Genomic DNA, 1,058,966 nt, shown 5'->3' on the forward strand with positions numbered 1-1,058,966 from the left:
GGGGAGTCCCTCTCCCTATAATGCAGAGCTGGTCTACGGAGGTGAGCGATGATAGACATTGGCTTACTAACCTCCGCACTGCCAAAGGAATGACCATGAACTAGGCTCCACCAATCACCTCCATCTAGTCCAGACTTGAAATTGGAAATTCATGGTATGTAAGAGCAGGAGTCACACAGAACCCGTTCTGACAATGCAGACAGCTCCATCCAGTTGACTGACGTACCAGTGACACCAGACCCGGGGGCATTTTCCAGCTTTGACTGTTGTGTGACCTGGGGACAAGCCTCGGCACCTGCGTTAGTAGGAGCGACACGGGGTCTTCAGGAGACCAACCAGTTCTGCTGCACAATCTGGGTCATTCCCCTGGCCACAGAGCCCCTGAGTCTGGCCCTTTTGACCTTCCTAGAAATTCTACAAGCCAGAGCCTATGAACTGGGATTCATGGGTCAGCAACCTGCACAGTCACACAGGGCCCCAGGCTCAGCATGGTCTCCTGCTTGGTTTAATTCTCTGTTGTCCGTCTTCCAATTCCTAACATTTTGACCAAAAGACCTCATATTTTCATTTGGCACGGGGCCCTGGAAGTTATGTAGCCAATCATGCTGTAAGCTAGCTAATATGCTTTAGGTCAGGGAGTTCTTAACCTTTTGTGTGCCTGGTAAGGCCTATGAAATATATGGAGAATGTTTTGGTTTTTTTAAGATTTTATCTATTTATTTGAGAGAGAGAGAGAGAACACAAGCAGGGGAAGGGGCAGGAGGGGGAGGGAGGAGCAGATTCCCCACTGAGTATAGAGTTCAGCCTCACCCGGGAGTCTGGAGTCTCCCCTGCCCCAGGGCTAGATGATCCTGAGTTCAGGACCTGAGCTGAAGTCAGAAGTGTAACCAACTGAGCCACCCAGGCATCCCAAGAATGTTTTTAAAATGCGCAAAATACAGCAGCCAACAATCCTGAAATATAGTTAGAAGTTTCTTTAAAACAAATATATGGTAGCATGATAACTGTGCTTTTTTTATTAGTGCATTAAATAAATCAAGTGGTAGGTCTAATAAACTGCTCTTACGCAGAAGTAATAATGAGCATAAACAACATTTTGAAATGTCTGCCACAATTGAAATTGACTTAAAAATATCTATGATTTCTAACAGTAATAAATTCACAGATCAGAAACCTGGTTTGTTATCTGCATTCAAAACTTATGGAAATGCTAAACTCGGGGTTTTTAAAAGATTTTATTTATTTGTCAGAGAGAGAGCAAGAGCACAAGCAGGGGGAGCAGCAGGCAGAGAGAGAAGCAGGCTCCACTGAGCAGGGAGCTCGGTGCAGGTCTAGATCCCAGGACCCTGGGATCATGCCCTGAGCTAGCGGCAGACACTTAACCAACTGAGCCACGCAGGTGCCCCTGGAAGTGCTAAACTCGGTGTAACACTAACCAAAAGAAGCGATTCATTCAACTCGCAGAACCCCTACATTTTAATTACAATTTAATTTAATTTTAATTTAATTTTAAAACTAAATTAAAATTTAATTTAAATAAATTCTTTCTCTGCTTCAATCAGCCAAAGTCATTGCTTTGTTGCTTACAACAGAGAAGCCTGTAGGATAAAGGTGCCCAGGGCGACCCACGCTCCAGGACCAGCTCCGAGTATGCCAGGGTTCTCCCCCAAAACCAAGCCAATATAATAGTCACAGGGGTTGTGATGAGTCAAAGAGGCACCCAACACAGCCCTGCCCTCAGCTGTTAGATCTTCGAGGAGAAAGTGTTACCCAAGGACACTGTCTGCAAATCAGGTGATAAGCTCCACGTGTGGGATATAAACCAAGTGACATAGATGGTCAAGCAAGTGGAGATCCCTTCTAGCTGGGAAGATAACTATTAATAACAGTTCTACATCATAAGAAGGGACATAAGACACATAGTAGGAGAGTCGTCCCTCCAAAACCTCCAGCAAGCTAACAGAATGGGGAAAGAATCCCCTTTCTCAATGTCCCGAATCCTCACCTAGGAATTTCTGTTCTAGCGTAGATCACCTCTCCAGTGTTTTCAACAGGAGTTCATTTTGTTCAGATCTCAAAAGAAATATGATCCGAACATACCTCCTCATGTACTGTTTCCTTGCCCTCTTCTACTCCTTCTTTTAGGACAGGCCACTCAAAAGCCCTTTGAGGCAACGGGAGGATCTACCTTGGGGACAGAGGCGAGAAGCCTGGGTTTGTTTAGCAAAAGTAGAAAACAATTCATCCGCAGATATATTGAACTTTTCAAACTTGTTTCATAGATATTATTGCACTTCAGTTGTAGGCGAACAGTGTTATGCCCACTTTATGGATGAGTAAACTGAGGGTCAGAGAGGTTGTGACTTGCCCAAGATCACCCAGGCTTTTTGCCTCTGAGCCCAGTGTCCTTTCCTGGGCCTATGCATCTGCTGTGAGCAGATCATAAAGGCGAGGCTGTCTCCGAGAAGGAAGTACATTCATGCAGATCATTTAAAAACCAAGATACCCGCAGCCCAAATTCTCTAGGGCAGGTGTCAGCTAATAGAGGAAAGGCTCAAATAAGAAAACAGACCACTGGGTCCTCTGGCGCTGGAATAGGTTTCCAGATCTGAGCCCCCAGCACAGGACAGAATTCATTTGGCTGGTGACCAGCACACAGATTCCTTCCCATTCCTGCCTGGGAGTTACGCTCATAACAACAGCAACAGCAGGAAAAGGGCTTCACGAACATAAAAATAAACAAACTTTCTATTTTTAGCAGGGCTGCAGCTGTGAGAGCTTCATTATTTGCATTTTAGCTGCAGCATTCTGAGGGAGGAGAGGGGAGGAGAGGCAAGGCCAGAGGGGTGGGGAACGCGGACAACTGGGGGCCGTCGCTCTGGGAGGCAGACTTTTCCAATGCTGAGCCCAATTACACAGAGGCCACAGAAACCAATGTCCAGCCTGCAAGTCTCTGGAGTCTGCAGGTCTGGAAAAACTGGACAGGGTCAACCAAGAAGCCAGCCCGTGATTGGGCTCTTTTCTGGCCATATATAGAAATAAATAATCTTTTACCCACATGGTATTTAGAGCCACAGAAAACTGTTGCCTAGTGACTCCATCAGAGGACTAGAAGCTCACTCGGAAGTAGAGACGTTTTTTGTTTTAACTCAGGCTCTCAGAACCTATGGGAATCTCACAGGAACTCAGATCCAGCGTGTTCCAGGTTTAAACACTGTGTCCAGAATTCTCAATGAGCCTGCAGCGTTGTCTCCTGCCCACCCCTCCCTGACAGCCGGCAGCATCGGCAACTTGACAAAGGACAAGCCTAACGCTGGAGGTAGGGAAGGACAGAAGCTATCTTGTTCTTCTTTTCTGTTTCCCTGGAACAGAACCAGGTGTTGTGATCCAAGGCCGCCACAGAGGAGGGGTAGAAAGGTCCTTTCCTTACGATACATGTCACAGCAGCTTTAGGGAAAGTGTGTACCTGATCTGATTTCAGAAGGAAGTCTCTTTGCCCACGCTAATCCCTTTAGCCCTGCCATGCCTTGACCCTATGTCATTTTTAATTATGTTCTTTTCCCTTCGTGTATCCCTTTTCATGCATCATTCCAGCTATATTTTCAGCCTGTTGTGAGGAGACAGAATTGTAGACCCCAATTTCCTGACGTAAGAAAGAACCCAGTGTTTCTTCAGGTGCTTACAAGGAGGTAAATTCAGAGGAGGGGCGACATGCTCTTCCACACTTGGGGAAGACTCCACAACCTCCCAGGTTTGGCCCTACAGCCAAGGGGCTTCCCTCACCGGCCTATGTTTTCCTGAGAACTGTACCACCCTGCTCATTCAGAGCTTCCAGCCCAGCATGGGGGACAAATAAGCGGTGATTTCCTCACTGTGGGCAGTCTCTAGGGTGGATCAGCCCTGAGTCCCTTGAGAATGCAAAAGCCTGGCTTTTTCCTAAGTCTTGGAGAGCCAAGATGTTTTCAGAGAAGATGATGGCTAAGCAGGGACTCAGGCAGGTAGAGATGAGGTAAGGGTAGGAATATCTCTTCAAAGGCTCCTCATTTAAGAGCAGCTGCCAAATAATATGGCAAGAGAGAGAGCAAGGCTAAAATAGACAAGAACTAATTTCAGCACCACAAATATAGTTGGTTTCTACCTCCCTGTAACATTTATCTTGTCACCCAATGACATTACTGAGCAAACCAATTGTGATCAATCACAAGAAAGAGTATCATTCTCTATTAGAATGTGGATTTCCACAGCTAGCAATGTAAGCCCTAGAACTTGGGGTTGAAAGAGATCATATGGACTAAATCTCCAGGGATAGTAATCCCTTCCACAGCATCCCTGAGAGGTGGCCACCCAGCCTCTGCTTGAATTGTTCTAAGGATGAGAGCTCTACACTAATCAAGGCAACTAGTTAGTTTGTTAGTCAGTCAGTTAGTTAGTTTTAAAGGCAGGAGCTAGAGTATATAGTGGCCTCCTACTAGGCTGGAGTTTCTGGCTCTAGTCCCTCCATCTCTCTACACTGCATTAAATCCTACAAAAGCCCACCAGCTTGAATTTTTTTTTTTCTTTTTGAGATCAGTCTGTCCATTGTTCAAAGTCTGCAGTGACCCCCAACTACCACCATACAAATTCTAATCTGCTTAAAGACTAGAAGAGCCCGTATCAAAATGTAACCATGGTTATCACTGGTCACCAGATTTATAGATGATACTTGGTTTTTCTCCTTCATAGTTTTGAGTCTTGCCCTAGTTTTCTGCATTAGAGAGACAGAGAGATTGAGAAAGGGTTATCAAATAATTAACATAATTTACAGAACATCCCTACCATTTATTCCCTCTCCACACCTTTGTCTATGTTGGGTTCAACCCAGAAACCTTTCACACTCTTTCCCCATCTTCAGATTCTTCTGCATCTCCTCAATTCTGCACAGCCCAGCTCTATCATGAAGGTTTCCATGAACTCCAGCCCTTACTTCCCTTAAATCCAAATTTTAAAACTTAGCACCTCGTTATGAGCAGTTTTCTGATATCTGCTAATCATTACATGGGTCAGTTTCACAGCAGATTGTAAATTCCTTAAGGGCCATTTCACAGTGCCTACCTAGTGCAATGCAGAGAACACTGCAGATTCTACATAAACAATTGCCCCTGGCTGGCTGGCTGGCTGAAATCCCACTAAGTTTCATTTATTAGCTCAGTTGGTTAGAGCACAGCTAATAAGTGTCATATATCGTCTCTTCCTATGCTTCCCAAACTGGGGTGGGGGGGGGCATCCCTGGAGGTATAAGAAAGTGTGTCAAGTGTATACGAAGCTACAAGATCTCAAATAATGTCTTCCTAAAGCAACAATTTCCTACCCTTTAGGGCTACTTTGGTGGAAAAGTTTGGGAAGCATTTTGTAGCCCATGCATTTCCGAGGGCAGGAATTTTCCAAGGCAGATATCCAGATTCTGCTTGAGTTTATCAGTTTAGGCCTTGCTTCCAGATACTTTCAGATGACCAGGAGGTCTAACACTCCACCAAGAAATATTCCTGGAGTGCGTCATTCATCCTGCCTACAACAGCACTGGCCTAGGAGCCAGAACACCTTGGTTCTTGTCCAATTATGCGACGATGGTGGGCAACCAGCCTCTTCAGGCCCCAGCTTCTCATCCACCCTGCCCTCCTAATAAAGATCGGGTTAAATTAAACAACATAGGCAAAATGTCTTTGTGAACTGAAACTTATATATAAGCTTCAAGAAGTATTATTATTTTTGTTACCATCCCAGAATCAGATCATTTTGTTTGTGTCCCAGTTTATTAAAGTGGGTAGCCGTGGGGTTCTGAATCCAGAAAGTTCTGGGTTCAAGTCTGACCCTAGGGTAAGCTCCGCCATGCCAGAGCCTGATACATTTTTGTATATCTCATGTTTCTCATACTACTGGGAACATACATGTGCTGAATAAATGTGTTCCTATTTCTCAGAATCTTACCATTTACAGGTAAGATCATTACTGACCATTTACCTGCTCTTTGGAAAAAAAATTTTTTTAATTTTCCAAATTAAATTTTCCAAATTTTTTAATGTTCCAAATCCCTGTGTCCTCATCTACTAGACCGGAATGATAGTATGTCACAGTGTTATGAGAAATGTAAAGGCGTGTGCCTACACTGCTCCACACATAGAAAACAATAAGTCAATGGTAATAAAACTAGAGAGGGGGAGTGTATATCCGCAACTTAGTAAATGAAGGCTATCCCATTATTTCGTGTTTTTGTCAGCCCTTCCTTTTACCTATTATGAAAGAGCCAGCCTAGGGAGAGGAAGTTTGTTGGTGGCAACGTTGAGGTTCTGAGTCACTGAACTAGTTAAGGAAGCAAACTTCAAAGGCACAGTTACTTTACGGGCCCTACAGGCAAGAGGAATAAACAATTTCAGCCTTCACAAAAACTTCTGCCAGAATGAATGTGCTGGGCAGGGCAGGCTGGGGCTTCCCAGACATCTCGCTGACAAAGTGGCCAGAAATGTTTTCTCTCATCCATGTAAATACTCCCTGAAACCCACACACATGGTGGGCTCACTCAATAAAACGATGCATAAACCCATCCCCAAGAGAAGAACAGAAGACAAGGGGAATCACAAAAAGAGGCAAAATGAGGGGCGCCTGGGTGGCTCAGTGGGTTAAGCCACTGCCTTCAGCTCAAGTCATGATATCAGGGTCCTGGGATCGAGCCCCGCATCGGGCTCTCTCAGCAGGGAGCCTGCTTCCTCCTCTCTCTCTGCCTGCCTCTCTGCCTGCTTGTCATCTCTCTCTGTCAAATAAATAAATAAAATCTTTAAAAAAAAAAAAAAAGAGGCAAAATGAGAATACTAGGGGGCTGTCCTCCAGCCCTGAGACCCCCTGCCAGAGCCTATTGTTTCCATTTGAACAAAACCAAAGCTGAATTGCACCTAAGAGCGTGGAACAGTAGTGCTGGAGAGTTTACCCACAGCCAGCCACAGTGCCGTTAAACATAGCTTCCAAGACACAACTCTGGGGGGGCTATGCACCAGAAGCAGGAAAGGAAAACTGAGCCCCTTCGCGCCCCAGAGGTATAAACCAAGGGCTTTCCGAGCCAGCCCTTGCCCCCCACCCCATCATCCCTAGTTATGGAAGCGGCAGGGCAAGGTGCTCTGGCCCTGGAACATGTAGGAACCCTACAGAAAGCGCATAGCGCACACAGCCGTGGGACCTGTATGCATGGGGAGACACGTGGATTATCAAAAGAGACATCCAAGAATTTCTGCAACTTTCCCCAGTGCCAAGATTTGGAGCTACAGCCATAAAAGTAATATTTTTCCTGGCATCCCTGATGCAGCATTGAAGGCATTTTGGATGCTACGTTAAATAGAGTTCCCAAGAAAAGTAATTGTCACTGCTCTTTTAGGAAGAGCTTTCATAATTAGAGTAATTTCTGTCAGAATTCAACAGCTTAGAAGGGAATGTCTGAACAGAAATCTAGTCACAAGAGGGAAATATAATAAATGGTAGGAAAACGGGCTCTCCAGATCTCTTTAGAAATCCAAAGCCAAAATGAAAAAGCAATGCTTTCTAAAAGGGCGGTGAGGGAAGCTGGTGGGGAGTAGAGGAAATGCTTTCTTAGAATGGCTATAATTAAGCTAGAGAACTTGCTGGGTTTTAGATAACCTGCTAAAACTGAAACACGCACAAGACTAAAAATAAAAGATGGTATCTGCAGAAGATCCCTGGCTAAGGTAAAAAGCACAAGGTTTTGCTGCCTTCTTGAGGCAAAGGCCACTAGGATCGGGGATTGGGCAGGGAGCACCGGCCCTGCCGATTGGCTCAAATCCCAGCTATAGCGAGGCCAAGACTATTGTCCACAAAGACCCCTTATACGCACAGTGAAATGACCTGCTGGGCCACCCTGAACTCCCCAATCCATGGAGCAGATCTTAGCTTCCTGAAGCTCTCCTTTATGGCTCTGCCATTCACACATCTGTCCAAACCCTTCTGGAATTCACTAATGTTACCAGCTGGTGCCATCTCTGGGAGATAACCCATTCCATACATTCATTACCTGCTACGTGGTATAGCATTTCCGCTGACTTGTCTTGAACTTGCTTCTCTCATGGTTCCAAGACACTCATGTATTTCAGGATCTGGTGAACAAGTCTGTGCTCATCTTCTCCATACCATTTGTAGGCGGGGTCATTCCTTCCAAACAGCCTGCTCCTTGTCAGAAGCCCTTCTGACTTCCAGTGGGTTCCTCAGAAAGTCCAGGCTGACATTTGGCGACTTTCTGGAGCCCTGTTTATGCTTCTAGATACTCACCCAAGTGTCACAGGTAAGAATATGCCACAGTTTTAGGGGAGAGTAAGATAAGATTCTCAATGTAATATTTTCCATACCTGAAGAAGATGCCCATTTGGAAGCAGAACTGTCCTGGGCACGAACACATTATCTTCTAGACTCAGGGTATTTGCAAACTGATGGGAGAATGTGGATGGAGGCCACACATGGCACATTGAGTCTGGTAGTGCCAGTCCACCTGGCTAAAACAGGGTGTGGCCAAGAAAGAAAAGCCAGCGTAGATAGTCGGCACCTTCATAGCAGGCTATGGGCTGGACACTAAATACCCTATTGATTCTCAAGACACTGAAAGGGAAGCTTTTTGTCCCCAACATACTGATGTGAAACCAGGTGTTAAATTAGTAGGGGGTGATCACACCAATTTCCAGTCTCAGTTCACATATCTGCTTATTTTGGCTTCTTTTTTTTTTTTAATTAGATGTTAATGCTCTGATTCACTCCATTTAGAGCCCACTAACCCCCTGACCACCTTCAAATATATTTACTGAAAACACGAGAAATAATGAGGCTTAAGCAAAATGTAACAGCACTGCGGTTGCCCAGGGCCTTTTATGAGTTCATCAAAGTTAGGATTTAAGTGCCAAGGGAATAAGACAGGAAGTGGGTGCTCTAACCTGCTTTTTAGTAAGAAATACATCATTCGCCCAGTGTGAGAACATCTGGCCAGATGCCCACCTCTTGTCATCTACTATATTGCATCTTCCTAGTAAGGTCCGCCAAGGCAGACCTTGCAGCCTTAGCAACCAATTATGAGCCAGTTCGCCATCTTGCTAGCCCATGGGTCACTGATTTCCCTGGGCCAGAAGCTATTGGCCTTCTGTGCTTCACTGAGACCTCACAGAGATACTACCTTACAGACAGGACTCTGATTTTCTTTCTGACATTTGAAACCATGTCCATGAAGCCTTCAGCTCAAGCCAACGGTCTCCATTTCTCCATCCAGTTCGGTTTCTTCTTGTTTCCTCTCAAAGGCAACCTTAAATAGCCCATCTGTAATGTTGCTCTGGATTTCCAGAAAAGTCTTTTCTGTAGCCTTCCCTCGGTAGGACTCATTGCAGCCCTGAACATTACCCTTGCTCAAGTGTGGAATTCCTTCCCAGAAGGCAAGCCACTTCTCTACTTGATGATATAGTAGTAAAAGGATGAACTGGGGAGTTCAGAAACACTGGAACTCCAATCAGGGCTCCGCCATCTATTAGTTCTATGACTCTGAGGAAATTGCTTCACTTCTCTGAACTTATTTCCTCATAAAACGAGAATACATCTCATAAATGAGTTTTGAAAGGTTTGGGGATATGTGTAAAGCACCTGGCACAGTATCTTGTGTCCTTCCTCAAGATGGGAGGACATATCCATTCCCCAACACTTTGGCCAGCATTTAAGGCCTCACTGCTAACCCCCTGCCACACCCGTCTGGGTTTCTCAATGCCCTCAGACTCTACACCTGGCTCTAAGTTCCAGGAATGTTAGAGGACCCAAGCCTACATAGGTAGATATCTGCAGGCTCAAAGTATGATTACAGAAGGAGCCACTGGGCAGCGTGGTAAACCCTTCAACGGAGGGAAGCCCCTCAGTCTGGACACTTCCAAGCAGCCTTGCAAGCACAATCTTCCCATGTCTGCTGGGACTACCTGTTAGCCCACTTGCTTCTTGAACCCGCTTTCCCTCTTCTCGTTCAGATCTAGATTCAGTTCACTCCACCTGGATTTCTGGAAAGATAGTCTCGTCTCATCTCCTTCCGCTGCAAGAAAAAAATATTTTTCCTTATTCATTCTTGGCATTTCTGACCGAAGGGCTGAGTTTTCTTTTTGGCCATTCAACTCAGAGCCATTTGGTTTCTCCAGCACTAACAAAAAGGAGTCTCGTTGACCTCAAGAGTCATTTTAATTCCCACGTGCAGAGAAGGCAAGACCCCGCTCAGCACCTGGCACCTGGTCCCTGAGCACCTGGCAAATACGGTCAAGCGGGCAGCGCCTCAGGTCTATGTCATGGAAGGACTTGACCAGATGGCTCTGAGGAGGCCCCTCCAGGGCCAGCCCCTGGCACCACCCCACCCTCAACCTGCCCCCCAGTAACCTTGGAGACACTGAACAATCTCCCTGCCAAGGGTCCAGATGCTCCAAACTGGACCCACAGAAATCAGAATAAAAAGCGAATGGAGGGCAGCTGAGGAGAACGCGAAGGACCTCTGAGAACTTTCTGCAAGCAGTTTCCCCCTTGGTCTCTGCTCAGACAGTTCAGGTGGTACAGGGTTATCCTTTTTTTTTTTTTTTCCTTAAGATTTTTATTTATTTATTTGACAGAGATCACAAGTAGGCAGAGAGGCAGGCAGAGAGAGGAAGGGAAGCAGGCTCCCTGCTGAGCAGAGAGCCCGATGCGGGGCTCAATCCCAGCACCCGGGGATCATGACCTGAGCTGAAGGCAGACGCTTTAACCCACTGAGCCACCCAGGCGCAGGGTTATCCTTACCGCCTTCAGGGAGCAGCACCAAGGCTGTGTGCAACCCCCACCCCCCCCACCCCCCCCCACCGCACCCAGCGGTTGACTGAGGCAGCTGGGTGTTTTCGTTCCTCCAGATAGGGCTTGGGAGCCGGCACTGAGCTGGCGCCCAGTCTGTCTCAGGGCCTCCCTCCCACATGCCTTCCACTCCCCCTGCCCAGAAGGCCGCTAAGACAACACTGGGTTGTCTTCCCCTAAGCAGAGTTGCCCCGGAATTGTCCCAGGTCCCTGGGAACTTGGTGCGTCTGTGAAATGGACTGAGGACGGGCGCCGCGGGCGAGGAGAGCGCGGGTCCCGCAGGAGGCGTGCTCCGGCGCTGGTGGGGCACCGGCCCGCGGTGGCTGGGCGGGGACGGAGGGGCGGGTGGGGGGAGGGCGGCGGGGCGGCGGGAGTCCGGGAGGAGGGCGCGGCGGGGCGGGGGCGCCGAGTCCAAGGGCACCGGCGGTCTGTGGGCCCGGGAGGGGAGCTGGGGCCCAGCCCAGGCGGCGGGAGAGAGGGCGAGTCGGATTCAGGAAGTTCTGTCTCTGACATCAGGGGCAGGACTGAGTTGGAGTGAAACCTCAAAAAATGCGAGGCGTGGCCCGCGGGAGGGCAGAGAACGCCGAGGGTGCCTTCCTCCAGGCGAGCGGCAGGTAGGCGCGGCGCCCGGCCCCCGCTGACCCCTCCTCTCGGCACCTGGCTCCGCGCGGGGGGCGGCCTTCCTCACCCCGACCTTGACCTCACCCGGGACCCCGCCGCTGTCAGACGGGCCGCGCGCGCAGGAGACGGAGACCCCCTTCCTCCCGGGCGCCTGCAGGAAGCCCTCGGGTGGACTGAAAGGTGAGTCTCCAGACTGTGTGTGTGTTAACATAGCTCAGACTGTGTGCGCGAATACATTTTAACCTGCGTGTGTGTGTTTGACTACACTTTTAGCCTTGTGTGTTAATATAGCTTGAGCTTGTGTGCCTGTGTGTGGGTGTGGGTGGGTGTGTGTGGTTTAAGTTGCTCTCTGTTTGGAAGGGAACTTTCAGCTCACTTTCGTTCTTTATAAGGATTGACCAGCCCCAGAGGTAAGTGAGATCTAAGGAACGTTTCTAAATAGCCTCTTGGCCCTTCACGACTCTGGTTCTAGTTTGTTTCGCTTCTTTGCGAGGGTTCTCTGCAGGCTGACATCTGCTTCTGGACTGAGTCCACAGGGCTCCGGGGTGGAGGAGTTAGGGTGGGGTTCCCTTAGTCCAGTTGACAATATGGCCTGTAGGTGCTTTGGGACAGCGGGACATTCTATTTGCTACTGAAAAAGTCAAGGCCTGAGACCCACTAAAAAGCATCTCAGTCCTAGATGTTTCTAAATTATTCTAAGAGAAGCCAAATTTTCAACCCGGCTAAGAAACCAGCCGAAACGAAAATATGGCCTGGAGCCAGAGGTGGAATGGGAACCTGCCTACTAGCCTCTGAGCCTCCGGGGGATTTACTATGACACAGATTGCTTCCTAATTTCTTCGAATCTCTAGATGGTCCCACTCCCAGCACCCTGCCCCCCAGCTCATGGGGGCCCAGACTGGCTTGTCTGAGAGTAGAATTGAGGACACAAAAAGACCTGTTTCCCTAGTATTTTTAAGAGCTTCACAGAATACATTGTGTAATAATCGAGTTAAATAAGCTATATACGTTAGCTAGCAGGAACACGTGTCCTGCCTGACCGAAAGGGAAACCAACCCCGAGGTGCACTGTCCTAATTTCACGGAGAGGAGACTGCGGGCAGCCCACATGCTAGCTACCTGGCAGGACTTCTCCACCGAGTCTGTTCAATGAGGAAGGGGGAAAGAGTGCACTTGAGAAGATCACTCTTTCCTCAGAAACCCCCTCCTTCAAAGCAGTTGCATTCCATTCACTCAACTAAAGTTTGTAAGAATCTGAAGCTAATTTTAAGGAACCCTCATCTGAAAGTCTGGATGAATGATGGGAGAGCCTCGCGCTATAAGGAACAGGTCTGAAAAAAACCACTGACGTGTCATTTGTCAAGTTAGCAAGGGTCTTACCGTCATCCTCCTACTCTGATGTGCCTTCCTTTTGTCCAGTGCTGGGCTAGCCAGGCAACTGTGCAGGGAAATCTGATTGAATCCTTCATTTCCTCTGAAATTCTGGCTCCCCATTCCCACCCAAGATACAATCTAGGAAAGAAATACAGGACAAAACAAATGTTTCTCCGGCCTCTGTACTTGGTCAATATTTAGCCTGTAGAATAAAGAAAGAATGACTTCTGCCCTTTTCTATGAAAACTAAACTCTAGAGAATAATAAATACTCAATAAGTTAAGTCACTGACTTCATCCATTCATACAATAGTTACTATACCTACTGTGTGCTGGGCAGCATGCCAGGTCCTTGGACTCCAAAGATAATGAGATCATTTCTGCTTTTGAGGACCCACAATCTGATAAATGACACAAGATACAGAAACAGACTATAGTTCAGAATAATACACATTATAGTTGGAGCGCCTGGATGGCTCAGTTCATTAAGTGGCTGGCTCTTGATTTTGGCTCTGGTCATGATCTCAGGGTCCGGGGATCAATCTCCACGTTGGGCTCCATGCTCAGCATGGAGTCTGCTTCAGGATTCTCTCTCTCCCTCTGCCCCTCCCCTATTCTCTCTCTCTCTCTCTCTCTCTCTCTAAAATAAAGAAATAAATCTTTAAAAAAAAAAAAAAACACGGAATACACATTATAGTTGCAGTAGTTATGGGACACTGAAGTGATCCAAAGGAGCGAGTGATAAACTCCCCCAGGAATTATCCGGAAGTCAACACTGCAGGAATGATGGATGAGTGAGATGTTGGAAATGATTAGGGAAAGGGCATTTCAGGCAGAGGAAAGAGTATATGCAAAGTCAAGGATACGGTGGGAGAACTGCAAGAAATTGTGGTCATAGTACTATACTAAGGAAATCATTTTGGGTGTTCAAGCAGAGAAATGGTGTGGTCAGGTTTGTGTTTAGAGAGAGAACTAATGGCCAGGATGGCAGCTGTCTTGGAGATATGAAAAGCAGAGATAAGGAGGACCTCAACTAAGATCATGACAGTGGGAATGAAGGAAAGGGAATAGATGTTAGTGGTGTTTAGGAAGTAGAGTCAAAGTACACCTCATGACCAAGTCAACGTGGTTAGGGGGGAGTGAGCGGAACAGAGGATGATTATAAGGTGTGGAGCTAAGGGGGGGGGGGGCGTGCACTGTGATGTCCAGAACGCAGATCGTATGAACTAAGGGAGCAGTGGCCTTGGGAAGTGGATTGTGGGCAAAGGCATTGATTAACACTTTACACACATTTAGGTTAGATGTGACCAGGAGAGGCCCAGGCGTAGACACATGGTAGGGGGTGGTCTACAGATACAGGTCTGGAGTTCAGGGAGAATGGAGGGGCCTCCCATTTAACTGCCCCAAATGATATGCATAAAAGCAGTGTGGAAGGTGGCCAAAGAGCCTGTTAATAACATTGCCAGTGAGACCATGTTAACACTGAAGAGGCTTGGATTTGGCCAATACTGATTGGCCTAGAGATATTATTTTCATAATATCTATATTTCATAATAATGAAAATAATTTTATTATTTTCATAATATCATAATATCAAGACATTCCCAGGATGCCTTGAGGGTGATACGTAAAATGTTGGCAAGTGTCCTGCGTTAATGGCACTCAGGCAGTACGGATGCCTTTAAATCAAACAAGTGAATCTCCAGGAATCACTTCACCCTATGAGAAATGCATCCTTTAGTTCAACTTCAAGAGCTGCCAAGACCTCCCAGAACTCATACCCCAAGCCTAGTCATTGTATCTGTATAGGAGAGTCCTACCATCACTGGAACAAGAAGGATGACTTTCTCAGACGGATTCTAAACCCTCATAGAATAGTACTTAAGGCGTAGCTGCCATGACCCAGATCAGGAAATCATGTGACCCAGTGTGGAAGGGGGAAAAACCCTCAAACTGGGAACTAGACACGCATGGGTTACATTGGGGGCACCTGGGTGGCTCCGTCGGCTAAGCATCTGCCTTGGGCTCAGGTCAAAATCTCAGGAGTCAAGCCTTGGGCTCCCTGCTCAGTGGTGAGCCTACTTCTCCCTCTTCCCCACCCTCCTGCTCATGCTCTCTCTAGATCTCTTTCTCCCAAATAAGTAAATAAAAATCCTTTTTTAAAAAATGGCGGTAATTGTTACTTTCCAGAGCAATAGTTAGAATCAGAACCAAACTAAAAAAGAAAGATACATGTAATGTATCTGCAAGTTTCTAAAAAATGTAAGTTGTTTTGTTATTATTACTAATCTTTCCTCTTGAAGCTGCCAGCTAGACGGACTGTGTACGTGTAGGATCTGGGGAGTATCATAGGCCCAGACATGCAGCTTTTTAACTATATCGTAAAAGTCTCCTTCCGTCGTATCGATGACATGCATCTCTTCTGGCCGCTTCTTTTATTCCTGATCTCCAGTAGTCAGAGCCCAAGGACGTAACTGCTCTGTTTGTGCAGGTCTAGCACAGCACGAGGACTCCTGGGAGCTCGTGGTTGAAAGCAGCCAGGATTGCACCTGTCAGCCCGGGGACCCAACCGCAGTTGCACTGAGTGACCTCTCAGAGGGGATGCTGTTTTCTTAATCATCAGCAAGGTGCCGGGTAAACCAGCACTGGCCCTGAATCTGAGCATGGGCTGATGACTTGAGTGGAGCTGTGGTCCTCTTCTGTCCCAACCAAGGAAGCCTGACCTAGTCCAACCCCCATGAAGCTCAAATTTGACGATGACACCCAAACTTTCGATACAGCCGACTTCTGATGAGGGCTGGCTGCTGATGAGCAAAAGGAAATAACCACAGGCTCAAAGACTTCAAGTGGAAAAACACTTAGAAATGAGCCAGCCCTGCCCCTCACTTCACAGATGAGCAAACTCAGATGTGAGAGCTGAAGTGTGTCCCTGGCTCCGCAGCTGATGAAGGGGGGCAGGGGAGGGACCACAACCCAAGCTCCGTCTCTCTCCGCTCAGGAATAGCAGACACTCTCTAGGGTTTCTATCACCTGGACCTTGTGTACCTCATTCACAAGGACACACACTCAGACAGCTGGCAGAGATGCAACATGAAAAGACTCCACTTGAGGGCTGAGCTTTCCCCGAGTGGCCTCCAGGTAAAACCAGGAGCGGATCTTCCCGAGAAAGGGGCAGATCTCCTCTTTAAGGCAGTCTCCATACCACACAGATCCCTTCTGTTTCCTTAACTTCTGTCCTTAAACTTCTCAAAAATTTCCAAATACCGGGGCCCCCAGGTGGCTCAGTAGGTTAAACGTCTGACTCGGTTTCATTTCAGGTCCCAATCTCAGGGTCATGCGATCAAGCCCCAGAACCAGGCTCCACGCTCAGCATGGCATCTGCTAGAGTCTCTCCCTTTCCGTCTCCCTCCTCCTCTGCCCCCTTCCTTCTCTCTCTCAAATCAATAGATAAAATCCTAAAAAAATAAAAATGCCCAAATACCCCTGAAAAAAGGAGATAGCACTGGGTGCCTTAATTAACCAAAACCCCTTTAATGTTTTATTAAACTTGTCAGGAAGAGGGTTTTGAGACGAGTGGACAGGTCATCCATGAGAAAGGCTCCAAGTGAGTCACAGGAGTTCAGGGATTCATCCCAGGCGCTATAAGAGAGAGAAAACAGTGGCAGATAGACTTTTTTCCCCTCTCCAGGCAGCAAGAGGAAAATCAACAGCCAGTTCTTTGAAGGGCGATCCCCAGGGCCACAGACCAGCTCAGGTTTCTGACTTTTCCACCCGCACTGGCCTGAGCCATCTGAGCCGAACACCACCTGGGAACGTGAGCGGACCTCAACGTAGCTGAGTTCCAAAACGAACCTCACACAAACACAACATTTCTTTCTCGGGGCAACTCCCAAGAGGCCATGGCAGTGTCCAAACCAAATCCTGGCCCCTGGCAAGAGACTTACTCCAATGATCATAAGCGAGCTGCCCCGTGGAGCTTGTTGCTAAGAAATGAAAGAAACCCTAATCATTGCTGTATTTCTTGGTCAAATGGTAGATTGTTTCTAAGCCATCGCAGGCTTGCCTTTGCTCTTAACCCTCTACAATGTCTTCCTCCTAGGATGTTTTTCAGTTGACTTTTATTCTCCTTAAACACACTCCTGATTTCAAAGCTGGTTAGGCTTAAGAAAAGTCCATCAGGAGCTTCTTTAGTTTTCCAAGCAAGTCTTAAAAGAAAATTGGCAGGAGAGAGGGAAAAAATGTAACAGCAATAAGGATGGTTGTGTGTTATAATACTTTCAGTCTTAAATTGTCCTGAGAACACAGGACACGGGTTTCGAGGTCAGTGCAGAGGCTGTGGGTTAAAGTCAGTGGAAGAAGCCATGGAAACTCCGAAGTTTCATTAGCTGTCGTGTTATGGGCACAGGAGACACACAGTGGACATGCTGTATCTTAACCCGCATGACTTGTGACTCTGGCTGTCGTAAACAGAGAAGAGAATGGTTTAGTACAAGTCAGGAGCTTGCTTTTCTCTCCCCGACCCAAGTGAGGTCCTGAGTCTCTATCCTTCTGGTCCTGGTTTCCTAATTCTGGCACCTTCTGTAGCTCCACCAGGGGGACAAAATATGGTCTTTCAGAAGCCCTTCTGCTCGAAAAGCCCTGGCCATAGCCTGGAGGCTCCATCAGGCCACAGCCTGGAGGCTCCATCAGGCCACTCATGCACAGTGGCCTAAAATCCCCCAGGCACTCACAGTGGGCAAAGTCCCCTTGCCAGTGACGTGGGACTGGGAGAGAGAAAATATACAGGGAACCATTTGTTGGTTCCCTTACACTTTTCGTGTGCATGCTAGGCTCTAGAGAGCCGTTCGTTGAACAGTGGAGCTAAGAATTTGAGGCATGCAATCTGACAGCCCCCTCCCAACCAGGTTGCTTTATGAGCACGTCAAAATTGTTTATTCAACATTATGGGACAGAAAAGTGGCAAAGCTGAAAGGAAACCCACCACTTTGAAGGCCAGCCCTGCAGACTTACCCCATCTGTCAAGCCCATTTCTTGTAAATGACTGAGGTCTACACCCTCCCCTCTCTCTCTCTGCCTTCCACTCGAGACCTCAAACCTTCCCTCCCGCCCAAGGCCCGCCATCTGCTCGGCAGCGATGACCAGCACTGCACAGCAGAGCTCTACAGTAAAAGCTCCAGCCTCATTGCCAGGATGACCCACACTATCCCATCACGAAACAGCCTCTGGGAAAGGGCAGCCCATTTGCACCCCACACCATCCAGACCTGACCTGCTCCGAGCTCTCCTGGTTTCTGAAGGAGAAACTCGGTTCCTGTCCTGCGGGGATGTTTGGCCCAACACCTTCTCTGATTCAGAAAAGAGGCCACGATGTGCTGAGTGCCTCAGGATACTTGGTGATCTCCAACTATCATGCTCTTGGTAGATCAAAACGGGAATATTCTTGACATCTCTGAGGAAGAGCTGCTTTTTACTGCACTTGCACAGATTTTCACAGCTGGCCACGGAAAGACTATCTCACTTCCAGACGGAAACACTGCATTCCCCCCTCCCCACTCTGTCTGGGATGAGGGAAAAGGACACAGTCACAGAGCACGTGCCGCATGGGGAAGGAGGTCTGATGTCCCTGACAGACATTTTCCAGGAATAAGTTTTCAGTGGTTTAAAAAATACAATTGCTTCAATAACAAATACTTAAATCATTGAGATATGTGGTCATTCAACATTTGGTATTGTAGTGAATGAATAAATACACACTACAAAGAATCCATGCCCTTTTATACTTCTTAATTACTAATAAGAATACCACCATTTTTTCCCATTTATCGTCTATTAGCTTTCAAGAAATTTTACATGATCTCTTCCCACAATTTTTTTTGGAAGGTGAAGTTCACATTACATAAACTTAACTTTCTTTTCTTTCTTTCTTTCTTTTTTTTCTCTTGAGAGCAAGAGAGCATGCACGGGAGGGCAGGGGCAGAGAGAGAGGGAGAATCTTAAGCAGACCCCACACTGGGAGCGTGGAGCCCGACGCTGGGGTCCATCTCAAGACCCTGAGATCATGACCTGAGCCGAAATCAAGAATCAGACGCTTAACCTACTGAGCCACCCAGGTGCCCCAAACTTAACCATTTTAAAGTGAACAATTCAATGGCACTTAGTACACTCGCGATGTTATGTAACCACTGCCTCTGTCTAGTTCCAGAACATTCCCATCATTTCAAAATAAACCGCTGTCCCCATTCAACAGTTACTCCCCATGGCTCCCTCTTTCCAGTCCCTGGCAACCATGGGATTGCGGGATCTGAATCCCGTCTCTCTACAGTTATCGATTCTAGTTATTTCATATAAGTGAAATCCTACAGTATGTGGCCTTTTGCGTCTGGCTTCTTTCACTTAGCGTGTTTTCCAGATTCAGCCACACTGTAGCCTGTGTTGGTGTTCCATGCTTTTTCATGGATGAATAATATTCTATCGTGTGTAGCCATCAGTTTGTCTAATCACCTGTTGAGAGACACTCAGCCGTTGTGAGCAAGCCCGGACGAGGATTTGTTTGAGCACCTGTTTTCGGTTGTTCAGGGTAACCTACCCGGGAGTGGAATTGGATCCTATGGTTTTTTTATGTTTAACGTTCTGAGGAACTTCCAAACTCTTTTTCCTCTTCCCGCATTTTTATCATCATCCTTCCTTGATGGCAACAAGCATCTTAAGTAAGCATACTTTCCCATCCTGAGCCTCTTAATTTGTGTCTTTTGATGTTGTGCTTCAGTGAGGGATTGCAAATCCTGCTCCTTGTTGTCCTAGAGATGGAGTTATTTGGAGCTTGAGAAAGAAAATATTTGGATAAACTATAAACTCTTCTTGGTGTGACTGAGGAGGAAGCGGAGCTGACAACCACACCATCTCTGCAGCACGGTCTGTGGCGTGGTGGGCATTGCAGAAGGACTCAGCCAACTTCCTCTCACTCAGTGCTCAGGACGGCTCCACTGTTAGGCCCATTTTGCAGATGAGAAAACTGAGTTCTCTCCCAAGAGCTAAGTGCTTTTCCTGTGGCTCCAGAGGATTATCCATTAGCCTCTCCTACAAAGAAACTCTGCAGGTTTCCTGCCAGTAGTGAATCAGGAGCTCATGGTCTATCGTGACGGATGGATAAAGAGGCAATTAGAATACAGTGTAATAGATGCCGTGAGAGGTGTCACAATAGGGACTCCGGGACCAAAGGAGGACCATTCAGCCCAGCTCCGGGTGACAGACTTCCCAGAGGAGATAAAATCGAAGCGTATTACTTTATGTGGAAACATTTCTGACACTTGGTAAGGTTTGGATCTCCCCCATCTCCCTTCAGTGCCAGCATCTGGTGATTATGTTCCCAGGGCACAGGGCCTGGCACATGGTAGCTGCTCATTAAACACAGGCTAACAGACTCGAGTGCTTCTGCAGGAAGAGCTTCTAACCCCTGTCACACTGTTATATGACTTCTATACCTTGGGCCTACCTTTTGTCTCACAGGCTTTCTCAATTCAATATGGCCCGGGGATCAGGGGAAGAAGACAAAGAAAGGCCTAGAATGGCTTTTGTGGTTCTCTCTGCATCTGCACAGGCTCCGTGTCCACGCACGAGAAGACAGGAGAAGCGGGGGAAGAAGGCTGGGGAGAGGGGCAGGAGGTCGTGCAAAGGGCATCATGAAGAGATCCTGGCGTGCCCCGCTCAGGAGACTCCAGGGTTGTGTGGAATTCTGAGGAAGAAACTAAATGAACTGGTAAACCACTTCCTAAAAGTGTAATTTCTCTGTCCACCTCAAGATGGTATGGGTTGCTTCAGTGCCTCCTAGGTGATGGCTGTGTGGGGTCTGGGGGTTCACCTCAGGCAGCAGACACAAGAAGCAGCAGCTTCATGGGAAGGTCTGTCTCCCAGCGGGTAATTCTTGCCTGTCTGTACCAGAGATCATCCGTGCAATCTGGCCTGCCTTCGGTCAGTCACCTCCGGCTCCTGTTTGCAAAAGGAGAATTGTAAAAATTCTTAGGAGGCCTGGAGGCCTCGCTCTAGAAGGCAGAAGCTGCCCCAACGTGACTCCGGCTGCCTTTCCATACACATTTCTTAAAAACTTCATGTGTGCCTGGCATGACGCTAGACGCCACGGGGAATTTAAAAACGAAACTGGAGAGCAGCTGGCACAGATCCCACCTTCCACCTGGGAGGCTGTACGCACCTGGGAGCGAATCCGGGCCCTCGCATGTGTGGTTCTGAGCAACAGCCTCTTCCCCGGGGTGAGAGTCTCCTGGGATCTCAGCTCATAAGGGCCACCACCCAAATTTGGGACTGTGCCACTCTCAACATCCCCGATGCCTGCGTCCTCGGGCCGGCGGCCTCTCCAGGCTCTGACCCACTGGCCCAACCATAAACTGTTCCTCTGGGCTCCACCCCAAGTGTGGAAGCACGACCCACAGCAAGACCTTCTGCCCAGGGGTCCCGGATGCCTCCACCTGCTGCTGTAGCCTGACCTGTTACACCACCTGTGACCTGGCCTGGTAGAGGCCTCTAGAAAGCACATGTGAGATAGGCAGGCTCAGGGTTGAGCATTTACAATGTGTCAACAAGAAGCAAGGAAGATTCCTGGAGGAGAAGCTCTCCGGTAGCTTCCAGGCAAGTGGGACAGTAGGCGTGGCTCAGCTTCTGTGCCTGACCTCCCTGGTAATCTCTCCCTCAACGGGGAGGGGAGGCAGGAGAGAGGGAATGAAATTTTCAGCTCTGGTAATCTCTCTATAAACCATGATTCCAGAGAAAGCCCCTAGGCCGCCAAATCCTCCTCCTCTCACTCCCAGCCACCAAGGTCTGCGCAAGGTCCATCCTTGCTGGGGTTCCACAAGCCAGAGCACTACTCAGCGGATGCCCCGGAGGCCTGGTGGACCTAACATTTATTGAACATCTACTTAGTGCCAGGCACGGTTTTGCCGCATTATACAGATTATTTAGCTCCTCTGATTTCCACAGCAGTCCTGTGATGCTAGGGCTCTCCTTACCCTCATTTTACCATTGGAGAAACAATTTCTGAGGTGAGGCAGCCATTGAATGGAGGAGGGGCCGGCTTCGACCCCCACTGGTGTCCCTAAAATAGTACTGCAGGAAGCATGGGGGTATGGAGAGGATGTGCTGTGGAACCAGAGAGCCACAGATCGAACACAATCTGGCCACTGGTCACCAGTCACGTCTACCTCATGGGTGTTCAGTTCTCAGCCTCTGATGTAGGTCTTGCCTCTCTTGGGTGGACATCTTGTTTGGTTTCCATAGACCATGTGCTAAACGTTAGCAGTATTTTTCCATGGGTGGACTAGCTACTGAGGGTGTGTGTGTGTATGTGTTTGTGTGTCTGTGTGTGCACAGAGAGAGAGAAAGATGCCTTTGAACTTGTGCCAACTGGAAGCAGCTTTAGTTACACTTGTGACCCCAGATTTGAAATCGGGATTAGTACCACATTTAAGAATACAGAGAGGAATACAGTGTGGCTGGAGCCGGGAGAGAAGGGGGCCGAAACTCACTCGCCTCCTCAAGTTTCCTCACACAATAATCTGCCTTCAAGGTTGGCCACGGAAAACACCGTCTGAAGGGCCTTGGGCCCCATGCATCACCAACCACTCTCAGCCGTGACCTTGGGCCTTCAAGTCAGAAGAGGTGAGGTGGCCTGGGACAGGAGAGAAAGTTTCCCTGTAGCAGCCCTCCTTCTCGAGCCACAACCCGGAGAAACCCTTGCCCTTTAGTCCTGGGCCCGGCCGCTCACTGGATTGGCAGGGCTAGAGTCGGGGGCTTGGAGACAGGCTAAGGGCGTGCCCGGCTGGAGTGAGGTGTTTGTGTGTTGCCATGGTAACAGTAGGAGGTTGGAAGGCGCCGGATCTGGGCCACCTTGATTGAATTCTTTGTCTGAGCCAGCTGTGCTTTCTCGAGCTGCTGGAATGCCTTTATTCCCAGGCTCACCACATTTAATCATCCTACTCTCCGGGCAGATGCCAAGCCCAATCACACCTTCCTTGGAGCCTTGCCGGGATCTCTCATGGAATTGACAGCTTCCTCCTTGCTGCTGCTTCCATAACCACTTGTTTGCCTTTCCCTGCGGATCTTAACTCATCCTGCTTCGTGGTTCTTCTTCTATGCTCCTCTGTTTCCCCAACAAGAAGTAAATTCCTGAAGTCCATGGTCTACATCTTTAGTTCAGCTTGGAATTCCTTACCCAGGTAGTTAGCAGGTTTCTGCTTCTTAGGAGGCAGCATTGTCTGGAAAAGCATAAAAAGGAGAGAAGGTCCTCATGCACAGGGTAGCTACTGGACATACGTGCGGTGAATTCAATTTGCTGCTCTACTCTGGAGAGTGGAGATGGCAGGTCTTGGCCCCTTCAGCCCCAATTGGGTCAACAATGCAGGCTCGGGGAAGGAAGGAAAGAGCTAGCAAGGGGAGTTGTTCCCTCTAGGAAGAAGCAGGGGGTGCCTTTTGCAGTAATCACAGAGATGTACATTAAGAGTGCTACACACAAGCATCCTCTCTCCTCCGTCGGCCTGGCAACCAGAAATTGCCAGATGAAATGTACAAGTCATGTACATCAAAGTGTGTCAGAAAGACATCTAACCAGGGCTTTTCAAGAATACGGTGGTAGGTCGTAACATTCAATATGGCACCTTGTGAGGTCAAGTGCAATCTCCATTTGGGCCCACCGATCACTGCTGTCATCTTGTTTCTTGGTACTGATAGCCCAGCTGGATATTCAGAAATAGCCAGTCACCCAAAGAAGCCTGCAGAGCCTGCCGATACTCTAGAATGTCCACTCTGAGCTCCCATTGAAACCCTGTCCTAGACCCAGATTATCGAAGATCCAGTTGGTGGATTTTCTTCCAAGTATCTTCTTCCTTCTGACCACAGCGCTGTGTGTGAACTCAGAAACCAGCATGGCAGAGAGGAATGCGCACTGGATATTTGGGGGAAGAAGAATGACCACATCATCTATGACACCTTGAGTGTTTAATCCAGTGAGTCTGTTTTCTCACCTATAAAAATGTCCATTCATTAATTCAGCAAATATTTTCCAAGAGCAAACATGTCCCAGATGCCACAATAGAAATAGATTCTGTCTAGAAAGGAAGACAGATGATTAAATCTACTATTAGCCCAAAAGCAGGTATGGGCTATGGTTAGCAGTATGAGGACAGTTAGGGGTGCTGGGCAGGGGGCTCTCACCTGCATGAGGTCATGGAAGGCTTCCAAGGGTAACCCTATTTCTCTGAGACTCCAGTGAATAGAAGCCCGGAGATTTGGTGGTAATGGCTGGAGTGGGATTGGGGGAAGACTGGGGGTTCTAGAGGGAGAAGCTTTTTGAGGTCCCAAAGCAAGAAAAGGACCACAGAGCTCAGGGAGTCAGAAAGTAAACTGAAAAGATGACACGTCATCATCGTTTGCCTCGCTCTCATGGCTTCGTGGGACTTAGTGCAGTGCGGACAATGTCACCCTGGGAAACCAGAAGACTGCAACCCTGTCTGCCCTTGGCCGCTAACCAGCTTTGCAATTTTCAACAAATTTTGAACAAATTTCTGCTCCTTGGTTCATTCATCTGTGAAATAGGGCAAGAAATTCCTCCTCTCCTTACATTACTGTAGGTTGAGTAAAGAAATGTTTGCAGAAGCCCTTAAGAAATTAAAACGAGTTCTAAGTGCAAGGTCTTTGACAGGACTTCCCCCAGTCATAAATAAACACAAGCCCATTGGGGCATCAGTTCTCAGACTCGAGAAGCGAGCCCATTAGGGTTTTATCCCCACCACCTGCATTCCCAAGGGATCACGAGATAAATTGTAGTTTCTTTCCGATGGGTTTGGTGATATTTCATTTCAGTTCATAATCAGATTTTGTGCAAGAAGGAAAGTAGGCTATTAATAAAACTTTGTTTTTAATTGTAATGTTAGTGATCACTGAGCCTGGCTGGAAAGGGCAGACTGCCCGTGAGCCCAGGAGTGGGGGCTGGCTCCTGCACTGTCCCCGACTCTGGCCACCGCACACCAGAGGGTTTGGGTTAAGAGTCCATGGCCTCTGAAACCCTGATTCTGCCGTGTCTCCCCAACTTTCAGGGCCTCCCTGGCACCCGTGACAGCGAAATTGGGTTCAGCTTCAAAGCCCTCTGCAGTTCCCCCAACCCTGCTTGAACCACCTCATTCCCTGCTCTTCCTCAGGGGGTTTCTGTGTGTGCGGGCCTCTCACCTGTACCCTTGCTCCCCCTCCCAGCCAGCTCACCCCAACTTCCCTTTCCCCACCCAACGGACCGACCTCCCTGTGACGAGGAGATCCCGTCCACACAGGAGTCAGAACAGCCTCCCACCCCAGGATGCAGGGGACCTCCCGCTTTCGACCCAAGCCAGCATTGATCCCTCTCCCTCCTAATGGTGTGTACACTTTGGCATTCTCTGATATTTACTTTAGCCTCTAACTGCCTTTATTATATTTGAGAATTAAAACTTGGAAGAGCATTTTCAGTTTATAAAAGAACTATGCATATTATTGTTTGACTTTCAGAGCGAGGCTGAGGGGGCAAGAGGTCAGTGTGATTATTACCTTCCCAACTGCAAAGAGGGTGCTCACGGTTGGGGGGGGGGGGTGTGCAGGGACCTGCATGGTCTCTGTTTCCTGACCTCTCCCAGGGTCGGGACCTCCATACACCTCTGTGCTCCTCCAGCCCTGAGTGGATCACATAATAGTTTCTTAACTAATGTTTCTTGAAATGAAATCCACATGCAACTTCAGGAAGAGTAATTCAAATGGCAGATTTTATTGATGGAAATAGTTGCTGTAAGTTCTGCCGGCGTCTTCAGATACAAAGAACGAGACGCCTGCAACATTGCTGGTCTTATTATGGTGATCCCGTCAACAACCCAAAGGAGACTCGCACACATTCCATCCAAACCTCCCCCGCCCCACACCCCGGGGTCAATCCAAGGGCAGGCACAGATGCAGGGAGCATTCCCTCTGCTCCCACCAAGCAGCCGGGGCCCCAAGGCCTCCTGGCAAAGGATGGAATGTGCTTGTCAGAACTTGCTTAGCAGGGAGGACATGCTCGGCTAGCCCTTGAAAACCAGGGGCTATTTGGGCAAAAAGAAGATCCAGGTTGCCCAGCACCTCTGCACAGCCAAGTGGGGTAGGGGTGAGGGTGGGGTCCGTCCATCTAAACTAGGGTGGAGACAGGAAGACCTCCCAGCATGAGAGCCAATGTTCCAAGAATTTCAGGCCACTTTGGCAACCTGGAAAAATTGAGGTGTGGCCTTTTTTTGCCGTGTCCTAGCATCTGCCTGGAATGATACCGATTATGGCTCTGGGTATCTGTATAGTTCCTAACAGCCTGGGAGTGAGCTCACGTACACTGTCCACTTTGACCCAAGGACTCTGTGAGGCAGCTCACTATGACTTATTTGTTTCCCCAGGAGGTATGTCCGTGTGATGGGACCTTCAGAATCACACCAAAGGAATGAGACAAAGGCACTCGCCCAGTCCTGTCCCCAGTATCCTTCAATTCAGACAAAACGTCTTAGCACTTTCTTATTTGTCCAAATTTTCCCCCATTTGAGATGGAGAAATTGAGGCCCAAAGCAACTAAGTGACCTTCCCAAGGATGCACACTAAGTCATAAGTGAGAGTTTGAGCTGACTTCTCCCACAGTCTCTGAGCTTCCCCTCCACTCATGGCTCTCAGTCTTTCAGCCAAGAATTCAGCTCTGATGAAAACCTACAGGAGCATAAACAAATAAAACCAGACTAAAGCCAGAGTTGGAGCCCTAGAACCTCTCTCCTGACGGGCAGAACTGCCTCTCCTATGAGAACCCTACAAGGACGCCCCCTCCCTCTGTGGCTGCTGTAAGCTAGCCCCCAACACTGGGACACCGGCCCCTCCTTCTAATAGTAGAGGCACGGCCACACCTTCAGACCCTTTGCTCTATCAAACTGTTTCCATACAATGTCCTACTTCAAGACCCTGATACTGAGTTGGTCTGAGTCTTATAAATAAATAAATAAATAATTATTCTGGGCTGCTTATGGGAGATAAAACCAAAAAGCTGGTGTGGAGCCTGCCAACAGCCCAGCCCTGGGGCCACCCATGGAGAGCTGGAGCCAAGGTCTGAGTTCCCCAGCCCTGCCCACCCTCCCTGCACTCCCAGACGTCCCTTGTGCTTTCTAGAGGGTCTTCCATAAAGCTCTGAGGTCTCCAGGCAAGGATGGAGCAGAGGTGGTGGAGGAGGAGGAGTAGGGGCTGAGGGAAGGGTGTGTGTGTGTGTGTGTGTGTGCATGTGCACACGTGTGTAGTGCTATCTACCCACACCCCACCTTCCCAGGACAATCCCCAGCCTAAGCAGTTTCTTACACCCTCACTCCCAAATCACGTATTTGCAATACCTATAAGGCTCCTTTGAGAAGGGCATTTCAGGAGCCAAGAGGAACACACTCGGGGGCGCGGGGCAGAGGATTAGGGGTGGGGGCGAAGCCAAGGTCAATTCCACAATTTCTCTTAAACAGGAGTTTAGGAGGAGCAAGCTCTTTGCAGGAAGGCCCCTAAGCCTCGTTTGATGAGACTAAGACTGAGACAGTGTATCAAAGGAACAGGGTGCTGTCCCTAGACTGACTTGTATGTCCTCCACATTCACCATTATTTACCAAAATTGTTAAAAAAAAAAAAAAAAGAAAGAAAGAAAGAAAAGAAAAGAGGGGCGCCTGGGTGACTCAGTGGGTTAAGCCTCTGCTTTCGGCTCAGGTCATGATCTCAGGGTCCTGGGATAGGAGTCCCGCATCAGGCTTTCTGCTCCGCCAGGAGCCTGCTTCCTCCTCTCTCTCTCTCTGCCTGCCTCTCTGCCTACTTATGAACTCTGTCTGTCAAATAAATAAATAAAATCTTTAAAAAAAAAAAAAGAAAGAAAGAAAGAAAAAAAAAAAAAAAGAAAAACCACAAAACTCTCCATATGACATTAGGGATGCAGATGGAAACCCATGCAGACAGGAAGTGAGAGGGTCCGTGGTCCTGGAGCACGCAGTCCTCCTCACACGCACCCCTGCCCCCCAAACCGGCTGGATCCTGGGGCCCAAAGCCTGGCGAGTCCGAGATATCCCACACCGTGCATTCCGCAGGGGTGAGTTATGCCTGGAATGAGAGTATTTCTGCTTCCTCCCTCTACGATTTGGCCTTTATGTTTTCAGCCTTAATCTTACGGCAAGGTAGCTTTTCGCCTGTCATTGCCCTGAAATTTAGTGAACATCAAAGGAAAGGAGGAGATGGAAAAGAAGGGAAAATTGCATCGGTATTGCTTTGCAGTGGCATAATTGTATATCTGTGCCACCCCATTGGTTTTCAACTATTTCAGTCTGTAAACTTCTCTTCCACCACCACTGAGAAAAATCAATCAGTCAGTCACTGGGCCGTGGCTGCGAAATGTGAGAACGCGCAGTTCTCTAATATTAAGGAGAATTGCGCGACTTCCAGTTTAAGGCCTATTTTTTAATGACCCACCTGTGTGGGAGACCCTGAGTCACACAAGCACTTGATTGTCTTCTTGCTTTTCCAGAAAACGCTCTTTCCCTCCGAGAAGAGGTGACGTTTGCGGACTTAAGTGTGCGTCCTGCTGGGTTAGCCACAGAGCGCTCCCTTTATTTGGGGAACGGGGAAGGCACCGCCCGTCCCCACCGCCTCCCTACTTAAAGATGACCTCAGACCCCAAGCTCACACTTTCCAAAAATAAAGCGGCACCCAGGCGCTTCACCACACCCGCAAAAACTGGCTCCGAAATGTTTGACCAAATAGTTTGGAAAAGGGAAAATGAGAGCTGTTGTAAGCCAGGTAATTCACGGTAACCATGGCTACGGGGTTTATTAGCACTAATACCAGGATGTGGTCAGATCAGATACAGATCAGATACTCACGAATGTGAGTGCTGTCAGTGTGTGCGCTCAGAAATTCTCCAAACTGGAAACTGAGCCCCTAATGACTGTGATTCATAGAAGATAGGGTGGGGGATTCGGGGGTTCAGAGGGTGGAGGGACCCATCCATTCAAGAAGCTCGGGGTTCTAATTTTAGCTTTAATTCAGCTTTCCAGCGCAATCCTCTAACGCTACTACCTTGCATTTCGATCACAATTTTCCCTTCTGGGTGATCTTTCCTGTTGTTCCTTCACAACAATCTTGAGAGATATCTGGGGCAGCGAATGGCCTCTTTTCTCAGACCAGGAGAGAGCTCAGCCAGCTTGCCCAGTTTGCCCAAGGTCAGAGGGTTGGAGGACAACCAAGCAGGGACTGGAACTGGATCCTCTGACTCTAAATTCCATATTCTCTGTGCTGCACCCCTCTGCCAGCTTTTTGTATTGTGCTCGGGACATTTTGATCCTCATTCATCCGTCTTGCAGACATCCCAGATCCTTACTATGTGTCTGATCAGCCAAAGATCTAGATTCTGGAGGTGGCTGGCGAATTCGACTTGCCTTTTGATTTTTGTCCTCATTTCTCCTTTTCAAGCCCCTCAGAAGGAGGGCCTTGCTCTCCCCAACATACATTACAGCGCAAAGAATAGGGAACGCAGTCCCGTACTGTCCAGGGTGTTTGTAATCCATGGGCTGCGGGCTCTCAGTGTCTCCAGGTACCAGGTAGGGGACGAGACCGAGTGAGCCTGGCAGGGTGGGGACAGGGCGTCGGATGAGGGTTGAGGAGGGAATGCAGGCCCTCCTAAAGCCCCAGCAGACTGCAGGTTGGTGGCCAAATTTGGGGGCTAGCTAAAAATTATTAATTTTACATGAAGTTAGAGGAGGGGAAAAAATAACGTAGTAAAATAAAATAAATAAAAGTGCCTATGGGTTGGAAATAGCTCTTGGACTGTCCGTGGGCACTCACAGGGACTTTCTGGGATTTCTGGGATTTTCTGGGATCTGTGACCTCTAGGATTTTCTGCCTCTGGGTTCCTGACACCTGCTGTCATATGTGATACTGTATTTCTTTTCTAACATTTGTGGCTGTATTAAAACATCAGCTCCTTGAGGTCACAGAAGACACCTTCATCAGTCAAGAGGGTATCCTTAGGATGTGACTTTCAGATGTTTGGTGGGTGACGGATGCGGTCAACACCCACATCGTCTGAGAAGAGAGGGTCTGGAGATGGAGCACAGTTTCCTGAGCATGGCCGCTGGGTAACAAGCGTAGGGGGGTCACAGCAGAATCCTCCAACTCAGATCAGACGGCAGTCAAACCTCTTCTGACGTTAGTAGCTCTGCAGCGTCGGGCAAATTACTTAAATCTCCAATGGACTCAGTTTCCTCCTCTGTGTAGCGGGGATAAAAAAGACCCACCTCCTGAGCTGTTGAACCAGGCCACGTCTGTGAAGCCTTGACGCCACGCACAGAGCTGGGGCACTTAGAATGCAACAGATGGTGACTTTTTGATTCGGCAGATCATTCCCTGTGTCTGTGAAAGGTGATAAGACATTTTGCCAACCTTCTGTTTTGAGGCTTTGCCTCCTGAAGTATCTGTGTCAAAAGAGGCCAGTCAAAGAAAACAAGTGAGCATTCTAGCTGAACGGGGAGGAGAAAGGGGATCGTAGCAGACAAAACAAGGTACCCCTGAGAAACTAGATCCTGGAGGTCAGAAGGGCTGAAAGAGGGAAACGCAGCTAGAAAGGAACAGAAATTAAGTTAGCAAGAAAGCAGGAGGAAGGCAAACGCATTTGCCCTGATTCCTCAGGAGTTGGCTAACTAACTCACTTCTTAAACCAGTTCAGGGAAAAACTGATCAAAATCTGATTAAAACATGGATACCTGAGTGGCTCGGTCGATTAAGGGTCTGCCTTTGGCGCAAGTCATGATCTCAGGGTCCTGGGATCGAGCCCTGAGTTGGGCTCTTTGCCCAGTGGGGAGTCTGCTTCTCCCTCTGCCTCTGCCCTTCCCCCTTCTCATGCTCCTTCTCTCCCTCTCTCTTGCTCTCTCAAATAAATAAAATCTTTAAGGTCCCCGCTGTGTGAAATACACGTAGGTCAGATGCTTGGCACACATTATTTCTTTTTGCTCCTAGCGATGCATTCATTCGCCCCTCCATCCACCCCACAAGTACTTCTTGTCGACCCGCCTTAGACAGGACACTGTACCAGGTACTGAGGAGAAAACAATGAGGTACAGTGGATAAAAACGCCTAACCCTCTGAGAAATGTGCTACTATCTCTGTTTACAGGAGAAAAATTCTAAACTCAGAATGTTTACGTGAACATTGCCCAGACTCCCCACCAGTGTGAGCAGAAGAGGCAGAGTTCTTCCCTGGACGTTTTCTAGGTTAGGGGTAGGAACATCAGGAAATTTCCATGTGATCTCGAGGACGTGAACAGGAGGAATTTGTTCACCTGCTAACAGGTTGCAGGGGGGATATTCAGAGCACTGCTGGAATTTTCAGAGAATCAGAGAGACAGCATGTCTTATTCTAAAAGGTGACTGAGAAGGTTAATCATGAGTGTACAGCATGGAGCCTTTGGAGACAGTGTAATTAGGGATGAGAAGAGACCAAAAGAGGGACGAGAAGGAGCAAAGGGGAAGGAAGGGGATAGCGATCCCAGGCGTCCCTCACAGAAAGCCAGAGAAAGCCCAAATGGAAACCTTTTTAAAAACTCTTTTCTTTGGGGCGCCTGGGTGGCACAGTGGGTTAAGCCGCTGCCTTCGGCTCAGGTCATGATCTCAGGGTCCTGGGATCGAGTCCCGCATCGGGCTCTCTGCTCAGCAGGGAGCCTGCTTCCTTCTCTCTCTCTCTCTGCCTGCCTCTCAGTGTACTTGTGATTTCTCTCTGTCAAATAAATAAACAAAATCTTTAAAAAAAAAAAAAAAAAAAAAAAAAAAAAAAAAAAAACTCTTTTCTTTGTTCTTAAATTATTTTCTAATTATTTCCCTGGGATCATCTTCGAGTAGAGCGAAGATGTCTTCCACCTCCCCTGTATTTCCTGGCATAGCTTAATTAATACTTGATTGATTGAAAGATTGACTCATTTGAACCTGGAGTGAAATGGAGCTTTTTAATTTTCTTTTCTGCTGAACCTGAAATAGAGCATATAGTAATTAGGAAAAGATCCCTTGTTATCAGAAAGTCCCAGCTACAATGGGCTCTTTATAACTGAGCAAAAGGAAGCTAGGTGATAATGTGGGCGTTGATAAAGCACACCCCCCACTCCCTACTGCTTTCAATGATATGGAATTTTCTTGATCATTATTTCCACCTGAAATGAGTGAGTTGGCTGGAGGACGTGGCTGGATTGTGGGCTAAATGACAGGTCATTGTCATCAAAGTCCGGCCACAGATGTGACTGATGGTCACGTTTTTGTGCTCTTCCTGGCCCCAGCTCTCTCTCCCTAATGACCTTGGCTGACTGATGCACATTTTTTCGAGATCTCTTCTCCTTCAGGACCCTCGGATTAGGTGGCATGACTTCCTTCATTGATCCAACTACAATGCAGACTCTGGACATCCAAATGGAATGAGACAGGTCAGGGCGGTGTTCTCCTGGAGCTCAGCTCCCATGCAGGAAGACAGTCAATACATGTGCAAACTGAAGTTACCAGAATATTCTGTTCGAGTGGGAAATGTAAGGGTGGAAAACACTACAAAGGTTAAGACAGGATGATGTGGGAGAGGTGGACTGGAGGCTGGACTTCTTAGTTAAAAATGCTTCCTGGTAAGGTTCCATTTAGGTGGAAATGCATCTGAGCTGAGCCCTGACTGTTATGAAGTGGTCAGTCATGTAAAGACCTGAGAGTCAGCATATCAAAGAGACGCAGAAGGTCCCGAGGGGGTGGGCAGTCCTGAAGTCAGATGCGTCCAGGACACAGAGAGTAAGAAAGGGGAGCAAGATGAGATTAGATGAAGGAGACACTTGTGGGATCTGGGAAGGGTTTTGACTTCACTCTACAGGTCTCAGGAAGCCATGGGGTAGTGGTGGGGCGTGGAGGGGTAGGGGTGGGGACAACATTGCCTAGCTTGTGCCGGGAGAACAGCCCATGGAGAGGGAAACAGAGAAGCAGATACTGCTTGGGAAGGTGTCTTGGTAATCCTAGCCTTGGAATGGAGAGGAATGAATGGATTGGGGGTTTATTTTGGAGACAGAGTTTATAGGACCCACTGATGGGGTGGGGATGGGGGTGAAGCAAAAGGGATCTCCTAATTTCCTGGGGCTGCCATAGCCAAACACAAGCTGGGTGGCCTGAAGAGCCAAAATGGATCTGTCTCCCATTTTTCTGGAGGCTAGGAATCTGAAATCAAGGTCAGGTGCTTCTGAAGGCCATGAAGGAAGGATCTGTTCCAGGCCTCTCTCCTTGGCTTATAAAAGGCCATCCTCTCCTTCTGTCTCTTTCCATGGTCTTCCCTCTGTGCATGTCTATCTCAACGACCAAACCTCCCTTTCTATGAAAGACATTGGTCATACTAGATTACGAGCCCTCTTCACTCCAGCACGATCTCATCTGAACTAATCACATCTGCAACAACACTGTGTCCAAGTAAGGTCACATTCTGAAGTACTGGGGGCTAGGACTTCAACATAAAAATGTGGGGGGAAGTGAGACCATTCCACCCTTAACTGGGGGAGCCGAGGATACAGTCAGTCTTCTGCTTGTTCTGAGACTGAAAGAAACCATCCCTTCATCAGCTATGAATTAGCACCTACTGGGGGACAGGCATTGAACGAAGGTGTCACATTGAACAGAAGAGTAGGAATCACTGGCATGTAGGATCTTGCAGCTGAGGGCAAGAGAAACAAGTCAGCAAGTCCTGTGTATATTAGTGTATGGAGAGAAAATATTCATGTAGATGACTTTTTGTACTTTTCTGTATTCTTATCATCTTTCAGAGAAAACACATCATTGTAATACAGTAAGATAAGGACTGTGGAAGGTTAGTGGCTCCGTGAGGTCTCAGAAGAGAAAGAAAACAATGTGGGGAAGCTTGGGTGTAGGGGGCGCTGAGAGCCCCAGAAGACCTCCCAGAGGAGGATGAGGGACACGGTTCTCCGGTGCATGGGCCGAGGGAAGAAGGCGAGAAGACATTCCAGGCAGATGGAAAGGTGTGTGTCACCGCATGACAAAGGAAGAGAGCAGGAACGTTCTGGAGAATTCTGGAAGATGGGGTCATAAGGGTGGTGGTGGGAGATGAGGCTGGGATGATAGGAGGGACCAGCTCATGAGGGATTTGTCCTCCTTGCTAAGGAGCTGTGATTATCAGGTAAGAGAGGAAGAGCTGAAGAGAGGCTGAGCCGGGGCACGTGACCACTTGCAGACTTCAGAAAGGCGAATTGTAGGAAGGAGGAACCAGGAGCCAGTCTGAGAGTTTGGACAAATATGATCGCAATGGGGACAAAGAAAAGGGCCTCTGCACTTCCCAGACCCCTTTCTTTGCCTCTCCGACCACTCTCTGCCCTCTGTACTCACAGCCAGAGCTGCCCAGCTTAAACCACGCTTCACCTTGGACTCCTGGACCCGGGCTCACAGGCTCCCAGGCCCTGGCCACCTCCTCTCCTAGGATTGGCCTAGCTCCTTCCCCCTTCAGAGACTTTCCTTGCTGTCCTGACCCCTGGAAGGCCCTCTGCAGACAGCTGGATCCCCGCCTTTCCTCGGACCTCCGTTCAAAGTCATGTCCACACGGGCCAACCAGTTAACTCCTTTAAGCACTAACAACACAGCTCGGTTTATTTGTTTGTGCCCTTGTTTGTTATCTACCTTCGCCCCGTAAGTAGTTTGACCACATCTGTGTCATGCCTGACTGGGACTGTAGTGTCTACGACAGGAACAATGCATGCTAGGAGCTCACCAGTCCACTGGCAGAAGGAAAGAAAGAGCGAGGAGAGGCAGGATGGTGTAGTGTGGGGTGAGGAAGGAGGTCCCGCCCTGCTCTGCCCAGGGGACGGAGGGCAAAGAGACTGTATCCAAGTCCTCATAATGCTGCTTCTGATGGACCCATGTATGTATTTTAATTCTGAAATGGTTGCTTTGAAAAAGAACGATAAGTGGAACAATTTAGAAGGAATCTTCTTACTATAAGAAAACTAGAGAAGGGGGGGTGGAGAAAATGCTTTTTAAAGGAGACCCATAGAGTCAAAGTTATGACTTCAGAACCATCCCAGTTCCAAAAAGACAAACAAAATCATTATGAGCTCAGGAGCTGAGGGATGCTCCTTCGGAACAGCCTGTTTGTTTGGAGTCAGATAATAAGGGCTCACAGGAAGGGCCAGGCTCAGCTCCGAGAAGCTCTACATCTACTGTCTACTGACTCAGCTTTCACAACCGCCAACTATTATCAAGTCCACTCAACAGATGAGAGAACTGAGACCCAGGTAGCGAGGGGAAGTGACCTGCCCCGTGTGATACAATCAGTGAGTAGCAGAGTCGGGATTCCAACACAGGACATTTGGTCCCAGAGCCAGCACTTGGAAGCACTTGGCTAAACCCCTTTCAGGTCAGAGCTGCAAACTCTCTAGGAGAGTTGTTGGCCTCATTGCATGTGTGTGTTAATCTCTACCAACACTACCTCTTTGCTGCTTGTGTAAGTCAAGGATGGGCTAACTGCTTTAGCAAATAATCCTCGGAATCGGTGGCTTTACCCACCAAAGGCTTATTTCTCACTCACTCCTGTTCACTGTGGTCCAAAGGGGCGCCCTGCTGGCAGTCGTTCACAAACACCTTCTTCTCGGCCCATCCCAGGGGCCTTGAAGTTCTCTGCCGGGTCCTCAGCGTCTGGCCAGCCAGGGAGGGTGGACGAACCTAGAGGATCTTGGGACAGATTTCAGGAGCCAGACCCACGTTCCTGTGGCCAGAACTCGGTCACGTGGCCCTACAAAGATTTAAGGGAACTGACGAGGACAGTCTAGCCTATGCCCATGATGAGGTTAAGGTGGGCATCTTGCCAAGAGCTGCCTCAGTGTTTTATTTTTAAAGACTTTCATAAGGGAGACCTCGGCAGGATGAGGTGCTGGGAGCCAGAAGACATTGGTTCTGGCCCTGACCCCACCAATGGTCATCTGTGTGACCTCCAGCAAATCACAGCCTCTTTTGGTCCCAGATTCCTTATCAATAAAGTGAGGGTACCCACCGAAAGGACCCCTATCTGATTCTTCCCATTCAGAACGTCCATATGATAAAGCATGGTTTTCTTATTCTTAATAATCACGGTGCCTTAGTCATTTTTATATTGATGACCTCTGTGTGCCTTTGTTCAAAATTGCAACCATAATTATAACATTGATTCAGAGGGGTAAACCTATCTATTTTCCTCTAATCCTCAATATCTAGTTACACACCATAAATGTATACACTGGAGGGGGAGAGAGCTTCCAACTTTGCATTGGAACTAGTTACTTGAAACAATTAATTACACCAGGGAAAATACAGGTATCTATTTCCTCATGCCTGGAACCACATTTAAGTTGTAAACACAGTTCTCCACAAGCAGATTATTGCTGTGATCTGACCATTTTTGTACAAAACAGTACTTACATCTATTAGAGGCATCTGAGCATGGCAGGTTAGCAAGCTGAGAACAGTCAAGAAAATATATATCCAGAATGGCAGAGTTAATGACTGCTGAATGAGAGTCCTCTCTGTGCCCCCACTTCCAGAGCGCCCTGGTTTCTGAAGTACCTGGCCTTATTGTCACCGCTGGGATTTTCCAAGGACCGCAGGGGCAGGGTTTGGGCAGACGGGGTTGGAGAAGCCTGGGGCTGAACAAGATATTCTGAACCTCCAGGAGAAATGGCAGGAAGTCAGGTAGAGGCTGATGAGATTCTTATCCTAGGAAAAATAAAATATGCCAGACTTGGAGACCCGGGGACCAGGGTTGGAGGAGGAAGAGGGGAGCACAGCCAGGGACATGTCCTCACGGCCCTCTGCCCCAGAGCTCGCCCACCACACCTGCTGGAGAACCCGAGTCAGGCCACTTGTCCCACCCTCCATGCCCACCCTCATCCCTGCTGGCATTTTTCATTTTCCATGAATAATGCAAGCCCGCCTCCCACTCTCAGCCCCACCAACCTGACCTCCCTCACCTCCATGACACTCTTCCTTACAGAACACGGATCCATTCTGTCCCCTCGTTGCTGAAGCCCTATGGCTCCTACAGGACACACCAGCCACTAACATGGCTTACAAGCCCTGTGGGGGTGGGGCCGCCTGCCCCGGGGGCCTCACGTCACCCCCGTCACCCCCATTCCCTGCCGCTGCGTTCAGCCACACTGTCCTCCACATCCTTTTCAGAAGCAGCAGTGGGTCCCACCGTTCATCTGAGAAAAGGCACAAAACACTTATTTCCCTGTGTTTCTAGAATTTGGGGGGACACTTCATAACGTATTAACCACTGAACGCATTGTTTCTGCTTTAGAGGCAATTCACTGAAAAGGTGAGCACTGAAGAAAAACCTAGCATACCTAGCATGTTGCCTGAAAATGCTTTAGATATGTTTATTCTGTGTTTTGAGACTTCTCAGACACCCTGACCATGTCTTTGTCTTTGTACTGACCACGTTTTTGTAATTCAGATCTCAGTGAGACCGTCCCCACTCAGAGCCCATACCGCCGTGGTGGGCATTACTCCATCACTCAGTAACATCACGGGCTTCTCCTCTGGTCACGCTTTCCATATTATACTTTAGCACGTGTCTGTGGGATTCTCTGATGAGTCTTCTTCCCACACTAGACTTGAAGCACCGAAAAGGACTGGGACCCTGTCTGCTTGTTCCTGGATACGCAGGACCTGGCACGGTTCCCAGCCTCTCAGAGGTGCTCCATAAGGAGTCACTGAAGGAAGGACTGACCAGACACCTGTCCTGCTTAGAATTTCCTTTTCATTTCTTTCCTGTGACTCTGCTCCAGGCCAAACTGCTTACTCATTCCCCTAGGCTGTTCTCATGTCCCTTCACGCAGAGTCTAGAATTACAGCCACAGACCCTCAGACCAGCCATAAGCAGCAAGGTTACCCGTGAAGTTCTTTTCATTTAAGTGGGCTGGGGGCCCATGATTCTTTGGTGGTGAGGACTGGCCTTGGAGGTAAGGGAGGGGGAAAAGAAAGCTCAAGGCTAGAATTAGTCCATTGTCATCTGGAGATAACCCACTGTTTCTTCGATTGTTTTATAGTATTTTACACTTTACAAAATGCATTAACTATATTGAGCTCTTTTAATCCTCACAGCATCATTAAGAGGAACTCATTAACTTCATTTCGGAGCTGAGGTTCGGTAACTCACCAAGGTTACACAGATCGGCTCAAGGCTCAAACCCAGGTCTTCTAGCTCTGGGATCATTATGACCAATCAACACCTTACACACAGACAGACTGAAGCCTCTTGGAAGAAAGAAAGAATGAATGACTTTCTTCCCAGAGAGATACTACAGAGGATGTAAAGATAAGTCATTTCTGGTTATACAGAAAATGAACATAATGTTCCTCCTCCCCTCTCTCCTCCCACCTGCCCCCAATAACAACGACGAACCAATCAATTTGGTTGGCTCCTATTTTTGGTTTTGGAGGAAGAGACTAATTATCTTTCAAACAGTGTCAGCAATACTTGAGATCCAGCAAAGCGATGGGGTCTCCCAGAGAGCATTCCCAAGACCCAAAGTGTGGCTCCTTTTGCAAAGCAGTCTGTGGAAGTTCTAACTTTTAATTCATACCACCAAGGAGATATTTGATTGTTTCCTGGAAATGCTCACAATGCGAGACTCATAAATACTAATGAAACGGTATAGATTAGCAGAGCTCAGCGAGTAACCTGGGGGGCCTGAAAGAGAATTCTTAGATTAAAAAAATATAAAGAATACCTTCCTAATTGAATTTTCCCCAGACTGGGCTCCCAGATGTTAATGAATGCTCTCCTTGGCTATATGGAGAGTAGACTCAGATGAGTACCTTCAGGAATCCAAAAGTGAATTATCGACTTAGCTTTCGCTTGAAAAGAAATCTATTTACTCAAAGGCTATTTTGGGGTGCCATGGGATAGACGAGTTTGAGACAAAGGTTGGGAGGGGTAGGAGGACCTGGGACACTGAGTCAAACACGTAATTCAAATGCATGCTTCTATTTCGGCCAACTAAGCAACCGGAGTTGAAATTTGCTTAGTATATTTGTCTTTTACAGAATGATCCCTCAATAGTAATAACTCTCCTGGAAGAGGCTCTATGTCCTCATCTCTCATCACTGAATCCTAACAACTGACACAGGGCGTGGCACATGTTAGGTGCTTAATAACTGTTAGTTAATGCATGAAGAGCTCTCTTACTACATTTTCCAGAGCTGTTCTCACCCCTGTTCTCTCTTCTTGAAGGGCATCCTCCTATTACAAAGCCCCCAGATAAACACACATCCTATGGAGGCCCTCTCTACTCTGGCCACAGCCTACAGTCCTCCTCTTTCCCACCCTGAGCCCCAGGCTCACAAGGCACCCTCCTCTCCTGCCATGTTCTAGAAGTTTCTCTGCCTAGAATCTGTACCCATTCTTTTACCCATGTTTCTCTGCCAAGGTTCTCCTCTTCCCAGGTCCTCTTCAGATGGCTTTGCCTTCATGAAAACTGCCTTGATATTCTCCAAGGGCTCAAAACCTTTCCTCTCTCTCCCTGGCCAGACCCAAAAGTGGGCCCCTGATACGTGTCTTCTCACTGCAGGGACCGGTGTGTATCTGGCAAGAAGAGTTTGTCCATGAATGTGGTGGTGGTAGTGTCTAATTGGAGTCATAGAAATGCAGTCCAAGGAGACTTTGGTCCCAGGAACGTATACGTGCAGATTAAATTAGGGAGAAGTACCCAGAGCATTCCCTCAACAGGGCAGGGCCATCCCTCCAGATGGGCCAGAAAACTCTGGGGCCAAACAAGGACTGGAGTAAAAGCTAAGGTGACGGCAAAGCAAGAAGGAAAAGCCAGAGAGACGAGTGGGTGGGAAAGAGCGAGGCAGCGGAGTGGCCTTGATGGCGGGTTTGAGGATGTCCAAGGGTGTTTTCTCAACAAAGAGGCTGTGGGCTTGAAGGTGTGTGGGCAGATCCGTGGCCTGTGATGTTCCCAGGGCCTTCAAGGGGCTCGGCAGAGCCTTGGGCAAAGGGATGTGACTTCTCAAAACGCTCTTCTTTGTCGCATGTTGAGTTTAAGTTCAAGCAATCAGAGGCTTCCTATAAACCTCCACTTGAGCAGGCCTGGATGTTTATTGTGCGTCTCTTCGTGCCTTTGCGAAGTAGGTAACAATGCAAGTAAATCACTCTGCGGCCTTTTTCCACAATGCACTGGGATAAACATCGAAGTCAATCCAGGGCCACACATCGTAAGAGTCTCTGAATCCTGGGCTACTTGCCAAAACGGGTTAATTCCACACAAAGGAGTAGGCGGCTCAGAGCAACTCCTGTGAGAGGCTCACCCCTCGGGGACCTGGAATCAAGTTTTCCGGAATCTATAAGGTCAGCTCTGCCAGGCACTCGCCGTGTGACCTGTACCTTGCGGGCTCACCTATAAGATGAGGGAAATAACCGTACCTGCTTCATTAGGTTGTGATGAAATGAATGGAGTCAGTTGGTGGGAAGTGCCTAGAACGGTGACAGGCATCTCAGGGCCATCCCATGGCGCTACTTCTTTTTCACGGACCAGATGGCACGGGAGTAGGTGCCAATGTATACAACTGAATAATTTGTATAAATAACGTCCTAAGGGTGTGAGTCCACATGCCAGCAGACTAGGACTGAGTTCAGATGGACTTTGGAAGAACAGACGGGTACATGGGACACATATAGAGTGCTATCCAAGGAATCAGACATCTGAGGACAACCCCCAAGGATAACCCCGTACCCAAGAGGGGCTACTCATCTGTGTCCCAGTGCAACACAACAGAAGGAAGCCTGGACTTCATGCTGACTGTGAACCCAGGTCCCCCAGCCCTTATCTCCATAGACAATGCACCATCCTGTTGCGCTCTTTAAAAATATAAATCATATGGAAATGATTGGAAAAGTATCAATTAAAATACAAATATAAAGTAATATCATCGTCCCGAACTCTGGGTGTTCATTGCATCTCTCTGTGGCCTGAGACATGTCGTCTCCCCCACACTGGGCCTCAGATTCTTAATCTTTAAGTGAGAGTTTTGGTTGGGATGATCCGTACGGTCTCCAGCCTGAAAATTGATGAATCTTTGATCTTTGGGTGCCAGGCCATGTCTGTACCAGAAGGTGTCATGGATTTCCTTGAAACATGCTGCCCTCCCAAGTCTTTAGACGTGGGAACCTGTGGATTCCAGAAGCAAAGGAGCCTTTAAGACCTCTTGCTCGAGAGCTGAGGCCTGAGATAGATCTAGAGAGGTGACAGGGGTACCAGTAGAAGAAGGGTCCCTCTGTACAAGCAACCAGAACAGCTGTAAGTTGAGCTCAGGAGGGCAGCTGGGACCCCATCCCAGTTTCCAAACACCATAGCTGAACAGCCCATAAAACTCCCTATCCATCGCAAAGAACAGGACCAGGCAGAGAAGGAGACTGGGGAATGTTTGGTTGAGGGACAGAAAGCAGACATGAGTGTGATGAGAGAGAAGAAGATAGAAACAGAGAGAACCAGCGAAGGGTCTCCCACTGCAAAGCTCAGCGAGTCCTCCTTGGGCACAGGAGTGGGATGTAAGGAGGGAGGAGACGGAACAGAGAAGAGAGCATGAAGGCAGGGGTGAGACAGGACAAGGACCACTGGCCTCTTGGCCTGGGGGAGGTCCAAGCCCCTTATGACAGGCAGCAAGATTTAGACATTTCCCCTTGTGCTTAAGCTTTAGTAACTATTGAAAACGGCAAGTTGTATTCAGAGGAAGTCACATGCAGCTGTGAGGAGTGTGTGTTCAGCACCTATCCGGTGAGCTGCAGGGAGAGGAGGTGAGAACTGCTCTGGGAGAGGCACTGACCCCTGCCCAGAACACGGACTCTGCACGTGGTTCATTTATCCAACAAATGCTGAGCACCCACCATGTGCCAGGCCTGGTAAACTACTAGTTCTTGTACACTAAGTCCTGTATAGTGTGTATATGAATTAGTTAGTAGTTAAATGCATGCATTTATTTTGTTTATTGGGTTTCAACACCACTTCCGTGAACTCTGGAAATCTCCAAGTCCCTCCCTTCTCCTATGCCCAAAAAATATGATGTTGTTAAAAATCATAGACCATTCCCGCTGCATTTCTCCTGAATTATGTGTTTTGCTCTCTTCAGCTGCTGATGTTGGTATGCCCAAACCCAAAGCTGGAAGAGGAATAAGTGACAAGTGGACAAGGCTGTCTCCTCTTGAGCCCAGGACTTGCTAGGGAGCTGAGAGCTTCTGCTGGCCCCAGTCTAGCCAAGCACCATGGAGAAAATCAGCTCCTTCTTCAACATCATTTGGGACACCATTTTGACCAAACACCAAGAGGGCCTCTTCAACACCATCTGCCTGGGCATCCTTCTGGGGCTGCCACTGCTAGTGGTCATCACATTCCTCTTCATCTGTTGTCATTGCTGCTGGAGCCGGTCAGGCAAGAATGGCCTACAGCCAGACGGAAACAAGGGGAAAAAGAGGAAGAAGAAGAAGAAGAAGGCTGAAGAAGACCTCTGGATCTCTGCACAGCCCAAGCTTCTCCAGATGGAAAAGAGGCCATCACTGCCTGTCTAGTTAGGCAGGAAGCAGAGACGTCCCCCTCGGGAACCAAGCCACCTGCTAACTACTACAGGCTAGAGAGCCCTGATGTGAGGCGCTCATGTCCACAGAGGAACTAACCAAGGGACAAAGCTGAGGCTGAGTGCCCCCACGGAGGACAGCCCGGAAAGAACTCCAGACAATCCTTGTGTACTGTCAAGGCAGCTATGTGTCTAATAGTAATGCTCGTTGCCACCGACTCAGGCATGCCTTCCACCTGTCTCCAGCAAGCTCGAGATGCTAAAGCACAAAGAATGTCCAGACATTTTGACGTGTCTCTGAAATGCGCACACATGCACACACATACACACATGCACGCACATTCCGGCAACGGGTACCTGGGCTAATGTATTCTGTTCATCAAATGGTCATTGAATATCTACTTGGTGCAAGTACATTATCTGCTCTCCCAGAAATGTCTCATGGGAAGGCCCAGCCAGATTCTAGCACACGTGCACAATTATATAACCAGGAAGGTACCTCTGCACTGCCTACCCATCTATCACTCAGGTCAAAGCTATGTGCTTTCCTGTTCTTGTCCCTACATAACCTTTTACTGGAAATCCCTATCTTCGGACATTCCAGCAACCTGGTACAGCTCCCATCCCTGTATATTGATACAGACACGCCCAGTTCCCATGTTTCCCATCTGGGAGGCAAAGTTCAAAATGAGAAGGATCTAAATTCATTGAAAGCTCCATCTTGCAACCCATGACAAGGTTCCCATTTCCTTGTTGGGCATCTGATGTTGTCTAAGACCTCTCTTTGAGATGCTACCCCCAGAACCACTCAGCAAGCTACCCTTCTCCAAGCACCAACAAACAGCTCTTGGTAGTGACTTCTAGAATGCTCTGGAAACCAGGCATACTCCATCCACTTCAGTGAACTCCAGCGGTGGACCGGGGCAGTGTCTTTTTTACAGATGGGGAAGGAATGCTCCACCTGAGTTAGGGATCTCCTGTGTAACCAAAGCAGGGAAGAAATTAAGACAATTTCTGGTGCAGTCTCCCAGAAGGCACACTGCAATCATGTTTGTAAGGTTGTAATGGATGCGTGGTGTGCTGCCGAAGGGATACGGAAGTTACAGAGTGTCACTGAAGGTAGAATGAAGCTGTGTAAAGGTTTATGCTTATTTATCTCGAAGCTCAGGCACGTGCCTTGCACACAGTAGGTACTTAGAACTGTCTGTGGTTGCTGTTGGATATGCAATGATGTTAAGGGTAAACGCATAATGCCTTACCGATTCCCCCAAGTGACCTTCTTTTCTGAGCCCACTAATTGCTGCAAAAAACAGGAGGTGGGCATTGAATGCTCCCCAGAGGCCGCCTACAGAACCAACAGCCAGGTTGACGTGGGTGCCCTGAGCCCCATGATGACAGGTAGACGAGGTCCACAGGGAGTAGCAGGCTAAGGTTGGGAGGCCGAGTTAATTCACTCATAGGACAAACTGGTTGGTATTTTGATTGTACTGTGCCCATATTACAAAGACAGAGACTTTCCAAATTGGGAGCAGGTTGTGCTCTGAAAGGTCACTTGCAAATCTGCTGGGTAGCTCTCTTGAAATATTTCCCCACGAAGGCTGTTCTGGGTGACAGTAAAATTGCAATTTAATGAACAATGTTAGCTAAACTTCGATAGCTGTTCTGCAAGATTGGGTTCGTGGACAAATGTGTGCTCTTAGGCTCCCTGGGGCTCCCCGGTGCTCACGTGCCCTCCAGATAGACTCCAGGCCAGAAGAGGGCAGGTGTCTGGTGGTGACCGTTGCACCAAGGTCTTCTAACAAGCGACCCTGTGAGTCATAATTCTGGCCCTCATGTGTTTTAGAACCAGTCACATCCACCTTCCAGCACCAAGGGGTCCCAAATGCCCTGACTTCTTAACCCCTTTGAGCAGAGAAAGAAGCACTCTCTACTTCTCTGTCCCCTTGTACATGGGCAGCCTGTCAGAGAGCATCTAGCTGTCCCCTTCCCATCATCCCTCACCAAATGTCTGTGCCTCCCCATGCCGGCCACTGCCCACTGGGAGCAGCTGCCCTTCCTGCCTCCAACTCTCAAGCCCCATAAGATGGATGAGTTGGGGGAGATGCAGCACTGATGGCCAAGGCTGTGTGTCAGATGTGATCTAGGAGAGAGGATCGCTCCGATGGGAGGACCACACAAGGAACATGGTTGCCATGGCAACTAGCTGCTAGTTTGAATTAAGACGGCAGTCGGTTGTCATTGCCATGACAAGGCCTCTGTCTCCAGGTGCAGTGCCCTGCTGTTTCCTAATCAAATGGATTTGAACTACCTCCAGGCACGAAACACCCAGAAACCGTCCTCTGTTGCTTCCATAGCCTCGGACTCAGGAGACCCAGATGCTGCTGAACGAGGCTTAGGTTTTCTCCTCCCCAGCCTCTCCTGACAACCTCCACCAGGGACCCTCCAACAATGCCGGGGTACCCTAGGCCCCCAAACTTCTTTTGAATGCATGGGTCCATGCAAGGAACCGAAGCCAGTCATCGGAGCCATTCCCCATTCTTCCCGCCCATCTTCGTCTTTCTCTCCTGTGTTTTCTTCTTCTCTCATTCCTGCTTCTCCCAGCACCCCCATCCCAGGTCCAGCCCTTTCTTTATTCCTCCTCACATTTACTCCTTCTCCCGAGCCTCTTCCCCAGAGCTGCCACTGGCAGCCAGGGGCACCTTGGGACCAGAGCCTGCTTGGCCCATCTCGGAGACTTTAAGCTAATGGAGGCAAAAAGCATGATAAAGAAGAGGCTTCCTAAACCACCACGGGCTCGGGGATCGGAACAGCTCCAGTCAAACTTGGCCACCACCATCAGAGGTGGTCTTCTCCCCCACTGCTCAATGTATTTGCTTTTTTATTTCTTGGGGGGAAGGGACGGGGGGGAGGGGAAAATGTAGGAAAAGGGTAGTCACCTTTTCAAGAAGAGTATAAATGGTCCAAGCTGTATAGTATTTGTCAGTATTTTATTTTTTTCTGGAAAATTCAAACACATGCAAAAGAAAAATTTATTTAAATAAAAGACTTTGAAAATAAAAAGCTATGCCTGGCATCCTTACCGTTGGCATCAGTTACTTTCTTGACATCAGAAACTGCCCTCTCCCAGACATCACTCCGAAATGACAGAGGCAGCGACTCCCACTAGGACACAGAAGACCCTGCTGTCCCAGGATTCCTGACAAAGGACAAAGGACCAGGACTAGGCTCTCACCCCACTGCCTGCAGGGCAGACAATTGGAGACCAGGCACCTGAGAGGTGCCAACTGTGGGAAAAACACTGATGCTGCCTGGCAACTCTTAGCATTCCCTTCAATGAGGTCAATCAATGTCTTCTTAAAGGAGGGAGAGGAAAATAGCAAAAACTAAGTAAAAAATCAACCTCTAAGTTAAACCCAGTGTTGGGAAGGGGAGAGCTCCAAAGTGTCTATTGTAGCTGCTGAGGAGCTAGTACATGCTGAAGTAGACACACAGATAGAGACATAGATACATACATATGTTCATAGGTACTTAGATAGGTACACACACACACACACACATAGCTAGCCAACCAGCCAGGAAGACACACACACACCTATGTATAAACACCCATTTCATTTTCAAGTAGACCACTCCTTTGCACGGGTGGTGAAACGGAATGCTCCAGAGTCCTCCCTCAATGATACCAAGCCAGCCATTAAGCAGAAGCCCTCCAGACCAGTGCTGTCCAGTAGAAGTAGAGAAGATGGGAATGTCCTCTATCTACACTGTCCAATATGGTAGCATTTGCCACTGTCCAATACGGTAGTTATTTAAATTAATTAAAATTAAATTAAATTAACCGTCTAGTAGGTGAGTTATAACCACCACAGTTCAAGCACTCAATGGCTATGTGCGGCTGCCAGCTGCTGATTGCTTGGTGGGGACGAGGGTGGCAGAGTCAAACAGGCTGGTAAAACTCTGTTTACTGCATTTCAACGAAGGGTCTAGGAAGATGGGCCTACGGCACCGGCTCCCCCTTGCTTTCTTTCCCCCTGGGCAGGCTGACATTTCCGTAGAGGTAGTTGATTCCTGGGCTCCCTTCCTCATTGCCACACACTCACGGCAGCCCAAGGAGAGTCTTCGTCCAGCCCTCTGTTCTTTCCTCCAGGACTTCCAAACTTTCCAGTACAGAGCAGAGACCGTTGTCCAGAAACCAGCAGGAAGCAGCTGCTACACACCTGAGGGGACACCAGGGCTAAAGGCCACCTGCCCCACCCGCCCAGGCTTAGCCCTGCCCACAGCATTGGGCGTGTGGATCTGGACAAGGCTTTGAGCATTCTCAACTCACCAGAACCTCTGCACTGGCCCCTTGTCCTTTGATTTTAGTATTTCTCCCCAAATTCAAAGTCACAGGATTACATTGACTAAGGAAAAAGAGTTCCTTCAATATAGCTGTCTGTCCCCATCATGGGTTCAAAGGGATATTTTCAGAAACCTGTGATCCTTCATTGGGGAATGGCCATGCATGCGTGTATCTAACTCCCTCTTTGAGATGACTTACTCTGTTAGCATTTTGGATTCTTTAGCAGATGGCAGCAACACAGAGTGTTTCTGGAGAGGCTCACAGCCCAGGTGGGGAGACAGACAAGCTAATAGACCATTATAGCCCAATGTGGTCACTGCTTCCACATTAGGCTAGGACTCAGGACTAAGGGTGTCCTGAATCTGATGCTGACTCCACCGTCCCCTGGTTATGGAATTTAGGCCATGACTTAATCTCTTTAAATTCAGAGTTAATGATAGTCCTCTCTCAAAGGGACAGGGACAAAGCAGCAAATAAGATAAAGCGTATAAAGCGTTCGACACAGAGCTCTGTAAACGTCAGTGGTTGTAATTAAGGGTAGAAGGAAGATAATGAGAGAGTTGTATCCTTGAAGCCAAAGGAGAAGAAACTTTTAAGAAAAAAGGGAGTCCCTAGAGTCAAATGATACAGACAGATCAAAGGAGATAGGGGCGTTTTTCTACTCCTCTTGGAGTGATAGGGTCCCTAATTTCACCACACATTGCACAGTGTACAGTAATACAGAGACTCCCAGTTTGCAATATGTCATGGGTAAGGTACCCACTCACCCTGGTCTCGGCCCCTTCTGCAAGCAACCAAGCCACCCTGTGTGACAGTGCCCCCTGTGGCCAGATTGAGAAATACTTCGGGTCAACATTTTCCACTTCCTGTGGCGTTTCCCTTAGAACATCCTTCCAGCTCCACTGCTGGGCTTCAAACTAAATGGGCTAAAGACTTCCGGGTTTTATGGGATGCTCACAGATCCATCAGGATCAAGACTGCCATGCTCCCCTGACAGATGAGGGATTTTCATAACCCTGAGTTTTAATTGTCCTTACACATTTTTAGTGAGGTATTTCTAGTGTTCATCATTGCCTCAGGAAAATGTCCCTAACCATGCAAGTCTTCTGGATCGCAAAACCAGACCATGCTAGGCTCCGTGTGTTCCTGTCCCTCCGTGCTCGCCTCCCAGCCCATCCTCATTAGAAGCAGCCTTTGTGAGGCCTGAAAAGTAACTCTCTTACTCACCACCTTATTTCCAATGACTAGAACGGAGCTTCGTGCATACCATATGCTAAATAATGTATTGATGAGGCGGGGAGGGGGGGGGGAGTAAAGGGATCACTGGGGTGTTTCTTACATGTGCAGATTCTGCATCCCTCTGCCCTTTGGATAGATTTACTAAGTCTATAGTGGGTCCAGACCACCTGCTCTTCTAACAAGCACTCTGGGTAATTGCCGGTGAGCCCTGAACCACACCTTGAGAAATATTATCTACTCAGAAAACAATAGCAAAAAAAAAAAAAAATCTTATGGTCAAATACATTTACAAAATACTACATAACTACATGACTTCCCCTCTTCACCCCATGGGATCTGTGGGTGCCTCATATGATCTGTCATACCTCATACCAAATGTTCTAATGGGTACTATAGTAAAGAAACTAGCATAACTCTTTTTAACTCAGAGTTTTCCCAGCTTTTTTGGCCATGAAAACTATTTTTGTAGCAGACCTGGATGGGGCAAGGGTCCCGAGGAACACTATTGGGGACACGCTGCCATGGAGAGCTCCTGTACTGCTCAATTCGTATCATCTCCCAGGAACCTGTGCCTGATTCTTTCTCACCCTGCCTTTTCTCTTCCTTCCATCTGTGATCTGTGAAGATCCCATTGTGGGCTATCCGTGGCACATACATCTTAGAGCTGGCTAGAGGTACACTGTTATCAAAGAAGAGAGAAGATCCAAACGTTTCGATTGCAGTTACAAGCACTAAAATCGAAGCCCTCTTACCATTCCAGGGTGCTATGTGTTACATAAGAGTGTTTTCAGGATCTTATTTGATTCTTACAGGGAGAACATCAGGGACTGAGGTCATTCCTGTTTTATAAATGAAGAACATGAGGTCTAGAGAAGATGGCAACTCGCCCAGACCTGGAATGGGAACCGAAGTCTCCAGGATCCCATCCTAGTGCCCCTTCCATACACGCCAGGCACCGTGACCCAGGCTTGTCTGCGGATTTGGGCTCCTCAAAGACCCGTTGGCTTGCCGTACCTCCTTTGAGTTGGAAAACTTTGGAATCACTCAAGGGCTCGGTCCATAAGCCTTCAGAGTACTCAGATGTCCTTCAGGTGGTCCATAGCAAGCCTCACCTGCCTCCTTCTCTGGTCTAATTAAACGTAATTTGCTTCACTTACCCAAGTAAAGAACCATTGCCACCCCCATTTTGCTTTCTTCCTTTATTTAAATTACAATACTGCGATACCATCGTTTTGTTTCTGTCATTAAACGTGCACTGCAATTTATCGGCATTATAGAATAAACAAGCATGTTTGGCTCAGGTCATGATCCCAGGGTCCTGGGATCGAGCCCCACATAGGGCTCTCTGCTCAGCGGGGAGCCTGCTCCCCATTCCCCCGACTGCCTCTTTGCCTGCTTGTCATCTCTGTCTGTCAAATAAATTTAAAAAAAAAAAAAGAATAAACAGGCATGTATGGGCTAACCTGGGAACCTAACTTTCTTATAGAACATTGGAAGTGGGATTCTACCCATTCCCCATTTTCCCCATAGAAACAACCAACAGAAGGACTTTGGGAAGTGGATACATTTATACATTAGGAGCTGCCTAAAATCTCTTCCGAGGGTGCCCCTTTCACCTCTCATCAGGCCAGGGGACCCATCTCCTGTCTCAGCACCAGCCCAGGAGTTCTGCTCGGGGATTAGAGTCCAGATTTCACTAGCCAATCTCTTCAAGGTATTTCCCAGTTTCCTGATTTGTGCATTAGTCCAGCAGCAACGCTACCTGCACCATCACCAAGAATGGGCTGGACGCTGGGCCGTCACCCCTAAGCTGATTCTCCAGACCATGTTACTCAGGAAGGAAGAAAAGTGAGGACCCCCAGAACGCCTCTTAATAGAGGACTGGAAAGTGGCCTTGAAGGGAGATGCTCCTAATGGGACAACACTGCCATCTCCTGGCCTGTGTGGATACAGCATGTCTACTTCGGGGGTGTGCCCTTTGTGAGCAGAAACTCCTTCCTGTTCCTCTTCACTGCCCTGCTGGACAGCTTAAGGGAATGATTTGGAAATTTTGGAAAAATTTGGGATGATTTGGACTTGCTCCAGCAAACGACTATGTTTTGCCAAGAGCTTTTCATTGCTTGTGCCTGTTTTCCCTCCTGCCTGGCTGTAGGTCCGTTCGCATGTCTCCCCCTCCGCGTCTCCTCTCTTCCCACACCACACCTGGTGCTTGTGCTTCCTGACCTCCCGTGCTCACCATCCCTTGAGTCCTTCTTAGTGTTTCTCCCTGGCTCATTCGGCGTATTCTGGCTTTAATGATCCTCGAATCCCTACGAATTCTCGGTTGAAAAGCTCAGAGCTTGTGATGTCATGAGATAAACATAAACTCGGGGGCCGATTCCCAGAGGACCTGCTGTCAGAAACCACCAGCTCTAGCGCCGTGAAAGGAGCGCTCCCTTTACCACCCAGGCCCCTCAACTCCTGCTGATCCCACCTCCTCAAAATCTCTTTAATCAGTGCCTTCTCCCCTTTCCCACCATTTCTGCCACAGACCCAAGAGCCATGGTCTACCGCAAGAGCACTTAACCTGCTTGGGCATCCCCACCCTCTCCCCAAAACTCCCTTGAGCAGCTTCAATCATTCTCCATCCTGCCACCAGACTGAGATTTCCAAAAAGCAGTCCTGACCACCAGCACGACTGCAGCATTCAACACCCATGAATGCCCTCTGCTGCCCAGCTCGTTCGTCCCAGCAGAGGTCCTCAGGGCCTGTGGCATGATGGTTTTGGAAACCCTGGAGGCACAGGGCTCAGCTGAGACCCCTTGAGAAGAGTCCCTGGAGGAGAAGCAGGTTCCATATACCAAAGCCGAGCCGATTCGGATGCACGGTGCGAGCAGAGAGAGGCCCCTGCCCACCTCTCCGGCATGGCTTCCCACCGAGCACTCCTCATCCCACCAAGAAACCACATCCCTCCCTCCTGCACACCACCCTCCACGCTTTCCCATCCCTGCCATCACGTTCCCTTCCCCCGAGGTGCCCTGCCTCCCAGACAAAAGCAGACTCTTCTTCCAGACCTAATGCTGACCATCATGTCCATGATACTTGCTCGCAGGGTCAGTCCACACCCCTGCTGACTCTATCCCCCCGACGTGCTCCTGCTGCCGTGGTTTGTGCCCTCAGCTGTCCGTCCACGCCGCATCCGAGGCTACTAGAAGCAGGGCCTGGGCTCTGTCCGTGATGGCCTGACCAGCCAGTAGTATCTTGCGTGGAACAGAGAATGGCTCAGAAACTCCAGCAGTTGCTTGTAATGATTCTGACCTTGCTCTGCCCCCTGCTTGACTCGCAGCCCATCCTTCTGGGACAGCTGTTGTTCTCTCCAGTCTGTCCTCACGGGGACGGATTGCCCCTGCACCTTCAAACCCCTGGGGGCTCATAATCAGACTCTGAGGTGCCCCTTTGAAAAGCAGGTTTGTCCAGACTCCCAGCCCAAGGACTTACACTCTGTGTGTGACCCCAGCATGGGGCTGCTAGAGCTGGTCCCCTTACAGTGAATCCGGCACAGATATTTAGGACTGGAATGTTCTCCTCAGTCAGATAAATACCCTTTAAAAATGAACTTCTTTCGACTTCCTTCTCTGCCCCGTGATGTAGAAGCTTACAGAGCAGCTGTTTTCTCTGCCAGTCCCTTCAGTCAGCAGGACTCCTGCTGGCAAAAGGAAACAAGACTCTACTCGTTTCCACCAGTTCTTATATTGGCTCCCGGTGGAAAAACACTGTGGCAGGTGAATGCAGGGGTGGGCGGCTGGCCTCACAGGCAGCTCCGAAACAGAGACGAGCTCCTCCAGGAGCACCCTCCAACAGGGCAGAACCCCAGCTCAGACCTACCAAGGCCCAAGGCCTAACGAAGGGACCCCATGATCTTTGCTTGACCCAGCACGGTTAGCAAGCATGTCAGGAGTCAGAAAGCATGTCTACCGCATGGACATGTCCACCGGCCCTGAGTCATTCTGGGCCTTGATCCACTTTGCAAAGAAGCCCTTCTTTTCTAAAAAGCCTGCCTTTGCCAGGCCGAGTGCCAAGCTCCCGACCCATCACAGTGAGGACCATCCTGGGCCTACAGGGGACATGAGGACTCGGAACTGGGAAGCCGGGCCGAGGGACCTTCAAGAGGACAAGGAAATCAGTTCCGCCCCAGCCCCGACAAAGCTGGATCAGGACCCCAGTAATGTGGCAGGTCTCGGCAAACGTCTCCTCCTTGGAGAGACCTGCGCTGTCCCCCGCTCCAAGGCCAAACTCCACCTCCTAATCTGAGTTTATTTTTCTGCCAGAGCTAGGCTCTCTGGACTGGTACATTTATGTGTTGGTTTTCTCTGTCTCCACCGACAGAACTGAAGCACAAGGACAGGAATGGCACACTGTCTGCAGTTCTTTAGCACTGGGACTCGGAGAGGGCCCCGGCCCCTCATAGGGCCCCATCAGCATTTGCTGGAATGAGTAGTGACTGAAGGCTTGAATGGCAGGACCTACACTGTTCGGCTCGCTCGCCTCTGCGATGGCACCTCTATCCCCCCCAGGGCAGGGCACGCTGCCTGGGACAAAACAGGCAGACACAAACTCCTCTTGACCTCTTGTTTGGACCATCCTCACCAGACCCAGCAGTTACTGTGGTACAGGCTGCAGAAGGATGCTGAAAACTTACAGCAGCGACGTGAACCATTTCGAGAGTATGGCTTGGCCTTCAGCCAGAGGTTAAAGCCTAGAGAAGCCCAGGCAGGAAAGGATTCCTGGTCCTGGAACGGTGCTGTGGGCTTTAGGGCACGTGCCTCTCTTCCCACTTCCTCACCTCTCCTGGTTCCAAACCCCACTGTTTGCTGTCATCCAAGTGTGCAACCACAGGCCGACCAAATTCCACCGTAATGCACAAACTGTACCTCTGCGTGCACTTAGGTTAAATTTAGAATTTGAGTGCACACATGTGAGTTCAATAACACAGGCACATTTTTTAAAAATCAGGTGGTTTATTATTCTTTCTTTCTTAAGTAGGAATTTAAGTTACTTTAATAATGATCATGGACTTCGCTACAGAAGAACCTTCCAGAGTCACAGGAAAATAAGCCCAAAGGATCCAACTGGCCAAGTGCCCGTTCAAACAGTACGCCTCTGTCTCAGAGAAGCTGCAGAACACCTACGGGTCTGACCATGTGGGGGGCCAGGGAAAGGAGGGGAGGCTGAGGACCGGAGGACATGAAAGGGAGTCACAGAAGAGTCTTTGGGAGGAATCAATCATCAAAAGAGTCCAATTATTTAAAGTTGAAATGAGTGAGAATTTATTCACAACATATGCAGATCTATGCAAGTGATTATGCAAATAAGTGGGAAGGGGGCCTTCGAGAAGAGCAGTAACACAGAAGCTTGGTTTCCAGCATGCTGGATGCTGGTCACAACTTAGCTAGATAGGAATCCATGTTGGTCCTTGTGGTCCCTTTTTTCTTCCTCCTAACACTAGCATCTTTTAAATGGGGAAAGATTTACAGCTTTTTTCTCAAAACCCAGTGACGATGGGAGGTAACAAGCATCAGGCCACTTTAGCCCCTTGGTCATCAAAAAGAACCCCTCCTTGGTGCTTCTTTCCAAGAAAAAGGCTTCTAGTAGCAGATATAGATATAGATATAGATATAGATATAGATATATGCCAATTTCCAGAGATTTCCAATTGGTGAAGTGCAAGTTGATTTTTTTTTTCCTTTTCCCCACTAATCCCATATATTTGTTCCTGAAGATAGACTGAAAAACCTTGCAGTCTGGTGTTGTCTTTCCCATATGTTACCACTGGTTGACTTTCAGGCCCCCAGTATAGAAGGGCAAAAATGCAGGTGACAGGGAAGTGACTTGTATGGTCTGAAGCTTGGTCACGTGCTTTGTTCTGAAGGTTATCCAGCCATCTGAGAAACCAGAGTCCAGGAGCATCCCCCGAACGTCCATGAACCAGTCACTTCTACCCACCTGCCCCAAGCCTACACAGCCCCAATCCCAGGCCAGTCTTGCCTCGTGCGATGACGGCTCCCATAGGCCATCAGAACGTTCTCGAATTTTCTCCTAGTGTCCGCTTCTTTCTGCCCAGGACTTGCTCCCCACTGTAGCCATGAGGGCGGATTTTCAACTCAACATAAGGAATGGAGAATTCATGTCCTTTCCATGGCTCCCAGTTTACCCCCTACAAAAAAGAAAAAAAAGAAAAAAACAAAGCCAGCATCAAGAAGAGGCAACTTGGGAGGAAGGAGGGGTGGGTTATGCTGGAAGGAATGCCTCTTTCCCGGGAAAACCCTCCCTCCCTGCTTAGGGGAGAGAAAAAGTGAGACAAGTGGTCACTGGGGTCCTTGTAGAAGTAGGGCTGAAACTAGAGACATGCGCCCTCTGCTGGGCAGCTGAGGTCTGACAGGCTAATGACTTGGAAGGCCCCAACCCCGCCCCAACCCCACCCCACCCCAGTAGTTGGAAGGATGGGGTGTGAGCCCAGGGCAATGGGGGAGACCACGGCAGCAGCAAAGCCAATACATGGCCAACCTGGACAGCAACACGCCCATTATCTTTGCCTCACACTTTTCCTTCCAAAAATTAAAGGCAAAAATAAACATATTAATTGGTCAATCGTGTAAAATAATTTTCAATTTAGACTGTTTAGATACTAGCTCTGGGGTAACAAATAGCCTGCTGGAAACTAAATTTCATTTTATGTCTTTTGACTGGTGAGCGCAATAATATTTAATTCACTTAATAACCTTGCAACCTGGCCAATAAAGAGCCCAAGTGACCAATTTTATGTATTTTAATTTGTGAGGTAAATAATAAACAAGAAGCTTAAATGCCTTGCAGACTGTGAAAAGCACATTAACCAGATGAATGTCTTTTATTAGCAAATGCGGGGATGGTTTAGGGCATGCTGGCTGCTCATTTCAAATATTTGATCTCTGATCACAGGCTTCCCTGGGTCAGCCCACGTGCTGCCACCATGATTCATGGGCCCACCCTCCTCAGCCTTCCTGGGGGAAAATCTCTTCTTCCCTTTGAAGAATCTTCGCACAAGGATTGGGAGTCCCTGCTGCCTCGCCGGGGCCAAAGTAATCAAACTGTACCCGGACTTGAGATGCACTAATATTTACGGTAATACCAGTCACAAGGTGACTTCTGGGGAAAGCTGGATTCCTAAAAGCTAGAATGGACCCAGGGTGGGAAATCAGAAACCCAAGCTGGGGAGGAGCTCGGGGAGGGGATGGATTCATGAGGAGCGGGAACAAGGATGCCATTTTCAAGGAGCAGACAGGAGCTGTCTGACAGCTGGCAAGGAGTCAAGAGGATGCCCACAGCTCACAGAGGTCTGAGAAATCAATGGGAGGAACTTTTCAGAGCAAGGAAGGGGAGAGAAGCCGTGGAGAACGCTCAGATGGAGTTTAGCATAACACTCTCAGTAGACTCTGAGTGGCTTTGGAGGAAGTGGATCCAGAGGTGAGTCTACTCAAAAGTGGAAAAGACTTTATTTTCCTGGTGATCAAAGGATTTGAGAAAAATAGCTCAGGTTTCACTGGGAAAACAACTAGAAAGAATTACAAAGTGTCTGTTATGAACCGAATGCTTGTGTCCCACCCCCAATGCCCCAATGCCCAATGCATATGTTGAAGTTAGATGAGTTGAGTTAGTTATGTTGAGTTAGATGAACTCGGGAGGGTGGGTGCCTCAAGATGGGATTAGTGCCCTTTTTTTTTTTTAAGATTTTATTTATGTATTTACTGAGAAAGAGAGAGAATGAACAGGAGGAAGAGCACGGGGGTGGGCGGGAGAGAACATCAAGCAGATTCCATGCTGAGTGCACACGGGGCTCAATCTCACAACTCTGAGATATAACCCGTGCTGAAACCAAGAGTCAGACGCCCAACCAACTGAGCCACGAAGGTGCCCTGGGCTCAATACCATTATAAGAAAAGGAAAAAAGACCAGAGCTCTCTCTCCACTATATGAAGACACAGTGAAAAGGCCGTCATCCTTAAGACAGAGAGCTTTCCCCAGGAACTGAATCTACTGATAACGTGATCTTGGACTTCGTAGCCTCCAAAACTCAGAAATAAATGTATGTTGTTCAAGTCACCCAGCCTACAGTATTTTGTTACTAAAACAGTGTCCATGTGTGAACCAGTACATAGAGACGTGCATAATCCACGTTATCTGTCTTTGCCCAGCAGCGGACAGCCTGAGTTCCCACCCACCTATTACTAAGTAAGCATGCAGCCCCGGTGGGAATGCGGTGGGGTGGGGGAAGAGCTTCTGTAGATGGGCAGGGAAAGCCTTGACCTCAAGGCCATGAAGCCTGGAGAAGAAGCCCTCCTGTCCTGAGTGGAGGCATCAGAAGGAGAGGACCAAACCAGCCTGGAGAGTGTCCCTGGGAACAGAAAGCTTTGAGCAGAGCATGGGACAAAAAAGTTCCTCTGTCACTTACCTCACTGTGTTTGGTCTCCCCGTATCTGCCGTTGGGGTTGGCCAAGTGGCAGTTCTTGTACCACCAGCCACCATGATGGGTCAGGGCACAGTTGCTGAGGGCGATATCATTGTCTCTGTCGAAAGTTGTAAACTTCCATCCATTGTGGTAAGTCAGAGCATCCCCTGCGGGAGAGGACACATGAGAGGTGAGCGTCGAAGTTTGGCCACTGAGATGATGATCGTGTTCTGGACTCAGCAGGACAATCTTTGGGCACGAAAATGCCAGGGATCCAGCCAGTACGTCACAGGGAATCACTCCTCTCTCAAAACAGCCAAGAGGAGAACATGATACAAACAGATTCTCCTAACTGACCTGTCTCTCCAAAAGCCTGAAAAACATTCTCACTTGGAGGCCCCGCAGTCATGTGAAGTAACCAAACATCCAAAACCAAACCCATCGGCTCTCCTCACAGCACCTGATACCCCTTCCGCAAGGTAACCCTCGCCTGTCTTCCATGTTGTTGCTCAACCAGCCTCCCAGGCACCCGAACTTGAACCCCCAACCACATCGGACAGACCCCTTTGTCAAGGCCTTCCTCCTGCAGATCACTCACAGATGCCCTCACCCCAGCCTGTGCTCCTCAGGTTGCACTTACCTCAACCCAACAGCCTCCCCAGCCTTCCCTGAAGCACACACACACACTTTCAGACCCTCAGACTTAATGTCCCCTTTCCCACCACCTGGAGGGAGCTGCTCCTTCCCCCCTGGCTCTGCAGGCCTGGAACTCGGCTGTAGCTTCCCAGTCTGGGAGCCCGCTGTCCCCATGGGCACGCGCCCCTTGAGCAGTCCATGGATCTGCCCCCATGCTTCTGCCCCCAGCATCCCTCTGCCCTCCTCGGTCCACATCCTAACCATTCCTCAGAGGCCAGCTGGACCCCACACCCGAGGAAGCACCAGCCTCCTTAACAATCCTCGCACACCCGCTGCTCACACACCAGCTCCTCGCACATGCACTCCTCGCACACACACCTGAGTTTCCGGAGACTTCCTGGCGCATAGGCTCGGTTTAGAGCTTCATGACATCTGTCTGGAAATTCACTCACATCATCTGACTTGTTTCTCTACTATTTCCCCACCATCCTTGTCATCTTCTCATCAGTCTGCTTTTTAATTCAGCTCATAAGAGGCGATAAGGGCCTGTATCAATCCCAAGCTAAATCAAGTCATGTTCCTACAGTAACACTCGGTTTTCATCAGGTCTCTGAGCCACGGACTCTCTTTACATAAGTACCCTCCTCTGACCCCCTCAGGGTAGCCTACGAGGTGGGGCAGCAGCTCTTAGTCCCAGGAGGAAACGGACTCACAGTTCTGGGGACTTGGCAAGGCCCCACAGTCCACAAAGAGCTGTGGGGGGAGGTCAGGACTCAAATCTCAGGCCTCAGATTCCAAGCCCAGGGTTCTTAGTTTGGCGGCTTCCTCCTTTCCGCAGGGACCTGTAGTTATGCTAACAACAGCCAGCCCGCAGCAGCCACCACCCCTGAACTGGCGAGAAATGCACATTCTCAGGCCCACCCCAGATCTACAGAACTGAAACCAGGAAGGTAGAGCCCATCTGCAGTCCGTGTTTTCATAAGCCCCTGGAGTGCAAGTTGACGTCAGAGACCTGCAGATTGTATGTAGTCTGCAACTTCATTTATTCAGGGACACCCCCCCACACCCTCCCCCATCCCCGCCAGGACTCAGCACCATGCCAGGCTCTGGGAACACAGACAAGGGGGCCTGCTCTCAAGGACGTCACTGGGGCTGGCAAGGGGCAGATCTCTGGAAGAGTGAACAACACACCAGGAAAAGAGAAGGTCCCAGATTGTCCCTCTGGCTTGGCAGCTCAAAGAGTGGGTCCTGCCACCCCTTACCCAGCAAAAAGGGCTGGGGGAGCAGGGACAGGGCCGCAGAGGCCCCTCCTGCTAAGTCAGCTGAAGGGCTCTGCCCCCTTCACTTCCTCCAGGTGAGGAAAGGCATGTTGTCGCTCCCCCTCGCGCTCCCATCTCCTCTCCCCTTCAGCTTTCTGGCAGACAGTTAACTACAGCTTAAAATAACACGCGATGGCTCCCTTGGTGACACTTTTAATGAGCACAGCTTACCTAACTTGCATCTCAAGTTCCTAGAGCTGTTTTCAAAGAGTCTGTGCAAAGGCTATTTCTTAACGATTTGTTTGTGGTTCTCTGACCTTGGGCGCTGGGATCATGAAAAGTGAAGCAGGTTTCTGGCTAAGTGTGGCAGTTTATTCCACAGACAGATTTTCTCGCTTCCCGAAACTGAAAGCGTGCTGACATTCGGAGCACAGACAACGACTGTACCCATGAATCAAAAAATCACTTTTCTCTGGCTGTCAGGCCCCCCAGCCAAAACCGTGTTCTGATTTATTAAGCTTATCTCCCTAAGTAAGACAGAGTAGAAAAGCCAGTGGTGGTCAGACCCTCTCCCATCTCTCAGGGTTTTCGGAGAGAACACCGGATGAGAAATAAGCACCCCTAACTTGTGCTACCCACTTGGGGTGGACAGCAGGCTCTCCTTGGGTGGTGGGTTGGAGGGGTTGGCAGCAGGCTCAAAAAAGCCCAGGGTGGAGCCACTGAGTTGGTCATCTCCCATCTCATCTAACATAGCTCCACCATCACCTCCTGAGGCAGGAAGGAAGGCCAAGGCAGCTGGGCCACCTCAGACCCAAGGAAGCCATCCACAGCATATCCCCTTGGAGTCCCACAGGACCATGTGTCTGGACTCTCAACCCTGGAACCAAGAAAGGGCCAATAAAGAACAAGGTGTGCCATTTTTGGCTTTCCCTTCTTGTCCACAGACCTAACAATTTTTCCCCTTCCTTTTAAGCACCAGTGTGCAAAAATCCATTTGAAAGCGAGGAAGGCACTTTTGCATAGAGCTGTTCTTCACAGTGGACCTCTGGCATCCCTGGCCCTAGCCCAGCAAACACCGGCGGAGTTCTTCAGTCTCGTATCCAAGTGCTCCCAGGGTGTGGACGCGTCCCTGGGTGGGCATCACTGAGTATCCTGGAGGTGGGACGTGAGACCAGCTGCAAATGGTGGGTTAGCCCTTAGAAGTCACTCTGCACCACTCCAAAACATCTGTTTTCATGATAATTTCTCAGGAGATGACTAGCATCCTAAATGTAGCGCTCATTGGATGTCCTCCCTGCTCCACTCCAAGATTCAGAACCAGAAACGAAATTTAGCCAGCACTGTCTTGCTGGAGTTTCCTTGTGGAGGAATCAGGGGCTCTCTGATGGGGACTTCAGGGAAAGCCGAAGCTGAGGGCCCAGCAGGACAGCGGGAGTGATGGCGATCCTTCTAGGTGTGTTTAATCCCCAGGCATGAACCCCCGATTCTAAGCAGAGCTCTAATGGGGGGGAGCTGGCACGTGCAGAGAGACATCAAACCATTCACTTTCTCTTTGAACGCCACCTCCTCTAAACACGACCTCATCGTTTAGGACATGAGCAGCCAGAAGCTTCCTAAATTTCAAAACCCTCCTGGGGACCAATCAGCATGTATAAGGAAAGCTAAAATACCAGGAAGCCCACCATGCAATTTCAGAGTTTCCAAGTAGGAACGGAGGCACATCAGGGAGACCAGGTCGCTGGCTAAACGCCATGTGATCTGAAAGTCTCCCGAGGCTTCCTGTGGAAAAACACATCCACCACTGACCAGCACTGTGGGCCTGAACAATCTCAGAATGGGAATTATCCCGAAATCACAGTTAAAATGCAAATAGAGTCCCTGGGAGGAGAATCCCATTAATTCGTGAATATATTGACTCCTTTTCACTCATTTTCCCATTAGCATCAGTTCGTTTCCTGGCTATTTTAAGACAAGCCTCAGAACAGGTATGTGCACATGAGAGAAGAGAGGAGAACAGGTAGCCCCAGAGGGTTCCCAGCCAGCAGGGAGGGAAGTCATTGGGCTTTGGGGAGAGATGCGGGATAGGGTGCCGTCTCTTGTCCCCATGTCACCAAGCTCATGCCTTCACTGACCCCAAGGCAAGATACCGGGTCTCAGGGACTATCCTTCCCAATACAAAACATCTGTAGGACTGCATGGAGAGCTCTGGCTAGCAACATCCCGCTTCAAGCTCACCTGCTCTGCACCGGGTTCCATGCTAAGCACCGGGAAACAAGAGGAAGTGCAGAATCCATGTAATATTTTTAAAAACAATTAAATTATAAGACCTACAAGAAACTGCCTTAGCAGTTGGCCACTTTGGCTCGTGGCCCCAGACACTAAGAGGCATCTGTTCACAGTCCTCCACCACTAGGGCTTCTAGAGTGGCCTGACTTCAGGAGCACACCCAGTTTGCCTGGACTCTGCTCGGTCCTTGCTCACCATGGACGCCCCCAGGCCTGGGGACCCCTTCCCTGTTTCCCACCTAAGTCCCACCTTTCAGACCCAGCCCCAGACCACTGCCCGGTGGGGGACTTCCTTCAGTGATGCCTCGAGACTCAGTGCCCGCCTCTTCTCACACCCTGTAGCCCCTGTTCTCCTCACCACTTACGTGGCTCTTGGCAGAAGTTCTTTTCTGTTGTGACTTAGCTGCTTTCAGGACAGTCTCAAGGGAGAGACCACGGCCCATACAGCCCGCGGATCCGGCTAGTACCACATCCCTACGTAGTCACCCCCGAGTCAAAATCATGCAGGCTCAAACAGTGGGCTTACTTGTTAGCATTTAAAAACTATAAATCCGGACGGAAGATAGGACATTAAAACAGTAACCGCCCCGTCCCTCTGAAACGGAATATTCAATGATATCACCCCAGGGTTTCGGTCACATCGCTGGATGTTGTTCTCTTCCTTCACAAATGGACAGACATGCCACCAGCCCGAGGTGAGACAAACCTCTGCAGGGTTCATCCCCTCTCCCCCCACCACTCCCTGAACCGTGGCACGCGGCAGTCCGATCGGGAGACACACCGGGAGCCAGGGACCCCAGCCCGGGGGGAGAGGTGTGCTCCCACCTGCTGTGCCTCTGTATTTCCCAACGGAGAGCCGGTACCGCTCCTTGCTGGAGGCCACCTGGAAGGCATCGTACACAGCATAGGCAGACTCGTTGGCGGTCTGGAGGTCCACTCTCACCTCGTAGCGAGTAGGGGTGCCAGTGGTGAGATTGTGTAGCTTGTCGAGTCCTGAAAGCAAAGGAGGGGGTCCCAGTGACCGATCAGCCGGTGTGCGCTGGCACGCGCCTGCGAGCGTCTGCGACTGCCAGCACCGAGAGTCGCCGTGGCCTTTCCCTCCTCTGCTCACTCTGTCTCTGCTGGGGGGGCCTGTTTTCTCCTCCTGTTCTCTCTTCGGCACAGCTGTGTTTATGAGTGGGGAAAGCGTGTCCTCTGGGAAGGAGCCGTGGGGGGCGACCGGGTGGGGAACCTGCCCCCGACTCCTTGTCTCTAAAGCAGAAGCACTTCCCCCTCTCATCCCCGCATCTCGTCACATGGACAAGGACGTCAGCCACCACCCTGAGGTCTCTGAAGGAATTCCTGGCCGAGCTGACCATGACCATGACCTACCCTCTCAGACACAGAGTCTCCAGATTACGATTTCTTTAATTCTTCCTTTCCCTGTGGATGTTTGTGGCTGTTTCACTCCCCATGAGTATCTGCTGCACGTTCAAGCAGGAGGAGAAAAGAGAACGCCATCCCCACACTGACTGGCAGGCCTGAAGAGCCACAGGGACTCCAGCCATGACCCTCTAGGAACAGCCCTGAATCCCAGTGGGCCAACTTTTCTAAGACGTGAAGGCCCCGGGGAGGGTCCTGAGTTGCTGACACACAGCATGAAGACCCCCTGGGATGCGCCCACCCCGTCACGAGCCCAGCACAAGACAGCCTTCCCAGCAACATGGCCCGATCGACACCCTGGTGGGAAGACTCCTCAAGTGTCCTGTCCCTGTCCCTGGGACGTCTTCCTGAACGTGGGGGGCCTTCTAGAGCTGCCCGCACAGCCTTTAAGGGGGAAACAACCCCTCTCCCACAGCCCTCCCGGAATCCCCAAGATGATACCAAGCCAGAACTCCTTCATGGGGTCCCCAAAGCCTTCCACGTAGGTCCGCCAGCGCTTGAAGAAATCCAGCTGCCCCGTGTTGCGCCTCTGGAAGACCTGCCAAGGGAAGACAGGCCTGTCACTCCAACACACGTGAACAGCCATGGCTGAGTGAACGAGGACAGCAGCTCGGACTGGGGGCTGCCCTGAGGTTAGACAGCAGCAGAGGGAAGATCAGATGGACCGACATAGCGACTGAAAGTGGGTCAGAAAGAGAGGGCAAGGGAGCCTTTCCTGTGCTTTGGGCTTGTGGCGCTGGGTGGCCATTCACTTGGCTCTTGGCTGAGATAGGGGTTCTGAGAGAAGACGGGGCTGTCGGTGCGCGCTCACCTGGCACGAGGGAAGTGCGAGGCACTCCTGAGGTCCCCTGGCCACTGAAGATGCCACAGGAGCAGCTGAGCTAAGGGTTAGGGTTCTGAAGAGAGATCTGGGCCAGACTTGCAAAGGTGCAGGTGTGTCTGAGACGCTGCTCAGTGTTCGCCCATCTCAGTGTCCTGTCCCCAGGAACACAAGTGGGAAGTGCTTCTCTTTTAGGTCCCTGGCCAGTCAAGTGGGAGCCACGTGACTCATTCTAGCCAAAGGGCTTTAGTGGGAGCACAGAAGGGCGGGGAGGGGTTGCTCTCTCTCCATGCCCTGTCTTCTACTGCCTGTGTCTCGGGGCCTCCGTGAAGGCCACGTGTCCACAGGGCAGAGCCATGAGGAGGAAATCAGCCTGAATCCCTGAGTCACCGCCGACAAGTGACTGCCAAACCCACAGAAGGCTTTGCACACACGAGAAGAAACTTCTCCGGTCCTCAATCACTGGGATTTGGTGTTGGCGTGTTAACTACGGCACAGCCCACTCTAGCCTAGTGAACACAGAAAGCCCCGGGGACACAGAGAGGAAGGCGAAACTGCTGGAGAGGATGCGACCACCTGGGAAGAAAAGTGGGAACTAAAAAGAGAAAATGGCCCAGAATCAAGACTCAGGGGCCTCCTGCACTACGCAGCAGCCGGTGCGCAGGAGGAAGGATGCGCTCATGAAGGGGGCGGGGGGAGGGCCCGGGCGTGCCGAAGGACAACCAGGAGAACGTGGAACCACAAAGACCACCAGGAGAAAGATACGGCTGATGGTGTCAAAGGCAGGTCAGTGCCAAGGAACACGAGAACTAAGGAGCATGTCCATAGAATTTAGGGACAGAGAAGTCAGGAGTGACTCTAACAAAGGCTGCATTGCAGAGAGACGAGGGCAGAAGCGAACGTGGAATGGCCTGAGGAGTGAGCGGGCAGTGAGAGCACAGACACAGACTTGGGTCTTGGGTCCCGCTATTTCTTGAAAGTATGTGCGGCCTGCTTTTCCAAACTCCTTGTTCGGGGGAAGGAAGGCAGTACCTGTCAGGGTAAACTAGATTCTTTTATATTAAGCAAGCCTGAAGAGTGCCTACAAGCTAGTCACACCTGTGCGCACTACTGGAATGGGTAGTAATGGTCGTGGTCCTCGTAACCTTGAAAGCCACGCTCAACACCATCCTCACTAATCACAGAAACGACTCTGGGATTCTGGAAGCCTGGATGGCGTCTCTGTCTTCACCCACTTCCCTTCGCACCCGTTCAAACGCAGAAGCCCCAGCACGAAGCCCTGTCTCGCTCCTTTCCACCACGCTTCACCGCAGGTGCCTTGAAATAAAACACGGAACCTCAAACTTGGTACAGTAAACTTCTCGATATTTGTGCATTCTTTCTGTTTTTTCTTTTTTCTGGGAGACACAGGGAGGGAGGAGAGAAGAGGTGGCCTACAGCAATGCTGACAGCTCCGTGTGGAGCTCACCGGTAACTCCTTTCGAAGCCCCAGCCCACCTTTGCTGGCCCAGAAAGCACTGGACTAGGGCATCTCTCTACAGTGGGCAGGGAGAGCCCGGGGCTCTAAAGCAGACCAGGGCCACTGCCTGGCCAGTGGCTGGTGAGCCGGTCATCCCTGTTACTGAGCCTCAGTCGGCTGTGGGACAAACAGGGTTAGAAGCGGGCAGGGAGCATCCGTCTCAGAGGTGTGAGGAGAAGTCAAGGAGACGGTAAGGGTAGAAATGTTCTCCAAAGCTCCCGAGCTGCTGAGCAGAACTGAGGGAATGATCAGGCAAATCATTCCAGACTGCACTAACATTGTGGTTTCTCTCCCCTTTGTCCTTCATTCCAGAGACGCTCCTTCCCCTCTGGGCTGCTTCATTTCTTCATTGGTTCATCCACTCAAGTAACCGCCATTACGGAGCAGCGTGTTCCGTGCTGGCTGCAGGGCGAGGACCTGTGATGCCATTTTCCAGACGGGAACGTTCAGGACGGCGATTAGCCACATTGTTATAATCGGCTGATCATCTAGTGGCAGATGCAAGGATAGAACAGGGATCTCTCCATCTTTTCATCAGAACGTTTGAAAATACCAGCTTCACTGAGCTCACGTTCCAAAACTCATTTCTTAAGATCCTGGGGCTGTTTATTTCCTAGCATGCTGCTCATTCTGGTCCCTTCCCCGGGACTCTTCCTGTGCTGCAGACGGTGGGATCCCAGGGCAGATGCCGTGCCGATGTTCCTTCTACGTCAAGTCCAGTTATATTTCCACTAGCATAACTAGTTACAGTACAAGGTCAGGCTCAATAGTGACGCTGCCCACCTGGGACAGGTGCCTCACAAAGGCATTCTCCAATCAAGGAACAGCGCTTGGGCATGAGAGGGGTTTGTCCACCTGATTTCTTTTAAGGATTTATTTATTTTAGAGAGAGTGCATGAGCAGGGCGAGGGGCAGAGGGAGAGGGAGAGAGAGACAGAGAAGCAGACTCCCCACTGAGCACAGAGCCTGACATGGGGCTCAACCCCAGGACCCCGAGATCATGACCCGAGCCAAAACCCAGAGTCAGAAGCTTAACTGACTAGGCCACCCAGGTGCCCCTCCCTGATTTTTTTTTTTTTTAATAATGCTTCAGTTCAGCTAGGAAAACTCTGAACAATCATTTTGACGTTCTCTCCATCACTACGGAGATGCAGCTCCGCACTTACTAGCTTTGTCCTTGGGCAAGTTGGTTAACCTTGACAAGCCTTGCTTTTCTAAACGATGAGATCAAGATGTTAATAGCCCACTTGTCATTCTCTTAAATCGAGGCTTTGGCAAGATCATTAATCATAATAAATCATGAAAGTGTGAAGGCCAGAGACTGGCATATACACATATAATAAGTTATTATTAAATCTCAGTAAAGGAAAGTTTGCCTTTTACTATGTCAGATTCCAAGTGAATTGACCCACTGTGATCACCTGCCTGTACCTCTTGATCAGGGAGCCTGATGTGACTCGCTCAGAATCTAACCCATTCCCATTCTATGGGGAGAAAACCTTATAGCGAACTGTTTGGGGGTAAAAGAAGCCCCTTAGCAGGTCTGTCTCAAGGCGGGCAGAATTCTACACTCCAGAGCTGTCATGGCACTCTAGAACTTAATGTCCTGACTGATTCCCTGGGAAGAAAAAAACAAAATGTCATTTAAATGCCTGTGGAAAGAACTTCTAATGTAGTCCTTAAGACTTGCAAGACAGAAGACAAAGACGGAAATATTCCAGGCACTTAAGTGTTCCCGTCTGGTCCTCAACCCAGCTCGCCTCCTGTGACACCAATTACCTCGGGGTAGGGTTTTTCTGGCCTCTTAATCACATTGGGTTCCTGCCACCCCATGGACAAAAATTCCCTTAAAAGGATTTTGGAAGCTCCTGGGTGACTCAGTTAAGCATCTGACTCTTGGTTTCAGCTCAGGTCATGGTCTCAGGGGGGTGAGATGGAGCCTCTCGTGGGAGTCTGCTTGACATTCTCTCCCGCTCCCTCCTCCCACTCACGCTCTCTCTCTCTCTTTAAATAAATAAATAAAATCTTATTGGAAAATAACAGAGCAATGCACTAAGGTCATCTCTCAGTGACAAAAGATCCTTGAGCCCCAAACGGTGGAAACTGTCAGTAAAAGACCTGGCAGAGAAGGTTCCAGGACTCAAGTATTTTCAAGACTGTGGCAGCTCTGAGCAGAACCCTATAGAATCTCACTCAATTTGTGTATTCCCTTCAGGAGCCTGGGTCAGAAAACGAGTCTTGGGAGGGGGTGAGGGACTGGTGCTGGTTAGAACGCAGGGTGATTTTTTCTGGAACTAACCTCAGCGACCGGGTCAGGGTCACTCGCATGAGCTGGTTGTAGAAGGCAAGCTCCTTGAGGGCAGGCCTTTGGGTCTGTCTGGCTCACGGCTGGTTCTTAAGTACATAAAACAGCACTTGACACGCAGCAGGCACCCAGTAAATACTTGTGGGAAATAATCTGGGGTATTCCCAGGCAGAGAGACTGGCAGATATCTTTCTAGAGGTTGCCCTGGACAAACGTCTCCTTCCCTAGGGAAGGCTGGCTTTCAAAAAGGCCACCTGAGACAACACAAACATTCAGCCATGTGTCAGTTACGGGCACGAGGCAGGAAACTGGCTTCCAGCCTGAAGAGACTGAGCGCTTACCACAGAGGTGCTGAAAGCAGCAGGAACCGCCCTACGGGTTTCTCAGGGGCAAGACCCTCCCAGGTTCCATTCCGTTCCATTGTTTTTATAAATCAGTCAGGAATCTCCCTCCATCTGCTCCAGTTACTGCCTTCCAGCCACCAGATACAGCGGCGCGGATATAAGTTTCCTTCAGTGCTGCTTCTCAGATGGGATCGTCTCATTCGCGGCTGCTCAAGTGTCTTTGCTTTTTCCCGACCCCGGAGCAGACGTGTCAGTGAACGTGGTCTGAGCACTAGGGGCTCCTGCTTCCTCCTTGTGACAGCAGGTGAGGCCGCACACTGGTTTGGGGTGGTGAGAGCCTCTGTCTGTTCAAGCGTGGGGAGAAGGGGGCAGGGGGAGGCGGAGGGATCAGAGGGCAACCCTCAAAGGCAGCTCATCTTATAATTGGATCAGGCTGCAGCAATCGAAGCAGGTACCACAAGGAGGGGTAAGCAGACCATAGCCCCCGGGGAATAAAACCCCTACACAGAAGAGGGACCCCCGAGACCCTGCCAACCTTCCCTCTTTCAGGCTTCAGCCCTTCAAACCCGAGTTTGGCTTCTTAACAGCAAAGCAGGAGGCAGAACTTAGACAAAGAGCTTCAGTTCAGAGGCCAGAGGCCCAAAAAGATCATGCATTTCCCTCTTGGATGGCCTGAGAGGACCCAAAGGGAAAACCAATGATCTGGGAGGCTCCTGATTGGGGGTGAGGGGGTGGTCCTGAAATCTGGTTCCAATTTTTGTCATTAACTCTTGTAAAGCACCAAGGCACTTCTCCCCGTGGGCCTCCATTGACCTATCTATGAAAGAGAAATGGTAACCTCTGTCACTTATGCGAAAGCTTCTGCGGGAGAGTCATGTTGATGACAGGGCTTGCAAGAGAAGAAAATGGAGGTGACACATCCACAGAGGGCATCATGAGATGCTGATCAACCACAGCCTCCACAGCCATTAACCATTAGCCTTCGTTCCACAAAGCCAGCTCTATCCCAGGTGTGAAGTACTTCCGGTGGGGTTGGGGGGGAGGGTGGGGGTTAAGTCGGGATCCATCTGAAAGCCAGCATGAGCTGCCAACGCTCCCCTCTCCCGCGGAGAAACACTCACGATCCAGCCGCCTCCGTCCGTGTCCATGTCACAGTACACCCGCAGGGGCCGCCTGGAGTCTCCGTGCAGGTAGATGGTGTACATACCACTGGCGACATTGCTGTTCTGCTGAACTTGACTGCAGTCCGCAGGATGTGGGAAACGCGCACCAACTAGGAGACAAGCAGAGAGATGGTGGTGTTAGGGAAAGGGCAAGGAAGGAGGAGGAGGTCTATGCCCCTCATGCACCCACATCACTTCCTCCCCTAACTCCCACAAAATAATATTCTGTTCTGCTCTGCTCGTTAGTCTTTCTACCATGAGATGGATTTCATCTGAACCCCTAACCCTATTTCTATTGCGCCATTTCCAGAGAAATCCACCACTCTGTCCACTCGCTCCTCCTTGGACACCTCTTCTAGGCTCTCCGACGCCCACCCTTGACCATGTCCTCATTCAGAGTGTGGGAGTCCATGTTACCTGTGGAAAGGCTGGTGGATACACTCCTGCTCCGTCGATCACCCTTAAAGGCGACCAAGGAGACAGGGTAGGTGATGCCCTGCTCAAGGCCTTGCAACTCAAGCCTCTCATCCCCTCTTCCCAGCTGTACCTCCTACCAAACAAAGGAGACAGGAGACAGTCAGTATGTCATCCCCGGTGCCCAAGGTGTCAACAGCATTCCCTGGGGCTAATGACAGGAGTTCTCTGAGAGGAGAGTATTGGTTTCTTTGAGGGCTTCATGGCTCCCAGATTCCCAGTGGGTCACATCAGCTTCCCTGGAGGGTAGTGCCATGGAGACTCATGGGAGCATGAGCTGAGAGCGAACAGCCAGGTCCTGCCCCTGGGGGAGCAGCCCCCAGGTCTCCTGGGAACCTCGGCCTCCAGAAGCATGCTGGGATGCCGACTACAGCCACCAAGGCTGGCGACACTGGGCTGACAAGCTAATTAAGGGGACTAAAAGTGACCACTGATATCTGGGAGGCAGGGGCATTGTTGGCCTTTCAATTCTTCCTTCTGAACCAATCTGACTTCCTCTATGAACACGAGGCTAACTTTCCCTGAAGGGCTGCCGTAAGTCATCACTGAGGTCATGAACAAATCCACATGCCCTTCCTTTTCCCCTTCCTCCCGTCTTTCTCGCCGAGAAGAAAGACGAAAAATCTTGCATCAGAACAAGCTCCCAAATTTGCTGGTCTTCAGATTCCAGGTGGGAGGCATTACTCTTGAAATCAGGGTTAATCGATTCATTCAACAAACATTTACTGAGCACCTCTTGTGGGCCTGGTTCCAAGGACTGCAGATACAGTGATGGATATGACATGGACAAAAAGTCCTTGTGTTCATGGGGCTAACGTGAATTGGGAAAGACCAACAATAAACGCAAGACCATGGACAGATGTGTGGCCCGTGAATATGCTACCATCGGCTAGGGGCAGGCACACACGTGAATCCTGTGAAATGAGGCCACACGGAGGATGTCAACAAATAACAGGGGCTAGCACCTTCCCTTCCCACAGCAGAGGATCACTAAGGACCGACTCGTTTCTCAACTCATTACCATCACCATGACCCTAGCAATCAAGCTGGTGACCCAAGTCAGGGGCGGCATGTGGTTGGGGGACATGGGCACCCAGAGGAGAAATGGGAAGTTTCCAGTACCTTAACGGTGCCATCTGGGAACTGGTAGGTGAGAATGTAGCCATCGATCTGAGCAGAGGGGGCTGTCCAGGTCAGCACCCCTCCAGACTGGGTGACAGCCGACGGACGGAGGTTTCTGGGAGGGTCGATGTCTGTACATAAAGCCAATGAATGACGCTTACTAAGTATTATTACAACTGGGGCAAGACAATGTTTGATGTGTCGACCTAGTTCTCCCTGCTTCTCCCGTTTCTTTTCCTCCCTTCCAGCAGGGAGTCGTCTCTGCTCTTCCTTGCCACCAGCCCCTTGCAGCCTCCGACTCCAAAAGCACACAAGTGGATTAAGAAAGTGGGGGTTAGGTGGGTAGCAGACCGAGTGAATCCGTGCTCCCGTGCCTCCCCCTCCCCAAACCGCAGACTCTCCAAGAGTGGCGTGTGGGAGCAATCTAGGTGAGCGGACGGGTTCTCAGTGACCGCAGGGCTCCCAGCGTGGCGCGGGAAGCTGAGAGAGTGCAGATCCGAGAAGGCCCTGTGCGCAGAAACTGGGCAAACGCAGCAAACATCGACCTGGAAAGATGACTGAACCCCTCGGCGCCCACCTCCCCGGGCCCGGCGCTGGGAAACGACCCAAGCGTGACCCTAAATTTACTGAGATTCTGACCACATAGCACAGAAATACAAAGTTCTGTCTCCTGCCTAATTAAATGTGCGGCCTTAGATGCCTCACCCTGCACAAGCCCGGGGAAGCAGGGGCATGCTTGTGTGAAGGAGAGAAGGAAATGGAAGAAGAGGGGAAGCTCCGCCTCTGAACACGGGGATGCGTGCGTGCACCCTGTGGACCAGGGAAACTCAGGCTCAGCAAAAATTCTAGTCAACACCATATTAATTGGTCAGATGGCTCATTTTTTTTAACCAAATAAGATATTGAATGAAAATTTCCATTTTGAAAAATCATCACAGAAGATGATTTTAATTTAGAGGTTCCCAAAAAAGACGTCTCCAAGCTATTTTCTCTCCAGTAGCATTTCAGCTGAGAACGGAATTGCAATATTTTAATAGAAATCAGGCAGCTGTTGTTTTGAATTAGGATGTTTTGACAAATTTTGAGTTTCAGTAACATTAGCTTGGTCTGACTTTCTAGAGCATAACATCTGGTACGGATTTTATTCTTTCCATCTCCTGCAAAACTGAGTTTCCTGCGTTGAGAAATTAAAGCAAAAACCTTAACTATTTAAATATCTTAAGCTGGCCTCTGTTAGTGCTCTGACTGCCCACCCATCTGCCGGTTACAGGCTTGAGAGGTCTGCCTTGGTTATTTCCATGTTTCTCTGAAGCAGAAAGATGGTGATATTGTTGCCTTTAAAAATGGCAAGTGTGAAAAAAAGAGAAGATAATGAAAGGGACAAGGAAGACAAGGGACAAAAGAGACAAGGGAGGCAGACAGACAGACAGAGGGAGAAAGCGACTAATTACTCTGGAGACCTGCACTGAGCATTAGGGTTTCTATACGCTTTAGTTTGAAAATGTTTACCATCAGTATACTTTACTTTCTTTTATTTAAAAACCCGTGCTAATTGTAACTGATAAAGAAATTCAAGACATCCTGTAACTCCAGTGGCCACACACAGTGTACCCCGCCAAAGGGGGGACGGCCAGGCCTTGCCCAGACCGTCCCCAGAGGCCCGAGGCCGTCAGGGAGGGCCCCGTGAGCTTCCCAGGTCCCAGTGAGGGGGATGAAAAGAGAAGGGCTTCCCAGCCTCCCTCTTCTCCAAACTGGGGCTGAGGCCTAGCGGGTCCGAAAGCCCAGGAAGAGAGCCTGGGAGCTGGGCGGGGGGGGAGGGAATGCGAGGGAGGCTACGTTTGCACAAGCACCTGGAAGAGCCACACGGGCTGCCTTTCACACTGTCTTCTCTACACCTTCCTAATCAGAGCCGTCAGGGCCGCAGAGTACCTCAGAGGGGGAAAGAGGGAACCCCTCTGAGGAATGCCTCAGGTGAAGCCGCTGCCCGCCCCTGTTCCCCTCCGCACCCCCAGGTATGGAGGAAGACTGTCCTGATGGACGTACATGGTTCCTTGTCCCAGGTCCTCACAGTACCTGTCAGGGCTGCGGTGTCGGCCTTCTTGCTCTCCCGGTCCCCCTTCTGGGCCCACACCTGGACCGTGTACTCCACACCCGGCCTCAGGCCCGTCAGGACGGTGCTGCTCTGCTCCTTCCCCACAGCCACCTCCCTGGTGTCCCCATCGGCCGAGGTGTAGCGCACCATATACTTGTCGATGACGGCTTGCACTGGGTCCCAGGAGATGGTGGCCGTGTCCTCTGTCACCCGGTCCGTCACCAGGTTTTTGGGGCTGTCAATTTCTTTTTAAAAAGGAAAGTCCGAATTTTAGAGCCTAAGGGAGGCCATCCCACCACCCCATCGCCAGGAGCCCTCCCTTCAAATTATCTTTAATAATGATACAATTCCATTGAAAACAGGTGTGAAAGGCCCCTAGTTTCCATTTTCCAAGGAAACCAACCCCTGGATATTACAACTGGGAGGAATTAGATCTTCAGCAAGTTCATCAGTACGGAAATTTCCTGTCTCTCTCGTTTCTACAGAAGTAACCAAAAAAAGTCTCCTGAGCCACAAGAGAAGAGGCCCAAACGGCGGCTGAAACCGCCTCTTCGTTACCTCCGTGGGATCTGGTTATTTGGTTTCACAGACTCTCAGAGCTGAGAAATCAGATCTTCCAACCTTCCTTGTCTTTGATCGAAGGGGAGCATGGAGGCCCAGAGAAATGAAAAAACTTGCCCCAGGTCCTGCTGTCTTCTTGTGATAAAACCCCGACAAGCCCCTCTTTGCTCCGACTCGTGACCTCCCACCTTCTGAAGGACTTTTCTCCTTTGTGTCTGCGCTCGCACCGGCACCCCGGTCTCTCCTCGATCGTCATTCCCACACCGCAGGCTCTAGGACCTCCTGCCCCTCTGACCCCCTAACTGGCAGATTTCTCACGAGAATGGGGTTCACCTTCACTTCGCTCCTCCTCTCCCGTTCAACCCTCGATCAATGAAGTCTGGCACTCTTCCCCAGCACGCCACTAGAATGCTAGAATTCGTCACCCCCAGCTTCCCGCTGCCAAATCCGATCGACGCTCACCATCCTCACCTCACTAGCCCTCTGAGCAGCATCTAACAGGGCAGATCTACTCCGTCTGTCTGAAAACACTCTCAGCTCTTGACTTCCATGACCACACCCTTCCCTGGTTTTCTCCCAACTGTCTGACCCTTCCTGGGTCTTCTTCATTAGTGACCTGGCTGACCACCTCTCTACACTTCTCCCTAAGAGACCTCAACCATGGCCATGACTTTGCATACCAACCAATGCCCTCAGCTCCCTGATCCGTGACCCCCCAGCTTGCACCTACAACCACATTTCTACCACAGCGCCTCATATGGACTGGATCCGTGACTGGTATTTGTGGAGTCGATAAGAAAGTCACTCACTCAACCAAGGAATCTCACCACCTTCTCCAGTTTAAACCTGAAAGTCTTCCCATTCCTCCCCGAGCCTACTTACCTCTCAGGCTCCCCTCAAAAAAATGTTGCCCCAGCCTTCCTTGTTGTTTAGGCCAGAAACACGGGTCATATCTGTTCACTTTCTTCCCTCCCCACATCTCGTCCATCAACAAATACTGGCATTATGCCTCCAAAATGTGTACCCAGATAGCCCCCTCTCCTCTTTCACAATGGCTGTCGTCCCCTCTCACCCGGATTTTACACTAGACTCTTCACTAACTTTCCTAATGTTACTCCTTTCCTGTCCTCCACGGATTCCCCTCACTGTGGCCCAAATAAACTTTTTTAAACAAATGCTACATCAAGCTGCTCTTCTTCTGATGAACACGACATGTTCCCTGCTGCAGGAACCGTGCGGTCCTGTGTGAGTGACCCCGCCTCCTCCCCCCTCACCGCACACCACTTCCCCTCTCACCCTCCCTGCTCCGGCCCCCCAGCCCCTCTCAGTTCTACAACCATCTTAGCTGCTCCAGCTCAAGGCCATCACACACACCCTTCTCCCTGCCAGAAATGGTGAGTTCTCCCACCATCCATTCTCCCCTTCCTCCATGAGCATCCGTCCAATGGACCTCTGTGTAATGATGGAACTACCCTGCACTGTCCAATTCAGCGGCCATTAACCGATGTGGTTACTGACCACTCTGCAAATCATTTAATTACTTCTCATTAGTTAACATGTAAGGAGGCCCATGCAGCCAGCGGCTACTGTGTTGGATGGGGCAGCAGAACAGAAGTGGAGGCTGGACACATGACCATCCAGTTGAAGACTTCACTTCCCAGCCTTTCCGGGAGGGAGGTCTGGCGCTGGGGCTTGGATCTGGCCAACGGAATGGGAGAAAAGTGAAGAATGTGGGCAATGTTCCGGCCCTGCCCTTCCCTTTCCACTGCTGGAATGAGGGGAGGAGGGTGGAGGTGATGCCCCATGGATGAATGAATGGCAATACAGGAGGAGTCGGGCTCTCCCGTGCCATGCTCCTACCATACCAGCCTGGCCCACTTACCCTCTAACTATTCCACAAGAATAAACTTCTCTCTTGTTTAAGCAAATGCTCTTTGGATGTTCCTGTCCGTGTGGATCTTAACTATTACCCATCCCATCCCTTCTAAGAAGCATGCCTGCCCTGTAATTCTTTGTACCTGCACCGTGTTCACCTCTTTCAAAGAGCTGACCGTAGTTTATGGTTATAAGTTTCTTTGCTTGGTGATCGCCTCTCTTTCCCAATGGACTTTAAGAGAGTAGGAGTACTTGTTTTGTTGGCTGCTATATCCCAGGCATGCCATGAGAAGATGCTCTTCGAAACTTGAAATGAACGCAGAGCTCCAACCTCCCAAGGTCACACTTGCTCCTCTAAGCTACGCACCATTCATCAAGTTGGACCTATGCAAAACATCTTGTCACAGAACAATTCTCTAACCCACGGTTTTGAGGAGCACAGGCTTGGGGAAGAGTTTTAAGACCTTCACAGGCCTGCTCAGTACTGAGTCTGTAACTATACTTTGATTTTTCTTTAGGTGAGTGAGGTTTTCTACGGCAAACTTGCCTAAAACCATCCCTGAGTCACAGACCCCAAAACCAGAAGTGACATCATTCGGCAGCAATAGAGCAGCCCACGGAGAGGACCTGAGTCTCTTTTCTCCTCCCTCCTGTTACCTGTCAGGGCGGCGGTGTCGGCCTTCTTACTCTCCCGGTCCCCCTTCTGGGCCCACACCTGGACCGTGTACTCCACACCCGGCCTCAGGCCCGTCAGGACGGTGCTGCTCTGCTCCTTCCCCACAGACACCTCCCTGGTGTCACCATTGGCGGAGGTGTAGCGCACCATATACTTGTCGATAACGGCTCGCACTGGGTCCCAGGAGATGGTGGCCGTGTCCTCTGTCACCTTGTTGGTCACAAGGTTTTTGGGACTGTCAATGTCTAAAAGGAAAAGTACCGATCAACATGTACTGTAAATAGTACAGTGGAGTATAGTACAGAACCTCGGGGTAATTTTTCTTGGGGTGATACTCTTCTGTGTCTTGTGATATCCCCATTACCTATGCCCTGACTACTTCAGTGAGATGTCCTCTCCCCAGACAGACTTTGACTCCCCAAGAAGAAAGCACAGTAAGCCACAATTTACAGATCTACACTATCACCTCCACTAAGAATTTAATAAAACAAATTTCCTTATTTACTTAGTAAGCAAATGTCCAGTTCCCACTAGGTACACAGCGTGGTGTTACGTAGTACACAGGGCCCAGTGGAAGAAGATACAGCCCATGCTCACAAGCAGTAAAAATTTTGTTTCTAAAATCATATCAACAAAGACCTCTGATTACATACAAGATGATTCTAATAGCCAGAAGCACATGTCAACTCCTAGAGGCAGAGGGCCACCTCCTATTCTGCTCAGGGTTCCCACAGCCTCATAGAGAACAAAGCACAAGGTAAATGCACAACATCCCTTCTTAAATGAATCAGCCAATTAAAAACCAGTTTTAATATGCTTTACATATTGTGGATGCACATGTAATGCTGGTTAGCTGGTTAAATCACTAGAGAAATATGGCCTCACATTCTTTCACAATCCATTCAGAATAGAACACAGATGTTGCCTTTATCCTTTAAACCAGAATTACCACGACTCATTCATGCCAAAACACACCACACATATCTACTTGTGCTGCTAGATGTAAAGTCTGTTTCTCAAAGTTGAATTTTCCTAATGTTATTATTAATATTAACATTTGATTTTCATCTTCTGTTCTCACTAAAACACAATGAGAGACCCTTAATACTGTGTACAATGAAATATTCATTTACTCAGAGAAGGAGTCGCGGGGCAAGACCATCCAATCGTGGCAAAACTGGAGCTTGAAACTCCCGCTTGGATCTGACTTGTAAGGAAATGAGTTAAAAGAAAGTAAGGGAGGGTGTGTGCATTCTCTTATGAAGGGACATGATCCTGCGTAATCCTGCTCCTCCATAAATCATCTAGTCTGCCTGTGTCAAAGTAAGAAAACAAATTGGACCAGCCATAGGCTTAGTCCTCCATTCTTAATGCTCCATTACCTGTGGGGGCCTTGGTGTCGGCCTTCTTACTCTCCCGGTCCCCCTTCTGGGCCCACACCTGGACCGTGTACTCCACACCCGGCCTCAGGCCCGTCAGGACGGTGCTGCTCTGCTCCTTTCCCACAGCCACCTCCCTGGTGTCCCCATCGGCCGAGGTGTAGCGCACCATATACTTGTCGATGACGGCTTGCACTGGGTCCCAGGAGATGGTGGCTGTGTCCTCTGTCACCCTGTCGGTCATCAGGTTTTGGGGGCTGTCAATTTCTTAAAAATTAAAAAAAAAAATTTGGAAAGGCCTAAGCTTGGAAGCCATGGAAGAGATACCCGAACCCCATCACTGTCATTTTCATATAGGACTCTCTTCCCACAAGGCAACTGTATCCCCATCTGGAGTCGGCTGGGAGTCAAGGGAGAAAGTAACCCCTGGCTCCTAATTTCAGAAGACTATGCATTGCAAACTTCACATATTTTCTCTTGGCTTTCCACTCCCCAAAATGTGGAAGGAATGACATCTTCTTAGCAACACGATGGCACATCAAAACCACAATTAAACATCTGCCATGATGTTCAGGGAACCCAATGTATCGTTTTCTCAAGGGCTACTTCAGAGCCAGTCACTCTAAAAACATTATCACATGCCCTACAGTGGTCAAGGCCTATAACATCTTTGCTGAGTCTGCTGAGCACAGGGCCACCACGCAACTTCGCCTCTCCCTTCAGTGGGTTTAGTGGCTCCGTGAGCAGATCACTACCAGGCAGACTGATGGCTACCAGCTCTCAGCGCACTGAGATCACCACGCGAGCTCGCTGTCCTTTTTGATCTTTAGGACTCTCTTTGCAAAGTCCCTCATCTCAGGGCACATCTTTCTTTGGTACTATGCACACTCACATCCACAGGCTCAAAATTCAACTGCGATTGACCACCTTTCTCTTGTTACCTGTTGGGGCCTTGGTGTCAGCCTTCTTGCTCTCCCGGTCCCCCTTCTGGGCCCACACCTGGACCGTGTACTCCACACCCGGCCTCAGACCCGTCAGGACGGTGCTGCTCTGCTCCTTCCCCACAGACACCTCCCTGGTGTCACCATCGGCCAAGGTGTAGCGCACCATATACTTGTCAATGAGGGCTTGCACTGGGTCCCAGGAGATAGAGGCTGTGTCCTCTGTCACCCGGTCAGTCACCAGGTTTTTTGGGCTGTCAATGTCTGAAAGGAAAGTTAAAGTGAACTATTAACAAGCACCAAAGAGTGAGACCATGTTCCTTGTAGGGAGGTAGTTTCCTGTTCTTGTGTTTTTCCCATCTCCTATGTCAGTTTTCAATTGTTTCATGGAGGTAGACCTTCTCTCCATAGTTAGACTCTTGGATCCTCCAGGAGGCAGAACATGACAAGAGAATGAGCACTAGATCCAATGTCAGAAGAGCGAGGTTCTCTTCCAGCCCAGAGAGCAGAGCACAGGGACAGGAAAAGCCCAGAGCAGAGCCAACAGACCAGGGATCTAGGCCCAGCCCTGTCATCTGACAGCTGTGGCCCTGGACAGCTAGCTCTAAGCCTCAGCTCCTTCTTTGTAAAATGTGGGCCTTACTATCTAGATATTAAGTTACCATAATATTCCATGAATATTCCATAAATCTGACTCATGAGTCATCCGCTAATTTCATGATGTATAAAAATTATTCATTTCTATGTATTGGAGGTTTCTGACCTGTAACATGGGGATATTGATCTCTGAGATACCCATCTCACCAAAAGCCTCAGAGGACCAAGCAAATGAGGAAGACAACCATCCTTCGTTGCTGGTGGGTATGTAAAATAGTGCCAGCATCCTGGAAGGAAACATTTTAGCCATTCCTCAAAAGGTTAAATATAGAGTCACCATGTGACCCAGCAATTCCACTCCTACAACTGCAACACGTCCTCACAAAAATCTGTACGCAAATGCTCATAGTACCCTTATTCACCACAGCCAAAAAGCAGGAACAACCCAAATGCTCATCAGTGACAAACAGATAAACACAACATGTTACTGCCATCCAGTTGAATTTTATCTGGCAAAAAAAAAAAAAAAAAAAAAAAAAAGTGGTGACATGCTACAACGTGGATGAACCTTGAAAATATTACATGTAGTGAATAAAGCCAGTCATAAAAAGTCACAAGTTGTATGGATTCATTTGTATGAAATGTCCAGAATGAGGAACTCTACAGACAGAATGTAGTAGTTTCCTAGGCTGGGGGCAGTTGGGGTGGGACTGCTAATGGACAAGGAACTTCTTTCCAGAGTAATGAAAATCTTCTGAATTAGATACTAGTGATAGCTATATAACTGTAAATATACCAAAAACCACTTAATTCTATGCTTTAGAAGATGACATTTTATGGAAAATAAATTGTATCTCAATAAATGTATTATTTTTTAAAAAATGAGAAGGGGCATCTGAGTGGCTCAGTCAGTTAAGTGTCCAACTCCCTATTTCAGCTCAGGTCCTAACTGCAGGATCACGAGATAGAGCCCCGCATCAGGCTCCATGCTGAGTGTGGAGTCTACTTGGGATTCTCTCCCTGTCCCTCTGCTCCTCCCCCTGCCACCTCTCTCTCTAAGATAAATAAATAAAATCTTCTTTAAAAATGAGCAAAGTGAGATGAAAGAGCTTTACAAATTATAAATGAACACAGTGTGTAAGTGCAACCTCAGGATCCCCAGAACAGAGCACACCATCCTCCAGAGAGGATTTACCTGCTAAGAAAACAATAACCCTTCCTTGTCCCAAAGAGATCAGAGCAAAAACCATTTCCCTAAAGTACTAGGCTCACAGATCTTAATATACATGGTTTTTTCCTATCTTTTCCCTTTCAAGTAGAAACATTTCAATGATTGAACACAAATCAGAGGAATGGTGAGTAGATAGGACCAATCACCATTTATCTTTCTAAGACCAAAGTATGAGGCCACGGATAAGCTCCTGAGTTTGAGATGATGTGTAATAGGAAGAAGAAGGATGGTGTCTGCTGTCTCTTATGAAGGGACACCATCCTGCCCTTTCATAAACCATCTAGTCTGTTGGTGTCAAAGCAAGAACACAAAACTTGACCATCCATAGGCTTAAGCTTTACATTCTCAAAGAACAATGCTCAATTACCTGTCGGGGCCTTGGTGTCAGCCTTCTTGCTCTTCTGAGCCCCCTTCTGAGCCCACACCTGGACCGTGTACTCCACACCCGGCCTCAGACCCGTCAGGATGGTGCTGCTCTGCTCCTTCCCCACAGACACCTCCCTGGTGTTTCCATCAGCTGAGGTGTAGCGCACCATATACTTGTCGATGACAGCCTGCACCGGGTCCCAGGAAATGGTGGCTGTGTTCTCTGTCACCCGGTCAGTCACCAGGTTTCTTGGGCTGTCAATGTCTGAAAGGAAAGTTAAAGTGAACTATTAACAAGCACCAAAGAGTGAGACCATGTTCCTTGCAGGGAGGTAGTTTCCTGTTCTTATGTTTTTCCCATCTCCTATGTTAGTTTTCAGTTGTTTCATGGACATTGACCTTCTCTCCATGGTTGGATTCTTGGATCCTCAAGGAGGCAGCACAAGACAGTAGAATGAGCCCCAGATCCAGAGTCAGAAAATCTATGACCCTGCACATCCCAGCTGCCTCTGGCTGGGCCTCAGCCTTATCCTATAAATCTGGGGTTGAGGTTGGATAGACTTTAAAGTTCCTTTGAGCATTAATGTTCCATACATACATCTAATTTCATAAATTACTAATTTGTTTCATGACCCTGGATAAGTCACCTCACTTCTCTACATTTATAAAATACGATTATAGCATTGTACATATCTTGCTGGATGGCTCTGAAAACCAAGATGAAAAATATCATGTAAAAGGAGGATTTGAAAATATTGAATATTAGTGTCTATAGGAAAAAAAGGCAGAGCAAGATAATGTTAGTGTGTATCCTGGAGACTTGTTGTATTAAATGAGGTAATAATAATCTGCCCTTTACGACAATTCTTGGTGCAGACTAGATGCCCACTGACCATTAGCTATTATTAATGATCTCACCTTGTTGATAGTTTATGAATGAAAAAGATTATGCTACCCCACACCATGTACACAAGAAGGTATTCAAAAATGGAGTCACCAAGAAAATAACAGCATGTCTTTGTTCCGAAAGTTCATTGCAAAAGTAATTTCCCTAAAGTCCTTGCTTCTAGATAGGTCCTGTCACAGATGTGCAGTGGTATAATCAAGCAGGTCTCTTACCCTGGCTTGGGATGTGACCCCAAGAAAAGTGGAATCTACATTCCAACCTGACAGCCCACTGACATGGCAGGACCAACAAACAGTCTTGTGACCCATGGCTGACCAACCATCTCCAGACTATGAAAGAAGTTGGAGGGACGCCTGGGTGGCTCAATTGGTTTAGCATCTCCCTTTGACACAGGTCATGATACCGAGGTCCTGGGATGGAGTCCCACATTGGACTCCTTGCTTACTGGGGACTCTGTTTCTCCCTCTGCCTGCCACTCCCCCTGCTTGTGTTCGCTCCCCCCAGCCGATAAATAATTAAAATCTTAAAAAAAGAGAGAGAGGTTGGAGAGGCCAAAGAGATGGGACTTTGAGAGTGGACTTCTTTGGGTGGAATTAAACTGTGAGCTTCATGGGTGAGACCCAAACCTCGAATAACCATTTGCAATGGGATTCCTTACAGAGCTGGTAATGCATGTCCTAGAGCAAGTATTCTCAACCAGGAACCACCGGCAAGGTCTTGAGACTGACTTGGTCACAGTTCAGTTTGGGATGGGAGGCTCCTGGTGTCTAATGGGTAGAGGCAGCCTACGGAGGACAAGACGGACCCCAGCAACAAAGAATTATCGAGCCAAAAATTTCAGCAGTGTCCAGGTTGAGAAAGTCTGCCCACAGCTTGGGGAACACCATGGGCTGGTGTCTGACATGGGCCTAAAATATCTAAGAGGAGAGAGAATGGCTGTTTGCTCTGGCGCAGAGTGATGGAAAGCTGTTGCAAAAGGGTGGTACATCCAGGTGAATGGGAAAAGGGTGATGCACGTTCCCCGTGGACCTGACGTGAGCCAAGGAAAGAAGGGCCCATCGGGGATGGTTTTAGAAGCTGTCCAAGAGGCTCAGGCAGATGGAGAAGGTGACACTGCCCCCCCGAAAGGCACTGGAGTGCACCCCCATGTGTGCAGGTGGAAGAAAGGGAGCAGGTGACTGGCAGGAGAGACGCATCTGCAGACAGGATCACTAGGACCAAACACTGGAGTGGAGGAGGGCAGCTAAAGAACACGCAGAAGTGCTCCATGAGGGAAAACGTTAGCTTTAACACTCATCAGGCCCCATGACAGGCCCGGGGCGACCGTGACCATCATAGTCAAGTAAGACAACTTACCTCTCCTCCTCCTGAGCCCTGATCTCTCTCCAAGCTGTGCCAAACATACATGGGTCAGAAATCACAGTTAGTGTGCTGGAAGGGGGGCCAGAAGTAGCAGAAGGGAAATACAAGAGAAGCTGAGAGCACCCCCTTCCCAGGGCAGGCAGCTAGCTTGCCAATGGCCCAAGCAGACGGTGGGAAGAATATTTAAATTTAAATGAAGTATGGGGGGCGTCTGGGTGGCTCAGTCATTAAGCGTCTGCCTTCGGCTCAGGTCACAGTCCCAAGGTCCTGGCAAGCCCCGCATTGGGCTCCCTGCTTAGCAGGAGGCCTGTTTCTCCCTCTCCCACTCCCTCTGTTGTGTTCCCTCTCTTGCTGTGTCTCTCTCTGTCAAATAAATAGATAAATTTTTTAAAAAATTAAAATTAAAAAAATAAATAATTGAAGTATGGATAATTACTAAAATGATACATGATGGGAACTAAAAGTGATCGAATATTTGCTTATGTTTAGCCAATAAAACATGGTTATTATTTTTCCCTAAAACACTCATCCAAAGGCAGAAACGGAGAACAAGTGCCACAGAAAGAGTTTCAATAAGTAAGGAGGGAAAACAAAGCAGGCTCGGGCTCACAGTCAGTCTCCCTCCACAGCACGGGCACGTGGGCTTTCCATCGTATTTATTCCTTTTCAGGAAAGCATTCACTGTGTTCAGAGCACAGAAGATGCACAAGCAGAGAACAAAGAACTATGAGTAATCATATCAGTCTTTAAAGACCAAAATTTGAAGAGAAGATGAGCTATGCATTCTTTTTTTTTTTTTTTTTAAGATTTTATTTATTTATTTAACAGAGAGAGAGAGATCACAAGTAGGCAGAGAGGCAGGCAGAGAGAGAAGGGGGAAGCAGGCTCCCTGCTGAGCAGAGAGCCCAATGCCCGGCTAGATCCCAGGACCCTGAGATCATGACCTGAGCCAAAGGCAGAGGCTTAACCCATTGAGCCACCCAGGCACCCCATGAGCTACACATTCTAAGAGAAACCATGAAATCGAAGGAAGGGGTACATGTGGACTCTGTAAAGACACCAGAATCTCACTTTCTGCCAAAGTCACAGAAGGAAAACCAACTGACACAGACAATGAGTTCGGCAGTGACACAGTGATGATGTGTGCTCCCTTACCTGTGGGGGCCGTGGTGTCGGCCTTCTTGCTCTTCCGGTCCCCCTTCTGGGCCCACACCTGGACCGTGTACTCCACACCCGGCTTCAGACCTGTCAGGATGGTGCTGCTCTGCTCCTTCCCCACAGCCACCTCCCGGGTGTCCCCATCGGCCGAAGTGTAGCGCACCATATACTTGTCGATGACAGCTCGCACTGGGTCCCAGGAGATGGTGGCCGTGTCCTCTGTCACCTGGTCAGTCATCAGGTTTTGGGGGCTGTCAATTTCTTAAAAATAAAAAATATATATATATATATATTTGGAAAAGCCTAAGCTTGGAAGCCATGGAAGAGATACCCATAGCCCATCACTGCCATTTTCATCTTCTAGGACTCTCTTCCCACGAGGCAACGGTATCCCCATCCGGAGTCGGATGAGAGTCAAGGGAGAAAGTAGCCCCTGGCTCCTAATTTCAGAAGACTATGCATTGCAAACTTCACATATTTTCTCTTGGCTTTCCACTCCCCAAAATGTGGAAGGAATGACATCTTCTTAGCAACACGATGGCACATCAAAACCACAATTAAACATCTGCCATGATGTTCAGGGAACCCAATGTATCGTTTTCTCAAGGGCTACTTCAGAGCCAGTCACTCTAAAAACATTATCACATGCCCTACAGTGGTCAAGGCCTATAACATCTTTGCTGAGTCTGCTGAGCACAGGGCCACCACGCAACTTCGCCTCTCCCTTCAGTGGGTTTAGTGGCTCCGTGAGCAGATCACTACCAGGCAGACTGATGGCTACCAGCTCTCAGCGCACTGAGATCACCACGCGAGCTCGCTGTCCTTTTTGATCTTTAGGACTCTCTTTGCAAAGTCCCTCATCTCAGGGCACATCTTTCTTTGGTACTATGCACACTCACATCCACAGGCTCAAAATTCAACTGCGATTGACCACCTTTCTCTTGTTACCTGTTGGGGCCTTGGTGTCAGCCTTCTTGCTCTCCCGGTCCCCCTTCTGGGCCCACACCTGGACCGTGTACTCCACACCCGGCCTCAGACCTGTCAGGACGGTGCTGCTCTGCTCCTTCCCCACAGACACCTCCCTGGTGTCACCATCGGCCGAGGTGTAGCGCACCATATACTTGTCAATGAGGGCTTGCACTGGGTCCCAGGAGACGGTGGCTGTGTCCTCTGTCACCCAGTCGGTGGCCAGATTTGTGGGGCTGTCAATTTCTTGAAGAGAGACGAAAGAATGTAGAATTTACCAACTCTCTAGTTCCTATGAGGCCAACATATACACCGACAAAATGATGATCTCGACAAATTTCAGAGTCTGTTCTATGCCAGTGATTGGGATAACTTAAGGGTTTAATTAAGCAAGTGGTCTGAAATTCCAATAGCACTTAATGAAATGTGGCGTTTTCAGACAAAGCCAAAATAGTCTCAGCTCTATAAACTCTACCCATAAGTAGCCTTTGGATTAAAAAAAAAAAAAAAAATGGTCTTCATATACAAATTTCTCCTTTACCCTGGATTTTTATAATACACTCTTTCAGTTCCTGACTCCTTCTACCCTAAAGCAATTATATTTCAGCAAATCTCTGCATCAGCTCTAATATTTTCTTTGGGAAGAAAAATATCCTGGAAGTAGGAGCTGTCAATTCTTTCCACATAAAACATTATGTCTGAGGCCAGAGAACCAGAAGACTTAAATTGATGGGATTTGAGGTCTGGGAGGATAAAAATAATCCTACTTGCAGAATCTGTCTGGGCTTCTATGCAGTTAAACTGGGTTGGAATCCGGGCTCCAGTGTTTCCTAGCTGCTAACCTCAGCAGACTATAAACCTTACCTCTGGGTCCCCTCACCTCCAGGAAGGAGGAAAGAGCAGTATGTACTTCACAGCTTATGGCAAATCACAAGTGAGCTATTCACATGGTAAATGCTTAAATATAGGCTCTTTGTTATTGCAAGTGCCATTGAGGCCTGAAATACCCCTTTCTCCTTAAAATGTGAACCCCTGGAGGTGGAAATCCAAGCAGAAGTGGTTGATTAGTATGCCTTTATAGTCCTGTTTCAAAAACCACCGCCTCAGGGGCACTTGGGTGGCTCTGTTGAACAGTTAAGTATCTGCCTTCAGCTCAGGTCATAATCCCAGGGGCCTGGATATGGAGCACCCCTTGGGGCTCCCTGCTCACCCAGGAGCCTGCTTCTCCCTCTGCTACTCCCCCTGCTTGTATTCTCTGTCTCGCTGACTCTGTCAAAGAAATAAATAACAATCTTTTAAAAAATAAAAAAAAATAGTATTAAAAAGAGCCACCTCCTCACATGGCTGAGCTCTCCGTGACAGCAACCACATTTCCAGCCTATGCACCATCGCTGGGTGTGCACAGCCAGGTCGCAGGGGCAGGGGGTGTCGGGGGAGGCACACCCAAGGGAGGCAGCTCACCTCGGGGAGCAGAGTTCGGAAAGTGCTAGGGATAGGGGACAGGGAGGAGTTTCGCTCTGGTTTCTCATCCTTCACTACTCCACCCTCATGGACCTGGCCACCGTCAACACCACTTAATGATTATTAAGGTAATTCCATATTAAGAGAAGAGAAAAAAACAAACCCTGTCCTATTCTTATACTCTAAGCCTTTGCGTATGCTGCTCCACTGCTGACGCCCGTCCATCTACCTAGACTCTGCTCAGGTGTCTCTGCCTCCTCTAGCCAGCCATGACCCCCTCTCCCATCCCAGTCTCTGCTAAGTACGCTTTTTCCTGGTTCCCATAGCTCCAGGGATGTTTGTGGGCTCTAGAAAGACAGAACTCGTGGCTCTTTATCTTTTCTGCTTGTCTTCTCTACCTGGATGGCTGTGAATGCCATGAGCGTGAACTGGGTCTTTCATATCTGCACCCCAAGAGCCCGACTCTGTGCCCGACAGTGCCAGCAATGCCCCATCCCAGGGGCTCCCCATAATCTGGGGTGCTAGCTGACACCACCCCCACGAGAGAGGGGAAGCTTCTTCTCCATTCAAACTTCTACCATCTTAAGAAGACTGACCCTTCCTTTTCACAACACTCAAAATCCTACCAAAGGGAAAGCCTTTGTAACAGAAACCAGGAGGTGGCCATCTACAACCCATGGGCCAAATCTGACCCACAGCCTTCTCTTAGGAAGTTTTACTGAACACAGTCTTACAGGTTCATTTACATATTATTTGTGGCTGTTTTCGCATCTTGATGGCAGAACTGAAAATATGGCCTCTCTGGCCACTCACAGAAAGGGCTGACCCTGCCTTTAAACCTACCTAGGCCTCACCATCCTTACCAGCAGCTTCTCCTTCCCCTGGAGAAGATAAGGCCTACCCCGGCCCAGGAGGCTCCATGCCACCAAATGCTTTGAGGGCTGAATGCTGATTAACATTTGCTATGCACTGAATGACTGTGTGCCCCCCAACTCCTATGTTGAAGCCCTAACTCCCAATTTTCTGGTGTTTGGAGGTGAGACATGGGAGATAATTAGGTTTGATGAGGTCATGAGGGTAAGTCTCTCCATGATGGCATCAATGCCTGATAGGAAGAGACCTGAGCTTCTTTCCACCACGTAACAGTACAGGAAGAAGATGGCCACCTAAAAGCCAATAAGAGGGCTCTCACCAGGAACCGAATCAGCCAGCACCCTGATCATAGGGCTTTCTGGCCTCCAGAATTGTGGGAACTAAATTGCTATGGCCGAAGCCCCTGGTCTGTGGTATTCCGTTAGAACAGCCAGAGCTGACAGAGAGGACTCGTAAGAAATAATCACTACTGTCACTCACATAGCATGGGGCTATGTGTCAGACGCTTCCTTTAATTAACTCATGGAACCCTCCCAATAACCTTATGAGGTAAAAACCAACGTGCCCTCTTTTATAGACAAGAATCTGAGAAACAGAGGTGAAGGGACTTGCCCAAAGCCACTCAACTAGCAAATGACAGAGCTGGGATTAAAATGTGGACAGTCAAGCTTCTGAGACCACATTCCTTACGAATTATCAGCTTCTCTGAGTGTCTCTATACTAACTGATTGTCTGGAACAGAGCCCAGTTGATAAGTTACTTCTTTTCTATGATTTCCTGTCAAATGTCCAGAACCTCAAGCGGCCTCCAGGATGAGAGTGCTCTGAATTCAGAGACAGGAGCAAAGGAGGCTTTAAGCAGAAACGTCTGGGACGTGTCCCCCACTGCCGCCTCAAGATATCTATAAGCCCAAGTTGAGTGGGACAGCTAGGTGAGGTCTGGGGACGGACCCTTCTGGTTTCTGGAAGCTTCAAGGCAGAATCAGTACATTTGGTGACTGTTGACTCAGGATACAAACCATTTCCATGGTCTGACAGAGAGTTCCAGATCATAAGCAAATGCCTGTATGGCCTCTGCAAACAGAGATAAGCATTCAAATTCACTGTCAGCCAAATTTTCTGAGTTTTAACATCCAAAAAATGAAAATTAGGAAGTGTTACTCTGCACTGAGAGAGTTGCACATGGAATTCTAACCCAAATAAGCATGACCTGCTATGTAAAATAAAAAGGCTGGTTTCTCTTGTTCGAGGATGAAATGGGAAAAATCATCATAATTGTGAAATTTTAAAATGCTTTTGCAACCCCCTTCCCCATCTCTGTAAGCAAAAGAGATAATGTTAGGGGGACATGGCCTCCTGAGTCACGAATCAGCCTTCTCCCCGCCATGAGGAAACCTCTTTAGGCTCCCGTCCCTCTGTTACCTGTGAGGGCATTTGTGTCGGCCTTCTTGCTCTCCTGGTTGCCTCTCTCAGCCCACACGTAGACTTTGTACGCCTCTCCTGGCCTCAAGCCTGTCAGAATGGTGCTGCTTTGCTCCCTCGGGACGGCCGTGTCCTTCGTGTCCCCATCGGCAGAAGTATAGCGTACCACGTACTTATCTATGACAGCCTGGACGGGGACCCAGGAGACCACCGCTGTGTCTTCTGTCACCCGATCAGTGACCACATTGGTTGGGCTATCAATTTCTTCATGAAAATATGAGAAAGAAAAATTAGAGAAAGACATGTGGTTGGTCAAGGTCATGGTGGCTTCAAGCTCTAGTTCATCCGGGTGACCTAGTTCTATAGTCCACACACTGTAAGAACGTCTCTCTGTCCTCTGTGACAGCTGGACAACTGGCCTCGGCTTGAACCCCCCGCTGAGAAAGGGCTCCCTGAGGAACCAACAGTCCCTTCCATTTTGAGATCACTGAGCACATTACACATCAGTTCCCACAAATGTAGCCACCAGAAGTGGAACTCCTTCCAGAGGTACACGGAACACACCTCATGCTCTTCTGGGAGACCCTCCAGCAGGTATTCAAGAATAGTTACCACTCTCCCTCCTAATTCTCCTCTTATCAAAACACTTGCACCGCTTCATTTTATGCATTTGTATGTTACTAGCTTTTACAGTGGTATACCATATCATGCCATACCATACCGTATCATATCATATCAAACTTCCAAATTACAGTTTCTAGACCTGGCCTATCTAGACTGGCCTCTTTCGTTCCCTTATCAGGGAAAAAGCCCCAAAACTCAGTCCAATCGTTCAACAATTCACTGAGCATCCATTCCACGCCAGGGAACGTAAGGGCACTCAGGAGTCACCAATGAAGACAATGAGCAGAAATCCCTGGCTATATAAAATTGATGTTCTAGAAGGACCGACCCAGAACAGCATGTCCTCTGTGTCCTGAACACCTCACTCCTCAACAACCTATCCTCAGCCCACAGCCTCGGGAAATCCCTATGCTTTTTCACACGTGCCCCTGCTAACCCAGGGGTTCTCGACCTTTGTCAACACTGGGTACCTACTAAGTACCAACTCCAGAGAGTTCATTTTAGAAGGTCTCAGCTATGTGCTGGCATCTCTGCCGAAAAAGAAACAAATATGCAAAACTCAGCAGGTGATTCTGATGATATCAAAGGTTGAGAATCCTCATGTTCAGCCTCCTCAGCCCCTTTCCGCATATAAAATACATTTCCCGAACCCAATATTTATTCTTGTTATAGTTTATGTTGCCGACTTCATTCATAATTTAGTCTTTCACTTAACATGCTGATTTTCCTTTCTGGCTTATCATTTACAAACCTAATAAGTAAGTCAGCTGAGAGAAGCGGCCATCAAGGTCACAGATAAAGCTCCCTCGCAGAACAAAGGTGAGGCGTGCCCCAAGAACCCTGCCCACATGCAGAGCTGTATCCGTTTGAGTAAAGACACACAAAACAGCTTCTTACTCCCAGAAATTCAAGCAGTTTTGTTTCCTCCCATCCCACTCTAGTTCTCCTGGCTCAGAATTCCCCAGCAGAGAAGTTACAACTTTTTTCACGTTGACTAGAATTACCTTCCTCGAGCACAATGGCAGTGTCTTACTTGTGTGCAAGTTCCATCACTAGAGGTAATGAATATCTTGTTTAATAAATCAGCTGTCACTGATTGAGCATATACTAAATGCAAGGTGCTTTCCACACATCACTTTATCAAACCTCATAGTAATAACTCAAGGCATTATCAGATGCCCCATGTACTAGTTTGGAAAATTAATAATAGTGATAAGTTTTAGGCACTAACTGTCTACCAGGCTCAGAAAGGTTAGATGACTAGCCCAAGGTCACTCGGCTAGTAAATGAAGTCACTTACACATTCTACACACATTCCTCAAATGCCTAGTTGAAGCTGGGAATTCAATTTAAATCAGTTATAAATTAAAGTGTGTTCCCCTCCCTACCCGGCAAATAATTAATTAATTAATTAATTAAAAAATCTGTCAAAATGTGACCTTATTTGGAAATAAGTTCTTTCTAGAGATGAGCAGTTTAAAATATGGTCATTAGGGGCACCTGGGTGGCTCAGTGGGTTAAGCCTCTGCCTTCAGCTCAGGTCATGATCTCAGGGTCCTGGGATTGAGCCCTGCATCAGGCTGTCTGCTCAGCGGGGAGCCTGCTTTCCCCACTTCTCTCTCTCTGCCTGCCTCTCTACTTGTGATCTCTGTCCAAAAAAAAAAAAAAGAAAGAAAGAAAGAAACCTGCTTTTAAAAAGGGGGGTGGTGCCTGGGTGGCTCAGTGGGTTAAAGCCTCTGCCTTTGGCTCAGGTCATGATCCCAGGGTCCTGGGATCGAGCCCCACATTGGGCTCTCTGCTCAGCAGGGAGCCTGCTTCCTCCTCTCTCTCTGCCTGCTTCTCTGCCTACTTGTGATCTCTGTCAAATAAATAAATAAAATCTTAAAAAATAATAATAATAAAATGAGGTCATTAGAGTAAGTCTAATCCAATATGCCAGGTGTCCTGTAAGAAGAGGGAGTTCGGACACAGAGCCAGACGCATACACACAGGGAAGACGATATAAGGACGCATGGAGAGAAGCCAGCCATGTGGCAGGAACACTGCATCTATAGGGCAAGGAAGGCCAAGGACTGCCAACAAACAGCAGAAGCTAGAAGAGGAGAGGAATGATTTTCCCCTAAAACTGTCAGACCACATGCCCCTGCAGATACCTCGATTTCAGACCTCCAGCTTCCACAACTGGGAGACAATAAATTTCTATTGTTTTAAACCACCTAGTTTTTGCTCCTTTGCTACAGCAGCCCTAGGATACCAATAGAGCTGACCCCTGAACAATGCAGGAATTAAGTCCCTCAATTCTTCTGCTCAGTCCAAAAGCCACCTGTAACTTCTGACTCGCTAAAAATGTGACTCATAACCAAACACTGACCAGAAGCCTCACCGACAATATTCGAGTGACACATATCTTGTATGTTAGATGTGCCGTAGACTGTACCTCCTTTTTCTTAGTTTTCTCAGGATTTCTAGACTACTTGGTTTGTCTGGGGGTTTTTCCCAATTGTCACAAATCTCAAAAAAACTTCCCATATATTTATTGAAAACAATCTGCACACAAGTGGGGACCCGGCCGTTCCAATCCATGTTGTTTAAGGATCGACTGTATAAGCAATGAACAGAATAAAGACTCCCTCCTATGGGATTTACATTTTCCTGAAGGAGATGGATGATAAACAAGCGGTGATGGTATTAGGAAGCCCAATAAGGCAAGATATAGGAATAGAAATGTTGAACAAAAGATATCTGTGAGTTTAGATAAGGAGGTCAGGAAAGAGCTGGCTTGCTGGGAAGGGAACATCTGAACAGAGACTGAGATGAAGTGAGGCAGTGGGCTAGGAACCTCATTCTAGGCAAAAGGAGCAGCAGGTGCAAAGGCCCTACTCCACACATAAAGGGAACAGCAAGAGGTCAGAACATCTGGACAGAGTCAGTGATGGGGCTGAGTGGCTGCAGGGCAGGCCTGGAAGGTGAGGGCTGCGTGGACTGTGGACAGCCTTCAAAGACTGTGGCTTTTGCATTGAATGAGATAAGAAACTTCTGGGGGGTTCGCACAAAAGAATGGCATGATCTGACCCGCATTATCAAAGGATCCCTCTGGCTGCCGGATAGAGTAGGGGTCTAGTGGGTTGACAGTAGAAGTCACCTGGGAGGCCACCCCAACAGCAGGAGAAAACAGGAATGTGGACCAATGTGTCAGGGATGAAAGCCATGAGAAAGTTTGGATCGGAGAGATTTCAAACATACACTTGTCAGAATCTGCTGACGTTACTGATGTGGGACACAAATCCATCTTTCCATCATTCCACGTTATTTTGAGGCCTGAGCGATTTGCAGGCAGGGCTGACCCTTTACAGAGATGGAGGGCTTGCGGGGGGGGGGGGGGTTGAAGAAGAGGTGGGGAGAATGGGACCAAGAATTTGCAACTGGACGCCTAAAGTGCCAATATGTGAACCGTTCCTCTCTGTGGACGACTGTGGAAGTGAAAGGCATCTCCACTTTCTATGTCCCATGCAGCACTAACACCAGCCTTTTCTTACAGAAATAAGAACAATCCATAAATAAAATCAAGTGTGATCTGAAAGGTTCCTGCAATCCGAATCCAGCTGCAGCCGGGGACCGAAGCTCACAGTGACAGCTGGAACAGGGAAATAGTCTTACACTCGGGCTTTGGGGAGAGCCACTGGGCTGAGCAGGCGGTGCCACAAACAACAGGGCTACATCGCAGGCCTCTGGAGGTTCAAGCAAGCTCTCAGAGGATGCTCGGGGGACAGGGTGCATGAGAGAGAGAACTCCTTTCCCACCCTGTTCCCCTTTCTATGCAAAGCATGATTCCGCACAGGACAGGGAGAGAATGAAGAGAGCCTCCAAAGGTAACATGTGAATCTGGGAAACCAGAGCTGACTTGGGAACGGGGACATTTAGAATGGGAAGTGAGGACGGGGACAAAGAGGACAAGAACACCCTACATCCTGCCTCTTAAAGTCCCTGGTCCTCATAGTCTCCAAAAGGACCTGTAGCTGTACACCCCCATGGTCCCAAGAGTGCCCCCCACTAGCCCTCCCTGGCCCAGAGCAGTGCTCAGTACCATAGCTGCGGGACCCACAGCACAGACCTCTGCCTTGCGGGGTCAGGGACCTGTGTGTGCGGCCCTCTCGAGAGCCACTGTACCCAAGTGAGCATAACCAGCCCTGATACACCCTGTTCCCTCAATAGTCCCAGAGCCCTCGAGGAATGGAGGGCCAGGAAAGGCATCTTGGCGATGGAGAATAAGAGGGATAAGAATAAGAATCCTCCCATGCCAGGGTTCCAGAGACCCAGCCCAGAGAGGACATCCATGACCTTGACTTCTTCAAGGTCATAAAGCCAGTTAGAGTCCCGGCCAGCCTGGAACTCAGGACTCTGTCCTTTCTTTCAATCTCTTAACAGGGACACCCTGAGCCAGAAGGAGAGTCCTCATGGAACTGTTCCCTAAGGATGGGAACCAGACACTGAGATGCAGAAGCCGGAGGACAGCCTCAGTGATGGGACCCTGATGGTGGGCCACATGGCTGGAAGAAGCCAGCTGAGCGGGCCAAATCCTTCCCGTCTGCCAAGAAGGGATGTGGGGATCAGAAACAGTTTTTCCATGGAACAAAGCCTCCCAGTAGCTGCAGACAGACGGCTGAATCACAGATGAGTCACAGCGGGAACCTCAATGAGGAGACAGGCTCTCCTTCCCAGGTCTCAACTTCCTTCCCACCTGCTGGACCCTAGGCTGCCCTGATGAGACCTTTGTCAGGGCCATGGAAGGTCAGAAATGCATAAGACAAGACTTGGGAGGTAGACCTTTACACGGCATGTGTTAGAATAAAGGGCATCCCCTGTTCAGAAGATCTAATTGACAAAACTGAGCGGACAGAGGAGACTAATGGAGAGCTCTAGGCACACCGGGAAAGTCTAGTCCCCTTTTTAATGAGATTTGCCACTAGGCTGGGGAGGGCACGGCTGTCCTCAGTCTGTGCTGGAACACCAGCCTCGCATGTCCCTGCTCTAGCCCATGGCCACAGGTCTTCAGAATAGCTTTCTCCATTCCCAGTGGCTACTTCTGAATCACCCAGTTGGTGTAGTGGAAAATGGCACAGCCAGGATCTAAAATCTACAGGGATACGGGCTTGGGGGCAAAGACAGGGGATAGGGCTTTATGCACCTATTTTGAAAGTGAGTTTCTGGAAAGTGAGGCCTTCCTTTGGACTGCAGTAGCCATGTGTCCCATCACCTTGCTTTCTCAGCCTCTTCCCCCATTGCTTTCACTGTGGCAATAAAATTATCCTGAAGGCCTTATTGGTAGAAAATGTGTTCAGAGATCAACCTCTCTTCCTGCTCTCCTCTAGCTTTGCTTCTGGAAAGCTTGTGATCTGACCTCAAGCAAACACATTCAAATGCTATTCACTGGTTCACCCTGACTCTCCTAAACTTTGTGGGCTTCCACTTTTCCCATGTAAAATGGGAATAATAATGTGTGGAATGCTATTGTAAGGACCAAAGATAATGTGTATGGAGCCCTGAGCACCTAGAAAACAGCGGGTACTCAATTGATGAAGATCATGGTTGTTTTTTCAGCCACTGGGAGCACGTGGGTGACTGTGTATGAGGCAGGAACTCTGGATGTTGACAGGTTCATCTTGCAATATGAAGGAGCTGAAGAGGGAAAGCAGTGTGTCTAGAAGGTGGTAAAAAGTGGAAAAGATCCAGAGAGAGGCAAAATTGCTATTTCACAGCACCGTCAAAAGAAACGTTCTACGAAAATTGTTAACACGTGAGTATGCAAGGATGTTCCGCTGTGCTTGGGAGCTGGTGGGATTCTAACAAAGCAAGCAGTCCTTTGTTCCGGACTCACCACAGAAAAGCATGAATCATGGAAGTTAAGAAAGCACTAACAATAATGTAAAAAAAAAAGAGGGACTTTAAGCTCATTTAGTCCAACCTCTCCTTTTACAGATGGAGAAACTGAGGACAAAGGGGTAGCATCACGGGTAGCATCACCTCTTAGTTAGTTGCCTGCCCTTCCTGTCGTTGGAGGTGGGATGGCTGGGAGTGTCTGGCGGTGAAGTTCAAGGTCATTCCCCCTGAAGACGATGGGCTGGTTGATGCTTGCTACTCTGAAGCTGACCTGTTTCGGAAGCCTTGCCCTTCCAGAAGATGCTTCCGTGCCCTCTGAGGGCCTTAACAGGGTGAGGATTTTCAATTGACCCCTTCCCTTTTGAGGATTAGTTCCCTGAGTGACTTGTTCAATGGAAAATAACTGAACTGTGTCCTTTCTTTCCTGCACATGGTTATGCTGTTCTTAGATTATGGTGTCTTTTTCCATCTCAGGCAATGCAAAATATTTGGAGAAAAGAGAGATTCTTTTTTTTTTTCCCCCGTTAAAGGAATGAACAGTCTAGCCAGGTTTGAAAGTGTTTCCTGACCTCAGAAATGATTGTGTCTTTTTTTTTTTATGTTCATTGGACACATGACACAAATTTATTTGCTATCCAATAAAATATCCCATCCTGCTTCGAGAATGTAATTGACAATAAAAACACTCCTTGAGTGCTCACATTCTAGTTGGGATAACATACTTGAAAGGTTAACTAGCAATTCAAGGCCATGTGTGATTAAATGCTCTAAAAACTCAGAGGCAAAAACAGTTGCTATTTAATGTGGTCCCACATGGCTTCAGTGGAGAGGCTAAGGTTGGAGCTGAGCCTGGAAGGATGAGTGATCTTATTGCTATGAGCCCCTGAAAGGCGAGGACCAGGACTTTTCATCTTTGGAAGAATCTAGAGGGACCATGTCTCTAGTGCCTAGCAGGACTCTGCAATTTATTTTTGTTGAATTAATTGATAGCTTGAATTAACTGAATTCCCGACTGAATTAATGGATAGCTAGAGGTAACTGTGGAGGGTTTCCTAGGCTGGTGGAACAGGAAGGAACCCATAATGCAGACATGAGCCTTCTGTGTTAAGAAACCCCAGCAACAGGGACACGTGGGTGGCTCAGTTGGTTAAACATCCGACTCTTGATCTCAGCTCAGGTCTTGATCTCAGGGTTGTGAGTTCAAACTCTGTGTTGGGCTTCATGCTGGGTATGGAGTCTACTTTAATTTTTAAAAAAAAGAAAGAAAAGAAAAGAAAAGAAACTCCAAGAAAAGTCCAACAGCAAGAAGGTTTTCCACTGGAAAAAGGAGGAGTAAAGAGAACAACAGCCCAGATGTTCACAACCACTGAGGCCAAGATACAGGGGTTCCTCACTGTCCTAAATCAACGAGAAATCGAAGACATTTTTCTAGTTAGGAGGTAAACAGTAGGAGAATTAGCCAGAAACAATGGGTGAAAAGGTAAAAGTTGAAGGCACTTTAGTTTTGTGATCACTGAAGTGGATATCCTAGGTTCAAATCCCAGCTCTGTCATTCCTTGGCTAGGCGATCCTGAGTTTAACTTCCCAGGTGTTGTTGTTTTTTAATATGTGACTTAGAAATAATAGTAGGACCTACCACGCAGTTACGGTAAGAACTAAATGGGATCCATTATGAGAAGTCCTTCATTCGCATAATGCCTGATGCCTAGGACATTCTCAGTGAATTCACAGCTAACAAGGAAGCCCTTGCCATTTTCCAGCCCACTCGAAGTCTTCACCCGTCCACTGCTCAGGCAGGCTGCACAGTCTGTATTGTCTCATTCCTAAATGAAGTTACAGCTTAGCTTTCACAACTGTCTGACTCTAGCTTTCACACTACAGATATGCGATCTGTTAGGCAACCCGAAATAGCGAATTCCATTCCTGCACCGTCTCACCACCCTGGCCAGCTCCTGCCAAGAGGGAATCAAAAAGAACTAAAACGCATTTCAAGAAAGTCTCGAAATTCAAAGATCCCTTCTTGGTCGGCTTCGAGGACTAGCCTCCCCCGGGTGGCATTCTTGTCTAGCTCACCAGTTCCTTCCCACCTTGGGGTGGCAAGAGCTTCGCCATTGCAGGAGACACACCATTCCGCACGGACTCAAGCATTGGCTCAAAACTCAGAGCTACGTGGATTTTGGTTGCATATATGACTACAGAGATTTCTAATTCTTTTCCGACTCAGAAATGACAAATCTATCATCAAATGTTACTGATTTATAACGTCTGTCACTATTGATGTTTTCGCAATCCACAGATGTTAAATATACCACTGCTCCCACGTGAGAGTCTTTAAAATCTTCTGACATTTTAAACCAGTGTTTGCATGTGATCATCAGGAAAAAAAAAAAAAAAAAAAACACAGGAAATAAAGAGAAAAAAAATTACAGATCACCTGTATTAGGTAATAGGGATCTGTATGCCTCGGTCCAAGATACTGAGTAAAAATATTCCAGGGATAAAGTTAATAAAACAAGCAGAAAGGTGTCCGAAATGGTCTTTCCCCTTGACTCCAAGATCCTGGGGGAGATTTTCAATGGTAAGACACATTTCAAATAGGAAAAGTTCCCTTCCCCTCCCCAGCCCCACAAAACCGAAGTCAGTACATACAAATCCCAGTGTTCTTATCCAGAGAGGAGTCAGCCAAAAAAAAATATCAGAAAGCGAACTTGAGAAGTGGGCACAGTGCTTCTACATTGCTCCTACCTGTCCTGCCGTTCAGGAGAATCGGCTTGCCCTCCAGTTCTCCTTTCATGGGAACAACGGTGATCTTGTATTCTGTCCCGGGCTGCAGACCTGCCAACAAGTAGCTTGGTGAGTTTGGGTCCCCAGACCCTTGCCCCTAACCTGCTCTCCCCAAGGATTTCCCTCGTGGGAGGAGGGGTGCTTCTCACGCCAAGAGGAATCTAAGGCAGAGAAAGAGTGCTGGGGCCAGGAGTACGAGGCACCATCAAGGCGCTTCAGGGGGTGCGGGGGGCCAGAGTAGATGAAGTGAACATAAGGGAACTCCTTTGTTGGGCTGCCAAGCACTGATTTCCCAATTTTATTTACAGCCCAACTGGCTTTCTGCCCCCCAACAATCCTTCTCCCTCAAAAGTTTCTTTCTGCCTCATTGTAATAATTAGCCTAATCGTATCCCATGATTTTCTTCTCTGCATTGCCTTTTCTTGTCTGTTTCTCTGTCGCCGTGGTTGGAATTACTGCTCTAGGTGGCCCAGATAGAGCAGTATGTGGGAGGCACGCACGCTGCTCTCCGCTCTGCAGACACTGGGAAGCCCAAGATGTCCTTTCAAGATGGAGGGCACACAGCGGACAGCAGAGGAGGACGAAACCATGGAGCTAGTAAGCTCAGGGCCCCCTCCCTTGCATGGGCTACTTCCAAGGGTAGATCTTTAGGTATTCATGATTGTGTATTATATTCCTTAAAGAGAGCCCTGAAAATTCTCCAAGCTTTGGGAGTCACAAAATGTGAGCCAGCCCTGCAGGGCCCTGTTTCGCTAGCGGCCATCGGATTTTCAGCTCTCAGTAGATTGACTTGGTCAAATGGGACAAGGATCTCCCCACCCAGGCCACCCAGCATCACTCTTCCATGCACCATGCCAAATAAACCAGTCTCTCTTTCTCTCTCTCTCTCTCTCTCACACACACACACACACAGAGTTCTTTCAAAAGGAATGTCTACACCGACATATCCACCCTGAGACACAGACACGGTTTTTAAGAGGACATTGGGCTGTCCTCTGTCAGCCAGCTGCTCTGAGATTCCAGAGTCAGCTCTGGGATGCTAGAGCCTGTTCTGCAGGTCAACCAACTGGGCACTTGTCTGGGAGTTTCCAGAGTCAGAGTTCAAGGGATTCCTAGGGCCCCAGGACCTTCTGTGCCCACTGTCCCCACCTCAGCATCCATGGCAAACATCCCAACATTCCCAGTGTTGGCTCTTACCGGTGATGTCATAGCGACTCTTGGGGTCACTGCTCTTGGGCACAGTGACCTCGGCCACCTCCTGCCCTGTGAGGGGGCTGTATTGCAGCTTGTAGTAGTCCACCTCAGTCGGGGGGTTCTCCCACTCCACATCAAGCGAGTTCTCTGTCTCATCCGTCACCCACGCAGTGCCAAGAGCAGCAAGATCTAGTCAGGTGTTAGAGAAGGTGGGAGAAAGCAGTGAAGGGAAGAGCTCAGGCATGTCTGGAGCTGTCATTGGCCTAGTAAGGTCAGTGGCCTTTCCAGACACACTGAGAACATGCTTCACCCCAGCACACATATCTTTAACAGGCGTCTTAAAACTACCAAAATAGCAAATAAATTGTTGGCTCTCACATTATCCACGGAGGACAGACTATCTTCTGAGAAAGCCTCCTACCTCCCACCCCATCCCATCAGATGCCATGCTGTCCTCCCTGTCAAAGCCGCCATGGGCCAAGCCCTGGACCGCACGTCTCTAGCCAGCCATGCAAACTTCCAGACCCAGGGGTCAGGCCACTCTGAATGAAACACACCCTTTAGCTGCAGCACCGTGCCCTCAAAGACAATCCCAGGAGAAGCTCAGCTTCTCCCATGTAAAGTGTGGGAATGCTTTTGAAATTATCTCGAGTATAATACTGATAATACAACCAGTCTCTTCCTCCATCTCCCAAATTACAGCCCCTTCTTTGCCTCTCACATTCACCTGTAAAGACTAACATAAGGGGTGGGGGGAGGGCGGCACCTGGGTGGCTCAGTGGGTTAAAGCCTCTGCCTTCGGCTCAGGTCATGATCCCACAGTCTTGGGACTGAACCCCGCATCAGGCTCTCTGCTCAGCAGGGCGCCTGCTTCCTCCTCTCCCTCTTCCTACCTCTCTGCCTACTTGTGATTTCTGTCTGTTAAATAAATTTAAAAAAAAAAAAAAAAAGACTAACATGAGGGAAAACTGTAAAATAGGTGAATTTTAACTTGGTCCTCCTGAGTATCTTCGCTGTGCCTTCTACCAGAGTTTAGACCTGGTGACCTCAGCTGCCCAACCTGTCCAGCCTGCAGAGGAGAGTTATTGGAGTTACTGTACTTATTTATTCATAGTCAAGTATTAATGGCTAAATGTTTACCCTTCCACTTGTAAAAAAAAAAAATGAAATTATAATGATTCATGCAAAGGAATGGATCACTGATGTGGTTCCAAGGGAAGAACTTTTGGGCGGTGGCTGGGGACGGAGGGGACTGGGTCTTTGAGAGCGGTGGGTTCCAATGGCCGTATCCAATGGCCATATTCAACAGCCATATCCAATGGATGTCACCTGACCTGAAGTTTGAAGCCCCTAAGCTCTCAGCCTTGCCCCTTCCTTGCTCATATACCCATTTTCACTGCCTTGGTGGTGCTCCCTTGTCAAGGACATGGGACAGAGAATTTGTCAAGGACATGGGACACAGAATTTGTGCATCAGGCAGGGGGTGAACTTGGTGCTCTTGAGGTCCCTTGGGTCTGAATGTTTCTGATTCACTCTGCTATGAACAAGAATCTCACAGAGCCTTTTCTCTGAAGAATTTCCTCCAACCTACTGGCTTCCATCTCCCAGCCTCCAGCTTCTTCCTTCAAAGATAGGAATTCCTTGAAGGAACAGGTCAAGAGGTCAGTAATAAAAGTGACTCAAGGATCACAGAAGGGACCTATACAGCTCACAAACGAAAAAGCAGAGACTTAATGAAAATATTCAAGATTATTATGGAGATAGGTGCCTTTCAGACTGGGGTTTCCCTGAGGAGGAAGCAGAAAGGGTTTAACATGGATCAGATTAGAAAGAAAGACAAGCTTCACAGCTGCAAGATTTTACAAGTCCCTAGTGTAGAAGCCAAGAGGGGTTACTAAGGCTTTCAGAACAGCTGTCTCTGCTCTTCATTGGGAGCTGGCCTGGTTCTCCCAGGTTAGCTTGGGTGCACTCCCACTGAGCATAAATGATTTCACAGAACATCAGCATCAGAAAGGCCACTGTGTGGTCATGATAGCTGAAGACAAAAGAAAGCCATTCCGTAATTATGGCTGAATACAGGCAAAAGCAGGAACACTGTCCAAACCACAAAAAAAACCAACATTCTCTCCCCTGACTAATACGAGTGACTACCCTTCTTCTCTGATGACGGTTTTAGCCTCCCTGTAGTTGGCTTTTTCTAGAAAAGGTTCACTAAGTTACCAGTCATGGAGTTTACTCCCCTTGCCGAAGGCATGCAAGCCAAAGCAAACCCCTACTGCCTTCAACTTCCCCCCAATCACCCAACACAAGCCCCAATCCTTTTCCAATCCTTTCTAATGCCCTTCTTGAGACATACACAGACCCTGTGGTGTGTTGTCCCACACCAACAGTCAATAAACCCAACCTGCTTGACTCCAGGGGTGTCCCAAGGGGCCTATGGCCGGAGGGGGTCGACAAAGGCAATCACAGATTATACCCCCAGGATGACAGGTCCTTCACGGCCCTTTCCAACATGGAGCCATCCCTATCCCCACCACCGAACAGGATAGGCAGCTTGATGCTTCTGCAGAGAAAACGATGGGCCCAAAAGCCCAACTACCTGGGTCTCCCAGAACTTTCCCCAGGAGTTTTAGTGAAAGGTAGAGGCAGCTGATTTTTATCAGCATCTAAAACAGTGGCTGGTACAAAGTAGATGTTCAGTAAAATAAGATGAGTGAATGAAGGGATCAGAATCACTCAGATTAACTGGGTTTCTCCAAATTCCTGAAGATCTAAGCTGCTTTAAGAACTTTCATGAGAAAACAAGAATCTCTAAACAGTAAGCCATGAGGCTTGTCTTTACAAACACTTTGGTAGTATTTGGTGGTGCACTGGAGACTCTGTCCCGCCAAATCCATCTTCTGTCCTCCTGTGTATCCCAGATGATGACTGCTATGAATTGGGTTGGTCAATCCCCTTGCCCTCTGGCTTTTTGTTACGTTCAACCAGTGAGTTACCAGGAGCTCAGAAGGCAGGATAGAGAGTTCCTGATCTCCTTCCCTCCCTTCTGGTAAGGCCATGAGAGATGGCCTGCATCCCTACCCAAATGGCTTCCTCAGACAGCCCTCTCCTATAGCTCTTTTTGGGTCTCACTACCAATTTCCATCCCTACTCCTTCAGATTGGGGTGGACCCCCACTGATGCTAGATCTAGAGTGTTCTACCAGCCAAATCCTATCCACCCATGCCTCTTCCCTAAACTGTCTTCAATTACTATTTTCCCTCTCTCTTTCCTGCTAAGATGACTCTGATACAGGTGGCTTCAGTAAACCTTCACCCATCCCAACTCCAGTTTGCTGAATGGCCTTAAAGCCTCCTTGAGGCCTCAAAGCCTCCTTGGCTCAGGGGCAGAGAAGACTGCATGGGCCCCAGGCCAGCAGGCTCTATCCCTGCCTTGGCAGAGCTGAGAGAAGGGAGCAAGAAAAGCTGAGAGATTTTTCTCCAGAAAGCAGGACTGCAGCAGGCATGTTTTTCAACCCCAAACGAGGGCAATGTTCTGAGTATTAGGTATTTGTGGGGACAATGGGAGAAATATTTAAAATGGGGCCTTCCCTGGGAAACCTGAGGCATCCCTCACCTGTCGTGGCAAGCAGATGCTGTGGGCTGCTGGAAACTTCTTTCTTCACGTTGCGCAGGGTAACTATGTACTTGGTTCCAGGCTGCAAACCAGTGATCTTGTAGGTGTGCTGCTCCTTGGGCACTTGGATCTGCTTCCCAGAGAGCTCCTGCCCCAGAGGGTAGTAGCTGAGGAGGTAGTGGTCCACCTCGCTGGAGGGCTCCCAGCTCACCAGCAGGGAATCCTCCGTGCTCCTGAGCAGCTGCAGGCCCTGGGGAGCCACCACTGTGTGCAGAACACCAGAGGTGTGGGGAGGGGAGGAAACAGGGGCGAAAAGGCACAACCAATGTCACCGAGCACCCACTATATACTTAACTCTGGTGGCAGGTACGACTCTGGACCACCCACCACACCCTTGCCCTCCCTCCAACCCGTCTCGCCAGACCTCCAACCCGTCTTGCCAGAAGCTAAGTGGTTGGGAGTTGACGCCCACTCAATCAAACCTAGACGTGCGCGCGCGCACACACACCACCATCAGGTCACAAAAGAAGGCTGGTTCTCAGACCAGTAGCACCAACAGCCGCTGGAACCAGTTATTAATGCAGATCCTCGGGCCCCACCCCAGGCCCCCTGCATTGGAATCTCCGGCCAACCCAGCAATCTGTGTTTTACAAGCCCCCTACCCCCACCCCGGGGCTTCCGAGGTGGACCAGAGGCCACTTCCCTGCGCAGCCCGGGTGTCCCGACAGCTAAAGGCCGCCGGCGTGGGTCGGGGAAAGGAGAGGGTCGGGCCTCGCGGTCGGCTCACCCTGGGCGCAGTCGAGGCCTCTGAAGCCCTCCTCGCAGTAACACTCGCCCGTGTCGCAGAAGCCGTGGCCGCTGCAGTCGCCGGGGCAGCGGCGCTCGCTGCAGTCCTCGGCCGTGAAGTCGTCGTGGCACTGGCAGACCCCGCGCACGCACGCGCCGTGGCCGCTGCAGTCGTCGGGGCAGGCGGGGTAGGCGCAGTCGGCGCCCACATAGGGCGGCTCGCACTCGCAGCGGCCGGCAGCGCAGTGCCCGTGACCGCTGCACGCCCCGGGGCAGGCGGGCCGCTCGCACGCCGCGCCCTCCCAGCCCTGCTCGCAGTGGCAGGTGCAGGTGTCCGGCGAGAAGGTTCCGTGGCCGCTGCAGTCGTGGCTCCCACCTGTGGGCGAGAGGAGAGCAGGCTGGGGGTTAGGGCGGCCAAGTGCGCCGAGGGCCGGGGCCCTCTCGCCACCTCCTTCCTAGGAGGCCAGGGCCTGGGATTAAGACAGGGGTCTGCCCTTTCCAACCTGGGCCAGACTCCAACCTGCGGCAGCTACAGACGTGTTCTTTCACTCCCCAAACGCCACGTGAAGTCCCATCCCTTTCCCTTCTCATCCAAGTGCTCAGGTGAGTTCTGGTTCTCTCTGCTCTAAATAGAGGTAAGTACTGAGGACCTAACCGTGAAGGCGCGAGCACTGCTCCAGCCTGGGCATCAGCGGGCCGGCTTGTGCTGAGGGGCAGGCTTCCGGGGGGACAGGCAGGGGAGATCCAGGATGCCTGGGAGCAGGCTGGACCTTAGCAAGGCTGGCTCCTTGGAAAATTAGCCCACACTGAAGCCTGGAAAAGTGGGCTGCAGAAGCTCCCCCAATAGGCCATTCACACTCTGGGCCTGAGGAGTGGAAAAAGGGATTCCCCCAGGCTCCCCTCTCTAGGCCCAGGCAGCAAGAGGCAGTTGGAGGCCCTGGCCGGTCAGCAGCCCAGCTCCTGCTTCTCAGAACACCCTCTTTCCTTCCTAGACATTTTTGTCAGGGAGTTTCCGCCACTGCCGTGCATGCTGTATCACTGTGGTGGTGGCCCTGGGACCCAGGTGTCTGTCCGGTATATAGATGTTCTCAACCGTGGCTTTTCCCCCAGCATAGAAAGGGATGTCAACATACCACCCGTTATGATTTGGATCTGCTTTGCTAAATATCTACTACGGGCCAGGAAACTTCTGTACAGTGTCTGCAGTTCTGAGAACTGGACTAGGTGATAGAATTATCCTAATTGGACAGTTTTGAAAACTTCAGGACTTTACTCAGAGTTACGCCACTAAATAGTGACAAGACTGGATTTGTACCAGGTCCCATCTAGCTCCAGAGCCGACCAGCTTTCCTCTCTTTCCCACTGCTCCCCCTTCCTGTGGATACTGGACCCACAAAGGGCACCCATAAGCCTAAACCCAGGAGTCCAGACTCACTTTAAGAGTTGCTGGTCCCTGCCTACTGAGGCTTACGGATACTGCCTGGAGCTAGTTCGAAAGACAAGACAACCCCTCCACCCCGCCCGCCTGCCAGACTCACAGAGAGCACCTGGCACATAACAGGTGCCCAGTGAGGGTTTGTTGAATGAATACCAGGTGGCGAGCTCACCAGCAGCGCCTTGGCAGCAGCGTTGGACATTGCACTTCGCCCTTATCTCCGCCATCTCCTCCTCCAACTTCATCACCCGGGCCAGGAGGTCTCGGACGCTGCCTGCCAGCTCACAGTCCTTCTGTGGCGTCTGCAGGCGGATGTTGTGCCTGAAGATGATGTTCTGTTCCTCAGCCTCCCCTGGGACCAGGAGTGAGGCCCCATCATCGCTGAGGGGCTGAGGGTCAGTCTCCACCTGGACCAGTGCAGACTTGGGCACGTCAATCTTGTAGGTATGGCTGACGGTGACCTGTTGCTCCTTGTCGCTGCAGCCGTGAGGTTCGAGAGTGGCTGGGGCTGATGCCACCAAAAGCACAGAGCCAACGAGGAGCCCCAGGGGGAAGTAGAATGTCCCCTGGAGACCCATCCTCCGAGAGACAGGGAGCAGACCCTCTAGGAGACCTGTACCCAGGAAAGATGTAAAAGACAAGCCATGGGGATTTGCTGATGGAATCTGGACTTTTGAGTGGCTTCTAGGAGACCACAAGGCTGAGAAACCAGCAGGCATATTTCATCCTGTAGGTCCTGAGGCTCCAAACCAAACTTTTTGTCCTTTCTCACACATTGTCCATTCCCGCCTCCTGGCTTTGCTTACACTGCTCAGTACCTGGGAGACCCGCCTCTTCACTCTAATTCTATACTCATCTGACTAATAATAACAAGGATAACAACTGTCTCCTATAAAGGGCCTACTGTGACCAGCTGCCCCCAACCCTAATCTATACCACACTCCTAGTATTACCCGCCCCGTCAACACCACCTACAGAACACCTGCACATAGAAAGAATGCTGTGTACCAATTTAATCCTCACAACAATCCTTCATGGAGTATATTATTTGTACTCCATTTTACAGATGTAAAAACTGAGACTTGGTCAGCCTAAAATGACTTGCCCACAGGCAAGCAGCCAAGAGCGGCAGAATTTCCATGCAGGCAGTCCAGCTCCAGTGTCCATGCTCATCATCCCATGTCACACGTGAGAAAACCATGGCTCAAGGGATGGAGCTCGTGGGCCCAGGTTCCACATCCAGGAAGGGAAGAGCCTGTACTCAGATGCTGGGCCAGGGTTCTCCTCACCACCTCTGCCTTCAAGCCAGTAAAAGACCAGAATTTCCAACGCAAATGCCTTCTCCATGAAGCCTTCTCTCCTGCCACCCCCCCCCCATCTCACTCCCAGTGGAAACTAGCTCTCCTTATGCTGAGCATTCTGAGAAATGTGTCGGTTCCTCTGGGGGCCTCCTGATGGTTTACTGTGTTATAGTTACTCTTGTACACAGTTTGTCTCCCCGTGAGGCTGTCAGCCTCCTAAGGAAAGGACCCAAGGCCAATTCCTTGGAGCCCTCCCAAAGCAGGAGCACAGAATGACACAAGCCAAGGGGCTCAGTCACCCTCAAAGCCATCCATGCCCAGCTGGCCCGCTTTGTCGGTCAGTCCAGGCCACTGGGGCAGGAACAGGCTGCTGGCTTTCACCTCTAGTCTGGCCCCAGGAAGTGTGAGCCTTCAGCTCCATCCGTGTGTAACAGGATGCCTCCCCAGCCCTTCTCCAGAATGACACATCCTTCACCACTATCAGACCAAGGCCAAGAAGACCCCAGGAGACCAAGCCAGGACCTTGGCCTCGCATTTACTGAGGGGCACGCATTCACCAGAACACCTCTTAGCTGGGCTGTTGTGGCACAGCCCTCAGCTAGAAAGTGAGCCGCAGGGCATCTGTGACCAGCTCAAGACTCTCAAGTATTGGTACAGACACTGACAACATGGGGGGCCTGGATAGAAGATAGAGGCTTTCCTATTGGGAGGGACCCCCTCTTCACAAGAGGGTGCTCTTCCAATACCCAAAGTGATCAGGCAGCTCTGGAATCTGCTTGGGACTTTTGTCAGAGGAGAAGGGGGTTGGGGAGGGCCAGTAGAGTGAGTTGGAAGGCAGGTATAGGGTAGAAATAACCATATTTCACCATTGCTGTCCTCCGAAGTTCATCCCCATGATAACACAGTCACACATAGAGCTCTGTTCCTTCCCCAAGGCAGGGACTGAGAGTCAGGGGTGTGAAGCAGTGTGCCCTTGATTATGCAGCGAAAGTACAAGGCTGCAAACTCGGTCTACACAGTGTCCACTAACTGAGCCCTTAACCACCCCCCCAAGACTTCCATCTCCTCCAATAGCCGCACATGCTGATCTCAAAGGCAACCTCTTAGTATGGAGTTTTCCCTCCCAAATCCCCTTCCTAGGCATCAGTGGAGCCAGAAAGCAGGCTCGGACTTCTCTGCCCACTCCTGCCATCCCGACCCCATCCCCACCCTATGGCTCCGTCTCTTCTGAGACGCAAATGGAGTACAGATGGCTTTTTGAAGAAGTTCTGCACGAATGCAAAATAGCCACAGACTCCTGCCCTAAACCGCAGCAAGGCTGTGCGCAGCCCAGCCTCCCAGTGTTTGTTTTTGGAAGCCTGGAATATGAGAAACCCCAGAAGCCCTCGCAGGAGCATTCAGTGTCGCCGGCCCTTCTGCCGCCTGTCGCTTGTAACAAGATGTCTTCGCTAATTGCAGCCTCTTGGATTCCCCGAGTTGAGCTTAGATTTCCCTGGGCAGGGTGATTGCTCAAAAGAGGAAGGGAAGGAGGGATCCTCGACCTAGCACTTCTGTCAAGTATAATGAGCGAGAGGAGAAGCCTGCTGGCTTTCCTTCCAACACGTGGCAGGAGACTCGCCTGGGGTAGGAGCATAGGGATGGGATGACCTCACCAGCGCTGTCCCTACGCAGATGTCTGACCAGAGACAGAGCTCCATCAGAGGGGGGGGGGGGGGGGGGGGCGGACAGGGTAGCAAATGTCATCCAGGAAAATGCAGGATAACTTTCCGAATGAACATGTTTTCGGGGTGAGGAATCACTTAGTAAACGCTGTAGGAATGTGTGAGACAAAGGGTGTTTACAGCCACGGAAAGTGCCTATGGGAATCCACAGGAAACCAGGTGTCCCCAGAATCAGACTCATCGACTCCCATCTTGTCTTTAATTCTGACTGTCAGAGGGACGGTAGGGGACATGGGGAGGTGGGGGGTAGAGGCATATTAAAACTCAGAACAAAGACGGCCTTGGCATTGGTTTTCCAGAAGGGCTCTCTGAAGTATGTGCTGCCAATGGCCAGCTGGATGGCTGGTCCTCCTGGTTCTGCCCTGGGAGACACACACGTCCGGTGCTCTATTCATTCTCCCTTGATGGCCACACCCACCCCTGCGGCTCCAATTTCTGGCCACACGCCGATGGCTCCAGATTCTGTATGTATGTTCCTCACCCAGACATCCCTGTCATCCCAGGCATGGCCATGGTCATGAATATGTCCATCCCTTCTGTGTCTCTGGTCTCATTACACAATCCTAGCCAAGGTCATATTTTGGGTACTAAGTAATAATAGCACCTAGGTTTTTCACGTATGTGTTTATTAGATGAGGTGAACTGTGCCGGGCACTTTATAAATGTTATTCTCACTCAAAATCCTGGGAGTCCCTTGATATCATTCACTGTTACAGGTATTCAGAGAGGTTAAGTACCTTGCCCAAGGTCACACAGCTAGTAAGCAGCAGAGCTGACATCAAATACCAGATCTGTCCATTCTCCTTATCAGTGTTCTTCATCTCTCTGCTGTATGTACTGCCCCAGATTTAAAAAAAAAAAAAAAAAAACAGTGAGAAGATCACTCCATGTGAAAAAGAAACCAACGTCCTCTTGCATATCATATTAAGAGAGGGGGTCTTCTGAAAATAAAAGAAACTCAAGGCTTACTGGATGCTCAATTCAAAATTAATTGCTCTGTAACTAAATCCTGTACCTGCACTCCCTCTGAGCAGTGCCAAGGATGATCTCCTAGAAAGATAATTAGTTTTTCCCCCAATAAAATGGTTAAATCCTGCTCGCTTCTCATAAGATGTGGAGAAGTGTCTTCCTAAGAGACACAAAGCAGACCAGGACTTGTGTCTGTAGGGAGAGATGTCAACTAAGGCTGGGCCAGAGGAGAAGAATGGACCCCGGGTCCCAGATAGCCGTGTCCTATCCTAGGACATCACCTCATTTTCCACAAAGAAAGATGCACACCCTGGTCAGAAGTAAAAAACACTACATACAGCGAAGAGAGTGGCAGCCAATTTCTAGCCACCATGACAGACCTTTCTACTTAAGTTTGGGGCTTTCTTTGGTTCCCTTATTACCTCATCCTGCCTTTACAGTTAACCACAAGCAAATGAGAGCACTGATTTGGGTTTTAGAAAAATTGTATCATCTATTTCTAGTAGAGTTAAAAAGATATTTTTTAATATTCTGCCCTCAAATGACAGGGTGGACATTACTGAACTATGAAGGGAAGTGGGGCAGATGTTGGCTTGGGAAGCCCTGATATCACACATGTCACCTGGCAAACTTGTCACTCCTTCCCCAAACTCTCTTGGGCATATTCTGCCAGTGACCCCCAGCACAGGCCCTGCATGACCCCAAGGTCTTCTGACCCAAGTACTTGGCCCAGGAGAGAAAGTTCTTGTGTACCTGGCTCACCTCATCCCAGGCTGGACACCTCAACCTACTGATATCGCCCCTGGATCTCTTTCTCTTGTAGTAACGCAAGTACGGGAGATGCACAAGCCCCTTGTCTTTGAACTAAGTCAAACCTAGGAACTAGGACAAACCAAATACATAGGAACACTTTTATTTCTGGTCCCTGCAACACTGCAACACTGAACTCTCCACCCAGGCATACCATACAGAATAGGAGACACCAAGTGTGGATGTGAATGAAAAACTGGCTTTGTGTGATAAGGCTTAATACGGGAGCATTCCAGGCTCCTGGGTGGCTCAGTGGGTTAAGCCTCTGCCTTCAGCTCAGGTCATGATCTCAGGGTCCTGGGATCGAACTCCGCATCAGGCTCTCTGCTCAGCGGGGAGTCTGCTTCCCTTCCTCTCTCTCTGCCTGCCTGGTCTGCCTACTTGTGACCTCTGTTAAATAGATAAATAAAATATTAAAAAAAAAAAATACAGGAGCATTCCAGGCATCATTCAGTCCCCCAGTCCCCTCCTCTTCTAGGTCTAGCAGACCACACCCAGTGAGTGCCCAAGAAGTCCTTGTAGATGACTCACACCGCCATGCAAGACCCCTTTTCCTGAAGAGCTCTTTCCACCACATCCGCCCACGAACCACAAGCTAGAAAAGCTAACACATGGGGTCTCTGATCCAGCCTCCGCACTCGTTCACCTTTTCGTGGTGGTCAGAAGCTAGTGTGGTGGATTTGCTCCATCAACCAAATACTGATTTACCTTATGAGGACTCAAATGGGTGATGACAGTGGTAGTTCCCATTGCCTCAGCTCTTACGATGTGTCAGGCTCTGTGCTAAGCTCTTTTAAAGCTTTTCCTGAGCATCAAGCAAAGACATCCATTTACACCACAGCAATGAAGCCCCTTCTCACAAAAAGCCCTTCCTTTCCCTTTCACTGAAATACGTGGGCTCCTGCACAGTGAGAAGATAAGATAGGCACAAGGGCGTAAATTCAGGACCTGCCTCCCCCACATTTAACCACACACCCAACCCCCAGAAGGACTTTAAAGCATCACTTTAGACACACAGGTGTGGGGGGCTTCTGATGACACACTGTTTCAGCTGAATGATAATGAAGGGAGGCATATGAAAATGCTGCATTTCCTTTTCTTCATTTAATATGTGGTTTTCCATGTATTTAAATAATTTAAAGTTCCAGCCTTCTTCCAAAGAGGCTGAGTCCCATCCACACTCTCTGGGTCTCTTCCTGAGACCAACAGCATGTACACAGACTGTGGCTGGTTGACATTAGCAGTGTGTCTACTGTGGTGAGACCCTACAGAGTCCCTGCCCAATCAAGGACCAGGCTTGAGATCTCAGCATCGTCACCTCAGAGACTGGTCTGCCTGGTCTGCCTACTTGTGACCTGGTACCTCCAGATGCTGCTCCAGAACCTAAACCATGATCTCACATCTGTATCCAGACTTTATGGAATGAGCGGTGGATAGACAAATCCACTGGCATGATTTCTATAGGCATCTTCTCAGGAGCAGACCTCAGTCTGTCCTACATTCCAAACCACAGAATGGTGCTGGAATAGAAACCAAAACCCACAAGATGATCTGAAGTCATCCTGTTCAATTTTCCCTCCTTGAAGACTCAGCTATAGCCACGAACTTGGGGACATAGCAGGACTCAAAGTTGGATGAAAGAATGTCTGGTTTGGGGAGTGGGGGAGTTCCCTCCTCCCGAGAAAAATGGTAACTGATGTTAATACTTTCTATTCCCTCCAGAGTCTGTCTCCCAGCATCACCACCTTGACCCTGAGTCTCCAACAAACACCTAAATGCCAAAAAACACCAATTCTTCCCAGGGAGATCCTGTGCTCAGCCAGCCACCAGTCTGTAGTCCTGGCTGAGCAGGTGTCCTCGAAGAGGACATTGGGCATTGAGCATGGACATTGGGCATTGCAGCTAACCCAGTTTGTTATTTTCACATTAGGATTTGGTCTCTCTCTTTTTTTAATGCTTATATCAGCAACTCCAGTTTTGTGTTTTTAGGTGACTATTTTCACTCATTCTTTCTCTCTCCATTCCCTCAGCTCTCTCCCGACCACAAAAATAAATAGATAAATAAATAAAAAGACACCCAATAACTCGTCCACATCGTTTCTTGAAATGTTTCCCAATGGGTGTTCTTGAGGCATCACAAGGGTGATGGCATGGGAGTTTAGGAGAAAGAAGCTGTTCTCTTACAAATCAAAAACAAAACCTATAAAATTAAATGTTTGGAAAAAACTTCAAAGCTCTTTAAGTACATTTGCAAACATCATTTGACTTGGCATACACAAAATCCAGAAAAGGGGAACGTTAGAATCGGTTCTTGATCACATCTAAAATCAAAGCTTCATTTTAGAATTTTTTTAAAAAGTGAGATGTAAGAAAAATTACCCCAAAAAAGAGGACTCTGACATTGTAATAATAATTTTAAAAAGCCGACAAAGAAATAGTGCTGAGAAGGACATGCCAAACTTAAAGGAAACATCATAGGTAGAAATCTGTTATAACTCCAGGCAGAAATTTCCTATGACACAGACTGAGTGTGGCCAGGTAAGAAGACGATTGTGCTCAGTTCCGTCAGGGTATCGAGTATATTGCTGGCTAAGGACATGTTACTTGGGTCCTGGGAAGTATTTCCTAATTAGGTGTTCTCTCCCCCTGGAGGTGATCAGACACTGATTACGTTGCCTGGATTTTCAGGCTCAGGAGCTTGTTCCCACCTGGCCACCTTCCTCCCTGTCACAGGTAAAGCCTTCAGAGACAGGTGCTCTTACCTCAGAGGCTTCAGGGCTCGACTTCCAGCACTTCGTCTCCCAGGAACTGGGGCCCTTGGGCTGCAGAACTCAGTGCTGTCCTGTCCCGCCTTCTCTCCCCTCCTCAGCTTCCCTCCCTGGGTTTAAATCCCATCCAGGCAAGAGGAGGAGCCAATGGGGATCCTGGGGTGTTTCCCTCTTCCCAGCAGAGACCCAGTGAAGAGATCATGAGCAATTCCTTCTTATTCTAACCAGGGAAGGAAACCCGTACACATTTCTCCCTTCTTTTTTACATCCATTACGCAGTAACTAAAAATACCGGAGACGGTTTCCATTTAAGTGGATCCAGAATAAGGTTATTAAAAGAGTTTGCCTGTCTCCTGGCCAGGAGCTGGGTCTTCGGGTTTGAAAGAGATTTTATAAAGTCTGTTTCTCTTTTTTTCTGTCTGAGGCACCCTGGGGCTTCATTGTGTACCATTTTTTAAATCGGAGAAAACCTTTGGCACGGAAAGAAACGAGCAGAAGCCCTCAGGGACGGAAGCTCCCGCAGCCTCCCATCTCCTCCTTCCATCAGTTCACAGCTCTGACAGGCAGGCTCTGAGGACTCCGGGAGCAAGAACAGTAAGTCCAAGGCATTGAACACCACTCACTGCCGGCTCTGGCCTACCCCTTTCCAGAAGCGTCCCCAATACCAGCCACGGAAGAGCTACGTCCCTAGGTAGGCGCTGTGGTGGTCCTTTCCTGCCGCCCCTTCCTTTTCTGCCATCAGGTGGAGAGACCTTAATCCTTCCTGTGATCCAGAGCTATTCCAGGGTCACAGCTGACACTCACTGTCCCTTCTACCCTCTACCCCACTTCTGCCCTGCCTGAAGTAGGTTCCAGAAGGCAGGTCTACAACACAGTGAAAGGAGCTGATATGTTTCAGCTTGCCTGTATGGGCGCTGATGTTGTTGGAGGGGAAGGAAGAGGATGGGAGAGACAGGGGATGGAGGAGCGGCCCCGGAAGTGTGAAGGTGCACCCAGAGTCAGGGTTCCTGTATCTGAAGTTTGTGTTGTTGGGTCCCCCAATAAAGGGTCCGTGATTAAAGGAGCAAGACTGATACAAAGCGAAGGTCAAGCAAAGCTTGGTTTCCCGCCAAGCATCGAGAATCAAACCAACCGGCCGGGGCCACGCCTCTTACGGAGAGCGCGACCCCACCCTGCCTCACAGACTAACTTTTATAGAGCAAAGGCCATGTGGTTGGGCCTGGCCACACACAGGTGGCGAATGAGATTGCAGCACGCAGAGAAAGCTGCCCAGTCATGCTAGGTCACACACGGGTGGCCAGTTGAACTACAATTCACCCCATAGTAGACATTTGCAGTAGCCTATCACCTTGATCAGAATTGGCACCCAAAAGGCGGGGCCCACACTCCTTGGTAGCTAGGGAGACGGTATGCGCGCTCTACTTATTGGACTTCTCCACCTGACCAGACTCATCCCTGCATTCAGGCTGTTATCTCCACCTGACCTGACCCACTCTTGTATCTGGGCTTTGGTACCTGGGACTGGTTTCCTGGACTTGCTTTTAAATAAGTTCCCCTGTGGGGGGGGGGGGGCGGGTCAATATAAGTTTTACTGCATAAACAACAAAATGGCTGTTCAACCGAGGTGGGACCACCCTGGCTAAATAGGCCCTTACAGTGTCTGCTACTTGCAAGTGATCTTTGACTTAACCTATTCCTGCCTCAGTTTACTCATCTCTAAAAGAAGAATAATATGGTTATGACGAGGATTAAAGAAGCAAATATGTGTAAAGAATTTTGACGAAGGCCCAGGGACACAAGGAGGACTCAGTAAATGTTAGCTGTCATTATTGCTCTCATTATTATTATTGTAAAGATTCTTCTTGCGTACCTCACTTAGTAGTCTTTAATAATCCCCACCTCAGCCTACATGGGTTCAGAATTCTCTGCCCTTCTTTACTCAAAACCACAAGGAGGCCTACTTTTCCCCCCGGGCCCCCAGAATCGAGACCAGCAATACACAGAGGTAGTATATTCATTGTGCTGTGAATTAGGGGTCACCAGAAAATCCCCTTTGCCCCCAAACATTTCTCTTCTCCCCTGGATAATTTTTTCCTCTGTTTCTTAAATAGCAAAGTGTCCCCTAGAGGCTCCTAGGACTCTGTTGTCCACTCACATTGCTCTCTTGTTCTTAATTTCCTTTTTTTTTTTTTTTTTTTTTTTTTAAAGATTTTATTTATTTATCAGAGAGAGAGAGGGGGAGAGAGCGAACACAGGCAGACAGAATGGCAGGCAGAGGCAGAGGGAGAAGCAGGCTCCCTGCTGAGCAAGGAGCCCGATGTGGGACTCGATCCCAGGACGCTGGGATCATGACCTGAGCCGAAGGCAGCTGCTTAACCAACTGAGCCACCCAGGCGTCCCCTTAATTTCCTTTTGTTAATTCTTTTCAAATGGGTGATCTTCACCAACTCTCTCCATTGTCCCATCTTCCGTGCCTTATATAGGAATAACTAAACCAATGCAACAGGCTCCTACGAGACCACCTTCCTCCAGCCTTTCCCTCCTCCAGCCTGTATGAGTTAGATACAAGACACATAGCTATAACACAGAGCTCTCCCACCCAATGCTAATAGCTCAACAAGATGGAAAATGATTTCCCTCTCACATAACAGAGGCCATGCTGGCTGCTGGTAGGGCAGCACCAGCATCGCCAGTGCAGGCCACCTCTCTCCAGAACTCTCTCCCAGCCAGAGGGAAGAGTAAAGAAATGAGGGCAGAGGAAGTGCATGTCCATTCCTTTAAAACAAAACCTTTTTATTCTATAGTTGTTCCAGACTTGCTCAAAAATTGCAAAAACATTACAAAGAATCTGCAATAAGCCTTCACCTACATTTTCTAAATGTTAACATTTAACCATATTGGCTTTATTATTCATTCGTCATATATACATGTATTTTTTTTCTAAAACATTTGAGAGTCAAAGACATGATTTACCTCCTTACCCTTTACCCCTTCCCCCATGTCTCCCCTAACTTCATATTTCCCCCAAACTGGGATGTATTCTTACATAACCTCAATACAATGATCAAAATAAGGAAATTAACATTGGTATAATACTACTGTCTAATTTATAGGCTATATTCACAGTCCATTTGTCTCTCTAATGTCATTTATGAGAAAATAAAAATTGTTTTCTTGGTCCAGGATCCAATCCAGTATAATCATTGCATCTAATTATCCTGCCTTTTGAGTCTGTTTCAACCTGGGACCTTTCTTCAGTCTTTATCTTTTATGACCCTGACATTTTTGAAGCATGAAGGTCAGTTATTTCATAGAACATCCTCAGGTTAGGTTTGGGTTTGTCTGATGCTTCTAAACAACTAGATTTAGGTTATGCATTTGGGGCAGGACTATAGAAGAAGTGATGTGTCCTCATCACATCTTTTCAGGAGGCACTTGATATTCAACCATCCCAATGTCAGTGATATGACCTTGGATCATTTGATTAAGGTGGGGTCTGGCAGGTTTCTCCACTAAAATAGGTGTCCCCTTTGTAATTGATAGGTATTTTGTGGGAAGATGTTTTGAGACCATGTAAATGACCTGCTTGGTTCTCTACGGTCACCCACTAGTTGAGCACCCATTTTTGAATCTTGCCTGAAACACTACGATAGTGGCTCTCAAATGGTGATTTTTCTAATTCCATCACTCCTTCCGTGTTGATAGATGGAATTCTACTGTAAAGTAGATTTTCCTTCTCCTCCTCCCACTTTATTATTTTATTTCTCTATATTGAAACTGATTCATGTATTCTTACATTTTATTCTATGTGTTATGTTTCCTTTGCTCTCATTATTTATTTCTCTCAAATTATCCTACATTTGGCCAGGGAGATCCCTTCCAGCTCATTGCTGTGTCCTTTTAACATACCCCTACCACCTTAGAGCATTTCCTTACTTTGTGGATAACAAATGATCAGGCTCATCTTGCACTTCTCATACCCAAACCCTAGAATCAGTTATTTTCCAAAAAGCCCTGTTACCTTCTACTGGAGAATGATGTACATTTTTGGATAAGGACACAGCCTGAAAGAGCACACATTTTTTCCATAGCATCCCTTTGGGGATAATTTGGTCACGTGATCACACACACAGCTGCCAGAGAGCCTGGCATATCTTCAGGTAAGTGGTCATGTGTCCAATGAAAGCTCAGAAGCAGCATTCATTTAACAAGAGAGAATGGACATTGATGGACAACTTGATTTCTGCCACAAAACCCACCCAAGCACCATCGGTAAATGCTCTCTCTGAGCCATAAGCTCTCATGTTACTCATCTGCCCAGATCTTTCATAAGCTCTCGTTACCTACAGACCCAAGCTTCTGAAGCTCTCTGTAATGGCCTCATCACATCCTCACTGGCAAACTCATCTCCCACTGTTTGCAAATACAAATGGTTAGCTTCAACCACTCAGCCCTCCCCAGTTCTGGTACACATGGTGCTCCTCTCAACTGTGGCCCTTTTCTTGAGCTCAAGCTCATCTCAACTCTATGAATCTTCTCTGATTCCCCTACTGTAATTGCCTGAATCAAAGTAAAACCTTTACTTTTCTAACAGCTGGCCCCAGAGTTTCTCTTAGGGAGATAACTCTCTTCATGTAGGACAATACTTGGGATCCTAAGGGCAGGCTTACAATGAAACTAAGAAACAAACCAATAAAGGCCAAACTTCTCTGCATGGGATGAATAGGTATTGGTAAGGAAAGGAAACAGAAAAGATAATGGCGGTGGTGAGGCATGATGGAAGAGGCTGGGGCCTAGGGAAGACTGGGGCTAGTGAGATAATCCTTAGCAGATGAATTACTTTTTTTTTTAACTTTTTTTTTAAGATTTTTATTTATTTATTTGACAGAGAGAGATCACAAGTAGGCAGAGAGGCAGGCAGAGAGAGAGGAAGGGAAGCAGGCTCCCCGCCGAGCAGAGAGCCTGATGTGGGGCTTGATTCCGGGACCCTGAGATCATGCCCTGAGCCGAAGGCAGAGGCTTTAACCCACTGAGCCACCCAGGCGCCCAGATGAATTACTTTTAAGAACAAGAATGTCTTTTCAGTATTAAAGTGTTTGCTTTGCCTTATATCAACCTCCCTCCCTTCATGGCCCCCTAGGATTCAATCTATGGTTCAGTCTTCAACTAAATGTTGAGTCTTCTATACACAGAGATGCTTTTTTTTTTTTTTTTTTTAACTAGCTTGAAATGTGAGAAGAAAAATAAAAGAAAAGGACTGGGTCACACATCTGGGTCAGTGTTGCATAAAAGGAAAGAGCCAAAGGATTAAGACATCATGTAACAGAGTTCAGAGTTCAGAGGAAGCAAGAATCCAGAGTCAGACATGTCCATAAACTGTAAGCCCTTGTACCCTGTCCAGAACAAAATTCACAGAAATTGATGATGGGAATAAGAGTGCTTTTGATCTTCCACAAGTTGGAGGTTAGAGATTGGACCTGATTATGTTTAACTCCTTAAGAAAGGTGACTTCACTTGGCACCTGAGTTACAGAATGTCTTCCCTGTACCTCTCATTTCAAGACCGGTAGTGCTGGTTGGCTATTCTATGTATCCACACAGAGGCTCCATTTTTTTTTAAGATCTATTTATTTATTTGAGAGAGAGAGAGCAAATAGGAGGGAGAGGAGAGAGAATCTCAAGCAGATTTCCTGCTGAGTGCAGAGCGCAGCATGGGGCTCAATCTCACAAGCCTGAGATCATGACTCAAGTTGAAACCAAGAGTTGGTCACTCAGCCAACTGTGCCACCCGAGTATTCCCCACACAGAGACTCCTTAAGTTCAGTATGAACTCCTGGAGAATGAGGACTTTGTTTTCTTTTTTCCCCCTCACCACCTATATTATTGCAAAGTATATAATACATTACCTGAAATTCCATCATGAAAGATTTATTCCTCAAAATGCCCAAGAACAAAGCAAATTCCCCAAACACATCAGGCCTACACTATGCTGGCAGGTACTGTTCTGTCTGCCTCCCAACAACCTCATCCTTCCTCTTTCCCAAGAGAACCCCGATTTTATTTAGATATGACATTAGGCTTCAGGGAAATCTAGGCCCATTCCCTGCTCCATGAGGTGGGTTCTGATGGATCTAAGCCAACCCAGGTAATCCCACTGCCACTGACTGATCTGGACAAGGTCATGCAATACATTTGGTGTCAGTAAGATGTAGGGAAAGCCTGATGACAGGGCTTCAAAGAAAGTTTCCTTCACTCAAAAGATAAATAAATGACCCAAAGAAGAGACAGACATTGTCACATCTTTCTATAAGGGTTGAAACTGTGTCAGACACCTTGGAAGCAAACATAAGGAATACTAGCCAAAAATGAAACCTATCAAGGATGTCAGGATGGAAAGATGGGAGGAATCTGGAGTTTTTCACAACACTGCTAAGCCGATGAATTAATGACCACTTGAGTTTTACTACTTTGGAATTTTCCTGAGTCGGGGCTTTACTTCTTTGAGCTAAAAGAATCTAAGGAAGTCAACATTGCTCAATTAATGTCTTAATCACCAAGTAACTTACTGACATTCTGTTGAGAACAAAGTGGAATGTAGGGAACTCCCATTGGGAAATAGTCACAGCTGGCACAGGCCATGGCCTGGAGATTTGGCAATCTGTTTATAAGGCTTTCAGTTCTATTAGCTCTTTTGTACTTGTTGCCTTTCAGATGCGAGTTTGTGGTAGACTTACAATAGCTACAGATTCTTTGCAGCTCTTCCGCACAAGAGGTTGAGTCTATTTCCCTACTACTTGAACCTGGCCTCCCTTTGTGAATTCTTTAGCCCAACAGAATGTAGCTAAGTGACATTATGATTCTGAGCTTGGGCCTCAAGTGGCCTTATGGTTTCTGCTATCACTCTCTTGGAATACAAGTGGCTTCTGGAGGATAAAAAAGCACAAGCAGAAAGAGACCTGGCCATCCTAGCTGAGGCCCCAGACATATGAATGAGTGCAGCCAGTATTATACGAGACACCCCAGCACAGTCTAGTCCAAACTACCATCCCACAAAATTATGAGTGAATAACTAATTGTCTTAAGTCACTATATTTTGGAGAAGTTTGCTATGCAACATTGGAAAAATGATACAGAACCGATTCCCAAACTAGGGGAATAATTTAACTTGAAACTCATTTCAACTCATTATTTTGTCCAAATACTATAACCCATTCCAGAACAACCTGGAAAAAAACAAACTTGCTGTTTCAAATGATGATTCAACCAACATGTTATTATATCATCTTCTTTTATTTAAGAAAAATGTAGGAAAAAAATTCCAACTCCCATCATCTCCAGTTTTATTTGTCCTAAGAAATCACCCAAAACCCAATACACTGGCTCTGAGGGAGCCTGAATCAGTTGTGCCTCGTTAGGAGATCTGGAGCTGGCCTCAGATGGTTTGAGTCTGTTGGAGCTGGTTGGAAGATAATGTCTTAGTATTTTTCATTAGAATTCTGCTGAATCCAAAGGAACTGAAACCAAACCTGAGCAGACCTCCCCTGCCACCATCTTGTTTCAGTTCGCTCACTCACTCTGCTATAAACTGTACGTATTTTGTAACCACAGGGTCCTCTTCCCCTTACGGTAGATTCTGCAGTACATTCTCTGTTGGTGCTCAGAAGAATGTGCCATATTTGACTTTAAATATGCAAGTGCCTGCAAAAATAGAGAACAGAACACAGCATTTAGCAAAAGGCTTTCAGCACAAGAAAAATTATTACTTCCTTCAAGGCATTGAAAGACCTTGATTCTTCTTCCATCAATATTTTCTTCTCTTGGGTCAATATTTTTTGATATCCATCTCAGTAGAAGCCAATATCTTCTTATTAATCTCTTGGGGCAGTACGAGTTGCTATGAGTGAGTGACCTGAAGTGTGTGTGGGATGGGAAAGTTGGATTTTGCTGTGAGGGACCTAGAATATGGTAGAAAGTGACAGTTCGGTTTTTAGGAGACTTCTTTCATCACTTGGCCATAGATCACTGTTTTATAGATAATCATTAATATTTCCATTTTAAAAGCCACATATTATTATAGACTAACTGCACCATGCAGAAAAATATAAAGAATAAAGTAACATTTCCTGGAATTCTCACAACCAGAGATGACCACTGATTTTTTCCTACAAATTTATACATATATGGAGAGATGTATGTAGCTGTGCACATGGATTTAAAAAAAGATTAAACAATTAGGATCTTATTACTTAGAGATTTTTCTCCTGCTCTTTGCTCTTAATTTTACATAGAATTTTTTTCTCCATTTTCTTATAAATTCTTTCAAGGACAAGCTTTTTAATGTTTTATAGTATTCTAATATGTGCATTTAATACACGGGGGAAGGGATTCCTTACAAAAGGACACAAAGGCATTGCAAGAGTAATGGAAAGGTTCTTTTTTCTGGATTGTCATAAGGTCACAGAACCGTATACGTTTGCCAAAATTCATTGAACTTTTAATTTAATGGGGTAAATCTTAACGTACACAAATTATAATCTCAATAAACCTGACTAGAGGGGGGAAAACACTTAGCTAAAGAATCCCCTCGTAACCTGACCCAGTGCTGCCCACATCTTGGTCTACTACTAATTTCTCAGGCTTGACAGCACATGGAAATCACCTGGACATGTTTAATAAAATAAGATGCCAGGGTTGAGGAGAGGGCACCCAGAGACTCTGATTTAATTGGCCCTGGGATCAGGCCAAGGCATCATATCTCCTGAAAACTCCCATGGTGATTCTAAAATGTGCAGCCAGGGTTGAGAACCACTGATTTTCACAATAAGTCATTTGGACCAAGGAGATAAGAGCTGATAAAATGGGATATGTATATTTCAGAATCATAAAAGAGTTTTTATAAATTTTGCAAACTAAACATTTATTAGCCCACTGATTTTTGTCCTGTTTCCCCCTTTGAGATAGTTATATGAGATAGTCATATAAATATTTTTATTGCAACATAATTCACATAACATAGAACTCATCCTTTTAAAGTCTACAATTCATTGGTTTTTAATGTATTCACAAGCTTCTACAGCTATCACTATTATTTACTTTGAGAACATGTTTTTTCAACCTAAGAACAAACCCCACATCTGTTAATAGTCGCTTCTGATTTCCCCCTCTCCCAAACTGTGAAAAACACTGATCTACTTGCTATCTGGATGAATTTGCCCATTCTGGACATTTCATGTAACTTGTATACATTGTATGGAATCATACAATATAGGACCTTTCATTACTGGCTTCTTTCACTTAACATGGTGTTTTTAACATCCCTCCATGTTGTAATATGTATCAGTACTTCCTTCCTTTTCATGGCTAAATAATGTTTTATCACATCATAATGTTTTATCATATTTATCATCCATTCATCCACTGTTGGAAACTTGGTTGTTCCACCTTTTGTCCATTGTAAATGTTGCTGCTATGAGCATTTGTGTACAAGTTTTTCTGTGGATTTATCTTTTCATTTCTCTTGTTATTCACCTAGGAATGGAATTGGTTGCTGGGCCATGTTTCTGTTTAGCTATTTTTCCTTCAACAATGTAGAAGTGATCTGGTTCCTCTATGTCTTCTCCAACACTAGTTATTGTCTGACTTTTTTGTCATAGTCATCCCAGTGGGTGTGAAGTAGTAACCTTGAGATTTTGATTTGTACACCATTAATGATTAATGATGTTGAGCATCTTTTCATGTGCTTATTGGCCATTTATATATCTTCTTTGGAAAAATGTCTATCCAAATCCTTTGCCCTTTTTAATTGAATTGTTCGCATTTTTATTGTTGAGTTGTAAGTGTTCTTTTATACTCTGGATATTAAACTCTTAATAAACATGTGATTTGCGGGCACCTGGGTGGCTCAGTTGTTAAGCAGTTGCCTTTGGCTCGGGTCATGGTCCCAGGGTCCTGGGATCGGTGCCCACATTGGGCTCCCTGCTCAAAGGGAAGCCTGCTTCTCCCTCTCCTGCTCCCCCGCTTGTGTTCCCTCTCTCTGTGTGTCTCTCTCTGTCAAATAAATAAGTAAAATCTTTAAAATAACAAAAATAAACATGTGATTTGCAAATAGCTTTCCCAATTTTTGGATTTTCTTTTACTTTTTTGAAAGCATCCTGTGAAGCACGAAATTTTTAATTTTGATAAAATCAAATTTATTTTTGCTCTTTTGCTGCTTATGCTTTAGGTGTCATATATAAGAAACCATTGACTAATCCAAGGTCACAAGGTCTACAAGTTTCTTTCTAAGTTTTTTATAGTTTTAGAGCTTACATTTAGGTCAAAAACCCATTTTGAGTTTATCTTGGTAAGTGGTGTGAGGTAGGGGTTCAACTCCATTCTTTTGCATGTGAATATCCAGTTGTCCTGCTACCATTTATTAGAAAGACAATTCTTTCTCCCACTGAGTGGTCTTGGCACTCTTGTTGGAAATCATAGGTATTTTTAAAAATATATTTATCTATGCTCAGCTGGAAGAAATTTTTGCCCAGCTGATTAGGAGCTCTAAGTCCAATTGGCCCTCTCTACACATCAGTAGGTCCAGTGACTAATAGCTATGACTTTAATAATTGTGACTTTAAGGATCTACTTTAAATTGTGACTTCTACTAGTTGTGACTTTTAAGGACCTACTACTAGTTCTTAAAAGATACTTTTTGATGAGTTAATCTTGAGGCTAATCCATTTAGTAAACATAGAATAATTGGTTTCTAATCAAATTGATTGGTCTGATTCAAGTAGATCTCACTGATCGGCTTAAAGGACCAAACTGGCCTGTACAAGTCAATAGTCAGAAGAGTGGAAGAATCCTTGGGTTGACAGTTGCCTACTGACCAAGACCACGATTCTATCTGGGTGTTTACCTCTCCCCTTTGTGAGAGGAGTTAAATCATGATTTATTCTAAACTAATCATGATAATTCCAGTCTTTTCAATATGGTCTGATTTAGGAAAGGATATTTGAGATTTTTGTCAAATGTGGTTTTTGGAAAAGCTTTCTTATATCAGAAGAGTTGGTGCTTCTCCTTCTGATGGCTATTTCCATGCCTGCCTGAAATATAATGGCCATATTACAATCATGAGGGGAGCTAAACAGGACAAAAGATGACAGAGCAGAAATATGGGAGGATTCTGGGTCCTTAATGACATTCTTGAATCCCTGAATTAACTAACTAATTAACTAATCCAGTCAGGTTACAGTGCTTTGTTACTTGTACTCATATTATCCTAAACAATATAGGCCTCCTGACTTTTCTCAGAAAATGCCCTTCAGACTGAAATATGTTAAGTGGACTGTAAGACTGAGCACAGTAACCCAGAGAACTGAAATTCTTCAAGAGGATTTTCCAAACTTAGCCCCAGATGAAGCTTCCCTGAGATCTATAAGGAGACCTGCCCTTGAGGCTGATCATGATGGAAAATGTATGATACCTAGGTTGACCTCCATCACCAACACTAAGTCCCTGCTTCTTCAAAGAGGACAACTCATTTGTATTATTTTTCTAAAAAAGGAATCAGGTTTTGTATATTCTTATCCTCTAGAAATATTTGGCTATGAAGAAAGTGCTCTACATTCTAAGTGGAATGATGTAATCTCAACATCTTTGGGTTGAGAGGGAGCCAGAGAGGCTGCAGATGTAGGAGTCTTCTCCCTGACACTGGTCACCCTCCCTGTGGCTGAGATCTCCAGCCAGCATTGCTCACCACCCTGGTGGGAGGGAGATTTCAGTTGCATGTTGAAGCCAGCATGTATGGGTTTCTGAGAGCCAAGTGTGTACATCTCTCCTAACTTCCCAGCCCCACGCTCAGTGATGTCACATGGGTAGCTAACAAATCAGTCACTGTGAGTGTAGAAGTCAGGGAATCAGGAAAGAGCTTTTTCTCTCTGAAGGTCCAGCTATTAATGTTACTGGGGATCCCTCTTTTGGTCATTCTTATACAACCGAGGTATCATGACATCTCCCGGATTTGATGGCTGTAAGTCAAATAGAAGAAAGACCCCACTGTGCTTCCCTAAAGTCAAATAGAAGAAAGACCCCACTGTGCTTCACTAATTGCTAAAAACTGATAGGAAAATAACAATCCTTTTCTTTACAAAGTGAGTCACAACCTCCCATCTCAAATTTTTCTCCTAAAACCAGCTTTTATTTTTTGTTTAAAAAAACACAACAACACAACTTTGATTCTCTCTAATAACCTAACTACCAACATTTTGGGGTTTGGTGGTTGCTTTTGGTTGGTTGGTTTTTTTTTTTTAATTATTGTTTTCTCAGAGTGTTGGATTACAGCAAGGCTGCTGCATGGTAAACCTTCCATTGCATGCAAAGGCAAGGGCACGGTAATGACAAGGTCTTACTGTGGAACTGCTGAGGTCGCCTGTTTGAGGCCAACTGTGGTATCTGGGAGATGAGTCTATGGGTGGCTCCCTGAGGGACCGAGGAGCAGGGCTTCCATGACATACCACTGCAGACTGCTGTCCCTCTGTTCCTCTGTCCTTCCATTTCCTTTCACCTCTATATCCCATATCCCATAGTCCATAGTCAGCCTGGCTTTAGAGGTTCTTTCTTTCACTCCCTCTTGCCAATTGCAGGTCTGGGAAAAATTATGGAACATTTCAGATATACAAAAAGGCACAGAGAAGAGTATTATAAACACTCTTGAATTTCTACCCAGCTTAGGAAATAAAACATTATTAACACTATTAACAACCCTGCATATGCTTCTCTGATCTTCTTCCCCTTTCTTCAAAAGAGAAACACTTTCCTGAAATTGAGATTATCATTCCAGTGCCAGTCTTTACACTTTCATTGCATATGTCTATACATAAGCTTCTGAAGCATAAAGAATTGGTTTGAAGGCTTTTGAGCTTTATGTAGTTGGTGTATATATTGTATGTCTCTTGATCCACCTTGCTTCATTTCTAACAATGTTGTGTTTTTTATTAATGTATGTATGAGTGTTCTAGCACCACTTAACAACCACAAATGCAGGGTTTAAAATGACATACATTTATTATCTCACAATTTCTGTGGATCAGGAGTCCAGGTATGATTTAACTGGATCTTTTGTCCAGGGTCTCACTGGCTACAACTGAAGTTTTGGCTGGACCGCATTCTCATCTGGAGGCCTGACTGGGGAAGGATCTGCTTTCAGGCTCATTCAGGCTATTGGCATAATTCATTTCCTTTAGTTTGTATGGCTGAGAGCCCTGACCTCTGGAGGACACCCACTTCCCTGCCCTGTGGCCCTCTCCCTATGCAGTTCACAGCATAGCAGCTTGCTTTTGTAAGACCAGCAGAATCCCTCATTCCAATCACTAAAATGAGGTTATATGATATATAAGGATGTTGAGGGCCCCTGCAGTCAAGGGAGAGAATTTCACAAATGTTCAGACACCAGGAGTTGGGAATTATTGGGATTTGTTGGTTGGCCTGGGATCTCTCTACCACAATGTTGATACATGTTACTCTAGTCCATTTATTTCTGTTGTTATGTACTATTACATTGTATAAAGTACCACAAAATCTACCCATTTTGCTACTATGTTAGTATGATTCCAATTTTTCCTATTATAAACGTCATGTTTGATAGTTTTTTCAGATCTTATCTGTACATGTGAGGAAGTTTCTAGGTCCTAAAGCATACCAAAAGTCTTCAGCTTCACTAGATATGGTTAAATTACTCTCCAGAGCAGTTATGGCCTATTCCCATTTCTACAAGTGTGTGACTTCCTCTTGATTCCACATAGTCTTCTACTCTTGAAATTGACAGAATTATTTTAATATTTTTATATTATGGGCAAGTGGAGAGCTGTGAAATGGTATCTCCTGGTTCTAATTTTTATTTCCAGAATTACTAATGAGGTTGGGAAAAGGTAATGAGTATCTTCTCATATGTTATTTTTGTTCTTTTCTGGGAACTGCCTGGACTGTTTATATTTTTCTTTTTGTTTGTCTATATTTTTCTTATCTGTCTATAGTTTTTTATGTGTCCTGGTTCCTAATTCTTTGTATTATTGCATAACAGATTATTTCTTCTTCTGTTTCTCTGCTAACCTTCTTTCTGACATTTTTATGTGGAACTTTTAAATTTTAATTTGGTCAAATTTAGCAGTCTTTCCCTTTATGATTTATTTCTCTTATAACTTATTTAGGAAATGTTTTTCTATCTTGCAGCCCAAAAGATGGTCACCTATATGTTCCTATAGAGCTTTTAAAATGTTGCTTAACACATTTAGTTTTTAGTATACCTGGCACTTATTTTTGTCCACAGTATAAACAAAGCATCCGATTTGATTTTATATTTCTGTATGGATATCAAGTTTTTTAGCACCACCTATTGAACAAACCGTGCTTACCCCTCTAATATGCCATATCATCTCTCTTTTATCAAGTTTTCATATATGTGTGGTTTTGCTTCTAGAGTTTCTATTCTGTCCCCTTGATGTATTTGGTTATTCCTATACCAAGACACTCTGCCTTAATTATTACAACTTTACAATAAGTTTTAATATACAAACAGGCTGACCCTACCATATCATTCTTTTCTCAAAAATGTTTAGTTTATATTTGACTTTTGCTCTTTTATATAAACTTCAGATTCAGATTATTGAATTCCATGAATGGCTTTCCTGGGAATTGATGGGGGTAGTTCTTTCCCTAAATTATAGATTAATTTAGGGAAAGTTATGAGCTGAATAGTGTACACTCCAGATTTAAATGTTGAAATGCTTATACCCAGTACCACAGAATCTCCAAGGGGATGCTTCTACTGTTTCAAGGACATACATGTTTCTTAGGGCTTTGCCACCTGGCTTTCTGTTCTGAGCCCTGTGTCTTGAAAATAAAGTGAATTGGGACACGTGGGTGCCCCAGTCAGTTAAACATCTGCCTTTAGCTCAGGTCATGATCCCAGGGTCCTGGAACTGAGCCCCATATCGGGCTCCCTGCTCAGAGGGAAGCCTGCTTCTCCCCCCTCTCCCTCTGCCATTCCCCCTGCTTGTGTGTTCTCTCCCTCAAATAAATAAACAAAATCTTAAGGAAAGAAAAGAAAGAAGGAAGGGGAAAAAAGAGAGAGAGAAAGAAAATTAAGTGAATTAATGTGGCAATTTACCCTATGATGCTGAGGGCTGATCGGTGATCAGATGGCACATTCACATATTAGGACAAAAGTCTGGCCCAAAGGAATAAATGTGACTGTCGGGGCTCCAGTATGAACATCTCCTCAGATCCCAACAGTAATGGAAAAAATCCACAGACCTCCTTTGCAGCTCCCTCTTAAAAATAGCTTTCCTGGCACTTGCTATCTGAGTGTTCAGATCAGACTAGCTCAGATGGAACCAGGAGCAATTCCAAAGGATGGACACCCTTAATTTCATCAAACCAGCTAGGTTCATACCCCAGTTTCACCACATATTTCTAAGGCCTGGGCCAAGGTGCTTCCACTCTTCTGCCTCAGTTGCCTGACCTGTCCAATAAGGACTGTAGTACCTACCACCTACTCATGAGTGGGGTTAAGTGAGTCATTCCTATAACTCAATGGGACCCATGCCTGGCACATAATAAACACTCGATAAACATTCATTAAGCCCATGGGATGGCCCTCTTGGCACTACCTTTCAGTTAGTAAGAGGATTTTTATATTTCCTTTATTTTTCCTTAAAGTCCCAGAATATGCTATTTAAATGTTACTCTACCCCCCATATGCTCCATCTGGCGGCCTGGCACAGAATAACACTCTCATTCATTTCTACAAGTTTTTTCAAGCCTGCCTGTTGACAATCACCTGACTATTCACCTTGCTTTTTTTTCTAGTGTTTAGGGTTGGATGCCACTGGTTTCCAGGCCAACTTTCTGCAATGAATGGCATGCTGAGAAAGAAGGAAGCAATCCTGAATCTGGCCACAGATACTCCAGCACGCTGGTGGAGTCCATGGTCTGCTGCCCCATCTCTAAAAAGTCCAATGCTGTCCTAGGGGCTCAGTAGGCCCAGTGAGCTTGAAGACATTCATGCCAGAGTCATAGGGAGTAAGGTGGAAAGAGTGAATGACTGGCCTCATTTCTTCTCAGGAATGCCCATCAAGCAATGAGATTGAGAGGCTGTGATCTGTGGGAGGGCAGAGAGCTGCTGTTCCTGTTCAACATGTAATCCCAACACCCAGCACCATGCCTGGCCCAGACTAGGCAATCGACAAATAGACACGAGTTTAGGGTAGTTTTCCCTGGTACCCAGCCCCAGTAAGGCCTCATGCAGGCTCTGGACACACAATAGATAGTTAATGAATATTGACGGGTATCCTGGTCATCGTGGTCATTAGGCTGCCACATCAGTGTTGGCCTCAGTGCACTGAGTCCCCGTCTTATCATACTCTTCTGTTACATTTGTTCAAGTGCACACATCTGCAATAAGCTGCTGCAGAGGAGAAATCATTAAACAAACACAGCTCTGTCTATTAAATGAGATGTTTTGCCTATAGGGACAAAGTATTGGGCACTACTGTTGTACTAGGCAGCAGCAAACACATATTAAGGAATTCACCCAGGCAAGGTTCTGGGCAGGTCAGAAGGTACAAAGAGCCACAAGCCACCAGCCTTGCCCGTGGGGAATTTGCTAAGGACTTGGTCAGGAGACTAGAAGCACCAACACAGAAGGTGACAAGGCGGGACAGTAGAGCAAAGACTGGCTCTCAGGGTCCCTCTACCTTTTAGGGAATCAGAAGCTTCCAGAGCTGCCATAAACCACTCCCGATGATCCCAACTGCTTCTAGTGCCCAGGAAAGAAGTTCTCAGAGGACTGACACTCCTGCCTCTCTTTCTCCTTCCGTATTTCAGGCAAATGCCTTTCTTCGGTGGACTCTAGCTGGGAATGCTGCCAGCAAAGCAAAGAATGCTGGGAAGTGCTGTTCTCAGGTTTCCAGCCCCTGCCTAAAGGTGGAATATGGAAGGGATAGAATGATGTTCAGTTATCAACAGACAGTTCAGCATGAAAAGCTTCGAAGTGCAAATTTAGAAAAACAACATTCCAAGGCAGTTAACCTTTGCTAAGCATCTGAGAAGCAACACAATCTGTGCTTGAAGAGAAGCATTGCCGTGAGAGCTGGAGCCTTCGAAGAAGGCTTTGGATGGAGTCATACCCTAGGACAAGACTCTGTCAAATAGATCATGGAAAAGAGGAGGTGGGTGCACGTACATTTATTGGCTCACTCATGTGTTTAGTCAACCATTCGACAAACATTTATTGCTAAGCAGCAAGCTAGGCACTTGAGCTCCCAGACTGGGAGAACCTACCAGTTGTTTTTCAGAAAGGAAACAATAATATGATGAGATTTTTAGTGAGGGGAGATCACTTCGGAAATGCCCGTGTGCGTAGACAGAGGGAAAGGACATACACCTTAGTGTGAGCAGTGCTTATCTCTGGCTGGTGAGACTGTGAATAAAGGTTATTTTTTGTTCTAAATCTTTCAGTAGTTCCAAATACCCTGCAATGAATGTGTATTAATTTTTATCGGGAAAAAAAAGTTTTAAGAAAGAAAATAGATTAAACCGGTAACTGTGGAGGAAACTCATGACACATTTGTCATGTGATGTTCTTCCGAGTGGGCTATCCATCCTCTCCCCTCACCTTCTTCCCTTCTCTTAGTTGTCTCCTGTCCATTCCTCGGTTTTCAGTTGAAAGTTTTCTTCACTGAGAAGACTTGCTGGTGCCCTAAGTTTAGGTTAGGTCTCTATGTTCTGCATTCTCAGCCACTAGGGTTGTCCCACCACGGGTCATACCTGCAAGTAGGGGTTCAATGTCTGTCTTCCTCACCAGAATGTAAGGCCCATAGGGCAGGTATCATGTCTGCTTTACTTGCACTTGTCTCCCAAGCACATTGGTCATTCTGTAAATCCTGTTGGAATGAATCAACCATGGCTTTAAAAGATGTAAGTGTGAAGACAAGCAGACTAATTAGGAGTGAATTATGATAGTCTGGACAAAGGAGGGGGAGTACTGCAGAAAAGAGCAAAGTGCTGAAGGGAAGAGGTTGTGGTATCAAATCTACAGAACCTAACGACGTCTTGAATACATTCAACGAGAAGCAGAGGTTGAGGGGATAGTTTGGAAGTAGGACCAATAGGACTTGCTGCTGGATGAAATGTAGGAATGATGGAAAGAGAGCTGTCAAGAAGGCCTTGAGAGTTTTTATCTTGAGCAGGTGGATACTTAATGATACAATTTCCCGAGATGGAGGAGGTATTTGTTGGGGTGGGATCAAGAGTTCTAATGTGGGGTGAGAAACAAGGATGAGGGTGAAATATAAGGTGATTCCCAGATTTTGGCCTGGGGGGGTCATTGTCTTAGGCATGAAATACAGAAGGTGAACCGAGCTTAAGAAGAAATATGAATTCAGTTTTAGACATGTTAAGTTTGAGGTGCCAACTGAGATAGCCAAGTTATTCAGTGAGATTATGGGGGCCTAGAGTTCTTGAGAAATTTCTGAACAGAGACAGAGATGTGAAACTAGTGGGGGTAGTTGAAGCCTTCAGGAGGTGAATGAGACCATGTATAAATGAGAAAGGCAGAAAGACACCAACATCAAAACCTTTGGGAAAACTCTCCACATTTATGGAGGAAGAAAGGCCCTAAAAGGAGATTGAGAGGGAACTGTCAAAGGAGTAAGAATATCAGATTATATGAACTAAGGAATGCCACTGTGACCAAAGCAAGAGCTCAAAGAAGGGCATACTACTCTGAAGTAGTAAGAAGAAGCCAGATTGCAGAAGTCCCTGAATGTAAGGCAAAGAAATTGACACTTGATCCTTGGCCTTCATGATTAGCTGTGATGACAAATATATATGTACTGACCGTACTTGGCTGAGCTTCCCAGCCTTGTAGAGGAATTGAGAAACACTGTGAGTCAAGGGTCCAAGTCATGATCCCCATGATCAAGATTTGGAGATGGAAAGTATAGAGTAGCCTGTGAAGAATACATTTTTCGGGGCGCCTGGGTGGCTCAGTGGGTTAAGCTTCTGCCTTTGGCTCAGGTCATGATCCCAGGGTCCTGGGATCAAACCCCGTATCAGGCTCTCTGCTCAGCAGGGAGCGTGATTCCCCCCCACCCTGCACCGCCTCTCTGCTTGCCTCTCTGCCCACTTGCGATCTCTGTCTGTGAAATAAATAAAAATCTTGAAAAAAAAGTACATTTCTCATCAAAAAATATGTTGTCTAACCCAAGTCACTACTGACTTAAGGGAGCTGGAGAGTAAAATCCAGAGTTTCAGAAACCATTATTCTTTGTGCTTGGTTCTTAGAGTCAGCCCCTCGGCAGTAACAAAGGACCAAAAAAAAAAAAAAATCCCCCCAGAAATCTTCCTGGTTTAGCCAACTCCAAAACCAACTGCAGCTCCTCCATTAGCCTCTCTGATGAGCCTCAGTTGAAGAGCTTTGGCGCCACATAGACTATGTGTTAGCTTATGTTCCAGAAGGAGCCATCAGACAAGTGCAGAAAAAATGTCTGTCCTCCTTTCCATTACAGTGTTCCAGAAGAAGACGAAAGTGGCCTGAGGCAAGGGGAAGACAGACTGTGTGACTCTTCCAAAGTCTGGCAGCCTTACCTTCCACCATACCACTGTGGTTTTGAAGAGAAGTTTAAAGCTAAGCTTCAAAAACAATTACAAATGAAGACTCTGGCTAAACATGACCACAGAGGGAGATGGAGATGAGCTGGGTCTTTGCAGAAGGCATCAGGGTACACAGTGAGTTTGTGAATCTGAATGTCCAGTAAGCCGCTTCAGCAGATATCTGGGTGGGTGGCATCTATTGGGGACATGTGTGTCCCAGGAGGATGAGCCTCTCTGGGTAGACTGGAAAGATGAACAGCCATTCAGTCTGTTGAAAAGAGTACCAGGAATGGGGGACCTGCCTGGGTCAGTCTGTGGAATGCGCTACTCTCGATCCTGAGGTTATATGTTCAAGCTCCACGTTGGGTGTAGAGATGACTTTAAAAAAAATAAAAATTTTAAAAAGAAAGAGAGAGAAAGAGAATATCAGGGATGGTTGGTAACTGGCAGCATGTTTACAGATGTCTGCATGAGACTACACTTAGCATAAACAATTTGCAGATCCACATTGTGTGATTACTTTCAGAAAGCCCTAAGCTTCCAGCCATTGACAGAAGCCAGAAGCTGCAGAGACTCCCCTGGGAGATGAGCTGGACTGGTCTGCTGCCCTGGGAGGGGAAGGCACGGGGGTGGGAGGGGCGGGGTATGGGCTGGCCCTGAGACCTCTGTGCCCGGGGAGCCTGGTTGCGAAGAAGAGGGAAGGAAAGGGCAAGGTAAACCCAGTTGGATGTGAGGATCTTTGGTCTAAGTATTGGCCAACCCTACCCTCAGGTTCCAGTTTTACTCCATGCCAGGCTTCTCTTCTAGTGAAAGGGGAGTGACTACACCAAGAGATGCTGCCTCTGGGAGATGCAAAAGCCAGAACTTAAGTAGCTGATGCCCGGAAGCAAAAGAAGCCTGTGGTTGATCCCTCTCACTTTACTCAAGAAACACCTTGTTGAAGAAGACAGACCCCTTCTTTCTCCTGGCTCGGCGGTAAGAGATTCCAGTGTGCCCAGTGGAATCAAGGAGGCAAAAAAGCCAGAGGTAAAGTCACAGGCACAGGAGGACCAAGAAGAGGTCAATGATGACAATTGGGCTTAAAAGGGAGGTCTAACGCTAAGGTATGCCATCCATGATAGGGGGAGGGGAGGCAGCCTCTGCCCATCCCATCCAGTCCTGTCCAGTCCAACAAGACACTCAGCACCAAACACCCTGCTCCGTGCTACACATGCCAAACAAGACAAGTTTCCTGCACTCAGGAATCACACAGTTTTCCAGACAGGCAGGCCATTCAAAGTCTGTTAATATGAGAGTGCAGTTAACATGTCTGCTAACATACACAGTGCAGAGGAACAGCCCTAGCCCTGCCTGGGGTCCCTTCAGGGAAAGCCTCTTGAGAAAGGGGGTTATAAATGCTCTGAGGGCAGAAACAATATTGTGTGTGTGTGTGTGTGTGCACGTGCGTGCACGCGTGCATTTACCATATGTCCCCCAGAGTTCTAGATGGTATTTTGAATGTGGCAGATACATAATAAAGATTGTTGAGTGAATACAAGAATTAATCAGTTTTTCTATTTTCATCTCTCTAACCATTCCTCTGCTTTCTTCCTAAATCTTACTCTATTACTTTCCCTTTGCTAGAAAGGCCCAGAAGAGTTTCATTCTGGGGTGAGGTCCAGCAAACTGGATGCCAATTAGATCTAGAAATTGCCATTTCATGCCATAAGCCAATAAATATTGGGGGAAAGGGTCCCTGTGGCCTACAGTTAGAAGAAAAATCACCGTTATCTTAATCATCAGAGAGCATTTATTGAACACACGCCATGTGTCAATTGCTGTTTTAGGGGTTGTAAGTACGAAATGTGTTAAATCATTTTATCCTCCCAATAACCCAGTGAGGTGGTATTATTACAAGTGAGAAGTTCAGCTGATGCACAGAGACGTCATGTAACTTGCTCAAATTTCCAGAGCCAGTACACGATGGAGCCAATACTGTCTGGTTCCAGAGCCCACAACTCCTACTGCATCCCCCCCTTGGGACTGAACACTGAGGGCAAAAGCATCTTGGGCTTACACCCCAGTGTCCAGGCCAGAAACCACTAATTACTTCAAAATTTTTTAGTTATATAATATTCACTAGCTCATTTTCCCCTACTGCCCTCTGTTTCCCTGTAGGGATCTACAGATCCTAAGTTCAAAGGGCTTTATAGATGACAACTTGTGTCTGGGCTTTTATTCCAGTAGTAATAAACATAAGCCATAAAAAACGTGATAATGTTGGAAATCATGGAGCACATCATTCTCTCCATCAGACAGTAGCAACAAGTTAAGGTCTTACTGTTTTCTGGCAATCCGAGACCAGGGTGGAAGACAGCCATGGCAGGACCAGCATGTTTGGTCTTAGACCAACGTCCATACTTTGGTCTCACCATCCAAAAAATGGAGCAGACAATCTCTGGGCCTCGGGAGAGTACTGAAAGAAGAACAAACTCATGTCTGTAGAGGTCCATGTCTTCTCAGGGGAAACGAATGATCACCAAGATTGATGATTCCAAATAATAACATCACAAAGGACCATTTATTTTTTTTTGCCAATCTTCTCTGATTCTTCCCCAGTATCAAAATGAACATTAGTCAGAATTCAACCTATTACCATAGAAGGGTGAAGAATAACCAAATGAAGCTGAAGGGAGGAAGAATCCTTTCAAAGACCTCTGTGATCACTATGGACATCCCACACAGACCAATGTACTCTGCCGTGAAGGATGGGCATGTGGGGACCCATTCTCTTGTCTTCTCATTACATCAGCTTTTCCAACCAGCTTGCCATTCTCCTTCCTTACTGCAAACCCTCCTCACCTTCTAGAAGTGGACCATCATGGTTATTGAAGGCACCAGACTAAGGTTTTTCACATAATCCCAGATCCACTCAGAGTGGGCCTGACATCAAACCTCAAGGACAGACTTCAAATGTTATGAAAGGGCGTGTCTACTCTCTACTTGGCAGATTACCATAATCTGTAAGGTTATACCAAATATAACCTGAACTCCATTCATTCAAATGCTTCTTGAACATCTACGACGTGCCTGACACTACTCTGTGAGATGGACATATGGAACTGAGCAATACATACTAATGACCACTGGCATCATCATTGCTGCCCTCCTAGGGTTTACATTTCTAGAGGGAAAAACAGACTAGCATTTCCTGTAGTAGAAGGGAACTACTATTAATGAAGTATCGCCCTGTAGTTCCTCCAAAGAAGTAAATGAACTAGTGGTAGTTTGTATTTTTCATGTATCTTTCAGGGGATACACAGATCTCCCCTGCTGTTCAGGATACTGACAACCTTATAGTGGGCATTCTATGGCAATGACTTTCTTCTTCCTTGAGCAGAGAAGTCAAGGGTGCTTGTTCCCTGTGAATTAGATCCCAGGAAGGAAAAAAAAAAAAAACCACAAAACCCCACATGGATCCCTGAAACCAGATGTCCAGCAATTCAGACTCAATCCAGTAACTTAATTACTTGATGAAAAGATGTTTACTGAGGACTGAATGCCCCCTGTGTGCAGTACATTGCAAGAAGTCCAAGAAAGTGCTGTGACCTGAGTCCTACCCTCAGATACAGGATGCGAAACAATTAGTGAACAACACAAAATAGTGTATTAGCTATTTATGATAGCAAAGAGCAGAGGACAGAAAAAAAAAATCTAGGAACACAATTTTAATTTCCTTTTCTGCAATAAATCACGACAAAATTCGAATTCACCTGGTTTGACTGACAACTAATAAACTCAGTAGGAGACAAGGCACATCCAGGAACATTTTTCTTTCACATAAAGTAGCCTGGCCGTTGGCAGCTGGCAGCTGGTGGCAGGGGGGTCAGGTGGAGGGGGCCTGATGAGGTAGAACTTAAGGATCCTTGTGTTTCTGGGAGGAAGCCATTGAGAACAGTCTTGGACAGACATGGAATGTAAAGTGAGTGTGCTTTCCTCTTGCTTCTCCCCATCCCCAGCATGGACTATGGACAGAAGGACAGGTACACATTTCTGCTGTCTCAGAACTGCTTGGTGGCCTGCGGGGTCACCTGACCATGTGCCTTCCCCAGAAAAGCCCGATTCTGCCTTGTGCTGGCACCATGAGGACTCGCCCTGCGGCTTTGTAGACATTTTCTACCCATGAATCCCATTAACTTCTGGCTCTTTGATATTTTCATCCCATAGCACTAAAGGCCACGTACTTCCATGAGATGCTAACATTTTGCCTTTTTGTCAGGGCTTGGAATTTAGAAAAACTAGGAGGAGGAGAAAAAAGAAAGAAAAAGGAGAAATGATGTCAAAGAAATAAGACGCTGCTTTCCTATTAACTGTTTACTGTGCCCCCCACCCCACCCCACCCCACCCCCCAGTGAAAATCTGTTAAGGACATTGCAACAGAAAACGGGTGTGATCTCATCCCTTAAACCACACAAAACATTTTGTCTCAGCCTGGGCCACAAGCAGCTGGAGGAGAGCGTCTGCAACAGCTCTGATTCGGATCCAAACCCTCAGAGTAAGTGTAGACTTCCCTCTGGTATGGGGAGAGGGAGGCACCCAGACAGCTGCAGAGGCAGAGGAGCAAGCAAGAGAATCAGCTTGACAGCCCAGGGGACTGTGGCCTTGGGCACAGAGGCCTCGTGCAGAGAGCGCTGGGGCTCTCCTGGCACTCCTCTGAGGCTGGTGGTGAACCCAGGTAGACCAGGTAGCCCTGGGGTGGGGGGTGTCTCTCCAGGGAGCAGGCAAGGCTCTCTTGCGCATTCGAGGGGAGAACTGAGTGACCATATCCACTTGAGTTTCAGCCAGATGAGTAAGTATTGCCATGATCCTCCAGGGTCTGCTGGGTCTGGCTCTATGCAGGGCAGCATATTTGATCCTGGGAATACAGAGGCATGGACTTCACTTTCCTTCCTAGAGTCCACAACACATGTTTCAGAGAGGCCCCTGGAGCCCTTCACTCCCTCAGCATCTTCTCGAGGCCACTCTGAGATCTCTCCTCAGGAAAAGACGAGATTGCTTTGATTATTCCCACCAGCATCGCGAGTGTGGTCTCTGTTGTGCCTGGGGGGCCAGTGGTCACTAGGAGAGGGGGAGACAGAAGAGTGTGTTCCCTTCTAAAACACTAGGCCAGCAGGTTGTATCCAGAGAGGCTGGACTTGAAAGAAAAGCCCATGAGCGATGAGGAGAGAATTCTGTGCTAATCTGTGTCCTCTCCTGTTCAGATTGGCTAAAGGTGAAATAAGTCCATCAGAGCAAGAAAAACCACATGATCTCCCTGATATGAGGAATTTGAGAGGCAGAGTCGGGGGCTTGGGGAGTAGGAAAGGAAAAAATGAAACAAGATGGGATCAGGAGGGAGACAAACCATAAGAGGCTCTTAATCTCACAAAACAAACTGAGGGTTGCTGGGGGATTTAGGGAGAGGGGGGTGGGATTATGGACATTGGGGAGGGTATGTGCTATGGTGAGTGCTGTGAAGTGTGTAAACCTGCGATTCACAGACCTGTACCCCTGGCGCTAATAATACATTATATGTTAATAAAAAAACAAAAAATTTAAAAAACATGGCTAAAGGCAAAAGTCTGAATTATTGTAATCCAATAAATATGTATGCTTCTAGACACACCAATCACTCTGCTAAGAACTTGGGTATGAAGTTGAAATCAACACATGGCTTTAAGGAACTTTCAAATGAGTTGAGAAAACTAATACAAATAATATACATATATATGATAATACACACTTATAATAATAAATATAATATATACAATATGTAATAATATAAATATATAACTATGTATTTTTTTGACAGCTTGGGGAACATGTAAAACAAGTACAACAGGAAAGAATCTAGCTAAGGGATGCCTGAGTGGCTCAGTCAGTTAAGAGTCTGCCTTCAGCTCAGGTCATGGTCTCGGGGTCCCGGGATCAAGACCTGCATTGGTCCCCCTGCTATGCGGGGAGCCTGCTTCTCCCACTCCCTCTACTTACCACGCCCCTTGCTTGTGCTCTGTCTCTGTCAAACAAATAAACAAACAAATAATCAGTCTCGGGAGAGGGGAGGTATCGGTGAATATTTCAGTCCCACCCTCCCTGACTTTCTCTATGAGGATTCTAATAAAAATGTACTGGCCTTTGTAGATCTCTTTAGAAAGTGGAGGGGTGAGTCCTGAGCGCACATGTTAGGAGTCACTGCTAACGGAGTCAAGGAGGGAAAAGGAAAAAGCAGGTGAAGACGCAGAGGCGCTGGCATCACTGTCTCAATGAAGTGAAAGCAGATGGACGCAGAGGGTTGCCTGGAGTTTCCCCCAAATTCATGTCCTCCCACGGCCTCAGAGCGCGCCTGTGTTTGAAAGCGGAGTGTTTGCAGATGCCACGAAGGTGAGGACTGAGATGAAATCATCGTGGCTTGGGAACGGCCTAAATGCAAATGAGAGTGTTCTTAGAAGGGTCAGAACACCAAGACACAGGCCAGGAAGAAGGCCAGGGAAAGACGAAAGGCAGAGATTGGAATGTGCCGCCTCAAGAAGCCGAGGAGCGCCAGGAGCCCGCAGAAGCTGGAAGAGGCCAGGAAGAATTCTGCCCTGGAGCCTCCGGAGGGAGTGTGACCGTGCTGACACCTTGACCTTGGATTGCTGGCCTCCAGACATGTAAGAGGACACACTTCTGATGTTTTAAGTCACCTGTTGCAGCAGCCACAGGTAATGAATACAATGCAAACAAGGCAAACAGCCTTGGTGAAAGGAGCAGGTAGACCAGATGGAAGGAGGAGTGGACAGGGTGAGCTTCTGCAGGCAGGTCCTGTTACAGACCAGTGAGGCCCCTCCCCTTGGTGAGTTACAGACAGACTACAAGCAGGAGGAGCGGCCTCACAATCGGCCTCCTTATTTGCTGCAAACAAGAACAACCTGGGAATAACCTCCCAAGCTGACGCCCCACCCCGCGAAAAGGGGGGAGTGGGCCTCCATCTGTGAGAGTTTCAGATGAATATTCAGAGGAGGAGCCCTCATAATGGCCTGGGAGGTACAGGCACAAAATTGTACCTGCACACTCAGAAACGGGCTGAAATCTACTTCGTATGTTATGCCCATGCGGCTTACGTCCCCTACCAAGCTGGGCAGAAATTCACACACTTTAATGAGGCTTAAGGAACCCTCAGGCACAATATGATTCCTCAAGGCATCCTCCTAGGGGTCCTACTCTAAATGTTTCTTTTTCTGCCCCAGCAATTCATTTGTTAGTTTCTAAATGATAAAATTGATAGTTAAGCAGAGGCTTCTAGAAGTTTCCTGAGTTCAGAGGGTCAGACCGATGACAATCCCAAGGCCACGTCTGAGATGATGAACCCTGGGAGCTGGATAGAAGGGTTGGGAATTTTCTGCAGAGCTGTGCCTCATTGATAAATAAGAGTATCCTAAACCATTTGTATCTCAACCTCCAATTACTTGACCTCTCCGAATCATAGGACAGCAGTGCAGCTGTGAGCCAGGAAGCCAGGTCTGGCAGAACGAGGGGTCCACCCCCTGCTGCTCACCCCCTTGCCTGGTGGAAATGACCGTGTGCCTGGTGTTCACATTTGCTGAATGAAACGGAACTGAATGGAGAGGTTGTCTGAAATCAAGGCTTCACAAGGAAGAACCACCAAAGGGAACCTTGTAAGACAGGGAATCCAGCGTGGCCAGAGGAGATGGGCGCGGATGGGAAATGGTGCTGCGAAGGTCTGGTACAGTCATGCGTATCGAGATAAGGGGTTTGGACTTTATCCTGCAGATAATGGGGGGCTACCAAGAAGAAGGAGTTGCAGTGTTTTAGAAAGTTCACTCTGGCCACAGGAAACGGGATGTTTTTGTGAGGAAAGTGATAAGCTATGTAAAAAAAGAGGGGGGAGTAGGAAGAGGTGCCTCACTGGCTCAGTTGGAAGAACATTGACTCTTGAACTCAGGGTTGTGAGTTCAAACCTTACGGTGGGTGTAGAGATCACTAAGTAAATAAATACAAGGAGAGTAGGAAAAAGATCAGTTAGGAATCCAGCTGATACTAACTCAAGCAAGAGATACAGAGGGTCTGACCTAGAGGAGCCAGAGTGGGAGTGGAGAAGATTAAACAAGATTTGGTTGACCTGTTTGGATGGGATGTTACTGTCTTAGCCTGAACTTGCCTACTACTCTCCCATCACCCCAAAAAGCAGAATCCCGAAGACAGAGGTTTATGTGCAAGTAGTAGAAGTAGGCAGCCAGTGCGGGGAGCAGGAGTGAGGGATCAGGGCAGTAGAATGAGCAAAGACGGAAAGACAATGCCAGGAGGAGTCGTTACTTCATGGCTGGAGCTCCACATGGCTGAGCGTGGGGAGTCATGGGACAAGCCATCACAGGAGACATTTCCTCTATAGGCTTCCATCCCCCATTGGTTCTGGATGCCCCCACAGATCCACAGCCCTACACTCGGTAGCCATGTCTGTGTGAGTCAGAAGCAGGCCCCAGGTTCCTTAGGTACTGCGTGTTGACCCCAGAGAAGCTAGAAGCAATCAGCAAGACATTCCTGAAGTAAGCTTGAGGTACTCTCTCTGAGCCTGAGCTCCGTCTTAGATTTTATGACCTTTTTTTTTTTCCTTAAAGATTTTATTTATTTTTTTTACACAGAGAGAGACAGACACACACAGTGAGAAGAGGGAACACAAGCAGGGGGAGTGGGAGAGGAAGAGCCAGGCTTCCCATTGAGCAGAGAGCCCAATGCGGGACTCCATCCCAGGACCCTGGAATCATGACCTGAGCTGAAGGCAGCCGTTTAACAACTGAGCCACCCAGGTGCCCCTATTTTACAACCTTTAACAGCACCTTTTCCCTGCTTTTTAGAACAAAGAGCCCTATGTTTTCATTTCACACTTAGCCCTACCAATCATGTAGGCTTTTTCTGTGATGCCTACAAAAGAGGCAAACTCAATGGAAAACACAGGTCCTGGGAGGTGACTGGGGGGGTGGGGTAACTGGGTGATGGGCATAAAGGAGGACACTGGATGTGATGAGCACCGGGTGTTATATGCAACTGATGAGTCACTGATCCTACTCCTGAAATTATTTTAATTGTTTTTAAACAAAATTTAAAAGAAAACACAGATCCTAACTGGACATATTATGTCATCATTTTATTTGGAGGACAGGGGTGTGTGTACGTGCGTCCCTGTGTGCATGTGTGTGTGTGTGGTGTGGTATGTCTGTGTGTGTGTGTGTCCGTGTGTGTCTGCTCCTGGTTTCCTGTCTGCATCAAACCTGGTACATGGGAACAGGGTGAGGAGGGCCCCGCCGGCATGGGAACGCAGATGTGGTAATACTGCCACCCTGTGTTCAATCCATGCACAGCATGTAGCTCCCTCCAAGGCAGGGGCTACTACCGCTGCTTCCACAGGTTAAGGGCTAAGGCCACCCACACTCCAGGTCCAAGCTGGTACACCAGTAAGGTTACTGTTCAGCGGATGGTGCTTAATGAAGCGGATTGCCCACACACACCATTTCAGAGCCAGGGTTGAAAAAGCTCGTGCATGTGCGTCCCTGTGCCTTTCTCTATCTACACGATCTTTTCTTCGCTCCTACTTTCCTCTTCTTTTCCCCCTCTTATAGCTGTCCCCACACACAACCACTGAAAGCCCAGAAGTCTGGTTCTTTTGAGCTAAACCACATCCAGCTTTCCATATGTAGGCACCCTGACCGTCTAAGTCCCTCCTGGAGAACGCCAGGGGCCAGCAGCACTGCAGGGGTGAAGCAGGAAGAGTGTTCAGGTCCTAGAAAGTTGCTGAGTTGACTTCATGAGTCAGCGTGGACTCCTAGGCCAGACAAGGTCTCTAGGGATAGACACACGCCAAGTAGATATTCTTCCTTTGTGATTCCAATGAAAATAAATAATTAATCCTCCCCCAAAACAGCAAGGTTAAGGAAGTGATCAATTATGTATTAGTTACAGACTAGACACTAAAGGAACTGCCACTTTGATGGCAGGCACAGAGGGGCCAGAGAAACAAAGCCCAAAGGGACAGTGAATGACTTAGCACTAAGCCTCTGATTTCTTCATATCCTCCTGCTTTGTCCAGTGTCCTGACTGTACGTGTGCCCAAGGATTAGCAGAGGAGGTTGACTGGGACCAGACCATGACTCCCTCCTTCATGTCCTTGGAGAAACACATGTTTCAGATATCTTGGGTGAAATAATAGAGGCTTAAAAGGAAAAGTACAGATTAATATTTTTAAATCAATGTCAACATTTCTGAGAGCTAAAAGTAAAACATAAATTATAGGGAAATTGAAAAAAATTTTACAAACATAAATATCATCCGTAATTTAGTCATTTAGCTATTACTCAGTATTTATTTCCTTCCTAATCTTTTTTTTTTAAAGATTTTTATTTATTTATTTATTTGAGGGAGAGAGAGAACACAAGCAGGGAAAGGGAAAGAGGGAGAGGAAAAAGTAGACTCCTGACTGAGGGGCTCCATCCCAGGACCCCAGGATCATGACCTGAGCTGAAGGCAGACGCTTAACCTAATGAGCCATGCAGGTGCCCCCTTCTTAATCTTTTTCTATCTGTCTATCTATCTACCTACCTGTATATCTATCCTTCTTTCCTGTAACTATGCCTGTATCTTTAAACATATATTTTTCCGAATTTGGAAACTGTCAGATTTTGTAAACTAGAATTACATGTTATTTCTCAATTCATTTAATTCTCCATCTCCATTTGTTCTTATTCTAAATAATCCCATGGCACATGTGCTTATAAATAAATTTTAGAGTTTCTCAGCATTCTCTTGGAACAGATTCCTAAAAGTAGCATAACTGGGTCAATAGATAAAAATTTTGAAAACACTCTTGCCAAATTGTTTCATAGACAAGTTATGCCAATTTATACTGCTACTCCTAGGATAGGAAATTACCTGTTTCCCCACACCCACAATAACACTGAACTTTCTTTAAATTCTTGTTAATTTGCTAGATTAAATTTTCATTGTTTTAAGTTGCATTTTCTTGGAAACTAGTGAGGTTGAATATTTGTCATGTTATTAGACATCCTGAGGATTGTCTATTGGGATTTAAATTTAAAAAATATTCATCTGTATTTTCTTCTGTAAGCTTTGTCAACATTTAACTGGTAAGAGGTCAAGATATAACTAAAGAGTGCTTTCCTGGGGCACCTGGCTGGCTCAGTAAGTGGAACATGTGACTCTTGATCTTGGGTTTGTGGGTTCAAGCCCCACACTAGGTGTAGAGATTACTTTAAAAAGATAGAATCTTTAAAGAAACAATCTTTTTTTCCTGAATCCTTAACTAGTTGTTCTAGGACCAACTTGTTTGTTTGTTTTTAATTTTACTTATTTGTCAGAGAGAGAGCAAGCGATGGAGAGAGCACAACCAGGGGGAGCAGCAGGCAGAGGGAGAAGCAGGCTTCCCGCTGAGATAAGAGCCCAACACAGGACTCCATCCCAGGACTACCTGAGCCAAAGGTAGCCGTTTAACCAACTGAGCTACCCAAGTGTCCCTGTTATGCTTCCTTTAACATATAACCAATTGTAGTTACATGGGGATTTCTTTTTGGCCTACCTGCTTAGTTCCTTTACCTGTCTGTTGATTTTGGCTCCAGTACCACACAAGTTTCAGCACTCTGGCTTTATAATATATGGCATTGTAACGTCCTGCAGAGAAAATCTATTTGTTATTTTTCCTTTTCAAAAATTGCATTCCTATCCGAGTTATTCTTTTACATATATTTTAGAATTACTTTGTTAAGAAAAAAAAATCCATTGGAAGTTGGTTTTCCCCCCATTGGAAGTTTTGATTGAAATGGCATGAAATCCGGACATTAACAAATTTGATATGTTTTGTAAGCAAGGACTCTGTAACAGCAGTCCGGCCTTTGACCTTGAGCTGCTGCTCTTCCAAAGGACAGTGTGGCGTGAGGCTGAAGAACATGGGCCTGGGTCTGGGGCCTTGCCCTGTGAGCCTGGCAAGTCACCCAACCTCTCTTTGCCTTTCACCATCCATACAATGGTTCTTATTTCATCAGGTCCGGAATCAACGTGGTGACTAGAATACTTTCTCTTTTTTTTTTTTTTTTATAAGATTTTATTTACTTATCTGACACAGAGAGAGAGATCACAAGTAGGCAGAGAGGCAGGCAGAGAGAGGGGGGGAAGCCGCGGAGCAGAGAGCCCGATGCGGGGCTGGATCCCAAGACCCTGAGATCATGACCCGAGCGGAAGGCAGAGGCTTTATTCATCCTATAAATACTATTATGAAGGATCTATTATGTATAACCCTATTATGGATGTGTGTGTGTGTGTGTGTGTGTGTGTGTGTATGTGGTGGGCTAACAGAAGAGAATCTCTGAACTTCTGATACTTATATTCAACTGGAGATTACAGATTTAGAGCCACTGAGCCACCCAGGCGCCCCTAGAATACTTTCTCACAATCAAACCTCAAAATATTTAACAAATTATCCACCCATGGGCGCCTGGGTGGCTCAGTGGGTTAAAACCTCTGCCTTTGGCTCAGGTCATGGTCCCAGGGTCTTGGGATCCAGCCCCACATCGGGCTCTCTGCTCAGTGGGGAGCCTGCTTCCCTTCCTCTCTCTCTGCCTGCCTCTCTGCCTACTTGTGATCTCTATCTGTCAAACAAATAAATAAAATCTTTAAAAACAAAAACAACAAAAAAAAAATTATCCACCCAAATAGTACCTTCTAGCTTCTAAAGGAAAGACTAGACAGAAAAAGCAAAGGCAATATACCTGACAATGGTGATTATCTCCACCCAGATCTAAATCTGTAATCTCCAGTTGAATATAAGTATCAGAAGCTCAGAGATTCTCTTCTGTTAGCCCACCACACACACACACACACACACACACACACACACACACAAAATAGGGTTATACATAATAGATCCTTCATATGTATTTATAGGATGAATAAATGACTGAATGATGACGGTTCTTCTGATCTAGAATTCCAGGACAGTAAGGCCAACAGCCTCCCCCACCTTCTGTCAAATGGCCACAGAGAATCACAGACTTCTTAGGAAAACTCAAGGTAATGTGAGCTTTCTTTAGTCTTGCCAAGCTTCCACATACGCTAATGGAGGAGGGTACACTGGAGGAGAAATCTTGGGCTGTTTTACAAAACCAACATGATTAATTAAAGAACACCCTGGGGTGGGGGGGGAGAAGACCCTGGAGTCTTCTCTCACTATCTGAGAGCGGCCTAATTTACTAGCCATTAAATTGCTTTCATCTCTTCTTAAAGTGAAAAACAGCCTAATAAGATACATGCTGTGTAAGGGTATTTGGACATACATGCTCAGGGTAGCTTTAGGCCCAATAGCCAACATGTGGAAGCAAAGCAAATATCCATAAACAGATGAACAGAGAAACAAAATGTGGTCTCTCCATACAATGAAGTATTATTCGGCCATACAAGATAATTAGGTACAGACTCATGCTACAACATGGAGGAAACTTGAAGACATGTTAAGTGAAAGAAGTCAGTCACGAAAGGACAACTGTATGCTTCCACTTACATGAGGTACATAGAGTAGTCAAAGTCATAGAGATGGAAAGCAAGATAGTGGTTGCCAGAGGGTGGGGGTGAGGGAAGATAGTTATTATTTAATGGGTACAGAGGTTTTGTTTGATAGGATTAAAAAGTTCTGGAGAGGATGGTGGTGGTGGTAGTACAATGTGAATGTACCACTGAACTCTACACTTAAAAAATGATTAAGATGGGAAATTTTTTTTCTTTTTTTTAAGATGGGAAATTTTATATTGTATATATCTTACCACAATTTTTTTAAAAAAGTTACTAATGCTATTTAAAGATGCTCTCAGAAGTATTTTTACAGAAAGGAAGCAAAAGGCATTGTACACAAAGTTGGCTCACTCATTTGGTGAGCTGATTACAGATGACTCTCAGTTGTGGGGAGAGAAAGGCATCTCATGGGCTTACACTAGGAATGTGACATGGTGGAAAATTTTCTGATTCTACCATGACAGGGGCTTCTTTGCTGACAACTGGCTGGCCTCAGACAGTTCCTCCCCTGTCCATTAGATATGCTCCAGTAAACTTGGAAATTTAAAGAAAGGAGTCTGCATTTCAGCTTCCTTCCCAGAAGATGTAAATAGCATAGGCGCAGCTCCTCGCTTCATCCATCAACATATCTAAGACACGGGTTTGTGCCAAGCTAATACATACTCCTCCATACTTTTCTAACCAGAACCACCACGGTGGGTTGGTGGTACTAGCCTTACATCAAAGGAAAGGGGCCTCTCAAAGTGTTCATTCCAGACCAAGGACATCTGCTATGAAGATGACCTAAAAGTTCCCTGTACTACAGACTGAAAATAGCAGTTTTTAAAAAATTTTTATTTACGTAATCTCTACACCAAACGTGGGGCTCAAACTCATGGCCGGGAGATCAGAATTCCCATGTTCTTCCAACTGAGTCAACCAGGCCCCCTTGAAAAAGGTTGTTGCTGTTGTTTTTAATCTTTTAAAGAGTTTATTTATTTATTTACTTAACAGGGAGACAGAGAAGAGAGGGAACATAAACAGGCAGAGTGAGAGAGGGAGAAGTAGGCTTCCCGCTGAGCAGGGAGCCCAATGCCGGGCTCGGTGGGAGGACCCTGGGATCACGACGTGAGTGGAAGGTGGACTCTTAACGACTGAGCCACCCAGGGGCTGGGGTGGGGGAGCAGATTTTAAATGATAGTGTTCCTACCCCCCAACCCCAAATGTTTTAATGTATATAAGACTCCTAGACACATAAACAGAAATCATCAATATGATCATTACCGCCATAAAGTGGACAGGAAAGATCTACAAAAATCTACAAGGGGAATTACAGAGGAGGGGCCGGCAATAATTGTAGGTTTATGGCAAACAGCATCCTAAAACTAGATGGAGGACCTAGCAGGAGCAGCAGGTTGAGCAAGACCGGGAAGACAAACTGGCGACGGGGAGCTGGTAGCTCCGGGGAACCGCAGGAAAGGTGAGTAGGGGCAAACGCAAACTGAACGAAGGGCAGCAAGAAGAGAGGAGCGCTCCACGGCGTGAAATACCGCGAGAACGCAAAGCCAATAAGAAAAGCCCTCCAGCTGTAAGCTAAAGTCCCGCCCTCCGTCCCGCCCCCTACGCCTCGGGCCCCGCCCCTCGCGTCCGCGCCGTTTTCGGCCCTCAATAAAATTCCCGCAGTTCAGCGTTTGCGGCGGACAATATGGCGGCGTCCATGTCCATGCTGGGCTCTCTGCTGCGGACCGTTCGTCAGGTCAGGCCCTTAGTCCCACGCCTAGTCCTCTCCACTGAACTCCCAAACCCACGGGTCCCCTGCTACTCTGGCACCTGGAGCGGCCAGTGCCGACCCGTCCCAGGGGAGGTCAGATGTAAATTTGATGTTCGTAAGCCTATAACTGACAGGCATTGGAAGCTGCAGATTGCCGCCCATTTACAAGTGAGTGCAGGTGGAGAAGAAAAGGGGTCGGTGAATCGAAGCCCCAGGGACTCCAGCGTTAAGCGAGGAGAGCCGGACATAGGAGACTTGACCGGAGTTGAGCAAGGGAGAGGGAAAGCCCTGAGAGTGTGGTGGCCCGGAAGCGGGCGACGGCAGCGTTTCAGGGAGCAGGGGGTGGTCCGCTCTGTGCTCAGTTGACCGGCCAGTTAAAGGGCCGAGAATTGGCTATTGGTTTTCAGCAGCGTGTTGTTGGGGTCTTCGTCATAGCAGTTTCAGTGGTGCGGTGGGGGCCAAAGCGTTCGAGGGAGAACGCGAGGAAAGAAACTGAGGACTGAGTATAGACCTTTGTTTTGAAGTTTTGCTACAAGGGGAGCAGAAAAATGGGTTGGTAGCTGCTGGAAGGAGAGGTGGGTTAAGAGTGGGTGTTTTGTGTCCTTGTTTTTTCACGCGACAGAATTAACTTTCTGTGTTAACGGGAAGATCTTGTAGCGTGGGAAAAACTTAAGAGGGAAGAATTGTGCAGTTGTACTTTTGAGTAGGTAAAGGTGATGGGTCACCTATTCCATTGTTTAGTCTTAGGAATATGGACAGTTCATCGTCAGTGGTAGTGTTATCCAATAGAAATATAATCCCAACTGCATTATGTAATTTAAAATATTCTAGGGCTACCTGGATGGCTCAGTTGGTTAAGCGTCTGCCTTGGGCTGGGTCATGATCCCAGGGTTATGGGATAGGGTTCCACGTTGGGCTCCCTGATCAGAAGGCAGTCTGCTTGTCCCCCTCCCTCTGCCCCAGTTTGTGCTCTTTCTAGTTCTCTCTCAAATTAAATCTTTAAAAAAGATAAAGTATTCTAATACCCCTGTTAAAAAAGTAAAAAGAAACATGGAATTAATTTTAATTAAATATTTGAAGCCTGCATTTCCAAAATATTAACTTCAATATATAATCTGTGATGACGACTTATGAGAAATTTGCATTCTATTTTCATACTAGGTCTTCAGAATCCAGTTTGAATTTTGTTTACAGCACATCTCAGTTTGGATGCCACATTTTCCACCATTAAAATGGAAAATGTCCTACAAAAATAATAAAGTGGTTTAATATTTACAGCTGCTTCAGTTTAAATTTTTAATGAATTAAAATGAAATAACCTTAGGAATTACATTCCCCAGTTGCACTAGTTACATTTCAAGTGTTCATTAGCAATGTGCAGTTAGCTATATTATGCTGCTAACTATATTAGACTGGATATTTAATAACAGGAGAAAATGTATAATATGTGATCACAGATACTAGGAAGGGGGTAGTTGTAATGGGTGTTTATGGAAATTCTTTCCCAGTTGCTTCTAATTTTATAATTAAAGAGAAGTCATCAGTGGAGTGTGAGGGTTTGAAGCAGGTGTTAGGGATTTAAGAGAAGAGGAAATGGTGAAATAGGAGCAGACAGGAAAACTAGTGACAAGAATTAGAGCAAGTACAGTAATGTGACAGAGGGACCAGGGAGCGGAGATTGGATGGAACACCATAATATGCTTATGCATGTGGAATTCAGGCTGGGTAAGGGGGAGACAGGAAATCAAAAGCCGAGTGTGAAAAGGTGGTAGGATCAATGAATTAAAAACCTAACAAGGGTTGTTGTTGGGGTGTTTGAAGATCAAGCCAGAAAGAAGTGATAGAGAATGAGGGGCACCTGAGTGGCTCAGTGGGTTAAGCCTCTGCGTTCTGCTCAGGTCATGATCTCAGGGTCCTGGGATGGAGCCCCACATTGGGCTCTCTCTCAGCAGGGAGCCTGCTTCCCCCTCTCTCTGCCTGCTTCTCTGCCTACTTGTGGTCTCTCTCTGTCAAATAAATAAATAAAATCTTTAAAAAAAAAGTGATAGAAAATGAGACACACAACACCGAGATAACAAAGCTTGCACCTACTGGTAATAAAAGACCTAGGGCATGGAAGGGAGTACAGAAAATCACTGGAGGGGGAGGGGTTCAAGGAACAGAGAGATCAGGAGATAATTCATGTATGTTGAGATCACCAGGAATTAGGACAAGAATATTGTAAAGTGACAGTGTGCCAGGATCTAGATTCTGTGAAAAATGAAAGGGAGGGTCTGTGGTAGACAAGGGCAGGAGTGAGGGGTGGTGGGAGGGAGAGTCAAAGCTTCCTTTCAGGAAGGAAGGTTTGGGAGCTGCCCTGAAGACCAAGAAATACACTTCCCACACCTCCATTCCCAGTCATGGGAAAAGAAAAAAAAAAACGGAGGAAGCCATCAGGAGGGATTCAGGATTCAGCTAGCGGAAAAATCTGAAGATTTTAGAGGAGGATTTAGAAGACTGTATGACTGTAGGGCTTATGTTGAAGAGGGCCCCCAAAAGCATTTTGGGAGGTAAAGACAGGTGGGGGGGGGCAGAAATAGGATGTATACAGAGCAGAATGCAATCTTAATGTATATAGCACTGTTAGAAACTGATAAAATATTGACCGTATAAATGTAGGCAAGAGACAGAACATTCACAGAAGAAATATTGTAATAAAGCAATAAATGCTTTAAGAGTATATATTTCTCCTCTAGTCAGAAAAAAATAGTTATGCAAAAAATGAAAGATGTTAAAAAATAAATAGAAGCCTGTTAGATGATAGAGAAGAAGTTGATTAGGGATAGCTTGGATAAGGATCGAAGGGAAATGTTTAATTTTGTTTCCTAAGTCTCCTTGACTTTCATTTTCATACGTAAAAGTGCACCTTGGGTTGCCAATCAACACAGATTGTTTCTTGCAGCCAGAATGTTCTCTCCTGTTCTTATGAATCTTATGTCACTCATTTTCTTGTTTGCTTTGAACTAACCATCTTCTGTCCCTTCCCCTGCCCCTAGCTGTATCAAAATCCTGACAGTCTCTTCAAAACTTTGCTGAAGCCCTCTGTAACATGACATTTGTTTCCAGCCCCAGAGACCATGTTAGTCATTTGACTCAGTCCTGTGACAGATCATTATTGAAATTCCATTTGTGCTTGTCTTATTTCCAAGGGTGATTGTAGAATTGTCTTCCCCCACGAGGCTTTTAGCATTGAATATGTTCAGTTTCTCTTTTTCAGTTTATCAAAAAAAATGTTGGCATTCTTGTAATCTCATTTCCATAGCTGAAAAATTTTTTCAAGATTTCTTTATTTTAGAAAGAGAGTGAGTGAGTGAGGTGGGGAGGGGTAGAGGGAAACAGAATCCCAAGCATACCGCCCACACTGAGCAGAGAGCCCCGTCTCACCACCCTGAGATCAAACCTGAGCCCAAACCAAGGATTGGATGCTTAACCAACTGTGCCATGCAGGTTTCCCTCTGTAGCTAAAATTTAATTAACATGTAATGTGTGCTCTGGTTTGGGAGAGACTTGAGTTTTAGTGGCCTATACAGTCTGTGCCTTTACTATATTGAGAAACAAAACCGAGCTGTGTGTATTTGAAGATCTAATTGGCTTTATTAAATGATTCTGGAATGAGGAACCATCCCATCTAGAAAATGGAGGGGAACTCTCAGAAACTGTACAAAATGAAGGTTTTTATAGGAAAGAAGTAGGGCAGGAGAGTTATTAGCAAAAGAAAAGGATTGTTCCAGGGCGCCTGGGTGGCTCAGTGGGTTAAAGCCTCTGCCTTGGCTCAGGTCATGATCCCAGAGTCCTGGGATGGAGCCCCGCAGGGAACCTGCTTCCTCCTCTCTCTCTCTCTGCCTGCCTCCCTGCCTACTTGTGGTCCATGTGTCAAATAAATAAATAAATAGAATCTTTTTTTTAAAAAAAAGGATTGTTCCAGGCAAGGTCACTCTCCCTTAGGGGGATGAGCAGTGGGTCTTATTATGCTGGTTACATCCTCTTCTTTGGGTGATGAAGGGCCCTTGTGGCACTTACTGGTCCCATCAGAAAATTCCTGACTGACCAGTTAAGATTACTCTTGTTGGGGAAGTTCAAATTGTGAATGGACTTGGCCTAAGTAATGCCATTTTGGGCTTTTGGTTTTCTGTTTTAATTAATTGTCCTTTTGGTCAGACTCAAAGCTTAACAGAAATGTGATCAGAATTGAAGGCATTAGCGCCACTCAGTGACCTCAAGTTCTAGCAGTTTTTATTATTCCTTTGTGTGGTATCCATAGGTCCTGACATTTTGGCTTACCCTCTGGAATATTCACAGGTCATGGCTTCAGGTTCAGTTTTTTAAGTTGGTCATTTTCTTTGTTCCTTAGATGTTTCAAGTCTCTTTTCTTAATTATTAAAAATTTTTTAAAAGTAATCTCTGTGACCAGTGTGGGGCTTAGACTCATAACCCCAAGATCAAGAGTCACACGCTGTACTGAGCCAAGCAGGCACCCCCAGATGTTTCAAGTCTTAGATCATTTGCTTAATGGTTAGCAGCTGTGAACATGCATTTAAAACTTCTGAGAGAATACAGGGCACCAGGGAAGTATTATGATTAATATAAGCAAGATAATTCCCAGTATATGGAGTGTGCTATAGAGCTATAGTCCCCAAGACCCAAGCTAATAAAAGATCAATCAAAGAAGGACCCCATGGAAGGAGAGCTTTTTAAGCCATGTGACTTGTTACTGTAATTTATGTAATTGAGTTTCCGTTTTCTCAGAAGTGTTAACCCAGGCACAGCAGGTGGTGGCCATAAGGACAGACACCTTGCTCAGATAAAAGATAATTAAGAGCTATTTTCTTATCAACAACTTTGGCTAGAGAGTCTAAGGATCTTTGTTGGGCTGCTATTGTTTAGCAACAGATGTTGCAACGATTTTAAGAATTAAGGAGCCATTCTTGATCATTTATGTTTATCCCCAACCAGAGAAATACAGACCTGTCAAAAGGAATAAATGAAAGCCTCCTGGTAGGTCCTTTTTAACAATGTGAATTCAGGGGAATCGACCAATAAGATGTCTTATTTTGCTTGTGGAAAGTTAAGAGCACAGCTAGCTTTTCTCCTCGCCTGAAATAAGGGGTTACACCCTCTGAGCAAGGGCCTGAGGATGTTAATCTTTCCAGGGAGTGCGGATTAAAGGACAAGAAAAGGTGAATGGGTTTTATGTTTATAGCATGGAGTCTTGATCTGTCATCTTCGGTGAAAGTAGTCTACTTCAGTGTCAGTTACTTCTCTTCCTTGCCAGTTTGACTTCTAGGTCTGCAGCATCTGTGTGGACCAGGTGTCAGGTCAAGTGTTTTTTTTAGCTTGCATACTCAAGGCTTAATACCTATTAGTTTTGCAGCAGCTCTTGGTAAGGTCTTTTCCAGTGGGGCTCAAGAGCTGTTCTTCTCTGGTGATGTTTCCAAAATGCCCAGACTTCAGGCTCCAGACCATAACCAATAGGATCCTTTGAACTGGGGTTGAGTGGAAGCTTTATTTACCTGTTGATGATAGGGTTTATCTTAAGGTACTAAAGATTTACAGTAGCTAGTCATACTAGCATGAGACTATAAGAGATCAGCAGAATATCATATACTGATAGAATCCCAAAAGGTTTGCAAGGTTTTTGTTAATGTTTGTATGATTTACCCAGCGAAGTGGGTGCTGTGGTCTCTGGAGATCATGGAAAATATACTCCAGGTGGGAAACACAGTTCCTAACTATTTCTTTGCTGTTGTAGGGACATCATCCTTGCAGCAGGGGGGAAAGCTTCAGCCCATTCAGAAAACACACAAATAAGAACAAGAAGGTATTGATCACCTGTGCTAAGTGGCAGTTAAGTGAAGTCCAGCTGCAGGTGCCTGAAGGGTCCCCAAGGAGGTCTGAAGCCTCTGGGAGCACAAACCATTTTTCCAGGATTATGGCCCAAACAGATGAGACATTGCTGGTAGACTGTTTTTGAAGGCAGATGCTTAACTGGCTGAGCTACCCAGGCTCTCCTATTTGGTCACTTGAGAGAGAGAGAGAGATTGATTGATTGAATGGGGTAGGCAGAGGGAGAGAGACCATCTTAAACAGACTCCCTGCTGAGCATGAATCCCACACAGGGCTCAATCTCAGGACCCTGAGATCATAACCTGAACTGAAATCAAGAGTCTGATGCTTAACCAGCTGAACCACCCAAGCGCTCTGGTACCAACTTTTGATATTAAAGCTTTTTTTTTTTTTAAGTGGGCCTAATCGGGCCCAGCATTGGGCATGGAGCCCAATGTGAGGCTTGAACTCAGGACTCTGATGTCCAGACCTGAGCTGATACCAAGAGTTGGATGCTTAACCAGCTGAGCCACCAAGGCATTCCTTTTTCCTTTTTTTCCCACCCCCCACCTTTTTTTAAAGCTCTGTACCTAATGGCTTGAACTCAGTACTCTGAGATCAAGAGTCACATGCTCTACAGACTGAGCCAGCCAGATGCCCCTTAAAACTTTTTTTTCCCAAGATTTCATTTATTTAGGGGTGACTGGGTGGCTCAGTCAATTGAGGATCCTTTAAAAAAAAAAAATGTGTTTATTTTAGAGAGAGAGGATGTGAGCACAGAGGGGAGGGGCAGAGGGAGAGGGAGAAAGAGCCTTAAGCAGACTCCAGGCTGAGCAGGCAGCCTAGCATAGGACTTGATCTTAGAACCCTGAGATCACAACCTGAACCAAACCAAGGGTCAGATGCTCAACCAACTGTCCCACCCAATCACCCCAAAACTCATTTTTGAAAATAAATTCCTTGTGGGGCGCCTGGGTGGCTCAGTGGGTTAAAGCCTCTGCCTTCGGCTTGAGTCATGATCCCAGGGTCCTGGGATTGAGCCCCGCATCGGGCTCTCTGCTCATCGGGGAGCCTGCTTCCCTTCCCCCCTCTCTCTCTGCCTGCCTCTCTGTCTACTTGTGATCTCTTTCCATCAAATAAATAAATCTTTAAGAAAATAAATAAGTAAAATAAAATAAAATTCCTTGTAATCTTAGCCAGCTTGACCACATATTCCTTTTTAAAATTCCTTTTTAAAGATTCCTTTTCCACAAAACTTCTATAACTCTTTTTTCCCCCTACATTTCATTTTTGTCCTGTGTATCTTTAAACAACCAGCCTAATTTTAGGACAAAATTAATTTTTTTCCCTTTAACAAAAAATTCATCTCTATTTCTCACTTTTTTTTTTTTTTTTAATGGAAAACATCCTACCTTCTTGGCATATGGAGATGTTTCCCTTATTTTTAGTAGCTTTAATTACATATATGCAAATTTTTAACTTTAAAAACTTTAATTTGTAGGGGAAACTAAGAAGTAAGTCTGAATGGTCTGTTAACCAGCATTCCTTAAATCTGTGAATTTATGCATACATTTCATTTTAAATATGCCTTTTAAAATTTTTTCACGTACCATTAACACATCTAAGTATCTTTTTGAGTATCTGTAATAAGAATCCAAAAGTAGATGAACCTATTTTTAGTAATTAATGTTTTAGTATTTTGTCTTATTTGGAAATGACCTAGATATTTAATGAATTTAACTCACCATTTAAGCAAAACTTTAAGGTTTCAAGTACCAAAAAGATTTGGGGACACTATTTTAAAAAGGTCCCTAAAACTTTGTATTTATTTAATCTATTTGTTAAATAAGTTTAGATTATTTACCAGAACGTTATAGGACTTGATACCTTGAAAAGCTTGTTTAAGTTAGTTTTCATTTCAAGTATTTTTTTCATATCCCATGAAATTGAAAAACATTTGGGTTTCTCTCTTAGAGTTTTAGAATACCCAAATTTTACAAGCACTTGCCTTCAAACCAACTAAATAGAGCTCTTTTACAAATTAATTTTAGCAGTACCGTGTGAAAGTAGAGAAAATATCTCCTACAACATGTATAGACACACAGACAAGATATAATAAACATTTATAGCATTTGTTTTTACTAATATTTGTGGAGAGGACATACAGGCCTGATTTCCAAATACCTCCCTGTATGGAGGAGCGGGGGAAGGGAGAGATGAAAAACTTTTCCCTAAAGTTTTGTATTTGCTCTTAGGTCCTGGAGAAGATAAGGGTAGAAAATTTACGGAGAAGGTATCTAAATTTTCTTCAAGGTAGAGATTTGGAGTCTGTTATTAGAAATGCGAGAGCCTGGGCCTAAGAATAGCCCTTTTAGCAGTTTGTATTCTAAAAGGACCTCTTTCATGGGGCATCTGGAGGGCTCTATCAGTTACGCATCAGACTCTTGATTTTGGCTTAGGTCATGATCTCTGGGTGGTGAGATCAAGCCCTATGTTGTGGGGCTCTGCACTCAGCAGGAAGTCGGCTTGGGATTCTCTCTCAAATAAATAGATCTTTAAAAAAAGAAAAAAAAAAAGATAAAAGGGCCGTTTTCCAGGGTGCTTGGTTGGCTCAAGTCAGTAAAGCATGTGACTCTTGATCTTGAGGGTCATTAGTTCAAGCCCCAGATTGGGCATGGAGTCTTCTTTTAAAAAAAAAAAAAAAAGGAAAAGAGCATTTTTCCCTCACTTTTTTCCCTTCAGTCTCAGGTGATTGTGGGCTGTGCTTAACATTTGAGAGATGTGATAAGATTTAATCATTTCAAGGAACAGAGAATGAAAAAAAAATTACAATTTTTTGTAGTGAAACTAAGAAGTAAGTGTGAATGGTCTGTTAACTACAAAAAAATTACAATTTTTTTTCAGGACATTCCAATTTAAAATTTACCTTTTTTCTTAAGAGGACAGTTTTGTTTCAATATCTTGATCATTTATAATACGTTCATTTTGAGAGGAATAGGCGAGCTTTGGGCACTGGTAAAGATATGTAGATGTTAACTTTTTCTCAAGTTTCAATTCTGGTTTTGTAGAGATTTGTAAGACAGATTTGTAAGATAGTTTTTAATTCTGTAAAGAACTAGAATACAGCCTGAATATCAAGGAACTGGCCCACTTTTTTTTCTTTTAATTTTTAAATTTTTTTATAAACATAAAATGTATTATTAGCCCCAGGGGTACAGGTCTGTGAATCGCCAGGTTTACACATTTCACAGCACTCACCATAGCACATACCCTCCCCAATGTCCATAACCCCACCACCCTCTCCGGCCCCCCTCCCTCGGCCCACCTTTTTAACTAGATTTGTTTCTTCATATTAGGGAGATTTTTAACTAAAATGAGAACCAAAAGATTTCTGTCTTTTGAAAATCTGTATTAAATAAAGCCACTCAGCTTTATTTCTGAGAGACTTTATTTCTGGTTATACAATTGAACCTTGGCATCTATTAACCTTATGTTAGTATAAAGTATTAGCTTTATACCTTAAAAAGTTTGCTGCTTTTTAGGGGACATCAATTCTTTGTTGGGAGAAGAGGTGTCTGGGCTATATCTACAAAGATCATTGCATGAAAATGAGTGAAGCTGGCAGGGGTTGGTTACAGTAAACTAAACCCTATAGTTTGTTCCCAGTGAGTCTGCTAATTTCGCTTTCTGGCTTTTGGCATTTACAGGAATAGCCTGTATACTTTGAACGTTGAGATTAGGCTGGAGTGCTCTCTGTAAATTATGGAGGGAAGGGGAAGTTAAAACAGGCAGATGGAGTGGATTTTAAGGAGCAGAATTTTCATTAGATGTGGACATTACTTAAGTCTGATTTTTGTTTTATCTTAGGAGAGGGATCCCTACAGCCAGCCATTATATTAATAAGGTAATTGTAGAGCTCTTTCTAAAGACTGTTTTTTTCCAAATAGAACCAATTTAAAGGACCCATCCTCCAGCCATTGACAAGTAGGATCTCATTCATTTTAACATTGACTCATACCAATGAGCCTTTTCATGGCTTACACAAAGACAAGAGGCATCCAGAGGGCATAGATAATGCAGCCCCCTTGATCCAAAAGTTTACTCCAGAGTAGTCTAAGAAAGCGAAGACCTCATTGCACAGGTGATAAGAATGACTTGTGTACACGGTGTCCAGTCTCCCACAAACGTGAATCGTGAATCGCCTTTAGTCATAACTGCCTATTCTGTGATACCAGGCAAGTAGTCTGGAATGGGATTTTCTAGCACTAACAAGCAACATAGGTTGAGATGACAAAGGCCTCTTATGGGCTGGGACCTCTTAAGACAAACTCGTCTGAGAGCCGACACTGCCCGACAAAGAGAGCACAGCTTGTAATTGTGTGTCTGGGATCCCTAGTCTGTTCAGCTGGCCATGAGTGTGCACCCCAGTACGTGCCCCCTCCAGATGGGGAAGACCACAGAGACCACAAAGCCGAGCTATTAGGACAGAACAAGAAGAAAGGAAACCCCTTACCCAGTGTTGGTCTGTGCTGGTGTTTGTGTGCACATTAACTGCAGTAGCTAAGCCTTGGGTCTCTTGGAGCTGGTCTTGGAAGGGGGCGGGGGGGGGGTGCTTCAGGGTTGGGAACTGTGTTGTCTTACGTAGTATCTCATTGCATGGAAGTTTCTCGAGGTTGGCTGGTGACCTACTGTCAGTCTAACCCTTTCCTTGACCAACTTACCCCTAACACAGGCGTCTTTGAGTTAGATGGCAAGTGTTCTTCGTGCTCACACACTTGACCTGTGCCCACCAATTTTTTGCGGCTTTTTGGTCTTCAAGATCCCCGTTGTAAAGTTTTTTCCGGCGAGATAAACACAAAACCAGGCACAATGGGTGCAAGGCAAGATTTATTAAAAACGCTCTCCGGCGAAGTTTCAGGGCTCAGGAGAAGGGGAGCCAGGAAAGTTGCGCCGGGAGGAGATGGGCACCCTCAGGCGAGGTTCCGCGACTCTGGAAAGCAGAGTGGCGGAAGTCGTGCCCAAGGCAGGGAGGAGGGGGCTTTTAAGGGTTCCTGGGGAAAGCTCAGGGGTCTTTGGGCAAGTTTCCCTTATTTGGATATCCCGCAGCTCATCGGGATCCCATTGGTCCACAGGAGCCCGGGGCGGGGGTCTCAGATTCCTGCTTGGGCCTTTGTTCTCCTGTCCGAGCTCAGGTCTTGTGGCGGGAACTTTCGCCATCTTTGGTAGCCCCCTTCCTGCCAGCCCAGCACCCGTTAGCTGTACCCTTAGGTACACAAACCAAGATAAACAAACATGTACCTCACCCCACCAGCACTAATGAAAACCTGTCGCTGCAGACTGGCCAACAGAAGAGCATGTGCCCCCATCTACTACTACTACATGTGCTACTGTGGTGCACTAAACGAGAGACTCTGTTTGGGGAGACTGCAGACAGGAAATGGGAAAAGAACTAAACCAGTAAACCCCAGTTAAGTGGGGAATGCAGACTGGAACTGGGGAAGGGATTCCAATGTGGGAAAATCAAGCGAGAAGAACAGGCACTCTGTTACAATCCCTGTCAGTTTAAATGGACCCATTAACCCCAGACTGGAAAGCCAGTTAGAACAGTATCTCGAATGTAAGTGGTACAAAGCTGAAACCTAGGGGGTCTTAGCAGTGGCCCTTGGAAATGGTAAGAAGAACCAAACTCAAAAAGGTTCACGGGATGCCGTGCCTGTGTTTCTCATTGTCCCCGAATGCCATGAGAAATTCAATTCATAGCCCAGTGCTACAGCCACATCTGTTTAAAAAAAAAAAAAAAACAAGATTTAACCAAGTATATTTGGAGATCCAGTTGGCTTTATTAAATGATTCAAGATCCGGCAGCAGCAAGTAGAAGTGAGCTCTAAGGATGCATACAAAATGGGAAGTTCTTTTTGTTTTTGTTTTTTTAATAGGAAGGAGGGTGGGGCAAAAAAATCATTAGCTTAAAAAAAAGGGTTGTTTTCAGTCAAGGTCACTTTCCAAGAGGTCTCACGCAGAAGGCCTCCAATTCCTTTGGGGGATTAGCCTGGTGGCACGAATTGGCACCCTTCAGAAAATTCCTGACTAATCAGTTAAGACTTTTTCTGGGGGAGGTTGAAACTGTGAGTAGATTAGGTATTAAGGTATCTTGTTTGAGGTCCCAGCCTGAGTGATGCCATGTTGGGCCTGTGGTTTTCTTTTTTACCAAGTAAACACGACTGTGGGAAACATACTGTCTTATTACTAGACATTTTGTGCTAAGAAATATTAGGCCAGTGATAATTTCAAAATACCCTTTACTCCAGCAAGTCTGCTTCCAAGAATGTTCCTAGCTGATCTGTAGGAATGCATGTGAAATAATTTATGTAGGAGGTTACTCAGTGCAGCATTGTTTGTAATGATAAATGGTGAGGTGTGATCTAGATGTCTGCCAGGGGGACCCAGATTAAATAAATGATGCATCTGTGAGGAGGAAAAAATCATTTCCTTCTATTCTCCTAAGTTCCCGCTGGGGCCCCTGTAGCAAAAGACATGAATAGGAAAAAAACATACAAATGTGTAAATTTTACACGATACTTGAGCCTTTATAAGGAAGTGATAACCAAAGGGTTAAACCTGAGTATTTATGCTAGATCTGGTGAAGTGGGAAATTGTGGGGAAATGTGATAAGAGGAGTATGAGCTAAGTGTGGTAAACTCCGGGAACAGCAAGACCTGTTCTTTCGGATTTCTTTTGGTGTCCCTCCATCTTCAATGATGAGGTTGCCCATCCCCCGCCCTAACCCCTATCAGGAATAGGGAGGGCACCTGTCATCTGAGGGTCTTAACACGTGCTTCAGGGGGAGGTCAGAAAGTCTTTCCTGCACCTGCTCTTTCTCACATACCTTGTGCTTCATGTTGTTAATAAGTTCAAGGTACCAAATTTGAGCCACCACACATATTTTACAGGCCCTGGACCTTATCAAGTCTACTGTATGGACAGTGGAATATGCAAACCTAAAGAAAATGGAGAAACTTTAACATATGAAAGAACTCCAAAATATATTGTTAAATGAGGAAAAAAGGGGAGGAGGGCATGAATTATGGGAGAGGGAGTATGTATGTGTATTTGTACAGACAAAGATCTATGGAAGGACACACAGGATCTAGTAATGGTGGATACCTTTGGAGGTAGAGGGGTGGTCATTAGGCAGGAAAGGGAGGAGGTGGGAGGGAATCTATACTTTTTTAAATTCTTTTTTGGTTTTTGAACCATATAACTATTAGCCTAAGTAAAGGTCAAACAGAATTATATTTAAAAATCTAAGAAAATTTTTCACTCTCTAACACACCTTATTGACATTATTAGTTACCACCATTTTGGATTAATGTACATTTGTAGAAGTTATTTGAGTTAAGTCTATTAGTTTAAGCTATTAAAGTGATCCAAAATTATTAGAAAAAAAACTCTTGGGTCATAAATAGTCAATAGAAGGTTCACAGGGTGAGAGAAACTGGCAGGGCCTGCGTCTGCTGATGCTTCTACCTTGTTTTTTATCTTTCAGATGGTTCCTTCATCACCTTCAGGCCAAGTTCGAGGTTATTATGTAGACTGGAAAATGTTGCGTGATGTGAAGAGACGAAAAATGGCTTATGAATATGCAGATGAGAGGCTGCGGATCAATTCACTCAGGAAGAATACCATTTTGCCAAAAGATCTTCAGGTGAGCTGATTGATGAGTCCCTGTCTACCCCAAGATCATTCTCAAATCAGAGCACCATTGATACTGTTGGGACTTAGTAACAATAAAATATCTGGAGAATATGATCAAAATCTCCTAGTCAACATAATTGAACACACTTGAAGTGATTTTGGTGAGTTTCAGCCTGAAGAGAACTATTCATTCCTAACTAGCCTTTTAACCGTTTCACTAGATGACACTTAAAAAGTATTGGTGTGGGGGGCACCTGGGTGGCTCAGTAGGTTAGGCCTCTTTGGCTCGGCTCAGGTCAAGATCTCGGTCCTGGGATCAGGCCCTGCGTCAGGCTCTTTGCTCTGCAGGGAGCCTGCTTCCCCCTCTCTCTGCCTGCCTCTCTGCCTGCTTGCGATCTCTCTATCAAATAAATAAAATCTTAAAAAAAAAAAAAGTACTGGTTCATGGTAGCCACACAAATTGAGCAATTATTTTGACCTAAGATCTCCCCCACTCCCTGACTTCTTCCCACTCTCTCAACTGTCAAAGCTTTGGGAGGCTCTGCTGACCCATGAGGCTGGCCACGTGCCTCGTAGGTGGCCTACATGGGTCCTCCCCCAGGGCAGTTCCGAGCCTGCCTCTCTGAACTCCTTTGCCCACTTCTCTGTGCTGAGGTGGCTTTCCATCTAGGTTTACTTTCTTGTACTCCTTAACTTGAGTAAGAGGATGTCAACCCTGTTTGACTTCTTGAAGCATAAGGTCCTGCACTTACCTGGTGACATAAAATACCTCCATTCAAGAGTCTTGTCTGGGTGCTTGGGTGGTTAAGTCCGTTAAGCAACGGACTCCTGATTTCAACCCAGGCCGTGATCTCCGGGTCCTGGGATCCAGCCCTGCATCTCTGGCCTCTGTACGTAGCAGAGAGTCTGCTTCAGGGTTCTCTTCCTCTCCCTTCTCCTCTCCTCATCTCCCTCCCTCCCTCTTGCTCTCTCTCTCCAATAAATGAATAAGTCTTTAAAGAAACAAAGCATAAGAGTCTTACCAAGGAGTATAACTCAAACTCGGGACTACTGAAACTGTCAAAAGCTCAGAGTGAGATTAAAAAAAAACTACTTAAAGAAGCTGGCTGAATAATATACAGGCCATTCATTACTACAGATTTTTTAAAACTTTGTCTAGATTAGCCATCAGCAGAAAACTGATTGCCCTGAACCACTCTGTTAGAGCCTTTACCATACAGCATTAGGCTACTTGCCTATATTTAGGGAGTAGTAGGAGGTGGCCCCTGAGAATCAGCTTAAGGTGTCACAGAGGAATTACTGAAGAAGACCCCCAGAAGAAATGGCTCTGGTATGAGACCCAGCAGTAGCTTTTCAAAGACACTGAGAGTTGTAGGAATTGATCCTGGCTCTGTGTTGCCTACCAAATAGCAAACAAATCAAACTTATGCCCCCAATTTAAGTGTTTTGGGGAACAAGGAGTGGTATATGTGTTTGTATATGGTAGGTACATGCGTACGTCAGTAACTTAGAGCTCTTCTAGGACAGCCTCCAGGGAACTTCACTTGCAGCCTCGTGATTTCTCCTCTCCAGTCATCTCTGCAGCGCTGTCTACTATTCACTGACTAGCTGTGTTGTTTATAATTCTCTAAGTATCTCATAGTGGGAGCACATGCATAAGCTTTTGGAGATTAGGAAATAATTCTTTTTTTAGATGTGTAACATACGTATTTTGATAATTCTCTTTGTTTAAGATTTTATTTATTTATTTGACAGATCACAAGTAGGCAGAGAGGCAGGCAGAGAGAGAGTTGGGGAAGCAGGCTACCTGCTGAGCAGTGAGCCCGATGTAGGGCTCAATCCCAGGACCCTGAGACACTTCACTGACTGAGCCATCCAGGTGTCCCATCTTTTTTTTTTTTTTTTTTTTAAGATTTTATTAATTTATTTGACAGACCATGAGAGAGAGAACACAAGCAGTGGGAGAGGGAGAAGCAGGCCTCCTGCAGAATAGGGAGCCCCATGTGGCGCTTGATCCCAGGACCCTGGGATCATGACCTGAGCCTAAGGCAGACACTTAACGACTGAGCTACCCAGGCACCCCCGTCCATCTTTTTTTGTTTTTTAATTAAGTATTTACAATACATTTACAATACATTGACTATATTCCTTATGCTGTACATTTCATCCCTGGGACTTATGCAGTCCATGACTGGAAGACTGTACTTTCCACTTCCTTTCACCCCTTTTGCCAGGGTATCTACCTAATTGCTTTCTGGCAGTCACCAGTTTTCTGTTCTTATGGCTCAGTTTCTGCTATAGTTGTTTATTTGTTCATTTGTTTTGTTTTTTAGATTTCACCTATATGTGAAATCATAGGGATTTGTCTTTCTCTGATTTATTTCACTTAGTATAATAACTTCTGAGTCCATCTGTGTTGTCACAAATGGCAGGATCTAATTTTTTAAGGCTGAATAATATTCCGTTGTATATACACATCGCATCTTCTTTATCCATTCATCTATCATTGCACATTTGGGTTGCTTCCATATCTTGATTACTATAAATAATGCTGTGCTAGAATAGGGGTGCATGTATTCTTTGGAATTAGTATTTTTGTTTACTTTGTGCAACTACCCACTTGAGGAATTACTGGATTTGTAGTATTTCTATTTTTCATTTTTTGAGGAAACTACTGTTTCCCTCAGTGGCTACACCAGTACACGTTCCCGTCAACAGTAGAGGAGGAGCCCATTTACTCTACATCCTTACCAACATTGGATTTTACCCACTCTGAAAGTTGTAAGCTGATAGACCTCATTGTGGTTTTGATTTTCATTTCCTTGATCTTGATGTTGAGCATCTTTTCATGTGTCTTTTGGCCATCTATATGTCTTCTTTGAAAAAATGTCTGTTTAAGTCCTCTCCCTATTTCTTAATTGGATTATTTGGTTTTTTGATATTGAGTTGTTGAAGTTCTTTTTTTGTTTTTTGGGGTTTTTTTTAAGATTTTATTTATTTACTTGACAGAGAGAGACACAGTGAGAGAGGGAACACAAGCAGGAGGAGTAGGAGAGGGAGAAGCAGGCTTTCCCACTAAGCAGGGAGCCTGATGTGAAGCTCAGTCCCAGGACTCTGGGATCATTCCCTAAGCCAAAGACAGAAGCTCAATGACTGAGCCACCCAGGCACCCCAAGTTGTTTAAGTTCTTTATGTACTTTGGATATTAACCCTTTATCAGATGTATTGTTGGTAGACATCTTTCCCCATTCAGTAGGTTGCCTTTTTGTTTTGACGATGGTTTCCTTCCATCTGCAAAAACTTTTTATTTTGCTGTAGTCCCGATAGTTTGTGTTTTTGTTTCCCTGGCCCGAGGAGATGTATCTAGAAAAATGTTGCTAGGCTGATATCCAAGATATTCTCTATGTTTTCTAGGAGTTAAATGGCTGCAGGTCTCACATTTAGGTCCTTAATCCATATTAAGTTTATTTTTCTGTATGGTATAAGTAAGTGGTCCAGTTTCATTCTTCTGCAGGTAGCTGTCCAGTTTTCCCAACACCATTTATTGGAAAGACTGTCTTTTCCTCATTGTACATTCATTCCTCTTTTGTCATAGATTAATTGACCATAAAAGCATGGATTTATTTCTGGGCTTCCTATTCCATTGACCTGTTTTGTCTCTTTTTCTGCCAGTACCATACTTCTGATTATTATAGCTTTGTGGTATATCTTGAAATCTGGGATTGGGATACCTCCAGCTTTGTTGTTTCTCAGGATTGCTTTGGCTATTCGGGGCTTTCTATAGTTCCAGACAAATTTTTGTTCTAATTCTTTGAGAAATGGTGTTGGTATTTTGATAGGGATTGCACTGAATCTATAAATTACTTGGGGTAATGCGGACATTTTAATAATAATAATTCTTCCAATCCATGACCATGCAGTATCTTTCCAGTTTTTGTATTGTCTTCAGTTTCTTTCATCAGTGTCTTAACAGTTTTCAGAGTATAGATTTTTCACCTCCTTGGTTAAATTTGGCAAACATACTAAAGGTAGTAGATTATTCACTTAAAGCCAATATGGAGGTTAAAACCTAAAAACTAAAGTAGAATAATCAATTTTATCTATGAAAATTTGTCTAAAGATACACAAAATAAGATATAAAATATGACATCATATACATAAAACATGGAGGGCAGGAATTTAGTGCTTTTAGTTCATACTTTAGCTACAGTCAATGTAATAAAGACTTAGACCCATAAGATGTTATATATAAGCCAGTAGTAACCACAAATGAAGTTAAAGTAGATACACAAAAAATAAAAAGTAATCCAAGCATAACACTAAATAAAATGTCAAACTCCAAGGGAAGAGAGCAAGAGAAGGAAAAAAAACAGACAAACACGATAAGGACACAATGAACAAACTGATAGTAAGTGCATATCTATCAGTAATCATTTAAATATGAAGGACTAAATGCTCTAATCAAAAGACATAGTGTAACTGAATGGATAAAAAGAAAGATCCAGCTACATGCTGCCAGGACACTCATCTTCAAGACCTAAAGATAGATACAAACTGAAAGTATGGGATAGAAAAACATATTGCATGCAAATAAAAATGAAAACCAAAAAAAACAGGCTAGCAATACCTTAGGCATGTTTTCTGCACTCTGGGGATGGCAGAGGAAGAGGTAAACCAAGGTTTCATTTTGGAGATAGAAAGCATATCTGACTCAGCTGTGATTTTACCTAGCACTCCACAGGCCTGTGCCAGTCCACCGTCTCCCCATATAAGCAGTTCAGGAAGACAAGCTGTGAGTGCAACACTTAGAAAATGATTAAGGAAAGCTAGATCTTCATTTAATTCCTGTTGCAGTGTGGTAAGACGTCTTAAGTAAAGAATGAAGAAAATGATCAGATTTTTCAGAGATACCAGCATCTTCAACGGAAAGAAACTGGTATTTCAAAAAAATTTTAAACACACAGTGAATTTGAAGAAAGTACATACTTGAAAAATACCTTCAAGAATGTCTGTGCAGGGGCACCTGGGCAGCTCAGTTGATAAGAGCGTGCTGCTCTTGATCTCTCAGGGTTGTAAGTTTGAGCCCCATGTCAAGTTTTAGAAATTACTTAAAAAGAAATCTTAAAAAAAAAAATCTGTGCATGTGAATCTAAATCACTTGGTACTAAGGCCTTCAGTGATCTACAGAGTGACTTTGTAAAAGAAGATCTTCCCAAACAAAGATTAAGAAAAAGCAAAAAAAGAGATTGAGGAGAAAAAAACACCTTTGGGGGCTAAAACTGGTCAAAATGTACAGATCAAAGACTGACCTGTCTCAGGCCACAATTTCTTTATGAGTTGTATCAGCTATGGCTGAGAAGAAACCCAGCCTTACTCAGTCGGTAGACCACTGTGGGTTAGATGATAAATTGTTATTCTATAGTAGAAACGAAGACTTTATGGGTATTTAATTCATAATTTTTTTCTCCAATGTTTCTGGGGATGATGACTCAAAAGATAATATATTTTAAAAGGAAGGTAGAGACCATTAGGGTTTAGAGAGAGAGATCTTGAACATCACTTTAGGGCACTCTGTTATATAGCTATAAAATAAAATGAAAATTTAGTATTTTGGATAAATTTGGCAAAGAAAATTGGGCATTTTTTTTAAAATGTGAAAAGAAACTTCGATCACGCTTTAAAAAATAATTTGAGCATTTCTGAAAGTCAGGCTTTTGTTTTAAGTTTGTATTTATTTAAGTAATCTTTATACCCAGTGTGGGACTCAAACTCATGACCTCGATATCCAGAGTTGTATGCTCCACTCACTGAGCCAGCCAGGTGCCCCTGGAAGTCAGTTATAATAGATTGTTTTGTTTATTATGGTTTAAAAAAAAAAAAAAGCTTTATTTTAAATATTAAAAAATAGTGGTAAATGGGATGCCTGGGTGGCTCAGTTGGTTGGACGACTGCCTTCGGCTCAGGTCATGATCCCGGAATCGCGGATCGAATCCCACATCGGGCTCCCAGCTCCATGGGGAGTCTGCTTCTCCCTCTGACCTTCTCCTCACTCATGCTCTCTCTCACTATCTCTCTCTCTCAAATAAATAAATAAAATCTTTAAAAAAAAAAATTAAAAAAAAAAATAGTGGTAAATGTCTAAACCTAAAGTGGTCTAAATTTGGCCTCCTGTTTCCTTAGTTTATGAACCTTGTTTTGTAAGGTAGCAAGAAACAAGGGCATTAGATGATGATAAAGGAATTAGTCCACCCAGAGGATATATTAATTGAGACTATCTCTGTACCCAACATAGGACCACCTAAATACATAAAGCAAATAGTAATAGATATAAAGGGAGAGACTGGCAGTAAAACTAAATGGTAGGGAGCTTTAATACCCAATTTACCTCAGTGGGTGGACCATCCAGAAAGAAAATAAGGAAGCCATGGTTCTGAATGACACATTAGACCAGACAGACCTAGCATATATATTAAACATGCTATCCAAAAACAGCAGAATACACATTCCTTTCAAGTACACAGGGAACATCTCTAGGATAGATCACATGTAAGGTCATAAAACGAGTCTCAATAAATATAAGAGGACTGAAATCATATTAAACATCTTTTCTGACCATAGCAGTATGAAACTAGAAATCAGTTACAAGAACAAAACACAAACACTTGAGGAATAAACATGACATTAAACAATGAATGAATCCGGAAAAAATCAGAGAAAATTAAAAAATACATGGAGACAAATGAAAACGAGCACAGTAAAGTTCAAAATCTTTAGGACACAGCAAAGGCATTTCCAAGAGGGAAGTTTAGAGTCATACAGGCCTACCCCAAGAAACAAGAAAAATCTCAAACAACCTAACCTAACACTTAAAGGAGCTAGAAAAAGGACAAAATCTCAAAGCTAGTAGATGGAAGGAAATAATGAAGATCAGAACAGAAATAAATGAAGTAGACATGGGGAAAAAAAATAGAAAAGATCAGTGATGAAGCTGAGTTCTTTGGAAAGATGAATAAAATTGACAAGCATTTAGCCAGACTTATCAAGAAAAAGTAAGGAATGAAATAAAAAAATGAAAGAGGAAATAACTGATATTACAGAAATAACAACGGATTACAAGAGAATATTTGAAAATTATATGCCAGCAAATTGGACAACCTAGAAAAAATAGGATGAATTCCTAGAACCTGCAATTCCCCACAGCAAATCAGGAAGAGAGAAAATTTGAACAGACCGAGTACTAGTAATGAAATTGAGCTGGTAATCAAAAAACTCCCAACAACACAATTCCAGGACCAGATGCCTTCACAGATACAGTCTATAAAACATTTAAAGAAGAATTAATATCTGTTCTTCTCAAACTATTCCAGTAAATAAAAGAGGAAGGGAAACTTCCAAAACTTCATTCTACATGGCCCCTGTTACCTGGTACAAAAACCAGACAGAAACACTGCAAAAAAAGAAAACCACAGGCCAAAATCTCTGATGAACATGGGGGGAAAAAATAAATAAATAAAAAGTAAGTTACTAAAAAAAATTAGCAAAGCAATGTCAGCAGTACATTAGAGGTTCATGTATCACAGTAAAAGGGATTTATTTCAGAGATGTGTGGTTCACTTGTGGCAAATGAATCAACATGATATTCAGACTAACCGGAAAGGGTAAGAACCATATGATCATCTCAGTAGATGCATTTGACAAAATACAACAGCCATTCATGATAAAACTCAACAAAGTGGATTTAGAGAGAACATACCTCAACATATGAAAAATCTACAGCTAGTGTCCTACTTGGTGGTGAAAAATTGAAAGCTTTTCCACCAAGTTTGGAAACAAGACTAGGCTGTCCACTTTCACTGCTTTTATTCGACATAGTACTGGAACTCTGAACTGCAGCAGTCACACAAGGAAAAAAAAGAAAAGTCCTCAAAATTGGTAAAAAAAGTAAAACTGTTCACTGTTCATAGGTGACTTGATACTATATAGAGAAAACCCGTGAGCACCTGGATGGCTCCAGGTTAAGCATAGAACTCTTGGTTTCAGCTCTAGTCATGATCTCAGGGTCATGAGATCGAGCCCGGTGTTGGTTTCTGTGCTAAGCCCAGGGTCTGCTTGAGAGAGTATCACAGTATCTTTCCTCCATCTCCTCTCTCCTTGAGAGAGTCCCTTTCTTCCTCTCCCCACCCCTCCTTCCTCCACTTACATGCGGTACATGTTCTCGCTCTCTCTCTAAAATAATAAATGATAAAATAATAATAAAATCTGTAAAAGAGGAAAACCCAAATGACTCCACCAAGGAACTGTTAACTGATAAATGATTTTAATAAAGATGCAAGATAAAAATATGGCATTCCTCTATAATAATGAAGTAGCAAAAAGAGAAATTAAGAAAACAATCCCATTTAGAGTTACACCAAAAAAAAATAAAGTACAGAGAAAATATTCTTTGAAACTTAATAGTTTGTGTTAAGTTAGTGGCTTTTGTATGCATTTTCTTGTTTAATTTATGCACTTTTCATATGTTAGAGTAATTACTGTGATTTCTCAGTCTAGCACAGGGTCAGTCATAATTGTCATATTTAAGTGAATATAATCACACACTAGTATGTACATAAACAAGAATAAAATCATTAACGCAGGCTTCTGTAGTAGTAATCTCTCTTTCCTCCATCTCAACCACTTTTCCCCTTACCAGATTCATTCTCTCTATTGCAAACAATCTTTTAAAAATGTAAATCTCATCCATTCTCTCATCTTTGCTTCTCCAGCAGTCAGAATCTTTACCATAGGTGTCAGGGCTCTGTTACCCTTCTCCAGCCTCCTCTTAAACCCATTTCCTCTTCTTGATCTGCATCCCAGAGGTTTCATGACTCAAAAATCATAAGAAAAATAATCTAGCTTTGTATCTTAAGGAACTAGAAAAAGAAGAGTAAACTAAGCCCAGGTTAGCAAAAGAAAGGGAGTAACAGGGCACCTGGCTTTCTCAGTCGGTAGAATGTGCAGCTCTTGATCTCCAGGTCATGAACTCAAGCCTCACATTGGGTGTAGAGTTTACTGTTTTAAAAAAAAAGAAGAACAGGGGCGCCTGGGTGGCTCAGTGGGTTAAAGCCTCTGCCTTCAGCCCAGGTCATGATCCCAAGGTCCTGGGATCGAGCCCCGCATCGGGCTCTCTGCTCAGTGCAGAGCCTGCTTCTCTCTCTCTCTCTCTCTCTCTCTGCCTGCCTCTCTGCCTACTTGTGTTCTCTGTCAAATAAATAAATAAAATCTTTTTTAAAAAAATAAATAAAAATTTAAAAAGAAGAAGAAAAAGAAATAAAAAGATTAAAGCAGAAGTAAATGAAATAGAAACCAGAAAACACTATGGATCAATGAAACTAAGAGCTGATGTTTTGAAAAGGTAAAATCGACAAATCTTTAGCTAAACTGAGTTAAAAAGAGCAAGAACTCAAAATCAGAAATGAAAAAGGAAACATTACAACTGATATTACAGAAATACAAAGTATCGTAAGAAACTGATATGAACCAGGGCATGAACCAGGGCGCCTGGGTGGCTCAGTTGGTTGAGCATCTGCCTTTAGTTCAGGTCATGATCCCGGGTCTGTGATTGAGCCCTGCATCGGGCTCCCTGGTAAGCAGGGAGTGTGCTTTTCCCTCTCCCTCTGCCACTGCCCCTGCTAGTACTCTTTTGCTCTCTGTCAAATAAATAAATAAAATCTTTAAAAAAAAAAAAAAAAGAAAGAAAGAAACTTTCCTTTGAAAGTTTGAGCAATTATATGCCAACAAATTGGATAACCTAGAAGAAACAGATAAATTCTTAGAAATATACCTCCTAATAAGACTAAATGGAGAAGAAATAGAAAATCTGAACTGACCAATAATAATAACACTATTGAATTAGTAATCAGAAACATTTCAAAAAAGCCCAGTGCCATGTGGCTTCCTGAGCAAATTCTATCAAACATTTAAAGGTGAATTAATACCAGGGTGCCTGGGTGGCACAATTGAGTAAGTGCCTGAATCTTATTTCCAGCTTGGGTCATGATTTCAGAGTTGTGAGATCAACTCCTGCCTCAGGCTCCTCATTGGGTGTGGAGCCTGCTTGGGATTCTCCCCTTCTCCTTCTGCCCCTCCCCCTTCTCCTAAAATTAAAAAAAAATAAAAAGGTGGATTTAATACCAATATTTCTCAAACTCTTCCCAAAACTTGAAGTCAAGGGACCACTTCCAAATTTATTTTATCAAGCCAGCATAACCCGGTTACCAAACCCAGATAAGAACACTATAAGGAAAAAAACTACAGGGGTGCCTAGGTGGCTCATTTGGTTAAGCTTTTGTGGATAAACAAGTTTAAAAAAAAAAAAGGTAAAACTGTCTTTGTTTGCAGATGTGATCTTTTATAAGGAAAAACCTAAAGATTGCACCAAATACTGCTAGAACTGATAAATGAATTCAGTAAAGTGGAAGGATATGAAAATCAGTTGTGTTTGTGTAGACTAAAAAGCAAAATATCTGAAAAAGAAATAACACAATCATATGTACAATAGCATCAAAATCAGTAGAATACGTAGGAATAAACTTCAGGAAGGGAGAGATCTGTATGCTGAAAACTATAAGGTATTGATGAGAGAAATTGAAGAAGACATAAAGGAAAAGATATGCTGTATTCATGGATCAGAAGAATTAATATTGTTAAAAAGTCCATACTTGGGGCAGTTGGGTAGTTTTCGGTTTAGTGTCTGACTTGATTTCAGCTCAGGTCATGAATAGGAGATCGAGCCCCATGTCGGTCTCCTTGCTCTGTGGGGAGTCTCTTTGGCCTTCTCTCTTGCCATCTCCCTCTACCCCTCTGCCCCTCAAATAAATAAGCCTTGACAAGAAAAGGAAATGTCCATACTACACAAAGTCATCTATAGGCTTTTTGTAATCCCTATCAAAATTTCAAAGGCATTTTTCACAAAAGTAAAAAAAAAAAAAAGAAATCCTAAAATTCATAGGAATCACAGAAGAACCCTGAATAACCAAAGCAGTCCTGAGAAAGAACAAAACTGGAGGCAACACACTTCCTAATTTAAATTGTTATAGGGGCTCCTGGCTGGCCCAGTCAGTGGAGCTTGCAGTCTCACAACTCAGGGTTGTGAGTTCCAAGCCCCACACTGGGTGTTGAGATTACTTAAAAATAAAATCTTAAACCACTTTATTACAAAGTTGTAATATTCAAGATAGTATGATACTGTGTAAAAAACAGACACCTAGAACAATGGAAGAGAACCAAGAGCCCAGGAATAAACCTACTCATATGGGTTCAAAAAATATTCAACAAGGCAACCCAAACTACTCAGTGGAGAGAAAATAGCTGCTTTAATAAATGGTGTTGGGGCCACTGGATGTTCACATGCAAAAGAATGGAATTGAACTCCTATCTTACACCACTCACAATAATTCACTCAAAATGTGTGAAAACTTAAAAGGAAAACCTGAAACTAAATCTTCTACAAGAAAACACAAGAGAAAAGCTCCTTGACATTAATCTTGGCGGTGATTGTTAAGATAGGACACCAAAAGCACAAGCAAACAAAAGCAAAAATGAGTGGGACTACATAAAAGTAAATGCTTCTGCACGGCAAAGGACTTGATAAAGAGTTAATATCCAAAATATATAAGGAACTCCTATAGTTCAATAGCAAAAAAAAAAAGTAAGTTGAAAAATGAACAGAGAATCTGAGTAGACATTTTTCCAAAGACCTAAAAACGTCTGCTACAGGAACATGAAAAGATGCTCAGTATCACTTATGATCAGGGAAATGCAAATCAAAACCACAGTGCAATATCACCTCCTACCTGTTGGAATGACATTACCAAAAAGACAACGGATAAGTTTTGGTGAGGATGTGAAGAGAACCCTTCTGCCCTGTTGGTGGGAATGTAAATTGGTGCATTAATTATTGAAAACTGTATGAAGTTTCCTCAGATAGTTAAAAATAGAACTACCGTATGGCCCAGCAGTTCTATTTCTGAGTGTCTGAAGAAAATGAAACTAGTGATTCAGGAAGATATCTGCACCTCCATGTTCACAGCAGCATTGTTTACAACAGCCAAGATAATGGAAGCAGCCTAAGTGTCAACGTTTTTCTAGTGATGTCTCCTCAGGCAAGGGAAACAAAAGCACAGATAAACTATTGGGACTAACACCCCCAATAAAAGCTTTTGCACGTCTAAGGAAACCATCAACAAAGTAAAAAGACATCCTACTGAAGAAGATATTTGCAAATGATAAGAGGTTAGTAGGCAAGATATATAAAGGACTTCTACAACTCAACACCAAGAACAAATAATCCAATTTAAAAATAGAGGGGGAAAAAAAGAGATTTGGCAGAGGACCTGAATAGACATTTTTCCAAAGAAGACTTCCAGATGGCCAACAGACACATGAAAAGATTCTCCACATCACTCATCATCCGGGAAATGCGAGCCAAAACTCCAAGGCGATTTGACCTCACACCCGTCTGAATGGTTAGAAGTAAAAAGAAATAACACGTATGAGCAAGGATGTGGATTAAAGGGAAACTTCATGTGTGTTGGTGGGGATATAAATTGGTCTAGGTACTGTGGAAGACAGTATGGAGGCTTCTCAAGTAAGTAAACATAGAACTATCGTATGATTCAATAATTCCGCTACTGGGTATTTACCTGAGAACAAACCACTAATTCAAAGAAACATGCACCCCAGTCTATACCGCAGCAGCATTTACAATAGCCAAGATACGGAAGCAACACAAGTGTCCATCAGTAGGAAAATAGATGGAGAAGATGGGAGAGTAGGTGTGAGCATATGCACAAGCAATGAGTATTTTTCAGTCATAGAAAGTGAGATCTTGCCATTTGCAGCAACATGGTTGGATCTAGAAAGTATTATAAGTGAAATAAGAGAAAAATGCCATAAGATTTCACATTCATGTGGAATCTTAAAAAACAAAACAAATACAGAAACAGACCCATAAATAGAAGAAACTGATGGTTGCCAGGATTGGAGAGGAGAGATGAGCATAAGCAGTGAAGGGGAATGGGAGGTACAGGCTTCCCTTAAGGAATGAATAAGTCATAGGGATGAAGGGTGAGGTGCAGGGATTATAGTCCGTGGTATTGTGACAGAGTTGTGTGGTGACAGGTGGTAGGTACACATGTGGAAGCACAGCATAATGTATAGACTTGTCAAGTCACTGCTGTAGACCTGAAATTAATGTAACCATATTTCAGCTGTACTTCAATAGAAAAAAGATTTTAAAAAAGTTATGTAGCTGCCCTATTCATAATAGCTGAAAACTGAGAACTGCCCAGATGCCCATCAGCTATAGAGTGGGTAAATGAATTAACGCTCTATCACCACCAGTGGGAACAAACGGATTAGGGCACACGCAGCCGTACGGAGGGGTCTCAAGTGTGTTACTGAATGAAAGAAACCAAAGAGAAATGAATAAAAAAGAATGGCATGATTAGATTTATATAAAACCTAAAGAAGGAGAACCCATCGGTGGCGTTTAGTAACCAGGAGAGCTGCTGACTAACAGTGCCTGTGTTCAGTGTCTACTACGAGCCACAGGACGGGGCTGGGGTGTTGACGATGTGTGTTTGCATTCCGGTTGCTTATTACAGAGCTGTTCTGTTAAAAGTGAGGGAGCTTCCCACATAACAGTTTATGGATTCTTGCATATCTGGGTTAAATTTCTTTTTTTTTTTTTACAGACTTTATTTATTTGACAGAGATCACAAGTAGGCAGAGAGGCAGGCAGAGAGAGAGAGGAGGAAGCAGGCTCCCTGATGAGCAGAGAGCCAGATGCAAGCCTCGATCCCAGGACTCTGGGATCGTGACCTGAGCCGAAGCCAGAGGCTTTAAACCACTGAGCCACCCAGGTGCCCCTCTGGGTTAAACTTCTATAAATTTTTTAAAAATTATGTTGGGAGCATGCCAGACATTTCTGTCACTTGTCTATTTGTGTGTACCCAGATGTTAAGGTTCACGACTGTGTCTAAGGTTTTTTGGGGAAACTGAGTGCATTAGTGGCTCTAGCCCTGTGTTCCCTTATTCTGAGCGTTGACTGAAGCATATAGAATAACTGTGCACATGTGATCGGTGTAATAATATTGTGACTTCCCTTAGGACGTGGCCGATGGAGAAATTGCTGCCCTTCCCCGGGATAGCTGTCCTGTTAGAATCCGAAATCGGTGTGTGATGACGTCCCGTCCACGTGGCGTAAAGCGGCGCTGGAGGCTTAGTCGTATTGTCTTCCGTCACTTAGCAGACCACGGGCAGCTGTCGGGGGTCCAGCGAGCAATATGGTGACCCGCTCCAGAACCCACTGAGCAGGGAACCCAGTTCTGGCAAGAGGAGGCTTCTCTAGTAGATGAAAACCTAGTTTTATAGGGGTCCAGGATGGGAGTCTAGTCTACCTGATGCTGCCTATGGTTAAAGTACTTTTTAATTTTAAATGAAGAAATTTGGTGGATGTTTCATTTTGTCAGAATTCTGGCTATCTGCGGATTCTCTCTTCTCTTGGACTTAAAAATTAACCATACTGTTTCTATGCATAGAGAGTACAAGGAGTAGAGTAATAAAAAATAGTCTGTGAAAATATTTTCTGTATGCCTGCCTTTTCCTTCACACTTAATCTTTTAGCAACACATGAGGGTTCTTGTATTTTTTAGGGGCATTATTTCCTAAAGCAGAATTATCTCGTAGTTAATGCAGCTCATGGACAAGTAGCTCATCGGGCAGTTTGTCAGATGGGCCGGCTTCCCCGAGCTGCACAGCACATTGTACCACTAGCTCGTTGTTACGGAAACGATGTGTTAGAAGGTGCAGCTGGTGTTCTTGGTTATCTAACTCGGCCTCTGCTTCTCTGCGTTGATGGCTGGAAAGAGGCAGAAACACTCAGTGTTTTCTTGTTCCATCTTCAGCGGCCTTTGGAACAAAAGGTCTCTTAAAGCCTCCAAAGATGTATCCAAGCAGGAAAGTTTTGTTGGAATAGTATATATTTTATTTCTGGTTTATCTCTAACAAATGAATAAAGGTCGCAAAAGATTGTTTAGTAACTCCACAGTGATCAGCCCAGTGGTAAAAATGCCCAGGGTGTGAGTATGGAAGCACCCCCTTAACATCTGGAATGTGTTCCTGGAGCTGAAATCTGGACTTCTATCAGGAGGCAAGGGATGAGGGTTTGCAGAGGGATCCGGGGGATGGAGGCACGGAGGCATCAAAGAGCGTGACTGCAGCCCCTCTGTCGTATGAGAAACATGAAACACAAGACAAAGGCCGTATCCTGGAAGATACATTATGTGAAGGTAAGACTTCATTGAAATGCCAGCGATTAGGGGCGCGTGGGTGGCTCAGTGGGTTAAGCCTCTGCCTTCAGCTCAGTTCATGATCCCAGGGTCCTGGGATCGACCCACATCCGGCTCTCTGCTCAGCAGGAGTCTGCTTACCCCTCTTTCTGCTTGCCTGTCAACTTGTGATCTCCCTATCTGTCAAACAAATAAAATCTTTAAAAAAAAAAAGTCCATGATTGGAGAGTTTTAAGCAGAGGAATGATCTCATCAGTCGCTTTCCAGATAACTGACAATGGCGTGGTAGATCTGGGCCACGAGCAGAAAAGCTCCTGGCAAGATAACCAGTTGGGAGGATGTTGCAGTCGTTCTGCAAAGCCAGGGCGTGAACAAAGGTAGTTGAGGCAGGCACAGGATAGGTTGTAAAAAGTCTTACATAGAAAATTGGGCAAGACTGAGAGGCTTGACTAGATTCAGGTTTAGATTTTTAGGTGTGGATTTTCCCGTGTGCTGTGTACTTTGCCATGCCATCAGAAGGCAGCTTTCTGGTGTCCTCCCACTGCTGGGTCCTGAATTCTGTTAACTTGATGAAGGATATTTGGTATTTCTTCATTTTCTGGCATAAGATAATACAGGCTTACCTTGTATATTTTCTGCCTCACATTTTTTCAAGGGTCCCTGGTCCTTTTAGTATGAAATGTTTAGAGACCACATCTGAGCACTAAGAATGCTGCTGTTTGCTACTTAATTCTGAATTGTCATTGCCTTTAGGCCCTTTTGGGGGATGTTGCTAAGAAATATGCATTTAAAAAAAATAATGTAAGTTTGTATCGATTCTGTTATTTGTTAAGGTATAAACTCTTAATGACTCGAGTTATTCATTACCTTTATAATACATAAAAATTGCTTCAGCATACACTGATTTTACTCCTAAGTGATCAGTGTGTTAAGACTCCTGTGGGTTTCTCTTTGAACTCCCATTGCATTAGCAATGGAGAGTCAAAATACTGTGTTCTAAATCACTTGCAAGTATCAAGTTTGTTGCAACTTGGTTAGGTTTGTTTTCAAATGTTAGGATTACTTTTTATTTAGCTTTTAAATTATTAAATTTTAGATGGTTCTGAAGTCAAAATTGCAGACAAAAATACACTCCCAAGTATGGTTTCCATCCGATCTCATCCTTTTCCCTACTGGTAACCATTATTAGTTTTGGGTTACTCTTCTAGTTGCTTTCTGAAATAATATGTATATATGTCTGTGTATTCACCTGTCTCACCCTTTTGGACATTAAGGGAAGTATACCATAAACAATTTTCTGCACTTTGTTTTTTCCTGGATCTTGATCATTCTGTATGTAGAAATATTCATTTCTTTTTGTGACTATAAGAACCCCCTCCCCAGCTATTTATTCAGATAGTCCTCAATTAATTGGCATTTGGGTATTTCTATTTTTTGCATTTATCATTCACTTTTGCCAATATTAGCTGTGGGAAAGAGCCTAGAAGTAGAACTGTGAGTCAAAAAGGATAAATGCATATATAATTCTGGTGGGTATTACCAGCTATGCTTCTGTAGGAGTTTTAACTTCCACAACCTTTATTCCATTCCTGTATTGGGTATTTCCCTGTACTCTCAATAGGTTGAACTTCTCTTAAGTTTTTCCAGTAAAAGATAGTGTTTTTTTCTTCTGAAGGAGGGGAGCATCTTTAGTACAAGTTAAAAGTTACATTCCTTTTCCTATGAACTTCGTAATTTGGAAACCCTCAGTTATGTCATGTTTTGGGGGTTACTGTGGAGCTTTTCTGCCACATGAACACTGGTTAAATTACTAATATTTAGCTTTATTACTTCTAGATTGTAAGTCACACAGTAGTTTCTTTCACTCTTAGGTTAAGGTGGAGTTCTGTCCATGTCTCCTAGTACTCTCTGGCTTCGTTCTTACATTTAGATCTTTGATCTTTCTGGCTATGATCTCAAATGCCCAGCTCTACTGCAGTTTTGAAATGCTGTTACTATATTCTAAAACTTCCAGATGCCTTGGATCTTTTTGTTTACTCTATTTATGTACCAATGTCGGGAATTTTATTGTAGAGGTTGTGTCTAATTTTTTTTTTAAGTTTTGTTAAATTAACAGTCACCCTATTTGTTAATTTTAAACCCTACCAACTTTTACCCTACACCATGTTTACCAAATTCTCCTACTAACTGTAGTAGTTTTGGTTAATCCTCTTGTATTTTTTCTTATTAATCGCTTTCTCTTACCTGATTGCATTGATAAACATGATGTAGTAATAGAGATCACAGGAGTCTTGCAGTTTGCTCTTAACTCTGGATTTTTTGGGGGGAGGGTGGAATTCTAAAAGAAATCCTCCCTTTTAATAAGCCTTTCCTGACATACTCCTAGAGAGGTAGAACTATTCCACCGAACAAAAACCTAGTTAACTTTATTGAATATAGAAATAGATGGATGTTTGTTTTATGGTCACAGCTTTTGAAAGTCATCTGATCCGTGGCACTTTACTAACTGGTACTATACAAAGATGTCTTCCTTTTCAAGTTTAATTTTTATTTCTGAGCATTTAAATCTAGAGAACAGTTATTTGTGACTGGATTAGTAGGCCATGGTAATGTGTGGTAGATGTATTATTACTTAAGCTGCTCAAAGAAAACTATGGCAACCTTGAAGCACAAAGGTACGAATTTGCATTTTATGCAAAAATTCAGGTTTTATTTTTACTTACTCTTACATTGGTGAGAGCTGATAATCAGGAACTTATACGCAAACAAGAACTTTTGTTTTCTACCTCTTAGCTGAACAAAAATACACACAATGTGGCATTATCATTAGGCAAGACTTACTGTTTTGCATTTCACACAAGAATACGGTATTATCCTTTTTTGAACAAAATGCCCAGATTACTAAGGAAACCATCTTTGGAGGAAGTGTTTAATAAGCATATTTTATTTAAATAAATCCTCCAGGAGGAAATGGGAAAATTCACTGCCTTTACTTAGAAGAAGGCTGTGTAAATAGTTATTTGTCAAATTTATCTGTGTAGCTCACCAACATTTCCTCCTTGGAAACATTATTTCCACATCACAGTTCCCAAAATGACTTTAAAGTCTTAAAATTCTGTGTCTCCTTTGGCTTGCTTCTCTCTTGATTCCACCCAGGCTTTATTAATGGTTCGCTTCATATCATCATCTCCATCTTCATAAATTTTCTTTAGAACATTCATTAATCCCTCACTAGGATCTGTTTCAGTGTCATAGGAGGGCTTTCTGTGAAAAAGAAAACACAATCAGTAATGGAGACAGATGTGTACCTAAATGATCCTATTTACTGCTATGGTCCTCCATGTCATCCGTGCCTCCAATTCAACCAATGTCCAAGCAAGGCCAAGTAACTTCATATTCCTCATGTTTGTAATCTGGTACTGAATGAGGTAACTGGGCACTGAGGATACAAGAGAAAGACATAGTCCTGTACTCCTTAATTTGTTCTACATTTAAAATCAAATCAGATACAGATAGTTCCTAACTCTACCAACCAAGTGTACCGGGCTACAGGGGAGGAGTGAGAGGAAGGAGGAAGGCCAAAAGACTCAATGTAGGACACTGCCAGTGCAGGACATTTCAAGCAGAGGAACAATTTGACCTAGAATGGAAGTATTAAGTAGGATAAAAATATTCTCTTGCACTCTACACCAATGACAGTGAAACTAATTACATATGAGGAACTTCTGTGGAATTCAGAAAGTTGATCTAGGTATCTGGGCCTCTCTTGGAACTAATGAGATGGGATCTCTGGGAATGGACACAGAATCTGTATAGCAGCAGGACCGGTGGGGCACCCATGTGACTGAGGTGGTTAAGCATCCAACTCTTGGTTTTGGTTTCAGCTCAAGTCACCACCATCTCAGGATGGAGATGGAGCCCCATGTCAGGCTCCGTGCTGGGTATGGAACCTGCTTGGGGACTCTTCTCTCCTGCTCTGCCACCTCCCCTGCACATGCTCACTCACTCTCACATGCTCACAAATGCACCACTGGCCAGGGTTAAGAACCAATGCAAGAGGGGTGCCTGGGTGGCTCAGTGGGTTAAAGCCTCTGCCTTCGGCTCAGGTCATGATCTCAGGGTCCTGGGATGGAGCCCCACATCGGGCTCTCTGCTCAGTGGGGAGCCTGCCTCCCTTCCTCTCTGCCTACTTGTGATCTCTGTCAAATAAACAGGGTTGGGGGGGGGGACACACACAATGCAAGAAAGTCAACCAAAATTAAAGCCCTCCATAAAAAGCAACTTGCTGGATCTATGCCCTCCTTAAAAACACTGGACATTAAGAGGTGTCAATGGTCAAACTACTAGTCAGCTCTTATTCATAACAGCAAAGTATTAGAAATCTATAATCCCAGCAAAGAATATATTTAAATTCTTAAAGAAATCAAAGTAAACTTACTCTTTCTCTTTGCATTCTTTTTCAACCTGAGTCAGGTAGTCCCACCGTGTGTTTTCTGCTTTCTTTCTACATAAGATAAGAACAGTATCTGTCTTGACCTGGAAGAAGAGCAAAGTACAACTTACAACACATGGAGGTAAATAAGCATGATTATGTGGAAAACATTTATTCAGTCAAGTTACTATTATGTGTAGGACCTGTCCTAGGTTGTAGTAGTACATTTACAAATAGGACTCATGAAAGAGAGCATAAACAAGTAAAACTTCAAATATATTTAAGACAAAAAGGGGTTAATGGGGTTTTAGAAAAGGCCTCTGAGGTGAAACCTGAGCTGTGGCCCAAGATCCAGAGGGAAGGGCACAGCAAGAAGTAAGGCTATCAAAGGCCATAAAATGGGATAATTTTGGTGTGTCTAATTTTAAAAAAAAGTGTGGGAATTTGGTGACTGAAAGAAGAGAATAATACAATAAGAGTGATCAGAAACAGGCACAAATAAAAATAATATACAACTCTTTCAACAATGATCCATATAATTCCTAGGATTCTTTTGAGTATTTGTTCAACTCTGGGATTGATGGATAAAGAAGGAGCAGTGAGACACAAGCTAATTAATGTTATATTCTAATACTGCCTTTAAACTGCTACATAACAGTGTAAACACAGATGGCAGAATGGTACAATGGTACGTCTATGTACAGATGCATTAAACCTTACTGAAATAGAAAGGAGATTATCTGAGTTAGTGAAAAGTGTGAACAGTAGTTTAAAAAGCCATTTATTTTTATAGGTTTTACTACTTTTAGTTAGGCTAAGTGCTTAATTAAATCCCTTTATGTTATCAAAAATTCAGATAGTTTTCTGAGAATAGCTACCATTAACATAAGTACTTTATATATATTCCCGTTCAGTATATAATTTCAACTTTGTAAAATTAACTATTTCCATTGTACAAATGCGGAAACTGAGGCTCAGAATGCTTAAGTGAGCTGCTAAAAAGTCACAACTAGTAAGCGACAAAACTGACCTGAAAACTCAAGTCTCACTCTTAACCAATTTTGAAAGTTTATTCCCTTCTAGATTTTAATGAAATATTTTTATAATAATCTATTCTTATAAAGACAGGAGTTGAGGGACGCCTGGGTGGCTCAGTTGGTTAAGCAGCTGCCTTCGGCTCAGGTCATGATCCCAGTGTCCTGGGATCGAGTCCCACATCGGGCTCCTTGCTCCACGGGGAGCCTGCTTCTCCCTCTGACTCTGCCTTCCACTCTGTCTGCCTGTGCTCGCTTTCGCTCGCGCTCTCTCTCTGACAAATAAATAAACAAAATCTTTAAAAAAAAAAAAAAAGACAGGAGTTGAAATAAGACCAGACAGTTATTATTTTAGGTTTCTCTCACACTGCTACTTAATTCTGCCATTACAGTGCAATCAAAGGCAAAGACAACACAAAAAGTGAGCCCTGGCATTGTTCCAGTAATACAGCCATCAGGCTACAGTTTGCTGATCCCTGTTACAGAGGATAAATTAATTCTAGTTCCTCTCAATTCTAAATCAACCAGGTTCAACTTAATGAGGTTTCACAACATAATGACAAAAAAAAAAAGCAAACTTACTTTTTTTGAACTGCCTTCCACAGAGATGGGTTTTAAAAGATTGTTCACAATCATGGAGTAACTCTTCCCATTTAGATTCTTTACCAAAAGATCAAATGACCTATAATACAACAGTGAATACATTATCCCTGGCTCTATAAGACATGCTCTATAGCTCTTGTGGGAAAAAAGCCACAAGTTTTATTTCAGGATGTTCAAATGGCCATCCTTGGTGTTTTTAAGATTATAGACTCTTAAAGCAGGTGTAAAGGAGAACTCTAAATTTAAGCAGTTTTAGAAACTGCAAAGAAAACAGCCAGTAATAAAGCAACCTCTGACTTGGTGATCACTATTTCCCATCGCCAAGAACTCACCTCTCTGTGAAGTGCACCTGCACGTTCTCAGTGGGGACTTGATGAACTCCAGTTAAGGTAATGTAGATTTTCACAAACTTATCTGACTGATCCCATCCTAGTAACAAAAAAGGGACATGAATAAAGTCTCACACTAGCTCTAGAACAGCAAGTGCATATTGCTCCTGAGCCTGGAGAAAACTAAATTCTAGTAATAGAAACATGGGAAAAATTAAAATACAAGAAACTTTTTAGATGGAGAAATTGAGCTTCATAGCAGTTATATAATCTATCCAAAGTTAGGTATCTAGCTTGTGGTAGAACTTCAATTCAAACCCAGGTTTCCTGAAAACAAAGCCTATGGTTTTCTTATTCCTAAGAATAAGGAATATGATCATTACACATTAAGAGTACTTCATTTTACTAACACCACACACAAAAAGAAACTCAAAATGAATTCAAGACCAAAATGTGAGACTTGAAACCATAAACTCCTAGAAGACAACACAGACAATGGTGTCTCTGGCACTGGCCATAGCAACATCTTTCTAGGTGTGGCTCCTGAGGCAAGGAAAACAAGAGCAAAAGCAGTACTAAAGCTAAAATAAAAAAGTTTCTGCATAAAAAAGGATCATCAGGGGCGTGCCTGGGTGGCTTAGTCCTTAAGCATCTGCCTTTAGCTCAGGTCATGGTCCCAAGGTCCTGGGATGAAGCCCTGCTCACCTGGAAGCCTGCTTCTCTCTCCCACTCCCCCTGCTTGTGTTTCCTCTGTCAAATAAATAAAATCTTTTAAAAAAATAAATAAATAAAGATCATCAATAAAACGAAAAGGCAACCTACTAAATGGAAGGCATTTGCAAATGATCTATGCAAAGTACAGAAAGAACTTGCATACAACTCCACAGCAAACCCCCAAACAATCCGATTAAAAAAGGCAGAGGACCTGAACAGACATTTCCCCAAAGAGGACATTCAGGTAGCCAACAGACACATGAAGATACTCAACATCACTCATCATCAGGGAACTACCAACCAAAACTACAATGAGATGTCACCTTACCTGTCAGAATGGCTAGAATTAAAAAACAAACAAAAAAATCCCCAAAACATGAAATAACAGACGTGGGTATGGATGGATATGGAGAAAAAGGAACCTGTGTACACTGTTGGTGGGAATGTAAACTGCAACAGCCAGTGTCGAAAACAGGATGGAGGCTGCTCAGAAAATGTGAAACAGAAATACCATTATCATTTAGTAATTCCACTACTGGGTGTTTACTTGTGCAAAACAAAAACATAACTTTAAAAGGTACATATATCCCTATGTTTACTGCAGCATTATTTTTAAGAGCCAAAGAGGGAAGCAACCTAAGTGTCCATGAATGGGTAAAGATGTAGTATATATGACAACGGAAAGCCATAAAAAAGAAAAGGACATCTTAACATCCACAACAGCAGGGATGGACCTAGAGAGTATTAATGCTAAGTGAAGTAAGTCAAATACCATATGATTTCATTTGTATGTTGAATCTAAAAAAAAAACAAAAACAGAAACAGACCCATAAATACTGAGAACAAACCAGTGGTTGCGAGGGGTTAAGAGGAAGATCTACGCACAGCGGTAAAGGGGAGGGAGTGGGAGGTACAGGTTTCTGGTTATGGAATGAATAAACTGGAAAGAATAAAAGGTACAGTGTAAGGAACATAGAGACGATACTATAATAGCGCTGCATAGTGACACTTGCAGTGAGCACAGCCTAGCAGAGATGCTGATCACTGTGCTGTACACCTGAAATGAATGTCTCATTGTGGGTCTGATGAGGGAACAGAAGGCAAGCTGAGGACAACTTAGAAGCTGACACCGGGCAACAGCCCCCCCCCCCCCATGGGATATGTGACATTCCTCAGGCATTTTTGGCTGCCCTAAAGAAAAAATAGTAAACTTGTAGAGATCACAATCCTACAAGACCTGAGTCTCCCTCAGTTTACAAATATCCTAGTGATTTACAAGGCTGTTGTTCTTACCAACAGCCTAACTTCCAAAGACCCACAACTCAGTTCCAGAAACCCTAACATCATCTCCCCCGCCTCCCTAAAATTGAGGGAGGCTGAGGCAGAGGGAAATGTAAATAAAGTTAAATTTCTTCTAAACCTAAAGCTCACTGATAAAGGACGTGTCACAGCAGGAGTGTGACATTACTCCTGCTCCATTACTCTCCCAACTATTTTTACTGTTAATGCCTTACTAAAAGGAAAACCACTTGGTATTGGCAAGGCCTCTGGTATCTTGTAGGACCTCTTTAGCATAGGAAAGTTCTTTCAAACCCTCCCTTTTTCCTTACCTCCCCAACTTCACAGTATATACCAGCCACCCCTCACAAGCCCAGGGCCACAGCTCTTTCTGCCCACGGGTCCTGTCCCTGTGCTTTAATAAACCACCATTTTGCACCAAAGATCTCTCAAGAATTCTTTCATGTAGTCGGCTCCAGATTCCACCCTGCTGAACCTCACTTATATTCTAAAACTTCATCAGGTCAACTATACTCAAAAAAATTAAGAGCAGGGGCACCTGGGCGGCTCAGTCGTTAAGTGTCTACCTTCAGCTCAGGTCATGATCCTGGGGTCCTGGGATCGAGCCCCACATCAGGTTCCCTGCTCAGTCACTCCTCTGCTGTGTTCCCTCTCTTGCTGTATCCCTCTCTGTCAAATAAATAAAATCTTTAAAAAAAAAAAAAAATTAAGAGCAGCTCATTTTCTTTTTGTGAAAATTTTGTAGAATTCTCTACTGACATAAATGTATTCTCTACTAAAGAAAATTCTCTATTAAAGTAGATGTAGGGGTGCCTGGGTGGCCCAGTGAGTTAAGCAGCTGCCTTGGGCTCAGGTCATGATCCCACAGTGCTGGAATGGAGCTCCGCATCGGGCTCCCTGCTCAGTGGAGAGCCTGCTTCTCCCTCTCCCTGCCATTCTGCCTACTTGTGCTATCTCTATCAAATAAATAAAAATCTTTAATATTAATTTTTTAAAAAGTAGATGTACTGTAGAATTCTCTACTAAACTGGATGTCTAAACATTCTCTAATTTCATAATGATTTCTACTTAAACAGTTCAAAGGCAATCACTACTTTCTCAATTCCCTCCACTGACACAGTAAAATATGGTCCAAATCACCCAAATATAATCTGACGAACCTAGATGAATTCTGTCAACCAAAAAACATACAAACTTCACATAAAGTGAATAAAAATGTTTATGCATTTGTTGTATATATAGGCTCTCTATATATCCCTGACTGTTCCTTAAGTTCCATAGAGTGCTACAGAACAGAAATGTAGTGTTAATCCAAAAAGACATTCTAGAGGGTTCAGCAGACCTTCACCTAGTTTCTTCCCATTCACTGAGTTCATCTTCCACATTGAGAACGGTTTCTCCCTTAACACAAATCACGGTTGCTGGGTATATGCCATAATCCTACAAGCTCAGACCAGCTTCCTGTAGTCAGGTAAGTAAACAGCATAGCTCCTTATGGTACTATACTACATCTCTTTTTTAAAAGCTTTTGTTTTATGAAAGAGAGCACACAAGATGGGGGAGGGTCAGAGGGAGCAGCAGACCTCCAACTCTGGGATCATGATCTGAGCTGAAGGGAGTCACTTAACCAACAATGCCATCCAGGCGCCCACTACACTACACCTCTTAAACACAACACACACTGCTTTTCCTTATGACAACAGGGAAAACACAAGCTGCCTCTCATGGCTCTAAGCATGTCCACTGCGCACACAATCCCCTCCCTTTTCTTGTACTCGCCAAACTCCCCCTTCAAACTCAAATGTGTTAAGTCTCCATTTCCTTCTTCAGTCTTTCATTTCAGGTTTCTGCTACATCAGCTGTATTCCCACAAAACTTCACACACCTCTATTCACTTTGTTCAAGCAAGTATTAAGCAATTACTATGTGCTAGACACTGGGAGCAGAAAGAAAAACGACTGTCCCTCCCCTTAAGAGAGCTCATCAGATTCAAGCTGCACTGTTCCAAAATTATCTGAGAGAAAATGGTATCATTACATGTAATAGTATTAGTTGTATGTCTGTGTCCTAACCACACCATGAGCAAGGACTGGATCTTGGTCACTACTGTATATCCACAAGCCCAAGCACAACAGTGGCACATATTGGGCACTCAAAAATGTTTCTCGAATTTGCCTAGATTCCTTTCCATAGATAATACTGGTGGATGTCTGGCAAAGTAAAATCCAAAACAGAATTAAAATAAAGAGCTGTGTTCCTTATATGTTCAACAATATTTCAGAATAGATTCATTCTTGTTGCTACTCACACAGAATCATCTTGCTCTTGTTGACAGCTTTTAAATCTATTCTTTACTTTTTCATCTCCTCCAAAGTATCTTAATAAAGTAACAACAGGTCTTCTCTTTCAAACTACCAAAATCAAACACTGAGACTATTTCAGTATTAGTGGGTCACTACTCAGGAATAAGTTGCTGGCAGGCAAAAAGAGCTGGATGTAGGATAGGGAGTCATACCGTAATTACTGATTTTCACTGTATATCCTGTTGTAATGGGAGCAACCACAGCAGCTGGCTTTTCATTGTCAAGAAGTTCTGCTTTTCTCTGTGATTTCTGCTGCATCTTGTTCTTGATCTCTGTCTCAATCTTGGATTTTTCAGCTGTAAGGGCATCACGTACTCTTTTTCTAGAGGTCTTTTCCAGCAACACCTTTACCTCTTCTAGATCTTTCTGTAGCTGTGTTAAAACAGAAGATAAGTTAGTTATGATAAATAAAACAACAGCTGGATATTGTGCCTATTGGTCATTCAGTTTACTGAAGAGTTAAGAATTAAGAGATTCATTTAAATTTTCTAGGGTTGGATTGCAACCTGAAATTCTTTTCTCCAGCCTAATAAACTGTAAATAACTGAAGCTTCCTATTTTTTTTTAAAGGAAAACTTATAGTAATGTAATTAATGAAGCTTAAATTTTCCAGTTTGTTTGTTGTTATAAGTCTGTTTTAAAACACGTTATTTACAAAATACTGTTGTGATTCATAAAGTTCAATGAAAGAATCTCAAAAAAAATTTATGGGTTTCCTTATGACATCTGTTCATAGTCATTAGGTATTAGGAATTTTAAAAATCTTAAAATAAAACCAATGAGCAAATACACAATGAACAAGGTGAAATGCCACAGCAACTTTTACAGAGACAGTCTACTTTCTATGGTGGTTTCTCACTGGTTCCTACCCCAAATACTACAAATAAAAAAGCTTACGCTTTTTAAAAGATTAAAAAAACAGGGACATATTTCTGATTTTAAGAAAAAGTCTTGTTCTCAATCTCCAGGTTAACATTGCACTCAAAAGTCTGGGTCTTAGTTGCCCCGTAGAAGAGAAAAACCTAGATAACCCAAATGGCGGCACAGTCCTGGATCACTGAAAAAAACCACCCGTTCTTTTCTCCTCTTGCCAATATATTGCTTACTTGCTAGAGAGATGGCCAACATTTTATGAAGTTCAAGAGTTAAAGACACTATGAGATAATCAGCTTAAAAATCTTTTCTCCATTATCTTCTGACATACTGCAAATACATAAGATCCTTACAAACAAGGGTTTCATTTCTCAAAAATAACTTTACATTCTGGCTTGGTAATAGTAATACGACATTATATACTGTAGCCTCAGAGCATATAAAAAACCTCAATATAAAAATATTCACATGTTTGATAACTCAGTATAATGTCCAAGTAGAATTCTGAAGTCTTTGTTTTGTAAGTCTTACAAAATGTAGTAACAGAAAAACAATCACTTTTCACCCTAAGTCTTTTATTATCTCATTTAACTCTGATGCCCTTATTTCACTTACCTGTAACTATGAGGATGGTAAATACAAAGTCCAACTGTGGCAGTCTCCTGTCTTATCTACTCCCCTAACCCCCCAAAACTCACATTGCTAAAACAAAAAATCCTGCAATTTCATCTTCTGAGCACAGAACTAAGATGCTTTCATTCAACGCACTATCTTATTAGATTTTACTATCAACATGATAAAAATTTTGAAATGTAAAATCGGTATATCTGTTCCTGAATAAGGATTCAGTTAACACAACAACAACAAAACAGAAAATATATCAAGTCTTAACATGTTATATTTCTTGACTGGCAAGGAATCCTTTCTCTAGCAGGCTTCTTAAACTCTGAGAATTAAACGGGATCCTCAAGCCCTCTTTCCAGCCAGTTTTGAAAAGGAAAGGAGTCACTGCAAGTCTGAAGCAACCTACCAATAGGCCTGTTTTTAATTCTACAGTTCTGTTATTTGCAGACCCGAAACCAGTAAAATCGATCCCTTTGGAACTTTTCCAGCACACAGGAGTTTCTCATCTAATTTACCTTGACATTCATTTGTTCTCCTTATGCAAAATCTCAATCCCTTTTATCCCCACCCATTAACACATTCAAGCTTTATCTTACCTATTTGTGAGTTCACCAGGAAGCATTAAAACCAAAGTGCTCAAAATAAGCAAAGGACTTGAACACAGCCATCAAGCACAAGAAAAGATGCTCAACATCCTTAGTCATTTAAGAAATGCACATCAAAATCACAACAGAATGCCACTTCACACCCACTAAAACATCCACAAAACCATCCCCTAATATAACAGGTGTTAAGAGGGTGGGCCTATATTGGTACCCAACTTGTGGGAATGTAAACTGCTGCAGCCACTTTGAAAAGAGTTCCCATGCTCCTACAAGTCCACTCGTGGGTATATACCTCACAGAACTGAAAATACATGTCCACATAAGGAGTGGTACACAGTATTCACAGCAGTACAGTTCCTAATAGCCAAAAATCGATCGTCCAAATGTCCGTAACCTGGTTAAGGAGAAACAAAATGTGGCATATCCATATAATGGAACATTATGTGGACATAAAAAGAAACACATGCCACACGGTGGATGAACTAGAGATTCTGTTAAGTGAAAAAAGCCAAAAGCAAAATGCCATATTCTGTAAGATTCCATTTATATGAAATGTCCAGAACTGGCAAATCCATAGAGACAAAGTAATTAGTGGCAGCCTCTGGGAGGGGGAAGTAGGAAGAGACTGCTTGACAGACAGACACTTAATACTTTTCTTTTGGGGACAGAATGATATAAATGTGGAATTATACAGTAGTGATAGTGATGCAACACTGAATGTACTAAAAATACACTTTAAAAAACTGTTAAGCAATGCATTTTATATCAAAGAAAAACAAACCCTGAAGTGTCCCTAAGTGTGTATTTTTTCAAGTACCTCAACCGAGAAAAATCCCTTATGTTGCAGAGGTCTAATAACTGAGCTGTCCACGTGTGTAACTGTAAAGTCACTGCAGAGACCTTTTCCTCAGGGCACACGGAAACCAAGGCGTATTTCTGTGAACACGTTAACATAAACCTGGGGCAAGGTATCCAGTATAACACACACACACATTTTCTTCATTTAAAGATGTTTAGACTTCCAAACCAAGTTTGAGATTTCTCCAACTTGTTCATATTGAGAAAAACATTTTCAGAAAACAAATCTATTAATAATCAACACTTTCCTGTGAATAATAGTATCATGTAGTGACACCCTACTGAGGCCAGGAAAGAGCAAATCAAATATTATTATTCCCATTTGGTAATTGTTCAAGCTAATAAACCTTCAAAAAAGTTAAGCCGCCCCGTTCAGAGTTCACAGAGCTTGAGAGAGAGAGAAAGGCTATTTCCCACCGATAGTTACAACTTTCCAACTCCTTTATTTTTAAAACGCATACAGCACACTGCTGCTTGACACGCACTCTTTTCAACACTTAGGACTATTCGCGGGTCACTCTGAAATGGACACTACTGCGGCACAGAGACGCGCCACAACTCGCCCAAAGTAACCCCGCTGCTCATATGCGTTGAGAAAACAGCACTAGAAGTCAAGTGCCGGGGGCAGACTTCTCACCCGATCCTCGGTTTCTGCAACCTGCCTGAAGGAACCTTCACGTCCCCGGCTCGTTTTGCGCGAGCGGACGGAGCCTGAGGAAAACGTGAAGGTGACCAGCTCGCCAAGGTCCACCGCAGGCACTACCTGCAGCCGGGGACCGCGACACAGCCCGGATCACCCTGCCCGCGGGCACGAATCGCCCGCAAGGCCGGGGCAGAGCGGCGGGTGTCCATCGGCAACTTTCCCGGGGCCACAGAGGCCGGACGCCGGAAGCCCGCAGAGGCCGCTGCAGGCGGGCGGCTGAGGCGAAGCTTGGGGACCCGGCGACACCGCAGGGAGCCTGGGAGGCGGCCGCCGGGCACCTCAGCTCGGGAAACAGGGCCGAGGGCGGGGGGCGGGAGCGAGTTCCGAGCGACGGCGCTCGACACACCGCGCGGTCGAGTGGGAAGATGAAGCCGTACCCTTACCTCTTCCAACGCTGAAGCCATGGTCGGGCTGATCAAGCAAGGCCCGAGCTGCAGACGCGTAGGGGAGAGAACAGGAAACACCACACCGAACGCGCTTTCCCGGACGCCGGCCCCACCCGCACGAGTCGCAGCACCCCAAGCCTGCGCGCTCACCAGACCCGGCGCGAGACCCGGCCCGCCTCCCGCACGCGGCGCCTCTGGAACCTTCGCGAGTCCGTCGCCGCCGCACCGCCCCCAAACCCGCGCGCGCGCGCGCCGCCCGTCTCGCTTAGCTCCGCCCCGCCGAACCTCGCCCCACCCCTTAGACCGAGCCTCCTAGCAACGCTCAACTCTCGCGAGCAAACCAACAGCCTGAGAAGAGTAACGCCTCTTCCTCTCTGCCCGGGCAACTGTACGTATTATACCTTGACCTCGCGTGTCCCGGCTGCGCAGTCGCAGCTCAGAACCGCTCGTTGACGTACCTTAACCCAACCCCGGAAATAACGTACCGGTCTTCGGGATCGAATTCGGAAGTTGACTAGAAAGTCAGCTGATTCCGTCCCTTCTCGGGCACCGGGTTGGCTAGGCAGCCATCTTGTCCGAGGTTAATTTGTGAGCGTCTGTGAGAAAAGGACCAAAAAGGGGGACAAGGGGCAGCATTTTTATGTTGAAACAGAAAAGAATGAAGACGTTTAGCGTAGAGGACCCTGAAGGGAATAGTTCGGCTTCAGTGGGTTATGACCCTCCGGAGTCATCATCACGATTTAACAACTGCGATGTGGTGGCGTCATCACCTAGCGCTACCAGAGGTGAGGTTGCTCTGGCCACGTGACGGGACCCAGTAGAGCCGCCAAGGGTTAAAGAGGCTAACGCCAGACGCCCCCACCAGTCTTCCGCCGCAGTTGTGGCCCCGCCTTTTTTTGTTGACTTTAGAAGTGGTGAAACGGTACTTCCGAAACCTTCACCGAACATTCTGCAACTCTCTAGTTCTAACCCCGGTTTGAATTGGATTGAACTGAGGCTGTTAACCAGAGAAAATGTAGGCCGAGTTTTTCGGGGATTACATTATGTTCCTCCTCTTTTCATATTATTTTAGCTTTTGGCAGCCATAAAACGTTCGCAGCAGGGCTGGGAACAAACAGTAACCTCTGAGAAGTCAAATAACCCTCACTCAGCTTTGTATATCGTCCGAGGTAGCGATTAGAATCAAGTCTGAGAAGGAAAAAACTACTAGAAAAGTGCAGGCTGGCCATTATAGTGAAGACTCTGGAATGTGGTACCAAAATAGACAAATTACAGTTACTTAAAATTTGCCTGAATCTCACAGACCTGACGTTAAGGGAAAGAAGCCAGCTAGAAGAGTTTATGTTGCTTGGTTTTGTTTAAATGAAGTCTAAAACCAACAAAAGTCGTTAGTTACGGTGTTAAAAATTCAGAGGATAGTCTTCCCTACGATAGGGAGGTCAATGACAGAACCACGAGGAGGCATTTGAGGTTTATATAATACCCTGTTTACGGGTATGTTCCCTTTGTAGAAATTTCACGGAGGTATAAACTGGAGTGCAATCTTTTGTAGGTTACACGAGTAGGCGGGAATTTTCCCGAGGAAATGAAATGTTACACTGAAATTGTCAAAATTGATAGAATTAACTCCTGAAATCAGTGCATTTGTTGTATGTTATTAATGTTTTTTGAAAAAAAGTGTCCAGTTAAGGCCTGTAATTATTTATATTAAATAGGAATGAAGAGCCCATTACACTGCGTGAAAGCTTGACCTAATGCAGTGATTTTTTTCATTTGCTTGATATGCACCTGGGGCAACTCTGCCTACCTACCACCTGATAGCCTAAATAGAAGATTTTATTATCTATTTGTTTGTTTATATTGCTGGTCTTTTTTTTTTTTAACCTTTAAATTCAAGTTGGTTAACATACACGGTAGTTTTGGTTTCAGGAGTAAAATTTTGTGATTCATCACTTACATATAGCACCCAGTACTCATACCAACAAGTGCCCTTCTTAATGCCCATCACCCATTTTATGCCATCCTGTAAACCTGGGTTCATTCTTTATAATTAAGAGTCTCTTACGGGTTGTGTCCCTACTTTTATCTCATTTTTCTCTACCTTCCCCTGTGTTCATATTTTGTTTCTTAAGTTCCATATGTAACTGAAATCATATGGTATTTGTCTTTATTTCGCTTAGCATAATATATTCTAGTTCCAGCCACATTGTTGCAAATGACAAGATTCCATTCTTTTTGATGCCTGTGTAATATTCTGTTGTATATATGAACCACATCTTTATCCATTCATCAGTCGATGGACATCCAGGCTCTTTTCATAGTTTGGCTGTTGTAGACATTGCTGCTGTAAACATTGGAGTACATGTGCCCTTCACATCAGCATTTTTGGTATCTTTTGGGTAAATATCTAGTAGTGCAGTTACTTGGTCATAGGGTAGTTCTATTTTTTTTTATGTCTTTTTTTTTTTTAAGATTTTATTTATTTATTTGACAGAGAGAAATCACAAGTAGTTGGAGAGGCAGGCAGAGAGAGAGGGAAGCAGGCTCCCCGCTGAGCGGAGAGCCGGATGCGGGCCGATGCGGGACTCGATCCCAGGACCCTGAGATCATGACCTGAGCCACCCAGGCGCCCCAGGGTAGTTCTATTTTTAACAAAAGTTAGAAGATTTTTAAATACCATCTATTGCCCAAATCATTGTCTTCAGCAACACATCTCCTTGGAGCTCCAGACTCTGTTTCTGCTTGGATGTCTGAGAAGTACCCCAAATTTAGCTTATCTGAAAACATAAACAAAACCAACCCCCCACACACACACACCCAAAATCTCCTCCCAATCTTCTTTATACCCCAAATCAGTTTCTCCAATTATTCTCTAGCTCTGTGAATGGTTACCTCCTGCTCCTAATTGCTCAGGCCAAGGAATCATACTTGAGTCTTCACTCTCTGGTCCTAACTCCCATCCTGTAGCAAGACTTACTGGCCTTATCTACAAAATATGTGGACAATCAGACCACTTCTCACAACCTCCACTGCTACCACTGAAGACCAAGCCATAATTATTTTATCTGGATTTTTAGCCTCTTAACTGGTTTCTTCCCCACCCATCACCACCACAGATAGTTTTCCACAGAGCAGCCAGAGTAATCTTTTCAAATCATTATATCCCTTTGGTAAAAACCTCCCAATAGCTTCCTGTTGGGCTTATTAGACTAAGTACAAACTCCTTACCATGACCTACAGTATACTACGTGATCTGATCTTACCTTTATGAGTATCATGTCTCATCTCACAGAACTCTTCTCACTGCTCCCCTCCTTTCTGGTTAGGGTTAGGGCATATTGCCCTTGAATCCACGGAGTTTGTCCTCACCTCGAAGTCTGTACTCTGCTTTTCTCTCTGGAATGCTCTTCTTCCAGACCATCACATAGATCATGTCTTCACTGAGTTCTCTGAAAAGTAACTCAAAAGGGCTGTTCTCGGCTATATTGGTTAGGTTTCAATCAGAGAAGCAGAATCAGTAGCAGATACTTATTGCCAGGAATTAACTTATGCAATTGTTGGAACTGGCTAAGCAAGTCCAAAATTCATAGGCCACACAAGCAAGAACAGATTCTAGGCAGACCCCCTGAGAACAGGTTGAAGCTTTCTTCCACAGAAGCCAGGGAGGGAAGAATTCCATTCTTCTCTCAAGTAAATAACAGCCCAGCATTAAGGCCTTCCAACTGATTCAATTAGCCCCACCCAGATTATCCCAGATAATCTCCCTTACTCAAAGCTAAATGATTAAGATCTTAAATTACTATGTGCAAAATACTCACACAGCAACACTTAGTATTTGGCTGAATGGAGTGGGAGGGGGAGTGTAGGCTAGCCAAGTTTACAAATCAGAAATCATCCCATCAACCTCATCACCACCACTCACCATTTCTACCCTCTTACCCTGTTTTTCTTCATAGTACTTATTACTACCTGCAATTTATTAGTCTTGCCAACTACAACAGTCATTCTCAGTTGGGGAGCAATGGTAGACATTTTGCTTACCCCCCCCCCACATCTGGCAACATCTGGAGACATTTTTCATTGTCAAAAGTGGGGAAATACTACTTATCTAGTGGGGCGGGCCCAGGGATGCTACTAAATATCCTACAGTGTGCATGATAGCCCCCCAAAGAAATTACTCTTTGGCCCAAAATGTCAGTATTTCTCTGAGTTTGAGAAAAATTCTGTGCTAAAGTTAAAACTTCACAGAGTGAGGATCTTCTTGTTCACCTCATTTCGAGCACTAAGAACAGAGACTGGCACAGTAGGCAGTCAGTAAATTTGCTTGAATTAATTAAATAGACCTGGTAATATGTATTTTATTCTTGTTTTTGTCATTTAAATACTATAATTTCTATTTGATGAGCCTGTGCTAAAGCCTGAACTTCCTTGCAATTTTTCCTTACAAGTAAACTTTTAAAAGATTTTGTTCTGTCTCCCTTTGACAGTTATTAAAAGTTCTATTACAGTAGACTTTCAAAAAGCTGAAATCAAGAATCCCAGGCAAATTTAAAAGGAACATGATAAATATTTTATTCAACTCAGTTAATGAGGGAACCAATAAGATATTAACACTGTTGGGACGCCTGGGTGGCTCAGGTGGTTAAGCGGCTGCCTTCCGCTCAGGTCATGATCCCAGGGTCCTGGGATCGAGTCCCACATCGGGCTCCTTGCTTGGCAGGGAGCCTGCTTCTCCCCCTTGCCTTTGCCTGCCACTCTGTCTGCTTGTGCTCGCTCTAGCTCCCCTCTCTCTGACAAATAAATAAATAAAATTTAAAAAAAAAAAAAAAAGATATTAACACTGTTATCAAAGTGTGTTTGCAGGTTTGCATAATGGATCCTTAGAGGTAATTTATTTCTATTTTTTAAAAGATTTTGAGAGAGAGTTGGGGGGAGGGACAGAGGGAGAGAATCTCAAGCAGATTCCCCGCTGAACATGGAGTTGATGCAGGGCTCAATCTCACAACCCAGAGACTGTGACCTGAATAGAAACCAAGAGTTGGACTGAGCCACCCAGGTGCTCCAAGGCACTGCGATGACGGAATGTTAGTGTAAGGTTGCAAAGTTGGATACAAACTGGCTGATATCTGACAGGGTAATCAGCCATATATTACCTTTGGAGTATCCAGTCCACTGAAGAGAGAAAAGTAGGGATTTGCATTCCTTCTGGACATAAATCTACAATCTAACATGTAACTTCACTAAGTCTAGGAACTTCAGTAGTGAAAAGTGACTTTCATTTACTGTTCATGTTAAGAACACTCATAATTTCTAACTATCAAGTCAGTAGATAGTTTCTGGATAATTTTGCTGTTCTACATTTTATGTAACATTTCTAATTTTTTAAACCACCACATGGGCCAGGGGTGCCGGGCTGGCTCAGCTGGAAGAGCATGCAACTCTTGATCTCGGGGTTGTGAATTTGAGCCCCATGTTGGGTATAGAGATGACCAAAATACAAACAAAACTACAAAAATTAAAAAAAAAAAAAATACCACATGTGCCAAACAAAAGAGGTCTGTGGTTTGAACTACAAACTGTAATTCTACAATGTCTGTTTAATATTCCTAATCCATGTTGAATTCTAAGAGGAGCTGACTCATCTCTTGGATTTCACTCAGGTTCCATGGACTCCCAGAACAAAATGCAAATTGGGATTCTCTGCACGCTGCCTCCACTTCTGAGAACCCTTCTGGAGTTCGGCTTAAATTATGCTAGCACCCACTGTGCTGTACTTTGAAAGACTTGCAGCAACTACCTCATCCAGGATTAGCCAGTTCGGTTTCCGTGAGACTTTGGAATTGGGACACAAGATGCTAGTCCATCTCTGCTGATCACTTGAAGAGAAAATGTGAACTTGCTAGGTGTGCACTTAGAAGCCGGAAAACTTGTTTTCAGAGGGAGCAGCAGCAGCAGCTGATAAGCATTACCTGGCAAGCTGAGCAGAAGCATGCCTGAAAACAGTGGCTTCGGTTCCTGATGGCATTCCAATCCTCATCCCAGTGCCTCTTCAAGCCCAACTGTCTGGCCTTTTTGAGACGAATACACCTATTCCTTTTAATTAGTTGTCCTATTACTATTAAACTAGCTGTGAGGGTGTCTGTTCCATGCAATGAAGGAATCTCTGGAGAGAGAAGAGGGCCCTCATCAGTGCTGCTGTGCACAGGATCTTTCTGGCAAGGTAAAGCCTGCAGCAAACTCCTGGCATCTTGGTTCTTTCTAAATGGACCAGAGTCTAGGGTCCCTTAAGAAGTGTTACAGAGGGGCGGTGGGTGGCTCAGTGGGTTACAGCCTCTGCCTTCGGCTCAGGTCATGATCTCAGGGTCCTGGAATCGAGCCCCGCATCAGGCTCTCTGCTCAGCGGGGAGCCTGCTTCCCCCCCCCCCCGCCCCTCTCTCTGCCTGCGTCTCTGCCTACTTGTGATCTCTGTCAAATAAATAAATAAAATTTTTTTTTAAAAAACATGTTACATAAACATTGGGTTCAGATGTTTATAAAGTCAACTAGAAACAAATCAAAAAGAGGTATATGAACTTGAGAATCAATGTTTACTACTGCTTAATGAGGCCAAAGGGGCAACACAAAGCACTGAAAACATCACTGACTCACAAAAACAGTCACCTTGTTACCTTCTTGGTTGAATCTGTTTATTTCACAAGGCTTCATTCACACATGAAAACAAGATACTAATCCAAGTTCATAACTGTTATAAAAGTAAACATTTGTTGGGACAATGTACAATAAATTGCACTTTTCTTAACAAGCAGTACATTTATACTGATAGCATGTACTATACATAATACATGGAATTATGGAAACATCTAATTGGTCAGTGTTTACAGAGGCTGATTCCTCATGTTTCTTTTGTAGTCAGCACTGTTTGAGCCAATCAATTCCTTTGTTCTAGAACCTGTTTTCATTAGAGAAGTCATGGACAAAATTAGAATTCCTAAAAATAAACGGTATAGAATTTCTACTACCTCCTCAGCAAGGGAAAGGTAGGAGTTGAAAGAAAGGAAGTGATGCTGATTGAGAAATTTCTCCCTTCATTTGAACTGAGGATCCATACATTATGCAAAATACCAAAAATGGACAAATTGATGCAAAAGGCTATTGGGTCATCTTGGATTCTGGGACCATCTCTAGCTTTGTTCTTGTGCTTTCATGACACCAGAGTCTTAATGCATTTGTATACTTATAATTAAGTTGCCTATATTTTATTCCATATATAATATATAGTTATTAAAATCACATTTTAATGGAAGATTTTACATAGTAACTTCCTGTCAATGAAAAAAGAATGTAACTTAAAATGTTTATGTTCTACTGAATGATTCTTTTTTAAGTTTTCAGAACACTACCAATGATAAACCAAAGATGGAGATGGGAAGAATGGGACACGTTGATGAAGATATTTTTATAACTGGTAACAAATTCCTCTGGAAATAAACCTGACATGTAGTCTTTTAGATGGAAGCTAGGAAGGGGACACCTGACAGCTGACTGGAGTCACTGAGCCACTTGTAAACATCTGCTTTTTTCGTTAAAACTCATGATCATCATTGGGGAGGTGCAGCCCATGTGGAAGGATTCATTTTAGCCACTTCTGAGAGAGAAGGAAATTCCTAAAATGAAGGGCTTTGCCTGTGTTACACGGAAGTCACTAGAAGAGAGGAAGGCTGTTCTGGAGCAGTTCTAGTTCAGTGTGGCAACAGCATGGCGACCAGTGGGGAAATACAGTTTTATATCTGGGAGTAAGAAACATAGGCCACTGAACTCTCATTTGGCCACATGTGTATTCACTGGCTTGGTGGCTGCCCATACAAAGAGGCAGGGACTGTGTCTGTAAAATTCTACCAGTCATGCACACACGCAAGTCAAACAGTGTTCAAACGACATTCATCCATTCTCTCATTTTCTTGTCATTGAAGCAAGAAAATCAGGTATTTAAGAGTTTGGGTATTTTTAAAGAGTAAGTTGTACAACAGAATCCTCTTGCTAAGTAATTAAAAGTATTCTTTCCCAGAGGAAGAAAAAAAAACCAAGGTATCTAATTTTTTCAAAGTTCCCTTTTCCCTTCAAGGGATCCTGAAATCAGACAACTGCCTTAGCAGAATCATGAGTGGGCTGGCTGATTTCAGCTAAAGAAAACTCAACCCCTTACCTCAGTTACCTGAGCAGGCCTCATTCTCAGTAACTGATCACTCTTTTTAGGATCTTTCATGCCCTAAACTGTGCATTCTCTTGTTTTTCTCCCTTTCACTGGGAAATAAAGCCACTAGTTATTAACTGGAAAATATTTTAAGAAAATGGAGTAGCGGTTTGAGAAAAATAAATATTAATGCACAGTACAAAAGGATGAAAAATTTGGGGGGGGGGAACAAGATAAATTTTAGTATTAACTATCCCAACATTTAGTACAAAGATTGCTTTTGTACTTTGGAAATTTAAGAAAGCCAACGAAGAAATTATGAACTGAATAGCTGGGAGAGGGAAAGAGAGAGTGGTTGTATGGAAGGAGAGGCCAGAGGCCTCTATGACATTCCCTTAGTGTTCCTGATAGGCACCCATTCACAGAGCATTAGGTAACTGGGAATTTCTTTGCATTAAACTGTATGTAATTAAATATAACCAAATTGTGCCATGGCTCAGGGTGTGAAGCCAGCAAACATAATGCACTGCAAAATTCAACTGGTTATTTTTTTTTTCAGCTTCAAACAATGTGTTAAACAAGAGTCTCAAGATATAAAAGCTAATGAACTGAAGTATCAAATTGAAATTCACTCCTTTCATTTATTCTGCAGAATTTAATGAGAAGAGAAATCATCACTCTTCAGAATGCTGCAAGTGTTGGATTTCTGGAGGAATGTTTTATATAACATATCCTAGGAAAAGATGAAAAATACTCTAGAATATTTGGAAATTTCCTAGATATCTGGGCTGGTTGATGTCTTTCTAAAAGAAATTCAAGAGAAGAGTAGTATTTTTCAAATATATTTCAAAATAAGTGAAATTAAAACTAACAGTTCTTTATTGTTTGAGTTTTCAAACAATACAGGGGAAAGGACACATGGCTGGCAGGTGCTATTCCAACATGTTGAATGAATAAACACATCATAAACCAAATTCCAAATTTTCTTCCTTTCTATCTAGTATTGCAACTGACCCAAAGGCATTGCAGTGAGGAACGGTATGGTACCAATACACATAACTAAGAATGATATGAAACTGGAGAAGAAAGAAAAAAATCTATAGATTGCCATTAAAATCTTCTGAAAGAGTTAAGAGAAAACGTAAAAGATTATATACTTGGAATGTTATGTACCTGGTGATTTTGTTTAAAGAAAAAAATGTAAGGGGCTCTGGAACTGAGCCTGGCAGACAGGTGAGGACGGGACTTCCAGCCATTCCATTTCTCCCTCAACTGCCACATAAGGAAAATTATGCAATTCAGGCATTCTGTGGAATGTGCTGATTTTTGAAAGTTAAAAAGAGCTCTGTACAGTAAAACTATGAGATTCACACAACACAAAAGAACATCTTTAACTGAGCTGGCCATTTGATAAGGCAACTTGTACAAGGCTTCTTGTAATCAAAGCATAAAGTACCAGTAAAGCTAAAAAATTATGCTAAATGACTTACAGAAATAAGTACCAAGATGCAATTTTCTAGCCATTATATTTTACAACAACAAAAAAAGATTACCTTTTCTAAATCACCAAGTAGAGAACATCAGCATCAACACAGACACTCAGAATGCTGGATTATTTTCCTTTTTGGTACAAGGAAATGAATATTATAATGAAAGACATCAGGACAAAACACAATTCTGTAAGAAAAGTATCTGATAAATATAATAAAGGATAACATCCATTATCAGTTTTATGGGTTGTAGATGATTTAATAAACACCAATGAAGAGAACTTAATTTAGAGTTTAATGATCATTTTGGAGGAAGGTTATCTACTATGAGCAACTTAATAGTGCATGCTCCTGGAGTTGAGATGGCTCTTATTTAATTTGTACTTCCAAGAATGTGTAACTTTTCATTGCAACATATGGCACAATGAGAATCACTCTGGCTACAGAGTTTAAGATCCTTTGCAAAGAATATGTTCAACAATGAAGGGAAGGATGAGTATCAATAAATGTTATTGTACATTGCTGACCGTGGTTTGGTTGGCGTAAAAGGACCAAAGCCTCCAAACTAGTTTAGAAAATGGGAAAATTAGTTTTGCTGTTACCAGAGAATTTCCTGCAAGGACTATATATATATAAAAGTTGGTGGAAATAGTTTTCTTTTTTCCAATTATATGTTAAATATATGTTCAATTCAAAGACTTCAATTATATGTTAAATATAATTTAAAAAAAACTTTTTCCACCAACTTTTAAACAATAGCTTTACCTTTCCATGAGATAAGTATTTCTCTAAAGATCTTATATTCAGTCAAAAATGTTACCAATGCATTTGCATCTCTTCATCTGGGTCACCAAGGGCACATATTTAGGGAGATACAGAAATAGTTCAAGTTGTCTAACAGTAAACTAAGATGAAGTGAAACTGACCTTAATTTTCCATTTTGTAACTTTAAAAAGGTAAAATATATTAGTGTTTACTTAGCAAATATATGTCAACCTTAAATGACATACTCTGTCCCTGGTTCTCTATGTCCCTATTTCATTTGAAGCATATTGGCTGAACCTGGGTCTCTCTGGGCTTTTCCAGTAAAGGTTCCCGAATGCTGCAACTCACAGTAGCCACCTCTGACTTCAAGTCTGCTGGAAGTCACAACTGTGTTCAGACTTAGGAATCAGCAATTCACATGTGGAGTTTCTCAAAAGGACCTGTTGGAATACTAGGGCCGAATGATTTATCTTATCCTGCATTTATCAAAATTTCTGTTCCTTTCCTCTAGGTTATTTTCTCAATAGTCTATCTTATTCCATGGTTCTTGGCACTTCACTTCCAGATATACGCAACAGAAAATGAAAATAAACTCTTTCTTTTGGGGAGGACTGTTCAATCCCAGGTTTATTCTTTGGACAGGATTATTGTTTTCCAGGGAGTCACTTTCAGGAAGAAACCTGACAGTCGTCATAAATGGTCCCACAGTGTGCTTTATCTGAATAAATCCTGAAAAGATAAGAGGTTTAGATTTCAATCTTTTTTCTTTTTTTTCTTTTTTCTTTTTTTTTTTTCTTTTTCTTTTTTTTTTTTTTTTTTGCTGTGATGAATATCCTATCACTTCAACCTTGGAATAAAAGACATCTCCATTTTTATGTAAGATAAAAGTAATTATGAATAATTAGTTCTAAATTAAAAGCATTTAGTTCTGAATTACTTATTCCCAACTAAACATCAGGCATATAAAATAATGGGTAATACTATGGTGGAATGGAACTTGGTCTTCCATGAGAAGCTCGAAAGCAGGAATTCAACATAACTCAGGTCAGTTTAAATAACATCCCTTTGCAAAGTGTCAAACGAGAACGAGTGAGAGCTACTGAGAGATCCTGGCTTGCTTTCTGGCCTCCTCTACTTTCCTGCAAAGGGATACTGGGAGATTCCTCCTGGGTCTCTGTCCCTTTGATCGTTGTGCTCTTGTGCTTTGGGGAGGCTGGAACTATGTGCTCTCCTTGGGTGGCTGGGTGGCGGGCGGTGGCTGCAGTGGCTGGGTGCCCGTGGCCGTTTTGATAGAGTTCAGGGTTTTGCTAAACCAAGAGTTTTTTGCAGCTTGGATTTCATTCATAAGTGCTCCTCTCTGATGTTCCAGTTCCTGATTAAGAAAAGAAAATCATCTGAATTATGTGTTTTCTCTCTGCCCAAAAACCCCCGAAGTATAGTTTTATGGAATCCCCAGTTCTGTATAGCTGCAGCTGTCCTCCCACAAAACTCATGAGAGATTTTAACTGGCTTCTTAATGCAATGTTTTTGGTCCAAATTTAGGTTTAGGTTACAACATGTTTGAAACAACAAATATATGGATGGACAGAACTTCTGCTGATGTTGTAAGCATGACTGAATTCTAGTTCCAAACACATGGCCTTCACCCCAAGAACATCCCGGGCCAGCACAGAAACCATTCAGGGTCACTAGAGGGGCCATGGTTAGAGCCATGGCGGGTTATGGCGGTAGGCAAGGACTTTGGGAGAAGGGAAAAGGGGAATAGTCCATCAGAAACCAGGACTATTTTCCTAATTATGTTATCTTCACATATGGGCAGAGAATTTTGAGGAAAGGGATTTGGTCAAGTCAAGTAAAGATGAAGGAGAAAAAGCTCCCAAAGCAAAGAATGGGTGTCAGCCAATGTCCACCTGTTAGGAGGACAACAGAGAAGGTCTGGCCCTTCGTTTTCAGAATCAGCTACCACAGCAGCTGAAGTTCGATGAGAAGGGACCTTGGCAACAGAAATCTCAGGATAAGCTAAAAAAGTATATGCTTAAGTTCTCGTAGGATATTATTTTAATTATTATGCTTTTATTTAAAACTATGTGTTTATGTCACTGTTTAAAAATAATGATGTAGGAGCACCTGGGTGGCTCAGTGTGTTAAGCCTCTGCCTTTGGCTCAGGTCATGATCTCAGGGTCCTTGGATTGAGCCCTGCATTGGGCTCTCTGCTCAGCGGGGAGCCTGCTTCTCCCTCTCCTGCTTCCCCTGCTTGTGCTCCCTCTCTCGCTGTGTCTCTCCTCTGTCAACTGAATAAATTAAATCTTAAAAATAATTTTTTTAAATGATGTAAAATGTGACTCTGGAGGATACATTAGTGGGCAAAAAATGTGTTCATTGTATGTGGAAACCTCTTCAGATGCCGAGCTGGATGGATGGAGCCAAAGGACGAGAACGTGTCCTATAGCATGGACCGCCTCCCTCCTCCGGTCACCAACCTGGATTTTGCACTTGGCCTCCACCAGCTGCAGCTTGGTCTGCGCCAACTCCAGCTCCATCTCCCTCAGCTGCTTCTTCAGGTTGTCCTTCTCGTCATCCAGGTCCACCCCCTGCTCCTCCCTGCTGACGGCCGCCGGCTTCAGGGCCCCCTCTTTGCTGAAAATGTCACTGCAGTGTTTACAGGCCATCATTTTACCCTGAAATAGCCAAAGAGAGAACCCACATCAAGTGACTTCATGGCAGAAATCACTTCTAGAAACATGACGTAGACGCTGCTTGTGGTCCTTGAAGGCAAGCCCATTTCTGAAGGTAATTGTATTTCTTGCGCTGCAGCCAAAATGGCTTTAGCACAAAACTCAGTTGCTCAAGTTCAGTGCTCCTTGCTTTTTATAAAGCATCTCCAGAGTATCCATTTCCCTGGAAATGGAAACTATTAGAGCATCTCTGTGAAACCTGTCCTGGAAATTCTGTGCTGCCACTAGTCTTTCTAGAGCTCCATGCCATAGGCTCTCCAAGCAATGTCTCCTGAATCCTAGAGGTCCTGTAAGACTGCGTACTCTTCCCATGCCCACTGCAAGTGAAGAAACTCAGAGCATAAGTAGCCAGTCCACAGGAGACTGAGAAACGTCACTGTGACTGACCTAAATCTATGCTTGCAAGGAAGTTTATGTCCTGTCCTTCGGTTCAGCTTTAAGCAAAGAGAATCATTATTGTTCAAGGTAATCCAAGTAACTGCCTCATGTCTGGCCTACCAGTCAGGCGCCCAGCACCGAGCAAAGCAACTCTTCAAGACAGTGGTGCTCTTGTTTTCTTACAATTGCTCCAAAAATAGTTAGAGCTAGAAGATATTACAGAGCATCTCTATTTTAATGTACTACTACATATTATTGTATGTCCATAACTGAAACTATTCTCTACACACACACACACACACACACACACACACACACACACGCCAATTCTCCCCACATTTCTGTGTCACTATGCCTGTCTCCACCATCTAGGCCTGAACTCTGGGCTCATCTTCTTTCCCTTCTCCCCCATTCCATATTCAGCTGGTCATTATTTCTCGGACAGGCCTGAGCTCTCCTCATCCAAGGCCTGAATCCCTAGAAGTCACCTTCTCAGCTCCCACTGATTGCTCCGTTTGTTTGTTTGTTTGTTTTAAATTAACATAGAATATATTATTTATTTCAGGGGTACAGGTGTGATTCATCAGTCTTTTATAATACCCAGTGCTCATTCGAACACACACCCTGATTGCTTTCTTATTCCATCCTTAATGTACTCTTCCGATTCCTACCTGATTAATATTCATTAGACACTTAAAAGATACCTTGTAAGCCTCTTCAGAACCTGGAAGAATAATTAGCCCACTACTGGCACTAAATAGGCAAACAGCAAGTATTAGTTTTATGTGTTTATGGTAGACTAAATAAAATGTTAAAAGTGGTGGCTTTTCTTCTCTCTCTCTCTCTCTATCTCTCTGCCAACCTCTCTACCTACCTGTAATCTCTCTCTGTCAAATAAATAAATAAATAAAATCTTTAAAAAAAAAAAAAAGTGGTGGCTTTTGATCTGGGTCTTAAATGATTAAAAGTTTCCCAAGCTGGGCAGGCAGTTCTATTAGGAGGAACCGCATGACGGAACAGGCTCCCCAAGGAAGGAGGACATCTCAGCAGGGCGAACTGCTGTGTGCAAAGCCGCTGGCCCTTCAGAGAACTGCGGGGAGTGTGAGCAGCTCCAGCAGGGAGGAAATGGCAGAGCAGCAAGAGGCAGGAAGTGAGAAGCGTTGTCTGTGGCCCCAGTGTAATGCTATGGAACCCCGATTCCGTCCTACAGCGAAGGCACTCCCTACAACCTGGGCTCCCCGCTGGAGAGAGAGCACTGAGCCTCACGAGGCTGCAGGGTCTCAGCCAGCGTCCACCTCCCCGTCTTCCTTACTAACACAACTCTGACTTCATGTGGGCTGGCAGTTTGCCCGGTTAAAAGCTGCCATTTCCCAGGCTCCCCTTAAACTCAGCGTGGCCATGAGATTCAGTTCTGACAGGACAGCAAAATGTGGTATGGAGCTTCAAGGAAGGCCACTTAGAGCTCACCCAGCTGGAGGTGGGCTCTGGCATTTTCTTCTGGCCCCAAATTCTACCCTTGAAGGTGGGTGTGATGGAGGTCACTCCAGTGACAGGTTTGACTTTCAAGTAACCTTGAAGATGCAGCCCATGCTGAGCGTGTGGGTCACTGATACCTGACCCGTGTGGATTGCTGATAAAAACCCAGGATCTTTCTAGCCCTAGACTTTTTTTTTTAAGTGAGATAACATCTTTTGTGTTTAAGCCATTGTTATTTTCGGTTTCCTCCCTGTGGCCAATCTCATTCTAAACTGATACACAGAGTGAGAAAATCACATTTATCCTGGGGAGAGCTCATTCTAACTCCAGCGCAAAGGGTTACCTGAAAGGGGAATAGTGTTACAGGAGGATGGAAACATCAAAACCTACAGCATCACGCCAAACAAGAGATGAAAGGGAAGTGGCATTGGGGCAAGAGGCTATGGGACAGTACAGTGACGAAGGGTATGGAGAGTAGGGTGTCACTCCCAGGGTTCAAATCCCGGCATTACTACTCACTGTGACCTTGAGATCATGAATGACCCGTTTTGGTAATCACTGTCAGTAAAAACAAGACCTAATAAGTCATTAAAAAGAAGATATAATAGGGGCGCCTGGGTGGCTCAGTCGGTTAAGCATCTGTTTCAGCTCAGGTCATGATCTCACGTCCTGGGATTGAGTCCTCCATCGGGCTCCGCATGCTCATCAGCGAATCTGCTTCTCTTTCTCTCTCTGCCTGCTGCTCCCTCTCCTTGGGCTCTACCTCTATCTTCAAATAAATAAATAAAATCTTTTGTTGTTTTTTTTTTTTAATAAGAAAAAGATATAATACTATCTACCTACACAGGAAGCTGAGAGGATAAAATGGGATAATCTTTGGAAAAGTACACACAGGACGTGTTTACTAGGTGTTAGTCGTTAGTCGGCCAAAACAAGTTCAGGTTCCTCTTCCTGAATATCAGGGCCTTTCATTAGACAACCCAGTTGTCTACTGTTTATGAAATTCAGTATTTCCCCCTATCCCTTAATACTCGAAGCACATCAGCCTCCTTAATGAGACTCATTCTAATTTCTGGGTCTTTAGTCACAGTTTATTCCAGAATGTTCTTTCTAAATTCTTCTAACAGAAGTCTAGAAATCTTCTAATACAAGTCCTGCTTCAGTCCAGCCTCCTCTACAAAGTCATCTTTGGTCTGCAGTTCTTACGATTTTGCTTTCTCAAAACCCTGCTTGTCTGTGTCATCCAACTCAGCACTGACTTACATGCCTCTGTACTATTCCCTAAATATTTCACATGCATACATAGAACTTGCTTCTGTAGGGAAATTCTAAACTTTTTGTTATGCATAATTTCTGTAAAACATTAGTCTAGAAGCTGTCCACATAGATGCTCAATAAAGCCTTGAGTGACCCGTATACATCCATTTCATTTATATTTACATGAAGATTTTAGTTCAGGATAGTTAACCCTTTTATGCCAAGGAACATCATCAACTGAGTGTTAGTGTAAAAAAAAGGATGATAAAGACCAAGGAGGAAGAAGGTAAAGGTAGACCAGAGAGGGAAGACATGAGCCCAAAATTTTGGCAGGTTTGGGCAGGGAGATGACCAACCTCACAGTCACTAATAATCTCAGACTGTTTTAGAACAGGAAATATGAAAAAAACACCTGGACTACAAAGTCAGAACAAGGCTCATACTTTCAGTTCTCATGTCTCAGATTTTCAGGTTATAAAGTTCTAAAACTATGGGTTTACTGTGTGCCAACCACTAAGATAAGCACTTGTTTAATCTTCAAAATAACCGGCTGAGGTGGGTAATGTTGTCTCTATTTTACAGGCCCCAAAATACAGCTTAGAGAGGTAAATAACTTGTCCCAGTCGTTCAGTTATATGCTAACATGCCTAGAATGCATTTATGCACTAGCATCAAACCTGAATATACTCAAAGAGAACTACGTCTGGTTTCTGCACGCAGGTCCCAAGAGCGGGCTGTGCCAGCACTGCTTCTGAGAACAGGGATTCATTTGCTCGGCTGTGGATTCTACGGGAATTAGCAATTGCTTTTCTCACGTAGGCAGCAAAAGGAGTTTCACCACCAGGGGGCAGCATGTAAAGAAATCCTACAGTTTCCTTTAAAAACAACCTCCAAAAAACTGGTAGAGAGCAAGGGGAGAATGCGGCCCGGTGGCACACCACGCCGAAGCCACATCAGTTCTGGCCCTGTCGGGATGCTGAGGGCTCCCAGGCGTCCACCGAGCAAGAATGCTCAGGAGCCTCTTGTGACAAGGCTGAGCTCCCACGACCTGCCTGTGACAAGCCCTGACATTGATGGGAACACAGCCTTTCTGCGGGCACCGAGGAGCATCACACCGGGCCAGAGACAGAGTCCGCTTTCCACCCTCCGAGAGGGGCAGGGTGGGCGTGACGTCAGAACCCGGGCCGCCGGGGGCGTGGTCACGCACGGGGGGCGGGGCTTCCCCTCGGGTACTGACGTAAGACTGCGTGAATCTGCAGGAAGCCACAGCACCGAGCGTTCTCGCTCCGCCTCACCTTAACCACTTCCAGCTCCTCCCTGCTGGCGGCCTGCTGGGTCTCCAGTCTGGTACTTAACTGGGAACAGATCTGAAGGAAAGAAAAGAGTGTCTTTATTAGGAAGCAGAACAGCTCTGATGTGCACATCACTGTGTAACCACTCACGGGTGGCTCTGGCTTCTCCGAGGCCAGAAGATAACCTTGCGAAAGAACCGCCCCGAAAATTCAGTCCACACACAGCGGAAAGCCTGAGAGTGTTCTCCACGCGGAAAGTGTATTTTCATTTGAATTAGTAGAAGAGCACATGGGGTGTTTTGATTTCTTTCTGTCACGAGACTTTGTGGCTATTTCCAGTGAATTCCTGTCCTCTTTTGGAATCAATCTACAGAATCTCTGCTGGGGATCCACTTTGTGCAAAGTTCCATTCTGGAAATGGGATGAGAAGAATTCTGGACCAGAAACTTCTCTGGTGCACTGTCACAGGGAAGAGTCTCTGTTTTCAATGACCTCAAGTTTCCTCTAAAAGTGGCAGAGAGGATGGATAAAACAGAGTTAAAATGCCCAGAAAATAATAAAGACTAAAATTCTGATCAAATGGTTTGGCAATATGGTGTGAAATGACAAGCGTGAGGTCCAGCTCTAGTTCTTTCCAGCACTGTGTCCTTGGGCGCATTCACTAACCTTTCTAAGCTTCAGTTCCCTCATAAATACAAATCGCTGTGCTGTGATAATCAATGGGGGGAAAAATGTATGCAAGGGATTCAATATGGCACATGGCCTATAAGAAGTGCTCATTAAAGAAAATCTCATTATTGATTCTGAAATAAGGTGCTAACACCAAGTACTAGGGGTAGGTAGAAATACGTGCTTTCAAAGCCAACACCAACCAACCAAACGAATGAAACTATTTGCTTTAAAAAAAAATTCTAGATGTTCCAATTCCCTAAGTGACATATGAATCTTTGTTTTGACAAAACATAATTAAAAAAGTTAGGGGAGGGTGCCTGGGTGGCTCAGTGGGTTAAGCCGCTGCCTTAGGCTCAGGTCATGATCTCAGGGTCCTGGGATCGAGTCCCGCATCGGGCTCTCTGCTCAGCAGGGAGCCTGCTTCCCTCTCTCTCTCTCTCTGCCTGCCTCTCTGTCTACTGTGATCTCTCTCTGTCAAATAAATAAATAAAATCTTAAAAAAAAAAAAAGTTAGGGGATGTCAAATTTTTAAATACAATCTGAACTAAAAATATAAAAGAGCTACCTCTATGACAAAACAGGCATTTAAAAAAAAAAAAAAAAGATTTTTATTTATAAGAGAGAGAGAGAGCCTGATGTGGGGCTTGATCCCAGAACCTGGAGATCATGACCTGAGCTGAAGGCAGACCCTTAAACAACTGTGCCACCCAGGCACCCATGGGATTTTTTTTTCAATGTCTGTTTTGAAGGCATCTGCCCTCGTGTCAGGTCATGATCCCCAGAGTCCTGGGATAGAGTCCTTAGATAGTTGAATAGTTGACTCCCCTCACCCCCTTCAGGCTCCAGGCTCAGTGGGGAGTCTGTATCTCCCTCCTCCCTCCCCCTCCTCATGCTCTCTTTCTCTCTCTCTCTAATAAATAATTTTTTTAAAAAGGCTCTAGAGACCAGGGCCTGCTTGTGGAGTTGTTTCCAATTTCTCCAGATCCAAGCCTGGAAATAATGAATAGGAATGTATTAGCTGATGTGAAAAAGAAGCAATCTCCCTAATAATTTTGGCAAACCATATATCCTTTCAAGTAACCCTGAAGATTCCAAAATAAAGCCAATCATAGCCAATTCCAACTATAGAATGCATTTGGATTAAGTTTTATATCCTAATTATCTTCAGACAGATGGGTCTGTTGCCTTTTACATTACTGACAGTGCCTGCCAGATAATATTCAAGAACAGTCGCAAGGACTACTATTTTGAAGAGTGCTGCATATGGCGGCCACCCATGGCCTAATGTGGTGATGAAAAAAAACAAAACCCATGTGCAGTGATGGCAAGTTCCACGGCACTTGGTCTTTACTGTTCCTTGGACTGGTTAATGTCTCATCATCCCTCTCCTAGTCTCCAAATTGAAAATCTCGGGATCACCATCAGTCTTTTCCCTTGTCCAGCAAAAAAATGACTATATTTTGCGTCTTCCTCTTCTCCATTTTCATTACTACTTATTTTAGTTTAAAGCTATTTTCTCACCTGGACTCTGTGGTTAGCCTCTTACTGTCTGTATCTTTGCCAGTGGGTCTCTCCACTTGGTTCCATGTTTCTTACTAGGATAGATTGATGCCAACAACATGTCCCTGATTATGCCACTTTCTTGCTCAAACATTCGTGCTGTAAACAGAATAAAATCCAAATTCCTCTGCCTAACCCAAAGCCCTTCTTTGAACTGGAACCTAACTCATCTTTGCTTCTTTTTCTGTCCCTGAAACTCTTGACAAACAAAACTATTTCTGTTCACTTATCTACCTCCATGCCTTTGCATGGGCTGTTCCTCTGCTCCCTACTCCTATCCCCCTTCACTGACTCCACATACTCAAATCACCCCTCCTCCAGGAAGGGTTTCATTTCCCATAGGCAGTAAGTTCCCTTTCTTCTTATCTGTGCACAAGTGTTATCTCCCCATTACAAAATCAGCTTCTGAAGGAGAGAAATTGAATTAATTCATCTTTTACTCCCCCAAAGAATCAAGCCTCTCAGCTAGCAGGTATTAAATAAACACATATTGATTATCAGCAAAGAGAGTATCAGCTCTGAAGCCTTATTTCTAAGTAATCTTCCACGAAGGAGAAAAATCCTTCTGAAAAGATGTTCATAATATATGAAGTGCATCAGCTGCAAAAATTAGCACAAACAATATAAATGACATTTTTATTTATACAGCAACAATATATATTCAGTATATTACAGTAACTATTTCTGGTTGGCAAGGTTAAGTGGGGGGGGTGTGTTTGGAACACAAATTTTATTCATAAGCAGCACATTTTTAAAAAGAATACCAATCTGACTTCAAACTCCTACATGAGGCAGGGGATCCCAGGGACATTCTTAGGATAAGCAGGTGACATTCAGTCCCTCGAGGAACCCATTCAAGGGTTTCTCAGCAATGCGGAGTCCTTGCCGTGTCCCAGCATGGGCAGCAGAGACAAGACGATACTACACAGGCTGGCACGAGGGTTTTCTGGGAGCACTCGGGTGATGGGGCCTGGAATATCCTCAAGGGAAGCAAGCCCTCCACTAAGTGATCAAACGGTCCCCAAAGAAGGCTTCCCGCTAGCCTTGGCCATTGCTGGGTAAGGCCACACAGCCACATGGGAAAAGGAGCTCCCGCATTCTATACTGTGACAGCGAAGGACACACCGATTCCCTGGGTACTGTTTTTTGCTACAATCACTAAACTTTAGTCCTTGGCAAAGAGGCAAAGTGTTACTCCTGAGGTCTACTGGAAATGCGCTTCTGAGGAGCGCAGAGACAGGATCCCAGTGGTAATGATCAACCTTCCTGTTCCTCAGAATCTATCAAACATTGTAAGCAGTCAACAAATCATTTTGCTCAGTGACACCTCCCGCCTTATCAGCAAGCACATCCAACCGCTGTTTATTTCGGAGGAGAAAGGAGGTCACCAAATTTAATGAAAGCACGGCAATCACTGTTTTGGGAACTCTGAAGACAAAAATACTGTTTTCCCCCTCAAAGAAAAACAATTCAAATAATCACTTTTATAGCAATCCAAAGCCCAGTGGCTCGTTACCTGCTTATACTCGGCAATGATAGCTGTGGTCTTTTTTATCTCATACTCAGCCTTCTCCAGCTGTTTCCGGAAGACTTCTTTTAGCTAGGGAGACAGAGGAGGAGAAACACCAAGCCTCAGTTAAAAACCTAATGGATTGCCGTGAACACCTATACTCATGTCGGCCTGATTCGGTCAAGGCCAATGTTAACAACTACAGCTACATAAACTTTCCTCACTGAAGCTGTAGTCAAGCTTGAAAGCCTGATCATCTTCGGAGATGCAGACATCTTCCTCTCCTGTAACGTATAAGACATATGGAGCAGCCCCATTACAAAACTGCTTATCCTTACCACTCACTTTATAAATATGTTGTGAAATACGTTTCCTTTCAGAAGCTATCTTCTTTTTCAAGACTTTATTTTTTTTTTAAGATTTTATTTATTTATTTGACAGACAGAGGTCACAAGTAGGCAGAGAGGCAGGCAGAGAGAGTGGGGGGGAAGCAGGCTCCCCGCTGAGCAGAGAGCCCGATGCAGGGCTTGATCCCAGGACCCTGAGATCATGACCTGAGCCAAAAGCAGAAGCTCAACCCACTGAGCCACCCAGGCACCCTAGACTTTGTTTTAAGGAATCTCTACACGCAATGTGGGGCTTGCACTCACAACCCCAAGATTGACAGTCACATGCTGCCCCCATCTGAGCCAGCCAGGTACCCCGAAGCTATCTTCATTCTTATGAAAGCCTAAAACAAAACTAAATACCCAGGCAATGTTGTGTGTACTCTTACTGCTATATAATCAATGACCGCAGAGGCATTTTAGGGCCTCCCATTCATTGCCTCTACTGTCATGGCTGGTAACTCTCTGAAGGTGGGAACAGGAAGCTTTGGAGACCGGAGTCAGAAAAAGTTGCAGGAAGGTAAGAGGTTTGGACTGTCAGGAGATTCAGGGGCTGAGGAATGACTTTAGAAGGATCCGGCGCGACCGGTAAGGCAGGTCCTTGCTACAGTCATGGAAATGCCAAACCAAGAACGCTGAACTGAAAAACACGCTTATTTCTGGAGTCCAGCAACATGGGATGCTAGGTATCAAGGAAGGTAGGACAGCTCCAGGCCCACCAGATGAGAAAAGAACTCAGCTCCTCCACGTTGTTGACCAAACAAACACAATACAGCTCTGGTTACTCTTTTAAGTACATAATCAGAATAAATTAAATTCTGCTTTGCAGCATTGCAAACTAGCTGTATTTGCTAACTCACAAATGACTGCGATTTATAATCGGACTCCTTATTATTGAGGTTTTCCAAATTCCTTCATATTTGCCATGTTCTTAAATTCTAAAAGCAATGTATAGGTTATATTGATTCAAAGTTGGTCATTTATATTGGTCTCTACTCTCTAGATTCCATAATTAAAGGACAGAAATCACAATATTCTGCCCTCCCATGATAAGGTGCCATAGACTTCAGGACAAACTTAGAAATCAGAGAGGCTCTGGGCAAATGTCACCTAATTTCTCTAAACCATGGTTTCTTTATCTGGCAAAGAGAATAATCCCTATCTCGCAAAGGTACCATAATGATTAAAACAGGATATATGTACATATACAAACACGTGTGTGCCCCCCCCCACACACATACTGGGAGGGAAGAAGCATGGGTTAAATTAATTAATTTGCTAATAGCTTCATTCTTTACCTAAAGTACTGAATCAGCCCCAAAAGGCAAGAGATAAAAACAAGCCAAAAACAAAACAAAACAAACAAACAAAAAAACCACAAACCCATCAAAGACCTGGCTCAAACTGGATAATCAGCTCCTTAAAAATTTTGACTATGCCAAAAAAAAAAAAAAAAAAAATCTTGGCCCACACTAAATGCCCAGAATCATTTCATCATTTTCCAATTAAAAAAAAAAAATCAGGGGCGCCTGGGTGGCTCAGTGGGTTGGGCCTCTGCCTTCGGCTCGGTTCATGATCTCAGGGTCCTGGGTTCAAGTCCCATATTGGGCTCTTTGCTTGGCGGGGAGCCTGCTTCCCCCTCTCTCTCTCTGCCTGCCTCTCTGCCTACTCGTGATCTCTCTCTGTCAAATAAATAAATAAAATCTTAAAAAAAAAAATCATGGAACACTTTTTATCAATCCTGGAAGGTGCTAAATGATACATCCCTTCATTACTAACTTTGGTGGACTTTTTTCAGCTTGGCTACAGGTCTTTGAAATGCTTTGCGTTCTATTTTATATTTAGTATTTTTGATGTCTTGGAATGAAACTCATTAAAATAAATGAGTGCATCATGCCTGGCTGGGACTGGCAGAGGCGAGACCGTTGGTGAGGTGGTCCGCTCTTCCCCAGGAAGGCTAGAAGGCGGGCAGGCTCGACTCCTTGAGTAGAAGGCCCCTCCTGTCTCTTGGCTCGGAGGACTTGGCCAAGCCATGGTCTCCCAGCCGCTTAGCCTGGAGGGAGCGAACTTCAAAGCCTGGTTCCCAAAGGGGTTTCTCCTTCCCCTGGGGAATAAGGGTTGAGCGCTCTGCCAGGAACGCAGGTGCTCCTTCTAAGGCAGGAATTAGGGACAGAGCAGGACTGACAGCACCTCCCAACCTCCCGGACATCTCTGCACGCTTCCCCCTCCCCATGCCCTCATACTGCTTGATGTAAACGAGCTTGGAGACAGGACACAAACTCTGCAAACTCTGCAGGTTTGTCCAAGCTCTTGGATCTAAGTCCAAGTTGCTAAACTTAGAGGAAACTTCACACTCTCGCTAGACATCTGAGTAAAGGCAAATTCCTAAAACCTGTTTAAGGGAAGAAATCAGTTCTTGCCTCCACTTCGAACACCCTTCAGACAAAATGCGGAGACCCAACGCTATTCGCATGTCCTGCTTCAACATCACCCTTGACTTAGAGTAAGTTTAATTTTACTTCTTGCTTAGAGTGTTAATCAACTCCTCATGCCAACACACATGGGTGAAGAAAAGCACCCCCCCCCCCGCCCCGCCCCGATGCCTCTCACCTGGGCCGTCTCTTCCTCTTGCTTCCTCTTCTCTTCCTCAGTCTCTACCAGCCTCTGTTTGGTCAGGAGGAGCTCCTTATTCAGCACATCTGCCTTGTCTTCTGCCTGCACGTCGGAGCACACGGCAATCATAAGGAAGGCGAAGAACGAATGTGTGTGGATACTCTCTCCAAACCTAATCTCTAGTTATGATGGCCTCACGACCAAAAGCCATGTTCCCCCTCCTAGCTCACCCAGGGGACGGCTGCTTTCATGGAAGGCCAATTTCCTAGTAGGCACGTGGCACACATCATCTCTGATTCTCACAACAGCAATGATTTTACTGACAATGGCAGTGAAGTCTGGAGAGATCGAACAACACGACTGGGGCAGACATGGAATAGGAGAGGCGTGAGCTGAGTTCAGACATGAATGACATCAAAGCGCATGCTCTTTTCTAAATGCTTTTTACGTATTTTCAGTCACTCTGAGACTGTGTAGATGGCTAGGATGAAGGGGTGGAGCCGTATACAGAAGCTTCTAGCTATTAGTGCCCGGGGGTGGGGGGTGCGGATTCAGAGAGAGACAGGCTGATCCGTGGTCAACAGTATGTGAGAAAAGAAAAAGACCAGCAGAGGTAAAATGGCTCACGAAGGGACGCACACAGGACCGTGAGTAGAGCAAGGAGAAATTAAGACCAAAAACCCATGACAGAGATAGCCTTCGGGAAAACTGATCTATATAAACCAGGCACCCGATCAGAAAAGGCCGCGTTTCTGGAATGTCTGAGCAGAGCTCAGAGCGAATACTCTGGTCTTAAAGCGGATACAGAGTCCAATTAACCAGGAAAGCACCGTGCGTTTATTTAACTAGTCAACACATGCCTACTGCACACTCTAGACCTTTACCTCTCTCTGTAGGTCTCAGCGTCAAGTTCACATCTGCAGTGGAGTGAGCCCTGAGCTCTGTCCCACTCACTCTGACCTAAATCAGCTCCTCACCTCCATCTAAATGAGTTCCTCTGCCTATATCTCTCCTATTTCCCTCGACAGCACTGAGCCCAATCTCTACTGACAAATCACACGTGGGGGTTTCTCTGTCTTGCCCATTAGACTTGCTCATCCCCATCTCCCCAGCACCAAGGCCAGTACCAAGTGGGGCGGGGACTCCCCAGGTACTTGGTGAATGAATGGAGGTGACTCTCCAATCACTGCCCAGGGGGCACTGTGTGGGGGGGAGGTGGCACAGGGCCATAGAATGAGCTCAGCAAAGAAAACCACAGACACAGAGTACAGACAGCTATTCGAAGAAGCTATCCTTGGCCAACAACAGCGAAACATTATCCAGAGAATCGTAAAAACTGGCCAGGTGGCCATGCATGTGTTTTGCCCCATCTCCCACTCGTCCCGAAGGCCGGGCCAGCACAGTCTGCCAGGCCTGGCAGAGAAGCAGCACTCCAGCCTCTCTGTCCAGGCTCATAGTTCCCAGTGTCCCACACTCTGATGGTCACAGCTCTGTTTTCAGATAATTTGCAACTATGCTCTACTGAAGGTAAAAAAGTCCCTCTTAAAAAGACTCTAAAATTTGCTCTGTTAGATTTGAAGGGGGAAACTACATAGCAAAAGTATATCCTGAAACTAGAGGTGGGCAAGATATCTGTGCAAGTTATGTTTTCATAAATTGTATATGATATCTGGTGCAGATTACAGACACTCGAAACAGCAAATTTGAGAGCCAGTCAGATGACTGCAGTCAGAGCAGTCCCCAGAGAGTCCCCAGACTCTCTGAGGGAGGGTCAGAGAGAGAATCAAGAACAGCAACACAGATCACTTCAGTGTTCTTAAAAATCGAACCAAATCTAGGTCCCCACAACTTCAGCCCACGGGTTCAAGTTCTACCTCAGACTATGTAAGTAACAGCCCTCCTGATAAAGAAGAGCACAATTTAACGTCCTCTTCAGTAGCCCCCGCATTTTCCAGTTTGTGAAGAGAAGAGTCCTTCCTCTTCATGACACTCTGAAGTGAATGTTTTCTAAGTTTGGCTTCTTAAAGAGATTCATCCCAAATTTTTAGCCTTTTGTAAATTTCTGCTATCAGGACATTTAAGCTTCTTAAATTGTGCATCACACCTAGACATTCTACTTTATAGTTTTGGAACACTAAAGGAGTGCTTCCAACATCTGCAGAAATTGCTGGGGGTCCCATGTGGGAGGAGCATCAGAATTTTCCAGAAGTGTCCTCCAGAGTCTCTCCTCTATGTTAAACAGTGGAGTTAGAATGATTCTACAGCTCATCAAGATAGGATCACATCTGAAAAAACTTGGTTCTCCTAGGAACAGTCTTCTGGGTCTTTGGACAACCAATTTCTAGGCCTCATTTAATTAGAAATCATCTTTCATGTTAAATGAATCTCTAGGGATGTACTACTGAACAGATAGATACTCATATTCTTCAAATTCAAACTATAAAATCTTTACCATAATTTGTTAAGATCACTGTCATTATTAATTCTAATCACTTATGAACATCTTTTTTTTTTTGACAGATAGAGATCACAAGTAGGCAGAGAGGCAGCCAGAGAGAGAGAGAGAGGAGGAAGCAGGCTCCCTGCTGAGCAGAGAGCCCGATGCGGGACTCGATCCCAGGACCCTGAGATCATGACCTGAGCTGAAGGCAGTGGCTTAACCCACTGAGCCACCCAGGCGCCCCTGAACATCTTTTTTTAAGATTTATTTATTTATTTGAGAAAGACAGAGAAAGAGCAGGGGGAGGGGCAGAGGGAGAAAGAGAATCTGACGCAGACTCCGCACTGAGCATGGAGCCCAATGTGGGGCTCAGTCTCAGGACCTTGACATCACGACCTGAGCCAAAATCAAGAGTCAGCCGCCCAACTGACCAAGCCACCCAGGTGTCTCGCACTTACCAACATTTTATAATGTTTTATATATATATATTTTTAAGATTTTATTTACTTGACAAGGGAGAGCAAGAGAGACAGCGTAAGCAGCTAGAGTGGCAGGCAGAGGGAGAAGCGGACTCCCTGACAAGCAGAGAGTCCCATGTGGGACTTGACCCCAGGACCCCAGGATCAAGACCCAAGCCAAAGACAGATGCTTAACCAATTGAGCCACCCAGGCCCTCCCTTAAATGCCTTATTGATGTGGCGACTTCTAAGTGCTACCTAAGGTTCATACGACATACACAGGAGGGGAAAAAGCACTGCCATCTGTGATTTAATCATAAATTAACGGATGACCTGATCGAAAGCTTCAGCGCTCACAGCAGGGATGAGGCTCTCTCAGAAATGATGTCTCAAAGAACTAGTCAAGCCAAGGGAGCCTGGGTGGCTCAGATGGCTGAGCGTCTGGCTGCGTTTGGCTCAGGTCATGACCCCAGGGTCCTGGGATCCAGCCCCGCATCGGGCTCCCCGCTTGGTGCAGAGCATTAATTGTCAAATAAATAAATAAAAATCTCAAAAAATAAACCAACAAAAAACTGGTCAAGCCAGTTGTTCAATTTAAAACAAAACAAAAGACTTTACCACTCATCACATGGAGCCCCTGCTCTAACACAGAACTCGCTCTGGTCGGAAGGATGAGCAACCGTGTCTCTTCTATTCCTTCCTTGCAAACAAGAAAGGAACAGAAAGGGTTGAGGCAGCTCGCTACAGAAACCGAAATGGAGATATTGTATCTTTTTACATTGTTAATCACGGGAGAAGTCCTTATTCTGAGCCTGAGGGAGGGCATGTTGTCAAAACAGAAGGCTGTGTGGCTCAGTTGGTTAAGCAGCTGCCTTCGGCTCAGGTCATGATCCCAGCGTCCTGGGATCGAGTCCCACATCGGGCTCCTTGCTCCGCAGGGAGCCTGCTTCTCCCTCTGACTCTGCCTTCCACTCTGTCTGCCTGTGCTCGCTCTCGCTCGCTCTCTCTCTGACAAATAAATAAATAAAATCTTTAAAAAAAAAAAAAAAAAAATTTAGAGCCCAGAAGCCCAAAGCCAGCACTAAAGGGACAAGGGTGGGGGATAATTTGTTTTTAAAGAGTACTTAATTACCTAATTAGCGCTTGTTTGTTTACATATTGTCTGGAATACAAGCTGCTTTCATGTTTGTTTTATGTTTGTCCAAGTCTGGCTACTTTAATGAAGAGATGTGATTTTGAAAAAGTAGCAACAGAAAAGTAGGAGGTGAACAGGGTGGAGGTGGGCAGAGCCAGCACTTTCCGTAGGCGGTGGGTGCCCTTCCGGCCAGGCTGGGGGACAGGACACCGAAAGGGCACGGACAGCTGTTGGACAGGGAAGTAAGCCCCGCTCAGGCAGAAACTGCAGAATCAGATGTTTGGAGATGTGCATGAAATAGCAATTTTTATCCTTTTACCTAGATAACAAGCTTCAAAAGGCAAGGGCCAGGTCTTCCTTACTCTTTTAAAAGAAGAGGTATAAAGGAAGGAAATTAAGAGAAAGAGGGAAAAAATGAAAGAATGAAGGAATCTTTTCTTCAGGGACTAGCAACTAGAATCTACACAAGCCATCTACCCAGATACCCAACAGTCAGTTATTTTGGGACTATGCATGCAGCAGTCTTTCCAGGCTGATCCACAAGATGGACTTTCTCGGTGGTGCAACATTTTTTAAAATAATATATTATTTTTCTGATTTTTAATAAGGTATAATGCATATTATTCCTAACCCAAAGGCTGTTAAGAATTTAAGGTCTTCTTATGAAAGATAAAATAATTGAAAAAATGCAAAAGATGAATTTAAAAGTTAGATTGACTCTCATCACCCAGAGTATCTAGAACTAGTATTCTGATGGATTTCCTTGTAGGCTTTTTTCCTTTTGAGGTATATTTCAGCTTCTTTCCTAACACGATGGCCCTCTGTCAGCCAAACTCCTTGAAATTTAGATGCAAGCATTATATACAGATAAATTTATAAGGTTTTATAATATTGTAACATTATCTTCCCATTGTTTTTAAAAAACAATTCCCAAAAGACATTTACTTTCATTCTCCCCTTCTATTGGACCTATACATTATTTCTACTTTTTATTTTTCTGAATGACACAGTAGTAAACCATCTTGTACACATCCGCTGACCAGATTTCTATTTTTGTTAGAATAGCTTTCCGAGTCAGAATCTATATACCATTTTTCTTATTTATTAAATGTAAGATTAAAAAAACACCTGCTTGGTGGAGTCATTAGCAAGATTAAATGAGATAACGCTTACAGAATTGCTGAATATAGTCCTTGGTGTGTTGTAGGTGGTCAGTAGACATCTCATCTCATTACTTTTTAATCCTTTTAAAGGCCTGATAGATAACACCAAACACACTTCCTGCGCCACTTTCAACCTACGACTCTCTCTCTCTAATGAATTTCACCACATCTCCACGGAGTCCCCCTGCTTAAAACTCTTTCTCATTTAGTTATCCATCTTCAGAAAACTATTAATGGATAAAAGATTTGAAAGAACAAAATCACATGTGCGGCCTTTGGGGGAGCCTGTATGAAAACAGGAAATTTCATTACAGTACTGACTCACCAGCGTAATGTCATTAACACAAAAATGTACCAGCTAAGGTCAGACTGGTCCTGGTCCTGATGGACTGGACGCCCTCTGTCTTCTTTGGCTCTCTCCTAGTCACACGTCTCTCACACCCCTTCTAATAACTTCCAAGCAGCCCAGCTGAATGGTTTCGTGGGGAGAAGGGTCACACTCCCCACCCCTAGACCCCCAACCAGGCTGCTTTTCGACCTTCCACATCCTGTGTCCCACAAAGCAGTTTCTGTCTTAATTTCAAACTCTATTCACTGTGAATTCCTTCAGCCGCCCCTTGTCCCCTTTAGCACTATTTTCCTTAATAGTCGCTTAATCCCTATCTTACTGTGATCGAAACTTTTGAGCTGCAAAACCAGCCATTTATATGGGGGGAAGGAGTAGTGCCAGAGACCATTTTTCAGCATTTAAAAAAATTTCTCTAAACATTTAATCATATTTCTATTACTGGACATTGTGTTTGAAATATTGTCAATGAGAAGTTAGCGTACAGGTAATTTTTTTTTTTTAACAGATTCAACAGTGTTAAGTCTCAGTCTTTCTGACCCTGACACCACTGGTGGGGAACAGTCACTTCTGAAGTCAGAAAAGAGAGTTAAGGGCGCCTGGGTGGCTCAGTGGGTTAAGCCGCTGCCTTCGGCTCAGGTCATGATCTCAGGGTCCTGGGATCGAGTCGAGTCCCACATCGGGCTCTCTGCTCAGCGGGGAGCCTGCTTCTTCCTCTCACTCTCTGCCTGCCTCTCTGCCTACCTGTGATCCCTCTCTGTCAAATAAATAAATAAAAAACTTAAAAAAAAAAAAAAAAGAAAAAAAGAAAAGAGAGTTAATTTTAAACCCGCCCAAGACTCCTTCCATATTGCCAAGTATCTTTTAAAACACCAGAGACAGAAAACAAGAAGTCCTAAAGCTGTCAGTATTGCTGGAAAGAACCAGGCAAGTTGAACAATTTAAGGTCCTCCTAGAAACAGCTACCATGTATGGAACACATTGTGTTGACACGTTTCACCTTATTTTACCTACAGGCAGGTTAAGAACCACTCAGGATCGTGCGGTGAGCAGACCGCGATGCCGGGATTCACACCTAGCATCTTGGCCCTCAGCCATCACAAAGTGTGTCTCTCCACTAATACCCGTATCTCCATGTACATACTTCTTATAAAATCCTCACGTTCACTGGAGATGAGAACTCTTCTTGGAACAAAAAGTAAAGTGCCTTCCAATGCTGGCGTAGCACTGGTATAGTCTTGATGACTGATATTCCCAGGTAATTATACTGGCAGCCCTCAGCTTAGGAAAAGTACAGATGAAGAGAAGAGACACCAAAGAAGTTTAGAGTTATAAAAAAAACAGCATCACACGTGCTGTTTGGAGAGGACCCCAACCCTTCTCAAAGGCTGCTGCTTCCACCCTCTCCAATTAGCTCACGCTGTCCCCTCCCACCTCTTGGCCTGTACATTCAGCCAACCAGCAGCCAACTCAGCGTCGGGTAGCCCTGACGGGATCTCAGTGAGAGCAGCTCGATCCTCACCCCTGAGGAGGTCGTCACGGTTGGACTTCAACCCAGCAAACGACAGGTTTACCTGATCCAAGTCATTTCGCAGAGCAATCTTGCTGGTGACTAGTTCATGGGCAAGGTCATCGTTCTCCTGTTCCAGCCTCATGCTGGCCTCCTGTAGTCTCCGGTTCTCCCTCTGCAGGAAAAGAGCAACAGCCAGAGGGAGGGGCGTTAGTGACCAGACACACTAGCAGAAACGAACGGGACTGGCGAGGGAAAACAGGCAACGACAACAGAGTGAACTTTGGAAGGTGTTAAGAAGGAGGAGGCGCGAGTGGCACAGGAAGGCAGGATTGCTGTCCAGGAAACAACAGTGAGTTAAGCCAGCAGTGCAGGTGCGGCGATCTACCTGGTAACGGTTACAACTGTCCCTGACAGGCTACACGGTAAAGGCTGCATTATTTAAAAAGTGCCACAAAAGGCAGAATTTCCAACACCTCCCCAATCCTGTGACGTTTCATAGAGACCCAGAACACAGACACTGGCCAGCCTCTGTTTGAAACATGCACAATAATCTGACCCTTAACCTCAAGAGAAACTGCACGACGCAGGTGGTGTCAAATGCGGGGAAACCACTAGACGTTTCTTCACATTGTTTTCCCTGTATCACAGTTCACATTAATTGAATATATTCAGTTATTAGCACTAAATGAAGAAACATGGGTTCTGGACTTTTGCTATCAACTGACATTTCATCCTTGGTGTAGAAATACGGTGCAGAATACTGTGCAGAAATACTTCTCTGAACATGGATGTTTGTACCGGTAAGAGCAAGAGTCCATATGACAATGGCTCTAAATGTTTGTGGGAGTGCTTTGAAAAACTTCTCAACTTTAAAACTTCAAAAGACTCTTGGTAAAAGAAATTACTGAGTTATTTTTTTCCCTCTTGAGTTTCCAGGAAAAAATCTGAAACAAAGTCCTATGATGAAAGAGCCAAGTCACATTCTTACGAAGGAAGGAGGAAGGTCTCCCCTGAACTAAACTTTATGAACTGTGGACACGCGCCATCTATTTTCAGAAGAGCAAGTCACGGTCTTTCATTCCAAAGTATCAAAAGCATTTTTTTTTTTTTTTTTTTTGCTACTGTTAACAGTTATAGGAGATTCAAAGAGAGCTGACAGGAAAGACTTCAATGTGATGAAATCTTCCTGTTTTTCAGATTTATACTCCTAACAGTGTTTTCTGCAAGGGTAGTAGAAACTCAGAGCAGTGGTGCACGACCAGAAGACAAATCTATGCCCAGGAAGAGAGCGTGTCATTGCATCACATGGGGCGAAAGGACATTTACCTTCTACAGAACAACCTGGGATTGGTTATATGGAAAAAAGAAAGCCCCATTTCTTTTCTCTTTTTTTTTTCTTAAAGAAGGGCTAAGACACCAGTGGTAAGGGCAGAGCCTAAGGCTTTCATGGGGTGGAGAATCCCCCAATCGGGCCAGCAGAGAAGCTGAAGGATGAACCTGCGCTTTGATTAGAACCACCCAACAGAGTCAATTTCTGTCTTCTCTTTTAGAAGACGAAGACTGGGACAGTTGGGGAATGCCCAAACATTTCTGAAAAAGAAATCTACTGAAGAAGATAAAAACAGTCCCAAATCTCTTAAATGCTTTTAAGTAAATTCATGATAGAATTCCATGCAGTGTTACAATATAAGTGAAAAATAAAATAATTGAAATAAGTGAAAAATATGTAATGATCCAAGAAATGCTTAGGAAATGCATAGAAAAGAAAAAAAGACAAGGAACTCGAAAGTCTCATTTTTGTAACAACATAAATAACATTAATTGTAGGTGCTGGATTAATTTTATTGTTGTCTTTGTGCTTTAAAAATGCTTCCAAGGGGCACCAGGGTGGCTCAGTGGGCTAAAGCCTCTGCCTTCAGCTCAGGTCATGATCTCAGGGTCCTGGGATCGAGTCCCACATCGGGCTCTCTGCTCAGCAGGGAGCCTCTTTCCTTCCTCTCTCTCTGCCTGCCTCTCTGCCTACTTGTGATCTCTGTCCCTGTCAAATAAATAAATAAAATCTTTAAAAAAAACATTAAAAAATGCTTCTAAGTTTTCAACAATGAATACAGAATAGAATGTTATCTAAAAAAATTAAAAAACACTCAGAATTTCAATTCCATTGGAAGGATAAAATGCCAGAATGAGAATTTTTTTCAAGTTCACTCCTGTTAGAAGCTCATATTCTACCTGAAACCAGACTGGATCTTCGTTTTTAACCAAAATATGATCTAAAGTATGGCCTTGCCAGGAATCCTTTCCCAAGATATTCCTGAAAAGACCGTGAATGTATTTGTAGGGGCACATTGCACTCATCCAGTTCTGTCTGTCCACTCCTTCTACAGAAGTCCTAACCTCCACAGAGGTCCTAACCTCCCACAGAAGTAGCATAAAAGTTGTCATGAAAATACAAGCAGAAAAGCAGCCGGCGCCTTCACGGCGAAGTCTTTCCATCTTTGCTGAAGCAATCCAAATTCTAGCAGGGGCACGAGACTTAGTCTTTTGCTCTGGTACATCTAATGACTACTCCTTTTTGTGGAAACAACTTCCCTACTTGTTGAAAACTCAGAATTACAAAAAAAAAAAAAAAAAAAAAAAAAAGTTCCAGAAACTTTTCCCATCCACTTCCTCCTTGCCAGGAAGGAGCGGCAATGCCCAGCACCATTTCACCGGGACACAGCACACCCAGGTGGCTGCTCAGCAGAGAAGCGATTGTTCTCACCTCCAGGAGACCCTTCCCAAGAGCCCCTGGTGACAGGACCCCAGGCCCTACTCCTGAGTCAGGGTCTGAGTCCTCCCAACAACTGTACTTGCATGACTTCAAGATGCAGAGTCCCCTCAATGCTTGCTGATGTTACAGTCATTTCACCCAAGTGACAATGTTGCAGCTCAGGTTTTTCAGGTGACAGTGACACAGGCTTACAAGGGAGTTAAGATAACCCGCACACAAAGTCACACATGGAAAAGTGCTTCGTTGCAAGTACGTTATGGATGGCACCAGGCGGCTCCTTCCCTCCTGATCCAAGACCAACCCTCGGTGGGTGACGTTACCTAAGTCAGAGCGGGGAGCTCAGCTTAGTGCTGATGGACACATGCCGTCACTACGCCTGTTGCAACTGGAACCCTTCCCTATGGACACGCAGCCAAGGGGGGAGAGGGGGGACAGGGGAAGATCTGGGAGAAACCGTAAGTGTCTAAGCGTCCCTAAAAAGCTAAATGGCCTCAGGGGTGCCCCTACCGGCTTGGCTTTAGCAAAAAGCTTCGGTTGGGTGTGTACGCAGCAAGCAGCACAGGGCGAGTGTGACTCCTCTGCTTTGCACTCACAGACATGTGGGCAAGCAAGCTGTGGGGCCGAAAATGCAGTATCGTCCTCCAAAGTCTGAACCTGGGGCGGGAGGCGTCCTCAGCAGTCCTCCCAGCCCCTGAGCGGGCCAGCGAGGCACCGCCACCCACCGGGGCAGGGGTCCCTGCCAATGAACCTGCCCACACTCACCAAGGGTTCAAGTGAGGTGTCTTCCTGGGTGATCTTTTCCAGCCTCTCCCAAGGAGCCCACACTGCTCCCCCGCCCCTCCCTGGAACTGACTGATGCAAGGAAAAGCTTTATACTAGAACGGAGAAAAAGGTTCCACGTGGATGGGCTTCGTTCATTCTGAAAGGTCAGCAAGGGCTGCCTGCCCGAGTGCGCCTGGGGGTCAGCCCGTCAGCCTGTCCATGCAGAGGCAGCTGCGTGCCACGGTGTGCACAGAAGCAGATGTGCCCAGCTGCTTTGAGCCTATCAACATCACAGGCAGCCGGCTTCCCGCTCCTCTCCGGAGAGACGGCAGGAGACCCCGCTTCCATAACCCTGGAAACGCACACTGCCCTGTTCGGCCCATCCTCCACCCTCCAACAACGGACACCATCCCAGCAAAAAGCAGATGACAACTTGCCTCGTTAGTTCCCTGCCCCCCTCCCCAGCATAAGAGCTGCACGGCTGGCTGCCGGGAGAGTTTGGTTAGTAACTTTGGGGAGGAGGATACTGCATTTTGCAGACAGACAGACGCCGGTATCACAGACATACACAGATAAATAACTTACCTCCTCAAAAGTCATAGACCAACTACCGTTTTCAATCATAGGTACAAAAGACAATTGAAAAAAAAAAACAGAATATCCAATGAAATTGCACACCTACTAATACAGTTATGAAATGGCAATAACAGAAGCAGACACTTGTTAACGCTGTCATTTACTCTAAGTTCTCTGTCTGCAAACATTCGCTGGAAGAAAGTACACTTGAGGCAGCCAGTGGGCAAGTCTCAACCCAGCCAGACTAAGATTCAAACTCCTCCCCTGCACCCTGCCCTTCGCAGTCCGTGTGACGGCTGGAAGATGCTGTCTGCGGGACTATGGACAACTTGGGTGTGAGTTGTTTACACTGTGTTATTTCAGCCGGGTGGAAGGAACTTCCTCGTATGACAAGGTCGGAAACGTTGCAAAATAGTTCATTTTCGGGCAACAGACTGAAGTTGCTGGGCAGGGGAATGCTTCCAGCTGTCCTGTGAGTCTGAGGGCTGGAATGTGGGTGAAGCAGCACAAGAGACGGTGAACGTCATTTATTCCGTGATGAGAAGCCCGAGCAATGGGAACCGGCATTCGGAAGAAAATAAACAAAGCCTTACAGGAAAAAATGATGGGAAATGAGGCAGCTTCGTAAACTCTAGCTCAGTATTTGGGGTGTGTCATCTGCTACTTTAATGAATTCTTGGCACATGGTTTTAAAGTCATTTAAGGGTCAGGAGAAAATGTTTTCCTAAAAGACCCAGTGCAATTTTATTAGCAAAAACATACTCAACTCTCCCATGCTTTCGTTTGGGTAATTCTTTCAAGAGTTGATAATTAGGGCACCTGGGTGGCTCAGTGGTTAAGCCGCTGCCTTTGGCTCAGGTCATGATCTCGCTCAGGGTCCTGGGATCGAGTCCCGCATCGGGCTCTCTGCTCAGCAGGGAGCCTGCTTCCTCCTCTCTCTCACTCTGCCTGTCTCTCTGCCTACTTGTGATTTCTCTCTGTCAAATAAATAAATAAAATCTTTAAAAAAAAAAAAAGAGTTGATAATTAGCATCATCAGATTTTAGCAAACAGTTTTTTTGACATTCAAAGGCAAATGCCTACAGATTTAATGTTTAAATGTCTACATTCTTTGCAAATGAAGGTTTGAGAGAGAAAATCTGGATACTTGAAACATTTTATGCTCTTCCTTTACCCAATGTATCCAGTTTGATCTTTCTGGTAGAAATTTAAAAAAATTGAAATGTCAAACTAAAAACAAAATCTTGTTGGTAATAAGTAACTGGCAGTTGGCAAACCAGACTACAGTTCTCCTAGCATTTAAAAAACAGTCTTTGGTTATTTCCTAGCACTGGGGTCAACAAGCTTTAAATGTAAATGGCCAGACACAAAGTATTTTAGGCTTTGCAGGCATATGATCTTTGTTGAGATTACTCAAACTCTGCCACTGTTGTGCAAAAGCAGTCCTAGACAGCTGATAAGTAAACAATGGGTGTGGCTGCGTTCCAATAAAACTTTATTCACAAAACCAGGCAGCGGGCCCATTTGTCCTTCATGCCATAGTTCGCAGATACCCTGCTCTAGCATACAAATCAAATTTTTAAAAAAGCAATGGGTTACAGATGATGTCAAAACATGTCAGTGTGACATAATTTTCTCAGTAATGCTACTTACACAGGAAGCAAAATTTACTAAAACTTAAAAAAAAAAGACTAAAAATTGAATAAAAGTTTTGGAGAATTAATTCTGAAGATCATCAATAAACATACTTAGAATATGTGTAACATTCAAGCCTCTCTCAAGTGTTAAGTAAAACTCAGTGAACAGGCATCATCAAAAGCCACCTGCTCCTTCTTCCTAATTTGCTCAAGAATCCTCAATAGGGGTTAGCCTGCAACTTGAACCATCTTACAATAGTGAGTTCACTGGATTATCCACGATCAACAAGAGTGGTGGCCTTCTGAGGTCTATCACAACGTTATCACAGGCAGATAGAAACCATGCTCTTGACTATCAGTATTCATTAAAAGCATACTATTTCTTAAATGTAAATATTTCCAAAAACCAATGACAGTTTCTGTAATGAGGAAAATTAAAAATATGTAAATTTATTTTCATTGGTAGAAAAGAGTTTTCAAAGATAGCTTCACTTATTTTGACTTCCTGAGGAAGGAAAGACCCCACAGAGTAAGAAAAAGGGGAAGCCTTCCCACCCCACTCCCCAGGTAATCTGACAAAATTTAAACTTCTTTCACTTGACAATTTAAAAACAAAATGTGATGTCTGCTCTAAGTTATTTTATAGCTATAGAAGAATGGCAAATAATGTAAATCCAATTAAGCTTTACTTCAAATATTTTGCATTATTTTTGCCCAGTATAATTAAATAGCTTAATTTTAAATTACATACAGGGATAACTGCTCTACAAAAATTAGTATGTGTAAGACGAACTTTTTGCAAACTTAGAGGAATTACTCTCTTCCTGCCTGAATTACACTTCGATAAGAGAATTACTACTTCTAACCTCACCAAAGAAGTTAAACATTCTAAATTTAATTATACTAAATGTAGATAAGATACCTGAATTAGAAATGATGCGTAATACTATCTGTGTCCTGAACTCAAGAGAGTTTAAGCATTCCCGATTCTTTCTAGAATTTGCCTATCTAGAACAGGTAATAACATAATCTTCATTGCACTTTGGAAGACTCACTGAATTAATTAATTAGCTGTGCTTTCGAAGGTTTACCCCACATCTGTGCCAGTACTTAATTAAATAAGAAAAGCATACCATCTTCCAAAGGTAGAGATAGGCTGCAGTTCTCTAAAAGGTGCTGTCAACAGATTACATTAGTAGAAACTATCTTTCCCTAAATGGAGACAACTCAACTCCTTAAAACAGAAAACAGTATTACAATTTCTGAGGCCGGTAACTACTTCTTAGGGGCCTGACTACTAATTTTTATACTAAAACAGCTACACGTATTCCTGAATGCTTGTTTTCTGGGAGCTTGTATGAAAATGGAAATATACCAAGATGGATTTCTATAGACAAGTCTTTATCCTATGTTTCCCTTCATTTCAAATTAATTAATTTACAAACCAAAGTTTCAAGTAGATAAAAACTACCACACCAATTTGGCCAGGTCAAACTTAAGAAGGGACTTAGAATAAATGTTCTATATTCCTCTTCCAATAAAGTTTCCTTTTTGCGTCTTGAAACGTAGTCAAGAAGATTGGCAGAAAGAGCACACCAAATCCCGTAGGAAGCCATTACAGAGCTGATTTTCAAATGCAAATGTAAGCCAAGACCAGGTAGCCTGGTGTGTACACAAATTTATACAGTTCTACGTTTGTGTGCATCCATATTTATACATGAAAATGGATGTCACCCACTTACATTGGCCTTTCCCCTATAAATATGAATACACACAGGATTGACAATCATTAATTAGCTCCAAATCTGACAGAAGGTCTCCCTCCCACAAGTACGGCTTCTGCACAGGGTTCTCTTGCATGACTTGGAATTTATGAAAAGAAGACGGTGGGTTGGATGCCATTCCCCTTGAAACATTTTGCTTGGATCTCTTTTTTTTTTTTTGAGATATAACTCACATATTATGAATTTCACCTTATTAAAATGTACAAGTCAGTGGTTTTAGTACATTCACAACATTGTGCGACCATCACCACTGTCTTGTTCCAGAACGTTTTTGTGTTTAGGGTTCTAAAATTTACCAACATAATTCATCTCTTTCTTTGTGGTTGAGATTTAAGTGTTAGATACAGGGGAGTATAGTGACATCACTTGAAAACATAGATATCAGCATCTGTCACAAAATTAAAACACATACTTGGATAGATACAGCAAGAACGTGATGGCTCAGGGCTGCCTCTGCACTGCTGGGTCCTTCATCCCACCTCTGGCTTCCACGCAAGGGGCCTTTTTGTATGCCAAGGGAAACAGCATCAAACTGAAAAATCTCTTAGAATATTTTATTGTATGATGTTTCTGGGCTTTAAAAAAAAAAATTGACGCAACTTTCCTAACTCCCTTACCATCGAGTGAGCTCGGGGTAGACATGGCATTTTAAGTAGTACAGACCTTCACGGGGGAGGAGGGCTTGTTAGTGAACTGGTCTAAGTTCTGACTTGATGCCCACAAAGATCTTCCCAAGTTATTCTTAAGAATTTGTAGTCCAAGAATTTCCCAGTCCAAGATCTACGAATTATAATGTGCTCATTCCAGGGACACAGATCTTATTCTTAATAGGATTAAATTTAGAAGAGGCTGAGAGCTATTTCTTGAATACTTTCCTAACTTTAAGGTCATTATAATTGGTTTCTTAAACTAGGTATCGAGTATCTGAAAGAACAAGGCTGGTGATGGTTGGAAACTATGAAGCCAACTTTCACCTTGAAAATGTATTTAAGGACTATAACTTCACCACGTATATTCCCAATGTAAATGTTTAGACATTATTAAAAGGATACAGAAATACTAGATGTATGGACAAACTATTACAGTAAGATAAAAGAAATAGTTATAGAGCATATCTGATATGCGTAAGTTAAAAAGAGTATCTGTTTTCAAAACAAAACAAAAAAAGTTTAATTCTACTTTGATCCCACAGTAAAATGTGAACACTGTGTGGGAAGTACTCTTGAACAAATAATATGCACTGTACTGTTCACACGTATCTACTTCGATGTGAAAAGGATGCAAAACAGTACCAAATTCAGTCCCAGACTGATTTTAAATGTTTGATTTTAGTCTTTCGTTGCCTTCTCTTCTATTTCAAAGCACTCTTCCCAGATTTTATTTGTAATGATGTCAACTAAGATAATTAGAATGATTATCTACACAGTAGGAGGTCTTCATTTAGGATCCTTAAGAATATTTTTAAATTATCCTTCAAGCCTTCCTAAAGCAGCATGTGATAGGGGCTACATTAAAACTGGTTTTATTGAGGGGGTTGGTGGTGGTGGAAATGAGCCTCAAACCTTATTCTGTGAGTGCCTTGCGGGTTAGTAGGGATCTACCAGAGCAGTACATGGGCTCTTCTTATCAGTTCTTTCGCCCGTTCTAGAAATAAGCGGAGAGGCATATTGCTGTCAGGTTACTGAGGAGCAACCCTTGGGAGAAATGAGAAGATAAGCAAGGGACTGGTAGAACAGATCCACGTGGGGGGATGTTACTCTAGTAATAATACCTGGGTCATGGCAGGCAGCAGGCCTCAAAGGTCTAGTAACCACCATTTACTGAACAGCAGCTCCGTGCGAGCCGCTTCACACACGACATCCCTCATCTTCACAGGAGCCCTTTAAGGAGATATGTGAGCTCCTGCATGTTTTACAGATGAGGAAGAAGCATGATAACTAGTCCAGTGCTGAGTACCTTTAATACCTATCCCACACTGAACAATGGGCTAGGTATTAACCCCGCAATGTGTTTAACAAATCCTGTGTTTTGGGGTTTTTTTTCCTGGAAAGGCAAGATTTGAACTCAGGTCCGACTATAAAATCTGCATATTCCTGCCATGTCCCACTCTGCTCCACAGAAGAGAAAAGAGGTACTATGACTCCAGCCGCCCCTGGTGACTTCTCTGACCACTCAAGTTACAAGAGCAGCAGTCATCCCACTGTGGGGCTTTCATGAACAATGCCACCTCAGTACTTTTCCTGGAAGGATATTTTAGCATTGGTGGTGCTCAGTGTGAAAACAGAATATTCTCTAATCCCAGGGTTACTGATGTGAAGACAGAGGGAATCGTTAGGCATCTGCAGGAATCTGAGGAATTAAAACATGTTCAAGGGAGACGATAATATGTCAGCTGGAAAAAATAAGTTCAAAATCAGTGTTTTCGCAGCACTGCATCATGGGAACAGCATTAGTAACTACCACTGAAGAGATCTATTCACGTGAATGGCCCATTTTTTTTTTTTAATACTACAGTTAACTAGGATATTAAACTGAAATCAGGTTTGATTCCGAAACTGCAAACTGTACTGAAATGTCACTGTCACTCAGATTTGTGGAAATAAATGTTGCAACAAACACCATTACTGTGCTCCATTAACCTTTGTGGGCTTTATTTTTCCTTCCAAATGAGTTTGTATGTTTAACAGTCGCTACAGAAAGAGGAAAGTCTGAAACATTCTGGTGCCAGGCTTGGAACAGTTCACCTGCTAAAAGTCTTTGTGGCCATGACCGTGCACAGCTAACACAGTCCTTTGCCACTTGCCTTGTTTTTTCATTTTTGAAAGCAGTTGATAGCCACTTTCTCTCTTTCCTTTTCCCTCTCTTTCTCTCAGCTTCTTATGAAGATTCCAAGTAAAAATGCAACAGGTGGAGTTACCTACAAATATACAAACTGAAAGAAAAGAAATATTATGGTTGGCGACTCAAGAGTTTCTTGAAATGAAAACATACCTGGACATTAATCATGGTCAGGGAGCGTCTGAGTCAAGCAAGAAGGAAGGTGGGGGTGAACGGGCCACTACTGTTCCTTCAGGGTACAGAAGGCACTTGGTTCTCATGGGTGACCCACGCCTCCCCTACCTTGTATCTATCCATTGGGTCTTCCTGCTGCAGCTGACTCTCCCGCATCGTCTGATACTCTTTCTCATATTTCTTCAGTTTCTTGGTTGGTACCTACAGGGATTAGAAGAGAAGCATGTTAGACAAGGATGTGATTTGGGAAAACACTTTTTGATACAGTGGCCAATTAAGTCTCTAGCATTCTAAGGGCGCACACCCAACACCAAGTCGCGGGGAAGGTCTAGATCTGAGATCAGGGTCTGCCAACTTTTTCTGCCAAGGCCTAGATGGTGTATTGTAGGCTCTGTGGGCCCCACAGTCTAGGTCACAGCTACTCCACTCTGGTGTCACTGCAGACAAGTGGCTGTCATTAGTAATACGTAAACAGATCAGAGTGGTCATGTTCCATGAAACTTTATAAACGTCCATTGCTGTGCTGCAACACGCTGTTTCTTGTAAGTATTGAACAGTGCTATTAATTCTAACTAGTTTTCAGTAAAATTCATTCATAGTCTTCCACCATGTTGAAAAGGAAAATTATTTTATAAAAGGAAAAAACTTAGCAACAAAAATATTTTTAAATAGAGTCAGTATACTGTACCCCAGAGAAAGAAGATTCTACAGACTGTCACTGAAACTCCCTACAAAACAACAGAATCGCTGTGCTGCATGGGGTAATAGATCATCTAAACGACTCATCTATTTCTTACCAAAATTGTGTCATCTTTAAAAGACAGCAGTCTACTGTTTTATGGAGAAAAAAAAAGACAAAGATTTACACAATCTTAGAATTCTAAAAATAAACTAATAAGAGTAACACAGAATAAAGGTCCAAGAATTTGGCCCTAGACAGATCAGGGTCTGAACATCTCCTATTTTTTTCTTTTCATTAACTATGAAACCTCTTGGCAGATCAGTACTTAACCTCTCTTAGCCTGAGTTTCCTCATCTGTAAAATGGCAGGCAAACCAATTTCTGCTTCATAATGGCTGTCACGTGAATTAAATGTTATAAACAGGCGAAGTATCTAAAATACTGCCCGTTTCCTGGAAATTTTTTTTAAAAAGCATTCAATAAAATTAACATATTATCATCAGTGATCCGTGTTAATAGATTAAGTCCACTTCTAGGCTTTCCTTGGATAATCAAAATTATATAATTCCTTTCAACATGAAAATCTTTATTTAATGTTTAGGTGCTAAAGTAAGTGACTTGAAATGAGGAGAACGTTTATCTAATTTTTTAAAAGACAACAGATGTGTTATTTTGCTGGATTCTTGGGGACTTGAAGGTAAAGATGTGTTGATGCTTAGTAACCATTGTCATGAGACCTACCTAAGTCATCGGTCCACAGGAGGCTCTGAACAGACTGTTTCTTGTCAAGGACAAGATTTGGTATTTAGAAAACATAATATGTGCATAAGAATCTGGCCAGAGAATTTGTTCAATAAAAAGCAAAGATGCCATGTGTCATGCCCCTTCATATTCTAATGACTCTGCTCTTCCATCCAGGTGCATTCTAAGGTCCTGGAATTACCTGCTTCTCACCAAAACGGGGAAATTCACAAACTCATTCCCAACTGGAGACTGTGGCAATCACTCCACAACCACATAATGGCAACACTCATCTGGCCGAAGGGGCGTCTCTCCAGTGAAACAAGAAGGACGGACGGTTTTCAGGACGTAACTGACCGCCCAACATGGTCATGAGAAAGTAACTTCTCATTAACCATCTCCAGAGACCTTCACCAGTGCATAGGGAGGAACCCGCGTGCAAAAGCCCACCTGTGGGCCTCACGATCATCAGACAGACCAGGAAAATAAATACACGTGGTCATGTGACAACAGAACAGGAGCAACATTACTTCTTCTTGACTTTACTAGGGGGGCCTCAGTTTCTTCCAGCTGTCTTTTCTCCGTGTGTATTCGTCATTTGCTCGGAAAACCAAAAACACTCTTTTTTTTTTTTTTTTTTTTTTTAAATTTTATCTATTTACCTGACAGAGATCACAAGTAGACAGAGAGGCAGGCAGAGAGAGAGAAGGGGAAGCAGGCTCCCTGCTGAGCAAAAAGCCTGATGCGGGGCTCGCTCTCAGGACCCTGAGATCATGTCCTGAGCCAAAGGCAGAGGCTTTAACCCACTGAGCCACCCAGGCACCCAACCAAAAACACTCTTAAGATGAAGTGGTTTGAGTTCCTAGCACTAAAGGAGCCCTGAGCTGAGGACAAAGGGAAAAAGTCTCAGAGGCTATGCAGGAACAAGTGTTTCCAAGGCATTCCTAAGAACAGGATCGAGGGAGAAGTGAGTACTGTGCGGAGGCTACTGTGAAGCCATTTATCAGACCGGAAGTAGGTCGGCATCCCTGCAACGGACGCGGGCCCTGAGCAGTACACCAGGCTGGACATCGGTCCTGTGTGGGAGTATTTTCTACTGGCTCTAAAATGGACCCATTCAGCAATGACTGCATTATACACTGCAACCTTATTTCTAGAGAATTTCTTCTAAAACCATATTTTTAAAATTCGAAGTGTTACAGAATTTTTTTTCCATGTAAAAAAAGGTCCTTTAAAAGTCAATCTTGCTACTTATGTTAAGAGGTTCCTTTCAATGTGAAATTTTTTAAAAAATGCATTAAACACCCTCAATACGCTAATCCTTTCCCATCTGGCTGAGATGCTAGGATGTTTGGCTTCATCTTGTTCAGGGAAACAGCACAGGTTCCCAGAACAATATGTTGCTAGGAAACCTGCCAAGCTTATTTATCTTGTGCTGTGGGGTGACACTGAGCATCCACCCGTGATTGGCACAAAGTGAGGGGGGCGAGAGGGAAGGGGGACGGTGAGCTGATATGAAACTGTTATTTATGAGATAATCAAAGAACATAGGCTGTCATGGTATTTAAAACTGTATTTCAGGACAAAACTGATTTTATTTTAGGAACTGTAATATTGAGCTTGAAATGTTTCTTAGTGGAGCAAGAAATAAAATACCTCTTTAGTACGTAGTTTTAATTAAAAGAACAGAAAGCCATTAAGAATCACTAGAATTGACCCAATTATTATCTCAAGAGTAATACAGGTATGTCTCCCCTTAAGTTAAATATTTTTAATATAACTGTGCACTTGAAGAATCACTGATCCTTTCAAATGTTTACCTAACTGGGGGTGAGGGAGCTTCTTCCAATACACTGTCCAACCTCTACTCACCCAATACCTCCTATTTGACTAAATTCAGGAAATGTACTCAAAGAATCCACAATTATTTGATAAGTGCAACTGAAAACGAGCATTCACCAACTCAAAATGGTATTTATTAAAAACAAACAACCCCAAAAGAGGAAAAACTCTGGGAAGACAATCCCCAGTAAGTATGATAGCAATCATTTTAAATAATCAGCCAAGACCTGACATTTTGGACATGACAACTACATTTGAGGAAGTCAGCATTTAAAACAGAAGCAGTGTTTTAATGTTTTGAATATTTCACGGTATTTAGATTATTTCGCAATATGTTTAATCCTGACATTTAAATTCGTAACATAACCATTTACTTAGAATTTGTAAACTGGAGCTGGAAGGACCTTTGGAAATTGTCTGTTGGGTATGATCCCTGTCTTCAGAATGAGAAAAGTGAACCCAACATGGCTGAGAACACTGAAGTGAGACGCCCTTAGTGGCAGAGTGATCTGGGATTATCCAGAATATCTGGAATATGGGTGGGTCCACGGTCTCCCTGGCCTGTACTCCCTTCTGGTACTGGGCTGTCAAGAGAAGTGTATTTCCCAATATTCCTTTAGTCATGTGAATGCCATTTTCATTTTTTTCCTCTGCCATATCCAAACACATTTTTCTATGATTTTTCCTGAAATCAACTGATTTTCGTACACAATTTTACAAGAAAAATATTTTGGAAGCAAGAGTCGATACAGACAACTATGGCAGACAAAAAAAAATGCCCTCCCCTGATGTCTGCATCCTAATGCCCAGAACCTCTGAATATGCTTCCTTCCATGGCAAAATGGATTCTGCAGACGTGCTTGAGATTCAGGACCTCGAGATGAGGAAATGATCTTGGGACTTTCTGAATGGGCCCAACAAAATCCTACAAGTCATTAAAAGAGGAGAACTTTGGGGCAGGTGGGTTAAGCACTGGCCTTCAGCTCAGGTCATGATCCCAAGGTCGTGGGATTGAGCCCAATTCTTTGGACTCCCTGCTCAGCAGGGAGACTGCTTCTCCCATTCCTTCTCCCTGTCCTCCACCCTCGTTCTCGTGTTCTCTCTCTCTCTCCTTTTCTCTTTCTCTCAAATAAATGAAATGTAAGGAAAAAAAAAAAAGAGGACAACTTCTCCAGATTTCAGTCAGAGGAGATGTGACGACTGAAGAAAAGCCAACGAAATTCGATGTTGCTGGCGTTTTAGATGGGGGAGGAAGTGAATGTGGGGAGCCTCCAGAAGCTGGAAAAGGTGAGAAGAGCCTTCAGACAGGAGCGTGGCCCGCTGACCCCTTCATGTTAGCCCTGATGAAACCGGTCAGATTTCTAACCTATAGAACTGTCAAATAATAAATGTATAAAGCTCTTCGAAGCCTCTAAATCTGTAGTTATTTGTTGAGGTAACAAAAGGAAACGAACCTAATAACATATTATAAATCATAACTATCAATTAAATTACCAAATGTTTACAAACAAAACTCAGTTCAAAGTCTTCATACTTTTGCTGAAAGCAAGATAAAAAAAAACTTCTGCCCCCTTCACTTTACAACCAACTGCAAATTATGTCAATGTGAAATAACCTGGATACTGTCAGCTCTGGTGTTAACCAACAAGCACAACAGCAGTAAGCAGAAGATAAAAACAACTCCATCTCAGCCAGTGTGTGGATTCATTCAGTCCCTTCCTGGCTTCTCCCTCTTACCACTAAATGGTAACTAGTTGTGGCATTTCTTAAACTGTACTTGGTTTTTGCTAAGGATCGGCACAATGTCCTCTAATATTTTCTACTACATTTTATCATATTCCATTTTTAAAATGCCTATTCAGACCTTCTAAGACAATTTCACGAGCAGGACTTGAAGGACATGCACTCAATCAAGGAGGCTTTTTCATCGACTCCCCTGATGCTCATACTCACGGGGCTGTCATACTGAATCACTAGGGAGGCTCCCTTAATGCCTGTCCTGGTCACCAATGCAGTCACCTGCCTGCATTTTCACCACTTTCACCTGTCTGATGAAAGTGGGTCCTATTAGGCTGTTACCAGGAAATACACAGACAAGAGCTTTAGGAACTTCAGGGAAAGGGGCGGCGGGGGGGGGGGGGGGTGGTGGTTCAGGGAGTGGCAAGAGAAGCTCCACGATGACCCTGGGTAACAGGCAAGGAGAAAGCACAGTAGCTGCTAATTTGCTTTATTCTTTCTCTCCAAGTTCACCATGCCATCATGCCGGCCTCAGTCGGAGATGTGGGAGAGGAAGACTGAGGAATATGCTCAACTTTCTTTTCCTATGCCCTCCCTCTTTTCATCTAAAGCATGAGTTTTTTTTTAATATAGGACTCTGATAGAATGAAAATATGTGTGTATAGTTTTTTGTTGTATATCAATTACTTTTTGGTGAACTTGCCTTAAGAATCTTTATCTCACTAATGATACCTAGTTGGGTTATCGCCTTATTTTTACTCTTAGGACACTGAGTACTCCTTACTAATACTTGAATGTCATGTGCCTTAGTTATTTTTAATAAAACATACTTCTTCTCTTACATACATGATTTGGTTAGGCTTCCTGATTATCAGATGTGATCTTTATACATTAAAGAGTTTAGATGTCTTTTAAAACAGCACAGATCTTAAACTCTGGATTATAACTAAAGCTGTAACAGAACTCTGAAACAACCCATCATATTAACCTAAGGGAAAGCTACACACAGACAAGAGGAAAATGACACAGCACAGCTGAAGGTACCTGTGGAGAGTTTTCGACCTGGTCTGCAATCTGCGCTGTATATGGCATGATTTGGGACATATGCTGGTCTTATGGAACAGTGCATCAATTCTGTGAAAAGTAGATTCCGAATTTAACTAGAGAAAAGAATCTAGGAGCTACTAGTGCTTCTTAAGTTGGGAGTACTACTGGCATTTTGGGTGGGATGATTTGGAGTTGCATTAGAACCCCTGCTGGCATCTCTTCTGAGCCCCTAGTATCCTTGCCCATTTATAATGTCACCTGTTAAATGTGGGTAGTGTCCTCTGGTCATTGGTACAATGAAGATGCCCATACGACTTTTCAAAGATGGAGGGGAGGGCGCTAGGGGATGGGAGACAGGAAGGGTAGCCACTCGAGAAAAAGTGGGAGTGGGGTCTGTGCAGAAAACCTCTGCGTGGTGCTGTCCGGAGAGACAGGCGGAGGCCCGCCCGCACGGGAGGGCTTCAGCCCCACTGCGCATGCTCCCACGCCGCTTCCTTCCCTTCTGTGTTGGAGCAACGGTAATTGGCACAAAGAGAAACAGAGAGCCTGCATGTCAAAGAATTCCCTACCAGGGTTAAGGCTGTAATTTAGAAAATTACATATTTAAGCCTCTCAACAACTCTGTGAGGTATTATTCGGATTTTATACATAAGAAGACTGAAGAGAGGTAGCTTTCCGAGGTCACGGGGCTAGTAAAGACAGGCACAGACGCGGGACCCAGGCCCCCAAGCCCCCCCCAGCCTCTGTCCTCTTGGACCACTTCGCTCTCCTGCCTGGACCGCGAAGGTAGAGCGTCTCAAGAAGCTGACATCCAGGTGCGGTGCCGAGTATGTGTCTAATGAGTGCGGGGAAAGGCTTATCAGTGCATACAGTTATAAAAGGTCAAGAAGAAATTTGTTGGGAGGCGGGGAGGAGCTCCTCGGGGAGGAGCATTTTCATTATGACTGGTTTATGTCAGCTTTCTTGCCCAGTTAAAAAATCGAATTTCCCCTGTGCTGAATTTTAACAAGGGGCTAGTCCCTTGTCAGAGCTATTATTCAAAACTTGGTGAATCTGCTTCTCTATTTCAAAAATAAAAGATACAAAAATTATTTGTTAATGGATGCAAATGCTGACAAAGTAGATCACTTTAAAAAACAAACAAACAAACAAACAAAAACCGCTGCCAAGATCAGTTTAATATTTTCCTGATGGTCAGGAGTCTGAGAGCCTAAAAATTAATAAGCCAAAGGTACTAGAAATCATGTATTGCTCTTCCTCACTTCAGATAATTTCTTAGGAAGAATATAAATGATCCCATTTTAATATATTAATCAGATAACTCTGGCACCATATTTCTTGGTGATTTGGAGTTGTAGGGGGCTGAGGGTTTCCAGCTCAGAATCAGTTCTGCAATGGCCTATCAAGATCTGGATAGAAAATGGATCAGTGGCGAACAAAACTGAAGTAGCCTCAATTCTTTGGAAGAAAGAGCTGGGAGCGAGTCCAGCGAAGAAGAGGGGCCATGTCCTATTAGGGCTCACTTAATCCTCTTCCCAATGTTCAGCGAGAGAAGCTACTTTGACACTTCTTGAGCTTTTAGCAGTAGGAGGAGGGGAGCATAGTCAGGGATACTTAGCTCCATGAGACTGGGTGGGGCAACTTTCAGAGTCCGTGAGAACCTATTAACGATTATTAATTGTATTCTTTTTAAATTGAGATATAGTTGGCATAAACCTAAGTTTCACGTGTATGATATATGGATTCAGTATTTGTAGATATTAAATGATATGATGATCACCTCATTAAGTCTAGGTAATATTGTCGTCTATAGAGTTACAAAAATTATTTTTACGTGATGAGAACTTGGGAGATTTACTCTTAGGTTAGGAAGTTTCAAATGTGCAATGCGGGGGGCGCCTGGGTGACTCAGTGGTTAAGCCGCTGCCTTCGGCTCAGGTCATGATCTCAGAGTCCTGGGATCGAGTCCCGCATCGGGCTCTCTGCTTGGCGGAGAGCCTGCTTCCCTCTCTCTCTCTGGCTGCCTCTCCATCTACTTGTGATTTCTCTCTGTCAAATTAATAAATAAAATCTTTAAAAAAAAATGTGCAATGCGGCATTTTTTTTTTAAGATTTTTTAATTTATTTGTTTGACAGATAGAGATCACAGGTAGGCAGAGAGAAAGAGAGAGAGAGAGGGAGGAGGAAGCAGGCTCCCTGCTGAGCAGAGAGCCCGATATAGGGCTCGATCCCAGGACCCTGTGACCATGACCCGAGCCGAAGGCAGAGGCTTTAACCCACTGAGCCACCCAGGTGCCCCTGCAATGCGGCATTATTAACTACACTTGCCATGCTGTGCGTTACTTCCCCTGAGGACTTATTTTCTAAGTGGGAGTTTGCACCTTGTGACCCCCTGTACTCATTTCACCCCCCCCACCCAACCCCCACCCCTGCAAGTTGTACTCTAGTAAGGAATGCAATGGCTTAAGGGGGCGGGGACAAGGAAAGTACTTACCTCTTGGAACACTAACATAACTCCTAAGGCTTACAGACATCAAGTTACTCAGCATTCTCTTGCCGAATCCACACACTACATACAGTCTGCAGTGCTGCCTTTGCTACATCTCATCCAGCACGTTTGGCTTTCCAATTACTCCAGCCTAATGGTGCACACACCCGTGACAGATTCCTGGACTCCGAGTAATGAGTAATTATACAATGTGACTCCCTTTCCAGCAGTCACAGCTCACTCTGGAATGTAGTATGCCCATCAAAGGATCTATAGAAGCTTCTGAAATACCAATCTCTACTTTCTTGACCACACTCTAACATGAGCTGTCTGCTCCCCATGCCGTAGCAAATTTAAGAAACCATGGCATGTTATAGAAGCTGCTTCACAATTCATTTCTAATTTTTCATCTCCAGTCCTATGAATCTAATCTCGTGTACTTTTTTTAATGGAACTCCTTGGTATTCTGCTTGAGTTTTCCTATCAATAAGTGATATTTGGAGGTGGAGTAATTTCTTTACTACCCAAATGTTGACAACTCCTATTTTATAGTTTCCGGCCCAGGACTGCTACTGAGCTCACCGCGGATCATGAAATCAATCACTAGATTCTACAGAACATGCCTCCAGATGTCTCCTAGCTTGTCTTCTTCTTTTGAACCTTGTTGACACTGTCCAAGTTCAAGCCATAAGCTCCTCTCATCACTGCAGTAAGCTCCAAACTGGTCTCCCCATATCTGTCCTTGTTCTACTCAGAAACTTTCCCCATAAGGCAGCTGTTTTTTTCCAAATGCAAACCTGTTATCTTTGCATTATGAAATGTGTAATTTCTTCCTAACTTTTTCAATTGCTTCCTGTTGCATTTAGGATAAAGAGAGGAATACCTGACCTAACTGCTGGTCCTATAGGATCTGGTCTCTACCTACTCCCCCTACCCCCACACTCTCTATGCCTGTATTTTGCAAAAGTGAGGTTCACCCATCCCAGGAAGTCCACGAAAGGATCCAAACAGAAGCAAAAGGCTATCAGTAGAATTTTTAGTTCTATTTTTTTTCTAAGATTTTATTTGAGAGAGAGAGGGTGCACTGTGTGTGCAAGGGCAGAGGGAGAGAGAGATGCAGACACCCTGCTGAGCAAGGAGCCCATTGCAGTGTTCCATCCCAGGACGCTGAAATCATGACCTGAGCCAAAATCAAGAGCCAACAGCTTAACCGACTAAGCCACCCAGGTGCCCCTCTAGTTCTATTTCCTTCCTTCCTTCCTATTTTTTTAACCTCATCTTTTTAAAATGTCTATTTCTGTGCCTATCTTAGTAAAGTATACATTAATTTATTAAAAAGTGAATATGCATATGTTGGAAGTCTGTGCTTAAATTACATTTACTGACAGGGATGCATAATCAGAAGAGTTTAGGGGTCACCGGTCTCTACTGTAGCCACACTGGCTTTTCCTACTTGCTTCTGCACACCATATTCTGTCCTATCTCGGGATTTTGAGTACGCCTGCCCTTTCTGCTGGGAAGGATTCAGCATATTCACCTCAAGATTCTAACTGGAAGGTCTAAGGTATGATCAGGGAGCTCTGATGTTATAAAGCTCAGGCAATTCTGCTACACTGTATTTTCCATCTGAAAACCAGAGAATTACAATATCAAGCGTGAAGGTAGAGGGGCACAAGCTAGAAAGGTTTCAATGAACTGGCCTGAGAACATAATCACTAGTTTCCAAGGGAATATCCATTCTGTGCTTCAAACAACCAATTTATAAATAAACTTTATATAAATTTGTAAGATCAGGAAGGACTATTTTTAATGTTCAAAAATATTTTAAGAATCTATTATATAAACGGTTTGGCTTTAAGGACACAATCAAGTTTTAAAAAGGGAAAAATTGGGGCACCTGGGCAGCTCAGTTGGTGAAGAGTCTGACCCTTGATCTCAGTTCAGGTCCTGATACCAGGGTCATGAGTTCAACTGGCTCCACACCCAGCATGGAGCCTACCTTAGACAGACAGACAGATAGATAGATAGACAGATAATGATAAAGAAGGAAAAATCATATGCTTCAAGGACAGAGGCACCTGGGTGGCTCTGAGGGGTAAAGCCTCTGCCTTTGGCTCAGGTTATGATCCCAATGCCCTGGGATTGAGCCCTGCATCGGGCTCTCTGCTCAGCGGGGAGCCTACTTCCCCCTCTTTCTCTGCCTGCCTCTCTGCCTATTTGTGATCTCTCTCTCTGTCAAATAAATAAATAAAATCTTAAAAAAAAAAAAAGAATTATTATTTAACCAATAGAGTTTCTCTTCAGTATGAGATGTAGGTTAGTTTAGGGTTAAATAGGCTTGCATTTGAAATCCTTCTCTGCCTGGGGTTCCTGGGTGGCTCAGTACATTAAGCCTCTGCCTTCAGCTCAGGTCATGGTCTCAGGGTCCTGGGATAGAGCCCCACGTTCGCAGGGAGCCTGTTTTCCCCTCTCTCTGTGCCTGCCTCTCTGCCTACTTGTGATCTCTCTCTCTCTGTAAAATAAGTAAATAAATAAAGAAATAAAATCTTAAAAAAGAAAAAAGAATTATGAAATCCTTCTCTGTCGAACACTATCTACATAATTTTAGAAACAAATCCTTTAAACCTCTTATTCAGAGCTTCAATTATTTATTTTTGGGGGGCAACATAAATCACAACTTCTCTGACCACCTCCTTTTATTTTGCACATAATGCATGGCATGGCACTGGGCTAAGAACTTAACATATTTTGTATTACTTGAGTGGGGTCTACTGTACTCACAGTGTAAAGTAAGTACACAGAAGAAGACTAAGTAACACGAAAGGGGATCATAATAATGACTGACCCAAGAGGCCTTCTGACTCCACGGTCAAGCCTTACTTGCAGGATGTTCCATGCCCCCGTACCTCTCCACTGCCTGTCACTGTCCAGCACACACAGCCCTGGAGCCCACGGCCCTTAGCATCCAGCAGCTGGCTGCAGGGGACGGAGCTACTCAGTGGCAGGACCACAGAGATGCTATTTTAACATGAGACCAGGAGATAAGGAACCTAAGCTATCTGCCCTATTACCTAGCATCAAGTAGGTGCTCAGAAAAAGTACAAACACATTCACCTTGAATTTTCTGGGCAAGCCAGAAAAAAGAGAAGGTCAAACAGACCCTGGGGTGGTTGAGGCAGGAATTTAAGTCTGGGAGAAACCTGTGTAGAATTTCATCAAGTCTCAAGAGAGGGCAGACTGAAATCCTCTACCTTCCTCCTCTCCCAGCTGCCTGCAGTGAAGTACTGGGGCAAAAGCCACTTTTCGGTGTCAAGCAAATTACCTTAGGGTCCTGGAATCAGGCAGCACTTAGAGGGAACATTTTTTGAGGCTTATCGTTTCACTGAGCATGCCTTTCTTCTCTGTGTATGATTTCCTAGATTTCTTTCTTTCCGTCCCCACAGCTTCTCACCCTGATTTGTACAAAAACTGCCTGGTTCTCTGTAGCCACATGCATCACTTGTAGCTCCTTCACTAGTTCTCTTTTTCCTGGTTTTTCAATCTATTTTTCTCAGATTCTTTGCATTTGAAGGAGGGGGGAAAAAAGACATTTGCCTGTTCATCTTTTAAGTAATAAGGTTTCTTATCTCACTATATCCTCAACTTTATCTTTTTAGATTTTCTTTATTTATCAGAGAGAGAGTAAGCAAGAGAGAGAGAGAGAGCAAGAGAACACAAGCAGGGGGAGAGCCAGAAGCAGACTCCCTGCTCAGCAGGGAACCCAAAATGGGGCTCGATCCCAGGATCCTGGGATAACGACCCAAGGTGAAGGCAGACACTAAACCAACTGAGCCACCCAGGCACCTACTGTATCCTCAACTTTAGATTGAATTATGAAAATTCTGTTATTTTCCTCTTTGTAAAAATTAAGAAGCAATAATATCTTTTTTTAAAGGATTTTATTTATTTATTTGACAGACAGAGATCACAAATAGGCAGAGAGGCAGGCAGAGAGAGAGGGAGGAAGCAGGCTCCCCCTGAGCAGAGAGCCCAATGTGGGGCTTGATCCCATGACCCTGGGATCATGACCTGAGCCAAAGGCAGAGGCTTTAACCCACTGAGCCACTCTGGTGCCCCAAGCAGCAATAACATCTTAAGTTAGTATACCATAATGGAGGTTTCTTCGTTCTTTGATTTTTGGGGGGAAATGCTCAACACCCACTGAAATAGCTCAAGTAAAATTCCACTTCTGAATAAGTTTTTGTTTAGAAATTTACCTCTTAAAATTTGCGTTACAGTGCTCAGAAAAGGACTTAGAGAATGACTAGCGAGTGCTAAAAATTAAGACTGTAAGATGGTATGTAATATCCTAAATCTGGTTACATGTTGAATGGTGTTGGTCTCATTCCAGGGAGTAGATTAACCAGATGTAGTCCCAAAACTGGGCTGCAGAAAGCTGATATAGCTGTGCATTCAAAGCAAGCTAATTAAGCTTATTTAAAACTAGACAATGAGGGGCACCTGGGTGGCTCAGTGGGGTAAAGCCTCTGCCTTCGGCTCAGGTCATGACCCCAATGCCCTGGGATTGAGCCCTGCATCGGGCTCTCTGCTCAGCGGGGAGCCTGCTTCCTCCCTCTCCCTCTGCCTGTCTCTCTGCCTACTTGTGATCTCTGTCTGTCAAATAAATAAATAAAATACTTAAAAACAAACAAACAACAACAACAATACTAGACAATCACTAGACAATGACATGGGAGAGAAGGAATGGCAGGGGAACCAAGTAGGACATCATTCTTTATTATCATCAAATACTATGTTCATTCTAACAATGCTGACCTTCGCAGCACGGAATGCTAAGAAATCTGAAACAGTACTTTTGTGTCAGTTGTCACTGGCAATTAGAACAGAAGTCAGTATCTATCTCTTGCTAAGAGTTCCCATAGCAGGTGGAAGGCTGTAGACATTTATGCTGTAAGACATTTAATTCAAGACTAATACACTGAGACAATCTGAATAATTCCATCTTTATAAAGGTTCAACTTTCCTCTCCCAGACTGAGGATGATGAAACAGTGGGAAAGAGAGAGAAATGGGAGCTTTCCTGTATTCATCTGCCTTTAAAGGTAGGAAGTAGAATGGGTTAGTCCACACCCACAGGGGTTTGGCTTGCCTGATGGCCACGTGGCCGTCTGCATACATCACTTTTTAACATGGGAAGGAAAACTCATCCCTACTTTGAATTTTCAAAAAATCACCCATTCTTTCACTTGTTCAACACACATTTATTGACTGTGTTCTATGTAGCATCCAGGAACAAATGCCCAGTCTGCGGGGGAGAGAGTCTTTAAAGAAATAACCACACAATTAAAATCAATGCTGCTCTTACAAAGTAAGGTAAGTGCTGGGAGGGACACGTAAAGACGGAAGGATGAGAGCGCACGCAGCTCTAATTCCGACTGCACATCTGAGGACTGGCGATTAACCTGAGGAGTAAGTTAGCCAGCGAGGGCTGGGGAGAAGGAGCGTCCCCCGCGGAGGGGAATAAGCAGCACAGGATGGGAAAGAGCCATACTGGGTCCCTAATTTGCCAGGACAAGTACACAATGAAAATTGAGACCCCTTGTTTAAAAAGTGGTCATTTCAAGATGGTAGAGCATTCAACCAAGTGTAGGGGCCTGTTGCAACTGGACTGGTCGCGTGGCCATGAACTGACTCTGGGAAAGACGGCCAATCGGAGGGACCAAAGGCCAGTGGAAGCGCTGTCGGGAGAGAACAGGCTAGCTGAGCCTGAAGAAATGTGGGAGGCACATGGGCACAGACCCACGGAACAGGGCCTCCGGGGACCAACCTCAGGGACCCACCTCCTCTGTCTCCTTCACAGTTCTCCAAATAATTATTAAAGAGCTATTATATGAGCCAGGCTGTTATGTAAGCACTCTTCTGGGTGCTAAGAGGAACACAAAGAAGACAGTCTTACCTTTTAAGGAGCTTACAAATAATTCTGTAATTTAGGGTAGAATGTGCTAAGTTTCACATGAGAGTATAAGCACCAATTTGTGGGAGATTCAAGGCAGGAAGACTATTCACTGGAGGCAAACAGACTTAAATTAACCTTCTTCTGCCTTTAGAGCCCCGAGTTGGCCAACATCACTATAGAAATAGCAAACACACTCAGCACTTCCTATATGCCAGGCACCGAATGCTACATGCTTTAGATGCATTCATTTAGTTTAGCCTCACATAATGAGGTCGGTGTAATTATTATTTTTTTAAAGATTTATTTATTTGAGAGAGAACATGTGCATGCACAAGCAGGGTAGAGGTGCAGAGGGAAAGGGAAGCAAAGTCCCCATTGAGCGTAGGGTCTGAGGGGTGGCGGGATCCCATGACCCCGAGATCATGACCTGAGCCAGCCGAGAGAGTCAGATGCTCAACCACCTGGGCCACCCAGAAGCCCCACAGCAGATGCCATTATCCTCGCTTTAGGGAGAAGAAAACAGAGACCCAGAAAGATAACTTACTTGCCCGTCACACACCTACCAAGATGGGGATTCATTCCACTCCAGGCAGCCAAGGTCCAAAGCCCTTGCTGAACTACTGTATTGTACCACCACTTGACTAGCATTGTTTCAGTTTGCTTTGTTTTAAAAATCTATCTGCTATACTTAGGCTTTTCCCCCCTCCCAAGTCTTCTGCTGTCACTTTAACCTTTTTTATCTACTCAGTTAGCCATATAGCCTATCTGCCTCAAACTGGCTAAGAGATACACATGAAAAATAATGTTCCTAAAGACTTTTCCATGTTTATATCTAGGGTCAGAATTGTCAGGAACAGAAATGAGCAGTGCATTCTGGTATGAATTTCGGAAAGGAGATGACACACAGAGTGCTACCTTTCTTCGCTGTTGATGACCGTCCCATGCACCTCTGTGCTCATGACCCGCCAGGTGGGCACGGTCATGGACAGCTCCTACTGGCTCCTCGAGAACTGTGAACACCTAATGAATGAACTCTGGAACCCACATATTGGCTCTCAGTGTCCCCATGACCCAATGCTGGATCCGTTCCTTACAAAAAGTAAGAAGTGCACGTATGTGCTCATTAATTCCCCAGATACCCACTCTGTGCAAGAAGCTGTGCCAAGTGCTCTCTGGGATACAAAGACAGCTAGGACACAACCCTTTCATCAAGAAGTTCACAATACACTTTAAAATATGACTAATGCCATCATGGAAACAGAAGCCTCATGCTCTTATGGTTTAGAGGACAATGTTTTTACAAACTCACCAGGAAATTTAGGACAGACTTTAAAGAGGAGCTAGCCTGCAAGCATGCCCCCAGGGGAGATTTTGCTATTGACCATTCACAGGTGTCAGAATCTTTCTTCCTTTCCCTAAGCAAGGCCACAGGTTTCTTCCCCACTACCGCACAGCATTTGTAGGTGTAAGCAAGCCTGGAGGGCTCTTCACCGGGCACCATTCTGCAGGTGTTAGATGGCCTGCCTTGCCAGAATCTTCCATGCGATCCATGCAAGGCTACAGGGGCCTATGTAGTAGTTCTAGCCAAACCAACTGAAAATTATTTTACTTCCTTTATGCTAATTAGAAAACTCTCTGATGTAGATTTAAATATAAGTAGAATAAATTTACAGTAGTTATCTCCTGATTAGGGTTTTTTCCAGTACCCACCAACCCACCCTAGATCATATCCCCATATCAAGGTGCTTCAAATATTAATCAAGTCCAAAGTACAGGCTAAAACTAACACACAATTTATCACACCATTGGAGTACTTTACATTTTTTTAAAAGATTTTATTTATTTATTTGCTAGAAAGAGAGAGAGACAGAGGGCGAAGCAGTCTCCTTGTGGAGCAGAGAGCCCAATGTGGGACTCGATCCCAGGACCCAAGGATCACAAGCTGAGCCAAAGGCCAATGCTTAACCAACTGAGCCACCCAGGTGTCCCACCCCCTGCCTTTTTTTTTTTTTTAATATCTTATTTGTTGGAGTATTTTAACACACATCTTATCACACTGTGTAGGTTGGAGTATTTTAATGTAAACTGCAGAGAGTATATAAAAAACAGTAGGTAGATTGTAATAGGTACAGAGAGGAGCAAGATAAAGAAAAAACCAGCTCATTATTGCTTATTTCTTTCCTCGTTCCATAAAGGCAGGCAGAAGGAAACTGCCCTAAGCAAAGGCATGGAGCTGAGAAGTGTGGGCTAAGTGTGCTAAGCAGTTGCGTCTGTCTGGGCGAGGAGCTGGAGACCCGGCGTTCGGCATCTGCAGGGCGGGCTGGAAGGCAGGCACCGAGCCGGTGCGTCAGATCTAGGTCACCACCAGCTGATGAAAGCATGAACCTATTTTGGTAGTTGCTAGTTCAGTGACCATCTTTTCTGAAATAAAAATCAGGCGCATGGTCTTAACAGATGTTCGGGTCCATTCTGGATGTGAGAGGCAATTTGGAAGACGAAAGAACCTAAAACGCTAAAAATGTTTTGATTGTGTTGGTAGTTTATAGGGCTTAGGAAACAGAATATTTGGCGTTCGAGCTAGCTTTGCGAAAGTCTCGTTCCGGTAATGGCAAGAAGTCACGGAGGTGGCAAGATGATGGAAGGCCGGGGACGGCGCAGCCAGCCATGTCCATCTGGAAATGGTGTGTCTGCGCTAGATCACGAGGGAGGGGGAAGAAAAGGAGGGAGGTGGGCGCCGAAAGAATGCTTAGAAGTTTTAAAAAAACAGATGAGTACAAGAGGCCTTTGTGAAGAAGATGACAGGAGAAATGGAAAGGGAGGCCAGTGAGAAGCAGAAGGGAGATGGCTAAAGCCAGTCTGTCCTGCCATTTCAGACAGGCCCGTGAGGCCGCCCCCCTTACACTTCTTCAGAATGTGCCTGCACCACTCGTTTAATCATCACATATGACTGGTAAGGAGCTTTTCCTGATTAGGCAGGCAAAAAAAACGAAACCGGAACCCTTCTTTGTTTAAACTTGGTATCAACCTGCTTCAGCCTAACACAGAGCTGAAAACTCAATCCACGCCTCAAGCCGGTTTGCTCAGTTAAGTGTATTCTTACATGACTGGTGGTTCCAGTGGAGTTTGTTAATCAGTTAAAATTATTAGAATAAGAAGGACAGATGAAGACTATGCCCGTGCGTTTTCTTTGAGTATGGGTTTTACCGGAGGTATGTGATGACACACAGCTGGTAAGTGGAAAGACATAGACATCCACTTAACATAGGATATTTTTGTTACCTAAATGAGAAGATTGTGATAACCAATTAAAAATGGCAGTTTTCCTTGATATGTTTGATGGAGCCAATAATTACCGCCGCTCTGTGGGGCAATTTCGGAAATGATGCATAAGAACGAGAGCATCCGGGAGATTTCTCATGGTTTGCAGTTGGATGCTCTCCCCTAAACTGAAATTCATTTCTTTAATTTTGGGCAGGGGGAGCGGGCGGAAGACATAAATATAAAGTGAAAAAAATCACAGAGTGAATGCTTAACACATGGAGAACAGACATATATCTGACAATCATAAGGGAACTCTCATTTTGGATAAACGGTAATATCAAACTGACTTTCCAAAAAATAACTGAATCATTCTGAATGCTCACAATCGATCAAATGAGAATAATTTGGAAATCAGGCTTGACCACACACAGGTAGAGGAAAGACCCTAAGATTAGCTTTTTTCATCTGTTTCCGGTCCCTCTACCGCTGTTTACACAGGAATGATGGCTCTCCAAAGCTGGAGTGGAGTGGCTTACGTTCCCATTTCCATGACAACTGCGAGGCGGCCAGAAAAATAAGGTCTGGGGAAATGTGCATTTCATCCGTCACTTCCCTTCTGCAGTCCGGCCCTCCTCATTTCCATGGGAACAGGAATTGAAGGACCTCCAGCCTCTGAAACTGAAAGCCTGCGTGGACGGCAGCTGTTGGTGTGTCAGCGGAGAGCCACAAATGACAGTATGCTGTGCTGTTAACATTTTAAAATTATGTTCTCCCTAATAAATTCCCCCACTGCAATAATTTACAAGGCAGGGGGTGCCTGAGTGTCAGTGATGGACTCTTGGATTTGGCTCAGGTCATGATCTCAGGGTCCTGCGATCAAGCCTGGAGCAGGCTCCGTTCTAGGTCTTTCCCTCTCATCTCCCTCCCCTTCACATGCACTCTCTAAAAAATAAATGAATAAGTAAATAAATAAAATCTACAAAATAATAACTTACAAGGGGGGAACTGTATGAATAGATGAGGAAGTACACTCCTTAGGATTTAGTATTTTGCTGTCTTTCACAATTCCAATGTCACGTATCATTTTTTTAACGCAATCTCTACACCCAACAGGGGGCTCAACCCACGCTGCCAAGATCAGGAGTCACATGCTCTACAGACTGAGCCAGCCAGGTGCCCCAATATGATATATCATCTTATTTTGAGAGAGAGAAAGAGAGAGGGAGAGAGAGAGAGAGAGAGAGAGAGAGAGAGTGTGTGTGTGTGTGTGTGTGCACGTAGACTGGTGGGGAGGGAGGGGAAAAAGAGAATCCCTTTTTTTTTTTAAAAGATTTTATTTATTGATTTGACATAGACATAGCGAGAGAGGGAACACAACCAGGGGGAGTGGGAGAGGGAGAAATGGGCTTCCCGCTGAGTAGCCCGATGCAGGGCTTGATCCCAGGACGCTGGGATTATGACCTGAGCTGAGTTGAAGGCAGATGCCCAACGACGGAGCTACCCAGGCACCCTGCAAGGGGAGAATCCTAAGCAGACTCCTTGCCCTGTGCAGGAGCCCCAGGTAGGGCTCCATATCACCACCCTGAGATCATGACCTGGGCCGAAATCAAGAGTCAGACATTTAACTGACTGGGCCACGCAGATGGCCCTCCTGTGAAACAAATGGGTGTGGCAGGAAATGCAGTGCAAGAAGAGTGGGGCTCATCAAGTCACTGTAATGTCACAAATCTCCAAATGGTGAATGTGGAAAAAGTATGGAGGGACTAATTAGACTGAGGGAGGAAAGAGAAAAGAGAGGGTAAGGACAGATCCAACTTAACTTTGAAAAACTTAATTAGGGGTGCCTGGGTTAAGCATCCAATTCTTCATTTTGGCTCAGGTCATGATCTTAGGGTCATGAGATGGAGCCCTACATGGGGCTACACGCTTGGTGTAGAGCCTGCCTAAGATCCTCTCTCTCCTGGGGTGCCTGGGTGGCTCAGTCGGTTAAGTGTCTGCCTTCAGCTCAGGTCATGATCTCAGGGTCCTGGGATGGAGCCCCAGGCTCCTGCTTGGTGGGGAGCCTGCTTCTCCCTCTTCCCTGCCATTCTACCTACTTGTGCTATCTCTCTGTCAAATAAATAAATGAAATTTTTTTAAAAAAAGATTCTCTCTCTTCATCCCTCTGGCCCTCCCTTTCCCCCCATCCCTGTGTTCTGGCATGCTTTCTAAAAAAACAAAGAACAAAACAAAACAAAAATACCCACTACTTCATTATATTTTATTACAAGAAACTATATGAAGATTGTCAGCTATACCTAGAATGTGAGCACTGAGGTCAGTGAACTTGCTGAGAGTTAGACTTTTGTAAAAAAATTCTACCAATTTTACATTATAGATTTGTTTCAAATTAATACAGCATTAAAAAAAAATTCCATAAACATAGAGTATTGCTATTCAAATCTCCTTGGTTCTTGAGTTCAAATGGAGAGGTATACCCATGTTTCTTTAGCTACTGCCGTTCAAGGGACAGGCCAGAACTTGCCTTAGATCACTCATTTCCGTTCTACATACAAGGGCTTTAGAACACATATGTAGGCTGTTTTATGGGTGGAAATCTATGTTTTAAGCTTTAAGCTCACAGGGAAACATCCTCATTCATAACTGAAATGAATGCCATCCTTTGAAACATATGGGAAGGCAAAAAAGAAAGAGAAATGCTTTTTTGTTTTACATGTCCATAACTTCATTCTCTCTCTGAGTTACTTTTTTACTCTTTATGGAGAGGTTGTTATTCCAAATTGTTCGCTATAACTTGGCTTCTACTTACACATGCCTCAGGCAAATACAAAACCTGAACATAATCTAATACAACTCAACAAAATGGTGTCGAGAGCATTAGCCAACAAGATGAGGAGGAATATTAGAATAGACCTGTGGGGCCCATGTGGGTTTCTTACTCTTACCACAGTCTCCAAGGTGTTATTTCTGAAACAAGATGATGAGAATAAACTACAGAGGAGCTCCAAGTTAGGAAAGCCACTTTCCACTGCTGATTCCTGTAAAATCTGTTTACATCAAGAAGCACATATTAAGGACCCATTTATCATCTGGTACCAGGTACTGGTAATACCAGTGTTCAAGACAAAGGTTTTACTGCCATGTAACTTCTTTTTAAATGAAGCATTGCTATTTTATAATTAATCTTATAAAAAATTACGGTAACTCTCCTTCCCCATCTTTCACTATTATAGACCTTGATGTACATGACAGCTGTACTGGGACTTTGTGTCACGTATAATGTCACATATAAATTAAGCTTTAAGATGCAGGTTAATATTTTTTTAAAAAGAGTGACTTTTTGGGACCTGAGGTGAGTTTACAAATATGAAACCAAGTAATTGATAAGTTCTGGCACTTCCCAATACCCTGTAAATGTTTATCCTTTCTCTTTTCATAAGTAAATTTTTCCTGACTACCATATAATTAAAATTTTTTATGAAGCACTTTGTTGTCTACACAATATATAGTATATATACATATACTATAAAGTATATGGTGTTCTAGGTGCTAACATAGAAAGAATTATGAAATCTGACAAGTTAAAGCATGCTTTAACTTAGTCCAAATTGCTCTTTTCTTGCTAAAAACAACCCCATAATTTCCTTGGCCTTTGTAGTCTCATCAATTCTACCATCAGCCCTAGTGGCTGGTTTTCTTTTCTTTTCTTTTAAAGATTTTATTTATTTATTTAACAGAGAGAGCAAGAGATCACAAGTAGACAGAACAGAGGTTGGGGGAGGGAGCAGGCTCCCTGCTGAGCAGAGAGCCTGATGGGCTCAATCCCAGGACCCAGAGATCATGAACTGAGCCAAAGGCAGAGGCTTAACCCACTGAGCCACCCAGGTGCCCCTGGTTTTCTTTTCAGAAAAAAGAAAATTTTCCACCCAGAAGCAAAGTTAGGTTGAAATCCAGATGCTGAAAAAGACTACTGGTTTTGTAAGGACCTATTTGGCAACTGTCCCTGCTCCTCTTCCCCTAGGGGATTTACAGGAAACAAAGCCCAGATACAAAGGTGGGTCAGGCCAGGTGGAGACACGGTCAGTGGGGGATGCATACTGTCTCCCTGGTTACCAAGGAGTATGGGCCCCGCCCTTTGGGAGCCTTTTGGGCTCCAATCCCAATCAAGGTGTAATAGGCTGGTTCAAATGTCTACTAGGGTAAATTGTAACTCAGTTGGTCACCTAGCATCACTGTGGAGTTTCCTGTGTGTGTTACAATCTCATTGGCCACCTGTGTGTGGCCAGGCCTGACTGCATGGCCTTTGCCCTTAAAACCTAGTCTGTGAAACAGAGAAGGGTCGCTCTCTCTTGTAAGAGGTTCGGCCCGAACGTTCGGTTAGATTCTTGATGCTTGGTGGGAAATAAAGCTTTGCTTGACCTTTGCTTGTTTTTATAAATTTGGCTTTCTTAGATTTCAGTAAGTGAGATCATACAGTATTTGTTTTTCTCTGACTTATTTCACTTAGCATAATGTCCCCAAGGTCATCCATGTTTTTGTTTTTTGTTTTTTGCAATGCCAGGTATTCCTTCTTTCTCATGGCTAAATAATATTCCATTATATACCACAGCATATCTTTTTATTCATCCACTGACGGACACTTAAATTGTTTTCATATCTTGGCTACTGTGAATAATGCTACAATAAACATGGGAGTACAGATATTTCCTTGAAATCCTGTTTTCATTTCCTTTTGAATGTATACCCACAAAAAGAATTGCTAGATTTTTTTTTTTTTTTAGATTTTATTTATTTATTTGACAGAGATCACAAGTAGGCAGAGAGGCAGGCACAGAGAGTGAGAGGGAAGCAGGCTCCCTGCTGAGCAGAGAGCCCGATGCGGAACTTGATCCCAGGACCCTGAGATCATGACCTGAGCCGAAGGCAGCGGCTTAACCCACCGAGCCACCCAGGTGCCCTGGAATTGCTAGATTATATGGTAGTTCTATTTTTAAGTTTTTGAGGAACCTCCATACATTCTGGCATAGAGGCTCTACCAATTTACATTCCCTCCAATAGTGTACAAGGGTTGAATAGCATATTTTTGATAACTGCAGAAAACACATCCAATATAAGAGAGTAATGCTCATTCATTAATTTATAGTCTGTATCAGATATAAGTGAGCTAAAATAAACAAAAACTGTTCAACCTCTGTTGCTTTGACTACAGTTACCATTTCTGATCCTTGCTCTGGTTTCTGTTAGGCCTTAATGAAAATATCTCTAAGCCAAAAAGACGAAGTTGAATTCTTCTATAAGTTCATAATTTTCCCTGGAGGATTGATACATTGAACTAAATATTCCAATCTGGCCCAGATGAAAGGTCGAAAGTGCTGAAATGCCTCCAAAACCCTAAAAATGGTTCCCAGGCACACTTGACAATCATGGAATCTTATTTTGCAAGAGAGAGCCCAGACGTAGACTGGAATGCTAAAAAGAGCCTCTCTCTCTCTCCCTAGGACAATGGCTCTCAAACACTAGTGTGCATCAGGATCTGCTGGAGGGCTTATTAAAGCACACATTATCGGGCCCTATTCCCAGAGCTTTTGCTTTAGTAAGTCTGATATGAGACCTAAAATTTTGTATTTCTAAGAAGTTCCCAAGTGATGCTGGATACTCTTGCTGTAGGGAAGACATTCGGAAAACCTCTATTTTCCATTTATTAAGGCAAATTTGTGAGTACTTGTCAGTTATCTAATTTCCTTTTGTTTAAACCCATGCAAAGAGAGTGCAGGGTGGCCTAGAAGAGGTCAACCCAAGCAAAGTGGACCCAAGTAAAGTAAGAAGGGTAACCAAGGAAGGGGGTGGCCTTGGGGGTCACGTTAGAGCCCAAGAAAGGCAAGAAAGGCATTTACGTGGAGAGGAAGCCTGGCATGGGCATGCTGGAGTCCCAGTGGAAGACGTTCATGAGTGGGGTGCCATCTAACATGGGGAGTTAGAGTCTGAGCAGAGTGAGGAGGGCATCCACATAAGGGACAGCAGAAATGGCAGCCTTGTACATACAAGGGGACTGATCAAATAAGTTAAGGATCCAGATTTCACAGTGACAGAGAAGGGAGATGATGATGCAGAGTCAGCGTTTTCAGGTAGGTCACTAGAAATATAGGTGCAAATGTGTCTATGTAAATGCCTGTGGCACATTCCCTAGCTCTGTCTGCTGAGAGGGCCTACAAGGAATGATTACCTCTGTGGTGAGCATGTCCTCTACACAGATCTTGGTTTCTGAATAGCATTTTCTACTAAAAGGTACCAGGGCTGCTTGGAGAAACACCTGATTCCAAGGCTAGAAACTGTAAAGTACACAAAGACCCTGGGATGTCTTACTATTTCAAAAGCAAGTTATGCCCAAGAATAATGGGAATGTGTCCAAAGGACACAGAAACCATCTTGAAGGAGCCCCCAAAGACCAAAAAGGGGATTATTTGAGCATTAAAATAAATAATGATTATAATAAAATATTGGATGAATAAGAAAGCATGAGTCCATATAGGTAAAAATGAAATAAATTGAGACTGATGAGGCATGGGATGGTTGCATAATTTCAAAGCACCTCCCCACAAAATTCTTATTATTTGCAAAGAGGAAGAGAGCAACTTTGCATGGACAATAGGAACCACCCTATTCCAAATATCAAAGTGAGTGTCACCAATAATGAAACAAATCAAAACCATGCTCCATGATAGAATGGGTACAATGGGGAAAATACAGCATCATCTCTAGGCTATATTCTCATCAAAAATGTATACCCTAAATCTCCTTATGAGAAACCATCAAAACCATCAGATAAACTCAAACTAAGAGACATCCTCGTAAATAACTAGCTCATAATCTTCCAAAGTATCAAGCTTATAAAAAGTCAAGAAAGTCTGAGAAGGTGCTTCAGATTGAAGGTGCTAGCTCAAGAGAGACCTGAACACAGCATGGGTTCAGTCTTCTTCCATCTTTTAAAAAAAAAATTATTTTACATAAATGAACAAATATTCCTCTTTGAAATTTTGCAGGAAAGGATCGACTTTTTAGAGTGGTTCTGATATAATCCTCCATGGAAAGGAAATCATTCTACCGGATGATTTCTCTGGGTTCTTTCCAGTCTACCAATTCTACCCTGTTTACTAATCTACCTGCCTGTCTATCACTCAGAGTGCACTTAATAGAATTTGAGCATGTACAGCTCAAATACAAGATCATTGCTATACAAGATATTCACTGGGCAGGCAAAGAACCATAAGCTTAAAAAATAAAAAAAAAAAGAAAAAAAGATGAGTCTAAAAAGCTATCTTATACTATAAATCTTATTTTAATAGTAAGAAGGCAAGTCTTAAAAATCTATACCTGGACACAAAATGGGAGGCAGACAATGCCTTCCACGAAAGGAGCCAGCATGGATGGTCTACAGGGTTTTCTTGCCACATGATTTCGCTTCAACCAGGAAGTAATAAGAAACTAAGATTTAAATAGGTTTTTTTTTTTTAAGATTTCATTTATTTATTTGACAGAGAGAGATCACAGGTAGGTAGAGAGGCTGGCAGAGAGAGAGAGAGAGAGAGAGAGAGAGAGAAGCAGGCTCCCCGCTGAGCAGAGAGCCCGATGTGGGATTTGATCCCAGGACCCTGAGATCATGACCTGAGACGAAGGCAGCGACTTAACCCACTGAGCCCCTAAATAGTTTTTTAAAGTTCAATATTAATGAAGCCTTCTGGTGTAAAGTAGGAATCATCTTTTTTGCTTCTTATAATGCCTAGCAGAGTGATGACAAGTAGTAAATTACATCTAAAGTAGTGTAAAGAGCAGAACAGGGATATCTATGCCCTATGGACACAAACACTCCAACTGGCTGAGACACCTAGTGGTTTAGCAGAACTGAGTAAAACGCATGACAATAGCTGTCTTCCCTAATCTCTCTCTCTTTTTTTAAACATTTATGTCTTGCCAGGGCTGAAGCAAGCTTTGATTTGGCTCAAAGCACGGACTCCTAGTAAGTCTGAAAAGCCACACAAAGAAAATCCTTGAAAGAGGATCAGTAAAAAAAGTGCTATCTGTTAGAAGCCAGAAGAAATTACTTCCCTTATTCTAAGAAGGCAAAGCTAGGCTTAGAATTAGAGTATTAGAGTCAATCTTACCATTAGCACTAGGGGTTCTGAATTTTATTCGTAAGACATAATGCAAAAGACATCTTATCAGCTTTCCCCTTTAAAAGAAATGGAAGGGACGCCTGGGTGGCTCAGTTGGTTGGACGACTGCCTTCGGCTCAGGTCATGATCCTGGAGTCCCGGGATCGAGTCCCGCATCGGACTCCCAGCTCCATGGGGAGTCTGCTTCTCTCTCTGACCTTCTCCTCGTTCATGCTCTCTCTCACTGTTTCTCTCTCAAGTAAATAAATAAAATCTTTAAAAAAAAAAAAAATAAATAAATAAAAAAAATAAAAGAAATGGAAAATGTTCATCCTACCTAAGAAAATACCGAGTTTCACTGGACATATATATTCATTTCAACCACTCAGAGCCTGGCCCAGAGGGGCACAAGTATATTGTGAAGTATCCCATGAATAAACAAAAATATGCATCAAAAACAGCCACATTGAGGGTGGGGGGTTGGGAAGGCCTGGTGGTGGGTATTAAGGAAGGTGGTTATCATAGAGGACGCGCATTGCGTGGAGCACTGGGTGTGGTGCATGAACAATGAATCTTGGAATACTGAAAAAAATGAAATAAAAATTTTTTTAAAAAGCCACATTGCTTACTTTGTCCTTGTTTTAAAAGAGAGTACAATGACTTTTAAATGTTTCTGGTTAAAATAAAAATAACAAAAACCCCACTAAACTTGGGTGGTTAAAAGAAAACCAAACTACTCCCCACTTGATAAACTGGAACCTGATAAATTCCTTTAGTTGGACGTTGGTTGTTATTACATATTCATTTGAATTTCAGAAGGGCACCATTAGGATTACTCTTAATTTTAGTAGGTATGATATCAATATTACAGTTATATTTTTGAAGTCCTTATCTGTTAAGACATGTACTTAAGTATTTATGAATAAAATGGTATGTCTTAAATTTTTATTTAATACATCAGCAAAGAGGGGCGCCTGGATGGCTCAGTGGGTTAGGCCTCTGCCTTCTCTCAGGTCATGATCTCAGGGTCCTGGGATCAAGGCCCGCATCGGGCTCTCTGCTCAGCGGGGAGCCTGCTTCCCCTCTCTCTCTGCCTGCCTCTCTGCCTACTTGTGATCTCTGTCTGTCAAACAAATAAACAAAATCTTAAAAAAAAAAAAATACATCAGCAAAGAAAAAAAAACTGGAGGAGAAATGGAATAAGAAAAGCAAGAGACTGACTGGTTATTGAAGCTAGATAATAAGTAAGGGAAATTCATGGTACTGTTCTCTCGACTTTTGTGTGTGTTTGATAACTTCCATAACAAAAAAGGTTTTTTAATGTGTCTTTTATTAAAGCCTTTGGGTAGAATTATGGCAGTGCCACAATAAATTCTGGTTTGGATTTAAGTTCTTTATATTCAAACCAGTTTAGAAACCTAACTGTATGCCTGATACTCTAAACACCTAGTACTACAATCAGACATTTAACACCCCTGTTAACCTCACATATAACACTGACCACTTTTCACCCACATTCAGATATACCATGGGGCAAATATTTCATAAAGTCAGACACAAGGCTTATATAGTTAACTTGGTCCTCATGGCCATGGATTACATTTCAATTTCTAGATTGTAGTTCTCTGAGACACATTTTTCCTTATCTCCTCAACATGGAAATGAAGAAAACAAGTACCACGTAAATCATCACTCAACAATGACAAAATCAAGCTCACTGAATTTTGCTTAAAAAAAAAAAAATCAATAGGAACTCACATGTCCTAAATTTCTAATTTCTAGTCTAACAAAGCACAAAAACCTAGTCATATGTCTTTGCCAGTCTGAGGAAAGGAATTCTTCTTCAACACTAACAGTTGGGAACGAGGAAGAAGAGGTGATAAATAAAATAGGAAACGATCTCTTTCCAGTGCCCCTTCCTCTCTATAGCTCCCACTTACTCTCCTGTTCACCAAACACAACTGTCAAAACCCTCAATAAACAACAAGCTTTCTTCATAAGGTGGGGGTCAGTGTAAAAAAAAATGAGAAGAGTTAGGCTGTATTTGTCTATTTATAAATCTGCGTTCCCCAACCAGCCAGAAAGACTCTCCAGGGTGGGGACAGGCTCTCACTGAACAACACAGGGTTTGGGGGCACCAATCCCATGCAGTCAAAAATCCACATATAACTCTTGTCTTTCCAAAATTCTTCACTACTAATAGCCTACTGTTTCCTGGAAGTCTTACCTGTGACATAAATAGTCGATTAACGTATTTTGTATGGTATCTGTATTACATGCTGTATTCTTAAAGTAAACTAGAGAAGAGGTTATTACAAAAACCACGGCGAGGAGAAAACACACTTATAACATTGTACTATAAAAAATCCACATGTAGGGGCGCCTGGGTGGCTCGGTGGGTTAAGGCCTCTGCCTTCGGCTCAGGTTATGATCCCAGGGTCCTGGGATCGAGCCCCACATCGGGCTCTCTGCTCCGCGGGGAGCCTGCTTCCTCCTCTTTCTCTCTGCCTGCCTCTCTGCCTACTTGTGATCTGTCTGTCAAATAAATAAATAAAATCTTTAAAAAAAAAATCAACATGTAAATGGACGTGCACAGTTCAAATCTGTGTTGTTCAAGGGTCCACTGTAGTTCCCGCACCTGCCCTGAGCCTCCACAAGCAGGTACTCAGCATTTACTGACCAGATGCATGAATGAATTTAAAGGAAAATAAAATCTCCAAAAAATGAGAGGGAAATGGAAAAAAGCTCTGTATAAACACAGAAAGACAGAAAATGGCAACAAAGTTGTAAAACACAGCAGACAATAAGAAGTTTGTTTCAATCAATCAATCATTATAAACAGTTTTGGAATTCCTGGAGGCTCCACTCAGGCTCAAGGTAGATAATGAAATTAGCAGGAGTCACAGTTAAATCTTTACAGACTTTTTGCTTATATTATTTTCCTTCTGGAGTAATCTCCATTATCTCAATTACTGCCTGTTTGCTTGTTCCTTGTTTATCCATTCAGCTCCTTCTATATACACTGAATACCCTTACTGGGTTGGGGATACAGTGATGAATAAAATAACTAGTCACTACCTTTAAGATACTAAGTCTAGTAGGGGAGATAAATATATAAGTGAATAAAGATCATAAAATGTCAAAGATTAAGATCTGTATGGGACAGAACAAGGTACAAAGATTAAGTGGTCTGCTTTATCTGGGAATCAAAACATGTATAACAGAGGGAGGTTAGAGATGGTTCTAGGAAAATGAGAAGAGCTGGACAACGGGAGGCACTGGAAAGCCCCCATGGAATGACTGATGCACAGGGGAATCAGTGGGAAGTGGGATGTCCCGGAAGTGGGGTGGAAGGAGCCCACGACTGGAGAAGAGCCAGCCCTGAATGGCCTTCTTAGGGCATAGTACGGGGCTCGGACTTCCAGATACTATGAATCAGGGAGCCACTGAAGAATTTTAAACAAAGGAATTCAACTCTGGTGGGAACATGGAGAATGACTAAGCAACGAGGGAAGACTAGAGAGGTGAGGACAAATGTTAAGAAGCAGAAAATGGATAGGACTTTTGGTCACAGAGTAGATGTGAGTGCTGCCTAAACCGGCTCCTAAGTTTTTTGGCTGGATGGCACCATTCTTTAAAAATAGTGTGAGGAAGAAGAGTAGGTTTGGATGGTAAGGTCAGTTTTACAGTTTGGATTTTGAACTACGTCATTCTACTATTTAAGATATTATTAAATAAGAAAAAATATTCCTGCAATTCACATAGTGAAAGAGAAAAATTATAAAATCATCTGAAGAGATGCATAAAAGCAATTGATAAAAACTGAACACCCATTAAAAATTTATTTTAAAAACTTAGCAAACTGATAATAGAAAAGACTGTTTTAAACCCAACAAAAGCTATCAATCTAAAACCTAGAGCAAGCAACAACATTCCCTTTGAAACCAGGAACAGGACAAGGATGCTTGTCACTATGGTTTTTTTTTTAATAGTTATTGTTGAAGTTCTCACTGATGAAATAGATGAGAGAAAATAATAAATAGGAAGTTTATAAATTAGGAAAAATTAGGAAGGCAAACAAATTCTGTAATTTACACATGATTAATAGTTTATTTAGAGATACCCGAAATAATCTATGAATAAAAGAATAAAACCATTTAGAGACTTTTACAAGTTTGTTAAATACAAGGTCAATTTATAAAATCAGTAGATTTCAATACACTAGCAACAAGCAATTAAAAAATATAAGTTAAAATGAAGCCCATGCCTTCTTGCCAAAAAAAAAAAACTACAAGATCTCCGGAAATAAATCTAATAAAAAGACTCTGTGGGGAAAAGATTTTAGTTTTGTTAAGGAACATAAAAGAGGACCTAAATAAAATGGATGGAAAGACTCCCAAAAGATTGGTAACATCAATTCTTCCAAGATTCCTTTATAAATTCAACACAATTCCATTCAATATCCCAAAGGATTTGTTCATAAAAGCCTCAATAAGTTGATAAAAAAAATTCATACTGAAGAATAAAGAACCAAGAATAGTCAAACAAACTTTAAACAAATACAAAAGAAGAGACATTTGTCTTCCTAGATATCAAAGATTTATAATAGGTTTTGCTAACTGACACTGTCGTATCAGCTCAGGGACAGACACACAGACCAACAGAACAGAATTAATGAGCCCAAAGACAGGCCCATGTATGTATGGGACTTGGTATAAAACTAAGGTGGTGTCACTACAAATCAGCAAGGGAAGGATGGCTATGAGTGGAGAAGAAACGACCGCCTATCAAAAAGAGGAAAATAATTCAATCCCCACACACTATCAAAGGAATAATTTCTACAGATGAACTGAATTCCTAAATGAGAAAAACAAGTATTTTGGAAATTTTATACATAGGACACTATCATCTCTGTGAAAATTGACAAAAATAAGTTTTTAAAAAGTGCCTGGCACTCAGTAAATAGTTAATTAATATTAACCACCATCTTCATCGTCATCAACTATGATCTCTGGGTGAGGAAGCAGTCTAAAATAAGAGACTAGAAGCACAAATCATAAACTAAAAATAGAAACCAAGTCCTATGGTCTACAAGGCCTTGCTCCATCTGGATCTCTCTTTCCCTGGGGTTTCCTCTTGGGACTCCTCTAGCTTACCAAACTTTAGGCTAATCTCCAGTGCCCCAGTCCTGCACCTGCCTCAGCCCTTCCAAGGGCTGTCTCCTCCCCACCTACAACTCTCCCTTCCATTCAGCCACGAAGATCACTTCCTCGACCCAGTCAGTCTTTGCTCAAACGGATCATTTTAGAAATTGACCCTGGCCACCACACTTAACACAGCACCGGTCCCAGTACTCTGATCCTCCTGACCTACATTCTCCGTATGACCTGCCATCTTCTAATACAATGTATAGTTTTACTTAGTACATTTACTGTCAGTCTTCCAGTAAATGTTACGTTCTTTGAGAACAGAAACTTTTTCCTCTTTACTATCATACTTCCAGAGGTACAGAAGTGCTCCGTAGAGTACTCAATAAATTTTTACTGAATGAATGAAGATTGATAAATCCAATTCATTAAAATTAGAAATTCTGGCAAAGAGAAACACACCATAAACAAAGTTCAGAGATAATACTGAAAGATGCGTGTAACAAATATAACCAGTAAAGGATTAATATATAAATACTGATATAATCCAGCAGAAAAAAGACAATCCATTATGAAAATGAGCTAGTCCTTAAGGGTAAAGACTTAGGTTTCTTTAAAGAGAAAGATTTCTCAAGACTTCAATGTAAGAAATCCTTCTCAAGTTTTTAGCCTGTTGCCCTTCAAGACTTGAAGTCAAGCCTGCAACATTAACTCAGGCCTCAATTTTCAGCCTGCCAGCCCTCCAGATTTCAGATTTGCCAGCCTCAACAACCATGCGAATCAATTCCTTGAAATAAATAAATCTCTTGGGGTGCCTGGCTGGCTCAGTCCATAGAGTATGTGACTCTTGATCTTGGGGTTTTAAGTTCAAGCCCTATGTTGGGTGCAGAGATTACTTAAAAATAAAATCTTAAAAAACAAAACAGGGGTGTCTGGGTGGCTCAGTCGGTTAAGCATCTGCCTTCGGCTCAGGTCATGATCTCAGCGTCCTGGGATCGAGGCCCACACTGGACTCCTTGCTCGAGGGGAACCTGCCTTCTCCCGCTCCCCCTGCTTGTGGTCTTTCTCTATGTCAAATAAATAACTAAAATCTTAAAATTAAAAAAAAAAAAAACACCAAAAACAAGCAAAACTAAATCTCTCTCTCTTGCTTTCTCTATAAATCCAATTGGTTTTATTTCCCTGGAGAGCCCTAATACAATATGTGCCAAGTGCTTAGAATAGTACCCAATATACAGTAAGTGTCAAAGACTGATAGCTTTTATTATAATGTATCAAAAGTATTAAAAAGTTAATGGTATGAATATGTACCAACTGGGAAGGGTAGAAAACTCTGAAGGAAAGGAATATAAGGTGAGTGAAGGTAAATGAATTTTTAATTACATTTGTATTGTTTCATTTCTTAAAAAATGATTTCAATATGGCAAAATACTAATATTTATTAATTTGGGCACAAATACATGGGTGTTTATTCCATAATTCTGTTTTTGAAATAGTTCATGAAGAAAAATAAGGTTTTTTTTTTTTTTTTTTCAAGTTTGCTGAAAAAGTTGACACAAGTCTTTAAGGGAAGGGGAGAAAGAGAGACGGTACCAGTATGACGGGCACAAGAACTTCCTGACCAATTTTTCTCAATTTGAGAAACACAGTGTGAGTCACCAGAATGAGTCGCTGAAACTGTTGTGCCAACTGAGATTACGGGTTGGTGCACCGCCCTGGGGGAGGTGGCAGGCAGGAATCAAACTGGGAGCCAGGTTGAAAGCATTAATGTTGAACATTAAAGAGAACAAGTCTTTTTCTGAGCCTGGAGACAATAAGGTATGTTAGGAACAGAAAGTGTAGCCAAGCAGCATCTGGTTACCCTAAATTTTCTGGGAAACAGGAAGCAAGTCATCCTTTAGAGCTCCCCTTAAATGCCAATTCCACTCCCCCAAAAAAGCCCTACATCCTGATTCTACAATGAGAAATGCTCTCTCCTCTTTTCCAGAGCCCAGAGTCTTTTGTACCTTTCTTATGAAATTAACTGGACTGTCCTATAATTTCAAAATGAACCTCTTACAAGCCTTAGATACCTCTGACCCAGGTGTGATAGTTCAGTCATGTTTGCAGCTCCCACTGAAACTACTTGTAGGTGACTTTTGATGAAACACCTTTTTCTTTTCTTCTTTTTTAAAAAGATTTTATTTTTCTTTAAGTAATCTCTACACCCAACATGGGGCTCGAACCTACAACCCCAAGACTGAGAGTCACATACTCCACCAAGTGAGCCAGCCAGGCGCCCCTTGACTACATACTTTTCTGATTCAACCTTAAAGGTGACAAAGTCTCAGATATGCAGCAGACTTCTAAATTTTTGTTTATGTAGAATATACTCAAATGATTAACATATTATGTAATTTGACTATATGTCATTTATCCAGACATGGCACTAAGGGTAAGGCTCTTGTTTACTGGAAGGCTCTGGAACCTTGGAATCATGCTGAATTTAGCACTGTGAAAATTGCGGGCTCTTTATATTATTTTATTTTAAGATGTTATTTATTTATTTGACTGTCGGAGATCACAAGTAGGCAGAGAGGCAGGCAGAGATAGAGAGGAAGAGAAACAGGCTTCCGACTAAGCAGAGAGCCCGATGCGGGGCTTAATCCCAAGACCCTGGGATCATGACCCGAGCTTTAACCCACTGAGCCACCCAAGCGCCCCTGTGAAAATTGTGGGTTCTTTAAACCTGCCATTGTCTTTGAGAAAATAGCCTCCATTTGTACTTCATGTATTTTTAACTATTACCTGATAAACATTCAGGGACTACCTACTGTGCTCTACTCAAAGCCTTAAAGGTGATTTCCATTGTTTCTAATATCCAGATCCCCAGGGGGGCAATGGGAAAAGGTAACGGCTGGGGTCTGCTGCCTCTTTCCTGCGTAGCATGTGCTGTAGAAGCAAATAAAATGCATTACCTTATTTTGTTCCCATAACTGTACAGTCATTATGTATTATTGCCCACATTTACAGAACAGGAAACTAAAGTACCACAAGGTTAAGCCGATTTGCCATACAGCTGGTAAGTGGCACCTTTCTCAACCCAGAGAAACCCCATACTTCTATCTACTACGATAATCTTTTACCAGAAAATGAAGTTTTGGTATACTGGAGACATGAATAATATGCATATGCTCCAATTTTAGGAATAATGTTGTCATTTGCTTTTTTAGCTGGAAGAACCAAGAATATCTCACAAAATGATCATCCTCCTGGCCCTTATTTAGAAATATTTCTCTCCCAACACATGAGTAGGTTACGTTCTTAAACTTCCTGGTGAAAAAGCAGTGCTTAGGAGAGAATGCTGCTATCAGAAGGGCACGTCGGAAGAAATCGTTTTAGGGGCGCCTGGGTGGCTTAGTCATTAAGCATCTGTCTTTGGCTCAGGTCATGGTACCAGGGTCCTGGGATCAAGCCCCCCCGCATCAGGCTCCCTGCTTGGTAGGAGCCTGCTTCTCCCTCTGCCTGCTGCTCTCCCTGCTTGTGCTCTCTCTCTTGCTCTTGTTCTGTCTCAAATAAATAAAATCTTAAAAAAAAAAAAAAGAAATAGTTTTCAAAATTGAAGGGCAGAGTAAATACAACAAAACAACATGCAAGTGTTGAAAATAAATATCTTTCCCATACTGACTTCAATGGTGTTTCAACTGTGGCGTTTAGAGGAAAATGAACCAGTGATATCTAAACCTGAAATTCAGTATAATAGGCATTTGGTGCCCACCCACAATAAGTATCGCTTTACATTTTACTAACCAGAGGATTTTCAAAAGGATGCATCTTGAGGAAGCTCACTGCGGAAGCAACACTTGTGTATATATATATATGTGTGTGTGTATATATATGTATATATACATATATATATATATATATATATATATATATAAAATGAGCAAAAAAAATTAGACATAATGGCTTATGGACAAGGAATAAATGCTGTCTTGATGAAGTCTAATTTCCAACGTATTTGAACAGTTCTTAGGAGCTGATAACTAGCTGTTAAGACCAGAGATCTTCATGTTGATTTCTGGATTACTTTGAAATAATCTTAATTAAACCTTGACCTATGCAGAAAATAATTCCCTTAGGAGCTATTAAGGCTTACATCTTGAAAATGGGAAGAACTCTAATTTTATCTTCTAGGTAAGAACATGCCTGAAAGAAGGTCTTTTTTTTAACCTTGAAGAATTCTACTTTTTTATTATATTCCTCAGGAAGTGATAATGGTAAGTTTGTAGACTCATATAAAAGCAGATGAAACTAATATAACTAGAGGAGAAATACATTATTATGGATTTTGTTGACAATATCTGTAAGGGACAGGACAGCGTGGGAGGCCGCCTGAAAATATGCTGATAAAAACACACCACCACAAGAGAAAATTCTGTAAGTATGTATGGTGATGTATGTTCTTTTTTTTTTTTTTTTAAAGATTTTATTTATTTATTTATTTGTCAGAGAGAGAGAGAGAGGAGTGAGAGTGAGCACAGGCAGACAGAGTGGCAGGTAGAGGTAGAGGGAGAAGCAGGCTCCCTGCCAAGCAAGGAGCCCGATGTGGGACTCGATCCCAGGACGCTGGGATCATGACCTGGGCTGAAGGCAGCTGCTTAACCAACTGAGCCACCCAGGAGTCCCTATGGTGATGTATGTTAACTGAGCATATTGTGGTGGGAATTTCACAATACATACACAGACCAAATCATTACGTGATACCACACCTAAAATGAACAGTTATATACCAAAAATAACCCAGTTAAGCAAAGGACAGAGTGACAAATTAAAAATAACAAAAGTATACATTAATGTAGTATCATTAGTGGTAATATTAGTCTGCAAAGGGCTGCCATATCAAAATACCATAGACTTGATGGCTTAAACAACAGAAAATGATTTCTCACAGTTCTGGAGGCCAGAAGTGCAAGACCAAGGTGTCAGTAGGGTTGTTGTGTCCTTGGAGACCTCACCCATTGGCCTATAGAGGCCATCTTCTCCCTGTGTCTTCACATGCTCCACACTCTGTGTCCTAACTCCCCCTCTTCTAAGAACATCTATTCTATCAGGGCACCTGGGTCATATAGTCGGTTAAGTGTCCAATGTAGTTTTGGCTCAGGTCATGATCTCGGGGTATTGAGATGGAGCCTCGAGTCGGCCACATGCTCAGCGCGGAGTTTGCTTGAGTTTCTCTCTCCCTCTACCCCCCATGCCCACCATGTAGGCACTCTCTCTCAAATAAGCAAACAAATCTAAAACAAAAAACAAACAAACAAAAAACCCCACAAACATCTATCATTCTGGATTAGGGCCCATTCCAAAGAGTGCACATAACCTTAGTTAAGTTTTTTAAGCCACATATTTTGTTGTTAGATCTGTTTTCAGTTACGGGCTCAGCCACTTAATCAGCATTATGACCTGGACAAGTTGCTTAGCCTCACTGAGCCTTGCTTTCTGCTTAAGACTGTTGTAAAGAATAAATGAGATAATCCCAAAAAGTGCTCGTGGAACACCACCTACTATCTAGCACACATTCAAGAAATTATAGTTTTTGTGTCCTGCTAACCTCAAGTTAACTTTGTTTTGAAGGTTTTATTTATTTGTTGGAGAGCGAGCGAGCAAGCACAAGCTGGGGAGAGGCGAAGGGAGAGGGAGAAGCAGACTCCCCGCGATGCAGGGAGCCTGATGTGGGACTGAATCCCAGGGTCCTGGGAACATGACCTGACCTGAAGGCAGATGCTTAACTGACTGAGCCACCCAAACCTCCCACAAGTAAACTTGTATCGCTCCATTTAATTGATACTTAACATTTTTCTATTTGGTTTTAGAAGGAATTCTTAAACCTTTTATTCCACTACATTCTTTTCAATCATCTCACGAGCTAAAACCCTGCTGTGGGAATGCACCAGCTCCTGTGCCCTGAGCTGCCACATTAGACACCAGGTCACCATGCTGTGAGGAAGCCCGAATGATACTGAGAATTCAAAGCAAGTATTTTATTCAACAATCCCAGCTGAGCTCTATCTTTGGGACATTCCATTCCAGGCACCTGACACAAGAGTGAAGAACCTTCATATAATTCTGGCCCTTCCTCTTCCAAGTCACCTGCGGCTATTTGAGTCCAGATAAGGCCCCAGAATGTTCTGGAGCACAGACAAGCCATGCCTCGTAGCCCTGGCTAAACTCTTCACACACATCATCTGCGAGCCTAATGGCCCTTGTTCTTAAGACACTATGTTTTTTTAGAGTGGTTGGCAACAGATACCTTAGAATGATGGGTTATAGAAAATCAAAACTACAGAATCATAGAGACTCACAGAGAATATGTAACACACAACATACTGCATACATAACGTGTACATCATGGATATCAAGAGCTAGAGAAGCCAAGAAAGCATATGCTGTACCGCCTCATTTTATAGGTGAAGACACTGAGGCCTGTCCAGTTACCCGATGAGGGACAGATCTGGGACACACATTGAAGTCTCTTCACTTTCAGTCCTGGGCTCTTTCAGAAACACAATTACTTCATAATACAGTTCTATACTATAAAAGCTTCTTACCTTCTCTTGCTATTATTAAACTTCAACATTTCAGGATATTCTATATGCTTTCTCAGGCCAAACAAAATTATACTTCTGGATACAGACAAATTAACCTCCTATCTCTGGCACATGACAGGTACTCAACAATTTGGTTTTTTTAAGGAAAGAATTACCAGAATAAGACAGCTAAAAAAAAAAAAAAAAAAAACTATAAAGTCATGCAGCTTAGATCATCAGTGGTTGTGCTTGAAAGACAACAAGGGACACCATTTTTAGTTTTGGAGCAAAAAATTTTAAGATATTAAACATGCCTGCTTCCCCCAACACAGGTAATTAATTTCTGGTAATCTCACTGGACAACTTCCACAATCCCCAAAGAGTGCCTCAAATGTAGCTGCTCAGTGTTCATCTTCTGAGACCTACTTAAATGTAACTATACATAATATAAATATAATTGGAGGTACCACGTGCTAATTGTCTCTAACTATGCATTTCCCCCTTGGATTTTTAGTAATACACACCTAAGCCAGGGGCATGGCCTTCAGCTAAGATTATGCTTCTCAGACTTCTTTACATCTATCTAGGGATGGCCAGTGACAAGTTTTGGAAATCAGTATGTGGAAACTTCCTTCAAAGAAAGAGGTATGCTCTTCCTTTCCAATTTTTACCCCTCTTTCCAACTAGAATATAGAATAGAAAATGCAGTGGTGAGTATATCTGACCATGAACATGAGGGGAACATCCCTAAAGATGGTAGAGCAACAGGACAGGAATCCCGAGTCTGCTTTACTGACCTCAACATAGCCATCACAGCCAATTAGGACTGCATACACTCAAACTGATATTAAAGAGGAAAATGAAGATCTTTTTTTTTTTTAAGCTACTGTCTACTCAGATCTCTTTAATCTGTACTTTAATATAAGAAATACTACATTTTTGTGATTATAATTTTTTTTTTCCAATTTTGGCCTTTTTGCCTTCTGGACTCACATCTGGTCTGTGAATATAAAAGTTTGGCTCCTATATCACAATTTTCAGTGATGTTTAAGTATAATGAGGTCATTTCAGGTCCCAACACTGACTGGCTTGGATGACAAAGCAAGAAGGTTAAGTTCAAATATATTCCTGTGAAAGTCTTAAAAATCTATAGCCAGGTGATCAAAGAGATCAATGGTACAGAATTGGGAGTCCAGAAATAAACATGTACATTTATGGTCAATTATTTTTTGACAAGATGCCAAGTATATCCAATAGTATTTTCAATAAATGGTGCCAGGATAATCACATACTGCTATGCAAAAAAAATATGTAGACTTATTTCATCAGGGCAAAAAGAAAAAAAAAAGAACAGATCACAGATCTAAATGTAAGAGCTAAAAACTAAAATATGTTTAGAAGAAAATTGCTGTGACTTCGATTAAGCAAAGATTTCTTAGCTAGGACACCAAAAGCACAATCTATAAAAGAAAAAAATGGTAAATAAAAAACTTTCACTCTTCAAAAGAGCAATTAATTAATTAATTAATTCTATGACTGGGTCTGAATTCAGTTAAAGAAAAACCAGAAAAAAAAGAAAAGACAAGACAAGACATCATCAAGAAAGTAAAAAAGAAAAGCCACGAATGGTAAAGAAAGCATTTCTGAATCATTTATCTGAAAATGACTTGTATCCAGAATATAATAAAGAACTATCATGACTCAACAAGAAGACAAATAACATAATTTAAAAATGGGCAAAAGCTTTGAATGGACATTTTACCAAAGAAGATATATAAATAGCTAATAAGAACCTGAAAAACTGTTCCACATTAATGAGGGGAATGTAAATAAAAACTTCAGATGAGGGGCGCCTGGTCGGCTCAGTCAGTTGGGCATCTGCCTTCGACTCAGGTCATGACCCCAGGGTCCTGGAATCGAGTCCCACATTCAGGCTCCTTGCCTGCTGCTCCCCCTGCTTGTGCTCGCTTGCTTTCTCTCTCTCTCTCACTCATTGACAAATAAATAAAATCTTAAAAAAAAAACTTCAAATGCGATATTACTATATGCCCACAAGAATGGTTATCATGAAAAAGACTAGTAGTATCCAAGGTTGTTGAGGAGATGGACAAACTGGAATCCTTGTATACTGCTGCTGGGAATGTAAAATGTTGGAGCCACTTTGGAAAAATTTGGCTGTTTCTTAAAAAATTAAATATAAGCTTACTATACAGCTCGGCAATTCTACTCCTAGGCATCCACCCAAGAAAAATGAAAACGTATGTTCACATAAAAACTTGCATGGAAATGTTCATAGAAATATTATTCATAGTAGCTAAACCCTGGAAACAAGTTTAAAAAAAAAATCCACCAACTACTGAGCGGATACACAGAATGCGGGGTGTCCACCAGTGGAATAGTACTGTGCAAAAAAAAGGAACCAAGAGCTGATATGTGTAACAGCAGAGATGGATCTCAAAATCCTCATGCTAAGTCTAAGATGGCAGGTACAAAAGACCTTCATTACATGACTTCATGTATAAGAAACTTCCAGAGAATGGAAATGAATAAAAACAAAAAGTGGATTACAGGTGACCGGGTCTTGGGATAGGATGGGGACCAACTGCAGAGGAGGACGAGGGAATTTCTTGGTTTAACAGAAGTGCTCTCAAACTGGACATAGTAATGGAGGCGCAACTCTATCAACACTTACTCTTCTTGAATTTCAACTGGCTTCCTGGATACCCATCTAGGGATCTTCCCCAGCCTTCCCTGCAGCTTGGTGGGGACATATGACTAAGACTGGATACACGCAGAGGTGATGTATGCCATTTAGTACTAGTGCACTTAGAAGGGAAGGGGTGTGTCCTCCCCCTCTCTTTCTCCTCTTGGCCTGGAGACGGCCAGAGCTTGAACAACTCCTTGGAAACACAGACAGAAGGAGCCTCTGAGGATGACAGAGCTGTCCTGCTGGCCTTGGACCTTTCAGCCATAGGCTCAGTGTGAGAGAACTACTGGATTTTAGGATAATACAATTATTGAAAAGGAAGAGTGGAGTTCACCACTCAGCAGGTGTTAACTATGAATTATCTTAAGCTGCAGCTCTTTATGAACTGTTTGCAGACCAGCAGCAAGAATGTTCTTATCTAATTACAGAAGAAATTATGCAACAACTTCTGTTAGTTTTCAATATTTAAGATCTGTTGTAGACAATATACTGGAAAATCTATCCTGGACACTAGTATATATCTGAAGTGTTTGTATTGAAAGAGTGTTCCAGAAGTTATTGATGCTTTGTAACTTGCTTCATTAGGTGTTAAGACTTACTTTCTGAAACAACAAATTGCCAGTATTTTTCATTTCATACAACCACTGGCATTAAAATAGTGCTACTTAAATCTGTTCTTTTTCTTTTTCCTATAGTTCTCCAATAACATTTTTAGTTAAACAGTACAAAAAACCTTTTGTGGACAGCTCATTTACAGAAAGAAGGTAAGTATTTACTTATCTGCTACCTGACTGAAAATAGAATCCTGACAGTGCTGAAAATCAGAAAGCAGTGCCCTTTCCTCCATTATAAAAGTTCCAGGGTTAAGCTTTGTAAAATTTCCACCAACTAAGGGTTTGGGAAACATATCTACCTTATCAGGAAGATTGTATCACAAAAACAGGTATGCTGTTCTACGGGCAAGACAAGAGGAACTACCTGTCCTGACAGTCCACTGGGACAAACCTACCTCTAGAGACAGAAGGTTTAGTACTGTTAACTTATTCACATGGCAATGATGTGCAAAGCAAAACCTCTGGGGGAAACAATCAAAATCCTTACAGTAATATGGTTTTATCTCTTTTTAAAAAAATATTTATTTATTTAGCAGAGAGAGAGAGAGAGATCACAAGCAGGCAGAGAGGCAGGCAGAGAGAGAGGGGAAGCAGGCTCTCTATGTAGGGCTCAATCCCAGGACCCTGAGATCCTGACCTGAGCCGAAGGCAGAGGCTTAACCCACTGAGCCACCCAAGTGCCCCTGTATGGTTTTATCTTATAAATAAGCACATAGAACCACCTATGAATGGGCACTTCTACTTAGAGACAACAGTGCAGTCTGTGTCTTACATAATAGAGGTGTAAGCTCACCCAATGCTAGGCAATAATTAAACTGATGACAATGAAGAGGACAGCAAAAAAAAAAAAAAAAAAAAAACTATGTCATTAAAACGTCACATATTTTGGTTATTTCCACTACCTTAGGTTAAAAAATCTGAAAATATACAGACTATAAACACCTGAAATAAATGTGTTAAATCATTCTTTTTCTGAAAATCTAGTAGAGACCAGACTTCATAGATAATTTCCACTAACTAGCAGGCCTCATCTCTCAGACTGATATGTATTTTCCTTAAGAAATAAACTTATTGGATTCAACACAGCTGGCACTGTCCCACACAGATTCAGTTTACCTTCTCTCCTCTGCACTTGTTTTTAACTCGCTTTTAAGTCATAAGGCATTTCTAGGTGTGTGTTCTTTTCTGAGAATGCTGAAACTTCTTGTGATCAAAGACCATGCATTGGCTTTCTCGGTATTTCCTGTAGTAAGGCATGGTACGCTCCTGCCGCTTATAAAGGCATAGTCTCTGCTTAAATGAGGACGAAACAAGCATCTTATCCTTTGGGCATATTTTAGAGTTACTTTTCCAGGAAAATGGATGTGAGCTGATCTGGCCACATTCTCTTGCCTGGTTCCTTTTGTGAGATAAATCTGAGAGACCACTGGCAGAGAAAGGAGTAAAAACTATGAACAGAATACAATCATCTGTCTCACGTGACTACGAAACATATGGAACATATGGCCAGTATTTCATTAACACCTGCCAGCCATGGACAGTGCTAATGACCAATTTTTTAATGCTTTTTATTTTATCAAACAATGAGTTTATAAAAGCATAGATGCTTACTCAACCCATTTTATACTCCAAATGTCCAAAGGAAAAAATGAAATCTTATTCACTCATTTGACCCACCAAAGCAAAAACAGGATGCCAAGGGTAGGAGCTGCTGTGGAGAGCAAAGCCAGAAACGTAACAGGAGGACATGTATTACTCCAAGGCTAGTCAGCAAGTCACAGAAGCTCTAAGGAGAAAACTGGGATATCTAATAAACAGGCCTCCGCTCTAGGAGTAGTTTTAAAACGATGGTCTTTGGGAGATGGAGAGGAGAAGTGAATTGGGGGAAATCAGAGGGGGAGACAAACCATGAGAGACTGTGGACCCTGAGAAACAAACTGAGGGTTTCAGAGGGGAGAGGAGGAGGAGGTCGGGTGAGCCTGGTGGTGGGTATTATGGAGGGCAGGTATTGCATGGAGCACTGGGTGTGGTGCATAAACAATGAATCTTGGAACACTGAAAAGAAATAAAATAAAATAAAATAAAATAAAATGGAAAAAAACAAAAACAAAAAGCCACCACCATTGTCTCCAGGGCTGTCTGTATCTCCATTCTATAGCATCAAGGCCAACACAGCCTGACATGTGGAAGCAGGAAGGGTCTCTTACTGCTCAGTCATGTGTCTCTATATATGATTACAAGAACCAGAGAGATATCAAGGGAGCTTTGATTTTTGTAACAATAAACGATGATTCAATTATATAACAGGAGCGTGTGAATGGGCTATTTTCAACATCTTGGAATCTAGTATGACAGATACATCATTACTAAGCAAAAAGTATGCTCACAGAATTTACTGCCAGTCTTACAAGCCTATTCTCAAATTTTTATAAGCATTAATTTAAAAATCTCAAGATATCCTTTATAGGTTGAACCCTCCTTCAAAAAAGGTAAGGCTTAGAGAGAAGAGAGAAGATAACAAAACTAATCAACTTACACAAATCTGCCTTCAATTTGGCTATTGCGTTATTCTGCATGTATTCAGCTACACAGTTTTGCGTTCACTCTTAAATCACGGAAAGGTTTTTTTTTTCCCCCCCCTGTGTATGCTCTACACCCAGTGTGGAGCCCAACACGGGGCCTGAACTCGGGGCCCTGAGATTAAGATCTGAGCTCAGATCAAGAGCTGGACACTTCACTGAATGAGCCACCCAGGTCCTCCCTGTCTGTTTTCTTAAACAGATGTTTTCAGAGGTGCCTGGGTGGCTCATTCGTTAAGCATCTGCTTTCTTCTCAGGTCATGATCCCAGGGTCCTGGGATCAAGCCCTGCATCAGGCTCCCCGCTGAGCAGGGAGCCTACTTCTCCTTCTCCCTCTGCCTGCTGCTCCCCCTGCTTGTGCTCTCTCTGTCAAATAAATAAATAAAAATATGAACAAATAAACAAACATGTTGTCATTAATTTTATGTACCTTATCAAGTAAAAAATATCTTTGAGACAGACAACAAAAAAATAAGCTGGACTTCATCAAAATAAAAAACTTGTGTGCAGAAGACTTATCAAGGAAGCCAAACGATAATCTACAGAATGAGAGAAAATATTTCCATATCATGTATCTGAAAGGCACTTGATATCCAGCATATGCAAAGAACTCTTACAGCTCAATAACAAGACAAACAATCCAGGTTTAAAAACAAAAAACAAAAAAAAAAACACAGGCAAAGGGCTTAAGTAGACACTTTTCTCTAAAAGATATACGAATGGCCATGAAGCACATGGACGCTCTTCAACATCACAAGCCATCGTGAGCCATAATGACATACCACTTCACACCTACTAGGAGGGTCAGAATAAAAGGAAAAAAACAACAACAAAGAAAATCATTGTTAGTTAGGTGGTAGAGAAATGAGAACTTTCACACACTGATTGTGAGAAATGTAATGTCAAATGATTCAGCTACCGTGGCAAACAGCACACCGGTTCCTCACTAAGTTAAATATAGAAGTAGAGTATGAGCAAGCAATTCCACTTCTAGGTAAACACCAAACATAACAGAAAGCAAGGATGCAGGTACTTGTACGCCCGTGTTCACTGCAGCATTATTCACAACAGTCCGAAGGTGGAAACGACCCATATGTCCAACAAAGGATGAAGACATCACAACATGTGGTATATATACAAAACACGTGTTTAGCCATAAGAAGGAATGAAGCTCTGACACATGCTTCAGTGTGGATGAACCTTCAATACTTTATCCTAAGTGAAGGAAGCCAGACACAAACGGACAAATATTGTATGATTCTACTTACATAAAATAATTGGAACAGGCAAATTACAACAGTCTGAAAATAGAACAGAGGTTATCAGGAGTTAGGAGAAATGGGGGAAATAGGAAAGATCTGCTTAATTAAGTACAGAGTTTCTGTGGGCGCGGTGAGGAATTGGGGGTAAAGAAAGTTCTGGAAATAAAGTGGTGAATATAATTAATGCCATGGAATCGTACAGTTAAAAATCATTAAAAAGTCAAATCTTATGTTCTATATATTTTACCACAATAAAAAAAAAACACCTTAAAAAAAAAAAACACCATGAGGGGCGCCTGGGTGGCTCAGTGGGTTAAGCCTCTGCCTTTGGCTCAGGTTATGATTCCAGAGTCCTGGGATAGAGCCCCACATTGGGCTCTCTGCTCGGCAGGAAGCCTGCTTCCTCCTCTCTTTCTGCCTGCCTCTCTGCCTACTTGTGTCTGTCAAATAAATAAAATCTTTAAAAAAAAAAAAAAAACCACCATGAGGGACCACTTCACAACCACAAGGATGGCTAGAATTTACAAAACTGGGGGCGCCTGGGTGGCTCAGTGGGTTAAAGCCTCTGCCTTCGGCTCAGGTCATGATCCCAGAGTCCTGGGATCAAGCCCCACATGGGGCTCTCTGCTCAGCAGGGAGCCTGCTTCCTCCTCTCTCTCTGCCTGCCTCTCTCTCTGCCTGCTTATGATCTCTGTCTGTCAAATAAATAAATAAAATCTTAAAAAAAAACAAAACTGAAAAAACAAGCGTCGGTAAGGATATGGAGAAACTGGAGCCCTCATCCATTGTTGCTGGTGAGGTAAAATGTTTGACTGTTGTGGAAAACAGGCAGTTCCTCAAAAAGTTAAACACAGCAGATCCATGTTTATGATCACATGACCCTATGATCCCATAATTCAACTCCTACATATATACCAAAAACAAAGGAAAACGGGTACTCGTACAAGTACATGCACATACACGTTCACAGCAGCACTATTCACAATGGCTGAAAGATGCAAACAGCCCAAATATCTACCAAGAGATGAACCGACAGACACAGTGTAATATAAACACACAGTGGAATATTACTCAGCCATAAAAAGGGACGAAATATTCATATGTGCTACAATGTGAAGGAACCTTTGAAATGTTACAGTAAGTGAAAGAAGCAAAATACAAAAGGTCACATGTTACATGATTCTAGTTATGTGAAATATCCAGAATAGATAAGTTCACAGAGACAGAAGGCAGATTTGGTAGCTGTCATGGATTAGGAAGAGAAAGGAGAATGGGGAGAAAAAGGCTAATGAATACGGGGTTTTACTTTGGAGGGAAGAAAACATTTTGGAACTAGACAGAGGTGATCACTGCGTGATGTTGTGAAGGCACTAAATATCCCTGAATTGTTCACTTTAAAATGGTCAGTTTTACAGAGAACAGAAGGACTATCAAGGGCTGCAGAAAATGGGAAGATGGAAATGGGCAAAGGGTACAAAATATCTGTTATATGATGATTTAGTTTGGAGACCCAATTAATGTACAGCATGGCAACTACAATTACAATAATGTATACTTGAAATGTGCTAGGAGAGTAGATCTCAAAGCGTTCTCACACCTCCACAAAACAACACGTTACTAGCAGAGGTGATGGATATGTCAAGTCAAGATACCAAGCAGCTTAAATTGCTTTTCTCTTTCAGACAGGTATTAAATTATCCTACAGATCAATTATGTGTTCATCAAAACATGCAGTGAATTAAGTTTCCAAAGTAAAACTCTTCATTATATGGAGCCAAAGTTCATCTAATTTTACTTTCTGTCTGATGCTCGGATTTCCCCAGTAACATCCCTAAGTGACTACATATGGCTTAAACATATGTAGCAATTTACTGAACACCTAGGGGCATTCAAAGGAATTCACGAATTTTCTGGTGAACAGCTCTAATTGCTAGTTTTCCCTAATACTGAGGGGAAATGCAAATCTCTAGCAGCCTCTATTCATTAACCACGATTCTCCCTTCTGTTCCAACTTCCACAGACAGTCCTCTTTAGGAATCTGAAGACTATTCCTGTCCCTCCAATATCCCCCGCCCCCAGCAACCACTACTTCCCTTGCGGTCAGTTTTATCATCCTGAACCCTCTACTCTGTTCTATTCCCAGGGTCTTCGTATCATGGTGTCCATGATTATGATCTCCTTGTTGTATTCTACACTTCAAGTTGTTTCCACAGTACATCTACGATTCCTTTTCGATGACAAAATGACTTTAAAAAACAAACAAACAAACAAACAACTGTATCATAGGAGTCATTAGAGCACTTTCTCTAAAATGCTAAAATATGCTTCATGACAAAATCTTTATTGCAACCTAAAAAGAAAAATAATAGAACAGAATAGATGAGAAATACTTCTTTCTAGGATTCTTAAACTCACATTAGTGATCTTTGATCTGAAAGGGCTGATCCAAGTCTCCTACTTTAAAGATCAAAGGATTTACAACTAGAAAGATCAAAGAAACCACCACGTCTAAGTCACAGCCTAGTGTTGCCCTTTGCGTCAAGTCCAATTTCCTTAATGTGACTATTAAGACTCTTCATGGACTGGTTCCTACAGTCTTCCCCAGGCTAATGTCAGGCTCTTCCCCTGCTCCCCTTCCCTACCTTCTATCCGTCACTTATTTAAGTTCTTGTGCTCACCTCCAAGACTTAAATATTCTTCCTCCTCTTCCCACAACACTTTCCCCCTTACTCTCATTCTCTCCAGTGGCCTGAATCCTATTTATCTTTTAGGTCTTCTCTGAACCCTAACTTGGATTATTTCTCCCTATTTGTTTCCATAGAACCTAGGGCCCCTCATTTATTTATTTTTTTTTTTAAAGATTTTATTTATTTATTTGACAGAGAGAAATCACAAGTAGATGGAGAGGCAGGCAGAGAGAGAGAGGGAAACAGGCTCTCTGCCGAGCAGAGAGCCCGATGCGGGACTCGATCCCAGGACTCTGAGATCACGACCCGAGCCGAAGGCAGCAGCTTAACCCACTGAGCCACCCAGGCGCCCCTAGGGCCCCTCATTTAAATTAGGTCTCTCTATATGTCCCTATAGGACTCAGGACTCCCTCTCTTTACAAAACTCATAACCATTTTTTGGTAATTATTTGTTTAGTATTTATCTTGTCTGCTAGACTGTACACCCTGTGAAAGAAGGGACCACATTTATCTTAGCCTCTTCTGTAGCCTTAATTCAAATACACTACTGGGCCCAGATTATACAATAAATACTCAATTTTGCGAAGGCTTAAATTAGCTTGTGATTGCTAAAAATTTCTACTAAAATGCTATTAACTTGCTATACTGTGTAGAATTCCTTTGGACCTGAATCTTATATTTGGCCCTACTGTGTTTCATGGGCACACTCTTCTTTCTGGATCTTCATTCTGCCAACCAGTATACGAGCTACCCATGCTAGTTAGCTATGCATTTGATAAAAATGCTACAAAAAACATATATTGTCTTTATATAATTGTGTTATTCTTCTAAGAAACTGTCCAAAGATAATTTTTAATATAAGACTCCTCTGTATCTGTGTCTGATCTTCTTCTAAACTACCACTTTCTGAACTATCAAAGTGTTTTTTTTTTCCCATTAAACCAGTAAGTACTTTTAGCTTTGCTCCCAGACTTATTTGAATGAAATGAAGGCAAAGTGAGATTCAAGTCAGATGGCAACAGTTCTACATTTGAACAATAGCTCCCATCACCGTATGTCTTCTCCACAATCACGGAAATTTAAAATAGATGGAATTGTTAACAGGTTTACTTATCCAGTGTCAGTATGCTTGCTAGAGAACAAGGCTCTCTTGCCATGTATAGAGCACAAAGTCAAACATGGAACTTCTGGAATTTAGACAAGCATGCTTGCCTTCCTATCCCAATCCCTAAAAGTGAGCAGAATCGGGTAAAACTGCTGATCACTGTCAGAGCAAACATTCACCTTCAGGATCCATGCTTCAAAAATTAAGAAAGCTCTAATTATAGTACTAATGTCTACCTTACCTTCTTCTTCAGAAACTGCTGAAGTGTAGAAAGTTTCAGGATTCTGATAATCAGAGGGATATATAATCAAATATATCATCAAGTTTGATTATATATTGTATATATTGACATTGGGTGTAACAACTAATGAGTGAGTGAGTACAAAGCATAGGGCCCTGAGTTCTGAATAGTGAGGAAGGTCCTCTTCCTCACTATATCTTGAGCCAGAAGCCAGTGTTCAAATCCTGACCTTCTTACTTGGCCACAGTGTCCCTGGGCTGGTTAGTCTGTGCTTTCCGTTTGACGGTCTATAGAATCAGTCCCAAATCGGCCCTTACTTCCTAGAGCTGCTGCGAAGAGTAAATGAGTTAAAAAAGGAATAATGTGCTAAGGGAATTAAATTAAATATAAAAATAATGACGTGTCATTCTTTTCTCTTCTGTGTCTATTTCCGTGGCACTGAGAGGAAACCCGGGCTCGAACCCTGTGGGATGCGTGGACCCTGCCCTTTATGTTCCTCATTAGGTCAGTTCTTTGTCGTCTCGGTTTGCGAGGAGATTCATTTCCCACTCCTACTGCAAGTCTCCTCATGTGAAGTCCGTGCAGAGTTAAGAAAGGAAACTCTTTCCCTTTGTGGGGGTACCCAACACACCAAAGGCAAGTACATTTTACTGTTATGTGGGAAATTCTCTAAAAGCAGAGGAAGACCGGTGATCCATGCAAGCAGACGGGCCACACAGACACTGCGAGCAAGGTGGGTCAGTGTGATGCCACCCATGCTGTCCTCACACAGTACGGTCATCGTCACGTGGTCCTGGCCCAGAGGGGCCCAGGTCCTGAAACCAGAAGCCAGCTGAGTCCTGTGGGTTTGGTCTCAACAGGTCACAGGTGGTGAAATGTTCAGTATGAATTCATTGTGATTTTACATAATATTCAATATGTTCGATATGCAAACAACTGCGAACTATACAGGTTACTATGACAGACTGAGTAGGCGGACTGGCTTCATTTCACCCAGGATGGAAATGGTACTTCTCTTTCTCAGCATGTTTATCTCTGCTGTTCCCTTAAAGATAATTTAAGGGAGGAGAAAAGTAGCTCTTTATCATGAAATCCTAGTATCGCTTCAAATTTATTTCTACATCCTTTAAGTATTTTCAGTACTTTATTCGCAAATCTGCTGAGATTACACAGAATAGCTTCTAGTATTTCCAATTAACAGAAAGAACTTTCATTCAATTACTCCATTTACATACTGAACCCGTTTTGGTAGAGTATCTATCATGCTTTGACCCGAGAAGGATTGAGAAAAAGCTCTCTTGGCTAGTGTCTGTTCACAAATGACCTCTCTTCTTCCCTGGGTCTAGTCTCAACACCAAATGCCCCAAATGCAGTGCACTGAGATCTACTTCCCGACGTAGTAGTTCAAAGTCCTTCTTAGGAGACAAAGGAACTTGCGAGTCCAGCCAACTCCCTCGTCCCCCTCTTAGTTACACGAACCATACCCCATCTCTCCCACCCTCCTCTCCCCTCTCCCTGCAGCCTCTCATCATCCGGAAGGCTGGTCACTGAACACCTCGCATTCTGGTGTGACAATCGTGAGCGCTAAGTTACACCTGGCTTTTTGAATCTTCCGCAAAGAGCTCAAGTCAATGAGAAATTAGACTGCACATTTACAGATGATGTTCGTACTTTCAGTGGAGGATATATTTCCTGTCTTTTTAATAAGAGGAAAGCTAAGCAGCCTACACCCAAGAGGGAAAGCAACTGGCACCTTTCAGGCAGGGGCAATAAAAACGACCATTTTACATGAAGGAATCAAATTAATGGAAGTGTGATTGCTAGGCTGGAGGGTAGTGCAGAGCTTTGGGGCTTCTAACCAAGGGTTAGCTTTTAACTACTAAGGGAAATTATGCTGATTCTACCATTAAATACTGCAGGGTTTTAACACTACCTAAGATAGCCTGAATCCCAAATCATCAGAACTGTTGAATCTATCAGCTTGGTCTACTCTAATGGAAAGATCAGTAAATGCACCTGGAACCTTCCTCCCCTCCCCCTTCAAACTCTTAGGATGTAACTGGGGAAGGAAAAAATTTATTCCAAGATACCTCAATGCACTTGCAAAGCAGGAAGATGAATGTATTCAAACACACTATCAGTGACTTGGAGATTATTTTTCAAATCCTACTCCTGAAGAAGAACAGCCTGAAAAGGATCTTCCATAGACTGTGCCAACAAGCCCTACAAGGGGCACACTGGGCGATTATGATTAATCCACAAAAAGACTTCCAAGTATGCACAGTGGAGCCTGGCTTTCTGAAACATTCCATCCTTCTACACATTCCATGTGGCCAATAATCGATACCCTGATTAGAGAAGTACCTGCCAGTAAAATGTCACAAAGAGGAAAAGCAGCACATGTAATGGATAGCTATCAAATGGTTTGCAGTAAAGGTCCTTAAAGCAAAAAAAAATAAATAAAATGGTTACGTCTCTAAAAGACACCCATATGTTTAAGAGGAAGCTGCATTGTATAAGCCTACATTGACAACTGTGCTATAATTTATGCAGAAATATGTAGATGCTTTTATTTTCTTTCTTCCTGGAAGAAATGACAAGGATCTTTTCACAAGTGTTTGTCTTTGAAAACCACTTTGTATTTTCTAACCTAATATTGATTTTCTTTGATCATTTTAAGAATAGGAGTTATGTGGATACAGAATATCTCAGAGTGGCAAAATTATAAGCAATTATTGTTTTGTTTCGGTTTTAGATTTTATTTATATGCATTTTCCATATTTTGTATATTGACATACTATTTCAGTCATTAATGATGAAAAAAATTTAAGTTGCAAAAAGATCTGTAGGGAATAGAACTATTTGGCAACTTTCAGTTTTATTTTAAAAAAAAATTTTTTTTCTAATATGTTTACTAACTCTTTTTCTATATAGACTCATATCATAGATTATTGGACATAGATATAATTATTAACATATAAGGATATCTTATCTGGGCACCTTCACTTTAAATAGATATAAACATCTATTCTTTCTGTAACACGCATTAATCAACTTCATTACATCACATCCCTACTCAAAACCTTCATCTATAGAATTAAAAATATCAGTTCCTTAGCATTACACTCAAAACCATTCATGACCAACTACCACTATCTTACCACCTTCTGGCCTGGTTCCCGTATTCTAGCCACACAAAACAAGCTGAAATTCCCAGCTCTCTCGCTCCTGCGTGCCTCTGAAAATACTATTTCTTCTCGATGGAACAGCTTTTTCTTCCCCCTGACCACCTGAAAATTTTCTATTTATTTTTCTTTAGAATTTTATTCCAAAGTTTCCATTCTTGAATGGCACCATTGTTGGTGGAGAAAAATGATATATCCTCTAGAGAGAGCAATTTCGCCCTATCAAAATTATAAATGCACTTACCCTTCAACCCAGCAATTTCACTCCTAGGAATTTAACCTACAGATATCCTCACACATTTGAGATGATGATATACAAGATTATTCATAGCACCATGGTGGGTAGCAGAAAATATTGGAAACAACCTTATACAGATATATATACTGGGAGTTGGGTAAACACATGGAAATCCATATAGTAAAACACTTATCTATGCAGCTGTCAAATGAATGAGAAGTCCTTGATGTACTGACAAAGAAAAATCTCCAACACATGCTGTTAGAGGAGAAAAGCACGGAATGGGACATGAAATTTCTGTATAAGGAGAAGGGAAGAATACATACAAATTTGCCTTTATTTGCATAAATTATTTCTGGAAGGATAACTCTATAAAACTAGTAATATCACAGGACAACAGAAGTGTGCTGGAAACGTCACTAGATGCCATTTTACATTTGTTGAAATTCTGAAACCATGTGAATGTACCACTTCCTTAAAAGGTAAAATTGGGGATGCCTGGGTGGCTCAGTTGGGTAGGCCACTGCCTTTGGCTCAGGTCATGGTCCCAGGGACTTGGGATGGAGTTCTGTATCAGGCTCCTTGCTCGGCAGGGAGCCTGCTTCTCTCGCTGCCTCTGCCTGCCTTTCTGCCTGCTTGTGTGTACTCTCTCCCCCTCTGTCTCTCTCTGGCAAATAAATAAAATCTTAAAAAAAAAAAAAAAAAGGTAAAATTGTAAAAGCTTAAAAACCAAAATGCTAAAAAGTGTCCACATGTTTATGGAAGTATATCTCTATTTCCCACGCTCTCTTTATTATTCCTTTACTCTCTAATTAGAACCTTTACTGACTTCAGATACTTTGTGCCAGATGCTGTGGCAGGTAGAGACGGAAAATCAAAACAACCTGCAGGGAAAATGAACCTCAAAGTACAACTCAAAAATCAGACAGAATATCTCATTTCAGTGAGTGCCCTGGGTGCAGGGTGTGACAGACAGGCAAAGAAGAGGGAGGCGTCTCAGACAACTCTGATAGCCCTCTTACCGCTGGTTCACAGGAACTGTTCACATGGCCTATCTCTGGAACTAGATTGCCATCTCCTTAAAGATAGCTCAGAGGTGAGCACACAGGAGATACTCATGTTGAATGAACCACTGAGTAAGATACAACAGACACAACTACTGCACTTTTTAACAAGAACTAATACTTAAGTACTTAACTAGACTCTAACCTGATTCCACAATCAATTTTTCTAAAGATTTTATTTATTTACTTGACAGAAATCACAAGTAGGCAGAGAGGCAGGCAGAGAGAGAAAGAAAGGCAAGCAGGCTCCCTGCTGAGCTGAGAGACCGATGCGGGGCTCGATCCCTGGACCCTGGGATCATGACCCAAGCCAAAGGCAGAGTCCTTCACCCACCGAGCCACCCAGGTGCCCCTCCACAATCGATTTTATAAGAATTTAGTATAAGCTACGCTACAACCCAGCAACTGCACTACTGGGTATTCACCCTAAAGATACAAACGTAGTGATCCAAAGGGGCACATGCACCCGAATGTTTATAGCAGCAATGTCCACAATAGCCAAACTATGGAAAGAACCTAGATGTCCATCAACAGATGAATGGATAAAGAAGACGTGGTATATACATACAATGGAATACTATGCAGCCATGGACTAGATATGTCCATCAAAAGAAATGAAATCTTGCCATTTGTGACAACGTAGATGGAACTAGAGGGTATTATGCTTAGTGAAATAAGTCAATCAGAGAAAGAAAATTATCATACGATCTCCCTGATATGAAGTTGAGAGGCAACGTGGGGACTTTGGGGGGGTAGGAAACGAATAAATGAAACAAAATGGGAACAGGAGGGAGACAAACCGTAAGAGACTCTTAATCTCACAAAACAAACTGAGGGTTGCGGGGGGGAGGGGGTTAGGGAGAGGGTGGTTGGATTATGGACATTGGGGAGGGTATGTGCTATGGTGAGTGCTATGAAGTGTGTAAACCTGGCAATTCACAGACTTGTACCCCTGGGGCTAAAAATACATTATATGTTAATTTAAAAAATTAAAAATTATTTTAAAAAACACAAATTTGGAAATAAAAGGAAAAAACTTAGTATAAAGGTCTAAGGATTAAAAAAAATTGGGGGGGCAGGGAGAGAGGAAGAGAGAGAGACTCTCAAGCAGGCTCCACGCCCAGCATGAAAGCCTACTGCAGGGCTCGATCTCACAAATCTGAGATCATGACCTGAGCCAAAATCAAGAGTCAGACACTTAACCCACTGAGCCACTCAGGAAACCCAAGAATAAAAAAAAAAATTTAAGTAACTATCCCTATCTTATGTGCACAGATATTTATGAATATATTCAACAGTCACAAAGTCATGTAGACAAATGATTTTATCTATGTGGTGCTTCATTTTCTCCCAATACTATCAATTAAATATACACAGTGAGACCAATGCACCTGGCACAATGCAGGGCTGGTGATATAATGGCCAACAAAAACAGACACAGCCTTGCTCTCACGGATGTTATGAGTTAACGGGAGATTAATCATATAATCACACAAGTTTCACAAGTAATTTTCTGTATCTTGGAGAGAGGGAAGACAGAGAACATAAGGCATGGCCAAGAATTCTCCTAGCCAGCCATCAGAGAAAGAACGTTGTCCTAAAACCTCTGCGTCTCAGATGTTAGGGGATTGTAAAGAGAATTCAGTGTCGTGAGCAGTGATGAACCTGAACCTCTGAACCTCTGAATTTTGCACCTCTGAAACTATCAGCTATTATGGATATTTTCATTCACATTACAGTTACTGCATACATCTCAAAATACTATTTATATTTATCACTATTTTAGAATTATGGTAGTTATTCTGCTTGCTACCATACCTTGCTATTTAATGTATTAATAAAGAAGTACATAGTACTCCATCACAAATCTGATTTGGGGGAGCTGGGGGTGGGGAAAATGGGTGAAGGTGGTCAAAAGGTACTAATAAATTTAACTAACTTAATTGTTAAATTTAACTAATAAAGTTAAGTCTAGGGGATGAAATGTATGGCATGATGACTATAATTAATAATAATCCACTGCAGTGTTGGGGAAGGGGAAGGGTAAAATAGGCAAAAGGGACTAAAAGGTAAAAACTTCTAGTTATAAAATAAACAGGGCACAGGGATGCAACGTACGGCATAAAGAATATAGTTAGTATTCTAACAACTTTGTATGATGACATATGGTAGCTAGGTTTATCACTGTAATCATTTTGTAATGCATATAACATTAAATCACTATGTTGTACACCTGAAATTAATAAAACATTATACATCAACTACACGTTAACAGAAAATAATACTCTACTGTACATTTGACAGTTGCTGAGAGCAGATCTTAAATTTCTCATCCAGGACCAGGAATGCTTGAAGCACCACAGGGGAGAGGAAGCTGGAGGTGGACAAGACATTTTCCAAGGATGTCGGGCCCTACGTGGACCTGGATGAGACAGAAAGCAGCACCTGACCTCTGATGAACTCGGCAGCCAATGAAAAGGCAGCCCATGCAGATTTTTTAAAGGATTTTGTACATCTCTTTGATGATGATGATATCTACTGAGATACAGTAGTGAATCTGGTCAAGCCTTTGTTATGTAGTGGTCTGGTGGATCTCCTCAAAAGACAATTTCAAACAGATCTAAAGACCTTGTGGACATTACCTGAAATTAGGAGATGGTTAACACAGAAAGAGAAGAATAGTTTTAACTATCTGTATGAGGCCTATGAATCTCTGAATGAGACCAAATTTCATCCTTTATTTAAAAAAAGAAAAAAAAAATCTCATCACAAGGAAAAAACTGTAATACGTGTGGTGCTGAATGTTAACTAGACTTACTGTGATCATCCTGCAATTTACAGACATATGTCAAATCATATTATACATCTGAAGCTAATGTTTATGTCAGTTATACCTAAATTTATTAAATATGATTTTTCTCTATTTTGATGACTATGTTTCAGTATCATTGGTTTCCTGTATAATTTTATTTATTTTATGCATTTAAAAACAGTTTTCTGATAAGGGGCCCATGAACTTGAGACTGTCAAGAGTCCATAACCCCAAGACTCTTTTTTTATTTTATTTTATTTATTTATTTATTTGACAGACGGAGATCACAAGTAGGCAGAGAGGTAGGCAGAGAGAGAAGGGGAAGCAGGCTCCTTGCTGGCCAGAGAGTCTGATGAGGCCTCCATCGCAGGACCCTAGAATCATGACCTGAGCCGAAGGCAGAGGCTTAACCCACTGAGCCACCCAGAAGCCCCACTTTTTTTTTTTTTAATATTTTTTATTTTATTTGACACAGAGAGAGAGAGAGAGAGAGAGAGAGATCATAAGTAGGCAGAGAGGCAGGCAGGGGTCGGGGGGAAGAGAGAGCCTGATGCGGGGCTCAATCCCAGAACCCTGAGATCATGACCTAAGCCAAAGGCAGAGGCTTAACCCAGTGAGCCACCCAGGTGCCCCCATAACCCCAAGATTCTTAAAAATCGCTGGGTTATAAAGATGGTTCAGACTGGAATAACGAAGTTGGCATACCATAGCACATCATTGAATAGGAGAGATTTTTTTCTTTCTTTTCTATTATCATTATTATTATTATTATTATTTTAAACTTTATTTATGTGAGAGAGAGAGAACACAAGTAGGGTGAGGGGCAGAGGGAGAAGCAGACTCTCCAACAAGCAGGGAACCTGATATGGGCCTCAATTCTGGGACTCCAGGATCATGACCTGAGTTCGAAGGTAGACACCAACCAACTGAGCCACTGGGCACACTAGAAGAGTTTTCTGTTTTTAATTACCTCTGGGAGAAATGGGAAAGAAGAATGCCAATTCACTTCAAAGTTCCAAGTAAAATGAAAGAGAATAATAGAGTGGTAAGTTTGAATTTACAGTCAGGTTTTATTGTATTTTGGGGCATATGTCATTTTCTGATAACAAATCTGTGGATATACAGTTTGTGTGAATATAAACAAAGTATGCTATGAAAAACACAGTATTTACGTATTTTAGATAGCTACCTAACCATGATGACCACATGAAAGGTCAATTATTAGATATGTGGTAGATGACTGTTCAGGAAATAGTCACTACCCCCTCCTCCAACCTCCATGGTGTTATATACTTTCCTGTCCCACCATGTTGGAAGTGACTCTCTGATCTGCTTTGGCCAATGGAACATGGACAGCTATCAAAGCGTGTGAGCTCTGAGACCAGACCTTTAAGAGGCATCTAATGTTTCCACTGACCCTTCTGAGAATTTTTCTTCCTTCCTTCCCTTCCCTTCCCTTTCCCTTCCTTCCTTCCTCCCTCCTTCCTTCCTTTCTTTTTAAAGATTTCATTTATTTATTTGACAGAGAGAGACAAGAGCACAAGCAGACAGAGAAGGAGAAGCAGGCTCCCCACTGAGCCAGGATCCTGGGATCATGACCTGAGCTGAAGGCAAATACTTAACTGACTGAGCCACCCAGGTGCCCCACTTTCTGGGAATTTCTAAACTCTTGTCATGAGAAGGAAACATTCCAGATAGCCTACTGATGACAAAAGAATGGCAGATCTGACCAAATCTGGGTCCTGAAGCTAAGTAAACTCAGCTATATCCATCTGTGCCAGCCAAGATCTGCCGAACTCTAACCATCCAAAGACTTAGAAGACCAAGATAAATGCTGACTATTGAGCGCCACAAAATTTATGATGGTTTTTTTGTGCAGCAGTATCTGACTAACATAATATGCTAAGAGTGCTCTTGTTGAATGGTGAAACAGAAAAGTCACTGTCACATTAAATGACTGCAATGCTACTATCAAAGATATAAAAAGTTTCTTAAAAAAACAACTCCACAAAGTTTACATTAGACTGCACCATTAATTAGTTTGCTGCCCTCCTAAGGAAACAAACTCTAAAGTATTATGTATTTCAGAATTCCTAGTCTAAAAAAGGGCATTAAGGTTCCTATAACAAAACTGATAATGAATATATACTGATGTTTTATGTTAAAATAAATGTTTATGTACTTTTTTTCTTTTTTATGCCTTATCCCCTGAGCCAATTTTTTTTCTATTAACCAATTACACTCCTGACTGTATCAGGTTAAGTGGGCTTCTTCAATATCTCAGTCTGCCAGAAATCCTATTGTGGGTATTGCAATGATCAGGGCTTCTGTGTTATTTTTGCTTTGTTTTGTTGCAAATCCCATTTATAAGCCAGCTTGTAGTCCCGGCATCGAGTTTGAATGTTACAATTTCATTTCATATTGAGTTTGAGTACTGTGGTGAGTTTTTGATATAATACTGGCTTCTCCAATAATTTATTCATCAATTTAGATTTCTGTTAACCAAGTCTAAAACCTGATCCATTAGATTTTTAAAACACAAGGACATCAAATGAGGAATAAAACCCGAACTCGTTCTGACTTATAAGGCCCTCCATCCTAACCTGGTTCCCAACTTCTTCCCTGAACACGTTTGTTACCACTGTCTGCCGCTGGTGCTCATTCCACACTGTGATCCCACACTGACCCTTCTGCTCTGCTAATGTATCAAGCTCGTTACCACTTTGGGGCCTTTCTCTCGGAGCTTTTCTCTGCCTGAGCTTTTCTCTGACATTCCCACGGATGTTATTCAGATCTCAAATGACACCACAGAGGCCCCCAGTGACTACCCAAAATAAAGCCTCCAATTAAACCCTTTTGATGCTATCACTCCATTTTAAGTCTTTGTATAATACTTCTCACTAGGTGATAAGTAATATCATTAGCTAATATTTGTCTTTTCCCCAAAATAATATAAGACTCACAACTGATATGTCTTTCATGTTCACACCTCACTCCCAGGGCTTAAAAATCTAGCATAGCACATAGGTGCAGACCAATGAAAATTTTCGATTATTAAACTGAATACAAACATGGATGCTAAAACAAACTAAAAACCAGAATAAGATTTTTTTCAACCACTGTGGATAAGTTAGGATTTAAAAACAGAAATAAAAAAATTTAATATATTATATGTTTTATGTCAACCATTTCTATAACATCTCCCCCCCAAATGGTTTAAATTGACTTACAAATCAACACCACCCCCAGGATCAAGCACAGAAAGATTACTTCTCAAATCTTACATGGGATTAAATGCAGAGAGGTTCTAATTATTTTACAGAACTGGTTCGATGATTTCATATTTATTAGCAAAACCACCTAGATAATTTCTAGATAATGAATTTTTTTTTTTTTATAAAGTCTGCTAAAAGTTCATCTCCTTTTATTTCAATACTTTCACGAAGAGAAATCAGTTTGGAGTAATACCAAGTAATGCACGCATGCCTCTTACTGTGTGCGAGGTAAGCTCAAGTACTTTACTTGCACTGACTGATCTGATTCTCACAAAATCCTAGAAGGTGCTTCTAATACGTTTTTAATTTTCCAGATGAGAAAAATGAAGCTCAGAGAGGTCAAGTAATCTGCCAAAAGCCAGCGAGCTAGTTAGAGGTGAGGTGGGATCTGACCCAGACAGATGGGCTCCCGAGCCTGTGCCCACAGGCTCTACGTGATGTCACGTCACCTGACACGGCTCGGCCAGATTGTTCCTGAGGATTCTGGAGTTGTGATTTAGGGTAGCAGCTTAACTCTCTGCAAATGACAGAAGAGTAAATCTGGATGCTGTATGGCAGCTATATTCCTTGGGAATGATGAAGAAGAAAACTTGGGTAGAGAGAGATAAATAAAGGAGAGGCCAAGAGAGAAGTTAATGAGATGGCAAGAGACAGGGAGAATGCTGGCCGGCATCAGTCCTGTGCCAGCCCTGCTGCCTGGCTGAACTTCTGCCCTTGAGTTTAAAGGGACACACCCTTGTATCCATATGATAAGTCCCCTTTCTTGTTTAAAATACCTCAAGATTTTATTACTTGCAATTGTTAAGAACCTTAACTCATTATCAGAAGTGATCAACCAAATGAGGGAAGATTTGGCTCCTGATACTAAACTGAAATTGATGAACTAGCACCAGAACGTGTACAAGGTAAATGGGAATTAAGAATAAAAAATGCTCGGCTAATAACATTTTTTAAAAATATGGACAAATCAATGGGTCTTAGGTCTTATTCGAATCAATATTTGAAATGTATATCCAGGGAAGATTTAGAAATAACTATTGATTTTGTTGTTTTACCCATCTCTGGCACAAGGAATTGCTCTGAATTTTTTTTTTCTTCCTAATCTGGCATGCTAGATTACATGAGTGTGCCAACCCAGTAAGGAGGCAGTAATTTCAGCTTACCTTCATCCACTGACAGAACAGATAACGCGCAGCTCCCTGAAAGAGCTCCCTTCCTTTGCTGGCACAGGGCTGCTATTTTGGTATCTATCAGTGAAGAACAAATATCTAGTGGCAATAGAGCCTAGACACGTGTTAGCATGGGTAAACAGCTTTTGTTAATGGACAGTGTTCAACACTGAACACCAAGTCCCTTATGGTGACAGGTGACCTAGAATTTCTAGATGTGGAAACTAGTAAAGCCAGGCCATCTTTTCTCCAACAAACTTTTTTTATAAGATGTATTTATTTTAATTTTGAGAAAGAGACAGCAGGGAGGAAAGGAAGAGAATCTCATGCAGATTCCCTGCTAAGCACAGAGCCCAATACAGCAGGGCTTGATCCCACGATCCTGAGATCATGACCCAAGTTGAAATGGAGAGCCCAACACTTAGAGGACTGAGCCACCCAGGCACCCCTCCATTACATTCTTTTTTTTTTTTTTTTTAAGATTTTATTTATTTGACAGACAGAGATTACAAGTAGACAGAGAGGCAGGCAGAGAGAGAGGAAGGGAAGCAGGCTCCACGCTAAGCAGAGAGCCCGATGCGGGGCTCGTTCCCAGGACCCTGGGATCATGACCTAAGCCAAAGGCAGAGGCTTTAACCCACTGAGCCACACAGGCGCCCCTTCATTACATTCTTGATACCAACTTTCCCATTCAAGTTGGTGCAACAATCATTCCAATTATATAAAGTACGAAGTTCACAGTAATTGTCAACTTACTTCTATAATATACTCTTCTCATGCAAATAAGCTGCTGCTTCTTCCTAAGTAGTATTATTATATATATGTACTGCCAAGAACTAACCAACATGTGTGGACTGATTTATCACATTGCCATTGTCAAGTGTCTAAGTCTAGACACTTGTCAACTTTCCACCTGCATTGATGTTAACGTCTTTTAAAAAGTTTTCCATGGGCCATGTGGCTCCCGTCAGTCCATTATTTCAGATTATTGCTGCCATAATCACTACACCTACTGGACACCTACTCAGCAGGTGGTCTAGCCCACCTAAGTCCCTCCTGTTCATTCTGTATTACCTTCCCACCTTCCTGAGGCTCAAACCTGAGACCCTCTGTACCATCTCCATGGCAGAAGGCTTCAAGTTTCTCACAGGACTGATACCCTGATAGTGACTCGCTAGTCAAACAGAGTACTTCGGCGGGGCGACCCAACGAGCCCGCCTTCTCCTTTTGTCGGCCCTCCTCCTTCCACATTAGGTGGGGCCTTATCTACTCGACCCACTCCTTCCTTTAAGCCTTCTCCAGTTTGAACAGCACTTTCCTTGTGAGAAGGGAGACAGTACCAGCATTCACTGTGCTAAATACTATACAAATGCTCTCATTCAATCCGTACAGCAATCCGATAAGACCAGTACTAAGTCCCTCATTTTGAGATGAGGAAAGTGAAACGTAAAGAATTTAGGTAATTTACAAGTAAGTAGCAGATCTAAAACTTGAATGGGACACAGTAACTTAAAAAGCTCCCAAAGCAGTTAACCTCTCGGCCTTTGCACAAGCTGTTCCCCCTTGCTCAGAAAGGTCCTACCCTCTTCCACTGGCTGGTGAGTACCTGGTCAGCCTTCAAAGTTGGACTTAAGGGCCCCCACCCCCTTCTGAAGCCTTCTTCCACACTCTTCAACCCGTGGTAATCATTCTTCACTTTGTTCCAAAGCCAAGTATCACTGTCATAAATATTTATTTTGCTTCTTTTACTTGTCTGTGAGGTCTTTGGAGGAAGGGATATTCTATTTATACCAGCACACTGCAGTAACCCAAAAATGTCTGTAACGTTACATACTGCCCTAAGAGACATCAGAACACAAAGTTTCCTTCCCAACCACTCTATAGATTAAAAAACGAAAACAATTCAGCAGGATACAAATTAACATTTAACCTAAAATATTCCAGCTTGATAGTAAGTATGCATTGGTTATTAGGCTTGTTAGCTGTTTAAATTTTAATTTTAAAATTTAAATACATATTCAAAGCTTCCTTCGGAATGCATAATCAATTTAACAGGTGTGATCTTTTCTCTGTATTTACACTAGCCAGCTCTGGAAATTACTAGAGATGGTGGAGGAGGTAGAGAAGAATGCTGGCCATTCCTCTCTGCCACAGAAGGCTGTGATGGAGGCAACTTCAGAGACTGCCCCCCTCGGTTGTTTATCACTCCTTGTGTGAGCACTCAGGTCAGATGTAAAAATACGTGTTCTTGGAAGGACAATGGGGGAGGGTACAACTTGTCTCAAAATGCAAGCAAGTTAATTTTAGCCAGAAAACCACAGAAAAAGTAATCTGTTAAAGGAAAGCCAGAATCCTGTGTTCAATGAGGCACCTTTCTAAATGTTGCTGGAGCCCTTTTGACTATACTGGATTTTCACCTTACATACCAACTTATTTATTCTGTAATTAAAAAGTTGTTTGTTTGTTTTTTTTAAGATTTTATTTATTTATTTGACAGAGAGAGAGACAGCAAGAGAGGGAACACAAGCAGGGGGTGTGGGAGAGGGAGAAGCAGGTTCCCCGATGAGCAGGGAGCCTGATGTGGGGCTCAATCCCAAGACCCTGGGATGGTGACCAGAGCTGAAGGCAGCCGCTTAACAACTGAGCCACCCGGGTACCCCTGCAATTAAAAAGTTCTTAAGTTGTGCAAGTGGTGACTCTCAACTTTTGTTTAGTTCTCTCAGTAAGTATAATACTAGCCTATACAATTTCCTTTTTTTTTTAAAAGTAATCTCTAAACCCAACATGGGACTTGAACCCACAACCCCTAGATCAAGGGTCAAATGCTCTACTGCTCTACTGAGTGAGCCAGCCAGGAGCCCAGGTAATTTCTTGGGTGGGAGGGAGAGAGAGAAGAGGGAAGAAAGAGAGAGAAACAATGAATGAGAAAGCGAGAGAGACCTGGAAGACAAGAGGAGTTATGCTTGGCTTCCTTATCCCTTTTTCTTGCCATGATTCTCTAAAGGGACCTGTATAAAGGGATTTGTGATTTTCTTGCATTATTATTCAAAGGATCAACAGGATATTGCCATATTTTTTAAAGTGTAGCTTGAGACATTTCTGAAATAAATTCAGTGGAATATAACTAGCCCGTAAACAAAACAAAAACTTGAATACATCACAAGTAGCAACAAAAGTATTGTTTAAATTTTCTTTTAGTCTTGTGTGCATAATGGCTTGTATTTTTGTACCATGAGTCTCCACCAAAAATGTCAGAAAGCCACAGAGCTACTTATAAACAAGAAAAGATTCAGTGTCCACACCAAAACCACTGCTCTTAATGGGATTTTTACCATTTGAGGAATAAAGATACCTTCCATTATGAAACAAAGTCCCAATTACAGAAAGATATTTAATTAATCCTGTACTTAGAAACCTTCCAAATATCCTTTGTAATAATCGACATAAACCCGAAGGATTTCATATGTTAGCAAGAATGTAATTTGTTTCACAGTGCAGTAATAAATCAGATTGGGAAGTAATTTATTCCTTACTATAGAAATTCTGAGTATGTATCTTTTTCACACAATTTAAAGGGTTCATCTCAGATAAAGCAAAAAAAAAAAAAAAACTAACATGAAATTAAAAGTAAATGATAAATATTTCATCTTAGCACAATTTTAATATGACTTTTCCACATGAACCGAAACCAAATAATCACCTTCGAAAGGCTATACCAGTTAAGTCTTTAAAAATTTCACATCTGGTAATGAAAACCATGTATCTCCAGAAAGTTGTATAATCAGATTCAATACCCCAACATCCACATTATTTCAACATGTAGTATAAAGACCAATATTTTGTGTCTTTATCATACCTCTGAGACTTTCCATGCTAGTGACCAAGTTTCATAGCAGAGATGCTCTAGGGTTAGGAGCAGAAGTGTGCTTTGGGGGAGCTAAAGTTGTATCAAGGCACAGCATACATCAACATACTGGATATTCATCTGATCTACGAATGGAAGTGTTTCCTCGTAAGCACACCGATATTAATTCATTGGTTCATTTCCTCTCTATGTCTCCTGTCCCCTGCACATGACTACACATGCACAGTACACAATGTCCTACACTTGCTGGGATGCTCCCTAGGACCTGGTCAGGTCACTGACTCCTGCCTTAAGTCTCCCATGTCCTCTTCAGTATGCCACTTTATATCTGTTTTTGTTTCCTCTCTTTTGGTATGGAAAATTCCTACAAGCGCTTGAAGACTCAGCTCAGACACCTGAAGGAGGATCCCGACAAGACCACCAAAAAGGAATGAAATAAAGTTCTGAATTCTCTGGGTAAGTTTTCATGGCAGAATAGTGAAACTCATGGCTAAAATGAAGTTTAAAAGATTATCCACAACTACCGGTGGACTAACTCTCCTGACTTGGTAAAATATTGTGGTTTAACTAAGGATCGGCAGTAATATCCACATAATATATATAATTATATATATATATGTATATATATATAACTGAAAACAATGTAAGTTATATATATTAAATAGGACAAGAATGCAAAAGGCTAGATGTTTCTGTATTAATGAACACTTATAGATGTATATTGTGTTGTATTTATTTGGCTTTTGCTATTTTCTTTGGTTCAGCTGACTCTTCAACTGCATCTATAGAGACATCTACAGCGGCACCTGGCTGGCTTAGTCAATGGAATATTCAACTCTTGATCTCAGGATCATGAGTTCAAGACACACATTGGGAATGGAGCCTACCTAAAAAAATAACCTAAAAAAGCAGAGTAAAATGAATGCCTATATAGTCAACTCCCACTTTCAACAATTACCAACACATAGTCATCTAGCTTCATCCACATCATCAACCCTCTACTGAATCATTATGTTTCTGAATCTTTGCAGACATTTTGTCCATAATTATCTTAATATGTATCTCTAAACCATCATTTTAAACATAATTACGTTTATTGCAGAAAAATGAATAATCCTCTTAGTATCATTAAATATCTAACTAGTGGTCAATTATAGCTGTTTTTTATAGTTTGTTCAATTCAGCATCTAAACAATGGCAACAGACTGCATCTATGGGGTGCCTGGGTGGCTCAGTCATTAAGTGTCTGCCTTTGGCTCAGGTCATGATCCCAGGGTGCTGGGATTGAGCCCCGCAACAGGCTCCTTGCTTGGCAGGAAGCCTGCTTCTTCCTCTCCTGCTCCCCCTGTTTGTGTTCCCTCTCTCTCACTCTGTCTCTTTGTCAAATAAATACATAAAAAACCTTTTAAAAAAATTTAGGCTGCATCTACTTACTATAACCCTTAAGTCTTTTAAAATCAATTTATGAGATCCCCTTTATATTGTTCATTGCAGGTTATTGTTTGAAGAAATTGCCAGGTTATGTTGTTAAGGTTCCTATGCCTTAAAATAGAGATCAGGGTTTCATATTAGCAAGATAACTGTTACAATACAGTCTTTCATTCTACGGCTTGTGATGAGCACTATCAAATATAATGAGTAAGAGGCTACTATGGCAATGGCTAGGAAAGTTAGTTTACAAAGTATGGCTCACTGCTATCTTGAACTCTAGCCATTATGAGGATGACATCCACAGAGAAGAAACAAACATTTGCAAGAACTTCATTTCTCTGTTATGCAAGGATATGCATACCAAGACCCTTGGAGAACAGTGAAAAAAAAATTCCAAATATTAAATCCAAACAGTAACGGTATTCGAAGTTAATTTCCTAATAGTTCTTAGTAATAACGTAAACATTTTGAAAGTTATCTGACTTTTAGATAGTTCAGTTCTCCATGCCGGTGTTCTAGCCCACTGGTACAAATGTTCCACTTCAAGACGACTGAATCCGTTTGCGTTTAAACCTAGGTAAGCTTCAGGGTGCCTGGGTGGCTCAGCGGGTTAAGCCCCTGCCTTCGGCTCAAGTCATGCATGCTCTCAGGGTCCTGGGATCGAGTCCTGCATAGGGCTCTCCGCTCAGCGGGGAGCCTGCTTCCCTCTCTCTGTCTGCCTGCCTCTCTGTCTACTTGTGATCTCTCTCTGTCAAATAAATAAAAAAAATCTTTAAAAAAAATAAATAAACGTAGGTAAGCTTCAGCTGATAATCATGAACACACAAGCAAGGCGAACACACGGGACAGAGTGGTATTTGCCGCTCTAAAACTCCTCTGACCCTCACTACATATGAAAGTAGTAACCTAAGTTTTACTCCTAAAGCACTTTAAAATGCACTATTAAACATGTCACAGTGTTTAGTGATGTAAATAAATCATTAAAAACCTGCAAACCTTTCTGTAGCCTGAACACAAAGCCAAACGCAATACTTCCTATTTTAATTCCCAGGAAGTTTTTCTCAGTTACTATAGGAACACAGCTATCATGTTAGAAAAGGAAAAAAAAAACCCAGCCCCAGAGGAGTGCGCTCACACCACCTACCATAGACCTGGGCTTGCTGACGGCCACCAGACTAGTGAGGAAGTCTTCATCGTGCAGCTGGCTGAAAACATGGGCGTCATAGGCTACCATGATGGAGATTTCTTCCATCATCTTGCCAGCTGGCCTTTCCACAGCACCAGTGCTGCCCCAGCTCCAGACCAGACTATCCAAGGAAAAATCCTGCCGCAGCTCAGTGCCAATGCCCACACCCACCTGAGTTTGAGGGGGCGGAGTATCAAAAATCCAGAAGGGAAAAAAGAAAAGGGGGAAAAAAAAAAAAAGAAAAGCAGCTGCTGTCCCAGGCTTGTTTAGTAATTCACCTCCAGTAGAAAACTAAGGCAGGTTTCTTATCTGTGGAGGAAGTATACAGTATAAACACCTTCTGCATTCTTAACACAGCAGCTAGAAAGTTCGGTTTGGGGAAATCTTCTTTCAGCTTCAAAAAGAGAAATAAAGAGAAGTTTTCTAACTGGAAATATCCTAAAGCAAAACCAAATAAAACTTGAAAACAAAAGGCCCCCAAACTGATTTACGTTATGTTCTTGGTAATTAGAAACTTTAAAAGTTTGTCTTCTTACTTCAGTATCATTTATGTCAAGATTCTTCTTCTTCTTGGAGAAGTGGGTTTTCTCATGCCTTAATTTTTCACATTCATAGAAAACAAATAGATGGCAACCTTTAGTTTTTCAGAATTTCTAGAATTCTTGGTGCGGTTAAGAATTATTTCCTTAAGTATGAAAAAAAGAGATTCTTTTTCACCTCTGATTATTTCTGTTAAAACAAAAAAAGGACCAAAATATAAAAATGAAATAGGGACTGCAATAATTATCATTTCCCCTTTTCCCACTAAAAAACACAAATATTTTAAATAAAATTCTTGATTTTAGGAACTTTGTTTTCTGTTATTCAGAAAGCAACATAAAGGTCTCACTTCTAACTTTATGGTTTTTCTCCCATAGATAAAAGTTCTCCTCTTTTTTTTTTTTTTTTTTTTTTTTTAACTTAGAGGTTTCTTTTAATTACCCATTTTAACAGATAGTCATGAACTGGTGCTGTCGTAGCCACCAGAAGTGTTTCACAGTTGGGAGACCATATATGAATCTCAATATGCACTATGAAAAATTTTAAGGCTGCCCATAATCATCATTACAAGGTTGCCTAAATTACCAGGAAATATAATGTCTGCTAATTCCATGGGGAAAGTATTAAGCAAATAAAAGGGGAGAACAAATGAAGCTCCTCCAAAAGTTGTTTTTCCAAAATTTCCAATTAAGCTATTATCTTCTTTGCTTTTTATAGATTATGACACTGCAGTACCATGAGGAATAGCATTTTTTAGAATTAGAAATCAATTTGGCAATGTTTGTCTATAATCAAATACAGATAACTGTTTGGAATTTTTAGCCCTAATTACAAATAGCATTGTTATGTTGTTTAATTGTGTGCTTTTCAAAAGACAAAACTTAGAAGGAGATTCATGGTGTCTATTTTCCCTTATTTTCCTAAAGTATCTTCACCTAGGTTAACATGATTACTGAAATAGCACCTTGTTCCATTTAAATATGATTAGGGGAGTTTTGCAATTGCTACAGCACTCTAGGTTAAAAACACACACACACACACAAAGAAAAACACCTGATCGCTAGGAAACAGAAGCAAGTCTAATAGGCTTATTTTAACAGAAATGCAATACTTTCAATAAATCTTCAAGATTAAAACAGCTTGAAACTGGGCTTGACCCTCGTGGGAGCCGGTAAAGCATTTTTACTTCATTTTTTGCTACAATGCAGCTTTGTCTCTTACGCTTTATTTTTGTGAAAAAGCTTCCCAGTATATTTATCTAAACGCTGACTAACCAGGTAAAAATTAAACAGTAATCAAGAGACATGGTTTCATAAAGCATCCATAAAGGAACTACCTTTTAAAGTCCTTTTTATCTTTGCAGAAGTACTGTAAAAGATACTGTGACCCTCTTCATGCCCTCACTAGCACCAGAAGGTTTCAGGTTTACCTTACAGCACCATTTTCTAGATAGGAAAGCAATTCCTCTTGCTTTCATGTTTTTCTTTGCTGCGGTAACTCAGTGCTTCTACCCTGATACCTGAATAAGGCGCACTGACAAAGACACCTGTTGTGGAAGGTAAAGAAAGTACTTCCCAGAATGCCTTACTCCCCGCTGGCAACCGCCCAGGGGCAAACAAGAATTATAAACCGCATTGGAGCAGTTGCCTATGCACCCCGGGAGAGCAATTCAGAGTAACAATGGGTAATCTCCTTGGTTAAGAAGAACACTCATAACCCAAGGAAAAAAAGGACCAGAAAAACAACATCAAACAGTTTAGGTGCTGTGTATTAAACTCATAAAATATTTAGGGATCAGGGCTGTTAAGAGTACAAAACAATTTTAGGAACATAATCAAAGGCTGTAAAGATACTTTAAAAATTACATAAACAGAAGCTGACAACTTTAAATATTTCAATCCTTTCAGAATTCCACACAGGTTCTCAGGTAAACAGTCAGGTATTTTTTTAAAGCTTCTGATTTATTACCTACAAAAGACTGTTCTAATTAGTCACAGTCACTAGAATTATTAATAGCGTTTCATTTCTAAATCTAAGAGGTCCTCTATCAAAGCCAGAATGCATGCATCTTCTAAAGCAAGGGTTCCCTAAATGAGACTTGTACGCTTTATTTCTGTCACCCTTACCATGGTTCTCCACACTTTGACTCTCAAGAGTCTGGGCAGGAAAAATCCCAATGTTTCTTTTCTCTTACAATGAAATGTATACTTGTGGTCCCAACAAAAAGCATACTTTTTGAAAACTAATGATCTGTTTAAAAACCTGTCTTGGAACTGGCCCTTTTTCTTCTTAAGACCTTCTCTCCTTCCATACCCGCCCCCAAATCCTCCCTGTTAGCGTCAAGTTGACAAACAGTCCTCTACTCCCTTGCAAGGCATCTTTCTCACTCTTTCGGCCTTTTCCCCTGTTAACTGATCCCATGGGTCTCCCTGCCTTGTTTCCACCTGAGTCTTTGCAGTCCTCTCCGCACCCCGAAGCAACTCTGCAAAAAGCGGGGGGGGGGGGGGGGGGGGGGAGTGGTATTACCTGAGATCAAGGCACGTAGCAGCAAGTGCTGCTAAAATGTACCAGGAGGGAAATGTATATCCAACTGGCAGCAGAAAACAGGGCGTCGGTGGGAACCAATAGATGGTCGCCAGTTCAAGCAGGAACTAGCTAGCTGTCTGTCCCAGGGCAAGTCATTCAGCCTCCAGAGGTTTCAGTTTCCTCACGGTCATGTAAATGGAGAGGGATGGACTAGATCTGAGGTTTTCGCGTGCGCGCAGACACAGTCCAAATAAGTATCCAGTTTCCCTCCACTAAACAGGCTTACTGGGGGATTTGAAGGTGGAAATACCTTTTTCATCCATGAGAATAAAAAACAAAGGGTAATGGTAATCCCAGATGTTAAGAAAGTCGGGGTTGCTAGAATGCGTCCCAACAAAGGCAGTCTACTTTGTACCCTACTTTGGATTTTCTAATGTGAACTTTTTGCCTCTGAAGAGGATTCCGTGATACTTTTTATTGGTTATTCTTTAGTCTTTGCAGTTTAGAGGCTACAAAATAATTTGTAAAAGCCTCTCCAGATATCATTAAATAAGAACATTCTGGTGAATAAAATATCTTTAATGATTTTTAAGTGTCATTTTAACACTTGACATAGTATGACTTTATTCTGGTAGCTGATTTTGTTCTAACAATCATTCTTCTGGGATTATTACTTTTTAACAACAACATACCTGGATCACCCTGAGTGAGTATGAGGCAGTAAAGCATGCCCGGCCTTCAGAGAACATCTGTTCTCACAAATGCAGGTATGGCCAAAATGAAAAAGAAAATCAAGAAAAACCTGAATAAGATGTGAACATTTTCTAATTTCTGTGTTCTCTCCAAATGCAGCAAAGCAAAGTAGCTTTATGGGGGCAGGGGTATTCATATCAAAGGTGAAAATATGTGAGAAACCAAAGGCCCCAAGAGTGGCTGCAAAGACCCTTAACCTCATGCCTCAGGTTCTGCTGGTTGAACTTCTCACAACAGCCATAAGGTCAGGGCGCCATAGAAAGGAGGAGAAAAGCACCTGGACAGGAAGGTGGTCTCAAGGGCAGAGGGTCTCCGGCGCCCTCCCCCCAAGCGCAGGTGGAGCCCTCTTTCCCTCCCTGGTGGCGCTTGTCTATCCTGTCTATCCGTTCCTCAATCAGTCAAGATCAACATTGACCACATGTGGTTGACTCCGTTTTAAGAGACCTTCACAAGATATTCTCGGTATTGACATAAACAACTGTAAGAAAGATAAAATTCTACAGGTACTTTCTCAATCACAGAAAACCAGTATTTCAAGTAGGTTTCCCACTTAGGAGTGCACATTATGAAACCCAAGTGCTCTATGTGGGGGAACAAAAGATAAAAGGAGAATGAGAAGTCACAGAAGTATCAAGAGAGGAAAGCTTTTCAAGATATTTTGGATTTCAGAGTAGTCCAGTGACACATACTGAGTTTTTACAAAGGGAAAAGATCAAAGAGTAAAAGATAAATAAGCAAAATCTCAGTTTTCTTTAAAAAAAAAAAAATCATGCAAAGGTAAGTAAAGAAAACCACTATTCTTGTGTCAAACTCTAGCCATTCAGCTCATTATCTTTCTTATCTTTTCCAGCAATTGGCAGGCAAATTCAAAACCCCAGAAATCACAGATTCTTAAGGTAAAAAACAACAGCAATGACAGAAAAACCCCATAGTTAAAGAAAAGAAAAAACAGTGGAGCCTAAAATACTTGCCTAGCAGCTGTACTGGGTATCTTACTTCCTCACTACAAAGAATGTGGGTGAGGGAGAGTCCACACCATGAGTCTGCAACTCTCTGACAATCAGCTTTTTACCTCATTTGTAACTCTAAAATCCACAGCCAACTGTTAAACACAAGACAACAGGCCCAAAAGGAGTCAATTCTGTGAAGCCCCATGTTACCAGAGGCTTCATCACAGCGTTGGCTCTCCCTGAAATGGAATCTTAAACCAGTCACCAGCAGTCGCCTAATCAGCACTAGTCGGGTAATCTGGCTGACAGATCCCTTTGAAATAATCAACCCGCTTTTTGGCCTATGGTAACTTCTTTGTTCCTGTTCCTTTCTGCCTATGAAAGTCTCTTCTTTAGTACAGCTCCTCAGAGCTCCTTCCTATCTGCTAGATTGGGTGCTGCCCAAGTCATGAATCATTGGATAAAGTCATTAATATCTTTAAAATTTACTTAGTTGAATTTTGTTTTTTAACACAACATGTTCCCTTAAACTTTACCTAACCAAAAATAAGCGCTTCCAGTGTTGTAAGCATTCACTGATATTTGCTGAGGATGGTTTCAGACACATTTAAGAAATATGAGCAATGCTCCGTCTTGTCTCATTTGGAGCAGAATACACAACTCACTTGTAATTACAAATACCTTTACCTTAAGCTTTAAAGCATTCAAATCATTTTTAATAGTTTTATTATTTATTATTTATTTTTTTAAGATTTTATTTATTTACTTGACAGACAGAGATCATAAGTAGGCAGAGAGGCAGGCAGAGAGAGAGGAGGAAGCAGGCTCCCTGCAGAGCAGAGAGCCCGATGCTGGGCTTGATCCCAGCACCCTGGGATCATGACCTGAGCCGAAGGCAGAGGCTTTAACCCACTGAGCCACCCAGGTGCCCCTTAAATAATTTTTAAAATTTAAAATGTGTTTTAAATTTTTAAAAAGTTTTACTAACAACCAAATCAAACCATTCCACATGGATAATGTTTTAGATTTTTTTTTTTTTTTTTTTTTAACCAATATCAGAAGCCAGTTTCAGTTTTAGGGAATAGCAAAATATTGTGAGCTAGATTTATTTACATGTTCATTTGTTTCAAGTTCTTCCTGCAGGGCTGGTGCCAGCCTGGATAAGCCCCTTTCCAACAGTGCCCTCAGGTCCCTGCAGTAGGTCACATAAAGACAGCTGACAGTGGTGGACTCTACAGTCACCAGGGGGAGGTGAGTGGGGGAAGTGGGTTGAATGGGTGATGGGGGATTAAGGAGACACTTGTGATGAGCACTGGGTGATGGATGGAAGTGCTGAATTGCTATATTGTATACCTGAAACTAGTATTACAGTTAATAAGAATTTAAAAACTAAAAATAACAACAACAAATCAACTTGAGGAATTTTTTTTTTAAAGATTTTATTTATTTATTTGACAGATAGAGATCATAAGTAGGCAGGCAGAGAGAGAGGAGGAAGCAGGCACCCTACCGAGCAGAGAGCCGGATGCGGAGCTGGATCCCAGGACCCTGAGATCATGACCTGAGCCAAAGGCAGAGGCCCTAACCCACTGAGCCACCCAGGCGCCCCTCAACTTGAGGAATTTGATGCTATGTGAATTATATCTCAATTGGAAAAACTCAACAGCATTTGCTAAATGCTTGTATTGTGCACGGGGGTGGCAGGGGCTTACAAAATTTTCAATGTAGTAACATATAATCTAGTTATAATAATGAGTAATAGGGACACTTAGGTGGCTCAGTTGGTTAAGTGTCCAACTCTCTTTTTTTTTAAGATTTTATTTATTTATTTGACTGACAGAGATCACAAGTAGATGGAGAGACAGGCAGAAAGAGGGGAGGAAGCAGGCTCCCTACTGAGCAGAGAGCCCAATGTGGGGCTCAATCCCAGGACCCTGGGATCATGACCTGAGCCCAAGGCTGTGGCTTTAACCCACTGAGCCACCCAGGCACCCCATAAGCATCCCACTCTTGATCTCATCTCAGATCTTGATCTCAGGGTCATGAATTCAAGTCCCACACTGGGCTCCACACTTAAAACACACACACACACACACACACACACACACACAAACAAATAATATAGCCTTTAAAAATATTTTATAATAATAATGGGAACTAACATGTAGCAAGTATTCACTGTGTCCTAGACATAGAATCTCATTTAACCTTCACAATAACTCAATGAACTAGGAACTCTAATTTTCCCTTCTTCTCCACCAAAGCATGGAGAAGTGTAGTGATTTGACTCAATTATCACAATTAGAAATGGAGATGATAAGATCAAAAAACCAGTGTATCTGGCTCCAAAGTGCATGTCCTTCATCACTAAAGGACAATAAGGGAAGGGAGGCAACATAAACTGAGAAGCAGCCATGTGCCCCACACTACTGCTTTTCAAACCCCGATATCCCCTCCCCGCCACCAAAGACAACACACTATGTTTGTCAAGTAATGCAATCACTAGTGACTTTAGGACTGTAATGTTACGAAGTCTCTGCATACAGGAAAGCCTTCATGGAACGACGGATGAGATTTGGATAGGCAAAGTGAAACAATTTTTTACAGGGAGAAAAAGCTGGTCACAGGGAGGAACTGATACTGGTGGGTACGGTAGGAGATAAGGTTTCAAAGGCCGATTTGAATTGGCCTGTGGTAGGTTTCAAATGTCAGGTCAACAAATTTGGAAAACATGGTGTATAGGCCAAGGGCAGTCATTGAAGACCATGAAGTTTTTGCCTTTTGGGCCTCTATTTTTGTCATCGGGGGAAGGACCTATAGTATAATGGTTAGCACATGGGTTTCAGAGTTCAGTAGAACTTGGGGTAACATCTAGCTCTGTGACCATAAGCAAATCACATAGGCTGTCTTACTCTTGGTTTTGGCATCCACACAGTAAGAAAATAATAACAATGCTGTTACTATGAGGGATAATAAGATAATGCACATAAAATCCCTTAGTAAGCTGCCTGGCTCTAGAAAGCCTTTGGTTAATGTTGCTGTTATTTGCTGTTATTATCAGTATTAATAAAAATGATGTCTGTGGGGACAAGATCGTTTGCTAAACACCAAAGGGAAGATGGAATTGTAACTTTCAGAACTGAGGGGGGATGGTGGGGGGAGGAGCTCAGGATCCGAGAACACAATGTTTCCATTTTCTATTTCCTTATCCAATTAATAAAAATCTGGGAGAAAGAGATAGATGCTGTCATAAAACTCCAACCTTCCACCAGCTTTCCCTAAGCAATTAAATGTTTTTAGATGTTGCTGTATTTGGGAGCAGGCTGGTAATTTACACATGTCATTCTGTCAGAAATCATTGAGACAGGTTAGAGGACTTGAAAGGCTGATAATGTCTTTGTGTTTACATGTGTGTGGAGTCTCTTATACTTTCGCTGCCCTCTCCAGTTTCCTGATGACAATGCAGACAGAGTTTAATCAATTACCTCTTATTAAATTAAGCAATTGTGACAAGAACAGGGAACAAAGACAGCATTTGTTGTATACCGATATTCATCTGTTGTAACCTGATCAACAAAACTGTTGTGTTTACTATGGGCAAACATGTGGAAATACATAATCCTTCTTTATAATTGTATTATTAACAAGATTTTCCATTGTTCATTGGTATCTTAGAGTTAAAAGAAATATCCTATACAATGGTTTAGAGTAACAGCTTATCTGGAAGCTGAAACTGTTAATCTATTTCATTTCAAAAAGATCAGCTGATTTTGATGAAAAGTGAAGGGGAGGGAAGAGAGAAGTATCACATTATTTAACATCTCCTGTGTTGGGATGGAACTTTAACTACACTCTCCTAATTTTTACAACAATACTGTGAAGCTGGTTTTATTATCCCCATTTTAGAGAAGAGTAAACCACTGCCCTATGGGTTTAAGTGATTAAAGGTCACACTGCTAGCATATGAGAGCCATGGTTAAAATTGAAATATGTGATTATAAAGGCTTTGTGTTCCACTGACCCCCAACAGGTTCATCATAAGATGAATTCGAGAGAAGACAGTAAACTCAACTTGGAGATCCTGAAATAGAAGCTTTACAATTTCCAAAGCTGGACTTTGTAACTCTCTTCTTTTAGTATTTTACTTTTAAATTTTTTTAAGCAAGCTCTGTGCCCAAAGTGGGGCTCAAACTCAGGACCCTGACTCAAGGGTCACATGTTCCACCCACTGAGGCAGCCAGACATCCCCCCTAAGTATTTTCTTTTTAATATTGTATTATTGTATATTCAAAATACGAACTAAAAACTCATTTTGCATTAAGAGTATTATTTATAAGGTATTTACAAATGGAAAACTGAGGCCAACACCGACAAGTGTAATGCACGTATCAACTATCTGCTACAACAGAAAATATATGTGGACTAAAGCAGCATTCCTTGAATGACTTGTCAACAGCAGCTTCTCTACTGTTAAAAACTGACTTTTTGTTTGCTTTAAGAACAAGAGTAAATTGTTTAATGGGTTAATAGAAAAATAATAAAAAGGCTTTAATAGTTTTTTAACAGTGTTTAACAGTTGTCTTACTAAGAGTGGTAGCAATTTCATTAACTTCAATAAGAATTTATTTATACATATTTTATTTTATATTATATTTTATTTATATATTTTATATTTTAATATATTTATATTTTATTTTTAAATAAATATTATATTTAATATTATATTTAACATTCAAATATAGATATTTGAATATAAATATTTATCTTTTAATATTAAAATTTTTAACATTGTATATTTATATATTTGTTTTATTTATTTATATTTTATTTTGTTTTATAATATATATAATAGTATTTTTAAGATTTTTATTTTTTTAAGATTTTATTTTTAAGTAATCTCTACACCCAATGTGGGTCTTGAACTTACAATCGTTTTATCAAGAGTCATATGCTCTACCTACCAAGCCAGGCTGATGACCCAAGAATGTATTTTTTATGTCCGATCTAAAATATTTTCCCAAAAAGTGGTTATTTCCGATTTAAGCACTGTCATAAAATATAATCATAAAGTGTATCTCTCCAATATCATGATTTTTATTTTTTACCTAAAAACAGCTAACTTCCTATGTGTTAGTCATCAGAGACAGCAGGAAGTTAGGGGGAGAATATGAGCGCCCACAGAGCTGCCCAAGGGTTTACTTTCAGTCACGAATTGTAAGGACCACCTTCAGGCCTAAGGACATACGTAGTCCACGATGCATCCTTATTTAAAAATGTCCCCTTGGTGGCTCTGCCAGTTGAACACCCCACGCTTGGTTTCCACTCAGGCCATGATCTCAGGGCTGTGAGGCTGAGTCTCATATCAGGCTCCACACTCAGTGTGGAATCTGCTGGAGAGTCTCTCCTCCTCTTTCCTGCCCTGCTTTCCCCCCAACGCTGGCTTGCCTGCTCACTCATGCACACACTCTCTCTCTGTCAAATGACTGAATGAGTGAATGAATGAATGAATCAATCAATCAATCAATAATTAAAAAAAAAAGAAATTCGTTTTGAGGGGCACCTGGATGGCTCAGTCAGTGGAGTGTGTGACTCTTGATACTGGGGTTGTGAAATCAAGACCCCCCTAGATGGTCAAGGTTACTTGAAAATCAAATCTTTACAAAATAAAAAAATAAAAATGTCCATCTGGGACAACTCAGCATGTATTTGTTGAGAATTTTAAGCATGCAACATAATATGAGATTATGATTTATAAAGCTAACTGACCGTGCTGAGACTATAGCAATGTGCATATGTTGGCAAATCTGTACAAATGATTAGACTGCAAAACTGAATACAAATATGTATTAAATACTGATTTGTGGGTAATTTTAATTTATGTAAATATAATGCCTTTTGCTTCTCCTAATGGCCACCCAGTTGTTTGACACTTTACTGCTTACTAGTATCTGTACTCCACTCCAAAGAGTACAACAGGGAATGAAGGAAAACTCTAATTACTGATTAATTGGTAGATGTTTTTTCTAATCATTTCTGTCAAATGACTATACTAGTCATTTTTACACAAGTAAAAATTAAGAGCTAAAATAAATAAAAGGTTCATTATTTGAAAATTTCTGTATTTAAAAATTAAATGTTTTCTCCCATACTTTCTATTTTTTTTTTAAGATTTTATTTATTTGACAGACAGAGATCACAAGTATGCAGAGAGGCAGGTAGAGACAGAAAGAGAGAGAAGGAGGCTCTCCGCTGAGCCGAGCCCAATGTGGGGCTCGATCCCATGACCCTGGGATCATGACCTGAGCCAAAGGCAGAGGCTTTAACCCACTGAGCCACCCAGGTACCCCATAGTTTCTATTTTCTATTCCCATGTATAGAGGAGAGCTGTCTAAAGGAATGCTATAGGAAAACTGCCCCATGAGATTGACTAAGTAAAAAAAAATTAATGTTAAGCATGAAGTTCTAGTATTAAACTTTATAAAGAATAAAATGAAATTTTCCATTATCTGCACTTGGAACACAGAATGGAAGCATTAGTAAATGGATGCTTTTATTAACTATTTTATTCACTATTAACAAAACTTGTGAATTTCCTTTTACTCTTAAGCCAGTCTTTATATTTCAACAGTAACATTTTTTCTTTCCCTTCTCTCCATTCTTCCTCCCATTATCTTTCTCCCTCATATACATCTCCTTTTTTTTAAAGATCAATTCAAGATACATGTATCTTTTTTAAAAAAAGATTTTTATTTATTTATTTGACAGAGAGAAACAGTGAGAGAGGGAACACAAGTAGGGGGAGTGGGAGACAGAGAATCAGGCTTCCCGCTGAGGAGGGAGCCTGTTGTGGGTCTCGATTCCCGAACTCTGGGATCATAACCTGAGCTGAACGCAGACTCCCAACGCCTGAGCCACCCAGGGGCCCCACATCTCTTTTAAAAGATTATTTTTGTCCTAAACTATTCAATTCTTTAGCACATCATGTACTTATATCAGATAAAATAATAAGTATACACCTTTATATATTTAACTTACTTCCAGTTATTCTACCTACATTGTTCTAACAAGGGTTGACAATATGAGATAGGAACACAGTACATGATCTTACAGATGGCACTTTATAAATGAGTCCTATATTAGCCGACTATAGATAATTATTTTATTATAGTTACTGTATGTAGCAGTAATTCAATATTGGTGTGTGGGGGGGAAACCTTTATGTCAGGGTAATATCTTAATGAAGATACCCCATTTAAAAAACCCCACTGATATGTATAGGGCAATAAGCCATTGTGTAAGATGATATCCCAGGAGTTCCTTCCTGTGAATAATAAGAAAATAGCTATAAATTTGTCCAAAGCCTCCATAAGAAAAACCTGCAAAGCAGCCATTTTGTAAAGGAGCTTCATTCTAAGACAAAAGTTCTCTTTGAAATCACATACCATTTTTCTTTAATGCATACTGCCTTAGTACTAGTAATAGAAATTTCCCGTGCTCTTTTTATCATTAATATATTTGTAAAGGTGGTCTTTAACTTTACAACACCACAGAATACAAAGGAAGCAGTAAACAAATTTACTGATATTTCGTCTTTACCCCAAGGCAGTTGAACAGAGGCAAAGGGAAGGAAATGGGGCTGAGATTTGGACAATAACAAAACTCTGTACATGCTAGAGTGGGAAGACTTCAACCTCTGGCAAGTGAACACATTGAGGCTAAGTGACAGGAGTCTAACAACCTTGCACTGTGACAGCACCACTTCCCACTCCAAAGCTCTTAGCGTAGATGACTCTTCTGAGATTCTTCTGGGTCAAATAACCAAAAAATAAAACCATTATTGGCAATATTATCTCTACTTCCCTCTCCTAAAACCTTAATATAGTTCTTCTAAAAAGAAAATAGCTTCCTTAGCATTACAAAAAAGTATTGTAGATATCTGTATCCAATGAATAGAAACTACTTCTTTACCCAGCATGTAACACTGACAAGGTATTATGTTGACAAAAGTATCTAAAGCAAATGATGAACATACAACAATGTTACTAAGAGGATGAAGGGAGAAAAGAATAATGTTTACATTAACTATATTGTGTCTTTTGTTCTGTTTTTACTACAAAAGCCCATATATAAATTACAAAAAAGATGTAGAAATCAGAAGAAACTCAAAGTGAAACAACTTCCTCTTGGTTTTAATGGTCAATAAAGAAATACATAAATTTAAAATGAGTAAGTCTTTTAAGCCTTTACTAGATATAGCCTTATTAGTTATTTTGGCAGTTGCTAAGCAACATTTTTCTCTGTAGGGCTAAAGCACATGCAATTAACAGGTTTTCAGAAAAAGATAAATTAAATGCAAAATTAGGGAATAGTATTTGAAAAGCAAAAAAGGAAAAAGTATTAACTTGCTAATCAGATTGTAACAAAGATTTAGTGACCTCTGCATTAGTGGCTAAACATTTTGTTTTCTACTGGCACCAAACATTAACATTTTAACTTTATTTAAATGGTGATCATTATACTCACCTCTACACTCAACAGCCTAATTATTTTGAGTATGCCAAATTAAATCAGACCAGTATGCTCCAGTTACTACTACTAACAGTGATCTTGGTAAATCTTCTCTGCCTGTATTTTTCTCAAATCCCCAGTTTCAGAGTAGTCAGCCCTGGTTTGTATTTTTTAAAAAATTTATCTTACTGTGACATGAAATTAGTAAAGCTACAGCTTCATGATGCTGTTTCAGCTACCAGATCCCTGAAAAACTCGTTCTTTAATGTGAATATTTTGTTTTTAATTTTAAGTAGGCTCCAGGCCTGATGTGGGACTCGAACACACAACTCGGAGATTAAGAGTCTCATGCTCAAGGTGCCTGGGTGGTGCAGTCAGTTAAGCACCTGACACTTGGTTTCAGCTCAGCTCCTGATCTCAGAGTCTTGAGATCAAGCCCAGCACTGGGCTCCACATTCAGCACTGAGTCTGTTTCAGATTCTCTCTTCCCTCTCCCTCTGGCCCTCCTGCTTGTCCTCTCTCTCTCTCTCAAATAAATCTTTAAAAAAAAAGAAAAAGAAAAAAAGGGACACATGCTCTACCCACTGAGCCAGCTAGGTACCCCTGATGTGCACATTTTGTAACAACTCTTTCTACAGATCTTACTACATCAACTCAGAGACTAATGAGGAATACCCTTTAATTTATTGGGTATAATAATGGAAACTTTTTTTGAAAGGAAAAAGGCAAATAACCAAATGGAAAATTACTGTAGAATTTCAACTGTTGTGGGGAAAATAAACAGTAGGAAATGGAAGGCAATTCTATCACTTTGAGGACTCAAGGGAAAATGTCCCTCCCTATTGCTGTACTTTTCCCCTTCCTCATTTTTAATATTATGTTGCGAGTTCTGTAAATGATGGAGGGCCATGACTGCCAATCCCCTTGTTCACAAAATCAATTTCTCCCTTTATTTTCTTCGTCTATGTCAAGCAAGTTTGATGCAGAAGCTCGTGAGTGTCCGCTTTCTCAAATGAGCTAAGGAAAAGAACTTAAAAAAGTGAAGTGTCTTGTGTCTGGGTTGCAATCATGCCTTGTATGGGTTCTACAAGGAAACACCTGTGAGCTTAGAAAGGCAGCTTCTTATTTTATTTTAAAAGAACACTTTACACTAAATGATTGATAGAGTTCACTTCAGTTTAAGACCCATAACACCACCTTGAAGCATACTATTATAAAGAGTTATTGGGGTGCCTGGGTGGCTCAGTGGGTTAAGCCACTGCCTTCGGCTCAGGTCATGATCTCAGGGTCCTGGGATCAAGTCCCGCATCGGGCTCTCTGCTCAGCAGGGAGCCCGCTTCCTCCTCTCTCTCTCTGCCTGCCTCTCTGCCTACTTGTGATCCCTCTCTCTGTCGGATAAATAAATAAAATCTTTAAAAAAAAATAAAGAGTTATAATCTATTAAGTAATTACCCCAACTCTAAACCTGCCTAGACGGGACCCTTAATACCAGTCAGTAGGATCTTTGAGTGCTTTCTCATTTTGTTTTCCAGAGTTTGCCTCAGACCAAACTCAAGAATCTACCGTGAAAATCTAATTGTCCAGACAAGAGTAAAAGGTCAAGAAAAATGCCAAAAGTCAGCAAGTAGTTTGTAATGATATGCATTGACTAAGATGTGAATTTTAATGACCTCTATTTTGTTTTCAACAGCTACCAGAATTAAACATGAGCAGACACTCCAAACTGTAGAACTCTCTATTGAGTCATATATAGAAAAATTTCTTAAACATGGCATTGTTAACAATTGGGAATGAGTAACTTTTTCTTGTAGAAAGCTGTCCTGTGAATTTTAAGATGTTTTGCGCCATCACTGGCCTCTACACATGAGATATTAGTAGTGCCCATTCTCCAAGGTAGGGGCAACTCTAAATTTTTTAGACTTTGCCAAATGTGCCCAAGTGGTGGTGGGGGTGTGGGGTGACTACCCTGGGCTGAGAACTATGAATATAGATCTATATCTCTTAAATTAAGATTATGGAAAGGTTTTTTTTTTTTAAGATTTTTTTTTTTTTTTTTTTAATTTGACAGAGAGAGACACACACAGTAAGAGAGGGAATACAAGCAGGGGGAGAGGGAGAAGGAGAAGCAGACTCCCCACTGAGCGGGGAGCCGGATTCAGGGCTCAATTCCAGGACCCTGGGATCATGACCTGAACCGAAGGCAGATGCTTAATGACTGAGCCACCCAGGCGCCTCAGAAAGGGGTTATTTTTAAATACCAAATTGACCTCCAACCATTAGACTTTTTTAAATAATTTCTATGATTTTAGGACCTATTGATATTGTCTCAAACCCTATTGAAAATTACCAATAAGTGAGTCATTCATTAATACCTATGGAGAACTTTCTTTCACTTTGACACTATGAGATTTTTGCCTCATGAATTACAAACAGAACATTTACATAGTCTTGTTTTTTTTAGTTTTAGTGAAGTATAATTGACCAAAAATATTGGATGTATTTAAGGTACATAACTTGATGTTTTAATATTAAGTATTTCTGAAATTGGAAAGATGACAGTCACTTCCTGACAAACTACTTGTGGTGTCTCATTGTTACAGGCATTGTTTATGTATCAGTATTAATTACTTATATGTTTGAATATATATTATTCAACTCATCAATCAGTTTTACAAAGTAGTGTCCAGGAATTTCAGACTTAGGAGGGTTCTAAAAAGATGTCAGATTCTTAGGTTTCTGAAGGAGACCAGAATATGCTACCCCAAAATATGCCACAAAATATGCCAAAGGATTATTTTGAGCTGAAGGAAACTGAGAAGCCACAGGCACAGGAACTCTCTGCTCCCAACCTACCTGCCTAAAAGCAGAGTGGAGACTGCCCTTTTTTAGAGAATGTCCATCTGTAAAGGGGGCCCCTCCACAACCCTTAGCTACCATTAGTTTCCCTCCTACACTTCCTAGTTACCTTCTCACAATCTAACCCCCTCTAAGCCCAACTCCCCTTCTCCTTGTGTGTTCCCGCTCTGAAATTTATCACCCTTTGTTAAAATGGTGTATAAGTCCCCAGGTCCGGCTGCCTCTTTGGGTGTTTACTTCTTTTCTGTGAAGTTGCTATTCCTATAAAAAGTATTAATATCAATAAACATATGCCATTTTTCCTGTTAGTCTGCTTTTTGTCAATTTATTTATTTATTTATTTTAAAGATTTTATTTATTTGGCAGAGAAAGAGAGGCAGCGAGAGAGGGAATACAAGCAGAGGGAGTGGGAGAGGGAGAAGCAGGCTTCCTGCTGAGCAGGGAGCCCAATGCGGGGTTTGATCCCAGGACCCCAGGATCATGGCCTGAGCCACAGACAGACGCCCAAGGACTGAGCCCCTTGTCAGTTTAACTCATAGGCCCCTAGACACAGAAGCTGAGAGGGTATAAGAAAAGTTTCCTGTGACTTAGATTTCCAACCCATAATTTGTTGATAAAATTATCACTAAAAAGATGATACTTATATTTATTCATAAATATATACTACCCCATGGGATCACAGAGTACTGCCATTGGCTTTGGAGAGCACTACCTAGTTTCTGATTTACAGATGAGGAAACCAGACACTAGGGGTCAAGCGACTGAAAACATAAAAAATGAATTACATTTTTAAAAAATGAGGGAAGATGAAAGGGAAAAAGCTTAAGAAGGAAGAAGAAACCAAACCAAGAGTGAGAGAAGTAATGCCTTTAGAAGGGTGTGGCTTAGTGTGGCAAACTAAAGCCTCCCAAACTTCAGATCTCAGTCCCTGGGATCCATACAGACAAGAGCTGGAGAAGTAATGAATGTAGTTTTACAGCTTTGAACACACAGAGTGCTTCCTGTCGACAGCCAGCTGTTGCTGGAAGAGACCTACAACCTGCTGTGAGCAGATACAGCTTCCCTGGGCTGTGGTGGACAGAAGCACCCGGCTCCCAGACTGATGTGTTACAGCACTTCGTTAACTTCATTTCCTGTTAAATGGGTGGTGGGGCGGGGGGGGGGGAGGTGCAATGGTGTGCTGAGTACATTTTAAACTATTATATTATGTGTTTATCCTGGAGGTTTTTAAAATAAGATTTTATTTTATTTATTTGTCAGAGAGAGAGAGAGAACAAGCAGAGGGAGCAGTAGGCAGAACAAGCACAGGCAGAGCAGGCTCCCCACTCAGCAAGGAACCTGATGTGGGACTCGATCCCAGGACCCTGGGACCATGACCTGATCCGAAGGCAGCAGCTTAACCAGCTGAGACACCCAGGCACCTCTATCCTAGGGATTTTTAATCCAGAAGTCTAACTTTAAAGATACAATAAATAAAACAGAAATTAAAAAGTAGATCCAGTAAAACATAGGGGTTGACCTTTGGCTGCTTCCCTACAAATTTTAGAATGTATTTTAAATTTGTCCAGATGTTCCAATGTGGAATGGTCAGTTTTATCTGAAAGCCTTTGAACGGGAATCGGACTTTGTAATATTTTAAAATAAAGAGCACAAAGTATCTTTTCATTTAAATCAGCCATTCAATGAAGACGATGTTCTGTTAGTATAAACAACAGAAGAAGGGCTGGTGCAAGAACACCCACCCATCATTAAAAATAGGCTTAGAAACAATTCAAATACAAAAAGGTAGTTGATCCAACTTTGCTTTTTCAAGTGGTATTACAGTGAAGTTCAAGAGAATACACAGCTCTTAAGTGTCTCCTATTTATAAAACAGAATGCTAAACATCTGGGGTATCAGACTGAAAAACTCAAGAAATCCGGATTTTTACCAATACAAGAAAATGAAAAGAAATTTCTACACATAATGAAAGTAAATATATTAACCCCTCATTCCTCATAAAAACACAAGTAATAACCTCAGTCCATTTTAAAATGGCTTTGATTTGCACCTTTCTTTTAGGAGTCCCTCTTTCTTTTTTTTTTTTTTTAAAGATTTTATTTATTTATTGACAGAGAGAAATCACAAGTAGATGGAGAGGCAAGCAGAGAGAGAGAGAGGGAAGCAGGCTCCCCGCTGAGCAGAGAGCCCGATGCGGGACTCGATCCCAGAACCTTGAGATCATGAACTGAGCCGAAGGCAGCGGCCCAACCCACTGAGCCACCCAGGCGCCCCAGGAGTCCCTCTTTCTCAAAGCCTTTTCTTTCTTTCTTTCTTCTTCTTCTTCTTCTTTTTTTTTTTTTTTTTGTTTAAGATTTTAATATAGTTGACACACAGAGAGAGATCACAAGTAGGCAGAGAGGCAGACAGAGAGAGAGGGGGAATCAGGCTCCCGCTGAGCAGAGAGCCTGACGCAGGGCTCAATCCTAGGACCCTGAGACCTTGATCTGAGCTAAAGGCAGAGGCTTAACCCACTGAGCCACTCAGGCACCCCTCAAGAGCCTTTTCTTAATAGATGCAGAAAACAAGGCCCCCAGAAGGGGAATGAAATGCTTACTTCAGGATTCTATGAAAACACAGGTGATAAAAGGTGATATAAGAGCTGTTCAGGGACGCCTGGGTGGCTCAGTTGGTTGAGCAGCTGCCTTCGGCTCAGGTCATGATCTCGGGGTCCTGGGATCGAGTCCCGCATCGGGCTCCTTGCTTGGCGGGGAGCCTGCTTCTCCCTCTGCCTCTGCCTGCCATTCTGTCTGCCTGTGCTCGCTCTCTCCCTCCCTCTCTCTCTGATAAATAAATAAAATCTTTAAAAAAAAAAAAAAAAAAAAAAAAAAGAGCTGTTCAGGCCTTCAGGGGTTCTCGAACTCAGCTGCTTATTTCAAAGTCCCCAAATAGAGCTGTTCAGTGGCAAAGTTAAGATGGGAATCAGCCCTTTTAAGTAAGGACTGTGGTGGAAGCCAAAGCCTACCTTACCTTTGGTCTATATATAGGACACAGCCATTCTCAGTCTTCCACAAAGCTTGGCTAAGCCATTAGGGTTAAATAAGGTGGGAACACCTTTTCTCCAGCACCATTTAAATGGAAAAGCTCTAGGTCTGAATGGGGCCACCAGAGTGGTCCATGGTGGCCACCCTGATTTTGACGTTCTATAGACTCCCAAAGCAAGACCAGAAATGGGTTAGTCTCTACCATTAAAACATATGATCTAGACTCAATGGTAATTTTATACCCCCTACTTAATATAAAATCAGGCTTTCCTCAAAATAAGCTTTAAAAAAAATATTTTATTTACTATTTCTTTGACAGACAAAGATCACAAGTAGACAGAAAGAAAGGCAGAGAGAGAGGAGGAAGCAGGCTCCCTGATGAGCAGAGGGGAGGGGGGCGGGGCCTTGATTCCAGGACCCTGGGATCATGACCTGAGCCAAAGGCGGAGGCTTTAACCCACTGAGTCACCCAGGCGCCCCTCAAAATAAGCTTTTAGATAATTTATTCCCTTCATTGAGAATATCAGACCTTCAAAAGCTTTGGGATGGGAGAGGAGGAGGGAACAGTTTAAAAAGCATTTTAAAAATTGCATTTACATTGAGTATTACAGTCAGAATATTTAATAGGCAAGAAGTTTTATTTCAAATTCACTGGTAGAATCTATAAATATACCACTCATTTCCTGGTTGCTTAGGCCATTAAGGGTCTAATCTATTTCCTGAGCTGAAACTAGCTAATGGAAAAATATTTAGAATAGTAATCATCTAGTGAGATGGGCAGTTGGCATCTATTCACCCCAAACATATCCTTGGTCATAATTCCCTTCAGTAATTTACATGGTTTCTAAAGAAATCATCTCACTTTTTACAATGAAAGGTCTCTTCTCTACCTGTAATGTTTTATGAATAAGGGCACCCATCTATGACATTCTTCAGCCTCAACACATATGTGCCATTAAGTCAGGAAGTGTATTACTTGTTTTCCTACCCAGTAATTCCAATTCATGAAGTCAGTGAAAAAAAAAAAAAAACCAGGAAAAAGAAAACCTCATTAAGTCAATACTGTTACCATAATAAAACTCAGATTTTATATCTATTGATGGACATCTGCTACTAAGCTTATGACACCACCAATTTGCAACAGGTGCAGAGATCCAAATTACTGAGAGCAAACTGTGATGTGCTGCTGCTGGGCTGACCAGGGGCAGCCCACAGTGCGACGTTCCTAAATACTCTCAAAGTTGCATTCCTACAAGTTTATTTTTTGTGGCTATTGCCTCGTTGTTGATTATCAGCACACCTCTGACACATCTGTTATTAGGTGGAGGGTTCAGATGGCAAACTAACTTTTTATATTTTGCCAATGATAAGCATTATTCACAAGGACAACCTGCCAGAGGGAAACCCCAAATGTAGGAAAAAGCCAAGCATGGCTTTACCTCCCTCCCTTTTGCCAAATTCATCAAGAGCTGTCTTTGAAAATGATCTACTGGCGTGCCTGGGTGGCTCAGTGAGTTAAGACCTCTGCCTTCAGCTCAGGTCATGATCCCAGAGTCCTGGGATTGAGCCCCATGTCGGGCTCTCTGCTCAGCAGGGAGCCTGCTTCCCTTTCTCTCTCTCTGCCTGCCTCTCTGCCTACTTGTGATCTCTCTCTCTCTGTGTCAAGTAAATAAATAAATGATCTTTAAAGAAAGAAAGAAAGAAAGAAAAAGAAAATGATCTAATACAGCCAGTCTCGGGCACTGGAGCAAAGCTAGTCTTTAAGTTGAGGCCTGGGAGTGTGGCAGTCAGGACTTACACACAGTTCTGAAACCTGAGCCCACCAGAGATTTCTTTTAAATCACTATCTATAAAGATACAGAAATATCTATATTTTAGTATGCAGAAGATAAAGCTCACTGGATGATGTATTTGATGAGATAAAAACATTACCGGACTTGAAGACAAATGCCTTTTTCTCTTTCAAACAGCATTCTTAAACACGTTACTACCTTTCCATAATTCAGACACCAGTAGTAAAGCCATTTTATATATATTTGCACAGAGTATTAATATAATTATTGCTGCTGTAAATGTCTCACTCAATACACACCAGCATTAGCAGTAATACAGTTCAAGTCCTTTTGGAAACCTCACTTAAAAAAAAAATCACTTCATCTCATAAAGAAAAAGAACAAATTTCTGCTAAAGAGGACAAATACATTCTTTAAAGAAATTTGATTATCAGAGCAAAATAGAAACTCTTTGTTCTGTCTCCTATTCACACCACACATACACAGTCATCAACATCAGTTTTTAAAAATTTTTCCTTGTGGGTTTCATATCTTTCTGTAACACATTGTCCAGTGGTGTTTTGTATAGGAGGCAGAAGCATTTCCTGACCTCAACAGGCTTACAGAGCCCTGGAATTGTCCTAGAAAAGAAAATTGGACAATGTAACCTACCAAAAAGAAATGCATCAAAACCCAGGATCAGAGATTTATACATGGTACTGTGCCGCTGATGATGCTATACGGTTGGGTTTCAGACACTGACGACTTCAACTTTCCATGCTTTCCTATTTGGAATTTGAAGTGCTAGCAACCACAGAAGCAATTCTCCATATTCTGGAATCTTCCTATGCTGTCTGAAGATCTAACAGACAGACTTCTTTTTTGCAGTTCTTAGAGTTAACATTTCCAGGTAAAAGTTTCCAAAAGTACCACCAATTAAATAAAAATTAAATATCTGATTCTTATAATACTAAACTAAAATACTTAATTGAAAGACAAGTGCTAGTGTCTGACAACTTTAAAGGTAAACTATCTTTATTTGGTCTTGGATAAAACTGTCATTGCAGCAACCCAACTAAGTAAGACTCTATAAAAACTAGTCAAAGAATTATAGTGTCATTGAGGTATGTTATCATGATCAAAAACTGTTTGGATGACAAATTTAAAAATAGGGCATAGAAACCCAGAAAGTTTTAGAAAGGCAGGAGTTAATTTGCCAAGGCATCAAAAGGAAAAAATAATTCAACTCTTTCATTCAAAACAGAAAAGACTGTTTAAAACAGAAATACCAGAAAAAATTTTTTTCAATACTACAATCTGAGCAGGAAAAGAAAAAGGTATAAAAATTTATTCTCTTCATTAAGATAATAAAATTGGATTTCTACATATTCTGTGAAAATAATGAAAATACAGCAAAGAATATTTTACATCATGAGAAACAGGCAGCCCCTGACCAGTACCATTGGCTCTGAGGCTGCTCTACACCATCCCAGCACGCCCAGACTAGAGAGACGATGGCTCCCATCTCTGGGTCCCCATAGAGCCCCACATGTATGGAGGTTTTATTTAATTATTATTATTATTTTTTAAGTAGGCTCCATGCCCAACATGGGATTGAACTCATGACCTTATGGTTAAGAATTGCATGCTCTGTCAACCAGCTGCAGCTCCGTGTGGAGGTTTTAAAATGCAATTTGTCTCTGTTAGTTTTCTGTTGCTGTATAACAAACTATCATAAACTTCATGGCTGAAAGTAATACCCAATTATTATTATTATTTATTATCCTGCAACTCTGCAGTCAGGAGCCCAGGTGGGCCCTACTGTCCTCTGCTCAGGTCTCACAGGCTAAAATCAAGATGCCTGGCAGGCTGGGTGGGCTCTTACCCAAAGGCTCTGGGTAAGAAACTCCTTCCAAGCTCTTTCTGGTGGTTTGGCAGAAGGCAGTTCCTTGCAGTTGTGAGTATGAAGTCCTTTCCAGCTGTCACCTGGGGGCTGCCCTATGATCCCCCATATCTTCAAAGCCACAGGTGCATGTGAATGCCTTCACGCACCCCCTATCTCCTCGACTGCCCTTCTGCCAGCAGACAAAAGCAGCTCTCTGCTTTTGAGGCTCATAGGATTGGGTCAGGTTCACTTAGATAATCCAGGATAATCTCCCTATTTTAAGGTCAACTGTGATATAGAACACAACCTCTTCACAGAAGCCAGATCTCATCATATTCACAGGTTGTAAGGATCAGGGTGGGACATCTGTAAGCGGGGCCACTTAAACACTTTTGCCTACCAAAAAAGAGAACATGGGAGTAAACAAAACAACAAAAGCCAAATGGTTTTGTGAACTTGTCCAAATGTGAAACCAAAATATTCTAAATTCCTTACACTTTAAATAAGCAATGTATGCATATGGTATAAAATGGAGCGACCTGAAAGATAGATAATAAAAGGTAAGACTCACTTCTAATACTGTCCCTTAGTCCCAGCTCCATTCCCTAGGAACAACAACCGTTCACCAGTTTGTCTCTTTTCAGAGACACCCATATTTATTAAAGCACATCTATTTGGGAAGATTGATATTATCTGTTCCTGAAAAACTGCCAGAAGTCCCTTGTTCATCACCTGGGCCTCAGTCAGGCTTTTTGGGAGGCTGGCAAGGGAGGGGCCAGGGGTGATTCTGTTTAGATTTTCTAATCATCTGAGGTTTGAAGTGATTATTTTTATTTTCCTTGAAAAATTATCCTTTCTTCCTGGTTCTCAAATTAATTTACAAAGGATTGAGCAAAACGTTTTATGATTGTCTTATTCTTTTCTATTTCTGTCATTTCCCCATGATTATTTCTCATCTATGCTCTCTTCTCTACCCACTTTTTACTAGGTAGCTAAAGAATTATCTGTTTTTTTAAGAACTGGCTTTTACTTGTCTGATCAGTTTTCCATTTTCTAGTTCATTAATTTTTATCTTTATTCTACCTGCTGCTATTTAAGGTTTGTTTTGTTGCTCATTTTTCTAACTTGTTGAGTTAGATATTTAATTCAGTTACCTTCTTTCTTCAATAAGAGAGGTGCTTCTGAATTCTACTTTAGCTCTGTCCCATAGGTCCCAATATCGAGTGATTTCACTGTGCTTTTTTCCCTAGATTTTCCATAACCTTTACTTTCCTCTGGGATCCAAGAGTTAAGTAAAAAAAAATTTAAATATTCAAATGATAAATTTAAAAATTCTTTTCTTAATTTTTAGTTTTATTACAACAAAATAAGAGAATGCTATATGCATTCCTTTCACCTTCTGAAATTCACTGAATTCCTTTTAGGATTTACTTTTGTGCATGTTTTATTCAGCATTTAAAAATATGTCAGCTTTCAGAACGCAAAGTGACAGATACCAAATATCTGCTATGCTAATTATTACTATTCTTTAAAGATTTTATTTATTTTTGAGAGAGAGAGGGAGAGATGGGGGGGTGGAGAGAGAGGGAGAGAGAGAGAGAGCACTAGCATAAGCAGTGGGAGGTGCAGAAGGAGAAGCAGACTCTCTTTGAGCGGGAAGCCTGACATGGGACTTGATCCCTGGATCCTGGGATCATGACCTGAGCCGAAGGCAGATGTTTAACCAACTAAGACACCCAGGGGTCCCTTTACTTATTATTTTTATTTGGGTTTTCTTTTTCTTATTTCCTGTCACCTAATCTCTTGAACTAAGAGAAGTGAATTACTGTTTTCCTACCACTATCATATAACTAATTCTCTTCCTATCTCCTGCAGTTTTTGCTTTATAGCTGCTAGTGCTATATTGCTATTATGAATCATCCGTCTTTGCCTTATTTAAAGCTTTTTCCTCCAAATTCAATCATGGCTGATATTAAAGATGCAATCCTACTTTATTGTGTTTTCCCGGTAAGCTTTTGCCCATGTTTTCAATTTTGTCTGTGGGATTCTCCATTCAGCCCATTACCCTGCTTCCTCTTTCTGCCTAATCAGGGCTGAGGAAGGTGTTGCTGCCAGCCCACATACCCATTCCCAGCAGTCTACACTGGACATTACTGGTTTGTCTGAGATCTGCAGTTGTGCATGTCTTTCTTCAACTGCATTTGTCTGTTCCTCATCACACTCTGTGGCTTGGGCTCGCAGGTCTCCTAGTTTCTTTAAAGACAGGGCTCGTGTTCCTTCTTTTTTGTTCTCCTAGTGCAGCTGGATGATTTGTGAGAGAGCAGGGAGATAATACCATCAGATATGCTCTGCCATTTTAAAACTAGAACCTAGAATTTGTTTTTTGCCAGTTCTCCTTCACTACCCATCCCCATGCTCTACTGTGCACGGCAGATGTTCCTGATAAGGGTATGTTCTGGCCCTTAGCACCCTGAGTGAGGAAGGCAGTTTCTTATCTGTGCTCGTGTAGTTTCGGGGCTATTTTTGCACTGTCTATATCTACCTCCCACAGAAGCTTCTGGAAATCCTACTTCTTGTCTCTGACTCACGTCTCTCTCTTCAGTTTACAGTGTAGTCTGCCTTAAAGTATATTTTTACCAGCCAGTTCAAAGCTGATACTAACCAACACAAACCAATGCCCGGGCCACATTATGTTATTAATTTTGCGTTCTACCCACTGTGTACAAAGCCCCCTGCTGGGCATTTGTGAGGCATACCAAGATGAATGCCTCAGAAACTCATAATGAAGCAGAAAGAAAAGAAAAAAACATATATATATATAGTTCCTATATTTTTTTTTGCTAAATAAACATTTCCATGTAGTCTCCTTTTTTTTTTTTTTAAAGATTTTATTTATTTATTTGACAGAGAGAAATTACAAGTACACTGAGAGGCAGGCAGAGAGAGAGAGAGAAGGAAGCAGGCTCCCTGCTGAGCAGAGAGCCCGATGTGGGACTTGATCCCAGGACCCTGAGACCATGACCTGAGCCGAAGGCAGCGGCTTAACCCACTGAGCCACCCAGGCGCCCTCCATGTAGTCTCCTTAAATGTCATGTTATGTCATCAGCATTATCCATCTTTCTCTGGGTCCCCCCTGTAAAACGTCAGGTTTCTTAAACAATTAGAGGTAAACTGCCTTTCCTGTTCAAAGTCTCTTTTTCTTTTTTTAAAGTTTTAAAAAATTTATCCATTTCAGAGTCAGAGCACAAGCAGGGGGAGAGGCAGAAAGAGAAACAGATTCTCTGCTGAGCAGGGAGACAGACATGGGGTTCAATCCCAGGACGTGGAGATCATGACCTGAGCCGAAGGCAGATGCTTAACCATCTAATCCACCCAGTGCCCCTTCAAAGTCTGTACACTCTTGACATGGGCATAAAACTGCTACTGTTCATCAGTCCTTGCCTCGATTGCACAGCCTAAACAGTAAGAATTGAACTCATAGGGCAGTTGTATAAATTAGGATCCTTTGGCTGCAAAGAGGAGAGACTCAGTCGAGTTATATCCAGGAGCTGCGTGTGGTTGTGTGGGTGTGAGAGGAGGAGCAGAGGGGGCATTATTAAAGGCCTCACACAAAAATGAGGAACAAGGGATGCCATGTGGCTAGGCCTCACGATAATTCATAAGAAGCAGCTTAACCAGGCCTCTTGCGAAGTATGGGAACGTAGGTTGGGAATTTCAAGTTGCGACTTCAAGTTGTCCAGGATCAGACAGATGTGCAAAAATCTGGTAAGTTCCTTATGCCTTTGGCAGCAGTAATTTGTTGATCATCCTCCCCTGCACATAGGAAGTAAAATCTGGGCAGCCCCACGCACACACTTTTTGAAAATCTCATGACTTGGCTCTTACTTATTTATTACTCTTGCTTACTCACGGCTTCTAGTGACTCATGTCATCTTTGTCTGCCTTTTTCTCTGGCTAAGTATTTGACTTCTGTTCCTATGAAATAATTCTCTCTACCTCAAGTTTAAAATTTCCTGAAAGAGAGGATCTGATCAGTCCACTGTGTCACCATGATGAGTTGGGATATATAAAGTATTGGCACCGGGCCTTGTAAGGGGTCAGCCTCCCGAAAGCCTTACTGCTTTAGGGCAAATGCAGATGGTAAGGTCAAGCAATACAGAACACGGCCACTGAGAGTTGTGTCTTGAGTTGACATCCTCAGGGTAGTATTATAGGTAGGATCCCTTGGAAAGAAAAAAAGGCCTCTGGGTATCAGGCTTTGGCCTGACTTTACAGTGGTTCAATTTAACTCGGTTCTGATTACCAAACATCATGCATTGTGCCCCAGGTTCTCCGTGACTTCCAAGGCAGACAGGCTCATTTTATTGCATTGTAAGCTTTTCCTGTATATTTAAATGTCACCCCTACCAAGATAAAAGTCCATAGGCTATACCACCAAAAGCAAATTTAGTCTAGCCAGCTAGAGATTCCTTGGGAAGAGTTAAATCAAATAGCACCTACCCCTGGTGTTCCAAGGTCTTAAAGTGATTGATATACCCACTTTTGTAGAGGAACCATTATTCACTAAAGCTAGCCTAGAGTGTGCCTAGAAGAAATTGGGGCTTACTTATCATTTTACTTCTGCCACCTAAGACTACATAGACAAAAAGCTTTTTTAATTTCCCATATGACAATTTAGAACAGGATTTTACTTTGCTTATCATAATCCCTGTAAGAGTAAGTTTTACTATCATCTTACAGATTGGAGAAGAAAATAATTCCAGAAGCCAACAATGCCACAGTTTAGATTAGAGGGACACTGGATTCAGAGAATTAACTGCTACAGATTTAAAATTTCAACGACAGCACAGCTGTAAACATCAGCCTGGCCTAGCACCTGAACTGAGACAATAAATGTCTGGTTAGGTATAGACATCTGTTTGCTCAAGCCTAGCCATACGCCACTGGACTGAAGAGGAGGCAATAATCCACAGGGCCAGAATGTATTCTTTTAAAGCTCCTGTGTTTTGCAGGTTGGGGGGGGGGGGAATCTGTCCCTGTGTGTGTCTGCAACTTGCCTAATTCTTGCAAAATTATAAACTCTACCAATAATAAGAATAATCTAATAGTTTTGTTTAGAGTTCACAACTGAAGATATATTCATCAAAAGGATATAAATTTAGCTAAATTCCTTATACAACAAGCATTATCATCATAAGGGTTTTTAAAGACGATTTTATTTATTTATTTATTTGACAGAGATAGATCACAAGTAGGCAGAGAGGCAGGCAGAAAGAAAGAGGGGGAAGCAGGCTCCCCGCTGAGCAGAGAGCCTGATGCAGGGCTTGATCCCAGAACTCCGAGATCCTGACCTGAGCCAAAGGCAGAGGCTCAACCCACTGAGTCACCCAGGCACCCCCATAATAAGGTTTTTAATAAAAATACTTCCAATTGCCCGATAATGATCTATATCTTAAAGGCACATTACTGATGGGAATAAAAAGAAATAATGCAAAAGATGCCTACTACAAGGAACATTTTTCCTATCACTCAGACCCATACCATACTACTTCCAGCAATCACCTGGTTTCCCACCAAGAAGTTCTAAGCACTTACAATACTAATGTACCAGGAATTATAATGGATATTGAGCATACGGAAGTGAATTTACCTTCTACTTGCCCTCAGGGGAAGGAATCATGACAGGGTCCAGCAAGGCAAACAGACTGAGAAGTAATAAGAAAATAATGTAAGAGTATTTCTAACTGGCTAATCTAATGGCCAAAGATTCCAAGGGGTATGTTCTGGTTTCAACATATCCCATCAGAGACAGGCACTTCTGACACATTTTGCATCTCTCCCGAAAGTGTTTACCATGAGAGAGCCTCTGCCATCTATTATTGAACCATAAAAAAGAAGAGATATCCAGTGGTGTTCCATTCAGTTTTACTGTTATGGTTAGTTGGTATCCCAGGACATAAGTTTGATTATATGTGAACATTAAACTAGGCAAGGAAGGGAATGGTGATCAAGGTCTTCACAAATTGTGCTTTGCAACGGGTTTGCCGTTAGCAAGTGGAAAGAGGCAGCTTGCAGGAGTGTGAATCTCTGAAATGAAAAACTGGGCCAGACAGAGTGGGAGTGATGCTTATCTTCTATGGAGAACAGGAAGCATTTATAACCTTCAAGTCCTCTCTCTTACCTCAAGCATCTTCAATCCCCTCACTCCTTTATAAACCTCCAAACATCCTAATCTATTCAAATTGCCTAGTTTCTTATGGAAGCAAACAATACATGGAAGGAAAATGAGAAAAGAAATGAATGGGAATGAAATTAGCTTCTTGGTATCACCTTGAAAGAAAATTAACATCTTCTTTTAATGTAATGTGAGCTGCTGAAATAGTTAAATCATAGGATCCTGGTGATTTAAAATAACAGAAGTTCATTTTTTGATCATGCAAAGTTCAGGTAGCAGGAGAGTGGGGTTTTCTGAACTATGTTATCGCTTAGGAACTCTGACTGATGGAGATTTTATCATCTTCAGCATGTGGTTTCCATGGTCCCTTTGGTTGCCAATATTCAATCGGCACAAGGGGTAGAGAGACAGGTTGGAGGCTATATGGGAGATTTCTCTTTCAACAGCTAGACTAAAGGAAGAAATGTACATCACTTTTACTCTCCTACCTTTGCCCAGTCACATAGCTACACCTAATTGCAAAGGAGGCTGGGAAATGTAGTTCAAACTGTATCAGCAGGAGAAATGAAAACAGGTTTAGTGAACAATATGCCAATCACTGCCAAAGATTACTATACTTCATCTGCAAATACACCTAGCTCTGGCATCCTAGGGATGTGAATTTAAATGGTATATTTGTTACAGTGAAATTCTATTACTTCACAGATTGTTCCCAATGAAACTTACTAAAAAATGAATTGCCCATAAAAGGAAAATTTTCATTTAAATTCCACACTGGTTTATTCTAATATGAGTTCAACTACATAAAAACATTTTAAATTCTCTTCATTTACATTATATCAAATAGTGGTACCTATCAAATAAAGCACCACTTTATCAAATAAAGCACCACTTTAATATTTCCAAAACTCTACATTTTTAAAATCAAATATGTGATCTTCCCTCCATATCTCCCCCTGTCTTTGTCGTCTTAGAAAAAGACCTCCAGACAGTCTGTAATTCAAGCCAGAGCCTGGGAAACAACCCTTTATATTTTTTTCCCAAATCCCCATCCAATTCATCAGCAGGTTTTACTTTCAAAGTATATCTTGAATTCCTTAATTTCTTCCAATTTCCCCTAATCCAAGGCAATCCACTTCTCATGTGGATTATTGCTGTAGTTTAAACTCTACCTCTACCTTTAGAGTAGCTCCCTACTTTTATATTTTTTTAATCTGTTCTTTCTCACATAAGTCAGGTAATCTTTTGAAAATCCTTCTAAAGACTTGCATTATGCTTGGGATAAAATCCAGAATCCCAACGGAAGGCTTTGAGGCCCTGCAAGAATCTGGTCCCTGGCTTCCTCTCCGACCTCACTTGCCAGCACAATCTGTACCAGCCTTCCAGTTCCCTGAAAAGGGCAAATGCCTTTTTACATAAGGGCCTTACCACACAGTACTTCAGGGGAAAAGAAAAAAAAATTCCAGGAAAAAAATTTTTTTAAACCATAATATATATTTTGTTTTTAACCATGAAATATATTTTCATATCACTGACATATATGACTCCCATTTACTCAAACATTAAGGCCAAGATAGGCAATTAACCGAACTGTTTCACTTTGGAATAAGAGGTATAGGAAAGGAATGGGGTTCCCCTCCCCCCCCCAGTTCACCTACTGACAGGGAAACCCCTCTCTGTCTTCAGCATGATGCCCGTCAAAGCCCAAGATCTAGTCCACGAGGGATTGGCAAATGCCTAAAGAACAAAATATAGGTGTAGAATTTGCTAATATCCCAGGATTCAGGTTTTCACATTAATTCCTGGCTCCTAAATTTTTTTTATTTTCCCACTCACTCAGCCACACATTTAAAAATATTTCTAAATCATTTTATCCAGAAGTTTTAGATGTTCTGTCCCAGAAGGGTTTATACTGACATCTGGTCCACTATTTGGCCAGAAACAAAAGATCTATGGCATACATTACTACTCCCCTTCAGCCAGCGACATCCTATTAAACTGTCAGAGCTTCAGCTTAAAATGTCCCCTTCCGCTGAAAAGTTTTCCTTCATCCTCATTCCACAGCCTAAATTAGCTTCTTACTATTTTCTCTCCTAGAACAAACTTCTCTTTCCCTCTGTAACCTTTGTTACAGTTTTTGATTATACATTATTTTCACATTATCTGTCCCTTCCATTATCCTGTAGGTTCCAGGAGGACTGGAATCCTGTCTGATGTGATTATTCCTGAACAGAATGCCTAGTCGGGTGCTAGGAGATGGTAGGTGAGCAAGAAACCCTAGATGCTTCTAAAGCAAAAAAAAAATGAACAGATGAAATTGAATGTAATCATATTGGGTCAGTAGTCTTAAATCCTGCAAGTGACTGATAAATACTGGCACTATCTAACAACTTGTAAATACTGATTGCCTTAAAAAACCATGGGCTATAGTATAAGATGAATATAAAAAACAGAGAGGTAGTAAAGAGAGGTAGTAAAGCACAGACTCTAGAACCAAGCTGCCAGGATTCAGATTTTGGCTCAGTCACTTCTTAGCCAAGTGGCCCTAGTTACAGACTTACACATTTTGTCCCTTTTTTTCTACTCTGTACAATCAGGTCTGTAAGGGTATTTCATGATGTTAAAATAATGATTGAGTGATAAACATGCCAGGTACCTATGGAAGCAAGATATAATTGTTGTGGCTGTTATAATGACAAATTTACTATTAACCAGTGGTGCCTTCAAACAAAAATGGTAAGTTGTATAGAATCAGGAGGGAGAAAGAGGCAACCCATGGAAAGGCACTTGGGTTGCAGGTGTACTGGCAAGAGGGAGGGGTGCACAGAGACATCCACAAGGGAGGCAGGGGGGAACGGGTTGCACGGGTGCCCACTGCCAGCACACAGACATTACTGACACAGTGGTCAGGAGAGTGGAGCCTGGGATGGGTCTGCTGTCTCTTTTATGCAACACACTTGTAGCATTTTGTTCACTTGATCCATCACCAATTCTCTATGGGGAGGGTGTCTTTGGATATGATTTTGGGCTCAGTTCATCCAAAATACCTGCAAACATCAGCCAAATAGGACAAGATAAAGTTCTGCTTCTTTTGACAACAACAAGTGTCTCTGGGCATTAAAGACAAGTTCTGTCTAATGCAGTTTTTCTGATAAATGCAATTCGTGGCACCTATTTTTCAAAAAACAAAATACTAGATCTTTCCCATTTTGGGGGGTCTTCCTTCTTCTTTCCAACTGCATTTTCCCCTAAATCCTGAGAATATGTTACACAGTATCTTCTTTTGCATCCATTCCCCAAACTCCAGATCCTGGGTCCATCTAAAAACAAAGTCATTAGAGTTTGTATTTTATGATATTACACTGTCTATAGATCTGATTATTTTATAAGAAAGTTCTATTGCCCTTTTCTCTAGAAATAAAACAGTTCTTTTTAGTCATCCTGAGACCTCCTATCCTTGGCCTTCCATGAAAAATATACATTAAGAGGAGTTTAACTATGTCACCCATATTAAGAGTCCAAAGTTCTATCTGTTGGGATAGAATGACTATAGCTGAACACTGATATGAATTAAAACAAAAATAGAATTAACTAGGTCCAAGGAGTTTACTGTCTCTGCTTTCTTCTAGGGGTTTTAAGATTTCAGGTCTTATACTCAAGTCCTTAATGCATTCTGAGTTAATTTTGGTGTGCGGTATAAGACAGTGGTGGAGTGTCAGTCTTTCGCATGTGGCTGTCCAGTCCTCTCATCACTTCTTGTAGTTTTCAACATACAGGTCTTTCACCTCCTTGGTTAAATTTATTCCAGGGTATTTCATTCTTTTTGATGCACTTCTAAGTGGGACTGTTTTCTTGATTTCTTTCTTTCTTTCTTTCTTTTTTAAGATTTTATTTATTTATTTGACAGACAAAGATCACAAGTAGGCAGAAAGGCAAGCAGAGAGAGAGGGGGAAACAGGCTCCCCGCTGAGCAGAGAGCCCAATTCGGGGCTGGATCCCAGGATCCTGAGATCATGACCTGAGAGAAGGCAGAGGCTTAACCCACTGAGCCACCCAGGTACCCCTTGATTTCTCTTTCTGATAGTCCATTATTAATGTATGGAAACACAACAGATTTATGTGTATTGATTTTGTATCCTGCAGCTTTATCAAATTTGTTTTTCTTTGATGCAATATTTAAGTTTTTCTACACATAGTATCATGTAATCTAGAAGTAGTGACAGTTTTACTTTCTCCTTTCCAATTGGGATGTATTTTATTTCTTTTTCCTGATTAATTACTCTGGCTAGGACTACTAATACTATGTTCAATAAAAGTGGCAAGAATGGGCATCCTTGTCTTGTTCCTGATTTTAGAGGAAATGCTTTTAGCCTTTCACCATGGAGTATGGTATAATGTAGAACACTTAAAAGTTTTTAAGCTTCCTCTGAACTCTGGAATCCCAATTCTCGCTGAATGATGAAATCAGTATCACAGCCTGGATTTTCTTTGTATTCAGAGTATCTCCACTCAATTCAAAAGCAATTATTGTTCTGCTATCAGGGAACCTAAACTGATGCTGGCCTTAGTCACTTTTATTGTAAAAAAAAAAAAAATTAAAATTTAATTGAAAATGCAATATTTGGGGCACTTGGGTGGCTCAATGCATTAAAGCCTCTGCCTTTGGCTCAGGTCATGACTCCAGGGTCCTACGATTGAGCCTTGCATTGGACTCGGGCCCTCTGCTCGGTGGGGAACCTGCTTCTCCTCTCTCTCTCTCTGCCTGCCTCTCTGACTACTTGTGACCTCTGTCTGTCAGATAAATAAATAAAATCTTTTTAAAAAAAAGGAAAGAAAATGCAATATTAGCTCATAATAACAAAATGTATAAAAGGATATTATTAAATAAAAATGATTAATAAATGTTAGTAAATATTATTAAAATGGCAAGGAAATGCCCTTTCCACACCAAGTTCTCAGAAATGAAGTTAATTTTTTATATATATACTTAAACATAAATTTGTCATGCATATATGTGATAGATTGTTAGAGGGATGGTTCCCAATCAATCATGTCTTCTGATATCCATTTCCCATGTGTAGTCTCCTCTAACACTGACTCTCCATGTGATTTGTTTTGGTCAACATGACCTGGCAAATATGACACAAGCAGAGGCTTAATTTGTGCTTAGGCACTGGGTCTGGCCTTCTTGGAAACCTGGGACCACAATACTGTGAAGAAGCCAATGGTAAGAAAACATGTGGAAAGAGAGATCTTAACCCTGAGCTATCCCAGCTGCTGAATGCTACCACATGAATGAATCCAGAGGTAATAGCAGAACCACCACCCAGCCAACTCACAGAATCACGAGAAATATTGTTGTTATAAACCAGTAAGTTTTGCGATTGTCTGTTATGCAGCAACAGATAAATGACGTGATGTGCCATTTATCACATAAATATGCAGATCTATTATTGACATTCCTTGAATTTAGTTTATGAAGAATAAAATAAAATTGGTAATTATGAAATACATGACAAAAACACAAAATATGATTATATATAATTTCCTACATAAATAAGGAACACATTACTTTGTCATTTGAGCTCTATATTAGCAGGCTTGATCATAAACTATTAATGACATTTTTCCTTGTTTGAAAAGGCTGTGGGTATATACATCTTAGCTTCAGTTCTTTCAACAGTTATTTTTACTATAGACAACTAATAAGGCAAATGAGACTATATAAAACTTGAAAAACTTTTAGTAGTTTTTAAAAAGATTTTATTTATTTATTTATTTGAGAGAGAGAGAGAGAGAGCATGAGAAGGGGGAGGGTCAGAGGGAGAAACAGACTCCCTGCTGGGCAGAGAGCCTGATGTGGGGCTCGATACTAGGACTCCAGAATCATGACCTGAGCCAAAGGCAGTTGCTCAACCAACGGAGCTACCCAGGCACCCAGTATTCTTTTTTTTTTTTTTTTTAAAGATTTATTTATCTATTTGGGAGAGAGAACATGAGTGGGAGGGGCAGAGAGAGAGAGAGAATCTCAAGCAGACTCTGTGGTCAGCACAGAGCCCAACATGGGCTCAATCTCACTGACATCATGACCTGAGTCAAAACCAAGAGTAGGATGCCAAACCAACTGCACCACCCAGGCCCCCCAGAACTTTTAAGTATTCTAAAAAGCATTAAAATCTAATATTTGAAGATATGGGAGGGCACCTGGTTACCAGAGCATCAAAGAAGAAAGCTGACATTCCCTCCAAGTCTTAAAGGTCTACAAAGGTGGAAAATGCGCAAAGTCATATTTCATGATCCCTGTAGTATATATAATATGATAGATAGATGGCTTTTTTAGAAAAAAGATTTTATTGAGAGAGTAAGCAGGGGTTGGGGGGAGAGGGAAAGAGAAAATCTCAAGCAGACTCCATGCAGAGCACAGCCCATGTGGGGTTCAATCTCACTATGCTGAGATCATGACCTCAGTGAAATCAAGAGTCAGATGCTTAGCCAACAGAGCCAACCCGGCACCCAGACACCTTAATTTTTTTTTAAGATTTTATTTATTTATTTGAGAGGGAGAGAGTAGGGAGGTGCGGGGGAGCAGAGGGAGAGGGACAAGCAGACTCTGAATTGAGCAAGGAGTGGAGCTGGAGGTGGGGCTGGATCCTATGACCCTGAGATCACGACCTGAGCTGAAAGCAAGAACTGGACACTCAACCAACGAAGCCTCCCAGGCACTCCCAGACACCTAACTACCTACCTTTTTTCCTTTCTTTCTTTGTTCCTTTCTTAAGGATTTTATTTACTTATTTGAGAGAGAATGAGAGAGAACATGAGAGGGGGGAGGGTCAGAGAGAGAAGCAGACTCCCCACTGATCCCAGGACTCCAGCATCATGACCTGAGCTGAAGGCAGTTGCTCGATCAACTGAGCTACCCCAATGCCCCCAGACACCCCCAGACACCCCAGACACTTAAAAGTAAAATTCAGACCAATAAACTCAGCTATTTCATTTTTCTGTAGGAAGAAATCTGGAATACTGTTCAGTGTAATACATGAGAATTTTTGTTTATTTCCAGTATTTTCAAAGAGGATTTAAAGCCCAATGTTCTTCATCTTAAATGAACAGGATTTGCTAGCTAAATAAATATTTAATGAGTGACTTCTTTGATCCAGCTAGGCCTTCTTTGATCCCAGCGTAGGCTAGGCACTGGATCAGATACAAGGCATCTAGAGAAGAGCAAGGAAGAGCCAAAGCCTTGAGGAATTCACAATAAGAGAAAATGACTCAAAATGAATATAGTAATAATGGCTAAAATTTTTTGTATACTAGGTATATACAGCGTTGTGGTAAATTTCTTACACAGTTGTGTAAATTCTTACACATCGCTCAGTTCCTTGAACGACGCAGGTGGTTAGAGGCACTGACCCCCCCGCCATGGAGTAAAAAATCCACATGTAACCTTTGACTCTCCCATATTTAACTACTAGTAGTCAACTGTTAACTTGGATATCTCACCAATAACAATCAATCAAGACATACTTTTTATGTTACCTGTATCATATACTATATACTTATAATAAAGTAGGCAGAGTAAAAGAGTTGTTAAGAAAATCACAAGGAAAAGAAAATACATTGGGGCACCTGGGTGGCTCAGTGGGTTAAAGCCTCTGCCTTCAGCTTAGGTCATGATCCCAGGTTCCTGGGATCGAGCCCTGCATTGGGCTCTCTGCTCAGTGAGGAGCCTGCTTCCGCCTGCCTCTCTGCCTACTTGTAATCTCTGTTAAAAAATAAAGTCTTTTAAAAAAAGAGAGAAAATACATTTACAGTACTGTATTTGTCAGAAAACATCTATGTATAAGTAGATCCACGCAGTTCAAATCTGTGTTGTTCAGGGGTCCAGTGCATACATTATCCCACTTAATCTTCACAGTAATCCTATTACATAGATAATATTATCCTTATTTTCCAGAACAGAGAGCTGAGGCATAGGGAGTATAAGAAACTTGCCAGAGATCACAGACGTAATACACAGACAAACCAAGATTTGAACCCCAACAACATGGCTTCAGAAAACCACATTCGTAACTACAACTGCATTGCTGTAGCCCAGGAATTACCAGAGTTAGAATAAATAGCAGCCCAGGCTCCCAGAGGAGGTGATAATGCCTGATCTGGGCTTAAAGAGTAAATAGGGGTTTGCTTGATCCCATAACTGCAACAGGAATTGATAAATAATTTAGCAGTGAGTCACGCATGCGCTTAGCTTTAGCAATTCTTACAAGATCCTCAGGCAGTAGGTGTTAGTCTCATTTCATGATGAGAAAACTACTCAAGGAGATTAAGTAAATTTCTCAGGATCCCCCAGTCAGTCACAACTGGAACCAGAATTCAAAGCTAGACTTGTCTGCCTCCAGAGCCCCTGCGTTTGCAGGCACTCCACAGAGGGAAAGTATTGCAGGCGGAAGGGATGAGAGGAGACAGGCCAGGAAGGGGCATGGCATAGTGGTGCGAAAGAAGGGGCTCTCTACCAAGCTGAGGAGTGGGGGGGGGGGGGGGTTATCCTGCAGGTAAGAGGGAGCCAGCAGTGTTCTCTGAGGTGAGGAACGACAAGAAGGGGTTGATTTTCCAGGCAGACAACTCTGGTGGTAGTGAGTATAGGAAACTGGAGAAGATTAAAAACTAAAGCCAGAGAGACCCGTTGGTCTGAGGTGAGAGGTCTAAGAAACTCCTGCTATGCCAGATGCTTCCCTTCAGAATATTTCCACAGCAAGACAATGTCTACAGTCTGTCTTCTTAAACAATGGGCATCTTAAAATTTGGTGAAATGTTTTTTTTTTTTAAGATTTTTAAAAAAATTTATTTGACAAAGAGAGATCACAAGTAGGCAGAGAAGCAGGCAGAGAGAGAGAGAGAGAGACAGAGAGAGAGTGAGAGGAGGAAGCAGGTTCCCTGCTGAGCAGAGAGCCGGATGTGGGACTCGATCCCAGGACTCTGAGATCATGACCTGAGCTGAAGGCAGAGCCTTAACCCACTGAACTACCCAGGCGCCCCTGGTGAAATGTTTTAAAATAACAAATTTTATGTGAATGATTTCAGAAAATACATTAAATTCTATGTTATGTAGTATTCATACTATATTGTTGCTTAAAGTGTCTATTCTATTAAAATAGAATATAGACTTTCTTCTATCACTAGACATCCTGCTAAGACATAACTTATTCACTTGCCCAACTTACTGCTTCTCTTTAAGGAAAGGAAGAGAAAGAGGGAGGCTGTGGTTTATATAAGATCTGATACAATGTAAAGGCAGGATTATAAGGAAGTTAATGTGCGAAGACCAATACCAGAACAAGGGTATATAAGGTAAATTAGAACTTTTCTCAACATGCCTTGCTAACAACGGGGGCTGATGGAAGTAGAGGGTAGAGCTGTAAAATCTTTTCAATAATCTGAAATTTTAGGATAGAAAGGGAGAACTTGGGTATGCTGGCAAACATGAGAAATTTCCTGTCATGTATTATCAGACACTGGAGAGCACTTCAGGGTTGCCAAGTTAAGATCCATGTTAAGGGGGCGCCTGGGTGGCTCAGTGGTTTGGGCCTCTGCCTTTGGCTCAGGTCATGATCTCAGTGTCCTGGGATCGAGCCCCACATCGGGCTCTCTGCTCAGCGGGGAGCCTGCTTCCCCCTGCCTCTCTGCCTCCTTGTGATCTCTGTCTGTCTATCAAATAGATAAATAAAAATCTTAAAAAAAAAAAAAAAAAAAAGATCCATGTTAAGAAGAGAGTATTTTCAGAGAACCTGGAGAGAAACTGGCATTTTGTTGACTATGAAAAAAGACATTATTAGGGACTGTACTGTACACCCCCAAATTCCTATGTTGAAGCCCTATCACCCAGTACTGGTAACCCCACCAGAAGAGAAGATTAGGACACAGACAACCCAGACAGAGGGACGACCACACGAGGACACAGTGAGAGGACGGCCTCCTGCAAGACAAGCAGAGAAGCCTCAGAAGAAACCAAACCTGCCACCCACCCCGCCCCAATCTTGGACTTCTAGCCTCTGAACTGTGAGAAAATAAACTGCTGTTGAAGCCCCACAGTCTGTGGTATTTTATGATGGGAGCCCTAGCTGATGACTACAGACACGAAGACCCAAGGCCAGACATGAGACCCAGAAAGTAAGGACTGCCTCTTTAGGAACCAACCTAGCCAGAAACTCCAACACGGAGCAAGAGCCAGTGGGAAGTATGGCGACCCGGAGGGTAAGGGAGAACGGAGGACAGTGCAGTGCATGGAAAAGAGAAGGAATGGAACATGGCAAGGAACGCACTGGTAAGTGCGTTGAACCTGTGCTAAACTGCGTACTGAAGTCTCCAACCTAAACCACTTAACTCTGAGCTCTACCACCTCTTCATGTGGTCCGTACTCCAAGATTCCCTCGCATGCTGGTAACAATACTAGTAGCAGCGACAGGAGAGGTAGTGAAATGATAAATGATGGGTGTCGGAAAGAGACCATGCGAGCCACATGCAGCCATGGGGGTGGGAAAAGGGGCAGGCAGGGAGCAGGGGAGACACTCCAGATGAAAGAAAGCGCTCTCTTTCCCAGGTGATAGCAATAAAAAGTCCCAGGCAGAGGAAATGACAATGAGAAAGTATTTCCCCTTTAATCACGACTATCAGCTATAGCAAGGAATATAATTTTCCTCTCAGCAGTTTGTTTGCCTTTAAGTGGAGCTTCAGAAAGCGTGACAACAGTTGGAGACATGTGAATAACACTTAAAATGTTTCACTATCTTTTTTGGGTTGCTATTCTCATTTATGTGCTACTTCCACCACCTTAAAAGATTTTTTTTTTTTTTTTAATTTTTTTGCCGGGCAGAAGGAGAGAAAAAGGCATCATAGTAAAAGAAGTTAAGATCTCCAGAGCATTAATTTGACTTAGTTATTTGCTGGCTAAATGCTAACTGGGCCCGTGGGTGGGTAGAACAAGCACATAATAACTAAGGAATTTTATCTTATACTCCCCAGAGCAGAGGCAGTGGCATCTTTTTTTCTCTCTCTCTCTTTTTTTTTTTAATTTAAATTCAATTACTTACCATATCATATATTATTAGTTTCAGAAGTAGAGGTCAGTGACTCATCCGTCTTACAGAGGCATGGTGTCTGGGATAGCTGTGGTTGAACGGTGTGGAAGACGAAGCCCCCAGGATCCAGTGACCCAGCTATCTTAACCCAATCTATTTTCAACACCTTCAACGTTTAAATTTATTTTTATTGCTACCTACAAAAACCAAATTATTTCTAGTGAGCAGCAACAAGGGAACAGAAGAACACCATATATATTTTCTGTCTACATCAGATCCCCAAACACAAACTGTGAAGCACACTTTAAATATAATCTTAATATGGATTCAAATAGTTTAAAAAAAAAAAAAAAAGAAGGAGGCACGTGGGTGGCTCAGTTTGTTAAGCGTCCAGCTGTTGATTTCAGTTCAGGTCATGATTTCAGGGTCATGAGATCGAGACTCACATGTCAAGCTCTGCACAGGGAGTGGAGCCTGCTTACGATTCTCTCTCGCTGCCCCTTCCTCTCGGCCCCCTTGTGTGCGTGCTCCCTCTCTCATGCTGGTTCTCTCAAAAACAAACACATAGTTTGTAAAAAACAAACAAACAAACAAAGAATGGTGGATCTCAGTGTAAGTCGTTGCGGGAAGATTATTTATTACCAATGTTGCCAAAAAGTGAGTATGGGTTCTAATTCTAAATTTATTCTCTAAACAGGTAAACATATATTGTAATATTTAGAAAGTAATGGGCAAAACACTGCAGAAAGGTATATGAGATACGAAAACTCCCATTTAAGAGAATAACTGTTAGTCTTACTAAGTCTTCCGAAGACTGCTGAGATGAACTCATTGCAGAGAAGAAAAAGATACTTAAAGTCTGAAGGAAGAGAAACTGCTAGTTGGAATAGCAGTTTTGAAGGATTCTTTTTTGTTTTTAATTCTATGTGCAAAGCTCTGCATGAGGACATTGTACCAAGTTTGGAATATATGTAAGGGTATGATGCTTTATTTCTATGATTTATTGTTTCCCTTACTAAAAAGACGCATATCTATAAATCAATTTTTATATCCATTTATCTTAATTTTCTTTGGTGTAGGACAACGTAATGATTTATATAGATTAGCTCACGATACAATACCCAGGTTCACCCATCAAGTTAATTTTAAAATATCTATATGGCTCTCTCCTTAATAAACTGAAAGAAAATGACAAGTAGAAGTAGGGATAATGGTAGAATAAAATGGCGGAAGTAAACAAAGGGACACATGCACTCTAGCTGATTAGGAAAAGCCAGAAAAGCTCAGTTTTCTAAATGTGGAGGGTGCCTCATGCCTGGGCGTCTGGAGCTCTGGCCCATTTTCTCCACCTGTCATCAACCGTTTCAGAGCACATCCAACATTTATATGTTCCCTCTTCATTCCCACAGTACACAACTATGAGAAGCAAGATCAAATTGTATTAATTTGGGGAAAAACAAAACAATGCCCTAAATCTAAAGCACAATGAGGATTCTGAATGTTAATAGAAAAAACAAGGGATGGGCACCTGGGGGGCTCAGTCGGTTAGGTATCTGACTCGTGATTTCAGCTCAGGTCATGACCTCAGGGTCTTGAGTTCAAGCCACCCGCTGGGCTCCTGCTCCATGCAGAGTCTGCTGGAGATTCTCTCTCCCTCTGCTCCTGTCCCTCCCCTGCACAAGCCCACACGTACTCTTGCCTGCGTTCTCTCTAAACAAATAAATAAATAAAATCTCAAAAAAAAAAAAAAAAAAAAGAAGAAGAAGTCTCAAAGGAGAAAAGAGGTAATTGTTTTGAAACTATCTCATTATCAGTTATTTATCATATCTCTATATCCTGTAATGTAACATTCTCCCAGCAGAAGATTATGACCCTTTAAACCAAATATTCCCAACTGTGGTTGTCAACATAGAGGTCTTTATAGGAAAAGAACACTAGATGTGGGTCCATTAAAAATGAATCCTATCGGGACGCCTGGGTGGCTCAGTTGGTTAAGCAGCTGCCTTCGGCTTGGGTCATGATCCCAGCGTCCTGGGATTGAGTCCCACATCGGGCTCCTTCCTCGGCAGGGAACCTGCTTCTCCCTCTGCCTGCCATTCTGTCTCCTGTGCTCGCTCTCTCTCCCTCTCTCTCTCTGACAAATAAATAAATAAAATCTTAAAAAAAAAAAACCAAACCCTATGCATGGTGTACATAAGCGCACACATTTTAGATCTATGGAGTAGACAGACGCTTCTCTGTGGCCTCATTGCTAATTCAAAGAAAGCCTTTATTTGGGAGATTATATTCTTGTTTACACATAGTAACAACAGTCAGAAATAAATAGCAAACAGGATGAAGAAATTAAAGGTAAGTTACTCTTAATAGAAATGTTCTTGACAGTTTTGTTCTAGAATGAAAGTTATTTTTCAAACAGTTAAATTCAAATCCATAGTTACAAATATGGAGGTCTTAAAAGGGAAAAAATGTTAAGTTCCTAGATAAACAAATTTACCATATCCCATTACAAATGTGATTTGTGGGAGGCAAGCCAAATTATATCAATCCACTCTGGGAGTGTAGGTAATTGTCCACCTCAGGAAAGAGTTAACTGAGCTAGAGCAGAGCTCAGAATTTTCTGAGGCAAGTAGTTAGCATGGTTACGCCTGTGTCATTGGTGGTTACCTCTCCCACATGGGGCAGGAAGACAATTTTGTGTGTGAGGAGGATGCCAGGGCCCTCATCGCCCTTGCTCCTATAGCATCTGTCATCTCTGTTGATTCTGCCTCAAAGCATTTCCCAATGTCTCCGATCACAGGAAGATGGGAGAGATGATAGCACTGCTGCTAGGACAGAGAGAGGAAGTCAGAGGAGCTGGCCATAGATGGCCAGAGAGCAACTGGCATGATTCTGCTGCCACAAACTAACCTGAGCTACAACTGAAAATTTTGAGTACAAGTCAGTATTGTCTTCCAGTGTCACTAAACTATCTTTCAAATATGTAAGAGTTTTGGGAGGAAAGTTGTTTTTCTTCTTGGGTAATCACCACCAACTCATTTAATGTTTTCCTCCACCATTCTCCTTAGTCATGGAGTTCAACAATTCTTTGTAGCTGTCCCCCGCCGCTTTCCTTGCAGACTCCCAGTCCCCACTGGTTTTTACTTCCTCTTCTACTTGTTAGACTCCATTTTCCATCATGTCAACCACACTCTGGTTTCTAGCCTCACCTCTCTGAACCTGTGTGTGCTAGGGTCATTGACTACTAGTTCCTGAGAAGCAACTATTAACATTGAGACATTGTATGAGACAGTTCTTTCTTTTTTTTTTAAAGATTTTATTTATTTTTGTGGGGGGTGGTGCAGAGGGAAAGGGAGAGAGAAAATCTCAGGCAGACTTCCATGCAGACAATGGGCTTGATCTCATGACCCTGAGATCCTGACCTGAGTCAAAATCAAGAATCAGATGCTTAATCAACTGAGCCACACAAGTACTCATGTGTGAGCCTGTCCTTAAGGCACTGGCACCCTGAAATTGGCCATCGTAGGATTATGTATATCATGGAAATTGGCACAAGTGACAGATCAGGGATTCCCCTTTTCCTCATTTCTCCGTATCCCCCAAGATCCGGTTTATTAGTGCACCATTGCTCTGTCCCCACTGTCCTTCCTTTGCCTCATGCTGGCAAACCTCAACTTAAGGTCAAAGTAACCGTCTATTTTCTTCATGTATACATTAATGTATACATAATGCCTCTAAGAATTACTGGCATTTATTCAACTTCTTCCTTCTTGAAAACAAATACATTCGGGATGCTCAGTGTTTCTAGAGAGACTCAGAAAATGCTACAGAGTTTTTGCCACTATGAATTCATGATCTCCAACAATGGTTCAACAACTGTTTTGTGTGTTCTCACTTAGTTCTTCCAATCTCTGCAACATCCATTCTAAAAGCTTTTCCATGTTCTTTAAATCTCTCACTCTACTATAAATTCCCTTCACTCTAGATTCTGCTTAATTAAAATAACAGAAACCTTCAAATGAAATATTTTCAATTTCCTCCTCACCAAACTGCATATTCCCTTCACCCCTGATGATTCCTTGCTCATTCCCTTCTACTATAATGGAAGCTAGGTCTATTCTTTGGTATCTAATCCCTTACCCTCCTCCTTGGTGGACTGCCTCTTGATATATTTCCCTTCCTTTACCAAATCTTCAACTTTTCTCTTTTGGTGGGACTTTTCTTCTTATCTGAAGATGGACTGGTCTGGTCTCTACGTTATCAACCCTCATGAGTCTCTAAGCTATAGTCCCACTGGCCTTCTCCCAGTTTCTTCAACATAACTTACTCTTTCCTACTTCACAGTGTTTGTACAAGCTGTTCCTTCATTCTGGAATGCCTTATAATCTCAGTTCAAGAAAGCTTTCCCTAAATTGTTGACTGAATCTGAGTCAGGTTCTTTTGCTCCTTCCCATCATATATCCTCATTATGTCCTTCTGAGCTTTTGTCTTACTTTGTAATTATACATTTATTATTAGTAGTATTATTTTAAAGATTTTATTTATTTGAGAGAGAGAGAGAGACAGAGTGAGAGAGCATGAGAGAGGAGGTCAGAAAGAGAAGCAGACTTCCCATGGAGCTGGGAGCCTGATGGGGGACTTGATCCCAGGATTCCAGGATCACGACCTGACCCGAAGGCAGTCGCTTAACCAACTGAGCCACCCAGGCGCCCCTATACATTTATTGTTAAGGTGATTATATAACTAAAATTTTCCACACAGTAATATGGAAATCCCCTGATTTCAGGGAGCCTATCTACCCTACATTCCCTGGTTCTAGCATAGTGCCAGGCATATATAGCAGGTGCTCAATGAAGAAATTGATTCACTGAAGTTTTGTAGCATTTAAAGAACTCATCTTTCCCATCCTCCAAAAAATCCATCTCAATCTTATGTCTTCTTATCTCTCTTGTACTTATTCTCTGGCTTGCTGGCCATCTCTTCCACCCCCATCTCCTTCCCATTCTAACCTTCTTACAAGAGTTGTTTTATCTTCCTTTCTCCATTTCCTCCTCTCCCATTTATTTCTTGAATCATTGGAGTTTATACTTCATCACTCCACTAAAACTACTCTCGCTAAGGCCATTAAGGACATCTTTATCATTAACTATTCCACAATGTCTGCTTTTCACTCCTTACCACCTTATATGACCTCTAAGCATTACTGACATTTATTCAACTTCCTTCTTGAAAATAAATACCTTTACCCTTAGTGATCACACTTCACTTCTCTTCTGGGTTTCTTCCCGCTTTCTCTGTCTCACTGGCTTCTACTTCTTTTTTTCACATATTAATGTCCCTATCCTCAACATTCCTTTCTGCTTCCCTATGAGAATCCATCCACTCTCATGGTTTCAATAGTGGTGAAATCCAGCCTACTTTCCACCCACTACTTGGAATTTCTATATTTTTAGATATGAGACTGTGGATATACACTGCAAGCTGAACATGTCCAATAGTTCACTTATATTCCAACCTGTTTGTTCCCTTTGCAGTGGGATTACTATCAAGTTTCCTAAGTAAAAATTCTGAATGTCATGACTGGCTCTCTTTCCCTGCCCTAATGCTCACATTTAATCACTAAGATCTGTGATTTTATCTCTTGAATATCTCTCGAATCTGTCATTATATCTCCAGCCTATAACAGATACTCTGGTCACTTCTCACCTGGATTATGTAAACATCCCTGAATTGGTTTGTCACCAATACCTAATCTTACCCCTTTCAACCCATTCTCCACACAGCAGCCAAAAAGTCCTTCCTAAAACAAGCAGCTGATAATTTCTGCCTCTTAATTTAAAACCCCTCAATGCTTCCCACTGCTCCTGGGATTGGCTTACAGGCTCTGCACTAGCCGTCTGGCTCCTTCCTGCTTACTCTGTCTTCTGTTTACTCCCTTCATTTCCTATTCTCTAGTCATCAACTACCATTAGGGTTTTCTTAGCTCTGGGCATATTCCTTCCCCTGACCTCAGATACTCCTTAACTCCGGCTAACCCATCAGGTCTTATCTTAACTCTTGTTTCCTCTTGCATAGTTCCTGCACACAACAGGCCCTTCAGAAATGAACTTCCTTTCCTAACTACCTTGTTTTAGTTTAACATCAAATTCTGAAGTTTTAATTTTGCTCAAATTATTTTACTAACAAAATCAAATGAAATGGGCTGATTTCTATTTTTAAATATTCTTTTATGAAGATCTACCAACAGACCATTTTTAATGATGTGATGAAATTTGCTACTAATGAGATGCACCACAAATGTGGCAATTGCAACATTATTCCAAATAAAAATGAACAGGAAGGAAGGAAGGAGAGAGAGAGAAAGAGAGAAAGAAAGGTGGATGGGGGGAGGGTAGAAGGCAGGGAGGGCGGGAGGGAGGGAGGAAGGTAGGAAGGAAAAGGAAGGGAAGGGAAGGGGAAAGGGGAAAAGGAAGGAAGGAAGGAAGGAAGGAAGAGAGGGACCGACAAAACCTGTTTTTCAGTCTTTGGAGAGTAATTCTCTCACAGAGTTTGCTGGTCCATAGGTATATACAGGCCTCTGACTTCTACTATAGGTGTTTTACTCTTCTAGTTTATCCCTTTGTTCTTATCAGAACACTGTCAGCTAAATGAATTCTATTATAATTAAAACACTCAAATTTTTAATAATATTTCATCATCTTTCTACATAGCATTGAATTATATGGAGAGGCATGAAATACTGAATTAAATCATATATGGTGTCTAATATTTCAAATTTTTGACCAAGAAGAATGGTAATTTCATCCATTCAACCTAATACAATATAAATGGTATTGAATTATATAGAAAAATAGGCAGATCAAGAATAATTATAAAGGTTATCTGTATAAGCACTTGACTATCTACAGATAGCCCATTCATAAATTCTTACACTGTGTAAAAATATCAATTTACAGGGCACCTGGGTGGCTCAGTTGGTTGGGCAACTGCCTTCGGCTCAGGTCATGATCCCGGAGTCCCGGGATCGAGTCCCACATCAGGCTCCCAGCTCCATGGGGAGTCTGCTTCTCCCTCTGACCTTCTTACCTCTCATGCTCTCTCTCACTGTCTCTCTCTCAAATAAATAAATAAAATCTTAAAAAAAAACTATCAATTTACTTTGCAAGTTTAAGACTGTCCCACAGGATAGAGGCTGGTTTTTTTTGTGTGTTTTTTTGTTTGTTTGTTTTTGCTTTTTTTAGTTTCTGAATTCCTTTTAAGAATCTAATGAAAGCTATAGATCATCTTATCAAAACAAACAAAATGCTCATATGCTTGTGTCAAGAAATTTGAATTTCTACTGATTTTGAGTTCATGAAGCCAAGATTCAAGTTTAAGAAGGTCCACAGTAGCAGAATTTTTAACTACAAGTAATACCTGAATAATGATATTCAACAAAGCCAGAGGAAGTACAGGATATTCATATATTAAGTCTGATGGGTCAACACAGTTTCTGATTTTAACCTAGCTGAAGCCACAGGTGTAGGAAGATAGCAGAAAATTTTTAAATCATGTTAGTTAAATCTGAAAAAATAAACACAAGTACATTTTTAATATTTAATATTATACAGGTTTTAGAAGAAAAAAGCTATTTATCTAATCCACTGTGGTTTATTAATACATCTTATTGGTAGACACACAGAAATAAACCATGTATGGAAGTAATAAGTTATTTTCCATCTGCAACTGTTACGTCTATTTTAAAACCAATCAGTTCATTGAAATCACTCATCACCTAGTTCTTACAAGTTAGAGGGAAGTGATTCATCTTGTTGGATAACTCAATGAGAACAGGTCCATTCAAAAAAGATATAATCATACACAAATACTAACTTTGAAAATAATTAAAATCAAAATTTTTTACTTCTGATATTCTGTCTTTAATGTCAAGGCTGTAGATAAGAAATTGTGAGGGCAACTTTCCTGCCTGTTCCATACCTGCAGTCACCTCTGTCTGTGAATGCTTTGCCTGGCACACAGCCTTGGTCTGTAAATCCATCATTCCCCAAAACCTGCAGTTGCCAGCATATTCTGCTACAAGGACGGCATGACAACTCACATCCTTAGCACACCCACACTTCCATTATTCATTGCCACATCTCAAGCTCCACAACCTCTCACAAGTTGCAGCACATCCGAAAGGGGAAGAGGGAGGTGGTATGAACGGTGGGACAGACCTTGGTGTTTTTTCAAAACGCAAAGATGCTTGAAATTGATTTAGTGGTTATGACTATCTTTGGTTTAAAGATTTTTCTTCAAGAAGTTTAAATGATACAGAATACAATACAGTAGTAGAAAAGGAAACATCAGAGTATATCACATATTGTTGAAGGGTATTTCTTTAGGGGTGTGTGTGTGTGTGTGTGTGTGTGTGTGTATGGTCAGGGTTTTGACGTAAAAGCTATTTTAAAATGTAGGTCTCAGTTGAAAAACAATTTTAAACCTTCAGGTTGGAAACCCGTGCTTCAGTTCCAGCATGATCCCTGGATATTGTACTACTTCCGTCTCTGAGTTTCATCTCACATCTGCCTCATAATCACTTTATAAATTAAAATAATATCCTGTGATATAAATCAATATACAAAACTCTGTTGTATTTTAATACATGAGTAAGAAACTACCAGGAAGAGGAATTAAGAAAACAATCCATTTTATAACTGCATCAAAAAATATCTTGGAATAAATTTAACCAAGGAAAGATCTGTATACTGAAAACTATAAGACATTAAGGAAAGAAACTAAAGACACAAATAGATATTCTGTGTTTACAGGTTAGAATAAATATTGTTAAAAGGTCCACACACCCAAAGCAATCTATAGATTTGACACAATCCTTATCAAAATTCCAATGGCATCTTTCACAGAAATGGAACAAACAATTTTAAAATTTGTATAGAACCACAAAAGATCCCAAATACCCAAAGCAATCTTGAGAAAAAAGAACAAAGCTGAAGGCATCACACCTTCTGACTTCAACTATATTACAAAGCCAAAGTAATCAAAACAGTATGGTAGCAGCATAGAAAAACCAGACACATAGATCAATGGGACAGAACAGAGAAGCCAGAAATAAACCCATGCATATGTGGTCAATTAACTTACAACAAAGGAGTCAGGACATACTTTGGGGAAAGGTAATTTCCTCAATAAATGGTGATGGAAAAACTGGACAGCCATATGCAAAAGAAGGAAACTGGACCACTATCTTATACCAAACATAAAATTAACTCATAATAAAACTCCTAGAAGAAAACATAGGTGATTATCTTGGCAATTTTTTTTGGGGGGGGGGGATTTGACATCTAAAATAAAGATAACAAAAGCAAAAATAAACCAAGTGGTACTACTAAAAAACTTTTGCACAGGGATGCCTGGGTGGCTCAGTCAATTAAGTGTCTGACTCTTGATTTCAGATCAAATTTTGATCTCAGGATTATGAGTTCAAGCCCCATGAGTTTAAAAAACAAACAAACAAACGCTTCTGCACAGCAAAGGAAAGCCATCAACAAAATGAAAATGCAACCTATTGAATGGTAGAAAATATTTGCAAACCATATGTCTGATAGAGTTAATATCCAAAATATATAAAGAACTCATATAACTCAACAGCAAAAAAACCCAAACAATCTGATTAAAAAATGGGCAAAGGACCTGAACAGACATCTTTCCAAAGCAGACATACAGATAACCAACAGGTACGTGAAAGGTGCCCAACACTACTAGTCGTCACGGAAACGCAAAATACAAGTGCCATGAGATGTTGCCTCACATCTGCTAGAGCACTTATTATCAAGAGAATAAGAAATAAGGATTGGCCAGGATGTGGGGAGAAGGAAAGCCATGTGCAATTGTTGGTGGAAATGTAAATTGGAGTAGCCATTATGGAAAATGAAGGTTCTTCAAAAAACTAAAAATAGAACTACCATACAGTATAGCAATTTCACTTCTGGTATTTATCTGAATAAAACAAAAACACTAATTTGAAAAGACAGTATGGATCCCTATATTCATTACAGCATTATTTACAATAGCCAGTAATGGAAACAACCTAAAATCCACTGATGGATGAATGGCTAAAGAAAATGTGGTACACATGCACAACGGAATATTATTCAGCCACAAAAAAGAATGAAATCTTGCCATTAGGCACAATATGGTTGGAACTTGAGGGCATTATGCTAAGTGAAGTAAGTCAGACAGAAAAAGATAAATACCATATGATCTCACTTATATTTAGAGTCTAAAACAAAACAAAAATACCCAAGTTCAGGATACAGTGAATCGACTGATTGCCCAAGGCAGGGTGAAATGGGTGAAGGGAGTTGAAAGGTACAAATTTCATTATCAAATGATGACATTATTCATTATAAAATAAATAAGTCATGAGGACACACTATACAGCATGGTGACTAGTTAATAATACTGTACTGCCACTAGGAGTGCAGAGCTTGAAAGTTCTTACTATGGATGGTGACAGGAGTTAACTGGACTTACTACGGTGATCATTTTGCAATTTTGCAACTGAAACTAATGTTATGTCAATTATACCTTAATAAATGTGGTGTCCTGTGAGTACTGTTTTATGTACCTAAGAAAGCATTACTCTCCTTAGATAATGCAAAAACAAAAAACAAAACCCAAAACAAGACCTAAAAACAAAAAACAAAATCAAATAATTCATTATTACTTAAAATAAAAATTCATGTCTATCTGCTCACGTTCACATAAATCATTCTGGTGGCACATGTTCATTCCAGAAAGTTGACCCAGATCATATTTTGAACTTACTTCCTAAAATTTTAGGTTTCTGTGTCTTTCAGATCCTGTGATTCTGGTTTGACCATTGTTAAGGTGCCTCCTTCCTCTGAGGAGCTTCATACATTATACTGGAAAAAATCCTTCCCTATACATCTCACAATTCTAGATCATTTGCCTGGGTTTTCCATTCTCATTGATTGTCTGATGCTACCAAATTTCCCTTAAAGACATTTAACTTTCCATCTTACCTGTACCTCCTAACTCTTTCATCTCATTCTTAGAAATTAATGTTTTATTTTAACAGATTCCTATAGCACTGTTCTTGTTACAGTACTTGGATAGCTCTGGAACAATCAAAGGCCAGAGCCTACCTTTCAAACACACCACCCACAAAATTCAATCAAAGCCACCATGACCACTGAAATGTATTTTCAAAGTCTACAGACAGGGCGCCTGCGTGGCTCAGTGGGTTAAGCCGCTGCCTTCAGCTCAGGTCATGATCTCAGGGTCCTGGGATCGAGTCCCGCATCGGGCTCTCTGCTCAGCAGGGAGCCTGCTTCCTCCTCTCTCTCTCTCTGCCTGCCTCTCTACCTACTCGTGATCTCTGTCTGTCAAATAAATAAATAAAATCTTTAAAAAAAAAGTCTACAGACAAATGTAACTCATGCTTAGTGATTTGGCCCAGCCGAATACAATAATCAGTCTGGAAGGCTTTACAAGTTTGCATTTTAGGATGAAGATTCAGAGGTCTGTTTTGCTTAGTATCTTTGGAAATTACATATATCTTTGAATATACAATTCACTTGAAAGACAATATATTTTTTTCTGTTCAGTTATTTACGTTCAGCACTGAATTATACTTTTTGATATTCAGAATTTACTTTAAGTTAAATCAAAAATAACAGTGTTACACCAAAAAAGTATTAGAGCAAGTACGGTGCTTAAATGAAGTACATGTCAAAGTACATTATAAGTAATGAGCTTAATAACCTAATGGCAACTCAATCTTCTAATCGCCTAATCCAAAATCCATGGAGTCATCTTGACTCCTCATTTCCTCTCATACTCATAGGTAATATATCACAAAATCTTTTTGGTTCTCTTTCAAAATATACTCAGGTTCCAATCACCTCTGTCTCCACTCCATCGCTCTGGTAAACTCTATCATTATATCTCAACAGGATTACTGCAAAAACCCCTGTGTGATCTCCCTACTTCCACTAGTAACTTTCTAGCAGTTTGTTTTCAACACAGCACTGTGATCCCCTAAAACCTCAGATAGATTGTATCACTCTACCACTCAAAACCCTGCAAGAGCTACCCACTTCACTCAAAGTAAAGCCTGAATCCTTACAAAGACCTACATTTTCTGGCTCCTTGTGAGCTCTCTAACTTCATTGTCTATTGCTCATTTTCATTTACTTCACTTACTTCATTTACATTGGCCTTCTTGCAGTTCTTCAAACCCACCAGGCATGAGCCAGCCTCAGGGCCTTTGAACTAGCTGTTGCCTCTGCTGGAACCCTCTTCCCCTAGATATCTGTACGACTAACCCATCTCCTTCGCCTTCTTAATGAGATCTACCTACTCTGACTACCTAGTAACAACTCTAACTTTCCTTCTCCTTACTAATCCAGTCTTGCTTATTTTGCCCTACTTTTCCTTTTTTCCTAGCCACTTATCACCTTCTTTCATATTAAACATATTATTTATTATGTTAGTCATTTATTGTCTGTTCCCTTCTGCAAGAACATTAGGTCAGTAAGACATGGGATCTTTATGTTTAGAAGGGAAATTTATATTTATGTCATAGGTGAGAAGATTCCTGGTATATTCCAGAGGTACAAGAATTAACATCAATAAATTGGTTCCAAATCTTTAAAAATGTGCTCTCTCATCTTGATACCATAATTTTCTGGATAGAAATTTCCATATCAAATTTTTTTATAAAACTTGTTTAGTTTTATAAAACTAATCTAGGAGGCATAGGATAAGGAACAATATATCCATGACCATTTCGCAGATGTGGGGTGAGAATGGGCAGACGAAAGCTTTCCAAGTCCCTAAGAGGAATGAAAGCACTGCCTAAGCAGGCTTTTCTTGCTTTGTTGTAAATAATCCTAAAACAGATGGCCAAAAGCTAAATACTAAGTCTGCGGCTATGGAAACCACTATGACAGCAGTCCAATCTAGAGCCCTACCTATAAGAAAAATGTTTGTCTTCCTATTGCTTCAATCTGAACTAACTTTCACACCAAGTTCTACTGAAAGGTACCAGACACATGCCAGCCTTACAGAAATGTCTGGGAGAGGCTGTTCATCCTCAGTATCACCTTAAACATAGTCAAAATCCAGCAACATGTAGAGAAAGGGTTTTATATAATTGGCCATGTTCTTTCTGCATTCAGGTTCTGTCTTTATTATGTATAAATCCATGTACCTTACCTTAATGTTGCAAGCCTGCTCCATCAATCTTCTGGCATTTTCCTCCGCCCTGTATCTCTTTGGAAGCTGAACTCTGAAAAACTTTAAAGCACCTTCAAAATCAGCCTGCAGAAGATCTTCCTTTGAGGTCTGCAAAATAATCCCAAGAATCGTCATTACATTTTAGCCTGCCTTCAGGACAAATACACTGAGAAAAGAATTTCTAGTTTCCCGACTACTTGTTTGTAGCTAAGATCTAGCTTAGTTCCACAAGTTTTTAGGAACGGATTTCTAACCTCTTTACTATAAGCTGAAATAAGTCACCATAAATCCTGGGCAGGATATAAGAATTAATTAGTAGGCTAACATATTTAATTTATATAACCTGAAGATTAGAATGGTGGATCCCAGCAAAGCTAACCATGTTATAGCTCTGAGGGAAAGGAAAAAAAAAAAGCCAGAAAAGCAAAACATTTTAACTCTGGGTCTAATCTATGACTTTAGCTTGCTGGGTGAGTATTTTAAGTATATTATTAGCAACTTAGCTGAAGACATAGACAATGTAATCAAAGCATATTAAAATTATGTATAATGAATACCTAATGGTACCCCCAAGGGCCTTCCAACTAATGACAACAACAGCTCAAAAACATAAGAAATTGATCCCCCACCTTAAATAATGCTATGAAAAAGTAAATGAAGAAAACCCCTTACTAGCAAACTTCTTACGAAAACTGTTTGCAAAATTTACTTCTTCAAGAAATAGCTACTTAAAAATAAATAGATGTATGCATAGAAAAAAGATGGAAAGGAAACAGAAGGTTTCTCTGGATAGTGGAATCATAGGATTTTTTTTCCCTTTTATTTTGCTGTATTTTCTGCAGTAAAGATTTTGTAATAAGACAAGGTGTGCCTGGCTGGCTCAGACTTTTGATTTTTTGGTGTAGTGAGTTTAGGCCCCACATGGGGTGTGGAGTCTATTAAAAAAAAAAAAAAAGAAAAGAAAAAGAAAGGTCGTAAGTATTTTAATAAATAACCATAAGCAATCTTTGGCAAACACTCTGATATAAGTTAAAGATTAAGCAGACTGGGTACACAGAAGTAAGCCGAAGAGAAATGAGATGTTTTAAGAGTCAGAAATTAATTGTCAAAAACTTCAGTAACAGGGGTGCCTGGGTGGCTCACTGGGTTAAAGCCTCTGCCTTCGGCTCAGGTCATGATCCCAGGGTCCTGGGATCGAGCCCTGCATCGGGCTCTCTGCGTGGCAGGGAGTCTGGTTCCCTTCCTCTCTCTCTCCGCCTGCTTCTCTGCCTACTTGTGATCTCTGACTATCAAATAAATAAATTTAAAAATCTTTAAAAAAAAAAAAAACTTCAGTGAGAAAATGAAAAACAAAACAACACTAAGCAGGATGGCTAGAAATCATAGAACTATGCGCTCGTTCTAAATATTACTTTATTTAGATTCAAATGTAGAGCTGATTAACCTTAAAGAAAGTCAGAGAAATTCCTGCTCTTTGCGGGGCACGAGTGGTCTTCAGCACCCTGGTCCTCAAACCATTAGACATGTCCATCACTTAGGTGAACCACAGCACTAACCCACTAACTGGTCTCTGCTTTCGTTCGCCACAGCCCCCTCTCCTTATCATAGCCAGATGATACCCTTTCACGTCATGGAGTTCTTCTGTGTAAAGCCCTCCAGGGCTTCCTACTGTGCTCAGAATAATCCAAAATTGTTACCATGGCCCCCAAGCCCCTTCATGATCTGGAGCCCCTGCTTTCCTGTCCAACCTCATCTTGAACCACATCTCTCTCCTGTTCTCAAGCTCCAGGCACACTGGCCTTGTTCCTGTTTTTCGTACACACCAAGTTCATTCCTAGCTAAAGGCAACTGCCCTCGCTATTCCCTCTGCCTAGATAGTTTTCTCCTAGATCTTCATAAGGATAGCAACTTCTTGTGATTTAGATTTTTAGCTCAAATGCAAAATCTGAGTGAGGCCTTTCCTGAGCATTTAAATTCTCCCCCACCCCCAGCCCACCAAGTAATTTTCCACCAACGCATTTTCCCGTTTTACATCTGTTTCCTCCTAAGGAAAGGGGTCTTGTCTGTCTTGTACATTGCTGTATCCACAGTGACAAGAATAATAACTGGAATATAGGAGGTACTCAATTAAAATTTACTGAATGAATGAATTCTACTTTCATCTCCCCTCCCTTTTAAACAGAAACATGTAAAATAAAATATTAATCCATACAGCAGGCATTTCCACAGGGGTTCCAGGTTGCCTCAGCTTCAGATCCATAAACTAGGAATCAGAAAGTAGAGCTGGGCTAACAGCAGCAGTGGAAAAACAAGCCTCGGTACATCTCTGATTGACTTCCTCCCTCGTGGATACTTAGACACAATGGTGATAAGCGGTAGAGAGAACATTTAGCACAACAGAGTGCTATCAATTCACCTTAACTTAGTTGGGACAGACTGTTAGAGGAAACTTCAGCCTAAGAGGGGGCTTCTCTGACCAACGTGCCAACTGCTGAATTATGGGAAAGCATCCAGCTGCCAAATACACTGGATACTACATCCCCAGTCTTCCCTTCTCAGCTGTGTTACTGGCTTTGATGATCAGCTCTCTGGTGACTGCTGGAAAAACTCAAGACACACTTCTTCTAGAGTTCGTGTTGACGCGGGATGAGCGGCTACCCCAAAGCCTCTGAGGGCACCGCTTCTACTTTCTGTGCAACCAAGCTCTAGTTACCTGGTAACACACACCCCCAAAATGCTGGTGCAGTTCCTTGCCTGCAGGCAGTAGCGTGATTACCAAATACTGGCCAAGGCCTCATTTCAAGTCCAGCCTCTGAGCTCGTGCAGAAGCAGGAGGGTGAGGATTAAAGAGGAGGAATCGTGAAGCCTGTGACATGTGACCTCTGGTCAGCCACGGGTGGCCAGGATAGAGAGGTGCACTTTGAAGGAGGCCATCCGCTCAGGGAAAGTACAGCAAGAAGCTTACCACCTGAATGGGGCCGAACCTGGGCTAAGTCTCTGGAAACCAGAATTCAGAGCGCCCTGTGACTGCCCTTTCCAAGTCACTGCTTGCCTTCATGATGCTCCAGATCCCATGGCCCACTCCGTTAAGCCCTGTCGGAGAGGAGCTCTAACGACCCCCGAGCAGAAGGACTCGGGCAGACAGACATGTGGAAACGGCATGGTAGTCAGTCCCCTATTCTCAGTTTCTAGAAAGTAGCTGGCAGTTAAAGAGACTCAAACAAGGCTGCAAAGTGTGAACTAAATCCATTCTGATCCCAGCTCTGGCTAACTTGTGGGGCTGCTTAATCGCCGCTATTCTACTTCAAAAAGGGAGCATCTTCAACCTCAAGAATTGGAGAAGGAAATAAGTCAAGTCCTATAAGTACATTCTGTGAACCCCAAAACAAATATAAGGGATGACAGTTTGGAAAGTTTTCTCTGGGTTGCTCAAATACGCTTGGGTACTGGTATTTTAGTAGCTAAAAACAGTACCCTGCTCTCAGTGACATTTGTAATTCCAGAAAGCAGGCAGGCCAATTGTAAGAACTTATATTCCTGTCATGGACTGAAATAAAGCTAATTTCATTGAGAATTAAAAAATATATATATATATATATGCCAGAAGACAACCTTAGGAGAGGCAAAAGCCACGCCAATAAGCAAAAAGTATATTAACAAAAATCTTGCTTGCCATTGCTCCAGAAGACAATCTGCAGTCCTACTCTGATTCTGGAGGGCTTTTTCCTCCAATTTAAGAGACTCCCATAATCTCTAAGTATCACCTCCAAACACCTTTTTACGGCATAAGCAGACTGTAAAGTTATAGGGGTAACCCTCCATTTTCTGACAGATGTATGCAAGAGGTTCTTCCCTTTACAAATGAGGAATAGATACCTTTTGGTCTCCAAAAATTTGGATGCCTCACTAAGAATTTATCACAAAGTTGTTTGGTTTTATAAACACTTTGTGAAAATCACAATTTGCACACATACGTGTGTACGTATCTATATAGTGGGATCATACCTTTTTTTATTGATTACATATTCCCTTTCTCTAAAATGGAAGATATTTTTAAAAGCCCAAGAGGTATCACTACCTAGAGATAAACATAATTAACAATTTGTTATATTGCTTATAATCATTTTTCCTATCCTCACACACACATATTTCAGAAAATTTGAATATCAGTACATATCACCTTGTTAAATATATATGCTTCGCAACTGTCAAGCATTAATGTAACAGTCTTAGTCTTGTCTTCTGGCTTTTCATCCCAATAATCAATCGTCCTTCAGATTCACTGTGCACAGGGCCCACAGTGTCACACTGAAACCACAGCCAACACTGATATTAATAAAGGATGATCTGGTCATAACATCCCACACCATATAACAGCTAGTAAAATCTAGAGGGAGAAAAGGGAGATTCTGAATAGGAGTAGAATAAAAGTTTTTCCTTTTTCTTTAAATTTCACACACTTACAGAGTATGGACTCTGGCTATGTGTCACCGCTGATACCATTTCCAGTGTGTTTTTCCCACTGAAAAATTCAGTGCAAGAGTATCACATTTTAAAGTGATTTTTTTTTTTTTTTTAAAGAGGCAGGGTGGGTGGCAAGGAACAGCTCTAACATTCGGGTGTTAGCTCCAGATGCTTCTGTTCTGAACCTCTCACGACTCTTGGGTGATCAATCATTCTTCAACGGCCTCTGATAAGCAGCAAATTCTAAGTTTGATTATTTTAGGGGATTTTTTTTTTTTTTAATCTAGGTATGGTTCTCTTTCTCACCTTTGCCATTTTTACCACAAATGGCTTTTTCTTCCTTTATAGTGTCTAACAGGATTTCTATTCAGTACAGACATATTTTTGGAAGTCTGAGAATCATTTGGAAGCACAGGCTTTAGAAGAGGGAAACCTTACTTTGCTGGTATCTAGGATACCTGTATCTCTTGCTTTGGAATTTTAATTTCACCAAAGAAATGTGTTTGGTGAGACTACGCACAGAATTTATGCCTTAAGGTAATATCTACAATGAAGTACTTATACTTGATTTGTTAAAGGGAAATTATTGTTTACTAATACTAAGTGCACCTCTGAAAGATAAGAAGCAAGAATTTCAAATGTAATTTAAATAAAAACTTAAAAAAAATTCAAATGTGCTTGGTATTCTAATCATTTGATGGTCCCTCTGTGAATCAGGGAACAATGAATAAAGCTCAAAGTCCAAATCTACAACACTGTCTTGGTAGATCTTCATACATTTGATCAATCCATCAAGCAAATTAACTGACATAAAAAAAAAACACAACTACTGGGATCTTTAAAGTAAAATAATGTATTTACCTGTGTCCAACCTACATGCATTCATGTTTAAAACCTATCTGAAAACCAAAACTTCCATGCCCACCCTTTTGGGTGGTAATGGAAAGATTGTAGTATTGCCTCTGGCAGGATCCCTCTCAGGACCAGCCCGTACAGATCCGCCATCGATCCCACATCATTAGCCAGTCCAATAACACACAGCTGAATGACTGTACTTCCTCCTGGTACACATGCTAAATAAACTTTAAGCAGTAACTCATTGGATAGCTGATCTCAATTCACAGCCATATTACTAATTAAAGGGCATGTGATTTCCCAAACTGTAGAGTACCCTAGTTCTATCAATGATCTTTTCAGTACAATGCTGTATAACAAAGTCAGAGATTGCCAAATGACCCTACAGACAACTCAGTATACACTTTCCATGTGTAAGTAATGCAAATGGCACCATTACCTAGGCTGAATGTGAGAGCCCAAAACAACTGAAGGGATGTACGAACTTGAATACCTAACTGGGCAACCAACCCAACTTCATATGGTTGCAACATACAGAGCCACGTGACCTCCAGAAGATCTGAAGTGTATGAATCCAGCTCTTTGTGGATTTTATGGCCGATAATTGGTTTTAAAGTAAAGGCATTATAAATGCAAGCCTAATGTGGATTTAAGACTGAGAGACAGTCTTAGTTATCAATTTATGTTTTCTTTCAAAGCACTGAGAGTCAGAAGTGGCAAAGGAAGGCAGCACCAGATTACTGGAAAGTTGGCAGTAGGAGCCCTGGAGTCACAAAGTTAAGTAGTCTTTAAGAATATGAAAATATTGGGGCGCCTGGGTGGCTCAGTGGGTTAAGCCGCTGCCTTCGGCTCAGGTCATGATCTCAGGGTCCTGGGATCGAGCCCCGCATCGGGCTCTCTGCTCAGCAGGGAGCCTGCTTCCTCCTCTCTCTCTGCCTGCCTCTCTGCCTGCTTGTGATCTCTCTCTGTCAAATAAATAAATAAAAAATCTTTAAAAAAAAAAAAAAAAGAATATGAAAATATTTGAGAACCAAAACAGACTCCTCAAAGAGATGTAGAGAATTTGTTGAAATATATTTTAGCACTTAATAGTGTCAGAGGTCCTGAATAAAATGCTTTTTATTACAACAAACAAAACCACAAAAAAAAAAAAAAAACTACCAAAAAAACTCCTTTCTAATAGGACATAAACCTTCAGTTTTCTCTTTTTTAAGATAAATGAGGTTCAGGGAAACAGAATTCAAGTGAGCACTGATGACCTCACCTGGGCATTAACACGTATGTACTGAACTCTTTTTCTTTCTTTCCCAAATGACAAAGAAACTGTATTTCTCAAAAATACCCCCTCCCCCATAATTATATGCTGGTCACCTGCTTCTAACTTCATCTCGCAATGATAAACAGACTTTCTTTGGGGTGAAAAATCCCTCCTGCATACAGCTACCTAAAATGTTGTTATGATTAAGCAAGGGGGATGATATTTACACGCGAAAACATGCATGAAGACTGAATTGATAACTGCAAAGATAATATAAACAGAGATGAACTAGACTGATGAGAGAGATATGAGAGAAAAGTGTTAAATTCAGTCAACGTTATACTTCTGAAAAGACTCAAATATGACAGAACCATAACGAAAGAACAGTCTGGAATGGTATTAAACTCCATTGTATAAAATAGACAAAGCTTAATTATTCTTGTTCAATTACCAAATAATGGTATAGGACTACTGTAGACCAATTACATTATAGAACAGTTGCTAGGTACAGTTCTCAAACCACTGAAAAGAAACCCTGCACCAGCGATTGTGGGTATTTAATTTTAACCCTTGGTAGGAAATGAGGAAGGGTGATTTTCTTCTTGTGCAGGAAATCAAAAAACAAGCAAGCCAGACTTCCCAGATTCACAGCACAGACCCAACAGCTTTAAGCTGCTTCATAGATACACTGTTCAAGCATTCCAGGAGAAAAATTTTCAATTTCTTACCCAAGGATTTTTAAGGGGTAAAATTCCCTAATCAGTAAAAAAAAAAAAAAAAAAAAAAAGAAGTTGGCAACCAAATGGTGAGGTTAGAACGCAAACCACAGTAGTCCAGATAAGTAGCAATGTCTGTTGTGAAATTTAACCCTTTGGAGATGTAAATAACAGAATGCCTGTATCAAGCACTTGGCTATTCTGCTTTACTGCTGAGCCTAGGCAACCAGAAAACATTTTTCCCCCTGCCACAGAGATAATGCCGCTAATGTGGCCCTGGGCTCTCAGAAAAGAGCCATAGCTCCTCTAGCCAATTAAGGAGTGGCGTAGACCAGGCTCGGCCAGAGCCCCAGGGCAGCGGCCACTCAGCACTTCCTGCTGGGTAGTGTGGGGAAGAGGAAAAGAAAACAGGAGACTGCAAGCTGCTTTTAGGGATACAGGAATTCTCACAGAGGGTGGCAGATTCCCTACAAATGAAGTTCAACGAAAAACAGTCTCACCGCCAGAAGCCGAGGCACAAACAGACGATGCCCCATCCCCAGAAGTTCCAGCACTCGACATGCATACTCATTCACCAGCTTGCTCCTCTCGTCGTGCATGTCCTGGGACTTTCTGACTGGAGGTGTGAGCTTAGCAGCTGGGGCTGGGCAGGGCACCCCTTCTTCCATGAGCAGTAAGTAGGTGTCCAGAATGAGAAAGCTGGATCTCTGATCCCCAATTTTGAGAACTGCAGTGGGAAGGGAGCCAGGCTTAGGTCTCCCCAGGAGCACGCACAAGCCAGTCTGTGGTGGGAATTGTCAGCTAACGTCTCCAAAGGAAGAACATTTTGGCTAAATTATCCACTGTGCAAAAGCCCCAAAGTAGACTGGAAAATGAAATCAAATACTGAGCTAAATAAAAAACGGCAAAAGCAATCGGATGCAAGAAAATGGCCAAGAGTGATGCAGGAGAGTTCAGATACATGTGTTAAAATGTACCAGCAGCTCAGAAGGGTCTAGCATGTAAAAAGAGAGTGTGTGTGTGTGCGCGCGCGTGTGTGTATGTGTGCGTGTGTGCCTGCGTGAGTGTGGGTGAGCAGACAGCAGCAGCAGTAGCCAGGAAGCCAGGGCAGTTGTGAAGCTGCAAGGAGAAAAGGATGAGCTCATTGCAATCCTTGATTCGTGACAAGCAGCGCCACGGCTGCCGCTGCTGCCGCCGCCGCTGCCGCCTCTCGCTGTGAATCAGTAATGAAGGGGTAGGGAAGGAAGGGGAGGGAAGAGGAGGAGGTAGGTGAATGAGCATGCAGAGTGTGTCTCGGGGGAGAATGCTGTAATAAGAAGCCAATGGCGAGCCGTTGGACAGATGTGCTTCCCCCTCCCAGTCCACCTTCAATCAGTGTTGTTAGTCTGACAGCTTACGCTGTTGAATCCTAAAGCCAGAGACAGAAGAACTAGCTTCTCTTCCCATGTAATGCTCGCAGAAAAGCCAGACAGCCTGCCAGCTAAACGGCTGACCTTTCTTCCCTTTTGCTTTCTAATAATGATAGCAGGTAAAAGTCTGATTTTATGCCGCATATTTAAAGTGGGATGCTCCAATCCTGGTTAGACGACGGAAATCTCCCCAGGAGAGAGAGGTTGAGGGCGAAATGATAAGGGGGTGAACAGACAGCAAAGACGGAGCTTCCAAGAAAGGACACACCCTCAAGTTGCAGTGTTTGCGCAATAATAATGACTTTTTGCGATGTGAAGTTATTTCAGCATTCTGGGAAGTCATAATTGAAAGGAAGGTTTTTATAAGCTTGCAGTATGACAAAACATAAACACCTCCAATATAATAATGAGCATACACCTGAGGAACCACTGATGTGGAGATTCTCAAAGCAATAATGACTTTCTTAAGCCGCAGATCCTGATAAATGCTCAGTTAATAGCTCAAAACATTCTAATGGTCTGGTCCAATTAATCCTTCCCTACTAATAATATAACTGCGGATTATCCATGCTTTAAAATTTTACAGTGTCAGTATGTGTTATATTAACTTCCTTGACGTGAAGAGTCAGTTACAGCCAAATGAAGGGAAAAAGACGAGCTCCCCTTGGGAGCAGTTTGTAAACCAGCAAACAATGAACTAATCACGCTCAGAATCTTGATGCTGTAGTTCTGTAGCGAACACCAGACCTGCATCTTCATGCAAGCTGTAGTTGATACAGAGTAAGAGAACCACAGCAAGTTCCTTCTGAGTCTTAAGTTTCCTGCTCTGACAAATGAGAGTTATAGATCTCTATAAGTAACAAAATAGAAACATCAGTGTATCTCTGTGATACTGGTTAAAGAAAGAGATTAATTACAGAATTGGGGTGAAAGGCAAATACCGCCTGCTTTAACAGAATAGTTTCTTTTTCCAAAACTCAGTAAAACATTTCTGTTAAATATTTTGAGTATTCACAAAATCTTAAATACAATATTTATATATTGTTGTCTTCAGTTTCTTCCAAAAATGATCTTTTTCCCCCCCAAATGATTTTTTTTTCTTAAGATTTTATTTATTTATTTGACAGAGATCACAAGTAGGCAGAGAGGCAGACAGAGAGATAGGAGGAGACAGGTTCCCTGCTGAGCAGAGAGCTTGATGTGGGGCTCGATGTGGGGCTTGATCCCAGGACCCTGGGATCATGACCTGAGCCGAAGGCAGAAGCTTTAACCCACTGAGCCACCCAGGTGCCCCATTTCTTTCTTTCTTTCTTTCTTTCTTTTTTAAGAGAGAAAAAGAATGTGCATGAGCTACGGAGGGAAGGGGAGAGGGAGAGAGAGAATCTTAAGCAGGATCCATGCCGAGCAGTGGCCCACTGCTGGGCTCTTTCTCACTACTCTGAGATTATGACCTGAGTCAAAATCAAGAGTTGGATGCTTAACCAACTGAGCCACCCAGGTGCCCCTCCAAAAATGATTTCTTAAAAAACTAGAGATTTTAGTGTAGAATGCTCAAAATCATCAGAATTTCTCTCTCTCTCTCTCTCACACACACCCACCCACCCACCCACCACATTTCAGATCCCTAGGGTTCTGGAGGAAATGTCTCATGGGTAACTCAGGTTAGCTGGAGGGGGAGACTGTGAGGTTGAGGACAGAGATTCTGGGCCTCTCAGAGCCTACCCCCTCCCCCTACCCCGTGCCACACACCCCTCTGGGAATAGCTCCATTTTTATCTTGTTTACATACTGGAGTTCTGCACAAGATTCTGTTTGAAAAGACTGTGCAACTGCTGTGTCAGTGTGCAAAGCACTGTCATGGAAGCTTCCCTTTTCAGGACAAGGGGATATTTTTACTTGCAAAGGAAGGGAGAATTCAGTGACTCCTTTGCTTACAGGACTTTTTTGGACTGATGTATTTTTTAAAAGATAGGGGAAATGTTTCCATGCAACTGACTTGGTTTCAAAGACACTGGCAGAGTCATTTATTTTTTCTTATATAAACCAGAAACAAAAAATTTCTTCCCCAAATGGATTCTGGTAAGAAGTCAAAATTAATCAAAAGACTTTGGAACTATGGTTTGGCTTTGATGGTCACAAAAGAAGTGCTATTAAATGAAATAACCAAAGTATGATATTTTAATAAGCAAACCGAGTTACACTTAAAGCAATTATAAACATGGTCCTGTATTTCAGTTTTCCTAATCTCTCCATCATCCTCCCCCTCAAAAATGCATTATCATTGAGGAAGTGAAGGTAAGCTTCAGGTTTGGGAGAGCAGCAGTGGTTTCATGGGCGATGGCATGGGTCCAGAGCGTACCTTCCTCACCCAGTCTGAGGAACGGGGGCCACACTAGAGCCCTGCAGAAGGCTTGGGGGTCAGAGCAGCAAGCAGCCTGGGGAAGAACAGGAGGAAGAAGGAAGTGGGCGGAGGCCCAGCTGGCTACTCCCCCCAGCCAAGATGCTGAGCCAGAGGAGGCAGAGCTGGCACCGTGGGGGGGTGGAGAAGATGGAGCTGCTGACGCGCAGAACCGGATGCAGGTCCCAGGGCTTCACAGGCCGGACCCGCTGTGAAGAGCGAGGACGGAGATGGAAAGGGAGCAGCAGAATAGCACGGAGCAACCTCGGCTCTGTTTCCGTGGACCCAGAACATGCTGAGCTGGTGAAAGGGGTAAAGGCTGATGGTCGAGAATTCCCAGTGGGAAGATATGGGGCCGAAGGCCCTCTAGGCCCAGAAGGCATCCCCTGCCTGGAAATGACCACACTGAGAGGGCAGTCATCTCCCTGCACTCCAGGCCAGAAGCCACAGAGGAATGAACACATGCCAGGTTGGAATGTCCATGCCCATTCTCTGGTCTTCTTTTCCACATCAAGATGAACCAGGCTTCCCAGAAACCTACTCACTCAGTTCTGTGTGTATGGAGATACCAGCCCAAGCCCAACCTGTCTTGGCATATATCACTCTGGGGAGAATAAAGCATTCTCTATAAACAGCTTCCCGTCCCAGGCATCATCCCTCACTTTCAAAATTTCCATAATTTTTCAGGTTGTCCTTTGAGAATAGCCATTGAACAGTATTAGGTAAAATAACTCTTCACTGGGTGAAGTGGGAGAATGGATTCTAGGCATTTCTGAAGCCTTAGAAGAGTGAGTCATCTCAGTGAGCATTTTCTCTTCTCCATTCCCAATTCCCCAAGTAATGTTTTTATCACTGATGAGATTCAGTACAGTACACTTCTGAGAGATACATTTTTGAGTTATAAAGTAATCCAAAGATGAAACTAGTGACAGAAAAAAAAAAAAAAAAACTCTTCTAAACTAACCAGTTAAAAATACATGATTTCTCAAATTTTCTTACACTATCATGAAGATTTAAAAAAAAAAATCTGTAAAGGAAGCTCAGCAGTAAGTTGAAGATAATATGGGAAATTTGGATGAATCATGCAATGAGGCAGAGTGAGAAAAAAGTAAAGAGGACCGGGCAGTGGTCCCTAAGCCATGGTCCGAAGAACAGAAGGCTCTCTCTGGAGTGCCAGAATCAGGTGGATGGTGGTGCAGTCCTAATTAGAGCCTTGTGCTTGAGTGCACTCCCTGAGCCCCTATACCGAGTCATGATTGCTGGACACAAGCTGGACATGAACAGACACCCATTGTAAAATTAAAAGCATATTTGACTTAATTTGTGGAATTGATTAATGGATGAATTGATTAATGGAATTAATTGACTGATTAATTGATTAATGGAATTACAAAGAAACATGCTAAGTAGTCACTTCAGGGGTTACACAAACATTAGCAAGAGAATTAGCCAAATACTGATAAAAGACATTCCTGTGAGACCAACTGCCCCTTCAGTTCTAACCCTGAAGATTTAAACACTTAGTAATAACAAGGAAAGGACCTATATGCTTCTCAACTTGGAAAGGTAAAAGGACAAAAACTGAATTCTTTTTTTGTAGGATAGATAATTTTTTAATTTTTAAATTTTTTTAAAGATTTTATTTATTTATTTGACAGAGATCACAAGTAGGCAGAGAAGCAAGCAGAGAGAGAGGAGGAAGCAGGCTCCCTCTGAGCAGAGAGCCTGATGACGGGCTCCATTCCAGGACTCTGGGATCATGACCTGAGCCAAAGGCAGAGGCTTAACCCACTGAGCCACCCAGGTGCCCCAAGGAGTTTTTTTTTTTTTTTTTAATAGAAGAGAGAACTTTCTCCCACCAACAATAATTTAATAACATGCTCAACAGTCATGGTAACAATTTTTGTGGTAGATTCTAGCTTAATGCCTTTATCAATGCAAGAATTTTTAGTCTCTTCAAGAGTTGGTCATTTTGCCCCTACTTCCTTATCTCTATTGACAACTATCTCAAAAGGCTGCCTGTTTTATTATCGGACATTTGTTTGTTTAGAAAGTACTACTTCCAGTAAGCCAGGAAAGTGGGTCACTGGGTTGGGGAATATATTTTATAACAACACAGAATTAAGTCAACTTTTTTTAATGTGACATTAATTCAAATATTTGAAGGCAGTCTCAATTTCCTTATCTCCAAGCTAAGCACCTCTGTTGCTAACTGAACCTTCCATAACCTGGTTTCTGTGCCATTCTAAAGTGTTCACAATCCTACCTCCTGTGTAGAACACACTTTTTGGACAATGTCCCTCAGTAACGCACTACCTACACTAAGAAGGATACTCTAGGTAAGACAGCAGAATCATAAAATAATGTGTTGCATGACGCTAGAAAGCATCAGAGTCTAACATGTTTAGCCTACTGATGCTAAGACTGAGGCAGCGGATACATGACTGGTTTGGGATCACAGCACTTGCTGGAGGCAGAGCCAGGAAGCCAAGATCTCAGAGCCCAGTGCATGGCAAGGAACCTTGCATTTCCTGTGCTGTTGTTGTCTTCCAATTAAGGTAGCCCATTAAAGAAACAAACAAACAAACAGCTCTCTCATTAGGAAAACTGTTTCACCATTTTATTTCACATGGAACTGACCCGGAGCCCGTGCCCCCTCCCCGCTATGAAAGGATGGATCTAAGACTCACAGGGGTGAGTTGAGAGGAGCAGCCAAAAGCCTCCTTGAGAATCACCCCTCTGAACACACACTTAGGAGAACCAAGCACGGCTCTGTCTTCTCTGTGTTTAAGTGAGGTGCGCGCTCTCCTTTGATCACCGTTAGAGAGACTCCGTCCCTGGGAGCTCCGCCAAGACTGCCTCATGAAGTGCGGCTTTCTCGAAGCCATGTTGGTGATGCAGGCTTGAACAGGGCATCCTGTCTCAGTTCATTCATTCCGTTCCCTGGGCACTTGGTATAAGGCTCCCATTTATTTTCAGGTAGGCAAGAAGCATAAATAAATGTCAGCAGGGGCCTGGTTTTTTTTTTTAATGTTACATTGATCAGATTAAAATGATGATCTACAGAATCCAGACTGTTCCTTGATCCTCTCATGCTGGATCAGCATTTTACATCTTATTTTTATGTGTTTGAGTGTACGTGTGTGTTGTTTGTCATGGCTATTAAAAATAATGAGGCACTTGATTCATCTTGCTAAGTGGTGAATTACCTCTACTGTCTTCCCATGGTCCACCTCCAGCTCTCTATTAAATTCGCCATCATCGGCATCTTCATGTTACACAGAATGCTAAGTGTAGTTTAATAGCTGTCACTGAGAAAAATAATATTTTCAGTGGAGTCGCTGTATGGGTCAGCCCATGTATTAGCAAGTGAATTTGTTTCCATAAAATGAATATGTCAAGGCGGGGACAGTCAGGGCTTTTTTGCATAGACAAGTCCATGTTCTGGAGTAACGGTGGTAATATGTAGTCTGGCTGTACTCTTTCCTTGCCCCTGCCCCCAGCTCACAGCTTTGGATGGATTCAGTAGAATTTCTGAGGTAGCAAAATGCTGAGAATGGGGGTGATTTTTTCCTCTACTTTCATTGGAGGTGATCTGCTCCCTCTTCACCTCCCGTGAGAGTTCAGTTCCTGTAGATACCGGCACTGGCACAGGCTGACTCATGTGATGGTAGCAGAACAGGTTCACAGAGGTCTCTGCATGGTGGGCTCCTTTACCAATCTCACACTGGTATTTGATCCCAGCAGGGCCCAACAAAGTCACAAACTCTGGTAGATACGTGTGTAACTAACAATATAAATTACTTACTCAGTATCTACAAAGACTATGAACTAGGCAAGCCCTTAGAGTATGCATTCCTGCATTTAATCCTAACAACCACTGATGACCTTTCCCATTGGAGGCACCTGAGCTTAGAACAGTGAAGTGACTTGCCCAAGATCATGTTGCTGGTAAGGGGTAACTGCAATTATAATTTTTAGATAACTACCAAATATTTAAAATCTAACTTGAGTTATTAAACAGTGGAGGAGGTAGACTTAACAGGCTGGATCTTAGAAACTAATCAAATTAGTCCAGTGCAGACAACAGGATTTACACAGTCGTGTCACTATGAATAGAATGAGGGACTAGTGTGCCTTGGGTTCTAAAAAGAAACAACGGAAATCAAAACAGAGTAAAACTTGTGTTCAAAAAGCAGCATCTGTACCCTGGGGATCCTATCCATACCCTTCTTGTTAATCGCTACTGCACAACCCAGCCACAAGATCAGCCTGCTCTCCAGAGCTCCCAACCTGAATATCCATCTCCTTATAGGATCTATGCAGCCTCACATGTAACTTAATCTCAGCCTCCGAAGTCATCACTTCTTCCCTGCACAGATCTTCCTCTGACATGGGTGCTAGAACATGTTGGTGAGTGAAGCAAATGCAAAATGTTCCCTTAAAGAGCATTCTGTCTGGTGAGGTCAGTTATTTCCCTGACATGTCCTATCCTGGCTAATGGGTTCTCCATCTGCCCATTTATACAGTAGGCACCTGGGTGTCATCCCAGAGTCCTCCTTTTACCTCCCTCTACCTCTAACCCATCAATCAAGTGGGTTCAACCTCCTCACCGTCTCTCAAAACTATCCCCTCTTCTCTACTCCCAACTCTTCTGCTTTGAGATCAGCCCTTAGTATATGACATGCTGGGATCACCACTGTGTATAAAACTCAAGGTATTTGGAGGTCCCCACGTGCACCTGCTAACTCCATGTCTCCAAGTCTTTGCTCTTGCTTTCTCCTTTTCTTGAACTGTGCTTCCCCTCTAACTCACTTACCTTTTCTTAATCTGTCAAAATTCAACTCTGATATTACCTCCCGCAGGAACCACCCTTCAACCCCACATTGGGACAACCAGCCTGCTGTTTGCTCCCCCAGGTCTCCGCCTATGCTGTCTCTGGCACAGCACCTGCAGGCTTATGCTTTAATGAGCAGTTAGGAAATCAACAGTTAGGGTCCCTCTCCCCTGCTAAGGCAATTAGAGATCGGTATCATGTACCACCCTCCTTCTTGTCCTAAAAACTGAGCAGAGGCAGTTACTTGACACATAATGGCTACGCTGTAATTGTTTCCTGAAATGGCTCAGCATTCAAGATGGAAAAACATGTGTAGGAGAATGGCAGCTAAACATTTCTCTGATTAGAGATACTGGTGCTTTAATATTTCTGAGCCTTTTAAGATGCTCTTCCCTCTTTCTGGAACATTTTTCCTCCATCATTTTTTCCTTTAAAAAGTTTTAACAATCCTTCAGAATGTTACCAAAAGAACAAAAACTGAGATGTCAGTCAGACTTGGATTTAAAACCAACATTTGATGTCCACTAACCGTGTGACTTGAGGAAAACTAACATCTTTGAGTCTCATTTTTCACTAAGAAAATAAGGTTTAAAACAGCAATCTTATGAAGCTGCTAATATTACTAATGACTGTGACATCTCTAGGTTGGTGAGCTGGGATGATAGTACAAGTAGCAACTGACAGGGAAAGCACTGGGGCCAGGAAAGGGTGAAGGATGAATGGAGTTAGCAAGAAATATGAGGCAGTCTGTTGGAGATGTTCCACAGGCCATGGGAAAGAGGAATCTGGAGCCAAAGGATGGGTTTAGGAATCATTGGTGAAATATGGGAATGAATGAGGTAAACAAGGGAAAATATGAAACCTGTGAAGAGATGTTCTCACATTATGTCATGATATTCTCCATTATGCCAGGTGTGATTTAATAACTAGTTGTATTTTATTAGGGAAATAGTTGACCCCACCAGACAGAATGCTACTTAAGGAAACATTTTGCATTTGCTTCATTCACCAACATGTTCTTAGCACCTCGGAGAGTAACTACATATACAAAGAGCTCAAGAAATAATTACTGAGTTGATGAATGATGGAATCTCATATAATATTCACTGACAGACTTTCTAGTCGTTTCCTTGAAATTTGGTGACCTAAGTATTAGTAACGTGAGAATACAAATTCCCAATAAAAATGTGCTGAGGTGGAGGTAAGAATACAAATCTCACAAGTGCCTACTGTGGGCCAGAGCCCGGGCCACCCACATCCATGCACGGTCTCACTCCATTCCTGTAATATGAGGTAATGAGATCACAGCTAAAAGAAATGATTTGTTCACGTTTTGCAAGTCGATATTTTTAAGTTATCACTACAGCCCATGTGGGGCTCGAACTCACAACCCTGAGATCAAGAGTTGCATGCTTTTCTGAACGAGCTTAGGCAAACCCGCCTTTGCAAAATCCATCTGCCCTATTTCTACAACATCCTTGATTCCTTGATTTCCCACTTTCCCTCAGGCTTCCATGTCCAATTTATCTACAAGTCCTGTCAGCTCTGTATACAACATTATCTGAATCGGTCTTCTCCTCCAGCTTCACTGTCACCACGTTAGTCCAAGCTGTGACCACGTCCTGACTCGGCTTTCTGAAGTTAGTCTGACTTGTCTCCGTTCTCACTTCTTTTTCAATTCACATTCTACACACCAGAATTCTTCAATCCAAATGTCTTAAAATCATAAATCAGATACAATTTCTCCCTGTTAAAACTTAAACTGGCTTCCCCTTAAATCCCTATGCTGTTTATATGTCTCTACTGATCTGGTCCCTGCCTAGCTCCCTGACCACAGCTCCTTCCTCTCTACCTCTCACTCACTCACTATGCTGCACTCACACTGGCCCCCTCTCTGTTTTCAACATACAAAACTTCTCCTGCCTTACTTAGGCCTTTGTACTTGCTGTTGTCTCTGGTCGTCACATGTCTGGGTCCACTACACCATTCAACTTAAATGCTAATTTGCTCACAGAGGCCTTCTCTTACCATCTTACCTAACGGAGAGCAGTAACATGCTGGATTCTCTGGTATTCCTTCTTTCACAACATTCATCACTATGAAACCGTTTACTTCTTTCTCATGTATGATCTCTTTCTCCAAGTAGAAAATACCAGGGCAAGGCTCACAGGGAGAGTTTTAAATAATCTTTACTGACAAGTTATTAGAGAAAAACACAAAGGTAAAATAAGACTCTGGTTTCAGCTTCTTTTTTTCCATTCATTCATCTTTACTTTAAAGGATTATTATTTTACAGGGCCTTCTGAATCTCTCTTTTCTTTAGCAACCAGGAGTCAGCTAAAGTGACTCCTTGACATTTACAGATTCGATATTTATGGTTTCAGCTCTCCCTGAGAGACCCCACAAAGCCGTAACACGGCAACTTGTGGGTTTACTGAGGAATGAATTTAGTTACTTCTGTGTGGCAGATGGTAAGCAAGCTTACCTGATAGTCTTTGTTCTTCACAGTTATTCTGTGTTCTTATGACAAGGCAGTTATTTTATCTCAATTTAAAAAAACACTGAATAAAAATATCATAGTGGTATTAAAACATTTAAAAGCATTGTAGAACATATCTTTCATGAGTGTCAAGTTGTTTGTTTTTCCCCCTGAACCTATGTCTATACACATCTTTGAACAAAAGGTCTACCTGGTGAACTGTAGCAATCCCATGATTAATACCAAATGTTATGCTTCCAAAAAACGCTTCTATGAATCTATAAACATCATAAAGACTAGCCACCTAAAACTGCAGAAACCATTTTAGACATGCAAGTAGCTGAGTCATTGTGGTTTTTGGTAGAGAGAGGCTTCTATATTTAAGAAAAAAGATATCATGAAATTGGTTTTTAAAAATGTCCTGGAAACTCTGGATAAGATATGCTATAAAACTATCAACTACTTTAGGAAAGAGAAAGAAATTAACACCACAAAATAACTAGAAACACCCCTTTGACCAAGTGGGAATAGAGAGGACTAAATGAGCCCAGGGGTAAAAGGTGAAAGAGGAAATATTCAGTTCATTATGCACATATCATGAGCCCAGAGTTGTGCCTGGGGCCAGGGGAATATACAACAAGTACTTAATATGGTCCATGCTCAGTGGCATTACAGACTCTGAGCAGAAACAAGACCCATGCCTTGGACATGAGAGGATCCCCATGACTGTGCAATGATATGCCTAACAGGTACATCTGAGGACACTTTATGATGGAAATGAATGCCCCATGACGGGCTTATATCAGATACAGTGGACAATACAATGAAGACAAATCTGTAGAAAGGTGAATCGGGTAGCAGAGGGCAAGGGGGGTTAAGAGAAGAAGACACTGAAGGTAGACAAGTCATAAAGCGCTTGCAGTGAGCCAAATGTGACAAGAGGAAAGCCTGGACCGGTGTGGTTGCCATGGACACAGAGCAATGCTTAAATCTGAGAAGCATCAGAAAGGAAAAATAGCTCTTCATTATATTCGTGTAACTTTCCAAGTACATGTGGCTTATTATGTCTTCTTTTATATAACTCATTGATATAAGATTGCCAGAGAGAATATTCTTTACCAAATCAGGGACGGGCGCACCGCAGAGGAAGTGAAATGCCTCCTGACATATGAATTCTTCCTTCAAGTCGCTGATTTTGAGGCACTAAATTTGGCTAAAAGATCAATTGGTTTGGTCACTTTCCCTGAGAGTCTAATTATTAATGGAGTTCAAACCCTAATGCTTTAGGCGGAACAAGAGGAAGCTGATCTGAGAGCATTTCCTCACTTGTCTAGGGACACACCGGTTATCACTAAGTGAGCAGCAAGACTGTGTGAGGCCAACTGTTGAAGGTCTAATAAGCTGCCCTCCCTCCAAAAAACATTTTATATGCAGCTCCTTTCCTTAAAATTAAAGCGAGGACAGGACTGGAAAGTGGTGAAGAGGACAAGAAAGAGACAGAGAGGAGAGCATAGCAACGAGAATAGCAATGACTTCGCATTTATCATCGAACACATCTCATCGTTCCCATGTCTCCCTGATGGCACCTGGGAAACGTTGCTCCGTGTCCCCTGTCCCCTGTACCCTACCCCTTCCATCCCCGCTGTCACAGCCTTGGTTCAAAGGGCCTCCATGAGGGACGCCTGGGTGGCTCAGTGGGTTAAGCCGCTGCCTTCCGCTCAGGTCATGATCCCAGGATCCTGGGATCGAGTCCTGCATGGGGCTCCTTGCTCAGCAGGGAGCCTGCCTCTCTCCCTGCCTCTGCCTGCCTCTCTGACTGCCTCTCTGCCTGCTTGCGTGCTTTCTCTCTCTCTCTTTCTGACAAATAAATAAATAAAATCTTAAAAAAAAAAAAAAGGGCCTCCATGATTTCTCCCCTGGACTATCCTAATAGTTCACTACTCTTCATATTTAATACCAGTGCCTCCACATTTCCCTTTATTTCTCACTGTCTTCAAAATTTTCTTCCTAAAACACCACATCTAATTACGTGACTATTTGAAAGTAGCCTCTGGCCCACAGGTTCAAAGGTTAGCACACAACTCTAACTATAAGCCACTGTTCCGACAATCTAGACCTCTCCTGCCTTTCCAATTACATCCGTCACCTTGACACCTTAAGCCCAAGGTTCTCATGAAGCTTCTTCCCCAACATGCTGTATTTTATGATATTTCTGGTGCTCACATATGCCGTTCTCATTGCCCGAAATATCATTCCTTGTCTTCTCTTGTCATCTTTTTAAGTTTTATTTATTTAAGTAATCTCTACACCCAATGTGGAGCTTGAACTCACAACCCCAGGATCAAAAGTCAGATGCTCTTCCAACTGAGCCAGCCAGGTGCCCCTCCTTGCTACTTAAGACTCAACTGTCACTTTCTCTTTCAAGTCATCCCTATCATTACCTCCTTCCTCTGCCTTTGCCTCCGGTCCTGTCTCTTCATGACCACACAGTAACAATCACTCTGTGGCAATCATTGTATATCTATCTATCTTCCATACTTATCTGTGAAGCCCTTGACTTGACTACAACGTATTCATCTTGGCAAGTCCACTACCCAACAGCTCCTGGTCACTGTGGACACAGATTATTAAAATAAATATTGAATAAATCAATGAATAACAGATGCTCAAATGAAGAAGTGAGTTATAAACAGAATTAAAATGGGAACTTAATGTTTAAAAGACATGCATTTCAGTAGAGGATGGTAAGTGTCTATTTTATTTAATGTCTAAATTAGTAAGAAGAAAGGTCAAGATGAAAGCAAGTGCCATATTTATGGATTTCTAAGAGAAAAGAGGGAAAATGCTACCATACAGTAAAACAGTATAAAAGCCATAAGAAAATAAATAAAACTAAAATTATTCAGCAATATGCTATCATTTGTTCTACTTCGGAAGTAAACAGATGTGACGTGAGGAGTGTGGGGGCTCTCATCATGAGACAGGCTAGGTCTCTGGAGGTGCATCAGTGGACAAAAGAACACTTTGCAGGATGGACACAAATGCAAGTCCAGAAGTCATTGGTTTAGTTTGGACATTAGTGTGTGAAATATATGGGGGAGGGGAGTGTTAAATTAAAAAAATGTTTTCCATTTCACACGGAAACAAAGTATATGTGTGGAAGGAAGCAGTAACTTATTTGGCTGTAACTAATCAGTGCTGCAAAATCCAATCACTAAAGTTCTCAAACAAAGGTATCTTAAGATTTTGTTTATTTGACAGATAGACACAGCAAGAGAGGGAGTACAAGCAGGGGGAGTGAGCGAGGGAGAAACAGGCCTGACAGGGAGCCCAATGCCGGCTCCATCCCAGGACCCTAGGATCATGTCCTGAGCTGAAGGCAGGCACCCAACGACTTAGCCACCCAGACGCCCCTCAAACAAAGGTTTCTAAACAATGCTATCATGCACCCAAACTCATATTAACATAAAATACACCTTTAAGAAAACATCTGATCGGCAAGTTTATTTGCCCAAGAGGGCAGACACTCAGAATTTACTAATAACAGGATTGAAAGCACACTCAAGAAAATGACATGGAAATCACTTGTGGCAGATGGAAGACACTTCCATATGTCTCCCTATAAGCTGTTATTTTTTTTTTAACATTTTATTTATTTATTTGACAGACAGAGATCACAAGTAGGTAGAGAGGCAGGCAGAGAGAGAGAGGAGGAAGCAGGCTCCCCATTGAGCAGAGAGCCCAATGCAGGGCTCGATCCCAGGACTCTGGGATCACCACCCAAGCTGAAGGCAGAGGTTGTAACCCACTGAGCCACCCAGGCGCCCCAAGCCATTACATTTAGATATGAGAAAATTTGCAAGTAAATGGGTAAGATGTCTGAAATGAAATTAGCCAGGCTAGACAAATTAACTGAAGAATTTCATTCCAATGTCCATTTGTTTTACATTTACATATGGTTTTTCCTTCTTTCTTTCCTATGAATGAAAGCAGAGAAATCTAGTCAACTTTCAAGAACTAAAAGTCTAATACTTATGAAATACATAAGTATTTCACTGTATGCAAGGCAATGGGGCCTGAGAACAGGTGTTGCCACTATGAAGCTTACGGTCTGCATGTGATAGTGGAGAAGTAGTGTGGTCTGTACGGTCAGCACTTGAATAAACATGCTTAAAACTCCTGCGGGACCCGAACGGGCATGTGCTTAAAAGAGGCATGACTCCTATAGCTCATTAAATACCCATGTCAGTTTTGTTGTCTTTGCTCTGAAATGCGAGCACATTAGTTTCCAATAGGAATGCACCAACTACAACTGTGCTCAGCAGGAATTCCTTTGATTTCTTCTATTTATTAAAATTGCCTAAACCTAGGGTAAAATACCAAGTCATGATAACTACAATTTATATGTATATATATTTATATTTTCATTTATATGTATATTTACTGAAATTGCTTATTTTTTAAAAGTGGTAGCTGAGTGGAAAACTAACAATCTGAAAGATATTCTGCTCTGTTTTAAAATCACCTGGTAACAATATATTTTGAAATACTGCAATATATTCTATACAAAAAGGAAAGAGGAGGAGGAGAAGAAAAACTTTCCAAGAACTTATTTAAATATCACAGGGGCACCTGGGTGGCTCAGTGTATTAAGCCTTTGCCTTCGGCTCAGGTCATGATCTCAAGGTCCTGGGATGGAGACCCACATCGGGCTCTCTGCTCAGCAGGGAGCCTGCTTCCTCCTCTCTCTCTCTCTGCCTGCCTCTCTGCCTACTTGTGATCTCTCTCTTGGTCAAATAAATAAATAAAATCTTTAAAAATAAATAAATAAGTAGATAGATAAATAAATAAATATCCCCATGAATGAAATAGGTCCTATTTGAAATATACCACCTCCCATTATTTTATAATTAAGGAGGAGGCATTTATAACTTAATAATTAAGAAAAGATTAAAAAAAATAGATTGACTGGTGGCTTCCTTTCCAAGGCTGGTCATTTAAAATGGAGCTGGTCCAACCACCCCCAGCTGTCCCCTCCCCGCTTCCGTCTCCAGGATGCCCTTCCACTTATTTTCATTTGCTCCTCTGACAGTTCTGTCCATTCTTGGCTTGGTACTCAGGTTCTCACAACTCATCCCAGGCCAGCCTTACGTGAGGCTCATGCCCGTCTTGGAGACCTCCTCCAGTCCATCTGCTCAAGTCTCAACCTTTAGAGTGTATGACCACCTCGTGTAGATGATGATCCACCACCAGTCCCACATGGGCATCTGCCTCTCCCACTGCCTGCAGCAGGGAGGGATCTCAGACTGGTGATGTCAAAAAAGGAAAAGAGATCTGAGCTAAGGTACATATAATAAATTGATGAAGACAGCTCAAGAGAAAGGATAATAGAGTAAAAGTAGTCAAGTCTATAATTATTTAAATAAAAGAGAAAAAACAACAAAGATGCAAAGATGTTCACTCACTTCCCCATTCACCAACAGAGAATGGGGGCACTAATTTCAGACTGAGGTTTAGCTGATTTGCGTGTGTACTGTAATTGTATTTAAGTATCTCATGTATCAGGAAGAAACGTAAACAAATTTAAGGACTTCGCTGAAGTCATTCTGTGAAGAACTGACTCAAGAAGAGCTAGCAGTGTGTTTAGACTCCTTACCTGGCATTCCCTCACACCCCACTCCAATATACTATACCCTGCAAAAGTCTAATCTCTCCTAGGATGCAAAGTGCCACCATGCAGAGTTCTAAGCTGACCCAGTAAAAACTGAATTAGTTTCAAAGAGCTTCCCTTAAATTCTTGAAATGGCATTTAAGTAAAAGAAAGCACTTTAACATGGAAGCTATAATGTAACAGTATTTTCTGAGAGTTCTCTCTATTTAGGACTGTAACACAGGAAGGTAAGTGATGACCAGAGATGAGATGTGAGCTGGATTTGAAAAAAATACGTAGTTTTAGAGAGACAGGAAGGCTGTTCACAGACAGAAAGCAGAGAAGCCCCAGGTGCGCCGGGCTAACCTTGAATTCACTTCCAGTTTAGCTGGAGTAGAGATAACGTGACGAAGTTAGAGCCATCCATGTGAGTACAGTACGGACAGTTTTCAGGAAGAGACTAGAGAATTTGAACTCCATTCCAGTTTTTAGGAGTTAGTCAAGTTCTATTACATATAAGAGAAAAGGGATGGAACAGTGTCTGAAGCTGTACTTAACATCAATAATTTTGAGAGAAATTTCTTTCTGTGCATGATTATTTAAATTGAAAAAATAGTAAATGTGGGACATGGGACTTTTGTATTCAGAAGAAAGGAGGTGTTTTTTTTTTTTTTTTAAAAGATTTATTTATTTATTTATTTGAGAGAGAGACAGTGAGAGAGAACATGAGCGAGGAGGTGGTCAGAGAGAGCAGCAGACTCCCCATGGAGTTGGGAGCCCGATGCGGGACTCGATCCCAGGACTCCGGGATCATGACCTGAGCTGAAAGCAGTTGTCCAACCAACTGAGCCACCCAGGCATCCCAGAAAGGAGGTTTTGGCATACATAATTCATGTGAAAAGATCTGAATTAACGAATTTAAAGAAGCAAGGATTGGTGTGGTTTCTTTCTCTCCACTATAAAATATGAAAACAAAGCACAGATCATTAGGGAAAAATAAAAACTACTTCAACTATTGCTTTAAATGAAGTGCAGTCTACTTAAACACAACAACTAGAAAAAGGATGAGGTTAATCTTCCGGCCTTTTGCGACTCTGTGCATCAATCCTGGAATTAGGGACGCTTGCTGAACATGCAGAAATGCACTTGCCACTCTGGCAGATAAAAAGAAAGCTTCAGACTGCCTTTAAGAAATCGCCTAATGGGAGAATGCAGAACATCTCTATCTAGATAAAGGAAACACAGCATGTGAGTGACAAAGGGAATGATGCATTTTGTAACTGCAGCAGAGGTCCATCTGGGGCAGAAGGCTCAGGAACCATCCTTTAATAGAGAGAGTTTGAGCCAGAACACAGGGGCTAGGAAGACTGTATAAACGAAGAAAAGGAGGCATGATATATAAAATTAAGATGCTTTCAGCATACAGGACTAGGCTTTAGCTCAAAGACATTGATGGGAGAATGAAGAAACAGAGATACTGTAATCATCAAGAACATGAGGTAGAGATATGTGGATCCCCGTCTCTGTAAGTGACACTCGCATAAAGCTGTGCATAGGTAAGCGGCCTTATCCACGTAGCAATAATGACACTAAGAGGGAAACATCAAAGGCCACTGAAGATTTTATAGCAGTGGCTGAAAAATACAATTGGAACTTGAGCTAGGACAAAATTTAGGAATTATTTTCTTTGGAAAATGAATGTCCACAATGCAAAAATGCAGAAGGCCCAAAGACTTATCTACAGCTAAAATCTGAGGAGGAAGAGGAACCCTCCAAAGGGATGGGTAGAGAAGCAAGGGACCTCAAGAGTCCGTAACTGTGGAAGAACAGAATGGTACCATATCGCAGAATACATCCCCACCCCGATCAGTCTAACTACAGAATTATGATGAGGTAGGAAGTAAATTGTGGAAACATCAGTTCTTATATCAATCTTATGCTGTTCTTCTCTGTAGCTTCTGTGTCTGAAAATAGAAGACATACCACTTTGTCCAAATGTTGGAATGTAGTACCCATGTGACCATGCTTCAATTTCCTCTAGTTGATAAAAATCTCAAGTTGCAAAATAAAATGTAAACTGTGAAAAAGAGCACTCTTTAACAGATAAAGTGCCAATCAGATGATGTCCTTCTTCAGTGAGCTTTGGCAGTTTGTGGTTTTCCAGAGCTTTGTCCCTTTCATCTAAGTTGTCAAACTGATTGCCATAAAGGTGTTCAGAATCTTCTTCTATTATCCTTGCAGTGTTTGTGTCTTCTCTTTTGCCTTTCTGGTCAGTCTGCTTAGAAGTCTTATTAGGTACATAAGTGTTAATCATCTTGAAGTGTTTTTCATTTGTTTGATCTACTCTTTCTCCTCTTTCCCTTTTTTCTGCTTCTTTCAGGTTGAATACTTTTTACGGTTCTATTTTATTTCCTTTGTTGGCTTATTAGCTGTATCCCTGTTTTGCGATTTTAGCAGTTGCATTAGTATTGCTTTAACTTATCACAGTCCACCTTCAAATGGGATTACACCCTTCACATTTGGTTTAAGTGCTGTCCAATGGTATAATACCATTGCTTCTCTCCTGGCTTCCATTTCATTATTGTCACACATTTCTATTTTATGTATGTTATACACTCCATAACACATTGTTATTACTTTTGTTTAAACCGAGAGTTTTATTTTAGAAAAATTTAAACAACAAGAAAAAAGTCTTATTCATTTACCCATAAAGTTACCATTTGCTGTGTTCTATATTCCTCTGGGTGGAACAGATTCCTGTTTCTTTCAAGGATCATTTTCCTTCCACCAGAGGCTTTCCTTTAACATTTTTAGTAATTCATATCTGCTAGTGATGAATTCTTTCCGGTTCCATCTGTCTGTAAGTATTTTTAAAAAATATTTTATTTATTTATTTGACAGAGAGAGAGAGAGGCAGGCAGAGGGAGAAGCAGGCTCCCCACAGAGCAAGGAGCCCTATGCACGACTCAATTCCAGGACCCTGGGATCATGACCTGAACCAAAGGCTGTCTTAACCATCTGAACAAGACCAACTGAGCCACCCAGATGCCTTGTCTGTAAGTATTTTGCCTTATTTTTGTAAAGAAGTTTTTGTAATTTTTTTTCCTGCTGTTCTACTATCTTATTGCTTCCATTGTTTTTAAGGAGAAATCTATACTACTTTGTCCTGCTACAGATATTGTGTCTTTTTTTTTATTTGACTGCTTTTAAGATTTTCTTTTTATCACTGGTTTGAACAGTTTGATGATAACATGCCTGGGCATAGTTTTCTTCATATGTCTTTGCTTGGAATTCACTGAATTTCTGGGACCTGTGGGCTTACAGTTCTCATCAAATTTGGGAAAACATCAGCTATTATTTCTTCAAATGTTTTTTCTGCTTTTCCACTTGCCTCTTCTTCAAAGACCCCAATTACATATGCAGGAGGCCTTCTAAAATATTATAAAACTTGTTCCTCCTTTCTTTTTTAAAATTCTTTTTTCCTTTTCCATTTAATCTTGAATAGTTTCAACTGCTGCATCTGCAAGTTCATTAATCTTTCCTTCTGTGATGTCTCCTCTGACATTAATCCCACTTAATATATTTCATTTTTTAGATCAACTGTATTTCTTTTCTTATTTTCATTATTTTTTCATCATGATAAGCATAGTCTTTAGTCTCCATCCCCTATATCATTTTACACCCCCCCCTCACCTCTCCTCTGGTAACCATCAGGTTGTTCTCTATAGTTAAAGAGTCTGTATCTTGACTCATCTCTCTATCTTTTTCTTTCTCTTTTTCTTCTCCCTTGCTCTGTTTCTTAACTTACACATATGACAGAAATCACATGGTATTTGTCTTTCTGAGTGACTCATTTCACTTAGTGTTTGTACTCTCTATCCATGTTGTTGCAAATGGCAAGATTTCATTCTTTTTTATGGCTAAATAGTATTCGTGTGTGTGTGTGTCTGTCTGTCTGTCTTCTTTATCCATTCATCAGTTGATGGACACTTGGCCTGCTTCCCTATCTTGGCTATTAGAAGTAATGCTATAATAAATGTAGAGGTGCATGTATCCTATGAATTAGTGTTCCTGTAATCTTTGGATAAATACCCAGTAGTGTGATTACTGGGTCACAGGGTAGTTGTATTTTCAACTTTTTGAGGAAACTCCATACTGTTTTCCACAGTGGCTGAACTCCCACCAACAGCGCAAGAGAATTTTTCTCGACATCCTTGCTGACACTTGTATTTTGTTTTTTGATTTTAGCCATATTGATAGGTGTAAGGTGATATCTCATTATAGTTTTGACTTGTATTTCTCTGATGATAATTGATCATGAGGATCTTCTCATACATCTATTGGCCATCTGTATGTCTTTTCAAGATTTTATTTATTTATGTGACAGAGAAAGAGAGAAAGTATAAGTAGGGGGAGTGGGGGTGCGGAGGGAGAAGCAAGCTCCTCACCGAGCAGGGACCCTGATGTGGGATTTGATCCCAGCACTCTGGGATCATGACCTGAGCCAGAGGCAGTTGCTTCATGACTAAGCCACCCAAACACCCCCCCCCCCAGAATGCTTTTTAGTTTTGTTTATTATTTCCTTTGCTGTGCAGAAACTTTTTATTTTGATGTAGTCCCAATGGTTTAGAGTTCAAAAAAAAATTTTTTTTGAAGATCCTATTTATTTATTTGGGGGAGAGAATGAGAGACAGCATGAGCAGAGAGAGGGACAGATGGAGAGAGAGAAGCAGAATTCCTGCTGAGCAGAGTGCTGGACGTAGGGCTTGAACCCAAGACCCTGAGATCATAACCTAAGCCAAAGGCAGATGCTTAACTAACTGAGTCACCCTGGTGTTTCCCCAATAGTTTAGTTTTGCTTTTATTTTCCTTGCCTCAGGAAACATTATCTAGAAAAATGTTGCTACAGCCAATGTCAGAGAGATTATTTCTGTGTTCTCTTTGAGGATTTTTGTGGTTTCAGGTCTTACATTAAGGTCTTTAATCCATTTTATTTTTGTGTATGGTGGAAGAAAGTGGCCCAATTTCATTCTTTTGCATGTGGCTGTCCAGTTTTCTCAACACCATCTGTTAAAGAGATATTCTTTTTTCCATTGGATATTCTTTCCTATTTTGTCAAAGATTAATTCACCCTTTAATTGTGGGCTTTTTTTGCGGGGGTTATATTCTGTTCCATTGATCTGTGTCTATTTTTGTTCCAATACCATCCTATTTTAATTACCACTGTTTTGTAACATAACTTGAAATCTGGAATTATGATACCTCCAGTTTTGGATTTCTTTTTCAAGATTACTTTGTCTATTTGAGATCTTTTGTGGTTCTATATAAATTTTAGCATTGTTTGTTCTAGTTCTGTGAAAAACACTATTGGCATTTTGATAGGGATTAAATTAAATCTATAGATTGCTTTTGGTAATATAGACATTTTAATAATATTTGTTCTTCCAACCCATAAGCATGGAATGTCTTTCCATTTCTTTGTGTCTTTTTGAATTTCTTTCAATGGTGTTTTCTAATTTTCAGAGTCAAGTCTTTCACCTCTTAGGTTATGTTTATTACTAGATATTTTACTGTTTTTGGTGTCATTGTAAATGGGATTATTTCTTTACTTTCACTTCCTGCTACTTCATTATTAGTGCTTAAGAATGTGACAGATTTCTATACATTGATTTTTGTTCTGTGACTTTACTGTATTCACTTCTCAGTTCTAGTAGGGTTTTTTTTTTTTTTTTTTGGTGGAGTCTAATTTAGAGTTTTCTATAAAGAGTGTCATGTCATCTGCAAACAATGAGAGTTTTACTTCTTCCTTACCAATGTGGATGTTTTTTATTTCTTTATGATATCTAATTGCTGTAATGAGGACTCCAAGTACCATGTTGATAAAAGTGATAAGAGTGGACATCCTTGTCTTGTTCCTGACCTTAGGAGAAAAGCTTTCAGTTTCATCAATGAATATGATGTTGGCTGTGGGTTTTTCACACAAGGCCTTCATTATGTTATGTTCCCTACTTTGCATAGGATTTTTATCATGAAGAGATGTTGTACTTTGTCAAATGCTTTTTACGCATGTGTTGAAATAATCATATGGTCTGTATCCTTTCTCTTGCTGATGTGACATATCATGTTGATTCTTGTGTGAATATGAACCACCCTTGCGTCCCAGGAATAAATCCCACTTGGTCATGGTGTATGTTTTTTTCCAATGTATTGCTAGATTGGGTTTGCTAATATTTTTGCACCTATATTCATAACAGATACTGGCCTGTAGTTCTCTTTTTGTGTGGTGTTCTTTTTTAAAGTTTAATTTTTAGTAATCTCCATACCCAACAAGGAGCATAAACTCAAGACCCTGAGATCAAGAGTCACATGTTCTTCTGACTGAACTACTGTGGTGTCTTTATCTGGTTTTGTTATTAGTGTGATACTGGCCTCACAGAATGAATTTGGGAGTTTTCCTTCCTCCTGTATTTTTTGGAATCATTTAAGAAGAATAGGTATTAACTCTTTCAATGTTTGGTAGAATTCATCTATGAAGCTATCTGGCTCTGGACTTTTGTTTTTTGGAAGTTTTTTCATTACTGTTTCAATCTCATTGCTGGTGACTGGTCTGTTCAACTTTTCTATTTCTTCCTGCTCTAGTTTTGGTGGGTTATATGTTTCTTGGAATTGTTCCATTTCTTCTAAGTTGTCCACTTGTTGGCACATAGGGTTTCATAGTATTCTGTTGCGATCGTTTGTATTTCTGTGGTGTTGGTTGTTATTTCTCTTCTTTCATTAGTAATTGTGTTTATTTGTGTCCTCTTTTTTTTCTTTTTCTTTTTTTTGATGAGTCTGGCCAGTGGTGTATCAATGTTGTCGGTCTTTTCAAAGAACTAGCTCCTGGTCTTATTGATCTGTTCTACTATTTTTAGTTTCCATATAATTTATTTCTGCTTTAATCTGTACTGTGTTCTTCCTCTTGCTGGGCTCAGGTTTTATTTGTTCTTCTTCTTTTTTTTTTCTTAAGATTTTATTTATTTTGAGGGGCACCTGAGTGGCTCAGTGAGTTAAAGCCTCTGCCTTCGGCTCAGGTCATGATCCCAGGGTCCTGAAATCAAGCCCCACATCAGGCTCTCTGCTCAGTGGGGAGCCCACTTCCTCCTCTCTCTCTCTCTCTGCCTGCCTCTCTGCCTACTTGTGATCTCTGTCTGTCAAATAAATAAATAATCTTGAAAACAAAAAGATTTTATTTATTTTGATAGAGAAAGAGAGGGAAAGAGAGACCGTGCACACACAGAGGGATAGAGAGAAAGAGAATCTCAAGCACATTTCACGCTGAGGAGCCCCATGCAGGGCTTGATCTTACAACCCTGAGATTACGACCTGAGCCAAAATCAAGAGCTGGATACTTAACTGACTTAACTAACTCTCTCAGCCAGAGCCCCTATTTGATCTCCTTTTTCTAGCTTGTTTAGGTATAAGGTTAGGCTGGTTATTTGAGATTTTTTCTTGCTTCTTCAGTTAGTCCTGTATTGCTATAAACTTCCCTTTTGGAATTGTTTTTGCTGCATCCCAAAGGTTTTAGACCACTGTGATTTCATTTTCATTTGTTTTGTGTGCTTTTTGATTTATTCGTTGATTTCTTGGTGGACCCATTCATTCTTTAGTAGCATGTTATTTAACCTCCATGTATTTGTGCTCTCTCCACATTTTTTCTTGTGATTGATTCCTAGCGTCATAGCATTGTGGTCAGAGAAGATGCGTGATAAGACTTCCATTTTTTGGAATTTGTTAAGGCTTGTTCTGTGGCCAAACACACAATTTCTTTGGAGAATGATCCACGTGAACTTGAAAAGAATGTGTATTCCACTCTTTTAGGATGGAAGGTTCTGAGTATGTCTGTTAAATCCGTTGGTCCATTGTATCACTCAAAGCCACTGTTTCCTTGTTGATTTTCTCTGCGAATAATCGGTCTATTCCTAAGTGAGGTATTAAAGTGCTCTACTATTATTGTATTACTATTGATCATTTATTTTTGTTATTACTTGTTTTCTGTATTTGGGTGCTCCCATTTTGGGTGCATAAATATTTACAGTTTTCTATCTTCTTACTGGATTGACACCCATATTATAATACAGTGTCCTCCTTGTCTCTTCTTACAGTCTTTGTTTTAAAATCTAGTTTGTCAGCTTTCTTTTGATACCCATATGCATGACAAATGCCTCTCTATCCCCTCATCTTTAATCTGCAGGTATCTTTTGGTCTAAAATTAGTCTCTTGTAGGCAGCATACAGATGGGTCTAATTTTTTTATTCACTCGGTCACCTTATGTCTTTTGATTGGAACATTCAGTCCATTTACATTCAAAGTAATTACTGATAGAGATGCATTTATTACATTTTGTTACTTGCTTTTTAGGGCAACAGATTTTCTCTCTCTTCTCTTGCTCTCTTTCATGGCTTGTTGGCTTTTTTTTTTTTTTTTAAGATTTTATTTATTTATTTGACAGAGAGAGATCACAGTAGGCAGAGAGGCAGGCAGAGAGAGAGGAAGGGAAGCAGGCCCCCCACTGAGCAGAGAGCCCAATGCGGGACTCGATCCCAGGACCCTGAGATCATGACCTGAGCCAAAGGCAGTGGCTTAACCCACTGAGCCACCAAGGTGCCCTGCTTGTTGGCTTTTTTAAGTGATAAGCTTGGATTCCTTTCTCTTTATTCTTTGCATATCTGTTACTGGTTTTTGATTTGCAGTTACCATTAGGTTTGTAAATTATATCTGCATACAGCAGTCTATATTAAGTTGATGGTTGCTTAAGTTTGAACCCATTTTTTACTCTTTTAGGTATATGGTGTCATATTTTATATCCTTTTATTTTGTGAATCCCTTGGCTGAATTTGTACAGAAATAATAATTTTTACTGCTTTTATGTTTTTTACTTTTCATATTTTCACATATGTTCTTTCCTTTCTACTCAAAGGGTCTCCTTTAATATTTCTTGTAGGGCTGGTTTAGCAGTCATGAACTTCTTGAGTTTTGTTTGGGAAACTCTTTCTCTCTATATTCTAAATGATCTTGCTGGATAGAGTACTCTTGGATACAGATTCTTCCCATTCAGTGCTTTGAACATATCATGCCACTCCTTCTGGCCTGCAAAGTTTCTGCTGAAAATCAGCTGATAGTCATTTAGGGTTTTCCTTGTATGTAACTGTCTTCTTTCCTCCTGCTGCCTTAAAATTTTTTTTTGCCACTAATTTTTGCCATTTTAATGATTATGTATGAATTGAATTTTGGGGAGAATCTCTGTGCCTCCTGGATCTGAATATCTGTTTCCTTCCCCAGATTAGAGAGGTTTTCAGCTATTATTTCCTCAAATTTAAGTTTCTGTCCTCTTTTCTCTCTCTCCTTCTTCTGGGATTCCTATAATTCCAGTGTTACTATACTTGATGGAGTCACTGATTTCTATGAGACTATTCTCAATTTAATTTTCTTCTCTTTACTGTGCTCAGGTTGGTTACTTTCCTCTACGTAGTCTTCCAGGTCATTAATTTGTCCCCTTGCTCCATCTCACTTGCTATCTATTTCATCAAGTGTGTTTTTAGTTTCATTTATTGTGTTCTTGATCTCTGACTGGGTCTTTTTTATCTGTGTGCTAATAAGGGTTTCACTGATGTCTTCTACTGTTTTCTCAGGTCCAGTGAGTATATTATGATCATTACTTTATTTATTTATTTTTATTTTTTAGTAATCTCTATACCCCATGTGGGGCTCAAACTCAATACCCCAAGATCAAGAGTCACATGGTTTTCTGACTGAGCCCACCAAGTACTCCTAGGATAGTTACTTTCAATTTTCTATCAGACATATTACTTATATCCTTTTTGCCTATGTTTCCTGCTGGGGTTTGGTCCTGTTTTGTTTTGTTTTGTTTTTTTTTCATTTGGAATATATTTCTCTGTCTCCCCATTTTGTCTAAGTATCTGTGTCTGTTTCTGTGTGTTAGGAAAGTCAGCTACTTCTCTTGCTCTTAATGACAACAGGCTTATGAATAAGAGGTCCTGTAGTGCCCTGCAGTGTAATGTCTCTTGTTCCCCAGGACCTGGCTCCTCAGGGAGTGTCTCCTATGTCTGTTGCATGTGCTCTGCTGTTGAGTCTTGGCCTCTTTTTCTTTCAGTCCATTTGTCTGCAGAGGTTCTCTTTGCCTATTATGGGCAATATTTTCTCCCCAGTAGGGGTGGGGATACATTTTAACAAGGTATAAGGTGGTTTGCTTGTAAAATGAGACCTAAGTCTTTCCACAGCTGGAACTGAGGTCCTGCAAAATGCACAGGTCAGGAGATATGGTATTGGCAGGATTTGTGCCGGTCTGTTGGTGGGGGCCTGTAGTACCAGAAGCAGCATAACTTGGATGGGCAGATTGCTGAAGTGTGATGGGCCATAGGGTGGGGGTGGGGGTGGGGGTGTATCCGGGTGTGGGGCTTGGTGCAACAAGTTCGGTAACAAGTGCTACTGGTTCCAGCAGGCAGCCATTGTTTACGCTGAGGGGCAGAAAAAAGAAATGGTGCCTGTCAACTGCCTTGTTCCTATGGGGGGGTCTCCCCATGACCCCTGTCTCTTCAGGCCATGCTCTGAGATGAGAAAATCACTCTCCCTCCTCTATGTTCCTCATGTTTTTTAAACTGCTGGTGCTATGCTCTATCTGCATTGGCTGTTGTTTTGCTGTTTTTTTAAGGGCAGAAGCTTCCTTCCTGATGCCCCTAGGGCTCTCCCAGACAGAACTGAGACTGCTGGTTTTTAAAATTCCAGTCTTTAAGTTTCATTGGTTTTAAGAACTCATGAAATTCGGCCCCTCTTGCTTTCAAAGACAAATGTTATGGGGATTCATCCTCCTTATTCGTGGGATCCCTGTTGTGAAATTTTGGGTTTTTTGCACCACCAGCTCCCTCATACCATGAACGGCCACAGTTCGTTTTTGCGCCCAAACTCTATCTTCGCCCTTCCTACTTTCTTTGATATGGCCTATTCACCACCTTTAGTTGTGGAATTTGTTCTGCCAGTCTTTGGGTCATCTTCCACGTTATTAATGCTGATGTGAGTGTTATCTAGTCGTATCTGTAGAACAAGGCAAGCTTAGGGTCCTCTTATTCTGCTATCTTCCAAGCCAACATCCCCATTTAATGTATTTCTTAGTTCTATCAAACACTGTAATTTTATCTCTTAAACTTCAGTTTGGGTCTTTTTTATATCTTCTATATCTTAACTTCTGAACATATGGAATAAAGTTATAATTACTATATTAATGTCATTGCTAATTATACCATCTGAAACTGTTTTGATTGGTTGATTTTCCTCTTCAGTACAGATCAAAATCTGCTTTGACCACATAGATGAAAATGATTCCAAGAGATTATAAGGCAATGTTTCACAACCAGATATGATATTGCCTCCCAGGGGACATCTGGTAATGTCTGGAGACATTTTTTGTTTGTCCTAACTAGTGAAGCATCATTGGTATCTAGCAAGTAGAGGTCAGAAATACTGCTAAACATCCTATACTGCCCATGGTAGCCATCTGCAACAAACAATTAGCTGGCCCCAATAGGTCAACAGTACTGAATCTGAGGGGCACCAGGTGGCTCAGTCGGTTGAGCGTCTGCCTTTGGCTTGCGTCATGGTCCCAGGTTCCTGGGATTGAGACCCACATTGTGTTCCTGCTTTGCAGGGAGTCTGCTTGTTGCTCTGCCCCTCCTCACTGCCCCCACTTTTCTCAAATAAATACAATCTTTTTTTTTTTTTTTTTTTTTTTTTTTAATAGTACTGAGTTTGAGAAACCTTGCTGTAGAACAACAGAATAAAGAGAACTTGGGTTCCTGGATGATCTCATGGTGCTGAGCTGCAGATGGACCTGGTCCACAGGCCTATCTTCACAGACTGTCACATAAAAAAGAAAACAGAACCACTTTCTTATTTAAGGCACTATAAAGATATAAACATGGTATGGCATGTATATGGTACAATTGGTATGGCAGTTTAGCCTATACTCTAATACTCTAATATGGAAATTGGTACCCAGAAGTAAGGTGTTAGCAAAATTAAAACTTAAAATGAGTTTCTTGGCTTCATGGTCGAGTGAAAGATATGGCAAGAAAACAGATATTGCAGAATGGAAAACTGGTAAACATTTTTTATGTAAATGGTAATGGTAAAACTGTAAAAACTAAAAGGTAGACTGTGTCAGTCTATGATACCTGTCACTCTAGAGAAAGTGGCTGTTAAGTGGTCTATAGCTTAAATTGACCAAATACCTTGATTTGAGGCCTCAAGGTCAGAAAATCTAAACTGGCCCCCAAATGGAAGGATAAATAAGCTCTTTCTTTTTTCTTTTTTTCTTTTCTTTTTTTTTTTTTTTAAGATTTTATTTATTTATTTGACAGAGAGAAATTACAAGTACACTGAGAGGCAGGCAGAGAGAGAGAGAGAAGGAAGCAGGCTCCCTGCTGAGCAGAGAGCCCGATGCGGGACTCGATCCCAGGACCCTGAGATCATGACCTGAGCCGAAGGCAGCGGCTTAACCCTCTGAGCCACCCAGGCGCCCCGCTCTTTATTTTTTCATAAGCATCTCTTGTTAAGACTTCCCAGCCAAAATATAGATCCAGCCAAGAGTCAAAGACCAAATTAAGGGTGTTGCCTCCCTACCCACGCTTGTGGTTTTAGCTGGTCTCAGGGTAACCTCTACTAAAATGGAGGAAAAGGAGCATGGGCCACAAAAACAAACAGACAAATACAACAAGAAGACTTAAGAACTATGTAAAAAAAAAATCTTTGGATCTGCTTATTTACAACAAGCTAACTAGAAGCAAAAAAACCAAAAGCCACAAAACTATTAATTAGTTAATTAATTCCCTAAAGAGAGCAAAAGTCTGGCTTTAAAAAAAAAGCCTATATTTACTGTATGGTGACTAACATAATAAAATAAAATAAAATAAAATAAAATAAAATAAAAATTTTTTTAAATTTAAAAGGCTTCCAAATCTCCAAAAATAGCAGACATGCTTTGAAAACTGTACAGTTTCCAAGGAGGTCATACTCCTACTTACTCTCTCTCACTCTCTCTCTCTTTTTTTTTTTTTTTTTAAGATTTTAATTATTTATGTGAGAGAGAAAGACAGAGTGAGTGAGAGAAAGCACGAGAGCAGGGTAAGGAGCAGAGGGAGAAGCAGACTCCTGCTGAAGAGGGAGGTTGATGCGGGGCTCAGTCCCACGACTCCAGGATTATGACCTGAGCTGAAGGCAGATGCTTAACTGACTGAGGCACCCAGGCTTGAGCTTGAGGTAGTATTTATGTATGAGAATAAAGGTGATCACAATTATGGTGAATGGCCATAGGAGCAAACTGTGACAGACTTCTAATTTTCTCTAAAAAATTTCCCCCTTCCTCTATAGACTTAAGAATTTAACAGGTTGGGGCACCTGGGTGGCTCAGTGGGTTAAAGCCTCTGCCTTCAGCTCAGGTCATGATCCCAGGGTCCTGGGATCAATCCCCGCATCGGGCTCAGCAGGGAGCCTGCTTCCCCTTCCCTCTCTCTCTACCTGCCCCTCTGCCTACTTGTGATCTCTGTCTTTCAAAAAAAAAAAAAAAAAGAAAGAAAGAAAGAATTTAACCGGTCACATGGCTGCTGAGCTAGACTGTATTTCTAGTTCCCTTGCGCTAAGTGTGGCCAGGGACAAAACATATGTCAATGGAATGTTGGCAAAAGTAACATACTCAACTTCTTTACTATTTGCTTAGAAGAAAATTGCTTGCTCTGAATTGGAACTTGGATGAGGCATTGATTTAATTTTAACCACATAGATGAGGACAATATCCTAGAAACTGGTGGAATGAAAACAGAGGAAACTTAAGACCCTCAGTGATCTCATGGAGGTGACCTGCCTGCCTTTGTGGACCAGTACTCCTCTTTCTGGAATGCTATGTGTGAAAGAAATAAACTATTTTACTTAAGCCACTGTATTAAACAGAAGCTTAGCTTATACCCTAATTAAGTAAGGTTACCTACACCACAAATAAAAGATTTTGCTCTACATTCACTTGGCTTTGCCAAAACCAAATTTCCTAAGTGAAGAGAAAGCAGCAAAGGAGGAAAAAAAAAAAAAAAAAAAAGACCAAGCCTACAAGGGTTTCAGTTATTGCATTTCCAGTAAAAGCATATTTCAACCTTTTCTCAACCTGCATAAACCAACTATCAAATAAATTTTTGTATGCTTCAGTTGAATTTCCTCAACTAGTTACATTATTGTGATAATATCAATCAATTCCTACAGTGAGTCATCAACCCTGTCAGCACTTTAATGAACAAAATTAGTCTATTTCATGCTGAAAAGCAATACTAGCAACTCTTGCAGATAAAAAGGGTCATAAAAACTTATTGCACAGGGACATCCTCTGACAAAAGTCTCCTGATAACATCTCCCTATGATCAGCTCATACACAGTGATTGGTCAGAGTGAGAGTTTGAACAGGACCTTAAACAGGATTCATCCCATACTGTAGGGTGACTTCATACATCTTAAAGGCTATAGAAGAAGAAATGGATAGGCAGAACTAAGAAATCAAGTATTATTTTAGCCAGTCAAGAGAAGAGGATTTTTTTTTTTTTTTGAGGATGTTATTTATTTATTTGAGAGAGAGGGAGAGGAGAAGTCAGAGGGACAGGCAGACTCCCCACTGAGCAGGAAGCCCGATGCGGGACTTGATCCTGGGACTCCAGGATCATGACCTAAGCGGAAGGCAGTTGCTTAACCAACTGAGCCACCCAGGCACCAAGAGGAGAGAATATTTTAATTTCATGATCATTCTTGATAGTGAGTTTGTTTTCATTAGCCTAAATTCAGTTATGGGTTGATGTGACAATGGCTCCTAATTGCTCTGGCTCTGCTTCTGTCCTGTTCACCCAGTGACATTTAAAAACTGGGACAACTATCTTTGAGCACACAGTTGATGGAGTTTGGAACACACTATCCCCAAATATGGCCCTTTGGCGTACTGAATATTTTAAGCTGAAAGAGTCTGAGAAAATAGCAGAAGTAGGAAGGTTTCTCTGACCTTCCTCTGCCCTTCTTCCCTGAAGCAGGTCATAATACTATCATGCGAGAAGTGCCCTCCCCAAAGCCGGAGGAAAGGAGCATCCTTACCTCCAAGACAGAGGAATACTGAGAAGAATCCAAACAAGCAAGCCTTGTAAAACTTCCCCCAGTTTATTACATTTAGCTCCTACTCCCTTCGTCCTACGTATTTCTCCACAACTGTTCACTCTTCTCAAACCTCGCATAAAACACATGTAACCAGTTCTTAGGGTCTTCTTTTCCTTATAAAGGCTCCCATGTCATGTAAAACATATTAAATGAAATTGCATGCTTTTTTCCTGTTAATTTGTCTTTGTCAGTTTAATTTTCAGATCTAGCCAGAGACCCTAAGAAGGTTAAGGAAATGTTTTCCCTCCCCTATACAGTCTTCAAACAACTTAGATAAAAACTTCCTTTTCATTCATAGTATAATATTAACATGGATTTTTTTAAAGATTTTATTTATTAATTTGACAGAGAGAAATCACAAGTAGACGGAGAGGCAGGCAGAGAGAGAGAGACGGAAGCAGGCTCCCTGCTGAGCAGAGACCCCCCGATGCAGGACTGACTCGATCCCAGGACCCTGAGATCATGACCCGAGCCGAAGGCAGCGGCTTAACCCACTGAGCCACCCAGGCGCCCCTTAACATGGATATTTTAAATGGAAGCTGATTTCACTACAATTTGTTTCCAAATATATACAATGTGAAAAGGCATGTAATTTTGGCTAAGAGCTCTAGAACTGACTAATAATCTCTTCTTCCCAGGGTAATTGTAGGGTTTAAAGCACACACACCTGCCACAGTTCAGTGGTTAAGGGCAGGTGAGGTAGGATGGTAAGACAGGCCCAGTTCTGGGTCTGGTGTGTCATTCTCCCAACCGAATGACTTTAGCCAAATTATTTACCTTCTCAAAGCGTTTGTTTCCTCATCTGTAACATGGAGATATTAACTAACGCAATCAGTTCATAAACGAGGGAATGATCTTTAAACTGTCAAGTTATGGATGCTTGAGGACACAGCACACCGGGTCTTGGTCTTGGCTTGAACAGAGCAGATACAAAGTGTTATGTCTCCTGACTGATGTTTTTAAAGATTCAAGAGACCTTCCTCTTCTTGCACGGGCCCCCCTTCTTGATGAGATCATTTTCTTTTCAGATGTTTGGATAAAGTCACTAGTGACTCTGTATTAACTTGTGAAGCATGTAAACCACACAATGTCTTTTTTTGTAAGGCATTGGGGAAAAAAAAGGCTAAACCAAGTTAGGAAGATTTAAGAACTTTTGAGCAAATTGAAGACTGTGTTATAGGGGCACCTGAGTGGCTCAGTGGGTTGAGCGTCCAACTCTTGATTTCAACGCAGGTCATGATCTCAGGGTCAGCAGATAAAGCCTTGTGTTGGGCTCCACACCTTGTTAGGATTCTCTCTCTGTCCCTTTCCTACCCCACTAGCACACACTCTCTCTCTCTAAAACAAAACAAAACAAAACAAAAAAGGACTTTGTGTTGCAATCACCAAATCTTGCCTTTGTTAGATAAAGATTTTTGTCATGACATCTTTGTTTTATTCAGTTTATTCCTTCCCATCACCAAATATCAGAGTTTCTCTTTATAATCTTTCAAGCTGAAGGTCAGAGGTTCCGTAAAGTGAAATGAGCCAGTTACAAAAGGGCAAAAACTGTAAGATTCTACTCATATGAAGTGTCTAAAGTATAATGGTGATTCATAGAGACAGAAAGTATAATGGTGACTGCTAAGGGCTGGGGGCGAGGGGAAAGGGGACATCATTGTTTAATGGGCTCAGGGTTACAATGTGAGAAGTTGAAAAAGCTCTGGAGATGGATGATAATGAAGATGGCACAACAGTGTGGACATACTTGATGTCACTGAATTACATGCTTAGAAACAGCTACAATGGTAACATTTATGTTACATATATTTTACTGCAATTTAAAAAAAAGAAAAAAATTAAAGATCATAAAGATTAGTTTAAAAGTGCTTAGCACAGCACTGGCACAATTTAAGTGCTCAACAAATAGGTGTATTGCTATTAATTTTATTATTTATTTCTGAAATGCATTTTAGAGTTTATCACAAATGATAAATGTTACACATTTCTATAGTTATTGGCGACAGCTGTCAGATTTTTTTTATATGAATCCAACATATTACTTGGGTTTCTGGAAATACCTGGTAAGAGTAATGGTAGTACAGGGGTGTGTGGGCTATACACACATCCTCACACACACAAACACACACACGCACACACCAATATTTTACTAATTAAGAACAAACGAGTTGTTGAGATTCAAAGATCATGATAAAAGATTTCTTTTTAAGTGGGAGAGAAGACAACTTACTGGTATTCCTTTAGAATATAATAGAGTGAATATTCTTTTCCTCCAAATTTTATTATATTGTTCTGCAAACTCTTTTTCGTAAGAGACACAAAGATAAACTTCAGTCAAGCATTTAAAAAAGAATTGTGTTAATTATAAGATAATTCTTATCTACTCATAAAGGACGGCAAAGGTGGTACATAGCATAGACACTGGCTATACATACATACAAATGTATACACACAAAAATCCATACATACACAGCATAGACTGACAGTCAACAAGACAGAAATTTAGAGCCTCAAAAACCCCATTTTCCCATCCTCTTATTCATAAGTGAAGAAATTAAGGGTTAGAAGGTTAGATTATTTGATGAAAATCCCATGGTAAGGTGGTGGCAAAAAATGTAAATAAAGCCCCTTAAGAATCTCTTCTCGTACAAAAGCCTCAAACGGAGCCTAGCAAAGGACTTGACTCAGCCATTTCTCCTCATGCCTCATCTGGGTGCTATTTGCTCTGCCTGTAATGCCCTCTTCTAAGGTTAGTTGCCACCTTTGGAAAATCTTTCCTGGTTCTCCCAGAATGGATTTGGCATCCAGCCTTTGGGTGCCTGAAGACCCCTTGGAAAACTCGGGAGCAATCACAGTGAATTGTTACTGTCTGCTTGTTTGCTTTCTCCGTTGGACTCACAACAACTAGAGGACCCAGACTGCCAACTCTGCAAGCTGTCACTCACACCTGACCCATGATCTACCAATAATATGCATTCAGTGAGTCCCTGAATGTCTGTGGGCTAAAGGAACTAACCAACCTTCACAGGCTTCTCCAAAGGGAGGCAAGAAAGCTGGGATCAAGGCCCAAGGTGGGAAATAACCTTGCAATGAAGGCAGAGCATACCTTCATTAAAGATAGGAGCACAGCAGAGAAGGACACAAATGAAGAGAAACTTTTAAGTAAAAGAGAGAAAAGCTTGAATGAGTTTGTGCTAAAATTACTTAGTTTACTCACAGACATAGGGAAAGGGGGGACAATGGATTCTATTGTTCTTATCTCTGTCAAGTGATCTCATATTTCTTAGGGTACGTCAAGTCCAAATGAATGACTGACAATGTGGACATGACATGATTAGCCAACTATCCTTCTTCCCTGGCATTTTAGATTGTCTCAGGAGAAATAAATAATGAGAAATTACTTCAACAAATTTAAGTGTTATATAATACATGCATGGTACTGTGATGATACACTTTTTTTTTTTCCTGATATAGATCCCTAATCCATAAAATGCATTATTTCTGGAACTTTAAAATTCCTTGGGTATCTTGGGATGCCTGAACGGCTCAGTTGGTTAAGCAGCTGCCTTCAGCTCAGGTCATGATCCCAGAGTCCTGGGATCGGGCCCCACATCAGGCTCCCTGCTCCGTGGGGAGCCTGCTTCTCCCTCTCCCTCCACCTGCCATTCCCCCTGGTTATGCTCTCTCTCTGTCAAATAAATAAAGAAAATCTTTTAAAAAATAAAATAAATAAAATTCCTCGATTATCTTGCACCCCCAATTACATTGGTTATTTTAGTATTTATTAGGTAGCACCCTAAAACCACTCTATCATTGAGCTGAGGATACACGGAAAAAAGTTAAAAAGAAACTAAACATTCAAACAACAAATTATGTTGGAAGGGGAAACCAATTTAAAGGAATACCAACCAGAAGGGAAGAATTGAAGTGCCAGCCTCTTAGCGTCTATTTCCACAGCAGTAGTGTTTTACTGCCACCAACAGGACAATAGGCATTCCTTCATGGAAATTAAAAAACTAATGAAATATACAAAAATTATTGCAAATCCAAAAGGTTTATAGTAGCTCCATTTTTCCCCCTCTGGTCTTTTGACTTCTGAATTTGAAACCTGAATGGTAGCTGCAGAAACAACAGTCCCATTGTCAGCCCTTCCTTGTGTCACCATCTTCAAGCATAGAAACAAGAACATTTAACCCAAGCTGATGAATCAAAGACTAGGGAGAACTGAAATCCATTTTCCATTTTCAAGGCGTTTTGCTCTTCACTTCTTGTTCTTTAACTCTGTATGGCTTCAAATATGGTCCTTCAGGGAGAGAGCGGCTGGACCAAGAATTGACCCTTCTTCCCAATGCCAGCAGAAAGGGAAGGGAAAATTGTTCTTGCAGTTAGGTAAGAAAAAGAAGGTATCCAGATTGGAAAAGGAGAAGTAAAACCAACTCTACTTAAGAGATGATATGATCTTATATATAGAAATACCTGAGAGGGTCACCTGGGTGGCTCAGTGGGTTAAACCTCAGTCTTTGGCTTGGGTCATGATCTCAGGGTCCTGGAATCAAACCCCACATAGGGCTCTCTGCTCAGTGGGGAGTCTGCTTCCTGCCCACCCTGCCTGCCTCTCTGCCTACTTGTGATCTCTGTCTGTCAAATAAGTAAATAAAATCTTAAAAAGAAAGAAAAGAAGTACCCAAGAAATACACACACACACAAACACACAAGAGCTAAAAATGACTTCAGCAAGGTTTGAGGATACAAGATCAGTACAGAAAAACCATCATAATTTTAGATAATATAATGAAGAATCTAAAATAGAATTAAGAAAATCCCATTTACAATAGCATCAAACAGATACTTAGAAATATATTTAACTAAAGAAGTGCAAGACTTTTGCATGCTGAACACTAGAAAGCATTGTTTCAAGAAATTAAAGAAAACCTAAATCAATGGGAAAACATCCTGTGTTCATAGATTGGAAGATATAACATTGTTAAGATGGCATTACTCTTCAATTGAGCTAAAGATTCAATGCAATTCCTATCAAACTCCCAGTCTTTCTTTCTCTTTCCTTCTTTTTCTTTTCTTTTCTTTCTTTTGAAGAAATGGACAAACTGATTCTAAAATTCATATGGAAATGCAAAGGACCAAAACAGCCAAACAATCTTGAAAGAGGAGAACCAATTTGGAAGACTCACACTTCCTGAACTCAAAACTTACTATAAAATTACAGTAATCAAGACAGTGTGGTACTGGCATAAGGATAGACAAAAATCAGTAGAACAGAGAGCTAGAAATAAAACCATGTGCTGACAGTCAATTAATTTTTGATAATGATACCAAGATAATTCAATGGGAAAAGAACAGTCTTGTCAACAAATTTACAGGGACAACCAGATGTCTGCATGCTAAACAATGAAGCTGTACTCCTACTATATTTGTTAGGGGTACCATGACAAAGAATCATAGAATGAGTGACTTAAATAACAGGAATTAATTTTTTCTCACAATTCTGGAGGCTAGAAGTCCATGTGTCAGCACTATTGGTTTCTTCTGAGGCCTCTCTCCTTGACCTGCAGATGGCTGTCTTCTCCCTGTGTGTTCGTATGATCATTCCTGTGTCCTTGTCTCCTCTTCCTATAAGGATACCAGTCCTACTGGATGAGGGCCAATCCTAATGATGGCATTCTAACCTCAATACCTCTTTAAAGACCCTATCTCCAAATACAGCAAGTTGGAGGCATTAGGGGTTAAGATTTTGACAAAAGAATTTTGAATGGGGAGAGAGGATGACCATCCAGTCCAACACCCCATCTCACTTCATATACAAAAATAAATTCAAAGTGGACAGCAGACTTGAATGTAAGAGCTAAAGCTACAAAAACCTTAGATGAAGAAATGTCGGGAAGTTGGGAAGATGGCAGAACAGGAGGACCCTGAGCTCACAGCATCCCACATTTTCAACTAGATCTCACTCACATCCAAGTCAATAAACTGGAGAGTGATCCAGATGAGCAATTAAATATAGAGAAAAATCTGCATCTGAAAGGTTATGAAGGTCAGAAAGGTGGAAGGAGGCTGCTTGCAAGAGGGAGGGAGCTGTGCTTGCCAAGGGAGTAGAGAAACAAATAGTCTGTCACACTAGGGAGCTCACCCCAGGAGGACTAATCTCCATAATGTTTGGCTTTAGAAACCAGAGGGGCTGAATTCTGAGTTTTTAAAACCTGTGGGACTTGGAGCTTTAAAAGTCTGCTGATTCAGCAGGGGTGAGCCAGGAGGGTGAGTGACAGCTGGGTTGCCATCCTTACAGAAACAGCAGCCTGTACAGAAAGGCACCCTAAAAGTGGCAGTTTATACAATGCTGGGGGCAAATGAGACATATCTGTTTATATGGACCTCAAGGCATGTTGGGGGACTTCTCTGAAAACAAGGGAGCTGGCAGATGCCACTTTCCCCCGCTCCCCAGCATAAACACAGAGCCACCCGTGGGAATTGGAGCTGCACAGATACCAAACCCCCCAGCAGTGAGCCATGCCCACAAGTCCTCCCGAGGATCACTCACTCCAAGCCGCTAGCCTCAGCCCTAGGCTCAGGGAAAATTTTGTTAAAGCCAAGTATATGCCCTGTTCAGTTGATGGGCCCACAGCCACTGTGGCGCCCAGACTTGTATCCCCAGCCACTGTTGTGTGAGACACCTAGCTGAGTAACCCCAGCTGTTATCCTGCACTGCACCGATCAGTACGACCCTAGCCACCTTTGTGCACTGAACCAGCTGTGCCCAGCCATCACTGTGCGTCATGCCCAGCCTTGAGCCCTTGCTGCAACCCCCCACCCCACCTGCCAGCATGCAGCCCCCTATGGCTGCAACCCTTCCAGGAATCCAGCATAGAACTACTGGCCCAGTGTAAATTTTGCTAACCCTGCTGGCCTGCTCCCAAGTTCCCCAGAGGGCACACCCCCTCAGAACTGGCCTGCCTGGGTCCCAGCCAGTAACACTACAGAGAGTAAGCACAGCTCACAACAGGAGGTTGTCTGCACTGAAAGGAAAAGTGACTCAGATACAACAGCAGGGTGTAAGCAACAGACACAGAATACTCCTCTGAAGAGAAAGAGGACACTGCATGGCAGGCACCCCAGGAACTCATCTTCATAAAGTTACTACTTTCAAGAGCACAAGTCAGAGTGACTACTTAACACACAAAAACAGACACAGAGCACACAAAAGGAAGAGAGAGAAATTTATCCCATATGAAAGAATAAGACAAGACCACAATAAGAAATCTAAGAGAAACAGATGTAAGTAGCATGCCTGATTGAGAATTTAAAACAATGATCATAGGGATACTCATTGGAATTGAGAAAAGAGTGAAAGACATGAGTGAGACCCTTAACACAGAGATAAGGAATAACATAGCAGAGATAAAAGGCACAATAAGCTAAGTGAGAAACATGCCTGATGGAATGAATAGCAGGCTGGAAGAAGCAGATGAATGAATCAATGACCTAGAAGACAGAGTAATGGAAAGTAATCAAGCTGAACAAAAGAGAGAGAAAAGAATTGGGCAAAATGAGAATAGACTTAGGGAACTCAGTGACAACATCAAACATAATAAAATTCATATTATAGGAGTCCCAAAAGAAGAAGATAGAAAAAGTGGGCAGGAAATTTATTTGAAGAAATAATAGCTGAAAACTTCCCTAATCTAGGGAAGAAACAGACATCCAGATCCAGGACGCACAAAGAAACCCCAACAAAATCTACAAAAGCAGACCCATACCAAACATATTGTAATTAAATTTGTGATATTTAATGATAAAGAAAAACTTTCAAAAGCAGCAAGACAAAAGAAGTCATTAACTTACAAGGGAAAACCCATAAAGCTAGCTGTAGGCTTTTCAACAGGAACTTTGCAAGCCAGAAGAGAATGGCATGATATATGCAAAGTGCTGAATGGGAAGAATCTCCAGGCAAGAATATGCTATCCAGTAAGGCTAACATTCAAAACAGAAGGAGAGGGGTGCCTGGGTGGCTCAATGGGTTAAAGCCTCTGCCTTCGGCTCAGGTCATGATCCCAGGGTCCTGGGATCAAGCCCTGCATCAGGCTCTCTGCTCGGTGGGGAGCCTGCTTCTCCCTCTCTCTCTGCCAGCCTCTCTGCCTACTTGTGATCATTGTCTGTCAAATAAATAAATAAAACATTAAAAACAACAACAATAACAAAAAACAAAACAGAAGGAGAAATGAGTTTCTAGACAAACAAAAACTGAAGGGGTTCATGACCACTAAACCAGCTCTGCAAGGAATATTAAAAGGGTTTCTTTGAGTGGAAAGGAGAGACCAAAAGTGATAGTACAAAGGCAGGAAACACAAAAGCAGTAAAAATGAATATTTCTGTAAAAAAAAGTCAGTCAACAAACTCACAAAAAAAGGATGTAAAAAAAAAGCCAGAGTAGCAACACTTACGTCAGAGAAACCAGATTTTTTTTTTTTAAGATTTTATTAATTTATTTGACAGAGAGAAAGATCACAAGTAGGCGGAGAGTCAGGCAGAGAGAGAGGAGGAAGCAGGCTCCCGCTGAGCAGAGAGCCCGATGCGGGGCTCGATCCCAGGACCCTGAGATCATGACCTGAGCCAAAGGCAGCGGCTTAATCCACTGAGCCACCCAGGCGCCCCGAGAAACCAGATTTTAAAACAAAGACTATAACAAGAGACAAAGAAGGACACTATATAATGATAAAGGTAACAATCCAATAAGAAGATAGAACAATTGTAATTATCTATGTACCCAACATAAGAGCACCAATATATATAAAACAGTTTATAACAAATATAAAGGAACTATTGGATAATAATACAATAATAGGAGAGGCCTTAAACACCCCCATTTACATCAATGGACACATCTAAACAGAAAATAAACAAGGAAACAATGACTTGGACCAGATGGATTTAACACATATTCAGAACATTCCATACTGAAAGAGCAGAATACACATTCTTTTCAGTTGCACATGGAACATTCTCCAGAATAAGTCACATATTAGGTCACAAAACAGGCCTCAACGAATGCAAAAAAGACTGAAATCATACCATGTACCTTTTTTGAGCACAATGTTATGAAACTAGAAGTCAACCAGAAGAAAAAAACCTGGAAAGACCACAAGTACACAAAGTTTAAACAACATCCTACTACTAACTGGGCAACCAGAAAATCAAAGAATAAATTAAAAAATACATGGAAACAAGTGAAAATGAAACACAATAGTCCAAAACCTGTGGGATGCAGTAGATGGGTCACAAGAGGGAAATATATAGCCATATAGGCCTATCTCAAGAAGCAGGAAAAATCTCAAATAAAAAATCTAACCTTACACCTAAAGGAGCTAGAGAAAGAAAAAAAAGAAGTTAATAAAATCAATTAAACCTCTAGCCAGACTTTTCAAACAGAAACAACAAAGGACCCAAATAAATAAAATCACAAATGAGAGAGGAGAAATAACAACAAATACCACAGAAATAGAAACAATTATAAGAGAATATTATGAAAAACAATATGCCAACAAACTGGGAAACCTAGAAGAAATGAATCAGTTCCTAGAATCATACAATCTACAAACACTGAAACAGGAAGAATCAGAAAATTTGAACATGCTGATAACCAGCAAAGAAACTGAGTCAGTAATCAGAAAACTTCCATTAAGCAAAAGTCTAGGGCCAAGTGGCTTTACAGACAAATTTTATCAAACATTTAATGAAGAATTAATACCTATTCTTCTTATTCCAAAAAACAGAAAAGGAAAACTTTCAAATTTATTCTATGAGGCTGGCATTAGCCTGATACCAAAACCAGATAAACACACCAGAATAGAGAACTATAGTCCAATATCTCTAATGAACATATACAAAAATTTTCAACAAAATACTAGCAAACTGAAATCAACAATACATTAAAAAAAATCATTCACTGCCATCACGTGGGATTTATTCCTGGCTTGAAGGGGGGCTAAATATTCACAAATCAATTAACGTGATACATGACACTAATAAGAGAAAAGAGAACTATGTGATAATTTCAATAGATGCAGAAAAAGCATTTGAAAAAGTACAACATCCATTAATGATAAAAACCCTCAAGAAAGTAGGTTTAGAGGAAATCTCAACAGAATAAAGGCCATCTGTGAAAAAAACACCACTAAGGTTTTTTTATTTTGTTTTGTTTTTGTTTTTTGTTTGTTTTTGTAGTACTCATTTTATTATAGTGTTATGGGACCAAACACACAGTATCTCTGAAGTATGTCTGGGAATAGTATTAGTTTTATCTTTTTAGAGAACTCTTATTGATATATCAAGTATTTCAGAATAATGAAGAAGCCCTAATATATAGAAAGCCACTTGTAACAAAGCCTCCATGCTAGTAAAAGTGTCTATCAGCCACAAATTAACAAAACTACCTGATACCTGAAGCCACTGATTTCAGCATACCACCTACATTCCCCACAGTCCCCTGTTCTTAACTAATCTCTCCTAAGCGGAAGGCTGTGCTCCTTAGCCACCTGGAACCAGAGCTCCAAGTAGCTATGAGGACTCTCGTCTATGATAGACAGTGGCTCCCTTGGCAGTCAGTTAAAGTATATGTCCAGGTGATAGAGCTCTTTGTGATGAGCCACAGAGCATTTGAGGACATGGTAATGAAGATGTGTTTTAGTGTGTGCTCTTAACTGAAGGGAAATACAGAGTCACGTATCAGGTTCCATTTTAGTGTGGCACCCCCATAAGAATGAGAGGTAGCAGCTAGTGTTGGAAGCAACTGCCCAGGGGCACCAGCCAACCTAGACTTCCCTAGGTAACCTCCCTAGGATGGAGTCAATCAATCATTTGTAGCACAATCTATGATCTAATAATGACATGCCTCTTGAAATAGCTATCATAGAGAAATTCTTTCATATGTGCACCAGGCACATGTACACAAAATAACATATTCTTAATGGGAAAAAGTGAGGGCTTTTCCCTTATGGTCAGGAACAAGACAAGCATGTCCACTCACCACTTTTTATTCAATGTGGTACTGGAAGTCCCAGCCACAGCAATCAGACAACAAAAGGACATAAAAAGCATTCAAATCAGTAAGGAAGAAGAAAAACTTTCATTATTTGCAGATGACATGATACTATATATAGGAAACACAAAAAGACTCCACCAAAATAATGCTAGAACTAATGAGTTCAGTAAAGTCACAGGATACAAAAATCAATGTACAGAGATCTGTTGTCTTTCTACACACCAATAATGAAGTCACAGAAAGAGAAATTAAGTAATAAATCCCATTTACAATCATGCCAAAAACCATAAGATACCTAGGAATAAACCTAACCAAAGAAGTGAGAGACCTTTACTCCAAAAACTATAAAACACCAATGAAAGAAATTTAAGATGACACAAAGAAATGGAAAGATGGTCCATGCTCATGGACTGGAAGAAAAAATATTGTTAAAATGTCTACACTACTCAAAGCAAACTACATATTTAATGCAATCCCTATCAAAACACCAATAGTGTTTTTCACAGAGCTAGCACAAATAATGCTAAAATTTGTATGAAACCACAAAAGACCCTGAATAGCCAAAGAAATCTTGGGGAAAAAAAAAAAAAGCAAACCCAGAGACATCATAATTCCTGACTTCAAACATTATTACAAAGCTGTAGTCAACCAAAACAGTACAGTACTGTTACAAAAACAGACACACAGATCAAAGGAATAGAATAGAAACCCAGAAATGAAGTTACAATTCCATGATCAATTAATCTTAGATAAAGCAGGAAAGGATATCCAATAGAACAAAGAACATCTATTTAACAAAAGGCAGAGGGAAAGCTGAACTACTTTCTTATACCATACACAAAAATAAATTCAAAATGGATGAAACACCTAAATGTGAGACATGAGACCATAAAAATCCTGGAAGAGAACAAAGGCAGTAACTTCTTTGACACTGGCCATAGCAACTTTCTTCTAGATAGGTCCCCTGAGACAAGGGACACTAAAGCAAAAATAGACTATTGGGACTACATCAAAATAAAAAGCTTCTGCACAGTGAAAGAAACAATGAACAAAACTAAAAGGCAACCTATGGAATGGGAGAAGATATTTGCAAATGACCCATCTGATAAAGGGATAGAGGGTTAGCATCCAAAATATATAACAAGCTTATAAAACTCAACACCCAAAAAACATAAAATCCAATTAAAAAATTAACAGAAGTGGGGCGCCTGGGTGGCTTAGTGGGTTGAGCTGCTGCCTTCGGCTCAGGTCATGAGCTCAGGGTCCTGGGATTGAGTCCCGCATTGGGCTCTCTGCTTGGCAGGGAGCCTGCTTCCCTTCCTCTCTCTCTGCCTGCCTCTCTGCTTACTTGTGATCTCTCTCTGTCAAATGAATAAATAAAATCTTAAAAAAAATTAACAGAAGATAAGAACAGACATTTCTCCAAAGACGACAAAATAATGGCCAACACACACATGAAAAGATGCTCATCATTACTTACCATCACGGAAATGCAAATCAAAACTACAATGTGATGTCACCTCACAACTGTCAGAATGGCTAAAATCAACCACACAAGAAATCACAGGTGTCCATGAGGATGTGGATAAAGGGGAACCCTCTTGCACTGTTGGTGGGAATGCAAACTGATGCAGCCACTGTGGAAAACAGTATGGAGGTTCCTCAAAAAGTTAAAAATAGAACCATCCTAGGATCCAGCAACTGAACTACTAGGTATTTACCAAAGGATACAAAAATACTAATTCAAAGGAATATACACTCACACACACACACTGGTATTTATAGCAGCATTATATACAACAGGCAAGTTATGGAGCAGTCCAAGTGTTCACTGACTGATAAATGGATAAAGAAGATGTAGCACACACACGTACACACACACACACACACACACACACACACACACTGGACTATTTCTCAGCCATCAAAAAAAGAATGAAATCTTGCCATTTGCAAAACATGCATCGAGTCAGAAATTATTATTATTATGCTAAGTGAAATAAGTCAGTTGGAGAAAGACAAACATCATATGATTTCACTTATATGTGGAATTTCAGGAAGAAAATAAATGGGTAAAGGAAAAAAATGAGAGAGGCAAAGCAAGAAACAGACTCTTTCCTATAGAGAGCAAGCTGATGGTTACCAAAGGGGAGGTGGGGGGGATGGGTGAAATAGGCGATGGGGATTAAGGAGACACTGATGGCGAGCACCAGCTGTTGTAGGAAATGCTGAATACTGTATTGAAACTAATATTACACTGCATGTTAACTAAGTGGAATTTAAATAAACACTTTTTTTAAGAAAAAAAAATGCAGTACACACACACACACACACACACACACACACCCCAACGGAATATTATTCAGCCATAAAAAGGAATGAAATCTTGCCATTTGCAACGACATGGAAGGACCTCGAGAGTATAATGCTTAGCGGAATAAGTCAGAGAAAGACAAACATCATCTGATTTCACTCATGTCTAATTTAAGAAACAAAGGAAAAACATAAGATAGAGACAAACCAAGAAACAGACTCCCAGTTAACCCTAGCTACCCTATTTAACACTGCAATAACCCACCCAGAGGTCTCTTTACTCTGCTGTATTTTTCCTTTTTCCCACGCACTATTACTTCTCATATACTATATTTATATATCTGTTATGTTTCTTGTTTATTAACTGTATACTGTTAGAACATAGGCTGATGGAGGCAAGTATTTTTGTTCTTCTAGCTCATTGATCTAGTCAAGTACACAGAAAAGCATCTATCGCTGAATAGGCGTTTGGTCAATATTTGTTCAATAGTGAATAATAAAATCAGTTTTAAACAGAATACTCTGGGTGGGGGGCAGGGCGCCTCGGTAGCACAGTTCGTTAAGCATCCGATTCTTGGTTTTGGTTCAAGGTCACGGGAATCAAGCCCAGCACTGGGCTCCACGCTCAGCATGGAGTCTGTTTAAAGATTCTCTCTTCCTCTCCCTTTGTCTCTCCCCATCTCTCAAATAAATAAATAAATCTCAACACACACACACACACACAGGGTACTCTGGTGACAATGTGAGACTGGCTAGGACAGTGGTCATAAGCAGCTGGAGAAAGAGCAGACATCCCTTTCTCACAGCTCCACTGCTAACACCCAAATCTGAGCCACCATCTTCTCTTACCCATCACACTCCGGCCATACACTTTCTTAAGTCAATAAAAATCCTCTTTAAGGCTTTCATATTTGCTTCTTCTGCCTAGAAGTCTCATTCCCCAGATTTTGGCATGCTAGCTACTTCTTTGCATTCAATTTTCAGCTCGAATACCATCCCTCAGATCACCTTCATTGACAATTGAAAGAAGGGAGCTCCTGTCACTCTGCATCAACATCATTCTCCTTCAGAAACCTCAGCATATGCTAACACAACTATGTTTTTTTAAGTACTATCTGTCCTTCATCGGAAGGCAAGCTCTGAGAATGCAGGATCCTTCCTTAGCAATACTTTATCTCCAGGGCCTAGAAAAGTACCTAGCACTTGGTAGGTGTTCCTCTACTCCTGAAAGAGGTCACTGCAACAGTCCAGGGCAGAAGGTGTGGCAGCCTAACCACCAAACTGGGAAGATTCTAAAAATTCTTATGAAATAGAATCAACAGTAGTTGACTGCCAGTAGATGTTGGGGATTAAGAAAAGAAAAGCATTAAGGATAACTCGTCGGTTTCTCCTTTGAGCAGCTGGGTGGTGCCTTCATTGAGGTGAAGGTTACTGGAGGAGGCCAAGGGCTGGGAGGGTGTTATCAGTGCAGTTTTGACTTTTGGATTTGATGTGCCTCTGAAGCATCCAAGCAGACATGTAAGTCCATGGCCAAATATTTGGATCTGGGCTAAATATAAAGATGAGAATGAACATTTATAGGAGAAAGCAGGGGCATGAACAAGATCAGCAAGGAAGAAGCATCAAGTGAGTTCTAGAGGCTAGAGCTCTGAGAAACCCCAAGTTAATGACTAGGGGTAAAAAACAAAGCAAGCAAAAGTAAAATGGGAAGATGAGAGGGAGATAAAAAATAAGACAGAAGCCATGGGAGAATGTTTCAGAAAAGGGGAAGTGTTAAGTCTTTATGCTCTTTGAATGACTGCTGAGAAATCAAGAAAGATAAAAATGGAAACATGTCCCCTGATTTTGTTAGTGACTCCGTCGAGAAAGCTTCAGTATGGGGTGCCTGGGTGGCTCAGCTGGTTAAGTGTCTAACTCTTGATTTTGGCTCAGGTCATGATCTCAGGATCATGAGACTGAGCTCGTGCTGGCTGTGTGCTGGGTATGAAGCCTGATTAAGATTTTCTCTCTCTTCCTCTGTTCTTCCCTGCCCCCTCAAAAACAAAACAAAACAAAACACAAAAAACCAACCAACCAAGCAAGCATACAAAAACTTCAATAAAATGGTAAGGCAAAAAACCATAGTGGTGAGGCTGAAAAGCCAAAACCATCAACGAGATGCTTCAAGAACTTTTATGTAATATAAAAGCTCATCCAAGCTAGGGGTCATTCTTCTAAAATTTAGCCATGATCAACTAGCTTCCCTAAAAAACAACAACAACAACAAAACCCTAGATATTCCCAAATGAAAGAACATGAGACTCTTCAGAACTGTCTTAAGTGTTTTTTTAACTACAATGACACAAATTAGTATCATAATTTACTTCTTAAGTTGCATTGTTTTACAACTTGCTTTCACTGTCCATAAAAGCACATATTTAGAAATTATGTTTTTTCAAGAGTATGGAGAAAATGCACTCTCATATTGCTAGTAGAAAGCAACTTTGCAATGTCCATCAAAAATTCAATTGTGACTGCACTCTGACCCAGCAATGACATCCTCAAAGTTTATCCAAAAGACATCATTAAATAAGTATGCAAAGATGGAAATTTCAGGATGTTTGTTTATTTTTTTTTAAAAATTTTATTTATTTATCAGAGAGAGGGAGAGAGCAAGCACAGGCAGACAGAATGGCAGGCAGAGGCAGAGGGAGAAGCAGGCTCCCTGCTGAGCAAGGAGCCCGATGTAGGACTCGATCCCAGGACGCTGGGATCATGACCTGAGCCGAAGGCAGCTGCTTAACCAACTGAGCCACCCAGGCGTCCCCAGGATGTTTGTTTAATAGGAAAAGTCTGGAAACAAATGCCCATAAAAATTAAATATAAAATTGGCTAAGTAAAGTTATGGTACACACAATAAGATACTAATCAGTGATTAAAAAAGCTAAGGCAACTCTATGTGTCATAACCATTCCTGGGTGCATTCATTTTCATACTTACAAATTTCCAGGCACCAATCATATATAACTCATTAAGCTCTAATAATCCTATGTAGACAGACATTTCTAATATCCCCATTTTAAAGATAGGGAAATGGTAATTTATCTAAGATTGCAGCATAAACTGTGGGAGATGGGATTTGAACTCAAGTGGTCTGGCTCCGGCTCCATGCTTTTAATCACGACATGTCTGTAGTGACACAGAAGATAGTCATAACATATTATTAAATGAAAAAGAGTCTTGTTCATCAGCATTTTTTGAAAGAAAATAATATGTTCATCTTCATACACTATTCCTTTGGGTTTATCTCCTATCTCCCACTTCTTAATTACAATCCTCAAGCTCATATTAAAAATATATATGTACACAGAAATGTACAAAGCTAATGAATGCTTATATATTCATAGACCAATGCACAGGAGGAAGATTTTATAATGAATTTTTATTACAGTTACTTCTAGGGATGAAATTATGAGTGGGTTTTCTTTATCTCTGTAATAAGACGCAAAATGAGCTCGGAAAGAGGGGAAACATTCTGTCATTTACTATTTTTTTTTTTTAGGTAATCTCTACACCCAATGTGGGGCTTGAAATCAAAACCCCAAGATAAAGAGTTACATCCTCCACCAACTGGGCCAGCCAGGCAACCCCTGTCATATACTTTTTTTTTTTTTTAAGATTTTATTTATTTATTTATTTGAGAGAGTGACAGAGACAGCACAAGGAGGAGGAGGGGCAGAAGGAGAGAGACAAGCAGATTCACCACTGATGGGAAGCCCGAACAGGGGCTTGATTCTAAGACCCTGAGATCATGACCTGGAGCTGAAGACAGACATCTGACTAAGCCACCCAGGTGCCCCCACTCCTGTCACTAACTTTTGACAATTGTTTGAATGCAAAGAACCTATTCTGATCAAAACTTCTCTGGCAACATGAAGTGGCTAAGAATAATTCTGAGTGATCATCTCTAATCTATTATAATATACTATACATAGTGACTATAGACTATTTCATATAGCAAATGAATTAGATTGGGAGAAATGAAAGGACACTGCCAATATCCTAGATGATCTGATGATACCCCCTACTATAATGAACCATTCCTTTAGCTCAATGGCTTTCTAGCTCCTTGGCAGACTATTTCTAACTCAAAAGAAAGCGGCTCCCATTCAGAAAGCAGGTGTCTTTAAATCATACTGAGCAACAGAGACCTTAACTTATATTTATGCTGTTTAAAAATAAACTAATTCCAGCTTTGCCATTACTAAGACAAAAGACTTTAGGCAACCTGAGGCCTTGGCTCCCTCAGTTATAAACTGCAGGAGAGAATGAAGTAGTTTTTCTTGAACACAATCCACAGTTCTCTTACAAGTAACATCTGGACATTTAATGCAGGCTAATGGATTACTTGTGCTGCGTTCATAAGCTCTTTGAATTACCCCTAAGTTTGTTATTTTTATGTAAAACAAATATACATTCTTCTATGTAGCCTATTAGATTGGAAGCTAAATGCTAGTTACTTTCACGTATTTTGGGATATTCTTTTTCCGGGTGGAGACAATCAGATCAATTTGGTACACTTCAATTCAGCCTATATACACTGTCTCTGGAGGGGTCAGCTCCAGGATTAAGGCAAGGAGGCAAGGAAGGGATAGAAATCTCCCAATAGTAGTGACAAAGCTCTCCTTTTAATCTTCTCTAACTAGACAAATTCTGCAAAATACTAGATGAGCACCCATGTATTTCTAGAGAGGATTCAAAAGCCTTTCTGCCCAGTGGCCAGAGAATGTCCTCTGCACAGGCCATATCTGGGTTAACATGAGTAAAAATGCAATCACACCAAAAAAAAAAATCTGTCAATCAGGAAGCTAATTTCTCAGATGGATACAGTATTACTCTGACTATAGTTCCTATATCCAGACAGGAAATCTGGGGTTAACCCAAAAGACAGACTTAAGTGTGTGCTGAGAGCACCAGTAAAGAAGGGTCACCAAAAAAATAAGGAAGTTGCATTTTGGGAAGGATAATATCTGAGGCTTAAAAACAAATTAGACATAATAGGAAAAATCATCACTTTGTTGGACTTCCTTCTTACACTTACTTTATGACAAAGTATTGTTTTTAGTCTGAATTACATAATACTGTCACTGCTTAGGCATTCTAAAAGTCTCAATCCAGCCCTATACTGAAAAGCATCTTAGAAAGTTTTAATTTGTCCCAACAACAACAACAACAAAATTAGAGGTAGAGATCCAGGACTTCACTAAAACATACAGGCACATATGTTTTTATTATTTTACTGAAAATTTTTAAAATATCTTCCTAACTTCCAAAATAACTTTGGCATAAGAATTATTCACATCTTAACTCCAAATGATTTAATGAACAGTTTAAAGTACAATTTATTAACTTCACAAAAAACAAATGTTTAACATAATAAGGGGTGAGGAGTACACCCCACTTCTTGATGTACATTGGAACTATATACGTCATGTCTTGGTTCTGGATCAAAGTATTTTGATCCAGAGGCTCTCCTAAAATACCAAGCAGCCCTCTGAAGACCTCCAGTCATTATCTTTTGGGAAATTTGGAAGAATGATGGGGAATCTAGAAAGTGAGTTATCTTGTGAATACAAGAGTAGTCACAATAATGATAGCTGACATTTATTAGGCAATAGAATTTTCTAGACACTATGTTAATTATTTTTTATGTATCATCGTACTGAATTCTTACAACAATCCCAGAAATTAGTTTCTATTATTATCTCAAAACTCAGAGTCTGAGCCCTTAAGAGTAATTTACCCAAGGTCACAAACCAGAGCTGAAATTAGAAACAAAGCTGTCTGGGTCCAGAGTCTGCAATTTTAACAACTATGTTTTACTGGGAAGAGGTGGGCTGCATTTTGTTTTAAATAAATGAGGCAATTATCGCCTTAAGTAACAATGTCACCTCTGACTGAAAGACAAAAACTGACTGGATTACTTTCACCAATTTTGCAGCAAATGTCTTGCTGTTACCACACTGTTAAAGCTCCATTGATACGTTGATATAAAATTCAACAAGGTAATTATAATTGAATTCTAAAGTGTCTTGTAAATCCCTAGCTGTTGAAGTGCAAATTGAAATGTAGAAGTTTCTTTTTTAGTCGTATACTATAAAAGCTTTCTAATAATTCGATTCTAGGTTTAGGTACCTCCAGGGATGTTATTGTGGTGAGAAGTATTTTAAGAAAAAGGCTGGCATCCTTCTGACAAAAAACAGGTTTTAACTTTTTCTCTTACATCATCCAACTCGTATGAATGAAAACAACCTTACGTGTTACTGAACAGAGTGCTGGGATAGCAAAATTAAATAGATGGTAAGAAAAGTACAGAAACAAACTCTAAATAAACAGCAAACAACAAAGGATGGAAGGCGAGTCAGAGTTCCTCAGGGAAGTCTTTTTTGGGATTCAAGAATCTAGACCCAGTCAAAGGCTAATTTGAATTTGGCCCAATTTCAAGATCAAAACAGACTTACCTTTAGGAGCGCCAAGGCTACATTAAAGATTATATTCAAACCCTGAAACAGAAAAAGAGTCTAAATTAATATTGCTACATCTATCATTATTTTAGTCAGTATTTTCCCATCCATCTTTACGGAAATCTCTACTTGCTTTCATCTTCACATACAATAATAAACCATGAGATTTTTTTTTTTTTTTTGAAGGGTACTTTCCTTCTCTGAGAGGCTTACTGCAAATTTTTGGTGCTACTTAATGTTCACATAAAATTGTTTCTACAATAAATTACTTTCCCTCAATCCTTCCATAAATTATTCAATAAACTATTTTTCCTTCAATTTCTGGGTTATCTTCATGGGTCTACAGTTTGTGAAAGTTAAGTTTTTTGATTGAGGTGGCAGTGATGCAGAAGTCTCACATTATTAATGGAAATTCCCAAGTCCCAGTATGTACGTCTTGGTTAAATGGCCAGCAATAGACAAAACAAAACAAAACAGTGTTGCTGATAACTGGGACAGATTGTGTGAGGGGAGTTGTAAGCATCACACTGGATTTCCAATACTGCTCTTATTATTTTAGTGTTTGCATTCAAGTAGTATTTGTATAACTAGAGGTGTAATTAGGGGCTATGTGTTAGGCTTTCTTTTCCTTTTTTTCTGACGGAAAACCAAATATCTCTTTAGGAATACACAAATTAAACAGCTTGTTAAGAAATATCCTGGAACTGAATTTTGAGCTCTGAGTTCAGCCCCGTGACTCTGAAGAGCTGTTGAGATGTTAAATTCAAAATATAAGAAATCTTAAATACTCAAGATGACACAATGAAACAAAGTTGCCATGAAATATGCTCTTTCCTTGCCATGATAATCATCATACGTGAGAAGAAAGATCTTTCAAGTATGAGTTGACACCAGGGTCTCTACATGTGCCCTCTTCATCTCAGTCACAAATACAGTCTGTCTGCCTTTTGGATACGGAGCTTGTGCCAGGTGTATTACGCAGAGAACTTGTAACAAACCATTTTTTTCCTGTCTCCAAAATCCTAAGTGAGGATTAAGACTAGGTACTCAGAGTGAATTCTTGTTATGATCTGCTGATCTTTCATAGTCACCTACCTAAAATATGATTTAATGGAAGAAGGGATGAATGAGAAATACAAAATATTTCATTGGAAGTTTGGGGTTTATTCAGTTAATTCTTTAAGAATTAACAGCAGGAAGTACAACAAGGCCAAGAGACAAAACCCAATCAACACAGATCATTACCATACCATGCAATGAGTCTAGACTAGTTCTGATCACAATTTAACAATTAGAAAAAAGGAAGACTACTGTAGATAAAAAAAACTTGGGTTAGGGGCGCCTGGGTGGCTCAGTTGGTTGAACAACTGCCTTTGGCTCAGGTCATGATCCCAGACTTCCAGGACTGAGTCCCACATCGGGCTCCCAGCTCCTTGGGGAGTCTGCTTCTCCCTCTGAACTTCTCCTCTCTCGTACTCTCTCTCACTCATTCGCTCTCAAATAAATAAATAAAATCTTAAAAAAAACAAAAAAAAACAAAAAAAACCTTGGGTTAATATTAAGCAAAAAAAATTTTTTTTAAGATTTAAAGTAATCTCTACACCCAATGTGGGGCTTGAGCCTACAACCCTGAGATCAAGAGTGGCAAGTTCCACTGACTGAGCCAGCCCGGTGCCCCCCAAATTTGGCTTCCTCATCTACTAGCTGCTGCCCACTGCTGCCCAAACCTTCAGTCTAAACCTGCAGGCCTGCGCCACATACCCCATCTCACGTCATAGCTGCCTGGCAGTGGTGAATTGTTACAACCTGAACGCTTATCAACCTGCCATTAGGACTAAGTCCACAGTGTCTCTGGGTCTTGTTTTCTAGTCACTGATCTCATCTCCAGGTCTCTAATCCTTACTATGCTCTGGTCCCTTCTCCTAAATCAGTCTGCCGCCCACTTCTCCCTCCCAAATTCCTTTCATGTTCAATCAGCTGTGCTATATTCTCAACCTCTTTGCTTTCAGAGGAATAGTGAAATCTCACTAATTCTCTAACAACATCTATTGTGATTCCCACTTTTCAGAATGTGCCTAAGGTCAAAAATGTGTATTTAGTAGAAGGCCAGGATCCCCCAAACCTTTAATGCCTAGTTTAAGGGAATTTTCACCATTCAGTACTGGTATAATATACATAGTAAGTGCTTATTTGAGGACCAAATGATTAAACTATACTACCTATCCCAAAATTTATGAGATTTATTCCTTTCCCTGTGGAGCCAACTAGACCAGTTTATAGAGTCATCATCAAATCACAGTAAGAAACCGTTTTCTTCAATTAGCTCAAAGTCAAACAATTATTGAACAAGTGACCTATGAAAAACACCAAGAACTTAGAAATTACAAAAAAAAAGGACCTCTGAATAATCAAAATGCTCTAACACCACAAAAATTCATTCAAGTTTTAATTTCATATCCAAGTCAAATTACTTTGGTGATATGGCTTTATAGTTTATAGATATCACAGGTAGCAAAGCAAAAGACAAAGTGTCTGGTAGATGGGATTAGAGACAAACAGCCTACAGAGATAACTGTCAGAACCAAACTATTATATCTGACAGAAATAGAAGATAACACTTTTCTAAAAACTACAAAACAAATAGTTGTCTGGGCCCATTTAGTGGAGCCAATAATCCTTCTATAGTTTACATTGGTTCATAATGACAATCCAGCAGAATTAATGTTCAAAATACTGTGTTTAAGAAAGAAGCACAGCATGTGTTTTAAATAAAAATATGATTTTTAGTTTGGGAAGCTAAAGAGGTACCTTTCAGTTACCAGAAATAATTTATATATGTAACCTCTTTAAACCATTTCAGAGTAATAAGGTATGACCTCATTTGCTTATCAAAGCTCTGGACATTATCCATAAAAATAAAGAAAAGACTTTACATAGGAAAGTGTGGCCAGACCACACAAACAAGATGCTTCAGACTACTAAGTTGTTGGAAGTCAGGAAAAACGTGCTATTCTACCAAATTCTTTATTTCACTAGAAAAATGTATCCTGGGGGGTGCCTGGGTGGCTCAGATGGTTGGGTGTCTGCCTTTGGCTTGGGTCCTGGTCTCCAGGTCCTGGGATTGAGCACCGTGTCAGGATCCCTGCTCGGTGGAGAATTTGCTTCTCCCTACCCCTCCGCCACCTCCCCTGCCTGTGCTGTCTGTCTCTCTCAAATGAATAAATAAAATCTTAAAAAAAAAAAAAAAAAGAAAGAAAAAGAAAAAGAAAATGTGTCCTGATTTCTTAAGAGGAAACTAAAGAAGGCAAACTTAGTTGGATATTTTCTTTTAAATAAGGCATATTCTCATTTGGAAATACGTTTAGAGGTATCACTGAATTATGGAAACCTTCCACAGGCCAACTGACCTCTATTTCGGTCAGTTTAAAAGTGTAGCACCACAGGGGCACCTGGGTGGCTCAGTGGGTTAAAGCCTCTGTCTTCGGCTCAGGACATGATCCCAGGGTTCTGGGATCAAGCCCCACATCAGGCTCTCTGCTCAGCAGGGAGCCTGCTTTCTCCTCTCTCTCTCTCTCTGCCTGTCTCTCTGCCTACTTGTGATCTCTGTGTGTCAAATAAATAAAATCTTAAAAAAAAAAAAGTACAGCACCACACACAGGCTGATTTTAAGATGACAATGTCAATGCCAGCTTTGGTCCTCAGACTCTTAGCCAACAATGAAGTGAATTATTAGGGAACAACCCTTCACTTTTTCAAGCTACCATGAACTAAATCCTCTATTGTTACTTTATTGTCCATCCACTCTTACAGGATCCAACTGGTGACTAACTGAACTGAAATATATTTATTGAAATACATTTTTTTAAAGATTGATTTATTTATTTGCGAGAGAGAGAGCGAGCGAGGTGGAAGGGAGGCGGTAGGCACAGAGCAGGAAGGAGAGAGTTTTAAGCAAACCCCACACGTGTGAAGCTTGAGCAGGGCTCGATTCCATCACCTGAGCTGAAAGCCAAGGATCAGACACTTAGTCAACTGTGCCAACTATTTGTATATGTATATCTCTATCTATCTATCTATTTAAAGATTTTATTTATTTATTTGAGAAAGAGAGCAAGCACGAGAAGGGAGAAGGTCAGAGGGAGAAGCAGTCTCCCCATGGAGCTGGGAGCCTGCCTGATGTGGGACTCGATCCTAGAACTTAGGGATCATGATCTGAGCCAAAGACAGTTGCTTAACAAACTGAGCCACCCAGGCACCCTGATGAAACATACTTTAAAAAGAAAAAGATGTCGTCCATTTCAAGATGCCTCCCCTTTTCAGGAATATGTAATTGGCAGCAATTTGTTGGGTACTGAGGGGTAAACAGCATTCCTAATAGGACTCCAAGAGTAAAACATTTGGAGAACTATTAAGGATAAAAATAACAAGTAAATATATTGTTATGGCTCCTTGTTATTTATGGTACAAGGTCAAATTCCAAGTGCAAGATAATAAATAAGAGCCAACATCCACTGAAAATTTTCTGTGTGCCAAGAGCTGAATTAATCACAGTGAAAACATGCCCTTATTTAATCCCATGACCCTAAATTCTATTTTAATTTCCATCCACACTAAGACGTAGTCAAAGTAAATTTCCCAAGGTCACACAGCTACGAAATGGATTTTAAAAAAAGCAGTGCAGTTCTAGAAGTCATTCTCTTAACTGCCAAGTTAGAGAAGATAGCCCAATGAAGAAGTGAATGAATGAATAAATCCCTTAGTTGGGGTTATTTAATGGGCCCTCTAATTCCTAAAGGATTAAAGTGATTCCTTCCATTTAAAGTAAATTTTGAATGCAGAGGGTAAGGAAGATTAACAAATAGGTGACTTCTACCAAAACCAAATCTTATTATTTGCCCAGTATCCAAAACACTTTCCATACGCAGCTGACTGCTTGCAGGATGTGAGGCCATAGAGACTCAGCGTGCCCTGGCAAAAAGGGTCACCACCTTCCTTCAGTGACAACAAACTGAGATCGGTCTTATGTGCATGAAGAAGTGGCTCCTTAACTGATTGGGAAGCTGCCGTTTCAAAATTCAATCACAGCCTGGCAAAATCTTCACTTTGAAGAACACCTACAAGTAATTGCCCCAAATTAAATAATCTCTCCAAAGTGTCATCTCTCCAAAGTGCAGATCGTTGTGTTCCTGGGTCGGCCAACAATGGAGCACCCACAATGCTGCATGAAGAAAGGCTGACAGCAGAGCACTCACTGAAACAAAGACACGGAACATTTGGCTCTGATGAGCAGGCAATTGTGGGCTCAGAGGGGGCTGACAGATTGTGTGAGAAGCTGTCAGAAACTTCGCTGACAGCGCCAGGAGCGAGTGCTGAAGACAGAGTGCCGAACAGTGCCAAGTGCGCGTCAGCGCCTGGGTCCTTCGGGATCAAAACAAAAGGGAAATAAATAGTATGTGGAAAAGGAAATCCTAACAACAAGGCAGCGAGAAATGATCAAACCAGAAGTGGCTAAGGTAACTGCAGCAGGCCCACCAGACAAGCACAGCTAAAGCCAGAGGAAACGTGTGCTGCCCCTTCTGAACCAAACAACATGGCACCTACCATCCCAGGAAGGAGCAAGGACTAAAGGAAATAGCATATAAAAACCCTATCAAAGGAACTGAGCACTTGCTAAGTACACAGTAAATGCTAGCATATATTATTAGGTTTGCATATTTATTGCTTATCATATCTGCTTATCACAGTTTTTTTTTTAAAGATTTTATTTATTTATTTGACACAGAGAGAAAGAGATCACAAGTAGGCAGAGAGGCAGGCAGAGAGAGAGGAGGAAGCCGGCTCCCTGCTAAGCAGAGAGCCCAAGGCGGGGCTCAATCCCAGGACCCTGAGACCATCACCTGAGCCAAAGGCAGAGGCTTTAACCCACTAAGTCAGGTGCCCCTCACTTTTTTTTTTTTTTTTTTTTTTGAGAGAGGGAAAGACAGAGGAGGGGCAGAGGAAGAGGATGAGAGGGAATCTCAAGCAGGCTCCATGCCCAGTGCAGAGCCTGAGGCAGGGCTTGATCTCACAACCCCGAGATCATGACCTGAGCCAAAATCAAAAGTCTGACACTTGGGGAACCTGGGTGGACCAGTGGGTTGAGGGGCTGGCTCTTGATTTCAGCTCAGGTCATGATCTTAGGGTCCTGGCATATACTTATAGATTCTCTCTCTTCCTCTCCCTCTACCCCTCTTCCAACTCATGCTCTCCCTTGCTCTCAAATATTAAATGAATAAAAACAAATAAGTAAAATAAAGTTTAAAAAATGGGGGAAAAAAAGTCAGATGCTTAATCGAGCCACCCATGTGCCCCTTTATATATATTTTTCACTTAATTCTCTCAATAATTCCATGGCATAGGTGTCACTGCCACCATTTTAGAGATGAGGAAACTGAGGTCCAGAGATACTCCTCTCTCAGTAAATTGTAAACCCAGGTCTAGAACTTATGCCTGTCAGGAAAACAAAAACAAAAACAAAAACAAAAAAAACCCAAACAAAAAACAACAACAACTCCATAGCTTTTTCACTAATTCTATCTCTACTGCAACAAGACTTTTGTTGACCATCTGTGATGAATGAAACAATATCGTCATTCTTTGTCATTTCTCCCATTGAGAGGTAGGGTCTTTGTCCTCGCTTCCCGGATTGGGGCAGACTGTGCTACTGCTTTGATCAATAGAATATGGTAGAAGTGAAGCCATGCCCATATTCTGGGCCCAAACCTTAAGAGTACAAGCTTCCATGCCTCACCTCCTGGGGTGCTCCCTCTAGAAGGACAGCCTCCAGGTAAGTACAGTTGTACTTAGACCCCATACTGTAAGAAGCCAAACAGAAAGGAAATGCCCCTCAGGACAAGAAGCCATCCATAAGAAACACAGGCCCAGGATCACCCAGGGGCCAGATATGTGAATGAAGAAGTCATCTTGGAAGTGAATCTCCATCCTTAGGTGCCCCAGTTGCTTTCATGTGGATCAGAGATAAAACACACAGCTGAATCCTTCTGAAATGCCCGACTTAGGAAATTGTGAATAAAATTAATGGCTGTTTTTACTTTTCAAAACCTTTTGTTTTGAAATAATTTCAGATTTAGAAAAAAATCTGCCAAAGTAGTGCCAAGAAATTCTGCATACCTTTAACTCGGCTTCGTCAAATGTTAACAACCTACAGAACCACAGCACAACTATTTTTTTTTTTTTTAAAGATTTTTATTTATTTATTTGACAGAGAGAAATCACAAGTAGACGGAGAGGCAGGTAGAGAGAGAGGAAGGGAAGCAGGCTCCCTGCTGAGCAGAGAGCCCGATGCGGGACTCGATCCCATGACCCTGAGATCATGACCTGAGCCGAAGGCAGCGGCTTAACCCACTGAGCCACCCAGGCGCCCCACAGCACAACTATTAAAACCAAGAAAATAGTACTCAGATTTGGTCGAATGTCCCACTAATGTCCTTTTCTAGTCCAAGATTCAACCCTGGAACATATATTACATTACATTATCTTATCTCCTGAGTCTTCTTTTATCTACAACAGATAGCTGATGACAGTCTTTGTCTTTGATGAACTAGATACTTCAGAGGAGTACAGGACAGTTATTTTGTAGAATGTCCCACAATTTGATTTGTCTGATGTTTCTCTATGATTAAATTTAGACTATGTATTCTTGGCACAAATAACACAGAAACAATGTTGCATCAGGGCATCATAACAGAAAGCTATATAATACATCTAACTCCAAAATCAGTTTTTGTTCTGTTTTGTTTTGTTTTTTTTTTAAAGATTTTATTTATTCACTTGACAGACAGAGATCATAAGTAGGCAGAGAGGCAGGCAGTGTGGGGGGAGGGAGCAGGCTTCCTGCTGAGCAGAAAGTCTGATGCGGGGGCTCAATCCTAGGACCCTGAGATCATGACCTGAGCCAAAGGCAGAGGCTTAACCCAATGAACCACCCAGGAGCCCCCAAACCACTGTTTTAAAGCCACTCAGGTTCCATACACCTGGTACCATCAGGTAATCAGAACAGAATCCCTTTGAGCTCTTCTTTGGGCAAAATAAATTTCTTACTTCTATGGTCTGAAAAATAATGCATTCTTCCATGGGAAGAAGATACTAACAGATAATTACTATGCAAATATAAAGACATACTGGCTGCTCTAAAACATTGAGTTCTAGTTGCAAGAATAGTGTAACACGTTAGCCAAAAGGTATCTTACTTTATTCTCATTCTCATATTGTAAGCTCCTCAAAAATTCCATCTCTTAGGCTGACTAAATAATGGAGTTTGATGGAGTACCCAGCAAAATGATGTATTTTAGGTTTGGGCTTTTGTTTCGGGATGCCCACTAGAGGTCAGGATTGCGGCACTGAAAACCAAGCAGAAGCTTTAAAAAGATTTCAGGGACCTTCACAACAACCTTGCATATAAATTCAAGTCCTAATATTTTAAAACCCCTATGGCTAAGTCCTCCCTTATGTCTACTACCCATTTACTAATATGTATAAACTATAACAAAACTTGTATGGTTCCAACCTTCCCTTTCCCTAATTTTATTATATGTTTTCCATATTTATTACAGACACATTTGGTAGTTTTTTCATGAGTAGGAGCTCAAGAAAGTGAAGGGACAGACATAATCTATGAATACATCTATCTAGTTGTAGGTGATTTTTTAAAAATCTTTGCTTGACTTACATTTGTTTCTGGAAGTGAAGTACTAAATAAAGGTCTATCAACAAAGTCTGACTCCTTAATTAGGAGTCACCCTGGGAAAAATACTTAGTGGATCGTGAAATCTGAATTAAATAAACCTTTTAGAAACAAAAGAGAAAAAATAAGAGAAATAAGCTAAATTCCAGGTTTTAACAAATATTTTAAAATCTGTGTGCTACCAGGCATTCTGCAAACTACCTAGTATATACAATCACTTGTATGTTTACAATGATGGATAAGTCACTTCTCTACAAAGGGACTACCAAACTAGGATTGGAGATAAAGATATAAACTGATAACACATTACCCTTGGCTAACAAAGGAGAGGTGTGACCTGGAAAGCAATTTATTGTTCCCATGAAGGTGCCTTATTGTTGATGAACATGGGCAGTTATCCTCCTACTCTCAATCCCCTAATGTCATGATGAGCCTTGGATTATACTGTCCTCCAGCCACAGTTGTCAGTCAACCATCCCAGGCTGTGGGGGTGTTCTTGATGCCCTTCGTACAGACAAAGACTTCTACCAATTCCTAACGACCAGCTGATCTCGGTCCGCCCCTTCCTCCAGTCTCCTGCTAGAGTCTCCATTGACTCAATTTACCCAGAAGCCAGAAGGTATGGGAGCCTTGCTATTAAGAGTTTTATACCTATACTCTTCCTAAATTTTCATTTATTTTTTTAAAAAAAATATTTATTTATTTATTTATTTGAGAGAGAGAATGAGCAGGGTTAGAGGGAGAGGGAGAAGCAGGTTCCCCGCTAAGCTGGGAACCTGATGTGGGGTTCCATCCCAGGACCTTGGATCATGACCTGAGTCATAAGCTACCCAGGTGCCCCGTTATACTCTTTATAAAAAATACTAAAAATGGGGACACCTGGGTGGCTCAGTTAAGCAGCTGCTTTTGGCTCAGTTCATGATCCCAGGGTCCTGGGATTGAGTCCTGCATTGGGATCCTTGCTCAGAGGAGAGCCTGCTTCTCTCTCTGCCACTCTGCCTGCTTGGGCTCTCTGACAAATAAATAAATAAATATCTTTAAAAAATACTAAAAATAATCTTTAAATGTCCCCAAACAACTTAATCTAAATTCAACAAATATTTATAGAACACCAACTATGTATTCAACATGTATGGAGGTGTTCCAAAAATTTTAAAGAAATATATTGGAGTTTTTGGGTTTTTTTTAAAGATTTTATTTATTTATTTGACAGAGAGAGAGAGAGGGAGATCACAAGTGGGCAGAGAGGCAGGCAGAGAAAGAGAGAGGAGGAAGCAGGCTCCCTGCAGAGCAGAGAGCCCCATGTGGGGCTCGATCCCAGAACCCTGAGATCATGACCTGAGCTGAAGGCAGAGGCTTTAACCCACTAAGCCACCCCGGCACCCCAAGAAATATATTGTTAAAAAAATCAATACAACTGGGGAGGCAAGTCACATGCAAAGGTTAGAGAATAGAGCAGTATTCAGTTACAATGGGTCAAGTTACTTTGCTGGGGCTCCCCATGATTATACACCTGCAGAAAAATGCAACAGGAAATCAAAATGTTTGAGTGTTAAGTCTTCTTTGGAACTTGACTAATTACAACTGATGAACTAAAACAAGATGACAACTAAGGTTTTCCCTTTGCAATGCTAAAGCCAGGGATTTTGTGGGTAGTGCCCAATTCCCACAACCCCCCCCCTTTTCTTAGTGATCTCAGAGCTGTGGGGAAATGAAAAGTAGTTCTTCTCAAGGAACTCCCCCATATCAGACCATGCCCTGAGTCTCTGGACCTTATTACATATTTTCTCTGCTTGGAACATTCCTTTCTCTTTGCTTAGATATTCCTCTGTTTCTCTAGGTCTGAGTTTAGATGCTAATTCCTCTCAGGTTTTCTTGGTCTTCCATGATTGTGTTAGGTATCCCTTATCTGGGCTCTTTATTTTTTTTTTTAATTTTTTAAAGATTTTATTTATTTGACAGAGATTACAAGTAGGTAGAGAGGCAGGCAGAGAGGGGGAGGGAAGAAGGCTCCCTGCTAAGCAGAGAGCCCAATGTGGGACTTGATCCCAGGACCCTGAGCTCATGACCTGAGCCGAAGGCAGAGGCTTAACTCACTAAGCCACCCAGGTGCCCTTATCTGGGCTTTTTAAAAAAACACCCTGGGCTGTCCGTATTACAGACTCATCCACTGCTATGTAACTACTCACTCACCATTCTCTGTGTCCCTGTCAAGTTATATGATGGGAGAACCCTGCCCATTATTGGTGTATTTCCATCACTCAGGACACTGCCTGTAACAGATTAGGTACTCATATTAGCTGAATGAATAGGTGAAATGAATAGGATTGTTGGGACCAATGAAATAGCTTTAATGAGAATGAAAAATCATGAAATGATGGAGCACCTGTGTGGCTCAGTCATTTAAGCATCTAAATCTTGATTTCAGCTCAGGACATGATAAATCATGGTCCTGGGATACAGCCCTGCATCAGGCTCTGGGCTTAGTGGGGAGTCTTGCTTGAGATTCTCTCTCTCCTTCTCCCTCTGTCTTTTCTCTCCATTCTGTCTCTCTCTCTCTCCCATAAATAAATCTTTTAAAAAATCATGAAATGTTCCTCAAACTAGTTTTTTTTCCAATAATTTCTTGATAGAAGTTACTTTGTTGTTGTTAAGCCTCATTTTCAGGTTATTTGGAGAGATAAATTATGTTCCATTCTTTCTTAAATATGAAACATGGGCTCCTGAACAGCAACATTAAAATTCAGACATGTTATCTTTCAACTTCTTCTACCCCAGAACCTTCACTACTTCTTTCCAAATCTGAAAATGGGGGTATAATGCATCAGCGTGATATGCTCAGGAAAAGAAAACCAATCACATGTTTATCACTGTCTTTGGAGATAAGTCAAAGCTGATATTTTAAGCACTCTCAAAGCCGAATCATGGGGGAGAAAACCCAAAAACAACTCAAGAAATTGCAGTCAAATACACAGTTGAGAGGATTCAAAAGGCTCAACATACTGTATGTAATTTGCTTGGTGATGAGTCCAGTGAAAGGCGGGAGCTAGACTACCACCCCTGGGAATGCTCTGGATCCAAGGGTTGTGTTCTGAGATTTGTGTCACGTGGGAAACCATTAATGAGTGTATTCATTTTTGGTGGCCCTTTCTCCTCCTTCTGTCCTCACGCAGTACATGGGTAAATGTTAATGAAGCTTAAACACTAGGGACAACAGGGGCAGAAGTAATACAGGAAAGCACTGTAAGAGAGTTGGGTTTTTTGTTTTGTTTTGTTTTTTAGAGGGAGGGGATGTGGGGCAAAGGGAGAGGGAGAAAATCTCAAGCAGGTTCCACACTCAGCACAGAGCCTGATGTGGGGCTCGATCTCACAACCCTGAGATCATGACGTGAACTGAAATCAAAAGTTAGACGCTAACCTGACTGAGCCACCCAGGATCCCCTGAAAGAGAGTTTAAAAAGTTAAATCAGGGGAACAGCTGCACAGTTGCTTGCCATGTCTCTTTGAAGGTATGAGAAGGATGTTACTAGTTTTAAGAAACTCACAAGTTTTTGGTTAATCACCAGATGGGATTTTTTTCTTTTTTTTTTTTCCACCTCTGCCCGCTGCCACTTACAGCCACTAGCAGCCTAGTCTGAATAGAAAATGCAGGTACTTGAAGAATTAGGATGACATATGCTGAAGACGGCCAAGGAGCCCTGGTTTCTTTCTGTCTCGGAGATACGTGTAGCCTCTTTCTGCTAAGAGCTATATGGGACTTAGCACCAAACTAAACATAGCACCTCACAATAGCCATACGTGGTAAATCTTAACTGCAACCATTTTATAGCACTTTATTGCAAAGAACGTCTGAGTGCACTGTGTAATGCAACTGTGACAATATCTGTCGGGTATAGAGGTTGATATTAATACCTCCATTTTACACAAAAACCCTCAAATATGCTAGGTAATTTATCCAAATTCATAGCGTTAGGACTGGAATGACAAGTTTCCTGATTCTAATCCAGTTCTTCTACCCTTAGCTGAGTAGTTCACATCTCTGGTTATTTACTGGAATCACCTGGGGTGCTTTGATAACACAATGAAGCAAGAGTTCCACCTCAGATCAAAGAAACAAAAATTCCTCAGGGGTACAGCCTGGCCGCTTGTATTTTCAAGAACTTCCCAGGAGTCTCCAATATGGATCCAGGCTGAGAACTGAGCATTACCTACAGTTTGCAAGCCAACTGCACATTAGAATCCCCTAGGAAGTTTTGATAACACCTCAAGTCTCATTTAATTGGTCTGGGAGAGGCCAGGTGGTCATAAGACAGCCAAGGGTGGGAATCACTATACAATGCCTCTACCAAGCACATTGTAAAATTCTTTTCTTTTTTTTTTTTTAAGATTTTATTTATTTGACAGACAGAGATCACAAGTAGGCAGAGAGGCAGGCAGAGAGAGAGAGGGGTAAGCAGGCTCCCTGCAGAGCAGAGAGCCCGATGCGGGGCTCGATCCCAGGACCCTGAGATCACAACCTGAGCCGAAGGCAGAGGCTTAATCCACTGAGCCACCCAGGTGCCCCACTCGTAAAATTCTTTAACTCAAAGTCCTCTTAAGGATATTTCATAATATTTAAAATGTTTCTAAAGGTCACCTCGGCAAAGTTTTTAAAGTCAAACATCAAAACTAAGTGTCATTAAAAATAATATGCATTATGTTATAATTGTGTGTTCAATTAATTAAAACTTATGGAATCTAGCTGAAAATGATGATGATAATAGTAAAAATGACTAATATATTTTTAAGAAATAAGAGTGATATTGTGCTCAGTTTCATCTTTTTAGAACTTGTGGTCAGACAAATGAAGATGTTAAATAATCTCTCTGGAATCTAGTAACGCTGATCATACATTATTTAAAAAAAGAAAACTAGACCACATTCAATTCTCTAATGAATACTCCTTTCAAGAGTATTCATATAGGTAACAGTCTACCAAGAAAAGAGAGTTGATGTTTCCCTATGGTAGTAAATCAATATATCATATTTTATGCGAATTCTGCATAAAATTTTAGCAAGTACTTGAAATATCACATATTTATGAATTTTAAAAATGAACACGCAATGATGCAATCAGATAAAATGATGGGAAACACTACAGGTTGGTCTATATACCCCCATCATATCATCTATAATCAGGAAAAAAAAAAAAAGAGAAGTCACTTGGAAAGTTGTCGAAAATAGTTCCTTATAACAAATTACATCAATGTCATCAGGGATTTATGTCTGTATGTATATGTGTATACACTGGTATACAATTGGTATTCTATTTTAAAAGGAAACTATAAAATTGGCTATTTGAAAATCTACAGGAAATACAAGGAAATGAGTTAAGCTTTATGAAAATGGTAAGAATTGAAAGGGATAAAATTTGGCAGATTAATGATGAGAAAAGAACAGCATATAATGAAAGCTAGGCAACAGAATTTCAAGTTAGCAGATTAATTTTATGAAACTGGTCATAAAAGAGATGTCCGGGAAAACAAGCTATCAAAATTTCTTCCTTAAATAATTCCACTGAGAATCAGTATCTGCTCATCAATTACAAATGTGTCCTCTAATTTTAACATAAATACATATTACTTGCTTGACCAGAAATCACATTCCGTACAAGAAGTGACAATATACATGCTTTCAAAAATAGTACTAAATTTTAACTGCAGTCCAAAAATTTAATCCTTGAGCAAAAAAACATTTTCAAAACAGAAATGACAGATTTTTAAGTTTAACAAAATATTCTGATGACCAATTAATTTTCCTTCAGTACTAAAAACAGTTGTAAACTGAATAAAGTCCTATTTTCTATAACTTTATGATATGTCTACACAAGCATTTTTGCACAGCAATCACAGTAATTTAGAATGTACTTTTCCTACTTTCACTTTTCCATTCACACATCAAGGATATGTAAAACCTACAACTCTGACCAGGGGTCATCACAATTGGACAATTACGCTTTTTTAGAAAGCAAAAAGTAAATGAGTTTCCAGTCTACTCTTCCCTTTTTTTTTTTTTTTCAAATAAAGATTTTATTTATTTATTTAGTGAGAGAGAAAGAGAGACAGAAGCATGCATATTGCACACCCACAAGTGGGGGGGGGGCAGAGGAGGGGAGGCAGATACAGAGACACCCAAGAAGACTCCTCGCTGAGCGAATAGCCCCATCTCACAACCCTGAGATCATGACTTCAGGGGTAATCAAGAGTCTGAGGTTCAACTGACTGAGCCACCCAGGTGCCCCTCCCATCTATTTTCATTGAAGTGCTATTATTTACGTAGTAAACCATCTTGTGTTAGCAATAAGCTATCATGGAACAAAATACCCAGGACTTCAGGTACATAAAGTCATATTTAGTCATTTGACTACTTTAGAATGTAATTCAGCTCCCTCAAAATTATGTTAAGCTGTAAAATGGATGGGAGTGCTTGTTCCTTTATTAGGAGAGGACCAAGGAGGAAGGTATCCACTTAAAGCAGGCAGATAATGAAATCCCTCATTAATGAAAGTTCTCTTCCTGGAAATCCTAGCCACACATCAAGAAATTATACTTGAGGGACGCCTCAGTGGCTCAGTGAGTTAAGTGTCTGCCATCAGCTCAGGTCATGATCCCAGGGTCCTGGATCAAGTCCCACACTGCGCTCCTTGCCCTGTAGGAAGCCTCCTTCTCCCCCTGTCTGCTGCTCCCCCGCTTGTGGGCGCTCTCTCTCTCTCTGACAAATAAATAAATAAAATCTTTAAAAAAAAAAAAAGAAAAATTATACTGGAAATCACAATTCCTTTTTTTTTTTAAAGATTTTATTTATTTATTTGACACAGAGAGAGAGAGAGATTATAACTAGGCAAGAGGCAGGCAGAGAGAGGGGGGAAGCAGGCTCCCTGCTAAGAAGAAAGCCTGATGCAGGGCTCGATCCCAGGACCCTGAGATCATGACCTGAGCCAAAGGCAGAGGCTTAACCCACTGAGCCACCCAGGTGGCCTGGAAATCACAATTCTAACTCCCATAGTGAGGAAGGGATATCTTCACTTAAGAAAAGATGGAAGAATTAGTTCAGTTAATTTGGTCTGGGATCTACTAAATGACCAAACAAAAAACCTGTTAAGTGTGTAAACCTGGCGATTCACAGACCTGTACCCCTGGGGATAAAAATATATTATACGTTCATTCAAAATTTAAAAAAAAAAAAAAAAACAACCCAAGTTAAAAGTGAGAGCTATCACAAAGCAAAGAGACCTAATAAGCATAGGACACTGTAGCAACAAAAATAAATAGTTGTTGCAAACATTCTATAATTATAAGGAAATACTCTAGAAGCACTGTGAAATTCATTCCTATTTAAACATAGTAAATTAAGCATACTATTAAACAATCTGGAAATTCACTGTAGAAATTCATTAATAATATAAACCAAAAAGTTTCAGAGAGGAGTTAAAATATCTGTACCACAGTTCTATTTCTGCCACTGACTGGCTTAGGTAAATGTCTCAACCTCCAGGAGTAAGATTCCTAAGTAATAAAACAGAGAGCACCAGTTAAGAATAACAAAGAGCGGTTTGTTAAAAGTTCACTTCCTGGGTCCTATTCCAGGATGGGCATGAATATCTATTATGTATTTTAGCATCTCCACCCTATTCTACAAATTCTGATAATCAACTGGCTTTAGAAACCATTGGCTTTCATGTTTTGTTTATAAGAGTTAACAGAAGTCAAAGAAGAAAAAGTTAGAAATACTGGTATAGATCAAGCTAAGAAGAGCCTTCCACAGCAAATAAGTATTTCATTTCCTTATTCCAGGGTCCCCGTTCTATCTGTTGTCATTCTGCTTCTGTCCCTGCAACTCATTCCACTGCAGTTGCTGGGGTGAAAGTTACCGGTAAAATGTCTTTGTGATTATTTCCTGAAGGCTTCCTGTCTCTCTAATTGGGACTTAATTTACCATGCTCCTTGCATTAAGGACCCCATTTCCTTCCTTGGAATGGCCAAATGACCAGAAAAGAAGTTCAGCCCTGAGTCATACAGTTAACAGGAGGTGCCTCAGTTTCTTCATAAACAGCACCTACCTCACAAGGCTGTTGTGAGGTTAAGTTAGTATATGCAACGTACTTACAAACAATGCCAGACACACAGATAAGCACTCTATGTCTGAGCCCGTTATTATGGTAAAGTCCTCAAAACTGAACTTCCTAGAATTTTTATAAGGAACTTCAGGGGCGCCTGGGTGGCTCAGTGGGTTAGGCCTCTGCCTTTGGCTCAGGTCATGGTCTCAGGGTCTGGGGATTGAGCCCCGCATCGCGCTCTCTGCTCTGCAGGGAGCCTGCTTCCTCCTCTCTCTCTGCCTGCCTCTCTGCCTGCTTGTGATCTCTGTCTGTCAAATAAATAAATAAATAAACACATAAATAAATCTTTAAAAAAAAGGAACTTCAGTTCTTTAAGATCTCAAGAAATTTGCTATGTATTTTGATAAAAGCTGACCTATATATTTCTTCTATAACTTCTCAAAAAAAATTCTCTTTCTCCTAATTAACCTGATCATATCAAGGACAAGGGAAAACTTAGGTCACTAGAAGATGGAAGTAGCTAGTACTTGAGGAGAAAAAGACCAAAGGATTAATAACCTTTAAAAGCTGATAGAGGAGAGGTGTTTACAGTTTCTGCTTCTGGAAGCTAATTTAGTCTTGGGCATTTGTTCCTTAATCGTTAGTGGGAGTTTTAAAAAGTTACTTCACTAACTAAAACAGAGCTTAGTTGTATGGACAATGTAGGAAGTTTGCTATGGACAGGCCACCTTGCCTCTCTACCAGTCACCTCGGACGGATCTGGGCAGATCCCTGAGCTGGACAGGGTCTCCGGAAGTGCATCCACTCAGGCCTGGAGATGTCAAGTCCCAGCCAGAGGAAACAGACGCTGATAATAACCAGAGAATCTGAGGAAGATAACCAGGAAGCCAAATATCCCTCTGTTCCAATGTTTACTGGCTTCCTTGTGTGGATCTGCCTTACATCTAACTGCTGTTCCTTTGGCTATAGTATAAATTTACTTCCTTTTGTTCTGTCCCCAAAGGAAATGGGGAACACCTGTTCACAATTTTTCCATGTCACTGAAGATACTTTTGAAGGTTCCCTTTCCAAGGTTAAATTTTTTAAATCTATCTTCATTTTTCCTGATTATAAATTCTTTTGTTGTTCAACTGTGAATTCTTTTTGAGACCTTCATAAATCTCCTCATACAAAATAAAACTAGAGAGTATGCTGAAGAATTACCTTATCCTCAGAGTATTAAATTTAAGCCCTCAACCTAAACTGCCCACTCCTGCTTTGGGCTTTAGATAAGCCATGGGTCTAATAACTTTTCCTGCCTTACTTACATGAGCCCTCTTCTTTAATTTTTTTTAAAGTTTTTATTTACTTAAGTAATCTCAACATCCAGTGTGGGGCTCCAACTCACAACCCCAAGATCAAGAGCAGCATGTCTCCTGACTGAGCCAGCCAGGTGCCCCAGTCCTCTTCTTTTAAATAAGGGCTATTTGTTTGAACTTCTTGTAGGCCACTTTCCAAGTGAAAAAATCCATGATTTTTTATGATTTAAATATAATAGAAATACCCCATTTTCTGTTTTCAAATTAAAAATGGACTGGATAGATTCCCAGAGGCATGGCTACCTTTAAGTTCTAGTTCACCAGAAGGTATAACAAGGAAGACAATGACATTACCATGGCAATAGGGTCTGAAACCAAAGCTTGTTTATAGAATATGCATATGGAACCTAGTCTTTTTAAGATGGGAGGAGTTTTCCGGAATCTTAGGAACTTAAATAAGGGTGATCTTATGACAAAATAAAAATGGATGGCCAGGAATGGTATGGAAAAGAAAATTCTCAAGTTGAACATCTAAGGTACAGCAGTTTCGTTTTGTTTTGCTTTGTCTCTCGGTTGGAAAAAATATTTGTCAAAAGGCATTCTCATCCATTTTCCACAAATGTTGAGAAATTTGGAGAACTAAAAATCTTTCTTTAACTTTGGTAACTAAAAGTTAAAGAAAGATTTTTAGTTCTAAAAGCTACCAAAGTAGAAATTCCTTCTCCAGACATCTTAAACAGGACAAATATTCATTTTAGAGGAATATCTAAGTGTCTGCAAACAGAACGACAGAGAAACCTGTCTGTGTAATTCCTAGTGGCTATCGTGACCTTCTAGTAGTCTCATGGCAATACTTCTGAGGACAGTGAGCTACACTAGGTAGCAGAAGGATGTCCTCAGGGAAGGTAGGCAGGAAGGGCAGTGTTGTTCTTTCAGTTAAGATTGAATTTGGTGGAGGCGCCTGGGTGGCTCAGTGAGGTAAGCCTCTGCCTTCAGCTCAGGTCATGATCTCAGGGTCCTGGGATCGAGTCCCACATCGGGCTCTCTGCTCAGCAGGGAGTCTGCTTTCCTTCCACTCTCTCTGCCTGCCTCTCTGCCTACTTGTGATCTCTGTCCTAAGACTGATGGAAATAAAGGGAAACTCTGTATGTAGGAAAGTAGGAGATATGTAAGAAAGATTTAAGGAATGGGAATACATTTTGTTGAAGGTAAAGGAAGGTAATTTTGTCCTAAATGAGATGGTTGTTTAGAAGGAAATGGCTTGGGACAAAACCTGAATGCAAAGGAAAGTTGTAGACTGTTTGTGAAGGGAAATCTTCAGAAAAGGAATTTTAGCTATGGTCAAGAATGGATTAAGATTGAAATGAATGGGTTTTAAAGGTACATTGGTACAAGATTGAAATTGTCTCTGTTCAAAAGGACAATGTTTTCTTAGATCAATTGATCTGCTGTTAAGAAAATGTAAATGGTTTTCTCTTTGCCAGCCCAGAAAACCCAGTTTCTATGTTTTGTTTTATCAGGTGTTTAACATCCCTAATTATATTTAGGCATGTGCTTTAAAACTTTCTAAAATTTTAGCAAATGTTGACAAGATTTAAATTGTAAATCTCTTTAACTCAGGCTTTTCCTTGGTATGTGAAGTTGCTCATGAAGTACTACTGAACCAATGATAAACCTTGGATTACACTTGGGAAAATACTATAACTATTCTAGAGATTCTACGCACTTCCTAAAGTTTTAACGTTTTGAGAGATCATCGCTTGATACTGTAATTATGGAAATGTTATGTATCACAGAAATAACCTGATTTCCTTGCAGTTAAATTGTAAACTCCCGTGTCTCTTTAGCTCTAACTATATCCATTCTGAGTTTTTGTCATTTATAATTGTTTTAATTCTCTTGTAAAATGAGTTTTATCTTCAAGTAGATTCCTATAAAGGACTTTCAGGACAAATACAGATATTTGATATGCTTGAAAATCCTAAAACTGAAATGGGTAAGAATTTCCAGAACTGACTAAAGCCGCATTCACCAGAATTAGTAACATGGGACTAAATGAACTAAAAGATTATAGTGTTGTGTCCCTTAATGTTTTATCTTACTTTAAACATTGCTGGTTCTCTCTAATGTTTGCTCTTCCAGACTAGGGATACTTCCTCCTAGTTATCTGTAACTTATATAGAGATGTAAAAGTCCTCAAAGCATTCAAGCTTTTCTCTCTATCTGAACCCTCTGAAACCAAAAGTCTCAGTAAGTATTCTTTCTTCCAAGGCAATCAGTCATTTGCATAAGTTCAATAAGAATCTGTTCTCCTTGTAACAGGAAAGAATTGGAAACACGGGTTATTTTACCAAGGCTTTGACTGGGATGTCATATTTGAAAAGACTCAGATATGACCAGACAGCTTTAAGGAACTAAGGTTGACTTTATGAAACCTGGAGCCATAAAGCCCCTTGGGACTGTTGGCCTGATACCTTGCTTACAGAGTTCCCAGCAGCCTTACCAGTGAGTAAAGAATGTCACTCCTTGGTAGGTGCGGAGACTCAGAAGAGGAATTTGCCCAAATCAACAGGTATTGCAGGCATGCCTAATGGCAAGTACAGGGCTTGGCTTCTGGCCCGGAGAGGCTACTAAAAAGTTCAACCTAGAGATTCCTTATAAGAAGTTCCAGCAAAGCAGATTCTAAAAGATCTATTGATCACACTCACTGTTCTTGCTGAGCTTATGTAAATAATGGGCCAAGTTTGTTAAAACTGGACTTGTTTCACAAGTGAATTAGTCCTGATTTGGCTATCTCTGTAAATGAGGGTTATTTTAGAGAGAAAAATTGTTTTAGTAACACACCTTTATGGATGTTAAATTCTAGATTTGATTGTCTTTAAATGTTTACCTAAGGTAAACAATTTGAGGTAACCTTCAGAGAAGTTGCACAATAGCTTCTTTAGTCGATCTTACTGTTTTGTGGGGATATTAGCAGACCCCACGGCACAAGATGAAACAACTGGAATAATGAAATTGTCTAAAAGCCAGCATACCGCACTCCATAGGATTAACTATGGACTTGTGGAGACAATGGATGACCCCACATTCTTTATGATTGGATTGAATGATCCATGGGGGACTCCCCTTATCTCTTGACAAGTTTTCTCACTTGCCAGTGATCCTCTGTAATCAGGATATTGTTAAGGCTGGACCACTCAAAGGTCTTCTTATTGGTTTCATCCCTTAGTCATATTTATCCTAGAGGCCACCTCTGTTGAGGTGCGATTGCAAACAGATGCTTGAGCTAAGCATGGAACAGCCCTCCTATAAAAGAGCCTCAAAGCTCACTATGGAACAGTCCCTGACTGTAATAACTTCACATCAGGTCCAGATTTGTCTTAGAAGCCAAAGGACACCAATGGATAATGGAGGCCAACTAATTAAATATTGGGCCATACTTACAGATATGCCAGAAATAATACTTAAAACTTGTCAAACTTTAAACCTAGTTACCTGTATGCCTGAACCTGACCACTGTACTTCTTTCTCTATAGAGCAAAAAAAGTTATTGATCTTGCTTACTCTATTTGGCCAGATTTAAGATGCCCCTGTTAAAAATATGAATGACAGTTTGTTTTCTGATGACAGTAGTTTTCATAGAAAGAATAAGATAAGCTAGGTGTGCCATAGTGCTCACTAGCACTTTGCAATTGCCAAAGCCTAAGAATAAACATTAACACTGACTCCAAATATGCTTTCCTGGTACTACATGCCCATGGAGCTATTTGGAAGGAAAGGGGATTGCTATCAAGCCATAACTCCCCAATCCAATATAGGCCTAAGTTACAAAACCCTCCTTATCGCTATACTGAAGATGGCATATATCAGATCCGGGATACATATTTGTGGTTCACACCCACGATTGGACAGCTCAGTTAAAAGGCAGTTTTATGCTGGGAACAAAGAAATCATATGAGTAATACTTGGGCAAATAACGCACGATATCTGGGATGGCTACCACTAGAAATGTGTTCCCAGATAATAGTACTCCAGACTACTGAATGTTTTGCTACTGATTGGGTAAGGTGACCTGGCATTAGATGACCAGCTCCAAACGGAACCCACTGGATATGTGGAACCAACCTGTGGCCCTGGCTTCCTCCAGGGTGGATAGGACGCTGTACTTTAGGATTTGCCTGGATTCATGGGCGCATTACTAAAACCATTACAACTCCAGCTAATCCCCCAACTTGAAACAAAGATGGACACGATCTGTTTTTAAATGGTATGATCACTTAGCATCCATTTTTGTTCCATCTGCGGGACTAGAGGATGTCATGTGGCATGTAGAAGCCCTTAATAAATATACTACAAAGGCACTCAATGATTCACTAAATGGCTTCTCCCAGCTTAATACCGAAGTGTCACAAATATGCAAGGCAGTCCTACAAAATAGGACGGCTTTAGATGTCCTGGCAGCAGCCCAGGGTGGAACATGTGCAATCATCAAAACAGAATGTTGTGTGTACATCCCAGACTATCACAAAAATGTCACATGACTAATAAAAGATATGAATACCCAAATTAAGGCCCTACAAGATCCTTCTCTCTCTCTCAGTGAATGGTTAAGTTCCTGGTTTGAAGGAGGACTATGGCCAAATCTCCTTTTCGGGCTTCTTATTCTTATCGCCTTATTAATCTTAATATGTTGCTTTGTTCCATGTTTCTCTACTTGGTGCCGAGACTCCATTGCTACAATGACTACACCACGACAGACGATCCTTGTCGCGCGCCCGAGGACGCCTCTTCACTGTCAGCGCTGGATTCAGCTGCCTCCACCTTTCATAACTCCCCTATACGTTCCTACCCTGATCAATATTGACCCGAGCAGGTAGGGACAGCTCTACGCCCCTATTCAGCACGAAGAAGTTACAGAAGATGAGACCTTCCACCTTCAACCACCTTAAAGATTTAAGGGTCAAAATTGTTCAGGGGGGAATGATGAGGGAGCAGGAGGCTGGCTGAGGACAAAGCAAGAGCTGGCGCCTTGCACCCCCCCTTTCATCCGCTCCCCTCCATAGGTGTAGCATTCCTCAGGCACCCCTGACTGCCATAAAATGATAAATAGTTAACTTGCTGAGATCACAATCCTGCAAGACAGGAGTCTCCCTTGGTTTGCAAATGTCCTTGAGATTACAACAAAGAAGTTACCTTATCAATAGCCCAATTTCCAAAGACACAGAACTCACTTCCTCAAGCCCTAATGTCACCCTCCCCTCCATAAAAAACCGAAGGAGGTGGAAGTAGAAGGAAAAGTAAATAAAGTTAAATTTCTTCTAAACCTAAATCTCATTAACAAGGATGCTTGATAGCAGGAATGTAACATTCCACCAGACTTCCAATTGTCTATACTTGATAGCAACTAAGCCTTCAATATCCTGATAGTATTCTTTGCCCCAATAGCCCTTCTGAACACCCCTTTGTCCTCACCTACCCAACTCCTGTGTATATAACCAACCACCCCTCACAACCCGGGGCAGCAGCAGCTCTTCCTAGCAGCAGCTCTTCCTGCCCACGGGTCCTGTCCCCGTGCTTTAATAAACCACCATTTTGCACCAATGACGTCTTAAGAATTCTTTCTTTAGTCGTCGGCTCCGAACCTCCTCACCCCACCGAACCTGACTTAGGTTCTGGGACTTCATCACTCTCTCTCTGCCTGCCTCTCTGCCTACTTGTGATCTCTGTCTGTCAAGTAAATTTAAAAAAAAAAAAATTAAAAAAAAAAGATTGAATTTGGAAAAGGGATTCTGTCCATTAAATTTTTCTCTAGGCCATAATTTTGACTTTTATAATCAAATTCGTATGACCCCAAGCCCAAATTTATTTCATGCCTATTTTAATCTCCTTTAGGACTCTGAAACAGTGTGACTGGGCCAGATGACCCCTCAAAAATAAAAAACATTCCTTCTCAGACAATATGTGGACAGACACTACATCCTGGTGAACCCACACCAGTACACTGGAAATGTGAGTATTCAGGTTTAAATATAATAAAAAATGGAAAAATCCAAACACAAAGAGAAAAGCACTGCACAGGGAATGCACCCAAAAAGTCTTATTTGAGACAAGTCATTACTCTAAAATTTACATTGAGTTATAGGAACTAATTTGTTTAGCTTTTCTTTCTTTTTTTTTAAATGCATATTCATATTCAGTAAATCTACAATGAGGCCCAACATTCTGCATTTTTTTAAAAAGATTTTATTTATTTATTGGACAGACAGAGATCACAAGTAGGCAGAGAGGCAGGCAGAGAGAGAGGAGGAAGCAGGCTCCCCAAAGAGCAGAGAGCCAGATGTGAGGTTCGATCCCAGGACCCTGGGATCATGACCTGAGCTAAAGGCAGAGGCTTTAACCCACTGAGCCACCCAGACAGCCCTAGCTTTTCCTTTTTTAATGCTGTAAAAATTTAAAGACAATATAAAGGGAAACAATGGGTAAGAAGTTACAGAGAAATAAAAGCTGTTGTATTTGGAATTGGCTCTATTTAAGTATTTGAAGGTGACAACGTGTGAAGGTTATAGAGCTTGGGCAATAAATGATGAGCTCTTGAATATAATTCACTAAACAGTGTTACTGCCGACAGTAAAGAATAAGAAATCAGACTGTACTGTCTTCTGGTGAGAAACTTTGGATTCCTTTTCTCCTCTAAAACAGAATGCAGTTTCGGATGACTGGCGCATGAGATTAACTGTGTGGAAAGGAAAACCAGACCCTCCACCGGCTGTTTGTTGCTGCTGTTCTCTAAAGCATCAATACAGAACCTGTGCTCTGTGGGGCTTGTGTCGACGGCACCTAAACATGAGTTAGATGTGCAGACTCTCGGGTTCTCCATCCCAGAACCATGAACTCAAACCTGAACTGGCATTTGAGTAGGATCACCAAATGAGTCAAATGCATATTAAAATTTGAGACCCACTTGCTAAGGTTCCTTTCAGTTCAAAGAGTTTACAGTTATATAATAATAAAATCTGACTCCTAACAAAGATGTCTCTGAAATAAGGTAAAAAGGAAACTCCCTTGAACCTGAACATGACATTAGTTTAATGAAAGGAAAGGGCTGTACTAGGCATAGGACAAGCATGGTCCTCACAACAATCCTAAGAAGCAGGTATTACTATCTTCTTTTTATAGAGAAGGAAACAGAGGTGCTAAGAAGTGAAATGAGTTGCCTAGCCTGGGCAATGTGGAAGCCACAGCGCCTGGCTAGGCAGCCAACTCTTTCCTGCTCCAAATCCAATGCTGCTTCTGTGCCAGGGATCGGGAGAGGGATTTCAGAAAAGATGCCCCGTCTAGTCACAAAAAAACCCCAAGTGAGATTCAAACGACCTGCAAATGTTTGCTGTTTACTTACTCTGGGTTGAGAACTGAGTTACTCTAAGAAAAAAGGTAAAATACATGAGCAAAAAGCCAAGAATAAAATGAGTAAAAATCTTGTGATTCATGCAAATACTAAAAAGACAACCCAGGTTTTAGAAATAATTTTACGTAAAAGAATAAGCAAATAAACACAGATCTGTCTCGAACAGGCCACAATTTTGCATTTTTCCATGCTATCTATTTTTTTGCATCTTTCACATTACAGATCTATTCTGCCTAGTGGTTCAAAACAATCTACTTCCCACAAACAGCAGATGGCGCCATGCACCACTGAAAGAATGAAAAGAAAAATCAAAGATGAAGCTGTCAAAATTGGCATCTTTTTGAAAATAACTCACATTTTCTAATTAGCTTTCTAATAGTGACAGATAATTTTAAAAACTTCATGTTGTAAATACACTTTAGATGCAGAAGCTACTTTTGATCCAGCTTTGCTGACCCAAAACTGTGAGGAAATAAAAGAAAGCTATCTTAATTTAGAAGTCTGCTGCAAATAAATGTACAAACAAAGCTTATTAATTAATAATAATTAATAATAATAAGATTATTAATATTAACATAACTCCTAACACAAAAACTCCAACCCAAGAAAGATTTCTGGGAGAAGAAAATTCAAAGGGGAAATTCAAAGTGCCAAACTGTTGAATATACAAATTAAGGATCATAAAATAATTATATCTTCGAAACTGATTTCCATCAGTAATGATAATATGTGGTACTGTCAACTGCAGCTCAAGCAGAATTCAATGTTTTGCCACCAAACAATATTAATATTCTGGTTTTTTACTCCAAGCACTCCCAGCCACTGTCTCAAAATATAGTCAGACAGAGCCGGCAAGGCGACACGTCAACACCGTTAGCGTCACCGAACCTTTCCTTTCTCTGACAAAGTGAGCCCAGGAGCACACAGCTAGGACTTCAGAAGCTATGGCATTCTTGGAAACATAAAGCACCTGGTCTTTATGGGAGAAAACAGAGTCCATACACATGATTTCAATAAAAGTTACAGAAGGAAAATTAAAGGTTAAAAGACAGAAATAAAAAGTAAAGTGATATAAAAGGTTATATGTTATTGATGCTTCTAATGTATAAGTCTCAATTCACTAAATCTCTTTTTCCAAACAGGAAGCTTGTGTGTGGGGGGAGAGATCCTGGAGGGAGAATTGTGAGGAGGAGGAGGAAGAGGAGGGAGGAGGGGGGAGGAGGAGAGAAGGAAGGGGAAGAGGAGGACCGGGAGGAGGGGAGGAGGGGAGGAGGGGAGGAGGGGAGAGGGGAAGAGGAGAGAGAGAAGGAAGAAGGGAGGAGGAGGAAGGGGAGGGAGAGGAGGGGAGGCAGGGGAAGGAGAAGGGAGGAGAAGAAGAACAAAAAATCTTCCAACATCTTCCTGCAATGTATTTCTCAAACTTTAAACTATGTAGCACTTTCAGAAGACAGCAATGTTTTCCACTGTCCCAGGCAATCTTTTCCTAAAGATTTTATTTATTTGACACAAAGAGACAGAACACAAGCAGAGGTAGCGGGAAAGGGAGAAGCAGGCTTGAGCAGAGAGCCCGATATGGGTCTCGATCCCAGGGTCCTGGGATCACGACCCGAGCTGAAGGCAGATGCTTAACAACTAAGCCACCCAGATGCCGTGCAATAATACTTCTTCAGAGTTTAACTTACAGTTAGCTTTGACCTTCATTTACACAAGTTCATTTTAAGTCCAAACAATAAATAAAGGAAAAAAGAAAATCCACTTAACAAAATGCTTTTTTGCCCTACGTAGGCACTCTTTCCCAATTCAATCTTATTCTACCCTCATCTTTTCTCATTGAGCTGTCTAAGTCCTTCGAAGAGCTCCCCCCAGTGCTTAACAACCGTGGCCGTATTCTGAAATATGAATTCATCTACCACCCTTCATCCTCTGCCGACACTTTCAATTAGCCACCATCAGCTCTTCTGTGGGCAGGAGTCCTTAATTGGTCTCCCTGGTTTCCTTATTCCCCCTTCAATGCATTTACAACACCATAATCATCTCTCAAACATTTAAATCAGACCACACAATTCCATACTTAAAGATCATCAGTAGCTTCTTGCATCACTTGGAATGAAATCCCATGTCCTTCTCAATATGGTTGCCAAGCCCTGGTATTATTTGGGTCCACCTACCTCTTGGCCAACTGTTCTCTGTGTTCTAGAAGTTTTGGCTTTCTTTTATTTCCTCCCACCCAAAAGTCTTACACATGCACTATAACCCCCTCACACCCCAATGGGAATTCTCCTACTCATCTCTCAGATCTCAGCTCTAAATGTCACTTACTCAGAAAGACCATTCTTTTTTTTTTTTTTTTTTTAAGATTTATTTATTTGTCAGAGAGAGGAGCGAGAGTGAGCACAAACAGACAGAGTGGTAGGCAGAGGCAGAGGGAGAAGCAAGCTCCCAGCTGAGCAAGGAGCCCGATGTGGGACTCGATCCCAGGACGGTGGGATCATGACCTGAGCCGAAGGCAGCCGCTTAACCAGCTGAGCCACCCAGGCGTCCCAGAAAGACCATTCTTGAAACCTTAATCTAAAACAGGTTTTACTTATTACAAAATCTTGAGGCAGCTTGAAATTTCCCTTCATAGCATTATACTATGAAGTCATGTTTTTTGATTTATTTATTATCTGTGTGCCCACAAGCCTATTTGCTCCATGGATACAAAGACAATGCCTATTCAATTAATCATGAGATCTGTTAGATTTGGCTCAGTGTCAGGACGTATTAGGTGTTCAATATTTACTAAATAAATGAGTGAATGGATGAATAAGACATTCCTTTCAGTGGGTATCACTGGTTTCCTAGATGTTGAATTGATGAGCTATTAGTTATTATTTTTCTAGAGACAAAACACAAAGCCTCACTTTGGAATAAGTCAGAAGCATATTCTGCTCCATTTTTGGCTTTCCTGGAATCCTAACAGCTATATGGACTAGCCTGTCTCATAGGACAGTCATCCACTGTCCATCCATTTTCACTCCTTCCCAATGACTTTGAAAATAAATTACTTAGGAGTCCTTTCAGATTCCCACATAAACATTTAATAACCTGACCTTTAAAAATCTAGTTATCCTGCCTACAATGCAACACATTAACTAATGTGTTCTATAAATTCTTTCTTGCCCAAGTATAAGAAACTACTTCAAAGAAAAGGCTATTAAAGAAAATCTAATCTAAAAATTTTACATACACTGTATAATGTGTTCCCTCCCCCATAATTCCACAGAAATGTAGAACTGTTAGTCAATTTGGCATTACACCACATACTTTTAAATGTATACTTACTGCAAAAGATAAAGGCACATGTGCTAGAGGACAGACACAGCAGCTACAATCCAGAACACTAGCAACTATTCTAAACGTTTCTCATTAAATATATGTCAATTGATATTACACAACTAGTTTGGCTCTTCCAGAATTACCTTTCTAAAACATCTATTTTATCATGCCGTTACCCTGATTTAAACTTTCAGCAGCTTCCCATTATGTAACTGTGCTTTCCAAACTATGGTATGCCAAAGCCAAGGTACAGAGAGCTATGTGTCAGAAGAAGAACAGTCAAATCAAATACGCTGTATTTCCAAGGACAAAATTTTTTTTTAGATAAACAATTTTTACTTGAACATTTGAAAAAAATTTTATATTAAAATAGTTCTGGCTCTACTGTGGAACAAAATGCAAACTTCAAAAATGAAATTTTATTTATTTTTTAAAAATTTATTTATGTGAGAGAGAGACGGACAGAGCGTAGGGGGAAAGGGGCAGGAAAGGGAGAAAGAGAATCTTAAGCAGATGTTGCATTGAGCACAGAAGCCCACAAGGAACTTGATCCCACAGCTCTGAGATCACAGCCTGAGCTGAAACCAAGAGTCTGATGTTTAGCCAAATGTGCCACACTGGTGTCCCTCTCTGGTGTCCCTCTGGTGTCCCTGGATTCTCTCTCTCTCTCCCTCTTCCTCCACCCCTCCCTCTGCTTATGCATACATGCTGTCTCTCTAAAATAAATAAATCTTAAAAAAAATTATGAGAGAGGACTTCATTCATTTACCTATAGTGACTACTCCATTGGACAGTGGGCCTTCCCCAGTTTGGATTGGGTATTCCTTATTCTTATGAAGGGATCTCTCCTAAATATCACTATTCTGAGTATAATATAAGGTTGAACCATAGGAAATTGCCAATATTCAATATTTTTGATTTATAAATATGGGAAATTCCTATGGGTCAACATAATGTAAGAGTCTTTGTTATCAATTCATATCTGATCACCCCAACCTGTGTCCTTGGGGGGAAGAAAAAAAAAAAACAACCAAACCCGTGGTTTGTCTCTATCATCAAGTACTGGAACTAGCCTAAAATAAAACACAATAAACGTTGGGTTAGGGCTCAGCCTGGGTCAGTTTGTAGACAGTGAGCATAAGCAAGCATCTGAAGCTCCACATCTTGGAAGAAATACTGGTAATAGAACCCCCTTCTCCTTCAGGTTGAGGCAGAAAAGATGACTGTTAGTCATTTGTTAAATGGCATGACATAAAAAGAAATGGGAAAAGCTAGTTACTTTCATGTTCCTACACCTCCAATAAAGTATTTGTCTTATAGTATATCATGGGGCTTACATAGAACAAAACCATTATAATCAACCATTCATATAAGTGTAGAATTTTTAAGCTTGACCATCTATTTTTATTGCCAAGGAAAGAAACAGGCTAGTCAAAGTAATAGTGCCTATCAAGAGTGCCATAAAGAATTAATTGAGTATCAAAGCCACACTTCTCTTTTTTTAAAAAAAAGGGTATTTGTGACTCTGAGCTTTAAAAAGTTTTGATACCTTGAGGAAAGAAGTTTTAGGTTTTTTTTTTTTTTTTTTTTTTTTTTTTTAGATTTTATGTATTTATTTGACAGATAGATTACAAATAGGCAGAGTGGCAGTGGGGGGGTAGGGGGAGAGCAGGCTCCCTGCTGAGCAGAGAGCCTGATGTGGGGCTCGATCCCAGGACCCTGAGATCATGACCTGAGCTGAAGGCAGAAGCCCAACCCACTGAGCCACCCTGCAACCCAAAGTCTTAGATTTTTTAAAAAAAGATTTATCTATTTGACAGACAGAGATCTCAAATAGGCAGAGAGGCAGGCAGAGAGAGGAGGAAGCAGGCTCCCCGCTGAGCAGAGAGCCCAATGCAGGGCTCAACCCCAGGACCCTGGGATCATGACCTGAGCCGAAGGCAGAGGCTTTAACCCACTGAGCCACCCAGGTGCCCCTAGATTTTTTTTTTCTTTTTTTAAGATTTTATTTTTAAGGAATCTCTACATCCATCATGGAACTCAAATTTACAACTATCTGAGATCAAGAGTCACACACTCTACCACCTGAGCCAGCCAGGTGCCCTTAAGTTTTAGATTTTTAAAAAGAGAACTTTAGACATTAATTTAAAAAGATATACACACCCATATGTTTATTGTAGCATTATTTACAGTAGTAAAGACATGGAAGCAACCTAAATGTTCAATGACAGACAAATGGACAATTAGACACACACACACACACACACACACACACACACACACACACAGAGGGATATTATACAGTCAAAAACGATGAGTTCATGCCTCCGTGATAACATGGATGACCTAGAGAGTGCTATGCTAAGTGAAATAAGTCAGATGGAGAAAAATAAACGCCCTATGATTTCAATCATGTGTGGAATCTAAAAAATAAAACAAATGAACATGACAAAAAGCAGAATCAGACCTAAAAATACAGAGAATGAATGGATGGTTGCCAGAGGAGAGAAGGGGGGGCAAAATGAGTGAAGGGGAGTGGGAGATACAGCCTTCCAGTTATAGAATGAGTAAGTTCTGGTAATAAAAGGCACAGCACTGGGAAGGTGGTCGATGACCTTGTAATAGCACTGTATGTACAGATGGTAGCTACACTTGTGGTGAGCACTGAATCACTATGTTGTACACCTGAAATTAATCTAACACTGTATGTCGACTCTACTCAAAAAATTTTTTTAATCGAACAGGTGATGCCCATTAGAAAAGGTAGCTCCACGATCTGGTCTGTATTGATATGATTGGAGGTACAGAGAAAGAGCTAGAATTGGGGTCCAGGAGGATCTGGAGCCTCTAGGAAGCAAGAAGTGGAGGCCCCTAGGTAAGGGAAGAAGTGAAAGGGAGTAGAGGTCCCTGGGGGCTACGGAGACTCTGACTGAGGTGGCTACCCATTTCCCAAACTTTTGTCCATGAGGTATCAGGAGCATGATTTTTGTTATATTCTAGTACTATCTGCACTAATGTTGAATCTGTCTTTCTGAAAATAACTGTATTTTAAAAGAAAAAAAAGATTTTAAAGCTATATATATCTACATACACACACACACACACATATGTATGTATACACACACACACACAGAATACTATTAATCATATATGAAATTATGCCTTAGAAAGGTAAAAATCAGATATGCCCCTGAAGAGCCTGTATTGGAACAAGGTGGATTCATCTTTGTTCCCCGTACTTGGTAACGGCTAACTCTAAAAAGGGTCCATCTTGTTCTTTGCCTCGATCTTCATGAAATAAAATATCTGCCCATTTTTAATCATAATTGGTCTGCTGCAGCACTGCTGTGAAACAAATCTGGTCCAGATACTACTGCCAAGGAAGTTTAGCTGTTAAAACACTCATCTGTTCTCTGTCAACTTGGCTTTGTTGATGGGCCAACAGTAACATCTGCTCAAAATAGCCCTGAAGAAATCAACAGACCAAGGTTTTTATCCCCAGAATCAACATTAAAAATGCAGCAACCACAGAAACATTGCTGGATATTTCCCTTAAGATTTGTGTTTCTCTGAATTCATTATCTCGGACTATTATTTTACTTCCTAGAATTTGCCAAAGTCACGAATTCTAAGAAATGAAAAAGCGTACTATCTCGTGCCTCTCCAGATCACTCCTCTCAATTCCCCAAAGGACTAGGCCTGTACCATTCACTAGCTTCCATATGGAATGGAAAATGCTCCCCCAATCACTCTTAGCCTCTGCTGCTAGTGGGGATTAAAACTGCCAAAAAGCATACAGCCTGTGGCCTAAACACACTGCAGTGTGTAAGTATATGGAGCTGTCACATCAGCATTTCTTAAAATTTAAAAAATTTTAAAACTTGGGAATACTTGTTAACCATGCAGCTTTCTAGGGTCATATCTCCAAAGAATCTAGGGACTAAGATGGGTCTATGGAATTTGCATGTTTAACAAGCACTTCTCAATCTTCCCAAGTTGGTTTTTTTTTTCCCCCAAGTAGAACCGCCAACATTTGTTGTTTTTTTAATTTTTAATTTTTATTTTTTAAGTTTTTACTTTAATTACCCAGTGCTCATCACAAGAGCATTCCAAAATCCCCATCACCTATTCCATCCATCCCCCCACCAACCTCCCCTCTGATAACCGTCAATGAGTTCTCTAGAGTTAAGCGTCTGTTTCTTGGTTGGTCTTTCTCTCTCTCTCTTTTTTTCCTCCTGAGCTCATCTGTGTTGTCTCTTCAGTTCCACATTTGACTGAAATCATATGGTGTTTGTCTTTCTCTGACTTACTTCACTTAGCATTATACTTCCTAACTCTCCATCCATTTTTTTATGGCTAAAAACTATTCCATTATATATATATACATCACATCAACTGACCTTTAACACTCCAGGCTTCAAGGCCCCGCTGGTTATGAGAACTCCTGAAATTTGGACCCTCTTGCTTTCCCAGGCAACAGCTATGGGGAATTGTCTTCCCTGTGTATTCCCCTATGTGCTAGTCTGCCTCTTGCCCTTCTCAGTGACTGCAGTTCCTTCCCCATCACAGTAGACAAGATCCAATTCCCTGCCAGGCTGTATTTCTGCATTTCCTACTTTCTTTGATGTGGCCTCTTCCCACCTTTAGCTGTGGAACTTGTTCTGTCAGAGTCTTCAGATTGATTTCTGGGGTATTTAGAATGATGTGACAATTACCTAGTCATATTCGTGGAATGAGGTAAGCCTAGGGTCTTCCTACTTTGCTGCCATCTTCCCCTCTCTTCCACCAAGTTATTTTATATAATTCAGTGGTTTTTAGTATATTTATAAGACTACAACCATCCCCACTATCTAATTCCAGAACATTTAATCATCCCAAAAAGAAACCTTGTACTCATTAGCATACTCCCCAATCCCTCCTCCCCCCAGCTCCTGGCAATGACTCATTTACTTTGTCCCCAAGGATTTGCCTGTAAATTTCATATAAATGAAACAAAACAACATGTGGCCTTTTTTTCTGGCCTCTTTCACTTTACATAATGTTTTCACAGCTCATCCATCTTATTATCATGTATTAGAACACCATTCCTATTTATGGCTAACTAATATTCTATTACATGAGTGTACCACATTTTGTTTATTTGTTCATCAGTTGTTTGACATTCCAGTTATTTCCACTTTCAGTATTATGAAAAATTCACATACAAGGATTTTTTGCTTTTGTTTTGTTTTGGTAAACCTATGATTTTAGTTCTCTTGGGTATGTACATAGGAAATGAATTGTTGGGTCATACAGCAACTCTATTTTTAACTTTTTGAGGAACTTCCAACTACTATTCAAAGTGACTGTACTGGGGCGCCTGGGTGGCTCAGTGGGTTAAGCCTCTGCCTTCAGCTCAGGTCATGATCCCAAGGTCCTGGGATTGATTCCCGCATCGGGCTCTCTGCTAAGCTGCTAAGCAGGGAGCCTGCTTCCCACCCCGCCTCTCTCTGTCTGCCTCTGTGCCTACTTGTGATGGCTGTCTGTCAAATAAATAAAAATCTAAAAAAAAACAAAACAAAAAAACAAAAAACAAAGTGACTGTACCATTTTACACCATTACCAGGAATTTGAGGGTTCTAATTTTTTCACATTTTCAGCAACATTAGTTTTGTCCCATCTTTTGCATTATATCTGTCCTAGTATGGGTGCATCTTGTTAAAGATGGACCATGCTCATCATGTTAAACATTTTTTTCATGTGCTTATTGGCCATTTGTATATCTTCTATTCGGAGAAATATCTATTCAGATCCTTCGCTGACTTTTAAATTGGGTTATCTGTCTTTTTATTGCTGAGTTGTGAGGATTCCTTATATATTCTAGATACCAAAATACCAAACCCTTAACAGATATGTGATTTGCACAATCTTTTCCTCATTCTATAGGTTTTTTTCACTTTCTTGATAGTGTCCTTTGAAATACAAGTTTTTTCAGAAAAATACATTTTTCTGAAACCCAACTTACCTACTTATGTGTTGTTGCTTGTGCTTTGTCATATATAAGAAACCACTGTCTATTCAAAGGCCATGAATATTTATAGCTAGATATTCTACTAAGGTTTTTATAGTTTTAGGTTTTATAGTTAGGCCTAAATCCATTTTGAGTTCTTACACATAGTATGAAGTAGGTCACAGTTTCGCTCTTTTATGTATTAACATCCAGTTATCCCAGCAACCTTGTTGGAAAGAATATTGTTTCCTTAATGAACTGTTTTGGCGCTCTTGTCAATGGCTCACAAATACGTATTTCTGAACTTTCACTTCCAATCTATTAATCTGTGTATCTATACCTATGCCACTGCCACACGATTTTGATTACTGTGCTTTCTACAGGGAAACCTTGTTGTACTGTGCTTTGTTTTATTGCATTTTGCAGATATTGTATTTTTTACAATTTGAAGGTCTGTGGTGAACCTGTGTGGAGCAAGCCTATTGGTACCGTTTTTCCAACAGCATTTGCTCACTTTGTCTCTGTGTCACGTTTTGGTAATTCTCACAATATTTCAAGCTTTTGATATAGTATATTATTATATTTGTTATGGTGACCTGTGCTCAGTGATTATGACTTCCTGAAAGTTTAAATAAGGGTTAGCATTTCAGCAATAAAGCATTTTAAATTAAGGTATGAATTTTTTAGAAGACATACTGCTACTGCACACTTAACAGACTACAGTATTGTGTAAACATAACTTTCCTATGTACTGGGAGACCAAAAAAATTCATTTAATTCACCTTGTTGTGATATTTGGTTTATTGCAGTGGTCTGGAACTGAACCTATAATATCTCTGAGGTATGCCTCTGAGAATGGAAATTGTACCCCTCTCCCCGAAATTATTCTGAAAAAAGCTGTTTATGAACTACATTTTGAGAAATATTGACTTATGACTTCAAGTACACCTACACTTCTATGAAATCTCTTCTTTCATTTCTTTTCTTTTCTCTTTTCTTTTCTTCTTAAGATTTTATTTATTTATTTGACAGAGAGCACAACTAGGCAGAGCAGCAGGCAGAGGGGGAGGGAGAAGCAGACTCTCTGCTGAGCAGGGAGCAGGATGCAGGACTCGATCGCAGGAATCTGAAAGCAGGACTTGAGCCGAAGGCGGACCCTTACGAACTGAGCCACCCAGGCACCTCTCAAATGTCTTATTTCTATAATAACTATAAATACAACTTTTGCAGTATGGGCTTCTAAAATAAAAATATACTAGGGGCACCTGGGTGGCTCAGTGCGGGGGCTAAAATAAAAATATACTAAATAAGAAAACCCTAGCCTTGCTATATTTAAAAATAAATAAATAAAATAAAAATATACTAATTAATTCATCACAGTTTAGAAACTCACCCACCACCTCCACATTTCCCCCAAGAAAAGAATAACATTTCATCTTGTTATTTAAATCAGAGATCACAAACAATTAGCAACCTTTAGCTGACTTTAGTCTGATGATGCATTCTGTTTGGCCACACAGTATTTTTACAAATGTTATTTGAGTCTCTCTTTTTTTTTTTTTTTTTTTTAAAGATTTTATTTATTTATTTGACAGAGAGAGATCACAAGTAGGCAGAGAGGCAGGCAGACAGAGAGAGGAGGAAGCAGGCTCCCTGCTGAGCAGAGAGCCCGATGCGGGACTCGATCCCAGGACCCTGAGATCATGACCTGAGCCGAAGGCAGCGGCTTAACCCACTGAGCCACCCAGGCACCCTATTTGAGTCTCTTTATATGAATCACATACTCTCCAATTCATATCAGTACCCACTATTCTGGGTTATGTTATACCCAGCCTATTTCACTCATTTTTGCTCATTTGAGTTCATATCTGATCTAATCAAATCCTTAAAACAGTTTCATTAGGGAAAGTAGAAGAAGTTCTGGATCTTTTATTTTCTTGTAACCAATGCCCAATTTCTTCAAGGATTTTATCCAAATGCTAGATTAAATTCAATGATCTTTTCTTGAATTTAGGAAGATTTAACAGATGTTTGCTGATTAGCAGTAGTTCTATGATTTGAAAAATCAGGTAAAGGAGGATGAAACTTTGGTAGGTTCAAAATATTTTTATCAAATGTAGTAAAAACTCCATAGTTGAAGAGTGTCAATATACTGGGTAAAATATAATTCAGGCTTATTAGTAAATTTCAGATAAATCCAAATTTATCTTTACCCAAGAAAATAAAAAATTGGTTCATATTTCTTAGAGGAAAATATACAGATTAAAAAAAATGTTGGCTGGCACAATTTTAAAATGTCATTTTAGGGGCACCTGGGTGGCTCAGTTGGTTAAGCATCTGCCTTCAACTCGGGTCATGATCCCAGGGTCCTGGGATTGAGCCCCACATTGGTCTTCCTGCTCAGTGGGGAGTCTGTTTCTCCCTCTGCTTCTTCTCCCTCCCCGGCTCATGCTCTCTCTTTCGCTCAGTCTCTCTCTCTAAAATAAATTTTAAAAAATCTTTAAAATAAAATAAAATGTCATTTTTTTTTTTAAAGATTTTATTCATTTATTTGACAGAGAGAGATCACAAGTAGGCAGAGAGGCAGGCAGTGAGAGAGAGAGAGGAGGAAACAGGCTCCCTGCTGAGCAGAGAGCCCGATGCGGGGCTCGATCCCAGGACCCTGAGAACATGACCTGAGCCGAAGGCAGCGGCTTAACCCACTGAGCCACCCAGGCGCCCCTAAAATGTCATCTTAAAGGTGGAAATAAGGATAGCCTCAGAGAACCTACTGTGCAATAAGGAAATTTGGCCCTTCCCCTGAGTTAGCACTGGTACTTAAGACTACCATATAAGCTGGGGCTGTAGTTTCACCGTGACCTTCTCTTCTCTTTTTCCATACTCCTAAAAAGGGATTCATGCAGACTGCTTAAGGTCTCTACCATCCTCATACTCAGCCTAATACAGCTGGAGAATACTTTGCTGTCACTAGAATAGTATATGATGACAAAGATCCTAAAAATGGATGGAATTATTAAATGTTAAGATTTAGGCAGAATCCAATTGTGCCATCAGATGAGCTGGACAACCTTTTTCCTCCTCTCTCATCCTCTTCCTGGGGCAGAACATATCCTTTCTTTTTCTTTTGGGGCCGAGCACATACTAACCTAGGATAATAGAAGTGGGTCTTTTATAATACAAACTTAGAAAAAAAAAAAAAAAAGGAAGAGATTTTTAAGAACATAGTTATGCCCACAGGTCACCATCTTGGTAGAGGGAAATGTCTGGTGATCTTATAGGTGATAGATCCCAAGGGCCAGTACTAGCTGTTTTCTTTCAGAGTCTTTTCAACCTGGTTGGATTGGAAACATTCTCTACGGTAACATCAGGTAAAGCTTAGTAATTGAATCCCAGGCCAAAACAGAAGAAGAGGAGAAAAGTCCACAGGGCATAGGAATAAAAGCAGAGGTGAAAGATGGAGTCTTAGGGAGATAACTCAAGAGAGAGGAAGCTTCACAGAGAGGTTCCCCGAGTCACCAGTAAACAGGTGGCTGGAAAAGAGTCAGGTGTTACCTTTGAGGACCAGGTGGGATAGAGACAGAATCACAGAGAGGAACCCCACCTCTCCTGAATTCCTACCCAAGGTGAATTTTGTAACAGGTACCTTGAGCCTGCAAAGAAGACTTACTCCGCACATCCTTCAACACTCACTGGTATAACTGACCAGTGAACACAGAGACTTCTCTGCTCTTTCATACCGCACTGTATCATCATGCTCTTCTGGGATTAAGAAGGAGATTCTCACAAAACAAGCAGTATTTCTATGTGTTGTATAATCAGACATAAACAGAAAGCAACTACACTCATTTCTGAAAAAAAAAAAAAAAGATCTGGGACAAGAACTGGACATTTCTAGATAGGTGCATACACAAAGTAATATCTATCTTCCAAAGGTGACCTGTTTCTCAGGGCCTGATAATTTTGTGTATTTCAAGGTTGACTCATGCTACCTGAATATGTTCAGCATGTTAGCTTCAACCCATAGTCACTGATTTTAAGCCACTTACTTCTCAAGCGAAAAGGTTACTTAGATAAAATGTGCTTTGATTCTATTTGATAAAAAAAGAGCATTTAGAGGATTTTATCAGTACTACTGGATATCTATCTTTCATCCTCTTAGAAGAGTCCTATATTAATATTAATAAGTGACTTGGAAAGAGAGATTCTAAATACTAAGATTGCACTAATTTGTCTCTGTATTAAGGAGTCTTGTCGACTCAATTCAAATAAACAAGAGAACTGATCAGAAGTAGATGTTATCTACCTCATTTGGGATGTTGGAGAACAACTAGTCTGCGATCACTAAATGCCATAAGTAAGAAACAACTACCTACCAGACTGTGAAATAGCCTATCCTGCAGTCCAGAAGGTCAATGAGCCAGGGGACTATGCAGGAAACTGTTCAAGTATGGAAAATTTCCTGGCATTATTCCTCAGCAAAAAGAGCATAAAGGGCTATATTACTAGGACATGGACAAGAAGCAAAATGTCAAATGGACCTCTAAAAAATCAGAGCTTCCAAAAACCCTGGTAAGACCATCCAAAAACCAAAAGACCAGGAAGTCCCATTATGCTTCTTTTAAACCAAGGCAGTCAGCAATTCTAGTACTGATGGCTGGATACTATTTGTCTCGATATAATTAACAGGCCCTGGGTAAATATGAAAAAGGTCAAACCACTGTTTAGTTAAACATGCCAAACAAGGGATACTGATGGTAAAGTACTTGAAAAGGAAGACAGAAAAATACCAGGGTCATCAGAAGAAGCATTTCATGTTGAAATTCTAATAGACCTGAGAAGGACCACCTGGGATTTATGAGGTCAACAGAGTCTTGGACCCAGAGACCCCCTAGTGATATTGAGAATTGGTAAGACTCCAAACTTTAAATGAAAGTAGATAATGGGGATTTCTTAAAAGAGGCAAAGACCACGGTCCATTTGCATTAAAGATGGGCAAGAATAATAAGACTATCTGCCTGGAGTGCCTGGGTGGCTTAGTTGATTAAAGTATCCAACTCTTGATTTTGGCTCAGGTCATGATCTCAGGGTCCTGGGATCAAACCCTATGTTGGGCTCTGTGCTTAGCATGGAGGCTGCCTGTCCTTGTCCCTCTGCTCTTCCTCCACACCCCCTACCTCAAATAAATAAATAAAACTCTTAAAAGAAAAAAGTGAAGCCTGAGAGTTTGTCAGCAAAAATTGGGTATTAATAAAACTGGATGATGAAGGGAAGGAACTACTCTCCAAGGTCCCACTTCCGGCTGTTACCATATGACAGACTTTCTTTCTGTATTGTACAATCTAAATAACTTATAAATTGGAGGACTGTTACTAATGATTGCAATGGATGTATTTAAACAATTATGTTAGAAGATGCTTTCATAATACCATAAGTGTGTAAACCTGGTGATTCACAGACCTGTACCCCTGGGGATAAAAATATATGTTTATAAAAAATAAAAAATTATATTAAAAAAAAAAAGAAGATGCTTTCACAATCCAATTTCCAGACAATGGGAAGCATTAAAATACTTATAAAGATTTGCAAATAATCATTAAAATAATATAGATCAAAACTATACACTGCTTTTATTCAAAACCCTACTGAAAAATCTGTACATGAAAATTATTTGGAACACTGTTACCCCTTCAACCATAATTTTCAGACCATAATTTTTAAGATTATACCTTGTATTAAAACTGTGTGACTCCCCATTTTAATTAAATAAATATCTATGGACTGGGTATTTTTGAGATTTTTTCTGAGAATTTTATTTAATACATTTTATATTTATCAAATGCTATATTTCAAAGCAGTTAATACTAAGAATTTTGGTGCATGGGGTATATGCACACTAGAAATGTTCTGTTGTGCTGTTTTTTTGAGAATGGCTTCTCAGAAAATGAGCCTCCATGTACAGCTCTTGTTGAGTGGGCTATCAGTCATACGACTTACTTAAGGTTACCCTTTCCTCAGCATATTAAATAAGACATGGACAACTAGCCTAAAGTGGCGCATACCTAAGATCTAGGACTATACAAGCTATCTTAAAATGGGAGCAGGACTAGTGAATTTTAGCTAAATTCTAAATTCTAGAATTTTAGCTAAAAATTATAAGGAGATTTTTAAGAACCGCTGATCCTAGAGTTGAACAATCATGGCAAAACTTTCTGAGATACCATAGACTCCACAAAGAAGTAAGGAGGGAGAGAAGGGAGCACATTCAATTCATACAGAGCAATAAAGAGTAAGAGAGGTGAGTGCTGGAGTTTCTGTGGCACCTGTCCTTCCTGAGGTCTACTTGTTCATCTTCTCCTGGATTCACTTTATACTTATAACAATCCCCCACTGTACTTGGGCTACTATGTCTGGGTTTCTGTTTCTTAAAATATCTTAATTAAAACAGAAGGAATTTCCCAATATATTATTTTTTTTCTCTTAAAACTCAAGAGCAAAGTCATTTTCAGCCAATAGGATTTCACAGAAACATGCAAATGAAGATGATAAAAGTAAACTTGCCCATTAACAGATATTCCTTGTATGTTCACAAGTTGATTATAAGGTGTATATATAGTAGTGCACAAAAGAGATATGCCTTCTCTTTTCAGAAATTTATAATCTAGTGAGAGAAATAGGCATTTGAAAAGTAATACACAGTAAATAAATAAAAAACCACTAACTACAGGGTGCTATCACAGAAGTCCAAAAGTTTAGACTACTTAAGAATGACTGATCAGGAAAAACTTCATTTAACATTTAACTACATTTAACTAAAACTACATTTAGCCCGAGGCCTGAAGAATTTAGCCAGAAGGGAAAGAATATGCACACATTTTCGACCTGAAAAGACCCTAATGTTCCAGAAACTAAAAGGCCAGTGATGAAGTACAGTAAGAGAAAGACTGACCCAAGGGTACCGCTGGAGAGGAAGGAAGGGGAAGATTATGGGCAAAGTGAAACAATGTGAGTTTTATTAGAGGGAAACCACCCAAGGATTTTCAGCAGAGGAATGACTTGACCTGATCTCTGGATGCTATGGAGAAAAATGGGATAAGAGAGGGTCAAGTGGAAAGAATAGTGAGGAGATAACTGAACAGTATGTGTGACAATGGCTTGTAGGTGGAAGATAGCTTTCTAAACCTATTTTAAGTAGTGGACTTCATAAACCAGTGAGCACAAGATTTTTCAAATATGATCAATCATAAGTTTCTCAGAGGTACACATATATGCAATAAAAAACACAGAAACATTCAATTCTGTATAATGGTTCATGTGAGGAAGGCAAAGGAGGGGGGGTAGTCCCTGGGAGAGGGAGTTAATAATATACAAACTAATCTTGTTCATATTATTTTGTTTCTTTTTTTTTTTTTTAAAGATTTTATTTGTGTATTTGACAGACAGAGATCACAAGTAGGCAGAGAGAGAGAGGAGAAAGCAGGCTCCCCGCTGAGCAGAGAGCCCAATGCGGGGCTCGATACCCGGACCCTGAGATCATGACCTGAGCCGAAGACAGAGGCTCAACCCACTGAGCCACGCAGGTGCCCCAATATTATTTTGTTTCTTAACCAGGGAGATAGATATATAAGCATTCATTGTATGCCTTAATGCCTTTAAAAATGTTTCAAATATTAAATCAGAAAAATAACAGAATATGTTTAGTTATTTTATTTAATCCATGCTACACAGTTTACCTATAATGAGCTTTCTGCAAGAAAAAAATACTATAAAGTAACTTTAGTTATTCCAATTCATGATAAACTGAAAGAATTTTATTGGAAAAAAAAACTGTTATCCTATAACTTTAAGTCAGTGATATATGTTCTGAGTATGAGAACACATAATTAGATGCTGTGGGTTATTAAACAGGTTTGAGATATATAAAGTCTTTGTGAGTCCCCAAAGTAATGTGGGTTTGATTCTACTAAAACAAAATACCACTCCTATTTTTAACAGTAAACTTGTACCTTTATTTTACACATTTTTTTTTTTTAATTTGACAGACAGAGATCACAAGTAGGCAGAGAGGCAGGTAGGCAGAGAGACGGGGAGGGGGGGAGGCAGGCTCCCTGCCATGTACCTTTATTTTAAAGGACTAGGTTTGACATGCTTATTCCTCCACTAGTCATTTTTCATAATTATTCCACCCTCCATAATTTCCTAAAGATTGACCTTCAATGTTCCCAAGGGTACCAGAATCTGCTTCTAGAACAAACACTGCAGAGAAATTGTAATCCAAGCATTTCCAGAATAAAGCATGCAAGAGTAACCTGCCCCAGTCACTCCTCAACATCATTGGTCCCCAAGATGCTCCCTGAAGGGACGCCTGGGTGGCTCAGTTGGCTAAGATGCTCCCTGAAGCGTAGAAGCTGCATAATCAGCCACCTTCCCTTTCAGCACTACGTTAAACAAAAATATAATCAATAAACCCCCAGATGATCCATTAGCACATCCTGTCCTCTCTACTTTTAAAATCTGTCTAGAAATCAACCACTTCTCACCATGTTCACCACCACTAACTTGGTCTAAGCAACCCAGGTTATGCCTCATAACTGGTCCTCAACTTTTCCCTTTGACTCAATAGTGCAACCTGAGTGGTAAGAATAAAATATATATCAGAGATTATCACTCCTATACTTAAAAAACTGTTCTGCTGTTTCCCATCTCGGTCCAGTAAAACCTAAAATTATCTATAATGGTCAAAAGTCCCAATTAAGACCTGTTGCATTTCTCTTCCTTCATCTTTTCCCATAGCACTTAACACTTCTGAGCGATCATATATTCTACTTAGGCATTTGTTATTGTCTGTGTCTTCCACAAGGATAAAAAAATGTAATGAAGAGTCGAGTTTTGCCTCCTTTTCTTTACTGTTACATCCCCAAACCTGAATGGTGTCAAGCATTTAGAAGTAGTTCAATAAATGTTTGCTGAATAAATGAATGAGCGTGAATATTCCTTTAAAATCATGGGGTGCCTGGATGGCTCAGTCGGTTAGACATCTGCCTTCGGCTCAGGTCATGATCCTTGGGTCCTGGGATTGAGTCCTGCACTGGACTCTCTGCTCAGCGGAGAGCCTACTTCGCCCTCTCCCTCTGCCTGCCTCTCTGCCTACTTGTGATCGCTCTCTCTCTTTTCGTCAAATAAATAAATAAAATCTTAAAAAAATAAAATAAAATCACAGGAAGCACAGACCATGGTTCTGCCATTTAAATGTGAGGGTTCGACTTCTGTAATGTCAAAACTAATGCAACACAAGAAAGAGCTGCAAGACAACTGGTGTGAGAAACCCTTATAGGTGAGAAAAAAGTTAAAATCCAGAAACAAGATTTGAGAGAGTGTTTTTTTTCCTAGTCCTGAAGATTTCTATTGATAAGTAAAACTTTAAAATAATCTTAACCATATTTATTGGTTGGTCAAAGCTTTTTCCCCTACTCTTATAGCCAAATATTACTCTTAAAGTTTTTATAAAATTTATGTTTATGTACCCTATGTTCATTCTAATACATTTTAAATTCAACAAATTACTTGATAAAGACCTCAGCTAATGCTAGTATGGTAATCATATTGCACTATAGAAATGAATCCGATTGGGGTGCCTGGGTGGCTCAGTGGGTTTAGCCTCTGCTTTCGGCTCAGGTCATGATCTCAGGGTCCTGGGTTCGAGCCCCGCATCAGGTTCTCTGCTCGGCAGGGAGCCTGCTTCCCCCCTCTATGCCTGCCTCTCTACCTGCTTGTGATCTCTGTCAAGTAAATACAATCTTTAAAAAAAAAAAAAAAGGAATCAGATCAACACATTGCATACCTCAAACTTACACAATTTTATGTGTCAGCAGTATTACAATAAAAAAACTCAAATATTACTGTTTGAGGGAGAAAATGGGGGCAAGGGATAAGAATATTATGTAATGAATCTACAGCTTCAGAAAACTGTTTTGAAAGGGGGTACATACTTGGTGGTATTTAATTAAATATTGGAGTACTGCACTGTCATTTTTTTCATCATCCTAAGAAAAAAAGAGAGACAAGAAATATATTCTAATTTGAAGGGTCAATGATTTCCTTATATTCCACGAAATATCAAGTTACTATATAAAGCTGAATATAATTTGATACTCTAAAAATTGAACTATTGGGGAAGAGCGAACTTCAAACATCATCTGTCAGTTATCTTGTCAAGACTAAAAGAAATACTATTTTTTTTCTATGTCTTCTGAAAGAAAGCAGAAAAAAAAACCTTCGAGGACTACTTGAGTCATTAGTCAACTAATAGAATTAGAAATAAAATAAAATTATAAAATAGAATTAAACTTCCATTAAGGTCAATGGCTAAAATTTTGGTTTTAGCAAAAAAGCATCTTAACTAGAGGGAAACAAAGGTGGTTAGAAAGGTAAGAAAGAACCAACAGCTAGTTAGCCTACTCTCTTAAGAACCTCTGGTGTCATCTAGCTAACTGAAAAAACTGAGAAGCAATAAAAGAGCTATATAGATGGACAGAGCAGAACGGAGGGTTATATTACTAACTGGGTATTTACTATGCAGTAGGCACAGTGCTCAGCACTTCATATTCTCATTCAATCCTTAAAATAAACCTGGGAGATAGGTTTTGTTAGCATCATTTTACAGAGAAACAAACTGAGACATACACAGGTAATGTAACATAACAAAGTGATGCAGGAAGGGTTAAATAAAAAAAACCAAATATCTTAACTCCAATGTTAAACTGTCTCTATGTCACTCCTTCTGTCACCAAATACACTGCTGGACTTTTCCCACCAGGTGAATTTCTCTCATACAAGCACAGAAGTGAGTCAGCTCTTAAATCCAGCTCTTAGTTCTCATTTGGATGCAACTTCAGAGATCAAGTCAATGAGTTTTCAACTAAATGAGTGTCATTTTGTTCCATATTCATGAACTTTAATCTGATCTAGGATCTGCCCTCTAAAAAACAAAACAAAACACAGTAAAATAAAAACCTGCCTTTGAGCACAAGGAAGACTTCCACCGAATAAAAACAACTCAAAAGGTAATGCTCAAAATACTTTGAAAAAGCTACTTGAGGGCATCTACTAAATCCTAGTGTATACATGCCCTAACCCAGCAATTCCACTCCTAGATGTGTACCCACAGAAGTACATTCATATGCTTACCAACAGGCAAGTTCAAGAATGTGCGTAGCAACACTACTTGCAATTACACTCATCTGGAACAACCCAAATGCCCATCAACAATACAATGGAAGAATGGATATATTACAATATATTCATACAGTGGAACAAATGAACCAAACCTGGATGCAACTATTATATGGATGAATGTCCAAACATAATGATAAATGAAACCTTGATGAGAAGAGTTCATATTGTATTATTCCACCTAAAGCTAAAGTTTGAAATTTGATTAAAAGAAAAAAAAACTATCAAAACTCATAATCCGGGCGCCTGGGTGGCTCAGTGGGTTAAGCCGTTGCCTTCGGCTCAGGTCATGATCTCAGGGTCCTGGGATCGAGTCCCGCATCGGGCTCTCTGCTCAGCAGGGAGCCTGCTTCCTCCTCTCTCTCTCTGCCTACTTGTAATCTCTCTCTGTCAAATAAATAAATAAAATCTTTAAAAAAAAAAAAAAAAAAAAAAAAAAAAAAAAAACTCATAATCCTACGGTGCCGGAAGTTGGGACAGTGATTACTCTTCAGAGAGGTAGTGACCACAGGGGCAGTAAAGGGAAGGAGGGCTCCTGAGATTCATGTAGTGTTTGGCTTTTTTTAAAAATCTGGGTGCTTGTTACATTAGTTATGTTCACTTTACGAAAAACGTAAAAAATCACGTTTTACACTAATTGTTGCACATTTTCTTTTAATCTGTTACACTTCCACAAAGAGTTCTTTAAAAAAGACAATGTTCTATTCTTACAGAATTAACAGCACAATATTTACACTGTGTTAATACTTCTAGCCTTTTTCTTATCTCTCCCGATAGAAGCAGACAATAAAATATAGAAGGTTTTGTTCTTTTAAAAAAAATAGTATTAATTTCAATTATTGCCTACACGATAATTTATGGAAAGTTCCATTTATCTCAGCATAATAAGATGTTTTTTTCAAACTCTAGTTTAAAATCCTGCTGTTGGGCATTTCTCCAAAGAAGACATCCAAATGGCCAACAGACACATGAAAGAATGTTCAACATCGCTTGGCATCAGGGAAATACAAATTAAAACAACGATGAGGTATCACCTCACACTGGTCAGAATGGTTAAAATTAACAAGTCAGGAAATGGTAGTCCTTGGTAAGGATGGAAAGGGGAACACTCCTACGCTGTTGGTGGGAATGCAAGTTAGTGCAGCCACTCTGGAAAACAGTATGCAGCCTCAAAAATTTTAAAATAGAGCTACTCTAGGGCCCAGCAATCGCATTATTGGGTTTTTACCCCAAAGATACAAATGTAGTGATCCAAAGGGGCATGTGCACCTGAATGTTCATAGCAGCAATGTCCACAACAGCCAAACTATGGAAAGAACCTAGATGTTCATCGACAGGTAAATGGATAAAGATGTGGTATATATACATTAATTCATAATGATGAAGATTTGAATCATTTTCCTTAAAAAAAGGAGAACATGACAAAAACAAATACATATAGATGATTCTATTTAAGACTATGTTATCATTTCTTTCAGAATATTTTACCACATATGAAAGACGAGTTTTGATATAAATATTTTATTAACTACAAGAAGGAAAGGGGCAAAGAGAAAACACAGACAGGCAGGAAATAAAAGTTTATCTAAAAATTTCCTTTGCAAAATAATCCTCTGACAAAGATGAGTTAGTGGAAAGAATGAATATCCTGATACTGTTCCAATAAAGTTTATTTTGAACTGGTAAGTGATATTATTATTTATTTCCGTGGTTACCATGATCCTGTGATTACAAATTACTCCATGTTTTGGAAATCTATGCAACTTCCTTAAACAGCTACAGAGTACAGATTTAAGGGAAGGGAAAGTAGTATCTATGATCTCTTATTAATTTTAACAAGCATTAAGATCTTTCAAATATTATAATTAAATCACAGCTAGCAAGTGATAATGCTTATAAATTTTCTTTTCCCTACTGTAAATGTTGCTAATTTTCTTAGCAACTGACATCAGAAATTCAAATATCGTTAAAATAAAATTTACTGAGAAATTGTGAATCTGGGTTCCAGAAGACCCACAGACAATGCTCCAATGTCAGGTATGGAATCACTCACATAGAGATGATTTTAGAAAGGCATCACTCCAGTGAACTAGAGGATAGTGTTACTATTGCCATAAATGACCAAGAAATCCAGTTTTACTGCTGTGATTTCTATAATGAACATTATAAAACTAACCTAGTATAAAATCAGATAATCTCTTTCAGCAAAAAATTTGAAGTAATATTAACTTTTGTAAGCTCCTATTATATATAAAACTGTTAAAATGTCATACTCTCACTTTCCTATTTTTTTAAATACCATGAAATACTAAACTCAGCTCAGTATGAAATGAATAGGACCTACAAACATTTATTTATCAAAAGTAAATTTTAGTATTACTTTAAGATCACAGAAGTCAAAGACATAAATTTGGTTTTTACTTTTGAACAGCACTGCACTAAATTTGAGGAGTCAGAAAAGTTTGCCAAATGCCCAAATTTGTGTATACAGAGATCACACCATTTTGACTTTGAGTGAGGTTCTAATTCCTAATTTTGCCTTCTTCCTTTAGGTTAAATTTAGATAGGCATTTTAGAAACTAATTTGTAAGTAAGACAAATAGGAGAGTCCATGTGTTATTAATCAGGTTTGCTGCTGTTACATATTCAGAATTGGGGAACTTACTCTGTGACCTTCAGCAAGTCGCTGAGCCTTTCTTTATTAAAATGTCACAAATGGGGACGCCTGGGTGGCCCAGATGGTGAAGGGTCTGACTCTCGATTTCAGCTCAGGTCATAATCTCAGGGTGGTGAGATCCAGCCCTGCCTCGGGCTCTGTGCTCAGCGGGGAGTCTGATGGAGATTCTCATCCCCTGCCCCTCCTCTCTCTCTCTTTCTCTCTCTCTGGCTCTCAGATAAAATAAACAAATCTTTTTTTAAAAAAATATGTTACAAATGTTTAAAGATCTTACACCTTTACAAAATGCTCTGCAACTTTCAAGGATTGTGTGGCTCCCAGCTAGAACCTCTGACGAGCAGAACCCAGCGATGTGTGCACAGGAAACACTTCTGCCGTGGTAGCCTGAGAAATCCTAGCCATGCTTTGCACAGCTTAGGCATTTTTATCTCTTTTAATCGTTTTTTATAATTTGATTAATACAATTGGAGTGGTTAAGAAAGGAAACCGTGTATAACAAGTTATGCACTAATACAAAACCGTTTAGATTATGTTAGGCTTATACTTTTGATTGCTCTAGCTTTCTAATTTAAGACAGCTATAATTTATATACATTTATATCCCAAATAAAAAAAATTCTCATCTAGCAATCACTGCTAAGACTGTTAAACATTTTGACTGGCAGGATACAAGGTATGCTTGTGTAATGCTGCTTATTTCTGTAAAAGAGTAAAGTGAATAAACGCAGCCACCTCAGGAACTAAAAACAATACATGAAATAAATCATATACCTAAGGAATTTGCAAACTAGTTTTTTTTTTTAAAGATTTTATTTATTTACTTGACAGTCAGAGATCACAAGTAGGCAGAGAGGCAGGCAGAGAGAGAGGAGGAAGCAGGCTCCCTGCTGAGCAGAGAGCCCCGATGGGGGGCTCAATCCCAGGACCTGAGATCATGACCTGAGCCGAAGGCAGAGGCCTTAACCCCAAGAGCCACCCAGGTGCCCCTGCAAACTAGTTTTTTAAATATTCTGTGAAAATATATGGTAGAGAAGCGTTAGTGTATCACTTCACAATTATCTGGTAGGAGTCTCAAACATCATATACATTAGAAACATCTTATGAATTGAAGATTAAATTACTGTATAATTAGAAAACAAACTTAGTGGTTACCAGAGGGGAGGTGGGTGGAGGTTAAATAGGTGATGGGGATTAAGCAGTACACCTGTTATGATGAGTGCTGGGTGATATATGGAGTTGTTGAATCACACTCTATTGTACACTTGAAACTAACATAACAGTGTATGTTAACTATACTGGTGAAAAGAAAGAAAAGAAAAGATAAAATAAAATATAGATTACTATATAATTTCATTTATATTCACTCTTGGAAGTATAACTACATTACTATTAAAAACACCTGATTTTGAATTCATTTATATAATTTTAAAGGTCCTTTATATTAGTAATACATTATTACACAGGTAAAGGCTTATTATGAATTTTAATTACAGAAATTTAATTACCTACCTTACTTTGCAGGAATTTTATATGACTTAACATATTCATTTCTCACAAATAATAATTAAAATAGTCTTTACTAAAAAATTAAATAGAACTTCCTGGTCAATATTTATGGCTTAATTTATAGGAAAAAATAAAATGAAGACGATTATGACCACTTTAAATAAAAACTATTTTCACTTTTGGCTTAGGTATGAGAGATGCAGTCACTCTACCTCACAGAGCAGTAAGTCGATGATGTGGAAGACCATGCAGAGTGGGAACTTGGCTGTAAAAAGAGTGAGGAACCACTGGGAGGCATACATATGAACTTCCAGGTTCAGAACACAAAAATGGTGATGCAGGTCCGGTAACTGCTCCTAAAAAATCAAAGTGGAAAACTGAGAAGCTTTATTTCCTACCACAACTGTAATTTATAACTAGATTTCTATGACCACTCTAGATTTTTCGCAAAATTCATTCAATTTTATGTAACTACATGGAAGTGATAATAGGAGATGAGCCTGGGACTAGGATGATTGAGGAAAATAGAGGCAGACTTGTCATGGACAGATAACAAAGATGACCTCTTGCTCACTTGACTGTTCTTGTTTCTTAGTAAATGCTCGCTTTGACAGAATACCTATGGTCTAATGAACGTCATCCCTACAGAGTCAAGTCCAGCACCTGATCAAATGGGTTGCCTAACTACTTAGGAAAGAAATAGATCTACTCTTTGGAGACCACTTAATATCAACATCATCCGGGATCTGTGATATCACTTGAGTATCTTTTTGGGGTATTGAGACAAACCCCAAACATAACCAGACTTCAAAATAACCTATCATTAAAAACTGACAAGCTACAGAAATTGTGCAAGGGTATAATGCATGATATAGGGTGTCTCCTAAAAATGCCTTTATGCTACCCTAACGCTTTTTTCTCCTCAATTTACATAAGTAAATGCTTGTCAAAAGCATGAAAGGAAAGCTCAGAGTATTAGCATAGCTGTTCCTATAACTGAAAAGCAAAGACATGTAAAAGCCCACATTAGTTTTGTTTTCATAAATGGATCATAAAAACAAACAAACAAAACTCCCTACTTCCTACACAAAATGCTTTCAGAAAAACACCCAAAAGTACCCATCAGGTACTTTAAGTGGGATGTCCTAAGGTCATCCAGTCAAAGAATGCTAACACATGCTAAAATGTGTTTAGGTTTCTTCACAGTACCATGAACTTGCTATTCATTTATCAGGTACATTTATTTGACTCTCAAAGCTCTTAAGAATACTGAGCTTCGAAAAAATGTAAACTTCTGAAAATAAAAGGTAAGAAAGTGAATAATCCCAAATATTTACTTAGAAGAATTAAATCTCAAAAAGAGCCTATTGCTTTTATTGTCCACAGTTGCCCAGAATCTTCTACACAATCTTTCTTCTCCCGATGAAAGCACATGTGTCATTGTGCTTACAGTTCTCTTAACATCTTTCCCCTATTTCATTTCTTCTTAAAGGTCTTCTACCTTCCAACATTCTCTTCTCCCAGTAAAGTTGTCTTTAATCTTTAATCTCATTGCTAATCCTGTGTCTTCCCTGTTCTAGTCTTTTAGTCTCTTATTGACTTCATGCCCTCTTTATACACCTATGGATCTCCTGACAGGTCAGGCCAATGGGCTCCTTCCAGTATCTCTAGTGCTGTGTCCCATTACCTTCCTCCTTAATCACTTTACTTTTCTCCAATATGGAATCAATCCATTCATGTATTTATTTCACATTTCTCTTGGGTTCTCAATACCTCAGACAGAGAAAGCCATATAAGCATGTGACACAAACCCATTATAAATTTAAGATTTTCAACTTCAGGTGGAATTTCAAAGCTACTCAGGAATTCCTTCTATTAGCACTAGTCAATATCATCTTGCCCTTGCTCACAATCTTTATTTATTATGTAATATTTTACATATATAAAATAATATGTTCTTCATACATATAAATTTATACAGACATATTGTGAAACAGTAACAAACATTGTTTGAGATCATGAAATTATAGGAGAAAAAATTTTAAATATGTCCCTATATTAACATTTATGTGTTTTTTATTCTTTTTCAATTCTTTTCTGTCCCTTTTAAGAATTCTCTACATGTGGACCTAAATATAGTACTAGGGCTAATTAAGGGAGGGAAAGTTCTTAAGTATTTCCATTTCTATTCTGTAAATATCTTCATTTCTTTACAAATATACTCAGGAATCTTTTCATTGACTTAACTCACTATATTCACACTTCAAAGTATATTAAAGTTGAATATTTACAATGGAAGACTATTTTAAAAACGATCAAATGGTTAAATAAATATTAACACCAACATAGATACTGGTCAGAAACCAAATATACTGAGAATTTTTCTGTAGAATTCCACTAAACTTTCATGAATTATTATTGTTCATCAATTTTATTACTTTTTCTGTAATTCAATCCCTGAGTGATAAAAGCCTAATTTTTATTTACCTGTATTAGTCTCTCCAACTGATAGAACTTGCAATGAAGATCTTCAAAGTTGTTTTTGTAGAGATCTCGTAAGCCATAGTCATACATGATTTTCACCAAAACACAGAATGCCTGCTCTTCTGGCATCTACAGGAAAACAGATCACATAGAACATGGCTGAGTGGCATTTGGCCAGAATGGCAGAAAAGTTCTTCCTGTTAACAGTCCTCTGTATTAACGGCTAAAGGCCTTAGTGAATGAACCTATTCAGAGCCAGCCTTCAGCAGCAAAATAGATAAAATTTGTGTTCAAACCTTCCAGTTTCCTCACTTGAAATGAACTTCGCTCTTTTGTGATTTCAATCATCTTATTATTCACTCATTCAGCCATCTTAAAAACAGGTAATAGAGTCACATGATTCAAAAATCAATACAATGCAAAAGTATGCAAAGGTAAAGTCTTACTCCACTCAATCATTTTGCATGTATCCTGCTAATGTTTCTTTACGCAAATAAAAGAATCACACTTATTTTATTTTTTCTCTTTCCTACATAAAAGATAACATTCTTTTCTTTTTAAAGTTTTTAAAATTTATTTGACAGAGAGAGACATCACAGGAGGCAGAGAGGCAGGCAGAGGGGGAGGAGGCAGCAGGCTCTTGCTGAGCAGAGATCCAATGAGGGGCTTGATCCCAGCACCCTGAGATCAGGACCTGAGCTGAAGGCAGAGGCCCAACCCACTGAGCCACCCAAACACCCCAAAAGACAACATTCTATGTACATTACAAGGCATATTGCTTTTCCCCCCTCAATAATACCCACAAAAGAGGGATTTGTGGGTCAAAGGATAAATGTAATTTTTATTTTGATAGTGAGATGCTGTCTTCCCATAGTCTTCTTGATGTTGTTATTTTCTTTTTACATAAAAAGTTTTCAGGAAAGATTTTTATGAACTTTTATCATTAAGAGTTAAATGATAAAATCTAATATACCCTTTCCAGAGGCATTTTTATCTGAACAGATAATGAAATCTGAAATCCAAGGAAAAAATCTCTAAATTGTGTTATCAATGAACTGAAGGAATTTAGACAAGATATATATCTAATATTCTAGAAAATACATCAAGCAAACAAAAAGATTTTATCCTTAATGCAGTGTCCTAAGATAAAAATAAAACTGTTATGTAAACATTTACTTTTTTTTTTTTAAAATAAAGACTTTATTTATTTAAGAGAAAGAGAGTATACACACCATCGGTAGGGAGGAACAGAGGGAGAGGGAGAAGCAGGCTTCTTCCTCCTGATGAGGGAGCAGGAGGCTGGCTGAGGACAAAGCAAAAGCTGGCGCCTTGCACCCCCTCTTCACCTGCTCCCCTCCATATGTGTAGCATTCCTCAGGCACCCTTGACTGCCATAAAACGATAAATAGTTAACTTGCAGGGATCGCAATCCTGCAGAACAGGAATCTCCCTTGCTCTACTCCCTGAGCAGGAAACCCAATACAGAACTTCAGCAGGATCCCAGGACCCTGAGATCAGGACCTGAGCTGAAGGCAGATGCTTAACTAACTGAGCCACCCGGGTGCCCCTGTAAACATTTACTATCAATGTCATTTCTCTGAAAGTCTGACCTTGGCTGATTATGGTATCTGCCACCTTTGTTAGATTAAATTCTCTGTCTGAACACTTAATTCAAGTAGAGGTCTATTTTATAACCCCCTTCTCTCCTTATTCCCTTTCCCTTTATTTGTTTTCTAATTAGGGGCCAAGTTAGTAAAGTTTGTCTGTAAGGGCCTTTTCAGCCAGAGCGGCCTCACCCCAGTTGAACAGCCATTTTCTTGTTTATGTAGTAAAACTTAAATTGATCCTGGCCCCCTCCCCCCGGAACTTACTTAAAAACAAGTCCAGGAAACCCAGGTAACAAAGCCCAAATACAAGGGTGGGTCAGGTCAGGTGGATAATAGCCCCAATGCAGGGATGAGTCTGGTCATGTGGAGACATCCAATGAGTAAAGCACGCATAGTGTCCCCTGGCTACCAAGGAGTGTGGGCCCCACCTTTTGGGCACCTTTTGGGTGCCAATTCTAACCAAGGTGATAGGCTAGTTCAAAAAGCTACTATGGGCTGAATTGTAATTAATTGGCCATCTGCGTGTGGCCAGGCCCAACCACATGGCCTTTGCTCTATAAGTTAGTCTGTAAGGCAGGGAGGGGTCATCGCCCTTTCTGTAAGGCGCATCCCTGACCAGTCGGTTTGACGGTTGGTTTGATTCTTGATGCTTGGCTTGAAATAAAGCTTTGCTTGACCTCCACTTTGTATCACTCTCGCTCCTTTGACCATGGACCCGTTATTGGGGGACTCAACATGTCAAACTGAGCTAGAAACGTAACTAGGTTTAGAAATGTAACTTAGGTTACACTTAAAAATGTAACATTTATTTAAATTCCTACACAAATTGGCCACTTCTATATTCTACTTATAAACCATGAAATACATAAATTAAATAAAACCTCCTAAAGTTAAGTAAGTACACTTTGCTGTTGTCATTTTGATTCTATAAACATTTGCTTTTTTTAAATCCTGTTTTATCTGTGAGGTGTTTGGGGCTTTGACCCCAGCTGTTCAAGTCAGCAAATATTTTTCAGCTTATACTAATTTATTCACAATACAAGTACACTGTATTCTTTCCCTCTTTAACAATCCTGTCATTGAAGCTTCAAGAGACATTAACTTGCACATGCACGGTCTACTCCTCCTCCTGATGAGGGAGCACGAGGCTGGCTGAAGACAAAGCAAAAGCTGGCGCCTTGCACCCCCTCTCCATCCGCTCCCCCTCAGTCCTGTGTAGCATCCCTCAGGCAGCCCTGACTGCCATGAACAATAAGCAAATAGTTAGATTGCAGGGATCACAATCCTGCAAGACAGGAGTCTCCCTTGGTTTACAAATGTCCTAAATCTCACTAACAAAGACGATTGATAGCAGGATTGTGACACCCCACCAAAAAGTCTCCCAACTATCTTAATGTTAATGGCTGGTCTAAAGACAACATTGATCAAACCACAAGGGCAAGGCCTCCAGTAGCTCTCTTGAGCATATGAAAACCCCATTGAACCCTTCCTTCCCCTCACCTTCCCCCAACCGCAGGGTACTTCACCTGCCATCCCTCACAAGCCAGGGCAGCTGCATCTCCACCTGCCCAGGGGTCCTGTCCCCGTGCTTTAATAAACCACCTTTTTGCACCAGAGACGTCTTAAGAATTCTTTCTTAGCCGTCGGCTCCGAACCTCACCCCACCGAACCTGACTTAGGTTCTGGGACTTCATCACTCCTACTGCCAAGGACTAAGCCTCCCCTTCTCCCTCCCAGAGCTCTACTAAAATGGTCACACAAAACTGCTCATGTAGGGTAACTGCAGCCAGCCCTAGAGAAACTAATTGTGTTACAGTCTCCCTCTTTCTAAGTTCTATTGAAACATTTATCATTTGGTAGACTACAGAGGGGATAAACCTTTAGTGCTTTGCATGAATAAAACCATTAAAGCAAACAAAAGGTTTAAATGCCTTTTGGTATTCACACATGCAGTCATTGAACAGGAGAGACAGCATGCACTGTGCTGGGCCCTGGGGATACAGAAGTAACCATGTGGCATCTTCCCAAAGGTCTAGTATATAGGCAACTCTCCATGACTTTGATAGGAACACAAAAATCCTGGGATAGGGGAGGTAGGTAGGATGTGTAGATGAAGAGTTAGACATCACTATCAGCTAGAGCGCAAGTAGAGGCACTGGGTGAATTAGTCAGGAAAATGAACATAAATGGCTGCTTTGCTATTAGGTATGGAGCTTCAATTCTCCCTTCCTCCCTCCATCTCTCTATCTCCACCCTTTTTCACTCTCTCTTCTCCACTCCCTGTTTCTCTCTCACACAGAAACAATATATTTAATATATGTTCTTCAAAAACAAAAGAATTTTTAAGTTTGAATTTTATTCCCCCAAATAAAATGAACAATCCCAGTCTATAAGCTTTATTTATTTATTTTTTCAATCTACATTTGGGAGGGGGTGAGAAGTCTTAGAGCTATTATCCTTCATGTGTAGCTTTAGGCAACATAATTTCTAAATAATGATCACAACAGATAATAGACCCATGACCTCACATACTTAGAATTTTTGTGTGTAGTTAAGAACTGTTAAGGTTTCTCTTAGCAACTTTCAAGTATACAATATTGTCAACTACAGTCACCAAACTGTTACATATCCAGAACTTATTAATTTTATACTTACAAGTTGGTACTATTTCACTCACTCACTTCCCCCACCTCGTGTGGCAACCACCAATTGATTCTCTTTTATGACTTCTTCTTGTTTATATTCCACATATAACTGATAACATACGGTATTTGTCTTTCTCTGTCTGACTTATTTCACTTAGCATAAAACCCCTGAGGTTCATCATGTTGTCACAAATGACAGGACTTCCATTTTTATAACTGAATAATATTCCATTAAATGTAGAAAACATTATCTGTACCCATTCACTTGTTGATGGACATTTAGGTTGTCTTGTCTATTGTAAATAACGTTGCTATGAACGTGGGGGTACTAATGTTGTCTCAAGATTGTAATTTCATTCTCTTTGGATATATACTCAGAAGTAGAATTGCTGGATCACATGGTAGTCTTTTTTTTTTTTTTTAAGATTTTATTTATTTATTTGACAGAGGTCACAAGTAGTCAGAGAGGCAGACAGAGAGAGAGAGGGAAGCAGGCTCCCTGCTGAGCAGAGAGCCCAATGTGGGGCTCGAGATCATGACCTGAGCCAAAGGCAGAGGCTTAACCCACTGAGCCACCCAGGCGCCCCCATGGTAGTCTATTTTTAATTTTTTGAAGAACTTCCATACTGTTTTCCATAGTAATCGCACCAATTTACATTCCCATCAACAGTGCACAATGGTTCCCTCTTCTCCACATCCTTGTCAATGCTTATTACCTCTTGGCTTTTTCATAATATCTACTCCAACAGGTGTGAGGCAATATCTCACTGTGCTTTTGATTTGCATGATGATGGGTGATGTTGAGCAACTTTTCATACACCTGTTAGATTTTGAATATCTTCTTTGGAAAAATATCTACTTAGGTCACTTGCCCACTTTCTCATTGGATGATTTTTTTTTTTTCTCTTCAGTTAGAGGAGTTCTTTATATGTTTTGGATATTAATCCTTATCAGATATGTGGTTTGCAAATGTATTTTCCTGTTGTGTAGGCTGCCTTTTCATTTTGTTGATATTTTTTGACTGTGTAGAAGATTTTTAGTTCATGTAGTCCCACTTGTTTATCTTTGCTTTTGATGTCATAATTAAAAAATCATTGCCAAGACCAATGTCAAAAAGCTTTTTTATCTATGTTTACTTCTAGGAGGTTTATGGTTTCAGGTCTTATGTTTAGATATTTAATCTATTTTAGTTTTTAATAAGAGATAGAAGATAGGGGTGCAGTTTTATTCTTTTGCATATGGCTGTCCAGTTTTCCTAACACCATTTATTAAAGAAACTATCATTTCCCCATTAAATATTCTTAGCTTCCTTGTCAAATATTAGTTGATGATATATGCATAGATTTATTTCTGGGTTCTTAATTCTGTTCCATTGGTCTACATATCAACTTTTTTTTTTTAAGACTTTATTTATTTATTTGACAGAGATCACAAGCAGGCAGAGCAGCAGGCAGAGAGAGAGGAGGAAGTAGGCTCCCTGCTGAGTAGAGAGCCCGATGTGGGACTCGATCCCAGGACCCTGGGATCATGACCTGAGCTGAAGGCAGGGGCTTTAACCCACTGAGCCACCCAGGTGCCCCTACATATCAACTTTTATGGCAGTATCATACTGTTTTGATTACCAGAGCTTTGCAATACAGCTTGCAATCAGAAAGTGTGATACCTCCAGCTTTTCTCTTCTTTCTCAGGATTGTTCTGGCTATTCAGGGTCTTTCGTGTTTTCACACAAATTTTAGATTTTTTTTCTGATTCTGAAAAACTGTCATTGGGATTGCGCTGAATCTGTAGATGATTTCAGTTAGTAGGAACATTTTGACATTACCAATATTTTTGATCCGTGAGCATGAGATATTTTTCTATTTGTGTCTTCTTCAATTTCTTTCTTTCTTTCTTTTTTTAAGATTTTATTTATTTATTTGACAGAGAGAGAGAGACAGAGAGGCACATACACAAGCAGAAGGAGCAGGAGAGGGAGAAGCAAGTTTCCAGTGAGTGAGGAGCCTGATGTCCCAGGACATGATCATGGGATCATGACCTGAGCCAAAGGCAGACGCCTGACCAACTGAGCCACCCAGGTGCCCCTTCAATTTCTTTTATCATTGTTTTATAGTTCTCAGTGTAAAGCTATTTTACCTCCTTAATTAAATTTATTCCTAAATTTTTAAATTATTATGCTATTGTAAATGGGATTGTTTTATTTCTTTTCCAGACAGTTCACTGTTGATTCCATATTTGGCAACTTTACTGAATTTTCTGATTTTTGGTGGAGTCTTTAGGGTTTTCTATATATAAGATGATGTCATCTGCAAAAAGAGACACTTCCATTTTTTCCCTTTCTGATTTGGATATCTGTGATTTCTTTTTCTAGCTGATTGCTCTGGCTAAGATTTCTAGTACTATGTTTAGTGGGAGTGGTGAGAGTGGGCAACCTTGTATTGTTCCTGGTCTTAGAGAAAAAGCTTTCTTTTTCTTTTTTTCAGTGGAGATGTATCTGACACACAACATATTGGTTCCAGGTATACAACCTAATAGTTCAATATCTGTACATAATGTGAAATGATCAAAAGTCTAGTTTAACATCGATCATCATACATAGCTCAATTTTTTTTTGCAATGAGAACTTTTTTTTTTTAAAGATTTTATTTATTTATTTGACAGAGATCACAAGGAGGCAGAGAGGCAGGCAGAGAGAGAGAGGAGAAAGCAGGCTCCCTACAGAGCAGAGAGCCCAATGTGGGGCTCTATCCCAGGACCCTGGGATCATGACCTGAGCCGAAGGCAGAGGCTTTAACCCACTGAGCCACCCAGACGCCCCAACAATGAGAACTTTTAAGATTTACTCTATTAGCACTTTTTAAATATGCAATACAGTATTATTAACTATGCTGTACATTACATCCCTATGACTTATTTATTTAATTGGAAGTTTGTATCTTTTGATCCCCTTTCACCCATTTCATCTACCCCTACCCCCCCCCACCTTTGGCAACTATCAATTATGTCTATGAACTTTTTGAAAAAAATTCTACATATAAGTGAGATCATATATATTTGTCTTTCCCTCTGTTTATTTTACTTAGCATAATCCCCTCAAGGTCCATTCTTGTTGCAAATGCCAAGATTCTATCCATATATATATAAATATATATGAATGACACATTTTCCCTATCCATTTAACCATCAATGGCCACTTAGATTGCTTCCATATCTTGGCTATTGTAAATAATGCTACAATGACAATAGGGGTGCATGCATCTTTTTGCTTTAGTGTTCTTTATTTCCTTTAGATAAATACTCATAAGTTGAATTGTTTGATCATATGGTAGTTCTACTTTTAATTTTTTGAAGATCCGCCATATTGTCTTCCACAGTGGCTGCACCAATCTACATTCCCACCAATAGCGTACAAAGGTTCCCTTTTCTCCACATGTTTGCCAATACTGTTTATTTCTTGCCTTTTCATAATAGCCATTGTAATATATATGAGGTAATATTTCATTGTGGCTTTGATTTGCATTTCTCTGATAATTAGTGATGTTGAACACCTTTTATTATACCTCTTGGTCATCTATATGTCTAGAGGGAAAACTTTCAACCTTTCACCACTGAGTTTGATGTTAGCTGCTGGCCTGTCATATATGGCCTTAATTATGGTGAGATGCACTCTGTACATAATTTGTTGAGAATTTTTATAATGAATGGATGCTGAATTTTGTCAAATGCTTTTTCTGCATCTACTGAGATGATTTTTATCTTTCATCCTACTAATGTGATGTATCCATTTATGATTTATGTATGAACCATCTTTCATTCCAGGGATGAATTCCATTTGCTTGTGGTGTATGATCCTTTTAATGATATGGTCAATTCTGTTTGCTTTTCTTTTCCAGTTTTTATTATCTTCTTCCTTCTACTAACTTTGGGCTTAGTTTGTTCTTCTTATTCTAGTCCCTTGGGGTATAAAGTTAGGTTATTTGAAGTATGACTCTCCTTGATGCATGCATTTATCATAATAAAGTTCCATCTAGAATTGCTTTTGCTGCATTTGGTGTGTTTCCATTTTTCTCAAGATATTTTTTAGCTTTCCTTATGATTTCTTCTTTAAATCACTGTATGCTCAGGAGTGTGTTAATTTCTGCATATTCATGAATTTTCCATCTCTTCTCCTCTAATTTCTACTTTTATGGTTACAAAGGCTACTTCACATAACTTCTATATTTGTTAATTTCTTGGGATTTTTCTATGGCCTCACCTATGATCTATCCTAAAAAATGTCCCATGTGAACTTCAGAAGAATGTGTATTCTGCTGGTTTTGGATGGAATGTTTTGTATATGTCTGTACGGTATATTTGGTTTATAGTGTTATTCAAATTTCCTTATTGGTTTTCTGCCTAGATGATTCGTTGTTGACAGTGAGGTATTAAAGTCCCAAATATTATTGTTGTTGTTCGTTTCTCCTTTTAGTTTTGTTTGTATCTGCTTTATATATTTAGGTGCTCCAATATGGGCAAATACATATTTATAATAGCTAATATCTTCTCGATGACATTTTTACCATTAAATGATGACTTTGTATCTTTTGACCTTTTTTAGCTTAAAATCTATTTTGTCTAATATAAACTCTACTTTCTTTGAGTTACTATTTGTTTGAAATAACTTATTTTATCCTTTCACTCTCAGTTTATGTGTGTCCTTATGACTAAAGTGAGTCTCTCTATAGGCAGCATATAGTTGGGTCTTTTTTTTTCCCCTCCAATAAGGTGGACAATTGATTCTGATTGGACAATTAATCCATTTATGTTTAAAGTAATTATTAATAGGTAACAATTTATTATTGACATTTTGTTATGTTCTGGCTTTTTTGTGGGTACTTTGTTTCTTGCTTTCTCTCTTGCTGTCTTCCTTTGATTTAATGACTTTCTGTGGCAGAACACTTTCTCTTCATCTTTTGGTGAATCTACTGTCAGTTTTTGCTTTGTGTTTACCATGAAACTTACTTAAAATAACTTACAGTTATAACATCCTATTTTAGGTTTATGAAAACTTAACTTTGATAGTAGACAGAAACTTGATACTTTTACTTCTCCCTGCCTCACACTTTAGGTTACTGATGTTACAGTATACATCTTTTTTATATTGGGTAGAAAAAATTATTGTAGTTACAGTTATTTTTAATATATTTGCTCTTTAACTTTATGTAAGAGTTATAAGTGTATTAGTTACTACCATTATATATCAGAGAATCTGACTTTGACTACATTACCATTACCAGTGAATTTTACACATTCATATGTTAATGTTAATGAGCATCCTTTTAATTCTGCTTGATGTACACTCTTTAGCATTTATTGTAAGGGAGATCTACTGATGATGAACACCCTCAGCTTTTGTTTGCTTGGGAAAGTGTTTATTTCTCTTTCATTTTTGAAGGTTATCTTTGCTAGGTATAATATTCTTTATCTTTCAATACATTCTTTGAATATGTCACCCCACCCTTTCTAGCCTACAGTGTTTTGGTTGGAAAATTGAATAGTCACATGGAGAGTTCCCTTGTATGTGATAAGCCGCTTTCTTCTTGCTGCTCTCAAAATTCTCTTTGATTTTTGACAGCTTAATTATAATGAGTCTTGGTGTAACCCTGTTCAGATTCTAACCATCTAAACTGTAGTATGTATATATTTTCTCATGTGATGGTGTCCCATAAGTCCTGTAGGATTTCTTCACTCTTTTTCATTTTCTTTTTGCTCCTCTGACTTGAGTTTCAAATGACCTATCTTCTAGTCCACTAATTCCTTTTTATGTTTGGTTGAGTCTTTTATATCTTTCTATTAAAGTCTTCAGTTCAGTCATTGTATTCTTGACTCTAGCATCTGCTTTTTGATGGTTTCTTTGTTGATGTCGTTTTGTTTTCCTAATTTTATTTAGTGATCTGTGTGTTCTTGTAGATTACAGAACTTCTTTAAAGGAATTATTCTGAATTCTGAATTCTTTGTCAGGCAGTTCACAGATTTCTGTCTCCTTAGAGTTAGTTATCTGAGCTTTATTAGTTTCCTTTGTGGTATCACTTTACCTGATTCTTCATGGTCCTTGATTCCTTGCATTTTTATCTGCATACTTGAGTAAGTGATCTCCTCTTTCACACATTACAGTTTGCTCTGGCATAAAAAGATCTTCACAAGTTAGCTCAGCTTAGGGTATTTGATGGACCAGTTGGCAGTATTCACGGGCAAGCAGAGTGTAGTTGAGTGTTCATGCTCTAAGGCCAGGGGAATGGTATTGACTGGGCTACACAGTTGGGCGAGCCTACTGGACTATGCTCAACATTCAAGTAGGACCAGTGGGTGGGCTCTCTGACTACGTGGGGCTGCTGATCAAGCTCCACTGTCAAGTGGGGCCATTAGCTGGGCTCTGCAATCATTTTCAAATGAACAAGGTCAGAGGCTACCTTCCTTGGCAGGACAGTGCAACAAGTTAGACTCCACAATTAGGCAGGGTTATGGGTTGGGCTCTGAAATAGCTCCTAGTCAAGTGAGGTCTCAGGTTGTGCCAGACCAGATAGTGCCATGGGCTGGATTTTGTGTTCAGGTGGGACCTAAGCATGTATCCCAAAGTTAGGCAGGGCCACAAGCTTGGCTTCACAATCAGGTAAGCTATTGGCTGTGCTCTGATATTGGCCAAGGTAACTGGTTGGGCTTTCTGGTCAGAAAGTCTCAAGCTATATCCCACAGCTGAGTGAGGCTAGAGACTGTTCTGTGGTCAGGTGGAATTACTATTCAGGCTTCTTGATTAGGTGAGGCTGCAGACTATGTTCAGGAATTTGGTAGGAGCATAGCCTGAGCTCTGGGCAAGACTTCAGGCTGGGCACTCTGGTTTGGTGGTACTATAGGCTAGGCTTTGAGGCTGCTTAGGGTCACTGTCATTAAAGGCCAGAGGCTATGTTCAACAGTTGGGCAGAGCTCCTGGCTTGGGTCTCTGCTGAGTGGGGCTATAGGATGGGGTCTGTAGTAGCTCAGATTCTCTCACCAGGCTTCCTATAGCGTCAGGACTGAAGGTTAAGCTCAGCAACTAGGTGAGGCCATGAATTCGCTTCCCTGCTGAGCAGGGTAGTAGAAAAGGTTCCACAGTTGGTCTGGCCCATTGACTAGGGATCCAAATCAGGCAGAACTGCCAACCAATACATTGTTTAAAAAAAAATATTAAGATGTTGCAACACAGTGGATCTCTAATACTGAATATCCATCTTTGTTGTGTATAAGAGCTTTGTTATAGAATCAGTGTTATTTTATTGGGGAAAGGAGGAGGTAAATATTAAAATCTTATAATTTAAGGTATAAAAATATTATCCATCATTCTATGAAATACAAAACTAAATACCTGCTTCATACGCATAATCTGAGAATCAATCATGATGTAATCATTGTTCGGTAACAAACATTGATAAGGATCTGCCATCTGTACTAACACTAAATAGAGACAGTCTTCAAGCTTCCCTGTTTCTTTCTGAAATGAACACTAAGACAAAGCCAGTCTAAGTACTTCAAAGTCTTTAAGGCTCATCTGATGTAACGCATCAAAGTGTATTTCAAAGTAAAATTACATGTTGATAATATAAAATAATCTTGTTTGGATAAAACTAATTTTTTTTTTGTTCTGCATGAATGTGTTTCACATGCTTTTGTAATAAATCTATGTTTTTCCATGAAGGTAATCTTTCATTTTCTTTTTTTTTTTTTTAAAGATTTTATTTATTTATTTTGACAGAGAGAAATCACAAGTAGATGGAGAGGCAGGCAGAGAGAGAGAGAGGGAAGCAGGCTCTCCGCTGAGCAGAGAGCCTGATGCGGGACTGGATACCAGGACTCTGAGATCATGACCCGAGCCGAAGGCAGCGGCTTAACCCACTGAGCCACCCAGGCGCCCCAATCTTTCACTTTCTTCAACAAAGGTAAATGTTAGTGAGAACTTTAAAAACCATGAGTGTTCACTTTCTATTTACAATATGAAAAGCGAATAAAATGAAAACATCTACCTTTCATTTTCCTTTAAAATCAAATAATACTGAAATACATTTAAATTGAATGTCTATTTATAAGCCATAAAACATACTGTATAATATACAGGTTTGCTGTATGTAATCAATCTAAGCTAGTGGGTCAAAGGTCCAAAGGAAAAGGCTGGGCAAATAATTAAGCCAATTCTAGAACAAATAGCAGCAAACACCATTTTTAGAGGCATTCATTCTTAACCCCATTTGATCCTCATAAAAATTCTGTTAAGTAGATATTATTTTTACATTTTCATATTAACTGGTGAAGTTCAGAGAAGTTAAGTGATTTTCCAATAACTACATATTTATTAAGCCTGGATTTAATTCCATGATTGCATTGTTTTGTGCCAGATACAAAATAAGTCCTTTTAGATTCATAAGATAATATAAAGTATTCAATATTCACAAAAATCCTAGAAAAATAATAATATTATCTCCATTTAATAAACGAAGAAACTGAAGCTCAAAGAGTTTAGGAAACTTGCTGAAGATCATAGAACTTGAAAGGTATTAACTGCCATTCAAATTCATAGTTGTGTTTTTATTATCTGTGAAGGAGTTAAGCTTTGGAATGGCAGAGAAACAAGATAGTAGTTAATGGGAAGATCAAGAAAGTTTTTGTTTTTGTTTCTGTTTTTTTTTTTAAGAAAGTGAGAGAGAGTATGTGTGCTTGCATTCGCATGGGAAGGGGAGGGGCAGAGGGAGAGAGAGAATGTTAAGCAGGTTCCATACCCAGCATGGAGCCTGACAAGGGGCTTGACCTCACAACACTAAAATCATGACCTGAGCTGAAATCAAGAGTGGGACACTTGGGCGCCTGGGTGGCTCAGTGGGTTAAGCCTCTGCCTTTGGCCCAGGTCATGATCCCAGGGTCCTGGGATCGAGCCCCACATCGGGCTCTCTCCTTGGCGGGGAGCCTGCTTCTCCCTCTCTCTCTGCCTGCCTCTCTGCCTACTTGTGACCTCTCTGTCTCTCTCTCTGTCAAATAAACAAATAAAATCTTTAAAAAAAAAAAAAAAAAAGAGTGGGACACTTAACCAACTAAGCTACCTAGGTGCCCCCCAAGAGAGTATTTTTTTAAATTTTTTAAATTTATTTTCAGCGTGATAGTATTCATTGTTTTTGCACCACACTCAGTGCTCCATCCAATCCGTGCCCTCTCTAATACCCACCACCTGGTACCCCAACCTCCCACCCCCCCGCCACTTCAAACTCTCAGACTGTTTTTCAGAGTCCATAGTCTCTCATGGTTCACCTCCCCTTCCAATTTACCCCAACTCCCTTCTCCTCTCTAACTCCCCCTGTCCTCCATGCTATTTGTTATGCTCCACAAATAAGTGAAACCATATGATAATTGACTCTCTCTGCTTGACTTATTTCACTCAGAATAATCTCTTCCAGTCCCGTCCATGTTGCTACAAAAGTTGGGTATTCATCCTTTCTGATGGAGGCATAATACTCCATAGTGTATATGGACCAAATCTTCCTTATCCATTCGTCCGTTGAAGGGCATCTTGTTTCTTTCCACAGTTTGGCAACCGTGGCCAAGAGAGTATTTTTTAAAGGTAAAATATCTTGTGTGTATTTACTCATAGGGCAATACTGAGAAATGACTCAAAAGCTCTCATACAAGAATTAACTTAGAACAGGAACATTTCTTGCAGTTTAAGGAAAATGATTTGGGAGTATAGAGGGACTTATTCAAAATACACTAAAACTCTTATAGCAAAGATATCACTAGTGGATGATGTGATGTATCTGTGTAGCATCCTATCTTGCTCTCATCTAGAATCAAATTACCTTTTCCCTGTAGGCAGAAGCTGATCCAGTTCAGTATCAGCAACAAGAAGGATTCAAGACCTGGGCCAGGCCAATCAGAATATCATACTGTCCTGGCCTCAGTAACTGACATAAACATAAATGTAAACATACAAAGACACTAAGAAGTTAAGATCTCTATTGTACCTTGGATTCTGTGGAAATCTTTTAGGAAAACTAAGAAGTAGCTCTGCTTCTCATTTCCTAAGTCCATTCGTGAAATCCTGCCTTAACCCTAACCTTTTTGGGGGATTGCAGTAAAAGATTTGTAATTTGTAATTTGTAAACTTTATTTCATTCTTAAATGCAACCCACAAAGATGCATAGAAGTTAAATGTATACTTTAATAAGTTACTTGATCATGAAGTAAAACCAAATAATTATAAAGACAAGTGCAGCTACCACCCAGGTTGAGAAACAGAATACTTGGGGCACCTGGGTGGCTCAGTGGGTTAAGCGTCTGCCTTCGGCTTGGGTCATGATCTCAGGTCCTGGGATCAAGCCCCACATTGGGCTCTCAGCTTGGTGGAGAGCCTGCTTCCCCTCCTCTCTCTGCCTTCTGCTCTGCCTACTTGTGATCTCTCTCTCTCTGTCAAATAAATAAATAAATAAAATCTTAAAAAAAGAAAGAAAGAAAGAAAGAAACAGAATACTTTCAATACTCTTAAAGATCCTGGTATGTCCCACCCCAATCAGTCAAGAAATCACTATCCTATCAATAATCGCTTCGTTGGTGTTATTTATACTTTCCATCTAGGTAGCATCCTAAAAATAGAATTTAGTTTTGTCTGCTATTGAACTTTACATGAAATGGAATCATACCAAATGATACCAAGTATACTTTGTTTTCTAACTAAACAATTTATGTTTGTATGATTCATTCACATTAACTTACATTGTGTAAAACATTCGTTTCATTGATATAGTGTTCTAGTATTAAATATATTACAATTTTTCCACTTTAATGTCTAATTACAATTATAGTATTAAACATTCTAATTGTGGACATTTGAGTTGTTTGTTATAAACACTGATCCTGGGACAATTCTAATACACAATTTTGGTATACATGTGTAAAGATTTGACCAAGATGCGTATCTAGGAGTGGAATTGCTAGGTATGCATTTCTTTGTCAGATAAAGCCTTTGGTTTCCAAAGGAACTGTGCCTAGTCATAGTGTTTTTACAAAATTCAATAATTTTAAACATTCTGGACTATCCCAAAATAATCCTTTCTACAGCTAAAAAGCTCCCATACATGCCCATAGTAGTTAGTATACATTCAGTAATTTAACCTTAAAAAAGAACATGATTTTCTGAAGGTGAAGAAAAGTATATGTCACATAAAATAATTTAAAACTACTTGATAGTATGTTAGCAAAATATATTGGGTTAAAAATTATTTAAAATATTTTATATGATTTTTAGAATAAATGAAATATATAAAAGGACATTATTTATTATATTTCCAAATAAGCAATAATTAATACTACAGTGATGATATTACTTATCTGTGCTATAACATTCTTGACCAACTATAAAGGATAAATTTCTTGTAATTCTATCAATAGTTATAATAGCATCTACTGTGATAATTCTTCTATGGCTTAAAATACATGTTACAAAGCTATTATCAAAGCATCAGGAAGTTTCCAAGCACCAAGAGAAGCTAATTATTATACACCAAGAGTAGTTATATTATAACTACTTAGACAATGGAAAATGTTAAAAATTCTAAACTTTTGTTTTTTGAATACTTTCACTTTTGATCTTCCTTTCCTCTTAGGCGTGAATGTGAAATATAAATGACCATGAGAGAAGAAAAGACAGCATCCCCAAAAGAATCAGGTTCTGACAATGATTAATATGGAGCTGCCAAATGATGTCTGGCAGCAGAAAGCAGCAAGAAGTAACTGCTTATGTAACTGATGAAAAATTAGTAACACACTAATAACGTATCTCCCTAGAACCTGAGATAGTGTATTTGATGAATTATTTAAGCTAGACTGTATTCTTCTACCTGTTTAAACCACAGAGGCAAAAATAGAAAAAAGACTAAATTACAGTTACTTTTTCTCATTTGAGTTAGTTAATGGATGGGTTGGTCAGTTAATGGAATATGCTAATTAAAAGAATTATTGCATATACTCTCAATTAAAAATTACAACAATGTTTTTCATTAATGCTATGATGAATATTAGTGAAACTCCTGAAAGGTTCTGAAGGCATTTCTAGATTTCCAGTTATTTTTATAAACCATGGCAACAACTGCATAATTCTATTATTGTAGAAAGTGTGCAAAACTGGACTATATTTCTATCCGTCTTGTGACATAGTTTGAAAGCAGGTTTAAAGTGCTGATTTGGCATGTGACCCTTATCATATGAGGGTAGATAATGTAGAAAAAAAAAATCCTAGGTATTTGAGTTTTCTAGTTATCTGGATCACTTACTCTTTTGTTGTGGGAGGTATTTCCCAATAAATATGAACTCATACTTAACTAACCCTCTATTAAATCCGAGGACAGATATCCCAGGGAGATGTCCTTCTCACTGAAGTTTAACCAATCTATTGTAATGTGTTTAACAGGGCTTCAGGTCTAAAATGTTAAATAAACTGATATACGGGGCGCCTGGGTGGCTCAGTGGGTTAAGCCACTGCCTTCGGCTCAGGTCGTGATCTCAGGGTCCTGGGATCGAGTCCCGCATTGGGCTCTCTGCTCAGCAGGGGGCCTGCTTCCTCCTCTCTCTCTCTGCCTACTTGTAATCTCTCTCTGTCAAATAAATAAATAAAATCTTAAAAAAAAAACCTGATATACGCAAAGATTACTTTGTAGAAGATGAAATTTCACCACCCATGGCTTTAACTTCGACTCTCAACAGAGTGATTAGAGGAAAGAGGATTCTGAACCTTGCTGAACACACGCATGTCCTGCGTGCAGTCTCCAGGCCCCTGTGTAAGAGAGCTGACTATGTCAGACACTCGGTGGCTTTAGTAGCAGAACAAGGGCTCTGGGAATTTGTGACCATAAAGTGCTTGATTATCGCAGGGAATACCAAGAAGATGGGCCATGGAGATGTCAAAGAAAGAAGGCTAAGAGGAAAAGACCAAGAAGACCATAAAGAGATGACAATGCAAAGGAAGAAGAAATCAAAGTTAAATAAAGTGATTTATCACAACATAACCATTGTATATCATTATTATCATCAGAATCAAGTTCAGAATTAGCACTGTGAATCTACTGTAATCACTCTTCATTTCCAGAATGTAAACTTAAAAGAAATGCTTTTGCTTTAAACTTGTTAGACTTCTTTGCTGAGTTTGACAGCAGACATGGCTTCTACCCTACTGAAAATCTGAAATTTGCCTAGAATTCCTATTCCTTATCAGCCCTTAAATATATGGAATTCCTGGGCTCTGGAATTCTATTTTTCTTAGATGATCCGATCTACTCTTGTGATTTCAATTGTGATTTCTTCCTCATCATCAGTCTCCAGTGTCTACCTTGTTGGTGGACAGCTTTATTCAGAAGTCCCCCAAAATATCCCAAGCTCAAAGAATTTAAAACAAAATTCATCATCAACTCCTACTAATCATTTTTCTCCATTCAATTTCAATGGATGTATTTTCTATCTCAGCTAAAAATACCATCAGTCAAAGAAAAAAAAAAATACCACAAGTCATCCAGTCACCAAAGCTAGAAAATCAGACATATGACTTTTGACTCTTCCTTTGTCAATCCTTCCATAAAACTTAACAATTTTGTATCCTGTATGTTTCTTAATTAAGCTTCTTTCTCTCTGGGTCTCAACATTTCTCATTTAAATTGCTATTTCCTAACTGGTCTCTCTGCTGCTGCTTGTCCCCTTTAATTTCACCGTCCCCAAGGGTAAAAGAAGAATTTATCTGAAATGAACATCTAACTATCCTTCCCTTGCTTCAAACTGATTAATGGCTCCTCACTCGCTTTAGAATAAAGCCCACGTTTCTTGACATGATTACAGAGTCTTTATGGTTCGGTCCCTGCCCATCTGACCATTTTTATCTCAGACCTGTCTTTGTATGCATTTCCTATAGTAGCTGAGAAGAAACTGTAATTTCATATTGTTCCCTTTATATACTGTGACCTTCTGTGTTTCCATATATTTGCTCACTTGTTCCTCTTCTTCAGCCATCTCTGTTCCCTCCCTTTCCCAACCTCAATCATTTCTGTCTGGGCAAGGATACCATCTCCTCCAGAGAGTCTTTCCTGAAAGTCCTGGCAGAGCTGGGTTGGATAATTCTTCTCTCTGTACTCTTACTCTGTGTATTGCTTTTACTTAGCATGCTATAAGTTCTTCTTTAGTGAAAATCAGAAAAATCAATAAAAACATGGAAAAAGAACAAAAATAATAAGTATGTGCCTACAGTACTTGTGCTCTATCCTGAACCAGAGGGCCTTTGATAACACAAATGATAAATTATTCATATTTGCAATCCCACTTCCTAGCCAAGCACTGACAGGCTGATGATCAATAAATGTTCTGTTAAATGAAGGTGACTGAGATGCAAAAGAGTATACAAAAATAAATTGTAGAAAAGATAAGACTTCCTTGCCATATTCCTTCACAATGGCTCTAGTCCAGCTTATATCTGAGCAGCTACATTAACTTCTTTTATTCTAGAGGGTTCTCATTAAAAATAACTCCAAATAACCAATGCATCCCCTTCTTGTCAGCATTATTAATTCAATTGAGAAACTGTCCTGTACCTGACATCAGATCTTTTACTTTATCACCAAAGGTACATTTTTAAAAAGAGGTGCCATGTGTAATCTCCATCAGATAAATGGAAAATAGGACAGAAGAACAAAACCAAGTAGAAAATAAAATAAACTTGGCAGCACCATGCCATTTATCACATGGAAAATTACTCACATGCAGGAGCAATACAGCAGCCAGAAAAGACTGTCCTTGACAGTACCCGATGTCTTCATCATAGACAGAGTAGGCCTAGAGAAAAGACGAAGAGAAAAAAGTACTATACACATTCACAGATTTTAACATAAGTTAACATTGACCCTGGGCTGTCCACCACATTTTCACTGGTACTTCAACTTAAATGTGTGAGTCATTAGCACAGTGGGATCCCCCAAAGATGATGTACAGTTCCTAAAGTAATTCTAGATGTGCCATTATCCCCAGGTTCATCTTTAGAATCTGGAAAAAAGAGATGCTCACAGCACCTAATTTTGAAAGCTCCATTATGGTTTGTAGTCAGGCAAATGACACCCTGGGAGGCTGAAGCAAAGAGTGGAAGAGGGCAAGAAGGTTCTAGAGTTGATGTGGGAGTTTTGATGCAAAGACAAACATCCCAGTTGTGCTGAGTCCTGGACATGTATCCCATTACATGGGTCCCATCTACGTGTTATGCTTCATTTCAGTGAGGGGTTTTCCATTTAATGTGCTTAATAAAATGCACTATGATTTTGTGAGTATAAAAGCTGTCTCTGGCAGGGCGGGGGGTACTTGGGGGGAAGGGAGGGAGAAATAAAACAAGATGAGACCGGGGAGGGAGACAAACCATAAGAGATGCTTAGTCTCAGGAAACAAACTGAGGGCTGACTGTCTGACTTCTCCTCAGGTCATGATCTCGGGGTCCTGGGATTCAGCCCTGCATCGGACTCCCTGCTCATCGGAGAATCTTCTACCCCCTCTCCCTTTCTCTCTGCCCATCCCCCTACTCAAGTTTGCTCTTGCGTGTACTCTCTCTCTCAAATAAATAAGACTTTATTTAAAAATAAAGTAAAATAAGTCAAAAACAGTGTTCTAGCAAGTTCTTTCCCTCGGAGTTTTCCAAGCACTATTTGGCTTTCATCTAAGCCTTCTCTAATTGAGGTGAACTGAATCCTTTCCCTCTACTCAAAACTTGCCCCTCTTTGCACCAAACCTCTCCCCAAATCCTTACTTTAATTGCATCTCTGGCCAGATGCCTGCTCAGTCTAACTTTTAAAAAACATCTGGGTACCACTTCTGTGATGGAGGAGTAGCTCCTACTGGGCCAATCTTCCCTCTGGCAATAAATTTAAACTATATCTGCACAAATACATACAGCAGTTAACCTGAAGACATTGATGACCTAAATGAAAGCAGTCAGAACCTGGAGGGGAGAACAGACTCAGAAGAGGGGATTGACAGTGGTAAAATTTCCATTCTGTACGGTTTTTGTGAAGATCAGGCACCAGTGATACCACACTGGATGGCTAAAACTTGGATGTGAAATTGCAGTCTTATTGGCTTGAAGAATCAGAGAACAGATTAGGAGAACAACTAGAAAGGAAAGTGGATATTCTGGAAAAAGGAGTAACAGAAGAGAAGCCTTTACTATACTTCCTGTAAAATTATAATACTCAAGACAGTAAAAAATGGATACAAGGGCAGACAAAAAAATTAGTAAACAGTAAAAAGTCTAGAACTATAAGCACACTGACAAAGTCATCTGATTTCAACAAAGTTACCAAGATAATACAATGAAGAAAATAAAATTGATTATATATGTAAACATGTAAGTATATGAAAATTGTTTCAATGAATGTACTCAAAAAGTTGGATATCCATAATGGGAAAATAAATGATTCTTGACACCTATCTTACTTCATACACAAGAATTAATTTCAGACTTATCACAGTTCCAAACATAAAACTCAAACTATGAGGCTATTCAATGAAAAGAGTATCTTTGTAACTTAGTGAAGGCAAGGGTTTCACAGGACATAGAAGCACTAACTACAAAAGAATAAACTGGTACAAATACATTATCAAATTTAAAAAACCTCCAGTAAGGAAAAGACACTGTTAAAAAAAATAAATAGGTGAACTACAGACTGGGAAAATATTTGCAAACATATCTGGAAAAACTCTTGCATCATGTACATAAGGACTCCTACAACTCAATGTCAAACCCCAAATTTAAAAACAAAGATTTGAAGAGACACTTCACAGAGGGTTATCTATGAATGGCCAGTAAGAAAATGGCCAAGTGTTCAACGTTATTGGTCAATAAATTAGAGCCACAGTGAGATATTACTACATGGCCACCAGAAACTAAAATTAAAAACACTGATACACCAAATGCTAGTATCCTTGGAGTCACAAACATTGTTGGCAGGAGTATAAAACAGTGAAACTACTTTGTAAAAATGTTTGACAGTTTTCTAGAAAACTAAACATACACCTACCCTATGACTCAGCAATTCCATATTTATGCATTCACCCAAGAGAAATGAACGCAAATAATACAAGAAAGACTGATACAGGGCTAAGACATATTTCTAGCAACTTTATTTATAATAGCCCCAAACTGTAAGCAGCCTCAGATACCCCTTATTGGGAAAGTGTATTCATACAACGAAGCACTCCTCATCAGCAGAAAGTAATGAACCACGTACACCTGCAATACGGAACAATCTCAGACTGTTATGCTGTGTGAACTACATCTTATATGAAAATGATTCTCCTCTCTTGGTCCACTAATATAAATTTCTATAAGTCAAAGCGATATAGGGTGAAAAAAAAAAATCAAAACACCTGGTAGTGGGTATTAAGGAGGGCACATTTTGCATGGAGCACTGGGTGTGGTGCATAAACAATGAATCTTGGAACACTGAAAAAAAATTAAATTGAAAAAAATCAAAATGAAGATTGCTTCTGGGGGAAGGTCAGGGATTAACTGTGAAGACACGAGGGAACTTCTATGTCTTGGATTCCACAAATATATGCACTTGTCAAAATTAATGAAATGGCACCCCTAATACTTGTGTACTTCATTGGGAGTAAATTGTACCTACAAAATAAAACTGTTAGCAAATACTGAGCTCTAGCTAATAATACATATGTTGTACTATCAGGCATAAGACACAAAGCATAAAAAGCAATTCTGAAAAGCCTTAAAATATTAAAATGGATTAACTGAATAGAAAGGTAGATGGAATGACAGATAAATGGCAAAGAAAATGTAACAAAATATTACCTATAGAACCTCGGTGGTGGGTTGATGGATGTTGCCTGTACAGTTCTTTGCACTTTTCTATATATTTGAAAATTTTGTAACAGTTTTGGGGAAAAAAAAATCTGGGGCTGCACTCTGTCTCTTGTCTCTGTTCTGAACTATAGACTACTTTTCTGGCTGGGTTCCCAAGAGTACTTCATATTTTCATTCAGCAAGTCAGTATCAACTGAGCATCTATTATGTAATCAAACACCGCATTTAGTGAGGTGGATCCGGTGATGGGAAGACATTGTCCGTGGGCCTCAGCTCAGAGTCTTGTAGAAGAATGTGGCATGTGCAGTGAAAAAGGGCACAGTAAGAGAAGGGCTGACAGATGGAAGCTCAGAGGGAAAGGGTGAGGAAATGTCTAGTGTAAGAAGGAGAGTTAAAGGCAAGGGAGATATCACAGACAAGGTGATGTTTTCTTAATCTTAAAAAAAAAAAAAAAAAAAAAAAAAAGGATGGGACTAAAATTGCTTCAGACTTGGCCTCACATTCTTGAAGGAAGGATATGGAGATTCTTTAGGCATGCTGCAGGGGAAAGGCGTGTACAAAGGCCTGCCCTCTTTATTATGTGTCAGACGCTGCGCTAAATGCTCTTATATGTTCTCAACCCTCACAAAGTTTATGAGGCTTAGAGAGGGTAGTTAATCTGGGCAAAGACACAAAGCCAGAGCTAGGATTTGAACCCAAGTGCGTTTAAATACAGATTTACCCTTTAAATACAGATGATGTACCCTTAATGCCTGTATTATATCACTGCTATAGACTGTGTTCCTCCTTAAATTCATATGTGGAAACCTAATCCAAAATGTGATGGTACTGGGGACATGGGGCCATCAGGGGGTGACTAGGTCAGGAGGACAGAGCTCTTATGAATGGGATTAGCATCCTTGTAAAAGAGATCCCAGATGTGAGACAGAAAACCATCAAAATCCTAGAGAAGAACTTAGGCAGAAACCTCTTTGACCTCAGCTGCAGCAACTTCTTGCTAAACACGGCACCACAGGCAAAGGAAACAAAAGCAAAAACGAGCTACTGGGACTTCATCAAGATAAAAAGCTTCCATACAGTTAAGGAAACAATAAACAAAACTAAAAGGCAGCCTAGGGAATGGGAGAAGATATTTGCAAATGACACATCTGACAAAGGGCTAGTATCCAAAATCTACAAAGAACTTATCAAACTCAACACCCACAAAACAAATAACTAAATAGACACTCTTCTAAAGAAGACATCCAGATGCTAACAAACACATGAAAAGATGCTCAACATCACTGATCATCAGGGAAATACAAACCATGATGAGGTACCACCTCACACCTATCAGAATACTAAAATTAACAATACAAGAAACAACAGATGTTGGCCAGGATGCAGAGTAATAGTAACCCTCCTGTACTGCTGGAATGCAAATTGGTGCAGCCAACCTGGAGAAGAGTATGGAGGTTCCTCAAAAAGTTAAAAATAGAACTATCCCACAATCTAGCGATTGCACTATTAGGTATTTATCAAAGGATACAAACATACAGATTCAAAGGGATACATGTACCCTAATTTTTATAGAAGCACTATCAACAATAGCCTAACTATGGAGAGAGCCCAAATGTCTACTGACTGATGAATGGATAAAGAAGATGGGCTATATATACTTAATGGAATATACTCAGCCATCAAAAAATGGACTCTTGTCATTTACAGTGTGGATGGAGCTAGAGTATATTGTGCTAAGCAAAATTAAGTCAGTCAGAGAAAGACAAATACCATAAGATTTCATTCCTATGTGGAATTTATGGGAAGGGGTTAAAGGAAAAAGGGAGAGAAACAAGCCATAAGAGACTCTTAATGATATAGAACAAATCGAGGGTTGATGGAAGGAGGAGGGTGGGGGATGGGCTAGGAGGATGATAGGTATTAAGGAGGGCACTTGTCATGATGAGCCCTGGGTACTGTATGTAAGTGATGAATCACTGAATTCTACTCCAGAAACCAATATTCTAATGTATGTTAACAACCTTAAATTTAAATTAAAAAGAGAGAGATAGAGAGAGAGAGAGATCTCAGAGTGTTCCCTTGCCTCTTCTGGCACATGAGGACAAGGCATTTTATGGCCATCTATGAAACAGGAAGCGAGCCCACACCACACACTGAATCTGCCAGCACTTTGACCTTGAACTTCTCAGCCTCAAGAACTATGAGGAACAAACTGTTTAAGCTACCCAATGAATGCTGTTTTTGATATAGCAGCCTGAAGAGACCAAGACAATCACTTAGATTCACTCTGTGCAGAATTATTCTTCCTAGACATTTATGTGTTTGGGTCCATAGAAGATGAGAGGGCCTATCTTTTGACTTGCCACAAGGCTCAATAGATATGAGGGATAAGACTCCACAGTCACAAGATAAAGGACAATTCTTAATAACAATGCTTAATCTTTTTTTTTTTTTTTTTTTTTTTTTTTTTTTTTTAAGATTTTATTTATTTATTTGACAGAGAGAGTTCACAGTAGACAGATAGGCAGGCAGAGAGAGAGAGAGGGAAGCAGGCTCCCTGCTGAGCAGAGATCCCGATGCGGGACTCGATCCCAGGATACTGAGATCATGACCTGAGCCGAAGGCAGCGGCTTAACCCACTGAGCCACCCAGGCGCCCCGACAATGCTTAATCTTTTTAAATCCAGGACTTCTGGGTTTAGGGAAGGGGAACTTTCCTTTATGTGATATATTTGCTAACATGCTAACTGCAAGATAAAAGATATAAAGATATAAAAGATATAAAAAAAGACATTTGTAAGGTTTAATCTAGTTGGTGCTAACATTCACATATTAATTTAAGTTCTTCTTTATCAAATAAATATGGAAAACACTTGATTTTCTTTAAGCGAGCCACTGTTATCCCTTGATGGGATGCTAACTTTGAAAATAAGTTTCCATGGGGTTGTGAGACTTTCTTTACGAACCCAATACACACAACAGCCACTATTGCTCTTGGATTATCTTAAGATCATTAGGAAAATTTTTTAGTGTTACAAATAAATTATGTCTAACGATCGATCTCAATCTCTTCTCCCAAAACACGTAAACCTTTACTAGGTTGATGTGGGAAACACACAATCATATTTCTATTTTGTCCCAGGAATGGACAACATAAAGTACTATTTCATCAGACAAGCACACTTACAGGTAAAGAGGAAGGAAGCTCAGAATCACAGGAAAAACAAAAAAGAAATCAGATGTTCTCTAAAAAGAGAGAAAGGCTGCTATATGGGCATACAAGAAAGGATCAAACTTCTAAAACAGACCCCCATTTAGCTCCTGGCACTGCTAAAGCAACTGATATATTTGCTGATTTACTGGCTTCTGATAGACAAGCTGTTTCATCCATTACCTACAATGAGCTTCTGCCAACATGAGATCTAAACAAACAAACAAATCAGCCCTTGGATTATTCTTGGCACCAACAGCCCTTAAATGAGTGTGTCAGGGAAACAATCAAGTATAAAATATGCAGAAATAAATTTATTTACAAACTAAAAAGAGGTCTGTTCTCATGTAATCTAAGAGATAAAAAGAGATACCAAGGAAAGACTATTTTTAAGTAATGCCACAATAAGCTAAATAAAAAGAGAGCACAGAGTTACAAGAATCTTAAGACATGTGGTAGTCTAAGGGCACCTGGGTGGCTCAGTGGGTTAAGCCGCTGCCTTTGGCTCAGGTCATGATCTCAGGGTCCTGGGATCGAGTCCTGCATCGGGCTCTCTGCTCAGCAGGGGGCCTGCTTCCCTTCCTCTTTCTCTGCCTGCCTCTCTGCCTACTTGTGATCTCTCTCTGTCAAATAAATAAATAAAATCTTTAAAAAAAAAAAAAGAAAAAAAGACATGTGGTAGTCTAAAAGAAATTAGGGTAACATTTAAGGCAAAGATTACTCAATATAGTACTTAAGAATACAAGTGGCTTTTCAAAGAATCATTTAGCATTAATTTCTCTGTTAAAAAGCCACTGACATTTATTTATTAATAACTGCTACTCACTGTTCCATGTATTTATATATATTAATTTATATTTAATATATGTATATAATAGAACTTTCCAAGGTAAATACTATTAATATATCCATTTTATAAAAGAAGAAACTGAGGCACAAAGAAGTTAAACAACTTGCCCAAGTTCACCAAGTTAGTAAGCTCCAGGACAGAATTCAAACTCAGGCAGCCCAGCTCTAGGGCTCAAGGTCTTAACTACTATTACTCTATAAACTCTGGATATTAGTGATTGTTGACATATATATATATGGCAGAGTTCAGGTGAGTAACCATAAACTTAATGATAAAACATAAATTTTTCTTTTTGTGCTGTATTGAATTCATATTTCTAAACTAATCGGGGAGATGGCTTTATTTAAAGAAAGTAGAACGATAATCACAAAATTTAGAACAGTGGCTGACTCTCGTGGAGGAAGACTGAATCCAAGAACAACATCGGTAAGTATTCAAAGATACTGGTAATATTATATTTCCTAAATTGTTGGTGTAAGGATGTTATCTCTATTATTGATTTTTAAAAATTATAAATACAAATTGTTTTCTCATTTGAATGTATATTTCATAATTTTTCAAATTTAACTAAAACTTTTTGAAAATTACTTATTAGTAACTTCCCATAGAATGGTTGTTATAAGACTTCAATTTGGGTCACATCTCTAGAATATAGATTATGAAAGTCACACAGATCAAGGCTTCGCTGGAGTTTTGTAAGGGCCTATTTAGCCAGAGCGATTCCACCTTGTTGAACAGTGATTTTGTTGTTTATGCAGTAAAACTTGAACTGACCCTACACCCCACTCCCCCCACCCACCGAGGGAACTTACTTAAAGGCAAGTCTGGGAAACCAGTTCCAGGTCACAAAGCCCCAATACAAGGGCGGGTCAGGCCAGGTGAAGACATCCAATCAGTGGGGCGCACATACTGTCTCCCTAGCTACCAAGAAGTATGGGCCCCGCCTTTTGGGGACCAATTCTGACCAAGGTGATAGGCTAGTTCAAATATCTTCTATAGGCTAAATTATAATTCAATTGGTCACTTATGTGTGACCTAGCATGACTGTGCAGCTTTCTCTGTGTGTTACAATCTCATTGGCCACCTGTGTGTGGCCAGGCCCAACCACATGGCCTTTGCCCTTAAAAGCTAGTCTGTAAGACAGAGAGGAGTCACCTCTTTGTAAGAGACAGCCCTGACCGGCCGGTTTGATTCTCGATGCTTGGTGTGAAATAAAGCTTTGCTTGACCTTCGCTTTGAATCAGTCTCACTCCTTTGATCACAGACCCATTATTGGGGGACCTAACGGTTTAATGCAGGTGATTAAAATAGTGAAGTAGATAACCAATGAAATACTGTTTTTTTGAGAAAATTGTACATACATACAGTAGTTTCTCATTCCTTACAGTGGCTATGCTCTGGAAGGTTGCCATAACAATGAATTAGCAGATACTGAATCTCTGCACTAAGGGGATAGAGAGGGTTAGACTTCTGGGAGCCACTGGTCACAAAATTTTGGGCAACTGATCAACTATAACCTTGTTTTATGTGTGTTTCTTTTTAAGGAGACCAAATTAGCCTCTAAACTATAAAATTAGCCCCTAACTATAGGGCCCAGGACAGCAACTTGTTAACAGTAAAGTACTGTAAAATCATTGTTAAAAAATTTACTTAAAGATTTTCTAATGTAGATCTGAATGCCAGGATCCTTTATAATGCAGTAGTACATGTGAAATACTGACTGAAATGAGTTTAGGAAATGGCTGGAGGAGAGGAACTGGTTATAGCAAGTATAGACAGATCTTTTGAGGACCTCTGTGATAAAGGAAGAGTGATTATCTTCATCTATAACATAATGGTGATAATAAAAACCACCATATAAACTTACTTGAGGATTAAACACAGTGCCTAGGTACATAGTGGAGTGCTAAATAATAGTATCAATGATGGGCTGATGTCAAGGACTACAATGTCCTTCTTCCAACTATCCCATCTGAGCCACCATCAGGATAAGCATGGAGCTCTCTGGATGAGGTCTCACTCACCACTAAAATGCTTATGGATTCTTGAGTTCACTGACTTAAGAATGACTGGGTTTCAAGGCGCCTGGGTGGCTCAGTGGGTTAAGCCTCTGTCTTCGCTCAGGTCATGATCCCAGGGTCCTGAGATGGAGCCCCGCATTGGGCTCTCTGCTCAGCAGGGAGCCTGCTTCCTCCTCTCTTTCTGCCTGCCTCTCTGCCTACTTGTGATCGCTGTCTGTTAAATAATATCTTGGAAAAAAAAAAAAAAAGAGAATGACTGGGTTTCCACAGATGCCCTCAGAAAACCTCCCCCACTAATTTATTTAGAGATATAATTTAAACCTTTTAAAATAGTCTTTGAAGGCCACATATTCCACTGTAAATCTAAGACATCTTTACAAACTCTGATAAGTAGAACCCAAGAAGGACAAAATGAATGATAAAATTCATCATTAAAGAGTAATTAAACTTCCCACTCCCTTCCTGAAGCCATCAGGCAAAGCAAGATGAACGTGACTTAGAGGGGTGGTCTGGCCATGAGGTATCATACTCTAACCAGATGTGGGGAAGTGGATGTGGGGAAGTGGATGGCCAAGAATGAGGTATCAGTGGAGTGACATACATGGGATGCTAGAGCCTGACCTCTGCAAGGAGGCCATCTGTGCAAGAGAACAGAGGCAACAACTATGGGAAGCTGGGTACAGGGATATTGATCAAATGGATAATGGGAGCTAAATTTTTCTTAGAGAAAAACCTAGTTAGAGAAACAAGTTAACAAATAGAGGAAAAAGAACAACAGAATTTCCTCATGTTTAATTAAAAATGAGAGGATTTCTATAAATCCAATGTTTTCAGCATATATAAAAAGATATAAAAACAAATATGGGCAGTGACAACAGCAAGAAAGGCAGAGTAAGGATCTCCCAAAATGTGCTCGTCTGTAATAGCAGGAAAACAAATCACAAAAATTAATACAATCAGTTTCTTCAGTGCTCTGGGAATTGACCTAAGTTTTGCAGCAGTCCAAGGAACATTTATTATAGAAAAACAACCGAGTATCTGTAAGAGCAGGAAAATCTGTGGCATTTTCAACTTCTCATAATTCTATCCCTTTCTCTGCATCTCCAGGATGACCTTGAAAACTAACATCTTGCATTTGCAGTGAAAACAAGCAGCCTGGCAACAATAAGAAGCAGCAAAACGGGCTAGAGCTCCTTCAAAGAATCATGTGCAGAGAATAACCATTATTTGACCCATATGGTGGATCCCCAAAGTCTTTTTATAGGGGTATTTGTCAAAAACAAATAACAAGCAATTGTTTAATTTTATGACTGCCTTGAGATGGTAGATAAAAATGGAGCAGACAATAGACTTAGAAAAAGGTTTAAAAGGAAAAGCGAACAATGAGATATCCACAAGGGCTTTGAAAAACTCAGATATATTTCTGAGAATCTAGAGGGCCATACCCATGTGTAAGGCTGTACAGATGCCCAAGGCCTGGGGTAAGCTCAGAAAAAGCCTAAGTAGGCTCTAAGCTCTCATTTCTGGCTGACATTGAGGCTCTGTATAAGACAGGAAGTGAAGGTAAGATACAGTTGTCATCTGGTTGGCTGAGTAATGAAAGTGTGCCCCAAAACATACACAGGGCCCCTTGGTAAACAGTGGGAAAGTTACTGGTTCTAGGAAATTTAACTAAATCTCTGTCCAATCATCAGATAACCACCAACTGGAGACTTCAGTGGCCACATATGACAATACAGATTTTATATAATTAGTTCACAAAAGTCATCAACCAAACTACTACAATAAAATAACAAAACTTGGCAAAACCACAGAAACAGAAAGTGGATTAATGATTGCCAAGGGCTGGAAAATAGAGGTGCTAGAAAATGACTTCTAATGGATATAGGATATAGGGTTTCTTTTTTAAAGTGGAAGAATGTTCTAGAATTAAACAGTGATGATGGTTGTACCACTTCATAGATATACTAAAAACTACTAAAAGTATACTTATTTAAAGGGATCCATTTCATGGTATGTGAATTATATCTCATTAAAAAATATGGAAGGGCAAACTGGGTTGCTCAGTTGGTAAAGCGTCCAACTCCTGATTTTGGCTCAGGTCCTGATCTCAGGATTCTTAGTTTGGGGCCCATATTGGGCTCTGCAGGGAGTCCTGCTGGAGATTTTCTCTCCCTCTGCCCCTCCCCCTGCTCACCTGCTCACTCTCTAATCTTTAAAAAAATTTAAAAATATGAAATAAAATGTATGTTTGTATGCATACACACATATATTTATACATATACGTTCACGTGTGTGTGTATACATATATATATTTATTTATATATATATATTTATATTTATATATATTATTTATATATAAATAATTAGCTCTGTCCACTGAGATCACTTGGAGTAATGATATCCTAAAAGGAATGAACGTACTTAGCATACAGATATTGATTTTTCTCCATTTTTAACTAAAGAAAGTAGGGCTCTTTAGAGAAATAGCTAATTCTAGTTCTGGGGCAAAGAAATAAGCCTGGAACATCTTTTGAGCCAGAAAGAAAGGCAGTGCTCAGAGAATGATAGGGTATGCCAAAAGATCAGCTTGAAGGCCTCTCAGTGTCCAATTGGGAACAATCTGAGAACCAAAAGGAAAATTATAGTAAGAGAGTAAATACACTGAATAAAATGAGAATTCATGAGTCCATTTGAATATGATTTAATACACACACACAAACACACACACGCACACACGCACATCCACACACACACATAAATGGAAAGATGAAGAAGGTATATATATATACATATATATATATATATATTTTAAGATTTTATTTATTTATTTGACAGAGAGAGATCACGAGGCAGGCAGAGAGAGAGAGAGAGGAGGAAGCAGGCTCCCTGCTGAGCAGAGAGCCCGATGTGGGACTCGCTCGATCCCAGGACCCTGAGATCATGACCTGAGCCGAAGGCAGCAGCTTAACCCACTGGGCCACCCAGGCGCCCAGGTATATATATTTTTAAAAGATTTTATTTCTTTATATGAAAGAACGAAAGCATGAGCAGGGGGAGGGACAAAGGGAGAGGGAGAAGCAGAATCCCCACTGAGCAGGGAGCCTGACCTGGGGCTTGATCCCAGGGTCCTGGGACTATGACCTGAGATGAAGGTAGATACTTAACTGACGGAGCCACCCTAGTACCCCAAGGAAGGTATAATTTCTAGTTACAAATTATCTCACACAATATACTTCTTAATTACGAAGGGGAAAAGAGAAACTTCACAGTGGAGAAACCTGGTAAACAATACCTTATTTATGTGATCAAAGTGATCATCATTAATAATGGGAAAAACTGCAGCTGTGTGCTACCTGAGAGGAGGAGATAAGAGATCATTCTTTTTGTGTTACTCTTGCCAAAAATGTATTACCTGAATCCAAACATGAGGAAAGATCAGACAAACCCAAATTGAAGGACATTCCAAAAAGTGATTAGGTTGTCATCTTCAAAAGCACCAAGGTCAAGAAAGTGAAGGAAAGAGTGAGAAACTATTGCAGATTAAAGGAAATCAAGGAGACACGTCCACTAAATGCAATGTGTGATTCTGAGCTAGGTCCTTTTTCTATAAAAGACATTATGTGGACAACTAGTGACCCCCGAATGGAGGCTAAGGCTTGGGTAGTAGCAATACATCAATGCTACTTTTTGATTTGGGAGTTTTATCACAGTTATGCAAGGGAATATTCCTTCTTGTTAGAAAACAACCTAAAGTATTTGGGGATGCGACACCATGTTGGCAAATAACTCTCAAATAGTACAGGAGAACAAAATTATGTACCTGCAATTTCCCTGTAAGTCCGACAGTCTTTAAAAAATACATAGAAATATGGAAATATACATACACACATATATAAATAAATTTGACAGAATAATTTCATCTATTGATTCTAATAATAAAAAATTGGGACTTAAAAAAAGCTATTAAGTGTGTCCTATATGCTGGCAAAAAGAAAAGTATTAACATAAGCCCTAAAATAGATTCCCTGATATGAAATAATCTAAACTCTGGGTGACTATAAACATAGAAAGCTAGATATACTCACAAATATTCACTCACAAAGCAATTTTCTTAAAACATAGCTGGCAAAATTCCTGGATGTAAGTTTCCTTTTATATAACATTCGGGAAAAAAGGCCCTTGGCAACAATTTAAAAGTGAACTGATATACTCGTTGTTTAAAAAAAAAAAAAGGAAATAACTAGACTATCCTATCCTTAAAAAAAGAAAAAAATATATCCCTATCATAAGTAAACTGTGATTATAGGAAATCACCCAGAATGTTTAGTTTACATCCTTGGACTTTTGATTAAAAAAAAAAGTACAAAAAGGACATTAAGAAGGAACTCTACAAAATGAAATAAAGCAACATCTTGCTCTTTATTTTTATTTATTTATTTTTTAAATTTTATTTATTTGACAGAGAGATCACAAGTAGTCAGAGAGGCAGGCAGAGAGAGAGAGAGAGAAACAGGCTCCCCGCTAAGCAGAGAGCCCGATGCGGGGCTCGATCCCAGGACCCTGGGATCATGACCTGAGCCGAAGGCAGAGGCTTTAACCCACTGAGCCACCCAGGCGCCCCCTGCTCTTTATTTTTTAATTTTTATTATTTTTTAAAATTTATTTGACAGACAGAGATCACAAGCAGGCAGAGAGGCAGGCAGAGAGAGGGGGAAGCAGGCTACCCGCTGAGCAGAGAGCCCGACGTGGGCTTGATCCCAGGACCCTGGGATCATGACCTGAGCTGAAGACAGAGGCTTTAACCCACTGAGCCTCCTAGGCACCCTAACATCCTGCTCTTTAAAGAGATTAGGTTGAATAATTTTACAAATAAAATTATTTTCTAGAAGAAAAAATTATAGAAATAGAGAGCTCCTTTAGAGTTTATATACATTTTCACCTAAAATATCAGTATGGTGACCATGAAAATGTACCTCTTAGCTCTCTAACCACAGAAAACATAATGAACCTAAAGGTCCCAACTGTTAACTTCTGAAATCCATCTCTACATTTGCACCAAGGTCACACTTCCAAGGGTGATACTCCAAGGCAACGACTGAGCACAACAAAATATTAAGGAAGGCCAGCTTCTAAAAGAAATGTGAACTCACCTTTGGCTAATGACTCCCCTTAGTCTTGCCAAACTTTCCTTAGAATTGCACTACTGTCTAAGACACTTCTACCTAATCTTCCTTCCTTTCTTCTTCCCTTGGGGTCAGACTAACACTGTAGTCCCAAGGCTTTCCCAGCTTGTTCTCCACCTTCTCTTATCAGCATCTCCCCCACCACATTGCTTACACATTTAATACTGTTTTGATGATAGGCTTTGTAGAGGACCTGGGATAACAGTTTCATCAAGTCAAAGCCATAGAGTTAATTATATTACATCATGTAGCCAGTACTGCACTCTGTTCTCTAAAACAAAGAAAAAGAAAATGTCAGAGAGCACCTTATCCCCCAAAGACTGAAAAAACTGGAAGAAAAGATTTCAGTGAAATTAACCAGATTATGTTCAGACATAATCCATAATATAATTATCTAAACTCTATAGAGTATTTTTAATCTATAAATCACTGTGGGTAGAAGTGGGAGGACAAGCTTCACAAGGGAAGTGGGCTAGTAAGATTTGGACAGATGGGAAGGAGGAGGAAAGCAATTCAGATTCACACCCTTCCTTGGTCTTTAAAAGATGCAGGAAAAGGTCTGGTTAAGGAGGAGGCTTCGAAGTTGTAAAGATATTGCCAACTGAATAACAATTAGTAAACAGGAAATAAGTCCCCATAATCCTATAACTAATCCATTCAGGAATAACTGTGCCTTTATCGTTTGAGATATTTAAGCCATTTGAATCTACTACAGAAATAGATCTCTATTTTGAGAAAAATCATAAATTCAGGACACCATGAGTAGCATTTTATTTGAAGACTCCTTGTGTTATATCTTCACAGGTTAGTTTTGTTTTTAGTTTTCTATTTAAAAAGTAATCTTACTTTTCTTCTTTTCTCAAAGAGTAATGTTGTTTTTGAAAAACACTGGCTATAAGCAAATCTTTAGGATATATACCAATCCCTGTATTCTAATTTTACACATTTTTATCATCCTCATAATCCCAACCATTCTATTCTTTATTCTAGTAATGGTGTGATGGCTTCAATTAGCCTTTCAGTTGAAAGACTACAGGTTCCACAGAAACTACAAAGCTATTTCACAAAAGCTCTTATGGGACCAGCACATAAAGAAATTTTTAAAATCTCTTCAGACACTTTCAAGAGCATTACAAATCACTCGTTCTCTTTCCAGGACTCCAACTTCACAAACCTGACCTTTTCATTGTTACAGTTTCAGAAGAAAATTTCATATTTAAAATAACATCATATCTTCTCAGTTGAGCTCTGACTCATAGAAAAGTCCATCCTATTAATATGTATATTAAAAAGGACCAAAAAGTAAAAAATAAAATCTCAAAATAGTCCCTCATGTATGACTTAGTGATACCAACAAACATAAAAAAATCTTTTTTGAAATGTTAAAAGCAAAAGCTAAGCATGAAGTTAACCCCTGCATACACGTACACAGACACACACAGTGAAGCTTTTCAACTTCTTTTATACATGAATATATGTACAAGCATGCTTTCACTGTTCTGAATGGCTATAAACATAACTGTCCTTGGCAATGAAGCAGAATTAGACAATTTGCCTAAAATAAAAAACGGAAAATGAGTGGTTTAAGGTCAGGGAAACTAAAGATTAAATTGACCAGTATGCTAATTTCGTATTCTCTCTCCCCCACTGTAAACAAGAAGATCAGGGAAAATCTCCTCTCCCCTCCAGATAATCTGAAATTATTAACCAACAACTTGTCTAATGTAAAGCTTGAAGGAAATGTTGTAACAATTTGATCTCTCATATTTTCTCAGAAGAGCAGAACAGTATTTCATAGAAGAGAAAATTTTGGAAACAGTAGTCTGCAAGAATAGTAAAAACTAAGCAGAGATTTTAGTGGTACACAGTAAGTAAGGTGTGGAGCCCACCAAAGATGAAGATCTCTAAAAAATAACTCAGGCTTTTAGCTGAAATGCTGGAAGGATCTCACCCATGAAGCAAAAAATAGTCAACACTGGACCAAAGGGATCCACTATATATATATATGTATGTATGTATGTGTATATATATGTATACACACACACACACACACACATAGATATATATGTTCTTACCAGAAGAACACTAAATCTGCTTGAGTAAAATCATTCAAAGTCTTTATATAATTTTTCATACACAAGATCCATATTTCCATTAAAAATGATCAATCATGAAAGAAAATATGAGAAAATAGAAGTCAAGAGACAATAAGAATACATGAACAGGTGAAGAGATATTAGACTTTATCAGACTTGGACTTTAGAATAGATACAGTTAATCTATTCAAGAAATAGGAAAAAATTTCATGAGGGAACTGGAATTTATTTTTAAGAAGGATTAAATAAAAATTGTAGAATGAAAAACAAATTAATTAAGATGGCAATAGACTGGTGAGAAGATTAGTAAAAACAATATCCAGATGAAGACCAAAAGAAGGATGGAGACATATAAAATAGAATAAGAGACATAAGTGACATCATAAAATATAAATACTTGGATATCCAGAATAAAGGAGCAGAGCAAAATGGTACCGGGAGAAATATTGTCTGAGCATTTTCTAAAAGTGACAAACTATGTCAAGCTACAGATTCAATAACAAACTCCAAGCAGTACATATATAAAGAACTAGGGCACATTATAGAAGATCTGTTGAAACACCAAAAATAAATTAAAAAAAATTTTTTTTAGAGCAGAGAGAAAAGATGCATTACATTTAAAGAAACCATAAAATTGACAGCTATCTTTCAACAGATACGATGGAATTCTGAGGATAATAGAATAACATTTTTTAAATGCCAGAAAAAAACCCTGCCAATCTAGAACTCCATAACAAATGAAAATATTCCCAAAATAAAATGATAAGCCCCTCAAACAAATTAAAAAAAATAATAATTTTCACTAGCAGACTTTTATTAAAGAATACTAAAAATGTCTTTAAGAAGAAAGAAAACAAACCCAGATAAAAGCAGGCAATGCAGGAAGAACCAGGTAAGTCTAAATGAATATGGATGGTTAAAAACACAAAAAATAATACCCTATGTATCTGTAGGGGGGTACTGCTATATGTTCAGAATTAATACACGACAATAGGACAATAAACAAAAAAGTAATATATGGAGTTAAAGAGATATAAGGTTCTTGAATTATACAGAAGTGATCAAAGTAGTCACCTAAGATGGATTCTAAAAAGCTAACATTGTCTGTTATGATTGCTACAGTAACCACTAAAAGTATACAAAACTATACAGCAGTTACAGAGTAGAAAGTGGAAAATGAGGGAAAAAACAAACAGATGAGACATATAGAAAACAGTGAGATATTAAGTTTAAAATTAAATATATCCAGAAGTTTATTAAAAATATACTCAATACCCAATTAAAAAAATTATAGAGCTAGTTAAAATAACAAAGCTCAATTGTAAAATGCTTAAAGGAGAGACCCCTTAAATATAAGGACTCAACAGAAAGTAAAAGGATATTAAAAGTTATACAATGCAGGACACCTGGGTGGCTCAGTTGGCTAAGCAGCTGCCATCAGCTCAGGTCATGATCCTAAGGTCCTAGGATCGAGTCTCACATCAGGCTCCTTGCTCAGCAGGGAGCCTGCTTTTCCCTTGCCTGCTGCTCTTCCTGCTTGTGTGCTTTCTCTCTCTGACAAATAAATAAAATCTTTATGGGGAGCCTGGGTGGCTCAGTGGGTTAAAGCCTCTGCCTTTGGCTCAGGTCATGATCCCAGGGTCCTAGGATCGAGCCCCATATCAGGCTCTCTGCTCAGCAGGGAGCCTGATTCCTCCATCTCTCTCTGCCTACTTGTAATCTCTGTCTGTCAAATAAATAAATAAAACCTTTAAAAATAAATGCTATACAATGCAAAATAAAGCTAATTTGTCCATGCTTATATCAAAGTACATATCAGCAGTAAGAAAGACATTGTATAATGATAATAAGGTTATTCAATCTGAAGACATAATAGCACTAAATTTGTAAGCACTTAATAAAACAGCCTCAAGATACATAAAGCAAAACTTGAGAGAACTAAAAGGAATAACAGACAAGCCCAATTCATAGTTGGGAATGTTAGCACAATTTCACCAGTAGCTGACAGGAGAGGAGAAAAAAGCTATAAAAAAGATTAGGAAAGTCTAACTACAGAGTTCATCTAATAATACCAAAACAAAACATATTTAGATCAGAAAGCAAGTCAAAAAATTTCATTAGTGTTGAAGTCATACAGAGCATGTTCTTTGACCATAGTAAAATTAAGATAGAAATCAATACCAAAAAATAACTAAAAATCACCAAATGTATTGGGTCAATAATACCACTATGATATTAAAAATTTTTAAAAACTAAACAGTCATAAAATATGGCATCACAATTGGTGGGAATACAAATGAATAGTAACTAGGAATACAAAATAATGTACTACCAAAATACTCAATGACATGGATGTATCTCAGAACCATTACACTGCATGAGACAAGTCAGAAGTATACACTGTATGATCTATTTACACTACATTATAAAGAAATGGAAACTGCAATGGCAGAAAGAAGATAAATGGTTGCCTGAGTTCAGGCATGGATGAATTTACTGTGAAGGGGCATTAGAGCTTAAGGGAAAGAAAATGTTTGATTTCTGAAATGATAGAACAATAAAGAATACCAGGGTTCCTTTTGTTCTCTTGTACCCAATCAAAGGTACATGAAAAGTATTCTCTAAATTTTTTTTTTTAACCTGTCAATAATTCATTTCTTTTTTGGAAGTGGAAATATTTTGTTTACTTATTTTTATTTATGTATAACTGATATGAAACATGTGGTAATCAGGCATACAATATAATTATCTGATATCTGTATGTATTACAAAATGATTACCATATTAAGCCTTGTCTTATAGGCTTATCTTACCTAGTCTCATCTGTCACCATACAGCTACAAATTTTTTTTCTTGTGAGGAGAGTTTTAAGGCCTACTTTCTTAACTTTAAAATATGCATACAGTATTATTTGTTTGTTTTCAAATTTTTTTTTTATTTATTTGACAGAGATCACAAGTAGAAAGAGAGGCAGACAGAGAGAGGGGGGGGAAGCAGGCTCCCCGCTGAGCAGAGAACCTGATGCGGGGCTCAATCCCAGGACCCTGGGATCATGACCTGAGCCGAAGGCAGAGGCTTTAACCCACTGAGCCACCCAGGTGCCCCTTGTTTGTCTGTTTGTTTGTTTGACAAAGAGAGACACAGCAAGAGAGAGAATACAAGTGGGAGAGGGAGAAGCAGGCTTCCGCCAAGCAGGCGGCCTGACGCAGGGCTCCATCCCAGCACCCCGGGATCATGACCCAAGCAGAAGGCAAATGCTCAACCAACTGAGCCACCGAAGTGCCCCACAAGACAGTATTATGAATTACTGTCACAATACTGTATACGACATTCCCATGGTTTACTTATAACTGGAAGGTTGTACCTTTTGACTTCCTCACATACTTTACTCACCTCCCACTTCTGACAACTGTTAATCTGTTCTCTGTATCTATGAGCTTGTTTTATTTTTATTTATTTTTAGAATCCACAGGTAAATGGGATCATATGATATTTGTTTTTCTCTAACTTATTTCACTTAGCATCATGCTTTCAAGCTCCACCCACATCATTGCAAATGGCAAGGTTTTGTTATTTTTTTTTTTAAGATTTTATTCATTTATCTGACAGAGATCACAAGTAGGCAGAGAGGCAGGCAGAGAGAGAGGGGGAAGCGGGCTCCCTGCGGAGTAGACAGCCTGATGCAGGGCTTGATCCCAGCTCAAAACCATGACCTGAGCTGAAGGGAGAGGCTTTAACCCACTGAGCCACCAAGGCACCCCAGGTTTTGTTATTTTAATGGCTTGATACTATCCCATTGTATGTATATATCATATTTCCTTTATCCATTCATCTACAGATGGACACTAAGGTTGTTTTCATATCTTGGTTATTGTAAATAATGCTGCAAATAAACAAAGGAATATAAATATCTTTTGGAATCAGTTTTTTGTTGTTTTCTTCAAATAAATGCCTAGAGGGGCGCCTGGGTGGCTCAGTGGGTTAAGCCGCTGCCTTCGGCTCGGGTCGTGATCTCAGGGTCCTGGGATCGAGTCCCGCATCGGGCTCTCTGCTCGGCAGGGAGCCTGCTTCCTCCTCTCTCTCTCTCTGCCTGCTTCTCTGCCTACTTGTGATCTCTCTCTGTTAAATAAATAAATAAAATCTTTAAAAAAAAAAAAAAATAAATAAATAAATAAATGCCTAGAAACAGAATTGCTGGATATGGTAGTTTTATATCTAAATTTTCAGGAACTGCCATATTGTTTTCCATAGTGGCTGCATCAATTTACATTCCCACCAACCATGCACAGGGGATCCCTTTTCTCTACATCCCTACCAACACTTCTTCTTTCTTTGTTTTTTATACTAGCCACTCTTACAGGTGTGAGGTGATAACCCATCCTGGCTCTGATTTGCATTATGATGTTGAGCATCTTTTGATGTACCTGTTTGGCCATCTATATGTCTTTTTTGGGAAAATGTCCATTCATGTTCTCTGACAATTTTTTAACTGAATTATTTAATTTTTTGGTATTGAATTGTATGAGTTCTTTGAATATTTTGGATATTAACCTCTTATCAGATATATGATTTGCAACTATCTTCTCCCACTCAGTGGGTTGCCATTTCATTTTGTTGATGGTCTCCTTTACTGTGCAGATGTGGAAGCTTTTTTTTTTTTTTTTTTTTTAAGATTTTATCTATTTCTTTGAGAGAGAGAGGACATGAGCGGGAAGTTCAGAGGGAGAGAGAGAATCCCAAGCAGATTCCACAGTAAGTGCAAAGCCTAACACAGGGCTTGATTCCAGGACCCTGAGATCATGATCTGAGCTTAAACCAAGAGTCAAATGCTCAACTGACTGTGCCACTCAGGTACCCCTGTGCAGAAGTTTTTAATTGATGTAGGTTTGGTATCTTGATTGCAGTATATTTTAATTATGACATAGGTATATATACCTGTCAACATTTATCATACTATATTCATAAAACAGATACAGCTTATTGTATGTAAATTAAACCTTAATTATGTTGATTATAAAAATCACAGTGTTTTAAAGATTTTATTTATTTGAGAGAGGGTGAGCACAGTAGTGGGCAGACACAGAAGGAGAGGGAGAAGCATACTACCCGCAGAGCAGGGAGCCTGATGTGGGGCTTGATCCCAGGACCCCAAGATCATGACCTGAACCAAAGGCACATACTTAACCAACTGAGCCAGCCAGGTGCCCCTAAAAATTACAGCTTTAATGCATAAAAACTACTTTGTACAAATGCATTTAAAGCAGTACCCAAGAGCAATTTATAGCCCTTTCTGCACCTATTAGAACAAAAGAAAGACTAAAAAAATCATTGATTTAAGCATATATTCAAAGAAGCTAGAAAAAAAACAGCAAATTAAACTTAAAATTGAATAAATGAAATAAAAGTAAGAGCAGGTATCAATGAGTGATGCTTGGGTGGCTCAGTCAGTTAAGTATCTGCCTCCAGCACAGATCACAATCTTGGGGTCCTGAGATCAAGCCCCGTGTGAGGTCCTTGCTCAGTGTGCTTCTCCCTCTCCCTCTGCTGCTCCCCTGGCCTGAGCTCTCTTGCTTGAGCTTTTTATTCTCTCTCTCAAGTAAATAAATAAAATCTTAAAAAAGTAAAAAAAATTTTAAAAAGCAGATACCAATGAAATAGAAAGCAAATGCATAATAGATAAAATCAACAGCCAAAAATTGGCTCTTTGAAAAAAACTAAGAAAACTGATAAAGTACTGATTCAATGCAATATCAACCAAAATCCTTATGGAAGTTTTTCTTTTCTCTCGAAAACTGCCAACCTGATTCTAAAATATGAGACTATTAAGGGCCAAGCCAGTAAAACTAATTTTGAAGTAGAACAATGTTGTAGGCCAAACACTACCAGATAATAAGACCTATTGTTATTCACCTCACACTTGCAGAATGGCTAAAATTTACAACACAAAAAACAACAGACATTGGCAAGGGTGCAGAAAAGGGGAACCCTCTTACATTGTTGGTGGGAATATAAACTGGTGCAGCCACTCTGGCAAACAGTATGGAGTTCCTCAAAAAATTAAAAATAGAACTAGCCTATGTTCCAGCAATTGCACTACTAGGTATTTACCCAAAGGATAGAAAAAAACAGATTCAAAGGGACACGTGCACCCCAATGTTTATAGCAGCATTATCAACTATAGCTAAATTATGGAAAAAGCCCAAATGTCCATCAACTGATGAACAATAAAGGAGATGTGGTGTATATATACAATGGAACATTACTCAGCCATAAAAAAGAATAAAACCTCGCAGTCTACAACAATGTATCCACATCATTGGAGCTGGAGACTATTAGGCTAAGTGAAGTAAGTTAGAGAAAGACAAATACCTTAAGTTTTCACTTACATGTGAAATTTAAGAAACAAAACAGATGAACATAGGGGGTAAAAGGAGAGAGGCAAAAAAGACTCAACTATAAAAAACAAACTGATAGTTACCAGAGGGGAGGTGGGAGAGGGGATAGATTAAATGGGTGATGTGGATTAAGTAGGGCACTTGTGATGAGCACCAGGCATTGTGTGTAAGTGATGAATCCCTAAATTCTACACCTAAAACTAATACTACAATGAATGTGAACTAATTGGAATTGAAATAAAAACTTGAAACTACAAAAAAAGAAAAAGAAAAGAAACACTAGATTTGTCTAACTCTAGATACTATGGACATAAATTGTTCTGTTCTTTGAAATGAAAATAGTATCACCCATCCTGTGGCCTTCTAAGACTTTAAACAGAATAAAATGCTAATATAAAAAAGTCTTGTTGTTAAGCTGCTCTAATTCTAATAGTGTGATGTTGGCACCAAGATAGACAAGTAGATCAATTGAATGGAATGGTGCAGAAATGAAAACACGATTTCAAAGAGATATAGGTAATACCAATGTTTAGTGTGGCATTATTCACAAAAGCTAAGATACAGAAGCAACCTAAATACACACACACACACACACACACTGGAATATTACTCAGCCATGAGAAAACAGGATATCCTGTCATTTATAACAACATGGATGGGCACTATGCTAAGTGAGTTAAGTCAGACAGAGAAAGACAAGTACTGTATGATTTGGCTTATATGTGTAATTAAAAAAGTCAAACTTGTAAAAAACAGAGAGTAAAATGGCAATTACCAGGGGATGGAGGCAGGGGATAAGACTGATACTCCTTAAGGGTACGAACTAATAACAAGTAGTAAATAAGAGATTGAATGCACAGTATAATAAACATAGTCAATAATACTGTACTATAGTAATCAAACTTGCTCAGAAACTAACACTTAATTATTCCAACCACTAAAAGGATAGGATAATTATGTAAAATGATAGAGGTGCTAAATATTACTATAATAGCAATCACATTACAATATATAAATTATCAAATGAATATACTATACATCTTAAATTTACACAGTGTTATATATCATATATATACATATATATATATATAATGTAAAACCAAGAATTTTTAAAAATGGTCCAAATACACACCCACATATACATGGATCAAATTTATGACAAGGATACTGCAGCAATACAGTGGAGAAAGAATGGTTGTTTAAATGGTTGCTTAAAAATAATGCTGGGTGGGGTGCCTGGGTGGCTCAGTGGGTTAAAGCCTCTTTGGCTCAGGTCATGATCCCAGGGTCCTGGGATTGAGCCCTGTATTGGGCTCTCTGCTCGGTGGGGAGCCTGCTTCCCCACACCCCGCCCCTCCGCCTGCCTCTCTGCCTACTTGTGATCTCTGTCAAATAAGTAAATAAAATCTTTAAAAAATAATAATGCTGGATCAATTAGAGATACATATGGAAGGAAAATGAAGCTTGAATTCTATCTCATACAATAATCAACTGTAGACAGGTATATAATCCTTAGTGTAAATAGCAAAAGAATAAAATTTCTAGATTACATTACAAAATATTTTCATGACTTTGGGTTAAACATGACTTTTGGTTAAACAAATATTTCTTAAACAAGACAAAAATATACTAAAAAAAGAAAAAGTTAATAAATTGGGCCTTTAAAAAATTAATAGCATCTGTTCATCAAGAGATACTTTTTTTAGAGTAAAAAAGCAAGCCAGAGAAAAGATGTTAGCAATGCATATACCTAAAAAAGGACTCATACTTGTGATGCAGAAAAAAATCTACTATAGGGCAGTAATAAGAGGAAACCCAATTGCAAAAATAAGCAATAACAAGTTTGTCACAACAGGGGCTATCCTGATGGGCAGCAGGCATGTGGAAAGTGCTCATCTTCTGAAGTCATAAGGAGAATGCATATGAAACCACAATGAAATACTACTGCACATCCACCAAAATGGTTGAAATCTGAAAGTTGTCCGAGTGTTGGTGAAAATACAGAGCACAACTGGAATTCTTACACACTGCTGGTTGAAATATAAACTATAAAATTGAAAACCTGTTTAGCAATATCTTCTGAAGGCGAACATGTTTATACACTTTGACCCAGAAATTCCATCTGTGGCCTATACCCAACAGAAATGCATACATATGTGTAAGAAAACACTATTAATACCAGCATGTACATACCAGCATTATTCCTGACAACAAACCAAATGCATGTGTCCAAGAATACAATGGACACTATATTTTAGTATATTTATGCCATGGAACATGAAGCAGCATACTGCCGTATACAATAACATGGATAAACTTCACAGACATTGGGAGCAAAAGAAAGCATATAATAGAATCCTTCCTATGTAAATCAACATTTTAAATTTCAAAAAGATGTAATACTGATGTATAGTAATAAAAATCAGATGGTGGTTACCTTTGGGGGAGGAAATCACTGGTAAAAGAAAGAAAGGAAAGCTCCTGGAATGCTAGTAAAATTCTGTATCTTTATTCTATAGTGATTATACATGCTCACTTGGTAAAAATTTAATAAGTTGTATTCTCAATATCTGTGCATTTTTCTATACATATATTAAATGTTATACTTATTAAAGTTCTTTAATGATAACAATGAGATGTAAGGTGATTTTAAGGAAACCATTCTTTATCAAGATGACGACCTAACATGGATGGACCTTGAAGGCATGATGCCTTCAATAGTAAGTCAGAGAAAGAAACATTCCATACCACCACACTTCCATGTAGACTCTAAAGAACAAACATAACACCAAACTCATAGAAAAAGAGATCAGATTTGTGGTTACCAAAGGCAGGTGGTGGGAAGAGGGGAAATTGGATGATGGTGGTCAACAGGGAGAAACCTGCAGTTACAAGATGAGTGAATACTGGGGATGTAACGTAGAGCCTGATGATGACAGGTAACACTGCTGTAGGGAATATGCAGAAGTTGTTAAGGGAGTGGATCCTGAGATCCTCTTCTTTTTGTTGTATCTATATGAGATAATAGGTACTAACTAAACCTATTTTGATAATCATTTCACAATATATGTAAATCAAACAATCATGCTGTACATCTTAAACTTATACAGTGAGGTGTGCCAATTTTTTCCTTGATAAAACTAGTGGAAAAAAAAAGAAGACTGCTTTATAATCAGCTACAAGAAAAAATATAGGGGCGCCTGGGTGGCTCAGTGGGTTAAAGCCTCTGCCTTCGGCTCAGGTCATGATCCCAGGGTCCTGGGATCGAGCCCCACATCGGGCTCTCTGCTCAGCAGAGAGCCTGCTTCCTCCTCTCTCTCTCTCTGCCTGCCTCTCTGCCTACTTGTGATCTCTGTCTGTCAAATAAATAAATAAATAAAATCTTTAAAAAAAAATTTAAAAAAAAGAAAAATATACATTTCCTGTGATATTCAATTTCTATTTATTATTATTATTATTATTATTAGAAGTCCCTAGGGTCAGGGCACCTGGGTAGCTCAGTCAGTTAGGGGTCAGCCTTTTGATTTTGGCTTGGGTCATGATCTCAGGGTCATGAGATCCAGACCTGCATCAGGCTCCTCTCCCTCTGCCTCTCTCTCCCCGACTCTCTCAAATAAATACATAAATGTTTTTTTTAAAAAGTGATGTCCCTAGGGTCTTTTCTTTTTTAAGATTTATTTATTCATTTGGGAGAGAGAGAGAGAGCAAGCATGAGCAGGGGGAGAGGCAGAGGGAGGAGAGAAAGAATCTTCCAAGTTGACACCCCACTAAGTGCGAAGCCCCATGAGAGTCTGTGGGCTCTGAGAAACAAACTGAGGGTTTTAGAGGGGAGGGCGGTGGGATGAGGGGTGAGCACTGGTGCTGGGTATTAAGGAGGGCATGTATTGCATGGAGCACTGGGTGTGGTGCATAAACAATGAATCTTGGAACACTGAAAAAATAAAGTAAAAAAATAAAATAAAATAAAACAAAGAACAAATTGGGCTTTGTAAAGAATAGTGGCCTATAATGTGTTCAGTAAATGCTGTCATTCAAACAAGGAATCATTCAGGTACCCCAAGGAAGAGAGTTGTATTACACTTAGTCAAATAGAAACTTATATTGAATATACAATCAACTCGTGAAAAATAATTCATCCCTATAACCACTAACACCTCCTAACTCTAGAAAACAATAACGTATAATTATATCTAACTTTACAGTAGTCAGTGATCATTTGCATTCTTCAAAATCATGCAGCAGGTCACTCATTACTGGTATCAAAATAATACCTGAAATGTTTTAGTTTTTATATTAAATCCAATCTTGTTTTGAGAATATTTGATAAAACAAGGATTAAGTTTATTTTTGTCCTTCCACAAACCATTATACGATCACACTATTAACTCAGATGAACAAAGGTATTGATCTCTCTGTAATATATTCAATCCCTCCCATCCAATTCACAGCAGTAGCCTCTTTTTCAGAAAACAGTTACTTTGATCAGAAAATTAGAAAAGGCAATATGCCTCAAATTAAATTGCACACCAAGTGTCTCTTCAATCTATACAGTTGTGAACAATATTTTAACTGATTACTATGACTGACTGGCCTTAGGTCTTTAAAGAGATGTGTATCTCAAAGTAAATTACTAAACATAATCCATTTCATGTGTGCATGAAACACATACCCAAACACAACAGAAAGCCAGGTGAAGTCTTCAACATTAAATCATACTCACCTATAGCTTGGAAACTGAGAGACACAGTTATATTTTATATATATTATTCCTGACATAGGAATTGTTCAATCCTGCACTCATCTGTTATATTTTAAGAAAAAAAATTTAAACACTTAGAATCACTGCAAATTAGAACTGGAAATCGGAATAATCATATCAGACCCCATAGCCTTAATGAGGAGGAAATCCAAAAAGTGATTTTCCCATAGTCTTAAGTCTGCTTAAGAAAAGAATCAAGAACCAGATTTCCTGATGTTCAGTCCTTTAAACTGTGCCAACCTGTCTCCCAACTCAAAATAGATTTTATATCATATTTAAAATAGAAAAGTGCTAAAGATTTTTGGGGAGCTAGTATTTTTTTCCTCCTTTCAAGGACACTATTTTAAAATGTTATTGACTTGACTAATAGGAAAGACAAGAAGGAAGGAGGAAGGGAAGGAGGGAGAGAGGCAGGAGGACCCTAAACTTTTCGTTTTCAGAATCCTATGAATTCTATTATACTGTCAGTTTAACTTCCACACATAAATTTATGACAACAGAAGAATCTTTGAGCCATTTCAATTTCCTCCTACTCTGAAAAAGATATTAAGAGGCAAAAACGGAAATTGGCAGGGCCATTAAAACATGACAGCAAGTTTTTAACAGTCTTCCGTTTAATCTGACAGTTCAGATCATTTCTCATTTCACCAGAGCCACAGAAAACTTTTCAACCACAGTCGGACTTCTGTATCTTTGAAACCAAAATTGATTTCCATGCTTATTATAATTGAAATTCTCTTAATAATTTCTGTCTCAATTTAAGAGCACAGCATACTACATTTCTAGTATAGGCTCCACTGATAAGTTGTCGGAAATAAATGAGGTAATATATGCGAAAGTACTTTGTAAATTTGAAATTATTATAACACATGGAAGGCACTGCATAAAAAAAGGACTCTAAGTGTGATGCTGATGTGAATAAGATATATCATTCTGATTGGTAAATCATTAGACGCACTTTTTTTTTTTTTTTTTTAAACAATCAGGAGCAAAACAAGGATATCCACTATGATTGCTTCCTTTTAACACCTACAATGGAGGTTCTGGCCAGTGCACTAAGACACGAAAAAGATTATGTGGGGGGGGGGACACAAAAAAAGAACTGATAAAGAAGCCACTTTTTAAAAACAAGGTATTAATGTTTCAGGTTTGTGCAAAGTATCCAGGATGGAAACTCAAAGGTATATTGCTGAGAATGTGAGGTATGATGTTGGATATGATTCTAGAAATAAAAATGATTGATAAAAATGAAAGGCCACATTCAGTGGCCTTTTTACATCTAGCAACTTTTGGGGATATGGGATGAAAGTCCTAAAGTCAAAGACTACAGCTCAAATTGGATAGAAAAAGCCAAGGAAAGTATATTTACAAACTTGAGAAGAATATTCAATTCTAAAGTACTTATAAGTACGCTTTCCTGTTTGTGAGTTAACACCACCACCTGAGATTTCCTGCATGAGCACTAAAATGCTAAAAAACAAATCCAGAAGAGAAGGAATTGTGTCACTCAAGAACACAGCACCTCTAGTACTATGTTGAATAGCAGTGGTGATAATGGACATCCCTGCCGTGTTCCTGACCTTAGCGGAAAAGCTTTCAGTTTTTCTCCATTGAGAATGATATTTGCGGTGGGTTTTTCATAGATGGCTTTGATGATATTGAGGTATGTGCCCTCTATCCCTACACTTTGAAGAGTTTTGATCAGGAAGGGATGCTGTACTTTGTCAAATGCTTTTTCAGCATCTATTGAGAGTATCATATGGTTCTTGTTCTTTCTTTTATTGATGTGTTGTATCACATTGACTGATTTGCGGATGTTGAACCAACCTTGCAGCCCTGGAATAAATCCCACTTGGTCGTGGTGAATAATCCTTTTAACGTACTGTTGAATCCTATTGGCTAGTATTTTGTTGAGTATTTTCGCATCTGTGTTCATCAAGGATATCGGTCTATAGCTCTCTTTTTTGGTGGGATCCTTGTCTGGTTTTGGGATCAAGGTGATGCTGGCGTCATAAAATGAGTTTGGAAGTTTTCCTTCCATTTCTATTTTTTGGAACAGTTTCAGGAGAATAGGAATTAGTTCTTCTTTAAATGTTTGGTAGAATTCCCCCGGAAAGCCGTCTGGCCCTGGGCTTTTGTTTGTTTGGAGATTTTTAATGACTGTTTCAATCTCCTTACTGGTTATGGGTCTGTTCAGGCTTTCTATTTCTTCCTGGTTCAGTTGTGGTAGTTTATATGTTTCTAGGAATGCATCCATTTCTTCCAGATTGTCAAATTTATTGCCGTAGAGTTGCTCATAGTATGTTCTTATAAGAGTTTGTATTTCTTTGGTGTTAGTTGTGATCTCTCCTCTTTCATTCATGATTTTATTTATTTGGGTCCTTTCTCTTTTCTTTTTGATAAGTCGGGCCAGGGGTTTATCAATTTTATTAATTCTTTCAAAGAACCAGCTCCTAGTTTCGTTGATTTGTTCTATTGTTTTTTTGGTTTCTATTTCATTGATTTCTGCTCTGATCTTTATGATTTCTCTTCTCCTGCTGGGCTTAGGGTTTCTTTCTTGTTCTTTCTCCAGCTCCTTTAGGTGTAGGGTTAGGTTGTGTACCTGAGACCTTTCTTGTTTCTTGAGAAAGGCTTGTACCGCTATATATTTTCCTCTCAGGACTGCCTTTGTTGTGTCCCACAGATTTTGAACCGTTGTATTTTCATTATCATTTGTTTCCATGATTTTTTTCAATTCTTCTTTAATTTCCCGGTTGACCCATTCATTCTTTAGAAGGATACTGTTTAGTCTCCATGTATTTGGGTTCTTTCCAAACTTCCTTTTGTGGTTGAGTTCTAGCTTTAGAGGATTGTGGTCTGAAAATATGCAGGGAATGATCCCAATCTTTTGATACCGGTTGAGTCCTGATTTAGGACCGAGGATGTGATCTATTCTGGAGAATGTTCCATGTGCACTAGAGAAGAATGTGTATTCTGTTGCTTTGGGATGAAATATTCTGAATATATCTGTGATGTCCATCTGGTCCAGTGTGTCGTTTAAGGCCTTTATTTCCTTGCTGATCTTTTGCTTGGATGACCTGTCCATTTCAGTGAGGGGAGTGTTAAAGTCCCCTACTATTATTGTATTATTGTTGATGTGTTTCTTTGATTTTGTTATTAATTGGTTTATATAGTTGGCTGCTCCCACGTTGGGGGCATAGATATTTAAAATTGTTAGATCTTCTTGTTGGACAGACCCTTTGAGTATGATATAGTGTCCTTCCTCATCTCTTATAGTCTTTGGCTTAAAATCTAATTGATCTAAGGATTGTCACTCCTGCTTTCTTCTGATGTCCATTAGCATGGTAAATTCTTTTCCACCCCCTCACTTTAAATCTGGAGGTGTCTTCGGGCTTAAAATGAGTTTCTTGGAGGCAACATATAGATGGGTTTTGTTTTTTTATCCATTCTGATACCCTGTGTCTTTTGACAGGGGCATTTAGCCCATTCACATTCAGGGTAACTATTGAGAGATATGAATTTAGTGCCATTGTATTGCCTGTAAGGTGACTGTTACTGTATATGGTCTCTGTTCCTTTCTGATCTACCACTTGTAGGCTCTCTCTTTGCTTAGAGGACCCCTTTCAATATTTCCTGTAGAGCTGGTTTGGTATTTGCAAATTCTTTCAGTTTTTGTTTGTCCTGGAAGCTTTTAATCTCTCCTTCTATTTTCAATGATAGCCTAGCTGGATATAGTATTCTTGGCTGCATGTTTTTCTCGTTTAGTGCTCTGAAAATATCATGCCAGCTCTTTCTGGCCTGCCAGGTCTCTGTGGATAAGTCAGCTGCCAATCTAATATTTTTACCATTGTATGTTACAGACTTCTTTTCCTGGGCTGCTTTCAGGATTTTCTCTTTGTCACTGAGACTTGTAAATTTTACTATTAGGTGACGAGGTGTCGGCCTATTCTTATTGATTTTGAGGGGCGTTCTCTGAACCTCCTGAATTTTGATGCTCATTCCCTTTGCCATATTGGGGAAATTCTCCCCAATAATTCTTTCCAGTATACCTTCTGCTCCCCTCTCTCTTTCTTCTTCTTCTGGAATCCCAATTCTTCTAATGTTGTTTCGTCTTATGGTGTCACTTATCTCTCGAATTCTCCCCTCGTGGTCCAGTAGCTGTTTGTCCCTCTTTTGCTCAACTTCTTTATTTTCTGTCATTTGGTCTTCTATATCACTAATTCTTTCTTCTGCCTCATTTATCCTAGCAGTTAGAGCCTCCATTTTTGATTGCACCTCATTAATAGCTACTAGAGGTCCTAGCCTCAGCAATCAGACAACAAAAGGAAATTAAAGGCATCCAAATCGGCAAAGAAGAAGTCAAATTATCACTCTTCGCAGATGATATGATACTATATGTGGAAAACCCAAAAGACTCCACTCCAAAACTGCTAGAACTTATACAGGAATTCACTAAAGTGTCAGGATATAAAATCAATGCACAGAAATCAGTTGCATTTCTCTACACCAACAGCAAGACAGAAGAAAGAGATATTAAGGAGTCAATCCCATTTACAATTGCATCCAAAACCATAAGATACCTAGGAATAAACCTAACCAAAGAGACACAGAATCTATACTCAGAAAACTATAAAGTACTCATGAAAGAAATTGAGGAAGACACAAAGAAATGGAAACATGTTCCATGCTCCTGGATTGGAAGAATAAATATTGTGAAAATGTCTATGCTACCTAAAGCAATCTACACATTTAATGCAATTCCTATCAAAGTACCATCCATCTTTTTCAAAGAAATGGAACAAATAATGCTAAAATTTATATGGAACCAGAAAAGACCTCGAATAGCCAAAGGGATATTGAAAAAGAAAGCCAACGTTGGTGGCATCACAATTCCGGACTTCAAGCTCTATTACAAAGCTGTCATCATCAAGACAGCATGGTACTGGCACAAAAACAGACACATAAATCAATGGAACAGAATAGAGAGCCCAGAAATAGACCCTCAAATCTATGGTCAACTAATCTTCGACAAAGCAGGAAAGAATGTCCAATGGAAAAAAGACAGCCTCTTCAATAAATGGTGCTGGGAAAATTGGACAGCCACATGCAGAAAAATGAAATTGGACCATTTCCTTACACCACACACAAAAATAGACTCAAAATGGATGAAGGCCCTCAATGTGCGAAAGGAATCCATCAAAATCCTTGAGGAGAACACGGGCAGCAACCTCTTCGACCTCTGCCGCAGCAACATCTTCCTAGGAACAACGCAAAAGGCAAGGGAAGCAAGGGAAAAAATGAACTATTGGGATTTCATCAAGATCAAAAGCTTTTGCACAGCAAAGGAAACAGTTAACAAAATCAAAAGACAACTGACAGAATGGGAGAAGATATTTGCAAACGACATATCAGATAAAGGACTAGTGTCCAGAATCTATAAAGAACTTAGCAAACTCAACACCCAAAGAACAAATAATCCAATCAAGAAATGGGCAGAGGACATGAACAGACATTTCTGCAAAGAAGACATCCAGATGGCCAACAGACACATGAAAAAGTGCTCCATATCACTCGGCATCAGGGAAATACAAATCAAAACCACAATGAGATATCACCTCACACCAATCAGAATGGCTAAAATCAACAAGTCAGGAAATGACAGATGCTGGCGAGGATGCGGAGAAAGGGGAACCCTCCTACACTGTTGGTGGGAATGCAAGCTGGTGCAACCACTCTGGAAAACAGCATGGAGGTTCCTCAAAATGTTGAAAATAGAACTGCCCTATGACCCAGCAATTGCACTATTGGGTATTTACCCTAAAGATACAAATGTAGTGATCCAAAGGGACACATGCACCCGAATGTTTATAGCAGCAATGTCCACAATAGCCAAACTATGGCAAGAACCTAGATGTCCATCAACAGATGAATGGATCAAGAAGATGTGGTATATATACACAATGGAATACTATGCAGCCATCAAAATAAATGAAATCTTGCCATTTGCGACAACATGGATGGAACTAGAGCGTATCATGCTTAGCGAAATAAGTCAAGCAGAGAAAGACAACTATCATATGATCTCCCTGATATGAGGAAGTGGTGATGCAACATGGGGGCTTAAGTGGGTAGGAGAAGAATCAATGAAACAAGATGGGATTGGGAGGGAGACAAACCATAAGTGACTCTTAATCTCACAAAACAAACTGAGGGTTGCTGGGGGGAGGGGGTTTGGGAGAACGGGGTGGGATTATGGACATTGGGGAGGGTATGTGCTTTGGTGAGTGCTGTGAAGTGTGTAAACCTGGTAATTCACAGACCTGTACCCCTGGGGATAAAAATATATGTTTATAAAAAATAAAAAATTAAAAAAAAAATTTACAAAAGCAACAGATAGCCTTTAGAAATGTAATGGGACAGATAATAAAGCATATAGAATCATAAAAAAAAAAAAAAAAGAACACAGCAAATTTGGGTCTCTCCAACACATTCTGATACATTCATTTCTGATCACCCCCATTATCAAAGGGTGCTGTAAAATCATGTTTAGGTCATATATATTTTAGTACATTACAAGCTTTAGCAACTTTTCTTTATTATCTTGAATTCTGAAATGCTTTTAATATGATTCTTTTGTTGTCCACATTTTTACAAAATTTAGTGTAATTTAAAATATTCAGCAGTTACAAGGTATTTTAGAGCTACATTGTTGCAATATTCTTTACTTAGAGGTTTAAAACTCTCTAATCATGTTGCAAGTATACACTAATAATCTAACGTGGCTACATGCAGTATGTGAACATACTACGAACACTGTGTAACGAATTCACGGTTGGATTATTATCTGCAATATCAAAGATGTCAACTATTTAAGTGTGCCAACTATTTAAATGTTATCTTTGTGTTTGGTACTGGTTCAGATATTTCTCCTGTCAATATTGTATAATGAGGGGAATACAGCTTTTACTACAAGGGAGCAAAATTTTAAGTCAGAGGCTGCAAGCACATAAAATCATCTGCTTTGGTTACATGGAAAAAGCACTCTAGTATCAGCCAGAGAAAAACTGAAGGAAAAAGTTACTTATTGGCTGAAAATATGCTGAATGCGAGGAGGAAAATGTTCTCCCATATATCGTAAATCAGATGCTTCTCCATAAACCAGGAAACTACATAAATTTTGACATGACAAGCTAACTAGCTTATAGAATTTCAAAACTGGTAGAAAAAATTTTTAATAATTTTGCCTTTTACAATCATATAATGAATATATTATACAGTTGTAATGGTATTCAATGGTTTGTGGCATTTTTAAAAATTAGATGATGTATTACTTTCCAGAAGTCAGTACACTCTCAGATTTTAAGTTATCTATGCATTTCTAGCACTGAATGATAATCCTCCAAATGGCTACATCAAGAGAGAAGGAAAAAAAGAAAAGAAAAGAAAAGAAAAACAAGATCAAATATGAGTGGGCCAAGGGCTAAACTACAAATATGCAAGAAGGATTATAATGAAAGCTATGCCATTTGCAGAATGAAGCATCAGTCCTATGTGGATCGCAAGCAGGCAAGTACTTTTATAAGTAATATAAAAAAATCAGTAAATATAAAATGATACTGATATGTACTCCTGAATACTTACTGGCAAATTTCGCTATGCAATGAAAGGATAAATTTGATAATTCAGGAACTGATTACATAACTTATAAGCTTAGCCATGGTACTCGCTTTTTCCTCCACATTATTACAAGACTTTTGTGTAGTTCATCTTCAGTAGTAATCTCTACTGTAATGGGGGGTGAGGACGATGTTAAGTTACAGACAACATTTCATAAGGCATCTTAAATTTGAGGAGAAAGGGCAAAACTTTGCTGAATGGACGTTGTAATTTTTAGCTTTTGGCCTCAATTAGCACTGACAATATGAGTTAACTATAAATAATGATTTAAAGAGTTATTTTGCAATCCTGATATAACCTTGAAAATTTTTGAAAGAATTTAAAATGGGACATAAAGATGTCTAATGTGACATGTTAGAATACACCATGAAGATGTCTAATGTGCATGAAGATGTCTAATGTGACATGTCAGAATACACCAATAATTTCAGAGAACTTGCTAGTATTTAAAAACCACACTGTTTTCTTACCCTTATGTGACAAAAATTGTCAACTGCCACATTATCTTCTCAGGAGGACAGCCATCAGGACTCCTAGCAGCCTTTGCTGCGTAACCTGAGAAGACCTTTTGTTCCTTTCTTGTTAGCAGCAGAGCCAAAATGAGGCGTTACTGAGCCCCCTCCCTGATGGGACATGCAGCCAGGAAACTGCCTTCAGGATTCTGAGCTGAGCAGAGAACACTGAGGCAGGAGCAAATGGAGACTCAAGAGACAAGCTGACCTAAGTCAAGTCATTCTGGTTTTAGGCTGACCCTTAACCTAAAAGCCAGCAGTCACAAAAAGAGTCACAAAATTTGACTCCTAGAAAATCACAAAACGCCACTCCCTCCAACAGTAAAAGCTCAACATCCTTCAAACTGCTCCCTGTAGGTAACTCTGCAACCCTAAAACAATGAAACTAACCACCCACTGGAAATGTAAACCCAAAGCTAGAGAGTAAGCCCCTCCCTATACCGTTAGCTAATTTGAAAACCTTAACACCCTTCATAAGAGGCAAAGAGGGTCTCTTCCTCATCTAGGATGAGAGATTGCTACTTTGTGAAATAACTTCCTTCTAGTCTTAATAAATCTTTGTCCCTTTCTCTAAACACCTTGCTCCTGAATTCTCACACCAGAGAGTTCTTGGCAAGGGGCTTTGGCTGTCTAGCAGCAATAGGGCGCAGTGCAATTAAGAAAAGAAGACAGGAAAAAAAATCTAAAAGTCTTTACAATGGGTTCCTAAGATATGGCCCTGTAAAATAAATTAGAAAAAAATGAGATGGAGGGCCCTACCTTGCAGATCTTGTAGAGTGATTCCTGGCCATCTCCTCCGGTATCTTTAAAGTAATCATGTGCAGGAAATGTACGATGAATGTCTCGGGTGATAACACCCTCCTGGACTGAGTCCTGAAACAGAAAAAAACAGACCTGGTCATTAATTTGAAATTTCTTTTTAATTAAAAAAAATAATATATATACATGCTAAAAAAAAAATACTCAAATTGTGCAAAAAAAATACCGGCCTCCCATTCCAGACCCATAGTCCCATTCACCAGACATAAATGCTACCAACAGTTTCTTTTGTATCCTTCATCCGTCTATCTATAGATGTGTGAATATATGCTTATGTGAGAGGGAGGTGAGGGAGAAAAGTTGTATAAACACATCTCTATCCTCTGCTTTTTGAAGCACAAATAGAAGAAAACTATTTGCTCCTTTCACGTAATAAGATAACGTAGAGAATATTTCTCATCAATACATGGTATTTCATTCTCTTTAAGAGCAGCTATCAAAAGTAATAAGGTATCTGGATATGGACATGCCATGATTTGTTTAATATTCTCCTATTAATGACTTCTCTGCATATTTCTGTTTATATTACAAGTAATACCACTAGGAACATTTTTATGCATACATGTTCAACAACAGGTTCCTACAGGTGGCATTGCTAGGTCAAAGAGCATGTGCATTTCCATTTTTGATGAAGGCACTTTCCCTCCAGAGGTGTTGTAACAACACATTCTTCAAATGCTGATGTAGTAGATGGTTTTCCACACCAGCCCGACATCACAGATTCTCTAACTTCTTAAATTTTTGATAATCTGATAAGTGAAAACTCAGACCATAGTAATTTAAAAAGTAAAAATACCCATCATTTCCTCCTGATAGGTTGATTACCTAATGCATTCATTCCAGACAATAAAAAGCCCCAAACGACATTAGGATGACATACGCTTTAAAGATAAATCTAGAAGTTCTTTTTAAGACAAATTCAGGATCCAAAAGCTCAAAATTGAGTAAAAGTGTTAATCATTCATTTGATTTTATTTGATTCCCATAAATGTTGTTTATCTGTTTAAATGTCAAGAAAATAGGATGGGGCTACTTTTAGCAACCCTGATGATGAAAATATTTTGCACAGTTGAAGGAAGCATCTGTGACTACTAGTGCAAATTAAACGTGTCATTTAATGTCTTGCTTCCATAAAGATTTGAACAAATCCCCCATTTCAGTTAAGATCAAGGAAGGAAAAAAAAAATGTTTAATACATGAGTTACTTTAATGAGTTCTAGCTCCCTTTTTCTTTGTCTCTGGGTAGTATGTAAGAAGGAAGTTGTTGATTAGCTCTAAGTTAAGCCAGGGCCTTCTCTTGCTGCCTTTTTCACTTCAGCTGCTGTTTCATGCTGAGTGGTAATTAGATCTTATACCATGTGGAGAAAGGACACAAACTGAAATGTTCCAAATTTGCTAGCAAACACCAAACACATTGCAAATCAGTTCAGAGGAAATTCCGATGGCTTAGAGGAATGCACTGCTACAGCTGAATAAAAATGAAACTTAAAAAAATGATCATATCTTTAAGTAAGAGGATACACAGAAAGTGTATATTTATAAAGGCAAATGCAAGTTCTGAGGACAGAGAAAATTTTGAGGGGAGGTGGGAGCACATAAGAAGGTGAATATAAAGGTAATGTACAACGAGCTATGGTCTGGTACAGAGTCTGAGGAGGAGCTCCCTCGAGTAGGGGATCTGGTATCAGGTAGAAGAAAGTTTTCATTGTGCAGGTTTTCCCTAATAGAAGGTTCTCTTTCCACACAGTCATAGTTCCCACTTATAAGCTCTTTGAAAAAATGACCAATGAAAATGTTACTACTTCCACTGCTGAACTATTTCAGGGGCAAACATGTGCTGAGTGGTTCACAAGATAACTCTTTTTACACTTTTCAAGATGTTAAGGGAGAGACATCATTGGACTGTATTCCCTGGAAACTGCCTACTCATTTGGCATCATACTGTGTTTAAATGGTACCAACAGTCTGATTCAGAGAAAGGGAAATTGATTAAAAATTTCTAGAAAGTAACTTTGCATAATACTGAGTAATTTTTTTTATGCATACTTGAATCTTCCTGATTTGTTTCTAAAAATAAATGGGCAAAAAATCAAATGGAAATAAAAATCATCAACTTTTCCTGACTTTAATGAGCCTTCCCTTCCTAGGATTACTTTCAAATGCTTTCTACACATAGGTGTTTCTAGAGTTTTCTTCCAACATATTGCTCTCAGTTGACTAAGGGAACAATTTCTGGAACTTCACTTTATAAACTAAATAAAATGTTTTGCTGTATTGTTCACTGATCCCTTTCACATAACCGAAGGTCAGGAGGTACACTAGAGTCTTACAAATAGACCAATATGGTGAAATTGTGTACTAGACTAGAGAAAATAATCATGTTTTCAAAGGTAAAGCTAATCATCTCCCAATTACTCATACTGTTGAGAGTAACAACAGTATATATTTCAAGAATCCAGACCTGAGATTCAGGAGATTAGTCCCAAATTCACTCACTCTTTCAACAAATACTGAATCAAAGCTGATGCTCTGTAAAAGGAAGATAAAATGATGACTTTCAATATTAATTTTCTATTTAGACTTATTCCAATTATAGTTGTGAATTTTTACACAAAATAAAATAGAGAAGGACCAAAAAGAGGCCAAATATTTCACCACCTAAATATCTGTAGTTAAAAGGTTTCATGTGAAAACACTTTTAAAAAAAAATATGACTAGAAACATTTTATAGCACAACCAAAACAGATATGACATCATTTTCATGGAAGGTTCCCATAAGCAGAGTCTCTTTAAATCCTAACCGTTCTCATCGGAATGGGGAGAGGAAAGTGGTCACTCCTTCATGGGCAGCTACACCAATATCCAGAGAGGTTCACATCGTGACCTGCAATTTACTTCCATTCTGATTGTCAGCCCAGTATGGTGTATCAGTGGCTTTGGTTCTATTTCTGGCTACTCTACTCAATATGTGTAGGATCCTAAACAAGTTATTTAATCTCACTAAACTTCAGTTTCCTCATCTGTAAAATGGGATGATAATGCAAAATTTATGTCATGCCAATTGCTTACTTATTCGCATACTGCCTAATAGAAACAGAGTATTCATTAAAGAAACAAGTAAAAAATAGTCAATTATTATTCCTTTTCCTTAAAAACCACATTTAACTGTTTATTATTTTTTATTATTTATTTAGTTGTTTTAAAGATATTTATTTATTGGAAGAGAGAGAGCACAAGGTGGGAGGAGGATCAGAAAAAGAGGGGGAAGCAGGCTCCCCGCTGAGCAGGGACCCCGATGCAGGCCTCGATCCGAGGACCCTGGGGTCATGACCTGAGCTGAAGGCAGACACTCCATCAACTGAGCCTCCCAAGTGCCCCACATGTAACTACTTACATGTTTTGGTGAAAATCTATTTTAGACATCTTTCTGCATGTGTGCACGTTAAACAATGAAGGAAACAACATGATCCAAATTCTTTGGATGTCATGAATGTTATGAATGTGCTTTCAGCACGAGGACAGTTTAAGATATATATTCCCCAGTCTGAATTTCCCATCATGTATCTTATGTGTCTTAAATTATCCTTATTTCTACTAATCCATGAATAAAAGCAAAAGTGAATAATTATTTGCATAAAGTAATGTTTTTGCCAACTGGTACACATTCTGGCCCCAGCTCTGCATATATACATGAAATAAAGATATCACAACCCAGGAGGAGGATGGAAAGGTCAGGGTTCAGGAGAAGCTAAATTTGCCAGAGGAGCTACCATGTTCATCACCACTTCAGAATTTAGCTTCTGAGAATCAGAGAAGGGTTAAAGTCATGGTTATGAAGAGGACACATGCCACTGTCCCTCATTCCTTCTGGGCCATCAACACTAAGTATGTAACTAGTAGGCAAAGTCCTTGATGGCATCTGTCCTAACAAGCAGTCAGGTTGGGCCACACACAAAAGCTGACTCTAACCAGAAGTAGAGAGCAACTGTGAAAAGTTTGGAAGAAGGTCTTCAAAAGTGAGTTTTACCTGCCTCCTCACCACTCCACACCCCTGACACTACCACCACGTAGAAACTAAATTTCTATTTAGTTTACTTTGAAGGTTTTTCTTTAATCTCCAAACTGCTAAGTCAAAAGACTTAATTACCTTTTTATTTTCAAAAAAGGTATCATCTCTAGTGTGATAAAATCCATGCTCCAACAGAGGATATAATTTGGCTTGTTGAAAATAAATTTAACACCAACTCTAAGAGCGATGGTAAGTAGCTCAATTAACTTTTGATCATTTTAAGTGGATTCATTTTACAGCCTGCTATCAAGAGTATTATATGAGGCATTCTTCTAGTATTAAATATATGCCTTAAAATGTCTGCAGTCCTCTTAATTCCTATTCCAAGAGAATCATCACTTACTTGTTTGTTGTGAGAAAAAAAAAATATGAATACAGCATTCAAGTGTCAACAAGTATTAGGAAGAGAGGTTTGGATGACCATAGCCTATTTATTTATTTTTTTTATAAAACAATTTCTGGGCTGTCAACAACTGGAAAGGTATTCTACTGCAGATGATTGTTTTCCCATGTGACCTTAGCACCAGATGCACCAGATGAAGTATAAAAGCGATGTCAGTAAGTGAAAACCTCGACTGTACCTTAATTTGCTACATTTTTACAACTATGACAGCATCTTTTCTTATTAATCCCTATTGTCAAATCCAAAGTATAACGCATGTTTACTTTTCATCTACCAAAAAGAACTTCAACTGTATAAATACCATGCTAATTTGTTAGTGTTATTAAAAATGCCACTGTAGACCATGCCTACTCACAGTCAGCAGATAAATGATTCAGAGCTTAAAAAGTACTTGACCTTAGAACGTGCCTTCTATTCTTACTTCACAGGGATCCTCCTTTAGTTCTATGTTGGAGCTAGATCTATGGTAATACATCACAAACTGGTCGGCTTACATGCTCCTGAAAGCAGATGGGTTTGCAGTGGTGGGTCTGATTTATTTGCCTTGATGTTTGCCAAAAATCCAAAGAGGCAGAGATAAAAGGAGAAAATATGAAAGTGCATTCTAGTTTCAAACATGCTATTGAAATCGTGAGCTAGAAACAGTAACACAAAAAGAATGGATCATTGCCAGTCCTCATTCCTTGACGATGCAAGTGGGGGTGGGGGGCAGCCTTAGCATAAATGAGATAATATGGAAGCAAAGAAATAAATGTTAACGAAATCCTACTGTAAGCAGCAACCTTTTTCCCAAGCATTGAACAAACAAGCTGCCAAATGTCTCAGAATCAAAGCCTGACTCAAAGGTCAAAAATATAAGCCACATTCCGGCATCAACTAGAAGGAAATCTCTTCGGGGAGAGAAGCAACAACGAGAACTAAAGGGAGGGGAAGGAAGGGGACAGGAAGAAGTGATAGAGTGACAGATTCCTTGATCCCGAAGGATGTGCCAAGACTGGAGTGGGAAACATGAATACAATAAAGCATTCTTTGGGAACTGGAAGACTAAGCAGCATTGCAGCCTATGGGCACAGCCTGGTTGCCCAGAGAGCCTATGAAATTTAGGTCGGAGCAGAGATGACTCTCTATGACAAATACCTGGGGTTACTTTTAGACTCCAAATACACTCACCAAAAGCATCTACAGCCATATATGGGTATGTCCTCATTTTAGGGTTGCTAACCACTCACTGTCCCAAAATAAAGGTTCAACTGAGGCACTTGGTCTTGGAACCTCAACGAGCAATGATAAACTCTGCAGCTTCTGCTGGAACGAAGCACAATAACTGAACCTCATGGTGTTATTTTCCAAAGTAAGATGCATTTCTAACTCTGTAATATCTTTTAAAAATTATGATTTTTTAAAAAATTTAAGAGCTCGATATTTACTCCTATTGTATAAAAAGAACTTTTTATTTTTCCACAAAACTAAAGAACACCTCTAAATAACTAGCAATTGATATAAATGCCCATTTTCATCTAATCTTTACATTTTATAACTTTATTGACTTTGTGTATACATCTAGTTATTGTTTTTACAAGCTGAAGAACTCAATATTTTAGAAAACATTCTACCACTCCTTCAATTACTTTATTTATTTTATTATATTATGTTAGTCACCACACAGTATATCATTAGTTTTTGATGTAGTGTTCCAAGATTCATGGCTTACATATAACACCCAGTGCTCCATGAAATACATGCCCTCCTTAATATCCACCACTGGACCAACCCATCCCCCTACCTCCCTCCCCTCTAAAACCTTCAGTTAAATGCTTCTCTTTGAAATTCTCTGAGCTCAATTAAATATTCTTTTATTTTTTTAAAGATTTTATTTATTTATTTGAGAGAGACAGTGAGAGAATACTAGCGGGGGAGGGAGAGGGTCAAGCAGACTCCCCACTGAGCAGGGAGCCTGATGCAGGATTCGATCCCAGGACCCTGGGATCATGACCTGAGCCAAAGGCAGATGCTTAACTTAGTGAACCACCCAGGTGGCCCCTCATTTACATCTTCTTAAATCAAGTGGCATAAAAATTGAATGTACATAAAAAATTAAGCTTTCTATTTGTTGCTAAGTATAAATTCATTTATGTATACAACAAATACTTGGTTCCGAGTACATACTCAGAATCAGGCATTATATTACGTGCAGAAGATACAGCTATTAGCAAGGCAACATCCTTTCCCTATGGGACTTATATTCTAGTAACAGGGAAAAGAGACAAAAAACAAGTGTATCATATTGGTTAGAGAAAAGAACTCTGAAAAATAAATAATAAAACAAGGTAAATAGACAGTGAGTGAGGAGAAGGTTGATATTTCAGGTGGGGTGGTTTTTCCTTTCTGACTGTTCAACTCTTCAAAGAAAGGGAATTACAGGCAAAGGGGAAAGGTATGTACAAAAGCCCTGAGGTAGGAGCAGAATGGCAATACTTTTAGATACTTTCCAGAGTTTTACTGACCTCTGTTTGCAGGTGTCTTCAATGAATTGCCAAAAATTATTCCAATATTCTGGATTAACATGGTTACCTCAGAAATTTATAAGTACAATATAGATTTATAAATTTTATTATTTATAAATTTATAAGTATAAGATGTTTTATTTTTATTTATTTATTTATTTATTTATTTATTTATTATTTGTTTGACAGACAGAGGTCACAAGCACGCAGAGAGGCAGAGAGAGAGGAAGGGAAGCAGGCTTCGCTGCGGAGCAGGGAGCCTGATGCGGGGCTCGATCCCAGGACCCTGGGATCATGACCTGAGCTGAAGGTAAGAGGCTTTAACCCACTGAGCAACCCAGGTGCCCCAGTATAAGATGTTTTAATTAATACATTTGAATAATATCCTCCTGGTTGCACAAGTCTCTACGAAAGTTTACCATTCAAGCATCTATCTAACACCTGTCATGTGCAAGATATTGTACTAGGATTTACAGGATCAAAAAAAAAAAAAAAAAGATAGAGGCCATTATATCCCTAAGTTGCAAGAGGTTAAGAGCTTGTTAAGACAAGATATAGGTGCAAATATCACTGGAAGGAAACATATTCTAACAGCCAAATAAATGATATGGAAAATCCAGCAAAGAACGTGACTATAGAAAAGTTCATTGGTGAAAGGAGCCTTCTCAGAAGATGGGGTCTGGGTTGGATACCATAGACATGACGGATTCAACAAAATGGAAAGATCTCAAGAGGATACAGTTGATCCCTGAACAGTCTTGGGATTAAGAGCACAAACTCCCCATGCAAAAATCCACGTATAATTTTGATCCCCCCACACTTAACTACTAATGGCCTACTGTTGACTGGAAGCCTTACCAAAACATAAATAATCGACCAACAAATATTTTGTATGTTATACATATTATATACTGATTCATACAATAAAGTAAGCTAGAGGAAAAAAAAACGTTAAGAAAATCATAAGGAAGAAAAATATACTTACGGTACTGTTCTGTAATTATCAGGTAAAATCAGGGTATAAATGTACCCACACAGTTCAAACCTATTTTGTTCAAGAGTCAACTGTATGTGACAAGGTGGCATGAGCAGAAATTCCAAAGCAGGAAACTACTCCTGGCATGCCCAGGAGATATGATTCTAATTGTCTGAGAAGGGACTTCATAAAGGGGCAAGCTGAGTGGGATCCAGAATATGGAAAGATAATCTTGAATGGAGATGTTTTAACAGTCCTATGGACCTCAAGGAACCATTTCATCTGGCCATTTCATTTCCTTGTCTTTATAGTTAGTTTTGTGAACTCTTGTTTCATTTTTATCTCATCTGATTTTATTTCTCTGAAAGAATTAGTGTGGGGTGCCTGGGTGGCTCAATGGGTTAAGCTGCTGCCTTCGGCTCAGGTCATGATCTCAGGGTCCTGGGATCGAGTCCCGCATCAGGCTCTCTGCTTGGCAGGAGCCTGCTTTCTCCTCTCTCTCTCTGCCTGCCTATCTACCTACTTGTGATCTCTCTCTGTCAAATAAATAAATAAAATCTTTAAAAAAAAGAAAAGAAAACCAAACCCACAAATATAAAAAAAAAAAAAAAAAAAAAAAAAGAATTAGTGTGTAGTGAAGAATTAACCTTACACAAAAGAGTGCTGGCCTTTATCCCTATTTACTAGGAGGTGATCTCTATGCTCCCGGAATGCCATGCTTGATAGGAGGTCATTGTTTGCATGTGGGCTTTGCGACCCAACAATCTAACTGTGTGATTTACCATGGGGCTTAGAGTCATGCAGCATAGGTTCTATCTATAAAGAGACTAAAAAACTAAAGGCCATTCATGTGGGCAGTACATGAATAGCCCCTATAAAAACTCTGCACAACAAGACCCAAGTGAGCTTCCCTAAACGAAGGGGCAATAGCCCATGTATGTCATTACATACTGAAGCCGGGAAAGCTATATTGTTAATGACTCCATGGGGAAAAGACAAAAAAAGAGTCCCATGTTTGGCATTTCTCCTGGACTCTGCCCAATGTGCTTCTTCCCTTGGCTGGCTTTAATCTGTTTCCTTTCGCTATAATACACTGGCACCATCAGTTTAACAGCTTCCACTGAGTTCCTTGAGTGTTTCTAGTGAATTATTGAACCTCAGGGTGATGCTGGTAACACCCTGAACTTACTATGAGAAGTGATAGCAGTCTTGTGTGGACTATTATCCCTTTTTAACTTCTTAACCAGTTTTATTATAACAAGTTTATCATCAATAATTTTGAAAATCTCACTGTGGTATTCTCACCAATAAATTTTGTTTATTCAAAGATATTTATTGTTGCCTATCATTTCCTGTGACAAAATATTATTCATAATAAAACAGTCTCCCAATATTGTGTTAATTCAGATGACATTTTATTTTTTTTAAAGATATTTTTTATTTATTTGACAGAGGCAGAGAGGCAGGCAGAGGGGGGGGGGGAAGCAGCCTGCCTGCCAAGCAGAGAGCCCAACGTGGGGCTCGATCCCAGGACCCTGGGATCATGACCCGAGCTGAAGGCAGAGGCTTTAACCCACTGAGCCACCCAGGTGGCCCTCAGATGACATTTTAAAAAGCCACCTTGAAGGTAAGGGCACCTACAGTTGGTTAGGCACCCACCCAACTCTTGATTTTGGTTTAGGTCATGATTTCAGGGTTGTGAGACTGAGCCCTGCCTGGAGCTCTGTACTGGGGGTGGAGCCTGCTTGAGATTCTATCCTTCCCTCTTCCTCTGTCCCTCACCCTCAAACCCTAAAAACAAGCCAAATAAGTGAAATAAAATATGAAAAATAACCTTTAATGCAGAACCCTACAGGTTAAAAATAATAGGACCACTATTGGCCATTTCACCACTTGTTCACTAAGCTCCCCGAAAATCCAAATGTGATTAGTGAAGACCACTAAATTAAAAGGGGAACAGACAACTATTGAAGTGATCCTATAATTCACCTACATAAAGGGTCACCTGAAACCTAAAAGGAGAGTGAGTGGAAGGGAACAATAACTAACATTTGTAAGTAAATGTCAATAATGTATCTATTTTAAAAATCCTTTAAGATCAATAAAGTTCCACATGCAGGGATATGGATTTTGAAAAAGGCAATTAATTTTTATATGAGGTCAGGTTATATAATTGCCATTTTGTTCCTTTTTATAACAGCACATTTCCATTAACCTAAGTTTTTACTCAGCTAGGAGAAGATGCTGATCACCACAACAGTAACAAAAGAAACAGGGCAAAGAACAGAAACATTTGTTCCTGAGAGACTGTAAGAGTTCTAATTCTCAATTATAAAGGTTATTTCAATGAATTAAATATTCAAATCCCATCTAGTAAGTGTACTAAAGGTCATTTTTTTTGTTTTACAAATTCTAATTAATATCATATTTTTCTGATAATGTACTTCGTTCAATTTTCTCTATTCAAGAAGGTCAATTTCTGTTTCTCCAACAGATTTTCCTGGAAATAGAAAAAAATGTTCTTTCCAATAAGGCATATTTGAAGCTTTATTAATCCTTTCTGGAATAAATAATGAGTAGAAACCTGGAGATTTTTATTCTACAACTTTTTTTTCCCTCTATATTGATTCAGAAATGAGCATTACTTTTCTAAGACTTAGGCGATCTAGGGAAATATATATTCCAACTACTCAACACAGTATATTCCTTTTTAGTTTCTTAACTGATTCCTTGTCTGTGTACTCCTTATCTGATGGTGCTACATCCTTACCCTTGTTCTCCGCTCACCCTCCATGTTATGTTCTTCCTGGGAAATCATATCCATTTTTGTGACTCCAACTACCATCTGTCTTCTTTCTCCTTGCTCTTTACTGAAGTAGGTGCCAAGCCTTACCAGTTATCAGAATCATCTGAGAAGCTATTTTGGAACCCAAATTTCCAGATCTCACCTAGATTTAAGTTACCAAAATCTCTATAGTACTTCCAGGCAAGCTGTGTTTTTAACAAATTCCTACACAGCCACAAGCAAAAATCTACAAATTGTTATCTAGGAACTACTGGTCTAAGAGATCTATCATTTTACATCTAAAACTGGACAAGTCAAACACTCAAATCAGAATTCCCCCATTTAATCAGGTGTCGCATTATATTCTTGGTCTCAACAGAGTGAAAGTCCATGTCTGAGTTGATATCCCAAGAGTTAGTCTGAAAGTTGTCTTCTTCCATTTTCCTTCCTTAGTCAATTGGTCCTTTGATCTTCCATTCAGTTGTATTAATTAACTGGTACCCATGCCTGTATATCCCCACTTGGGTAACACTTCTAGGTAGACCATGATCAGTTGTTATTTATCTTTGTTTCCCTGTCACTGGGACTTTGGTAGATGCTTTGTAAATGTGCTAAATAAATCAGAATAAGGGAAGCAGGCATGGTGAGTGTATACTCTCCATAATGGAGAGTATATATAATTTCTGCTTCAAGTTCTAAATTCCCTTGTAACCTCATTTAGTCAGATGCAGTAGCAAAAGGAAATAATCTGCCCCAAATCAAAGATGACACAAGTACTCATAGACTTACAAGCCAAACCTTCATAGCAAAGTGTATACCAAAGTGTCCTTACTCCCAATGCAAAAGATGACACATGGACATAACTAAAGCTATTACTCCAGAAAAAAAAAAACAAACGGATCTCCGTCTTAAAAAAGAAATTAGTAATTCTACAACCATTGGAATAGCAAAAATTGTAATAAAAAACTGTTTGCAGTTTTCTGAGTTTTTCTCAGTTTTACCTCATTTTATATGATAAGCAATAAAAGATAAAGATATATTAAAATGTTGCATTATTTCAAAATCAGTCCTTTTACTTCAAAAACGCCAAAGATAAATCACATAATTATTGTGTTCAAAACCCTCCCAGAGGCAAAGCACATTAAATATGATGTTTTAGAAATCTACAGTAACCTTCCGAGTTTACACGTTAACTCTTTCTCAGTAAAATAGCTTGAAGTAGCAGACTGAGATCACGGTTTGGCAAGAAGCAGGGAATTCCCATCCACTGCCGCTCGTGATCGTAGCATTTAACAGGCTCAGATTCTCTACAAGGTTCTTAATACCATATGAAATCAAAGTAAGATACAGATCCTCCTCTTTTATTTGAGGGCATTTAGAAGTTACAAATTAAGGGATTAAGGTCTTCTATTCTACTTCATAAGATTATAAGATACATATGAAAGGAGGATTTTTTTTTTCTATCTTCTAGACTGCTAGTTATTTAGCTTCTAAAACACTGACTGGGAAACATACAGACACACAGACCATTCATGGCTGTGGTCCTTCTCACTTTTGAAGCACTACTCCCCGCTCCTTTCATCTATATCCATATTTGCTTCTGGTTTAAATGCTAAGAGAGCCATGGATTTTTATGTTTTTGTTTTGTTTTTTTTGCTAATAGACCCAAGTTACTAAGAGAGGATGTTTAAAGTCTAAATTTCTGAAAAAGAAAATGTAACTGGTTAAACATTAAGAAATTGCAAAAGTAACCCCACTTATTTCTCATTTATTAAGTTGCCATTTGTGCTTGGACTTGGTTCAGTAGTCATTGGGGACTGAAAGGAGGGGTCTTCCCACGTGTTTGTCAGGCACTGTTTCTTTATTTAGACCTGGTTCTACAAAGAAAAGCTCTCATCTTCTCAAAGCTTTACGTGGTTGATACCAAGTCACACGTAACAGTTCCTATGTTGCAAAGTAACAAGGCATGACTGACAATTATTCACAATATGAAAATAAGTAATATTATTCTTTAGACAAACCAAGGGTTGTTTAGGTCAGTTAGGACATGTTTTCTTTTCTGGAATCACCAGAAAAGGTGGTTTATGCTTTATGCTTAGACTGTGACAGTGGCATCTAAATCAGGATGGAGAAGATTTTCTCTATTTTACTCTGTACAGTACTTTCAGGTTTAAACTACCTAAAGTGCTGACTTGCTCCTGCGTAGCATTCAAATCCATCTACAATGTAGCTCCCCCCACTATCCTCAAAAAATGAAATAAAATGAAACCTGATTCCACTCCATCCGAATCACCTCCTATTCCACAAAACTGCACTATTCTTTCAAGCTTCAGTGCCTTTGTGCGATTTCCTCTGCCTTGGAAGGCCCTATTTCCCACATTCCTCCTGTTGAAATCCTGTCCATTTATAAAGGCTCATATAGACTCCTTTCATGGTGCTTTCCTAATGATCCCAAGTGAAAATAATGCTGTCTTCCCTTATGACCTAATAACACCACGGTATATAAACATATACAAAACCTATAACATACTGCTTTGGGGAAAGATGTATTGTACCTCCTCTAAGCTCTGGGCCACTTGGACATGGTGTCATACATTAATACATTTAGTACCCTATATATAGGAGGAGCTAAACAAATAATTGTTGAATAAATGATTTTATGAAAGGAGAAAATGGTAAACCAAGGCAGAAAGTCAAGAGAATAAAGAATAACCCATGTTGTTGCTCTTTAAGTGGAAGGTGAGTCAAGTCCCACACTGAGCCACAAATGGAAACTAGGTTGGGCAAATCTTCCTTTCTTGGGCACTCACTTCTGCCCTGTGAAATGCTCTGAGCTGGCTCCTTGGGAAGAGGGGATATAAAAACCATCCTAAAACAGAATGTCATCTGACAGGGCTACTGCCACGGCCAATGCCATAGTGAACGTTTTTACCCACAAGAAACAGGTGGTCTCATTGTTCAAAACCCTGCTCTTCTAGGGGTTCCTCAAAGATAACTTTGGACAAGTTAGCACATTTTCGTTCATAATGCTAACTTCCCGATTTTGTTGTTGTTGTTATTGTTGTTAGAGAGAGAGCAGGGGGAGGGGGCAGAGGGAGACGTAGAGACTCCCAAGCGGACTCCGCATCAAGCAGGGAGCCAGGCATGGGCCTTGATCCTACAACCCTGAGATCATGACCTGAGCCAAAACGAAGAGTCAGACAGACGCTTAACTGAGCCACTCAGGCGCCCCAAATTCCCAATTTACAGGAAAGAAGAATAAAAGAGGCCTTCACACAGATTTATTGTGAAAAAACAGAAAGCACACATTTTACTTAAATCTACCTCCCACCTAGCAAAGGCTAGAATCCTTTATGGAGTGCAGTGCTGCAATGTTCGAAATAGCCACCAAAAACAGCACTCCTCCAAGTTAGTATTTCTTGCTGACTACGGTTGGGCTATGTTCACGATCATAGTGGTAAAATAGAATACACAGACCTGAAACATGGAGAGGATAGCATGAACTAGAGAACCTGTAACAAATGTAGCAAACTGAGAGCTGCAGGGAGGGGAAAGGAGCAGTGGTAGCTTTGGACTCTCTAAACAATAAAGATGCAGCATTCTGAGCCCCAGTGTCAGTCGAGACGATAACTCTGCCCTTGCCACCGAGGGAGCATCTACAACTCCTGAAAGTCAGGAGGACATAGAGTTGGGATGGACTAAATGAGGCAGAATGAGTGGTTTGGCTCTAACCCCGAGAGCAGGTATTGCAACATCCCTGTACCGCTGGCCCTGGTGAGAATCAAGGGGATATCCCCAAAGTTGGAGAGGGGGGTTGAAAAGAAGGGAGGGAGTGTAACAATATTTCATGAGTAAAAGAATTCTTGGCTTCTTAGCTTTTTGTTTGCATTTTACTGAAGGATTTAAGTAGGGCAGCTGTCCTATAGAGAAAGTGTACTAAATTCAATGTGCTCAGCTACATTTTGAGCTCTAGTTGTCTTATAATTTTATAATTCCACAAGAGTTAAAAGCTACTGTGTTTGCCCCAACTTTAGGGTTCCCAGAGAAAATGTAAGATGCCCAGGTAAACTGCATGGGATTTACTATTGCATGGGAAACATTTATGTTAAAAAATTAGTTTTTGTTTCTCTTAAATTCAAATTTAAGTGAGCATCCTATTATATGCTAAATCCGGTAGCATTCTCCAGTTTTCTAATATCACAGTGCTGGGAATATCAATTCCTGAGTATTCTTTATATACCTTTCTTTTTTTTTGTTCAGTTGTTTTTACTTACTTGGTCTGAAAGTTACCATATTTGATGTGAACGAGTCACATCTGACTTCTCAAGCAAGTTGTGTTAAATTTACTTAATACAAATGAGCAAATATTAAACACCACAGATACTGCTATGAATAGACTGAGAAAGATCTAAACTATTCAAGACTGAGAGGAAAATGAGGACATCAAGATAACAATGGAGACACCATTATTAATGAGAATACCAAGCCTGTGAGGCTTAGAAAAACTGAATTGATGACCTGGAAAATAAGATCAAATTAAGATATAGAAGACTGGTCTGAGGTCCCTGAAGACATGAAGGCAGAGAACAGATAAAGATTCTTCTCAGTGAACAGACCACAAAGATGCTGAGAATATTTACTTAAGTCAACAACACTCTTGTGCTTAAATGCCAAATGAAGGTCAATCAATTAATATCCGAAAAGCTTCTCTGGTCAAAGGAATGGCTTCAAAATTAGCATAAGGGCATATACCTACAACTGAGATTTCCGTGTTGTGCTAATCTTTATCAAAGGAAAATTAACTGGGGTGCCTGGGTGGCTCAGTGGGTTGAGGCCTCTGCCTTCGGCTAAGGTCATAGTCCCAGGGTCCTGGGATTGAGCCCCATATCGGAAGCAGGGAACCTGCTTCCTCCTCTAGCTCTCTCTGCCTGCCTCTCTGCCTATGTGATCTCTCTGTCAAATAAATAAAATCTTAAAAAAAAAAAAAGGAGAATTTATTGTTCTAGTATATACACACAAAGATTGATAGGGAAACAGTATCTGGACACAAGTTGAAAGACGGGTATGGTGGCCCGGGGACAAGCTACCCTCACACAGAACACAAATTCAGGAATAACAAAAATTTAATGGATTGTGTATTTTAAACAAAACTTTTTCATTTAATATTTTAAGTCAATAAGCATGAGATCCATTTAAATACTAGCTATTTTTCTGAATGATTTTAACATTTTTATTGAAATTTTATAAACTAGCATACACTAAAGTATCTGATTATAATGGTGCACTTTTGAATAAATTGTTAGTCTTTCCTTGAATACATTGTAATTAATTGAAAAATGTGATTTTTCTTCTCTTCATAATGAATCCTTTAAAATAGAGAATTTTTAATTGAAAACTATTTGAATGGAAACTTCTTATTTTAAACAGAAACTTTTTACTATAGGTACAAAGAAACACAAATGCACATGATAGTTCAATTCCTTTGAAATAGTTTTCATCAGTTACTTTGGTCTTTTTGGCTGCAACCAACTAACTGTAGCAGGACCTCAGCTCCCATGGTTCAGGACTGATAACCCACCATCCCCACTTCTTAGGGCTGAACTCACTAAGGCGTTGGGAGTCTCTAAAAGTAAGCCAAACAGACTGTGACTAGGCAACATGAGCATGTACAAAGAAGCACATTATCTTGGAAGAATTTGATATTTCAATCAAAAACAAAATCACTTCTCCACACTGAGTTTGAAGCCTGCTAAAGATTCTCTCTCTCTCTCTCTCTCTCTCTCTCTTGCTGCCCCCCTCCTCCCTCCTCTTGCATGCTCTCTCTCTCTCTCTCTCAAAAAATAAAAAAAATAATAAAATGAAAAAATCACCGAGGTAGTCAAAATGGGAAAAGTCTGAACTTTGCTCTAATTTCTCAAACTTGCTTCACAGAACATTGACAACAAATCCATTGTCTCTGGGCTTGGTGTTCCTATCCCATCAAACGAGACTATCTTGTCCTCCAAAGGGGCAAACTTGATTTCATGTGCCCTACCTGTCCAGTAAATCACCAAATAGTTCTTCAACCAGGTGTAGGGAGAAAGGATCATAAGAAAAGAGTGAGCAAAATTTAGCTTTCTTTGAATGGGAGGGAAGGGGCAGTATCCTGAAGTTAGTTAATGGGCCATATTTCAAAGTGAGGTTGGGTAAGGTAGCTGAAGCACTGGTCTAGAATCAATGCTTTCCAAAAGAAACAGAATGCAAGCCATATATGCATTTTATAATTTTCATGAAGCCACATTCAGAAACTAAAAAAAATAGAGGAAATTAATTTTAATAACCTTTTATTGAAACAATGAATCTGAAATATTATCTGTTGAGATAATACATGTTGATGTAACCAATTGTTAAAAATGAACAACAAAATTCCATACTCTAAGTCTTTGAAATCTGATTGAATGTTTTCAATTCTGATTTGCTATATTTCAAGTGTTTGATGACAGCACATGTTCCTAGTATCTACCATACTAGACAATGCAGGTCTAGATTTTAACTCAGAAGCCAAACTCCACACTTTCAATCCCTTTGTTACAAACGTTTCTCCTCTGGGAGACAGGAAAAATGTCTCTTGGGTGGAAGAGTAAAAACAGAGGAGACTAATCATTACAGAGAACTGCTTATCCTTTCGCTTCTTCTGTCAGTCTGCTGGGATGTCAAGGTTTCTTATGAAGCTGCTAAGCCCATTACTAATCATGAAATTTGTAAGACCTGCTTCCATATGGAATGGAGCTAATAAGAACTTATCTTACTACCCTGGGCAAATAGAGAAACACCAGTAAAAACCAGAAACAGGGGCACGGTCTTAAACATTTTCTATAAACTTTGGCTTCAAAGAACTCCACAGCAGACTGCACATCACAGAGGTAACTTTCTGCTCCTGGGACTGCCACAAATTATAGAAGCAATCTTAATTCATCCTGTATCGAAAGAGCACTGACCTGATTATGCTGACATTGCCTGAGTTCTCTCTATTTAAGCAGCAAGAATGCGCACAGGCTAGGTTATCGAAGTCTAATTTAGGGCTTTAGTTTTTTCCAGGTCTCTCAATTTTTCTTAGGGACAACAAAGAGGAGCATTAAAGAAGACCCTTCACAATGGAACGTCTTTTTCTGAGAATGTATGATAGTGAAAAAGTCTGAGCTGTAAAGCCACCTACAAACTATATAATCTTGGACAAGTTATTTAATGTCTTTAAGCTTTGTGTACCTCATTCTCCCTACTCTGCCATCAAAATGGTGATGTTGGTTCTAATTTTCAAACTTGTTTTAAGAGTAGATATTATGTAGGCTAATCATAGCACCTGACACATCATAAGCATTCAATTCATGGTGGATATTATTAAACCTGGAATTGTTTTGCTTTTTCTCTATAGCATGAGGGCAATAATTCCAGCACCCAGAAGTAGGACAACTCCTGCAGGCTTCTAATGTTACCAGGCAGCCAGCTCATATGTAACACTTCTAAGACAAAGTCATGGTGAACAGATTGGGGTTTAGCAAATCTATGGCCAGCCCTGAAGCTTTTCCATAAGCCATGGAAACTTTAAATCTCTATTACTGAAACACGATCATGATCTAATACTTAGTGTAGTGAGTCATAATCAGAATTAAAAGGAAAAAAGGGACAGTAATACTACAGTGCATCTCACTGAGTCATTTCTGAAAACTACTGCTTCTGAAAGATAAACATACATGTATATATGGTAGGGGTCAAAAAAGTTAAACAGCACTACATCAGAACACACTAGAATTTTAAGAAACTCTAAAACTTCTCACTTCCTAGGAGATGCAGATGAGCAGGAAAGAAGAGAGAATCTGACTCCTTTGGAAAAGAATTTTTAGGGCCACAATGAGATAGACTTGTCACAGATAGGCTCTAAAATATGTATATGGGGTGAGGACATAATGAGCCTAACTTTGATCAATATGGCTGTGTGAAGCCCGACTGCCCTGAGATGACTATAGAAAAACGTATAACAAGCTCACTAGACTATATGAAACCTTCATACAGTAAATTGCAGGCTTTTTTGTTTTTTTTAATGGCTCTTTATTTATTTATTTTTTTAAAGACTTGAAAAATATAAGAATTAAGGCTCTGGTGAAAGGAATTTTCCTGACTTTATAAATAGAATCTGATATAAATCCTTTTTGTGTGTGGAATTAGAGATTTACATAATTTGAATCCTAATGTGTATAACACAGATGCTATAGTTTGCATTGCTATTTTTGGTTATGAAAAGAAAAAGCAGGAGGAGGTCCGAGATGGCGGTGTAGGAAGATCCTGAACTCACCTCCTCCCACAGGCACACCAAATCCATGGCTACATATGGATCATTTCCCTCTGAAAAGGATCTGAAAACTAGATGAACTGATCTCCATAACTAAAGATAAAAGGGCCACATCGAGATGGGAGATGGGTCGGTGGGTTGGAGATGCAGAGGAGAGACTCACAAAACAGCCCAGTCCCATGGTAGGGTAACCCACAAGAGAGATCGATCTCAGGGCGTAGGTACTTCTCCCAGGGGACTGAGGGGTTGCTGCCCCACATCAGCACTCCTGCCTCTGGGACCTGCACCAGAGATGACTCTCTGGAATGTCTATTTGCAAAGCCAACAGGGATGATGTCTTAGGAAGGAGGCAGCTCCAAAGTGCTATAAAAAACTTAGGTTCCTCCCTTGGAGGGGCTTGTGGTCTTACTTGCCCCAAGACCTAAGCAATAAAAAAAAAAAGAAAGAAAGAAAGAAAGAAAGAAAGAAAGAAAGAAAGAAAGAATGAATCAAAGAAAAAAGAAGTTTGAAAAATGCCTAGACTATATGTGGAGCAGACTCGTTTCCTGATCTGGAGGCACTGAAGGAAGGATGGGGACATTAGAGATACTCCACAGTGACAGAGTTGCTGGTAGCTACCTACCATTATTGCACTCTACACACAGTATGGGGCACAGGTGGGTGATCTTGGACACAATAACCCAATTCCCACAAGGACTGAGGTGCATGGTCTCCACACCTGCTGAGGCCAGAGAACATGGGGAATTGCAGTGCTCCCCTGCTCCCTGGATAGGATAGGAGAATGTGATCAGTCTCACACTTCTCTCCCCTGCCTAGCTAAAGTCTGCTAAAATGGCAGTTCTCCACTCTCCCAACCCCAGGCTGAGGCTGGTCAGCACAAATGATCATGGCATTCTCCCAGCCAGAAACCAGCACATGCACACAGACAAGGCACACTCCCTGTATTACTGAAATCTATATGTGTGAGCAGTCAAGGCATTTTCCTGCTGCCTTTTTGAAGCAGGCAAGCATGCTGTGCCCTCTACACTATCGCTGCCTTCTAGAGCTAGCAGGTACACAAGGGGCACCCCTTGAGCTCTATGGGCTGGTGGCCCAGAGAACTGTCATTCCAGAACTCACTGGGATTATAACAATCAGAAAGACAATTATTGGCAGGCCACCACCACCCCCATTGTTTTGGTCACTGCACAAAACAGCAGACAGCAACACAATTCCAGGATTCCTGAAAAAAAAAAAAAAAAAAAAAAAAAGTGCCTTCTTACTTAGCCTGGAGCCATAGCCAAAGGGATAGGCTTCAGGTTTCCCACACATCTAGATGCTAAAGAGGTACCACCAAGAAACATAAGCAATGAGACACCATCCTTGTGTACCTTCTGACCTCATTATAGCTTGATGAGTCTTCTCTAAAAGAAGCTTCTGTAATTACACAGAGCCCCTATTTTTGCAATTGTTACCCAGGGGACACCTCCAGATCTCTTGGTCTAGAGGAAAGCAGAATTATGATTATGGCCCAACAGGGCTGTATATACTAGCATGATTTTTTTTTAGATTTTATTTTTAAGTAATCTCCAAACCCAGTGGGGGAGGGGATGCTCAAAATCACAACCCCGAGATCAAGAGTCACATGCTCTACCATTTGAACCAGACATGCACCCCTACTTCCATATTCTAAAAGCTGCAGCCTGAGGGACTGGCCTGAAAACATGTGTGAAATGAGATGTCCCCCCCCTCAACCTTGGATCACTGACAGGTCTTTGCATACCCCAGACAATGGGGGCATATCAACAATAAGCCAGGTGACTTAAACAATCACAAAAATTCAAGAGACAGCTAAGCGCTACGGCACATGGTGGATAAATGAAAAGGATCATCATCTACACAAGCCACCCCTTCAAGACCAAGAGAGGTACCTGTTTGCCTAGTACATACAAACCACAGAAATGCAAGCAAAATGAGGAAAGAGAGAAATATGTGTCAAATGGAAGAACATGACAAGACCCCAGAAAAAGAGGTAAGTAATATACCTGATAAAGAATTCAAAGTAATGGTAAAAAATATACCCACCAAATGCAGGAAGAGAACAGATGAACGCAGTGAGAACTTTAAGAAAAGAATGCATAAGAAAGTACCAAACAATAGTCACAGAGGTGAAAAATACAGTAACTGTACTGAAAAATATACTCCGGGGTTCAATAGGAGACTAGATGAAGCAGAAGAAAAAATCTACAGCTGAAATAGAAAGCAATGGAACTCACCCAGACAGAGCAGTAAACACACAAAAAAAATTTTAAAGACTAAAGATAGCTTAAGGGACCACTGGACAACATCAAATAACCCCTTGTATTAAAGGGGTTGTAGAAACAGAAGAGAAAGAGACAAGAAAATTATTTGAGAAAATAATAGCTGAAAATTCCCTAACATAAGGAAGGAAACAGACATCCAATTTAAGGAAGCCCAGAGAGTTCCAGGAAGATGAACACAAGGAGACCCACACCAAGACACGTTATAATTAAAATGACAAAAGTTAAAGATAAAGAGAGAAATCACAAAAGCAGCAAGAGAAAAACAAATTGTTATATACAAGGGAACCCCCATAAGGCACTCAGCAGATATCTTAGCAGAAACTTTTCAGGTCACAAGAAAGTAGCACTGACATATTTAAAGTACTGAAAGGAAAAAACTTCTAAGAATATTCTACCCAGCAAGATTATCATTCAGATGCAAAGGACAGACAAAGAGTATTCCAGACAAGCAAAAGCAAAAGGAGTTAATTACTACTAGACCAGTTTTACGAGAAATATTAGTGAAACTTCTTTTAGCTAAAAACTAATTGCACAGTTAATAGCAAGAAAACACAAAGAAGTAAAAGTCTTACTGAAAAAGGTAAATATATAGTAAAGGTAGTGATTAATTACTTATGAAGCTACTAAGAAGGTGAAAAGAAAGTAAAATTAACTAAAACTACAACAATTAGTTAAGGGATACACAAAAGATGCAAAGTGACATCAAAAATATTGAATGTGGAGGGGGAGTAAAGATACAGTTTTGGAATGTGTTCAAATTTAAGTTGCTATTAATGTAGAATAGACTGTCCTATACGTAAGATGATATTTGTAAACCTCACAGTAACCACAAAGCAAAAACTTAAAGCAAATACATAAAATGAGAAAGGAATCCAAAGATAACACTAAAGAAAGCCATCAAAGAGATGATGAAGAGAGCAAGATAAGAAAGGAACAGAGAACTATAAACACAGCCAGAAAACAATATAAAAGATGACAATAAGTTCATATCTAACAAAAATTACTTTAAATCAAAATGGACTAAGTTCTCCAATCAAAGGGCACTAAATGGGTAAGAAATAGGACACATCTATATGGTGCCTACAAGAGACTCACTTCAGAAGTAAGGACACACAGAGACTGAAAGTCAAAGGATATAAAAAGATATTCCATGAAAATGGAAGTGAAAAGAAAGCTGGGGTAGCTATACTCATATTGGACAAAAGAGATTTCAAAACAATGTAATTAAGGACAAAGAGGACATTACATAATGATAAAGGCGTCAATACAGCAAAAAGACATACATTTATAAGTATATATGTACCCAACACAGAAGCACCAAAATATACAAAGCAAATATTAACAGACCTAAATGGAGAAATGGTCAGCAAGACAGTAATAGTAGGAGATTTTAATACCTACCTTTAATACCTATATCAACGGGTAGATCATCCAGACAGGAATCAATAAGGAAACACTGGCCTTAAACACCACAATGCACCAGATAGACTTTACAGACATATACAGAACTAAAAGCAGCAGAATACACATTCTTCTTAAGTGCACATGAAACATCTTTAGAATAGATCACACATTAGAATATAAAACAAATCTCAATAAATTCCAGATGTTGAAACCATATCAAGCATCTTTTCCACCCACAAGAGTAGGAAATTAGAAAGCAATTACAAGAAGAAAATAAATAAGTCAAAGAAGAAATGAAAAAAAAATACATAGAGACAAATACAAACAGAAAAACAATATATCAAAATATGTAAGATGTAGCAAAAGCAGTTCTAGGAGGAAAGTTCATACCAATATGGCCTACCACAAGAAAGAAGATAAATCTAAAACAATTTAACTTTTCAACTAAAGGAACTAGAAAAGTTAGTAGAAGGAAAGGAATAATAAAGATTAGAGTGGAAATAAATGAAACAGAAGCTAAAAAGATGATAGAAAATATCAATAAAATTAAGAGCTGATTTTTTTTTTGAAAGATTCACTTATTTATTTTAGAGAGAGAAGGAGATGGAGACAGCACAAGTGGAGGGAGGGGCAGAGGGAGAGTAAGAGGAGGAGACTCCCTGCTATGCATGGAGCCCAACACAGGGCTCAATCTCATAACCCTGATCATGACCTGAGCCAAAATCAAGAATCAGATGTTTAACTGACTGAGCCACCCAGGAATCCCTAAGAGCTGGTTCTTTGAAAAGATAAACAAAATTGACAAACCTTTAGCTAGATTCATCAAAAAAAAAAAAAAAACAAAACAAAAGAAGTCTCAAATAAATAAAATTGGAAATAAAAGTTACAAGTGTTACCATAGAAACACAAAGGATCAAAGAGACCACTAAGCATAATTATATGCCAAAAACCTGTGCAATCTGGAAGAAATGGATAACTTCCTAGAAACTTACAATCCTCTAAGACTGACTCATGAAGAAACAGAAAATCAGAATAGACCAATTACTAGTAAGGAGATTAAATCAGTAATCAAAAATATCCCAACAAACAAAAGTGCAGAACAAGATGGTTTCACTGCTAAATTCTATGAAACTTGCAAAGAAGATTTAATACTTCTCCTTCTCAAATTCTTCCAGAAAAAGTAAAGAGAAGGGAAAGTTTCCAAACTCATTTTATCAGGCCATCATTACACTGATACCAAAACCAGACAAAAGAATTACAGGCCAGTAGCTCTCATAGACATAGATGCAAAAATCCTTAACAGAATAATAGCAAACTAAATTCAACAACACATGAACAGGATCATACAGCATGATCAAATGAAATTTATTCCATGGATACAAGGACAGTTCAACATCTGAAAACTGATCAAAGTGATATACTGTATTAATAAAATGAACAATAAAAAATCATATGAGCATCTCAATAAATGCAGAAAAAGCAATTGAAAAAATTCAACACTGATTCAACAGTGTGCACATAGGGAATGTACCTCAACATAATAAAGGCCATATCTGACACAACCACAGCTAATTTTATACTCAATGGTAAAAAGCTAAAAGCTTTATCTCTAAGTTCAGGAACAAGATAAGGATGCCCACTATTACAATTTTTATTCAACATATTATTGAAAATCACAGCCACAGCAATTAGGAAAGAAAAGGAAATAAAAGGCACCCAAATAGGAAACAAAGAAGTAAAATTAGCACTATTTAGAGATGACATTATACAATATATAGACAACCTGAAAGATCCTACAAAAACAAAAACCTGTTAGAACTAATAAATGAATTCAGTAAAGTTGCATGACACAAAATTAATATGTGAAAATCTGTTGCACTTCTATACACTCATAACAAACTGTCAGAAAGAGAAATCAAGAAGACAATCCCATTTACAGCTATATCAAAGAGTAAAGTACCTATGAATAAATTTAATCAAGGAAGTAAAAGACCTGTATAGTGAAAACTGTAAGATACTGATTGAAGAAATTGAAGACAACACAAATAGATGGGAAGATATACCATGCTCATGGATTAGAAGAATTAGTATTATTAAAATGTCTAAACTACCCAAAGTAATCTGCAGATTCAATGCAATCCCTATCAAATTTCAGTGCTACCTTTTCTCAGAACTAGAACAAGTACTTTGAAAATGTGTATGGAACCAGAGAGGATCCTGAATAGCTAAAATAATCTTGAGAAAGAACAAAGTAGAGGTATCACACAGCCTGATTTCAAACTAAACTACAAAACCATAGTAATCAGAACAGTATGATATTGGCATAAAAACACACCAACAGCTCTGAAGAGAGAGGCCACATGTATACATAGGGTCAATTAATTTAAACAAGAATATATAGTGGGGAAAGGACAGTCTCTTCAATAAATGGTGGTGGAAAACTGGATAGTTACTCGCAAAAAGATGAAAATGGACGACTATCTTACATCATCCACAAAAATTAACTCAAAATGGGTTAACAAATTGAACGTAAGGAACTATAAAACTACTAGAAGAGAATGTAGGCAGTAAGTTCCTTGAGGTAGGTCTTAGCAATGTTTGTTTGAATCTGACTGCCAAGTCAAGGGAAACAAAATGGGACTACCTCAAACTAAAAAAGCTTCTGCACAGTGAAAGAAACCAGGAGCAAAACAAAAATCCAACCTACTGAATAAAAGAAAATATTTGCAAATCATATATATAAGAGGTTAATACCCAAAATAAAAACAACAAAAGATGCACTCCAATTAGAAAACGGTCAGAGGATCTAAACAGCTATTTTTCCAATGATGACATACAGATGGCCAAGGGGCACAGGAAAAGATGTTTCTCATCACTAATCATTTTTTTTTTAAGATTTTATTTATTTATTTGACAGACAGAGATCACAAGCAGGCAGAGAGGCAGGCAGAGAGAGAGGAGGAAGCAGGCTCCCTGCTGAGCAGAGAGCCCGATGTGGGACTCGATCCCAGGACCCTGAGATCATGACCTGAGCTGAAGGCAGCGGCTTAACCCACTGAGCCACCCAGGCGCCCCTTCTCATCACTAATCATTAAGGAAATGCAAATCAATACCACAATGAGACATTACATTACACGAATCATAATACCTAATATCAAAAGGACAAGAAATAACAAGTGTTGACTAGGATTTTGGATAAAGGGAACCTTCATGCACTGTTGGTGAGAATGTAAATTGATGAAGCCACTATGGAAAACACAGAGGTTCCTCAAAAAATTAAAAATACAGCAACCATATAATACAGCAATTCCACACTATTGGATATCTATCCAAAGAAAATGAAAACACAATTTTTTTTAAAAAAAATGCACTCCTCTGTCTGTCTGCAATATTACTTGACAATAGCCAGGATATGGAAGGAACAAACCTAAGTGTCGGTCAATGGATGAATGGATATAAAAGATATGGTATATACATACAATGGAATACTACTTGGCCATAAAAAAGAATGAAATCTCTTTATGACATTATGGATGAATCTTGAGGGTATTATGTTAAGTGAAATAAATGAGACAGAGAAAGACAATACATGATTTCATTTATATGTGGAATGTAAAACAAAAGAAACAAGGAAAACACAGACTCACAGATACACAGGACAGACTGGTGGTTCCCAGAAGGGAGGAGCAAAATGGAGGAAAGGGTCTATGAAGTACAAACTCCCAGTTATAAAATAAATAAGTCATAGGGATATAATGTACAGCATGGGGAATACAGTAAATAATATTGTATTAATTTTGTAAGGTGATAGATGGTAACTAGACTTAAGAGTAGTGACCATTTCACAATGTATAATAAGTATCTCATCACTATGTTGAACACCTAACTTAATAATATATGTTAATTATGTCTCAGTAAATATAAAAAAAGAAAAGAAAAAAAAAACTTGATTAAACCACATGAGATTTTTTAAAAAATGAAGCACCATGGGTTGGCAATGCTTGGAATAAAGAAAAAAGTTGTAGCACTAGCAGAAAAAAAATTAGGGAAAACAAATATCTCTGTTATAAAACTAACTCTATCCTTTTAAGAAACCCTCCTCTAAAACCCTTACGGATTCTACCCTGAACACTCCTCCATAACTGCTTATTAAGGTTACACTAACCTCTGAATTGATAAGCACAAAAAATACTTTTGCTCATGTGGTATGAGGTGGACAGTGAAAGAAAACTAAGCATTTCTTGGGATGCCTGGGTGGCTCAGTCAGTTAAGCCTCTGCCTTTGGCTCAGGTCCCGATCTCAGGCTCCTGCTCAGCTCCATCTCCTCCCGGCTCATGCTCTCTGTCGCTATCTCTGTCTCTCTCTCTAAAATAAATAAAATCTTAAAAAAAACAAAAACAAACAAACAAACAAAAAACCTAACCATTTCTTCTTTCTTTTTTTTCTAGGTATGAGAACTTCTATGATTTATTTTCTTAGCCACTTTCGAATACACAGTACAGTATTGTTAACTACAGTCACCACGCTGTATGTTACATCCTGAGGACTATTTATTTTATAACCCGTTCCTGTTTTCTCAAACCTCTTCCCCCATGAGCTCCATTTGTACCTCTTGCCTGATTCCCCTCTCAACTCTTTTTCTGTAAAATTCTTACATGTTCTCAGCCCTTTTTCCTTCTTAACGAACACTTTCTTTGTGTGGTTTTGTACATAGAAGGCTTCAGCTTTAAGGCTTTCACTAATAATTCTCCAATTATGTGTCCAATCTCCAGGCCTACATTTTAAATTATCTACTGAACAACTCTACCCAGTTGCCCTACAGGGTCTTGAAGCTCTGTGTCCTAAAAAACTCGCCATCGTTTTCCTAAAGCGTTCTTTTCCTCTCATGTCCTGTCCCATTGTGGCAAATGGTACCACTCTCTGTTTAGACCTCCAACCAGAAATCTGAGAGGCCCCACATATGCAACCTCCTACCAGTTTTGTCAACATCATTTACAAAGCACTACTGTTTACTTTATTGACCTTCAAATTCCTCAGCATTTCCCCATTTCTATTCCCCCATCTTATTTCAGTACCTGAGCCTCCTCTCCGTAGATTATAGACTTTTATTTTATTTTATTTTATTTTTTTTAGGATTTTATTTTTAAGTAATCTCTCCATCCAATGTGGGGCTTGAACTGAAAATCTCAAGATCAAGAGTCACACACACTGCCTATGGAGCCAGCCATGTGCCCCACAAACTTTTATTTTAAAAAATAGATTGAGACAGAATTCACTTACCAAAAAATTACCATTTAAAATATGCAATTCAATGGTTTTTAGCATATTTGCAGAGTTGTGCAATCATCACCACAGTCTAAGTTTAAAACATTTTCATTATCCCAAAATAAACCTCATATCCGATAGTCATGTCCTCTCACCTCCCCCACCCGTTAGCCCAAGCAACCTTTACTTTATGACTCCATAAATTTGCCTATTCTTGACATTTCATATGAACTTATACAATATGTGGTCTTTTGTAACAGGTTTCTTTCATTTGGCACAATGTTTTCAAGGTCTGTCCATATCGAAGCATGTATAAGTACTTTACTTTTTATTCCTCAATAATACTCTATTGTATGGATATGCCACATTTTATTTATCCATTCATCACTTTTCAGACATCTAGGTTGTTTCTGCTTTTCGGCTATTGTGAATAATGCTGCTATGAACATTTGTACAAGTTTTAATGTGAACATATTTCCAATTCTCTTGGGTATATACCTAGGAGTGTAATTTCTAAGTCATAAGTAATTCTTCAACCTTTTGAGGAACCCCTGGATGGTTTTCCAAAGCAGCTATAGCATGTTTACATTCCCACCAGCAGTGTATGAGGGCTCCAGTTTCTCCACATAGTTATGAATACTTAACTTTAAAAAAATTTTTGTAGGGGGGGCAAGTAAGCATGAGTGGGGGAAGGAGCAGAGGGTGAAGCAGACTCCCTACTAAGCAGGGGCTGACGAGGGGTTTGATCCCAGGACCCTGGCATCATGACCTGAGCTAAAGGCAGATACTTAACTGACTGAGCCACCCAGATGCCCAAATACTTAACTTTTTGATAACAGCCCTCCTAAAGGGTATGAAATAGTATCTCACTGTGGTTTTGATTTGCATTTCTCTGATAGCTAATGATGCTGGTTATCTTTTCATGCAGTAGTTGGCCATTGGTATAGCTTCTTTGGAGAAATATCTATTCAATTCCTTTGCTCTTTTTTTTTCAGTTGATTTTTTTTTCTTCCTATAATTGAGTTATAAGAGTTCTTTTTATATTCTGGATAATATACTCTTATTAGATAGATGATTTGCAAATATCTTCTCCCATTCTAAGTTGTATTTTCACTTTCCCAATGGGGTCTTTTGATGCACAGAAGTTTTAAATTTTGATGGAGTCAAATTTATGGGTTTTTTTTGTTGTTGTTGCTTGTGCCTTTTTTTTTTTTTTTTAAGATTTTATTTACTTATTTGAGAGAGCACGAGCATGAGTGGGGGGAGGAGCGACGGGAGAGGGGAGATGGAGTACACAGATTACCTGCTGAGCAAGGACCCCCCCCTGCCCCACCCACCCAATGCAGGGTTCAATTCTGGGACCCTGAAATCATGGCCTGAGCTGAAGTCAGATACTTAATGGACTGAGCCACCCAGGCACTCCTTTTACTTGTGCTTTTTGTTTCAGATCTAAGAAAATATTGTCAAATCCAGGATCATTAAGATTTATCCTAATGGGGGCACCTGGGTGGCTCAGTGGGTTAAAGCCTCTGCCTTTGGCTTTGGTCATGATCTCAGGGTCCTGGGATGGAGCCCTGCATCAGGCTCTTGCTCAGAAGGCAGTCTGCTTCTCCCCCTCTTTCTGCCTGCCTCTCTGCCTACTTGTGATCTCTGTAAGATAAATAAATAAAATCTCAAAAAAAAAAAAAGATTTATCCTTATGTTTTCTTATAAGAGTTTATAGCACTTACATTTAATTCATTGATCCATTTTGAGTTAACTTTTGCATATGGTGTGAGGTAGGGTCCTATTATAACCTTTCAACCCTTCTACCATCCTTTGGTTTTGCAGCCAAAATGATTTTCTTAAAAGCAAACAAGCAACAATTCCTATCCCATTATCATGTTTATGGGCCTCTAAAATGCTTTGTCACATCTACTGCAGGGATTCTTAACTTTGTGAGATTAGAGAATTTGATGAAAACTATAGACCCTTTCCCTAGCAAGAATGTATATGAATGTACATATGCATATGTAACTAACACACACACACACACACACACACACACACACTTTTGCATGTAATTTCAAGGATTCACAAATGCATTAAAACCCATCCAAGGACATCCAACTAGCCCAAAGAATAAAGTCTAAACTCCTTTGTACTTCCTTTGCCATTCAGTGACCCTCAAGGGGAACACTGTCCTGCCCTATCATTTTAGCCTCCTGTCATCCACTCTCCAAACTGGTTTCCCACAGTTTAGTCTTAAAAGCTCTCTGACCCTATCCAATATGTCAGGTTACATTAGAATCACATTTCTTTGCACATACATGCTATGCCTTCTAGCCAAAACATATTCCTCCAGCTCACATTAAGTGTGATACCTATGCAAATGTATTTGTTAAATCTGAAAGTGGACTTAGCAAATGTTAGAAAATGAGGACTTGATACTTTATTTCTAGAAATTAGACTTAAACAAATGACTATGTTATATCTGCATTTTTCATTCAGTAGTAAAGTTTGGAAAATCTATTAAGTATAGGTATGAAATTATGTAGCAGATGTAAGACAATTTCCAAGTAATCATAAGTCTAAGAGAATATAAACTGATTGATCACAGAACCATCTTAGTTTTGTAAGTTCCTCTTATAAGATTTTAAGAAGATCACATTGGTTGAAGTATCAATTTTTTTTTTTAAGATTTTATTTGTTTATTTGACAGACAGAGATCACAAGTAGGCAGAGAGGCAGGGACAGAGAAGAGGAAGCAGGCTCCCTGCTGAGTAGAGAGCCTGATGCAGGGCTTGATCCCAGGACCCTGGGATCATGACCTGAGCTGCAGGCAGAGGCTTTAACCCACTGAGCCACCCAGGCGCCCCTGAAGTATCAATTTTAAGGAAGTGGTAACATAACATAGAAGATTGTATCTCAGAAAATATAATGTCTCTGGAAAAAGAGATTCAATTAAAAGGGTTACTAAATTTTCACCTACATACGTTCATTCAACCATATAACTATCTTTTCTAGACATCACTTTAAAGTGCACCAATTTATCTATATTTTGTTGAAATTAACATTACCATTTTGGGGTATGCATCTAAAGGGAAAAAAATCACTATCTGAAGAGATATCTGCAGCCCTATGTTTACTGCAACTCAGAATAGCCAAGACACAGAAACAGGGATGACTGGGTGGCTCAGTTGGTTAAGTGTCCAACTCTTAATATCAGCTCAGATCATGATCTCAGGTTCCTGGGATTGAGCCCCATATCGGGCTCTGTGCTCAGCAGGGTGTCTGCTTGAGGATTCTCTCTCACTCCTTCTGCCTCTCCCCTCACTCATGTGTGCATGCTCTCTCTCAAATGGATAAATAAATCCTTTTTTTTTTTTTTTTTTAAAGAACAGCCAAGACAGAAAAACAACCTGAGTGGCCATCAGTAGATGAATGGATTAAAGAAATGTGGCATGTATACACAACAGAACATAATTCAGCCATAAAAAAGAAAGAAGTCCTGACATTTGTGACAACGTGGATGAACCTTGAGGATATTGTGCTAGGTGAAGTAAGTGAAAGAGAAAAACACAAATATTGTATGATGTCATTTATATGTGGAACCTAAAAGAAAAAACCAAACTCAAAGAAACAGATCAGTGGTTGCCAAAGTGGAGGGTGGGAGTAGAAGTATGGGAAATGAGTAAAGGTGATCAAAGATACAAACTTTTAATTATAAGATTAATAAGTTCTGTAGATCTAATGTATAGCCTGGTGACAATAGTTAACAAGACTGTATTGTATATTTGAGGGGCACCTGGGTGGCTCAGTCAGTTAAGCATCTGACTCTTGATTTCAGCTCAGGTTGTGATCTCAGGGTCATGGGATTAAGCCCCACATTGGGCTCTGCACTCAGCACAAAGTCTGCTTGATTTTCTCTGCCTCTACTTCCTACTCCCTCTCTCCCTCAAATAAAATCTTATAAAAAATACTGTATTATATATCTGAAAGTTGCTAAGAGACTAGATCTTAAAAGTTCTCATCATAAAAAAAATCTTTGTCATCATGTGAGGAGATGGATATTAACTTAATGTGGTGACCATCTTATCATATATACATAAATCATTAAGTAGTACCTAAACCATTAAGTTCCACACCTTAATACAATGTTAAATGTCAGTTACATCTCAATAAAACTGGAAAAAAATGCAAAACTAACAGCAAAAAGGATAAAAACTATTCTCTTAAAACTGAAATCAAGTGCTCACAGTTTTATGAACTGGGAATCAACCCCTAAGAATCAAGACAGAACAAAGAGTTTCGAAAGTTAGAAGTAGGTGACAGGAAAAATTCAGAAAGATCAATGTAAAATAATCAAAGAGGAACTGGGTCAACTTCAAGGAGGAATAAACAGTCACCAAGGGTAGTATGCAAGGACTGCCTGTATCCTGAGGAAATTCCACATGAAATTTGAGAAACTAAGGGTAAGCGAAGGCACAAGAATAAAGAACTATATTAGCAGGAAGCCAAGAAGTTCTTTTTTTTTTCCTGAAAAATCTGTAACTTCCTATACTTACAGTCTTATACTAACTTCAAATCTCTAATGGAAAATGTTATGAAACACAAATATTGGCATTTTTAATCCCTTATTAGGAAACATTAGAAACAAATTAACAGATTGTGAAATTAAATTTCACTGTTTCCTAATTAGATATATCTTATCTTTTTGCTTGAAAGGTGATTTTGATTGGGGTTCACTACTTGGAGTGTGAGAATATGTATTAATTAGGGAAAGGTACAGAAAAAATGAAATGTTGGTAATTACATGCCAAGACATACATAATGTCAACTCTTCATCAAGGTTCAGACAAAATTACAAATACAAAGACTTTGGTAAGTAAAATGCAAATCATCGCATAAACTTCATATTATTAAAGCACTCTGACAATAATGAGTATAATAAACTCACTGCCTATTCACTGCAAAAAGAAAATTAACTTCTTTACACAAATTTCCTCAATTTGTGACCTTCTGTGTAGAAAAAAAATAAAGTACTTCAAAAGTCATAACTGCAAGTAATGATACAGAGAAGGAATCCTATGCTTTTTATACTTCTTTATGATTTTTTTAAAATCTTAGTTTTACAGAGCAATTTTTTTAATTATACGACATAATAAAATATCCAAAAAGGCAAGCATAAGCTATTTTTATTTCTTTTTTATTTTTTATTTACAATTATATTTATTTCAACATATAAAAGAATGGTGTTCCCATTATTTAAGATGTTTCCAACTAGACAATGTTTTCCTCAACATTTAACCAAGTGTTGGCAATTGAAATAGAAGTTCAATGTGATTAGTTAATTAAGATTTCAAAGAACCTGCTTCTCCCTAGAGGGTCAGCTAATTTCTCATTTATAAGCCCATTTATAACTCCAGCTCTGAGAAATGGTCCTAATAAAATTCACAGTTAAGTAGGCCTTCAAATGCATGCCAGCCATTAACATTTGGGCTGCCTGCTGCTAGCAAAATATTAATATTTGATGCTACAGCATTTTCATTTTATAAGACTATTTAGCATAAACCTGTTTCAGGGTCTTATGAAACAGCTTTCTTTATGTGTTAAACAGATTAAATTTGTTGTAATGGTTGGTTTTAGAATGACTTCAAAATACTTCAGTTTATAGCCACTAGGAAACTATGTATTTTCTGATTAGATTATTGGCTATATTCCCTTCAGTAGCTGTAGGAGGATATACTATTTTTAGGACAAAAATAACTTATTGAAGGGTCCTCTGAAAAGAAAAGAGAAGAGGAAAAAAGAGCCAAGAAAAGCGCTAGGGAGAAGGGAGCAAACTGAAGGAAACAAAACTACTTCCCCTTGTTACAGAATTTTCCAGTTTCTCCAGCACTTGGTATCTATTACTATCTCATCTAATGCTTGCAGCTGTCCGATGAGGTGCATGGACCATGATTATACCATACTAAAGATGAGGAAACAAAAGCTCCAGATGAGTGAAATCACACCGTGGCCACATGGCAAGAAAATGGGAAAATAAGATTGGAATCCCAGGCCTTGTGATAAAAGGAAGACTTTGTGCATTAATTCATCTAATATCTGCGCTACTTCTTAAATCTTCAAGAACATAAGGTATAAAGGGCCTGTGTGTGTATATGTGTGTGTGTGTGTATGTGTGAGAGAGAGAGAGAAGAGAGAGGGGGAGTGAGTGTGGGGAGGGAGAGAGACAGAGAAAGAGAGAGAAGCACTGTAGGTAGAAGGACTGGTATGAATTAGTCATGAAAGGTGGCTCCCGAGTGGCTCAGTGGGTTAAGCCTCTGCCTTTGGCTCAGGTGAGCAGGGAGCCCGCTTCCTCCCCTTCTCTCTCTGCCTGTTGCTCTGTCTACTTGTGATCTCTCTCTCTGTCAAATGAACAAATAAAATCTTAAAAGTAAGGCATGAAAGCACAAACACTGTTTACTGGATTGTTTCCTCCCTTAGATCGGAACCTCTCTGAGGTTTAAGTGGTGAACACAGGCACATTCCTTGTGTTCACCACTTAAATCCCCAGGACCTAACAAAGAGAACCATAAATACTGGCTGCACAAATGACTGACAAAGAAAGCAGAAACTAAAAGAGAATGATGATAGGGGCATCAAAAGGAGAAGAATGTGTTAAGAAAGAGTAGCTAGTATCAAATGTCACAGACACATCTAAAGAAGAATCGAAATACCTCCCTCGGATAAAACAAGGAGACTGATGCTGGCCTGGTCAGGTTGGGGTGGGTGGATGGTTTCTAGTAGAGTGATGGAGGGAGACAATCAATGCCCTGCAGATGAAGTCTTTGTCTCTTCTCTAGTATGTTAGTGAGAGATGGTTAAATAGTTGGAAATTATTTTCTGTCCCAACAAGGATCAAAGTGGTGTTTCTCTGAGTTCTAGAGAAATAGAGGGAGAGAAGAAAAAAAGATAAGCCAAGTACCAAATATTATATCCAGGCAGAAAGTTATCCAGGCAAGATAAAAACTCTAGAAACAGGGATGCCTGGGTGGCTCAGTTGGTTAAGCAGCTGCCTTCGGCTCAGGTCATGATCCCAGCGTCCTGGGATCGAGTCCCACATCAGGCTCCTTGCTCCGCAGGGAGCCTGCTTCTCCCTCTGACTCTGCCTTCCACTCTGTCTGCCTGTGCTCGCTCTCACTTGCTCTCTCTCTGACAAATAAATAAATAAAATCTTAAAAAAAAAAAAAACAACTCTAGAAATAAAGAGGTAGAAAACAAAAGAGAGAATCCATCTCACCCTTCCTTCCCCCCAGTGAAAAAAGTTTAGTTTCTTATGTGCAAACAGTGAAGTCAGACTTTGGGCTATTTTCATTTCTCTTTGTACTATTTTATTTATTTATTTATTTATTTATTTATTTAAAAAGATTTTATTTATTTGTCAGAGAGAGGGAAAGAGAGCGAGCACAGGCAGACAGAATGGCAGGCAGAGGCAGAGGGAGAAGCAGGCTCCCTGCCGAGCAAGGAGCCCGATGTGGGACTCGGTCCCAGGACGCTGGGATCATGACCTGAGCCGAAGGCAGCTGCTTAACCAACTGAGCCACTCAGGCGTCCCTCTTTGTATTATTTTAATAGGAAAAATAAAACATGGCCAAAAATTAAACAGCACAACAGTCCATCAGATGTTTGATAATGATACCCAAGAAGAATATTTCAATAGTTAACAAAAGATGGGGCACCTGGGTGGCTCAGTGGGTTAAAGCCTCTGCCTTCGGCTCAGGTAATGATCCTAGGGGCCTGGGATTGAGTCCTGCGTTGGGCTCTCTGCTCAGCAGGGAGCCTGCTTCCCTTCCTTTCTCTCTCTGCCTGCCTCTCTGCCTACTTGTGATCTCTGTTGTCAAGTAAATAAATAAATATATCTTTAAAAATTTTTTTTAAAAAGCAGGAGTAAATTATCATTAAAAAAATAGTTAATAAAAGATGCCTCACCAATATCTATAGAATGATAACTACATAGTGTCTTCTTCTAGGTAAGAGAAATAACATACCACTTTAATAAGTGATTGCTCTACATGCACAAAAGCAAAATGGACACAATTTAAAAGAGGAGCTATATTCTCTGAAAACTGTTGATACCTCCCTTCTGTTTAAGTCTTCAACCTTCACATCAATAGGAAAAACAAATTTCTTTATTCTTTGCTCTATCAAAGAATAAAAAGATTAGTCCTGAGATCTAAGAAGGTTGTTACTTCCATTAAGTTAAGAACAAGATCAATATGAACCTTCAGACATGGATCAATAAGAAAAAATGGAAAAGAGATTTTAAACTTTATTGTCAAAACGGTAATGTGGAAAGCTAGAAAGAAGGAGGTTTTCTAACAAACTGAGTCACCATCTTTACTTTTTATATATTAGTATCTATTTTGTACTATATGTGAGGGAATGTATAGTTATTTGCTTAAAGTCCATTAATCAGAGCAATGCCAGGAGAAAATGATTTAAATTTGTGCAATTCTTAATTGCAGAATAATTATTTAAAAAAGCAAATTTATTACTTTCAATTTCCACCAAGTAACAGAAAGGTCCTGGGGGACTTGCTGTAATGACCAGATAAGGCTGTCTGCAATTAGTATGCCTCTTATATGTATGTTAATCAGTATTCCAACCACTGAAGGCTGCTCAGAAACATTTTGTTCTTTTAACCATTTAAAGCATTCCCTTTCTCATCTTGCTCACATTATTAGTTCACACAGGCAATAAAGAAAGAATTCCGGTATCAAAGTAAATTTCATTTTAGGCATTGTTCCCATTCCTTATAGGGGTTTAAATTAATGAGGTCTTTACTAAGTTTGGTTTTTACCTTTTTTTAAACTCTCAGCCTTTTGTTTGTTTATTCTTATTATTTTTTCCTTTCAATAGCTTATTATGGTAAAAGAAGATAGGACTAGTTTGAGACCCATGGTGGCCATTTCTTATAACTTCTAACTACTTTTCAGAAGCAGGAATAAGAAAATCATTGGGAGGCCAAAAAGTCTACCATGACATTGTTAGATAATTGATCAAATCTCTTAAGGATGGATACATGTTCTAAAAGAAAAGATGCCAGTATTTTAAAAAGTACCTAGTATAAACCCTGGTATTCAGTAATTATTATTATTATTATTATTTAATCTTAAGAGCAAGGACCTCCTCTTTTATAACCACATTACAATGACCAAAACCAAAAAGACATTAACATTTTTTAATGTAACATCTTTAAAGCCAGATTTAATTTCAAATGGCCATGAGCACTGGAAAATGACCTTGAAAGTTTTGCAAATACTAAAATCAGTGATTTTTAAAAAAATAATGACACTGAAAATTAAATTAAATTTAATTTAATTAAAAAAAAGAATGGCAAAATGAAATGAACACTGGCTTGGGATTCAAGAGGTTCTGCCTTTTTTGTCACTGCTTATTACTGGGCTTTAAGACAGTCACTTAATCTCGGGATCTCAGTCCACTTAACCACAGATGAAGGAACTGGCTTAACTAACCACCAAAATCTCTCCCAGTTCCAACTTGTTTTCATTCTGCATAAAGGTTACTAAAGGTGAAAATGACTGTTTTTCAATTCAAAAGTATGAAATCTTCAGCTTATTTTTCTGCCTTAAACTTTGCTGCCAAAGCCGTACAGCAAGTTATAACCGAGTGTGTCCATTCTCTTGAACCTCTAACGTTGGCTGAGAAATAAGGCCTTTTCAAACAATATGTTTTGGAACGCCTGGGTGGCTCAGTTGGTTGGACGACTGCCTTTGGCTCAGGTCATGATCCCGGAGTCCCGGGATTGAGTCCTGCATCAGGCTCCCAGCTCCACGGGGAGTCTGCTTCTCCCTCTGACCTTCTCCTCGCTCATGCTCTCTCTCATTGTCTCTCTCTCAAATAAATAAATAAAATCTTAAAAAAAAAACTTTAAAACAATATGTCTTGACTTCAGTGCATTTAAAACATAGTAGTAGAGGCTTTAAAGAAAAAAAAATTAAGATGTTACATGAAAATAGGCCAAGTATAATAACATCTAACATTTGTACAGTTCCTTAAGCTTTATAAGGAACTTTCACATATTATTTCATTTCATCTTCTCAACAAGATACAGAGCAGTTATGTTTCCCATTCTGCAAAAGGTAAGTTCAGACATGGCATTAGGATTGGGAGATTTCTTACTCTACAGTCCATGCTCTTTCCATTACACTACAGTACTCAAATGTACATAAAACTACCCTTGATCTCACCTTGAGTTAGTAGCAATGCTTCTTAAAATGCTTAAATATAAGCCATCACAGTCCCATTAGATTAGGAAAGCAGAGCAAAAACTTTGCCTATAGTATCTCAAAATTTCTTTAACCCACAAGCTACCCAGGCATCCCAGTACCTAAAAATTTCTTAATTTTTATTTGTTTAAGCTGTTCCTGAAGATTCAAGATAACTTTAAAAAATTAAATAATTAAGAATAATGAAAATAAGACAAGTATTTTTGTTTCTAGCTAAAATGGAGCCACGTTGAAGCAATGTAAATACTTTATTTTTTTATAATTCATTTAGTTTCCAACACTGAAATGATATAATTACTGATTGGATATTTTACATCTTTTCAAAGTTTTATTGACCTCTTGAGACTGCACAATTCAGGTTAGACTATCTGAGGAGCTCTTGTCTGAAGAGCTTAGGTATAGAATATGACTTAGAAAGATGGTAGGATCTTCAGATCCTCTAGGAGCCAGCATCACATTGCCACTGATTATTAAATACAACATCTTTATCCACTAGTCCCTGAGGCACAGATCATTCAATCTGTTCAGAGTGCAGGCAGAATAAAACCCAGTTTATCTGAAAACCAGCCCAAATCCTCGCAGCCTTCATCACTATGATGTCTCTCTAAGTAATGATGATGACTGAATTGTTTGCTGCAGAAAGTATGTCAGGTTGAGGATTTCTACTAACATGGAACTTTGGTAACATCTTAGAAATTCAGGCCAATACTTCAGATTGTCAGCAACTGATATACTGTTATAATTCCAACACCTTTTAATTATTGCTCAAAAATAACAATCGTAGATTTATAGTTCTGCAGCATGGAAGAGCACATTCACTTTTTATTAATGATTTTCCAGAATTTTATTTTTTCTTTTTTTTAAGATTTTATTTATTTATTTGAGAGAGAGAAGAGGGAGAAGCAGACTCCCTGCTGATGATCATCAGGACCCCGGGATCATGACTTGAGCCCAAGGCAGACACTTAACCAACTGGGCCACCCAGGTGTCCCAGAATCTGCTATTTTCTTAGTAACAGCTACATAGGTCCTTAGCTTAAACACAGGTGTCATTTTTCCAAAAGCCATTAATTAATCACTGCCCTTGATAATTAAAACAAATCACGCCTCAACTTCTTTCCTTTTGTGGTAGGAGAACTTTCTCAGGATTAGGAACATTTATGCAAAAGAAAAAGAAATACAAGAAAACATGTCTAGGTTGAGGTACAAGTAGCAAAGCTTTGGAGTTTCTCTATGTGGCTGAGAGGAAACACCACTGGATTCCTGAATCCATTTCTGGACACATGTCCACCCTCAGTAAGTGTGGCTTTTCGAGCAACACCAGAGTTAGTTTTGACCAGTTCCTTACAAAATCCAGTGACTATCTGAGGGCTGCCAAGGGAAAGAGTACAGTGAGGCAGCGGCTGCAGTGGCCACAACGGGCGCCAGAGCACCTGGGGTCAACTCCCAGTTCTGCCCTGGGTGATCTTTGTTAGTGAGGATGTCGACCGGCTGAGAAAATAACAGGAAATCCAGGAGGGAAGCTTATTTTTCTCTTATAGAAGCATCCTCAGGCTGGCAGTGCTGGGCTGGTGCACAGGCTCTGCTCCCCAGAGTTCCCAGAGACCGGGGTCCCTCCAGCCGTCTGTTCTAACCACCCTTCTAAGGCTGCAGCCCTGTTCTAAGACAAGCTTCACTGAGGGCAGGAGGAACTGGGGATGGAGAAGGAAAGAAGGGGCGGCAGGAACAAGCCAACTCTCTCTGGTAGTTCCCCGAAATTACCCACAACACTATTTTTTTGTCACTAATCACACTTAACTGCAAAGGAGGTTAGGAAGCGTGGGCCACATGCCCAGATGGAACTGTTCCTACTATGAGAACGAGTCGAAAACAGGCACTGGTGTGCTCGCCGTCTCCGCACGCCCTTTGTGATCTTAGCCACTTTACGCCGCTGACTTCTCTTCTCATCTGGGGGACTGAGACAAGGGTAAGCGTCTCCCATCATAAAGTTACTGGGTACATGAAATGACAGTAATCAATACAGAGGAGCTGGCATGGTGTCCGACACAATGAATACCCAGCAAGGGAGGTAACTATTTGCTTTCAAATATTTTCTTGTGTTTACTGATTTCCTTTCAATTGTTAAAAATTACACAAACTGTTTTGTTCCCTCTGGTTTATCTATTTTTCTCTCTAACCACAAGTTATATGCACAGTATAAACAGACTGGTTTTAGTCTGGTTCCCAAGTCACTGGTCTCAGCAAGGTCCCCCCCACCCTTTTTAAAAAAATATTTTATTTATTTATTTGACAGACAGAGATCATAGAGAGGCAGAGAGACAGGCATAGAGAGAAGGGGGAAGCAGGCTCCCTGCTGAGCAGAGAGCCCGATGTGGGGCTTGATCCCAGGACCCTGAGATCATGACCTGAGTGAAGGCAGAGGCTTAACCCACTGAGCCACCCAGGGACCCCAGGTCCCCCCATTTCTAATGCTCTTGCCAACACACACACACACACACACACACACACACACACACACACACATTCATTCTCTCTTTCTCTCATAGAAAACTTTAGTGACATCCAATACCTAAATTTAACTGCAAACTCTTCTGTCTTTACCTCAATACCTTTCCAACAGTATCTTTCACTATTATCCAATTAGATCATACTAATAACAATGACAAAAAAGGATGGAGATCAAAAGTACTGAATTAATAGAGCCTATCCCTTTCTAAAGTCTTTTCCTCACCATGTAACGTGCTCAGTGCTTTACATAAACTCTCTTTTAATCCTCATAATCCTGTGCGGTTATCACCATTATTATCCCCATATTATAAATTATGGCTAAAGCTTAGAAGGGTTATACCCAAAGTCACAGCAAGTATATTGCAGGCCTGTGACTTCAACAGAGGTCCGTTGGGTTCCAAAGCTGTTCATTTAACCACTGTGTGGCACCTGTCTCCTACACAAATATTCCATCTGTGTCCTCTGTACATACCTGACTCACCTTGGAATTCTTTTTCTAATCACATCTTGCAGAGTTTCGTTACAGCCTAGCACATTTCTGGTCTCTTCTATGGGATGCTCATCAACTACGATGAAGTAGTAACTACATTACAGTAATTATGTTTTATTAATAATAATAGTGATAAACCGCAAAATAGCACTTGTCTTACACTGTTACAATGCTGCATGGTTCTAAGAACCATACATATACTAACTCATTTAATCGTCAGAACAATCCTGTGAGTTAGATCATAATTACTACCATTTTATAATGAGGTAAACGAGGCCTGACAGACTAAGCAACTTGCCTGAGCTTGCACAGGTAGTAAATGTTGGAGCCAGGGTTCCCACCCAGACACCTTTATCTCTTCTCTGACAAAGTATATTCTTCCTGTATCCCTTACTTAGTTATTAAATCACCTATACCTTATATTATAATTTAATCCTTTCATATATTGAAGTATAAGGCACAAGATAAATGGATAAACAAAATACAATGTATTCATACAACAGGATAACATCTGGCCATGAGAAATAATGACTTTTTGATACATGCTACAGCATGATGGACCTTGAAAACATTATGCTTAGTGAAATGAGCCAGACACAGAATGACAAATATTGTATAATTCCACTTATATGAGCTGCCTAGAATAAACAAATTCATAGAAGTGGAAAATAGAATACAGGTTACTAGGGGCTAAGGGGAAGGAGGAGAGAAAATTATGGCTTCACAAATACAGAGTTTCTATAGGGGAAGAAGAAAAAGTTTTGGGTATAGATAGTGGTGAGGGTTACTCCCAACACTGTGAATACATTTAATGACACTGCCTTATATACTTAGGAATGGTTAAAATTATAAATATTATATTTTACCACAATAAAAACCCAGCACATTATATTATAGTTATTCTTCATAGACTATTGAAAGTTGATGAATCCTTTCTGGGACCAGGAGGTAGTAGGAAATTTTCTATGTGGTTGGCAGACAGCAAATGAAAACTACTCTTTCTATGAAACACCAAAGCAATCAATCCGTAACCATGTCTTGCTTTCCCAACATGATCAACAGGACCCTTAAGAAAAAAGTTTCGCACACATGCACACACATAAGATGCTCAATAAAGTGTAGGTTCAAGGCCTCACAAGGATACAAATACGTAAGTAATCTTTATAATTATTTCAGCAGGAGTCAAGGACAATTCCGTAATTTTCATTTTGTGAATAGAGAATATAAGGTACAAAGAGAAGTGATGCCATTTGGATAACTGTAAATCTGACACTCTGTGAGTCAGGTAGTAGGTTCTCTACTTATTATTTGATAAGTTACTGCATCATGCAACCTTGAAAAACACCACAGAACATCAAGCTGATACTCATACTAGAAGATTTTAAAGCACAGTACTAGGTGAACACTGATTACCACCTGTAGCTCTCTTCCTCCACCTATCCTTCTCCCTCCCTCCAGCACTTAACAAGTCCTCCAAATTAAATTGGGAATGTTTGAAGATGCTAATTCAGGAGAGGGAACCAATTATTACCCACCAGCAGTGGCCAGGATTGAGAAATGAATAAAAGTGGCACCTATCCTTTAAAAAAGTGACCCTAACCACTTCTGATGAAGAGGTTCCAAAACGTTTTTTAGGTGGGATTCAACCTGCTCACCAGCCAGACTCTTCCCCATCTCTCGCCATGCTCAACCCTTCCCTCTCTGGCTACTGACAGGTAGCAAAATGGCATTCTCTTCTTGCTCTCTGCTTGGCTTCTGTTACAGGTACAAACCATAAACAATAATGGAATGACTAAAAGCTTGACACCAAAGAGAAAAGATGCAATAAAAGCTAATGTATTCACTAACTGAATATTTAATAACTGAAATATCACTACGATATCTTTGTATTTCTTGGAATGGATTCTAAAGTGACTTGAGAGTCCTAGTCAGGAATGAGGAATTGTTAATGTAATGCTATATGATAAGACCAATACTTGCCTGTCTGAATAACAACTTATGATTTTACATCTTCATTAAACAGCCATCTTAGATATAGAAGGACGAGAATCCCACTCAAAAGCAGCCAAGCCTTTATCTCATTTTTCATGAAGTGAATGGATCTGATCAGTTTCCTGAAACATCATCCCTACCTTCCCCCCCACCCCCAACTGTAGCACCTTCCTTGCCTCACCAAGAAATCCATGCCCATGTTTGCAATGTAACAGCACCAGGACATGAGAAAATGAGACTTAGGTAGAATTTCTTTGGCTTGTGACTGATGCTTAAGCTGTAATGCAGCATGGCTTTGTTTGGTACTAGAAATTAAACTTTGGAAGTCCTAGGAAAGAAATAAAATAAAATAAAATGAAAAAAAAAAAAAAAGAAGAAGAAGAACAGCAAATTTCACTGGGGGGCGGGGGGGGGGGAAGAAGTCCTAGGAAAATTCTAAACTGTGTCAAGTTCAGATAATGGATACCTTTAAATCTTCTGACAATCAGCTTAATGTAAACATACACAAAGGAATTCAAAGGGTAACAGAAGGAAGGAGGAAACCAGGAGAAGCTATAGGGGTCAAAAGAGAAAGGGAAGAAAGTAACCAGTCCAAAAAAAAAAAAAAAAAAAGTAGAAGCAATTAGCTGGAAACCAAGCAGAAAGAGAATCCTGCAACCTGGTTAGTGATAATTAAACTCTAAGGAAGCAAACCCCTTTCTTAGGAGTAGGTGATGTAGTGTGTCCACACGCTGGATGCAATCATTAAGGAGAATGAAAGAGGGAAGAGATGGGGGGAACCGTATTTCATTACCTGTGTCTCAACACTTGAAGAAACCCGCTAGGTCAGAAAAAAACTGATCCCAGCCACAGCTCTCCCACGTTGCATTTGCCTGGATATGGCCTCAGACACCTCATGCTAGCCACCAAATCCTTCTAATAAATTCCCCACTAATCTGTGAAACCACTAATCCGCTCTCTTCAAAGCACACTCCCTAGGCACCCTATAACACATGCTTTCTGTCCTTTCAAATTGAAGTCAAGGTAAATGTTTGATATTCCGTGGAAAGATGACTGCCGTGCTCAGGAGGATGAACAATGTGGCGTTATAAAATAACTTCTGGAGAAAGATGCACTGTTTTGTGGGAAGTAGAAGGCAGTTAATCCCTGGCCTCTACCTTCTTTCAGGATCGCCACTTTTAAAACAATTTTACCTCCTGTAAGAGCTACAAAGTCCTAAGCATATTAAATATGAGGTATACCCCACCCCACATGATTTTATATATTTTACTTCTCTGAGGTTGATATTGCTAACCCAGCAAAAAGTTTCCAAGGCATCTGAGGTACCTTAAGTCCAGCCAGAGTCTTTGGTTGGCAGAAGTTCCTGCTGGGAAAGAGAGAAGCCCACCAGTACAACCACAGGAAAACAGAACCGTGAAAACAAAGAGGATGAAGAAGACCCAGGGGAAGGCTCCCTGGACCAGCATTTGTTAACAACTTTCAGAACACTTCCTAGCAGAGATAAGATGTGAAGCAACTATAGGAATCCCAGAATTGTGGTCTTGGTAAGGACCCATGAGCTATATCCACGCTCCTCCCCAGTGGATGAATCCCAGAAAGATGGCCATGGTAATTCCTAAAGGATCCCAGAGACAGAGACCAATATTACCACCGAAAAACTGCTGTTATGCTAAAGCTGTTCTGCAGAACCAAGAAAGCACCAGACAGTATGGCAATCTACAACTGCTTTTTAGAAGGACCGTTCCTCTGTCCTACAGAAGTTCCACACAAAAACCCACTCACTGTTCAGATCCCATCTCTCCAAAATCCCTCCTCGACTCCCTACGATGGGGGTCCTATCCTCCTCTATGCTCTCCTAACACCCTTTCCAGTGTTTTACCTGAGCCCTGAACACACTGTTAAGACACCTGTGCTTCATCTGTCCCCAGCCAGACTGCGAAGGCCTTAAGGGAATGATTCCCTGTGCATTTTCATAAGTACTCCAAAAACCTTTTGTTGGATCGATGTAAAACAATCTTTCCCCTTTGAGGGTATTTTGAATTACACCCGTCCTCCCTGCCCCAAGAAACTGAGGTGGTTCAGTCAAGCAGGAAGGGTTTAAGAGGCAGAATCGGGGAGTGCCTAGGGAAGTCAAAATCTAAAACAGTTGGCTTTGTAACAACACACAACTTTCCCAAATGTGTGACTCCGAGCAACTGACTTGTCTATGCTTCAGCTGCCCTCCTACAAAACGATACTAATAACGGTAGTTATCCCACAGATTTTTGTGAGGATTAAACAAAACAATATATGCAAAGTACCTGATAGAGAAGCTGACTCATCCTAAATAATGAATAAATGTTTGCTGCTGCTGCCAAAAAAAAAAAAAAAAAAAAGCATGTGACAGCAGCAAGAGTGACAGCTCAGGGTTTAGGAGAGTTGGATTCTACAACTCCTGGGACTCTCTTGCTGGTCATGTGATCTCAAGCAGTGACAAGCAAATCATTCTCATCTCAGCCTTCTTTATTAAGGTAATGTCATGATTGGTGGCTATGTGGACATTATCTTAAGAATGAAAATGTGTTTTCAAAAAGGAGAACTCTGTGTGTGTGTGAGAGAGAGAGAGAAAGAAAGAGATGGATGGAGAGAATGTGTTTTCAAAAAGGGAATATTGATAAGTGTTCTGCCTGGCAAATTATTTAAGTGGAAAAGAAAAAGAATTCTTTTAGATTACTACTTAAAAATAAAACACACATGAATATATTCTGAGGCAAAAAAATAAAATAAAATAAAAAGAAAGAAAGAAAGAAAGTCCCCTGCACCAAATTATAAGGCCAGAAGGAGCATGCTACCTAATGTTTAGGTCCCCAACTTTCAGCACAGTGCCTGATACTTTGAAGGCCACAGTGCTTGTGGAACTCAGGACAAACAGACCACAGTGAATTATGACCAGTCTCTTCGCTGAATATAAATTACTCATTGTCTGTATGACTCACTTGATAACTACTATGAAAACTCATGTGGCATCTCTTTGAATACTTTTAGAATATTGTGTGATTTTATTTTGCTATGTAAGCATCTATAAAAGAACTGTGGTCTTCTTTACAGTGAGTAAACCCTTTGAAGGCAAGATCCATGCCTTGTATTTCCTCTCAAGTTCTGTATTTCTTAGCACCATGTTTCACATATAGAGAGATCAATAATTCATTGCTAGCTGATAGATCATATGTGGCAGCCTGACATAATCAGTGTATCCAAGAAAAAAAACTGAGACTAAAAATTTCATCATGGTACTTATTTGTTTTATGTTTATATTGAAAAACAAATGAAACTGTAATTGTTCGATATCATACAAGAGGATTAAAAAGATAATCTACAATCATTGTTTTTGCTTCAGAGAAAAAAGATATCCCCAAAATAGAAAATTATATTAAAATATGCATTTCTAAAAAGCCAGGGGGTTTGTGCCTGGGTTCCTTTTTTAAAAATTTTTAATTAATTAATTAATTAATTAATTAATTTTGGTGCCTGAGTTCCTAAAGTCTGATGGATACAAGGCAGAGCTTTACAGGAGTTGGACTAACCATCTCAGGAAAGGCACTGAAAGTGATATACATTTTGAAATCCATAATGTTTTTTTAGAGGTAATTTCTACTAGTGGCAAGACTTGTGGTGACTTTTTTTTTACTTAGAACTAATCTCTGGCTGCAATTGAGTAAGTTGTCTGGCTAGACACCAATTCAACAACTTTAATACCTATTTATCCATTTCTGTACTACTGTACAGAAAGGAACAGAACAGGTATATTCTGTGCCACCAAGGATGCCAGTATTAGAGGAAGGAACAAATTAAGTGCAATTATATGCCCACATTTTATTATGAAAATAATTATTACACATTCATATCTTTAAACTGTACTGCTAGTAAAGAACTGTAAAGGCCAAATATAAATTGAGTTGATTTCCAGAACCCTCTGGTTATCACAGTAGTAAGCATTCTGCTTATTATTAGACACTAAACACTGTACTACATGCTTTGCATGTTACTTCAGACCTCATAGGTTTTAATATTATCCTCATTTTATGGATGAGGAAAACTGAGGCACAGAGAAGTTAAGGGACTTGTCCTAGGTCCCAGAAGAGCAGAGCCAGGATTTGAACTAGAGCAGTATAGTTTAAAGTTTTGATCTTAGTTGATGTGCTATATTATATGTCCATAAAGCAGCCAGCACAAATATATGCAATAATTATTAAATTTAATTGTATACCTATTTTATGTACTTATACAAAGTAAAATATTTTTTTCACCAAAACCTTCACATAAACCCAAACTATTTGAAGTCTCAGCATTCATGGTTCAATTCATGATAAAATACTCTAAAATCATGGGTGGAAAACTTTTCTGGTAAAAAGCCAGACTGTAAACATTTTAGGCTTGTGGCCCAAATATCTCTGTAAGAACTATTCACTTCTGCCTCTGTAGCAAAAAACCAGCCATAGACAATATGTAAATGATAATTTGAAACTTTATTACAAAACAAGTAACAGGCCAAATTTTGGCCTGAGGGCCTTAGTTTGCTCACCCCTGCTCTAAACAAAAACAATATACACATTAACAAGAGCTCTAATATGGTGAAATTAGACTAACTGCATTGCTAGAAGTATGTTGCTTTAAATAATTTATTTGGTTTAAAGCAGTTCTCAACCAGAGGCAATTCTGCCCTCTCAAGGGCAATGTCTGGAGACATTCTGGGTTGTCCCAACTAGGTAAGTGTTACTGGCTTCTAGTAGGTGGAGGTCTGGGATGCTGCTTCCCATCCTGAAATGCACAGAACAATCCCTACAACAAAGACTGAGCCAGCCCATGTCAGGAATGCAGGGCTTGAAGACCCTTAATCTTTTTTTTTTTTTTTTTTTTTTTTTTTTTTTTTTTTTTTTTTTTTTTTTTTTTTATTTTTCAATCGTCATTTTATTTATTTATTTATTTATTTATTTATTTTTTTTTTTATTTTTTATAAACATATATTTTTTATATACATATATTTTTATCCCCAGGTCTGTGAATCACCAGGTTTACACACTTCACAGCACTCACCAAATCACATACCCTCCCCAATGTCCATAATCCCACCCCCTTCTCCCCAACCCCCTCCCCCCGGCAACCCTCAGTTTGTTTTGTGAGATTAAGAGTCACTTATGGTTTGTCTCCCTCCCAATCCCATCTTGTTTCATTTATTCTTCTACCCACTTAAGCCTCCATGTTGCATCACCACTTCCTCATATCAGGGAGATCATATGATAGTTGTCTTTCTCTGCTTGACTTATTTCGCTAAGCATGATACGCTCTAGTTCCATCCATGTTGTTGCAAATGGCAAGATTTCATTTCTTTTGATGGCTGCATAGTATTCCATTGTGTATATATACCACATCTTCTTGATCCATTCATCTGTTGATGGACATCTAGGTTCTTTCCATAGTTTGGCTATTGTGGACATTGCTGCTATAAACATTCGGGTGCATGTGTCCCTTTGGATCACTACATTTGTATCTTTAGGGTAAATACCCAATAGTGCAATTGCTGGGTCATAGGGCAGTTCTATTTTCAACATTTTGAGGAACCTCCATGCTGTTTTCCAGAGTGGCTGCACCAGCTTGCATTCCCACCAACAGTGTAGGAGGGTTCCCCTTTCTCCGCATCCTCGCCAGCATCTGTCATTTCCTGACTTGTTGATTTTAGCCATTCTGACTGGTGTGAGGTGATATCTCATTGTGGTTTTGATTTGTATTTCCCTGATGCCAAGTGATATGGAGCACTTTTTCATGTGTCTGTTGGCCATCTGGATGTCTTCTTTGCAGAAATGTCTGTTCATGTCTTCTGCCCATTTCTTGATTGGATTATTTGTTCTTTGGGTGTTGAGTTTGCTAAGTTCTTTATAGATTCTGGACACTAGTCCTTTATCTGATATGTCGTTTGCAAATATCTTCTCCCATTCTGTCAGTTGTCTTTTGATTTTGTTAACTGTTTCCTTTGCTGTGCAAAAGCTTTTGATCTTGATGAAATCCCAGTAGTTCATTTTTTCCCTTGCTTCCCTTGCCTTTTGCGTTGTTCCTAGGAAGATGTTGCTGCGGCAGAGGTCGAAGAGGTTGCTGCCCGTGTTCTCCTCAAGGATTTTGATGGATTCCTTTCGTACATTGAGGTCCTTCATCCATTTTGAGTCTATTTTTGTGTGTGGTGTAAGGAAATGGTCCAATTTCATTTTTCTGCATGTGGCTGTCCAATTTTCCCAGCACCATTTATTGAAAAGGCTGTCTTTTTTCCATTGGACATTCTTTCCTGCTTTGTCGAAGATTAGTTGACCATAGAGTTGAGGGTCTATTTCTGGGCTCTCTATTCTGTTCCATTGATCTATGTGTCTGTTTTTGTGCCAGTACCATGCTGTCTTGATGATGACAGCTTTGTAATAGAGCTTGAAGTCCGGAATTGTGATGCCACCAACGTTGGCTTTCTTTTTCAATATCCCTTTGGCTATTCGAGGTCTTTTCTGGTTCCATATAAATTTTAGAATTATTTGTTCCATTTCTTTGAAAAAGATGGATGGTACTTTGATAGGAATTGCATTAAATGTGTAGATTGCTTTAGGTAGCATAGACATTTTCACAATATTTATTCTTCCAATCCAGGAGCATGGAACATTTTTCCATTTCTTTGTGTCTTCCTCAATTTCTTTCATGAGTACTTTATAGTTTTCTGAGTATAGATTCTGTGTCTCTTTGGTTAGGTTTATTCCTAGGTATCTTATGGTTTTGGATGCAATTGTAAATGGGATTGACTCCTTAATATCTCTTTCTTCTGTCTTGCTGTTGGTGTAGAGAAATGCAACTGATTTCTGTGCATTGATTTTATATCCTGACACTTTACTGAATTCCTGTATAAGTTCTAGCAGTTTTGGAGTGGAGTCTTTTGGGTTTTCCACATATAGTATCATATCATCTGCGAAGAGTGATAATTTGACTTCTTCTTTGCCGATTTGGATGCCTTTAATTTCCTTTTGTTGTCTGATTGCTGAGGCTAGGACCTCTAGTACGATGTTGAATAGCAGTGGTGATAATGGACATCCCTGCCGTGTTCCTGACCTTAGCGGAAAAGCTTTCAGTTTTTCTCCATTGAGAATGATATTTGCGGTGGGTTTTTCATAGATGGCTTTGATGATATTGAGGTATGTGCCCTCTATCCCTACACTTTGAAGAGTTTTGATCAGGAAGGGATGTTGTACTTTGTCAAATGCTTTTTCAGCATCTATTGAGAGTATCATATGGTTCTTGTTCTTACTTTTATTGATGTGTTGTATCACATTGACTGATTTGCGGATGTTGAACCAACCTTGCAGCCCTGGAATAAATCCCACTTGGTCGTGGTGAATAATCTTTTTAATGTACTGTTGAATCCGATTGGCTAGTATTTTGTTGAGTATTTTCGCATCTGTGTTCATCAAGGATATCGGTCTATAGCTCTCTTTTTTGGTGGGATCCTTGTCTGGTTTTGGGATCAAGGTGATGCTGGCCTCATAAAATGAGTTTGGAAGTTTTCCTTCCATTTCTATTTTTTGGAACAGTTTCAGGAGAATAGGAATTAGTTCTTCTTTAAATGTTTGGTAGAATTCCCCCGGGAAGCCGTCTGGCCCTGGGCTTTTGTTTGTTTGGAGATTTTTAATGACTGTTTCAATCTCCTTACTGGTTATGGGTCTGTTCAGGCTTTCTATTTCTTCATGGTTCAGTTGTGGTAGTTTATATGTTTCTAGGAATGCATCCATTTCTTCCAGATTGTCAAATTTATTGCCGTAGAGTTGCTCATAGTATGTTCTTATAATAGTTTGTATTTCCTTGGTGTTAGTTGTGATCTCTCCTCTTTCATTCATGATTTTATTTATTTGGGTCCTTTCTCTTTTCTTTTTGATAAGTCGGGCCAGGGGTTTATCAATTTTATTAATTCTTTCAAAGAACCAGCTCCTAGTTTCGTTGATTTGTTCTATTGTTTTTTTGGTTTCTATTTCATTGATTTCTGCTCTGATCTTTATGATTTCTCTTCTCCTGCTGGGCTTAGGGTTTCTTTCTTGTTCCTTCTCCAGCTCCTTTAGGTGTAGGGTTAGGTTGTGTACCTGAGACCTTTCTTGTTTCTTGAGAAAGGCTTGTACCGCTATATATTTTCCTCTCAGGACTGCCTTTGTTGTGTCCCACAGATTTTGAACCGTTGTATTTTCATTATCATTTGTTTCCATGATTTTTTTCAATTCTTCTTTAATTTCCCGGTTGACCCATTCATTCTTTAGAAGGATACTGTTTAGTCTCCATGTATTTGGGTTCTTTCCAAACTTCCTTTTGTGGTTGAGTTCTAGCTTTAGAGCATTGTGGTCTGAAAATATGCAGGGAATGATCCCAATCTTTTGATACCGGTTGAGTCCTGATTTAGGACCGAGGATGTGATCTATTCTGGAGAATGTACCATGTGCACTAGAGAAGAATGTGTATTCTGTTGCTTTGGGATGAAATATTCTGAATATATCTGTGATGTCCATCTGGTCCAGTGTGTCATTTAAGGCCTTTATTTCCTTGCTGATCTTTTGCTTGGATGACCTGTCCATTTCAGTGAGGGGAATATTAAAGTCCCCTACTATTATTGTATTGTTGTTTATGTGTTTCTTTGATTTTGTTATTAATTGGTTTATATAGTTGGCTGCTCCCACGTTGGGGGCATAGATATTTAAAATTGTTAAATCTTCTTGTTGGACAGACCCTTTGAGTATGATATAGTGTCCTTCCTCATCTCTTATTACAGTCTTTGGCTTAAAATCTAATTGATCTGATATAAGGATTGCCACTCCTGCTTTCTTCTGATGTCCATTAGCATGGTAAATTCTTTTCCACCCCCTCACTTTAAATCTGGAGGTGTCTTCGGGCTTAAAATGTGTTTCTTGGAGGCAACATATAGATGGGTTTTGTTTTTTTATCCATTCTGATACCCTGTGTCTTTTGACAGGGGCATTTAGCCCATTCACATTCAGGGTAACTATTGAGAGATATGAATTTAGTGCCATTGTATTGCCTGTAAGGTGACTGTTACTGTATATGGTCTCTGTTCCTTTCTGATCTACCACTTGTAGGCTCTCTCTTTGCTTAGAGGACCCCTTTCAATATTTCCTGTAGAGCTGGTTTGGTATTTGCAAATTCTTTCAGTTGTTGTTTGTCCTGGAAGCTTTTAATCTCTCCTTCTATTTTCAATGATAGCCTAGCTGGATATAGTATTCTTGGCTGCATGTTTTTCTCGTTTAGTGCTCTGAAAATATCATGCCAGCTCTTTCTGGCCTGCCAGGTCTCTGTGGATAAGTCAGCTGCCAATCTAATATTTTTACCATTGTATGTTACAGACTTCTTTTCCCGGGCTGCTTTCAGGATTTTCTCTTTGTCATTGAGACTTGTAAATTTTACTATTATGTGACGGGGTGTGGGCCTATTCTTATTTATTTTGAGGGGCATTCTCTGAACCTCCTGAATTTTGATGCTTGTTCCCTTTGCCATATTGGGGAAATTCTCCCCAATAATTCTCTCCAGTATGCCTTCTGCTCCCCTCTCACTTTCTTCTTCTTCTGGAATCCCAATTATTCTAATGTTGTTTCGTCTTATGGTGTCACTTATTTCTCGAATTCTCCCCTCGTGGTCCAGTAGCTGTTTGTCCCTCTTTTGATCAGCTTCTTTATTCTCTGTCATTTGGTCTTCTATATCACTAATTCTTTCTTCTGCCTCATTTATCCTAGCAGTGAGAGCCTCCATTTTTGATTGCACCTCATTAATAGCTTTTTTGATTTCAACTTGGTTAGATTTTAGTTCTTTTATTTCTCCAGAAAGGGCTTTTATATCTCTCGAGAGGGTTTCTCTAATATCTTCCATGCCTTTTTCGAGCCCGGCTAGAACCTTGAGAATTGTCATTCTGAACTCTAGATCTGACATATTACCGATGTCTGTATTGATTAGGTCCCTAGCCTTCGGTACTGCCTCTTGTTCTTTTTTTTGTGGTGAATTTTTACGTCTTGTCATTTTGTCCAGATAAGAGTAAATGAAGGGGCAAGTAAAATACTAAAAGGGTGGCAACAACCCCAGGAAAATATGCTTTAGCCAAATTAGAAGAGATCCAAAATCGTGAGTGGGGAGAAAGGGGATAAAAAGAGGTTCAAAAAGGAAGAAAGAAAAAAGAAAAAAAAAAAAGAAAAGAAAAGAATTTTTTTTAAAAAAGAAAACACCTAAGAAAAATGTAAAAAAATATATATATATATTAGATAAACTAGTAAAAAATCGTTAAAAAAGAAAAAGGTAACAGTTAAAAAAAAAAAATTTTACCCGAAGGCGAGAAAAAAAAAAAAAAATGAAAAAGAAAAAATTAAATTAACTGCAAGACTAAAAAAAATCACAGGAAAAAAGCCATGAGTTCCGTGCTTGGCTTTCTCCTCCTCTGGAATTCTGCTGCTCTCCTTGGTATTGAAACCGCACTCCTTGGTAGGTGAGCTTGGTCTCGGCTGGATTTCTTGTTGATCTTCTGGGGGAGGGGCCTGTTGTAGTGATTTTCAAGTGTCTTTGCCCCAGGCGGAATTACACCGCCCTTACCCGGGGCCGGGGTGAGTAATCCGCTCGGGTTTGCTTTCAGGAGCTTTTGTTCCCTGAGCGCTTTCCGTAGAGTTCCAGAGGACGGGAATACAAATGGCGGCCTCCTGGTCTCCGGCCCGGAGGAGCCGAGAGCCCAGGGCCCCACTCCTCAGTGCGCCCTCAGAGAACAGCGCCCAGTTACTCCCGTCTGCCTGACCTCCGGCCGCGCTCCGAGCTCACCGAGCCTGCGACCGGTTCAAGGTAACACGGAGCTGCGAGCTTACTGTCGGCTCTGTCTCTGTAGCCGGCTTTCCCGTTCCAATACCCGCAAGCTCTGCGACACTCAGACACCCCCGATCCTTCTGTGACCCTGCGGGACCTGAGGCCACGCTGACCCCGCGTGGGCTTCGCTCCGGTTTAGCCTCTGGAGCGATGTCCCTCCGCGGAACAGACTTTTAAAAGTCCTGATTTTGTGCGCGGTTGCTCCGCCGCTTGCCGGGAGCCGGCCCCTCCCCCCGGGGTCTATCTTCCCGTCGCTTTGGATTCACTTCTCCGCCGGTCCTACCTTTCAGAAAGTGGTTGTTTTTCTGTTTCCAGAATTGCTGTTCTTCTTCTCTTCGATCTGCCGATGGATTTTCAGGTGTTTGCAATCTTTAGATAAGCTATCTAGCTGATCTCCGGCTAGCTGAAGCAGTCTCAGCTTGCTACTTCTCCGCCATCTTGACTCCTCGAAGACCCTTAATCTTAAGGATGCCAATTTATGTAGCCTTTTTTTTTTAACCTATCCTTAAAACAGCTTTCCTATTTGGTCCTGAAATAACCCTATGAAGAATTAAATAGGCACATTTATCTCATTTTCTACAGAAGAAAACTAATAGAGAAGCTAAATAATGAACATCGGTTGATCTATATCAGAGCTGAAACTCATACCCAGGTCTTAATGTTTTAACACCTGTGTTCATTCCCCACCCCCATATTTAAAAGGCTTTTGAGACAAGCTTATAATAGTTAAACTTGAATAGATACTTTAAGAATTGCATTGTCAGGAATGCTGAGAAGATATTTGCAAATGACATATCAGATAAAGGGCTAGGATCAAAATCTATAAAGAATTTATCAAACTCAACACCCAAAGAACAAATAATCCAATCAAGAAATGGGCAGAAGACATGAACAGACATTTCTCCTAAGAAGATATCCAAATGGCCAACAGACACATGAAAAAGTGCTCCACATCCCTGGACATCAGGGAAATACAAATCAAAACCACAGTGAAATACCACCTCACACCAGTAAGAATGGCTAAAATTAACAACTCAGGAAACGACAGATGTTGGCAAGGTTGCAGAGAAAGGGAACCCTCCTACACCATGGGAATGCATGCTGGTGCAGACACTCTGGAAAATAGCCTGGAAGTTTCTCAAAAAGTTGAAAATAGAGCTTCCCTACGACTCAGCAATCGCACTACTGGGTATTTACCCTGAAGATACAAATGTAGTGATCCTAAGGAGCATGTGCACCCGAATATATATAGCAGCAATGTCCACAATAGTCAAACTATGGAAAGAATCCAGATGCCCATCAACAGATGAATGGATAAAGAGGATGTGGTATATATACACAATGGAATACTATGCAGCCATCAAAAAACCTGAAATCTTGCCATTTGAAGGATGTGGATGGAACTAAAGGGGTATTATGCAAAGTGAAATAAGTCAATCAAAGAAAGGCAATTATCATATGATGTCTCTGATATGAGGAATTTGAGAGACAAAGTGGGGGGCGATCATGGGGGGTAGGGAGGGAAAAAATGAAACAAGAAGGGGTCAGGAGGGAGACAAACCATAAGAGACTCTTAATCTCACAAAATAGAGTGGTGCTGGGGAGTAGCTGGGGCAGGTCAGAGTGGTGGGTGATGGATACTGGAAGGGTGTGTGCTATGGTGAGTGCTGTGAATTGTGTAAGGCTGATGATTTACAGACCTGTAGCCCTGAAGCAAATAATGTATTTTATGTTAATAAAAAATTAAAAGAAATTTAAAACAAAACAAAACAAAAAAAGAATTGTTAGAATATAAAACTAAAAAAAACAAAACTGAATTCCATAGTTTAGGTCTTGTTGAGTTGCTTTAAGATTCAGTCCTAGGACATAGAAAGGAAATTTGAAAATATTAAATCCGTTTTCAGAAATATCCTAGGAAAGGGGCACCTGGGTCGCTCAGTTGGTTAAGCATCTGCCTTTGGCTCAGGTCATGATCCCTGGACTGAGCCTTGAATTGGGCTCCCTGCTCATCAGGGAATCTGCTTTTCCCTCTCCATTTGTCCCTCCCCCTGCTCATGCTCCTACTCACTCCCTTTCTCTCTAATGAATAAAGAGGAAAAATATATATATACTATGAGGAAAAAAACATCCTGGAGAGAATAATAATGAACACATAGTAGATTTTCCTCCCATATTCTCTCCTCACTCATTTACAGTCACCTATCAGTTGCTATATTCTTCTCTACTCACGGTTCGTAAATTCCTTTCTTAACCTATTGGGCAGGGCCCCCTCAGGTATACAGCTTGGAAACAATTGAAAGTGGAAGTGAACACAAGGAACTACTGTGAACATCATCCTAGGGCATATTTCTGATGGAGGTGGTCTGTACTTTAACTCCAGCCTGCAGAATCTGGGAACATGGAAGACAAAAATCCCCCCAAGCCCTCAGTACTCCTTCTACTGAAACCCAAATGGGGAGGACGACTGCTGATCCTAAAGTATAGCTTCTGTAAAAAAGAAACCTTTCAGAGACACAGGCAGCTCTGTTCTCAGGGCGCTGGGGCCACTTGGCAGAATCAAGACCCCATGAAAGTTCCAGTTGTGATTTTGGTCCTAGCCACTCTAACTCTCATCAAACGATTTCACCAGAACCAGAACCAGAAAAAACTGACCAGTTAGGAAAGATACAATATAGAGTGGGTCAAATGAAATAAATTCTTCCACCCAATTCTCTAATTTCACCTTAAATTTCACTCGAGTACAAGAAAACTGATTTCTACCATCTTTAAATTAGAGACATCTAAACTAGTAATATTTCAACTCAGAAAATGTTTTAAGTATATTCTTGATATGTTATCAGTCTAAGACACTTTGGTCTCCAGCACATAAATTTATTATTTAGAGATATTCTATCTTGAATCATCAAAAGTGTGGAGAAGCCCCTTGACAATGGAGTGATTTCAAGTCTCTCTTACACTCAGTATTAAATAATGTGAATTTGTCATTTCTGACGATCTTTTTTTTATGAAATGTATTTGTGTGTGTGTGTGTGTGTATTTTGGGTCAGTATCTGTGTTCTTTTTTAAGGTCTAACTAAAACATTTAAGTTGAATTTTTTATTACTTTGAAATAGATTAAAGGTCTAAGATAAGACTCATGTGTTCATGATAATGAACAATAGAAAGTATAATTCTTCTTTCAAAAACACATTTAAATAATTTAAGAAACAAAAATATCATAAATAATAACAATAAAACTTTTAGAATACAAAACATAATAAAACACTTGATTTCAGTAAATACTGAAGTAATTAAGTAACAGAAGCATAGCTTGAAAGGAATGACGTGATTCATTTATGGATGAGTTTAGTCCTCCTTTCTCTATCAACAGAGAGCCAGGTTGCTGTCTTCAGATTCATTCTATCAGATTCTCGAAGACGAAAAACACCTACATTTGTCTAGAGTTTGGGATTCATAATGACTGAGAAATAAAACTGAAAGATAACACTTGCCTGAGTTATAAGTCTACAAATTCACCTTCCCTTTGCTTCTCACTCAGTTTCATTATAGTCTCATACAATATCTACAGGAGTTCACCTCTCAACACCATGGTGCCAGTAACTTTTTGATACCAGGAATGACAAATATAAGATGGCACTTAGGAAATTAAGGGTAAGCAGCTGCACACTGGTCTAAGAGACAGGATGGTTTAAAAAGAAAATGAAACTTAAGAGTAGCATCTCCAAATATAACTTGAGAACTTATTTGCAGTAGAGTTCAGATACTTCTACCTTTTAACAATAATTACTCCTCCTTTGTTCAGAAAGATCAACTAAATCAATTGTGGAGGTCAACAGCATGAAAATGTCATAGGCAGAATCTTTATAACTCTAGCGAAACTTAGCAAACCTTGAAAGTGAGACAAAGTTAAATGAGGTAAAGAGGCAAATTTATTAAGATATATATATATATATATATATATATATATATATATATATATTTGATTCCATGGAAATTTTAACTTATCCTGCCAGTTAAGCTATGTAAGACCATAAGGAATTCCCTAGGCTGAGACAACTCTCTAAATCCCTCCAGAAATATGGCACCATTCCTAGGGGCTAGGGTATCCTATCCTTCAGGATACATATTGGAAAAGGAGGATTGTTCTGCCATGCGGACTGGCTGCTTTATGATTGACTTAAGATGATGAGACCATGGATGGGTGCCTGGGTAGCTCAGTCAGTTAAGCGTGCAACTCTTGTTTTTGGCTCAGGTCATGATCTCAGGGTGCTGATATTGAGCCCTGAAACCAGCTCAGAGTTCAGCATGGAGTCCACTTGGGATTCTCTCCCTCTCTCTTTGCTTCTGCCCCCACCCATGGTTTCTGCATGAGCAGAACATGTGCTCTCTGTCTAAAATAAATGAATAAAGTTAAAAAAAAAAAAAAAAGAGAGAGAGAGAGAGACAAAGAGATAGACAGAGAGATGATGATGATGAGACCAGGAGAGCAAACAAACCACCACCACAACTTAGGACCAGACAGCAGGCAGGTCTAGTGCTACTACTTCAGCCCTCTTCTTTAAAACAAGAAAGCATTCTAGCTCGGTCCCCACACTGTAACTCTTCCCACTTCGAACAGTGCTATAGAAGTCTTTTGCAATTACTTCCTCATCATCTTCTAAAGGGAAAAGGAATAAGGAAAACATTTTCCTCTCCCCTCAGAGTTTCCACCAAACATGGAACAAAGAAATTATAAGTCATATAAAGGCAAGGACAGTTCATTTCTTCCACTCTTCTGAGGCCCTGACACGTCTAAACATCTTTTAAATATTCAAAGGTTAGCTGTGTTGTGACCTCAATTTTCATACAAAAGGTCTACCATGGAGCCACCTGTCGGCCACCTTGGTGCTTTCTGGAAAGGCTATGATGTTTTGACCCCATCTGAGGAAACACCTCCCCAGTATCTATCATATTCTTTCCCATTCCTGTAATTTTCCTCTTGCTCCTCAACTACGATACAGCCTCTAAGCTTATCAAAATCATCTTCACCCACACAGTCCATCACCTTTGATGCTATTTATCTACTGCAGACCAAATGTAAAAATTTCCCCGTCCTTAAAATCCTCCCCCAGATTCCACTGACAATTTACTGGTATGGATTAATGGTTGTTTTCCTACATGGATACTACATCTACCTAATCCCACCACTAATCACACCAAACATTAAGGAAAAGGAATCTATCTTATATTTTCCTTTTGGGGACATAATAGATGCTCAACAAATGTTTGTTGTATGAATCCCTTAAAATGTTGTATGCTTACCATATTTTACATATATTATAGGAGTTCAATAAATACTTGGTATTTAAAAGAGTAAGGGAAATTACTGCAAGGGCTTTTGCCATAAAGTCACTGAAGGATATCCTATCTATAGTATAAACACAGAGTGTTTTAAGGCTTAAAGAATGTTGGCATTACTCTAAGGTAGGCTAAGCAGTGATGAGAAAGAGTTAAAATTGAGTATGAAAGATAATTTGTACCTTGGCATGCTTGTCATCTTTTTAAAACATGTAAATATTTAGATATCTAAATATGTATTTCATTTATTTAATGTGTACATTATTACTTTGTAATGCTTAATTATAAACAACTTTCCTTTATAGAAAAAGTATAATTATGAAAGAATGATTGCTATTTTTCTATTTTCTTTAACCATGACCAAGGGAAGCCTATCAGGACATACTGCAATGCCATAAGCCAAGCACCCTCTTGCTTATTCTAACTGCTGGAAACCTAATTAAGAAGCAATAAACAATTCCCCGCATGCTGGCCTTAGACACTCCAAATGTAAGCAAAAATACAAGAACATGAAAAAGGTTCTGTAATTATCACTATTTATTATTATCTCAAGCCTTATTAAGCACCAAAAGGCAAAGAGTTGTCACCAACTAAATTTAAAGAGGACTTTTATTTTCTTCCTTTGAAAAAGATAAGATGTGGTAAGATATGCGAATATGTGACCCACAACCCCGCACTCCCACCACCATGAACATATTTTCAGAGAATCTTCACTTTAGAGGAAAAAAATGATCATTTTTAACTTCCAGTAATGTACTTTGCCTAAAATTGAACGAAATTATTTCAAACAAGATGTCTTTTTAAAGAAGGGAATTACAGTGTATAAATCAAACCAAACACTTCATCCTATGATACATATTATACCATATTTTACTTTGGAAGTTAAAGTACTGTTTTTTGAAAATCTGCCATCACAAAACTTCAAGGAGCTCACTTGCAAATGGCAAAGGGATACAGCTGGTTACCATCACTTTAATAGATTTCATTTTATAGTCACCAAGTCAGAAATAGGAAAATTTAATCTAATCAGGAATACAATGCAAGGAACACTTTTAGATACCTCCTTTAAAATGGGAGGAGAACCTGGGGTGCCTGAGTGGCTCAGTTAGGCATCTGACTCTTGGTTTCAGCTCAGGTCATGATCTTGGGGTCACGGGATCAGCCTGTATCTGGTTCCATACTCAGTGGGGAGACTACTTGGGATTCTGTCTCTCTCTACTCACCCCCACAAACTCACACTCTCTTTTTCATCAATCAATCAATCAATCTTAAAAAAAAAAAAAAACAAAAAACAGGAGGAGAACTTTAAATTAAGCAGGTTCAATACCCTGAAAAAAAAAAAAAACCATAAAATTAAGGTAAAGGGTACATAGGCTTTTTCAGAAAAGGAAAATGTATGATGGTTCAATTTTTAAAAATAATAACAACAATGATTTGGTCTAATTTGCCAAAAGTAATTAACTTATATTTGAAAAACAATGGTGATCCAAATGAAGGGAACAAAATGAAATTACAAAACCTGCTGAATTTGACTACAAATTAATTCATATTTGAGGCTATACTAGAAGTAACTAAAAGAGCACTAAATTAACATTTTCCATGCTGGACTTTGATTATTACTCTCTAAGAGAAGTAATACTAATTGTAATTATTTGTGGGTCCGTGATTCTTATTGAGGATTTCTGCATCTAAGTAAGTGAGAAAATAAGGGTCTACAGACTTCTTCTTCTGCACTGTTTGTTTTTGCCACCAGGGTAATACTAGCTTCATTAAATCAGTCAGGAAGCATTCCAGCCTATCTTCTGGAAGAGACTGTGTACAAAAAATGGTGTTAATTCCTCTTTACATGTTTGGTAGAATTCTCCAGTGAATTACCAATTATGTATATTCCATATACATAAAATCACATTCAGATTATTTCATCTTGGTTGAATTCTGGTAGATAGTATTTTTCAAGAAATTGATTTATTTCTTCTAAATAACCCATAAATGGGCATAAAGTTGTCTATAGTATTCCCTTGTTATCTTTTTAATGTCTGCAGACTCTGTACTGATATCCCTTATTCCTGATATTGATGATTTGTATCTTTTCTTTTTAACTTTTTTTCAGTCTTATCAGAGGTTTAGTTTTTCCTTTCATTATTTCTATTTTTTATTGCCGAAGTATACCTGGACAATTAAGAATTATATATATTTAAGGTATACAATTTGATTATTTGATCTACATATGCATTGTGAGATAATCACCACATTCAAGCAAGTTAACACATCCATTTCTTCAAAGAGCACATTTACTTTTTTTGTGATGAGAACAGTTAATATCTACCCTCTACCCTAGCAAGTTTCAAGTATACAATATTGTTAATTATAGTCACATTGCAGCATATTAGATTGATAGCATTTATTCATCTTGCAAAACTGAAACTTTGTCCTCTCAACCAACAGTATCCCAACCTCAGCTCCCAGTAACTACCGTTCTACCCACTGGTTCTATGTGGTAGACCATTCTAGATTCCAAATCTAATGCCATGTTTGTCTTTCTGCATCTGGCTTATTTCACTTAGCATGATATTCTCCAGGTTCATCTATGTTGTTACAAATGGCAGGATTTTGTTCTTTTTAAAGGCTGAATTATATTCCATATACATAAAATCACATTTTTCTGATCCATTCATCTGTTGATGGACACTTGGGTTATTTCCTTATCTTCATTATTGTAAATAATGATGAAATAAACACAGTCGTGCAGCAATCTCTCAAGATGCTCATTTCATTTCCTTTGGTTATATACCCATAAAGGAGACTGCTGAATTATATGGTAGTTCTCCTTTTTTCCCTTTTTTAAATTTTTATTTATTTATTTGTCAGAGAGCGAGATGGGGAGCACAAGCAGGGGAGCAGCGGGCAGAGGGAGAAGCAAGCTCCCTGCTGAGGAAGGAGCCCAATGCGGGGCTCAATCCCAGGACCCCGGAACCATGACCTAAACTAAAGGCAGCCACTTAACTGACTGAGCCACCCAGGTGTCCCAGTAGTTTTACTGAGGAACGTCAATACTGTTTTCCATAATAACTATAACATTTTACATTACCACCAAGAGTAAACAAGGTTCCCTTTGCCACAATGTTATCATCACTTGCTATCTTTTGTCTTTCTGATAACAGCCATTCTAACAGGTAGGAAGTGATATCTTACTGTGATTTTGATTTGCATTTCCTGATGATAAGTGAAGTTGCACATCTTTCACAAACCTGTTGACCATTTGATGTCTTCTTTAGAAAAAGAAATGTCTATTGTGGTCCTTTGCTCATTTTTGATCAGGTTATCTGTTTTTCGTTTGATTGTTTACTATCAATTGTATGAGTTCCTTATGTACTTCAGATATTAACCCTTTACAAAATATATGGTTTGCAAATATTTTCTCCCATTCTACTGATTGCCTTTTTATTTCATTGACTATTTCCTTTGCTAGATAGAAGCTTATTAGTTTGATGCAATCTCATTTGTCTATTTTGCTTTTGTGACTGTGCTTTTGATGCCATATCCAAAAAATCATTGCCTAAACCAATGGTAAAGAGCTTTTTTCCTCCCTATGTTTTCTCTTAGGAGATATATGGCTTCAGGTCTTACGTTTAAAAGTCTTTAATATATTTTGAGCTGGTTTTTGTGTAGGGTGTAACATGAGGATCCCATTTCATTCTTCTGTATGTGAAGATCCAGTTTTCTCAACACCATTTGCTGAACAAACTATCCTTTTTCCATTCTGTTTTGGCACCACTGTCAAAAACTGGTTGACCATGGATGTGTAGATTTATTTCTGGATGTTCCACTAGCCTCTATGCTTGATGTTATGCTAGTACTATACTGTTTTGATTACTATGTATTTGTAAAATATTTTGAAATGAGGAAGTGTGACACCTCCAGCTTTTTTCTTTTTTGAGATTGCTTTGACTATTCAGGGTCTTTTATGAGTCTGTATGATTTTTAGGGCTTTTCCCTATTACTACAAGGAATGTCACCATGACATTCCTTGAATTATGACAACATTTACAATGAATCTGTAGATAGTTTTAGGTAATATGTACATTTTAACAGTATTAATTCTTCCAATCCATGAGTTAGGGTGTCTTCCCATGTATGTTTCTGCTTTAATTTCCTTCATCAACATTTATTAGTTTTCAGTGACAAGTCTTTCATCTCTTTGGTTAAGTTCATTCCTATATATTTTTTTCTTTTTTGTTACTACTGTGAATAGGATTACTTAATTTCCTTTTCAGATTATGTACAGAAACATGAATGATTTTTATATATTGATTTTGTATTCTGAAACTTTACTGAATTTATCAGTTCTAGCAGTTTTTTAGTTGAGTATTAGTGTTCTCTCCATATAAGATCATATCATCTGTAAATATAAATAATTCTACTTCCTTTCCAGCTTGGATGGCTTTTATTTCCTTTTCTTGTCTAATGGCTCCGTCTGGGACTTCTAGTACTATGTTGAAAAGAAGTGGGAAAAGTGGGCATCCTTTATACCAGATTTTAGATGTAGACTTCTCATATATGGACTTTACTGTGTTGTGGTAAGATTCTCCTACACATATTTCATTGAGAGTTAAGTATCAGGCATCTCTTGTAGGACAGCTCTAGCAGTGACAAACCCTGTCAGTTTTTGTTTGTCAAGGAAGGACTTTATATCCCCTTCATTTTTAAAGAATAATCATGCCAGGCATAATATTCTTGGTTGGCCATTTTTTTCCTTTGAATACCCTGAATATATCATTCCACTCTCTCCTGGACTGCAAGTTTCATGCTGAGAAATCCACTGAGAGTTTTATAGAAATTCCCTTGTATGTAATGAGTTGATTTTCTCTTGAAGCTTTCAAATTCTCCTTTCTCCTTGACTTTTGACAATTTGATTATAATGTATCTCAGTGAAGTCTCGGATGATAATATTGGGGACTTCTGAGTTTCATGAATCTGGACTTCCACTTCTCTCTCCAGATTTGGTAAGTTTTTAGGCATTATTCCTTGCAGGACTTATTTCTGCTGCTTTTATAATCTCCTTCCCTTCTGGGACTCCCATAATACATACATATATTAGTACTTTTTGATGGTCTCTCATAAATCGCATAGGCTTTTTTCACTCTTTTTTCTTTATCTCTTCTGCCTAGGTGATTTTAAATGACCTGATTGTAATTTGGGGAGTCTACTATTGAAGCTCTTTATTACATTTTACTATTTTATTCACTGTATTCTTCAGTTCCAAAATGTCCGTTTGGTTCATTTTATCATTTTTCTTTGTTGCATCTCTCATTTTGGCCATGTATTGTTTTCCTGATTCACTGAGTTGTCTATTTGTGTTCTCTTGTAGCTTACTGAGCTTCCTTAAAACAATTATTTTGAATTCACAGCCAGGGAACTCATAGATCTCCATTTTGTTGGCATTAGTTACTAGAAAATTACTGTGTTCCCTTGGCGGTATCATTTTTCTTGGATTTTTCATGTTTCCTGTAGCCCTGCACTGACGTCTGCACATTTGAGGGGCAGTCATCTCCAGACTTTACAGATTGGCTTCAGTGGGGAAAGACCTTCATCCACAGATAGTATGAGGACACTGGCTGGGTGGGGGTATGGTGGTGCTGGCTCCATAAGGATATAGCAATAGATCTGGGTTCTGGGGGAAGTGCAACCGTGTAGTCTCCATGAAGCTCTGTCAAATGAGGTCACCATCAGGAAAGACTGTAGGAGTCCTCAGCAATCAATATTGTGGGTAACCTCAGTGGTAAAGGCTTCTGGAGTCTTCTTGTTCTCTTTTGGGGGGTGGGCAATGGCCAAAAGATCTTCCTTGGCCTTGAATTTGGTATGCAGGTACACATATGGAAGCAGTAGGATCTGGGGCACTTGTGCCAGTACAGTAGAGGTGCACAGAGAGCAACCATGAAGCTCAGGGCCAAGGAGAACCACTGCAGGTCCTGGGACAAAGGTAAGGATGCACTTGCTGTGGCAGAAGCACCAGAATTCAAGGTGTGGACTTGTATGGAGCCAAGGTCCAGGGATTGGGGGAACAGAATGACCATGGTACCTGGGACCAGAGTGCAGGTGCACTTACTACAGTGGTGGCACTGATGCCCAAGGCATGAGCATATGCTGAGTTGTTATGGAGCCAGGGTTCAGGACATGCATGTAGCTGTACAAGGTGAGTGTAGACTCTGCTCCAAAGCTGGTGGGGCCATTCAGCACTACAGCAATAGGTGGAGATGTAAAGGAGTTCAACAGTATGAATTCTGGGTAGCTCTATCAGGGGTGTATTTATCTTTTTGAATTAGTGCTTGCTTGCTTGCTTGCTTTTTTTTTTTTTTTTTTTTGATAAATAACCAGCAGTGGAATTACTAGACTGTATGATATTTTTAGTTTTAGTTTTTTCAGGAACCTCCATATGATTTTCCAGGGCAACTGCACCAATTTCCACTCCCACCAATAGTGCACAAAGGTTCCCTTTCTCCACATCTTCACCAACACTTGTTATTTCCTGTTTTGTTTTTTAAAACAGCCATTATGACAGGTATAAGGTTATATTTCATTATGGTTTTGATTTGCATTTCTCTGACAATTAAAGACAGTGAACATCTTTTCATGTGTCTGTTGGCCATCTGTTATGTCTTCTTTCAAAAAAATGTCTATTGCGATCCGCTGCCCATTTTTTTAGTTGGCTTATAATTATTATTATTTGTGTGTGTGTGTATGTGTGTTTGTGTGTGTGTGTCTTGTGTTGTGTAAGTTCCTTATATATTTTGGATATTAGCCCCTTATCAGATATTTCATTTGCGATTATCTTCTTTCAATCAGTAGATTGCTTTTTTGTTTTGTTGAAGTTTCCTTCATGTGTAAAACGGTTTTTAGTTTGATACAGTCCCAATTTTTTTATTTTTGTTTTTGTTTCTCTTGTCTGGGGAGACATATCCAGAGAAATGTTGTTAAGGCCAATGCCCAAGAGATTAACACTTATGTTTTCTTTTAGCAGTTCTGTGGTTTCAGGTCTCACACTTAAGTTTTTCATCCATTTTGAGTTTATTTTTGGTGTGGTTTAAGAAAGTACTCCAGGGGTGCCTGGGTGGCTCAGTGTTAAAGCCTCTGCTTTTGGCTCAGGTCATGATCCCAGGGTCCTGGGATCAAGCCCCATGTTGGGCTCTCTGCTCAGCGGGGAGCCTGCTTCCTCCTTTCTCTCTCTCTGCCTGCTTGTGATCTCTGTGTGTCAAATAAATAAATAAAATCTTAAAAAAAAAAAAAAAGAAAAAGAAAAAGAAAGTACTCCAGTTTCATTCTTTTGGATGTAGCTATCCAATTTTCCCAACACTATTTACTGGAGAGACTATCTTCTCCCCACTGTATAATTTTGCCTCCTTTCTCATAGATTAGCTGATCATATCAGCATGGGTTTGTTTTTGAACTCTGCTGTGTTCTAGCAATATATATGTCCACTTTTGTGTAAGTGAGTACCATACAGTTTTAATTACCATAACTTTGTAGTATATCTTGAAATTTGGGATTGTGATACCTCCAATTTCATTCTTCTTTCTCAAGACTGTTTGGCTATTTGAGGTCTTTTGTGGTTCCTTACAAATTTTAGGATGTTTGTTCTAGTGCTGTGAAAAACATTATTGGAATTTTGAGAGGTACTGCATTGAATCTGTAGATTGCTCTGGGTTGTATGAACATTTTAACAGCATTAATTCTTCCAATGCATGAGCATCATACATCCTTCCATTTGTTGGTGCTACCTTCAATTTCTTTCATCAATGTCTTATAATTTTCAAAGTATAGTTCTTTCATTTTGTTGGTTAAATTTATTCCTAGGTATTTTTATTCTTTTTGATGCCATTATAAGTGGGATTGTTCTCCAAATTTCTCTTTCTACTCCTTCATTATAAGTGTATAGAGACAATAGATTTTGTATGCTTTACCTTTACTGAATTCATTTATTAGTTCTTTTTTTGTGGGTGGAGTCTCTAAGATTTTCTCTATATAGTATCATGTCAACCACAAATAGTTAAAGTTTTACTTCTTCCCAACCAATTTAGATGCCTTTTTCTTTTTGTTGTCTGATTGCCATGACTAGGCCTCCAGTATTATGTTGAAGAAAGTGGTAACATCCTTGTCTTGTTTCTTGTTCCTGATCTTACAGAAGAAGTTGGCAGCTTTTCACCACTAAGTATGCTGTTAGCTGTTGTTGTTTATTGTTTTTGCTGTTCCTGTCAGGGGAGTAAGCACTGGAATCTGCCAATTGCTGGCAACACTCTATTGTTTTCTTATTTTTAATGCCCTGATTTCTGTTTTTACCATTATTGTTTCCATCTTTCTACTTCCTTTGGCTTTATTTTATCTCCTTTTTATTTCTTGGGTAGGAAGTTAGGTTTCTTTTCTTTCTTTTTTTTTTTTAATTTTTATTTATTTATTTATTTATTTATTTATTTATTTATTTTAAAGATTTTATTTATTTATTTGACAGACAGAGATCATAAGCAGGCAGAGAGGCAGGCAGAGAGAGAGGGAGAAGCAAGTTCCCTGCTGAGCAGAGAGCCTGATACAGAGCTCGATCCCAGGACTCTGAGATCATGACCCAAGCCAAAGGCAGAGGCTTAATCCACTGAGCTACCCAGATGCCCCTTTAAGATTTATTTAATCATTTGAGGATGGGAGGGGAAAGGGGAGTGGAGAAAAAGAATCCCAAGCCTACTCCACACTGAGCATGGAGCCCAACGTGGGGCTCAATCCCACAACCAATGAGATCATGACCTGAACAGAAAATCAAGAAAATTAACTAACTGAACCACCCAGGCACCCCAGGAACTTAGGCTTCTTGAGGGAGTAAATTACATTACCAGTTTGAGAACTTTACTCATTTCTAATTGTACAGCTTTTAGTGCTACAAATTTTCCTGTCAGGAATGGTTTAGGTACCTTTGACATATTTCGATATTTTGGATATGTTTTATTTTCATTATCTTTCGATATATATTTTTTTAAATTTCCTTTGAGAATTCCTCTTTGACCCATAGATCATTTTTCTCCCTGTTGCTTATACTTTTGTTATTGAATCCATTATTGTCAGATAATATGCTCTGTATGATTTCAGTTCTTTTAAATCTGTTGAGGTCTGTCTTATGGCCCAGGATATGGTCTATCTTGGTGAATGGTCTACTTGTATCCTGGTATTGTTCGGTTACATGTTCTATACACATGTGCCTGTTAGATTCTACTGGCTGATTATATTGCTCAGATCTTTTATATTCCTGTTGACTTTCTGTCTAGTAGTCATACCAGTTGCTGACAAAAGAGTCTCAGGTCCATTTACATTTAACATAATATCTTTAGTGGCTACATCCAACTTACTTTGTTCTTTTGTCCACTGAATATACATTAATGAATGTTGAGCAGGTATACTAAACATACAGCAGCAGTCACTGATTGGCTGAATTTCAGAAGCCTAAGGCTGTCATTGATTTGCTAACTTTCGGAAGTGTAGTCACTGGAGTGAGGCTATTATTGACTGGCTGATATTCAAAGGCATGGCGACTGGAGTGAGGCTGTCATTGATTGGCTGATTTTCACAGCATGTGTACTGATCCAGAGCTATTTCTAATTAATAATGGTTACTTATTCACAACTTGGGACTTCAGGCAAAGAACAGTCTTTTTCTTTCTTGAACATAAAAATTAAATACTCTGACTTCTCACTTCCCTTCAAAATAACCTGCAGAAGAGACCATAAAGGACTACACTGAATTTTATTTCTAGAGGTCTGATTTTCAGCTTGTGTTTTCATTAAAATGTGTTAAGTGCCAATTACAGTAGTGGAAAAATAGCTCTAACTGCCAAAGCTGTATATTTTGTTGAAAAATGTTTAATATAAATGATATTTAGGCAATATAGGACACAAAACAAAATCATTAAATACAGGAGGCCTGCCTACCCTGTGAGGGAATGTATGTGTCTTGATAAAGATTTTGGTCTTCAGACAGTAAGAACCATGGACAGTTGAGAAATAAGAGAAGAGGTGAGTTTATTAATGTTAGACAAGTGGGGGTGGGATGGGGTGTCACTCAGTAATGACCACAGAAGGGAGATTAGCTGTAACAGGAACCTAGTAAAAATATTAAAAATAAACTCCCTCAGTTATTATAAGTGCACCTCCTGAAGCTTAGGGTAGGGAGGATAGAAGAAGGTGTTATAAACTAAAACAGAGTTTGTTCTTTGGCTAATTTTAGTCTTCAAGGGTTTCAGACTGGTATAGTGCTCAATTCCTATTTAATGGCTAAGCTAACTCCTCTATTTATAGGAAAAAGCCTAAGCTTCCGGAATTAGTTTTAGGGATTCAGGAACAAGTTGGCTTGGCTTTTCAACAGTCTTATTTCCCTAGCTTTTTCCATTTCTTGAGATCTCAAGAGCTATTACTAAAAGCCCAAGGCTTTCCATTCATCTCTACATAATTCTAAACTCTAGCCTAGAGTGGTGACCAAGTCTGTATGAACTCAAAGTGGCTTTTCTCTTCACTGGCATTATAGGTCTGAATACCTATGTAGGACTGCACTGCAATATTTAAAATCCATTCTCCTCTTTTAGTGCAATCTTACTCTGTCTTTCAAGTATCTAATGCAACCACTTTCTCTGTCCTCCAAAAGCCAAGAAAATTTTGAATTTTATTTTCCATAATTTTCACTATGATGACAAGAGCCAAAATAATGTACCACCTTGTGGTAATAAGGCTGCCTCTTCTATCTTCTTTTGAGATTGCTGACATATGGGAGGGGAACTCTATGTTTAAGAGGAGTCAGGTACAGGATGACAAGAGATGTTAGCAAAAATTGTGCACAGAGTAGCCTTTGGCTTCACCAGCACTGTAGTGTAGGTGATGACCCAGCAGATGGGTTTTAGGGCAATCTAGTTTTCCTTGTTTCACTTCATGGTTCACAGGGGACTCAAGGACAGTGGTTCAGGTATATTGACAAAATGACTTAACATATGCTATATAACATCTGCCCATACTATTTGAGGAATCAGTCATTGAATTTTTAAATATTCATGGTGTAAATTTTTATACTTGTGAGATTTTCTTTTTTCAATCTAGGTCAATGTTGTAGTTTTAAATTATTCTTTTAAACCTTTTTGGCACTTCTAACTAAGCTTGTAAAATACCAACTGGAGATTCAGGTATACTTTTAGTGTCACATCAACATATGCAGCTAAAATAATAGCAAGTAGTTACTGAGTGTTACACTTAAAAATCAGAAAAGTGATAGAAAGTCAGAATCTGAGGTTTCAGTAGTAGTTAAATTTTCTTACTAAGATGAATTAATCATGCAAAATGAGGGGACTCTAGATAAGTACTGAGCTATCAGAAGATGGGTGCCATACAGAAGCCCTCTGCAAGTTTATGTAGGGATGAACACAGCACATCTCAGAAACAGTGAAAAGCAGAGGTTTTACTTTTCTGAAAACCTTAGAGAATAGTTCTATTTGTAATCTGGCATGACAAAATCAGGTGATTATTATTATACTTCTCTCTAATAAGAAGCACATAGTATGATACATCGACAAATAAAAAGTTCAGAGTTTCTTTATTATTTCTGTTCAGTCTTAAAAATCCCTGCAAACAGGACTTTTAAGGATTATATAACACTTTAGGGGCGCCTAGGTGGCTCAGTGGGTTAAAAAATCTGCCTTCAGCTCAGGTCATGAAACCAGGGTGGTGGGATTGAGCCCCACATTGGGCTCTCTGCTCAGCAGGGAGCCTGCTTCCTCCTCTCTGCCTGCTTCTCTGCCTACTTGTGATCTCTGTCAAATAAATAAATAAAATCCTTAAAAAAAGGATTATATAGCACTTTAACAAGAGAAACTATCATTTCACAGGCAAGTTCAGAAGGCAAACCATTTATTAACATTATACATACAGCAGAGTTTAGAAATTTTAGGTTATTTGGCTTCACTCTGTAGACCATCCTTTCCATTAATTACCTATGCCCTGGGAAATATCCATACAGGCTCCCCTGGGAACATGGGTGATGACATCAATCTGGGAAATGACCCATAAAGTTTCTTCTCAACTAACCTCTTAGGCACACAGAGTGGCACTCATCTCAAGGGGCCAGGCAGCACTGACGAATTTAACAGGAACTAAACCTGTTAACCAGTTGCCATTTAATGACATACTTGTACAATTTAGGCTCATGAAAGGAACTGGAACAAAAATGTGAGAAATTAAAACATTTCATCTAATGTCAAATTATAGTTGGTGACAGAATGCCACAGAGAACTTAACAGAACCTAAACTGCATTTTAAGATCACCTTTGATGGGGTAAATACTGTCTGTCTCAATGTGAAACTAAATTTAACCTTGTTGAAAGATAAAACAAATATGATCTTTTTCAAATATAATGAGTAGGTAATAAACCAATGCAGGAGAGTTCAGTTAGAATACCAAGACTGCAACTGTGTATCCAAATTTTGGAAGAGTCATTCCCCATTGCTAACAGCTCAGGCTGACTCTCAATTTGCATTTTTTTAAAGTATGTCAAGCTCTACTGTTTAAGAAATGTTTCCTCTAGGGGTCCCTGGGTGGCTCAGTGGGTTAAAGCCTCTGACTTTGGCCCAGGTCATGATCCCAGGTCCCGGGATTGAGCCCCACATCAGACTCTCTGCTCAGCAGGGAGCCTGCTTCCCTTCCTCTCGCTCTGCCTGCCTCTCTGCCTACTTGTGATCTCTCTCTTTCTGTCAAATAAAGGAATAAATAAATAATAACTTTTTAAAAATCTTTTTTGGAAAAAAAAAAAATGCTTGCTGTTTTCATCACCTCTACCCCCTTAACAGTAATAAATGCTAACATTCACTGACAGGTTGCCTCCTGTGTTGCAGACCCTGTACAGAGACTTACCACAATAAATCCAAGAAGAAGCAATTGTCACTTTTAACCAAAAAAAATCACTGCTAGCATGATCTAGGAGAAGGATTTGAATCCAAATCTGTCTAATTTTAAATCACTATGTTAAAACCCAATTTTAAAAAGTGAACTTAAGGGGCACCTGGGTGGCTCAGTGGGTTAAAGCCTCTGCCTCCGGCTCAGGTCATGATCTCAGGGTCCTGGGATGGAGCCCTGCATCGGGCTCTCTGCTCAGCAGGGAGTCTGCTTCTTCCTCTCTCTCTCTGCCTGCCTCTCTGCCTACTTGTGATCTCTGTCTATCAAATAAATAAATAAAATCTTAAAAAAAAAAAGTGAACTTAATGAAAGTCTACTGGTTATGTTTTAAATGCTTTATCTTAATTCAAATGATACGATTTAAGAAAACAACCAAACAACTCTTCCTCAATTTCTGTAAAACACTTCTAATGGTTCTAACTCTCGTACCTCACCACGACCAAAAGGCTTTAAGAGAGCCTTCTACAGAAAAAGACTCACAGCAGTTTCCTCTTATACATATTCCTACAATACTATATGTTGCAGGAAAGAGCTGATAAACTCAGAAATCTGAGTAATATTCAAATTGCAACACAGCAAATATCTGAATTTTGTTTATTTTACATATATTACATCATTCAATTTTCAAAAAGCTAACAGAGGCCTGGAAACAATAGGTAACACCTACAAAATTATACATGCAGCATAGATAGAGCAAAAATTAAAATCCAGGTTTATCCGACACTAAGCTCTTAATCACTTATGTTTAACCTTCAACAAATCCCTATTACATATGATTTCTCCATGAAAACATTGTAATAACTGACATGTATTTACTGTGGTAGCATTAACTTATCTTGAAAATAATACTCTAAGTAGGAATAATTTTTATTCTGACTTATAAATGAGGAAATTAATACATTAAAAGGTTAAGTAACTTGCCCTAGGTCACAGAAGGCTAAAAAATAATTTGTGCATTCCATCTCCAGAGCTCAGACTCTCAGCCACTATACTAAAAGCAGTATTATTTTCTAACAATTTCAGTCTCCTAAAAATTAAGCAGACAAATTTACCATGATCTGGTATTGGTATCACATTACAAAATGAGCCTGTAAATATGAAAAGATTCTACACACAAATACATACATCCATATGTGCTATTATTGGTCCTATAGTTCTAGATTATTTGATGTTTAAACAAAATTATCTTTAAATTGTGCACAAATTTTTACATTGCAGAGGCAAAAATTCTATTTTTTTTTTTTCTAGAAATTTGACCACTTTCCTCCCAGGTAGTTCAAAGTAGTTCTTCGATAAATATCATAATTTTATAATGCAAAGTGAAATATCATTACACCCACTTTGTGGGTTTAAAAAAAACCCAAAGTCATGGGAAAATTAAATGTCAGGCTGCAATTCAAAGAGTAAATGGCAGCACTGGGAATAGAATACACAAGTCCTTAGATTAGTGGTATGTCTAAGGTTATCCGTCAAACTTTAGTTCAACCCAGTAGACATCTGTGGGGGCATATTCCATACAGGATGCATGGTAGACAATGTTGGACTCAGGAAAATGTTTAAAAAAAAAAAATCACTCTTCAGTAGCTTATAATCTGGCAGAAAAGAAAAGGTGTGTGAGGAATCATGAGGGGAGGACGGGGCAAATACTAACAAAAACCGTAAGAGATTTAAAAAGTAACCAAAATTGCACTCAGGATGAAAACCAGGGGGAAGCTTCAAAAGGAGGTGGCATTTAACTTGGAGCTTGGGAACAGTATGAATGCGGAGAAACGTGCAGCACCAATGTCAGCAAAGGGACGGTTTTTTCCCAAAGAAGAGTTTAGAGGTTGCTGTGCTACCGCATACTCGAAGAGGGCCCGAAGAGCTAAGAGTGGAAGGGAAGGCTAGAGGCAGGTGGTAGAGGGTTTGTGCAAGCAAACGACGTAGTCTGGGGTTTTCTTTTAAACCAAGGAGAACAAGGAAATCACATAACAGAATCTGAACATCAAGGAGACTGCTACGGCCACACCTGCACATATCAAGCAGAAAAAAAGGTGACTAATTGGGTGCTTAGGGTATGTTGAACAACAGTGTGCTTAGGGTATGTGAAACCACTGAATCCTCATGGAAAATCTTCCTTAAAATTCAGTTTTATTGTAAGACTTGTAGAGTTGAAACAATCACAACTTTTTGTGCTCCTTACAAGATTTTTACACATGCATCAGAATCACACTTCCCACGCTGACCACCAACAGTATCAAATCATACGTGAAAGTCACATGCTGGCAGATCCTTAGGGTTGTGGTCTAAGACAGCATTACCCTCCTCCTCTCCACCCAATAACTAACTTTCTTTCACTGGCTGGTGGGAGTTCTAAGATGAAAATGTCCAAGAAACACTGTATAAGATTTTAATAATATAAGTGGGGAAGTCTAAACGATGACAGTTACAGGTACAATGGGAAAGGGGGAGGGGTGGGATAGGTGTTAGAGTAAGGTGATGCTGGGCGTCCCTTCCTTCTCCTGCCCAGACTCAGTCAGGTCCCCACCCTAATAAACTTCCCCAGAACACTGCACACTCCTGGCTCAGCAGTTACCATACTGTATCCTAACTGCCTGTTTTCCTATTTGTGTGTTCCTCATTTCAACTCATACTATCTCAGGGATCGTCTATGGTCATGGTTGTAACTGTAGTGCTTGGTACAACTTCTGGCATCTGGTAAGCATTCAGTGAACATCGAAGAAATGGCATCATAATCATTCAAGTTTCCTTTTCACAGAGGGAAGGAACTAGCTTGGCCATTCGACTTAAGGATCCTCCTCCGTTACCAGGGATTCAATCAGGCCAAAAGTGAGAAGGCACACTCCACCCAGTGGAAGCCTGCTGTGGTAGATTAGGAGTTTCCTTCACCTCTCCCCCAACTGTCCCTACACCTCTCAAAAGAGTGCTCAGCCACTGGGCTGTTCTTCTGGAATCTCGAACTACCTTTCTGACCACTGCTGAGTTAGGTAACATGTGTGCACCATGCTGTGTACAAAGCAGAAGCACACTCATGGAAGCTGGACAGTTATCCCGTGTAATATACTAGAGTGACACCAAAGGCACCCTCTGCTGTGTTAACGAGGCTTGCTCTAAACTCAGTGAACTAAGGAGTAAATATCATTCTATTTGAATGTGAATATAAATTAATATGCTTGTATTTAAAATATTTAATCGAGAGGTAGAGGCTTTAAAGTAACATTTCTTAATGGAGTAATGGTATACCACCTATAAACTAGTGTATCAGTATCTCCAGAAAAGATCGTAATATTCAAAAAATTCCTCCTAGGTCATAATAGTTACATAACACAGTTTTATTTTCAATAAAATCTTTAACAGAAAAAAATACAGTTTGAAAATGTGTTTCAATGAGAGTCATAAATATTTAAAACACAGGAATGTTTTAGTGAGCTTTAATTAAAATATACACAAGGTTTGGGAAAAAATGGAACTCTTCTAACTAAATTTTATGATAGTTCTTGAGAATGAGAAAACTACAAGAAATAATGATCCTTCTTCTGTTCCTTCCCTATTTATGTCGTTTCTTGAATCATGAAAAAAAAAAAAAAGTACTTTGCTGCATGTGAGGCACAGAAGAGATCCCAGACCCTCCCTCATAGAGCTCAGAATATGACAAAGGGAATAAGCAAAGAAAGAAACATGCTCTCAGCAGTATAACTAATTCTGATAGCAGAGCAAATAGCCAAAGTTACAAGTAACCTTGTAAAAATAAATGAAGACCAAATATGAGTGTCACATTCACTCCTACCAGCCTTATCAAGAAAGCTTATAAAAATGGGCTACTTAATGTAGGCTTTTAAAACCATTTCTTCACCAGCATATAGTACTTAAAATGAGAGGAAAAAGCCAAAAATATTTTCTCTGCATCTCATTACAAAAAGTCAGCATATAATACTTTAAAAAATAAAATAGATTTCTTTTTACTTCATGGCAAAAATTCAATCAGGAAATACTCAACAATAGAAAACTTTAAATATATATAATAAAGCCTCACAATTAAGTATTGTGCAGTTATTAAATATTGTATTATGGAAAAATATTTAGTGGAATGGGAAAATGTTCACAATGCTTTGTTCACAATAGCATACACGGAATACACATGATTAGTTCAAATGGTAGCCCTACTTTCCCACGAAGAATCAGGAGCTTTTCTTGGAATTTAGGAAAAATACACAGAGATTTTGTTTCCTGTATAAAATTTGTGTCTCTCCAATTCTGATTTTGCATATTTTCAGTCTGAACAACCAACACTTTATTAACAGAAGAATGAAATCTTTCCATTTCAACTACCCATAGCTCCTTCTAGAAATGGAACAACAAATTTGTTACATATATTTTCTCCAATATCTGAATTTTCATTAATTAGCCATCTTATCATAAAAACAGAGCTTTTATTTCCCTTCTCTTTCATTCTTCTCTTCTCATTTTTGGGGCTAGTGTTCTGTAAATGGAAATCTTTTCTTAAAATAGAGGTCAGTGAAAATGCTGTTCGCTTTCTTGCCTAATGTCTAAGCTTAATGTCCAAAGGCACATTCATAGTAGCATATTAGAATTTCCTGGTACACACACAGATACACTTTGCAATACTCCAAAATTCTACTGATAAATATGAAGTGCAGAAAATGGCAGAATCTGACTTAGAAAATTCCACTTAAAAAAATCTAAATTTCCTTTCAGAATCAAAAAGTAAAAGAACTGATAATGGTATGTAGCATTTATTAAGCAGCTGAGAGCTAGCTGTAGAGAACTGGGGAAATGGCCATAGAGACCTGAGTTTGTTTCCCCAAAATCTTTTACCCATATTCACAAGTAGGAAATAGGGGTGTTCCTTGGGAAGGTGGGTTCTCAGTGGCACTGAGTTCAGCGCTACAGGCTCCACTGATGCCCCCGTTAGCCTTTTGTTCTCTGAGAGAAGACATGTCCGTCTACACCCATCCCAGGTTTAAAAAGAGTAATAATTAGGACAGATATAGCTCTATGTTTCTCAAGTCTTATTAAGCTACTTTGTACTTGGCTCAACCTTACAATATGAACTGTCATAGCAACTCATTCAACTGCCTCCCACATATAAGTTTATAGTCTATTTTTAATTGAAACCTCATCTAAGTCAGAAAAACTGGCAAAATACAAAAGCTCAGCTGAAAAGACATCTCTCAAATTATCTTCATGGTTTGGTGAGGGAGACAGGAATGGCAACTCACTATTCAAAGAAATCAATAAACGAGATGGTTGGCCTTTTAAGTCCAAGAACCAACTTGAGAAGCAGCAAAATAAAATTTCAGTATCTACTTATATTCCATAACTTGAAGTCTCCTTTTCTGTCTATTTTATACTATATTACCAAAAAATTAAAGTAGAAGACAAACATGCAATATCTAAATCTGCCTTTTTCCGTTTAAAAAGAAAAAATGAGTTAAAGGGTCTAGAGTAAAACAATAATAGGCAATAATCCCAATACTCTACTTTCTGCTCAAAAGAAATAATATTTCTTGTTAATGTTACAAAATTTCCTTAAAGTGACTATAAAATGTTTTTATTTAACATATTACATACCCATTTCCAAAAGCTGATTGTTTCAGTCATTGACAAATGGGAAAAATTATCAGTTTGATCTAAAAGTTACCATTTGTTAACCTGATTAGTGCTTGTTTTGATGAAAATCAATTTCTTTGATGATGTTCATAAGGAACTTTATTCATGATAGGCAAAAGATCAGTTTTTAAAAGATATTTTTATTTCTTTATTTGACCAAGGATACAGCAAGAGAGGGAACACAAGCAGGGGGAGTGGGAGAGGGAAAAGCAGGCATCCCGCCGGGTGGGGATCCTGATGTGGGGGTTGGTCCCAGGACCTGGGCTCATGACCTGAGCCAAAGGCAGGAGCTTAACAACTGAGTCACCCAGGCACCTCAAGAAAATCAATTTTGGAGGCACCTGGGTGGCTCAGTGGGTTAAAGCCTCTACCTTTGGCTCAGGTCATGATTCCAGGAACCTGGGATCGAGCCCCACCTTGGGCTCTCTGCTCAGCAGTGAGCCTGCTTCTGCCTGCCTGTCTACCTACTTGTGATCTCTGTCAAATAAATAAGTAAAATCTTAAAAAAAAAAAAAAAGAAAGAAAATCTATTTTTAAAAGGAACAACTATACAACTATAAAAACTAAAAATTATAATGCTTACTTTTCTTTTTACTTAATGTACTACTCTCAGTTATCTGGAAATGTGACAATTTGATAGAAGGCACAAATTCTCTCTCTCTCTGTCTCCCACTTTCCCTCCATCTTTCTCTCCACTTCAGTCTTAAACACACACAAACACACACATGCACACACAAGCTGCAGAAAGGTTTTTGCTTTGGAGCTTTTCATTCTCACACTGCCCCTTTAAGGAAAGTGATACGAACACGGAGTAAGGGCCGTACCTTACGTTTCCAGAGTGCTTTTCCCCTGATACTGCGATAATTTATTTGAATAAATTTTCCAAGTGCAGAGCTCATCACTAATTAAAATACTGATGAAAGAATATTTGCAAAGAGGAAAAAAATGTTATGATAAAAACCTGAGGTGAAATAAGGACAAGATTTCCTACAAAAAGACCCATCTACATTTTGTTGACATTTATGAATGCTGTTAACATAAGGCTATCATATTTATTTAACAAGTATTCACTAAGTCTCTACTACTTGCAGACACCATTCTATGACAAAACTAAGTTGAAGAAAAAATTAATTTTTCAAGGACAAAAACTTCTTGATTCTTATAAAATTATACACAACCTATTTTAAAGAATGCTCAATGCTTCTCTAAAAGACATGGAAAAACCGAAGTTTTCTAATTCAATGAAAAACTGACAAACAATTCTGAAAAATGAAAGCCTACTGTCAGAAAATTTTTTTATAATCACAATGAACCTTTTTCAATTTTGGAATTAATCCCTAATCATGTAGGAATTGCGTATTTCTTTTTTTTTTTTTTTAAAGATTTTATTTATTTATTTGACAGAGAGAAATCACAAGTAGATGGAGAGGCAGGCAGAGAGAGAGAGAGAGAGGGAAGCAGGCTCCCTGCTGAGCAGAGACTCAATCTCAGGACCCTGAGATCATGACCTGAGCCGAAGGCAGCGGCCTAACCCACTGAGCCACCCAGGCGCCCGGAATTGCGTATTTCATAAAAATAATTATTTCCCCTTAACTATGAAAATATGTCTACCAGCCACCGAATGCATCCTCTAGGATCCTCTCGTGATAGTAACTATTCAGGCCAAAGACAAACTTCCTTGGGCAAACCAGGTAGCTATTCCATAGCTCCTGTTTATACCCTGAGCAATCACTGCTGCTTGTGAGCCTATAATGTACAGAGCATGTAGTACTCTGAAATCTCAACAGTCCTGAATCTGCAAAGTTCTGGGTTCCTGGCCTATACTAAAATCCTGAGTTATGGAGCAGAGATTCAAAAAATAATGGTATAATCCTGAAGAACCTACACATTTATATGTACATGGGGCTTCCTAGAAACCTTGCTTGATTTTATTTTAGGTTTGACGTATGTGTAATGGAGAAAAGGGGTGGAAAACATCACATCTCATGAGAAGAAGCACAAATACTAATTTAGAAAGTTCAAGGACTCATAAACTAGAATGGTGCTAACTATAATAGTTGGAGTTTTTAGAGTGAACGCCATTCATTCACCTCAGGAAAGTGGCACTTTAAAGTTCCAAAGTCCCAAAGGAGAGAAGCAACATCTCAGCAAGATTTCACATAACTTCAACACCTAGAATCAAGACCCCGTTTTAACACAAAAACTCAATCTACTGGAACACATAAAGGTTATAATATTCTAGAGACAAGGGAGATAACAAAGGCATTTTGAAATGTCTATATTTCATTTTCTTTCACACACACATATCCAGAAAGACTAATAAAATTGAGCACAATTGAATTCTACAGGCAGAATGAATAACTATTTCTTTGTGTGCATCTATGCCTATTTATTTTTAACTATTAAATAATTTAATCATTAATAAAATTGAATTCTGCATACCAGAATTAAAGCAGTGTTTAACTTCAAGTGAAATAAAAGCTCTATAGAGAAAAATTAATTTATACACATTTTAATCTTCATTACAAATAAAAAGCTCTACTTTGATACAAGTGCAAAACAGGGCACCTGGGTGGCACAGTGGGTTGAGTGTCAGACTCTTGGTTTCAGGTGGGGTGTGGTCTTCATGTCATGCAATGGAGCCCTGAGATGAACTTTGCTCCATGCAGTCTGCTTAGAACTCTCTCTCTCTCCTACTTCCCTGTGCCCCGCCCCCATGCTAATGCTCATGTCTCTGTCTCAAATTAAATGAATCTTAAAAAATAAAGTGCAAAAAAGAAAAGGAAAAAAAAAGCTAGTAAACCCTCCTTAGAAGTGTGTGGGTGTAACTTTAGGACCAAATATCTAATCAGAACATCAGCATCCATGACCAATGCTTTCTGTGTTTCCACACTAATCATGAAGGTAAACATTTTGACTTTTATTCTCTGGATTATCTTTATGGATATATCTTTTTCCTAACAATGCTGCATGTCCTCCACACATGGAGGTTAGGGAAACAACTGGTTTCTAATAAAGGATATGCCTGGTGGGGAGTGGAGTGAGGAATGATGGTTTATAAAAATGGCCTACAAGGGGTGCCTGGGTGGCTCAGTGGGTTAACGCCTCTGCCTTCAGCTCCGGTCATGATACCAGGGCCCTGGGATCAAGCCCTGCATTGGGCTCCCTGCTCCGCGGAGGGCCTGCTTCCTCCTCTCTCTCTGCCTGCCTCCCTGCCTACTTGTGATCTCTCTCTCTGTCAAATGAATAAATAAAATCTTTTTAAAAAATGGCATACAATTATGAAGCCACAAAGAAACAGAATCATAATATGGGGAGACTGGTTTAAAAAATAAAAAGCAAAAAAAAAAAATTGTGTCTACAATTTTTTATTCATATATACATAGATCTTACATACATATTTTTATTTATATGGATCTAAGATTATGTATAGAGAATAAAAATATTCATAAAACACTAAACAAGAGAAGTCACATCAATAAAATTACCACAATTACAAATTTAGAATTGTACTAAAGGCAGTAACCAAAATCATCCTTTTCTGGGCAAAATTCCTTTTAGCTTATTAATTTAATAATTCCATTACTAAAAATTAAATTAGGTTACCTTTTCTTTCTAAGCTTTTCTTTCTTAAGCTTCCTAAGCTTAAGCATTATAATTGTTGCACTAGGATTTATTTCTAGTTTTTTCTACTATCAACTTAGTTAAAATTCACTGAATTGTTTATTATAACAATCTACTACAGTTACAAATAGGTCAGGCAAAAGTTGCTTTTAAACAATTACAATCATGGCACTATTTAAGTATTTTGTTGACAAGCTAGTCCTTCAACCAATGGTTTATAACAAAACGTAATAACCAATCCCTCAATACCCCCACTTCACTCACTTAAAACTGCACAAAGCCCAAAATGCACCTGCGTGTAAAATTTACTTTACTATTAGATCTGCTCTGGGTAGCACTTAAAACTGAAACTATTCTGCTTAACTTGCTGCTTTGTGTGAGTCTGAAAGCAACAAGCAGTTTTCTTATTTCAGGGGGAAAAATTTGCATGAAAAAGTTAGTATGGTTAAAAAATGAAAACTGGATGGTTCCGATTTTTGCAAGTACATTTCCGAAAGAAAAGAAAACTTATATTGACAATGAAATACCAAAAATAAACTCCAGAGCTATAAATAGATTAGATTATTTATGGAGCATTTATATCTTGATCAGCTAATAAATTAATGACAATGGCACTGACTAGACTTTTAAAAGATGTTAGTAATAACCAACAAAACAAAAAGGCAACCTGTTGAATGGGAGAAGATATCTGCAAATGATATATCCCACAAGAGGTTAATAGCCCAGATATACAAAGATGTCACAGAATTCAATAGCAAAAACCCCCCAATAATCCAATTTAAAAGTGGGCAGAGGAGCTGAATAGACATTTTCAAAAGAAATGGCCAATGGATACATGAAAAGATCCTCAAAATCACTAATTTTCAGGGAAATGCAAATCAAAGCCACAATGAGATACCACCTTGCACCCATCAGAATGGCTAGTATCAAAAAGACAAGACATAACAGGTATTGACGAGGATGTGGAGAAAAGGGAACCTTTGTGCACTCTTGGTCAGAACATAAACATTCTGATACAACAACTGCAGAAAACGGTATAGAGGCTTCTCAAAATATTAAAATAGAAATACCATATGACCCAGCAATTCCACCACTGGGCATTTACCCAGAGAAAGGAAAACACCAGTCTGAAAAGATATATGGACCCCTGTGTTTATTTGCAGCATTATTTACAATAGCCAAGATAAAGAAGGAACCTAAATGTGGAGAAAGGGGAACCTCCTACACTGTTGTGGGAATGCAAGCTGGTGAAATCACTCTGGAAAACAGCATGGAGGTTCCTCAAAATGTTGAAAATAGAGCTACTCTATAACCCAGCAATTGCACTACTGGGTATTTACCCTAAAGATACAAATGTAGTGATCCGAAGGGGCATGTGCACCCGAATGTTTATAGCAGCAATGTCCACAATAGCCAAACTATGGAAAGAACCTAGATGTCCATCAACAGATGAATGGATAAAGAAGATGTGGTATATATACACAATGCAATACTATGCAGCCATCAAAAGAAATGAAATTTTGCCATTTGCGATGACGCGGATGGAACTAGAGGGTATTATGCTTGGCGAAATAAGTCAATCGGAGAAATACAACTATCATATGATCTCCTTGATATGAGGAAGTAGAGATGCAACGTGGGAGGGTTTGGGGAAGTAGGAAAAGAAAAAATGAAATGAGGGGATCGGGAGGGAGACAAACCATTAGAGACTCTTAATCTCACAAAACAAACTGAGGGTTGCTGGGGGGAGGAGGGTAGGGAGAGGGTAGTGGGGTTATGGACATTGGGGAAGGTATGGGCTCTGGTGAGTGCTGTGAAGTGTGTAAACCTGGAGATTCACAGACCTGAACCCCTGGGGCTAATAATACATTATATGTTTATAAAAAAAAATAAAAAGTACAAAATGCAGAAAGAAAAAAAAAAGGAACCTAAGTGTTCATCTAATATTCCATTATATATACATATATATAATAGATACGTATATACATACATATTATGGATTATTACTCAACCATAAAAAAGAACGAGAGCTTGCCATCTGCAGCAACATGGATGGACCTAGAGCATATTCTGCTAAGTGAAATAGGTCAGACAGGGAAAGACAAATATCATATGATTTCACTTATATATGTAATCTAAAAAACAAACAAAGCAGAAACAAATACAGGAGGGTTGTTAGTGTGGAAGGGGGTGGGAGGATGGGCAAAACAGGTGAAGGGAAGTCAGAGGTCAAGCTTCCAGTTTTAAATAAATAAGTTATGGGGATGAAAAATACAGCACAGGCGGCATAGGGAACATAGTCAATAATACTGTAATAATGTATGCTGACAGATGGGAATTACACTGAGGACTGAGTAATGTACACAGTTCTTGAGTCACTATACTGAATACCTGAAACATAATATTGCATGTCAACTACTTTAAAAAAAAAAACAAAAAAAGAATTGTTAGAGACTGATAGGCTAAATCAGATATATTTTATTAATTTGTTAAGAAAGTATGTATGTGCCCATTAGGTATAATGTGACGAAGGAAAACACATGTAAATATCCTACTAAAGTACCTGAAAGTAAGCATTTGGTAAATGTTAATTCCATTACCCACCTCTCCTTTGATTCCACTTGTGTATTATAAGGAATTAAAATGCAAATATGATATGGTGTCACAAATATCCACAATGGACAGCTGAATGTTAAAAGTATTCAAAGCAAATTACAAACCAAGTTCTTTGGGACTCAAAAGGTGAAAGGAGTTATAATCACATGGAAGTCAGATATGTGAGTTGGGTCTTAAAACATGGGCAGTATTTTGACATACAGAGATAGTGAAGAGAACAATGAATAGTGTGACACAAACAAGGGCATGAGGGCAAGAAAGTGCAGGGGGTATTCAGCAGCCGAAAAGAATGCAGATGGGGAGAGCAGGGGTTTGCAAAGCTCCTCTCAAATGGGCCAGATAATAAATATTTTAATCTGTGGGCCCTACTGTGTCTATCGCAACTGCAACTCCATCCTCTGCCCTTGCAGAACAAAGCAGCTGTAAATAATAGTAAATGAATGAGCGTGGTTGTGCAACCTGAAAAATTCATTTGTGACGACTGGAATCTGAAGTTCATGTATTTTTTCCACATCATGAAATATTACTCTTCCTTTGACTTTTCCCCACCATTTAAAATGTGAAAAGCCATTCTTAGCTCTCATTCCACACAAAAGCAAGGCAGCAAATCAGACCCAGCCTACAAGCTGTAAACTGTCAACCTGTTTGAAACCTCCAATAATCTATACCTAAAAATAAAAGTTTCAATTTTCTTGAGATTTTTTTAAAAAAGCTATATCTAAAAATATTTTATTTATTTTTCTTTCACTAAAGCTAAGTTTTTGTTTTTTTTTGTTTTTTTAAGTCAGAAAAAGAACCTCAGGGCTTTACTTTTAAGCCATCCTTAATCTCACTTCTAGTGTATTGATAGGCTTATGTTCCCTTGATGTTCAATTTTATTTAATGTTAAGGCATTAAACTGCTTTTTCTAATTCTTCTATGAAATCTTATTAAGTGTTTTATTACTTCTTTATTGCTTTCCTTTGTATAGCTTATAGTTATCACTCTTGACTTCTTGATATGCATATTTATATATTCTTTTTGTCTCTTAAAATTTTCTCGACAAAAATAATTGCATTCCAAGTCACTGTGCTTTTGGTGTCAAGATGCAGCACCTTTAGACCTTTTGGGTCTAAATATTTACAGAATCGTACAAAGAGTCCCCAGAGCTGTATCCATCGAACAGAAATTCTTTACCCTAAATTTGCCTATTCTCCTCTCCCCCAGAATATTAAGATCTCTGGTCATCCTAGAAAGGCTTATCTATTTGGGCCCAATAACGACAAAGCAAAAAACTTAACCATATTTGAAAGAGATATGCAAAAAGTTACTTGGGTGAAGACACCCCAAAACAGAACTTCTGCAATTAAAGCAATCAAAGATAATCATATTTCTATTAAAATAAAATAAATGCTTAGGAGGACACAAATCCTTTATATACATATGTGTATTTATAATGCAGTATACCAAAATTAGAAGAGGAAAATCATTATATCGTTTCAAAAATTACTTTGTCCTAGTGGACTGAGAAAAGAGAACCAAAGATACAACATACATCCCCTGAAACATACTGCAGTTGAAAAACCAACACTCACCTTCAAATCTATAGAGCTAATGTACTTATATTTTATTCTTTACCTTGTAATTATAAAATCCAATTTTGTGTCCCAGTAATTGATAATACTGCAAAAGGCTACATACTATCCACAGTTCACAGTACACCACAGTACAAATAGCTAGTAGCTGTTTGAAAAAGTATGTATCAAAAAAGAAAGAAGTATCTGTTTATGGCAAATGGCTCATTTTTAAGGAAATAATGTGACATAAAAGTCCTCCTATGGAGAGTAATACTGCAGTAGTTTTAGTAACAGCTGGTAATGCTGATCATATGTTCACCATGGTCCAGACACTGTTCTTTATACTTTATACATAATAATCCTCACAAACATTAATTCTCACGACAATCCCATGAGATAGGTCTTATTATTATTCCATTTTTTTATTCCCATTTTATAAATGAAGAAACTGAAACTCGTTGAGATTAAATAACATTCTAACTTTGTAAATTCTTTGTAAAGAGGCAAAACTAAGCCAGAAACTGGGGAAGTCTGGCTTAACAGCTTTAACTCTTAACCCCTATTCTGTTTGTTATAATACAAGCACCTACATTTAAGGCAGAGGATTATGGCTTTGCAAACTGGAATCCAAACCACGTTAGTTTTGAACTGTGAGAGTTTATATATAATTTCAAATACAATAAGGTTTAGCATCTAATGATACTACAAACATTTTATATTACTACCTAGTGGCAAGGCTAATATTTACTAGTTAACAGATGGTTGAAAGCTGTCTTAAAATGATGCATGAGAATTATTTTGAAAACGTGACAATTCCATGTGGTAAGTCTTAAACAGGCACAAGCTGATGAGTGGCAGATGAAAGGGCGCCGCTATCTTTAGAATTCACGTCAGCAGTTCTCAAAGTGAGGTTCTCCAGCCAACATCAGCATAGAGGAGTCCAGCTCCTGGTTAAAAACCTGTGTGTGATTTTTCTGGCCCAATCAAAGGCAATTACAAAGGTTTAACCAGGAAAACCTTACGGGGAAAGCTGTACTCCCAACACCAGACGTGGGGCACAGCCAATGCAATGCTGTCTCTACAAGAAGTTGTAGTCAAGGACTCAACTCGGCCCCCTAGCTAATCATGGCCGTCCCCCCATTTATACTGCTGGCCTGGCGCTTGCATCCCTTGATCGTGGGCAGTGGTGGGGGTTGGGGGTGTAGGAGGAAAAGCAGGACACCCTGAACACAGCTTTCCCCACTACTCAGTACTTTCCATTCCTACTCCTGCTACCTCACCCTCTCCAGACTCCATCTGGACCTTTTTGTTCATAGTTCCCTCAACACTGAGACAACCAAACATCTGTGCTTATCCACCTGTCCCTCAGCCAGTATGCCCTTCTGTGGGGGAAATGGAAAAGAAGTCAGCATCCCCACCACTTTTCAACTCCTGTGCACACAACACCAATAAGTGAGTAAGGGCTTAACTGCTACTCCACCACTTGGCAGTTCTGGGCGCTCTGTTACCAGCTCAGCTGAGCTCCGAGAAGCATCACCTGTGAACTTAGTACAAAATTCAAAATCGCAAGCCCTAACGCTCGCTAGACTTAATAAGAAATTTTGGAGGTGCGGCCCAGGAATCTGTGCTTCAGCAAGTTCTCCACGTGATTCTAATCAACACCAAACTTGGAGAACACCACGTTAGAGAATCCCCGTAAATAAACGATCCCAGGTGATCTCTTGGGGGCACTCCCTAAGAGCAATTATACGAAAAATGACCAAACAAATTCACAGCTTAGATATTTCTGGAAGAAATAATCTAGGTTCATTTATGTTCCTTTTATCCATCATCCTTTCAAAAGGTTTGCTTTAATCTTTAAGATCCTTATTTTTATTCCTTTTAAAAAATAAGATAAATTCTTTAACTTAAATATAACTTGGCTGTATTTTGACTGGTAAGATTTCAAAAGAGAAAACTGTTTATACCTATACCTAAAAGGTACATGTAAATTGTCTTAAATGCAACAGACAGAAAACACTAAACAATCAATGCTTAAATTATTGTCTTGGTTTCAGCTACTAAAAGAAATAACCAAATAATCTGGAAGCTGGAGTCTAAGATCAGGGTACTAGCACAGACTCTGGTGAAAGCCTTCTTCCTTATTTACAGATGGCTGTCTTCTTATTGTTTCCCCACATGGAGTAGAGAGCGGGAAGCTAGCTCTCGTCCCACCTTATAAAGGACACTAATCTCATCATGGGAACTGTATCCTCATGACCTAAATATACTACCTCGCAAAGATCTTACCTTCTTATACCATCCTATTGGGAATTAGTGTTTCAACATATGCTTTGGGGGTGGGGAAGGACAAAAACACGCAGTCCATAACAGTCCGTATCAAATTAAACTGGCATTCCAAACATTTTTTTCCTTAAAAAAAAAAAAAAAAAAAAAGAGGGATATAAACTATATTGCCTTTCGGCTTTTTACCATGATATGAACACGACCCTAGTGAATCAAATTATACTGTTGGTGGAATGTTGGAATGGAATGTTGGAAACTCCCTGGTAATAAGCCACTGAGTATAAAACATGGTATCTTTGAAAATTACTAGGGCATTTGTGAACTACTCTGACTAGGAGTTAACAAAGATCATTATGCTTAATTCACAATAAAAAAATAAAGTTTAAAAAATCAAACATTTATATGAACTGTAATGCAACAAGTTAGAATAAGGAAAACGCTCATTAAAAATGGAGGCTCCTCAAACTTTCTTTGACATGTGTCTATTTACTATCTAGTTTATCTTCACTGCTATAGCCACTGTAACCATTATATAAATATAACACAATAGTTTATTAGTGTCAAGCCAACAAAAAATACAAACTGCAGAAGAACACATACCACCCTTTACACAAAGTTTAGAAACATTCAATTTGATAAATAATTGTTCGGGATATATGTATGTATGTATAATATATAGATATATATGCATATATATATACATATAGGGATATATATAGTATAAAGACATACATAAGAATGATAAATGTGAACATCTAACTTCTAAATAATGGCTAACTTCAGGAAAAGACAGAGACTTAAGAGAGAAATACACAAGGAGCTTCCATGATATTTCTGACTTCTTAAGCTCTGTTGTGAAAATGCAAGTATTTAACACATTATTCTCTATTGTGTTTTATGAGTTTTTAGAAACATAACAACACTTGATATAAATGGTATCAAGTGGCATGTATTCTTTAACTTGCTTTTCTCCACATTATGTTTTTGGTATCCATGTTGGGAAATAGATTTGTGATTCACTCCTTTTTGCTGCTTCGTAGTATTCCATTGCATTCAGTACACTATCTGGATGGGGCATTTTAGTATCAGAGTTATGTAGTTACATAGGTTATTTGCATCTGAACCATTTAATATATTATCATTATTCTTTTTCCTTTTCATACTGTTTCTTCCAACCCCAGAGCTCATAGTTGTCTTGTTTGTTCACTCAGTTTCCCACATACCCATAACTTTCCCCTGGTTTTGTAAATCTCCTCCCAATAAATTCACACACTCTCAATATTTTGTGAACTCCATCTTCTTCTTTTCTTTCTTTTTAAAGATTCATTTATTTATTTATTTGACAGACAGAGATCACAAGTAGGCAGAGAGGCAGGTAGAGAGAGAAGAGGAAGCAGGCTCCCTGCTGAGCAGAGAGCCCAATGTGGGGCTCAACCCCAGGACCCTGGGATCATGACCTGAGCCGAAGGCAGAGGCTTTAACCCACTGAGCCACCCAGGTGCCCCTGTCAACTCCATCTTCTTGAAAATAAGCCTCTGAGACCCTTCTGGATTCAGATCTGAACTGGTCATTCAACAGGCCTCCTGTTGCTTGTCAGGTTCAAATTTTCCTTTCCCTCACCATGAGGGTTCTCTGCATCTCTCTCTCACAGTAAATCTATTTGCTATATGTCTTTCTTTTTTTGTTTTTCCTCTTATTTTCATGGTGAACATTTCACAGTATCTTTTTGAAAACGGACAGATTAAGACCTAGCACATCTAAAAATGTCTTTAATCTATTCATATTTTGGTAATTTTCCTGGGTATAGAATTCTAGGTTGGAATTAATTATCCCTCACATATTTGAAGGTGTTGTTCCATTGTATTCTAGCTTCCAGTTCTGCTATTTTTTCCTCTCTGGAAGCTTTTAGGAACTTTTGTTCTTAAGACTGCATAAATACCCAATAATAGGTGTTGGCACCCGTCTATTTTTATTTAATACACTGAATACTTGGTTGTGTCTTTTCATTTTAGAAACTCATGCCCTCAATACCAGACAATGTCCTTGAATTATTTCTGTTATTATCTGCCCTCTATTTTCATCTCATAGAGCTACTATTGTTTAAGGGTTGGGTCTCCAGGATTAATTCTCTAATAGTTTTCTCTATTTTTATGGCGTTAATAATGTTCACAGTAAAGTACATAAATATTAAGTATATAGATCAAAGAATGTTTACATGTATATACACCTACAGAACCATATGGTATCAGGACACCATCATGTATTTTACCTACCCTTGACAGGTAGTTACTATCCCTAACCACAGTTTTGGTTGCTCTTGAAATCCTATAAATGGAAGCATGCACTATATACTTCTTTGTGACTGCTTTCTTTCATTAAGCAATTATGTCTTCAGATTCACGTATATTGTGTGTCCCACATATGTTGTGTGTCCCAAGTTTATTCTTTTTAATGCTCTGATCTAACTTATCTTATAATTTAACTTATTAAATTATCTACCCTACTTTCTACCTCTGTATTTTTGTCTATTTGCTGGAAGACTTCCCTCAACTTCATTCTCTAACCAAAAAATTTGTTTTGTTTTAAATTCCCAACAGCTAATTTTAATTCCCTGACTGTTCCTACTTATAGGAACACATATGTGTATGTATATATTTTTTATTTTATCACCTCTTTTCTCTTAAGATATTAATTAAAAAAAATTTTTTTTCCTTCTCCCTTCACATCATCTGTGCTCTCCAAGTGGCTTTATCTGTTTGGTTGGTTGTTCTGTTTGTTTTATGTCAAATATTTCCTTCCAATGCCTAATGATATTTGGTTATCTGCTCATATTTAAGTCGGTCACTGAAGTCCCCAGCTGTGCAGGATACTGTCAAAAAGACCCACTTATTTCTTGTTCTGTCTAGAATAGTAAGGTGTGTTGCATGCAGGGGTGTGAGGAAACAGCTGGGAAAACAGCAAGTGATGTTCTTGCAGGGCATTAAAGGGATGTGAATCTTACTAACTGCTTCACACACTCTATCAGGAAACCTGTCCATGAGCCGCTGGGAATGCCTCACCTGCAAATCCTCCCATAGGTGTCACAATGGGCATCCCCAATGCTCTGTGCACCACACACATACACATCCCCAACTAATGGCCAGCTTTCTGTATACACTCCCGAAACAGCAATAAGAGGCCTTTGCACGCTACTAGCAAGGATACAAAGGAAACTGGTCCAACTCTGAAGGATTTGGAGAAACCACACAATGTTGAGCATTCTGCACCACTCTAGGAGAAGCAAGAAAATGTGAGGCTGTTGCCACCTGGCCTGGCTTTACAAGATCAAGAGAAGTCAGACAAGATTACAAATTCCCTTATAAAAGAAAGCAGGCATATCCATAGGAAAGAACGTGTAAAAAAGCATCAGAATCCCTATTATGGCTGATTTAAGATATTTCTCTCTTGAAACCAGTCAGTAAAGACTAAAGGAGGAGATTACACCTTCAAATGTGAAGATAGCAATGCGAGACTTCAAGGAATATGAAACAACAACAACAACAACACACAAGGAAACATGACACCACCAAAGGAATACAACAATTTTCCAGTAACCAACCCCAGAGAAATGGTGATCTGTAATTTAATTTGCCCAATAAAGAACTAAAAATAGTCATTTTAAGGAATCTCCATGAACTACAAGAAAACACAGAAAAATAATTCCATAAAATCAAGAAAACTACATGAGCAATAATGACCAAAAAAGCTATAACAGAGATAAAAATCATAAAAAAAACCCCACAAATTCTGAAGCTGAAGAATATAAGGAATGATATGAAAAATTCAACAGAGAGCAGCAGCAGCAGCAGACTGGAGCAAACAGAAGAAAGGAAACGTGAACTAGAAGATAAACCACTTGAAACTACCCAGTGAAAGGAAAACAAATTAAAAGGAATGAAAATAAGTGAAGAAAGCCTACATGAACTATAGGATATCATTAAGAGAAATAATCTATGTATTATTGGAGACCCAGAAGGAGAAGAGAGGGAAAAATGGACAGGAAGATTATTTAAAGAAATAACACCTAAGAACTTCTCAAATTTGGGGAGAGATACGGACATCCAAGTTTCCTAAACTTATAACTTCCAGCAAAATTTCAACCCCAAATTATCTTTTCCAAGACACATTATAATAACACTGTCTAAAAATCAGCAACAAAGAATTTTTAAATCAGCAGGAAGGAAAATAATTCATCACATACAAGTGAAACTATAAGGCTATCATCAGATTTCTCTGTAGACACTGTAGGCCAGGGGAGACTGACATGATATATTCAAAGTGTCAAGAGAAAAAAATTGCCAACCAAGAATATACTAACTGGTAAAGTTATCCTCCAGAAATAAGGCAAGATAAAAGCTTTCCCAAATAAACAAAAGCTGAGGGAATTCATCAGCACTGTCCTCCCTTACAAGGAATGCTAAAAGAAGTCTTCCAGGGTGAAATGAAAGGTCACTAATTAGTAACATAAAAATGCATGAAAATATAAAATACATTAGCAAAAAGGATACTCTCGCACTGTAATATGGTGGTATGTTAACAACTTGACTCTAGTAAAAAGGTTAATGGACAAAAGTAATAAAAATAAGTATTTATAATAATTTGTTAATGGATACATGGCATAAAAAGATGTAAATTATGACATCAAAAACAGAAAATGTGTGTGGTGGGACAAAGGTGTTTTGTATGGGACTGAAGTTAGGTTGTAATCAGCTTAAAACTGCCTTATATCTATAAGGTGTTTTACATAAGTCTCACGGTAACATATAGAAGCAAGAGTCTATAGGAGGTACACAAAAGATAAAGAGAAGGGAATCAAAGCATACCAGTAAAAAGAAAATCATCAGTTCACAAAGGAAGACAGCAAGAGAGGAAGAAAAGAACAAGTGAACTACAGAACATCCAGAAAACAATTAATACCATGGTAATAGTAGCTCCTTAAGTGGATTCAATTCTCCAATCAAAAGGCATGGTAAAAAGAAAAACAAACAAAAAACCTCAACTATATTCTGCCTAAAAAAGACTCACTTCAGCTTTAAGGCACATAGGCTCAAAGTGAAGGGATAGAAAAAGATATTCCGTGCAAACAGATACCCAAAGAGAGCAGAGGTACTACATATATGAGAACACACACACACACACACACACCCTCTCTCTCTCTCTAAATAAAAAACTATGAAAAGAAACAAAGAAATTAATCATATAATGATAGCGGGGTTAACTTATCAAGAGGATACAATTCCAAATACATATCCACACAACATTAGAGCACCCAAATATACTAAGCAAACACTAACAGATCTGAAAGGAGAAATAGATAGCAATACATAGTAGGGAACTTCAATTATCCAGTTGCAACAACAGACAGATCATTCAAGACAAAATCAGTAAGGAAGTTTAAGTCTGTGTTTTTTTCTTCATAGGAATAGAAAAATTATTCTAAAATTTGTATGGAACCCCGTGTCCAACATGGTGACTCTACTTAACAAAGCTGCTAAGACAGTAAATCTTAAATCTCACACCCCTCCCCACCACACACACACACACACACACACACACACACAGTAACATGATGATAGACTAACTAATCTTACTGTGGTAATCATACCACAATTTACATCATACCACAATTTACACAATCATACCACAAATCATCACATTGTATACCTTCAACTTATACAATGTTATATGTCAATTAGATGTCACTAAAGCTGAAAAACAAAACAACAGAGTAGGGCACCTAAGAGCCGAGCGTCAGTTCAGAAGAATGGATTCTGTTTGATCATCGTGCGCTCACTAAAGGATGCTCCAACTAAGCCATTTCCTTTGGGAACGCCAAGCAATCTGTCTGTCTTTCTTGGACTTTTCACACTCCCAAAAGAAAATTCTTCTAATCTTTTGCCTCAATAAAATTTCTGATTATTAACATCTCGTGGGCCAATGGAGAAGACTGGATGTCTCAACATTCAACATGCAAAAATTACATTTACTATACCTGATTTCAACACAGTAGCCATCTGCCTTATGCCTTTTACTGTTTTGTGGTCATAGCTCTGATACCTTCATTTTACCCTCTACAAAAAATATGTGTTTAAGTCTTCTGCCACGTAAGAGAGACACTGTAGCATACCTATATGGTGCAGAAGATGGGAACTTGGAAATCAACTGTTTCTTAGATAGAGTTTAAATTAGTTCTCCTGGGCACCTGGGTGGCCCAGTGGGTTAAAGCCTCTGCTTTCGGCTCAGGTCATGATCTCGGGGTCCTGGGACCAAGCCCTGCATCAGGCTCTCTGCTCAGTAGGGAGCCTGTTTCCCCCTCTCTCTCTGCCTGCCTCTCTGCCTACTTGTGAACTCTGTATGTCAAATAAATAAATGAAATCTTTAAAAAAAAAATAAATTAGTTCTCCTATTTTTAGCCCCACTTTAACTCCAACTTCCAGATGTACCCAGTATTTCCAGTTCTTGAGTATTATGAAATCCTGCTATGTAAATCAGAGTTTTCTCAGTTTTCCCTACTGCCAACTTATAATTGAGTTTTCTCAGGTTTGCTAAGTTAGTCTAACTCATACATCTGCTTTCCACCTTCCAAATTTTATAACTTATCTCCTCTACCATTTTCTTTGCCCTTATGGGTCTGTTTAATTTTCTTTTTAAGATTTTATTTATTTGACAGATCACAAGTAGGCAGAGAGGCAGGCAGAGAGAGAGAGGGGGAAGCAGGCTCCCTGCTGAGCAGAGAGCCCGATGAGGGACTCGATCCCAGGACCCTGAGATCATGACCTGAGCCGAAGGCAGCGGCTTAACCCACTGAGCCACCCAGGCGCCCCTGTTTAATTTTTTTTAATCATGTTATGTTAGTCACCATATAGTAAATCATTGGTTTTTGATATAGTGTTCTGTGATTCATTGTGTAACACCCAGTGCTCTATGTAATCCATGCTCTCCTTAATAACCATCACTGGCTCACCAATCCCCCCAGCCCCCTCCCTTCTAAAACTCCCAGTTTGTTTCCTGGAGTCCATAGTGTCTCATGGCTCATCTCCCACACTGATGTTCCCCCTCCTTCATTCTTCCCTTCCTTCTCCTAATGTCTTCCATGCTATTCCTTATGTTCCACGAATAAGTGAAACCATATGATAATTGACTTTCTCTATTTGACTTCTTTCACTTGGCATAATCTCCTCCAGTCCCACCTATGTTGATACAAAGCTGGATATTCATCCTTTCTGATGGCTGCGTAATATTCCACTGTGGACATGGACCACATCTTATTTTAAAACCTCTTTATTTTCATTCTAGAGTGGATTTGGGAAGGACAAGAGCTATCAACATGTGTTTAATCTGCCATGTCAAAATAAAAATCCTTTTTGCTCTATTTCAAAACTGAACAAAAAATTCACAAAGCAAAAAATTAAATTTAGACAGTAGCTGTCCCTTTCCAAATCTAGCTTTCTGTAAGCTTTTTCAATCTTTCAGAGTACAAACCATAAAAAGAATGAAAATTTTAAACGAAATGGTAATTTCATCTAAATAAAATCAATAAACGCATGACAGATATTTTACCATGACTTAAAATGTACATGCTGGCAGCCCCTGCCATTCTCTAAGACCAGCATTCCTCCTAGCTCACAGAGCTCCAGCCCAAGAAGCAGGAGGGTCAGTAACGAGGTCCCTATACCCGCCCCGATACAAAGCTGACTGCAAGCAGACTGGTACTTAAGCAAAGAGGAAGCAACAGGCTACAAAAGCCACTCACAAGAGTCTACCCTCCTGGGGAGCAGAGGGGATGGGGAGGCACAGAGCGGGGAGGGTAAAGAAACCCCTTATAAGCCTGGGACTGTGACACTCCGTGAAACTAAATGTTACCAGAAGTCCACTGAACATCTGATACACAAACTTTTTTTTACTGTCTGGAGCAAGAAATTGCTCAGGACTTCAAAATAGATTTCCAGAGCACAGCTATGGGAGCTTTGCAGGAGGCAAGTGAGGCCTATCTGGTAGGCCTTTTTGAAGACACCAGCCTGTGTGCTATCCATGCCAAACGTGTCACAATTATGCCGGAAGACATCCAGCTGGCGTGCTGCACACGTGCAGAATGTGCTCAAGAATCCACTATGTCTGGAGACATTTTACTTAAAAGAAAAACAAAACATTTTTTTTTCCTCTCCTTCCTGTTACTGATAGTTCTAAACGTTACATATGTTTTTCCTATGGGGTCAAAAGGTGCCTCAGTATGTCACTACAAGTGGAAAAATAGGGAACAGAAATCAGATATTGACAGTTTTTCTGTTTTCATTTGTGTGTAAATATTTAATATGAATGTGGGGACATAAAGCATTAATGTAAGTCAAAATGTTTCGGCAGTCCAACTTTGTAACAATTATAAATAAACCTGTTAAATTTTTCTGGACAATGTCAGCATTTGGATTTTTAAAAAAATAAATTTTTTATTTTCTTACTGACAGCAAAATAAATAAAATAGACAGATGTTTTGGCATAATTTAGAACACAACTAAATACTCCGCTAAATTCTAATACATCTAATCAAAATACTTTTTCTTTTATGACCATGATAGAATTAAAGGACTTTTTTCAGTTTATAATACAAATGTTTTATTTTCTGTGGAAAATGAATTTTATTTGCCACTCTCATTAGCTCACTGGTGTATTTCAGATTATCTGGATCACTTAAGTTCTAAGTGTTTTAATAGGCTGTTTTAGTTATCAACTCATTATGTTCCTGACAATAAAAGACTTTTTAAATCAGATGCCTAAAGAAAGCCTAGATAATTCACATGATAATTTAATTTTGAACACAAAATTTCTTTCAACATGCTGATAATACAAAATATTTATCCAAGTTTAGAACAACCAGTCTTTAAAACAAAACAATGTAACAAATCAAATGTGAAAGTTATTTTGTGTTTCTTTTCCTATGGCAGTCAAGAAATGATTAAGGAAAAGTAAAACCTATTCCGTAGCTTAAATAATATATTTCACGGTGTTAAATAATTAGTTCTTATCACAGACCTATTTTATTCCTATTAATTAAAATTCACTCTGCATCAAGTTGCTATGGCAGCACAACTTCACGGAACAATAAATTCCTTAAGTTCTGCTACAAAGAATGCTGCTGACCTTAAGTCTTTATTTTGAGAACAGGGAGAAAAATGTATAATTCTCTAGTTTATAATCAATACCGGGAACTGCTTTCCAATCTATAGCAGGAGTTTTTGCTCTCAGAGTCCTGGGAATGGAGCTATTTTATTTGGCTTTCATTTCCTTATCCCTTGAATAAATGAAAACATTCATGATAAGAACCATTTCAGCAGGGCTCACCTCAGGCAAATTGGCTCCAACTATAAATAGTAAAATCTGCCATCTGCCTTTCTATTCTTGTGCTGAATGCAGCGCTGGCATTGTGTTCACACTCCACTGGTGCCAGGCCTGATGCTGTACAGCCAGCAGCAACAGAAAATAATAGTGCAAGACAGAGATAATGAGGTGAAGAACAGAAATGGTACCACTATAATTAACTGCTGTTTTGATACTCACCACAATAAAGCATACACAATGGTGTCGAGAGAACCTAAAGCCACATTTCATCTTAGCCTCATAAATGGGTTTGAAATCAAACCGTTAGAGCCCAGCGATTTTACATCACTGAAGATTAATTAAAATGTAAAGAACCTAAGAACAGTGAGCGATGTATGTTTGGCATGTTAGCAAGAGGCTCCACAGTTGTACTGTGTATTTTTTATTCTAATGATATTTAATGAGGCATTTCTTTCTCTAATCAGAGGTATTCTCCTGTTCTGTTTTAAAGAGATAAGCTCTTTAAGGTAAGCTCTCTAAGGATGAAAAACCCTTTTGCTATACCTGACCCTTCCCTAGTATCGCAATTCTGAAACCCCATGCAAATTTTCATTTCATACCCAGCTCCCGCTATAAAGACTTTTCTCATCCTTACTACTATACAAATCTGACCTATTTTAAACAAGAATAACTGTCAAGGCAGTTGACTTGACTTCAGAAACGAAGAGGAATGTATACAGGACAACTGTCATACTGTATATTCCTTGCATTAGCAACCGTGTTATTCCTGCATCAGTTATGACTGAAGCCATTCATTTGTCGACATAACCAACAGCTAATTTCAGGAGGCACCACTCACGCTTAGAGTCAGTGCCAGTAGAGAACACCGTATCAGTGGAGTCCCCTGGAGTTGTGCAACACAGAAGTCCCAAATGGATATTTAATGCCTAACAGGAGATGAGGGCAGAGTGTAGAGACAGTACAGTGCTGTGGCTCTCAACTCTGGTCACACATCAGAAACACCTGGATACTTATTTAAAAATACTCTTGCCTGGGCCTCGTCCCAGACCAGTTAAAATCTCAGGTGACAGGGTCTTGGCATTGTTTTCTGGGTTTGTTTCTGGTTTGTTTGGTTTGTTTTTTTTTTCTTCCCCCATGTTTTGTTTCTTTGTTTTTAACTTCCCCAAGTGGCTGCAATGCACAATTAGAAATGAAAACTACTGGCCTAATGCTATCTGATTAGTATCTGATCCAAAGTCTTTCAAGACAAAAACAAATGACTGAACTCCCTGACACCCTAAAACTGTTTACCTGGAGGAACAGTCCAAGATGGCAGCTTAGGAAGATTTTAAATTTATCTCCTCCCACGGACACAACAAATCTACAGCTACATATGGAACAACTCCCTCTGACAAAGACCTGAAAACTCACTGAAGAGCTGCTTTTATCCTTTAGCCAAAGGATAAAAGGGCCACGTGAAGATGAGTAAGAGAGGCAGAGATGCAGTCTCCCCAAAACCCCCATCCCTGGTGCGGTGACCCACAACTGCTAGAGATCTCACAAATCCAGAGCTTCTCACTGAGGAACAAGAGGTTCACACCCCATATCAGGCACCCCAACCCTTGGCAACCGCACTGGAAAGATGAGACCCAAAGCATCTGGGTTTGAAAAATGAGGGGTTTCATGTGCAGGACATGCAAAGGGCTGCAGGGAACTGAGATACTGCCCTTAAAGGGCTCACACATTTGCAACAGCCCAGCTCAAAAGCACCTAGATTATATGTGAAGGAGATTCATTTGCTAATCTTAGAGGTTCTCCCAGAGAGGCCTGGGCCTGTCGAAACTCAGAGCTGAAGCTGCCGCTTTGGTGCTCTCCCTCTTCCTCTGCTGGTGGGCAGATGCAATCCCAGCACTCTCCTGCTACCCTGACAGAAAACCAGCAGGCGGCGCACACCACCAGACACCCTCCACTGTCTTAATAAAGCTGGCAGGCATGCCCTGGCTTCCCTCTCCTGGTGCCTCCCTAAAGCGGGCAGGTGTGCACCAGCTCAGCGTTCTCCCTCTGCCTCATTAAAGTTGGCACACGCAGTCCACACAGGGGATGCTCCCCGATCACCTGGCTCTGGTGGCCAGGGGCCTTCCTTCATCCTGTAATGGGACCATAATAATCAGAAAGACACTTCTTGACAGGCTACCCCACCCAAGGCACTACCCAGGCAGCGGACTAAACCATATTCCCTTGTCTTAGCATATCAACCCGAGGGGCAGGCTGTAGGTCTGCCACACATCTAGAGGCTATGGAGTTGCCCTCGGGGAACACAGGGTGCCATCTTTGCACTTGATTCAGCTCATGGGTACCTTCCAGAAAGGAGCTTATACACTTGTCTGAAACCCCAGTTTTTGCATCTCTCAAAAATGAGACACCTCCAGATTGCCCAGTCTGAAAGCCAGCAAGATTTACATTTGCAGTCCCACTGGACTGTATATATTTTCATACTTTAAAAGCTGCTGCCTAGGGGTCTGATCTCCAGTTAGCCTGAAACTAAATTCTAACTAAGATCTGTTCCTTTAAAACACTGACAGGTCTTGGAAAACCCTCAAGAACAGAGACCTGTCAGTAACAAATCGGGCTGCTTAAATAACCATAAAGGTTTGAGAGACAAGAAGAAGGCAAGGCTCGGTGATGAGGCTCCTCTCCCACACAAGTCCTATCCTTTATGACTGTAAGAGGTAGTTGTTTCACCTAAAACATTGAGAGAAATAGTCAAGCAAAATGAGAAACAAAGGAATATATTCCAAATGAAAGAATAAGATAAAACTTTAGAAAAAAAGACCGTAATGATAGAAAGATAAGCAACCTGCCTGATAAAGAAGTGAAAGCAATGACAATGATGCTCACTGAACTCAAAAGAATGGATGAACACAGTGACAATTTCAACAAACACATAGAAAATACAAGAAAGTACCAAACATAAGTCACAGAGCCTCAGAATACAATAATTGAGCTAAAATATACACTAGAGGGATTTAACAACAGATAAGATAAAGCAGAAGAAAGGATTAGTGATTTACAAGACAGGGTATTAATAGAGAACCAACAACAAAAAGAATTTTTAAAAAGTGAAGCTAGCTTAAGGGACCTATGGAACAACATCAAGTGGAATAACATTCATGTTTTGGGATCCCAAAAGGAGAAGAAAGAGACAAATGGGGAAAACCTTGCTAGAAGAAATAATGATTGAAAACTTCCCTAACATGGGGTATCCAGACCCTGGATGCCCAGAGAATACAAAAGAGATGAATTCAAATAGATCCACACCAAGACAAATTATAATTAAAATGTCAAAAGTTAGAGGTAAAGAAATAATCTTAAAAGCAGCAAGAGAAAAACAACTTGTTATGTACAAGAGAATCCCCGTATGACTATCAGCAGCTTTTTCAGTAGATACTTGCAGAGCAGAATGAGTGGCAGGAAATATTCAAAGTGCTAAAAAGAAAAAAACTTTCAACCAAATACACTTTATTTGGCAAGGTTATCATTCAGACTAAAGGAGCGATAAAGTACTTTCTAGACAAGCAAAAGCTAAAAGAGTTCTTCACTACCAAACCAGCCTTACAAGAAATATTAATGGGACTTTTTAAGCTGAAAAGAAAGGGCACTAAGTAATAATAAGAAAATACATGAATTGAATCAGTAATCAACCCCCCCCCAAGCCGCCCCAAAACAAGTCCAGGCCTGCGTGGCTTCATAGGTGAATTCGACCAAACATTTAAAGAAGATTTAATACCTATTCGTGTCCAACAGTTCCAAAAAAAAATGGAAAAGGAAGAAAAACTTCCAAATTCATTTCATGAGGCAAGCATTAGCCTGATACCAAAACTAGATAAAGACACTACAGGGGCGCCTGGGTGGCTCAGTTGGCTAAGTCTGCCTTCGGCTCAGGTCATGATCCCAGAGTATTGGGACTGAGCCCCACATCAGGCTTCCCACTTGGTGGGGAGCCTGCTTCTCCCTCTCCACCCCTAGCCCCGTGCTCGTGCTCTCTTTTGCTGTCTCTCTCTCTCTCTGAAATAAATAAGTAAAATCTTAAAAAAAAAAAAAAAAAAAAAAAAAAAAAGACAGCAGGGTGCCTGGATAGCTCAGTGGTTTAAGCCTCTGCCTTCAGCTCAGGTCATGATCTCAGGGTCCTGGGATCAAGTCCCGCATCGGACTCTCTGCTCAGCAGGGAGCCTGCTTCCCCCTTTCTTTCTGCCTGCCTCTCTGCCTACTTGTGATCTCTCTCTGTCAAATAAAAAAAAAAAAAAATTTTTTTTTAAAAGAATTAAAAAAAAAACCCTACAGGCCAATATCTTTAATGAGTATAGATGCAAAAATCCTCAACAAAATACTAACAAACTGAACAATACATTAAAAAAAGATCTTTTATCATGATTAAGTGGGAGTCATTCATGGGTTACAAGGGTGGTTCAATATTCTCAAATCAATCAATTTGATACATCACATTAATAAAAGAAAGGATAGAAACCATATGATCATTTCAACAGACACAGAAAAAGCACTTGAAAAAGTACAACATCAATTCAAAATAAAAACCCTCAATGAAGTAGGTTTAGAGAGAACATACTTCAATGTAATAAAGGCCATATATGAAGAACCCACAGGTAACATCATACTTAATGGGGGAAAAGTAAGAGCTTTTCTCCTAAGGTCAGGAACAAATAAGGATGTCCACTCTCACCACTTTTATTCAACATAGTATTGGAAGTCCTAGCCATAGCAATCAGACAAAAAAAGAAATAAAAGGCATTCAAATCAGCAAGGAAGATGTAGAACTTTCACTATTTGCAAATGGCATGATACTACATACAGAAAACCCAAAGACCAAAAAAATTGCTAAAACTGAAAAATTCAGTAAAGTTGTATGATACAAAGTCAATGATGAAAATCGATTGCATTTCTATATACCAAGGATACAACTTCAGAAAACTAAGTTAAGAAAACAATCCCATTTACAACAGAACCAAAAATAATAAGATACCTAGGAACAAACCTAACCAAAGATAGGAAGACCTCTGAAAACAATAAAACACTGATGAAAGAAATTGAAGACGACACAAAGAAATGGAAAAACATTCCATGCTCATGGACTGCAAGAAAAAATATTGTTAAAATATCTATACTACCCAAAGCAATCTATACATTTAATTCAATCCCTATCAAAATACCAATGGGGTTCTTTTCACATATCTAGAACAAGCCATTCTAAAATTTGTATGGAGCCAGAGAAGACCCCAAATAACCAAAGCAATGTTGAAAAAAGCAAAGCAAAGCTAGAGTTACCACAATTCCAGACGTCACGTTATATTACAAAGCTGTAGTAATCAAAATAGTATGGTACTGTCACAAAAATAGACATACAGATCAATAGGACAGAATAGAAAACCCAGAAATTAACCCACAATTATATGATCAACCAATTTTCAATGAAGCAGGAAAAAATATCCAATGGGAAACAGGCAATCTTAAATAATGTTGGGGAAACTGGACAGCTACATGCAAAAGAATGAAACTGGATCACTTTCTAACACCATACTCAAAAATAAATTCAAAATGGATTAAAGACCTAAGTGTAAGACCTGAGACCATAAAAACCGTACAGAAGAACATGGGGAATAACTTCTCTGACATTGGCCAGAGCAACTTTTTCCTAGATAGGCCTTCCAAGGCAAGGGAAGCAAAAGCAAAAATAAACTATTGGGACTACATCAAAATAAACTGAAATAAACATCAAAATAAACTGAAAGGCAACTTAAAGAATGGGAGAAGAATTTGCAAATGACATATCCAATAAAGGGTTAGTATCCAAAATATATAAAGAGCGTATACAACTCAACACCCCAAAAAGCAAATAATCCAATTTAAAAATGGGCAGAAGACATGAACAGACATTTTTTCCAAAGACGACATCCAGATGGCCAGCAAACACATGAGAAGATGCTCATCATTACTTATCATCAGGGAAATACAAATCAAATATACAATAAGATATCACTTCACATCTGTCAGAACAGCTAAAATCAGCAATATAAGAAAAAAGCATTGATAAAGATGTGGTGAAAAAGGAAATCTTGTGCACTGCTGGTAGGAATGCAAACTGGTGCAGCCCCTTGAAGACAGTATGAAGAAGGTTCCCCAAAAAATTAAAAATAGAACTATCCTACCCAAGTAATAGTACACAGCATTTACTCAAAAAAATACAAAAACACTAATTCAAAGGGATATATGCAGCCTTATGTTTATAGCAGCATTATTTACAATAACCAAGATATGGAAGGGCTCAAGCACCCATCAAATGATGAATGGATAAAGAAGATGTGGTATATTTATACAACGGAATATTATTAAGCCATTAAAAGAATGAAGTTTTGCCATTGCAATGACTTCAGTCATATGTGGAATTGAAGAAACAAAACAAATGAGCAAAGGGGAAAAGAAGGAAAAGACTGAGAGAAACCAAGAAACAGACTTTTAACTATAGAGAGAAAACTGATGGTTACCAGAGGGGAGGTCAGTAGGGAGATAGGTGAAATAGGTGATGGGGATTAAGTAGTGTACTTGTGGTGATGAACACAGGCTGACGTATGGAATTGCTGAATCACTATATTGTATACCTGACACTACTATTACACTTTATGTTAACTAACCAGATTTAAAATAAAAACTTTAAAAAATATATGAAAGTATAAATCTTACTGACAAAGGTAAATATACAGTAAAGGCACTTAAAAAGCTAGTACGAAGGTTACAAGACAAAAGTAGTAAAAACAGGGGCATCTGGGTGACTCAGTCATTAAGCAGCTGCCTTAGGCTCAGATTATGGTTCTAGGGTCCTGGAATCAAGTGCCGCATCAGGATCCTTGCACGGCGGGAAGCCTGCTTCTCCCTTTCCCACTCCCCCTATGTTCCCTCTCTCACTGTTTCTTTCTCTCTATCAAATATATAAATAAAAAAAAATTTTAGGGGCGCCTGGGTGGCTCAGTGGGTTAAGCCTCTGCCTTCGGCTCAGGTCATGATCTCAGGGTCCTGGGATTGAGTCCCGCATCAGGCTCTCTGCTTGGTGGGGAGCCTGCTTTCTCCTCTCTCTCTCTGCCTGCCTCTCCGCCTCCTTGTGATCTCTCTCTGTCAAATAAATAAATAAAATCTTAAAAAAAAATTTTTTTTAAGTAGTAAAAATAACTATAGCTACAATAATTAGCTAACTGGTATATAAAAAAATGTAAAATGTGACACTAAAATAAAAAAACTAAGGCAACCTACAGAATAGGAGCAAATATTTCCAAATCACATATCCAATAGGGAGTTAATATTCAAAATATATAAAAAATTCATACAACTCAATAGAAAAGAATAATAATAAATTAAATAAAACCTAAATAATTTAATTAAAAATGGGCAGAGGATCTGAATAGATATTTTCTCAAAGAATATATACAAAGGCCAACAGACACATGAATAAATGCTTAACATCACTAATCATTAGGGAAATGCAAATCAAAATCACAGTAAGATTTCACCTTTTACCTTCCTGAATGGTTATTATAAAAAACAAACAAGAAACAGCAAGTTATGGAGAGGATGTAGAGAAAAGGGAATCCTTATGTACTGTTGATGGGAATGTAAATTGATGTTGGAAAATACTATGGAGGTTCCTCAAAAAATTAAAAATCAAAACTACAATATGAACTAGCAACTCCACTTCTGGGTATTTACCCCTCTCCCCAAAGAAAATAAAAACACTAATTCAAAAAAATATATACACTTCTTTGTTTATTTGTAGCATTATTTACAATAGTCAAGATATGGAAGTAACTTAAAGTCCACTGATAGATGAATATATAAAGAAGAAGAGGTATACAAATGTAATGGAATATTAATGACCCATAAAAAGAATGAAATATAACCATTTATGACAACATGGACAGACTTTGAGGGTATATGCTAAGTTAGTCAAACAGAGAAAGTTCACTTATATGTGTAATTAAAAGAAAATCCAATTAACAAACAAAACAAAACTCATAGATACAGAGAACAGAATAGAGGTTGCCAGAAAGGAGGGGTAGTGGGGGTTAGGATTAGGAAACTTGGGTAAAAATGGATCAAAAGGCATAAACTTCTAGTTATAAAATAAATTAGTCACAGGGACATAATATACAGCATAGTGACTACAGTTAATAATTTTGTACAGCATATATGAAAGTTGCCAAGAGAGTAAATCCTTTTTTTTTTTTTTAAAGATTTTATTTATTTATTTGACAGAGAGAGACAGAAAGAGAGCACAACCAGGGGGAGTGGCAAAGGGAGAGGGAGAAGTAGGCTCCCTGCTGAGTAGGGATCCCAACATGGGGCCCAATTCCAGAACCCTAGGATCATGACCTGAGCTGAAGGCAAATGCTTAACCACCTGAGCCACCCAGGTGCCACCAGGAGAGTAAATTTTTAAAGTTCTCATCACAAGAAAAAAAATTTTTGTAACTTTGGTGACAAATGACAAATACACTCATTATGGTGACTATTTTGCAGTGTATACAAATACCAAATCGTTATGTTGTATACCTGAAACTGATATATGTCAATTATACCTCAATAAAAAATTTACTTAAAACTTTTACCTGGCCAGGTGCCTCAGTGGCTCAGGCAGGTAAGCACTTGACTCTTGATTTTGGCTTGGGTCATGATCTCAGGGTAATGGGATCAAGCCCTATGTCTGGCGTACGCACACTCTCTCTCTCTCTCAAATAAATAAATAAATCTTAAAAAAACGAAAACCCAAAACCTTTTACCAAACTTTAACATTTAAAAAAATCAGAAATATTCTGGGGTATCTGGGTGGCTTAGTTGGTTAAACGTCTGCCTTCAGTTCAGGTGTCAGTCTCAGGGTCTTGGGATTGAGACCAGCATTGGGCTCCCTGCTCAGCAGGGATTCTGCTTCTCCCTCTCTCTCTGCCCCCCCCCCACTCACACTTTCTCTCCCAAATTAATAAATTAATGTAAAAAAAATCAGAAATATCCTTAACTGAGAAATCCTAACAATGGCAAATATAAAGCATTATATCATTGCAAAATAACATTAAAAAATGTCACTTTTGTAAAGGTATAAAACAAATTAGGGAATTACAATGAAATACATCAAAGACTACAAAATATTCCTTGGGAGTGGAACACTCTACTTCATGTGAGAACTACTTTAAGGAGATGAGTGGGGTACCATCTGGAAGACTTCACTATAACCAAGTAGCATTTATAGTGGCGTAGTGGATTTTTTACCTCCTAATAAGGAAGGAGGGAGCTTTATTTATTTTTTTTTCAAGTTTTCATTTAAATTCCAGTTCATGAACTGTAATATTAGTTTCAGGTGTAGACTTTAGTGAGTCATCACTTACATACAACACCCAGCGCTCATCACAAGCGTCCTCCTTAATCCCCATCACCCATTCAGCCCATCCCCCACCCACCTCCCCTCTGGTGACCATCAGTTCGTTCTCTATAGTTAAGTCTATTTCTTGGTTTGCCTCTCCTTTTCCCCTTAATGTTCATCTTTTTTTCCCTTAAGTTCCATATATGGGTGAAATCATATGGTATCTGTCTTTCTCTGTCTGACTTATTTCACTTAGCATACTACTATCTAGCTTCATCTACCCACTGCAAATGGCAAGATTTCAGTCTTTGAACAAAATTCCATTGCCTATATACACCACAGCTTTTTTATCCACTCAGTCTTTGAACAAAATTCCATTGCCTATATACACCACAGCTTCTTTATCCATTCACCAGTCAGTGGACATGTGGGGCGTTTTCCATAATTTGGTTTTTGTTCATAATACTGCTATAAACATTGTATTGGAAGGGGGGGGTTTAGCAGCTACCATTATGTTACCATGTATTTCTATAGAGACTATTTCTGTGGATATAGACTTTTAAAAAACTTGCTTTCCTACCAGCTATATCAATAGCCTCCTAGAACTGAAGGGATATTACTTGTCCAGATCTATGATTTATCACCTGCCTAGCCACTTGCCAGGAGAGAATTTCTGGGTCTCTTAGAAATAAAGATGGAGGATTTCACAGTCAAGGGCACAAAAATATTACAAAAGATGTTAGTATTTTTCTTTTTCTTTTTTTTTTTTACGCTTATTTAATTTATTTATTTGACAGAGGGTGAGCAAGCACAGGAACACAAGCAGGGGGAGGAGGAGAGGGAGAAGCAGGCTCCTGCTGAGCAGGGAGCCCGATGTGGGACTCGATCCCAGGACCCTAGGATCATAATCTGAGCTGAAGGCAGAGGCTTAATGACTGAGCCACCCAGGTGCCCCATTATTTTTCTTAAATTAATTTTATGTGTCCTTAAAACTAAGTCCTGCTTCTACATTTCCCCCTACAAAACATATTTGAAGTAAGTATTTCCATGTTTAATTCAATAATGTAATAAAACTTATTTTAATATCATATGTTAATGTTAGATTGCATCCTCATAATACTCCCCTAATGCTGTTACAGAAATGAATAATACATCATGAAGATGTATCTAAATCCTTCCCCTTAGTGAAATTGTAGGGACTTTTCAGTAGGTTTCTTTTTAGAATACCTCAATAGCTCCACATTTTAGAATTGTAAGCTAACATGTGAATAAAGAACTGTATTTATCAATGTGTATTTTACAGCATCTAATAATAAAAAAAAAAGATCACTGTTCAAATCCCTAGGTTCAAATTCCAGCTCCACTGCTTACTAATAGTTATTTAACCCTGTGAAGCCTTAGTTTGCTCATCTACAAGATGAGGGTAACTGTAGTTCTACTCTACAGGATTGTTTTGAAGATTAAATGAGATAAGGCATAAAGCATTTCACACAGTGCATGGCACACAGCATCCACTCAATATAAATCATCTACTATAATTATCTATTATAATTTAATCATGATAAACTGGTCAGAATTTGGTTTTTACATTAAAATAATAATCACTATTTTTAGAATGCTTGTCCTATTAATATGGAAAATTTTAGTGCTTCAGTCTTAGCCTCTTAACTTTTTAATTGTCTATATTATTGATAAGAGTTGAATTTTCCCTCCAGTTCCATCCATGTTGATGTGAAATTTGGTATTCATCCTTTCTGATGGATGAGTAATATTTCATTGTATACATGGACCACATCTTGGAGGAGATTATGCTAAGTGAAATAAGTCAAGCAGAGGAAGTCAATTATCATATGGTTTCACTTACTTGTGGAACATAAGGTAAGGAATAGCATGGAGGGCATTAGGAGAAGGAAGGGGAAAATGAAGGGGGGGTAGTCAGAGGGGGAAATAAATTGTGAGAGACCATGGACTCCAGGAAATGAACTGAGGATGGGTCAGCCTGGCGATGGGTATTAAAGAGGACATGGATTGCATGGAGCACTGGATGTTATATGCAAACAATGAATCATGGAACACTACATCAAAAACTAATGATGTACTGTATGGTGACTAACATAACATTAAAAAAAAAGTTGAATTTTTTTTGCATGTAAATATTCGGAAGCCATCTTCCAAGAACCATTATTCCTATTTTGTTTTTACTTTGCTTTGTTTATCATTATGTCCAGTTAGCCAACATATAGTACATCATTAGTTTTTGATGTAGTATTCAACAATTATTCCTATTTTGATTAACAAAGATTTAGCAGGTACTCAAGAAATGTCTCCAGCTCATCTAAATGACAAAGTCATATTAGAACCCAAACCAAGATGGAATACTAGCTACATTTTTAAAATATTTTATTCATTCATTTGACACACAGAGAAAGGAAACTCTAGCAGGGGGACTGGGAGAGGGAGAACCAGACTCCCAGCTAAGCAGGGAACCCAATGTGGGGCTAGATCCCAGACAACTGGGATCATGACTGAAGCCAACGGCAGGTGCTTAACCAACTGAGCCACCCAGGCACCCCCAGCTACACTGTTTTTAAATAAAAATAACTACCAGAGTTATTCCTCTCACACTATTATGAGTAATAAGAAAGATTACCTCTACTTACAGTAAAATTTACCTATGTGCCAGCCAATGTGTATTAAATGTTTATTATGTGAACACCTCAATACATCAGTTATGGTGGGTTACTTAGGGTTTAAAAATATCATCACCGTCCTTAAGGAACTTGCAATCCAATGAAAAATATAAAGTATGTCGCAACAATACCAAAAACACAAAGAGCAACAAAAACAGGTGTATTTATTAAGCACCATATTTAGAAATGGCCAACATGCAAATGAAACAAATCAATCTTTCAACTAGAGTGTAACACCCAAGATCTCCCAGAACTCTGAGACGTATTACCTTAAACTGCAGATGAGCAGGGAAAAGAGCTCCTCTGCCAACTGGGAGTAAGTTCTGTGGGAGAGCTTTCTGCTGAATAAATCTCTCTCTCTCTCTCTCACACACACACACACTCACACTTTTCAAAGCTAGACTAGTTAAAGTACCTTCCAACTGATTTCAAGAGTTTGTCTAATCTTATTAAAGGAACAAATAATTTCACACTGCAAAGGTAGTAGATATTTCAGATGCAGTTGACTTGGTCTTAATACTTTTCTATTCCCCTAAATTATCTGTAATTATGGGACCTACTTCACAGGATTATTTTGAGATATAAATGAAATAATCTTTAACACAACACTGGACTAAGTAGCAAGTACTCTTTGATCAGTGGTTTTTCTTCTCATTATTTTTCAGTAAATAGTATGTAAGAGTTATGGCAGTTTTTACTGGAATGACTGGTTAAGGCCAGGCTAGTTAAAAAAGCTTTTTTGTGCACATTAGAAAAATGGACTCTTCCCCCAGGCTGCCGGGTGGTACAACCCAAGCGTAGGGACGACCCTAGGGAGTTGAGTAGCAATCGGACTCCCAGCCAGGCTCCCCTCTGCAGGGTATCAGCTTTGAACAGAATCCCTGCAGGTGGGTAGGCAGGAAACAATTCTTGAACAGAGTTTTAAGCAATGACTGAAATGAGGAAATGAACATTCACAAACAAATAAAAATATTAGGATACACACATCAAATTTCATCCAAAGCTAGGGTATGGCATGTGTGAATGTTAAAGAATGATGTATTTCATTAGCAAGATTAATTTATTAGAGTAAATATGAACTCAGACCCAACAGGAAAAGAAGGAAGTCATCTGGATGGAGAAGAGAAGGTCAATGGGTAAAATCCCGAGGGAACATGGTGTACCTAGAACCATACAGATAAAGGTGTAATGAGAAATTCAGATGTAGGCAGACCATAAATTGGTGTGAGGGGATGAACCAGATCCAGCTCCTGGGTCTAAATCTTCATAAAGCTAGTCCTTTCTACCATACTACAAAATTTAATATATATACCAGTGGGCTGGTTCTCAGGAAGGACATATGTGCAAACTCTCCAGAGTACTACACCAGCTCATTTCCACGGTGAGAACCGCAGGACTTAGGAAGGGAGACTTGTAGAGGCTCTCTCCAGCAAACTCACAAACTGGGGTTGTTTGGATTTCCAAGTACCTCTAACAACAAAAGCTTCCCTTAGTCAAATATACCAAGGTTGACTAGCAAAGTTTTTGCTCATTTCCTTCCTCTTTGTTATCTATATTTATTATCCTTGGCACATTCCAGACAAATGCATATCATAGTCCGCGCCTACTCTACTCCTCCTCAGTCCACTAGACTGTTCTCACAGTTCTTTTCACTGGTCTCCCAGGAAGCAGTTACTCTCCTACATCCTTCAAGTTTTCATTGATTGTTACTTTATCTCCCACCTTAATTAAAATTCTGGCTTTCCTGGGGCACCTGGGTGGTTCAGTGGGTTAGCCTCTGCCTTTGGCTCAGGTCATGATCCCAGGGTCCTGGGATCGAGTCCCGCATCGGGCTCTCTGCTCAGCAGGGAGCCTACTTCCCTTCCTCTCTCTCTGCCTGCCTCTCTGCCTACTTGTGATTTCTAGCTGATAAATAAGTAAAATCTTTTTAAAAAATATGTCTTTCTTTCTCAATATCTCCAATGTGAATGATTTCTTGTGCCACATCCACTCCTCACCTCTCATTAATTCATCAAAACCCTCTCTGCTTTAGACTTGCTTCTCTACCCAGAACCCTCTGCAACCATTCCAAATATACCATCACTAGCACCCTCTCTATGTCTTCTCCTCTTGAATTTCTGCTATACAGAACTTACTGCTTACAGTACATTTTACTGAATTTCTGCTTACAGAACTTTCCAACTTTGGGTATTTTCTAGTCTGTTTTTCTTTTTTTCTTGTTTTAGTTTCTTTACTCCCATTTCCAAGATGCTAAGCATTGCTAAAGAAGTCACCAAACCATGCTTTTTAGGCCCCAAACAATGTGTATCTAAATTCAGTACAGCCTTTACTATGGTTGAGCAATTCATGTGGTCTCCTCTTGTGTCCTAAGCAAGTTTACATGTCTTACAACAGCTGTTTAAAATCTTTTTTTCTCTCTTTAACTCCATCTCACCTATCCTCAGTCTTAGCAGAAAACCTGCAAACGTGAAATTCTCTTAATTTCCATCTTCTTCATTTCATACTTCATCATTATTTGCACTATTTACTGGATATTTAGAAACTGTTCCTTGGCCACCTCGGCTCAGTTGGTTAAGTGTCTGCCTTCGGCTCAGATCATGATCCCAGAGTCATGGGATTGAGCCTTTGTCAGGATCCCTGCTCAGTGGGGACCCTACTTCTTCCTCTCCCTCTGTCTTACCCTTGCTTGCCCGCAGCCCCCCACCCCACTTGCATGATCTCTCTCTCGTGCTCTCTCTCTCAAATAAATAAGTAAAATCTTTTATTTTTATTAATTTTTTAAAAGATTTTATTTATTGTGGCACCTCGGTGGCTTAGTGGGTTAAAGCCTCTGCCTTTGGCTCAGGTCATGATCCCAGGATCCTGGGATCAAGCCGTGTATCAGGCTCTCTGCTCAGCGGGAAGCCTGCTTCCCTTCCTCTCTCTGCCTGTCTCTCTGCCTGCCTGTGATCTCTGTCTGTCAAATAAATAAATAAAATCTTTAAAAAAAAGATTTTATTTATATATTTGACAGAGATCATAAGTAGGCAAAGCAGAGAGAGCGGAGGTGGGGGGAGTAGGCTCCCTGCTGAGCAGAGAGCCCAAGGTGGGGCTTGATCCCAGGACCCTGAGATCATGACCTGAGCTGGCAACAAAGGCTTAATGCACTCAGCCACCCAGTCACCCCTAATTTTTTTTTTTTTTTTAACAAATGGTTCCTCCTGCTTTTCAGTATAAACTTTGGACAGGAACTCATCATTCATCTCCTTCTACCTTCCTACTCTGACATGTAAACAATCTTCTACATCTTTGATTCCCGACATAGGTTCTTTCCCAGTCAAGCAAGGAAACAAAGTAACCTCCCTTCATTTTAAGAGCCCTTCTCCAGGGACGCCTGGGTGGCTCAGTTGGTTAAGCAGCTGCCTTCGGCTCAGGTCATGATCCCAGCGTCCTGGGATCGAGTCCCACATCGGGCTCCTTGCTCCTCAGGGAGCCTGCTTCTCCCTCTGCCTCTGCCTGCCATTCTGTCTGCCTGTGCTTGCTCTCTCGCCCTCTCTCTCTGATAAATAAATAAAATCTTAAAAAAAAAAAAAAAAAAAAAAAAAAAGAGCCCTTCTCCAGGGGTGCCTGGGTGGCTCAGTGGGTTAAAGCCTCTGCCTTCGGCTCAGGTCATTGCCCCAGGGTCCTGGGATCGAGCCCCACATCAGGATCTCTCCTCGACAGGGAGCCTGCTTCCTCCTCTCTCTCTGCCCATCTCCTCTGCCTACTTGTAATCTCTGTATGTCAAATAAATAAACATTAAAAAAAAAAAAGAGCCCTTCTCCAGATTCCACCTCCTCATCCTTTTCTTTTGTGGTTTAAGCCACAACTGCCTGGGTCTACAATGTCACAGAAAAGCAACTAGGACATATGTGCCATGATCCACTTGGATGTAGAACAGTCAAACTCTTCATGTTTATTTTAATTTAATCTATTCTATTTGTATTTCTGTACATGTTATAACATGTGAGTCCAAGAGCATATGTATCTAACTCATAAATACATAAATACATGAGTGCTAAAGGATATGCAGGTAACTCATAAATAAGTAAAAGTACAAAAATCAGAGCTCTGTGCTCAAACATACTTCCCTGACAGGATGTGCATTTGAAAGAGCTTGGAAAACAGCCAGTGGTAGCTCTGAGCTGGAGGGGAATGCCTGAGGCCTCTCTTGTCGCCTTGCCTGTGATTTAACACCTCCAATTTCTCCTCTGGGCATGGGTTTAAGAATAGGGAGAGAATGTTGCTGAATTTGAACCTCCCTTTACAAGGAGGAAGAAGAAAGGACACAACTGAAAAAAATCCCACTGGTGTAAATGACTAAGAAGCAGAGCACAGCAGCACAGCAGCAAGGCCTTCTCAGCACTGGAGGACTGCAGGTGCACGTACCGAGACGCCACCAGAGCGCACTTGAAGAGAGCAAAGGACAAAATAGCATCAAAACCGAATCTGTTAGGAGGAGCTCCTCCAGAACCTTTTGGAGGATCCTCAAGGTGAAACTATTTTCTTGCTAATACTAAATGCTATTTACCTTTTTTGAACTCACTTTCAAATATACTGTGGAATTTTCCAGACGCCATATTACAACAAAGTAAATGCAAAGCAGATTTGAGGTTCTGACTGTCTTACAATGATATTCAAGAGATTTCCAAAAAATGTAAAATACCATCACTCTTCTCACTAAATTATTTTTGTACTGGAAAATAGTTCTTTTTCATTAAAAAAATGCTATGGTGGGGCGCCTAGGTAGCTCAGTTGGTTAAATGTCTGACTCTTGGTGTCAGTTCAGGTCATGATCCCGGGGTTGTGGGTTCGAGCCCCATGTTGGGCTCTGAGCTCAGCACCAAGTCTGCTTCAGATTCTTTCCCCTGTTTCTCCCCCTGCTCACACTCTCCATCTCTCTCTCCAAAAATAAATAAAATCTTTTAAAAAAAAAATGTTATTGTAACATATGAGGTTAATGGTGCTACTTTAAAGTAACTGATAAAACATTTTAAAAATTTCACAGGTTTTTAAATTTCTAATAGAGTAAATATGAATAGGTAAAACCCATATAAACAAACTTTTGGGGGTCTTCAATAATCTTTAGCAGCCCTGGGGTGCCTGGGTGTCTCAGTCAGTTAAGTGACTCCTGATCAGCTCAGGTCTAGATCTCACGTTGTCATGAATTGAAGCCCCGTGTTGGACAGCCTACATAAAAACAAAACAAAACAAAAAGTATAAAGCAGCCCTGAGACTAAAATCTTTGAGAACTGCTGCAATAAACACATAAATTAGATCCTCAGGGCCTGGGCTGCAAATTTGGATCCGAACAAAAAACTGTCAGAAAAAAAATTGTGATTAAAAAGAACGGAGTGCCTTTTGAAAACAAAAAGAAAAATCCCTCTCTTGATCAAGAAACCAGGGTTAGATAATAAAAAAAGACCAGGAAAAGCAAAAGTTCCCTGAGGAAAAAAACTCCACAAGGAACTGCGAAACTCCTAGGATTATAGGTTCTGCCTTTAACTTTTACAGAGTTTGGCCCTTACACAGCTGCTCAAACAATAACTGGGAGTGTAATGCTTTAAGGAGAGAGTATATTTAATGCATGATAAATATCAGCAAACTGTGTAAGCTACAACTTACAGCAAATTGTCTTCATCTATCTCACGGTCTTTAAGTTCTATATAACTCTGGCGATCTAGCTTCTTGAAAGAATGAGCTGTGGTCCCTATCTCACTTGCTTTCCATTTCTTGTTGCCTAACAGTCTGGCTTCTACCCCAACCTAAAACCTTAAGTTTTTGAAGTTGCAGATGAACTCAACCAACAAAAGATAATCTCTTCTCTTTTTTCTGGCTTCCAATATAGCACATGCTTCATGATTTATAATCAAATAGCACAAAAGGGGCACCTGGGTAGCTTAGTTGTTTAAGCATCCAACTCTCCGTTTCTGCTAAGGTCATGATCTCATGGGTCACGGGATCAAGCCCCCCACCGAGCCCTGCATTGGGCTCTGTGCACAGCGGGGAGTCTGCTTGAAGATTCTCTCCTTCTGCACCCACGCACCCCCGCCCCTGGGGCTCACAAGCTCTCTCTCAAAATAAATATTTAAAAACAAATCAAATAGCACAAGAGAATCAAGTAGCACAAAACAGCTTATGATTCCTCTTTTCACAGATGATTCCTCTTCCCCACTTCTAATAACAATTAGTACTATACCTAAATATGCATACACTGATGTAGCTACTTCTTTTTTTTTTTTTTTTTTAAAGATTTTGTTTATTTATTTATTTGACAGACAGAGATCACAAGTAGGCAGAGAGGCGGGCAGAGAGAGAGGAGGAAGCAAGCTCTCTGCCAAGCAGAGAGCCCGATGTGGGGCTCGATCCCAGGACTCCGGGATCATGACCTGAGCCGAAGGCAGAGGCTTTAACCCACTGAGCCACCCAGGCGCCCCTGATGTAGCTACTTCTTGATTTATTCATTTTGGACTTTGCCTATAGGTTCCTGCTCTGATAGATGAGCCTTCATCTTTGAATGAATAGCAGCATAAACCACAAATTCATACAAATGTGTGCAACTCATTTTGTTAGTTGTACAATTTTTCGTATGAAGAGCGCTTAAAATAGTCTGCTTATTTTAAGTTATTTGTGCTATACAGTCATTTTGGACAACTTTATCCAAACAAATAAAATTATTGACTTTAGATAATTTCAGAATGCCATTAGGAGCAATTCCATATCAAAACAGACAAGCTGTAAGTTAAAATTTAAAAATTTTTCATTAGTCAAAACATGATGCCAATAATATGTTTTTGTCTAAACCATAATGATTTCCTAGAAAACTGGCAAATGACAACAGCTACTAGGCTCAGAGATAATTCTTTAGTTAACAAATAATCCACTAAATGTCACACATTACATTACAAACTACGTAAAAGGAAATAATACTTAATATTACTTAAAAATATTACTGAGGGATGCTACAGAAGAATCATTGCTTTAAAAGTACTTAATGAGTACTTAATGAGTATGAATGAGCCTTTTATGAATGATTAAAATTGGAATACAGGCATAGTTTGGTAGCAATATTAACACTGTCATGAAGTCTTGCTTTAATGCATTTACATGGCCCTTTAGCATGACAGTGCCAGACAGAGCTCATTCTCAACAGCTGTGGCTATCCGACTTAATTCCACTGCATTACGGTACCAGAGATGAAGAACGTTAGCAAAAGCTAGAAAACTTCTATCTCTGCATTTAGAATATAACTATTCTGAATAACATACATTTTTATGTAGGTACATGTTTAAATATCCATTATCTCTGAGAAGAACAATCTAGCCTAAAGCAAGGTCTTCAGCCTTTTTGGCTCCAGTAGGGTACACCTGGAACAACCATCCCAGAGCCCCCCTCCCCAATTCACAGGTGAGCTATATAGATCCATATAATCAAAATTCTAATTTATCTTACTGTCTCATCTTGAATTATTGGCCTGCTACCCACATGTAGATTTAAAGAGGAATAGAGAAAGGCCAAAGGCTTACTATGTGATCCTTATGCCCTGAAAACATAGTTTTAATGCTTAACTGTAAAGCATGACTTTATACAAGAGGATGAATTTTAGTTGTTCCCTGTGCTTCCAAGGAGAAGTGTTGGATCATAACATGAAATTCCTGTACAGCCTTAAACATGGACTTTTTTATATGTTCATTTATTCTCCTTATGTCCCTATTTTAGAGTAAAATGGGCTAAATACCTATTACCATACCTTTGAGAAATCATGCAAAGTGTTAGAAAATACACAACAAGAACAAGTTTGCCAGAAGCCAGTAACTAGAGTAGAGCTAGTAAAAGTGATAATACCACCATTGCCACATTGCCACTAGTCCCAATAATGCTAGCCATCAGCTATTACCATGGACAGAATACTGGCCAGATATGTTGTGTCCTAAATGGTAAGTCTTACCTTCTCATGAACATACTTAGGTTGTGAATAATATATGCAGGAATCCTTTGTTCTTACTAACTAGAACTGACTAGATTTGTGTTCATTAAAAATTACCTAAAATATTTTATAAAATGACTGGTTGTGTAAAGAAGCCACATGCTACTGAAAAGTCAACCAGGAGATAAATTAACCAGAGGACTTGAGAGAGAGTCAGAAAATGTAATTGAATGGAAGAAGCATCCTCAGTGTACCTAAAATTACTCCAGGAGCCATGGGGGTGGGGCAGGGAAGCATGAAATCCTAATTTCTCTTTGGTGGAAATTTTAGCTTAATTTACTTTAGTGCCAGTATTCTAAATTTGTGCTTTTAAGGGCAGGCTTATTTAATTATAAACATTAAGCATCACATGTGAACCGCCTAGATTCTTTTATAACCAATGAAAATTGCCCAATTGTTAGCATCTGAAAACATGAAAACATGTATTTCTGCCTAAGTGTTTTGTTAGTAAAGATATCTCATCCTCCTTCGTCTGTAGCCTTCTGTTCATTATAAATACATGTATTTCGTGACTTTATCTTTAAAACCTAAGCTTCCTTTATCACTTTCTTCCATATAACTGAGGCCATTTGGTTGGCTTTTAGTGGTGTTCTAAGCATTTAGTTAAATAAGAGATATTTTATCATGTTACCCTTAACTCATATCTAGTTAAAATTTCAAATTTTCAAAAAATTCCAGTGTAGTTGTTTGTTGGTACACAATACAATGATTCAACAATTCCATATATTACTCAGTGCTTATCAAGATAAGTGTACTCTGAATTCCCTTCACCTATTTTACCCATCTTCCCAACCACCTCCCCTCTGGTAACCTTGTATTTGTTCTCTATAGTTAAGAGCCTGATTTTTTGATTTGTCTCTTTTCCTTCCTTCATCTGTTTTTTTTAAATTCCACATATGAGTAAAATCATCTGGTGTTTGTCTTTCTCTGACTTATTTTGTTCAGCACCATACTCTCCAGATCCATTCCTGTTGTTGCAAATGGTAAGATTTTATTCTTTTTTTAATAAAGACTTTTATTTATTTATTTGACAGACAGAGATCAGAAGCAGACACAGAGGCAGGCAGAGAGAGAGGAGGAAACAGGCTCCCTGATGAGCAAAGAGCCCGATGCAGGGCTTGATCCCAGGGCCCTGGGATCATGACCTGAGCCAAAGGCAGAGGCTTTAACCCCCTGAACCACCCAGTTCCCCAAGATTTCATTTTTATGGCTGAATTATACTCCATTTTGTCTGTGTGTGTGTGTGTGTGTGTGTGTGTGTACACATGTGTACACACCTTTCTGCATTTATCTATCAATGGGCACTTGGGGAAAACTGCAAAGTTTGACATCACATTTTCATCAAGATTCTGCTTGCCTAAAGTTGCATTCATATAAAATTTGTGGATACTAATAACATGCGAATATTTTTACTGTGGCTTGACAATCAACCAGTTTAGTGTACCTTGAAAATCAACTGATTAGTCTACTGTATTACTATTTTAACAGAAGTCTGTTTAGCTTTAGTATACTTTATAATTAAGACATGACTTAATAAATTTCTTTGCTCACATAAAACCAAAAACGTGACATTACAGGGTCATGTATAGACCCTCGTCAACTTAATGAGTGGTTCCACTGAAATCAGGATGTTTCCCCATTCACCACATATTTGGGTTATGGGATACCTGACCTCAGAGACGAGATTTTTTTCATACTTTGTGAAAGCAAAGGTGAAAGAAAGCTTCAGTTATCTAAAAGTAAATTCCTTTACCCAAATTCTTAGCATCTTCTCAACTTTTCTGTGCTGTCTTGGTCAAAGATCATCTCATTAGAAGGAAAAGAATTACTTAAATTAACATAGGCAAAGAGGATTTGTTGAGAGGATACAGGTCTCAGAACGCAAGGGAGGAAAGAATAGTACAGCCCCATGAAAGATATCTTCCAGCTTCTTCTTTTATTTGTTTACTTGTCCACTCACTCAACAAATATTTACTGAATACCTGCTATGTGCTAGACATTGTCTCGGGAGCTAAGGACAGAACTACAAACAGAACAGATGAACAGAAAATGAATGCCTTCATGAGGCTGACACACTAATATGAAAAGAACCATGGATGGAAAAGAATGCACAATATTCGAGGAAAAAAATTATTCCATTTCATTAAAACTATGCCAAGTGTTAAAAGGAGGTTAAAGAGCTTGACTGAGATGAGTCATGCAAGTGAGGTTGAAAACTGTGGTCTTAGCTTTAAGTCCAGTAAAGACCCAGGGAAAGGTTTTAAATAGGGTAGTGGCATTATAAGACCAGGGCTTCAGGAAGCCTATCAATGAGCAGTGGGTAGAATGGACCGGGGCAAGAGATGCAGATCGACAGCAACAACTGCTACCTTCCTGCCGAGAAGACGGGTGGGCCTGAACTTGGCCGTGGGAGTAGAGAATAGAATGGAGGAGATAAATCTGACGGTGGTTGTTACATAAGTTGAATGGACATACCTTTCAATGGATAAGCAAAATTTTTTGAATTGTCAAAAGTGACTGATATTGCCATGAACTCAGTGAAGGCTACGTGTAGTGCAGGTAGGAGAGTTACAGGCAATGGAGTATGATCCTTGACTTTGAAGATACGTAGATGTCACTATATTGCAAGTACAGATATCCAGGTAACAGTTGAAAATGCAGTTCTGGAGCCCAGGAAACCTGAAGACCAATTACATATACTTGAGCATCACTACATACGGCAGAATAATAGAAACATAAAACACATCTAAGGAAGGGATTAGAGGGGGAGAAAGGACTGAAGATAGCTCACTGAAGGATGCCTGTATTTAAGATTTGAGAAAAAGGGATGATAAATGATTTGTCAAAGAGTTTAGAAGGGCATAAAAATCTGGGAATCTCAATTTAGAGTGCCAAAACACATTTTGTACATTATGTAGGGAAGAAGGAGGAGGAAGAGTTAGGGGATTATATAAAAATATACATGAAATTGAAATATGACAAAAGAGAGAAGATAAATGTTTTTAATTTATAAGCTGTTATATTACTAGGCCATATGCATTTCCCTTCTTCATCAGGGATATAGAATAGGGTATTATAATTTATCTTACTCACTAGTATTCACTGGGCTAGTTTTGATTGCACAGAGATTTCTAGGCTAGGGTTCATTATTTTTAATGTAAGACAGTGAACCTAAAATAAGGAAAAGTATCTAAGCAAAAGGTTTTCATCATTATTCTTTAAGCTTTAATTACCTTTCTCCAACACTATCTGAGACTAGCTATTTTAACTCTGAGATCTTCTAGCCAAATATGCTCTAATTACCTTGCCCTGAATAGACTTTGCTCATCCCTATTTAGATGGTGCTTTCAACATTTAAAATTTGCCAGTAGTTTTTAAAGATGGCATAATACTGTATCACTCCAATTTAATTAAACACAAGTGTGTTTTTTTTTTCATTCCTAACAAAATGAACACACTTGAACAGGATTTGCAAGTTATACAGAAGTAATAAAACAGGCATAGCTTGTATATCAGAGTCACAGTTCTTTTAAGTCATATAATGTGTTTAATGTCATTATTTCCAAAATAGGAAGAAAATAAGTTATCCCATAAAGATATGTGACATCTGTTCAAAAAGGACAATCATTTCCTTGGGATAGCCTCAGACTAGATATGTCTCTCAGCTACATTACTATGAATAACTTTTCTGAGGAACGACGCTGTAATAATTTTCCTAGCACTCCCAGGAGAAAAGATCTCCCTCAAGTAGAGAACTAGGTAGAATACACAATTACAAATGACATGCCAATTAATCATATGTCATCAGATCTTAACCACTTTTTTTCTGGCTATGGTACCGTTTATCTACAAAGCAAGCAAGATTCTTCCAAAGAGAACATTGCAGAAATGATGAAAAACTGTACTGGGGTAAAAAAATAACCCCAAGATTCAATAGTAAAGTAAACCACATAATTATATTGGTTCAGAGAAAAAGCAAAGAACTGTAACACAACAGTACATAGCAGATTTACTAGATACATGCATATTGAAAGCACACTGTAGAAAAACACATTAAAAAAAATGTTCTCTGCCATGATCATGGAATTTAGGGGGAAAAATAATAGATAAGGAATCTTGAGCCTTGTTTTACAGCAACATGTGGCTGGAATTATGGAGGGGAGATATGGGGCCCCCTTCTGACAGAGTGAAAAATGTCCAAGTCTTTATTATCACTAGCATAAACCATACATATGTGAAATCAGGAAAAAGAAATGCTTTTATTTATTCAAGATATAGCAATCACTATATCTATATTCAAGATATAGATTTGTGTTTGTGCACAAATCTAAGATGCTTTTGAAACACAGCTACAACACGCTAATTTGCAGGTAGTGAAAATCCATTCACGATAAAGCATGCCTTTATTGACACGACTATGCCATAGAGGATACAACAACTGAATAAAGTGTGGCTTCTGCCTTAAGAACCATATAACTGTGTGAGAGAGACGGCTCTATCTGGTGAATATTAAATATAGTACATTAAAGATAATTAACAGTAAATAAAAATTTCAGTGACACTTTACTATCTACCATCAAGTTATAGGGCTTATTAACCCCCAGAGAACTCACCTGATTCAGTCTGACCTTGTTCATTAGCCTATGGATTATCAAGGCCATTGGAACTCTCATTTATTTCCCCCCTTTGGTCTTTTTACTATTATCACCTCCCCCAGACTATGTCATGACAGTCAATCAGTTTTATTTTGGCTTTTGGTTTTCATTTCCTTTCTTGTTTCTCTTTCTTTTTTTTTTGACAAAGAGAGGGAGGGAACACAAGCAGGGTGAGTGGGAGAGGGAGAAGCAGGCTACCCACTGAGCAGAGCCCAATCCAGCACCCTGCAATCATGACCTGAGCCGAAGGCAGAAGCTTAACAACTGAGCCAGCCAGGCGCCCCCTTTTGTGACTTCTCAATTACAACTATAGTAAAGAGAAGTTGCTACAAATAAATTTTGCAACTACTGATAAAATTAAAGAGGTGACTATTATTCTGTAAATATCAATTATCTACCATAGTTGTCCCTAAAAACAGATAACAAAAATTAATAGAAGGGAGTGGTAGAAGGTGCTTGTACATTTTAACATCCATATAATTTCTATGGTATCTCTGATGCCTCTTGTTTATATACTTGCTGAATTCCACGTATCTTCAGTGATACATGGAAGCACCAGTGTAACACGGCAAAACTACATCCAAAAGCGTAATTCTGACAGCTACCTTTTTTAAAAAATTAGTTTCAGGTGCACAATTTAGTGATCCAACCTTCCATACAACACCTGGTGCTCATCACAAGTGCACGCCTTAATCCCCATCACTTGTTTCATTCTTCCCACGCCCCGCCCCTCCATCCCTTGTGACCATCAGTTTGTTCTCTAGAATTCAGAGCCTGTTTCTTGGGTCTCACTCTCTCTCTCTTTTTGCTCCCCCCATGCTTATTTGTTTAAAGACTTTTTTAAAATTGAAAGTAAAATGTACATGAATTTAAAATAGTACTATTAAACAAATGAAAAGCTGCAGGATTCTGTCACATCCCTCTCCACTTCTGACTCTTATTGTCCTGAGGAAATAATTTTCAATTCTTTTAGCTATTTTTTTCTGTATTTACATACATATTTCTTTTTTTTTTTTTTAAGATTTTATTTATTTATCAGAGAGAGAGGGGGAGAGAGCGAGCATAGGCAGACAGAACGGCAGGCAGAGGCAGAGGGAGAAGCAGGCTCCCTGCTGAGCAAGGAGCCCGATGCGGGACTCGATCCCAGGACGCTAGGATCATGACCTGAGCCAAAGGCAGATGCTTAACCAACTGAGCCACCCAGGTGTCCCTACATACATATTTCTAAATAACATTCATACCCTTCAATAAACCCTGCTGTGTATTATAGGTATTAAGAGGGTATGCAATATACACATGTTGTTTACATGGAGCAGTGGCCTGGACAGTTCTTTGGGATTCTTTCTTTTGGAACGTTCAGTTAAAACTGAACAATTTCTTGACTATATGGTATAAGTCTGGCTGCTAATTTTCTGCCTGCTATTCTAGCTGCTTATACTAATCATGTGAACTTTTTTGTGTACCTGTTGCCTACAGAAAGTTCATTATGTCAAGAAATGTATTTTTCTATACATTTTGATAATTAGAGAGAGCAAGTTGTGATGCACATTTTTAACATAATTTTGTATCTGTAATTTTCATAGCTTCTGCACAGTATTTAGTATACCTTTACTGCATTTAATAGTTTATAAAGATAATAGTTCCAATAAAATAACAGATTTTTAGATATAAAAGAAACCTTGAGTATCTTCTGGACCAGCTCCATTATGTCCAAAATTGAAACTTAAGAATAAATTCATAGATACCCTAAGAATCAGAGAATGGTATTTTCCCTCAAAACGAGGGCACACATACTATACTAAATGTTTTTTAAACGGGTGTCTTTTTTTCCATTTTTAGGAAGCCAGAACAACCACGTGTTTTGAAATACCTACAAAAGGAAATTCTTCTGTTACAGAAACATTTTTTAAAGTATCCCAACTGTTAGTTGTTAGCTGATTTCCCAAAGTGTACACAATAATGTAAATAGTAATAACGACACCTCAGAGTTGTCACAGAACAATTAAATCTTCTCACAGTGCATTATGTACCCATCTGAGAACCAACTAAAAAGGGAGGAAAAAACCAAGTGATGAAAGTAAACGAGGTAAGAAGATCAAGTAGTTAAGAAAATGCAGAGTCTCAAAGGACATGAAAGCTTTTGTGCCTTTTGCAGACTTTAGCCCCTGCCCTAGATTTTGACTCAGAAACATTAAGAAAACTAAATGAAGTTCATTTACAACAGGAAATGCTTGTTCCTCAGTTCAGCTCACTAATGTTGCTCTTCTAAGAAGTCAGACAATTTTTAGTGTCTTCCACTCAATTAAGGCAATAGATTTATAGAAAACAAATTACAAAAAAAGCAACTTGGTCTTTAATTTCAGCTGCAGGTTAAAAAAAAAGTGAAGTCTCAATGATTCATCATTCCCATTCATCAACCAATATCCACCAAATCTTTTCTGGAAACTCCAAGTTCTGACAAGCACTGAGTTTTTTTTCCCACAGGAACTCAGGTCTATATGTCTCTGCTCCTCAAAAAGGCCCTGAGCTTTGCCAAGCAACAAACTGTGGGAAGTAACACCTACATTAGAGGGTTACGTCAACCATTAAATGACAGCGCATGTGAACTACACATAGGCACTTCATAAACCCTAGTCCCTGTCCTTCTTTTTTAACTAGACTTATTATACCCCACTTTTATAATACCACTCTCCTGTGATTGTCACTCAGTTGCTTCCACTAGGAATGCTTGTGTTGTCGGAACTCTATACTCCTCATTTTTGTTACCTGGGCATTTAGCATAGTAACTGGTACAGAATAAGGACTCAAGTGAGTCAACCATATTGACAGTGTCCATTCATATCTGAACCGAATGGTATGGAAGCAGCAGAATGTAGTAGTAAAATGAACATTGTTCCACTCACCAGGAAACCTGCCATAAGCAGTTTACTTTGGGTAAATCACTTAACCTCTCTGGACGTCATTTTCTCCCTTGTGAAATTAGGGGTTTGGGTAAAATCATCCCCAAACTCCCAACTCTGAAATTCTATAATTATATGACTAGGACTCTAAATAGTCCAACAGTTATGAGGGCCTAGAATTCAAACTTTTGTAATATGTGAACTTAAAGAAGAGCCCTAAAAAGAGAGATTAAAGACAGAAGGAGAAAGCCAAGAAAGTAGTAAATGATAACATTTCAGGCTTGATTTTATTTCCTCACATTAAACAACACTGCAGCTGCAGACTCTCCACTGTTAGCAGCGGATGCCATTTACTTATTCTCAACCTGTGCCAAGCGCGGTGTTAAATTCTTTATGTAAATTTTATCATTTCATCTTCAGGAGAATTATACAGGATAATTACTATCATTATGACCAAGGAAACTGAGGCTCAGCAGTAGGACAAAGTCACTCTGGTTGGAGCTGGATGCCAAAGCCTGCCATTAAGAGTCCATGTTTCTAGATATCTTTTAGCTTTCAAATTCTATATAAATAACTTCACTGCTACAAACATCTAAGTGTTGACCTCAAACCAATAATAAGAAGCAGTGACTCACATGGTACTTTTCTACACCAAAATATACCTCCTCTTAGTTTCCTAAGCATCCTAAGTCTTAACTGCATGCACTAATTTGAAAACCGTTGATGATTACAATTATCTTTCTAGTGTGCTACTACCTTTAAAATTATTAATTTGCATAAAAATGATCGGTTGTTTTAAATTTGAATTTCTAGGTTCTGTAACATTTCATCAGGAATATACGAACTACATTATAATCTAAGCCACTTCCTAGAACAGAAGATCTTGCTTTAATTCACTTTTTATTTTTTCCCAGTTCTATGAAGATATTGCATTGTGATATCTTGGCCTTTCATAAGAGTGAAAGTAAAACAATTTGGGGTGAAGAATTATTAATGAATAGAAAGCCTAGTCCACTTATAAGAACTAATTCCTAATATTATCCAGAAGGAATTTATAGATTTTATTTTATTTTATTTTTTTATTTGACAGAGAGAAATTACAAGTAGTTGGAGAGGCAGGCAGAGAGAGAGAGAGGAGGAAGCGGGCTCCCTGCTGAGCAGAGAGCCCGATGCGGGCGGGACTCGATCCCAGGACCCTGAGATCATGACCTGAGCCGAAGGCAGCGGCTTAACCCACTGAGCCACCCAGGCGCCCCAGAAGGAATTTAGAATATAAAGAAAATCTCTTTGTTCTATCACAATGCATAGTCCAACTAAAACCAACTAAAAGACTGCTCCTCTGGAGAGACTTCTTGAGTTTATAAAATACATAGAAATCAATAAAAATGATACCAAATTTATTTCATGGTCTGCCACTAGATAACAAACATCAAAGAGCCAATTCTTACCTTTTATAAGGAGAAAGAAATGCTAAATAGTCACAATTAAAAATTTTGTTTCAGTTAAAATGTGCATATTCTCCATATCCATCAAGATTCAATAAATCTTACTTACTGATTAGATTTATTGGAGTCTACATAGTAATAATGGTAAAACATTAAAAGGAAGATTATAAAACATATTTGATTTCAATGAGCTCTTAATCAACTGATATACCTAAACAGCATACACATATTATACGCATAATCACATATAATATTTATGGACGCATACACATATTTCTATAAATAGATGTACACATAAATTCATATGTAACTTCACTCCTCCTTAGCTGAATTACCATATTTCAGTAATAAAGAAAAAAATAGAAATCAATTAAAGCTAAAAAAAAAAAAAAAAGAAAGGGCTATATTATAACATTTTTTCTAAGCATTACTTAGAAGTTTAAAAATATGGAATTAAAATATAAAATTGGTTTTCCAAATGTGATGAAAATAATACTTAGGAAACTAACAGAATCTTAAAATAAATCAAGCCTGCAAGGTAAGGTGCTTTTGGGACTTCATTTTCCCTTCTGGGAGTTATGCAATAATCACGGTATAGTCAAGACCTCCGAGACAGAAATCAGTAAGGAAAATTAATGTAAAGGTGGCCATTCGCAGATCTCCTAACACCACAGCCTGAAACTCCCTGGTATTATTAACAGATAGACTCAGCCACAGATGAAGTAGCTAATCAGCTTTTCAGTTAGGCTAATCAATAGCCAACCTACACAGGGTTCTTGGAATCTTTTGTTCGAATGACAAGGCTGCTGCTCTTTCTGAGCAGTCTTTGTTGGACTGAGAAAGAGAGAAAAAGAGCAAGGGAATCTGCAAGAAGCTGTCAATGACAAAAGGGCAAAGAGTGGGAGGGGGAGAGGAGCATGAGGAACAGACTCAGGGAATCAGAAATCAGTCTACCAGAAAGACTCCAGGTGATAAAAGGAGTGAAACAGAACTCATACAAAAGAGAAAGACCAAAAAACCAAAGGGACAAGAGGATGGGGAAAAGGGAGAATGTGAAAACAAAGAATTTACACAAAACAGTAGTGTTAGGAAGGAAGGGATGAAAGCGAAAATGCAAGGCAGTGGCATACAATATAGCTTCCTTGCTGAGAGTGTGAACTCCAACTTTAAATTCCACACGGAGGGGTGGGTGTCTGGGTGGCTCAGTCAGTTGTGTCTGCCTTCAACTCCGGTCATGATCCCGGAGTCCTGGGACTGAAAGCCCCATCTCTAGCTCCCTTCTAAGTGGAGAACCTGCTTCTCCCTTTCCTTTTGCCCCTCTCCCTGGCTGGGCCCATACCACCCCCCACCCCCCAACTCTTTCTCTCTCTCTCTCTCTCTCTCTCGCTCACTCAAATAAATAAAATCTTTAAAAACAAACAAATAAACTTCCCATGAAAGTTCCTTAACTTCTTTGTGCCACTCCCCTCATATAAATGAAGTGATCCTCACAAAACATTACACAGGGCGCAGTGCTGAGAGCACAAAAAGCACTCATTAATATTCATTATTATTGTTTCTGATAAAAGGAGAAGAGACTGCATGTAGGTAATTGTGATGTGGTGAAAATATGATGGAACGGGCTGGTAAAGATACCTACAAGTAACCAGAAGTTTCTATTTATACTCAAACAGAATTCCATTAAAAAATATTAGAAGCCATATAGTAACTTACATATGTTGCAATCTGTGGTTCACCTTTGGACATGCCTTATGGTATGGCATGGTGGAAGTAAGCAGAGAGATACTGTTCTGCAATATGTATGAGTGTACATGTGTGTACACACTGGAGAGAACTGATAAAATAGATATACCATGACTCAGAGGTACAAAAATATAAAAATAACAGTTCTTTTCTACAACATAAGTAATTTCGTTCTTATGCATCCATTTCTTCTAATAGTGATAGGTGCACTACAGTTGAGAATTGTTAAAAAATTCAGCAACTAAAAATGACTCAAGCTTTCTCTGCGGAATCACCATGGCGGCTGGGACCCTGTACACATATCCTGAAAACTGGAGGGCCTTCAAGGCCCTCATTGCTGCTCAGTACAGCGGGGCTCAGGTCCGCGTGCTCTCCGCACCACCCCACTTCCACTTTGGCCAAACCAACCGCACCCCTGAATTTCTCCGTAAATTTCCTGCAGGCAAGGTTCCAGCATTTGAGGGTGACGATGGATTTTGTGTATTCGAGAGCAATGCCATTGCCTACTATGTGAGCAATGAGGAGCTGCGGGGAAGTACTCCTGAGGCAGCAGCCCAGGTGGTGCAGTGGGTGAGCTTTGCTGATAGCGACATAGTGCCCCCAGCCAGTACCTGGGTCTTCCCCACCTTGGGCATCATGCACCACAACAAGCAGGCCACAGAGAATGCAAAGGAGGAAGTGAGGCGAATTCTGGGCCTACTGGATGCTCACTTGAAGACGAGGACTTTCCTGGTGGGCGAACGTGTGACACTGGCTGACATCACAGTTGTTTGCACCCTGTTGTGGCTCTATAAACAGGTCCTGGAGCCTTCTTTCCGCCAGGCCTTCCCCAATACCAACCGCTGGTTCCTCACCTGCATTAACCAGCCCCAGTTCCAGGCTGTCTTGGGGGAGGTGAAACTCTGTGAGAAGATGGCCCAGTTCGATGCTAAAAAGTTTGCAGAGAGCCAGCCTAAAAAGGACACCCCACGGAAAGAGAAAGGTTCTCGGGAAGAGAAGCAGAAGCCCCAGGCTGAGCGGAAAGAGGAGAAAAAGGCTGCTGCCCCTGCTCCCGAGGAGGAGATGGATGAATGTGAACAGGCATTGGCTGCTGAGCCCAAGGCCAAGGACCCCTTCGCTCACCTGCCCAAGAGTACCTTTGTGTTGGACGAATTTAAGCGCAAGTACTCCAATGAGGACACACTCTCTGTGGCGCTGCCGTATTTTTGGGAGCATTTTGATAAGGATGGCTGGTCTCTGTGGTACGCTGAGTACCGCTTCCCTGAAGAGCTCACCCAGACCTTCATGAGTTGCAACCTCATCACTGGAATGTTCCAGCGGTTGGACAAACTGAGGAAGAATGCCTTTGCCAGTGTCATCCTCTTTGGAACCAACAACAGCAGCTCCATTTCTGGAGTCTGGGTCTTCCGAGGCCAGGAGCTTGCCTTTCCGCTGAGTCCAGATTGGCAGGTGGACTACGAGTCATATACCTGGCGGAAACTGGATCCTGGCAGCGAGGAGACCCAGACGCTGGTTCGAGAGTACTTTTCCTGGGAGGGGGCCTTCCAGCATGTGGGCAAAACCTTCAATCAGGGCAAGATCTTCAAATGAACATCTCTTGCCGTCGCCTAGTTGCCTGTACCTACCCTTCGGGGAGATGGGGGTCATTAAAGGAAACTGAACATTGAAAAAAAAAAAAAAATGACTCAAGTTCTTCTATTTAAAGCAATCTCTTTCAGATAAAGTCATTCAATTAAAAATTAAATCTTTTCTTTCTTTTTTTTAATTGTGTTATGTTAGTCACCATACAGAACATCATTGATGTGGTGTACCATGATTAAAAATTCAATCTTTTTAAGGAATCCCTGCACCTCATCTTCTTTCTTAGGATGGTAACTAGTTAAAGGAGGAGACTGAGTTGTCTCATGGTCATGGTGGAGGGGAGGTGAGTGCTGATTCACATCCTATAGGCCAGGCAGTTGATTGGCTTTACCTGAGACGTCTGCCATTCCACCTAGTCACTATGTGCCTTATGCTCATGTCTACTCAGATTTTTGCCAGTCTTATGTAAATTTTTTTTAAAGATTGTATTTATTTATTTGACAGACAGAGAACACAAGTAGGCAGAGAAGCAAGCAGAGAGAGAGGAGGAAGCAGGCTTTCTGCCGAGCAGAGAGCCCAATGGGGGACTTGATCCCAGGACCCAGGGGTCAAAGGCAGAGGCTTTAACCCACTGAGCCACCCAGGTGCCCCAGAGTTTTCCCAGTCTTTTTGGCTGACCTTGCTATAGCCTCTGGTTTCAAGGACATCTGGTTTTGAGGTCCAGGTACTCTCTAGCATATATCCTCCATTAATGGGTTTTGGCTAGTCTACCAGTGCTCTTAGAATTTCTCTGTCCCTTGAGAGACAGCTTTCTCAAGCAATCCTGGTATTCTCAAATTCTCTCCTAAAGCTAACTGGTTTCTGTGTGTGTGTGTGTGTGTGTGTGTTTAAATTACCATCACTATCATCAATACTTCCCTGTCTCCTATTTTCAGTTTTCAGCCTCTGAAAAGGTATGTAGGGCGGGTAAGAACACGGACCTATGGCTCTTCTCAGCACTGGACAGGATTTCTTCTTCTGGTAGCAGAAATTGCCTATGTGTGTGTGTATGTGCGCGCGCATGCGTGTGTTGTGTATAACATACATATACTCCCGAGTCTTTTTTTTTTAATATGCCGTTGCTTATAATGAAATTATGTACAGATTTTCAAATTTTGCTCTCAACACATACTAAGGAGCTTCTAGAATTTAAAACGTCCTTATTTCTCTCAGGAGATCCAGACTGTCACGAGTATTGCTCTGGAGAAAACAAGCTGCACCAGAACAAACCCCAACACATTTAAAGCTGTGCGCTAAGAGTATCAGACTTTGACCCAGCAATTCCACTTTTAAGAGTTGATGGTGTTGATAAATTCATGAGTGCAAAATGCTGTATTCTCAGGGTTATTCACTGCAGCATTATTTGTTAAAGCCTAAGATTAGGAACGGAACTGTTCAAACTGATATGGCTACTAAAGCTGATAACAAAAAATGAGGCACTTTTATATTTCCAGTTTGGAACTACAGCAAAGATATTATGTGAAAAAAGCAAGGTGTACAAGAACGTAAATTATATAGCATTTGGATACATAGAAATGAACGACAGAGAAAAAGGGTGGCGATGTACTGGGGGGAAAGAAGGGAAGAGAGATTTAAATAAAATTATATCCTCTTGTACCTTTTAAATTTTATTACTGTACATGTATTTCACATCAAGAAAATAATTTATTAAAAAAAAAAAAACAGCTGAAAAAGAAACCCTTGAGACTGCAGCTATTCTCCTGAAATAATGCATGCTAATGACTCCAGGGGTGGATGGGGAAGCCCGGAACAATAGGAATGAGGGAACACTTGAAACAAAAATATATCATTTTACTATTCCCAAAAGATTCCTCACATCACCATAGAAACTAGGCAAAGACTCATTCTGAAGCACTTCCATTCCATGAATTTACGGGACCGGAAAGAAGGTGAACTGGAACAATGAGATTTCATGCTGCATGACTCAGCAGGAGCCTGGTTTCCATCACACACTCACAGGGTAAAAAGAGTCCACGGACTGAAGGAAACACTCGCTACCAGCCTCACAGTCCCTGCTGGAGGGTCCCACATACTTCAAGGAAGTCAGCAATTTCCTGGGGCAATTCAGCTCTTCTAATAAGAAGATGAGGGGTGGGGGTATGCCCGGGGGGCTCAGTCATTAAATGTCTGCCTTTGGCTCAGGTCATGATCCCGCATCAGGCTCTTTGCTCAGCCGGAGGCCTGCTTCTCCCTCTCCCACTCCCCCTGTTTGTGTTCCCTCTCTCTCTGTCAAATAAATAAATAAAATCTTAAAAAAGAAAAGAAAAGAAAAGAAGAAGAAGAAGAAGAAGAAGAAGAAGAAGAAGAAGAAGAAGGGTGGAATAGGGTGATAAATGCTAGAAGAGAAACTGTTTCCTCACCGAAGGTGTTTTCCTTGCAGAAACGGAGCGTCCCTCGGTAGGCAGGACTCGGCAAAGATGTATCATGCATGATTCACCCATGTCCCCCCATCTTGGATTGGTTTGTGTACACACCAAAACCCTCTCCCTTTTTCTTGGCTGTGAAAAGTTATGTCCTGCAGCCCTTCTTAGCATCCTAAGTCTCAGGATAAATGAAAGCCACCGTGAAGGCAGAGTGAGCTCAAACATGGAAAAGGAGGAGAAAGCGAGAAAAGTAGCTTAAAATGATATCCTAGAAGACCAAAGATTTTGGCTGCTAGGAATTCGTTCTATTAGTCAATTTGAAAGTTGACAATATCAATGAAAACCAAAGAAATAAATTAGATTTATTAACTTGAATCACCCAACCTGGAGGCAAAACAATCTAGTGGTTAAGATGCTGAAACCAAATTAAATAGGCCCAAATCTCCAGAAATCATTTCATTTCACATGGAAAACCATGAAATTATAACTACTGTGTAGACGTTATCTCAGAGGAACTTCTCTTCCTAATAAAAAAAAATAGCAACAATAATAATTCAACTGCAGATGAAATGAACAGAGCATCAAGGTCTACCAACCATTCTATGGTGCTTTAAATAGCAGCAAAACAGAACAAATTTTCTTCCCAACCATGTCTTATCTTATAAAAAACAGCATCTATTGGCCCAAGGGAAAAACAGTACATCAACACAAAAGTAGCCTGGCTGAAGTTGGCTGGGGCTTTATCTACAGGAGCCCATCAACCAACATAAGCCCACTTAATTCTACATAAACCCTTCCAAGCCTCCAACAGAGTATTATTTTCAAAAGGCAAGAAAACAGATCAATGCCATTTTCTCTCTAAAAAATAAAAAAATTATACACAATCAATGTTCTAAATATGTGCTCTCAAAAATACTAGACTCCAATGTAGAAAAGTCACAGAAGAATAAAATTATTTCTTGAAAAATAATACCTAAGTATAAAATGGCAACTTCTAGATAGTTTTTAAATTCAAATATAAAAGTGAAACAGATTAAATCTGGGGATTAAATATCAAGCTTGAAGTCTGGATAAACTTCAATAGTTTACTTAAAAGATTTTACTATTAGAGACTTCATTCTGCCTATAAAACTATTATTAAGTTTGGGGCACCCAGGTGGCTCAGTCGGTTAAGTGTCTGCTTTCGGCTCAGGTCATGGTCCTGGGATTCTGGGATCAAGCCCCATGTTAGGTTCCCTGCTTGGCAGGGAGCCTGCTTGGCGGGGAGCCTCATTTTCCCACTCCCCGCACCTTATCCTCTTTCTCACTCTCTCAAATAAATAAATTATTTTTAAAAAACTATTATTAAGTTTAATTCTGGGTAGGGTGATGGACATCAACAGATAAGCAAAGAATCTGAAAACAATACTTTATACCTACTTAAATTGAACATGTATTTTTGACACATTTGATATTGCTCATGAATGCCATTCAATAACTATTTAACAAGTATACGCTAGAGCAAGCTCTGGGAATGCAATAACGAGCAAAACAGATAGAGTCCCTGATCTTACAGAAAGCACAGTCTAGAGAGAAAGACAATTACATGGGTAATAATGCTAGAGTGTGTTAGGGCTAAGACGGAAATACAAAGTGCTGTGGGAACACAAAGTACATAGAAAAGGGGGAGAAAGGGTAGCAAGTGGTTAAGGAATTTGAGAAATCCTTCCCCATTTAACATTTAAACCAAGATTTTAAGGATCACTAGGACTTATTCAAAAGGAAAAGGGAAGACACCTCCACATAAAGGAAACATTATTTCTAAGAGAGGAGGGAAGAATATAGTGCAATTATGAAACTAAAATAATTCATTTTTTAGGAGAACGAATAACATACTCCTTTCACTCATCAACTCCATTCATTAAATTAATATTTACTGAACTCTGATAATGTTAATTTATTTACAGCAATTCACAAAATAGAGGCCACCGCAGTGGCCCAGTCCATGTCATAAATCAAAATGTAAGTCAGCCTGCACTTACGGGGAAACACCTCACTGTCATGAAAACCTAGAGTACACCACTACAATCCTCCGACTCCGCTTTAGCTAGCTTTACCAAGCCCTAGAAAAGAGGGCCTGCTTGTCTCACAGGGAACTACGACCTCCGAGCCAGTCACGCCCTGTTTCTGAGTAGCCTCTTCTAACAATCCATAAAACTAGCTTTTACCTCAAATCCCTCCACAATAGAGTCCACTGCTTGTGAGGCATGGTACTCCTCCAATCCATGAACTATTTTCCTCTGAACAAAGGACATCAAACTTGTAAATGAATTGTTTTATTTTTGTCATTTGATGTCTCCCCTTATTTAGCAGTCCTGTTTAACAAGGGAGGTATCTTTATTTTTTTCAAATTATAAAGCCCAAATAAAAGGAATTTTTTCCTTCTGGATGGATACATCCAATGTGGGCTCTCTCTCAATGGTCTCTATCTCTCTTCCATGACATAGAATTCCTTTGAAGAACAACCAGAAAAGAAAAATTCTGTAAAACTGAATAAATTCCCTCTGACGGTTAACTGATTAACAACCTTAATTCCATCTGCTACCTTAATTCCCCTCTGTCATGTAACTTTACATACAGGAAGGTTCTGAGGATTAGGACATGGATATCTTCAGCAAGTCATTATTCTGCCTATCACAGCACACAACACAAATATTCAAGGTTACAGACTACACCCAGCATTGAGGAAGCTGCAATGATAGCCTCTTCCCTCCTGTGATTAGTATCTGCTAGGGTAGATAAGAAATTTGTACAAAATCACACTGTCAAGGAAAAAACTCATCCTAAAAGTACTTCAAGTAGGAACTGGATGAGAAATGAGAAAATGAGATAGAAATGAGAAAGAATATTTTTAGCTCAAAGGGAAGATGGCATATGAAGGTCTTAAAGCCCTGGTAGGATCTGTAACAGGAAGAGATAAGTATGGGGTGATATTTCAGGTGGGAGCTTTGTGTATCTAACTGGAAGGAAGATTAAAAAAAGAAGAAGAAGAAAGATGACACATTTAACAAGTCCCAGTGGGGGGATTAAAGAACACTCAATGGGAAACAGTAGGAACTGAGAATTTCACAGAGAAAGTGGTCAAAAATTCAACTGTGGCAGAGATGAAGAAACACAAAGGGAAAAGGGCCACTGGGGTTTTAATTAATGTATCACTGGAGATCTTCAAATAAGCACCTGGTCAAGTGCTGGTGGCCGGAGCCAGACTGCAGCTCCTACAGAGTGGGCTGCCAGCAAATGTAATTTTTTTTTTTTTTTATAAATCTACAGTTTTAAAAAGCAAAATATTTTTTAAAAAGAAATTTGAGAGGACAGAAAGATAAAAGGTTTGGTAGTCCCCTGTGTGCCAAAGGGAAGAAGTCAATGAAACTAAACAGATAAAGAAGAATTAGAATAAAATATCAGATAAAAGACTCAGGTTGCGGGGCACCTGGGTGGCTCAGTGGGTTAGGCCTCTGCCTCCAGCTCAGGTCATGATCCCAGGGTCCTGGGATCGAGCCCCACATCGGGCTCTCTGCTCTGCAGGGAGCCTGCTTCCTCCTCTCTCTCTGCTTGCTTCTCTGCCTACTTGTGATCTCTGTCAGATAAATAAAAAAAAAAAAAACCTTAAAAAGAATCTATTCTAAAACTTTTGGGGAAATGGTGAGGCAAGATTCAGCTAACCTTGTTCTATGAACAGACTATTGGGTTACGTCCCCTGAAAATACTGTGCCTTCATTCTTACCAGATTCAAATATGAAATTTCCTGGGAAATCCCACAAACAAAATCACACAGGTCCTCAGGCAAAATCAGAACTCCAACAGAAATCCTACAGTAGTAACTGTCACCCGTCAGAACGTAAGAAAATAAAAACTAAGTTTTTTCTCAAGGTTTTCCTGAGGGGTTCACTTTAGAAGAAATATATATTGTTTGAATTCTTAGGCTATGGGCTTCGAGAGTCTGTCCTAAATCGATGACAATAAAAACATGTGTTTGCAGAGCACTGGAACAACCTAATGATTTAAAGACACAAATTATTAAATGGGGATCACAGACTCTATAAAGTCACATCATTAAAATAACTGTCTCTCTTAGAAGATAGGCCAAAATAAGATTTCTTAAGAATTTCTGGCAGAATAAAGGGGAAAAAAATGGAAAAATTAATAACAATTTTCATTTTCTAGTAATTTTACTTAGTAAAATCAACTATTTTTTAATTATTACTTAAATTCAAATTAACATATAATGTATTGTTAGTTTCAGAGGTAGAGGTCAGTGATTCATCAGTCGTATATAACACCCAGTGCTCATAACATCACATGTCCTCCTTAATGTCCATCACCCAGTTACCCCAACCCCCTCCACCTCCCTCCCTTCCAGCAACCCTCAGTTTATTTCCTATGATTAATAATCTCTTACAGTTTGTCTCCCTCTCTGATTTTGTCTTGTTTTATTTTTTTCTCTCTCCCCTATGATCTTCTGTTTTGTTTCTTAAATTCCACAATGAGTGAGATCACATGATACTATCTTTCTCTGATGGACTTATTTTGCTTAGTTCAGCATAATACCCTCTAGTTCCATCTACATCTACATTGCAAATAGCAAGATTTCATTCATTTTGATGGCTGAGTAGTATTCCTGTGTGTGTGTGTGTGTGTGTGTATACCAGATCTTCTTTAGCCATTCAGCTATTGATGGACATCGAGGCTCTCTCCATAGTTTGGCTCTTGTGGACATTGCTGCTATAAACATTGAGGTACACATGCCCCTTTGGATCACTACATCTGTATCTTTGGGGTAAAAACCGAGTAGTGCAATTGCTGGGGTGTAGGGTAGCTCTATGTGAAATCAACCCTAAACTATACTACCTATTAATAAGCATCCATAGAATATTAGAAAACATCATTAATCCCTGAATACTTATAAAATGTAGAGCACTACCTTTATGACAATCATCATTTCTAACTGTGATTAATTTGCTCATTTCATTAATCTCAATCAATTTTAATTTGGAATGTTTCGGCTATCTGAGGAACACCTCACACAATTGAAACCTCAACGCCAATAATAAAATTTCACAGAAACATAACAAACTATAACTTAAAAAACAATAAACAGCTCAATACTAAGCTCTAAGTACATGGAAAATGGACACAAGAGGGATTATGTAACTAAATTTGTGATTTCTGTATGCTTTCTTTACCCCAGTGAAATGAGGTAACACTATTTGCTTCTTATTGCTCTGTTAGGTTTTAAAACATACTATGAAAGACTTTTCATTTACATTAATTTCTACACATTGAGACTAATTTCTCATTGGCTCTTCTGAAGAACTTGACAACAGCAAGCCCTCTCGAGGGAAACACATTTCTGCCCAGCTATAAGACATTTCCCATCCTCACTTGTGCTTAATATTGGCCATGTAAAATATAAAAGATAAGTATGAGCCAATGAAATAAAAGTCAAGTGTCCAATGATAGTTAAATGGGAAATCATCTTTAAAAAGAAGGAAACTGCAGGGTGCCTGGGTGGCTCAATCAGTTAAGCATCTGCCTTCAGCTCAGGTCGTGATCCCGGGGTCCTGGGATCAAGCCCTGCATTGGGGTCCCTGTCTCCTTCCCTTTCCCCCACTCATGCTCTCTGTCACTCTCTCTCTCTCTAATAAATAAATAAAATCTTTTAAAAATTAGAACTAAAAAAGAAACAGGGAGAATTCTTCCCTTCTCTCCCTCTTCCCTCTGTCTGGAATACAGACTTAATAAGGGCTGGAGTTTGGGCAGCCATCCTGAACCACAATGTAGAAGATGTGATGGCAAGAAGAGCACAGAGCAAGAATAAGCTTCATTTTTTTATACCCAATTACCTCCATGGCCTTGAATTATCTATTTCCAGACTTTACTTCCATGAGAGAAAACTTCTACTTTCTTTAACCCACTGTAATTTATGGTATTTAGGCTTATGTAAGTGAACCTGAACCAAACTGATACAAGGTGCATATCCTAGTAAATCCACACCTGTCATATACTCTAAAATCTAGACTAGTGCTGTCCAAATTCTGTGATGATGGAAATATTCTGTATCTTTGCTGCCCAACCCAGAAGCCACTAGCCACTTCAAATGTTTAACATTTAAAACAATTTCATATTTTACTTAATTTCACTTTAATTTCAATTAATTTAAACTTAAAGAGTCACATGTGACTAGAAACTGTTGACTAGTAACTCAAAACTGTTACCATAGCTCTAGCCATCAAGGAGCATCAAAACTGTAATTGAGTTAATTTAAAATGATACACCAGACATGTTGGTGGAACCCGGAGAGAGTCAATATCCCAGTAAGAATGCCCAAGAGAAGCATTAATGCCAGCCTCCATTCACCATCATTTAATATACCTACTCACCTATTCCACCCAATTATTCAGTTAAGAACCCTTCGGGGTTAATTAGAAACTAAAAGAGATTGCAGCCTTCTCCACTGTATACTGTAAAATATCATGTGCCTTTTGCCTGAGGCAATGGGACAGAACAGATAAACACACAAAGTTAATATGACTGCTTTCTCATTAACTAAATACTACATTGGCATCCAAAGCAATCACCTTTTACATGGGTTTTTCAATGTAACTTTGGCTTTAGAAACCTGCTGTTCCAGAAAGGACTGAATTTCCACAGCAATTCCAGACTTTAAAGTACTATTTCTCAAAGTTGCACTTAGTCCACCTGCACCAAAACCTGCAGAGTTCTGAAAAGTACAGATTCCTCAGCTCCCAAGCCACCAGCAACACCTCCTGCCCCAAAACAGACTCTGAGGAGGGGAGCCCAGCCACGTGTATTTTTAGCAAACATTCTCCCACATGATTTGGGGCCATGCTAAAATTTGAGAATCACTGCCTAAGAACAAGCTATTCCTAGAACACCTGGTATATGTATTAAGAAGCATTAGACATACCAATATAACCCATATGTCCAAGATTTTGTCCCTACACAGAGCAGGGGCACCAACTGGCAGCTTGTTTGGAATGCAGAATCCCAGGCCCAACCCAGCCCTGTTGAGCCAAAACGTGCATTTTGACAAGATCCCCAAGTGATTCATATTTACATTAAAGCTTGAGTTGTACTGTTCTAGAGCAGTTATTCTTGGATGCAATCAGGAAACAGCAAAGTATATTAAGAATATTATGGTAAACACCTGAAATATGATTCATAGTAAAAGAGGCAAGCCAAGGCCCTGTTGAAATGGTGATGAAAAATTCTGAATATCTTTGAATTTTAAAACTTGAACGATAATACCATTTCCCATTCTCCTCCACCAAGCACTGTACTAATCACAGAAGACAGAAGTCATTCAAAATACAATTGAGAAAAAGACAAAAGCTAAAAAAGAGAGGTTTTATAAACAGCAATGGTTTGTTGAGTTGCTCTGGTCCCCAATTTAAGACTCACTGAAGATATAAAGAATAACCAAGACTTTATTCACTCCATTTTGCACATTCTAAAAGTTGTTTTCCCGTATGTGAGTGTACTTAAGGTTGGGATATAGTTTTTTATATAATAAAAAGACTTATTGCAAAAAATACAAAATAAAACGTTAAGAGACAGTCCTCCTTGAATCTTCTGTTTTTTATTTTCTTTTTTTAACAAAGTGGGGAACAAATCAGAGAGAGAGGACTACAGTCCACAAGAACACACCTGAAAACTAGAGAGGCAAAACAGGAGGTCATGAGCATATTACATATTAACACTATGCATTTTGGAAAAATATCATGCTGCCTTATAAATAATACTTTAGAAAGAAATGACAATTTATTTTCTTAATCACAGAAGCATACTAGATTAGTTGTAAAATTTATTGCTAGTTAATGACAGTATTACCACTCAACTATGGGAATACTATGTAGATATTCTGCTTATTTATAAAATATACTATGCAGGTTTGATATAAATACTTTTTAAAAAATCTCTTTGGAGACCTCATCTCTAAGCACTCATTTAAGCACTAACATCTCAGAGCACTTAATGGAAATTGTATTAATGTGGATACAATAACTTTTATTCATAATTAAGGAAATATTACTATCCTCTTGAATAAATATAATTTTGCTGTTATCATGCATTATGTCAAGGTTCCTGTTGTATATAATATTAACTTATTATTATACCAGCTTTCAATCTGAAATATGGATCACAGCTTATGGCAGAGGAAAAAAGTGTTCCCACATGTCCAGTACCTCTCCAATTCAGTACTTAAGTACTTAAGAACTGAGGGGTGCCTGGGTGGCTTAGTTAGTCAAAGCCTCTGCCTTTGGCTCAGGTCATGATCCCAGGGTCCTGGGATGGAGCCCCGCATCAGGCTTCCTGCTTGGCAGAGAGCCTGCTTCTCCCTCTCCCTCTGCCTGCCGCTCTGCCTACTTGTTCTCTCTATTTCTCTGTTAAATAAATAAATAAAATCCTAAAAAAAAAAAAAAAAAAAAAAAAAAAAAAAAAAAAAAACTGAGTTTGAAAACAATGCTACAGAAGCAAATACCAGAAAATTATGTGAAATAGCTATCACTTATTTGTTGACTTTGAATCAACACTAAACTCAAAATTTACCCTGCTTGCTTTTCTATTTTCTTTACTAGAAATGAGTTAAGAAGTACAATGCTTACTACCGCTGCTCAGAAATCTTAAGCGTTAGATAATGGTGATTACTATATGTAAACATCAAAACAATGGCTACAACCAAGAAAATAATTCCAAGGTGCTTAGAAGAACAGTGGAGGTTATTTGCTTAAAAACAGCATGATTTTAGTTTGTAATGCTATATGTTCATTCATTTCAATAGTCTGGCTGCCATTCAAACACATAGATTAGCTGCAGAAGTTTGTGGAAAACGCCTACCCCGTAATAACTTTTGTACTTTATCTGGTAATCAAAACGATACTTTATTTATTATAAGGTGGCACAGGTCATATGCATAGTATTTCTATCCAGTTCCATTACATTATCCAGTATTCCAGTTCTGCTCCTACGACTATGGTAACTCAAAGCAGAACCTGCCTCAGATCCAGGAAGGAGGGACACAGCCAGAGACAGTTTCAGAGAACTCTAGCTACCACAAATATCCCGTTAAAACTGCTGAAGAGCAGCGGATGCCTTCTGCCACTTGAATTTGGTGCTAAGACTGACACAGTATGACCTATGACCCTAAACATCTCTCACAAGCAACACTCTTCAAGCCCAGGGAAATGCTTTTCCACATCTCCAAATAAAGGTCAGAATGCCCTGAAGGCTTGTGGGCTGCTGCCGAAGACAGAGATAGATATCACTTTGGAGCTTCAGAAGGATTTGAGCAATGAAAGCACTTAGGTAAGAGAAAAGACAAATTAATTAACTTGTCAAATCCTTCCTCTCAGATATCATGGATGCAATAAATCCCCACTTAACTAAGTATCACTTCCCAAGAGTGCCAAGGTCCATTTTCTTGCTTCCCGTTTTAATTTGTGCTCCTGCAGGTACTCACAAATTAACATGGTATTTCCAAGAGTTGCACATAGGAGCTTAAGAGTATTTTACAATATTCAGGAATTCATAAATCTCTTGTGTTTTGTCTTTTACATCAGTGGATAACTCTGCACACACGAGAAGAAAAAGAACCTGAAAATAATTACAGTTCAAATAATTTTTTACATTTGTGTTAATTTGTATTTTTATAAAAATATATTCAAATTTTGAAGCAATACCTGAAATATTCAATTAGTCAGTAAAATATTCCAAAATGTATTATTAAAATCTTAGTAACAAAAATGAATATAATTAAAATAAAACTAGGCATAGTCAACTAATTATTCGAGTACTTTGTAGTTTTAAAGTTAAACTCAGAATACTGAAGATTAGAAAATTGTTATAGGTGAGATCCATTCCTAGAGAGGAAACTGAAAGCTTTGTTTAAATATTTGTTTTATAAAGTATTACAAATGCATGAAAAAGTTAGAATTAATGCTGAGATTTCCAAGGTCACCCTACTAATCTTTGTTGGAGCCAAAGCCAGAATTCTAATCTCCTGACTTCCAGTCTAGTGCTCTTTTTATTTCAATTTCAGAAGATTTATAAAGTTCATCTTATATGGGATATTTAGATTTATCCTTGTAAATTTTTGATCTGTATATAATTCATACATAGCAGGAAGAAAATGGCTAAAGACTTGATCTGCCCGAAGTCCTTGCTTGGTATCCTTTCAAATTCAAAACCTCCAAAAGTAGACAGGATCATCATTTGCACCCTAATAGTCTGGCCTTAACTGTTCCATACCTAGCACTGCAAGCTTTCAAAAAATATATCATGCTCTTGGCATTTTAACAAAAAGAGGTGTTCAAAGCAAGCATAAGTCCAAGATATTGTTGTTCATTACCTTAAAAACACAGTCACAATATCTGACAAGACATACAGTAATTGTGAAAGACATATGGGGTAGAAAAAGCATGATGGGAATCCTGAATAATGCAACACCTTGCTATGTCAAGTGTCCTTACAGCACCTAAAAGTTTATCAGAAATGAAGAATATCTGGCATCATTTCAAACCCCCAAAATCTGAACCTACAGTTTAACAAGATCTCCACATGATCTCTATCCACATTAAACTTTAAACACCAACAGACTAGCAGGTTCATCACACCTGCTTATACACGACAAAAACTATCATTTAAAGAGTTAGCAATTATTACACATGTTGTACTCCTAGACACTAGGTGTAATTTCCTTTACTTATCACAATATGACAGATATTATTTTCTCTGTCTTATACATGATGCAATTAGGGGTCATAGAGGTTAAGTAACATGGTCATGGTGAAAAGCTAATAAGCAGTAGATCCCAAACACAATTCCTGTTATTTCATATTATACCTCGCCTCTTTATCCAGCAGCCTCAAGAAACACGCAAATCTGTTACTTGTCAATGTCAGGAAGATTTTAAGAGGCACTAAGAAGGGAGTTAAAGCAACAGCTTCTTGACATTTTCTGTGGGATTCTCTTTGATTAATCAGTGTGCTTCTATTATGCTGGTATTCATGGTGATGGGGGGAGATACAGAAGATTTTAAAAGAGTGACAATCTAGTTGAACAAACAGACCTCGCTCACATAAACAAACAGGAAGGTCAATTAAAAATTAAAATATAAAAAAGTTAAAGTATCAACTAATATAAAATGATACTTCATAAACCAAATTCATAATTTCCAAGAAAAGTATCAAATGCATTTATTTATTTTAATGTAACATGTATTAGCTACCTAAAATATGATAAGATGACCTTAGGCATTGAGGATCTATTTTTTTTTTAATTTTATTTATTTATTTGACAGAGATCACAGTAGGCAGAGAGGCAGGCAGAGAGAGAGGAAGGGAAGCAGGCTCCCTGCTGAGCAGAGAGCCAGATGCGGGGCTTGATCCCAGGACCCTGGGATCATGACCTGAGCCAAAGGCAGTGGCTTTAACCCACGGAGCCACCCAGGCGCCCCAGCACTGAGGATCTAAAATTAATTTAAGAAAATAAACCCCGAGGCTAGAGACAACAGAGAGAGAGCACTACTGTTTAAGTATAAAACAAAAAGATAAGCATGACATGATCTGTGTACATGAAATGCCACGTGAGCAGTTAATTCCATCATGTCTCACAAAGAAAAAATGAGCTCAGAGAAGGTCTAGAAAAAGTTTAGTAACGCCTTTGAGAAACGGCAGATTTGGATTCCATGGACATTCTTTTTCTCATGTATAAAACAAGGGAGTTAAGAGATCAGTAATCTCGGAAAACCTGTCATACTCTATGCATGAGCCTCAGGGGGATGAATGACTGCCAGACTGCAACCTGTTTCAGTTAGAGCACCTGAGCCGTAGGGGGGAGGGGAGTGCGAGTGGTGGGGGTGGGTGGGGGGGGTGTAAAGGAGATTTTTGTTGGCTTTAAGAGAAAGTTTGAAAACTAAAAATTCTATCATCATGCAATTATATATAACAAATTACGCTTGCCTCAAGGCATGTCTAGTTTGCCCGAAAACTCTATCAACTGCTAAGGCATCTGTGAGGTTAAGAGCTCATTCCAAGGAAATAAAAGGCCATACATGCTATAGAAAAAGAAACACTGTCAGGACATCTTGTCCTCTGAATGCCCTTGAGCCTACACTGTTTCCACCTCCCAGTTCTAACTGGAATTTGCCCCAGAGCTCTGGACAGCAGATGCTCTGCCAAAACAAGAGAACAAGATGCTGCTTAAAAAAATCTCTCTGAGGCATTTGGAGTATAAGACAGGAAAGATTTAAGATCTATGTAGCACATTCTAACAAATCTACGTTTTGGAGGGTGGGAAGAGCTGTGCCCCTGCAGGGCTCCCGAGAAAGCAACACGCACCTGCCATAGGAGGAATTCTGCACACTAGCAGGGTTCACAGAGGTCCTGTGTTGTCAAGAGACAGTGCTCTCAGCACAAACATCAAATGGCAGTGACCTCCCAGGAGGCAGAGGTGAACATCATCAAACTATGGTGGCTGCAAAAGCACGAGAGCCAAAGCAGGAGAGAAAGAAGGGTAGATGGGACCAACTAGTTCTTGAGTATACAAGCAGTGGGGAGAACACCGGTAGGGAAGAGCCAGAAACATACCAAAAACACTATCTGAATACCACTGTAGCATGATTTTACCCGTTATGGTTCGGAAACACAATCTGGGGACTGGTAGATAATAGAGGGAATAGCATTATTGGAAATACAACGAGGAGACCTGACTGGCCAACTTTGCTTATTATACTTGATTTTATTAGAGGCAGTAAATTTTCTAGTATTATTTCTATTGCAGGGAGTTCAGTTCTCAGCACTATTTTGAAAATCATGAGAAATTACTTGTCTACAATTATCTGAAGATTGCATAGAGTGAAACAAACAACATGAATGGTGTTCTCCTGACTTCATGACAAAAATCAGAGATCAGGCCAAATCTTCTTTAATGTAGCTATTATCTATTTTTCTATCCCCATCATAATTCCTAATTAGACTTAAAACATTTTCATCACTTGTCTGAAATGGATCTTTGAGGGTTTTATGTTGAACATCAATAAACTAAATGCAAGAACTTTGACAAATATTTAAGACAAATTAATGTCACAGAAGTCAAATGCCAATCTCCATTTTTAATTCAACTAAATACTATTCTGGAAATGGTCCTGGATAACACTGTTCTTGATGTTGAGTTTTTCAACATCACCTAATGGGCTAGCTCATGGCTCATTTCCTATGAAGAAAGTTAGAAGTCCATTTAAATAGAGTGTAGATTTTTACAAATGCTGAACTGCTCAAATAGCTCTCTCGGAAATTAAATTAACACAGCCCATTTGATCAACATGTTCACATTTTAGTCATGCCTATTTTTTAGCAACCAAGCAAAAACTCAATCTCATGGTAACTTAGAGAATCCTTCTAGAGACTAAATAAAAAATTTAAATGCTTTGTCTTAATAACATTCTGACCAGGGGTGAGGAAGGAAGGTAATAATATACCATATATGAAAAGGGGCTAATATTCCTACTATATAATGAACTCTGAGCCAATTGATAAGAAACAATCTAAAGGAAATAGAAAGCATACGGACATTTGGTAAACAGTTTTTTAACTGTAAATTTATTATAAAGTGACAATAACTCGGGACGCCTGGCTGGCTCAGTTGGTTGGACGACTGTCTACGGCTCAGGTCATGATCCTGGAGTCCCAGGATCGAGTCCCGCATCGAGCTCCCAGCTCCATGGGGAGTCTGCTTCTCTCTCTGACCTTCTTCTCCTCGTTCATGCTCTCTCTCACTGTCTCTCTCTCAAGTAAATAAATAAAATCTTTAAAAAAAAAAAGTGACAATAACTCTTTGACTTGTCTAGGTATGTATTACTAATGGCATCGTAAAATTATTCTTACTACACAAGAGAATGTAACCTAAAATACTGCACCACGATTTGACCTTAAAGGTGTGGCAACATTTCACTGCATTCAGAATTGTTTTCACTTCCCAACACTTGTGGAAAGTATCCTTATCTGAAGATAATGACTGGAATTTAAATTTGTTATGCATAAACTTTGTTAACAAAAAGAGTGGCATAGGTGTAATTTTCTCTTTCTTGTTTACAATATTCCTGTGCAGAAAAGAGTTAATATAACAAACCAGAGACTGCTATCCTTAGAAAGGCCTGCTCACTAGGTTGGCCATTTGCTGGCATCTGGGAACTTGGATTTGGGGAAGGTTCCCATCATTCGCTAACTGGTAAGTGTGGCCTACTGTACCCCAACTCTGTGTGCAATGTGGTTTATGTTGAACATCTACCTTCCTTCTGAAGGTCAACCATTTTGGCTAAACAAAGGTTGTCTATGTAACTCACACTTGATAAAAACCCTGGACTTCAAGGCTCAGGCAGGCTTTTCCAGCAAACAACATTTTCCAAGTGCTTTCGCAGCTTGATACGGGAAGAATAAAGCTTGTCTGTTCAGCTCAACTGGGAGAGAACTCTTAGAGGCTTGTGCCTGGTTTCCTCCAAAACTTTGTCCCATGTGCCTTTTTTCCTTTGTTACATTTGCTTTGTATTCCTTGTACTGTAATAAATCACGGCCACGAATATGACTATAGACTGAGTCCTGTGAGTCCTTTAAGCAAATTACTAAAACTGCAATGGTCTCGGGAACATTCAACGCAGTTAGTCCTGAAACACTTCTCCGCATTTTGGGAAAAGTGGACAAGTGTTCCATTTGAAGACTCATCACCTTTGCCTCCTGTATGTTGTTAGCCACCAGGTCCTGCAAACTCTTTTCTCATAATATCACTTTCCTTTCATTTCCATGGACCCATCTCTTTGATCTTTCAGTCACCACTCCCTTTGCCACCTCAAGCTCAGATTTTGACAATGGTCTTTTTCTCAGTCTGCTCTGGCTGCCATAACAAATTAGTACAGACTGGTGGCTAAAACAACAAAAACTTATTTCTCACAGTTCTGGAGGCTAGAAAGTCCAAGATCAAGCTGCTGGCCAATTCAGTTTCCGGTGAAAGCTCTCCTGGGCTTGCAGACGGCTGACAGCTGACTTCTTGCTGTGTCCTCACAAGATAAAGAAAGAGAACACTCAGGTATCTCCTTCTCTTCTTATAAGAGGATCAACCCTATCATATGAGGGCACCACCCTTATGACCTCATTTAACCTTCAGCACTGCCTCAGGAGCCTACCTCCAAATACAGTTACACTGAGTGTTAGAAATTCAACATATGAATGGTGGGGGTTCCCGGAGGTGGACCACAAACACCAGTCCATAATAATCTCCTATCTGGTCTTTACCTCCCGAAATAAATTCTGCAATCTGCAGCCAGATTAAGTTTCCTAGGAGACTGTAATCATTATGGGTCTCCATGGCTCAAAGTCTGCCAAGGAGAAGTCTCCAAAATCTATGGGTACAGAACAGTGCTTTAACCTGATTCCCACTGAGCCAATATCTAACACCTGAATGGGAGCTACTTCAGATAGAGATCAAGAAATCAGAGCAATTTATCTCACCATCTAGTCTGATGTGGACATGTCTCTAAAAATATAATCGCCTAGTATCAAATTCTTTTTTTTTTTTTTTAAGATTTTATCTATTTATTTGACACAGAGAGAGAGAAAGAGAAAGCACGAGCAGGGTGGTGGCAGAGGGAGAAACAGGATCCCTGCTTAGCAGGGAGCCTGACTTGGGGCTCCATCCCCAGACCCCAGGACCAGGACCTGAGCAGAAGGCAAACACCCAACCAACTGAGCCACCCAGGTGCCCTGCCTAGTATCAAATTCTAATACCCACTTTTCTAAGATTTTGTCTTAAAATTTAGCAAAATTTCTAATATATAAAGAAATTTTCACTTCCCTAAATAAATTACTCCCTAACAGGTATCCTAGGTATTTGAAAGCAAGCTGAATATTTTTACCTTCCTTCCCTACTAGAGAAGGTGAATGTCATCTTAATATCACCTTTTGTCTCCAGGTTGAGTCACATCAGAGGCTTACAATACATTTTTTAATTGAGCTAAAAAGTATGTCAATTCTCCAAGACAACTAACAGATCATTAATCACATTCCACTAAAAAGGAGTTCCAGCAAGAAGACAGGGAAGAGCTAATATAACAGAATTTAAACACACACAAAAAAACTACACAGAAATTTAAGAAATAGAAATTTAAAAACTAAATAGAAATTTCAAATCCTAGTAGATCCTTCCCAAAGAAACCCCAGAAAGTGGCTGAAACGTCCTTGTATTGAATCAGTATCAAGACATCAGGGTATTTTTCTCTAAATATCTGCTGTGTATAAGCCACCAAACTAATTAGCTCAGGGAACACAAAAAAGCTTAATATACAATGTCAGCCCTCTTAACTCTTGCCTAGGAAAATGAGACAAACGTATAGGCAAAATCCAGCTTTTGAGACTAATTAACTTGGCAACGGCACAATGCCAATGAAGTCACGGATTTAATCTGCTTATGTTAACTGGTGCACTCTGTCCTCTAAATGCTGCATTTTAATGAATACTGTTAGGCTGAAAATAAATAAATAAATAAATGCTGCATTTTAGAATGCCTCTGAATTCAAGGAGGGCCAGGCATTACAACATGGATGTAAAACTAAAAAATTATCATTACTTCTAGCAAATTAGTTCAACATCACCATCTTTGTTTATTACCATGTAGTTTGCTGATACGAATAAGTTTAAACAGATTGTACATTTGTCAATTTACTTTTTTTTTTTTGAAACTGAGCTTTGATGCATTAAAAAGAAAGAGTGCCTTTCTTAAGACCCGAAATTCAGAATCATTTTCTGGTTGATATTAGAGAGGTGAGAAGAAGTTGGAACAATATAGGAAATGGTACCTACCCTGTGAGATGGGGTGACACTGGGCCAGGACAGTTAGGTAGGTAGCTGCCAAATGCAGCAGTGGTCCTGGGCAACCAGTAAGAGAACGAAGGTGGGCCATGCCTGCAGAGAAGACCTGATCACCCATGAGAGTTATAATCTAACAGTATGGTTAGAACACCTTTTAATTCTGACTCACACTGACCCAATCAGGGTCTTAAAACTGCTTCATTTGGGACTTAAAAGTGGGGCCAGAGAAATTTCAGTGAGGGACTCCTTCTGCAGAGCTTCCAGGAACCAGCCTCTCCCCAGGGCAGAGACACTTCCAGAAAAATTTAATACAATGATTCTCAATCTTCTGAGTGCAGAGAGAAATTATCTGCAGACCCTGTCAAAAACTCGGGTCCCAGGGGCACCTTGGTATCTCAGTCGGTTGAGCATCTAACTCTTGATTTCGTCTCAGGTCACGCTCTCAGAGTCCTGAATTGGAGCCTACTTGCAATTCTCTCTCTCCCTCTTCCTCTGTGCCAACCCCCACCCCCACCTGCTCATGTGCACGCTCTCTCTCTCTCTCTCAAAACCAAACAACTCAGATTCCAGAGACCCACATTCCAGGAATTCTGGTTTAGTGGGTTCAAGGTGGTTTCTAGGACTCGTCAATTCTAATAAGGACTGATAGTAATATGATGTAAATGGTCCAGACTATACAACTTAGAAATGCTGGATCAGTGACTCAGAAAAATTAATGCAGATCAGAGAAAAGACCTGATTTACTAGAAAGCAGTAAAGATAACTTTGCTAGAAAGATACAGGCAGCAACATGAAAACTTTCTCATATTTGGTAACCAAAATAATATCCCTCATCACCAATGTTTTCCTCTACAATTAAACAAACACACAAAGATTTTTTGAGCCTATTATCTAGGACAATAAATCAAAGCAGCACTTACCTGACATTCAGCAATTTAGGAGAAGCTGTTAAACAGTCACAGCTGTATTTTTCTCATTTCAGATAAAAAGACATGAGCATAAACACACACAAGCATGTGTTTGGTACAGTTACCCCAAATAAGGGTGCTCTGCTCTTGGGTTTTGTGTAAAACGCTTTGCTAACAGAATCTAGAAATTTAGGAGGGAGAAAACACAAATTCCTAGAAGTATTCAAGCAAAGCCGCCAAATAGTTAGCAATGTAATCTACTCAAAAGCAAAAGCATCCCCCTCATTTTTAGTGTAACACTCATCTGTAGAGCTAAGATAGCCAGTGTTGCTACAAACTTACTATACACCTACCATGTGTGGCGTATTATTTTGGATGATAGGATTACAGTGGTGAATGTAATAAAGTCTCTGTACCCCACAGAACTTAAGTTCTAGAAGATTATTGGATTGATTATATATATATATATGTCAATGTCTGTTTTTTCTTGTCTTTTTAAATTTTTTCTTTAGATTCTTTAGAATAATAATGTCCAATATTAGCCTAAAGAATTAACCACTCCTTGAAATTCACTGATAAATTAACAGGTATTTATATAAAAATGTCTGTTGTTAAAATTTCACATTTCTTTAAAAAAGAACTAGATAATGACAATGTTTTATGTCATGACACTGCAAGATTAAAAATCAGTATAGAATATGAATCCATCACTTACCAAGATCAAACAGGAAGAATCCTTACTTTAAAAAAAAAACACACTTTAAATATATGCCATTTGTCAATTATACTTCAATAAAGTTGGAAAAATTATAAAATTAGATAACAAGGAGTATTTCTACTTGCACTTCAATATTATAAGGTAATTTTTCTGTAAATATGGCTGAGAGAAACGTGAAATAAACTATTACTACAAGTTTTGATAAACCACACACACGCAGAATTATTTAACACAAAATCAGCCTATCTGCACTTATTTGTGTGTAAAAGTCTCTTCCAGAACTTTAGCATAAGTCATTAGGAACCTGCTATGATAATTAACGTTATGCCCTTCATAGTATCTCTTATGTACGGAAAAAGAATTCTAAAATTTCTATTCACTTATCCTTTTTCACATATAACAAGTTTGTGTAACCATTAGATTATAAAACACAAAGAAACTTCTAAAATACAATGTATTATAGAGAAGTATAATAAAGATAAAAATTGATCTTAAATCACAAAGTATTTCAGATACAAAAATACTAAAATAGCCTCCTTACAATACATCCCACATATGACTTTTATATGGCTAGAAAACAGAACTCATGACCAAAAAGGTCTCTTCGACCTTAAGATTCCATGATTTTATAATACTGCTATAATGATCAAATTTTCCTATGTAGGGGGGATGTGCCAATTTTAGTTATGACCTCATCAATTCTCTTGACTTCACAAATCTCCTCTATACCGATCCTTTACTGGTTTCCCAATGCCTAGTGAAAGAAGAGTGGGTCAGTCTGATATACATGTCCATATAATGTTAACTGCCAAAGAGCAGGAGAACAAGGGTCTGAAGCATATATTGGACTGGAAGGGACATGGTTTTGGTATCAGACAAAACTGGATTCAACTTCTAGAGATGCCACCACTTAGTGGATGTGAGATGAAGTAGGGATTTGAATTCTGATGCTCAGTTCCCTCAACTGTGAAATGAAGTTACTAAAAGGGATAAATAAAATAATACACATGAAGACATTTTCATGGTGCTTATCATACAGTACTTGTGTTATGTCATCTCTCTTCCCCCTCTAGACAATTTTATTCTCTATGCTACCAGAGACCCAAGGACCATGACTAAGTGAATGAACCAGCCTGTCAATACTTTCAGCATCCCATGCCCAGGTCTCATTTTTGACTAGGCTCCAAGATAAACCAAGTAGCTATTATAAGTGCAGTATTAGTATCTACTCCTTGAGGAACTGTAAACCACCAAGAAGAGAATAAATGACTAGAGAGAAGACAAAGTTTAAGCTTTCAAAGAAAGTATGAATTCCAGAGATGGTAAGGTTGATGCTTCACCTAGTAAAATTCTAGACAAATGGCTTAAAATACTTAAAAAACAAAGGTGTTCCACACTGCCCATCCCTAAGAAGAAATGGTAAAAATCGGGCTATGTGTATATTTGTGTATGTGCACATGCACTTAAAGGAGTTAAGATCAAGAAAGCCCAAGATAGAATATATTTAATTTCTTCAGGACTGTCAAGAATGACTCCAGCTGAAGAGGCCAATATTTATCAGAATCTTCTATATGCCAGGCACTACGACAGGTGATTTATATTCATTATCTCACATAACCCCAGGAAGCAGGTACAATCATTAGGAAACCAAGGGTCAAAGAGGTTAGGTAACATGCCAGTATTGCACAGAGAACAAGAGACAGGAGAAACAATTAAAATCCAAACAGAAATGAAACAAGATGGGATCAGGAGGGAGAGGGTGGTTGGGTTACGGACACTGGGGAGAGTATATGCTATGGTGAGTGCTATGAAATGTGTAAGCCTGATGATTCCCAGACCTGTACCCCTGGGGAAAATAATAAATTATATGTTAATAAAAATAATTTTTAAAAATCCTAATCAGTTCCGGGGCTCCTGGGTGGCTCAGTGGGTTAAGCCTCTGCCTTCAGCTCAGGTCATGATCCCGGGGTCCTGGGATCAAGCCACACATTGGGGTTAGTCTCTTAGTCTCTTCTTGGCAGAGAGCCTGCTTCCCTTCCTCTCTCGCTGCCTTCCTCTCTCTCTGCCTGCCTCTTGGCCTACCTGTGATCTCTCTCTGTCAAAAAAAAAAAAAAAAAAAAAAAAAAAAATCTTTAAAAAAAAAAATCCCAATCAGTTCCTAATCTGGAATGTGGGTTGAACAACAATGCTTCAATTTCTTTAGAAAACATCTCATGAAATGATCTGAAATGATTGAAAATAAGAGGGGAGAAAACAAAACTAGATGTTAACACTAGATAAAATGTGAACCAGATATTAAGTAGTGCTAGAGACAGATATACAGCCATATTCAAAATGTGCTAACATTAAATAAAGCAAAATCCATTGGAAGGAGCGTTTTGCCAAGTTCTGTTCCTGGAACTCTTCTGTTTAAGTCTATATTGTTGACTTGAAAGACAACAGAGAGGGTAAGCTTTCAAATCTGTAACATGATTCAAAAAGATCACAAAAAACTAGAAGGAAGGGCTACTAAGTGAGATTGAATTTTATAGGGATGACTGTAAAACCCTGCAATAAGGTTCAAGAAATTGATTTTCCAAGTACAGAACAGAAAAGATCTGGTTGAAAAATAGTTCAAATACAACAGACTTGAAAAAGTTCACTACAAAACGAGGGTAACACTGACGTTCAAACAGATAAGCCTATCTGAGACCGCCCTAATGGAAGCATGTTGTCTAAATTCAGCAACTACTAGTCTCATTGTACTATGAAAGTTCATACTAAGCCAGAGAATACTGTGTTTAAGTCCAACAACTACCCTAAAGGTGTAAATTTTTGTGTTTTCCTTTTTAATAGTGGCCTTATTGGTATCATAGTCCAAACAGCTTCATCTCAACCATAATTAAGAAGCCTCTACCTTCCTATGTACAGAGAGGACATTAACAGGTCAGAATTCCATCATTTTAGGGATCTGAAAGTGCCAAAGCTCAAGCATATTGTTATAGTGGGCCAACCAAGATGATGGAACATTTGAAACCAAGATGATTGGGACATTTACCAAAGTAAATGGAGAAAGTAGCCTCCCATCCCCATGCCCTCTCTATCCTATAACCATTGAATTTTCTTCATGGCATTTATTAAAGTCCAAAATCATCTTATTTTTTTACTTGTCAGTGTTTTAATTTGAAATACTTTTTGTTTATCTCTATTTTGACATAAGCCTTATGACAAAAGAGAGCTAACCATTCATGTTTACTGCCATATTCCAAGTATTTCAAAGAGTGACATGTACCTAAGAGGTGCCCATAAATATTTACTGAATGAACCAAGTGGGCAAGTGTGGGGAAATAAAGATGCTTAATCTGGGAAGAGAAGGAAGATATAAAAGCAATTTTCATATATCAGAAGAGTCATGACAAAAAGGGAGATGAAGGGCGCCTGGGTGGCTCAGTGGGTTAAGCCGCTGCCTTCAGCTAGGGTCATGATCTCAGGGTCCTGGGATCGAGCAAGTCCCACATCGGGCTCTCTGCTCAGCAGGGAGCCTGCTTCCTCCTCTCTCTCTCTCTGCCTCTCTGCCTACTTGTGATCTCTCTCTGTCAAATAAATAAATAAAATCTTTAAAAAAAAAAAAAAGGGAGATGAATTATTTCTGTTTTTCTCCTAAAAGATGACATAGGATCAAAATGGTAGACATTTCAACAAAGAAGAATTGGATTCACAATTAGGAAGCATCTTTTTTTTTTTTTTTTTAGATTAGTTATTTATTTATTTGAGAGAGAGAGAGCTAGCATGAGAGGGGAGAGGGTCAAAGGGAGAAGCAGACTCTCCAAGGAGCTGGGAGCCCGATGTGGGACTTGATCCTGGGACTCCAGGATTATGACCTGAGCCAAAGACAGTTGCTTAACCAACTGAGCCACCCAGGCGCCCTAGGAAGCATCTTTTAAGTCACAGAGCTGTGTAACAATTGAAGAGGACACCTTATTAGTTATGAAAGGATTCTTAGGGGTAAAGGCTGTGTCCATAAGTTATCAGTTAACCTAAAACTCCCATGACTCAAAGTACATTAAGAATGTAATAAAACTAGGGGTGCCCAGCTGGCTCAGTTTGAAGAGCGAGCAACACTTGATCTCAAGGTTGTGAGTTCAAGCCCCATGATGGGTATACAGATTATTTAAATAAATACATAATTTTTAAAAAAGAATATGGGGCGCCTGGGTGGCTCAGTGGATTAAGCCTCTGCTTTCGGCTCAGGTCATGGTCCCAGGGTCCTGGGATCGAGCCCCGCATCGGGCTCTCTGCTGAGCAGGGAGCCTGCTTCCCCCCCCCCCTCTCTGCTTGCCTCTCTGCCTGCTTGTGATCTCTGTCTGAAATAAATTAAAAAAAAAAAAAAAAAAAAAAAAAGAATATGCTAAAACTAGAGGCGCCTGGGTGGCGCAGTGGGTTAAAGCCTCTGCCTTCAGCTCAGGTTGTGATCTCAGGATCCTGGGATCGAGCCCCGTGTCGGGCTCTCTGCTTGGTGGGAAGCCTGCTTCTCCCTCTCTCTCTGCCTGCCTCTCTGCCTACCTGTGATCTCTCTCTGTCAAATAAATAAATAAAGTCTTAAAAAAATAAAAATATGATAAAACTATACATGAAGACCAAAACAAGTGATCAAAGTCATTACTCAGAAAAGGTATCTTAAAAGGCAGTAGAGAGAATCAGTACCAAAAAAAAAAAAAAAAAAAAAAGAAGAAGAAAGAAAGAAAGAAAGGAAAAAGAAAAAGGAATAAAAGAATCAGTATAAATTTGATTTTGAATGAAATGAAATGGGAAGAGAAGGAGAAAAAAACAGCTCTGGTACTCTAAAAATATAACTTTTAAAAAACATAATTTTTTTTTAAATGAGCATTAATTAAATATAGAGACTGGCAAGCTGGAAATCTAGGATGACATTGGTACCAGTGAAATTAATAAGAAAACAAACAGAAATGGTCAGTTGAAGTTGGCAATAATGAATTCCTCATGCAACTCTTTGGGTCTCAATTTTTATGAGAAATCCAGAATAGGAAGGCTAGATACATGTGACTGAAGAACAGGTTCAAGGCCAGATTTAGGGGGCTCCATTTCAGATCATTAGTAAAAGGATGATAGTTCAATCCCTGAAAATGTATGAGCTTTCTGTGGAAATATTCAAAAAGAACAATAAATGAGGGATGGGGAAAGCATGAAAAAATTGTATCTTCGTAAGGATCATTTTTAAACGTCAACCAATCATTCATTTGTCCTTGGGCAGAATTGTACTTAAATAAAAACTCCAAAGGTCATTATCTTTCTTCTTAAAAATCTCCACTGAAAGGCATTATTAAAAATCCCCTGCAAAATATATTCCATATGTTAAAAGATATATGTATTAAAATCTTTCTGTATTTAAAATGTAGTTTCAGGGGTGGCTCAGTGGGTTAAAGCCTCTGCCTTCAGCTCAGGTCATGATCCCAGTGTCCTGGGATCAAGCCCTGCATTGGGCTCTCTGCTCAGCAGGGAGCCTGTTTCCTCCTCTCTGTCTGCTTCTCTGTGATCTCCATCTGTCAAATACATAAATAAAATCTTTTAAAAAAATGTAGTTTCAGAATGAAAATGATAAAATTTCTTATAGTAAATTGTATCAAATAATCAAATATTAATTTGATTTGCTAAGTGGATAAGCAGAAGGACTTACAGTTTTTTCTTGGCCTTTTAAAAATGAATAATTCAACATATAGTATAAGTTTAGGAAAAAACATATATTTTAGAAAAGTCCAAAATACCTATTTGTATTATACCAAATCAAGCACTTCTCACACAGTGAAAAAAGTTTTTTTCCCTGATCTTCTAAAATAAATAGTATCTTTCTGCATCAACTTAAATAGGACATCATAAGTCATGAAATTTAAATTATGAAGATTTAGTTGTTTCTTTTCCAAACTATGATTTATTGTTATTGTTATTACGAACTCTTTTCTCAACCTTATACAATCATAAACAATGTCAAAATAAATATAAAAATTAGAGGAAAATTAGATTCTATAAGTTGTAGAGCACCTCTATAATTTAGATATTTGGAAGTCTGAAATCTGAAAAATCAGTAAATATTTCACAATTAGTAATCAAGAGGAAAAAGGAGAGACAAATGTTAAATATTCTTATCAAATCATATAACTGAAACTGTTGTTTAGAATAAATCAACGTAAGTGGTAAAGTATTTCAGATGGAAGTTCTACTGCTATAAAAATAACAAGTCTAACCTTATCAGAAAGTCCTAAGTTCAAAGTTATTTCCATGAACATGAAAAAAACCAAATGACTCCCCCTGGTATACACTCTAAGAAACTGTAACCCACCAAGACCCTAAAAAACTTAGACTAGAGACGGACGCCTGGGTGGCTCAATGGGTTGAGCCTCTGCCTTTGGCTCAGGTCATGATCTCAGGGTCCTGGGATCAAGTCCCCCATCGGGCTCTCTGCTCGGCAGGGAGCCTGCTTCCCCTCTATCTCTGCCCGTCTCTCTGCCTGCTTGTGATCGCTCTCTGTCACATAAATAAATAAAAATCTTTTAAAAATGGAAAAAAAAACTTACACTAGACATATATTCTAGCAAATGACAACATAACATAATATATAGAGAGGAGTTAATACAGCAGGCCTGCGACCGTTGCTCATTCATGGAACAGCCTCCTTGCAAGGCTGGCCCTTGGTTGGCTCCTGGGAACATCGCTGGCAACAGTTTCCCACCCTGATATAAAACTTTCCCCAAATGACCATGCCTGATCTGTTTGTGCAAACAATATGGTTTATGCTAAATATCGCCCTTCCTTCTGGAAGTCTGAAATTTGGGTTGGCACAAGGCAGAGGGTGCCTACATGACCAGTCTCCAATAAAATCCTAGAGCGCTGAATCTCTAATGAGCCTCACTGGTACTCGGTAATTTGTGCATGTTGTCACAGCTCACTGGAGGAATGAAGTGTGTGGCTATGACTCCACTGGGAGAAGACTCCTAAATCTGTCTGGTTCCCTCTGCTAGTTTTACTTTGTATCCTTCTGCTGTAATAAATCTTAGCCACAAGACAACCATATGCTAAATCTTAGGAGTCCAACAAATCACCAAACCTGGGAGTCCGGGGACCCATGACCAATATAGTTTGAGATTGTTTGATTTTTTTAAATGTTAATTATTGGAGTTACATGTTAAAAATGTTCGTCACATTTGTAAATGGCAAAAGTTTAATGAATACATTGGAAGATACAGAGAAGTTCTTAAAAGGTTGGAACAACTGAGCCAACTCTAACAGGATTAAAGGAGATAAAGATAAAATTGTGCTCAAAAAACCCCACAAACAAACAAACAAAAAAAAACCCACAAACTATTGTACATGTAGGAAGAAGGAACACACAATTAAACAGGTGCAAAAAAGACTTAAGGGTTTATTGAAAATAAACTCAATATGTTAAGTGATAATTTATAACTACCAAAAGTACCTAATTTATTTCTGTGCTGAATAAATAGCAGTATGTTATATAAATGAAGGAAGAATGATAACCTCATTCTATTTTGCTAATGGCTACATACATACAGAACATTATATTCAGCTCTGAGCACCATTTAAAGAAGGATATATTAGAGCACATTCAGGGAAAAGCTGGTGATGAGCTTCAAAACAGTATTTTACGAGTAATGAATGGTTCAAGAGTAAGCAAAGACTTTTCTAAGAAACAACGGTTCTACTAATGGATACAGAAAGTTCTTGGGCAAACTAGAAATTTTCATTTTCTTTTAAAAAAAAAAATATTTATTTATTTGAGAGAGAGAGCCTGTGCATGCACAGGAGCACAAGGTCGGGGGGAGGGGCAAAGGGCGAGGGAGAAGCAGACTCCCCACTCCAAGGGAGTTCAACCCTGGGTTTTTATCCCAGGACCCTGGGATTATGACCTGAGCCGAAGGCAGACGCTTAACTGAATGAGCCACCCGGGTGCCCCTAATTCTTTCCCTAATCATGGTGGAAAGAAATCAGAAAGATATTCATTTCAGCTGAATATAAATAAAAACTACCCCAAATCCAAAGCTACCTCAAAGTACATTTACCCTTTTTAAAAACACACATTCAAAGCCTATACATGTACTGAATGCAGACTGCAGAAGGAAGAATTAAATTAGAATGGATACCTATCTTAAATGATACCTGTATTAAATAATCTTCCAACTCTTATAGTATACTCTTTTCCATACTGCCCCATTTACACTCTACTAAAAAGGCAGAGGGGAAAAGGATTCTGAAATAATCTTCAGTCTAACCACACCATCAACTGAGTTGGGTGGGGAAACGGGGAGAGACCCAAATCTGGACAATTTCACTCAATTCCACTCCCAATACATGACTTACTGTATAGAGAGTACACTCAGCTCAACAAATAATCACTGTATACAAAACACTCTTAAGAAATAGATAGAAAAGACACAATGAGGAGAAAAGACTTAGAAGCACCCCCTGCCCCTTAGACATCCACCCCAGGTACGACTTCTCCAAAGTGGTAAAGCCACTCAACTGCTTACCACAGTTTAGGTCATCATTGTGGGAACTGTACCCAGGTTTTGAAGGGAAATCCTCAGTATCAAAACTAGGCCTGGGGTTCTCAGCCCTTAAGAGCTGAAGTCTTGATGTCCACGTGCATTCCAAGGACACTGGGTTCGAAAGTCTCCAATTACAAAAAGATCTCCCCTACAATGAAAGGCCAGTAGGGTTCTTACTGCTAGAGAATGAAGGGTACAATGGAAAAAATGTTCTAAATCTTTCTCAAACTCCACTATAGAAGTGGTCGTGTAGCACACACAGCATACAAAGAAACAGGCAATGCTGAAAATAGCACCAACAATGGGAGAGCAGCATTGACAGAATTCAGTGTTTTATCTTCACAAAGCAGAAGCATAAAGTAAATGGTAAGCTAATAAAAGTGAGATGATTTGAGCTCAAAGATTTTTAAATAAAGAGCTTGGGCACTTTGGTTTAAATGTAGCAGAGCAGACCCATCCTAGTTACTTTTTTTTGTTTTTTTTTTTTTAAGTGGGGAAGAAAAATACCATAAAAAACCACATTAACAAAGCAACCTCTAATAGGGGCTAGGAGGCAATAAAGTGAAAAATTAATTACCTTAATTTACTGGTTAACATAGAACTGCTGCTGGCAAGTTTGTAGTGAAACAACCTAGTTTGATAGTTACTGGTGTGAAGGAAAACTGGCTCACTCCCTTTGAAAAGCAACTAGCAATATATGCAAATAATCTTAAAATATCTTCACACAGTTTGACTCAGTATTTCTCTTTCTTAAAAACTGTAGGAAAATAATACTAAATACAGACAAAGTTTCATTTATAAAGATGCTTATAAAGAGTATGCAGTAACATGGAATAACACTTAAGATATAAATAAATAAATGCATTTAAAAATCCTTTACATAGAGCTACACATGGGCAGCTCAGTCACTTAAGAGGCCGACTCTTGACTTCAGCTCAGGTAATGATCTCAAAGCCTCGGGATCCAGTCCTGCATCGGGTTCCATGCTCAGTCGGGAGTCTGTCTGTCCCTCTCACTCTGCTCCTCCCCCCACTCTCCTTTTCTTTCTAAAATAAATAAATAAATAAATAAATAAATAAATAAATAAAATCTTTAACACACACACACACACACACACACAATTTTTTTTTTAAAAAAGAGTCCTAATCCACACTGGAAAAAAATGGAATGAAAAAAAAAGAAAAGTTATTCTAATTATATACAGATAATAGAGTTATGGGTGATTTGTTCTCTTTTCTGTCCTTTTATATATTCCCTATATTTCCTTAAGAAGATGACTTTAAAAATTAAAAATAAAAGCCCCTAAAATAAACCTTGATTGAGGATGAAAAGGGGAAATCAGTTAGGTAAAAAGGATGAGAATTAAGAGAGGCAAACTTAGAGATAAGTTTATAGTGATTTGCTAGAACTCCTGCATTTATAGAGCTGTCTGATATTAAAAGGTGCTTATTATGAAAAGCAAGTTGCTAAATATGTGCAGAAGTACAGACAATATCCTAACACCTAAATTAGTTCTGTAAGAAATCCTCGAGTTCTTCTCTCAGCACCCTGCAGTCCATTGACTCTTCTGAAACAGGCAAGAAGACCCCAGGATCCTCTGGAGAGCTTTCACTTAAAATCAAGCTAATGGAAATCTAACAGTTTGTTGCTGTTTATTATTCAGCTTTATGTTATCTTATTCATTTAAAAAATTTATTTCTTTTTAATTCCACTATAATTAACACACAGTGCTGTTAGTTCCACACCATACAGTGATTCAAAAATTCTCTACATTATTCAGTGAGTGCTCATCACACACTAAGTGTGCTCTTTCTCCCCGTTGCCTTTCACCCATCCCCCCATCCACCTACTTTCTGGTAACCACCAGTCTGTTCTCTGGATTTTTAAGTGTATGGGTGGCTCAGTGGGTTAAGCCACTGCCTTTGGCTTAGGTCATGATCCCAGAGTCCCGGAACTGAGTACTGCATTGGGCTCCAGGGTCTGAGGTAGGAGAGTCTGCTTCTCCCTCTGACCTTCTGAGGTAGGGAGTCTGCTTCTCCCTCTGACCTTCTCCCCTCTCATGCTCTCTCACTCTCTCTCTCAAATAAATAAAGTCTTTTTTTTTAAAAGTCCTTTTTTTTTGTTTGCCTTTTTTCTTTATTCATTTGGGTTTTTTTTAGTTTTTTTTTTATTAAGCTTTAATTTTAATTTCAGTATACTTAACATACAGTCTTTTTTTTTTTTTTTTAAGATTTATTTATTTATTTTGGAGAGACAGAGAGAGAAGGAGAAAGCATGTGCAAGCTGGGGCGGAAGGGCAGAGGAGGAGAGAAACCCACGCAGACTCCATACTGAGCATGAGCTCAACCCCAAACCCTGAGATCACAACTTGAGCCAAAACCAAGAATCAGACACTCAACCAACTGTGTCACCCAGGTGCCCAACACACAGTCTTATATTAGTTGTAGGTGTACAATATAGAGACTCAACAATTCTGTACACTACTCAGTGCTCATCATGATTATGTGTACTCTTTAATCCCTACCACCAACTTCCCTTGTAACCATCAGTTTCTTCTCTATAGTTAAGAGTCTGTTTCTTGGTTTGTCTTTTTTTTTCTTTGTTTGTTTTTTTCCTAAGTTCCACATGAGTGAAATCATATAGTAACTATCTTTCTCTGACTTATTTCATTTAGCATTACACCTTCTAGATCCATCCAAGTTATTGCCAATGGCAAGAGTTCATTCTTTTTTATGGCTGAGTAATATTCCTACTCATTTTTGACAGAAAATATATGACAAATAAATTACTGAGGTGTTCAGCTAGACTATATAGGTTCAAATAACGGCTCTCCTACCTCAGTGACTTGGAACAGTAGCTGACACGTATGAAGCATATCTAAGTGTTTGCTTTTATCATAATGAACCAAAGTATATCTTTGACATAAATGTCAAGATCATTCATTCATTTTCTAGCCCATTTGACTAAATTTGAGAAAAGCTAAAATTTTCTGATAGATTGTTTAAAACACCATTAGCTGGATCTAGCATTTTACCTACATGTTAGAAATCTTCCTGATGTCTGGATGAATCGGGTTAAAACTAGCAATCATCCTTATGAGGTCCTTAGTAATTATAAAAGTACAACATTCTATTACTATGTGGTACCATACAGAAAGAATTTATAGGGGCACCTGGGTGGCTCAGTCATTAAGCATCTGCCTTCAGCTCAGGTCATGATTCCAGCGTCCTGGAATCGAGCCCCACATCAGGCTCCCTGCTCAGTGGGAAGATTGCCAATCCCTCTCCCACTCTCCCCCTGCTTGTACTCCCTTCTCTCACTGTCTCTCACTGTCAAATGAACAGGTAAAATCTTAAAAAAAAAAGGTATTTATAATGTCTTATACTAAAGGTCAAGAATTTTTTTCCTGGAAGAGTCAGATAGTAAATATTTTAGGTTTTGTAAGACATAAAATCTGTCACAGTAACTCAACCCAGCCATTGTGGTACAAAACCAGTCACAGACAATATATAAACGAATGGGCACAGTTATGTTTCAAGAAAACTTTATTAACATTAGTAGGCAGTGGGCTTTAATTTGTCAACTCCTGTCTTAGACTACAGTTATCTATATGTAGTCTATATATTTCCTAATAGTCTACATGTTCTTGGAGAAGCGAAAATCTGTTTTACTTGTGAATCTCATGATCTTGCATAGAATTTAGTATAGTCCCTCATATACAGTAACAACCTAATAAGTAAAGAACCAAAAAATATCAGGTTCACATCATATGATTACCTTGATTGATAGACAAGTCAAAACCCACCTGTCATAAAGACAGCGCTATATCATAAAGACAAATTCATCTATAACCAGGTGACAAATATTAGAAATAAAAAAAACCAACAAATCTAAGTAGTGGTCTAGGATGACAGAATGTGTCCCATATGCAATCCCTCAAGCTATATCTACTCATGTTAATGTTTCTGTCCTAGTCTCAAAGCTTATACTTTACTCCTAATTACTCTAATAAGATTTAAACCATATAAAAAAACATTTTCTTTGTAATATACTGCATCTTGAAGTTTCCCCACAATGTTTTTGTATTATATTGAATATTGAACATTGCCCTTCCTTTCACTTTAATAACTTCTCAAATACCCCAAGCTATCCTCTAAGACTTCAGAATCTAAACATGTAGCCAAATATTTATGTCAGTTCATTTTTTTAAATGCACTGGTCCCTTTAATTCTTCAATCTATTGTACTGTTCCTAAGACTTTTCTGCAAACTCTCCCTCAAATCCTGGAAATTAGATGATCTACCCTCTTGCTTCCTTCCCACAATTCAATGTTATTCTTTGGATCTAAAACCATCCAGGAGTATTATAAACCATAATTTATATTTTGCACATAAAACACAATAAATACTTATTGCCCTAATTTGTCGATATGGAATGTGAATTAAGATTTCAATAATTTGTATTATGTAATGACTCAGCTTGTAAGCCATTTTAATTAGTACTATAAATTAAGTAGTCACAATCAGAAATTTTTAATTTGTAAGAAAATAAACTTTTCAAGTAACTCGGTTGAATTTATTTACTTCAACTGCTGTGTATACTAGAAATTGCAGAAATGCTTCATCTAAGGACATTTAAAAGACAATCCTGTGTTAGCCTAAATTGAGTTCCTTTAATTTTTCTGTAACTGTAATATTTCACTGAAATAAGGTTTTATTTAAAATGCCACTGATTCATGGATCCCTGGGTGGGTCAGTCAGTTAAGCATCCAACTCTTGTTTTCAGCTCAGGCTGTGATCTCAGAGTCATAGGATGGAGCCACACACTGGGCTCCACACTCAGCACGAAGTTTGGTTGAGATTCTCTCTCCCTCTTCCTCTGCCCCTCTCACTTGTGTGTGCTCTCTCTCTAAATAAATAAATAAATAAATATTTTAAAATGAAATAAAATAAAACATCACTGATTCAGACTGATCTCTGATTTCCTATTATTTTATATACTAAACACAAAACATACATAAAGCACAATAGCCAGAAATGTCAAAACCTTTTCCATCATAATGCTTCAGAAAAACCCATCCTATGATGACTTCAGCCATACTGCAAACCCATTACAAAGAACATTCAGAATATAAAGTGCATGGCTATGACATGTTTACTTTTCAAAAGCAGTTTTACATAAAGATAGTGTGATTTTGGTAGTTCTTCATCATTCTAGGGTTTTAAAGACACAGCCAATACTATTCGATTCAGTCTATTTATCTTAATATATTTAGCAGATGACTGTTGTGTTTTTAAAAGATATAAATTTTCATTTATCCTCTATGAGCTAGAAATTGTTTTAAGAAATATCAAAGCAGTGAGCAGAGCTAATAATATATCTTATTAACATTTTCCATGATATTGGGGTGTCTGGCTGACTCAGTGTGTTAAAGCCTCTGCCTTCGGCTCAGGTCATGATCCCAGGGTCCTGGGATCGAGCCCCACATCGGGCTCTCTGCTCAGCAGGGAGCCTGCTCCTCCCCTCTCTCTGCCTGCCTCTCTGCCTACTTGTGATCTTTGTCAAATAAATAAATAAAATCTTAAAAAAAAAAACCACACAACATTTTTCATGATCTCAAAATCCCATCTGCAACATACAGTTAATTTTAAGGTAATCGTTCCCCTTTCATACGTTAAAAGTTAAAATTTCACAAAGAAATTTATTCAACTTATTCAACAAAATAAGTCTTCATTTTCTACTCAAGAGAGAAGGGTCAGGTCATTCGACCACCAGCCATTAATAAATATATTATTCAAGAGCCTTATCACAGATAAAACTACCGCTACACAAGGCATGTACTCAGTAGTATCTCTGTCTAGCTGTATGATCTTGTTAGGGTCACTTAAAAATCTTATCTCAGGGGCACCTGGGTGGCTCAGTGGGTTAAAGCCTCTGCCTTCGGCTCAGGTCATGATCCCAGTGTCCTCGGATCAAGCCCCGAATCGGGCTCTCTGCTCAGCGGGGAGCCTGCTTCCTCCTCTCTCTGCCTGCCTCTCTGCCTACTTGTGATCTCTGTCAAATAAATAAAATCTTTAAAAAAAAAAATCTTATCTCAGATATCTGTATGTGAAATGAGATAGTGCCTACTCACCAAAGCTTTTAGAATACACCTAATTCATAATGTCAAGGGCATTTATTACATATGTTCAAAAAGCACTTTAAGTTCTTTTCAAATTTTTACATGAACTTTTCTTTTTTTTTTTTTAATATTTTTAAAAAGATTTTATTTATTTATTTGACAGAGAGAGACCAAGCAGGCAGACAGAGAGAGGAGGAAGCAGGCTCCCTGCTGAGCAGAAAGCCCAATGTGGGACTCGATCCCAGGACCCTGAGATCATGACCTGAGCCGAAGGCAGAGGCTTTAACCCACTGAGCCACCCAGGCACCCCTACTTGAACTTTTCTAATAATTTTTTAAAACTCAAATTTGATAGGAGAAGCACACATGTGTCTCCATTTTCCTCATGGTACACTGAATCATTTGAAGATATCCCAAGTAATATTCCAAACTGGGACATCATGGTGATCTTGGTCAAGAATGAGGCTTCAAATCTTAATATATCTTCTATAGAAGATGTGTGCATTGAATTATTGCAAAAGTAATTAAATATACAACAACGACTACACACCAAAAATGCCAGAATTTTCCCCCCTAAGTTTATAATGTGATAAAAGCAACAACCCCCTGCCCCCTACCTCACTTTATTTGTCCCTATGCTACCAATGGATGTCCTGGACTTCAAAATTTATAAAAGTAAATCCCAACATAGTCCTCTAATTTTAAGTCTGTTCAATTGTTAAATATTAAATCATATCTAGAAAAAGAGCTGATACATGAAACTGATGACTGAAATAACAGAAGCTATCACAAGACCCTCTTAGTAACATGACATCATAAATATAAATCCTCAAAATGTACTTTTCCAGATTTCTTTACAAATAAAAATACCTAGAAATCCAGTAAAGTTTAAAGATCTTTGTAGAAATGAGGAAAAAAAAAACTGAATGTCTATCTCACTGTAATTTTAAATTTCAATACAAATTATATCTAAACCTAGGTATACATTATACAGAAGTTATTTTCTTACAAACAGGAAATTACGATCTATTTTAAAATTGGTAACTTCAAGCAATTCCAAAAACCAAAATATGAATCATCCTTTCCTTGACCAAATAATAAGTATAAGAAAAATGTAAATATAATTTAACTTAAATTAAATTTAAATATCTTAAAAGTTAAACAAGGATGTTTAGGATTTTTTACCTGCTTTTTCAGAAATTCTTTTAATCTTCCCCAAATCTGTCACTTATAATATCAATTTTACCAATTTAATATTTTTAATTGTAAAATTCCAGAAAGAGTAAAGAAAATAACTATGAAAAGGCTATTAGTATAAAATGTATAATCTAACAATACCTATTTTAAACTTGAAACTCTCTTAGGAACTCAAGTAAAGTTTTACAGTTTTATTTTACAGAGTTTATACATGAACAACTATTTATGTCTGGTATAACCTCAGACAAGTGCACTAGTCATTTCTTGCTGCAATGCATTCACTGCATTAGTCTGTACTGTATTCACAGATACATTTGTATTCACTGTGTTAAAGCAAAAACAATTCAAGAATATCGAATATTGAATCAAATTTCTCAGAAAATTTACTCTGAAGTAAATACTACAGAAATCAGAAAACTATATAGACTATCTTAAAGAAATGGAAAGACATTCCATGCTCATGGATTAGAAAAACAAATATTGTTAAAATGTCTACACTATCCAAAGCAATCTTTGCATTTAATGCAATCCCTTCGAAATACCAAGAGTATTTTTCACAGAACTAGAACAAACAATTCTAAAATTTGTATGGAAACACAAAAGACCCTGAAGTCAAAGCTATCTTGAGAAAGAAAAGCAAAGCCAGATGCATTACAATTCTAGACTTCTAGTTATATTACAAAACTGTGGTAATCAAAACAGGACAGTATGGGCACAAAAATAGACACAGATAAACAACATAGAATAGAAAACCCAGAAATAAACCCACAACTATACGACTAATCTTTGACAAAGCAGGAAAGACTATCCAAAGGGAAAAAGACAGTCTCTTGAACAAATGATGTTGGGAAAACTAGACAGCAACATGCAAAAGAATGAAACTGGACCACTTTCTTACAGCCTACACAAAAGTAAATTCAAAATGGATTAAAAACCTAAATATGAGACCTGACACCAAAAAAAAAAAAAAAAAAAAAAAAAAAAATCCTAGAAGAGAACAAATGCAGTTATGTCTGACACTGGCCATAGCAACTTTTTTCTAGCTAGGTCCCCAAGGCAGAGAAAATAAAAATAAAAATAAATCATTGGACCTACATCAAAATAAAAAACTTCAACAAAGCAAAAGAAACAATCAACAAAACTAAAAGACAACCTGAAATGGAAGAAGGTATTTGCAAATGACATATCTGATAAAAGGGTTAGTATCCAAAAATATATAAAGAACTAATATAACACCTAAAAAACAAATAATCCAGTTACAAATGGGCAGAAGACATGAACAGACATTTCTCCAAAGAAGACATCTAGATGGCCAACACATGGGAAGATGTTCATCATCACCTATCATCAGGGAAATGCAAATCAAAACTACAACGAGCTGTCACCTCACATCTGCCAAAAAGGCTACAATCAATAACACAAAAAACAACAGATGTTGGTGAGGATGTAGAGAAAAAGAAACCTTCTTGCACTGTTGGTGAGAATGCAAACTGGTGTAGCCACTGTAGAGAACATCGTGTAAGTTAAAAGTAGAGCTACCTTATGATCCAGCAATGGCACTACAGAGTATTTACCCAAAGAATGCAAAAACACTAATTCAAAGGGATACATGCACCCCTATGTTCATAGCAGCATAGTCTACAATAGATTACAACAGATTCCAAGATATGGAAGCAGCCCAAGTGTCCACTGATTAGTGAATGGATGAAGGAGATTACACACACACACACACACACACACACACGGAGATTATATATATGTATATACATATACACATATGAAGGGGATTATGTATATTTATACACCCATATATATTCCATTACATATAATGGAATATTATACATAATGGAACATTATTCAGCCATAAAAAGAATGAAATCCTGTCATTTGCAACAACATAGGTGAAGCTGGAGAGTACAATGCTAAGCAAAAGTAAGTCAGAGAAAGACAAAACACCATATGATCTCATTCATATGCAGAACTTAAGAAACAGAAGAAATGAGCCAAGGGGGAAAATGAGGGAGACAAATCCAGAAACAGACTCTTAATCGTAGAGAGCTGACGGTTACAGAGAAGAGGGGTAAGTACATGGTGTGGATTGAGGAGTGCATCTGTGATGAGCACTGGATGGCATATAAAACTGCGGAATCACCATACTGTGCACCAGAAACTAATGTGATACTATGTGTTCACTAGCTGGAATTAAAAAAAAAAAGAAAACTATATCGATTCAAAAGAAAAATTCTGAGACATAATTGAATAATGCTACTTGTAGAATCAACAAAAACTGTTTTGCAAAATGTCGAAATATTTTAATTTTTTAAAAAGATTTGTTTACTTATTTGAGAGAGGGAGTGCGCACAGGAGTGGAGGAAGGGACAGAGGGAGAGGAAGAATCCTGAGCAGACTCCATGCTGAGCGCAGAGGCTCAGTCTCACAGCCCAAGCCAAAATCAGGAGTCTGACGTTTAACCCTAGGTGCCCTTCAAAATATTTTAAAAATAGCATTCTTTTCTTTCCAACATTCTTTTTAAATATTTTTATTTATTTTATTGAGAGAGACAGAGAGAGCACAAGTGGGGGAGAGGGGCAGATGGAGAGGGAGAAGCAGACTCCCCACTGGGCAGGGAGTCCAGTATGGGCTCAATACCAGGACCCTGCGATCACGACCTAAGCCAGAAGCACATCACCAACTGAGCCACCCAGGCACCCCTCAGTGTTCTTTTAACAGAACAATTTTTCTTTTTCTGACTATAAAAAGAAGTAATTGTTCGTTCTAAAAAAAAAAAAAAAAAATTAAACAGGACATGAATAAAGAAGAGCCAATCACATCACTTTTAATATTTTAAGACACAACCATTTATACTATTAAACAAGGTTATGAGTATTTTAAATTAATAGAGCAAAACTAGCACTGGATAAACCCATTTACGAGAAACAATGAAAAGGGGATCTGTTTTTTTTGTTGTTGTTGTTTTTTCTTTTCTAAGCATTTTAGTTTTCCTCAGTGTCTACATATTTGGTTGTAGAGTATGCCATTTTCTACATATTCTTCTTAATCCAAAAAAAAAAAAGTTTTGTTCAGGGAGAAGAGCACCTGTTGAAATCTACACATCTGAATATCACATCAACTCAGTAACACAAGCTCCTGTGCACTGTGATGGCCCAACCTAAACACACTGTACTAGCAAATTCTTCACACCTTAACCTCCTTTACTTACCGCACACTTACATCTTTTTCATCTCTAATGATCACCTCCCAGGGTGGAAAGAGACAGAAGAAAGTCCTTTAAGGCAACAACTTCATTTATTTCTAAACTTATGAATCAGTGCTATATGTACAAGGAACCTGCTGGTTCATCTTTGTATCTTCCAGGTAACATGTATATAACAAAATACTTAGATTCCATTTCAGTAAGTCAAGAAAACGAAAGTGTAAAGACAAATGGCAAAACATTCCTGAACAATCTGTTCCTACTACTGCCAACCTGACAAAAGAAAAATGTTTAGGCATCTTTTAATACAATCAGGTAAGAAGGTAAGTCAATCTCAGAATCTTCCCAACAACTGCTTGCTAATTTATCCTTCATCTCAAATGTCTTCATGAATAACATTCCTGGAAAATGAGCTTTCAGAAATTATGGAAGCTCTCTCTATATAAAAAAATTTGAATTTAAGCCAAAATCTGAGTTTAAACAGATTTAAAAAATGCCATTTCAGGAAACTCTTAAACTCAATGGATTAATTCTGTTATAAAATGTAAGTTTCTTAAATTGGAATTAGTGATCTTTGAATTGTGATGGCAATAAATATGGCAGCCACAATGAAACAAGGAGCTCACATTCTGAACGTTTTTTATGAGCAAGGAGCCTGCTGGGCACATAGACTACATTACCTTGTTCAGTCCTCAAATCCAGCGTTAACAGTAAGGTATAAGTCTCTGGATTTTAGTGATGAGAAAACTGAGGACCTGGTAGCTTACCTAGGGCCAAACGGCTTCTGCAGGCCAGGATTTCAGTCCAGATTTCATACACATGGGTTATAAAGGCTTCCAACACTATGTAACTTTAGAAATGGCTCCCCAGGGGGTGCCTGGGTGGCACAGTGGGTTAAGACTCTGCCTTCAGCTCAGGTCATGATCTTGGGGTCCTGGAATCGAGGCCTCCATCAGACTCTCTCTGTTCAGCAGGGAGCCTGCTTCCCCCCTCCCCCCACCTGCCTCTCTGCCTACTTGTGATCTCTCTCTGTCAAATAAATAAAATCTTTTTTTAAAAAAATGGCTCTACAGATAATAGAATTACCAGTAATCAACTACAGCGTTACTGTTTGGCTGTCACTTAGAACCGAATTGGATAATTACCACCGAATACAGTATAATGATGAGAATAATGGTTACACTTTCTATTTTTAAAACACATTAATCTAAAAAAGAGTAGCTTCAAAATAAGTATTATCTTATTATATAAACACGTTAAAATATGTCAAAAGGAAGTTAAGTGGCTTGCCTTCGAGTTGCATGCAAAACATGATAAAAAATGAAAACTCTAAATCCAGAACTTGCCTTTACTGTAAGCCTTGTAGCTCACAGTAAAGCTTTCCTTCTCTACTCTCCTTCACCAAACATTTTTTTTTCCTATAAGAAATTTATAGAGATCTGAAGAAACTATTCAACAAAAACTCAACAAATGTGAATAAAGGCAATGTCAAGGAAATGCTCTGTCCTGGGGCTTCAGTTTGATGATAGAGTAAACTGGCAAGTTTGGGCCTACTAGATTGGTATTTTAATAAAAGAAATGTGTAAGATCAAGGGAAATGATATCACAAAACATGGAAAGGACTAAAGCAAAAGATTTAGGCAAGGAAAAAGAAAACTCAGAGAAATTTTGTAAGGACAAGGTACAGACAGAGAGAGGTACAAAGGTGTGAAAGCTTTTGAGGAAGAGAAAGAAAGAAAAGAAAGGGAGGGAGGGAGTAAGGAAGGAAGGAAGGAAGAGAGAAATAGAAAAAGAAAGAGAAGAAAGAAAGAAAAGAAGAGAAGAGAAAAGGAGAAAAAAGAAAAGAAAAAAGCAGTACAGCACAGTGGTTCAATGCACAGGCTTTGGCTCCAACCCAGCTGAGTGTGAATGAACCTCCGTTAGGGACTAACCAAGTGACCTGGCATTAGTCACCCTTCTTTAGTTTGCTCATCTCTAGGGTAAGAATAATAACAGTACCTATCTGAAAGGGTTAGTATAATGAGGATTAAATGTTATATGTACAACTTAACACTGTTAAAACTGGACACATATTGTTATTAATTATCAAAAGGAAAAGCCAGAAGAGGAAAATGCAATAAACACAACCTCAGGTTTCCTCTACAGACACCTACTGAATCCTTTCTAAGTATATTTACAGACCAAACTAAAGGAATAAAAATATGATTACCAAATAATGCATATCATGTTGAAGACTTTATTTGTGACAGCTGAAAAGTCAGAAGTATTATACTTTCTTGAATTTTGTTTTTCTTGAACTGGTCTGAACCTAAAAGGCTCATCTCAACTTATCCAAGATGTCACTGGCAAACAGAAATAAGAATATACAAAATCCAAATCACAGAAATGTGAAACAATTAAATTTTGATTCCCAAACAAGCAAAGTCTTATTCTAAGCGAGTGTTCATTAAACTGAAACAAAGTCTGATTTTGATATATAGAATACTATTTTATTCTTTATTTTAAACCTTTCTTACATGTTTAAAAATATACATGGGTTCAGAACAACCTCAATAAAATGATGACATTTTCTATTAAAGGACCTCTGAAGTCAAACCACTAGTGTGCAAACACAGTTGGCTTCCAATTTGAAGTCATAGGCACATTTCATTAAATGCATTTCATAAAACAAAGAAATCAAAATACTGAGAAGAAAAATACTCAGTAGTTTGATATAAACTTTAAAATATCTGTCAGGCAGGAAACTTATAGTAAAAAAGTAAGATTCAGATGTTTTACCACTCACACCTGCTTCACTACTAATTCCCCAAATGCCCTTTTGCTACATCTAAACCCCTGATAATTTATTATACAAGTCCATGTAGCACACTAAAAAATAAGTTAATTTAATCTTTGCGTATGAAAACAGATCATTACAAAAGAAAATACTGACAGCTCTTACCTGTATTTGATAATTAAGTATATCATATTCTCAGCAGTACTAAGAATGCAGCTTGGTCTAATATAAATATCTAAATAACAACTACACAAAAGTAATTTTCTCTTCAAAGAAGTTTTTGTATATTTTTTCCAATGTTGATGACTTAAGCAACATTGATCTATATATTGTGCTAAGAAAACATTAGGCACAGATCACATGATATAATTTACATTTTCTTTGTTGTAAAAAATATAGTATATGCAAATGCATATCATACAAATGATTGGTGGACGCAACACTAAGCTTTGTAGACCTAACACAAAAAGATTAATATTTACTCTTAAGGGGGAAAGAAAAGGGGGACACATGGAGTGTGGTCCGAAGGGCAATCAATACCTCACTTCTGGTGAATACTATGCGTCTGCATTAGAATTGTTTGTGGATTTTCTTAAAGAAAAACAAAGCTTTATTAAAGCAAAAAAAAAAAAAAAAAAAAAAAAAAGATACCACTTTGGGCACATGAACTGAATGAAAAGGAACCAGATAAAAATGTTTACAAAAGCTATTAAGAATATTTAACACAGTATCTGAAATGAGCTATAGATTGCTTTGTTGGAAGGAATACATTATTTAACATTATGATTGTTTTATATGGTAGATTCTTTATTAGCTAAGACACTTTTGGATTAAGGTACTGAAGGAGGCAGATCAAGAAAAATGGAGAGAAAAAGAAAGAGCAGGCTGTCAGAAGGGGGTGGGGGCTAAGCATAATTTTAGCCGGAACAAAAATACTGTTTCTTTTTGTTTATAGCAGAAATTTTATGCTGCGGATAGTATAAAAACACAAGCAAAAGGGTTATGTGGTAGGTAATAAAATACAATGCTTACTACGCATCCTTCATGGAGAAACCACTTATAGATTGTAGATTCGTATGTAAAAGTATGCTTTGATGCAAAAAAAAAAAAATGTACATTGCCACATATATAATATGTAGCATTTTCCCATAAAGGGCAATTTATGTAAGTAACTTCCACAAACACAAAGAGACGAGAGAGACATCGACAGACGGAATGAGAGGCTAAGACAGAGGGGAGAGCTCAGTCAGAGAAGACAGAGATGCCGAGGGGCTTTGCTCATGTCCTGTGGAAGATCTGAGATACTGTTTTCAATATTTTTTTCATCCTCAGGGCTTAATTTTGCTATTACTGTACATTTATATTCACACACTATAATTATCTCATGAGATTGCCCTCTATACATTCTTTTCTCTAGTTCCCCCCACCACCACCGTGGAAAAAGAGGGAAAAAAAAGAAACCTCTCGTCTCTCCATCTCATAGTCAACTATTCAAGTAAATATTTCTCTAGTGGCAAATGAATCTAGAATACAATCCAAAACCCCTTTCGGATTACATTTGATTTCTATATAGTTCTCTTCAAATGGAGCAGGAATTAGCCCTTTTCCTAGGTTTGGGGTCTCGAGCTTCCTGATCCTTCACACACATACAAGATGTGCACATTGTCTCGGACAGTCTTCGGAGGCCTAGCTGGAAAACACTGTTGGAAAGGCTATAGATCACACAGTTACAAAAACTATTACTTATAGCAAGCCAGGTTGTTAGGAAGGACAGCGTTGGATTGTCCAAGACCCGGGAGCTTTCTAGAAGAAAGTAAATTATGTAAGGGAGCCACAGCATGTAAAACACACTGGTTATCCGAAACAAAACCATGGCGTAACGACGGTCGGGGCTGTGTCCAGTCTCTCCAGAGGCATCCACCTCATGGCTGGGAAATCGGGCCCTCCGGTCATTTATCTCTTTGGTGTGCTGCCGGCAAATTTTAAAAATATGGAAGTAAGTGAAGCAGACAACAAAGGCAGCAGGAGCATAAAGTAAACAAACAATAAAGCCAGTAAAATAGGCACTGGTGAGCCAAGAGGTGGCACACCATTCAAAGATGTCACCATGGTACCCTGGTTTCCCCCAGCCAAAAAAGGAAGGCAAGAAAATTAGGCAAGAGTAGATCCAGATTAAAATAATGCAAATTCTCAGGCGACAGGGGGTGACCAGTTGATTGTAGGAAAGAGGCTTGGTTATTGCCAGATAGCGGTCCACACTTATGCAAGCAAGACATGCCATAGAAACACTCTTTAGAACGGAGATGATATATCCGAAAACCTGGCAGGTCAGTGACTCATGGATACCTGTGGAGTAGTGGAGAAGTGAGAGAGTTGGAACCAAGCAGCTCACTCCAACGAAAAGATCAGCATATGCCATTGTCTGAATAAAGTAGCTGGTGGTATAATGGTGCAGGAGTGGAGCACAGTGAAAGACAAAGATGACTGTTAAATTCCCGGCAATGATTAGAAATGTCAGCAAGACAATAACAACAGTCTCAAAGATGCACACATCCACTGCACTGTAGTAGCCAAATCCAAGTGGGCAGGAGTGACGTTCAGACACATTCACAATGCCACTGCTCATGTTCAAGATGCTCCATTCAGTCCACCTGGATTCGTTCATGGCTTGGAATTAAGGGAGCGTGCAGCCGAGGCTCCAGCAAGCAGGTGCCCTGTCCAGCATGTGTTAAACTCTGCACATTAGTGTCTTGGGATCAGCTTCGGGAGACAGCGGCAGCGCTTCTGTCACAGCTAAGCCTCCCAGAGAGTGCTCAAGCCTCTTCATCAGCTCAGTGCAGCAGTGACACATCTCAACTTTGGGGGGGAAGAAAGGGAGGTAAGCTAGAAAGGAGGTGAAAAAAGGTCACTGATTAGCTTCCTCCGGTGCTCTCAAACAACTTTCTCGAGACACAGGAACTTCTAGAGAAAATGGAGTTCTTAATACCTTGCACTATGAAAAATTAGATCTGCCAAAAAAAAAATCTATTGCCAAGGGAAAAAAAGCCTTTGTGGGCTGTTTGGTCTCCTCAGAAAGGTAGTTTGTTAGGGATCAACTAGAACAAATGAGAAAAAAAGAATCTTAAATTGTCTCAGGCTTCCTCCTTCATCTATGATGAGAAGTGGATTCATACTTTACAATTTAAATAATTAAGATCTAAGATCTAGTTGCAAATCTAAGAAAAAGTTCATTGCAGCAAAGAGTGTCTTTGGGCTCAGTTCAGGGTTTGATGCTGGTGGATCAACTTTATGATCTATTTCTCTCTCATTTCTCAAAAGAGCTAACCCCACACACACCCCCCAAAAGCACAGACACAAGGTTAATTCTAAAAGACTCAGCTATACTTGGGCACAAAGGAGCAGAACCGAGGTAAAAGACTCCAGATTGCCTTATAACTCTCATGAAGAAATAAAAGCCTATTTCCAGTAGGGGAGATAATATACAAATACAATATAACATTGTATATGTTATATACAATGTTAACACCTGACAAAAGACGATAAACTTTAAAGTTTTAATTCTGCATGCAGTCTTCTAAGCATTCAGATGAAAACAGCTTTAGCCCATCACAATTACTAGTGCTACCACCAACAATGTAATTTATACTTTTTCCTTTTCCAAGGGAAAATAAATAACTGTTATTAATTTCAGCATCATTAACTAAAAGTAACTTTCATTATCTGATATGCCACCTTCCTTACAATGGAGCATGATCATAAAATACATAGCTCAAAGTTATTCTCACCTTCACAAGCACGCCTATATCTCACATATATATGTAAGGATACATGAAATTCAGGCAACAGAAACTTTCCTATATACTCTGAGCTTCTTTGACCAGAAATGTTGCCATTATTTATTACTCGGGAATTCCTAGTAGGCTTCGTAGTCTCTGTCTCTAGATCTCTTCTATTTTCATCAAAGGATTAACACATTAGATCATTACTTTGACTAAATCTTCTGAAAGTGGAAAATTACCTTCTTTGTTATATTTGCAGTTACATAGCAGCCATATGTTAAGAAAATGCCTCTTCTATTACTGTGTTCTATTTTGAGCAAGTGCTCAATTAATACAGGGGCCATTAGGTAGGTTATAAGATGGTCTTATTTTAAAATACCTCTAAAGCATCAAGATGAGTTTAAATCCTACAGTGTGAAATACTGAGAGGCTTGCAGGATAGAATCCATCCAAAAGGCTTCCAAGGTCGTTCTGCTATCAAGTGAACATTTGTCAAAAATCTTTTTTAAAGTACAGGTATTTGAGAGAGTTTCCTGTCAGTCTTTGTTGTCATCCCTCTTGAAGAAATAACATTGCATTAGATAAAAAACATTTCCTTCAGGAACAAAGCAGCAGCTTAATAGAAAGCATTCTTCTGAAAGTTATTTTCTCATGCACAACCAAGTCATTCAGGGAAGTCTTTCTTCTTTTGTAACATCCACAGGATATTCCTCCTTGCACATACCTAGTTTCACTTATCACAAAATAGTTCTCTTCTTACAGGAATAAGGCAATGCTTCTCACCTACATTCACTCTTACCAGCTGCTAGGCTGGGCTGCTTGCTTCAGAAGTCCGATTCACTGCGATGCAGTCACCAGGATGCTGTCGGTAGATAATTCACAATCTCTCAGTATCACTGCCTCCACCTGAGCCGGAGCCCTGCTCCTCCTCCTCATCCTGAGCTGATGCAGAAGAACTCACCATCAGAAAGGTGACTCGGTCCTCCTGCCCCAATCAACAGCACAGCCAATGGCTACTGCAGCTGAAACTGTCACTAGGTAACAGTTGCCAGGCACATGCAGGCTTATAGACTTACTCGGCAAGCTCCGATCAAGATTGACAAGAGAAGACAATGCAACTGACCGATCCTTATAACATATTAATGGCACGTGTGACTCTCTAGAGGCAGTCTCCTTATAGCATTTGTAAAGATTATTTCCTATGGGCAGTACAGAAAAAAACAAAAACAAAAAAGCACCGGGATACACCTTTAAACCCTGTAGAGAAACTACCACGAGGTACTCTGACACTAAAAAGTCAGCAGAAATCTAATGCTCACTGGCAGAAAAAATGTATTAATTATTAAAAATCAGCTAAGTCTTGGTGAACTCAAGTGATATAGCTACTATTTTTACTCTCTAAAATAGTTATATTTTGATTAATAGAAGTCATTTAATAATCTCTCCAATCCCTGCCATACCCACACTAAATTGTTGAATTTAATGTATTTTACTGTATAAACAAAGCAGTGGAACTAACACTTCTATGCTAAAATCTATTTGGGCAAATATTTAAGGTTAAATGTGAATTCTGAAAAGTAGGTATTAGAAATAGGTAAAATAGGCATTTACTCTAATCTTTATCCTAATATGAAAAACACTCAGAGTCAAAGAACTCTGTCATATAGTGACTGAGCTACTCATGCCCAAGTTAGAAGAAAGCAAATTAAGCTCCTTAACCTGGTGGAGATGAAAAACATTTCCATTTATTTTGATGTACTACAGACAAACATTCTCTATTTTAAGCTTATTTTTCATGGGGTCAGCACTTTCCTTTAAAGTGACTTAGAACTAATTTACAAATCATTTCAGAATTAAATAAGGAAAATTAAAATGAAAACGGAAGATAACTAACATCTGTTAAGCACGTTCTGTGTGCCAACCATTATGCTATATGCTTTATATATTTTCTATCTATAAAAACCTTAAATCTTTATGGAGTAGGTACCCATCATTATCATTTCTCAAAGGAAGAAGGTGGGTACTAGAAAAGGTAAGTATAACTTGCCTACTAGAATAATGAAGCTAGCATTGAAGCAGGCTGAAACTATCAATCCTAACACCATATTGATAAACCTCTCTCTCCCTCTGGATTTTTTTTTTTTCTTTAGATTTCATTTAAATTCAAGTTAGTTAACAATAGAGTGTATTATTACTTTCAGGGGTAGAATTTAGTTATTCATCAGTTGCATATAACACACAGTGCTCTTCCATCAAGTGCCCTCCTTAATGCCCACCAACCACTTACCCATCATCCCCCCACCCAACTTCCCACCAGCAACCCTCAGTTTCCTATAGTTAAGAGTCTCTTATGGTTTGTCTCCCTCTTTGATTTTGTCTTATTTTATCTTTCCTTCTCTTCCCCTGTGTTCAACAATTTTGTTTCTTAAAGTAATTTTTAAATAATAGAAAGCCCTATTTTTTTCCTCCATGTTGAACTGCCCAACAGGAAGGCCATATTATTGTTTTTTTTTTTTTTTTTAAAGATTTTATTTATTTATTTGACAGGCAGAGGTCACAGGTAGGCAGAGAGGCAGGCAGAGAGAAAGGGGAGGAAGCAGGCTCCCTGATGAGCAGAGAGCCCGATGTGGGGCTCGATCCCAAGACCCTGGGACCATGACCTGAGCCGAAGGCAGAGGCTTTAACCCACTGAGCCACCCAGGCGCCCCGAAGGCCATATTATTGTTAAAAATTTTCAGAGGCTTAGCTGAAATACAGAATGCAAGCACATTTCTCATTACCAGAATAATTTATAAACAAAGTTAGAATAACAACTGTAGAGTGAGTACTAAGCTGAGCTTTGAAAGTAAATATTTAAATGTAATACAAAAGGCTAGAAGGTCCTATTTTACAGAGAAGTATTTTGACTTCTAGAGATACCTAAAAGCATTAAAATCAAACAAGACTAGAATTAACTAACATTCTCTTTTACGATAATAATAAATATTCAAAATAAAAATTATATTTGATAAATATTCATGAATATAGACAGATCCCATACCCCATATTAGAAAGAGTTAAATACTAAGCTTTACTATAAATCCATCGAAAAATAAAACACTATCAATAATTAAAGTTACCCATGTCACCAAAATCTAAATAAACCATTTACAAGGATAGACTTTACATATCTTCTTTAAAGATCTACTCTTTTTTTCCTAAAGATTTTTATTTACTTATTTGAGAGACAGAGCCCGAACAGGTTGCTTGGGGCGGGGACGTGGGGGCGGAGAGGGACAGAGAGAGAAGGAGAAACAGGGAGACTAACACAGGTTCGATCCCAGGACCCTGGGATCATCATCTGAGCTGAAAGCAGATGCTTAACTAAGTCACCCAGGCGCCCCTAGATTTTACATATTTTTAAAATAGCTTTGAATGTAATTTTTCCAAAATGAGGGAAATGGCAAAAAAAAGTCTCACAGGGAAATTCAAATACTAAATTCCTTTAGTTTGACACATTTATTTCCAAAAACTATCACTGACAGGGATTTGAGTCTATGAATACTCTAATCCATAATTGTACATGCTTTCAAAAGTATTGCGACAATATAAGAAAGAGTTCAACTAGAGTCTTTGATCCACTAAACTTCCCGCTTTCCTTCTACCAACTTACAAAAAACTTTAATGGTTCTTACAAGATAATTTTCTTTTTTTAGAGACTGACTTGGTCCCTCATCAACCTTTTTTCTCATCTGATTATAATAGGAACTAATTTATAATGTGAAGCTCTAATAACAAAAAGGCATTTATATCATATATTTACATAGCTCATTACACAAAGCATTCTTTGTGTTTAAATTAGGCATAATTCTCTTCATGTTAGGGGCCATTAGGTGTTTTATTACTGTCATTCTTATTACAATCATTATCAACCACCTCCCTCTCCTTTCAACTGAGGAATGCTAGCTGGGAAATACTAAGCGGAATCATTATTTGGGATATTTCAGAATTACTTCTAACAGCAAAAAATATAGCTTTATGAGATGACACACCACAGGTGTTTGGTTTCTTATTTATACCATCTGTTTTACATATTCTTTTATATGCATCAATATTTCATTATTAAACATCTAAGCATTTCAGGCAACTACTCAATAGGACCTAAATAGCAAAGTAACAGAAAGATATCAGCATCAATGGTAAATAAGATAAACAGTAAATAATGATTATCAAGAACTACATAACCAATATAATATTATAAAAAGTAAACAAATAGAGAATAAAAAGCATTTTTAAAAAAAACATTTTTAAAGGTACAAAAAGGGTGTATACATCCAGAAACAGAATGTATCTATTTCTTCAACTACTCCTCCCATCTGTTAACTTTTCTCCATCTCCACTGTCACTGCCCTAAGCAAACTAACATTACCTTGTGTGTGGGCTCATGCAGTGGCTTCCAGTGTGGTCTTCCTGAGCTGCCTGTGACCTCTCTTCAATCCATTATGCATAAACAAACAAAATATTCTTTCCAAAAATGAAAGCCAGATGATACCACTACCCTTTTAAAATACTTCAGTGGTGGGGCGCCTGGGTGGCTCAGTGGGTTAAGCCTCTGCCTTCGGCTCAGGTCATGATCTCAGGGTCTTGGGATCAAGCCACTCATCGGGCTCTCTGCTCAGTGGAGAGCCTGCTTCCCTCTCTCACTCTCTCTCTGCTTGCCTCTCTGCCTACTTGTGATCTCTCTCTCTCTGTCAAATAAATAAATAATCTTAAAAATAAAATAAAATAAAATAAAATAAAATAAAATACTTCAGTGGTTTCACACTGCGCTTAAGATAAAGTCCTAACAGGTCCTATAAAATCTGTTCTCTACATATTCATCCAATCTTACTTCTTTTCTATATCGTTTAGGATTAGCTAAACCTCCCCCTCTTCCACCCATCCTCCTGTCCCACATATATTTGCTATGTTCTCTACTGCCTCAGGACATTTGTACCCGCTGGTTACTATGTTATCACACTTTTTTAGTTAATTCAGGTGCAACCTTCAGATTTTGTTCAAATACCACTGTCTCACAGCTACCTTTCTTGAATTCCCAGATTAGACCAGATTCCATTCTTGTAGTTTGTAATGACCTAGTCCATATCTTCCTAACTAGTTTGCAAGCCCCACAAAAGGAGAAATACTTGTATTATTCCACATTATATCTTAAGTACCTACTTTACACTACTGGGCATAAAACTGGAGCTAAATAAGAGTTTAATAAAACTAATATAAAGCACATAAAAATAGCTTGAAGAGTCTGTAAGACAGAAAAACACCAATAACCAGTTCCTGCGAAGCTCAGAGTTCCTTGCAACCCCCCCGAATGGCATTCAAGCTTCACAAGAAATTTATAAAAGTATATATCCTAATTGCAGAAGGAGAATAATTAGACTCTTAATATATTCAAATTAAGGGAAATATTATTCATCTATACCTCTACCTAAACCCGATTCAATATGAGTATTTGACTAGTGCTCTGAAAAATCCTATCTGGCAGGGGATAATGATTATTGACTTATTTTAAGAATGACAAATACTACAACATACAGTATCAATATATTTTAAAAATGTAGTTATCAAAGCAACTTGGTCTAAATGCTACAAAAAAAAATAACATGTGAAGTAGCACATATACAATCACTCATTTAGTGATGTCTAAGGACAGAAAACAAGTTTATATTATTAACTTTATTTCATTATGACAAGTTATTAACAATTACAAATATTTAACAAATATTAAATGAGTGGTGGAACAGAAAAAAACTTCCTCAACCTGCTAAAGACACTCCATGGAAAAACCTGTAGCTAGAATGGTATTTAATGGTGAAAGAGTAAATGCTTTCTTTTTAAGATGAAAATAGACAAAGATGTCTGCTCTTACCACTTCCAAGCACAGTGTACTGGCAGTCCCCGCCAATGTAACAGGCAAGAGAAAGAAATAGCTAAGCCATACAAGAATTGGAAGACATGACTAAATGCATAAGAAGTACTTTAAAAATCTACCCCAAAGATAATTAGAACTGATGAGTAAATCTTGTCCAAATACAAGGTCAAAACACAACAATCACTGAATTTCTATATATTTGCAATAAATTATAGTAAATGAAATTTTAAAACAATAAACCATTTACAGAAAATACCAATAACGTTAATAAAAGATGTGTAATACCTCTACCATGAAGACTACAAAATTAAAAGGCCCTAAGTAAATGGAGTGATATACCACCTTTATGGGTTAGAAGACTCAATATTGTTAAGAATGTTAGTTTTTCTCAAATTAATCTATGGGTTTATTGCTATTTGTAGAACTAAACAGTTGATTCTAAAATTTGTACGTAAATAAAAAAGGGCCTGGGGTAGCTAAAACAATCTGGGGAAAGGAATTTTTAAAAGCTGGAAGACTGGCACAACCTGATTTTAAGACTTACTATAAAGCCACTGTACTCAAGACTGGCATAAGGATAAACAAGTAAGTCAGTAAAGAGAACAGAGTCCAAAAATAAACCCAAACTTACCAACTGAATTTTAAAAGACTAAATCAAGTCAAGAGGAAAAGAAAATCTTTTCAGTAAATATTACTAGAAAACTTTGGATATCTGGGAAAAATTAACTTTGACCCTATCCTCATACTATAAACAAAAATATATTTGAGATAATCATAGATCTAAACATAAAAACTTAAATTATAAATATGTAGCTTCTAAAAGAAAACATACTAGAAGGAGAAAATCTTCATAACATGTCAGTAGACAAAGATCTCTTTAGATATAGAAAGCAATAACAATAAAAGTAAAATGTAATTAATTATGCTTAAAATCAAAACTCTGCTTTTCCAAAAAATATTAGTAAGAAAATCAGTAAGTCAAAAAACTAGGAGAAAACATTAGCAAAACATATTATCTATCAAAAAAATTATATCTAAAATTAAAAATTTGTTAGTAAAAATACAAAGAACCCAATTAAAAATGGGGAAATGCTGTCACAGACACCTCACCAAAGAAGATAGACAAATGGCCATCAAAACAAAATAAAAAAGTGCTCAGCATCAATGGTCATCAAGAAAAGGCAAAGTAAAATCACAATGAGCTACAACTACCTGCCCACTGAAATGGCTAAAATTAAAACACTGCGAATACTAAATATTGGTAAGAATGCACAACAATTCAAACTCTTAAAAATTGTTAGTGGTAATGTAAAATGGCCCAACTTTTTAATATGATTTTCTTCACTGTTCTATTAGTTTCAAGCGTAAAATATAGTGATTCAGCCACTCCATACATCCCCTGGTGCTAGTGACAAGGGCACTCCTGAAACCTCATTGCCTATTTCGCCCATCCCCCACCTCCTTCCCCTCTGGTAACCATCAGTTTGTTCTCTATAATTAAGAGTCTATTTCTTGTTTGTCTTTTTTCCTTTCTTTTATTTTTTAATATTTTATTTATTTATTTGACAGAGATCACAAGTAGGCAGAGAGGCAGGCAGAGAGAGAGAGGAGGAAGCAGGCTCCACGTGGAGCAGACAGCTAGATGCAGGGCTCGATCCCAGCACTCTGGGATCATGACCCAAGCCGAAGGCAGAAGCTTTAACTCACTGAGCCACCCAGGTGCCCCTCTTTTTGCCTTTCTTAAATTGTATGGTATTTGGCCTTCTGTAACTGACTCGTTTCGATTAGCATTATATGTGTGTGTGTATATATATACACACACATACACACACATATATACACATATCACCTCTTCTTTATCCATGGATCGACCAATAAATAATCGGGCCGCTTCTTGTAAATAACGCTGCTATAAACATAGGGATGCATGTATTCCTCTGAATTAGTGTTTTTGTATTCTTTGGGTAAATACCCAGTAATGCAATTGCTGGATGATGGGGTAGTTCTGAAGAACCTCCACACTGGTTTTCATGGTGGCTGTACCAGTTTGCTTTCCCACCAACAGGGAAAGAGGATTCCTTTTTCTCCATATCCTCAAAAATGGCCCAACTTTTAAAACCATGAAACAGTTGGGGAGTTTCTTATAACATAAAACAAATCTACTCACTAGTTCCAACCCATCAAAATGAAAAAATATATCCACCAAAAATGTGTATAAAAATGTACATAGCAGCTTTACTTTTAATAGCCCCAAACTGAAAACAATCCATCTATCCATCACCAGGGTAACAGATAAACTAACTGTGATATGTTTATATGATTCTGGAATAGGTGAAACTAATTTTTGATGAAAGAAACAGAACATAGTTCCCTCATATGGGGTGTGGACATGTGTGTGTGTGTGTGTGTCTTGACCAGCAAGAGGTATTAGAAAACTTTTAAGAATGATGGAAACATGGTATATCTTGGTGTCTGTGGGTAACATACATGCATCTATATCAAAACTCATCAAAATGTGACATTTAAGATCTGTGCATTTCACTTATATGTAAATTATAGCCACAAAGAATGAGAAAGCTATTATTGCACTTGCATGTTTTAAGTGCTCCATTTCTTTGTAAAACCACCAAATTAGAGCCCTGAACTACTTGAGTTGTTTCCAGGAAATTATATATATTGATGTTTAAAAAGAAAAATACCATAATCCTCCAAAGCAATGTCCCATCAAGAGTGAAAGTTAATGTAATGTCTAAAAGAACAGATCCTATAAGACAGAATACGTCCATCTATCCTATGTCTACTTTCACACCCTCTCAATCAGTCTACCTGACTCATGGTTCAGCGGTTGCACTCACAGACACAACAGCCCAGATGCAAGTGAGACACTGGGTGAGAAAAGACTTCTTATTAAATGCCAGTTATACAACACTGTGAGACTGCCCTAGCTAGCTGGGATCTGACAAAACTGGCCAAGAAAGCAAAACTTTCGAGAAATTTCATTATCTTTAATCAGTCACAGAGGAAAACAGAGAAAGAAAATACTAATTTACATGTATGTTTAACTCTGAGTGGGGGAGACCCTCAAATAAAATATATAATTAAGATCAAATTAATAGGTCAAAAATAGTATGCAGAGCAATAAAATCAAACCACGCATAGTACCTCTTTCTTTACATTTTCCCTAAGTTAGTCTATTATTTTTAATAAATGTTTATTAAATTTGAAGACATGAGAAAACTATAACTTAAAGAAGGGAATATAGGCTCTAGCAGAAGCCAGATTTGGGAGCAGGGCAAGCTTGCTGCACTGCTCATTAACTGTGATGCTGTGGGTATGTCATTCTTCCCACGTGTCTCAGCTTCCATCTGTAAAATGGATGTAACTCCCACATTTGAAAGTTGGGTATGAAAGCTAGAAATTAAAGATGAACCATTAAAAGTACATAGCTATTCATTTAAAGCTCATACAGTAAAGGTAAGCATACTCTTATTATCAATAGACTTTTTGTTTAATCATTTTTCCTTAAGAAGCTATACCCACAAGTAACCTGTTGAGGTTAGGAAATTAATCACAACTCTTCCACTTTTCTACTGAATTGCCATCTCCTTCCAAATTCTTTTTTAAAGTACATTCTTGGGGCGCCTAGGTGGCTCAGTGGTTTGGGCTGCTGCCTTCGGCTCGGGTCATGATCTCAGGGTCCTGGGATCGAGCCCCGCATCGGGCTCTCTGCTCCGCAGGAAGCCTGCTTCTCTCTCTCTCTCTCTCTCTCTGCCTACTTGTGATCTCTGTCTGTCAAATAAATAAATAAAATCTTTTAAAGTACATTCTTAAAATAAACACATTATCTGCACCTGACCATGCATCTTAGGAAATTTATATGATTAGCAACATAGTAATGTAAAAATCACCAAAGTTTAGTCTGTTAAAAACCTCACTTTCATGGATGCTGCAATTCTCAGCTAATGAGGTTTCTCTTTTTAAATTTTTAAAATTTTGCTTCACTCCATGAAATTTTACATTTAAATCTTTATAGGATGTATCGTCTACTCCTCTGCCTTCTTAAACTGAGAATTCTGAACATAATTAACTTTTGCCTGGTAGGCTGGGATCATCACTGTTAACATCAATGAGAACACAGTCTTATGATACAATCACACCTCTGTAGCTACTAGATTGCATGTACATGTATATACAGGTATAGATACATAGGTTTTAAATATAGGGAGAAACAGACAGACTTGTTTAATTTCTGTAAGTAACCAGGCACCTAGAAAAGAACGAAGCTCCCATATTTTCTGACTATATTTGCATAGCAAATATAGCAGTACTTCTCCTTCATCTTTAATTTGCTATCCTTAATTTTCTAAAGGCTTAAATATCAGAAATTAAGCTTACAAGAATTTTTTTTCTCAAAAAATAAACAGAGGTACTGTTCTATGAATAAAATGCTATAGCTCAGGACTACGTTGTCAGTTATTTCTGGATAAGTGAAGTGCTGACTATGGCAAGAGACATGATAAATACACTTAAAAATTATACAAGAGAATAGGAAATTCCAAGATTTCTTGTATCTTCCATGTAAGAACTATCCATTAATCATGTTCTCTCTTACTTTATGAAACAAATCTGGAAACTAAATTGTTTAATGAGATTTTTATATCAATGAAATCCCATCAAATATTAATAGTATGTCATAGAACGAGTTCAATATAGCCACCTCCCTTTAAGTTGAACATTAAAACATCTCCTGCAAAGCTCTGTCAAAATTATACAAAAACAGGATAGCATAACTGCATTTTAAATAATGGGTTCACATTATGGGAAAGAAATGTTGATTCAAATTCATTTTTAATTGAAAGAAAATTTTCCCTTATAAAAGAAAATTGCTATTTTTTAAAGATATCTTATTGTTATGGCAACTGAAGAGCTAAAAATAATAAAGAAATATCAAAGTTGTTATAGCAACTAGAATTTTAAAAAGCCATGAAGTGTAAAATAATCAAACCTTTACTTGGCTTGAAATGCAACATCTATGACTCAGTTCTCAAAAGAAAACTTGAAATACTCATGCTCTTGTCTTTACAAATTATCTCTAAAGTCCAAATTAAAAAACAAAAAAACCAAAACTTCAGCCTAACAGTTGAAGTATTTTTGATATTCCTCACATCCCTCATCATTCTATACACAATCAACAATGTGCCTCTGAGAACCATACAAACTGCATGAGAAGCAGGAAATGTGAGTTAATATATTAAGGCATGTTGAATTGAACTCAACTACTCAGAGTTCGTGCAAAATCTGGATTTTCTGGTCTTCTAACATGCTTCTTATCTCTAATCTTCACTGTTCTGCTCTAGAATACACTAAAGGTTGAAAAGATCTACTCACTGTCAAAGTGCTTTGCCCAGATTCATCCAATTAGAGTTCAATTAAATTACTATTTTACTGAAGGTCTATTGAATGCTACGTATTGGATGAAGTTCTGAGATCTTTTCTCATAGAAGTCACAGCCTGGTAGAGAACAAACTAAAATAGGTCAACATCACTGGAAGGTGACGTACAATGAAGGGATATAGTAAGAGTATCAGAAGAAAATTTATGAAGGTTCTACAAGCAGTGGTAAGGTCTTTAAGGATTTAAACCAGGAAGTAACATAAATTGATTCTTTTCCCAGAGATAGACAGATGAAGAAATTAAAATTTTGGATATACATGCTTTGTACTAGAAAATGTAGGTTAAGTCTTTACTTTCATCGTTTCATTTGTTCCTTTCTAATAACTAATGACCAAGATTCGGATGACAAATGTAGTAACAAATAGTGATAATATAGCACGTTTCTCCAGTATTTACACACTGTACAGAACTGACTGGGAACAGACCCCTCTGTGTGTTTCTCCACACCCCTCTGCTTTATTTGTACTTTTTTAAAAGTATATTTCCCCCCTAAAAATAATTGGCTTATTTTTAAGGTAGCTGTGGTTTCTCCTGTGAACTAGTAAAGACACCTTGAGAAGTTCACGCTGGGCTCAGGGGGAATGTGGGCCTTATACAGAAAGGGAGAGCTGCCTTCTATTGTATATGCAGGAGTTTCCTACCTCCGCAGAAAGAGGATGCTTACAAAACCACAAATCTTCCCTTACCTGCCTTACCCAGTAAAGAAGAGGATTAGTGATAATCATTACTATTTTGATCCTGAGCCCATTAAAATTCTGTTGCCTTTTAATAAAATGAGTTACTGGTATTGTCCTTTAGATAAATGATCTACAATGCCTTTCTTTATTCTTAATCTGTACTTTTTAGTATCATCCAACCAAATATTTTTCCTAATTTTTCCCAAAAAAGGAATGCAAGCATTCAAAAACAGAAAAAGAATTTAATTTTATATAGTTGTATTGAGTGCTTGGACTGTACCTCCAAAACAAAAGTAATCAATAGTTAATTTGATCATTGTATTTAACTCCGTAGTAATTTGTATCCATGTAATGCCTGCATGATTCCTTTTCTAACAGTGTTGAATTTCTGTTTGTTTATGCCACATATATACAGGTCTATGTGTCTGCATATATTATTCTCAAACAACTGGGGTCCAAGGAATCTTCAAGAGTGTATCTTTAGCGGTCCATGAATACTCTGTAATATTTTTTAATTTTCAATTTTATTTCCTCCATAATCTAGAAGTCTTACAAGAAGTAGATTCTGATAACTTATCTCATAACAAAGTATTGTTATGCACTATCGGTGCCAAGATTTACTGAAGCATTTACCATTGTGTTGGAGCCAGCTAGTTCTTAATTGGTTGCAGGTCAAAAAATAGTACATAAAGAGGTTTAATTTGTAAATAATGCACCAAATGAAGGTCAAGTGACCTAACACCACACCCTACAAATAAATTCTCCAAGTGAGTTACAGAAAGTGTGCTGGGAAAACTGAGTCATATGAAAGCACATGGCCCCGTAAGCATGCCAAGCTCAGAAAAATCCCATCTGGTAGCTATCAGGGTCACATACACACTGTAAGCAGCAACTTAATTTCAGGAAAATAACCTAACCCACAGCATTAAATTAATACGGTATTGGTATTAATAGCAAAAATGTATATTTTCATTGCTTCTGGTACATTATGATCACAAGAACTAAAAGTATCTAGAGCTTATATTGAATTTTACAGCACCACACATTTAGGTAACAAGATAATATTTACAGTCCATACTGGTGGAAGGGGATTGTTAAGGACTTTTCTTCACCATGAAATTGTGTGGTGTATTATTCAATGTTGAAAACCCTGACGCATACAGTTGATATTCAAAAAGATGTCTTTTAATTGTGATGATTAAGTCCTCTGGCAATACAAGTGAAAAAGAGGCAAAGCTAAAGAAAACTATTTAACTAGTGATAAGAAACGAACAATTTTTGACTATAGCATGCCCACTAAGTGTACAGAAAACATCCAATTACAAATCATACAAACAGGTGGAAAAGAGTTCTAAGAGAGAATATAATTGCCATAAGATGCTCCTTTATACATACATTTGCTTTTACATGAAAGCACTAAAGAAATGTCCTGATTATTGTCCTTTCCTCCATAAACTTCCCCCACACCCTATCACCACTCCGTACATTGCATTGTCAGCTCCTATGGAGACAATTGTCTCATTTATCTTTGTATCACTCATGGAGCCTAACACACAATGCTTCAATCATAGATATTCAGTACATGTTTGTTGAAAGGATAATATTTCTGTTGAGCCAGCACTTTCTCCCCAAAGATCTCATAATGCTTTATAAGCAGATATTACGAACACTATAAACATATTGCATGACTTACTCCAGAGCATATTAAAAATATGATGGAAGAGGAAAAATCAACAGAAATGAATGAAATGAAGACCTTCTAACCCTGAGACCAGAAATGTATTAGCCACAAGATCATTAAGTGTCTTTTGCAGAGGCCTAAAATAATTTACTTAGGAATTTAATTCACCAACCAACAAAGGGTTGAGTATATTTAACCATCTTCTTTACTATGTTATAAGCTCCTCTGAATAGATCTATCCTTACTATTATCCTCAGTGGTGAGCACAGTGCTGGACACATGATAGAAGATAATACTTACTAAATCAATCAAACTGACTGATTTGTGTTCCTCTCCTGCTAAATAAACATCAACACAAAATGTTATTTCATACAGCTAGATCTTTTCCTAATCTAAAATAAACAGCAGGATTCTCTTAAAATAACAGAAATTAGGGTGGCTTAAATTCACCCAGAATATAAAGCTTTTCAAAGGAAAGCTAAAAATATTATACTTTCTCATCATCCTTGGGTCATGTTATGGGGGAATAAGGAAAATGAGAACTCAAACGAATTGACCTACATCTGCCAGTACAACTTTATTTTTCACCAGGCAGTTTCAAAGCTAAGTGGCTAAAGTGATTAGGTAGCATAGGGAACAACTCAGAACACTGAGCCTTTGACAGAAATCACTTTTAAGAGACAGAAATTGAGAAAGGAAAGAATAAACCTATTATGCTGTTTTCAAGACATGCCTAAAAGAGGAATAAATGTTGCTAAACTGGCAGAAGCCTGGTCAGAAAATGTCTCTATTGAAAAGGATTTGGGATCAAAGAAGAAAATGTGATTAAAAACTTGATTTAGAAGACCGAAGTGGGAATCCGCCATCAGTTTGGCGGACTGGGGGGCCTACTAGGCAGCACGATGCAACAATGTTTACAAATTCCTGAGCCGGGGGACAGGACTTGAAAAATGAACATTCACCCACACATATACATACAGACATATACACACATTCACAGAGATTCAGCATTCCTGTTCATCTAACACTGCCATCTCCATAACGCCAGCTTCAACCCAGCAATAATCTAGATGCTTTTGCTGAAACCTCACAGGCTAAAGCCTGGTGTAAATGCAGCTCTGCAACATGGACTCACATTACAAATGTTACCATCCTCTGCTTTTCCCTTTCGCTCTCTCACCTACCCCTGCTATCAGGAGCTGAAATAAACTGGTACAGCAGTATAAAATAGAAAGACGAGTTCGAGAGATACAGTTATTTAAAAGTTAAGCTTTTTTGAGAAACTGTAATTTTGTTCAAAGAAAAAAATACACCTTGGGTTAAAAGTAGAATTTTCATAGAATTTAAATGGGCCAGTAAGAAGTTAGAATTAATTGGTTATTTAAAACTCAGACCACTAACACCAAATAATTTAATATCAACATTTACTCTAGGAAAAAAGTGTTCACAGAATTCTATTCAATATCCAATACTGTGAAGTTGCCTTTATATAACAATGAGATAAATCAATCTTTTATCTTTTCTTTTCTCTTATCATATAGGAAATATTTCCAGTGCTATGCCTTTTGAATAATATTAAGACCTTGGAGTCTTAATAGTCCTATCCTTCCACAGTCCTCTCAGGGAGAAGGCACATATGAAGATGTATTATTTGTGATAGAAAAAAAATTAGAACATTTTAGGAAACAGTTTATCCAATATCCCTAGTCTGTCTGTATACTTGCAAAACTCAATAGCCCTAACAGTTCGAATGCTTGCACATACAGATATTATCTGGGTATCAAAAGATGACTGCAGAAATGTGAAGGATTCCAGTTATAGTAATGGGCTGAAATGACATTTTCCTTAATAACTCCTTTTATAAATGTACAGCCCAAGATGAATGTCATTATGGGACTATTTATAATTTAAAGCTTTCTGTCAAGATGATTTTATGCCCTGACATGGCTCTGAGTAGGCTGGTAACAGCTGTATGCCCCCGAGGGAAAAGAAATTATTGGTGGTGTTCAAGAGCAAAGGTATTAAATAGGAAGTATTTTAAACAGAACTTCATGAGAATGATGACAGCTAATTTTTTTTAATTTAATTTTTTTCCAGTGATCCAAAATTCATTGTTTATGCACCACATCCAGTGCTCCATGAAATAGGTGCCCTCCATAATACCCACCACTGGGCTCAAGTGAGTTGGGGGAAATCGGAGGAGTAGACAAATCTTGAGAGACTGTGGACTCTGAGAAACAAACTGAGGGTTTTGGAGGGGAGGAAAGTGGGGGTTGGGTGAACCTGATGATAGCTAATTGATTGTAACATACAGTAAAATTCTCCCAGTCAACCAATAACTATTTCAGTAATAAATGTTGCTTTACCAATAAAGCTTCTTCCTCTAAGTAGATGAAACTTAATTACAAATATAATTCTAATCCTTTGAGCTTCCTAATAAACTAGATGCTTGGCACTATTACAATTAAGGTTTTTGTACACAAAATGGGTATTAGAAAAGTTTTGGAAATTAAAAAAAAAATGATCCAATATTGCTGGAATGTCACTATATTTATAAATTTTAACTCTGCAAAAATGAGTTTAACCAATATGAAAGAAATCAAGAGAAAATGCCAATTATTGAGTAACATGAAGATGTACTATATTTGTGGAAAACACTAGTCTCAACCCCACCATTAAAAATCAGACTGAGGTGTTTGTTTTTGTTTTTATTATCCAGTTTTTAATCTACACAAGCAAAAATGATTGTGTTTAATTTGCTCCTTATATTTGGGGGGATTTTCATAAGAATCTAAGCTGGTAAGAAATTCTGAATACAATTATTAGAAATATTCTTCATGGCTCAGCCAAATGCTACTAGAAATAAAAGAAAATTCTAGTCCACTATTTATTGGATGACAAAGTCACTTGAATTCTTCCAGTCCTAAGGCCTAATTTGTTTCATTTATAGAATGTGATGCTTACCAAATGAGGCATGCAATAGCAACATCTGATGCTTTTTAAAAGTTGTTTAGAGTCCTGAAAGTTTTACATTCACAAGGGTGCCTATTAACAACATTATTAATGTGTGTTGGGACACAAAGACTATAGACATAACAGAAAACTACTGATAAAAAATTTAACATACTACAGTATCTGTTGGTTATACTGGTCAGATCCTATCTACAGCAAATGCCATAACAAATTCTAATGAAAAAACTCAGCATGACAAAAAGATTCCCAATGCTGTGGCTGATGACTTACACAGCTCAAATAATATTCAGTGTGTTAACAGTGTTCCTTACCAACTAATAGCAGCTACAACAACAAAAAGTAGAAAGTCCTCTTACTATTTGCTTGCAATGAACGACAAGGACAATTTAACCAACTTTTTTCCTAAATGTTAAATGATAATCCTATTGTTGGCTTATTTTAATTCCACAAGAACTTGCATTCCAATGGTATACTACAATTTTGTAACAATAATAACACCAATAAAGTGTTAAGCATGAGCACAACTGGAACATAAAGGTGTGCTATATACAAATCAATTAGATGCATTAAAGGCTGTAATTTATTCATGTTTTTATTCCATAGTAGCAATAAGATACTTCAGAAAGTGTGGTCTCAAGGAGATTACTGCACCGAATGCAGTTTAAGTTACTCGGCACCTTTTTCCGGCATCTTTTTGTTTCCTTCATAGGAAGCAAAAGCACTATTGAACAATTTTGACTAAAATATGGTTATTGTTTATTTAAAATATGGCTGAGATGACATATAGTAAAGCCTGAGAAGTACATCATGAAACATTTCCAAAAATTAATAAAATATGTATTTTTATCATTATCAAAAAGCATTTAATAACTAAAGAAATACAGAAATGTCATGGACTTGAGGAAAGAAATGAAGGTTAAATCTGCATTTTACTAATTTTAAATGCCAGGCTGAGAATGGAAAAGGAGCAGAAGCTACACTATGAGCCACTGTCTCTAGTAATCCTAAGGGCATGAGGGTAAGGCACATTAAGGTTATTTTTTCATGCCACAAGTACCTCTTGTTCTAGGCCAACACTACTGAACACAGCAATTTTACATCCCCTCTTTGACAGTGGGTCAGGGAAAAAAAGACATATCCTATATTCGAGGTAGGCCATAAAAACATTCAGTAAATTTTTTCTTGATACTATGGTTTCTTTTTTGAAGTCCTTTGGTTTTGGTCAAATACAGCTTTTCTTATAAACTGGAGTGACTTCTCCTTTAGGAACAAGGGTGCTTACTTCTCAGATCATTTGCCTTTGGCCTACATATCCCAAAATAAATATATTTTTTTCTGGTTCTGAAAAGAAAGTTTAGTTTCAAACAGATGTCATATATAAATCAAAAGTAAAGTGAACACTCAGTCTACCTTCTGTACTTAAATTACCTCGAGAAGTTTTTCCAAAATTGGATCAAAGGCTTGGCACAAGATAGGACAGGTCTTTTCCAGAACAGAGCTCTATACTAGAGGAAGGGAGGAAAGCAGAGGAAGCAGGCAGGAGGGAAGAAAGGAAGAAAAGAGTGCGGAGTGAAAGAAGGAAGCCAACAAAAAAGGAAAACTTCAAAAGGCCTCCAAGAGGATTACATAGAAAAGTTATCAAATAGAAATATTTCTAAAGTATTTTCATCCAAAAGCATATTACTTAGCATTTTAGTAGCCCCTTTAACCCAGGAGTCTTTTAAGTTTTTGTATTAGTTGATTCATAAATCAAAATACAGGTATAAGACACTTCGGAAACATTATTCAGTTCATTTTGAGACAAAGAGGCAGCCGTTTTACTCACAGTACATTTTCCAGAAGAGAGTAAAGAAGAAAAAAGTCCAAAAGACATTTGGGAATTACTATCAAAAGGTTTCTTTTTGTTCGTTATCTGTTGATTCAATAAAGTGTTAAGTGCTTCCTACAATGTCAGATGCGGTCCAAAGGCACTACGGAAAAATGCTAGGGGGATATGTTTATACTCTATACTGCCAGAGCCACCTGTAAGCAAAATAAGATAGTTTGGTACAGAAGAACGAACAAAGAACTTTGTTTTAGAGATCTAGGCAAGGCATCATATGTTACAATTAACAAATATGCATCCCATACCAATAAATTCTTATGCCTTTGGATGTCTCATCTAGAAAAAAGAGTCATACACCATTGTCTTGCTTATCCCACATGGTGAGTTGAAACATTAAATAAGAAAATATTTACGAAACATTTTGGGGAAAAAATTATAAAGTATGTTAAAAATGTCATTATTTTTACCAATAAAACTTCAAAAAAAAAATAGATACCTGAACTATATAAGACTATTTGATGTAACTTCTCTTAGGCTTCTATTTCCACACCAATAAAGGATTATGGCCTTCATATTATAAAAGGCTTTCATGAGGATAAAACTAGAAAGTATATAAGAAAATCTTGGGCACCTGGGGGGCTCAATCGGTTCAGCATCTGCCTTCAGCTCAGGTCATGATCTCAGGGTCCTGGGATCAGGCTCCACATCGGGCTCTCTGCTCAGCCTCCCCACCGGCTTGTGTTCTCTCTCACTCATTCTCTCTCTCAAACAAATAAATTAAATATCTTTTTAAAAAAGAAGGTACTTAAGAAAATTTTGTAACTAAGAAGGGCTATTTCTATAAACTGAATGTTTGTGTTTTACCAAAATTCTATGTGGAAATTCTAGCCCCCTAGGTGATTGGCATTGGGAAGTGGAGCCTCTGGGAAGTGATTAGTGCCCTTAGAAATGTCATCCAAGAGGGGCGCCTGGGTGGCTTAGTGGGTTAAGCCGCTGCCTTCGGCTCAGGTCATGATCTCAGGGTCCTGGGATCAAGCCCCACATCGGGCTCTCTGCTCAGCAAGGAGCCTGCTTCCTCCTCTCTCTCTGCCTGCCTCTCTGCCTGCTTGTCATCTCTCTCTGTCAAATAAATAAATAAAATTAAAAAAAAAAAAAAAAAAAAAGAAATGTCATCCAAGAAGCTGTCTTGGGGGCACCTAGGTGGCTCATTAGTTAAGTGTCTGCCTTTGGCACAGGTCATGATCTCAGGGTCCTGGGATGGAACCCTGCATCAGGCTCCTTGCTCCACAGGAAGCCTGCTTCTCCCACACCCACTCGCTCTGCTTGTGTTCCCTCTCTCTGGGTCTCTCTCCGTCAAATAAATAAATAAAATCTTTTAAAAAAACAAAAAACAAAAAAACGCTGTTTTGCTTTCTCCACCATGTGAGGACAAACTGAGAAGGCATCCTTTATAAACCAGGAAGTAGACCTTCACGGGACATTGAATCTGTTTATGTCATGACCCTGGACTTCCCAGCCTTCAGAACTATAAGAAATAAATATCTGTTGTTTGTAAGCCACCCCTTTTATTGTATTTTGTTATAATAACCCAAATGGTCAACTATGAAATATAAATTGTTTGTATTATTACGAATTCTATTTTCTATTTTTAAAACTTTTGGAAGTTGTTCAAATGTTTTAAAAAGTTACTTAAATCTTGATGATCCTTATTAATCAGGCACAGGAAACCTAAACACAAGATAATTTTCGCCCAATGGGCAGAGAAATTATTCCAGTTATACTTATATTAAGTCTCCAAACTGGAAGAAACCACAGAGTGCTCTCTTTTTCATATGAAAACGAATTCAAAATATGTGCTCTTAAAGCAGATAACTCCTTTGTTTACTACAACTTTGGGTAAGTTACTTAAAATCTTTATGCTTCAATAACAGCACTTAAATAATTATAAATAATACAAACAGCAATAATTAAATGAATTCATACATTCAATAATAAATATTCAAAAGGATTAGCTATTTTATTATATACCACTAAAGGCATTATCAAATTTCTACATTCTCCAAGCAGTATGATACAAAGCCTTTATATAAATTACTCTTGCTTCCCTTCAAAAGTACTAAAAGCTGACACACAAAGAAAGTTGTACTTATAGTAGGACAGCATAAACCCTAACAGACCAACTTTAAGCTCCAGTCTAAATGCAAAGGAACAATTCACTGAGGGCTCTGGAGAGAGGAAAAAAGCAGGATTATTTGGGAGAGGTAATCCAACTTGGAAAGCAGGAATATGAGATAAGTATGCATTTTTTGCAGTTTTGACCTGAGGGTAGGCCACAGTCACAATTGATGCAAGATGGCTGACGTTCCTATTGTCTTTCCTGACCCTGGGAAGGCAGGGTCAGACCCAGCATAATCACAGTTGCCAGAGAGAAGAAGGAAATAAAGGAGAAGAAAGAGCCAGAAACTGAGAACCCTAAATTTTGTGTATAACGCCTCCCAAGTTTCTGAGTAACCCCCAACCCAAGTATACATGTGACAGACTACAAGCTGGTAGGCTCAAACTGAATGGGCTCAACCCAGAATGGGTCTGCTAGCCACCAAGACAAAACAGAGCTTACAATCTGAATAAAATCAAGTTAGGCACTTGCTGAACAAAAAGTCAGTACTCTCATAATATTCACAATTTCCAGAACAGAACTCCAAAATTACTTGACAAACAAGTACCAGGAAACTGTAACCTATTTACAAAGGAAAAGACAATCAATAGAAGGCAACCTTAAGACGATCCAGATGTTGAAATTGTCAGACATGGACTCTGAAGCAGCTATGAAGCTATGCTCAGTGAAGTGAAGAAGAAAACTATACCTGCACTGAGTAAAAAGTAGAGTAAATTTCAGGAGAGAAAATGAAAATATAAAAAAGATCCAAAGGAACATTTTAGAATATAAACATAACATTAAAAATTCACAGCAGGGACTTAGAATAGAGATGAAAAAAGACCAATTGAACTTGAAGAAAGATCAACAAAAATTATTCTACCTACAGAAGAAAGAAAAATAGCTTATCCAAAAAAAAAAAAATGAGAAAGCCCCAGAGATCTAAGGAGACAATATCAACAAGACAAAATCCTAGTAGTAGAAGAGAATTGGGAAGTAAGACATATTTGAAGAAGTAATGTCCCAAATCTTTCCAAAGTTGGTGAAAGACATCAATTCACAGATTTAAGAAAGTTTGTGGTCCCAAGGAGGACTAATATGAAGAAAACCATACTTAGGCATATCATAATCAAACTATCAAAAATCAAAGTGAAAAAAGAAAATCTTTAAAGCAGCCAGAGAAAAACAACATTTTATATACTGGATAGCAATGATCCAAATGATGCAGGACAAGTCAAATAGTTTTTGAGTATCACTGCAAAATAAAAACACAGGGACCATTGTTCAAAACTATTAAGAATCTCAAGGCAAATACAGGAGAAAATTTAACCATGCACACAGCCTTTGTAATAAGTGTGGAGTCCTATGTAACTGCACAGGTCACATGCCCATGAAACGGACTCTGGAGCAACTATGGACTTGCACCAAGAATGAGAGAAGCCAAAGGAACATTTTCAAAATGCTGAAAGAGAAAACCATCAACCCAATAGTGTATACCCAGGGAAAATGCCCTTCAAGAATGCAGGAAAAATAAGGACATTTTCAGATAAAGGAAAGCTATGTTATCAACAGACCTGTGCCATATGGAATGCTAGAGAAATTATTTCAGGCTCAAGAGAAATGATACCAGAGAGAAACTTGAATCTTCAGGAATAAATGAAGAGCATGAAAAAATAGTGGTAAGTATCTGGATTTTCCTAAGTAGATCACTGAAAAGCTTTTTAAAAGAGTCCTCTGGCTGCAATATGGAGAACAGGATGGAGTAAAAGGGAGTGAGGAGGTGAAAAAATTGAAGTGGGAGGACCATTTAGAAAGCTATTGTTGTCACACTGGAAAAACACATGCCTTAGAATCCAGCAATGGCAAAGAAGATGGAGAATGCCCATGTTTGAATCCCAGCTGTAACAGAAAACTGACGTTCTTTCCAACTTTACTAGACTACGCTAGAACAGGAAAAAAGTACAAAGTATTTTCCCAGTTTGTGATTCTGGGAGAAAATCAAGTCAAGCTTAAATTTCAGTCTGTCCTGGAAAATTCCCTAGAAATATGTTCACATCATTATATGCGTCCGCAAAATTTGCAAAACAAAACAAAAAAAAGGTTCTTTCCTTAAAGAACTCTGCCACCGCAAAACTATGCTTCCAGCCCAACAAAACCTGAATCCACACTGGATATTCAAATACAACTAAGTAGCATAAAAGGGAGAGATGAAAGGCATATTAGAAATAAAAATTAAGCCACTTTATAAATTCTCTTGAGCATTTAGAATAATACTAAACATGTTCTGAAAGATGAGTGCCATTTAAAAAGCACTCTAACAAAAAAATAAATAGGGGCACCTAGGTGGCTCAGTGCGTTAAGCCTCTGCCTTCGGCTCAGGTCATGATCTTAGGGTCCTGGGATCGAGCCCTACATTGGGCTCTCTGCTCAGTGGGGAGCCTGCTTTCCCCTCTCTCTCTGCCTGCGCTTTGCCTACTTGTGATCTCTCTCTCTCTCTCTGTGTCAAATAAATAAATAAAATCTTTAAAAATAAATAAAAATTAAAAATAAAATAAAAAGCTCTCATAAATCAGTAATTAGTATAATATATAGTATGTTCAAGATTCATATAATTATGTCTATGTCAGTAATCAAATATGTCATGAACAATATCTAAACTCATTTTCTTCCTGGGAGTGATTTCTAAAAAGGAATACAAATAAAGTGGCTCTATTAGTTTAGGCATCTAGTATATGTCATTTCATTTCTACAGCAAAGGCACTAAGCAGGTTTCCTAAAGGACTATTTGTCACAAGATATTTCTGGCTACATCTTTACCCATTTCCGAAAAAAAAAAAAAAATAGCCCTCCAGTAACCTTAAATTCTGTTAAGCTACTATCTCCATGACAGAATATTTTAAATTAATGTGGTTGGCTTTCACTAAAGAACTCTTCTCTCAATTTAACCTGACAGAAGCAATGGGGAATAGGACTTGTCTTCCTGGGAAATAAAATGTATTAAGGTTTTAAATGTGATGGGTCAAGTAGTATAGGAATGAAGATTAATGGAAGTAAAATTTAATTCTTATTCTTTGGGCTCAAATGGAAAACCTAAAAGGCTCCATACATTTTGAGAATTAAAGAAAAAGCCTGAATCAAAAATGAAAGTAGACAGCCAAAACTCGGGAGAGAAAAATGATTTAGAAGAAATATCTACTTCTTTGATACTCTTTCTTTCCTTCTTTTCCATCAAGTAAAAGCCAAGTATCAGATGATTTAGATGTTAAGAACTTAAACTTTACAAGGCAACTATGTATAATCCACTGTCATGATTCTCATTTTGTATTTATTTACACAGTATTCCTTTGATAAGAAACTAAACTATTTTAAAACTATGTAAATATAAAATATATAAAAATAAAAAATATATATAAATATAAAACTAACTATTTTAGTTTTATTTTAAATATATACTTTATTTTTTTAGAGAGAGAGGGTGCACATGCACGCATGCACATGGGGTAGGAGGGAGATAAGGGAGGGGCAGACAGAAAGGGAGAGAGAGAATCTTAAGCAGGCACCATGGCCAACACAGAGCCCAAAGCAGGGGCTCCATCTCATCCCCCTGAGATCATGACCTGAGCCAAAATCAAGAGTTGGGGACTCAACTGACTCAGCCACCCAGGTGCCCCATAACTATTTCAGTTTTTAAACTATATTGTCACAGTCCCTATTAAAGTACCATCAGAATTTTTCATAGAGCTGGAACAAACAATCCTAAAATTTGTATGGAACCAGAAAAGATGCCAAATAGCCAAAGGAATGGATCACTGGGTATGATGCATAAACCATGAATTTTGGAACACTGAAAAAAAATTAAATTATATTAAATAGATTTTTAAAAATCTGATTTACCAAAAGAAAAGAAAGCAAGCAAGCAAGCCAAAGCTGAAGTCATCATAATTCCAGACCTCAAGTTCTATTACAAAGCTGTAATCATCAAGACAGTATGGTACTGGCACAAAAAAAGACACATAGATCAGTGGGACAGAATAGGAAATACAGAAATGAACCCTCAACTCTATGATCAACTAATCCTCAATGAAGCAGGAAAGAATATCCAATGGGGGGAAAAAAAAGTCTATTCAACAAATAGTGTTGGGAAAATTGGAAAGCCACATGCAGAAGAATGAAAGTGTACCACTTTCTCATACACAAAAATTAAACTGTATTGTCTTGGGGCACATGGGTGGCAGAGTCACTTAAGCATCTGACTTTTTATTTCAGCTCAGGTCATGATCACCGGGTTGTGAGATCAAGCCCTGTGTTGGGTGTGGTGTCACCTTAAGATTCTCTCTCTCTCTCCCTCTGCTCCCCACCTCCATGCTCTCTCTCTCCCTCTCTTTAAAACACACACACACACATGCACACGCACACACACACACACACGCACACACACACTACATTATCTTATCTGTCCATAACAGTAATAGTGTTCCGCTATGATCTCTCTTACCCATGACTGTAGAAAAAAATTTTAACTATTTTATACTAAGTAATAAATTACATTGTGACTTCTAGCTATTTCTTTCTTAACTAAAATAAGCCAGAAATTATTACATACATTTACTGAGCCAACAATCATTAAAAAAAAAAAAAAAAAAACACTATTTCAGGAACATTTTAGGGTTTAAGGCCTAAGACCTAGAACCTTGCTACTCAAATTGTTTCATGGACTATTAAAGGTACTGGCATTAACAGATGGGTTGTTAGAATGAGAACTGCAAGCCCCATCCCAGATCTACTGAATCAGTCAATAGTGAAATTAACCCTGAATGTAAACAAACCAAGAACAAATTACCAAGAACAAATTATCAAGTATTGACTCTGCTTTCATGATTAAATCCAGACATGCAGAGAGGTATGGAATTGGCACTTGAGATCATATTCCAAGTTTACACTCTAATCGAGTCAAAGTGACATAATGTTGGCATTTAGATTGGCTGCCATATTTTTACTGGAACAAGCCCTTCTTAAATTCTCTCTGGAGTGCCCCTGGAGGAACAAGGTATCCTTGCCCCTCAAAATTACTACGATAAACATGGATTTGTTTTGTTTTTGTTGAAGAGGTTTCACTATTATAGGCTTTTTTAGAGAACATCTTTCTCCAGAATAAAAAAACAAAGTTAATTTGTAACCATTTTCATGAAGTATTAATATGCTACCAGAAGACCCCTATATTAAAGAATTGTCAATGACTTAGGACACTACTGAATTTGGTACAAACTAATAAAATTTAGCAGTAAGAGAATCTTTCCTCTTATATGGTAATAAAATCATTCTATATAGAGTTCCATTAACAATATGAATGCAAAGAGTAAATGCCTATACACATAATAAATGCAAAAAAGCTTGAATTTTTATAATATAAAACAGTATCATTTTCAGCTCAATCTATCATGTATTGTTGTGCAGCAAAAATCCTGTGGAAAATGACGTGATCTTCATACTTGCAAATGCTGGAGACTATTTTTGTTAAGACTGTCAGAATTTACTAACCACAGGGACGCTTGGGTGGCTCAGTGGGTTAAGCCTCTGCCTTGACTCAAGTCATGGTCTTAGGGTCCTGGGATGGATCGAGCCCTGTACTGGGCTCTCTACTCAGCAGGGAGCCTGTTTCCCCCTCTCTGTCTGCCTGCCTCCTCTCTGCCTACTTGTGATTTCTCTCTGTGTCAAATAAATAAATAAATCTCAAAAAAAAAAAAATAAAGAATTTGCTAACCACAACTATGACATACAGTCTAAAAGAGTGTAATAACCTCCATATCATGTTAATTAATTGTTCTTCCTTTTTAAAGATCTATTGTGTTGTCTAAGCAATAATTCAAGTAAAGTGCCCCAGAAAAAAAACACTTGGGTTCCCACGTTGGGGTCTAGTTGGCAGTTCTGAGCCTTGCCAAAAGCCCCGACTCACCCTTTGTGTCCTCTTTTAGAGGCTCATATTCTACACACAGCTTCATTAACAGTGGGCTGAAAACAACCTTGGGTTGAGTGTTTTGTTTGGGACTTACTTGGCCAGGAACTTTTGAACAGGAGTGTCCCAATAAAGTACTAGATATTATGCATGTAAGAGTGAGCTTTAAAAAAAAAAAAAATGGTCTTTCAGAAATTTCTAACTACTTTTTAACTGCATGACTTAGTCTGACTGATAAAAGCAGTTATTAAAAGTTTACCTCAAAAAAAAAAAAAAAAAAAAGTTTGCCGCCCCGTTCCAAAGAAAAGCAAAACAAAACAATATCAGTGGAATAATACCTTACCTTACTCAATCTAAACATCATGCTACCTATGAAAAGCAAATGATTCCAGTTTCTAAAGTGTATGAGTTCAACATCAGTCTGTAGTGGTGCACAGCTTTTACCACATATGAGCGAGCCGCCCTGACCACAAGCACGAGTTCTCAGCCTTGGAAAGCCGGCAAGTTGCCTCTTAGTTTTTAGTCTTTGGAGATACTGTTTATTCATGAAAACTGTGATAATCATGTGGTTTTATCACAATATAAAGAAGAAATATTCTCTATGGTTTTATGCTCCAAGCAAGTTCAATGGAAAACATTAAAAAGGGAGTTAAAAACCATAATTAATTACAGGTAACTCTAGTTTCTATTTCCAGTTCTGACATACCTCTTCTATTTGACCTTGGGCTGAGTATTTAAACTTTTAGATTTCTACATTAACTGTAATACTATGGTTTGAAATCAATCTAATCCATAGCTAAGTCAAAAAGATAAACTAATGTTTCTAAATCAATTCTTAATTCTCAAAATTAATGTATGAAATAAACCTATAATAATACTTTAAGGTGAACATCTGAGTAACGGAGTTACACAAATTAATGCAAATCCACATACCTCAAGTTCAACAGAAACCCTAATCAAAAAGAATCCCAGAGATCTAAAACCTGAATAAAAACTATGGCACCTGCTTTAATAACTGTTTTTGTTCAATATACTCTCTTGTTCTTATCAGGTGCATCAAATAATATAAGTTAGTGGCAAATCTGGGTTAACAAACTTTTTCTTAATTCAACAGAAATACAATTCAAAGAAATACATCGACATTTAAAAAGTAATTACTACGTCATTCCTAAGACTTATGTTTGCCATAACTGAGCATGCCATGAAGTTTGCAAACATTAGATTGTGCTGTGTCAGCAATCATTTGTACAAAATTTAGCATCCTGAAGTATAACCGATTTGAAATAGCAGCACAGAATAAACTGTTCCCCAAAGAGCCACAATTCAAATCATCTTCATACAAATAAAGAATCAATATAAAAATGAAAATCTACGATGTGCCAACATGTGCGGGAAGGGTAGGAAAGATGCAAGGAGGAGAAAGCTACAATTCCAGATCTACTGAGGGGAACTTGTCAGTTACCCTCAGTTATCTTCCTAATTTGTCCAACTACTTGCCCATTTTAGATGTTTCTTTGAGAAAACTAATTAGTTCCACTTTAACTGGTTTATTTGAGAAACTAATAAACCTCTGTATATGTATTAAAACATATCAAAAGATAGGAAGTAAATTAACAAAAGCAACATTAAGAACAATGATAAAGTTCTTACTTTAAAGTTCTTACTAGTAATTCATAATCAATTACTATTTGGTAAATTAAGAAATATCTGAAGTGCTGGATATAATAATCATCATACAAACAAAAAGAGGCCTGGGAAACAAGACACAGAATATATGCATAATACACATACCCTTATGAAATTAAAAGTCTCTTTTATATAGTAATTCTCTATGAAGATTTCAGTTAAAGGAAAGAAACTGTTAAGCTTATACAAATGACAATATTAATTAGATAAATTCACTAATAGTTGTTAGATATTTATGTTGATTTTGATCTCACATGATATATATGTATATATGTTTATATTTATATACATCTGCATACATTCCCAAATGTTGTCTACTAAGATTATTTTTAAGTAGCATGGTTTGTTCCAGGATTTAAAATACATGGTAATTACAAGTTAAAAAACTTGGCAGATCAACCAAAATATTTTAACTCCAAAATTATTGCTATTATGTAAATTTATTTCTAAAAAGAAGTCCATTAAATATCAAAGTTTATCACTACAAAATAAAGTTGGCTAGAAATCTTTCATATCACTCCTTTCAACTAGCACATAAGCAGTGAAAAAATGTTGCTAGAAGCTGGATAGCAAGTAGCTAACTCTACAGTTTCTTTTGGTAAAACAGCCTGTGCAGGCAGCTGATAAGCAGTTTCCTTTTTAAATTAGAGTCATTTCCTGATTAATTAGTCCCAGAGCACTTAATGCAAGACTACACTGTGCCCCTGGGACAAACAGTGATTCTCCTCTTGGTACTATTAAGTATCATCTTTTCCCAAGGATCCAGCTCAATCTATTTTCAATGGGAAAAGGTATTTTCACAGTAAAAATAAGTTGGAAAAACTACAGGTCAATAACAAGAGATATATCACCAACCCCAGCAGGAAAAGTATGCAGACTATATAGGGGAATCCCTTCAATTCTTCATTTAAATTCTCCTATATATTTTTTTTTTAAGATTGATTCATTGATTGACTTATTTGACAGAGAGAGAGATCAGAAGTAGGCAGAGAGGCAGGCAGAAAGAGAGGGGGAAGCAAGCTCCCTGCTGAGCAGAGAGCCTGATGTGGGGCTCCATCCCAGGGACCTGAGCCGAAGGCAGAGGCTTAACCCACTAAGCCACCCAGGTGCCCCACTTTGTTTTTTAACTCAGAAAATCTTGATTTTTAAATAGCAATTTTTAAATGTAATAAAGATTATTTTCCCTTTTGACTGAATGATCGGCTCTGTAGGACTAAAAAAGAAATCTTGTGAACATACCTAAATCATCCCTGCAAAAATGTGACCTTTGAAACTCTTCAAAGATCTGAAGTCTCTATAAAGTAAAGTAGGAAAGTTACAGTCTTCAATTACATAATCTGTATAAAGAGACAGAACCTTATCCAAGGTATCTAAGTACCAAATAGACAGATGAGTAGAAAAATTAAGATAAGTGTCCCTTTTTTTTTTTAAGTTTTCAATTAAAAAAATTGCCATTATACTTTTTCAAAGAACTGAAGTTTTAAAGAGTTAAATGGAATTGCTCCTTTTCACATCATTTTTGCAGGTATCAAGGTTAAAGTTTCATAATGCTGTCTTCAGAAAATTAGTCATCTATTAAAAGATTAAGCAGCTTTCATAAACATGTCAGGGATCAGCTCTTAAAGGGTAGAAGTGATTGAATTATTCTGACAGGAGTAACAAGTAAAGCTCTCAAGTATGCATACCCATAATATCCCATAATTTAAAAAGTTTTGAGCAACTTTTACCAACTCTATTCATCATTCATTAGGAATAAAAGTTTGTATGTAAAAAAAAGTAGAACCTATTGTACTCTTTTTTTAACTTTTTATTTTTTATTAACATACAATGTATTATTATAGCCCCAGGGGTACAGGTCTATGAATTGCCAGGTTTACACACTTCATAGCACTCACCATAGCACATACCCTCCCCAATGAATCTACTGTATTCTTAATAGAAGCATTACTGATAAAATTGTGAATCTAGAAAAAGTAAAGATTTAATAGAAAAAAACAACCAAATGAGAATAATAATAAAATAGCTATGGAGTAATTATTCTTTTCAAATAGCAACATATTAATTATAATACTTATTTTGAAACAGTCTGTGTAATGAATATATTAATTAAATCAAAAGCCAATTTATGGAATAAAGCTTTAAAGTCTGAAAAAATTTGCAGTATCAATCATATCTCCAACATGGTATTTATCTAGTATCTTCTGGAAGAAGCTCAAGAATTTCTCAGAGAAACTGAATTTTTCTAAGGCCTATAATAATGTTTCATTTTTCTATTAATGGGGAGAAGGAAGTAGAAACTAGGATATGAGTTTGCAATAGGAGATATATTCTGTGTCATATTTTGGGGTCTTTGTGTATGCATATTAACAATTACATATGTACTCCATAAGCTTAAAAGAGTAATTATTTTACTTACAATGAAAATATTGAATAAATTATGATGACAACTTTTCAATGACTAGTCTTGCATCTGGTCCCTAAGAGCTACTCATTAAATGTGATGAAAAAGTGAGACTTCAGTTAATCAGCTCCGGTTTATAACTTGAAGCATTCTATTAAAAAACAAAACAAAACAAAACCCCTCCCAAAACAAACACTAACATACTAACATTCTTTTTTTTTTTTTTTTTTTAAGATTATTTATTTATTTGACCGAGAGAGAGAGCGGGAGAGGGAACACAAGCTGGGGGAGCAGGAGAGGGAGAAGAAGGGAGCCCAGTGTGGGGCTAGATCCCAGAACCCTAGGATCATGACCTGAGCCGAAGGCAGGTGCTTAACAAATGAGCGACCCAGGTGCCCCCAAAACAAACATTCTTAACTTCTAATATAATTATTTAATTGTAATACCATAATCAATTAACCCCTCCTATTTTTTAAATCATGGAGCACTGACCTATACTTCAACTCATGTAGTCACTCAACAAATGTTTATACTCAAGGCTAGTGCCAGGCTCTGGGGATACAAAGCATATTTCGTTTGGAGAAACAAAATGACAGTTTCTCTATGATAACACAGTCTGTTGTCTTGTCAGTTTAAAAAATCAACTAAAAGCCATGCAACTAACAAGCAGCCTAAACTGAGAAATTCACAAGGAAAATGAAACCCAGCAAATATAAAATTCCAAATAATGAAAACCACCTTTTAGAGCTACATTATGGACAGTTAAGAAAAGGAGGCAGGTTACAGATGGAAGAAATGATGGAGAGACAAATATAAACTATAACAAAACACAAAAGGATAAAGATACTGAGAAATTCAGAAAGTAATCAAACAAGAACCTACAACATGAAACTGTTAACTGTTAGAAAAATATGACAAGAAATGTGTAATATGGGGGTGGTGGTTTGGTAGCTGTCTCATATCTATTGTCTCACACTTTTTTAAAAAATTAACATATAATGTATTATTTGCCCCAGGGATACAGGTCTGTGAATTGTCAGACTTACACACTTCACAGCACTCACCATAGCACATACCCTCCCCAACGTCCATAACCCAAACACCTCTCCCTACCCCTCTCCGCTGCCCTCAGTTTGTACTGTGAGATTAAGAGTCTCTTATGGTTTGTCTCACTCCCAATCCACCCTGCCTCTCAAATTCCTCATATCAGAGAGATGTCTCACACTTTTTTAAAACCCTGATACTAATTAACGGAAAAGAGATGTAAACATAAATTTGAATGAAAAAGGAAGTCAATACAAAAACCCTGGGGTAAACTCATTATACCACATTACCCAATAAAATAGAAATATGCTCTAGAAACATGTGCAGATAAGATTAACAAAATTATTATTTAAAAAAGTTATTATGAAATGGGATCCAGGAGTAATACTATAATCCCAGACTTTTGAAAGTTCGCATGATTTAGGAAAAGTATCAATTTTCCTCTTATCCTTAATTCTAAAGCTGTAATAATACTACTTTTATGCCACTGAATGATCTATGTTCAATAACCCAAAGACTTCCCTCAAAACAGTGTACTCCTTCGCTAACTCCATGACATGAAAATAAAGGTAACATCAGAAAATCACCTGTTCCTTAATTTACCTGGAAACTATTTACGAAGTTTAAAGGATAACAAAGACAAAACATTATCTGTTACTAGAAATAGAACATTGTCACTTAAGTACATAAAAGTACAAATACATTTTAAAATTTTTACAGAAAAATGTCAATGCTGGGGGAAAGACTTTGAGTGCATCTCAGATTCACATATAAATTGTAGTTTTGATATATGCAAGTGTCAATACAGGTATCATAAAAAATGAAAGACCCTAGAGGAGAAAGAAAGTTTGATAAAAATGATGCTGTGAAAAAGTAATAATAAGCAAGGTACAATTATGTGGTCAGAAACCCCTGCATTTACTACACAAGAAAAGAGAAAATAATGTACATTTAAAGAATCTTTTTCAATAATTCTTGATTTCCTTTAACAAAGATCTTCTGGCATCTACCTGTTCAAGGCACTTACATTACAATACAGTGAATATTGTTTATTCTGTTTGCCCATCTTATTTTGTGGGTTAGTACATTTTAAAAATTATAAATTTTCTGGAGTAATTTTTGTAAATTTTGTGGCTATATCAGTAATATACCATTCAGTACAAGAGCCTATGGCTTTTATACATACCAATGATACAGACCCAGCTGGAATAACCCCATTCTATCAAAAAGCTCATTTCCTACAACTAGACAAGGTGATGACAGAGAACAGAGCAGCCGTGTAATTAAACAGCGCCCTGCCTCTCGATGAATTCTAGTGTTGAGTGTTCCCTAACGTACAGCATTGAATTTTTAAAAAATAAACCATGTAAAGAAAAAGCAAACAACTACCTGGTTAAATGATGTACAGGGTTTAACTTAGTTGTGAAACCGTATCAAATAAAAGAAATTTTAATTGATACCATTACTTGACTTTTCAATGAAATATTCTCTAAATGGTACTCAATCATAAGAAAAATACCAATTTAAACGTCTCCTCTTGAGACTGTCCAGTAATTACAATTACAGTATGTTCCACTAAATAGAGTAAAAATTTTCTTTACCTACATGTTTTATTAAAAGCCATCTGCTACAATAATACACCGGAGAATAGAGAGAAGACAGGCTTTACTCTGAGCAGTACCAATAACTTGACAGGAATAAATGTCCACATAATGCTCAAGAAAGTAGAGAACTTGCAGAATCTCAAAACAGGCCAGTCACACAGTTGTTTTTTATTTATATTCCAAAGGAGATTTTTGGCAGCAACTACCAAAATGTTATTTGCAACTACTGCCCTTTTAACTCGCTGATAGAAGTTTGAGCACACGCTCTCTGTACTTTATAAAATCAGACTTCTACTTTGCAAGCTTATACTGTTTTATATTCAGCCAAGATAGTATTTTTTCAGTTCACTGATTGTAAAAGTTAATATGCACTGCCATCCTAGCACTGTACCCAGCATACAATAAGTACTCAAATATCTATAATAATACTTGTTAAAGTTCTATTACATTAACCTTAAGTAACCAATTAAATATCCTCTTGTACCATTTTGATATTACATATTTTCTGAAGTTTTTCACTTCACGTATTTATATACGTGAATAAACTTTATTACTTTCTTCCCGTTTAACAGGGGGACAAGCACTGACCCATGAAGAGCGCATGGTCAACAGGGGTGGGGAGTGAGGAAAGGAAGGAGCACACTGATTTCACTTGTGAAGGCTCCTTGCACAAGCCAAGTCACTGACAGCTGAATCATTACGTAAGCCTGTTCTCTACTGCATCCCCTTCTCTTATCCTGCTCAGCCAGTTAATTCCCACCTCAGACATCCTCTTCCTTGTGAACTCTTCCCTGACTCATCCAAGCAGAGCTGAGACTACCTCTCTTGTATGCCACACACTTGACTGAGATATCTCTTATAATCTGTATCATAATACACTCAATCTATTCATGCACAGAATTGCCTTTCCCTAGGCTACATGAGTCAAGGGTATGAACCCTTTTCATCTACATAGCCCTAGAAACCACAGAAAGCCTGGCCCATAAAAGTTGCTCAATAAAGAGTTGCTCAGTGAACAAATGAGTTACTAGGTGAATGAGACTAATACCTGATTTGCAGTCTTGATTATAATCAGACAATCATTAGGAGTGATTTTTAGAGAACATCATTTGACTTTATGATATACTCAAATATGCATAATCACTAAAATAATAAATCACTACAAAGTCAAGTTTTAGGAATGAAATATTCCACGATATTCAGCAACCAGGAAAAAAAGAAAAAAAAAAAAAACCAGAAAAGACAAGTCTGATACTTCATACTTCTAAAAACATTTTTTTTTCAATTCCATCACAGCTATTATTTACACCATGTGCTCTTGTGAAAATTATGTGACTAGAAGTAGTCTAAAACACATAGTCTAACATACATGTGAAAGTAGAAATACAGACCAACATCAATACCCACTACCACTGTTAACAACGTTCATGATGTAACATCATATTGGTAAAAACAGTAGAAGCTAATCTTGAATACTTATTATGTGCCAAGCACTTCACCACCTTATTTAATTACCACAACAATACCAGCAGGCATTACTATTAACCCTGCTTTACAGATGATGCAACTGAGGCTTAGGAAGTTGGGATAATTTTTCAAGATCATAAATTAATATGTGGGAGGGGTGAGATGCAAATCTAGATCAATCTAGCACTGGAACTTAAATCCTTTAAAAAGAAATTGTATGTGTTCATATGTACACATACACACACATATGCATTTTTTGAATAGAAGATTCATTCAGGAAAAAAAAAACACAAGCATTCAAGTGGTGGTAGTAAATGGTTTGTGATGAGGTTATTTCTGAAAGCTCATCCATTAACAAAGTGTAAAGTATGAATGTTACAAATTACTTCACTTCTATAAAAGAGCACAGACCATGATCCAGTATTTGCTATGTTATGCAAATAATAATCAGCAGACTTGACTGATAAACTATACCATACATGTCTTGTAATTACTGAAATTATACATACAGGGCACCCGGGTGGCTCAGTGGGTTAAGCATCTGACTCCTCGTTCGGCTCAGGTCATAATCTCAGGGTCATGAGATCAAGCCCTGCATTGGGCTCCCAGCTCAGCATGGAATAAGCTTAAGATTCTACCTCTTCTTCCCCATCTGCTCCTCCCCCCACCCATCATACTCCCTCTATCTCTCTTTCAAATAAATAAATAAAATCTTTTTGAAAATTACACTTACAGTTCTGTAAAACAACATAAAATTCAAGTTGCCCTAAACACACACAACCTCCCCCATCTCAAATGGTTGTTAAATATGTGAAAATGTAATCATTACTCAGTGACTCCTCAAGCCACATATTAAGACCTAATCCTCAGTTCAGAAGCTCTAAATTCAGTCCTGCTTGATCACACAGGGGAATTACGGTCATAATCCTCTCTTGTCTTTTTAGATCACCTCAAAATGATGAAGAATGCTAACTTCACAGGAATTATAAGAAATATCAATTATAAGGAATAACTTCAGTAATATGTGGTACAAGTCTGCCACTGATCCAAAAACAGGGCTGATGTCCTCAGCCTCTGGTAGAAATCATGCAGCAGCAGACAATGGCTGAAGCCTCAGGCCACTTTAGGATAGACTGTGCAGAGGCACCTGGGTGGCTCAGTTAGTTGAGTGATTTTGGCTCAGGTTGTGATCTCAAGAGTTCTGGAATTGAGCCCCAAGTTGAGCTCCATGCTTATCAGGGAGTCTGCCTCTCCCCTTACTTCTCCCTCTGGCCTCCCTCACTCGTGCTTGCTCTCTAAAATAAATGAATCAATGACGCAAGGAGTGAATTTTTTTTTTTTTAAAGATAGACTGTAAAAGCTCAATTAAAAGGAATGGCTCGAGGTTAGGTATTTTAGAACTTTTCTATTACTGATTCTATAAAGTACTATTTAGATCTTTTCTACCACTTGTAAGGTTTATACATGTTTCCTGATAAAAACCGAGTAATACCTTGTTTATAAACTTCATTTCCATACAATGAATAGTAAAAAGCAGAGGAAAGGGATAGTACTGCTCTTTCTTCTTTAGCCTTTTATTACCTTTAATGGTGAACAATGAGAAAAATACCGAGAAAGAGTTCTTCCTTCCAAAGGATCTTTAAAAGACAAAAAGTAGGAATGCCCTATCCCTTTCATTTCTCTTTTAGAGTCTTCTATTTTATGGGTTCAAAATTGATTCTGCTATTTAGTAACTGTGTGTCTCTTTATCTCTCCGCACCTCCTTTTTCCTCAATGGTAAAAACAAGAACTGCATCACCAAAGTAGTCAGACTTACATGGAAAGAACATAAGAAAGCACTAGACATAATACCCATCACTCTGTAATACCCACACGCTCCATTAATTCCCTCAGCAAGTGTTTTTTTAGCATCAGCTAAAGGGCAGTCCTAGTGCTGAATGCTAAGACTACAGCCGTAAGCAAAATCCAGACACACTCCTTATGGAGAGTTTATAGTCTAGAGCACTCCCATGAGTCATGCTGCACTTCCCACAACCTGACCGTGGCAGGACCTTTCACAACTCCGTCTTTAAGCTTGGCACTGCCTCAGCCTAAATATACTTTCCTATTCATTGCCTCCGAGGCAAAGTTGGCTGCTCCATTCTGCTCCCTTAACACTTGGCTCAGAATTCTGTCCCAGCACTTACCATGTTATCACCATTCTCTGCTTTCTTGACTGCCTCTGCCACCGGACTGTTAACTTCTATAACGGTAGGTATAAGCATTACTGTTTTTATACCTCTAGTACCTAGCATAGTGTCGAACACAAAGACATCTTAATGTTTGATCAGTTAAGGAAAGAATTAGTTGCACAAGTAGATAACAGGGTGTTACACATCTTGTTTTGCTTCTTTCTCTTTTCTCAGATGGATGTCCTGAAACCTTCATAGATCTCAAGAACCCACTGTAATCTCTGTTTCTCCCAGGTACTTTTCTGTGCCACTCACTGAAGCATATACTGCTTTGTCACTTTCCTCATGCCTAACCCTAATGCATGCTTAACCATGTGTGAGGCATGCTCTGAGTGCTTTATGTGGGTTATCTAATTGAATCCTCCCAACCATTCCAGAAGATACAGATTAAGACCATTACATACATGAGGGAATTGAAAGTGAGGATAATTAAGGAACTTAGCTCCAGGTCACAAACTAGTAGACAGCAGAACTTGAAATCTGAACCCAAGGTCTCCCTCCATGGTGAGCACCAACATTTCCTAAGGCGAAGCAACCACTTTCACCAAGACAGGTTGTGTCTGAAAGCTCCTTTGGATGCTAGCAGTAGAGTCAACATAATTCTTCATGATTCAGATGTAACAGCACTTCTGACTGGCCCTGCTTAGTCTCTGGCATCAGATTAGGGTTATCAGTTTGTTTGCAGCTTTTGTCCTGGTTCATCTGGTGAATCTAGACTAGAGTTTTTCATCCTTTTTAAATTTTTGGTCCCATTACATTTCCTACCAGTCAAAAAGATGTGTAAAGCTTTATTTTCTGTAGATTACATTATAAAAACAGGAGCAGTAAGTGTGATTCTTCTACACTGTACTCCCACGCTTCTCTAGTCAATATTACTCTCTAGCCACAAGCTAAAAGATTCAGGGTAATTTAATCTTACACCCCACTGGCATTTGCAGAATTATGCCAGTAATTCCTAGTGATTCCTACCTATTCTCTGGGAAAAACATGGAAGCTAGTATACCAAGACCTGGTGCTCAAATTAGCTCAATGGTTATAGCTGTCCCCAAATAGGTAAGACTCCTGATGGGGAGAGATACTGCTTCATACTATACTAATATATATATATATATATATATATATATATATATATATATATATACATACACATACATACATACATAACCTCACATAACATAAGGCTTACAGTTTGGGGAAGAAAAAAAAATAACTCAATGGCAGGTAAAAGACCTTTCTCTGAAAACTATAAAACACTGAAGAAAGAAATTCAAGATGACACAAAGAAATGGAAAGACATTCCATGTTTAAGGGTTGAAAGAACAAATATTGTTAAAATGTCTACCCTACCCAAAGCCATCTATATACATTTACTGCAATCCCTATCAAAATACCAATAGCATTTTTCACAGAACTAGAACAAACAATCTTAAAATTTGTATGGAACCACAACAGACCTTGAATAGCCAAAGCAATCTTGAAAAAGAAAAACAAAACTGGAGGTATCACAATTCCAGATTTCAAGTTATATTACAAACTGGTAGTAATTAAAACAGTACAGTACTGTCATAAAAATAGACAAAGAGCTCAATGGGATAGAACAGAAAACCAAGAAGTAAACCCACAATTATATGGTCAGTTTATCATCAACAAAGGAGGAATACATACAAAATGGGAAAAAGATGGTCTCTTCAACAAATGGTGTAGGGGAAAATGGACAGCAACAAGCAAAAAAATGAAACTGGACCTCTTTTTTTCACAAAATAAACAAAAATACACAAAAGTAAACTCAAAATGGATTAAAGACCTAAATGTGAACCTGAAACCATAAAAATCTTTGAAGAGAAGATAGGCAGCAATTTCTCTGACATTGGCCATAGCAACATTTTTCTAGATATGTCTCCTGGGGCAAGGAAAATAAAAACAAAAATAAACTATTGGAACTATATCAAAATAAAAAGTTTCTGCAAGGCGAAGGAAACAATCAACAAAACTAAAGGCAATCTATGGAATGAGAGAAGACATTTGCAAATGGCATATCTGATAAAGGGTTAGTATCCAAATTTATAAAGAACTTATACAACTCAACACCCAAAAACTAATCCACTAAAAATGGGCAGAAGACATGAACAGACGTTTCTCCAAAGAAGACATACAGATGGGGCCAGCAGACAAATCAAAAGACGCTCAACATCACTCATCATCAGGGAAATGCAAACCAAAACTACAATGACATAGGGAAATGGAGAGGAGAAGGGAGTTGAGGGAAATTGGAAGGGGAGATGAATCATGAGAGATTCATGGACTCTGAGAAACAATCTGAGGGTTTTGAGGGGGGGGTGTCTAATAATCTAATCAAGAAATGGGCAGAGGACACGAACAAACATTTCTGCAAAGAAGATATCCAGATGGCCAACAGACACATGAAAAAGTGCTCCACATCACTAAGCATCAGAGAAATACAAATCAAAACCACAATGAGATATCACCCCACACCAGTCAGAATGGCTAAAATAAACAAGTCAGGAAATGACAGATGCTGGTGAGGATGCGGAGAAAGGGGAACCCTCCTGCACTGTTGGAGGGAATGCAAGCTGGTGCAGCCACTCTTGAAAACACCATGGAGGTTCCTCAAAAAGTTGAAAATAGAGCTACCCTATGACCCAGCAATTGCACTGCTGGGTATTTACCCTAAAGATGCAAATGTAGTAACCGAAGGGGCACGTGCACCCGAATGTTTATAGCAGCAATGTCCACAATAGCCAAACTATGGAAAAACCTAGATGTCCATCAACAGATGAATGGATAAAGAAGATGTGGTATATATATATATATAAAGGAATACTATGCAGCCATCCAAAGAAATGAAATCTTCCATTTGCAATGATGTGGATGGAACTAGAGGGTATTATGCTTACCGAAATGAGTCAATCTGAGAAAGACAACTATCATATGATCTCCCTGATATGAGGAAGTGGAGATGCAACGTAGGGGGTTTGGGGGGTAGGAAAAGAATAAATGAAACAAGATGGGATCAGAAGGGAGACAAACCATAAGAGACTCTTAATCACACAATACAAACTGTGGGTGGCCGGGGCGGGGGTTGGGAGGGAGAGGGTGGTTTGGTTATGGACATTGGGGAGGGTATGTGCTATGGAGAGTGCTGTGAAGTGTGTAAACGTGGCGAATCACAGACTTGTACCCCTGGGGGTATAATATATTATATGTTAATAAAATAATTAAAAATTTAAAAATTAAAAAAAAATACAATGAGATATCATCTCACTTCTGTCAGAAAAACTAAAATCAACACCACAAAAAACAACAGATGTTGGCAAGGATGTGGAGAAAAAGGAACCCCCTTGCACTGCTGGCAGGTGGGAATGCAAACTGGTCCAGCCACTGAGGAAAACAGTATGAAGAAAGTTTAAAATAGAAATACCCAAAGATCCAGGAATCACACTACTGGATATTTACTCAAGAAATACAAAAACACTAATTCAAAGGGATACATGTACCCTCCTGTTTATTACAGCTTCGTTTACAACATCCAACCAATGGAAGCAGCCCAAGTGTCCATCAACAGATAAATAGATAAAGATGATGTGGGGGTGGTATATGGAATATATATTCAGCCATAAAAATGAATGAAATCTTGCCATTTGCAATGACATGGATGAAGTTAAAGAATATAATGCAAAGTAGTCAAACAAGATATTAACCAATGAAAAGCACACTGGAATAACTTCCTCCTCTGAGGCAATGGTTCATGTGGTAACCACAAAATCAAATATATTTGAGGGCCATTCATGCATTGCAATGCGTGAAGAACAGAAAGTAAATAATAAAGAGCAGTGAGTCTATGGTCAAACAGAAAGTACAAGCTTGAATCACACACACATACTACTCTCAATGTACTGAAGGTCACACAAAGCGTATTGTGGCTGGATTCAGCCCAATGGCTGAATGACACTACACCTGAAAAGAATGCTTCAGAATGTGATTTGTTGCTTCAAATTCTGAACTACCACACCACTACTATAGAACTAAAGGAGAAACAGACTACTTTTTCTCTTTCTTTTCTTTCTTTATTCTTAACGATTTTATTTCTAAGCAATCTCTACATCCAACATGGGGCTCAAACTCACAACCCCAAGATCAAGAGTTGCAGGCTCCACCAACTGAACCAGCCAGGTGCCCCAACAGACTACTTTTCAGAGAAGCTGAATCTTCAGTAAGTTTTCTGTAAATACTCACATTCCTTCCTTACATAATCTTAGGTCCTTGGTAGGGTTTTCATAAAGCAACTATTTGTTTAAGCTGAACCACTTCATTAACTGGCCTTGAAATATTGCCATTTCCTTGATAAGACATGAAAAATTAACTGGACCAAAGAAGACACTACAAACTGCCAAACCATGACAAACAAGTACCAAATACTGGAAGCACTTTTTACTGAAACTCTTCTGGGTGTTCGTGTTTTTTCTACAGAATGGCTGGTAAGCTTTTATGTATTCACCACCAAAGTACATACATATGTTTTCTGCTCTAGGCACTTGCTGGCTAATTTCTACCCTTAAACACAGAAAAAGGACAAAATTGTTTTTTAAGATACTGACATGCATCGTTTATTATCTCTTATTAGAAGGAAGACCATGAAACTAAATATACCACTGTATGTCCTCACAGAAATGTTATACCTCGAGAGCCTGAATAAAGAAGGAACATTATCAAAACCACATTTCTATACTGTTTGTATGAAAATGTTGTTTTGATAAATTTTACTGTTAACAACAGAAATAACATTAAAAATTTTATGTAGCCATAAATGTATAAACTGAACATGGAATAATTTATTAAAGTATCTTAGATTCTACATTGTTAGTCAACCTCCAGTGGCAATTTTTAAACACTTGCCATTCTAAAATAAACAAACTACTAAGCTTAATTTTTATAAAAAATTATTCCATAACAGATATCAACTATTGCCTCTATTAACAGGCAACTGTAGCAGAGAAAAGTGGGTATCTACCCAATCTCTATTTTCTCTTTTCATCATTATTAATAAACCCATATTCAGTGGGTAGAGGAGAGAAGCAACGTACCTATCTTAAAAAAAAAAAAAAAATCCCAACTTCCCAGGGAGATAGTAGCCATGTAACAAAATTCTGGTCAAAAAGAATAAGTAAAAGTTGTTGTTGAAACTTTAAGGGAAAGCTCTTTAAAAGGGCAACATACAGGGGCACCTAGCTCAGTCTGCTGAGCATCCGATTCTTGGTTTTGGCTCTGATCATGATCTTATGGGTTGTGATCTCACGGGTCATGACAGCAAGGCTCAGGTCAGGCTCCACACTCACTGCAAAGTCTGCCTGGGATTCTTTCCCTCTTCCTCTCCCTCTCCTTCTGCTCCTACCCCCACTCACATGCACTCTCTTTCTCTCTCTAAAATAAATAAATGGATCTTTTAAAAGGTGGGGAGCCACAGACTTGATTCAGATATGCTGAAGAGAGGTCCAGCCTCAATTCAAGCTTATGGGAGAAAACCTTTAAGCCCCTGGCCTCTCCCAAATGGTATGAGTGTCTTTTTTCCATCTGTGGTTGGCTCTTCCAACCATATCTGATAGTTTATGCGGAGGAGGCAACTCACAGTGAGCTCTAGACAGTTTGTGTTAAAAAGAGGACTCAGCATGGAGGCTAGCCAAGCCAGGAAAGCCCAACCATGTGGTTAGGGGTATTGAGCCAGATGATATCAGCCCAACTTTGGGAGAGGGGAGAACAGAGAAGTAAAGATTGAATTCAACCAGGAGGGTGATGATTCAATCAATCATGCCAATGAAAAGAAACCCCAATAAAAATTCTGGAGTCCAAAGCTTGGTGAGCTTCCTGTGTTGGTGATTCTTAAGTGCGTACTACTACACACTGATGCAGGAAGGATAATATGTCCCTGAGGATGATGCCAGCGTCCTATCCTCTCAGTCCTAGACTCTGCTCTATATATCTCTTCCTTTGGCTGATTCTGGTTTGTATTGTTTTGCTATAAAAAAAAAAAAAAAAAAAAACTATAGTTGTGAGTATAACATTTTGTTATACTCCTAGAGAGTATCTACAGGGACCCCCAAATTTGTAGCTAAGCTAGTATGAAATAAGAGTGGCTCTCTGGACCCTCAAACTTGCAGCTGGAGTTAGAAGTCCCAGGCAGACTTGGTAGCCTGGAGGCCTGTTCCCTTAAAGTCCAGTTTGACAGTCTTTGTTTTTCTTCTTTTCTAAACACAATATTAGATGCAGAGTAGCCATTTTGTGACAACAAGATGACAAGCATGTGTCAAGTACATCAGACAGATTTCAGTCAGGGAAAGAGAACCTGCTCTAAGTATTTCGAAGAGATTTAATGGAAGAACTTAAGTACTTAAGCACTGAAAGAGCTGGAAGACCAGAAGACTGGGGACACCACTGCTAGCTTCTGGGTTTGCCACCACCACTACAGTCCAGAGAAGTAGGGATAGCTATTGCTTCTCAAATTAGGAAACTGCAGGAAACAGCAACTACAGAACAGAGGCAGGTGATTCAGTATGGAGAGCCTGGAGGCAGATGCAAAGGCTCACAACTGGCGAGGCCCAGGGATCTGTCTACTACTGCCAGAAAAAAATAACATGCTCTTGCCTCCCTCCAGTCTTCACATGCAGAAAGTAAATCGCAGCCAGATCCCAGAGTGAGAGTTCTCAAAATATTTTATTCAATGAAAACATTTTTGGCCATTCTGTCTCTTGATCTTAAACTCCTTCCCACAATTATGTATTCAAAATTACCATGGTGCTTAGTATATATGGTAAAGATTTATCATGTATATGACTTACACTGTATTGTCGGAAGTTCATAAATAACATCATGGGAGACTATTCTTAACTTTTCTCCCAAAGTCTGAAATCCTAAAAGATATGAATCTTAAAAGCCTCTTAGTAGAGAAAGGGATATGGTAGTAGCTGCTATCCTATAAGCAGCCATTAAAAGGACACAATTTGTTATTTATATTAAAAAGTGTTCTGACACCAGAGTTATGGTCTCTGGACACTTCTTCTGTTATCTCCATTAATAAAAACTTTTCTGGGCAGAAACTTGCAACACATATATATTTATTTTATTAATTTTTATTATGCATAAGTGCTACTGTATAATATAGATCCTATAAAGCATAGAAATGTAGGTAGGATATAAAAAAAGATAAAACCAATGAAAAATTTATGCTACACAAAAATATTATTCAATATTGAATATGGCTCATTTAAAAATGTTTAATTTTGTGCAATTTTTGTTGAGAGAAACTTCACATAAAATTTACCATTTTAAGGTATATAGTTCAGTGGTTTTTGGTATATTCACAATATTGTACAATTATGACCACTATAAAATTCCAGAATATATCCATCACCCCAAAAAGCAACCCATATCTGGGAGCAGCCACTCCCAAATCTTCCATCCTTCAGCCACCAGCAACCATTAGCCTACCTTCTGTCTCTACGCATTGGCCTATTCTGAACATTTCATGTAAACAGAAATCATACAACATGACTTACTTTTTCATATGCTGTTTTATCAGTTTATGAAAAAACAATTTCAAACTTGTTTCAAAATCAGTTTTCTTAGTTCATGGTTTAATCATTATCATATCTGAAAAAGACTGACAGAGATGCAGAGACCCTAATAGAGGAGCATCATTTTTTTTTTTTTTTAGTCACAGCCATTAATCATTTTGCTGAAATGTGGTTAGGAAATTACTCATTTTCTTAAACGAGTTTTTTTCCTTAAAAAAAAAAAGATTTTTTAAAAATTATTTATTTATTTATTTGATAGAGAGAGATCACAAGTAGGCAGAAAGGCAGGCAGAGAGAGAGAGAGGAGGAAGCAGGCTCCCTGCTGAGCAGAGAGCCCGATGCAGGACTCGATCTCAGGACCCTGAGATCATGACCTGAGCCAAAGGCAGCGGCTTAACCCACTGAGCCACCCAGGCGCCCAAAGATTTTATTTTTTTAAGTAATCTCTATACCCCACATGAGGCTTGAGCTCACAACCCTGAGATCAAGAGTCACATGCTCTGCCAACTAAGCCAGCCAGGCGCCCCTCAAATGATTTCATATCATTAAACCAGAAGGTGTTTTATATTTTAACAGTCAGTTCCAAATTTTCTACAACTATTTGTACAAGTTTTAAACACATCTGAAATTTCTGATTCCAGGTTTTTAAGATGTTGAGTTTTATAACACATGTAGCTTTTAGTGCGACAAAATCACATAGTGATGTTTACACTGCCAAATGTTTCAAATGTCCTTCTCTAGAACATGAGTTTATTTCTAGAATAGTTGCTTTGTCATCCTTTAGACAACATTAATTCTTACTTGAAGGGACTGATTAGTGTGTTTGTTTTCTGTTGTCATTTTTAGTATCTTAATATGTAACATCCTGTGATAGCAACCTCTTTAAACCACTCATATACCCTGTGGGGGTTAAGTTAAAACTAGGCAACCTTTAAATCCACATAAGAGCCCATACAAACTGTAAGAAAACTAGAACATCATGAAAGCGCATACACGATGTGAGCACCACTGGTATTCCTTCCCAAAGTGTGCAAGCCCTTTCTTCCTTCAGGTCACTCCTAAATCACATGGGACAAGTAGCCATTGGACCCGACGACTTACTGAGGTCTCAGTATCACGGCACAGCAAATATGAGGATAGCTCAATATCCTTTGTGTTGAAATTTTAAAAATACAAATGGAACTTGAGGCATTCCCCCTCCCACACACATATATCAATGGATCACCTTGCATATTCCACTGCAGAAAACACTAATCATAAAAATGATAAAGCTTTTTTAAAAAATCTGAATTTAGCAATGGGTGAATTTAGGCATTCAGGAAGTATCTGTGGAAGGGAGGGAGGAACAGAGGGAAGGAAGAGAAGAAGGAATTAAAGGGGCTAAAGAATATGAAAAGTTGATAAATCCTGAGGAACAAAGTCTTGGTTATTAAAGTATCTCATTTATGAAGAGAGATGTTTACATCCATGATTTAGAGCAGATTAAGAAATCAGGAGGTGAGACTTAAGAGGAGACTCTAGAGCTGAGGACTACCTTTACATATGCTCTACAATCTGCTCTTTGGACATAAACACAGGAATTTACATTGGAAGCGGGGGCTCCTGATAGAATAAGGATCTGGGCAACTAACTATCTACATCATTTAAGTGTAAGGTTATATAAGCACAGAAGGCCTTTTAATTTCATTTTAAGTTAATTTGATTTTTAAATTACACTACAGTATAATTATACTGTGTACAAACATAACTGTATACAAATTTCACTCAGTAAGAAAGCTTCACTGAAAACACTTGAAATATAAATATCTTCCACTTCAATGAAAAAAGGAAAGCCAAGGCATTATTTACCACTATCCACAACAAGTGCTCAGAACAAAAGGCAGAACCATTCACTGCACAACACTAAAGCGGTTTTTAAAGAAGTTCAAAACATTTACGACTTAATGCAGCTATGAAAACAGTATTTACTTAATATACTGTCCAATGAGAAGAATATGAAAAAAGCTTCCTACCTTTGTGATAAGAAGTCGGTATCTATCCAGCATTGCCTGGTTGTCGTGGCAGCCTGCTAATAACTGCCACACTTCTGCCCTCAGGGCTTCGGGGACACCGCTCTTCACCAGAGTGGACAGCCCCTTCGGTCGTGCACCAAGGTTACTGTGCCTAAGAACACAAGAAAACGAACCACTCATACTCCCTTCATCACCGCTGTGGTTATGAGTTACATTAATGAATTTACATAAAAAATGTAAACCTGGGTTGAGAGAAAAACTGGGAAAGAGGCATGAAATGCCATCAGTTGCTCAGAGATGTCACGGACGTGGTTCCTCAGCCCCATCTTTTCTCTGTTGATGAACCGTGTTATTCTTCTGTCAAGAAAAGTTTCTACTTTCTCTTTTTTACTTTTTTTTTTTTTAAATCATTCTATGAACTTATTCACAAAAATGAATGTGTTAATTATGTATTTCTGGGAAGCATTTCAAGGCATAAAAAGAACCATCTGAATCCCTTGACATGAACATAGGGTAAGTTGGCTAGTGGCAGGGTACAGCAGGGGATGGGGGAACGGGATGCAGAAAGTGGATCACAGCCTAACATGTCTTGACTATATACCTACGTCCTGACCCAAAGTACTCCCTAAATGAAGGACCTAAAACTTTCCCACAAAACCTATTCAACTCCACCCTGCTAGGGGAGTAGCACAGACTTATCAGCCAAGGGTATTTAGAAATGAAACAAAGGCAAATATTTTTTGTCATGAAGTCAATGATGACATAGGAAGTATGCTACTAAAATAATCTGCCCAACTGAACAAGAAAGTGACTTGCAATTCCCAGTCTTGTGAATGTAATTTACATTCCTCCATGTTTTCCTGGTGCCTAGCTTGAACCTGGAACTACATTTTATGCCCCTTTGCTCAGATTTTCTATTTGTATTTGTTGCTCAGTTCTGATATCTAAGAACTGACTCTGGTGCTACCATCTGGGCTTCAAATCTTGGCGATGTATTCTGGTTTGATATAACATTCAGACTCTGATTTCAAGTTTTAGTCTTAAAGGTCATAGAATCAATACGTCTATTTTCTAAAACTGGCCTCCCATCTACTTCACCAACTTACCTAGCTTATATACACTCTTCCATCTCTAGCCCAGACCTCAGTTTTAGCAGGTCCTTCCTCTGAAAATATGTTCCATTCTTTTCCCATTCAGTCATAATCTGGTCATTTTGAAAAACTGTTATAACTCCTATAACTTTAAAGCTCAAGTAAACTCATCCCATTAATATTTTTAATAAACCATCAAGTGTATATCTATTCTGCTTTCTTTTGGCCTTTTCAAAGAAAACTTTTATATTGCTGAGTTAGAGAACCTAAACTGGTGATACTGATGGGCTTGGAGCAAAATGAAATGAAAGGAGGTAGAGCTTATACATTTAAAACACTATTGCACATTAGGGACCAGAGTTATGCTGCTAAGTGAAAAAAAGCAAGTTTCAAAACAGTATATATAATTTTAAATTTACATACTCTCTCTCTCCCGCTCTCAAAATTTTATATATAGTATTATTTTATTTTATTTATTTTTTAAAGATTTTATTTATTTATTTGACAAAGAGAGACACAGCAAGAGAGGGAAAACAAGCAGGGGGAGTCAGAAAAGGAGAAGCAGGCTTCCCGCCTAGCCAGGAGTTGGATGAGGGATCAATCGCAGGACCTTGGGATCATGACCTGAGTTGAGCTGAAGGCAGATGCTTAACTATTGAGCCACCCAGGCACCCCTACAGTATTATTTTAGATATATGTTCATTCTCTCTCTCCTTCCCTCTCTTGCTTTCTCTCTTTCTCTAACCCATAATATTTTGAAGTCTGATTTCAATCTGCATAAGAAAAGTATATAAGAAGAATATACCTCAAAATGTGTAATAGAATTGACAGGGAAATTACTTTTTATTTTCCTCTGCTGTTTGAAATATTCACAATGATCTTAAATTCTTTTATAATCATATACACCCAAAAAAGTCATCTCAATTCTTTAAATTTCTCTCATGGATTTAAACTAAAATACAACTTTAGTTTGTAAAAACAAAGCTAAATATGCGCCACAAAATTTCTTGTGAGTATTATTCTCAAGAAGACTTACACCTGAGTAAACTAACATCTTTAATCTTGTTCCACCTGCCTCTTCTTTGCTATCTAATTGAGTATAATATTAGCAAAAGAATATTGCGCCACAAGAGAGCCAGGATCAGTCATAAAATGATCCGTCTTACAAGTTATTTGGTTCTGATTATACTTTTGAATAGGAAAAACATATGTTGTTTGAGGGTATCTGAGTTTCTATAATCTTAGGGTAAAAAACTGAATTAACTAAAAATGAGAATTATCTGAAAACGGAATTAACTAAAAACGAAGGTCAAAGCTCATTTCCTCTGAAATTAAAGTAAAATATTCTGAATTTTAAGTCCCATTATATAACCACAATAGCAAAGTAATTAAATATATCATATGCTTCATGTTATATAGATCAGTAAGTCATCAGTGTACGCACAACTATTAAAACTCCCAAACAGGGGCACCTGGGTGGCTCAGTGGGTTAAGCCTCTGCCTTCCGCCCAGGTCATGATCCCAGGGTCCTGGGATGGAGCCCCCCGTCGGGCTCTCTGCTCAGCGGGGAGCCTGCTTCCCTTCCTCTCTCTCTACCTGCCTCTCTGCCGACTTGTGATTTCTGTCTGTCAAATAAATAAATAAAATCTTTAAAAACAAAAAAACAAAAAAACCTCCAAAACACACCTCCCATGTAAAAGAAACCTTTCCTCAACTCCACATAATCCTCTGGCTGTCATACTGTCTCCTACCTTACAACAACAGATTTCTCTCGAGTTGTTAAATAGTCATTACCTCTATTTCCTCCTTAACTCAGCTCAGCATGGCTTCTGCATCTGTGCTTAGTTTTCACTGAAGTAATACATGACCTCTCTCCATGTCACTAAGTTCAAGGGGCATTTTTCAAACCTCTCACTGTTGACCACTTTGCTTCCTTTGGCTTCAAGGACAAAGCCTTCTCTCTTCCCCCTCTCAGACCCCACTGCTATTGTTTCTCCTCTGTGAACCTCCCAAGTCTTGTGGATACTCTCTTCACACTTTCCTCAGTGGTCTACTTCTCTTGTTTCTCTCATCTCGGAGTGTTTTCACCCAAGCCCGTGTGTTTGGAGTTTCACAGGCTCAAAGGCACCTCAGAATCAACATGTCCAAATCTCAATCCACATTTTCTTACTAAACCTTGCTCTCCAGGGTATCCTATCTCAGTGACTATCACCACAATCTATCCAAATTAGAAACCTAGGAATTACTGTTGGCATTATTCTCTGCCCTTTAGAGATCCATCAACAAGGCTAATGCATTTTTTCCTGACCTTTCCAAATTCCATGCACTTCTCCCTATCTCCACAGCCACAAGTTCTATTCAGCCTAGACCACACACAGCTTCCTAACACTCACTTGTTGTACTACTATACATTTCCAATACTGCTGGCAAATATAATTTTGTATAATGACTTAAAAAAAGATTTTAGGGGCACCTGGGTGGCTCAGTGGGTTAAAGCCTCTGCTTTCAGCTCAGGTATGGTCCCAGGGTCCTGGGATCAAGCCCCGAATTGGGCTCTCTGCTCAGCAGGGAGCCTGCTTCCTCCTCTCTCTCTGCCTCTCTGCCTATTTGTGATCTCTGTCAAATAAATTAAAAAAAAAAAAAACTTAAAAAGATTTTATATTTGGAGTATCCTTTCCTACATATGCATACATACAACCCTAATGAACATTTTACCACAGTATGATTCAGCTCAATCGACATTTCCGCTTCTAGCTGACTCCCAGCCATCTGTCTGGCCAAGCATTATGGAAAAAAGTCTTTTCTCCTCTCTTAAAAATCTAGGCTCTATTTATCGTTATAGACTGGCATTTAAAAAGAACTAGGTAATTCATAACACTACATGATTAACAGCTCTAATTTACTGATTATCCTAGTAATCATACAGTAATTAAAATGCATACAGCACCCTAATGCATAAGGGACAGTAAAGGATATTAAGCCAAATACTACTAGTATACATCTATGACCAGGGAGGACTGAAATGAAATAGCAATTTATAGAAATAATCACTGCTTTCAATGTTTCAGATAAAACTACCTATTAATAACTATATATGACCATTGCTTGAATAAAACATAAACTGCAGCGATCAAGAGACCTAGGAATAGACAACTAGTTGTTACATGTGTTGAACCATGTACTGGAAACAAGAGGCATCTAATTATTCAAGAAGTCATATATAAAGCAGATATATACTAAATGTATGGTTATCAGGTAGTTTTTAATAAATATAAGTAATTTTTATTATTAAATTTTATTTATCAAAAAAGTTTAATAAATATAAACTCCAGAAGGGCAAGAATCTCTGTCTTCTTTATTTTAGCACCCCAAGTATATAGAACAGTGCCTGGCACAAAGAAGACATTCAATATATTTTAGATAAATAAGTGAACAGATTTATAAAATTAAATTAATATGATCAACTACTAAGTCTAAGCAAAAAAAAAAATGTTTTTTTTTTAAAAGACTTTATTTATTTATTTGACAGACAATGCAAGTAGGCAGAGAGGCAGGCAGAGAGAGAGGAGAAAGCAGACTCCCTGCTGAGCAGAGCCCCCACAATGGGGGGCTCGATCCCAGGACCCTGAGATCACGACCTGAGCTGAAGGCAGAGGCTTTAACCCACTGAGCCACCCAGGTGCCCCCCAAAAATGCTTTTTTAAAAGCAAACATGCTAACATTTTAATAAGATCATCGAGCTGCCATGTATTCATCTACTCACCTTTAAAAGAGGCATGTTTTCTTTTTTTTTTTTTTTTTAAGATTTTATTTATTTATTTGACAGAAAGAAATCATAAGTAGATGGAGAGGCAGGCAGAGAGAGAGAGAGGGAAACAGGCTCCCTGCTGAGCAGAGAGCCCGATGCGGGACTCGATCCCAGGACCCTGAGATCATGACCTGAGCCAAAGGCAGCGGCTCAACCCACTGAGCCACCCAGGCGCCCCAAGAGGCATGTTTTCTTGAAACAATCTAGGCATATAAGAACTTTTACTATTCCAAAACTGTCCAGTGAGAATTTCAAAGGGAAGATATTATTTCTAACAAAAATACCAGAGAAATCAAGGGGTGAAGAGCCACTGAATGTCACTGAGCGGTCGCTGATGGAATTAGGGCAATTTTGACAGAAGGGAGGTGGAAGTAGGTGGCTGGGAGACAGGACAATGTGAGGACAGTGGCTTTACCCATTTTAAAAGGTTCTCACAGGAAAAGGAATAGCTAGAACTGAAACTAAAAGACAGGGATTTCTCCTTCCCCAACAGTGAAAAAATCTAAAATGTAAACCTAGATCCTACTTAAATTAAACAAGCTACAATAAGAAAAAAACTTCAAGAGAGGCACCTGGGTGGCTCAGTCAGCTAAGCATCTGCCTTTGGCTCAGGTTGTAGTCCCAGGGTCCTAGAATCAAGCCCCGAGTGGGGCTCCCTGCTCAGAGGGGAGTCTGCTTGCCCCTGTCCCTCTGTATCTCCCACCCCTACTTGTGCTCTCTCTTGCTCTCTTTCTCAAATAACTGAAGTATTTTTTTTTTAAGATTTTATTTATTTTTCAGAGTCTATAGTTTCTCATGGTTCACCCCCCCTTTCAATTTCCCTCAACTCCTTTCTGAGGGTTTTGAAGGGGCGGGGGGTAGGAGGTTGGGGGAACCAGGTGGTGGGTATTAGAGAGGGCACGGATTGCATGGAGCACTGGGTCCGGTGCAAAAACAATGAATACTGTTACGCTGAAAAGAAATAAAAAATTAAAAAAAAAAAAGAAAAGAAAAAAAGAAATAAATGCTTAAAAAAAAGATTTTATTTATTTATTGGATATATAGAGAGAGATCACAAGTAGGCAGAGCAGCAGGCAGAGAGGGGAAGGCAGGCTCCCCACTGAGCAGAGAGCCCAAAGCAGGGCTCGATTCCAGGATCCCAGGACCCTGAGATCATGGCCTGAGCTGAAGACAGAGCCACTGAGTGGCTCACCCACTGAGCCACTCAGCACCTCTAACTGAAGTCTTAAGAAAGAAAGAAAAGAGAGAAAGAAAGAAAGAAAGAAAGAAAGAAAGACAGACTTCAAGAAAAATGACAGATTAAAGGTCATTCTGAAGATCAAGAGGACATATTTTGATCTGGGGTGGAGACGAGCAGGATTTTTCCTCAGCTGAAAAAAATGGAACATTTTATGTTAATGTGAAAAGGAAGAAAGCTATAAATGTTCACACTTAGTGATTCTAATCTTTCAGGTTCTCTCTGAGCTTGTATTTTATTTTGTTCTCCCAGCAGTTCACTGATGCTTGGTTAGGCTGAGAGACCACAGATTAAGAACACGTTCCCACTGTGGTAAGCACAGCCATGAAGAACACAATCAAAGTGCCTACTAAATGTGTATCAATTTTCTGATATTCTAATAAAAGAGAATTGAGTAGTTTGAAGATGGTTTTATTCAATAAACCATAATTTTTACCTAAGACATTCACTTATTATTTTTGGTTAGGAAATCTTCCTGCTACAAAATTTGACCTTTATGCCTAAGTTTTCAGAGTCAGTACTCTGTTTTTCTAGTCTTCAAAAACCTCAACAGCTTCCACACAACTTTAAAACCAGAAATAGTTATTCAGAAATAATTCTGCCCAATTCCTTAAATTTAATCAATAATTTAATGCTCAGGTCATCGGCTCTACTATTTTGAATATATTGGATATGTCACAGAAGTCTTTTTTTTATTGTGTCATGTTAGTCACCATACAGTACATCATTAGTTTTTGATGCAGTGTTCCATGATTCATTGTTTACATACAACACCCATTGCTCCACGTAATCCATGCCCTCCTTAATACCCATCACCAGGCTCACCCATACCCCCACACCCCTCCCTTCTAAAACCCTCCATTTGTTACCCAGAGTCCATAGTCTCTCATGGTTCATCTCCCACTCCGATTTTTCCCCCTTCATTTTTCCCTTCCTTCTTCTAATGTCCTTCATGCTATTCCTTATGTTCCACAAGTAAGTGAAACTATGTAATTGTCTCTCTCTGCTTAACTTATTTCACTCAGCATAATCTCCTCCAGTCCCATCCATGTTGATGCAAAAGTTGAGTATTCATCCTTTCTGATGGCTGAGTAATATTCCATTGTGTATATGGACTGCATCTTCCTTTTCCATTTGTCTGTTGAAGGGCATCTTGGCTCTTTCCATATTTTGGCTATTGTGGACATTGCTGCTATGAACATTGGGGTACATTCACTACTTCTTTTCACTACATCTGTATCTTTGGGGTAAATACCCAGTAGTGCGATTGCTGGGTCATAGGGTAGCTCTGTTTTTAATTTTTTGAGGAACCTCTACACTCCTTCCTAAAGTGGCTGCACCAATTTGCATTCCTAACAACAGTGTTTTAAGGGTTCCCCTTTCTCCACAATTTCTCCAACATTTATTGTTTCTTGCCTTGTCAATTTGGCCATTCTAACTAGTATAAGGTGGTATCTCAGTGTGGTTTTGATTTGAATCTCCCTGATGGCTAATGATGAACACTTTTTCATGTGTGTTAGCCATTTATATGTCTTCTTTGGAGAAGTGTCTACTTATGTCTTCTGCCCATTTTTTGACATGATTATCTGGGTTTTTTTGGGGTATTGAATTTGAGAAGTTCTTTATAGATCTTGGATGATCAGTCCTTTGTCTGTAGTGTCATTTGCAAATATCTTCTTCCATTCTGTGGGTTGCCTATTTGTATTGTTGATTGTTTCCTTTGCTGTGCAGAAGCTTATCTTGATGAAGTCCTAAAAGTTCATTTTTGCTTTTGTTTCCCTTGCCTTTGGAGATGTGTCTGGAGAGAAGTTGCTATGGCTGATGCCAAAGAGGTTACTGTCTATGTTCTCCTCTTGATGGATTCCTGTCTCACATGGAGGTCTTTCATCTATTTAGAGTTTATCTTTATAAAGATTTATAAAGTTTATCTTTATAAAGTTTACCTTTATAAAGATAAACTCTAAATAAGAGAGTGTAAGAGAATGGTCCAGTCTCATTCTTCTATACATAGCTGTCCAATTTTCCCAGCACCATGTATTGAAGAGACTGTCTTTTTTCCACTGGATATTTTTTCCTGCTTTGTCGAAGATCAGTTGACCATAGAATTGAGAGTCCATATCTGGGCACTCTATTCCGTTCCACTGATCTATATGTCTGTTTTTGTGCCAGTACCATGCTGTCTTGGTGATCACAGCTTTGTGATATAGCTTGAAATCAGGCAACGTGATGCCCCCAGCATTGTCTTTCTTTTTCAACATTTCTTTGGCGATTCAGGGTCCTTTCTGGTTCCATACAAATTTTAAGATTGTTCCAGCAATTTGAAAAATGCCATTGGTACTTTGATTGTGATGGCGTTGAAAGTATAGACTGCTCTGGGCAGCACAGACACTTAAAAAATGTTTATTCTTCCAATCCATGAGCATGGAATATTTTTCCATCTTTTTGTGTCTTCTTCAATTTCTTTCACGAGTGTTTTGTAGTTCCTAGAGTATAGATCCTTTACCTCTTTGGTTAGGTTTATTCCAAGGTATCTTATGGTTTTAGGTGCTACCACTTTCCAGTTTGGATTTTCCAAGTTGTCCCATCACAGATGTCTCCTCTCTTCCTCTCTCCCTGTTGCTTGCCCTCTTCTTCAATTCTAGCTCACTTACTTTTTTCTTTCAGTCATTTCTTCAAGAAACCTTAACTCCAAGCTCATATAACAGACCTCTACTACTGAAGTTTTTACACACTCTGCTTTTACCTTTCTTTTCCGTATCTTTATTTCTTTCTGATAATTTCAAATTTGTATTAAATTTTTCCCTTTACATCTTTCTATTGGTATATTTTTAATTAACTGAATTCTGATTTTATCCATAAAAGTTCCACTTTATTTCAATACAGTGATCTAGCTGTTTTATAATAAGTTCAAAATATTTTCAACTATATTTTAGTTAAAAGTTCATTAAGAACACAGGCTGAAGGGACGCCTGGGTGGGTCAGTCAGTTCAGCATCTGCCCTGAGCTCAGGTCATGATCCCAGGGTCCTGGAATGGAGTCCCTCATTTGGCTCCTAGCTCAGTGGGAAGTATGCTTCTCCCTCCACCAGCTGCTCCCCCTGCTTGTGTGCTCATTCGCTCTGACAAATAAATAAAATAAGATCTTTAAAAAATAATACTAAATTAAATAAATAAATAAAAGAAGAAGAAGAACACAGGCTGTCTCCTCACTTTAAAGAAAAATATTCCAAAACAAAACTGAAGTATTTTATACAACAGGTGCTTTACCTAATAAATCACAAAAATAACTTAATGTAAGTACCTAACCAGTATTGCTAAGACTCACCAAAAGCTTTTAAATGTAAAGAACAGTAATGTTTTAAAAAGATATTCTAAGAGCAATTAAAAATTTTTATCAATCCTTGTATAATAGATACAACTTTTCTCAATTAGGCACATTTTTCCTTTTTTATGCATATGAATTATCATGACACAACTGTGATAAAGAGCCAAATAAAATAAAAATATTTGAATTGTAGAAGATGCAGGAATTTCTGTAAAGGTCAAAAATCAGTTCTCTTAGTTGATTAAAAGAGTTTCCTCACATAGTGATCTAAAGGGGTATGTGCACCTCAGTGTTCATAGCAGCAATGTCCACAATAGCCAAACTAGGGAAAGAGCCCAGATAGACATCAACAGATGAATGGATAAAGAAGATGTGGCATATACATACAATGGAATATTACTCAGCCATCAAAAAATGAAATCTTACCATTTGCAATAATGCAGATGAAACTAGAGGGTATTATGCTAAGCAAGTAAGTCAATCCGAGAAAGACAATTATCATATGATTTCATTCATATGTAGCATTTAAGAAACAAAAGAGAGGATCATAAGGGAAGGGAGGGGAACATAAAACAAGATGAAATCAGAGGAGACAAACCATTAGAGATGCTTAACTATGGGAAACAAACTGAGGGTTGCTGGAGGGGGAGATGGACATTAAGGAGGACATGTGATGGAATGAGCACTGGGTTTATATACAGCTGATGAATCACTGACCTCTACCTCTGAAACTGATAATACACTATATGTTAATTAACTGAATTTAAATAAAATCTAAAAAAAAAAATCATTTCCTCAGATTCACTCAATGAATTTTTTGAAGTCCACTACTAAAAATATAATTTAGAAAGATACTTTATTCCTAGAAAAATGTACACTGAATTATAGCTGAGAAGCCCTGTCAGTTCTACCTCCGAAGTCCTTCCCCATTTGGAACCTCCTCTCCCTATAAGGCCCATGGGTTTGGTAAGAACTCACCAACTCATGCAATTACCTCCCAACCAGTTTCTCTATTAACGGTTGCTTCTGAAATAATAAAAAGCACCATAGCAATTTTAGCTTTAAAAGATTTGTTGAGGATTGTCTTTACTATGTTGGTAACTACTAAAGTTGGATGGTGGGTTCATGAGGCTTTACTCTATATTATTTTCTCACTTTTGCATATCACAATTATCCATTTAAATGTTTACATGCCTCTGTAAGATGGCAAACTCCTTGGAGATAGGAATTATCTCCTATTCATCTTTATGTCTAATACAGTTCCTAAGAGAGAGTAGATCATTTTTTTTCAGTTGGACACAATCATCCTATAGGAAAAAATAACAAAATGGTCAAGAAACCTGAAACAACTCAATGTTTCAGTTAACTGATTAAAATGATCTGTTATGAGAATACATTCCTATCTTTTCTTCATTATGAACATCAGAGAAAAGAACTGTGTCTTTATCTATGTATCTCCTAGAGCTTAGGAAAATGCTTCATAAAATGTATGTTCCGACCAAGTTATAAATCTTGTTATTTTGTAAAACAGCAAAGCTCTCAATATGCTATTTATTCAGTCACCTAAGTAATTTTGTGTTCCTGCCATCCTCATGGTCTGTCTTTAACTCCTACTAGAAGGCTGGCAAGGGAATCAGTTTCCTAATTTACTCTCTCCCTCTCATTAAAACTTCTACATTCTTCCATAAAAGCTAAACCAGTAACCTACCCACATTACAGAAATGGCACCTGTCCACTTGGCTACAAAAGTTCTGGCTCTGGAGCCAGACTGTCTAGATTCAAATGCTGACGTGGTCATTTACTCACTGCATGATCGTGGGCAAGTTACTTACTGGCTGTTGAGCAAGTTACCTATTCATTACCATTATCTTCTATGCATTTTTATACTAGCTTCTTAATGTAGTTGTACCTCAGTTTCTCATCTCTCTTTCTTTTTTTTTAAAAAAGATTTTGTTTATTTGACAGAAAGAGTGAGAGAGCACAAGCAGGGGGGAGCAGCAGAGGAAGAGGGAGAAGCAGGCTCCCTGCTGAGCAGGACCCTGGGATCATGACCTGAGCTAAAGGCAGCTGCTTAACTAAGTAAGCCACCCAGACGCCCTTAGTTTCTCATCTCTACCATAAAGATACTAATAGTCCCTACCTCAGTGGATTGCCGTGGCGAGTACAGTAAGGCTTCTAAAGTGCTCAGGGTAGCACCTGGCGCATAACAAGCAAACTTGAGTCAGCTCTTACTTTGTAGCCATGCCCTGCCTTTCCTCCTGTTACAGTGAACGGTCTGTGCTCTTAAAAACAACTCCTCCATTCCTCAACAAATCCATCTCTTCTTGCCTACTCAACAGCTTCTCTTGCAACTGTGTCCTCTCCCTCTGGCATTCTCAAATTTTCTCTCCTAGATTATTTTCAACAACATACAACATGCTACATTAATTTTTAGAATAACCTCTGGGTGCACATGCAGTTCCTAACATGTCCCTATTTCTTGTCATCCTTTTAAGCAAAACTACTCTGAAGAGGTCCCTTTACCTGCTGATTATCTTTCTTAGACACAGTCTAATCAAGCTTTCATTCTTACCTCTCCATTGAGAGGTTTTTGTCAGGGTCATCAGTGACAACTGAATTGCTGGGTCAAGTAAAAATTCTCAGGCTTACTCGACCTATCAGCAACTGATCATTACCTTCTTCTTGACAGACTTACTTCCTTTGACTTCTAAATTGTTTCTTCTCCTACCTTTACAGGCTATGCTTTCTTGGACTCCTTTGTATGATCCTCCTCATCCCTCCAACCTCTAAACACTGGAGTGGACAAGAGCCTGGTTCCTGGATGACTCTTCTATTCACTCCCTAAGTAATCCTGTCCATTCTAACAGCTTTAAAAATCATATACACCAATGGCTCCCAAACTCCTATTTCTATCCTTACCTTTCCTTGAACTCAATCTACTATCTAACTGACTAAAGGACACATTTATTTGGATGTTTACAAGGCATCTCAACATCTCCAAAGTCTTGACTTTATCCTCCAAAGGTGTTCTTCCTCCTCTTGTCTTTCATATTTAAATAAACATAAGACCTAGTTGTTCAAGGCAAAACTCTGGCATTGTTGGTCAGTTATTTCTTTTTCTCAGGCCACACAGGAAAAATAAGCAAATTCTATCACCTCTGTCTCAAAATAAATCCAGAATCTCATCACATGTTACTTTTTGCTATCAGCATGGCAGAAGACATCATCATCTCTCTGCTAGTTTATTTAAAATAGTCTTCTAACTATTCTGCCTGCTTCTGTCTTTGGTTCCTTATAATTTATTTTTCAGTTCAAAGCCAGAATGACACTTTAAAAATGTTTAAGTCAAAACACCTCACCATAACATGACATGATCAAGACACAAAGTGGTCGAGTAAACTGTCCTATGAAAATTGAATCTACTTAAAATCTAACATGAAATATATCAATTTATATTTATTTTTAAATTATACAAGAAAAAATAATCAAGTACCAAATGTAGTTATGTAAAATTTTCATAGACTTGAAGGGACAGAAATCTGTAAGTCAAGAATTTTCACTCATAAATACATTCAATAAATTTTTGTTGAGCACCTACCATATTCTAGGCACTGTGATAGGAACCTGTAAGACAACAGTAACTTTGAGGAGGTCATGTGCATTTGACATAACTTTGAAGAGCCAGAATAGAAAAATTAGTTTGAGACCGTGATTCCTACAATAAATACTACAAATCCAAGTAAAGAGAGAGGAATGTGAATACAAGGGATAATGAAGGCACTGACCTAAGAAAAGCAGACACTTCAAAGAGCTACTCTACATATAAGCCACAAATTTCATTCCTGTCTTTTTCCGTTCTTTTTCCTCCATTTCCTTCCTTCATTCATATTTATTACTTGTTCTGATGTTTTCTGTGTAGTACAAAATATAAAATAAGCATTTGGGTCATTTTTTTCTTCTTTTGTTTTTCTGACAGAGTCGTAGCATTTGTGCCTCAACAATCAAAATGCTCAGGATTAATACTCTTGGTTTTCAGGGTCTGGGTTGTTTCTGTTTTGGTTTTGGGTTTTAGGGTTTTTTGCCATTTAAGGTACAATTTATGCAGTGTAAAATCCACCCCAGTTCTGAGAGTTCTGATAAATACATAAAGTTGTGTGGTCATCACTGTAACCAATATACAGGATAGTTAAAAAATTCTATGCTCTCGGGCGCCTGGGTGGCTCAGTGGGTTAAGCCTCTGCCTTCGGCTCAGGTCATGATCTCAGGGTCCTGGGATTGAGGCCCGCATCGGGCTCTCTGCTCAGCAGGGAGCCTTCTTCCTCCTCTCTCTCTCCACCTGCCTCTCTGCCTACTTGTAATCTCTCTCTGTCTCCCTGCTGAGCAGAGAGCCTGATGCGGACCTCGATCTGGAAACAGATCATGAGATCTGAGATCTCATGACCTGAGCCGAAGGCAGAGGCTTAACCCACTGAGCCACCCAGGAGCCCAAAATAAATAAAATCTTTAAAAAAAAAAATTCTATGCTCTCTTGTAGTTACTACCACCCAACATGATCAGTTCTTGGCAGTTACTAATAAATTTTCTATCATGATAGTTTTGGCTTTCAAGAATCTTATATAAATGAAATCATATAGGATTTAGCCATTCAAATCTGACATGTTTTACTTAACATAAAGCACTTGAGATCCGTCATGTTATTGTGTGTCAGTAGTTCATTCTTTTTTTTTTTTAAGAGATTTTATTTATTTATTTATTTGACCGGGAGAGAGAGACACACACAGTGAGCGAGGGAACACAAGCAAGGGAAGCGGCAGAGGGAGAAGCAGGCTTCCCATGGAGCAGGAAGCCCAATGCGGGCTCAATCCCAGGACCCTGGGATCATGACCTGAGCTGAAGGCAGATGCTTAACAACTGAGCCACCCAGGAGCCCCAGTAGTTCATTCTTTTAATTGCTCAGGAATACTCCGCGGACTGCATGTACCACTTAGTTGATCCACGCTGGACAGCATTTGGACTGTTTCCAGTTGGAGGCAATTATGAACAAAGATGTTGCAAACTTGTACACAGGTTTTCATTTCACTTGGGTGACAATTTCACCTAGGAGTGACAATGAAATTGCTGGGTACTACAGTAAGTATGTGTTCAACTTTATAAGACAATGCCAAACTTTCCAAAACAGCTACACCATTCAGCACCTCCACCAACAAAACATGAGAGCTACAGTTGCTACGCATCCTTTGTAGCTCTTGGTATCACAGTGCTTTTCGCTATTGTTTTGTTTTATTTTAGTCATTTGAATACGTGTTAATGACGAATGTTGTTTAGCATTTTTTCATGGGCTTATTTGTAATTAAAAATATTTTCTCTGGTGAAGTATCTGGACCTTTTGCTTATTTTTAAGTGGGGTTTTTTGGGTTTTGGTTTTTTTTTTTTTAGTATTGAGTTTTGAGATTTTTTTTTTAAATATTCTAGATATAAGTCTTTTTCCAGGTATCAGTTTTACAAATATTCTCTCCCAATGTGTAGCTTTTCATTCTTCCGAATGTCTTCTGAAGAACAAAAGTTCTTAGTTCTGATTAAATCAAATCTGTAATTTTTTTTCTTTCCAACATCATTCCCTTGAGTTCATACCTAAGAAATTTCTGCCTAACTAAAGGCCACAATGATTTCTTATGTTTTCTTCTATAGTTTTTATAACTTTAGCTCTTATATTCAGGTTTACGAACTAGTATGAGTTAATTTTCAATATGGGACAAGGTATGCCCCAAAACTTATTTTTATTGTTTTTATTTTTTTGCATGTACATACCTAATTGTTAAGCATGATTTACTAAAAAGATTATCCTTTCTCCATTGAATTTCAACTAAACCTTTGTTTACAATCAATAGGCCATATATGTATATATTTTTATATACAGCTATATCAAGATATAATGCACATACCATACAATTCACCCATTTAAAGTACTTAATTCAATGGTTTTGATATATTCACACAGTTGTATAGCTATTACATTCAACTTTAGAACATTTTCACTACCCCAAAAAGAAACCCTGAACCTCTTAACATTCACCCTCCATTTCCTTAAATCCTCTCTCTAGCTCTGGACAACCACTCACCTAATTTCTATCTCTACAGATTTGGCTATTCTTGGTACTTCATATAAATGAAATCATACATTGCTCTTTCAGATTTGCTTTTTTCATGCAGCATGATGTTTTGAAGGGTCATGCATGTTTTAGATGTACCAGTACTTTATTTTTATTGCTGAATAATATCCCATTGTATGTATATACCATGTTTATTTATCCATTCATCACTTGATGGAATTCGGATCTGTTCCTCCTTTTGGTTATTATGAATAATGATACCATGAGCATTTGTACACAAGTGTTTGTGTAAACATAGTGATTTCATTTCTATTGGGTATATTAGTAGGAGTGGGATTGTTAGGCCATATCTTACCTCTATATTTAACCTTTTGAGGAAATGCGAGAATGTTCTCCAAAATGGCTGCTGTACCAGTGTTATCAGCAGTGTAAGAGGGTGTCAATTTCTCCACATCCTTGCCAACACTTGTTCTTATTTGTCTTTTTTATTACAGGTAACCCCATAGATGTAAGGTGGTATCTCATTGTGGTTTCTGTTTGCATTCCCCTAATGGCTAATGATGTAAGCATCTTTTATGTGCTGGCTGAGCATCAGTATGTCTTCTCTGGAGAAATGTCTATTTACATTGTGTAGCTCTATTTCTGAACCGTCTATTCTGCACCTTTGATCTATGTGTCTGTCCCTTCATCAATAATGTCTTGATCACTGCAGCTTGATGGTAAGCCCTGAAATCAGGCAGTATGAGTCTCCCAAATTTGTTCTTCATTTTTAAGTGTTTTGGCGATTCCAGTTACTTCACTTTTCTACACACATTTCAGAATCAGCTATTCAGTTGGTACCAAAACAAATTCCACTAGGATTTTGATTGAAGTTACATTGATCCCAAAGACTAGTAGGGCCAGAAGGGAAATCTTAACGATACTGAGACTTTCATTCTATTAACATGGTATATTTTTCCACTTACTGAGGTCTTCTTTGATTTCTTTCATTCCTGTTTTCTACTTCTGCAATGTATAGATCTAGTAACAGTTTGTTCAATTTCTACCTAATGTTTCAAGGGTTTTTTCTAGTGCTTTTATGTGATTTTAAATTTCTATTTGCAATTTTTCATAGCTAGAATATAGAAGTAAGATCGATTTTTGCATATTTACCTTGTATCCTACAACCTTGTAAAACTTGGTTTCCAAATTAGGTTCTGCCAATAAGTTAACAATGATATGTGATTGAAAGACAGAAGAAAAGAAGGATTTGCATTGCCAGTAGCAGCCATACTACAACTCCTGAGAAATAATGATACCTGGGAGATGCTCTAGGAAATACCAGCACCAATCATATAGGGTCCCCCCACCAGCTCAGAGGGCTGGGTAACTCTTTAGAAGCCAGGAACTAACAAAATGTCCCCTCCCCTCACAGCTTCTTCTAAACCCTAGCTACTCTGAGCATCCTCAGCGCCTCAGCAACCAGCTGGGCAGTCTTCTTCAGAGGTCCCTGCACCAGCTCCTTAGGAAACCTCCATTGAGCTCCTAGATTCTGTTCACAATACTTCTTCCATTTTATTTCTCCACCTCTAGAGGATACTGCTGCTTCCTACTATTTGGAATTTTCAATATCCTCTTTCTGTAGTTCAGCATTCTAACACGCTAGAAACCAATTACTTGCATTAATACCCCTCTAGCTGAAAAGGCTGGCAGGGCTTCTTTTTCCCAACTGGACTCTAACAATCTTCTTGCTCTGACCAGCACCCCTTCCACACTCCCAAGATATAACTGTCCTAGAAAATTCTATTAACTAATGACAAAGATTCTCTTTTTCACAGAGCTCTGCTCAGGCTCACCTGAACTCTTTCCTCAAACAGGCCCTGACTTGGAAGTTTCCATGTTCATTGCTGCCTTGTCCATTTTTAGCAAGAATCCTACTAAGTCAGTTTAGCCAGGACCCCCACCCTCAGTATCTGATCACCCTTGATTTCTAATTGAGTTCCTCATCTTCTCACATCCTCAGGTGATGTCTGATCACCCTTATCCACCTTATGCAAGAATCTTGCAAGGTAAATTTAGTCAGAAACTCCTTCACCTCTGATGTTTCCTCTCAGTCACTTTCCACCTGCTGACATCCACCCTCTCCTTGGCTATAAATTTGCACTGTTCCTTGCTGTATCTGGAGTTCAGCCCAATCCCTCTCCCCTACTGCAAGACCTCATTTCAGTGATTCCTACACCTACCATGATAGCTCCCCCTCCCTGAATAAAGTCATCCTTATCACCTTTAACAAGTGTCATGGATAACCTTAACACTAATTCACGGTCATAGAAAATGAAAATTCATCTTAAATGGGGCAAAAAACATTACATGAAATCAGTAAAAATATACGAGATAAATTTAGGAAAGTGATCAATGCTTACATGAGTCAATTAGCTTCTGGATATAGTATAGGGAAAAATCATGAAAGGTTTTTGAAATGGGGTTAAAGAGTCTACTGAACACCTTTTCTATGTTGCCCTTTTTGGGAATTATCTGATATGACAGAGGTGTATGCCTTTGTCTTTAGGCAAATTTACAACTCTCAACAGATGTGCAGAAAACTGGTAACAATGCATAACTTTTTTGTCCATAGCCATGAAAACAATACCTATTCATGACAATGCAAGTGAATTATTAGGAAGAGAATATAAATCTCTAAACTGAATTCTCACTTGATTGGTTCTAATATCTTAATGGCTCCCATTAATCAATGAGTTAAACTTTCTAAGATGTGTTCATCTTACATTTGTATGTGTGAGATAAATAACATTAAATTTTCTTTGTTTAATTAGGGGAGGCAGCAAGCCCTCCCTTACTCTTAGGGCAACTCCTTAAAATATAAAGATTTGGCACTTCGATCAGAAAGTTGACAAACTATTCTCCAGATTTTACAGTGAGAAGGCATGAGCTTTCCAATCCTCAGAACCATAAATAATCTGCCTAATTAAATGAAGAACCTCTCAGGAGGTGTATATCATAAGAAGCATTTGTTTGTCTCTTAAAAAGATAAAGTTTTAATTCGTTGTTCTTCTACTTTACCATATAAAATGTCTGAAATTCTTCCCAGACTTAGCAGCTTCTCCTGGACCACCACCATGCATGTAATTTGATATGCATACTCAATAATAAATGGTAGTTTCTATATAATGGTATGGCATAATCATTTGTTGGCAAGATTTTTAAATTTTACTAACAAATTATAGTTATGGGGGCACCTGGGTGGCTCAGTGGGTTAAAGCCTCTGCCTTCGGCTCGGGTCATGATCCCAGAGTCCTGGGATCGAGCCCGGCATCGGGCTCTCTGCTTGGCAGGGAGCCTGCTTCCTCCTCTCTCTCTGCCTACTTATGATCTCTGTCTATCAAATAAATAAATAAAATCTTTAAAAAAAAAACAAAAACAAAACAAATTATAGTTATGATTACCTCTTTAAAAAACTTACCTGTAATAGATATAAACAGAATATTCATAATAAGTATAAACAAAGTATCCTTTTTTGTAGTTCTAGATAAAATACTCAAAAATCTAAAGCAACAGTTTTAGTCAGAAAGAATAAAACAGACTGGTTACCGTTTATAATTAGTGGAGAAATGAGTAATTCTAAGCAGTACAGCCCCTTTTCGTGGTAATAGACTTAGTAGAGAAAGGAAATATAACCCCTTAACAATAGATATTTATATGTTTTAGCAATAAAGCACATAGCTGACAACTCTGGGCAATGTTATTTCTAAATTAAATAATAAAGCAAATGTATCTTCCAAAAGTAAGTTAAATAAAACCATACTGAATGGAAGACCCAGACAAACATAGAGTATTCATGAATTATGTTTTAACTTTTATGTTTTTAAAGTACATTAAAATACTAATATAAACAAACATATTTTAATTAATAAGACAAATTAACATCAACTATGTAAATATAAAATTTTCAATACAAAAAATAAATTTTACCATCTTCCTAGCAGTTCTCCCCAAGAATACAGGATCTTCTCAGGACAATCCTTAGACACATCACCTGTTCCACTTGAGAGTTCATTATCACTCTCTGCAGAAGAAACACAAAAATAAAAATGAAGAACACTGTATTATATATTTGTTATTTATGTTTTATAAAGAAAGAAACATGACAATGTGTCTAATAAAACAAACTTCTGCTTATGCCCATTGCAAAAAAAAAACAGTAGAAATTTCATTAATACAGTTTATCTTTAGTGCCTAGATAAATATATTCTGAAAGCATAAACATTTTATGAAAATTCCTATTCACAGTTTATATAGTATGAAATTGAAAATACCTATATATAAATAACTCTATCCCCAAAGGGTAAAATTTTAAAGCTAATGGTAACACAATTAGAAATTCCTATGTGATATTCTAATCATGAAATTAATACTCTCAAATATTAATATTTTATTAGTGATGCCAACAATGAAATCAAGAGTCAGATATACATTTATATCAATATATAACACTGAGAAATATATATATATTATGATACAAACACCAAACAACTAGAAATATAAGAAAATTTTAAGGTTTTAAAGATATACTCATAAGTACAAATATTTTTGACTATAGGAATTCATAAGTACAAATATTTTTAACTAAAGGAAAGATTAAACTATTTGGCTTTTTCAAATGGCAACTTTATAAATATCCCATAATATAAAGTAACAGTTGCAGAAAGAATACAACTGGTTGAGTTACAGCACTCCATTAGTGATGAAAATGAGTAACTGTGAGCTGTGTAAATCTTCTGTAAGTGGTAACAGAGCTGGTGGAGAAAGGAAATACAATGGGCACAACTTACCTACATTATAACAAGGACTTTGACAGAGGACTATATAAGAAAAGTCTGAAGAAGTATTACCTGAATGATAAGCTAGATAAAAATTTGTTTGGCTCATAGCAAGCACAAATGTACTATCAACATTGTTACAGTACAATAGGGACTGGCATTACGTGAATCCCACCGGGATTGGTGTGAAGAACAGTTATTACTTAGCATACTAGAAAGCCAATGGTCCAAGTATAAACTAATTCATACAGGTGGACAGCATGAACACCAAAAAACAATACAGTAAAGGAAGGTTTATTTGGCCAGGTTAAAAGATTTGGTCATATTCACACAAAGAGATCTTATCACATAGTAAAGTATAACCAAAACATAAGCACATGCATAGACAAATGCTTTAACACGTTTAGGACACTTTGTTCAAAAAGTAAACATTATTCTGGATACTGGAATAAAGGTCAAGAAGGTATACACTAAACTCACGGCTCTACAAATACCTCACATAAGCAATTCTGTGAACTTTGTTCATCATGGATATAAGAGAAGTAAGAGATTTTTAAAAAAGCTAAACCAAGGGGCGCCTGGGTGGCTCCGTTGGTTGAGTGACTGCCTTGGGCTCAGGTCATGATCCCGGACTTCCAGGATCAAGTCCCCGCATCGGGCTCCCAACTTCTTGGGGAGTCTGCTTCTCCCTCTGACCTTCTCCTCTCTCGTACTCTCTCTCACTCATTCCCTCTCAAATAAATAAATAAAATCTTTAAAAAAAAAAAAAAAAAAGCTAAACCAAATGAAGTATTTCTAAGTATTAGAGGAATAAAGTAAACGGAAACAACTAAAGCCTTAAATATTAAAATATCCTAAAAAAACTATCGATGTAAATAACCATCCTTTATAATCCTTATAATTTTTCATCTAGACTGAGGTACTTTTTGAGAGTGAAAAAGGAGACTATTAAAAGTTACACTGGAAAAAAGGTTAAACACACTATTCTGAGGCAAACAGGGACTGTGGATCACTCTTCTTATAAACTGGTACCAAGTATGAGTGCTTATAATAAAAACTGGATTTCAGTCAAGCAGGGTCCAATAGAGTCCCACCTTATCCTCTATTTTGCTCTATTGTAAATAATAACACACCAAGGCTCCAAAGTATTTGCTAAAGTTGTATATGCCAAATTGAAGACCAAAATCTAAGAACACAATGAAAAGGGAAAAGAAAAAAAAAGGAAACAAATCATTAATCTTGATTATAATAAAATTCAGAAAGTACTACTAACACAGAGAATCTGTTTCTTCTTATTTTTTTTTGGGAAAGGAATAAAACAAAACCAAGATGCCATAAGAAAGATTAAGAAATCTACCTGTAAATTAAAAGCTGATATGAAGCAAGATATAGTGTATACTAAAAAACAAAAACAAACAAAAATCCCAACTTCTGACAAATGGTCCTAATATTCAATAAACTAAAAAATCCAATAAAAAAATTTGGGCCAAGGACCTAAACATAGTACAGTTGTATAAAAAAATAACTGGCCAATAAAGATGTTAAAGAAAGCCTTATTTCAATTATTTTGTTATTCAAATTAAAACAATAAAACAGAAAAAAACAGAGAGCATAAAGAATAATTATATCTAGTGTTGATAAAAAAAAAAAATAAGGGGAAATGGCCAAGAAAGTTGATGTTTATAGAAGAGTAATCTAAGAGGCCAAATTAACACATCATCTGATACAGCAACTCCACTTCTAAAAATTTATTCTCCAGGAACACATATGCCATATCAGTATCTGTAAAAGAATTTCATTGTATCACTGCTTGTAATAATAACTGAAAACTATCAGGACTTCTTCAACAGAAGCTGCATTAACTAGGTGCCCCTAGTTAATGTTGGTTAAGCATCTGCCTTGGGCTCATGTCATGATCCAGAATCCTGGCATAGAGCCCTGTGTTGGGCTCCCTGCTCCGTAGTAAGTCTGCTTCTCCCTCTGCCCCTACCCTTGCTTGTGCTCTCTCTCTCTCTAATTCTCTATCTCAAATAAATAAATAAAATCTTTATTTAAAAAAAGAAGTTGCATTAACTAAATTATGGTATGTCCATTCCAAAGAATACCACCCAACAGTTTAAGAATTGACTAGATCTTTACACAATACTTGAAAACCACCTAAAATACATTAATTTGAGATGAAAAACAAAAAAAGGAGTAAAGTAATTTTTAAGTACAGTTTTATTTCGGTAAGTGTATTACTGATATGACTACAAATATCTTTATAAACAGCTGTTTAAGATTATACACCAAACTATTAAGAAACTATTATGTTTCAGCACCTAACAGTATCTTCTCACATAGCAGACATTCAATAAATATTAAGGGAACACATGTTTCACTTTTAAGCTTCTTTTCTATAAAAATTCTTATCTCTTAAAATAAGTACACATAACTATATTAACCATGGGGAAAGGACTTTTATCTTTTAAATAATACCTGTTGCTACAGAAAACAAAAGCCTATTTCATTATTATAAACCCCTACTAATATGCCATAAAACCATCATTAACAACAAGTTACTGACAATCTGCCAAGTTATTTTCCACCACAAAAAAGAATTAGAAGTGTAAACACCCAGATTAGTAGGAGAACCACAACAAGAGGGGGTAAAATGGGCACACACACTGAAGTAAAAACTAGATCCCTGATGAACAATTAAGGCAGAAACCACAGCAAGTCAGGAGCCAAATATTTGGACAAAAAAATAGGACTTAGCCAAAGAAGACAGGAATCATAGGCTTTTATTGAATGTCTTTTTTTAATCTCTATAACAAATACTGTTCTTTTTTTTTTTTTTAAAGATTTTATGTATTGATTTGACAGAGAGAAATCACAAGTAGATGGAGAGGCAGGCAGAGAGAGAGAGGGAAGCAGGCTCCCTGCTGAGCAGAGAGCCTGACACGGGACTCGATCCCAGGACCCTGAGATCATAATCCGAGCCGAAGGCAGCGGCTTAACCCACTGAGCCACCCAGGCGCCCCCAAATACTGTTCTTAAATTTTATAGACACTAACTCACTGTATCCCTTAAGCAACCTAATAAGGTAGTCAACTACTCAATTTCCCATTTTCAATGTAAGAAAATTGAGGCACAGAGAGGCTAAGTAATTTGCTCAAGGTTACCCTGCTTGGGCAGGTGAAGGAGACAGAAAATTCCAGAATTCTAAGTCAGAGTCAAATGTTACCACTCCTTATAGTTTGTTTGTTTCTTTTCTTACCATGTTTTCATAGGAGACCATGCTTGGCATTTAGCAGATACGAGTCTGTGCCAAGTGTCAACATCGAGTAAATGGCTAGAAGCCAGAGCCAAGCATAGAAAAGGCAGGCCCATTTAAAGCAACATGCCCAAAAAAACACCAAAACCACTGAGTTGGGAGCAAGAGATTTAATGGTCAGGTTTCAGGGGTACAATCCCCTTGACAATCAGGAAGAATAAAAATAAATTGATATCCTAGTGACCTCAAAAGTGAGCCAGATCTATCTTCCTTGCTGCAGAAACCAGTCACCTTGAGTTTCAAATACCTACTGGCCATTCTGTTAGACAAGAAGAAAGGAAGCTAAGGAAACAAATTAAAGTTACTGTATTAGAGAGGTCTGTTAAGATCTCCTACTATTAATGTATTCATATCAATATGATTCTTTATCTTGATTAATAGTTTTCTTATGTAATTGGCTGCTCCCATATTAGGGGTATAGATATTTACAACAGTTAGATCAGAATTATGTAGTGTCCTTCTGTATCTCCGACTACACTCTTTAGTTTAAAATCTAATTTATCTGATATGAGAATCGCTACCCCAGCCTTCCTGAAGCCCACTGGCATGAAAGATGCTTCTCCATCCCTTCACTTTCAGTCTGGGTGTATCCTTAGGTTCGAAATGGGTCTCTTGTAGACAACATATGGATGGGTCCTGTCGTTTTATCCAATCTGCAATCATGTGTCATTTTATGGGCGTATTTAGGCCTTTCACATTGAGAGTGATTATTGATAGATACGTTTTTATTGACATCGTGTTACCTTTGAAGTCTTTCTTTCTGAAAATTTTCCCAATCTCGCGAATGGAACCAACGTTCATGTACTAGAGACAGAACGGTTTCCCCCCAAGATTACAGAATCTCGAAAGTCCTCGAGACACCTCATAGTAAGAATGAGGAATCTTAATTGTAGACAGACACTCCTAAAGGCAGCTAGGACAAAGAAGCTCCTTACGTAGAGAGGAAAGCCCATCAGAATAACGTCAGACCTCTCCACAGAGACCTGGCAAGCCAGAAAGGCTGGCAAGATATATTCAGGGCACTAAATGAGATGAACATGCAGCCAAGAATACTATATCCAGCAAGACTGACATTCAAAATGGATGGAGAGATAAAGAGTTTCCAAGACCGGCAAGGCTTAAAAGACTATGCAACCACCAAGCTGATACTGCAGGAAATATTAAGGGGGGGTTCTATAAAAGAGGAAAAATCCTAAGAATATCATTGAACTGAAATAAAGTTACTCTATTAGATACAAAGGAGTTTCTAGGTACAATGGAAGAAATAAACTTAAGGGAAAAAAAAAGAATGAAAAAGATACTAGAAGACACCTGGGTGGCTCAGTCAGTTAAGCATCTTCCTCTTGCTCTGGTCACGATCCCAGAGTCCCGGGATCAAGTTCCGAATCAGGATCCCCACTCAGGGATCCTGCCAATCCTTCTTCCCCATGCGTGCTTGCTCGCTCGCTCTCTCTCTCTCTCTCTCTGGCTCCCATGCTCTCTCTCTCAAATAAATAAATATACAGGAAGAATGAGAGAGAGAAAGAAAGGAGGGAGGGAGGGAGGGAGGGACAGACGGACGGACGGACGGACAGAAAGGAAAGGAAAGAAAAAGACACTGGAAACTGAAGTGCAGTAAGAAACAGTGAGAAGGTTAGCAAGTAGAATGTGGCAGAGAGGCAACAACAGAACAATGTGGTATGTAAAAGGGTAACTGAAGGTTTTATAAAAAGCAACTGTTAAAAAACAAAAACAAACAAAAAAAACAACCAATTGTATTCCATTGTACCTAGGGGAAAAAAAAAGAAGAACAATGATATAAGGCTAGGATTCCTATCCTCCTAAGTAAATCTTATTTTTTACACCAAAATTCAAGTTAGGATTACCCTTTTCTGGATGCACTACTCCTCTGGGCATATTTCTCCTAGTGATTATCACACCATATTACAATGATCTATTTTCTTCTATGTCCTCTCCTATCAGACTTTATGTTTCCTGACAATGGGGAGAAACTTTTATTTCTATACTCCCAGTGCCTATATTAGTACTTGGCCATAGGATGTTAAAAGTTTCCTGAATTGATAACTGAAGGGGAGAAGATGGAAGAAAGAAAAAGTCGTTATACCTACAAAAAAATATATGCCTCGAAAATTAGTAAATTTTAGTACGTGGGCATCTATATGCAAACATGGGTAAAGGGAACCAGGTCCATTCAGTCATTCATAATGGATTCCAGAGTGAAAACACCTGGTTCTGAAATCCAGTTCCACCGTTTATTAGCTGTGATCCTGGTTAAATCACTTTGTGATTCAGCTGCCTATTTGTAAAATGGGAATAACAACAACACTGTAGTTGTACCAATTAAGCAAGTTATTGTATGCAGAACACATATATATTACAGTGCCTGGCAAAAGGCAGGCATGTTAACTATTAAAAGCTGTTTTCATTCAAGAAATTTGAATTCCTGTGATGTACAGTACAGGGGAAAAGCCAGAGTGCAAGTATTCAGCAGGAAGCAGCAACTATAAATGTAGATTATCTCTATCGAAGCTCATGAAATGTGCGAAGGTGAGAGTAATAAAGCTAAAAAGAACTGCACGGTCCAGTCAAGTGTCACGCTTCCTTTATCAAGCCCCAGCTCCCAGAAAGTTGGCCAGCTCTTCCTTTCTGACTCCTATATAGACTCCTACAATAATATCTGTAAGATTTCCAGGAACACATGCCTGTTTTCATTATTCATTCAGGCATTTAATATCTATAACTTTCATGTTTTACATATGTTCTTCCCTTTCTTGGAAACCAAGCTCTGTGAGGGCTGGGAGTAGATCTTGTCTTTATATAATAGCACTTAGCACACAGTAACATTCAATTATGGAATAAATGGAAGTATTTCTTTGTTACTGTTTTATTTTTAGAATACGTTCACACACTTAAAGTAATTGGGAAAGAAAACATCAGAAAGAGAAAGATGAGGAATCAGGCCAACTCCCGAAAAAGACATGAAACTGCCCAGGTTTGGAGGGAGTGACTGACCAGAAGGACCTCTCATATTTTGACTAAATATGGGGCTTTGGATAAGTTTGATGATGTTAAGAGAGGGAGCTGGGGGAATCCACAACTAACAGCTTCAACTCCTTTACTTTAGAAAAGGTCTCTGAGAGACTATGCTTAACTCAGGGAGTATGGCTGGAGACTCTTCCAAAATGCCTAACTTCATTTTTCTCCATGCACAGTCTCCTTGCCAATTTCAATTTCCCTGCAATTCAATTTCAATTCAATTTCTCCTTCAAACTCACACTATAGGACTACAACTTTCTTTAAAAATCGGTGAAATGAAAATAACCATATTAAACATGTATTGTAAAAATTAAATGAGAATGCATGTGCGGTACTAAACATGGTGCTGGACACCCAGTAGTACTCAAGTGTTAGGTATCATTTCTTATTATTTCTATTGCTACTGAATCCTCCGTTTCCAGCCCAGCACTTCAAAGTAACTAAAAAAAGCATTCTAGGTTTATTGTTTATTATTCACTGATTTCTAACATGCAGAGATCAGAAACCAACTGTGCAACACCAAAATAAGATTTAATAAATGTAGATTTTTAAGATCAAATAAAATAAATATGTATGACATTTCAGTCAAATTAATTTAAGGGCTCTCTCTCTTAACTTTGGCTACTCCCTGCTTTGAAACAAATACTGTGTTTCTATTAGCAATGTTTTTCATCCTAGTCATAAAAGGAATATTTCAGAACTAGTATCAACAGACACCATAAAAGGAAAAAATATATATATATTTCTATATACATATACATGCACACAACACAATGCTTCTTTTTTTTTTCAAATAAATTTAAAAATAAATGACAAAATCAGGGGCAAATTAGCACAAAATCCTTTTTTTAAAGATTTCATTTAGGGTGCCTGGGTGGCTCAACGGGTTAAGCCTCCGCCTTCGGCTCAGGTCTTGATTTCAGGGTCCTGGGATCAAGTCCTACATTGGGCTCTCTGCTTAGCAGGGAGCCTGCTTCCTCCTTTCTCTCTGCCTGCCTTTCTGCCTACTTGTGATCTCTCTCTGTCGAATGAATAAATAAATAAAATCTTTAAAAAAAATAAAGATTTCATTTATTTATTTGACACAGAGAGAGAGAGAGACAGTGAGAGAGATAGCAAGAGAGGGAACACAAGTAGGGGAAGTGGGAGAGGGAGAATCAGGCTTCCCACTGAGCAGGGAGCCTGATGTGGGGCTAGACTGCCCAGGACCCTGGATCATGAACTGAGCCAAAGGCAGATGGTTAACAAATGAGGCACCCAGGCAATCTCATTTTTCTTTTCAACTGAAGGATTACTCATAAAATGAGGAACTGATAAGTAACCACAGATAAAATGTGATTGCTATGGGTTTTCAATGATTTTCCCCTTAATTTTCTTTTGTAATACATACTGTTCGCTGAAATTAATACAGGTAATCAAAGGTTACTATAAACTCTCTTCTAAACAATTGGGGAGAGAAAAAAACAAAACCTCACTCATCTGGCAAAACCTGTAGGAATACAAGTCTGTATAATGACATGTGTCAACCTGGAATAGAGTAAAATTGATTTATTTTGATTACTTAGTAGGAAATAATGTCATTTTGGATAGCCAAAAGCTGTCACATTTGTATGACCTTGAAAATAGTCTCTCATTTTTCACATGACAGTCAGAATATATTTGTTCTATATATAAGCTGATATATATATATTTGAAATAGGGTAACATTTTCCACTGTCAAAAGCAAGGTGATTTATTACAGAGAGAAGATTCAAGGTGGAAGAAACCACAAATTGCATGATTTCTTTCCAACTAAATCATCATCACTGTCACTCTCAATCTAATTACAGGTTTCTAATTAATAGTCCCTGTAGTTACTAAGCATAAGTGATTAATAAAAATGTATCAGTAATTGTTGAAATCTGTCAACCATATTCAAGAGAAGTGAGGCAGACAAGAACCTTACTTTTTTTTTTCCACTTTGTAACATTGTTTTTTAAGCCTCACAAATTTGTACAGATAACTAGAATGGAAAGAAGTGAGGTTACATTTGAGAGGGAAAAAGAGGGTAAGGCTCTTAACATTAAACAAACCACTTTTTCTTTTCTTTTTCTTTTTTTTTTTTTTTTTTTTCTTTTTTGGTGAGGAGCCCAATGCAGGTTGCTCATGACCCTGAAATCAAGATCTGAATGGAGAGCAAAAGTTGGATGCCTTCAGGGAAATACAAATCAAAACCACAATGAGATATCACCTCACACCAGTCAGAATGGCTAAAATCAACAAGTCAGGAAATGACAGATGCTGGCAAAGATGCGGAGAAAGGAGAACCCTCCTACACTGTTGGTGGGAATGCAAGTTGATGCAACCACTCTGGAAAACAGCATGGAGGTTCCTCAAAATGTTGAAAATAGAACTACCCTATGACCCAGCAATTGCACTATTGGGTATTTACCCTAAAGATACGTGATCCAAAGGGGCACATGCACCCGAATGTTTATAGCAGTAATGTCCAAATAGCCAAACAATGGAAAGAACCTAGATGTCCATCAACAGATGAATGGATCAAGAAAATGTGGTATATATACACAATGGAATACTATTCAGCCATCAAAAGAAATGAAATCTTGCCATTTGCGACGACGTGGATGGAACTAGAGGGTATCATGCCTAGCAAAATAAGTCAGTCGGAGAAAGACAACTATCATATGTTCTCCCTGATATGAGGAAGTGGAGATGCAACATGGGGGGTAAGGGGGTAGGAGAAGAATAAGTGAAACAAGATGGGACTGGGAGGAAGACAAAATTAAGTGACTCCTAATCTCACAAAACAAACTGAGGGTTGCTGGGGGGAGGGGGGTTGGGAGAAGGGGGGTGGAATTATGGACATTGGGGAGGGTATGTGCTATGGTGAGTGCTGTGAAGTGTGTAAACCTAGCGATTCACAGACCTGTACCCCTGGGGATAAAAATATATTATATGTTTATAAAAAATTAAAAAATTAATAAATAAATAAAAAATAAAAAGTTGGATGCTTAACCCAATGAGCCCCCCAGGTGCATCTAAACAAACTGCTTTCTTTTCTTTCTTTCTTTTTTTTAAGGTTTTATTTATTTATTTGATAGACAGAGACACAGCGAGAGAGGGAACAGAAGCAGGGAGAGTGGGAGAGGGAGAAGCAGGCTTCCCGCTGAGCTGGGAGCCTGATGCAGGGCTCCATCCCAGGATCCTGGGATCATGACATGAGCCAAAGGCAAACGCTTAACCATCTGAGCCACCCAGGTGCCCCAACAAACTGCTTTCTTAATCATAAGGCTAGTATATCCTTTCGTGTATTTATGGGTGTTTCATTTTACATTTTTCTAGGATATAAAGGGCATAGAATTTATTTATTTATTTATCTATTTATTTACATTTTGTATTTTTGGGAGTTTGGAAATGCATTTTAATTCTCTGCTCATTTTTTTAAATTGAAATACAACTAACATACAAAAAGCTGTAGGTATTTAATGTATACAATTTGATGTGTTTGGGGGCACTAGTATAATTTTATAATAAAAAATTGGGACAGTGGCTATTTCAATGTATTATCGATGATTTTTTTTTTCAAAATAATTTGACAGGTGGTAAAAAAGGAAGTTAGTGCCTGGCAGATTATAAGAAAGAACATATGAAAATAGTTATACTAAAGGATTATTTTAAAACTTATCAAAGAATGACTTTTAAAAGGCAGCCAATCAATTAGAGGGAAAAAACTAAGCAAGCGTTGGAGATAATTACAAGCAAAGAGAAGCAAGGGAAGAAAGAACCCCTCAGGATACTCAAATTTAACTAATGGTGGAAAGGGAGCTCACTAACACCCACCAGAGCTGCAAAATATACTCAGAAGTCCTCTAACTGGGCAGACGAACCTCTTTGACCAACAGTGTAAATCTGCAAGGGAAAATACTCAAAAGGAAATGAGAAAGTGAGGGGACATATGCCCACAAGACTAGCCAAAGCAGCAACATGAAATCAGGCAGTCAAGGAAGTAACAGTGAAAGCAGGTGCATCTCTGCACTGGGATTTTTTTTAGATTCCCCTCCTAAGGGAAAGCACTTTAACTGATGAAGAGATTGCCAAGTATGAAACACATTGGGAGAAAAGGAGCAGAAACCGCCGAAGGAGACAGGTTAATTTTTGATATAGGCTGGCTCTTACACATACAGACTTTAAAATTCAACAGTGACAGTAAACATATAATTGTGGAAGTAACAGAAAATTATGGATTTTTGAGAAAAACTGAAAATTGTAGAGCATAAGTGCCATTTTATTGGACCTAAGCATTCTCTGCATGGTCCTATGATAACATATCTCTCTGTAATGGCCTGAACACTTGCCTGCCTTCCTTCCGAAACTAACTTACTTGCTTAAATAGGAGACTGTATTCTAGTGCTCATGGCATTACACACCCTATCAAAGTACTTAGCACCTGGTAAGCGCTCAACAGATGTTTGATGAATAAAATAAGAAATATGCTTTTTCAGAACCTATGCATCAACTGCCTATGGGACATTGCAAAAAAAATTCTTAGTTTTCTTCACATACCTGTATTTGCCTGGTTCTCCCCTCCCCCATGTTCATAAATGACAGCATAATCTATGCAGTTGTTCAAACGGAAATGGACAAGTTATTATTTATCCTCACCACCTACATTTGATTGCCTGACGCTGCCGACTCCACCTCCAAGACGTATTTCCATTCTATCTACTTTTCTCCCTCTCCACATTACAACCCTTACCCAAGACCCCAACATTTTGGCCAAGATCACTGTAAGAGTCTCCCAATGGTCTCCCTGCTTCCATCCCTACTCTACTTAACTTCATTTTCCTCCTATAAAGCTGCAGCGGGGTTTTGAAACCAGGAATCAAATCTTTGTCTCTTCTTCCCAGATTAAAATCCTTTAAAGCCTTCAAAAAAGAATTCCTCACTGTGGCTTACAAGTATTTACATGATGTCCCCTGGCCATATCTGTCCATGTCTGTATTGTATCACTTTTTTGCTTGCCCCCGACCCTTCAGTGATCCATCTTTTCTTTATTTTTTAAGATTTTATGTATTTATTTGACAGAGAGAGAGAAAGATCACCAATAGGCAGAGCAGCAGGCAGAGAGACAGGGGAAAGCAGAATTCCCCTGAGCAGGGAACCCAATGCGGGGCTCGATCCCAGGACCCTGAGGTCATGACCTGAACTGAAGGCAGACGCTTAACCCACTGAGCCACCCAGGCGCCCCCATTCTCCTTTCTATTCTTCAAACACACCAAGCACACTTTCACTTTCACGCCTCTGCATTATTTCCTCTCCTAAAATGCTCTTTCCCGATCTTCCGACAACTGGCTTCTTCTTGTCACTCAGGTCTCAGTGCAAATGCCACCTCCTCAGAGAAATTTTTAGCTGAACACCCAATCTAAAGTAGCTACCCAGACCAATCAACCAATTTTAACTGTCTAAATGGCATTATTAGTTCATGATATTTTTCTGATTTAGTATCTGTCATTTCTCCCATAATTAGAAGTACAAAAGATCTATCTATCTTATTAAGTCAGAGGTCTTCAAGATCACCCCCATGTTCAATAATTCTCTAGTGGAAAAAAAAAATTCTCTAGCGGGACACAGAGGACTCAGCCTATAGTTGTTACACATGACTTATTACAGTACAAACAAAGCAAAACTGGCAAAGGGAAAAGGCACCCTAGGTGAAGTGTAGAGGAGACCAGGTACAAACTTCCCGAAGTCCTCTCTCTCCCAGTGGAGTCCACAGGACACTCTTAAATCTTCCAGCAACAAGTTATTACAAAACGTGTGAAATGCTGTCTACCAGGAAAGCTCATTAGAGAGGTTTTTATTGGGGCTGATCATGTAAGTACCCTCCGCTTAGCATGTACCAAAATTCCAGAATCCAGAAGGAAAGTAGGTGTTCAGCATAAACCATATTGTTAGTAGAAATAGTGTGGGCACAGTGAGCCACTCTTCTCAATTAGGGAATGGTGGGAACCCTCTCAAAATTTGTTTCCCAGTAGAAGCCAAGGGCTGACCTTGCAAATAGCCTTTTCTGAGGATAGCAGTCTGAAGACTGCTATGTTAAGTCTGTTCTGCACACATATTCACCCCTGTATCACCTATCTATCCATTAACATATTTTAAAAACAAAAAATATGTTGTTCTTCACTGAGTCTAACATTTCCAAGAGATTTCCATTTATTACATAAATATTTACTTAACACTTGCCACATACTAGGCAATGGGAACTCAAAAAAGAATAAAATACCATCTGCCCCTTAGGAACTCACACTCTGGAAGGTGAGAGAAATGAATTTAAAAGACCATATTTATAATATGGTATTTTAAGAATTATTAGAATGGTATGTTCAAAGTACCATCAGAACAAGATGACAGAAACACTAATGCTGCCTTACTGTATAAGGGAAGACTTCCAGAAAAAACTGAGAGAGAAGAAAGGGCCTACTTTAGCAGAAAGTGGTCAAGGAAGGCTATCTGAAGAGGTAACACCTAAGCCTTGAGCTGAGATCTAAATGATGAGAAAAGGGCGGCTCAGTGGCTTTATGGCTTAAGCCTCCACCTCTGGCTCAGGACAATCTCCGGATCCTGGGATAGAGCCTCAGTGGAGAGTCGGCTTGTCCCTCTCCCTCTGCCACTCCCCCTGCTTGTGCTCTCTCACTCTCTCTCATTAAACAAAATCTTTATCAAATAAATAAATAGAAATGAATGAATGAATGATATGGAAAAGGCAGCAAGCAGAAGTCCTGATGAAAGTACCTTCCAAACAAGGAACAACATATGCAATGGCTCAGAGAAAGGTCAATTTGAAGAGAAGCTCCATAGAATACAGTATTCACTCAAAAAATAGTAGCTATTATTACATCATGTCCTCTTCATATATTGAGAAACAGATGATTTAAGAGATTAGATATATGGAGCCCATAACATTTAGCGGTTATATCTTATTTATATCTATCCTACCCATTTACAAAAAAAAAAAAAAAAAAAACTTGAGGGGGAGAAGTTAAAAACAGACACAAGTAAATGAAGCAAACATGAATTAATCAAGTATTAATTCATTCAAGTATTTATTAAGCACTCAATATATGGCCAAACTTAAAAATATGAAATAGACATGCTCCCTGACTTTGAGGAAGTAATGTCTTAACAGAAACAGAGGAAATGGATACAGATACATGACAACAGAGTAAAATAGATGAACAGTAATAGGAACAGAAAAGTCAAAGGCTGGAATGGGGTAAAGAAGATGCCTTCCATCAGAACACCAAAGCAAAAACAACATACAACAGTTAAATGAAAAACTAAGCTTTAACCTTCTCCAAAGACAAGAATGAAAAAAATGAAGGGTTGGGTGCCTAGGTGGCTCAGCAAGGTAAGTGTCTGACTCTTGATTTCCATTCAGGTCATGATCACGGAGTTCTGGAATCAAGCCCTGCTATGGGCTCCATGCTTAGCGCAGGGCCTGCTTGAGGATTTCTCTGCCTCTCCCTCAGCCCCTTCCACTGCCTGTGTGCTCTCTCTCCTTCTCTCCCAAATAAATAAATAAATCTTTAAAAAAAACAAAAGAAAGAAAGAAACGGTTACATGCACAGGCACAACTCTTACTGATAAAAGCTTAAAATTAGGGGCACCTGCGTGGCTCAGTGGTTTAAAGCCTCTGCCTTCAGCTCAGGTCATGATCCCAGGGTCCTGGGATAGAGCCCCGCATTGGGCTCCTTGCTCAGTAGGAAGCCTGCTTTCTCTTCTCTTTCCCTGCCTGCCTCTCTGCCTACTTGTGATCTCTGTCTATCAAATAAATAAATAAAATCTTTAAAAAAAAAAAAAAAAAAAAGCTTAACATTACTTTCACTTAGAGGGAACTTTTCCCAACTTGTGTGATCAATGGCCTAAATCTTTACACAAAATACCCTCAAAAACATAATAAATCATGTCCAAGAAGACACTTTTACCATAACTGTAGAGATATCTCTCATACCAACCTTTGATTAAAGAAGAAAATACAAAGTTAGAATGACCTAAACGACCCTCCATCACCCAGCCTCTATATTCTCTCTAATCTCATATTGTATTATTTCCCACCCTTATAAATGAATATATCTTACCACGCACATAATGCTGTTTTCCCGTCACCCAATGTTTCCCTCTGCCTGGAAAGTCTTCCTTATCAGGCATCCAAATATTTCTGGCTAACTAATGTGCTTTAATCAAGACAGCACTCCTAGGGCACAATTTCCAGGAAGTCTTCCTTGAATTTTCGGGCCAAACTTTCTTTTAGGCAGCTCACATTATATCCCATTCATATCTTATTGCTGCATTTACTACATATTGCTATCTGTTTGTGGGTCTTTTTCTTATGGGCTAAAAGCTGCTCAAGGATAAGAGTCATGTCTTATTTATTTTTGTGTCTAGAGCACTTAACAAAGTAGTGGGTGCCCACTAAAAGTTTGCTCCAACTTTACAATTTCAACAAAACCTGCCGAATAACAAACTTAATCTACAGATGGCCTTCTAATGATCTCAACTGATTTAGTAATCACACTTGAAAAATCTAAAAGAATAAATCACGAATACTTTCTTTTGAGCGGATATCCCGAATACCAAGTGTCTACATTTTTCAGTCTATAGTGCAGACTCTTCACATCTGAGACCATCCGTAAGTGCTAAATGTACCCACAGACCGCACTGTGAATAAGATCTGTTTGCTCTACATACTCCTTAGGTGAATGGGTGGCAAAACAAAATTGCACTGCAGAAGTCAAAGAGCCTTCATGTACACCCACTTGGACTGATGGCCCTAAATCTCCGCACAGGCGTCTTCTATAATCAATGGTTCTCAACTCTCTATCACTTTTAAGTATCATGTGTATATGTACCCCATTCTCATAAATGACATTTCTCAATGCACATAGTAAATTCTCAACTAAAGAACACACCTCTAGAATAACAAGGTTCTCCCATGTGTTAAGAACTACTTTTCTGCCTACATTATTTCAATTGAAAACACCACATCAAACAAACAATAACAAAAAAAAAAAAAAAAAGAAAACACCACATCAGATCTTATATATTAATCTTTTTATGCATATATTTATAACTTATAATACATTCCTTACCTTTAAAAAATTGTGATAAAGGGATGCCTGAGTGGCTCAGTGGGTTGAGCGTCTGCCTTTGGCTCAGGTCATGATCTCAGGGTCCTGGGATCCAGTCCTGCACTGGGCTCCCTGCTCAGCAGGAAGTCTGTTTCTCCTGCTACCCCTCCCCTCTGCTCAAGATCTGTCTCCTGACCTCTCGCTCTCTCTCTCTCTTGAATAAATAAACAAAATCTTGGAAAATAAATAAAATATAAATAAATAAATGTAATAAAGGCGAGCATACAAAATGTGACGTGTGAAAGTCAGCTACTCCATTAAGTCAAACTACAATCCATACTTCTGCTCCTCTGCCCTAAAATCTAGTGAAAGAAATGGGAATCTGTTGCATCACTTCTATGACTAAGATGTATTGTTCTACTTATGCAAAATATCCTCTTTTCAAGAAAAGTAGTGAAAAGAAAACTCAAGATTTCTTCAATTAGAGAGTTTTAATCCTTAACTGGGTAACATGACCATTATAAATACTCAACAAAAATCTCACTTCAGTAATGATCATAGGTGCATAGCCTTCAAGAATGTTAGTTGGTTTTTTTTAAGATTTTATTTATTTATTTGACAGACAGAGATCACAAGTAGGCAAAGAGGCAGGCAGAGAGAGGGCGAAGCAGGCTCCCTGCTGAGCAGAGAGCCGGATGCGGGGCTCGATCCCAGGACCCTGAGATCATGGCCTGAGCCGAAGACAGAGGCTCAACCCACTGAGCCACCCAGGCGCCCCAAGAATGTTAGTTTCAGGAGAATTTAGTGGTTCATTACTTACATACAACATCCAGTGCTCAGCACAACTGCCTTCCTTAATATTCATCCTCCATTTAATCCATTCTTCCCACATCCCCTCTAGCAACCCTGAGTTTAAGAGTCTGTTTTATGGTTTGCCTCTCTTTTCCCCCCATATGTTCATCTGTTTGTTTCTTAAGTTCCTCATATAAATGAAATCATGTGGTATTTGTCTTTCTCTGACTGGCTTATTTCACTTAGCATAATAGACTGTTTTCTACAACAGCTGCACCAGTTTGCATTCCCACCAACCGTGCAATAGAGTTCCTTGTTCCCTACATCCTCAGTGACACTTATTTTGTTGTTGAATTTAGCCATTCTGTCAGGTGTGAGGTGATATCTCATTAGAGTTTTGATTTGTATTTCCCCAATGATGAGTCATATGGAGCATCTTCTCAAGTGTCTATTAGCCTTCTGTATGTCTTCTTTGAAAAACTGTCTTCTTAACTGGATTACTTGTTTTTTGGATATTGAATTTGATAAGCTCTTTACAGATTCCAGACACTAACCCTTTATCAAGTATGATATTTGCAACTATCTTCTCTCATCCTGTTGGTTGCCTTTTAGTTTTGTTGGTTGTTTCCTTAAGTATGCAGAACTTTTATCTTGATGTAATCCCAACAGTACATTTTTGCTTTTGTTTCCCTTGCCTCTGGAGACATGTCTAGTAAGAAGTTGCTATGGCCCACGTCAAAGAGGTTACTGTCTATTCTCTTCCAGGATTTTGATGGTTTCCGGTCTCATATTTAGATCTTTCATGCATTTTGAACTTATTTTGTGTATGGTGTAAGAAAGTGGTCTAGTTTCATTCTCACGAATATCACTCTTCACTTTTTCCAACACCATTTGTTGAAGAGACTTCTTTCCATTGGATGCTCTTTCCTGCTTTGCTGAAGATTAGCTGACCATATAGTTGTGGGTCCAATTCTGGGTTCTCTCTTCTGTTCCACTGATCTATGTGTCTGTTTTTGTACCAGTACCATACTGTATTGATGATTACCACTTTGTAATATAGCTTGAAGTCTGGAATTGTGATGCCACCAGTTTTGTTTTTCTTTTTCAGGATTGCTTTGGCTATTCAGGGTCTTTCGTGGTTCCATACAAATTTTAGATTGTTCTAGATCTATGAAAATTCTGGTGTTATTTTATTAGGGATTGCATTAAATGTGCAGGTTGCCTTGAGCAATATAGACATTTTAACAATTTAAGAATATTTGTTCTTCCAATTCCATGATCATGGAATGCTTCCCATTTCTCTGTGTCCTCTTCAATTACTTCCATAAGCATTCTATGGTTTTCAGAGTACAGATGATTTATCTCTTTGATTAGGTTTATTCCTAAGTATCCTACTGTTTTGGGGGCAATTACAAATGAGATCAATTCCTGGATTTCTCTTTCTGCTGCTTCATTATTGGTGTATAGAACTGCGACGGAATTCTGTATGTTAGTTTTGCATCCTAGGACTTCACTGAATTAATGCACCAGTTCTAGCAATTTTTTGCTGGAGTCTTTTGGGTTTTCTATATAAAGTATAATGTCATCCTCAAAGAGTCAAAGTTTTATTTCATCGTCGCCAGTTTGGGTGGCTTTGATTTCTTTTTGTAGTCTGACTCCTAAGACTAGGACTTTCAGTAGCAAGTTAAATAACAACAGTGAGAGTGGACATCTCTGTCTTGTTTCTGACCATAGAAGGAAAGCTCTCGGTTTTTTCCCACTGAGGATGATGTGAGCTGGGGGTCTTTAGGATATGGCTTCATGATGTTGAGGTATGTTCCCTCTATCCTTGCTTTGTCGAGGGTTTTTAACACGAATGAATGCTGCATTTTGTTAAATGCTTTTTCTGCAACTATTAAGAGGATCACATGGGGGGGGGGGTGCCTCAGTGGCCCAGTGGGTTAAAGCTGCTGCCTTCGGCTCAGGTCATGATCTCAGGGTCCTGGGATTGAGTCCCGCATTGGACTCTCTGCTCAGCAGGGAGCCTGCTTCCTCCTCTCTCTCTGCCTGCCTCTCTGCCTACTTGTCATTTCTGTCAAATCAATAAATAAAATCCCTAAAAAAAATAAAAAATTTTTAAAACAGAGGATCACATGGTTAACCTCTTTTATTAATGTGGTGTATCACACTGATTGACTTGTGGATTTTGAACTATGCTGTATCCCAGGAATAATCACTGATCATGGTGAATGATTCTTTTAATGCACTGTTGAATTCTGTTTGTAGCATTTTGTTGAGAATTTTTGCATCCATGTTCATCAGGGATATTGGCCTTGTAACTCTCTTCTTTAGTGGGTTCTTTGTCTGGTTTGGGAATCAGGGTAATGCTAGCCTCACAGAACGAGTTTGGAAGTTTTTCTTCCTATTTTTTTTTTTTTTAAGATTTTACCTATTTATGTGAGAGACAGAGAGCATGAACCTGAGTGAAGTGGGGAGTGGGGGAGGACAGAAGGATAAGCAGACTCCCTGCTGAGCAGAGAGCCTGTTGTGGGGCTCAATCCCAGGACCCTGTGATCCATGACCTGAGCCAAAGGCAGACACTTAGTTGACTAAGCCACACAGGTGCCCTTCCTTCTCTATTCTTTGGAACAGTTTGAGGAGAATAGGCATTAACTCTCCTTTAAGCATTTGTAATTCACCTGGGAAAACATCTGGCCCTCGACTTTTGTTTGTTTGGAGATTTTTGATTACTGATTCAATTTCTTTGCTGTTTATCAATCTGTTTCAAACTGTCTATTGCTTCCTGTTTCAGTTTTGGTAGTTTGTATGTTTCTAGGAATTTATCCATTTCTTCCAGATTGCCCAATTTGTTAGCATATAATTTTTCATAACATTCTAGTTGATTGAGTTTCTGTGGTGTTGTTTATTTTCTCTCATTTGCAATTTATTTATTTGGGTTCTTTCTCTTCTTGATAAGTTTGGCTAGCGATTTATTAAGTATATTAATTCTTTCAAAGAACCAGCTCCTGGTTTTCACTGATCTGTTCTCTTGTATTTTTTAGCATCTATATGATTGATTTCTACTCTAATCTTTATTATTTCCTTCCTTTGGCTGGCTGTAGGCTTTGTTTGTTGTTCTTTTTCTAGTTCCTTTAGGTGTTAAGTCAGGTTGCATATTTGAGATTTTTCTTACTTCTTGAAATATACCAGCCCTGTATGGTTATATACTTCCCTCTTATGACCATTTTTGCTGCATCTCAAAGGTTTTGGACCATTGTGCTTTCATTATCATTTGTTTCCATATATTATTTTTTTAATTTCTTCTTCCATTTCCCAAGCTGACCTAATCATTCTTTGGTAGGATGTTCTTTAACCTCCACATATTTGTGCTCTTTCTAAATTTTTTCTTGTGGCTAACTTCAAGTTTCATAGCATTGTGATCAGAAAATATGCATGGTATCATCTTAATCTTTTGGTACTTGTTGAGGCCTGATTTTGTGACCCAGTATGTGATCAAGTTTGGAGAATGCCCCATGTGCACTCAAAAAGTGTATTCTGGAGTTATAGGATGAAATGTTCTTAAGACATTTGTTAAGTCCACCTGGTCCTGTGTGTCATTCAAAGCCATTGTTTCCTTGTTGATTTTCTGCTTGGATGAACTGTCCATCAATCCAAGTGGGGTATTAACATCCACTACTATTATTATATTATTAGCAATGAGTTCCTTTACATTTGTTATTGTTTTATATATTTGGGTGCTCCTAAATTGGGGGCATAAATATTATAATTGTTAAATCTTCTTGTTGGATAGACCCCTTTATTAGGACATGGTCCCCTTCTTCATCTCATTACAGTCTTTGGCTTAAAATCCAGTTTGTCTGAGATAAGTGTTGCTATTCTAGCTCTCTTATGACATCCACTAACATGATAAATCGTTCTCCATCCCCTCACTTTTGTCTTTAGGTCTAAAAAGAGTCTCACTTTTTAGATAGCATATTGATGGGTCTTGGTTTTTATTTTGTTTGTTTGTTTGTTTTTAACCATTGTAGCACCCTATGTCTATTATTGGAGCATTTAGTCTACTTATTTCAGAGTAATTCCTGATAGATATGAGCTTAGTGCCATTTTATTACTTGTTTTGTCATTATTTATGGAGATTTTTTCTTTCTAGTTTTTGCTTTTTGTCTTTCTTTCCAAATCAGAGTCCCCTTTAATATTTCTTGCAGGGCTAACTTGGTGGTCATGAACTCCTTCAGTTTTTGTCTGAGAAATTCTTTATCTGTCTATTCTGAATGACAGCTCTGCTGGATAGAGTATTCTTGGCTGCATATTCTTCTCATTCAGCACCTGAAATAAATCATGCCACTTGTTTTGGGCTTGCCAAGCTTCTGTGGAAAGATCTGCTGCTAATCTTATTTGTTTTCCCTTGTAAGTTAGGAACTTCTTTTGTCTTGCTGCTTTTAGGACTTTTTTTTTTTCCTCATTATTTTGCTAACTTAACTATAATACGTCTTGGTATTGGCCTGCTTTTGCTGATTTTAATAGAAGTTCTCTGTGCCTCCTAGATCTGGACGTCTGTTTCCTTCCCCAAATTAGGGAAATTTTCAGCTATCATTCCCTCAAATAAACTTTCAGCCCCCTTCTCCCTCTTCTTCTTCTAAGACTGTTATGATATGTATGTTATTGTGCTTCATGGAGTTACTGAGTTCCTTAAGTCTATATTCATGAGCTAATATTTTTCTTTCCTTCTTCTTTTTAAGCTTCATTATTTTCCATAATTTCATTACCTATATCACTTAGTCATTCTTCTTCTTCTTCCATCCTATGGTCATTACATCCAGTCAGTTTCAAATCTCAGCTATTGCATTTCTCATTTTGGCCTAACTAGTTTTTAGGTCTTTTATCTCTGTGGTTAGGGGCTCCCTGGTGTCTTCTATGCTCTTCCCAAGCCCAGCTAGTATCCTTATGATTGTTGCTTTAAATTCTGGATCAGTCATATTACTTATATCCGTTTTGATGAGACCCCTGGGTGTAACCTTTTCTTGTTCTTTCTTTTGGGACGAATTCCTCCATCTTGGCATTTTGTTTAGAGCTCTGCCTTCTTCTCTGTGTTAGAAAAGCTGGTTTTGTTTCCTGCCCCTGAGAGTAATGGCTTTATAAAGAAGAGTGGAGTGCAGGGGCCTGATGCTTCAGAAAGTGCCTCTGGTGTATGCTGTGTGTATTCTGCTGCTGTCTTTTGGCTTCTCTTTCCCCCGGGTCAGTCCTCTGCAGTTTCGCCTTGCCCCCAGTGGATAGTGTTTGGACCTAGTGTTGCAAAACACTATAGTCAGCAGAAATGGTGGGAGCAGGGGGTTTGTGCTCATCTTCTAGCGGAGGGTTCCACTGCCCTGGTTCTCAGGCACACTTGCCCAGGAAAAGCAGCACTTGCAGAGTTGGGGGGGGGGGTGGCGAGGTAGTGCTTGGTGTAAGCAGTTAAGGCTGCCAGCCCCTTCCCTCATCTCCAGAGAGGCGCTTTCGCACCCATTGCTGTCCAGGAAGCCTTCCCAGAAGAGCAAGCAATCACTACTTGTGTGTCCCAAGTGTCCCTTGAATCCCTGACTTCACCCTGTGTCTGGGGCCATGTGCCCCACCCCCCGCCCCACCAGCAGCACAGTACATCTCTGTTATATCCCAGGCAGGCTGGCTGGGGTGTTTGTTTTTTTTTTTAATATTTTATTTATTTATTTGACAGAAATCACAAGTAGACAGAGAGGCAGGCAGAGAGAGGAGGAAGCAGGCTTCCTGCTGAGTAGAGAGCCTGATGCAGGGCTCAATCCTAGGACCCTGAGATCATGACCTGAGCCAAAGGCAGAGGCGTTAACCCACTGAGCAACCCAGGTGCCCCAGGCTGGCTGAGTTTTAAAACTTTAGGGACCCACATGCTGGGACTAATGCAGGTTTGTCTCAGAAAGGCAGCTGCACTAAAGCACAGGATTGTGGAGTTTGGAGTAAAGGGCAGCCAAGAGACCATTTCCAGGGTAGCTGCCCTCAGCAGCTGTCCCTGCAACTGTGCTGAGGGGCAGGGAGGGTAATGGCACCCACCAGCTCTTTTATCCCCGGACAGGCAATGCCACCGCGCCCAGATATACTCCAAAAAGGGGGAACAATCTCTCCTAGTGCATCCCAGGATCCCACCATTTGCTCCTGGGCTCCCTGCCTTCCTTCTCCTAAGGAATGTTTCAGCTCCCTGAGGGCTCCACGCCAGCCATGCCATGGACTTCTAAAAACTCCAGTCTTTGAGGCCCACTGACTGTAAACACTCAGAAAAACGGGCCTCCCTCATTTTCCCAGCCAATGGCTTTGGGGAATTGTTTTCCTTGTGGGATCCCCTGTGTGCTCCTCTCTCTTCCTTTCTTTCTCTCTCTTTCTCCCCACGACCAGGGCTCCCTCCCCTCCACAGCACCTCTGATCTGTTTCTCCCCCAAATCACATCTCCACACCTCCTACCTTCCACCATGTGGGCTCTTCTTTCCCTCCAGCTATGCAGTTTGTTCTGTCAGTCCTCAGATCGATTTCTTGGGTATTCAGAGTGCTTTGAGATTTATCTAGCTGTGTACAAGAAACAAGGCAAGCCTAGGTTCCACCTACTACTCCACATCTTAGCTCCTCTATCTTGCATTTATTGTACACATATGTCTTTCTACCTCTAGACCGCAAACTCCTTGAAGATAGGTACTGGTCCTAAGCATTTAGTACAGTGCCTTGTACATAACAGGCTTTAAATGTAAGTGAATGTAGGATGATTGGAAGAAGGAATCTGGAAAGGGAGGGTAAGTGGGACAAGCAAAGCTGGGGGAATGGTAGAGGCAAGTAAGAGAAAATCAGCACTAGAGAGTCATAAAGGTTATGGGGAGAGAGGTGATTACAAAAGCCAGGTAATCCTGAAGAGACTGGTAAAATCTAAAACCTTTATTTCTCTGATGTAAAGTTTATTTGTGGTTTTGGTACAAAGAGAAAGGACAAATTAAAGCTCTAATTATCTAACTCCAAATTTCTGGGTTTTTTAAAAACAAACTTTCTGTGTATTTAAAATACCCCTCCAAAGGACAGCTGGGTGGCTCAATCGGTTAAGCATCTAACTGTTGATTTTGGCTGAGGTCACTGAGGTCGTTAGACAGCCCTGAGTCCGGCTCCCTGCTGGGCGTGGCCCCTGCTTAAGTTTCTCTCCCTCTCCCTCTCCCTTTGCCCCTCCAACCACATGTGCTCTCTCTTTCAAAAACTAAAAATAAAATACCTCTCAAAATATTTTGATGTGGTCAAATGGGTACCACTTAGAATTTTTATTAACTTATTCACCTGTCTCTATTTATAGTATCATGAAAATAGTAACAGTACAATATTGTGTAGCCTTTCTGCTGACATACATTTTACAAATATTTACTCTAGCCCCCAAATTAAAGCCAGTGTGATATTTTCAGCACTAAGTTTTCAGAAAGCTCAGCCTTCTTCCTGTAGTTATAAAAGATCTGAGTCATTCTGCTCCCAATGCCATACTCAAATCATTAAAACACTACATCCCCTTGGTGTGACAAGAGTCATAATCTCTCCGACTAAAGAATTAAGCCCTCTCCTTACTAACTGACATATGAATACTAACTGACATATGAATTACTTCTATAATCTTTCTGCAAATAGTTAATAAGCTCTCACAGTCTTGCTTCAGCTAAAGGAGTTAATTATTTACACAATACAATTATAAGTAGTAGAAGCCTAGATTCTGGTCCTGACACTTGTCACTTTTTTCCAAGGTCTCAGTTTCCAGAACTACAAATGACATAGTTCAGTAAAATTAAATTCAAATAGCATTTATTGAGTACATTCTTTGAGCAAGTATATAATGCCTAACTTGTTGCCAGTCTCCCAAATTTAAATATTTTAGTGATTTGAGGTTATTAAAATTTTCCTGCTTGTTATAGATTGAATAAAGAGAACCCAATAGTTAGCATCTTTCTCCTCAGGCCTTTCCCTCAGACATCTACCTCCCCAAGCCCTGCCCACAGACATGCACTTGGGGGGGTCACAGATGCTATCAGCTTTCTGGCTTCAACCCAAACCCCGCACGAGGCTGAGAAACAACAGGAGTTCGTCATACGCTGCACCCTCCTGTAATAGAGGCAGTGCCTGAGGAGGAAAAAGGAGATTTAAGCAAGGCCTTAGCCTGAAAAAGGAAGAAAAGATTTTAGCGAGAAAAATATTCACAAACTGTGTGACCTTGGCAAATTGCTTAACCTCTCTATCTTTAATTTTTTTCTACTAAAAAATGGATAGAATACTACCCTATTGGGCCAGTGTGAAAATTAAATGTATAATCCACATAGTTTTTCACTAGAAAGTGGAATTAGTGACCCTAGTGAATCAGTGGCCCAATCTGTTCCCACAGAAACCAGTTTACTTGCCAAGCATTAAGGGGATTCTACTTCAGGAGAAGGCAGGCAGTAGACGACCCAGGCTCTCTTCTAATTCAAAGATACACAGAAAACATGCAGCTGGATCAACATCACTGGGTGTGTGAACGATCATGCCCACAGAGTCACTATAGTATTTTAGTCTAAATCCTAATCATTAAATTGGCAGAAAAAGTGGGTTCAGTGGCCACATAAATCCAACCAGCCACAAGAACTCTGAAGGACGCTGGGCATGACTATAGACCATCTACTACTCACTTATGGGAACAAAGACCAGAGACTAGAAATAGCTCACTTTACAATGTGAAGAACATCCAAAAAGTGCTGATAATAGTCTCAGGCATGTATAAATGTTCAACCAAAGTTACCTCCTATTATTGCTATTATCACATCATGGAAGCAGTAAACATAAGACTGATAATATCTCCTCTGTGTGAAGATTTGAAGGAAAGGGCGCCCAGATACACTACTTTAAGGAACATAAAGCTGCAGTCTTTCTAGAGAGTAATTTAGTACTACCATCAAAAACCAGACTGTGCACACCACAGTAATATCTAAAAATCTGAATTTGCGCTTCAGAATATATATATATATAAGGCCGACTATTCTTCACAATAGCCATAATAGCCAAAAAAGAAAAAGCAAAGAAAAATAGAAATTGCTTTTAGAACCTTCAAAAGAGATCTGGGGGGCCCCTGGGTGACTCAGTGGGTTAAAGCCTCTGCCTTCGGCTTGGGTCATGATCCCGGGGTCCTGGGATCGAGCCCCACATCAGGCTCTCTGCTCAGTGGGAAGCCTGCTTTCTCTCTCTCTCTGCCTCCCTCTCTACCTACTTGAGATCTCTGTCTGTCAAATAAATAAATAAAATCTTAAAAAAAAAAAAAAGAGAGAGAGATCTGGAAAAGTAGATTATGCTATATCCATGCCACAGAACACTATTTTAATTAGAAAGCGAGAAATAGTTTAACATAGTGTTCTTATCAGATACATTGTTAATGAGAAAAGCAAGTTGCCAAACAGGATATGCAAAATATTCCTTTTGGAAAAAGAAAAAATATCTAAACCATTAAATGATTTCTCCTGGAGAATCAGAATTGCTGGGCAGTCAGAGTCCATTTTATATTTAAGTTTTTTAACAATAAAAAAGAGAAAAGAAATTCCATATATTTCTCTGTTTGTTTTCTAATACAAAGTTGCTTATCTTCCAAATAATAAACTGGTGGCTGGCTTTACACAGACAATTTTTCAGTAGCTCTGTTAATTTATTTAAATGTCTTAAAATTTTGATTAAATGACTTTTAAAAACCAGTCAAAAACCATTTTAGTTGATTCATGTAGGCAGTAAAATTTAAATGACAAACATCAACATTTACTAGAAAGAAATTTATCTCAGAGAAAGTCCACTTGGGGTTTTTCTTTACATTTACATCATCATTTGTCAATAATAATAATTATTTTAAGAACTTTAGGCTGTTTCTAACCACTCTCCTCTCTTTTTTCAGTTATCATTTAAAATATTATTATTATCATAGTAAGCTGCAGCCATTGTGAATAAATATTCTTATTCTTCCCTAAGCATACTGGATCTAGACAAACTTTTCAAACACAGGCTTTACTAAGCTACTTAGAAAATATAATTACACGTAAAAATGTTGTAGAAAGATAAATAAAATCAAGTAAAATTTATATTAAAAACTGTGTGGCATTTAGCTAGTAGCAGTGACCCTTCAAGTACAAAGTTCACTTATCTATCATTTAAAGGTCAGGCCCACTACCAAAAAAAAAAAATCTATAGGATTAAATTAAGCCTTCCAATCCCCAGAAAGGTACCAGTATATAACTTTATTTAGAATATAATTGCTTTGCATGTAAATATGTGAGACCCTTGGACTTTTGAAACATATTCATTAAAACAAAACAAAACCTAAAATCTTCAGGTGATAAGGTAATTACTTTGCTTTAAAAAGAAATGTCAAGAATGAAATCCTATATTAACTTAAAACTTTAGATACCAGAGATTTTCCCTGAATTCCCAATTATTCTATGAATTACTTTAAGTACAAGAAAGGGGTTTCAAGGGCAAAGAAGGGCGAAATCCCATGTCAGGTAAACTTTAGGGATTTCAAATGAAAACATCTTTGTATGTAATCGGAACCTGGGAGTAGTAAGAAACGTAAGCGCTCAAGTTTTCATGAAAACTGGTGTAGCAAGCCTTGGTGCTACATCCAACAATTCTGCATAACCATAGTTTCTTGAATTCAGCCTCCCTCTTACCTTCTAATATCCTTTTCTATCCAAATCTTCATCCTATCCTATAATATCTATAGAAAGTGTTCAGAGGAAAATTATAAAAGCAGCATTTTGACAATGTCTCTAAGATAAATTATATAATATTAATTTTCATCGTCATCTTACAAGAAGACATGAAGCGAGGCAAAGAGGCATCACATTAACTGACATTCAGGAGTTTTGGGGGCTGGGAAATGTGAAGCTTTTATCACACCAAAGTTAGAAAAATAATGAAAGATAGCCACATGCATTTTGGAATAACATGAAAATAGCACTAAATGAAGAACTAGGATACCTTTCTATAGGGGTGCTAGTTAATTCAAACTATTTTCTAACTTCTGAAAGGACTTTTTTTTAAATTTTTTATAAACATTTATTTTTATCCCCAGGGGTACAGGTCTGTGAATCACCAAGTTTACACACTTCACAGCACTCACCATAGCACATACCCTCCCCAATGTCCATAACCCCACCCCCCTTCTCCCAACCCCCCTCCCCCCAGCAACCCTCAGTTTGTTTTGTGAGATTAAGAGTCAAAGGACTATTTTTTAAAAATTAGAAAAAATATAGAAAGGGAGACTTGATCATTTAATTCTTGATACTATATCATTACATTAATAATGTTTCAGTTAAGGTAACTGGTATACCTACAAAGTACTAAATGAACAAAAACTGACCCCAGCATGAAAACAAAACAAAACAAAAAAAATCCTCCATATAAGAAAACCAAACCTATAGAAGTTTAATAACCAAACAGAAGCATTTAAAAATACACACTTAAGTTCTTTTCTAAAAGCATGCAATACAGAAATTCACAACTCATTTACTACATTCACAATCTTATCCTTACTATAAAGTTAAAACTTTAAGTTCATATATTAAAAAAATCATTTGAGTAAAATTATCTTTAAGACTGATTTTTCTGGGGGGAGGGGGTTTGGGAGATTTTTCTAACCAAAGATGCTGTACTATATTAATACCAAGTATCAATCTTCCCTGAAAAGAGCTTATATAACAATATTGAAAATATTTTTAAGATATCAAAATGTACTTTTTCTATTAGATTATCCACTTATGCTAGTTTGAAGTAAATACACACTTGGGGCTTGCCAAAACAACCAAGAGTTGTATTAAGGTATACCTTAAATACCCACAAATTGTTCAGGCACACTAAATAACCAAATGAGAAAGATGGGTTCTTTTTATCACACCTATATGATGAAACAGTAACTCTATAAGCTTTTTTTTTTTTACTTGCTACTTCTCATATTTCCTTTCAAATATATCTCCTATTAAGAACAACCTCAGTTCATGAATTTTGAGTGCTCCACTTAAGGACATCTCAAAATGAAAAAAAAAATTCATTTTTTACCAACTTCTCATTAGAAATACACTAAAACTTTATTGTAACACACTACTCATGGTAAAAATTTTTATAAGAATAGTTTACTTTGGGGCGCCTGGGTGGCTCAGTGGATTAAGCCGCTGCCTTCGGCTCAGGTCATGATCTCAGAGTCCTGGAATCGAGTCCCACATCAGGCTCCCTGCTCAGCAGAGAGCCTGCTTCCCTCTCTCTCTCTCTGCCTGCCTCTCCATCTACTTGTGATTTCTCTCTGTCAAATAAATAAAATCTTAAAAAAAAAAAAAAAAAAGAATAGTTTACTTTGGAGTACTTATAATAGGAAGGGCATCTATTATGTAACAAATGCAAACTAACAAAAAACTTTAAGTAAAATGTGGCCCCAGTTATAAATACAAAAGAAAGCATAGTAATAACAGTATATTTTACAGAATTTTAGGAATTACATAAAACGTTCACATTCACAAATATGTGTGACTGTCAGAGTTGGCCAACTTTTCTGTAAGGTCCAAACAGTAAATAATTTCAGTTCTATCCACATGTTCTTCTCTTTCCTCTTCTTTATTTTTTTTTTTTGTGGGGGGAGTTAGGGGGAGGTTGGGAGAAGATGTTGTTATTACTACACTTTAAAAATATAAAAACCACTCTTAGCTCAGAAGCCATTACAACAAAACCAGACTATGGCTAGTTTGGCCACAGTGTGCCAAACCTGGGACCCTTGCAGAGAAACCATTTCTATTTGCTTCAAAACATTAAAGATGATTTGTTTTCAAATGCCCAATATATTTTTCAAAAAAAAAATCCATTTTATGAAAAGTGAGGATATACTTACTATAAATATAAGACTAGTCTATATATTGTACAATTTAAATATAATAGAAATCAGTCCCATACACAGTAAAGATGTTAGAATTAGATTTCAATCTTCCAAATTCAAGAATCTTACCACTTAAAAAAAAAAAAATACTAGATTCCAGTTAAGGACAAGACCATAAACTTCCCAGACACAAAAATACTGCTGTAGGAAATGATTACAATGTATTCTCTGTCAAACTGAAATATTAATTACATTTTTTTAAGATTTTATTTATTTATTTGACAGAGATACAGAGAGATCACAAGTAGGCAGAGAGGCAGGCAGAGAGAAAGGGGGAAGCAGGCTCCCTGCTGAGCAGAGAGCACCATGCTGGGCTTGATCCCAGGACCCTGGGATCATGACCCAAGCCGAAGGCAGAGAGAGGCTTAACCCACTGAGCCACCCAGGTGCCCCTATTAATTACTTTCTAAAATGACATCTTTTTTTTTTTTTTTTTTTGGTAGAAGACATGCAAGCTAGAAATTTGAGAATGTAAGTTATTCTCTTTTGAATTCTAGATTTTCATTCTTTAGAGGTGCTATATTTTAAAACATAAAAATTACCATATGACTGAGGTGGAATTAAGATTAGATTGAACAGACTGTAATCATGAATTAAACACCACAATTTTGTATAGTGTAGATTTTTAAATAAAACACAAGTCACAGGGCAAGAAATCACTACTAAGTCCTTAAGTTCAGATGATACAGGACCAAATCATACTCAAGCACCCAGTGATTAGACTGCAGTTGCTTTTTTGAAACACCACTGGTTATCTGCAGGGGAAAACATCAAGAGCCCAAATGACAGTCTTAATTAATCTCACAACACTTAAAATCTAAGGCACACATTTGGCACTTGATTACATTTGGGTCAAATCCAATATATAGTGTGATGTTTCATTGTATTACTTAATTCCTGCAAGGATTTAAAATGTTCATTCCCACATAAAACATAAGGATGTTTAGCTTTAAGGTAAGTCCTTCCAAGGAACTAATCGCAGTGCTCAGAGTATGTACGTACACACAAAAATTCTGAAATGAATGAAGTTAATATACCAATACGCTTTCTTCCAGGGCAAGCTAACCCAGCGCTAAGCCTCTGAATATGGCAGTTAAAGACAGCTATGACTCATCACCTTTTCCTATCAATTTTTTCCCTGAAATCAGTCATTTCCTATTTCCAGGATCAGCACCCTTGCTCAGGATTTATCTCTTCAAATTAGAGATATAATCACAGGTTCTTCATTGTTCCTAACTGCACTTTATATAGCTTACTGCCCACTTAATCTTCCTAACTCAAATCTCTGCTCATGCACGCCCTCGCTCAAAATCCCTCAATGATTCTCCATAACTTCATACAGCTGAAGTCCACACTGTTCAGTGTTTTCAGGGTGGCCCTCTAAGGTCTGGTCCCCCTCTGGCTCTCCAACCTCACACTCCCTGTCTCATAGGCACACTGCAGATTCTGCATGCCTCTATATTTCCTGTTTTCACAGATGTCAAAATGCTATACTTCCTACTCTTCCAAATCCCACTAACTCATTCAAATTTTCCCTGACTTAATCCCTTGAAAGTGAAGTAAAGCTATCATTTACTGGTGACCCACTATGTTGAAATCTCTGATAGGTCCAGCAGAGGACAGATACAAGTATGAATAAAGACCCAAGCTTGTCAGAAGGAATTTACAGTCATGTAAGGAAGAGAAGACACATGTAACTGTAATTTAACAGATTATCATAAATGTTATTAAAGATAGATAAGCAAAATTACAGTGGACTTCTATATTCATGGAACAACAGATCACTTCTGACTGGGGATAAGTGATAAAGAAATGGCATTTAAACTGATAGCCAGCTGAACCCTGGCTTCAATAGGCAGAGATGCTAAGGTTTTCACAAGTAATGGAAATGGCTTGAGAAAAGACACTGGAAATCTGTACTAATAAATGCTCGTATTATTCATTTGGCAATTCATCATGTACCCTTTGGAAGAGCTGTTTAGATCATCTTTTTGTTTAGCCAACACTGCATATATTTATATACTAGGGCCTAGTCCAATGGGACAAATGAGATATAAACTTACAAAATGAGGGAAGTAATAGTACCTATGTTGCATCATTACAGTGACAAGTGAAATAAAATGTATGTGAAAGTGGCTGTTACTGAACTGGTGCTTAAAAAACAACAGGTTTGCTTTATTTTTGGTTCATACCCTCTCTGTGATAAGCAGTTCTAAGACTGCTCCAGAGATTCCTGACTCATGGGGTACATACTCTACAAAATCCCCACCATTGAGTGTAAGTAGAATGTGTAAATATGATGGCTGTTGACTAGGTTGCGTCATAGGGCAAAGGGGAAAGGATTTTGCAGACATAAGGTTCCCAACCAGTCTGACTTTTAATTAATCAAAGTGAGACTAGCGAGGTGGGCCTAACCTAATCAGGCAAATGCTTCAAAGAGGCTTGGGCCTTCCCTTACAGTAGATTCTCCTGTTGTTGGCTCTGAAGAAGCAAGCCACGAGGAGTCCTAGAGCTGCAAGAAAATTAATTCAGCCAACAATCACTTGAGCTTTGAAGAGAACCACAAGCCTCAGCCTTACATTTCAGTTTCCTAACTGAAACTCTGGACTGCAGCCTTGTGAGGCCCTGGGCAAAGCCATGCCTAGACTCCTGATCCATGGAAAATGTGAGATAATAAATGTGTATTGTTTTAAGATGCTAAATGTTTTGGTAACTTGTTATGGAGCGACTAATAACTAATACACTATTTCCCTCCTCTTTCTCTTAAATACCTTCCCTTATCAAATATATTTTTAATCACTTTGTTGAAACAGATCATTTAAAATGCAAGAATAAAACAATATTATAAAATCCTTTTCTCCAACCCTCTCCTCCTCTTTCTCTCTCTCTCACACACAAATTTTATAAAGTATTTGACTTTTTATAAATTTTATAAATTTATAATTTAATTATATAATTATTTATCATTATAATTTATAAAATAAAATTTATAAAAATATAAAATTTATAAATTTTATTTTATAAATAAAGTATCTGACACAGTATCTAATATGCCAAGATTGTTTTATTGGAACATATTTTGCTCATCTACAAGAAGGATATAGTAATAGTGCAGATCTGTGAGGGAAGATATGAGGGTTAAATTAATTAATATAAGCAGGCTATTTAAATCCTTGAGACTGGAAGGGTGGTGTAAGAAACAAGACCTGACTTCCAACAAGATCTCCAGGCAATGTATGTGCACATTCAAAGTTTGAGCAGCACTTCTGCAGCTGTTTTGCTTGCCACACATAAGTGCTATATAATCATTACATTTTCCTAAAAAACTAACTTCTTTTCTACATGCCCTATCTTCTTCTCATTTGAATATTAAAAAGTTTCATCTGCAAACTGGTTTCTGTAGTAAAAGCTCTTTGTCATCGCCTTTTCTCTAATCAGACTATGAATTAAGAAATTAGGAGAAAATAAACCTCTGATTGAGTTTGAGACTATTTTGCTCTTAAGTTATAATGAGTTAGGAGCTGTGTTAGACAGCTAACAGTCACTTAAATCATGGGGAAATTTTTTTTAGATAGCATTTTAATCAATCCCAATATAAAAACTGTAAATTATACTGGACATAAAAAGTACAACCAGGAGAGAAGCTTATCTAATATTACTGTGGCTCTGGTCTTCTACAATTACTTGGGCATATGTCTTAAAGGAAATCACATTGTATTTGTCATCTTTTGCCTTCACATAATTTATTATCCATGTTATAAGTAACTAAATACAAGTTTCAGGGTAACAAACAGAAAGCCAGTTTGAAATACAGATGAAACAATATGAGGGCACTTCAAGTTTCAAAAGCAGGAGCAATTCAGAATATGCAGGAGTGCCTAAAGGTGATAATGTAATTTTCAAATAATCCCGGTGATGTTGCATTAACTGACGGACTTACCTTTCTGCTAAGATACCTATGCATTCAAATTAATATCCTTAAACCACTTCATTTTTTAAACAACATTTGAAAAAATGCAAAGATATCTTAATTAATTTTACTTTAGATCTTTCGCAGGAAATTAAGAGCAGTTTTAGTCCTTTTAAATCTGTATCCCTTTTTAGTTAAATTACAGGTTAAGGTAAGACAATTTAGAGTGACTTGAACTTCCACTTTTGCTTTGACAGGCAAATTGTTGAAAATAATTAAATAAAAGAATACTCCAATTCCCCCCAGCAGGAAAACATTCCTATGCCACCTCCAGCTCTAACTTTTGATGTCTGCGTTGACAGAAATGTCAATTACAGAACTAATAATAAAGTGTATTGAAAATGTATGAAATGCCCGATCTATTAAAAAAAGAAAAAAAAGTATTACTTCTTACTCTGTGATTTTTGTAAAATCTGTGATTTTTTCAAAAGGTGATGGCTAACAGAATTTCAAAAGATGAGGTGACATCTGAAAAATCATTACGAACAAAAGCAAGAAATTTTTAGAAAAACAGAAATCTGATGACTTGTTCTTCTTTAGACCATATACATAAGGAAGAGAAACTGAAAATTTTTTTGTTTTTCATATTTTCAAATGCAATCCCAAAATGTTACATCTGTTTTTCTAATATTTCTCAATATTCAATCATTTTGAGGCATTATAAAAGGAGAAACATTCATTTGTTATATCTATTATATTGTACCCATATATTTAGTTTTTAATTATTTGTTTATTCATTTATTATTATCCCTCCTATTTCCTGAGCAGGCAAGATCTCAATGAGAAGGTGGCAACTGAAGAAAAATTAGAATGAGAGGAGGGAGGGAACCATGCGGCAACCTAAGAACAAGGGTCCCAGCCAGCGGCCACAGCGAGCGCTCCAGCCCTAGGCAAGCGTACACCTGGTGTGAATAGCAAAAGGACAAGTGTGGCATTTGTGAGGGAGGCAGTGTCAAGGAATAAGGTCAGAAAGGTAAAAATCGAGAGCAAGACTGCATTCAGCCTTGTCGATCTTGGTAAAAAGAATGTTTGGCTGAGTGAAATGAGAAGCCAACAGAGGACTTTAAGGGGAGAAGAAAAGTAATCTTATAAATTTCTAAAGAATATGTATGGCCGGTGCGTGTGAACACGAGCTAGGGTGGTAGGGCCAAGGGTGAAAGGCGAGAAACCAGTTAGGGGCAAAGGCAATAATCCAGCATAGGCAATGATCCAGTCAGAGAGAGGTCAGATTCTGGATTCTGAGATTTGGAGCCTGGGAGCTGCCACCTGCTGACAAGGGAAGACTAAAGGCTTGATCCTGGGAGAACCAGTCTTCAGCTATTTATTCCACTTGGAACACAGTTGCTCTCTGCTGAATAGAGAAGAAAAGCAAAACCATTTTGGAGATGGAACTCTGGAAACAGGACTCAGGTCCAGCATGGATATGTGACTAGTTAGGGCTCTCTCTGGTCTCTCCTGAGTGTGTGCATAGCCTCACAACCAGACGCAGTCTTCTAGACCACCAGTGACATGTACGATCTTATGAAAGCCCACCTATTCCTAAAATCTTGTTCAAATTCTGGCCAACCTATGGCTTTCCCCAACCAGAATTATGATCTCACGCTATTAACAACATTGGCCTTCCCATCTTTTTGCCACAGAAATCACTACTGTTTCCAAGAACATTCCAGAAATACAGGTTTCTATGTTTGCTCCAAATCAAGTAAACCCCTTCCAGCAGCTAAGGCAAAGCTACTGATTTTCCTTCTTTCCCCTTTTTTTTAAAAATTCTTTCCTCTTTTATTGACGTATAGTTGACACACAATATTACATTAGTCTCAGGGGTACAAGACAGTGACGACAACTTTATATGCTACGCTGTGCTCCCTACAAGCACAGCTCCCGTCTGTCACCACACACTGCTCTCACTAGACCACTGACTATATTCCCTGTGCTATATGTAACTTTCATCCCTATGACTTATTTATTCCACAACTGGAAGCTGATATCTCCTACTTCCCTTCACCCATTTTGCCCATCTCCCAGACTCCCTCCCCTCTGGCCACCCAAATTCATTCACTGTGTTTATGGATCTGTTTTGGCAAAAGCTCCTAGTTTTCACAGCTTGCCCCACCCTTGTAAAACTGTCATGACAATAAGCCAATGGTGGGAATGAGCAGAAGGGGGCAGCCTTGGGGACTAAAATACGGACTGTTCTTTTCCGAGTTCAGTAGTTTTTCTTGAATAGATGTTTCTCCATTTTTTATAATTTGTCACTTTCCCAAGTCCTGAACTGGCTGGTTTTTGACAATTTTATCGACTTTTATCATTGCTTTTTGATAAGTGGAATCACCAAGCTCCTTACTCAGCTCTTGTACGCTGAATACTTTTTAAATGTAAAGTCGCCTGAGCAACCGACTAAAAAAAAGTCATAGAAAATATTTTGAAACATCTCTAAGTATAGAAACTGCCAGTACACTAAAATTACTATTTTCTTTTAACTGTTAACATGCATTCCTGTTGTAGAGCTTACCCAGGTGGACTTAAGTGGAAAAAGCCTCCAAGCAGAGTAAACAGCACTTGCAAAGACACAGAAGCATGTAGGGAGCCTGGACTGCTACACATTCAGTGGCTAATTCCTCCCTATTTAAGCTCTCCCTTTCCAGCTACAGATGAGCTCAAAGTTCTTACCCCTCTCTGGCCTAATTAACCCAGTGTTTTTAATACAATCTCTTTCCTCTTCTCATCAACTTTCTTGAAAGTTTAAGAACATTGTTCTCCTTCTCCAAATCCACTACAATAAGGCTTTATTTCCCAACATCAGTAAAATCACCATCATGGAGACTTCTAAAATTTACCAAATCCAATTAACAGTTTTTGGTCCTTTCATATTGAACCTCCCTGTTCCATGTGGCAATGCTGCACATCACCCCCACCTTACAAATCTCCACTCCTCAGGCTGTTACTACTACTTAGTCTGTTATTCGTCCTCTCAAAATGTTCTGATCATTTTTCTGCAAATCCATTAGCTGGGCTTTCTCTTCCTACATCTATCCCTCAAGTGTCAGTGATCACTTAAATTCTACTTTTAACTTGCACCTCCCACATTTTCTCCCAAGGAAATTTTAGCCATTCTCATTACCTCATTCTAATGTCTCTCCAACCTTTATCTCTAGCTATTAAACTTCTCTCACAATTAAAGACTATTTCTAATAACTGAAAAATAGTCCCACTTTAATGTCCAGTAAGTTCAAACTCATCAGTGTCTGAAACAGAATAAATCTTACCCTTACCCTGTAATCCATTCTTTCTCCTCTTGTCTCATTTGTTCAACCAAAGTCATCCAACAACCTACACTAGAAACCTAGATGTGACCTTTAATTCTTTTTCTTCCCTTCCCTTCTGCTGCTCATGACATACAATTAATTTACAAACCTCTTGATTTTCCCTCCAGAATATTCTCAAATGTATCTCTTCTACCTCTGTTCCTCACATTTTGAAGTAGCCATTTGGACACAACTGTGTCAAAGGAAATCTACCAAAATGGTTACAACAAAAATGAAGCTTGATGTCATTTTTTTTTATGGCTAAAATCCCACCATATATACATACTACCTCTTTGTTATCTATTCATCTATCAATGGGCACTTGGGCTGCTTCCATACCTTAGGTTTTGTAAATAATGCTGCAATGAACATAGGGGTGCATGTATCAATTCAAATTAGTGCTTTTGTTTTCTTTAGGTAAATGCCCCATAATGGAATTACTGTATCATATGGTAGTTCTATTTTTAATTTTGTGAGGAACCTCCACACTGTTTTCCACAGTGGCTGCACAAGTTTGCATTCCCACCAACAGTGCACAAGCATTCCCTTTTCTCCACATCCTCGCCAACACTTGTTATTTCTCATGTGTTTGACTCTAGCCATTCTCATGGGTGTAAGGCAGTACCTCACTGTGGTTTTGATTTACATTTCCCTGAGGACTTGCAACAACCTGATGGACCTAGAGGCATAAATGCTAAGTGAAATAAGTCAAACAGAAAAAGATATATACCATATGATTTCATTTATATGTGGAATCTAAAAAACAAATGAACAAAGAAAAAAGAGGCAAAGGGAAAAAAAGAATCTTAAATAGAGAGAACAGGGACACCTGGGTGGCTCAGTCAGTTAAGCGTATGACTTCGGCTCAGGTCATGATCTCGGCAACCTGGGATTAACAGCCCCCCACCCCCACCCCGACGCTCTGCCTTCAGGAGGGAGTCAGCTTCTCCCTTTCCCTCTGCCCCTCCCTCTGCTTATGCTCTCTCTCTCTCTCTCTCTCTCTCAAATAAATAAGTAAAATCTTTTAAAAAGAGAGAGGACATACTGGTAGTTGCCAGATGGGAGAAAATGGGAAGATGGGTAAAAGAAAGAAAGGGGATTAAGAGGTACAAACTTCCAGTTACAAAATAAGTAAGTCATGAAGATGAAAAGTACGGCATATGGAATATAGTCAGTAAGACGGCAATAATGTTGTCTGGAGGCAGATGGTGACTACACTTATCATGCTGTACAATGGAAATGTTTAGAATTGTTGGATCATTACATTGCACGCCCAACACTAATATAACATTGTATGTTAATTATACTTCAATAAAAGTAAAAATGAAGCTTGTGCCTAATTCAATAAGACTAAAAAAATGGCCTTTCCAATGCTCAGATACATGATCTTAAGATCCTGGCAGTGACTGTTTCTGAATATTTTGCTAATTAGTAACAAGCTAAACCTGGGATCATTTGGTTTGCCATTTACTTCTCAACGTATCCATTTTCTAGTAATGTTGCTTTCCATAAGTAAGCAGCTCTTCCCTTCAAGTGCATCTGCACAACTTTCAAATCTTCTCACCCCTGAAGTAATTACCACTAAACCAAAACATACCCTTCTAAGCCTTGAATAACATCAAGTAATATGTCAGACAAAATGCATGGAAAATAAATTAAAGCTGGACTTGTCTGTCTGAAAGACTTCTGTTGAAGAGAATATTTTGGCTTCCAAAAGGTTTTAAAGAAGGATGTTTGCTTCTGGCCAACATAATTGAAATATTCTATATCTAGAGGTCTTTTTCATTTCATTGTTTTTATTAGAGGTCTTTTTTTTTTTTTTAAAGATTTTATTTGTTTATTTGACAGACAGAGATTACAAGTAGACAGAGAGGCAGGCAGAGAGAGAGAGAGGGAAGCAGGCTCCCTGCTGAGCAGAGAGCCCGATGCGGGACTCGATCCCAGGACCCTGGGATCATGACCTGAGCCGAAGGCAGCAGCTTAACCCACTGAGCCACCCAGGCGCCCTTATTAGAGGTCTTTTTAATGCACTAGTTGATCTGTATGCTGAAATCACTCTCCAAAAGTGCTTTCACACAACAAATGCTATTTGGACAATAGAGTCTCATGTTATATTTTCATATTATGTTACATTATAGTCTTCCATCCAAGGCATAGGATATTAGATCTAGAATAGGATCTGAAATATGTAAGATCTAAAATATCTTGTCTATAATATTAAAAATACTACCTTTTATGCAATTGAGAGTGGAGTTACAATTCACGGTTTAAAGAAGAATATCTTGATTTTGTAGGTCATGAAAATTCACTGGCTTTAGAGTGAGACTAACATAGGTTTGGATTCTGTATATATATTTTTTCAAATATTTATTTGTTTCTCAGGGGAAATATTTTATTTATTGATTTGTTTGTTTATTTCTCAAGCAGGGGAAGCAGAAGGCAGAGGGAGAGGCAGGCTCCCTGCTGAGCAAGGAGCCCAATGCAGGACCCAGTGCAGAGGCTTAACCAACTGATTCACCTAGGTGTCCCAGATTCTATATATTTTATTAGCCCTCTGACCCCAAATGATTTACCTAAAACTTTTAAGTCTATTTATTCATATGTTATATAAAGATGATAATACTTATTTCTTAGGGCTAATATGAGTAAAATATAAAACTAGATTTATTAAATATCTAATACACTATATGCCACATATCAGATACCTAATCCATGTTAGTTAACCTTCTTTTAAGTTAATGGATAGAAGTAAGGAATTTTTATTTACTAAATTATATTATGTATTATATAATGTATAATATAAACTATTCCTGTTGAGTAGCAGCTCTCATTCTATTATTTTTGTTCTCTCCCAATTCTAGTTCCATGTATTTTTCATTTCTTTTCTTTTCTTTTTTTTTTTTTTTTTAAAGATTTTATTTATTTGACAGACAGAGATCACAAGTAGGCAGAGAGGCAGGCAGAGAGAGAGGAGGAAGCACGCCCCTTGCTGAGCAGAGAGCCCGATGTGGGGCTCGATCCCAGGACTCTGAGATCATGACCTGAGCCGAAGGCAGCGGCTTAACCCACTGAGCCACCCAGGCGCCCCTCTTTTTTTTTTTTTTTTTTAAACTTATTTGACAGACAGAGATCACAAGTAGGCAGAGAGGCAGGCAGAGAGAGGAAGGGAAGCAGGCTTCCTGCTGAGCAGAGAGCCCAATGCGGGGCTCAATCCCAGGACCCTGGGATCATGACCTGAGCTGAAAGCAGAGGCTTTAACCCACTGAGCCACCCAGGCGCCCTGTATATTTCATTTAAGACCGGCATTTTTGTAAAACATTACCTGAAATCTTGTGCTCAAATTACTTTCTGGTAGATAACTTGAAACACCTGCTTTTTCTTCCTGTGCATATAGCTCAATTATATTCCCAAACCAGTGCTGTGGTTCTTATTTACCAGAAAAGAATGTGTTTCTAGGTCTGGCCTAAAATTCTCCTGCTTGTAATCTCTAATCTTTTCCTCTTTGTGTTGGCTGGGAAAGAGATGACCACAACAGTGTTCCTGGGAGAGTCTCGTATAGAAGATAGTGGAGTCACGCAATGGAAGGGCTGAACTCTGTAATCAAGAGAATACTATGAAAGTGATATTGCGAGGGCACCTGGGTGGCTCAGTGGGTTAAGGCCTCTGCCTTCGACTCAGGTCATGATCCTGGGGTCCTGGAATCGAGCCCCACATCAGGCTCTCTGCTCAGCAGGGAGCCTGCTTCCTCCTCTCTCTCTGCCTGCCTCTCCACCTACCTACTTGTGATCTCTGCCTGTCAAACAAATTAAAAAAATTAAAAAAAAAAAAAAAAAGAGAGAGAAAGTGATACTGTATGACTCCAAAGCTAGGACATAAAAGGCACTACAGATTCTACCTTGGTCTCCTGGATGGCTATCTGAAGGAAGTTAGCCATTATCTCACAATGACACCCAAGCAGCCCCTGTGGGAAGGCCCATGTGAGAGAAAGCAAAGTTGCTTGCCAACCATCAGCATCATTTTGGTAATTATGTGAATGGGACCCTTTCAGGCCCAACGAGGGACATCTTTAGATGATTATATCCCCAGACAACACCTGACAATTCATAAGAAACTCTTAGCCAGAACTGCCCACAAAAACCATTGCCTAATTCCTGATCTTCAGAAGCCATAAGATATAATAACAGGTTTGGAGTTTTAAGCCCCAAAACAAACAAAACAAAACAAAAAAACAAAAACAACAACAAAAAGTCTCTAAGCTCTACCTCCAACTAAACATAAAAATTTAAGTGGATCATAGACAAATCATTAATGAAAAAACCTGACAAATTAGACTTTATAAAACTCAAACTTTTACTCTCCGAAAGACATTGTTCAAAAAATGAAAAGGCAAACTATACAGTGGGACAAAATATTTGCAAAATATATCAATAAAGGACTTTTACATATTCGTATATACACAGAGATAAAATATGAAAATTCAAACAGAAAACAACCCAATTTAAAAATGGGCAACAGGGGGTGCCTGGGTGGCTCAGTGGGTTAAAGCCTCTGCCTTTGGCCCAGGTCATGATCCCAGGGTCCTGGGACCGAGCCCCACATTGGGCTCTCTGCTCAGCAGGGAGCCTGCTTCCTCCTCTCTCTGACTGCCTCTCTGCCTGTCTGTAATTTCTGTAATCTCTGTCTGTCAAATAAATAAATAAAATCCTTTAAAAAAAATAAAAATGGGCAACAGAGGGGCACCTGGGTGGCTCAGTGGGTTAAGCCTCTGCCTTTGGATCAGGTCATGATCTCAGAGTCCTAGGATCAAGCCCCACATCAGGCTCTCTGCTGAATGGGGAGTCTGCTTCCCCCTCTCTCTCTCTGCCTATTTGTGATCTCTGTCAAATAAATAAAAATAAAATCTTAAAAAAAAAAAAAAAAAGGGCAACAGATCAGAATGGACTGTTGACCAAAAAGATAGACAAATGGCAAATACCATATGAAAAGCTGAACAACATGGTAAGTCATTAGGGAAATTCAAATTAATGTCACAAGATACCACTATACACCCACTAGAATAGCTACTGTCAATTTAAAAATTGGCAGTTGCCAAATTGTTAAATGAAATGGAGCAAGTAACTCATATGTTGCTGATAAAGAGGGAAAATGGTAAAATTACTTTGAAAAATAGATTATATTTTTTTATAAAAAAGTTATTCATAAAAAATAAATTTTTAGGGTCGCCTGGGTGACTCAGTGGGTTAAAGCCTCTGCCTTCAGCTCAGGTTCTGATCTCAGGGTCCTGGGATCGAGTCCTGCATCGGGCTCTTTACTCAGCGGGGAGCCTGCTTCCCCCTCTCTCTCTCTCTCTCTGCCTACTTGTGATCTCTGTCAAATAAATAAATAAAATCTTTTAAATAAATAAATAAATTTTTAGATGAAGTTAAACTACCCCTATCATAAGACCTAGACAATCCACTCCTAGGTGATTTACCCAGGAAAAATGAGAGCAGATATTCACCCAAGACTTGTACTCAAATATCCATAGCAGCAAAGAGCCAACAGCTAGAAACACCTTAAAAGTCCATTAACTGGTGAGGAGATAAACTGTGGCATATCTTTACGATAAATTACTACTCAGCAACAAAAAGGAACCAACTATTGACACAACATAGATAAATCTCAAAAGATTTGCTATGTGAGAGATGCTATATACAAAAGACTATATACTATAGGATTCCTTTTATATGAATTGTAGAAAAGGCAAAAGATGGTGACAGAAAACAGATCAGTGGTTGCCCGAGACTATAGGTGAGAAGAAACAGTGATTCTTGTGAAGGGGCATGAGGGAAATTTTAGGGGGGAAGAAGTAATGGAAATATTTTATATTATGACGCTGGTGGTGGTTATACAGATGTATCCACTTAATGAACTATTTAATTTAATAGTTTAATTTAATTTAATGAACTATACAATTAAAATGGGTACATCCAGGGCACCTGGCTGGCTCAGTCAGTAGGGCGTGAGACTCTTAATCTTGAGGATCCTAGTATGAGCCCCACACTGGGTGCAGAGATTATTTAAAAATAAAATCTTTATGGGGCTCCTGGGTGGCTCAGTGGGTTAAATCCTCTGCCTTTGGCTCAGGTCATGATCCCAGGGGCCTGGGATCCAGGCCCACATCAAGCCCCACATCAGGCTCTCTGCTCAGCAGGGAGCCTGCTTCCCCTCCTCTCTCTCTTCCTGACTCTCTGCCTACTTGTGATCTCTGTCTGTCAAATAAATAAATAAAATCTTTAAAAATAAATAAATAAATAAATAAATAAAATCTTTATAAATAGGTAAGTAAGTAAGTAAATAAAATTGATACATTCCATTGTATGTAAATTATACCTTCACAAAGTTTTTTTTTTTAATTACACACTTAGAACAATGTCTAGCATGTAATAAACACTCAATAAATACAAGCCAAAAAATAACCAGTATCTGTATGGCAAACCAAATAAAGGAATGGTTTCATAGAGAGAGAATTCTAAGATCCTTTCAAAGATGATATAAACTCAGAAACTTTTAATAAACCCTATCCTATAAGCAGATCATTTAAGGGCTTAAGTAAAGATCTGCCAGTTAGTTCTAGTTCCTAATAAAAAGAATACTAAGCACAGAGCCAAATGAAGTGTGACCCTTGTGAGGCCAGTAAGCATCTCTCAGTAGCATCCACGTAGTAAACAGAGCACACACCATGCTATCTCAAAAAACTGAGTGGTAAAATGATAAAGCAACAACAAAAAACAAGTCAAAACTAAATAACATCAAATGAGTAGTGGGACATGACCTATAACTGAAATTCTAAAGACATGTGAGAAAAGTTGAAACTTCTCATTAAACACTTAAAAAATATTTGAAATTAAACAGAAAGCAAAACAGCAAATTTAAACAGATGCATAAATGGCACTGGGAACTATGCAACCAAGGAAGCAATGGACCGAAATCTCTTCTGCATCTAGCAGAATCTAGAGCAGCGGAGGTGGGGAGACTAGGAATAATCATCATTCTCCTCCCGCACCCTTCACACACACAAGCGCACACGCACACACACATACACACAGCGTTGAGGGTTATAAGTACAGCAGCTATGTAAAGAAAGAGAACTGAGTGTCACTTCTTACCCTCATCTGCTTCATCCTCCTGCGGTGACATTGGACCCCCTCCACTAGTGGGAGTGACTGGTTCCTCCTTTTCAGACTGTCGCTGTAGACTTACTACCTCATATATTGCATCTCCAGCATTGGTGTGCCCTTTTCCCTCAGACTGAGAAAGACATAAACATGTGATCCAATATTAGAAATGTGAAGGAAATGCTAAAAGATAGTATTTCAAGGTTCATTAAAAACAGATGAAATTAAGAGTAGCATGTCATGTTTGATCTCCTGTATGTCTTAAGAAAATTTTTAAAGTGTGTTGTTCTTTGCATGATATTCTAAATGCATTATTCTTCTTATATTATTTTAACCAATGAAACCTACTAAACATTGTGGGAAAAAATTTCTTTTTATCAAAAGAACTTGAACCACCACATTTTCTAGGGTACATATATAAGTAATGCTAGATTTCCAGGACTGACTACACCTTGCATTGAGATAAAAAGATAGCAGCTACATCCATTAAGTAATTCATGGAAGTAGACAGCTCTTACTTTATAAATGGTTTACATTCTATGGCCCTTTCCTAAGGAGGAAAAATTAAGGCAACTGTCAATTAAATTAGCACAGCCTACAAAGCCCTAGATAACCTGGTCCCTGCCTCTCTTTCCAGTCTCAATACACACCCACAGCATGTTACTATATTCCAACCACTCTGGCATTGTTTCAGTTCCAAGAACCTTTAAATTCTTTTCCACCTCAAGACCCTGGGAGATCCTTTGCTCTCTGCCAATAGAACCTTTCTAACTCCCATCACTCTTAGCTCTTTATTGCTAATGTCACTCATACAAACTATCTTTTTAAATTAACATAACAATGTATTGTTTGTTTCAGGCGTACAGGTCTCTAACAAACTATTCCAACTAAGTTCCTCATGTTTTTGATACTTTTCATTCCCTGTCCTTCCCCTTCACGGCACTACCACAATGTAATTACACATTTGTTATTATATTTATTTGTTTAATGACAGTCTTACCACAAGACAGAGGCATCATAACAGCAAGAACTTTGCTGATTTTTCAATCAGAAATAATATAGTATCTGAGACATAGTAGGTACTCAACAAATATCAGTAGAATGAATGGCTAAACTAATACTACAACATATGAACTTTGGAATCAAACTGACATGGATCTGAATTCAAATTTTACTACTAATAAGATATGAAGTTTTGGGCAAATTACTTAATTTTGCTGAGTCACAGTATCTATATCAACTCTGGACATTTATCAAAGTATCTGAAACAAAATTTTAATAATAATAACACTTGTTATTATCATCATTATTTCAATGTTTATAGCACACTGGGCTCTAAAAAACACAAAACAAGAATAATATATGCATATATGGAGATAAAATTACCTCTAATATCTACCTGTACTATATGTAATCCATTTAAATTATAAAAATATAGCTACTAGGGGTGCCTGGGTGGCTCAGTGGGTTAAAGCCTCTGCCTTTGGCTCAGGTCATGATCCCAGGGTCCTGGGATCGAGCCCCACATTGGGCTCTCTGCTCAGCAGGAAGTCTGCTTCCTCCTCTCTCTCTCTCTCTCTGCCTGCTTCTCTGCCTGCTTGTGATCTCTGTCTGTCAAATAAATAAATAAAATCTTTAAAAAATATATATCTAGCTACTAATTATTCACTGTTTTCAAGAATTAATTCTGAATCCCAAATCGAATCTCAGGTGTACCTTCAAATCAATTAGCAAATAATAAAAGTTAAAAATTGTCCATTAAAAGAGAGAAGACAGCCATGAAAAGTTATCAGGTTTAAACCAACCAAATTTTAATTGTATTTCTACTCTACTCAAGACACAGAGACCTCAATCCCTACAGCAACCACTAAAATTATCATAAGGCAATAGAGTAAAAATGAAATACTAAATGTTCAAATAATTCAAAAGTTGGCAGGAAATGAGAAACAAAAACAGAAAACAATAAAATGACAGACCTAAATTCAAACTTGTAAATAATTATATTAAACATAAATGACCTAAACATACCAATTAAAAGACAGATTATATTAAAAACAAGACACAACTACATTGTCTAAAAAATAAAAACTTTAAATAATATAAGTAAGTTAAAGTAAAATGAGGGAAGAAGCTATACCATGAAAACACTAATCAAAAGAAAACTGAAGAGACTATACACTAATATAGTCTAAAGGGACATATCAGTATAAGAGAAAGTAGACTACCACACAAGAAAAAAACCACTAGGAACAAAGGTCATTTAACAATGTTAAAAGAATCAAGTCAATGAGAACACAAAAGTAAATATATATATATTTACCTAACAACTAAACAGTATAAAGACTTGATGGAAACGAAAGGAGATAAACAAACCCACATTTATATAACTGGAGATTTCACATTCCTCTCACAATAATCACTAACAAAGTATACACAAATACATCGAGGTTATCGAAGAACTGAACACCAATTACAGGATCTAGTATTTATAGATCACTACACAACACAAAGGCAGATTACACACCCTATTCAAATGCACATGGAACTTTCTCCAAGACAAACTATTTCCTGGGTTATAACATGATCTTTAAGTTTTAAAAATTGAATTGTAAAAAATAAGCTTAGTGAGCATAATACAATTAAACTAGAATCAATAAGAGAAATACATCTCAAAAATTTCCAAATACTGAAAAATAAAGCAATACAATTCCTAATAATCCATAGGTTAAAATGAAAGAGAAAGGTTCAGTTTCAAAATACTTTGAACTCAGCAAAAATAAAAATAAAACAAATCAAAATTAGTAATACATCTAAACAGTATAGATTTAGAGCTATAAGTGCTTATATTACAAAAGAAACACCCCCAAATCAGTAATCTAACTTTCTACTTGTTTTGAAGCACAAATTAAAAAACACTTAAGGTAGTTCTTTTTTTTTAAGATTTTATTTATTTATTTGAGAGAGTGACAAAGAAAGAGAGCATGAAGTGTGGGGAAGGGTAGAGGAAGAGGGAAAAGCAGACTCCCTGCTGACCAGGGAGCCTGACTTGGGACTCAATCCCAGCATCCTGGGATCATGACCTCAGCCAAAGGCAAATGCTCAATCAGCTGAGCCACCCAGGCACCCCCCAAAATGTAGTTCTTAGCAAAGATCAATAAAATGATAAATCTCTAAAATAAACTGACCAAGCAAAAAAGAAAGAAGGTACAAATTACTCATTAACAGGAAAAAAGTGTATACACTTGTACAGACCCCATGATGTCAAAAGGAATAATGCAAACAGCTCTATCCATATTAATTGGACAGCTTAGATAAAACGGACCAATGCTCTGAAAGCTAAAGAATGCCCACACTTACCCAAGAAGAAATACATGACCTGTATTAAAGAAACTGAATCTGTAAGTTAAAACCTTTCTGAAATGAAAACTTCAGAACCATATAGTTTCAACGACAAATTTGTCGTTGAATATTTAATATTCAATATTTAAATATTTACTCAATATTTAAAGAAATAACACCAATGCCCCAATATCCCTCATAAAAACAGATAAAAATCCTCAATCAAATATGAGCAAATAAAATCCAGCAACATACCTTACAGGTATAGATATATATCAAAACCAGGGAAGTTTATCTGGGAAATGCAACAATAGTTCAACATTGAAAAAAATCAACATAATTCAACATAGTCACAGACTAAACAAGAAAAACCACATCATCAACAGATATAGAAAGGCATTTGAGAAAATTCAGCATTCATTCATTCATGTTAAAGACTTTCAGTAAACTAGGAATACAAAAGAGTTTTCTTAACCTGATAAACACTATCCATAAACCTACAACTAACATCACACTTAATGGTAAAAAATTAATTGCTTTTCTCCAAAGAGTGAGAACACAGAAAAGACATAGACACTTCCTATTCCCACTCAATATCATAGAGAAGTCCTAACTAGTGCAATAAAGCAAGAAAAAGAAAGAAAAGGCACTCATTGGAAAGGAAGAAGTAAAACAGTTATTATTTACAAACAATGTAAATCCTTGGCAGGAGTCAATGAACTTTTTCTATAAAAAGCTAGATGGGAAATATCTTAAGCTTTGCAAGCCATATGGTCTCAATCACAACTACTCAACTTTGTTGTTGTGGATAAGTGTACAACACTGGTAAAATACTTCATCTGCACTTAGTTTACTATGGAAGCAAAGTTTTCTCTATTACTATAAATCTCATGTAGACCTAAACATTATATTCACCAATTTAGTTTCAAAATGAGATTTTTTTTTTATAAAAAACACTTTTTATTTCTAATATTCACTTATTTTTAGGTAACTAAAAATCAATCTGTGTGTAAAACAAAAATTGTCTGGTTCATGTTAGAATTAACTAGAGCACTTTGAAACATGTAAATACATGAAAGGGGCTCCATAAATGTGGTTGAGTAAACATCACGAAGATTCTTCACACTTATACAAATAAACTCTAGTTGTCTAAAATGGTATACTATCATCAAATACAAAGAACGATAATCCTCATATCTCTATTCAGAATCTTTAGGATGGGGTCTGAAAATCTGGGTTTTTTAAAGAGCCAAAAGTGATTCTGATGAAAGTTAAATTGTGAACCACTGCCTATAAGAACTCTTGTTTTAATAAAAATGTCTATGTTTTTAAAAATCACAAATCATGTAACCATCAGAAGGTCTCACTAAGCTGCAAATACATATGATAACACGGGGAAAATACATTTGCAAACAGCTTCTATTTAACTTCACACAAGTGAAGGTAAAGAAAGCTGATCCTACACAGAACTGTTAAATTAGGAAAACATCTGCCTTACACAGCTTTTTAGTTTCCCACAATTATATAAGGACTGCCCTAACCTTGTTAATTTTCATCTTTCTGCAATTAGAAGTTATTCCTATTCAGTTACTCTTACTTTTCTCCAGTTTTATTGAGCTGTAACTGCAATACAACACTGTGTAAGTTTAAGATGTACAATATAATAATTTGATACATTATATATATTGTGAAATAATTTCTACAATGTTTAGTTACTATCCATCACCTCATATAGGTGATTCTTGGTTATACTAACTGATTATACCTTGACTTAAATAGGCTTGAATCAACATGTATCTCCAAAATGTAATTTTCCTTTTGTGCTTTTAAACTGTGTTAAAGAAAAAAAAAAAATCACAGGCCCGTAATAGTGTCACTTAAACCACGTCTCCAAACCCATACTTAATACATAATCTAACTGCAGTTTCAACAATCCCCAGAAATGTAGCCCTAGTTGGTTATTCAGAAATTTTTCAATCCATAACAGAGTCTGCCACCTGGTCCTCTCTACCCCACAAAGACAGACAGGGTAATCTGCATGATAAGACACATGCTTTCCCCCTAGACAGTGGCCTTGAGTGAACAACCCTTTTCTCTTACTAATACCTTTCTTGCCCCCATCATCCTATAAAAAATCTTCCACTCCAAGTAACTCTTTGGAGCATCCTATTTGTTACATGGGGTGCTGCCCAATTCATGAGTTGTTTAACAAAGCAAGTTAGATCTTCAAATTTGCTTGCTTGAATTTTATTATTTAACACATTTGGTGGCAGTGGTAGGACCTGAAGCAAACTTCTTACAACATTCAGGCAAAATGAGAAACAATGCAAAACTCTTTGAGTTCCTCGTCTTTGTCATTTCAGAGGGCTGTAGGTAAGCAGCTCTCAGTGTGAGAGATGCCTTTTTGTCTGCACTCAAGCTCCTGATATGAGTGGCTTTCCTTTATAGGTAGGTCAGCTTGAGGTGGCAGATTTTCCCAGAGCCCAACCCAAGCTGAGCTGGCAGTTCTGCTGAGAGCCCAGTCGAGATGGCAATTTCACCCAGAGTCCAACTGAGCTGGTGGAACGGTCTGCCCAGAACCATGCCCTCAATCCTTTGGACAATTCCCAGGGCAGAAAACCTCATCAAGGTTCTACAAGAATTGTCAGTTGTGTGCAGAGAGCCTTCTTGTGGCCAAGACACAGCACTGCTAATATTTTAGGGCACATGTTTGTTCGTCTTGTTTTGTGTAAATAAAGGCTACTGATAGTAGGGATCTTAAAAGGCAGAAAGCCACAAAAACTGGTGGGGTACAGGTCAAGCATTTAACAAATGTTAGAGCGCATACCACCTCAAGAAGACTCCTGTGGTTGATCAGCTAGTCAAGCATCCTTGCTTATTTTATGTCTAAGAACTATAGTCCTAGAAGTTGTAGGCATCTAGCAAAATAAAAAAAAATTCTATTAAAAATAATCCAGAATTTACAGTGGCCATTATGGGAAATGTTCAAATTAGACAAACTTGCTTATTTAAAAAGTATGGTTGAAAGTAAGGGTTCCCAAATTAAACAGAATGGGAGGCTTATTTTAATGGATATTAAGGAGTTTCCAAAAGGCTTCAAGATTCCAAATTAGTTTCATTGAAAGATTCATTACAAAAGGCTGATAAGGGAGCCTGGGTGGCTCAATTGGTTAAGCAACTGCCTTCAGCTCAGGTCATGATCCTGGAGTACGGGATGGAGTCCCACATTGGGTCCCCTGCTCAGTGGGGAGTCTGCTTCTCCCTCTCACTCTCTCTCTCTGTGCTTTCTATCTCTGGCTCTCAAATAAATAAATAAAATCTTTTTTTAAAAAATTACCTCCTGAGCCTAGTCAAGAGGGGAAAATAACAATTCACATTATCCCATCATTTTCAAAACCAGACCATTGGTTATAAATAATTTCACTCTTAGGGGGGGCCAGGGTGGCTCAGTCAGTTAAGTGTCTCCCTTCAGCTTGGGTCATGATTCCTGCTCAGCAGGGAAGCTTGCTTCTCCCTCTCCCACTCCCTCTGCTTGTGTTCCCCTCTCCAGCTATGTCTGTCTCTGCCAGATAAACAAACTAAAAATCATTTTAAAAAATAAATAAATAATAATTTCACTCTTAGGAATAAGTATTTCTTTCTTGCCCATCTCACTTTGTAAAGGCCTATTTAGCCAGAGTGGCCCCACCTCGGTTGAACAGCCATTTTGTTGTTTATGCAGTAAAACTTAAATTGATCCTGTCTACCGACCCCCCTCCACACAGGGAAACTTATTTAAAAGCAAGTCCAGAAAACCAGAACCAGGTAACAGAGCCCAGATACAAGGGTGGATCAGGTCAGATAGAGATAAAAGCCCGAATGCAGGGATGAGTTGGGACAGGTGGAGACATCCAATCAGTAAAGCGAGCATACTGTCTCCCTAGCTACCAAGAAGTGTGGGCCCCGCCTTTTGGGGGCCAATTCTCACCAAGGTGATAGGCTAGTGCAAATGTCTACTATGGTATGGGGGAATTGTAGTTCAATTGGCCACCCGTGTGTGACCTAGCATGACTGTGCAGCTTTCTCTGTGTATTGCAATCTCATTGGCCACCTGTGTGTGGCCAGGCTCAACCACATGGCCTTTGCTCTATAAAAGTTAGTCTGTGAGGCAGGGAGGGGTCGTCCTTTCCGTAAGGGGCGGCCCTGACCGGTCTGTTTGACAGTCGGTTTGATTCTTGAGGCTTGGCACCAAACAAAGCTTTGCTTGACGTTTGCTTTTTATCAGTCTCGCTCCTTTGACCATGGACCCAACATTGGGGACCCAACAACTTTACATCCCAATAACACAGCTTGGACTTTTTGCCTGCCTGGTACCTGCAGGTGGTTGTTTCTTTGGCTATTTGGGGGAATGACTATCTCTTGTAAAAATAGTATATTTTATGTCCTATTTGAGGATTTCTCTTGTATCCATGAGGTTGTTTAACACTTCCAGAAATCTTTTTTGTTCGTCCCAGCCAAAACCTGAAAGATATTTTTAAAAGATTTACTAACTATAATCAGAAATTTGGACAAACTAGAAAGCTGTTATCTAGGGCTGGTAGAAATTTTTTTAGGCCTTCTCCCATAAGCTAAAGGGAGAAAAGGCATTCTCATGAATAGATGGGTCTGTTAGGCCTGTGATATCATTTAGGCAGCAATGAAATTCAGTGAGAAATTAGAAACAGCTGTGCTTAATTTACAAAACTAGCCTTTAGCGGACCAGAGGTGCAGTTCCAAAAACAATTCAAAGACCATCAATCCTTTTCATCAATCCCAAAACATCCCCTATTTATCTCAAAAGGCTTATAAATATTGTAAAAATTCTGACCTTAAAGAAATAAAAGTCTTCTAGAAAATGGTTACATCTTTTTCCTGTGCATTTAAAATGAAAATGTTTGATGTCCTACCCAGTCTTCTCTGAGAACTCTTTATCTAGCCAATCTCTTTAAAATGCAAATTGCAGGGAGGTAATCCTTACCAAGGGAAAATAAGAAGGAAAGGCCATTTAAAACTTGACTTGCCAAGGACAAATATAAATCTTAAGTAGCTTCTCCACAAATATTAAAAGAAAGCTTTAGCCATCTATACCAATAACCTTAACCATCTACCGGAGAACCTCAAATCCAAATTTTATAACTAAAAGTTTATACTTAATGTCATCGAGCCCTCTTACTCCACCATAGGCCCAAACAGTTAAAACCAGAAACAGACAAGACTACTCAACAACTCAAGCTGTAACCAAAACCCACTGTATTTATTTCTTACTACACTTTTAGGTGGCACTGACAAAAAACATTTTGCAATGACTGGAACATTCCAACCACAAGAACAGAAAAGCCCTGATAGCAACCAAATGTCTAGAAGACCACACCCCACATGTCCCCTTGCCTGCCCAGGATCTTGAGCTGCATACATACAGACCCCCATCCATGATCACACACTCTCTGCCTGCTCTTTTGCCAGGCACCCCCCACCCCCATCCTCTTCCTATGAACTTCTATGTGTCCATCTTGTCAGTGGAGAGGTTGGTTATTAAGGCTTAAGCCTTCCATCCCCCTAGCTTCTGGAACCCAAAATAAATTTCTCTCTTTCTCTTCTCCAAACACTTGTCACTTGAGTTACTGGCCTCTCTTGTGACAAGTTTGGGTTTGTTAAGCAACAGTGTTAGCAAACCCAGCCAGGTGCTATCCTACTGATTTGCCCAGCCTCCATGGGATTCCCTGGGACAACTGGCTGAGGCAGCATGCCAGAGCTCATCAGTTCATGCAGTGGACAATGTAGTGAGCTAAGCACTGACCCACTGCCTTCCTGAGTCAGTGGCTGTGACAGAATCTTAGGTAACACTTATTTCATGGTAGTAATTTTAAAACAGAAGCTAATAAAGTCAGCATCTACCTGCATATTCACGTGTGTCTATGTATGTGTTCTATGTGTTTCTATCTCTGGTAGGAATTAATTTGTAAAACAGCTCTATTTAGTTGGTTCAAAGGCAAGCACTTATAAGACCTGGTTATTCTAAAATGCAAGAAGATAGAAACTAACCCAAATGCTTTCCAAGTTCATATAATCTGGAAAAATACTTGATATAAAAGCTAGTTTGAAAAAGGGGACAGAAAATTTGAAGAAATAATAGCTAAAAACTTCCCAAGGAACCAGAAATCCAGAAACAGAAGGCACCAAAAGCCCCAAACAAAAGAAACCCAAGAAGATCACACCAGTAAACATAGTAATTAAAAAGGCAAAAATAAAGATAAAGAGAGATTTTTAGGGGCACCTGGATGGCTCAGTCAGCTGAGCACCCAGCTCATGCTTTCAGCTCAGGTCATGATCTCCTGGGTCATCAGGCTCCGTGCTCAGTGGGGCATTTGCTTGAGATTTTCTCCCTCCTTCTCCTTTTGTCCCTCCCCCGTCACTCGCAAACATGCTCTCTCTCTTTAAAATAAATAAATTTTAAAAGAAAAAAAATTAAAATCTTTCTCTTATTTAACTTAGTGAAGCTCCCCTCTACTTGCTAGATGGAATGAAGCCTGATTTATGAATCATTTAATAAAGCTAACTACATCTTCAAATCTAATGGCCTGAATTTTGTTTTTTAACAACAGACAGGCTAAAATATATTCTGCACTCAATTTCTGTTCAATTACAAATATAGATTTATAAAAAAGTATTTATAAAAAAATACAGATTTATAAAATAAATCTATAAATAAATATATATAAATATAAATAAAATAAATATATTTTATAAAATATAAAATAAATCTATAAAAGATTTATAAAAATATAGATTTATAAATAGAATATAGATTTATTAAAAAAATCTTTAAAAAAAAACTAACATATTTCCTCAAAGGGACTTTTTTTAAGCACCACATTGTGTCATTACACTACTGCGGTCCCTCCCTTTGCTAAACCCCACAGCATTCTATATATTATTTTCATTCAGTATTTATCATATTCTTCTTTGTAAAATGGTGATTTTTATACATTTTTATACATTTCCTTACTAATAGAAGGTGACACAGAGAACCTTTGGGAATAAGGATTAGATTTTTAACTATCTTATCCTCACCGTGAATACTACCACAGAGATCATAAATTAACTTTGAATTAATGATAGCAGTCATGGAATTATTTGTGGTAAAATCCTTTTATGTAGCTCACTAATTCAAATGTCACAGAACTTTAGAGAAGGAAAAAACCTCAGTAATTGTATTAATCTACAGTCTTATTTTATAACTAGGAAACCAAGGCTTACAGAGATAAAAGGACATCTAATAGGATTTTTTTAAATTACCTATTGAAAAAAAAATTAAAAATAAAAAAAAATTACCTATTGAGAACAAGCGTCACCTGACATATTTATTTCATATACAAATTCAAAACATATACTTTTTAATGTATTAAATTCAAAATACATGATACACAGTACATATCATGACCTGAGCCGAAGGCATCGGCTTAACCCACTGAGCCACCCAGGCGCCCCCACAGTACATATCTATACAGAAGTTAAGTGATTCCTTCCAATCAGATGTAAAATTCAGTATGTCCTTTTAGGCCAGATGCCCCAATAACTAAATATTACTTAATTTTTTTATTATTATTAGAATTTTTTAAATCTTTATAATAAGCAACATTTTTTCAGAAAATCTGTTCATCATGGTAATCAGATATGTTAATATAACTTAAATTATCTAAACCTTGCTAATTCTACAACATATGCTTCCTATCTCAAGAAATGCCAATCTGCATTAAAATATTGGTATGCTGGCCTCAAAATGTTCTGGATTTCCTAAACTAATCTAAGGTAAATAACATTTCTTAAGATTATCTTTAAAATTAGTATTATATAAGCATTTCTTTCTTCATAACATTGTTTTTTATCTATAATTGCCTCAAACTGTTCTTCCTAGTTTATCACACACAGCTCCCAAATAAGCAAGAATTCAAGAACCACCCCCTATGCGTTTTCACTGTGCTGACTCAACTGACCTCTGGCGAACTCAATTCTGTTTTATAATAACTTCATCTAATCATCAAATCTGCTCCTATTTTTTTTTCTGACACTCCCTCTCCTTGTAGATGTCTAATTATGAAATAAAAGATCACTGAGTTCACTGAAGTAAACGTTGCATTTTTCCAAGCTCTTAATTCCATATGCTTTCTTTTTTTTATACCTAGAATAACTCTGCTGTTACCAATTTTTACTACATTTTGGCAAAAGCACAAAGTAGAAAACATTTTTGTGAAGAGCAACATAACTAAGAATGTTACATGGCATTATTGGAAACAAAAGCAGTTGTCTCTGTTCATAGGAAATAATTTCATTTCAAAATGATGAACAAGTAGTATTTTCTAAGTAATAATCACAGTTTCAAACATAAGAATATTCTCTGAACCTAAAGACAGTGCATCTAAATAAGTAAAATTTTATTAGTAAATATCAATTACATTGCTACTTCCCATCACATCCAAGTAACTCTGTCACATTGCCCTTTAGGTGGTGATAAGCCTTTTGTTTGTTAAATTTTCAATGTACTCAAAGAACACAAATCTTTAGGTAGGAGTTATTTTTCACTCACAGGCCACTTGGTGGGAGTGCGTTGTTGAAGATTAGTTGACCACACAGTTGTGGGTCCAATTCTGGGTTCTTTATTATGTTCCACTGATATATGTATCTGTTTTTGCACTAGTACCATACCCTATTGATGCTTACAGCTTTGTACTGTAACTTGAAAAGTGGAATCTTGATGCCTCCAGTTTTCCCCTTCTTTTTCAAGATTGCTCTGGCTATTTAGGGTCTTCAGTGATTCCATACAAATTTTAGGATGGATTGTTCTAGTTCTGTGAAAAATGCTGGTGATATTTTGATAGGATTGCATTAAATGTGTAGACCACAATAAAGCCAATTAGATCTTCAAATTTTACTCTACTGTTTTTGAACAAGTTATGAGTATCTCCAATATAAGTTTTATTTTGGGGTATTTTAAAACTGTCATTTAAAAAATCATTTTGAATTAACATGATAAGCACATAGAATCTGAAGCAACAGAATGTTCCAAAATTCTAATTTTGCTTTCTGCTGTTTTAGAAGTCCTTCCATATGTTTAAAAAAAAAAAAAAAGAAGAAGAAGAAGAAGAAAAATATCAGGTGATGCATAATTTCCCTTTTAATTGAAATATAATTGGCATATAATGTTGTACAGGTATATGTGTTGATTTGATACATTTATACACTACAATATGATTACCATTGTAAAATCAGCTAACACCTCTATCTTGTCACATAGTTGTCACTTTTTCTGTGTGGCAAGAACAAAAGATTTAGTCTCTCAGCAACTTTAAAGTCTGTAATACAATACTGTTGATTATAATCAGTATGCTGTGCATTAGATCTCCAGGATTTTTTTTATCTACTACTTGCATTATGTACAAGTTTGTACATAATGCTTAACTATACCATCTCCGCCAAAAGAAACTAGTTTGCTTTGAAATTTATCTACGTCATTCTTCTAAATGTTGGCAATAATAAGTGTTCAGTGCCCTGTATTTTGATGAGATGCTCACTCAGCAGTATCACTAGGTGTAGCTTTCAATCCAGGAAAAAGAGACTGGATTTTCTCAAAACTCTAATTTTAGGGGCACCTGGGTGGCTCAGTGGGTTAAGTGTCTGACTTCAGCTCAGGTCATGATCTTAGGGTCCTGGGATAAAGAAGATGTGAGATATATATATGATGGAATATTACTCAGTTTTATAACTTTTCTCCCAAGAACTCTATCTCAATCAAGAGGATCAACAACTACCCAGTCACTTAGAAGTAATTCTAACCTGGGTGGCTCAGTTGGTTAAGTGTCCAGCTCTTTTTTTTTGAAGATTTTATTTATTTATTTGACAGAGAGATAGAGAGAGAGGGAACACAAGCAGGGGGAGTGGGAGAGGGTGAAGCAGGCTCTCTGCTGAGCAGAGAGCCCAATGCCAAGCCTGATCCCAGGACGTTGGGATCATAACCTGAGCTGAAGGCAGCTGCTTAACAACTGAGCCACCCAGGTGTCCAAGCATCCAGCTCTTGATTTTGGCTCAGGTCATGATCTTAGGGTGGCTAGACTGAGTCCCATATGGGGCCTCAAGCTCAGAATGGAGTCTGCTTGAGATTCTCTCTCCCTTTCCCAACTCACATACATGCTCACCTGCACTCTTTGTCTCAATAAATAAATAAAATCCTAAAAAAAGGAAAAAATCATAGCCTCCTTGTTTTCCCTCAATTCACCAAATGCTACCATCTTTACTCTATTGATGCCTCTCTAATTCCTCTGTTCAACAATCCTCACTTGACACTGCCTATCTTTAGGCCATCATAGCCTACTCACTTCATATCTACTGCCTCCAGTATCAACATCCTGTTCACTGTTGTCGGAGTGAACTCTCTCAACTACCAATCTACCGTCATTCACAGCTTTTAAAATCCTCCCAACCTGAGGAAAGTCTCTAAGTATCTAAGCAAGTATCTAATCACCTATTTAGAGTAAAGTGCACTGATGCTTCAGCAATATCTAATTTTCTACATCTCTTGAGCAGACCACCTTGCATCAGTTTTATGAATTTATGCAAATTATTTTCTCCAAATGAAATGCCCTTCTCTTTTTCTTTGTCATACTTCAAAAGCCTAACCTTTCCTACCCCAGTTATTCATTGTTTGATTGATTGATTCACTTACTTCAGGCTGATAGGACTCTGCGCAATGAGAATACAAAACAGAAGAAAGCAAGTAGTCAATTAGCATTAATAACAATAGTTAATATTTACTGAGTATTTGCCAGATGACAAGCACTATTCTAAAGGGCATTATGTGAACTGTTATTTATCTATCATAACAATTACGATACTGTGATATAATAAGACATATATTTCTTAATCCTGGCTCCTAAAAATGCTCCATGACTATAAAGGTGAAAGAAACATCTTTTGATATAATATTTGTTTTTTGTCATATAGGAAGAGCCCAGATGTCCATCAACAGATGGATAAAGAAAATGTGGTGAGTGTGTGTATTTTATGTACAATATGGAATATTACTCAGCCATCAAAGAGAATGAATCTTGCCATTTGCAATGATGTGGATGGAACTAGAGGGTATTATGCTAAGTGAAATAAGTCAGAGAAAGACAAATGGCATATGATTTCACTGATGTGTGGAATTTAAGAAAAAAAAAACAGATGAATATAGGGGAAGGGAAGGAAAAAATAAAGTAAGATGAAAATTGAGAGGAAGGCGAAGCATAAGAGATGCTGAACTCTAGAAAACAAACTGAGAGTTGCTGGAGGGGCGGTGGGTGGGGGAAAGGATCACTGGGTAATGGGCATTAAGGAGGGCATGTGACATCATGAGCACTGGGTATTATATGCAACTGATGAATTACTAAATTCTACCTGTGAAACTAATAAAAAAATTTTTTTTTTAATATTTGGATTTTGGGGAGCCTGGGTGGCTCAGTGGGTTAAAGTCTCTGCCTTCATGATCATGATCTCAGGGTCCTGGGATTAAGCCCCACATCGGGCTCTCTGATCCACGGAGAGCCTGTTTCCTCCTCTCTCTTTCTCTGCCTGCCTCTCTGCCTACTTGTGATCTCTGTCAAATAAATGAGTAAAATCTTTAAAAAAAAATTTTGGATTTTGTCCCATTTTCTGTAATAACTCCAGAGCAATAAAGGTAAAAGGAGCATCTTTTCCTAACATGTCCATTTCAACCACACTGGAATTTATGTTAATGAGGTGAGTTTTGGAAAACCCCTGAAGACTAGGGGGAAGAAAGGGCTGGATGTGATCAACAGTGGGATTAGACTTTCAAACTCACCCTCAGGAGAAAGGGGCTGATCAGTGATTTAATCACTAACGGTCAGTGATTTAATCAATCATGCCTATATAACAGAGCCTCCATAAACACCCATAAATAAAGGGACTAGTTCAAAAAAAGGGATTGGTGAACACGTGGAAGTGCTGGGAGGATGGTGGACTTGGAGAGGGCATGAAATCTCCACAATAAACAGCCCTTCCCCCATATCTTGCCCTATGCATCTCTTCCATCTGGCTGCTCCTGAGTTATAGTCTTTTTTTTTTTTTAAAGATTTTATTTATTTATTTGACAGAGAGAGAGCACAAGTAGACAGAGAGACAGGCAGAGAGAGAGAGAGAGGAAAGCATGCTCTCCACTCAGCAGAGAGCCCAATGCGGGACTCGATCCCAGGACCCTGAGATTATGACCTGAGCCGAAGGCAGCGGCTTAACCCACTGAGCCACCCAGGCGCCCCCTGAGTTATAGTCTTTAATAATAAAACAATAATGTAAGTAAACTGTTTTCTTGAGTTCAGCAAGCCATTCTAGCAAATTATCAAATACGAGGAGAGGAGCTGTGGGAACCTCCAATTTAAAGCCACTTAGTCAAAAGTAAATGTGTCAAACTGGACTTAAAATTGGTGTCTGAAGTTGGGGGTAGAGGGACTGAGCCCTTAACCTGTGGGGTCTGTGCTAACTCCAGGTAGTGTCATAACTGAATTTTAGGACACCCAGTTGGTATCCACAGAGCTGGCTGATTGACTGATATGGGAAAACACCCACCCATCTGTTGTTACAAGTGGTGTGAATCATAGTTAAAGAAAACAAAGTTTTCTTTCAACAACTCTATAAGGTGGTATAATAAAACTCCACATTTCAGAGATAAGGAGTATCTTGCCTAAGGTTAAACATGCAGGAAATGGTAAACTGAGATACAACCCCAGGAAAACTAAGCTCAGTCGAACGTGTCATTGGTGAACATGACTTCTACACTTTGCATATACTTCTACAGTCGCATGTATTACCTAGTGATATAATATTTTTACAACTACATTCTTACTTCTTAAGGACAGAGAACATATGTTAATTCATTCACATATCCCCAACATCTAGCACAGTGCTTATCACATTTTGCACTAAATAAATGTTTAATAAACTAAATTAAGCACTGAAAATCAGTTCTAAAATGAGTACTGGCATCTCAGAAAAACTATAAGATAAATTATACAGGTTTGGCCCTCTCTCCTGAATTTACTAACACTTGACACATCACTTGGGAATGCCCTCTTGACTTCTTAACCTAGTCCTCTAATAAAATCTAGCCTAAGGAAAGAGGGTTATTAAATTCATAAACAATGAATAAAATACGACTGGTAAAAGTTATTAAGGTCTATTTCCTGAGGATGCTGGCATTTTAACAGGTAGCAAATCTTTAAAGCAGTGGAATAGCATCAAATAGTAAGATACCAGATGTTCATTAGTATTAGAAAGGTTTTGGAGCAGGCGTTTTTTGGGCAACAGCTTCCAAATGATTCCATATAAGCAGTATGCTCTTTCCAGACCAGAATCATACATCACTTCATTTCAGCAGCTAAGAGCCTGTTTTCTTAGAGAGATAAAGTGCACTGCCCATGTTTCAAATGTTACAAATCTTTAGATCTTATTTCTAAACTCTTCACATATAATACTAATGTAATTAGTGATGTCAACAGCCAAAGACAATGCAAGTAAAGAAGACAAGTTGAAGTAAAATATAACAAAATGACGAGGACTCATAGAGAAAAGTTTTCACAGGAAAAAAAAATTCCCAATTTTAGTGTGATGACTAGCATATTTCCCCTTTCTCATAAACATTTCACAAGGGTAAGTTTTAGGGCCAAACTTCTTAGGTTTAATTCCTCATCTACCAACTATTAACCTTCCTGTGCCTAAATGCTTATCTGAAAAATGATGACAATAATGGCACGTACACCACAATGGTGGTACCAAGGATGACACACGTTAACACTTTTAAAATGCTTAGAACAGCATACTGCATGTAGTAATATAGTTGCTATCACCACTACTGCTTATAGTAATAGTCATGGAAGTAGTTGTTACTTTCAACAAGAATGGAGAAATCTCAATGAATATATGGATAACTAAGTAGACTTCACATAAAAATCCTTTCATAATCCTTAATATAATTGACATTTATAGAATACTCCACTCAGCAACTGCAGAATACACATTCCTTATAAGTATTCTTGGAACATTTACCAAGACGGACCATATACTAAGTCATAAAGTAAGGTTAAACAACTTAAAAGGATTCAAATGACACAGACTATGTTCTCTGATCAAAATGAAACAAAATTAGATTATCAGTAGCAGAAAGATACCTGGAAAAATCACAAATATTTGGAAATTAATCAATACACTTCTAAACAACCCATATCACAAAAGAAACAATACAGGATATGGAAAATATTTCAAATCAAATGAACATACAAAATATCAAGTCTTACGGTTGCAGCTAAAGCAGTAGTAACAGGTAAAGTTATAACCTTAAAAATGAAAAGGCTGGGGCGCTTGGGTGGTTCAATGGGTTAAAGCCTCTGCCTTCAACTCAGGTCATAATCCCAGGACCCTGGGATCAAGCCCGACATTGGGCTCTCTGCTCAGTGGGAAGCCTACTTACCCCCTCTCTATCTGCTTCCCTCTCTGCCTGCTTGTGATCTGTCTGTCAAATAAATAAATACAATCTTAAAAAAAAAAATGAAAAGACATCAAAAAAATTTTTTTAATCAGGGATCTAATCTTTACATTAAGAACTAGAAAAAGAAAAAAAGTTAAATCCAAAGCAGGAGGGGAAAAAAAGAAATAACAAAGAAAACAAAAGGAATGAACAGAAAACAACTGGGAAAACAGTGAATCGAAAACTGATTTTTTGAGAGAAGAATGTCAATAAAATTAATAAACCTCCAGTTAGGCTAATTTAAAAAAGAAGAAAGAATATATAAACTACCAATGTCAGAAATAAAAGAAGGTCCTACAAATCCTAGAGACATTAAAAAGAAAATAAGACAATATTTTAAGCAATATTCTTGATTAAACTGAAAATTTCTTGGAGATACAAATCACCACAACTCAAAAAGAAATAAAATAATAATAAACAAAGTAACACAGGATCTACTAAAGAAATTAAACTGATAACTAAAAGCCTTCCCACAAAGTAAGCTATAGGCCCAAATGGTTTCACTGGTGAATTCTACCCAACATTTAAGGAAAAAATAGCATAATCTTAAATTCTTTAAACAAATAGAAAATACAAATTCCAATGCATTTTGTGAGAACATTAAGCTACTACTAAAATCTGACAAAGACATTACAAGAAAACCACAGACCAATATTTCTCATGAAAATAGACATAAAAATCATTAACAAAGTATTACTAATTCAAATCTAGCTTTTATATAAAAAGATTATCATGACTAATATATAAAATGAATACCATCATGGTATTAGGATAACTGGGGCTTATCCTGAAGAATGCAAAGTTAGCTTAACATTCAAAGAATCAGTGTCATTCAGCATAATAATGGAGGAAAAAAGGAACAACTTCAATATATGCACACAAAAAAATATTTCATAAAACCCAACACTCAGCAAAACAAGAAAAAGAAAATAAAGCATTCAGATTAGAAAGAAAGATATAAACTGTCTTCATACACTGAGGACATCATAGTGTATATGAAAAACACCCAGGGATTTATAAAAACTAATAAACAAACTTAGCAAGATTGCAGAAAGTAAGGTCAATATACAAAAAGCAAATGTTTATATTCTAGCAATGAACAATCAAATACTTAAAATTACAAAATGTATCTTTTAGTCACATAAAAATATTAAATACTTGGAGACAAATGTAACAAAATATGAATAAAACCCATATACTAAAAGTGGCATAACACTGCTGAGAGGAATTAAAGAAAAGCTATATAGCTTGTGATATGCCATGTCCATTGACTGGAAGGCTTGACAGTGGGTTTTAAGTTTTTACTTTTAATCACCTGGTGCATATTATGTCAACTGTACTCCTTAATACCCAAAATGTATTTCACCCATCCTCTCATTTACCTTCCCTCTTGAAACCATCAATTTGCTCTCCAGAATTAAGAGTATGTTTCTTGTTTGTCTCACTCCCTCTCTCCTTTCTCTTTGTTCATTTGTTATGTTTCTTAAATTCCACATATAAGTGAAATCATATGGTATTTGTCTTTGACTTGTTTCACTTAGCATCATACTGTCTAGCTTCATCCATGTTGTTGCAAATGGCAAGATTTCATTCTATTCTATGGTTGAATAATATTCTACTGTATATATACCACCTCTTCTTTACCCGTTCCTTAGTTGATGGAAACTTGGGGCTGCTTCCACATTTTGGCTACTGCAAATAATCCTGCTGAAAACATAGGGGTGCCTGCATTCCCTCGAATTACTGTTTTTGTATTCTTTGGGTAAATACCCACTAGTGTGATTGCTGGATCATAGGGCAGTTCTATTTTTAACTTTTTGAAGAACCTCAATACCAGTTTGGATTCCTACCAACAGAAGAAGGAACCCTGTTACCTCCTTCTTCACATCCTTGTCAACAAATGTTTCCTATGTTGTTGACTTTAGCCATTCTGACAGGTGTACAGTGACATCTCATTGTAGTATGGACTTGCATTTCACGGATGATAAATGAGGATGAGCATCTTTTATGTGTATGTTGACCATCTGTATGTCTTCTCTGGAAAAATGTTTGTGTCCTCTGCACATTTTTAATTAAATTGGATTACTGGGGGGTGCTGACTTGTATCAGTTCTTTATATATTTTGGATACTAACCCCTTTGCAAGTAACTTCTTTCATTCCATAGGCTGCCTTTCAGTTTCACTGTTTCCTTCACTGAGCAGCAGCTTTATATTTTGATGCAGTCTCAATAATTTATTTTTGCTTGAGTTTCCCTTGCCTCAGGAATCTATCTAGAAAAAAGTTGCTACAGTCAATGTCAGAGACATTACTGCTTGTGTTCTCTTCTAGGATTTTTATTGTTTGACTTCTCACATTTAGGTCTTTAATCTATTTTGAATTTATTTTTTCTGTATGGTGTGAGAAAGTGGTCCAGTTTCACTCTTTTGCATATTGCTGTCCCAGTTTTCTCAACATTGTTTGTTGAAAAGATGGTCTTTTTCCCACTGGATATTCTTTCTGCTTTGTCAAAGATTAACTGACCTGTAATCATGGGTCTATTTCTGGGCTCTCTATTCTGATTCATTGACGTATGTTTGTTTTTGTGCTAGTACCATACTCCCTTGATCACTACAGTTTTGTAATAAAACTTGAAGTCTAGAATTTGATGTGTCCAGCTTCATTTTTCATTTTTTTTTAAAGATTTTATTTATTTATTTGAGAGAGAGAGAGAGTATGAGAAGGGGGAGGGTCAGAGGAAGAAGCAGACTCCCTGCCAAGCAGGGAGCCCGATGCAGGACTCGATCCCGGGACTCCAGGATCATGACCTGAGCCGAAGGCAGTCGCCCAACCAACTGAGCCACCCAGGCGCCCTCATTTTTCATTTTTAAGACTGATTTGCCTATTTGGGGTTTTTTTGTGTGTGTGTGGTTCCATACAAATTTTAGGATTGTTTATTCTAATTCAGTGAAAATGCTGGTGGTATTTTTGATAGGGATTGCATTATATATGTAGACTGCTTGGACAGTACAGACATTTTAACAATATCTGTTCTTCTGATCCCTACACATGAAATGTCTTTCCTTTTCTTTGTGTCATCTTCTGTTTTTGCCATCAGTGGTTTATAGTTTGCAGAGTATAGGACTTTCACCTCTTTGGTTAGGTTTATGGCTAAGTAACCTTTTGTTTTCGGTGCAATTTGTAAATGGGATTGTTTTCTTCATTTCTCTTTCTGCTGCTTTATTATTGGTATATAGAAAGGCAAGAGATTTCTGTACACTGGTTTTGTTTCCTGTGACTTTACCAAATTTATCAGTTTTAGCAGCTTTTGGTGGAGTCTTTCATATTTTCTATATAGAATATCATGTCATATATAAATAGTGAAAATTTTACTTCTTTCTTACTGATTTGGATGTCTTTTCTTTCTCTTGTCTGATTGCTGTGACTAGAACTTCCAATACAATGTTGAATAAAAGTGGTGAGAGTGAACATCCTTGTCTTGTTGCTGACCTTAGGGGAATGACTTTTGGTTTTTTCCCCACTAAGGATATTAGCTGTAGGCTTTGCATATATGGGAAAGGCTCAATGCTGTTAATATAGCAAGTCTTTCCAAAGTGATATATAGATATAAGGCAATCCCAATCAAAATTGGGATTGTTTTCTACAAATTGACAAATTATTTCTAAAATTCTGAAGAGAATACAAAAAATATGAGAGACAAAAAAAACTTTTGAAAAACTTCAGAAATCTTAGAACATCAGACTTTAAAAATTACTAAAAAGTTATAGTGGTCCATACTGTGGTATTGGTCTAAAAACAGACCTAAAGAGCAATGGAATAGAATACAGCAAATCCCATCTGGTTGGTTATTATGCCCCAGGAATCTGACCTAATCCGTTTGAGTAGAGAACTGGTTCTGGGGTTATTCAGCAAGTGCAGTCACCCAGAATCATTTACGTTAGGAATGGCCTGGGCCCAGAGATTCCAAGGTAACCTTGAACTGCATTAGATGCTCATGTAACTCCTTCTTTCTACCAAGGTTGTCTAGTCTAGACTAACATCTCCAAATTATTATCAACAGCCACAAAACAACCTAGTCTCTGAAATATTGAAAGAAAACTAGCTTAGCCCTCCTGCAGCATAGCATGACTTTCAGTAAGAAGTTACAGTTTCCATTCTTGCAATAATTATCCATATAAATTTTAATAATTCATTTAACTCTATAGATTTCAATTATTTTCCTCCTTTTCATTATTTCTGCTCAGGGCAGGTACGCCTTCAGTCTCCACAGCTTTCCACTCTTCTTCTTGAACACAGATTATACCACTAAAGTTAGAAACCACCTTCTTCGTATTTGATATTCACTTAAATCAGTCTCACAGTGCACTTGTCATGAGCTCCAGATGTTGTAAGCAAGTGCTGAATCACTGCACTGTACACCTGAAACTAGTATCACACTGTACATTAACTAACAGGAACTTAAATAACAACTTAAAACCATACCTGCATGGTAATGATATATAATTATCCATTTTATAAATCACTGAATCTTGTGTGCAAATATTTTGTTTAGGAATTTACATCTGAGTGCATGTGAGAGAGTTTACTGTGGTTTTTCCATTTTGTAGTTTCTCCGTCAGGTTTTCACGTCAATTTATTTTCTGGCCTGATAAAATGTGGTCAGGGAGTATTCCTTCCTTCTCTATTCTCAGGGGAAGCCTGTGTAGCTTGGTATGTGCATGTGTGTGTGCGTGTGTGTTTACATGTTTGTGTCTGTATTTCGTAAGTGTGTAGGTGTTTGAAGGCATTCAGACTGAGTTCACTTTGTAGGAAAAATTTTAATTGCATATTCAACATATTTTATACATATGGCAATTCAGATTTTCTATTTATCCCTACGTCCATCATTTAGATAAATTGTATTTTTGAGGATTTTGTCCATTTCATCTACATTTTCTAATATTGTGGCATAAAATTGTTCACAATAAAAAATTAACATAAAAAATACATCTGTCTCACATTTAGTAGAGCTGAATATTATACGTAAATCTTATTTAATCTTCTTAATCACATGAAATGACCTTGGGCGGTATTTTTAATATTTTACTACCTGCTACTCAGTCACTCAACATCAGTAGTTTTTAAAATATGAAAATACATTTAATTATAAAAATCTACTGTAATAGATATATTCTTGAAATGTATATAAATACATAAATCTTAGTACTCTTGTTTACCTTGCCATAAATGTGTGTGTGTATAGATATATAGATATAGTATACAGATATATAGATATGGGAAGATATATAGATAGATAGATATGGGAAGAAGCTAACTTTTTATCAGGTCTCAAGAAGGAAGAATTCACATCATAATTTATTAACGGTCACTGGGAAGAATGATGACCACTTTCTATACAGAGCCTTTATTTGCTCTCACACAACTCTGAATAATCCTTCAGTTCAAAATGAAAAGTGAATTCTTTGATAGAACAATTAAGCCACCAAAAAAGCAAAGAAAAGAAAGGAGGGAGGAAGGAAAATATTCCATAATAAAATATGCAAAGATACTTAAGAGGCTAATATTTTGAATACTGTTCATATATTCTTCCTTAGAATATGCTACAAAAAAAAGAAATAATCCAAATAGCAATAAAAGTTGTATCAAACCATCACTCTGATAATTTTATGAAAGCCAAAAAACACAGTAATTCAAAATATGTAGTATATGAAGCCTAACTGAGCAATGACTTTGTTTTTTATATGAAAATGGGTAAGCAGCTTCTTTATCTGTTCACTGTGCTGGTACTTGCTTTTACCACATTACATTTCACATATTGCAGCCTATCCACCAGCAAGCATGACTAAATTTGGGAAATGGCAGTACTAAATAGTATATAAAGGATTTCCATTACTCAAATAGAGCATTTTACCCTCATTTCACAAAACACACCCTATTACGATCCAAATTATTTTTCACTAGTACCGTCTTCCTTCACTACAAAACAAAAATTATGTATTTTTACCTACTAACATTGCCTAATTTGGGGATGTCAGAGAAACTCCACTTTTGTTAATTAAGTATTAAAATACTTTTATGATCTTACTGATAAGTCACATAATGTATTCATATAATATCTTGGTAGAAATAACTATGAAAATTAATCCCAGGTGTTACTTGGAAATTTTTTTCATTATAACTTTATAAAGATATGCTATTTCTGTGCCCTGTCTTTTTGGTTCTAAATAAATATATATAAAAGGATGTTGTTTTATACATATAAATCAGTATTTCTCTTAAGTATGTGGATACTTCACAGATATATAGTACAAGTTTCTAGTGAAAAGAGTACATACTTATTAAACAGAGCTGGGTTTTTTTTAATTTACATGACCTAGATGTAGATTTTTCAAATATTCTATTGGTTGACTCTATCACTTGATTATTTGATAAGTTTTTGTCACTTTTTATCACTACTTAAGAAATTATCTTGGTGTTAAAAAAGAATAGAAAATGTGTTATGGTGGGTACTGTGAAATGTGTAACCTGATGATTCACAGACCTTTACCCCTGGGGCTAATAATACATTATATATTAATAAAAATAATTTTTTAAAAATAGAAAATATATATATAGGTTATTACAAGTAAAGAAAAAAAGACCCTACCTGTTTCAACCTCATGAAGAAAGTCTCCGTGAAAGTCTTCCTGCTGAAATACCAAAACCGCTCATTCGCAGGGTACACACGTACTACTGTCTCCAGAAGGAAGCGCACAGGTTCCACGACCTCTGTGACGACCATATCCACTGCCACTGTCATGTACACTCGCTTATCTGTGGCAGAAATTTACTGTATGTCATGCTGGCTTTGTTGTTAAGTTTTCCCAAGAAGGTTCTTTCCAATCAGATTGTCACTTTCTGTGTTTAATTGTAAATGTTATATTATAGCTTTGATTAAATAGATGACCACATTCTCCAAGTATGTTTCTCAATACTCATGACCCTATCTAAATCAATGGTCAAAATCACCTCTGAAAACTTAATTTTCCTTCCCCGGATCAGGTTCTTAATATAAAAATTAGGTAAAATAGTCAGAATATCTTTTAAACTAAAACTATCTTTCCAATTTCCCAGAATGCCTCTAGAAATTTATAGGATTTGTCCTTTTATCTTATAAAAAGGGATAGAAGAAATTATTCACTTTGGTGAGTTGCATGGAAAGAACTGTCAAATGAGAAGAGACTCTCAACCTTCACTATATTGTTTGTATTGGAACAGGCTATTTAATGAATATTTAAATGTTGTGTGATTTAAGGGAAGTCCCTGGAGATCCGTCGGAATCCTCGTTCTCCCCTCAACACATGCTCAAGAAAGTCACTAAGGCTCTGATGAAATAGTTCTGTACAGTTACAGATCCGTATCAGAGCCTGGCAAGTAGTTTTAGGCACGAGTATAGTGCTATCAGTCAAAATTTCAGTTATTATTTAAAGTGTTTACTTGGCCACAGCCTTCCTTTAATAAGAATCTAGAATCTTCTGGGCTAGTGTCTATTGGTTTTCTTTAGTTTCAACATGATAGGTTGAAATATGGGTTTTATTTTATTTACCCTGCTTGAGATTCAGTGGGCAGGGGAGTGGTTCTTTTTTTTTCTTTCTTTCTTTTTTTTTTTTTCTTAAGTAGGCTCCATGTCCAAAATGGGGCTTGAACTCTTGACCCTGAGAATAAGAGTCTCACCCTCTGACTGAGCCATCCAGGCACCCCTCATTGGGTTTTTCAGTCTCTGATTTGGCTAATCAATATCGTTATTTCTTTGTTACTTTTGAAATATTTTTTTTAAATATTTTATTTATTTATTTGACAGAGAGAGAGAGATCACAAGTAGGGAGAGAGGCAGTCAGAGAGGGGGGGGGGAAGCAGCTGAAGGCAGAAGCTTAACCCACTGAGTCACCCAGGTGCCCCACTTCTGAAGTATTTTTAAAATTCACTTTGTCCAGCATTTTTAGTTCTCAGTTAAAGTTCAAATAAGCCCATCATTAGAAGAAACCTTCAACAATGTTTTTTTTTAAAAAAAATACAACATTTATACACATCAACTGTACTTCTATTAATATCAAATTCAACAAAAAATGATTACATTCTTTCTAAATAAATTCTACCTGCCAATTCAAGAGAAACAAGGATTCTCTAGACATTGTACTTGCCCTGGCAGGCCTTAAAAGTCTAAGGGGAGTACCTCAAAGTTTAAGAGACAATAACACAAAACATAAAACAGAATACACAACTTGGCAATTTAGTAAAAAGATCCAAGACATTTCATCTCTAGAACTTCAACTTCCTCTGTAAAAAATCAAACTCTGATTCATAAATCCTCTGAGTAATTTATAATCTCAAGGATATCATTTGGAAATTTTAGAAATCAGGTATTTTTTCTGCCTTATGAAATAATTTTACATTTAAAATATATTATGTTGGGGCGCCTCGGTGGCTCAGTTGTTAAGCATCTGCCTTTGGCTCAGGTCATGATCCCAGGGTCCGGGATCGAGTCCCACGTTGGGCTCCCTGCTCAGCGGAGAGCCTGGTTCTCCCTCTCCCTCTCCCACTGCTTGTGTTTCCTCTCTTGCTGTGTGTCTCTGTCAAGTAAATAAAATCTTTTTTAAAATAAAATAAAGTACATTATCTTTCGAGTAAGAATATTTTTTAAGACTTACTCATTTGAGAGAGAGAGCACACACATGCATGTGCACACACGAGGGGGAGGAGAGGCAAAGGGAGAAAATCCGAAGCAAGCTTCCCCTGAGATTGGAGCCCCACACAGGTTTGATCTCATAACCCAGGAGATCATGACCTCAAAAGAACCAAGAGCTGACCACCCAACCAAGCCCACCCAGGCACCCCAAGAATATTATTTTAATATAATATTATAGAAAGTTTATTTTAATAGAGGAAATAAAGTTTAAAGTACATAATCCCTTAATAGAAGACCAAACAGGAGCACCTGGGTGGGACAGTTGTTTGTGTCTGTCATTGCCCTCAAATAATTCTATGATAACATATGAAACACAAACACCAAATACTTTCTACGTAATCTAATAAAACTAATTCACATACCTTTGAGGTAGATTCGTTTGAATAGTGGACGTTTTCCCCATAAATGCATAAAGTATTAAAAAACTTTAAAATCTAGGGGCGCCTGGGTGGCTCAGTGGGTTAAAGCCTTTGCCTTCGGGCAAAGGGTCCTGGGATCAAGCCCCGCATCGGCTCTCTGCTCGGCGGGGACCCTGCTTCCCTTCCTCTCTCTCTGCCTGCCTCTCTGCCTACTTGTGATCTCTGTCTGTCAAATAAATAAAATCTCTCAAGAAAAAAAAAAAAAACTTTAAAATCTAAATGAGAATAACTTCACTTTAAATAAGCACTAGAATTTCAAAAAATGCAGCGAAACAACATTGACCATAACATAAAATTTAAAGCAAGTAATAATGAATCCTCTGAGAAAATTTACCTTTTGGGGTTTCTTCATTAAGTGCCAGAAATATTGGTATATTGGGGTTCCACATGCCAGTAATAACGTAAGCCCTCCCATCATAGCTCTTGCCCATGGATTCCTGGAAAAGTTCAGAGAGAAATCACTGAGAATATAAATATCAAGAAAATCAACATTTTAAGTTATATCTTACTTTAAGCAATCAAATTTATTAAAATTTGGACTTACAATCAAATGGGATTTTGGGGGGTAAAATTTTTGTCACCCTATGAAATTAAATTTTCTTACAGCTTTCCTCAGAGTTTCTATTTAGATGCCATACCTCTTGGCTAAAAGAAGGTACACCTTTATATGCTGACTCACAAAAGCAAATTGGTATGAAGTTATATTTAGGTTTATCTTAGGATGCTTGTCAAAATTTCACATATTTAAAGCATATGAGTATGTCTAGTTTCTATTACAACTATAGAATAGATCTCACTGAAGATATTTTAACTGAACTAATAGCTAATCAAAGGAAAAGCAGTTAGTATTTTACTGCCATTTTAATTTATAATATATTCTTAAAATATTCATTTATTTTATCACAACACCTCTCAAATTTGAAACTTTTCGATCATCTATGTATGTGTACACTTTCTTACGATCAGTAATCAATGCTAGGAGACTAATAAAGGTTTGTAGTCAACACCCAAGTTGACCGTTTCCCTTTGACCTTTTTACTTGCTCCCCCCCTTCCCTTCTGTCCTCCCCTTCTTCATCTCCTCCACCCCTTAAGGTGTCCACCAGCGCACTCCTGACTCTGCTGAAGCAGCCAGCAGCTCCCACAGTGAAAGCAGGATCCCATACAGCTATGTGTATGTATTGCTGAGGCGGGGGGGCAGTTAGAGGTGTTCCCATGGGAGAACAGCACACAGCATACAAGCATGCGCACATGCAAGAGAGTGCTGTCTACAGTACTTTAAATTCTCTGTAGCCATTTCCTCATATTATGAAAAGAGTGATGAAAGGGTCAGACGAAAACAAAGAGAAAGCGTTTTTTTTCAATTTTACCCCCACACAGATGCTGGTGATTACAATGTCTATTTTCCTAGTGTATTGGTGGTCAGCTTGAGTGTAGGAACCCTGAGTTCTGGAGATAAAGTACACTCAAGGCCGTGGAAAGGACACTCACACAGCACCTTCACCACATTCATATATTCATCTTCATTCTCGGTCTCCCTCTGTCTCTCCATGCCTTCCTCTCTCCCTCCCTCCCTATGCTTAATCCTCTCTACCTATCTCTTAATCCTCTCTACCTATCTAGACCCCCATTCAGATCGAGAATCTGGCCTTCCAAAAAGCCCAACCCATTTCTGGAAAGAGCTGTGCTGTGCTTGAGTCCAAAAAGATAGCTAGCCCAATCAAAATATTTCTTCCAATCGACAAATACAAAGCAAAATGGGCAGTTAGCAGTGGAGCTGTAAGATTTTAAGAAATCAGGCCCTGACAGGTCACACATCAAATGAAGTGACAAGGTAACAGAAATTGTAAAGTAGGAATCACTATATAAAAAGCAGCAGAGTACTAGGAAACTGCTAATTGGTAAGAGAGAAATGGAGAAAACAAAAAATTCATTAAAAATAATCCTGGAGTCCAGATACAAAGGCACATACTGGGAGGCAGGAAGAAGGGAGGAAGAGTGAGGAACAAAGAGAGAAGAGCAGAGATGGGCAGGGAGGGAGAGAGGAGGAAAGGTAGGAAAAGGCGAAAGGAGAAAGGGAAGGTGAAGGAAGGAAAGAGAGAGATGGGGAAGGAGGTACAGAAAGAGGGGGGCAGAGCACCAGAGGCAGGAGCAGGGGTGGAAAAAGAGCAGGAGCCCAACCTATAAAGAGACTCAAAGAAAGATTAAGCCTCTGCGGGGAGGTGAGGCAGACAGAAGAGTCTAGATAGCAGGGTTCCATACCATTTCATGAAGATCAATAACCTCTCCTGTCTCTAAGGTGCTCTAAGTGCATCTTTGTCCCTTGTAACCATAAGAGCCTAATTCAACAACCATAGCTTTATGTCTTTGTAGTCCTCACACCACCACAATAACACTGTCTTATACTTCAAAAGCCCTCAATACAAGTTTCTCCTCATCAAGTATGGCACTTTTGTTTCTGAACTAGACATTTCCATTATACAGACTGGCTTGCTCCCAATCTCTTATAAAGATACTTCTTGGGGCTCCTGGGTGGCTCAGTCAGTTGAGTGTCTGACTCTCTTGGGGTCTGTGGGATCAAGCCCCAAGTCAGGCTCATACTCAGAGGAGAGCCTGCTTGAGGATTTCTCTCCCTCTGCCTCTGTCCCTCCCCTGCTCACTCTACCTTTAACTCTCTCTCTAAAATAAATACATCTTTAAAAAGAGAGAGAGAGAGAGAGATACTTCTTCAATTATCTTTGCTGAAGAGTTCCTCCTGACTCTTCTGCGCCTACCACAAGCAGGGCTGACAAAATCAGGAACAGCAGGTAAGGGACATCTGGACAACAAGTCTCTGTTCAAACTAGGCCAGGATGGAACCACTAGATGCCCTCCTCTTAGGAAAATAAATTAGGAAATACAGACAGAATGTGGCAGTTTGCAGTGGGAACATGGGCAGAAAAGCCATGAGGGAGAGGCCAGGGAATCACAGAGTAAGCCACAGATGAACTATTGTCAAGTAATGAGCAAGCTTAAGCTATGAGGTCAAGTAGGCAGATGGTGGGGTAAAGCAGACACATGGTGCTGAAAAGACATAACACACAGAAAAAGTAAAAAAAAAAAGTAAGTTCAGGCTAATCCACCCATTCTTTAAGCAAATGCAAGTTTACTCTAAGTTGTGGTCTTTGTCTGTAAGTATCCAGCAGAGAAAACAAAACTAAATAATTCTGACTCTAGAGAACTAACAAGCTAATGTTTTCCAAAAACCAGTTGGTGACCCATTTGTGGATCCTAAAATCAACTTAGTACATTATGACAAGACTTTTTAATTAAGTAGAAGAAAAAAATAGCAGAGTTCCTTACACGTGTAAGGGGTAAGAACTGTTTCATGAAAATCTTATTGCTTTTTACACATACAGATTATGAGCTTACTGGATTACAGTGTAATCGTGTATATTTAACTGTGAGACCAGCTACTAGTCTAGTGTCAATAAATGGATAATTGTAAAGATCCATAAACTATCTGAGGCGTTTCTAGGACTTTTAAATTGCATTCCAGTTCCAAGAAACCTGCCTCTACTGAGTTTTCAGCTCTTGGTACCTTGCTGTTAGGCTTTCTCTAGTTTCATATAGGGAAGCAAACTTTACCACACAAAATCCGTCTCTTTGGCATGTGGGTTATTTTTACGCTGCTTATTAAAAAAAAAAAAAAAAAAATGCTGAGGAAGAACCTTTTACCTCCCCCTTAGGGTCACCCTAGATAACTACAGTATAAAATAAAGTAGGTGAGGTAGTCAGGGAGAAAATGGGCAGTCTGTTTGTTAAAATTCCTATGTCCCATTGTTTCTGAGTGGTCTCACAAACACGTTTGCCAAACATTTACTTTTTTCATTTTCTTTGAATTATCTTCCTTCCCTTGAAGTCCTCAACTTCTAACCCTTCTCCTTAGCTTAGAATGGCATATAAGCCTCGTTGTCTGACTGCCTACAGGCATCATATTCTTATGGAGCACCCATACATATGTAATTAAATTCAGTTTTCTCCTGATAATCTGTCTCTTGTCAATTTAATTCCTAGACCAGCCATAAGAACCTTGAAGGGTAAAGGAAAATCTTTCCTCACCAACAGTATTGAAAATATTCTCACTACTAGAAGAAAACTGAATCTCTTATTTGTATCTCCCAAAACCCAATTTTATTTATAGAAGACTTTGTTTATATACTGTATATAATACTGTGTTTATTTTGTTTATATACTCTCTCTCTCTCTATATATATATATATATGAGTAATCTAGCTGTTTGACTAGAAAATTAGTTTCACTTATAAATTGGACTTTCTCTTTCATGTAGATCTTATACTAAATTAAATGTATAAATTTATAAAAGGTCTCAATTCGGGGTGCCTGGGTGGCCCAGTGGGTTAAAGCTTCTGTCTTCAGCTCAGGTCATGGTCCTGGGGTCCTGGGATTGAGCCCCAACATCGGACTCTCTGCTCAGCGGGGAGCCTGCGTCTTCCTCTCTCTCTCTCTGCCTGCCTCCCTGCCTACTTGAGATCTCTGTCAAATAAATACATACAATCTTTTTTAAAAAGTCTCAATTCATGTTACTAGAAAATATTCAAAGGGAAGAAAAGTCAGCATTGTTTAAAAATTATTCAAGATAAACAGAAAAGTCTCACAAATTCTAAAATTAAACATAATTGCAGGATTTTCCAAAATTTATCAGAATCAAGTGTAAGAAAGCGAAATTTGTCTTCTAAGTATTCACATATTTGAATGAGTCAGAAGAATATCTTGCTCTAGAGGACTGAACTAAAACTAATTAGGCAAAGATATAAGGAATATGATTTCAGATGATTATAAGGAAATAACTTTGTAGTAACCAGAATTGTCCCATAGTCTTCATTATAAGTAATAAGTTCCTTTTTATGAAATGTAGTCTAGCCAAAGCTCAATAACCATGTATTAAAGATAGCACAAAGATCAATAACAAATCACAATTCTTGATAATTGCAGAAACAAACCCTCCCACTTCTACCAACTATTTGTTGAACAGAAGCTTCAGTGCTGACCAGCCCTTTGATTTCAATATGGACTCTTCAAAGAGGAGAACTGCTCTTCAAGTAAGACACTCAAGAACAAGGGGCCTCAGAAGTTCATGCCAATCTGTAACTCTATAATCTGCATTCAGGTTTTATTTTTAAAAAATCTCTGCCATGGTTTCACCTTAATCTTTTAAACTCTGAAAAACTCTAAGACCTAGGAACCTGTGTTATTAACTACCTCCTCATGGAATTTTCAGGACTCCAAAATGCTATGGCTTGCCTTAGGTAAAACCACCTGTATTACTGATATGTTGTAAAGAGGGATGGAAGAGAGGTGGCCCAATAGCTAATTCGTTTCACATTCAGTGTAACTTTTCGTGAAATGCTTCCTCTAGATCTCTGTGGCTCATTGTATCAACGCTAGGAGAGCACTTAACCCACTGCCATAGTTACATACTTAAGAGATCTGTTTTTTTTTATCAAAAAATCTATAAACCCACAGATGCTAAGAGCTATGTTTTACCATATCTGTAAACCCAGCACTCCCCACAATGCCTGGCTCACAGTTATGAGCTTATGGCTGAATAAACCATTTTCCAGTAGCACCACTAGAAAATCAATGTGACATCAGCATGATATAACCTGAAGAAAAAGTTGATAGAATTGGTGCTATTTAATTGACATTTTCAACACTCAGCTGAAAAGATTAAAAATGTAGGGCTTGCTGTCACTAAATATAAAAATCCCAGTTAAGTCACTTTATATTTTACTATTTCATAGTTACTTGAAACTCTAAAATGACCTTCCTACAACATTTCTAAATCACAAAGTAAATATATTCATTAAGTGCAATATAGAAGGTATTTCTGTTTAAAAGTTAAGATAGTTTGCTATTTTTACATAAAATAACCAACTCTCAAATACATATTAACCTTTAAGAAAATTATTTAAATAAATACCACTCCTACAGTAAATATACTTTGCTAAGGACAGGTAATAAAGGAGCATAAATTCAGAAAGAGAAATGTTTTAAAGAAAACAAAAGCATTCATTACAGTACTCAAATTAATAACAGTGCATTAAAATAAATGAAAGGCACCGTATTCACTCTGGATGTGCCTGTTATAATCATGTACTTGTTATTTTTGGCTCAAAGAAAAGACATCTTCCTAAGAACCCAGAGAGATGAATAAATGGACATTGCCACAACACTGTCCTTTAATTTGCTTTCAATTTGCATATGAGTTTTTGGTAACAATTTTTCTAAATATCTCCCTCATAAGTAACTTTAAGTTTGAGTTTCCAAAATTATTACTACCATACAGATGAAAGTTAGAAACAATTTTGACAATATGACAAATTTTAAAATAGAAAATACTTCTAAAATATAAATTAACTATCATCTATACTTGGTTAATGTGCTTAAGGTTATCATTACCATATCCAGTAAATGCATGTCACTGTTCTTCACGTTTCGACCTGGGCTTAATAACATTCCAAAACATCTGAAAACATTGGGGGGAAAAAAAGGACAAATAAGGTATCAAGAATATACAGAAGCCCAGTGAGCAAAAAGCCTTTTTATAATAACTATACAATCTGACCTCTGTACTTACAAATAACTTTGGTTTTTTAAAAGAAACACCACAAAAAATAATTAAGATACATAATAAAACAGCATAGAAATAAGTTATTTAAATTCCCAAATCTTTATTTCTGCATGTAAAAGATTACCAATGATCAAAAACTATAATAAAAATGGCCACAAACTACTGACTGAAACAAAATACAGTAGTTAAATATGAACTTGTTTCTAGATAGAAATGAAGCTTTATTTGCCTTAGAGTTATTTCAAACCTATAAGCCAAAATCAACTAACCCAATTAAATAGTAAAGGAGATTTAAAAAAATAACAAAACTGTGCTCACTCTTTGTATCAAGCCAGATTAACAGAAACAATTACCCTGGCCTTCAACACTCATTTTTCACTGAGTAGCCTGTTAATATTTATTATACCCTAACTTTGAAAAAAAAGTTATATGAAACTCATTACTAAATGTGCCATTATATTAGTGAAGATATTATCCAACATACTATACATAGGAATAACTACTTACTTTGTTCTGTGCTTCCTGATGCTACAGAAGCTTTAGGAATCCCATCGACTACATTCCTTATGACTTTATTTGTGAAGGATTTTCGTAAGGTTTAAATTCAGCTAAATCCAATATTTTTATATGTGTTAGATTATTATTAATTCTGCTTGTTAGTAAGAAAAGCAGAATCTAGAGAAACCCAACAACTTACTCAAATTCTCTTGCCTCTTAAATAACTCTTGTAAATCTAGAGACAATCTGATCTGACCTCTGTATCCCTCTGCCAACAACGCATACCCTCACTTACTAGAGTGTTTTTACTGTAGTTTTCCAACATTTAAAAGTATGCTATGGAATATTTCACACAGCAGTAGAGAATGTAAATAAGTAAATTCTGTTAATATTTTTTAAATTTCAAAATACTGACAACTGACATGTGACTACATAATCTGATCCTTGTTATTTTCCAAAGGTTTACTTTTTTAGTAGTACATCTTGTTCTTCCATGAACAAGGTAAGACCTATCCCAATATGAGTCTAGTAAGTGGTAAAGCAATATATACTTCCTGTTAGTATTTGAGGATACTCAAACGCACGAGGATCTCTTTTGGCATCCAAATACAAGAGAGTAGATGAAAAGATAAGGTCACCGAGATCTGAAGATAACTTTCCAAACATATTACTATACCACTGAACAAAATGTAATATATACTGCCATACACTATTATCTATACGCTGCTATAATCTCCCAATGAACTCCTATAATAAACACCGCAAATTAAGTGTTAATTATGCAATTCATTGTACTCTCTCTTCTATCATTGCCTTAAATACTTGCTAAGCAAGAATAAAAAGTGAGGGGCACCTGGGTGGCTTAGTGGGTTGGGCCCCTGCCTTCGGCTCAGGTCATGATCTCAGGGTCCTGGAATTAAGCCCCGTATTGGTCTCTCTGCTCAGTGGGGAATATGCTTCTCCCTCTACCTGCCTCTCTGCCTACTTGTGATCTCTGTCAAATAAATAAATAAAATCTTAAAAAAAAAAAAAAGAATAAAAAGTGAATTCTTTTTTCAGATAAGAAATTTGGTCCCTCCAACTAAAAGGTCAGGTCAGTGAGGACAGAAGACTTCTCTCACATTCGCTTCATGTTTTGATTTGGCTTGTATCTCTCACGGTTTTTTGGGTTTTTTTGTTTTTTTTAAAGAACAATTTTCTATATTATAGAATTTTTAAGTTTCAAAACTATTATGTACTTACTGTAAAAAAGTTAATGGATACCAAAATGGAAAAAGAAAACATAAATTTATCCTTTTCTCTCTAATATCAGCCCCCTTAAAAATGAACATTAACAATTTAGTATGCATCCTCCCTACATTTCTTTTTGTTCTTGAAGACTTAAAAGATTTTTACCGTTTTGTTTGCCAAGCACTTGCAGGCAAATAATGAAATTGGTACAATTTTATATTTTTTTAATATTCCCATGTTAAACTCTATTGCAAAAAGAGTCTTGGAGGTTTAGGTTTTCCTTAAATGGCAACAGCTATCACTTTATTTTGATGATCTTTGATGTGGTGATCTTTTCCTGGGTTATAAATAAAAAATCCTGCCAACCAGCGCAACTGGCTGGCTCAGTCAATTAAGCATAATGAACTCCTCTTGATTTTGGCTCAGGTCATGATTTCAGGGTTGTGAGATCAAGACCACATTCAGCACAGCATCTGCTTGTCCATCTCCCTTCCCCTCTCTTCCTTCCCTCACCCCCAGCTGTGCGCTCTCTTCTCTTTCTCAAACAAATAAAAATGAACACTTTTTTTAGATTTTATTTATTTATTTATTTGTTTGTTTATTTGAAAGAGAGGTAGAGACAGGGAGAGAGGGAACACAAGCAAGAGGAGTGGGAGAGGGAGACATAGGCTTCCTGCTAAGCAGGGACCCCAATTCGGGGCTTGATCCCAGGACCTCAGGATCATGACCCAAGCCGAAGGCAGACACCCAGTGACTGAGTCACCCAGGCGTCCCCAAAATAAACTCTTTAAAAAAAAAATCCTGCAACCAACCAGTAGTGTGACCTTGGAGAAAGGACCTACCTCCCTCCCCCTGTCACGTTTAAAAAATATATATTTTATTTATTTGAAAGTGAAAGGCAGAAAGAGAAAGCACTAGTGGGAGACAGAGGGAGAGGGAGAAGCAGATTCTCCACCGACATGGGTTCAGGGTCCATCCCAGGGATGGACCCTGGGATCAAGAGCAGACACTTAATTGACCAAGCCACCAGATGGCCCAGCACCTAACCCCCTTGAGCTTCCACTTCCTCTTCTACAAAAATGGAAGAGGTATAATACATGAACTCAGAGGAGTTTTTCTGACATCAAAATTGCACAGTTTTTCTCTATAAAGCTGTATTAGTCATTTCCAAATTTATATTTCATTAAAGCACATCAGGTTTCCTATGGAGACAAGTAAGGTCTATTAGGGATAATGTGTCAGTAATTAGATATTATTAGTACCACAAACACCAAATGCGAATATTAAGTATTTCTTTGGGGAGGTCAAAGCATTCAACCTTTCCTTGTTAACTCTATAAATAATGTAGAAAACTGCCATCACACCTATTTTCTCAAGCAGCTCATAGTCTATTAGAGGAGGAAAATACAAGTAAATAGGGAACTAAAACCCGATATGGTAAGTTCTAGGATCACTGTAAATACAGAATGTTAAAAGAACAGAAAAGAAACACACCCAACACTATAATACAGTACATAACAGACCTGACCAAAATTTGAAATCAAACCTCCTGAGAATGAGATGATAATGACAGTATATTAATATTATTAAATTATAGCATATATTGTTTAATTCCTTAAGTCAGACATTACTGTATTGCTGCATTTACATTTCAAAACAACCTGCATATGAGAAATGACAAGCTAGTTTTCATGAAGGTAGACGGGATTTGTCCGAACAACACAGGTAGTGAAAGGACTGCGATTCGAGTCCATGTCCATGATCCAAAACTGCAGATCTTTTACACATTGAACTCTATCACCTCCCTAGCCTATCAGGAAAGATTATCAACTCCCCATGTGACCCAGGACAACTTACACACCGCAGCATCTCACTTTCCACATTTCTGAAATATAAGTGTTATTGGCTCACACGTTCCCATATTCATGTAAAGGTGAAATGAAAGCCCTCAAGGTGAAGGTACACTGTGAACTATAAAGCAGAGCCCAATTACGAATTATTATTATAACTGCCACTACTATTGTTTTAGAGATAATATTTATTTACTTGAGAGACAGTGAGAGAGAGACAGTGCACAGAAGCAGAGGGAGAAGCAGACTCCTCGCTGAGCAGCTGGGGACTCAATCCCAGGACCCTGAGATCGTGACCTGAGCCCAAGGCAGACACCTAACCAACTAAGCCACCCAGGCCCCTAGTGCCACTATTATTAAAAAAAAGTTTAACTTTCCATAATACCTATGAGTTTTTACTCAAAACAGAGCTTTTTTTGGAACCTCCATACTGTTTTCCAGAGTGGCTGCACCAGCCTGCATTCCCACCAACAGTATAGGAGTTGAAAATCGAGCTACCCTACGACCCAGCAATCACACTACTGGGTATTTACCCTAAAGATACAAACATAGGGATCCAAAGGGAAGTGCACCCCAATATTTATAGCAGCAATATCCACATTAGCCGAACTATGGAAAGAGCCTAGCTCTCCATCAACAGATGAATGGATAAAAAAGATGAGGTACATATATACAAAATGGAATACTATGCAGCCATTTTTTTTAAAAATGCAAAATCTTGCCATTTGCAATGAGACGGATGGAACCAGAGGGTATTATGCTAAGTGAAATAAGTCAATCAGAGAATGACAATTATATGATCTCACTAATATGAGGAATCTGAGAAACAAGACAGAGGATCATAGGGGAAGGGAAGGAAAAATGAAATAAGTTGAAACCAGAGAAGGAGACAAACCATAAGAGACTCTTAATCTTAGGAAACTGAGGGCTGCTAGAGGGGTTGCGGGGGAAGGGAGGGGGTGGCTCGGTAATGGACATGAGGGAGGAGGGTATGTGCTATGGTGAATGCTGTGAATTGTGTAAGACTGATGATGGACAGACGTGTACCCCTGAGGCAAATAATACATTATATGTCAATAAGAAAAGCACTTTGAACAGTTTTAAATACCAAGTTAGCATCCATACAAACACCAAAACTCAGCGTATTTAGACTTAAGTGATAGAAAAAAGTGACAAAAACCAAAGATGATATGTTAATGCTCTGTAACAGCAAACTAAATTATTTTATTTTGCTTTCAGCCCATCAAACGATTAGGATTCTATCTACCTCCATGAAGACTATGGATAAAAATGAAGAAGGAAAGAAAGGAAAAGAAAGGAAGCAAGTGTTTACCAATGTCAGTTAAGGAACACTGTCTCTTAACTAAACTTTTGCTGTTAAAAATGAAAAAGTGGGGGTGTCTGGGTGGCTCAGTGATTTAAGCCTCTGCCTTCCGCTCAGGTCATGATCCCAGGGTCCTAGGATCAAGCCCTGCATCGGGTTCTCTACTTGGCAGGAGCCTGCTTCCCTCTCTCTCTCTGCCTGCCTCACTACACTGCCTACGTGTGATCTCTGTCTTTCAAATAAATAAATAAAATCCTTTTTAAAAAGTGAAAAAGTGACAGTATGTCAGAAGAAGGTAAACAGAAACACAAAGAAAAGCTATAAGTCAATCATATTTTTTCAGAATATCCAAGAACATGAAAAGCTAAATTTTGTAAAAATTAGAATCCCGGTCAGTCTCACACTGAAGGAGTTAAAGCAAAAGACAGTTGAAAAAGCCAGGTGAGAAATGCTGGGATTGTTTTTCCCTCACTAACAGGATGAAGCAGAGATCGATACACAGGCATTCCTCACTATGCGCAGTATGGGGAACCATTATAATAACCACACAAGCTGAAATCGGGCAAAAGGATGTTATGATCAGTGAGGAAAATTATGATTGTTCTGCAACCTTTATTTTTGTCAAAACTTTAAAAACTCTTTGCTGTCAGTTTTAAGTACACAACTGATGTAGAAAAAAAGTAAAATTTATTTAGTTCTTGGCGATTTAAAACACTTAGAAACATTGACAAAGTTTTTTATTTCTTCAGAAACAATTATTAAGACGAGTTTGAACAGAGCTTGCTTTTTCTCATGTAATTTACAAAAGAGTAAGCATTTTTTCTATGCCCTGGTAAAATTCATATTCTTTTCTAAGTTTGAATCAGCTTCCAATATTTTATCCTTTGCACTTTCAATGTTATAAAATATCTGAGGGTTCCTTTAAGGTGAAGTTTTTGCTGGCATTTCCTCCAGGACATGCTTCCTTTTCATCACAAGCACTTTCCTTACTTATGCTGCTAAATTCATCCTCACTGCGTTCTCTGGCTGCCCATGCAGACGCCACTGAACAGTGGCAGTGTCAACATTCCCAGGGTTCTATTTCTTTATAATTCCATTTACGTCTGATTCGAATCCTGCAAAGTTTTTCATATACTGCAGTAAAAGTTCTGCCATGCCATATGCATACTATTCATTGTTGTTTCCTGTCAGGATGAATTTTTTTTTAATTTTATTTTTTTCAGTGTTCCAAGATTCATTGTTTATGCATCACATCCGGTGCTCCATGAAATACGTGCCCTCCTTAATACCCACCACCAGGCTCACCTATCCCCCCACCTCCTCCCCTCCAACACCCTCAGCTTGTTTCTCAGAGTCCACAGTCTCTCATGGTTCATCTCCCCCTCTGATTTCCCCTAACTCACTTCTCTCCTTCTCTCAGTGTTCTCTGGGTTATTCACTGTGCTCCACAAGTAAGTGAAACCATGTGATAATTAACTCTCTCTGCTTGACTTATTTCACTCAGCGCAATCTCTTCCAGTCCCATCCATGTTGATACAAAAGTTGGGATTCATCCTTTCTGATGGAGGCATAATACTCCATATATGGACCATATCTTCCTTATCTATTCGTCTGTTGAAGGGCATCTTGGCTCTTTCCAGTTTGGCAACTGTGGCCATTGCTGCAATGAACACTGGGGTACAGGTGGCCCTTCTTTTCACTACATCTGTATCTCTGGGGTAAATACTCAGTAGTGCAACTGCAGGGTCATAAGGTAACTCTATTTTTAATTTCTTAAGGAATCTCCACACTGCTTTCCAGTGGCTGCACCAAGTTGCATTCCCACCAACAGTGTAAGAGTGTTCCCTTTTCTCCACATCCTCTCCAACACTTGTTGTTTACTGTCTTGTTAATTTTGGCCATTCTAACTCGTGTAATCTATACTTTCAATGATGTCCCGATCAAAATTCCACTGCCATTTTTCAAAGTACTGCAACAAACAATTCTAAAATTTGTATGGAACCAGAAGAGACCCCAAATTGCTAAGGAAATGTTGAAAAAGAAACACAAAACTGGGAGCATCACATTGCCTGACTTCAAGCTTTACTACAAAGCTGTGATCACCACGATAGCATGGTACTGGCACAGAAACAGACACACAGACCAGTGGAACAGAGTAGAGAGCCCAGGTATGGACCCGCAACTCTATGGTCAACTAATCTTCGACAAAGCAGGAAAAAATATCCAGTGGAAAAAAGACAGTCTCTGCAATAAATGGTGCTAGGAAAATTGGACAGCTAAGTATAGAAGAATGAAACTTGACCATTCTCTTACAGCATACACAAAGATAAACTTGAAATGGATAAAAGACCACAATGTGAGGCAAGAATCTATCAAAATCCTAGAGGAGAACATAGGCAGTAACCTCTTCGACATTGGCCACAGCAACTTCTTTCAAGACATGTCTCCAAAGGCAAGGGAAACAAAAGCAAAAATGAACTTTTGGGACTTCATCAAGATCAAAAGCTTCTGCACAGCAAAGGAAACAGTCAACAGAACAAAGAGGCAACGCACGCAACGGGAGAAGATATTCGCAAATGACAGTACAGACAAAGGGCTGACCATCCAAGATCTATAAAGAACTCCTCAAACTCAACACCCCAGAAAAACAGATAATCACATCAAAAAATGGGGAGAAGACATAAACAGACACTTCACCAAAGAAGACATACAAAGGGCTAACAGACACATGAAAAAATGTTCATCATCATTAGCCATCAGGGAGACTCAAATCAAAACACATTGAAATGCATGAATTTTTTTAAGATTACTTATTTGAGAAAGTGAGAGACAGCACACATATGGGAGGGGGGCATAGGAAGAGGGAGAGAATCCTCAAGCAGACTGCCCACTAAGCATGAAGCTCGATGCAGGTCTCGATCCCAGGATCCTGAGATCATGACCCGAGCCAAAATCAAGAGTTGGACACTCAACCAACCAAGCCACCCAGGCTCCCCACGTGATTGTGTTCAACTGCATGCTTATATCATATTTCTTCCAAACTCAGCTAAAGAAAATGCATGATATCCAGTCTTGGAAGTATCACTCCCTTTCAATGTGGCAACAAAATTCAAAATTTTGGCTTGAATGCTAGCAAAACTAGTTTTTTTTTTTATTGCAGCCTTTAATCCAAAGTAGAAGTTAATGCTCCATTTCAACCCTAAGCAGCTTTCTATTCCTACTGAAACTTAAAGATGACAGAGTGACTTTATTGTGCTCTTTTTATTCACCAGACTTTTTCAGAATGGTTGACACCATTGCTTCATGCAGCGCCTAGAGCTCTTCCTATCTTCATTCTGCTGTCATCATTTCTAAATCTTCTAAGATCATATGCAATTTCACTTTCAGCATTAGCACTTTCATTTCTTTGCTGCACATTTAACATTGTTGGCCAATTCTTTGAGTTTATATATTTTGGGGAAATGTTATAGGTTTATCACTGAGAGATAAGGAGACAACACAGTCACACACTTTGCTATCTGGGCGTGAACTAAGTAACAGATGCACTGTTACCATTTTCAACAGAATTTCAAGGAAGTGATGTGACTAGTTGCTGATCTTGAATTTATGTGGTGACTATAAACTAAAGAGTTAACAACAGAGTTTTCACTTTCTGCAATTACTCAAAATTAATATATCATGATAACAAAAATTTGAACCATGTGGCTGCAGGACTGGTATTATTTAACTAAGCCAAAGTAAAATAAATTTGTGCATTATCATAATTACAAAACAAGGACTGCTTGTACATACACAAAAGTGCTAAAAATCTAGACAAGGTTTTGCCTTCTCATGGTAGCAGTCTACCCTAATTCTACAGGCTGCTCTGATTTTCACTTATCACTCAAAACAGTCTCAGTAAAAATCATGATTGTGGTACTAGAGATAATACTGCCAACAGTAATAACAGCAAGTGTTTATTAAGCATTTATTCTGAGTCAGGGACTATTCCAAATATTTTACAGGTATTATCTAATTTTTCCTCCCAAAGTTCTTAAGAAGTATTATTCACCATCTACAAATTAGAAACCGAAGCACAGAGAAGTTAAATAACATGGCCACAGTCACTGTAGAGCCAGGACTAAAACCCAGATGAAGGACTCCATAGTTGGTGATCTTAAAAATTTTACTAACTTCAGAGCCCTCAGTCACAGGAAGAAGCCTCTCCATTAGGTTTTATAGTTATCAGCAAAAGAGGTTTAAAAAACTAGTTGTTTTTTTCTCTCCATTCTTCAGGTGGGAAATTTTTATAGTTTTCCCCTCAGATTACCTGGAATACTAGGACAGATCACCAGGGAAAAAATAAAATAGATGCCTGGGGGTGCCTGGGTCAGCATCTGCCTCCTGATTTCAGCTTAGGATTGCGGGATTAAGCCCTGCCACAAGGATACAACTAGAGTCGACCTGAGATTCTCCCTCCCTTGCCCTTTGCCCCGCCCTCCTCTCATGCTCTCTCATGCACACTCTCTCTCGCTCTCAAATAAAATCTTTTTTTTAATATTTAAAATAGATACTTAGGACTGTTTTAGATCTGCTACCAATGAAAAGAATTTAATCCACAAAGAGGTTATAGAATAAGAGATTTTTTTTTTTAAAGATTTTATTTCTTTATTTGACAGACAGAGATCACAAGTAGGCAGAGAGGCAGGCAGAGAGAGAGGGGGAAGCAGGCTCCCTGCCGAGCAGAGAGTCCGATGCGGGGCTCACTCCCAGGACCCTGGGATCATGACCTGAGCTGAAGGCAGAGGCTTTAACTCACTGAACCACCGAGGCGCCCCAACACTCTCTTCCCTCCAACCCCCACCACTGATCTTTTTACAGTTTCCATAGCTTTGTCTTTTCTAGAATGTCATACATCTGGAACCGGAGTAGTCTTTTCAGATTGACTTCTTACATAGCAATATGCATTTCAAGTTCCTCCTTTCCATGGCTTGACAGCCCACTCCTTTCTAGTGATTATTCCATTCCCTGCATGTATCTTGGTTTGCTTATTCATTCACTTATTAAAAGTCATCTTGGCTGCTTCCAACTCTGGGCAATTATAAATAGAGCTGCTATAAACAAATGAACAAGCAAACAAATGCCAAATGAAGATCTTAAATTGTGGATACATATAAAAATTTGCAATTCAGAAGAGACCTCAGGTTGAGATTAAAAATTTGAAAGTCATTCATTTGTAGATATATTTAAAGTCCTATATATGAAGAGACCGGATGAGGTAACTAAGGAGAGAGTGTGGTAGAGGAAAGACTACTAAACTAATGTCATCAAGAAGGAAAAAACTGAATAAAATCTACTATACAAGTAGAAAGTTGGCCAAGAACATGGACATTTCATCCAGAGTAATAAGAGAAAAGGCAGAATATGTAGTACAGATGAGAAAATTAGTATAAAAGGTGATGGTAATATCAAAAGTTCTAGGGCACCTGGGTGGCTCAGTCATTAAGCAGCTGCCTTCAGCTCGTGTCATGGTCCTGGGGTCCTGGAATCGAGTCCCATGCTGGGCTCTCTGCTCAGCAGGAAGCCTGCTTCTTCCCTTCCCATTCCCTTCACTTGTGTTCCCTCTCTCACTGTCTCTCTGTCAAATAAATAAAATCTTAAAAAAAAAAAAAGTTCTACTACTGTTTCTGTTATCGTCAATAAGAGATCACTGGTTCAGAGTAAACGTGGTAGAAGACATGGTGGACACTTAAAGAGCAGGTGTGAAACAGCCTAAGAAAGAGATGAAATAGCTTGTCCAGTAAAATGAAATAGGGATGCCAGCAACACAAATGTACACCTGAGGCTATGGTCATGAACCTCGAGTGACGCCAATCAGCATGGCTGTTTATCTGTTACTTCCCCAGCTGCATTCAATTCTAACAGGTGTTGCTACAAAGGAGCAGAAAGCTTAGAGATGGCAATATGCCAGGCGAGTGGAAAAATGGAAAAGAGAATAAGGGAGATGTGGGAGTATAATTTATAAAGATAGATAATGGAATCTAAATTAGGACAGAGATAAGTAAAAAAACCAAACATGAAGCGAGTGAGTGAAGGACAGCAAATCATGATGGGACCACAGATTATTAGTCTCAGTGAGATCAAAGAATGAATGGACTTGAGAAAATGAGAATGAATTAGAGAGATAAAAGGTAGTGATCAGACAGTGGGATACCTTATATTGAGACTATGAAGGGAGTGCGGTCATTGATAATAACAAATTCCAGAGTATGATGGTGGAAGTAGATAGTCGAGGAAGGGAGAAAAGGTCTGTAGACAAGAAGAAGTCAAGAAACTAAGAAGCTAGGTTATTAGGAAAATCATCGGCATAGATACTGAAACTGCCAAAACTTAGGATAAGCCTAATAATTAGAGAATGATAGAGAGCCAGGGGCTAAAATCTTCAAAGAATGATGCAAATCCCAAGGATATGTAGATAACTGCGACAAGAGAGGCTGGGAGATGGGAAAGTCTAAGAGCATCAACTTCAAAGCTGTGAGTTTTCAAAGAGGGAAGAGGAAAACAGTCCAGAAGGAGCAGGGACATGCAAGAAGGATACGCATACATCTCCAGGCCAAAGATACAGGGATGGGGAGGAGGAAACAGCCATCGCTCAAAAAGATTATAAAGGAAGCAGCAGACTCAGTTGAAAGCCCAGTTTGTATAAAGTGAAGGTAACATTCAGAAATCAGGTTGAGAAAGAGGGTAACTGTGCTGTGATGCGTTATGAGTTCCAGAGTGTAGAATGGAATGTTCCAGAAGCTGGGTAAAGGTGGAAGATGAGATTCAGAAGACAGGATATCCAGGGGATCAGGATTTGAGTACTGATGGAAAATCCAGGAGTCCTGGACTTCTTACAAGGCCTGAAAAAAACAGGCAAAACAAACAGATTTCAGCGAAGTTGAAGACTGAGGATGAGAAGAAGGAGGGTCTTGGCAAGAGCATGTAGAGCTCTGGAATACCATTTTAGTCCAGTTCAGGACAACCAAGGTGCACGAGTCAAGGAAGGGGCAGTACTACCAGAGAAATATGGACAACCTTTCCTATTATTGATGGAGGGCAGGGTAGGAATGGGAACAGAATATATGAGTGTGGAGGAGTTTTGACTTGAAGGGCGTCAAGGAAAGATAACTACTTCTGGGTATCCAAAAACACACTGGATTAATGAGTCTGCAGAATTGTAAACCTAAAACCGTATCTACTGTGCATTAGCTCATAACCTCATCTCACAAATGCTACTGCTCCCTAAAAGACAAGATCCAAAACAGCTGTCCTATAACCACATAAAGAGACCTTCAAGTAGGCTAATGCTCATTTTCTACAATCAATAAAAGCTACATACACATACACCCCCCAAGGAAGAAAGTAGTTAATTTTAAATGTGATTCTTACATGAAAAACTAGCCACAACAAAATGCTCTTGTGTTGGGAGTTATCAAGACCACTCCAGGTTGGAAGATTTGCTAGGAGGACCCCAGGACTCAGCACTGAGTTGTACTTATGACGATGATTTATTAGAATGAACAGACACAAAGCAAAATCAGCAAAAGGAAAGGTGCACAAGGTGAAGTTCAGAGTCCTCTCCCTGTGGATTCACTGAGGACATATTTAATTTCTCCAGCAATGATTTGTGACATGTGTGAAAAGTTGTTTACCAGAGAAAGTCAGAGACTCAGTGTCCAAGGGAGCTGGTCACACAGGCATCCTTTGGCTGGGACATAACAACATTCCAGTTTCCAGAAGAAAAGCAAGTGTTCAGCATAAATCATGCTGTTTCTACAAACAGTTTAGGCACTCACCAGTTCTGGGAATGGTGGGACCCTTCCTGAAATCCAAGTTTTCAGATGGCTTTCAAGAACCAACCCTACAATTCCTACATTTAAGAACAGCAATTTCAGCTCCACTTCTGTAGAGCCCTATCTTAATATTTACATTCTAAGTAAGGAGAACTTTAATATAATACAATGTCATCTGTGTGTAAAATAATATAGATTCCTCAGGAGCTCAATTCCATTTAAAAGGCTTAAATCAAGTGATATTAAGCTTTGATTAGTTATCAAAAGAATAACAATCTTCTACAGTACAGTGGAATAATGAAGTAACTCATCAAAATATATGAACTTTAAAGGAAACATGTGAATACCCACATGAGAGGGGCATCTGGGTGGTGCAGTCAATTAAGCATCTGACTCTCGATTTCAGCTCAGGTCATGATTTCAGGGTTGTGAGATCAAGACCCACGTCCAGCTCTGCGCTAGGCATGCAGCCTGCTTAAGATTCTCTCTCCCGGGACACCTGGGTGGCTCAGTTGGTTAAGCAACTGCATTCGGCTCAGGTCATGATCCTGGAGTCCGGGGATCAAGTCTCGTATAGGGCTCCCTGCTTAGCGGGGAGTCTGCCTCTCCCTCTGACCCTCCCCCTTCTCATACTCTCTCTCTCTCTCTCTCTCTCTCAAATAAATAAAATCTTTAAAAAAAAACTTAAAAAAAAAAAAAAAAGATTCTCTCACCCTAGGGGCATCAGGGTGACTTCATGGGTCATGGTCCCAGGGTCTTGGGACCAAGGCCTGCATCGGGCTCCCCGCTCAGCAGGAAGCCTGCTTCTTCCTCTCCCACTCTCCCTGCTTGTGTTTCTGCTCTCACTGTGCTGTGTCTCTCTCTGTCAAATAAACAAAATCTAAAAAAAAAATTCTCTTCCTCTCCTTCTGCCCCTTCACCCCCCTTTAAAAAAAAAAAAAGAAAAATCATGAGAATAAAAGGGATGAGGAAACATTAAAACACAGTCAAACTAGAAAAAAAAACAAATTAATATTTAAAGTACAAATACAAGACTTCACATATAACTTTTGTTGACTGCCTAATGTCCTACTAAATAAAAATAACATTTTATGTACTTCTTCCGCCCTCATCTCTTCAAATGAAACAAAGATCTTTAAAAGAGAAAAAAACAACTTTCATTATAAAGAAGGATAAAACATTAGTATTTAAGCTATGCTTACTAGTGACAAAATCATTGTATTTACAGATACTTAATCCCTCTCCTTGCACCTTCCCACAAAAATAAGTCATACAGAAGAGTCAAATGAAAAACACTCAGAATGAAAATGGGCATATGGCAAAAGTCATTAAATAGTTTTTATCCTTGCCATTATCACTATTATGAAAGCAAAAAAAAAAATTTAAAAAAAAGTAAAAAAGAAAAAGAAAAACAAAGCCAAAAAAAAAGAAAAAAAAAACCACAAAAACAAAAAAACAAAACAAAAAAACCTATCTAAAATAACCAGGAACACTTGGTGGCTCAGTCAGTTAAATGTCTGATTCTTGATTTCAGGTCATGATCTCAGGGATCATAATGTCAAGCCCTGCATCAGACTCCACACTGAGTGTAGAGCCTGCTTGAGATTCTCTCCCTCTCTCTCTCTCTGTTCCTCCACCCCCTTAAAAAAAAAAAACAAAAACCTATCTAAAATAACAATTTTCTTCCCAGCCCCCACCCTGCCCAGAAATGTATTTACAACTTCACCTATGGGACTGGTTGATCTTACCAGGTATTAATTCAATTAGCCAGTCAAAGTCCAATTAGGAGAGAAAACACAATCATTTGAACAGGGAAAGTTTATTATCAAGAATTACTAACTATAATAGGAGAGTAACAGTAAAGAGAATTCTAAAGAATACCTCAAGCCTAAGGGAGAGTACACCAGGAAAGAGTACTTGGGAGGAGGATCCTCTCCCTCCAGCTGGTATTCTATCCTTACTAGAGAAAGTCCAACTGCAGTACAGTGGATGGCAAAGTTTGCTGGACTGAGCTGGGCCACAAGCAAACAGGAAACAGCCCACATCAGTGCAGGCAGCCAAGTCTGCCAGTACATGAACAAAAGCAATCAGAGCTCCCAGAGCCAGCTCACTGGTAGAATGGTGTGAGGGCTGAGGCCCACAGGAAGAACGTGCTGAGCCAGGACCGGGATTCTGAGCTCGAGGAGGGAGTGTGTGCACTGGCTGCACAGCTGGAACACACCACTGGATGTCCCAGAATCTTAACAGCAAGGAGCAAGAAACCACCACAGCACACCAGAACCAAAGACCTGTCCCCCAGCAGTGTCTCTCTAGCACCCTCTACTGGCTCAATATAATATTGTGCTTCCTGCAAACTTCGCTCCACCAAAAATAAAAGAGGGTAGATTTGGAACCAAGAGATAATAAATTGATAACTGGCAGAGGATACAGTTAAAATACCCCACTTCTCCTAATTAGAACCCTAGTTTTGGGATGCCTGAGTGACATCGGCCTCTGGCTCAGGTCATGATCTCAGGGTCCTGGGCTCCCTGGGAGTCAACATCTCCCTCTGCTTCTCTCCCCACTAATGCACCCACAGTCTCACTCTCTCAAATAAATGAAGAAAATCTTGGGGAAAAAAAGAACCCTAAATTTCTTAAACCAACGAATTAAGTTATTTTCTAATGTAAGTTGAGAATGTAAATTAGTTTATCCACTATGGAAAAATATGGATGCTCCTCTAAAAATTAAAAACAATCTACCATACAATCTGAAAATCCCATCTCTGGGTATACAACCACGGAAATGAAAATAGGATATCAAAGAGATAAATGCACTCCCATGTTCACTGCAACATTATTCACAACAGCCAAGATATAAAAACAACCGAAATGCTTGTCAGTGGATGACTGGATCAAGAAGATGTGGTACAGGGATCCAACGGGATATTATTCAGTCCGGAGGAAAAAAGAAATCTCACTATGTGTGACAACAGAAATGGACTTGAGGACACTATGTTAAGTGATATAAACGAGGAAAAGAAAGACAAATACTGTATGATCTAAACTTATATGTGGAATCTAAAAGAGCCAAACTCATGAAAGCAGGGCATAAAAGGATGGTTATCAGGAGATGGAGGGGGAACAGGAGAGATGCTGTTTAAGGACACACACTTGCAACTAGTAGTAAGTAAGGCCTAGAGACCTAATGTACAACGCAGTGAGTATAGACAACAAAACTGTATTATCATCAAACTTGCTAAGAGACGAGATCTTACGAAAAAGAAATTATAATTATGTGATGTGATAGAGGTGCTAACTATTGCTATGAGGGCAACCATAGCACAACATATAAATACATCAAAGAAAGAAAGAAAAGAAAACTCAAAGAAGACAGCTGAGTAAGTTCAGAGAACAGCTTTTAAAATATTATGGAGGGGTGCCTGGGTGGGTTGGTTGGGCATCTGGCTCTTGATTTTGGTTCAGGTCATGATCTCGTGGTCATGAGATCCAGCCCCACACTGGGCTCCAAGCTGGGCATGGGGGCCTGCTTGGGATGCTCTCTCTCCCTCTCCCCTGCCCCACTCAAGCTCACTCATGTGCACACGTGCTCTCTCTCTCAAAATAAACAAACAAACAAAATAAAATATTACCGAGACTTCTGGTCACCCCACCAATTTTTTCTCATTTTAGGATGGAGAAGAATGATATCCTTTAAGAAAAATTATTAAAGCTTTTGATTTCATAATCATAATTGTATATCTTTCCATAAAAGATATAAATCATAATTTTATATCTTTCCATAAAAGATATAAATCAAACTAACATCTAGGCAGCCTGAAGTCAGTGACTTGAGCTTCTTTCTAAATAAAACAGTAACTTGCTAGAGTGAGGATAAAATAAATCCTAGGTAAATCCAGCAAAAGACCTTCAGAATGGTCAAACATCAAATTAGATCAGCCCAAAAATAATAAACAGTTGAAGTTCTACCATTCCCCAACTCCAGTAGTATCAAATAATATTGGAAAATTATTCTGAGAGAAAAAGAGCCCCAGGTGGTTTTTATTTTCAGTACTCCTTAGCTTGGAAATCTTTCCCTCCAGAAAATAACACAAGGAAAGGTACCTGTCAATCACTCATGCTATGAAGTATGGCACTTAACACGTGAATTTCTCATCATATGGTTTTCACTGTAAGCCAGCAAGCACAAATTAAGAAGCGAGGCAGCATATACTACCAAAACCAGTACATCTCTGAATCACTCCACAAATGATCAAACTACCTTCTGTTAATGATGTGTTATGTATTTTTTAAAGTATATGTAATGGTTGTAATTCCCCCAAATTAGGATCAAAGTGACTCATGGAAATCCCTTTTTGCTCATTGTGTGTCCCACGTTACTCAGTACAAACAGAGTTATATGCTTATGACAAATCTAGTCATTGCATTCTGCTTGCTGTATCAATATTTCATTTTGATTCACATAGCAAGCATCAGGGCAGATCCCTGGGAACAGAGCAATCAGACAGACATAAACGCTGAAGCCAAAAATCTCTTCCCAACTAACCTTCCACGAGGCCTGAAATTGCCATCGTTAAAACACCACTTCTCATTTACAGTAGCCCATCTGCAAAGTATGTATGGTATTATTGTCCTGAATCATTTTATTACAAAATACTAGTCAAAAAACTAATACCGCAAAAACTGAAAAACTCACTTGTCAAGTATGAGGCATAATCAACAATCTACCTAAAGCACTGAAGTAGGCATGATGTAATAGTGATGGTCAAAGTGTATTCTAAACATTATACAAAACTTTAAAAAAAATCTGGGGCGTCTGGGTGGCTCAGCTGGTTAAGCATTTGCCTTCAGCTCAGGTCCTGATCCCAGTGTCCCGGGATCGAGTCCTGCATTGGACTCTCTGCTCAGCTTCCCTTCCTCTCTCTCTGTCAAATAAATAAAATCTTTAAAAATAAAATAACTTTAAAAATCTGTATCAATTAAGTAGTTTGTCAGAAATTTTTTCTCACTATTTCTACATGCGATGATTACCAAAAATCACAGAAATGTCTGCTGGTCAGACACACAGATGACTGCCATTTCCGCTCTGGAAATACAAAAAGAGCTTGACCTGATCAAATCCGCACACTTTAACACTTTAACTGAAGGCCCACAATAACCAGGTTTGCTCTTCTCACACATCTCAGATGACAACCGTCTTGCTTCCTCCCATCAGTTATTACTGTTGGCTTTCTCTTCTACAAATCAGTCAGCATTTTTTCCCACGTCATGGTGTCCCTGGGTTTGAAGTCCCTGAACAATCACCTGGATGCCCAACATCTATATTCTCACTTTCAAATTCTGCTCAAAATATGGCAATACCGGGGCGCCTGGGTGGTTCAGTGGGTTAACCCTCTGCCTTCAGCTCAGGTCATGATCCCGGGGTCCTGGGATTGAGCGCCACATCAGGCTCCCTGCTCCACGGAGAGCCTGCTCCCTCCCCCTACTGCCTGCCTCTCTGCCTAATTATGATCTCTCTCTTTCTGTCAAATAAATAAATAAATAAATTTTTTTAAAAAATATGACAATACCAATTCATTTATCTCCTAACTGGCTTGATTAATTTTAAACTTAGTGGACAATCAGGATTTAGCTGGGTATAATCTTAAAGAGGACACACTCAGAAACCAGGCTTTGGTTTAAAGCCTGGCTCTACCAGTTTCTGGCCAAGTGACCCGGGTTACTTAAGCTCCTTAGCCTGTTTCATGATCCACAAAAACAGGGTAATAATTATAAAGCCTTCCTCACATGTTGTTATGGCAACAGTAGCCTGGCCATCAGAGTAAGGGCTCAATAAATGTTGGCCGGGGGCGCCTGGGTGGCTCAGTGGGTTAAGCCACTGCCTTCGGCTCAGGTCATGATCTCAGGGTCCTGGGATCGAGTCCCACATCAGGCTCTCTGCTCAGCAGGGAGCCTGCTTCCCTCTCTCTGCCTGCCTCTCTGCCTACTTGTGATCTCTGTCTGTCAAATAAATAAATAAAATCTTTAAAAAAAAAAAAATGTTGGCCATTACTACTTTCTCTCTTCTGTCCAGTTCCAAATAAAGCTCAATGTAAAATCCAACACAGATCACCAACAAGACTATTAGAAACTTTCAAGATATGAAGGCAGTCTTCACATGTTCTCCAAACAGGGAAGGAGTCTATCAGGTGCAGTATTCTACTGCTACTACTACAATGAGTTTGGTCAATACTCTATGTAATACTTTTTTATACTTGTTATTCATTTTTCAACAAGTTTTGAAAGAGGCAGTAGAGAGTAAGAATATGTATTCTGATACCAGATGGACTCCGTTTAAATATTAATTGTATGACCTAGGCAAGTTATCGAACCTCTCTGTGCCTCAGTTTCTTCAAGAGTTTCTTCAAGTATAAAACGAAAATAGTATCACCGATGCCTCTACAACTATATCCAGCACAGAAGTGCTACGTAAGGGTTAAGTAGCTAACCACAAAGTTCTGTGTTGCTAGCATTGTGCTAGATATTGCAGATTCTGAGATAGAAAGTCCAGTTTAATTTATCAAATACTTACACAGAAAGAAGGCTTGAGCCCCTGAATACACAGGGAAATGGATTCTTTTAGGAAAAAAATACTTTTGAAAAAAATACTTTTTGAAGAAAGTTCAAACATTGAAAATTAGCATCTGGGGTAGGTGATGGATGGATGCACTGTGAGGTTCAATATATTATTTTCTACTTTTGCACATGTTGCAAATTTTACATACATAAAAGTTGCTTTTGAAAATGATAAATCACTTTCGCTTTCTGAAGATAAGCCAAAATTATGTAATTTGGGTTTTTTTTCCACACCAGTGTCTTTTTTAAAAAATTAATATATAATGTATTATTTCCCCCAGGGGTACAGGTCTGTGAATCATCAGTCTTACACACTTCACAGCACTCACCACAGCCCATACCCTCCCCAATGTCCGTAACCCAAACACCCTTGTATACTCCCTCTCCCCCCAGCAACCCTCAGTTTGTTTTGTGAGATTAAGAGTCTCTTATGGTTTGTCACCCTGCCGATCCCACCTTAATTTTTTCCTTCCCTACCCCCCAAAATCCCCACCCTGCATCTCAAATTTGTCATATCAGGGAGATCATAAGATAGTTGTCTTTCTCTGATTGACTTATTTCACTCAGCATAATACCCTCTAGTTCCATCCATGTCGTTGCAAATGGCAAGATTTCATTTTTTGATGACTGCATAGTATCCCATTGTGTATATATACACAACATCTTCTTTATCCATTCATCTGTTGATGGACATCTAGGATCTTTCCATAGTTTGGCTATTATGGACATTGCTGCTATAAACATTCAGGTGCATGTGCCTCTTTGGATCACTGTATTTGTATCTTTAGGGTAAATACCCAGTAATGCGATTGCTGGGTCACAGGGAAGCTCTATTTTCAACTTTTTGAGGAACCTCCATGCTGTTTTCCAGAGTGGCTGCACCAGCTTGCATTTCCACCAACAGTGTAGGAGGGTTCCCCTTTCTCCACATCCTCGCCAGCATTTGTTGTTTCCTGTCTTGTTAATTTTAGCCATTCTGACTAGTGCGAAGTGGTATCTCACTGTGGTTTTGATTTGTATTTCCCTGACGCCAAGTGATGTGGAGCACTTTTTCATGTGTCTGTTGGCCATCTGGATGTCTTCTTTGCAGAAATGTTTATTCATGTCTTCTGCCCATTTCTTGACTGAATTATTTGTTCTTCGGGTGTTCAGTTTAATAAGTTCTTTATAGATTTTGGATACTAGCCCTTTATCTGATATGTCATTTGCAAATACCTTCTCCCATTCTCTCAGTTGTCTTTTGGTGACTGTTTCCTTTGCTGTCCAAAAGCCTTTGATCTTGATGAAGTCCCAATAGTTCACTTTTGCCCTTGCTTCCCTTGTCTTTGGCAATGTTTCTAGGAAGAAGTTGCTGCAGCTAAGGTCAAAGAGGTTGCTGCCTGTGTTCTCCTCAAGGATTGTGATGGATTCCTTTCGCACATTGAGGTCCTTCATCCGTTTTGAGTCTATTTTTGTGTGCGGTGTAAGGAATTGGTCCAGTTTCATTTTTCTGCATGTGGCTGTCCAATTTTCCCAACACCATTTGTTGAAGAGACTGTCTTTTTTCCATTGGACATTCTTTCCTGCTTTGCTGAAGATTAGTTGACCATAGAGTTGAGGGTCTATTCTGGGCTCTCTATTCTGTTCCATTGATCTATATGTCTGTTTTCGTGCCAGTACCATATTGTCTTGATGATGATAGCTTTGTAATAAAGCTTGAAGTCTGGAATTGTGATGCCACAAACTTTGGCTTTATTTTTTAACATTCCTCTGGCTATTTGAGGTCTTTTCTAGTTCCATATAAATTTTAGGATTATTTGTTCCATTTCTTTGAAAAAATGGATGGCATTTTGATAGGGATTGCATTAAACATGTAGATTGCTTTAGGTAGCATAGATATTTTCACAATATTTGTTCTTCCAATCCATGAGCATGGAATATTTTTCCATTTCTTTTTGTCTTTCTCAATTTCTTTCATGAGTACTTTATAGTTTTCTGAGTACAGATTCTTTGCCTCTTCGGTTAGGTTTATTCCTAGGTATCTTATGGTTTTGGGTGCAATTACAAATGGGATCGACTCCTTAATTTCTCCTTTTTCTGTCTTGTTGTTGGTGTGTAAAAATGCAACTGATTTCTGTGCATTGATTTTATATCCTGATGCTTTACTGAATTCCTGTATAAGTTCTAGCAGATTTGGAGTGGAGTCTTTTGGGTTTTCCACATAAAGTATCAGTCATCTGCAAAGAGTGATAGTTTGACTTCTTCTTTGCCAATGTGGATGCCTATTATTTCTTTTTGTTGTCTGATTGCTGCGGCTAGGACTTCTAGTATTATGTTAAATAGCAGTCACACCAATGTCTTTCAATTACAAACTTTGTCAGGAGCAGTTTGAGGCAGAGGTGTTAAGAATTCTCTTGACAAGACTGCCACCTAGTGGATCACCTTAAATTCCACTATTTACATTTTGTTATTTAAACACCTTAAATACTGCATATAATCTACTAAAAGGCAAGATTCTTTTCTCCAAAAAACATAAATCTGAATCACTTCTCAGCCTTTTGGCTGAGACCAAGTGCAAAAAAGACAAATCTGAGTATTTACAAAATGTCCCATATCACAGGAAATTCAGTCTGTTATGCTGAATGAAGTATTGTTTGTGGAAGAACCCTTAGCTGAAGCTATCTCAGTCAGTTTTAGTTTGGATATTTATAGAGGTGATCAGATAAAATGTGTTTTAAAAAAATGGTGGGGGTGGCAAAGAAACTTAGCATGAGTTTAATAATTACTGCTGGATATATGAACCCAGAGTTGTTAGACAATATCATCAAGATCAATTATATTAACATAAAAGCAATATAGTAAGTGGTCATATATGGAATTAATTTTTTTAAAATAACTCTAATGCTATACAAATAGGCACCTGTGGCTTAGCAACAATAGCCACATATACTGCTCAAAAAAGTGCTTTATCTCAGATAACTTAAGCAGATGTTGAGATAATGAGCTCTGGAAAAATGCCTCAAAATTATTCAGAAAGTAGAATGATGATGAAGACAATGATGTTGAAGATTACGGAGTCTGAAAAGTTGGCTTCTGAATATGAGGGTGGCCAGAAAGCCCCATTTCTACGTTATTATTTCCTGCAATATATTCAGAATACATGTGTAAATGTTTAAGCTAATGAAGAAAACATTCTAAGTAGGCATTCAACTGTTTTACTCATATTCATCAAGGTTTCAAGTTGACCAAAGTTGGAGCTTCTCATTAGGAACAGGAAGGATTGCCTCAAATACAAGCATAGCACAAGCCTCTATTATAGAGACATAATATGCCATTAATCACAAAACTCCAAAATTTTTCAATAATGATTATTAAAAGTTAAATTACTCAACACCTAATGCTTCCTTACGCATGTTACTACAGACGTATTAAATGGAAAGCTGCCTTTTGTTATGCCAGAAAGAAGTTCTGGGGGCATGTCTTACGGATGCAGGATGTGAAGAGACTCCCAGTGGCAAATTCTGGACAATCTGAACACCAAAATAATTAAGTTTTGTAGTAAATTATAAAGTACTGTGGGGAGGGAGAAATTCAGGAGTCTATACCAATAACAAACACATAAGTGGAGATCTTTGGCTTACATCAGAATGCCAAGAGCTGACTGCCAAATCTAGAGAAAGTACAGGAGACGGAAAATTGTAATTTTGCATTCCTCACAGTTAAGACTGAATCAGACAAGATCAGACAAGAATCATGAATGAATGCTAACTTAAGAAGAAAATTTTGATGAGAAGCAGGATATTTTCATATATCTCCCCACAGACTGCTTACTAGTTGCAAGGGAGGGGGACAAAAGAAGGAATTACAGCGAAGAAATCAGACATTCTGACAAATTCTGGCAATCAAAATCAACATCGCCAGTGAGGGACAGATGGTTATCAGATGGTCGTAAGGCACCTTCAAATGTGATCCACAGTGACAGAAACATCACCTACGCAGCAATAAATAACTTGGGTCTAATCACACAGAAGTATCAGATAAACCCCAAATTAGCAATGCTGTATTAAAAAGAGGAAAAATGGGTGTATTCTTTAAAAACGTCCATGTCATAAGAGACAGAGAAAGGCTGTGGAAATTTTCCAGATTAACCAAAGTCAAAGACATATGGCAACTAAATGCAACCTGACCCTAGCCCGAACCCTGAACTAGAGAGAGAGAGGATGCTACTGGGTTAACGGACAAAACTGGAGACAAGTCGCAGTTTAGACAAAAAGTATCGTATGTGCTTATATTAGAACTAACCCAATACTTATTTTTAGGAAATACACATTTCCTAAGAAAGTACACAGGAATAAGATGCCGTGGTGTGCGTAACTTAAATCGTTCAGAAAAACGATTATATGGGTGTGTGTATACAGCTAGATAAGTAGGTAGGTAAAGACTGAGAGCTAGAAGAGAGAGACTGAGAAAGTGGGTGCAAAGTAAGTGGGGTAAAATGCTCCCCACAAGTGATTCTGAGTACACAGGTGTTCTCTGTAGCAATTTTATTTTGTTTTTTTTTAACCTCATCTGTAAGTGTGAAATTGCCTATTTCCGAATAAAAAGATTCAAACATTGCTCTGCCTACTGCTAACAACAATAAAAATTCTCATCATCCTTGTAGGACTAAAATATTCAAAATCAACAATACCTTTAATCTCCAGCTATTTTTCATGCATTTTATGACTCACAATTATTTTTTATACCACTAAAAAAGGAGAAAAGATGACAACCATAATTATAAGACAGAATTAAATAGTAGCATTTTTCCTGTTATCTGGGTATGAGTAGTAAAACCCAAGGGTGGGAACAAAGCAAAGCTAAATTCCTGACATTCTAAAGAACATTCTGAAGAGATAATTGGAGGCCAGACACCTTCTCCTAGACTTAAAAGGACAGAGGTGCCCATGATGCCATCAGCCAGCACCTCAACTTGCCACCCCACCTTCATCCTAGTCTGCAGAACTGGGGTGTTGGAGGTAAGAGGTCATAGTCTTGATGAAGAGGCTCTTCTTTCTCTTGTGACCATCACTAATTGCTTCCACTTCCTAAAGCTAAGTGAAAAGGCATTTGCTTTTATTTCTTCATTTTTGCCACTATAAAAAGGGCTATAATAAACATCCTCAAAATTATGTCCTTACACAGTAGTACTCTTCTTTTCAATAGGACAGAGTTCCTAGAATGGGACTGATGCATACAATTATAGGTGGGGTTTTTTGTTTTAATTTCTAGATGTTGTCAGATTGTTTTCAAAAAGGATGTACACACAATTCACCATTTTCCCATATCCCCACCAGCTCTATGTGTTATCTTTGTGCATCTGTTACCTTACATACATCCTCCTGTCTATTCATGAATAGTGACAAATGTTTTATGCATATATATGTTTATTAGCCATGTGAATGGCTTTCCTGTAATTTGTTAATTCATACTCTTATTTTCCCTTTTTCTGCAAATTTTTAAGAAATTTATGTATATTATAAATATTAACCTTTCATCTGTCATTTACAGTACAAATACTTTTTCAAGAACTATCATTTGTTATTCTTTGTTTATGTTATCTTTTGTCCTACAAGATTTTTTTGTTTTTATATGACAAATGTTAACAAATACATAAATGCACACATACATATACATATTTATGTATTTGTTAATATTGTTAATATATAATATATATATATGTGTGTGTGTGTTTATATATTTAAAAGATATGTATCTATCTTAGGCCCTGACATCCCGGTTACTAAATCTAATTTTTAATTATCAGAGACGATTGAGAATTTAAAGCATTTGTCCTATATATAAATAAGGGACAGCAGGAAAAAGAGATGTAACCAAACAGAGTTGAAGCAGTTATTACTCGGGGAAGAAAAAATTCAAGTTTATTTCTTCCGTCAACTGAGATTTTCAATGAACCAGTTAAATCTAACTTATTTAAGTGGATACAGCATTAAGATTCTCATTCTCATTTTTATTTTTTGTTTAAGATTTTATTTATTTATTTGACAGAGAGAGATCACAAGCAGGCAGAGAGGCAGGCAGAGAGAGAGGAAGGGAAGAGGCCCCCTGCTGAGCAGAGAGCCCGATGCGGGACTCGATCCCAGGACCCTGAGATCATGACCTGAGCCGAAGGCAGCGGCTTAACCCACTGAGGCACCCAGGCCCCTCATTCTCATTTTTAAATGGAGAAACTGAAGTATGGTGAAAAGACACAGTGAGTAATACAGCTTAAACTCAATAGTACGTCTCTTGAAACACAACAGCAATGTCAATACAAGGTTTTGGTAGAATTTAGGAGCAAGCTGCTTACCTTTCAATAGCTAATTCTTTGTTAGAAAGTTGCTGCACTGTAATCACAACCTTCTTCTCTATTCCTTGTTTTAATTTGAAATAAAATTTGTCTCTATCCTTAGGAACAGGACTGAAATATGCAAAAAGAACAGAAATTATCAGTACAATAACACACAAAAAAATCTATTCCAAGGTTAGAATCTATTCTGAGGTTCAAATGAGAAAATACCCTTAGTCTTAACATGCTCTAAACTCTCATTCAGCTAGCTACAAATTTTACAGTCAGCAAAACAAAGTCATTAATTAATTTTTAAATTGGACTTGCAAGGGCCTTACACTTTATCTCTAACACAAGTTAAAACCAAGATTATTTAAAGGACACCATTTCAATTTTAATTTTAAATTTAATAAATTTAGGAATATAGCTTATTCACTTTTTAAGACTCACTATTCTGGTTTAGCTGGTTGTGTGGCCTTAAGACACTAAAACCCAAGACAAAACAAAGTGAGAAGAGCTTGCTTTAAATATCTACCATTTGAGATAACTATAACATACTCAAGTAAATACACATAAAAATGGACAAAGAGATATGGATCAGTACAACTATAATTCTAGCCTAGACGAGACTGACTACTCTTAAGAATTAATTAAGATAATAAATGTCTAAAATATAGGTTGTCTTATCTGAAATGAAAAATCCCCTGAACAACTTATCTAAGACTCAATGTCTATATCTACAAAAAAGCAGACAAAATATCTACCTAATAATTATTGTTAGAATTAAAGGCACATAAATGATCATTAAGAGCATAACTGTGCTCTATAATCTATTTGTGAACACAAGAAAAACATTCTAAACATACAACAGAAGAAAATGTTTAAATGATGGTCAAACCACTACTGATACCATAGAAGCTGATTTTGTTTAAGAACATTTTAATGGAAAAATTCTTACATAATAAAGAGAAAAACTATGTATATACAAGTGTATAAAAATACCCCTTAGAAATAAACAAAAGGAATAAATCAAATATTAAAACCTAGTGTGGCTGACAAAACTATACTTTTTATTCTGCATTTATTATTTTACGAATTTTTCTATAATATCATTATTCTTAAATACTGAGAAAATCATCTACATAAAATATCTGAAAGCATGAGAGTAATGAAACATACTCATTCACCTGCCAAATATTTATCATGTTAAAGCTTTCTACGAACGTTGCATAGCTTCTGGAAACTTTACATTAGCCAGTATTATATTTCAAGCATAAAACCAACTTTTATTCTTCCCAAATAACCTCACCTAAAGTTTCCTTTTCCATCATCTTCTTTTACCTCCAAGGAGACACTGAAGGTGAACACGTCACTGTCAGGGGTAGGAATAATCGAGTCTTTAACATCAGTCACTTGTCTGGAAGAACGTTTGAATGCTGTACAGAAACTATATAAAATTCTGCTTACCTGAAAGAAAAGTGGAAATACCATTAGGCAAAGGTTTTAACTGCATTTTGCTACTCCTCTTTCCTAATTCTTGACTCTATAATTTTCCATGGTCACAATTTACTTCAGCAGATATAGTCTAAGCATACATTTATATATTTATGTTTACACAAACTATATATAAGGTATTTTATATATATTGCTTGCTTATATTCATATATGCTTATATTTATATATGTTTATATATTGTACATAACATTTTATATACCGTTTCTTCTTTAAACTCCAGCATTTAAAATGGTAATAAAAAGGTCTAACTAACTGAAGTTCACTGAAGGAACTATATTTATTTACAGATGTTTCTAGGTCTCAGAATATACCATATTGCAATCAATGAACGAATGGTGTTGGCTTCTAAATCGTCCCAATGAACACACAAAACAAGGTGTTAGCCTAAGTTCTCAATTTCTCTTTTCACTGCCCTCAGCTGCAGAGGGCTAGACACTGAGGCACAGAATAAAGTAAATACTGGTGTTAGCAATAAGCTGACACGGTAATGTGATCTAAAGAGATTCAAGTGCTGTTCCTCAGTGTTGCTGTGATAAAAATGCACTGCAGGATTCCCAGCTGAGATGATCTATTTATTAGTGCTAAGCCACCCTGGTGATTTCTATAAAATATATATCTATCAATGGCTTATACTTTTGCCCTAAAGTGGAAAAGTACTCCGGATCTCACTCTTTTGGAAGTTATTCTCTTCCTTGGCTCCAAAAGAAGCATCAAACCATCTCAAAATTGCAAGCTTGAAGCACAAAAGAACTTCCAAATTTCTCAGGCCACCCATGGGTTGAACAATGAAACCAAGATGGAACAAGTAGAGTTTAACAAAGATCGTACATAATCTCACATGGGGAGATACAAGAGATTCCTTTAAATATGAACAAATCCTTCCCTTTAGATAAAGTGAATTAAAATCATTCACTGAATTATGTGAGTTTAAGACTATAATATTTTGTCATTTGCTTGAAATGACCATTTACATCAACAGAATTTCTTAAAGCATGGGGTCTTTCATTTTTCTGTTTTTGTGATGTTCGTTTATATTCTGCCTTTTCTCATACAGTCTCTCACTTTCAAAACTAAGTGGTCCTCAAATTTCCCACAGCCGCACTTGTATCTATTAATCAATAATTACCCTAAACTGCCTTTCCATTGCCAAATTAAGCTTAACTGACTTACACACTTTATTTTTTTAAGATTTTATTTATTTAGCATACAGAGATCACAAATAGGCAGAGAGACAGGCAGAGAGAGGGGGAAGCAGGCTCCCCGCCAAGCAGAGAGCCTGATGTGGAGCTCCATCCCAGGACTCCGGGATCATGACCTTAGCCAAAGGCAGAGGCTTTAACCCACTGAGCCACCCAGGTGCCCCCTGACTTACACACTTTTAAATGTGTACAAATACTGCCTGCCAACCTGAGGTTCACATCCAGCAGAGCACATTCGTACCACAGTGCTTATAAAATTTTTTAAATATTTTAATGTTACCCAACTATAATTTTATACTAATGAATAAAAACAACAAAAGCAACAAAGGACTGATATAACTAAGAAATGCAGTCCTCAACTCTTCTACAATTAAGATGACGAATTCACACATTCGTTTAATAAATATTTTTTGAGCGCTCTCTGTATACTTAGTATTATTCTAGGTGCTAGGGATACAGCGGGTGAATATGGTGCTTACATTTCAGCACACGTACGTTGAACATGCTTCCGGTAGGGAAGGAGGAATCATTAGGTAAGCCAAAACCAGAAATAGTTAGCCTCAAATGGATACTTATTTGACTTAGCTCAATACTTTAAGTGGTTAGAAAAGAAAACAGAAGCAAAAAACCCACTAGAAATAAGTCATTGAAGAGTACGACTCAAGCGAAAGTGTAAATAGAAACTTTAAATCACTTTTAGTTGAGTACTCCCCATTTCCTAACATCAAACAAAACGTGAAGTCTATTATTTGCTATTTACACATTCAACTCCAGCATATTTTTAAGAAAACATTGTATGCAAATATAGGGGAACACCTGCAGATACACTGATACATTAGTAGAGTCAAACCCCAACCATATTTATTCTTTCTTCTCCTCTCCCATGTCTTCTAACTATTTCGTTTTCTTTATATAAGAGCTATCAGCAAGCCTGCCACATCAGGACACACCAAAAAAGTCAGGGAGTTTGGCAAATTCTAAAGTAGATGGCAAGGCTCAGCAATTTCTCTTTAAAAGGTTTTTAAGTATATGGAGCTGAGCCAGAGTAGTTAAGAATGACTAGGGGTGGGGGAGGCAGAGGAATCAGACTACACTTTTCTCTTTTTAGACATAGGATACAGCAGTACATTAACAGCAATCAAACTACATTTCATCCTCACCATGTCTTATAGCTGCCACTCCCAACAACAAGGTTAAAATCATTTGTGAATTCTAGAGTCTATGAGTAGCTGGAATGGTGACCCAATGATTGGCAAGGTACAGTATCTTCAGGAAAAATGATTATCGATGTCTATAGTTATTGAAACAAATTGGGTAACCAACTATACCATGAAAAGAATATCAAAAACATACACCACGGTCCAACATTTCTATACATGTCACACTATTACACACACACACACACACACACACACACACACAAATAATCTAGAATAGGCATATTCTTTGCAGAAGGGAAGCTTTATTGACAAAAAATACAGTACAATTTTCCCCCAGAAAGCTATACCTACGGAAAGTACTAATTAAACACAAAAGTATCTGTTAGGGTTCTTGATTATAAAGAGGTAGGAGTAGAGCACACATAGGTATGTAGAAAGGAAATATACCAAAATCTTAACTCTGGTGAAATTTTGAATAACTTCTATTTTCTTCTTCTTTATTTCGGTATTTTCCACCTTCTCAAATATGTATTACATGTAAATACTCCAAAAAAATGCTATTAAACAAAAAGGTATTTACTTAACACAAATGACATGTTTTTCCAAGATAAAGCCTTTTCATTAATTTTGGTGAAAGATAACTCTTTTTAAAAATACCATATATTGGGACACCTGGGTGGCTCAGTTGGTTGGGCGGCTGCCTTCGGCTCAGGTCATGATCCCGGCATCCTGGGATCGAGTCCCACATTGGGCTCCTTGCTCAGCAGGGGGCCTGCTTCTCCCACTGCCTCTGCCTGCCATTCTGTCTGCCTGTACTCGCTCTCTCCCCCCCCCTCTGATAAATAAATAAAATCTTTTAAAAAAATAAAAAATAAAAAATAAATAAAAATACCATATATTAAGAAAATGTTCACTGAAGAAACAGATGTAGAAAAATCATTCTATAAAGGGCACCGTGAAAGATACTGTGTTAAATTTTTTTTTTAAGATTTTATTTATTTATTTGACAGACAGAGATCACAAGTAGACAGAGAGGCAGGCAGAGAGAGAGGAGGAAGCAGGCTCCCTGCTGAGCAGAGAGCCCGATTCGGGGCTCGACCCCAGGACCCTGGGATCACAACCTAAGCCGAAGGCAGAGGCTTTAACCCACTGAGCCACCCAGGTGCCCCTGTGTTAAATTTTTAGAAACAAATTATTCCAATAAATTACTCATAGAAGGAACTAAAATAAGAGGCATAACATACAAGACACTTTTCTTTTAAAGATCTATGTATTTGAGAGAGAAAGAAACCATGCCGGGCGGGGAGGTGGCCGCAGAGGGAGAGAAACTCAAGCAGACTCCCTGCTGAGCACAGAGCCCTACATGAGGTTCTGTCTCAGGATCCTAAGATCATAACCTGAGTCAAAATCGAGTCAGACACTTCATTGACTGAGCCACCCAGGTGTCCCTCATATAAGAAACTTTTTAAAAATTATAAAAATAAACTTATTTACGGAAAACACTAATAACATAACTTCAGAATTAATTTCCAAAATATGGCATTTTGCTAAAATGCCATCTCAATAAATACGTTTTGAAATAATATATTCCCTTGTATACAAGGAATAAGGTTTCTTACATAGTGACATTTCAGCAACCTCTCTCCCCCCCCTCAAAAAAACAGTGCATTAAGAATGAAGATCTTCTCAATGATACCCTTGAAATTTACTATGAAATACCTCTGAATGCCTTTAACACTAGGTAATAATCATGCTTCTAAAATGTTTAACACTGAGAACTGCTAGGAATGGATAAGTATGTTAAAATACACAAACAACAAACATCAAATCTGTTTTGAGGAAACCTGTTACACAGACTTAATAAATTCTGAAAGACAGTCAACTAAGCCTTTTAAAAGTATCTTTACAAACAGTTTTATACAATGTATCCATAAAGATACAACAAGGGTACATGTCTCCCCTGGCTTTTTTCACTATGCTTTCTGATATTCTGTTTGGCCTGCAATCCTTCAACAGAAACAGTGTATCACTTTCCCTGAACAAAATCAGGGCATCAAGATACCTGGGGTCGGATTCCCCAACTCTTGCCACAGGTAATTGAGATCCACTCCAGCAGAGCCCTACAAATGAATCTCCCGGGTCTATCAAGTCATATGTATCCTAACCCTTCTGTGGGAACACCTAATCCTTACGTCAGGTCCCACAGAGCTATGACCTTCACTGGCTTCACCCTAATACTACTTGTGGGATCTTAGGGTGAAATAAGAGCATCACAGTGATAGTTGGTCTTGGCAGCCATGCAGCTACTCCTGCTTGAGAAGTTAAGATGTCTTCTTGCTCTTAACCAACTTCTACAGATCACATCCAAGGACTCTGCAAACAATGGAAAACAACTAAGTTAGTAACATTGCTTAACAGTGCGTACTTAGGCAATAAGAACGTCCGTTACCTCTTCCTGAACTATCTTTGCCAATTGTTTGTGCCCATCAAGAGGGACCCAAAAACTAAGGACTAAAGTTGCACCATCACCACAGAACAAGAAACCTAGGAACCATATAATGAGACAACCAGTAAAAGCAACTAAAGACTTCAGATTAATTAAAGTGGGTCATTATTTTTTGAGGGGAAAGAGGAAGATGTTGGACATCTTCTGTGTAAGGCATTATTAAAACCCAAAGGTGGGTGGAATGTAAACTAAATGAACAATAAATGTCTTCATTAAACATAATGAAAAAAATCCATATTTGTTTTTTATAATATTTAAGCAACAGGCAAGCTGTTACTGAAAATTACATGGGTATTCAGAGTCAGAGACTTCTATTTGAAACCCAGCTCTATTATATATTAGCCTTGGGATAAACAAAGTTTAGCCCATATAGTTTATCAGCCAAACCAGAACCCTTTGAGAATAAGATGGGAGTTCTACTAATAATATACCTGGACAACAGACACAAACCAGAACTGCTCCAGGCAGAGGAGAAGATCACTAATCAAAATAAATACTATCTATATCATGGGGATTTTATGAAAGTCAAGAAAATGCTTAGCACAGTGCCTGGCATAAGCTCTACATTTATATTGGTTATTTTTTCATTTAGAAATATCTCTCATAATAAATTTTAATGACAAATGTCATGTATTTCTCCTTCAAATAATGAATTTTGCCACCAATGAACCCATAATGGAATGCTTCCAAAAATGTACTGTAAAAAAATTAAATACATGGATATCACCTCTCATAACTTGCAATGTACCAAGTATCCGCTCCAGAAATATACTTAATACTATTTAATATCATATCCAAAATGGTCAGGCTGAGAATTCCCCCACAGCTTTGTCCATGCTTATCCACTGTTAAAGCTCTCAAAAATGACACACAGTTCCTCTACCCATAAACAAGATGCGATAATCAAAAAGAGAGTTTCCTACCATCATAATTATCAAAAATGCTTGCAAGCCAGGACCCTTTCCATTTTCTTCTGCAGAAGTGTTTCTACATCTCCAAGCAGGAGGTTCTCCAAGTCTTCAAAGTTCATTTCCTTGCTGTTAAGCGCCAATTACCCAGAAACCACACAGGTGTGTTAAATGCTGCAAACATGAAATGCCAGGACTCTACCCTCTGCTTCTTCACTTCTGTAGTAGAGTTGTAAGAGTCTGAAATAGACCCCTTCATTCAAATTCACAGATATTCTTCCAACATATTTATATTCACTGCCTGCTAAGTGCCAGGCACACTTATACTCATTCACTCTCCTATCACACCACCGACCAAGCAGACAGTATATACATAAATATAGAAATGTTGGCATGAAATAGTCTCAGACGTATTTTTTTTTTTAAACAAAAAAACCAACTTGAACTTCTTATACAGACGTGGGTTCTGCCTCATATGGCTACAATCTAAATTATGTGTGTTTATGCATGTTCATTTTAGTATAAATAAAATTAGTCACCAAGGCATAAGAATTGACATATCCTTCATGCTTAGTATCAAACACAGAGAAATACACATTTCTGTGAGTTCCCATGTTGTGGCCAGAAATAAACTCTTGGAAGTCCTGTTAATACAATGGTTATTTATGTTTCATAAATAAACAGAAAATAGAATAGCGGCTTTTAGCATTTCCTGCTGACAATTTATATTTCCAAAAGTCAATACACCTTAGATTTGCCCATCCAAACAAATTTATTAATGCCTTTAAAATTGTTGTAAGCACTGAAGTTCTAAAAGTATAACCTAATTACACCTGGAACTATATAACAGTGTGTTAACTATAGTGGAATTTTTTTTAAGTTTTTCTATTTATTTAAGTAACCTCTACCAAACATGGGGCTCAAACTCACAACTCCAAGATCAAGAGCCATACACTCTACAGATTGAGCCAGTCAGGCACACTGGAATTTTTTTTTTTTTTAAGTGCAACCTATTTTTTCATTTGGGGAGAATCCAACAAATACAGAAAAGAAGGCAATTTCTCCATGTTTTAAGAACCACTTCCCCAGTCTCAGAATAAACCACCAGTTAGTAATTACTAAGAGGATCATTACTAGCATCTTCAAAAAACTTTAAGTTGATACCCCTGCTATCAGTGAGATTTGTATTTTTCATTAGGTCAGTTCCATAAAGCAGAAGTCATCCTCTGAGGGAATGAACATAATAATCGCCAGTGAAAACCATAGATATTTATGAAACAATCATAGTCCAATATGTAAATGAAAGCAACATGTAATCCTCAGTCCAGCAGAAAAACATTTTGTAATAGAGGCTTTAAAAAGTCACATGGACCAATCAACTTGAGAAAAATAAGAACAGAGGCCGTTCTAAGCCTGAGCAACTACTACCATGGTAGGGTAGGAGGAGAGCTCATCAAGTAGGATTTTTTCTGTTACATTTGTTAAGTTGCAAGTGCCCTACCTACAATACCACTTTAGTGCAGTTATCAGATTTAGCTTTCCATCTTTAGTCCTATTCCATTAAATATTAACTTTCTCTTTAGAAATGTACTCCAAATTTATGTAATAGAGTATATGGTGATACATACTAATTTACAAAACAGACTACAGTTCAAAAATACTACCCTAATTCATCTTGATAGCAAATTACTACAGTGTATTATACTTACAGCCTCTTTAATTTCACAGGAGAAAACATGTATCTGAAATTCTTCTGAACCATGGGAACTCTCTGTAAATGCAAAGCAATTGCTCTCTGTTGTCCCATCATGTCCACGTGCACAGAATAACACCTTATAGATCGGGAAAGAAGCTAACTCCACATTGTTGGATTGGTCTATAATTCTACAGAACAGTGATAAAAAGTAAGATAAAATATTAACTATCAAAGAACTAAAGCAAACAGTTCTATTATACTAATGACATATATATAATCATGTTAATTATCTTTTTTTTAAAGATTTTATTTATTTATTTGACAGACAGAGATCACAGGTAGGTAGAGAGGCAGGCAGAGAGAGAGGAAGGGAAGTAGGCCCCCTGCTGAGCAGAAAGCCCGATGCAGGGCTCGATCCCAGGACCCTGGGATCATGACCTGAGCTGAAGGGAGAGGCTTTAACCCACTGAGCCACCCAAGGACCCCTATCTTAATTATCTTAAAATCATAAATATAAACTGGCTATAATTATGTATTAAAATAATATTTTGATATGTTTGTGTCTGTGTGTATATATGTGTACAGATATACATATCTTACACAGACACACACACAGACACATACATAAATTCTTCAACTTCTTTTAACAATTACTTAATTTTCGTATCTCCTATGATGCAATTCATTTACTCCCAAAGCCAAGTACACATTACCTGTGTCATAAAATCTATTGTCACCCATCCCCAACTGCTAGCCTTGTTCTGCTATAGCAAAAGAGATATTAGTACAGAATACCACAGACCATCCCTGGACAGTTCATTTCTATTTACAAAGCACCTATAAGTTTATCTAAGATCTAGTTCATTGTTCAACCAAGACATCTCTTACCCAAAACAAAAAAGGTCAGAGTGGTTCCAAAGGTGAACTTAACAACAGAATTTAAGAAGTAAAAGAAGTCTGTGGGGTTTAGGAGTAAATAACTCTCTGACTTTCCCCTATATAAATCCTAAGCCCTAGGCTGATTTAAAATCTCAAGACCATGTCAGGATCTATGAAACTAAGGGGTACCCAATAGGAATAGAGGCGCAAGCCAAAACACTAAGTCTTTGTCAAGATGTGTTTTGCACTTTGAAACTAAAAAGATAACTTTAAAAAGGCATTTTGACATTTTTAAAGAAATACCATATAAATACTATAGCTACAACTTTCCTTAAAAAATTCAAAGTATTTTAACCAAACCTTATAAATTTATATTGCTATTACTTTAGTACTTAGAACAAAGCTAACATTTTCTCACATTCTAAACCTTAGAGAATAAGGCATTTCAGAAAGAGTTTGAAAAAAGACTAAATTGGCTGTCAGGGAATATTTTAGGACCAGGATACAGTCAACCTAATTTCAAAGATTTGGTACATTTCATTTGTTCATTCAGTAAACATTTACTGAAATCTGCTATGGACCAGATACTACTCTCAACACTGAAGATACAGCACAGAGAAAGAAATAATCTGCTCTTGTGGAGCTTATATTCTAGTGAGGAAGTTAGACAATAAACCAATAAGCAAATAAACATACAATACGAAATCAAAGAAAGTGCTATGAAGGAAAAAAAGGCCCAATAATGGGAAAAAAGGAACAGTTACATGACCTGATCAAAGAAGGCTTCTTTTGATAAAATGTTTGAGGTGAAATGTAAAGAAGTTAAAAAGCTACTGGGAAACAAAGGAAGATTTTTTTAAGCTAAGGCAAGAGAATATGCAAAGGTCCTGAAGTAGGAATCATGATGTTTGAGAAAGTACAAAGAAGCTACTATGACTGGAAGGTAGTGAGTGAATAAAGTTAAGAGAGAGAGAAGACAGGTACGGAGAGAGGAGAAGGGTAAAAGATCAGGTCAAGGCAGCAGTTTCTCAGTGACCAGACATCGTAAGAATTTTTTAATATAATCACAAGTGTGACTAAAGGCCACTGAATGTAGAAGAACATGATCTGATTTAAAGAAACTCAAGCTTCAGATGACAGTAAATATTATTCCTAATTAAGCATAAGAGAAAAAGCCATTTTGCTTCTTCCCAATCTGATGTTAAAAGTCTATGGCTCACTCCAGTTCCTTTTTTTTTTTTCTTAAAGATTATATTCATTTGTTTGAAAAGAGAGAGAACACACAAGCAGGCAGAGTGGCAAGCAGAAAGGGAGGGAAAAGAGGCTCTGCACTGAGAAGGAAGGCCCACATAAGGCTCGATACCAGGATCCTGGGGATCATGACCCGAGCCAAAGGCAGATCCTTAATGGACTGAGCCACCCAGGTGCCCCTCACTCTAGTTCTTGAACCACGGTTATAGGACAAGGGGAAGGCAGGTTTTTATATTGCTTCTGAATAGGTATGTTTTAATTTCTATTTCCATTTATAATATTCTAAGCAAAATTCTGTAAACACCTCTCATAAATAAGCAACATGGTCTAAGCCTAAAAATGTTTACTTTTCATGTCTACAGAGTAAAAGTGAACTCACGGTAAGTCCTAGTCCTGATTTATGATGTAACATCATCACCACCATGCAATAAATTTCATACATGTCTAGGGGAAATAAAAAAAGATTGGAGCTTACCTCACAGAACCTTCTGGAACATTTGGCACATACAGAGTAACAGGAAAGGGGTGCTGACTGGAAGATTTCATAGTTGCCATTGCTCGTAAAGCCTCCACTTCATTACGTGGGGAAGAAACCTTCATACATCCTAAGTAGGTCAGTTTGTTAAATAAAACACTATCTTCTTCAGGTAATCCACTTGGAGAAGATGGTCTGGGTGTAGAAATTTCTGAAGAAAAACACACACACACTCACTCAAAAGTTAATGGAAAACGTAAATGAAAAACTGCAAACAAAATTTAGGTCTGTGTTTTCACCTCTTTTGATGTTTATGCTACATCTTAATTCAGAGTTCTGGAATTTTGTACTTTCAAAGCCTCTCAAAGTATTATCTTACTTAGCTATAACTTCTTTAGAAGAAAAGGAAAAAAAACTAAGTTTTTTATTAAAAAAAAAAAAAAGAGTTCAAATGATATAGAACAATAAGGAGAAAAAAGTACACTAAAGGCAGGGTGGGGGTATCTGGGTAGGTCAATCGGTTAAGCATCTGCCTTCAACCCAGGTCATGATCCCAGGATCCTGGGATCGAGGTCCACATCAGGCTCCCTGCTCTACAGGGAGTCTGCTTCTCATTCTCTCCTCTGCCTCTCGTGCTCTCTCTGTCTCTCTCTTTTTCTCAAATAAATAAAATCTTTTTAAAATAAAATTTAAAAAATTAAGGCAGGGTTAAGTAGCCTAAAAATAATGAGGATTAAATAAAACTAAAATAAGTTTGGCTGTCTTGGCTGTCGTGGCTGTAGAGATCCTGCATAGCACCAAATTTATTAAGGATCCTAACTTCACAATAAAAAGTAAACAACATTAAGATGTTACATCTCATACCAGTAACAACAAAAGCAAGCTCCCTCTTTGCCTCCTTCCTGGCTTGCTGACCGCTATGAACTATGTAAGTATTCCAGTGCATCCTACGATTGCTTCCTATGACTGATCCTATCATTGCTTCCTCTAATTCTCCTCTCCCCATTAATGAGTTTCTAAAACAAACTGTTCACTTTAGAAAATCCTAAGCACAGCATGCAGCAAAGGCCCAACTGTGGCTAAACAGTATCTATCTGCATATATCAGATACTATCAAATTCTCCCTTTGCCTCTCTCTCCATCCTCACCTGAAACCCACATTGAGTTAGTCTCCACCTCTTCCCATTACCCATACCCAAACACACCTGTCTACCAGAACTAGATCTTTGTACCAGGCGCAAATCCTCATTACCAAGATCCCACTTGATAGTATATTAATAAATAATTCACAAAAGCCATTCCCAGCTCCCAAACATTATACTATAGCATGGAACATCACCACCTACTTTTCTTCTGTTGAGAAACTAAACCCATTCAAAATCAATTACTTCATCTACCATGTTCTTTAATCACTGAAACGTGTTTTTTCCCCTTTTGAATCAGTTCAGTGTGCTGGATTTCAAAAGGGATAAATAAAGAACAGAAATACATGTTAAGGCTGAATGCTAACATTCATTAGCTAACATGTCTAGACTTATTATATGTATTTTTTGTTAAATTAGCAAGCACACAACAGTTATCTGCAAGATCCTATGATTAAATCATGTTTCAGTAATTGATGAGCATGGAAGATAAAGCAGTTCAAGTGGTCTAATTTATATGTAGTCAGAGTTTTAGCAAAAAAAAAAAAAAAAAAAAGTGGCTTTCTGAATAACTCTGTAAACTCCAAATAGAGAAACAGCACAGAAACTGATCCCAAAAAAGACAAATGACAAAATAAGCAGACAAAGCCTTTAAAATAAATATCGTAATTATGATTGAGGATTTAAAAATATCTAAAAAAACAAGGAGAAAAAAATGAAAGACAAAGGACCAAAAGAAATTTTAGACCTAAAAAATGCAAGATGTGAAATCAAATGCTCCCTCCTATAACAGCAGATTCTAAATTGCAGAAGAAAAGAAGAATGTTAAAGAAGTTCTTGGGACAAAGGAAAAATGATACTGGAGGAAAACTGAAGAGCACCAGAAGTTATAAATATGAGGGGAAGAATTTTTCCTTGCTTTTTCATTTCTTTAGAACATAACAGATTTTTTAAAGTGAAAATTAGTATTTTATAGAATTTATAATGTGTATAAGTAAAATGAATGACAACAAAAGCATAAGGTCTGCAGGAAAAGAAAAAGAAGATCCTCACAGTATATATGAAGTGGTGTATCATTAAAACATAGACCTCTTAAAGACTTAAGTCGTAAACCTCAAGCACTAAAATAATAAAACAAATTATAAAATTTGAATACAGTTGTATACAATTACAGTTAATATACCAGTAGTGGTTATAAAATATAGTATTAAAAAATATTCAATTCAAAGGAAGGCAGGAAAAGGGGGAAAAGACACAAAAACAAAGGGACAAAGGGAAAACAAACAGCAAGAAAGTAGGAATACTTATATCCAAACATGCACAAAATTACATTAAATATAAATGGTCAAAGACAAGGATCACCAGCTTTTTCTATAAAGGGCCATATTAATAAGTATTTCAGGCTTTGTGGGCCAAGAAAAAATTTGGATATTATACAGGTATTATATAAAAAGAGAGAAATGGCCTTCCACAATTTTTTTTAACAAAATTCAAAACTTAAAATGGAAACTTTCAATTTGAATTTCATATAACTTTCATGTGTCACATAATATTATTCTCTTTTGACTTGTTTTCAGCCCTTTAAAGATATAAAAGCAATTCTTACCTTGCAAGTCATACTGAAAACAAGTAATGGGTAGGGTTTGGCCTATGGGAAGTAATTTGCTGAGCCCCAGTCAATTAAAAGCTCATCAGACTAGATAAAAAAAGAAAAACTCAACTATAGGCTATCTACAATTTATCTACAATTTATCCACAATTTAAGGACACAAGTAGACTAAAAATAAATTTAAAAAATTAGTAGACATACCATGCAAACACTAATTATAAGAAAACTAGAGTAGTTATATTAATATCAAATATCAGACTGCAAAACAAGGAATAGTTAACAGAGGGAAAAGTAACATTTCACAAAGATAAAGAGTCAATTCATCAGAAAAACATAGTAATTTTAAGTGGTTATGCCCCCTAACACCAGAGCTTCAAAATACCTAAAGCAAAAACTGACAGAACAAGTCAAGTTGAAGTACTAAGTCTGCTACAGCTTATCTCTCTTAATTAAAAACACTGAACAGAATATAAAGAGTACATAAAAATTCTTTTTAAAAAAGGAAACAATAATTAAGATTAAAGAGAGGAGTCAAAACCTGAAGAACTACCAGCATAGTGTAGAGTTTCCTTCTTACCCCACCCCCACCCCACCCTCTTTTATCTCCCAGACTTAACCTAAGGGCAGTCCCAGTGCAGAACTGTGCAACGAACAAAACTATAAAAGAAATTTAAAAACAGAAAAAGGAGTGTCTGCAAACCAGAGTGTCTGAGGAATTACAACTCGTTTCTGATACTGCTTCCTTTCTCTCTTTTCTCTCTCCCAGAGAACAGAGAATTAATACAACTTCTTCCACAAGGCCAGCCCCAGTTACAGACCTATACTGCAATGTGGGAAAGGTTGGTGGGGGGAGACAGACATCTAAAGCTTAGAGGAAAAAAAACCTGTCTGAAAATCTAAACACCAGAGCAAATGGGTTCACTCCTTTGATTCAAAAATGGACCTCCACTATTTTTTTCTCTTTCTTCTTACCACTTTGTCCTAGAGTAGACTCCAGGCATGCAAGACTGCTAGACAGCACAACAAAACAAAAATTCTAAGTGAGAAATCTTTCTACAGAAGAAGAAAAATGGGTCCCAGGAACCCAGAGAGTGTGGAAGAAATCCCAAAGAGAGATGAGAAGAAGGAAATCCTTAAATTTGTATATGAACTAATACAAGTTCGGGCTCACCATGTGTGTAACAAACCAAAGAAGCACAGCAAAGGTTTTGGAAACTGAATTGACTTTGGAACCAGAAAGGAAAATAAAACTTGCAGTCTGGACATTACCAGGTAGACTGCCCCCTAAAATAAAGTACAATCAATGTTCTTCAGAGGATCTCATGGAAAATGAATTTCAAAACATAAGATTCAAAAACTCTGGAAAATAATCCAATTAACAAACAAGCAAACAAACAGTAAAAGGTAATCAACTCCCAAGGGAAAGAAGAATCAACATAAACCAATCTGAAGAGTATACCGTTGTGGAAATTATCGAGGACTTTAAAATTGCCTTTATAACCATGCTCCATGATATAAAGGTGAATACACCTGAAATGCATGAAAATATTGAAACCCTTGGTGAGGAAACAGAAAATGTAAGAAGAACCAAAGTTAATTTAAGAACAGAAAAATGGAATATCTAAAATTTAAAATTCAGTAGAGGGACTCAAAAGAATGAAGAATAAAGAGTCAGTGAACTTGACCATAGGTCAACAAAATTACCTAAACTGAAAAACAGAGAGAAAAAATTGCAACAAATAATGAAGAGAGCCTCAGAAAGGTGGAATAATAGGAAAATGCCTAACATTTTTGTTGTCTGAGTCCCAGGAAGAGAAGAGAAAGTGAGTAAAGCGGCGGGGGGGGGGGGGGGGGGGGGGAATATATATATATATATATATATATAGACATAATGGCTGCTGGAAAACGTCCCATATGTGGTGAAAGACACAAATTTATAGATTCAAGAATCTCGGTGAACTCCGATAAAAATAAACTCAAAAAAAAAAAAACAAAAAAACCATATAATCAAGCTGCTGAAAAGATAATAAAGAGTATACAGAAAATGTTATAAACAGGGGGAAAATGAATGTTCAAAGGAGTGCCTATTTCTTAACAGAAACTATGAAAACAAAAAGATAGCAGAATAACCTATTTATAGTGCTCAAAGAAAAGAACTCTCTAAATGCTTTTCAAAAGGACACTGCTCCACAAAAATCTCCAGGAGCTACCAAAGTGCTTCAATAGAGATGAAGAGCCTACACCCTGCCCCACAGGCATTTTAAGCAGATATGTTTTGTAATTACTGGGCTTGGACCTAAAAGTTTATGTGATTTTATTTTCAGATTCAACATTTCCAATACTATTGAGGATGAGGATGATGACAATGAGGAGGAGAAAGATGGTATTTCATTTGGTACTTACTTTGTGCCAGGCATTTTACAAAATACCTAAAAATGAATGATCTTATTTCATCCTCCTTCACCTCTATATAGCTTATTCTATTTTATCTTTATTTTACAGATGAGGAAACTAAGCATTAGAGAAGTTAAAGAACCTGGCCAAGGTCACAGACACGTAGACAGAGCTTGGGTTCAAATCCAGCTCTGAACTTCAGATATGAGGTCTTAACCTCTACGAAAGGTCTACAATAGGATGAATTAAAAGAACAGTGTAGTTCTCATTCTGTATTTAGTTACACAGAGTATCAGCTCTTCAAGGGAAGGAACTGTTCTATGCTCTTTTTATTCACAGAACTTATTAACAGTATCTAAAAGACTAGACAATATATATCAATTTAATCAATCACTAAATAGATGAAAAATTTTAAGGCCAATCATCCTTCCAGCTGCCTATCATCATCCTGAACACCCTATCCCACCCACAACTGAATATATTGTAACTGCAGCCTTCGTGTAGACAAAACTCATTGGTAACTATCCAGTTACAACTAGTGGAGATCCTGAGTTAAGCAGTCAAATAGCAAAATATTTCTACCAACGCAATAGTTCTAGACCTTGTAAAGTCACACACCAATGTAAGGAATTCATTCCTACGAAAATATAAATTCAGTCCCCTACTCTTTAACTCCATCATCCTTTCCTCAACAGAAAGAGTGACAAAGAGTATACAAAAGAAAACTCATCTTTGTATCCAAACAGTATTTAAGTATATTTTAATAAACTAGCAAAGATTGCCCATCACAGTTGCAACCACATAGCCAGGATATACAATCAAATGACAAAAATGAAAAAGTTATCATCATGTTTGAACAAAAGCATTCATCTATCTAGTTTTACAATGAAAAACAACATACCTTAAATGTTCACTCTAGCCCATTTAAACCTAGATGATTTCCAGACAGTTCCTTGCCACTGAAGTTATGCGTCATTTTAAACCAACCACAATAATTCTGTTAAGCAAAACTGTATTGACTGCAACTAGGAAAAGGCAGCTGAAATGTCTTGTCTTAGTCTGTTAAGGCTGTTATAACAAAATACCACAGACTGGGTGGTTTCTGAACAGCAGACACTTATTTCTCACAGTTCTGGATGCCGGAAAGGCCAAGTTTGAGACACCAGCAGATTCAGTGTCTAGTGGGAGCCAACCTTCTGGGTCACAGACAACATCTTTTCACTGTGTCCTTAGAGGTGGAAGGGACAAGCTAGTTTTCTGGGGTCTCTTTTACAACGGCACTAATCCCAAACACAAGCAATCCATCTTCATGACAATCACTCCCCAAAGTCCCCAATATTATCACCTAATATTATCACCTAATAATATAATATCCCCTAATATAACAATATTAGGTGATATTACCTAATATTACCACCTAATATTATCACCCTGAGAGTTAGGATTTCAACAGGAATTCTGAGAAGGACAAGAACATTCCAATATTATACTATTGAAAATAAAAACTAAAAATATATAACTAGAAAAAAATGCTAAAAACTTACTTATAAAGCAAAGGAAATCTCTTCTTATCCAATATCTTCAGAGAAAAATACAATTTTTTAAAGCTTTCCTTTTTTAAAGATTTTATTTACTTATTTGACAGACAGAGATCACAAGTAGGCAGAGAGGCAGGCAGAGAGAGAGGAAGGGAAGCAGGTTCCCCGCTGAGCAGAGAGCCTGATGTGGGTCTCCATCCCAGGACCCTGAGATCACCATCCAAGCCAAAGGCAGAGGCTTTAACCCACTGAGCCACCCAGACACCCCAAAAAATACATTTTTAAAATATATTTAGTGTAATGAGTGTTGAGAACACAAGAAAGTATAATACATGGTCCCTATCAAATAAACTTAAAATCATAAGCCCACTGCAAAGATTAACTAATTCCAACAACCCATCAGAGCTCCATTAGAAGATAAAGGTATTTCCTCCTTTCAATTAATCTATTAACCAAAATATAATTATATAAATGTGATACAGTATGATCTGGGTTTTTTGGAAGAGTTGAAATTTAGGAAATTCAAAAGATAAAGCAAAGAAAAATGAGTAATATAATCTCTTATGTTCCCTTAAGAATAAAAATTAATACTATTTAAAGTTTGTTTCTATTTTTAAATAAAATATATATTTTTAAGTAAAATATATATACATACATGTTTAGCTTAAGTTCCCTTGAATTTAATTCTAGCTGTATGACTATATACTGATAATATACCTATATTATCTACCTGTAATATATACCAATATACCTATAATATAACTATATTATTATACGATAATAAATACCTGTAAGTATTTATAGTGAGTCACCAAACTAGAGGTTTATTAAGGAACCCCAACACATTACAAATATCTTCTCCTAGTCTGTCTTTATTTATTGTATAAAATGGTTGAGGATGTATCCAGTGGGACAGGGTTAAAAAAAAAAAAAAAAAAAACCACATACACACACTCACATAAAAACTTGAAGTTTTTGTTGCCTAACACTAATGGTCCATTTGGAAGAAACCCTACAAGTACAATTTTCTTTTTAATGTTTAAATGTGTTGTTTATGGGGTGGGTGGCTGGGTGGCTCAGTGGATTAAGCCTCTGTCTTCAGCTCAGGTCATGATCTCAGGGTCCTGGGATCCAGCCTCGAATCGGGTTCTCTGCTCAGCAGGGAGCCTGCTTTCCCCTCTCTATCTCTGCCTACCTCTCTGCCTACTTGTGGTCTCTGTCAAATAAATGAATAAAATCTTTTAAAAAAATGTGGTGTCTAATAATTTAATTAAAATGTAGATCAAAGCAAAAAAAACCCCTCATTTATTATGGTACCATTCTCATTCAGAAGATTTAAGTGTTTATGTATTAAAATATAACTTTCAGGGCACCTGGGTAGCTCAGTCAGTTGAGCATCTGACTCTTGATTTCGACTCAGGTCATGATTCTCTCTCCCTGACCCTCCCCCACCACACCCATGTGCACACACACTCTCTCTAAAATAACAAATAAAATCTTCTAAATATATATATATTTATATACCATAAATCTTTTAAATATATTTAAAAATCTAAATATATATTATATATATATAAAACTATCTTTTTTTAATGATGTGGCTTTTCCTATCAATCACAAAAATAGTCTCTGATATTTTCTTCTTAGATGTTTATTTTTCACATTTAACTATCTGATTCACTAGGAATAAATTTTGTGTATAGTATAAGTTAGAGCCATCAAAGCCACACTGTGTATGGCCAGTATCTATACCTTCCCTATAGCAACATTCAGAAATGGATCACTGGCCCTAAGTCAATCAGGATAATCTCATCTTGTCTGTCAGTGTGACTTATTTCAGGTTTTGAATGTAACCATCAGTTACGGATGATTCCCCTGACTACTAGAAAATCCTTCAAAGGAGTGAAACTCACAACTTTGGTTCAACAGATAAAAGAAGAGAGTCTTCCTCCGCCACAGCCATAAATAAATTATCTGACCCTACTTACCAGTTTTTCTGCTGCTAACTACTTTATGACCATAAAGGAAGCCAATTAGAGGAAAGGGGACATGGAGAAGATAAAAGCTGAATAGTATATTAAATACAAAAACAATGGGACGCCTGGGTGGCTCAATGGGTTAAAGCCTCTGCCCTCAGCTCGGGTCATGATCCCTGGGTCCTGGGATCGAGGCCCACATCAGACTCTGCTCAGCAGGGAGCCTGCTTCTCCCCTCTCTCTCTCTCTCTGCCTGCCTCTCTGCCTATCTGTGATCTCTGTCTGTCAAATAAATAAGTAAAATCTTTAAAAACAAAAACACTATCAGAGCCCAGATCAAACAATAACCCTAGTGTTTGAACTATATGAAGTAGGAGTTACCTTTGGTTTGGTTAGGCTCTTCTTGCTCCCAAAACCACTTTGCATTATAAGCTGGTATTTCCACTGTAAATCCTACTCAATCATGGATGTATTTATTTTTTAACATGTTGACAGAATTGATAAGCTATTTTACTTAGAATTTTCACAAATGATAATTTGAAATAACTATAGTCAAACTGAGTAAAAAGGAACATCATATGAAAGACAATGTCCATTACACCATTCCTAACACCCAAGAATTTATTCAATTGTTCAGTAAGTATTCACTGAGTGACTACTATGCACCAAGTACTAGGAATAAAATAAAGACCCAGACATAGACCCTGTTCTCAAATAACACTGACATGCATTTAACATGTAGGGAAAAAAAAAAAAAAAGAACCAAAGTTGGGGGGCACCTGGGAGGCTCAGTGGGTTGAGCCTCTGCCTTCAGCTCAGGTCATGATCCTGGGGTCCTAGGATTGAGCCCCACATCGGGCTCTCAGCTCAGCAGGGGGCCTGCTTCTCCCTCTCTATCTGTCTGCCTCTCTGCCTACTTCTGCCTACTTGTGGATTTTTCTCTCTGTCAAAAAAACCAGTAAGAAATCTTTAAAAAAAAAAAAAAAAAAAAAAAAAAAAGGAAGCAGAGTGGGAACTCTTGACCAGAACCAAAAACCTGATCTTAGAAAACAAAACTAACAGGATTTTAAAATGTTCTTCTTAAAATTTTCATGTTCACTTTATCCCATTTATCTTAAGGTGTTTAAGAGTTCAATATAGTACCTGTATTTGATGGATCCAAAATTAACTGGAGAGATGGCTTATTTGTTTGGCTGGCTGAAATATCTCCAAATGAATGCTCGGAAATCTCAGTGGAACTTTGACAATCAACAAGAAGACTGCTTTGCCCTTTCTCAGAATCTCTCAAAATCTCTTCCATGGCTTTTTCCAATTGCTCATCACCATTAGAAATTATCTATAGGCAAATCGAGACAATTCTGTTTCAATCATATTATAGTTCTGGGGCTTAATGAAAATATTTATTTCCAGAAGAAATTAAAACAAGTTAAATTTTAAATTTAAATATAAGTTACTGAATACAAAGAATTTATACAGTTGTACCTAACTATATCTGATCTAAGATCTAATTTACAAAGATTTTTCTTTCCTTTTCTTTTTTTCCATACAAACACATTCTAAGTACCAGGTAACATTAAATTTATGTGTTTTAAAGAAAAAAACAGGTAAATTTAAATAAAGTATCTATTCTCTTATTTAAAAGGTCATATTTCTCGTTATCATAGCATAAACATATTTATGATTTCTTTACAAAGTTTGCTTGCTTGCTGCCAAGAGGAATATTGTTAATTTCCTCACATTTAAGTTGACTCATTCTTCTCTTAAAAGCAGGTGAGATGCAAGGCCTAATAAATGTCATAAACACATTAATATTAAAATATAAATATTTAAATTTAAAGTCATTTAAATACAAATATGCTTAAATTTAAATAAAACCACTGATTGTTTTAATGTATTTATAAAGCTATATATCCTCAACATAGCATAAATGGGTATTTAATAATATAATTTTTATACAATTTTATTAAATTGATATATATTTTTGAGTCCATAGTACTAAATAAAAATCATAAACAACATGTAGCACTTCCGACTAGTTTCTCCATTCCTGTTTCTAGATGGTGGTTATACAATTCTCATGCATGTACACCTGGGTCTGATTCTTTTTCTTTGAGTTAGTAAGACAACAAAAATGAAAAAGGATCATTTTTGTTTATATAAAAATTCAACTGCTAAAAATATAAGACATATGCTTAAAGAAATATTCAGACAAACCAACTGTTAAATCACATACTAGAATGTTACCAGCTGATTTAAAACACAAAAACCACAATATTGTTTCTAAAGTAAAAATAAAACATAACTTTCATATAATTAACTTATAAAAGTCAGCAATAAGAAACACAAAAATATCCAGATAATGGTTAAATCTTATGTAAATTTAAGTCTAATTCCCCAATTATCCTTTTCTATTTTCCTTTCTATTCCTTCTTTCTAAAATTCTGAAGTAAAACATAGTCAAAAGCAAAAAACTTCAAAAACACACAAACCAAATATTAGCCTCTGCATAAATCAAATACTGATGCTATTCAAGGTCAGCATTTGAGAAAAACCTTTGTATTTTACACACCTCTTAAGATCAGTCTCATCTCATTAAGAAAAAAACAGAGATTTAAAATATCATTTGTAGAGAAAGAAAGAAAGAGAAATACCTTCAGTTCGGGTTTTTCATCCTCTTTTGTAGAAGTATCATCTGCATGCTGAGGAACCAAAACAAATTCTTCACTGTTCAGCGTGGCCACAGAATCCGATGACCCACTAACCTTCTGCAATGCAGCTCTGACCTCCATTTCAATTCTACAAACTTCTCTTTCCACATCCACCTGATCAAAACTACAGGGATTTAAAAAAAAAAAAAAAACTATTAATGAAAACATGGACTAATAAGTCCCTGATCAATACTCAGCCTTTAAAAGTGGTTCATGTGAAGAAGAATTCTGCTGGCTAGATAATTATCTCAAAACTAGAGAGGCTACCTTCTTGGACTAGGCCACATAATGGAAATGTACTCTCTTCACCCTGAGCTTCTTGACTAAAAGAACCATATTGTTCCCTGAAAAACAACAAAAACCCTCCCACATCACAACTAAACAGATTTACTACTGTTTGACTCTGTTTCTCCTAGAAATATTATTTTTGTTTTTAATAAATACAAGAAATAAGTATGACACTAGAAACCAAATTCACACACAAATATTCACTGAAATTACTTTGTAATTAAATCTAAATGTTTCCAAAAACTTATCTCCTTAAGACCAAGTACTGTACCTTAAAATACCTTGTGTCACTAAAGTCGATTGATTACTAAAGAATTCAACACCCTAAACCATGTGTCTTTTCTTTTCCAGACACACTGTCACTTATCAGCACAAGAAGGGGAGAAAAGGCTAAGACTCTCATGTCACATTCATGTGGTAAACAGTATTTTAGCCATTCTGTTTTTTGGATCAATCTGCCACCACAGAAACTCAACATTGTCTATCACTTCCAGAAGTTCAAATATTCACACAACTAATTTTAATTGAACGTGTGTACTACATAACAGACGTAGTACTCAGCACTGGGGCTATATGAGTTAGTAAGGCAGACAAGGTGCCTGCACCGCTGGAGCTCATATCTAGTAAGAAAACAAGCAAGTAAGCAAATAAGGCAATTCTAAATCACTCTAAAGGCTTTGGAGAAGATACAACAGGTTATTGTGACAAAGAATAGCTATAAAAAGTATACGGACAACTTTAAGTAAGGCGGTAGGAAAGGACTCGGGGAAATATTTGAGCTGAAATGTAAAAGACAAGAACCATATGTTAAACAACTTGCTCAGTGACCAAAAGGGAAATATGATAGAGGGGTAAGACAAGTAAACTGGGGCTAAATAACACATGACTCTAAGTCTGCTAACACACGCCTTAAAATTACCCACAGAATTGTTCTTGTTCTCATTCCAATTAGGTTACTGTGTTCTTTACCTCATATAAATAGGGCTGCATTACCTCATTTTGCCTTTAGGTGACACTAACACCATTACTCTTAGCCAAAAGAAAGCTTTACTCTCAGCTTTAAAAAAATTAATTACTTCCACCTTCATCAAAACTCACAATTTCCAATAATATCAAAACAAAGAATAATTATTTATTCTAGAAGAGCATAATTAGCTAGCCATCATTTAATTGTTAGCCATGTGAATACTCTTCCTTTTAAATTTTAAATCCTTCAAGTCCTCTAAAGGTTTTTTGTTCTTTTGGGTTTTTTTTTTTTTTTTTTGCAGGTAATGTTTCTGAAAATGCAATATGTAATAGAGGCTATGTCTCTACCCTTCCAAGCTGTCTCATGAACCCTTGATTGCCAAGATGCTACATAGTCCAGGTGTTCCTTCTGTGGCCAATCCTTCAAGCCCAAGCGGACACTCCTAGACTTAACATCTAAATGTTGGAAATTCCCCAAGTCCTGAGACTTCTCCTGATTCCTTGCCACACACCCCCACTAAGTAGTATCTCTCACTGCCATATATTTAAATACCATCTATTTTCTAGCAATCTCCAAATTTCTATTCCAATGCAAATGTCCTCTAAATTCCGTATTTGGAATCCAACTTTCCACTTTATATTTCCATTAGGAATTCTTATCAGTATCTTAAATGTGACCCAAATGGAATTCTTAACACCTCCTCTAAACTTGTTCCTCATTCAATTTCCCTTTCTAGTAAATAATACCACTTTCTAACAAAATGCTCAAACAAGAAATCTGGATATCATTCTATCAGTTCTACTTCTTCATTCCTCACATCAGCAAGTCATGTTAGCTCCACATCCAAAACAAATCCCTCTATCCCATTTCTTCATGGCCATTTTTACCAAACTAATCCAGGCAATGTTCTCATCTACTAAAAAAGTCTCCTAACCCATCTACTACCTCTAGTCCTCTCCTCTCCTAACCTACTCTTCACAGAGATGCCAAAGAAATCTTATGGAAAAGAAGTTATATTACATTAAAACTCCATTCTAAAATCTCTTCACTAAAATTCTAATAAAATCCAAACTACTTGCCAGGACTTACAAAACCCAACACATCTCTGCCCCTGTCACTTTACCATTAACAGCTCTTTAATTACAGAAAGTTGTTCCCCACTTTAGGGTCTTAGCACTTCCCTCCTACGTTCATATGGCTGAATCTAACAGGTAGAAGCTTTCATTCATCCATCCAACTCATATTTATGAGTCTCTACTATATGCTAGAAACTACAATGGGAACTGGAGACTAAATGATAAATGAAACCAGTGCAGTCCCAATCTTCCTAGAGCTAACATTCTTAGAGAAGAGAGAAATAACACAGAAAAACAAAACATAAATCAGGATCCCATACTGGAATATATACTATAAAAGGTAATAAGAAGGTAGGAGGCAAAATGGATTCAGTTGCCATTTGGGCTTAATGAGTAAGGCATAGAAAGAACGGGGGGGGGGGGGGGGGGGAGGGGTGGCCTTCAAGTACAAGAAACAGCAAATACAAAAAGCCCAGGTATGAGAAAAGGCTTATGAGAAAGGAGGCCTTGATAGCTAGGTCAAAGTGAACATGGGTGAGAGCAGTAAAAGAGGAGAAATGTTAAGAAAGGCAGGGAAGCCTGAGGCCACCCCTGATGCTAAAGCTATCTAAATAAACCCCCACCCTAATTCCAACTCTTTTGTTTATCTGGAAATATCAAGTGCCTAATATAGTAGACCTAGTACATTCACTAAATGTGTTAAACAAATTGTTGTTAAAAGCACCAATCAGGCTAAAGTTTTTACAAATAACAAATGTAGAACCAGGATTCAAACCAGTATTCTGAATTCAAAGTACATGCTCTGAGCCACTACATTATACCATGTCTTGAAGTTTCCTCACCTATTCCTAGACACTCAGGGCTGGTATCTGTCACTATGCACACAGAACTTTCTCCCTGTCTCTCATCCCTCCTCCAAAAGTTATCTGTCTTCTCCACAAGCCATTTTTCTTAGATAAGTGATAAACATTTAACCTGGCCCTTAACTCTAAATCACCATGTTAATAAATACTAAGAGTTGCTCAATTCAAATAAGATGTCCATTTTTAAGAGGTTTTATTTAGCCTAAGAGAATGTTAGATATTCTGCCAGGCTAACAAAAAGCTATCAGTTTACCAAACTGTGACCTCTTCAAAACACAACAAATTTCTCATTCTACTCAGAATTAAAACAGCTCTCATTACTAACATCAAACCATGCCTCTAAGGCCTTAGGGATACTTTTAGAAGTTTGCCTAATGCTACCTTACTGGGTTGAACATTTCTTTTAACTTCAATGCAAATGCTTACTAAATTTGCACACAAACACAAAATCTGAGAATACAAAGCCAACACTTTAAAATATTTCAACAGGCAGGTAATAATTTTTTTTTTAAGATTTTATGTGTCACTGGGGCGCCTGGGTGGCTCAGTGGGTTAAGCCGCTGCCTTCGGCTCAGTTCATGATCTCAGGGTCCTGGGATCAAGTCCCATATCGGGCTCTCTGCTCAGCAGGGAGCCTGCTTCTCTCTCTCTCTCTCTCTGCCTGTCTCTCTGCCTACTTGTGATTTCTCTCTGTCAAATAAATAAATAAAATCTTTAAAAAAAAAAAAAAAAGATTTTATTTGTCAGAAAGAGTGCACGTGCACCCGCACAAGCAAGAGGAACAGCAAGCAGACATAGAAGCACACTCTCCACCAAGCAAGGAACCTGATTCGGGACTTTATCCCAGGACCCTGGGATCATGACCTGAGCCAACGGCAGATATTTAACCTACTAAACCACCCAGGCATCCCGAAGTAATATTTAAAAATGGGGAAAGAATAGTCTTTAACAAATCATGCTAGGTAATCAGATATTTACATGCAAAAGAATGGAATTGAACCCTTACCTCACACCATACACAAAACTTAATTCAAAATGGACCATAGACCTAAATGTAAGAGGTAAAACTATAAAACTCTTAGAAGAAAACAGGTGTAAACTTTCATGCCCTTCGGTTAAGCAATGATTTCTGAAATGACACCAAAAGCACAATGGCCAAAGAACAAAATAGGTAAACTGAACTATATTGAAATTTTAAATGTTTATGGCAAAAATGATATTATGAAGAAAGTAAAATAAAACTATAGGATGAGAAAATACTTAACAAATCATATATCTGAAAAAAGTCTTGTACCCACATAGTATAAGTAACTCTTACAACTCAATAATAAAAAGACAAATAAGCCCAACTTCTAGTTTCAGCTAAAAGGCTTGGAAGTCATCACTCCCTTCCTTACAACAAAAAAAGTTAGAACAAACTAAGTATCAGTAGCTTTGATCCATCAGAAAACTGAGTTCATAAGACAGACTGCCATGGAGAGACAGACAATCCAGAGAGAGATAGCAAGTCAGATCTCTTTACCTGAAGCAGAAGCTGCTGGAGCCATAAACTGGTAGGAACACTTAAATGGTAATTTTGACAAACTGCTAGAAGCTAAGTGAGGAATTTGGGTGTAGGATGGGAGAGTGGTTAAAGAAGGGTAACTTGAAATGTTGTGTATATTAAATTGAGCTTAATAATAACAAATTTCTAACATTCAAAAAAAAAGAGAAAGTTGAAACAGCTATACTGATTTTTAAAAAAGCAGACTTCAGAACTAGGAAGATTACTGCAGAGAAAGAGGAGCTTTGTATACTGATAAAGGGATCAATTCTCCAAGAGGATATAACAATCCCAAACAAGTAACCACTTAACAGTGTCAATATCTATAAAGCAAAAACTTATAAAAATGAAAGGAGAAGGGCGCCTGGCTGGTTCAGCTGGTACAGCATGTGACTCCTCATCTTGGGGTTGTGAGTCCAAGCCTAATGTTGGCTGTAGAGATTACTTGAAAGTAAAAAAATAATAATAATAAATTTTTTTAAAGGGATTACTTTAAAAATATATGTGTTGGTTTTTTTTAAAGGAGAAACAGACAATGCCATATTATGGTTGGAGACTTCAACATCCCTCTGTGAAAGAGATCTTGACCTGTGATAGATCAAGCAGGCAGAATATTTGTGAGGATATAAATACCTGCACAGCACCACCAGCCAATATCATCCAACTGACATTTATAGAACATTCCATCTAACAACAGGAGAATACATTTTCTTCTTAAGCTCACAGGGAACATTCACCAAAGAAGACCATATTCTGGGCCATAAAACATAACTTGACAAGTGTGAAAAAATAAAAATCATATAAATATGTTCTCAACCACAATGTAAATTAAACTAGAAATCAGTAACAGAAGGAGAGCTGGAGAATTCCCATGTTTTGGAAATTAAACAATACACTTCTAAATGAACATTAGTCAAAGAAGATGACCCAAGAGAAATTTAAAAATATTTTGAACTAAATGAAAATACAACTTGCCAAAAATTGTGGGATGCAGTGAAAAGCAGTACTTACAAATTTGTTGAACTGAATGCGTATACTAGAAAAGAAAAAATACCTAAAATATTTGTAAGCTTCATTAGGAACCTTAGGAAACCAGAAAAAGAAGAACAAATGATGAGAAATAATAAAAAATGTAACAAATCAATGAAATTGAAACGGGAAAATACAGATAAATCAAAAAACAAACACCAAAAGATCAATAAAACTGATAAACTGCTAGCCAAGCTAAACAAGAAAAGAGAAGACACAAATTACTAATATAAAAAAATGAAAGATGGGTCATAACTACCAATCCTCTGGACATTGAAAGGGTAATAGAGGAATACTGCAACAATTCTAGGCCCATAGATTTGGGCCAAAAGTACCAAATTTCACACTAGGAAAATTAGATATCCTGAATAGCCCTATAATTTTCAAAAAACTTAACAATAATTAATAACCTTCCAAAAAAGAAAGCATCACACACAGATGGCTTCACCAGTGAATTCTCCGAACATTTAAAGAATAATATCAACTCTCTACAATCACTTCCAGAAAATAAAAGAGGAAACACTTTGCAATTCATTCTATGAGGTCAGCATTACCTTAAGACCAAAACCAGATTACAAGAATAAAGACAAAATATTATAAAATTTTATTCAACAAGACTAACAACATTCAAAAATTAATCAATGCAATAAATGCAATAAATCATTATCAATAAGCTACAGAAAAATCCTAATCATGTCACTGACACAGAAAGTGCACTTGACAAAATTCAGCACTTAGTCATAAAATAAAAATAAAAACTCTCAGCAAACTAGCAATTAATGGAACTTCCTCAACTTAACAGTATCTACAAAAGGGGTACCTGGGTGGTTCAGTCAGTTAAGCATCTCAGCTTAGGTATCAATCTCAGAGTCATGAGTTCAAGTCCCACACTGGGCTAGCGTGGAGCCTATATTTAAACAAACAACAACAACAAAAAAAAACCCGAGTATCTACAAAAAACCTATACTTAATTACAAGACTGAACACATTCCCCTTAAGACTCAGAACAACACAAGGATGCCCTCACTCACCACTCTGATTCAAAGTCATAAGAAATAAGGGAGAGGAGAGAAAGGATGGTGAAATAGGGGACCTGTGTTTCATCTGGTCCCTTGAATTCAGCTATTTATCTATCAAATCATTCTGAACTCCTATGAATTCAACCTGAGATCAAAGAAAAGAATTCCTGCAATTCTACAAATAAAAATGCAACTACATAGCACCTGGGTGGCTCAGTGAGTTGGACGTCTGCCTTCAGCTCAGGTCATGATCCCAGGGTCCTGGGACAGAACCCGGCATCAGACTCCCTGATTGGTGGGAAGTCTGCTTCTCCCTATCCCACTACCACTGCATGTGCTTGCTCTTTCTCTGTCAAATGACTAAATAAAATCTTTAAAAAAAAAGAAAAGAAAAGAAAGAAAGAGAAAAAGAAAAAGAAAAGCAATCAGTCTGCAAGGTAAGGGGTGTGGAGCAGTGCCTGGGTGGCTCAGTCAGTTAAGCCTCTGCCTTTGGCTCAGGTCATGGTCCCAGTACCCTAGGATGGAGCCTCAGATCAGGCTCCCTGCTCAGCAGAGAGCCTGCTTCTCCCTCTGCCCCTCCCCCTACTTGTGCTCATTCTAACTTAAATAAACATCTTAAAAAAAAAAAAAAAAGGAGGAGGTACAGAGACAGGAATCTAAAGGGATTTATCTGGCGATAAACTTGGCGGGGAGGGAAGCCTACATAAGCCAGCTACTGGAAAGTGTAACAGCAGCAGAGAGCAAAAACTGGAACTTTTAGGGATGCCTGGGTGGCTCAGTTGGTTAAGCGGCTGCCTTCGGCTCAGGTCATGATCCCAGTGTCCTGGGATCGAGTCCCACATTGGGCTCCTTGCTTGGCGGGGAGCCTGCTTCTCCCTCTGCCTCTGCCTGCCACTCTGTCTGCCTGTGCTCGCTCGCTCTCTCTCCCTCTCCCCCTCTCTGACAAATAAATAAATAAAATCTAAAAAAAAAAAAAAACATGGAACTTTTAGAAGTCTGCTCCTGTGAGGGACATCCCTGCCTGGAAGGTGCTCAGGTGGTGAAGCAGGGGCAGAATTCTAACTGGGACAGTGTGGTCTCAGGAGTCCCAGGATCACAAAAAGAACAGGGCACCTGAGTCTAGCAGATTTCTCCAGCATTGGACAGGGGACGCCACCTACAATTATTAAGCCCCAGAGAGGCCTCTCAGCTAGGCGTTGCCATAAACTAGGAACCCCCGCATGATCGCTCTCCAAGTCAAACCACAATCACTGGGAGACCCTGCTCCTTCCCCCAGCGAGAGCAGCCAGGGCACACAATCAGGCAACCACTCCCCAAAGTGGGGACACAGTGAGACAACCACCCCCCCACCAGGACTGGTACAGATATGCACTGAAGGAGTCTGCAGAGTTTGGCACACACAAAAGGGACTGACTGCATTTCTCTGAGGATACACTGAAGAGCAGGAGCCCCAGTCATTCAGCTCCAAGGCTGGAGATCCAGATGCCGCCATTTAAATTTTTTTTTCATCCTCTGGAGCAGCAAGAAAAACCTTCAGGGAACAAAAGCCACATGCAGCAACCCAAAGCAGCTTACACTGAGTCAGCCCCCCTTCCCCACAAAGAGTACTGCAACTCCACCCTGTCAAAGATACCTGAGAATCAATAAAATAAGCCCCTCCCCCAGCATGAACATAAGTTGAGTAGGAAGTTTATGAATCACTCAGAACTGAAAAACTCCTGTACTAGGGAAAAAAATCAATTGGATATGAGGGTTTTTTCTCCTGAGTCCTTAGTCTTTCATCTTAATTTTTTTCACTTTTTTTTCCTTTTCAAATGGTTTCTCATTTTATCAATTGTTTTTAAGTCTTTAATTTTCATTTTTACATTTACATTTTATAGATATATTTTTCACTTCTGGTATCCTTTCACTGTATTCAACTTTATTTAGGCATATATATACATATATATATACATATATATATTCTTCTTTCTTTACAATTTGGGATTTAGTGTCTTCTAACAAACAGACCAAAATACACCCAGGATCAAATGATCACACTGTTCTATCCACCTGTGAGATTATATTCTTTTTTCCCTTTCTTTTTTGGTTTCTGAAAACTTCGGATTTGTCTAGTGTGTATTTCACCAGGGTCATGGTTGATATTTATAATTTTCTTCTCTCGTTCATCTATTCTTCTCTAGACAAAATGACTAGAAGGAGAAATTCACAGCAAAAGAAGAACCAGAAGTAATAGTCTCTACCACACATCTAATCAATATGGATATAAGTAAAATATCAGAAACTAAATTAAGAATAACAGTTATAAAGCCACTAGCTGGGCTTGAAAAAAAGCATAAAAGACAGTAGAGAATCTCTTAGTACAGAAATAAAATCTGATCAGGCCAAAATTTAAAATTATTTAACTGAGATGCAGTCTAAAATGAATGTTCTAACAGCTAGGATAGAGGCAGAAGAGACTCAGTGACACAGAAGACAAAATGATGAAAAGGAAGGAAGCTGAGGAAAAGAGAAAAACAACTAATGGACGCATGAGGAGAAGGAAGCTTTGAGAAAGCAGCATTACCATAAAGCCAAGCAATGTTAGAATTACTGGTGTCCGAGAGGAAGAAGAGAGAGGGACAGAAGTTATATTTGAGCAAATCATAGCTGAGAACTTCCCTAATTTGGGAAAGCAATCAGGCATTCAAGTCCCGGAGGTACAAAGAACCCCCTCAAATTCAACAAAAAATAGATAAACACCCCAACATGTAATTGTGAAGCTTGCAAATTTCAGAGATAAAGAGAAAATCCTGAAAGCAGGTCAAGACAAGGGGTTCTTAAATCTACAAGGGTAGGAATATTAGAATGGCAGCAGACATATCCACAGAGACCTGGCAGGCCAGAAAGGCCTGGCATGATATATTCAGGGTTCTAAATGAGAAAAATTGTACAGCCAAGAATATTTTATCCACCTAGGCTGTCATTAAGAATGGAAGAAGAGATAAAGAGCTTCTAGGACAAACAGAAACTGAAAGAATTTGTGATCACTAAGCCAGTCCTGCAAGAAATATTAAAGGGAATCCTATAAGTGAAGACAGAGCCCAAAAGTAACAGAGACCAGAAAGAAACAGAGACAATTTACAGAAATAGGGACTTTGCAGGTAATACAATAGCACTAAATTTATATCTTTCATTACTTTATATCTTTCATTACAATCAAAAGACATGGGGTATAAGATTGGATAAAAAAGCAGGACCCATCCATGTGCTATCTACAAGAAACTCAGTTTAGACCCAAAGGCAAGTCCAGATTGAAAGCGAGGAGATGGAGAACCACTTTACACACTAATGAGAATCAAAATAAAGCTGTTGGGGGGTGAAGGGCGGGTGCGCGCCCGGGTGGCTCAGTGGGTTAAGCCTTTGCCTTCTGTTCTGGTCATGATCTCAGGTTTCTGGGGTCGAGTCCCACATTGGGCTCTCTACTCAGCAGGGAGCCTGCTTCACCCTCCCTTTCTGTCTGCTTCTCTGCCTACTTGTGATCTCTCTCTCTCTGTCAAATAAATAAAGTCCTTTAAAAACAAACAAACAAACAAACCTGGCATAGCAATCCCTATATCAGACAAATTATATTTTAAACCAAAGACTGTAGTAAAGGATAAAGAAAAGTACTGTATCATTCTTAAAGATTCTATCCAACATTAAGATCTAACAATTATAAGTATTTATGCTGCTAACTTGGGAGCAGTCAATTATATATAAACCAATTAATAACAAAATTAAAGAAACATACTGATAATAATACAATATAAATAGGGGACTTTAACACCCCACTCACAGCAATGGACAGATCACGTAAGCATAAGATCAACAAGGAAACAATGGCTTTGAATGACACAGTGGACTAGATGGATTTCACGTATATATATAGGTCATTCCATCCCAAAGCAACAGAATACACTTTCTTATCAAATGCACATGGAACATTCTCCAGAACAGATCACATACTGGGTCACAAATCGGGTTTCAATCAGTACCAAAAGACTGGGATGATTCCCTGCATGTTTTCAGAACACAATGCTTTGAAACTAGAACTCAATCACAAGAGGAAATCTGGAAGGAACTCAAATACTCGGAGGCTAAAAAGCATCCTACTAAAGAATGAATGGGTCAACCAGGAAATTAAAGAATTTTATTTTTTTAATTCATGGAAACGAATGAAAATGAAAACACATATGTTCAAAACCTTTGGAATGCAGCAAAGGCAGTCCTAAGAGGGAAGTATATAGAAATACAAGCCTTTCTCAAAAAACTAGAAAGGTCTCAAATATACAAGCTAATCTTACACCTAAAGGAGCTGAAGAAAGAACAGCAAATAAAGCCTAAATCAAGGAGAAGAGAAATAATAAAGATTAGAGCAGAAATCAATGAAACAGAAACCAAAAGAATAGTAAAACAGATCAATGAAACTAGAAGCTGGTTCCTTGAAAGAAATAATAAGATCGATAAACCCCTAGACAGAATTATCCAAAAGAGAAAGGACCCAAATTAATAACATCATGAATAATGAGGAGACATCATGAACACCACCAAGGTAATAAAAATAATTTTAAAAACATACTATGAGCAACCATATGTCAACAAATAAGGCAATCTGGAAGAAATGGATGCATTCCTAGAAACTTATAAACTACCAAAACTTAAACAGGTAGAAACAAAAAACCTGAACAGATCCATAACCAACAAGGAAACTGAAGCAGTAATCAAAAACCTCCCAAAGTAGTCCAGGGCCACATGGCTTCCCAGGTGAATTCCACCAAACATTTGAAGGAGAACTAATACCTATCTAGTCTTCTGAAGCTGTTTCAAAAAATTGAAATGGGGGTGCCTGGGTGGCTCAGTCAGTTAAGCATCTGCCTTTGGCTCAGGTCATGATCCTGGAGTTCCCAGATGGAGCCCTGCATGAGGCTCCCTGTTCAGTGGGGAGTCTACTTCTCCCTCTGCCCCTCACCCTGCTCATGCTCTCACATGTGCTCTCTCTCTCAAATAAATAAATAAAACCTTTAAAAAAATGAAATGGAAGAAAAACTTCTATAAACTCATTCTATGAGACCAGCATTACCTTAATCCCCAAAGACTCCACCCAAAAGGAGAATTACAGACCAATATCCTTGATGAACATGGATGCAAAAATTCTCACCAAGATACTAGCCAATAGGATCCAATAGGACTTTTAAAAAAGGATTATTCACAACCAACCGGGATTTATTCCTGGACTGCAAGGGTGGTTCAATATCGGCCAATCAATCAACATGATACATCACACTGATAAAAGGACAAGAACCATATGATTCTCTTAATTAATTCAGAGAATGCATTTGACAAAATACTACCTCCTTTCTTGAGAAAAAATTCTTCAGTGTAGGGATAGAAGGAACATACCTCTATATCATAAAATCCATTTACAAAAACCCCTCAGCAAATATCATCCTCAGTGGTAAGAAACAGAGCTTGCACCAAAAACCATACATAGGAATAAACCTAAGCAAAGAGATAAGGTCAGGAACACAACAGGGATGCCCACTCTCACCACTGTTGTTCAACATAGTACAAGAAGTCCTAGCCTCAGCAATCAGACAACAGAAAGAAATAAAAGGCATCTAAACTGGCAGAGTCAAACTCTCAGTCTTCAGAGATGACATGATACTTTATGTGGAAAAACCCAAAAGATCCCACTCCAAAACTGCTAGAATTCATACAGGAATTCAGCAATATGGCAGGATATGAAATCAGTTGCATTTCTTTTTTTTTTTTTTTTAATATTTTACTTATTTATTTGACAGAGAGAGGGAGAGAGATCACAAGTAGGCAGAGAGGCAGGCAGAGAGAGGGAGGGAAGCAACCTCCCTGCTGAGCTGAGAGCCCAATGCTGAACTCGATCCCAGGACCCTGAGATCATGATCTGAGCCAAAGCCAGAGGCTTAACACACTGAACCACCCAGGTGCCCAATCAGTTGCATTTCTATACACTAATAATGAAACAGAAGAAAGAGAAATTAAGCAATTGATCCCATTTATGATTGCACCAAAAACCATACATAGGAATAAACCTAACCAAAGAGATAAACAATGTATACTCCAGAAACAATGGAATACCTATGAAAGAAATTGAGGAAGACACAAAGAAATGGAAAAACATTCCATGCTCATCAACTGGTAGACTAAATATTGTTAAAATGTCTAAGCTAACCAGAGCAATCTACACATCAGTGCAATCCCTATCAAAATAACATCAACATTTTTCACAGAGATGGAACAATCCTAAAATTTGTACGGAACCAGAAAAGGCCCCAAATAGCCGGAGAAATGTTGAAAAATGAAAATGTTGAAAAAGAAAACCAAAGCTGATGGCATCACAAGCTCTATTACAAAGCTGTAATCATCAAGACATTTTGGTACTGGCACAAAAAAGGACAAACAGATCAAGAAACAGAATAGAGAACCCATAAATGGACCCTCAACTCTATGGTCAATTAATCCTCAAAAAAGTAGGAAAGAATATCCAATGAAAAAAGGACAGTCTCTTTAGCAAATGATGTTTGGAAAACTGGACAGCCACAAGTAGAAGAATTAAATTGGACCATTTTCTTATATCATACAAAGATAAACTCAAAATGGATGAAAGATCTATATGTGAGACAGGAATCCAATAAAATCCTAGAAGAAAATACAGGTAACAACCCCTTTGACCTTGGCCACAGCAACTTCTTGCTAGACACAGGCAAGAGATATGTTGGCTAATTCAATTTAAAAAATAAGAAATAATAAATAAAAGCATACAAATTTAAGAGGAAGAATAAAACAGTCTTTATTCATAGATTACATCATCATCTATGTAGAAAAATCCCAAAGAATCTACCCAAAAAACCCCTCCTAGGGGAGCCTGGGTGATTTAGCTGGTTAAGAATCTGAATCATGATTTCAGCTCATGTCATCTCAGGGTCATGAGATCGAGGCCCAAGGTGGGCTCCCCACTTAGTGCAGAGTCTGCTTGAAATCCCTTCTGCCCCTACCCCCACACACACAACCACACACTCTCTATGTCTACTCTAAAATAAAGAAACAGATCAGTAAGAAACCTACAAAACACAGATAAAAGAAATTTTAAAAGATCTAAGTAAATGGAGATACTCAATGTTCATGGATTAGAAAAACTCAATATTGTTAACATTATCAATTCTTCCCAACTTGCTGAGGCTGAATGACCAACTGAGCACTCAACTACAAGCTTAACTATGTGCACAAGGGCAGGGGAGCATGTCTCTTTTTATTTTACTCACCAACATATCCCTAACATAGTGCCCACAGATTAAACAGATACATGTTTAATAAATAAGCCAATTATTTTGGATGTAGCAGAATGGACTCTTGCATCAAACAGAATGTTGGACATTAGATAAGATATTGGACTGAATGAATTCTAAAGTCACTGAATCTTAAGATGCTCATTCCATGTGATGTGTTGAAGAGTTCCATTTTGACAAGTCAGTTCAAAATACAACTGACTGAGTCTACCACTCCACAGCAATATGCTAAGCAAAATAACTACTTGCTCTTTATGTATGGCAATCTACCATTATTTCTGATCAAAAGAAATAGCAGTTGGAAAATTTATAGGAGTCTTTTTTTTTTTTTTTAAGATTTTATTTATTTGAGAAGAGAGAAAAAGAGCGCACATGTGAGCACAAGCAGGAGGAGGGGCAGAAAGTGAAGGAGAAGCAGACTCCCCACTGAGCAGGGAGCCCAACTCAGCCTCTATCCCAAGACCCTGGGCTAATGACCCCAGCCAAAGGCAGATGCTTAACTGATCAGCTAAGCCACCCAGGCACCTCCACAGGGGTCTTTTAAATAATACGCAGCTCACAGTGCTATGACCTCAAGACAAACACATCCATTTCAACTCAGTGTGTGAAAGCATTTAGATAGGCACCTGGGTGGCTCAGTTGGTTTAGCGCCTGTCTTCAGTTCAGGTCATGTTCCCAGAGTCCTAGGATAGAGTCTCACATCTGGCTCCCTGCTCATCAGGGAGTCTGCTTCTCCCTCTATCCCTCCCTGCTGCTTGTGATATCTCTCTCTTGCTCTCTTTCTCTCCCAAATAAATAAATAAATGAAATCTTTTTTTTTTTTTCTAAAGGCATTTAGTTAAAAGGTTACCCTTATCATAATCCAAAAATTGGAATGTAAAATCTGACCAAAAAATTTTATGTCTCTTCAGGCACAAAACAAACAAACAAACAAACCTGGGAACTACAGTGTAGGCATATATATATTCATATGCTTTAGGCATTTTAAATGTAGAAGAGAATAAGGGGCAGAAAACTTATCAGTCCTACAGGAAATATTTTCCCCTTCTCTGAGCCCAAAGGGGCTCTATAAATATTTTTGACGAATTGAACCACTGAAACACACATATCCCCCACGCTTACAGCAATTCTGCCAATTCTACCAAGTGAAATGGCTTTTTTTTTTTTTTTTAAAGATTTTATTTATTTATTTGACAGAGAGAAATTACAAGTACACTGAGAGGCAGGCAGAGAGAGAGAGAAGGAAGCAGGCTCCTTGCTGAGCAGAGAGCCCGATGCGGGACTCGATCCCAGGACCCTGAGATCATGACCTGAGCCGAAGGCAGCGGCTTAACCCACTGAGCCACCCAGGTGCCCAAATGGCTTTTAATTCTTACTTTAATGCCACATCATTTTTGACAAATGAGCAATATATCTTAAATTAACACCTCACTTGGATGCCTAAAACTACAATTTTCACATATACTAGAAACAGTATAACAACATTTAGCAAAGTCTAACTGGAAACTATCTTCTTCCCAAAATAACTGAACACATTCAAAAGTATAAAATCGTGGTGCACATGGTCCAATTTCTTTTTGTGCCAAATGTGGTTAGCCAGCTTCTTGCTTTTAGATTATGTGTTTGCACCTATTCATTTTCAAGTGGCTCTTGAACTAAAATAGAACGGCGAAAATATGAGTGTGACTCAAAACTAGACAAGATAGGCTGCAAGGACTATTAGGCATGAGAATTCAAATGAGTATATAGTAGACCCATCACAATAGTAGAAACAGGAAAATTCTTAATTTATAGTTAAGAAAATGAACGCGAATAATTTAGAATTAGAACACTTACCAACTATAATTCTGAGCTTTGAAAAACCAAGCCAGTCTTGGGAAAAACAAACAAACAATTACCATAGCCTCTATTTACTAAACAGTTCCTCTACTATTCCAGTTCTCAGGCAAGAGCCATACTAAAATGAATACATATATACAAGTATGTCCTTGCCCCCGAAAAGGTAACAAAAGGGCCTTAGTAGTTCACATTACTTTAGTGGATACCTATTTTTATTTGTCTAGCAATAATCTCAAAACACTCATTTCAGACAATAAGCCCTCCTTCTGTTCAAACCTCAAACCATGGCCAAACAGATCCAAAGATGGACACTGAATACAAACTAATTAGACCAATTAACCCAATTCCTAAGATTTTTGGACTGATGACCAGAGACTCCATCATGACACTTGTTTCTCTTACAGCAGAAACTTTTAAGATGTAAACTAGGAATTGTTGGTGGCCATATTTTTTCCCATATGAAGAATGCCAATATGCAGTGAAAGAAAGTCCTAAATACACACAAGCAAGAGAGTCTTAGTCGAGTCCCTATCATTTTGTTTGAGAGAATCCTGAAGTGCAGCTCCAACTGTTCCCATCCTCAGTCTTGATAAATCCACTGTTCCTTTAATTCTATGAAATATACTTTCCAATAAATTCTTTTTGCATAGTTTCTGTCACATGAAACCTCTTAAGTCCTACTATAATTATAAGCTACCAAAAAGACATAAAAGATAAACACACACACACACACACACACACACACTTATTTTTTAAAGTCAGGCTCCTTGCTCAGGAGCCTCTCTCTCTGCCTGTGCTCCCTCTCTCTGACAAATAAATAAAATCTTAGAAGATTTTAAGTAATCTCTACACCCAATGTGGGACTCAAACTCACAACCCTAAGATCAAGAGTCACGTGTTCTTCCAACTAAGCCACCTGGACACCCCATAAGATATATTTCAATAGGTTTCATATAGTAGATGAGAACAAATATGTAGGTGAAGGACGAAGACAGTATCTAAAAAGTTGACAATTTCCCAGATAAACAGTATACTGGATATGGCGAAAAAAAGAAAAAAAAAAGTTAAGCTTAACCAACGAAGTATGGGTAGCTCAGTCGGCTAAGTGCCTTCAGCTCAGGTCATGATCCCAGAATCTGAAGACCGAGCCCCACATCGGCTCCCTGCTCACAGGGAGTCTGCTTCTCCTTCTGCTCCTCACACTGTTCATGCTCTCGCTCTCTCAAATATATATATAAAATCTTAAAAATAAGTATGGTAATAAAAAAGAAACACACACACAAATCAACAGAATAGAACTGAGAGCCCAGGAAAAAAAATCCATGATTATATGGTCAATTAATAGACAACAAAGGAGGCAAAAATATACAATAGTGAAAAGATCGTCCCTTCAGTAAGTAGTGCTGGGAAAACTGGATAGCCACATACAAAAGAATGAAAGTGGACCACTTTCTTACACCAAACAGAAAAGTAAACTCAAAATGCTTAAAGACTTAAATGTGAAACCTGAAATCATAAAACTCCTAAAAGAAAACATAGGCAGTAGTACATCTTGTACATCAACCTTAGCAATAGTTTTCTGGATACGTCTTCTCAGGCAAGGAAAACGAGAACAAAAATAAACATTTGGGATTAAATCAAACTAAAAAGCTTTTGCACAAAGGAGACCATCAACAAAATGAAAAGCCAAATAAAGAAATGAAAGAAAAGAGAAAGAAAGAAAAAAGGCAACATACTGAATGAAACAGGGTATTTGGAAATGACATATCCAATATGGAGTTAATATCCAAAATATAATAACAAAACCCATATAATTCAACACTAAAACAAACAAAAACAAATCCAATAAAAAATGGGCGAATACCTGAAAGAACATTTTTCCAAATAAGACATAGAGATGGCCAATAAACACATGAAAAGATGATCAACATCACTAATCATCAGGGAAAGGTAAGTCAAAACCACAATGAGATACCACCTCACACCAGTCAGAAGGGCTAGTATCAAAAAGACAAGAAGTAACAAGTGCTGGCAAGGATGTAGAGAAAAGAAAACGTTCATGCACTATTGGTGGAAATGGATATTGACGCAGGTACTGTGGAAAGGTGAAGAGGGCTTAAGAGGTACAAATTTCCAGTTATACGTAAGTCATGGGGCACCTGGGTGGCTCACTCAATTTAGCATCTGACCCTTGGTTTCAGCTCAGGTCATGACCCAGAGTTGTGGGATCAAGCCCTACAACAGGCTCTGTGCTCAGCATGGAGTCTGCTCAAGATTCTCCCCCAAATAAATAAAATCTTTAAAAATTAATTAACTAATGAATTAATTTAATTAAATAAGTCATGGGGATGAAAAGTACAGCACAGGGAATATGGTCAATAATATCATAATAAGTCTGAATGGAAAAACATGGTAACTACACTTCCTGCAGTGAGCATTTCACAGTGCATATAATTGTTGAATCACTATGTTGTACACCTATATTATATGCCAACTGTACCTTAAATAAAAACTGATTAGCTGAAATGACATAATGGAAAAGGAACAGGTATGTAAATATTGCTTGCCTCACAATGACTGAATAGTACTTTTACGCTCAATAACACTTGCCATAAACAAACAAAAACCTGTATTAGGATAGTAAGATTTATAAGTGACTGTTCGAAATCAGATTATTGTTACCAATTTTCTACTCCCTCCCTATTACAGATTTGTACATTTAGAGCCCTTATCATGTGATTTTTTAATACCTCTCACTACAGTCAGTGGAGCTAAGTATTTCCCAGCCTAAAAAATTGGGGGCTTAGCCATGTAATTTGCTTTGGTCAATGGAATACCAATAAACAAAACTTGGTCAAAGACTTTAAATGTCTTAAATTATTTGGCTTGGTCTCTTGAGCTCCTTCCATCTATCCTAAGAAGATGGTGGCCCAGGAAGTCAAGAGACCCAAAATGGAACTCATGACAAAGATGTGAATCCAATCCACAGAAGGAGGTAGAGTCTCCCTCACAGACCCACAGAATCATGAGTTAAAAACCTAATTTTTCGTTGTTGTAAGCCATCTAACATTTTGGCATTGTTATATAGCACTACCACGACAACGGCTGAGTAATTCAGTGACCTATTTAATGTCTTCAGCAGGGGCACCTGGCTGGCTTAGTCAGAATAGCATAGGACTCAGTCTCAGGGTTGTGAGTTCAAGCCCCACACTGGGTGTAAAGATTAGTTATAAATAAATAAATAAACAAACAAACAAACAAACTTTAAATGTCTTCAGTATTATTATGCTATCTTTAAATTAAATAAAAATTAGAAATAGCTAACACTGCAACTATCTCTCAAGGAGATACTGATATGGCTTTTAACTACTGCCTAAAAAATCCAGTGATTTCTGTAATTTTTATATTCCACTGAATTAAAATGTACTTCAACAGACTAATCTTCTAAAACTAATATTCAATTCTAGATATACTCAATTTGTAAAACTTTGACCCATGCATTATACTGTAGTTTAGAAAACCCTACTCAGCATTATCTCCTAGGCAATGACATAGATGAAAAATATTTTGAAAATACTCTCAAATTTTTTTAATCAGGATTGACTTTAACTCTAGATTTTTCTCTTGGTTTTTCTGCCATAATTATTTATGCAATCTATTCAAGAGTTAAGTTGATAAAATTATATACATTATATTATTGTCACTTACTGCCTGGAAAACTAACGTCTGATGGCTATACAATTCAGAGTTCAATAAACTTGGCTTAAGACTAATAATCAGTTTTGTGCCCAGCAGGTACAGGCATATGGTCAAGGGGGAAAAGAAATCCATCACGTGACAGAAGAGACCATCTACTAAGGTATCCACTTCATAGTTCTAGCTCCCCTGGTATAATAAAACCAAAGTTTTGTGATCTGTGGGCCACCATCTAACATTTGGCATGTTGTATAATGCTGCATAAAGCACACACCACACTTCTTTCTGCCCACTATGTCCATGGGAATGGTGTCTCAGCTCTATGAACACACGGGTTTCTTTATCTGAAAAATAAGGGATTGGGCTAGTTGATCTCCGAGATCTCTAAGCTCTAAAGCTTCTATATATCATTTATCTTCAAAGCTATGGCACAGAGAAAAACAATTTCTCTAACAAGTTACAGAGCCAGAAGGAGAACACAGAAATCTTCAGTTGAGAAATCTATTTACTAGCATATTACACTATTACAAACATTTTGAGTCTAATCCACTGTCTCTTCTGCTCTCACATAATACACTCTATGAAAGTATACCAAAATACAACACCAAGCAGAATTAAGAGGGAAAACTAGTGAATTAATGTTTACTGTGTATCTCCACATAATTGGCACTTAGTTAAACAGAGGAAATGGTAATTCCCAATTTGCTGGGTCTAGCAGAGAGAGACTCAATGTAGAATCTTAAAACTTCACAAACTGGGGCACCTGGGTGGCTCAGTGGGTTAAAGCCTCTGCCTTCGGCTCAGGTCATGATCCCAGGATCCTGGGATTGAGCCCCTCATCAGGCTCTCTGCTCACAGGGAGCCTGCTTCCTCCTCTCTCTCTGCCTGCTTCTCTGCCTACTTGTGATCTCAGTCTGTCAAATAAATAAATAAAATCTTAAAAAAAAAAATTCATAAACTTAGCAACCAGACATGGTTCCTAAGAAGACTAAGAGACTTCACAACTACCTTCTTCATCTATTCAATCTGCACAAAATCAGCAGTGAGGGGCACCTGAGTCACTGCACCAGAACAAATAAAAAAAAGAAGGCAAATGATTTAATTGTGTTTTTTTTTTCCCTTTTAAGAATACAGGCAAAGCTCTGACTTCTGTCTCTGAAACACAGGGCCCTCTGTGTTTACTATAATACTGAATATTTGTGAGATATGCCAGACTTAACACCTTTTAACCCATCAGAAGAAATTTAAATACATAAGACCCGAAAACTTCTTGGCATATAGTATACATGTTTATATGCGTTATGCATTTCTCTCTGCCTGGTTCTACAGAATTAGTGAGCCACATAAAAGAATTAGAGTTTTTGAAAATCCCTCAAATTAACTAGGTTTCAAGAAAGGCATTTTTTTTTATTTGGAAGAAATTTTTTTTAATTTATTTATTTGAGAGAGCAAGAAAATCCCTCAAATTAACTTTCAAGAAAGGCATTTTTTTTTAATTTGGAAGAAATTTTTTTTAATTTATTTATTTGAGAGAGCAAGAAAATCCCTCAAATTAACTAGGTTTCAAGAAAAGGCATTTTTCTTTGATTTGGAAGAAAAATTTTTTAATTATTTATTTGAGAGAGCAAGCACACACACACATGAGCCAGAGGAGGGGAGAGGGAAAAGGACAAGCTCCCCTGCTGAGGGGAGCCCTGTGTGTGTGTGGGGGGGGGGGGGGGTATTAATCCCAGGACCCTGAGATCATGACAGGAGCCAAAATCAGACACTTATCCAATTGAGGCACCCAGGTGCCCCTGCTTTGGTAGAATTTGTAACAAGGAAAAGATACTATACATCAGACTACTCCCTAATCTTTTGAGTAAAATTATTCAGCAGGATGCTTATGAGAAAAGTTGAGCAATATGAAAAAAAAAGTTTTAAAACCCTAAAATCAGGACTTCTAAATTGTGTTGTAGAAACTAAACAAAAACACAAAAGCACAGAATAATCTGAAGATATTAATAAAATATGACATACCTAAAATTTCATAAGTAGTTTTTATGAATTTACATGTCATATGTCTACAAAAGCAAAGGGGAAAAAATTAAGTCACCATTCACTGGGAAAATAATTCAAAGTAAAAATTTTTCTAGTACTAGATTTTTCTACTTTACTCTCACAAGGCAACAAAATCCAAAGGTACTTTATCTAATTAGAAGAGCTAATTATTCAATGACCCCACAACTATTTCTACTGAATATCCCACCTACTAAAGGATGTTTTTAAATGCCTTCTGATGTTTTAAATAGTAAAAGTGTGATAAAATACAAGCTACCAGAAATCCAATATTTGAGTTTCTCATGTTACTGAATTTGCATGCTGATGTCCGTATTGGTATTTGTCATGTCTTTGAATCCTGGGTCATAAGCCACAATAGACTTGCTGCATACTGAGGGCAGAGATAGGAATATTAGACTCCATGCTCTAATACCACTCATACAGAATCCACTTAATTTTTTAACAAGCATTCACTGTTGTTGCTGATGCTGAACACGTATTATTTGACAAGCATAGTTACAGTCTTCTCCAACTGGATGTCTAAGAGACATTTCAAACTCAACATATTCAGAAATCACACTTTCAACCATTCCCTACCAACCTACCCCTCGCTCCATACTACCTTCCTACAGGTTTTCTCATCTCATTAATGACAATTCAATCCTTCTAACTTTGGCCAACTGTATCAGTCACACTATTCCTCTTGTTCTCTTTTTCTCCTTTCTCAAACTAATTAACTCTCTCCACTCTCTCAGCTTACTCTACACTACCAGGAATTACTTTGGCTCTATCTTCAAATTACATCCAGAAACCAACCATATCTCACTACCTCCATTGCCACTACCAACTCCCAATCCCACTCATCATCATCCCTTACCTAGATTATTCTAAAAGTCTCTGCTTCTTTACTTGCTCCCCTATGGTCTATTTTCAAAAGCATCCAAAATGATCCTTTTAATTTAGTTCTTGCCAGTCCTCTGATAAAACTGTCCAATGGCTCCCCCATATTACTCATAATAAAAGCCAAGTGACCTTCAAAGCTATTATATGCCTGTACTACAAAGGCCCCTACTCACTACCCCATCTTACCTTACCTTTGTGACTTCTCTCCTTCAATTCTCCCCTTGTAGACTCAATTCCATTCTAAAACAATCTCCTAGATGCCCATCAACAGATGAATGGATCAAGAAGATGTGGTATATATACACAATGGAATACTATGCAGCCATCAAAAGAAATGAAATCTTGCCATTTGCAACAACATGGATGGAACTAGAGCGTATCATGCTTAGTGAAATAAGTCAAGCAGAGAAAGACAACTATCATATGATCTCCCTGATATGAGGAAGTGGTGATGCAACATGGAGGCTTAAGTGGGTAGAAGAAGAATAAATGAAACAAGATGGGATTGGGAGGGAGAGAAACCATAAGTGACTCTTAATCTCACAAAACAAACTGAGGGTTGCCGAGGGGAGGGGGTTTGGGAGAAGGGGTTGAGATTATGGACATTGGGGAGGGCATGTGATTTGGTGAGTGCTGTGAAGTGTGTAAACCTGGTGATTCACAGACCTGTACCCCTGGGGATAAAAATATATGTTTATATAAAATAAAAAAATTATAAAAATAAAAAAAAATAAAAAAATAAAACAATCTCCCTGCTATCCACTTTCCCTCAAACCACCCTGGCACACTTGCTCTGGCTGTTACAAAACAGAACACTTTTCTCCCAGATGTCTGCTAACATGTTTACTTCCCTGTTCATATCTTTGTTCAAATCTCATCCTCCTCAGAGAGCTACCCTGATTGCCTTATCTTATACTACTTCCCCACCACCAATTTCCAATCCCCATTTATCCTGATCTACTTACTTTCTTTCCCAGAACACTTATTTTCTAACAAGAAATCTAATTTACTTTTGTGTCATATTTACTGTTTATTGTCTGTTTCTTCCAGCAGGATGTAGTTTCTTCAAAAGTAAGGATAATTGTTTTATTCACTGATATAACCCAAGCACCTAAAAGAATGCCTGGCATATACCAGACAGATAAACATTTGCTGAATAAATGAACGAACGACTATCCAAGACTGAGTAAATTCAAAGTTCCTAAAACTCAAGAGGCCATATAGGACCCCACAGCCTGATCAGAACTTTGACTCTAAAGGATGATGATAATAGCAGACAGTTTTTTTCCCTGGGTAAATAACCAGCATACACTTGACATTACATGGAACTTACATAGGTTTAGGATATAATGAGGTAACTCTTAAAAAAAGATAGTAAACTAAAATGTTAGAGACCTCACAAAATTTCCCATTCATGCAAGGAAAACAAGAACAATAACAAGTCAACCATATTAAGAAATTATTGTTGATATTTCTGAGAGCATGAAAATGGTGGTACTGTCATGAGAGAGTCCTTGTCTTTTGGCAATACATAGTGAGATATTCACAAATTAAATAATAGGCTGAGATTTGCTTCATAAAATCTGGGTGGGCACAGAGGAAACTAGATTGGTCATCATTTGATAACTGCTGAAAGGCCATAGGAATATTTATATCACTCACTTTGATTTTGTATGCTTGAAATTTGTATTTTATATGCTCAAAATCTGACAAAAACAGAAGAAAGTAATAGTACAGAAAGTAAAAGGAAAAAAAGCCTATACTTCCTTTAGCACCTAGCACATTATATGGCACGCAAATAAACATATGATGAAAAAATAAAATACATGTCATAACTAAGAACAGTTCCTATAAAATGCCACAATGACAAGAGCAGATTAAAACAAAAATGAGGGACGCCTGGGTGGCTCAGTGGGTTAAGCCTCTGCCTTCGGCTCAGGTCATGATCTCAAGGTCCTGGGATGGAGCCCCGCATCGGGCTCTCTGCTCAGTGGGGAGCCTGCTTCCCCCCTCTCTCTGCCTGCCTCTCTGCCTACTTACTATTTCTCTCTCTCTGTTAAATAAATAAAAGATCTTTTAAAAAAAGAAAGAAAAAGAAAGGAAGGAAGGAAGGAAGGAAGGAAGGAGTGCCCAAAGTAAGGCCGTCCTTCAGAGTAAGGAAAAACGGCATGCAAAGCGATGGCCACACTGACCTCAGATCTGGATGACTGGAACAGAAGGGGGACAACCCAAAAAAAGTGTCCATCTTTTTACAAGATAAAAGGCACTGTACTTTATTCTACAAAGGTCATTCATATAAATGCAAAATATAATCAACAGGGACAAGAAAATGTGGCTGAAATTTTATGTACCAAATAATATTACAGCATAATTAGAAGGAATACTAATAGAAATGTTAAGGATCAATTTGACCAGAAAGCAAATACAGCAGGAAGAAAACAGTACCTCAACCTCAGAAAGGTCAAGTAAACAAAAAAATTTTAAGGGTATAGAAAATTTAAATCTTGTAAGTGCTAAGGTAGCATAAACTAGATATACATGGGCACCTGGGTGGCTCAGTCAGTTAATCTGCCATCAGCTCAGCTCATTATCTCAGGGTCCTGGGACTGAGCCCCATGTGGGGCGCCCTGCTTAGCAGGGAGTCTGCTTCTCCCTCTCCCTCTGTTCCTCCTCCCTGTTCATGTGTGTGTGCATTCTCTCTGGCTCTCAAATTAAAAAAAAAAAAAAAAAAAAACACACACTCTAGATATACAAAATTTTAATCCTTCAAAACAATTTGCATAACCTCTGGAAACAGTTTCAACAATTTCCCCAACTGATTAATTCTGCTCTAGTAAAATGATATTAGCCTATAGGGCTTATGGTCAAAAACAATTTTTTTAGGGCCACCCATCTAGATCATGTACAGATAATGTTTGGGTTTTGTTTTTAAATTCACATTCAAGTAACTAAAAATAAAAACTTAATGGACTAAGTGCAAAAAAGTATAAATTTTCCCATCAGGAAAAGAAACTTATTTATGCCAGCTTATTCTACTAATGTGCCAAAGAGTAAGATGTGATGTATGTGTTTCACATTCTAGGAATACCAGATTTTTAGCTACCACCTACATAAGAGCTTATATAAAAACATCTCAAGTACCTATTTTAGTTTGATTTTCTCTTGCTTCTTACTCTTACTTGCCACAAAAATCTCACTTTTTTTTTAAAATCTCAAATTCTTAATAAAAACAAAGAATAGAGATGTTTTTATGCTATTAATTCCCAGTACAATACTGTGAACCCTGTTGCTGATCAAAAAAGAAATGAGATTTTTTTTCTGATTACTACAAATATTTTCATTTTATAAAAATTTATTTTCATGTAACCTAAACCAATCATCTTAATAAATCAAAATATTATACCAGATTTCAAAGAGGTGAAACCTATTCTAAATTTGCTCTCAAGTCAAGTCCTTGAATAGAGGGTTTATTTTATGTCTCTTCCACTCTAAAAGACAAAAGTAATATCACAATCTGAAAAGTCACTTCGGGTCTGTGTTTATTACTTTATGAAAGTCTTAAAAGGTCTTATATACAAAGGTGTTATAAACAAGATCTAAACCACATGTACCATGGATTTAGACATTTTAATCATTACAGCACAAACATGTAAATATTAAAGAAAGGTAGCATATATTTGTCAAGAACTACTCAATCATTTTATAGTCTCCAACTATACTCAACACTTTAGAACAGCGGTTCTGAAGGACAGGTAAAGGAATCCCAAATATCATGGATAGAAAAGGGATAAAGGACTAGTCATAATAAGACTCGGGGTTGTGATAAAAGTTCCGAGTTGGTTGTGAATATATATATTCAACCATTTTAAATATGCCCATCCTGAAGGACTTACACTACAGAATCTCCTTATCTAATTTAATTTACACAGTATTCATTCAACTAACAACTATTAAGTGACAGGCATTATGGCAAACAATGAAAATGCATTCAAATGAAATGGGATTCTCTGCTCTCCAGAAAAGATGCCAACCACATGCCCAGAACTCCAAGAATATCTATATAGACCACAACAGATTTTTTAAAAAATAAGACAGCAGTACTGTGTTATGCTTAAGAAACGGGTAATAAAGCAGTATGGCAATGATAAGGTTATTTATGTACATCAGAGGAGTGAATAACCCTAATTAAGAAGTGAACAAATTCCGTGGTTTTCAAAAGTACATTAAGTGGATGGGCACCTAGATGGTTCAGGTAGTCAAGCATCTGACTCTTGATCTCAGGGTTGTGAGATGGCGCCCACATCAGGGTACCACACTGGGCATGGAGTCTGCTTAGAATTCTCTCTCTCCCTCTGCCCCACCCCCTTCTCTGGAAAAAAAAAAAAAAAAAAAAAAAGGCGGGGGTGTGGGGGGGAAGGAATACATTAAATGGAACACTGAAGGATTATTTCACCAAGAGAGATCTAAACACATCTCCCACTACCTCCCTTGGGTGAGATGGGGTACTGTCTGAGTTAGGGACTAAACCTACTACTAAACCTAATACAAGAGTTCAAACTCTAATAAATATTGACAGTGGGGGCCATTAAAGCCTGACTGTTAAACTCTCAACCATTAGAATCAGGTACAGACACAACTGGGTTTAATCCTGCTTCCACCATTTATAAACTTAATGACCTTAGGTAAGTAAATCTCTCTAAACTTCAATTTCATTGAATTTAAAACAGAAAAAAATAATCTACCTAAGAGTTGTTAGGAAAAATTAAATAATGTTATGTAAGTAAAAGCACTTAGCATACTGCCTGGCACTTAAAAACGCTTAATACATATTAGTGATTATCATTTATTGTTCTTTTCTTCAATACTATGAACCCTGGCTCAGATATTACAGAGGCATTACCAGTATCACCTACCTTCAACTTATTTAAAGATTTAGTTTGATCCACAGCCATCTCTGATAATACATCTCAAACTCGGGATACCTGGGTGGCTCAGTTGGTTAAGTACCCAACTCTTGATTTCAGCTCAGGTCATGATCTCTGTGTCGTGGGACTGAGCCCTACTACACCAAGCTCCGTGCTCACTGTAGAGTCTGTCCCTCTCCTGCTGCTCCTCCCCCGCCAATTTTTTTTTCTCTCTCTCTCCCTCTCTCTCTCTCTCAAATAAATGCACAAATAAGATCTTTAAATAACAATAATACATCTAAAATTCTATCTTACACTATGACCAATTCTGGGCTAGCTGAGATCTTCCACCATAAAAATGAAGAAGAAAAAAACTTCACATTCAAAAAGATTCAATACAGATTATGGGTACTTGACCAAATAAAAAAAGCAAACTTCTTTTTAAATAGATTTACTATAAGATACAGGAAAACGTGTTTACAAAATTTCTAGTTGATGTTCTCAGGACATTCAAGAGAGAATTATATACATTAAACTAGAGCACAAAGTTATGGAGGAAGATTAGGAAAAACTGTAGAGACAAAATAACATGATTTCCAAAGGCAAAACCACAACAGATCTGGATTAGATACTTCAGCAGAACATATAAAAAAAGAAATGTTAAAAACTTAAAACTTATCCCAGGATGGATAAAAGAATTAAGAAATATAAATCCTGAGTAAGAGAAATAGGAAATCAGATCCAAAAGAGATAAACTTTTAAAAAATAATAATTCCCAAGGAAAGAAAAAAATAAAACTAAAGTGAGAACTGTAATATTGAAGCCTATAATAAAAATAATTCTCAGGGCACCTGGGAGGCTCAGTGGGTTAAAGCCTCTGCCTTTGGCTCAGGTCATGATCCCAGAGTCCTGGGATCAACCCTCTCATCAGGCTCTCTGCTCCAGCTGGGAGCCTGCTTCCCTTCCTGTCTCTCTGTTTGCCTCTCTGCCTACTTGTGATCTCTGTCAAATAAATAAATAAAATCTTTTTAAAAAACAATAATAATAATTCTCAAATTATACCAGGGGCAATTCTTAGCACTTTACATAAACTCTTTTAATTCTACCCTCAAATAAGTGTATTATTATCTCCATTTTATAGATAGAGTAAACTAAGAAACAAAATGCTAAGAACCTTGCCCAAAGTCGCTAGTATCATGGCACAAATTAGAAAACAAGCAATCTGGCTCCTCACTATACAACGCCTCTCGAAGAAATATTAGTGGCTCCTAATAGTGGCTCCTATGGAGCCCTGTGCACTCCTTCACAGCTCCTCCCAACCTCAACTTTGCCATGGCTTCCACTGGTCTACAAATCCTGAGGATCATCCTAATGCTGCTTGGCTGGGTGAATGCTCTGCTTTCCTGTGCCCTGGCCCTATGGAAAGTGACTGCCTTCATCAGCAACATCACTATGGCAGCCCAGGTGGTGTGGGAGGAGCTGCAGATGTCCTGCATGGTGCAGAGCACAGGTCAGATGCAGTGCATGGTATACGCCCCACTGCTCGTGCTGCCCCAGGACCAGCAGACTGCTCGTGATCATCCTCCTGTTGGCTCTGCTTGGTCTGTTGGTTACGTGGAAGACAAGGACTCCAAGGGCCATTTGGTGATTTTCTCTGAGATCATCTTTATCATCTCAGGGATCCTGCCCAGATCCCCATCTGCTGCCAGCCCACACAACCATGTAGGACTTCTACAACCCCCAGGTGGCCAAGGCCCAAAAGTAGGAGGTGGGGCCTTCTACCTGGGCTGAGCAGCCTCTGGCCCTGCGTTGCTCAGCTGAAAGGGAGCTGCTATGCTACACCTGCCCAGCAGGCTGGGGTATCCCAGGGCTAGAATATGATATGGTCTGACACTTGCAATCCGCCACATATGTCATCTCTCAGAGTCCCTCCGAGTACCCCACTAAGAATTATATCTAATTCTGGTAGAGTACTGGGGACTCCCTTGACAAAGAAGCCTAATCCCCTGAGCTGAAGACATTGAAACAGTGATTCAGATAGCTTTGGGGCCATTTTCATCTTTTTTATTTTTCCTTTTTGGGGGAAAGGATTTTTAAAAATTTATTTGATAACCTAACCAAGGAATTCAGACTCTCTTCTGGGCTCTGCTGCTGGTATCTCTCACCTTTACACGATGGAGTCAGGGAGGTGATGCTTCAATTTCTGGATCTTTTTCCACCCTGGACATCCCCATCTTGGAGGCTCACCTAGAAGGTTGCCTGATGTTCAGTCTGTCCTCAAGAGTCCCTCCTTACCAGTCAAAACCTATGGAATGCCCAGGGGCTCTTGAGCCTCATAACACCTTGAGAAGCAAGTGGAAAGTTACCAAAAAACACCCACCCCCAAATCATCTGACCTCTGGCTCTTCTGAGTCACATCACAGCTCTGCTATCCACCCCTGACCCTCTCACCTTCAGGCCCTGCAAACTACTGTCATGCCTTCACACACACACACACACACACACACACACACCAGTTTTTGCTAAATAAAGTGTGCCCTGTCTTGTTAAAAATTTGTATCATCTTCTTTATCACTTGGATGAAGAATTAAGAACCATAATCTACTGATACTTACAACAGGAGATGAGAAATAAGGCAACAGTAAAAAAGCATAAAATTTCAAGGACATAAAGTAGAGGATGATAAAAGGAAAATCAAAAGGCTTGTCACATTAAAGTGAAAAGATTCAACACTATACTAATTATGAAAAAAGACATCAAGGGGTGCCTGGGTGGCTCAGTGGGTTAAGCCTCTGCCTTCGGCTCAGGTCCTGGGATTGAGCCCCGCATTGGGCTCTCTGCTCAGCAGGGAGCCTGCTTCTCCCCCCACCTGCCTCTCTGCCTACTTGTGATCTCTCTCCCTGTCAAATAAATAATAAATATAAAGAAAGAAAGAAATAGAAAAAAGACATCAACAAACATAAGTAAAAAACCTAAATCTCTTTAAGTAGAAGAATACAAAAATAAAATTAGACTTCAGTTTCCAGTGCCCCATATTAAACAGCTTAGAAATCACCATTTCATCCTAATGACAAGTAAAAACTACACAAACTGAAAAATCAACAACTCTTCTTAGCTCCAAAAGAGAGGCGAGGTGACAAGGCAAACTGCTGCTCCCCAAACTGAACAGACTGATAGGTAAGTCCAAAGAATCATAAGCCCCTGGAGCAGAAACATCCATGGCAACCAGTGCTGGAGTAGAAAAACTTGAACTATAATTGAAGCTCAGTGTGGGCAAATCAGAAACTTGCATGGAATATCTTTCATCACTTCACTTTCAGTGGTTTTTGTCCTTATATCTGAAGTGAGTCTTTTGTAGGTAGCATGTAAATGGGTTTCCTTTATCCATTCAGCCACTCTATGTTATTATTAGAAAATTTAGTCCATTTACATTTAAAGTAATTACTGATGGGCATGTACTTCCGACAATTTTATTATTTTCTGGCTGCTTTGTAGGTTCTGTTTTCTTCTTTTGCTCTCTTCCCTTGTGGTTTGATGAGGTTGTTTTTAGTGGTATGCTTAGACTCCTTTCTCATTATCTTTTGTGTATCCACCATACCATCTTTGCTTTGTGGTTACCATGAGGCTTATATATAACAATCTGTAACAGTCTATTTTAAGTTGATAAAAACCTAAGTTTGAATGCATTCTAAAACTCTATATTTTACTCTCCCCTGCTATACCTTTTATGTTTTTGGTGTCCCCTTTTATATCTTATCTTGTATTTTTAACTAATATTGTCATTATAGCTATTTTTACTATTTTTCTCTTTTAACTTTCATTCTAGTTTGGTAAGTAACTGATTGACTACCTTTACTACATATTTACATTTACTAGTGAGATTTATATTTTCATATGCTTTCTTGTTACAACCTAGGGTCCTTCCTTGTCAGCTTAAAGAAGTTCCTTTAAAAAGCTTCTTTATAAAGCTGGCTTAGTATGATGAACTTCATTACTTATGCCTGTCTGGAAAATTCTTGATCTCTCCTTCAATTCTGAATAACACTGCAGGGTGAAGTTGCTTTCTTTCAGCACTTTGAACATATCATGTCACTTTCTTCTAGCCTGCAAAGTTTCTGCTAAAAAATCTGATAACCTTATGGGAGTTCCTTTGTATGTAATATGTTGTTTTCCTCTTGCTACTTTTAAGAGTCTCTCTTTGTCTTTAACTTTTGACATTTTAAATTATAATGTGTCTTAGTGTGAGTTCATCTTTTCTGGAACTCTCTGGGCTTCCTGGATCTAAATGTCCATTTCCTCCTCTAGGTTAGGAAAGTTTTCAGCCACCATTTCTTCAAGTAAGTTTTTTGCCCTTTCTCTCTCCCTTCTCCTTCTAGGACCCCTAAAATATGAATATTAGTCCACTTGATGTTGCCTCGTAGGTCCCTCAAAAGCTAGTTTCACTTTTTCATTCTTTTTTCATTTTGCTGCTCTGATTAAATGAGCTCCACTGCCCTAAATTTGATTTCAATGATCCTTTCTCCTGCTTCATCTAGTCTGCTGTTGAACCCCCCGTTATATTTTTCAGAACAGTTATTGTGTTCTTCATCTCTGACTTCTTTTGGTGCTTCTTTATACTGTTTAACTCTTTGTTGAATTTCTTACTGTTCATACACTTCTCCCAAGTTCAGTGAGCATCTTTATGTGATCATTACTTTGAACACTTCAGCATGTAAATTGCTTATCTCCATTTCATTAACATATTTTTCTGAGATTTTATCTTGTTCTTTCATTTGGAACATATTCCTCTTTTTCCTCATTTTGTTTGACTGTCTGTGTTCATGCTTATCCATTTTGGTTTTTTTAGCTTATAAAATTTTTTTTAATTTTTTTCAGTGTTCCAAAATTCATTGTTTATGCACCACATCCAGTGCTCCATGCAATACATGCCCTCCATAATACCCACCACCAGGCTCACCCAACACCCCACCCACCTCCCCTCCAAAACCCTGTTTCTTTCTCAGAATCCACAGTCTCTCATCGTTTGTCTCCCACTCCAATTCTTTTTTTTTTTTTTTTTTAAGATTTCATTTATTTGACAGAGAGAGAGAGAGAGGTCACAAGTAGGCAGAGAGGCAGGCAGAGAGAGAGGGGGGAGGAAGCAGGCTCCCTGCAGAGCAGACTGCCTGATGAGGGGCTCGATCCCAGGACTCTGGGATCATGACCTGAGCTGAAGGCAGAGGCTTTATCCCGCTGAGCCACCCAGGCGCCCCTCCCCCTCCAATTCTTGAAGGAATGGTCTCGCTTAGGAAATGAACCTTACCATTCAACCAAACTATAGTTTTTGGTTGTCTCTTGAAACTTTGTGATTGTCCAAGCAGCCTATTTTATTTTTAATAGGTGCTAATTGTTGACGATGTGCCAAGACCTGTGTCCAAAACTGGACATGGTTGGTGGGGGGGGGGGCGGTGTCCTTAGTCAGCACCTAATTCAGGCTGATTGGAAGCCAGACCCTCAGGTAGCAGCTTTTAAAGTATACAAATATACAGTCTTGTGAAACCCCAAGCTTAGTCCTGTTGGCTACCAGACCAGGCAGTCTGGAGGTGTCCTCTGGCAACAGTTGCAAAACTTGGTAGGTAAAACTGATTCAACATTCAAAAATCAATTAATGGAATCCATCGCATCAACAAACTACAAAAAAAAAAAAAAAAAGGTGCATGATTATATCAATAGATGGAGAAAAACATTTCACAAAATCTAACACTAATTCATGATAAAAACTCTCCATACACTGGAATGAAGGGCTGTCCTCAACCTTGATAAAGAATATGTTCAGAGATGACATGACTGTCTATGTAGAAAATCTGAAAGAAATTACCAAAAAAACAACCAGAAGTAATAAGCAATTACAGCAAAGTGATACACTATAGGGTTAACATACAAAAATCAATTGCTTTCCTATGTACCAGCAATGAACCTATAAATTTGAAATTAAAAATACAATACCATTTACAATAACACCCCCAAAATTATATACTTCAGGATACATATAAAATATTATGGGGTGCCTGGGTACTTCGATTGGTTGGGTGACTGCCTTCGTCTCAGGTAATGATACGAGGTTCCAGGATCAAGCCCCACATCGGGCTCTCTGCTCCTCAGGGAGCCTGCTTCTCCCTCTCCTTCTGCCTACCGTTCCCTGCTTGTGCTCTTTATCTCTGTCAAATATATAAATAAATAAATAAAAATTAAAAATTATGTACAAGATGTATGAGGAAAAACTAGGAAACTCTGATGAATGATACCAAAGAAGAACTTAAGAAACGGGGAGATATTCCATGTTCGTGTATAAGAAGACCCGATCCTGCTAAGATGCCAGTTCTTCCCAACTTGATGTACAGATCTGAGGCAATCCTAATTTAAATCCCAGATATTTGCTCTGTGGATATCAACAAACTAATCCTGAAGTTTAGAGAGAGAGGCAAAAGACCCAGAATAACCAATACAATATTGAAGAACAAAATTTGAGGACTGACAGTACCTGATTTACTGCAAAGATACAGTATTCAAGATAGTATGTTATTGGCAAAAGAATAAATAGATCAGTGGAACAAAACAGAGCCCAGAAATAGACTCACAGTCAAGTAATCTCTGACAAAAGAGCAAAAGCAACACAATGGAGAAAAGATAGCCTTTTTAACAAATGGTACAAAAACACTGGACATCCATGTCCAAATAAAATGAATCCACAGACATTATCCCCTTCACAGAAACTAACTCAAAATGGACCACAGACCTAAATGTAAAATCAAAACTATAAAACTCATAGAAGATAACACAGGAGCAAATCTAGATGACCTTGATGATGACTTTTTAGAGATACAACACCAGAGGCATGATCCATAACAGAAACTGATAAATTTGACATCATTAAAATTAAAATTTTCCACTCTGCAAAAGATACTGCTAAAAGAATGGAAAGATAAGCCACAGACTGGGAGGCAATATTTGAAAAAGCCATATCCGACAACAAACAGTTATCCAAAATATACAACAATTCTCAAAACTCAAGAAAAATAACCTGATTTTTAAAATGGAAAAAAGACCTTAACAGACATCTTATCAAAGAAGATATATACATGGCAGATAAGCATATGAAAATGAAGCATATGAAATAAAATGAAGCTCCACACATGTCATCAGGGAAATGCAAATTAAAACAATGAAATACCACTACACACCTACCAGAGGAGCTAAAATCCAGAACACTGACAAGACCAGATGCTGGCAAGAATGTGGAAAAACAGGAATTCTCATTCATTACTGGGGGGAATAAAAAATAGGACAGCTACTATGGCAAACATTTGGTGGTTTCTTACAAAATTAAACATACTCTCACCGTATCATATACTAATTGGGTTCCTTGGTATTTACTAAAAGGAGCTGAAAGCTAATGCCCACACAAAATTTCACACAAGGATGTTTAAAGAAGCTTTACTGATAATTACCAAACCTTGGAAGCAACAAAGATGCCCTCCAGAAGATGAATGGATAAACCATGGTACATCCAGACAATGGTACACTATTAAGAGCTAAAAAGAAATAAGGTATCATGTCACGAAAAGACATAAAGGAAACTTAAATGCATATTTCTTGAAGAAAGAAGCCAGTCTAAAATAGCTATACACTGCATGATTCCAACAATATAACATTCTAGACAAAAAATTATGTAGACAGTAAAAAGATAAATGGTTGCCAAGGGCTGCAGGGGGTGGGGGAGATGAAAAGCAGACCACTGAGGACTTTTAGGACAGTGAAACCACTCTATGATACTAAAATGGTTGATACATGTCATTATATATTTGTCCAAACTCACAGAATATGTAACACCAGAATGAACCCTAATGTAAACTATGGACTTTGAATGGTAATCATGTGGCAGTGCGAATTCATCAATTTTAACAAATGTACCACCCTTTGAGCCATGTTGATAAGGGGGAGGCTATGCATGTGTGGGGGCAGAGGGTATACACAAAAATCTGGGCCTTCTGCTCAATTTTGCTGTGAACGTAAAAATGCTCTAAAACACAAAGTTTATTTTTAAAAATAAAATAAAATAAAGTTGTAAGTCAGATACATCCTCCCCATTAGCAGGACAAGCTCCTCTGGCCTTCAAGCCCCACCGAAGTATTGCAGCAATTGCCAGAAAGCTTGAATTGCTCTTTCTTCTTTTTTAAAACAATTCAGTAGGTTTTACTATATTCACAAAGCTGTACAACCATCACCACAATCTAACTGCAGAGCATTTTTATCACCCCAAAAAGAAACTTTGTACTCACATGCAGTCACTCCCCCAATTCTATCCCCCCAGCAAACTCTGTTATCAGTCCCTTCTCAGCCACTCCTGACTATTCAAGAAACTGTGTCTAGGGGTGTCTGACTCTTGTCAGCTCAGGTCTTTATCTCACAGTTGTGAGTTCAGGCCCCTCACTGGCCTCCACACTGGGCATGGAGATTACTTTAAAAAAAAAAAAAAAAAAGACTGTCTAGTGCATGCCTGCCCTCCAGGTGCCAAGTAAGTGATGATAATCTCAGCAATTTTCCCAGGGAGCAGTACAGAACAAACAGGTCAATTTCCTAGAATCAGTCCCTGAGATGTATAATCCTACTGAAAGGCTCAGGCTTTAGACTTAATTGAAGCCTGTTCCTGCAGATTTACTCACCACCATCACCATTACTACCAGGGAGAACACAACAGACTACCAATTAAATTCTCATTCTGAGTTTAATTTAATAGGTACCAAAGCCAAGCTAGTCAGTATTGATCACAAGCCAGATACCGAGAACAACTGGTTTTGAATCATAACTTCTATCCTAACCAGTTTTAATGGCCTTGGGCAAAGAACTTAATCTCCCTAAGTCTTAATATTTTTTTCAGATATAAAATAGGGAGGATAACTGTAAATATCACATAGATCTACTATAAATATAAAATGAGTTATCGTAAGTAATGTGCTTAAAACAACACAAAGAAGTAGTTAATGAATGCTACTTGTTATTGGTATCTATATCATTTACCTATTAAGAGATTCGCATATGGGGTCAAAATATATCTACAAAAAAAAAAAAAAAAGACTACAGTTGAACCACATAAAATTGCCAATACGTGACTTTTTTTGACCTATAGAAATGATAATTTCATGTGGTTCAATCTAATAAATACTCCTAAAAGACATACCTAAAATAAAAGTACATGGAAAGTCAAAAAATTAAAGTATAGGGACACCTGGGTGGCTCAGTTGGTTAAGCAGCTGCCTTCGGCTCAGGTCATGATCCCAGCATCCTGGGATCGAGTCATACATCGGGCTCCTTGCTCAGCAGGGAGCCTGCTTCTCCCTCTGCCTCTGCCTGCCATTCTGTCTGCCTGTGCTCACTCTCTCTCCCTCTCTCTCTCTGACAAATAAATAAAATCTTAAAAAATAAATAAATAAATAAAAGTATAAATCATATCAGCAAATCAAAACAAAAGGAACAAAGATTGGTAGATTCAAAATCAGAGTGTAATTGAGGCTAAAAGCATTAAACAGGACAAATACAGTCTTTTATAGTGATAAGTAGTACAAGCCACAATGAAAATCTCTTAGTCAAAAGCCTCTATACACCAAATAGTATAATATCAAATAATAAAGCGAAAACTGTCCAAAATACAATGGAAGATTGATAGATACATAATTCAAGCAGAGGACAATTTAGCTGTGAACAAATCAAATGCCTAAGAAATGAGGATACAGATGTGGAGTTTAACTGGTATGGTTCATTAACAGATATGTATAGAAATACTGAATTTATCATCTGGTCAAAAATAAAGGTTCATTTTCAAAACAAAGTATATCCTAGACACCACCAAAAAAAAAAAAAAATTAGAATAGAGATTGCTCAGGATATTTCTCTGACAAAAATACAATAAAACTAAATATCAATTAGAGTTTATATCAAATAGAGGGAATCCTATTTGCTCATTAATTGACAAACATTCCTCAATCTTGACCAGAACCTATGATCTGTTGGGGGCACTGCTGCTTCCACAGCACCTAAAAGAATGTTTGACACATGGTAAACACTATGTAAATATGTACTGAATGAATGAAATTAAAGAGCACTAAATACTCAGGACAATAAAGACATTAAAGCTACAATCACAAACTCTTTAAAATATAAAAATGAGAACACTACATATCAAAATACTTCTGGTTTTGTTCCAAAATACCTTTATAGTAATATTATTGTATAAACTGTCATAATCTGAAAGCTAAACTGAAAAACTTATTAAAACTTACTAGTAAGAGTTCAGAAAAATTACAGAGTTCTTTGGACACATTAAGTACACAAAAGAGTGTTAGTCATTATTATTACAAATGTTTCTCTACTTCCACACATTTGATAGTTTTTGTACTTTGTATAATGACACTCTCTGCCTAACTTCCTTATGGCAAAACAGTAATTCATATCCACAGGGCACAGATTATTTCCTGCTTTTCTATGGTAATACCATCAACCCAGAGGAAAAAGGCCAGATCTTCTCTGCAGCACTGCCCATCAAGTAAAATGCCTATCTTCACCACTACAATGGACAGTTGAGAGATCCCATCCAAAAGCTTCCTGGCCAACAATACAGTTAAGAAAGTGACTGGGCCTCACTTCCCCAGGAAATCCCTAGAAAGAATCTCAAGACAGCTACAGGATTTATCTCATTATAAAATGAGTATCTATTATCTAGAGTTTTCACATTTTCTTAGTTACCTATAAATAGAATACACCTTCCCCCCACACACATAAATCAACGAAATTATTGTTCTTTGAACATTTCCTGAAATACAGACTCTATGAAAATAGGAAATAATCAGTAGTATTGTCTTTATTTTTAAGCAAGCCTACCAGACATAAAATACACAAATTCAATAGCCTTCTTTTAGACCAGCAGTATCTCATTATACCTAAAAGAAGGTGAGAGGAACCCACTCAGATAATAAAATAAGAATAAATTTCTTATAGAGAACTTATAAAAAAATACTAATAAATTCTACTAAAGTACTTAAAAACTCTAATAATCAGAGATACACATAATTTTCCAGGATAACAGAATTCAGAAAACAGTCCATTATATAACTACATATTGTAAAGAGTCCAGTTGATTTACAAGTACAATCGAATTCAATTACCAAAATTTTTAAAAAGTTCTTGGGGAGAGTGTCTGGCTAGCTCAGTCAGTAGAGCATACAACTCTTGATCTCAGGGTCATGAGTTCAAGCCCCACATTCGGTGTAGACATTACTTAAAAGGTAAAAAAAAGTTCTTGTGAAACTTGACACGATAATCTAACCTTTAGTTAGGATAGTGGTTAAGGGCATGAGCTCTACAGTCAGACTGCCTGGGTTTGAATCCTAGTTCCTGAGCTTAACCTGATCTTAAACTAAGTTTTCAACCTATCTGTACCTCAATATTTTCATCTGTAAAATTGTGATATAACACCAACATCACTGGCTTGTTACGAGGACAGAAGGCTTGTTACAAGGACTGAATATGCTAATACGTGTAAAAAACAAACAAACAAAAAAACTTCGATCTTTACATACTCAATACCTATAAAGCAGTATCAACATATCAACATCTAGAAGAAAACATGTGGGAAAACAATCAAGAAAATGTGGGGGAAAAGGAAAGAAGGCATATTACCAGAGACAAGACAGATTAATTGAAATTATGTAAGAGTGGTATAAGAAATCAGAGGCAAATCAGAAAAAAAAATAGAAAATTCAAGAGACTACCAGCTAAAATTTTGGTATACAATAAGAGTGGCATGTTACAAGCATTAGTGAAAGGACAAGTTCATTCAAAATGTTACTGTAAGACTGTAAGAAGGGAATATTCAATAAAAGTTGATGGGACAGGGCACCTGGGTGGCTCAGTCAGGCTTCTGCCTTCAGCTCAGGTCATGATCCCAGGGATCCTGGGATTGAGCCCCAGATCCAAGCTCGCCACTCAGCAGGGAGTCTGCTTCTCCCTCTACCTCTGCCCCTTGTTTATGCACTCAAGAGCGCACACTCTCTCTTTTTCAAATAAATAAAATCTTAAAGAAAAAAAAGGTGATAAGAAAACTGGCTATTAGGGAAAAAATTATATGTGATACCTGCCAGAAACCAAACTCCAAACAAATGTCAAATAAATTTTGGCTCTTTGTTAAATGACTAGGGAAAAAACTATGAATATTTCTGATTATCAGGGTAGGGAAGAAATAAGCATAATCCAAAAGAAAAAATCATAAAGAAAAGGACTGATAACTTTATAAAAATTTAAGACTTCTGCATATCAAATAATATGAGCAACATTTAAAGGCAAAAGTTTGAAACATGACAAAATGGTACTATCCTAAATACGTAACAAGTTGTGGGGGGGGGGGGTGGACACTCTGATAAAAAATGAAATAAAGGACATAAAAGACAATGACCAACAACCATATTATGTTTTCTAGCATCCATTCTATCTCTCAGCTGTGCAGCAGCCCCAGAGGTAGGTATCCCTACCTAGCCTCTGGAGGTAGGGATAACGATGCAAGAGGAGAGAGGGCATGTCTCTAACTAAACTCCAAGCCCATTAACTTAATACCTCTTACTGAAACACTGTTCCAAGAGGAGGACTAAGTCTTAAGCCAATTAACGTGGCATTTTCCTAAGAACAGTACAAGAAAGAATATAAGAACTAAACTGTCTCATCAGATTAAACCCACAAGATAATGTAGTAGAGAGGAAAGAGAGGCTGTCCTCCCTCTAGACAGTATGGCATATAGACAGGAGTCCTATAAGAGATGGCACGTGTCAGATTCAGGGTGAAGAACAGAAGAAAGACAAGAAGAGGGGGAAGGGAGAAAGGGAAGAAGGGAGGAAAGAAGTGGGAGGAAGGGTTTTCACTTCACGAGAAGTTAAAGAACCCAAAGAGACATGCTTTGCAGCTAATGAGAACTGCATTTTAGTCTGAGTCAAAAATAACAATAAACTGGATTACCACCTATCCTGTTTTCCAGAGAATCTACTATTAAGACTTAAGACAAAGAAGACAATGGTAAGTTCTGTAAGTCCTGCTGACATTTATCTACTTGTATATAAAAACAAAGACCTATTTTCAATGACAAGGAAAGTAAATGTGTTAGAAAATTATAATGCCCTATACAAATCTTTCAGGTGTAAAGGTAAAGCTTCCCTAAGAATAAAGGTAATTATTTAAGAGAACCACAGCAGTTTATAGAGTGCTTGCAATGACAGTATCATGAGTTGCTAAGGAAAAACATCTTTAGTTGATCTATAAAAAATAACTTCTATATTAGTCATGCAAGAGGAAGGAGTGAATAATTAAGTCATCAAATAACTGCTCCACTGTTGAACAACTGTTCTTCAGCCTATGGCAAAGTCACCCAAAATGATATTATTTTCTATCCTCTCTTATTCTGAAATAGAATAAAAATGGAATTAATGTAGAAATAGATGTTTGAGAACTTCCTGAAACTGGTTAAACAATTTTCCCTCCAGAGAGGATCCAGCTGGGGTGCCTGGCTGGCTCAGTTGGAAAAGCATGCCACACAGGGTGTAGAGACTACTTAAAAAAAAAATAATAATAATAATAATAATAAATTAGAAAATAAAAACTTAATAAAAAAGAGAAGATCCAGCTGTTAAAATTTACGAAGCACCACTGACTAATGTGAAAAACTTGGATGCTCAACCAACCACTCTAAATTGAGACTACTGATCTCCAAATAACAAACTCCAAAAGACTTAACAAAAAGTCAAAGATAAGCCCAAAGGAAAAATAGAAGGTTTCCTTAAAGCAGAAAAGGAAATCAGAGTAAGTTTGTCTAAATACGGTAAAAGATATGTATACTCTACCTGGAATTAGTAGTATGCAACTAGTGAACATCTAAAACCAACTAACTGTACACTTTAAAATGGTATATGAGGGGCGCCTGGGTGGCTCAGTAAGTTAAGTATCTGCCTTTGGCTAAGGTCGTGATCCCAAAGCCCTGGGATCAAGTCCCATGTCTGGGATCAAGTCCCATGTCTGGGATCAAGTCCCATGTGGGGCTCCCTCCTCAGTGGGGAGCCTAATTCTCCCTCTGCCTGCCACTCCCACTGCTTAAGTTCTATCTGACAAATAAATAAAATCTTTAAAAAGAATAAAAATAAAATGGTATGTAAATTGTGTCTCAAAAAAAATCCATATAACTGACATTTACATGCAAAAACCTTCCAAAAAGCTAAGGAAAAATACATGTAAAATGACTGTTACTCATCATTAGTTTTACGTTTACCAAGAAATCTATTATGAGGCTACCATTTCTGTATGTCCAAGATTTCTTTTTTCAAATAAAGGGAGGAAGAGGACACAGGTACAAATTTTGTCATCCTCACCAGCCATGAGATTTAAGTATCTGAATGAACATGCAGACCCTTTGGTAACATTCTCCATAAACAGTCTGCAAACTTGTGACAGCCTGCTGTAGTTTCAGTTCAGAGTGGGTGATCACCTGGCTTTTTCACTGGTGCTCAGTAAATTCTATTAGCTGGATCCTCTTGTGGGAAAACTGATAGTGCTTTTACAGACCTAGTCTGGAGGGGAGCTGCCTGATACCACTGACAGCTTTGTTCATACAATAAAGAATGTGACAATAATCACCTGACACTTTTGACTAGGAACTCTGTTTTCTAGGCAAGACAAATTCTATGTTGTCTCCCCCAAATAGACAGATGACTATCACTTCTCTATAAAGCCTCTACATCCTAGAAACAACCCTGTATGAGCAGGATTTCTCTTTTCCAGGAAACACAGGATAAAGAGCATCCAGGGGAAGTGAGAATAGCATCTCTTAGTCTCAAACCCAAACAGATGTTGCTTTTGCCTTTGTTCTACAAAAATAAGTAAGAAAACACAAACAAGGTTGGGAGAAGGGGGTGGGATTATGGACATTGGGGAGGCTATGTGCTTTGGTGAGTGCTGTGAAGTGTGTAAACCTGGCGATTCACAGACCTGTACCCCTGGGGATAAAAATGTATGTTTATAAAAAATAAAAAATTAAATAAAAAATTTAAAAAAAAAGAAAACACAAAAAAGTATATTCTAATATACATTAATTTGCATTTCATGTAAAATTCTATAAACAAGTAAATATTAAGCTGTTATTAGGAAGTTTTATTTTTTTTTAATTTTCTATTTTTAATAAACATATTTTTATCCCCAGGGGTACAGGTCTGTGAATCGCCAGGTTTACACACTTCACAGCACTCACCAAAGCACATACCCTCCCCAATGTCCATAACCCCACCCCCCTTCTGCCAACCCCCCTCCCCCTAGCAACCCTCACTTTGTTTTGTGAGTCACTTATGGTTTGTCTCCCTCCCAATCCCATCTTGCTTCATTTATTCTCCTACCCACTTAAGCACCCATGTTGCATCACCATTTCCTCATATCAGGGAGATCATAAGATAGTTGTCTTTCTCTGCTTGACTTATTTCACTAAGCATGATACGCTCTAGTTCCATCCACGTTGTCGCAAATGGCAAGATTTCGTTTCTTTTGATGGCTGCATAGTATTCCATTGTGTATATATACCACATCTTCTTGATCCACTCATCTGTTGATGGACATCTAGGTTCTTTCCATAGTTTGGCTATTGTGGACATTGCTGCTATAAACATTTGGGTGCACGTGCCCCTTCGGATCACTACGTTTGTATCTTTAGGGTAAATACCCAGTAGTGCAATTGCTGGGTCATAGGGCAGTTCTATTTTCAACATTTTGAGGAACCTCCATGCTGTTTTCCAGAGTGGTTGCACCAGCTTGCATTCCCACCAACAGTGTAGGAGGGTTCCACTTTCTCCCCATCCTCGCCACCATCTGTCATTTCCTGACTTGTTGATTTTAGCCATTCTGACTGGTGTGAGGTGATATCTCATTGTGGTTTTGATTTGGATTTCCCTGATGCCAAAAGATATGGAGCACTTTTTCATGTGTCTGTTGGCCATCTGGATGTCTTCTTTGCAGAAATGTCTGTTCATGTCCTCTGTCCATTTCTTGATTGGATTATTTGTTCTTTGGGTGTTGAGTTTGCTAAGATCTTTATAGATTTTGGACACTAGTCCTTTATCTAATATGTCGTTTGCAAATATCTTCTCCCATTCTGTCAGTTGTCTTTTGATTTTGTTAACTGTTTCCTTTGCTGTGCAAAAGCTTTTGATCTTGATGAAATCCCAATAGTTCATTTTTGCCCTTGCTTCCCTTGCCTTTGGCGATGTTCCTAGGAAGATGTTGCTGCGGCTGAGGTCGAAGAGGTTGCTGCCTGTGTTCTCAAGGATTTTGATGGATTTCGATTCCTTTCTCACATTGAGGTCCTTCATCCATTTTGAGTCTATTTTTGTGTGTGGTGTAAGGAAATGGTCCAATTTCATTTTTATGCATGTGGCTGTCCAATTACCCAACACCATTTATTGAAGAGGCTGTCTTTTTTCCATTGGACATTCTTTCCTGCTTTGTCGAAGATTAGTTGACCATAGAGTTGAGGGTCTATTTCTGGGCTCTCTATTCTGTTCCATTGATCTATGGGTCTGTTTTTGTGCCAGTACCATGCTGTCTTGATGATGACAGCTTTGTAATAGAACTTGAAGTCTGGAATTGTGATGCCACCAACGTTGGCTTTCTTTTTCAATATCCCTTTGGCTATTCGAGGTCTTTTCTGGTTCCATATAAATTTTAGATTTGTTCCATTTCTTTGAAACAGATGGATGGTACTTTGATAGGAATTGCATTAAATGTGTAGATTGCTTTAGGTAGCATAGACATTTTCACAATATTTATTCTTCCAATCCAGGAACATGGAACATTTTTCCATTTCTTTGTGTCTTCCTCAATTTCTTTCATGAGTACTTTATAGTTTTCTGAGTATAGATTCGTAGCTTCTTTAGTTAGGTTTATTCCTAGGTATCTTATGGTTTGGGGTGCAATTGTAAATGGGATGGACTCCTTAATTTCTCTTTCTTCTTTCTTGTTGTTGGTGTAGAGAAATGCAACTGATTTCTGTGCATTGATTTTATATCCTGACACTTTACTGAATTCCTGTACAAGTTCTAGCAGTTTTGGAGTGGAGTCTTTTGGGTTTTCCACATATAGTATCATATCATCTACAAAGAGTGATAATTTGACTTCTTCTTTGCCGATTTGGATGCCTTTAATTTCCTTTTGTTGTCTGACTGCTGAGGCTAGGACTTCTAGTACGATGTTGAATACCAGTGGTGATAATGGACATCCCTGCTGTGTTCCTGACCTTAGCAGAAAAGCTGTCAGTTTTTCTCCATTGAGAATGATATTTGCGGTGGGTTATTCATAGATGGCTTTGATGATATTGAGGTATGTGCCCTCTATCCCTACACTTTGAAGAGTTTTGATCAGGAAGGGATGCTGTACTTTGTCAAATGCTTTTTCAGCATCTATTGAGAGTATCATATGGTTCTTGTTCTTTCTTTTATGGATGTGTTGTATCACATTGACTGATTTGCGGATGTTGAACCAACCTTGCAGCCCTGGAATAAATCCCACTTGGTCGTGGTGAATAATCCTTTTAATGCACTGTTGAATCCTATTGCCTAGTATTTTGGTGAAAATTTTTGCATCTGTGTTCATCAAGGATATTGGTCTGTAGCTCTCTTTTTTGATGGGATCTTTGTCTGGTTTGGGGATCAAGGTGATGCTGGCGTCATAAAATGAGTTTGGAAGTTTTCCTTCCATTTCTATTTTTTGGAACACTTTCAGGAGAATAGGAATTAGTTCTTCTTTAAATGTTTGGTAGAATTCCCCCGGGAAGCCATCTAGCCCTGGGCTTTTGTTTGTTTGGAGATTTTTAATGACTGTTTCAATCTCCTTACTGGTTATGGGTCTGTTCAGGCTTTCTATTTCTTCCTGGTTCAGTTGTGGTAGTTTATATGTTTCTAGGAATGCATCCATTTCTTCCAGATTGTCAAATTTGTTGGCGTAGAGTTGCTCATAGTATGTTCTTATAATAGTTTGTATTTCTTTGGAGTTAGTTGTGATCTCTCCTCTTTCATTCATGATTTTATTTATTTGGGTCCTTTCTCTTTTCTTTTTGATAAGTCTGTCTGGGGTTTATCAATTTTATTAATTCCTTCAAAGAACCACCTGTTAATTTCGTTGATTTGTTCTATTGCTTTTTTGGTTTCTATTTCATTGATTTCTGCTCTGATCTTTATGATTTCTCTTCTCCTGCTGGGCTTAGAGTTTCTTTCTTGTTCTCCAGCTCCTTTAGGTGTAGGGTTAGGTTGTGTACCTGAGACCTTTCTTGTTTCTTGAGAAAGGCTCGTACTGCTATATATTTTCCTCTCAGGACTGCCTTTGTTGTGTCCCACAGATTTTGAACTGTTGTATTTTCATTATCATTTGTTTCCATGATTTTTTTCAATTCTTCTTTAATTTCCCGGTTGACCCATTCATTCTTTAGAAGGATGCTGTTTAGTCTCCATGTATTTGGGTTCTTTCCAAACTTCCTCTTGTCGTTCTTTCCAAACTTCCTCTTGTCGTTGAGTTCTAGCTTCAGAGCATTGTGGTCTGAAAATATGCAGGGAATGATCCCAATCTTTTGATACCGGTTGAGTCCTGATTTAGGACTGAGGATGTGATCTATTCTGGAGAATGTTCCATGTGCACTAGAGAAGAATGTGTATTCTGTTGCTTTGGGATGAAATGTTCTGAATATATCTGTGATGTCCATCTGGTCCAGTGTGTCGTTTAAGGCCTTTATCTCCTTGTTGATCTTTTGCTTGGATGATCTGTCCATTTCAGTGAGGGGAGTGTTAAAGTCCCCTACTATTATTGTATTATTGTTGATGTGTTTCTTTGATTTTGTTATTAAATGGTTTATATAGTTGGCTGCTCCCACGTTGGGGGCATAGATATTTAAAATTGTTAGATCTTCTTGTTGGACAGACCCTTTGAGTATGATATAGTGTCCTTCCTCATCTCTTATAGTCTTTGGCTTAAAATCTAATTGATCTAAGGATTGTCACTCCTGCTTTCTTCTGATGTCCATTAGCATGGTAAATTCTTTTCCACCCCCTCACTTTAAATCTGGAGGTGTCTTCGGGCTTAAAATGAGTTTCTTGGAGGCAACATATAGATGGTTTTTTTTTTTTTTTTAAGATTTTATTTCTTTATTTGACAGAGAGAGAGAGAGAGAGAGAGGCATTGCAAGTAGGCAGAGAGGCAGGCAGAGAGAGAGCGGGAAGCAGGCTCCCTGCCGAGCAGAGAGCCCGATGCAGGGCTCAATCCCAGGACCCCGGGATCACGACATGAGCCAAAGGCAGAGGCTTTAACCCACTGAGCCACCCAGGTGCCCCAGATGGGTTTTGTTTTTTTATCCATTCTGATACCCTGTATCTTTTGATTGGGGCAGTTAGCCCATTAACATTCAGGCTAACTATTGAGAAATATGAATTTAGTGCCATTGTATTGCCTGTAAGGTGACTGTTACTGTATATGGTCTCTGTTCCTTTCTAATCTACCACTTGTAAACTCTCTCTTTGCTTAGAGGACCCCTTTCAATATTTCCTGTAGAGCTGGTTTGGTGTTTGCAAATTCTTTCAGTTTTTGTTTGTCCTGGAAGCTTTTAATCTCTCCTTCTATTTTCAATGAGAGCCTAGCTGGGCCTATTCTTATTGATTTTGACGGGCGTTCTCTGAACCTCCTGAATCTTGATGCTCGTTCCCTTTGCCATATTGGGGAAATTCTCCCCAATAATTCTCTCCAGTATACCTTCTGCTCCCCTCTCTCTTTCTTCTTCTGGAATCCCAATTATTCTAATGTTTTTTCATCTTACGGTGTCACTTCTCTCTCGAATTCTCCCCTCATGGTCCATACAGTATTCTTGGCTGCATGTTTTTCTCATTTAGTGCTCTGAAAATATTATGCCAGCTCTTTCTGGCCTGCCAGGTCTCTGTGGATAAGTCAGCTGCCAATCTAATATTTTTACCATTGTATGTTACAGACTTCTTTTCCGGGGCTGCTTCAGGATTTTCTCTTTGTCACTAAGACTTGTAAATTTTACTATTAGGTGACGGGGTGTGGGTCTATTCTTATTGATTTTGAGGGGCGTTCTCTGAACCTCCTGAATTTTGATGCTCGTTCCCTTTGCCATATTGGGGAAATTCTCCCCAATAATTCTCTCCAGTATACCTTCTGCTCCCTTCTTTCTTCTTCTTCTGGAATCCCAATTATTCTAATGTTGTTTCATCTTATGGTGTCACTTCTCTCTTGAATTCTCCCCTCATGGTCCAGTAGCTGTTTGTCCCTCTTTTGCTCAGCTTCTTTATTCTCTGTCATTTGGTCTTCTATATCGCTAATTCTTTCTTCTGCCCCATTTATCCTAGCAGTGAGAGCCTCAATTTTTTATTTCACCTCATTAATAGCTTTTTTTTATTTCAACTTGGTTAGATTTTAGTTCTTTTATTTCTCCAGAAAGGGCTTTTATATCTCCCGAGAGGGTTTCTCTAATATCTTCCATGCCTTTTTCGAGCCCGGCTAGAACCTTAAGAACTGTCATTCTGAACTCTGACATATTACCAATGTCTGTATTGATTAGGTCCCTAGCCTTCGGTACTGCCTCTTGTTCTTTTTTTTGTGGTGAATTTTTCCGCCTTGTCATTTTGTCCAGATAAGAGTATATGAAGGAGCAAGTAAAATACTAAAAGGGTGGCAACAACCCCAGGAAAATATGCTTTAACCAAATCAGAAGAGATCCCAAATCGTGAGGGGGGAGAAAGGGGATAAAAAGAGGTTCAAAAAGAAAGAAAGAAGAAAAAGAAAAGAAAAGAATCTAAAAAAGAAAAAATAGGGCACCTAGGTGGCTCAGTGGGTTAAGCCACTGCCTTCGGCTCAGGTCATGATCTCAGGGTCCTGGGATCAAGTCCCACATCGGGCTCTCTGCTCAGCAGGGGGCCTGCTTCCCTTCCTCTCTATCTGCCTGCCTCTGTCTACTTGTGTTCTCTGTCTGTCAAATAAATAAATAAAATCTTTAAAATATATATATATATTAGATAAACTAGTTAAAAAACGTTTAAAGTTTTAAAAAAAATTAGCAGAAGAAGAGAAAAAAATGAAAAAGAAAAAAATTAAATTAACTGCAAGACTAAAAAATCACAGGGAAAAAGCCATGAGTTCTGTGCTTTTGCTTTCTCCTCCTCTGGAATTCTGCTGCTCTCCTTGGTATTGAAACCACACTCCTTGGTAGGTGAACTTGGTTTTGGCTAGATTTTTTGTTGATCTTCTGGGGGAGGGGCCTAGTGTAGTGATTCTCAAGGCAGAATTGCACCGCCCTTACCAGGGGCCGGGCTGAGTAATCCGCTCCGGTTTGCTTTCTGGAGCTTTTGTTCCCTGAGCGCTTTCCATAGAGTTCCGGAGGACAAGAATACAAATTGCGGTCTCCTGGTATCCAGCCCGAAGGAGCCGAGAGCCCGGGGCTCCACTCCTCAGTGCGCCCTCAGAAAACAGCGCCCAGTTACTCCCATCTGCCTGACCTCCGGCCGCGCTCCGAGCTCACCGAGCCTGCGACCGGTTCAAGGTCACCCCGAGCTGCGAGCTTACTGTCAGCTCTGTCTCTGTAGCCGGCTTTCCCGTTCCAATACCCGCAAGCTCTGCGACACTCAGACACCCCCGATCCTTCTGTGACCCTGCGGGACCTGAGGCCACACTGACCCCGCATGGGCTTTGCCTCAGTTTAGCCTCTGGGGCGATGTCTCTCAGCAGAACAGACTTTTAAAAGTCCTAATTTTGTGCTCCGTTGCTCCGCCGCTTGCCGGGAGCCGGCCCCTCCCCCCGGGGTCTATCTTCCCGTCGCTTTGGATTCACTTCTCCACCAGTCCTACCTTTCAGAAAGTGGTTGTTTTTCTGTTTCTAGAATTGCTGTTCTTCTCTTCGATCTGCCGATGGATTTGCAGGTGTTTGCAATCTTTAGATAAGCTATTTAGCTGATCTCCTGCTAGCTGAAGTAGATTCAGCCTGCTACTTCTCCTCCATCTTGACTCCTTTCACAGGAAGTTTTATTTTTATAGAGAAAGCACAATTGACTTATTTGTAGACTAAATCCTCAATTCAGACAGCCCTCAGTGTCAAAGAAAAAATCCAGCCAGCTGGCTCACATTGCCAAGAAAATACTATTGACCTGAATTACAAGCATCATGCCAATAATAATTACCATTTACTGAGTATCTATGTATTCATCATTCTTCTGAAAACTCTACAAGGTAGCTATTATCCTCATTTTATAGATATGAAAACAGGAAAGGAATAGTTTAGCAATCTGCCCAAGGTCAATTTTAGCATACAGCTGAAGCAAAACTCAAAACCAACTCAACCAGACTCCAAAGAGCCTGCGTTTCCCATTCTGGAATAATGCCTCTCAAAAGAAAATGCATTCAATAATAATATCAACATTAAGTGAGTGCTTATTTTGTATTATGCACTTTACATTCCATCTCATTTAGCCCTCCCAATATACAGCAGAGCTAAGATGAACTCATTTTTATACATGAAGAAACAACAGAACACTAAAATGTCTTACCCAAAGACACAAAACTAGTATAGCAGTCCACCCAGAGAAGCAGCATTACACACACACACACACACACACAAATTACTATCATTTATTAAGCTTATTAAGTAGGAGGCACTGTGCTATATATACTCTTCTTTCTCATATAATCAATCCCTCAAAGAACAAAAATAAAAATTGAAAATTTTTTTAAGTTCAGCAACTATTATTCCTCAGATTTTTCTCATTTCAAGGACCTTCTTAAAATGTTGAGTTTAAGAGAAAAAGTAGCCTATACCCACAAGACAAATTCAGAGAGTCCAAACTGCTCAAAAACAAACTCACTATACTGCCACAATTTTACCAATTTTACAATCTTCCTTAATTCTCAATTGCAAACAGATCCTAAACTCGCATGACTACCTCTGCTTTCCCTTTAGTAAACAAAGTAGTAAACATAGCTGGTAGTTATTAGCATTTACCATTTTGTTATTTGTCAGTTGCTCTGCCAGGTGCTTTATATTTCTTAGTTAATTTCATTGTAAATTGAGATTAAAAAGGAGTTTAGTAACCAACTCAAGAACCACACAACCAATAAGCAATGGAAATGAGATACAAAAACACATCTACTCCAAAGTACAAGTCTTGAAATACTCCATACCTTAAAATCTAGGGAATTTACTATGTGATATATACAGACTGAAGAAGAGGGGGGACAGAGACAGATTTCCTATATTTAAGAGTAAAGAGTAACCTTGCAAACCAGAAACTAGTCCCTCCATCCTTGAATTACTTGAGGAACACTTAGATGATTAATTGGTTAACAAATAAAAAGTATAAAAAAATGGAACACTTAATAAAAACTAAAAATTTCTATAAAAGGTTATGATTTTCCAACTTTGAGATAATGGAACTATAATGTATCATAATTCCTGAAGATGACCTCCAAAAATGGAATAAAAATCATTAACTATTTGCACAAAAGATAGCAAAGAATCTTTTCTAACGTGCATGCCATGGATTCATTAATTCGAACATTAACTGGACATCTACTATATACTTAACACTACAGAATGGAAATTTAGAGATGAGATGAGATAGGGCTCTCTATGCCCTAATACCTATAATAACGCAGGGTGTCTCTGCAGCTTCCCAATGTGCCACATACACCTTGTGCATTATGTGATCTCTTTAAAAAAAAAGGAAAACAGGGGTGCCTTAACAGTTGGTTAAGAGTCCAACTCTTGATTTTGGCTCAGGTCATGATCTCAGGATGGTGAGGTGGAACTCCACACTGGATGTGGAGCCTGGTTAAGACTCTCTCTCTCCCCCTCCCCTGCCCCTCCCACGCCCCCCATGCATGCACACAATCCTCTTTAAAAATAAATAAATAAATAAATAAATAAATAAAGTAAAACAAAAAGTTTAGCCCTTCCAAACAATTCTCTCCCACTGCCCAAAAACACTGCTTAGACTCTTGAGCAAACCATTAATCCTAGCTGTTACTGACCTTGAATACAAAATAAAAATGAGAACGTTTCAAAAATATAGGTTAAAGGGACAGCACAAGCTGCACATACCAGGCTTACAAAAGGAAGCATTCATCTAAAGGAGGTTGAACAGGGGCGCCTGGGTGGCTCAGTGGGTTGGGCCGCTGCCTTCGGCTCAAGTCATGATCTCAGGGTCCTGGGATCGAGTCCTGCATCAGGCTCTCTGCTCAGCAGGGAGCCTGCTTCCTCCTCTCTCTCTCTCTCTGCCTGCCTCTCTGCCTACTTGTGATCTCTCTCTGTCAAATAAATAAATAAAATCTTTAAAAAATAAAAAATAAAGGAGGTTGAACAGCTCTTACCACTGGTTCCTTAAATCACACTGCAAGCCACAAGGCATGCAGGTGTTTTTATAAACTTAACATAAACAAAAAAAAAAAAAAAAAAAGAAAAAGAAAAAGAAAGAAAATGAAGTTAAAAGAGAACCACTCATTATTTGATTTCAGAAGTTCAATTTTTTTCACTGAATATTAAGTTAATAATTACTTCCAAAATCTTAGGAAAGAGCTTTCATAATCTGATGCTTTTACAGAGAAAAAAAGAAAAGGTGACCCTCATCTCTAGTCAAAATATCTGCCACTAAAATTAATCTTACCTGAATTCAAACACTCCAGGCTTTCCGCAACTTCAATCATTAGGATAACAATTTTCAGCTCTGTACTGATTTTTATAAAGAAGATGGAAGAAAGATAAAAGAAAGTTCTAACTAATTATACTGATTCATATTTTTATCCTGAGACTAAACCCCACTAAGAAGTGATAAAATGTTTTAGGACCCCACAGGGTCCTAGGATCGAGCCCCACCTCAGGCTCCCTGCTCAGTGGGAAGCCTGCTTGTCCCTCTCCCATTCCCCCTGCTTGTGTTTCCTCTCTGTCTCTCTCTCTGCCAAATAAATAAATAAATAAATATTTTTAAAAGGTTATAAAATGCTTTAGGTTAAAGAGAAGTGAGTAAAGTGACCTCCCTGGCTCACAAGTCTAATTATTGTTACATTTTAAAGATTATTTATTTGAAAGAGAGAGCCCACGAATGAGCATGTGAGTGGAGGCGGGGAGCAGAGGGAGAGGTACAAGCTGACTCCCCGCCTGAACCAAAACCAAAAGTCAGACACTCAACCAACTGAGCCACCCAGACGCCCCTAACTACTGCTACATTTTAAAGCCACGGTTAAAACTAAAATTCAAACATTTAAAAAAAAAAAAATGCCAATAGTCTAAAAGATTCAAGCAAGTACACATGTACAAATGTCCAGTCTAACCCCATCAATTAATAAGCTAAAATTTGGTGGAGATGCTCCAACATGAGAGTCTCAGTTAAGCTGGGAAGGCAGAGTCTGATTTTCCCAAGACATTTTCATATTACTATATTGCTGGGAGATTTGAAGTTTAGTTGAACCAAAGGTATATTCTTTTAATCTAGTTAAGTTACAGCTGAGCTAACAGTAAAATAAGCAAGTTTTTCTACCATAAGAAACATAGCATAGGTTATAAATACAAAATTTTAAAAAACTAGTCCTAATGGGTATGACTAGGACCAGATAATAAATACACAGCCATAAACACAGTAAACACTACAAGCAACCCCTTCTTGATTGCCAGAGTTTACACTTGGGAATTTAACAACTGTAAACCAACACCCAAGCACAAATTGAGAAGTCAAGGGTTTTCTTTTTCCCACTTAAATTCTCCAGCTTATCTTTTTAACACACAAGCTAAAATGTTATTTGTTGTATTTTCTTCCTAAAGGCAAAAAAATGAGGCAGAAATTCTCTCCTGCTTCTGAGCAAAGGAAATCACACACACACACAAAAAAAATTGAAATATTTTATGTCAAAATTACTGCCTTTAAACCAAGTCCTACAAATGGAAAATCATTTCCAAGAAAATTAGCACAAAAGAGTAATTTACTCTACATCTGAACTTCACTTTTTTCAAGTATTAATAATTTTCTTCCCACTAGTCAGAGCCCATCTCAGCACCTTAACTGTCTCTGACTTTATTTTTTATTTGTGTTTGTCATTTAAGTAATTTGTACCTAATATGCTAAAAATTAATAGCCTTTTACAATGTTCCCAGCACACTTCATTAACACCTGATGTTATGACAAAGCAGAAGATAAAAGTTTTATTTTTTTATTTTTTTTTAAAGATTTTATTTATTTATTTGACAGAGAGAGGTCACAAGTAGGCAGAGAGGCAGGCGGAGAGAGAGGAGGAAGCAGGCTCCCTGCCGAGAAGAGAGCCCCATGCGGGGCTCGATCCCAAGACACTGGGACAGTGACCTGAGCCGAAGGCAGAGGCTTTAACCCACTGAGCCACCCAGGTGCCCCAGAAGATAAAAGTTTTAAAATGAAAAGATGAAGGCTTTTTAAAATTTGTCACAGTTTTGTCAAAATATATCAAAAACTTCTATAAGCCAAAAACATACTTCAATATGTCCTATCAAGAGAATGATGAGGGGCCCCTGGGTGGCTCAGTGGGTTAAGCCACTGCCTTCAGCTCAGATCATGATCCAGGGTCCTGGGATCGAGCCCCGCATCGGGCTCTCTGCTCATCAGGGAGCCTGCTTCCTCCTCTCTCTCTCTGCCTGCCTCTCTGCCTACTTGTGACTTCTCTCTGTCAAATAAATAAAATTTAAAAAAAAAAAAAGAAAATGATGAAAATAAACAGTTGGAGAAGCACAGACATGGAAACTTGTATTTGACATATCCTGAAATAAAATTCAAGTACTATAATCTGAAATAAATTCTAATCTGTTTTAGATACAGTTACCTAGTAACTACACATTGTACTGTGGGGGGAGGGGGGCGGCAGGGAATTTCTCCATATCCTCCATGCTTCACAAAAGTACAACAGTATGCCAAATCCCAGGTCACAAAGAGATGTACTTATACATGCTGTAGAAGATTCCTATGTACCCTAAAAATAAGAAAGGGAGAGGTCAGAGGGAGAGGCTGACCGGACAGTGGGGATATCCAAGAGAATCACAATGGACCAAAGATAGGTTCTATGAAAATATCTCCATTTAACTATAGTAACAAGGCATTTCCCAGCAGTCTAAATACTAACTTCTAGTTTCTATCTCCTCATTTTCTGGTTTCCAACCAGTAATGCATCAAAATCCCCCACAGGAACTACTGTCCTTTCAGCTCAGTTCCACTATGAGGTATTTTCTACCTTTCCAAGTACAAATTTTAGAGTAGCATACTTCATAATGAAGAGTAACTTCTGCAAAGTAACTTTTTAAAATAAAATGTCAGAGAAACAGAGGGGGGAAAGGGAAAGGAGGGAGAGAAGGAAGGTGAGAAGGACAGACCTAATCCAAGCAACTTAGAAAATTTAGCAAAACCATATCTTAAATGCTTTTTTCAAATTAATTTTTTTAATATTTTATTCATTTATTTGACAGAGATCACAAGTAGGCAGAGAGGCGGGGGGGGGGGGGGGGAGACAATGTGAGGCTCCATCCCAGGACCCTGGGATGATGACCTGAGCCGAAGGCAGAGGCTTTAACCCACTGAGCCACCTAGGTGCCCCTCAAGTTCCTTTTTAAAGTCAAATCAATAAGTAGTAACTGGTAAAAGAGCTCCAGAATTCTTTCCCCAAAGACAATGCAATTTAGCACCAGGAATCCCAGACTTTGTTACAATTTCTAGTATCAAACAGGCTATATACAATTAAACCTATGTTTTAACCATACTTCATTCTACTGATAAAGGGACTATTTATTCTATTACACATATTCAAATCTTGAAAGGTACCATAGGAGCTCCCTTAATGTATCTGAGTAAACAAATGTATAGCAAGAGACCAGTCAACAAATACATACTAAGCAATAATTATGCACACAAAGCATTCATACATAAAGTTTAAGTCAAGTCAATGTTTTCTGCTACACACTAAAATAAATAACACATCTTTTTCAAACTATTATCATGTTGGGGTGCCTGGGTGGCTCAGCGGGTTAGGCCTCTGCCTTCAGCTCAGGACATGATCCTGAGATCAAGCCCTGCATCAGGCTCTCTGCTCAGCAAGGAGCCTGCTTCCCTCTCTCTCTCTCTGCCTGCCTCTCTGCCTACTTGTGATCTCTGTCAAATAAATAAAAATCTTTTTAAAAAAATATTAACGTGGGTGCCTGGGTGGCTCAGTGGGTTAAAGCCTCTGCCTTCAGCTCAGGTCATGATCTCGGGGTCCTGGGATAGAGTCCCGCATCGGGCTCTCTGCTTGGCGGGGAGCCTGCTTTCTCCCTGCCTCTCTGCCTACTTGTGATCTCTGTCTGTCAAATAAATAAATAAAATCTTAAAATATATATATGTGTATGTGTATGTATGTGTGTGTGTGTATATATATATATATGTATATAATATATATATATATATATATATATATATATATATATTACCATGTTGGCTCAAATAAATTAAACCTACTTCCAATGACACTTGAGGCACCTAGGAAATAAGTATTCAGTAATGACAGCTGACCATATGCTCCCTTCCCCCAAAATACAGGAACATTATCGAGATTTCACTCTGACAAGAAAATGAAAACCTATCCCTCATGGTCTGAGTAACACCCATATGCAAGTCTGTAATGTAAGAGCACATCAGCATAAAAACAATGATAGCCTTTTGCTCTTGGGAAATGAGCAGATCAAAGATGCAATATTAATTTCAAAGGATACATGTTTTCCAATAACAGTATAACTTAGGAACGTAACAAGTATAACATACTATATGTTTAATGGTGCAGTTGTAATTTTTAAAGATTTAAAGTCTAATTAGTTGAGAACGCACTGTAAGTCACAAATAACAGTTTTATCACTTTTATTAAATGCTTTCTATGAACCAAATAGTGTTGGGCATTCTAGTTATCTTTTTGTTTATATTCACAATAATCACTAAACTGCATTCCCACCTTACAAATGAAGGACTTTGTTCTAGCTCCTACAGCTATGTAAATATGGAGTCCAAATTTGAAGCAGCCACATCAACCACTATGCAGTGGTCTGTCTCCTACAATGACTGCCCATAGGTCAGTTCAGATGCCCATCTCAAGCCCAGTGGAGGGGCAGAAGGGTGGACCAGGGTGAATGGTTTAAAACATGCCTGCCTAGCTGTTTGCCCAAAGTTTCCATCGGGAGGGGATTGTGGCTACAGCAGGTGTCATGAGTCACTGCATTGAAAAGGAAACTGATTCTTCTGTTCCACTTCTATGTGGGGGCTTTCACTTCTTCCTAGGAGGAGTGCAATACTGAAAACTTCACAACATTTTCCAATCTACCTTTACCAGTAATAAAGCTCAATACTTCATTTTTGTCCCACATTTGGCACCTTGTTTCTGTTGTCAATTAGTTAAAAACCTGGAGAGGTGCAGAAGTAACTCCATTAGACCCTCCTGAACCTCCAACTGGCAAGCAAAGTCCAGTCAGAGAAACACGTACAGCATAGGTTTGAGATGAAGCAGCTGTCATTAATACTAACAACATCAGGTGAACCACAGAGATGGCTATTATCATATGCAGAATAAGTCAGTGACATGACTTCATGTGTAACCATAAGGTTTCAGAGAGAACCTATTTTTTTTTTAAAGATTTTGTTTATTTATTTCACAGAGAGATCACAAGTAGGCAGATAGGCAGGCAGAGAGAGAGAGGAGGAAGCAGGCTCCCTGCTGAGCAGAGAGCCCGATGCGGGACTCGATCCCAGGACTCTGAGATCATGACCTGAGCCGAAGGCAGCAGCTTAACCCACTGAGCCACCCAGGCGCCCCAGAGAGAACCTATTTTTGAACATGCACTTACTTCAATATATGAAATATTCAGACCATTTAGTCTGACCACTTTGAAAAAAATCTAAGTTAACACCACCAGCTTTCTTGTTGCTGCTCAGAAACTGGACTCTACCATTGCTCTTAGTCCCACATTCTCACCCCAAGGCTTATTAGTCTGGCCCATCTTCCCTCTAATAATACAGGAGCCTTCCTAAACCTTTACTTACTTTGATGAGCCAAATCTGATTATTTCCTTGTGTTATGAATGCTTCTGACTCGGATTTTCTCTATAATCCAGAAACTTCCCTGGTTATGCCCCCCAAACATCTTCTAGTATTGCTCTCTGTTCACTGGCTGATAAAAACTAGCAGGCAGTAAGCAAGCTGATCACGGCATACCGAGCAGTAGTCATTAAACCAGAGGTAAAAACCAAGGAGAAAGAACACAACAGGAATGTGGGAGGGAAAGGAAGAAGAAGAATGCAATGTTCCATGATCTGATTGACTAATCTGTTTTTTCTCAAACCGGTATACATATATCTCCAGGCATAAACTGAGACATGCTGGCGTTACACGAGGAAAAGGAAGGTGAATGCTAAACTTTGTATGTAGTATCAGCTTTGTTCATTCACTCCAGTATTCCAAAATTAATAGACCAGCAGTGAATGTTTCTTTTCTGGTAGTAATTAAAATATTTCTATATTTAGGGGCACCTGGGTGGTTCAGTTGGTTAAGCGGCTCCCTTCAGCTCAGGTCAAGATCTCAGGATCCTGGGATCTGGGATTCAAGCCACACATAGCACTCCTTGCTCAGCAGAAACTCTGCTTCTCCCTCTCCCTCCCCTCTGCTCATGCTCTCTCTCTCACACGCACTCTAATAAGTAAACATTTTTTAACATATTTCTATATTTATATAATCAGTATGCAAAGAAATGCAGCATACCTAGGAATTCTTAAGATAAAACCGAAAATTTAAGAAATTTTCAACCTACCCTGAGGTACATCCTGAACTTCCAACGGGCATTCTTACTCTCCTCTGCCTTTGGGGTTCTATGCAGGTAGTTTAAAAAGCCATATTTTACACAAACTGGGGAGGGTAAAATCCCAACAGTTGGATTTGTCTGGATTAACAACCTAGAAACTTTCTCCAGCTCTTCCAAAAAGAGTCAATCACTGCTTTTACAGTGCTTCTACAAAATTTTAATTTATACTCATACCCTAGCACTTATACCACTTATTTATGTGTCTGTGTCATCAATTACAACCAGTTCTGCTAAGACAGCAAGTACCCTTTATTCATCATTGTATTTCCAGTTCCCAAAAAAGTGTCAGGAACATAGCGCCCCACCTGACAATATCACACTTGTTAAATGAATGGGTTAAACTTACACATTTCAAAGAATAATTTCTCTCTAGCAAGATCATTTCAACAAAAATAATTTTTAATGTTTTAATTACATTAGACAACCCATACAAATACCAAATCCAGATCCACTTTACAACTATAATGGGATTTGAAAAGCTAATTCATTCACCCATAGTCAGGAAACCCATTTCATAGATCTAATATAAACGTGAAAGCAAAACACTAACTGCACATGGTTCTTTATATAAAGTATACCCTACCAAATCATAGAATTTCAGGTCATGCAAAAACAAAACCATGATTAAAATGGAAAAGCGTGGGGCGCTCAGGTGGCTCAGTTGGTTAAGCGGTTGCCTTCGGCCTGGGTCATGATTCCAGGGTCCTGGGATCGAGTCCCACATCAGGCTCCCTGCTCAGCAGAGAGTCTGCTTCTCTCTCTCCCCCTCTCCCTGCCGCTCTGCTTACTTGTGCTCTCTCTCTAGCTCTCTGTCAACTAAACAAATAAAATATATTTTTTTTAATGGAAAAGCTTTACAAATGATGCCTACCATTCTGTTTATTTCAGCACATCTTATTAAGGGCAAGAGATCTTAAGACGCAACAACTCAAAATCACAGTATATTAGCTTTAATTACCTATGTTCTCCTTCCAGTTCTACATTTCAAACCAGTTTAGTTCTCCAGAGGGAAGTATCTCTACTTTATGCAGACTCACGAGGAAAACCTTAATTACTTTAGGGGGAAAAAAAGCTACAATTATTAATAATAGTGCCTATGATCTTCCTAGCTTTTCAAAGCTTTCCATAAGATGATCAGAATTCTCAAGGTAGTGTCAATGAAAAATGGATGAATAACTATTTTTAAAAGTTTAAGCAACATTTTCTCCTACATTCTAAAAAGGGCTCTATTTATTTTAGCATAAAATTTGCATGTTCTAATATTATCATCTCAGAATTTAAGTGTCCTGTATTTTACTGAATATATGCATGTTTAGATGTACACATTTCCACTTAAAAATATACAATAGACTATGAATAATGTAACTAAGTGGCATTTTATTAGTTAATGTCCCTCAGTGTCTGACATACTGTATGTAATTAATAAACATTTGATTAATCAGGTATACAAATACATCAGCTTATTATATGCCAGATGCTGCTCTAAGCACAGACATGGTAACCTAACAGAGATGGACCTCATCTTCATGCAGCCCTCAGTTTTGTGAAGAAGGCAGAAAATCAACAAACACACAAATATGTACTTCTCAAATACATCAAGGAGAATGAAACAAAACCACAAGGTGATATTAGTAGGAGGAGGGGTAGCCTACTTCAGATTGGAATATTAGGGAATATCAAGGATGCTTCTCTGAATCTGGGCATTTGAGATACGATTCTTTACCCAAAGATTTGGAGAAAAGATAATTCCAGGTTATGGAAAACCTACGTCAAGTTTCAGAAATCAAAAAGCCAGGGGCACCTGGCAGCTCAGTCAGTGGAGCATGCGACTCTTGATCTCGGGGTTGTGAGTTCAAGCCCCACACTGGCTAGAGAGATTACTTAAAAATAAAATCTTAAAAAAAAAAAAGAAATTAAAAACACCCCCCCAAAAAAGAAAGAAAATTGAAATGCCTGAATAATCTGATCACAGAAAACCAAAGGAAGAATAGATTTCTTAGATACTGGCAATGGGACAGATACTGTAGATTTGTAGCACATGTTAAAGATTTTTAAGGTTTTATTCTAAGTGCACTAATAAAAACTAAAAGCATTATAAATGAGGCATGTGCAAGAAAAACCAAGATAAAAAATGCCAGAAGGGCTTGGTCCTACATCAAAAGCTTGGTAAGGTTCACACGGATTTCAAGTTAACATGATTAAGGTGCATGTGTGTTAGGTTTTTTCATGACCCCCTGCTTTAATCAACTTTTTTAACTAACTCATGATCTTCCAGACATCATCACTCTCTCCTCTCTTTCCCTTATATGTCCATACTTGCATTATATGAAAGTAGAACAGTAAAATGGTCTAATAAAGGGGCGCCTGGGTGGCTCAGTGGGTTAAAGCCTCTTCTTTCGGCTCAGGTCATGGTCCCAGGGTCCTGGGATCGAGCCCCACATCAGGCTCTCTGCTCAGCAGGGAGCCTGCTTCCCTTCCTCTCTCTGCCTGCCTCTCTGCCTACTTGTGATCTATCTGTCAAATAAATAAATAAAATCTTTAAAAAAAAATGGTCTAATAAAATGAATGAAAGGACATCATAAAGATGAATTGGTAAATCAGCCTCTGAATAATTGACCTTACCAGTTCTTTACAGGTTGGATGAAATGAGAACAGGGATCTATGCAGAAGATACAGACATTCTAAACTATGTAAATGTTTATCATGTGCATTACTTTTAAATCAAAACAGACCATATTTAACCCAAAAAAGGACTATAATTCCATTTCTCACTAGAAAGCAATTTAAAATACCTGCTTAGCAAAATACCATCAAAATCTTTCAAAAATTATTTCTGCATCAAAATGAAAAAGTGAGGATTAGCTATAACTTTGTGAGATTAACAATCTTTGTGGGACGCCTAGGTGGCTCAGTCAGCTGAGCAGCCAACACTTGATTCCAACTCAGGCCATGTTCTCAGGATAGTGGGTCCAAGTCAGGGTCAGTGCTGAGCACAGAGCCTGCTTGAGATTCTCTCCCTCTCACTCTGCCCCTCCTCCGGCCACTAGCTCTCTCTAAAGAAATAAATCTTTTTTAAAAAAACAATCCCTGCATCTTCACCCTCTACCTGAAACTCAGGTATGCTGAGACTTTCCTTGGAAGCTTCTACTTACGATACTCTATGTGATAAACACCTTCCATTGTTCATCAGACCGTCTTCCCGTCTCTACCAAGTGAGTGTGAACATTAGTGTCCAGAAAGAGCTTGAAGTCAACATTTAATTCTGTTTTAACTTTTAAACCGAATTTCAAAGTAAATGTACATAATGATCCATCCACAAAAATCTGTCCCAGCTAAATATCCCCAAAATATGTGATAATACAATTACAAGGGCACACATATTAGTACTGTTTTCAGTGGGGGGACAGGCAGATAGAGAGCAGAGGAGGGAATCTAAACATCTAACAATAAGGAAACAGTACAGTGAGTTCCATGGTATTATGCTACCATAAAATTGCCACAGAAAGATATTCAAAATATACTGTCTATTATAAGCCCATTTCTCTTTTTTTTTTTCCATGTGTGTGTTCATCAATCAACAAATGGGGAGAAGCAGAATTTCCTTTTTACTTTATCTTTCTTTTAAATGTATTACAATACACTACACACGATTTTAAAATAAAAGCAGAAAACTTCAAGAAATAATTACTTGAAGATATAATTTTATATTTCTTGAAATGGAAAAAATGATTTTAAGTAAAACCTAATAGAAATAAAATTTTAAATTACCCTCCGAAGTACTTTACTTCTGTCATTCTCAAAGCAAGGGGCATACAATTTTCTCCATTTCAAGTACAGTATTTACTGAGTAGTCCCTAGCCAGCAGATCCTGAAGTTAGATTTAAAAGGATTATAAGGCATCTCCAGATCTTTCCACATTTCACAGACCCTAGCATTAAACACAGAAGGATGGCAGACAGCACTAACAAATCCCTCCTCTCTATAAAATCACATTTCAATGGAGTCTATGAGCCCTAAGAGGTCCTCTAATTTTGGACATAATTTGTATTTGGCTGATGGAATCTAGGTATGTACCATGCCCTATATGAAAAGGGGGCTGGGAATAAAGCATCTAACATCTTTAACTTTTAGAGAAAAGGTGGCTCTGACTTATAAATTGGGGGAATATATCAAATACAAGAAAGGGATTCAACTGCTAAAAAAGAAAAAAAATGACAATGTTCACTCTTCATAACAACAATAGTGGCATTCAGGCAACCACATTACCCTAAACGACAACTCTCAAGGCTATATGGTAGCCTGGCTGGCTCAGTCAGTGGAGGCTGTGACTCTCAACCTCAGGGGCATGAGTTCAACCCCCATGTTGGGCATGGAGCCTACTTAAAAACAGAAAAAAAACATATGATATCTAGAGAAAAATTTTATACCACAAATAACTTGTTGGCTGTAAGATAAAAAAGCAAACTTGATAACAAAAAGATTAGACTGTGTCACCACTTTATCCAGGAAATAATCTCAACATCATGAAAACCCGGACAATCAGACATATGTCTCCAGATATAATAAATTATGATCTATACAGCAGCAACTATAAACATGAGTGGCCAAAATGTTTTAATTTAAACAAACCTTTAAATCTAGCTTTTAGGGGTGCCTGGGTGCTCAGTGGGTTAAGCATCTGCCTTCAGCTCAGGTCGTGATCTCAGGGTCCTGGGATCAAGCCCCATACTGGGCTCTCTGTTCAGGAAGAGCCTGCTTTCCACCTCCCACCCCGCCTGCTGCTCTGCCTACTTGTGACCTCTCTGTCAAATAAATAAATAAAATCTTTAAGTAAATAAATAAATCTAGCTTTTAGTTTACAGGAAATACAAAAAACAGAAAACAATGAAATAAGCCAGACAAATTCAAAATGTGGAACGTTTTACAGAACTGGCTAGATGTCTGGACACCCATAAGAAGAAAAAGGAGAAAGTGAGGAATTGTGTTACTAAATGCAACTGCATAGTCCTAGATTATGTCTTGATTTGAACAAACCAGCAATAAGAGACATTTTTATGGGCTGAACTATATCCTGCCAAATTTATATGTTCAAGCCCTAACCACCCCAAATATCTCAGAATGTGACTGTATTTAGAGGGAGGGCCTTTAAAATGAGGCCATTAGTTAGGCCTTAATCCAATCTGACGAGTCCTTACAGGGAGATACAGAGACCCCAGCATGTACACACAAATCCATGTGTGAAAGACCATGTGAGGACAAAGGGAGAAGGTGGCTACTGATAAGCCAAAAGAGTCCTCAGGAGAAATAAAATCTGCCAACACCTTTACCTTGGACTTCCAGTTTCCAGAACTGTGCGAAAATAAATTGTTTAAGCCACCCAGTCTGTTGGTATTTTGTCACAGTAGCCCTAGTAAAATAATACAGACACTTCTGTTACAAGTAGCAAAATCTTGATATGGGCTAGGTTTTTTTTATGATACTAAGAAACTGTTAGGTGAAAGAATGTGAGGATGTGTTATGGTTATGTGAGAAAATGTTCTTATTTTTTAAAGATGCATTTAAATATTTATGTATAAGGGTGCCTGGATGACTTAGTCAGTGAAGTGTCCGACTCTTGATTTCAGCTCAGGTCATGATCTCAGGGTTGTGAGATCAACCCACATGTCAGGTTCAATACTGGGTAAGGAACCTGCTTATGATTCTCTCTCTCCCTCTGCCCCCCCAAAATAAACAAACAAACAAACAATAAATAAATATTTAGGGATAAAATGAATCAATCTCTGTAATTTGTAGTGTTACACAAAAAAAAGGGATAAAAATAAATATAAAAACTGTTAAATGTAGATGGTTATTTGGTTATTAAGTAAACTACTCCTTCTTATAAATTTGAAATTTTCCATAATGAAAAGTTAAAAATATATCTATATGAAATTGATTTAAAGAGAAATCAGGGGTGCCTGGGTATCAGTTAAGAGCCTGCCTTTGGCTCAGGTCATGATCCTGTAGTCCCTGCATAGAGCCCTGCATCAGGCTCCCCACTCAACAGAGAGTCTGCTTCTCTCTCTGTCCCTCCCCTCCTCACATGCTCTCTCACTCTCTCTCAAATAAATAAAAATCTTTAAAAAAAAAAAAATAAAGAGGGGCGCCTGGGTGGCTCAGTGGGTTAAGCCGCTGCCTTCGGCTCAGGTCATGATCTCAGGGTCCTGGGATCGAGTCCCGCATCGGGCTCTCTGCTCGGCAGGGAGCCTGCTTCCTTCTCTCTCTCTCTGCCTGCCTCTCAGTGTACTTGTAAATTTCTCTCTGTCAAATAAATAAATAAAATCTTTAAAAAAAAAAAAAAAAATAAAGAGAATAATTGATTGTACAATAGAACAAAGTTTCCCAAAATGAATGCCCACAATTAAGACATTAAGGGACACCTGGGTGGCTCAGTCGGTTACATGGCTGCCTTTGGCTCAGGTCATGATCCCAGGGTCCTGGGATCAAGTCCCATATAGGACTTCTTGCTCAGCACAGTGCCTTCCCCTTCCTGCTGTTCTCCCTGCTTGTGCTCGCTCTCTTGATCTAATAAATAAATAAATAAAATCTTTAAAAAAAAAAAAAAAAGGACATTATAATGAGGAACAAAAGGAATACCAAAATACACAAAACTATAATCATAGCTTCAAAAACTATATGTTAACTGTATACTATGTACTAAGTACTGTACACATGGAGGTGAACAAAAGAGATATGGTCCTGCCTAACTGGGTCTATAATCTAACAGAAGAAGGATGTAATAAAGCAAAATTAACAGAAATAAATACAAATAAATAGTAGAAAAATATAGAAATGTGCAAATTTTTAGAAACAGTCTTTTTTTTTTTTTTTTTAAACAAATTACTCTTCCATCTCTAAAAGGGAGCTCCTCAGAATTCTATTCTGGGCCTTTTCTATTCTACTTAGTCCCAATTAGCACTTTTCATTTTTTTTATTAAAGATTTTTTTTTTTTTTTTTTTTTTTTTTATCAGAGAGAGAGAGGGGGAGAGAGCGAGCACAGGCAGACAGAATGGCAGGCAGAGGCAGAGGGAGAAGCAGGCTTCCTGCTGAGCAAGGAGCCCGATGTGGGACTCGATCCCAGGACGCTGAGATCATGACCTGAGCCGAAGGCAGCTGCTTAACCAACTGAGCCACCCAGGCGTCCCCCAATTAGCACTTTTCAAACCCAAACATCTCTCAAGTTTTATAACCGTTTGTCAAATTGACTACAGACATCTACAATATTTACTTTATAGATATTAAACCTTGAGCTCCTATTTTTTTCCCCAAAACTGCATTCTTCCTTTAACCCCTCTTGATAAAAAGGCCCAAGAATCACTTCTCTCACCCCTAAATCTAATATATGACAAAGTCCAATTAATTTTACCTCACAAGAACTTTTTTTTTTTAAGATTTTATTTATTTATTTCACAGACAGAGATCACAAGTAGGCAGAAAGGCAGGCAGAGAGAGAGGGGGAAGCAGGCTCCCCGCTGGGCAGAGAGCCCCATGCGGGGCTCGATCCTAGGACCCTGGGACCATGACCTGAGCCGAAGGCAGAGGCTTCAACCCACTGAGCTACCCAGGCGCCCCCTTCACAAGAACTTCTTAAATCTGTTTATCCTCTCCAACTTCACTACTTCCACCTACTTCCCTAACTTGGATTACTGTAATAGTTTTCTAAATTGCCCTCCTGACTCCAGCCTTACTTGTCTCCAAATTCATTCTACCTAAGGTAAACAGGCAACATCAAATATTGTATTTTTATTAATAAGGTTTTTTTTTTTTTTTAAATTTTGATTTTATTTATTTATCTAACAGAGAGAGAGAGAGATCACAAGTAGACAGAGAGGCAGGCAGAGAGAGAGAGGGAAGCAGGCTCCCTGCTGAGCAGAGAGCCTGATGCGGGGCTCGATCCCAGGACCGTGGAATCATGACCTGAGCCGAAGGCAGAGGCTTAACCCACTGAGCCACCCAGGCGCCCCATTAATAAGGTTTTTTAAAAATTGCTCTTGTCAAATATTAAAGCATATTTCCTTTAACCATCACTCAAAAGCTAGTCCTGAAATAAAACTAGCCCATAAGAGTAATTTTCCCGGGGCGCCTGGGTGGCTCAGTTGGTTAAGCAGCTGCCTTCGGCTCAGGTCCTGATCTCAGGGTCCTGGGATTGAGCTCCACATTGCACTGAGCTCCCTGCTCAGCAGGAAGCCTGCTTCTCCATCTCCCACTGCCCACCCCCCACCCCCGCTTGTGTTCCTGCTCTCACTGTCTGTCACATAAATAAATAAAATCTTAAGAAAAAAAAAAAAAAACAGTAATTCTCCCAGCTAAATAATCCTGGATTAAAAAAAAAAAAAAAAAAAAAAAGTTACCTGAATTAAAAACAATACTTAGAAATATTTGGGAAGCGCAGTGTCCCAACATTTCCCCTTAACACTCAGCTATCACCAAAATATGTTACACTTAGGCTTGTCAGATAAAACACAGGACATCCAATTAAAATTTCAGGTAAACAGTAGTTTTTAGTGTAACTATCTCCCAAACATCATATGTATTTTTACTTGCTAGATCTGGCAATCCTAATTATACTAACTAAATTATCACAGCAAGCAAAACCTGACTTTATTTATACTTTTTTTCATTATAGAAAAAAGTTATTAAAAGTTTCTTATTATAAGAGGTTAGATTTAGAAAAAAAAATACATTCCATAATCTTACCACACTAATCAATCAGCAATCAGTTCATTCCTTTTTCTTACATACTTTAAATGTTATATTCACCTTTCCTTAAATGTTATAGCCATTTCCTTAAGCTAACATAACACCTGTTTTTCTGTCTTTTCCCTTTTTTCTGTTATTTCTTTAGAATATTCTCAGAAATGAAATTACTAAATTGAACATTTATTAAAAGGTTATGAGCAGTCTAAGAATTCTAGATACATATTGCCAAATTACAAACTACCGGCAGTATTTGATATGCCCACTTTACTAAAATCTAACCAGGCTTATGTTATTAGTATTTTTTTAAAAACTGAAATGGGTATAAAATAGTATTTCATTTTGCTTTACTAAGCCTTTCTTTGGTTACTGATAAGATCTAACATTCTGCTACCAGTTGCTTATATTTCCTCTGCTATCAATTATCTGTTCATCTCTGTTACCTATTTTAAAAAAGGGTTTTGTTCTTTACAATAAAGCTTTCGTAACTGAAGAATGAAAGTGCCAAATGCCTAAAGTTCTAGTTACATGGACCAAATGAAAAACTACAGTTTATTTAATGCTATTCATCTTCCAGAAATTACATTTTTATATACTCTCATTTTATATATATACATATATTATCTCACATTTCATTTAAATAACTCTCAGGATTAAAAATAATTAAGCTGACTCAAATTTCCTGATATTTAAATACCATTTCAGTTCAACCTAGCACTGGGATATGCCAAAGAAATTTATCTTAATAAATTTGACCATGGAGGGACGCCTGGGTGGCTCAGTTGGTTAAGCAGCTGCCTTCGGCTCAGGTCATGATCCCAGCGTCCTGGGATCGAGTCCCACATCGGGCTCCTTGCTCCGCAGGGAGCCTGCTTCTCCCTCTGACTCTTCCTTCCACTCTGTCTGCCTATGCTCGCTCTCACTCACTCTCTCTCTGACAAATAAATAAATAAAAAATCTTTAAAAAAAAAAAATTTGACCATGGAAACAGAAATCATGTTGCAGATCTGCTCTCTTTAGTAATCCAGATACACCAAGAAACCTGATTTTGCAGTAAGAGTTTACTCTCCAATGCTGTCAGTAATATTGCAAATGTAAATATACACTACTGGTTTCAACAGTAGTCAGAGTAAGAAAGTAATTAAGTCAGCACAAATTCACCAATGCCATTAGAACAGACCTCCAAGCTCATAAGCTAACAGCTTAAATGGCAGGGATTTCTGAGATAACCCAATTTAATCTCTTGCCTCTCCATCCCCCACCCACTTTGCAAAGGAAGAAAACCAAGGCAAAATGAAGTGAAATAACTTTCAAGGAAGTCTTAAAGCTAATTAAGATCAAGAATATCTGCTTCATTCTGCCATCAACCAAATTTTATTGAGTGGTTTATTCAGAGCTGTAGAGATACCAAAGTGAAAAAAACAGAGATGCTGGAGTGGCTCAAATATTTGAGCAGCAAACTCTCAATTTCAGCTCAGGTCCTGATCTCAGGGTCATGAGACTAAGCCCTGCACTGAGGCGTCTGTGTCAGGATTCTCTCTCCCTCTGCCCCTTCCTCCTCTCTCAAATAAATAATTTTTTTTAAGTGAAAAAACAGCAAACTCCTTGCTCTCAAAAAGCTCACATGCTACTAGGGGATGGGAAGAAAAGAGTAAATAAGGAAGGAAAGAGGGAGGGAAGGAAGGAAATTTCTAAGACAGGGATAAGTATTCTGAATTCAACTACACAAGGCAATGTGGGAGAACAAGACTAGAACAGGGGACCATTTCATTGGTTGGGTGGTTTGGGAAAGGCTTGGAGAAAATGAAAAAAGAGTTGAGATCTGAATGACAAGAAGACAGGAACAGGAAAATAGAAGGAAACTACATTCTGATTAGAGATGCTCTTCTATCCAAGTATTCATCAAGGTACAAAAGAGCAAGGGGTAAAGGGTGAGAGAAGGGGGGCTGGCAATATTTTCTTTATCAAAACGTGTACCATTTAAGTATAAAAGATATTACAAAAAGATTTAATAATAAATATGGCATAAGCTTGATTTTTCCTAAGGGACAGACATAGCAAAATACTATTATAGAAAAATATCTAAATCATGATGATTTAAATTCACTGCTTAGAAAGATAGATTAACCAACATTTCAATGATCCCATTTACAGTTAACAAAGTAAACATGCTTTAAGATTTATTGGTAATTTTTTAAACCCTTAGAAAATATTAGTAAAGGAATTAGGACAAGATAATTCTAATAAAGATTTTCAAATAAGATGAAAAAATTAACATTAATCAGAAACTTCCATTTCCAATTTTTCTATTAATTTTTGACACCAGCATATACAACAGCCTAGGACTTTTTTCCCAGCAAAATTATAAACCTTAAATGATGCTGAGGATAATGGGATTGTTATCCCATTGACTGATAATCTGATGGATAATCAGATTGTTTCAGCCAATAATTCTGCTTTTTTAAAAAAATCAGTTATTGGGGCACTGGGTGGCTTAGTTGGTTAAGCATCTGCCTTGCGCTCAGGTCACAATCCCAGAGCCCCACGTCGGGCTCCCTGCTCAGTGAGGAGTCCGCTTCTCTCTCTCCCTCTACCACTCTCCCTGCTCATTCTCTCTCTCAGTCACTGTCTCAAATAAAATCTTTAATAAGATAAAATAAAATAAAAATTTTTTAAAAATCAGTTATTTTTAATACATGTATATATTACTCTCCCACTACAGTCAAGTTCCTGAAAGACATGGTTTATGCCTCCTACTTCTATATATTCCCCCATAGCACAAGAGTAGAGATATAGAGGGGGGAAAGTATATCATTCCTAGAATGTTTTTAACACATTATCACAAAAGAACAATTCAACAGTCCATAAGCCTTGAATAAATTGGACTCAGCCCAATGAAAAAGAACTCTCTAATCAAGTAAACAGTTTAGTATCCTAAGTATTTCAGTAATTAGGAATACAAATAAAACAAACAAAAAAACACTTATCTGGTTTGTGAGGTTGTAAGCCAGAATATAAATGTTATGTCACATCTGATCAATCTGGTTCCACTCATAAACCTTCATATAAACCCAAAGGCCCTCCCCATCCATATCTCTTATTTCAGGTCAAGAGCACTGGCATAAATTTCTGCCATCATTCCCCAGGTCATCCAATTCTCCCTCCCCCTATCTTTTTTATCTTTATTTATTTTTTAAATGATCTCTATGCCCAACATGGGCTCAAACCCCCGAACATGAGACCAAGAGTTGCATGTTCTACCAAATGAGCCAGCCAGGTACCCCTCCTTCCCAACCCCTGTTTTTTAGTTTGCTGCTGTCAATTAAAGTTACTAAAGGGGAATAAAAGTTACTGAAAGGGTTAAAGTTACTTTTGGCTCAGGTCATCTGGGATCAAGCCCTGAGTTGGGCTCCCAGCTCTACAGGAGTCTGCTTCTCCCTCACCCTGCACCCCTCCCCCTCCCCCTGTTCATGCCATTAGTTCTCACTCAGTCTCACTCTCTCAAATAAATGAATAAAATTTAAAAAATAAATAAATAAAGTTACTAAAGGCAAGGAATACTAAGGATTCTGGCTTGGTTAAGAAGGCCAAGAATAGGGCACCTGGATGGCTCTGTGGGTTAAAGCCTCTGCCTTCAGCTCGGGTCATGATCCCAGGGTCCTGGGATCGAGCCCCACATCGGGCTCTCTGCTCCGCGGGGAGCTTGCTTCCTCCTCTCCCTCTGCCTGCCTCTCTGCCTACTTATGATCTCTGTCCATCAAATAAATAAATACAATCTTTAAAAAAAAAAAAAAGAAGGCCAAGAATACCCACCTAGTAGAGAGCACCTTCTACACACCAAGCACCTATTTTATTTCTTAAATTTCATAAAGTCATGAGCTATTATTACTTTCATTTTACAGATACATAAACCCAGAAGTAAGGTTACTTATCCAAGGTCACACAGCTAATAAGTCTGTCAGATTCGGAATTCTTTACTCCCCAAGAAACAGATCAGTAACAATCCCATCACAAAAAAGCCAAGATAATGGCCACACGAGGCATAACCACCAACACAAGTGAACAAGGCCTGGAAAAGAAACTCTATATTCTTTTCCACCTACTTTAAACCCACTGCCATCATAACAATTACAAGTTTGATAAAAGCGAAGAAACGCTTTTCTGGTTGATAATCCAATTTGGAGACTAATTTACTGTCATCTAGCTCAAAGACTGTATTTTTATATAGTAGTTTTCATTTTAAGAGATTTTCATTAATAAGGTTAGTGATAGATCCAATTCAGCTGGAACACAGTTTTCAAATTCACTTAAAAAGTTCTACTGAAAATCCTAAGTGCCCAATATAGGGAGAAAGGAGAGAACATTTATGAGAATTTAACTGTGTGCCAGGAACTGCGCTGTGTCTCTCTACATTCCTTAACTTATTCAAGACAAATAACACTAGGGGCACCTGATTGACTCAGTTGGTTAAATGTCTGACTCAATTTCAGCTCAAGTCAGGATCTCAGGATACTAAAGTGAGATCAAGCCCTGTTTTGGACTCTCTGCTCAGTGTGGAGTCTGCTTATTCCCTCTCCCTCTGCTCCTCACCCCACCTGTGTTCCATCTCTAAAACAAAAATATAATCTTTAAAAAAAAAAAAAACTATGCAATAAATACTATTATCCCTATTTTACAGATAGAATTCCCCAAAGACACAAAGATTCAAGATTTAAACCAAATTTCAGATCCCTAAACAAAACAGTTTTTGCTCTTAAAAAGCCTATACCATAGTCTAATGCAGAAACGGGTAACGTACGATACAATGTTTTAGTATCACAGCATGGAGGAAAACAGAATGCTCTGAAAGCACATATGAGAGAGTCTACAGTTTCAGTGAAGACTTTCAAGATGATGATGTCTATGCTAAGATCACAAGTACTAGCCATCTAGAACAAAAAGGCAATCTAGTCCACACTCTTCAAAAATACCTGGTATCCAAATGGTCAACGGCCCTAACTCTGATCCATTATATGAGCAAATAATTTCTAACCAATGTTACATAGCAAATACCTTGCTTAATAATGTTTAGTATTTTGTAAAATCTGCAGGCCTATGTGTGTCATATATAAGAAGAAAATTAATCTATGGTTATTCAAAACTCTTTGGAAATCAATCATTCTGGATAAGCAATTTGATAACTGAAATAAGAGTTTACCCTCTGGTTTTCATATTACAGTTGGCCTTTGAACAATGCAGGGGGGTTAGGGGTACCGTACCAACCCCCTTGCAGTTGAAAATTCACATATAACTTTTGACTCCCCCAAAACTTACATATTAATAGCTGATTGTTAATAATAATAATAATAATAAGGAAGAAACAACTGATGATTTTAAATAAAAACTGTTAAAATACAAAAAAAAAAAAAAAAAGCCTGTTATTGACTGGAAGCCTTACTGGTAAGATAAACAACCAAATAGCACATACTTGATATGTTATATGCATTACATACTGTAATTTTACAATGAAGGAAGCTAAAAAAAAGTTATTATGAAAATCATAGGAAGAGAAAATACACTTACAGTACCATACTGTATTTATTTAAAAAAAAAAATCCACGGAGAAGTGGACCTTATCCGTGCAACTCAAAACCACATTTTTCAACACTCTACTGTATTCTATACAAAACCTTTCTACGATAAATACGTTAATGCCTTCATAAATATCTACACAGACTATATACTTAACCTTTTCTTGGTAAGAGAGAATCTGACAAATTTTCATTATTTTCTATACTATTAGAAATATAATTGATACTTTAAAGCTAATTAGGTTATGTAAGGCTGTTTACCTTGTGCTATCTATAGTTTTTAGATTTGGGAATTTTTTTAAGTTTTTCCTATTCTTTACTATTGTCATCTCAGCAATCTCACTGTCCTGTTATCAGTATGTACAGATACCACAGCATCTCACCTCTTCTAAATTGTTCCTCCTAATCTGCTACCACAAGCATTATATTTAAAATAAGTTATCAGTGAGAGCTAAAAACCTTTATTTATAGTTACTTATGAAAATGACATCTACTTAGGGATTTTACAATGATTCAGAGAGATGAGGAGCTGCCTACACTGGGTCTACAAAGTTACTAAGAGTTACAATTTCAGATTTTTGTACCTCTAATTTTTGTACCTCTAGTTAAAATGTCTCTCCTGGGACGCCTGGGTGGCTCAGTTGGTTGAGCAGCTGCCTTCGGCTCAGGTCATGATCCCGGCGTCCTGGGATCGAGTCCCAGATCGGGCTCCTTGCTCAGCGGGGAGTCTGCTTCTCCCTCTGCCTCCCATTCTGTCTGCCTGTGCTCGTTCTCTCCCCCTCTGTCTCTCTGATAATTAAATAAAATCTTTTAAAAAAATAAATAAATAAAATGTCTCTCCTGCCTTCTTTCAATTAAACTCAGATAGTTCAGGCAGCCTTCCCTGAAACCCCAGACCAGGTTACATTACCCTCTGAAGCTTTCCCATACAACACATCCTATCCGGCCCCATCCTTGCTAAACTCCACTCTTCATGTTTCTCCAATATGACTGTCAGCATCATAACAGCCTCTTACCTGTGCTTCTCGAGCACAGAACATATACTCTGCCTTATAAATGTCTGCTGAATAAAACAATGTCAGAGAATGAAACTGAATTTATGGCGATAAAGCCATAACTCTCCATACAATTAAAAACGACCTTTCATACCTGTAACTTTCTTTTGCAAATATACACTCAGGACATCTAAATTTAAGGAAAAATAATATGAAAACTATTATGTATAAGCTTGTCAGATACTATTAAACCTTTTTTACCCACTACACCCTGAAAAACACCTTTTTATCTTGGGAGGGAGAAAATACATAACTGTACTTTTCCCAAGCAACTACATACTTCCATTCAACCTAAGTGCAAAGAATTAACATTTAAAGAACTGTGACTGTTGACGATCCAAGCTAAAACAAAAATTATCTTGGCTGTACCCAGCTATTTCAAGGTGTTAAAAGAAAAGGCGCCCATTACAGGACTCATAGATTCCTGATGTTGCAAGGGTCTTAGAAGTTACCTCATGTTATAATATACTCCTCCTCACTGCAGAAGGAATTCACTTTCCTAGAGATCATCCAATCTACCCCTACATTTCTTCTTTTCTCTTTCATTCACTGACCCACTGGACCCACACTAAATAGGTCTTCCACTATGCAAATAGTAGTCTTTCAAATATCTGTTCAACTTATTTTAGTGATATAGTAATTACAAAGTAATATAGGAGCTTATATATTTCCAAGATTTCTTTGGCTCCTCAAAAATTATCCAGTAAAACGAAAAAACCAGGCACATTTACAGGTGTTTTCTTCGTAAATCTTAATTTTCTTAATTCTCATAACCCTATGAAATAGGCAAGATAAGTATCATCAACCCATTTGAAGAATCACCAATAGAGAGTAGTATTGAGAGTCACTATGAAGCAGATTTAGAAGCAAAGGAGACCTGCCTCTTATGAGTTGGATGATTTTAAGCAAGTTACTGACCTTCTCTATGCCATTTCCTCCTCCACAAACTGCGAATAATAGTATAATAGCTCCTACCCCATAAGATTAAGTAGACAATTGGGCGCCTGGGTGGTTCAGTGGGTTAAGCCGCTGCCTTCGGCTCAGGTCATGATCTCGGGGTCCTGGGATCGAGTCCCGCATCGGGCTCTCTGCTCAGCGGGGAGCCTGCTTCCCTCTCTCTCTCTCTCTGCCTGCCTCTCCATCTACTTGTGATTTCTCTCTGTCAGGTAAATGAATAAAAAAATCTTTAAAAAAAAAAAAAGATGAAGTAGACAATGCACAGTACCTCATATAATTAATCCACTAAACAACATCATGTAAAATAAGAAATAGTTTTTTTGGTAAATCACTTTTTCTCTCTGAATTTCACAATAGTACTGGATCAAGAATTAAGGTCCTGGGGCACCTGGGTGGCTCAGTTGGTTAAGCAACTGCCTTCAGCTCAGGTCACGGTCCCCGAGTCCCAGAATCGAGTCCCGCATCAGACTCCCAGCTCCATGGGGAAGTCTGTTTATCCCTCTGACCTTCTTGCCTATCATGCTCTCTCTCACTGTCTCTTTCTCAAATAAATAAATAAAATCTTTAAAAAAAAAAAAAAAAAAAAGAATTAAGGTCCTGTGTTTCACCTACCTTGTACCTTGTCTTCCACAAAACCAAAAAGCATTTTTAGTTATTTGCAGCTTAATGACTATTTTTGTCCATCCCCATCCCCCAGCCCAACCACAATTTTTTAAATCTACTATTATCCTCTTCTAAATGAAATTCTCCAAAGTATAAAAATTGCTAAAGCACTTTATTTTAAAAAGTAAATTCTCAGGGCAACTGGGTGGCTCAGTGGGTTAAGGCCTCTGCCTTCAGCTCAGGTCATGATCTCAGGGTCCTGGGATCAAGCCCCGCATCTCAGAGGGCTCTTGCCTGCTTCCCCCCGTCTCTCTGCCTGCCTCTCTGCCTACTTTTGATCTCTCTCTGTCAAATAAATAAATAAAAATAAAAATTTTTTAAAAAGTAAATTCTCCTCAGTGTAATATAAGATTCTACCACAATTAGCATGCAAACAATGAAATTTATATGTAAAATGGGAAGTACCACACTAACTGCTAAACAAACTGGTTTCTCTAACCTATTATTAAATTAACTTTTAAAAACTTTATCTGATATCTTCAATGGTAGAGACTGCTATTTTACTGTTTGTGAAAACAACTGTAACTGGAGAAACCTGTTTCACATATCAAAACTATTGACAATGTTGACAAGAAATACAAAACGCATTTTAGAATTAAAAAAAAAAACTTAGAGACCTAGACTCATTTGTGAAAAATTAAGCTACATAACACATGCATTAAAATTTTATAGGTTCACTCATATAGGTAAACCGCTAGTCCTAGGATTTGAAAAATAATTATATTCTATAATACTGAAGGGAAAATGGATGGAAGAAAGAAGACATTAACTGAATTACTATTCAGTACCAACCTAATAGGCAGTAATTCATCTTTTCACAAAGACTAGGACAAAGGCATATCAAAACATTAGTCGAAATATGGTCCTTAACAGTAGGGCAAATATGAGATACAGATTTAAAATGAAAGAATACAGTTCATGAGGGAAGAGCTTTCTGGAAATAGTAAATAATTGAGGTCCGATGGCCTCAGATGCTAAAGTAACAAAATTACTAGAAAACAACCTAAGAAACCATATTGTCTGCCAATATATGTACAGGCTCCTGTCAGTGGTTGACTTTTCACTAAACTATAATCTATTCAAAATGTCATACCAGGATAAATTACTCCAGAGAGACTACTCGGGGAAATTCCTGATAACCACTCTAAGAACCATTTGTATTTGTACAATGCTCTTAGCAGAGGGCCTCAAAATGACAAATACATCTTGATATACAGAATAAATATTCTATATGATTTATCAAAAACTAGCATTCTGTCTCTTAAGCCTGCAAAAGTGAAAACCACAGGTTTCTATTTTTTCTAAAAAGAGTATTTGTTATTTGCATCCCCCGTGGTAGAAGCCTGATTTTGAAGCCCTACAATTTTGCTTACTGCTGATAATAAGGGCAGAATATGGGTGTGTATGTGGGGTAGGGTAGAAGTTGAGAAATCCTTCACTGGTACATGAATGTATTCTACACTTGCCCTTTTAAATGTGCTCCTTTCCTGGAAATTTGGCATACAAAAAAAAAAAAAAAAAAAAACCCGTGGGGATTTGCATTATTTTGTATTTGTCACTTCACATGATAGTCTTCAAAGAGTCTGACCACTTCTTCTTAATCATTTGCAGGTAGACTGTATTTTCACCATAAATGTCAACAGCTAGTGGGTGGTATTCATGTGTATACATACATAATACACATTTATGTATATGTGTATATTTGTAGACAAAATATCAATTAAAAACATCAGTATCACAGTTAGGACCACAAAAAATGCTGGTAGAAAATTTGGAAGGATTTTAATTAACCCTATTTGGGAAGTTTAACACATCTCAAAAAAGGAAAAACAGAAAACAAAACAAAAAACAACAACAACCAAAAAAAAAACCCAATGCCCTGTGCTGACACGATTAGCTACTCCATTGAGCTGGCATGAGGTATCTGCAGCCTGCTGCATCTGAACCCTTATCATACTATTTGGGGCGTGCTATCCTGTGGAGCAGTTCATACGAAACTGCTGAAAACCTCTAAAATGATAGGATGACATATTTTACATATCAGAAGCTTAAATAAATGAGGAAAACAGTATGGCAACGAAATAATTTGTTATTTATTTTGGAACAAAAGCTCATCCCAAAAATTCTTTGTCAACCATCCAGAAGTAGCCAGCTTTTACCAACCAAGCATTTATTTACTATAGTGACTGCATCACCAAGATTACCAAAATTTTCCACATGCTTCTAATAGTCTCTGTATGTGTTGTTACCTGGGCAACGCTCTAAAAGGGCTTTTATCTTTTCAGATCTGGGAGGTCAAAATGAAGTAAAACTTCTTCAAATTAACTGTGTGCCATTTTAATTAGAAGCAGTAAGTGTGAAATCATCAGAAAACAAGACCTTGAGAACCACAGTCAATTTGACTAACAGACACACCTTACTGTCACTCATCTTCATTTCTAACCACCTAATTCACCTGTGGAACAAGGGATGCTCCATCCAGGACTTCAAAACATCCTCAGTCATACAGGCTGTCAAATCCATAAAGGCTGAAATTCAAGGAACTTCTTTGAGTAGAAAAATAATCAACCCCTCACATCTGGTCGTGGTATGAAATGCCCTGCCTTGCTGCCCTAAATTCTGAAAGCTAGTCAGCTCAGCCACGGCTCTGTAAAGACCGCCCTTCTGCCAAACCAGATCTGCCTTCAAGAATTTAGATCCAGTCATTTAGAAATCACATTTTGGAAGGCACTTTGAAAATACTTTCAAAACTCCTTCCTCCTCTACTATAGCCATTTGATGCTATCTATCTGGCGAACAAAAAATAATGGTATCCCCTTACAAAGAAAATATTTTCCCTTACTTTCCAACAATTTTAAGATTGATCAAACTTGAGGTTGCTTCCCTAACGCTGATAATTTTTCCCTTCAGCTTTCACACTAAGGATATTCAAGTGCTCTCTGGGTCATATTCTAATCAAGAACATAGCATACAAACCTTCTCTAATGTTAAGAAGTACTAGATGATGCCAGAGTCAAAAATGAAAGATAAATTGAAAACCAGAAAGGAAAACTGGCATTCAAGGCTCTTCACCATCAAGCGCTGACTCTTTCTTGCTTAGCCCTTTCCCTCTTTGCCTCTGATCACCCTAGCCCGAGGCTCAGAAAGGCCTTTCTTTACATACTATTTGTCCTATTTCCACTTGTCCAAATCCTACCTATTCCTCAAAGCATGGCTTAAATGTCACCTCTTCCCTTATCCTTAAAACTAAAAGAGATTGCTCCCTCCTCTCTCTAAACCCTCACACTGCCTTATTTTTATTTCTCTACCACACTTACTTTCTACCAAATAGTATCTTTCTTTCCACATTTAATGCCCACATAAACATAAAAGGCCCGAGGGTCAAAGTCTACACCTTCCTCAACCCTATTCAAACTGCTTAATACAATGTCTGACACATATTAAGAACCTCAACTGAGCTACATGAATGACTTGAGTTAGGAGAAAAGTCCACTAGAAACAACTCCAGATCACTAGAATTCTGGAGACCCGACTTTGGTAAAAACTAGCTGTATCACCTCCAACTTCAACCTTTCAGAATGGTCATCTGCAAAGAAAAGAGGATGGACTAAACCCTTTTTTAATTATAAGCTGTTGTCTAGCATTAGCTGGCTATAAAATCAATTTGGGGGACAAAACTCAGCATTTTTTTAATGAAATCAGGTGGACTAGAAATATCTATGTGTACTGTAGGCAGCAGTGTGCTGAAAATGTTCAACAACTGGCTGTACAAAGGGAAGAAAAAAGGCCCTAAACTATACCATTTGCTGATTTCCCTGGTATAAATACCCTCATGCCATGGCCAGCTTCAAGCTACCAGCACGATGGCACTGAACATGGAGCTGAGTGGGAAGAGGGAAGCACACTGCTTCTGCAAGGCCACATGATGAGCCAGTTCCAGCAAGGTCCTGAAAAGATAAGTATCGTTTTGCCAAACTTTGCATGCCTGCACTTGAGTGTGGGGGGAGGAGGGGTTGAATCAAGGTATAAAATGTGTTTCTTACTGTAAGTCACAGTCAAAACAATTTAATAAATGTTCAGCTAAACAATCTCCTAGTCTCTTTCATGTGTCCTACCAACACAATATATCTTATTCTTGGTTACATATGTAATTTATTTTCCACCACAATTTATTGCTCTTCAAAAATAAAAGTTACAGCGGCGCCTGGGTGGCTCAGTGGGTTAAGCCTCTGCCTTCCACTCAGGTCGTGATCTTAAGGTCCTGGGATCGAGCCTCGAGCCTCGCACTGGGCTGCTCTGCTTACTTGTGATCTCTCTTTGTGTCAAATAAATAAAAAGAAACCTTAAAAAAAAAAAAAAAAAAAAAGAGTTACAGAGATACCTATTGATACACCAGAAGGCAACTTACAGGGAGTGGAAATTTGGCTTAGGGAGTATCAGAAAAGGGCCAAGGTTCTCAGCCTTTGTTCAGCCTCACACATCTGAAGGACATAACACACTCCTACTAGTAGCAAGTGGCTCACTTAGCAAAGAGTTGGGAGGACAAGGGAAGAGGAAGAGGAAATATATAGTATTTAAAAAATCCAAGTAACTGTGACATTTGTGCCCATGCCCCCACTTCACCGAGAACTCGGGTACAGAGAAAAACAGTACTGTAAAAAAGTCAATTTCTGTATCTGATGTTTCCCAGCCAATTTCTCCAGCAATTAGCCTGCATCCCCAAACAAGATCTCCATTACTAAGAATTCTCTACTAGAATTAAGTTTCTGCCATGGACTAGAGACATGTACTTGTTGAATTTAGAATAAGCAAGGGAAAAAAACAGCCCAGCCAACAGTTGTTAGACTTGATATTCTGGGAAAATCAGGCTTTTACTGGGGAAAAAAAAAAAAAAAAAAACCTTTCTTACTTCTTATTTAAGCTTACTAAACCGGGTAAGGAGAGACGTTTCTTGAATATATTCTTGGCTGTTCTATGTCTATCACAACAACACAGTCTGTAACCAGATTTTTCAGAAGTGTTTATAAAAAAATTGTGTTTTCTATTTTTAAAGCTATTTAGAAAACAAGAAGGCTCAGAATTTCAGATAGACTACTAATTGTAGCCCACATCTAACTCCAAATCAACTAAGTATATGCCTAGAAGTTTCCAAGGAAAATCCCCAAAAATTACACCAAAAAATACCAAAAGATGATAAAAAGGAGTCAGCATGAACACAAACTTCTATACTCAAACTAATTCTGGCATCCTAGCTATTGAATGAGTGCAATATGGAAAAGGAATGAAATATGAAAAGGTAAATGTTGAGATACAAATTCTGCTAAATTCCATTAAGTCTTCCTTATTAGGGGTCCACTGAGGTTCACGTACTTATACCCAATACAAATATTAACCATAAACTGAAAATTAATTACCACTCTGAAAAGCCACGAGTCAAGTCAAGCAATGTCTTCCTCCATGTTCACAATATTAAACCTCTCCTCTAAAATATGAGTGGGTTTTATCATAACTCAGTTTCAAGTCTGCACTTTCTCTGCCTCTACTTTATTGGTGCCACATGTCACAAGACTATCTCCATAAGAAGTTCCTGAGCTATCTTTGCAGTACCAGAGGCTCATATAGCCTTGTGCTTGCTACTGGTCACACTCAGACCCAGTGGCTGAGCCACTTATACAAGGCAAGAACTACACAGAGGTAGCAACTCATTAAAACTTGTGAGACAGAACAGAACAAAACAAAACAAAAAAAGCTCTGAGCCTGAGAATACTATAGACTAAAGCATCTACTCCATTCTCTAAACACCCTCTTTCCAGCCATAATCATCCCTCTTCAAGACAATGGTAGGATGGAATGCAGACCCAGTTCTACACCCCTAATGCAACAATTTTTTTCTACTTAGCTACTATGCTCTTTAAAGTTCATCTCTTGAAGCTTGGCTATCTCCCACTCATAATATTTTTTCTTGGCACAACAAAATTCCTTCTTTTAACTACTCCATTAAGCATGGATAAAAGGACTTCCAGCTTTAATGCTGTATCATCTGAGTTCAAATAAATGTACAGTAACTGAACAAGTTGAAATCTGGGTTAAAGCAAAGAAAAAAATTTTAATTATAACTTTTTAGAAGTCAAATTGTACACTGGTGAGTAAACATGAAAACTTCAGTTTCATATTTCTTATAAAATTCTGTCATTCAAAGTAAAACAGCATAAAAACTACTAGAGTGAGGGGTGCCTGGACAGCTCAGTCATTAAGCCTCTGCCTTGGGCTCCAGTCATGATCCCACAGTCGTGGGATCGAGCCCCACACCGGGTTCCCTGCTCTGCAAGAAACCTGCCTCTCCCTCTCTCCTGCTTGTATTCCTTCTCCCCCTGTCTCTCTCTCTCAAATAAATAAATAAAATCTTTAAAAAAAAAAAATGCTAGTGAAAAGACAATTATCTTAATCATGAAACATTAAAAAAAGGAACAAAAACTCACAGAATATCAAAACTATAATAAAGTTCCTATCAAATAACTCAGGCCAAAAACAGAACAAACTTCATACATGTATTGTCACACCTTCTCATGCTGGGTGGTGTGGTGTATTCACCATGTGTCCCAATACCACTAGGATCTACTACCTTGTTTCCAGCTTTCTAAAATACAGTGTAGGCTATATAATATGTTCACATATAAGCACTACCCAACTACACCCACTTCTCCCCAGATGACTTATTAATATATCCTATCAGAGCACACTTTGAACTGATTTAATATAGACCCTGAGATTCTCTCCCAGTCTCAACTAACTCACCAAGCAGGTGAGCATTTAAATACAAATGGATCAAATTCACCTGGTCCTTCTCCCCTGCAATTTCGTTGTCAGTTTCCTATGGGACTCTACTGAGATAATGAATCACAGGCCAGTTTTCCAGCTCTAGCTGCCTGTGGACCAATATTTTCCACGGACAAAATCCACTTCCAATCTGACCACAAGCAAACTTCATTTTTGTAGTTTCTGACATCATCGTATTGGATATTCTACAGAAGTACAGCAAAAGCTAAATATAAACACTACTAGAAGAAAAGTCAGAGCGTTTTCATGAATTTGTGTTTTCAGAACTGCAAACAAGCATCTATCTATTTCCCACCAAGTAGAAGAAAATTTAAATGTATTAGAAATCCCTAAACCTTCCCGTACCAAAAATGCAGGCCTTGAAATCAGTTTCCAGTCAGCGCTGAAATCTCTCAAGCAAGCAAAAGTTCTCCTTACCATTAATTAGTATAATGAGGTTGGCGTTTCTCCTCACTTCCAAGAAACCTTCAACTCTGCAAGTGACCACCTACATTTTGGTAAAATCTCTAAGATAATCCTGAGAGGTACAAGGAGAGTACACAATTACCTGCACACACTGCCCTGAAATCAGAAATAAACCCTGTCAGTCCAGTCCCCCACCACCCAGCCACCTTCCGGGGCCTGGGGGCCCCTTTCCACACGCTGACACACCGCCCAGCCCTGCACCGCTGGCGACCAGTGCAAAGTACTACCCCAGTCTCAGAAACTTTGACTCAGTTATCAGGACACTGAGCACCCACACCTGATAGAGGACTGTCGTGGCCAGTCAGTCAAGTCCGAAGCGGGGCATTCCTTGCAGGTAGAGATCTGCCCAGGACGCAGCCCATCCCAAACTGCAAAACCACAACCATCAACAGCAAGAGCGGAGCAAAGTGCCGGGCGGAGGCAGGGGGAGCGCGAGGGCGAGACGCGGTCACGAAGAGAAGCCTGAGTGTGGGTTTAAAAAATATATATATCCTAACCACAAGCCCCCCGGACTCAGGGCTGCTGAGACCGCGAGCCCGGCAGCAAGCAAGGCGCAGCGGCGGAGGTGGCGGCAATGTCAGGAGGGCACAGCTGGGGGCGAGCGCCCAAGTCCCCACCCCGCCCCCAGGTGAGGGGCGCCCCGACTCCGCCCGCCCGCCCGGGCCAGGAAGAGAGACCAGCAGGCAGAGCCGTGGGGTCCAGGAAGCGACCGACAGTCCCGAAGCCCCCGTGCCCTCCTCCCCGCCGTGCTCTCGCATCCAGTCCTCGGCCCGGCCCCCAAATCGACCCTCCCCCGGCTCAGCCCCGGCGCCAACACCCCCGGCCCGGCCCGTGGCTTCTGGCCGCCCGGCCGCCCGCCGGCCCCTCGGAGGCCGCCCTCGCCTCACCTCCTCACGTCTCCGCGGACAGGGCCGGAACAACTCTGCCGGGCTCCCGCGTCTCACCCGCCGCCCCGCGCTCTGCGGCCGGGCCCGTCCCGTTCACTCCGCGGCCGCCAGAGCCCTGGGAGGGCGGAGGGAGCAAGGCGGAGGGAGTGGAGAAGGTGGGGAGAGGAGGACCGCCCGGCAGGAAGAGGCGAGGGAGGGGGCGGGCCGAGGAGGAGGTGGGTCGGGAGCGCGCGCGTCCGGGCCCTCGGCGCGGCGTGCGCGCTCCTGAGCGCGGAGGCGCCTTCTCTGCCCTCGGGGGCGGCGCGCACGCGCGTACACGTCCCCGCCTGGCGGTGGCTGGGGTGGGAGACCGGGGGATGGGGACCGGGGAGTGAGGACCGGGCAGAACTCGGGTTGTCAGAGTGGGGACCCAGGGAAGGGTGGTAGACGGTCGCCGTTCCTCAGAACCTTCCGGAGGGGTAACCGAGCCGGTGGGGCCAGCGAGTTCGGGCTCGCTGAGGGGCGTCCCCAAGCCCAGGGCGGGGTGGGCTGACGGGCCTGCCCAGAGGTCAGAGTTGATAGATAGCTCTAAATTTGGGGCGATTATGTTCCTGCTCATAAACCGGTTTACATAATCTCATTCTTAATGCCAAGTAATCCTCAAGAGAGTCACCGTAAAGAATACTAACTTTTCTCGCCAGTTACTGGTAGGTGCCTCTTTCGAAAGTGCGTGCTGGTCAAGCGCTCCCTTGCTTGTTGGTTCTGTGGGAGATTGAAGACGGAAAACACCTGCTACGTATTTATATTAAGAAAACTCGGGGCACCTGGGTGGCTCAGTGGGTTAAAGCCTCTGCCTTCAGCTCGGGTCATGATCTCAGGGTCCTGGGATCAAGCCCCACATTGGGCTCCCTGTTCGGCGGGGAGCCTGCTTCCCCTTCTCTCTCTGCCTGTCTCTGCCTACCTGTGATCTCTGTCTGTCAAGTAAATGAATAAATAAAAACTCAAATCACTCCGTCCTTTGGGGTAGTTAATTGGGAGTACAAATTAATAGAGATAAACCAACTCTTTTTCCTTTACAAATATTGTATATTGATCCTTGAACTGTCAGTATCTTCCTTCATAGAGCCGGCAGCCAGAAATGAACTGTAAATTTTCTTAATTTCCATAGCACTTTGTTTCTATAGGTTTGAGGCACCGAATATATTCAACCCTATCTAGGTAAATCTGTGCGATATTTTCTCTCCTAGAGAATCCTTGAGGACCTGACTTCATTCATTTTTGTATCTTCCACAATGCCTAGCATAGAACCTGACTCGTAGAAAGTACTCCATGCATGTAACTGTATGAATAAATGAATATAGTGCGTTAAGAGTTAAGTGTATGTCCAATGATTTAAGCTCTAGAATGAATTCTTTAGTTTAAAATCCTCCCTTCTGCCCCACTTCAGTTCCCCTGCACTCATTTCCCCAACTAGATCTAAAAACTACCCTGAGAAATCCGGCATTAGTCCAGAGGGCCCCCTCTCTCTCTCTTTTTTTCTTTTTCCTGATTTAAATGTCTGGAGATGCTGGGACATATCAGGAGTGTTGCAACTATCTTGTGTTTCCCCTATCTTCTGGGCTCCTTCCCTGAAGGTCCTCCAACTTCTGTATTCCAAGGGTCTACCTACCTTTAGGACTGACTCAATAAATGTCTGAATTTTGATGTTTAATAAAATTAGGGTTGGAATAACTCAAATTATCTGCAGCTATTAATACACCAACAAGTACCTATTCATAAATAAGCTGCCAAGTACTGAGTCTCTACTAAATAAACTACTAGAAAAGTTACACTGGGCACCATAGGAAAACCAACAGATGAAAAAGATGTAAGTTTCTGCCTTCCGGTATCTTTTGACTGGAGAGAAGCTATTTGGCAAAAAGAGCAAACTCTGTCGGGCAGCCACAGGTTACATCTCTAATCACCAGGGGTCATTGTGTAAAACTGAACTGTTCCTCACAATAGAACTTAGATAAAAAAATGTCACAAGAGAACCTAGATAAGAGATAAGTCCCAAGAGAACCTAGATAAGAGACAGTGAAGGTGATTTGGTGCAAACTTACCCTCATTCTCTGGAAAACAATTCTAAGTACATGCCAAAGATTTAATAACAAAGCATTGTTCGTATAATGTGCACTGCTCACTTCTCTTCCCATGATGACTTCTTTTGCAATAAGCATATGCTAGCAGGCCTAATCCTTGAAAGGACTGAAAGCTCTCACGTTGGAGAAAGTTATAAAGTATTCTAGCATGGCTCATAACATGACAGAAACTGGTGGCCTACGTCCAGATCTAACTCACAAACATGTTTTGTTTGGCCTGCATGGTGTTTAAACAAATTAGCCAAAGTTAAAATTTAAAGCCAGAAGATTTCAAATGCATTCCGGTTTCTCTCTTTAAAAGGCAAATAGGGGTCACCTGTGTGGCTCAATCAGTTAAGTGTCTGCCATCACCTCAAGTCCTAATCCCGTGATCCCAAAACTGAGCCCCTCTATCTCAGGTTGTATGCTCAGCTCCCTGCTCTTTAAAAACTGGAGATTTGGTAACAGTGGACCTTCTTTTTCAGGTGGCGACAATCAGCCGCCTATAAGACATTCATTCTCTCCATTCTCAAAGTTTCTGTATTCCCTATTTTACCCTACCCTGTTTCCCTCATGTGGGTCTGCATCTCCCAATTTAAAATTTCATAATATAAAAATCAGGAAACATGGGGAGGGGTGGGGGGGGTTGGGAGTGCCTGGTGGTGGGTATTAAGGAGGGTATGTATTGCGTGGAGCACTGGGTGTGGTGCATAAACAATGCATCTTGGAACACTGAAAAAATTAAAAAAAAAAAAAAAAAGATTCCCAGAAAGCCCTGAAAATACGGGAACCTTTAGGTTGGTATGGACACCTAAAAGGCAAGAGTCATGTTGAATTCATCTTTGTTTCCCTGGTGCCTATGTCGGCTGGAGTGGTGGATAAGGAAATCAATTAGTAAATATTTTATACATTAAAAAAAAACAGGAAACGAGATACACATTGAACAAAATGGAAGAGTTTAAATCACAGTATTTAATGGTGTGAAATATTATATTTCTCTTATAATGGGCATTATTAGCTGACTCCCCAGCATGCATTTCTAACCCTCTGCAATTGTGAGGCAGCTAATGATTTGAACAGAAAAGGCTCAGCTCCAGAGGTGTAGGCCTTAATGGATGTCCATAACCAGCCTAATCTGGTCTCCACCTAACTCTCAGTGTTCAAGGATCTAATGCAGATCTAAATTGGTCCCGTCCTAAGGGAGGCAAAATCTGAGGTTTATTAGCAGAAGAAATGTGCTCTGTCTCTTACTCTGGCTGGTGTGATAGATGGATATAAGTCCAATAGTTACTGTGGCCACTTGGCTACTGTGAGGGAAACCAGCTGAGGATAAAGCTAACACAGAATTGAAGAGCTCAAATCTATGTTGAAGCCTACCCCTTCCTCCAGATTTAGTAAGTTTCCTGAGCCAATAAATTTTCTTGACTATTTTAAAAAGTTCAAATTTGGCTTTTTAAAATTGCAGCCAAAGTTAAGTTTTCTTTACACATTACAAAAGAAAAGTCAGGGCGCCTGGGTGGCTCAGTGGGGTAAGCCACTGCCTTCGGCTCAGGTCCTGGGATCGAGTCCCGTGTCGGGCTCTCTGCTCAGCAGGGAGCCTGCTTCCTCCTCTCTCTCTCTGCCTGCCTCTCTGCCTACTTGTAATCTCTCTCTGTCAAATAATAAATAAATAAAATCTTTAAAAAAAGAAAAGAAAAGTCATTATCTGAGTCTTCTAAACATACATACTCAATGAGAGGAATAGGTAAAAACCTAACTGGTAAAATTGTAAAGGGTCTCCCTCTCACTAGATTACTTGATGCCCAAGAATCCAACATATTTTGTTTTTTCTTAACTTTTACTTAAATCTTGTGCCCTCTTTAAATCTGCTTTCCTGGGGTGCCTGGGTGGCTCAGTGGGTTAAAGCCTCTGCCTTCGGCTCGAGTCATGATTCCAGGGTCCTGGGATCAAGCCCCACATCGGGCTCTCTGCTCAGCAAGGAGCCTGCTTCCTCCTCTGTCCCTCTCTGCCTATTTGTGATCTGTATTTGTCAAATAAATAAATAAAATCTTTAAAAATAAGTAAATAAATCTACTTTCCCTGAGAAGAGGACTTAATTCCAATCAGCAAACTTCTATAAATGAACTTATCATACAGTTTTGTTTTGTTTTGTTTTTAAAGATTTTTTAATTTTTTTTATTTGATAGACAGAGATCACAAGTAAGCAGACAGGAAGGCAAAGAGACAGAGGAGGAAGCAGGCTCCCTGCCAAGCATGGAGCCTGATGCGAGGCTCCATTCCAGAACCCTGGGATCATGACCCGAGCTGAAGGCAGAGGCTTTAACCCACTGAGCCCCCAGTCATCCCCATACTGTTTTTCAGTGGTTTTTAACTAGTGGGAAGATTAGGAAAGACACCAGGAACCTGAGAGAGTAAAGGTGTCATAGAGGAGACTAGACATACAGGAAACAAACTTTTCTATTTCAGTTTTATGTAGGGCTGAAATTCAGAATAATCCAGGCAAATCATACTAAGCCTATATGATAAAGCAAATTTATATTAAAATCACACTTTTAAGACTGAGTAAGAACAAAGTCAATGAACATGTAGTGATTAGAAAATTTCCTCAGCAGTGGAGGAGGTAGGCAAAGCCATTAATGTCTCTCTGAAAAAGAGCTAATGTACAACTTTTATAATGTGATAAGAAATAGAACATGAGCCAAAAACTGCTTTTCCCATACCTTGTGCCAAACATCCAATATCCATCTTACCATCACGGCCCTTTACTTTGGTCTAGGGCAGTGATTCTCTTTAATATATAACAAAATCACCCAGGGACTTTATTAGAAAACCCAGACCTCTATGTTCAAACCCTAAGAAATTTAGGGGACCCAGGACTTCTTTTATCTTAATTTTTTATTACAAAAATGTTTAAGATCATAAGGAACTAAAAAGAATGGTATGAGTCTTCAGATCCCAATCACTCAGCTTGAAAAATTACCAACACATGGCCAATCTCCTCTTCGCCACCCCTCTTGTGGATTTCATCCATTAATACTTCATCACATAGTTCTATAAGATAAGAATGTTTTTTTTGCAATCAATAAAATCCAGAATGTGGCAAACTCTACAGGACAGACCACCAAATCCCTTCAACAAATAAATTGAATACACAAAAATGTAAAGAAGGATGTCTTGAACTTGCTTGGATATCTTGTTTTTAACAGCTTCCTGAGGTATAAAGGCCATACAGTAGGCTGCACTTTATTTATTTATTTACTTACTTATTTCCAATAGAGTTAATATAGTGTTATATTAGTTTCAGGTATACAACAAGGTGCTTTAAAAACTCCATCCATCACCTGGTGCTCATCGTGACAAGTCACTCCTTAATCCCCATCACCTATCTCACCTATTCCCCAACCCCCACACACACAACTGCCCCACTGGTTACCATCAGTTTGTTCTCTGTAATTAAGAATTTATTTCTTGGGGCACCTGGGTGGCTCAGTGGGTTAAAGCCTCTGCCTTTGGCTCAGGTCATGGTCCCAGGGTCCTGGGATAGAGCCCCATGTAAGGCTCTCTGTTCCTCAGAGAGCCTTATTTCTCCTCTCTCTCTGCCTGCCTCTGCCTACTTGTGATCTCTGTCTGTTGAATAAATAAATAAAACCTTCTAAAAAAATGTATTTCTTGGTTTGCCTCTCTCCCATTTTTTCCCTTTTTTTTTCTCGTTTTTTTCTTTGTTTATTTGCTATGTTTCTTAAATGCCACATATGAGTGAAATCATATGACATTTGTCTTTTTCTGACTTATTTCATTTAGCGTAATACTCTAGCTCCTTCCATGTCATTGCATAATGGCAATATTTTATTCTTTTTTATGGCTGAGTAATATTCGTGTGTGTGTGTGTGTGTGTGTGTGCACGCGCGCGCACATGTGCATACCACATCTTTTTTATCCATTCATCAGTCAATGGACAATTGGGCTCTCTCCATAGTTTGGCTATTGTTGATAATGCTGCTGTAAACATCAGGGTGCATATACCCCTTTCGAATCTGTATTTTTGTATCTTTCGGATAAATACCTAGTAGCACAATTGCTGGATGGTAGGGTAGTTCTAGTTTAACTTTTTGAGGAAACTCCATCCTCTTTTCCAGAGTGGTTGCACTGGTTTACATTCCCACCAACAGCTCAAGAGGGTTCCCTTTATATCAGCATCTTTGCCAGAGAACACAGGTAGTAATGTTGTTTCCTGTGTTGTTGACTTTAACCATTCTGACAGGTGTGAGGTGGTATCTCATCTGGTTTTGATTTGCATTTCCCTGATGATGAATGATGTTGAACATCTTTTCATGTGTCTGTTGGCCATCTGGATGTCTTCTTTGGAGAAATGTCTGTTCGTGTCTTCTGCCCATTTTTAAATTGGATTATTTGGTTTTTGGGTCTTGAGTTGTATAAGTTCTTTATATATTTTGGGTATCAATCCTTTATCAAATATGTCATTTGCAAATATCTCCTCCCATTCAATAGATTGCCTTTTAGTTTTATTGATCATTTCCTTCATTGTGCAGAAGATTTTTATTTTTATACAGTCCCAAAGCTTATTTTTTTTAAGATTTTATTTATTTATTTGACAGTCAAAGATCACAAGTAGGCAGAGAAGCAGGCAGAGAGAGAGGAAGAAGCACCCTCCCTGCTGAGCGGAGAGCCCGATGTGGGGCTCAATCCCAGGACCCCTGGGATCATGATCTGAGTTGAAGGCAGAGGCTTTAACCCACTGAGCCACCCAGGCGCCCCCCAAAGCTTATTTTTGCTTTTGTTCCTCTTGTCTCCAGAGATATATCTAGAAAAATGTTGCTATGGCTGATGTCAGAGACATTACTACCAGTGTTCTCCTCTAGGATTTTTATGGTTTCAGGTCTCACATTTAGGTCTTTAATCTGTGTTGGATTTATTTTGTATATGGTGTGAAAAAGTGAAAAAGATACATTCTTTTGAATGTATCTGACCAGTTTCTGCACATATTTAATGTATTCAATTTGACAAATTTTGAGGTATGTGTGTACCTATGAAATCATCACAACAGTCAAAATAATAACCAAACCCATTACCCAAAAAAGTTTCCTTGTGCCTCTCTGTAATTTCTCTCTACTACATTCTCTCCCATCCTCATGTAACCACTGATCTGCTGTCACTATAAATTAGTTTGCATTTTCTAGAGTTTTCTATAAATGGAATCATACGCTCTGTATTCTGTTTTGTGTTGCTTCTTTCACCTGGCACATTTATTTCAAGATTCATCCATGCTGTTAAATGCATCAGTAGTCACTGGTTTGTTTGTTTTTTTTAAGTCTTTCAGTCTCATAGCATGTTCCCCATCCCTACTGGGCTTCAGCATGTACTTGGTGTCATCTTCCCCTTATGCTCTGTTTATCTGTTTTCCTTTTTCTAGAACTTGAGGATTTCCCCTATCCTGCTTTCAAAATATTGAAACTGGTCATATATATCTTTTACAATTTTTTAGATTATGATCTAGCAATCTAGATTTGATTACTTTTTTTTAACAATGTAAAATAGTGGTAATAAAGTTACTCATTTTTAGCAATGTAAAGAAACTATTGAGAAGGAACTCTATGTTTTAACAATGCAAAGAAAGTATAGGGCCAAAGAGGGAGACTGCCTCTGTGTTGATGTTGTGTCAGCCCTTTTAATGGAGTTCTTGTTCCCTGGTGCATTCCCCACACCAGGCGCACAGACCGAGCTTTGGCAGTGACCCCACGTTCCCTTGTAGTACTTGCCACAGGCCTAGAATTTAGATTTTGGTCATACCAGAAATTTTCCTTAAATACATATGTTTTGCAGAAAAGCAACTTCAAAAGTTACAAATAACTTTCATGGTAAAGGGAGGAAAATTACCACTTTCCTCTTCTGAGTCAAGGGAAATCCACACCCTTGCCACCACCTCCTATCCCTCCCCCCAAGACATTTCAGTCCCTTTTCCCTTTGCCACATACAAAATAAGCTGCAAATTAAAAAAAAAAAAAAAAAAAAAAAAAAAAAAAAAAAGTTTGTCTAAGTTCTATCACAGTCTACCTAACCTAAAAATAAAGAAATTTTTTAAAGATTTTATTTATTTATTTGACAGAGAGAGATCACAAGAAGGCAGAGAAGCAGGCAGAGAGAGAAGAGGAGACAGGCTCCCCGCTGAACAGAGAGCCTGATGCGGGGCTCCATCCCAGGACCCTGAGATCATGACCTCAGCCGAAGGCAGAGGCTTTAACCCACTCTGTCACCCAGGTGCCTCAAAAATAAAGAATTAGTAAATGAAAAACACTGTTGCTTTAGAACAACAGTTCTATTGGAAGATACCTAACAGTTCCCCAATCTCAGAAAGATTCTTACTACTCTTTAATTCTCTAATGACAATAACAATTTGTTGTGGAAGATCAGCAGTTTACAATGTTTATGCCTGTATACATGAATGCTAATAATTTCAAACTCTATACCAAAATCCAGGTTTTTGGATCATTTTTAATAAAGTGTGCCCTTGGGGTGCCTGGGTGGCTCAGAGGACTGAGCCTCTGCCTTCGGCTCAGGTCATGATCTCAGGGTCTTGGGATTGAGCCCCGCATTGGGCTCTCTGCTCAGCGGGGAACCTGCTTCCCTTCCTCTCTCTCTCTGCCTGCCTCTCTGCCTACTTGTGATCTTTGTCTGTCAAATAAATAAATAAAATCTTTTTTAAAATAAATAAATAAATAAAGTGTGCCCTGTGAGTTCATAAAGTAGATGGTTTGTTAATGGATGTCCACTGTGTTATTTTTTTATGCTTTTTGGTATAGTTTAAACTGCATAATAATTTTAATTTAATTCCATCATCACTTTCTGCCTTACTTTGGATACATAACTTTTGATCTCTTTTATGAAATTATCTTTCTCTTCTATAACTCCATAACACCTGGTACATACTTTCTTATAGCATCTATAAGACTTTGATGCATTTAAAAATATTCATGATTACCTTCACCAGATTTTAAATCTTTGAAAACAAAAATCATGTCTTTTTCTTCCCCTAACACCTATTCAGTAAATGTTTATTGTATGAGTAAGATCATGAATGAACACATTCACAAATTTGTTTTAGAAATTTCTGAGATGTGGGGCACCTGGGTGGCTCAGTGGGTTAAGCCTCTGCCTTCGGCTCAGGTCATGATCCCAGGGTCCTGGGATTGAGCCCCATATTGGGCTCTCTGCTCACAGGGAGCCTGCTTCCTCCTCTCTCTCTCTCTCTCTCTGCCTACTTGTGATCTCTGTCCGTCAAATAAATAAGTAAAATCTTAAAAAAAAAAAAAAAGAAATTTCTGAGATGCTTGTCTTCTCAATGAAACAGCTTAAATAATATAATAAGTTACTGAGTTTCCTACTAATAGATCGTAGTCTTTCCTTGGTTCCGAGTGACAAAAATGTTCTCTTCACAGAGAAAGCAAGCATTTAAAGAAAATCTTATCTTTAGTACCAGTAAGGATCTTTATCAGTAATTCTTTTTTTTTTTTTTTTTTTTTTTTTTTTTTAAGATTTTATTTATTTATTTGACAGAGAGAAATCACAAGTAGATGGAGAGGCAGGCAGAGAGAGAGAGAGGGAAGCAGGCTCCCTGCTGAGCAGAGAGCCCGATGCGGGCCTCGATCCCAGGACCCTGAGATCATGACCTGAGCCGAAGGCAGCGGCTTAACCCACTGAGCCACCCAGGCGCCCTTTATCAGTAATTCTAATTTGCTAGTAATCAGTAATCAAGGTTTGACCTAACCATTTTATTAGAAGAAATATATTTAAGTCTCTATGCCAGTGACTCCTGGTGGCTTGCTGCAACATCCATTTTCTCTTTCCACTTTAGTAACAAAACCCCAAACTTATTTAAAATTAGAATGTGCATAGTTAAAAGACTATAATTCCTGATCTCCCTTATAGCCATGTATTCTGACAAAGAGAAGGAACTGAGACATTTCTTTCAAAGAGAAGGAATGGGCTCTTCTTTCTTCCTTCCTGCTGCCTGGACCATAGATATGATGGTTGAATCTAGCAGCCATCTTGAACCAGAGTACAGGAGTGCACTGTGGGAATGGTGAAGTGATGAACTGGAAGGATTTAGGTCCCTTATGACTTTGTGGAAGTTCCAACCTACATGAAATGTCAACTCCCAAACTTCTTTTGTAGAGAATGAATCCTTATATATGTAATGCATTATTATTATTATTATTGGTTTTACTCACCATAACTGGATCTAATTCTAACTAGTGCTGTTACCCCTAAGCCTTATTTTGAATTCATACTCCTTAATTGATACCCATGATTTTAGAATAGAGAGTTAAAATAGTTTCATAATGGGATGCCTGGGTGGTTCCATGGGTGAAGTGTCTAACTCTTGATTTCAGCTTAGGTCAGGACCTCAGGGTTGTGAGATCCAGATTAAGCCCTATATCAGGCTCCTCACTGAGCATGGAGACTACTTGAGATTCTCTCTCCTTCTCCCTCTGCCCCTCCCCCAACATTATGCTCATGCTCTTTCTCTCTCTCTCTCACTCTTATAAATAAATAAATAGTCTCATGATAATGTTATTTCTTTAAAATTGATACTGTTTATTAGAATCTATCATATCTAGAAGGCTAGCTGTTACAGAAAGTTTGGATAAGATTTTTGGTAACTATTCATCTTAAAAACCATGGCTAAAAGATCAATTTTTAAAAAAGTAATCTCTAAACCCAATGTGAGGCTCAAACTTACAACCTGAGATTGACAGTCTCATGCTGTACCAAAAGAGTGAGCCAGGCACCCCTAAAACGTGTATTTTTTTTTAAAGATTCATTTATTTATTTATTTGATAGAGTTCACAAGTAGGCAGAGAGGCAGGAAGAGAGACAGAAGGGGAAACAGACTCCCCGTCGAGCAGAGATCTCGACACAGAGCTCAATCCCAGGACCCAGAGACCATGACCCGAGCTGAAGGCAGAGGTTTAACCCACTGAGCCACTCAGGCGCCCCAATCATGTATTTTAAATACATTTTGGTTTGTTAATCTTCTCACTGAAACTACATTGCATTTTTTTCCTAGTTTAGGAGGACTGGATTTTTTCATCCAGATTTTACATTTCTTTCTTCCATAGAGCTGTTTTCTACATTCATTTTATTTCAGGATTCTACTGTAGTGACTGGTGAATGAAACCAATGCTGAAATTACACAACTTTTATTTTATAAATTTGGGCTTGCAATGTGCATTTCCTCCTAAGATTTGTACCTGCAAGTTCTGAGAGGCTTCCACTAACCATACAATGGAAAATCTGTGTATTTGTTACATTGCGTTAATGTGACTTATGAGATATAGTCAAAACATAACTGTTCTCTTGACATGAATTCAGAGGGTGAGTTTTTCCCCCTGTGACCAAGATGAAAATTCCAGCAAGTCTTATGACTTTTCTGCTCCCTTATCTTACAATCACTTTAAATCACAAAATTCAACCTCAATTTGACATTTAGAAAGGAAAGTTAGAGAAAAGGGATGTGGTCAGCTGTTTTCTGTCTTTTCTACTTATTTTCTTTCCTATTCAGTAGTGCTATGATGGAACCCCTGGATTACAGTTCAGAGAGGCACTTCGGATAAGGGAGCAAAAAGGTCTTACTTGGCCTGTACTACAGTGAGATGACCTTGTACTTGCTGGGACTGGCAGATGTTTAAAACTGATTTTTTGTCTTGTTCCTCACAGACTCGTGCTTGGTCAATCAAGCGCTAACTCCTCCAACAACATCAGACACAGGACATATATTCTATTCCTCTTGGGGCTACTCTTCCTTTGGCTGCAGATTTTTTTGGATATCCACACCGTGCAATTCTTTCTGGGAGAGCCCCGTTGACCTATCAGGCGGTTCTCTTAGGTAGAAGTCAGAAAGATCTCTGGACTGGTTCTTTCTCCCCTGTGTGGCCCACATCAGGTCTGTGGGAAGCTTCACGCATCATTTGTCCTGACAAATTCTAAGAGAGCTTACTGGCTTTAATGCAATTGGGCATATCTTCTCCAATAAAAAAGAGCCTGACCAGCCATCACTTTCTGGTCCTCTGGATTTTCTGGGAAGTCAGATTATCAGTCCTTTATACCCCATCTTTGTGACAAAGTTTTCTGAGTAATCCTATAGGAATCCCTACTACTACACCAGTAGTAAAAGGGCCAGCACCCTCCCCTCCTCTACCTTAGTTAGAAGGACACAGGATGCACAACATTGTTTTATCTAAAGAATACCACTTCACAACTGCAGTCTCACTTTCCACTGCCTGACTCTTGTGGTTTTTATGAACTATCTAACCAGTGGAAATTTGTTTTGAAATTTCTGCTGGGCAGTCTGGTGCCTCACTTTGAAAAATCATACCTGTTGCCTTGGACTGCTTCTTTTCAAAATTTTCTATGCAACTTCCTTGTTACATTGTTATAGCTTCAGGATGCAAATAGCCAGACTTTTCTGGACATGAAAAGAGACATGTTTAACTAAGAGAGAATTAGTGGTTTCCCAATAAATCGTGCTTTAAAAATTAAATCCTTTAGTAGAATAACAGGAATACAAAATGATTTTTAAAAATAAGCACAAAGTAGTCACTTATATGCAAAGTAAAAATTGGTATTTTTCTCTCTAAGCAGTAACTTTTACCAATAGCTAATTTGAATTGCTACCTCTTCCCCACTCCACCATGAATACTTTCAGACCTAGGAAACCCTCCTTTAACAAACCCTGAATTCTTCATCTCAGGGTAAAAAACTCTTGGAATATGTATTTGGCTGCCTTCTTTATAATCAAACACATCTTTGAGAATCAAAAGACCTTCTAGATATATGTGTAATGTTGTTTCAGTTTGTGGAATAATCTCAATGACTGACTATACTACATAGCTTGTTACTGAATTACATTTCTACATATTTTAATTTTCTCTTATCCAAAAACTTTCCTTCCACGTGGATAAACAGAAAGAAGAAAAGGAAAAGTATATACACATGACAGATTTGTGCCTCTGACATGATTCCCTTATTACTTTTTTCTCTAATCAGTGTAATATATGACCTTTACTTACCCTCAAAACTCTGCCTTTTGAGAGATAGTACTTCAAAGCCTTCCTCTTCCTTCTTGGCAAAGCTTTCTGTATCATCTTCATTTGGTCATTTTAATAGTAAACATTCCCATTCATTCTGAACAAATATTCATTAGATACTTCTTTTTTTAAAGATTTTATTTATTTATTTGACACAGAGAGAGATCACAAGTAGGCAGAGAGACAGGCAGAGAGAGAGAGGAGAGGAAGCAGGCTCCTCACGGAGCAGAGAGCCCAATGCGGGGCTCGATCCCAGGACCCTGAGATCATGACCCTAGCCGAAGGCAGAGACTTAACCCACTGAGCCACCCAGATGCCCCTCATTTAGGTACTTCTTAGGTAGGATGCACTGTTCTCAGAGTGAGATATGGCAATAAATATGAGAAGAAAAGTCCAGGATAACTTACAGATACCTGTAGAAAACATCAGTAGTTACAAAATAAATAAACAGGGGCACCTGGGTGGCTCAGTCGGTTAAGTATTTGCCTTCTGCTCAGGTCATGATCTTGAGGTCCTGGGATTGAGCAGGGAGTGTGCTTCTCCCTCTCCCTCTGCCTCAATGCCCCTGCGCATGCTCTATCTCTGCCTCTCTTTCTCCCTCAAATAAATAAATAAAATGTTTTAAAAAATAAACAGACATAATATAATGCCAGGTGTTGATAAATGCAATGAAGAAAAATAAAACCATGTTGTATGCAGGGCCAGTTGTGCAATGGATAATGGGTCTGACTGTTCAATCACTATATTGTACACCTGAAACTGATACAACACTGTATGTTAACTAACTGCAATCAGAATAAAAACTTTAAAAAATGTTAAAAATTTTATTAAATTGGGGCACCTGGGTGGCTCAGTGGGTTAAGCCTCTGCCTTTGGCTTGGGTCATGATCTCAGGGTCCTGGGATCAAGCCCCGCATCGGACTCTGCTCGGCGGGGAACCTGCTTCCCCCCTCTCTCTCTGCCTGCCTCTCTGCCTACTTGTGATCTCTGTCTGTCAAATAAATAAACAAAACCTTTTTCTTTTTTTCTTAAAGGAAAGAAAAGAAGAGAAGAGAAAAACGATCTCAAACTTAAAGGAAAGTTGCAAGTACAGTATAAACAACTTCTTTCCTTAGTCGCTCAAGTTTCCTTGAGTCAATGTTGACTCAATGACCCACTGAGAATGCTACTCTGTAACCCATCACTTCCTAATACTTTAGTGTGTTCTTCCTGCTTAACCACAATAAAATCATTGAAATCCGGAAATTAAGGCTGCCATATCACCAACATCTAATGTTATTGACCTTATATCAAAAGGATTCAGGGGCACTTGTGTGGTGAAGTCAGTTAAGTGCTGACTCCTGGTTTTGGCTCAGGTCATGATCTCAGGATCATAAGATCAAGCCCCGCATCTGTCTCTGTGCGCAGTGTTGAATCTGCTTAAGATTCTCTCTCTTTGTCTCTCTCTCTCTCAATCTTTCTTTTTGCCTCTCCTGCTCATACTTTTTCTCTCTCTCTAAAATAAATAAATCTTTGGGGCACCAGGGTGGCTCCGTGGGTCAAAGCCTCTGCCTTCAACTCAGGTCATGATCCCAGGGTCCTGGGATCGAGCCCCACATCAGGCTCTCTGCTCAGCGGGGAGCCTGCTTCCCTTCCCCCCCTCTCTCTGCCTGCCTCTCTGCCTGCTTGTGATCTCTGTCTGTCAAATAAATAAATATATTTATTTATTTAAAATATATTTATATATTTTAAAAATATATAAATAAATAAACAAACCTTTAAAAAAAGGTTCAGTTCAGAATTATGTTTCTTTAATTTTTTTCATTCTGGAACAGTTTCTTACTCTTTCTTTGATTTTCATGACCTTGCTACTTTTTAAGGTTACAGGGAAGGGAAAGGAACTGAAAGAAAGGAAAGGAAAAGAGTATATGTATATGGCTTACAAAACCATGAAACTGGCTGAGATCTCCCAGGGAATAAGGACTAATAAAGAAGAACTGAGACTTGGGGAACCCCAACTTTGACATTCACTTGTCCAAAAAATGAGGAGGAACCAATAAAGCAGACTGTGAAGAAGGAGCCAAAGATATAGGGGAAAATCAGGAGAGAGAAGTTTCTTGGAGACAAGCATAGTATGCATTCTGAAAAGATCAACTACACTGAATACTACTAAGAGGTGAAGCATGGTGAAGACTGAGAACTCGGCATTGAATTTAGTGATATGGAAGGCAACGGTAGACTTGATCAGAGCATTCTCAGCGGAATGATGAGGGCATAAAGCCTTGTTGCGTGAATTCAAGACTGAAATGATTACAAGGGGACAGCACATTTACAAAATGTTCTTTCCAGTTTTACCCTAAAAGAGGATTAAATAAATGGGGCAGTGTCTAAAGAGGGATGAGAGATCAAGATAGGGGTTCTTTTATTAAATTAGAGATATTAAATGTATTTATTTTCCTTTTTTCCTCTTTTCCTCTTTCTTTCTTTCTTTCTTTCTTTCTTTCTTTCTTTCGTAGGCTCCACACCTGCACGGAGCCCAACACGGGGCTTGAACTCACAACCCTGAGATTAAGACCTGAGCTAAGATCAAGAGTTGGATGCTTAACCAGCTGAGCCACCCAGGCATGCTATTAAATATATTTCTATATATTTATGTTAATGACCCCACAGAATGAGGAAATCTGATATAGGAAAAAGATAGGATAATTTTAGAAGTGAAGTTTTTGAATGGGCGAAAGGGGATAGGACCCAGAGCACAGACAGGAGGTGTTGGATTCAGACAGCAACAGGAACGGTTCAACTTTTATAAAGGGAGGGAAGGTAAAATGCAAGAAGTAGATAGAATTAGTGGTGAGAAGCTGTGAAAGTTCTCTACTGACTGCTTCTTTTCCCTCAGTGAAATAAGCAAAGTCGTCAGCTAGGATGGGGAAGAGAGGAAGAGTCTGGAGAGGAATAGCATCATCTGGAAAATGAGTGAGTCAAACAACTAGGGAAATGTAAAGAATGGCTGGACAACACCGAGAACCCTCTTGAAACTTGAGATCACAATTTTAAAGTGAGTCCAGTGAGCATAATTTTTTTCTCTCCAGTTGATTAGACTGAGTAGGTGGGAAGTTGCATTATACCAGGAGTTTTGCCAACCAACTACCAGTGGAAAAAAAAGGTGAGAGTGTTGAGGGCATAAACTGTGAGTTCTCACAGTACAGATCACCTCATGAAAGAGGTTATAAAATATTATCTAAAAATGTTTAAATCGCTTCTCGGCCTTTTGGCTAAGATCAAGTGTAAATATGTTTAAAATATGGGGCGCCTGGGTGACTCAGTGGGTTAAGCCTCTGCCTTCAGTTCAGGTCATGATCTCAGGGCCCTGGGATTGAGCCCCACGTTGGGCTCTCTGCTCAGCAGGGAGCCTGCTTCACCCTCTCCTCTGCCTGCCTTTCTGCGACTTCTGATCTCTCTCTGTCAAATAAATAAATAAATAAATAAAAATCCTTAAAAATGTTTAAAATACATTTCAATAAAAAATTAAAATATTTTAAAAATAGTTTCACCATAGTAATGTTTGTGTGTATATATATAAAACACATAAATATGGGGTACCTAGGTGGCTCAGTGGGTTAAGCCTCTGCCTTCGGCTCAGGTCATGGTCTTAGGGTTCTAGGATCGAGCCCCGCATCGGGTTCTCTGCTCAATGGGGAGCTTGCTTCCCCCTCTCTCTCTGCCTATCTCTCCGCCTACTTGTGATCTCTCTCTCTGTCAAATAAATAAATAAAATTATTTTTAAAAACCACATAAATATATAAATACTATCTTCTTAACTATAATTGCCAATCACATCTGGAGACAATATTGTTCATGGGCACAGGAATTACAAATACTAAATAAATTCAGAAATAAATATTATTGTCATCGATATTTTTGCTGTACAACTATGGGCTCTATTATAAATGGCTATTGTTCCTTATCTCAGAACTAAATAAAGTTTAGGAAATTCTGAGCTAAATTTTCTCTTTGCATCCAGGAAGCAATTATCTTAGGTGAGGTCCACCTCACCTCTGTTCTGTCCTGAGGCACCAACAGTTCAAGTAGCTATTGGTTCAGTAGTTTTATTTTCTCATTCCAAAGACAATGTAACAAACCCAGTAGGGAAATTCATTGGTACTGACTATGTGAGAACAATTACATGTATATGATACATGGCTCCACTTCTGATATCCAGATGTGCCTCAGGCCTCAGTCCCTTTCAGAACTGGATGGGTCAAGATCTTTGTATGTTTTCTCAACAATAGGCCAGGGGAGACATACACAAGAAGAATCCTATAAAGCAGTTTGGGATGAGTGTTATGGGTTGTTACCAAGTGCATGCTGCAGTTATACAGACTGATTGTTCATCCCAAGTGGAATGAACAAAGAAGCCCTTCCAGAAGACATTGTGTTTGAACTGGGACTTGAAGGATGGCAGAATTTGGAAAGGGAGAGAACAGAGTAAGAAAGCATTCCTGACAGAAGGCGCAGCATGAGCAAAAAGCATGGGAAGGAAGGAGGAAAAAATGGGTGGAAAGAATAACATGCTTTAGATATCATTGACAGTAAGACCAAAAATCCACTTGATAAACTTTAGATAAAGCAGGATCTATTTAAAAAAAAAAAAAAATTCTCACAGATTCAAGAAGGAGCAACAAGTTTATCTGGGCCCACTAAGGTATGGAACCAGGAACTGCAAAGTTAAAAACCAAGATTAATCTTTCCTTCATTTCTGTCTCTCATTGCCTGCTTCTTTTCTCTCTTTCTCTCCCTGGTATGTCAGTTTGGGGCCTCCAAAAAATAATCACCAAGATATGCACGTAAGAAAAAAACAACAATAACAACACCCTACCCACTAGTTCCCAACAACTTATCAGAGTCTCTATGATCCATTTCCAGTTTCCTGGAATGGAGAATTAGAATGACACCATTTGGGTCAAACATCTACAAAACCATTGCTAGGAAGTATGAAGTATTTGGTACAAACAGGGAAACTAGGACCATTGTCCAGAAGGGGCTGAGGATAATGTCAGTTTGTTAAGAAGGAGGCTAGGCAGAGGGATAGAGGCATCTCTGTTTTCCAAAAATGCTTGAGTTGGAACAAAATATCTGGGTTTGAATCACAAATCTGACATTTATTACTTACTTATCATTTTTTTAGCTAATAGTTCTTCCCTGTATATGTTGCTTCTTCATCTGTTAGAGGAGGATTAATAATACTTTGCAGGGCAATTATAAGAATTAAGCAATATAGTAAATACAAAAAAATCTTGAAAAATTGTAAAGCCCTATAAAAGAACAAAGGGCAGAAGGATTAAAGAAATAAAAGTAGTCCAGATGCAGTAAATCTGAGTTTTTATTTTAATAGTGGAATGCATGCTGAATTTGAGCAAAGAACGCGTGGAGTCAGAGAATCTGTTAGGAAGCTGTACAAATAATCAATTTGTAAGGGTGTGGTACTGTTTCATTTCCAGGATGAAAGGCAGTGGTGGTAAAAGCACAATAGTAATAGCAGTAATAAAATTAGGATAAAATAGTATTAGAATTAAGACAGCAATGAAATTAAGTAAGAAAGTGGATATGAAATAATTTTGGAACTTCATGCAGTGTGAGCCATCCTATGCAAATTTACTCCTCCAGACTCTGGATAAACTTAGGAAAAAGGAAAGAGACTACATTTCATTCAGGAATACTCTTTTGAGGGTGCATGTGTGGCTCCAACAATTGAGCGACCTGCTCTTCGTTTCCACTCAGGTCATGATCTCAGGGCCCTGAGATCAAGTCCCATGTCAGGCTCTGCACTCAGTGTGGAGTCGGCTTGAGAGATTCTCTCTCTCCCTCTCCCTCCCTGTTTCCCCTTCCCCACTTATGTTCTCTCTCTCAAATAAATAAGTAAATAAAATCTTTTCAAAAGTGGGGAGCACCTGGGTGTCTCAGTTGGTTAAGCATCTACCTCCAGCTCAGGTCATGATCTCAGGGTCCTGGGATCAAGTCCCACATTGGGCTCCCTGTTCCGTGGGGAGTCTGCTTGTCCCTCTGCCTCTCCCACCTGCTTGTGCTCTCCTGCTCTCACTCTCTCTCTCTCTCTCACACACACACAAATAAATAAATAAATAAAATCTATCTATATATATTTTTAAATTTTATTTATTTATTTGACAGACAGAGATCACAAGTAGGCAGAGAGGCAGGCAGAGAGAAAGGAGGAAGCAAGCTCTCCGCCAAGCAGAGAGCCCGATGCAGGGCTTGATCCCAATACCCTGAGACCATGACATGGGCCAAAGGCAGAGGCTTTAACCCACTGAGCCAACCAGACGCCCCTAAAATCTGTATTTTAATATAAGTAATACTCTTCTCGAAAGAGAATTGAACTCCTTGCACAGGAAACTCGTCTGAAGAAAAGAAGATTTAAAAAATATTAAAATGAGGGTGCCTGGGTGGCTCAGTGGGTTAAGCCAGTGTCTTCGGCTCAGGTCATGATCTCAGAGTCCTGGGATCGAATCCCACATCGGGCTCTCTCTCATCAGGGAGCCTGCTTCCCTCTCTCTGCGTGTCTCTCTGTCTACTTGTGATCTCTCTCTGTCAAATAAATAAATAAAATCTTTAAAAAATATGTTAAAAATGATACATTTGAATTAACCTCCAGGAACAGAGGACATTTGTTCATGAAAAAAAGCATAAGTAGGGGCACCTGGGTGGCTCAGTGGGTTAAAGCCTCTGCCTTCGGCTCAGGTCATGATCCCAGAGTCCTGGGATCAAGCTCCGCATCAGGCTCTCTGCTCAGTGGGGAGCCTGCTTCCTCCTCTCTCTCTACCTGCCTCTCTACCTACTTGTGATCTGTCTGTCAAGTAAATAAATAAAATCTTTAAAAAAAAAAAAAAAAGCATAAGTAGATGGCCAAGTATATTTTTGACTGGTACCAAATGCCTATCTTGCCCCACAAAGTATTCCACTGGGCATGTTATGGGGACTAATGTTTACTGTTTTGAATTAAAGACATTGAAGGTTTCTATTAAATATATACATTATCTTGGAATAATTCAGCAGCTTGTTATAAGATACAAGCAGAGGAGCCCACTAATAGAGGAGATTTTTTAGGGACCCAAAGCTTGTTGAAAAAAAGATCACCTTAAACTAATCAACTTATCAGAGTGCCTGTCCTATTACCTAGAAGGAAGAGAAGGAAAAGTGATGAAAGACAGGAGAAGTTTGCTGCAGAGGCAGGAGATCACAGAAGGCCTCAAGCTGGGACTGGCAAGTTCTGAGAGTTGTTTACAGCTGTGACTCATCTCCTACCCTTCACCCCTGGTGGCTACGTGTCATCTGAAGCAGAACATTTGGAAATATCCCAGGAGAACTGTCCCCTGGATTTTAAGCTCTTCTAACTGTAGAAGGAACTTGAAAGATGGCGCTGTTATACACTGAGATAGGGAAAATTTCAGGACTAGGTTTGAGGTGAAGGGGACAGAATCAGAAATCAAGTTTTGGATGCATCAAGTTTCCGATGTCTATTAAATAACCAAATACTGTGTCACACGGGCAGTTGTGTGTGTGTGTGTGTGTGTGTTTATACTCAGGTGATATATATATATAGATCTATCTGGATATAGATACAGATCTATAGATCTAGATCTAGATCTATATAGATCCATCTAGATATAGATATATAGATCTATAGTATAGATATAGATCTATATAGATCTATAGTATCTATCTAGATCTATAGTATCTATATAGATCTATATCTATATCTACAGATCTATATATCTATATCTAGATAGAGCTATATATATCTCACATGAGAAGCCTGAGCCACTGATAGAAATTTGGGATTGCCAGTATACAGAGAGGATATATTTTTTAAAGACTGTATTTATTTGTTTGACAGTGAGAGACAGCAAGAGAGAGAACACAAACAGGGAGGGTGGGAGAGGAAGAAGCAGGCTCCCCACCCAGCAAGGAACCCGACACAGGACTTGATCCCAGGACTCTGGGATCATGACCGGAGCTGAAGGCAAACACTTAATGACTGAGCCACCCAGGCATCCCCTAGAGATGATATTTAAAACCATGACAGGGAGGGGTACTTAGCTGGCTCAGTTGAAAAAGCAGACAACCCTTGATCTATCCCCACATTGGGGATAGAGATGACTAAAAGAAATAAATAAATTTTAAAAACAAACAAACCATGAGAACGAGATCACTAAGGGAGGGAATGGAGACAGAGAGAGGAAAAGGACCAAGCCTAGAGCCCTAGAGCAGCTCAGCTACTGGAGACTGCGAAGAAGACAAGCTCTCCAGGGAAACCTGGACGAGTGGCTTGTGGAATCATTGGGGAATCAAGGACGTGTGGTGTCCATGGAGCCGAAGGAAGATGGTGAAACCGTCATGGTTTTAAATATCATCTCTAGGGGATGCCTGGGTGGCTCAGTCATTAAGTGTTTGCCTTCAGCTCCGGTCATGATCCCAGAGTCCTGGGATCAAGTCCTGTGTCGGGTTCCTTGCTGGGTGGGGAGCCTGCTTCTTCCTCTCCCACCCTCCCTGTTTGTGTTCCCTCTCTTGCTGTCTCTCTCTGTCAAACAAAGGAATTCTCAGCTGGTATTGAAATGCTGCTGATAGGGTCAAGAAGATAAGAGAATTCCAATTACTAGTCCTGAGTTTCAAGGAAAATGAAAGCAACAAAAACTTGGCTTTTCAACTCACAACAATAGAGATGGTGATTTCTTTCCGCCTTTTAGATAAATATATGGTATTAGCTTCAAGAAGATTTTAATCAGAATATTCACTGAACTTGCTTCAGTTCCCAAATAGTCACATTTACTGAGTGTCCTTTATGAAGACCCTGTGCTAGTTGTTGAGGAAATAAAAATGAGTAAGATATGGGTCTTGACTAGAAAAATAATCATTGCTACTGTATTCCAAATACATATTGAGGTGTCCAGCCCTGTGTAAGGCACTTTACAAATACTATCTCATTTACTATTAACAACAACCCTGGCTTTCAATTGTGGCTTTCAATTCAGCTGACCGGGTATCTGGTCAATCAACAAATAAGAGTATAAAAATACCTGGCACAGAGCAAGTATTTTTATACTCTTATTTATTGACTGATTTTTTTTTTTTAATTTTTAAAGTAATCTACACCCAGTGTGAGGCTCGAACTCACGACCCCCAAGATGAAGAGCTGCATGCTCCTCTGGCTGAGCCACTCGGGCGTCAAATGAGTATTTAAAAAAATACCCATTTTTACCAGGTGGTGGGTGTTAGAGAGGGCACGGATTGCATGGAGCACTGGGTGTGGTACAAAAACAATGAATACTGTTATGCTGAAAAAAAATACCCATTTTTAAAATGAGAAAACTGAGGCAGAGACGGTTAAATAACTTGACCAAGTCACTTAGGCACTAGTAATAAGAGCAGGAACCAGGTGTGTGTATAAGTATGCGTGTGTGACTTAAACAGTCATTTATTTATTAATTTACGTTAAGATTTTATTTATTTGACAGAGAGAGACACAGTGAGAGGGGAAACACAAGCAGAGGGTGTGGGAGAGGGAGAAGCAGGCTTCCTGCTTGACCCGAGTCAAAGTCAGATGCTTAACAACTGAGCCACCCAGGAGCCCCCGAACAACCATTTATTTAACTTGTGGTTTTATGGGTCAGCAGTTGGGGCTGGGCTTCCATGGGGAGCTCTTCTGGTCCCACTGGACTCATTCACGTGCTGACATCAACAGTCAGCTGGGGAAGTGGGGTGATGAAGCCGTTTGTCTCTCATCCTCCAGGAGACCTGCCTGGGCTTAGCCACGTGGACTGTCAGGGTTATAAGCATGAACCTGGAAAGCATGCAAGGTCTCTCAAGGCCAAGAACTGGCACACAAGTCACTTCTAGCACATTTTGGTGGCCAAAGTAAATCACAAGGCCCATATCCAAGGTGTGCAGAAATTGCTCAGTAACTACGTGCACAGCATCTTGCATCTAGCTGGTGCTCAGTAAATGCTTATGAAACAAATGAAAAGAAAACTTTCAATCATAAGCTATACAGATTTCATTCAATGCGATCAGCTGGTACATTTTATTCCACACCTGCTCAGGGCCAGAAAATCCATTCTTATCTTTGGTTTCAGAACAGCAAATGAGGGAGCAGGAAGGTGGGGCAAAAGGCAGAAGGTCACAGAAGCTCAGCTAGCCCCAAAAAAGTTCCTCTAAAGAGATCCAGAGCATCCTCAGAGGCCTGGGCCAGACACCCAGCCACCTGAATTGAAAGCCACATGGTCTTCACTTAGGGGTAAAGAAAGACTTTTAGGCCTTTGAGAGGACATGGAGACAGTCTCTTTGATTCTCTCCAACAACCCCCCCCCCCCAATTTAACAGCTTGATTAAGACTTAAATGATGTGGAATGAATTGCACATATTTAAAAATGTAGAATTTGAGGGGCTCTTGGGGGGCTCAGTGGGTTAAAGCCTCTGCCTTCGGCTCAGGTCATGACCCCAGGGTCCTGGGATCGAGCCCCAAATTGGGCTCTCTGCTTCCCCCGCCCTCTCTGCCTGCCTCTCTGCCTACTTGTGATCTCTGTCTGTGAAATAAATAAATAAAATCTTTAACAAAATAGAATTTGATACACCTCTTGATGTATGTATATACCCTACTGCCACCGTCAAAATCATGAACTTGCCCATCACCCAAGCTTTCTCATGCCCCTTTGTTAGCCCTCCCTGCTGTCCCTCTGTTCCACCCCCGCCCCAGGTAACCACTGATTTGCTTCCCGTCACTATAGACTATTTTGCATTTTCTAGGATTTTATTTAAATAAAATCACACATTCTGTTTTCAGTCTGGCTACTGTCATTCAGCATAATTACCTTGAGATCCATCCATGCTGTGTGTCTCAGTACCTTATAACTCTTTTCATTGCTCTCTGATAATCCATTATGGCTGGTTGGCTGACTCAGTACATTAAGAGTCTCCTCAGGTCATGATTCCAGGGTACCCTGCTCTGCGGGCAGTCTGGTCTCCCTCTACCTCCCCCTCTGCAACTTGTGCTCATGCTCTCTCTCTCTCTCTCAAATAAATAAATAAAATCTTTTAGAAAAATCCATTATATGAGTAATATCTCTATTTATTTATTCATGCATCTAATGATGGAGTTTTTGGGTTGTGGGAGTCAGATTTTTAAACTCGGTTTTGTTTTATTTGGAAGTCTGTGATTTTATCTACTATTTAATAAATATACTTTGTGGACACCTGGGTGGCTCAGTGGGTTAAAGCCTCTGCCTTCGGCTCAGATCATGATCCCAGGCTTCTGGGATCAAGCCCCACATCAGGCTCTTTGCTCAGCAGGGAGCCTGCTTCCTCCTCTCTCTCTGCCTGCATCTCTGCCTACTTGTGATCTCTGTCTGTCAAATAAATAAATAAAATCTTTTAAATAAATAAATACACTTTGTTATGGAATTGTGTCCCCCCCACCCCTCAATTCTTTTTTTCTTTTTTAAAGATTTTATTTATTTATTTGACAGACAGAAATCACAAGTAGGCAGAGAGGCAGGCAGAGACAGAGAGGGAAGCAGGCTTCCCGCTGAGCAGAGAGCCCGATGTGGGGCTCTATCCCAGGACCCTGGGATCATGACCTGAGCCAAAGGCAGAGGCTTAACCCACTGAGCCACCCAGGTGCCCCCCTCAATTCTTATGTTGAAATTCTAACCCTCAATGTGACTATATTTGGAAATATGGCCTTTAAGGCGGTAACTAGGATTAAATGAGATCTTAAGTGTGAGGTCTTAATCCAAAAGAACCGGTGTCCTTATAAAAAGAGGAAGAAGGGCTTCTGGGTGGCTCAGTTGGTTAGGCATCCAACTCTTGGTTTGGGCTCAGGTCGTGATCTCAGGGTCTTGGGAAGGAGCCCCATGGTGGGCTCTGTGCTCAGTGCAGAGTCTGACTGAGGTTCTCTCTCCCTCTCCCACTGCCCCTCCTGCTCATGCTCTCTCTCTAAAATAAATAAATACATCTTTAAAAGAAGAAGGAGGAGAAGAAGACACACAAGCGTGTGCATGCTCTCTCTCTCTCTCTCTCTCTCTCTGCACAGAAAAAAAGGCCAGTGAATGTCCAGTGAGAAGACAACTCTCTGCAAGCCAGAAAAAGAGGTCTCACCAGAAACATACCCAGCTAGCACTTTGGTGTTGGACTCCCAGCCTCCTCAGCTGTGAGAAAATGTCTGTTGTTGAGGGCAGCCTATCTGTCGTATTTTACTATGGCAGCCTGAGCAGACTAATACCCACAAGTGAAAAGATTGACTTCTCAGTTTCAACAGTGCAAAATGAACCCAATGTCTTCCCCCACCAAAATTTGGTCCCCTATTAGCATGCATGATCTCTGAATGGCACCACCATTTAATCTATCAGGGAAGTCCAAAACCCAGATGTTCTTGTTAACATTTCTCTCTCTCTCTCTCTCTCACTTGTTCCCTCATTCCCAACTCATGTCTCCATTCTATTAATTTCACTTCTGGCGAGTCCTTGAACCCAACCACTTCTCTTTCCCTCCACAGCCGTCTCCCTACTTCAAAGTACCCTCTTCTCTTCCTTGAACTAGAGTCACAGTGTCTGAACTGATCTCTCCCTATCCACTCTGATTCATTCTCCACATGATAGCCAGAGTTTTGATTCAAAACCAAAACCAGTTATCACCCTTCTGCTATGAACAGTTCCCAAAGCTCCTAGAATAAAGACCAAGTTCCTTAACTGGCCTACAAAGACCTTCATAACTGGCCTCTCTCTCCGGCCTTCCTTTCACTAGTTCTCTCCCTCATTCTCTGTGCTTCAGCCACACTGGCCTTCCCATTCCGTAAATTGGCCTGTGACTCCCAGCCTCAGGGATTTTGTGCACACTATTCATTGTATCTAGATTCTCTCTATCCTTTGGTTTGACTTTACCTCAATCAGCACTTCACCAGAGAAGACTTCGGGGACCTTTCTGCCTATGACAACTATCCTGTTATGTACCTATAATTACTGTGGTAATTTACATCTGTCTGTGTGATTCTTTGATTAATGTCTGCTTCTCTGGTGCCTAGAACACATATAAATATAATAGGAACTCTTTTTTTTTTTTTTTAAGATTTTATTTATTTATTTGACAGACAGAGATCACAAGTAGGCAGAGAGGCAGGCAGAGACAGAGAGGGAAGCAGGCTTCCCGCTGAGCAGAGAGCCCGATGTGGGGCTCGATCCCAGGACCCTGGGATCATGACCTGAGCTGAAGGCAGAGGCTTTAACCCACTGAGACACTCAGGCGCCCCTATAATAGGAACTCTTATCCTGAGATGCAGAAATCTTGTAGACAGGTCCATGGATGCCCTGAAACCATGAAACTTCTTCATGCCTTGGCTAGCTGTGCAGAGAAGCTGCAGAGAAGGGCCACAGTCTATACCATATTCTCATCCATTAGGAGGCAATAAGATTCAGCAGTTGGTCCATTTTCTTATTTCTTTTTGGCCTGGAGCTCCCTATTTATTTATTTATTTATTTAAAATTTTATTTATTTGACAGAGAAATAGAGAGAGTGCACAAGTAGGGAGAATGGTAGGCAGAGGGAGAGGGAGAAGCAGGCTCTCCCCTGAGCAGAGAACCTGATGCTAGGCTCGATCCCTGGATCCAGGGATCATGACCAGAGCTGCAGGCAGCTGCCTTCAACCTATTGAGCCACGCTGGAGCTCCCTATTTAAAAGCAGAAGAGAAAGGAAAGATAAATACAAGAACTAAAGCTGTTCTACATTATAATGTAAATTTCTTTTCTTTTTTTTTTTTTAAGATTTTATTTATTTATTTACCAGAGCATGAGAGCACACAAGCAGGAGGAGTGGCAAGCAGAGGGAGAAGCAGGATCCCCTGTGAGCAAGGAGCCTGACACAGGGACTCTATCCCAGGATCCAGGGACCATGACCTGAGCTGAAGGCAGATGCTTAACTCACGGAGCCTCCCAGATGTCCCTATAATTTCCATCTCCATTGTGTACAAGGGCTGGGTTATATAGAAAAAATAGGACAATTGTTCTTTTCCTTTTTATTAGTACTGCTCTGAAAATTGAGGTTTGCCCTTGAGAAATCAATGTGTGGGTATGTGTACATGACCTGATGATTGTCTCCTAGGTCCTTAGAATACTGAATCTCTCTTAGACTCTAGACTGTGCAACTAAACTTAGAATGGAAAGCTCATATGGAACTCCCATCCCCTCCCCCATGGTATTATTCTAGACTGAAACAAACAAGATGGGGAATTGTGCTGCTGGGGAATATTCAGATCCCTAGGCTATCAGGAAGAAGAAAGAGACTATAGACTAGAGTTTACGGTAATGAATCCATAATAGATGTGGAGCAACCCTTCTCACTCTTCGCTTTCCCCAAATATGCCAAGGATGGTGATTCTGATGAGTGGGTGAGGGATATCTGTGGTTTCAGTTGTGCCTTGCTAGGGAACCGTAGAGAGCTCTGGGAACACTTACAAGCCACATCGAAAGAAAGAAGGCAGTGAAGGAATGCTTCCTGTAAGAGAAGACATCTGAGCTGTTTCGGATTAATAAGCTTTTTCATAAACTGTCTTGCAAAACCAATAGAAATCTTGTTGGGCAGAATTTAGGGAACTGAAGCATAGGTAAGTGAAGATATTTCCCCAAAGAAAATATGAAGCATATGGTCTGACATCTGATTTGGCAATGTGACAGAATATTTGAAATTGGGACTCTAGAAAAAGAGAGCATATGGTCACTGTAAGCATAGGGTGTAGCTTGGGAGAAGGCTCTAGGGTGTGAGAGGAAAGAGCCAAAGAAAGAGAGACTGAATGCACTGAGATTAAGCAAATGTCTAATGTCATCAACATTGATTGCACAGAGTTAAAAATAAAGCTAAGATATAGAAGCCAACCAAGATCCCCTGAAGAGCTTCCCGCCCACTCTCCTCTCTCTGGTGTGACTGACATTAACAGCCTCCACCAATATCCTGCAGGTAGGCTTTAGAAGTGGGTGATGATGGACTTTGAGGTAATAAAATATATGAAGGCCAGCAAAACGCAGCAAAGTAATGGAGAAATAGGCAGCAAATACTGCTCCAGAGATACTGATCATACTTCCTCTAAACTCCCACCTCAAGACAAATACCAGCATTGCAACTATTTTATTTAATAGTTTAATATGTTACTGAAACTTATTTAATATATTCCTCAAATAGAAGAAGACACAACATGTACTTTTTTATTTGCAAAAAATAAACTACATAGTTTTTGAGAGTATTGTTGATAAAAACTAAAAATGTCCAAGAATTCACTGATAACATGTTCCTGATACATCTAAAAATTAAAAAGTGCGCCATCATTTAAAATACCTATATGCATATATATGGAGGGAAATTCACAATAGTAATAATAGAACAGGTTTTGAAATAGTGTATATAGTTTGACCCCAGATTTTAAAAATTCTATAGCTGGGGTGCATAGGTATCTCAGTGGTTAAATGTCTGCCTTCGGCTCAGGTCATGATCCCAGGGTCCTGGGATCCAGCCTCACATTGGGTTTCTTGCTCATTGGAGAGCCTACTTCTCCCTCTTGCATTCCCTCTGCTTGTGTTCCCTCTCTTACTCTCTCTCTCTCTCTCTGTCAAATAAATAAATAAAATCTTTAAAAAAAAAATTCTATAGCTATAAGGAGCCTTGGTGGCTCAGTAGGTTAAGTTTCTGACTCTTGGTTTTGACTCAGGTCATGATCTCGGCATTGTGGGATCAAGCCCTGTGCTAGGCTCTGTGCTTCTCTGGAGTCTGCTTGAGATTCTCTCCTCCCATTGTCCTTCCCCTGCTCATTCTAATTAATTAATTAATTAATTATTACAATCTTTAAAAAAATTCTATAGCTATAGACGTGAATGTTCACATAAAACAAATACCAAAATGTTAGCCATGGCAGAATTATGCATACTTATTTCTGCTTGTCTTCTATTTTCTTTCTTTCATAAAGAGGTACAATTTATGGAACACTTTAGTAACCATTTGATGAACAGAAATATCCTCCCTGAAGTTTTTCTCTCTGAAGGACAAAATAAAACCAAGTGCAGGAGTGTGAGGATACCATGAAGGAAAAGCTGAAGGAGAGGTGCCCATGTTGGGGCATGAGGTGGGGGGATGGTGTAACTATGAGGAGAGACAACAGAGAGCTTGAGATAGGCTCCAAAGATGAATAGTTGAGTGGCTTTTTAAAAGTCATCTCTTCTTTCTGTTTTTGTTTTTGTTTTGTTTTTTACTTTAAAATTTTTTCATCTGGAGAATAAGCGTTCATAAATTTGGGAGATATAGGATGGGATGGGCTGGCAACATTAGTTTTCTGTTAGCAAATCTACTTTTAAGTGATTTTACATTCTGTCAACGTTTATCTCATCACCAGGAGGAGATGGTTCACAGCAATCTCATCCATGAGAAAGATCTTAGGATTTCAGAAATATGGTAGGGGTGCCTGGGTGGCTCAGTGGGTTAAGCCGCTGCCTTCGGCTCAGGTCATGATCTCAGTCAGGGTCCTGGGATCGAGTCCCGCATCGGACTCTCTGCTCAGCAGGGAGCCTGGTTCCCTCTCTCCCTCTCTCCCTCTCTCTCTCTCTCTCTGCCTGCCTCTCCATCTACTTGTGATCTGTCAAATAAATAAATAAAATCTTAAAAAAAAAAAAAAAGAAATATGGTAAAAGGGGTGCCTGGGTGGCTCAGCTGGCTAAGCATCTGCTTTTGGCTCAGGTCATGATCCCAGGGTCCTGGGATCAAGCCCTGCATCAGGCTCCTTTTTCAGCAGGAAGCCTGCTTCTCCTTCTGCCTGCCACTCCCCCTGCTTGGGCTCTCTCCTGCTCACTCTGTCTCTCTGATGAATAAATAAATAAAATCTTAAAAAAAAAAAAAAGCTAAGAATATTTATTATTGATGCATTCGCTACACCTGTCAAAATATTAAAAGGCTTCACTAACATCATATGGGGTTTGTAAGTAACCCTAGGAGCTGAATCAACCAAAAGGTTACATAGGATCTCTGTGAAACACAAGTTTCGAAACAACTTCTATGCAAAAGTGTCTGTTTCAGTCGAGGTTCTTTGTAACAAGAACAGAAACCAACTCTCCTCGATTTAAGCGAAACAATATTTGATTAAAAGGATATTGGAGAATAAATGAAACAAGATGGGTTCGGGATGGAGACAAACCATAAGAGACTCTTAAACTCACAAAACAAACTGAGGGTTGCCGGCGGGGCGGGGGGGTAGGGAGAGGGTGGCTGGGTTATGGACATCGGGGAGGGTATGTGCTATGGTGAGTGCTGTGAAGTGTGTAAGCCTGATGATTCACAGACCTGTACTCCTGGGGCTAATAATACATTATATGTTAATTAAAAAATTTTAAAAAAATTTTTTTAAGGATATTGGGTTATACTTCCATAGTTGTAGGGGTTTTTTTGTTTTTAAACAAAGGATATTAGGTGGTTCACAGAAATTCTGGAAAGCTTAAAGCTAAACAGCAAAGATAAACTTCCTACAGAGTTAATCTCAAGAGGAAGCGGGCTGGAGAAACCGACGCTCCTGGTTTTCCTGGGACCGAGAGGTTTTCACGGATTCAAAGTTTTTCAAACTAAGACTGAAAAAGTGTGAGACAAACTGTGACAAGACGGTCAGCCTAGAGCTGGTGCCACATACATCAGGCACTTGAAGCCCTTTGGCCATTTCTGCACTAGAGGCTGTTGCTAACAGTAACTGTCCTGACACTAGAAGAGAGACAGTGACAGAGAGAAAGATAGAGAGAAACAGCTTGTATTTTCAGCTCTGAGCCAAAGGTCCCCACAGATGTCTGATTAAAAAGCCTACGTCACATGCCTGCCCCTTTAGCAGCAAGTGACGCAGAGAAAAAGAGTAACTGACATCCTCCACTTCCTTTGTGGGAGACAGCTGTCACCAAGCCTTACAAGGTGAGGAATTCTCTAAGTATAGGGAAGCAGGTCAGGCTGCCTGCATAATGACCAATTTCTATGACGGCATCCAATTTTTTTTTTTTTTTTTAATCTAAGAACACAAAGGCAATCATTCATCTGATGTATAGTGATTTCTTGCGCTTAAAATGAAGTTTTAAAAGTCCGATTAACGGGCCGCCTGGGTGGCTCAGTTGGTTAAGCAGCTGCCTTCAGCTCAGGTCATGATCCCAGAATCCTGGGATCGAGTCCCACATCAGGCTCCTTGCTCAGCGGGGAACCTGCTTCTCCCTCTGCCTCTGCCTACCATTCTGCCTGCCTGTGCTTGCTCTCTCCCCACCTCTCTCTGATAAATAAATAAAACCTTTAAGAAAAAATAAAAAATAAAATAAAAGTCCGATTAACAGAATGTTACTGTAATATGATCTAATTATTTGGTTACGCAACAGTTTATACCTGTTACAAACTTTAGTCTGTCTGATGAACATAATCTTATATTTGAGTTGTGAAAAATTTAATTTTTCTGACTTTTGCTCAACATAGAGGATTGTTTTATTTCCATTATTTACCTTTTTTTTTTGTCTTTTGTTTCTAATTTCTAGAGGAGACAAATAGTTACCCAAAGGCTATAGTGTTTGCCAAGAAGCATTGGGCTTTAATGGAAACCTTTTATCTAGGACAAACCTTAAGAACAGTAATGCACAATGTGTTCTGTAGAGCTCTTTAGAATTCACTCTTATATTTATTGTGGTCAAGTGATTTGAGGAAAGGATTTCAAGTCAGTGCTCGTGTATTTTCCTTAGCTGTTCATTTCTCCTACGGAGTGACCTTGAACATCCCATTAAGATTTTTTGTTTTGTCTTCGTATACTTAACTATGAAGTAGGAATGCCCATAATTCATCAAAGATGTAATGTTTACTGATAGATGGCAACGAATAAAACAATGGAACAAGAATTCTGGCCCTGCCTTTCATGATGTAGTTGTGAGGTCTTAACCATGTCACTTTAGTTCTCAGATCTCAGTTTCCTCAATCTACAAATATTAATAGCGTCTGCATTACCTACTTCATAACAGAGATGGAACAGCATTTTTAAAAGTACAGAACAGGGAATGCAAAGTGTTAGTATTGAATTACATCTTTCAATATTTAATGATAAAAATGCAGACGACTTCCTTTGATTTTACCTAGAAAATATGTCTCTGAGAATGAGCTTAAAATCAAGAAAGCTAATAGACAAGTCCTTTTAAGTATGTGGTTATCTTCTGAATGGCAGATTTTTAAATAGTAACTATTAATGCAGTTTTCTTGTTCTTGTTGTTTCCTAGACTCCATTCTTTCTTTCTTTTTTTTTTTTTAAAGATTTTATTTATTTATTTATTTATTTGAAAGAGAGAGAATGAGAGAGAGAGAGAGCATCAGAGAGGGGTAGGGTCAGAGGGAGAAGCAGACTCCCCGCTGAGCAGGGAGCCCGATGTGGGACTCCATCCCAGGAGTCCAGGATCATGACCTCAGCTAAAGGCAGTGGCCCAACCAGCTGAGCCACCCAGGTGCCCCCAAGAATCCATTCTTCCAAAAGTTTTCTGAATTGTATTTATAGTCCCTGAAGTCCTGGGATGCTCTTCTGAAGTTGTTTTCTATTTTGTTTGTTTGTTTAAATCTAAGATGTCCAACATAAGTTTCCATATAGGAGGCAACTATTAATATGGCAAGTAGAAGGGAATAGAATTGTTCTACTTAAAATAACTGCCCCCTATTGGAGGCATAAAACATTAATTTCATTTATGAGAGGGAACAAGTGGAGGAGAAGAATCCATTGGAAGAGGTTTTTTTGTATTGACAAATACACCTTATCTACTTTGGTAGAAATTACCAAGTGCCATAGGATTAGGAAAGTACTAGCAAACCCATTATGAAGAGCCTCCTTTGTTTCCTTGATCTCTGGTCCTTTAAATAGTGTCTGGATAATCTCATATGAACTCTCTGGAGCTGTGAATTTATAGATTAGAAGCTGCTGATTTGGGACAACCATGTGATTCACCAGGACACCAGAAATACAAGCAAGCAGACAAGAGGCTTATGCTGCCAGCTTCATAATCTAGGCTCTTTAGTAGGAAAAAAGAGCTCAAGCCCACTCCTTTATAGAAGTTCTTATTATATCTCAACCTTCACTGTCTACACCTAAATAGAATTCCTTTCTATTTTTGATCCTCGTTCCGCAAAGTGAAGGCTGAATTTACACACCAGTTTTTGTCTTTTATCCATCAACACTTTAGTCAAAAACCAATTACACTGCCTGTTCATCTCAAGTGGAATAAAGCCTTCTGACTTTTTCCTCACACCTTCTCTGAGTGTGTTTATCACAAAAAATTGGCAAATGATCTGATTGAGAAGAGGTGGTGCTGCCTGTTTCTCTGGATGACCTTGGATACATCTCTCAGATTCTTTTCCTAGAGAATGTAATTTAGTTAATAAAGAACTATGTGATCTGTCTTGCCCAAAATAAGCACTTGAAAAATTTTTGTTGGCTGATTTCTTGACTGAAAGGCAGAGCTTATTTCTAAAGATAAATATTCAACTCAAGATCAATTATAGTTAACTAAGAATATAAAGGAATTTGACCATTTTTTGTGAGACTTAAACATGCAAAATCTGACACCTTAACACAAGTAAAATGCAAATAATGCTACACTGTGCTCTGAAGAAACTATAAAGATGTATAAGAAATAATCCTTGGGGCCCCTGGGTGGCTCAGTAGATTAAGCCTCTGCCTTTGGCTCAGGTCATGATCTCAGGGTCCTGGGATCAAGCCCCACATCAGGCTCTCTGCTCAGTGGGAAGCCTGCTTCCCCCCTCTCTCTGCCTGCCTCTCTGCCTCCTTGTGATCTCTCTCTCTGTCAAATAAATTTAAAAAGAAAGAAAGAAAGAATCCTTGAACTCAAGGATCTTACAGGCCAGTAATGACTTGTTACAATTGTTAACACATTTTTAAAGATTTAATTCAAAATCAGTTGAAAGTATTCACTATGTACAAGACATAGTAGAAAAATAAAACAAAACAGGGGCGCCTGGGTGGCTCAGCGGGTTAAGCCGCTGCCTTTAGCTTGGGTCATGATCTCAGGGTCCTGGGATCGAGCCCCGCATCGGGCTCTCTGTTCAGTGGGGAGCCTGCTTCCTCCTCTCTCTCTCTGCCTGCCTCTCTGCCTACTTGTGATCTCTCTCTGTCAAATAAATAAATAAAATCTTTAAAAAATAAATAAATAAAAAACTAAAAAAAAATAAAAAATAAAACAAAACAACCACAAAAAAACACCTGTTTCAGTGTCCTAAATAATGTCTCTGAAATATGTAATTATCAAATAACTTTTGTCTTCATTTTTTAAAAAGTGAACAAGTTGAAAAAAAATAAGATGTGAACAACTTTAACAAGATATATTAAAACAAAAAAACAGTCCTCAGTCCTTCTATCCATCATTCCACCGTTATCAAAGACAATTACTTTCAACTCTAGATGACTTTCTTCCTGCATAACTCTATAGTCTAAAAAGTATGCCTATATTGCTACTCCACACCCTTTTAATGGTAGGTATTCCCTACTGGCTTTCCTTACCCCATCACAATTAAACACATACATATACAATCATTTCCCATTCCTTATCAGCACAATATAGTGATTAGATAAATATATGCTCTTGCATTATTATAATTATGTAAGTTGTTGCAAACAGACTTCTGTGATTCAGTACCAAAATATAGTGCAAAAACAGAATTTGAGATAAAATAGGAATGGAAGAAAAACCTCCATACTCAGTGTAGGAGGCTGGCATTACCTTGATTCCTAGGCCAGAAAAAGACCCCATTAAAGAGGAGATTCACAGGTCAACATCCCTGATGAACAAGGAAGCAAATATTCTCAACAAAATACTAGCAAATTGAATTCAACAGTACCTTAAAATAATTATTTAGCACAATCAAATAAGATTTGCTCCTAGGCTATAGGACTGTTTCAATAGTCACAAATCAATCGTGATACACCACACTAATAAAAGAAAGAACAAGAAACGTATGATCCTCTCAATAGACACAGAAAAAGCATTTAACAAAATACAGCATCCATTCTTGATAAAAACCCTCAACAAAGTAGGGATAGATGGAACATACCTCAACATCACAAAGGCCATTTATGAAAGACCCAGAGCTAATATCATCCCCAATGGTGGAAAACTGAAACATTTTCCTCTGTGGTCAGGAACAAGACAAGGATGTCCACTTTCACTATTTTTTAACATAGTACTAGAAGCCTTAGCCTCAGCAATCAGATTACCAAAAAAAATGAAAGGCATCCAAATCAGTAAGGAAGAAGTCAAACTTTCACTATTTGCAGGTAACATGATACTCTATGCAGAAAATCTGGAAGACTCCACCAAAAAGTTGCTAGAAAGAATACATGATTTCAGCAAAGTCACAGGATATAACATCAATATACAGAAATCTGTTGCATTTATATACACCAATAATGAAGCAGCATTTCCTTTTTAATCAAGGAAATGATCCCATTTGTAACTGCAATAAAAAACAAAAAACAAACAAACAAAAAAAACCCACCACCAACAACAGTAAGATAACTAGGAATAAACAAAGAGGTAAAAGATCCATACTCTGAAAACTATAGAACACTTACAAACAAAATTGAAGACACAAAGAAATTGAAAAACATTCTATACTCATGGGTTGAAAGAACAAACATTGTTAAAATGTCTATACCACCCAAAGCAATCTACATATTTAATGCAAAACCTATCAAAATACCAACAGCATTTTTCACAGATCTAGAATGAACAATTCTAAAATTCATATGCAACCAAAAGACCTCAAATAACCAAAACAATCCCAAGAAAGAATAACAAAACTAGAGGCACCATGATTCTGGATTTCAAGCTATATAACAAAGCTGTAGTAATCAGATAGTATTGGACTGGCACAAGAATAGATGCATAGATCAATGAACAGTATAGAAAATCCAGAAATGAACCCACAACTATATGGTCAACTAATCTCTGACAAAGCAGGACAGAATATCCAATGGAAGACAAGACAGCCTCTTCAACAAATGGTGTTGGGAAAACTGGACAGCCACATGCAGAAGAATGAAACTGGACCAATTTTTCACACCATACACAAAAATAAATTCAAATTGGATTAAAAACCTAAATGTGAGACCTGAAATCATAAAAATCCTAGAAGGGAACACAGGCAGTAATGTCTCTGAAATTGGCCTTAGCAACATTTTTCTAGATATGTTTCCTGAGGTAAGGGAAACAAAAGTAAAATGAACTATTGGGACTTCATCAAGATAAAAAGCTTCTTTTTTTTTTTTTAAGATTTTATTTATTCATCTGACAGAGATCACAAGTAGGCAGAAGGAGAGGAAGGGAAGCAGGCTCCCTGCTGAGCAGAGAGCCCAATGTGGGGCTCAATCCCAGGACCCTGGGATCATGACCTGAGCCGAAGGCAGAGGCTTTAACCCACTGAGCCACCCAGGCGTCCCAAGATAAATAGCTTCTGTACAGCAAAGGAAGCAATCAGCGAAACTAAAAGACACTCTACAGGATGGCAGAAGATATTTACAAATGACATATCCAATAAAGGGTTAGTATCCAAAATCTATGAAGAACTTATCAATCTCAACACCCAAAAATCAAATAATCCAGTTAAGAAATGGGCAGAAGACATGACGAGACACTTTTTCATAGAAGACATCCAGATGGCTACGAGACACATGGGAAGATGCTCAACATCACTCATCACCAGGGAAATGCAAATCAAAACCTGATGAGATACCACCTCACACCTATCAGAATGGCTAAAATTAAGAACACAAGAAACAACAATTGTTGATGAGGATGCAGAGAAAGGAGAGCCCTCTTGCACTGTTGATGGGAATACAAACTGGGGCAGCCACTCTGGAGGAGAGTATGGAGTTTCCTCAAACAGTTATAAAATAGAACTACCCTACAATCCAGCAATTGTACTACTAGGTATTTACCCAAAGGATACAAAAATACAGATTCAAAGGGAGTACATGCACCCCGATGTTTACAGCAGCATTATCAACAACAGCCAAACTATGGAGAAAGCCTAAATGCCCAATGACTGATGAATGGATAAAGAAAAGGTGATACACACACACACACACAGAGGAGTATTACTCAGCCATCAAAAAGAATGAATCTTGCCATTTGCAGTCATGTGGATGGAGCTAGAGAGTATCATGCTAAGCGAAATAAGTCAGAGAGAGAAAAATATCATGTGATTTCACTCATATGTGGAATGTAAGAAACAAAACAGATGAACATATGGGAAGTTGGGGGGGTGAGAGAGAAGGAAACAAACCAAGAAAGACTCTTAATGATAGAGAACAAACTGAGGGGTTATGGGGGGTGATGGGCTAAGTGGGTGATGGGTATTAAGGAGACACTTTTTTTTTTTAATTTTTAAAGATTTATTTCTTTATTTATTTGACAGAGAGGGACACAGCAAGAAAGGGAACAGAGCAGACGGAGTGGGAGAGGAAGAAGCAGGCTTCCCCCGAGCAGGGAGCCTGATGCAGGGCTTGATCATGACCTGAGCCGAAGGCAGACGCTGAATGACTGAGCCACCCAGGCACACCAAGGAGGCACTTCTTATGATGAGCACTGAATGTTGTATGTGAGTGATGAATCATTGAATTGTACTCTTGAAACCAATACTGCACCATATGTTAACTAACTAAAATTTAAGTAAATTTTTTTTTAAAAGAGTTTGGGATAAAGAGGAATCATCCTTTTATTGCTTTGCCAGGCAAAGGAGGCTGCAGCAGGCTAAGGCCTTCAAAACTTCAAGCCTGCTGGGAGGAAGGGGCAGAGGGTTTCATAGGGAAATACAGGATCTAGCCAAATTTTTTTTAGCTTTTATTTATTTATTTGTCAGAGAGAGAGAGAGCGCACAATCAGGCAGAGAGGTAGGCTCGGCCTCTGCTGAATGGGGATCCCAATGCGGAACTCAATCCCAGGACCCTGGGATCATGACCTGAGCTGAAGGCAGACTCCTAACCGACTGAGCCACCCAGGGGTCCAGGATCCAGCCAATTTTGACATGAATTGTGTATGTGCTGCCAGCCACATTAGTCATGTCTTTAGGGTAGGACCAGGTTCCTAAAACAAAAGGCTAAGAAGAGAAGAGCAAACGTTTGTGGAAGAGAGAGAAAAGGTTACTTGGTTTAAAATAGAACTTTGCTAAAGCATTAGTGTAGCCACTTTGCTTTTTGTTCAACCTTTACACTTTTAAAACCTTTCAATGATGCTTTTGGTGATAGAGTAGTTAGTCAAGTATAGTCATTTCTCCCTCTGCAAATGTTTGCTTTTCCTGGAGTCAATAATTCCCATGTGCTTAATTTTCTTACCCCTAATTCAATCAAACCCTCTGCCAGTTGTTTAAATTTATTAATATATTCTATTAGTTTTTTCTTCCTAAATATTTCTGTCCCAGTGCCTCTGACCTATTCCAACTTTGACTTGTGATGGTAACATCCTAGGATCTCCCCAAGGCAAACACCTTGGGGTTTCCTTTCTATTTTTTCCTAGGATAGATCTCTGTTTTCACGTGACACAACCCTTTGTAACTTTATGAGAAAGGATACCTGGAAAGTGAATTTTCTGAGATCTTTCATGTCTGAAAATGTCTTCTTTCCCTCTGCATACAGACTGGATATAGAACTCTAAGTTGCACTTAATTTTCCTTCAGAATTTTGAGACCATTTCACCATTGCTTTCTGGTTTCTAGTATTGCCACCAAGGACTCAAAAGACACTCTGATTCTTGATCATTTGTAGGAGGCCTCGTTTTTCCTTTTTGGAAGTTTGTAGAAATTTCTCTTCATCTCTAATGTTCTGAAATTTCATAGTAATATGTCTGGGTGTGGGGTTTTTTGTTTTGTTTTGTTTTGTTTTGTTTTATTCCTGGTGGTATCCTACAGTGGGATCTTTCAATCTGAAAACTCATGAGCTTCAGTTCTGGGGAATTTTTGTAAACTATTTTGCTAATACCTTCCCAATTGTTTTCTTACTTCTCTCTCTCTCTCTCTCTCTTTCTCTGGAACTCCTATTATTCAGATGCTGGACCTCTTGAACTTGTTCTCTGGATTTCTTTTCTTTCTTCTATCTTATTGCTCTACTCTCTGGAAGATTCCTCAACTGGAAATGCCAACTCTTTTGTTGAGTCTTTCATTTATGCTACCCTCACTTTAATTCCAAAGAATAATTTTTACAATCTGGATATCTTTTTGATGTAGCATCTTGTTTCATGAATGTAATATCTTGTACTTAAGGGTCTTTTTCTCATCTTTATCTCATTGCTGTTTCCCCAAATGTTCTTTCTTGCATTTACTTATTTGGGGTTTTATCCTTCTTTATAGCTTTTCTTCAACTTTCTGTTACTCAATTGTTTGTTCGCTCCTATTTAAAAGTAGGACACTGAGAGCTAATAGAAAGCTTTAAGTATGTGGATGGAGCCGGAGTGTATTATGCTAAGTGAAACAAGTCAGTCAGAGAAAGACAAATACCACATGATTTCACTTACATGTGAAATTTAAGAAATAAAACAAATGAGCAAATGGGGGAACAGAAAGAGAGAGAGAAAGAGGCAAACCAATAAACAGATTCTTTAAAAAAAAAAAAAAAAAAAGAAGAAGATTTTATTTTTAAGTAATCTCTACACCCAGTAGGGGGATCGAGGGTACAACCCCCAAGAAACAGACTTTTTTTTTTTTAAGTTTTATTTATTTATTTGACAGAGAGTGAGAGAGCACAAGCAGTCAGAACGGCAGAGGAAGAGGGAGAAGCAGTCTCCCCACTGAGCAGAGACCCCGATGTGGGGCTCCATCCCAGGTCCCAGATCATGACCTGAGGTGAAGGCAGTTGCTTAACCAACTGAGCCACCCAGGCACCCCCAAGAAACAGACTCATAACTCTTGAGAACAAACTAGTGATGAGCACAGGGTGATGTATGGAATTGGTGCACCACTATATTGTACACCGGACACTACTATAACACTGTATGTTAACTAACTGGAAGTTAAATAAAAACTTTTTAAAAATAGAAAGCTTTAAAACACTAGGTTGCTTGTTGAGGAACCCCTGAATCAGTATCTTTAGTTTCTTCATGGGCTGATCTGATCCCCAGAGATCTTCCAATCTGCCCGGAGGGTCTAGGCCTAACTGCCAATGTCTTGGAGTCAGATGGGGTAAGAGAACTCAGGACTCAGCATTCAGATACACCCACATTGACACATGTTTGGTAGGTACTCCACCTTCCACTGCGAGTGATGACCTTGAGACCAGACACTCTTGGTTTTACCCTTCCCAAAAAAGTCTCTAGTCTATGGTGAGGGCAGGGAGTAGATAATCAATCAGCAGCATGGAGTAAGAAACAAGATCTAGCCATCTGATCCTTCATTAGTTTTCAACAAATCTTCCTTTTCTAACATTTCCCCAACTTTTTATTTCCATTTTCAGAGGTGACTGATTCTGAGAATCCCAGTCTTTTTTTTTTTTTAAGATTTTATTTATTTATTTGACAGACAGAGATCACAAGTAGGCAGAGAGGCAGGCAGAGAGAGAAGTGGAAGCAGGCTCCCTGCTGAGCAGAGAGCCCAACTTGGGGCTTGATCCCAGGACCCTGGGATCATGACCTGAGCTGAAGGTAGAGGCTTAACCCACTGAGCCACCCAAGTGCCCCAGAATCCCGGTCATTTTAAGCACTTTTGCAATGCACACCAGTTTAGTTCTTGGGTTTTCCCCTACTAGGTTAAGAGCTTTCTCTGCTTTCTCTGGACTGCCCTGGGTAACCACCAACCTATCAGCTTCATAGCTTATGAAATATCATTGATGTTATTTATTTTCCTGTTTTCTAGCTTGTCAGTTTCTGGCTTTAATTTTTTTTTCTTTTTTTACTAAGTTTTAGTGGAATTTCTGAAGGGACCAAAATTAGATGCATGTGCTTCCTTTTACTGAGAACCCCTAATTTTTTTTATCTACTGGAAGACTAATGAATCAAAGGAAATTAATTGAAACCAGAACCATCATAGAGAAGCCCTCAAAGGCTAACGTAGCTCTCCTCTTGTTCTAGTAGGCCCCAATGAAGAGCAAAAAGTAGCATGTTACTCCACACAAGAACGGAGGCCTATTAAAATATAGGTAGCATACTCCTAATCAATGAAATACTTTCTTTTTCAATATTGATTTAGACTGTACTATTAGTAAAAATTAATACCTCCTTTTAAATTAATTAATTAATTAGGTTTTTTTTTATTAATATAAGTAAAGTCCATTAAAGTCCATGGATTCATTTAGGGTTTATTCTTTGTTATATAATTTTGTGGGTTTTGAAAAACCCATGATGTCATGTATCCAACATTACAGTATCATACAGAGTAGTCTCACTACCATAACCCCCCCCCTTACTCCACCTGTTCAATCCTCTGTCTTTCCTTCTCTCCAAATCAGTGACAGCCATTGATCTTTTTACTGTTTTGATAGCTTTGCCTTTTTCTACAATGTCGTGTTGTTCCCATTACATAGTATGGAGCCTTTCACACTGACTTTGAACACTTTTAACACTGCCTGGAGCCTTAAACAATCAACTAGGGAAACTTCTTTCTCTGGGTCCCTCTCAAAGCATCTTTTGTGGTAATCTGAAAATGGGTTAGAGCAGCATACTCATGTGATAACACGTTACCTCCAAAACCCAAGGGGGCTCACAAAGGAAAGTTGACTCTCGAACAGCAGGACAGCTTGGGGCACCAACCCTCACACACAGTCAGAAGTCTGAAGTCTGAACTTTTGACTCCACTAAAAGTTAACCAGTGCCTCCTTTCAACTGGAAGCCTTACCAGTAACATAAATAATCTATTGACACATATTTTGTATGTTACACGTATTATATGTGGTAGTCTTACAGTAAAGCTAGAGAAAAGAAAATATTAAGAAAATTATAAGAAAGAGAAAATACATTTACAGTACTGTACTGTATTTACTGAAATAAATCTACTTATAAATGGACCAGTGTAGTTCAAACCTGTACTGTTCAGGAATCAACTGTATTGTGTCTCTTTCTTAGTGGTAGAGAGAGTCGTGAACTGATCTTCATTTGAAGGAGAATATCCCAACTTATCCAGGCCAAAATGCAAGCAGTTATGAGCCAGTGGTACCCACAATGTGGTTGATTATAATTTATATAGAGAACATGCCAAGGTTTGTTAGAAGAATCACAGCAGGACTTTGACACAAAGCAAAGCCATGATCTCTTATTTAAAATTAGGGGCACCTGGGCGATTCAGTGGGTTAAGCATCTGCCTTCAGCTCAGGTCATGATCCCAGAATCCTGGGATCAAGCCCCATGTGGGGCTCCCTGCTCAGTAGGGACCCTGTTTCTCTCTCCGACCCCTCCTCCCCACCACTCATGCACACACTCTCTCTCTCAAATAAATAAGGAAAATCTCTAAAAAAAGTTTTTTAAATAGACAAAATAAAATAATGTAATATATAAAATGTAATAAAATTTGTGTATAATCATATGTATAATTTTCTGTAACAGCCTGTGGCTTGCTACTGATCCCTGATGGACCCTGAGTGCATGTCCCTGAGACACATGGTATTCATTATGAACTTAGTATTAGCTAACTAGACATAAAATCAAGCATCAGGGGGCACCTGGGTGGCTCAGTGGGTTAAAGCCTCTGCTTTCAGCTCAGGTCATGATCTCAGGGTCCGGGGATCGAGCCCAGGATCGGACTCCCTGCTTGGCAAGGACCCTGCTTCCCCCTCCCTCTCTGCCTGCCTCTCTGCCAACTTGTGATCTCTGTCAAATAAATAAATAAAATATTTTTTTAAAAATCAAGCATCAAGCAGAAACAACGTAAACAGACTACATCCAAGCAGGTTCCAAAGTCATAAGGAAATTATACATGCTGTGGGCTCACACACTCCCTCCCCAGCGTGTCTTTTCTGACCTCTCTGTCACACCTCCCGCATCCCACTTTTGGGGCCTCATGGGTCGGTCCTTCCTTACGATAACTTGCTTGAAGAGAAGAAAAAAAATCCAAGTTTATAGAAATCTCTGTACAGTTTGGTAGCTCTCACTCTAAATGGACTTCTGTGGCTTTCAGCTCCACTTAGGTGAACCCTGAAGGACAGTGGGGAAAACTTCAAGAACTATGACTCAGTGGGTATTCTGTTTCTTGCAACTCAAAATATCCTACATGATATGAATTTTCCATACGACATTGTTTCAGACAAATGAACTCTGTGAGTCAATAGTTTGACACCCATTCAATTTACATGTCTTGCCCTCAATCACTCAAAAGCAGTGGATGCAAATCATACAGAACAGCGACATGACTATAGAAAACTCAGTTACATTGCCAGCTAGGGGACCATGCTATGTTGAGATGCGAAGCTGGGGTGTGGCCCTATGGGATGAAGTAAATGCTCTACCCCTTTGATGAATATATGGTATACCTTCTCCTCTCCAAGAAGAGAAAGAGTGAAAATGGGGTTATGCTTCCCACAGTTTAACCAAACAACCCTTGCACAAAGTGCTTATTTCCTGTCCCAATGACTTTGGGCTCTACTAGTTTAACAGTCTTTTTTTTTTTTTTTTTTCTTTTAAGATTTTATAGAGATCACAAGCAGGTAGAGAGGCAGGCAGAGGAGGGGGGGGGAAGCAGGCTCCCCGCTGAGCAGAGAGCCTGATGTGGGGCTCGATCCCAGGACCCTGAGATCATGACCTGAGCTGAAAGCAGAGGCTTTAACCCACTGAGCCACCCAGGCGCCCCTAGTTTAACAGTCTTAATAATAAGGTAGAAGTACATCCATCAAGGACACAAAAATTTTGTAAGGCAGAAGTGTCTTTTGATCTGAAAATAAAGGATCACAATTTAGATGAGAAAACAAGACTACAGACAGCAGTTTGAGACTTCTCAGGTACCAGGTATGAAGGTGTAAGAGTAGATTAATTCCCTGAAAGAGACTGCAGACTGAGCAGCCAACCAAAAATTGTGGCCTGGGAAATCCTGTAGCCAAAGGCTGGAGGGATGAGAACAGGCTGACGCGATCACAATAAAAATCAATGAGGCATTTCCAGTTTTAAATGGTATTTGGCTAGCGGCCCCTGACTCAGCCTCTCCCAACTGCTGCCTGAAACACACAAAAAGACGAAGAAAAATGATGAAATTCATACCAATGCAGATCACAAAGACTGACAAGCCTCTTATTGCCAGGAGAAACTACGCCAGCTTATGAGGCTGATGGAGTTGGATTCAGGAAAATAATTGGTGCCCCCTTCATACTCTACTTTGGTAGACAGAGCAGATCCACCCGTCTGCAAGAAGATAGTGAGTTGAGCCTCCTTCCCCCACCGTCAGCTTCTGACCCAGGAAGCCAGGGACCATCGCAGAACTGCAGGCTGAGCAGCTGGCTCTTGTGTGGTGTCATGTTTTGCTTTTTGGTTATGGTCATGTTGGAGGCTATCATCTTTCTGTGTGTACCTGGAGACTGCAAATTCCAAAGTTTGGTGGAGGTAGGGATGGGGAGGCGGTGATAGTTTATTGTGTCCTGGCAGATCTGTCCCTATGAACAAAGTCTCTAAGCAGAGTACTGGTCACTACACTTGCAGAGCTGATGATAGGTCACAAATTTCCATTGGTTTGGTTTTTCAGAGAACCAGATAGTTCCTATATCTCAGGCAGTGACATTTGGACCACAATGTCCCATCACAGTGTAGCAGAGCCATAGAAAACCAAACCACTGGGAATGAGTATGGACATGAGCCTTTGATCTGTCTTCTTGTTAGAATCTGAGAGTGGAACCAAAGGAAATCTGTATTTACTGCCTCAGTGTATGATGGCTATACTGGATGTAGATGGGAAGATAAAGAAGGGAAAATTATCCAAACTGATTGAAGGTCTTAATTCCTTCCAAATCTAGCACTATGAAAAGCTATCACATACTTATGTGTTTTATTTCCTCAAGTTAACATCGCTGGCTCTATCTCCAGAATCTACTAAGGTCAACCTTGCCTGAAAATCCTGAAAAAGATCTAATTCTTCAGTTCATCTTCCCTGAAAGAATTCACGTTTCAGATTATTATCTGCTTCTCAAGGCTCCTTGGCAAGCCTCTTAGATGTGAGCTCCTGTTTGCTCCCTACCCACAACAGCTGGCCCGCTCTGCCTCCTGGCACACAACCTGCCCCAAATCCTTGGAATTCTTGTCCATATCAGATACCCAAGCCCTCTTCTTGTCCAAGAAGGATAGACAAAATAGTATAGAAAAGGGAAAAGGAACATAATCCAGAAGATTCCGAAGATTTACTTATCTCTGAAAGTAACTTCCATTTAGAAATCTGTTTGACACCCTCAATAAGAAAGCAAAAAGTTATGGCCTGTACAAAAGATAATCAGAAGGAACAAAAGTAGAGAAGATGAGATAAAACCCAAGCAGAGGGGCCCCTGGGTGGCTCAGTGGGTGAAAGCCTCTGCCTTGGGCTCAGGTCATGATCTCAGGGTCCTAGGATCAAGCCCCACATTGGGCTCTCTGCACAGAGGGGAGCCTGCTTCCTCCTCTCTCTCTGCCTGCCTCTCTGCCAACTTGTGATCTCTCTCTCTCTCTCAAATAAATAAATAAAATCTTTAAAAAAAATAAAAATAGAGGGAAATGTGACACAAAATAAATGGAAAATAATTCTCACTTATAGACACATCCTGGGGAATAATGGATGACAGGAATTTTGTAGGCATTCAGGCAGAGTAAGACAGATTACTTACAAATGACCAAAAACCAGGTAGTCCTCATTTAGAGCTTCCACTATAACAGAGTTTGTAACCAAGTTTGGAGGGATAAAATTTGAAATCCAAGGGGCGTTTGGGTGGCTCAGTCAGTTAAACATCCAACTTTGGCTCAGTTCCTGGGATTTAGCCTGTCAGTGGGGAGTTTAGTTGAGGATTCTCTCTTCCTCTCTCTATGCCCCTCCCCCTGCTCATGCTCTCTATCTCTGTCTCTTATTCAAATAAATAAGTAAATCCTTTTTTTCTTTTAAGACTTTACCTGTTTATTTGACAGAGAGAAAGAGAGAGATCACACATAGGCATAGAGGCAGGCAGACAGAGAGGGGGAAGCATGCTCTCTACTGACTGAGCAGAGAGCCCAACGTGGGGCTCGATCCCAGGACCCTGAGATCATGACCTGAGCCCAAGGCAGAGGCTCAACCCGGTGAGCTACCCAGATGCCCCTAAATAAGTAAATATTAAAAAAAAAATCCAAGCTACTGTTTAGGTGCACACTGAGTGTGAATCAGTGTGCAAGAGAAAATCATGAGAGGCTTCAGAAAAAAATATAACACTCTTATTCTCTTCCTTAAAGAAATCTGGAGTATATATTCAGCTAACTAATAATGAAATCAAAAGAAGAGTTCCAAATGAGGAAGTTGTGCTATAAAATATGGGCAGTGGACATTAAAGTCCATCAAACATTACTTACTCATTCATTCAATAAACAGGTACTTATTGACTTGCTATTTATTTGCTAAGTATTGAAAATGCAGCAGTGAACAAGAAGACTTGTCTTGGAGCTATTGAAAAATAAAGAAACTCAACACATAACTCTAATCAAGTATGGGCTGCAAAGCATATAAATAAAGGGAACTGGCTTTAATTTTAGGGGTTGAAGAGGACAGACCGAAGGAAGTGAAATTTTAGCTGAGCCCTACAAGGTTGCTGGGAATTAGCCAGGCAAACAAGAGGAGGGGAGGGAATGTTTTAGACAAAGTGAAGAGCTCTTTTAGAATAGAATGTTTGGAGATAGAAGCATGTTCACTATGGCTGGAGTTTAGAGATTAGGCTACAGAGATAGTCAGGGGCTAGATCATGACTGTGCCATGCCAAGGGGTTTGGGTTTTGTCCTTGAAGTAAGTAAAGGGATATTATGGAATAGTTTGATGGGAAGAGATAGTCAGATATGAATGTCAGAAAATATTTTTTTCTATGTAGATAAAGGATTAGACTGTAGTGTAGATAAATGGGTGGATTTGAGATATATTTTTTAAAAAAATGTTTAGGAGGAAGAATCAACAGAATAATTGGACACTGCAAGTGAGGGAGAGGAGAGTTAAGAGTGATCACTAGTTTTTAGCAGGGGTTACTGGGTGATACTGATACTAAGAGTGGAGATACTGGAGGATAGGGTTTGCAGGAGGGCTCAGTTTGGAACATTTTGAGTTTGAGAAACCTAGGAGCCATTCAAGGGATGATTCAACTACACAACATATGAATCTGCAGCTAAGAGAAGAGATCTGTCCCAGTGTATAGATTTGGGGTTGAAAAACAGTGGTCAAAAAGATTAAAAAAAAAAAAAAAAAAAAGAGGGGGGTGCCTGGGTGGCTCAGCGGGTTAAGCCGCTGCCTTCAGCTTGGGTCATGATCTCAGGGTCCTGAGATCGAGCCCCGCATCGGGCTCTCTGCTCAGCGGGGAGCCTGCTTCCTCCTCTCTCTCTCTCTCTCTGCCTGCCTCTTTGTCTGTTCGTGACCTCTCTCTCTGTCAAATAAACAAATAAAATCTTAAAAAAAAAAAAAAAAAAAAGATCAGCACAAGAATGTTTATTGCGGTTTTATCCGTAATAGCCCCAAACTTGAGACGACCTAAATGTTCATCCCTAGGAGAATGAGCACACTCACTGTGGCGTGTTCCTGCAGTGGTAGACTAATCAGCAATAAGGGATAATGAACTGTTGATATACACAATAGAATGGATGATTTCAAAAACACTGTACTGGGTAAATGAAGCCAGACACTACCTCACTCGTCTAGCTATATGAAGATTAAGAATATGTAAAACTAGGGCGCCTGGGTGGCTCAGTGGGTTAAAGCCCCTGCCTTCGGCTCAGGTCATGATCCCAGGGTCCTGGGATCGAGCCCTGCATTGCACTCCCTGCCCAGCAGGGAGCCTGCTTTCTCCTCTCTCTCTGCCTGCCTCTCTGCCTGCTTGTGATCTCTCTCTGTCAAATAAATAAATAAATAAATAAAATCTTTAAAAAAAAAAAAAAAGGAATATGTAAAACTAATTGATACTGACAAAAAATCAAAACAATTGTCTCCTGGCATTTCTGGGCAGCCAGGCGTGGAGGGGAGGAGGGTGAGGGGCTTAAACCGAAAGGGACGGGAACACACTGCTGTGTTGATAGGATTATCTTGTGTTTGTCTTGATCTAGGTGTTTGTTACATGGGGTTACATTGTCTTAACTGCTCTGTACATTTTACTGTATGTAAATTATGCCTCAATAAAATTAATGAAAAATAAGTTTTGCAAAATTTTTAGAAAATTCTAGGGAAATTTTCAAAAATAATTCTTTTCAAATTGACATTATTTCTTAATTCACTGAGAAAATAAAAACACTCAGAAGAGTAATCCTATAAGTTTCTGTCATATCTACCCATCCTACATCTGTGGCCAGATACTGTCTTTCTTCCTGTTCCTAAAAATGAACGGTCTGGGCTCCTAAAGCCAACCCCTCCATTTGAGCACTGACTTCCATTCTATCTCATCTTGCTTCATCAAGGACATTAAGACCATTCTCCCCTAACCCTCTTGCACATCATTCTTGTGTCTCTACTCTATCATTCACATGAGCATAGAAACACGCTGTAAAATATCCCATCCTGAGAGAAAGAGAGATCCCCTCCCCAACGCTGACCTGAAATCCATCTTCAGCTCCCACTTTATTTCTCTACTCTCGTTATAACAAAACTCTCCAGAAGTATTGCCTTCATTCCGTATACAAGTTCTTTCCATGTATTCTCTTAAACCTACTCTAATCACGGTATCGCCCCCATCATTCAGTTCAAACTGCCTGTCAAATCAGCAATAAATTTAATGTGGCCAAATCCAATGGTTAATTCTCAATTCATTGATCTCCTTTTCTCCTTGAAACACAGTTCTCACTGAGGTCTAGCCAGCACAGTTTTCCTCCTAGCTCACTGGCCATTCTCTTTTGCTGGTTCATCTTCCTCAACCTGACCTCTAAAGGTTGGGTTTGGCCCTTGCCCCTCTTTTCTTCCCTAGCTATACTCACTTTCTTGGTGAGTGAGCGGCCACAGCCAATCTTATAGCTTAAATATAATTTATATGTGGATGATACCCAAAATTTTAAATCATCTACCTCCTCAAGAGCCACACTGAGAATCTCACCAAACCTTCAAGCCCACAACAATAACTAACTCCCTGTATAACTCAGAAGAAAAATTGCAAAATCTACTGAAAGGGAGGAAATACTATATGCACAGTAAACCTAAGAGTTAAAGGCCAACTTGTCAAAAATATGGGAAGCATATTTAGAGTATATTCTAGAGATCGACATCCAAAGGAAAAACAGTAAGGTTGGGTCTGGCCAAATTCATTAATATCGGTGCTGTTACCTAGGGTGGAGATTTAATATGTTTATTTAGTCTCTGGGTGTGACTCTAACAATTTCTGTGGTTGGTTGCAGGCCTGGCTTCGGTGGTGGCACATAGTAAATGAAACTGAAATACCAAAACCTTACAGATATATTGTAAAACTTAAACCTAAGTCTTAGGGAAATGGACATATTAAGATGGAGATTCTCAGCCACACACTAACCTCCTGGGTACCTAAGTGGCATTTCCTCACCAAAGCATTAATAAGTTAATAGGTAGAAAAGATTTAATTAGTCATAAGTGCCTTAGTGTTGGGACCTTTAGTATCCTTGAAAAGCCCTGTATTGGCTGTCCTCTGCAGGTGATGATGATGGTAGGAAATGATGCAATGAACTTGGGAATCCGATTGCCATAGACTAGTGGGATAGCTGGGAAGGTGCATGGAGAAGGTCAGAAGGCAGCATTTAACCATTAGAGACAAGATAGGTACAATCACCATATTAAACTGGGAAAGGAAGTGTTAACTGTTTTAACACAAGACATTTGTGGTCATAATTAATAATTATGAGATGCCTGGAAATGAAATAGATGGGTAGTTTCTCAAAGCTTAGTTTTGGAAAAGTTCTGGGTCTTCAGAATGACATTTTGCTAAAACTTGATATATTAATTATACACAGTATTAAGAGTTTTTAAAGATTTTACATTTTTTTAAAAGATTTATTTATTTATTTGACAGACAGAGATCACAAGTAGGCAGAGAGGCAGGCAGAGAGAAAGGGGGAAGCAGGCTCCCTGATGAGCAGAGAGTCCAATGCGGGGCTCGATCCCAGGACCCTGAGATCATGACCTGAGCCGAAGGCAGAGGCTTCACCCACTGAGCCACCCAGGCGCCCAAAGATTTTACATTTTTAATTTTTAATTTGTTGTTCTAAAAATATTTTTAAATATTCAAAGATCATTAGTATGTACAATTGTTGAAAAAAACAGGACACAAAACCATAAATGCAATAATCAGATCCTATTAAATAAACTTCGGTTTCAGCCAAGATGGAGCAAAAGAGACCTGATTTATGCTCATACCTAAAATAACTAAAATCAAAACATATAAAACAAGAGTTCCTAGATATTGGCCACCAAGAAATCCAGAAAACTGATTCCTAAGAATGGGAAACAAACAAGATAAGCCTCACCTTACTGTCTCAAGAGAATTTCAGGCCAGTTCATCAATTTCCTTTTCAGGAAAAAGAACCCAGGTGGAGCTGGCAATCTCTCCTTTAGCTGAGGAGACAGGGCAGGGAGTACAGATAAGCCAAGGCAGTTAGGGTATGCTAGGCCCAGTACTGGAGAAGAGAGAGATACGGTAGAAAGTTCTGGAGGTCTGCAAAAGGACCCCTTCAACTTTTCAGCTAAGTGCTGATTAGAGCATGTTTATGAAGAACCTACTCAAGGTGAGGGAAGAAAGTACCCAAACATTGCAGAGGACACAATTTCTGGGACTCACACAGAGTTAGGAAAAGTAAAAAAAATATGAAGGTAGGAGGTACCTGGGTGGCTCAGTCAGTTAAGTGTCTGCCTTCAGCTCAGATCATGATCTCTGGGTCCTGGGACTGAGCTCCCTGTTGGGATCTCCACTCAGTGGGAAGTCCGCTTGTTCCTCTGCCCCTGCCCCCTGCTCGTGCTCTCTCTCCCTCTCTCTACCTCTCTCAAATAAATAAATAAAAACTTTTTTAAAATTATGAAGATAGAAAATAGTGGGATTACAAAGGTAAAAAATCATAATTTATGGACTATTGCCTCAGCAGTGGGATAAAAATTAGCTCTGGATTAAAGGTTACTCTGGTCTCACCTAACAAAGTTAAAAGCAAGTTTTAAAAGGGTCAAAATATTTTTAAGTGACTACATTCAGAACAGAGCTCAAAAATAACCATAGTGGGGCGTCTGGGTGGCTCAGTGGGTTAAGCCTCTGCCTTCGGCTCAGGTCATGATCTCAGGGTCCTGGGATCGAGCCCTGCATCGGGCTCTCTGCTCAGCAGGGAGCCTGCTTCCCTCTCTCTCTCTCTGCCTGCCTCTCCGTCTACTTGTGATTTCTGTCTGTCAAATAAATAAATAAAATCTTAAAAAAAAAAAAAGAAATGAGATAGACAATAAAAATTATTAGACAAGAACATTAAAAGTTATTATTACATCCTATATGTTCTATAGCATAGAGGAAAAATTCAATAATGATAAATAGAAACATGGAAAATAGTAAAAAGATACACACTGAACTTCTGGAGAAGATGGAAATAATAGCAGATTAGACACTGTGAAGAAAATTTTTGTGAAATTGAAGGAATAGTTATAGAAACTATCCAGTGTAAGTTTTCTGTGTATATGTCCAGATTTTTAAAAAGACTAGGAAAAAAATGAACAGAGAATCAGCTGTGAGACAACTTTAAGCAGCCTAAGATATATGTAATTAGAAAACCTGACAGAGATTTAACTTCAAATATGAATGAGAAGTTGAGAATCATCAGATATTTGAGGAAAGCTTTTAATATGGAAAAGACCAATAGAAATAGTTGGAAGAAACTTGGAGAAAACTGACACAGATAAGTAACTAACAGGGAAAAAAATCCCATTAAAAAATGTAATTTGAGGGCCACCTGGGTGGCTCAGTGGATTAAGCCTATGCCTTCAGCTCAGGTCATGGTGTCCATGGTCTCAGGGTCCTGGGATCAGCCTCCCCTCATCCATAGGGCTCTCTGCTCAGCAGGGGGCCTGCCTCCCTCTCCCTCTCTGCCTACCTCTCTGCCTACTTGTGATCTCTCTCTCTCTGCCAAATAAATAAATAAAGTCTTTTAAAAAAATGTAATTTGACATTTCCCAAGTATATAGGAAATTACTGAAGATATAATACAATAAAATTTCCTATAACTAAAGGCCAAGTTTTAGGAATGAATGAAATTCCTTTTGTATCCAGCACAACAAATTTTAAAAAGGCCACATCAAGGCACATTATTGCTGAATTTACGACATGGGATTAAGAAAAGATTGTGAGGGGCACCTGGGTGGCTCAGTGGGTTAAAGCCTCTGCCTTTGGCTCAGGTCATGATCTCAGGGTCCTGGGATCGAGCCCCACATTGGGCTCTCTGCTCGGCGGGGAGCCTGCTTCCTCCTCTGTCTCTGCCTGCCTCTCTGCCTGCTTGTGATCTCTATCTGTCAAATAAATGAATAAATAAATCTTAAAAAAAAAAAAAGATTGTGAGAGCTCTTAGAAAGAAAATAATAAGCCACGTGCAAAGGGTTAATAACCAGAATATTTTCAGACATTTCAGCAGCAATAATCAAAGCTAGAAAACAATGAAGCAAGAACAGTAATATGAGAGAATATTATTTATAACCTAGAACTTGATCCCCACCAAACTATCAGTCACATATAAGTGTAGAATTAAGACATTTTTAGATGAGCTATCAAAAAAATTACTTCTTATGCACCCTTTCTTAAGAAGAGCCTAGAGAATATGTCACCAAAAGGAAAGGATGAACCAGACAGCACACTCAAACTGGAGAGTTTAATAATGGGCCTATTCTAGAAGGTGTGGACAGGGATTGGGGAAAACAATAAGGAGTAGCACAGCACTCTGAGCCTATTAACATCCTTAGGGCCAAAGGGGCAAAGCAAGAGAGTAGTTACTGGAACCCAGAGACAATGGCATATGAACAGAGTTACCTGGCAGGAGCTGTGGCTGTAGAGAGAGGGAAGGAGTCCGGGGAATAAATACACCATCTTCACTTTCCTCTCTCCCTCAGATTTAATGCTGTGTCTCCCATCGACCAAACCCAATCAAAGGCCAAAGAGAATCATGTCAGCATCTTAAGGAAAGCACATCACAGAGTGGGGAGAAGTAGGGAGGAGTTGAGGGGGAAGGAAGACAAGTGGACTGTATCCAGTACAAAGAGAGACACAGGACCCAGGAAATAGGGTCTTATAAAGCCCCACAGAAAAGAGATTTCTCAACTAGATGAAGTCAAGTCCTGGATGACTACCGGGAGGCAGAAACCAGATTGGAATGAGACATTGGCGCATTACAGGATGATCATCTTAAGATTTAAAGAAAGAAAGAGAAAAAGAAACCAGTGGATTTCCCAATACATTTAATGTTCTGAACGAATGTTTAAATTCTTTCTAAGGGTTGGAAGAGAAATTTGTCATAATCACATAGCAAACTAAGTGAGGGAACCAGGCAACTCTTACTGAGGGAAAATAAAAACAGGAGTCATCATACTTAGTTGAACTGTGAGTAGTGTGTATATATAAAAGTCATGTTAACAAATACTAAGTATTTTTCTAACAATGATTAGAAGAAGGGATTGGAGAGAGGGGAAGTAGAAGTATATATGTGCCTATGAATGTGGGGGTAATAAACAGTAGTAGATAGGAAACTCTCAAAACTGAAATAGTAAGAAGTCGCACTATAGGCATGTTATTTAGAAATATGAGCTTCATACTGTAGCAACCAGCTTTCAGTAAGTGGAGGGAGGGGGGCAGCTTTGGGGGAAAGATGGGACCAGGTGTTGCATTTTTCACTACAAACCTTACTACCATTGGACTTTTAAACTATGTCCAGGTATCAATGTGATAAAAATTTAAATTAAATACAAATATTTGGGCGCCTGGGTGGCTCAGTGGGTTGAGCCGCTGCCTTCGGCTCAGGTCATGATCTCAGGGTCCTGGGATCGAGTCCCACATTGGGCTCTCTGCTCAGCAGGGGGCCTGCTTCCCTTCCTCTCTCTCTGCCTGCCTCTCTGCCTACTTGTGATCTCTGTCTGTCAAATAAATAAATAAAATCTTTAAAAAAAAAAACAAATATTTTGGGTTAGGGACATTAGGGAGGGTAGGTGATATGGTGAGTGCTGTGAAGTGTGTAAGCCTGACGATTCACAGACCTGTACCCCTGGAGCAAATAATATATTATATGTTAATAAAAATAATTAATTAAAAAAAAAGATATTATCCAATTCCAAAACAACCTTGGGGCTGGTTCTACTTCAAGGAAACTGCCCAGCTCTCCCACCTTGAGAGTGTACTTTATTTTTATTTATTTATTTTTTAAGATTTTTATTTATTTATTTGACAGAGAGAGATCACAAGTAGATGGAGAGGCAGGCAGAGAGAGAGAGAGAGAGGGAAGCAGGCTCCCTGCTGAGCAGAGATCCCAATGTGGGACTCGATCCCAGGACCCTGAGATCATGACCTGAGCCGAAGGCAGAGGCTTAACCCACTGAGCCACCCAGGCGCCCAAGAGTATACTTTAATTTTAATAAATTGCTTTGTACTTGCTTAAAAAAAAAAACACAAAGACAAAAACAAAAACAAAATCAAACAAAATAACTCTTAAGAAATTGTTATTAATTGATAACTGAGGGAAGTTTTAAATTTTTCATGAAAAATAAATTTTAAAATATTATGGCAGAGTATAATAACAAGTTAGTGGCAGAATTTTAGCGATATTATATGGATATTCACTGGAAAATTCTTTTATCTTTGCTGTATGTTGGGAAATTTTCATAATAAAATGTTGAAAAATTTTTAAATTAAATAAAAAACCCATGGGGCGCCTGGGTGGCTCAGAGGGTTAAGCCTCTGCCTTCGGCTCGGCTCATGGTCTCAGGGTCCTGGGATCGAGTCCCGCATCAGGCTCTCTGCTCAGCAGGGAGCCTGCTTTCCCATCCCTCTTTCTGCCTGCCTCTGCCTACTTATGATCTCTCTCTCTCTCGATGTCAAATAAATAAATTAAATATTTTTTTAAAATAAAAAGTAAAAATAAAATAAAATAAGATAAAATAAAATAAAAAACCCCAACAAGCAGCCATCAAAAAAAAAAAAAGAAAAGAAAAGAAAAAAAGAAATCTTGCCATTTGCAACAATGTGGATGGAACCTAGAGGGTATTATGCTAATTGAAATAAGTCAATCAGAGAAAGACAATTATCATATGATCTCCCTGATATGCACAATTTAAGAAACAAGGTAGAGGATCACAGGGGAAGAGAGGAAAAAATGAAACAAGATGAAACCAGAGAAGGAGACAAACCATATGAGACTCTTAATCATAGGAAACAAACTGAGGGCTGCTGGCGGGGAGGAGGGTGAGGGGATGGGGTAACTGGGTGATGGGCATTGGGAAGGATGTATGTTGTAATAAGCCTTGAGTATCATATAAGACCTGTACCCCTGAAACAAATAATACATTCTATGTTAATTTGAGAAAAAAAAAAAAGAAACTAAAGATTTTTCTTTTTGTTAAATAAGACAAAATTAAAATATGGTCAACTCCTTTACACTAGTATGGTAAAAGAAACAAAACCTGGTTTGTTTCTATCTTCCTCTAGTCCCATGATTTCCAAGTTTCTTTTCCTCTGTTCTCCAGATCCTTTACATTTTATTAAATGAGGATTATTCACAAATGGGGAAGAGCTAATAAAAATGATTGATAAGTATAAACAAGCCCCAAAGGATGGGAATCTAGGGCAAGGCTTTTTGGCTGAAAATTGTTAGAAAGTGAGCTATGAAAAAGAATTATAGAACGTGAGGATCTGGTTCCAAATTTTTCTTTTTGTAGATAGATTTTTACTAAACAAATATGTCCTGGAAATGCTGTCAGGTAGAGCAACAGAGAGGTCTTCCCCAAGCATTCACTCAGCCAAGGAATTCAATATTCAAGACCAAACCTGCCCAAGCTAAAAATGAAAATAATAAAATAATAAAAGTTATGTTGATTTGCATTATATCATTTGAATCCTCGGTCATCCTAGAAGTTGGGTTTGACAATTTCCCCATTCTACGTACGGGAAAGCCCTTTAAAAGATGAGCAACTTGTTTGAGGAAGTGGCAGTCTCGATTTAAACTCAAATCTGTCTTATTAAAAAACCCAAACTGTTGTGAACTTCTACTGTATCTTGAGAAAAACCAAAAATGGCAATCTCTGGGGTGGGAGTGGAAAAAGATTAGCCATCACTCTGGCTGCCACGTCTCAAAGCAAGGCTATAGGAGTAGAAGAGAAAATTACAAGGACCAACTGAAACTGCAAAGAGTGGTATTACTTTACAGAAAAATATCACAGTAGATGGTCACATGAATGCTTCTAGAATAAACCAAAGTACATATAAATTAATTCACCAAATACTTATTGAGTAACCTCTGAATTTCACTGAATTTGTTACTGGAAATAGAGTTTCTTTGTATATAAAATAACATAACATAATGTACTTAGAAATGAAGAATGGAGTCAGTACAAAATTAGAGGCCCTTTGCTATCCATAGAACATTCAATCATGTTGGAAGAAATTAGTTGTTATACTATGGCTATTTCAATAGAGGGCACTAGGAGATCAAGATAGTTTTGAACTCAGGCAGCAAAATAGTTAATAAAAGAATCTTTCAAAACCGTGTAGTCATGATTTTTAAGAGCATATCAAGTGTTCCAAAAATGGGATAAGCCATAAACCAAAGAAAAAAGGTTTGATACGTGGATTTTGGCAAGATCACTGAGATCAATATTCTAGATGCTTACACAATTATAGATTTTTTTTTTTTTTGAGTGATTCCATTTTTAAAACCACTTCCATTACTTATTTGCAAATCTCTATTAGGGCCACCAGGAAATGTCAGTTTAGCATACCTAGCACTTCTGAGAGATGGCAAGGCCATAAGAAATCAAAAGCCTAGAGTTTGAGAACACCTCTCTGCCTCCCCTCTCTACCTCCATATCCCACCTAATGCCTTCCGCTAATGATGTGGCCTGGGGGCTAATTACTTAATTTTAGTTTCCATACCTTGAAAATAGTGATAATTTCTCTCATGCTTATGAATGTGAAAATGTGTTACAAAGTAGTATAAGTAGTAAGATAGTAATAAAGTATGAAAGTATTTTTTAAAATATTTAAAAAGTCTTAAAAGTCAAGCTAGTAGAAGAAGAAAGTCCAGAAACTAAATGCAATCCTACAAAGATACTCTTTGGATTCCAAGCCTATGAAGATTAACTTTGGAAACTTCTGGCAGGAGTGTACTTGCTAGTCCAGACAGAGGTAAAAGGCAGAAATCTACAGTCACAATTTCAAAACACTTCCTCTAACCCCTTCTTAAGACTTTACAAGTCCCTTTTCCACCACCCCCCACAAAAGAAATACAAATTAATTCATAGAGATTTGCTTAAAGACCTTCTATAATGTAATCATCTCTGTCGCCAAACTTTGATTACTTTGCATGGACAAATACCTCAGTTTTCAGGGAGAAAACATCCAGCTGATAACACTTCATTTTCTTAAACACACACGTACATACACAATTTGCATGTGAATTAGTAGTATGGTCATTTACCATCTCTTCCAAACTACCTTGATGTTTCCAGAAGCATGTAGGGTATGATTATATTTTATTTATGTATGGGAAAACTAAAGAACAGAAAGATCAAATTATTTGCTTAAAATGACATAGTATTGACCATGGAAGTCTGCCTTCTAATCCAACATAGAACCACTAGAAACTACTGGAACCACATGGAACTACTTGAAAATTAGCCTCGTAAGTTCTATTTTATCTATCTTATTACTCATTTGTTTATAAAATCAACAAATGTATTTTGAACAGCTACCATACGCTAGGCCCTACGGAAGATGCTGGAGATACAATAGAGAGCAGGTAGAAACCCAACACAGTTCCTACACACCCATGGAATTTATATAGTGAGGAAGACAAACCCAAAAAAAACCTTGAGGAGAAAAATAAAATAGTTGTGAGTTGTAAACATTCTATGAAGGATGTAAACATAAGGCTAACAAGGAAAAAAAACAGAGGAAAAATTATCTCAGAGAGGGTTTTCAGGAGAGCCAGGACAAAAAAAGATGGTGACGTTTAAGCTGAGACCTGTAAGGAAAGGCAGTGTTGTGGGGGTGCACCTCTCCTGAGAGAGGCGATGAATTGCATATGCAAAGACCCTGAGGAAAGATTTTGATCTACTGGAGGAACTGAAAGAAAACCAGGCAGAGCACAGCCAGCAAGGGGAGAATGACTTGAAAAATGAGGTGAAGAGAGAAGTTGAAATCAGATCATACTGATTTTTATGGGCCATGGTAAGAGTTTGGATTTTATTCTAAGGAAAATATGAAGTCACTGAAAGATTTCAAGCAGAGGAATGACATGATCAGATTTGTATTTTAAGAAGATTCTTTTTCCTACTAAGAGAATAGGTTGGAAAGGAGCAAGACAGGCAACAAGGGAGATAAGAAGTCTGAGTCAATGAATCTCTCAGACAGATGATGACGAGCTCAACAAAGGTGGTGATGGGATGAAAAGTTGCTCATGAACTTGGGGTGTGTTTTAGAGACACTCATCATTCTCCAGGCTGTTAGGAACTTTTTTTTTTTATTTTAAGATTTTATTTATTTATTTGACAGAGAGATCACAAGTAGGCAGAGAGGCAGGCAGAGAGAAAGGAGAAAGCAGGCAAGCAGGCTCCCCGCTGAGCAGAGAGCCTAATGCGGGGCTCGATCCCAGGATCCTGGGATCATGACCTGAGCTGAAGGCAGAGGCTTTAACCCACTGAGCCACCCAGGCGCCCCTGTTAGGAACTTTTTTATGCATAGTACACATTAGGCAAAAATACTCAAGATATAATCTTTTCATTTAACGAGATGAATTATTTCTTTCAGAGAATTCAAAGCTTTTTAAAAATATTTATTTATTTATTTATTTATTTGCGAGCGAGAGAGACAGAAAGTGTGGGGGGCAGAGGGAGAGAAAAACTTTAAGCAGACTCCATGCTGCATGTAGAAATGAACTTGGTACACTCTATGCAGGGCTTGATCTCAAGACCATGAAATCATGATCTGAGCTGAAACCATGAGTCGGGCGGGCGTTCACCTGACTACACCATACAGGTGCCCTGAGAATTCAAAGCTCTTATCAAGCCCTTTAGTCAATTCACCAAATAGTAATTGAGTACTTTCTAAGTATATAGAAGTGAAATTTGAGAGTTGTTACCCCTCTTCAGATTGCTTACCCAGCTTGAAAATCAAAAACTCCTTGAATAAAAACAATTAGAAAATAACCTATTGTTTAATACAATACTACACTAAGGGTAAAAAATAAGTTCTCAGGAAGGACAAAAATAAAATAATTTGGAACACCAAGGTATCTTCATGATTCTGACGTTGGAGATTCTTTCTGGGATAATAAAGATGCACAAAGTTTAGGTAAACCACACATTCAGACAAGGAAAGGATTTGAGTAAGATTATTGCAGCAGGTGCTTTTGAGTGTTTCTGCTCAGCTCAAAATAATTCTCTTCCTTTCTCTCAGAACTGATCCTCCTTCCACAGGAACGGGCACCTGGTGGCCATGTTTTACCACATGATTCCTGCTCTTGTGTCAAGATAGATTAGATTGCATTGGATGCTTGACCCTAAGCAAGTCAGGGCCAGTGAAATTCTCTAACTCAGAAGTTCTGAACTGGAATTCGAAATAGGTAGGTCAGTCTCCATGCATGGCTGGAACTGTTACATGTAAAATCCTAGAGTCAGGAAAAGTGGGAGAAGCTGATCTGCAGAGAGAATAAGGAAGAGAAAAATCTTGATTTCTTGGTTCGAGCCTACTATGCCCTTCCAGGGTCTTTCATTCTGTTCTTGTCCTTGAGTTTTGTGAGACAACTCCATATTCTCAAAATAATTATCTTATTTGCTTAAGTCACATGCAGTTAGCTGCTATTACTCTGAACCAATACGCCTTGTCCAAACCCAGTACAATCATGAAAATAGGAATGATTGTGATGAAAAGACAGGACTAATTAAAGCAAAAGATGGTTCTAGACACAAAATGTTGAGGAGGAAAGAAAAAATACAAGGCTAGTTATCTTCTTTAACAAACTTGGGATTAGTGATATGTGATAAACAGCGTATCAGAAGAGTAATGACGGCTCATGGATGCTGATCTCAAAGATTCTTTAAGCAGGGAGTGTAACTGACATCGTGAAACAGGAAAGGGAGTCGTGAGTCTGGCACTCTCATACTCCAGAGGAAGTGTTGATTTCTGGAAATCAATTTGACAAGTTTCTTAAAAAGGATATACTCTTTTCTTATCTTTTCTTTTCTTTTTAAAGATGTTATTTATTGGACAGAAAGAGAGCGAGCAATCACAAACAAGGGGAGCAGCAGGCAGAGGGAGAGGGAGAAATGGGCTCCCAGATGAGCAGGGAGCCCGATGAGGGGCTCAATCCCAGGACCCTGAGATTACGACCTGAGCTGAAGGCAGATGCTTAATGACTGAGCCACCCAGGCAGCCTGGATATACTCTTTTCAACAAACAGAATTTATCAAGCCTATACTATGTGTCAGGAACTCTTCCAGATACTGGAAATGAAGTACTGAACAAGAAAGACAAATTTTCTGTCCTCTGAAACTTACTCTTAAAGGAGAAATAGAGGGAGAAATAATAAATAGTAAATTAGTTGCTGTATGGCCCATAATTTCTAGGAATTTATCAAAGGAAATAATCGAATAAATGTACATAGATTTAAGCACAAGGAATATTAAAGAATTGGAAACAACCTAAATGTTCAATAATAAGGGATTGATTGTATAAATTATAATATATCCAAATAGTAGAGTACTCTGTTACAATTTAAAAGCGTGTATTTACTATGTACAAGGTGTTGTTCCAGTGTTTTACATGTAATAATTTATTTAATAAACAGAGAAATCCTGAAATAGGTATTTCATTATCATCTAAGGAGGCTATGGCATAGAGAGATATGGCATGTAAAGTTACATAGCTAATAAGTGGGAAAGATAAGATCTGAACCCAGAGAAAAGTTTGATGCTACGGGCTATCCTCTTAAGTACTCTGTCTCCTGAAAAACATTACAATATGGGAAAAGACTCATACAGTAATTTTAACTTAAAAAATTCAAAATAGGGGCGCCTGGGTGGCTCAGTGGGTTAAGCCTCTGCCTTTGGCTCAGATCATGATCTCAGGGTCCTGGGATCGAGCTCCCAGTCAAGCTCTCTGCTCAGCGGGGAGCCTGCTTCCCTCTCTCTCTCTCCCTGCCTCTCTGCCTACTTGTGATTTCTCTTTCTCTCTGTCAAATGAATAAATTTTTTAAAACATATTTTTTAAAAAAATTCAAAATAATGATCTAACTTCATATACAATTTTTAAATTAAATTATGTATGTGTTTGTGTCCTAAAAAAGAATTAGGAGATATTCCCAAATACTAATAAATTGTTTTCTGCAAATGATAGGATTATAAGTTTTTACTTTTTTTCTTCATCTTTTTTACACTTCCAAAACTGTTTTGCACTTAACCTAGATTACTTAGTAAAGGGGGTAAAATTTGTGCTGAAGCTTGAAGGATAAGGAGAAATTAAGAACTGGAAAAAAAGTAAATGGGAGGAAGTTTTAGGTTTGTCACCATAATACCTGCAGTGAATCAGAAAGCAGGGGAAAATCTAGTTTCCAGAAGTTTCTTCTTCCAAGATGCTTTTTAAAAAGTTTTGATGATTAACTTTAGGGAGTTTTCTTTGTCATTTTTAAAAAAATGAAACTGAGACCAAGAAAAGGAAGTTTACATCTCCACAAAAATTAACTATGGAGGGGTGCCTGGGTGGCTCAGTCAGTTAAGCATCTGCCTTTGGCTCAAGTCATGTCCCAGGGTCCTGGGGTCAAGCCCCCACATTGGGTTCCCTGCTCAGCAGGGAGCTGCTTCTTCTCCCACTGCCATTCCCCCCTCCACTGTTTCTCCCCCAACCCCTCCCCACCTCCTGCTTGTGCTCTCTGGCTCCCTCTATCTCTCTGTCAAATAAGAAAACAAAATCTTTTTAAAAAAATTAATATGGTTTCACTTATTTGTGGAGCATAAGGAATAACACAGAGGACATAAGGAGAGGAGAGGAGAGGGGAGTTGGGGGAAATTGGAGGTGGAGACAAACCATGAGAGACAGTGGACTCTGAGGAGCTAACAGGGTTTTGGAAGCGGGGGGAGGTTGGGTGAGCCTGGTGGTGGGTCTTGTGCAGGGCACGTACTGCATGGAGTACTGGGTGTGGTGCATAAACAATGAATTCTGGAGCACTGAAAAGAAATTTTAAAAATAAGTAAATATTAGGAAAAAAATTAATGATGGAACTGGAAAAAGAAAAAAGAAGAAAAAAGTTCTTCTGATACACCAAGCACTTACCTACATGGCTAATACTGAGAAAGGGGTTTTCCAGAATGAAAAAGAAGGTTTGGGGGGACTGTCTCTGTTAGAAAAAAGCATTAGGATGCTCAGGTTGAATTGTGTTTGAAGAAATGCAGCATGAATAAGAATGACTAGACGTCTTACATGCATTGTCAACCATCCAAAAATAGCTAATGTTAGTAGTTGGTTTCAAATTATTTTAGAATTGGTAGTGCCTGCTGTTATAGAATTTATGACAATAATTTGGCAGTGGTTCAGAAAAGGAAATGGTAAAAAAAAAAAACCTTTATCTTAATATCTATATATTTGACACTTTTACTGTTCTGTATGGGAGTTACGTGACACAAGATGGTGGGCTGTTATATTTCTCTATTCTTGTTACATTTCCAATCACACAATACACTTTTCTGAATGTCTCTAAAACCAAATGAATAAGATTAAAAATGTTTCTCCAGAAAGCCCTTAAAGTAAAGAATCCCTAGAGACACATCTTAGAAAATACTGATGTAATTTTGTAATCACTCTCTGGTCTGACACTCATTCAACAGGTATTTGTTGAAAGCCTATAAAAGCAGGACACTCTGACGGGAAACTCCATTATATAGACATAGTCATGGCCCTGAAAGACTTTGTCCCTAGTAAAGAGATCAGTAAACAATTCTTTTTTTTTTTTTTTTTTAAGATTTTATTTATTTATTTAACAGACAGAGATCACATAGGCAGAGAGGCAGGCAGAGAGAGACGGGGAAGCAGGCTCCCTGCCAAGCAGAGAGCCCGATGCAGGGCTCGACCCCAGGACCCTGGGATCATGACCTGAGCCAAAGGCAGGGGCTCAACCCACTGAGCCACCCAGGGGCCCCGATAAGTAAACAATTCAATACAGTTCAAGGCAGGTGTGCTTAAAGTACTATGAGTGGTATGAACCATATTTTAAACCATTATAAAGGTGGGAAGAATTACTTCTAGACAGGTCAGTTGAGCTTAGATCTAAAGAATGATAGAAATTCAATAAACAAAGATGAGACGTAAAGAATACTTTCTACACACTCTACTGGGTGTGAACACAGAAAACCATGGCATATATTAATGTTGGTGCCAAAACATAGATGATTTTGAATTCCTGACATACTACCAAGAACATACAGCCTCAGTTCTTTTCCCCTATTCAGCTCCAAGAAGTTGAAAACTAGGCCAACAACCTCTTGAAAGGATATTTGAAAGACTTTGAGATGTCTTTCCAGGACTAGCTAGGCTGTCCAAAAAAGAAAGACCTAAAGATACTAGCATTGGGGGTTCCTTAACATGGTGGCAGAAAGCAGCTCACTGTCCAGTAAATTTCCTGGTTGACAAGACTTTATCATGGGCTCAGAGTTTACAATCAGCTTTTTGTGGTTTAAAACAGGTGACCAGGGGCGCCTGGGTGGCTCAGTGGGTTAAGCCGCTGCCTTCGGCTGGGGTCATGGTCTCAGGGTCCTGGGATCGAGTCCCGAATCGGGCTCTCTGCTCAGCAGGGGGCCTGCTTCCCTTCCTCTCTCTGTGATCTCTTCCCTTCCTCTCTCCTACTGTGATCTCTCTCTGTCAAATAAATAAATAAATAAAAAATCTTAAAAAACAAACAAACAAAAAAAAAAAACAGGTGACCAAAGATCACAATTACCAGGCTTTCTTAGGAAAACTTCTAACAAATATGTAAAGCTAACCTGGATGGCAAAGAGACTATGGGAACAGAAAGGTAATAAAAAAAGAAAATCTGCACTAATATCCTCAAAGAAATAAGAGACATAAAACATTGCATGCATAAAATAAGAACATGATGCCACATGGAAAGAGCATTCATTATACAAACAAGACAAAACAAAACAAAACAAAATCAGCTCTTGTAAATTAACCTTTGAGAACCTAAATGAAAATTTTAATATCTGGAAAATGTTGCTGTGAAAAAATAAGTAGAATGAAAAACAGAGATAGAAAACAGAGAGAAGGGAGAAGAATTTTTTTTAAAAGATTTTATTTATTTATTTGTCAGAGAGAGAAAGAGAGAGAGAGCGAGCACAGGCAGACAGAGTGGCAGAGGGAGAAGCAGGCTCCCTACAGAACAAGGAGCCCAATGTGGGACTCGATCCCAGGATGCTGGGATCATGACCTGAGCCGAAGGCAGCCACTTAACGAACTGAGCCACCCAGGCGTCCCGAGAAGGGAGAAGAATTAAAGAACTAATCCAGGTGGACCAGCATTCAAGTAATTAGAATTCCAGAAAACAAGAACAGAGAAAATGAAAGGAAGGAAATAATCAGTGAACATATGCAAATTAAATTGAAAGATGGAGGGTTCGGGGGCACCTGGCAGCAAAATCAATTGGACATCCAGCTCTTGTTTTCAGCTGGGGTCACAGTCTTGGGGTTGTGGGACCGAGCCCTGCGTTGGGCTCTGCATTCAGCAAGGAGTCTGCTTAGGATTCTGTCTCCCTCTCCTTTTGCCCCTCCAGCTTGTTTTCTCTCTCTCTCAATTAGATAAATGAATGAAAAAAAAAAAAAAAGAAGAAGAAATATGTGAGTTTCTAGACTGAAAAGACTTACCTAGTGCATGGCACAATCATTAAAAAGATCCATAGGAGGGCACATAATGAAATTTCAAAAACCTGAAAACAGTGAAAAATTCTACAAGCTTCCAGAGGTAAAAATAGAATATAAATGACAGATCATGAATTAGAATAATTTTAGACTTCTTTGGTAGAATTCTGACTGCAAGATTTCCCATCCTCTGTGTACACCAGTACTATGAATATGAATACCATGAATATGACGCATTTCACTCCCATAATTAGGTTCTGTTACATGGCAGAGTCAGCTTTAAGAAAGGCTCGACCTGGTCAGCACTAGAAGAGCTTTTAAAGCCCAGATGTCCATCAACAAATGAATGGATAAAGAAGATGTGGCATATATATACAATGGAATACTACTTAGCCATCAAAAAATGAAATCTGGGGCACCTGGGTGGCTCAGTGGGTTAAAGCCTCTGCCTTCGGCTCAGGTCATGGTCCCAGAGTCCTGGGATCGAGCCCCGCATTGGGCTCTGCTCAGTAGGGAGCCTGCTTCCCCTTCTCTCTCTGTCTGCCTCTCTGCCTACTTGTGATCTCTGTCTGTCAAATAAATAAATTTTAAAAAAATGAAATCTTGCCATTTGCAACAATGTGGATGGAGCTAGAGGGTTTTATGCTAAGCGAAATAAGTCAATCAAAGACAATTATCATATGATCTCACTCATATGTGAAATTTAAGAAACAAAACAGAGGATTATAGGGGAAGAGAGGAAAAAATAAAACAAGACAAAATCAGAGAGGGAGATAAACTATTCCTTGATCATAGGAAGCAAACTGAGAGATGGGGGAAGGAGTAGCTGGGTGATGGATGTCGAGGAGGACACATGATGTAGTAAGCACTGGGTATTATATAAGACTGATGAATCACAGAATTTTACCTCTGAAACTGATAATATATTACATGTTAATTAATTGAATTTAGATAAATAAATACATAAAAATTTTTAAAAACTGCAAAGTCAAATTGTAGAAAGATGCACAAAGTATACCATTTATAAAATGATACAATTATATGAAACAATGTTATATATTGTTTATGGATACAAACATGAACTGAAAGTACAGAACATGCATAGAAATGATAAGCCTCAAATTCAAGCTAGACGTCATCTGGAGAATGGTAGTAGGGAAGGCAGAGTGGAGCTTCAACTCTATCTGTAATGGCTTTATTCTTTGAAGTTTTATTTAGATATAACTAACATAATAAACTGCACATACTAAGTATAAAAAATAAAAAAAATAAAATAAAAGAGACTTTAAAAGTGATGGATTCTTCCTGGCAAAGGAGAGGGTCCATTACTGGCTTCGAAGACAAGGAGGCTGGATGACAAGAAATGCAGGCACCTGTAGGAGCTGAGAGAGGTCGCTACCTGGCAGGAAGCAAGGAAATGGGGATCTCCATTTTATGACTACAAAGAACTGAATTATGCCAGACCCCAGTATAAGCTTGGAAGTGAATTTTGCCCAGATTCTCCAGACAAAAATTCTGTCCAGCTAATATCTTGGTTTCAGACTTGTGTATCTTGAGCTGAGAACCCAGTCATTGTGCTCAGATTTCTGACCAACAACAGAATTATCATCCATGAAATAGATATTATTTTTTTACAAAGATTTTATTTATTTATATGACGCAGAGAGAGAGAGAGAGAGAGAGCACAAGCATGAGGAGGAGCAGAGGGAGAGGGAGAAGCAGGCTCTCCACTTAGCAGGGAGCCCAATGCGGGGCTCAATACCAGGACCCCGGGATCATGAGTTGAAGGCAGACACTTGAGGACACTTGAGCAACTGAGCCACCCAGGTGCCCCAAACGGATATTCTTTTTTAACTTTTTGTTTTATTTTAAACAAATCTCTCCAACCAACAAGGGGCTCAAACTTACAACCCTAAGATCAAGAGTTGCATACTCTACCAGCTGAGCCAGCCAGGCACCCCAGTAAATGGATATTCTTTTTTAGCTGATAGGTTTGTGATTTATTAACAAAAGTAGAAAACAAATACAGCTTCTCAGCAACAATGAGAGCTATTAAACAATGGAGACCCCCTCCCTCAAAATTCTGAAGTAAAGCTATTTCAAACCTACAATTATATACCTAACCAAACTCCCAACTAGCTATGACAGAAAATTAAGGATATTTCCAAATATACAAGGTCTCAAAAGTTTACATTCCACGTACTCTCTTTCTTAGAAAGCTACTGATGTGTTTGCTTCACCAAAATTAGGGCAAAAGGTAAAATAAGAAAGAGGAATGTGGGGTATTCAAGAAGAGGCACGAGGAGAATTCTCAGGATACTGGTGAAAAGGAGACACTAGGATGTCACACAGCAGACAACTGGCCCACACTGGAGCAGGTTAAAATGCTCCATAGACATTTTGCCATGAGGATTAAATTGAAAGAATATCTAATATTAGGGGCAGTGGGCTGGCTCAGGGGAGCATGCAACTCTTGATCTTGGGGTTATGACTTCGAGCTCCATGTTGGGTGACTTAAAAGTAAAATCTTAAAAAAAAAAAAAGAAAGAAAGAAAAAGGAATACCTAATATTATATTTGAAGGAATAGAGAAGAGATCTGGATTACTGGCCAAGAGTTGAGGGTTGTAATATTAATTAGTATATAAAAAACTAACTGTATAACAACAGTTTCAAAAAAGACAGTTAATAATATCAAGGGGGGAAAAGTTCTACATAGTTATCATAGCTTACTACTTGGCTTAGCTGTTAATAGTTTTTATATAATTGTAATAAAATATTTTATCTTACAGGCTCCTGGCTGGCTCAGTCAGTGGAGCATGTGACTCTTGATCTTGGGGTTGGGAGTTTGAGCCCCACATTGAATGTAGAGATTACTTAAAAATAAATAAAATCTTCCAAGAAATAAAGAACATTTTATAATAGGACCTAAAGCTTGAAATTCAGAAGTAGAAAGGTAGCATGTGTATAGATCTAGAATCCCAAATGAACTGATGAAAGAGCTGAGAAGTGCTATCTCTGCAGAGAAATGGCTGAGATGAAACAGAGTCTGCTCATTTTAGTTTTAAACCTTATGAATGGAGTGCCTGGGTGGCTCAGTCAGTTAAGCCTCTGCCTTCAGCTCAGGTCATGATCCCAGGGTCCTGGCTTCGAGCCCCCAGTTGGGCTCCTTGCTCAGTGGGGAGTCTGCTTCTCCCTCTGCCTCTGCCCCTCCTCCTCACTCTTGCTCTATCCCAAATAAATAAATAAAAATGTTTTTTGAAAAAAACTCACGAAACTCTTTTTCTCCTTAGAGGCATGTGTATCTTTAATAAAAACAAACACTTAAAAAAAAAAAAAGAAGAAGAAGAAGAAGAAGAAGGATATAGTGAAAGTTATGTCTAACAAATTAATCAGATATAAATGGCTTTCTTGAGAGGAAAACTGACAACCCTCTCATCACAATAAGGTATTTTCATGTTAGTGTCCATTTTATAAAGCCATTATTTCTTTAATTTTTAAAGATTTTTTAAAATATTTTATTTATTTATTTGACAGAGAGATTATAAGTAGGCAGAGGCGGGGGAGGAGGGGGGAAACAGGCTCCCTGCTGAGCAAAGAGCCTGATGCAGGGCTGGATCCCAAAGGCAGAGGCTTTAACCCAGGTGCAGCAGGTTTTTATGTTATTTGTCAAACAATAGAGCATCATGGTAAACTTTTGAGCAGAAAGGAACCATTTGTCCTCGCAAGTGGGTTGAAAAGAAACAGATTGAAAATGGCTTAGGAAATAGACACAACAGAACTTGGTGACTGATTGCTAGATGGGTGGGGGCAGTGATAATCCAGGTGTGTGAAAGGGAGAGTCATGGATGGTTCCCAGGTGTCTGCCTGGGAGTACCTGGAGGGCTGGTGGTACCATTTTCTGAAACAGCAGACATAGAGAAGGAATAGAATTGGAAAGACAGGAAAGAATGTAAGTTTGATTTGAGACATGATCAAATAAAGTACCTATGGGACATCCAAGCAGGGAATGGCAGCAAGATTGAGAGAACAAGAGTTCACCAAAAGATTTGGCCTTGAAAAAGATCATCAGGAATGTAACACAGAAATAAGATGATCAGAGGGAAGGGAGCAGAAGGCTCCCTTCCCAGGGACAGACCTGCTTTGCTAAATCCACGCAGAGAGGCCACACTTCAAAAGTCTATGAGAAGGTTGACAATTACGACTTGGAGAGGCTAAAAAATGCTGAGTTAACTCTACCATGAGGGTGGATGAAGGATTAAGAGAAAGCGAGAGATGGAAGGCTGGTAACATTTGAGGAAGGGGGACAATGTTCAACCAGGAATTTATTTATTTATTTATAGAATTTTTTCTTTTCTTTTCTTTTTTTTAAGATTTTATTTATTTATTTGACAGACAGAGATCACAAGTAGGCAGAGAGGCAGGCAGAGAGAAAGGAGAAAGCAGGCAAGCAGGCTCCCCGCTGAGCAGAGAGCCCGATGTGGGGCTCGATCCCAGGACCCTGGGATCACGACCTGAGCCGAAGGCGGAGGCTTAATTCCCAGTGGAGGGGCACCTGGGTGGCTCAGTCTGTAAAGTGTCCGCCTCTTGATTTCAGCTTAGATTATGGTCTCAGGGTCCTGGGATTGAGCCCCCTGTCCTGCTCTGCGCTCAGCTCTGCTCCCCTGTTCTCTCTCCCTCCCTCTCTCTCTCAAATAAATGAATAATTACAATCTTACTTAAAAAAAAAAAAGAAAGAAAAAGGGGTGCCTGGGTGGCTCAGGGGTTAAAGCCTCTGCCCTATGACACTTCAACTTCTTCTTTTCATGAAATCTCTAATAAAAACTGGCCTTCCTTCTCAGTATCTTGTGGAGATTTGTTTTTGTGGACATACCAAAAAATAATTGTGTCCCCAGATTTGTATAGGAAGAAGCCAGACATGCTCCGTGGAAGGATGGCTACTTGTCTATAGGTATCATCAGCAAAGTATTGGGGGAAGGATGTGCAAATGTCTGTGGTGATGACTAATACCAAGCAGAACCCAAAGAAGTCACTGTGGTTATGCAGGAAGTGCTCTGATGATCTCGATTTTTAAAACATGGTTTTTGTAGTTGGTGGTGGTAGTGGTGGTGTTCCTCTGTTCCTCTATTGCTGGTTTTTTTTTTTTAAAGAATTTATTTATTTATTTGACAGAGAGAGATCACAAGTAGGCAGAGAGGCAGGCAGAGAGAGAGAGGAGGAAGCAGGCTCCCCGCTGAGCAGAGAGCCCAATGTGGGACTCGATCCCAGGACTCCAGGATCATGACCTGAGCCAAAGGCAGTCGCTTAACCAACTGAGCCACCCAGGCACCCTGTTTTTGTATTTTTAATCAAGAAATAATTTATATATAATATTATATTAATTCCCAGTGTACAACATATTGTAATATCAATTTCTAACAAAAAATACGAAAGATAGAAAGTAGAGTCCATAGTCAAGAGCAAATGTAAGAGAGTGGCTCCAGCATTAAATTACCAGGAAGGGTGGAACCTGCTAGACTAAGCCTTGAAGAAAATGCTAAGAAGGGTGTGAAGAAAAAGGAACCAGCCCTCTTCGTGAGTCCAGCGGCAATGTTAGTTCATGGTTGCTGCCTTTGTGTCAACGAAGTGCGCATCAACTGTGGTTTGTCAGGATTCTCCCCCCATTCTAACAGCACCACCATAGCCCCAGGCTCCTGGTCTGCTTTCCTTCGTATCCCCGCCCCTGTCGGGAGGTGAAATTGCATCCTGTACGAATTAATTTGTTTGTTGTCCATCTCCCTCATTCTAGGCAAACTCCCAGAGAAAGGGAAGTTTGTCTTCAATATTCTGTCTTGAATTGTACCCATCATATACAAAGTACTCAAATATTTATCACTCAGGGTGCCTGAGCGGCTCAGTTGTTAAGTGTCTGCCTTCGGCTTAGGTCATGATCTCAAGGTCCTGGGATCGAGCCCCAGACAGGTTGGGGCTCCCTGCTCTACGGGAAGCCTGCTTCTCCCTCCCCTACTCCCACTGCTTCCCTTCCCTCTCTCGCTGTCTCTCTCTCTCTCTCTGTCAAATAAATAAATAATAAATTCTGTAAAAAAATAAATAAATAGGACTTCCTCTTTTCTGGCCAGAACCATGGAGGGTGCAGAAGAGAAGAAAATGAAGGTTTCTGCTGTGCCAGAAACCCTTAAAAAGAAGAGAAGGAATTTCACAGCGTTGAAGATCAAGTGTCGGAGGAAGAAGTTTGCTTAAAAGATGCTTCAAAAGGCAAGGAGGAAGCTTATCTATGAAAAAGCTAAGCACTACCACTAGGAATATAAGCAGGTGTACAGAACTGAGATTCGAATGGCGAGGATGCCAAGAAAACCTTTGGTTTTCCACAGAACTGAGATTCGAATGGCAACTTCTACAGTACCTGCGGAACCCAAACTGGAGTTTGTCATCAGGATCAGCGGTATCAAGGTGCAAGCCCAAAGGTTCAAGTTGCAGCTTCTTTGCCTTCACCAGATCTTCAATGGCACCTTTGTTAAGTTCAACAAGGCTTCAGTTAACACGCTAAGGATTATGGAACCATATACAGCATGGGGGTACCCAAACCTGAAGTCGGGGAATGAATTGATCTACAAGAGGGGTTATGGCAAAATCCACAAGAAGCAAATTGATCTGACAGATGACACACTGATTGCCCGATCTCTTGGTAAATAACACGTCGTCTGCGTGGAGGATCTGGTTCATGAGATTGAAAGACCCCTCTCCCCTTGCTAAAGGCTTGTTTTAGCAACCTATTGCCTCCATAGCCGGATGGCAACACATACCAGGATGTCTATTGTCTGTGATCACCCGGTCTGTCAAAGAAAAGACAAATGAGGAATAGAGTGTACCTGGGACTTTCCAGAGTGCTGAGCCAAGGCCCACCAGAACAAACCGTTGTGTCCTTGCCTTAAACCCAGTGCCTGACAATGCTTGATTTAAATTTATCAATCAGATTCCTGTAACCATGCATCTGCTTCTGTAAGCTTGCTTCCCGCCACCCCAACCCTGCCCTATATAATCTGTTCCCCAACCTAGCCCAGCACGCTCAGTCCACAAAGGCTGATGGGTCCGCAGGCGCCTGTGTAACCAATAAACCTCTTGCAGTTTGCATCCAGTGGAGGCGTGCTGTTCGATTCTTGGGTGCGGCTCCAGGGTCTTTCAAGATCTATACTGCTGGAAAACGTTTCAAAGAAGCAACTTTCTAGGGCCTTTCAGATTATCTTCTCCACGAGGCAGGGAATGAAGAAAAAGACCACCCATTTTGTAGAAGGTGGAGATGCTGGCAATGAGGAAGACCAGATCAATAGGCTTATTGGAAGGATGAACTAAGGTATCTACCTTGATTGTTTTTGTAATCTGGTCAGTTAATGAATGACTAATCTCAAATGGAATAAATAAATAAATAAATAAATAAATAATAGTTCTCATTCAATGAATCAATTAATATTTTGTTTCTGCCTTTCGTCAGAAATGACCTCTGAATTAAAATAAGCAGGAGTGGGGCGCCTGGGTGGCTCAGTTGGTTGAGCAACTGCCTTCAGCTCAGGTCGTGATCCCAGAGGACTAGGATCAGGTCCTGCATCAGGCTCCCAGCTCCGTGGGGAGTCTGCTTCTCCCTCTGCCCCTCTCCTCTCTCATGTTCTCTCTCACTGTCTCTCTCTCAAATAAATAAATAAAATCTTTTAAAAAGTAAAACAAAATAAGCAGGAAAATTGGTTAAGAAGGAATTCAAGTGCAAAGGAGTGTAAGTTTGTATCAAGGTCTTTGAAGTAGTGATAATAGAGATAATTTCTGAGGACTAGGCAGGTGTGCCTCAGGGCCCACCTTGGAGCGCTGGGCTAAGCACTTAACCTACCTTATCTAATATAATCTTCAAAGCAACTATTATTATTCCCATTTTATAGATAAATTAGAAGCTAAGCTAAGCAAAGGTGACTTGTCCAGTCTGGCTCTGCACCTCAAGGCTCAAACCCAGGTCTCTCTGGCTTCGCAGCCTGTGTCTTTAAGCACTCTGTGATTTTGCCTCATGGAATTAAAATAACATTTCCATACTATATTTAAATTCCTTGGGGCCCAATCAAATTATCTACTAGGATCCTAAGATTATTGAACTGCTCTTTGTAATTATTAAGGAATTAGAAAAATAGGCTAGATGTTAGAAGGCTGATGATAGGTAAACGTACTTAAGATTTTTTTATTATTTTTGTATTATTATTACAATTGTTAAGAAGAGTGAAGTGTAAAATGAGGGACCACAAATTATATAGTTCAGTTGTACTATCTACATAACATTCTTGGTATTTGAAATACTTTAAAACTAGCCATTTCTGTTTGTACACTATCTACAACCTCCTTCTGGCTTCTCCCACACATATTTTTTTTTTTAAGATTTTATTTATTTGTCAGAGAGAGAGAGAAAGAGCACAGGCAGACAGAATGACAGGCAGAGGCAGAGGGAGAAGCAGGCTCCCTGCTGAGCAAGGAGCCCGACGTGGGACTCGATCCCAGGACGCTGGGATCATGACCTGAGCCGAAGGCAGCTGCTTAACCAACTGAGCCACCCAGGCATCCCTCCCACACATATTTTGATTTTCTGCTTGGCCCCCAAAGAAATTTCACCATATAATCCCTGAAAACTATAGAAATCTGTCCCAGGAAAAATCAAGGGCACACCCGTTGTTTAGGATCATTTTTTTTTCCTAAAAGTAGTAATTGATCATTAAGAGCCACTAAGGTTTACTACAAACTCATAAGACCAAATTCATTTTCAAGGTTATTATGTTGGGTCCATGGTCAAAGGAGCGAGACTGATACAAAGTGAAGGTCAAGCAAAACTTCATTTCGCGCCAAGCATCGAGAATCAAACTGACCAGGCAGGGCCGTCTCTTGCAAAGAGATGACCTCTCTCTGCCTCACAGACTAGCTTTTAAGGGCAAAGGCCATGTGATTGAGCCTGGCCACGCACAGGTGGCCAATGAGATTGTAACACAGAGAAAGCTGCACAGTCCTGCTAGGTCACACATAAGTGACCAATTGAATTACAATTTACCCTATAGTAGATATTTGAACTAGCCTATCACCTTGGTCAGAATTGGTGCCCAAAGGACACCCAAAGGGCGGGGCCCATCTCCTCCTTGGTAGCTAGGGAGACGGTATGCGCCCCCACCAATTGGATACCTCCATCTGGCCTGACCCACACTTGTATTTGGGCTTTGTTACCTGGGACTGGTTTCCGGGACTTGTTTTTAAGTAAGTTCCCTGAAGCGGGGCCGGGCAGGGTCAGGATGGAGCTGCTCTGGCTAAATAGGCCCTTGCATTTATAGATTCTAAATGATAAGGAGTGGTGGCAGCCTAAACAGAAATGAAGAGTAGATTTTTAAAACCTCACTCTTAAATATCTTAGAGGCAAATACATCAGGAACTGGAAACAATGTTTGCCTCTGGGAAGGGAATGAGAGCTCTGAGGAAGAGAACAGGAAGAACACTTTTCATTGTCCGTCTTGGAGTGCACTTTGAATTTCATAGGTCTGAGATTTCGTGGGTGATGGAGACCTTGCTGAGAAAAAGGCAGGAACACTGAGCATATGAAACAGATTCTAACCAAGTGAGCCTGACCTGCAGAGTTCTTTTTTTTTTTTTTTAAGATTTTTAAAATTCATTTGATTTGTTTTATTTATTTGATGCGGGGCTCCATCCCTGGACCCTGGGATCATGATCTGAGCTGAACCCACTGAGGCTTTAACCCACTGAGCCACCCAAGCGCCTCCGCAGAGTTTCTTGAAGATTCTTTGAGATGATGTGAAACCATCTTCCCAGGCTTTATTGTGACAGAGAGAAATCAGCTGCCTTTGTTCCCAATTACCACATGACACTGAATTCAGCTGCCTTTTGGAATCCAAGCTCAGCCATGCCCCACACATGACTCAGCCATTGCTTGCCATCATTAGTGCATCTTGGCACGTTGAACCCATTAATTCACCACTTAACAAAAATTTGCTCCCTCTCTCAAGTTTTGGGTTAGTTGACTGGTTTTCTTCAGTTTCCCAACAGCAATGAGAAACAGATTTTTAGGCTGTGAAGGTTCCATTTCTCCCTTTACCTTTGGTTTTCCACCGACTTGAAACTTGAGGGAACAGAATTAAGTTTCAAACCATTGTTCCATTTAGCTATTTTTCTCCAACGGTTTTGATATATACTTGTTTAGGAAATACTGAATTTCTGACTTTTTTTTTTAAGATTTTATTTATTTACTTACAGACAGATCACAAGTAGGCAGAGAGGCAGGCAAAGATAGAGGAGGAAGCAGGCTCCCCGCTGAGCAGAGAGCCCGATGCGGGGCTCGATCCCAAGACACTGAGATCATGACCTGAGCCAAAGGCAGAGGCTTTAACCCACTGAGCCACCCAGGCGCCCCATGACTTTTTAACAATAACAAAATGCATCAAAAGATGTTAAACTTCTCCATCTTTAGCGAGAAGTGAAATGTAATTACTAGAGATGAAATAACATATATACATGCTAGCTGGGGAGAGGGCAAGAGTGAGAGATGGGGGAGAGTAAGAGAAAGGCTGGAGATGGGGATTCTCTAGCTGATAGCCTAGTTTGCTCAGGATTTTTTTAAAGCATTAAAAATATTTCTACTGACAACAAAATACAATTTTATTTTATATATATATTTTTAAGATTTATTTATTTATTTGACAGAGAGCACAAGCAGGGGGAGCAGCGAGCTGAGCAGGGATCCATGAGGCACTTGGTCACTCGATCCCAGGACCCCAGGATCATGACCTGAGCCAAAGGCAGGCGCTTAACTGACTGAGCCACCCAGGCACCCCCAAAATACAATTTTAAAGTGTAAAGTATATGTAGTACTATATATCACTGCTGTATACATTAAAATAATTTACTATTAAAAAGCTTTTCTCTATATATGCTTAAAAACTTATGTATTTTATTATTTTTAAGACTTTATTTGAGAGAGAGACAGAGAGATAGAAAGAGCATGAGGCGCAGAAAGGACAGAGGGAGAGGGACAAGCAGACTCCCAGCTGAACTGGGAGCCCAACGCAGGGCTGGATCCCAAGATCCTGACATCATGACCTGAGCCAAAGTCTTTGAAAAAGGAAAACATTCAGAATGTATTTTAACTCCAGTTAATAGGACACAAAAAAGTGATAGTTAAAGGTGCACAGGTAGCTCAATCCATTAGCTGTCCAGCTCTTGGTTTCAGCTCAAGTCGGGATCTTGGAGTGGAAAGTTCAAGCCCTGCGATGGGCTCCACCCTGGGCTTGAAACGTACTTTAAATAAATAAATGAAACCTAAAAATGATTGTTAACCAAAGTAAAGAAACTCAAAATCCACAAAAAGCAAAAGTAACATGAATTAAAATACCCAAAACCCTGGAGAGTCAATTCCATTAATTTCATTTCTCAGAAGTGAATTCTCTGGGTTACAGACTGAACAGATCCCTTGTTTCTTCTCACTTCAAACATAGTTGCACTTCTGCCCCTGCACTGCTCGTTTTCTTCTTCCCATAAGTACTTGGGAGAAACGGGAAAAAAGGAAAAAAAAAAAAAAAGAAGAACCAATATTTTAGCTTTTGAACGTTCAAGAGGACCGTACTCTATAGGGTATATGGTGAACACGGCCAGGAGTGCAGACTCACAACTTTGAAACCAAAACTCTCTAGAAATTGCTGACAGCTGATAAGGGCCACTCTTCCAGAAGGTCATGCTCCCTTTCTGGGATAGTTCTCACCCCATAACAGGTCAACGCGTGGTTATAAAACTTGATGTCTTGGCTCAAGGTGGGACAACTCTGTAGGGACTTCCAGCTCCAGGACTCCTTGAGCGACCAGCTGAGGCCTCTGTTGCGGCTTCACCAAGATCAACTTCCCCCACTGACCTCCCTCCCCTACCGTGTTCTCCCTGAGAGTTAGTCCCCAATAAGCTTTTGTCCACAAACAGCCATCTAAACTCTGCTTCCAGAGAAGCACTGGGAACCATATGGGATGATTCTCCCCCAGCAGACCTGAACAGATTTATCTTGATATGTCTGTATTCTTTCTCTCATCCTGTCCCTTTAATCTGCCAGTGTTTTTGTTGTTGTTGTTTCTTTTAAGTTCCTATAGCAGCATGTTGCAGATAGTTCAGGACCTAGGATACAGAATGTTAACAGTAGCAGGAAATGAAAGCAAGATTATTCCTTGCCTATTTTATAGCTATCCAAAACAATATTCCTGACTCTGTGAGGTAGGGGAGAAGATGGTCTATAATATTAAGTATGGCTGATGGACTTTCATGAAGATCAAACTTACGACCTTGGCATTATTTTGCCATGTTTCACCCAGCTGAGCTAATGGGCTCACGCAGAAAATTTGGAAGTGTGATTTAAAGACTGTTTCTGTGGATGCGTGAATTGCTCAACTGGTTAAGAATCTGCCTTTGGCTCAGGTCATGATCCCAGGGTCCTGGGATGGAGCCCCACATCAGGTTCCCTGCTTAGTAAGAGTCTGCTTCTCCCTCTGCCCCTCCCTTCCCTGCTCATGCTCTCTCTCAAAAATAAATAAATAAAATCTTAAAAAAAAGAAAAAAGAAAAGAAAGAAAAAGAAGAAGACAGAGACAATGTAGGGAGAAGAAAACTCTTTAAAACTCCGAAACTCAGGGGCGCCTTTGTGGCTCAGTGGGTTAAGTGTCTGCTTTCAGCTCAGGTCATGATCCCAGGGTCCTCGAGCCCTGCATTGGGCTCTCTGACCAGCGAGAAGCCTGCTTCTCCCTCTTCCTCTCCCTCTGGCTGCCTGCCACTCCTGCTGCTTGTGCTTTCTCTTTCTATCAAATAAATAAATAAAATACATATTTTAAAAATTTTATTTATTATTTGACAGAGAGAGACACAGCATAAGAGGGAACACAAGCAGGGAGAGTGGCAGTAGGAGAAGCAGCCACTGATGCGGGCTCAATCCCAGGACCCTGGGATCATGAACTGAGCCGAAGGCAGATGCTTAAAGACTGAGCCACCCAGGCGCCCCATAAATAAAATCTTAAAAAAAAAAAAAAAAAAAAAAACGAAAACCAACTCCAAAACTCAGAGAAGAAATTATATGACATTCATTTAAAATACAAAACAAAACAGAAACAGAGCACACAGAAGATAGCCTAGAAATTAAAAATAAATAGCCACAATAGTAATGTAATTAGAAGGGTTGGAAAAGGCAGTTAATGAAATCGCCCAGCAAGCAAAGAAAGACAGGAGAAAATAAAAGACATGAAAGGATCCATACAAAAAGACCAAAATCCAAATTGTGGAATTCCTGCAAAAGCAGAGTATGGGTGCCTGGGTGACTCAGTCAGTTAAGCGTCTGACTCTTGATTTCAGGTCAGGTCATGATCTCAGGATTGTGAGATGGAGCCCCAGGCTGGGCTCTGTGCTCAGTGCGGAATCTGCTTGTCCCTCTTCCTCCCCCACTCTCTCCCCCCAAAAAATAAATAAATAAAATCTTAAAAACAAAAACGAGAGAGTAAATACGGATGAACAAACTGTCAGGAATAGCCCTAGAAAATTCTCCAGACCCAAATGACAGGAGCCTGTAAGTGGAAAAAGCCCAGATACTCTGAGCAATGAAAACATTTTCATACAAAGGTTTGTCACTCTGCAAGAGATAAAGATTCTAAAAGCTTCCAAAGAGGAAAAGATGGGTCCTAGACAAAGGAACAAGGGAGAGAATGACACCACAGTTCTGTTATCAGCACTGAATGGTCCAAGACGATGAAGCGATGCTTTGAGAATTCTGAGGGAAATGCCTGTTCAACCAGAAGATAGATTAAAGAAAATGGTAATTGGGGCGCCTGAGTGGCTCAGTGGGTTAAAGCCTCTGCCTTTGGCTCAGTCTGATCCCAGTGTCCTGGGATAGGAGTCCTGCATCAGGCTCTCTGCTCCGCCGGGAGCCTGCTTCCTCCTCTCTCTCTCTCTGTCTGCCTCTCTGCCTACTTGTGATCTCTGTCAAGTAAATAAATAAAAAAATTAAAAAAATAAAAAAAAAGAAAAGAAAGAAAATGGTAATTGTTTCGGAGGTAATCACTGGGAGGTAGTCTGAAGGGGTGGGGCAAGAAACTACTGTTTGTCCTTCTAACTTTTTTGGTGCTATTGATTGATTGATTTTCATGTATTTGTGGATGCAGAAAATGTATTTTTTGTCCACCCTTCTCTAGATTTTACTAAAGATGGACTCCAACAGAAAAGGGATGGAGATGAGACAGAGGAAGGCATGGAATCCAGGAACCCATGCAATGCAGCCCTGAAGAAGCAGGTCTATAGAACAATCAATATCAACTGAAACAAACAGATGCTTCCCCATGTGAGTCTCTAGGAAAATGAAAGAACTGGCTGATTTTCTGTTGCATAGGAGCATTTGGGGAAAACTGATGATAGATGGACTGAGCATCTGTTTGAGCTGTTGTAACAATTTTAAAGTCCTATTATCTTTATTTTTATTTTAATTTTAAAAGTCCTCGAGAAGTGGGGCACCTACGTGGCGCAGCCGTGAATCATGAGACTCGGTTTCTGCTCAGGTCTGGTTCCAGGTTCCTGGTATCGAGGCCCCCTTGGGCTTCCCACTCAGCGCACAGAGTGGGCTTGGGTTTCTCTCTCCCTCTTTCTCTGCTCCTGCCTGCTGTGCCTGTGCTCCCTCTGTCTCATGGAAATAAATAAATAAATCTTTTTTTAAAAAGTACTCAAGAAGTGCAAAAAAAAGAAATATAACCCTAGTAGTTTGGAGTACTAAAGTAAACAGTATTTATATGGGCATAATATAAACACAGATTAGCTAAAATAAAAATTATGGTATAATCAATCACATTGGAAGAATAGGAAGTGGATGGAAGCGTTATAAAAAGATTTAATCCACTTTATGGTAAATTTCACAAAGTCAGGGATTTGTCTGTTTTGTCACCTGTGGCATCCCCAAAACACAGAGCGGTATCTGGCATATAGCATGTACTCAACTAATATGTATACATCTGGGGGCACCTGGGTGGCTCAGTGGGTTAAAGCCTCTGCCTTTGGCTCAGGTCATGACACCAGGGTGCTGGGATCGAGCCCCGCATCAGGCTCTCTGCTCAGCGGGAAGCCTGCTTCTCTCCCCCTCTCTCTGCCTGCCTCTCTGACTAATTGTTATCTCTGTCTGTCAAATAAATAAATAAAATTTTAAAAAAAATACATATCCATCTGTTACCATCTACCATGCCAGGAAGTCACTGGCTGCTGTCTTCAAAGTGGTAAATCAAGAGGAAACATTATAAGGCTATCATCTAGGAATATGGAAATACTTATATACACAAACAGCTAAAACGGTTTAAAAGAAAAAAGTATTTAATTTTCTGAGGCAATCACTGGGAGGTAGTATGAAGGGGTGGGACAAGAAACTGCTGTTTGTCTTTATAACTTATTTGGTGCTTCTGGATTTTTTTAAAGAAATTTTGCATATGTAGTAAATACTTTGGCTAAATTTTTAAATGGAGCAAAATAGATGTGAGTTTAAAACAAAATAATTCTCTCTAATGAAATTTTTTGTTGTTTTTTTTTTTTTTTTTTTGTTAGAGAGAGAGAGAGATACAAAGCGCAAGCACAGGCAGACAGAGTGGCAGGCTAGAGGCAGAGGGAGAAGCAGGCTCCCTGCCGAGCAAGGAGCCCGATGTGGGACTCGATCCCAGGACGCTGGGATCATGACCTGAGCCGAAGGCAGCCGCTTAACCAACTGAGCCACCCAGGTGTCCCTCTAATGAAATTTTTTTAAAAGAAAGTATTTTTTATTTTTATTTTTTTAAAGGTTTTATTTATTTATTTGACAGACAAAGATCACAAGTAGGCAGAAAGAGAGGGGGAAGCAGGCTTCCTGCTGAGCAGGGAGCCCAATGTGGGGCTCAATCCCAGGACCCTGGGATCATGACCCAAGCCGAAGGCAGAGGCTTTAACACACTGAGCCACCCAGGCACCCCTAAAAGAAAGTATTAAACAGTAGAATCTGGACACAAAATGGTCCCAGGTCCTTTATAAAGAATAAAGAAAAAAATTTATATATACACACACACACACACACACACATATATATATTTTTATAAAAAAATTTTTGGTATATATTATATATAAATTTATATGTATACACATATATGTGTGTGTATGTGTATATATATACATTTCTATATATACATTTATTGTCTCAGTCATCCTTACCTCATGTGTATATATATATGTGTATATATATATACACATATATGCCAACCAAAATCGCACTTGCTTTTGTGTCTCCTTGACAAAAGGTTTGTTAGAAAAGGTAAGGATGACTGAGCCAATAAAACTCAAGTTTTAATGCACTGCCCTTGAATGGTGTGAGCTTATGATGAATTTAGACAATGGACTGGTGGTGATTTATTTAGCATGGCTTCTGATTTAAGTTGGCTTTATGACAGTGGGCAAGGTTAAATTATGCCTTACTATGCAATTATGGCTAGTTTAAGTTATTGTATTGCTGAGCAAATGACATATTTATTCATTTCATCATGTTAAGAATTCTAGGCTATTTTTTAAATGGAGCAAATGTAAGGTAGAATTAATAACTCTTTTGCCTTAGCTTTGGTGCTAAAACTTAAACAATAATTATTATTATTATTATTATTATTTTTAAAGTAGGCTCAACACAGTGCTTGAACTCAAGACCCTGAGATTAAGACCTGAGCTGGGGGATGGCTGGGTGGCTCAGTTGATTGGGCGTCTGCCTTCAGGTCAGGTCATGATTCCAGGGTCCTGGACTCTCATCCCACTTTGGGTTCCTTGCTCAGCGTGGATCCTGCTTCTCCCTCTGCCTGCAGCTCCCCCTGCTCATGATCGTGCTCTCTCTCTCTCTTTCTGGCAAATAAATAAACAAAATCTTAAAAAAAAAAAAAAAAGACCTAAGCTGAGACCAACCAGGTGTTCAACCTACTCAACCCAGGCACCCCAAAACTTTAACAATTCTTATGGGTTTTTCCATGTTCCCACCAAACTGGATGTTTGCCGTTTTCCTTCCCCTCTAACACCCATAACGTATGTCTTTTGAGTAGACCTCCAGTAGGTTATTTGGCTACAGTTTATAAAAAAGAGCAGAGGCTTTAAAATCAGAAAATGGCAAGTGTTAATCCTGTTGCTTACTAGCTATGACTGTAAGTCACTTACTTAACTTCTCCAGGCCTCAGTTTCCACACCTTTTTTTTTTTTTTTTTTTAGATTTTATTTATTTATTTGACAGACAGAGATCACAAGTGGGCAGAGAGGCAGGCAGAGAGAAAGGAGAAAGCAGGCAAGCAGGCTCCCCGCTGAGCAGAGAGCCTGATGTGGGGCTCGATCCCAGGACCCTGGGATCATGACCTGGGCCAAAGGCAGAGTCTTTAACCCACTGAGCCACCCAGGCGCCCCTCCACACCTTTTTTTAAATGATTCCTTTATTTATTTGAGAGAGAGAGAGAGAAAGAGTGCGTGAGTGGGAGAGGGGCAGTGGGAGAGGGAGGGGCAAGGGGAGAGAGAGGGGGGCAGTAGGAGAAGGAAATAATCTCAAGCAGATTCCCTGCCGAGCTCACAGCCCAAGGCTGTGATCACCACAGGCCTGAGATCACCAAGAGTCGGAGGCCTAACCAGCTGAGCCACCCAGGCACCTGTGTTTCCACTGTCTGAAAGCACAGATACCATATGGTACTGTTGATAAATAAGAGGTCAGTGTGTACTAGGCATTGTAAAGTCTCTGGCATTTGACTTAATAAATGGTGATAGTATTGTTACTTAGAGCTTAGAGATTCTGTTCTTTGATTTTGCGACACAGTTTTCTAATCTTCCCATAACTTTGCCCTATGGCATGTATACATATATTTATTTCATAAATCTAATTTAAATGAATTAAAATTTGGCTTTCAGGATTCTATGAAGCTGTTTCTCTCTTTTTTTTTCCATGAGGATCTCTGAGATGACTGTGTTGTTGCTATTGTATTGGGACTTCCTGCAAAGTATACGCTTCCTGGCCATAATATTTAAGAAGAGGGGTGCCTGGGTGGCTCAGTGGGTTAAAGCCTCTGCCTTCGGCTCAGGTCATGATCCCAGGGTCCTGGGATCGAGCCCCACATCAGGCTATCTCCTCAGCGGGGAGCCTGCTTCCTCCTCTCTCTCTGCCTGCCTCTCTGCCTACTTGTGATCTCTGACTATCAAATAAATAAATAAAATCTTTAAAAAATATATTTAAGAAGAGCCAAAATGATCATTGTTAGAATTGAGTGATGAGTGCATGGGGTCCTTATTATATCATTCTATCTACTTTTGAATATATTTGAAAATTTCTATACTAAAAATCTAGAATAAAGGTGAGCTTTCAATAAAGGAAAGGATATAAAATCAGATCCCCTGAGCAAAGCATTTGTTGGTATATATCCTCAGTTGTTTGGCGAGTCAACTTAGAAAAGAAAGAGTCCATTTTCTTGTGAATATTTTCCACTATAGATTCTCTTTTAAAGAGTAGCCTACATGACAATAATGAACATTTAATCTCTCTTTAGCTAAATAGGCCTCAGAGAGCTACATACCTGAAGAAGAGACACTCCAGGGAAATCTAGGTAGGAAGCAAAGTGTTGATGAGTCAGCCTGTGGCACACTTTCTCTGTGTTGATACTAAATCAAAGTTTCAGGTAGTGACAAGAACTGCTTTGTTGCTGAAGCACTTGTCTTGGGAGTGACAATGAGACGGAGGGCGTAGCTATTAATAGACTATACTTCCTTCTTTTTTCTGGTAGGGTTTGTTGCAGAAGTCCAAGAGTGGCATGTAGAAACCTAGATAAGTCATTATTTGGATAATTATTCTCTTAGTGAAACTCCATTGGTGGTTTTAGTTAAATAAAAAACAGTGCCGCCTGTCCTGCTCTAACCTATTTGACTGGACTATTTATACGTTAAGTTGTGCCAAGCCTACAAAGTCTTGCCTACAAAGGCTGTGTTTTGCTGGTTCTTCAGGTGATTCATCTACTATATACACATAAAAATTATAGTTCAGAAGGTTGTTGTAAGAATTAATTAATGTTTGTTGTGCCCCTTGTGATCCTCAGATGAAAGACACGAAGGAAAGGTGGTGTGCCTATGTAAAGGAATAGCATCAGTACACATTGTAAAGAATGTTGGGATCTTTCTGAAGGAAAGGTGGAGTATGAACTTCAAGTTATTTTTATTAGTGTTTCCAGAAGAATCAAACAGTATTTGGAGGAATATAATGAAATTGAGGAGATTTTTCAAGTGAGCCCATAACTGTCAAAAGAAGGTAGTAGCCAGGCACCTGGGTGGCTCAGTGGGTTAAGCCACTGCCTTCGGCTCAGGTCATGATCTCAGGGTCCTGGGATCGAGCCCCGCATCGGGCTCTCTGCTCAGCAGGGAGCCTGCTCCCCCCGCCTCTGCCTGCCTCTCTGCCTACTTGTGATCTCTCTCTGTCAAATAAATAAATAAAATCTTAAAAAAAAAAAAAAAGAAGAAGGTAGTAGCCAATAATTCTGTTGTAGACTAAGGAAATAAAGTGTTTTTGCTTTTGAATATGTACATATCAAAAAGGGGGAAAGAAAAAAATGAAGAAGAAGAAGGGGGGGAGAGGAAGAGGAAGGAAAAGAAGAAGAACGAGAAGAAGCAGAAGGAGAAGACGAAGGGTAAAAAAGCACGTGCTTGATGTTCAAAGAAGGCATCCTGAAAACAATAATGAAGATCCCTGATTCTTGAAATTCTTTTCCTACTCAGATAAACATTTATAAACTGGCAAAAAGAGTTTATCAGAAATATTTGACCTTATGTGACTCCTCGTAGTTTCACATGTGGTTGGGGGAGGAGAGTTCAAAGAAAATGAAGGGAATGCGGGAAGAAAAACTGGTTGAACGTAAATATCAGTGGTCACAGGAGAACCCTGACAGTTACTTTGAACCCTTCCTTCTATTGCATTCCTTCTGAAAATCAAGGCCTAATAATACCTCCTTCTAAGCATCAGTTCCTCCTGTCCATTCCCACCTGCCTCACATTGGATCCCTCAGCATCTCAGAGGTGGATTACCAC

General features: G+C 39.7%; 8 protein-coding genes and 1 pseudogene across 23 annotated transcripts; 5 read left to right on the plus strand and 4 right to left on the minus strand.

The window, feature by feature from the left end:
* The first annotated feature begins 11,226 nt into the window (after window positions 1-11,226).
* Window positions 11,227-45,566, plus strand: KIAA0040 (KIAA0040 ortholog). The gene is made up of 2 exons (XM_059145338.1): window positions 11,227-11,661; window positions 42,066-45,566. The coding sequence occupies exon 2, from the start codon at window positions 42,199-42,201 to the stop codon at window positions 42,499-42,501; it is 303 nt and encodes a 100-aa protein (XP_059001321.1). The 5' UTR covers window positions 11,227-11,661; window positions 42,066-42,198; the 3' UTR covers window positions 42,502-45,566.
* Window positions 45,567-53,088: 7,522 nt separating this feature from the next.
* On the minus strand, window positions 53,089-105,310 carry TNN (tenascin N). The gene is made up of 20 exons (XM_059146614.1): window positions 104,254-105,310; window positions 102,648-103,022; window positions 101,861-102,124; window positions 98,249-98,434; window positions 97,013-97,102; window positions 87,767-88,030; window positions 83,994-84,257; window positions 83,043-83,306; window positions 79,620-79,883; window positions 77,425-77,688; window positions 76,487-76,750; window positions 75,086-75,349; window positions 71,974-72,237; window positions 69,901-70,031; window positions 68,722-68,854; window positions 68,263-68,414; window positions 62,595-62,691; window positions 61,557-61,724; window positions 56,555-56,718; window positions 53,089-54,280 (listed from the first exon to the last, which is right to left on the minus strand). Exons 1-20 carry the CDS (start codon window positions 104,798-104,800, stop codon window positions 54,140-54,142), a joined length of 4,560 nt encoding a protein of 1,519 aa, XP_059002597.1. The 5' UTR covers window positions 104,801-105,310; the 3' UTR covers window positions 53,089-54,139.
* A 41,153-nt stretch (window positions 105,311-146,463) lies between these two features.
* Window positions 146,464-174,797, plus strand: MRPS14 (mitochondrial ribosomal protein S14). Its single transcript, XM_059146081.1, has 3 exons — window positions 146,464-146,600; window positions 160,024-160,182; window positions 174,324-174,797. Exons 1-3 carry the CDS (start codon window positions 146,550-146,552, stop codon window positions 174,504-174,506), a joined length of 393 nt encoding a protein of 130 aa, XP_059002064.1. The 5' UTR covers window positions 146,464-146,549; the 3' UTR covers window positions 174,507-174,797.
* A 3,395-nt stretch (window positions 174,798-178,192) lies between these two features.
* Window positions 178,193-190,596, minus strand: CACYBP (calcyclin binding protein). 2 transcript variants are annotated; one of them, XM_059146080.1, is made up of 6 exons: window positions 190,478-190,596; window positions 186,431-186,650; window positions 181,906-182,002; window positions 181,553-181,652; window positions 179,943-180,040; window positions 178,193-178,768 (listed from the first exon to the last, which is right to left on the minus strand). In XM_059146080.1, exons 2-6 carry the CDS (start codon window positions 186,534-186,536, stop codon window positions 178,612-178,614), a joined length of 558 nt encoding a protein of 185 aa, XP_059002063.1. In that variant the 5' UTR covers window positions 186,537-186,650; window positions 190,478-190,596; the 3' UTR covers window positions 178,193-178,611. The 2 variants fall into 2 exon arrangements, with proteins under 2 accessions (XP_059002063.1, XP_059002061.1); XM_059146078.1 differs by having other exon boundaries at window positions 190,325-190,580.
* A 6,400-nt stretch (window positions 190,597-196,996) lies between these two features.
* Window positions 196,997-973,619, minus strand: RABGAP1L (RAB GTPase activating protein 1 like). Of its 15 annotated transcripts, none has more exons than XM_059146060.1 (26): window positions 973,420-973,613; window positions 889,708-889,888; window positions 888,200-888,392; window positions 878,398-878,608; window positions 875,806-875,980; window positions 868,118-868,275; window positions 866,830-866,940; window positions 841,000-841,066; window positions 834,873-834,975; window positions 832,041-832,207; window positions 807,462-807,603; window positions 762,970-763,063; window positions 743,431-743,581; window positions 520,114-520,227; window positions 483,546-483,620; window positions 464,516-464,641; window positions 462,241-462,384; window positions 411,767-411,808; window positions 352,590-352,718; window positions 232,358-232,450; window positions 221,770-221,880; window positions 214,651-214,755; window positions 211,661-211,744; window positions 207,916-207,987; window positions 203,255-203,452; window positions 196,997-202,145 (listed from the first exon to the last, which is right to left on the minus strand). In XM_059146060.1, exons 2-26 carry the CDS (start codon window positions 889,843-889,845, stop codon window positions 201,993-201,995), a joined length of 3,156 nt encoding a protein of 1,051 aa, XP_059002043.1. In that variant the 5' UTR covers window positions 889,846-889,888; window positions 973,420-973,613; the 3' UTR covers window positions 196,997-201,992. The 15 variants fall into 15 exon arrangements, with proteins under 15 accessions (XP_059002043.1, XP_059002044.1, XP_059002052.1 ...); XM_059146061.1 differs by lacking the exon at window positions 973,420-973,613 and adding an exon at window positions 909,702-909,722; XM_059146062.1 differs by lacking the exons at window positions 196,997-202,145; window positions 203,255-203,452; window positions 207,916-207,987; ... (1 more) ...; window positions 214,651-214,755; window positions 221,770-221,880 and adding an exon at window positions 231,863-232,169 and having other exon boundaries at window positions 973,420-973,617.
* On the plus strand, window positions 648,835-650,264 carry LOC131814786 (elongation factor 1-gamma-like). The gene has a single exon (XM_059146076.1). It carries the CDS (start codon window positions 648,860-648,862, stop codon window positions 650,171-650,173), a length of 1,314 nt encoding a protein of 437 aa, XP_059002059.1. The 5' UTR covers window positions 648,835-648,859; the 3' UTR covers window positions 650,174-650,264.
* Window positions 685,589-695,663, minus strand: GPR52 (G protein-coupled receptor 52). The gene has a single exon (XM_059146077.1). The coding sequence runs from the start codon at window positions 695,657-695,659 to the stop codon at window positions 694,574-694,576; it is 1,086 nt and encodes a 361-aa protein (XP_059002060.1). The 5' UTR covers window positions 695,660-695,663; the 3' UTR covers window positions 685,589-694,573.
* On the plus strand, window positions 918,607-919,065 carry LOC131814449 (claudin-6-like). Its single transcript, XM_059145389.1, has one exon. The coding sequence runs from the start codon at window positions 918,607-918,609 to the stop codon at window positions 919,063-919,065; it is 459 nt and encodes a 152-aa protein (XP_059001372.1).
* A 71,353-nt stretch (window positions 973,620-1,044,972) lies between the features above and the next one.
* On the plus strand, window positions 1,044,973-1,046,199 carry LOC131814996 (large ribosomal subunit protein uL30-like; annotated as a pseudogene).
* Window positions 1,046,200-1,058,966: the final 12,767 nt, after the last annotated feature.

Source organism: Mustela lutreola, chromosome 14 (genome assembly GCF_030435805.1).
Source record: "Mustela lutreola isolate mMusLut2 chromosome 14, mMusLut2.pri, whole genome shotgun sequence".
Lineage (NCBI taxonomy): Eukaryota > Metazoa > Chordata > Mammalia > Carnivora > Mustelidae > Mustela > Mustela lutreola.

Bases quoted from the DNA above. Each gene is read 5' to 3' on its own strand.
- MRPS14 (XM_059146081.1), top strand. From the start codon at position 146,550: ATGGCGGCGTCCATGTCCATGCTGGGCTCTCTGCTGCGGACCGTTCGT. The intron at 146,601-160,023 runs GTCAGGCCCTTA...TTTATCTTTCAG, and splicing joins TGCTGCGGACCGTTCGTCAG to ATGGTTCCTTCATCACCTTC. The intron at 160,183-174,323 runs GTGAGCTGATTG...GACTTCCCTTAG, and splicing joins TTTTGCCAAAAGATCTTCAG to GACGTGGCCGATGGAGAAAT.
- LOC131814449 (XM_059145389.1), top strand. From the start codon at position 918,607: ATGGCTTCCACTGGTCTACAAATCCTGAGGATCATCCTAATGCTGCTT.
- GPR52 (XM_059146077.1), bottom strand. From the start codon at position 695,659: ATGAACGAATCCAGGTGGACTGAATGGAGCATCTTGAACATGAGCAGT.
- KIAA0040 (XM_059145338.1), top strand. From the start codon at position 42,199: ATGGAGAAAATCAGCTCCTTCTTCAACATCATTTGGGACACCATTTTG.
- LOC131814786 (XM_059146076.1), top strand. From the start codon at position 648,860: ATGGCGGCTGGGACCCTGTACACATATCCTGAAAACTGGAGGGCCTTC.
- CACYBP (XM_059146078.1), bottom strand. From the start codon at position 190,345: ATGGCTTCAGCGTTGGAAGAG. The intron at 181,653-181,905 runs GTGAGTTCTTGG...GTTGTATTATAG, and splicing joins CAGGTGCACTTCACAGAGAG to GTCATTTGATCTTTTGGTAA. The intron at 178,769-179,942 runs GTAAGTTTACTT...TCTTTTTCACAG, and splicing joins AAAGAATGCAAAGAGAAAGA to AAAGCCCTCCTATGACACTG.
- TNN (XM_059146614.1), bottom strand. From the start codon at position 104,800: ATGCCTGCTGGTTTCTCAGCCTTGTGGTCTCCTAGAAGCCACTCAAAA. The intron at 103,023-104,253 runs GTGAGCTCGCCA...TCTCGCCCACAG, and splicing joins CTGCTGCCAAGGCGCTGCTG to GTGGGAGCCACGACTGCAGC. The intron at 84,258-87,766 runs GTAACAGAGGGA...TCTCTCTTCAAG, and splicing joins CGACACAAATGCCCTCACAG to AAATTGACAGCCCCACAAAT.
- RABGAP1L (XM_059146060.1), bottom strand. From the start codon at position 889,845: ATGGAGGTCAGAGCTGCATTGCAGAAGGTTAGTGGGTCATCGGATTCT. The intron at 832,208-834,872 runs GTAAATTTTCTC...TTTCTGCCACAG, and splicing joins TAATGAAGAAACCCCAAAAG to ATAAGCGAGTGTACATGACA. The intron at 462,385-464,515 runs GTAAATAAAAAT...TTGATTTTTTAG, and splicing joins AGTTGGAGAGACTAATACAG to GAGCAGTTACCGGACCTGCA.